Source organism: Tympanuchus pallidicinctus, unplaced genomic scaffold (genome assembly GCF_026119805.1).
Source record: "Tympanuchus pallidicinctus isolate F22 unplaced genomic scaffold, pur_lepc_1.0 scaffold11, whole genome shotgun sequence".
Lineage (NCBI taxonomy): Eukaryota > Metazoa > Chordata > Aves > Galliformes > Phasianidae > Tympanuchus > Tympanuchus pallidicinctus.
The window spans coordinates 5,030,167-6,045,187 of NW_026294627.1; the positions used below are offsets into that span (position 1 = coordinate 5,030,167).

The 1,015,021-nt window shown below is 41.8% G+C and overlaps 13 protein-coding genes and 7 long non-coding RNA genes across 27 annotated transcripts; 7 read left to right on the plus strand and 13 right to left on the minus strand.

The window, feature by feature from the left end:
- The first annotated feature begins 74,262 nt into the window (after positions 1–74,262).
- Positions 74,263–82,576, plus strand: CCDC90B (coiled-coil domain containing 90B). Of its 2 annotated transcripts, none has more exons than XM_052670293.1 (9): positions 74,263–74,407; positions 74,648–74,773; positions 77,191–77,294; positions 78,979–79,080; positions 79,556–79,597; positions 79,677–79,748; positions 79,830–79,883; positions 80,626–80,740; positions 81,240–82,576. In XM_052670293.1, exons 1-9 carry the CDS (start codon positions 74,305–74,307, stop codon positions 81,293–81,295), a joined length of 774 nt encoding a protein of 257 aa, XP_052526253.1. In that variant the 5' UTR covers positions 74,263–74,304; the 3' UTR covers positions 81,296–82,576. The 2 variants fall into 2 exon arrangements, with proteins under 2 accessions (XP_052526253.1, XP_052526245.1); XM_052670285.1 differs by having other exon boundaries at positions 74,265–74,425; positions 74,654–74,773.
- A 515-nt stretch (positions 82,577–83,091) lies between these two features.
- Positions 83,092–99,394, minus strand: ANKRD42 (ankyrin repeat domain 42). Of its 3 annotated transcripts, XM_052669978.1 has the most exons (13): positions 99,251–99,394; positions 97,685–97,779; positions 96,729–96,892; positions 95,037–95,144; positions 94,626–94,745; positions 93,938–94,073; positions 90,076–90,276; positions 88,402–88,527; positions 87,109–87,214; positions 86,291–86,466; positions 85,753–85,879; positions 84,497–84,641; positions 83,092–83,744 (listed from the first exon to the last, which is right to left on the minus strand). In XM_052669978.1, exons 2-13 carry the CDS (start codon positions 97,701–97,703, stop codon positions 83,649–83,651), a joined length of 1,524 nt encoding a protein of 507 aa, XP_052525938.1. In that variant the 5' UTR covers positions 97,704–97,779; positions 99,251–99,394; the 3' UTR covers positions 83,092–83,648. The 3 variants fall into 3 exon arrangements, with proteins under 3 accessions (XP_052525938.1, XP_052525947.1, XP_052525928.1); XM_052669987.1 differs by lacking the exon at positions 99,251–99,394 and having other exon boundaries at positions 94,545–94,745; positions 97,685–98,142; XM_052669968.1 differs by lacking the exon at positions 99,251–99,394 and having other exon boundaries at positions 97,685–98,140.
- A 1,263-nt stretch (positions 99,395–100,657) lies between these two features.
- PCF11 (PCF11 cleavage and polyadenylation factor subunit) lies at positions 100,658–120,315 on the minus strand. Of its 2 annotated transcripts, none has more exons than XM_052669370.1 (16): positions 119,811–120,315; positions 115,194–115,319; positions 112,838–113,026; positions 112,204–112,395; positions 110,300–111,408; positions 109,844–110,033; positions 109,113–109,755; positions 107,172–108,622; positions 105,998–106,085; positions 105,181–105,303; positions 104,570–104,672; positions 104,087–104,270; positions 103,539–103,694; positions 102,506–102,598; positions 101,766–101,801; positions 100,658–101,164 (listed from the first exon to the last, which is right to left on the minus strand). In XM_052669370.1, the coding sequence occupies exons 1-16, from the start codon at positions 119,997–119,999 to the stop codon at positions 100,955–100,957; spliced, it is 5,082 nt and encodes a 1,693-aa protein (XP_052525330.1). In that variant the 5' UTR covers positions 120,000–120,315; the 3' UTR covers positions 100,658–100,954. The 2 variants fall into 2 exon arrangements, with proteins under 2 accessions (XP_052525330.1, XP_052525320.1); XM_052669360.1 differs by having other exon boundaries at positions 104,570–104,675; positions 119,811–120,314.
- A 2,961-nt stretch (positions 120,316–123,276) lies between these two features.
- LOC128074622 (uncharacterized) lies at positions 123,277–127,567 on the minus strand. The gene is made up of 2 exons (XR_008203248.1): positions 126,999–127,567; positions 123,277–126,752 (listed from the first exon to the last, which is right to left on the minus strand). It is a non-coding gene; the product is annotated as an uncharacterized LOC128074622 (long non-coding RNA).
- Positions 127,568–135,083: 7,516 nt separating this feature from the next.
- On the minus strand, positions 135,084–617,593 carry LOC128074598 (uncharacterized). Its single transcript, XR_008203240.1, has 2 exons — positions 617,504–617,593; positions 135,084–139,218 (listed from the first exon to the last, which is right to left on the minus strand). It is a non-coding gene; the product is annotated as an uncharacterized LOC128074598 (long non-coding RNA).
- Positions 140,613–143,899, minus strand: LOC128074632 (uncharacterized). The gene is made up of 2 exons (XR_008203253.1): positions 141,661–143,899; positions 140,613–141,431 (listed from the first exon to the last, which is right to left on the minus strand). It is a non-coding gene; the product is annotated as an uncharacterized LOC128074632 (long non-coding RNA).
- On the plus strand, positions 145,154–191,135 carry RAB30 (RAB30, member RAS oncogene family). Of its 2 annotated transcripts, XR_008203218.1 has the most exons (6): positions 145,154–145,563; positions 174,721–174,821; positions 176,328–176,411; positions 179,738–179,921; positions 182,649–186,758; positions 187,255–191,135. XR_008203218.1 is itself a non-coding variant. In XM_052670437.1 (5 exons), the coding sequence occupies exons 2-5, from the start codon at positions 174,729–174,731 to the stop codon at positions 182,897–182,899; spliced, it is 612 nt and encodes a 203-aa protein (XP_052526397.1). In that variant the 5' UTR covers positions 145,154–145,563; positions 174,721–174,728; the 3' UTR covers positions 182,900–191,135. The 2 variants fall into 2 exon arrangements, 1 of the variants encoding a protein (XP_052526397.1); XM_052670437.1 differs by having other exon boundaries at positions 182,649–191,135.
- Positions 192,610–201,323, minus strand: DDIAS (DNA damage induced apoptosis suppressor). Of its 2 annotated transcripts, XM_052669552.1 has the most exons (6): positions 201,055–201,323; positions 200,309–200,437; positions 198,803–198,964; positions 197,458–197,575; positions 195,215–195,616; positions 192,610–195,124 (listed from the first exon to the last, which is right to left on the minus strand). In XM_052669552.1, exons 2-6 carry the CDS (start codon positions 200,419–200,421, stop codon positions 193,076–193,078), a joined length of 2,844 nt encoding a protein of 947 aa, XP_052525512.1. In that variant the 5' UTR covers positions 200,422–200,437; positions 201,055–201,323; the 3' UTR covers positions 192,610–193,075. The 2 variants fall into 2 exon arrangements, with proteins under 2 accessions (XP_052525512.1, XP_052525504.1); XM_052669544.1 differs by having other exon boundaries at positions 192,610–195,616.
- On the plus strand, positions 201,591–229,527 carry PRCP (prolylcarboxypeptidase). The gene is made up of 9 exons (XM_052670024.1): positions 201,591–201,798; positions 217,554–217,694; positions 218,961–219,062; positions 220,496–220,677; positions 221,424–221,581; positions 222,319–222,491; positions 222,802–222,966; positions 223,423–223,610; positions 227,114–229,527. The coding sequence occupies exons 1-9, from the start codon at positions 201,661–201,663 to the stop codon at positions 227,316–227,318; spliced, it is 1,452 nt and encodes a 483-aa protein (XP_052525984.1). The 5' UTR covers positions 201,591–201,660; the 3' UTR covers positions 227,319–229,527.
- On the plus strand, positions 246,692–248,448 carry FAM181B (family with sequence similarity 181 member B). Its single transcript, XM_052670219.1, has one exon. It carries the CDS (start codon positions 246,757–246,759, stop codon positions 247,696–247,698), a length of 942 nt encoding a protein of 313 aa, XP_052526179.1. The 5' UTR covers positions 246,692–246,756; the 3' UTR covers positions 247,699–248,448.
- ME3 (malic enzyme 3) lies at positions 256,932–369,303 on the minus strand. Its single transcript, XM_052669860.1, has 14 exons — positions 369,005–369,303; positions 305,827–305,960; positions 304,719–304,868; positions 291,053–291,128; positions 286,315–286,476; positions 283,278–283,381; positions 271,351–271,460; positions 261,836–261,933; positions 261,054–261,167; positions 260,392–260,497; positions 259,742–259,884; positions 258,682–258,855; positions 257,964–258,062; positions 256,932–257,203 (listed from the first exon to the last, which is right to left on the minus strand). Exons 1-14 carry the CDS (start codon positions 369,191–369,193, stop codon positions 257,042–257,044), a joined length of 1,821 nt encoding a protein of 606 aa, XP_052525820.1. The 5' UTR covers positions 369,194–369,303; the 3' UTR covers positions 256,932–257,041.
- On the minus strand, positions 353,687–368,485 carry LOC128074646 (uncharacterized). The gene is made up of 2 exons (XR_008203256.1): positions 363,707–368,485; positions 353,687–363,258 (listed from the first exon to the last, which is right to left on the minus strand). It is a non-coding gene; the product is annotated as an uncharacterized LOC128074646 (long non-coding RNA).
- On the plus strand, positions 412,020–418,096 carry PRSS23 (serine protease 23). Its single transcript, XM_052670120.1, has 2 exons — positions 412,020–412,413; positions 414,971–418,096. Exon 2 carries the CDS (start codon positions 414,984–414,986, stop codon positions 416,100–416,102), a length of 1,119 nt encoding a protein of 372 aa, XP_052526080.1. The 5' UTR covers positions 412,020–412,413; positions 414,971–414,983; the 3' UTR covers positions 416,103–418,096.
- Positions 500,968–506,562, minus strand: FZD4 (frizzled class receptor 4). Its single transcript, XM_052669943.1, has 2 exons — positions 506,299–506,562; positions 500,968–505,593 (listed from the first exon to the last, which is right to left on the minus strand). Exons 1-2 carry the CDS (start codon positions 506,545–506,547, stop codon positions 504,265–504,267), a joined length of 1,578 nt encoding a protein of 525 aa, XP_052525903.1. The 5' UTR covers positions 506,548–506,562; the 3' UTR covers positions 500,968–504,264.
- LOC128074635 (uncharacterized) lies at positions 506,847–518,072 on the plus strand. Its single transcript, XR_008203254.1, has 3 exons — positions 506,847–507,322; positions 508,071–508,142; positions 517,987–518,072. It is a non-coding gene; the product is annotated as an uncharacterized LOC128074635 (long non-coding RNA).
- LOC128074685 (uncharacterized) lies at positions 517,433–525,656 on the minus strand. The gene is made up of 2 exons (XR_008203276.1): positions 519,956–525,656; positions 517,433–519,485 (listed from the first exon to the last, which is right to left on the minus strand). It is a non-coding gene; the product is annotated as an uncharacterized LOC128074685 (long non-coding RNA).
- Positions 526,638–691,628, plus strand: TMEM135 (transmembrane protein 135). Of its 2 annotated transcripts, XM_052670054.1 has the most exons (15): positions 526,638–526,856; positions 540,510–540,637; positions 545,363–545,455; positions 562,845–562,878; positions 595,910–595,975; positions 633,327–633,373; positions 673,228–673,269; positions 674,874–675,020; positions 677,241–677,310; positions 681,987–682,154; positions 684,521–684,584; positions 685,325–685,401; positions 687,031–687,129; positions 687,773–687,840; positions 689,302–691,628. In XM_052670054.1, the coding sequence occupies exons 1-15, from the start codon at positions 526,716–526,718 to the stop codon at positions 689,432–689,434; spliced, it is 1,377 nt and encodes a 458-aa protein (XP_052526014.1). In that variant the 5' UTR covers positions 526,638–526,715; the 3' UTR covers positions 689,435–691,628. The 2 variants fall into 2 exon arrangements, with proteins under 2 accessions (XP_052526014.1, XP_052526024.1); XM_052670064.1 differs by lacking the exon at positions 540,510–540,637 and having other exon boundaries at positions 526,680–526,856.
- A 53,398-nt stretch (positions 691,629–745,026) lies between these two features.
- Positions 745,027–748,907, minus strand: LOC128074692 (uncharacterized). The gene is made up of 2 exons (XR_008203294.1): positions 745,585–748,907; positions 745,027–745,104 (listed from the first exon to the last, which is right to left on the minus strand). It is a non-coding gene; the product is annotated as an uncharacterized LOC128074692 (long non-coding RNA).
- A 173,396-nt stretch (positions 748,908–922,303) lies between these two features.
- Positions 922,304–946,828, minus strand: RAB38 (RAB38, member RAS oncogene family). The gene is made up of 3 exons (XM_052670388.1): positions 945,976–946,828; positions 937,114–937,394; positions 922,304–926,566 (listed from the first exon to the last, which is right to left on the minus strand). Exons 1-3 carry the CDS (start codon positions 946,178–946,180, stop codon positions 926,414–926,416), a joined length of 639 nt encoding a protein of 212 aa, XP_052526348.1. The 5' UTR covers positions 946,181–946,828; the 3' UTR covers positions 922,304–926,413.
- Positions 946,829–966,141: 19,313 nt separating this feature from the next.
- Positions 966,142–981,914, minus strand: CTSC (cathepsin C). Its single transcript, XM_052669931.1, has 7 exons — positions 981,519–981,914; positions 979,723–979,868; positions 973,269–973,435; positions 972,667–972,822; positions 971,461–971,576; positions 968,021–968,152; positions 966,142–967,279 (listed from the first exon to the last, which is right to left on the minus strand). Exons 1-7 carry the CDS (start codon positions 981,898–981,900, stop codon positions 966,777–966,779), a joined length of 1,602 nt encoding a protein of 533 aa, XP_052525891.1. The 5' UTR covers positions 981,901–981,914; the 3' UTR covers positions 966,142–966,776.
- Positions 981,915–1,015,021: the final 33,107 nt, after the last annotated feature.

Below are 1,015,021 nucleotides of genomic sequence, written 5' to 3' on the forward strand. Positions count from 1 at the left end.
AGGTTGCATGGTTTGAACCACATCCATGAGTGTGAGGTCCACTATATGCAGGAGCATACATAACCACAATAAATTACAGGACTCAAATGAGTTTTCCAGACACCAAGAAGGCATGTGTCCATTCAGATCTGAGCTTCTGAGACAGGTTTGCTCTCCCAGCTGTTACTGCAACCACTTACCACACGTTAGCTACAAGTGTACTGTGTGAAAACACAATCTACTGTTAGTAATAACAGCTTGATTCTGCTAAGTAAACATTATTCCTAAGAAATACTAGTTGTGAACTGCCCCAGCTCAGCACCCTGGCAAGAAAAAGGAGATTTTCAACTGTACAAACAGGTGGTAAATTTTCTATTCCTAGGAGGTGATGTCTGTGCTTTATCAATTCCATGTGCTTGCATTCCAGTAACACCTAGAAGCCAGAGACAACACAATGTCCTGCTATGCCTAACAGGCAGCATAAAACAAAGGCACAGTCACCTGAAAAGATTATGTTTAAAAGTAAATAAGATCATGAAAAGGTAGGAGTATGCAATGCAATGAAAGGTCTATCAAAAAAATGTGACTGAAACATCAGATTCTTGAAGATGCCTACCTATCCATACAACTGCCCATCTTTGTTGCTAATAACTAACTAATAACTAACTAATAACTAATAACTAAAATTCCAGGACTGTCCTACTTTCATTTCCATCAATGACGCATCAGCTGAATCAATTGACTCACTCACCCCTCCAGCTGCTCAGTCATCTTTAATCTGAATGAACTCCCTGGGGTTCACGCCATGGGCAGAAATTGAAGCTTTAGATCCTCTTCGGACATTTACAAGTGGCAATACCCACCTCTGCATTCAGATATGCCAGTGAAGGCGAGCATCCAACATTGATGGTAAATGCCCTTCCCCAAGGCTGAGCCATACACTCCAATAACTTTTTTACAAATCATCTACAAATGACAAACAGAAGATCCTCTTTGGGACTGAGCTGCAAACTAAATCTAATCTTATTCTTGTAGATTGGCCTGAAAAGACATCCCTCTTCATTATTTGCAGGTTAGATTAAATGATGAAGGAAGTGCAATGGACGTCTCCTAAAGGTTCCTATCTCTCTATGTCCTTCAGAAGATTAGGATATTCATTAGGCCCATGTTTTCCTACTTGTGCAGGATTTCAGAGCCAAAGGTATATTCTTTCATCCCTGAGTTTTAAAAGTTGTTGGACAAAGGGTTATTGGTGAAGAGGAAGCATCTAATCAGGAGGAGGAAAAAACACTATATTTATATATCTATGTAAATTAACAGCAATCGTAAGTTAACTTACGATTCTTAACAAAGAATTTTCTTGGTTTCTGTGTTTGCATGAATTTTTAATATTCCTTGTAGCTTGGCAAATCTCATTTGAATGGCATTATCCTTGCGCAGGCTGTCTGCTTTGTAAAGTCTCTAAAAACCTAATACTTCCATGGGGACAAAAGTAATTAAAAATTGAAGAATAGGTCACAATATACATCTGTAATCTGATCCCGAAAGATATCTTCATGCAGCTTTTATACTGATACAAGTGCCCTTGTAACTTAAGACCCTCAAATTCGTGCAAGTCACCAGATATCCCTGGACTGTTTTTTCCTAGTACCAGTGGGGCTCTTCATTTAACAGGGTATATCTTACTGAGAGTTTTCTCAAAATCAATACCACATGCTCAGCAACTTCATTCCCCAGTGACCTCAACAGCATATAGAATTTCAAGGACTAGTTGTCTTTGCAGTCCAATTCCATCTTTGTGGCAAAGATGTAATTATGTTCAGCATGAAACATGGCAGTTACGTCAAATTTTGGCAGTGACGACTCAAAAAATATACCATAAGCATTCAGGGAAAAATATCATTGTGGGAGGGCTTTATGTGTACCATTGCTTTTGGAAATATTTTCACTTCATAAAGAAGTTAACATATAAGTCTTCTCAGCCACTGTACCTGCAATTTCTTCTTTGTCTGTTGAGTGCACACAGGCATTAAAAAAACATGGGCTTCAACTTCTCTAGTAGCAGACTTGATGTGCAGATGTACAGACCATCCAGTGACCACACCACATTTAATTATTAAATCAGTTGAGGTATTTATGGTCTGGGAGGGGATGGATGCTGGTTTGCCCAGCCCTGGCTCTACATCTCTCCATCACTGCTGTTTCAAAATCACGACACTAATGGGTGTGAGGATCCACAGGATGGTCAAGAGCTCCAGTGGCTCTAACACACAATTTCTTATGTCTATTCAGTGTGTTTCAAAAAAAGTTAACACAATACCTCCTGTATTAGAGATGACTAAGAGCAATAAACTAGTAGTTCAGGTTGCTGGTTTAGGGACGGTAGGAAATAATGTTTCTGAGTTGGCACCCAGAGAATGATGCCTTCTATCTTTCTTGGCTGTTTAGGCAATCACTTCTTGCTTCTTGCTTCTGGACATCACTGAACTAGTGCTGTTTCCACCACAGAGCTCTGTTGTTATTGAAACTGTTTGCTGCCTGGCTCACCTGCCTCCTCTCTAGGCTTCCAGAGGCTTAGGGCACAGCTTAAACCTTTGATCTTGTTAGGAGGAGGGTGGAGTGAAACTCAGAAAACCTTGATTCTATTCTATTCTGGCTCCTTTCTAGGTCTCAGACTTCACATCTGGAATGGATGGATGTTATATTACCCTTCATGTAACAGGAAATTCATGTTTGAAACATGATGATATACTGACATGAGGTATAGACAAAACAAGAACAAAATGACTCAGGATTTATTCAGAAGAAAGACTGAGCCTTGCTTAAAATTCTCATCTGCGTAAGACAGCACTGAATGAGGAGAGACAGTGCCTTATCTTCCCGTGTTTTGTGTGCAAGACCACATATCCCCATACTGTGCCCTTTTGTGGATCTAGTCCTGAGTTGATTTTGGTCTCAGTTCTACCCAGGCTTTTATCCAGCACACAGCAAGAGACTCTGGCTGTCAAAAGCTCACTTGTTGACCCTCCATGGAGCCATTAACTTACACAAACAACTTGCACCTCTCACTCTTCAAACACTGAGCATGTTCTACTTAGTATTTATAAGCCAAGCCAAATTAGTAACAGATTTGAAATATAATTAACTCTCACCAGTTGTTTGCATTTTTTGTTTTCATCTGAGCATCATCCAAAAAGCTGAGAAAATTCTGCCCTTGAAATAATCTTCTCTTGAAAAATCAACAAAATTGAGCAAAAGCATATGCAGTCTGATTTAATCAGTGGTAAACTCTTTTGTTCAGTATTAACAGAGGGAAGCAACCCAGAAAGCATGTGGAGTGCCTTTAGAAAATAAAAATCTGGTCTGAATACCCAGTCACTGCCATAGGAGATGAATTATTAAACAGATTAACCTCTCTAACAGTGAACTTGCAGGAACACAGATACCAAGGAAACACAGAGTCCATTTAATTTGGGGTGCAGAGCAGAACAGAAAGACATGAGCCCTTGGAAGTATTTCTCTAGAGTTGAGCCAGATGCAATTTCCTTCTGTTTTCTCTTAAAAATATTTTTTCCCAAGAAAAATACTCAAAGGGAAAAAAATAGGAAAAGGTGTGGGAAGCTGAAAGTAGCCCTGCCACCTAAGTGCTACTGACGATTTGTTCTTCCTCTTTGGATGCCCTCATGGAAGACTTCACGAAAGCCATGCACATTTAGGTTTACAGGTGACATGGGTCACTTACTCTGAGTTTCCTAGCTCAATGCCCAGAGACTGGCTCACACCAGTTGTAGGCTCTGCCCCCTCATGTTCATTTTCAATTGCTGCAATGCACAGAGGGAAGCCAAAGGTACATTATGTATGCAAGCTCAATAGCTTCCAGACTTGGGAGAGGAATGGATGCTGCTAGTCCTGCTGGATGGCGAGGAGGGTAGGCAGTGCAGAGGTTTCTGCAACTTCCCACCTGCCAGAGTCCTGTTCAGGAAGATAACTGAATGCTCACGTATGTTTCTGCACTCAACTCTCAGAGAATGTTGGAAACATATGGGTTTGGAAACACACTGGAGATGCATGTCTGGAATGCATTTAGAGCTTCATACCACCACGCTTGTGCACAAGCAAATATGGTAAAGAGGAACAGACTCCCACCACAAATGTCCTTCCTGACTTTCAGAGTCAATTTAGCTGCCATCATCCAAAGCACAGCAGACTGACACGATCGGTGGAGCCGAGATACCTGGTTATACTTGATTCCAATTCAGCTGGTCTCAGACAGAAAGAAAAACGCTTATGAACTGCATCCATCACTCCAGGAACAGAGATGGACCCCTTAAAACTTTCAGACACCTTGAAATCAGACACCATTAAGGGATGATAAGACATGAGGATGGCTCCTGCCATGAGAGCAGGACTGGATAACAATTTTTTATCCAACAATATCCTGAGATTATACTGACAGACTCACTGCCTACTTATTAATCTTGCTGAGCACACTTAGGACATAATATGTTTTCTCAGTTACTAACTTGAAGTTTAGATATGGCTCTGGGCAGCCAGGTCTGGCGGTTGGCAACCCTGCACATAGCAGGGGGGTTGAAACTAGATGATCAGTGTCGTCCTTTTCAAGCCGGGACATTCTATTATTCTGATTCTTTGACCATGACAAGTACATGGGTATAGTCAGTAGCAAAGAATGCTTGTGTTTTATCCTGCCACGTGTATTTGGTACAAAGGTTACAGCTATTTTTTCAGTATTAATCCTCTGTGTCAGCAGGTGCTGACCTCATCATTTGAAGACTGACCAGGAGATGAGCAAATAGCTATAACTGAAAAAGGGGAGAAGTTCTGTAAGCTGCTTTCTTTATCTGTAATTCTGCTCAACACTCCGGAGATACCAATGCTTTATAGAAATCCTGTCAAGTGTTTGTGACTCTCATTTCAACATCTTGTTGAGTATATTTGTGAAAGGTAAAAAATCCAGCCTTCATTTCGACTTTAAATGCCACGAGTAATGCAGTGTGACATTTTTGGTTTTAGGTCTGGCTTCTGCCATTTCATACATACTGCACTGTCTGATTTTTAAATCCTTTCTCGTGTAAGTAGAATTTTGTGCAATTAATGTAACGTCATTGATCCAATCTTTGAAGCTATTAGTGACTCACCCATCTCCCCTTAACCTTTGTTTCTCATCACCGCTAAGCAATGTATGGCCATCGGTACAGTTGTGTTCTAGTCCCCAGATGGATTGCAGGGGGATTTACGCCACTTGTTGGCATTTTCCACGCTTTGTTTACTCCATCTACATCCTGTAAAATGATGACAGCAACACTGAAGTTGCTTATATCCCTAGTTTTCTAATAAGTGCACAAACACTCAAGATAGACTTTAAGCATATGTTTTCATAGCTCCAAGCAGATGAGGCCATGATCTCCACTGGAGCCTGAAGGCATTGCTGTTATAGAAATGATAATGTTATTGCACTGCCTGTGGGGGTGTTATTTCTCACTGAGAGGTAAAAGACTTACAAAAACTGCCTGGATTATCGTTTTCTTTGTCTGCACATTGCACAACTACCTCCTCACACTGTGTAAATACATTCCAAATATAATATTCCCAGGCACACATGACTAATAAATTCTGCCAGCATATTTAACCTTTGATCTGCAACTCTCCATCTCTCCTCTACACTCATTACTCCTCAAGGTCTAGTAGGTGAGCACTCCTTACCAGTCCACCACTGATTAAACCCAAGCACTGCGCTCCTACAAAGCAGTGAAATTGGTACTAGTGGAGCAGCAAGAAGAAGAAACAAGAGAAAATTTAAGCTGCATATTGAGTTTCTTTGGGCTATGAATTAATATCCAGATTGGTGTTATAGAAGATCACTTGCTTGACTTATTGAAAAATTGGACGGATAAAATCATGGAAAATGTATAAGAAATTTTTTCCTGAATGATGGACTAGGAGAACAATCATGTTTTTGTGAAATCTGATCTTTGATGATCACTTTCTCCTCTTTCCTTTCTCCTTCCAAAAATGTGAAATGATGCCACATTTTCAGAGGAATAAAAAAAGAAAGAAAGAAAGAAAGAATCGAGAATATCTTCTTCTTATAACAAGGAAAAGCTGCCCAGTAAGCAACTGGAAAAGAAAGTTTCTGAGAGTGACATGAACAAAAATAAGTATACTGTGTATCTACTGGGCTCATTTAGTACATTTACTTAGCTATGATTCCACTGTCTGCCATAGAGTTGTTCCTGGTTTACCTCCAGCATAATTTAAAAGGCTTGATGACAAAAGTAATGAGCCTTGGAGACATTTTTACTTACACAGAAACCATATGCCATTTTTTGATTTTGCTACTCATACTTAATGACCTTCACAAAACCAATGAGGTGATTAAAGGCTGGATCTTATTTAAAACAAAAATAATTGGATCCCTGCCTTGATATCTTTTTTTTTTTTTTAATGTTATAAATAAAATTACTGCTCACCAGCAAGACATGTATGATACAAGCAGGAATAGCCATGCTTGTTTCATCCAAAGCAAATGTGGTTTCATACCTAATGTTGTGCAAGCTGAGCTACACTGCTTCCAAAGCATACCTGCAGACCAGTGTGTTCCTAAACTGAAGAGCAATGGAGAATGCACTGTACAGTTATTTTAGTGATTTTGTGCGAGTAATGGCAGCTCCAATCCAGAGAAATTAGCTGCAGAGAAATGTGAAGACCAAGCAAGCTGCTTCCCAGTGTATTCTACAATGCCTCCTTAGGAGGGGTGGGGAGGTTGGATGCTTAGTTAATGCACGTAACTAAAACTTAATTCAGCAAAATGCTTATTCTAAGTTCAACTATAAACATACATTTAAGATGTTTGCAGTAATGCAACGGAAGAGGTTCCCCATAGCATTAAGAGAGTTGACGTGAATGAGACACCTGGTTCAAAGGAAGCCTTGCTTCCATTCAGGGAGCAGAGAAAGGAGAAGTTTAGGAAGGGGCTTTCAATTTGGCCAACCATAGGATTTTAATTTTCTCTGAAATTAAACCCTATAAATTAGTATTTCTCCTCTTGCAATTATGGAGCCCATCCTTGCTATTTAAAAGTCTCCCAGAGGTTCTCTTGGAAAATTTATAATTGGGATCTCAATTTTCTCTGCTCCCTCAGAACTGTCAGAATCTCCTCAACACTTTTTCATTGGAAAAAGTTTTGTTGCTGGAAAGAGTGCAATGTTAACAGTTGCATCAGATGCACTGAGAGGTGTTGACATCTGGCTGGGAAAGGTGCAGACAGAAACAAGTTGCTGGAGATGAGAGGGGTGCACCAAAGCACTGGAATAGGCTCCCCAGGAGGTGGTTGAGTCACTGTCCACGGATGTGTTTAAAAACCATTTGGATGCTCAGGGACATGATTTAGCAGAGGGTTGTTACAGTTAGGGTAGTATGGTTAGTCTTTGTGGTTGGACTCGATGATCTTTAAGATCTTTTCCAACCTGAGCAACTCTATGATTCTATGAAAACAAGAGCAATCTGCAATGGCAGTGTAGGAATTGTTTAAGGTCCATCATTTGTAGAGTTCTATCACTTTTCTTTACTTTTCATGTCATTTCCATGTTCAGGGCTGCCTTTCCAGGTGTGTGTGGTATGGCTCTCCCACCAGTATCATGGATGAGATCCTACAGGACGCAGATAAACAGAGAAACTGTCTGCTTCCTATTCTTCCACAAGCCACATACGGGCAGAAGTCCCCTTTTAACTCCAGTGTGGCAAAGATTTCACCCAGGCAGCTCTACAATGCATATCACGTGGGGGTGGTAAAGCCATCTCCTGCTCTTCTCAGCTTCTCATGAGCTCAGAATGATGACTCAGTTCTCAACCTGTAGTCAGCAGATAAGAAGTGAAAAGTAGGTGACAATAAGCAGAATTGCCTGCCAAGCCCTTGTACGAGGACCTTTCCCTAAATAGGATTTCTCTTCAGAAATAAAAGGTTCCTCCAAAAATAGAAAACTTCTGCCCAAAGATACTCTTCGATACCACTAAATAATGCCTTGAGGTCAGCAAAGTTCAGTATTTTTCAAACTAACCAGCAGAATTAATTCCTGTTCTTGGAGATGTACAGATAGCTAATAGAAAAGCATAGAAAAGGTGAAGTCATACTCTTTTAAGATACAAAGAATGATAGGACAAGAGGCAATGGACTCAACTTTCACTGTGGGAAACCCCAGTTAGATATATGGGATTTTTTTTAAACCACAAAGGCAATCAAAAGCTGATACCAGGACCCAAATAAATGGCAAAATCTCCATGCTTGGAGATTCCACAGCCCAGCAGGATTTGACTGATTTACCTGCTCTACAGGGATCCACCCATTCTGAATGGGAAGGCAAGACTCAATGACCTCCAGACATTCCTTCTAATCCAAATTATTCTATGATCCTGTGATTCTTAGAATCCTTAGATTCTTGAAATTAGGACTTTCTTTTTCTTGCAGCAATGTAGCATGGAGGTTTGCAACCTGAAATTTAAATCATGTAATTACTCTTTGCAAGGAGCTGTGAAACTACCTGATTAATGTGTGTCAGAGCACTGCTAATTCTCTTACATGCATCACTATAGCATAGATATATTTTGTGTTGCCATGTAGTTTGGGGAAATATATTTCCACTCCAAATTACTCCTAGTTTAGGTAAAGGAAAATAACAAGAAAGAAACAAAGTGAATTCTCCACAGCATGCAGCATGTGAGTAGGGCTATAATCTCAGTGTGTAGTGTCAATCCTTTAGATGTTTAAATACAGAATATCAGAAATTGAACATAACATACACGTCTGAAAATGCCAGATTCAAAAAACCATCCTCTATTTTTACATTTACTCTAGGCAAAGCACTGAGCACCTTCCACAGATTTTCAAGATTTAAAGGGCAACTAATGCAAATTACTATGGAAAAATCAGTAAAGATGGCACAGACTTTGCTGGAAGGGAAGTGAATATGCCTTTTGCCCCATTCCTCATTGGGAACCTTCCCATACAAGACTTCCATGTCCTCAAAAACTGTCTCTTTTAGCCACTCTCAAGCCTTGTGCTGCAAATTTCAATGTGCCATTTTGACTATTATTCCCTTTTCATGACAGAAGTCTGAATTTATTACACAGCACTCTGGAAGAGACTTACACTGAATATGAGAGCTGTCTGCAAGACTGTCCATGTATCTTCTTCTTGCTAGAAATTAAAGGTGACCAGCTAGATGCCCACAGATACCAAGGGTGATGTCTCCTGCTTCTTCTATATGTGACCAGCCAAGCCCACTCTTAGGCCTTTTCGTCTGCAGCTGAATTCAGTGGAGGGCAAGCCTGGTATGGCGTACAGCAGCACCCCATTACCAGGCTTCTTTCTCTGTGTATAAAAGGACAACCCTTGCAAAGAGATTGTAATTAAGGTTTGTAACTTGTTGGTTCTGTGTTTCAATATAGGGAGAGAGGTGAGAGGTAGAGGTGGAAATGACAGATCTAAATGGGAACTCTGGGTATTAGCATTTTTGAATTATTGTTGTCATCACTACTGTGTGGTCATTGAAACAATAAGACAAGTGTTTGTGCACTTCTGTAGCAAAAAGCAGACAGGAAGACAACATGTAAACATCTCTCAAGAGTTCCATTGCTAAAGCAACTGTGGTTTCCCAGATCCAGTCCCCTCTGACACATGCAGAGGAGAAAATGAACCACCCAAGCCTCCCCAGGGTTTCCACGCAATAATCTGCTGTGATATTCCAGGCTTCAGGCTGCCCAGATGTATGTCAGTAGCTCCAGAGTGAGACTTAAGAAATATTGGCTATAATATTGGCAATCTTAGATTCATAGAAAATCCTGAGTTGGAACAATTCCCCAAGCATCACTGAGTCCAACTCCTGGCTCCACACAGGGAGCACCCACAATCCCAACCCCCTGTCTGACAGCCTAGATCCAAGCATGCTCAGACTGACTGCTGTCCAAGGCATCCTAAAATTGTTGGCACATACAAATCTAATGGCATTCTGGTGTCAAGTGCAGCACTCGTTAAGCACCTAAACATGTTTAATCAGCTAAGTGAGAACCTCCCACCAGTGTTGTCAGCAACTGCGAGACCCCCCCACCACGGGGTCCTGGTTCTGGTCCTGGCCTGGTTTTAGGTCAGTACCGTAGGAGGCAATGCAACACACCAGAACTCTGTAACATCTCAAAGAGAAAAGAGATCCCCTGAGGACTGCAATCCATTCAGAACACCTGGAGGATACTCACAGTACTTGAACATCACTGCCCAAAGGCCATCACTTCTCACACTGCAGCTAAAGGATGAGAATTGCCAATGGCATTTGAGCCCCATATGTCAGTGATGTGCCAGAGAAACAACTCACAAGAAACAAGAAACATAAGTGCACTTATTCATTATTAATCACAGCACTAAACTTAGAGAATGAGAAGGAAATTATATATTATCTGTGAAAAGTATTTATGAAAGCACTTTTTTGCTTTACTGTCTTATTAAGAAAACTTCAGCAGGATAGGAAGAATGTTACTGCCAGATTAGATAACTTCAGGGAGCACGTAGAAAGGCCCAGAATATCCCCCACTGTTTACTACAGAAATAACACAGTTATGTGAATGCATGGACTCACATAATTTTATGGTAATAGCACTAATAACTCATCTAGTTGTGATAAAGTTTTACTACAGAACATTTCTGTCTAATAAGTAAATCATTTTAAGAAATGAAAATGTTAGCAGACCTTTATTGGTCCACTGGGAATACAGAAGCATGATGGGCAACGGGGCAATTACTGCTGCAGGCAGTTTACTTCTGCTTCTTCTGAGATCAGTCCAAAAGTTTCCCTCTAGCTTTCCAGGGAACAGCACTATCACATGCTAGTCTCCTGTTTGATAACCCTAGAAAGCCCAGCAGCCTGCAGATGCTGCTTATCAGCTCCTGACAACAAGAAGCTTCAATTCATAGGGATGGGGAAACATTTCTGGGAAATGCGAAGGCTATAGCTGATGGCTGCTCCCACAGATTGTTGAAAGGGTTGGGAAACTTTGTGACCAGTAATATTTAATGTGTACAAGGGCTACTCCAAAAGTAATGCCTCCTATTTTTGCTGGATGCCTCATCTCTGGAGACATTCAAAGTCCAGAACAGACCAGACTGAACAACCTGATCTAGCTGTAGGTGTCCCTATTCACTGCAGAGGAGTTGGACTAGATGACTTTTAATAGTCCCTTCCAACTCAAACAATTCAATGATTCTATGATATTACAATATCGGGGCAGATGGTAGTGGTTTGCCAGTAGAGGTTGTTGTAGATTCTCCGGAGATAAATGGGAGGCATTATTTTTTGAGCAACCTATGGATGTTATTGTAAGGATAGTGAAATCTCTTCCATTGGACTATTTATCCTGAAATTGGGAAGAAAATTCTTTCCACTTATCACCACATAACTGGCTACACTTCAGGGAAATTTTTCAGTATCTGGAAGAGTAATCAACAGCTAGGCTTGATGAACAAGGACACCAAAACATATTGTCCCATTCATCAGCATACACTGCTGTAAGATGTGCAAAATGAGTTTACATCATTAATAAGAAAAATAAGGAAACATGACAATCCTCCTAGGAAAAGCTGCCCTCATGTCTCCACCTACGAAAGATTCTGTTCATTTGGCCCTGGTACTGCAAAAATTAATCTGTCTCTTGAAAAAATGAGATTGCACAGATTCTCACTGGCAGTGCACAGCAAAGCATTGTAATCTCCTGTGTCATTCAGTTGGAAAAAAAGTCTGACTGGTAGCAAAACAAATTTCCTTTGTCTACTAGTAAAACATTCTGCCATGGCATTTGCAGCGGGTTGATCTATTATCAAAGTAAAAATTAATTCCTACACATTGTTAACAAAATAGTATGCATTTTATTTTGCCTACAAACTGCCAATTTGTGATTCATAGGAATTACTGTATATCACAGAGTCTTTCTGCACAAAAATAGCTTTTCATTCAGTGTTTCTTTCCAGATTCCACGTGTTGTGAGTGCTCAAGCCACCAGATGTTAAGTAAAAATTTATAAGCCCTTTGCTTTGCTGCATTTTAAAATGCACTTAGACTGAATACGAACAAAACTTGAAATTTGCTGTCTCAGCAACTTGGCTGCAGTGATAGAGTTGGACTCTGTCCATGACCTCTTCTAGGAACATAAAGGTCTTGCAAGCACCAGGAGCTCTGCTCCTGAGCAATTTGGTGTGCGTGGGACTTTGAGATGAAGATGTATCGTATAAAGGAGGTTGGGAGAGGTGAGGCAGGAGGAGTTAAAATGTCTAGAACTGGGACAGGGGAGATTTAGGTTAGATATTAAGAGGAAGTTTTTCACCCAGAGGGTGGTGACACACTGGAACAGGCTGCCCAAGGAGGCTGTGGATGCCCCATCCCTGCAGGCATTCAAGGCCAGGCTGGATGTGGCTCTGGGCAGCCTGGTCTGGTGGATGGCCACCCATAGCAGGGGGTTGAGACTGGATGATCATTGTAGCCCTTTTCCACCCAGGCCATTCTATAATTCTGTGATGATTCTATGAAAAGCAGAGGTGAAATTTAAATTTACAGTAAAATCCAGGGCTCCTTCTTAGCAGAAAAGTACAGAATTTCAGAAAAACTCTGTGCCTCTGTAACAACAGTAAAAATACTCTAGCGAGGCAAGGGTACGGTACAGAGCAATACCATTCCATGTCTGTTGTCACCCTGGATGCATTAGGATACATCATTGCAAAGAATCAGAAAATCTTCAGTGCATTCCATGCTAGTCATGAATCACACCACTGATGTGTAAACATCTTTTCAGTTTCCAGCCTCCTGACAATTCTCCTTCTCCAGAGAGCAATAGAGAATTTTCATCATCATTTTTTTTTACTGAAAAATAACCCTATTTCTGCATAATCTAAGTTTTTGGTGAGCTTTCCATTTCTCACTGAGACCACTGGTGTTGAACTGTTATTCTGAAATCTTTGGCTGTCTGAACTGCTGCAGTATCTCTTGCAAGACGCAGTGCAGCTGATTTACCCCGTGGGCTGGATTGTGGTGTTCATAATTTAGCAATGCCTGAGCTCAGGCTGGAGCATGATGACACATCCTGGACATGGATCTAAAGGAATCAATACTCCCAAACAACATATTTTCTTCCCTGGAAAGTGCCCATCTGTTGAAAACCAATGAAAACAAACATCAAATAATCAAATACCAATATCAGTAACATGATTTCAAATACAAATTATCAAAATATTTAAATTCTCAATGGAATTTATAATGAAACTTCAACAGTGGGATTTTCTGGAGAAGCAAAACAAACAATATCAGGTTCAAACACAAGCAGCTCATTAACAAACCATTTCACTACAGTGAGTTAATGCAGGGAAATGCGTATTTTAACCCAGAGAAGATGTTTTACTGAGGTTATCATACCAAAAGATGAGATGTCATCAGCAAGGGGAATATCATGAGGCTAAAGTGGCAGATAGACTCAAGCAGACATTTTTTTCTTCAGTATCCAAACTGTGATCAAAGCTTTTTCTTTGGAAAATGATGAGAAGAAAAAAAAAAAAAAAAAAAAGTTGAATCAAGTCTGAGAGAAAGGAGAGAGCTGGCAGCAAATCAAGTCTGGGCAGTACTCACAAATGGCCACAGGAGACAATTGCAGATATACTGTCTACTTTTGACAGACCCAGAAGTGCTGTGCTTTATACATTTTGGTAAAACTTGCATCACTTGCCACGTCAGTAAAGTACAAATGAGTTAGCAAGAACTGAATTTTTCTAACTTCTCTCTCTTATGAACCATCATAGCCATATATTGGCCATGTATACTTTTACAAACCTCATTGGCTTAAGTCACAAATCAAAGCGATAAAGGTAAATATTTCTGCTTTCATTCCACAAGAGAGTAACTAGGACTAAGAGATGGATGATCAATGTTTTCCAGATACAGCAGTTTTAAGGGAATCTTGGACAAGTTCTGAGAGGGCTTTCGACAGCAGAAGTCAGCTAAAATCAATCCCACTCCATGTAAGTAATAGGAATGAGAGAGAATGTCAGAGAGCTTGGTGATATCCATAGGGACAGGCTGACTCCACTACGTTATGTTTTTCTTTGTCATCACTGCAGTGCTGAAACACCTCAGCAAGAACAAACACACCATTAAGGTGAAGATCACATAAAGAAAGCCTAGTATAAATAGGGAGAGAAAAATGTACAGATTTGTTACATCTGTCTGTTTGCTCACTCCCCGTCTTCCCAGCAGGATGGAGAAGAGAATCAGGAGAAAATCAACAAAGTAGAACTCATGGGTCAAGAAAAAAAAAATATTCACTAAGATAGAGAAAAAGAAAAGGAAAATAAATATGGCAAATATATATATGTATATAGCAGTCATGCATAAGCAATTGCTCACAACACCCCAACTAATGCTCAGCTAGTCCCAGAGCAGCAGAAGAGATGAACTCCCACCCCCTTCAAAACTCCTTCCACATGATGTCACATGGTATGGAATGCCCCTTTGGAGAGTTTAAGTCAGCTGTCCTAATTCTGTTCCCAATTCTGCCTCAGCTGAAACAAAGACACTGTCTATTGGAGAAAGATTAAAACAAATGTTCAGATATATCCATTTTAGTGGCTATACTTACTTATACAGTTGCTTGTATATGGGTATCTAGACTAATTTAGGACACTAAGAGAGTTTACCTGCTGGTTCCCTTCAGCTGTATTGATTCAGAAGGGCACAGGTAACCTGTAGGTCCTGAATCATATTTGCCAAGCCGATGCAGATGTCTCAGATACTCCAGAGCCCCTCAGAGATTGCACACACACACACACACACATATATATGTGCAGGCAACTGACTTGAGTCCTGGATCTTTGAATTTCCCAGCAAAAGAGTAATTCATCCAGCCAGCTACTGACAGTCTGCTGTAAAGTGGGTTGACTTGTACTCCAGGATGCACTGACATATTGACTAGGGCCAGGGCTCATCAGGATGTCATCTACTTGATATACTCTAGGGTGTCTGAGTCATGCCATGGTACGAAGCAGCAATTACATCTTTCTGGAACAACAGTTGGCAGAATAAGTGTGACATCTCAAATGATGCTGCATGCCTACTTGTGACCTACATGGGATGGCCTCTTACAATTCTTTGTGGGTGCTTTGAGATTATGCTGACATGCCCTCTACATGATAATACCTTCTACGAATGTCTTAGTGTAGAGCTATGCCCCACCCAACAGGCCCTATTTAGTTTCTAGCAAACAGCATGTAGTACCATATGAGACATCCTCTGCAACCCGATCTCCATCTGCCACTCTTGAAAGACATGTGTCTTCTGTTGGCCTCATGTCATTCCTGCCAACCCCATGCAGATGTTTCAGGTCCCAAGAACATCTCAGATTACACTAAAAGCCTCCATCTGGTTAGCTGAGCTGAGGTAATGCCTGTAATACAGTTGCTTACACTAACAGTGTCAATGATTCAAGGTGTATTTTATAACCAATGGAAGAAAATTTGGGTTTAGGATAGATTCCAGTTGGCTTATTTTAGAGATTTACTTTAAAATGAGCTAAAGCATATCCAGAGGAGCCAATTTGTCTCCACTCATAATGAATGAAAGAGAACTAGCTCAGAACAGACACCTACACTTTGTCAGCTGAGTCATACCTCTCAGGAGCTACCAAAGCCATACTCATGAGGTGAGTTCAGATCCACTGCAGTGACACAGACATGTCATCAATATTTCGTGGTCTTCTGGGAGTCTTAGTCAGGGAGCACAAGTGTCAATGGCTGGGCTTTAGTTGTGAGACAAGTTCACATCAAAACCTCAAGGCAAGAGGTCTGTTGTGGTAAGTTTTAACATAAATTTGTGGTGGAGTAAGAGAATAACAAGAGCCATGTGCATTTCAGTGCATGGTCTGCTGTGGTATAGCAACGGTGTGCCTGAACCCAGAGCTGCAATTTTTGCCTAAACCCACCACTACCGTTTCTCTGATAATATTGCTAAGCTCTTCCAAGAGGTGCCATGGTAACAGGCACCTTGGAATTACATCACAGATTATATAGTGTGCTATGCAAAAGGATCTGCCAGGTGTTCTGCTTTTAATATTCAAAGGATTATCTTTGAGGTTGCCCATATATTTTCAAATCCTTAAATCCCCTGACACCTGGACATTTGTATGTAGCCCCAAACACACCACAGTTTTGCTCTCAGACTTCAGAAAATCACTTAAAAGTAGAGCAGGCATGAACAGCACAAGACACTTCTATCAGTTCCTCTGACAGATCAGTTATGAGAGGAGTACAGATGAAGATAAAGGAGGAAAAATAATGCCCACAATAAAGAATGGCTAAACTGAGGCATCAAGTCAGCAAAGGACAATTAGTGGCTTATTCTGAGAATAATTAATGCTGTTTCCAGCTGTGCTTGCTGCTGGTCAGCTTTGTTTCAGTTAGGTGGTTTTTTTTGTGCTGTGCATTTGCAGGGTCCACTTTCATCTCTCCATCGTGCCCTGTCCCACTTTCACCTCTTCCATGTACTGCTCGCTCCCTCTGCTGCTCTTCATCCATGTGTAGGTTCAGAGAGCATGCAAGAGAGTCCCAATAAATTAGACAACACATCTCCCAGAGGCTGTTAGAAAAGCAGTGATGATTTATGCAAACCTAACAAACAGGCACTTGGGTACCATGGTGATTAGTACTGTGAAAAGAAAAAAAAAAAAAAAAAAACAACACATTTTCTTACCTCTTTTTTCTGTAAATTGTTTGCAGAGTATGCATTTTGCATATGCACATATATGGGCAGGCAATGGCCTTGCTGAAATCCCCAGTGATCACCTTCCTTTCCATATCCTATGCCTCTGCAAAAGCTTTGCATGTGTTTGGATGGGCACAAAGGGAGGACTACAGCACTACTAATTGCAAGCCACTAGCTTGTAGGAGTACAGTAACATTTTCATCTTGGGAAAATAGATTTTCAGGGTGCATCTGCACAAAAATCCTAATTTTTCAGCTATCGATGTCCCTTTTCATTGCAGGAGAATTTGACGAGATGATCTTTAGAGGTTTCTTCCAGCTCAAGCAATTTGATGATTCTATGATTTAAAAGGGGGAAAAACTATTAAAATGGGTGCTGGGTGCAGACTGGGTGTTACCATTGCTGCACTGCACATATGGCGGTGACATAGAGTGGTTATAAATCACCCAAAGAAATGTTGCCACTTCTTTGTACCCAGCCATCCCAGAGCCACCAAGCCCTTTTTGCACTTCAGGTCAACTAAGGGGATTACCTTGGGAAATAAAAAATGAGAAAGGTTGGCTGAACACAACAGATTTGCTGCAATGCTCCTGCTATCCCCACAGCAAACACGAATGCATCTTCTCTTTTGTTTAAGAAGCAGAATGAGGAACCCTTTCCTGACTGCCACTGACAACTAAACTCAAAACATTCAGGCCAACTGCCACAAGAACAGACTGATAAATTAACCAAGCAGAAGCTATGGTGCTTTCAATGAGTTGCTCAGAACCCTTTGGAAAAGAAGCATGAACTGGTGAATTTCACTACATGGGATCGTAAGACCTGAGAAGAGAAAACATATGTGCAGACAAAAAAGACTTTGATTATGATACTCAGCCTTACCTCTATCCTTTCAGCTATTGCCACTCTTCATAGCCTACTCAGGCATTACAGCTCTTGTACCCACTCTTGATCAAGCCTAGAAAGTGCCCACAAGGACTATTTTAGTGCCCTAAGCCTCTTCCACCTGCCTACAATAACCCAACAGTAGATGTTGAAAAAATCTCAAGATATCTCAGTGGATAGACAGGCCAGATCCAAATTATTTTCTTTGCAACAGGTTTTCCTTTCTTCATGCCCACTTTCCAGTTGTGGGTATTCTTGCAAAGCTTGACTTCAATTTTCAATTTTCACAGTATTGACAAACAGTTTCCAAAACTGCAGATTATGCACAGTCCATGCACAGATAACTCTGGTAATAGCAAAAGGATTATGTGGAAAAATGAAACACTGAGTAAATAAATGACTTCTGGTAAAAAATCTGAGCCTCTCACTGGCTTTAGTGAAAACATTTTCCCTTCAGTGTGCATCCATTTGGATCACCTGTCTCTCTCAGGAAGCAATTTTCACAGTTAAGCTGTCCTCAGAGGCACAAAACATGGCAATGATTTATACATCCGAGCATGTGTGTCCATAAGTATCGTCTATATATGCATGTTTGTTGGTGGAAAGAACCAGAGTAGTTCTGAAGATCTTTTCCAGAACTACTTTTTTGTCATTCACTGAGAATCTAGATATAAAATAAATATATTTTTGGCAGCACTGTGTGTGTTCAATATTTTCATTTATTTACTTTTTGCTAAACAGATTGAAAGCAATGCAACGCACTATACATACAGAGAATAATATATTTTTCACATATCATGGAACACACTTCTATTTCTGAGCTGTAACACAATAACTTACTAGAATCAATGGAAAAACATTCTAGTTTGTAGCACTTGGAAGTCCTCCAAAATCTAAATCAAGGCACCTACTTGAATGCTCCTGAGGAGGACACGAACCAACTGGCTGCAACAATTCTCTGCTGCATCTGCAATGCCCCATCAGAAGGTACTGCATCATTAGAGGAAGGCTGGTCAGAAGTCAGCTGACAGCTTCTTAATGAAAACAGCTAAGGAGATGCTCTTGTCTTGCAAAACAAGCCGGTAGAACACCTCAAGATGGAAACTGATTGTACACAAATTAGTCTTTTTGAGTGTCTCTTAAACTGTAAACTTCACCAAACATAGGAGATTCTGGTCCTTGAATTACTGTTGAGTACTGAGAGGAAGGCAGCTTGTTGGATAGGTTAGTTTTTTTTTTCCAGGATACAAATGCCAAAATTCAAGGGGTTCACATGTCAATAGGAGGCATGGAATCACTTCTGAATTGTTTGATGTATTCAGCTTACTTCTGCAGGAGTTTAAGTAAGAAACTAAACTCAAGCTATAATTACAATGCTGCACAATAGTTCAGGTGTTACACAGACCAATACCTATATAAAGACAGAAAATGAAGATTTTACTCCAGCTGCAAAACTGACATTAGGCATGAGTAAATGCTCCCAAGAGTCTTCCATAGCATTTTCCAGACTACCAGAAGTTGCTGGCCTATCAGAACTGTGAAGAAATTCCGGTTTGCAAAGCAAAGGCTAATTAGGTCCCCATTTTAACTGAGTACCTACTTCCAGCTGCCTCCAAGAGGAATGGTTTGCTTAGAGAACAGCTTCTCTGAAAATCCTCATCTTGAGGCTTATCTCCCCAGGAAAAGTGCAGTGGTTTACACTAAAGCTGATTAAAAACAATTTAGTGCTCTTATATTTTGCTAAACAGTGGGTTGTATTGTTTTAATTTGAGTTACTAAGGACCTGACTAAAATCAATGTAAGCTGCTCCCCTGTATAATCATTAATAATGATTACTATTAAAAACACACTTTTTTTTTGTTTTTCTTTTAAATGTTCATTGAAGTATCTTGTACATAACAGACATTAGATTCCTTAAAGGTCTCTACGATGCACAAGGAAAGGTAACATTTTTATTTCCTGTTTTTTCCACAGTAAGATACTCAACAGCACATTGACCTATCTTATGCAGCACAATTTCTGCAGTCTTTGTGCATCTCACAATGCACCTGGGAAGCAGAGAGCAATTTTCTTTGCCATTTACCCACTGAGCAGTGAACTGGAGATTAGCACTAAGCCTACGCTGTACTGAAGCTGGGCCCTGCGTTCAGCTCCCCGTCCACTAACGCACAAACCATTCCTCTCACCATATAAATCCTTTCCCTACCCTAATAATGCACCTGGCTTAGCCCTGAAGAAGACACAGAGTCTCTGACACCCACAGATCTGCTCTCCCCCAAAGCTGAGCAGCAGGCCAGAGAATTCCCTGCTTCTTTCACCCACCTCCATCCATCCTCTTTCCATCTCCCAAAGAAATAAAAGGGCTATGGCATCCCTGGATCTGCATTTGATTTGCAGTTCGGAGACCATCCCAAGGACGTGGAAGATGGATGCTCTTGGACAACGATGGCTTGGGTATAACCTAGAATCACTTGTGCAAACCTATTTTTGGCAAATTTTCACCCATCTACACAACACTGCATTAAGACAGATGCAGGAGCTGATGCTCCATGGGGCCTAAGTGCTAATGCAGTCTGAGTGGTGAGAACTCCTCCTGTGATTGCCAAAGGGGTTAAGAAGTGAAAAGTACTACAGCAGAAGAAATACACTGAATGCAGCAGGGAGCAAGAAGGATAACAGTGAAATTAAAAATGAGAGGAAGTTCTCCAATGCCAGATTTTAAACTGCACACAGAGCATTTGCTCTCCCATTTTCTTCTTTTGAGACCTCAGAGAAAATAACATTTGATTTTTATATATATATATTTTTAGCAGAAGTGTAATACATTAAAGGAGGTTTGACCTTACCAATTTAACAGCTGTCCAGAGCCATGTACACACACACATACATATACACACATAGTGTATGTTAGGGATACCTCTTGCTGGTATTTGGAATTAAAACCAATGTGTAACAATGTGAAGCAAAAAAGCTCTCATCTGGACTTGAAGTTGGGAGAGAAAAAGAAGAAAGGGGAATCTATAGATTGATTTCTGACAAAACCTGCTGATAATATCCAGGCAAGTCTAAGAAGTGATTGCCAAGATTCCTGCAAGATTTCCAAACTTGGTGCCTTCAGCGTGGCTCCCAGATCCATCGCTTGGCACCTTTTTGGAAGCACAGAGCAGCCTGGCTACACTCCCTGAAATGTGCAGGGATGAGGCAGCTGATGCTGCTGGAAACCTCCCTGGACCATGCATCCTTCTGTCACTGTCTCACACAGCTGTGCTTCATTTTGATGTCAGGACAAATGGCACAAATTCATTTACTTCTACAGCATAACAGAGTGAAAGTCAAAACGGGAGGCACAAGAAGTGGCTTTATGCTGTGTCCTGAACAAAACATCTACACAAATACACTTCAATCCTTTAGGATGCTGCCAGATGGAGACTATGGTAATTTTAAGGGAAAAAAATACAAATATCATTTTGCAAGTGGGATGCATACACTGAAGTTTTCATTTGGCAGAGAAACAGATCTTATCTGACTAAAATATTCCACTTAGAGTGGCACTCCTCAAAAATAAGCCTTTGCTTCTACCTCCCCACTACCCACTCTTTCACTGGAGCTTAGAGTTTGTGTGGGATTTGGGGCAGTGGAGAAATCCACCTTCAGCAACATGTAGAGGGGATAACAATTTTTTCAACAGAAAGAGGAAATTCAAGAAGGCTGACAGGAATATAGCATTCTGAGCCACCTTCCCACCTGGCTAACTCAGCATTTTCTAGGTCTGGTTTTGTTTAACCATCCATAACACTTTTGTTGGTCTAAAATAGAAGACAAATCTCCTCTGTCACCAAGATTTCCTGAATAAGTTGTTCATAATGGTTCACATCCATCTGCATCCAACAGACACTCATTTCTGTAATTTAAAGGATTATTTTTCTTTCAAAGGCTAAAAAACAAACAAATAAAAAAAGAATATAAGGATCATTTCTATCATAAAATGCTCAGGAATATCTCAGATATTGCATTAGGTACCTGGAGAGACAGGTAGGCTGCCACACACACCACAGCCCCCACAGGGTGCCTCCTCAGAGCTGCACGGTGCTCAGCCTCCTAGCAGAGGATGGTCCCATCATTGTGAACCCATGGTTCATCATCTCTAAGATACACTGGGTTTAGGGAACACTTTCAGGTAAGGTTCATTTTGGAGATCAGAAAAAGGTTCTTCACCAGAGGATGATGGGCATAGAATCATAGAATTGCTCAGGTTGGAAAAGACCTTAAAGATCATCAAGTCCAATCATGACCTAACCATACTATCCTAACTCTAACAACCCTCCACTAAATCATGTCCCTGAGCACCACATCCAAACGGTTTTTAAACACATGCAGGCATGGTGACCCAACCACCTCCCTGGGAAGCCTATTCCAGTGCTTCACAACCCTTTCTGTAAAGAAGTTTTTCCTGATATCCAACCTAAACTTACGCTGGCGCAACTTGAGGCCATTTCCCCTTGTCCTGTCACCTGTCACCAGTGAGAAGAGACCAACCCCTCTCTCGTTGTAAGCACCTTTCAAATAGAAAGGAACAGGCTGCCCAGGGCAGTGGGCATGGCCCCAAGCTATGCAAATTCAAGGAGTATTTGGAAAATGCTCTCAAACATCAAGTTTAAGTTTTGGGTCATTCTGTGTGGAGCCAAGAGTTGAACTTGATGATCTTTGTGGGTCCCTTCCAACTCAGGATATTCTACAGTTCTATGATTGTATAATTCTTTTCTGTATGTTCAGAGTAGAGAATATGCAGAATACAGTTCAGGCAGACAAATAGCAGCAGCCATCTCTGTAAGGACATTGGCTGAGAGAGCCGGGGCTATTCAGCCTTGGGAAGAAAAGGTTCTCAGGAGAGTATTTCCATGCCTACAGGAAAGAAGGGGTCAGATTCTTTAGCAGGGTCTGTTCTGATAGAACAAGGGGAGATGGTTTCAAGTACCAAGAGGGTAAATTTAGGTTGGATACAGGGAAAAAGTCTTTCACACTGAGGGTGGTGAGGCACTGGAACAGGTTGCCCAGAGATATGGTGGGTGCTCCATTCCTGGAGACTTTCAAGGCGAGGCTAGACCAGGTCCTGGGCAATCTGATCTAGCTGTGCATGTCCCTGTTCATTGCAGGGGAGATGGGCTAGATGACATTTAAAGGTCCCTTCCAACTCTAAGGATTCTATGATTCTATGATAAAGGCAGTATACAAGCGCTGTGGAAGTTATACTTCAAACTGCAAAGCTTTCAAGGTGCAGGAAGAACTCCAACTATTTGAACAGGTGACATTTACAAAGTTGAGATTTACAGAAATAATCTTTTAGAAAATGTAGAAACAGGAAAATGCTTTCTTCTTTTAATCTGAACCTGTATGAAATGGAAACATTGAATGGACCCTGATTTAAAAAAAGGGAGCAGTTGCTCAGAGAGGTGGTGGATGCCCCATCCTCAGAGACATTCAAGGTCAGGCTGGATGGGCTCTGAGAACCTGATCACAGAATCACAGAATCACAGAATGGCCAGGGTTGGAAGGGACCTCAAGGATTACGAATCTCCAACCCCCTTGCCACAGGCAGGGCCACCAACCTCCACATTTAATAGACCAGGTGGTCCAGGGCTCCATCCAATCTGGCCTTGAACACCTCCAGGAATGGGGGGCATCCACAGCCTCTCTGTGCAGCTGTTCCAGCACCTCACCACTCATAGTAAAGAACTTCCCCCTGACATCCAACCTAAATCTTCCCTCCCTCAACTTCAAACCATTTCCCCTTGCCCTGAAGTTATCTACCCTTTCAAGGAGTTGATTCCCCTCCTGTTTTAGGCTCCCTTGAAAGGCTGCAATGAGGATCTATCTGTAGGCGGTCCCTGCTCATTGCAGGGAAGTTGGACGAGGTGATCCTTAAGGTCAAAACAATTTTTAAACTCCCACCTGTTGAAATCTTCTCTTTCACCTTTCTTAACAGTCATTCCTAGTCTTTTGCTATCCTTCCCTTCTACCCATCTACTCTTCACCTTCCTGCTATGAGCTTGGCAGCAGGCTGCAGCATGGTTTTTCTTACCTGTTCTGCTCTTCGTCCCCATGAATATCCCTCCAGTTGTAGATCCAGACTCAGAAAAACAGGTTTTGATTCAGCTGTGTACACATAAGCATTGATTACCATTTTTTCATGCCCAGAAATATCTGAAGCAGCCCTTGAAGGCTTATACATGTTACGTTTTCTTCTGAAAGGTCTCAAGAGCAGACTCCAAAGGAACTCCTGTGGCATGGGATGCTTGTGTTTAGGAAGTTGATCACATTCCATATTTGTGTGCCTTACAGTAGGAGCTTAGGCCCCAGCCACACAAAGGCAGATGTATTTAAACTCCTGAATCCTGAATTCTTCGATCACCTCAGTTTCTCCACCTTTACGGTTATGACAATGGAACTCTATATAGTATATTTAGAAATAGAGACATAAAAGATCATAGAATCATAGAATTGTTTGAGTTGAAAGATACCTTTGAAAGTCATGTAATCCAACTCCCCTGCAATGAACAGAGATACCTACTGCTCCATCAGGCTGCTCAGAGCAACCAGAGCTTTAGTGTCTCCAGGGATGGAGCATCTACTACATCTCTGGGCAACCTGTTCCAGTGCCTCACTACCGTTATAGTAAAAAAACTTTTTCCTTATATCAAAGATATAAGATCAGGCTGTAATGGAAGCAGTCTCTGTGTTGCCTGTCTCACATTCTCCACTGGCTCTGGGTTTCCCTCCTCCTATTATGTGTCCCAGCACCAGCAGCTTCCCTCTGTTCTGCTCCAGGTCTGCTCCAAAGCTCTCTGATGCACTTGGTGTTGGCCTGCAGCAGACAAAGGTGGCTTTGATGAGAAAGATCACAGAATCATAGAATCGTAGAATGGTTTGGGTTACAATGAACCTTAAAGCCTGTTCAGTCCCAACCCCCTGCCATGTCTGACTGCCATCCACCAGATCAGGCTGCCCAGGGCCCCATTCAACCTGGCTTTGAGCCCCTCCGGGATGGTGGGGCATCCACAGCTTCTGTGGGCAGTTGTACCAGGGCCTCACCACACTCCAAGCAAAGAATTTATTTCTAGCATCTAACCTAAATTTCCGGTCTTTTATTTAAAAACCACTCCTCTTGTTCTATCACTATTAGGTCACGTAACGAGTCACTCCCCTTTCTGCTTATAAAGCTCCCCTCAAGTACTGGAAAAAAAGCAGTGAGGTCTGCCTGAAGAGACTCTCAGACTGAACAAGGCCAGCTCCCTCAACCTTTCTTCATAAGACCAGACCTCTGATCATCTCTGCGGCCCTCTTCTGGACCAACTCCAACAGCTCCACATCATTCCTGTGCTGGGAAGGCCCAGATGCAGTACTCCAGATGAGGCCTCACAAGTGCAGAGCAGATGGGGACAATCACCTCTCTCTCCCTGCTGACCACCTCTCTTTTGATGCAGCCCAGGATGCTGTTGGCCTTCAGAGCTGCAAGCACAAGATAATGAAGGGCTGTCCTATTTAGCATGAGAGCAGGAGAAAGGTATGATTCCTACATAAACTGAAACAGCAAAGTATGACATAATCTTTGCATGCGGTTACCAGGGAGAATGGTAGCTGATCAACTATGAGTTAAATGATAACAAAGCAGTACTGAATTTCAGCACTATTAAATGGATTGCCTGTTTCCCTTGCTGGCTTCTTGGCTGCTACTCTCTTTATCACAGTGCTGTACTTTTAAACATCCCGTTTTACATCTTTTATTTCTTTCATTATATTTCTGCTAATTAAGGGGAGCTGCCCAACCCATTTTAAAATCAGCAGTCACACAGAGGGGCAGACATTTCCACTTCCCTCTCCACACTAGATCTCTGAGCTGCTCACGCTTGCCTCTGTGTCAATGTCTTCCTTCTGAACTGTAAGAAAATGTCATTTTACTGCATCGTTATCACTCCCTCAATAGGTCAGAAGATCTCTATCTGCATCAATATTTTCTCTGTTCACCTCATTGCATTCAGGGAATGCTGTGCTTCCTCAGGTAAGGACTCAGACAGTAAACCAACTCCTTCAGTGAACAGCTTAAAGCTCACAGCAGAGGAGATGCCACAGAGCATCTCCCCCGAAAACTGAAATCAGAATCTCTCTGAACTGGAAGCAACTTTCTGAGAGTAAAATAAACTTTCTTTTGCCACTTTTTCAAATATTAGTTTATATATCCTGACATCTTTTGTCCAGCTGCATTAGCTCATTGCCATTCTTAAAGCTCTGCAGCTTGCTACATCCAGGAGCCGCCTGTTTGGCTCTGCGTGAAAGCAAATATCGACATGGACAGCTCTAAAGCAGTGCCTCTGTATAACACTTTTGCCTCTCCATTTTCCAGCCCAAGAGGAAAATGTTTCTGAAGCAAAGAGTGTTACAGCATGAGACACAAACTGTGATCTCTGGAATGAAACGTTACATTTTATTAGCCTCAAACATAAAGCCTCCCTGTGCTGGCAAAGAAATGATAATGTTCCAACCAAAAGGAGTTTTTAATCATTGTTGTCAGAGAGACAGTAGCTGCAGGAAGGTGAAATAACATCCTAATAAAACTCTGCCAGTGCTAACGAATTGTAAATTAGATACTGTAAGCACCTGCCCACTGCTGTAAGTTGTTTGCCTTGGAAACAGTCTGGTTATTCTTCCTCTGGGTTAAAAGGATAATGAGACTTCACACTATAGCTTCATTACAAGAAAAAGAAGGGTCTAATCAAATATTTGCAGGAAACTGGAAAGGGATGTCATGGCAATGGCCATAAGGCAGAAGGTTCACAAGGTGCAGTACAGTGACCTTCAGTAAGGACAGACCTCACCTCAGTGATGTTCAATGATGTGACACCATCTGAGGCTCTTATACCTGGCAGAGGGCAGTGCCAGTGAGCTGCTCGTACAGCACATGTGAAGGTGTGAGGATGCCCAATAAGCACAGGAAAAGGGCTGGGAACAGGAGCCATCAGCTTGGGAAAAAGAAAAGGTCCCACTGGATGGACACACGGAGTGCTGCAGACAGGTCAAGAGGCAGAGCTCACAAAGGCACAGACAAATGGTGCTCTGAGTTCCACTGCTGGGCTCTAATTCAATCACTTCGAAGAGTATTGCTGCAGATACTACACCAGGAACATAGCAGTAGACAAAAGAAAGTAAACAAAATATTGAGCTGAGTCAATAAATAGCAGAAAAATCTATAAATCCCTTTATATAACTCAATGCATGCCCTCACCTGAAACATTCTGTTCTTTTCCATCTCTGCTGTTGCAGAGGATACAATAGAAAGCAGAGCAATTGGAGACAAGCAGTGCAAATGCTTAATGGCATGTAAGAGGAGAGCTGGGGCTGGTTGGGCTGGGGAGAAGTCAGTGTGTACACAACACGACGTTAATGAAACGATGACTCAGATGGAGAAGGTAAATGTATCCAAAATGTGCCACACAGTGGAACAAGGGAATTTCTGATGACAGTTATGGAGCACATATGAGGGATAGGCTGATAGTGGTACAAAACAAAATTAGTTACCACTAAGTACCTTGAGAGCAACAGCTCATGTACCATTCACCACACTAACATGTGCACTTATATTCAATTATAAAATTAAAAATAGAAGACTAGAAGATAAAAGCAGAAAACAAAAGTAAAAGGAGTTGAAAGTTTAAATAAGTAACTTAAAAAAAAAGAAAAGAGAGAGAGGAAAAGAGAAGACATCTTGTCTGTTTAGGGTACAAGCCTCTCTCAGGTGAAAACATTTCATGGAATGGGCTGCCCAGGGAGGTGGTGGAGTCATTGACCCTGGAGGTGTTCAAGGAATGTTTGGACATTGTGATGAGGGACATGGTTTAGTGAGAGCTATTGGTGACAGGTGGATGGTTGGACTAGGTGATTTTTTGTGGGTCTTTTCCAACCTTGGTGATTGTACGATTCTATGTGGAAATCAGCAATTACTTCCATGTTTTGCTACAATGGAGTACAGTGATAAACTCAAGGAGAAATTTTCTTCCAGAAGAAAGTAATAGCAATGTGCATGATCGGAGCTAGTAAAATGCACCACCAAACTTAGCTATAGACACCAGTGCTGGGCAGTTTACTAAGGTGCACTACTGTTAGAGGATGACATTATCAAGTAACTGTTTTCCTGCTTCTACTGCCTGAGTCTCTCTGACTACAATTCTTTTCTACACAAAAACAGATGCAAGCAGGATATCCAGACGACAGAAAAGAACCTCTCCTACAAGGTGATTTGTGGAGCTGAAATGAGATTAGTATTAGTATTTAAAACAGCAATTGTGTATCTCTACTCCATTACCTGAAAGCTCAGCGAGAGCCAATAGGCCCAGAATCCTTCCCCAGAGCACCAGGACTCCTAAAGACATTCCGCTTCTGCACCTGCAAATTATCTTCATGCAGACAGTGCTGTCCCTCCTATGGTTAGAGTAACACCCATCAGCCTCGTCGTGGCTGGGTTTCCAAGCTGTGATCTGTGTCCCTGTACACTTTTCAGCTCTTAGAATCGTAGAATCTTAGAATATCCTGAGTTGGAAGGGACCTATGGGGATTGTTGAGTCAAGCTTTTAGATGATATTTTAGATGATTGCGTGGATGAGACCACTCTAGAGAGCCACCAGATGGCAACTAATAGCAAGTAAGCTAAAGGCAACTGCTGTTACAAATACTATCAGTATATCATAGTGCAAGCAGCCACACTCATCAAAGCCATCAAGACGCTGATGCATAATGAGCTGCTGCTTATGACTCAGCCATAGGCTGATGGATGGCTCCCAGCCCATGGATAATATGAAGTCAAAAGTGTTTGTTTCAACCCCTGTAAAAGTGCTCTCTCAAATAAAAGCAGATGGATTGTGTTAAGATAATTTATTTCACATTCACACTGGCCTAAAAGTACCTATTTTCTACAACTAATTAGATGAGCAATATCTTAGTAAATCAAAGTCACCCAGAGCCATGTGACAGCCAGGCAGACTGTGCAGATCCAGACCTGGCTCTGGGGTTCAGACATCCCAAAGTCCCCTGATGGCTCATTCTACATTTTAGTTTAGTTCCAACATAAAATCAAGTAAAACTCGATTCTTATTTGAACTTAACATTCCTCTCTCCCTGCTTTTGGAGATGTTCAGATCCAAAGTACTGGTTTAGGCTCAGCTGGAAGAAAACATAAGGAAGGATTTATTGAGAACTGCTATTAAAGGAACTGGCAGCAAGACTAGCAGGATCCTTCTGCTGTCACTGTGCTTTGACAAGCTGGCAGGAAGCAAGTGTAGCTGTGATCAAATGACAAAACAGAGAACCTCCTTTTATTTTTTTAAATCACTGTATTTTTTACTATAGGCCTGAAAGGCACTCAAGGAATAATTTCTCTCTGAAGACCATTGCTTTTGTCTCTGTAGAGACTGCAGTAGAGAGAAAAGTCCCACCTCACCCCATCTTACCCTACCCCATCCCTATGCCACAGAGCTTTTGAGGATGGATGGTATATGAATGTTTGGAAATTAACCACCTTGGTAGGAAATCCCAAACTTGATCTTTCTCATACAGGGCAAGGAATAAGGTGAGAGATGCTCTCTGGGGCTCTGCTGTAAGAGTTAGGCACTGTACTGTAAGCTCTGGGGGCAGCTTGGTCTCTCTGCCTTCCTACAGTGGGAAAGCTCCTTGGGGCACACAGGTTTTCTGTCCCTCATCCTGCAAAACTGGTTCACTCCAACCTTCAATTATTTTCTAATCTGCACATCTCTCAGATCCTCCTTCCCCTCTCCCAGTTCCTGTCCCCTTTGACATAAGCTCTGCACAATCTTCTGCTTTTTATGGGTTCTTCTCAGTATCATGGAAAAAAAAAATTTTTGGACAGCAAAACAGCCTAGTTCCTGGGTCTTATTCTTACTTGTGCAGTGATTTATCTACATTTGCTCTATTGCATAACTGTGCAACCACAACACAACATAAATCTCTTTTACAAATAAGCAAGTTCCAAGGTTTGATAACCTCTACATGTGACAAATTGGGTGAGTTGTTCTCTTCCACTGTATTCTGGTCTCTGATACACAATTTAGAGGAGTTACTCTTAACTCCCATGTACCTCCATTGTCTGGCTTCTCCTTCTGTTTCCTCTTCTTGTCCTTTAATTAATATAATCACAACCTCTTAGAGATCTCTCTCTGCTCTACATCTTCAGCTGGTTGAGAAGTTAATTGTAGTGCCGGAGGCTCTGGACCCTGTTTTTTCTCACTTTAACCTCTGCAGCAATGCCCACATTCATCATCTTAGTGAGATAGTACAGAGTCCCAGGGTTGAAACCAGTTGCCTTTTCTGTTCTAACCATGAAGAGAAGCACCGCTGTGCACACAGGAGCACAGGAGCATCTTCTTTGAGCTTACCTGACTTTTCAGACCTGCTGCGTACAGCATTAAGTACAAGAAAATGTATAAAGAGAAGTCTGCCTTTACCTTATTTTTTCTCTTTCAGGTGATCTAACCTTGTCCTTGCCAGTGCTTCTCCCTCCCCCCTCCTATCTCTTCCTCTGCCTCTGTCTTTTTAGATGTAAATCCTTTGGGGATTGAGATTTGCCTTCAGTAAGTGCTGCCCAGCAAGGAGCGCTTGACCTTAGGAAGGCTCTTGAGACATAGCTGTGAATAAGCAACACATTAACCTGAGAAAATAGCACAGTTCATCACGAAGTGCTAAATTACGAAGGACCAGTGAGCCAGCTTAGACTCCAGATCCCTCATTCTCCCTCCTGCCCTGGCCTTGCTTTGCGCCATCCCTACAAGCTGTTTCCAGCACAAATCTCCTGTAGACAGCCACTAAAATGTGGAGCCTGCTTTATAACCTGCTTCATCCTCAGGATGCCTTTGCTTAGCCAGCATGACCTCTTGGGAGCCATGAGTCCTCCAAAAGCTACAACCTTCAGTGGGGCTGGATGAGTTACAGGTCTAGGCTTAAACAAATTGCAGTTGTTTAAATATGTATGCAAATGGCTGGAAAAGACAAAGCCTCTACATAGGGGCAGACAGTCACAAAGTGATTATTACAGGGACATTTCTTACTCTAACAGAGCACCTCATTCAACACAACCCTTCCCATGATTTGTCGTCATTGCTACCAGACAGTGGTGACATTGCTTTAAAGCTGCCACCTTCAAACACATGCAGCTGCTGTCTGAGGGAGATAATAGCTTGAATCAGATCAGATGTGATTACATCTGATAACTTACATCTATAACTTAGTAGCAGAGGCTACCAAAATCAGAAGGACTAGGAAATTCATAGCAAATTGCAGCACGGTGTCCATGCAGCATTAGAGAGCTGCCTTCAAGTACATAAACAAGAGCTGGCCACCCCATTCTTCTGTACACAGAGGCACACCTCTTATTTCATGTGCTGTGAAAAAATGTGGACTCCCTGGATTAGCAACAGCATGGAGCTACCTGCAGCTTGTAGGGAATATTCAACAATGTGGATGAGAAAGAACCTGAGCATCAGAGTAACAAAAACATAAATAATACAGCAGATTGATCAGCCTGTGAGAGTGATTTCCAAAAAATCCACAGAAGTGCCAAGATAGATTATTCCATTTTTTTCATTCAAAGATGATTCAGAAAGAGCTTAATGCGAAGGAAACCTTGTGAAACCAGGAACTTCTGGGAGGCTAAGAGGAAAAACAGAGTAATTTTGTTTCAAGATGGATGGGGAGAAAAGAGGTTGGTAGAGATTCAAACCACTGCTCTACAAAAATACAGGTTGTTTCTGGAATATCTGCTTCCATGTGGTGCACAGCTGACATGGATCCCATGTTTTTGAAACTGGGATGAGGGTGCAGGAAGCCTAGGTACCCAGCTGCTGGCTTAATGCAGGCCTGTATTTCAGATCCATACACCCTGTGGAGCTCACCTTTAAATGTCTTGCTGACCTCTGACATCTCCAATGGTCATTATGACCACCAGAGATGCATTCTGCATGTGTTGCAGAGCCATCCAGTGGCTTAACCATGGACAGCTAAAAATGCAAGGCTAGAATCACAGAATCATTGAATCATTAATCTTGGAAAAGACCTCTTAGAGTCTAGTCCCACCATCGGCCCACCCCCACCATGCCCACTAACCACATCCCTCAGTGCCCCATCGCCACCAGTTCTTGAACACCTCCATCATGGTGACCCCAGCCCCTCCCTGGGCAGCCTGTGCCAATGCATCACCACTCTTTCTGAGAATTTTTTCCCTAATATCCAACCTGAACTTCCCGTGGTTTAGAGTTTACAGAGAAATGTGTTAATGCCTCTTATCCAGCATAGTATTGAGTAACAAGCAATATAAAATCACATTTTGCTCTGTTTATTAATTAATGCGTATGTATTATACTGGACTACTGCCAAGATTCATTTCCTTTGACACCATTTTTTCTCTCATGTGATGTACTTTGGTTTGTGCTTTACAGTGGCATGTAGTAAGCCCTAAAAGCCCCAGTGAATACAAGGGACTGGGTGGGTGGAAGATGATTACTACAAGGACTGGTTGCAGTTTAGGTTATAACTGCTATTAGATGGCACTTGTCTCTGATTAACTGTATGGAAAGTAATGAGGAAAATATACTTGACAAATAAGATGGGCAGCTCTATTTGTGTCCCACATACATGAATGGCACAGTGTGGAGAAATACAAAAATTGAAGAAGTTTAATGAACTATGAGTTACTTTTTGAACAACATACTGCAGCCCTCTAGCTCTGGATTAATATTCAGCTGGAGACCAGACTCAGTCAGAAATGCAAGCAGAACCACTTTAGAAATAGCTATGATTGATCTCAGGTGAGATTTCATCTAGTGCTGAGGGTGAGGGGAAAGAGCAGAACAACATATTTATGTTTCCTGCTCTGCAAGGTCAATTGCTGCGTGAAAACTGGAAGGTCTGCACAGCCAGTTCTGGAGAGAGAGTCCTGCCAGCTCACTTCACTGAAGGATTCAGTCATGGACACAGAAGTACAAAACTATGGTGAACTCTTTCAACAGAGATGTAGACTTTCAGACCATCAAGCAGCCATCCATGAATTTGCAAAGCCTAGGAGTGTGTGCTCGCTGTCTGCCAGTCTTTGTACAGATACAGCACAGACTATCATGCTCTAATCATTTCTGTAATTATTAGGTATGGGTGAACGTTGCTAATGCCTTCTTCTGTGAGGTAATTATCTTTTGGAACTGGCTTCTTGCTTATGCAACTAATTTTATGTTCAGTAAGAAGAGGGCTAAATTGTTTTGTGCTTAAGTAAATGACATCTGCCATTCAGCATGCTAAGCATCAGCTCTGGAATGAAACAGATCTGTGATTTATATCAATTTCTTTATTTCTTTCACGTTAGTCAAAAGATAGCTTGTAATCCATTAGTTTTTCAAATAATTCTTATAATCTGATTATTCCCACTGTGAATCACTGAGTAAAAAGTTCCCTTGCAGATTATACTCTGCTTACTGCCAATGAATAAGCCTCAGGAAAATATGTGAGTTTAAAAGGGAGTGAAGGAAAACGTAAAAGAAGCTGTCGCCAGCTAGTTTGGATCCAGACTTCCAACAGCTTGAAATCCAAGCATGTTTGGATTCGAAATTTTCATTTGTGCTCATCCTATGTAGGCAGTATTTCTCTATTTGAAGAAGAACAGAAGCAATTTGGACTAGAATATGCCTTCTTAGAAGCTATTTTTAAAATGACCCTGGAGGAAGAGTGAGTTCTTGCTGCGCAATTTGCAAGATGAATGCATTTGAAGCAATTCACTCACAAAAAAGCATGATGAAAGTTGGCATTGAGTGATTGTCTTTATGCTAGCTCATAAAGTCCAAAGCTCAGGTAGCTATAAATATATTATTCTAGAAGAATAAATATAAGACATAATTAATTTGCAGAGACACCACTGCTACTCCAGTTGTGCCCATGCACGCACAGAGGAGAAACACTGAAGAGAAAAAGCTGAGAGAGGATAACTCCCGCAGGGCAGAACTGTTCCCATGATACTGAGCCCAAGCCACTTTGCTTGGGGCAAGCAGAGAGCAGTCAGCGGAGTGACCACAAGAGACAAAACAAACAAGGGCTGGTGCACACGGCTCACTGCTTGGATGGACGGATTCCAGCTGCACTGCAGCTCCTGAGGCAGGGCAGCCCTACAGCGAGACAGGCAACACTGAACGTAAGTCCAGGAGAATGGTGCAAGGCTTACTGCTGACCATGTAGGAAGCAGGGAGGTTTTCAAGTGAAGACTTCTGCAAGGAATCAGCAGGGCCATTGCTGCTCGCCAGCTGCCAGAGCCAAGCTGCCACCAGAACAAGAAACCAGCATGGCACTCTCCTAAAACCAAAAATCAACTTATCTAAATCCAAATTTATTTTAGGATTGACTGCCTATTTGAGGATTTGTTTAGCCATGCCACTCTTGTTCAGTAGGCCCCTTGAAGAGCTAATTGTAACAGTGGGTGATCTGCAGAAGTGTCACAGCCCACAGACCAAGTCTAAATAGCTGGGACACAGGATGGTCACTCTCTTTCACAGATGAAATTTGTGGCATCCATTTGCCTGCTATTATATAACAAAACCAAGATCTGATGTGCTCTGCTTTTATGCCATTCTCACAAGGTCACTGTTCATTCTGACTCAGTGAACTTCTGAAACCAATTGATTTTTCTAAAGTGCAGTCTTGAGTAAGCTGGCTGTTTTAATTCTGTTTACTGGGGCTTTTTTGTATTTGAGAGTAGCCTCCATTCAAGTTTCTCCTTACTGACCTTTAAAAACACCAGATGGTACACAGAATGAGATCTTTGCTTTTTCTCTACAGTGCCTTCATGGAGACGCATCGTTTTTTTCTTCAGTGTCTCTTCTGGTCTGAACACAGTCTGACCCTGGCTGCTCATTCATATCTTCAAGACACCCCTTGTTTGTACCAATACACCAAGTAAGAGCTGCCCAAAAGATCCAGCCAGCGAGCTGAACTCACTCCACTGAAGTTTTGTGGTCCTTTGGATAGAGAGATGAGGCTAGGGGGAGGATCTCATTCTGCTTGTGTTCCAAAAACTATCACAGAAATGGATCCTGAGAGATTCACACAGAACCACAGAATCACAGAATGACCAGGGTCAGAAGGGACCTCAAGAATCATGAATCTCCAACCCCCTTGCCACAGGCAGGGCCACCAGCCTCCACATTTAGTACCAGGCTGCCCAGGGCCCCATCCAACCTGGCCTTGAACACTTCTAAGGACTGGGCATCCACAGTGTCTCTGTGCAGCTGTTCCAGCACCTCACCTCTCTCTCTGTAAAGAACTTCCCCCTGATATCCAACCTAAATCTTCCCTCCTTCAACTTCAAACCATTTCCCCTTGTCCCACTGTTATCTACCCTTCGAAGAGTTGATTCCCCTCCTGTTTAGGTATTGAAAGGCTGCAATGAGGTCATCCTGCAGCTTTCTTTTCTCCAGATTGAACAAGCCCAGCTCCCTCAGCCTATCTTCATAGGGGAGGTGCTCCAGTCCCCAGTCATCTTCGTGGCTCTCCTCTGGACAGTCTCCAACAGCTCTCTGTGCTTCTCGTACTGGGGCTCCGGACCTGGACACAGTACCCCAGATGGGGCCTCAAAAGAGCAGAGTAGACCGGGAGAGGCTTTTTCTGCGCCTTTCATGAATAACATTTTATGCTGTACTGTGTGTGCCACACTTACACACAATATCACTGTCCCATCAAATAGATAAACCCTACTGAATTTCAATGTTACATCACCAGGAGATACGCTGCTGAGTTACCAGCTTATTAAGACCAAAGTGTTTGCCAAATTTCATAGACTCATAGAATCACTGAGATTGGAAAAGACCACTAAGAACATCCAGTCTAACTGTCAGCCCATCCCATCCATGCCCACTACCCACGGTGGGTCCCTCAGTGCCACATGTCCATGGTTCTTGAACATTTCTGGACACTAATTCCACCACCTCCCTGGGAAGTCTTTTCCCAATGTCAATCCCAACCACACTTTCTGAGAAGAATTTTTTCCTAATTTTTCTGTCTGCCAAAGATTGTCAAGTTTACAATTCCTCACAGTTTCAGCACAACATAGGAAGTATGAGAGCAGCAGAGTCTGTGCACCAAATGCAGTTACGTAGTCTGCCACAGACATGGAGAGAAAAAATCCTTTGTTCAAAAGAAAAAAGAAGTTTTATGCAGACAGTCAAAAAATTCATCAAAGTTCATCAACCAGACAAAAACACATTGCTGGAGGAGCCCTTTCTTGCACCTAGAACTGGAAGAACTACAGAACTTGCAGCTATTATCATCTCCTTTAAGTACAAATACGTCAGTGTCAAGACATACAAACAGAGTAGTTTTCAGATATAAGCCTCTCCAGAGAAGTGAGAGTTGTTGTTAGGAGATAATTAAAACTCTTCGAGATTATTTAACACAACAGAACACAGAATAAATAGAATCATACAAGTTTTCAACAGGAGATTAGTTACATATAATACCGTTTAGCCTACTGCATGCATCAGCAATTTTTCTTTACAAATTCCTACTTTCATACTTTCCATCGATTATTTTCTATTTTGTGCCACCTATGCCTTTGCAGATTTGTGTGAGCTGATTAAACACACACACATTTTTACAGAGGAAAACTTCTTATTCACCATGCATATAATGTGATGAAATAGCAAAAAGCACATCATATTCCTGAAAACAACTTCCAAACATACATACAAATGACAAGAACGTGACTGAGTGTAGTCAGTGTGGATTTACAAAGAGGAATTGATGCTTAACAATTCAGCCTTCCACAATTAGATAACTAGCTTGGTGGATGTGGGGAGAGAAGTTGCTCTTATGGACTGAGAACTGATGAACTTGGCTCAGAGGGCTGTGATGTGCAGCCCAAAGTCCTGTTGGAGGTCAGTCACTGGAGATGTACCACAAAGGATTGACACTGGAGACAAAATTGCTTAACGTCTTCATCATCAACCTGGACGATGGGAAAGGCTGTACCCTCAGTAAGTGTGCCACTGATACAGAACTGGGAGAAATGTTTGATAACGTCTGATGATTGCGCTGCTGTTCAGAGGGAACTCAACAGGATAGGGAAACAGGACAGCAGCAACCTCATGAAGTTCAACAGAAGGAAATAGGAAGACCTGCTCCAGCAGAGGAATAATCTCAGCCGCCAGTCCATGCTGGAAAACAGCTTGTCAGAAAAAAAAACAAACTGGCTGTGATACAGCATGTTGCAAAGAAAGACAACAACATCCTTACCTGCACTAAGGCGGAGTGCAGCCAGAAGGTCAAGAGGAGTGATCCTTTCTCTCTACCCAACGCTGAGGAGACAAACCTGCAGTCCTGTGTCAAGTGCTGTGCTCCCTGATAGAAGATAGAACTCAAGCAAGCTCAGCAAAGGGCCATGAAGATGACTAGGGGCTTGGAGCATCTGACATATGAAGAGAGTATGAAAGAAACTGCATTATTCAGCCACGAAAAAAGAATGCTCAGGTGTTGTTTTTTTTCCCATTTGTATGTATATGTAATTGGAAGGAACAAAGGAGGAGCAAGACTGTTTTCAGTTAAGCCCAGTAACTGGACAAGACAAAAGGCAATGAGCACAAACTGAAATATTAGGAATGTTATTTAAACTTAAGAAACTGCTTTTTCACAGCAGGGGTGGTCAAACACTGGAACAGGCTGCCCACTGAGGCTCTGAAATCCTCTGTCTTGGAGATTCAAAACCCAACTGGTCACAGCCCTGAGCTCCCTTATTTGAGCAGGGAGTTGGAGTAGGTAGTCTCCAGAGGTCATTTCCAACCTTTTTCAAGGTGTGATATGCATTGGTAGGTCTCTCTTGTCAAACCTCAATATACTTTAAAAGTATTAATGAATTCAGCCTGATAACACTCCTGAAAGGTGATAATTATGCCTATAGTAATGATGCCCATATAAAATCTGTAGGAAAGCAAAGGAAGGTAGGGGCATCTGAAGTCTCCGAAACAGGACAAGTCCTGACACCCCTACTTTAATAACTAGACTGAACTGGATATTAAAAAGAATTCTTTTTTTTTTTTTTTTTGCTTTAAATGTGTTATCTAATGAGCAAAAGAAAGAATGGCACTGACTGCTTAAAAATTCTAAAACACACTGTTGGGGATGAGATGGGGAGATGACCTGATTTTTTTGCTGAATCTATTGGTGTCTCCAAGGACATTAACACCATTTTGCCTCCCTTGCTATCAATTTGACTTTTCCTATTGACTCGTTCTGACTGAGCCATTTTAATTAGTAAGACTCCTTTCTTCTTCCCTTTCCTATTGATGAAGATTGAGATACATCACAAAGGATATTTCACAAGGACAAGGGAAGCATTCAGATTAATAATTTTATTTCTGTCAATGAAAATAATTATAATCTTTTTTATTTCTGAAATGAATCAGAGTGATGCACAAGCTTCATTTGAGAGTATTTGGCTCTGCTTCCTACATTATTGAGTTTACCCAAGAGATGGCTATTACAGTTCAGATTAGAGAAACATTATGAGAGTCAGTGTCATCCAAGTGGCTAATTTCTTTCTGAGAAAGCAATCGATTTTACTAGAACTATCAAGAATCCAGCTGTAACTTGAATGTTCCTAATTTTGATTGCACTTCAAAGGAAGCTGGGGCAAGTCACTGAGATCTATTTTAAGCAAGAAAAATCAGCATGGCAAACTTATAGTTACATAAAGTACACACAAACTCAAACATTTGACTTTTACTGGTGGAGGGATCCCTTTCATAAGACTTTTTGAGCAAGATCATGGAGTAAACCCTCAGGAAAACTACATTAAGGTACAAGAAAAACTGAAAGGTGAGGGATGACAGCCAACATGGCTCCACTAATGGAAAATCATGCTTGAAAAATCCAGGGGCGTTCTACAATGGGGTTACATTATTATTTGGCAATGGAACAGCAACTGACATTATCTACCCAGACTTGTGTGATGCATTTGATACTGTCCCATAGAACATCCCCGTCTCCAAAATGGAGAGACATGGATTTGACAGATGGACTACTTGGTGGTTAAGGAATTGGTTGGATGGTCACACTCAGAGTTCCAGTCAACAATTCGATGTCCTGCTGGAGACCAGTGATGAGTGGCATTCCTTAAAGACCAATATTAGAACCAGTATTATTTATCATCTTTGCCAGCAACACAGACTGAGATTGAGAGCACCTTCAGCAAGTTTGCAGAAAACACCAAGCTGTGTGGAATAGCTGACATGAAGGAATGCCATCTCAAGGGAGCGTGATAGGCTTGGGAGATGGGCCCATGCAAATCTCATGAAGCTCAACAAGGCCAAGTAGAAGATACAACACACTGGTTATGGCAAACCCAAGCACAGATACAGGTGTGATTATGAAGAGCAGCTCTGTGGAGAAGAGTAGTGGTGGAGAAAAAAACTAAACATAAACAGGCAGGGTGTGCTCACAGCCCAGAAAGCCAACCATATCCTGGGCTGCATCAAAAGCAATATGGTCAGCGGGGGAAGGGAGGCGATTCTCTCCCTCCACTCTTCTCTTCTGAGATCCCATTTGCAGTACTGCAATCAGCTCTGGGGCCCCCAGCACAAGAAGAGTGTGGACTTGTTAGAGCAGGTCCAGAGGAAACTATGAGGACAATCAGAGTGCAGGAGCACTTCTCCTACAAAGTAAGGCTGAGAGTGCTGTGGAGGAGGGAAGAATCTAGAAAAGGGAAGGCTCTGGGGAGATGTTATAGCAGGCTTTCTATACCTAAAGGGGGCCCACAGGAAAGCTGGAGAGGTACTCATTATTAGAAAGTGTAGTTTTAGTCAAGGGATAATGGCTTTAAAATAAAAGAGGGTAGATTTAGATTAAATATTAGGAAGAAATTCTTTACTCAGAGGCTGGTGAGGCACTGGAACAAGCTGCACAGGGAAGCTGTGGATGCCCCATATCTGCAGGAGTTCATAGCCATGCAGGATGTGGCTTTGGGAGGGTGATCTTGGCCGTGGCAGGGGATTGGAATTAGGTGATCTTTAAGGTTCCTTCCAAACCAAACCACTTTATGATGCTATGATTTGCTAGAGTCAACCTGTAACTAACAGTTTTCTGTTTGCTTTGTATTTAAGTGAGTAGCATGTATAAAGCAGCAAAGTAATAACCTTTATAGATGGGTTTAATTGCTCTCTTGTTGTGACCCTCTGAGCTTTCTTTGTTACGATTCTGCATGTTTTCCCATTTGCTTCAGTCTCTGAAACTCTGGAGATTCCATCTTCCTCTATGAAAAAACCACAGTGCTAGAGCACTGGGGCAATGCTATTTAGCCTTTTCACTGATGTCTTTGCGAGGACATGGATTTTACTGGTTTGCATAACACCTCCTCTGAAGCCTCTGCAGCCTGATGTTGCTCTGGATCACAGAGTACTCAGCAGGCACAGAAGGTCTGTGCAAGTTTCTGCTTCACTAACAGCTTTCAGCGGGGAAGTCTCAAGAGATCCTTCAAGCCATGAGACAGATGCTTAAAACAGGAGGGGATGGGAGAAGTGACATCTACCTGAGTCTACACCCAGTCAGAAGCACTTCCTCTATCAAAGAAGGCATAATTTGTGCACAACCAGAGCAGCAATGAAAGCCAATGATTGCAAAAGGGACAAGCTGGTTTTCTGTGCATCTTCAGATCAATCAATATAGAGGTGTTCCTGATCTGATAGGACCCATGGTCATAAAACATTGCAGCTGTTTGTTTTGTAAGAATTTGCATGAACAACATGCTGAATGTTATTCTGTTTCTATGTATTTCTATTCCGAATGTAGTTGACTTGTGAAAAGGCGTAAGGGTCCCTTAGGGACTTATCCTTGTTGGTTTTGCCAAGAAATAGAACAAGAGATTTCATACAACTGTTCTGAGTGTAGCTTTTCCTCAATACTGTGATATGGTCAATTAATTTTTAAAGCAGCCACTAATAGAACTTGCCTGTAAACTAGATGTTAGTCTGAGGAGAATAAACAGTGACAGTTTTTTTTTCAATTAAGTCAAGAGCAACACAGCAATTAGTGTATCAGTGTTTGCTGTTGTATTGTGCATTCTCTGAAGTCTGACTCATTTTTCTGCTTTTCAGTCTGGATGTCTGCAAAAGATTTCCAAGCACTAGCTGCTCCATATAATAAACAGAACATTAGCTTGGAAGGAAAAGATGCATGTTATTCAGTTCCACATCTGCCCCATTGTGTTGCTAAGCTCTCCTCTTCCTTTTGTTTTCAAAGATGTATCTTCCTAATGGACATTAATATCTGCTGACATTTGTTAATAAGATTTTTCTTTTTAGTAAAACAAAGGTTGTTACAGCAGGTGCAGGAAAATACATTGATTAATGTCATCTTCAGTTGATCCAAGATGTAAAGGTGCTGGTAAAAAAACTACAGTGTAATTTATCCAGTTCTCAATGTCATTCCCAGTAGTTTTATTGCAAAAGAACTAGCCCAGCTAGGGGCCTATCAGTTCAGAGGAAATAAAAAGAGTCTAATTCTGATCTTGTACACACAGCTTTGCATTCGCATGATTCTATCAATTTAATTGTTGTTATCACTTATTTAGCATACACCAGCATTAAGAAAATTATGAGGATAATGTTATCTGCCGTGTACAGTGTTGTTTGGAGAAGGTTGCTAAACCACAGAGAAGAGGGTGAAGGGAATAAGGCTATAGACATTATAGAGATGCCTCTGTTGCATTCACTACAACGAATACAGAAGATGCAGTAAAAACAGAGTTTCTATAACCATTAGTTACACCATAAGTATTATTCCTCTGCAGACTTTTGGAAGAAATGCATCCCTTCATGAAAAATTCATGATAGCCATTTCTGATCAGATAAGAAAATTATGACAAGAAACCTAAGCAGCAGAGCTCAGTTCCAGAGGTCTTGACAAATGTTGCCAGGACAGGTACTAAGATCTTCATTTAGCCTTGAACATCCACAGCATCACTATCGGTATCTGAAATACTCCCCATAAAGTACCCTTCTACTCAACAGGGACAAACAGTCACTATTAAGTTGTGAAACATCTGCAACGTGCTCAGTAACCATTTCTGAGTGAGCTAGAATGACCATTACTCTTCTGTTGATTGTTAAAGCAGATCATATGATGAGATCATCACCCACTGACATTCACTGATGCTTGTTGAATATTTATGGAGACCAAACGGTGGATGTGAGCACAGCGAGGCGGTGGGTGGAGTGCTTCAGTGATGTGACAGCAACAGTGGGTCATCTCAGCTGGTGCAGACTTTTACATGCAGGCTCTTGTTCATCAACAACAAAAATGGTGATGACTGTGTTGAAAACTAGTCCTTTGTAGCTGAGAATTTGCTCTATCAAATAGTGTTATTGTGTTCTATCTGTTGTTGTTTCCATAGAAACATTTTAGTCAAAATTTTGGTCGCAACAACCCCAGACAACCCTACAGGCTGGAAGTGGCTGGAAAGCTGCCTGATGGAAAGGGACCGTGGTGTACTGATGGACAGTTGGCTGAATATGAGCCAGCAGTGTGCTCATGTGGCCAAGAAGGTCAATGGCATCCTGGCTTGTATCAGGAATGGTGTGGTGAGCAGAAGCAGGGAAGTCATCCTGCCCTGTTCTTAGTACTGGCGAGGCCTTACCTTGAGTACTGTGTTCAGTTTTGGACACCTCAGTACAGAAAGGACATGGAGGTGCTGGAGCAGGTCCAAAGAAGAGGAACAAGGCTTGTGAAGGGCTTGGAGAATGTGCCCTACGGGGAGAGATTGAAGGAACTGGGGTTGGAAAAAAGGAGGCTGAGGGGATCCTTTATTGCTCTCTTCCAATATCTGAAAGGTACTGACAGCAAGAGCAAGGTTGGTCTCTTCTCACTGGTGACAGGACGAGGGGAAATGGCCTCAAGTTGCGCCAGCATAAGTTTAGGTTGGATATCAGGAAAAACTTCTTTACAGAAAGAGTTGTTAAGCCCTGGAATAGGCTCCCCAAGTAGAAGGTTGAGTCACCATGTCACCATGGATGTGTTTAAAAACCATTCGGATGTGGTGCTCAAGGACATGATTTAGTGGAGGGCTATTAGAGTTAGGGTCGTATGGTTAGGTTCTGGTTGGACTTGATGATTTTTAAGGTCTTTTCCAACCTGAGTGATTCTGTGATTCTATAGAAACAAATAGAAGGTATTACATTCTGAACAACCCATGTAAAACTACTGAGTGGCCTCAGACATCCAGCCCTAGTACTTCCCGTGCTGCCCTGGAGATAACAGATTTAGGAACAAGTCCTGCATCAGCAACAACACAAGGTTTAGTACTTTGTGATTCTATTGGACTAGGAAAATGAGATTATAGCTCTCCAGCTGGGAATTGATCAATTCTTTCTAACACTGTGACATTAAAAATGTGGCACTGTAGATGGAAGTTCTATTTCAGGCTTTTTTTCACAGGTTTCTAAAATGTGTTAGTTACAAATTATCACTTCCTCAGTGGCTTGCACAGCTAAACCCATGGTGCTGAAGGCAATCATAGTACTAGCAAAGGACAGAATCTTGTAACTTTTAGAAATTTCCTGTTCAAATATATAGCACAGTGTGATATGTTCATAGTGATCCCAGAGTTTCATCTCCTGTGCCCACTCTCCAAGAGTTGCAGCTGAGAAATGACAAGGGAAAAGCCTTGCCCCAAATTTTGCACCAGGATGTAAACCTACAGCCAGGCTCTTCCAGCACTGTTGAAGGACAACAGTAAGACCAAAAGATGACAAGTAATACACACCAAAGTAATCCTCTCACTAACAGTTTTCATCCTTTGCTGGCAGTAGTGCTCCCTTATTTTAACCAGATCCCTATGTAATACTCAGACAAGAATTAGGGTAAAAGAATGCATCTTATTCTACTAACCAGAAGATTAAAATGAATTAAAATTGCCATAATTGTAAGAGTTATAAAGGAAAAATCCTAAATGGCCCACTCCTGAAGATTATTAGATATACCTTGTTTCTGGTATTATTAGATATATTATTATTATATTTTTAGATATACCTTCTTTCTTGGAGATATTGTGGAAGTACAGACCAAGAACTGCAACTTCTTAACTTGGCAGGGGTTTCCAATTTCCATTGACTTTTCATTTCTAAAAAGTCCTAACCACTGATTTTCCAAAGAAATACAATATGGGAGTGAGTAACATGCAAGATTAGTTCTTTTCCTCATCATTAGCACTTAGATTTTTTGCTATAACTTTGTAAAGGAAAGGGGTATAAATCTGCTTTTCAAGGAAGATATCAGTCTGTACCCACAATTTCAATTCATGAAATGTTTCAATTCCTTCCTCCGTTTCCCTTTGGAATGTAATTTACCTGAGGGTGGGAGGGAAAATTGCAAATAATATGGGGCTGATTCACCCTTCTACATGCAGTAGCAAAAATAAGAGTATTACTGTATGCATCATTGGAATTAAAGAAGACAGAATTTATCTGGGAACACTTATAAACAGATCCAGTCAGACATGATTGTTCCATGAATGAGAGTGCATAGATGATGCTTTGCTAAAAGTTATCGATAATTTATAGTTTAGACTTTTTGGAAGCACGATGCTATTTTCTTGCACTGTTCATTGAATGAATATGCTTAACAGGGCAGTCACAATATCTAAATGCTGCCTTGCCTTTCAAAGAGATCTTGATTGATGAGCAACTCTAAAATGCCAAAGGCCAAACACTGCCTTTGAAGTTGGAAAACATCTATTGATTGATGCTTGCCTGAAGAGCTGTCATAGGAAATATGGAAGAAAGAATAATTAAGTGTCATAACACGCCTAATATTGAAATGTGATGTGTTTCTTTTCTATCATTTCCAAAACAGAGTAAACTGAAAAATGCTTGATGACAACAGATTTAAATATGTATAGACATTCCAGGCATGTGTGCAGAAATAACTGATGACTTTGATATCAATAACACTTTTCTAAATCGATAAAAGAAGTAAAAGAACTAAAAGAAGTCAAAGAAAATAAATACGTCTTTATCCTTTTGATTCCCTGCATTTTCTGGGGAATTGCACAGTTCTGCTCAGTGTGGAGTGCTGATTAAGGGAGAAGCTCTGATTATTCCTTGAAACTGTTGGAGCGTGATCTCTTTCATAACTTGTAAGTTTACCAAATCAAAAACATTATGCCATAGCAGGAGCTGGATGGAAGACTTACTTAGCGGAAGCAGTAGTTTAGATTGGAAAGATGGCATTCTTCCCTCTCAGCTACACGTGCCTCAGCTTTGTGCTGAGGAAGTGCTGCGCTTTCTCAAAGAGGAGAAAGAAATTTTGATCATGTCAACTCTGCTGAGCCCTTTTTCTGACACAGCTGCATGAAGATCAGCCATCTTCCATTCTCAATAATCACACTGACCTTGCTTCAAAAGGATGTTAAGTTTGTCTCTGAATTTCCCCTCTGAATTTCCCTTCTGATTTCTATTTACTGTTTCCAAACACCACCTCTCAGTCACTGCTTCACTGACTCAATGACCTTCAAGCCGTACGCTTGGAGGCTTTTCTTGACTGTTTCATTGTTTACTTTACTTTCACTACATTATTAACTTCTTTGCCATGAGAGCAGACTGTACATGGAACTTTCTCACTCCATCCTTATTTGACTCTGCTTGTTTTGGGCTCTGCTTTGATTATTGGGCACTCACCAACTGTATGTAGTTTAACGAGGACAAGTGCTGGATTCTGCACCTGAGAGAAGGAGACCCTGGCTATAGGTACAAGCTGAGGGTCAAAAGGCTGGAGAGCAGCCCTGCAGAAAGGGATCTGGGGGTTCTGCTTTCTGGGGACAGCATCAGGGCCTAAGGGAATGGCATGAAGCTGCATCAGGGGAGGGGCAGGTGAGGTTTAGGGAGAGGGTCTGCGCCAGAGGACAGTGTGCATGGAACAGCCTGCCCAGGGCAGCGGGCACAGCCCCGAGATGCTGGAGCTCAGGGAGTGTTTGTAAAATGCTCTGTGATACAGGGTTTGAATTCTGGGTGTACAGTTGATAAGATCCATATGTGAAGTCACTTGACTTGCAGCTACCTGCTGCAGAGGGTGGGTCAGAGAACATCAGCAAGCCATTGTGGGACAGCACAATGAAAAGCATGAGGGAGATATATCAGAGGAACAGACAACTGTTGTCAAAGTAAATGAAGCTCCTTGACAAAAGTGAGAAGAGGGAGAGCTGGCAGTGCCCCAGCTACGTGGATGCTCTTTGTCTATGAAGCCAAATAAAACCCTATAAGTAAGGTTTTTCAAAGCATATATTTTTGCCTGAAGAAACCGAATGTCCACTATCCCACAGCCTCTCTGTCACATTTACCAGCACAGACTGGAGGTTATGGGTCAGAAACCTTCACTGCTCCTGTCACAGCCACTGCCACATTGCTGAACACATCAGTGGCAAATGGAAGTCAAAACTGATGTGCTGTTTTACGTAAAGCTCATTACCTTGCACTAGATGAGGGCCATGTCTCTGATGAGCTCATCTTTTCTGTCTCTAATAGCAGGAAAAACATGCTGCTGAAAACACTCCCATAAATCCTTACGCTGTTGTTGGGGAATGAGAGCTGATGTCATGTTGGGCTGAATGCTTTCAGTTACATAAACAACAGGAGAAAGCCTTATCTCAGGGCACGGAATTGAATTCAACCCTCATATTTGCATTCCCAAAAAAAAGCCCAAGAAAGCATGCATGATGTGAGATCCTTAAACTGCAGTTTAAAAGTATGTTGTCCTGGGATTTGGCACTGGGGATGACTCTTCAATTAATTTGTCAGTGCTGCAGTTCAGTTTTTATTGACTAATTTGCTCTCTGTGTGGACAAACAGTGTGTATGAAGGAAAAAATGGGGTGAAGGCTGCAAGAAGGGGAGGCAGAGATACTACATAAAGCTCAGTGGGGGTGAGTGCGTCTTCTCCATGTGCACTGTGAATAACCTGACATCAGTGATGCATCTTAGACCAATACTGGCTTCAAAACAAGATGCGTGTTCAGGTTTCTTAAAACAATTTGAAATGTTCTACATCTTTCCCATGTTATTATTTAGAAAGTAAAAATATTTGTTGCACCCAGCCTGGAGGTTTGTACAGTCTCTCTGCAGCTGCCTGCTCTGCACACTATGGGATGCAAAATAACAGCTCAAGGAGCAGATGGGAGGAGCTGCTTCCTCTATTGTTTTTGACTGCTCTGAAAATAGCTGCCGCAAGCTGTGCATCCCCACGGGAGGCATTTCCTCCCACACACTGTTCACTCATGCACACTTCTGTGGCAACACACGGCCTTGGCTTAGGCTTGTAAAACCCTTCTGAAATGAAGATCCTCCTTGAAGTCCCTCTGGTAAGCCTCAGTGCCCACAAGGCGTGTGTGCAAGGTCACCTCAGTTCCTAATTCCTGAGCAACAGGCATGAAGGGCAAAGTCCTGCCACTCCTCCTGGCCGCCTTGGTCTTCCATCAGCTAGGCTGCTCTCACCAGACCAGAGATGCACCTTTCAAGAAGCTGCTACTCAGGCTGAAAATGAGGATTCGGTGCACCTGAAATGAAAGAGGCAGAAAACGTGAAATCAGCATGCTGTTTGTCTGAAGCACAGTTAAATTTAATCATGTATAACATGGGCAACACAGAACCTCTGCCATGGGTGTTCCCCATTGTAAGTTCAGAGGACTCTGTTAGAACCTGTAAATTAAATGCATTTTTCAATTGAGGAGCACAGTTATCCCATTAAATGCATCCTCTGAAAGAATAAGCCAACCACATGCCATGCACACCTGTTTAGACTCTCATCCATTGGTCACATCCAGAGGCACAATGAGATTTGCCAACTCATTACAGGCCAAAAATCACTCTGGAATTACTTATCAACCAATTTTAAATATGGAATGAACTCTTAGAAAACAGCCAATGCCTTAAAACAGTGAAGTCCACTGAATAAATCATTTCTAATTAATTTCTTAATTAAAAAAATCAGCAAGAAATTAAGTGCAAAGGATGAATGTTTGGAAATTGGAAATAAGTGATGAGGAACTTTAGGATAAAAATAATTACCTGAAAACTATTTTGGAGTTTCTTAACCATAAGTCTGTCCAGGGATTGGATCTTGCTAAGAATGCTTTGAGAGAACTTTGATTTTTATTGCATTCTAATGTGATTTTAAAGCTCATTAGAGCAACTCCTTCTGTGCTGCCAGCAATGAAAGCCTTAATGCTGAGAGTCCCCTGGAGTCCATAGCACAGATAAGCACCGTTGTTTTTCACTGAGCTCAGCCTCTTAAGCTGCCAGTTTACAGAATAAAGCAGAAGCTTGCTGCCAGCAGCAGCCTGGAAGCCAGATTTCTAGATAATGTGCTTGCAGCACAGACATGGCCCCTTCTACACGAAATGCTTTAGTCACAGAAAATAAGCAGCTGTGTGTTGCATGCTGGCTGGGGCTTAACACAGAATACAGGCTGAGATTTCCTGACATCACCTTTTCTTCATCAAAGATTTAAATGGGAAACATCTGGATAAAGTTAGCAAATATTTACAGTGAGTGCATTTTAAAACACATAAGTGACTTTCAAATACAATTCTTCTCTTACAAAAAAAAAGAAAAAGAAAAAGAAAAAAGCCCTGAATCTCTGTATGTGATCACTGCTTCTACATCAAATTTATCCAATTTGCAAGTAAAATTGATTGGGTGTTATTCCCAACTGAGAGCATGTTCAGCAGAAGATCAGGAAGTCAAGTTGGCTGGGTTTTATTGACTTGCAAATCACCCACCAGTAATAACGATTTTGTGATACAAAAACTAAAACAGATTGCAGTGCATTCTCCTGTAGCATATGAGCTTTCTACAGAAATTAACAGAATTAAACTTCAGGACTTGATTTGCCAATTTAAAATATGTCAGCATACATGAGGAGATCTGTTGAGTCAGCAAGGGTGTGGGTTGGGGTTCATCAGTAACAGCTCAAATAAGAACAAGTTTAACTATTGAAGAAACTGCTGTCCAAATCTTAATTTAACTTTTCAGCTAAAGCATCTTTTCAATGCCTGAAAAAGATCCTTGGGTCAAATTTAAGGAGAGCATTTTTAAAAGTGAAGTCGGAAAGTCTTATGGCTCTCGTTTCTAAATTAAAACGAGGTATCCACACTCACTTCTGCAATTCTGTAAGACATTTTATCTTGCCTTTACTATTAGACCCAGCAGCCAGTAATTTTCCTTTAACCTCTGCGGGTATGAAGGAGTGCTTGATTCAGCAAGAACATAAGTGAAAGAGAGCTCATTCTTTCATTGGAGATGCTGCAAACTGGAGAAAGTGCCCTTAATCCAAAAGGAGAGTTATTTTAACCTCCACATGGTATGACAGTTTCTGTGACGTGCAGACAAGCTGGCTATTAGCCATTCTGCATTGGATCTGGCCTGCCATGACTGTCAGGATGCCTCAGCTTGGCTTCAGCTATCCTGCTGGAAAAAAAACATGTAGGCTCTGGGCTGTGCAACATTATCTGCACTCGTGACGTGTGGGCAGTGTCCCTGTCTTGCTTTTGACCGTGATCAGCTGGTCCTTGACCTCCAAAAGAAGTCTTCATGGGTTTTTGGATCAACTCATATACGAGATAGCATTCTAGACTTTGCCTTGAGACTGCATAGGGGACACCACATCCATCATCAGAAGAAGGCAGTTAAGTTCCCAAAAATCTAGTGGACCTCCTCATGACATGAATAGCTTGTGAAAGCTGTGATGATTTATTGGCTGCATACAGCTGCAAGGAGATATTTTAGTCTGAAGAATGGCTTCAGAGTGCCTTTCCCTGCTCATCATATTAGACTCTTGTAACTTACAGGAGACTCTAAGGACCACAGTGCCAAAATCCTTGACTTCTGACTGACTACAGCTCATGCCAACACACGTCAAAATAGCCTTATTTATCCCTATACTCTGGTAATCTGTGCCAGCAGGCAATCCCCAGGTCACTGGATTTGTCACCAGTGCCACTCCAAGGAAGAGCCTTTGTATAACTCATCATCTTCCAACAGGCAGCTGAAGAGCAGAGCAACAGCAAGGATATTTTCCACTTTCAAAATTGCCATTGACTTCTCTGGAAATGTTCAGGGCAGACCAAGGCAGACATGCCTTTTCCTACCAGCTATTGGACAATAAACTTGTTACTGTTCCCTGATTGCTCCTTGCAGTTATGTGCCTGAGCATTCAAAAGAGACATTTAGATATCTTCCAAGCAAATAGATATTCCAGTCAAGTTTCATAAATGAAAATGTCAATGTTCCAGTAGTGAGCAATATTGTACAATGACTATCCCCACTGTAAAGCTAAAGTGAGAAACAGCTAACAACTAGCATTAATGATGTCTTTCACCAAGTCATTTTATTATTAGCCGTAGGGCAGTTCTCGTTATGACTGTATTGGAGAGATGCAGCTCATCTAGGCTGTTTGGATTGCAAAGGTCCCCAGATGCACAGAGCTCTGCCCCACACTCCCCCCTGTGAGTTGGCTGGCACCTAATTCTACACAAACCTGATCCAAAAATTAAGATGGAGGAGCACAGGGACCCCTGAGAGCCTTAATTAAATCAGCATGTGTTCTTGCAGCATGCCCTAACACCACGACAGCCTGTTCATAAAGCAGAGATGTTAATGCTGCTTAAAACAAAGGAAGAACTGGGGCCAGAATCAGCACATGTATGACATTTTACACAGTAGCCTCATGTTACAGAATCATAGAGTCATTAAGGTTGGAAAAGACTTCTAAGATCATCTAGTCCAACCATCAACCCATCCCACCATGCTCCCCAGTGCCACATCTCCTGGTTCTTGGACACCTCCAGGTGACTCCATCACCTCCCTGGGCAGCCTGTGCCAATGCATTATTCCTTCTGAGAATAAATTTCTCCTAGTATCCAACTTGAAGCTCCCCTAATAGAACTTAAGGCCATTAAGATCTGGAGTGTTGCCACCTTCAACCAGGAGATGACAGACTCCAAAATGCCCTCCCTGATGAGTTGAGCTTTTGAGTTTTTGGTTGACTTGAACTCGGACGTGTATCTTCTTTAACAAGAAAAGCAGTGAGCACTCCCTCGCTCTGTGAAGCAGCTGTAGGGACACAGCATCATCTGAGGACCCCATGAGCCAGAACCCATGAACAGAGGTGCCTGCCCTGAGCCCTGACCCACACATGTAACTTCAGAGGGGGAACAGAAGTCCAAAGATAGCTCTGCCCTGTGCATTTCAGCTTTCCTATTTCTGGGTGGCTCCCTGCTCAGCCTAAGTGTGCACTGAAATGTCAGGTGTTTCCATCCTTGGTTTCAAACATGGGAAATGACTGAAGGAAAGGACTGAGAGCAAAATCTAAAAGGCATCCTCGGGTGTAATGTTTAGGGAGTAAACATTAATTATGACAAAGTATTTGTATTATTTGTAGTTCTTTTCATTTGTGATTATGGAAATATGCGTCATATGAACAAAACTGTGGAAGAACATAAATAAGTGTGAAACCTGGAACATAAGTGTATAATGAGAAAGCATATATTTTTCTTAATTGAGTGATAGGACCATTGGTGTTAATAACAGCATTACTGTAGACATTAATATGATAAGGTTTAAAATGTCTCTATACTAAATCACAAAGGTATTTCAGATTAAGATGTGCTTGTCAGACAGTAAATCTTGCAACTACCTGCACTTGTGACTGGTGCTAATTGTAACAAAGGATCAATGTGAGCATACTAATAGCTACTGCAATGTGATATTCAGAGAATGGGCTACATTAAACAATGGAATATGTAACTGTTGGATGCATACTATAAATTCAGATGTAAAATGCATAGTTTATGATAAAAAACATATCTGAAAAGCTTAGAAGGAAGTGATTACCCAGTCTGAGATCGCTGATATTTGTCATTTGAGACTACACGTACAGTAACCAGAAAGATTTTACTTGGTTAATGTGCTTACCTTGTTCTAGTGCTAAACCTGTATCCAGCTTCTATTGGGTAAGTGCACACTTTTTTCTACATTGTCATAGGATTGCTGAGAGTAAACCTAATTTTAAAAAGTAAATTATTACCCTATTCCTTACCTATTAGCTACTTATTTCTTAAAAAAAAAAAAAAAAAAGTCAGGAAGAACTAAGCGACTAAGATGATCAGGGGGCTGGAGCACCTCCCCTATGAGGACAGGCTGAGGGAGTTGGGCTTGTTCAGCCTGGAGAAGAGAAGGCTGCGGGGCGACCTCATTGCAGCCTATCAATACCTGAAGGGAACCTACACCCAGGAGGGGAGTAAACTCTTCAAAAGGGCTGACAACAGCAGGACTAGGGGAAATGCATCCAAGTTGAAGGAGGAAAGATTTAGGTTGGATGTTAGGGGGAAGTTCTTCACAAGGAGAGTAGTTAGGCCCTGGAATGGGCTGCCCAGGGAGGTTGTGGATGCCCCGTCCTTGGACGTGTTCAAGGCCAGGCTGGACGGGGTCCTGGGCAACCTGATCTGAATGTGTACGTTTGGTGGCCCTGCTAGGCAGGGGGGTTGGAACTACATGATCCTTGAGGTCCCTTCCAACCCGGGTGATTCTGTGATTCTGTGATTCTGTGATTCTGTGAAGAAGAGGAAAAGTGGAACCTTCATAGTGTTGCTTAGACTTCATTCATTATGGGCGAAGAAATATGGCTAATATTTCAATCTGCTGTCCTGTTGAATCTGATTGTTCTTACTCAGTGTCTTGCTTATATAATAGATGAGATAAACTAATCTGTTTATCACTACTGGAGGATCATACTTGTAATAACTCTTCTACTGAAAGTCATTTATATGCATAGATGTCTCAGTGTGCCTTTCCAATAACTTCTGGGCTGTGGCCGACATAAATATACAAGCTTCCCTTGCTTGTTTTGGCTGTCAGCAAAGAAAAATTGGCAGCAATAACCATTAAGAAAGAAACTTCTTCTTTTTTTCACGTGCAGAGTTTACTGTCTGAGGGGATCAATAAAAACCTCCTTGCACCCCTTTTTATTCTCAGAATCAAGGGTTGTTTTTTTGTTTGTTAATTTTACCTTTTTCTTTCTCTGCAACTTAGCCTTCAATTCAGTGGGATTCTAAACTAACGTGGAATTGAGGTTTCTAGTGAAATCTGAATAGATCAGACTCAGTCACCTGGAGGAAAACAGTCACAGCTTTTTCAGAAAAAGAAAAATCATGAAGATATCTATGTACAAAATCTCCACCACAGCTCTGAGAGACAAAGCAGAAAAAGACCAAACTAGACAAAGCTCACATGCAATTACAGATACAGCATTGGAAGTGTAACAGAGACTTTCTGAGAGACTTTGTGAGATGCTCACACACCTGGAATGCTGCTACAAGTGGTTACGAGATCTTCAGAAAGGATGTGTAGGTGCAGCAAGGATGGAGATTGCCTGCTGAGTGAAGGAGCAGCTCAGGGAGCTCCTTTACAGGATGGACAGCAATCGGGTTGAAAGCCTATGAGTCAAATTCTTAAAAGAGGCCAGGACAAGCAATGTTACAGTGGATGACAGTGAAATGGCAAATTCTACACCTGTCTACAAAAAACAGGCCAGAAGACTGTTCAGGGATCAACAGGCCAGGTCAGCTCTCCTTGATCCCTGGAAACTGATGTAGCAAATTTGCTGGATCAACTCAACTCAAACTCTTGAGGATAGAGCTACCATCCAGAAAGACCTAGATAGGCTGGAGGAAGGGCCCTACAGGAACTTTACGAAATTTAAAATAAATAAATAAATAAAACATATAAAAATACAAGATAATAAAAATACCTGATGATCTGTTAACAAAGAGATCAACAGCTTTAGCCTCTTGGACCAAATGAACAGGACCAGAGTCAGAAGATCCAGGGAAGTGATCAGTACCCTTTTGGATGGCACTTGTTGATCATATCTTGACCATAAAGTCCAGTTTTACAAAACTGCAATAAATGAAAGACGTTGATAAAGGAAAAGAAATGAAAGACACTGTTAAAGGAAAAGGAAACTTCCCATGAGGACAACTGAGCCCTGGGATAGGCTGCCAAGAGAGGTAATGCAATCACTGCCCTTGGAAGTTTTCATGATCCAAATAACGTCCTGAGAGACCTGTCTGGACAGCTGGGTTAGCATGCTTTGAGCAGGAGGTTGAACCTTCCAAAGTCCCTTCCTACTTGATTGATTTTGTGATTTGAAAGAGAGAGAATCTCAAATGATGTCCATCACAAAGACGAATCCACTTGACAACAATAAATTTGTGTATATTGTAATTATTTGTCTCAGCCTTTCTCAGTCTATTGCCTGGAATACTCCTCCAGTAGGGAGCTGAATATCCCCTGTGCCCATCAGCCCTCCTCAGACAAAATAAAGTGAAGGAAAATCCCACACAACAACACTGAGGATGTGCTTTATGCTTCCAGTCACAGTTCTAAATTCACAAGTGTGTCTTTTGTGTTCTGTTCTTGCTGCTAGATTTATTATTATTATTCCATATCTTTATTCTCTCCCTCAGTTTCAAATTGATCTTTAAAACATTAACATTTAGCCAAGAACATTCATTCCACCTCTACAGACTTTTCCCAGAGTTAAGGTGTAAGTTTAACATTAATGCAATGGCTACAAATCACCAAATACAGTATTTGCCATTATGCCTGGATTTATATATGTAATGAGAATTTCAATAACGATCCATGCAGCAACTGGAACTTGAATTTTCTGTGTATATCAGCACATCAATGTAATGGTCTTTAGCAGAGATCCTTAATTCTTATGAGCAGTACACACATTTGCAAGGGGACAGTTAGAGCCTCAGTTGAAGTTACTGCTGCTAGATGAACCACGGCTCCTCGTGCATTGAATTTCTCAACACAAAGTCTATTAGCAATATATATGAGTGGGGGTTGCAGGGAATACAACTCTTACTGGCGTTTAATCATTCCTGAGGCATATTTAAATAAGTCACAGTTACAACTCATTCAGGTCATTCAGCTTCATAGCATGAGAAAGAATATCAACTTTTTATATTGGAAAATAGAATATTATTTTATATTTTTCCCTCCAAGGGAGGAAGAAACCTTCAAGTCAGTGGTTACAAAGGCTGCTGAGCTGTGCCTGCTAAAAACTGCTGGTTGAAAAGATGAGAATATCAACTGATCAGAGTTGGTACATGAAAGACCATGCAATCACTACATAGGCATAAACTGTGTTTTACTCCACATTATCTAGCAGTGATGGCCACAAGGTAGCCCTTATACTAAATAAGAAAAGTATGGTGCATGTTTTCACACTTTCTCTGCAAGCTCAAAGAAGGAGACACAGCTTGCATACTCAACCTTTAGCTTTATCCAAAGAGCACATAATGAGAATTGTATAAATGTCACTTCTGTAATCCTGCATATATAGACCAGATGTGCACTCAGCCCATTCACTGAAGTCTGAAGTCTCCTATAAATTGCAGCATCCAGCAATTTCATAGAAACTAAATCAGAGGGATGTGGTGGAACATGGGAAAGACAACCCTGCAGCAGAAGCTGGGCTGTTGTGCCAGGAGGCGTGAGGATGGCCAAATACAAAGCTCGTGAGGTCAAGACTTTTGAACAGAACAGTGCAAAACAAGTAAGCCACATCAAAAAGTATGGTTTGCTGTGTCCATTTCAGACATTTTAGACACATTATTCAGAGAAAAAGTTCAGATGTTCAACACATACAGGTATTCATAGAATACCTATAATAAATTCATAGAATCCTAGAATCATTTGAGTTGAAAAGCCATGCAGTCCAATTCTTTTGCCATGAACAGGGACACCTACAGCTCCATCAGGCGCTCATAGCCCTGTCCAGTCTGGCCCTGGGTGTCTCCAGGCACTGGGCATCCACCACCTCTCTGGGCAATCTGTGGCAGTCCCTCACCACCCTTGCAATAAAAAACTTCTTATAGGCAGTCTAAATCTCCCCTGTTCTAGTTTGAAACCATTTCCCCTGTCCTATCACTACAGACCCTACTGAAAAGCCTGTTCCCTTTTTTCTCACAGTTCCTTTTTAGATACTGAAAGGCCACTCTCAAGTCTCCCAGCATCCTTCTCTTCCCAAGGCTGAACAGCCCCAGCTCTCTCAGCCTGTCCTTGTAGGAGAGCTGTTCCATCCCTCCCATCATTTCTGTGGCCCTCCTCTGGATGCACTCCAGCAGCTCCATGTCTCTCCTGTATGAGGACTCCACATCTGGACACAGTACTCCAGGTGAGGTCTCAGAGCAGAGGAGCAGGATCACATCCCTCACCCTGCTGGCCACACATCTTTTGGTGCAGTCCAAGATACAGTTGGCTTTCTGAGCTGCGAGGGCACATTGCTGTCTCATGTCCAGCTGCTATCCACCAGCACCCCAAAGTCCTTTTCAGCAGGGCTGTGGTCATCCTTAAATCCCCCAGCTTCATGAATTTTTGCAATTGCATTTAATCTGGTAGATAGGAATTGTTCCTCTGTTCAAGAAGCATGATATTTTCTCTTCCCATAAATAGTGAAATCTGATTTGGAACAATTCATGAGCAGACATTACTGATGCTTTAAGAAGTGCATTTGGCCCAAAGTGATGACTCTGGAAAAAAGACTCAACACATGTTCCCTTCTGCACAGTACAACTCTTTCCCACTTTGGAAGCTGAACACTGTTATGCCATAATTTATCTCATCAAGTGTGAGCACAACTGCTGCTGAGCTCCTTCATTATGCATTTCAGTGCCAGCTCAGAGCAGCTACACCCAATGCTCAGAGACCCCAGGAAAGAGCTGATTAGGAGGCGTAGGAATATCTTCAGGGAAAAGGAATGGCATACTTGTGTCAGGCTGTTAAATTTAGTCAGTCTTCAGGCTTTTGAAACCACAATTCATTGCCTTTAATTGGTTCACTAGTTTAATGGAGTACTGTATCAAGTGAGTGAGGAGCAATGATTGCATCGTTGCTGGGTGCTGCACAGCTCTGCTCACATTCTGATGGGAGAAAACTGACTTTGAACCAAACATCCATCATGTTTAGATTACCTTTTTCTTCAAAACAGGATTTCTGAATTTGGATATTTTAACAGAACCCTGGCATTGTTTTACTTTCAATGAAAGCCCTTTAAAATTTTACATCTTTCGTTTCCTGTGCTGCAAGTTCAAAGCTGGCAAAAATCTCATCTTTCCAGGCCTTCCTTGCTTAGCTTGTGGATTCTTTAAACATAAGACTTACTGATCCTTAGCTGTTATTGGAGTGGAGCTTACTGATCAGTTTTCTTCTGAATTACACTTCTTTAGTAAAACCTTCTTGATTTTGTGCCCATGAGAAACTTCTTTGCAACTGAAAGAACAAAAGGGAGAGGAAGAAACACCAGCCAGCTTCTTCATCTGCCTTCCCTCTTCCCCACTCCAGACATGATTTGCTGACACAATTACTTTGGATATACTTTAAAATGTAGACTCAACTAATAGCAATTCCCTGTATGATGGTTTTGAGTTCTTTACAGAGAAAGCCCTCTCCTAACATCTCTTGAGCTAAATCAGTGAATCAATCTGCAGAAGGGGCAGGTGGTTCAGCTGTTAAGAAAGCACACCTCATTCAGTTGGTCCCATCTCCTTCTTTGCAGGCAGATAGGAAGACACTGATGCCAAACAGCCAGAAACACTGGAGAACCCTACCTCGAAATGTCAAGAGACGAGGCTGAAAAGTGCTGTGAGTACTGCACTGGGTATCTTAACTGTGTTTTCTCTCTGCCCCTATCCTCACCTAGTCCTGGTGAGTTCTTTAGAGGTCTTACACTTCTGGAAGAGATCTGATGATGACTCCACCTATTTGGACAATATGCGGTGCAAGTTACCCATGCTGGAAAAGGTATATGGGTACAGTGATCCTTCTGTCTGTGAAATGAAAATGAAAAAAGTTTGCACAATTTTAATTCTGCCAATGGAGATCTCTTTTCTGATAACCGTGACAGAGGAACTTCAGTACAGGACCAGCTGAGGCTTGAAGGAATATCAGGAAGTCTCTTGTTCACAGATAGCCCAGACAGTTTAAGTTAATTAACAGCAAGGGAATGCTTTGGGCAGTCTTGCCCAATACAGGTGGAGACTCAACTGCAAGTACACTTATGACCTTTCATTAATTTATAAACACCTATCAGCTTGCTTTAAACGTGAAAGCAAAACCTGGCAGCCCTGGACAGACATGCACTTCTGTCCTGCCTACCTCTGCCAAGTGCCACTGCTTGACAACATCACAAGGAAATCCCTTTGCACTGCTGCCAGTGCACACTCATTTTTCAGAGATTTATGTCTCCATTCTGCTAGAGCTTTCATGCACGTTACCCTTTTTCATTTGTGGGATGGAAGCATTGTTTTAATGTGTCTATTCCATTTTGCTGTCTTTTTTTTCTCCTTTGTTACTTTCAATCAAATCCAAATAAATTAATTTTAGTGTTTTCCCTTCAGGTCATGGATACAAAAAAAAAAAAAAAAAAAAAGAAAAAGCAGTTCACACACTTCTGTCCCTCAGGACAATAAGAATAGTTTCCTCCTATAGCAAGGACTGACCACTAAATTTTCACACTCCAGTTAATTCCTCCCAAAGTTAAATGAAAATCGATTTTCTCTTCTCCATGCTACTCTCCTGTATTTGCTTGGTGGCATAAAAAAGCTGCTCAGGTTTTGCTGCTATTGGTGAGTCAGCAAATTATCTTCTGATGAAATACTTAAAAGCCTGCCTACAGAATTACTCTGATTTGAGCTAGTAACCTTCCTGGCCTTCACATCTGCAAAGCTAGAACAAACATATTTGGACCCTGATATAAATTCAAATGACATTTCAATTTATATTTGTCAAGCAGAATCTTGGAAAGTGGCTCTGCTGGTGTGCGGGTCCCAGAGCTTTGTCTCTCCAGATTTCCCAGGCTAGGAAACACCTCAGGAGGTCACAGCAGGGCAGTTGGAGCAGGCAGGGCGAGCAGGTGGGGCAGGGCACATTGCTATATAGGATGGGTCTTAATGGATCACTTAACAGGTTGTTGCTTTCTTGACACACCAAGGTGCAACCATAGACACCACATGGCAGAGAACTGCTGCTAAAAGGGACGTGGAGGAAGTAGAATGGTTGAGGAGCGTTCGGGATTGTGAGAGGGGATTGATTGGTGAAGTTGCACTCTGCCATCCCTACAGAAAGGGTGCGGGGAGATGCTCCTCAGGAACTATGGATTTAAGGGTGGACTGTTTGGTGGATTAGGAATTGGCTGGCTGGACGCAGCCAAAGGGTTGTGATCAATGGTTCTGTGTCAGGGTGGAGGCCACTACAAGCGGTGTCCCTCAGGAGTTGGTCTTGGGACTCGTGCTCTTCAACAACTTCATCAGTGACAGACAGTGGCACCCTCAGAAAGTTTGCAGATGACACCAAAGTGAGCAGTGCAGTCGATACACTGGAAGGAAGGGAAGCCATCCAGAGGGACCTGGACAGGTGGAGAAGTGGGCCCATGAAAACCTAATGAGGTTCAATAAGGCCAAGTGTAGGGTGCTGCACTTGGATCGGGGAAATCCCAGGTATTTATACAAACTGGGAAAAGAACCCCTTCAGAGGAGCCCTGCAAAGGACTTGGGGGTCTAGTGGGTGAGAAGCTGGACACGAGCCAGCAGTGTGTGCTTGCAGCCCAGAAGGCCAGCTGTGTTCTGGGCTGCATTAAAAAAGGAGCGGCCAGCAGGGACAGGGAGGTGATTGTGCCCCTCTGCTCGGCTCTTGTGAGGCCAGGCTGGATGTGGCTCTGGGCAGCCTGGTCTGGTGGTTGGTGACCCTGCACAAAGCAGGGGGTTGGAACTGGATGAGCGTTGTGGTTCTTTTCAACCCAGGGCATTCTATGATTCTGTGATACACATAAGCTGAACATTTCACAGTTTTCAATAGCTTGAAGTCATGACTTTTTCCTTCCCTGGCATGGTATTGACATAGTGATGGGAGGAAGTTTTGAGTATGGAGCTGATAAATTTACGTAGATCACTCTCCTGCCATACCACCAACACCCATTTCTGATATCATAGGCCAATGTAATACAACAGGAAGCATTACTTTCAGAGCAGCCCTCATACATCAACCATTGAATAATATGATGTGATAAAATCCCATTGACTCAAAGGGGAAAAGTGATCTTTGGTTAAGATACCAAGCCATATTTTATGGGATTTCAGAACAAGCCACACAACCATCCTGGCTACGCCTAAGTGATAGCCTGAGTGCATACTCTCCTGGAATCCAATAAGAAATACAGTCACAGGTATCGTTTGCTAGCACATTACAGAAATTAAGTGTTTAGCCTGTTCTACTTGCTAATGAGAGCCCATTCACATCCTCTCTCATCATGTGGATGCCCAACAGTGCCTTAGGAGTGATGAGACCGCAGCTGCCGAGTGCTGCTATACAAAGCAGGCAGCACAGTGCACAGGCAAGGAGATACAGCAGTGTCTTCTCTTGCACTCCAGGTGTTTCTGAGGACAAAAGGAATTATTCAACTTTTCCATCTGTGTATGCTGTCTATAAACCTCAGCTTAAATTCCTCCAGGGACAAACCTGGCAGACAGGAGGGAAATATCCCATACACTGCCAGCTGAGCACTAGTCTGATTTAGAACTTACATTTCTGGAGGTTCATTAACCTTTTCCTTAGTGTCTTGTCTAGATACTGATGGAGATAATTTCATGTGGAACTTCTGTTATGCAAACAAGTAGCAACAAAATGCTATCTCTGCATCAGTAACATAAGAATGGCCATTTAAAAGTTTTCCAGCTGAATCATCTGCATGCACATCTTTTTTCTCTTTTCCAAGGAAGCAATGTGTAAAAAAACTAAATGTGTTTCAAAGGCATTTGAAATTAAAAAGATTGGCCTTGGTCGAAAACAGATTTATAGAACAGCGTCCAGAAATTCTTAGGAATTTCAGCCCTTTTTCTCTCACCATCATAAATCTGAGTCACTCCCATCAGCATTCAGGCTATGCTTCACTCCAGTCTCTCTTTCAAATCACTTTGTTCCATGACAGAAGAAGTCCACCTCCTCTCCAGCAGGATGATTTATAAGAGTCAACTTACAACAGCGTTTGTTCTTCTTAACAACTGTTTTCTTCATCCCAAACTTCCCCAGTCTGCAAAAAGAGGAATCGTTTAAACTCCCAGATAGATATGAGGCACTCGATTATTTAATCCCTTCCTGTATCAAATTTCTGTGCAGTGTATTTCCTAAGTGATTCAGTGGCAGGTTATGAGATATATTTGTCATGTTAGCTGAGTCTCTCCATCGAGAAATTTCTCTCCCATTGAAGTTTCATTTGGTATTCTTTAATTCAATTTTATTACTCCTTAATCTAATCATATTGAAACTAGCTTGTTGCCAGTAGCCAAGTCCACACATCAACACTGAAATGGAGAGTTACTCTGAAATATAAAAACACACATCATTTCATTACAACTCCCAGTGGTGGTTCTTCTCATGCACGGAGGGGATGACACACTGATGCTCGTTTACCTATGCCAGTTAATTGATGCTCATTAAACAAGAATGTATGTAATTTTCCTGAGCACTAAGGAGAGAACAGACTGAGTACAAAACACCTGCAACCACGGCAAAATAAAGCAAAAATTTCTTCTTTGCACTTCTGGATATTTCAAAAATTCCCCATAGGCTTGTCTTAGCTTTGAGGTAATGCACTTGGGTTAACAGTTTTGATTAAAGCAAAGGAGGAAAAGAAAATGAAAATGAGAACAAGTATCTGCAAACAAAACAATCCTTTCTTCGGCTTTATTTCAGTGTTCTGTGTAATTTGTTTCCACCTGCTATTGAAACAGAAGTTGGCTGCTTCTCAACAGCAAAGCTTTAATACATATATCATACAATACATGTTTATAGACTCAATACATGTAGTTTGTACACACACTATTAAAACTGCAATACCAATATACACAAGTATCACAGTGTCAGATTTGAAGTTACCCATGCTGCTGTTGTGCATTTGTCATGACTCACTTGTAAATGACATGTTCACATGCTATTCCTTCTAAGGCCTCTGTTCATTCAGCACTGAAGTATGTACCCCTGTTGCTTATGGAAGAGCACTTGCAGACTTGCAATGAATGTGCAGTGCCTTGAAGTCCCTTTGGTATATAATAACAATAATAATAAATAATAACAATAATATAATAACAATAATATAATAACAATAATAATAAATAACAGAGATAATGGAGACAACAAAGGCCTTAACCCAGCCTCATCTCCTTGAGAGCAGCCCTGCAGAGAAGAACTCGGGGGTCCTGCTGGGTGAGAAGCTGGACACGAGCCAGCAGTGTGTGCTTGCAGCCCAGAAGGCCAGCTGTGTTCTAGGCTGCATTAAAAAAGGGGTGGCCAGCAGGGACAGGGAGGTGATTGTGCCCCTCTGCTCGGCTCTTGTGAGGCCCCATCTGCAGCACTGCGTCCAGGGCTGGGGCCCCCAGTGCAGGAAGGACGTGGAGCTCTTGGAGTGGGTCCAGAGGAGGGCACTGAGATGAACAGAGGGCTGGAGCACCTCTTCTATCAGGAAAGGTTGAGGGAACTGGGCTGCTTGAGCTTGGAAAAGAGAAGGCTCTGGGGAGACCTCATTGCGGCCTTCCAATACTTGAAGGGAGTGTAAAACCATTCCTACCAGGAGTGGGAATGACTGTTTACGAGGGTGGACAGCGATAGGACAATGGGGGAATGGTTTTAAACTAAGACAGGGGAGATTCAGGTTAGATATTAGGAGGAAGTTTTTCTCACAGAGGGTGGTGACACACTGGAACAGGCTGCCCAAGGAGGCTGTGGATGCCCCATGCCTGGAGGCATTCAAGGCCAGGCTGGATGTGGCTCTGGGCAGCCTGGTCTGGTGGTTGGTGACCCTGCACATAGCAGGGGGTTGGAACTGGATGATCGCTGCGGTCCTTTTCAACCCAGGCCATTCTATCATTCTATGATTCTCATGCCCTGCCAACATTCCCATGTTGCTTTGAGATGTGGGAGTACCAGCACTGCGTGCTCAGAAAGACCTGAACCAACCTTCCTGAATTTTTTAAATTCAGCTTTTTTAGTACTCCAAATTTGGAACATTTCAGCCCAAATGACAGAACTGCAGAAAGGAAACAGATTTTACACCAGGAAGTGACTAGAGACTGGGATCAGAGCCAGAGGGCTCTGTGCTACTCCTGCCTTTGCCACGGAGCAAGCACAGAGCTCTGAGCAGAGTCACAATGTGGTTTCCTCAGTTGCTCTCTCTGTACATGGCACCAGTAGGCAGTATTCACATTCTGCTCTGACACGACATTAAGGCAGAAAGAGGAGATAGATATGTGTGCATATAGCAGCTCCAAGCCTTCCTCCTTTCTGGTGCGGGTTATCTCCAGTGAAACTGGCTCCAATTCCAAAGCTGAAGTGTGTTGGTTGCCTGCAGCTTCTTGTCCACCTTCTGGCTCAATGTGCAGGCACACAATAACATGAGGCAGGGATGTTCATCTGTCCCTGAGAAAAGAGCTGGGAGACAGAGTGCTGAAACCCAAAGGAAATCAGGGGCTTTGCAGCCCAAGAGAAGAGTCAGGAAAACATCCTGCTTCCAGTTCTGTCCAAACGCCGTGTCATGAGGGAGGTGGGATTTTCTGGTCCCCTTCAAGAACTTCATTTTTCTATTTGCCCTGAGTGTATCAAAATGACTTTCTGTGGACTCCAAAACACATCTGCTGTGCTTTGTACAGATAAAGCCATGCAGCCTCTGTGTCCCTGAGGTGAGAGGAAGTGCTGAGCCGTATCCCTGCAGTCTGTTATCCCTGGAGCCTGCTGAGACTGTCAGTGCTGGCCCAGTTTTGGAGGTACATGCTGGGCTCTGCCTGCCCTCTCAGGGACGGCAGCATCTGCCACGTGTTGCTGGTGAAGCCGAGGCAGCAGCTGCCCAGGGTGAGGTGGGTTTGAGCCTATGGCTGCACTACTGTGTGTTGTTTCCTCCTGGGAGAGAGTGCCTGAGGTTTCCTTTCCTGAAGGCAGCAGCATTAGCTTGCAGTGCTGGCTCCCACTGCTCTCACACATCCTCTGTCTTTATCCCCTGAGTGCTTTCACTTTGCTTCTTAGTGGCCTTCACCAATCTGAAAACTCTCAGATCCCGCTGGAAGCTACTGCTGAGCCCAACACACAGCCCAGCAAGGCCAGCTCCAACATCTTCCCCTGAGCACTGGAGGAGCTGGGGGAGCCAGGAACAAGCTGTTGGTCTTGGGGGCTCACGGGTGACAGCGCCTGGATGGTGGAGAATGTGGGCAACGATAAAAGATCTCATCTACTGGACAGAGCCATGCTTTGTCACGAGGTTCTAATTTTACTGTAAAGCAGTCTGAACTTCACCCAAAGCTCTCCCCAAACCTGCTTTCCCTTGGCATCCCCCTCATTTGATCTTTCTGCTCTTTTGATCTTGTGCACCATTTTTCTAACAGATTGGAGCTGATGAGCTATCGCGGTTAGTTCAGAAGTGATTCTCCTGCTGCATCAGATCTGGAAGGTTTATGTAAGTTTTAATTAGAATTGTCTATCCTAGAAGGAGAGAGTTTTGTATGTTGCCTATAGGTACTGAGAAGCATTTCATATTTTGAGAAAGGTAATAAGGGTATCTTAAGGGAGTCTGAAGCTCTGACTCAGCTCCAGCCTTGTGCTGGCAGCTGGGAAACCTGCTTCTGCATGATAGAAGAGTTCTTTCAGGTTGGGTATTAGGATTAATTTCCTCTCAGAAAGAGTGGTCAAGCATTGGCACAGGTTGCCCTGGGAGGTGGTGGAGTCACCATCCCTGGTGATGTTCCAGAAACATGCAGACCAGGAACATGATTTAGTGGGAATGGTGGTGATGAGTCAACGGTTAGACTAGATTATCTTAAAGTTCTCTCCCAACCTCAATGATTCTGTGATTCTTCATGTCCTTGTGCAATGCTTACACGGTGTTGATACAGAATTTGTTATGTTCCTCTCCCAAAGAAACATCTTCATACAATTCAAGTGTGCATATCTTGAAGCTCTTCTTCACAACTCTGAAAATCATACTTTTTCATTTTAGAAGGAGTTGATATGGTAAACACAAAACTCAGTTCCAAGAACTGGAAAGGGTAAATGATTGTACATCCGAATTTCCATGACTTAATTTGTCCTGGAGAGGGATGCTGAAATAATTACAACCTGGTTATGGAAAAGATTTATCATCAGCTCCCATAAATCTCACACATTGTTGGAACCCTCTTGGACATAACAAGGGAAACAGCAGAACAGCCTGGTCAGGCAGATGGCTTTCATTTTCTGCATCTGGATTACCTAAAGTCTGTAATGCTATTGGAAAAGAACACTGTAATGTTAAGTAGGATTGTTTGTGGGGGAGCCAGCGTAACGTTTGAGCAGTGAACTTCTGCTTCTTTAGTAGGATAACAAAAACTATGTCTGAACTATTTGCTTTATCATTCCCATTTACAATCACTGCAGCAAGCCAACCTGGAGGTCACCCACACAAAATTCTTTGCTAGCACTGCTTGTGTGCTCTTGGCCTCTAACAAAGTCTATTCATGAATTTTAACAAAGCCGGGACTAACTTATGAGAACTTAAATGATACCAGCAAAGATTTTGTTTCATGAGCATCAGCAATGAATTTCAACTGCCACAAAACATTTCTTAGATTGCCACCAAATGAGTCTAAAACTGCAGTAAATCCATACTTGATTTACAGATATGCAACTGGGAACCAAATTGACCTAAATGTGTGCATGTTTGCATCACAAAGCCTGTAAGCCTGTAATTTGGTTAGCTCAGACTGGCTCCTAGGGACTGAACGTCTGGTGTGGGATCTCTTAGTTTGGTGTTTTAGGTAGTTCATATATAATTAACGTTTGTGTAAGATGACAAAGCTCTGCTGTACCTGGAACAAGGGAGAAAAACGGCCTCATTTAACTCTGTTATGCAAGTGTGCACATGACTCTGCAGTCACTTCTGAAGGTCTGTGGCATTTTGCAGTTGGTCGTGGAGTATCTCATCATCGTGGCATTGCTGAGAAGATAAATGTCCTTAAAGGCAAATGTAGTTAACAGCACCATGGGCTGCCAGGCAGACAGATGACATGAGCAACTAGAAATGAGGAGCTGCTGCAGTGACACATCCCCCTTGACACAGCCATTCTAGCTCAGGATGAGTGTACCCTCCCTGCACGTTCAGGGAGCTCTAAATGGAGCTATCTCCATATCTCCATTTGTCTGGATGCAAGAAGTGTACATTTCAGAAGCTAGTCTGCTAAATTTTTTAAGATCCCAGCTGGATTTACATTAACCTGCAAATAAATATATTTGCCATGTTTCCAGGCTCATAAATAGTTGACCACTTTGTGAAAAGCTCTTAGTTTCACTATAATCTATTCAAGCAAGAAGATCTGTGAAAACAATGGTCTGCAAGCTGTTCTCATCATACAGAATACTGTGGCTAAGTGGGTGCTGTTTGTCCTTACGTGGAAATGTAGCAATCTCTATGTGGTCTCAAAACAGTACAAGTGCATTGTGCAAGACAAGGCAAAGTATTTTTGAATCCATTAGAAATTTCTAGCAACTTCAGGAGCCATTAAAATCCATCTCCTTGGGAAATACTGGGAGCTGACATCCATTTCCATAATGGCTTGTAAATAAGAACACAACAACTTTTATGAACACATTGACAACTTCTGCCAGCATCTCCAGTCCACCTGGGTTCTTTGGGATCTTGCTAGCCAGGTAAACTAGGTCTGCCAGGGAGGAAATTAACATTCTCCATAGCAGCCCATATGGTGCTGTGCTTTAGATTTGTGGCTGAAAAGTGCTGGTAACACATCAGTCTTGGCTGTTGCTGAGCAGAGGTTGCACAGCATTGTTTCTTTCTTTCCTGTTCTGCTCACCTCAGTCTGTGAATTGGCTGTGGGCAAGGGGCTGAAAGGGGACACAGCCAGGACAGCTGACCCCAGCTGCATAGAGGGGCATTCCATGTAATACAGCATCGTGTGCAGCGGGAAAAGGAAGAAGGGATGTTCATGATTATGACATTCGTCTTCCCAAGCAACTGTTACACATGCTGAGGCCCTGCTTTCCAGGAAATGGCTGAACACCTTCCTGACAGAGGGAAGTAGTAAACAAGCACACTTTATTTGCTTTGTCATTGCCTATTTGCTTTGTCATTGCCTGTTGCTTTTCCTTTCCCTATTAAGTTGTTGTTATCTTGATCCTCAGGTCTCCTCACCTTCTTTGTGCTTTCTCCCCCTCCCATGGTGAGCCAAGTGAATGAGCAGCTGGGTGGGAGCCCAGCTGCTAACCAGGGTGAGCCCACATTGGTCCTTTTCCACACTCAGCATGGGGCTCTAGACAAGAGCATGCTATAGGTGCTACAGCTGTTAACCAGCAGGCTTCTGTGCTGGAAACTTGCTGAAACTTGCCTGCTTTTCCCTGAATTAAAGTCCAGGGCTTGTGAGTGTCTACTTTGAGCTTTTGCTATTTACAGTGGTGCTTAACACTTTATTTGCTGTGCCTGGGGACCTTTTGATAAAAGCAATGGCCATGTGCTGGGGCTGCCATACGGCCCTGGCATTGATGGTTTTCCTGTGCTGCATGAGATACCTTATGAGAAAATGAGAGATTACAGCTCCCTCTTCTCCTTCAGATGCTCTGTCGCATGGCTCATGAGTTTCTTGTACACCTCACATACAGCTGTGGTTGAACAGGACAGGTAGCTCAGCACCACACAGCCTTTCACTCCCACCCTGCCCAACTCCAGTGGGAAATATCAGGGAAACAAAAAAAATTAGAACTTCTAGGTTGAGATAAAGACTATTTAATAAAACAGGAAAAGAAAAAAAAAAAAAAAAAAGAAAAAAAAAAGGAATAAAGAAGTAATACTAATGATAATTAAACATACATATATCTACAGAACAAGTGGTGTAGAATGCAAATGCTCTCCACCTGCAGACCAATGCCCAATCAGTCCTCAAGCAGCAGCTGCCCACCAGCCAACTCTCCCTCAGTTGTACAGTTTTTTCACATGGTATGAAATACCTTTCTGACCAGTTCAGGCCCACCATCCTACTTTTGTTCCCTCCCAGCTCCCTCACTGGCAGGACAGTATGAGAAGCTGAAAATCTGAAATGTTCTTGGTTCTGTACGGTTCTGCTCAGCAATAATTAAAACGTTGATGTGTTATCAACATTGTTTTTCCCCTAAAGCAAAAACATAGCATCAGATGAAACACTACGAAGAAAATCAACTCTGTCTCAGCTGAAATCAGGACAATGGTGCTTGATCAGAGCATCTAACACAGCTGGTTTGTTGCTGTGTGTGTGGAACTTGGCCTGGCCCTGGTATAAGAGTAAACAATTTGCTGGTGAGGTGACAAAGAATTGTGGATCAAGGCAGGCAGCATATGATGTCAGGGTTGGGGGAAGTGCCTAGGGTAGTTATGCTATCAGAAGTGATGTGATAGCTGACACATGAATAAGCACATAATCCTGCTGAATTACCACACCATCTGAAAGAAGATGGCTTGCCTAACCCAGAGAGACCCAGCTCCTATCAGTGTTCTGGGGCTTGGCCTTTGCCTCTTGAGCCTCTGTCCATCACCATTAGAAGCAGGAGGAAGAAAGGACAGAAATCACTCAGAAGGGAAAAACCACTCAGGCCCTAAATGTAAGATGTGTGGAAAGATTACAGCCGCAAGCCAAGAAAGTGAATGCTGCCTGGATGCTCCAGTGTTGGGATACTGGAGTCAACTGTCAAGAGTGAGACTGCAGGGAAGTCTGGGAGCTAGGATCCCTAAGTAGGGACACTGAGACTGACAAAGCAGTTGGGAAGTGGAACCCACATCCTTTGGATGTGTTTCCTGTTGACTGTGAAAGCTAGTTATCCTCTCAAGGAAGATAAGGTACACTGCCCAGATAAGTAGAGTGCCACTCATGTGTCTCATGCATGAGGGAATAAACTGTGGCAGAGGTGGTCTATAGTGCACTGGAAATAAGCAGGCCACCAAAGACCTGGATGCTATCTGGTACACCCAATCCATATAGCAGAAGGTGATACATGATACAGCGATTTAATATGCCAACATCCTGGTAATTGTGCATTAGCCAGACTGAGCCACTAACCGTGCAGCAACTGTCCTAATGGCTCCAGCAGTTCAACGGGAGGGAGGGAAGGTGCAAAGAGGATGGAGCAAGGCTTCTTTCAGTGGTGCCCAGTGCCAGGACAAAAAGTATTGGGCACAAACTGGAACACAGGAGGTTCTGTCTGAACACCAGAAAACACTTATTTGCTATGCACTGGAACAGGCTGCAGAGAGAAATTGTGGAGTTTCCTCCTTAGAGATATAAACATGGTGTCATCTGGACATGGTGCCAGGCACCCTGCTCTGGGGTCTCTGCTGGAGAAGGGGTTGGAGCAGATGGACCCAGCCTCCATCATCCCAAGAAACTGTGAACCCAGCACCGAAGTTTTGTTCCCTAATTTCTATACCAGAATTGTACTGCCCTCAACCACAAGCAGAATCTACATATTGACTTTTCACAACAGTGAGATGTTCACACAGGATTTGGATTTCTGAGTACTGCAGGAATGCAAAGAAGCAGCAACAACAGCTCAGGTTGATACAAGTCAGCATGGCTACACAGGCTGCAGCAACTCGACTGATCTAGGGCAATGCAGGGGAATGGGAAATGGGGGCTGTGGCCAGTTCATAACACTTCATCACTGCTGCTCCCTCCTGGTCTCTCTGCCTCTCCTTCATGCAAGTCCTTGCCATGGGATGCCATCCATCCTTCCCCACCTGATCCTACATGAGCTTCCCACAGGCTGCAGCTCTCCAAGAACTGTTCCACCACAGGGCTCACCCTTCACACGCTGTTCTGTGTGGTGCCTGAGGGCTGTAAGGGACAGCCTGTTCCACAATAGGCCTCTCCTGGGCCTCAGGGAACTGCTGCACTGCACCTGGAGCACCTCCTGCCCTCCTTCTGTGCTGACCTTGGGGGCTGCAGGGCTGTTTCTCTCCAATTTCTAACACCCCTCTCCCAGATGCAGTTGCATAGCACTGTTTCTCTCCCTTCAATGCTCTCCTAGAGGCACATCCAGCATCACGGATCAGCTCTGCCCAGTGGTTGGTCCCTGTTGAAGCAGCTAGAGCTGTTCTGCCCCGACATGGGGCAGTGCTGAGTTCTGCTCAGAGAGTCCACTCCTGGAGCTCCCATGCTACCAAAACCTTGCCACATAAACCTAATACAGCTTCCAACAGCATTACACCAGACACTGACAAAGAAGAAAGTCAAAAGAGTGTCACTAATACCAACCAGAGCATCACAGGCTATCTGTCCACTGTCCACACTCCATCTACATAAATGAAATTTGGTAAGATTTATCTAAGTCTCATGTAACTAAATTAATCATAAAGAAGAGTGATCTATCCTACCATAAGGCTCCCTTTGCCCCCCCTCGTGTATTTATTCCAGAGTAATCTCATTTGCTGGAAATTCACTTGTCTAGCTGTAAAATAGACAGATCAGTACTCAAGAAGGAAGAAAGCTTTCCATAAAGTATGGTTCTGTGAATTCTTTCATATGAGGAATATATACTCTGTTTTGTTGTTAATGACAATTCTGCACTGGCATTATTCTGGCACTCTGCACTGAGATAAAATCTCAGTGTATTTCCAAAACACAATTTAGTTCATAAGCTCCAGTGAGTTCAAATCTGAGTGGAATGCACAAGCCCTTCCCTGTGGGTTTTCAGAGGAGCTTAAGCTGCTCTGGAGAGCTGCTAGTTTTAAACAACCTGTCTGCAAAGTAGCTTGGGCAGATGAAATGAAATTCTGTCAGATGCTTGATAGCAAAATGCTGAAGCACAGTAGCCCACTTAGCAGCCAGTAACGGTGCAGCTGCCTTTGCAACACAAGATAGAGTCAAAGCAAGACTTGTCCTGAGCTGTGATTGGGAACAGGGACTGACACTGAAAATCTCATGTTCCTAAATATGTGCAATAGCAACCAGTGCTGATTTGACTAGAGGACAAGACAATAGCAAGTGTCTTCTAGACTATTACCTTTGCCTCCCAAGCTGTGTCTTGCACACTGGTGTTGTTCCAGCAGCACGGCAAGGGAGATACCGGAGCCGGTTCCTCTTGCAGCACAGCTCCTAGCAATACTCTCGCCCCGTGAGGTGGTTTGGGAAGAGCGTGCAGCCCCATCGGCAGCCCGTCTGGCTGTAGGTTGCTGCCCTCCTATGGCAAGATGCGACAGCTTCGCTTATCTCCAGAGCAGCTATGCATTACTAAACAGAACTGAGTTCAGTTACCAGTACCTGCTGTGAGAAATTACAGCTTCCAAATGCACAATTTGCAGGTTCACGGTCCACCTGAAGTAGAAAAGTGGACTCAGCAGAAACAACTCAGCCTTTCTGTCCTGAGAGGAATCCCTCTGCAGCTGGAAAGCACTGCTTGCTTTCCAGTGGCTGCCAGCCTGAGCCTTGGCGTGACACTGGTAGTGCTGAGCAGTGATATCCCAACTGAGAGGTCATAGATTCGGGGCTCCTCTCATTTAGTGACAACTTTTTGTTGCTATTGTTTTTCTTTCTCACATCTATACTCAGCAGCACAGAGCTGTTGACTTGGAAACTCGGTGTCTTAAATCAGTCTGGGCTTGTTTGCGTATTTCTGCTGAATCTTTATCTGTTACCATGGCAGAACTGCAGAGTTAAACCTCAGCACAGGTAGCACATGCTTGATTTCCTCCTCCAGCGAGTTCCTTGGCTGTTTGCCTTCTTTATTACCCTGCTTTCGACAGGTGCCACTGGTAGCAATGCTGCCTACTCCAACTGTCCCACAGACATCTTATTTCCATCTTCATTCTCATCCTAGAAGTCCTGGGAATGAAAGTCACACACTGAAAGTGGAGACACCTCTGAATACATGAAGATTCTGCCATCTGGCTCTAAAGAAAGAAACAAGGCAGGATCAAACAGTCCACTGAAACGAGCCTTTCACTGAGCGGAGACAAACAGCTCATGAAGCCAACTTAACAGCAGAAGGGACCTCCGAGCGGCTGGAAACCAAGAGGTCATTCATTTAAACGGCTTATTTATAACCAGAGAGATTTTTCTACCCTGACAGCCTAAATGCATATGTGCACTGCACCATAACATCTGCGAGGGCATCAGGCTTCTGAAAAAGCACAGGAGAGTTCAGACATCCCAGAGTTGCTGATGGCTATTGAAAAATATGTCTTTTTTTTTATCCAACTTATATCATGGTTCTCAAAGTTCACTATTTCAGATAGAACCTGTTATTCAAAGTACCATAAGCAATCTTCTTTTTTGGTCAGCATATTTATTTTAAGATGCACTTTCAGCATTCTTGGGCTTCTACAGTAAAACAGATGTCTGAGAGCATCTAAAGCACTTTGCTGTGCCTAGTATAAACTGAAAGAGAAGAATTGCATTTTGCAAATATACTCTGAGGCTGTGAAATCTGGATTTTGCTCTCGTAGGGAATATCATAAGAACAGGCTGCAACTTGAAAGCTTCAGAGTTCAAATGCACAAGGATCCTGAGTTGCAGTTTCATATTTCAGAAGAAACGGAGCTATGTCTTGTTTTTCATGTGAAGCTGGGGATGTTTGGACATATGCAGAGCCTGGATTACAGAAGCTGGCTGTGGCAGTGGTCTGAGGCTAGATTCAGTGCAGGTTAGAGAGCAGGGAACACCAGGCTAAGCTGAAGGCTGGACGAGATATGGGACCCTGCCAACCCCTACAATTCCGTGTTTCTGTGAAATCAGAAGCAGTTCATATCATCCAAATGCAGCTGGGAGAAAACAAGGGCCCCTCAACTTCTGCACAGACCTCTCCATCACAAGTCTTCACTCTGCGCATAGGCACTGAAGTCCATGTCTAAGAGACATTCTAGGCTGTTTTCTTTTCCCAGAGTCTGTCTTGTGATTGTGTGTGAAGTCAATATTCCGCTTTCATGTCACTACATCCTGCATTTTTGGTAGATGGAAATGCAGCCTGCAGAGCTGATCTTGGCCTGCTAACACTTCTTGTGCGGATGTTTCATGTCTGGATGTATACAAGTTTGAACTGCTCTGAATTCTGTTGTAAACAGCCCGCCTCTCCTCTAAGCTCTGCCAGTTATTCTGGGCTGAAGGAAGGCAATATGCAGACAACACCAAACTGTGTGGTGCAATCAACATGCCTAAGGGACAGGATGCCATTCAGAGAGATCTACACAGGCTTCAGCAGTGGGTGCAGGACAATCTCGTGAGGTTTAATGAAGCTAAGTGCAAGGTCTCACAACCCCCACTATCAGTACACACTGATACAGCCCTGCCAAAAAGACCTCGGGGGTACTGGAGGATGGGAAACTGGACATGAGCCATTCAAGATCAAGCTGGATGGGGCTCTGAGCCCTGATGGAGCTGTAAGTGTCCCTGTTCCTTGCAGGGGAGTTGGACTAGATGATCTTTGAGGGTCTCTTCCAGCTTAAATGATTCTGTGAATAGAAATGTTCTTATAGGAAAGGTCTTTGATAATCTCTCCTATATGCACTCATTTCTGCTTGGCTTGGTAAAAGGCCTGCCTCACTGAAAATTCTGCGTAAGTGCTCTCTGGGGCACACTGGAAGCACTGACCGGCACACCTTCCCAGATTCCCACACACGCCTCTACGATGCTCCCTCAGACTGACAGCACACACAGTGCTGTCCAGGAGGCCTCAAGGCTCTTCTCCATGCCTTACAAAGATACAGACACAGCATCGTTGTGAGCCACTTCAGCTTCAGAAGGACTTCACCGGCGCACACAGCTCAGCAGCAAGGTGAGCTGTCTGTTATTCTGATCTGCACAGTGACACACAGAATGCTTTTCCAGTTCTGGGCTGTGTCAGAGCATTGCTTGCATCTGTGCCCTGTAACATGGGCACCTCTGAATATCCCTTCTCCATATATTTCACAACCAAGGGTGATGGCTGGCGTTTTTTCTTTTCCGAGCCCTTCTCCATCCAGTGTGCTGTGTGTGTGCTGTGTGTGTGCTGTAACTTTGGATGCTCATCCTGGTACTCAACAGACCAACACTGCTGGCCGGCCCTCATGCCAGAAACCAGGCTGGGAAGGGGTACAGCAGTCCCGACCCCACTCAGAGCGAGTTGCTGCAACTGACAGCAAACTTCAGCCTCTTGAGCATCTGTGATGCAGTTGCTGCCGCTAATTAGAACTTCTAAACAAGGAGGAAAGGCCCAGCAGCAGTACTTCGGGTGGTGCCTCCACCGGGGCAATATAGCGGCCGGAGCGCTTTTCTGTGACAGCGAGAAGCCGCCGCGTGCGCATGCGCGGCCCTCTCTGCCTACGCGGCGCCACTGCCCACAGGTCGCGCCTCTCCCCACCACCGTGAACTACACTTCCCAGCATCCTCCGCGAGCCCGACCGGAAGAGCGTTCCGGCGGCGGTTGCGTAGTGGGTGAGGCGGGCTGGTAAGACCGGAAGTGAGGTGGTCGCGCCGCGCTGAGGAAATGAGGGGTGGCGGGCACGGCGCCTCTCTCTTCGGGCGGGTCGGTCGCGCCTGGCCGGGCCCGTTCTCCGCCTGGGTCCCGCAGCCGCCTCGGGCGCTGCCGTCTCCGCTTCCTCGGAGAGGTGAGAGGCGTCGGAGGGCCCTGTTTGTCCTGCTGCGAGCAAGACTAGATATAGTCTCCTTGTTTAAGCGATAAGGAGTTTCCAAACAGCAGGCTAAGGGAGAGAGCAGCAGGAGTGAGGTGCTGAACGGCTGCTTCTTGCCCTGCAAGCTTTGTTACGATGAAAGAGATAAAGTTACCGATGATAAACCATTCACGTTAAGCTTAAAGCACGTGTTGTCACTTCCAGGTCTTGCTGCCACACTCCCTAGGAATTCGTATGACGTGAGAAGAGTTGAAATCACTCCCCTGGAGCAGAGGAAGGTAACTTTTGACACTCATGCCTTAGTGCGGGATCTGGAAACCCAAGGTAAGTCATAACTGTTGAATAGTCATAGAATCACAGAATGGTCTGGGTTGAAAAGGACCACATTGATCATCTAGTTTCAACCCCCTGCTGTGCGCAGGGTCACCAGCCACCAGCCCAGGCTGCCCGGAGCCACATCCAGCCTGGCCTTGAATGCCTCCAGGGATGGGGCATCCACAGCCTCCGTGGGCAACCTGTTCCAGTGTGTCACCACCCTCTGTGAGAAAAACTTCCTCCTGATATCTAACCTGAATCTCCCCTGTCTCAGTTTAAAACCATTCCCCCTTGTCCTATCGCTATCCACCCTCGTAAATAATCCAAAGGAAATCTTTACTGTGAGTGTGAGTGTGATCAATTATCCTCATAACAGTACTTTCCTATGTTTTGGAAGCCTCTAGCAGAGGCTGGTGAAGGAGAAGCAAGTGGTCTGTAACCATACAGGCTGTTACAGTAGATTTGCCTCATTTGTAGCTGTTGGTTTAGTTTATATAGCATCTTCCCTGCATTTAACGTTCTTTCTTAAGCTAATGTAGTCCCTGAGCTACTGTGGATTGGTCAGTTAGTACCAAAACCATCCTCTGTTAAGGAGTTTTGAAAGTCTACTGATTGTGTAGAATATTTGTATACACGGAACCTGACTTCAGATGCCCCCTCAGTTCTTTTGTGGGACGAAGGAATGAACATTCGATCTCTCATGTCACTTAACATTATGTAAACCTTTGTTGTATTCCTCTATCATTCCTTCTCAAACAGTTGAGTTCTGGCTCAGTGAATTTTGCCAAGCTATTGTTTGACAGTGAATGTCCCACGGATTTGAATAGTGACATGATGTTGGATCTATTTTGTTCTCTGCTTTTTTTTTTTTAAAGTAATTCCTAAAGTTTGGTTTGCTGTACTGATCCCTTCCAAATAGAGCTGATATCCGGTATCAGTTCTCTGTTAGAATTCCAAGATCTCTATCCTAAGTGGCAGCTGGAATTTTATCCAGTCAAGGCTAGGACCTTTTCCCCTGTGAAGTCCTAATAGTTTAAGTACACAGAAGACAGCCAGTAGTCCACTAATAAGGCTTTTTTGTTGTTGTTGCTTCTTTGAGTTTTAATGCCTGTCTTGTCAGCATGTAGTTCTCTGCATATCTTGTGGAACTATTTCTAAAAACTGGTGTTGTATTTGCCACTTTCCTTTCCTCAGGCAGCCAAGACAGCTTGTTATGTGTTTCTTGTCCCACGTACTCATTCAGCTGTTTCTCCTTGGAGGTCCTTTAGAACTCAAGATGAAGTCTGATGCTGGTGCGGTTGTTACTGAGTTTGTTAATTTGTTCTGTAACTGCCTCAAACACGTCAGCATCACAGTGACAGGGCTCTGAAGGTAAAACCTGAACATACCACCAAACTGAGAGATGCTTTTCAAATCTGTCAAACTTGCTGCAGGCAGTTTTCAGTCTCAGGTCTCTTACATATATGGATTTCTCCATGTTTTCTAAACTTCCACGTAGGAAGGACGGTTCCTAATGAATGAAACAGCACAAGCCCAAGTAACCCTGAAAACGCAGGGAAACTGAAGCAATACAATTACACTTCGGTGGAAGGAAACTCATACATTTTGCATAGTTTTTCTCGTAATGCAGTCTTGCAAGGCTTGATAATTGCAATAATTCAGAAGGGATCGGCGTCGTATTTCTCTAAATAGCTTAATTTGAAAGCAGTTTTCAATGAAAAGTTAATTGATGCCAATTTATGAAATGGAGCAGTTGAAGCATAACACATCAGTGTAATTGCTGAAAATAAACCTTTAGCACAGAATCAGGTTTGGCCAATTTGACAGCTGATTCTTCAGTTCTCTCCCTTTAAATGCTCCAGAATTGCACCAAGCTACCAACAAAGTGCAGTTTTTATCTTCAGCGAGCAAAAATCATGCAGTCTGAATTCATTCTGCAAGCAATGGATGCAGCAGTCTTTAAATCAGTTTTGCATGTGCTTATATCTCTAGAAAAATTTCCATATGTGCAGACTTGTCTTTCAGTTTTATTATTCTATAGGATGCATGCCTGGTAGCTCAAGTTAACTTAGATTTTTATTAGAATTAGCAGAAGTTCATTCCAAAGCAAAATGTTGCTGAATTATTTTTAGAATGCATGAGGAGATACACGTACAGAAGTCAGGTACTGCCATCAGCTGCACGCATCAGCTATCTCAGTGTATGGAAAGCTGATGTCCTTCAGATTCGCGCAGCTTTAAATCTGCTGGCTTTTGCCTACTCTCCCCTGCTCCTTACTGCCAGTTCTCAGTAACTGTGCGACTTCCCACTTGCTGCTTTAGTTAGGAGCAGCACTGTAGTGTCCCATTTGTTAATCACCTCTTGCTTTTCCCTTCACCCAACTCTCTGACATTGCCCAAACTTCTCATCCTTCAACTGCTTTTCAGGCTTTGCCAAAGAACAAGCAGAGACCATCGTGTCAGCATTAATAACCCTCTCAAATGTCAGCTTGGAGACAGTCTATAAGGACATGGTTACCCAGGCTCAGCAGGTAACATTTGTTTATGGTATGTATACACACAGAGTTGTATAAACACAGTAGCACATGTTTGTGTATCTAAAAGACAAGAGAGCGACTCTCCATAATGCCACCAATTCCTTTCTGAGATGGGTTTCTCTGGGTCTCAGGGTGATACTGAGAATGTAAATTTCTCCCAGAAGTTTCTCACTTTTGGAGGTGGCCATGTGGTACAGAAGTAATACAGAGACTGCTCTGTTAGAGCTCTGAGACCTTCAAACTGTGCTTTTTGCAGCAGTTGAGAGCAGAAGAGAAATGCAAGGAAAGCAATTGTCCTATTTCTCTATTCATAAACTGAAAGCAATCACTGGAACTGCGTCACGATTTTACTCCTGCATTTTGGTCTGTAAAGTTACATCTGCTGTAACAGCAGAAGGTGGCTGGGATGTGAGCTTAGGCACCACCACGTGGTTATGCAGCGTTAAACAGCTACTGCAGCCCTCAGCAACTATCACTGTCCTTGCCCAGGCCTGACTTAGGTGAAAGGTTAGGCCCAGGAGCCGTTCCCACAGAGCACAGTGGATGGAGGAAGAGATTTTAACCATCTGGCTGTTACCTGTGGCGTGTCGCTTGCCCTCAGGGACAGCAGGCAGGCTGTGACTTGCTTGGTGGCTGTCTACACCTGGCTGTTTGCTCTGGACTGCTCAGTAGCTCAGCCTGTGCTCAAGCAAAGTGTCCAATTGTCTCCTTCATTTAGAGTCAGGTGTGTGATTGTACCTGAAGGCAGTGAATCTGTTCAGTAGTGTGGCTCTTCCTTCTGAGCTGCTGACAAGTTCTGTTTTAACGCACTGCCAAAAGAAAAAGAACTTTAGCTTCTTCCTGTAGGCGTCTCAGCCAGCATCAAAAAGCTCTGGTGCACAGTAATGGTTTTAATAATTAGTCAGGAAGGCAGTGCAAGCTGAAATTACGTGCCATTCTTCTTCAGTGAGTTAATGCAATTAAGTGTTCACTGCTGTTTTATTTAAACTGTGGGCTTCTACTTCCACAGATTTTTCCTTACTGGCATTTATGCTTAATGGAATTTATTTATTTTTTTCTGTGAGTCTCAAAAAGAAGACAAGAAGTTTGTCTTTGTTTCTTCTGTCAAAGCAGAAGCCTTCCTGTTTGGGCATCTGATTACACATAAAAGAAAAAGTCAGTATCTAAGCTGTCATTTGTATGGAATTATATGAGGTAGAACCACCATTTTTATGGTGCGTTCAGTGACCACGCTGAACATTGGGATGAAGAGAGTGAACTCCTTGGTGTAAACGGCCCTGAACTTCCTCCAGAAACAGTAAAAACTTCATTGTGTTCAATGAAATAAAGTCAGACCTCAGTGGAAGCAGGGGCAGAGGAATTTAGTTCAGCATAGGATCTGAGAAATACTGTTAGCTACAAACAGACTCACAGATTTGTCATCTTCCGTGCTGAACGGCAGGGAAACTTTCTTCCACCAGTTAAAGGAGCACTGCCTTCAAGAATCTAAGCTATTCCATTTCTTCCTTAGTTTTCTTTATTTTTTTAACTCCAGTTTATAAAAGCTGTTTCTTTTGAAGAATCTCCCCATCTTTATGCTTTGCTGCAGTTTACTTCCTAATTTGAGTCCTAAAAATCCCTTCCTTTGCTTATCAGACAGTTTGGAACTTAACCATTGGCTTATTGTATTGTTTCCAAGGAAATAACTTTGCAGCAGATCATGGCACATCTGGACTCCATTCGAAAAGACATGGTCATCCTGGAAAAAAGTGAATTTGCAAACTTGAGAGCAGAGAATGAGGTACTAACAAATCCCTTTATTTAAGCTGTCAGTACTTTAAAATATATTGTGATTTCCCCAGTGCAGCTTTTTTGTGGTACAGAATATTTGATGTCATCTTCTGTATTAACTCAAGGGTGATTCTTGTAGTCTTGTTGCTGTTAACCATTCAATCCAGGGAGAGCAGACAGGCATTTCTGTTAATTAAACTGGTGATTAAGATATGTTTTAGTTTTGCTGGACAGCATTTCGGTGTTTTTCTCCTGTCTTTAGTCTCAGAATACGAAACAATGATTTTGAGCAAAGTTCTGAGCAGATTGTATCTGACTGTTTAAATAGAGCACACCAGTTAAGGTATTTAGTTGGGAACACATTGCTCTGTGGGAAAAATGGCAGAACAGTAATCACAGCAATGCAGTGCTAACACTCACACAGCTGATTGTTTGGGCAGCAGTTTTCTGAAGTTATAAAATCTCTTTTCCTTCTCTGTTCCTAGAAAATGAAAATTGAACTAGATCAAGTTAAACAGCAGTTAATGGTAAGTAAACAGCAAGTAGGTATACACTCATCTCAGGGGAAAAATACGGTTGTTTTCATTATCTTTATTTGCTTTAAAGAACGAAACCAGTAAAATCCAAGCTGACAGCAAGCTAGACATAAACCTAGAAAGGAGCAGAGTGACAGATATGGTAAGCTGACCTGTGAAGATACTGTTATGAGTTTGGTGTCATCTTCCTTCGCTGCAGTTGTGATTTATCTTTTATCTGTAGTTTACAGATCAAGAGAGGAAATTGATGGAAGCAACTACAGAGTTTCATAAAAAAGTAAGGATTGAATTCACTTTACATTGAGCAGGATGCAGTTACAACCCAGATGTCATGTAAACACAACTTCTGTGAGAGTTAAAAGCTGTCTGCCTGCGATAGAAGCCCTGTGTGTTGCACATGTTGATGGGGTCTGTGTGTGGATCTCCCAAGCAGGTGACACACAAACCTCATCTCTCACTTCCAGAGAGCCTTTGTGCAGTCTGTTGTAGGTAGGTGTGTTCTGCCTCGCTGTCCGTTCTGCTGGTAAGCAGCGAGCTGGCTGGCCCTCGCAGAGACTGTCTGGGTGCCTGCAGCCAAGCAAGTTTCAGGGGCTGGGAGTCCTCAGTGCCTCCTTGAGGGCAGCCTGATGCTGCTGAGGGACATTGCCCATTTTCAGCATCAGCTTCCTTTTCTTGGATAAGGCTGGTGATTTCTTAGGCCTTTGTTTGGCAAGAATTTAGGGATGCCATGAAGACATAATAGAACGTCCTCCTTAGGAGGCACATGGTATATTGCAGGTAAAATTCAGATCGCACCTATTTTTCTCTTCTTCTGTCTTCATCTTTAATATACTTGCCTATAGTATTAAGTGTTGCTCTGTGACTTCTGAGATCATTTACTAATTACACAGTAATTAGTAATCTTTACCAATATGTTGGAAATTTGTTATTGCTCATAGCACGATATTCCTGTTTTGTTTTGCAAACTGGACAAAGCTTGAGAACATTGTCAAATGATAGGCTTTCTTTTAATGTTTCAGGATTCGAATACCAACAGCATTATTTCAGAGATCAGTAATAAAATTGACACTGAAATAGCTTCCTTAAAAACACTCATGGAATCAAATAAACTCGACACGATACGTTACTTGGCAGGTATGTGATGGGCACAAGGGTGAGTACCAGGGACTTAATTTGGACACGTAAAGTTCAAGGGTCATTCAACGTTACGTGCAAAATGAATTCAAAAATTCAGCAGAACAGCAGCAGATGACTGCAATTGGGGGTCATGTCTGATGTGTTGGCTTGTCATTTTGTTCAGTGGAAAGCCTGTTTAATTACATTTAGTTAAGACCCAATACAGGCATCTCTCCTGTAATACCATTTCTGACAGATGGGCAACAGCAGTAAAAATTACTGTAGTCTGCTGTGCTCTGTTATCCAGTTCGGTTCTTCAGAAGTATTCCTGATACGATGGTTCTGCAGGCTGCTGAATTTGAGCTCCCACCTCGCTGTGTAGGCAGTGCTACTGTGGAGGATACCACATCTGAAACAAGGCATTGCTTTCCATTCTGTTTGCAATTAATTTCCTGTATGCAGAACATGATACAATTTAACATTCATCTAATTACTGCTACTTTTGTTCTTTTAACAGCTTCGGTTTTCACTTGCTTAGCAATAGCACTGGGATTTTACAGGTTCTGGAAATAGTTCTAAACTGAATGACCCCATTAAACACAGGTGGAGAAAAGGCCAGCCAGGCTGCATCTGCCAAACCATCACATCCGTGCTGTAGGTCACCGTGCTACCTCCAGTTTTGATATTCTTGTTCTGATTATTGTGAACAGTGTTTTCTGACTGTGTAACACTAACAACTGAAGTAATATGAGGGAGAAGTTGGCGAATAATAGTAATATTTCAATATCTCCTATTGAATAATGTATATATTTCAAAAGACTGTGTATTCAATCACAAAGTGTTTCCTAATGGGCTTCAGAATCACGTTTGTTGTCTTCTAAAACATTGCCAGTGCTCTCATCTCTGTTCCAAATGGAAATACTGAACATTCAGCATGCCTGTGGAAATACCTGACTTCTGTTTCTAAATTAGTATTACTGATATGGGAGAACTGCAGCAGATTCCAAGAGATGTACTGTGATCCAGGCAGTCACCTTACGTATAGGAGCTGGGTGTTTGTTCCTCTCTTTTCAATGGGTTTCAAGCCTGATTCTTTGGTTATATGTTTTCATAAATATGTATGAAAACATCAACATATGTATATAAAATACACACTCCAAGGCCTTTTCTAAAGAATCCTTGCTTTTCTTGAAAAATGGTTTACATAAATTTAAAATCTTGTGTAGAACTAAAATGTTTCTACAGATTTATTTATTTTTAATATCCCTTAAAATTCTTGTAAGCCCAGAGGTCAACAGAAAGGGAGAACTTCATTTCTCCAAGGGGAAGTGCTGTTGTTCTGACTGACTGCAGACAGCCCTGGGACAGATAAGTGCTCTTAACTCCTCCCTTCAAGCAGTGCTGAGTACTCTCAATAAACCTTCATGTATTTTCTGGGTATGGGATCTGGTTGTGCCACAGAAGTGCTCCTTCAGAGCAGTCTGTGATGCTGTGGGCCTCTTTCAGCTTCAGGAGATGAGAGCCTGACTACAGCAAGGACTTCTCAGTCTAGCTGCAGAGTCAGGATGTGATGGGTGGATGCCTTCCAAAACCGAAGCAGTCGGATCGGGTACAAATGCCTGTGCTTTTCATTTGACTCCTTTTATTTTCAAAACATCTTCCTGGTTTAAGCTTTGTTCAGAATAAGCACTTTGTGGGCTACAGAGTTTATAGTTCTGGATAGCGGCAGGTTTTCAATTGCAGTTCTGTTCTGTTTTCAGTTGAACTTGCTGGTATCTTGCAAATTCTTGTATTCTGTGCATGAAGTTATGTATTTAATGTGTACATTTAAGAAAATAAAATGGATTTCTTACATTTGCTATCTGCAGCGCTTGAATACAGATGACTGGGTTGTACAAGTGTGGCTTTTATAATGAGCACAGCACTGTTAGTGAGCTGAGGCTGCTTTTTCTGTTGTGGATGTGTTAGTGGAATGGGTGTGGGGTGCCAGCATGAGGACCTGAGGCAACCCCTTGCTCCGTGTGCTGCACCGTCACACATCCATCCTCATACACACTGTAACCATTTCTGGAGTTCTCTGCAAGACACGGGTTGATCTTCGGCACCATTCCTACGTTGGAACAGCACCAAGAATGATGGACCAAATCTCATTCATGGCAGCTGCACACCACACTCACACACCTTGAAGTCTGTGATCCAATTCTGGATTTCTCCTTGTCTGGCACAGGTTTATGTTATTGCTTAGGATGTTCTCCATCTATTGCGTACGCACACAAAAACAGAGTTTTTCCCTAACTTTGAAACTTACCACAATTAAGCTTCTCTGGATAGCAAAGGAGAGGACACATCAAGATTCAAGCACCAGGAAATTCACCTTTATAACACAAGGATTTATAATTGGAATCAAAACAGCCAAAGTATTATTCATGAGAGCCATTCTGTGGCCTGCACAGATTGGCTGGAGATGAAAAGTCAGTTGCCTGGCATCCAGCTGCTATTTTGCAAGGACTTACCCCCTATGCTGTTCTTTGTGTCTGTACCCCACAGATCCTGGCTGAAGTAAGGGGCTTCCTATTTATTCTTTCTGTTTCAGGGCAGTGATACCAAGCTCCAGTAGGTGAGGATAGCTTTTTCGTAGCCTAGGGCCTATGACATCGCTGCAGGTGAATTTTGGAATGTTCCAATTTGCAAAGCTCTTGTTAAACTACCCCGGACATGAAGAGAAGCCCTCTTTTTTTTCTTTCTTGTCTGTTTGTTTTTGTTTTCCTTGCTGCAGTGATTTAGAAATATTTTCTGTCCCAGAGAACTGGGAAAGCAGTTCGATGAACCACAGCTCATCTGCAGAATTGGGCTCTACAAGTGCTTTGCACTGGACATTGCCATTCTGCGCCCTCTGCCTGCCAGCCCTGTGTCTGAGGCTCCTTCCTCAGCGCAGCCTCACAAACACTCCTCCATGCCTGCAGGGTGGATTCTTCTTCACTTTCTTTTTCTCTTTGCAGGAAATCGAGATGGGTTCGGGTTCCTGAAACAAAGGACATCATTACAGCTATTAAGCAGCAATCACTGAAATCTGCTGCACCATAAGACAGGCTTTAAAAATATGATGATGTGGCTGGGAAAGGTCTGAAAAGCCAGCTCTCCTGGGCTTCAAACTTAACGTGTGAACTAGTGATCTACTGTCAGATTTGATTAAATATGTGTATGTGTTTTCTGTTTTCTAAGTCAACCTATCTGCACCTGCTTTGCTGTCAGTGGGCTTGATAATTAAGATATGACACAAGACTAATTGTTGAATTCAACCACCGCACACAGCAGCATTGTATTACAGGCCTCCACCAAGTCTATTTCAAGTCTGAGGTAAAAGGGGGAAGAATGAACCCATTCTGAAGGAGAGTTCTGATGCAGAAGAGAGATCCTACAACATGTGCAGTAGCTGCTACCAGCTATGCCAGCTGGGGAATGAGGGGCAGCTCCTGAAGTCCCCAGTCCAGTCTGAACTGGGCACCAGCTACTCGCCAAGATGAACAGCCAGTCATCCAACCATTCCAACCATGGAAGCATTCAAGGACCACTCCACTCCCTTTTCTACAGAGAATCCATATTCTCTGCCAAGGACAGAGAAACTGATAACCTCTCAGATCAGGATGCAGCAAAGGCTGCTGCTTGCTTCACCGTGCCAAGCTGAAAACTGTTAAGGTACTCACTCAAGTACCACCCCACAGTCTTAGCGAGAACAGGCGCCCAAGCAGCAGGGCTGCCGTCCTTCCCACTAACCGGAGGCAGAGCCGCAGGGCTGCGGGTTCTCCCCCGGCTCTCCCTGAGGCGGCCGATCTCGGCGCGGCAGCCATCCAGCTGGCTCTCCAGCTTTTCCCTCCTGACTCGCTCGGATTCCAGCTGCGCCTCCAGCTCCCTCACGGCCCTGCCAAAAGCAAAGGGGACAAACAGCACTGAGCGCACACAGCCGTGCCCAGGCCGCTCCAAGCGCGTTTTAAGGCACAGAAATCAGAAAACAACGCGAATGTAGAGCCCTCCTGGCTCGGGCCCCTTTGTAAAAGCTCCACTGTCGGCTGCTTTCCGTACCATACAGCCAGCTGTGCTCGGCGCTTCTGACCGCGAGGTGGAGACGTCTCCCCGCACAGTGAGCCAGCGCCGGGCGGGACGAAACCCAGCTCGGCTCCCAGCTCCTCTGCACGCTTCCTAAAGTGATTGGGTAAGCACACGTGAGGAACGATCAGATGAGAGCCTGCATGACACATACTAAAAGGAAGCTGAAGCATTGGTTGACCCAGCTACACAGGTTCTCATCAGTCACAGTCACAGTGGCTATTAAATTAACTGAAATTCCTGGAACTGGTTAGCTGAGACTTAATTCTGATCTATCCCTATGTAACAGCAACTGAGTCATCTGGAAATGAGCTGGCTCTCCTCTGTGCCACAATGAATTAGCAAAGCTACAAAGGGAGGAGACATTTTCAAAATCTGCTAGAAATCCTTCCCATGTAGCAATTCCTGCAATGTTAGGGACAATAAACATGCTAAAATAATGGGGTTTTCCAGCATACAATGTAAGTATCTTGGAGTTGACACACAGGTCTCTGTAGGTACCCTGAGAAGCACTACTTCAGTTTCAGAAGTGGACCTAGGGATGCTCTCCGGCCTCCACTAATGGCACATCATTTGTGACATTGGTTGGAGGTGGCCCAAGCATGTAATGGACATGCTCATCTACAGTGACTGAGAACAGTGCATAGCCAAACGTTTGACAGGCAGAGGTAGAGTCAGGGATGTCTTCTTGTGCAGGCTGTCATCCTGCACAAGCACAAGAAGTATGGAGCTATCAATCATTTGTGTTGTACTGCAAAGTTGATCCTCGTGGCAGGAGTCCACAAATGGCCAAATGGCTGAAGTCCTTTTCTTTTTAGGCTGGCTAAATTCACTAAGTGGAAAAGACAGAATGGCCAAAGCAATATGAGTGTAAAGTAACCTTAAAGAAGGCTTTAAAACGGGACACATTATAAAGTTGACCTTACTTCTCAACCTCCTTTTCATGTTTTTTCATCTTCCTCTCCTCCTCAGTTATTCCTCCCAGCTGTCTGTAGTTGCTGTAGGCAATTTCCAGAAGTTGCTGAAGTTCTTGAATCCTGCGATAGGCCCTTACTGTAAGACAGGGTTCTCCAGGTAGGTGAAATGCATGGAAACAGCTGAAGACTTCATGCTGAAGTCCAGCAGTATGGGAAACAGACACAGAGCAGTAACCACAATGCTGAGCAGACACTGAGATACACCTGGCACAGAGATGCTGAGATAGAGACCCACACAGCACACTGCTCTCAGAAACAAAGAGCATTCCAGTGTGGTTTCACTGCAGGGATTGTAACAGTGTAACAGTTATGTTCTGACTGTCTTGTGCCATCCTTCCTAACCTTCCACAACTCAGTGTCACAGATAACCTACCAACAAACTCATTCTACAACAGGAAACAAATGTGGCAGTTGGCAGAAATTGTGCAACCAAAAATCCAACACCTTTGGACTGTTCAAACAAGGAGTGAAGTCAGACAATGCTTACTGCGTGCATCCCTTTTCTCTGCTTTATCCAGGATTAAGTCTTCTTTGCTGTCTGTACTCCCTTCCACACCATGTCTTTCAAAAAATTTTATGTTGCTTGCATCCAGTTCTTCATCACTAGAGTTACTGTCTCCAGTTCTTTGGGTCAAAAATTCCACAGCTGCTAGCTGGGCAAATCTGCACAGAGAACAGTTAACCTACATTGATCTGTAATCTACACATTGATCCTGTAATCTAGAAACACGCAGCCATGTCTCCCACATGAGATAAAAACTCTGAAACACTTCCTGTTCCCATTTAGAGGACAGAGTTTCAGGATTTGAGGAAGCACTGGTACACAAACTATGAACAGCAATCTCCTTTCCACAGTACTCTGCCTCACTGAAATCTTATTACGATGCCTCCCACTTCAGAAATACATTTTGCTTTGTAGGATTTCTTAACTGAATCTCATCAGCAACTACATTACTTTCATTAAATCAAAAATCAACCAGCCTTCTCTTGCTCTCATTTACTTTGTACAGCTGGAGCACACAGGCTCATAATTTCCCTTCTGCAGATCCGTTAGTTTGCATCTTTTCTCCCTGACCTTGCTCAAAAAAAAAAAAAAAAAAAAAAAAAAAAAAAGCAGAAGAAAATAAATTTGCAATTTTTTACAGCCTTTTACAGCTACAGTGTGGCTTTGCTGATCACTCAGAGCTGTAATTAGTTCTTGCTTCATCACCAAAAATCAGGGGTAATTACAACAAAGCTGACTAGATATTTAAATAGCAAAATAAAGGTTAAAAAAAGACAGAGCTACATGGCATGTACTGCTACCTCTTGGCTACATCCTTTGGAGTCTCTCCAGCATCATCTGTAATGTCACAGTCAGCTCCCATTTCAACCAACCACTGTAAGCAATGGATGTGCCCTTGTCCTGCAGCTGGGGGAAGGAAGGTGCGTGCAAGTCAGCCGTGCACAAACGCAGCATTTTAAACTTCCTACATCCCCCTTCTGCTATGGTTTAACATGCAAGATGCTGGGTTCACCAAGACTACAAAGGAGAGAGACTATTTCAGAGGATATATTTCAAGATGCTCAAGACATTTGGGTACACCCAATTTTAGAGATCATGTAGAGTGGGTTTGTGGCTTTCTCTGGTCCCTGAAATATATGTGCAACTCCGTCTGTACATGAGCTAAACTAAATGTTCTCAGTCCCGTGCATCAGCAGGGCTACTGCCCACACTGCATGGCCCCTAGTAATGATGTGTCACATATGGAAGATGCTCCTTGGCATTGCTGGCTGAAACCTGCAAGCCTTTTTCTTAAGTAAAATAACTCTGCCTCTGACAGCACCCCACTTGGAGATGTGTCAGACTGAAATAAGGAAATGTACCGACAATCAGCCCAAAATTTCCCCATAACAGAAACACTGGGGGTGAAGATTGGGGGTGAAACAATTGTTGGTAGAAACTATCCAAGAAAAGATAATGGGAAGAAATGTGAAGGAATGTAAAGTTGTTCTCTACACGTTTTTAAAAATTCTGCCATTTTTCTCTTAGCCAAAAGAACTGTGGGAAACAGTGTTAAAAGTGTACTACAAGAATGCCTCCCCTGCCATTTCTTCTCTCAAACACTACTAAGAAAGCCTCAAACATAAGAGAACTGATGTCCTGTAATGCTAGCACTCTACTACAAACCAAGGTGTTAGATACCAGGAATCTACTGCTGCCTGCAGAGTGGGCTACCAAATTACTTTGTTGTGGTTTTCATGTCACATCAGCAGTATGCTCAGTAAATAAAGGCTCAAACCACAATGCAGATCACTGCCATGCCTAACTAGTCCACGTCTCTGGAGGTAACATCCCACCAGATAAAAAAAAATCAACGTGGATGTTGTTTTCTTTTCATAGCAAACTGTTCTATCTTGACTTCAGCTTGGCTATTTTGTTTTTAAAGTGACCCCTACACATGCATCCACCATAAAATATTTTTCAAGGTTGCTCCTTTGAGCCCTCAGGAAATGAGATTTTCATTAAGTTTATCTAATGAGCAGCCATTTGAAAATATAAGTAAAGAAGCCAGCAATAAACAGGAAAAAGCTCAAACATCGATCATAATTACTGACCTTTGTGCATGAGAGTGGATCCCTTATCATCCCGCTCATTAATATTGATTACTCCACATCTCACTAATCTTCTGAGTACTAACAAGTCCCCTCTGAAAGCAGCATCATGGGCTGGGAAAGCTAAAACTGAGAATGAAATACACATTTCTGAACAGATGCCAGTAATTCCACTAAACGTGCTCATATTTGTCTCAAACAACTTGCCTCTACGATAGCAACTCACAGACATTCCGTAGCTGTAGCTAGCAAGGTTAATGAACTTTTAATTAGCTAAAATGCAGCTGCATATCTAGGATTGTTCATCACAGACTTGACTAAACCTCTCTTGGTCATGACTACGGGCATCTTACACAGTTCAGTGATTAATTTCACAAATCTGAAATAACAAGTATACCTTTGTTTTACAGTTAATGTTCTATTATTGGTGGTAACAGTAGTCATCTGCCTACCCAGATTTCCAGTCTACCCAAATATATAAACTATATTACTTCTCCCCCTCTGTTCAGCTCTTGTGAAGCCCCATCTGCAGCACTGCGTCCAGGCCTGGGGCCCCCAGTACAGGAAGGACATGGAGCTCTTGGAGCGGGTCCAGAGGAGGGCACTGAGATGAACAGAGGGCTGGAGCACCTCTCCTATGAGGAAAGGGTGAGGGAACTGGGCTTGTTTAGCTTGGAGAAAAGAAGGCTCTGGGAGACCTCATTGTGGCCTTCCAGTACTTGAAGGAAGCATATAAAACAGGAAGGGAAACGGCTGTTTGTCAATGTGAATAGTGATAGGACAAGGGGGAATGGTCTTAAACTGAGACAGGGGAGATTTAGGTTAGATATTAGGAGGCAGTTTTTCACCCAGAGGGTGGTGACACACTGGAACAGGTTGCCCAAGGAGGCTGTGGATGCCCCATCCCTGGAGGCATTCAAGGCCAGGCTGGATGTGGCTCTGGGCAGCCTGGGCTGGTGGCTGGTGACCCTGCGCACAGCAGGGGGTTGGAACTGGATGAGCATTGTGGTCCTTTTCAACCCAGGGCATTCTGTCATTCTGTGATTCTTGCTTAAAAGCAAGAATTCATGCAGGCCATTTGATTTTTCTGGTTATTTTTTTATAGGTGGAGAGTGTTAGTATTTATATGTGTAAGCACAATGACAGAAGACTAGCAGACAGGGAAAGTGTGTGCCTGGGAACAGTAGAGAGGTGAACAGTGCTCATATCCTTGCTCTGTTGAACGTCCTCTTTAGAAACCTTGCTACCCTTGTGTCCTTTGCCATGCTGACTGCAGTAGTATTCCTGGTTAGCAAGTAACCTTAATTTCAGTGGGATCTTTCCAGGCTCAGCAGTTATTCAGGATCACGAGCAGGCAAATCCGCAAATTCAGCGATTCTGGATCTCTGCTGGAGTGCAGGCAGAGCATGGGCAACTTGGTATTCATAGTGCAACACAATGTGAGAAGCCTAATTCTGATTACTGTAAATCATATTTATAAAGTCGTGCTGAGTATCCCAGTCTAGCTATCAGTAATGGTGCCAAAAATATCCTAAGCAACAGCTGTACCTTACAATGGTGATACAAAGGCCATAGTTCTGCTCCTACAGCTCTCAGAATCCAGTGCTTCATAGAATTACTATGTCTATTTTAACAGTACAAATCGTAATCAACTTTTAACATTTCATCCCTACTCACCTTCCTGTGTCTCTGGATGCTCCTCCTCTTTTTCCACACTGTCAATATATTGCAGAATATTGTCTTTATAGAATCGCTCAGCCAAGTCCCTTGGAGTCTCTCCATGGTCATTCCTGGCTTTCAGCGCGCCCACGACACTGGCCATTTTACTGACCAGGAACTTAAAGCAATGCAGGTGTCCTTCCACGGCTGCCAAATGAGCTACAGCACAAGGAGAAACCACGTATGTTAGAGCAGGGCATTGCTGACCATCAAGAAGGCAGTGTTGCCACTACCAGTTACATCTAGCTCCTCTACCAGCACTTGAGGCATTCAACCCTGCACAGCAGGAGGGAGCAGACAGCTGCACAGGGAATGCTCAGCTCCTATCCGGAGTTCAGCTATAGGCAAAGGAGGTAAAAGAAAGCTGTTAAGGACAGGATCTGCACAGAAAATGCCCTGGTAGAACTGACTGCAGCCAATACAGCATGACGCTGCCAAGAGACACCAGAGCAACAGCTAGGGATGCACTGGTGGGGTCTCCTGTTCCCCATGGAATGCTCACTCCTTAGCAGCTATGATCTGGCCTCACTGTCCTAGATAAGACTACAGATGGCCTGCAAAGGGAGGGTTTGGTTAGGAGTTAGGGCATCTGTTTCAGTCCCACATCCACTGCAGCACCCCCAACAAGCTGCATTACACCTCTGCAGCTCCATTACTTCACCTGTAAAATGACAGTGACATTCACTTTACTGGTAGAGCTTTGGAGGTACATCTCCTGATCTTCCCATTAATACACAGATGCATTCACTGTGCTTCTGTGACATTTTTTTTAATGTTTACACTCGTGGAGAGTTGTGTGGGCAGGAGCTGCTCTGACCCAGCACAGCAGTGACTGCTTCCCTGCAGAGCACAAGTGCTTCCTCCCCTGTCCTTTAGGCTACACTGAGCTTTAGTTATTCAACACCAGCAGAGTGCTGGGCCTCAACAAAGTAAGAGGTACAAAATACATGGGCATTATTATGAAATAAATTATAGTCTCCAGTCCATCAATGGGAAGAAGTTGCAAAATGCAAGTTAGATTGCCTTTATTAGGCAACACATTATCACTCCATGTATTAACTTAATGTGGATTATCACTCCACATATTAATCCAGCATGCATTATCACTCCAGCAAAATGCTCTGGCTGCCGTTCTGCAGGAAAAAGGGTTACATGTTTCTGATTATCTTCCTAATTGCTAAACAATGTATCTAGGGCAAAAAAAAGAAAAAAAAAAAATCACTTAATTCACTTAAGCTAACTTCTGGCACATGGGAGATCTCTATTGCAAACCATTCTCACAGTGAGTTAGGAAGAAGTGAAATGAAGAGACACGTTCCAGAAGTTGATACTGATAACTGGTCAGCTGGTGAAAAACAGTCTCAATCCACATGAATATCTAAGAATCCCAGGGATAAAACTTCACCTTCTGAGATAATGCATTATGCAGTGCCTATCCTATGCAGAAAGCAGTCAGAGAAGCTCAAGGCTTTCTGCAAAAACAGCAAAGGAAAAAGACACTGCAGAGCTCCATTCTGCCTGTGTCCTTTTGCAGGTTTGCAGCAAGGCTCTGTGGAAGGCATAAAGGAATTTTCATACGCTTTTAACGTGTGCTTCTTAGCAGCCAGTGCCCAACATGGAACAGTGCCACACAACCTCAGACACGCTGAGCACTTGCTCTTGAGACCAAAGCCAAAGAGTTCTGTGATGTTAACATAAAATATGCTGCCTAGCGCTGAGAACTTTGAAAATCTTCATCTTAGGCATCACGGTTGGTGTTGGGATCCCAACTTCTCCATGTTTCATCTCACCTCCTATAAAATCGAGCTAAAGTTATTCACTGCTGCCTAAATGGACAGTGAAAGAACCACGTATGTGGAAAAATCAGGCGTTGCACTACAATTAAATATGGTATTTAGTACAGGCTTCACTGGTAAGACATAAGTAAAGCATGGTTAAAAAAAGAGAATACAGAAAGAAAACAAAATGTTGAAATAATAAAAACAGCCTACTTAGGGCACTGAATGAGCCATAGTTCCTCCAAAACAAATGAACATACTGTAGGCAATTAAAGCCTCTGCCATAACAAACTTGCAAAAGGTGCAGTCTTACAATTCTTAAGTTTTAGGAGCGTGGATTTGCAACCCTCAGTAAATTCCTGTCAGTACTTTCAGGTTAAATTATAGCACTGGCCAGCTAATCTTGAAGCTGAATTATATAAAGATGATTTAAATCGACACTGGTATGTAGAGCACAGCACTTCTGTTCATTTTTTATTAGCAGTGTTACAAAGTATTTTCTTTCTTCTGGATGATAACAGACACAAATGAACACAACAAGGACTGAACAAAGCAGCTTTAGAAGAATAACTAAAACAATTCTTGACCAACCAGTACAACAGGGCATTTCAGTGGAACGGTGCTGTCATTCACCACCTCTCCATGAAAAGCAGTGTTCCCAAATGCAAATTCTATGTTGTCACCAGAGTGCCTAACATCACATTCCTGTATTGCCTGAGCCACTACACCAGATGTCCTCCTGGGATGTAAGAGCCTCATACCCTTTAACAAAGCCTGGGTTTGCAGGACAGAACACAGACATCGGTTTTCTGGATAAATGGTGCTCAGCAGAGGATAAAATGCTTTAAAATGGATCTTAAATCTAAACCTCTAAACAAGTTATAGAGGGATGAAAACATTTGCTATTTGGAACAAATAATACGACAGACCGTAAGATGGCAAATGTTAAAGGGGAAATGATGTTACAAGAACAAAGGGTTGAACGACAACATTCAACTTACAGAGTAATTTGAGGCAGTAGTGTGATAAGCAAAGGGATGGTGGAGAAACTATGAAGGGCAAGAAACAGTGTTCATTTTTTATGCTGAAGTGGCTACACACAGGATTTTGAAGAGATTACAGACTACAGATAATACAGAAATACTGGTATGCCGTAAATCAAGATGGAGAAATCAGAGGTAAATGAGAACAAGGGTTTTACCAATCCAGCTAAGAAACAGTTGGATGCAAAAGCTTGCATATGAACACACCAGAATCTGATCACACAGGCACAGCTGTTCAAGCTTGGTATACATTCAAAAAGGAGCAGATAGCAGCAGAGCCTGCCTGCTGCCCCACCTGCCCTTCTCCTCCTGTGATCTCCATAGGCACAGGCACAGAGGATGCCCACGTACACAGCACTCAGGCTGAACCTGCTCCTGATGTGAGCCTTGCCAGCAGTAGCAGGAGCTGAACAGAATACTGCTGCCAACCAACAAGTACTTTGGATTTATGTATTCTCCCATCATTATAAAAATGGAATAATCAGGTTGATAACATGGAACAAATCATACAGTCATCAGCTGGTTTGGTTTGGAAGGGACTTTAGAGACCATCCATGGATGGGGAGGCAGGGACACTTCCCAGTAGACCAGGCTGCCCAAAGTGCCATCCAACCTGGCCTTGAACACCTCCAGAAACATGGAATCACAGAATGACTTGTTCAGGTGGAAGGGAACTGAAAGATCATCCAGTTCCAACCCCCTGCCTTGGGTTGGTTGCCCCCCACCAGTTCAGGCTGTCCATCCAAGCTGGCTTTGAGCACCCCCAGGGATGGGGCACCACAGCTCTCTGGCAGCTGTGCCAGGGCCTCACCACCCTCTGAGGGAAGAATTTCCTCCTAACATTTAATCTCCTCTTTTAGTTTTAAATGGCTCCCTTTTGTCCTATCAAACCATTATCTATTGCCATATCAACGCTGCTGGTGTGTTTTATTTATGATGTGCCACAGTTATCACATACACAACAAGGGTTGAAAAAACAAATGATTATTCCTGACATACCTGGAAGATTTCCATCAGTATCCACATCATCTATGCATGCTCCCCATCTAACAAGAAGCTGCAAACAGCCCAAGCGACCATGAAAAGCAGCATAATGAACAGGCTTCCAGTCATTCCTGTCTGCAACGTTTGCATTCTAAAATGAAAGCAGCAGGTTAATTTGTTTATGAAGCTTAGACACAAGATATTTTATAGATAAGAATTGATGGCTCATTGTGCTACATGATTTAAACAAAATGAAATATTTTTCCAAATTCAAGCCATGAAAGTAGCATAAGATGTATTTCTCACAGGCTTTATTGGAATAAAACACATTTTCAGTCACACTTCTATCACCATATTAGTCATTATTCTTAAATATACAGCTGGATTTTTTTAACATCTATTACTGTAGAAGGTTTGTACAACTGGAAAAAAATCACAGCCACCGCAGCACCTGACCTTCTTTTAGTGATTTCCCTGTCCAAATCTGTCCCAAGTTACTGATTCTCTCTAGATTTTTGGATCTAGAGACCTAACATCTCTTACAATTAAAAAACGGAAATTTATACTACAAATAAATTCCCAACAAGAATGTACCAACAGAGATCAATCCATGGTCCCAAACCTCAGTTAGTGAGGGCTTGGTATGGAAAAAGATACCAGACCCTGGCTCTGCCCTACGGAACAGCAGGTAGGAGTCTCTCACCGCTCCACTTCGCAGCATGGTTTGCAATGTGTACGACTGCCCGTGGGCTGCAGCCAGGTGTGACGGAGTGCAGCCACGGTCATCTCGAGCTTCTAGGTTTGCTCCATTTATTAACAAAGCCTACAAGAAACACAAAGTCTGAGCTCAGTTCACAGGCTGAAAGGGCAAATGCTGCCTGGCAGGATGACTTGAGATGATCAGCTGGGTACCTCTGGGGTCACCACACAAAATAAATGTTAGCAAAGAGGGAACAAACGAGTGCGCTCGTTTTACCAGTGACTTGGTTTCAGCTGTAAAGACACAGAGATGAGATCCAGCCCCAGTAGGAGCACTCTCAGCTGATTTTCTTAAGGAAGTGTCCAAAGCAAAGGCCTGCCTTCCTTTTGCTGAAGAGTGTACATCCCTACGTACCTGCATGCAAGCATCCTGCCCGCGGATCGCCGCAAGGTGGGCTGCCGTCCAGCCTCTGACTGTCGCATGTGTCACGTCAGCGCCATGCCAGAGCAACCAGTGAAGGCACTGCTCAACCAAAAACAAGCTCGTTTTATTTAATACATTCTTCTTTAACAATTCTTACAACTTATCGGGGCAAATGTTAACCATAAATTAACAGCAGATGTAACATTTCAAACAGCGTTAGCTACTAGGAAATGAGATTGTTTCAAGGCTTCATCTAAGTGTACAGAAAGCACAACCAACCTTCTAATTTTAAATGATCTTACAGGGTGGCTTCTTGATTTTACTATTTCAGATTTAAAATGCAGCCCGCGAGAGCATTCATGTGACATGAGGTAAAAACATTAGGAAAAATGATGCAAACATGCTCACTTGAAGTCCAGCTAACATGAACAGTAGGAAAAATGCCATGAATCAAATGTAAAGCCTCAATTCATTTATTAGGCTTCTTGGGTGCATGTAATCCCACCTCTCCTCTCACCCATCATACATTATTTTAGCTTTATTCACATTTTTTTCAGCAGGTGTTATTGCTTTCCATGGAAAGCTTGAAGAATTATTAAATCAATAATAAGCTACGAAAATAGTTAAAGCTTTTTGCTATACATTATTATTATTTCCTGTCTTCTTTTAGGCTAGTCTCGAGCCCTGCTTCCTGCCCTGTTTCCACCAAGGAGCTTAGTAACAATTGAGGGACAGATAATTCAATAAACCCAAATACACTGATTGCAAAGGAGACTTAAATGAAAAATGGTAGAATTTATAGAGGCAGATAAGGGTGGGCAAGTGATTTTTAGAGTTGACAACACAATCATCAGCATTTTCTTGACAGTTTCTGTACCTTGCAGTAATAGCACTGCACTTATTGTTCTCCAATTTAGAGAAAACTTGACATTCTTTCCTTTGGGACTTTGCTCTCTGTATGGTTATTTACAGCCTTGCTGTTTCAAAGTAAGATTGCTATAAACGTTGCACAAGAAGGCTGTAACAAGAAGGTGAATGTTGTGCTGAATGCAGCAGCTCAGTCCTTCTGGACATCAAATCATTTGTGCAGCAAGTACCTGCTCATCTCTGCATCGGTAGGCAGTGTTCTTGCTTATTAAAATGAATTGTATTTGAAGTATTTCTGTAGAGAATGAGGCATGGGACAGAACACTGGTAACTGAACAAACATTTTTGTGTCACTTCTCACTTGGTTCAGTCACTTTCAGAACATTATACATAACCTTATGGATTTTCTGAGTGTTCTGAGTGAAGGAGAAAACAGAAGAGGGACAAAAGTAATGAGGCTAGAAGAAAGGCCAAAAGGCACACCTTGCTTGGAGTAAGAAAAACTCTGATTTTGTAAAATTTGAGGACACTGATTGGATGGTGATAGGACAAGGGGAATGGTTTTAAGCTGAGTCAGGGAAGGTTTAGGTTGGATATTAGGAGGAGGTTTTTCACCCAGAGGGTGGTGACACACTGGAACAGGTTGCCCAAGGAGGCTGTGGATGCCCCATTCCTGGAGGCATTCAAGGCCAGGCTGGATGTGGCTCTGGGCAGCCTGGTCTGGTGGTTGGTGACCCTGCACACAGCAGAGGTTGAAACTGGATGATCACTGTGGTCCTTTTCAACCCAGGCCATTCTACCATTCTATGATTTTACCTCCAAGCTTCCAGAGTGTGCAGCACAGTGCAGCAGTGTGAACTTGTGGACTAAATCCACCTCATCGATAGAGGCTCCGCGTTTTACCATTAATGCAAGCTGTTCTACATCACCAGCTTTCACTGCCTCATGTACACTGGTGTAAGTTTGCTTCTTCCTGACATCTAGTGAGGAATAATAATAGCATTAGCCAGCTTGGTCACATTTCAGAGAGATGAAAGAAGTGATGAATCAAAGAACAGTTTATAAGAATCAGTCACAATGTAACCTATGAGAGTGTGACATATCAGCAGGAGTCCTTACCCACTTCTGTTTCCCAGAAGCAAAGCAATATTCAAAAACCTGAAAGAGCCATGTCCTTCCAGCCCCAGAAAAAGAACAGGACAGCAAAGCAACTCCATCTATGCATGCAAATGCTGGATCAAGTCCATCCCCAATGCTGGCTCACTTTCAAAGCTGTGGGCATCACAAACTCTGTCATCAATCACGCTCTTAAGTGCTCAGCACTGATCCTCAGGGATCCACATGGTAATGCTCCTTGCTGCTATCAAGGACATGGCACACCAAGGCATGCTGTACTGGGGGCACGGGCCAAAGCACCGCTCTGGCACAGGTTACATTGTTAGAAGCCCGGTATTTTACTCCCACCAAAGTCAATAACGTTTTCTTGGACTTCAGTGGCTCAGAATCAAACTCTAAACATAGATGCAGCGTGATCCAAAAAAACCCATCACCAGGACATGGGATCATACAGTCTGTGTTTTCCTTCAGGCCTTGTTACTGTTTGACAGTGTAACTGTAAACAATGGGAGCTGGATATCTAAATCCTCTTGCAACATTTTGGCATTTTGCCTACATTTGCCAACAAAAATAAGTGATGTAAGTAGATCTAATGGCTGAGATGGCTAACTTCAGATAGCTAAGCATATGAGTAAGCCAAAACAATTAGTAATCACCTTCTGGAGTAGTCACCATTCTGGAACCAGAATGCACCAACAACCTCTGATTAAATTTCAGGCTCTAAGAAGTCTTGAAGAAGCAGATTGCTGTCCTGCAAGTCAAGCACGCACGTAAATGTTGGTCTTAAGGTATTAGTGCCCTGGTTTTCCTGCCCATGGAGAAGAAATTGAGGCAATAGTTTGAATTATTAAAAATGTGAGATCAAAAATGTTAAAGCGTATCAGTGAGTTGCTGTTCAAAGGTTCCTGGCATACATAAAAGCACTGAACATGATGAAAAGCAGCTGACACTATCTACCAGTACCTATTCCCATGTAATCTGTAGCATGACAGTAGTGCTTGGCCTATTCAGCATTACCACAGAGAAGAAAACAGGGGCTTCAACTGTTTCAATAAGCCAGGCTGAGTGCTGTAACGCACCCCTGGTGCATCATCACTCCGCTCCCACTTGCCCCCCCTACCCCGAGCCAGGCTGTACCACTGCCCTGCTCAACGGCAGCAAAATGCTGCATGAACCAACACCAGCAGCAACTGAGAATAGCTCAGGTTGGAAGGGACCTCTGGGGCTCATCTAGTTCATGTTTTTAAATAAAACTTAAGTACATGCAGCATTTTGGTGTTGTGTTTTTTAAACAGAGATTTTCACTGATTTTCCCTCAAGGAAGCAAATTCTCATGATGCCAGGTGAGGGTTACAGACTTCAGCACAATGATGCAGACTTACCTCAGAGACAGATGAAGCTAACTACACTGCTTGCCAAAGCACTAATGCGTTTAACACCACATTCCAGTGCTATGGGTTCAAGGTAATATTTATTATTTTTTAATCCAGAATAATTTTGCCCTCTTTCTTCCTGTGGAATGGGCAATGACCTATGCCTGTGTGCAGATGGGTGCCAAGCCGCAGCCCCATGGCTCAGGCACCACAAGCACAGCTGGGAGTGAAGTTTAATGAACAGCTGTTAACACGAACCCTGTACAAAACACACTGGTTTTGAGAGAGAATGACATTTTCCATAACTTCAGTGCAATTTGTTATCAAATGCTTGTTTCCTAGGGAAAAAATTGCCCTGTAGAAAGAAGTAGGTAAGTGGGAAAGCATTACAACAGTACTTGACCAGACTTCACCCGAGAAATCACTCAGCCTGAGGGAAAGGCACAATGTTAGGTTTTTCCTGTATCTCTGTAACACACAACAATGTGATGCTTCTTGGCAGCAGTTGAAGGGGATGAGGTGGGCAAAGACTGAGGTGCTGAGTTCTGTGTGGGGTTATAACCCCATCCCGGCAGTGTCCATGGCAGTTATGCCACCTTTCCCCGCGTTTGGCAAATATCAATTAGCTTGGGGTATTTTAGGTGGGCCCAATAACAAACAGACATGTTAACAGACGGACAAAACAACTGAGGAGGGCCAAACACCGCGGGCACAGCCGCCTCGCGGGGCGCCCCGCTCACGGCCGAGGCGGGAACGGCACCGCTGGGAGCACCGCTCCCGAGCGCGGGGCGGCACGGCACGGCCCTCAGGGAAGGACCGGGGAGAAGGCCGCGGGCGGAGCGGTCTCACCGGCAGAAATTGGGCTGGCGCCGCGCTTTTCTCCTCTTCTTTCACTCCTTCCCCCACGTCGCAGTGGCGTTGCTATGGGCGCGGCGCCCGCTGTCCTCGCGGGAGGAAAATGGCGGGCGGCGCTTGGCGGGAGTGGCGGCCATGGCGGCCGTGGCGTCCGGGCAGGACGGGCCCTGCCCTGCGGGGCGGCTGCTGCTGGGCAGCGCTGGGGCGGTTTCTTGAGGCCCTTTCCCAGGAAAAAAACAGCAAATCGCTGCCTGTTTTCAACCCACGCAGGTATTTGCCAAGCACTTCGCGTGCCCGCGCTGTGGGATGCTCTGGCTCGAGTCACAGCAGTGCATTTAACCCGAGGCATTCTCAGGTGTTTTTGTGACACTGCCTCGGTTCTTCAGCCCCTTACCTAAGCACCCCAAGGCCTCCAAGGAAACCGACTTCCTTCGATGGGGACAAAAGAAATCACTCTGCATATCCGAGGGGATTTTTTCCTAATATGCAACTTCTTGTTGCAACTTACAGGAAGATGCTACACAAGGGTTATTGCTTGCAGTCTGGTTGTGAAGACGGGAAACACTGCAAGCAACAGCAGATCAGGTTCACAGCTGATACAGCGTACACTGGGGTGAATTTGGATTTTCTAAGTACCCGACATTGCAGAGCCACATCCTAGGACAGTGATATTTCCTCTGACTTTCAGAAGAATTCCACCCCACATCGGGCAAATGCATGCTTATCCCAAGACAAACACTGTATGACAGCTTGCTGCCCATCCCACAAACATGCCCAAACACACAAACCCATTACTGAAAGAAAGAGATCGACACGAATATATGCTTCATTTTATTTATTACATTTAAGAAATATTAACATCTCAGGATAGCTGGTTTATCACCTAAATCCAGTCATAAGCAACAAAAAAAAAAAAAAAAAATTCAAATGAGCATTCTTAGATTCATTCCCCCCTGTAAAGAAAAGTTTGTTCAGCTGTATTAAACTCTTATGTGTGACTAAAGGAAAAAAATAATCATTAAAATGTCTCAACTACCAGGCATCCTGGTTTGTTAATTGTCTGTTGGCACTTGTGTTCACAATCAAGCACTCTGGTTGCTTTGTTATATTCTGTCATTCTACCCAGAATGGTCTTTTGGTTACTTTTTTTTTATATCTGGATATGTAAGTTTGTTCAAGTAAATTTAAGAAGAAATCTAGGCTTTCGTCTTGAGAAGTTCCAGCACTGCTTCCCTTGATCACCCACTTAAGAGATAACTGAAGGAAGTTGCTTGCTTTTGCTTTTCTGAATCTTATTCAGTAAGAGGTTTAAAACTGAGGTCTTTTTAATTTTGTTTAAACTGAAAAAAGTACAGAAACACTGTCTTCATTTGATGGTGTGCATAAACATTACACTCCATATATAGCAAAAATATGTTTTATTTATAATTTACATTTCCACAAGTGAAAATTGTACATTTTTACATATACAATTTCATTCCATTAAATTTTCACGCATGTACAGAATTTTCACACAATGACACCTGAAACAGTGCAGGCAATAAGAAATTTAAATACAAAAATGTATTTATTTAATTATTTATTAACGAAACAGTAGCTGAGGCCCTGCCTCAATTGAACGTTTTTATTTCCTATAAAAAGTATCTGCTTTCCAGAATTAACACAGGAGCTCTTCTGTAAAAAAAATCAAACCTCAATCTAAACAGACTCATCTGGTTCTGTTTTAACATCTATAGAGGCAGGTGTGCTCTCTTCTGCACAGGCAGCAGGGGTGTCATCAGGTTCTTCTTTCACTTGAGGTGAGTCACAGGACTCATCTGTTTCCTGTTTAACAATGTTCAACATAATATTTAGGGGATTTTCTACAGGGGTCTTGCTGGGAGAGGGTGTGCAATCAAATGATGATGTCTATAAAACAAACATTCATACAGCATTAACACATTGTTCAAACAACCATTTTTACCTTCTCTCCCTCTCTGTCTCTTCCAAAATGCAAACACACGGGCAGTAGATCACTCAAATTCCAAACTTTACATATTACTTTCTACTTTATCTAATAACAAAACTTACTATATAATAGCATTTACTTTTTGTAATTACTCTCAAACAGTATCCTCGCAGTGATGAAATGCTTAATATGTTACTGTTAAATATTCCCAACTATCCCCCCAAAAGGAACTGTTAGCTCCTAAGTCTTAACAAAGTTAACAGATACTAACATTCATCTTCTCAATTTCTTAAAATTCCTACGATTACGCATGTTACTCAACAATACATTCATAATGGCTACAATTTAGTTTCACTTATGTGATACAAAAGCTGTCATGGATACATCATAACTAACTCTAATTATGCATTACAAACTTGCCATTCCCAAGGCCTCTGATTCTTTCCCTAGGCACATGCATGAGGAACTGATTCTGAAGACCTGCTCTATATAAAGACAGTGATCAAGCAAACAAACTGAAAGCAAAATCATTAAAAAATACGAAAGTAAGGGTTTTCTTACGTTTTGGTAATCTTCGTAACAGGATGGATGGTAAATCTGGAAAATAATTGTTACCCATTTAAATACATTACAAATACAGTATAAGCACTGGTCAGACACAAACAGATCACACCATTCCTCCAGGACAATGATGTGTAAATCAAGTATGGTGTCAAATGCGACTGGGAAAGTATCTGGTATATGCTTATTTAGGAAAAGCATCACACAAAAATCCTGTAAGCACAGGGAATTATTTCTGTAGAGCTAGCTAAGTACAGAAATAATTGGACCACAACCAACACCCACACTCACAGGAACATTCACAGAATCACAGAATGGGTGGAAGGGACATCTGGAGCCAAGTTGCCAAGGACCACATGCTTTGGCTTTTGAAGACCTCCAAAGAGGGATAGGCTCCAGCACTGGGCTCTTTCCAGCACGGTCTCTCTTGTAATGAGTGACCCAGAAATGGATCCAGTAATCCAGGCAGACTCAACAATGCTAAGTAGAGAAGATCACCTTTGTTTATCTTTTAGCAACACAGTATGAGGGAAGCCCAGTGAGTCTGTACTAATGATACCAGGACTTCAAGCACATCCAAAGGTTGAGATATTTATGCACTTAGAAGCAGGAAAACTAAAAGAGGAGTCCTTCAGAAAAGACAGGTCACTGTGGCCTATTTCTTTCTATAATTCTTCTGTTATGTTTTTGTTTTGCTTTTCAATATAAATGAGTACCATGTATAAAAAAAATTGCATTACCTTCTCATGCATTCTGATAGCATTCTTTAGATGCCACTCTTCCTCCTCCTCATCCCAGTACTGCTCAAATTGCTCCCGGCAGATTTCACACCTCTGAGAAGTTATTGAAGTGACATGATACATGGTGTTATTAAAACTATCACTCAACACCAACTTCAGGAACTTGGCTGGTAACAGTTGTATGTATACATACAATAAGATAATACTAAGACTAAAACATTTTATCTCCACACTTCAAAAATAAGAAAATGTTAACAGAAATTATTTGAGTACAGTTGGTAGAATGAGCAACAATATTTATCACTTGAAAAAGTTAAACTTTGCTCCCTCAACGAGGAAGTCTCTGCAAGACACTCTGTAACAATCTAATGCTGTTTTACTGTCAAGTTAAGCCAATCTGGTGTGGGGACTTAGTTCATGGCATCTTCCAAAACTCAACTTTGAGATAGAGTGAGAACTGTGCAAGAAGTATTAAAACCCTTAACACTTCTCCGCAAAATGAAGTCACCTCTGAGAACAAGGCACAAAAGGTAATTTTTTAAGATTGAAACAAAATCCCTGATGCCTTTGTTACCTAGTTTCTTGTAGGCTTAGCATATAAGAACGTTTGTATTTAACTGCTATATCCACTGGTCTACCAAAACACATATCTGCTGGTTATTTTCAAGTCAGAAGATTATGACAGCTCTTCCGAATGCCCATCTTGTAAAGAACAATCTTTGTGTGTGTGTATAAAGGTAACACATCATTTATCATCTACTGAATCCCAAGCAACCATTTCCTACTTAGAAATCCAACAAGCTTCTTTTACTTATGCTTCCTATGGAAACACTCAAACCAACATGCTTCTCCCTTTCAACCACGGAATGCCAACAAGCACAGAAGTTGTTCAACTACTGGTTAGTTAAACTGCTACTGCCACAAGGAAACAAACGTTACATACATGTAAATGCAAAACCTAGGAAGTACTGCACAAAAACAAGACTTCAGTCTTATAGACCACATGGGTTATGGCAGGCAAGCTGAAACTCACCTCAACTGCTCCAGCTGGTCCAGCAGGGACACTCTGAAACTCCTTTTCTTTTGCAGCTTCCTGTGTCTTTAATACAACTTCTTCATGAGCTTTTTCAAAGAATTGGCTTTTTGCACGCTCCTCTAAGTCGGCTATTTCTTCAAACTCAATCCAATCCTAAGGACAAGGATTCATTCACAATCACAAATAGCCAGAAATGGTTAATAAAATACATTTGAAAGAAAAAGAAAAATGAAATCCCAGAAGTAACAAATGTAATTGATCTTAGTTCACTAAAACTGAAACAGTGCTGTGAAAGGCCTTTATCCTTCAACTTTCATTCCATTCTCAGTCCAACCAAAGCAGTACGGATAACTCCAAGCTGCTTATTACTCACCATCTAACTGCCTTTTGATTTGGCAGGTATGTATAAAAGCTACTTGAAATATCAGACATCACTGATCACCAAACTCCAATGACAACGCAACTTCAACTGCAATCCCACGGCATGTATGCAAAGCACCAAACCCAGCCCTCCATTAGCAAGGCACACACCTTGCATTACTCACCGTTACACTGTAGTACCACCTCCTGTGGGTAATTTTTCTGCTAACGTCTTTTTCCGAACGGTTCTGACGATAATGCCAATCTAAATGGTCTGCATAAACGTCTGTCTGTGAAGTAGTAAATCTCATTCCACACGAGTAGCACTGAATTCCAGTGTAAAGTCGATTTATAACACTGTCATAACGCCTAGAAAAACAAAAAGAAGTTAACACTTTGGGAAGAAATGGGAAGTTTCTCTGTAAGTTGTTTCAAGCGACCTCAGGAGTAGAAGAAAAGCATTTTCTCCTATAAGGTTAAAGCATATGACACAGTCAGCTGAAAGCATTCAAGTAAGTAAATTAAAAGCATTCAAATAGCCATTAACTACTCACAAGGAACACGCTAGCACTGTTATATCACACCTTCTCAACCATCTTGGATTAACTATCTAGATACCACCATGCCATTATTCCCAGTGCAGTGTAAGCTCATGCTACAATACGCACTGTCTGAGTTCTTCAACTTTAAAGTTTGTGAGGTCTGGGACATCATGATCACCCTGGTCATCATCCTCCTCTTCAGCAGCTGGCTGCGCCGATGTTTCATTCGCTTCTTTAAAACAAAGAAGTTCATCAAAACTTCAGTTCATTTTCAGAACAAAACAAAGTGCTCCCGAACATTATATTTATTCAAATGTTAATAATCTGAATACGCTAAGCTGAACATGCGTAAGAGTTGAGTCAGTCTCATAGTTTGAAACGCATACAAAGACACTGTGCTACTCAGAATGGCAATTTGAGATAGCGCTGTTTTATCTAAGCCTCTGGCACCAGAATTCAGTATTCAAAGAGACACAAGTATTTCAGAAACTGACAACAATCTGGTTAAAATCCAGAACAAGTTACTGAGGCAGGGTGCCAAAAACAAAACTGCAGGCTCTAAGCAGCTTAAACATATATTTAGAAAGTTAATAATTCACTTTCTCACATGCACAGAATGGCTTCCCATAAAGATCCATTCAAGCAAAAAGAATACAAGAGTTCACAAAGTTCTCACACTTCACTTTACACTTCAGCTATGCATAAACTGGAGTTAGAATGTAATGAAATCTACATACGTGCTGAAGTGGAATCTGTTTTTGACAGTTTGAGGATTCCTGTTGACAACAGTTTAGCAAACAATTCATTGACATCAAGCTGACCAAGGTGGTTATCAGGATATGCATGTGGAAGGGCTCCTCCTAGGAGAGGGGACAAAAAATGTCACAACACTCAAAGACACCAAAGGCTAGCATAAAAAAAACACTTCTATCAGCATATTTCACAACACTCTTCTCCTTCCACCCCTTACTTCCATTTTTAATTTCAGTCTATTTATCCATTTCAGTTTGCCTCATACCTAGCTTTTGCCTCATTTCCTCCCCTACAACTTCCCTCATAATGTAAGTATTTTGGAATGCCATCTGTCCTGTGCTGAGATTTCCATGAAAAACACTGCATTTTCTTGTTTTGTGCTTAAAGATCTCATGAGAATCCATCTACTTACATCGTTTACGACTTGATAAAAGACTTTTATGACTAATAATTAATATATTGAGAATGTTAATTCGGCCTGGCCAAATGAGGTGCCCTTCTGCCATACAAAAAGCGAACCAAAAATTGGTTTTGGGTGATTTTTTTTTGTTTTGTTTTGAAATGTAACTACATACCAAAACCATGTGGTTAATGAAAGCTCTCACTGCTTGAGGGAAACCCCTGGAGAGATGACAGTACTCCCAAAACCACACCTACTGCCATCTCACTGAAGGCTGCCCTTAGTGCACATGGACCCACCACATCACCTCAGTACAGCACTCGTTTTTGTGGTCATGAACAGAGAACTTCCAAAGGACACGGAAGGAAATCACTATTTCTATACCATTGCTATTACAGTACCTGCAGGGTTCTGAACAAAGCTTCCAGGATTTGGTAAATACTGTTGACCTTGGCCATAAGGTCCTGGCTGAGCAGACATGTGCGAAACCTGTAAAATTAAGCCTTTAAATATTCTTGGCGGGCAATTTGTTTTTAATTATTCTATCATTAACCTCTATAAATTTCTCAGCTCCATATATATTTAAATGTTTCTATTACTTTACTTTCTCAGTTCCATAGCGAAGGATCCATCAGTTACCACACCTTGGCATCATTTTCATTCCCCATCACAAAAATACCAGAAAGCAGACTCATTTTGCCTAACAGCCAAACCAACTTTTCTTCTACTCGCCCATCCTTCAAGCACATTTTTCACACACAGTATTTCAAACTGATCCTTTTCACCAAAAAGGAGCTAATAAAAAAGCATTCACCAAACCAAGGTGTCACAATGAGGTTTTATCTAATAACTGAGACAGTACCCATGATATGGAACTCATCCTGAAAGACTGATTTTCAGCAAACCAGCTGCAGCAGGAATCTTCAGATAGAGAAATAGTTTTTACAGCATGCTTGTAATACAACCCCCACAGGGAGAACTGGGAGAATGGACATCATTTTCACTGATTTACAGTTATTTTTCCCTTCAGAAGAGAGCACTTCCAACAAGCAACAGCAAGGACAATTGAAACCATAAAGCCTGCTGGTGCCATGATTATTCTTCAGAAGCTGTAGCTTAGAAGCCTGCAGGCATCTTTCTCAGTTGCCCCCAAGTTATGGATTATCTTCAAAAAGATAACAATTATTTTGGTCCATTTTAATTCTAAACCTTTCAGAAAAAAGTGATTATGTATATTCACTTCAATAATCTGCCATGATTTGCAGAGAATTTGCTTTGCATAAGTGAAAACATCAGTGTCTTCCAATTCCCTAATTCATTTTCCAATTCAAGACACTAATCTCAGTGCTATATTTTCAGCTACCAAATGGTTGCAAAGAACTGTTTTTTAATTTCTAAAGACAAAGACTCTTAAAAAATAGCAATGCGTGCCCCTTTCCTTGAATCATCTACATACTACTTAAGGATATTTTAGTCTGCAAAAAAAAAAACATCAATGTTTTTAGAGAAAGAACTGCTAATTGTCTACACAAAAACACTTCTGCAAGTAAATTATTTACTAGAATCAGTTCTTACCTGATGACCTCCCATTGACATACTATTGAAGTTCCCGTATTGAGGACCCTGAAGTTTGTCATCAAAATAATGTCCAGATGCTCTCAATGAAAAATTCTGTGCTCCTGGGCCAGCTGGCCCACTGAAATTTGGTCCTAGTGAACTGTCAAATATTTCAGGCCTTTGGAACTGCATCCCATGAGCTGGTCCACTGTAGCCCTGTCCGGGATGGTCAACAAAAGGCCCACTTTGTCCATATGGCGACATCTCTAATCGTGAGGCAGGATGGCTGGCCATATTTTCAAAACGTGCACCATGAAGGCCAAGGGGCAGGTCAAATCTTGAGGCTGGCTGGTGAGGACCATCAAATCTCTGAGGTATGGCTGCATCAAATCGTGGTTGTGCGGGCTGGCCAGGAGCCCTTTCAAATCTTGGGCCAGGCTGTCCATGAATTCCATCAAATCTTTGCAAAAGAGACAGCTGTCCAGGTTGTCCATCAAACCCAGCATGGCAGCCATCAAATCTTGGACCGGTCCGTCCCAGAGGACCATCAAATCTAAGTCCACCAACTCCCTGGTGCACTGGTCCATCTATCAATCTGGGTCCTACACCTGGAGGCCCGTGTGGCCCCTCAAATCTGAGCCCACCTCCTGATGGTCCGTGTGGCCCCATAGGCTGTCCATGTGGCCCCTCAAATCTGAGACCGCTGCCAGGTTGACCATGGGGCCCCAATGGCTGTAAATGTGGACCTTCAAACCTGAGACCACTTCCTGGTTGACCGTGAGGCCCTAAGGGCTGGCCGTGCGGTCCCTCAAATCTGAGGCCACCCCCTGGCTGACCGCGAGGCCCCAGAGGTTGACCATGAGGTCCCTCAAACCTGAGACCACCTGAAGGTTGACCACGGGGTCCCTCAAACCTGAGACCAACTCCAGGTCCTTCAAATCTAGGACCACCCACAGGCTGGCCTCCAGGCCCTTCAAACCGCAACGGCCCACCTATTTGCCCAAGAGGTCCCTCAAACCTCAGAGGACCTCCTCCACCAACCTGTCCCTGTGGTCCTTCAAACCTGAGAGCCCCCGCCAGCTGCCCTGGTGGCCCATCAAATCTTAGGGCTCCAGCTCCCCCTGCTCCTGCCAGGGGTCCATCAAACTGAGAAGCACCTGCGCCCACTAAAGGCCCCTCAAATCTCAGAGCAGCCTGTCCAGGTGGCCCATCAATTCTAGAACTTGAACCAGCAGTAGGACTATCAATAAAAGGGCTTCCTTGTCCGTCTGCTCCAACTCTTGCAGCAGATGGTCTAGATGAACCATCAAATAAAGGTCTGTCTTCCATCAGTGCACTTATTCTCGGCTTTGCTTCTATGCCTCCAAATCTTGACCCTGGACTGTCTGGAAATGGTTCTTTATCTGGGTCTTCGTATCTAGCTCTTTTGAAACGCTCATTGAATGGTGATCTTGGTTCATCTCGAACACCTGAAAAAAGAAAATAAAGGAAGATAAGGCGCTGTGCAGAGAAGGACCTAGGTGTCCTGGTGGACAAAAGGCTGACCATGTATCAACAGCAGGCCCTTGTGGCCAACAAAACCAATGACAAACCTAGGGTGCATGAAGAAGAGCATGGCCAGCAGGTCAAGGGGATAACAGATGGGGTCAGGCTCTCTTTCAGCAGTGCCCAGTGACAGAATAAGGCACAACAGAACAAACTGGAACACAGACAGTTCCATAGAAAAATGAGGAAAAAATATACTTTACTTTGAGGGTTAAAGAGCACTGGAACTGAAAGCTGCCCAGAAAGGTTCTCCTTCCCTGGGGATAATCATAATCTACCCAGATACTTCCCTACTCTAAGGTACTCGCTTTAGCACAGAGGGTTGGACTATGCATCTCCTACAACCCCATGATAACCACTCGCCAGAAGATTGCAAATTATTTAACATCTGTAAAATAAGGCAAAAATACATACCAGATTTCCCAAGCAGCGGTCTTTCTTCACGGTTATCAAACCTACAGACAGCATCACCATCTATCTTCTGGAACTCTGCCGTACCTTTTCCCTGCTGTCTGAGAGCATCTCTGAATTCATCTGATTCTCCCCAGTTGTCATAAGGATCAAAGTTTTTCGAACCCCTGCCTCCTTTAGCAGCACTTTGTTCCTCAAGCCTTCGTCGACCCTCCAGCGGCGAGAGGCTTTCAGCAAAGGGTCTGCTCGTGCCACTTACAGGAGAGTGCCGTCTTGACCTTTCTCCAAAAGGTTCTTTTCTCTCAAACTGTACTCCGCGCTTTGCTTTCGCTTGCTCACAGTCCACTCCAGAAAGCAAAGCATCGGGCACGTGATAGTCCAAAATATCATCAGGATCCAAGAGATCAAGTCTTGACAGCGAATGCTGAACTTGTGTCCTTTTCAGTTTAGCTTTATGCTCGTAGTACGTTAACTCCGCGTCAGATAGAAGAGGCTTCCTTTTCAGAGAGCCTTTCTCCTCTGTGGGGCTGTCCCACACATTACATCTGTGCTTTCCCTCCTGGTACTGGAACAGCTGTCGAATCTGATGAGCTACCACGAGGAACTCATCTTGTGTTATTTCACCAGATGCTAAGCGGTCATTGGCCTGCAACATAAAGTTTGGATTTCTAAGCAGAAAAGCAAAGCACAACTCTATTCAAAACACCTCTACAAAGAGGATCAACCATTATTACCTTTTTAAGTAATTCTCTCTTGCTTGCAGACGTCAGTTCTTTGGGAATTTGTAAATTGGCATCCACACTTAACCGGTGCTGCTGTTTTGGTGCTCGGGGTGATAGAATTCCCTTAGCAGCAGGCCAGTTTTCTCGGTGTCTTTGGTGAGGAGATTTACCAACAGCTTGGTGTTCTTCAGTCTGCTGCGAGCTGAGAATAGGAACACAAAACTAAGTTAGTTCTTTATTCAGGATATATTACATCTCTATCAGAATTGATAACGGTAAAACATCACTATCAATTTAGAAAGTGTGCATATTTGCCATTTTTTACCACAAGCAAGTTACGAATTGTGATCAAGAACTTCTGTCAATACAGACAGCCTGAATATTTCCTCCCAAACCTGACTGTACTTTAGCCAAGAGCAAAATTTCCACTTACTTCAGAGAGAACCTGTTTAAAATATGGTAACTTACTTTTTATTCTCCTCCCAACCGGATTTCCACCTCTTGCCTGCTTTGGATCCCTGCCAATTCTCTGCATTCTCCTTTGGATCAGGAGAAGCTTTTGTAGAATGCTGGCTTGCAATTTCTTGGGGCCTGTCTTCTTGGCTTTTTTTCACTCTCCTTGGATCTCGCACCTCTTGTTTAACATTTCGCTTATTAGAATTCCTTTCGTCTCTTGCCCCTTGTGAGGCTTCTTCTGCATGAGACTGCTTAGGACCTATCTGACGGATCTTTCCAATTTTAGGAGTTGAAGAAGTGGGAGATAAACTCCTGAGTCTTCTTTTGGGCGATCTCCTCTCTCTTCGTTTTGGAGAATGTGTAGATGGTGACCGTGACTTAGGAGAGCGGGATCGCGACCGTTTTCTATTACTGGATCTCCCTTGTTTTCCACCCTGTTTTTCTGATTCTTCGGTAGGCACATCTTGTTTCTGAACAACACCATTAACAGTTTTATTTCTGCTGCCTACTGGTCTATGTTCACCTGTTTTATGTTCGTCTTTTTCTTTTTTCTCTGTATTTCTCCTCTTTTCCTTCACCTCATCCCCTTTGCTCTCTGGCTTTTCTTGAAGATGTTTTTTCAGTCTTGGGTCCCGCTTACTCATTTCAGATACTTTTGTGCTTTCAGATTCTTGGGCTTTAGTATCTTTAGTATTGGGAAGCTTGTTTTTCAAAGGAGATGGAGACTTAGACTTTGTTTCCACCTGATCAGCTTCTTTCTTTTGTGTTTTTTCACCTGCTTTCGATTTCTCTGGTTTTGTTGAGCTTTGTTTTTCGGACTGAGATGTTTTGCTCACCTTGGCATCAGACTGGCCGGTTGTGTTTGGAGGAAATTCTTTCCTATGAGACTGATCTTTAGCATGAGAAGAATGTTGAGACATTCTATTAAGTCGAGGATCTCTATTTACTATTTTGACATCGTGAAGTGGAGGACTTGGCGATGGTTTGATCTTTTCAGATTGCAATGAAGCCTGAGTAGGCATTTTAACTGCCATGTGAGGTGTCTGGGACACATGTGGCTTGGAAGGTGTTGGAACTGAAGGCATAGAAGACGATCCTTGCTGAACGCTAAGAGAAACAGCCTGAAATAAGGTGAAAAGAAAAAACAGTATTAATCTGCACGATACAACACAGAGATGCTCGTGTTCTGTTCTGAAAACAAAGCAGTAAATAGAAATGTTTTGAAATAGTTATGAGATTCAGCCATTTAACTGAAAATGACCCATTAATTCCTAACCACAGGTATTAAGATAACACAGTACCATCACAGAAGATGAAGTTCAAGTCAGTGCTGCAAAAAATGCAACATAAGCACGCCTCATTACAGCTTTAGTTTTTTCTATACCTTCCACGTTTCCAAGAAAATTAAATGGCTAAACTATATTGATTTATTTTTATTTCTGGTCTTTTAAGATGTTTCACTATAGTATCACAAACATTCAACACAATATAAAAACAAAACATCTTAACAGCCACCACTGACATCAAACCAACTTGACCCACTGAGGACAGAAACCGCCTTGACATTTCTTACAATCAGGATTCCCCGTTCTCTATGGAAATACTCCATTTTCTAAGAGCAAATATATTCGAAAAAGTCTCTTTAATTAAGAGCCATGAAAAGATGTACCACAGGCAGACAGGATCTTTCAGAGCAGAACGACAGACCACAAACGTTTCTTAAGCTGTTCTGGATGTAATTCTTAAGATTTTCACCTAACAATTACTGGTCTAGAGCACCAGGTCTACTTGCCCTGCTCTAGTCCTAAAACAGCTACTCCTGTCTAAACTTAACCGCAGTTACCAGTATAGCAGCTAAGGCAGTATCAAACAAAGTGAGACCAAACCAAGGACCATTCACCAACTATTCTACTCACCAATTGTGCTTTAGTCTGTTCCAACTCCAGCTCTAACTTTTTTTGCTGAAGTTCTAACAACTGTTTTTGCTTCGCAAGCAATTGCTGCCTTATCAGTTGCTCCTGTGTCAAATTCTTTTGTATTTCAGGAACAGCTGGAGGAGTAGAGGCACCAGAAGTGACAGCAGAGGTAGATGCAGTAGATTCCTCTGGCTAAAAATAAAACACAAGGTTACATTCAGCATCTTAATAGAACCAGCTAACTCCATCTCCCTTAACTGCTAGCATGATACAAAACTGGGACTTAGTTTGCACAAGTTATAAACTGCAATTTTTATGCAAAATACAAAAAAAATGCTGAAAAAATTCTGCTCCTCTAGAATTTGCCTGCTGCCATAGGGTTAACTACGCCACCGTGAGAGAATTAAGTACGCCACTTAATATAAATAAATCAATGTTTAGAAATCCAGAATTCAGTTTTAAAACAAAAACTAAGCCCCTTAAATATTTCCAATCCCCAAATTCATCTTACCTGTCTCCAGAGATCAGGTGCTTTATTCTTATCATACTACATTTGTCACAAAGCAGCATACAAACAACAAAAACAACATGAGTACTACTGCCATCTGTTCATACAGTAGGTATAAAGACTTACCGATTTATTTAAAAACTTAGGATTCACATGGATGCTAGAAGTATTCACATTTGGGGGCAGAGGTTTAATTGGCCAAGCAGGATCTAATGAGTTGACTCTGACATCAAGTGCATAAAGTTTCTTCAAAGGGAAAATATCGTCCCATGTGGAGCGTAATTTAAATAAACTTTTCCTAGTATTTTCATCCACCTAAAACAATAAAACAATTCTATGGCTTGTTAAGTTAATATAAAACAACTTAAACTTTTCTGTAGAACTTAAGATCTCATACGCTTTATATTCTTACCAAATTTATCATTTTAACACAATGAACTGGCTACAAAGAACTCCTAAGTGGCACAGATTGATACATCTACACCAACAGAATGGGTAACAGTAGTTCTAATGTAGAACTGTCATTTCAAGGCTATTTGAAGGCTTTATTGTGTATTACCATTCTCTGAGAACATTCTTTCAGCTTTTCCATTACCAAAATTCTCAATTTACTTGGCCAATTTCTGTCAAAAAATACAGCAACAAAAATATCCAAACAAAAAGCCTCTGAAACAATACAGTAATTCAAATGTTTGTGCTGAGTGGCGTGCAGCAACAACAAACAAATCAGAGAACAACAAACTTTCTGAACAGAAGCAGTGTTTTGTTTAGCTGTTTAATCATTGAAATTTTTTTTTCCCCCTAACAAATCCAACAAAAGGTGTGTGAGTCAAAACAAATTCAAGCACAGTGTAGTTCAATTGCAAAATCTGACCCATTTATGAGCCACAAATCAAGTGTATTAGTAGCGCTAGCACCCATTTTCTCTTTGCAATCAGACTGGATCATTTTATGACAGTTCAAGACTCACTCAAGTAGTTCATTTAAATAAATGAGAAACATCTGCTGACAAAACACACGCAGCTGCCCTACTGCGAATGTGCTAACTCAGTCATTACACATCGACCCTGTAAAGACCTTTTTTTGGCTGCAGTTTTATTTTAGGTGTCACAGCAAGACATGCTGTCCAGAAAGTTCAGAAGTTCTTTGAAAGAGAGGGGAGGAACTTCAATAAAAATAATTCATACTTAGCTATTGGGGGGTGGGAGGGTGCCTCTACACAACTTTCACTGCAAAAGCTGCTGCCATGACTGAGCCAGTTTCTGACTTCGCTAAGTGTTTAAAGATACCTTCAGTGATCATTTACTGATAAAACAGAATGTCTAACAACGTCAGGGCAAATTTCATCTTGCAATATCATCAGTTATCTAAAGTGACTGACACTTTACATATATAATATAAATTTAATAGTTCTAGTTAGCTTGTAGACTACAAAACTCAGCAGATGAATTACCCAGAGCTTCAGCTGCTAGTTTAAATGCAACTCAGTGAAAGAACACAAACCAATATTGGAAAAATAAGCAAATGCCTACCTATCTACTCTACACACAAAAGTTCAATATTTCTGAGCTCATTATGACAATCTATCCCTTTTCCACTGTACAGCTGAAAAACAGATACAAAACATTCTGGGATCACAGATCCCCACTGGTACGTAGTAACAAATACAGCAAAGCTCCACTCATCTCATTCAGATGTGGTGCCACTTTCTTAGGGCATACAGGAAACCACAGAAGTTAACTCTCCGTTTCAGATTCAACTTAAACCCATTCAAGCCCAGTCTTTCAAAAGCTGGACTTGGATTTGCCATTCTCACTGAGGAATAAGCACAATTACTTCACTGGGTTTAAAGACTTAGAAAAAAAGTGAGTATATTTGGCAGCAGTTTTCAACACTGAATGAAATTAGAACACGTATTTTTAATGCAACGAAGCAATAATATACTCTCACAACCTCCCCCCCTCACCCATCATATGCGTTTTTTAATCACAGACCACTTAAAGAATATCAGGTGCCAGTATTTGTCACAGTTTAAGTGCTCACATCAAAAATTAAGTGAATCAGACAAATCTAACTATAGAGAGCTCAGAAAAATCTCTAAGAAACTGATTCTGAGTATATTCCTGACATAAAGACTAACCACTACCTTAAAAAATAAATCAGCGATTCGTAATTAACTGCTCCATACATTACAAAAAGTCTGTCCAGGTAAGCAATCAGCAATCAAAAAACTCAGTGAAGCCTTGCCTAGGTAGAAAATCTACACAAGTTCATCAGGACTTTGCACCTTTTGGCTATCTTATCTCACAGGTTTGACAACAGCAGGAATGCCCTCCCACGTTATAGATACAGTATTGCCATTTATAAAAAACAATTCCTTCTTCTCATTCAGCACCCAAGAAAACCCAAAGCTGAGAGCGTGTATTTATTTTACCAGGAACAACTTTGCTTAAATACAGAACTTTTCTGAAAGTGTATATACCTTTTCAAATACACAAATAAATGTTGCAACTAGGTTTTTAGTAAATGCAGTAAGATACTCTCTTCCAACATTCTTGACAATGGAATCCATAAGGTACATAACAGGGAGCTTCTCTGACGCAGGAGCCTGGAGTAATAAGAAGAAACTGAGAAGTTTAGTACAACAAAAACATACGTTCAGCTATTTAAATAAAGGGATAACCAATCCCAGAAATACAGACCTCTCTTTTTGTTGCCACTATAAACACCAAGGGGTTTGCTTGGGATTGTTTATACAAAAACTTAAAAACTTAAATCTGGAAAATCAATACTCAGTTCAAAGTATAATGCGGTGGGTCTACCACAGAGAAAAGGAACACCTTGGGTTATTCTGTTTGTCTCAAAGCTTTGGGGTGGAAAAAAAAGGGAAAAAAAGAAAAAAGAAGCCCACAAGACAGTATTACTGCTAGTGTACCGAGTGCAGCCTTTCAAAACCCACTGGAGAAAATAACTTGAAATTAGCAGGAAGCCATCGCTAGCACTTCAAGGAACTTTTAAAAAATCGTTTATCGCTTGGACCTCCTGAATGCTTGCTTTTCTCCGTTCCACAGAACACAAATCAGACTTCCTGAGAACAGCCCAGGTCAGAGAACTCCAGCAGTTGTAGATTATATGTCGAACATCACAGTCCTTTCACAAACTACACGCAGAAAAGGTCACAACTATATCACTGTAATCCAAGGGAGTGGAGCAAGGAATCCCAGTCTCTGTTGGCACTTGTCAGCGGTAACAGTCAGGTTTTAGATGGATGTGCAGACAAAGTTCTAAATCCAGACCAAACCCAATCACCAAGCTGACTGGGTACACACGGGAAAGCTCAGGAATCACAACCACAGTTTTCACAGCCTGGAGTCTTCACACTCAGGATACATCTTTGCTAAAAGAGAAGGCTTGAGGGATCTTTTTTGTCGGTTTTAAATCCACACCAAAACTTGTAGCAAGTCTGTGAAACAGAAGCTTGGATGGTGGACAGCTACAGCTTCCAATGCAGGAAAAGCACTACCGGCCCAAATCAAGGTGCTTTTAATGCCCACCACTGGCTTTCATCAGCAGAAGACACAGCAAAGTTCCAGAAAGCATCAGTGAGCAAACAGCTGAGGAGGACAACGTGAAAGACACCACCACAAGCTCCGCGCTGACCAACATCCCCTCGGAATACTTGTAAGTCCCATTCACCATCCGGTAACTCAGTATCAAACCAGAGTAACTTCAGTGTTCTTTTTAAACAGGACAGGCTCCTATGATGATCAGCAACACCTTACTTCACAGCCCCACTGTCCAGTAAGTGTGTGGAAGTGCTCTTGCTTTACAATTTTAGATTTAAATCCTTCCCTATTAAAGTGATTCACAGAAGGGCACCGCGTCAACAAAACTTTTATATGGGTAAACCGTATTTCCTCACGTTTAAGTGTATATTAATTAACTATGACCAAAACTCAACACTGAAAAGGACATTTTCTTGTTAATGGGGAGGGGACTGCGTCACTGCCTCTGAGCATATGTAAAAAAATGCAGGCAGCTGATTTATTTTGTACATGAAAAGACAGAGAAGTGCACAGCTAAGCAGCATGTTAAGAGTATGGTTTACACCATTTGTACTACCTAATCTGAGAGCTGAACTTATGACCTAATAGTGGGCTGTAAAGCTGCTACTATACAAGTGTTAGAATAGGGGCATTTCTCCAGCTTAGAAAAAAATGGATGTGCAGCTGCTTAATATTAACATGTCCACGAAACATTGGTTAGTTCTTTAATGCAGCCCACACAATGGCACGTTAAAAACACTGCGCTAAGTTGTGAATGCTTTCTTTTATATAAAAAATGACAGTGTACAGTTCCCGACTTTCTAAGTCAGCTTTCGGGGAAACAAAGAGCTGCCTCAGCAGCACAAATGCTCAAGAGCTACTAGCAGAGCACACTACACTCTTCCATTTCACCAAGGTATGGAAGTAGCTCGCTATACACAGCTAAGATTCGAGTTGGAGATGCCAGAGTATCCATTTAACAGCAAAGGCACTGTAACAAGTTTAACAGCTTCATGTGCTTGGGAGTAGTTAGAAGTAATCACACAGAAAAGCAATGCAATGTAGTAAGGAAGCCTACTTCAAAATGTGACAGCGTTAGTTTAGCAGAGTGCCCTCCTTCAAATACTCAGCTGGCACAACCTAAGAACCATGACTTAAAAACGGTTGGGTTAAGTTGTCATTTCTGGAAATGTTTATTACATTATCTAGCCCACGTTCCAATAACCACACAAGGGAATCCCAGATTTGAACTTCTTGTTTTCAGGCGATCTATACAGCACCCCTAGCAAGAAAGAGCCCCACACAGCGCTAACCAACAGCAGGAGGCTCCGCATACCACCAGAACACACAGAATGCTAACGCTGAGCTCATCACCACAGAATTCCCACTCTTCTTTCAAATAACGTATGAAAGCTACTGTTGGAAATGTGTGGCTTTTTTTTATTAGTTTCCTAAAAAAAAAAAAAGTTTAACTTCAAAAAAAAATTGAATCATAATCAAACCCCAAGTCACAAACTTGCAAAAAAAAAAACTTTGTTTAAAAAACAACTTTGTACACAAAATGGGTCTCAGAAACAAATTCTGCACTATACAATGGTAAATAAAAAGACAAATACATATTTCACACTTTTTATTTACATATTTTATAATACCAGTCACACATTTCAGAGCCATTTATTAAATTGTAAAGCAGACCACTCAAGTTTTTACACTAAACAAACTGTCTCCAGGCAACACTTTTTAAAAGTGGCTTAGCAAAGGAGAGCACTTTCCCAAAAACAACTAAGAACTTGCCTTGAATAAACCACAGTCACAAACAGTAACTAAGGCAAAACTAACCATTGATACAAGATTTAAGACATCTTTAAAAAGAAAAAAAAAAAAACACACACTTCAGGGCAGGCTCTAAAACACCCAGAAATGAAGAAATTTGACAGCATTGATATTTATCACAAATTATACACATCGACTGCCCTTTAGGAGATATAATGGTGAGATCTATTCGGTTATGAGGTCACCTCCCCAAGGAATGGCAAAAGTTGGCCACTGGTAGCATTTAAAACTAGACTGGAAGAGGTCTGTGGAACACTAAAGAGCCATCCTGCATTGGTAGAAAGACAGATTAAATAATGTAAAAGATCTTTCCCTCCCCAGCATTAGACAGTACAATTCTCACCATTATAAACTGCGATTTAAAGCCAAAGGAAAAAAAAGGCCTATATTAGAGGGAGCCTGGTATTAGAGGGAGCAAGGGAGACAACGGGGGAGGGGTGACTGGCAGGAACACGATGGATTGAAGGAATAACCCTTTTCTTACAGAAAGCTGCTGTTAGAAAGGTACAGTAACCCCCCCCTCCACCCATCCGTGTGCTGTGGCTGACTGATGTCAGCAACTGCCTGGGTTGGGTTCAGAGGGAGCCTCCTCTTTCCCTTCCTTTTATATCACGTGCCTTTCAGACGCCATGTCAGGATCCTACAGGCTGCTGCGGTTTCTACAGTCGGGGAGAATTTCTTCTTCCCATCCTCACCAAATAAACCTCTCTAGCCAAGACACATGAAGATACACAGCACTAGCTTCACTTAAGGCACAGCCACCTGAAAGCCAAACGGGTTACCCCAAGCCCACGTCGCTTTCTCTAAGCAGACAGCACAGAATCACCCCACCAGCAGCACAAGCACACTTCCCTACTCAGAGCAGATGATCGCCTTTCACCTGAAAACTTTCCTGGAAGACAAGCCCCACGCCCTTACTCCTCCAGTTAACATCTCACGGGGAAAATAACCTTATCTTTTAAACTAGAAGCGATACTTAAAAATTCATTATATTTAGCCTTTCTAAAGCATACGATTTCCGTGCTATAAACTCAACCTTTTCATTCCTTCGCACTATCCGGGTATAGATTAAAAAAAATAAACCTCCACAAGCTCAGGCTCTTGCTAACGACACTTATACAATCGTTATTCTACGTAAGAAATCGCTAAATGCAACGGTTTCGACACCAGCGTCGAGGGGAAAACCCAGCTCCAAGGGCGAGGCGCTGCCCAGTCACGGCCGGGCCGCCATGTTGCATCTGTTACCCACACGGGACCGCGAGCCGCTCTGCCCCGGCCGGACCGCAACCCGACTGCCCTCGGGTCCCCTGCTCCCTACGGGGTGCGGGCGGGAGAAGGGGCGGCCCTCAGCCTGGCCGGGGAAGGGGAGGGGGGTGTGGGACGGTGGGAAGGGTAGGGCCGTGCTCCCTGCTGAGCCACGCTGTCCTCCGCTCGCTCCCAAGGGCGACCCCCGGCCTGCTGCCCCAGCCCCCCGGCTCTTCCTGCTCCCCCCGCGGCCACCTGTGACACGGGAGCGCCTCGCCTCGAGGCCCCGAGCCCTGCTCCCCTCCCCCGCCCGGCCGCCAGCCTCGGGCCCGCTGCCTCCCTCTGTGGCCCCGCTTCCCCTCTCTCTCGGGCCCTCCTTCTCTCCCTGCCTCCTCCGTCCCTCAGCCCTTTCTCCTGGCCCCGGCCGGTCCCCCCAGCAGTATAGGTAGGAGTAGTAGGCGGTGGAATATAAAAACCTTGGCGATTTGCGCCTCGATCAGGGAGACGATGTCCTTGGCGAAGGGCACGTTCTCCTCGGCCAGGATGGTCAGCATGTTGATGTGCGGCTTGCTGTTGAACGTCAGGTCCTCCAGCGACGACTGGTAATCGCGGCATGCGTCCTCCCGGGCCTCGCCGCTACCAGCGCTGCTCTCCGGGGCCGACATGTTCCTCCGACCGGGGCCCGCACTAGGACCCGACCCACCGACCGACGGCCCCCTCCCCGCGATTCCCCTGCCGCCGCCGAGCGACGCCGCCCCCCCGCCGCTGCCGCTGGGCTCCTCTACCGCATCCTCCGAGCTGCGGCTCCGCTGCGAGTGGCGCTGCCGTCCGTACCGCCGCTGCGCTTCCGACCACCGCCGGCTCAGTCTCAACGCTCACAAAATGGCGGCGGCGGCTACAGCTCGCGAACCGCTTCCTCCAACCGTTGCGTCATGTGAAATTGGGCTGAGGAAAAGGGCAGGCGGCTTGGAATGCCCCTTTTGTTCCCTCATCGCGTCCCCATTGGCTGACGCTCCTCCGCTCCGCACGTGATTGGCTCGACCTGAAGAAGGCAAACGTGATTGGCTGGAACCACCCCCTCTCCAGCTGATTGGTTACTGCGACGAAACCCCGCCCTCGCCCCCCAAGTCCCGACTCGCGATTGGTCGCTCTTCCCTACTCCCCTGCCGCTAACTAGCTGAGCCTAACCCTCCCGCCTTCCTGTTCCGTCTTCAGCTCTGATTGGTGCCCTGGTGAATCCCGCCTTTCCTCCTCACCCTGAATTGCGGTTGTTAGGCTCTCGCCGCCCCGCCCCGTCCTGCCCAGCCGTTGTCGTGGCAACGCGGCTTTCCGGCTGATGTAGTCGTAGTAACAAAGCCTGCTCGTGATATTCGCCCAAAGATAATAATAAAGCTCTGCTGCTTGTGGAAATAAACTTGTTGGCGAAGTGTTTTCTTCACAGCCCTTCCAAAACGCTGCATGCTATACCCAACACTTCTCCTTTGCCTTTGTGAGGAAACAAAACTGAACTTTTTGAGAGCCAAGGGGGGGAAATGTGGGAAACGTGGCTCCTTCCTAAACTGCTGTAGTTGTTAGAATCCTTGCTCGTGCTAATTACTGGAGTAAAACCAATAAAATGAGCAGAACTGCCTTGCTGAGGGCATCACAGGGTCCAAAGGCACCCTCAGCATCAGACCTGCAGTTTGTAGGTCAGCAAAGGACAGGCTGGTGTGAGGCGCAACAGTTAGCAGCCCCAGAGTCCCTGACCGGAGTTCGTGTCTGAGAGCATCCAGTGTTTGGTGCTTTATCTGTTTGTCTGCATGGGCTTCATATGAAGCCACTAGAACCTCAACAACTACAGCAAGAAGTTGCCCGTGAGGTCCCTGTGTTAAAGAGCTGTGGGAACACTCCTTTCTTTAAGCACTTCTTGGAACATTCATGGTGGCACAGAAATATGTAGCAAATCATTGAACTGTCTAATGAGAAGTTGTTGATGCTACAAGAATTCATAGAATCACAGAATTACGGAGTCACAAGGTTGGGAAAGACCTCCAAGATCATCGAGTCCAACTGTCCACCTACCCCTGGTATTTTCCCACTAAACCACGACCCTCAGTACAACATCTCAATGTTTCTTGAACACCTCCAGGGACGGTGACTCCACCACCTCCCCAGGCAGCCCATTCCAGCACCTGAACACACTTTCAGAAAAAAAAAAAAAATTCCTAATATGCAACTTGAACCTCCCCTGGCACAACTCAAGGCCATTCCCTCCCAGCCCATCGCTGTTAGCAGGGAGAAGAGGCCAACCCCCACCTCAACGCAACCTCCTTTCAAGGAGTTGTATGGAGCAGTAAGGTCTTCCTTGAGCCTCCTCCAGACTGAAGTCTCAATTCCTTCAGCTGCTCCCTGTAAGACCTCTCACCAGCTTTGTTACCTGTCTCTGGACTGAGCTGTCATACCAACAGTATGTCTAATGTGTGGATTTATCTTTTCCTGCAAAAGCATTCACTGTACATTGTGTATTTGAAACTGCCTCCCAAAAGCAAAGCCGTCCCACCAGCTTTGCTGAAATCACTACTTAGAAAGGCTTCTGGGACAAACACGTGCCACCTCTTCTCATTTCATCTGGCGTAGCTGTCAGTCTTTTTTTTGTGCAGCTGTGGCTGGAGCTTTTGCTGGTATGAAGCTCATCAAAAAGCCCCAGGCGTAGACCAAGAAGACACTTGACTTGAGAATCACCAGTAACCAATAACTAAGGAAATCAGTCAGGATAGCTGTGATATAACAGTGCTACATGAGAAAATTTGTCAAGGTAAGAAGCCATTCAAGAATTTAGTATTTTCCAAAACCTTTACAGTTTTGCTTCTGCTTGAGTTGGTGCTTGAGCTGGATTTTTGGGAAGTCTAATAAAATTCCTTTAAACTGTTTTGTGGCTAGAAAACAACAACACAAAACATAATCTCTGGGCACTCAGAAATGGCCTTGCCACTTTTATTCTTGTGTAGTAAAATCAATCAATAAATCAATCACATTTTTTGCTTTTAGTAAACAAAAACACATATACTACAAGAGACAAACGCTGTGGGTTTTTAAACATCAGTTTAATTGCATGCAAATTACCCCACTGTACATCAGCTCAAGTCCTTTGTTCTCCAGCCCAGATTCACTTAAGGAAGCAGACAGTGCTTCTCTGTGGTTCCTCCCAAAGGGGGAAATAGCCTCCTTTCAAGTCTCCAAAGCAGCTCTGCTGTCATAAGCATTATTCTTCAGTCCTTCATCTGCACAACTGTCTCAACCAGAAAGTTTGCCAGTGCGGCTACAGGGGAAGAACTGAAAAACTCTCTTAGAGATGGGACCAAATTTAGATCGATATATTGCTTGTATCAAAACTGCAGAGGATGTTTCTCTTGAAACTGCATCTTAAGGGTTTTGCCTTGCTGAATGTTGCTCTAGTCCTGGCATTGCTAAGTCAGCAAAACTGTAAATACAAGCCATGCCTCTGAGCCCTGCCAGTGGAAGCACTTGTTGTCCAGGTTAAGTAGGACTCATACTGCTTCTCACACTTCTATTCACATTTAGAGTTGTACCTTGTTGACCTCTCTCAAATAACCACAAGCTTTTTATAGCTGGATTATCTCCTATTTAGAGTTAAGCACCCGGGTTACTCTGAATGCGGAGAGCCTGGTTTTGTTTGTAAGGTCAAACCGTAGGAAACACTGGAAATGCAAACTCTGGAAAGCCCCCAGAAAATTCAATTTATTCTCCCAGTGTTGGTGGTGGGCAAGTAGAGATGCACGGTGAAGGAACCATCTGCTAGCATTTCTGTACATACGAAGTTCAACATGTAACTTTTCCAATACGGTTTGCGTTTCACAGTCTCAGAAATTAAGACAAGCTGAATATATTCAGTCACAGATTATTTGATATGCTGATAATTATGAAAAATTCAAACACTGACTTACTGACAAATATGTTTAATATGTCTAGACAAACCTGCTAGCCTGTATCACACTTCAAAGCTTTGCAAGACAGTCCTGACAGCTTGTAATTTTCATAACGTTTTCATTGAGGTGGGTTGCAAACAGCCACAAGCCAAGACTGAAGGTTAGATATAGGTAGGGATATAATAGTTAAATCCACACATCCCTTGGTCGATCTACAGTAAATGCAGTGATATAAAAGTGAGATACCTGAAACATTTGGGATAATATTAACAACCCTGGTGCCGGATATATGTACCTGTCATAAACACTGCGATAGTACGCCTCTGACTTGAGCTCACTGGGTACCAGCAAGAGCCTCAGACCACAGCAGCTCGTATGGTCAGCAGCAGCCTGAGCAGATGTGAATAAGGTGCGGAGCTCCCACACAGGCTGTGCGGTCTTTTGAAACACTGTGTTGACTCAGCTGGGTTGTTAGCTGTACCCGAGTTGGCCTGAAAGCTCTTCTTGGGTCTTTGAGAATGAAGGACTCAAGGCCCAGATGTACTTTGCTTTGGCATTTCTGTGTTATCTGCAGCTACCCAGGCAGATATTTATGACTGCCCTGCATTACCTGTGACTGCTGGGTGACATTTTGTGGGGTGAGGTTCTGGGTTGCTACAGAAACTGTCTCTGTAGATCCATCCCATCAAGCAAGGCTGTAGTGACAAGGCTTGCACTTTCAGCAAGAACATAAATAATTCACATTTTTGCTGGCCTGCTCTCCTTGCCTTCCCTACAAGCAGACTGAGGGCTCGAGGGAGAGCAGCTGTGATTAGCTGGAACACGCGTATCAGAATTAAAGGTGTGTTTACTAAAATACATTTTCAAAACATCTTGATTCAGAGCCCACTATTTTTTTTTAGGAGAAGGGCAATAAGCAATACTCTGTCAGTGCTTTTTTAGAGAGATAGCAGGAGCTCATCTTCCAACCCAAATGCTCCTATCGCATTGCACCACACGCACCAGTTGCCTCTCGCTGCAGTAAGCTGCCGAGGAGCAGCTGCTTTCCTGACTGATAGAGCACAGCCACGTGTCAACCGTCAGCTACCCCCTAAACTCATCCAGCTTCTGCTCTTCTGATCTGGGAGTTCAGCACTTCCTCCTGCAACAACAACGTCCACTTTTACAGCCTGTTTCAATGAGTTTGGGATAGATGTCAAGGAGTACGGGATAGAGAATCTGCAGCAGCGTTTGGCAATCTTAGTTTTCATCACCTTTTGCAATTCAGTCGCAGAGCTTTGTGAGTGAATTCCATGCAGTGACATAGTGTTCAGTTTGTGTTTGGCCTTTGATAAAGTCATGGCACAACCTTTCTGCTATGTTTCAGTGTGGTCTGATAACAAGCACGCTCTGTACCATGTAATATGTAACCTCTAGATAAGTAATTTTTGGAAGAAGCCCTTTGGCTCTTAGATGTCATTTGTCATCTCAGCGGTCAGCTACATCTGCTGGAGGCTGTGGTTGCTGGGAGCTGCCATGCAGGCGGGCGGCCCCTCCTGTCCTGATCACAGCTGTGTCTAGCTGAGGGATTATCTATATATTCTGGTGTTTCTGTGCACTGAGTCCTTACTGAATGTTGTGAAGTGTGTGTGGGAGACTGTATCTGTTTTTCCATAGGTCCTCTTTTCAAAATGTTTGTAACCTACCAGCTCTGTGCAGCAAACTATACAGAGCCTGGAATGCTTTTTCTGGTCTCCCTCCAACCAAACATCAACAGCATATGGATCCTCCTCGGGGCAGAGACCTGTTCCAGCCACTGGGATCAGTGCAGATGCCATTTCTGACAGCAAAAGCGGTGGCAAGGTATAAGCGATGATGGATGGGTGTTGCGATCCATTTATTTTTCAGATCTTTTTGGAAGAAAAATACAGCTGCCTCACCAGCTCCTCCTCATCCTGTATTTGTGCCACTGATGGCTCATGCCTGACTGTTAGCCTGCCATAGAAAGCAAAGTGACTGCAGTGATGAATACATGGTGGGTGCTACTCCTTTCCTTTTAATCTCCCAGATGCTCGCAAACAACTTTTTATCTGCTCCAGACTGGAGGAACTGAAGATGACTGGTCATTAACTTGTTACTTCCAGAAGCCAAATCCATCAAACCCTGCTCTTCACATGGCATGAAAGCTGCTTGCCTTGCGTAAACCCGCTAGAAAAGCTGGGGGTAGTTTACATAACACATCTGCAGCCTGCACAAGCGCTGTTCTCCATGAAGCCCTACTGAATTGCCTATCTTTAATGCTTTTTTCCCTCTCTGAGTGTCTTCTTACTCAAACAAGGATTTAAATTGCTTTGAGAAGATCTTTTTTTTCTGATAAATTTATGCTGCTGACGTCTTTGTATCCCACTACAGAAAAATATATATATATATATATATACATAAAGGAATTGTAACCACAGAATCACATAATTGCAAAGGTTGGAAGGGATCTCAAGAGGTCATTGAGTCCAACCCCCCTGCTAAAGCATTTATATACACATATATAGTGTGTATGTTATTTTCCTAGCAAAGTTTAAGATTCTCTTTAACAGAAGAACACTGCCTATCAGAAAATGCACTGTTTCTCTCTGAGATGCAGAGTAGTTTTCCCTGAAGTCAGCAGATCAGATGGGTGGTGTTCGTTCCTTCTGGCTCTTTGGTCAGATTAGAAGGAACCTCTGTGAAGTTAATTTGATGTTGTTCCTCGGGGTATTTTTCTGGGAAAAAAACGTTGCGATTCTTGGCTAAAAATCTCTTCTAGTCTGTTTACATACCGACAAGCGTTGGTAGTGAGGGACCTGCTCACACTATTGCTTTTGATTCTGAAAAATTGCTGTGGGGGCATGGAATTGTAGAATGACAGAACAAGGGTTGTATGGAAGGGTCCTCTGGGGGTCATCTGTTCCAACCCCCTTCAATCATTTAGGTTGGAGAAGATCTAAAAAATCACACAGTCCAACCATCAGCCTCAGCAACTGCGTCCTTTCACTGCTCTGTGTCCCTTAGTGTCTCTTAAATGACTCCAGGGATGGGACTCCACCACTGCTCTGGGCAGCCTGTTCTGATGACTGACCACCATCTCTATGAAGAAATTCTTCCTGATATCCAACCCGAACCTCCACTCTGCAACTTCAGATCCCTCCTGAAGAAGCCCATCTCCCCTAATCCCAGCCTGGACAGGCCTCTTGTGTAAACGAATATTAGAAAATAATAAAGTAATGACCCACAGTGGGCCAGGCTCTGAGGTCACTTGCAGCCAAGTAGCCGTATAATGTACAATGCATGGAGAAATGGCAGCATATCCAGCACAGTGTCTCTTGTGGTCTCAAATAGGCTCTTCCCTTATTCTTCAAACAGGATTTTCCTGTTGCTGTGTGGGGGCTGGAAGGTTTAACTACAGTCTGACTCTTCCTGCTGCTGTGACTGTAATTGGCTCCCAGGAATCTTCGTGGATATTGAGTAAGGAGGCATTACCTGCTGGGTGGAATAGCCTTCCTAGGGACAGCTTTTGTCATCACAAAACAGATAAGGAAGCGATCCTTCCCCTCCAACCCTTTACATTAAAGAATATTTTTTGACTTAAGCCTATTTTGTATCTCATAAGAAGATTAAAAGAATTGAAGAACCAAGCAACCTGTTTAGTCCATTTAATATTAAGCATATGGTACATGGCTTCATCTTTTGCGGGGCCAGAGTAAGCTGAAGGACATCATTACACACCTTTTGTGCTGCTCTTGGCTTCCAAGCCGTGCTTCATCCATCTTCACAAGATCTCACTGACAATGCTGTTCTTCAAGAGCATCACAGAAGTCCTGGGCTGATTCCCAAGAGCTTTAACCATCCACCTGACTGAGTTTCTAACAGGAACAAAACTCCAACAGCAGTTTTCCTACAGAAGGAAAGGAGCACCCAGCTGCCTAATATCCCCGTCTATTCGCAGCGCTGATCTTGTCCAAAAAAGAAAATGCTTCCAGTAAATGCTATTCAACTTGTTAATCAAAAACAACCCGTAAAGCATTAAGGTGAACTCTTTGCACTGGGAGCATCGGGCAGGCCGGGGTTTGCTATGAGGATCGCTACCTGGAGGCGTGCCAAGGGAGGCAGTGCTTTGGGCGGGCTCCTTGTGCTCAGCCCCGGCCTTGGGCAGGGCTCACAGTGCCTGTGAGTGCGGCACAGCGTTACATACGAATGGACGGGGTGAAAGGCACGTTTTGTCATTAACAGCTTCAGTGCTGTGAAAGGAGCCTGAAACTATGCTCGTACTGAAACGTGCCCTGGGTATTCCATGTATGTGTGAACGTGCTGACCTGCTGGAGTGCAGCTGGACTCAGCAGTAAGCAGGGACATCAGTGGGTTGCTCCAATAAAATTTATCCAGATAGAAAATGGATCACTGGCACCTGGTTTTTCTTCTTCTTTTCTTTTCAGCAGAAATTCTTGCTTCCTCTTTTTGCCCTTTTTTCCCTTCACACTGCTTCTGCATTAGGAATAAGGAAGCACACACATAACTGCTTTTTCTACCCATGCTATGCATAACGCTGCAAAACTTACACAGTGACACATGAATAGGGGCAGCAAATACGCTTTGGACAGGCTTTACACATATTAAATAGGGGCCATGCTGCAAAATTTGCAAAACCACAAGTGTTTAAAGGGGAAAAATCCACCTAGTTAACGTAGCTCAGTGCAGCTTGGCTACAGTGGGGTGCTTCACGAGTCTTTCTCTGCCTTGCCCTCATATCACTCTTCACCTATGTACTCAGCTTGTGTAAATAGGAATGATCATGATTGCACCTTGATGTTTCCAGGCCAAAGTTTAGCAATGAATTTAAGTTTAAATCGCTATGTTTTGCAATCCAGTCTTGCTTTATAAATGGGCAAATGAACACACTAAGCACTGGGCAGCAGAACATCATTTTCAGCTTTTAACTAAGGAATTCACATTATAATATTGCATGACAGCTACAGGAAGGCAAATTCATTTTGGAGGTAATAAACATATAATGATATTAGCAGCATGGTAGAGTCAGCAGATCTCAAAGCACAAAACACTTAACTCCAGAAAGCAGATTTTTACTAGAGCATGCAAGTATTTTTAAGCAGAGAATGCTTTTATGTAAGCAGAACATTAAGTTTATAAACGAATCTTCCAAGGAACGTGAAAGATAATAATGAACAGAAATAGATACAGAAAATGAACAGACAGGAACAGAACCTCTGCAGGCTGGGAAGGTAGGCTGAGCGGTGGTGGCTGTTTTGCCCTGCAGAAGCTGGCTATTGCTCTACATAATTGCCTGCTTGGTCTTGCTTCAAACATGGGTGCTCATTATGGGCAAATGTATTTGGCAACTGTTTATCTTGTATTGATTAATGGAGGTGAATAAAGGTGTGCCAGCACACCCAAAGGCATGTACTTATAACTGATAAACAGCTCCATTCCCAGCAGGGTCAGATGGAAACTCTCCTGGTCCTTGATTCTGGGGATGCTGCAGTCTATGTGCTCACTCTGGAGGTGTACAGAGGAGGCTCAGGATTTCACTCCAGAGCTGCTGCATACTGAGCTCATGACCTGGGTTTCAAAGGGACGAATTGAAACAGATCTCATGTCCTGGGTATGGACTGCATCCAGAGGGAGAGTGTGCATATGTAAACCTCCCAGAGAGCATAGCTTGCCTAATTTACATTTAATTTCACCAAGCTGTTTAAAAAACAAAGCAATGTGCTGTATTTTATATTATTTTATTGGCAATTTTAGTTAAGTCAACAAATTAAGAGGAAATTAGCCCATTCCCAAGTTAATGCAGCAGATAACCGTATTACAATATCAATTCTTTTTCTAACCTTATCTTAGAATTTAATGAAGGTCTGGTTTTCTTTTAACCAGGAGAACCCAGCACCTGCTTAGCTAATTGTTTATTGACGTGGTTAACATGTCACTGGGCATTGGTGGCTGTTGGATATTAAGTGTGCAGTTTGGCCTCAGGCCAATTCAGTGATGCACGCAGACAATAGCCGCACCTTCAGCTCAGTGCCAGGTGGCCATACAGAGCCTGAGCCACAGCTCTGAATCTCGCTGTTACACCATGGTAGCAGTTTGATGTGGTGCTCTGGGAGTGCTTGATGCAGTAACAAAAGGTCTTTTCAGACATTTAATATGGAGATGATGGCTGAATCATCTCCAGCAGCAGTTTGCATACAGTGGGTGGTGAAGCACTGGAACAGGCTGCCAAGGAGGCTGTGGATGCCCCATCCCTGGAGGCATTCAAGGCCAGGCTGGATGTGGCTCTGGGCAGCCTGGTCTGGTGGTTGGCGACCCTGCACATAGCAGGGGGTTGGAACTGGATGAGCGTTGTGGTCCTTTTCAACCCAGGCATTCTGTGATTCTACAATTTATGATTTCACTACAAGAAACGGCACTCAGCCTTTAGCAGCTATAAGAAGCAGGGCTTGCCCTCCTCATCTCTGGCTGTGGCTTGGTGATACAATACATGTGACATTGGCTCCCTGCTACCAGAGCAGATAATGCACACACACTCCTGTCTGTCTGTCTTGTTCTCCTGCACCTGCTGCTGTGCCCGTCCCAGCACTCTTCTTTTTCCAGGAAACTCATAAAATGATTTGGGAATGCAGAGCCCAACTTCCATTGTGTTCTTCGATGGCACTCATTATCAGATACATTTCAAAACTTAATATGGATACCTTAGAAATCACTAAATTGTGGCCCCATCATTACTATTTGTTTGTAAAGGGCCTTGAAAGACACCAAAAAAAAAGAAATGAATTTTGCTAATATTTGCCACTTAACTTTATATAGATGTCTGCAATTGTCCTCATTTCAGGGCCACTGTGCAAAGCAGGTTAAGCAAAATCTGATGAACCATCTAGTTCATGAAATACATACGCCCATTTTCATACATTTTCATACTCCTGTTCACCTGTGCACTGCCACACGTAGCATGCGAGGGCTCTGCCTTCCAGATGAGACTGCAAATGCAAGGCCACCATTAGCATCCACTTGGGTTCATAAAAATAATTAATATTCAGTACAGTATCTCTTCACAACCATTCTTTTCTTGTCAATTCGAGTCTTCTCAACCTAGCCATCAGCTTTTTAAAAGTCCTCAAGGTTTTCCTCTTTGTGAGCGGCTGTTCTGGCTCAGGAAGACGTGGGCTAGAGTACCTCTCCTATAAAGAAAGGCTGAGGGAGCTGAGCTCATTCAGCTTGGAGAAGAGAAGGCTCCAGGGAGATTTCCTTGTGGCCCTCCAGTACTTAAAGGGAGCCAATAAGCAGGAGTGAAATCAACTTTTTTGCATGGGTAGATAGAGACAGGACAAGGGGGATGGTTTTAAACTGAAAGAGATGTAGACTGGATGCTGTGGAAATATTTTATCAAGATGGCAGTGCTCCTGGCACTGCTGCCCAGAGAACTGTGGGTGCCCCATCTCTGGAGGTGCTCCAGGCCAGGTTGGATGAGCTCTGGGCAGCCCAGTGTGGTGGTGGCAACCAGCCCATGGCAGGGATTGAAACTGGATGACCTTTGGTGTCCCTTCCAACCCAGATCATTTTGTGAGTCTAAGACACTTCTATGATTCATTTTGGTTGGGGCATTTCAGGGACAAGTGAGAAGAGGAAGATGACAGCATGACAGCTTGCCCGCCAGCTTCACTGCAGCTTTCAGTCAGATCTTGGATTCCTGGGTACTTGGTTCAACTAAATTTCTGAGAGGTACAAGTGCTCCGCATGCTGCTTAGCACCTCCACAGCTCTAAAATTGATCTCTGTGTGTTAAAAAAATGGCACTTTTTATACACACTTGGGTTTTGCATTGCTGATTTATCTTAGAAGACAGACGTGTCTATCCAAAGCCACCCGTGGCCGGTCAGAGAAGGGTAATGAGTGGTATTTTTGTCTGCTATTGTACCAGTGCATACTTCCTTCCTTCATCTTAGTCTGCAGCATGTGTTGATTCAGTAGAAACCCAAACCCTGTAATAACTACAAAGACTTTAATCATTGCAGTCCCAGCTGGTTGTAGTGCTTGTTTTAGTTCAGCTGAACAAGAGTTTAAATAGCTTGCGAATAGATGCTTTCACTATAGTAAGTTCTCTTCCCCTTGGCTTCTCACAAGATGAAACATCATAGCACTGCCGCGAGGCAGAGATGAGACATCTGCAGGAAAAGCAAAGCTTGTTTTGCAGAAAAAACTTGGCTTTTTGAAGCAGAAGTAGCCCCTCCTCTGAGCATGCATTCTCTTCAGACATGTCACTATTTCCATATTGCTAATGTCCATCCCATCCATCCCTTCCTTGCTGATTTTGGCAGAAGGCACATCTGAATCAACTAAGTGGCAAATTCCTGCTCTGAGGAAACAAGGTCCCCTGGGAAAACTGAGTGCTGCCATTGAAATGTTCCACAAGAAAAAGCATCCTGTCGCATTCGTATTTATCTTGCCAAAGATTCTGAAAGATTCTGCCTTGACAAGAAATGGGAGCAACCATCATGCTTTACTTTAACCTGCGCTATCTTTTGTAGACAAGGAATACAATTCCCAACTGTGCAGTTGTCAGGAAAGGATTTGCAATCTGTTTCCATACATCTCCTCCGTTTTATTCTTTAGAGGGTCAGATTGAGGAATAGATGGTTGGACTGGATGATCTTGTAGGCCTCCTTCAACCTTGGTGATTCTCTGATTCTATTCTGTGGCATTCTAGAGTGATTCAAAAAGATTCCAAAAGCAGAGAAATACAGCACAGCTTCCAGCTGAAGCTACAACTTCTTAGGCACCTGGGCGCTCTCACTGTGGGAAGAGAACTGGATGTCTCGGCATGCAACACAAAGCGATCTCTTTATTGGGCGAGAAACCGCTTCAAGTCGATACGAGAAGTGGGAAGCTGCCCGTTTTTCCATGTTGGAAAAAGTGGGGACAGGAGAGGTTACTGCCACGACACGCTTAAGGCACAGAGTTAGGACATACAAACATATCACTGTAAGTCCTACAAAACCAGGAGTTTGTGTATGGAATGAAATCAGTCTTGATAACTACAGCTCTGCAGTGCAGTTCTAGGACGTGCTTTCTTTACAGTTTGGCTGTATTTAACAGTGCAACAAGCACTGTAATCACGATGAGACTGGAGCCTGACCTTCCCACACCTCATCTATCCATCTATGAGGGTTGGCCATGGTATGGAAAACAAAAGCAAACCAAAGCTTGCCTTCTGTGTGGAAAAGATAAAAGGCTAGAACACTGATATAATTTAATCTTGCTTTAGGGAATCAAAAACTTGAGCTCACAGTGAATGCAAGCATTCTTTCCCCAAATTAAGAACTAGACACAATTTGATTTTTTTTTTATTTTTATTTTTTTCTTTTTTTAGCATTCTATTGTAATTTCAATCAACAGTGATGGAATTCAAATCTTTTCCCCAGGAAGGCACAGCAATTCATCCAGAAGTGATGTGCTCAAGTAAAGTCTCCTCTCCACCCTATCAACCCAAAGTACACAATGTGGCAGATGAGAAAGGCTGTTCAGGGAAGGCTAAAGGTTTAGAGATGAGTCAGTGTTTCACTGCATCACTGCAAACAGGAAGAGGCTATTTTATAAATAATGGGGTCATTTCCATAACCTGAAAGCCCACATGTACACCAACAGGTCCTTGCAGCAAGGAATCACACATCAAGTTTTCCATATCATTAACGTCTGAGTTCAGGCTATGGGGACACTTAAAACCCTGCAGGTAGCTCTGCACAGCCTTGTGTAGACTGGAAAGCGTGCTGGAAGAGCCACAGCATATACTGATCCCATGAATAGGTCCCTGTCTGCAATAATCTCATTTCTAATGACTCTGTTCCTTGGATCCTTTCAATAATTCCCATGGCATTTTTCTGCCTTCAAATAAATCAACCACCCTTCTTGCACTTTGGACACAATGTTGGAGCTGGTTCAAAAGGCTTCAGCCCTGCAGAAGGCAAGGACACAGACCTTGTCTGTGTGTTTGCTGCTACCTGTGTTTTGTGGAACGGAGAGCCAAAAATAATCTGCAGTTCAAAGCCATTGTGGAAGATGCCTTGGAAATCCTCAGTCTTGTGCTGGAGTTGGTCTCTGCTCTGTTTCCGCAAAGTGATAAGGGTGTTACTTACTGCAGCGGATACTGTGGCCTCATCTGTGCTGTACATCTGGAACTGTTCAAAATGAAGACTGCTGGTCTTCATTTTTGTTTTTGTTTGGCACTTATTGCACTTTAGACAGGAACTCAGTTTTGAAAATACAGCTTCTGAACTGACATCACGGATAGAAGCTTCTGTTCAAATCTTTTTTCTTATATAAAAAGCATTACAGTAGGAGAGTCCCCAGTAGAGCATCCAATACAGAATATGAAACACCCCATATTTCTATATTCACATGATAAAGCTTCCATCATCACTTACTATTGCTGCTCATTAGGTACTTGCTAACAGTTCTCCAGTCAACAACAGCCTGAACTTCTAACACCTGTGCAATTGCCCCCATGTGGAATTCTACTGATTTTACAAAAGCTAATGACTATCTGCTAATTATATAAGTAACTGTTGTGGTTTATGCCATCAGCTGTGATATTAGATCCCATAAAAGATGATACACTCCTACAGACCTTCAGAGATGAGGCAGGCATTGCCCAATGTTAGTAACAACAGCCAGCAGACATGCTGGGTGAGGCTTACTTACAGATACACGCGTAGGTATCTGTGAGCTGTCCTAACTTCTGCTCCCTATGTAGTCAGCTGAGAGGAACAGACATCTCAAGAGAGAAATTAGTTTCCCTGTAACACAGCATGAGAATGGAGCCCACTTGGCATTCTAGTTCTCACATAATTAACTGCCTAGTCGTTAACTGTCAGAAATAGGGCGATTCTACATGAGAATAATTATGCATGCACAAATAACACTTGGGATCAGGCTCTGGCTAGCCTGTGTTCTACAAACGTAGATTCTCAAATCAGGCTAAGAGGTGCTGGGATGTCCACGGTCCTCTTTGCAGGCTGCAAGTAAAGCCATGGACTGGGCATGTGTTACATGTCTCAAGTCTGGTGATACCCCACTAATTCCATGCACAAATCCAACAGCAGTGTCTTAGTTTCAATCCCTAATCAATGCTAGAGTGCTGCCAATTTATTCCATTATTTCTTTCATGCATTTTGGTCCTGAACAGAAGCAGCAACTGGAGCAGCCTCTCTCACGTCAAAGCAAGCAGAGACCCAAACATCTGACACACATTTTGCAGCACTGTGCAGTACCTGCATACACTGAAGGTCACACCTGAGCAGTGGGACCTTGGAAAGGACTGAGCTCCTCTCCCTGCCTGTTAGCATGACGGGTGCTGCGGTTCTGGGGGCCATGCTGCTGCCTCCCATTGCAGCCACAGCCAGACATTGCTGGCACTGCCAGTGCTACACATACAGACATCCCCACAAGGGTCTGTGATGGGAGAGAAGATGAGCAGGATTTCTGACTGCTGACATGATCTGTGTTCTCTTTGCAGCTCTGTAAGGAAAACAGATGGGCCAGCAAACCAACCCTGCCTGAGTACCAACTATGAGAATGCATGCATTCATTTTATTTAAAATGTGAATCTAATGGTCCTGTCTTGAAAATCTGAGCTATTCTTATTATTGTTACTCTGTTCTAAAGCATTAACAAAACTGCTCTGTGTCTTGGACTTAGGAATGCAAATATTTTTTTCTGTGATGCCACAAATTAGGTATAAAAATGAGTATCCCAGTAGTCACAAACTATTCCAAGAAGCTTCAAAAAGTTACATTTTATCTACAGATGCTTTCCAAGGTAAGTTTTAATAAAATGGCATTGGTAGCAACCTGCATCTGAGTGCATTAAAATACAGAAATACCGTAGTAAAGAACTGAAATGTTTGAATCTCCTCTTTAAAAAATGTTATTAAATAGGTTTCTAAGGGATAATGTTGTTAAGAACACTGTAAAGAAGGGCTGCATTGGCTGCAAAGTCTTTGCACTACTGCACATCAGTGGTGATTGCTTTGTTTTCAGCAACACTTGCATTGTGCCTTCACTTGATACCTTCAGCATGGCACTTCTGTCTGTGAGGTACGTAAGGCACATGACCACAGAGGTTCACTATTCAACCCCGGGTGTCATCAGCTTAGGAGCTGGAAGGAGCTACTTAAGAGAAGCCATCCAGCACAAAGCGTGGTCCTGAGGCATAAGTGATTGAACCCCTGAGGGTACCACTGCAGGACCCAGGTCCTCTGAAGCTTGAGCTCAACAACTTTCGTGTCTTATGGCCCAATTTCAACAATAGGTAAGTGAAGAAATGGAAAGAAGGGAAGAAAAAAGAGACTTTTTTTTAACCAAGGTCTGTTGTAACAAAACAAAGGGAAATGGTTTCAAGCTTGAAGAGGGAAGTTTTAGGGTTAGATATAAGGAAAAAGTCTTTTACAGTGAGGGTGGTGACACAATGGAACAGGCTGCCTTGTGATGTGGTTGATGCTCTGTCTCCGGAGACTTTCAAGGTGAGGCTGGATCAGGCCCTGGGCAACCTGATGGAGCTGTGGTGTCCCTGTTCATTGCAGGGGAGTTAGACTAGATGGCCTTTCAAGGTCCCTTCCAACTGTAAGGATTAGATGATTCCATATGAATATTTGAGTAACTGCATGAATACATGCAGCTGTAACATAAAGCATGAAACAAATCCCTACGAAATGTCACTTACTGGCCTTTCCATAAAAATGACTGGATGAAATGGAAGGCTTTTCTACAGGTTTTTAACTGAAATACCAACTAAAAAGTAAGAAAGGGTCGAACTTTTTTCCCCTCACCACCTCTCTGAAGAACCACTTGAAAAAGAGTAGTGCCACAGTTGTGTTGCAAGCTCAGAGCCTTCCTACCTGGCAAAAGATTTCAAAACCCTAATGCAAGATTTCCAGGTTAGGGCTGAGAAAAAACATTTGATCACAGCACATCCAACCGTCCTTTTCTTTGCTAGGATGATGAGATGCGACAGCTGGAGGAGTGCAGCCAGCAGTGTGACCAGCTCCAAATGGCCACACAGATATGGAATTGTGTGAGGGCTCTCATGCACAGAGTGAATACTGACTGTGAAGTGCTGTGTACAGCCAACAGGGAGCTCCTACAGAAAAGAACAGAGACAACTGGAGTGTTATCTAGAATGAAATAGTGACAACTCCGAAAGCCTTTCATGGGTGGTGAATGTGAGCAAAGGAACACTTTGTATTTGCTACCGTACCACTGCCTGTCTGCTGAGGAACAAGTTCCAGGTTCCAGGCAGCCCTGGGCAGCCGTCCCACTGTGCCCCACAATGGTAGCACTGCCTGGAGGATGTGCATTTAAACAACTGCCTAAGCACTGAGAAGATTCAGCCGCATGGTGGCTTTGGGAGGAATAAGGCTGGCAAATTGGCTGCACCGAAGAGGCAGAACTACCCACTCCAGAGTGTATGACTGAGTGTTACAGGAAGGCAAACATATTCGAAGCCAAGGATCTTGGCTGTTCTGACTTGTGCCTAAATTTACCTTCAGATAATGAAGAACTGTAGTGGGAGGTTGGGATATTTGACATACCATCAAACTCACATAAATGCGGCAGCAACCACTCAGAATAAAGGGCAGCATCATCATCCATTTTGGAGATCTGCAAAGCTGAGGTGCTGACAGCAACTTGTGAGAGCCCCAACACGTACCTGCTCCTGTCTCCAAGCATGTCACGTGCCTTGGTTCTCCTGACAAGGTTAATCCACAGCCAAAGAACCTTCTCAGGGTTGAGAGTCGAAAAGACAGACGGATTAAAAACTTTCAACAAAGCAGAAATATTCACACAAACTCTATTGTCTAGGACACCTCTGAGCTTTCTCAACAGGGAACTGCCACTCCATTCCAGGGTTCTGTCAGCAACACATCACACTTCTCTATTTTTCCTTGACTCTCTTGGCTTATTGATTTATATAAAGTGAAAAACTGTGTCAATAGAGGCAATATATTATAAATACATGTAGTGGGTAGGATTAGGCCAGTGGTCACCCACTATCCAGGATTTGAGAGGAGCTTTTAGCTGGCAGAGATCTGCAGGAGGCTTAATGGACTTCAGTGGGACAAGCTCATTAACAACACAGAGTCCTACATCCCAGGTGAGACGCAGCACCCACCTGGCTGTGCAGCGCCCTCCTGCCAATTCACACCAGGACCACATCTGCCTCTGATTTTTCCTGAAAGCTTAACAACAGCAATAATCCCTCTGGGGATTATTTCAGCAGAAAGGGCTACAATGAAAGCAAAGGCTCACAGAGGACATGATTCACTATTGCCAGAGTGGAGACAGTAGAGCACATCTGCATGGTAAGGAATTCCACTGTGTACTCTTATCAAGGAGCACTGCAAAAGCACTGACATGGAAAACACCTATCCTATCTCTGAAATGGCTGAGTACCTAATTCTCTCTGTGCAAATCTACCTTGCCATTAAATACAAAGGGTGTATTTGGCTAGGTGTGCAGGAGTAACATGTAAATCCTTAACTGTAAGAAATTGCATCATACGACAAACGTGTACCCTCTGTAACAGTTGGAATCCTGTTCCACATCTTATTCTAGCTCTCTCATCATTTGCTTGACTACACCTAGCATCACCAATGCTGTTCACAGACTTTGTGGTTCCTCAAACCTGCTCAGAAGGCAGCACACAGCAGAACACTCAGCAGTCATGTACCAGAGACCTAAAGAAGAAAAATCACCATTAACCACCACACGCATAAGGGACGTGCTGCTGCTCCTCCCCTACAAACCAAACCCCATCTTCAGGTGCATGATTTAATGAGATGAAGGCTGCAGCAACCCAAGGACTGACTTTTGCTGTGTGCCCCATCACCAGCTTTTACTGCCTTGTTGCAAATGCTCTCAACCACCTCACTGACCCACTCCAGGTTTTTAGAGAAGTCACACAAACTTCTTATGTTTCCAACTTTGGCTAAAGAAAAGCAGGCACAGGGCTGGACATTAACAGCCTGCTAATCACCCTGCTGCTGCAGACAGGCGCAGGAGAGCAAAGGGCAAAAGATAACACGGAGCTCCTTAAATGAGCCGCGCCATCCAGTCCGTATAACACAGCTGCAGTCTTGGAATTCAAAACCTGTGGAATGCGTGCCCCCAAAGGCTGTGATAGAAGAATTCAGAACCAGGGAATGAGACGGCAGCTCTGTTTTCAGAGAGATAATATAGTCAATCTCAAACATCTATGCTAGTTTTGAGATCTCTCTCCTATACTGAAACACACCAGAGCTGTTAAGATGTGATTACCCCTTTCACTTGAGCGCCCCAGGGCTCGTGTATGCAAGAGCAAGGTTCAGAACAGATCTGGGTTGTGCAACACAGCAGGTAAAGCGACTGACCCCAGCCTGTCCTTTTTGTAGTTTCTGCATGAGCAGATCACGCTGTTGTTCCATGAAATAGTGCAACCACGGGCTGTATGAGTAGGCAGTGAATTCACAGTAGGAAGCAGCCTGGGTAAGCCTGACCTATGTGGACTGAAGCCAGACACAAATGATAGTGCTTACTAGCATTCCACTAAGTTACATCCTTAGGATGCTGTATGTAAATAACTTGACAGAATAGAGCAAGCAAAACCACAGGAATGGAAGCTTGGCCAGCAGCTCGAGCTACTTACTGTCATTGTGTTTTCCAGGAAAAGGCATTTACAGAGAAATGGCAAAACCAAAAACAAAAGTTGGGCTTGTGATGAAGTGGGAAGAGAGCCAACAAATGACAAAATACTGAAATAATTTGGGAAAATCCAACAGGGAGCTGTTGGAATGGGTCCAGAGGAGAGCCACAAAAATGATCAGATGGCTGGAGCACCTCCCCTATGAAGACAGGCTGAGGGAGCTGGGCTTGTTCAGCCTGGAGAAAAGAAGGCTGCAGGGTGACCTCACTGTACCTAAAGGGAGCCTACAAACAGGAGGGGAACCATCTCTTGGAAAGGGTAGATAACTGCAGGACAAGGGGAAATGGTTTGAAGTTGAGGGAAGGAAGATTTAAGTTGGATGTCAGGGGGCAGTTCTTTACAGAGAGAGAGCTGAGGTGCTGGAACAGCTGCACAGAGAGGTTGAGGATGCCCCATCCCTGGAGGTGTTCAAGGCCAGGTTGGATGGGGCCCTGGGCAGCCCAGTCTAGTACTAAATGTGGAGGTTGGTGGCCCTGCATACAGCATGGGGGTTCACTGCTTGACCCTTGAGGTCCCCTCCAACCTGGGCCATTCCATGATTCTGATACAAAGCTCCCATCAAAGGCAGGAGCAGCAAACTCAGGGGATTCCAGCACAGAAGCCGCTACCAAGTGACACCTCCTGGCAGCCGGGTGCTTCTTCACATTACAGTTACTCACCCAAAAGGAAATGCCTTGTGTGTGTTAATGAACGCTCTGACAGCATTGCTGTTAATGTGCTCACACTGCAAACATCTGGATTTTCAGATGAATGGCACCAAAATCAATGTGTAACTTCGTGCCACTGCATCTGAATAGCCAGAAAAAGCGAGCACACTGTGACACACAGTCAGGGACTCCAGCGTTAGCAGTTTCCTTGCAGGACATCCTTACAGCAATGCACAATTTGACATAAATTCCAGCTGTCTTACCTCTGTTATACATCCACTTTCTCCACAAACCACACAAGGGACAAAGAACAGCACTGGAAGTTTGCTGTACCTGAAGGGTCACACTGCCTTAGCCATACCTTTCAGTTCCCTTTTTTACAAAGTTATTGTCAGTGAGCTTTGGATTTCAGAAGTTTGTGGACCACGAAGGAAAGAACCACTACTTATCTCCCTTACCCCTTGTTGTTTTAGAAGCATGGGAACTGCCACCGTGCTTAAGGATGTGTCAGCTCATGGAGTGTTTGTTTGGCACAGGCACACACATGGGCTCCCCAGTGAGATGCGGTACAAACCCAGGTTTAGAGCTTCTCCCCAGATCTACTGGCAATAGTGGGGCCTGCAGCCAGCAAACCTCAAAACCCAACTTGCTTTGTACAACACACAGCCCTTTGTGCAGCACATACCAGCTACAACTACACCAGTGCATCCCAAGTGTTAACTTGCTCTACTCAGAAGCGCTGAGGTTCCTGCTGGGTACACAAAAGCTGGGACGCAGCCAACCGCAGGGCTTCCATCCAGGCCTGGACCCCAGCCAGGTGTGCTGAGGCAGATCTTCAGCGCAGTGCTCCAGTCCCCATAGCCCTGCAGGAGCTGGGTGGGCCAAACAACACTGTTACTTCTTAAATAACAAAACACGGTCTCGTTTGACCAAGACTGAAGTGGTGTGAGTAGTTCTGGACTGCGTGGCTCTATTTATGGTCTCAAAAGAACTATCCCTATTCAGCTGAGCAGCAGACACTCATCCATTCCCTCTTCTCAGGAAGTTTCTGCCACTGCTGCTTGGGAAAGTGAGTTTCCCCACAGCTGCAATCCTCCTGGACTCAGACAGTCTGCACTTTTGCCAAGGCCCATCACTGTGTCCTGATTATCAAGTATGAAGCTCAGTACCCTCATCCCCCCGTCCAGCGTCAAAAATAGAAGTAACATCCTGTTTCACCATTGCCAATGAGTCCTCACTTAAATTCATGGAAGTTCCAAGAGAACCTGAGGTTTCCCCTCTATTAAAACTGGTTCCTGTGAGGCCACAACTTGCAGTAGCCTGTGCACCTCCCACCCCATGTTGTGTAACTGCTACTGAACTTCAGAACATGTTCACAACACTTGAAGAGGCTCCTCCTGTGCTGAAAAACAGAATATAGAAAAGTTATTACAGGAATCCCGAGATCTTTTAAAAATGTAACAATTGCTCCCCCCCCACCGTTTCGTTTACAACACTGAGATACACAACTCTTCCATTCTCACCTGTTTTCCCAAGTTCTCACACCACACAGAGGTACTTACCTACACCCAGCTGAATCCACGCCCTTACCTTGAAGCTGTTATTACTCCACAAAGCATTTCTGTAGATCATCACAGAAGGAAACCATCACAGCAGCTTCTCCAATATCAGAGCACTCATTTCAATGCCTCTTTACCTGCTTTCTTCACAGGCCCTACAGGCAGCAGAGCCCCAGTGACTCTACAGCTCTCCCCCTTCATCCAAAGGGACTGCAGACAACAAAGAAAGAATTTTAAAACTTACTTATGTGCCAGGAGAAACAAAAATTGTGTCACTTCTACAAGTCATTATCAAAACCCTCCCACCCAGCTGACTTGTGTGCTGGCAATTACACAGGGTCAACGATTACAAGAGAGAGAAGGCCAACATCTTAACAGTTCTCCAAGCTCTGCTTATATTGATGGTGACTCCACAAAAACAAAACACCTTAAAACTTACCCAGGAATGTTTTCACACTCCATCTCATACACGCATGCGTTCCTCATGTGGATTGCAGGCACGTTTCCACTACATCATCCAGTGAAGGTCGAATTTACAACAAAATCTTTCAGGTTTTAATTCGGAGCAAGAATTTACCACGATGAAAGCAAAGACAGCATACAAACACGCACTAATTGCTTCTTTGCAGAAAGCCAACACACGTTCCTACTCCTTGTTCTCTGCACCATCTTCCACGACTTCCAGCTGCTCCTCCTCACTCTCAGGGCACAGTGGTTGCTTACTGGAGCGCACTCAGACCAAATTCATTTTTGCAAAAAGGAAAACTCGCTGTTTCTGCAGCGTAGGATGCTGGTACAGCAAAGCACAGACAAGTATGACAGCTTAGCAGGCTCAGGACCATATAAGCACTTGAAGCAGCTTCCATAAAATGCATTAAACCAGAGTATACCCATGTATTTAGAATACAGCAGAGGCAGGCCTTCAGTTCTTTAGTCACTTTGTGTTTTTTCACATGGAAAACTGAGACAGTGCTTATTTCTGCAGTATGGCTATAAGGTTCCTGTGGATCTTGCAATTAAGACCTGCTGGGTCAGAAGGTAAGTGGCTGTAAGCATTTCCAGATGAACAGTGTAAAAAGATTACCAACGTTTGAGATAATACAGGTTTTAAAATTCCAAGTTCTAAGCTGTGTAAAATCTAGCCTGACAAATACTGGGTACCCCAAACTCATGAGAATGAACTGTACAACACAGGAAACTATGTGTCAGGCACATCAAGCCTTCCTTTCATGACCTTTTCACATCAATTTTCTCCTCACTGAGACATCAGCAGCATCTACAATGTCGGATAAACACAGTAAAACAGCTTAGTAATTTCATCTGTAGAACAGGATCCTTGTCTCCTACCCTGAGCAGCAGCATGGAAACAAGGTGGGTGAAGGAAGAGTAGGAATCACTGCAGGTGATATCAGTGATACTTAGCACATAAAAGCAAAGTATGTAGTTACTGTGTCAGCAAATTTACCCTGGACAATTTCATACCATGTTTTCTGCCATTTGTAGAAAAGACTCACACACCCTATCACACTACTTACCATCATTACTTGGTATCAGCTGCACAAACATAAGCATAAGCTTAGCCTTAAAGTTTAAGGACAGCAACTGTTCTGACACATAATACTGTCTGTTTTTTTTTCCCCTTCAACAAAACTAAAAGCATCCACATAGAGAAAATAAAAACAACAAAGAGAGTAATGCTTTTAATTCAGAATTCCTCAGATGTGTAAAACTAAACTGGAAATTATAGCAGCAGAAAAGCTTTATATTCTTCTCTTCTGTGACGAATGCAGCAAAAATGGCTAAGGGGGATGGGCAGAAGCTACGTGAGGTGTACGTGCTTTTCTAAGATGCCTGACCTTTTGTGGGAAGATGGAGAAGGCAAAAAGCTGGCTCAGATCCTTTGACAAGATGGATGTGGATTTAAAGGGACAGAAGAACAGCAAGTACTGCTACAATACCAACAAATATTTCAAGATGCCAAGGTTCAGGCTTTATGAATTACTTATCATCTCCTGATAGTCCTTCACCATCTGATAGCGCCGTGGGGAGGACAGACCACCACGCCTGTGCAGTTACTGCGAAGCGTTGTTCTGAGAAATTCACTGCACTTACCTCCAGGAGGAGCCAAAATACTTTAGAAAAGAAAAACCTGTAAATTCTTTTTCCAGACCTACACCACTATTGGGCTTTGGCCCATACTTTCAGAAATCCTTTGAAACTCTCCAACTCCTCTAAGTGAAGTACCTTCTTCAAGGAATAAAACATTTTATTTTACAGGAATCAGCTGTAATGAAAAACAAAGTTATTTAACACACCATACAACACACTGTGCTTCCTCCCACTTTGGAGTAAGGGTTATTTCAGCAATAACCACCCGTTAGGGAAAGGAAACAGAAATTCCCCTCCCCTTGGACAAATGGATCATCCCCCCCCCATTCTGTGACACAGAGCACCACACAGGCAGCAGCGATGCTCAGTGCACAGAACTCTACACACCATTTCCTCAACGCAGCAGCCAGGAAGAGGGCGTGAAGCTGAGACTGCACACAAAGTGGGAGTGCTGATAAAGATTAGCCGATGTGACGAGCATGCACTGCTTAGAAGGCAGGGAAACAAGCAGCTCAGCTAACTCCAGACTGGCTCAGAGAAGACTGAAGAAAAGAAGGCTGCAGGTGATCTCATGGCAGCCTTTCAGTACCTAAAGGGAGCCTACAAACAGGAGGGGAATCAACTCTTTGAAAGAGTTGATAACAGCAGGACAAGGGGAAATGGTTTGAAGTTGAAGGAGGGAAGATTTAGGTTGGACTTCAGGGGGAAGTTCTTCACAGAGAGAGAGGTGAGGTGCTGGAACAGCTGCACAGAGAGGTTGAGGATGCCTCATCCCTGGACGTGTTCAAGGCCAGGTTGGATGGGGTCCTGGGCAGCCTGGTCTAGCATTAAATGTGGAGGCTGTGGCCCTGCATGTGGCGGGGGGTGGAGCTTGATGATCCTTGAGATCCCTTCGTTTTGTGATTGACGATCCCTGGACATTTTGTGATTCTATGAGAGAAACGAACCCCACAGAATGCCTTGGGTTGGAATGGACCCCAAGGATCATCAAGTTCCAACCCCACAGCCACCGGCAGGGCCACCACCCATCACATTAGTACTAGACCAGGCTGCCCAGGGCCCCATCCAACCTGTCCTTGAGGATTATCCCACCTCACCCTTTCTCCATGCATAGATCTATAGATCCGTTTGGAACACAGCGCGCCGAGCAGCGAGCAAAGCTCCTCCTGCTGGCCGCAGATCACCCCCAGCAGCCGCGCACCCCCGGCTGCACGCACGGCCCAGCGGCCCCTGCGGGCCCAGCACCCGCTGCTCTCTGCGGGCTCTCCCGCTTCCGAGCCGCCTCAGCCCCGCAGGCAGCACGCACGAAGGGCGGACAGCTCGGCGCCGCGCTCCCAGGCGCCGTCCCCAGCCTCCCCTCCCGCCTCAGCGCGGTCCCGGCTCGCACCACCTCACACGGCCGCGCACCAACCTCAGTGGGCGCCGCTCCCGCCTCGGGACCCGCTAACCGTTAGCCGAAACGGCGCCCTGCCCCTCCGCTTCCAGCCCTCCGCGCCATCTCGGAACGGCCGCCCAGCTCCCCCTTTCCCGACATCTCGCAGCCGCTCCTCCTGCGCTAAAAGCGATCCCGCGCCACCAACATGGCGCCCGCCGCTCGTTCCCCCTCCTCCTTTTGGTCTCAACCTGGAGGCTGCGCGGCGCGGGGGCCGCCGGGATGCCGAGTGCTTGCGCACCTTCGCTCCCTACGGCATCCAGGCGCAAAAAACTACAATTCCCAGAATCCCTTTCTCCAACCAATGGGAACGCGGCGCCTCTTCCACTCGCCCCGCCCCCGCGGGTGAGAGGGTGATGTCATCGCCCGTTCATTGTGCTCGCGCGGTGCCGCCTCTCGCTGCCGCTGCCAGCGCCGGGCACGGCGGGGGGGCGCGGGGCTGCGCTGTGTTGCGCTGCGCTCCGCTCCGCTCCGCTCCGCTCCCGCTCCGCGCCCTGCGCCGTCTGGGGCTGCCCCAGTGCGGTACCGGCACGCCACGCCCCCGCCCCCCCCCTTCTATCCCGAGGTTTCCTCGCGCCGAACGCATCCCGAGAGCGGCAGGCAGCCGCACGCCGGGGTTCAGCGCCCTGCTGGGGGTGAACGGGGCTGCCCTGTGTCCGGCCCCGGGGGTGGGGGGCGGCAGCGCGGAGGGGGCTGCCCGGTGCCAACCCCCGGGGGGGTGGACGCAGCCGTCCGGCCCCGCTGTGCTCGGCTCCCGCCTCGTTTTACGGCCGTGGAGAGGGAGGAAAAATCCCACACCAGGTGAGTGCTGCGCTCTTCTTCTTAAAAAGAAAAAATACAGAATGTGAGGGAATTCGGGGCGGTTTTTCGTTTGGGGTTGTTGAATTGTCCCCCCTCCTTCCTCCTCTTCAATGCGTTTGTCCGCACGGTGCATTGCCCAACGCGGGGAAGCGCTGCCGAGCGGGTTTGGGGAAAGAAGGAAAAAAATCCAGACTGAAGGGGAAAAGCCAAATTGAAGGCAGAAATCCAAATTTAGGAGAGTAAAGCCAAATTTGGAAGGAAAAAAAAAAAAAAAAGAGAAAAAACAGAACAACAAATGACAGAAATAATTCGGCTACGGAGCGCTGCGCGTCCCGGGGAGCGGCGGGGCGGGGATGGGGACCGAGCAGCGCCCCGCGTGTCCCGCATCGCACCGGCGGCCAGTACCGCTATGTTGTCATGTTTTACCGCTATGTTGTCATGTTTTACCGCTATGTTGTCATGTTTTACCGCTATGTTGTCATGTTTTACCGTTATGTCATGTATTACCGCTGTGTTATGTCATGCATTACCGTTATGTGACTGCTTGCTCCCATTGCCCCTCCTTTCGTGCTGCACAGAGATTGGGCTGGAAAAGAAACAAACAAAAGGATCGACCTCGCAAAAAGTCACATAAGGGGGGTGTTTGTTTACTGATTTATTTTTTCTTCTCCATTTTTTTTTTAGGGTGTTCTTAAGGTTTTTCCTTATATTTATTTTATTTTATTTTTTTATGAGGCTTTGGGATCAGTGGTGCATGGTCCCGCAGGGTCCCCCCCCACTCTGAGCCCTTTGCAGGAGGTTGGGGTCCAATCCTGGCTGTGTGCAGTGATTTCAGGTTGCTTATTCCAACTTCCATGCTGTCGGACACAGCCTTTTCCCTGTTGACAAACATGAGCAGGGCAGCTATTTTAAACTTCTCAACAACTTTGTGCTCTGGCAGAGCTCCATTCTGCTGCATCCTCCTTGCTCCTTGTGAGATTTTCTCTTGTGCATTGCTATGTCACTGCAAGATGCAAATTAATTTCCCCAGCATGGCACACCATGGGCTTTTCCCCTTTCCAGCCCTGCTGCTGCAGCATGGCAAGGTCCTCTTCTTCCTTCCTTCCTTCCTCTGCAGTACAAACTCCGAGGAGATGAACAGCTACATGTGGAGGAGTCGCCTTTGTTGTGTCATTTTTTTTTTTTTAAACCATATTTATTTCCTGGAATGCTGTTTTCCTCTTTATTTTGGAAGGGAGGGAACTAGGAACCTAAGGCAGGGTTTCCCTTCCTGCCCGTAAAGAAGTCTTACAGCAGTGATTTCATTAGGTGGGAAGGATGGCACTGGGAATGAAGTGATCACTTGAGAGCCCAATATCCTGGGAACTGCTCTGGGAAATGGTGATATGGGACTTGCAGGAAGGAGCACAAGTCCATGGGTTTGTGGTTTAAAAGTAGTGCCACTTCTGTGATGATGCCGATATTGGATGCTGCTGTCATCTTTATTTGCACTTCTATATTTATGTAGATGTGTTGGGATCGATGCTTTGTTATTATTGATTTGTGTGCTGGCATCCAAGCTACTCAAGACATAATTGAAGCAGAATTTAAACTGAGATGGGGAGATTTAGGTTAGATATTAGGAGGAAGCTCTTCACACAGAAGGTGCTGACACACTGGAACAGGCTGCCCAAGGAGGCTGTGGATGCCCCATCCCTGGAGGCATTCAAGGCCAGGCTGGATGTGGCTCTGGGCAGCCTGGTCTGGTGGTTGGTGACCCTGCACATAGCAGGGGGTTGGAACTGGATGAGCATTGTGGTCCTTTTCAACCCAGGCCATTCTGTTATTCTGTGATAAGTAGTGCAGAAATCTACGCTGTAAGATGAAATTTTGCTTTGTGGCAGCAGACACAGAAATGGACCAAAAGCTGCAAATCGCTCAGGAGCTCAATGACTGCGGGGCGAACACAAAGCTGGGCTGAGGATTTCCTTCCTTTTGAGTAATCGGAGTCAAATGGTTTCAAACTGAAAGAAGGGAAGTTTAGATTGGATATAAGGAAAAAAGTTTTTTCCAGTAAGGGTGATGAAGCAGTGGCACAGATTGCCCAGAGAGGTGGTGGATATCCAACCCTGGAAACACTCAGGGTCAGGCTGGAGGGGGCTCTCAGCACCGGATCGAGCTGGAGGTGTCCCTGTTCATTGCAGGGCAGTCGGACTCAATGGCCTTTAAAGGTCCCTTCAACTCAAATAATTCTATGGATTTCCTATCCAGGAATTGAGTTCTGGGGAGGAAATGAGTTTCTGGAGGAGGAAGTGATGGAGAAGGGCTCTGTGCCAGAGGCTGAGCTTCACCACTGGGCATGGGCAGGGCAGGTGAGGGTTGTGGAGCTTTCCTCTGTTATGCTCCCCTTCTCCCCAGCCCCGCAAAATGTAGAATCAAAGAATTGTAGAGGTTGGAAGGGACCTCTGGAGATCATTTGGTCCAAACAAGAAATCATAACAGCTGGGGATTGAATAAATTCGCTAATTCTTAAAACGTTTATTTCTTTTTTGTTCTAGAGCAGGACCAACAGTATGAGTGCAAGCCTCAGCAAGGACTCAGCAAGGACTGAGAAATGTGGCAGAAGCTAATTCCTGCAATTTGCCATCAGCTCCCAGGCAATAGGACAGCTAAAGATTCATGGCAGTAGTGTGACCAGCATGGCAGGAGCGTGTGGGGAGGGCATACCCAGCAATGCTGAGGCTGTTGAAATCAAGAGGCTTGCATGAATACTTGCAGAGCTTGAGAATGGGGGGTTCAGTAGACAATAAAATGACAAGGTGGATTTCCAGTGCTAAAACCATCCATGTGTGTAGACAGAGGTTTGGGCAGAGATGTGTTCTGCAGCCCAAGCTGGGCTGGTGCTGAGTGTTACATGACCTAGGGCAGTGTTTTGATTCACTCTTCAGCTCCTGTGATTTCATTTTGCAGCAAGTCACTTAGCTTCCTTCCCTCCCATCGATTCTGTCAGTAGCTGACTAACTCTCATTTTGTTTTTAATGGCTCTCTTTCAGTGTGAAACAGCTGTTCTGTCATGTTTGTCATGCAGTCCTGATGGCTTGTGGTCATGAATTTATATGGAGAGAGTTGGGTCAAATATTTCTCGGGTGCTAATATGTTGAATTAATTAGGGCAGAACAGGACTTGAACATGTCCCTTGTCAGTACTTAAACAGAATCTGCACCACCTGAAAATATGTCACTGTTACAGTAGTTTTATAACTAATCTGTGCTACTAAGCAGTGGCTCTGAATGTAGGACAAAGGCAAGGTATTAGTGAGATTTGTGTTGTGGTGTTATTTGATTTCACCTTATGTAGATAAAAATGATTAGAGGGCTTGTTGCGTTGGGCTCTGGAGGGATATTGAGGCTGCAAACAGCTTTAGAGCTAATTGCTGTTTGTCACCTGACCTGGAGTCACTGCTCTTCCACTTCTCTCTGTGCACAGAGGTGTGCTCTTCCCCAATGTACTTCAGGCAAAATTTAAGCCACCTCTTTAAACTAACCTAGCTATAACTTTCCTGGGATAACTAGGGAACACTTTCACAAACAGAGGAAGAAAACTTTTAGTAAGATTTTACACTCCTTAGGGTATGTAGGGTGTCACTAAAATGTGCTCATGTCCTATTCGAGATCAGAGGATATCCTGCTTATTTTCTTTTCCTTTTTTTTTTTTTTTTTTTAAGGTGCTACTGAAGTAAGTGTTAACTGTAGCATTTAAGTATCTCAATAGTGTCTTCTTTTAGATTTTGAGATCAGGAAGGACAGAAAAGTTGTGCTGGCGTTAAAAGCAGATGAGCTTGCATGTGGCTTCAACTCTTTGGAAGGGCTTAGATAACAGCAGGACAAGGGGAAATGGTTTGAAGTTGAAAGAGGGAAGATTTAGGTTGGATATCATGGGGAAGTTCTTTACTATGAGAGTGTTGGAACAGGCTGCCCAAAGATGTTGTGGATGCCCCGTCCCTGGAGGTGTTCAAGGCCAGGTTGGATGGGGCTCTGGGCAGCCTGGTCTGGTATTGAATGTGGAGGTTGGTGGCCCTGCGTGTGGCAGGGGGGTTTGGTGCTTCACGATCCTTGAAGACCCTTCCAACCCAACCCATTCTATGTTTCTATGAAAAGGCTGTATCCTGCAGAATGAGTTTAAATTAGGAAATAAAAGGATGTTACAGGTGCCAAAGTGTGCACAAGTCAGATGATGCCTGGGTGACCTGGTCCTGCTGCTGGATGCAGGAAGGAAACATGATGCAGGGTCCCAACAGCTCAACCCATGGCTACACTGGGCTGCTCCTCATCTGCCAAGAAGTCACAGGGAACTAAATTGTGCTGTTTGATTGTGTGTGCATCAATAGGGAAGGGGCTGCTAAAGATGTTGGACTAAAAGAATGACGTGTCTGATGTGGAAGTCATGTTCTGCCCTGTGCTGGGTGAATCTGAAGGCACAGGGACTTGTCAAGCCCTCTGGTCTTTCTAGCAGTCACAGAATCATAGAATGGCCTGGGTTGAAAAGGACCACAGCGATCATCCAGTTCCAACCCCCTGCTGTGTGCAGGGTCACCAACAACCAGACCAGGCTGCCCAGAGCCACATCCAGCCTGGCCTTGAATGCCTCCAGGGATGGGGCATCCACAGCCTCCTTGGGCAACCTGTTCCAGTGTGTCACCACCCTCTGTGAGAAAAGCTTCCTCCTAATCTAACCTAAACCTTCACTGTCTCAGTTTAAAACCATTCCCCCCTTGTCCTATCGCTATCCACCCTCATAAACAGTCATTGCCACTCCTGGTAGGAATGGTTGTACACTCCCTTCAAGTATTGGAAGGCCGCAATGAGGTCTCCCCAGAGCCTTCTCTTTTCCAAGCTCAAGCAGCCCAGTTCCCTCAACCTTTCCTGGTAGGAGAGGTGCTCCAGCCCTGTGTTCATCTCAGTGCCCTCCTCTGGACCAACTCCAAGAGCTCCACGTCCTTCCTGTACTGGGGGCCCCAGCCCTGGACGCAGTGCTGCAGATGGGGCCTCACAAGAGCCCAGCAGAGGGGCACAATCACCTCCCTGTCCCTGCTGGCCACCCCTTTTTTAATGCAGCCCAGAACACAGCTGGCCTTTTGGGCTGCAAGCACACACTGCTGGCTCGTGTCCAGCTTCTCACCCAGCAGGACCCCCGCGTCCTTCTCTGCAGGGCAGCCCTGAAGGGGTTCTTTGCTCAGTCTGTATGGCTGGCATTGCCCCAGCCCAAGTGCAGCACCTTACCCTTCTGCTCCAAACACCCATTCATCTGTAGGTACTGAAGTGATGAGAAATGTGGGAAAAGCTAAGATCCATCTTCAGGACTTTGATCAATGCCTTCATTTTGGAGGTGAGTGTCAATGTGCAGATTTCCAGGTGATCAAATACCAAGTGAAAGGGATTGCTGGGCTTGGAGAAGTCATGTTTCCAGCTGCCCAGATTTTGGTTTTGCTGTATGGTGAAGCATGCTTTCAGTAATAAAAAGCTGACTTGAAAAATACTCATTAGCACTTTTCTATGATTTAAATTTCATTGCCTGAGCTCAGAGTAATGGAAAATAGATCAGTCAAAGCTTTTTATCTAACAAGTTTCTAAAGGCAGCCAGCTTCATTTCTAATTAGTGAGAGGTTCTCTGTAGGACCATCTTCTGTGCTTCCAGGGCCTGATACATGGTTTGTTCGTGACTGTTGTGAGTGCAGCACTGGCAGTATTTATTTCAAATAACTGATTTTCTTAAAAAACACACTAAGGCAAACTTATACATATACAACTTCTTTCTTGGACAGCCTGACTTGCTGTTAACAACCTCAAAAAATCCAGTAAGAGGTCTGTGTGCTGCGAACAGAGCTCTTTGCTGCCTTATTTTCCTAACACTGGAGGTTTGGGATATATTATAATGTGTCTGAACCTGATCAACAGTGAGGAAGAGCCTCTGAAAGTAGTCCTGTTTAGTTCATGCTCTCTACTTATTAATTAAAATATCTGGAAAGTAAAAATATCTGCAGAGTCAGAAAAGCTTTCACAATTCATTTGGTATTCCCATGAGGTCTTCTAGAGAAATGGGATTACTCCATTCTGAGATGAATAAAATGTTTGGATGTGAGACTCTGGAAGCCACTCTGTGTTATTCTGAAGTTACCATGAGAATATTGGTTCATTTTTGAGAAAGAGGTGAAGAGAAATAACAGCCTTTTCATTCTGTCATCTCCCCTGCAGTCTATGGTGTGTCACGTCCTCTGGGGAAAAGGTATTCACTCTGATAAACCTACAGTAACGAATTCAGTTAAAACCCCAACAAAGATGGAGGTGATGTGTAGCTCAGGGCACAGGGGTGGGCTCTGGGCTCCTGAGGACCCTGGGGAACTCTGCTTGGATTCATGGACTGGGTAGCCCATGAGAAAGATGGGTGGCTGCAGGTTCGTAGGCTGGAAGTTCAACCTGTGCGGTAAAGGCTTTGAGCTCTGCACCTCCTCTCTGTAATCCCTCTGGTTCTGTGGCAGAAAAGGGATTCCACTACAGGGAGCAATTTTAACACTTAGCAGCAAATTCTATACTCTCTAACCAAAACCTGCTCTGGTGAAGTCAGTATCCATACCATTCCCAGCTCCTGCAGGCGGTACCTGCCTTCAGAGTCTCCCCGTTCTGTAGCCAGTGGAGTTCTGCATTGCCCTCTAACTTCTTACATGTGCATCTGATAATACAGACATCCAGCTGTACATGTTTACTCTAGGGACCATTATGTGGTTATGGGGCAGTTCTCAAACAGTGCTGGGTAGGAAAAAAGTCCTGCGGAGGTTCTAGATGAGTTGCCTATACCAGAAGCCCGAAACATCAGAAGTGAAGTTGGTGCCTGATTTCTCTATTGCATTTGTCCTTGTTCAGAACAATTTGTTCCTTCTAAAAAAGGGAACCGTGCCCATTTTCTTCCAGCCAGCAGTATTCACATTTCAAAAATACGGTAGTAGCATTTTGCTCAAATAGATGGATCTGTGTGTGCGTGCACATCAAAAACTCTCCATATAATGTCAGGTTTCTGTTAACTCTCTGGTCTCAGCAGCCACATAGGAGCTGCAGATGATGAGCTTTTCAGGCTAGTGAGCTTGTGACTGACTTATTTATAAGGGAGAAGCACGAGTGTGTGTGGTTTGGTTGGAAGCTGCTTTGTAGTGTCTGTAGGAATGAGGTTTCTTCTTGTGCTCTTGAGTGCTGCCAAGTGCTGACCATCTCCCCTATGAATATGGTGTATATTTGGTGCAGGATCCAACCTCATCTACCCCCCAGCAAAACTGGAAAGCTAAGTTAGTTATGTCCCGACTGTGATCCTTAGGTAATTCTCAATATTCCCATTGTGCTTGCAGATCTTGGAAGCTAATTTTGTGAATTAGAGTTTTCTTAATTAGGAAATCTTTATTTCTTTTGTTTATATATGTATTTATATTATTATATATTATGTGTATATTGTGGTTTTTAAGCATATTATTGATGCATGTGTCAGGTATATTTTAAGCAGTTCTGCTGTCTCAGTCCCCTAGAAAAGCCATCTTGCATTGCATTTGCTCTTGCCTGTGCCAGTAGTCAGTCCTGTGGTGGAGACCAACCCTGCCTTGTCCATATGGGGAATTCTTAAAGCTCCTCATGGAGTTGCTGCACTGCTGTGCTTCCACCACCAGTAACTTGGTCTTAAACGCCTATCAGTGTTATCTCTAACCTATTGTGCAGCTGGATTAGGAAACTACTTGTTCAAAGAGAATCTTTTTTTTGTCTTTCTCCTATTTTTTGGATATTTTTGCTAAGTTAGCTTTCTTGCGACAGCGCCTCCAAACCAATTCACTTTGCAGCCATGCAGGTGCTTACCTGGTATTTAATTTTAAAAAGTCTCTTCTATAGAGAAATTCACAGAACCATAGGATATCCCAAATTGGAGGGGACCCACAAGGATCTCCAAGCCTCTCGTCCCCCAGTCTGTGCTTACAGCCAGGGCTGTTGCATCCCAGGTGCAGCACCCAGCACTTGCTCTTGTTAAAGTGAAGAAATTCAGAATAAATTGAGCATTGATGTGCACAACTAAATAACCAAGGAATGCATTCACTGCGGGCTGGGGCTAATGGAGTTCGAGTAAAGGAGGCTGATTGTGAAATAAATATTAAATAAAGTGTCTCATTAAATTGTGCCGTTTTACTAAAGCTGTCGCCGCAGGGAGGAAAAACCTGGCGTGAATTAATGTTTGTTTACTTCAGCTGTCAGTCAGCACGGCAGTGAGCCTGCTGCATCAGTCTGCAGAAGGGCCATTAGTACCCAGGACATCCCGCTTCAATGTCAAACTCCTTGCTGCAAAGTGTGTGGAACTGCATGAAAAGAGATTTCCATTGCCTTAGCGCATCTTTCACAGTGCTCCTAATTTTGCTTGGTGACATCAGTTCTTGGAGATGCTGGAATGCTGTAAAAATACCTCCTGTTCAGTGTTGGGTGGTGCATAGTAAATGCATTTACTTATGTCTGTATCTGATAGTTGGAGGGTTGCTCCTGAACCAACAGGTGTGACTCAAGGCCATTCCCTTTCATCCTATCAGTGTTACCTGGCAGGAGAGCCAACCCCCTCCTCACTGTAATCTTCTTTCATGGCACCGTAGAGTGCAACAAGGTTTCCCTGAGCCTCCTCTTCTCCAGACCTAACAATGCCATATCTTTGGGATAAGACTTTTTTCTGTCACTCCCTACTCTGCACTGTCAGAATCTGAAATAGCTGCAGCTTGTTGGTGCTATGGCAGTAAAAGTAAGCAGTGCTATATCTGTGTGGGGGGGGTAATCATAGAATCATAGAATGCCTGGGTTGAAAAGGACCACAGTGCTCATCCAGTTCCAACCCCCTGCTATGTGCAAGATCACCAGCCACCAGACCAGGCTGCCCAGAGCCACATCCAGCCTGGCCTTGAATGCCTGCAGGGATGGGGCATCCACAGCCTCCTTGGGCAACCTGCTCCAGTGTGTCACCACCCTCTGTGTGAGAAACTTCCTCCAAAATGAAATTAGTGATCTACAGAATGAATCTTTAGTTTCACTGCAAAGTGGTCTGTGTATAATTTGCAGTTTTCTCTGCGAGAGCTTTGCAGGCAAAACAATTGAGCTCTGCATCTAACTGCTTCATGATTAAAGGCAAGGCACTCCCAAACTTTCAGTCTCCTGGTTGCCTATATCTGCAAGATAGAGATAACCTCAGAGGGTTGCCTTGAATATTCATCAGTGATTTGTTGTATGCTGACGATGAAAAGTGTTATGGGCAATGTTAACGAAGCTTATAGCTCAGCCTCTGCTTCACATTGATCAATACTTAGGGCATCTTCAGTCTCCACACAGAGCACTAGCAAATTCTGAACTGGGCTTAGTCTGTAGATGACAATAATAACTCCTGTTTATGCAGGGCTTTTCCTTTGGAAGAACTCCAAAGAATTTTATGAACTGTCATGCGAGCTCTTGGTGCTGCATGATGGGTTTTGTAATGCGTTTGGCAGCAGTGTGTGAGGAGAGAGGGAGAGAGAAATAATGGTGTGTGTGGTGAGGACAGTGCAGGTAGGCAAGTAAGGAGTCAAGCTATCACTGCCAGAGCTGTGGCTTGGCTTTGAGGTGATCTGGGATTCCTAGAGCTCGTGTGGCTGTCATGCAAAATGCAACATACTTCTTGCAGTCCCATTGCACTGCGGCGTGGGTTCAATCCCAGTGAAGCAGAAAGAGCACTGTTTGCTCTCAGGGGTTTCCTTCCTGCAGAGCATGTGCCCTTCTGAAGATCGTCGTTCCAAAACTGTGGTACAGAATTGTGATGTCAGTGATTTCTCAGCCTGAGTGACAGCACGTCTCTTGTCCTCTGACAGAGGCAGAGGGCACAGTCACTTGGAGTTTGCTCTGCACATTCAGAATTGCTGAAAGTACAGCCCAGAGAATTTACACTCCAACCGAAATCCCATTAACTCTAAATCCTCTTTGGTATCATAAGTCACTTTGCAAAGATGTTGCCTGAGGATTCATTATGTTCGATTGGGTTTGTTCTCTGAATGATGGAGTGTTGTCTTCTCTGAATCACGGACACCTAGGTTGGGTTCTCTGAAGTTGAATGTTGTAGGTCCCAAACGCTGTCACCGGAGAGAGATGGTACTTTCAGAAGTGCTCTGAGATGCTTATCTCATTCACATATTGAATAGGGAATCTGGATCTTTTATGAGACATTTTAGTCAGCTCTTCAAAGGTAGTTAAGAAGAAACACTGCCACTGGAGGTGCAGTGTAATCTGCCAGAGCAGAATCACATGCTACTGCTTTTAAAGCCTTGATACAAAGTTCAAGCTATCAAATGGAAAATGATTTTATCAAATGGGAAATGGTTTTAAGTTGGAGGAGGGAAGATTTATGTTGGATAGTGGGGAAGTTCTTTACAGAGAGAGTGGTGAGGTGCTGGAACAGCTGCCCAGAGAGGCTGTGATGCCCCGTCCAACCCTGGAGGTGTTCAGGGCCAGGTTGGATGGGGCCCTGGGCAGCCTGGTCTGGTATTGAATGTGGAGGTTGGTGGCCCTGTATGTGGCAGGGGGTTGGAGATTCATGATCCTTGAGGTCCCTTCCAACCCAGGCCATTCCATGGTTCTGTGAAATCATTTACTAATGAGAAGTTCATCAGCTTTTGTACATCCCATGTGAGAACACATTTCAGAGAGGTTTTGAGCACTTGGCCAAATGCTGAAGCTTCAAGAGCTCAGAATTACTAAAAACCATCCTAGAGAGGATCGGAAAGTGGGTAACATAAATTAGTACCTACACCTGGAAGCTATGACACAGGGAAGAAATGTGTTGCTGCTGTGTGTGCTTTTGTTGGACAGCAATGAATGTCCAAAGCAACCAGGCAGCTGCAGCTAAACAGGAATGGCAGGAGCCTGTCCACCTTCATTACAGTGCAGCCACTAATTTGGCCTCATTCTTGCTTGCCTGTTGATTGCAAGACTTGCAGAAATCAGATTCTTCTTGTAATTTTTGCTGAAACAGTTTTCCTTTGGAACATTCTGGAACCTGTTTACGTGATTGCAAAAGACTGCTTTCCATTTCAAAATAGAAATAAGATGTACATAACATTTCAAGGAAAGGAGAGCTTGTTCAGTTCAGATTTTTGATGGCAGTGTTCAGCCAACGCTTACATGGTGTGGAGGATGCTTGCATTGTACCATCTTCAGGCTTGGTCTGGGCAAACCAGTGTTTCTGTTTGGAGCACCATCGTCCCGTGGCTAATGGAGACATCGTTAGTCGATAAAGCACAGTTTGAGACTTGGCTTCCTGCCTGTGCCTCCCAGTTATATATGCATACAATGAATTTTACAATAAAAACAAAACACCAAGAATAATTATAGCCTGCTGAGTGATTTTATAGTTGGGGTATAATGTGTTGCTGGGACTCTTAAAGCCTCTGAGTCATGGATTCTGGTCTTTCTAGTTGCTTATAACTCTCTGTGTTCTATATTTTGCTAAACCCCACCCCTCATTAAATATATGTATTGATGACAATCAGTGGCTGCATTCATGTTTAGTCTAATACATTTTTCAACTGTAGGATCTCATTCACCTGTATTGTTGTAATTGATCGCCCCAAGAAGTGCTCTGGTAATTAGAGGAGACGCTGGTTTGCAAGCATTACTGTGACACCTATAACCACCCTATCTCGTTTTGATGCTTTCATTGCTTATGCTTATGACTTTGTGTCATCTCAAGTAAGACCCGCTGTTTGTGTGCAAAATGAAGGAGGAGTGTGAACTTTTCATTTGCATGTTAATGGAGCTTTATCTGGGAAGGTATGAAGGGGATTCAAGCAGTGCTGTGCAGAAGAAGATAACATGTCCAGTATGCAATTAATTAACTTTGATGGCTTGTACTTCTGGCATTGCTAATGGCAATAGCATTGCTAAAGGCCTTTTTCTTCTGGTATTTCATGTGGACCAAGCCAAGTGATATGATTTAGGGAGAGAATTGTTATGGAATATGCCTTCCTGTAAGCAGCATCCATCTCCTCCTAGGAAGGAAGAGCTTGTAATTTGTACATCCTCTTGAAAGTGAGGATGTATTAATTGGGCCTTAATATGTGATGTGACACATAGGAACACAATGGAAAATATTGTACTCTGAAACTAGCTGAATTTCTCATGTGTAAGACATGCATGTTACTGGGAATTTGGGTTATTCTCAGTAAATGTACTGAAGTGCTGATGTACCATTATTTTGTGAAGTTAGTTTGGCTGTGAGGGCTTTGTCTAAGGCATTTTATCCTCAAACATCTGGTTGCAGAAAGGAGCATCTATTATTTGATTCTAACCCTGAAATGGTTCCCAGTGCAGCATGCCTCAGAGTGTGACTGGGGTCATTTGTCCTCCTTCAAAGGACGAGCTCATATAGTGGCTGTTTTGACCATAGCTGGAAGTGTCACAGCACTCCCTGTCATTTTCCTGCTTTTGTGTGGGAAGAAATCCCTCTGCCCTGTCACAAAAATCCCTGTAAATATAAAAAATGCATCTTACATCATTTGTTCACATCCCTCATAACTCCCTACGTGGCTGACATTGCCGAGGAATTTGATGGTGAATTTAAATTATGTGGCTCAGCATCTCAGCCTGCTGTAGCAGAGGAGGTTCTGGGTCCTTTGTGCATCAGACCCAGAGCAGAATAAATGACGTGAGAGTAGTGACCTGACATTTCCACCTAGGAATAACAGGCCTCAAGAAGGGAGCCTTGCTGCTTTAAATATGGGGTGGTTCTCTAGGCAGGACTTGTGTGCGTTACACCCTGTGTTTCATCACTGCTTGCTGAGGAACTGCAAACACAAAACACAGCTTCCACTGGGCAAAGCTCAATGTTTTCTGGTGGGTGATAACAGGTCATGGCCACAAATTCAGAGAATAAACTCATTTTGAACAACAGTCAGAGATGAGTTGGAGGGAGGACAGCTTGTTGCAGAGGTCTGCCCATGCACATCCATTTGTGTACTGGGGATAGCGCTGGGATTTATGTACTCAGGGCTGTGAAATGAATGTGGAAAGTAATAATAAGGGAACCAGTGGGAGGGAGACCAAAGGGAAGCCCTGAAGTTGCAAATGTTTATCATTCAACGATGTTGTTGTTGAATGGATGCCAGTGAATGAGACCTGTGAATTCTAGAGAAGGTCAGTCACAGTAACTGAGGTGTCCAGAGGTGCTGAATGGGATCAATCCCTTATTTATTAATTTCTTTATTTTAAAAGAATTCCCTGATGTACTTGGCATGGAAGAGCTCTCTTGCCAACAGAGCTTAAGCCAACCTGAGCTGCAAAGCTGCCAGGTGGTGAGCCCTTGGATGGAGAGGGTAGAACAGCCCAGTGGAGCAGTTGGAGCTGAGAGCTTTAAGAAGAGGTGGATATTACCATTTTAAGCTGGAAAAGTTGTAGAGAGGTACGGTCAGCTTTTGGAGCTTCAAAGCTGCTTTAGCTATCCAGAAGTCTAACGTGTGTAGCAGTAGAAGTACTGAGTGGCATGGTTTAGTGAGCATGGTACTGATGGGTTGATGGTTGGAGTAGACGACCTTAGTGGTCTTTTCCAACCTTAATGAGCCCATGGTAAGTAGTATCTTTTTTATCTACTGCTTGCAGAAAATTACATTAGGACTGAAAGGCTTTCCAGTGGTGTCCAGGGAAGGGAATGGCAAATGTCTGACCTTGGGCAAATAACTTCATCTGTTACTTTTCCCATCTTGCCCATGTGTACTGAGAGCTCTGAGGTGGGAAATAAAGCTCACAAAGAGATTTTTGTGTAGTAGAGAGGATGGTGAGGCCATCAGCCTGGCTTGGATTACTGAGTGTTATCACCATACAGATTGGAAGGTACTCTTAATTATGAAGAAAGGGGAAAAGCATACACAGTGTTTGTGCACAACCTGTTTGTTCTGTCAGATCTGAAGGATGTACCTGTGGGCACATCTGCAGGATGGAAATGTACACTCCTTGCAAAAGTTAAATGCTGAGTAAAGCTTTTGATTTGGACTTGATGAGCCTTAAAGGTCCTTTCCAACTTGGGATATTCTGAGTTGTAATTTGGGCCTTTTAGAGGGTTCTTCCAACATAATAGCAATAACACCAGTATGTTCTTCTAAGGCAGAACTCCTTTTTATGATGTTGGAGTCTGTACGGCCTTCTGTAGAGGCTGGTGTGAATGAGGCTTGCATTGTGCATTCTGTGATACAGCCCAGCAGCAAGCACTGAAAGCACGGACAGCCTGAGGAGTGGGACAGGCAGTGAGGCCACACTGTAATAGCTGTAACACTGCTCTTGTTTTCTTAAATAACCATGCTGGCATTCAAATTACTTTGATGTTTTTGACTCGCTGGTTGTTGTAAAAACATGATGAATGAATAATTTAACCTCAGTGCTGTGCTATAATGTTGAGTTTGGCTTCCTGCATGCTCATCACAGTGAAGATGTAGATCTGTCCTAAGGGTGATGGGGATGATGTTTGTAACCATGCTTGAGCTCTGCTTTGCTGACTTTGGGCAAATCCAAGGTGACACAGACCTGCTCCAGAGAGCAGGCAGCGTCTGCACTGACTTCTAAAGAAATACACCAACAAACCCTGCTTTGTGTGACCTTCATCATCTGCAACTTCAGCAAGTGTACCTGGGAAGCCTCCCTCAGCGCTAACCCAGTTTGGTGGAGGGAGAAGAGAGGCTGTAGGTTGCCAAGAGAAGAAACTTGGAGTGATTTCAGTGAGCTCCCAGGGCTGCCGGCTTCTGCCCTGCGCTGCACCTGGGGCCACTGTGGAGCAGCAGCAAACAATGCAGCAGATTAATGAGCACGCAGTGAGATCTTGGATTTCTTTGCTGGAAATGAAGTTCTTCACTCCAAAGGCTACAAAAAGCCTTTTGTTTTACTCTTTCTGATGTGGAGCACTTGTTTTTCCATAAGCCAACTTATATTTCTCTGCCAAAATGGTGCTTAAACCTGTCTCCTTGTTTTGCACCACAAATGGGATACTTGATGCCTAATGCCTGAATTTTCATGATTGCTTGGGGTTGTTTTGTGCTTTTGACAGCAAACCAAAAGCCTGTGGTGAGTTAAAAGCATTTTATGACTGATGCATGGCTCGCCTGTAAGTGACTCTTGTTATGGTTGGCACCAAGATTTGCACTCCAAACCTTTGTGCTCAGTTTTGGGAATTCAGATTCCCAAATACGAGGTACAGTTTCACAAAAATACACATCTGCTTTGTAATTTTAGCAACGGTGCATTTTCTGACTTTCCACGGAGGTAACCCAAAGGCTCTTGCTTTTGTCCCTGCAGATGTATGATGTGTGGATCAAGGCTCAGGACGGCTTTTGCCAACTCATCCTTGCCACTGTCCCTTCCTGGCTGCGTTTCTCCTGCCCTGGTTTTGCTGTCCCAGACTCATGGTGCTCCAGCAGCCTCCGCAGGGCATCTTTATCATAGAGTCCTGGAATCATTAAGGTTGGAAAAGACCACTAAGATCCTCTAGTCCAGCCGTTGACCCATCCCCACCGTGCCCACTAAGCACGTCGCTCAGTGCCACGTCTCCAGGGTCGGTGACTCCACCACTCCCTGGGCAGCCTGTGCCAATGCATTTTTGCTCTTTATGAGAAATTTTTCCAAATATCCAATCTGAACTTCCCTTGGAACAACTTAAGTCCTCGGTCCACCAAATGCTTCCACACTTCTGATTTTTTTTTTTGTATTTTCTATATAAAAAATAGTCAAAATTGCCTTATAGTTTCTTTCTTCCACTTTTTTTTTCTTTTAAGCCTAGATTTTACAGCTAAAACATTTATTTTCCCCATAATCTGTAACAATTCCAGGTATTTCCAGCTAAGCAAATACCGCAGTCCACATGAACCCAATTTTGCAAGCTTTTGTTACTGTTTGCTTTTGCTTTTTTCATGCACGTATCCAGTTCTTCAAGCTGGCTAAATTTCAGTTGTTCCATTGCATGAGTATTCCAGGAACACTGGGGTGCTTTAGCTGAAAGGGAGCAGCAGTGTGTGGTAGTGATGAAGGTGCCAGTCTTGAAAATAGTGGGTGTTTGGGCTCATCCCTTGGAGGAAAGCTGGATGTAAAAGCAAAGGAATTCGGAAAGGTGGAATTTGCTTGCTGACACTCAGTTGGCTCACTGCAGTGCAGTGTGGAAGTCTTTGCAAACTGTCTGAAAAGTTGGAAAAAAGAACAAATAGTGACTCTAAATCTGTTTCCAAACTTCAGTCTTAAAGTGATGTTTCTGCAAAAGTCCCTTACACAGAGCTTTGCTCAGTGGTCTCCTTGTGAAGCGCTGACAGGGAAAACTGTTTTACTAAATGAGAATGCCTTATGTTCAGTTTTGAGTTACAATTGTTGTTATTGGGTAATCTGCTCGTCTGTTAAAGAACAAATGGTGTCAGTCCAAATAATTTGATATCAAGTTAGGGAACGGCGAGGAAAGAACAAATGGGAGATGTTACATACCCACACAGAGGCACAAGCACAGTCTGTTCATCTCATGCCATTTCCTCTGACAAGCTGTATCCTAAAGAAAAATGTCAAAGTCTTTATGCGTTTAAGAAGCTGATAATGCAGGGTTTTTGTAACCAAAACACACTTTTCTTTCAGCAGTGTGTGTGTCAAGATCTGGAGCCTTGAATGTAACTAACTGGCAGTGGCCTCAGGGCAAAGTCTCTCAGCCAGGATGAATGACATTTGCTCTGCCCTGTCTTTAAGGAAGAAAAAATTGCCTGGTGCCCCTTCCAGTGCAGCAGCTCTCAGAGAATTCTTCTTGCTTGCAATCACAGAACCATTAAGGCTGGAAAGAGCACTGAGATCATGCAGTCCAACCGTCAGCCCATCCCCACCATGCCCACTAACCCTGCCCCTTAGTGCCACATCTCCACATCTCTTTAACACCTCCAGGGACAATGACTCCACCACCTTCCTGGGCAGCCTGTGCCAATGCCTCACCACTCATTGTGAGAAGGCCCCTGCTTTCTTCCTCGCCATCTCTCCCAGCACCCACCTACTCATGCAGTAATTCAGAAAAGCTCTGGACTCTACAAAGCCGGAGGACAGCAGTCATCTCAGAGCAAGGATGCTGCAGTACTCCAGGGGTACCCTGCTCTGAGAGTCCTCTGTTCTCTGTGCTTTTGGCTTATTTTCTGGGCAGAGGAGCCAAGCCTCCTGTTGTGGGTTGTGGTTGGAATTCCAACAGCTCTGGCAACCTCATTGCGGTGGGTCATGGTTAATGTATGAAGCTTTTGTGTTGCAATTCCATGTTTCTAAGATGAAAAGTTGTGAAAATCCCATCGTGGGTGCACACCTCCTTTTGGTGTGTTCGTACTGAGTTGCTGCCCTATGAGCACAGCTTGTCCCTGCAGAGGGGGAAGATGAGGAATCTCCTGTCCCATATACAAAAGATAAAGGATCCAATCTAGTTGTACAGGGCTAGGTTGGATGGGGCCCTGGACAACCTGATGCAGTGCCTGATTTAGAGTTTGGCAACTCTGCCTGTGGCAGAGGGTTGGAACTGGATGCTCTCTGAAGTCTCTTCCGATTCAACCCAGTCTGTGATTCTATGATACCAGTTGTCTTTGTCATACCCTGTTGCCTCTAGCTAATTTGCACCCCTCACAGCAGAGCTTTGAGGTGATGCCCACTGATGCCATCACTTCGCTCACCTGTGGCTCTTGCATATGCAGTGACTTTGAGTGTGACACTGCAGTTCTGTACCCAGTCCCTTTTTGGGGAGCTTGTGTTTTTGTGTTTTCATTAAGCTGCTTTCCAGTGAGCCACGTGTGCATTGTGCAACTTCTCGAGTCCCAGCAGATGGGGGTGGGAAATGTGGCAGGAAGGAGCCTGGCCCATGGAGGAGCATCACTTCCAGCAGCTTACAGCAAACATGATCCCTAAGGGTCCTGCTGTTCCTCCCAGACAAAGGGCTGGAGCAGAGTGCAGAGGAAGGCTTACAGGAGGGGAAGGGCTGCAAATGAAACAGGTAGAAGAAGCCGTGGTGGTGAAAGGGGTGATGGAGAACAGCAGCAGGAAGGAGCCAGCTCTTGGGGTCCTGCTGCTGAAGTTCAGCCAAAGGAGCACCGACCTCAGAAATTCTGCTCTGATAAGATGTACGCATTGCTGGCAGTGCAGGGTTTGCTGAGTGCATGAGTTCATGAGCAGTTAGTAGGAAAACATTCCCTTCTAGCCATGAAAAAAAGGCATTTTTGTTGTTTCCTTTCCTACAAAACACATAAGTCAGAGAGTTGGGGATTTTCTTTGCCATGACAACCAATGGAACTGCAGAGCTATGTGATTTCTTTATCCTTCCTATGATTAATTTTTTTTCTTAAAGCCACGTTGCTGACTGAGTTGGGAAACATCAGGTGGTATTTGTTTTTCTCATGTAGATTAGGCAGCAATTTATTGCGTGTTTGCTTGGAAGCCAGAGGAAGCTGGGGATATTGATACTGCCATGACTCATAGAATTATAGAATGTCCCAAGCTGGAAAGGCACCCATAAGGATCATTGTGTGCCAGCATTTATCCTCTTTCAAAAATTGCTATCTTCTGCTCAGGAATTTCCCCAGGGTGCCAAGCAGAGACTCAACATCAAAAAAACCCAACAACACAGAGCACTAAAAACATCCCCTGGGGCTGCTCTGTTGCTAAGAAATAGAGATAAATGGTCACACACACAGAGCTGATGTGCCACCCAGCATCTCTGTGGCTGTGGCAGTGTGTTGGTGTGAGCTCTGTCACTGGGCACTTCCCAGACTGCTGTGGAGGGCTGCCTGCCGTTTGCTGTAAGTGCAGAAAGAAATGATTTTTCTGCTTCCTGACATCAGCCCCACGGAGGTCAAAACTTCAGTGGGTTGCTGCCAGGAGATTAGGATCAGGAAAGGGTGATTTCTAACGTGTGATAGAAATAAACCATTGAGCAAAGGGAATGCATGTGCTGTGCTTTGGGAGATTATGGGCTCTGTCATAGGGCTGTCACATGCTGACAGCATCCAGAGGGTGAGTATTAGTGCTGCAGAAGCTGCAGTTGTGCCACCTTGTTCTCTGCAAATGCAAAACTCTATCAGCAGATCTCTGCAATAATTTATTACCTGGGTGGCTGGAGACAGGGAGAAGCTGAGCAAGGAAGCAGAGGTGAGCAGAGGTGAAGATGTGATCTATCAGACTGTTGTGACGGGTGCTGTACTTCTAAGGGTGCACACGAGAAGCTTGGCGCTGTGGGCTTCTGCCTGCTTTTCTCTTCAAGACACCACTTGCTGCTCCAGCTCTAAATAATAAATCTGAAGGATCCTTCCTCTGGAATGCTGCCCCTTGGGAATGATGCTGGTGCTGGGGACGTTATTCAGACAGCGTACCCAAAAGCTGTTTGAATAATGTCTTTGCAGAGGTGGGAGATCTGAAGCAGAAAGCTTACACCAAGAGCTGGTGTTTTGTCACTTCTGAGGATTTCTTTTGGTGTCAGTTTTAACCCATGCAGACTCTTCAATTGCAGCCAGCCACCATGGATGGATAACTGTGCTTTAGCAATGGGTTTGGATATGTGAAAAGTACTGTCACCATCTGAAAGCCTAAGTGGAACTGAGAGCTGGCCACATGTTTGCTAAGATTTGGCCAGAGAATGGATATAAAATCATCATCTGGGCTGGAAAAGACTTTCAAGATTATCAGGTCCATTCCTTATGTCTTGAAGAGATTTATGGCATTCCTATAGAAACCTTGTTTGGGAGCCATCATTCTGAGAAATGGCCATTATGGAGATATTAGTGATGATGAAAATACTTTTCTATGGAAATGAGATTCTGGGAGGTGCATGCATGGCCAGCAACTGCAGGGTTGGAATGGTTTTGTAGCATCACTCCTGTTTTATTTCCTCATTTCAGCCATGAGCTGCTCCTCTGAAAACAAAACCACTCTATTTCTGCAGGTAAAATTGGAGCATTGCACCAAAACCTGAAACGATGAATAGACACAGTAATTCGTAACCATTGCTTTGGTTGAGCTTTGGAATGGGCTGCAGTCCCAACACTGGTCGTATTTAAGAGACATGTGGATGGGGCCTAAGGGGTTGGTGTAGTGATGGGACTTGGTAAGTCAGGTTGGTGTTTGCACCTGGTGATCCTAAAGGTCTTCTCCTGCCTTCAGGAGCTGCTGCCTGTCCTTTGTCCCCAGGCTCCCACTGCCATTTGGGGCCATGAAGTCGCCTGCAGCCTACAGCCAAGCTGAGTCAAACCTCATTCTGCTCTCCCATCCGCAGACTCCTTCCCATCTGGATTGGGTCTCAGCTGGCAGAGCTTGGGAATAGCTGCCTTCCCTCAGAGGCAGCGGGGCTTAGATTGGCTTAAACCAGTCGTGAAGCTACGCCCAGCTCTGTTTTTTCCCCTTTCTTCCCCCTTCTGAACAACTTGTTTTCATGAAACATCTGCTGCTCTGGCAGATTCTTGCGGTTAGAAATATTCTGGAGGCTTTCTTTGCAGAAGTGCAGCTGCTTGTGTATTCCTTATCAGCTCAGCTGAAGGTTTGCTGTCAAATGAGAGCATTTTTGAGGAGAAAATGCTTGTGCTGGCAGCGTGGTTTTGTTACAAAGCAGAGGTTTATGTGTGCAAGAACATATGCGATTCTACAGGTAAAATATGCTTCCTGGGTGGAAATATCTGAGGGTTATGAATTGCTTCTGGGAACTGATGCTATTGCATTGTCTCTACCATCTTAACGGGGGTCTGGAACTCTTCTATTCATCTACCACGAGCCCAAATTTCTGCTTTTGTTACCAAAGCTTTTTAGTGATGCCACATCTTGCCTTCAGAGCGCTGCTGAATTGTTGTTTCATCTCCTTGATAGAGGTTGGTGGAGCTCATCCTCCACAAAGATCAAGGTCCTGTTGTCACCCTGAAGTGAACATCCATGTGCCAGATAGCCATCAGCCTGCTCCTCAACATGGGGGATCATGACAGCTGGGAGAAGTTGCCCAAGGACTGGCAATTAAAAAAAATAATCATGCTACAGTCTCTACCACAAACAAAACCCAGTGATACACAGCAATAAGATATGTCATGGTCTTTAAAACTCAAAAAAGTTTTCTTGGACGTGCTTTTGTAACCCAAACTATCTAATGCCACAGAATCATAGGAATTGGAAGGGACCTCTGGAGATCGTAGAGGCCAACCCCTGCTGAAAGCAGGTCCCCTACAGCAGGTTGAGCAGGAAAGCATCGTATTTCACAGTACAGTTGTGGCACTCGTGTCATTGGTTAACGATAAACACGCCGCTTTTGCGTGTGTAACCTCATTTCAGTCATGATGTTCTGGTAAATATCCAAAGCTTTCCTTACGATAGCTTTTCTCTTATCAAAAATGCTGGTGTCAAACAGTCTAATCCAGCACATGTTTTATCAGAGCTGTCACCCAGTGCCAAGATATATCCACAAATGACTGTGACACCATTCAAACCCATGCCAACCCCGTGAATGAATGCACCTGGGGATGTTCTTTGCATACCCACAGACCTTTTTTCTGCATCAAATTGGAATCATTCCTCCTTTGGCATTAGCACACCACAGACTGTTTCCCGTGGGAGCTGCAGATGTGGGAGCTGCAGATGTGGGGTACCATAGCTGCTGTTGCTGCTTCTCCCTTTGCTTCACCTGTGGTGGAGTTGCAGCTGCCCAAAATGCAGCTCTCTAAAGGACAGCTTTGTTCCCTGCTGCAGAAAGCTGAACACACAGAGCTTTCCTGGCTTTTCCATGCAAAGCACAATCCAGTGAATTCTTGGCTGTGGTTCTTTCTTTTTTTCTTTTTTTTTTTCTTTTTTTTTTTTCTTTTTTTTCCTGCATTTGGGAAAAGGCTGCTGTTTTTGAGTGGATAAAACAGCATTTTTGGCTGGATTTTTGGCAGTGCAATTTTTCCACTTTGGAAGTCAGCCTGTCTGCTTTGTTGGCTGATGCTTTAACCTCTTCCATGCAAAAATGTGTTGTGGTGCAGTTTGCAACTTGGTCTTTGGAGTGACTGATTTGCACATCAGCATTTTTTTCAGTCCTAAAGAATTTTTTTTTTCTTAATTTAATTTTTCAAGTGGTATGTGTGTGATTTTTCCTAAGTAATGCAGAAATTACATTAGTTCATAGAATCATAAAATCACAGAATGCCCTGGGTTGAAAAGGAGCGCAATGCTCATCCAGTTCCAGCCCCCTGCTAGGTGTAAGGTTGCCAACCACCAGACCAGGCTGCCCAGAGCCACAGCCAGCCTGGCCTTGAATGCCTCCAGGGATGGGGAATCTACAACCTGGAGCATCATCACTGATTAACAGCTTGGTCCTCAATTATATTTGATGGAAAATAACTTATTTGTGTGTGGGATCTTGCATTTCTGTGGCCATTCCCAGTGCCAAAGGGCGTTAAAAGTGCTTCCAAGTGAAAGTGACAGAAAAAAATTAAATGAGAAATTAACTATCCAGAAGAAGAGAAATTTGTGGGGAATCTGGACCACAGGAAAGTTTTGTCTGATCTCTCCTGAAGACCCTTTGGTGAGACTGAGGCCCTCAGTGATGTGTTTAACCCAAACACTGCCTATCCTTCAATGATTGAACAGAAATTGCTTAGTAAGGTACGTTAATCCTGCTTTTGATGCTGGTGCCAGCAAAGCACCCCAGAAGATGTTAAGGCATGAGAGGGATGAGCAGGGCATCTGAGACAGCCAGCATGGCTTCACCAAGGGCAGATTGTGCCTGACCAATCTGGTGGCTTTCTATGATTGAGTGATGGCATTGGTGGACCGAGGGAACTGATGTCATCTACCTGGACTTCTGCAAGGCTTTGAGATGATGGGCACCACATCCTTGTCTCCAAATTGGACAGAGATGGATTTGAAGGGTGGACTGTTCAGTGGATAAGGACTTGTTTGGATGGTTGTTGTCAATGCCAATGTCAATGGGATGATTGGTGGTCCCCACCACTCCGTATTGGAATCTGGTACTCCATGGGTCCATATTGGGTCTAATATTCTTAAACATTTTTATTAGTGACATAGGTGCTGGGATTGAATGCTCCCAGAAGTTTGCTGATGATGCCTAGGTGAGCAGTGCAGTTGATATGACAGAAGGAAGGGATGCCATCTGCAGGGACCTCCATAGGCTTGAGAAATGGACTCGTGAACCTAATGAGGTTCAGCAAGGCCAAGTGGAAGGTGTTGTGCTTGGGTCAGGGCAATCTTAAATAGAAGGCACTGCACTGGATGTCATGTACACAAAGACTTTTTTGTCGTTACAGAACAACAAGAGTGCATGAAAATCCAAAAATTGCTCCTAAATGTGAGACTTGCAACCTACAGCATTAGGAGGAAAGGGCAGATGGAGAGGGCAGTCTACAGTTTGTTGTCTGTGGAAGTAGGTAAAGCTGGTATCTGCCTGTAGGCTGTGCCAAAGCTGGGCCTTCTGGTGTTGCGAGCATAGGCATCGCCTCTGAGCATCTTGCTTTCCTAAGCAACTGCCCAGTGAAGCAGAGCTCCTGCTCCAGGCTCTTCTATGAAATGATATTGGTACTGGATTTACCTGGTCAGGCATGAGTCACTGGTTGGGGTGTTACATATACTTCTTGAGGCCAAAGAATGTGTGACCTAATTGAAATAGCTCAGTGAACTGCAAGTTTTCCCTCATGGCAGTAGAGGAAAGGGGGAGAGCTGTGTGCTCTGTGCAGTCACTGATGCAAAACCCCTCAGCTTTAGCATTTTTATTAATTACAGAAATATCTCTGTAAGACACAAGAGCTTGTACCTGCCGCTTGTTTCACTTGGTTTCTATAAGAAGAAATACCCTGAACAAAGGCATGAGGAACAGAAATCTCTCCAAATAAAAATCTTGGGTAGGGTTGAGGTTTTCACAATACACTACTTTTTCCAGTTGGAAACCTTTTATGCAGTGCTGGTGGGGCTGCAGTGTGCAGGGCAGCCCTGCACATCGCTGTGATGTGTGTGGCAGCTTAAATGCCTCCTGGAGCATCAGATGGACTTACGGAGTCCGAATTTGTCAATGGTGGCAAGTACACGGCAAGCCTAACATGCCTTGGATGCTGGATGTAGTAGCTAACTTGTGCATGGAGTACATACACCTGTGTTTTGACTGGGAGATCACCAGGCTATGGAATTTCTGCACTCTGAACCGTCTCCCTGCATATGAGGGACTAATCTTTGTGAAGAGTCCACCTAAATGAGTGTGTGGATCCCACCTGGAAGTGGCTTTGCTGCCACCAGCACGGAGCAGGGCTGTGATACAGCTAATCTCAGCTTTAATGGGAATGAGATCTCTCTTAATACTTTCTGTTTGGATAGAAAGAAAGTTCAGCCTTGTGGAGAGAGGGAGCAAGGAAGGTGGGCAAGGGTGCAGAAGGAGATTCAGGCTTCTGCTTCTTGGAGGGACGTGAGCCGGGCTCGTCCTTGGCAGGCAAAGGAACCTGCTTGAGCTGGCAGGTGCTCTGGAAATGGAAATATTTTATCCTGCCTTATGTAATGCAGCAGCATGTACAGAGATGAGTCCCCTGCAATTTTCTGGCCCGCAAGGAATAATTTTCTGCTTGAAATCTTGGCCTTAGTTGTGAATTTCCTTGCTCGTGTGGAGCGTGTGTTCCATGTGATTTCTGTATACATAATAGCTGCTGCTTGAACTTCAGTAATTTAGGTAAATTTGTTTATGGCTGTAAGTTTTCTGATGAGTAAGAGCAGAAAATCTTTGTTCTTTGAGTTGTATAAATACATGCAAATACAACCTGCCCTACTGGGTAGCTATAGCAGAGGAAGGGGCTGCAGATCCTCCTCTGCATCTAACTGAAGTAGGTAGTAAATGCATACTGTGGGGTTGAAGAGTAGATAGGACTGGAATTCATATTATTGGGGTTCCTGGCTTCCTTTGGTGCCTCAGTTTCAGTTTTTATTCCTAAATGTGGAGAAGCCTCTGCAGTGTGGATTGGACTGGCTGCAGATAGTCATGAATGACCACGCATGGCACTAAGCCTGCTCTGATTCAGGGCCAGTGGTCTCTGACCGTGGCTGGTAAGCAGAACTTGCCCATGAAGCCTTCTGATCCCTCCTGAGGCTGCGGGAATTGATAATCCACCAGCGGTGAGCATGATGGGCTCAAAAGCCTCTGCAACTCAGGAGGGACCGAGATACTGCAGGAATGTAGAAACAAGAAGATTATTTCTGTTTTGTTCTTCTAAAACAAAGGCGTTGAAGCTCTTATGTCTTTTAGACAGAAGAGATTTTTTACTTTGGATGGGGGTTGCTCATGTTCTCTGAGGACGCATTATCTGGTGATCTGGTGTGTAGAGGTTGGCACACGCTGAGGTCAGCTGAGTTAGTCTTGTTCCTTTGAAGTCTTATGCTTCTCATGGGCCAAAACAACTCGGGCAAAACCATCACTGTAGAGTCTGCCCTTGTCAGGCTTAGAAATGAAGAGTTATCCTCAAGCAAAGGAGTCAAGAGAAAAGCACCAGATGTTTCATCATCTAAAAACCTTATTCATACTTGCGTGTTTTGGGCAGGGACTGCAAAGACTTGCTAGAGTATAAGGTAGCGAGGCACATGCAGGCTGGAAGTTACCTCCATGTGAAGGAGAAACCAGTCACTTCAAAGCCACTAATACCTTCCGGATGGTTTTTGCCACTTATTTGATACTCAGAGAGATTAAGCTTGGCATGGTCTGAAGTTGTGCCAGGGGAGATTCAGGTTGGATGTTAGGAAAAAATTCTTCTCTGAAAGAGTGGTGAGGTACTGGAATGGGCTGCCCAGAGGGGTGCTGGAATCACCATCTCTGGAGGTGATCAGTGAATGTTCAGATGTTGTAAGGGACGTGGTTTAGTGGGGAAATATTGGTGATAGGTGGATTGTTGGACTGGATGACCCTGGGGGTCTTTTCCAGCCTCTGTGATTCTATGTTCAAAGCCGGCCAGAGATGGGGAGCAGCCCTCTGTGCCCATCCAAGGTAATGAGTGAAAAATTGATAATTAGTTCAGGTGGTAAAGAGGGCAGTGGTGAACGCTGTGGAGTGAATGGAAGCGAGTCAGGAAAAATAATAGATGAACAAAGCAAATTCAGGAAGAGGGCATCACACTGAGGAATAATCTAAAATGTGTGCAAACAGTATTCCCTAAAGCATGTATTTGCTGCAGAGAGACTCCTTGCCTTATGAACAGAAGCAGATAGGAGTGTATCTCCTTCATCAGCTTTGCAGTTTCACACTTAGAGGCAGTGAAAAGCCCATGGCAGGGTAAAGCAGAGGGCCAGGTCCTGCTGACCATGATTACAGAAAGGTTTCTGTAACTGTGACCCTGGGTGAAGGGTAAGGACTATTGGATCACACTGGTTCTCCCTGCGTGAGGTAGGCAGCCCACAGCTTCTGCATGTCCTCTTCTTGGCTGTTGAGGTTGGATATCATGAAAAGTTCATTCTCAGCGTGGTGAGGCACTGGCACAGGCTGCACAGTGAGGTGCTGGAGTCTCTGTGCCCAGAGGTATTCAAGAAAAAGGTAGATGTGGCACTGAGGGATATGGTGCGTGAGCTGTGGTGCCACTGCAGGGCCACCTCTGCTGGTGCTCACCCAACCCAAACACTTGCACCCCCCTGTAACTGTGTGCCAGCCTTGAGCTCTCCTCCTGCTTCATGCCACAGCAGGGCATGTCTCTGGCTCGGGTTGTGACCACAGTGGTGGTCTGAAGAGATGCACTGGGTGAGGAAGGCTGGTTGAGGTGTGGGTGAACACGCCACCCCTGCTCTTCAGCTGCAGTCCCAGTGCCCTGAAGCACAACAGTGGTACAACGCTTAGCCCTGTGCCTGCAGAAAAGAACAACAACAACAAAATAGGGGAAAAAAAAGAAAGAAAAAGAATTCTATGCTTTAAAAAAGAAAAACAAAAAAAAGTAATGTGCGATGTATTGCCAAGAGTGGAGAGAGGGCAGAGGTTGAGGCACACCTTCCTTGGGGACAGGGAGCGACTGAGTCAGCAGGAAAGGTCACTCTGCCCAAAGGCTCTGGTTGCAAAGAAGGGGATTTCGTAAGGGAAACTGCTGCAGTGTTTTCATGTTCAGTGCTGACAGCCTGATAGCTCAGTGTGTGCACGTAGGAGCAGCAGTTCTTGTAGATGGGGGGCATAGGGCAGCGATGGTCAACCCCAACTGCCCTCTGAATTTCTTATTTGTCCTTTGATTTCTTTCTCCCCCCCCAGTTCTCCGATGTCCACTGCTCCCTCTTTAGTTCTGGCATTTAATCTCTTTGTCACACTGTTTGTTTTAAGTCCCTGGCTTCTCTTCCAGCTCCAGTTCGGGGGTCATTATCACATATGATTAGTCTTGGAGCCTAACGAAGGGGATCAGATGTAACTCGAGGGTATGTCTGAGCCACTTAGACTTTCCGAGCTCAAAGATCTGCAGAGGAAGTTTATTTTTAAGGTTCCTGAGAAGAAAAATTTGAATGTTGGGTTGTTTGGGGTACAAGTAATATAAATGAAATTGCTCCAGGGTAGCAATGCCCTCTGGGATTTGAAGAATCCCAGGGATAATTATCCAGTGCTGAGTAAGTCTCAGTAGTCTTGAAATAGCTTTTAGTAGATGATCACATTTTTCTTTGTGCTGGCTGGTCTGAAAGCTGGAAGCCATACATTAGCATTTAGCCTTGATTATAAGAGGAGCATCAACACATTCTTAACACTGCATTACCCAGGGAAAGCCACGCATGGAAGCACGAAACTCTTATGTGAGATAACAGCCCCAGGAAACAAACAAGCACATTTGGAAGCCTGCTTTCTGAGGTCCCACGGCTGGGTGTTGGAGCAAGGTGAGGTCCGAGCATCCTCAGGGCTGCTCCAGCTGTGTGCCTGCACTCCAGCTCAGTGGTGACGTGGCTGTGCAGTGACTCAGCTGCCCCTCCTGACTGTCAGCCGGCGTGATGCAGATCATTAGTCACTAATTGGTGTGGATAGCCTTTTTTTAGGCTCCTGAAGAAGCCAAGGGTCTCACTAACCACGTGCAGATGAATTGGTCTCTCACCTTACCAGCCTTTGGGTCCATCAGGTGATACACAGAGGGCTGTTTTGCTGTGCTGTGTCAGGCTGACTCAACCTTGTAAGCAATATGGGGCTTGACAGAGGACAACAATTCTCTAATACTATTTTTTTTTTCTCACCACCCTCCATCCCCTGTGCTTCTCATCTTTGGTTCCACCTCCACATCCATAACCGCTGTGTACCAGTAGGTTGGGTACCACGCTCAGATACCCAACTGACAGCTGTGGATCTGTCTCTTTACCAAAGTCTTCTATGCCATTATTGCTGAGGAAAGGGGTTAGCAGTCTTGAAGACAGGTTTCTGCCACCAACTGCAATACCTGCATTTTCTTGAAAACCCTCTTTTCTGGCTGTGGCACCAGCAGCACCCTTGGGTGAACTGGAGAGGGGCTGTGGGTCTGGCATTGCTTGCTTGGCTGCAGCAAGCTCTACATCTGTGCTTGGTCCTTTCCATGCTCTAAGCAACCAAAGGAAGCCCTGTAGATCTTCCCCATGTAGGCAGCCCCACACTTGTCCTGTGGCATTGCCAAAATGCTAGTGTGAGCATCCTGGCAAGGGGTTGCACAGGGATTCTTGTGGGCGTGCTATGTTCCCCTTCACCTCTTCTACCTTCTCTTCCCATTTGACATTTATGCCAAGCTATTCTCACAAAGTTTTGCTTTGGCTTTATTTTTATCCAATTTCCCAGTGCCCCCCCCCCCCATCCCAGCTCCACGTGCCCTAGGCTGAAGGCAGCTCTGATGACTCACAGGATGGCAGGAAAGCCAGAAGCAGGCTGAAGCCGTGCAGTTGGTGACGTTGCTGGAGCTGTGTGGACTCTGCCTATGCGGTGCCACCACCATAGGACAGGCTTGTGTCCCTTATCTGAGGAGTCTGGAGAGACCATGTGCTGGGAAGACCTTTGTTGTGATAGTTGGAGGAATAAAGTCCAGGGGGAAAGGAGGAGCATTTCCCTGGCGGGAAGGAGTCAAAACTCAGAGCTGTCCCGCAGCAGAGCTGCACAGCCAATGTGAGGACACCACTTCAGCCACTGCTTTGCTTCACGCTTCTCACTCTCCCTCTCTTGCAGCTGCGTAAATGAGTATGGAAGATTATGATTTCCTCTTCAAAATTGTTTTAATTGGCAACGCCGGTGTGGGGAAGACCTGCTTGGTGCGACGCTTCACCCAGGTAAGGTTGGGCACCTGTTGGGTGGGAGAGTGGATGTGCCCACCAGCACTGCATCTCCATGGGGGGGAGTTTGTTGTCCGTGCTCGTGGCCTGGTGTAACCCATAGCGAGGTACCAGCACAAGCACTGCATCAGTACTTGGTGCTGTACGGGGTCCTGCTGGGGCTCTAGCTGTAAGGACCTTCTGGTGCTCTCTCTATGGACTTTCTCATTCCCATCCCTCTAGGGTAGGCCAAGCTGCTGCTGCACAGAACTGTCCCTAGAATTGTTCATCAGTAGGAGATTAATTAATTTGGTTCCTGGGCTATGAGCCCAGGGTCTTCTGTTAACATCAGATCCCCTTTAGGGGTTACACCTGAAGAGTTAATGGGGACACTGAATGAATTGAAGCAGTATGAAATGGTGCTGGCAGCAAAACGAGACCTTGTGGCAAAAATCTGTGCTCCCTGTATTTGTGGCTTTACACATAGCAGCTCTCAAAGACCTTTTAGTAACAGTGGAGGCTGGTGAGACAATATCTGCCTGGTTGCTGACAGTGAGTCAAATGCAAGGCTTTCAGAACTGCCTTTGCTTTTTTTGTGTTGGAATAGCAAGAAAGGAACCAGGCATCTGTAATTTGGGCTCAGAGTTTGCATGATGTGCTATAAAATGCAAGTTATGTTTGCTTTTTTTTAAATTTTTTTTAAAACTAATAATGTTAAGCATGCTCTCTGATTGCCTGTACTAGCTGATGGCAGCGAAGCTGCTCAGATCAGAAGGGTTAACTGCAAAATCTGCTGCTGCTATTCCTTGCACCTTGGCAGTGTTGCTGCTGCTGTAGGGGATGGCTGTGCCCCAAAACCAACACAGCTTTGCAGGCTGGGACACCAGAAATCAAAAAGCTCTGCTAAGTTCTGTTTGGTTGGCTGTACTCCTCCCTTCTGGAAGCTGAACTTCCAGCTGCAGGCTGTGCTCTGGGAGCAGCATCCAGCTGCTCGGGAGCTGCTGAGGGTGCCCTGGGCACTTCTCTTCAGGTTCCCATTTCTTTCAAGGCAATGAAAAATTGGATCAGAGAGCCCTTCCCTTGCTTCTGTGCATTCAGAAGAGGCAGAAGGTATTTTCCCCTCTCCTTTTCCCTTTGTGTGTTATAGAGCAATAGAATACCCCAAGTTGAAAGGGACCCACAAGGGACTGCAACTCCTGGCTTGACACAGGACCACCCAAAATTCAAAGCTGGGGAAATGTCACTTTTTGTTTAACTTCCCATAAGAGGTGGCAGTAAATTGTGTGGCTTCATGAGTGGGTGGAGTGGGGATGGGTCAGCATGCAGAGCTCTCCAGACCCAGTCCCCACTACCTGGAGCAGCAGAGAAAGCAGTCACACCTTTCAGTGCAGCTCCTTCAAGGGTGTTCTATGTAAATGATAGAAATAAGTATCTGGGGAACCGGGCAAGGGAGAAGCAGGGATGGGGACACCCAGAGGGAGTCTTGCCTTGCTGCAGAACTTGTTAACAAAACTTTTCTTTCAGGGGCTTTTCCCACCAGGCCAAGGAGCCACGATTGGGGTTGACTTTATGATTAAAACTGTGGAGATAAATGGTGAAAAAGTAAAGGTAGGAACATGATGGTTTTCATTATAAACTCATATGGTGGCACGATAGTTTGGCTTTCTTGCTTCAGCCCTCCTGCTGGATCTTAACAGCGGATCTCAGGATCTTAACAGTGAACCTGCTGTAAGGAAGAACATGGAAAGGGGAGATCTTGCAAAGCTTGTCTCCCACTTTGTTGAGTTACAGACCTAAGAGGAGTGATGAGATCGCAGTACTGGTGCTTTGCTCAACAGGTTGAAGTGAGCTCTTTTACTCTCCAAAGTGGGGTGTTTGCAACCAAATCATCACCTTGTCCTCTGCTACCTTCAGAAACTAGCCAGGGTATCATTTGGCAAGGAGATGGGTGAAAACACACTGGGGTCCAAGCTAATTCTTTACTGGGAGCTGTGGTTCAGTTCCAATACCCAAAGATGCTGACTGGTGCTTCTTAAGTCATATGAGATTTCACCAGAGCTATTGTGGTGTTCAAGACCTGTGAAAAGAGTATGAACCTCCTGTGTCACAGAATCACAGAATCACAAGGTGGCCGGAGTCCCTGAGCTGCTCCTGGAATTATTTTTCCTGTGTTAAATACCTGTCCATGAGTATTGAGCTGAAGAACACAATTTTTTTTTCCCTTGCTGCCTTCATCTCATCTAATGGTGAGCGCGTGGGAGAGTGGCAGCAGTGTGACAGTGGCTGCATGTGAGATCGAGACCTATCTTTAGGCTTGTGGGAGTGGTGGGATGGAAACAGTGCACTTAGGCAAATTTTCAGTCCTGCAAATTTTTCCACCTGTGTTTTAGTGCAGAGTTTTGGTGTTTGTTTGTTGTTTTTTTTTTAAGTAGAAAGTCATGGAAGTGGAAGTCAGTTTTAAAAGCACTTTGCTGCTTGAGTAGCTGTACAGACTTACGGCAAGTGATGGTCCTTGACCAAGAGACCTTCCAGCCTGAGCAGGTGGAGGATATCATCTAGTCCAACCCCTGCTTAAGCAGGCTCTCTAGAGTCGGTTGCAAGAAATGAAATTGAGTTCATTTGTACCTTACCTACCTGCCATAATCCAGCTGTCTTGAGACCCTCCTGGTCAATGGAGGAAGAAAGGCAGTTTTGGAGGAAGGCTTTCCCATCTGCTGCAGGCAGTTCCCTTCCTAGTTGCCTCTCTGCTGCCATCTGTGTGTCCTGCCGGTGCAGATGGAGCCCCAGCAGCTTTGCTTCTGTCTGAGGTCCAGGTTTTGAATGACTGAAGTTAGTGGAAGTCACCAACGTTGAGTCTTGCCGAAAGGCAGAAGGATTCCTGTTTGCCTCTTGCATTAGTGCAGGCAGGGAGGTGAACTTGTAGATGAAGTTTTCTGAGTAAGCAGTGCTAGTAAGAATCAACATTTAATGAGTAAGAAAAGCAGGGATGACTCACAGCATGGAGTGGAAAAAGTGACATCTCAGTGCAGTGAGGCACTTCTGTGAGCTCATGGAGCTGTGCCCAAGCCATGAGTGCCTCTGTGCCAGGCAGCGTCTCCTGCAAAGCCACTGAGATCCAGAGCCATGCACCAAGAAGGTTTTCAGACTTACAAATAAATTTCTTGGAAAAATACTCTTTAGCCTTTAAAATTACATTGTAAAGTCAGTGGAGAGGGACTTGCTAGCTTGAGTCATATGTAGGACATTTCATATGGAAGGCTGCTAAGGGTCGCTGGTAGATACCCCAGGATAACACTCAGTTTAGGGATTTTTCATCTATCTGATCGTTTCTGACAGAACTAAATGCACGTGCAGCGTGTGCTCAGAGGGGCTACACAGCTGTGATAGTAATTGCAGTGCCAGTCACCAATAAGCATCCTCACCACTACAAATACAAGGCTCTGCTGCATGCACCTGTGATCCTACACACTTCCCCGTGTGCAGAAGGCTCAATGTATGTGCAAAATGCTGGGGCAGAGGGAAGCATCAGCTGCCTCTCAGGAGATGAACATCCGGTAACTTCTGCAGGTGGAGTCAGCCCTGGCCAACAACAAACCATCTGCCACTTTTGATTTCCAGTCTTACCTTAAAGCAGTGTGGTCCAGCCTTTATCTGCTCACAGACATTCACAATGAGTGCAAAGCATTTATCTACTAAGTGTAACCACTAGGCCAATCTGTAGGTATTTTTCCTACAGAATTAACTGGACAAGAACTGCAACAAAGTTGTCAGTACTTTTTCCATCTGTGGAATTAAGAGGCTGGTTTGTTTTGAAGGGAACTCGTTGGCTATGCCTAGAGATTAAGCACAAGGCTGCCAGGAGCTGCAAGCCAGCAACAAATTCCTTTCTCTGCAAAAATGTACTTTTTCAAAATCATACCCCACATCTGAAAGCTGCTAATGAGGGCTCTTGTTTCAAGCTAATGTATTTGTGATGAGTAACTGACATAGTTTGACTTTGGAACTGGGCTAGAATAAGGCTTCTTCTGTTGTGGGCTGCTGAATATATGGAAAAAATCTCAACTACTTTTAACTTTTTCTTCCCAAACTACACAGGGTTCTGTCTGGAAATCAGCCTTCCGCATATTTAATTCTGAAGAGGGGTGCTTAAAAAGTAGAAACTGAAGCAGAGCAATGTGCTTTTATGCAGATATATGTTCATTTTGAATGCTTTTCTTTGCTGCCTTTTTGAAAAGTTGTGGTTTTGGTGACAAACCAAAAGCTGTCAGAGGGTCAAGTTGTGAAAATGGTCCAAGTTCAATTCATACAGGGAAATGAATGTTGTTTTTCAGGGCCTGGAGGGCTTGCCAAGCAGCGGTTCAACTCATGACCTCTGAGCTGTAGTGAGGGATCACACTGATCACGTTGGGAAGGGAGGCAGCCAGCAATGGGGTGGGACCTCTGAAGGAAATGTGTTGGATTCCCTAGATGAGCCTGCAAATCTGAGCTGGTGGTTTCCACCCTCCAGTGCATCATCTCGGGTTAAATCACTGACTCTCAAAGCTCGAGGAGAGGCTTTCCTGTGGCTGTTGGGACAGACCCTGCTGGGGGTCGGACCGCAGAGCAGGAGGAGACTTTCTGCCCGCATCACATAGGCCAGCAGCTCTGTCCCCATGAAAGCCCTGTGAGCGCTGTGGGGGGAGTCGGCAGCAGTGCCAGCTGACTTTGTGCCTTGCATTTCAATCTGCAAAGGCAGAAATGGAAACAAAAAAAAAGGGCTGGGGGATGGGAAGCCAAAGGGGAGAAGAGCAAAGCACTTTCTCAGCAGTGGCTGTACCCTGAAGGCGTTTAGGTCAAAACAGCACTGCTAACGAAAAAAAAAACCAAAAAACCGCAACCAAAAAACGTCTTTAAACGATGTTTTTTTTCTCCTCTCCTTCTCGTTGTGCCAAAAGCTGCAGATCTGGGACACGGCAGGACAAGAGCGGTTCCGCTCCATAACACAGAGCTACTACCGCAGCGCCAACGCCTTGATACTCACCTACGACATCACCTGCGAGGAGTCCTTCCGCTGCCTGCCTGAGTGGCTGCGCGAGATCGAGCAGTACGCCAGCAACAAGGTCATCACTGTGCTAGTGGGTGAGTGGCCTGAAGGGGGGCGAGCTGCCGCCTGGGGTGCTTGGTGACAAACAAGTGGCGTCTGCTTGATGCTTGAAGCGATGCGGCAGGTCTTGCTGCCATGCAGAGCTGTGGGTTTGTTTGGGTCATTCCTCCTGCAGATGACCCCAAGGTGCTGATGGAGTTGTTCAGGACTCTACAGCTGTTTGTCAAAGCATAGAATCGTTAAGGTTGGAAAAGACCTCTAAAAGATTGTCTAGTTCAGCTGTCAAGCCATCCCCACCATGCCCACTAACCATGTCCCCCAGTGCCACATCTCCATGGCTCTTGAACAACTCTAGATGACTCAGCCAGCTCCCTGGGCAGCCTGTGCCAATGAGTTATCACTTTCTGAGAAGAAACTTTTCCTAATGTCCTATCAGAACTTCCCCTGGGGCAACTTAAGGCCATTCCTTCTTGTCCTGTCATTGTTACCTGGGACAAGAGGCCAACTGCTACCTTGTCGCAGCCTCCTTTCAGGTCTCCCCTGAGCCTCCTCTTCTCCAGACTGAACAGTCTCAGTTCCCTCAGCCACCCCCAGTAAGATTTGTGCTCCAGATCCTTCACCATCTTTGTTGCCCTTCTCTGGATGTCCTGTCTCAAGCCTAATGCTACTTCATGCAGAGGTGGATAATTCCCATGGATTGGTCCCATAAAGCACTGAAGCATTGGTTGTGTAGCTCTGCAGAGCTAAGAATGGGAACTTATCCCTTGCGACTCCCAGGCCAGATCTCTCTGTGTAATTGAGGATCTGCTCAAGCTGGGAATGTGTGCAGGCTGATACTCCCCACAGCTGTGGACAGCAGAGTCTTGGCTCAAATGTGGAAACCAGCTCATGATGCAATAGCAATCTTAGCATTCATGGATGAAGCAGAGATGAAAAAGTGGGTATTTTTGTATGGATTTTAGGGAACCTAAAAATAAATACTGAATGTCATGTTAATCTATAGCAGCTTCAGCTCAAGCTGAAACAGACCTCAGGCCATCTGTCTGCTACAAGCAAGGTGAAGGGTATTTTGCTTACACATGCTTCTCCATGCTCTGCTTTTATATATCTGATAGTCCAGGACTTGACTTTTAAAGGCCCAAGAATATATACAGAGAAATGGAAACGTAATCTGGGTAAAGCCAGAAAGTTTCATACTGCAATGCCATTATTTCCGTAGTTGTTTGCTGCTTACAAGAAAAATCTAGAGCATTATAAAATATGTTCAATATGTCTTTAAAGGTCTTTTGAATTTTACATGCCCTGATAGTATTGCAAGTGAGCCTTGGGATTTAAGGAGCTTCCATGCAAGAAACTCATTACACTCTATAAGAAGAGTATGGCTCATGTACAAATGGAACAGAAATAATTAATGACTAGCAAATGTATGCATTAATTTTTAGGGAACATTAAGTTAATTATCTGTATCTGCTGTATGAAATATAAATGATGAGTGCCATAGCACCCACTTTGAAGATGGTAACACCCATTAACTGCTTTGAGTGATAATTTGTTTAGAACTGGTAACTTCAGTGTATAGAGTGGGTCCAAGACTTCTTTGGTCAGAAAAGAAGAGGGGTGTTAGATGGAAGGAGAGCAATGGGAGGTGGCTCACCAGTGGAAGTGCAGCCTTGTCCATGGGTGCTCACACCAGCTCCAGGACAAGGCTGGGAGAGGTTTCCTCCTGAACCTGCAGAATAACTGGACACGGCCCTCCGCTATCCTGTGTTTCGTTATCTTCCTCATAAGATTAATTTATGGCCCAAGGATTGTGTTTGAAGTGAAGTGGTCAGTAACAAGCTATAATCATATCAGATCTTTGTTGGAGATGTTAATCAATTCCTTGATAAAATGAGCTCTAGAGGAAGGGGCTGGTTCCTTGCCTAGCCTTGCTCCGGGAGCCCCTCAAGCCCATCCATGTTCCAAGCCAGACTGCTCACAGGTATATTTAATTAAACTAGGAGAGCACTTTCTGCACCAGACTCCCTTAAAGCTTGTAATGACGTGAGGAATATCACACTTAATGTCTCACATGCTGTAATTGACAGTTTGAGTGCTCCTCAGAGCCAGAACAGGGGAATTTTCAGTAGATATTACAACGGAAGTCCTTTAATGTCAGTTGATAGCAGCAAACAAATGCACTGGTGCTAAATTAAAGCTGACTGACTTGGATGTTCACAGAGCATGTTCCATTAGGTGAGCTGATATTGAATGAACCCAGACCATGAGTTGGGGAACCAATTATTTGAAAGGGAGAGCACTGAGTTTCACATCAAAAGCACTGTCCATGCATATGGAATTATTGAATTGTTTGAGTTGGAAGGGGCCCTTAGAGGTCCATCTAGTCCAACTGGCCTGCAATGAGCAGGGACACCACAGCTCCATCAGTGCTCAGAGCCCCATCCAGCCTGACCTTGAGTGCCTCTTCAGATGGGGCATTCACCACCTCTCAGGGCAACCTGTGCCGGTGCCTCACCACTCTTATTGTAAAAACTTTTTTCTTATATCCAGTATAAATCTCCCCTCTTTAGGTTTGAAACCATTTCCCCTTCTCCTGTCACAACAGACGCTGCTACAGAGCCTGTCCCATTCTTTCTTACAGACCCCTGTTAGATACCGAAAGGAAATAGGTACAGTACCAAACTTTTCCTTACCCCAAACTTTTGTTTATTTTGTTTTGAAAGTCAAATTAATTTCCTCTCTACAATCTTCTACCAATGCAGGTAATAAGATTGATTTAGCTGATAAGAGGGAAGTCTCCCAGCAGCGAGCAGCGGAATTCTCCGAGGCACAGGACATGTACTATCTGGAAACCTCAGCAAAAGAATCGGATAATGTGGAAAAACTCTTCCTGGACTTAGCCTGCCGGCTGATCAGAGAGGCACGGCAGAACACCCTGGTGAACAATGTCTCATCCCCCTTACCAGGAGAGGGGAAAAGCATCAGCTATTTGACTTGCTGTAATTTTAATTAAAGAGCTGGCATGCGATTCCCCATCCGCCATGGACCTGAAGGTTTTTCATTGGGATTTGTCTCCTCAGAGGGAATTCCGCCTTGACCCATCTGACTTCCTCGCAGTCAGGTCGCAGACCTAGAAGCATGGCAGGCTGACAGCTCCAGCTGCATGGCAACGTAGCAGAATATAACGTGGTTCACATTTAATTTTTCTTGCAGTCTGTGGAGTGGGTTAGGAGAAAGGAGAGTTGCACAAGAGCTTCATGTGATGCAGAAAATGAGCTATCGCGTTTCCTTCTGGGGGAGATTAGAGCAACCTCTCTTGGGGAAGATTTGGAAGAGGTCAAAATCTCTTACAGAACAATGTGTTTGTTCCTTTTTAAAAGAAGGAAAAAAACAATGAGCACTGACCCAGGACTACGCTGGCAATCATCCGGGCTGCCAGCGGAGTGAATTCTTGGGATGTGTATATAGCGTCTTTGTGGAGGAAGGTGTTTGAAATAGTGTTATGTCTCTCATCTACAGGCACTTTTATGAACATGGAATAATTAAAAAAAGAAAGTTATGTATCTCAACATTTCCAAACAACAGTTTGAGAAGGCATGGATACAGCTCAGTTGCTCCCTTTGGTGCTAGCAGTTCAGCAAATATTCCGTAGACCAAATGTAGTTTTACTACATTGCTGTCCTCTGAATGTGTAACCTAGACTGATTAAGAAAAGAACACTAATAAGCACTGTTCATTAAAATCTCATTACCTCTTTTTCTAGGCCTGAACATAGCGAGAAACGTCTGTGCTTCTTTGATACCCACTGCAGGATGAAAAGACTTCCTGGAAATGTAATAAACGTGTAACTAAGAAAATGTCCCTCCTCTAATTAGTCATGTCCAAAAGTGAAAAATGCCTTGGGAGATGTTTCTGGTGGAGCAGAAGAAGGGCACCACACATGACCAAAATGTTTTGTGTGTGCTGATTGTGCAGAAGGGTTCAAAGAGAGCACAGTTCAAGTGGCAGCCTGCAATATGTCTGCATTAAAAATAAAGCTTGTAGATAAAGTTCCTGCTGGAAAGGCAGGGGTACAATTTTTGTAGAGATTTTCTTTTTTTTTAAATGCTAAATGGAAATAGCAGCAGGTTACAAGTGGCATCGTTCTGTGTCTGACCCATCTGGTGACCACATGATGGAACTGTTCTCTGAGAAGCTCTGGAAGGCATCTTCTTGACCTCTCCTCTCTGCTAGAGTAGCTTCCACATTCAGGGCTGTAGAGTCGTTTAATTTACTTGATGTTTAGTGCTCTTAATCTCAGACTCCAGCGTATGTGTAACTATTTAGGCAGTTTCTATCTGCAAAGCCCCTGAGTGGAAGCATTATGGAATCTGTATTACACCTCGAGTGCCATATGCGAATGATGCAAATTTACACACTGACTTTAGAGCAAAATTGGAATATAATGAATGTGCACGTGGAAGATGATTTTTAGAACTTCGAGTTCAGTTTAGCTGATCCAGGTACATCTCTCTGGACAATTACATGGCTGTGATATGCTGTAATTTAAAGTTAATCACCTTAATCTCATTTGGCATTTACTGAAGACTATAACAGAGCTTCTGTATTGACGTAAAAGTTGCCAGTAAGTTTCTCTTGAAAATAATAATAATAAAAAAAGAGAAGTAGCATTTTAAAATGCTTTTTTCACATTTTCCCGAAAGGATTTCTTTGGGTTGTATCATGGTGTGCCTTTGATCAGTAATGGTGATATATGTATTTGAGAGAGAGGGGATAGTTGTATCATATGGCCATTTAAAATATTTTCTTGCTAATTTTACGTCACTTTCTTCTTTTGTGATTAGTGCTAAAAATGAAGAAGTAGAAATTGTGGTACAGATCTTGCTTGTTATTGAGGTAAGACTTTGCAAAGTGCTGCTGCAGTCATTAGATGTTGGGGAAATATGATCGACGCGCTGGCCTGCACCGGTCCTTTAGGTCTCTGCTCATGATGTCCTCCAGAGGATTTAGAAAGTTGTGGGACTTCATGGCTGCTGCTCTTCTGAGTTGTGTGGTACAGCTTACAAGAGCATTGTCTTTCTTGAGCGTTCCCCAGCTTGCCAAACACAGCCTGATTTGAGCTTGTTCAGACCACCCAACACAAACAGCTGCTTCTGTTTATAGCAAGACCCAGGGTGTTACAGCTAAGGTAACACTCGAGTTAAAAATCAGTATTACATTTAATTTCTAAAAGCTTTTACTCCCCAGATGTTGGGCTTGATAGCATATAATTGAGAAGAAGGGCAGGGCTCTTTGGTCAAGTGAATTGAGGAGGAAGGATGCTACCCACTGAAATACTGGTGGGTTCCTCAGTTTGGCTCCCAAAACCGTCAATGCTGGGCAGGTAAATCTTGTTGAATATCAGTATCAGTGCATTTTCAAATGTTCCTTGCATCATTCTGGAAGTTGTACTTTAACACATCATCATGACTGAATGAATCACATAGCAGAAGCTGCTAACGTTATTTTCTTGAGAATTCTCTTGGAGGTTTCCAGAAGGCAGAGTCTCTTTTCCAGTCCTTTCCTAATTTGTAGGTGGCTATTTTGGAGGCTAGCTACCTACCTCCAAGCATTGGTTCTTATTGCTAGCAAATCTTTGTGCAAGACCTCCGGCTCCAGACAGCAGTGTGCTCTTGCAGAGATGTGTAGAGCTGTGGTCGGGCCAGTGTTGCGTCTGACTTCTCCAGGGACAAATCTGAAGTGATTCCTTTCAAAGTTAATTCTGTCTAGACTGTTAAGAAATTGAAAGGAAGCAAGGGTGGTATGTTTGATTTTACAAGGCAATAAGCCAAAGCTGTAGCTTGAAACATGTTTTTTTTTTTTTCTGCAGTTAACAAACACAGTACCGGTTCAAGAGGCGATGTTTTATTGCCGCAGCAACTCTGCAGCAGTAATTTTTCTCTACCTTCTAATATTCCTCTGGGACATAAAACCCATCTTTCCACCTAGCACTGAGGACTTATCTTCAAATCTGGTCCTCTGCTGAAGGCTCTGCAATCAGAAGAGGAGCTTTTTCAACTGCTAGTAACAACATATATTGTAGCAGTTTGATGAGAGAGTGGAAAAATTAAAGGAGATCTAAGAATACAAATCCCAGTTATCTGACAATCATCTCTCCGACTCTGACCAGCACCTAGCTGGATGACTGGGCTTTGGAGAGAGCTGACAGTGAAAGCTTTGTGATGCTCCTGGTTTGAGTGCCCAAAACCCAGAATTGATGTGATGGGCCAAATTTGACTGGAAATGTTCTCCACTATCATGAGAGCATGGCTTTGCTTTTGGCATAGCTGCTAGGTTTTGATGCTTTTTTAGGGTGGTACTCTCACACTCCTGGTGTAATCTTCTTAGTTCTGGGTGAAAAATGGGTATTTATAGTAGTCCCCCAATTAAACCTTTTCTTTAAATGTTTTAGCACATTGAATAGCTCCAATCAGAAGCCAGTGTTGAATGGTCAATAGGTTTCTGTTTGCTCTTTAGCAAACCTGTTTGGAGAGATTTCTAAAAGCATCTCCTGAAAGCTAGACGGTCTAAGTTCTGTTATCCCATTCAGCTGTCGATTCCATCAGGATGATGTTGGGTAAACCACTGAGTATTCTGTGCTTCTGCTCACTCTTTGTGAGGCACTTCCATCAGTATTTTCCTTTAGGCATTTACTGTAATGTGCTGGGAGAAGCCATGATTCTCCTCTGTTCTTATTCAAGTTCCATACGAGAGAGCGAGTGCTGGGAAAAAAACAACCAATGTCCTATCTGCCCTTCAGAAAGAGTGTTTTGGTGGAAGAAATGAAATTACTGGGTGCCTCTTCCTACCTCACATCTCACTTTGATGCACAGGTAAGTCGCTTGAGCTGCAGTGGGATATCATTTGTGCTGAATGCTAAATGGCTTTGTGATCATTACTTAATGAAAACCACATGTATCGAGTTGTCAGACAAGATGCTTTGTTCTTTGCTGTAGAATGCGTGAAACAGCTCTTACAATCTGCAAGCCTGCTGGTGCTGTTTGTCTTTTTGGAAATAGCTGTATCAGTAACAGCGGGCTCCTGCTAGTCTACATTTAGTGGCTAATGGCTATTGAATTCCTTCAGCATCGGTAATAATAGCCAGAGGCAGAGGTTGACACAGCAGACAGTGATTTGAAGAGAGGGAAAGTCGAAATTAGTGATGCAGAAGCATTGTGGGTGTACACAAGTGGGACGACATGCTTTCCCCAGCTTTTGCTGGCAAGGGCTGCAATTAGTTATAGTCAAACCCACTGGGTTTTGCATTGTTCCTTATCCCAAGGGACTGCTGTTTGTTCAGCTACTTTTCCACTTGTCTTTTCTTTCCAGCATGAAGAACTGTCTGTAAGTCATGCTGAGACGTTGAGCTGATGTAATTTCTGTAGTTGGAGACTGAATTCACTTGGGAAACAGGTGAAATTCTCTAGCTATTAAAATAGGCTCTTCAAACATACGGGATGCACAGTGTTTTGGGGGTGCCATTGTGGCCTGACAGGACAGGAGATGCTGACATAGAGAAAACCTCTCCTGAATGTGGGGCATGCTGGGAAAGAGCTGTGCAAAATGTGAGGTGAAGAGATGGTCTTCCTCTTGGGATTTCCTCAGTTCGGTCCTCTTCAACAACGCAGTTGTGACTTAGATTTTGATTGCTCTGGATTTTAATAAGGGATGCTTTGAGTTTGACTTACCTGAGATTCTTCTGCCTTATTGCTTTCAGTATCCAAGAACCCAATACCTTTGTACCCAGTGCTCCCCCAATGTCTATCAACTGGAAGACCTTTTTGAGTGTAAGAGTAAAAGTTTGTATTGCTGGTGAGCACACGTGGAAACTCATAAATATTGGTATTGGTAAGGGCTTGCCTGAAAACACACTGGAGCCAAAGAAAATACTCATTTCTGGTGTCACAGAATGGCTTAGGTTGGAAGGGACACATCCAATTCCAACTCTGGGCTGTGGGCATGTTGCCACCTACCCTCCAAGCTGTTCTTGGGCACCTCCAGGGATGGGGCACCCACAGCTTCTCTGGGCAGCCTATGCCAGGGCCTCACTGCCCTGTGAGTAAAGAATTTCTCCCTGCCATCTAATCTAAATGTTCCTTTTTTGGTTTAATACCATTCCCCCTTCTTCTAACACTGTCAAAGTGAAAGGCCAGTGAAAAATGTCAGAATTTGGCTCTGAAGCCATCCTCTCTTGTACCAAATATGTCCTCTTGTTGATGTGAGTAGTAATTGTTCTAGTTGCTGTTCACAAAGAAAGGACTGACATTTTGAAGGACAGAGCTGTTTCCTGATGGCAGTGAGCAGTGGGGAGCCACTCGCTTGGCTTCCCACAAGTGACCAGAGCATCCTAAGGAAAGCAGCCCAAAGGGAACCAGTCTTTGAAATGCAGTCACCCACTTGAATTGTAGCTGAATGTCCCATAAAGGTTACAGATCTCCCATCTGCCTCCTTTTAGGATTTATCTTGGCTGGGAAAACAGACAGCAGGGCCTGCTGCCTTGCTCTGACTTACCTCGCTCACAAGCTGATAGGACCCAAAGCCTCCTGCTGCCAGGCATGCTATATCTGGCTGAGATGGATGGCCGGCTGTCATCACCCAGGGATGCGATCGCACCCTTTCCCCTCTTGTGAATGAGCTGTAACTTAAACCAGGAGTAAAAAGTATGCAGAGTTAAGGGTGCTGAATTTTTTCCTCCAAATTGGGAGTCATGGATCCAGATCTTATCATGCCCTTCCAAGTATGGAGGAGGTTAACTGGGGGAAGATAACACAGATATAGCTGAAAATGAGATGACAGCGACCAAATTATGCTGGAAATTTAGCTGGAAATCAGCACCCAGATCAAGCTGTGGGTGTCCCTGTTTGTTGCAGGGGAGTTGGACTAGATGGCTTTCAGGGGTCTCTTCCAACTCAAACTATTCTGTGATTCAGTGAAATGTCAGTAATGGATTGTTCTGGGTGTAGGAGTACAGCAAGGGTTAAAAGCTCAGCTCTCCTGGCCGTGGATAAACAAGAGCTGGCTGTGCTGTAGTCGGGTTGTTTTCACATTAATATCAAGCTATTAGCACTTCCTGGATGTGATCGTGTCCTTTGAAGCCATTCTCTTTTTCCAGCAAGTTCAGGAGATAATTTTAGCTCTGATTAGTGCTATAATTAAATAACTGAGTCCCAGGCAGAGGCAGCAGGTGCCATCCATGCCACTGCTTTTTCCACCACTCATCCTGGAGGAACGTTCCCGAGGATGTGTGTGTGAGCGCACCGCAGTGTTGTTCTGCAGAGCATCTCCTGGAGCCCGGCCTGATTCACTTCTGCTTGCTTGCTTTCTTGGCTGTTTCCTAATGTTTGTGATTGTCCCCTCTGTGCTGTGTGGCCTCACCAGCACTGCATCACAACATAAGGACATTAAACATCCACAAAGGGCTATGGTGATGGGGAAGGGTCTGAGGGTAAGGTATATGAGGAGCAGCTGAGGTCTGTGAGCAGAGCAGAGCAGGCTGAAGGGAGGCCTGATGGCGGCTGCAGCTCCTCACAGGGAGCAGAGGGCAGCGCTGAGCTCTGCTCTGTGTGACAGCGAGAGGGCCTGAGGGAATGGCATGGAGCTGTGACAGGGGAGGGCAGCTGGGGGTGAGGGAAAGGGTCTGCAGCACAGGGCGGTGGGCATGGAACAGCCTGCCCAGGGCTGTGGGCACGGCCCCGAGCTGCTGGAGCTCAGGGAGCATTGCACTGTGCTCTCAGACATTGGGTCTGGATATTGGGTGGTCCTGCATGGAGCCAGCAGTTGGGCTTTGTGATCCACATGGGGCCCTCTCACCTCGGGATGTTCATTTCTCTATAAGTACTCTTACCCTTTCAGAGGATGTGATCAAGGGCTCTGGTGTCACATGAATGCAAACGGAGCGCTGGAGGGAAAAACAGCTCCTTAAGCCAACGTTCTGGGGGAAAAAAGGCCACCTAATGAAAGCAGGGAGGAGATGTGGTGCTCGTTGCTTGCTGGCTTTGAGCCTCTCTCACTCTCTGGATTCTAGAGGAATAGTTTGCAATGTGCAGTTTTCAGCATAATGAGATGCGCCGCAGCTATGTCACATCCCTTTCATTCCCCACAGCTGTTTACAAAAGAAAAACAAATAACTCAGCCTGCTGGGATGGGAGCAGCTGCAGTCACTCAGCTGTCAGTGCAGGATGGGCCTCTTTCTGCTCTGCTTTTATTCCCACTTCACTCTGTTCTGCTCCGCACATTCGGCTCTTCTGTGAATTTGCAGATTATGAGGGTTTTTTCCCCAGCTGCCTTTGATCTGAACAGAAACACTCACCCAGATCTGCTTTGAATCCATTAATATGTTGAGTAGGCATTTTAATTTTCTGTTTCCTGGCTTGTTTCCCTTTGTCATGTAACCAAACTGACAAGTTCTCCGTACTCTGCCTCAGGTTTGGCTTTTTAAGTCTAAAACGTTTTTCCTTTCCTGAAAAGCTATGATAATTCTTAGTGAACTTATCAAGGTGTTTTCACTTCCATAAAAGAAAAACTGCATTGCTCTCAGTGTTGATTACTACCAAATCAATCCTGGAGCACTTAATTCTTTTTACACCGTGAACAAAATACATTTTATACCATCATCTGCAGCTTGAATTGTAGTTTAGAAGCCTGCTGAAGCCCTAAAAGCTGCATTTTGTTTGCAGCTTCCATGCCAGTGAAATCACAGCATTAAAGGAATTTCCTGGGCTGGAGCTTTTCCCACACATTTGGCTGTCTTGCAATGACCCGCTGTCTTTTCCCCCAACAATTGTGAATTTAGCACAATGTACAGAATTCTAGCAAGAACCCTGATTGCTCAAACGCCCTGAACATGTGGCCAGAAGGCTGAGGAGCGGACACACTTCTTGCTGATCAAGCACAACCATTTCAGTAGAGAGAATGAGCTGCTCTCATTCAGGCCCTTGATGTCGGGTCGCTGGGACAGCACTGCCTTTGGGGAGGGGAGGTGTTGGAGGTCGCCAAACTGGGAATAGTGGCCTGTCAGAAGCATTGGACCTGTCCGTTTATTTCCAAGTTCCTGTTGTCAAGTGTGGTACAGTGGGGTTGAGAAAGGAATGTATTTTGGATGACTATGATGATGAATGTATGACGCTTCATGTTTATTTGTAATGTCCTTTTTATACTTAGAAATCGCTGACATCTGTATCTCTATGTAAATAAATGTTTAATCCTTTCCAGCTGGTGTTTTAAGTGTCTGATTTGATTGATTTTTGTTAGCTTTGATCTGCAAAGTTGCTTTTAACATAGATATGAGACAAAATGATTCCCTTTAGGACGTGATTTAATTCAGATCTACAACCGCTGAGGATTCTGCTCGAGTTCAGCACCCTGCAGCACTCACAGCAAGGGCAAAGGTACAGCTGTCATCCGTGGGAGCGATGTCCCTTTGCACTAGAGCAGCAGCAAGGAATGTGTTCACAGTCAGAGCGTTTGCAGCGGCGTTGGAAACACCAAAGAAATGCCCATGGCAGTCACTAGAGGGTGGTGTTCGGCAGAGGGAGCATCCATACCTGGAGTCATTGCAAACGGGCTGCTGGTCCAACTCCTGGGTTTGCATGGATGGAGGCCACGTTTGAGCTGGCTGATGTTCTTTGTCCTAGTGTTTCGCTCGGTTTGTAATGCTAGTTCTTCAGCCCTCACCTTGCTCTTTTCATGCCCGCAGCTGGACTTCCCTCATAATCAGCCTTTCTTGGGTGCAGAGAACCCCCTCTGAGCACACCTTCCACTTTAAGCCTTCAGCCTTGTGGTCAGCATACAACGTTTGCACTCAGACTCATCCTGTGGATCAGATGTCTCCCTTCTGCTCACATTTGCGCTGAGAAATGAGCTGTGAAGCTTGAAGCCACCATTTGTCTTTTATTGCCTCTTCCACTGACTTTGAAGGTCTCTCCTTAGTAAATGGCCGGCATGAGTGCTGGGCCATCTGCTCCGTGTTTCACAAGGAAGCAATAAAACAGGAAAAGGTATTTGGAGAGAGAAAAGTTGCTGCAAGCTTCTAGGTAGGAACTGGAAACGCAGGAGGAATACAAAGGCTTCCAACAACAAGAGACCAACCTGCACAGGGGGAGAAATGCTCCGTCTTCATGCATATAGATCCTCCCTCCAGAGCACCTCTGCCCAGGGTCTGACACACTTGGGACTTTTTGGCCTCACTGGTGTGCAGCCCTCCTGCATAAAACAGAAGGCTCTGACAGCTCTGCATTCGTTTCAGCGGTATCTTAGAGACAGTTCTATCTGAAATTCTAGTCTTGATTTATGGCTTTCTAATCTTAGGGAATCAACCATGGACTTGGTATTTGCTGGGTATTTTTTCAGTTTTACTGCCTTCAGAGTTAAACATGCTGTATTTCATTTCCTCCCCTCTCTCCCCCCCCCAGTTAAATCATATCAGCTTGTACCAAAGCTATTGCTTACCGTAATACGGGGATGTATTTACCACTGAAGAAACAAAGTCATGCTGGGTGAAACATTTCATGCCAAGGTGCTGTCAGTACACAAAGCAGAAGTTCTGGCAGTGGTTTAGTGCTAGATGCATCAGATCCGGCATATCACTCCACTAAGATCAGACCCCCGTGGTAAAGTGGGTGTTTGTCCAGTTCATCACAAGCAAGCATTTAAAGAGCCAGAGATATCATATATCATGCAGGAGGCTGTAGTTTTAAGCATGTAATTTATTGCTTAGGATACCAATCTCTTAAAAACTCTTTCAGCAGTGCCTTCCCTGTGCTGAGTGATAGCAGTAATGCTTTCTTTCCCTTCATTTCTTCCGCATAAGATATAAATTCATTGGCCATTTCCAGACAGGCTACATTTCCTCACTCTTTTGAGGAAGAGTGGATGCTGAAAAACACCTCATCTACACCCAAACTTGAAAAAAATGAGACTCACACATTTACATAAGTCTTTATTGCATTGTTCAGAGTTAATTAGCAACAAAATAAAGCAACTACAGAATTCTCTTCTCCTCATCTGCATTGTGCAAAGCTCTGCAATAAATATCATTAATCTTAAGACATACGCCAAAAAGTATATAAACGATACAATTGTTTTCAAATAGTTCTTTCATCCAACTCAGTCCTCCCAAAACACAGTAACACAGCATAGAAATATCCTTTTTTTACTGTTTTGACTTATGGAAAATAGGGCTCTGTGCTTGGAAGAACAACTCAGGAGACCAGCCTGTTGCCCCTTCCATTGAAATCCTTGAATAATTTGCACGTGAGCTGAGATTCTTTCCTTCTGAAGAAGAACAGCTTTCCAGGACTGTGTCACTTAAAAACAAAGCCTTGGCAATACCTGCAGACACAGGAGTTGCTAGAACCGTGGTTGTATTCACAGAGTTGAATCTCTCACTCCTGAAGCACATGTCTTTTTCACTGTTCTCTTTGCTTCCAGAATTAGGGTTCCTGTCAGCATGCTCACAGGACAATTGTGAGTGCCAGCTAACTGGTTTTATGCTCAAAGATGCAGTTGGTTTAAATCTCTTGTTTGCGGATGGAGGGATCCACTCCTCAACACTGGCAGGTGACTGGCTGTTACAGAACTGCTGTGGAACAGAGCTCGTACCTTCTATGTCTTTACTGCTGCTCAGCCTTTCACGTTTCACTCTCCTGCCAGTAAGCTGCTGTAACAGAGTGTTCTGAAAGGAAGATCTAGATCGCTTGCGTTTGGAATGGATTTTAGTGGGATTTTCAGAGGTGAATACAGTGACAGAAGGGCTGTGTTCCCCAGCAGGCCACAGTTTTTGGAGAGGTTTTGCCACAGGAGTTGACTCTGAATAAGGAACAAAGTCTTGAGCACTAAATGTATTGCAGTCTGAATCATAAAAGGAGCACGTTACTGGTGTGCTGTGCTTACGAAAAGCAAGCGGGGTTCTATGTAGGGAGGATGTCTGCTTTGAACTGTTACAGGAAACATCTCCAGGAAAAAGCACCAATTTGGGAGTTGTGACCTTTTCTGTTGAAGGATCTTCCTGTATCAAAGAGTTACTTGACTTATTTAAGGATTCTGCAGCTTTTGCTCCCTCGCCTGCATTCACTTCAAAGAGATCAGCAGAAGCATTGTAGCTTCCTTCAGGGCAGCCCCCACTCCATATCACCTCTCTCTTATTTATACTTTTGAAAGCATTTTCACGTAGCTCTGTCAATGGTTTTATTTCCCCTTCATGTATCCTTCTTATAACACTGGGAGTTGCTGGACCAGAGTCCCATGCCCCCATGAATGTAAGATCTTTTATTTGGTTTGGTATACAAGAAGAATTTTCTTTATTTCCACTACCAGATAAACAGCTGTCTTGTACAGAATGCACACAGGTAGCTCTCTTGCTCCTCTGTAAACAAGTTTCTTCACGTTCAGCAGAACAATGTGGGCTGATAAAAGAACAGGCTGACTTTGAAACTTTAGCACTTGCTTCTTTGGAGTGTCTGCTTCTTTTGGAAGCAGAAGTCTCAGATGTTACTTGCAGGGACTTTGATGGAGTAAGTAGATGAGAGTGAAGTATAAAGCAAGACGCTCCACATTCCTTGTCAGCTGAACATAAAACACTACTGAAAGAGTTATGCTGTAACACCTCATCACTTAGAGGGTTTGGACTGGCCTTTAGACAAGCAAATGATATGCTCTCCCAGCTGTCTTTCTCTGCTGATGGCAAGAACCTCCCTGATGCTTCAGGTAAGGCACCAGCTACTGGGGTTTGCCTGGGATGAGATTTGTTATGATTTATACTCAACTTGCTGCTTTCAAGAAGGCCACATTTACCTACGTCAAGATTAGGTGATGTCACAAAACTCTTATATTCTATTCTGGCTAAAAATTCATTTAGGCTTTCTGAGAATGGGAGCTCATCCCAAAGCATTGAGTCTGCCTGAGATGCTCCAGTTAGATTTACACAATTAGAAGCTGAGGTATGTCTCCCATAAAAAAGCAACTTCGGGGATTTTTCTTGGCAACAGTAATTTCCACTATTAGTCTTTGGGTAAATGATTTTTGATCCAAAGTCCAAGGGATTTTCTAACAACTGGGAACTGTTTTGAAGTGAACACTCAGTCTTTGAAGAAGAAATTCTCTCTAATTTATCAGTGGCAGAGATTCTGTCAGCTTGACTAAGCTGTGAACTTAATTCATTTTCCTCTTCTTTATTCCCTTCCTTCACTGAAGAGCTGCAAAACTGTGAATCCAAAAGAGTTTGATTGTTAAGGCTTACACTACATGATTCTACAGACACAGGCCTCCCCTCTTCTTCATGCTGTTCACTCACCAGCTTTCTCACTTCCAGAGAGGGAAAATCTTCTGCTGTTACCCAAGCAACAGATGAAGTCAGGCTGAAGGATTGCTGCCAGGACCCTAAAAAACTTTCTCTACCACTAGATTGAACAAAACAGGAGTTTCTGCTCAAAACAGACAAGCTGCTGAGTTCACTGACAGATTCATCTATCGGAGCTGAAGATGCATCAGGTAAGTATGAGCTGTTATTATTGTTCCTGAATTTCACAGACTGCAGGAGCCGACGGAAGTAGCTGATGACAGTAAAGCCAGTAACAGCAGCATTTGGCAGGAAGATCTGGCAAGCTGTAAGGTTTTTTGTACCTCTATTAATTCTGGAACAGTTTTGCAAGATGCTGCTGGCAGCAGAACACGCTCCATCTTCACTTCCAAAACCCTGAGGAAAGAAAGAAAAAAAAAAAATAGTATAGTGCTTTGTTTTAAGACAGAAAAAATAATTAAGGCATGTCTTCTAAGTCAGGATTAAATGTAGGTCTCCCTTTTTAGTCAGAAATGCAGGGAAGGGAAGGCAAAACAGTCTGTCACACAAAGCATAACTCCCTGAGAAATAAGTACTGGCAAAGGCTATAAAGGGCATCACAGTATGAGGCACTTTCCTCACTGCAATTATGCAGAGTTCTGGAGCTAGAAAAATGACCACAAATTCTAAGGAAGAACTTCACAGAAATTTTCCTCCTCCTGGTAGGGCAGTGGGTGCTCCAGGGCTTCCTCCAGAGCAGTTCTGTGCAAGTGACAGCTGCTAATGCCTGTGCTCTTCTTTTATCTAGGAGGCACTGCACAGCACTTGAAGCAAAACATTCTGGTACCAAGTACATGACTTGGCAGCTCAGCTAGCAAAGCCAGCGTGGTATTCAATATGTGCTACCTCAACCTCTGGTATTCAAGAAACATCTACATGTTGTACTAAGGGACACGGTTCAGTGGGAAAATACTGGTGGTAGGTGGATGGTTGGACCAGGTGATCTTGGAGGTCCTTTTCCAAGCTCGGTGATTCTGTGATTCCATTAAATGGAAAAAAAACAATGACAACTTTTTTTCCCTCAGGTTTATTTGGAGCAGAGTATTTCAAAGATGCAATTCCTTATATCACCTGCTCCACTCCCCAAAGATAGTGGAGGTGGAAAATGGCATTTAAATCAGAGAAAATGATCCAGTGTTTTGAGAAGAGGATAAACCACCTTCAACCTCTCCCTCAAAGTCTGGCAATGCCAGAGAAGACGAAAGCTGTCTTCAAATTCAGCCATCCTCCTACTCCCTGACTGCAGGGTGCAAAGATCGAGGCTGAAGGCTGTTAGCCAAGGACAACACCCTCCTAGTTGTAAAGCTTAAAAGTAAAACTTGCCTTAGAAGTCAATATAAATGAAAACAAAAGCAGTATATTATACTGTTTCTAATTTTTATCTGGGAGAGTGCAACTACATGCACAACTGAACATGATACAGAGATGTTATAGCCAAAGGCTGAACAAATGGCCTTAGCATAGGTGTTCAGGCCATGTGTGCAGATGAGTAGCAACAAGGCTACTGATGTGCAGAATTATTTCTCACATCTTTAAAGGCATCAAGCAGAGAGGCAGTGAAGGCTCCAGTAAGAAACTTAAGCCATAAGGTCTTCGAACTTCCACTGCATATGCATGCCAAGAGAAGAATCTCAGCTCAGGCTTGCAACAATTGGAGATGAAAAACACTTGTGCCAGATAGGATTTATAATATGAACAACTCTCAAGAGCACCACTTGAAGTGATGAACTTAAAATACAGCTCCCATGTAAATATTACTAAGAACTAATATTCCCAAGTCTGTTAAACACACGGGCAAACCATAAATGCATATGCTGAGCAGCTGTACTTTATCAGCATTTTTAAAGACTTAAATCCAGAAATGTTAAAATACTGCAAGGTGATGCGTGCATTTCCCTACATTTTAGAAACCAGGAGACAATGCAGCATGGAAAAGGTGAGGCAGTGCTTACAAAGAAATCTGTTTTATGCTTGAACTGCACGTTTTGTTTTGCTTCTTTTTTTTTTTTTTAATATCCTGATTGCAAGCTGTTACTGACAGGCACAGGAGCTGGAGTTACAGAGTGATTCCCATACCCAGGCCCCACATTTTCTCCTCAGAACAACAACATCCCAAAAAGATGTCTTGTTTATGGCTCCAGTTGGATACAAGCTAATGAAAAACTCAATACAAGAGAGTAATGTGGATTAAAAATTACCTTCACTCCAAATATAAATCTTTTTCCAATGAAACAGGTTTCAACTGCTTGAACTAACACTGCTGGAGATGCAGCTTTGTTTGTTTCTCCTGACAGTTGATTAAAGTCTTGAATACACCTTGAGTAAAAACACATAGAGAAGTAATGCACCAGAGAAAGCCTTACATAGCAGTTCAGCTGTAGTACAGGTAGGTCTGTAGGTAGCTACTGTGTTAGCATCAACTGAACAGAATGAAACAGGCAATTGTGAGCCTAAAAACTGTTCAGTTCATTTCATCTACTGCGATGAAATAAAGTAAAACCACTGTCATGATTTATTATACATACAACTTTTGAGTGCTCCTCGTATGTCTCCAATTTTTGTGTCAGCACAACTGCACTAAGGGACATGGTTTAATGGGGAAATGTGGGTGACAGGTGGATGGCTGGACTGGATGATCTTGGAGGTCTTTTCCAACCTTGGTCATTCTGTGATTCTATGATTTATGTATTACAGTGCTGTCATATATGCTGCTATTTCTTGTTACATCCTTTCCGCCTACACATTTACAGAGATGGCAGCATCTATATTAAGATATGCAAATAGTTTTGGTGTTTATGGTAGTGCAGCAATCTAGCGTGGAATGGCAACCATTGGAATATTAATTATATTAATATCAGAATTAAGAAGTATTAATCTGTGACCAAGTGATAACAAAAGTCAGTGGGAAAGAACATACAGAAACAAGCAGTGAATCTATCTGAGTGTCTTACTGCAAGTTTCAATATCAGACAGTCTTGTAATGTGGGTGGTCAGGCTCTAAGGATAAACAGCTTTTCTTAGAAGTCTCTCATTGCATAAGGAATACCTGTTTTTTTCTCTGATACAACCAGCTTTACACCTTTTTCTTAATCCAAACTGTAAACCAAATCAACAAGAAAGAAACAACAATAACAACCCTAAAGCTCTATGTTTACCAGAAGAGTTTTCTTCTGAAAACTTGAGGAAAAATTATGTTTATCTCCCTGGAAAAGGCAATTTACTTTCAACGAAGGAAACTCCATATTGTCAAATTTAGGAGGCAGCACCCAAGCAAGAAGCCCAACCAATCAAACTGTGAAACTTAAGTTGTCTTCAATAGGTCAGTAGAGGATCTTTTACATAGAAGTAATCCATCTCAAAATGCTTTCAGGAAGAAACCAAACTTGAGCACTTTCTCAAGGTGACTGGTACCTGGGAAATGCTGGCAGGAAGCACTTCAGCAGCTTCTTCCTACTCACCTCCCCATCATCCATGCTCATCTTAAATGCTTTTCAACTGAAGAAAAAGCAGCAGCTATATAGCTAAAAGCAATTAATTCCTTACCTCTGCAGATTTCCTGCAGTGACGCCAAAGAATGGATCTAAGCAACTTCCAAACACAGTAATGTCAAACAAATCATTTGTGTCAGCAATCTTTAGGGACAGTCTGTATCTGTAGCCTGCTTCTTCAGCTTCACCTGTGCAGCCACATTTAAGACAGTTAAACCTACCAGAAAAGAGTGAAAGAATAAAAGAAGACTGAATACACGAACTTCTGTTAGTCACTGCTGAGATAAGAACTTATCTGCACTTGTAAGTACCGGTGAAATAATGGGTCAAATATTCCATTACAAATTTTAGGATTTTTTTTCTCAGTCTTTATCCTTTGAGGCATTAATATTTAATACCTAAATTCCATACCTAATTCAGTACCTAAAGGGAGCCTACAAACAGGAGGGGAGTCAACTCTTTGAAAGGGTTGATAACAGCAGGACAAGGGGAAATGATTTGAAGTTGAAGGAGGGAAGATTTAGGTTGGATGTCAAGGGGAAGTTCTTTAAAGAGAGAGTGGTGAGGTGCTGGAACAGCTGCACAGAGAGGCTGTGGATGTCCCATCCCTAGAGGTGTTCAAGGCCAGGTTGGATGGGGCCCCGAGCAACCTGGTCTAGTATTAAATGTGGAGGTTGGTGGCCCTGCCTGTGGCAGGGAGGTTGGAGATTCGTGATCCTCGAGATCCCTCCCAACCCTGTCCATGCTGTGATTCTGTGAATATTGCCATTAGCTCATTAAGGGGCCTGTGTTACTACAGAATCCCTATAGCTTCTTTTATGGATTAAATGTTAGCCTGATGTCAATACAGAGACACAGTGGGCTCAGAATGACCTCTGGGGAGTCACTATGGATTCCTTAGCATCTGTCTCTGTTTTGTCCTCTTCTGGAATTCTTTCTATAGCTTTAGTGTAAAACCTAGGTTTAAATAGATTACAAGGAAACAGTTCAGTTGCATGTTCACCTTCAGCATGTAAATCAATAGATATTCTTACTTTGCACAGCCAGCTCCTTTCATTTTGTGCTGATATTCACTGATTTATTCCTCCTCTATGCATCATTAATTTGACATAACAGCGGGGAAAAAAATGAAAGCTTGCGTGTTTCTGGACACACAATAAGCAGAAGTGTTTTAGAAGACTGGACAACACATTGAACATACAGAACAAGAAATAAAAGGTAGGATTTGACTTACAGAGGCTTTCAGGTAATGCCTTCTAACCTAGGAACAGCACAGAACTGAGCTGCAAAGGATGCAGTTGGAAGCTATTAACACACATCACTCACTCTCCTACACTACCTTTCAGTATTGCATGGCACTTAACACAATGGAATCCTGATGCATAACCATCTCCAAACTGCTGCAGGAATACAAAGAAACCTATGTAGTGCTAATTTCAGATATTTATGCTACTTATCATTGATTTCTTTGATTGCTCAATTATTGGTAATGTATTGTTCAGACCTGAGACTTCCCAGGCCTCTCTGACTGTTAACAGGGCACACGGGATACAGGACATACCTCCTGGAGTCCAGGATCAGCCTCGACAAGCAGCTCTGACAAGCAGGGTAGATGAAGCAAGAGTTCTGGACGGAAATTACAGAGGCAGCCAAGAGTCGTCTTGCACTACTCATGTGCTCACTGGATCACCTGAAACAGGGAAGCCAAAACGGCTCATTGAGTTCTCATGTTCTGAGATGTTAATACAGACTGCTTTTAACTGGGTTTTCCCAACGCTTTGAAAGGCAACCCTCGGGAAACAAAGATCTCTGTGAACAGCATCCCTGTTCAGACACGTACCCCCAGCCTTAACCCTTCAAAAGAGATGAAGATACATAATAAGAAGCAAACATTCAGGAAATGTATATAATGTTCCAGCTAAATCATTAGACTTTAAAAAAAAAAAGAAAGAAAGGCCACATAAAGACCATAAGCCCTATAAAAGAAATGCTGCTCAGCTGTTCCCTAGGGCAGCTCTTGCTTTAATGATGCTCTTTAAGATACTGGTTATGATGCAACTCCAGATCCGTTCAAGACAGCGTGGCTTACATGGAAGAAGACTCAAGTGTCAAACACAGTTGAGCTTCCTTTGCTTCTTACACTCTGAGATGGAGTGCAGCATTTACGCATCCCCACGGGTTATACGAGGGGATCCCTTCAGGGCCACATGGACAACACCCCCACCTGCCACGCATCCAGCAGCGTCTGCTGCCCTCTGCCGTGCAGGAACGAACACACGCCTACAGACTTGACGCTGCCGTGTTTACCTTAGGGCTGTGTCACCGGAACGAGGGCTGCGCCGCCACCCCGGCAGCCCTCAGGGAGGCACGGAAAGCGAAGGCCAGAATGCGAGCGCTGTGCCCGTGCTGCAGCCTCGCATGGAGCAGCTCCGCGCTGTCCCAACTCGGAGGAAAACCCGGAAGACGGAAGTGGTTGGTTGGTAAGGGCCGTTGCTAGGGGCGGGGCGATGCGGCGCTCATCCAATCACAGAGCCGCTCCGCTTCACGAACGAGGAGCTCATCCGCAAATGGGAGCGGGCATGCCGATCAGAGGGCGGATCACGTGCCCCAAGCAGCCAATCGCTGTCTTCTCACCGTGCCCAAACTTCTCATGTCACGCCTGCCACCTCAGCCAACCAACCGCGAGAGAGCGCGCGAATTAATCGCAACCGGTAACCAATCGGAAGCCCGGATCGCTTAGCGCCCGCCCACCACGTGCGAGACCATAACCCATCCCCTTCAGGGCCCCCCCCCCCCTTAGAGTGCCCCGTGCCGGGGCACAGGGGAGGCGCCTCCACTCAGCCGCCGGTGGGCGGGAGTGGTGGGCCGTCTATAAAGCTGCGGGCCGGTGGTTGGTTCCTGTTCAGCCTGGCAATGCTACAGATGCTGTGTCTGCGTCTCCTCCTGCTCCTCTTTTTCCTCGGGTCACTCGGCGCGCTCCTTGCTCCCCGCCGCCGCCGGGGGATCGCGCCGCTGCCCGCCCCGTACGTCACGCGGTACCTCACGCAGCAGGTAGGAGCCCGCCGGGCTGCGGGTCGTGAGGAGAGACGGGCTGTTGGGAATCGTGACGGGACAGGCTGTGCTTGAGGGATTGCTGTTGTGGGCATCTTTGTAGTCGTGTCCAAAGCTCCATAGTACGTCCTGAGTTGTCATTTGTACCCTGATAGCGTTTCCGTGCTTGAATGGGTGGCTTTTGTTCGTTGCAGATGTGGAAGAGATTTCTGTTGTTACTCTGAGCTTTGTTTTGCTGTCATCTCCGACGGTTCTCAGTTTGTTGGCAATATCTATAGCACGTGTACAATACAGAGGAATCCACGACTATTAGGTGACTTAGGAGGCAAGGGACCTTAAAGGCCGTCTTGTCCCAATCCTTTGCTGAGGGCTGTGTTGCCACCTGCTGGATCTGGCTGCACAGAGCCCTATTCAACCTGGGGCCATACAAGTGTTAGTGTGCTCTGCTTGAAACCTGCTTGTTTTTATGCCTTCTCCAAAGCAGTCAGCAGCTCCTTCTGACACGTCAGGGAATGTCTGCATCTGGATCTTCTACCTCATCTTGTATGGTGGTAATGGTTCTTATTAACTGGGATGCATGGTGAGAGGAAAGGATGCCTTGTAGTAGTGTCTGGCTTTGTCTGGGGGCAGGCTTGTAGCCTCTCTTTGAATCTCATGCCCTGGGCTAAGCAGGGGAGTTGTGGGTGATCAAAGCACAGAGTTGTGAGAATAAAACATTTCTTTTTAAATTTATAGGAGGTGACTTCATAATGGAGGCTTCTTCAGCCTGGAGATGTGAAGGCTTAGGAGAGACCTCATTGTGGCCTTACAGTACTTGAGAGGAGCTTATAAACAGAAGGATGAACAACTCTTTACATGGGTGAATAGTGGTAGGGCAAGGGGAACCAGTTTTAAACTAGAAGAGAGGGTATTTAGACTAGATGTCAGGGGAGTTTTTTTTTCTTTTAGCAAGAGCTTGGTCAGGAACAGGCTGCCCAGAGGAGCTGCGGATGCCCCATATTGGGGATGCTCAAGGCCAGGCTGGATGGGGCCCTGGGCAGCCTGAGCTGGTGCTTGATTTAATGGATGGCAACCCTGCCGTCTGCTGCTGGAAGATTTGAACTAGATGATGTTGGAAGTCCCTTCCGAGCTATTTTGTGCTTTCAGAGTGAACAGGTAAGAAAAACATAAAAATGAAATAATTTTAGTGACTAGGTCTTTGTTGTTAGTACTGAGAGGTGGCCAGGGAGCTGTGTTAGTGGGGAAACTTGCACAGGGATTTCATTTGTCTGTAGTCTGTTTCTGGTGTGTGCATAGTCTTCTTCTGGGGGTCTATCTGCATAGCCTATGGTATTTCTGTGTTGAGAACTTCTCTATTGAATGCTTTTCCAATGTTCAGGTAGTGGTTTGGGTTCCTCTTTTAATAATTCTGAAACTCATTGCCTCATAGGATACCGCAGATACCTTCTGCAGCCTGAGGTCTGTATTGGCCAGGATATCAGTCTGGTAGTAGTGTTGTAACTTTAAAGCATGACACATAACTGTAGCATGCTGGTTGTTACCTATTGCTGCTCTAATATTGATGGTAATCATTCCGTGCCACAGTCTGAATTGCTCTTTGTCACAGTGCTGCTGCACTTCTGACCTCACCCCTATTCAGTTTGTGGTGTCACTTGGTTATTGTTGGGTGCCACGTAGCTGACAGCAAAATGACAGAGCTGCTGCGTGCCTGAGTTCTGGGGATTTAGGGGTAGATAAATGTTGAGAGATGGGAAGGGAAAATCTCAGTGACTTTGTTCTAAAGATGTTGGCAGATCTTCCTTCAGTCTTTTCCAAGTTTCCTTTCCTTACTGCAAGCAGAATCATACTGTCTGTGAGTACCTGCTATGGGAAAGAGGGTTCCTGCTTAACCATAGGGTGGGACGTAAAACTTCTTTATTGGTAGCACAGCATGCAGGACCCATGCTGCATATAGGACAGGCAACAGCAGAAGGCTGCTGTCTGGAAATTCATAATTGCATTGTGGCTGTGTAATGGAATATAAACACTATGATTATGATAACTATGTTTATGATATTAACTAGGGCTGATGATACTTTGCTTGTTGATGTTTAATTGTTTACAGTGAAGTTGCTCAGGGCTTGAATCATCTGCCCCTGTTCCATGCTGCTGTTTCTTTTGTAGCTGAAGTTTATTCTTGTTGTTTTTCATGTTGATGAGTTTATTATCACTTGGAAGTATGTATGCACTATAAAAACAACTCGACAGTACAGCAAAATCTGCTGTAATAAAAGAAATGTTTCTTACACGTTTGTATTTAAAAAGCACTAGTACTTCCACACAGGACAACTTTGTGAAGTATAGATAGTGGTTTTCTTGAACCTCATCGCTTAAAACGTCACCCATTGAGCACTGTAAATCATTCATTAGTGTTGCACTCTGGAGAACAGAGTTTCAGAAGCTGAAAACTTCAATGTAGAATCACAGTCTAAGTGAACTAAGGAACTTCTTGGCATAGAGACCTTTAGCATTGCCTGAAGGTTTAGTGACAGCATATGCTGATGCCTGAACTAAGCCTGGCATTTGCCTGCTTTCCTAAACATGGGGAAGTAAAGGGTTCATAGTTAAATTGCATTGAAGTTCCTCCTGTTTACTATGCCAAGTGTCTGGCATCCTTGACAACAGGGTTAAAGTCTAGAACTCAGAAGTCAAGCAGTGTCTGTCAGTGCGACTGGGATCTTAGTCTGTGTGTACCCTGGTCTGTGTCCCTAATGATCTTAATTATTTTGGCTTGGGGGTGGGGGATGATGACTCTTTTTCCTTGGTATGCAACTGATGCCTTTAAGGCCTCTACTTCTCCAATATACAAGTGACACTACCTGGATAGAAAGATCCCTCCTGCTGCCACAAAGAGATACACAGCCTTTGGATGAGGAACTGCTGTCACCCACATCTTTAGTCAACAAACTGTATCTGTACTGGGGAAGCTGATCTCCTTTACAGTTCTGTTAGGCTAGTGTGGCTTCTATTGGTAAGACTAGCCTTTCTTATGCTTTAGTATTTTGCCCAGGAACTGTGGTTGGTGTATTAAATCAAGCCTTTTTTAAAATGAACTTAAATATGTAAAAATGTATGGAGCTATGAGTAGAAGGCCAATCTGAATAGCCTTTTTGTAGGCAGCTGTGGCACTGACCACAATGAAGAGTCACTGGAAAGACACTGAAGCATTTGAGAGCTGTCTCCTCCAAGTAGAGATAATCTCATGATGGGGAGGGTTTGGAGTCAGGCAGCTTTTCTAACTTTCAGGGAGCCTTTTCTTGCACCTCTGGATTCCGGTTTTCAATGCACCTACCAGCGTTATAAAAAGTGAAGCCTAAAAATTTTTGATGCACTAAATGTGGTACTGAGTGGACAACAGCTTGAATTTAGTGAAATTTAAAGGCTTCTCTGTGATAAACTGGCCTTTTTGAAAAGAGTGAATCATAGAATCACAGAGGTTGGAAAAGACATCCAAGATCATCCAGTCCAACCATCCACCTATCACCAGTATTTCCTGGTTATGCAGGAGGCTGATCCCTGTATTTCCACAGCCACCCTTAAGGCAGTTGTAGAGAGGAACAGGGACTCCCCCGGTTCTCCTCCAGACTAAATAATCCCAGTTCCCTCAGCTGATCCTTGTAAGATTTGTGCTCCAGACCCCTCACATCTACGTTGCCCTTTTCTGGACACACTCCAGGGCCTTGATGTCTTGTAGTGACAGACCCAGAACTGAACACGGCACTCGAGGTGCACCTCATGAGAGCTGAGTACAGAGGGATGATCACCTCCCTGCTCCTGCTGGCAACACTGTCTGATACAAGCCAGGATGCCATTGGCCTTCACGGCCACCTGAGCGTGCTGCTGACTCGTGTTCAGGTGAGTGTTGACCATCACCCTTGGCTCCATTTCTTTCACACAGTCTTACAGCCACTCTGCCCCAAACCTGTATCATTGCCTGGGGTTGTGGTGGCCAAAGTGCAGGACCTGGCACTTGGTCTTGTTGAGCTTCAGCCCAGCTGCCCAGCCTGTCCAGATTCCTCTGTGTTGCCTGCCTACCCCCATGCAGACTGGCACTTCCTCTCAGCTTGGTGTCAACTGCAAACTTACTGAGGGTGCACTCAATGCCCTCATCCAAGTTCTCGGTGGAGGTACTAAACAGGACAGCCCCATACTGGCTCCTGGAGAGCACTGCTCAGGACCGTTGGCCAGCTGGCTTTATCTCCATTCACCACCCAAGCCTCCATCCTGTTCATTACCCATCAAAGAGCCATAGGCTGCCAGCTTCTCCAGCAGAATAGCGTGGGGGACAGTGTCAGAGGTGAAATCTAGCTGGACTGTGTCAAGAGCCTTTCCCTCATCCACCAAGCAGGTCATTCGATCACAGAAGGAGATCAGGTTGGTTAAGTGGGACTTACCTTTTGTGAACCCTTGCTGATAGGGCCTGTTCTCCTGGTTGTCCTGCACGTGGTGTGATCTCACTCAAGATGATGTGCTCCGTAACCTTCCCTGGCACTGAGGTCACCTGTAGTTCCCCAGATCCTCCTTGCATCCCTTCTTGTAGATGCGAGCCTCTGGAACCTCTCCAGTTGATCAGGAATGCTGATTGCCAATAGAAAGGGCTTGGCAGTTACCTCCATCAGCTCCCTTGGCACCCTCAAGTGGATTCCATCTGGCCCCATGGACTTGTGACAGCCCAGGTGGAGTAGTAGGTGTCTCTAACTGTTCCCATCTGAATTCTGGGGAGTTTATTCTGCAACCCATCCAAGACTTTCAGATCAGGGGATAGAGTACCCTGAGGGTAATTGATCTGACTTAGCCCTCCTCTTAGTGTTAATATATTTGTTATAAAGCAGTGTTATCTTTTACTCCAGTGGCCAAGTAGAGTTGAGGACTTTTGCCTTTCTAAATTTCTCCGTGCATATCCTTTGTATTTCTTTGTAGTCTTCCTGAGTTGCTTCCCCCTTCTTCCACAGGAGGTAGGCTTGTTTTGTTTTGTTTTTTTTCCTGGAGCCTCAGGAAAGGTTTTCTGTTCCTTCATACCTGCCTTCTTCCCCTCTGGCTCATCTTGCAGCACAGGGGGGCAGATTGCTCTGCACTTTTAAGACTTCCTTCTTGAGGAGCATTCAGTCTTCTTTGACCCCTTTACCCTTCAGAAGCAAATCCAAGGGATCCTCCCTAACAGGGTCCTAAGTAGTTCAAAGTCTGCCTTCCAGAAGTCCAAGGCAGCAGTTCTGCTGTTCCCCTCCTGACTTCGCTAAGATTTGAGAGTTCTGAGTGCACGTGATGCCTCTTCCATCAATTTAATAATTGATGACCGTGCAAGACGTAATGCGGTGATGGCTTTTCTCCACAATCCCACGCTGTGTGCACATCACTTATTCTGTAAGCAGCTATGAATTGGCCTAAGAACCAACGTAGCATGTACATATAAACTGCTGTTCAGCAAGGTTCTGCGTCTGTTCCTCCTGTCAGATTATTTCAAGCTAAGACACATATATTTTGTGGCCATTTCCAGAAGATTGGTTTTGGTTGCATTGAATCACTTCTAGATTTCATAGCTTAGTAAATACATGTAAAGGTTTGTGCTCACATTGTGTATATGTAAAAGGAAGCTAGCTCTTCATGCTTCAGAAGAAATGCAGTTTGATCTCTTCTGGCTACACCAGGTTTCTTTAATGTCTATCTTGTGTTACAGGCTGAAGCTTTAAAGGATGGAAAATAAAAGTATAGAATTATAGAATGGCCTCAGTTGAAAAAGAAAAGGGAGCTATGTGCAGGGTCGCCAACCACCAGACCAGGCTGCCCAGAGCCACGTCCAGCCTGGCTTTGAATGCCTCCAGGCATGGGGCATCCACAGCCTCCTTGGGCAGCCTGTTCAGAGGAGACCTCATTGCACTCTACAACTTCGTGAAGGGAGGCTGTGATGAGGAGGGTTTGGCCTCTTCTCCCAGGCAACAAACAGGACCCGAGGAGATGGGGAAATGAGGAAAATTGTACCAGAGGAGGTTTAGATTAGACATAAGGAAGAACTTTTTGTCTCAGAGTGGTCAGGCACTGGAATGGCTGCCCAGGGAGGTGGTGGAGTCTCCGTCCCTGGCAGTGTTCAAGAGGCGCCTGGATGAGGAGCTGTGAGATATGGTTTAGTGCTTGTAGTACTAATAGGAATGGGAGGGTGGTTGGACTAGATGATCTTATAGGTCCCTTCCAACCTTGTGATTCTATGATTCTATGTTTTATAGAAGTGCCAGTTCAGAAAAAGCCAGTGATTCCTGGAGTTGTTCTGCTCTTGACTGTGAGGCACAAACTTTCTTGAAGATACTGAAGCAGATTGAAATCAGCATTTTAATTCTGAGTAGCAGTTATTTGTCAGCCTTTTGTGACTCAGGTTGGTGTCTCAGAATAGTAACAAGCATTGGGAATGGTTAAAAAAAAAAAAAAAAAAAAAAGTTTGGCATGTCTGGCAAGACAACACTTTTAACTTCTGGTAAAGGAAAAAACACGAGATTTTTGTACATAATTTTAATTGGCACCAAGGGGCTGTGACAGTGTGCAGAACAGTGTTGCTGATGATTGTATTTTGAGGTGCAGTACTTGGCCTGTATGTTTTACTCATCAAGCAGTACAGGAGTACTTGGCAGCTCTTACTCTGTGATTTCACAGTGTGATTTGAAACGGGAGCTGTAAGCTATAAAGCAGGCCTATAAGCAGAAACAATAGCAGTCATTCAATGCACAGGAAAACAGGGAAGTACTTGTTAGAGCTTGTCAGTGAAGTTTTATTTTTATGCACTACTTATCTGAGGGTCACAATGCAGACATAATCTGCTCAAATTAGGCAGGAAACACTTAATTTCCTCACAACTTGTAGTCTCTTCAGTCAAGTGAGCAGTTTGTAGGAAGGGCTACAGAAAGCATTGCTTGCTCCCGTCTCTGAAAATAAGCATCTTTATCTCAAGCTTTAACCATTTCAAAGCTGTAGTGGATCTCTGAAAGATTTCCATCAGTCCTTTTTTTTTTTAATAAAGAAGGTCTAAGGAACTAAAGAATAAAGAAATCTACGCGTGGCTGAAGTAGCAAGCAGCTCATAAACCAGGTTTGCACAAGGTCTTAGCAGAGAGCAATCCTGCTAATGTGGTTGAAGCTTCCTTGTTGTGTTACCTTACCATGCCAATCATCTGAGCTGTTGCACTGGTTTGTTTCTTTAGGTCTTCAAAATCTGAAGAAACACCTACGTTTTCTTTATTCCATAAGTTCTGAAATGTGTAGGCTTTGTATCTAAAGCAGCTGAACCTAGAAGGAAATCAATCAGAAAAGCAGGCTGAACTCAGTGATCTTCTGTATGCTTTCCTAAAGGTTACTTTGTCCCCTAGGCGCAGGAAGTCAGAATTAAACATGGATGGAAGAATGGAAACCGTGTTTCTTTTCAGCACAGTTAGTAGAGGCTGTGCTCCTGGCTCTGTGATAGGGGGTTAATTTTCTTTAATTACTCAATGCTGACCTCTGGGCTTGGTTCAGCCCTTCTGGGAAGGTGTTTGTGGAGTAAAGCCTAGGAAGAATCTCTGGACAAGGGCTGTTCACTGAAAGGCCTGGATGTGTGGGATGCTGGTGCAGGAGTTGCTGTGTGATACCTGCTGTGGCTTCTGCCTCTCCCTGTTGATAAGGACACGCCTGGTGCATCTCCTTTCATTTCTGGTAAACTTATTCTGCTTCCAAGGGGAGTAAATCCTGCATTGTGAAGCAAGAGGAGGACCTGACAACTTTCTAAAAGCATCCACAAAGGGACTGAATCTGCAGAAGAGGTAGTTGTGGGCGGTAGTTTCCGTGCAGCAATTTCCCTTTAAGACAACAGGAACAGAAAGTGATGGGTATTCAGCCCCCTGCCTTCCTTAGGACTTGGACTGAGGCCAGACTGAACTAAAGGAAGTGGGTGAAAGCAGAACTAGCACTACTAAACTTATGATTTATGCCTCAAACCAGCAGCTTGTTTTTCCTTGCTGCCTGACTTCCTGAAAATGAGTTCTTCCACAAAGCTGCTAAAAACCACAGGCTGATCTGAAAATCAATGGCAAATGCCTGGTCACCTACAAATGTAGAGTTTTCAGTCCTTTAAGTCACACCAGGGTGAAATGAGGAGTTCCTGTAGCTCCTAAGCAGTGGCTTCTGTCCTACAAACTAATGGCAATTAGTATTTTGCAGAATTGGTAGTTATTAAAGAAATTATCCACAGTGGCAAGTGTAAAGTCCCTAGCACTTGGTTGGTCTCAGATGGAGCTATGCAGAGCCTTTTAGTTCAGTGAATGGCTGCAGCTGGGGTTTTTTTCAGTGCTTTGTCTAACTAGGAGAAGAGCTGGATGGATAACGGTAGTTTTTCTGCTTATGTGCACTTCAACTGAGATTTTCCATGGATTCCCTGAGTAGTGTGGGATTTGCTGTAGAAAAGAAAAGATGGTAGTGATTGAGCTGCAGCTGAGAGAGAAATAGCTGTGAAAATATGGGAAGTAAAACTGAAGCAGCTTGAGTTGAACCTCTAAGAAGGCGACAGGTTTTTAGCAGCTTTTTTCGCAGGGACAGAGATCAACTGAGCAGAACTGGAACGTAGGTTTTATACTGATTAATCTGTGACATCTCAAAAGGATATGCACATTTTGTTTTTCCTCCTAATAAGTCTGTAATAATGTAAGAGATTTGTAATTTGGTCTGGAAGGAGGATGGAAAAAGTTAGAGGCCTCTGCTTGTGATGGATCTGAGAGACCTTTCACAAGAGTGCCTCTGCTAGCATTGTGCATTTTGGTGCATGTCAGCTTTGTGCTTTGGGTGATAGAGCACAGACCTGTTCATCTGTACTCCTTACTCCATACCCTGTCCTGTTGAAGAATTTGGGCAGGATAATAATGCCTTGACCAGAAGCATCGATGTCATTAACTTTTGGTGAGTGGATTGCCTATTTGTTCTAAAATTATGTAGCTGATGAACTCGCAGCAACACAAGCTCACTGCTGCTTTGAGCTGAGAGCAGGGTTGAGGAGAGTGGGCAGGAAAGCTGATTGCAGTGGTTTTCATCAGCTGTCTTGCCCACACGTTGCCTCTCTTCTGCTGCAGCTTCACCACCCTGGAGTCTGGGGCCAAAAATATGGGGAGGGTGTGAAACCTCTTGGGTTGTCCTACCAGCTGGATAGCATCCTGTGATTGCTGGAAGGTTCTGAAGCATTCAGTTGAAGCCTGAATGATTTGTGAAGTTCTTCCTTGTCGGGAGGACCTGAAGTATCAGCTGTGGTAGGATGCTGCTAATAGTTTATGGAAGTAGGAATTCATTTGTTTGTGATCCCAATAGTTGCTTTGATTCCTGAAATAAAAATAACTTTTCATCCATACCATGTTTGGAAACAGTTTATTTCTAATGAGGGCTGACCTGAGCAGCCTGGTGCTTTCCTACAGCACATCCTGTAGCTGTTTAATGTTCCTTGGTCTTTTTCATTTAAGTGCTTCGTCCAAACTGTGTGTCACTGGGCAGGGGTAGAGTTCCTGTCTGAGGCTTTCCTCATCACTGCTTTTTAATTACTGAAGTGATAAATGAGTGCCAAAAATCAGACTTCCTTAAGCAGTTTCAGCCTCCCTGGAGCAGATGACATGGTTCCTGCAGGGCAAAAAGAGCTTCAGTAATATACACAAAACATGATTGGAGTCAAAGGGCAGCGTGTTCACAAGGACAGTCACAACTGGGGAGATCCTTCCATTACAAGGATTTTGAACCTCCCAACTCTAATCTGGCCTCTCTGAGTAATGGAAAATTGCTGTTTTTCTACGTAAAATGGAAGTTGGAATCTATAGACAAGAAGTTTGTGTATTACATCTGCATGCTTTATTATTACATGTAACAGGTAAAATTAGATATAATGACAAAAACCTAAATTGCTGTGAAACCTCTGAATTATAGGGAATATGAAAGATTGCAGTGACATCAGGGTTGTCACTGAATTCCAATCTGATTTATTTGTAGGACTTTGTAGTAGGTCAGTGTAGCCTGATGCAAGAGAATGCAGCATCACTGTGCTCTTCCAGAGAGCTTCAGTTGATCAGGTATGTCAGGACTGATGCTGATCTTCAATCTCTGGTGTCCCTTACACAAACAGCAGCCTAGTGAGCAAAGAATGCAGAATTCAGTTGGTGAGTGCTTTGTAGAACGTCTCTTTCTACGCTTTTAAGATGGAAACATTAAAGCAAAGCTTATCTTTTTATTTTTGTTAAGTCACTTGGGGCAATCTGAGATCATGAATCTCATGACTGAGTGAGATGAAACTCAAGAGCTGTCTTACATAAGCATGTACAGTAAGAGGAAGTAAAGCAGTAAGAATGGCGTTGGGGAGACAAATGCTCACGTTTTATTTAGTTTTTATCTCTGTTTCTGTGTCTCCTTAAAGAGGTAGATGGTGTGTGTATTTCTAGTGGTACTCTATTGCTGCAGTGGTTTTTAGAAGCTGGAATATTTAACTGCACATCACTGCACTTGCAACAAAACTTTGGGCCTCACTAAATACAACTATACAGAGATGGCAGGGCAGTCTCTGCTTTCTTGAACTTCCAACTTAGATGGAGGAAGCAAAGAGGAAACAAAGCAAGTAGGGCCAGGGGTCCCCCAGCCTGCTGGGAGTGAAGCTGGGCGTAGCAACACAGTGGTGAAATCCCAGGGAGGCTGATGCCTGCTGCTCACACAGGAGGATATCCTCAGCCTATCCTGCATCTTCCTGTCCTCAGGAAATAAATCAGACAGGATGAGCACTCAAAACAACTCCATCACCACTTAATCCTTAATCCTCTGGCTTTTCACCAGTAAAACAACTGACTCAGCTTCAGGTGAGACATCTAAGTTTGGAGAAATAATGCTGTCACATAGAAAATGTCAGGAAGGCTGTGCTTGAGCACTTGCCAGAGTTTCAAAAGTGTAAAACCATCAGGTATAGATTTTCCACCACTGATGACCTTAAAATCTTTTTGTTAGATACTACATACTGTGTTAGATACATAGCTACTCTAGGAGTTGTTATCTCTTTTTGGAAAAGCCTCAGCTTTTTTAGGGCCACAAAGATGATTGAAAGGCTGGAGCACCTCTCCTATGATGGAAGGTTGGTGAAACTGAGGTTGTTGAGTCTGGAGAAGAGAAGGCTTCAGGGAGACCTTGTCATGGCCTTCTACTACTTGAAGGGAGCTTATATGCAGCAGTTGGGGGGATAAGAGAATTGCAGAGATTGGAAGGGGCCTCAAGAGATCAAGTCCTACCCCCTGCCAGAGCACTTCCCTATAATGGGTCATACAGGTAGGCATCCAGACAGGTCTTGAATATCTCCAGAGAAGAAGACCACAACAGTTCTGGGTGCTCTGTCACCCTTACTGTAAAAGAAGTTTGCATGTATGTATGAATCTTCCTATGTTCAAGTTTTAGGCCATTGCTCCTTGTCTTGTCACTACACACTACCAAGAAGAACATGGCCTGATCCACTTCATCCACTTGCCTCCCACCTCCCTTCAGATATTTATAAACATTAGTCTGATCTCCCCTCAGCCATCTTTTCCCCAGACTGAGCAGACCCAGATTACTCAGCCTTCCCTCATATGAGAGATGCTCCAAGCCCTTTGATGGATTCCTAGGAGATCCCTGTCTTTCTTGAGCTGGGGAGCTATGAACTAGACAAAGTATTCCAAACGTGGCCTCACCGGGGCAGAGTAGAGAGGAAGGATGACCTCCCTCGATCTGCTGGCTGCACTTCTACATGATATGTTAGCAATAAGACAAGGGGGAATGGCTTTAAAATGAAAGGGGGGAGACTTACGTTATGTGTCAGGAACAAATTATTTACTCAGCGGGCAGTGAGGCCCTGGCACAGTTACCTGAGAAGCTGCGGATGCTCCATCCCTGGAGGTGCTCAAGGTCAGGTTGGATGGGCCCTGGGCAGACTGAGCTGGTGGGGGGCACCCAGCCCACAGCAGGGGGTTGGAACTGGATGTTGATTGTGTTCCCTTCCAACCCAATCCACACTGATTTTGTATTACTGTATTATTATCTGTATTATTTATTATCTGTATTATTTGTATTATTGTATTATATATCTGTAATTATTAATGACCGTAAGGTGCTGCTGAGAAGGAAGTAGGTTTTAGCCCATGTGTCCTGTTTTGCTGTTAGACCTCACCCAGTACCACAGGCTCTGAGTATATTAAGCAAACATCTGTGCAATAACTGATGAACATCTGTTGTGCCTTTTTTCTTCTTTCCTGGAGGAAATGTGTGTAGCAGGGTGTCTTGTTTTGGGAAGTCCATTTAAAATAAAACAAACAAAAAAAAACATTTAGAAAGAAGTCCTCTTTGAGAGGTCCACATAAGCACAGGACATGTGCACATCCAAGGTAAGGTCAGAGAACTGTGCCACATCCTTCACGCAGATGGCAGAGAGGTGGAACAAGCCGGAGATGGCTCTTCATCCTGAGCAGATGAGATGTGCTGGAGGAAGTTTTGTTGAGCTGAAAGATCAAAGCTGCTGGCTCAAGCCTGCTGAGACAGAATGGCCCACGTGGCTGTGAGCCTGCCTGTGTTTTTAATGAACCTCAGTGAGTGCAGTTCTCAGCAGCTGTGGCCAGACTTTACTCAGGAGGCAGCTGGCTCCAGGTTGCAGCCATGTCACAGTGTGTTGTGTTTATACATATATCTTCCCCAAATGTTTTGCAAGTCTTTCAAGCCAAAGAAATTCTTCTTTTGGGAAGAAATAGGGTGATTTCTTTTTTTATTTAAACTAGATTCCTGAAGACTTTCCTATGTGGAAATGAAATTCTCTTCTTGCTCTCTTTGCCTCTGACTTGTTGCTCTCCAAATATTTTCCTGCATATTGCAGGTGACAGAAGCTTGCCTTACATTTATTTGTGACTTCTTGCTTCCAGTACTCCTCCTTTTTCTACTTGAATCCTTTTATCAGAATCTGGTTCTGTGGCAGAGATGGTGATGCAACAGAACAGCAAAGAGATCCATTAATCCAAAATTAAAAAGAAGGCAACAGTTGAAGAGTCTCATGATTTCTGGAGCAAGGATTATTGCACAGCTTTTTGCTGTCACAAAAATTGAAAGTAACCCTCATATGTGGTAATATACCTTAACCACTGTTATTGTTAACCAGCTAGGGTATTGTCCTGGGGGGAAAAGGAAAACAAAACAGCTGAATACACTTTTCTTTGTATGTTCTATTCTATCTAATCAAGCTTGAATGGCTTACTCATTTTGCATAGGAGTGGGAAAGAAATTTTCTGGTTCAAGTTTTTAATAAAATCTGACTTAGTTTAGGTGTTAGCCTGTGTGTCGTGTACTCTTTGCGTGGAGTTTGACGTGTTTGTATTTGATACAGGATGGGGAAAGAAACTCACTCAGGGCTGCCTGCTCTGATTCAGCAATGCAGTGGTGCGCTGTGGCTACACAACAGCTCCACCTGCTGTTTTTTCTCGTGTGTTCTTGTCTGTTTTTTTCACTAGGCTGCCTCCACTGAAGATTTTTATTCATAATCTTACAGGTCAGGAGAACTGAATATGTTTTGTGTGGCATCATAGTTTGTAGTCTGGCTTCAGGCAGAAAAGATGGAGAATCAAGCTTTAAGGCAAGGCGTTCAGTTTGAGGTGATCCCATGAAGAGCAGATAGGACATGAAGCCTATTTTCCTGATGTGGTTTTTAACTGTCTAGAATCATAGAATGGTTTGGGTTGGAAGGGGCCTTTAAGATCATGTAGTTCCAACCCCCTGCTATAGGCAGGGACACCTCCCTCTAGACCAGGATGCTCACAGCCCCATCCAGCCTGGCCATGAATGCATCCACTTAAGCCTCACTTAGTAACCTGTTCCAGTGTCTCACCACTCTCACAATGAAGAATTTCTTCCTCCATCTAGTTGTACTTTGTTGGAGTTTATTAAACTTTGTTAACTTGTTAGATCAGCTTTATTTAATCTCTCTTTAATTGCTCCAGGGTTTTAGGATCAAAGACTTTTGTGTACTGATCTCGTGTGTCTGATCTACAAATCACTCTTGATTATGGCTGATGTAGAAAGGGAACTTAAATTTAACAGTAACTGTGCAAACAAAAAAGGAGCAGGTGAGTTGTTGGTGTAAAATAAGCTCAGCATATGTTGTTGGTATTGGAATTCAGTGAATAAACCCTAAGGGTGTGCATGATAACATTGGCATGTACTTATACACATAGGGAGCAAACTGTAAAACACACAGGAAAAAAATGTAAATAACTTAGCTGTATTTCAGTCTGGCAGCAGCCATGAAGTTTATTTATATTTATTTATATATACATTATATAAATAAGCTTATTTAGGATGAGGAGCCTGTCCTTTGTGCCAAGGCAATGCACGGGTCAGGCAGTGGACTGTATCCGCTGTACTCTTGCTTCAGGCTCACCAGAGTTCTCCCTGAACTTTGAAAGTGGGGGAAAATACTTCTTGCAGCAACATGTAACATAAATTCCTGTACTCTCTATCCCAAACTGTACCTAAACATGTGGTGCAGAGAGATTGGATCCTGCAGGTCAGGAGCTGGGCTGCTTTTCCTGAGCTGTCGAGGGAAATGAGCCTTTGGATTTGTGCATGTCTTGCTTTTTAACACTAACTTGAGGGTGTTCTCCAAATGAAATGTAGTTCTGGGAGCATCTGAGGTTTGACGGTTGTCGATACAAAGGCAGATGGCTGAGCAGAGGTGCTCAAGCCAGCAGATGTCAGGCTGCTACCACAAGCAGCAGTATGAAAGGGAAGAAATGATGCGTTCTGCTGATGGAAGTCAAATCATAGTAGAGATCATCTTCAGCTGATGACCAAAAGTGGTGCTGATTTGGGAATACATGGAAATCAGACAGCATAGCTCTCCTGTTTAGTAAAAACGTGGGTAGGTATCTTTCTTCCAGAATAACATCCTGCCCATGCAGGAGCTAACTACAAAAGCAATTTTAATGAATGCTTGGTGAAGGGGAATAGTGCATACAAAGCAGTATGAGTGAAGGCTGAAAAACTGACCTACAAGGTTGAAAGTGAATTTCTAATAAGCCAAACCCCACAGCTTCATTGCCTCAAGTTGTGAGTATGTCAACTTAAAGTATTTCTAGGGCAGTGGCAAGAAGGAGAACTGGGGAGGCTGTGTGAATTACTGAAAATTACAAGGAGAGGAGGAGAAGCATTTAGTAAAACTACTGGAAAAGTCTTCTCAATAGAGAGAATCAGTATTTTTCTAAGAATAAAAAGTAAACATATTCTAACAGTGAATATATTCTAAGGTAAGTTAACATATTCTATTCTAATTCTGTTTGAATTTTGATGTTATGCCAAAAGAGTGAAGGAAGTCTTAAATAACAAGGTAAATCAGGAATTTTTCTGAGACTTTATGCACTGTCAGGCAGTGACCAATTTTCACTTAACAAAACTGAAATTAGACTTTACTGGGTAGGTGTGATACTGTTAATAGAGCATGTGGCTTTTATTTCTGAAGATAAGATTCTCCCTGACTGCGTAGACCTCTAACTTTTGTTGGCTTCCTTGCAAGGCAGAGAAATGTTGATACATCAGGAATCTGAGAATATAAATTAGTGTCTTTTATCCTTGTGAAACTCTTTCTTCTCTTTATTTTTCTTCTGCAAAGTGACTGTCAGCACTTGTGCTGCAGATCCACAATCAATTTTCTCTTTCTGAAATTGGTGTTCTCCACTGTTTTGACAGATTGATCACTTTGGATTTGATCAAAATCTTACGTTCCAGCAGCGATATCTGATAGCAGATCAGCACTGGGAGAAAGACAATGGGCCAATACTGTTTTATACAGGCAATGAAGGAGACATCACGTGGTTCTGCAACAACACAGTACGTACAAATTAGATCCCTGATTTTTAAATTACAGTCCTTCTTTCCAGCAGTGACCTACTGAAAAATAAGGACAAGCAAGATGGCATCGGCGTCATTTGAAGAGAACTTACAATTGTGGTTATGAGAGTTTCAGGAGAAAAAGTAAGCTGAAAAATATAGGAAAGACTTTAGGGGATTTGAGGTCCTGTTTGAAGTCTACAGAAATCAAAGGGAAGAACTTGCCTTAACTTCCTTGAGTTGTGAAGAAAACTTGAGGAAACGCTCTGTGGTGCCTGAAGCTAAGGATGAAAGAGTGTGGACCAAACTGCATCAATCCCACTGATTAGAATGCTTCTGAGTAAAAGGAGCTGGTTTGATTGCTTTATTTTATTTTCCTCTAAGAAAACTAAGGAAAATATCAAGTGAGATGAAGCTGCCTAGGAATTAAGAACAGATGCTTGTTCCCTTACAAAATCCTTGGAAGTTATTACTTCCCTGACATGCAAATAATAGAATCACTACAATTGGAAAAGTCCTCTAAGACCATCCAGTACAAATGTCCACCTATCACCTGTATTTCCCCACTAAGCCATGTCCCTCAGTACAATGTCTGAATGTTTCTTGCATGCCTCCAGGGTCGGTGATTCCATCACTTTCCTTTTACACAAAAGGGAGTGTAGGCATTTTTCTGCTTCTTCACTATAAAATCCACTGGTGCAACAGGAGTTGGCAAGTGCAGGTCTGAAGTAACCAAGGAATGCTTATGCACTTTGTTCTGGCAGCTGGTGATCTGTCTGCCCCTCTGCATAACTGGTGGATGGTAAAATGTTGCTGTCACCAAGTAATGACAACTGGTTGTGATTACTTATCACTTGCCAATAAGTGTGTTTCAATTATCTATATTACTGCTCATTGCCAAAGGATTTTTTTCTGTACTGTAGTCCTAATTCAAACACATGTGCTGTTTTGCTTTTTGATTTCTTGGGAATTGATGTCATGCTGTGTAGGAGCTGTGGCAGGATTGCCTTGAGCACACTTACAAAACAAAGATGCTGTAAAACATCAAGCAGTGTGCATTTATATTTATCTGGGCAGTTGTCTACCTTCTGTATTTTGCCACTTCAGTGTTAGTTTAAAACCAAATTGCAGTCTGTCTTTCTGGTTGTATTTTGATAGCGATATCTTCCTCATCAAAGACCAAATTCAAGGTGCAGTAGACTGGACGTAGGGACTTTCAAGCAAGGTCACTCAATCACTTTCAATGTCTGTTTTTTCTCCAACCAGGGTTTTATGTGGGATGTGGCTGAAGAACTTAATGCCATGTTAGTATTTGCTGAACATAGATATTATGGAGAATCCTTGCCCTTTGGAAATGAATCTTTCAGTGTAAGTGTTGTCTTTGCTTTCTTCTTTGGATGTGTTCTATAAAAACAAAAATCTGCTTACTGTAATTCTTGTTGGTGCAACAACTTCTTGCCTGAGTAAGATATGCTAGAAATAAACAACTATCCTATTTTTGTAACTACTGATTACATATTTTAAGAAAATCTAGGATTTTCTAGCACCTCAAAGGACACCTGCAATAATTTAGTTTGTCAGGCACAATTTTATAACTCGATGTGCATAGAATCATAGAATGTTTGAGGCCACTCAGTAGCTTTACCTGGGTTGTTCAGAATGTAATCCCTCTTGTTTCTGTAGAATCATAGAATCACTCTGGTTGGAAAAGACCTTAAAAATCATTAAGTCCAACCACAACCTAACCATATGACTTTAACTCTAACAACCCTCTGCTAAATCATGTTCTTGAGCACCACATCTAAACGGTTTTTAAACACATGCAGGCATGGTGACTCTACCACCTCCCTGGGGAGCCTATTCCAGTGCTTAACAACCCTTTCTGTGAAGAAATTTTTCCTGATATCCAACCTAAACTTACCCTGGTGCAACTTGAGGCCATTTCCCCTCGTCCTGTCATCAGTGAGAAGAGACCAACCCCACTCTGCTGTAAGCACCTTTCAGACATTGGAAGAGAGCAGTAAGGGCTTCCCTCAGCCTCCTTTTCCCCAGACAAAACAGCCCCAATTCCTTCAGTCTCTCCTTGTAGGGCACATTCTCCAAGCCCTCCACAAGCCTTGTTGCCCTTCTTTGGACCTGCTCCAGCACCTCCATGTCCTTTCTGTACTGAGGTGCCAAAACTGAACACAGTACTCAAGGTGAGATCTCACCAGTACCAAGTACAGGGCAGGATGACTTCCCCAGTCCTGCTCACCACACCATTCCTGATACAAGCCAGGATGCCATTGGCCTTCTTGGCCACCTGGGCACACTGCTGGCTCATATTCAGCTGACTGTCCATCAGTACACCACAGTCCCTTTCCATCAGGCAGCTTTCCAGCCACTCCTTCTCAAGCCCGTAGGATTGCCTGGGGTTGTTGTGAGCACAGTGCAGGACCCAACACTTGTCCCTATTGAAACTCCTACAGTTAACCTTGGTCCATCGATGCAGTCTATCCAGACCCCTCTGTAGTGTCCTTCTCCCCTCTGGCAGGACAACACTGAATCCCAACTCTCTCCCAAGTGTCTGCAAACTTACTGAGGGTGCACTCAATCCCCTCATCAAGATCATTAATAAAGATGTTAAATAGAAGCAGCTCCAGTACTTAGCCCTGGGGAACAATACCTGTGACCAGCTGCCAACTGGATTTAACTCCACTGACCACAACTCCAGCCAGTGTTTCACCCAGAGAAATAGTCTGGGGAAAAGAGACTGCTGCCAGATATTGCTATATAAAATGCTCCTGTGTTCTTTGTGTTAGGATTCCAAGCATCTGAATTACCTGACCTCAGAACAAGCTCTGGCAGACTTTGCAGTGCTAATTGAGTACTTAAAGAAGACCATTGCAGGAGCCCAACACAGTCCTGTCATAGCCATTGGAGGCTCTTATGGGGGAATGCTGGCAGCCTGGTTTCGGATGAAATACCCCCATGTGGTAGTTGGGTGAGTTTACTACTCTGCTCTGTGTTTGAGCAGGACATCTGTTACCTCTATGTTATAACTGTTACAGTACTGGGAGAATTACTGTAATTCAAGCTGGCTTCAGCGTTGGAAGGGCAAACTAAATCGCTTAGAATTTAGGAAAAGGTATTGTCTGCCTCAAAAGTTATTGTAGGTCAGTGGGTACTGGATAACCTACACTTTCAGAGATGTCTTATTGGGGATATTTTTTTTTTTTTTTTTTTTTTTAACTCAAAAAGAAATAATTTGTAACATTGGCTTTATACCTCCTGGTGGCTTTTAATTTCTTCAGTGCCTTGTTTCCTTTGTAGGATACAAGAATAGTAATTGTGTTCCTGTTGCCCGCTAGGGAGTAGTTCTGAGCAAAGGCTCAAGTAGGCATTTGCAAACTCAGTTGAGTTTGCAAATGCCTACCGGGAGAATTAGTTGCTAGATGACACTTAGCTTACTTTACTATTTGTCAGAATTTCCACCTGATATATTTACTGGTGCCTTTGCACTAGCTTCCAAGGCTTGTAGCTTTCAGCAGCCTTTGCGTGTAGACTTACAGAAGAATTTTGCAGCAGTATGAGTTAGTTCATCCAGGGGTGAGTGTCAGAGTTGAATTATAAATACTGCTTAAATAGTGGCTGTGGCAGAAGTATTGCCCAGAGGGCAGATAATCACATAGCAGGGATTCAGGATACATGCATTTCTCCAAGCGGTTTTGGTGTTGTATTCATTTGCAGAGCACTGGCAGCCTCTGCCCCAATCTGGCAGTTTGGTGACTTGGTTCCCTGTGGTGCTTACTTTACCATAGTGACTAATGATTTCAAGAAGAGTGGAACTGGCTGCTCAGAAAGCATCCGGAATTCCTGGAGCGCCATTAACCACCTTTCCTCAACAGGTAAGACTTTACCACTAGCCTTCAAATGGCTGTAATGTTCAGGATTATGTTATGACTTCCTAGTATTAGTGTCTTTGCATTGTGCCTTTAACCTGGAGATGTACAGGTGCTGGTGGTCAGTTTTCTCTATATTAAGCTATATTTTTGGATGTGTTCAGCACTGTTTTTGTAAGTGTCTGTTTTGTTGAAGCATGTGCTTTATTCACAAGTGGCAGAATTTGGAATCCAGAGCCAAACATCCAAGATCAGATGAGCTGACAGTCTTTTCTCTTAAAAATGAATAAATAAAACCTGGTAGGATGAGTTAGCCAATTCACATCAGGAAAGCTGAACTGGAGAAATTCTAGACCAGATAAAATAAAGAAAGCAAAGACAAGAAGAATTTTGAGATCCATTTCATACGTTGTAATTTGAGCTAGCTGGATTGAAGTTTTTCATTTGTTGGTAGGTAACTGCTTTCTATCAAAAAACAAGAAGCCAAATAACCTGATCTTTGCTTCTTGGGTAATGCTGCCTGAACTGTGGCAGATCCATAAGCTGTAGTATTGAGGTTGCATTTCCCACCGATTTAGCAATGTTGAGTAAGTCTTTATCTGCTCTTGTATCCCACATGCTGGTATGTGGGGCAATTTCACCAGGTCAGTTACACTAAGTGAACTATTTAGTAGCAGCACAACTGACCTATGTGATAACGACGCAAACATTTTAACTGTGATTTTTTTCTTTTTCTACTAAAGATGCAGGTTTACAGTGGCTTTCCAGGACATTTCACTTGTGCAGCCCATTGAAGAATCTTCAGGATGCTGCTATGTTGAAAAGTTGGCTGAGTGAAACATGGATAGACTTGGCTATGGTGGACTATCCCTATAAAGCTGACTTCTTGCAGCCTCTACCAGCTTGGCCTATAAGGGTAATTGAGAACTGATGCCTTGGAGGAGTGATTAAAGCCTGGGCTTTTGAAGTCATTTCCACTTGGTTCCATTCTCCTCTCTTGGTTTGACTGACTGCCACAGGTTGCATCAAGAGCCAAGAATTTTTTTTAATCAGGAATTGTAAAGTTTCAGATTCTTTGTGATAGCACAGACTGCACAAACAGGGTGTATAGTAACATACAAAGATTCTAATAGTATTTTGAATGTACTTTGAAAAGAAAATTATATCCCATCAGGTATTGTGTATTTCTTGCAGATTTAGACTCTTTTCTCTCCTCTTCATTGCAGGAAGTTTGCAAGTTCTTAAAGGACCCCAGTCTTTCTGACAAATTGTTGCTGCAGAATGTTTTCCAGGCAATAAACATTTACTACAATTATACAGGAGAAACCTCCTGCTTTGACATGTCTGAGACTGCAACAAAGAATCTGGGCCAGTTGGGGTGGTACTATCAGGTGTGTGTTCTGTCCTCTTAAAATTGCAACTTGTTAAGTTTTTGGGGGGCTAGAGGAGATGGGGATTCATGTTACTGTTAAGATATTGGACCAGATACAAATTGAGGAGGTTGTGTAAGCACCAGTAAAGACCCTTCTTGTTTGTGTATTGCTTTAAAAGAACCTCATTCTTCAAAAACAGGGAAAATAAAAGGGATTACAGCAACTTTTCACAGGCAGTGTCATCAGTGATTCATGTTTGGAGAACATCTGAAAACAAAAGCCCAAGCTATATCTCTTTTTCTGTCTGGCTTGTCAGGAAATGTTTTTGCATGAAAGATGAGGCTTTTACTTGGCACGTATTGTGATAGCTTGATGGTAATCTCTAAACTCTGTGTGAGCCTCTGTATTTACATACTGCACAAATGGCTCCTGGACAGTTTCTCATTAACATCTTGTTGCTCTGCTCTCTCTCAGGTCTGCACAGAGATGGTGATGCCCATGTGCACAGATGGTGTCCATGACATGTTTGAGCCTCAGAAATGGGACTTTGAGGCACTTTCAGATGAATGTTTCAAGCTGTGGGGAGTGAGACCTCGCCCCTCTTGGATTCTTTCTATGTATGGAGGGAAAAACATCAGTTCACACAGCAACATCATCTTCAGGTGAGCCTTATTTGAATTGTCTTCTGGTAGTGATCTGTCTGCAGCATTCCAGCCGAATAAATCTGACTCTGTCCAATGTAAATTTCTTCCCCTCTGGATTCCTTCTTATCTAATGGCCAAAGTCCAGGTTTCTCATGCTGGTAAATCTGTCTTGCTTTTAAGAAGCCAGAGCACTGTCTCTTCCACATAAAAGGGAAGTCTGAACAAGTTCTAGTTGTAACATAGGATCTTGATCACTAGAACTGTTGCTCTTGGTGATAGCCTTGTGGACTGCTAGTGTGACGTTCCTCTTTAATCTTGATTTCCAAAAAAAAAAAAAAAAAAAAAAAAAAAAGCATATTAGGTAGCTTTCATTTCCAATTGCTGCTGTCTTTTAATGGTACATAAGCAAGTTTCAACAAAGTCATGCAAGGTCTGAAAGTAAAAAGCTGTTCCTGTTGTGGTAAGGCATACAAGCAATATAACAGCAGTGTCTAACACTACTTAGTACGTGAACAAAATGTAAAAATGTTTCAGTATAGTACAAAAATTGTGCATGCTTCTTGCTGTTCAGTCTTTTTTTTAATTCCTAAGGTTAAACCCTGCTCAGCTTTCAATAAAGGAAAGGTTCCTCTAACTGTACTTCTGCTGTGAAGGGATTCTAGTTGTGGACAGCTTAACACTTGGCTGTTCATTAGGGTCTTATGTGGTAGAGAGACATTTAATAAACCCAGCTGAAACCTGTGCCCTCAGGAGCTGTGATTCTGTACTCACTGCCAACAGCAGGCATCTCCTGGTTTACATTTTGTAAGGCCTTTTCAGGGAAAAAATAAAACCCAACACTTAAAAGTTGGAATTAATGTCTTGGACTTGGTAAATAGTTGTCTATTTTAAAGTAAAAGTTGTCTTAAATTGGGATTCAGCTGTTAAATTCAGTCTGTTTGGCTCCAGAAGCCTGTTGATTTCCTTTCATTTGTCCTTTGCTGTTTCTGTCCCAGCAGGATACGTGCTCCAAAGTGAGAAATTTCACCCTGTTTGGAAAGCTTTAAATGTAGGAGGGGAAAAAAAAAAAAAAAAAAAGTTGCTCTAACTTAATTCTTGTTATGTTGCTGATTTCCAGTGTTTCATAGACCTGTAGAGTAGAAACTGGCTTTGTAAGTGATAAACGAGCAAACAAATCTAAACAAGTGTTTCAGAATTTATGCCTACTGAAGGAGATTGAAATGAGAAAAGCTTGAAAGCAACCAAATGCTGTGCACACAAAGCTTTGTGTGTCAAGCTGGGTTGCCTCTCTGCAAACAAACAGGTTGTCAACACTGTACATTTTATATAAGAGCTCTTTATTCTCAAACACCAGAGCACTTTACAAAAAATATCCCTTTGTCTGCTGGGGGATGTGGCTCCCTGTGGGTTTAGAAGCAGTGCATTAGTGTTGAGGAACTTGCACAACAGTTTTGCCCAGGAAAGGAAGAATGCTGCATCTGAACAGAACCACCACGGGGTGGATTCACCCAGCCATGCTGGGATTTGGCTGGTGTGCTCGCTGTTCTTGCTGTTCCTCCCCCTGTGAGCTGCACATCACTCTGCAGATCCACTTTATATTGTACCACTCAGGCACCTTCTAAGAGTTACTTAATTAAGCTGGGTGCATCATACCTGGATGTTTCAGCTTCTGAGCTGAGGTACCCATCTGTCCAGGTCTGTATGAGAGGGGGAGGCTAACTGTGAAGGTTCTATCTTGAGAGATACTGGAGCAATCTGCAGAAGAAGGCATCACTGGAGGAAAAAAAAAAAAATAATGAAAGGCAAAGCAATGCCAGGCTGAAGAGAAAGGTGAGAAGTTCAAAAAACAGATGGGCAACTGTGAGGATGTACACATTAAAAAGCATGCACAAACAGTTTCTGAGATTATGCAAAAGTCTCTCTTGATCTGGGTATAGTTCAAGGACTGAAGAGGCTCTGAAGATGTGGTGGGAAGGAAACTTCTTGTGGGATAGGCAGGACCCTATCTATGCTGTCAGGAAGTATGGTGAATTAAAATCAGGGCTAGTGCTAATATTGTACATTGAGATTGCTTGCTCTGAAGCCTTACTTGCCTGACCACTGCAGGAAGGGAATTGCTGACTTATTTTACTTCTGCTTGCACCTACAAACTTCTGTTATGTGAGTTGGGCAACGATTATTCATGTGCGTGCTTAGCTTTAGCATAGGAATAATCCATTTCTGTTGGTACTCAGCTATCTTCTGTAAATTGTGAGCCTTGGGATGACTTAATGGTGAGCCCTCTGTCTCCCCTCTCCTGGGCAGCTCTCACTTCTCAAACTGCGTCAGTGCCTCTGCTGCTGTCATTTGGCAGGAGCTGCAGAGGATGCAGCCAGCAGCTCCCAGAAAAGCCAGAGATTGTTGTTTCCTCGTGGCATGCTTAGTTTCCATGTGACTGGGAGTGAAAGATCCAAGTCCACGTACGTCTTGAGTCTCTCAGCAACTCATCCCCCTGTTGCCAAGGTGCTCTGCTGATTCAGATGACCTTTTAAATCAAATGCTTTTTGCTTATTGGGCAGCTTTGTGTGCTTTTTCTCTTCCAGATGTAAAACATTTCTTTCACTTGCAATCATAGTTAAAAACACTGACAATTAAGAGCTGTGGAAATTGAGGACATTTGTTTTTTCTTTTTTTTCCTCTCCAGTGGAGAAACAAATGAAATCATAGATTCCATCACACTTTTTACTGTTATTTCTGCACTTTTTCACTTGTTATTGTCTGTGATTTCTGGTGTTGCCATGTGTTTTTTCTTTTTCTAGCATGTATCTCTGGCCCAACGTGTCCTCATTTCTTAGATATTTCTAGAAACTTTCACTGAAATATAGAAGCCAACGTCTAATGTTTCTTTTTGTGGGTGGATCCAGTGTGCTAACTGAGGAACCAATCTAAAGTCACATAGTTTCATAAGCATATAGAAATTGCTTTCTTTATGAATTGAAATGGACCACTTCTGGGAAGAACAATGCAGTAAAGGAAAATAACCCAGTAATCCCTACAACCTCTGAAGTCCAAAGCTAGGAATAAAAGATGCAAAACTTACTTCATTTCCACCATTGGCTTGTTCTGTGGACAGGACATGATTTGGAATTGGATTTGCAGCACAAGGAATGCGTTCATTGATTTGGAGAGGAAATTATATTAAATTCTTCCTGTCACAAAGGAAGAGCTGGTGGAGGCAGGTTCAGGGGGACGTGAACTTTTCATGGCAAAGCCTCTGAGATGAATCTGCTGCCGTCTCTCTGTGGCCCTACATGTTATTATAAGAACCAGCAAATAGTTTATGGTTATACTCTAGCCTTGTCTAAGCTACTGATAGCTGTATAACTGTATAACCTCTGATGAGAGGTGAGCATGGGGCATGGAGGCAAGCATGAGATCTGTTTCTGTCATACATCTGCCAACTGGTTGAAAGTCCTCATGGAGATGTTGATATGAAGTGCAGCCTTGCTGCGGTGCCCTAATAAAGCATTAATTCCTTACAGCAATGGTGGCCTGGATCCATGGTCTGCAGGTGGAGTGACCCAGAACATCACAGACTCCCTCGTGGCAATTGTGATCCCAGATGGAGCTCATCACCTGGACCTGCGTAGCCGCAACCCTTGTGATCCCAAATCTGTGCAACAAGCTCGGGCTTTGGAAGTCCACTACATGAAGCAGTGGATTGCAAAGGCCAAGCACCAGCACTGAAGTGGTACTGTAACAGCTGTGGCCGTTATACCTCTGCTGGCTTTGCTGGGATCAGGGCCAGGCCCCGTTGTGCACGCTCTCAGTGTTCCCCTCCTGCTTCCTTATCTGTGTTGCAGCACTCAGTGTTGCTCATGCCTACAAGAGAAGTAGGCAGCACGCAGATAACCTTCAGTCAAAGTGCGTGGATTGAGCTGCTGCTCTTTGTTGCTTTCTTCTTTGGCTTTTCCCCAATGCTGTACCTTACAGTAGAGTTTCTGTTCTAGGCTTGATGCCTTCCTTGCTGCGCTAGATGGCTGTCCTTACTGCTGGTGTATACAATGGATTAAAGAGCAGTGCTGTTCGTGTTGATGCCAAACTCCCCCTGTGTTCAGTGGGATTGAATTTTGGGCATCTCAGCCCTCAGCCGGTATAAATTGTCATGATAAGGGCACAGAGAATGAGGGAACAGAAATTATATCTTACTGCAACTGGAGAGGGAGGGAAGGCATGGGCAGAAGTGGGCTGTGAAGTTTTGTAAGGAAAATAAACAGCCCCTACCCTTTGGAACTGATGCTGGGAAAGAAATCTTTATTTTTTAAACTAGCTTTCTGAAAGTTTATTAACATAGCTCCCTTAAGTGGCTTTTCCATTCTGTTCTACACTGGTCAGGGCTGGACCCAGACTCTTGCTCATAACTGGCTGAGAATGCAGTCTGCATCAGTGTTTTCATTTCTTCCTTTGCTATCTATCCTATTCCTGAAATGCCACTGTGACGATGGTTGCCAAAGAAAACTGTGGGTGTGTTGTGTGTGTTTGTGTATATGTGTATCTCCCACACACACTTAGCTTTTTTCAAATCAGGATGCTTTCAAAGCCATTCTCTTGAAGAGCAAGTGTGACACTTGTGCTGGGTAGATCTTACGAAGTGACAAATAATTGGGGCTGTGCCTTGTGTGGGTTCCTCCCTCCCCCCCATTCTGCGTATTGTTCAAATTCTGCATGATCTGTTTGCTGATGGCTCCTCAATAAAAGCCTTTAAAAAAAATTGTTTGCGGGACGAACTATTCAAAACACAGAATGCGGCTCCCCTCTTGGAGTGGGCTAAAGCATGGTGCTGAGCTCAACGAGCCAGGTGCACTGGGCTTTCTGTAAGGCTTCCAAACCAGACAAACTGCCCTGATTCATGAGACAGCATATTTGACGTTAATAAATTGCTGGGGCAGTCCCCTCATTTTCCAGCTTTGGCTTCATTCACACTGAAGCCCTTCTTCAGAAAGGCTTCTTTGCAGTTTAAAAGACAACTGCATTTCAGGAAGACTCAGGCAAGGCTTGTTGTCCTCAGGCTCTTAAAATTCCAACTTTGTTGAAAAGTTTTCTCAGCTTGGCTGATATGTCTGATAGTTCAGGATTTTCCTAAGACACCAAGTGCTTTTCTGTTAGCAGTCTCCTCCTGCCCTCAGGGAACAAAGTGAGCGCAATGTTGAAATTTAATCTTTTAATACACGCCTGTGCATCTTTCCATTAGAGTTCCTGACATTTTCTCACCTTACCCTAACGTATTAAATCTCTGTGTTTGAATCCGAATGTTTCATGCTCTGTTTTGAGCAAAGTACTTAGAGACTGTAGAATTACATTAACTGTTTTGAAGAAATCATATTTAAAGCAAAAAAAGCTTTCAGTTTTATTCATCCTTTTTCTGAACCTTGCTATCTGCCAGGCTTCAGCAGTGAGATTCTGTGACTCCAGTGCACTGTGGATCAGCATTTTGCAGCTTTGACCAGCTTATGCTTTAGGTGACTTTCTTTCTGTTATCAGTTGTTCTTTTTTTTTTTTCCTTCAAGAAGCTGAAACCTTGAATATGAATATCTTAAGCATTGAGACTTTGTCTTAAATTTTATATACACATTAATGTATGCTGGTGAGGAACTGCCCGTGTAACTACCTCTTGTAAATGTTAGTTCTGATTGCTCATGTAGGTGAGAACAAAATGGGCCATGGGGAATTGCTGACTTCTTTTTCCAGGCATATAATGATGGGCCATACTTCACCTCAAGCTTGTTGGTATACTTCATCTCAAGCCCTTGGTGTGTGGCATGAATGTTCTGAATTTAAAATGTATGTTTGCTACTAACTGAGGAAAACATTAAAAAGAAAAAAGAAATGAATGATGAATCCTACTGGTGCAACTGCAGTTTGTATCAAAAAGACATTAAAAATATCCAGTGTGAGTGGAAGCGAGTTTTATTTTGTAAGGAAAATTTGTGCTTGACTTGGATGGAGTGGAAGGAAAGCTGGTGAAAGTGATGATCAAGTTGTGCACACAGCACAGCTCCAGATGTTGGGAGCATCTCTGCACTCATTTGGTTGTGTTTGCATTTTGGAGTTTTTGCTGCCCGGTGAGGAGCACATCTGTCCACTGGTTGTTCCTCTAGGTGGCCATTTTGAATACAGTCCTGCTAGTTGTACTGAGGATAAACCATGTAGTTTTGGAAGCTTGTCTCAATCCCAAGTATTTCTTATGTAGCAGAGATGAAAATGGTTTCAACTCACAGCAGCATGCAGCCCTCTGGGCAGATGACCGGGCTGACTGTGCTATCAGGGAGAGCTGAGGCTGCAGCATGTTGGGAAGGCACTAAGTGGTTTCTGTTTGTAGCTCATTGTGCCTGTAGGCAATTTCAGCTTTACAGTCAAATATTGTATCATCAAATGAAGCTAAAGAAAGGAAACCCTCCTCCAGGAACCTGAAAGTGATGTCTAAGTGCATGCCAAGTGGGAATGCAGGGCAAGCTTTGCCTCCCAAATTGTGCCCCAGTTACTGTGCTTTAAATGAACACATTTTTGTTTGACTTCTGTTCCAAAAAAAACCAACCAAACAAACAAAAAAAACCCAGCTGTTTTGTTTTGAGTCTAATCTGCAAATGAGTTGAAAGTAATCATCAATGACCTAGAAAGCTATCTGTGCATTGACGACTGCATGCAGGATATGTTAGCGCTCTTCCAGGACTAGCATGGGATCTTTCTGCCTGTTTGATGGTCAGGAGGGATGGCTTCAAACCAGTGAACAGCTTTGCTTTGCTGCTCAGGTAACACAACAGCAAAGTTCTGAAATGAGGACGACGTCTGGGATAAATGTGGTTATAAGGCGTGGGCATCTCCGCAGCGTGCTGGCCCTGTATCTCTGTGTGGTACCAGGGTGTTTCCACTGCTCGGGCTGCCCCCTGCGCTGATGGTTTGCAAAGTCTTTTAGCTCATTCCCCTGGTTGAGAAAGCAGGGGCAGTGCAGCCCAAAGAGGGGGGATAGCAAATCCCTTCCGTTTGTCTTGTTGTTTTCTAATGTATGCGACCTCTCTGGGTGGTTTAAGCGGTTTAGGTACTTTCTATAAAAGGGATCTTTTAATGACAAAACTAATGTGATTATCTTACCGAGTGTGAGAGGCGTATTCAAGGTTTAAAGAAAATCTGTTAGAATAGCTGAATGTATCTGCTTAATCCTTTCTCTAATGTGAGTGGACAATGCTCTGGGAAGCAATTGGTCTTTTTTTCTTGGAGTAAATGCCTGATCTCCAGAGGTAGGAACTGTTTGCAGCTTTTATACCCTTATGCTTCACCTTCCAGAGAACACAAAGGCGCAGGAGAGAGGCAGGGAGCTCACAGAGGCAAAGATTTTCCTCCAATAGCCAGGGATGTAACCAACCCTGGGCCCATCCTGCAGGCTGCTGAGCACCCTCTGTTCCCTTTGACTGCAGTGTGAATGGAGGGCCCTCCTTTTGCCAGCCTGCAAAACCCAATTTCTGCAACACAAAATGCAGGAGGGGTTGCTGAGCACTTGGGGAAGCTGATTTGCAGTTATCTTGTTTTGAGTCACGGAGCAGCACTTCCCATGCAGAGCCATTGGCTTTGGGGAATTCTCCAAAGGTCATTTTTTCTACATCATCTCTTTGGAAAGGTTTAGACTTGTGGCTGTGATGGACAAGGACAGCATGGAGGGGTGATGCTGCAGGATGCAGGAGGGTTTGACTGGTACCAACCTGGCATCACTCAGCTGCTCTGCCCTCCATAGAGTAGTGCTTCCCTATGTTCAAGGGCTTTGTGTGCAGTCTGCAAATTAGGCTGTGTCTTAGCATGAATCTTCTGAATGAAGGGAGAGCAGTTCGTAAAAAGAGGCCTTGGCATCTCCTCAGCAGGCTGCTGTGTGATCAGCAACTGTAGGATGGTTCAGGCTGGGGAAACCTCAGGACCCAACTTCCTGCTCACAGCAGGGCCAGACCAGGTTGCTCAGGGATGTGACCAGCTGGCTTCTGAAATCCTAGAAAAATCCTAGAAGGATGGAGCCTGCACAGCCTCCCTGGGCAACCTGCTCCATATGGTGGAAAACTTTGACATCCAATCTGAACCTCTTGTTGCTGCTTGTGTATTCTCATCTTTTCACCACATACCTCACTGGATTTCCTGGCTCTGTTCCTTCAACTTGATCTCTTTGCTGCCAGAATTCACAGCAAGCCCCAGAATAGCTGGTTGTCCATCAGAAATCCAGGACCTTCTTCACAGAGCTGCTCCTCATCCAATTGGTGCCCAGCTGCATCACTGCAATGAGTTGTTCCTTCCCAGGGAAGAACTCTGTGCTTAGTTTTATTGATTTCATGAGCTTTTGTTGTCTCTTTCCTTCAGATTGTCTGAATGGAGCCCTTTCTTGAGGGTATTCACCGTTCCCTCCAACTCAGTGTCATCTATAAGACTAAGAAAAGCTGGAGAACATGAAGCCTATGAAAAATGGCCTGGTCTGCTGGTTGGTGATCCTACACATAGCAGGAGAGTTGAAACTAGATGATCATTGTGGTCCTTTTCAACCCAGGCCATTCTGTGATTCTTCTCAGTTACAGACTGTAGCTTGGACTGTTCCTAAAAGCTCTTGATTTTTGAAGTATTTGAAGATAAGACTGAGTGCAATCTTTTCTGACTAGCTTCAGCTGGTAGGACAAGGCAGGACAGCCCTACACTTCTCCACTCTCAGGACGCTGATGTCCAGAAGTTGTAGTGATGAGTTTTAGAAGTGTCATTCAGTCAGCACAGTCTTGGTGTTGTGATGAAAACAAACCCAGCAATTTCTACAAGGGTCTGTGGACCAGCTTTAACAGTTAAGGAAAAACCTGGAATGGAGAAGAAAAACTGCCTGTGTTACCTCCTTGCAAGCAGCAAAGGATTTATTTTTGGGAGGATCGTAGAACCATATAAATGTTTGGGTTGGAAGGGACCTTGAATATCATCTAGTTCCTTCTGCTGTAGGTAGGACGCGTTGCACTAAACTAGGATGGTTCTTATGTTTAAATGAGTCTTTAGAGAACTGTACCACCATTACTGTATCAGAGGTGTAATGCAACCATTTACTAATTGAGGAATTTGAACCAGAATAAGTCCAGAGAGATCTTGATTTCTTTCTTCAGGAGGAATGCTTATCTTGTGTTCTGTTGCTGCCCAAGTGAGTTGAGTGGTGCTCTGGGGCTGCTCAGTGCTCCCAGGGAAGTTACCCAGTGCGTGTGGCCTCATGCTGGGGGACTTTCCGGAATGACGGCAGGCATGGTCCTATGGACAGCTATTTCCATCGCTGGTTCCTCGAGGACCCAGAGCCTTATTTCCACACCTGCATACACATCAATTTGATAGGAAGCAACCCAACCTCTTGCTGTGTCAGATCCCTGTTGGCGTTCCTCCCAGCATCCTGCAGTTCTGCTGCCCAAAGCTTCCCAGCTGAGGCAGGCTCTGGTGCCGTATCACTTTGGTCCAAGGGCAGAATGGTGCCCTCAGCTCTATGAAATGTGTATGCGTGTGCAAATGTGCATGGGAAAAATAGGATTCATCCCAGAAAAAAAAGGAGCGATGTTTTCCTGGCAGCCTGCTGTTATGTCTGACCTTGAAGACTGGGGTCCTCAGTGTTCTCCTGCGTGACCCAAGAGATTGGGAGAGGAAGCAAGGGATGTTATTTCCTTGCAAGGAGCAGTCCCTCTTCTCGATTACTGTGAGCACGGCCGCTAAAAAGGCCAGGCCCTTCTGGGACAGGCTAGAGGACAGCGGAGGCTCCTGCTTTTCCTCCCAGCAGATGAAGTCAGCACTTGCTACGCAAACTAGACTAATAAATGTCGGAACAGCAGGAGGTGAGTGCAATCAAGTGCGAGAGCCTGAGTTATAGCAGTAGCCTGCTGAATTCCTGGGTCACAAAGTAATTTACAGAACAACCCAAATGTCATTCAATAATTATTCAGGCAGCCCGGAGCCCAGGGGGCACAGCCTCCTGCTGGGTGTATTATTAATACCATCAACAAGCAGCAGGATGTTGGTGTGAAGAAAAGAACCACAACACGAGCGTGTGAACCTACGGAACAAATGGAAGCCAGTATTAATAGGGTATTGTACTGCTCCCTAACGAGTGAAAAATCTCTCTATCTTGCCCTAGCAAGTTGTTCAGCAAAATCTGAGTGTTTCCACTTCTGACAGTGAAATTGCTCTCGGCGGTTTGCAGCAGAAGGGAGGAAAATTGGTGTGCTGGTGGCCGCCTGTTTGTATCTCCCGGCCTCTGAGATAGTCTCCATGGAGACTGATGGGGGAGGTGGTTTCCAAGCACCCCAGAATAATTTAAATTAATATCCAGTGGACAATGTAAACCTTCTCTTTGACGTGGCGTGGGAATAAGCGATCACAGAGCTCGAACTGGGTCAGCTGAGAAGGAAGGTGGTGCCCCAGCCCAGGGTGTGATCAGTGCCAGGGGCTCAACCTCTGCTATCTCCCTCCTTCCATCTCGCCCCCATCCTTCAAAACCCCCACAGTTGGCTGCAAAGGTGAAGTGAGGAGATGTATGGGCAAAGTCTGAAGTGAATTGAGTCTGAATCATAGAGTGGGATCATAGGATGGCTTGGGTTGGAAGGGACCTTAAAGCCCATCCCAACCCCCTGCCAGGGCAGGGACACCTCTCACCAAATCAGACTGCCCAGGCCTCCATCCATGCATATGGGATAGAGGTTTTTACTGGTGACTGGGAAGTGCCCTGGGCATTGAGCACTCCTGGAGCATTGCTGAGGTTGTGATGGGATCAGTACATCACTTTGACCTGGGATACATGGACTCGATAATTCTCTTTGGTCCTCAAAAGTGCAGAATGAGTAAAGGCAAACACTGGCACAGGTTGCCCACAGAGGTTGTGGGGTCTCTTCCCTTGGAGATCTCCAAAAGCTGCCTGGACATGGCCCAGGGCTCCATGCTCTGAGTGCCCCTGCTGGAGTGGGGGTTGGGCCAATGGACCCAGAGGTCCCTTCTAAGCTCAATGAGTATGGGATTCTTGGAATCTCAACAGAACTGCGCAGCAAATTGAAGCTGGCCACGTAGAGCTGCCCAAAATGGGCCAGCTCATCCTCCACTGGGTGAACCTGCAAGGAGGTCACCAGACCAAATTGCCTCAAAGGTCCATCAGGAGGGCACTGAATGTATTCAGGGCACACAGGCATAGGCAGGAACATACGTGGATGGGATTTCTGTGTGGAAGCTGGGAGCACGAGAGTTCTGTCCTGCAGCCACGGAGAGCAGCCACAGCCTGAGAAGACGCTCAGCCATACAAGCTGTTTCAGTGGACAGGAATGGCTTGACTTTTCTTGATCTTTTCCAATGTTTGCCCATTTTTCGAAGATGGCTTTTTTTTGCTTTGCTTTACTCTGCCTGTGTAGAGGCAATGCACAGAGGGCTCTGACGTTGCTCCTTTACACTGGCCCTTCACCTCGTCAACAGCTTGCCACTGCATTGCTTGTAGCATCCATTGCCCACACATCTCCCTCCTTGACTTCCTCATCCCAACACACACCATGTCCAGCAGTCACTGCCATTTTGTGCCTGTGCTGTTGGTGGGACCCAGGAAGAAGCAGCAAAGTATATATTTTTCTGATGTTAGCACCTAAGAACAGGATCACCAAAAACACCTTGATTTTCCTTTTTGTGCTTATGTACAGATGTTGGTGCTGATATTCAGAATCACTAATTCATACTCTCTGGACCCCCACTGAAAAATAAAGCGTGTTTTATCCTTGTTCCCCAAGTGCCCAATACAAATGCAAATTAGCTCTGGGCGTAGATGTTGGTTTATTTTTTTTCCTGGCTGCCCATCAGCCTGGTGGGGCTTTCCTCACTTGTTTTGCTCAGTCCCTTCCTCCCTGTGTCTGTGGTGAGGGTCAGAGACCTGCTCCATTCCCACACCTCTGCCCTCCTCCTGCTGCTGCTGCTGCCTGGTTAAAGCCCCTCTGGTTATTAACCCTTTAAAAGGTTTTCTTCTGCAACAGGGAGAGCTGATGGGCTAAAATCAAACTGGCATCCACTCAAATTTCCTAAAGTCATAGAATCACAGAGCATCCTGAGTTGGAAGGATCATCGAGTCCAGCTCCTGGCTCCACGCAGGACCACCCAGAACCCAAACCTGACGTGTGAGAGCGTTGTTTAATGCTTCTTGGGCTCTGGCAGCTCAGGGCTGTGCCCACTGCCCTGGGCAGTGTGTTCCATGCCCACTGCTCTCTAGGACAGAACCTTTTCCTGATATCCAGCCCGAACCTCACTGTGGTCGGGTAGGCCACTGAGAACATCAGAGTACTTTATATTATTGCTTTATTGCATCTCTGCCATGCAAGGTTTGGCTCCTAGACAAAATTGGGTAGGAGGCCATGGCAGTGGGTTGCAAGCCAAAGTCTGGATGGAAGAAAGTGGCTCTGAACTTGTCTGTGGCTCTATATAGGTCAGTGCTATTCAGGTAATAAAATAGCTGAATAGGGGACTCCTAAATGTCCCCACAGAGCTCAGAGCAACCAGTGCTTGGCCAAAGCTGCTGTCCAGCCACCTAGTAAATTCATGCCCTATTCAGACAGACACAGATTCTCTTTGCTGCTTGGCTTTTTTGAAATAAATGATTTGTAACTGTATTTAAAGCTACAGCTGAAGAGACCCTGATGCTGGTATCAGGTGCACCCAGGATTACTGCAAAGAGAAGTCGCAACCAAAGCCAGTCTGCAGCATCCAGACAGCCCCAGTGAACCAGCAGACCTGTGCTGAACATCACTGCCTGGCATGAGCTGGCTTGGTGCCACCACATCCTTCTGCAATATAATATTGACATATTCCTGCAGTGAGCTCTGGCTAAGCAGGAGGGAAACCCTGGCAGTAGGGCCTGCCCCATCCCACTTTGCAGGGCTCCACCAGGAGGTTCGCACAGACTTTCTGTCCCCATGGTTCTGGCTGCGAGTTGAGGCTCAGTGCTGAGCTACGGTGTGATCTGGGGGCTCAGGTTATCCTGAGCTGCCTGGGGTGAAAGATGGCTGCTAGGAGCCACCAGATCCTGTGTGCCTCTTTTGTCCCCTTCTCCACCAGCTCAGCACAGAGCATCCTGCTCTGCAGTGGGTGCCGCAGCTCAGCCACTTCCTAAAAAAGACCTCAGAGTTAAAAAATCCATCTGTGTGTGCTTCCTCTTTTTTTTTTTTTCTTTTCATCTTCTTTCCTGCTGCTATTCAGTTAGCATGAAATAACCCTCCAAATCAATCCGGAAGAGATGGTTTGAAACTGTTGCTGTTTTCCCATTGCTAATTGCTGCTCTGAAATCCCATTCGAATCGCTCTGAACACACAGCCCAGCGTTCTGAAGCTAAGTGCCTACCAGGTATTTTGCTCACAGGCTTTTATTTCCCCACGAAACACAGCCGGGCTCCCGGTTAGCTTTTAGTGGGACAATAGCATCCCCTCAGTACGTCTTGTTTCCGAAGCAGAGCTGTGTTTTGGCAGGAACCGAACGCTGCAGCTTTTCACAGAGCCAATGGCACAGTTTGGAGCTCGTGGACCCAGAGATGAAGCAGTTAATTGCCCTACTGGGAAGGAGGAAATTTCTTGTAAAAATCCAGAATCTGGTTAAACAATGTGGCCTTTTATTTTTCAGCCTTGGAATCAAGCCTGGCTGCCCTTGTAAACAAAGAAAGGAAAGAATCACTGAACCAACCCAACACATAAAAACTGCCCATGTCTGTCTTTGAAGTTCCCTTTATGTTGTTTGGAAAACTTAGGATTATGGAAGTTTCTTTTTTTTTTTTTTTTTTTTTTTTTTAAGAAAAAGAGGGATGTGAGCTAAGGGAAACTTTCCTCTTAAGCAGAGCAGAAGTCATTAATTAAGTATCCCATTCAGCCCTGAGGCACCGGCTCATCAATCAGATTTCTTATTAGCATTCTGATGACCCGTGCGACCCCCCGTCTCTGTACTGTCTGCAGGAGGACACGGAAAACCAGACCACACACCAAACACAGGGGGATTATTTGGTGCTTGTCCCTGCTCTGGGGGGACCAAGCAGGGAAGAGGGATGCTGCCAGATGTTGTTGGTTTGGGTCGAGGCGATCATAATGATAACAATAAGGGGTGGCTGGAGGAACTCCCAGCATCTGGGGAGGGGAAATCGGCAGTGTCTCGGCTGGAACATAGGGATGGTGGCATCACGTGGTCCTGCCACACCTGCTGTGGTCACAGTAGCACCAGCTGGAGCACAGAGAGGCTGAGCAAGAAGCAATGGTGTGAATCCAGAATGGCTCTGGAGGCAGCGTTCGTGCTCCCAGCTGGGAAGTGATTGAACTGAAAATGTGCTAACAGCTTTGGGCCAACTAAATAGGGATCTTAGTGTCCTCATGAGGAGTGAGGATGCTACACATAATCATAGAATCATTATGAGGTTCACCATGCTTCTGAGAAAGCCAAGCCACAGCAGCCCCTTTGGCACATGGATTTGCACACAGCCAAGGGTGACACTGAATGGCCACAGGGCAGGGACATGGCGAGGGGACATGATGAGCTCCCGTCATGCCTGCAGAGATCTCTGTGCAGACAGGTTTTGGGAATAAAGAGCACAGCATGGATGATGCTCCTATGACACTGTGCTGGTGGTGAATACAGCACCATGGTCTCCTTTGGGTCTCAGTCCTGCATATCACTACTGTCAGAGCTCATCTCTGAATTTAGGTGATATTCCCTGAACAGGATGGCCAAAGAGATTGTGGATGCCCCATCCCTAGAGGTGTTCAAGGCCAGGTTGGATGGGGCCCTGGGCAGCCTGGTCTAGTATTAGCTGTGGAGGTTGGTGGCTCTGCATGTGGCAGGGGGGTTGGAGATTCATGATCCTTGAGGTCCCTTCCAACCCTGGCCATTCTGTGATTGTGTGAACCACACTAGAAAGTGGCAGGGATTCAGCACCTCCAGGGGATCAAGCCCCCAAAGTTTGGCCCAACATTAAGCAAGAAATGTCCCACTAGGCAGGGAATTAAGTCTGATTTTCAGCTCTTGGGATTATTGCTTGACCTTTCTATGTGGCCCTTCATGTCATGTGCAAATCACAGACATCAGACTCATCTCCACACCCTCATCACAGCAGTTTGCTGGTACACCAAAAGGAGATAAACATATATTACATATTGAAAAAATCAGGGTATGTTTTAGATATCTGCAGTTTGTCTCATTTTCATGGTCCTTGCTAACCAAAGTAGCTTGATCTAGTTCCTCCCTCAGATATCCGCTATGGCCCGTGACTGTCACTTGTCTTTGTGTGCTGTGCCATGCTATTCAACACGCAGAGTATTTTGAATTTAGATCAATTAAAATGCCAGACATTTCTCTGATGATGTAATTTTGCCAGCAAAGTAGCCTGGGAAGCAACAAGTATAAAAGACAGGAAGGGAAGAATGTGGTGTATTGGGTAGATAATGCTGCAAAAAAAAAAAGATGGGGAGAAACTTGCTTTGTGGAAGAACAAAAAAATGCTCATTTTTGAGAAAGAAGGCTCAAATCTCTCTCCAGTACAGCAAAGGAGGATGTCAGTCTGTCTGGATGCAAGTTTGGCAGCTGCTGAGCTGGTCCCTGGGCCATCTGATGCAGTGATCAGATGTTGTTTGCAAACACTGCATAAATTAAATTCCGTGTGCACTGAAAAAAATTTAAACAGCATCCCTGGTGCCAGCAGCTCCTCTTATCGCTTTGAAGCCTGTTTGCATTCCCTGGCAGATAATCACCATGACTAACAGTTATCTGCCACAGCCAATTTTACCTACAAAATCTGTCTTCCGACCTTAACTGACTGTTCACCGAAATGACAGCTCCCACCCCCAACAGCATAAATGCTAACAAAGTTCTCAAGTCTCCCAAGGAAATAGGTGGGTTTGGGGGACACTTTGTGTATTCAGACTAAGATGTAGTGAGTGCTTCAGACAGCTGGATGGAGGGCTGAGTGCCTTTCACTTCTTGCCTCAGTTTTTGTGTCAATTTCCTTCATCTGATTTTTGTCTTTTGTCTCTGTGTGGTGCCTCTTCAAATATAGAAAGGTTGTATTCTAATATAGAAAGATATTGCAGCTGGATAGCTAAACTAGAGGAACTGATGCCTTTCCCTGCTGTTTTCCATACTTTTTTTTGTCCTGCTCTGCTCTGCGCTGTGCAGCCTTACCTCGAGCGCTGGGTTCAGGTTTGGGCACCACAATGTAAGAAGGACATAAACTATGAAAGAGCGTTCAAAGGAGGGTTATGGAGATGGAGAAGGGCCTGGACGGTGTCTTCTCAGTCTTTTCACCATGAGGCTGCACATGATGCTGAGAGCAGGGCCTGAGACCTGGAAAGACCAGAAAAGTTGCACATAGTTCTGCCTGTGGCCACTACACTTTTCAGATTTCTAATCTAACAGGACTCTGCTATCCAGATCTATACTCTTTTTTGACATGTATTTCCATAGAAGCCCATTCAGATCATGCACTCTTGTGGGACAATAGCCCAGAAGGCACGGAGCACTCTCTGGCTAGATATAGGAACCTTTGGTACACAATGAGTTATTTAAGCACTTGAGAGTTAACATATCTTTCTCAAGAACTGAATTCCTTCATCTGATCTGCCCATCCCTTCCAAAATTCAGTTTGTTTCATGCTTCCAAGGAAAATCCACATCTAAATAGTGAGTCTGAAGCTGTGTTCTCCCTGCAATGGTCCATATCTAATGGTCCTCATGTGAAGAGCAAAGCAAAAGGCCCAAAACTGTAGTCTTTAAAATGGTCCCTTGTGAAAATAATCACCATCCTCCAAACAGGACTAAACAAATTGCCTCAGTTATTGGAACAAGCCGGCCAGGGAGGCAATTATAAAGCAGGATTCAGCTTCAAAGCAGACCACCAAAATTAGAGCAGAAAAGTTATACTGGAGCTGCCTACTCCTCTCCCTCAACAAGAACAGGAGCTGAGAGTGATAATCTTACCCAAGGTCTCTTTTGTCAGACACAACCAGTGGTTTGAGGATATTTTTAGCTGCTCATTGGAATCTGTGTTCAACAACACCTTATGGACTTACAGAGACAAATGAAGGCTTCAGGGATGGCTGTGTGTGTGTGTGTAGGCTGCAGTAGCTGGGTCCTACTGCAGTTCTCCATAGAGGGAGCACAGAAAACCTTGTGTGGATTGCTTGAGGAGGGTGGGCAGTGTATAAATCGTAGAATAGAATCAGAGAATCATAGATTCATCAAGGTTGGAGAAGACATCTGAGATCACCTTGTCCAGCTGCAGCCCATCCCCCCCGTGCCCACTAAACCACATCCCTCAGTGCCACATCTCCACAGTTCTCAAAACACCTCCAGCAACAGTGATTCCATCACCTCCCTGGACAGATGCTCCATTCTCCAGCAAGGATCCCCTCAAGACCTTCGAGAACAGCAGCAATGTGCAAAAAGGGAAAAGCCTGAACATCTTGATGGGAACCCAGGCTCCTGCCAAGATCCAGCCAGCACCTCCCGTGAACCCTGACATACGTGGTGGTGTGGACACACTAAGCAGGAGCAGCCATGTTCCCACCACTGGGCCTGCAGAGATATGACAGCAGAGGGTCTGCAGGGGCTGAGGGGGGTAAAAACCCCTGATGTAGAATTTAAAATGTGCTCTAACCTTTTCTGCAAACTGAAAGCAAGAAAAATGCTCATAAAACTACTCTTTGTGCACAGAAAGAAGTCCGTTTTTATACTGTTGCTAAGTTCCTTATTGTTTTCTGGCTGTTTTTTGTGTTTCTGTGGCAGCCTTTTCTGTGGGCCTCTTTCAGTGACTTAGCTATATTGGCCTGCAGATAATTAGATCAGTGCTATCATTTTCACTGTCCTTTTTCCTCTGGGGCGATTTGCATGATAATGGCAGTTTGTGCCACTCTGTCTCCCTCTCTCTTTTAACAAGGCACCATTTCTAAACATGAAATAATTCAGGGGACAATCTGTGAGTGGTTCTGTTTAGAAAAGACTGAAAACATCTGGTTAAGAAAGGCTTTCTGGTAACCAAAACGTAACATTTTTGTCAGCTACAGTTCCCCAAATGAATTCTTTTTTTTACAGTATTTTCAGACCGTGTGTATCATCTGTATGCAAACATCGGAGAATGCTCTCACTCTTGGTATGTACGTGTATATAATGATTTATTATCTATTTACTTAGGTAATTTATACATAGTTAAGACATTGTGATTTCTGTCTTAAACACTGACAAATACTATGAACATTCAAAAGGTAGCTCTGTACCACCAAGTGGTTTTGAATGTTTTCTGCTGTGAATGAAGACTTCTGCCCAGCAAGATATGCTCAAAACCCAGCCTGAGAATAATCCCATTGAAACCCAATGGTTAACTCAGGTGGCTGACACTCCGTGCTGGCTTCTGTTGTGCTGATTTATGGTCTGGAGCCTTCTGGGTGAGAAGATGATCCAGTAATGCAGATATCTCATAGCAATTATAACACACCAGAAAAAAAAAAAAAAAAGTTTTCTTTAGTAAATACCACCATTTCAGTACCTGAGCCCAGCACATAAGGAAGCAACAGAGCAGTTCCAGAGGTGCTGGAGGTAGCTACATTTCTGCAGATGCACTGAATGAGCTGTGGCTGTGCCAGGTTTGCTTAAGAGACAAAAAGGACTAAAGATTTATGATAGCATCGCCATGGGCTCAAGTACCTGAGGTCACCTCCAAATTAGGGACTCATCTGCATGGTTGAAGCATTTTCTTAAGCTGGAGAGGGAAGAAGGGCTGAGCCCTGACGAAGAAAAAGCTCTGATTAGATTCTAGCTACACAGAGAGAAGATGCCATACATCATAGGAAGATTTTGGCATGGAGTTGCATGGTTCAAGAAAATTGGTTATTCCCAAATGGAGGACAAAGAGATTGGGACTCTCACTGACTCACTCAATGACACTCGATGGCAATGGCTTTACTGGGAGTGTGCCTTCAGTTTCAGTGACCCCTTGGAAATAAATGAAGACTGTTTTTGCATCATTTCCTCAATCCTCGCCTATTGTGTTAAGTAAGCTTCAAGGAGCATCTCTCCTCCCCAAAACCACACAGCACCTTCTAGCAGAACCTCTCAGGGAGCCACGAGGTCCCATGGGTAATTATGCAAAATTTAGTAGAAGACTGATACCTTGTAGCAAATTCTCTTCCTGAATGCTCATGTTTTCAAATGTATGAAAAAATATTGAATCTACTAAAGGTAACTTCAGCGAAAGCTTGCTTCTATCACCTTCACAATTATCACAGAATCATAGAAGCACAGAATTGTAGGGGCTGGAAGGGACCTTTAGAAACCACCCAGTCCAACTTCCCTGCTTCCTTACAGTGGGTCGCACAGGGAAGCGTCCAGGTGGGTTTTGATTATCTCTAGAGAACAACCTCTCTTCCCATGAGATCGTAGATAAGGTGTGTAACACAGCTGTGGAACAATGCCTAGGACTGTTCAGGTGAGGGAGGATGAGATGGCTCTGATGGAAGAGCTGATTCACCACTAAGCAACCCCAGCTGCCTGACTGAAATAGGGAATTCCACCCATAAAGCCAGGAGGTGAGTCAGGCCCAGCTGAGCGACGGACCATTCTAAGCATCCAGGACGACTAGAACATGTGGGCCATGTTTTGTCTGAGTCCTGCACTCCTTACATGGGCAGAACCACCAAGATGTCTTACACATCACATGATCCCAGAACTGGGCTATGTGGGATTGGACCAGAAAAATCCCACTGTATTCAGGGAGGAATATATTCCAGAAGAACATGAAAAACACAGCGAGGTGAAGGGAAGGAATGGGAAACTGTGGCAAGGGAATCCAGAGGCTGCAAGAGGGAAACAGGGCTTCATCTGCAGGGTGCTAAGTCTGCATTCCCATGTCTGATAATAAGTTCATTTGAATAAAAGAGCACCTTAGAAAGCTTCTATAATATGTAGTGATTTCAGGCAGATAGGGACCGGGTAAGCCACAGCACCTTGTATCTGTGCACATACACTGAATTTAGGTAGATACAGTCACTCTGCCTGGCTTCTGTGGAATATGCCCTTCAACCTCACTTCTGATTTTACTGAAGATTTTATCATCAGTTTTTCTGTCTTTATTAGCAAAGAAGTAAATTGTTGTCTTTTAACATTTCTCTGAATTGTCAGCATAAACTTCTTGAAGATTTTATCCTGTTTGCAGAGATTCGGTGAAATGAAGATTTTTTTAGGTCAACATTTTCTTCTGGCAGACTGAGCCTGAAGTGCACTTTATTTCCCTTTAATTTAACAGCTCCAGCAGCTTTTCCAGTTAAATCGACTGTTCATTATTGAGCCCATTTATGAAGGGCTGTGCAGTGCAGTTTAATGAATCCCTGGCACAAAGCTCCCTTTCAGTGTAGGGAAAGAATAGCAGCCTATTTAGGTCCTGTAGGGCTGTATGTCAAAGGCTGCCTATAATACTTGTCAGGGAAGGGCAGAAATTCCCACTGATATAAGAATGTGCAAGAAATCAACTTGCACAACCAACTCGCAGATTACGACAGGATCAGGAAGTGAGACAGTAAGTTTTGGACAGTGACACCTGTTTGGGCAGTGAGACTTTACCATACCTTCATCGGTCTGTATAAGGGGGCACGAAAAAAAAAGAATCCTCCCTTCCCTCCTGCAAAGATGTTCCTGCTTTCATGCTGTCTTCCTGATGCTGCGGTGAGAGGAAAAGGAGTGCTGGAGCGTGGGGGCTTGGTTTGCCTTCTATCAGAGGAGGTTTGGTGGTAATGGGATGAAGCTTGGGATGCTTCTTGCTCATGTTCTTGGCATGGGATGTTTCCTGTGGGTTGGATTCTACTGCCCATCCCTGGGTCAGGACTCCACAAGCATCGAGAGGGCTTCTGCAAGTGCTTGCAGCTGACACTGTAAAGCTGGGCAAGGCTTACTACTTTGCTCTGCCCAAGGCAACCTTTCCTGGCCTGCTCAGCCCGCAGGGGTAACAAACTGTTTCCTCACCAGAGGCCGGCTGTGTGGCAAGGAGCTGGATCTGCTGTGCCAGCAGGCACCGTGCATCCCTGCCCCCCCTTAAGCTTGGGCTGTCAGTGTGCTGCTGGAAAAAGCCAGCTCTGCTACCTGCACAACCCTGGTTTAATTTTCAGAGTGGCCTGGAGGCACCAGGACATCTTCCCCAAGTACCTCCATGTTTGATCCCAGCTTGCAGATCAGTGCTTGCTGCCGTGCTTAGGCTGAGCAAGTGCAAGCAGAAGACGATCTTTGGCTCGCCTGGCCACTGGGCACGAGAGGTGTTTTGTGGGAATAACCAAACCGCTACTTCCTTGGAAGAAATGAGATCTCTGTGCAAGTTGTTACATCATGTGGCTTAGCAAATTTCCCTCCAGGCGCTGCCCAACTTGAGGTAATCAGCTCTGCTTGAGAGAACATGGAGAATAAGCATGTTTAATGCAATTATGAAGGCTTTCTAAAGCTCCAGACCTGGTCTAGAATATGTAAATTTGGCCGCCTAGCATGACTGAATGCAAACTTTGCTTTGCATGCCTGACAATTGTTTTAATGCTCTCCAATTTTTCGGAGGTAATAAAGTTTCCCACTAAGCCATCTCTGAGCTCTCAAAGCTGTTTAATTGAATGAATTCAGCCTTACAGAAGACAAGCCAGGGCTTTCAGCTTCTTTCTCTGAGCCACCGGATATTTAGCCACTCTGCATACAATGCCACCCCGCCTCATTAGCAAGCCCCTTTAGGGCTGCTATGAAATACTGCTGCAGTAATGCCGAAGCAGCTCCCAACCTGAGGACAGTTCAGATGCTGGGTGACGCTGGCCAGATTAGGAATGGCCCCGAGCTGGGCAGATAGTGATGTCCTATTTTCCAGGCTCCAGTGCAATTTCAAACGGTCTCAAAGCTGCCCAGCGGAGAATGCAGGGGATGTGTATGTTGTTCTTTACATTTCCCCATCATTGAGGGAGCTCAGAGCAGGCTGCAAAGCTTGACAGGGCTTGACGGACCCGAGGGTAGCTAATCCGTGTCGGCTGTACTCGAGCTAAGCGGTTTAAATCCACCTCTTATGTTGCCATTCTTATGTGGAGAGATATACGTTTCCCATAGCTTGTCCTCTGAAACGGGGATCGATCCTCTCCATGCAGAGATTTTGGCTGCAGCCAAACCAGGTTGGAAATGCACCCTTGGGAACAATCTGAGTGTTCCAATTCTGTGCTGAAACTTGCTGTGAGCAAGCTGCTGCAGTGAGGTGCTGCGTGAGACACTGAGAAAATCAGCACTTTGGTTTTGTGGAGAATGCTGAGCCTTTTTTTTGTCACATGAAATATGTGCTTTCCTCTTTTCTCACTCCAATACTTGTTAGTTCTGCATTCAACCAGTGCTGAAAACCACAGTGGGTGAATTTGGCTGGACTTTCCTTTTTCCCACTAAGCACAGTCTGAGGAAGGAGCCTGCTGCCCTTTTCTTCCACACTTTTGCTTTCTGGCTTTTCCATTCTGCTGCGTTTCTAATGAATCGGTGCAGATGAAGGAAATCCATTTCAGTCAAAACCAGATATGCCTCTTTATTCATATGTGGACATACAAACCCATACAGACCCTTTCCCTCACCCCCAGCCGCCCTCCCCTGTCACAGCTCCATGCCGTTCCCTCGGGCCCTGTCGCTGTCACACAGAGCAGAGCTCAGCGCTGCCCTCCGCTCCCTGTGAGGAGCTGCAGCCGCCATCAGGCCTCCCCTCAGCCTGCTCTGCTCTGGGCTGAGCACACCAGCAGCTCCTCACACTCCTCGCCCTCAGACCCTTCCCCATCTTTGTAGCCTTCCTGTGCAGGGACCGCACCGCTTTGGTCCAGGTTGACGTGCACACGTGCTCCGAGGCAGCCAGCCGGTGCGGCGCCTCGATTTTTGGGGCGCAGCGTCGCGGAGGCCCGCGCACCTGCCTCTCCGGGCCACGACCCACCCGCCCCCAGCGCCGTCCCCGCCAGCCCGGCCCCTCGCTGTCGGCTGGAGGCGGGGATGCCCGCGCCCGGCCCCGCGCTGGTCCCTCCTCCTCTCCCGCCCGCCGCTTTTTCCCCACCGCCGCCGCCTCCGCCGCCCCGGTCCCGGTGCAGCCCTGCGGAGCTCGGCGCCGCGGCGCCCCGCCGCCGGCCATGGCCGTGCCCGCCGCGCTGCTCAGCCCGCACCACCTCCTCTCCTTCTGCTTCCCCGCCGGCGGCCTGCTGGGCTATGCCGACCTGGAGAAGGGCTACGAGGGAGGAGGAGGAGGCGGCGGCGAGGCGGGGGACTTTAAGGAAGCCACCCGGGACCTGCTGAGCTTTATCGACTCTGCCTCCAGCAACATCAAGCTGGCGCTGGACAAGCCGGTGAAATCCAAGCGGAAGGTGAACCACAGGAAATACCTGCAGAAGCAGATCAAGCGCTGCACCGGTATCATCGCCCCGCCGCCCGCCGCCCCGCCGCCCCCCGCCTGCCCCAAACCGCCGCCGCCGCCGCGCCGGGAGGGTTCGCAGGCGGGCAGCAGCCTGCAGAGCCGCAGCCTGGCCGCCCTCTTCGGCTCCCTGCAGCCTGGCCGGGGCTCGGCGGGCTCGGACGGCGGAGGAGCGGCGGGAGGCGGCCCGCGGAAGGTGCCGCTGCGGGACCGCAACCTGCCGCCCTCCTTCTTCACCGAGCCGGGCGCCAAGGAGACGGAGAAGGGAGGCGGGCCAGAGGCGGCCGAGTTCTTCGAGCTGCTGGGCCCCGACTACGGCGCGCTGCTGCCCGAGCACGCGGCCCCGCCGCAGGACGCCTTCCCCGCCGCCCGCCCGCCCGCCGAGCTGGGGCTGGAGCACGGGCTGTACGAGGCCGCGCCGCTGCCCGCCGCTCCGCACCCGCTGCTGGGCGGGCTGCCGTACCCCGAGCCGCCCTGGAGCCCGCCTGGGCCCTGCAGCCCCGCCAAGAAGGCGCCGGCCGAGGCGCTGCGCCCGCTGTATCCGGAGCCGGCCGTCGGCGGCGACGCCTTCGGGCCCTTCTTCCCCGAGTGCCCCCTGCCCGCCCCGCAGATGCCCTACGAGTACGGCGGCGGCTTCCACCGGGCGGCCTACACCGGGCTGTAGGGCGGGGCCGGCCGCGGGGGACGAAGGAAGGGCGAGGGAGCGGCGCGGGGCCGCGGCCGGGACCCGCGGGGCGGCGAGGAGAGCTGGGCTCGCCCGCCTCGGGCAGGGGCGGGGCTGGCGGACCCCCAGAAGCGGCCCCGGCTCCCGCTGGAAGGGCACCGGCGTCGGGGGCGTCTTCGTGCTCCTCCTTCGGCCGCGTCGCTCCCGTACAACCGGCCCGTCCGATTCCTTCAGGTGTTTTTCTAGCGAGCGTTAGCGTGCGGTAGGGCTGCGTGCCAGTAGGCGGACGGGACGCGACGGACGCGTCCGAAGTGACATCGCGACCGCTTGTAAACGAGTTCGGTTAGGAAGTAAAACTCGAGTCGACCTCCGTGCCGTGCTGGGCGCCATCCCCAGCCTTGCGGGCGGCCCCGCTGGATTTGCAGCCGAGGACACAAAGCGGAGCGAGAAGGAAGCAAAAGCGAACCGACACAAACGCCGCTGCCGCAATGTGGGGTGGGCTGAAATCTGACGGTGTCTCGCAGGATCGCGCGAGCAGAATTTAAGTGACAGCGTCGGTTGTGGACAGAAGCGTACCACGGCTGTGCCATCCCTGCAGACGGCTGGATGTCTTTCAGGAATGTGTCAAAGCTCGGAAAGAAACGCGGCTCGCTCTCATTGTGTACAGGAGATTATTTGATAATCGTTTAAGTTATGTAAAAGAGTCTATGATAGGTCCTGTAAAAATAAAGCTACGCAGTAGATCTAAGAGCCGTGCTTCTTAGTGCTGTCGAAATGCAGCGTTGCAGTGTTTTTTTCACCGATTCCCCGTCTCTGTAAGGGTTTCTTGGCAGCAGTTAAGACGGGCGGTGCTTATTGTCTTTCCTAAATCTTTTGAAACGCTGTATTTTATCCACAGCGCCCCGTGCTTGTTTTGCCTTCATTTGTACCGGCTGTTGCTTTAACTTGCTTGAAAGAAGGGAATGCTAATATGCTAGAAAGCCCGGGGTTGGAAATGGTTACAGTTATGAAAACAGATCAGAATGCTCTGAGGTCTCCCATTGAGATGCGGGTCTTAAAAGGCAGTCTTGCAGCTTGGCTCCCCGCCAGCCCCGAGCCCTGTTTGTTTTTGAAACGGGATTCACATACGGATAAGCCTGAGGTTTCCCTTTGGCGCTGATAAGTCCTCGTGTTGCCTTCTCACTTTTAAAAGTTAGGTGAAGAGTAAAGCCTTTTTTCTTCTCGTTCATCCAGCTGGATTTAAGCCTTAGGAGACTTAGGGTCAGGATCCAGCAGTAAATCGTGAGATGATTTGTTTCTGAAATTGCCTTAATCTTACTTTTAAACAGCAAGAACTGTAAGGTAGATGTAACTTAAACCGCCTCTTTCCACCTTATGTTTGCCAAGGTGTTGTGCAACTCTATGGAGATGAACCACGATGGATGAACGCATTGCTCCTGTGTCCAATTGCTGGGCCGAGCTGCACTCTGTAAAAGAAATATGCTTCTCAAGTTAATTTAAGCTTCACAGTGTGTGTGTGTGCACAGCAGTGGGCTGCTGGTCCAACCAAGGTGGCTGCAAATGAGATTAATCCTGCGTGGCCACTGCTTTGGGTGCTGGGCAGCATCCTGCCCTGTGAGCTCCGTGTTGCTGCCCTCGCTTTGGCACAGCTGCCTTGGGAGGTTGTGTGAGTCTGCATGTAGTCCAAGCACGGCTTATGGGTAACAGCGCTTTGGCCACACAAGGGCAGCTGTGGGGTGGTTTTTGTTGGAGAGGTTTTGTTGTTGTTCAGTCACTGCTTCAAGCATGTGAATTTGTAGCATGGGTGGGTGCTGCTGGGAGCGTGTGAGCTCGATGGTTGCACTAACAGACCTCAGTGCCCAGCTCTATCACCTGAGCTGGGCGATGTGTGTTTATCAGGGATCTCATCCTGAAGACCTTGTGACGTCCTTGTCTGTCGGCTGCCTTGCAGATTTCAGTGGAATATTGCTCGAAAAAATATCTAATGGAGGTCTTCAGGAGCAGCCTCAGGGATCTGCTGCGTGGAGGCTGCAAACCTGAATGCTTCAGTTCCCCACAGGCCTCACTCACCCTTTTATTTTAAGTAGCAAACAGATGGAGCTGTAGGTGTCCCTGCTCACTGCAGAGGAGTTGGACTAGATGGCTTTTGGGGGTCTCTTCCAGCTCAAATGATTCTATGACTCTATGAAGGAGAGATTTGACCTGAAGGTGCTTCTTGCTTTCAGGTGCTCTGCTGATAGTCCAGAGACCTGGGGTGCCCTGAAGGAGAGCATCATCCTTCTTGGGTCAGATCTTGTCTCAAAGCAGTGGGAGAAGGCTGTCAGTGGGCTGGGTCAGCTTAGAATCACGCAGAGGGGTTCCTCTTTGTGGACTTGTCAGAAGTTGCAGCTCCAGGAGTCATAACAGTTCTTAAATGGGGATTTTCAGATTATCAGACCTTATGCTGGGAAAAAAAAAAAAGTCAGTGTCCTTTGAAGCACTGCTGCATTTCTGCCAGAGGATGCACTGAGGAGTGCCTGCGATGGAGTTGGGCTGCTCCCAGCAGTTTGCCTGCAGCTGAGGCCAAACAGAGGCTCTCTGCCAGCCCTGGGAAGCATTGCCCTCTGCTCTGTGCACCGCACATCCCAGCCCCTTGTTCACTTTTTAGTGAGGAAGCTTACCTGTCTTCGATGGTGTTTTATTGATAAATGACAAAGGGTTCACAGTGAATAGCTACTGCTGCAGCTCAGTATTTTGTTACTTAAACAGCTTGCTTGTTCAAAGCACCTTCAAGAAAACAGAAGGATTCTCTTATTGTTTGCATGGGCTCGCTAAGTTTGAATGACCTGAGTTTAGGATTGCTCTAATACATTACGATCCTTGATAACAAGTCCTAGAATCATTAAGGTTGGAACAAACCACTGAGATCAGCTAATCCAACCAACAGCCCATCCCCGCCATGCCACTGACCACATCCCTCAGTGCCACATCTCCACAGTTCTTGAACACCTCCATGGATGGTGACTCCACCACCCCTCTGGGCACCCTGTGCCAATGCCTCACCACTCTGTCTGAGAAGAAATGTTACCAATAACCGACTTGAACCTCCCCTGGCACAACTCAAGGCCACTCCCTCTTGTCCTGTCACTGTTAGCTGAGAGCAGAGGCCAACACCCAACCTCCTTTCAGGGCACGTAGAGAACTATCACTTCTGCCCTGAACCTCTTCTTCTCCAGCCTGAAAAGTCCCAGTTCCCTCAGCTGCTCCCTATAAGACTCGTGCTCCAGACCCCTCACAGCTTTGCTGCTCTTCTCTGGACATTCTCATCTTTGATGAGTTGATGTAGTTGTCAAACAAGGTTAGTAAAGAACATAAGTTTATTGTAAAGTCTGCTTGCTTTCTGTCTTTGTCAATAAACTGCATTTGTCAGTGGTGCAAAAACTGAAGGTCATTCTGCAATTATTGGCAGCAAGAGAGAAAAAGTAGCTCTGTATTGATGTGCAAGCAACAAAGGTGGATACAGGAATTGTTAATGCCTACAAGTCTGATTTTCTGAAGTAGGGGCTGAGAATGTCACTGCACTGGAGGGCAGGATTCCAACTTTGTACCAACGGGCTCTGGTGCTCCTGTTAGTGCATGTTTCATGTGCCAGGGTGTCTCTTGTTGGTTGTTTAAGACTGCTTTAGTCTTAGCTAATTGTTATTCAGTCTGTGGGCTCGGCTGAACAAATTCTGGCACATGCTGCTGCGGCAGATGAAGAGGTGACTGTCCCCATTTGCTGTGCTGCCTCTTGCCATAGGTGCCGTCCCTTAGCAGTGTGCACTGAGGGGAACTGCACCTCTGTGGGCTCCTGCCTGTGGTCGTTGCCCACATCCATCTTCACAGAGATGTTTGAAGTGAGCTGGAGGTCATTTGACTCAGCGCTGCCAGCCAAAGCTCAGCTAAGAATATTAGTTTGTGTGCTGGACTGAGTTACAAGATGACAAGAAGAGAATACTTAACAATTAGCTTTAGCTAGGGAATACTGCTGGGTTGTTGTTGTTGTTGTTGTTTTTTTGAGTAGAAGAGAAGCATAATTTTGCTCACCTTTATAAAAGTTACAGGACCATTTATTAAGCCACACATGTGCCTGCACAGCAGCTAAATTAATCTTTGATTTGATGTTGCCAAGACATTTTTCAAATGTAAAGAATCCTTTCTGAAGCGGTCTGGAATGAAGGATGGCAGCACAGAAGCCGGTGGCCCAGGTTGTGTTGTCTTCCACATTTCCTTAACTGTGATCTTAATATGCTGTTACGAGGTAAAGAACGAGTTTGTATGAACTGATCCTCTTGATCCCTGCAATATTGATATGTAGTGGACATGGCCCTTTCTGCAAGCAGACGTCCAGACCTGATGGTGAAGAACTTGAGCCTGTGCTGGACGCGTTCTGGTCTGTAATGTAGCTGAGATAATGCTTCAGGTTGGCCTTGAGTCCTGGAACCTCCCTTGGTATGGCATCCATTGGAACAACTCCTTCCCCTCCCATGTCTGTTATATGTTCAACTTATAAGTGATCTGGATGTTCTTTTCTTGAAACATAATCATAGAATATCTCATGGATCATTGAGTCCAACTGCTGGCTGCACACAGGACCATTCCAATCCCAGACCCAATGTCTGACAGCACTGTCACAACGCTTCCTGAGCTCCAGCAGCTCAGGGCCGTGCCCACAGCCCTGGGCAGGCTGTTCCATGCCCACCACCCTCTGGTGCAGACCCTTTCCCTCACCCCCAGCTGCCCTCCCCTGTCACAGCTCCATGCTGTTCCCTCTGGTTATACAAACAGCCTGGATGACTGAGTTGAGCAGGGCAAATCTTGTTTGAATATTACCAGTCAGTGTTGGAAGAGTGTGGTCAAATCTCCTCCCTTCTTTCAGATCCAGTTCCCTGTCATTGGTTCATCAGCTAAATTCGTTAGCTCTGGAGTAAACACGTCTTTTGTTCTCAATATACAAAAAGCAAAGATAGGCAAAATTTGGTGTCAATTATGAATAAAAGTGAAATTCCATCCTCCTGCCACCATTTCTCATCAGCAGGTAACTAACACGGAATCTTTTTTAGCATAGTAACGCTTCACAGTTCAACTAGGCTTTAAGGATTAGCCATAATTGCTTCTGTGCACTCAAATAATTGAATATAAATCAATTACCACCATTTTAGGTATTTTAACAGCCAAGCCTGCTCTACAAAGAAAAACCTTTCTTTCCTGTCTAATAGCCAGACCTTCAGCTTCTTTGTTTATCCTCCTATCTGGGACAAGTGATTCAAAGTCAGTCATTAATTAGTGATTTTATCAAGATTTTCCTCTCAGGACTGAAAGGTCAGCACACCCTTGAAGTGCTAGCAAAGCAAATGTCTCTGATTCACACATGAAGTGTGAGGAAGAAGCCTCATAAAATGACTTTACGAACAGAGGTTTAATTTGGGGCGACAGTTTAGGAACATGCCAAGCACCAACGTGATGGTTAGGTAGCTTGAATTTCATCTTAAAAGACTTCAATCCACATTTCTTTAAAGGTTAGATGAGCCCCACGGGCACAGAGCCAGCTGACAAACACCAGGCACAAGGTCTGAAGTAAAAGGAGCACCGAAGGAGCACGGCTCTGAGCTTGATGCCATTTATTTGTGCTGCGTTGCTCAGGGACCCTTTGCTCGGCTGGGTGGTGGGCTGGCTCCTGGGTGCTGGGGAGCAGCTGCTGCTGGCTGCCAGCTGCGTGCTGGCTCGGCTGATGGATGGCCACTGTACTGGAAGAAAGAGTATGTCATCTTGTGGGGCAAACTACTTGACTAATCCAGGCCAGTGGATGCAGTGTTGTTAAGCAGGAGTGAGGGAACAAAGGGAACGAAAGGGTTTTTCCTTGCAGTGGTCCTTTGGATGGCAATCAATTGCTAGGCTTAGCATCACGTTAGGATGCTGCAGCAATCCTTGAAATAGATATCAACACTGCCTCATTCCTGTATTTGTGCCGTTTTTATCACTGGTTTCAAGTCAGAGCATTATTTTTCAAAGAAAGAGAAAAGGAAGAACTGAGGGATAGAGGATTTGTTCTGTTGCTGTTAGAAAAAAGGGGAACAGAGAAATCCAAAGTGATCTGCTACAGATATCCTTGCTTTAGATTAGAGCACAGAGCACAAACAGCCAGCAGCTTCAAGTCCCATGGTATTCAGCTTGTGTTTTTCTCTGACTGATCGGATCTGCTGTACCATTTAATGCATCCCATGGAGCAGCCAAACAGCAAGTTCAGATTTTGAAGGAGCTTCACTCTACAGGAGTTTGTACTTATCCAGGAAGAAGCACTCAATGCCACCGCTTAAATCTGAGACAATGTGATGTACTGCTCCCAGTACGTCTCAACGAGAAAAACACTGCTGTTAGAAGTCCTCTACAGCCCTCAAGTGGTTCCCTGTGAGCCCTGCACACCCAACGATCCACTGCAAATGGTCAAACCAGAGCTATTCATTTTTCTCTTTTGCAGTACTCATTTGGCCCCATTTTCCACCTGTGACCGTGCCACCATATACGAAAACTGGTTTGTAGCAAACATACACAAATACTGCAGCTTCTGTGGTACCTGCTTCATAAAAGAGGCCGTGTCATACAGAGATGCAAAGACGAGAGGGGATTCTATAGCAACACCCCCCTATTTCTAAGAAGATGCTTAATGACTGAGCCAGGTGTGCCCTCGTGCACAGTGGATGGACTACAGAGGACAGGCACAGGGAAGGTTCAGAGCTGCTGTCAGGAAAGCTTTTCTGCCCTTAGGACAGGCCAGCACTGTGACTGGGTGGCTACAGAGAGCACGGGGTCTCCGTCCTTGGAGGTTTTGAAGAGCTGATGGACACAACCTGAGCTCTGCCCTGGTCTCAGAACTGATGTTGCTCTGAGCCCTGTTCTTCTCAGAGCAGAAGAGGTGGCTCTACTGCAGCTGCAGAGAACCACAAAGCATCCGTGGCTGCCTGCTGTGGGCTTCTGCAGCATTTCAGACCTGCCTGTGCGCTGGCTGGAGAGGCGGGAGAGCAGTGGGAATGTATGGCAATGGCAACTGATGGGACACATGTCAGGACCTGTGATGGTGTCCCCCCCAACTCCCCCACCTTATGCCCCCAACTCCCTGCTGTGGCCTGGCCTTGCACACAGGGCCATGCACTGAGACACAGCAACAGTACTGATAACGCTCTCACAAACACAGATTAGCAGCCACAAATCTGCCTCATGCTACGGGGCTGAAAGAACTCAGCAGACACCTGTTTCAACAGCTAGGAGCCAACTGAGCATGCACCTAAAAAACACGTATGACTATGAGTCAGTTACCTTACCCCATAAACAATGAGCAGCACAGGAGGCCCCTGAGCTGGCAGTGAGTTGCATGATAGCATTCCCCCATGAGCAGGGATGCCTCTTGAGGTTTTGCACCTGTGGATACTTAAACCTTAATGCCATGATGCCTTGCTGATACAGATCCTCAATAAGTGACTAATTCACCGAGATCACATCTTAGACTGATGGTAAACTTTGTCATCTTAGATTGATTGTGCACATGCAATCCCTTAGGCATACACCTGCTGTCACAGCAGGTCCAGAATCACAGAATCACAGAATCACAGAACCGTAGGGGTTGGAAGGGACCTCCAGGGATCATCGACTCCAGAGGGCTGGAGAACCTCTCCTATGAGAAAAGATTGAGGGAACTGGGCTTTTTCAGCCTGGAGAGGGGAAGACCAGGTTGGATGGGCCCTGGCCAACCTGATCTGATGGGTGGCAACCAGCCCAAAGCATGGGGATGGAGCTTTAAGTTTCCTCCCAAACCAAACCATTCCTATGGTTCTTTGATTCTCTGACAGGATGGGGCCTGGCAGGGCACAGGGAAACAGTGCCTTCTGCCAGCAGGAGACAAAATTGGGTCTATTGCCTATGCTGGTAGTTATGGACTTCTGCTGGACAGAGAAGGGTTTTCTTTTCCATGATCACCCCTCTGCTCGTGGCTCCGGCAGTTGGGCAAGTGGCCTCTGGGGACAGATCTCTGGCCCCAAGGCTCAGACACTTGCTAAGAATGTGGGCAGCTGTAATGTCCAAGTGAGGTGGGATGGCAGGAGGCTCCTTGAGGGGATGGTTTAGGCCTGGAGTTTGGACAGAATCCTTACTGCCCCCTGGGCACCTGAGCCAGCAGATTGCTTCGGGCAGTGGTGGAAGAGACTTCAGAGACATCATTTTTTCACATTAGGCAGGGATTTACCAGGTGAAGGTGCTCACTGAGCAGCTTCTGCTGCTTCTAAGGATGGGTTAATGCTAAGGCCAGCAAGCTCTACCCGTGGGAAGTTTTCTGCCTGGACAGCCCAACCATGTAGTGCCTTTGCTGGCAAGAGAATCCCGTCCTGGCCATGCTCTCAGCCAGGGCTGCCCTCTCATAGAGGCCAAGGACCTCAGCCACATTCAGCCACATCCGGCAGAAAAATGCCTTCTCACAGAGTATTTCTGGCTGTGCCATCCTTCCCAAGGACAGAGGTTTGGTGCTGCAGCCCCTGGCTGCCTGGCAGGCACTTGGAGGAGCTGGAGGGGAGTCCCTCAGACTCTGGGTACACTGTGGAGAAGATGGGAGCAGCAGGGGTAGAGGAAGACAATGAGAGAACAAGGAACACAAGAGCTGGCTCCTGGCTGTGCCTGTACACACAGCTGTTGCTGTACCTATAGAATTGCCTTATCAACCTGCAACTTTTCTCACTGTTACCCATCTGATTCTCTCATCCACTCCACTGCAAGGGAATAGGTGAGCAGCTGTGTGGGTCATCTGCTGGGGTTGACTGACCACAGATGGTGACATCATTCCTGGCTGACCAAAGTTCTCGAAGATACAACAGTGCTCTGTGAGGTTCTTCTTTTTGGTAAGAAGTCATCGAGCATCTCTTGTTGAGAAAATGAGCCACGTGACCACTTTGTGCCTCTGACCTTCCCTGGAAGATTCTGCTTCCTCTTGTGCCTGCCGTTGTACAGCCTAAATGCAGTGTTTTCAAATCTGGAGAGGGAACACCAGTATTCGTGGTGTCTGTGGGGCTTTAAATGATGGCAAAAGCTGCAGTGCAGACTGGGATGGACTGGAAGCATAGCCTCTCTCTCTCACCAGGGTACTGACTTCCCAGCGTGGACTCTATTTTTGCCCCCTCTTGATATGCTCCCACAAAGAAAAAGCAGTGACAAATAATAAAAAAAAAAAGTACTTTGATTCAATTATTTTTATAATCCCACAAGCCTAATATTCATTTATATCAGCAGTGATGTGGACCATGGGAACCAATGGAAAAAATGAGGAAACAGTTCTCACAACCACTTATACATCTTGTGTCTGCATGGCTGCAGCAGGCCACGTGTAATCATCCATAACGAAGGAATCGTAATCAGGACTATAAACAAGCTGTTTCACAAAGGCTTCTTTGTCTGCTGGCTCAGGGTACCAAGAAGCAAGACCATGCTTGTAGGCCCAGTTAACAATCTGCAAAAAGACAAGCAGTGTGAGCTGATGAAATAACACTGACACATCACAAAGTTGAAACCAACTACAGTTCAGCCCTGGTTGCATCATCCAACTTTATTTTTTTCCCCCTTCAAAATCATATCCTGTTTTGCTTATTATTTTTTTGACCCACAAGCTGGCTGCACTTCATCCCTTGGGAATGCAAGCTGCTTGCAGCTCCTGTGTTGTGCAACTGAGGAAGGTGAGCAGCCCTTCAACCACCTCCACTTGTACTCTTAGGCTCCCAACTTACAATATGCATCCCTCAGTAACTCCTAGCAGGCCAATGTGATTCTCAGTGGGTGTCCCCTGAATGGGAGTTATAAATTTGATGTACACAGAGCACAAATCCCATCATTAGATAACAAGCCTAGATCTGAACAAATATTTAGGTGCTTAGGTCTCTATCAAATTCAAAAGGAGTTGCCAGAATCTTCTGGCAACTTGCTTCATGTTTGATGTCAATCCTAAACCTGATTTTTCAAGTGCTGAGAAGTCTCACAGCTCCAAGCAAAGAAAGAGATATTTGAGAACTGTGAGGCATCCAGAATCAAGAGGTACTTTTCAAATGTGGGCTTTAATGAAAGAAGAGATCAAAGGAGTAATTCTGTCTGGAAGAATTCCTGAGAAACATTGCTTTAGGCTACAGAATAAGATGGATTAAAGAAAACACAAAACAATAACAGTGCCAGGGCTGGTCCTGCCCTCTTTATCACAGTGAAAATAAATGAGCACTTACTTTGACAGCGATTTTGAAAGATACCTCTCTGATGCTGTTCAAGGGGGGATAGAGTCTTCCCTCTGCAAGATTCTGCTCTGTCACCTCAGCAGCAATAGACTAGAAACAAGAGGAAGGCAGGTTATAGAGATGGTCTCAAGCATGTGCCACTTTTGCTAGGATTATACAATACATGGTTGAAACCTAAGCAGCAAAGGAGCTGGGGCTGTAACATAACCTGCAGGAACATAACCTGCAAAACTATTCAAAATACATGTGTTATGCACTTCAGCATAGACTTAAAACTGGAGCCCGGGATGATGGAAATGCTGTGCCTGGGCAGGTAATGAACAGAATCACAGACTGATTGAGATCAGAAGAGGGGTCTGTGGAGGCCATCTGCTCCAACCCCTCCTCCAGCAGGGATACCCAGGGCACAATGCCCAGGACTGTGTCCCAGTGGCTTTTGGAGATCTTCAAGGAGAGACTCCCTGGGTAAAGCTCCTAAAAAGGGGAGCAGCTGTGGGGATGGCGTGTGGATAATGCAAGGAGGGGAACCTTATTGTCACTTGTAGATGCAAGATGCAAGGAAGCATGAACTTTTTTGAGACTCGGAACAGCTATGGCTTTTTTTCTGATGCTGTGCAATTTCCCCAAGCCGATTTCTCGAATTGCCCTCAAATAGGTGCATGTGTCCCTTGTAGTTTTTTTAAAAAGTGGTCATTAGCCCATTGGAAACCTGTGCTGTGATGAGGAAGATGTCATCAGAGATGTGCCGGACTCCACAGGCTATGACTCCCAGCGCCACTCCTGGGAAGACGTAGGCATTGTTTCCTTGGCCAGGGAAGAAGGTCTGGCCATTGGGCAGGGTAACCTTTGAGAATGGACTCCCACTGGCAAATATTCCCCGGCCCTGAACAAAGAGAGAGAAAGAGGCATGAAAATTCAGAAGGGCCATTTTATATTTCTGCTGCTCTCCATGGTGTGTACTCAAGAAAACTCCAGCGATCAGGCAGACAAATCTGTAGGAAAGCCATCCCTCACCATTGATACTTAGGAAGGTCTGGTCCCCAGAGCCACACATAAAGTCATGAATGAGGCCACTGAGCACTGAGCAGGTGTTTGCACTGCCCAACTTCTCTGCAGTTGCTGAGAAGGCGTCTTTTGTCCTATTGCTATCAACCATATATGGAGTAGAGGGATTTATGTATGGGGTGAAGATCTGGGGGCTGTGTAACTACCCCAGCCAGCAGCACTGAGACAAAGAAGCAGCAGGTGGCGGGGGGGCATAGGGGAGAATGAGACAAGGCCTTCTATCTCACCCCAAATCAATTCTTGTGACAGTTCTTCAGTGCTACTGAGCATGAGTTGGCTGACCGAGCTGTTACACAAACAGATATGGTGGCAAAGTGCAGGGGACAGTAGTCTGAGGGACAAGGGCATCTCAGACAGCTTTATAGGCTCACAATGTGTAGGCTCACAATTTAATTCAGGCTGATGGGGACACTAAGGATATCTATAGTCCAGACTCATGGCAGGGTCAGCTGTGAGGTTAGAACAGTGCTCAGGGCTTTATCCAGTCTGGACTTGAAAATCTGCAAGGACACAGACTTCGTGAGCTCTCTGCCCCCTGCTCCTCCTCACAGTGTGAATGTTTTTCTTTATGACCAGCCTGAATCTCTCTTTGATCTCCATATACCTACTGCCACTTGTCTTCCCACCATGCCCCCTATGGTCTCCTTGGTACAGCCATATCAGCAGCATGCCTGGAGCACCCATCCTGTGCTGTGACCTGGTACCTCAGTGAGGCGATAGCACTGCTCTGCTGTGCACTCTGCTTTACTCGTGGGGTTGCTCAGGGCGAACACGATGGGCCTCTCGTTGAAAGCTGCCATGTCCTTCAAAATCTTCTCAGTGAAAGCTCCTGCAATGGCTGCGACACCTAAAACAACAGCAGCAGAGTGAGCTGGTGCTTTCTGACATCAGAGCATTGGACCGATCCCTCCTGAATGCCTCTTATACTTAATGAACCTAGAGATGCAGGTGCAAATGTTTCTTTGTTATGTTCTGAAGAAATCAAAAACCTGTCTCAAACTGAAGCCCCTTTGCTCCTCCAGGTAGGGAAGTGGGGGCAGTGCTTGGGCTCAGTGCTTTGCCTCACAAAGTCCTGCCTGAGCTGCCTGTTGTCCTTGTCCTGCCCTGCTTGCCTGGGCCCCAGATTCTGATGCAGTGGCACCTCCATTTGCAGCCCATCTGGGAGGGCTTTTACAGAGAGGAAGACTCCATCCCATGGCTGAAGGGAATGATGTGGAGAATTCAACTAGGGGCAAAAGAAACCCAATAACTCATTGCATTTTGACTCTGAGAACAAAAGGACACCCTGGAAGAAAGACAGGAACTCTCCTAAAAATTGAACCAACATGAAAAGGTTGTGTTAAGGGAACTCCACCTATAATTGCTGTCGGCTTCACTTTCTGCACAACCTCTTCTAGTGTGTTCACACTGGGATGGTCGTGGGCAAACATTTCTTTCTCGTGGTTCAGATGGCTCCTGCCCTGCAAGGGAAAAAAAGGAATCGAACTTCAGGGTGTTGGCAATAGGTAGAAAGATAATGGAGTAACTCACCAGTTCATTTCACCTTCCTGCCCTTCTTCTAAGCAGGGATGGGGGCAGGTGCCCCAAGGACATGGGTTAGTGGGCATGGTGATGATGGGTTGATGGTTGGACAAGATGATCTTAGTGGTCTTTTCCAACCTTAATGACTCTATGAAGAGCCAGGGAGGGCAGAGCAGGGCTGGTCCAGGCTGGATCACCAACCTCTTGTGATGTCCCATATAAGTGACATGCACAACTTCTAGCATTACTTGAGTTTGATGCCACTGAGACATCATCCTACAACTTCAGAGGTCTGTACCAAAGTGCTGCCTTTGAGACAGCCAGTGCTGCTCATGCTGTTACCATGAGATCCAGCTCTCTGAGCAGGAACAGATCTGCTGACCACAGCCTTTGTGCCAGAGCTGAGCAGGGTTCAAGGTGTCTGCCTGCTCTGGCCTCTCTTTAGCTTGCAGGAGGTGCTGAGGAAGTGGAGGATAGCTTTGGAGATGAATTTACCTTGACTATCAGTCCCTTGGAGTCCACCATCCATATTTTTTTGATGGCATCTGCTCGTGAAATTCCTTCCTTTTCCATGGCCATGAGGATGAGGTGAGCTATGCCCATTGCAGCCTGGAATACAGTAAATAATCATTTCATTGGGGTATCAGCATCTTATGGGAGAAGATTTTAAACAAAAGATGTGTTGGGTCATCCCCCAGCACCACTTAGAGCAGAGAGAATTTCTGCTCTGTGTACAGGGGCACATACTGCCCATGGGCTTGCAGGTGGGAAACTGCTGAACCAGGACCTGAACCAAGTGCACAGTCCAAGCTTTAGGTTTTTCTTCCTCCTCTCTCTTTGTGCAAAGCACCAGACAGGCACTCTGACTTATGCTCTGGAGGCAATGCAACTGACTGCATAAATTGAGGTCATGTTCTTACAGTTCTTTAAGTCTAACTCCTTTTGACTAAGTCATTCAAGAGGGTCTGGATTACCTTAAATACAAACCCTGAGGGCTCAAGCCAGCCTCATGGTGCCTCCTAAGGGATTTCCCTTGGGGTACTTAAAGTCCTATTGACACATGGGCAGCCTTGCAGCATCCATACCACTTGAATGCTGACAACTTCTGTGCAGCAGCAAATTCCACCTGTGGGCCCACTCCTGACCAGTGACAAAAATCGTGTTTCTCTGCTTTGTCTTTGGGAAGCCAAACCTTGTAGGGTGTTCCCTGGTTAACTTTATTTCTCACTTAATTTTAATTAGATGGTATTTAGGAGCAAACTCAAGAACATCCTTACCTCTCCAGCTCCCTGGAAGACAAACTTATGGTCAGAGAGCTTGTTCTTTGTGATCCTTAAAGCTGCAAAGAGGCCAGCAACTGCAACAGAAGCAGTGCCTGAAAAGAGAAAACTGTGAGGGTCATCTTGGCAAAGGGATTCCCCATCCTACTGATAGAACCATAGAATGTTTTGAGTTGGAAGGGACCTCAAGGTTCATCAAGCTCCAACATCAAGCAGGCAGGGCCACCAACCTCCACATTTAATACTAGTCCAGACTGCCCAGAGCCCCATCCAACCTGGCCCTGAACACCTCCAGGGATGATGCTGATAGCTGTTACAAACCTTGTGGAAGGAACTGTGCTCTTAAATCTCTGGGTGTTTGGCATTATTTTCTATCTGAGACTCAGTGTCTCTTTGACTCTGGGAAACCAGTATTCTCCTGCCCTGCAGATGTCTTCTGAGAATTAGTATTTCCAAGTAGCAGTGTTCATGTGTAGTGTTAATCTAATGTCTTATCCCAGGTGAAGGCACAACAAGAATTCAAGTAAGGCACAGGCTAGTGAGACTTCAGGCACTGCTGGTGCCTTTCAGGCTAAGAAACCTGCTTTCACCGGTCTTCCAGTGTTTCCTATTATCCTGGCCATTTAATCAGGTTTTTAATCAGCCAGCAGCTGGGAGCAAAAGGAGAGCAGCTCAGGAGCAAAGCATGACCGTGAGCAGTGAAACCAGCAGATGGTGCTGCTGCATCTGTTGAGATTCGAGAAAATGAGCTCTACCTGCTCCTTTTCTTTAGTGCCACAGCCACAGCTGAAGCAGAAATTTACTGGTACGTCATGGCAGTGGGTAAAGATTTTCTCTCTCATTATTTCCACGTAAACACAAAACCTATTGGGAGCACAGTTATTCTGGAGGAGCAGTAATTTCTATTGACATGAGTAATTTTGCATTAAGCTGCACAGAAAATCCAGAAGTTTTTGTCGGTGCCATCATCTCCCCAAAGTTTTGCTTTTATAGCTCAGTTCAGCGCTCCAAAAAGGAGTCACAGCTGCTACCTAACAGTGACTCTGCTTTAGCAGAGGTGGCAATGGCCACATCCTTGTAGCAAACGACGGCACCATGGTGTCACACACAGGCAGCCAGGTGCAGAACGGCAGCAGCGTCATCTCTTATTTGTGAGGGCACTGCAATCATCCGTGTGTCAGACATACAATGGACTAATCTCATGGTTTAATGTTACAGACTGTGGTTTCTTCAACCTCTTTCACTGAAACTTGCTTCAGCACTAAGGATGAGGTCCTTTTGTTAGCTCAGAAAACAGTTTATTTCCAGGCTTAGACCAGCTGGGTCCAATTAAAAAAAGGAGATGATGGGGAGGGAACCTGTCACAGAGTGCTCTGCTGCTTCAATATTAACGACTGCCAACTCAGACAACTGAAGGATGTACACGAGGAATTTCCTCTTGCCTTCCCTTCCTCATTAAGCCATATGTACAGTGACATATCCACCTGGTAAAATGCCATGCCATCTGAGTAGAAAGACTGCAGGAGAAAACAGTGAGCGGCCAAGGAATTAATAGGAACAACAGATAATGGCATAGTTCTTAGATTTTGCTTTTTTCTGGGTGTCTCTGCGTTAATTCTCCAGATTCTGGAGGGTCTGCCATCAGCAGAAATGCTCAGCTTCTGTCGTGCCACTGCTAGAGATGGGACTCCCTGAAGAAACAGGGCTGGACCCATGCTAAAGCAGACCTGAAGTCTGACGAAGTCTCAGAATCGTTTGGATTGGAAGGGACCCTTAAAGATCATATAATGCAACCCCCTGCAATGAACAGGGACACTGCAGCTCCATCAGGTGCTCAAAACCCCAGCCAGCCTGACCTTGGGGCACTCCAAGGACGGGGCACTCACCACCTCTTTGGGCAACTTGTGCCAGAGCTTCACTTAGTGCATCCCAGCACTGTCTGTGTCCCCACTGTTTTCAGAGACAAGATAACCCACTCTGGCAGACTGAACAGCAAAGAAGAGGGGAGAGATCAGAGTCCCACAGCTCTCAGCAATACCAAGCTTGAGATATCTATGAGGATGTGAACACACTTGTGCATGCTCATACACTATATTCCAGGCTGACTTTGAACAGAAATCCCCAAATCGCTGTGTGGGTGATCAGAGGAAAAAGTCCAAGAGTGGAACAATCAGAATGCAGCAATGTGTCAGGTCAAAGCGTGAGCAGCAACAGATGCCTGGAAAGCATTTAAAAGCAAGAAGCATAACTGGAGAAATATTTTGTTTCTTTTGGTTCTGACACAGGGAAAATTGTTTTCAACTTTGTGATTGCTGAGAAGGGACAAATGGTATTGGCAAAACCATTTAAACAGCAGGAAAATGTTGGTGGGACTTCCAGGAAAGATACTCTGTGTCAAAGAATCATCCAATGGCTTGGGTTGGAAGGGACCCTGAAGATCATGTAGTTCCAACTCCCTGCTGTAGGCAGGGACACTTCTCTAGACCAGGTTGCTCACAGCCCCATCCAGCCCGGCCTTGAGTGCTTCCAGGGAGGAGGCATTCACAACCTCACTGGGCAACCTGTTCCAGTGTCTCACCACCCTCACAGTAAAGTGTCCTTTTAAAGGTGCTCCATGCCGGGATTTGAGAAGCAAGGTGTACAGTGGACACTGCTTCAGCTGTATGTTTTGCAGAGCAGAGCCTGGCGGGAGAAGGTGCGCCTTTGCTTGCCCCCTGTGCATACACTGCAGAGAGACCAACAGCAGGGCTCTCCTCAGCTCTGCTCTTCCTAATCCTCCCTCTCTCTCCCCCCATTGTGCTTCCAGTCCTGCCACATCTTCCGAACTGCATCTCAGCCCCATTACTCAAGTAACAAAGTTACAGTACCTTGGCCTCAGCTCAATATTTGTCTTTGGTAATTACAATTTCTGAGTATGTAACAATAGAAGCATCTCTATGCAGGCGAGTGCACAGCTGGTTTGCATAAGGAGTTGGCTAATCGTAAGGTTGAATCATTAAGGTTGGAAAAGACCTCTAAGATCATGCAGACCAACCATCAGCCCATCCCCACCGTGTCCACCGACAGTGTTCCTCAGTGCCACATCTCCACATGTCTTAAACCTCTCCAGGAACTCCAGCACCTCCCTGGGCATCCTGTGCCAATGCCTTACCACTCTTACTGAGAAGAAATGTTTCCTAATATCCAAGCAATCACAGTGCTTCAATTCCAAAAAGACCACAAAGCGAGATGTGGAAAAAAAAAACAACCATCACTATAAGTTGTGGCAATAGAAAACCAAGTAGCCTTCAACACATCAGTCAATCTGTCTTTCAAAGAGATTGAATCCTGCTATTGCAGAAAACTGCTTCCTCAAGTAATTAGCAAGAGCCAGCTTGGCTGGTCTGTATGTGATGTGAGATAGAGAAGGGCACACAGAGGAAAATGCTCACAAAGCATCCTGTCTGTGTGAGGCTCAGTGGGTGATCTGCTCTATATCACAGGCCAGCAAGCAGCCCTCAGGAATCTCTCTGGGGACTCCAGACAAACAGGGCCAGCAAAGGAAAGAGCATCTGAAACTGTGGTGCATTCAGGAAAATGGCTTTCACAGTAGGAATTTATCTCTGACACTCAGGCATGCTGAAAATACTGTAAACATTAAAGAACCCCTCTCCTGAGGCTGATTTTCTGCTTGTTCTAATGTAAGGCAGAACTAGCCCCATAGATGTCAGTGGAGCTGCACTGGTGCAAACTGGAGGAAAGGATCTGCTCCGCAGCTCAGCAGAGATGGAAAAGGCAGAAGCACCTGGTGATGTTATCCTGCCTCCAGAGCAGGAGCAGCATACAGAAGTGGCACAGGTGCAATGGGAAAAGTGCTGCCAAGTGCTGATGCCAAGGCATCATGTGCTTGGGCTCTGGGCTGAACCCATGCATTTGGCAGAAGAAGCGATCGTAGAATCATAGAATCAGGATGGTTGGAAAAGACCACTAAGGTAATGGAATAGATGCTCTGCAGTCAACTAATAACCCATCACTGTACCACTAAACCATATCCCTAAGTGATAGCAGTAAGCAGCCACACTGCTGCCCATTTCTCCTTCTGGCATCTCTCTGGATGGCTTTACAGTGATGGAAAGGATGGCCAAATTCAGCCCCATCTTCCCATTTTTACCCTTGCTCTGCCTGCTTATGTTTCTGCCATTAAAACCATGCCAAGTGTTAGGGCCCAGGCAACAGCAAACACCCATTCAACAGCTCCAGTGAAGGGCAGTCAAGAAAATATATTTAAATTTATGGATGTAGAGGAAGCACAGAGCTTTTCCAAATCCTGGTTCACATGATCATTCAGCTTGTTTTTGGAAAGCAGAGCAGAGATTGTCCAGATGCACTCCAAATGCATAATAAAAAGTCAAACACAACAAAGCTGAAGCAAAAAGCTGTTGAAGCATTTGCAGCTCAATGCTTCACCCTCATGTCTGCGGGCTATTGTTATCCTTCTCCCACAGGGTCTCTGTAAGACATTAAGAAAATAAACCTAGAAATGGCATGGAGCAAGTCATTGAGAACAGCAGTGAAATGCAAAGCATCAGTGCACAGGGAAATAATTCACATCCTCCATGAACAGATCTAGGACACTGTTGACCCACATCTCTGGAGAGGGTGGTAAGGGTGAAAAGTCACAATCCTCAAAATAATGTAACATAAGGGCCAGATCTTTAGGGCCCTGCATTACAAAGCCCAAGCCACTGAAGTCCATTCCTACCCAGGAGTTTGGACTGTTCTGATCTGACTTGTTTTGCAGACAACGAGTGACTTGGAATGAAAGATAATGGCCTTAGAATGAGAGATAATGGCCTTAAGTTGTGCCAGGAGAGATTCGGGTTGGATAGTAGGAAACACTTCTTCCGAGAAAGAGTGGTGAGACACTGGAACAGGCTGTCCAGAAAGGTGGTGGAGTCACCATCTAACTGTGGAGATGTGGCACTGAGGGATGTGGTTAGTGGGCATGGTGGTGATGAGCTGATGGTTGTACAAGACTATCTAACTGGTCTTTTCCAACCTTTGTGATTCTATGATTCTATGGTTTTGTTATTCAGACAAAAGTCTTGGAGCTGGCCCTTGAATAGTTAATGTAGTAGCAGCAAGGGAAGACACAGGAGCCTCTTCTGCTGCAGAGCACAGCGGGTCCAAAAGGCCTTGGCAATAGTGAGCCCCCAGAGGACTGAGAACATCTTCATCTCTATCTTCCCCATGGGGGGAGCGTGCTGCTCTGGAGCTGCCTGACAGGACACAGTCTGCTTTGTTCTGCATCAAAACTTCATCCAATGCTCCCTTCCTATTGTGCTCCCCCCTCCTTAGTTTCCTGTGATAATTACTGATGCATTTTCCATGCCAGCTGAAACAACAAAGTAAGATACTGTGACATTTTAATCTGCTGAAATTTGTCTTTGTCTTGCCAAAAACTAGCCCAGCTTCTGAAAACACAAGGAAATGTGCAAAATGGGCCCAGATCTTTGAAGTTGCTCACATTTGCACTGCTGGAACATCAGCCTGTTCTCAACCTCAGGTACAGCAGTGAGCAATGTTCCTCCAGGCTGAGGCATTGCTGCCTGAACGGTCCTGGAAGGCTGATGCTATGGGGTGCTTAGAAGGTTAAGAGACATTAAATTCAAGACCAGGTTAGATGGGCAGCCTGATCTAGTGCCTGATCTGGTGGTTGGCAACCCTGCCTGCAGCAGAATGGTTGGAAGTGGATGATCTTTGAGGTCCCTTCCAACCTAAGCCATTCTATTATTCTGTGTTCCAACAACAAAGGGGAACCATTGCTCCTACGAATGGGAAAAGATTGAGAAGTTCTCTGGGAAGAAGTCACTGCTGTGCACAGCTTATAGATCCCTCTAGTTGTGGAGGGACATTAAGGTTGGAAAAGACCTCTAAAATCATCTGGTCCAACCATCAACCCATGCACACCACACCCACTCACCATGTCCCTCAGTGCCACATCTCCATGGCTCTTGAACACCTCCAGGGATGGTGACTCTGCCACTGGGCAGCTTGTGCCAATGCCTCACCACTCTATCTGAAAAGAAACTTTTTCTAAAATCTAACCTGAACCTTCCCTGATAGAGTTCATGCTTGTTTGCACGACTCAATCAGCCCTGCCCAGAGGAGGGCCATCAGAATCACAGAATCACTGAATCGCAAGGTTGGAAACGACCTGCAAGATCATCCAGTCCAACCACCCTCCCATTCCTATCAGTACTACAAGCACTAATCCATATCTCGCAGCTCCTCATCCAGGCGCCTCTTGAACACTGCCAGGGACGGCGACTGCACCACCTCCCTGGGCAGCCATTCCAGTGCCTGACCACCCTCTGAGAGAAAAAGTTTCTCCTAATGTCCAACGTGACCGCGTTTTATTAAGCTGGAAGAGAATAAAAGAGGGCATCTGATTTCTCTCTAAATCCATCTCCTGGGAGGATGTAGAGAAGGAGGGGTCAGATTCTTCTCAGAAATGCACAGCAAGAGGATGAGAAGCAATGAACACAAGTTTGCACCTAGGGAAACGACGGTTAGATTTTAGGGGAACAATGCACAATGAAGATACATAAACTTTGGAATAGGTAGCTCAAAAAGAATGGAATGGAATGGAATGGAATGGAATGGAATGGAATGGAATGGAAGAATAGAATAGAATAGAATAGAATAGAATAGAATAGAATAGAGTAGAATAGAGTAGAGTAGAATAGAATAGAATAGAATAGAATAGAATAGAATAGAATAGAATAGAATAGAATAGAATAGAATAGAATAGAACAGAAGAGAACAGAACAGAATGGAATAGTTCAGGAATCTCAAATCTCCATCCATGGTGATACTGGAACTCATCAGGCTGGGCAAACCTGACCTAAAGTCAAAGTTGGACCTAACTTTGAGGGGTTGGACTGGATGATATCTAGAAGTGCAATCCAAATTGAACTGTTAAATGGTTTTATTAACTTCCTGTATGAAGCAGAAAAGCAGAGGATGCCTCAGGGTTTCACAGGGCTTGGCACTTCTGTAACAGTTTTCAGTTGCCTACCTTCTGTTTAGAGCTGGGCACAGTTTAGCAGAGCAAAGTAACAAAAGGAGCACAAAGAGCAGGATTCAAAGCAGTCTCATGTCCCTCCAATTTCACATGTGCTGCATTGCCTTCCCTGGTACTTCACAGGGAATCGGGGAGAAGGGACAATCAATTTTCTCCCACATAGCTGAAATTGAAGCTGTTGCCCCTTGCATGAACCCAGGCAGAGCTGGGAAAGGACTGATGTCATCACCCCACAGAGGAAGAGGAACCTCTTCCTTAATGGGGAGCCCTTGTGTGCAGGCACTGCAGGCCAGCTCCTGCTAGCCCTCAGGCTTTCAGAATGAAAGCAATCACCTTGTCCCTATTTGTGGTACCTGGCAGGTGTCCCAGTCAGCATCAGCAGGCTTGGGCTGGGTTGAGCTGGGAAGGGTCTGAATCACTGTGACTCTGCTGGGTTACGATAGATTTGGCAATCCGGTCGTTTGTGTGACCAAATATAAAAAAAATTAGGCTTTAATATTTTAAACTGCTTTCTGTTTGTGTAAGGCCCTGGGACAGCAAGAGGGAGGCCTAAGGGAGATGAAGTGGTGTAATTTATCTTCCCACATCTTGCCTCTGTGGGTGGGTACTGGCACACTATATTCACAGTCCCACAAACCAATGCATGAGGCCTTCAATTAGTACAGCTCAGGCCTGATTTACCTTGCACTGCTTGCACCTAAGAGATGTTTTTAAGTGAAAATATACAGTGCCAGCTCAGAAGCTGGGATTATTCAAGCTTCAGGAGGTCTGCTCCTGTCTGACTTGAGCAAAATAAATGCAAGGCTTTGCATAATTCTCATTAATCATTTAAAGCACAGTTTGCTTTTTTTTTTTTTTTTTTGCAAGTCATGAAACACCAGCATGTTAGAAAAGAGAGAGCCTGAAGGAAAAACAAAGAACAGGAGGGTGTAAGAGAGAGAAGGGCACTGGCTGCCTTTCTCTTATCAGCTGAGGATACAGAGTGGTAAATTAGTGTGGGTGAAACAGACTCATCCAAATTCGAGTCCATTAATGTCTGACATGACTCCAAGGCAGTTAACTGAGCAGATCCAAGTTGTATCACCTTCCTAAAGGTCCCCCAGAACTCATTCCTAACCATGCCTCAGTGTTCCCTTTTCTTTCTGACAGCTGCATAAAAAAACCTGAAGCAGTGCCTTGCTTCCCCTGACTCATCGTTTGTCAGCTCAAAGGATCAGGAGGATTTCTTTCCATACCCACTACTGTGAAACCAGTGCCAGCTAGATGCTTTATCTGAGAATACAAGGGGCTTTAATAAGATGTAAATCCTACTGTTCCCTCAAGAAGCCTACATCCAGCCCCACAGATCTGCCTCATCACCTGGACTCTTTTAACTGATGAGTTCTCTTTCACCCACACAGAGAGCAACTAATGCAAAATAAGCTTTTGCACTGTCTGCTTCATATTCTGGGGTTCCTCTGTTCATCTCCTAGAAAGTTTGAGTTCTTGGCGCTTTCATTCAAAACTTCCATTCAAAAATGTATGCCCTATATTCTGTTTCTCAGTGCTTCTCTCTCCACTGAAAGCCTTTCTGGGTAGCAAGAACAAATAGCAAGTCTGCTTGTACAGGAATATATGCCTCACCTTTTATGAAATGTTTAAACTCTGCATCTAAACGCTCTTCATGAAGTGACATTCAACCCACACACCCAACCACACCATATTCCCACAATCCAAGCCTCACTCCCAGAAGAACTGGTTATTTTTGTCACTTGGGAAGTTGCTGTCTCTGTTGGATGGGCAAACGCAACTTCCAGTGGTTTGAAGCAAAGTGAGCACCAGGCAGGAATGCCACCAATGTACCACCTGCATGTCTCTGCACGCTTCAGTAATTCTGCTGACAGCAGAGCCTCCCATGGCCTGGGAGAGATGCTGCTTCTAACCCCAGCTGTGATGGTGTCGTTGCTCTTTGGTGATGATAGAGCAGTGTTAACCACTCCAGGGATGTTCTCAGATTACCCTGGCGTTAGCATCCACAGTCAGGAAAGAAACTGTTTTTACCTTACCATTTCTGCACGAAATGGGGAAGATAACAATAGAGGAACGTTGCCAGGATCAGCTAATGACCACCTGGAAACTTGTGTAACTGCTAAATGTCAGTATTGTTTTAGATAGATTATAAGAAAATTAATGGGACTCTCTAAGTTATCTTAATAACCTGAAGCACATGATCCATTTTCCCCATAGAACAACACTGCTGCAGAGAACAACTAAATTACCAAAAGCAACGGAGACTCATTTTTCAACTTAGACAGCTGTGCTTTTGTCTTTTTTTTTTTTTATGCTTGTGTGATGGCTTGATAAGCTAAAGCTTATCACACATCTGAGTATTGTGTAACTAACACTCGTGTGATCTTCATCATTTCCTCATGAGAAGGTGCAGTTTGCATGTTTCTATTGTACTCACCCTGAATATCATCATTGAACATGCAGTATCTGTTGCGGTATTTGTTGAGGAGACGAAATGCGTTAGCATTGGCAAAGTCTTCAAACTGGATTAGGCAATTCATGCCGTACCTGCAAGATAAGGGGTAATTAAAAATGCATGAAGATATTTCCACAACCTGGAATAATACATACACCTTTTACTAGATAATGCAACCAGTAGAGACTCAAGTGCTGAGATGAAAGTATAGCAATAGAAATGTACCATGGTGACGTCACACAGGATCACATCCTTTCCAACTTGCACACACACAGAAATACAGAATCTCTAACTACAAGTGAGTTGTATTCATAATTTGCCCACTCACGTCTGTATATGTGTGTTATGTGCATTTTTGGACTATTGCTATAACAAATGTTCAGTGGTATCATAGAATCACAGAATCACTTGAGTTGGAAGAGACCATTAAAGGCCATCCAGTCCAACCCCCTGCAGTGAACAGCAATACCTACAGCTCCATCAGGTGCTCAGAGCCCTGTCCAGCCTGACCTTGAGTGTCTCCAGGGATGGGGCATCCACCACCTCTCTGTGCAACCTGTGCCAGTGCCTCACCACCCGCACTGTAAAAGACTTCTTCCAATCTAAATCTCTGCTCTTTACATTTGAAATCAGTTTCCCTTGTCCTATCACGACAGACTCCACTAAAGAGTTTGTCTCCTCCTTTCTTATATGGCTCTCCATTATTATATTTTGGTATTTTTAACAATACTTTTGGTATGTTTAGCAATGATCTTCTCTAAGTGTAGGAGATGATCTTTTGCCATGCTTCAGTAGAGCAAATTTCACTGCAAAAACAGCCAAGTGCCCACTTAAACTGCAGATGATGAAAAGATGAGAAAACTTGCTTGTAAGATTACATGGAACTGAGCACTTTGTTGTGTGATTTCATAGTCACGTTTTTGTGCTTTGGAAACACATTTCCCTTCACTGCAAACCAGCATGCAATGAGAGCTAGTGACCCGTATAGACCAAAGACAGGAAATTATTGCAAACCAGCCATAATTATCCAGTAATAGCAGAGCAAGTGTGTAGTCTCTAAAAACTGGGAAATACTCAGACTGCTCCTTCCCTACATACTTCCAGCACTTGAATGACACTAGGTTGCATGAAAGCTTTGCTAATAAAATCCAACCAGGCCATAAATAATCTGTTCCTACATAAGCACTGTGGACAGTGGAATGAGCAGAGGGAAGGAGCAACACACCAATTAGCAACCCCTGGGCAGCAGTCCTGCAGAAGGGCTTTCAATAGCTGCACTCTTCTGGGGCCCTGAGCCTCTCTGGGACTGACAGCAGTGCAGAGGCAGCATCACCTTACATCCCTCCCATTCAAATTCAACACCTCACTCCAGTTAATATCCACAAGGGAGATGATTTAGGTTAGATATTAGAAGGAAGTTTCTCACCCAGAGGATGGTGACGCACTGGAACAGGTTGCCCAAGGAGGCTGTGGGTGCCCCATCCCTGGAGGCATTCAAGGCCAGGCTGGATGGTGCAGCCTGGTCTGGTGATTGATGATCCTGCACATAGCAGGGGGTTGGAAATGAATGATCACTGTGGTCTTTTCAACCCAGGCCGTTCTATGATTCTATGATCATCCCAGAGAAAGTGCTTTTCTTCCCAGTTAACATGAAATACTGTGACCAAGGCCAACTTCAACTTATCTCTTGTGCAATCTGAGGACCATCCTAGCACCTGGGTACCACCAGAGATGGTCTGCCATGCTCAGTATGTGGTCTCCCCTCTTCTGAAAGAGATACAGCACACAGCTTTTGAGGTGAGTCTGTGATTATTGTGAGCTCTTACTTTTGGAGGTACGTTTACTCCACGCTCTGCAATGTCAGAGTGCAGTGAAACTTTTCTGGGCAGATGGACAAACACGACTAGTCATACTGGCTAGCAAGACAGCAACTTCTTGACTTGCTGAAATGAGCAAGAGAGAGCCCTGTGCAATGTTCCTGTTGTGGTTACACCTCTCCTCCCACCCTGGATACATAGATTTAAGCTTGGATTTTCCAGGGCACCAACAAGCTTTGTAAATCAGCAGGATCTAGACACTAAGATGGCGAAATTCCAGCTTGCCATATGTTAAGATGGAAAAATCCTAGACTTTGTGCCATTTTGCATTTTGTCTCCTCAATAAACAGCTCCAATTGGTTTTATGACTCTGAACAGGACAAATTCTTCCCTGCCCCCTATGATGGACTGTGTTACACAGCTCAAAATCATACAGCCATGGAATCACTGAGGTTGGAGAAGACCTCTCAAATCCTCTAGTCCAACTGTCAGCCCATCCCCACCATGCCCACTAACCGTGTTCCTCAGTGCCACATCTCCATGGTTCTTGAACACCTCCTGATATGGTGACCAACCCCTCCCTGGGCAGCCTGTGCCAATGCCTCACCACTCTGAGAAGACATTTTTCCTACTATCCAACCTGAACCTCCCCCGGTGCAACTGAAGGCCATCCCCTCGTCCTATGGCTGTTATCTGAAAGTAGAAACATTAAATGGTGCCTATTGAAAACTTGCATAAGATACTCTTTAATTGCCCGCAGTCTCCTGCTAACTACAGTTACACTGAGAATATCTGAGAAACAGACTGCTTATGCACTTTAAGTCTTCTCACTGCAGATTCTGGAAGCTATCAAGGAGTCATCCAGTAGCAAAATTTCTTCTGAAATACTAAGCAACACTCTGAAGAGCAATGCATGAAGATTCCCCACTCTCTCTACATAAAGTCTTGGAACTCAAAATGAACGCTTTGAATATCCAAGGATTTTGTGCGAACAAACAATACAAAAAGGACCTCAGAACATCAGTTTTCCAGAGGATGGTAACAGAGAGGAGACACAGCATTTAGAACATCTGCAGCCATCTCACAGCAAAGCATTAGCAAATCTTTAAGCAACTTCTGTTGCTATAGAAACTACTTCTCTAATGTCTTATTACATTGAGGAAATATTAAAAAATTGGACTTGGTGAATAAAATCAGTGACCTCAGCCAGCATGAATGTGCATGTGAGCAGCTTTCCAAAGAGCCTAAGGGGAGGTGAGTGGGTTGCCTGGACTAGACTCATTTTTATTAGAGTATTAATCTCAATATTACTTTCAGATTTGAGTAGAGAATGCCCTCCTTACTTCCTATACCTGCTCTGCAGCATGAGGCAACGCTCTGAATTCAATCTTATTCAATTTTATCTTTCATCGTTTTGATTAAGCAGAGGACCAGGAAAGCATGGTGACCCATGAACATTTCTCTTCGTGCCTCTCGGTATGAAGGGACTTGTGCTGGAAAGCAAAAGCTTTTCATTGAGATATTTTTTGAAGATTATTTTCTTTTTTTCTGCCACTGAAGCTCTTAAAGTGCAAGCCACATTTCTGAGCCTTGATTTGTAATGTGAGAACTCAAGTTTTTGTTGATAAAAATTACAAGTTGGTCATGGCAAGATCCCAAGATCTGATACTTTATATGAAATGTGCCCAGTTAAATCATGGATGAAAACTTTGGGATTGTGTTCAAATTCAGGGCCTCAGGGACTACTCATCTTACTTGGGTTTTGAGAGGATTTTAAAGAAATTGTGCTGCTCTGGGTCACTGAAGTTAAACATGAAATTACTGAGTTTTGTCTTCAAAACCAACCAGTTCATTCTTACTGCTCTTTCCTAACAGCCCTTGGTGGCTGTGTGCAATGCTCCTTTCTAGGATGAGCTGTTAAGCCTAAAGACAAATTGAGCATGAGCAAAACAACTCTTGGGGCCATTTGCAATAACATCCTCCCAAGTAGCAACACGGTGAGTCAGTTCTACTGTCTGTTCTTCATGGCACAGCAACTCAATGCTTGTGTAACCTGCCTCAGCCCACAGGAATTTAAAGCACTCTACCAGCAGTATTTGAGTAGCATCCAAAAGTAAATCGTAGCCAATTTAGGAATGAAGACAGAAGTGCTTTAATAGGCACTGATGCTATAAAAACATCCAGCTTGGGAGATAACGTGGAGAATAGTTGTTATTACGAAGGGAAAGGGTGGTCAGAGAGCTGCTGCTTGTACAGGAATTCAGCCAAGAAAAAGCAGTGCAGAGTGAGGTTTTCTTCACTACCTTTACATAGCTAAAAGTTGGCTGAGTAATGCTCAGCTAGACAACGTCTCAAGGGAGAGAAAGAGGCACATCCAGTAGCAATTTGTAGAAGCTGATAACAATTCTGGAGATGCTTCTTTTTCCACATGCTGTGTGAATTACATTCTAAATTGACCACCTTAAATTTAGATGTCTAGCTTTATTAAACACCTACATTAGGAGATATAACTCTCACCGTGTTATCTAATCACCACTGCTGGGTTGAAAGACCATAAAACTTAGGTCATGGGCTTATCACAATGCTTTGGTTTCCTTCAAAGCCTGTCATTACTTTCTTTATCTCTGAAGAAATTGCCCTGCTATATCTTATGTGTAGGGATATCCACATGGTGCCCTGTCAGGGTACATGGAAGCACTTCGGGGTGGAATGAAGTACATCAGCCAGTATGTGACCTGCTGTCACATTTTTAAAATGGAAACTGATGAACCTTTGTCAAATTATTGTGTTTCACTTGAAAAATCGTCATTTCCATTAAGAAACCCAAATTAGTAATTTGTATACGGAGGAATCATTTTTAGAGAGGTATGCTTCTGTTTAACCAGCGAAGAAGTTCTGCTGTTTAACTTGTGTGTTCTGATCTGAAGGCAGCCCCACTTGGGACACATCTGTGCATTTATAACGTGCTCACTGTCCATATGCACAGGATGCTTCTCCATAGAAAAAGAGATTGCAACGTGAATGTTTGAACAGGGATTTCTGAAGATCATTTGCCACATGTAAGGATTCTTACATTTGTAGCTACAGCTGGGAGTGGATCAGTAGCAAGATCTTGCAAACTTCTCTATCAGGAAAACGCTTCTGAGGTCAAACTGTTCAGTTTTTTGCCAGCTTTCATAGGTTCTCCCACACTTCTACCAACACCAATGACTCATCTAATTTCCAGTTCAGAGTCTGGAGAGTCCGAAGCCAAAAGCAGTTGGTCACATCAGGGCTGAATGCTTTCCAGCTAAGGTTGGCTCCCTCCAAGTCCTGACTCTCAGTGACTCATCCTCTTTACAGCATCACTTTGTCTGGGCATCCTGGACATTAGGATTCAAACACCCTTTATGTGAAAGAAAAGCTCCAATATCAGGTTATCAGACTGACAACATCCATTGGAATACAACATGTGCCCTCTCCAATACTCTTTCTTCCATCTCCCAGCTCTTTTTCCCCATTTTCAAAAAAGCTTTGATTTTTGACCTCCTGATTGTGGATTCAAATCTGTTCCTGCATGCAGATCCCTTGGGATCTCTGCAGCCCTACCTTCTGGAACTGAAGCACTACACTTAGCAGGAGTAACCCTTATCTTTTCCAACTGTGGAAAGGGAAGCATAGGCAGTTAATTTCTGCACCTCTCTGACATGAAGGAATTAAGACATACTGGGGATAAATCAAGAGATACTGTAACAAAGTGTTTTATGGACACTACACATTATCCAAGTTGATGTCTTAAGCACCCATGCATTTTTCAGCAAAAATGAGGCCTTAGGAGTTACAACTCTCTCAGTTAAAGCACTCAGTCCAATTCCTCTCTAAAAACAGTTCCTCGCTTCTGTCCTCACTCTGTCACAGCCACAGTAGTGTCAATAATGAATCTGGTGACATTACAAGGTCATTATTTATTTCATTTACTATGTCTCTTGCTTCACTGTTGGCTGCCAGACCGTGTGTGGACCTGTTCTCTGCCCTCCCTGGAATTCATCTAGCTATGTTTTAGAATTGGAAAGAAGATGTACTTCATCAGTTCTTCGTTAAAATAATAATGATAATAGTCATCATCATCATAAGTCTTTCACAGTAAATGTTGCTGTCTCATTTGTTTGCATTTTTGGGGGTTTGTGCCATAGATGACTGTGATCTAAATTCAGGCTTCCTCACCCACACCTTGCAAAAACCTTCCTGTGAAAACAGCCTCACTGAGAAATGGTTTATAGAATGGCCCCACACATTAATTTCTGTTGGTTCTCCAGACCTCGCCAAGTAGATTTTGCACAAAACTGGATTTTTGATGTAATAGCATACTGTTGATCAAAACTATGGGAAGAGATTGTCTCCCTAACAGTGGTACAAGTTTATTGTAAAAATTACCATCTGAAACTGTTTATTAGGAAGTTATTCTATTTCCTGGAACAGGATTCATGCAATTGTTTATCGCTGCACTGTTCTGGTGCTGCTATGATCCACCTGCTGGATTTCTGAGCTATGCTAACTCAAAAGATTCTGTTAGTAGAATCTGTAGTGGATAACACACATCTCTAGATGGGAAATATTGGTGGTAGGTGGGAGGTTGGAGTAGATGATCTTAGAGGTCTTTCCAACCTTAATGATTCTATGATTCTGTGATTGTCCTTGTGCATTAATAAGAAGCACTGCTGCACCTCTGCAGTGTTACAGGGGCTGCCATGAGCATGCCCAGGTGGGTAGAAATGGGGGCATCAAGCGAGAGGAAAGGCAAATCATTTCCACATGGTCTTTGGAAAATGAGTTTTCATGAATAGAATGGTAGAAGACTAGACTCCTATCCTGTGTAATTCCATGGCTGACCTTGACAGAATCAGATATGCATTTATCTGCATTAGAATAAGAGATCGCAACAGCAGTCCTATGTAAACAAGCACTGGTGCCACACTAAGAGGCTTAGAAGGAAAAAGTATTCTTCATCCCATGTAAAATGGTGCAAAGACCATGATCATTCTTGCTATTCCTTCACTATGAGTCTTCTGGTGGCAGCAGTGCTGTGGGTTCTTTGTAATAACAGGGTAGACAAAACTATAAACATGTCCCAGGAGGCTCAGCCTTTTCTAGTGTCATTCATGTCTGGGAAACATCACTTCAGGACTGTAGTGTTTGCATATGTGTGTGTGTTTCTGGCAGGAAAAGGAAACCCAGATAGATAGAGACAACAGAGAGATAGGTTTACTACTTGGAGGCAGAGGGCCAGGCAGCGTGCTGCTGATTGAGGCAGAGTTTGTCTGCCTGTGGTCTGCAAACCATAGATAGTACATTTAACATTAAAAAAAGCCTTTCTCTTTAACATTTCCACATAGCTGAGATGAAGAGAAGTTCTTCCATTTGAAACATTAAAATGAAAACTAAAATTTTGGTGAATTAAAATAAAAGTTGACCTTCTGGTTCTGAAACTCTCAGCCAATATTGTGATGTTATTTCACAGCACAAGTTACATCACTCAAAGTAGAGATTAAGAGATAAGTTAGAAAACGCAATCTTCTCTGCTATTTTACTTTGAAATGGAAACAACATGAGTCAGGTTTGTAGACTGTCAAGTTAATTACAGCACAGTGAAAGCTGGACCACATTAAGAGGTCATTAAGCTGGATCCACATTATGAAGCCATGCCTGTTACAGCAGATGAAGCAGTAATAACAGTTATCGCTGTGAAACACAAATGTGGTTGATTTTATGCTAGAACATGAGCCAACAGATGGCAATTTGGCAAAATCAGGCCAGTTGCAGCCAATATAATGTTTAGAGCCCTAAGTCCTGGATTTAGAAATTCCGCTCCAGGGAGCTGCATCACAAACCCAATAGGAACTATCTTCTTAGGCTGCACAATATTTCTAACATTAGGTAGGAGTCTCACTAGGTTTTTCCACCAACGTAAAGACAGCCAGCATACCCTGAGGCACAGAGCCTGCTGTGGATTTGAGTGCTAAATCAATGGAAGTGACCCTTGAAGCACGAAGATAACAGGAAATCCCTGAATGTCCTGGATCTCAGATTACTGGAAGCTGGGGAGTATGCCAAGGATGTACCATTGCATGTATGCCTACTCTTAGCTTTATCCCTGGGCACCTGCTATCAGCTACTGTTAGATGCAGAATATGGAGCAAGGCTGTGGCAAGCCCAATCACAAAGCTCTTGGAAAAAAACTCTTGAAAAATCAAAGTTAACATTCATTATAGTCCTTAATTAAAAAAAAAACAAACAAAAATAACAAAACAAAACAACAACCCAGAACCAACCCACCCTTTGTAGAGCATGTTTCACAGCTTCCAAGCAGTAAGAGCAGCACTAAGGATGCCATGCCTCTCCTGTGCTTTTATGCAAAACAACCTTGTGGTCCTTGCACCGGGTCTGCAAAAAGACTGCAGCTGGAGGCTTCTTGTGGACAGGGTGTGGGTCTCCTGGCAGACACACATCTGCTGAGAGACGTCAGGTGCAGTCAGGGTTACACAAGGGCTTTGTGAAGGCTACTGGTGCCTACAGACTTCAGTCTTTCAGTTAACCAACCTAACTGCATTACCTGAATAAATAACGTAAGGGAACAGGTGATTTTGTTTCTGAAAGGTGCTGGTGAATTTGTGATGCAGGGTACTGGAGAACTGCTCAAACAGAGGTGGTCTTTGTGGAGCACACTCTGCCTGTTGGAAAGCACAAGTGACCTGAGAGTGTGTTTGTGGGGAAAGCTACTGGAGAGCAACTGGACGAAAAAAATCAGGTATAAAAAAACCAGAACAAACAAACAAAAAAAAACAACAAAGAAAAACTAACTCAGAAGAGCTATTTTCACTCTCCTCCCATTTTGAGAAGCTGAGCACCTGATCTCCTGATGTCTTCTGTGCTGGCCATATGGCAGAGGCTGATAAAGAGAAAGCTGTCTCGCTGGTCACCCTGTTAATGAGCACTGATGGGAAAGGAAACAGGAGTGAAGTTAAGACAGCTTAATGAGGCTTCTGGAGTTTGGTGCCTCAGCCTCAGGCTACGTGCTCAGCATCCATCAGCGCACAGCCGAGGCCAGCATCAAAAAAGGGGCCAGGAACTGGGGACAGGACGTCCATCACCACCTCCTGCCACTTGGAGCCACCAAGCTGCACTTCTCATGTATGATGGAACTACAGGAGTGACCAGAATAAGCCCCAGCACAGCAGTATCTCCCATAGAGTATTGATTTCAACCTTAAATTACTCATCATGGAATCATAGTATTGTTTGAGTTGGAAGGGACCTTAAAGGCCATCTAGTCCAACCCCATGCAATGAACAGGGACACCTGCAGCTCCATCAGGTGCTCAGAGCCCCATACAGCCTGATCTTGAGTCTCCAGGGATGGGGCATCCACCAACTTTCTGGGCAACCTGTGCCAGTGCCTCCCACCCTTAGTGTAAAAAACTTCACCTTCCTCACTCTGCTGGCCACACTGCTTCTGATGCAGCCCAGGATACGGTTGGCTTTCTGGACTGTGAGGGCACAGTGCTGGCTCATGTCCAGCTTCCTATCCACCAGTACCTCCAAGGCCTTTTTGGCAGGGTGGTGCTCCATCATTACATCCTCTAGTTTGTACTGAACGGGGAGTTGCTGCAACTCAAGTGCAAGACCTTGCCCTTGGATTTGTTGAACCTCAGATATGTCGGCCTCAGAAATTCTGCGGGTTACTCTGATCTAATCCTTGGACACCATGGGTGAATATCTATTCCATCCTACAAAAATGTGCCGGTTCAAGAATGAGACTGCCTTACCCTTTACCATGGTAACTGAGAATCAGAAAACAGAAGTAGTGTATATTCTCCTACAAAGCCTATTAGTCATTGCAAGAGATCAGCAACTTGCCATGCTGTTTCATTCGGTCAGAGGGCGGGCTCAATGGGCAAAGTTTGCTTGTGCTTGCCTCCCAGTAGGGTTGAAAAGCACAATTTGGAGCTGTTATTAGAGAACTCAGTCATTTTATGTATTTTACGTGGAACAGTAATGAATGGAGATTTAGGCACCATGCAGAAATTTATCCAGGTGTTTCAGAAAGTGCTTTTCTTTCTAAAATTGCCCAGAAGCTGAACTTTATTTCAACGTACTGTAAGTGCTAATTCTGAAGCCTCTGACACACTCCTGGTTTCATTATAAGGTGGCTGTAATGAGACCAGGAGCTCTTTCTGCTGACTGTAGTGGTCTCCAGCTCTAGAAATTTGACATCTGCTTAAGATTATTATTCCATTAGGACAGTAAATCTTCAATCCCCTGGCTTTGTTGTGGATTTGGACACATTCCACGTCAGTGACAAACGTCCCTTGAGCCAGCAGTGATTTGGCCGTGTGGGCGACTCTCCTGCAAAGGAACTGACAAAAGGTTTCTGTGAGAAGAAGTACCCTTAGGAAACAGAATTTCTCCATGAACACAAAGCTGCAAAGGAGACTTCCAGACTGCAAGAGGTTTGTGGCAATCCAAAAGAGAAGAAGGAAAGACATAACTGGATCCCCAAACAACTGAACTCACGTGTGGTATCATCGACATGTGGCACAGGCACAACAGACTTTGTTGCAGTCATCCTCAGATATTCTGAATGCAGCAGGCAGGGCTGTATGGCTGTGTTTACATTCACAGCTGTAGCGCAGGCTGAGAAGAAGCAATTTTGCACAGCTTGTGGGCACCTGCAGCTGAGAGGGGTAATGGACTGGCCTGCTGTCATATGGGGCATGTCTACATCATGGTGCTGAGCAGCAGAGATCACAGAATCATAGATTCTCCCATCCTAACTGCAGCCCTATACGTGCCCAGTGTGCAGCATAATGCTGCAAGGAGCGATGACATCACGATGCCAAAATTCTCCATGATGCACTCAAAATTTGGTTCATTAGCTGTGGCTGATGGTCCTCAGCACTGCAGCCCCTGTTCCCTACATCCATCCAGACGGGCGGTCAGATCGTACGTGAAGACGTGCTTCTCAGTGGATGGGAAGGGGCAGCCATTAGACACTGGGCTTTCTGCCTCCTACCTCAAGGGAGACTTGATGACCTGAGTGCTGATGACACACGTACCACCCACTCCCTTGCATTTATACAGGAATACACATATGCTGCCAGCTGGAAAGACAGAACGAGGGAATATCAAACATAGCTCCTTTGGCTGTGAAGGAAAGACCTTACAACGCACCTACAATACACAGATGAGCAACAGCCCATGAATCAGGCACAGATACAGCTCTGCCATTCCTGACCAGTGTCCTCTGCTGCTTTAGGAAGGGCAGAAGCTGCTCGGGAGCTTGGGGCTTTCCAGTTATTATTTTCTTCTTAAAGAGTAGTTCTCACTTTCTTCCTTATGGTAACCTCTCCACAAAGTCATGCAGATTTTAATGTGTTTTCCCTTATTCCAGAATGGGGAATCAGTGCAGTGCCAGAGGTGTACACACAGCACTGAGAAGTGACTCTGCTCCTTTCACATCAGACTCCCTGGTACAGCAGAGACCCCACACCCCTGCGATGTGATAGGAGTGGAAACATGCATGCAGTCTGTCCCACCATGAAAACGGCAATGCTCGAAACGTGGCCTCATCACGCCATCAGGGAAGCTGATGTTTTTGCTAAGTGACAGACAGGCTGCTTGCAGCTCTCACAGACACCATCACACTCAGCAGCATGCCATTTCCAATTAGATCTCCCCCATAATGGTGAGAGCTAGAAACTTCCTGTACAAAACATAAACAAAGTGAAGTTTAGATTCTGCCTATGCTGAATGAGTCTCATAAATGCATGATGGAGACCAGATACAGCCCACAGGGCATATGTTTGACACCTCCAGCCTATATGGACAGGAAATGGTTATAAATAGTCAGTCCCATGTCAGTTCTCTGAAGACATAAATAATTTTGACGCAGAGTGCTCAAGCACAAAGAGTCATTTGTAGGCCACCCAGGAGACCTGCATTTAAACGACCCTTCTTTGCCTGCAACCATCCATCACGCTAATGTTTATTTCAAGAGTTGCAACATTTGTTCTTAAATGGAAGCAGCTCAGAGCAGCCATGTATGTAACACCACTTACTTGTTGGTAACCGCCTGCATAAACTCATCAATCAGTTCGTCGTATTGTTTCCCACGGACCCTCTTGTGTTTCAGTCCAATATAGAGTGGATCACTCAGGAGAGCCTAGGACACAAAGCAATCCTGTTGACAGCATCTCATCCATGGCTGGGTGGAGATTTATGGCCCAGCCTATCCAAGGAAGTCTGCCTGTTGTGGTCAAATTACTGTTACTCACTTGGCAGTGAAGACCAGATCACGTAGCTTTTTGTGAGCAGGAAGTGTAAGAAGTCAGCTGTGCTACCAACTGACTTTTTGTGGGAATAAAGCCAGAAAGGTGTGATGCTTCTTAACTGCAGTGGGCAGTGGAGCTCTGCATCCCCCTGGCAACTCCATCATGACTTCTTGCTGAGGTATCTCATTCCCAGTGAATAAAGCTGACTTGGTGAGAGGAGTGCTTACTGTTCAGTTAGCACTTGATTTTGCACTGGAGGTTACTGGGAAAGATGTTGTGACCATAAATAGTAGTTTGAGCAGTGAAAATCATCTCAAGTGATGACTGACCCAAAATGACTCTGGGCAAACTCATCAAGCTGTGGATGTTCCTGCTCATTGCAGGGGAGTTGGACTGGATGACCTTTAAAGCTCTAAAGCTCCCTTCCAGTTCTAAGGATTCTAAGATTCTATGGCTTTTGCATGCTAGCCCAGAGCAGACCAGAACCTGTGATGGCATGCTGAGGTGTGCCCAAGCTCCTCACCCAGCTAGCACTCCACTCCAGCTGTCTGCAGTTGTCAAGGCACATGGGATTTTCACAACAGATTCATTCATTTTTTGGTGCTTGTCGTGAATACAAAAGCAGGCTGCTTCTCCAAACCACCATCCAATCCACCTGATGGTAAATGAGGATTCTCAAGCCATCTTAAAAGGACTGACTCAGCGTGAAAATAATAGATATTTTGGGGAAAATCATGGGGCAGTGGCAGGACACAGGTGGGCCAACATCTCAGTGAGTCACTTACAAAACAACCCAACTTCCCTTCTGATTTCAGGAACTGAATCATTAATACAAGAAGGGGACAAGCCATTGCAGACCTATTGTCCTGCAGCCATATGGCCCCAAATATTGGCAGGTGGGCTAAAATTAGATCTGCTTTTACAGCCACAGATGTTTCCTTAGAAGGAAAGATGAGAGCGGTACTGAACTCTTTGGGGTCACGAACCAGAGAGACCCATTTGCATTGTTTTCTGATTGTCCTTTTAGGACTATGGGACTGTTCATGGAGTACAGCATTCCCTCAACAGCAAGCTGAGAAAGGCCAAGCTCTGAAAAGACCAATTTGCTGGCAGTCTACAAAGTATTATGGACTGTCAGAAAGACGAGCTGGGAACTGTTGCTAAAGACATAATATGTCTGATGTACTTACTGTTCTACCTGAGGTGCCCCAGGCTTGCTATATAGCAGTAGGCAGAAAAGAACAGGATGAATTCTGACAGGAGGTGGCTATTTCTATACCGATAAATGAGTTTACTTGTGGGGCAGGATGTTACTAGAATGTAGTTAGGGTTGGGTTGGGCTGGGTTTATAAGAAAGCTGTGAAATAATTCAATTACTTTTATTGCAAGTGAATACATTGATTATATTGCTGGAAAGCAGTAACTTCTATATTTTAATCTCAGCTGTGAAAACTGCTTCCACAGAGAATATTTAGGACATACAAACTAAACTTGATCTTAGGCAGAATAAAAGTGCCCAAGAGAGTGATTCAGGTAGTGCCTTTCTCTGACACCAGCTGACTTCTGGAGATGCCTCAGAAATCAGTGGTGTCATTTAGAATTTTAGTGTCCCTCAGTAGATGCTAAGATTGAAACAGATGTGTGGTCAGAAGCTTCCCATGGGTAAGGAATAAGGAAGCACTTACACCCACGTGCCTCTGGAGGGGAGCTCAGAGTGTGCAAAACTTGCTGGAGTGCAAAGCAGGAGGGAGCAGGATGAGGAAGAAGAGATGAAAGAATCAAGCTGAAGTGCAGTTCTTTATGGAGTGGGATTGCCAAAAAGTGAGAAGGGTCCGAACTCAGAACTCAGAAGGTCCAAACACAGAGATTCCAATTTTCAGGAATGTGGATTGGGCTGAGATGGGTTACATCCTAAGTTCTACCAGTCTGCGATAGATCACTATGCCAGAGGGATAAAACAGCCCTGAGACTGAGATCAAAAAGCTAATTGTCAGTCTCAACTTACATGTCATGTGTGGTCATCTGCCATCTTTCTGTTCAAATTCCAGCAAGCACTTCTGGAAATATCAGGCACTCATGCTAGCGTCATGGTAGCATCTGTCTTCATAACAAGCTTAAAGCTTTTACACCCTAGATTTCTATTTCTCTCAAGAAACACGTGTTTGGTTTCCTCAGGGTCAGTGAGGCACAAGTACAATTTACATCAGTGAACAAAGCCTGGCTATGTAATGAGAGCATACTCCTTTTAAAAAAGTTATCCTCACTGATGTCCATCCTGGCATTGCTAAAATGTTGCACTTTCTGAGCCAGAGTCAGAAGGCAAAAAATCTGCAAACGGATGCAGTCCTCCTGTCTGGCTATCACGTGTAGCCAAGTGTGCACACTGACAAAACACTGCAATTAATCATTCCCAAACCACCCAGCAGGGATTCCCTGTTTTCTCGAATACCATCATCTCTGTGCAGATGTGGGTATCTGTTTTCTCACAATTACCACAAGAAGAATAAATCTAGATCTTCCTGTCTGAAGTCTTTTAACTCACACGACCATGCTGAAAGGTGGAGCTGATCCTTCAGCTCCAAATGGCAATGCTCTTCTCTCCAGGGGACCATGAGGCTGTTCAGTGTTCATTTCAGTTTCCAATAAAAGCAAAAGTTTCATGAGCATCACACAGCAATGCAACCTGGTCACTTCCCTGCAGCGCTGGTCTAGCCATCATCTCATCGTGGATGTCTCTGGCTTTGCTTCCACATTTAGGGAACTAGCCTCAGCTGAGCATTAATCTCAATTCCTTCTCCCCCCAGCAGGTTTATGAAGGTCTTACCTCATTGTCCGTGCCAACATCCAGCAGGACAGGGAGACACTGCTGAGGGTGAACTCCTCCACAAGCGGTGTACAAAGCCAGCTTCCCCACCGGGATACCCATACCATAACTTCCTAGATCTCCCAAACCGAGAATCCTCTCTCCATCTGTCACCACGATAGCCTAGGAGGACCAAAAGACACTGCTGAATGGAGTTGTCAAGGCTCGAACAACAAAGCCAGCACCATGATTTTCACATCAGCGCCATTTTGCAGTTGTATTGTGCAATGGATATTTGCTCCTTCTACATAACACCACATTATATATATGACAAAAGGTAATGGTCTATAGGATGAGAAGTAATGGTCTTCAGTTGTGCCTGGGGAGGTCTAGATTGGTTAGTAGGAAACATTTCTTATCAGATGGAGTGGTGAGGCACTGACCCAGGCTGCCCAGGGAAATAGTAGAGTCACCATCCCTGGAGGTGCTCGAGAACTGTGGAGATGTGGCACTGAGGAACATTGTTAGAAGGCATGGTAAGGGTGGGCTGGGGTTGAACTGATGGTCTTAGAGGCCTGTTCCAACCTCCATGATTGCATGATTCTTTCTTAGCTGTTAGTGATACAGGGCTGTTCATTTTAGGATGGGGATAATGCAGCTGATGGTAACTGCTCTCAGTGTGGGAGAGCAGCAGCTCTGCTTGCCAGCACTTCAGCTCTCACATAGCAGAAGCAAACAGGCATGGCTCTTCATGCTCCCCTGTCTGCACAACCAGCAGCTGCACAGAAGAGATCTGGCTTTGACTTTCCTTTTTGCCTCAGAAAAGAGCTCTGCACAAAAGTGCTTGTGCTTATGAAATGCCTCTGTGAAGTAACAAGTTCATGCCTGCCCACTCTTGAAGAGTTGCAGTGGTGTAGCCAGCACAAGAAAATGAATGCAAAACTCATTACATCTGGGTCTCTTTGCTACACCAAATTACAAGACAGAAGCCATCAGCATGGGCAAGCAGCATGGGCTGAGGGAATCCCATACATTACATATTTAATACCAGATATTTTTGCCACCCAGCTGGGATTGCCATTTAACTCTTCATGCCGATTTCTTGCATTTCAGCAATAGTGCAATGTGCTCCCTCTCAAGAATCTCTGTGCCCTAACTTCCTGTTTTTCTCATTACTGTTTCACTTCTTTGTGACAAGAAAGAGATAAAATAATAAAGATAAAAATAAAAGCATGCTTACCAAGGTCCAAATTAGAAGCCCAAAGCTGACCTATTCAACCTACCCTGTACAGCACTGGGGCCTTGGAAGTAAAGGACCAAGCAGGTTTCACCAAGCTTTATAAATTTTAGGCTAATTACTCTATTTGTCGGTTTTGTCCCCAGGCTCTGGCACTTCAGTGGGCAGTTCAGAAACACAGCCAGAACGGGATGACACTGCAGTGCAGTTCCATAGAGGAGAAAAACTGCAAATACCCCAACAGACTTCCACCACTGTCCCAGCACTTGAAAGTGCTCTCATCAAACTGACTGTGGGCAGCTCAAGCCTAGCTTGGATTTCAAAGGAGAAGACTGCAAAGAAGTTTTTAATTGAAGATCTGCAAAGTTAATGTTAAACTGAAGACACATGCGTGTGCTGTATTAAGAAATAGAAAAATGGGGCATTAGCTGCTACCTCAACAGATGGACTTCATTTTTTGGGTGGGGATAATACAGATATGTTGCTTTAATGCTGGGACAGCAAAGCATTTCCTTGTGTAGGAATGGAAAAAACCTTTTGCTGCACTTTTCTATTTCAGGAAGATGCACACTGATTTCTTAGAATCATAGAATCATAGAATCATAGAATCACCAAGGTTGGAAAAGACCTAAAAGATCACCCAGTCCAACCGATCACCTATTCCCAATAGCTCCTACTAAACCATGTCCCTCAACACAACATCCAGCCTTTCCTTGTGTCCTTGCCCTGCATATTTCAGATGATTAAAGGGAGAAGCCATGGAAGGACTTAAAGTTGTGCACAATGAACAATCACACTCTTATTCAACGTAAACTATGTGCACCTCCCAAGGCTATTTTCTCCCCCAACCTAAGCCAAGGTTTGTAACAGACCAGAATTACACTACATTGCGTAGTTCAGGAATAAGCCTGAGGATAAACTAAAAATACACAGGAAACATCCATTCTGCTTTTTACATCTATTTTGCCCTTCAGCAAGAAAAGCCACTCAGTTACAGGGTGGTACTGTGCATGACAAATTCCAGGGTTGCAATGCACACAGGAATAGTGACAATCTCTATGTAATAAGGATTATTTTGAAATCCTACATGCAGAATGCTTGTTGTCTTGTTGCCAGTCCATTGTTAATATGACTTAGAATTCCTAAAAGTAATTGAAAATTCAGTGAAAAGACCATTAAGACTTGAATGACTAAAAAAACTGCTGGGCCAGAGGCTGAACAAGCCCTGCCATGGGAAATTCATGATCATAACAACAATTTGGACATTTACCCCATTTCTGGGACATTTTCCTATTTGTTTTTCCTTCTGAGTCAGTGTGAAGTGTTGGTGATGGGAAAAACTCTTTTTGGGTGGGCTCCATCTGTTTCTGGGTGTGCGTTCACTCCTTCACCACACCCTGGATGCAGTTGGGACCAGAGGGCTGTACTGGGAATAGGGAAAGCAGCAAACACATGCACTGCTACAGGTTCATCCAGAAGCTGATGCAAATTGCATTAAAGATTGTGAAAATTCTGACTATGCAGAAAAGCCTAAGAACGTCTCCCCTGCACTTATATGCTTGTGAAACAGAGAATATTTCTTCTGCGTTAGATGTGCTGCACCAAGAATCTCTAAAGTAACACTGAAAAATACAGGATAACAGAAAACACAGCACAGAACAGTTTCAGTGCTGCTTGTATCACCCAGGGGAAACCAGCTTCACGTTTATTTGTGGATCTTTGAATTAAAAAAAAACCCTAAACAAACTATAAGTAAGCTATAGTGGATATCTGATACACAAGTATACTAAAGTAACGTTTTAATTGCTTACATTCATCTGATCAAAACTCCACGAAGACTCAACAAAGAGGACAGTAACCTCTGACTGAGCAGGGCAGATCCCTCTAACCAAACCACAGGTTTAACAGTGAGAACGATGAGGAACTTGCTTTCTACTTCCAGCTGTGCTACACGTCTTCCTGATAACTCTGGTCGTGTCTTTGACTAAAAGCAGTGTTGAGTGCACTTCCTAGGGGAAGCACAGGAAGGAAGGAAGGGAGGAAGGGAGGAAGGGAGGAAGGGAGGAAGGGAGGAAGGGAGGAAGGGAGGAAGGAAGGAAGGAAGGAAGGAAGGAAGGAAGGAAGGAAGGAAGGAAGGAAGGAAGGAAGGAAGGAAGGAAGGAAGGAAGGAAGGAAGGATTTAACATTTAACACAATTTAACTTTTCCCATTGCCACAGTAAATGCTGTTGCCTTAAAGTTCTAAGGCAGCATGAAGTGGAATAGCACCTCCAGATGTTTCTTCACAGAAAGGGGCTTAGTGTTGTTAGTGTTCGGTGTGGTCTGAGCCTATTCAAGCAAACGGGTCCCACCAGGGACTTAGGTGCAGTTCAGGTACTTCCCTACTTATCTCAAAATCTCAGGTGTGTAGATGCCTACCAGGTCAGGCGTGGCAAAGTGTGTGTTCAAACATATAAGGAACCCTGCAGTCCAAAACTGATGCTGGTAACTGCCTTCATAGTCTGACAAATTCAGAAAGCAGAGTGTCTGAATCTCCTTCATGGACCACTGCTCTTCCTATGGTCTGTTTTGGGTGCCAGAGAAGGATATTTCAACAAGAGTCTGATCTCTCCATGCTGGTTTCCCCATCTGTAAAAACATACCTACTGGCCAGAATGAGTTCTGCTCACAATCCTGATCAGAAACAAATGGAAATATTGATGTTTTTGGACAGAATCTGGACAAAATATCTAGTTTACATTTGTTCATTGTGGTTGCAAAGACAAGGAATAGGATTACCTTTTCTAGAAGCATTTTAAATCCCCCCCTCTCCCCCCCCCAAAACAACAAAAAAAAAGGAACATGTTTGCAAGCTTTTCACAGCTTCCCAATCTCTATTCCTGAAAGAAACTGCTGACTGATAGGGAACCTCTGTTAATAGGGAAATTCTCAGGCATGTATACTTTCAAACTGATGGAAGAAGGTGATTGACATGACCTGTCTTAAATGTTGACTGTATTTTATGCCAGGGACTTGCCCAGCCACGAGCCTTACTGAAAAATGCTTCAAAAGATTACTTTCTGGGTGGGGTGCCTGTAATTTCTTCAGCTTCTGGATATCAAATGTTACTTGCAAAGTTGGCAATGCTGAATGGTGCATGACTCACTGGGATAGGGAAGGAGTCCTGCAAGCAGTTACAGAGATATCCTGAAGAGTTTTGGTACATCTAACAAGTTGTGAATGAGACACAGCATACTTCGACACTCAAATGCTACATCTTCACTAACACCCTTCTGTATGAATTTATTATCATGCAGGCTCTTTTTATAGACCAATAATAAATAAAGATGTTCTTGACTACACACACACATGACAGATTATCTCAGGTTCAACACTAGCCTGGAAACTTTCTGAGACTGGGAATACTTCTTAATTAACTTTTAAAATAGGCAATTATGTAATTATTCCAAAGAGTGCCATTCAACATCCCATTTTACATACAACTGCATTTAATTTCCCAGCCCAAAGAAGACATAAGACATACCTTAATGTTTTCCTCAGGCCAAGAGTTTAGCATTGTTGCAATATGGCCCTTGTCATGGATGGTGATAAACAACCCCCTAGGAAAGAAAAAGATTTGTATTAAAATTAGTTACTCCAAGAAAAAAAAAAAACAACAACACAAAACAACAAACAACAAGGTGAAACTCAAAAATTCAAAGAAATGAGGTACTGAGCACAACAACAGGGTATTCACTTGCATGGAAATGAGACCTCAAGGGATTACTAGTATCAAGTTCCATCCTCATTCCAAAAACCTAAGGCTCAAGATTTTTAATGCAGGTTCACTCAACAGCCACTGGTGTTGCAGATTTCAGCCTTGTGGAATGTCTTTGTTTTGGGGAGTAAACTTTGCCTTAATCCATGAGAGCTTTCTTGTTAAAATAGTTTTGGTAACTGCAAAGGAGGCTGACAGTTTTACCTCAAGCCTTGTTACGCGTTCTTCGATGAAGAGCTTGCTGGCAGTTCAAGAGCTGAAAAGTGTGATCCTTCTCACCCAGCTACCAATGTTAACAATTTGGAATCATAGAATATCCCAAGTTGGAAGGGACACATGAGCATCACTGAGTCCAATTCCTGCCAGACAACAATCTTGATGGCAAATGCAGAGCTAGATATTTTGGGTCCCCTTTCTAGTCAGTGGAACCCTAAAAACATGTAAACTCTTCAGGAGTTTGATCACCTGACAGATATGAGAGATGGATCCAGGATGGAGCTGAATTGTTTTCCAGAAATGCTTGTATCAACAGGCTGCATCAGGGGGCCAAACAATGTCTTTTGGTATTAACAGCTCTGCTGTAAACAACTACAGTTAGATCTAGCCTAAAGCAAAGGGCACCTCTCTGGGTCTGGGGTTCTCATCAACCCGTGCCACATGATGCCAGGTGATGTCAAAGAAGTCTGTTTTGCTCCCAGCAGCAGTATCCCCTTTTGCCCTATGTCTCAAAGGACTGTAAACATGGCAAGGAAAGCTTGGCTTGTTCTGCTCATCTAGCCTGAGCTTGTACGTAGCTCTGGCCTTAAGGCTACATCTGCCAATACCTTTAAAAAGGGATCATATTTAAGAAGTGGAAATTCTGGCTGTCTAAAACATGGGCTTGATAAGCATATACAGCTTCACTCTGTAACTCACTGCTGTTCCTCAGCTGTCACTGTAAAATCAGTGGTCACGATGAATCCATGCAATGTGGACACGCTGGTCAGTATTTGCCATGGTGATCACCTGGACAAGTCGCTTAGCCTTACACTGCCTTGTTTTTCCTGAATATCTAACACTGATTTTTGACACTTGTATTCAACAAATGCAAAACAAAAGAAAAACATCCAAAATTATGAGAAACAGAACAGGAAGGTAAATGTTTGGATCTAAGTATGAAGCATCTGCACTGGCAATTGCATACCTCACTGCACTAAGACTAAACACATCTCCACATAAAGTTCACCACTGTCTAAATTAAAATGTCTTCTTTTTAATAAAATTGGAACTGGAAGACAGCATTCTAGAAACATATTTTTAGACTTGTGGTTTATTTTTCTCCTCTTTGAAGTTATTACTGAAAACAATATTCACATTGACTGATCTCTGTGCAGATATTCTGAGATCTTCTAATGCTCCTTTTTAGCATCTCTAACCCCAGAGCAGCAGTCTCCTCCATATGTCTTGGGGCAAACTGCTTATGCTGCTCATAGTACCCTCAAATTAGCACAAATCAGGGGCTCTAACTTGATGACTCCTCTTGGCAGGCTGAAGCACACATTTTCTTTGCCTTATTATCTGCTCACAAAAGCAAGACTTGTACTACTGATTGGCATTGCATGTGGAACAATGGAGAAATACATTATTGCTGCTTACATGTCCCTCCTATTGCTCAGCCCTTGAAAGTTCAGATCAGGTCACAGTTTGGGGTTGGTGAAATATTAGCTAGAAAAAGTCATATTTTTAAAGGAGACTGGAGACAGCTTCCATTGTATATCCACGAGTGATGAATAAACAAAAGTAATTGGGCTGCTCTCCCTGGCAAATACTTATCTCATACAACTCTTTTGGGAGGGCAGATTTCTTCCCACAGTCTGCTGTGGGAATCCTAATGAAGAGGAGGATCACTTTGAAGAGAAGAAAAATGGAAGTGCTGACTTCAACACTGATCAAGATGCGATCACACAAAAAGATCAGAAATGCAAAAAAAAAAGAAAAAAAAAGAAACTAATGGTTCATTTATTCAGTGTAATTCTTTAAAATGGTGCCCAGTGAGCTAATCACATGCACATGGCCTATCTCAAAAGCATTATTCACAGATGTTAATCTTCATAAAAAGGGGTGCTGTACTGCTGCCATCCACATTTAGAAAGGAGTTACCAACCAAGTCTTGAAAGCACTAATTAGTAACATCATTGCAGATACTCCAAGTTAAGACATGCTTGTAAAAAGAATGGCATTGTTTCAATGCAGCATATTCCATAAATAATACAGACACCTATTCTTTCATTGTGTAGTTGTGTGCCTCATAAATTCAAATCCCATTGGTGCTGAGGGGTGTCCACCAGCTATTTAATCTTAGAAAAACACTCACTGCTTGCAGTAGAACCTGAAACCCAACTGCCCACCCACCATCAGTCCTGCTGCTGCAGCATATGAAATGCAGAGGGCAGTGGGATGGTCTTCAGTTTCTCCAGATATGGGAGAAGAGAGTCTGGATCTTCTGAAATCCATTGACTGCTCTCAAAGCATTGCTTGGGAGTTGAGCTGTGCCCTCAGTGCTATCACCATGGCATGTTCTGCCTGAGGAAGGCCTGGCTTGGCAACAGTAGTGGGGCTGGTGTCTGAGAACCAGGCAGGGAGAGGCATCCCTCTCAGAATTTGCATTCCCTTTCTCAACATTATGGTTAAGCAGGACCTTCCATGATGAATTCCACGGATCCTTTTCTGGAAACAAAACGTCCATGGCACAGATTGACTCTGCATCCAGGCTATGACAGTGCACCATGTTTCTAGTTCTAGCTGCTTTTCCCTGCAGTCATAGGCAGGGAGCAATTCAGATGAAAAACTGCTCAATATTTTCCTCCAAACTAAATTGGATAGCTTAATTTAGACTAAGAATGAATGGGAAAGGGAAACCTCCAGGAGCAAAAAGGGCCATGCATGTGGGTAAGATGATGTCTCTCGTTGACACAGCCACATGAGAACTGGGCACGTACTGAATCAGGCCTCTTATTCCCTCAGCACTGAATCAGAAAGGCAAGAGCCCAGTTTCAATAAAACAAAAGTCTCAAGGCACCCAGCTGGACCTGAACCTGGTCCAGGCACTCTGGACTCCATGAGGTGTTCAGCATTCAGAAGGTGTCAGACTTTAGCCAAAAAGTTAAAAACTAAGTGACTTGCTGCACTTAGGAGTCCCAGATCAGTCCCCATGGTCCCCATGAAGGTCATGCTCTCCCAACTGGCAGTAGTGATTACCTGCAGAGATGAACTGGCCAACTTTACCCATTGAAATAAGATGCTTAAAATTGGCTGAGGGTAAATCTTTCATAATATCTCTTCTACAAGCCAGGCAGAAGGGAAAAATGAGCTTTGCAAATTGAACTCAGCAAAAGGCTTGCTGTTGACACAACAGGAAAGATTAGCAGCCAAGTTTCTTTCAAGGGCAGATAGTTTGTAGGGAGAGGTAAAAGCTTATTTATACTTTGAAGGACAGCAGGTAGAGCTCTGAATACTGAGAAACACAGGCCAGCAGTAAATAAGAAACATCCAAGTGACAGAAAAATCAATTAACTTGATCTTTTTCTGAGGAAAAGATGCAGGCTAAGCATTCTGAAAAAAGAATGCAATGTAAGCAACAAATTCTGCTTTTATCACCAGGCCTTCTCCGTTTCTCTTGGGATGGCATTTGATAAATTGCTTCAGAGAACATAAAGACAGCGAGGCTGCTTTACGTGATCACGCTTGGGACTCAATAAAAACAGCCTGATTAAAATAAAATGCTAAAAATATAAGTGGTTTCAATCAGGTTCCTTAAGATGGACACCGCGTGAGGCGCACGCACAGCCTAGTTTTCTGACCCAGAAAAATCACCTGCCATTCACCTGTATGTCACCTGCACAGCAACCCACCATTCTGCATGCATTTAGCTGCTCTACATCTCCTTTAGTTACGGTGGACTCATAGAATCACAAACAAAAGTCAGATCTCTGCTAACACTGCACGACACCACTGCTGGACAGCAGTGTAGAAGTTGTGAGCAATCCACAGCGAGATACCACATGTTGTAAAGGGCTCTGGCTTGGAAGAGACCTTTGAGGATCATCTAAAGCTCATCCTTGACATGATCCCTTGAATTTGGTTGCATTATGCCCCAACCCCAGATGACTGCTAGGTATTTTGGGTGCCCACTACTGCAGCGGGGACAGACAGGAGGCAGGGAGCAGTTGATGGCTTGGCTTTTATTGCATGCCAACCACAGAAAATTGCCCCTGCTTTGCCAGAAGACCCACTCTGTGGATTCACGGCCCGCCTGTGCTAAAGATGTGGTAAAAATGTGGTTCTGTTAAAGCCCTACATTTGGATATATTTATTTACACTTTCAAGACAAAATTGACAGCTTGAGCAACGTGAGCTTCTAGAGATACTTCCACCACCTGCACCCTACTGCTGGTTTTTTGGCTCAGTTCACTGTCAGAACAGAAGAGCCTTCAGGAATAACAACCTTTGCTCAGCTCTTTTAGGGAGCTTGAGATTATACCTGCCTGTGGGCTACAGGCTTTGGAGAAGCCATGTGTTAGCATGCACTGTTCTGTCTAAATACAGTGCAATTAATCATCACATTGGACAAAATCTATGTGGTGATTCATCAGTTATTCTTACAGATTTGCTTATAGTAAAAGCCAGAAACTTTTTGTTTTAAGATAATTTTCTTTGCAAATTATAGGACATTGAACAGCACAACGAGGTTCTGATGAAAATGTAAAAGAAACAAAGCACAATCATCTATTAATGTAATCTACATAGAGATTTATAAGGCAAAATCCCATAATTTTGAGTAGATTTAATTTAGAATAATCATAATCTGTGAGGTTTCATCAGCGTTACAAATGTTCCTAAAGTCATCATCAGGCAGGAAAACCAAAATTCAGAGTGGGAGCCAGAAGATGCAGGCTCCAAGGTACAGTAGTGAAAGAATCACTGCCCATAACAGCCCCCTAAACCCACACAGGGAAACCTCCATGATCCCAAGGGATGGCAAGCAATTTAACCTGTAGAAAACTGCCAAGTATCAGGTCTCAAAGATGTTTGTTCCAATGCCATTTATGGAAATTGCTGTTGATATAAAGGAAAAAGATAACGGGTTTGTGTCCCCACTTCTCTGGGGAGGGGAACACAACCCTTCCTCTGACAATTATTCCAGCAGCTTGCCACAGAGATAGCAGCCAGATACAACGTGTGTTGCTTCACACCTCATTCCTGCTGAGCCCTCGCTAGCCCAGCCCTGGCAAAGAGGAAGAACAAGTTTCCTACAGGGGGAAAAAAAATGAAAAAGAGGATGCATACAGGAGTCTGAAGGTCAAAAGTGTATTGATTGGGAAAGAAAAGGAAAAAATCCTTGAAAAACTGGTAAGGGAAGGGGAGAGACATGAGCTGGTGTAGGTGGCTGCAATAGAGCATAGGTGGATATGGAGAAGGGATGAAGGGGCTGTGGAAAGGAACAGAAGGTGCTGCACATAGGAGGTGTAAGGGCATAGTGGACAGAGGTTGAGAGGAATCCTAAATTCATTGGTTTTGCTTGGAAACAGCCTGGAGAATAAATAGTTCTCTCACTCCATGGAACTCTGATGGAGAAAAATCAGGAAAGAAACTACTGGTAGTGGCCACTGTGCAGCAGTATGAGAATGCAGAAGGTTGGCACGCAGTCCTATTCATAATCCAGGGCTGAGGAGGTGAACAGACACAGACTGCTTCTGGTTTATCTCAAACTGCTCATTCCTTCTGGATTCTCAGAACAAAAGGGTTTAAGCAGAGGATTGTCATGTCATAGTGTAACTCAGAATTAAGTCCTGTTTGTATTTCAAAACTTCAAGAGAACAATTATTTCCATGCCATTTTCAAAAGCAATGAGACAAGCTCTGAGGAGGTCTGTGTAAGGATTCAGCCCCTGGAGCTGAGGCTGGGTGGGCTAACCAGGAGAAAGAGGGAGATGCTAGGATGTTCTTAACTACTTTGCCATGCATGTGTAAATTTACAGACATGGGTAAAGACCAGGATTTGAGGTGAGAGAGAAGATCCCACCATGCAGGGATCCTAGCCACGAGCAACGTGGGCATGTCTCAAACACAGTATCCTTCACTCCATTTAAGTTCATCGTGCCCAAGTGTCTTGGGACCCAGCTGAAGAACAGCTTCAAATATAGGAAAACCTGACTCAGCCCTGACCTTTTTCTGCCTTTTTGTAGGCTGAGTTCTAAAGTAGCCTGTGTGTTGGATCCTGGCAGTATGTTAGTAATTGAAAGAGTACTGGGTTGCAAAGAGAACCATGTTGAGATGAGTTGCCCAGTGCTGTTGCCCAGAAATGTTCACCAAGGAGTTCTTATCTGTTTGAACTGCTAAACACATAATATAGTGTATTCTGTTTTACTTTATAGTCCAGAGGTTAAGGTGGGAACAAAACTCCCTGGGAAGCTAAATTAAATCCTACTCTCATAACATTTCCTTCCTGTGCTGTGAAAATTCTTCCAAGACCCACATTTTGGCTTTTAGAGTACACTGCAGGGAACCCCAAGATTGAACACAAAGTGAGGACAAAGTTTGACAAAGAAAAAAGGTATTATTTTGACAATATCACATCAGTCAGCTTTCAGATAAAGTTAAATGTAACCTAGCGCGTTCTGTCTTAATGAATATAGAACCCATCAGCAGCTTTTACAGTAAGTCTTCCACAGCCACAGACTGTGAGTTGCCTGCTGTCAGAACGTGTGTTTTCACACAGGATTTTCTCTTTGCTGTAAGCAGAAAGGCAGTTCTAAAAACAGAAAAAAAAACAGCAACCAAGAAGGGTAAGAATGACAGCATCAAAGCACAGAACCCCACACTCTCTGCAGACCCGTTGAGGAAGTCCTTGGCAGATGCAGAACTGCTCTTGATTTCTCTTTCAGATGTGGATGCCCTGCTGCGAGGGGATGAGGGTGCTACCTCTGGTATGGCCATGATACAGCAGAATGCCAGATGTCTTACAGCTGCTTTGTGGTATTGCATAAAATAAAATCTCAATAAAAAATTGTCAGAAAAATGTATCATTTTTATACATAAATACTCCATAAACTAATGAGGTGAAGAAGTGTTTCTCCTCACTTTATGGGAGGCTTCTCCATAGCCCAGTAAACATTGCTGTCTGTGGTTTTCATGCTGGCTGGTGTCATTTCCCTTCCAGTTTACATCCTGGTATTCATTATTCTAAATAATTCTTCTCCCTCCTCCCTGTCTGGGGCATTTTTTGTGTAAGGTGTGGTTGTTCCTTGTGGCAGCCACACAGATTTATGCCAGATTAAAGTGAACATATCCTCTTGAATTTCCTTCTCCAAGTCACCCTCTTCTTCTGGCCAGCTCCACCTTTCCCTCTGCGCTTCTCCAGCTAAATCAGGGAATTTCAACAAACTCAAACCATCTCTGACAGTAGAGGTATCTCGGCAGGCTGTGCTGCCCTCAGCAGCCCTGGGCTCCCTCTCTGCCAGCTGGTTTCTCCTTACCTCCTCTAGCCATGCTCTTCTTGCTTCACGCCTTGGTCCCATACTTAGGAGTGCCTCTCAGCTGCAAGCTCTTCCAGCCTCTCAGGGCTCCCTACACGCTGTCCCCATGACCCCTTTCACAGATCCCTTTCTTAAACCTAATACAAGACCAGGATCCTAACAGTGATGTTACACACACAGGGATTATAAAACACATCCAGCTTCTACACTGCTTTCAGCAGCTCCTGGCAAAAGGCTGAACCTTGCTGCTGGCAAGAAGAGATGTTATGATACTTGATGTTTTTGCAGGAATTAGAGATCACCTAAAAGGATTTCAAAGCACAAGCTTCCAGACAATTCAAAACCCAGTCTTCTCACTTGCTTTTGGTCTTCACTGGTTTACAGAAGAGAGAGTGCAGACAATTCAGTGACCAGTGGCAAGTCTATGAGATTTACCCTGTATGTTCTAACTTCCACATTTCACAGAAGCATAGAACGGTTTGGGTTGGAAGGAACCTTTAAGCCCATCCAATTGCAACCCCTGCCATGGGCTGGTTGCTCCCCAGCAGCTCAGGCTGCCCAGGGCCCATCCAACCTGGCCTTGAGCACCTCCAGGGATGGGGCACCACAGCTCTCTGGGCAGCTGTGCCAGGGCCTCTCTTTTGCTCTCAGTGAAAAAACATCCTTCTGAAATATGTCTAGAAATGAAAGGTAACTTTCTTTCCTGTCACCATGATTGCACAACACACAAAAAAAAAAGAAAGAAAAAAAGCCCTGAGCAGAGCCAGATCTGTTGACAAGACAATTCTGCAGACTGACTGATGTTTCACTTGCTCATTTTTCATCAGGACAAAGATCATTATTCTGTCAGGCTTAATTTTAGCACCATCTGCATCCTGTTAGCTTTCATTCTCTGGGTTCCACTTCATCTCAACATGTCTTGCATTGTTCTGCAACCAATCTTTGAGGATATTCAAATCTCCAAAAAGAAAATGAACCTAAGCAAGTTTTGTCTGCGCCCATGACTTTCCTCTGGTGGTGATGCACCAATATCTTCCAGTCCTGCTCTCAGGATGCCAAAAGCTTTTGCAGAGCAGCTGACAACCATATATTTTCAAATACCAGAATGCTCAGGAAGTATCCAGTATCTTGAGAGGCTATGGGTTTATGCCAGTATAATAAGCTGTTCCTCACTATTAGGTTATTGTTATGCCCAGAGAGGCTGTGGATTTCCCATCCCTGGAGGTATTCAAGACCAGGTTGAATGGGGCCCTGAGTAACCTGGTCTAGTATCAGATCTGAAGGTTGGTGGCCCTGCCTGTGGCTGGGGGGTTGGAACTTGATGATCTTTGGGGTCTCTTCCAACCCAAGCCATTCTAGGATTCCAGGACTCTAGGATTAGACAAGAACTAAAACTCTGATTCCACACTCTGAGATAAGTTCCCTTCTCTGCTTTCTCTTTGTGAAAAACTATGGAGTCTCTTTTCAGAGATATTGTCATGATTAAAAAAAGATCCTCCAAGCTGAAAAAATATCTTTTTGACTGCAATGCATATGTTCAGATCTGTGCTGCATAAGGGCACCCACAGCATTCACTGTGCACATTTTACATTGGAAAAGAATGAAAAAGCAGAAGAGGAAAAGATCACGGTATGGCTATGCACTTTCTTCATTCTAAAGTCACAAAACATGGTCTTAAAGCTTTCAGTCTGGTAGAAGCCTTTCCTAGGACAACATGACTGTGTTAAGGGGATCAACTAACTGGAACTCCTCCTCCTCTTCCTTCTTTAGTCTCTCAGAAGGTTGCAGGCTCTGCTCCATTACACTTCATTCCCCCCCCTACCAAATTTTTGATGAGGACAAAGGAACCTCAGGCTTTGAAAAGCAAACACTTCCAAGGCCCATGTTCCTTAGTACTTAACATAGCATCTCCATTCCATCCAGCTACAGAAGGGCATCACAGCTGCTGAACATTAGCAAAACTGCCCTCCATGAGCCTTCAGCAGCTTGTTCCATCTTCTGCACATCCCTTTTTCCCTTGCCAGCACAACTCTTGAGAGAATAACCAGGGATGGATGTGTGGCATTGCTTCCTTCAGGTCCTGTGACAGGCTGGCACGTTGGTGACCGGCATGCTGTGTGGGGGCCTTGACAGTGGCCTTCACAATGTGAGTGCATCTGCATCCCCTCACAGTCTTTCCAGAACTTGCAGACAGAAATGTGACTGAAGATTTTCCTAATACAGCTGCAACCCCAAGACCCTGCAACACCAGCTTATAATTATAGAATGGCTTGGGTTGAAAGGGACTTCAAAGATCACATAGTTTCAATCCCCTGCCATGGGCAGGGTTGCCAGCCACTAAATCAGGCACCATCTCAGGCTGCACAGAGCCCCATCCAACCTGGCCTTGAACACCTCCAAGGAAGGGGTAGCCACAGCTTCTTTTTTCTACTGCTAAACAGGGCAAATCTGTGTTTTCAGATCGTCGGCTCAATGGCTTTTCAAAAGAAAGGAAGAGCAAGTGCCAGATGCCATGTGGAGCAGGTGATCTGCTGATACCTGCACAGGATGCTGAGTGCTGGTGTGGGAGGAGAACTCCAAACACCAGCCCCATACATGCACAGGTGAAAAAGCTGGTACACAGAGATCAGGAAAGGTACAAGAGGCACTGAGTTATGACAGCAATGTGCAGTATACAAAACCTGCAGCTGTGCCAAAACTGATAAACACATTCTGATGAGAGAAGCCCTGCTAGACCTCGTAGGAATAACTTGAGATGCTCTTGTACAAGATTTGCCTTGTAAGCAAGTTACTTATGCTTTAATGTTACCACGTTCAGCCTTGAAATATAAAATCAAGCACTAATGGGACTAACAGAGATCTCAACACAGGGAAGAGGCTTATTGCATTCACGGGTCACTAATTTCTGCTGCTGAGGCTGCAAACAGACTGCATAATATTCTGCAGACTTCCCTCCCCCCTATAAGCTTGCTATATACAAGTCAAGTCATGCTGGCGCACCATGGGATATTTTAAGCTGAGATATCTCACATCTCCAGATCAAGAACATTAAATGTGATGGTTTGGATGAAAAGGTAATTGCTGCAGCAAACATTCCAAATTTCCAAAGAGTTGAGCTGGGAGGTTTAGTGAGATTTTGAATAACTGAAGAGGTGATCCAAAACCAACAAGACAAGGTTCCCAGCAGGACACAGAGCAAGAAGAAATGCACAATTATAAAGCTGCATAAATCTGGTGGAGTAATCGTAGCAAAGAAAGGATTCATAACGTGTGCTTCAGGAGATATAGAGCCAAAGGGGAGGTGACCTGGGCAGGGCAGCAACAGTCCCAAGCAGGAAAGCTACCAGGCTGAACACTGTTCCAGTTTCTGCTGCAAAAAGGTTATCATAGAGAGGATTGCATCTGCAGACATCATTCAGATCAGACATTATGGGAAAAATACTGTCTATTTATGAGTATGAGAGTTAAATACTGGCATGGTTTATGTAGAAATGTTTTATTGCAGATTTAAAATAAAGTGTAATCAGCTAATGAACAGGATTATGGTGAGGCTTCCTGCGGCAGCAGAGCAAAACTGAGCAGCTTGGAAATTCTCCCCTGTTCTAGCTCTAAGAAGGTAGATTTAGATTAGATATAAGGAAAAAGTCTATTGTGAGGGTGGTGAGGCACTGGATCAGGTTGCCCAAAGGTGTGGTTGATGCCCCATTCCCGGAGACTTTGAAGGCAAGGCTGGATCAGGTCCTGGGCAACCTGATTGAGCTGTGGTGTCCCTGTTCATTGCAGGGGAGGTGGACAAGATGGTCTTCAGAGGTCCCTTGCAACTCTAAGGATTCTATGATTCTATGTTGAGCACTTCCTAAAACAACTGTGAGATACATCAGGATGTAAGGTTTGTGTGGCGATCATTTTGTTTTAAAAACCTTCTGATGCAAATAAGATTGGGTGAGAAGAATTGCCTTCATGGGCAAACAGTGCAGCGTAGGGGAACTAACATACGAAGAACTAGAAACTCAAACTTCTCTGCATAATTCCTGAGCTCCCCAAATCTGCAGGTCCCAATGATTTGACCAAGAGGTGTTGGCATGCTACCCTGAGCTAAGCTTCTGGCAAGCAAGCTCCTGATGTCCATAATGCACTCCAGGAGAAAAGATATTTACTGTAAGACAATAAGACACAGCTACAAAATAAGCACGCACGAATGCTTCTCGTTTTAATCTCATCCCTTTGCACGATATAATAGCTCTTCGCTTTTTGGAACCAAACCTCTAGTTTGCTAAAAAAAAATGTTTGATTAAAACCAAACCTGACGCTAGGCTGAAATTCACTCATAGTAGGAACTCCTTGCCATAGGAAATTCAGTGTGCTAAGGGTGTGATAGTCTGCCCTTTACTGAAGAAGACACGGCTGCAATCCAGAGCAGCTCCAAGCCCAAATTCAGCAGTAAAACTCTCAAACTGTGAGAACAGATGTTCTGACCGCACTGGTGAAATAACGTGGGTTGAAAACATGATAAAAAAAAGTGAGTTGGAGAAAGGGGAATTCTCCAATAGCAATGAATGCAGAAGGAGTTGAGCATACAAAGACTTTCTTCAGGATAAGAGCATGGCTTGGATGGAAAAGAAGCATAGAATCATAGAATCAGAGAATGGCCTCGATTGGAAGGGACCTCAAGGATCATGAATCTCATGAAACATGCAGGGCCACCAACCTCCACATTTAATACCAGACCAGCTGCCCAGGGCCCCATCCAACTTGGCCTCGAAGATCTCCAGGGATGGGGCATCCACAGCCTCTCTGGGCAGCTGTTCCAGCACCTCACCTATCTCTGGGTAAAGAACTTCCCCCTGACATCCAACATAAATCTTCCTTTCCTCGACTTAAAAAAATTTCCCCTTGTCCTGCAGTTATCAACCCTTTCAAAGAGTTGACTCATCTTCTGTTTTTAGGCTCCCTTTAGGTACTGAAAGGCTGCAATGAGGTCACCCTGCAGCCTTCTTTTCTCCAGGCTGAACAAGCCCATCTCCCTCAGCCTGTCTTCTTAGGGGAGGTGCTCCAGTCCCCTGATCATCTTTGTGGCTCTCCTCTGGACCCTCTCCAACAGCTCTCTGTCTTTCTTGTATTGGGGGCTCCAAAAGCCCATCTATCCCACTACTTTCAGCTGAAACCACAGTTAAACCCCATGCTTGTGAAACACTTTTAAAATAGTATTGCTCCATTCCTTTACTATGTATATTTCCACATCTCAAGCAAAAGTGTTTATCTGCCGCCTGGTACATTTCAAGAACAAAAGGAAAAAAAAGAGTTTGCAAAGAAAACTGAAACTTCCTGCTGAATTTTCAGGATAGATAAAAGGTATTTTAAAATGCTAATGAGAGGCTTATCTAAACAATAATTGTTAAGAGCAATTATGCAGAGAAGGCCCTCCAATGCCGTGCACAGCGTTTAATGTTGCATCAATTACTCAGGAACTGTTTGGAGCAGCGAGGAAGGCACTGATGCAGAGCAGAATCTCCTTTGAAAACGATTTTTGTGGGGTGGCTTGTGGGAAGCGCACAGAGAAAATAAAAATCAGCACAGTGTATCCCAAATGCAGCAATTACTCAAAAGCCAGCACTGCAGAAGGAGCTCTGTGCTCCCAAGACTGCAGCAGGGGAAGGGGTGCAACCATAAATTCAGAGGCATTTGGAGCTGAACTACAGACTGTGCAGTACTGCTGGAGAACAAAACCACTCTGTTCACTGTTTATAAGAAGGCAGAGCTATTCTCAACTCCCCAGCTCATCATCAAGCATACACATGAAGCTGCTTGATAGCCCATCTTTTGATTAGGAATGAAGTTTGAGATGTTTCGGGCCACCCACATCAAGCACAAAAGCAATATTCACATGATAGAAGGGGCAAGAATGGTCTTTTCACTCACCGTGGTCTCCTGAAAGTCAGTCCATACTGCTGACACGCCAGGCCAACCGTTGGGGTGTAAACAATGGGCATGAACCTCTCGATGTCGGAGGTCAGCACTCGGTAAAACAGCTTCTCATTCCTGTCTTGTAATGTCATAAGAACAATATACCTTGAAAGTAAAATAAAACAGATATATATCAGCACTTATGGATGTTGGCAGTTTCATTAAGAGAAACAGTTGGCTCCCTCTGCACGTACTCAGTTCTGCAAAGCTCCAACCCTCCTAAGTGCTACAGCATGAACAGCACTACATCATCCTATGATTCTGTGATCATGAACAGACTCTTCGAGCAGAATTTCCCAGAGGGCCTGACCAGCTCTACAGACAGCTTATGGGGTCAACAGAGCTGGAAATCAGACCTACGCATATCAGCAGAATTTTTCTGCATTAGAAAAGATGCAATGAAAACATGCATTGTTCATCAAAACCTACCTCGCAATCTGTACGGCTGTATGTACCCATAGCCAAATGTAAGCGTGTGCATTTCAGAGCACCATCTTACTGAAAGTATTTCTGCAAAACCTCTCTCCGTTATCCCACTCCCTCAGTCACAAAGCACACGATGATAGCTAAATCCAGCATTCCAAAAAGAACTAACACATATACATCAGTGCTGTCAATAGACATAATTACTTCTTGTTTTGTTATTTTAGACGTTACTTTTATTTTTGCTTTTTTTTTTCTTTCCCTACCATTTGGTTGGTTCTTTCTGCTCTTCCTTCCATCATTTTAGAGAATATCCTAATGAGCATGCAGATGGGTGCATAAAACATGAGAGCTCTGGGTTGCCTTTCTGTTGGGCACTTAAACACAAAGGAGAGCGATCCGCCAGGTTAATGGCACAGCTGTCCAGCAATATGCTAGTAGAAGAAAGCAATAATAGCTGTGCTGTTCTGGGACAGGAATGGCATGCAAGTGACAGCAGACAGGCCGGAATAAACATTAAACACTACTGATGGTTGGAAAAAGAGTGACTCTGAAGGAAACCCTTCAAGTCTTCCAATGGACTTTTAAGAACCATGACTTAAAGGGGAAGGAAGGAGGAAATGAGATGTTTTTGACATACTTGTCTAGATCATTCGTTTTGTTCTCGTAGTTTTTCATGACACGGAGAACCTGAACGTCTTGGCTCAAGAAGCAGGGAGGCAGGAGGCCGTGAATTCCCAGCTGCAGCCTCTCTTTAAGTGTGAAAGCCATTCCCTGGGAAGACAAAAAGGGAAGGCAGGATCAGTCAGCAAATACACACTGGCAGATGCACCCCAATTAGAAAAGCTGAAGGATCTGCAGAATGTGTCCTTGTACTGTCAAAATGCCCAGTCCCAGACAGTGATTCCCCTCTATGATGGCAGACAGCACCATACTGGTGCAAGTATGTCTCCCAGGAGCGTTCACTCCTCAGAAACACCACAGCTCCTGAACCACCAGAGCTGCAGTCTCCAGGGAGACTCATTGTGTCTTCCTAGTGCTTTAAAGGAGCTTATAAACAGGAGGGAAATCAACTTTTTACATGGGCAGATAGTGACAGACAAGGAGGAATTGCTTCAAAGCAAAAGAGGAGGTTTAGGTTAGATATTAGGAGGAAATTCTTTACTCAGAGGAGAGTGAGGCCCTGGCACAGCTGCCCAGAGAGCTGTGGTGCATCATCCCTGGAGGTGCTCAAGGCCAGGTTGGATGGGCCCTGGGCAGCATGAGCTGGTGAGGGGGCAACCAGCCCATGGCAGGGGTTGGAACTGAGTGGGTCTTTAGGCTTTAGGGTCTTTCCAACCCAAAACATTCCATACCTACTCGTTGTTTCAATGACCTGAAAACTCCGCTACAGCAGTTTATCTTTTATAAATATCATGCTTAGATTTAGACACTGAATACTCTTACCAAACTCATCTGCTTCACATAGTTTCTGTGTTTCCATCAGCCATGCATTTTCAGGTCACAACACCTATTAGTGGCATATGAGGAGCATGGGGGACAGACCTGGTGTATAGGATGACTTCTCAGTGCCAATCTCATTATCCACTGGCTCACTTTTTGAAGGCACACGCAGGGTTGCCATACATCCTATAAGGATGCTCATCCTGCCCACAGCTGAAGATCAAACTCTAGATTGCATGGGAAATCCCTGCTTTTAAGGGACAATTTGACCTTTCGTAAGCAGGAGCCTGAGTGTATCCCACTCCTACATGTGTGTTCAGAGGAGCAGCAGCATCCTACAGTGGGCTCAGTCCGCTGAGCAGCAGTTGCAAATGCATTCTGCAGTCTGGGAAGAAGATTATAAAAGCTCTTAGTCTTTAATTAATAGGATTTCTGCTATTCTTATACCAAATTAGACAGCAGGATAGAAGGAAACATTTTCAGAAGTCTGAAGAGCTTTAATCCTAATGAAAACTTCACTCATAACTAGCCAACCGAGTTGTATCTTGATGAAGAGCTGGCAGTAAATTATTCAAAATCAGTAATTATTGGTACGTCTACTCAAGCAAACAGAGAAATGCTTGAAAAAAATCCTAATGAGCAGCTTTATGAGTAAATAGCTGTTAAACTGCTGTTTTCCTCAGGGCTCTGGTGTTAATCTACGGCAAGTAGCTGTTATTAGTGCTGCACAAGGCAATCCGAGGATATATCTGGATGAAGTTGTTTCTGGCAGCCTTCCACCGCCTCCTGTTGCTTGTTCCTGTCCCCGTGCCACCCCAACGCGTGTGCCAGCACAAGCTTTTGTGGGGTCGCATGGTTAATGAGGGAGAGGAAGGAGTGGGATTAAAAATAACCAGGTCATTGAGCTGTGAGCAGCACCCCGGGCTGACACACACAGTCAGTCGTGGGAATGGCTGCTGTGAGAGCTGTGTACTTGTCCATGGCGTGGCTGCTGCTGAGAACGTGTGCCAGGCCATCAGCAGGGACACGGCAACCTGGCAGAGGCCACACGTGATGGAGGGAAGGGCCAGAACTGATTCTCCAATTTGCCAGATCCACGGTTTGTACGTAGTGTGACGCTGCTCCTATTGCTAAGAGTGGTGTGGTAGCACGAGTTAAGAAAAGTTCTTATGGATTTCATAAAATCATAAACTAGAGTCATAGAATCATTACGGTAGGACAAGACCACTAAGATCACCCAGTCCAGCCATTCACCTACCACCAGTATTGCCCACGTGCATCAAGACTACATCTGCCCTTTCCTTAAACACCCCCAGGCATGGTGACTCCTCCACCCCCCTGGCAGCCTGTCCAGTGCCTCATCACTCTTTACGAGAAGAATTTTTCCTGATATCCAACCTGAACCTCCCTTGGTGCAACTTGAGGCCATTCCCTCTCATCCTATCGCTGTTACCTGGGAGAACAGGCCAACCCCACCTCACTGTGGCCTCCCTTCAGGGAGCGATGAGGTCTCCCCTGATCCTCCTCCAGACCAAACAATCCCAGCTCCCTCAGCCACTCGCCATGAAACTTGTGCTCCCGATCCCTCACAGCTCCATTGCCCTTCTCTGAACACACTCCTGGGCATTAATGTCTTTCTTGTAGTGAGGGGCCCAAAACTGAAGACAGCACTCGAGGTGCAGCCTCCCCAGGGCCAAGTACAGGGGGAAAGGACATTCAGCCTCTGGGACATCCAAGAAGAAATGTTCCTAAGCCTTTTCTTAATTTTTCTGCTCTGTATCAGGCCAGAACCAAGCACTTCCCAGATCTTTGATACAGGACCATGACAAGAGGAATCGTTCCCATTGGCTGAGTAGCAGTCAGCAGATGTGGAGGCAGCACTCAGGATTTCCCTGCGAAACCCAGGGCAGCTCCACGAGCCCTGTGCTGGTAGATGGATGTTGCACCAGGACGTGGCTGGTTTTGCTGCAGTGTGACATTTCTGCAGCAAATTTCCTTCCTGGACCTGAGAAGCCTTTCTCCTAAAGAGTTTCCCAGCAGGTCTGGTATGTTCCCACAAGATAAAGCTTGAGTTTTTATGAGTCATCTTTTTTTTTTTTTCAATTTAAAGAAAAACATTCTCATCAGAAAATTTGCATTCATTTCTATTCTCCAGACCAGAGATTGCTGAAATACCAGACCAAGATCAACACTGGACATCAGCTCTAAGGCACTGCTTGGCTTTGAGCTGACACTACTGCATAGCAGCAGGGAAAACACAGCTACTGTGAATGTCAAAGCTTATCTGCAATGAAGAGGAAAAAAAGAAGATAATCACAATTTTAAACCATTTGCTTCCTGCAACCTTTGAACCTGAAGGTAGATAAGGAATATTTAGATAAGGAAGGACAGAAATATTTGGCACTAATACTCCATTTGCTTGCCCAGAGATTCACATCACAGCAGACCTGGCCACAGCCTGACTCTTCCAAGGGAGAAAGGGATAGAAAAGGCAGAAACACAGCATCCTAGATATTTCTGTCCCCAGCCACTAAAACTCATCTTGTAGCATTTTTTCATAATGTATAAAAAGGTCTTTCAGTTATTTTTCACCTATAAAAATAGTGAAAAGTTTCAATATTTCATCACGTTCACACACTCAATACAAGAAGTTTTCTTCCTTGTTAATCCCAGCACATCCTTATTCAAAATAATGCTGTGATGCCTTACAGAAGCAGCAGTCTGCATGCCTACCAATACCCTTTGTAAGAATTTATTGTATGTTTCACAATTGGTTGATCTCTGTCTGAACACCCTCTCCAAGGCTATGCAGCCAGGAGCATCCAGCTCTCCTTATCCAAGGGTAAATGTGAGAGCTGCCGTCGGTGTGCAGGTCTCATGAAGGTGGAATGCCTGTATTTGGGCATGTGTCCTTCAGGCCTGTGGGGCTGTTTTCTCTTTCTTTGGGGCATTCGCCAGCATGCTGCTCCAGTTCCAGATCTGGATGCCCTGACTCGTTGCATTCCTCTAGAGACAGAAGGGCTGAAAGGTGTGCAGCAGCATGCTCAGTCACCTCCTGAAGTGGTATTGGGAATGAAAATAATTCATATCATTCAGTAGGTTCAAAAGGGAGCACGGTGTTAGCATCCCTGATCAGTCTGACATCTGACATCACCACCTCACTGCACTTCTGCACTCACTGCATCCAAATGAGCAGAGCCAGTACAAGTTCTCTCATACTGGGGCAACCGCAGCTGTGTGCGATGAGGAAGCTGCTGCCTTCCCAACCACAGACATCTCTGAAATGCTTTTACATACAGAGTTGGTCCGTTGCAGAACAGCTCCATGGCCGGGAGCAGAGCTCTGCAGGTCCAGGAGCAGGACTCCTGGCTGAAGCCTAACATTCATTGGAACAGCACAGCGTGAAATGAATTTGGAAACACACTGCCTCAGATCAAAAGCTGGAATTCATGGACCTCTCGCTACGTTTAAGATTAAAGCTTTTGGGGGTTGGATTTCTTTTTCTTTTTTCTTTTTTTTTTTTTTTTAAGGCTGCCTGAAAGCCATATTGTACCACTATTTTTCTGGTCTTGAAAGGTCTAATGATTAGAAGGTGAGCCACTGCCCTGCAGAGCTAATGCCAGGTGCTGCAGTTCATTTATAAATGTGTGGGGAATGAGTTGTCATGGAGAGGGCAGATGCTATGTCACTGACCAACAACAAAAGCCAAAATATCTGCTGCCCACCAGGCTTCATGCTCTGTGGAGGCTGAGTAATGGGTTTTGTGCTGAAAAAGAACCTCAGATGCTTCTGGTTTCTTATCTCTGACAGCACCAAGCCCATAGGCGGCAGCTCTCTCTTTGCAGCTCAAGTCTGTTAAAAGCCACTTGTTTCAGAACCTGAAAGCAGAGCCAATTCTCAAACAACAATTAGCATTATCACCACTTGCCCTCTCCAGCAGAAAGGGGCTGATTCACTCAGATGAACACAAGCAGGAAGGATCCAAGACTGGCTTAGCTTTATCATTTACTCGTAGATCATACTTCCATCAGTGGGAACAGAGATACAAAATCATAGTTACTAGCACCTCAGGAAACTATAGTTGAGGTGGTGGGGGCTCAGGGAACTTAGAGATTCTGGAGAAGCGTGGCAGAGCCTCATGCTTCTTTTTTAGTTTTGTCCTATGTAGTGTTTCCACTTTGGAAAAGCTGTATTGAAAAAATGTGCATAAAAAGGAAGGGAAGGAGGAACACTGGAAGGGTGAACCTTTATCTTCTCATTTTAAATGTCTTGCAGCTTCTTACTACCTCTAATTTGCAGGTGTGTGTGCTTGGAAAAGAACCAAACCCACAGTGCTTTGGGGTACATGGAAGACATCACCATGTCTTATCTGAAACTTGGAAAGATTTCTCCCTGCATCTTCTCTGCTGTTATTGCTGTGCAAATCTTTTGTTGACCATGATTTACAAAGTCTTCATATAGTGCCAATCCTTCTTTATGGGTTCAAAGTCACAAGCTGAAAAATCCCAGGCTCTTGGCCATCTTCTTTGTTACAAAGTGATACAATCATAGATTTCTGATCCTTTCATATCCTTGTTCCTTCCTCCCCCACAGAGCTGGAGAATGCTAAAAAACCCCCTTCAAGACAGAGATAATCAAGCAACTGAATTCCATGTTTGTTTCAGTTCCTGGAGAACCACCTTCAGCACACTCCACTACCAATGGAAGCTGTCCCTACCACTAAAGAGGTTTCACCAGTATATATTTTGCTTCCTTTCAATGGATTAGAGAGCTATGTTTTCATTCCTGCTCTCGTCTTTATCTCATCCTGCAACAGTGACTCTTGTAAGAGTGACCAGAACAAAATGGTTTGCCCAGAGATGTGGTGGATGCCCCATTCCTGGAGACGCTCAAGGTCAGGCTGATGGGGTCCTGAGCACCTGGTGGAGCTGTAGATGTCCCTGTTCATTGCAGGGCAGTTGGACTAGTGGGCCTTTAAGGTCCCTTATGTTTCAAACGATTCCGTGATCGTATGTTTCTATAATAAAGTCCATGTGCCAAACCCCTTACAGCACAGGGACCTGATGGCTGCACTGGGCATGTGGCAAGAAATAGCAGAGCCATGGCGTTCCCACATGTACTGGAGGTTTATCTCAATGAGTAAGTCTCATAAGCAGAATGTCTTCAGGGCTTTATTCATTAATTCACAGGAGCAATGTCAGCACGAAGCCCCTCGCCATGTTTTCAGACAGCAGGGGTACAGCTCTAGACTGAATTTAGCAGAGAACTCATTACTCTTCCCACAGTTTGCCAGCCTCCAGGGCACTAATTTTTCCTCCACAGAAAACAAAACAAAAAAAATATCCATATGCTAGAAATTATGTGTGTTTTGTCTGCAAACAAGAATCTGTTGCTCTGAGTGAAAGATTTTTCAAACTGAGCTAGACAGACTTCCCCAAAGAGCAGCTGGTTTTGGCTGAGTGGTTTTGTTAAGGCTCTGTAACTTCACAGGTAGTTAAAAATAGCCTTGTTTTCTTCTTATCAGGAAAGGTGGAGATAGCCAATTAATACCAAGTAAGACGTGACACGATACAGTTGTTGCATTTTTTTAATAAGAAACTCAAATTTGGGGCTAAACTCAATGCGTTGTTTTCTTTCCACAAGAGAAAAATCAAGACCTCATAGTCTTCTGTATGAGTTAATGGGAATTCTTCTTTGCCTTAAGCGAGAAATAGATTAGGATGACTTCTTTTTTTTCTCTTATTACTAGCTTTGAACACGTCTTTACAAGTATGAAGTGCACTGATAAGGGAGAAGTGTAAAGTCAATGCATGGAGGATAGATAGGACCACCATGCTACAGAAAGACTTGATTTTAAGGGGTGATGCACGGTACCTGCACACACACAGGTAGCAGAGGAGAAGTGCTCCTGTATGGATGAGTGTAAAACCTGTAGTGCCCACTGGATGCTCCTTCCTTTATATTGAATTCTTGATAGAGAAAGGAGTACTGACGGAGCAAGTAGTACTGATGTTTTGTGCTACAGAGAAGCACAGGGCAGATTCCTGAGGCAAAGCCCAAATTCTCGGCCTTCTACTAAAATACCCCATGTGACTTCGGCACCCAGATCCCAGTGGATTGACTTCCTCAACTCACAAGAAAAGGAAAACATCCTTGTAACAACTACACAATTCCCAGCCTCCCAGTGCAATTCCTCATCTGTTTCATACATACCACTGTCACACCTTTTTAATGTCAGTCAGTAAGTGCAACAAGCTAGCCCAGGACAGCTCTGTGGCTTAATGGGTTTCTCATTTCTGTCTCAGCTGTGGGGGGTGCTGTTCTTTCACTGCCTGCAGAGAGTGAGCAGGGTAACATCAGTTTCTGTAAGAGCCCCACCAAGCACAAACTGCAGTATTTCTGTCAGAGTATGGCTGTTCCTATGATGCTGCAGACACACATTTCTCACAATTATGATGTTTTCCCTAGACAGGAAGAATTCTGCATAAAAACACTTGCATTCCTAAGTGTATGAAAAACAGCCCTTATCCTCAGCTTGGACAAGCAAATATGTCTGAGAACAAAGATCAAGGCAATTTGAAGGTTGAAATGTGATCCATAGCACTGAAAGAATACAGTTTTAAAAGCCAGTTTTACAATGTCTGGAAACTTCTCCCATCATGCATACACACAGCTGGTCATGTGAATTGTGGTCGTGTATAATTTGGGTTCAGTGCTATAGCGAGCACCAACTTCCTTTTGAGGTTGCAGCAAATTACACAAAAGGAGAGCGGCGTGCTTACTGCTCACATGCAAACTGCTCTGTGATTTTGGGGGATGGGAATCTCTCTTCAGCTTACATCTCCGTTGCTGTTACACCTCCAGGATGAGTTCCTCCCAACCTTGAGGTTGCTCCAGAGGTGGGTTGGAGTATGATTGCCATTTGTGGATGATTGCTGATGGTTCTATTTGGTTGAACACCACTGGCACACGCTGCCTAAACCATACAGCTGGCTGTTTCAGAAAATCACCTGGGTGGAAGCTGAGCCTGAGTTAAGCCAACAGTAATGTTGTTGCTGATTTTTATCAGAGTTTATTTCTCCACTGTACCATTCCTACAACCTCGTATGCTGCTTCTGCTGAAGCTTTGTAGAAAGGGACAGTCAGCAGTGGCTTCTTGAGCAGTACCACATGCTCTCTGTTCACTCCCATCCAACCACAGCTTTGATAGCTGTTTAATATGTTATATACACCCATCTCACAGCACTATGGGACAGAGCATCCAGATACCCCCTCAGATGAAAGATTGTTGAGAAAGACAATGTTTTCCTGTAAAAATTAGGAATATGAGAGATGAGGAAGGGCCCTAAATAAGAAAACTGACACCTCACTGAAACAAATACACTGGAAAAATCAGCAGTAAGATCCCCTCCAATTATATAACCACTACTGGAAGATAATCAAACATGCAGGTAAACACAGGGCATCCCACAGCAAATCTGTGTGAGCCTCCATTTCCTGCTTGAGGCTCCAGGCCTCTTGTTTTCCCCTCATCACTTCTGCAGTCCATCTCACTGTGAGCTCTCTGCTGGACACCAACACCGGCAGCTAACGCTGGGCTCGGCAGAGAAATGCTGCCATCATGATGTGTGGGAGGCCCAAAGAATCATTAAGACTGGAAAAGACTACTAAGACCATCTAGTCTAACCATCAACCCACCATAATGCCCAGTGCCCAATGGCTCTGCAGTGCACCAGTGAAGAGGCAGATCTACAGCACTCTACTCTTGTATGGCCTATAATAAGGAGACATGTAATATCATGTTGGGCTTTTTTGGGGGCATGGTCTGTCTGTCCCTGATTAACGTGAGCCAGGGATCACAGCTGCTCCCCGCGAGGCTCACACTGGCTCTGTGACCAGAATCAGCCCCCAGTCCCAGAACAAATTCCTGTACACAGCTCCTCTCGGGAGACAAGAGGAGGCCTTTGTGCAGCTGTAATAGGACAATAGGCAATGGTTTCAAACGAAAAGTGGGAAGATTTAGATTAGATATAAAGAACTTTTTTATGAGAAGGGTATGAAGCATCGGAACAGGTTGGCCAGAGAGGTGGTGGGTGCCCCATCCCTGGTGACACTCAAGATCAGGCTGGACAGGGCTCTGAGCAACCTCGTCTAGCTGTAGGTGTCCCTGTTCTTTGTAGGGGAGTTGGACTAGATGGCCTTTAAGGGTCCCTTCCAACTGAAACGATTCTGTGATTCCATGACATGCAGCACAAATGCATGCCCTTTTCCGGCCCAGCCTCCATCCGGCCCTGTGATGATCTCCCTGCTGACCCCAGGGGCTGCTGTTTTGCCAAGCACATGTTTTGCTTTAGTGCTGTGATCAGTCGCTGCACTGTCCAAATGGCTTTTGGCACCACTAAGAAAAGTAGCTCGCCTACCGTGACTACCTCTGACCTGACCCATCGTTCTCCTCCTTCTCTGAATATTTCTTTTTTTCTCTTCCTTTTTAATGCAGAGAGGAAAAGGGAAGATGCATGAAGTACTCATATACGTGTGAGCTGACCTTTCGGGTCTACAGCTCTCATCACTCTGCGTGCACTCTGCCTGCTATCTCGGTCTGTTGTCAACCTAATGTGAGCTGTCTCTAAATAACACACACTCGACATTTCTGGCCCAGATTCTGGAGCATCTGGACTGCAATTTGTACAATAACAAATAGAAAATGATACATCCTTTCTATCAAACTTCTCCCCCAGGACTTCTAAATATTCTTCCAATGATATAGCCCTTTTATTTCCTACTTTCTTTGCTCCTCAAAAGTTTAGCTCTATTCTTTCCATATGGCGTGAGCAGAACTATGTCCAAATAGCCCAGGTGACAAAATACTGCTAATTTCATACATGCTTTAATTTTTTTTCCCCACTTTCTTGAGATAGAGTTTAACTACTTCCAATTTCAAAGGTACTTGCCGCACTGGAAAGATATTTACTGTTGACTATAAATCAAATAAAGTTCCTGAGATTTTTCCAAAAAAAGTTCAAAAATGAAAATTCCCATCCTTTTCTTCCAACTGTTTCTAATCAAGGGCAGTTATCCATGTCCAGAATGGGAAAAACAAAAAGAAGTACAAACACTTAGAGATGAAATTTAAAGATTAAAAACCTTTTGCCTTTTGATTTCGTAAGCTGTTTGACAAACATTTATATGGAACAGGAACTGCAGCAAGATGTAATAAAACATTTATGTCAGTTTGCAACATGCGTGACCACACGTTGATCGAGACAGCTGAACTGTTCATTGCGACTAGGAAGCTGTACATCATCCTGCTGGCAAACCTTCAAATGAGTTTACAAAAAAAAAAAAAAAGGTTCAGTTCTTGATTCCACTTAATGCTATAACTTCACATGCAAAAATATTGTTCTTGGCGTGGCTGTTCTGCTGCCTGTCCACCTCAGCACAACGCATCCAGTCTCTCCTAGCTTGGATGAATGTTGGCGAAGGCCAGCGCAGCAGCTTCCCTCCTCCAGCAGAACATCTATTAATCCGTAATAGAAACAATAGGGCTAAATGATGGACAGATAAAGCATGACTTTGCTTGCTATCTAGGCAATGGGGAAAAGGCAATCACTAAAGCATCAGTTTTAGCCGTGCACCTGAATTTGTTAGGAGATGCCAGTTGATACATCAAAACTTCAGATCTGCCTTTAAAAGTGGGGTTTCAGCTGTGTAATTTCTGACTTGGTGACAGATCCTGGTACAGTGTGGGAGGCAGAGGCAGAGCCCACGAGAGTGTGGGAAGGCTGCAGTGATTTTCACTTACAATCTGCTGTGAAAAACCTATCTGCAGGTTTTGCAGGTATGCAGGTACAACATGATGGTCACTGGTTTTGTTTTCTCCAAACAAGATGATGAGATCGGGCACATCTTTGGGAACAGATCCCCGAAGTTCAGGCTTCAGCCCAAGGTTTTGATTCTCCTCTGTCTTGCACCATGGTCATATAACAACAAGAGAGTAAAGGAAGTGTAAAGTGATTTGGAATGTGCTTAGTGTTTGAAGTAACCGAACTGAAGAGGTAGGTCCTGGATATGCACTGCTGAAAAGCTAGATGTAAATTCTGGGGAAAACACACCTCACACTCCTTACCTTCCCAACCCTTCTCCATCTTTGTAGCCCTCTTTTGAATGCTCACTTACAGTAACGTGTCCTTCTGCTACTGTGGCACCCAAAAGTAATCAGGGCAGCAAGAGGAGCACCCAAGTTTAGGTCCCCTGTGGTTTTTAATTCCATCGTGTCTTACACTCAGTAATTGCACATGGTCAAATCCTGCATGCTTAAAGGCTGTAATGCCAGCGGAAGCAGCACGCTAACATTGCCAAGTGAGTCCAGCCAACTGGGTAATAAACAAGCTTGACAGCCTTCCTAGTCTTTTTTCTCAAAACCAACGTGATGAAAAAAGCAGCACGGCACAATAAGGAGCAAGTGAGCAGTCAGTGGGTTTTGAACTGTGCATCTCTCACAATATCCAGCAGCAGCTGGGAGGGGACATCCCAGCCCCTCAGCATGGCCACGTGCTGCCCCAAAAGCTAGCACTACTCCTTGGCCTGAGGGAGCTCACAGGGAAAGTCTTAGGCATCCACACTTCCAAGTTTCATCAGATTTTCATTATTAAAGGATTCCTACTGCGTTAGTACAATAAAAATTGTTCATTCCATCCTGCACATCTTTCTCTTTTGCTCCTCTTTCACAAGAAAAGTACTAAGAAGTTAAGTGGGAAGCTTCATGCTGAAGTTGCTATTTCCAGGATGTATCACTGGGAGCTTCCAAGAATGTCACTGAACATTCTGTATGGGCTGCAGCAGTCACACGCTGTTATTGTATTTCCTCTGATGATTTCCTGGAGCAAAGTTGTGTTCTTTTTTTCTTCTTCCCTAGCTGTTATTATATGTGTGCGTGTCAGAACCTAAGGAAATGGATATTACTAGTGCCAAATCTGTAGGATAACCCTTACCTCCACTTTCCCACTTGCCACTAGAATGTGTTTATTTTCAGCTATTTGCAGCTTGGCTACTTTCATGAAGATGTTCTGTGCGCTGATAACATCAGCAATAAGCACACAGGGATCCTCCAAGCACACACCCCGTGGCAGGCAACACACTGTTGTTGCTCTACGCTGTGTCAGCACCAATTTGAAGACGGCAAAATAATTCTGGTTAGCGCAGAGTAGGAGTCTGCTTCATTTGGGATGGTTGTGAGCCTTGTGTTTAACAGTATACACTTCTTTCCAGGCTGCTTCTGCTGCGATGGTCAATCTAAGGTCTTGCCCTTATTTTTTAAAGAGATCAATGGATGGAGCCCTCAGTTACACAGAATGAATTCTGATAGAGATATTGATCTCAGAACTGCTGCAGTGTCTGGCCCTCAGAGACAGTACTGCATCCTAGAGCAAGCCATCTGTGAGCTGCATACGAGCTATCAGGGGCTTCTAGCTCTGGAAGAAACTTTCAGAAATAGTCAAGTGGATCCAGGGTTTGACCACCTGGTAATGACCCAAAGCCTTTCCTTTCAACAAACCAACCCTTCACAGTTGAAAATAACCCTCGATTCCTAGAGGTCTGGCGACTCAACCCTTCCCAAGCACAAAGCACAAAGAAGAACCTAGCCCCAAGGAGCCCACACTTCCTGAAGGAAGGAAGGCAGGTCTCCACAGCTCAGCCCCATGTGAGAGTCAGTGGCGTACAGCCCAGGGGTGAGCAAGTAGGGCCTGCAGCCCAAAGGGCTGAGCCAGTCCTTCTCCTGGAATAAATTTCAGACAGGAAAACTTTAAAGCTAACTCTGAGATCCTCTGAAAAACACCTCTTCTGCCCAAGCCTTGCAGTTTTGCTCTGAGCTCGATACAAGCCTTCATTCAGCAGTGGGCTATGGCAGAAATCATGAAGCTTGCATGTCGGCCATGCAAAACCATGTCCTGCATGCATTGAAAGGAAAGCAAAGTGGACTGAGCTTTCTTTGTTCCTTAGCCAGAGGGTTTGGTGTAGCTCTCAGCCCAACCCATCTGTCCAGCCTAAGTCAATTTGGATTCCAGTGCGAAAACACCAGTTCCAGCAAATGAAATGGCAAATCTCCTGTTGATTTCAAAGCAGATGAGATATGATAAGCCTTCGAGATTTGTCTGCTAGACAAAAACATAAATGCAAATAACGACAACTGTCACATTATTGTTTAAAAAATTAAATCTCCTGTAAATGAAAGTTGAAGTGATGGCAAAACATAGCAAAGCTTAATCATATTGCAGACTTGAGGTTTTAAAAATAAATATAACCTCTTTAACAATAAAAATGTTACATTATTGAGCAACTTTTCTTGGAAGGAAAACTGAGGCTTTTTAATACACACAGGATTGACAAAGTTTGGTATTAGAAACCGTATGTAATAAATGCCAACAAGCACATTCTTTCAAACATAAATTCTTCCATTTCTACCAGTCTGAAGTGTCTCACCTTATTGTATTTGGATGTGAGTTTCGCTAGCAGGTACAGAACTATTTTTCTACTCTGCAAGTTGCTACCCATGCAAAGTTGGAAAACCAACTTATTTCCCATTTCCAATCTCTAATAAAAAACAGCATTAAGAATCAAAACTACTCACTCAAAATGAAAAGTAAATCATAATTTAATGAAAACAGAGCCATATTTTCCAGGAGCCCTTATAGATGCAGAAAGATATCCACTGAGATTATAAAATAAGTATTAGTAGGGTGGCTCTCCAATACACACTGGGTTCGGATACCAGAGATTTAATTTTGCAGTGGCTAAATACGTTCACAACTCAGAAAGGTAACAAGATTCTACTCTAGGGAACCTGCTTTAGCAGGAGGTTGGACTTTCTGATCTCCACGGGTCCCTTCTAACCCCTGTGATTCGGAGACCCTGTGATAAGCATACAGACTGCCACACATGGAGAAAAAACCTCTGGGAAAACAAAGAAAAAAGTACAAAATCAGGTTTCCTGCTTGTTAATGTAGTCAGCTCATCTCACCCCAGTGAGCCACTCAGTCCAAGTGGAAGCTGCACGATGCTGTAACCAAGGAGCTGCATCCACTAAAGGGCTTTGGTTCATCCAGAGGGCTCGGTGGATTCTGTAGATATACAGCCTGGTGGATAACCAACTTCTCCACCCTCAAACTTTGAGAGCTCCTCCACAGTATTGGCAAGGCCTCTAGCAGTCAATTTCTGCTATTTAACAATGACCAGTAAAGGGGAAAAAACTGAAACATGACACAACTTCACATGGAGCCCTGCAAATGTATTTTTGCAATCAGCCACCTTTTTGGTTTAGAAGAAGAAGAAACACAGAGATTAAGGTGCACTGTAGAGACACATTACAGAGTGTGGGTTTTGTCAGCATCTGTTTGGTTAGTTGGGGCTTTCTTGGAGCCTGGAGCAGAGGCAGGCAGAGCCTACTGATGGCACTGAAAGAAGAGAGCACAGTGGAGGTCAGTAACCAGAAGACAGCTTTCTGCTTCCACATTGCCAAGCTTTCTGTTGAGGCGGCTGATGGAAACAGCTTCTTTTCAGCAGTTACAATGCAGTTCTTTCAGGCTTTGTCTCATCTCAGAATTACTGTCTGCACTGTACGCAGGCTGGGGCTGAGTTCTGTAACGAAGTCACCATAGAAATCACACGACGAGCATGCACTGCCCTCCCGGCTGCATCTCCCTGTCCTAAAATAAATTTGAGCTCAGTTATTATGGTGTTTTTGATTTAATAATTGGCTCTTGGGAGACACTCAAATGCTTCAATGGAATCTTTCCTTAGATTAAAGTCCTGTCTCTGTTGTAGCCTATGGGAATTTTGCCATCAGACTTTCACGAGACAACAATTTGGCCATTAATCCATGAAAATTTGCTACTGTAGTACAGTACATTGCACTCCCATTTAGGACCCCGCAGTTCAGTTCGCTCTGGATCAGTGTGTTTTCGCTTTAAAGAGAATTGCACAGACTGCAGAATAATTCAAACAACAAATTCTGCAATAGCAGACATTAACTGCGTTAACTATATGGCTGCCGGATGGACACTGCCAAACTAATTGCAGAATACTCCCCGAACTGCAAACAGTTACTGTGTCAATGAAAAAACTGAAGAAGTGTCTTCCCTCTCATTTCAATAACAAGGACTTCCTATGGAGCACAGCCTAGGACTATTAAGGCCTTTCGTTTCCAAGAGAAGGAGCCAATTCTTTAGGTCATGGAACATGAAGAACCGACCTCTGTTCTAGATGTGAACTGAGGATCACAGGAGCATGCCTTCCAAAAGCAATAGGACAAAAGGGAACGGCCTCAAGTTGCACCAGCGGAGGTTCAGGTTGGATATTAGGAAACATTTCTTCTCAGAAAGAGCGCTAAGACATTGGCACAGGCTGCCCAGGGAGGGGGTGGAATTGCCATCCCTGGAGGTGTTCAAGAACCATGGAGATGTGGCACTGTGGGATGTGGTCAGTGAGAATGGGGGGGGTGGGTCGATGGTTAGACTGGATGACTGGGTCTATTCCAACCTTCATGATTCTGTGATTCCAAATTACCACTTCACATTGTGGCTGACATTTATAACATTATCAAAAAAACACCACATTTTTTGGTGATATTTATTGATCTGTAGGTTGCTGTAGATTTCCCAGCAAGGGGCAAATGATTTTTTTTTGGAAATGCCAAGCACATCATTTGCCGTTTAGCATACAGGCACTTGGGCTCCCTGGGTTCACAGATTGAATACCTCTAGTGCAGACAATGCAGCAGCATTTCAGAGGTGATCAAGGTCAGGGTAATTCCCATTCATGTTGTCTGTTAGTTGACTTTTCCTGCCATGGCCACTGCTTGTTCCTCTCATTCACACTTATTTCAAAGACTTCATACCTACAAGGTTTTGCAGCACCTGGAGCAATAGTTTTATGAATACAACGACAGATTTTTCTATGTAAATGGAGTGTTAAATAAGATGATACACAGGTTTCTATGTTTCTGGTCAATAAAACATACAATTTCTCTTCTCTTGCCTCTCACTGAGCCTGTTTAAGTGACCTGCACATTCTGGAAATGCCCAACAAGGACTCTATTATGTACTTACACTCGGCACAGCAGGTTTCACTGGTCTGTAACTGATTTGTTTCAGATGAAGGAATACTGTTAACCACCACTGCAAATACAATTGCTTGGTTGATTTCCACATTCTTGTCATTGTTGGCCTGGCTACTTCAAGAACAAGCTGGTGAGGAATTCCCTCACACTCGATAAAAAGAGTCGTCGTTGTCTTTGGATCAAACCAGTTCATCCAGGCATGCCTGCACCTGAGGGAAAATGACATGCAAATACTCCCTTTCATACTGTTCCTTTATATTAAAATCTATTCCAGGAGGAGAAAATTGCCAGAAATTGCCAGGGGAAATTGCCAGCAGAAAGAGAGCTTCACAGATGGCCAGGATTCTAAGCAAGTGCTCAACATCAGATTCATTTTGTCACAAGTAGTAGGGGGCTTGAATGGTGTGGGAAGAATTCTGTAGAGTAACCCCACATTCCACCTAAGAGCAGAGCTGTGTGCTCCCACCACAACAAAAGAAAAGCCACAGGTAATTCATCTCACAGAACTGGACAGTGGGTGGACACACTTCCCCCTGTGCTGTTGAGGACAGAAGAATGTTTCCAGTTCGGATTCCGGTAGCACTTGTGAGACATTGCAAAATCATTAAGGTTGGAAAAGAACTCTAAGACCATCTATTCCAACCATCAGCCCGTCCCCACCATGCCCACTAACCACGTCCCTCAGTGCCAGATCTCCATGATTCTTGAACCAGGATTGGCAGCTCCACCCTGGGCAGCCTGTGCCAACGCATTACCACTCATGCATATACCTCCTGTATATACACATGGAATACATATATTCTGGCTTAAAGCTTGTTGAGCTCTGCAGAATAGGAATATTATGGCAAAAGATTTTTACATATGCATAATTGGAGAAGTCTGATGGGAACTGGGTATCAACATACCCTTAGCATATCTCTACTGCTGTTTCAAATCCTGATTCTTTGTTGGTTGTTTTGTTTTTATATCTCGAATGAGGAGACAGATAGTTTTTTCCCATTGTTTTTATCACTGCAAGTCTGAGATTTCTTCACGATCATTTTTTTTCTTGCATATGGAGAACTCTTCTGACTTCATTCTTTTCCAGACACCAGCAATGAAGGCCTCCTGACCTGGCAGAGGCTTTTTGCATTTGACACACTGTGTCAAGCATACACATAATTCTTCAGAGAATGAGTCCTGCGCTTCCTTTCTTGCCTTTTAACTCACCTCCCTTTGTCATTTATTATCTCAATCTGGGTAGTACTACGCTATTCATTTCTCAGTAGAACTCACCTTTGAAAATACATGGGAAACACTATGGTTTACATCATTTCTAATATTTTACTTAAGTAATTAATCAACATAAACTCTCCTTAGGAAATACATCAATGGTGAGCAGTATTTAGTACTGAAGACCTCATGAATACTGCTTAATAACAGCACGAACTAATGAGCTTGAAGCACTCCAGGTATTTGAAGACTGACAGGTGTGGACAACATAGAAAAATAGGAGCTTATTCTTTTTTTTATAACTGTGTTTTGTTCTGGAATTTGAGCAAGCCATCAAAAATATTTATAGTAGAGTAGATGCTGTCACACATCACAGCCCTGTAAAAGAAGGAAATCAAAACAAACCAACCAACAACAGGCTTTGTCCTAAGGAGACAAATGGTAACAAGAGGCAGGAGACACAAGAGAGCAATATTGATGAGCACAATGAATTTCATCCTCACCACAAGCTTGTGGTATTCTCAGCACACCAGGAGCCAAGCTGGTAAGTCAGCTCCAAAATATTTGTTATGTTAAAGTAATAATTCTGTGCAAGTAGTTTTCCTCAAGGATGACATTCATCTCAGAACTAGAACACTGGATGTTTAGCTGAATTCTTATTGTGCGTGACTCAGAGAAAACACCCTCACTCCAAGACTCTGATTTATTGCCTGTGGCTCCACTGCAACGTCTGCAGAGAAAACCAGGCTGCTCCCAGTGGGCTGCATAACTCCCACCTGAGCATGTGGTGCAAATTAGAGAAGCTCACAGTGCCAGCTTTAGCAATAAGTAGGCCTGTTGGGGAACAACGTAGGAATATCAACACACAGTGTGACAGATAGCCAAGGAATGCTTCCTTAGAGGAACTATGCATGTATGAAACAGATCTATAGAGCAGAGGGGAAAAGACAGCGTGTCACTCTTTGTAAAAGCAAGAAGCACCATGCAAGAAATGCTCCAAACTTTTGCTTTGCTTTTGGGATGCAGTACCAACAACATGATGTATGTAATCAGCATAAATTACTTGATCATTAGCTACCTAATATGCAACAGTAGCCCTCAGAATTAATTGGCTGAAACCCAGCAGGGCAGAATAAAAGGAGAGCTGACAATAACACTTAAGATTTTTCCTTCTCATGCTGTTTATCTAACAGGAAGGCGTAATGGTGTGATGCTAACAATGATGTGGTGCCAATGATTCTCCACGCTAAGACTCCTGAAATTAGAATGACACAATTGGTACAAACAGGGGTAAATCCTTAGTAGGAAACTGGGGATCTAGGAAGAGCTTGCGTTTCTTTGCTGGAGGCATCATCACATGTCTAGAAAGCAATTTCATGGCATTTACCTGTAATAGGCACATTTCCACTCAACATTTGTTTTATATATATATGTTGGCTGACCAGATTTAGCTAGTTACAGCAGTACATATGTTACAGATCTATCTACTTATACTAGCATGCAATAGAAATAAAGACATTGAAAACAAGTGCTAAGAGACAGGTAATGTCCACTTGTATGCTCAGAAATCAGATATTTGAATCTTAGGGATATTATTTTTATCTCTTATTCATTACTAAAGTTAAAAAAAGATCAGCAATATGTCATTTGTTATAGGGCAATCTGTCGTTTGTTATAGGGCGATCTTTCTTAGATCTCAAAGAAGTTCAGACTCCTGCTGTCTGGTATAACTTGTATAAAGCTTTGCGCTGGTGATGGGTAGATGGTTGGACTAGATAATCTTAGTGGTCTTTTCCAACCTTAATGATTCTATTTAAAAAGGCTTTTTTTTTTTTTGTAAGAGGGAGATACTTTTCCCATATTCCCTAGTCTGGTGGCTGGGGCTCAGTCTGGATTAATGTTTCTCACCCCATCACACCAGGACTGCCTCATCAGTATTAATGCTGGCTGGGAGATGTTTTGGAATGGCACTGGACCAAAGGGTACAGGGGGCTCATAGCAGTACTCCATCTCCAGAGAAGTTGTACGTCAGTCTTATTCTCATTCACAAAATTTGTGAGTACGTCATGGTCCTACGAATCTGACATGTAGTAAATAATAAGTTGGATATGATCTCAATTCCCCAACAGCTCTCTTTCCATATAGATTTTACTGTGAACACAAAGGTAGTTCACCTCTCAACACTGCTGCCATGCAAAGTTCACAAGCTGAATTTCATGCTCTTTGGCTGAAGCGTGCAAAATGAGTTTTCCATTTTACAGCACCAAAGGGAAGTTTTTTCCAGACTGCAGAGGAACTGCAGCCAGATATGGATGTTTAGTTCTGCCTTGCAGGAAGAACGAGAAGCACGCACAGAGCATGCTTCTGCCAGCACAGCTCATTAGGGAGGTCAGAGGCTAAAGGTTTACAGCACTTTCCCTAAAATGAGACAGGAATCAATTCAATGTTTCCATGCTGGACAAAAGGTTAAAGAAAATCTCCCAAAAGGCAGGGCTCAGAGGTACGTAGATAGAGCCTACCAAATAAATAATCTGCAAATCTCCTCTTCTTGAATTCCAAGAGCACCTGAGGAGTCTCAGCTGGTGAGGAGAGTTGTCCTGGAGGTGGTATCAATAGAGCAAATGCATGCCCCAAATAGCTTATAAAGCATAAAAGGTGATGACTGGTGCAGTCATGCAGGGAAGCACAAGTGTGTGTCTGCAAGAGAAGCAATGAGCTTGATGTATCAGTAGGCTAGAAGGCAGTTTTTGAAGTCATTAATATAGCAACTTTGGTAATAATGAAATAGCTTTTCCAAATGCAGGGGTAACAAGAGGTGAGAACAGAAAATACAAGAAGGGAATGACTGAGGCTCATGTTGCAGGCAGCTTTGAGCTGAGAGTCAATCCCTTGACAATAAATAAAAAGAGCCTTGCAATGAAGATCACTTATGAATTACTCTTACAGCAAAGACTGCTTTGATTCACTACAGAAAAGTGGAGAAAAAATAGCAGCACTCAGAAAGACATGAAACAAAGCTGAAATGCTTTGGGTTAATTCAAATACGGAATGATAAAAAGCCTGGATGAAATGATAGCTGTGTGAAAATTGTAGCATAAGAATAATAAAGCCATAGAACCACCAAGGTTGGAAAAGATCATCCAGTCCAACTGTCCATCTACCACCAATATTTCCCCATTAGACCGTGTCCCTTGGCAAAACATCTAAAAAAGAATGACTGCACTTTAGAGATGTTATACAAAAAACAGTTGATGACATGCAGACATATGGAGTGCAACCTGTAGAAAGATCCAAGGTACAGGTCAAGCATCAGAAAGGAGGAACAAATAACAGAAGATCTTCTATCAAGAAGTCAACCAGTGAAAATGCAGTAAGAGAAATAAGAATAGAGGCAAAGGATGTCACGACTTCTAGAAGAAAAAAACTATGGACTTTATTTAAGATGGTTGGCAATGAGATAAAGTGTGTAAAATGCTGACTTTAAACTTTCCCTAAGGAGAGTTCACTATAAATATTGCTCCTAGCATTAGTACACAGCAAGTATCACACAGTTATTCAGAGCACAGATAAATGATACGGTTGAACTTTTATTAAACATGGAGAAACTCCCACACTGCCAGGATTTGGTCAACTATCTTTCAATTCCTAGTGTCAGAGCCATGCTGTGTGCAAAAGAACTGTGGCGTGAAGGATTTATGACTTTCCTTAGAACACAGCTCAGCTGCAAACTGGAGATAAGGAGAAACGTGGAGGCAAATCACAGCAAAACCACAGACATGGTGCCATGAAGCCAGTGGAATAAAAACATGCCAGAAGTGCCAGAATTGTCCCTCAGAACCAGGCTGAATGGTTTAATGTCAAAAGCTTGTATCAGTCTTGAAACAGAGTCTTGTTTAGTCTCTCTTTCTCTGACTTCTACTCTTTGATGGTAGATTCTTTGCCTTCACAAGTCCTGCTGAGAAATAAGCCCTGTCTGCACTGGCCTTTAAATTAGGTGACAATTCTCTTGCCCAGGATGCTTTGGTAGAGACTGGAGCAAGGACATCAGCTGGGCCAGCAGTCCAATGCAGCTCACGTCGCAGCAGAAGACAGCCATCAAGAGGAGATTCTCTGTATTTTGAGTCTTTCTCCCTTTTTCTCTTTGGATTCCTTCAGAATCCTGCACAGCTCATCACTGCAATTCTTAGATCCATAGCCAAGGCAATTTGAAAGCTCATAACATGCAAGTTATTGAACACTTCTTCCAATAGCAAACATTATTCTTTACAGCCCCCTTGACTAATGTTGGCCCTTCCCAATTGCCAACCTATAAGACTGCATATTTGAAAGGGGTATTCATTCTGAATTAAAAAGGCATGCCTTAACTGTAGCCAGATGTCAACTGAACTCTGCAAAAAGCTTCTTCCACCAGTGCCACTTGGTTTACTCTTGCATCTGTTGCGTAGCTCAGGAATTAGTAGAATGTAAAATGCTTGATGAATTCCCTCCACTCTCATTCAGTGTTAATATATTCAACATGCTGTTTAAAACCACATGCAGACACACACATGCACTTTTTCCCCCATTTCTTTTAATTTATTTGCATAACTGAACTCCCAAAGCGAACGTGGAAAATTCACAGAAATTAGAGAAAAGTTCCATCCACCTACATAAAATGTCCAACCTATTTCTAGTTCTAGGAAAGATCATTTCCATAGGGTGAAATCTGACTTTACTGAAGTTAGGGGCAGAACTTGGAAGGGCTTCATTAAAAGTAACTGTAGCTCAAAATTATCCCCATGACTCCTCCCCAGTCCCTTTTATTCACGGTTAAGGCACACTATCCATTTTATATGAACATGTTTGAACTAGTATTCAGGAGTTTAAGGCTCCTTGGACTGTGCTCAAGCCTAGATGCACCATGATGGCATCACGTTGGAATTATTATCACTTTCTTTTCTCTGGACATTTATTTTTTGTCTGAGACTGAAATTTCCAATTTTTTTTCTCTTTCAATCCCAGGAAGCAAACACAGGTGTCATATCTGCCAAAATAAAACCCAAAAGTCTTTTGCTTTTGGAAATGAGCGAGAGAAAAATGACACTGTGAAATTACCATCTTACTCCCTGCTGTGCAAAGCCCAAATTGCTTCATATTCTGTATAAGTAGCCAGCTTTTTTTTTTAATTGCTAAAGTAAACTGTGACCCGATTCCAATTTTCTCTGTGGTTAAAAATGTTGCTGTTTGTTGCATGGGAGGACAGAGAAAGCAAGTGCTCAGAGCTGCTTGTACAGCTTGGACTTAACAGGATCACTGAACAGGAATTTGCTCCTCTGAGTGCTGCATTTCCATCATTCTGATCTCAGCTTGTGCTCATAGTATAAGCATAAATCTGCAGATAGCAGCAGCCTCTGCAAATCCTGTACTTCCAACTGAAGCTGCTTCTTTGCAGCCACCCCAGCTGAATGCTTTAAGGGGCAAATCCAGCTGCTCTTTCCTTGCAGAGCCCACATAATGTCACTGCACGGTGGGACAGGGTAGGACATACAACTGAAGGAAGAGATATGGACAATTTTGCAAGCATGAGACAATTATATTCTGCCTAATTCTGCTTGAATGTACTAATTCTTCTCCGGAGGTGGGGAGATGGATTATTGATCTACCCAAAGAGATTACATTCTCAATTATGTTGCCTTGGAAGAGGTTTCATGTCCTTCCAACTCACTCAAGCTGTCCCTCTACATTGCAGGAGAGCGGAACTAGATGACCTTTAAAGGTCCCTCCCAACTCACACAATTCCATGATTCTATGAAAATATCTCACAGCCACTCTTGGAGTCTAAGGTCCACTCAGACACAAAATCGCTGTCCTTCACTCCCAAAATCAGAAGAGGGAAGAAGAAGGCTGGAAGGGGCGTGAAAGGGTCATCTTCAATTCCTTACCCTGAGATAAGCTACACTGCCTCTCTGGACAGATCTTTGCTTTACTCCTAATATTCTCCTACATTACAAATTCCATACTGGCCACTTGGTTCATTCGAGAATGACTTTCCCTTCATCCAACACAGCAGTGAAGCTTCCACTTATTGCCCCACAGCTACCAAATACAATTTATCCCACTATATTATTACATTTTATTTATATGAACATCAATGTCATCCTTACTCCTTCACGTGTGTGAATGACCACATCTTTCTGCTAACACAGAGCCCCATACAGAATCATGGAGTGGCTTCAGCTTGGTGAGACCTTGAAGATTATTCAGCTCCAACCCCCTGCCATGGGCTGGTTGCCCCCCAGCAGCTCAGGCTGCCCAGGGCCCATCCAACCTGGCCTTGAGCACCTCCAGGGATGGGGCACCACAGCTCTATGGGCAGCAGAGCCCTCTGCTCTCTCACTGCCCCCTCAGTAAAAAACTTCTTCCTAACATCTAACCTAAATCTCCCCTCTTTTAGTTAAAAGCCATTTAGTTCCAATATGGGCACTGCCCTGAGCTCAACCACGCAGAACAAAGACAAGAGCTTTACTAAACATGTCTTGCAAATGAACCCCAGTATGAGCACTGCTTTTTTTCACAATAGCATGACACTGTTGTCTGTGTTTGGTTTGAGATCCATCAAAACCTCTCCAGATCCTGCAGAACTGCTCTCTAACTGTGTTTCTGCCCTCATCCTGTGCTCACACCATTAATTAGTACAAAATCAACTTTGCATGTGCGCTTTTTCACATAATTTCACCAGATTAAGCAATCCATCTTGAATTCTAGTTCTGCCCTCTGGTGCATTCCCAAGCCCTCCAAAACTCACTGCCAGCAGCAATTTTAATGAGAAATGCAAAACTCTGTTGCTTAAATTTCAAAATCACTGCTTCTTCTGAGCCTAAAACATTAAGAAAGCATTTAAAAGGACCTCTCTAAATACCACTGCTAGCATCTACATTTCTAACAACCAGCTTAGTGATCTCTCAGCTTCTGCCTTTGAGCAGGGCAAAGCACATATGGGCATGACGGAAGGTTCTTTCAGTTTCAGTACCTAAAGGGAGCCTACAAGCACGAGGGGAATCAACTCTTTACAAGGATAGAAAATGGCAGGACAAGGGGAAATGGTTTTAAGTTGGAGGAGGGAAGATTTAGGTTGAATGTCAGGGGGAAGTTCTTTACTATGAGAGTGGTGAGGTGCTGGAACAGCTGCCCAAAGAGGCTGTGGATGCCCCGTCCCTGGAGGTGTTCAAGGTTGGATGGGGCCCTGGGCAGCCTGGTCTCGTATTAAATGTGGAGGTTGGCAGCCCTGCATGTGGCAGGGGGGCTGGAGATTCATGATCCTTGAGGTCCCTCCCAACCCTGGCCATTCTGTGATTCTGTGATTCAGTAGACTTGGGAAAGAGAATCACTGCCTTCAGTGCCAACAGCATTTGTTTCATCTGAAGCAGCAGCATCCACCAGTATCTGATAAATGCAGATTGCTTAACTCTCCCCAGCCTGTGGAGACCTGGGGAGAGGAGTGAATAATGTCAATGTGGAGGCAGCACCTTACCAAGATCTCCTTACCAAGACCTCTCTTGGCTAAAAGATACAGTAAAATGAATGAAATCATTTTACTGTATCATTGCAATGTATTACATCCAAAATGTGCAAAGCACAAGCTGTTCAGGTCAGCAAAAAATAAGTATTGCAGCTGCCACTATCAGAACATTTCACATATTGAGAACCCTGACACTTAACTGCATGTTTCAAATAGAACAGGCTGCCCAGAGAGCTGTGATGCCCAGTCCCTGGAGGTGTTCAAGGCCGGATTGGATGGGCTCTGGGCAGCCTGAGCTGGTGGGGTGCAACCAGCCCACAGCAGGGGTTGGAAATGGAGATGCTTCAGGTCTTTTCCAACCTGAACCATTCTATGCTTCTATGATTCTGTGATATAGCAGCAGGTCCCCATCAGGGGAGTTAGCTCAAGGGCTGTTACCTCTGTGCTGAGCTTCTTGAGAGGAATAAGACCTGGAAAAGGCAAAATGAAAAAAGTAGCTTGCTTTATTATTAAAAAAGTATAAAAAATGGGTGGAAAAGCATCTCTAGAATCATGAAACAAAACAGCACGAGTTAAGGGAAGGCAGTTAGGTGTCTAGTACACCTCTGCCTCCTTGACCCTCCATTCTTTTAAGCTTAGGCATAGCTGTTAGCACAGACTCATAGAATTGCTTCAGTTAGAAGGGCCATCTGGTCCAGCCCCCCTACAGTGACAGACACCTACAGCTCCATCAGGTGCTCATAGCCCCATCCAGCCTGACTTTGAGTGTCTCAGTGGTCAGGGCACCCACCACCTCCCTGGGCAACCTGTGCCAGAGCTTCACTGCTCTTATTGTAAAAAACTGTTTTCTTATATCCAGTTTAAATCTCTACTCCTTTAGTTGGAAACCATTTCTACTTGTTCTATCTCAACAGACCCCACTAAAGTGTCTGACTCCTTCTTTCTCACTTGAGGAAATGGATGATGTCCCACAGTTCAGTGCTTCGTTCCACCTCCTTCTCCATGTCAGGGCTGTCACTGCTGCCTTTAGCACAGCTCAGGCACATCAGCACTGCCATCAGCTCTGTCCTGCAAAAGCAAAGCTTTGTGCTATGCTGTGATCCAAACAGAGGGTATTATTATACATCTTTCTGGAATCATGCTTTACTACCCTGCCACTTTCTAAACCCAGCTCAGGGAACTAACTCTAAATAGTTCTTTCATTCTTGTATTAAACATTAGGTTGATCATGTTTGGAGTTTCATGGGTCTAATAAACAACGTGGTGTTTTGCAGCTACACTTCTGACTCTGTCACAAAGAGAAAAGCACCATCAATATGTTTGGTAGCCTTCCTTTATGACGGGAAACAAAATGATTTTTATATCAGTGAAGCAAGAGATACGGGCTAGAACAATCTTAATACTTCAGATTTCTGTATGCAGGAGCACAGGAAAGAATTTGCAAACACATCAGGTACCATCCCAAACAAAAGACAGAGAACAGGTCAGGGCAGGTCAAATAGCTAAACCTTGCTTTTCAGGCCAAATCTGAATTCAAATCAATGATGTCCAATTCTATAATTTACAGCTTAGTAGCATCTCCCTCTGGAATGTCAGAACAGCAAGTCAATGTGTAGTCCAGTGCTTTCACATTTCCCTAATGGAGCTATTCACATGTTGAACAAAGTCTGAAAGGAGGCAGGGTAGGGGGGAATACAGGAATCTCACTAAACATTCAGTATTTAAAATGCAGGTCAGAGAATACAATTGAATTTAATTAGAAAAATAAAATAGGATCCTGCATGTTAATGCACTTGCTTACTGCTTGGGTTCATTTCAAAGTGTTCTCATTTGATTGTCCTTGGAGACATTTGTGTTTATATCTAACAAAGGAGATAAAAAATGACAGGAAATATTTGCTCTGGGTGTATCTGTGTAAATCTGCTTGCAGCAACGATGTTATTGCAGCCCTCTGTTACGGCACTGAGTAAGAGGAATGGTTGGACACCCAGTGCTGTGTGAACAGCATTCCCTGGGAAAGCCCTTACCAACCCACGTTCATAGCAAAATTGACTTCCCAGGGCACTGGATTTTGGCTTTTGCTATGTTGGAAAACAGTGACAAGGATTTTTTCAAGCCCTCTGGAGCTTTTCACTGTCTGCTTTTCAAGTGTCATTATACGACACAAACCACACATTTTTGTAGCTTGATTTAATACATTGTCTGTAATAAAAAGATAAGATTGTGTTATGCTTATGTTTCCTTCAATTTCTAACTTGTCTGGAAAAAAAAGAACAACAACAACAAAACATGGGGCAGAAATCGGAGCTGAATTAAACACCATAAATGTACTCAGTAAATAGTTCAGGCTATTTCAAGCCTGGATGAATTAGAAGGGAAGATACCATGGGTTGATTCCTAATATCTGTACAACAGACTGCTCTCCTTTCTTGATTACGGAGACGTTATGAAATACACCTGTATGATCTATGTAAAATAAATAAAATAACTACTTGAGGCATACAATATATAAGTTTGCAACTGACCCAAAATAGTCTAACAGTGTTTTCAGCCTATGCCTGTTTTCCTTTATGCCAGTGCACTTCAAAAGTTTCAGTTATAAAGTAGTGCACTGCTTCTCCATGAAAAGATCTCCTTACCAAGACCTCTCTTGGCTAAAAGATACAGGATTTGACCAAAGCACAACTCCCATCACAACGAATGCCAAGATCTTCCCCTAATTTTTTTCTGAGGTCACAAAGCCCATGGCCATACGAGCATCCAGCTTGGACACCACAAGGTGTATCACAAGCAGATTTGCATAGCTTCTTTCCAGGATTGAGTCTCAGAGCTGAGACATCTCTCCAGGCACCCTCATCAGCACCTACTGCTCTTCAGAGAATCACACAATCATTAAGATTAGAAGAGACCACTACGATCATCCAGTCCAACCCAACCCACCCCCACCATGCCCACATCCCTCAGTGCCACACCTCCACAGTTCTTGAACACCTCCACTGATGGTACGCTACCACTTCCCCGGGCAGCCTGTACCAATGCCTTACCACCCTTTTAAAGAAGAAATTTTTCCATACATCCAACCTGAATTTCCCCCTCTCTATTCAGAGAAGCAGGCCAGAACCTGAGAGAAATGTTAACCACTTCATTTGAGTTGAGCCTTATCTGAGGTTACTGGCCCAAACAAAACCAGATTCTTACCTTTACATCCCTGTCCTCCTCATTTATGCCTCAGAATTGTATTTGCTTTGCAGATACCTGCTTGCTTGTACTCTGTGTAAGAGAAGTTCCTCTGCCTGCCTTACTGATGTACAGCTGTGGCTCAGGACAGATTTCACTCACCAGCAGCACAGCAGGAATTTGAGGGCTGCATTTTTCTTTCCCAAACTGGAGACAAAAGCCACCAAGTGTTTCTGCTGCTTTGAACTTAGGAAATTGAGAAAAATAAAGCTCATTACTTGGGACATATTTTACCTCCTGCAAAGGAGGTCAAGTGCAGAGACGATTTTAAAGGAAAAAAAAAAAGCAGAAAAAAAAAAAGCAGAAAAAAAGCCATCCACCCCACTCCTGCAAACTCTGAAGGCTGAAGCATTACCCAGCGTTTTCAGAGATCTCCCACTATGGGGAGCTGTAGACCGCAGTGCCCTCGACTCACCCAGGCCAAAAGCAAACGGAGGGGCTTTATTACAGCAGGTAGGAGGTGGATGTCAAGTTTCCTCCTGGAGAATGTGTAACAAATGCTGTGGTGAATGGGGAGTCAAAGTGATGCAACCCCATATGCCAGAGTTAAACTGGTGCCCTGAACAAGCTTCTGGCACATCAGAGAGCTGCAGGTAGCTGATGCCCCGAAGGAATGCCAGCTTTTCCCTTCTTCAGAAACGCTCACAGCTCTTTGTGTGCTGTTCCTGATGGATGAATTCCCTTCCTGACCCCCAGCAGGCAATCGGTTCAGGCATGAGCCCTGAATGGCAGCCTGCTATTCCAGCCCAAACAGGCTTTTTTAAATCATTCACATTGACACCAGGTTGTGAGCGGCTGTTAAGAACAAATCTGCTTGTTTAAAAGCACTGCCATGGTCAAAAAGCTCACAGACAGTAAGCAGATGATCCTTATTCACCGAGCAGAGAGCACTGAGAAAAAATAAATATCTGTCAGAAGAACACTTGAATGAAGTGAGACAAAATAGCACAAAGATTTCAGCATGAGCTGAATGTGGACCGGGCTGATGAACTCTGCCACAAGCTGCTGGGTCCCAACAAAAAGCCTTCACAGAAACGGGGAATGGTGCAAAACAGGCAGCCAGAGAGGAGCAAATCAGCCAGAAGCAGAAGAGATGCTGCTCCTTAGGATACCTGCAGGGATGATGTGTGTTTGGAGATTTAGCTGGAATACCCCCTCACTTACAAGACTCGAGGGTGCACAAAGACACTGACCTCTGAAAAGGTCAAATTCTTAATAAGCAGCAGAGTGAAGAAAGCACAAGAAACAGCTTGTTTCTCAAATTCCAGGTGGGACAAATCCAGCCCTGTAAGCAGCAGTGCCACACTCAGTCCTGCTTGGTGTTGGCTGCTGGGCTGAATTGGAGCCAGGCAGTCCCAGGCAGGTTGATGCAGTTTGTACCCTCTACTCCCAAACTGTTGATAATTTTCTAACTTTTGGTCTAATAATAAAAAAGACCCAGTACAAAGAATGTAGGGCAGATAAATGGAAGTTGCACCATCTGATAAGCATACTAATGGGACTGGCCTTTCTTTCTGGTAGGAGGGTTGACTTAGAGTTCACTCACAAGGCTGTTTAGCTTAAGTCAGTTTGTTTAGGTTCAGGATACAAAAGTATACAAAAGTATACAAAAAGCATACAGATACAGCAGTGAAAGAAATGATCCCCATAGCTTACCAGGTTGAACTAGCAAGTACTTTTGTTGTACAAGTACGAACTCTTTCTTTCCTTTTTTACTGTATCCGATGTATTTTCACACACAACGAGTGTATAATGTATTGAAAATGTGATGAGCACAAGCACTGGTGATATGTGACACATAAAATGAGGCTGAGTTTATATCTGCTCTCTCTCCCATCTGCCTCTCATATCTATCACCAGCTCCCTTCTCTACTTCAAAACTTCTCTCCCTCTCTCTGCAGCTGATTTTAGCAGATTATCTGGAGGAATCCATTTCTTGCAGGAGATGCAGTCCATCCAAATGACAGAAACGTGAAGGTTAGACATTCAGAAAAATCTTCTCCGAACGAGTGGCTGGGCATTGAGCCAGGCTGCCCAGGGAGGTGATGGATGTCATCGTCCCTGGAGGTGTCCAAGGACATGGAGATGCAGTACTTAGGGACACGATTTAGTGGACAATATTGGTGGTAGGCAGACAGTCAGACTAGATTATTACAAATGATTATGTAATTAATAAATGATAATAATGATTATAAAGGTCTTTTCCAACCTTAATGATTCTACGATCCCATGACCAAATAACAAAGGTACATTTAAGTGTCTGCTCATTGTTTCAGAGGGAGTGAGCACCTGAAAGCAGAGAGTCTTCTAAATAGCCACAGAACTTGGTGGGCCACAGCACTGCAGCTCAAAGCTCCCTCACCCACTGTGGGAATGGCCCAGAGCTTTATTGAGTTCATATAGCCTAAAATAGGATAACTGCATTCCTGGCAATAGCTGAAGAGCTCTAAAGTAAACAGTTTCAAGGAAAAGCTGATGAAAAGGGACAACAACTGCATATTTCAAATCTGAACACTGCTGTCCGTGCTTATGACAAGCTGCAGTGATTTCTTTTTCATTATCCTCCCATCACTTCTTCCACAGCCCCGTGTTCAGTGTCACTGGCTGTATTAGCAGCACAGAAGGTGCAGCAGCTATTTATCTGTAGGATGACACCAAAGTCAGAAAATGTTTGCATAAAAGCATGCACTAACATCCCATTAATTTCAGTAGAATTGAAATCATGCTGACATGAGGCCACAGTTTATGTCTCGTTCTGGTTCTAACCAGTAGAAGTTTTTCTTTCGTAATTGTATGCAGACACATGCACAGCTATTGAAGTAGATGTAACAGGAAATGTATTAGCTGCAAAACTCCTAACGTGTTAGAAGAAAATGTTGGTTAATAATCATTTATCTCTCAATGGTAATAGGCATTTTAGCAGGATACATGTCAACGCTTTAGATGAAAACCAGAATATGAAGACTGAGACATTTAGCACCTCTACATCTTCTGTTGTTAAATGAGTTAAACTTTCTGTGTCTTATCATTAGAAAAATCCCTGCATTTTATTATCAGAGTGGATGAAAAATAATGTGGCAGCTCACAGACAAGATAGTACAGACACTAGATTAACATTGAATCTTCTAGATTTTAAGGTCCCTGTAGGAACTGCCTTTCTGGACAATGTTGAGTGCTACTCTAATACAAATGTACATTTGCAGCACATATCAAACCTCTGTATTTTCATCTGCAAAAGGAAACAAACTGTGGAACTGGCAGAACATATTCTACTTGTGCCTTGAGGAGAGCACGCTCAGATGCAACAAAACAATCCGTGGTTGCTGTAACAGCAAAATCCCCAGAGGAATACAAAGGGAGGGTGGGCAGATGGGGGGAGTCACTGAGGGTGGGACTCAATGCCAAAGCTGTTGGATATGTACTGTACTACAGAATGTTTGCAGCAAGCTCCGCATGGTAAATCCAGTGAGATATGAGTGCAGTTAAACATCCTGAGTCTTCTGAAGGCTGTAAACAGGAAAAATATGCTTAAAGCCAGAAAAGATAGGGTAACGGAGGAACACATGTTGTGTAAGTTACACAAGGTCAGCAAGGGTTGGAGCAGCCCAGTCTAGAAGCAGCATGGAGAAGCGCTACTCTCCCATAGCCCAGATGCAAAGAGATGAAAAGCTACATATATTTCAACCTATATTTGATGCAAATCCTAAAGTAAAATTCACTTGGAAAAGACTGAAACAAGAAGCCTAAAGGGACACCGAGAGGAGGAAACATCACCCCATCTACAGAAGACCAAGTCTCACCATGAGAGATTGCATGGTTCCACAGCTACCCCAGGTAATGCAAAGAAGGGACTGCTCTTGGCAAACCAGCCCAGTCAGCTGCTTTGAGCCAGGGCATGGGCACTGAAAAGGAAGGATGTTTGCTCACTGCTCTCCACTTTACCTTATTATCATCCTTCGTAGATACTCAAAGTAGTACAATCGTTACAACGATAACACCTATTCTGGTCAAAGATGTCCTTGCCTGCCTGCATGGAGGTTGGACGAGATGACCTTCAAAGGTTCCTTCCAACACAAACCATTCTATGAGAAATCTAATCTTACCAAATCTAATTCTCCCCTTTATTTTTGTCTGATCAGAAAGCAGTTTCCCAATGATGTGACAGTAACAGGGCACCTTTGGGAGCAGCAATTCATTAAACAGAGTGAGGTAGCAAATACTCTCAGACACCAATTAATTAGCTCTTTAAAACTGGAGATAAGCTTCACACCTTCCTGCAAACAGCTGTTTTAGGGATTGGTGGGACAACAGACAAACTTCAGCTCTCTTTGGTGGGTGATACACCATCACCTGAAGGCAAAAAGCAGGAGTGTTAAATTAGCTACTGACCCTGAAAACACTGTCTCATTCCATCATTCAGAAATTAATATGGTTAAACTAAATGTGCTGGGAAGAAATGAGTCACCTGAAGAGGACAGTTTAAAAAGGATGGTTTGGGCATTCAGAACTTTGGGCTGTTATTTAAATTATTTGCAGGGCATGTTGTAAAAATATGTACTCCTATGACTGTGTGTGCAGCAGAGGTAGTGCATGACTGAGTCTAGAAGTTAGTATGTGCTTCAGGCTTTAGGAGTCTTTACAAGCATTTAATTACAAATGCATTGCCCTGGGACAAGACAAACGTTTATTTGCCAAATGCAATCAACCTTCACATTTTGACTGCAAAATTTCATTTTTTTGGTATTTTTCGTGGTCTTACAAACATTTATAATCACTGTATTGTCTGCATCAACACTTTAACACATAAATTTAAATTAATTAGTTAAGCTCAGGATCTTGCTTAGCAGCATTTGCTGTTCTGTGATTCACCTCTGTGTAGGCTGAGCCTTATTGAATGCCCAAAATCTTTAACTGCATTGCACGTGAACAAAACAGGATCTTGGGTTCAAGGTAGTGATTTAATGCCCTCTCCCATTTAATGAAGTCTTTAAAGGGATCCGTGGAGAAAAGGTTAACAGAACTAACACTTTGGACTGCATGGCTTATGGGAGTCCCTTTACTAATCAGCATAAACCTTGATACTTCTGCAGGAACTCTCATAGCAAATAAATGTCAGCAACAGTTGGGCTCGTTTGGAAATGAGCTCTGCTCTCCTCTGACGATAGCTAAAGGAACATTTTTCCTCAAAACAATGTGCCCAGCTCTCATTAACAGTCTGATTTTCATATCACCTACCAGCAACATCTGGAGCAACTCCACTGACTTTAATAACAGCAGGGTAAAAGCCAGAGAAATGAACATACAGACCGAGAACCACAGGCACTGCAAGTTGTGTGTCTATTTATAGAAGATTCAGGCTTGGCCTGGTTGATCTAACTCTCATGTGTATTCATGAAAAACAAGTACGTATCATGCAGGGGGAGAATAATGTTAACTTGAAGAGAATGCACACTGAAATGTTTCTGGCTGCTTGCAATCTCCTCATCTCTTATTTACCACATGAATGCAAATTGCTTTAATATTATTTTTCCCTCAACATAGATAAACTTGAAAATGCCTTTACTTACTTCAGCACTTCCTCCTTTTCTACCAGACTTATGACATCCTTCAGAAGAACACAAACCATCTGCAAGTTGTACCATATACCCACACAGAATCATAGCATTTGAGTTGGAAAGGACCCTTTAAGGCCACCCAGTCCAACCCCCCTGCAATGAACGGGGACACCTACAGCCCCATCAGGTGCTCAGAGCCCCGTCCAGCCTGACCTTGGGTGTCTCCAGGGACAGGGCATCCACTACATCTCTGGGCAACCTGTGCCAGTGCCTCACAGTACTTAGTGTAAAAAACTCCTTCCGTATATCCAATCTAACTCTCCCCTTCTTTAGTTGGAAACCATTTCCCCTCATCCTGTCACAACAGACTGTTACAGAGTCCATCCCCTTCTGTCTTACAGCCCCCTCTTTACACACTGACAGGCCGCTCTCAGGTCACCTTGGAGTCTTGTCTTCTCCAAACAGAACAGCCCCAGCTCTCTCAGTCTGTCCTTTTAAGAGAGGTGTTCTGTCCCTTGGATCACTTTTGTGGCCCTCTTCTGGATGCTCTCCAACAGGTCCACATTTCTCCTGTACTGAGAACATCTGGACGCAGCACTCCAGGTGAGGTCTCCACCAGAGCAGAGCAGAGCAGCAGGATCACCTCCCTCACCCCTGGCCAGGGCAGTCACTTGTAAAGACGGAGGCAAAAAAGCTGTTGAGTAGCTCAGCCTTAACCTCGTCTGTTGTTACCAGCCTGCCTGTACTGCTCACTTGGGGGGCAGGGGAGAAGGGTAGTACAACCTCCTGTGCTTTCCTTTTCCAGTTGATGTAAAAATGCATGAAGGAGCACAGATTTACTGTTCTCACATTCCAATCTAAATGAACTCCAATCTGCTCTGCTTTGGAAAGCAAGCAGTGGGCTGATTAATCAGTGGCTAACGTGGCCGCAGGCTCCTGAACTGGTGCTACATTAGTTCTGGCCAGTTTTACAGCACAAATATGTGAACTCAAGTCTCTCTAGATCAATTTCCTTAGATACAGTATGTGCATAACAAACAAACTCAAAAAAGAGTGATACACCCAAACATACAGATGGTGTTGGGGTGGTGATTCGGTGTGCTAACCGAGTTCAGATTGCTGTATGCGACAACAATCCCTCCATAGATCACTTAGATCATTTTCAAAATTATCCCTAATTTTGAGTGCCTGCTTTGAAGCACTTTGTGTCTCATTTTTGGATAATTTTCAGGAGATAGTGTTGACTTCAATAACAAAATAAAAACAAAAAAGACCAAAACCAAGCAACACACCACTCTTCCCAACAGATTTTATTTGTCCAAGCATTTCCTCATTCCACCCTTGATTAGATAGCCCCCTACTGATGTACTGATGCAAATTCCCCTGGAACCTTTTTATAACCACTGCCTACCTTGGGGTCTTCAGGTACTGAGAAAGTTTTAAGTGTCAATTCATACAGTGTAAGCAATGCAGTTACTGAATCCTAAATTCCTCTACAGCTCACAGGTTAATGATTGCACTGTCTACTATACCTTAACATCTTCCACAATATCTTCAGTGTTGGACATATTCATTCCTGAATTTACCCTAGAAAATCCTATGCAGTCCCACCTGTTTCTTCTGTCTTGAACAGCAATGCAAAAAATTAATTTGGTGTCTCTGTAGTGGAGTGCATAGCAACTCCAACAGCTCCTTTTTATTCTATGATCATCAAAAACCCTACAGACCCTCTAGCCAGCTTTTGCTCTTGATATGTTTGAACAATTCAGGTCTAGCAGGAAACCTTCAGTTAGTCATTCCATCTTTTTTGCTTTATTTTTCTATGTATTCTGCAAGAGATTAGGAGTATTTCCATTTTCATCCTTTCAGCTTCTCCCCATCTTTTCACAACCTAACTCTCCTTGCTGTTTAACCATTTCTAATGCCTTTGGCCATTTTCCCAGCCCTCCTCAAGCAGTGATATATACTAGTGATTCCAGTGTTAGCAGTGTTCAGCATCTCCATAATTCCTATAAGAACTTAATTATTTTAAAAGCTTTTTTTTTTTTTGACATCTTTTTAAACCAATTTTCCTCACACGCACATAATTTATTTTATAAAAGCTGACACAACTGTAGTAGGTTTGCCTTTTGATAAAATGGCACACAGCTGGATCTGAAACATCTTGTAGCCTCTGGTACTGAGCAACACTTAAAGCCTCAACATTTCCAGCCAGATCTGTCACATTACTTAATGCCGTGTCAAGGGCCGTATTTTCTTTTGTGAACTACTTTGATCAGCAGCTGCATGAAAGAATCACTGGCTAGTATCTGTGTATTTAATCTCTGGATAAATGTTAGACAATACATGTAACAACTGGAATGCTGAGAACTGGATTCTTCAGTGAAAAATAGTATTTTATTCCTCTGAGACCTCATTATATGCAGTCACTGTCACAGTCCTGGTACAGGAGCCAAATACAGGGGCACCACATTATATTTTTCATATTTAAACATTACATTTCAGTCCAGATTGTTTGTAATCCCTGGCAACCCCTGCTGATTTTTAAAATGGTGTGAGGTTGGGTTTTTTTGAGTGAGCTCAACCACAAATCCATGTCCAGACACAACCATGCCATGAATTAAAGCCTTTCCAGGTGGCAGGTGATATCCAAGTAGTGTTCTTCTGCTCTCTCCTATGTCTAAAACAAACTACTGATGACTTAAGCTTCCTAATGATGTTTTAAAAAACAGGTAACCTACATACAAGACACTTTAGAATAAAAACAACTCTGAAAAACTGCTGCAAAATCTGGATTAAGTTTGTTGTGAAACTGCTACCTGTAAGCATTATAACTGCGTGTAAGTGAAATGAAATGGCAGGAGCTGTCTGTCAACCTGACTTTCACACAAAGCACTTCCAGGAGATGCTGTTCTGAGAACTCATCATAAACACCCCTGTTGATCTGCACCAAGCACATAGACTCTCAGCTGATGACCCAGACATATTGCTAGAAAGCAGGTCAAGCACTGGTTCAAATTTTAAATAATTCAGAAATGTTGGTGCATGAAAATAAGTTGTTAAAGTACTTCATGCTGTTTACCTAGCTAGTAAGAGTGATGACTTTGCTTCTCTCTGCTTCTCTCTCTAATATTAGGTGCACAGGTTTTTTAATTCTGAGAGCTCTGTGTTTAAGGAATACAGAAGGAGAAACGAATCAACAATTCTCCTTGGCACAGATTTATACAAAAATACGCCTTCTGCCAAAAAGTTGTAGTTTAATTTTGGTCTCACTCGAAAAATAAACATCACAGGACATTAAAATCCTACTTTTATATCCCTTAAGCAGCAAAGTATCAATGTCAGCTAAATAAGAAGAAACAAACTTTTTAAATAGCTTGAGTTCAATCAGTCCTCAACCCCTTGAGCTCATACCTTCAAACACAAGGACATACTTGCTCTGAGAATCATAGAATAGTTTGGATTGGAAGGGACATTAAAGCCCACCCAGTTGCAACCCCTGCCATGGGCTGGTTGCCCCCCAGCAGCTCAGGCTGCCCAGGGCCCATCCAGCCTGGCCTTGAGCACCTCCAGGGATGGGGCACCGCAGCTCTCTGGGCAGCAGTGCCAGGGCCTCACCATCCTCTGAGAGAAGAATTTTCTCCTAACATCCAGTGTAAATCTTTCCTTTTTTAGTTTAAAGCTATTCCCCTTTGGGCTATCAATACTAGACTGCGTAAAAAGTCGGCCCCCCATCCCCCTAAGTTTACTTCAAGTATTGAAAGGGCTCAGTGAGGTCTCCCCAGAGCCTGCTCCTCTCTAAGCTAAACAAGTCCAGCTCTCTCAACCATTCTTCATAGGAGAGGTCCAGCCCTCTGATCATCTTAGTGGCCCTCCTCTGGGCCCACTCCAACTGCTCCACATCCTTTTTGTGCTGGGGGCCCCAGGCCTGGATGCAGTGCTGCAGAGGAGGGCAGAGCAGAAGGGGACAGTCACCACCCTTGCACTTGATCCTCTTTCTCCATACGTTAGGTTCATGTGGGCCCACTTTTCAAGCTTGTCCATGTCCCTTTGGATGGCATCCCTTCCTTCCATCATACCAACTCTTCTGTCTGTCTGGGGCAGCAGGTGAGACAAAGACCCAAATGCAATGCAATTCACTGAATCAGAATCTCCCTTGGTTGAATCATCATGTGATGGAGCCACAGATTAATTTAGGTAGAATGGGTCCTCTAGAGGCCACCTACCCTCTGCTCATGGCAGGTCAGCTGGCTCAGGATCATTCAAATCAAGTTTTGTGGCTCTTTGTTTCCACTTGTTTTGTTTTGTTTAAATAACAGAATGCCCAACACCAAACACAAAACATGCACTGTTACCCAGACCTGGCAGGCTTTGCAAGGTGACCTGAACTCCAGCCTCTCTCATCCTGATGAAGCTCTGCACTGACCCTTGCTGCTCGCGGCTCTGCATCTTTGTTCAGCTGCCTGAAGGAACCAAAGCCAAGCGTCGCCCAATGCTCCCTCTCCTGTCTCCTGCTGCTTGCTTACTGCTGAGGGCAGCAGAACAGTGTCTGTATGTGAATTAACCATAATTATCACAATGGGACCCCCAGGTCACATATGTTAGACAATATAATTATGGAAGAAATTTCCAATTTGCATATTCCCCTTTTGTTTCATTTTTCTTCAGATTACTAAAAAGTTCAACTGGTTGGGCTCAGTGATCTTATGTTTAAGCACATATCCCTTGGAGGAGGTTGGATTTGTTATTTAAACTTTATTCCCTCCATTCTTGATCTTTCTAAAAATATATAAATGTGTAAGTTTCTTCCTTCTGTCACATTTTTAACTCCCTTTTCATTATTCTAGCTTGTTAATTTTGAGCTATTCAAATAAAAATCTCTGTACTGTGGCAACAGGAAGGAGAGAAGCAAACAGCAGGTAGCTGGGTTTTTATTGTACTTAGTGACTAAGAGCAAAACTTTCTGAAAAAGATGAGAAAATGAAACAAAAATGAAGGAGCTCAAACATTTCAACTTGACCAAAAGTTGGAAATGTGTCAAAAAAACCCAAAAAAACCTCTCAATGAAAAGCTTTGAAAGAGATTTGTTTTAAAGTAAAATGTTTCAAACAGCGAAATAAATAAGTGAGACCCTTGATTCAGTTCTCACATTGGAGTGAGAAAGGAATATTTCTAGCTGTTTCTATTCACAAATGCATTGGGTTGTCCTACTGGAAAAACTGATGAACATTCTCAGCCAGTTTCAGGCCAAACTTGTGTTCTTGTGCTTTGCCACAAACCATCAGAGACCCACAAAAAGAATTCCAGATTGAGTTCCCTGGCTGCAAATGGGGTGAATTATGGCAACCATAACACAGGCACCAACTACTGTCTGGAACACAAAAAACAAGAAGACCCAACCATGGTGACAAACAGCCAAGACAGATGAAAAACCACACACAATCCAGAGGCTTTGTGGATGAAGAAGCTGGGAAGCACACACACTGGGGGGCTGCTGAGTCATCTGGAATGTGAAACTTGATGTACTGAGGAAACAGACTTGTTTTTTGAATAATTCTATAATTCTATAATTGTAGAATTATAGAATCAAGGTTGGAAAAGACCTACAGGCTCATCCAGCCCAACTGTCCGCCTACCACCAATAGTTCTCACTAACCATGTCCCTCAACACGTCTAAATGTTCCTTAAAAGTTTTAGAGTCAAAGCTGGAGGACACTTTACCAGGGCTATGTCCCCTCCAGACTGCAGACAAGCTCTGCTGGTCCTACTGGTCCCCAGTGGTGCCTTCATGAATGCTGTCACAATGAAGAAAATGCTGAATGCTATCGCCGTAGCCAACCCAACTCCACTACAGCACTCAGGTCATTCTCATATATCATCTCCACCATTTACATTGTGTAAACCTCACAATGCTCAATGAAGGGAGGGGGTTTTCCTTCCCTGTATTTCCCCAGCCAGCAAGTTTTTTTCCCCTTGGTTCTAGCTTTCCACTTTGTTTTCTTTCACATTATCTGCAAAACCAAAGTCAGTATGAAAGGGCTCAGGGATACTCCTCAGCAAAGCCAGACAGCAAAGAAACACTCAGTAAGATTAAATACAGGAACTGGGAGCACAGATGTTAAGCTAAGTGATGGGCAATTTAGGTAAGATATTAGGAGGAAATTCCTTGCTCAGAGGGCATTGAGGCGCTGGAGTGGCTGCCTGCAGAGCTGTGGTGCCCCATCCCTGGAGGTGCTCAGGGCCAGGTTGCATGGGCCCTGGGCAGCCTGAGCTGGTGGAGGGCAACCAGCCCATGGCAGGGGGTTGGAGTTGGATGGTGTTGAAGGCCCCTTCCAACCCAAACCATTCTGTGGTTCTGTGAGCATTTGGGTTCACTCCCACAGCTCTGCAGTAGTAGCAATAAGCCGAGGCTGCAAGGTGAACTTGCTGGCATCACATCCACTCTCACCAGCTGATAACGAGCCCTCAGAGCCTGCAGGGCAGGCAGGGCCTTCAAGATACGTGGAAACTTCAAGCCCAGGCTGTGGCAGCACAACTATTTATTCACACTGAATTAAATCTAGGCTCACAGAAAATAGACATGCACTGTTTCCTTCAGAAAAAAAAATAAAAATAATCTTACACAGATTCATTTATTTATTTTTAATTTAAACGTACAAACATTACTGAAAAGACCGGAAGGCTTCTCTAACTGCTTTGCCACCACGATATTGTTTACTCTTTAAAATTGCTATTTGTATGGAAATTCTATCATATCGAATTATTAGATATGTTCTGAAGTTGTGGTACTCTCGAAATCACAGCTTTGGTATATAAAAGTAATTTCCATTGCAGAGCTGTGCTGTAGACATCACTTTAGAATTCTTATTTTCTTATGAAGTGAGGAAATTGACTTCATAGAGCAGCACATTTCAAACTCATTTTCTAGCTCTACTTCATCACACCAGGGCTTTTTAATATCAATTCTCCATTCTCTCTATTAATAAAGTTCTCGTTCATTTACCATGAGAATTTGAGCAACTGTTTCAAAATCAATTACTTTTAAGAAGTCACTGATGCACTAATGCAGGTGATCACCCCGTGTGGCTGTAGGAGAACCTGTTTTTCCGTTGTTGATTTTTAACTTCAGTTTGACTCAGGGGGGGAGGGGGGTTGGACTATATGGACTTGAGGTCCCCTCTAACTCCTACAAATCTGTGATGTTGTGACTCAAAATTAATCAGGTTCAAAGGGAATCCACATCTCCTCATTGCATGGTTCTCTCACTGGAAGGAATGGTTTTGCCATTCAGAGGATCATGAAGGCTTAAGCATCACTAATGAAGAAAGTAGAAAATTTGATAATAGATAAATAATAAAGATTTCCACCCTCTTTAGCTAGACCTAGTGATTGGTCATTTCTCTCTGTAACTCCCTGAAAGGAGGTTGTGGAGAATGGAAGTCGGCCTCTTCTCCCAGGTAACAGCAATAGGACAAGAGGGAATGATCTTAAGTTGCACAAGGCTTAGGTTGAAAACATTTCTTCTCAAAAGGAATGGTAATGCCCAGGGAGGTGGTGGAGTCACCATCCTTGGAGGTATCCAAGAACTGTGCAGATGTAGCACTGAGGGACATGGTCAGTGTGCATGGTGGGGACGGGCTGATGGTTGGACTAAATGACCTGAGTGGTCTTTCCCAACGGTAATAATTCTATGATTCTATGGACTTACAAGTGGAAGAAGAGGGAAGGGGAAGAAATCTTTCTTCTTTTAAGTACAGTGACACCAACTTAAAGCTAGGAGGTTCCTGAGCTGCTGGAGACAGGAAGCAATGCATGCTTGTCTGTCCCCATTTTTCTGTATGCAGCTGCTGTAGGCTACTGTAAGAATAGCATGCTAGAAGTAATTCACAACACACAGACATATCCAAGCAGCAACACTGTCCAACTACCCGAGACACAAGAGAAGGCAGGACACAAACAGCCACTTTGCTGGCAAAATAGAAAAAAGCCCCAATTCAGTTCAGGTTTCTCGTGTTTCTTTCATATTGTTTCTTGCTGTGGGGCTCTCCGCAGGCATCTTTGGCTCTGATGCTCCCAGGCCAATTCACTGCAGATCTAAGGCAAGTGCCAGGAGATCTTACCACAAAGTTTGAGCAGTAACTGGAATTCTGTAACTATCCAACAGCAGCTTGTAACCAGATCCCCTAAAAAGGCAAAAGTATGTTCTGGTAGTTCATAAAGCATTGAAACAGCATTGGGAATGCCTCAAGCAGTTGCACATCATGGAATTGATTCCTAAAACCAACAAGCTTGTGCTTTCTCTACAGTAAACTTTGCACTGAAGTGTTCATTATGCAGTGGGAATTGGACTTCCTAAGGGCAGAGCACTGGGAATGAAGTAGTGGAATCTCTGAGATTTCTTCACTTTTGGATTTTTCATTTCCAAGCTGTGGAATGGGGGAAAACAAATCCAAGGGCGGGTGGAGGGAGAACATAACAGAGTCAGCTTGACCAGCCAAGCCCTGCTGATGAAGCCAAGCAACATCTAGCATCAGTTACTGGCCAAAATTCCCTGCACTGACTTGAGCATGTTCTGTAACTGAGATGCACATAGCTCCAGCCACAACAGATAGCCAAAGAAATCATCTTAAGCATGGTGCAGGTAGTGCTATGGAATCCCTGAGGATAGGGATGCATGTATAAATGGCTTTAGATGAGCACACTGTAAGGCAATAGAATAGGAAAGAGGGTGTTTGAGGTACGAGACTGCTGGAGTATAATGCTGCTGTTACTGCAAGGCTATCCAGAAGGAAATTTTACTCTACAGAAAACAAGGTGAAACAGCAGCTCCACCTTCCAGAGCTATATTGGAGATGTACACAGAGAACACTCAAATATATCAGCATGACTCTGAAAGTTCAGTAGTAGGGGAACTTCAACCAGAGAAGGACTGTACAAAAAGGGGCTCTGTGAGACGTCTCCGAGAAGAGTGGCAATGCACAAGCATCCTATGGAAAAAACAACATAAAACCCATCGCACCTTGCACTCCAATGTGTTTATATGCAGCCAGCTAAAAGCACTTACTAGATTTATGCATGCTTCCCTCATGTAAACAGTCAAAACAAATGTCTTACAAACCCTACAAGGTAGAAATTAAAATGCTGTACCTCTTGAAGAACGCTTAATGCATCTAAGAATTGAATGCCTTTCTGAAGTGCTAAATTCAGAAAAAGCATGCTTCATTCATTACCATGCCAGAGGTGTCCTAAACTCTCCCCAAACTCCTGACAATGCTTCTGAACTGAGTCTTGCTAAGCACTAAGAGGCAGCTGGCTTTACTTGGTGGTTTAATGAATGTGATGTGTCTCCAGAAATGTCCCAAAACTTTCTATTCACTTTTCATAGAGAAACATTTCTTCTCTGTAGAAAGGAGACTTGATGGCACTCAACAAATGAGCAGTGTCCAGGACTCACAGATGCCGAAAATTCTCCAGTGTTCACTCAGAGCCCAAATCAGCAAGGTCCACCCACTGACGAAGGGAAAGTTTTGAAGCAACACAGAGCTAATTTTCACATTCCCTCTGAATTTGGGTCATTAACTTCACGATATCCATTACCTCATTTCTGAACACAACCCACGACATTTCTGTTGACAAGGACCTTTCTTTTGGAAGGAAGATGAAGAACAATTTATTAAGGGGCTACTTTTTGGAGGTCCATCAGACTAATTGTCTTGGATTTGGGATGTCTTCCACCACTTCCTGTTGCTAATGATGTTCCCCAGGGGTCAGAACCAGGTCCAGGCTAGACTAGGTGATCTCCAGAGGCCCATTCCAACCCCTGAAGTTCTGTGATACTGTGGAATATTTTAAATATTTAAGTTTGAAAACTAAAAAGATCAATACACATGAATAAAGTCATCTGCAATTACCTCCTCAATGGTTATTATGAAAGCTGAGAAACACCAGTCCAAAGGAACAGCCTCCACTTGCAAGTACTCAGCAAACGCATTAACCATTTCTGTATCACCCATATGCGTTGCTGTTCTCATCAGAATTACAAGCTCCTGGCATGTGTCAGTCACTCCAGTAGAGCTTTGCAATGCCAATCATTACACTCAGAATAAAAATGAATAAGCTTTCGGAGTCGCAAATTGTTCTTCAAATACTGGAAGTTTTTGTTGTTTCTAGACCATTCAATCAAGCTGCAATTTGTGGCTGTAATTCCTTATGATTCACCAGTGCTGAGGTAGCCCACGAGAAATAGAATTTTTAAAGATTTCCTTACAAATTTGCGGGTGGGAAATCCCCATTTGCTGAATGCATGCTTTTCAAGTCTGACTCAGCTTTACACTAGTGTGAAAATCAGCAAGCAGCTGTCATACAGGCCACAGAAAAGATGCAGACATATAGGCTTGGGGAAGTAGAGTTGTACTGACACTCGAATAGATCACAACACTTTTTGATATTGTAAACTTTTAGGCGCCATTTTGTAAGCCTTAATAAAGCAAGGCACTGTAACAGAAAAAAACAAAGCGGAAGCAAATAATTTGATTTAATTGTACATCCTATTCCAAAGCAACATACCAGCATGACCCAGTACATCATCAGGGACAGTGAAGCAATTTGAGATGCATTTGCATTTTTGGATTTTAAAAATAGAATTAGATACAGGTCCTAAGAAATTCTACTTCTATCCTGAAGCAGTTCATGCTGGAATTCATGCACCAGACACTAACCAAGAAGCCAACAGAAGAAATGAGCATCTAGGGTCATCTAAGCAAAAAAAACAAAAAAGACAGCATGAAGCTAACTGGCTGAAAAACTGAAATAGTAATGTGAAACAAAAGACTACAGGTGAGGTAAATCACTCACACAATTAAAACCCTTGTCCGTATTTTGAGATCTAAAGAGAACTTTGTTAATAAGAACAAAATTGTGTTAAAATGGAAAGTAGAATTGCAGTTTTCATACTAAATTATATTAAAGACAGCTGTAGGGGAATAATTAAAAACATGTACAACAGCTGCTGATTATTAAACATGGTAACTACCAATATTACATTTTAATTGAAAAGCCATGATGCCTCCCAAAAACACCAAAGCTTGTACAGCAGTCACTTGTTGTATTGGTGACTTTACTTGGTGTATTGGTGACATTTGGACTGGCCATTTGGGAACTACGACAGCCTGCTTTAGAGGGTAAGGATTTAGCAGTATGGATGCAGACAGTGCTACCTGGCCTTGTGGCAAAGAATGTCACACATAGATTTGTTAGTACACATACTACTTATGTGTATTTCATTTGGGATTTCTAGATATTCTACTAAGCAGGAATCCAGTACAACACAACATTCCAAGCAGCCCCATCCACAGAAAGTGTTGACTGAAGTGTTACCATGAGACAGGAATGAACTCCTGCTACAAAGCCTGCTTAAGAGACCATAACCAGATTATGAATGCAAACATTTAATCATGTCAGCAAGAGTAGCTCACACAGCCAAACAGACCATCAGCTGTGGTTTTAAATGAACGTTGGGATGAGTTTGTCAATTAATATCCTAAGGAAGGCTGCCAGCAGCCGAACAGTTGAGATCTGACAGATAACCTGCATGTTGAGATAAATAAGGCATCATATTTGATTTTGATTGTAGAGATTAAGCCTAAAACCCTTGTAGGCATCACACCCAGAAAGCTCTAGCCAATTACAAATGACTTCTGGCCACCACTTCTCCAAGAGCTTTTATGTTATTAATCTCCAATAATTGTCAAAAGGTTCCAAACACCCCTTCTATCACCATCGCACCACCGAAACTTGATGTCTGACAAAACACAGTGAAGACAAACAAATATTTCCAGGGGAAAATCCTCAACTGAAATCAAGCATGTTCCTCATGCTTTTCTAGACGTGTTGGAAGGTTTGGCAAACTGTGAACGATTACATCACAGTTATGTTGAGATCCAGTGAATTGTGGCAAGAAGTGTCTGGATTAAAAAAAAAATTCTTCTTCCTCTCTTCTTCTCTTGTTAGCTGAAATGGTTGCCAGATGAATAGAAAATTTCTAAAACCTTAAACTTAACTGTAAATTCCCACCCCATTTTAAGTTCTCAGAGGGGAAGAAGAGGGAGTGTACTATGGGCCAGTGCTGCTGGCATCTCACTTGTGATTTCACTTCTTCATGTTCATCATCACACCGGCTTCTGCCGTGGGACCCAACCAAATCTTCTGTGTAAGGGAGACCCTGGAACAACAGACCCATTTATTCTCAAGTGATTCTTTAGCACTCGTTAATCCAAGGTAGATTAATTTTAACCAGGAGGATAGAAACCAGAACACTGTCAGCATTAGCAGACAATCTCCTTTTTAATGCTGAATTGAAAGAAATAGCTGTGTTAAATCCATCAGGTACCACACATTGATGTAGTGACCAAATATTTAAGTAATCCTGTGATTAGTCTGGAGTTCTGTCTTTTGGAAAATGTCAAGAGGCAGCACTCAGTAATTGTATATTTGCCCACAGTTTTGCTAGACTCCAGAATATTTTCTAAAGACGCAAAGAGTTATGACCTAAAATTTAACCTTTGTTATTTTCATGTACATGGAGAATATCCCAGTTTTAATTTTTAGGGCTTTGGCTCTGCTGCTCAGCAGCTTCCACAGCCTGCATGGCCTCACTGAATGTGTAGTAAAGATGTCTCATTTCTAGTAAATTTTGATTATGATCAAGAAATTTGAAGGCAAAGAGAAAAAATACACCTAAGAAATGACTAAAATTAAATTATAGAATCACAGAATGGCTTGGGTTGGGAGGTCTCTTATAGATCTTTTCATTCCAATCTCACTGCCATGGGTTGGTTGCCCTCCACCAGCTCAGGCTGCCCAAGGTCCCTTCCAAGCTGGCCTTGAGCACCTCCAGGAATGAGACATCCACAGCTTCTCTGGGCAGCAGTGCCAGGGCCTCACTGCCCTCTAAGTAAATAATTTCCTCCTAACATTTGATCTAAATCTTCCCTCCTTTACTTTAAAACCATTCCTCTTTGCCATATCACCGCAAGACCACATAAAAAGTCACTCTCCCTTCTGCTTATAAGCTCTCTTTACGTACTGGAAAGCTGCAATGAGGTGTCCCCAGAGCCTTCTCCAGTCTGAACAATCCCGACTCCTTCAATCTTTCTTCACAAAACAAGTGCTCCATCTTTCTGATCATCTTCAAAGCTCTCCTCTAGACTTTCTCCAACAGCTCCATATCCTTCCTGTACTGGGGGCTTCAGATCTGGATGAAATACTGCAGATGGGGTTTCATGAGGGCAGAGGAGAGAGGGACAATCTCCCCCCTTGCACTGCTGCACCCTTCTGTTGATGCAGCCCAGGATAGTGTTGGCCTTCCAGGCTGTGGATGAGCACGGCTAGCTTGCACTGAACCTTTTTCTACCAGGACTCCCAGGTCTTTCTCTGGAGAGCTACTCTCAGTGAGTACTTCTCCCAGTCTGTACTGTCCCAATCTGGGATTGCCCCAACCCTTGTGTAACAGCTTGCATTTGGCCTTGTTCCTCATGAGGCTCATGTGGGCAAGCTTCATGCATTTCTGCAAGCATTTATCCGAATAATTCTATTTTCATGTATTACTCATAAAGAATAACCTATTACAGAACGGTTACTTGAACACTAGAGTCCCAAGCAAGACTGGGTGTATTCATTCTACCTTTGCTCTCCTGCGATATATCAGTAAAGTGTAAGAGAATGATCCTCACCCTGACTTCAGGATGGCACAAGATTCCTGGACGAATTTGCTGCAGAGGGCTGCTGACACAGAATGAATGGGGCATCTTTGAGCCAACAAAGTGTGCTGCGCTGCAGCTACAGGGCATTTTATACCTGAAAACTAGGCAGAGTTCACTCCCATCTCCAATGTAAAGCATCAGCGCAGCTTTTCATCATTTTGAGAGGTTCCATTTGGTTTAAAGATGTATAGCAGTAAACGCACTGGAATAAAAATGTTATAAAATAAAGATTTCAGAAACTGAAATACTTTTCTAAGTGCTGCCATAAAGCTAGGTTCAAGGCTTGCTTTATTGACTGTCCTAAAGCCCCTACGGAAGGTTTATCCCCTAAAGCCCTATAGGGAAGGTTTCCAGGGTGATCAGGCTGCTGTGACTGCAGAAAGCTACCAAATACAGTCAGAGCTCCACAGTAAACTCTTACATGCCAATCTGCTGTGGGGCAGCAGGTCCCTGTGAGGTTCAGATGCTTTTCTCTCAACTATTTTCCCAGAGACACACAATGCCTACAGAGGAGGCAACATGTGTTTCTCCCCAAAAGAGTCTGCTCAAGGACATTGGAATTTCATGAATAATCTGAAGTTGGGCTGTGTACCAGAATAAGTGAACAGAGAGAACCAGGTCCTAGGAGTGCTTAAAGCCAGCTCAAGTACAATATAAATACAGGCACTACACCAAATTGCTTTTGGTATTACTCTTTTCATTTTATTAGAAGACAGAGATTTTTAATTCCCACCCCTTTATCTTACTGTTATCTTCAAATCCTTTTCTGACAAGAATCTCATATTCAAAACAAGGTTGTATTGATGACATGAAATATTTTGGATTTCTCAGAAGTATTGCAAATTACACACAGAAGGTATATTCAGGCTTAAAGCTATGAATGCATTTCCCTAAGCCTTTCCACTCGTGATCTACATTCAACATTTGTAAAAGGAGAGCGCTAAAAGAAAATGTGCAAACACATCCAGATTGTACTGTTTGAAACTCAGCCTTTGGAAGCTGAGCTATTGCTTTACAGAGACGTTTTTACATGGAGGTGCATGAAGTGATGGGCTCATACACAAATGGACAAACATTGTTTTTCCTCCAGCAGAATACCATAAAAAGAACGTGGTTTAATGGCTGATAAGAAACAGTAAATGAACCAATGCCTGCTGAATGGATTGCTTATATGACAAGGCATATTCAGTTTCTTAACCTCTAGGTTTGACAGAAGATAAGAATTTGCCTTCGAATGTTCTTTAAAAATCATGAGTACAGAGAGGCCAGAAGAATTTTAGCAAGATGCAGAAGATGCTGATATTTTGCAGATGGCAATAGGAACACCTCTTCCTGCAAGAGAATCAGAAGGTTTTAATTTCAGAGAACAGCAGGGGTGAATTAGGACTCAGCATAAAGAGGCCAGAATCTGCCAGAAATCATTCTCTAGGCACACTCTTGTGCTTATGAAACAAAGCAGTTTCAGAGAAATATCATGTGAAGTTCTACTTTGATGAGTACCCAAGTTATACTAAAACTGTCCAGATCCCGTTGGAGAAATATAATTTGTACTTTTCAAAATCTTATTGCAGATTACAACGTTGCGATGAGTTACAGTGCACCAGTGCAAATGGTTTTAAAATAGCTTTCTATTAAATGCAAGATTATAGAATCAGTTATCCCTCCATCCCATTTATGCAGTTCTCAATAAAAACATCTGCATGCAAGTTGTCCTGGTGCTTGTGTTTTTCCCAGTAGAAGGAAGCAGCTCTGCAAACTCCAAGTTTACCTGAATAACTTGAATTAAAAATTACTTTTTCCTCCAGAAGCCGCCAATTTCTACACTACATTTGTCTTAGAAGACCGTAAGATCCAGCATGAAGCAAACATTCTGAGCTTATTTTTCCTCATAGAAAACCCACTGAGGATTTACACACAAACCAGGTCATCCACATTCATATTATTCACAGATCTCTCCAGCAGTGAATTCTCCCACCAGATCTCAGAAGAATTTATGGGTCCTGCATGTCATTCTGAACACACTGTCAGGAATACACCCTGTTGTATCCCAGCTCCTGACTCTCAGTACTGCATCTGAATTCCAGAAGGATCAAAAAACAATCACACAATGTTGCTGATCTCAACATTTTTTTTGTCAAGGACTGCACAGTCTTTCTGCTTTTGAATGGCCTTGCATCTTGAAAACAGAGTGAGTCTGCCATAGTTGCAGGGTTTACATTCCTTTTGTTCTGTTTTGCAGACAACACTTACCACGTTCCTTCTTACTGCTACATTTGGATTGATTCCCCCAACTTCCCAAACTGAGGAGCAAGGGAGCTGGGCAAAGATAAGTAGAAACCAAAATGGCAAACATATCAGAATATTACGTTTTGTACCAAGACAAGATGAATCAAAACCCAACATCTATTTCTGGGTTACTGCACATCCACAGGAGGGAGAAAGGTCTGAGTTCCATTTCTCGGGGTAGACTCCAGCTCCAAACCCTCTTTAATCAGTTATACTTCAATCAAATTCAGTGACATCAAAGGTGGGAAGGACAGCTCAAACTCCTATGCTAGCATTAGAGAATGCAGGATGAGATTGACAAGGATCAGTCATAATGTCTCAGGCCTAACTTATGTCTTTTCTTTCATCCAATATGTTTTTGAATTAAAAGAAGAAAGTGAATCAATGAAAAAAAAAATCCATATCAACACTGCAAAGCTGAGAGTAAATTTACAACACTTAAAAGCTTTGACACCTGAAGAGACTGTTGTCACTCTGTAGACTATTATTTGTTTTCAGTCTTTTTTCAGTTAAGTTTTTTCAGTTTTTTTCTGTTATTTATTCAGTAAAGCAGATGTCAACTGGAGACATTGTAAGTTGTCTGAACCTCATTCTACAAGTCTAGTTAGTTTTTACAGTTGTTTTTCTTCTGTCTGGTACTCAACGATACTGCAATATTATCCTTGTTTTATTTCTCTCTTCCTCTGAATGCAGAGCAGAAATGCATCACCTTCACTTTACAGCCCAGCTGTGCTCCTGTACTGCCACTTCTCGGATAGACTTTGGCCAGAAGACACTGAAATATTCAGTCTTACAGCAGAGGGATACTAAATCAAAAATGTATGCTCCACTTCAGCAAAGCACTTTCTTAAATGTTATGAAGCCAGTAAGACAACAACTCTGAATACTTTACAGCAAAGGGCTGCAATTACTCATTTGTTTCCCATCAAATTCAATCTGCTTTGGATCTAGTCCTAGACCATTGCTGGAAGGTGTCATTAAATAAAATGAGAGGAAAAAGAGGCCAATAATCTCTTGATTTCTAAGAAATCACTGGCTGCAGCATCTGCCCAGTAAGATGGTTAAGCAGCAGGAAGAGCAGACTACACTCAGCTTTCTGTCCCACTAGTTTAAAGCATGAGCATTCAGCTTACCTTATTTCTCCTTGAATTATTACATTAGCAATGCAGACAAAGTAATTACCTCAGATGTATGCAGGTTTGTAATATACACGATGTGACTGGAGGTTTTAAATCGCCCCACAATAAGGACAGAAATTACAAGTGATTAACTAAGCAGATTAATTAAAAAAAAAAAAGATATGCAAGTTCTAGGAATATTTTTTAGTTTTAATCAGCTGAACATCTGCTTGCCAGCAGCTTGTTTTGTACTTCACTTTCGGGAAATACTTGACAAAATGCATTTCATTTTATAAAATGTTGTCTGTTTGATGGGAGGTATGGGACACAGCAGTTGGTATGTAACGTGCTTTAACATGCTATGGTTGAGATCACTGCTGGCAGAGATAAGAGGAGCTATAATATGGCAGCTGACCAACTGGCTCTGCAGAATGAATAGTGAAGGAATTGACCTGGAGTGAAAAAGTATCATTTCCACTTCAGGCTTAACTTACAGAAAATTATTGATGTAAGTGATGTTTCTACATAATAGCAATGTTTTTTAATTTGTGGAGCAATAGTATCTTTAAAAATTCTATTACCTTGTTCTTTCACCTAGCATTTGTGTATTACCAAACACACAGATTTGCTCTCTAAAGGATGAAATTTCAGATCTACTCTCCCATATACCAGCATCTCAAGGCACATTCATCATTTCCACCTAGATCTTTCTTTAGGGGGATAAAAATGTATGGGCTTTTCCCTTTGCCCCAGGAACATCCAAAAGCTGCCTCAGAGCTACAGGCTTCATGCAGAGTTAATCTGTGAGTGGATGTAACATCCAATGCATCCAGAAGATGATCAGCAACTCTGCATATGCACAGATTATATGCAAAGCAGATGCAAGATGCATGGCCATTCCAGATGTGGCCATAGTGCACATGTGACTCAGCTCCATCTTTTCCAGATGCAAGTTAGTCTCAAGAGCTACTCAAGTCAGATCCTCCTCACATGCACAGCCCAGCAGCAGCAGAAGTGTGCTGCAGAAACTTGCAAGGGCACAGCAAGCCAAGCACAGGTTCAGCATATAGGTCTCACCAAGGGGTACTTCATCTCTCAGAGAAAGCCTGCTTGCAAACATAAGAACCTTGCAAAGTAACACAAACTCTTGTTAGGAGAATGTAAGCTCTTGGTATACAGAATATTTTAGATACTGCTTTCCAGCACATTAAATTATACATTTTACAGTAAAGTTACAAGTGTCTCAGAAAGGTGTCTGATGTCTCCCTTTTGTGTTTGCACAGTACTTATCACCACAGTGCACACACAGTGCTCTGAGAACTGAATGGCATTGCAAAGAGGAGATCTTTCAACCTGCTCTGACGATCGCCTGCATTGAGATGGTGTCACTACGTCGGTGACATTCTTAAGGATCAGCCTTAGAAGCTCAACCGCCTCAGGGTAAGGTTGTATGAAAAGAATTATTAATAGCTTTTCTTCAGATTGATTTCAATTCTTTGCAGCCCTTTTGGGGGGGTTGGTTTGCACTGAAGAATGAAATCCTGTCCTTCCCTCTCAGTCACTGTGATAGAGCTCTCAGTATGTAGCCTGCATAAACAAAAGAAGAGAGATGTAAATGTTACTCTCAGCCACAAACTTCTAGTACTTCTGTGCTAAAGTAAGCAAGTTATTGTATGGAAGAACTACTACTGATCACTGATGGAGCCTGAGTAACTCCAGACTTCTGCTCTGCAGTTCTGATGCAGCAGGGAGAGCAGAAAAGGGAAGTGGAAAAAAATAATTATCAGACAGTTTTTACCAATACAGATCAGAGTGCAGCTGATCGGATCATTGAGATATGAGAGCCAACTTATGAGACACATCAGCATCCATTACACATGAAGGGGTAATATTCATGCATGGAAACACACATCTCTTTATCTAACATTTCAACTCTGAAGAAGACAAAGATTGTAGAAGGTGCAATTTGTTCTATTCATTCCCATAAATTGGTATTTGAAACAGTATCCAACTTATATCCCTTAGTTTCCGAAAACACCCTTGCTGTAGTCAAAACCCACAGGGGGCCCAGGCTGATTCCCTGATCCTCCAGCCCACCTCTCCCATTGAGCTACCTGCTGACATGCAGTAATGAGCTACCAGCAGTTTGCTGTGGAAAAGCCCCTTGGGACACTCTGAAATCTGGGCAGTCAAACAGCTGTGGCTGCCAACACCACTATCCACCTGCCATCAAACTAAACCACACGTCTGCACTGACCTGAAGCCTGCACCAAATTCCAAATCTTCAGAAAGATGAAAAACATGGAGACTTTGGCATGTATTTGACAGGGCAGTACATTCTGCATCCAAGGAAGTTCAGCATTTCAATGTGTACGTATAAACAAAATTATTGAGATCCCAAAATTACCAAGAAAGTGAAAGAGGCTCACAGGTCTTCAGGTGGATCTGGTTTGGGGCCCAGATCACGTTCATTGCAGTCAGCTCAGACCTCAGTGCAGTCTGGCAACACTAGGAAAATGAAAACCTGCAGAGGACTGACCAAGTGACTGATTTATCAACAAGACTGAGGTTTATGCCTCCCACAAGCACACATGATCCAGTGGCACAGCTCAGAGATTAAACAACAGTGATGCCAAACAAAGACTCTGAGAAGGACATGAAAGGTTTCAGCTACTCCTTGCTTCTTCAATTTGTAACCACACTCTCTGCTCTTCTTCCCTTCACCAACACTGTTGAACATCAGGGTTCTGTGAACTGCTTTACTCCTCTGATGAAAATAAAAGGTTACAAGCACCCACTTTACTGAATTTGCTGTTCCTCAGGAAACACTGCTTGAACAATTTTGCTCTGCATTACAAATTGCAGTGCAAATATTACGGTCCTGTAAGTTAAACAAGATTAATATCCCTTATTCCCTGCTGGAAATCCTAATAAATGCTACAAGGGTTTTCAGCTTTGCAGGCAGTGAAACTGTTTGATTCTCATATACTTTTTATATTTGGCTTCAGTGGGAAACTCATTTTGCAACTCTACCAAATGCCAGTTACTCTCCTACAAGCAGAGCAGTACAGCTGCCAGTCAATGGGATGTTTGACCTTGCATAGCAACCTGAAAGGCACTGGTACAGAACAACGAGATCTGATTACAGTTGCACTCTCACCGCCAAATCCATTAAGGCTTATCTTTAAAATGTAATTAGCTCCTAATAAGTGGCCAACACACCAGAGGTATTTTCCAGCAGCAGCCAGACTCTAGCCGCTCCTTTCCAGCACTTCTGCATCACTTCTTTTCTATTTATATGACAAAAGATTTAGTTAACTGTATTCGAAGTTATAACACATTAAACCCAAAACACCTACTTGCCTTTAGGGAGTGCAGCCCAGCTCCAGTATCAGCCGTGCATTCATTCTGGTTTCAAAATTCCAGTTACCCTTGACCAATGGACATTTGGAAGGTCGTAATTCAAAGGCACTTGGGTGAGTTTTATGAAGATGCTACAAGGACTCTGCAGGGCAAACCCGAGCTCTCCATGCTGTCTCACTTAGTGTACTTGTTTTTTGTTCAGCACCTCTTGAGAAGAAGTCCAGTGTTCCTTGCCTGCAAGCTGGAGAATTGCTTTTGGCATTGGAAAGTCAACAGAACACTTCATGTTGGTTGCCCCAGAGCTCAAAAGGAAGATGAGCGTGGACAGATGAAGCAAAGACAGAGTATCACAAAGTGGAATTTCACACCACACCATCTTTAATCTCATCCTTCCGTGACCAAATAATCTCCCATTCCTCAATTTTAGCAAGGCTGGATTCAAAGCTGACAAACCAGTGGAAAGCCCCCCAATGGGTTAAGCCTACACCACCTTCTGAAAGCCAAACAGCAGTGTTTAGAGAGACCTCTGTGCCATACCAAACATTTTTTTCCCTGGATATAAGCTTGTAAAAGCTGCTGGCATCAGCACACAAAGTAAAGGCACGTCACACGCATCTCCCTCTAATAAATACCACTGTACATCACAACCTAGGCAGTGTACCAAACTTAAGGGTTGCATATGTGAAATGAAAAACAAGTCCCACTGGTACGTGCACTGAAAATGCTCCAAACTTAAAGGCAAAACATACTCCCACCACTTTTATTATTCTTTGAGCAACCAAGTTTGTGTTTGAACATGGTGTACTTGAGAAGCGTGTAAGATGCCAATGTCAGCAAAATTCCTAGTGAGTATAAAGTAGCAGTCTCTGCAGAAAGCAAGCCATCAGCACTGGGATCAGCGTTAACTTCTGCTTTGGAAGACTTCTGTAGACACATCTATGTGGAACACATGGTTGATCTCCAATTCATTGCTTCCCACCGCTTTCACCCAACAAGCCAAGCTGTCCGCTAGAAGCAGAGGGAAGAATTTTCAATTCTTTCTCATGTCCTGATCATTCCATACATGTTCAGGTCCTTATGCAAAAATCCCATCTCTCACCCAGAAACCACCAAAACTGCCAAATTATTCTGGTGGAATTATGAGTATTTCTCATAGTTGGAGATTTCACTTTGTGATACTCTATCTTTGCTTCATCTGTCCAAGCTCACCTTCCTTATGAGCTCTGGGGCAACCAACGTGAAGTGTCTGTTGACTTTCCAATGTCAGAAGCAATTCTCCAGCAACTGTTCCACAACTCTGCTGAATTCACACCTGTAGGGAAGAGCTTATACATTTTTAGATTATATTTAGCTTTTCACAGGATTCAGACTTACTACTGCAGCTGGCAACTGTTGTCATTCGGCTCATTTTATGGCCAGGTTTAGACACCTTCATGAAAAGGTGTCTTTTCATGTCCCTCCAACAACTGTGATATGAAGGTCCAATTTAGAGAAGATGTGGTTTTGTGTCAGCAATTAGCTATAGACACACAAGGCAACATGAACACATTTAGTTACCTCTAGGGTAAGAAATGGCTCACCAGAAAAAAAGTGTTTTTTTTTCTTGTTTGGTTGAGGTTTTTTGTCTTTAAGTTGAACCAACAGATCTGATCTGATTGGGGGATATGATAAAATTGCATATGATATATGATAAAAGAGGGGTTATGAACATCAAAATCCCTTTGTTCACATTCTTCTCCCCTCCATCTAAATCAGCTGGCCTGCTGACAAACATGCTCCTCCCTCCAGCCCCTGCCCTTGCTTAGACCACCCTGAAAACAGAAGCCCTAATAAAGCAGATACTTTCAAAAATGACATTTAATTTGCAGCTAAGCATAGTTAAGATTACCTGCAGGTTTAACATCAAACCCTAGAAATGAAGATTAAACAAAGCTTAATAGCTTCTGTAATGAATGTAAGCACTCGGGGAAATGACAAATCCATTTGCCAAGCCAAAGAGTTAAAGTTCAAGATGCCTTGTTCAGAACACTGCTGTATGTGAAATAACCAACTTCTTCCTCTGTTGCAAAACACAGTACGGCCCTAACTGCGTGCTTTATGAGGCTGAACACAGTTAATCCATACGGACATATTACAAAACAGCCTTATCACTTTATAAACTGGACACAGAAAAAAAATGCTGACCTTTTATACAGAATATAGAAATTCACTGAAAATTCAGTTCCATAGAACATCAACCCCTTCTCAACATGTTGAAACAAGAGCTGCAAAGGGAAGCAAAGCAGAAAGGTCTGATTCACAGAAAACTTTGGTGTTGGTGTTATTTTCTTTGTCAGAACCAAGTCTGCTTAGTTTACAGCCGAGCTTTGTGTATGGTATGGAGAACTATAAAAAGCTTTGCGGTTAGAAAATAAAAGAGAAAATATTATTAAGCTGAAAATATCTAAGTCATTCATCAGAATGTCGTGTTGTCTGGGGAGAGATAGCAAGTGTCCAGGCCTCAAAGAGGAGGTTAAAAATCAAAAGCATGCTCATGTTGCACTGGATGACATGGTTCAGTGGGAAACAGTGGTGGCAGACGGACAGCTGGACTGGATGATCCTGGAGGTCTTTTCCAACCTCAGTGATTCTATGATTCCATGACTCAAAACTCCCAGGGTAATTAAAACAGCCATTTGTCTCTTCGCTCTCTTGAAGTGGATTGAAATCAGCGAAGTAACACATATGTTTCCAGGCATAAGTCCTAACTGTGCAACAGCACCACGGCACCAGACCCTCAGCAAGGTGTGCCTACGGAAGGCAACATGACTTATGTTCCAGTTTATTTTCTTATTAAAGGGAAAACTAATTGGTTACTTTAAGGTTCAGCAGAGACCTAGGAATTATTTACGGATGCGAGGAGGGGAGTGTGAAGACATAAACAGAATATGGCAAAAATATTAGTGCTGTGCATTAATATGAAAAACTATTTTTATTGTGTTGAAACCCATGTATTGCACTCTAAATTTCTGTAATTCTTACATCCCATGGCATGCTGCACACAAGCTCATTTATAGAAATTGTGTGCTGTGCTTGATTGTGTCAGCTGATGAAATAGAACAGAAGCAAAGTATATGCAACTAGACAGAGTAGATTAAAGGTCAAACTATGCAACTCAGGTCATTTTGTGAATGTATAAAATGAGCTTCCCTATCCAAGTCTCCCACAAGCCTAAAAAAAAAGCCACTTTTTACCCTCACTAACTTCAGTATAACTCAAGTGACAAAGCTGAGGCAAAGCAGAGTTATTTTTATATAAAATTCTATTAACATGATACCTAAAAATAGAGGAATTACAATTCACTGCTCCTCTTACTAAGGCAGAACTCTGTAAGAAAGGTGACATTAGTCTGTAGGTCTTTCAGGTATTTAGGTCCCATCCACTGGGGAACACTTCACAGAACATCCTCAGTTGGAAGGAGCCTGTAAAGATCAGAGTCCAACTCCCTGCAAGAAGAGGCAAGAGCATTGAGACCCAATAGTCCAGACCCCGGGCAAGCAGCTCCTTACACCAGCAGGCTTCAAATCAAAGCAATGAAGTTGCTGACCAGTTTCCATTTCTTGATTCTGAAAAAGTGCTGGGTTCTTTGAAGACCTCACCTTTCCTTTTCAGCTCTGAATTAACACTGGTAACAGCAGATAAGTGTACCTCTGGAGGTGGCCACTAGAAAAGCTAAAGACGAATTCAGTTTATGTTCCATTTATTCAAAATCAAGCCAATCTGAATTTGTTCCAGGTCATCCTCTGCCACAAAACACTACAAAGATGCTGAAATATATCTCTGTAAGAACCCAGCTCATACAGCATCCTGCTGCTCTTGCAGGGCAAGGCTTGGAGGCAGTGGAGTGAGGAGTGCTTACAGGACCGTTCCCACACGTAACGAACTTACTCTTACCTTCAGTATCCAAAGCAATCAGCTGGAGGTTTGCCATGCATTTCACTGGATGTAATAAATGGGAATACTGAACGAGCTGTAACATTCAGCCCTGGATCTATTTTAAATGCGCCAAGATCAATTTTCACAGTACTGACTGAAGAGTTCATTAGTTAAATGTAATTCCTACCCAAGCGTCAAAAGAAGCCCAGTCCACCCAATGAAACAAGAGCTACGGGCAGCCTTGGCTCTGCCCTTACACCAAAACACACGTGGTGTTAAGAATTAAGTCTTCTCTTAGAGAAACCATAAGATAGAAGGAAAGCAGCATAGGCAGCTGCCAAACTCACAACATTCCACAATTTAAAGGCAATTTTAAAGGCATTTTTTATGGTATAAAGTGCTCAGCGAACAAGTACTTCGGTCCAAATCACATTTTATTCCTTTTAGTGTCTTATGGTGGCCACAAGCATAAACCCAGCACATATAAAATCTGCCTGAGAGGTACTTCCAAGCCCCTCATAGCATTTACAGGCACCAAAGGCAAAACAAGTACTGATGTTTGCAGGGTTGTGATTCCATGAACAAAAAGGCAGAGACACTCCACTCATCTCAGCAGCATTAAGCTGCTTCTGCTCTTCCAAGCTTTTCCACGTTAGCTCTACTCTCAAGGCACTGACAGGATCCCCAAGAAGAGAGCAACTGTTGGCAGGAGATGATGCTGGGGGACAGGAAGGCAGAGGGCTGCCTGGTGCTGCAATAGTAAGAGGGGCTGGGCTCCAAGCTGGGGAAGCAAAGGGACTTTTGCATGCTGGTGCCAATATTGGGAGCACCAACAGACTTATTCTGGGCTTGATTTGATGACCAGACTATTATCTCACAATCCCAAACTGGAAAGGACATGCAAGAATTAATCCAACTCCTGGCTCCACACAGGACCACCCAAAATCCAAACTATTAAGAGTGTTGTCCAAATGCTCCTTGAACTCCAGCAGCTTTGGGCCATGTCAGGTCCAGGACAATGACTTTGCAGAGAAGTTCATCTCTTATGATTTTCTTTAGGATGCACAGTACTTGGAAGATAAGTCCATTACATTACAGTAATGCTTTTATGTTTTCTTAGTATATTTCATCTATAGATCTTGAAACATTTCATGTCATCTCTACGTCATCTCTATATCTCTAATCACAGACAGTGACAGATCTGGAAATGAGACAATGAACTGAATCTACTGAAGCCACACATTAAACCTGAGCAATGTGCTGCAGATCGCCTGCTTGAGCTGGGGTTGGGCCAGAAGGACTCAGAGATCCATTCCAAGCTCGACTATCATGTGATTCTGTGAGTAAATAGCACAGGTAAGTAGGACATCTTCCCCTCCACCCTCCGTCCTTCATTATTTTCTGTGTGGGGACTCTCTAGGCCAAGTGTGTCTTCAGTGTATTTAAGAACCCACAGCAAACAAAACCCAGAAACCAAACAGAAACCCAACCACAAACAGGAAGACCACAACCAAAACAGCAACGCTTCACGTTTGGTCTCCTTTAAACTTTGCTGAAATACAGACTCCTGAAAAAAAAAAAAAAGAGGACAGTCTCTAAACTCTGCCCATCTCACACTCCTACACTGCAAAACACGAGCAGATGGGAAGTCGACAAATGCTGGGAGTCACACAGCCACTCAAAACCCACAGTGGGTAAATGTCTACTGAGACTGCTAGGCAGCCAACAGGAAACTTTAGTTGTAAGAATATAACTATCTGGATTTAGGGAAAAGATTTAATAATTTGAAGGAAGAATCTGCCTTGATTTGACCTTGCCAACAGGCATTTCAGATGCACTGCCCTTGTACTGGTTGCTGATTTTGTCTAAATGCAATCATTTCACTAATCCAGCTAATTTTAGGATGATTTCATCCGTGTGCAAGGCTGTATCATCTCGTCTCAGCTGCAATGGCAAATTACTGACACCATGGTCAAAGAACCCTTGATTTGTGTAATTATGATCCCCAGAAATCTGAAGGACACACCAACCTGCATCTCAATGATGTGTGCTGTGCCACAGTAGATTTCAACGCTGCTGCAGAAGCCCACAGCAATTCTTCAGAAAGTTTCATTCTACGGCTGCAGACTGGTAATTCTGTTTTGATAATTCATTATGATGCTTTACATAGTGCATGGTGCATAAGAAAATACAAAGCGGATAAGATGTGCTAAGGCAGCTGCTAAGATAGTTCTCCTCAACGCTGTAGACAGGCTTGTGTCCCAATGGGTCACAATGGGTACTGCTGCCCTGGCAGCAGGCCTCTTACCTAGACATGGCCAAGGCTTTCAGTAAATGGAACCAACATGCACTTGGATCCCCACAGTGTGGTCCCACCAGTTCTCTGTGGCTGATGTTTTTAAAAATGTTTAGCATTTCCAATTTTGCAGCAGGAAAAAAGGCAGGAAAGGAACTACTTTATGAGACGCTTGATTAAAACCTGTGACAAGCTCTTCCTTCCTGTTATTTCTGTGGCTGTTTTGTCAGCTGAGAACAACTGCAATTGCCTTTTAGGACCACAGTCATCCTGAGAAGAATGCTGAGAATTCCCAAGACCTGCCCTTGGATCACATGGGCTGTAATAGTCCAAAACACAAGGAAGAGCTGTATTGGAGTTACACAGAAACATGCAGTATGTTCATCAGCACAGAGGAAGCATAGATGCTTCTGTCTTCCCAGCATCTTCCTACTGCCACATGATTTAAGCTACATGACTTCCTTGCACATTACCTTCCCAGTGCAAAGAAAGTCTGAGACATAACTGATAATTGAACCAAGTCCCAGGGATGGAACCCAGCCATGCCTTAACTGAAAGTCAATTTTGTCCTCTAAATTTTCCCCAAAGCATCCTAGTCAAGAAAGATCTTATGCAGAATGCACAGACTGACCAAATCATTCAAGAACAGGAGAAAGTCATTTGCTATCTCTGCTTACTATAGTGCTTGTATTTCTTACAAATCCAACTAACTACAGAGTAAACAATGAGCAAAGAAAAGAAATAACTGCAAACTTATGTCCATCAGCAGTTTTTCCTTTTTCCTTCTCGGGTAGGTCTGGAAAACAGATGAGCTTCTCAGAAGACAGCTTCCTTTTACAGGTTTTGAGGGTACCTGAGAGGACCTGGCAGCAGTGACTTCAACATCTAAACAAAAGCAACTTTGACACAGCAGTCAAGGAAAGACTTGGCTCAATAACCTCACACTGTTAATCCATCTGTGGTTCTGCTGGAGGGATTCAGTCAACTTTGTTGAATAAACCGCCACATATTTCATAGTTTTAGACTGACTCTTTAAGCTTCACACAGAAGCCACTGAGCAGTCAGTGCGCTGAATTGAGCAGCAGAACACATGCTGCCCAGTGTCTCTCCAAAAAACATTTTCAGATGTTCTGAAGAAGATGTGAGGACTATCCTCTACAGAGCAGCCTTCAATCAGATGAAAACTTAGATAAAAGCAAGGTCCATTTCAGACAAATGGCAATGACCCCCAGCAACTAGAGATATAATCAGTAGTTGCTATGTGATGGGATCACAATAGCTGAAAACCTGTCAATTCTGTCTTACAGCACTGCAGCAAGGCAGAACAAATGGCCATCAATCATACCTCAACCGCATATAGACTGGTTGAACTATCCCACTTCAGCTGAACGCAGCTAATTCCTTATTAAACTGTTATTATTGAACTGTTAAGAACAGCAAAGAAAGCCTGTTTGGAAAAGTTTGGGAAGAGCACCTAGATGTTTACTGTAATGATAGTTACATAGGGGCACCATCTCTCCATGCGTATCTCTTACCATAGATGTCAGCCTTATCCCTTCTCACTAGAATGCTCTGAAGATGACATATTGATGGCTGTCTGGCCTTTGCTGACACAAGAACAAAACATTAACAACAAACATACAGGTGGGAGAAACAGAGCACACCAGAATTTATTTTACCTCCAACAGAAGTAGTTTTCTTTCCTTCTTCCACACAGACCGAAATTCAAGTTAAAGAGAAATACTGCCTTTCAGTGATGGGATGAATGCTTTAGAAAGGCACAAAATGAGAGATTTTTTTAGAATGTCCTTCATTGGAAGTGAGATCAATTTAAGAAATGTGATAGATCCCCGCAGTTATATGTTATCATTTTATTATATTGAGAAATAGTCAAAGTGTTAATGTTTCAGTTCAAGCTGTTACATATAATGCCACTAGAAACATTAGCTATGTTATTCTCCAACTACCATTGTATGATGAAGAGAGCAAGGCAAATACTGAAGAAAAAGCTCTCCAAACCATGTAAGCAACAATAATTCATCAGCATTAAGAGCCAGTTGGAAATTCCTCTTCTCTTCAGCCTTGCAGACATTTATCGTCTAATGATTCAAAGAGACTGCCTATAAAATAGCTCCATATTCAATAAAATCCTGTGTCATTGTGCACCTCTGTCCTCTGGGAATTCTGCAATGGCATTTGGAGATGCCAACTACACAAAATAGAAGTTGTAATCCAGTCTACAGCCCAGAGAATGACACAGGAGGCAGATCAGTAGTCGCAGCCCCATCAACTATCTACACCATGCTGCAGATTTGAAATACTGAAATATACTAGGCTGGTATTGGGTTTTTAGGAGAAGTGCTCTCTTCTGACCCTTTCTCCCTTCGTTCACTGGGTGACTGGAGAAAATGCTGAAGGCCAACCCAAGCTCTTCCAGCACTACCAGCACCACAGCAGCAGTGGGTGGATGGAAGTGAGGCGGTCAGCTGCAAAGGACAAAGTCAACACCAAACCAGGAGGCAACCCCTTGCAACTCGCCTTGAGCTCTGTCCAGTGTAACACACTGCGAGAGAGAGGTCCTGAGCATTTCCCAAGGGCTGGGCGTTGGGGATGGACAAGGATGGAAATATGGATGGTCAGGGCATCCACTACACAAGTCTTCTGCCAACAGCCCACAGATAGCCACCAGCACATGGCACGGAGTATCTCAAGTTGGAAAGGACCCACAAACATCACTGAGCCCATCCGATGGCTCCGTGCAGGACCACCCAAAATCCACCCCTACATCTGATAGAGCTATCCAAACCCAATGAGCTCCGGCAGCTCGGGGCCGTGCCCGCTGCCCCGGGCAGGCTGCTCCATGCCCACCTCCCTCTGGAGCAGTCCTTCCCTCACCGCCAGCTGCCCCTCTCCAGACACCCGCCGTTCCCTACCCAAAACCTCACGTCGCAGGGTGACATCGGGGCCGGCACCCCGCCGCCATCACCCCGCGTTACAGGGCGGTGTGAAGCGGCACCTACCTTGTTGAGGTGGGGGTTCCTGGTGATGTCGTAGCCTCGCTTTTTGACGGCCAAGGCCTCGCGGCGGACAGCCGGGCTCCCTCCCGCCGGGCTGCCGCTGCCCCGGGCGGCGCCGAGCAGCAGCAGCCTCCTGCCGGCCCCGGCCGCCCGCAGCAGCCGCCCCGCCGCCCCTCCGCACAGCGGCCCCATGGCTCGGACCTGCGGACGGGGACGCGGCGTCAGCGGGCACGGGGAGCGAGGGCGCGGCCACAGGGCGGGACGCACGCCCGGCCCGGCCCGGCGGCGGTCCCCGATCCCCGCGATGCCCCCGCTGAAGCGAAAGGAAACCCAGGAAGCAGATCCCAGCCCGACCCCGCGGCGGCCGCCCCTCCTCCGTTACCTGTTAAGGGCTCAGCCGCCGGCGGGGGAGGAACGGGGGTGCCCGCCTGGGCCCCGCCTCCACCGGCTGCCTGAGGACGGGAGACGGCCGGCCCCGCAAGTGCACGCGTGGAAAGACATCATCGTCCCGCACGTTCATTTCTCTGGCGTTCTCCCCAGGTGCTGCCCACCACGTACCTGCGAGTGAGGCCTTCGCTGGAGCCGTGAGAGCAGCGTTTTCTGAGGAGTTGACAGGCCTCTCGCCCACACCAAGCTGAAGAACGAAGTTCTCTCTCTTTTCGGATTTGCATATTCTCCATTAGTCTTAATAAAGAGCATCCTAAGAAAAAACCCAGACCCATAATGTGAAGGCCCCACAAACCTCGCTCCCGTTTAGCACCCATCTTATCCCAGGAACTGAGATACCCAAACCTATTTCAGCTCTCAGAAACTCCCGTGTGGGCATTTCTGAAACACCCAGGCATCACTGCGTTGGCATGAAAAACACAGGAAAAAGCAGAAGATAAAAATGGATTTTAGCTAAGCATACAGTTAACTGTGTGAGCTCTTCCAAAAAATGAGTTATTGTATCTTTTAAAATGGTAGTCTTGTAATCACTACTGCTCAATCCCATCTTCGTGTAGATGCTACTCCCATATTGTGGCCCTCTCGGGAATCTCAGGCTGGCTTTAGGTGGAGGACACTTCAAATTCTCTTTCCATTTGTGTTTACAGAATCACAGAACTGTTAATATTGGAAAAGACCACTAAGATCATCTGTTCCAACCATCAACCCATCCCCAGCATGCCTGCTGACCATGTCCCTCAGTGCCACATCTCCATGGTTCTTGAACACCTCCAGATATGATGACTCCACCACCTCCCTGTCCTGTGCCAATGCCTCTCCACTCTTTCTGAGAAGAATCTTTTCCTAATATTTTTCCTAATACACAGACCACATATGTCTGTGGTCTGTGTGCTCATCAGCCCTGCTCCAGAAAGAGCACCAGTGAGTCTGTTTAGCCTGGTTCATTTGCTCTTGCATCGTGAATTGTCAGGAGTCAAACCCACCATGAATGACGGCATTATGACGGCATTATGAAGAGAGCTGGAGGTGATGCGTGGACTTTGTTGCTGCCTCTTTCATTCACCGACTGATACAGAGACGGGATTCCCAAACAAGCTACGGAGAATGGAGAGGGAAAGAGAATTTCAGGGCTGGGCTCTTGTTCTGACACTGCAGCTAGATGGAATAAATAATGTGCGAGGTTTTCAGACCTGCAGTGAACTCTGTTTCCAATCTGTTGGAAACATAGAAAGTTATAAAAGCACCAAATATGATCTTGTGAAAAGAACATTTTGCTTTTACAATTACGTGTTTTTACTGAGGATGATGAGTGTTGTCACAGAACGTTTTCATTTCCACAGGAATAGTCCAATTTTTCAGTCCAATTTTCAAAATAGTCAATTTTGATTAAAAAAAAAAAAAAAGTCAGTTATAAGAAAGTGATTTATTGAAATGAGATTTTTTAAGAATCTTTTATAGTGTGAATTGTGTTTGATTGACTACATGTAATACATTCTTAAAAAAAAAAAAAAAACAACCAAAAAAAACCCCACAACCCAAAGTTTCATCTGAAATGTATTAAAATTTTAGATCGGCCCAAATAGGAATCATTTTTATTGGCTCCTCTGCAGAACAGATTGCTTATATTTATTCATCTGCAGTAAACACTGATGAAATAATACCTCTTGTTTTTGGAAAAGGGCAGGGCATTGCTGATTTCTGCATTTACAAACCATGTAGTGTCCCAGTTCTCTAAACCTTCTGGCAGACACTACTTAATTTTGTATCAGAGGAGGAATAGACAACTAATAGCTATTAAAGTCAAGGTGTGCAAGCACAGCAGTACCCCAGGAAACAGACACCAATAGAGAAAACAAATGTATGGTCCGTGCTTGCTTGATAGAGAGCAGGGAAGCTGTAGGAGGAGAAAACAAAACATGGAAAGGTCTTTCCCACGCCATGGGGTGCTGGGCAGTCTGACAGCTTTGGGCTGATTCAAAATGACTGTGGGAGATCTCATTTCCTGACATTGGACCAGAGTGAGAGAAATTAAGTGGGGCTTCTCATCAGGATGGGCTCCAGTTTTCTGATCACCAGAGGAATTTTATTCTGCTTCTTCACATTCCTTAAGGAATCCCTCTCCATTCTCCGTAGCTTGTTTGGGAATCCTGTCTCTGTATCAGTCGGTGAATGAAAGAGGCAGCAACAAAGTCCACTAATCTAATTCTCAGAATTAGGGAGCTACAGCTTGTTGTATGAGCATGGGCAGAGCACGAACTGCCCGTAAGCTAGCATACAGTGAGCTTAACTGAATGAACTCACTGTGATGGAAAAGGTTGCAGATTTTTACTCAAAATAAGTCAGCTCCTGCCTAATACTGTTCAAAAGCACAACAAAATAAAGGGCCTTCGTGTCTTGCACTGAAGGTTGTTGGACAAAAACTTGCCTGAGTTCACTCTGCCTCTGTCTTGTGGCTCAGCTTCCACTGTATCCTTGGGACAGAGCTGCCACATAAACCTGGGCTTTGTACATCTGTCTTCTGCCCACCAGTGCTGGATTGAGGGTCATGACAAAACCATAAAGCTGTGTGTGAACTGTCAGAAGAGACATTTTCTTGGTCCTGAATTGATAGAATTATTATCTTGACTTGAAGAGTGCCTGAAGACATGTCAGGGCCTTACACAGTACTCTCTCAGTACAGTTTATGTGCAAGAGGGACAAATGTAGGCAGGGAAATGGAGACGTCCCTTGCTCTGGGCTACACAGCAGGTCAGATGGCAAAGATGGGCATTCCCATACTCACAGCTCTCTAGCAGAAAGCACGAGATGGGGAGGGAAGCAGGGCTGTGTCGTGGTGTCTCGTTTCTAAATGGACTACAGAAATAGCTGCCAATAGGGTCACCCACTGCTGGCCACGGAGGAGATAGGACAGGGGTTTTAGAAAAGGTATTTTTAGCAAGCTCACAGCATTTTGTATGTTTATAGCCATGTAGACATACGTGCCATAGGAAATAAAAACATACACATATATAGACTTTTGTCTCTTGCTACTGTATGGACCCTCTCACTTATTTCTTTCATTTTACATTTTTAGCTTATACACCTCAAGCAACAGGCATATATTGCTTCTTTACAAAAGTAAAAATAAGCCTTTTTCTGCAGCCACTGTCTCCCCACTGCCATGCAGACACTTGCCAAGAAACTGCTCATTTTTACTTCGTTTTGGTTGACAACAGCCTTCAAACTGCTTCAAACTGCTTTTTTATCTCAGTGAGGAACGCTCGCATACACTGTGTTTCCAAAATTTACCTGGCACGGATAAACAAAGCTTGAATGTGATTGAGATGCTTTATTTCCACAGATACGCAGTGCTCACAGATGCACATGAATGCACTTTGTATAACATGCAGCCTCTCATGAATGCAAATTTGATTGAAGCGAGGGTTAAAATCCTGATTAAGAAACTAGAAAAAAAAAAGTTACAGAAAAGCTCTAAAAGCAATGAAACACACACGTATTCAGCATTAAACTGGTAGGATTTTATTTAAGCCATTTTTCAGCAGCAGGAAGGAAACAATGGTCTGTGGAATGGGATTCTATATACACTGAGGGACTTGCTTTTTGCTATAGAATGCAATTGAATTTTCAAAGCATGTTATAAGTGCTAATTTATTCCCCCAGTAATTTAAGAAATTTCTTTGTTCTGCAGCCTTGCATTGAGCAGTTTGATCAACAAGAATGCCAATGAAATAAACTTCCTAACAGATGAATCTCTGCCATATAGAGAGGGACCGTATAGCATCCATTCTTCTACAGCATTATCTTGCCTCTCAGGAAATGAATTGAGCTGCAGCTATAAACTTACATTGTAGTGTTTTCCAAACCACATGCCTTGACAATTCTTGGCATTGTGCAGCTGGTTTGTTCCATTTTGCAGAGACTGTATGCTAGCTATTCATGCAGACTTTTCATTTAAATTCACTGTGACACAGGAAGCCTTCCCACAATAGGGGCTGTGAATTTGATCAAGACCTTTCTCGACTGCAAACAGTGGCAAGAAAAACTAAATAGTAGAAGATTCTGGAACCCAGTGGACAACAGATAGCTTTGGTGAGCTCCTCATATATAAGGCAACAACATCTTCATCTGCTCTAGTATTCTTGTTCACATTGCTGAATAAAACATACATAAAGACGCACATATATAGAGAGTATCTGCAGTGTAATGCTTAGTATAGTAATGCTTATGGATTCTAGATAAACATTTATTCAAGGCAGAAGTACTGGGCTTGCTCAGCTTGGAGAAGGCTCATTGCAGCCTTCCTGTACTTCAAGGAATTATAAGCAGGAGGGGGATGACTTTTTTACACGTCTGATAGTGAAAAGACAAGGGGGAATGGCTTTTAACTAAAAGAAGGGAGATTTAGATGTTAGGAAGAAATTCTTTACTTGTTGGTGGGGCCCTGGCACAACTGCCCAGCAAAGCGGTAGGTGCCCCATCCCTGGAGGTGCTCAGCTCCAGGTTTGAAGGGCCCTGGGCAGCCTGAGCTGTGGGGGGCAACTGGCCCATGGCAAGGGGTAGAACTGGGTGAGCTTTAAGGTTCCTTTCAACCCAATAAATTCTATGATTCTAGGACGTTATGGTTTCAATGTATGTGGTGTGCACAGGGAGGCAAACTGGGTCAGTGGGATTTGAAGGCTCTACGAGGATCATAGAATGATAGAATCATAGGATGGTTGGGGTTGGAAGGGACCTTTAAGATCCACCCCAGGAAATCTGGGGCAGAGACACCTCCCTCTAGACCAGGTTGTCTCACAGCCCCATCCAGCCTGGCCTTGAATGCTTTCAGGCAGGGGCATCATGCCAACCTTTCCCAGCTACAAGAAATTGTATACCTGATCATCAGTCTACAAGGATTCACATGTCATCTCCAGATGCAGCAGCCACAGAATCCTTCTGTTCAGCTCTAACAAATACAGGACATCAGGTGACTGACCAATAGCCACAGATGATCCCAGTTCCTGTATGGTTTTAAAAATCTTCATTTAAAAATCTTCCTGTCCCATGAGGTAAATTTCAAAACCTTTTTCTGGAATACTAACGTGCTCTTGTGCTACGTCCATATTGTCTGATGGACATTCCAGATGAAGGGACGTGCACAGGCTTCACAGGCTTCTTGTTCATGGTCACATACCCAGACAGTGATGGAGCTGAGAACTAGATCCATATGTCCTGGCTGTCAGTCCCTTGCTCACTTGGTCATCTATCACTGACTTTCTTTGTCACAGTTTATTTCCCTGGCTTCTGCTCTCATGATGTTATTCTTCAGTAGTGAGGGATTTATCTGTCATCAAGACAAAACCCATCTGCATCGTGCATGGAAAGCCTTAATCAGAGCTTCGGACGTCTTTCCAGTCTTTGATTGGTTGTAAATGATAATGATGATGATTTACACTTACACCTCTTAAAATGAAAAATGAACATGAAGATAAAGACACTTCAGTCAGTAAATTCTCCTGTCTTGTTTAACATAAATGTTGGTGGGTTTTTTCTTCTGTTTTCTTACCATCTCACTACTAATGGCCTGAGCATGGCATTAACCCTGTAATGCATGAGCGTGACCCTCAGTATCTAAATACCTGAAGAGAAATGGAAGTACAGAAAGGAAAACACATCATTTGACATCTTGATTTCTAAAATCGACCAAATCAATTTATAGTGAAACATATGCTTATAACTTGGATTTATTTTAAAACTGATTTGTTTGTAAGTGTAGGTTTTGATCTTCCTCTTCTAGAAGGCATTGCAGGTTTTACAATTAGCTTCAATAGGACCAGAATACTGCTGTGATGCAGCTATACATTTTAGTCATTTTTGATGCAAAAATAGTTCTCAATGCAGTGCAAGAGTACATTTTTTACATTTAGCATAGTGAAAGTAGGTGGATAATCTTTTTCCTTGGAAGTCAGATTGCCGTTTGAAGAAGCACGATTGACCTTGCATCTAGTAATGTGTCACAAGCCTGTCCTGATCCCTTATTTATGCTGGAAAACTCCGTGCCGTTGAAAGATTCCATTAGCAATATGGATTAATAAAAATGGTGCTGAGTGGGACTTTGCAACCCACAAAATGATGAAATATCCTGATAATGCTTTGTGATATTAAAGAAGTCAAGAATGCGATCAAAGACACAGACCATGAACAAAAGCCATTACACAGGTTACTGAGGGGTAAAATGATTGTGCCAGCTGATCCATCCATGCACATCCCAAATCACTGCTGCTATGAGGGCAGTTTGAGGCAGCTTAATTACAAATGAAAATACGCTGCAGCAATCTGAGTTACCTTGAGGTGAGCAGACAGTTGGGTTAACCCACTTCACTCTTGCATCTGTCATGGCAATGGGAACATGTACAGCTGATGTGCAACAAACATCACAATTTATGGTAACCAGAGTTTTAATGGTCCTTTCCAGCTCTGAGCCAGTAAAATGCTTATGGTTATAACAGTGTTTGAAGAAGAGTTTGGCCAAAGGAGGGTTTGGTAATGATTTGCTGCCACAAAAGTAGGAGTTTGTGTTCCTGAGCACTCTTTGATTGTACAAGAGTGCAGTTAATACTTTATCAGTGGAATCATTTTAAGTCATGTTCTGACATTGCTGCATCTTCTATGGCAACATGAGTCTATATCATGAAGGGATAAAGCAGGGTGAAAAGCTTTTAATGAAGGATAATCATTTATACTTCATATTCATTGCCTTCCTTGAGAAAGTGGTTTTTAAGGTTTCACTTAGACGTGTGAAAAGGCGACTTTAGAAAATTACTATTTCTGAATACTACAAAATCAGAAAAAAAACACCAAATTGCACAGAGGATATATGTTCCCCCTGCTCTCTGTGACCAGCAGTTGTCATCCCTTCCATTCCTAGAAGGCAAGCTTTATGAATGCCAAGTGGAGCATTTTCCATGTGCTATATTTATGTATGACTCTGACCCCACCCCAATCCCAAAGATTACCTTCCTAACAGCCAAGCCTCTATCACGAACTGCAGTAGGAGGGATCATAGAATCGTGGAATCATAGATTGGCTTGGGCTGAAGGATCCTTAAAGACCATCTAGTTCCAACTCCTCTGCCATGGGCAGGGTTGCCACCTGCCAGATCAGGCTGCCCAAGGCCTCATCCAACCTAGCATGGAAAAATTCACCTCTTTGAGAATTTTCAGGCTCTCAGATTAACTGGTGTCTGTATGCAATGATGCTCTCTCAGGAATTCCCTTTAATTCAGCTGTCCACAGTATAATTACATCAGCTGTGTGATTAGCAATCACCAGCTATGATGGAAAATGGCAGGCACCACCTCCTCATAAAATCACCTGAATCAGCAAGCATGCCATTTTTAAACACTTTGGCAAGGGGTAAATAACTGCAGCCAATTTCTGTCAGAAAATCACAGCTCACAGAGGGCTGCAGACTCCTCCCGAACTCTCATGCACCCAGTTCTGTGTTGCAGACCTTATTGACAAGAGTCAGGGCTGATAAAGAAAGCAAACAAATGGAAAGTGAGAAATGGCAGGAAGGGTTGGCAGCAGGGCAGGGCCTGCTGTATCACTGGGGCTGGCTGCTGGCCTGCAGTAAAACTACGTGCAACCTCAGTCAGCATCAAGGCTTTGTGTCCTGTGCAGAGACGAAAGAAAAAAAGGTCAGATTTCTTACGCTGTGGACCATAACAGCACACTCTTTAGGTAAGTACGGCAGAAAATGTTGTTGGTTTTCTCAATAAACAACCATTTTGGGCAATACTTTTTCATTAACACCCTTTAGTGGCATTGCAAAAGTCTGCAAAGCTTCTATCTATTCTTCAAGTCAGTTCTATAACCTCCATGGTAATCTTGCAAAAAACTTCTGGGTCTGATGTTAGGACACTTTCAGTCTCTTATATTATTAAAATAAAAGAGGACAACCATTTCTGAAGTCAGCAGGCCTATAATTTTGGCTGATACGAATCTTCTCGCACCAGTATTCCTCTTATTTACACAAGCAGAGGTTCTCTTTAACAGACTTGTATCACTGACTTGATTACTTTATCCCAACATAAAGCGTTTTTCCTGAGTGTTTGTACTGAGAAATTTATACTTACTACAGAGACAAGGAAATCCAAAGATTAACACGTTAAAAAAGCACTTAATAGGAGAGTAGGAAATCTTCAGTGGATAAAAGCCAACTAATCTAGGTAGTCTGCTGACATCTCTCAGATGCACTGGAAGAGGCTGGGGATAACAGGGCAACATGCAGTCTGCATACATGACCCAGCCATAGGACTGGAGTGAAGGAATGTTAATCAATGTGATCATTTATTAATCAGAACTGCTGCCTATCATTAAAAAGTCAGGGCCAGACAAGTTTCAGCTGAAGCTGGGCTTTGCCCTGAGGCTGCTGGGGACTGGGTGTGTGTTCTCTTCTGCTGACTCTGCTCTGGGAAATGAATTTTTGGCAGAGGGGATGGACAGCTGGCTCTGGTAACATCTGAACTTCTGCAGCACATGTTGTCAGAGCTTGTGTCAGATCACAGAAAGGGTGTTTTTTTTTGTTTTTTGTTTTTTTTTTTAAAATAAAATAGCAAGAGAAAACAGCAGTCATAACACTGTACCAAACAGAGAGGAGGGCTTTTTTTTTGGCAAAGAGAAATCCTGAAGGTTGCAGTGGGGATTTCTGACATTGCAAAGGGGCTGTATAAATGAGAAGGCAAAAGCAGAACAGCCATCACTTGCAGCTGTAACATGCAGTGGCTGCCAGCACATCAGCACAGGCCAGAGGAGCCATGCAGAATCTTGGAGGCTTCCAGTGGTATTCTCAATCCAGTTAGAATGCTGCATGGGAAAATTGATGCTTTGTCAATTGCCATTTACTGTTTGGGAAAAGCATTTGTAAATTATTGTAAATGGTTCATTGTGCAAAATGGCTGATTGATATCAATGATGAACCTTCAAAGATGAACTAATTTGAGTAACTTACAGAATAGGAGCGAAGGATACTGCAAAGCGAAGGCTCATCCCTAGGGAGCTCATACTACCACCATTAACATCTATTGGCACATGGAATGCTGATGAATATATTCATTTTCCAGGCCTGAGCAAGACAATTTATCACAGCACAGTGAAATCTGCAAGCGGCAAAGACTGAAGGGAGTGCTTCTTCAACAAGGAGACACTCCCTTAGAATCTTAAGAACTCCATGGCCAAAGCTGATAGCAAAATACATGCATCAAGGATCACTGCGGTCAGTAGTATAGGGAATAGCTGGAAAAATAGGGAGAGGCACAACTTGGGCAGTTGGACTAGATGATCTTGGACACCTTTTCCAACCTTGGTGATTCTATAATTCTACAGACGTATCAGCTCTAAAATCTGAACGTCTGCTGAGGCCAAAACATTTTCATGGGAAAAATCATAGAATCACAAAGGTTGGAAAAGAGCACTGCGATCACCATCCATCAGTCCATCCCTGTCATGCCCTCTGACCACACCCCCCAGTGCCACATCTCCATGGTTCTTGAGCATTTCCAAAGATGGTTACTCCATCACTCCCTGGGCAGTCTGTGCCAATGCATCACCACTCTTTCTGGGAAGAAATTGTTCCCATTATACAACCTGAAGCCATGCATCAAGAAGCAGTGTGTGGGTGGTGTGTCTATTCATATTATGCAGCATTGGATATGGCACTGAAACTGAGCTGTGAAGGCAAACGCATCTGACAGACACGCTCCTCTTCTTTGGCAACTGATCTGCAGTGTCTATAAGGGCTCAGTACGCACCCAAGTATTATGGGAACAAATTTGGAACAAACAAGAGGAAGTGATGCCAGCTATCCCAAGACCAACTGTCACCTGTTCAAGTGTCCATTTGCTGATGCAGCGTAATAAAATTTTGCGTGGCAGAAGAAAATGAATGAATGACCTTTCCCAAAACTTGTGGTAAGTCTGGTGTGAGTGCGTTTCTCATTCTAGTTCTAAAATTGAGGTATGGAGAAACTTGGTTACCTCTTGTGGAAGCTGTCTGCCTCCTTTAATGCAGATCTAGATGCATCCAGTGCAGATTTAGATCCTTCCATGCAGCCAGAAAAGGGTCTCAGCCAACAGCCAATTCCCTTGGTGCTGTATCTCAAGCAGGGAAATCTTTGTAGCAGAAGAGTTAAATCAGGTAAAGGGTGAGGTGTACACTAGAAGGAGGGTGGAAAGGATGACGACACACATAAGCGGAGTGCCTTTGGAGAACTGAATGTGCCATCACCTCTGCCATGACTGCCTGCATACCAGCAGCTGTCACTGGAGCACAGAGTAACACAGCCAGCTGCAGGGACGCTGCCTCCCTGACCCACTCAGACTCCCTGAAGCCTGCCTGCCCAGTGACACAAGCTCAGCTGCATTTTGGAGTTGCTGTGAGTCACCCAGCGGCAGCTTCTGACTCACTGCTGAGCAATAGCTGAGGAATTAGGAGCTCTGGGGCTCGTGTGTCCATGGTCGCAGTGTTAGACACAGCTGGTTTTCCTGGGAACCCTCCGAGTCATCCCTCTTTTTCGGTGTCTTTATTTATGAATGTATGGATTTATGTTTATTTATTTTCCATCAGGGTTCACGGACAGGGTGTTCCTGCTTTCCGAGTTATTTTGTTACCCTTGGGTGAAGAAGTGGACAAACACTGCAAGAAAATGGATTTTATTCATTGTGGGAAAATGAGTGTGTATACAGGGGAAAAAAATGTGTTCCACATTCTCTCCACATGATGAATTTCAGATTCATGTGGAGATAAACCAAAAATACCCATGAAAGGGCATGGGTTTTTTGCATTTCATTTCCACGGGAGATTCCCAGAGTTGTTTGTTTGAAATAAACAGCATAAAAGGAGACCCTCTGCCCACTCTCTGATGGGAAGTAAATAACGGCTGGATCAGCATTTCTTAATTCTTAATTCCACTCTTAATTCTGCTTTTCATATGGTTTGTTTTAAAAATTTGCTCCAGACATGAACCTAACATGTAATAATACTTTGCATTCAGGGAAGCCTTTCATCTGAGCAGTTCCAAGTGCCTTGAAAGTATTAGTCAATTAGGATTTCCCAGCATCATGAGAGATGCAAGCATTCTTTCAAAGAGAAACTGAGTCATTCATAGTCACATTCCATGGTGACATTTTGCCCAGCAATATGACAAATCTCTGTTCATTACTTTTGCTAATCATTTGAATCCATCACTGTTTCCACGCTCCATTTAAGGATGCTTTCTTATTTTTCATACTGTAAGCAAATATGAAAAAATTATGTAGCTAAAAGTCTATGTAGATAGATACAGCTTAATTATATAGTAGTAATTAATAATAAAAAGGACCCTGTGGTCTGTAGAATCATCCCAAACAATTGTAACAGATCTCATTAGTGAAACAGTGGGAGTCACCTGCTGTGATTTGCAGCAGGCTTATGGGTGTTGAACATCAAATATTAACAGCACACTACAGCTGCACTGCAGCAGAATTTAAAGCAAATCATGCAGATAGAAATTTACAGAACTGTCCTTATCCCTGGCAGAACTGGCCATCCATCTTTTGACTATTGAGAGTCTGGATGGGGCTCAGTCTGTGTAAGTTAGGCAACTAACTTTAATTTCCAAAAGCTCATGTAACTCTCATTGTGGGCTGGGGTTCCTGTGGAGTCAATGGGGAGAGAGCTAGGGGATGGTGAATGCCTCCAGTGGAAAAAGTTCACAACACAATATGACTGAACTCCAGAGAAAGACTTACCTTTTTGGGACAAAGAAATGAGGGTAAAAAGTCTCAGTGTTTTTTCTTCTTGTTCATTCTACTCCTGATCGAGTACAGCAGTTGTTGAAATGCTTTGGCTGGGGCAGGGAAGATTACCCAACCCAACCCAGAGGCCTGGGTTGAAAAGGACCTCAAAGATCATCTAGTTTTAACTCCCCTGCCACAGGCAGGGTCACCAGCCACCAGACCAGGCTGCCCAGAGCCACATCCAGCCTGGCCTTGAATGCCTCCAGGCATGGGGCATCCACAGCCTCCTTGGGCAGCCTGTTACAGTGCATCACCACTCTCTGGGTGAAAACCTTCCTCCTAATATCTAACCTAAACCTCTCCTGTCTCATTTTAAAACCATTCCCCCTTGTTTTATCACTATCCACCCTTGTAAAGAGTTGTACCCCCTCCTGTTTATACGCTCTCTTGTGATGACACAACTGTGTGCAAAAAGTATTGGCATTTCATCCAATTCCAATCCAATTAATTTGAACTTCTTATTGCATACTGTTGAAATGCCCCAAATCACTGTAATGTCAAAGTTTGCATACAAGTCAGATCCCTGGCCTTTATCAAGACAACAAGCATTTCAACTTAAACTGTGGAGAGACATGAGGAAAGAATATCCTCAATTGCTAACAAGCTCAGAACAAACAAAGTGTTGGAAATATTGCAGAGCCATGTGCTACTGTAGTGGCTTGTATGGGGAGTGACAGCCCAACTATACAGTACACTGATCCCCAAAGCAGCTGCCAAAAAGAAAAACCAAACCCACAATGAGATGATAAATACATATTGCAATTGGTCCTTTTTCATAGTTTCTGGAATTTATAAGTGAACAATCTGAGGCATGTGAAACGATCCAGTTTGTGTTATTGGTGTGTTCCTCCCAGGGAGCTGCTTGTAAGGCAGTTTTTAACTTGAATTAAGGTTGGATATTAGGAAACATTTATTCTCAGAAGAGTGGTGAGGCATTGGCACAGGCTGCCCAGGGAGGTGGTGGAGTCACTGTCGCTGGAGGTGTTCAAGAGCTGTGGAAATGTGGCTCTGAGGTTAGTGGATGTGGTGGGGATGGGTTCACAGTTAGACTAGATGATCTTAGTGGTCTTTTCTAGCTTAATGATAAGGAAATTCTTGTTGCAGTCCAGTTTTTCTGTAGGAGATCTCCTCCATAACTGAACAGTGACTTTGTTAGCGACTGTGCCAAAACAGAGGAGTTTCCCCTGCCCAGCCTACTACACTAATGTTCAGATTTTTTATAGGCTCTTGTGTGTCTGGATTCATCCAGAGCCAGTGCTGGTGGCATAAACATCCTTGTGATGGAGGGTATGGGGCATTCCCCAGTGCAATCAAGGGCAGTACGTTCAGCTCCTGTTGCTAAATAGCGCTCCCTTTAATCTCCAGAGGTGGATGACGTTCAGCATTTTACAATGTGGCAAATGCATCTGGCAATGCTCAGATACGGGTTATGAGAAAGGAACGTATTCAAACATATAAAGCTGCTCTGAGCAAGGTCAGAACAATTCACAATACGTACTTTGGCTCAGCCTGCAGATCTGCGAAATCTGTCTGCAGAAAATTGCGAGCACAACTAATAAAAAATTTAATGAGCCTTGACCAGCAAGAATAGTTTATTACGATTTGTTTTAGTAGTCCTTTCACTGCTCTTCCCTCATGCCAATAAATATCTGCCATTGCCTGCACACAAATATCTTTATGATGGAGGTGAATCATGCGGTGGAACAGGCACTTCGTGGGAAGTGCCTGTTTGTGTAGACACTGTGGGCAGATTTGGCAATACCCAGAGCTGTTGCCTTGATGTCATTTGTGTAAAAAGCTAATTTCAAAGCACAACCTGATTTATAATGGCCTATTCCTTTTTAAGGCCAGTGCCAAAAGATTAGTTGCCTTTGATTTGTTTTGCCTATTAACAAAGTTAATTTGTTTGTCTGCTAAAAGTCTCAGTCAAACACTTGAGACTTATGTAATCACAGAATTATGGAATGGTTTGGGTTGGGTCATCGAGCTCCAACCCCCTGCCATGGGCTGGTTGCCCCCCACCAGCTCAGGCTGCCCAGGGCCCATCCAACCTGGCCTTGAGCACCTCCAGGGATGGAGCACCCACAGCTTCACTGGGCTGTGCCAGTGCTGAGGAACACAATAACAGGATACAGTCTCATCAGCACTTGCTAATGGTGAACACCAACACTCCAGCTCTCCCATGACAGCGCATGCTTTGTCTTCAGGTGCTGGGGAAGGAGGCCACTGCAGTCACCACATGTTTCCACAGAGGACAAGCAGGCAATGTGGTGGTTCCCATGGCAGATACTCTGTGAACCTGATCCCAACCAGTCCCCATCAGCTTCGTTTATGGTCTGAAGCCCCAGGAATGCACAACAGCATCATAGGATTACAAGGACCCTTTAGAATGGGATGGAGAATGCTTTCAACATGCACAAACCTTTGGATGTTGACTGTGGGGTGGGAACAACAGCCATGCTGGTGGGTGGGCTTTCAGAAGAGCTTTGAAGGAAGAAGAGGGAAGATTCTTGGAGTGTAGCAAGCCTGAAGGGTCACTATGTGTGATTTTTCTTCTCTGAATAACAAAGTTGTGACCACAGTATCTGCCCAGCCGGAGTCTCTGGGATACTGGATGGAGATTATGAATGACTGCAAACAGCTGTAATACTGCTTTTAAATCCCCATTAATAATTCCTGTAGCAATACCACTGTCTTCCCTGCTTCCTTTAGCAGGAAACTTTAGTTCCACCGTCTGAATGCCAAAGACAATGTTTTTTGTTATTATCATACATCAATAACTTGTTTGGAAATCCATTTCTCAGATTGCCCTGTGTGATGCGACACCTACTGAATCAACCTGCAAAGGAGAAGAGCTACCACAAAGCATTAAACAAATCACTCCACCTATAGGAAACAACTTGTAGTGCATAAGCATCTTGGGCAGATCCCATCTGCTTGCCAGTGTTGGACATGGTGGGGCACTGTGGTTGGGTGACAGTGCTGGATCCCCAGCAGGATGTCCCCAAGGCCACAGTTGACTTTAGCAAGTCTTCCACAGCTGGAGATGAGAAGCAGCCTTTGAAGAGGTGCCAACAGGGAGATTTTTCTTAACCCTAAATCACTAGTAAGTCTGCAGCTCTGTGGGTACTGATCCTATCAGTGCCAGTGCACAGGTGAGATGGTGCTTAGTACACCTAGGAGGTTGTGTGCTGAGAGCCAACAATTCAAAACCCTCATCTGCAAAACAAGGAGGCAGGAACGCACATGAAATAGGTGTTAATCATGTTGTTCTCAATCTGCACATCGCTGACTCATTCCTTCCATTTTAACAGGCTACATCTAGAAAAACAGCACTGGTTGGTGGCTGTGCATTGCCTACATCCTGGCAAGGACACAGCAAGATGGATCACAGCTCTTTTTATAGGTGTAAAAAGCCAACAGTAGAGGCATGGGGTGGGTGTAGGTCACCTGGGCTTTGCATCTGTCAGCTCAGCTTGCTCCTAGAATCACAGTATCAAAGAATCAGAATCATAGAATCATGGAATCATAGAATACCTGTGAGATATTCTATGAAAAAAACAGAGCTATTGCCATCTTGGTGAAAAACCAACAAATTACTTATGCCCACAACACAGTATCTAACTTCAAGAGGTTCCATGGCTGTGTATTTAATTATTTAATGATCCGTTTGTTCAGAAGGAAAAGGAAAAAATGAGTTATGATTTGGTTCCTATGAAGAATGGTGGAGTTGAAGTAAAGGATGGATATATGGATGGACATAAGGATGGATATAAATACATGGATGAGGAGCACATCTTCACTGTGGGACAGATTTCAGCAATGTTTTGGGTGAGCTGGAAGGGATTTTCTTCTCTTGTTAAGTGGACAAAGCCTGAATTCCGCACATCTGTACGTGCCACTGAGCTATTGCTTCACATAATGAAACAGAAAGGAGCACAAACATCTCATACAAATCCATGGGGTTTATGAGCAGTCATAAAGATACAAAATGAACCTCAGAACCTGACCACCCTCAATCCCAGCTCCCCCTGCAATGTGCTGCAGTGCTTCTTTGTACCTGTGGGGAAGACACGGGAGAGCACATAGAAATGCCCAACGTTGTATACATGCATTACTGGAAAACAGAACAGGAGTGAATGAATAGAGCAGGAGTGGATAATACAAATTAAATAACACAAATACAAAATAAAGCAAACAAATCTCATGCAAGAGGGACTGCCAGGCTGGGAAATTGTTACCTAAAGGGACAAGAGGAAACTCCACCTCTTGTCAGAACCTCCACCAGACTGCAGAGGCCACTAACATTTACCCATTGGGATCACTCCCTGCAGATCTGGATCAATTCTACAACTTCTGGTAATTAAAAAGTTACAGAGGTCTTTTATAATACATGCAATTCACATACAAATGCACCAGCTTTCAATTTAGTAAGATAACTTGTCAGAAGCAAACTTCCTCATTTATTTCCTTGAAGACTTGTATAATGCTAGATAAGCAGGATTTAAAAAATGGATCTTTTTTTATCTTACAGAAGAAAAAAACCTTCAGTCTAATAATGATTGTCCCAATTGCTTCCAAACACTGGAACTCAGTGCAAAATATGCCTACAATGAATCATTTGGTATATGATGATACACATTTGTCCAGGCCACCAGCCCCAGCTCTGAGCCTCATGCCCTGACAGTTTGCAGCAATTCTTTTAGGAGAATTTTCTTCTAGGAAAGCTCCTAGGCTTCAGGCTAAAGGAACCTGCAGGTACTGACTGCATTTTAACAGCCAGATTCATGGGTTATGTTAGAAGGAGCACAGTCCATTGCATGGTTTAAACCTGAGATGTGATTTCCAAAAACTGCCCCATGCAGAATCTCTTGGCAGCACCACTGACATTCACTGCTTGTTCTCCTTACCTCTACTTTGCTCCATGCCTTGCTCCTTCCTACTGTTTCCCAGCTCCTGCATGACTGTCTGAGTAAGCCATGGAACAAGCACACGAAGTCTAAGCCCATTTCCTAGAGAAGTAATAGTGACATTTTAAAAATAATTACTGTGTGTTGTCCCTGAGTTTAGGGAAACACTAAAGCTGCAGGATACCCAGTTGCCCAGTACTTAACCTTCTAGTGGTTGAACCAAGCTTCATGTTCACAGCAGCGTCTGCTTTAGTGGGCATGGTTCTGATGGGCTGATGGTTGGAACAGGTGATCTGAGTGGTCTTTTCTAACCCTAATGATTGTGAGATTCTGTTTTCCTAAAGTTTGATCCTTACCTGCTTGAAAGCCAGTTGCTCCCAGTTCTAACTGGGCTGTCAGATGCAATGCTAAATGTGGCAAAAGACAACAGAAGATGAGTGAGTTTTACACACATAAACATCCTGAAAAAATGTGTGGCATATGTAAAGAGTATATCTGGGGCATATCTCTGCTTAAACAGTGATTTTCTGTGCTCTTTATACCGTACCCTGGAATGAACTTTCCCTTAGAGCAAAAGTGTAGAGGTCTGGGTTTGTTTTTTTTTTTACTCATAAGTTGTTTTTTTTTTCCCATACAAACATTTTAATGATTTTAGTCCCATAAGCCCAAGAGCTGCAGATGCATTTTTTACTTGTTTGTCATAAGGATTATCCAATATAAAAAATAACCACGCTTTCAGCCAGAATGAGTTTGCACAATGCTTACTATTAAATTGAAGTCAAAACTCTTTTCATTGTACTGAAATAAGTCTTCATAAAAGTGCCATTTGTGAAGCTCTAAAACCAGCAGTGATAAATTAAGAAATGCTTTAACTGGTGTTTAGGAGGTGAACACTAGTTCCTATCAAAGGCAACAACAATCTCTTCATTGATTTCAGCAGTTCTTAGTTTTTACACTGAGATTCAGCTTTCAGCTTTCTCACCTTTTGACTTTCTGAAGTATCAAATTATTTCCACCCCACCAATATCTCTTTTACCTATCATACATTAACCAAACTACCCTGCAGAGTTAAGTCAAGCGTTTTCACAAAGATGCTCATACACGAATGAAACCAAGCACTGACTTTTCTAGAGGGTCACACAGCACTGCTCACCTGACTGACTTGTTTTTAGATTGACAAGACGTGGATCTACATGTTCAGCTTCATATTCCTTCCCCTGAGAGCATCCAACCACTTTGATAGGGCCTGGATGTGTATACAGCAGAGGAACCCAAAGGGGTTGAATGACTGTATGGAAATACAAGCATGTTCTAAAGACCAAACTGAAAGTGCACTGATTTCAGGAGACAAAATTCACTAATGTTACTAAGAACATGATTTGGATGTTTCTCTTCCAAATACACTTATTTCCATCCTCTTGTAGTTGCAGAGGGATCTGCAGACTGTTCCACTCAGACGTGCCTAACAGAACATCCATCTCTCCTTGTAAGACAGTGTCATCAGTTATCTAATTATTTTTCAGACTTCTTATCTTTCACTTTTTGTTAATGATTTTCCCATAAGCGACACTATTTGTTTCTGGAATTACTTGAGTAATGCCCACTTAATTGTCTTTCATCTGTTTCACCTTGTAATGAACTCAGATAGGAACAGTGATTTACCTAAAAGGAAAAGTTCTTTCAGCCTTCAGTTAAATATTTACTCATGCCTTTTTTGGCTTGCCGTGGTGCCTTATTCCCATGCCCTTTGAGACATCACTATCAATTCCCACTGACTTTATGGACACTTCTCTGCTCATTCGGGGTTACTCAATACCGTTTGGACTCATTTTCTACTACTTGACTGCAGATATTCTTGTATTTATGTTACAAAGGCCAGCAGAGACCTTGTGAAGTACTTCCTCCCTTTCTTCCAAAAGTACATCGACAAGTGGTTATGATTCAGGCATTTCAAAACTGTGTTTAGACTGGACTGTAGGACTGGGACAGGATTAAACTAGAATTCAGGGTCATTAAATTACAGATTGAAGGACCTATGTCACACTTCCCTCATCATATCACACTTACTATCAGTAAAAGAAAGATCAGTGCAGAGGTACCTTGAAACCTCTTGGCTTTCCATAAGATCATAGGGTGTAGGATGTAGAAAGCTTTAGTTGTGCATTACAGTATTTCCTCTTAAGCATTAAGGTTTTTCCTATGGTGTTAGACATCATCTAACATGGCTCCAAAACTTCCACTGGGACTCTAGTATTGATCTTCTGTATCTAAGTAAGGAATCTGGTGCCTGAAGTCTGCTGTGAACCTTGACTTTAATGCCTCCAGTCCAGAAAACCATTTTTTGTACACTCCTAGCCTTTCAGTGTAGCTAAAGAGAGGAGCTTTTCTGAGTTTCCCAAAAAGGATCCTTCCTATCCATTCTGTTTTAGCTGAAGGCTCAAGATCTCTGCAGGAGCTGGAGTTGAGTAAGAGTTGATGGCGTGGTCAGCTTTCTGCCAGAGACTTCACCTCCCTGAATGATTTAGCATTACCAGAATTGCTCATTTGCAGAAGCTAACACCCAAGCTTTCTGAAATGCAGTGTATGTAATTTCTGCTTGTCCATTGCCTATGAATGACATTTATATGGCAAACATACAATAATGAGGCAAAACAGAAATATTACAGGATTGTATCTAAGATGTTTAAGAGTTTTATCCTGTGTATTAACGATGACATCCCTACCAACACAGTACGGCATGTTTTTATTTCAGTATTTCATTTTATAAACCACGGTGCTGCTGTTTTGCCTTTTGGCCTTTGATTATCAATACCCTGACCCTTAGGTACCAACACGAGCAGCCTATACACACAGAGTTCAAGGTTTGGTGGCTTTCAAAATGAAACAAAAGGGGATACAGAGTGCTGGGAAGAAGCAGAGTCCCTAAGTTGATCCTTTCCAGCATACAAATTCTTTATACAAATGGCTCACGGGTGCAAAGAGGTTTCCTTTGCCTCTGAGGAAATAGCTGCACTGTCAATCTGAAGAACTACTAAGGGTGGTGGCTGGTTTAGGCAATCCAAACCTTCCCATAAGATTACTCACATAAGAGTGCCTCAGGTTAGGAGATATCTGTGTTTAGCTTGAGGATAACAACCGATCAGATTCAAGACAAGCTGGCTTGAACAGGCCTTGCACATGCCCGCAGGCATGGAAAGGTATTTGGGAGGGCCAGTGCTAAGTCTTCTATGCGCACGTTTAATCTTTGGTTGCTGATAAAGTTCAGCAAGTGCGAGAAAAACCTCAGGGCACAACCTGTGTTCTGACAGAACACCGACATGTGGAAATGTTCTGCTCTTCCACTAAAGAGGATCGAGGCAGCAACGTCACAGCTGTGCGTACCTTCCTTCAGAAGGCGCCCAGCGCTGCTGTTCACAGGTGGGTTAATGGGTCCAAGGAGCTTGCTATTAAAAAGTCCCACTGGCTACATCTGTCATAGTAACTGCAACAGACCGGTGATTGCTGCCTGGAGAGAAGCCAAAGGCTGTGTTATGACTCATATCCACATGACTAAACGCTTTTCTCCCAAAAAACAGGGCAGCCACACCCAGGCTGCCTATTGGGAATGGCCCCAGGAATGCACGGCTCTGTGCTGGGCTCAGGTGTTGTCTGCTACTTGGTGCTAATTCATGTCAAGAGACCATTAAGCAGTAACAGACGATCACATGCCAGTCCTAGTGCTGGTGTCATAGTGCTGTTTAACTTACTAGTCTAGATATAGCCATTAATATCAGGAGTTTAGCAGGATTCTTGAAAGGGACAGTGTATTTATATAGCTGATAAGAATATCCAGAGGGACAAGGAAAAAATACTTCAAAAGGAAAAAGCAAAGCCAGATTAGTGTTTGTGTTTTGTTTTTGTTTTTGTTTTTGTTTTCATTTGTGGTGGAGGGGAAGAGTAATGATAAAGTACTAAGCTCCTCTGGGAACAGTTTACACAGAAATGCTTCCTAAAGGGTTTCTGGTATCATTCCTGATGTCTGGTGCTGCAGGTTCTTGAGAAGAGGGTGCTGGATTGATGGTCCTTTGCCCACTCTGCCCACCAATCACACTGACACAGAATCACACAGTATGGCCTGGGATGGAAGGGACTCAAGGATCGTGAATCTCCAACCCCCCTGCCACACGCAGGGACACAATCCTCCACATTTAATACTACACCAGGCTGCCCAGGGCCCCATTCATCCTGGCCTTGAACACCTCCAGGGACGGGGCATCCACAACCACTCTGTGCAGCTGTTCCAGCACCTCACCACTCTCCGAGTAAAGAACTTCCTCCTGACATCCAACCTAAATCTTCCCTTCCTCAACACCATTTCCCTTTGTCCTGCTGTTATCAACCCTTTCAAAGAGTTTACTCCCCTGCTGCCTGTAGGCTCCCTTTAGATATTGAAATGCTGCAATGAGGTCACACTTGAGCCTTCTTTTCTTCAGGCTGAACAAGCCCAGCTCCCTCTTTGTAGAGGAGGTGCTCCAGTCCCCTGATCATCTTTGTGGCTCTCCTCTGGACCCTCTCCAACAGCTCTCTGTTTTTCTTGTACTGGGAGCTCCAGATCTGGTTGCAGCACTCCAGATGGGGCCTCACAAGAGCAGAGTAGAGGGGGACAATCACCTCCCTGTCCCTGCTGGTCACCCCTCTTCTGATGGAGCCCAGGATACCATTTTGATTTTCGTATTAAAATTCCAGCAAAAGCCTTAGGGTGCCCTGGGAGTCCACTGCCCCCTTTGATCTGAGCTACTTCAGATCAGTAAAGCTGTGCTTTTTGTATACGCCTTTGGGAAGGGCTGGTGCAGCTGGGACTGAGGGTCCTTTGGGGACACCAGGAGACAGGGAAAACACTGATTCCATTAGTAATGCATTTTTTATTGCCCGGCATTTTTATATTTGTGGGAAGCATACAGCAATGTTGTGTCTGTCATGAATTTTGAACTGACTCATTTAACTGATCTCCCGCTTAAACTTTTTCCTGTGTTTTCTTATTTAAATGCAAATAAACAAAGGCATGATCTCTCATAAGGAGACATACCATGGTGCGCCTCCTGGGGAACTGCTTTTAACTCCAGGATGCAACACATGAGAAAGGGCTGAGGAAGCTGTGTAGACATGGCAGCATGGGCAGACTGAGCCAGCCAAGGCAGTGATCCTTCCTAGGGGACTAGCCATACGATTTCCTTGGCTGGAAATGGCAGCAGGAAGTTTGGAGTAGCCGCCAACAGTATCTCCATCTCCTCTCCTGACGGCAGAGTTTGGGACACAAATGTAGCCATTATATGAAAAAATACAGTGATGCCTAAGTCAAGAGTGAATCTTAGAGAATAATCTGCACAGAAAGATGAGTTCCCATGTGAAGAAGCAGTTTGCTCTGCTGGTGTGACCTCACCTTGAGCACTTAATGCAGTCCTGGGCATCACAACAGAAGGACATAAAGCTGTTAGAAAGCATCCAAAGGAGGGCTGCAAAGACGGGGAAGGGTCTGAAGGCAAGGTGTGTGAAGAGCAGCTGAGGTCCGTGGTATGCTCAGCTCAGAGCAGAGAGGCTGAGGGGAGGCCTGAGGGCAGCTGCAGCTCCTCGCAGGGATCGGAGGGCAGCGCTGAGCCCCAGCTCACAGCGTGGGGCAAACACTACCTCACAGTGTCAGAGTGAAGACACAGATTATGAAATCACAACAGGGCAGCCTGAACCAAAATGACTCGTGAGACACCACTTCTTTTAGATGAGTGTCTCTACCTTTGATGAGCAGTAATTGGTCTGCGGGCATTTTATGTAGATATGTCTATCTACACTGAAGAGCTATTAGCATAGATAATAAATCCATATGCCCCTTTCAGCACAAAGGCAGGTTTCAACTACGAGGTGAAGCTGGAAGCCACATTCTATGTCTCCCGCTGACTCCAAATTCCCATCAGAAAAGGGCTGTGGAAATACAGAATCAGGCCTAGGGAAAACCCAAACGCAGTTTATTCGTGTTCGTTCTTCTGAATGATATTCAAGCCACTGAAGGTTAGCACAAAGCCCAGCCAACACTTCAGCCCTTCAGCAGGATGTTTAAGTGGCGTCTGGGCTTTGTGTAGGGTCTCTGCACTAGCATGTATTTTTACCAGCAGGGAGAAGGGTTGCTTTGTCCATACTGAAAAGTACACAGCCAGCCTTCTTGGTAGTGTGCCTCTTAATTTCTTTTTGATTTAATCCTTTGCACTTAGGGGATGCTAGTTGGTCGCCTCTAAGGAGGAAAAGCTATCACTCTGAAGCAAGTGTTTTTCTATCCATGCAACCCAAACAGTTAAATCAAATTGAAACAGTCAAAGAACCAAATCTAGAGCCACTTTCTTAATTGTCACATAAAGTTTTAGTTCCTTTCATTAATATTTTAAGGCAGTTAAAAGCCGTATTTTAAATGCTAAGGATTAAGCAGATATCAGTATATGCCAATGCAAGTCCATTTACAGTGATAAAGGTACCTTCATTTTGCACTGTATATGAAGGTTTTCCTTTGCTGCTATTATGATGCCATGACCATTGGCTCTTCGGATGTTAGGATATTGCATACAGGTTTGGGCTGTAAAATGGCTGTCATGTATAAAGAGGGGCTGAAAAACTCTGACAAAACTGTCAGCTGGACAATAAAAACAAAGATTTGCTTCAGTGGCTTGGTAAATATTCCAGGAACTGCTCTTCTCTCTATGGCACTGGGGGGCAATCTGCCCCATTTTCTCTATCTCCCTGTGGAGGTGGATGTGTCTGGTATTCATTAGAGGGTGGTTAATGCAGTGGGACCAGAAGAGCTCAGAAAATAGTGGTGAGGCACTGCGTGCTCCTGGCTCAGGCAGGGGGCTGCAACTCAGCTGTCCTGGCTTGCACTCTGTGTTTGTCACACTGACTCAGGTCAGGCTAAGAGCAAGTCCTGGGTGCTCAGATTCCTCTCACCCTTATTCTAGACACGCATGGCACTCTCCAGCACAAACACTGGTAAGGGCTTCGATAAGAAGCACTCTCAGTGCAAAGATACTGGCATAGAATCATAGAATCACAGAATAGCTGGATAGAAGCACAGAATAGGTTGGAAAAGACCTTAAGGATCATCAAGTGCAACCATGACCTAACCATATTACCCTAACTACAACAACCCTCCATTAAATCATGTCTCTGAGCACCACATCCAAATGGCTTTTAAACACATTCAGACTCAACCACCACCCTGGGGAGCCTATTCCAATGCTTAAAATCCTTTCTGTAAATAAGTCTTTTCTGATATCCAACCTAAACTTACCCTGGCGCATAAAAGTGATGGGGGAGAAGTATTTTATCAAGCAGACCTATAGATGTCAGAATGGGAAGGGGAAGATGGAAACAATAGTCAGTAACCAGCCAAGACCAGGCAAGACTGGGTAACTGACAAGAGCATGGTGAGGAACCCTGGCCCAGTAACTGCCGAGTGCAGGACTGCCAGCACAGCATGGGCTTAATCACTGAGCTTAAATCTATGAATAAACAGCTGCTTTCCAAGAGCTCTGAGCACCTAAATGAGATTCTCTTGAGTTCCTATGAAGTATTTGGTTATATAGACTTACCTTGTCAACTTGGGTATTGGGATGTCCATTCTTTTTGACGAGTAGGAGTGTCACAAGGCTGTGGGGTGGGAAGAGTTAATCCTGTCCCTCATACAGCCAAGCAATCCTAGCACATCTCAGCTAACTTCAGGCACTTTTATCTCAGGCATCACCTTTGCCTCCAGTAACAGACCAAAGAATGCTACTGGGCACAAGGACTTGAGCTGCTGTTACATTGTCAGAAAGGTCCCTGACATTGGTACAGTGATGGGTACCAGCCCTGCCCCAACAATACGTTGACATGAAGAAATGAAAGGAGTGGCTGACTAACCAGAGAAGGATGCTATCCAGAGCCACCTCAACAGGCTGGAGAGTTGGGCTGAAAGGCACCTCGCTGAGTTCAACAAGAAGTGCTGAGTGCTGGAAAGCAGCTCTGCGGAACAGGACCTTGACATACAGAACAGAGTCCAGAATAAGCCACCAGGATGGTGAAGGGCCTGGAGCACTTTTGCTGTGAGGATGGGCTGGGAGAGCTGGGACTGTTCATTCTGGAGAAGAGGGATTTCCAATCAGTGTCCATAAATATCTGACAGGAAGTGCAAAGAGGATGGAGTCAGGCTGTTGTCAGTGGAGTCCATTGCCAGAACAAGAGGCAGTGCACAAACTGGAACACAGGAGTTCCCTATGAATACCACGAAGCACTTCTGTGCTGTGCAGGCAATGGAGCACTGGAACAGGTTTCCCATAGAGGCTGTGGGGTCTCCTCCTTGGAGATCTCCAAAAGCCACCTGGACATGGTCCGAGCCACCCTGTGCTGGGTGGAGCAGGGGTTGGAGCAGATGGACCCAGATACTCTGTTAACCCCACCCATTCTGTGATTCTATTCTATGGTGATCTGGGAGCTCATATGTGGGTGGGCTGACTCCCATCTGTGGTCCTCACAGAGACACCTTGATCCAGAGGACAGCTGCATTGGATGCTAGCTATACTGTGCTATCTGCCCTCAGGGATGGAACTTAGATGCATTTAATTTGCTAGCAGAGACAAAGCCTAATAATCTGGAAAGATATAGATGCTTCCAGAGACTGAATCAGCCCCCCCTCCACCTTCCCCCCAGCCCTGGATCTGGAGCACTCTTGGAGGTGTCTGTCTGTCTATCTGCATTGGAAATGAAGGTGTTATCTTCCTGTGCAGCTGCCTCAGCCGCAGGCAGAGTCAGGTCAGACAGACTAAGGTATCCAAGGTATATGGGATTAGACTGGAGGAATGTATTTTCTCTTGTAATCCACTGGATGAGAAACTAGCTAAATGATTGTTATTGTTCAATACTCCTATCCTAGGTTTTTGGGAGCTGGAATCATAACATGTAATGCTTTGACAGTTTCTCTGGATGCTTTTAGAATAAGAATGTAAGGCTTTGCATTCACCCAAGGTCACAGACCGCTGTATAAATTGTAATTCATTTCCATAATGTTCTTAAGAGGACTCTTGAGTAGCAGTGCCCCCACTTGATGGATGTACAAACTGAGGTTCGGAGAGCTGAGAGGACTTTTATCCTGTTTCCCATATAGATCCTCAGAGATGAAGCTGGAAGAGCAACCCATGGGGCTTGATTCCTCATCTCCCAAACCTGCCAGTTGAGGATGTGTCTTACTTTGTTTTAATGAAGCTCTGTTCGCTGTTTCATTTTACAGGCTGTTAGCCCAGAATAATGGAACATGGGTATACTGATGGATGACAGGAAGCTTCTGCAATTTACTGAAGTACAACTAATAGCTGGCAAGCTGAAGATAAACTCTGTCTGTAAATACAATTTGGGCCAGTCACTCTAAGGTTTCTGTCCCTGTGTCAGCTGCAGCTCAGGCTGGAGGTTGAATCCATGAGCGCAGAAGCAATTCTTGACCCTGCAGCCTGCTTATATCCAGGCCTCCAAGACCACAAGTCTTTCACATCTGGTCAGAATAAAGGCAGAGACAGGCAGCAAGGGGCGAGGTCTGATTTCTGTCTCGTACTGAGTTTTGCTGTCCTCGAGCTCTTCTCTGAGGTGAATGTTCTTGCCAGACATTATCAGCTTCAGTGGTTTGGCTCAGAGTTTTGCTCCAGACTCTTTTGTTCTGCTGACTTTTGGATCAACTCTGCACTGGCTCTGTTTTGAAAGTTACTCTACCCATATTAATGTTTAACTTAAACAAGTATTAAATCATAAGTCTTAAGTGAAAATGTTTTAGTCTCTGGACAGTTCCTTTCCTTGTTGCTTTTGAGCCATACACAAGCACAGCTTCACTTGCCAGGATTTCTTCTGTTTGGTGCTGGTCTCATGACACTGTTATTACTGCTGTTTTAATGCAGTGAAAAACAAAACCAAACCAAATCAAAATACAAACCCACTATCATATTGTAGGCAACACTGTGGGCTCTTGTGAATCACAGCAGCCTAATGGTGAGGGACGGAAGCCTGAAACTCATTCTTTTTCTTCACACTGTAGCTATTTTGTTTCCACAGAGAGTGTTTTGGGGCTGGGGACTCGATGGTAGATCTGAAGGATCTATAAGGAAAGAAAATATCTCTTACTGCCCCTTCTGATCTTGGTCTGACCATTTGAAACCTATATCAATAGTGCTGGCAGAGAAAAACAGAAACAAGTGTTTCCATATCGGTGCCTGCTTTGGTCCCAATTCCCAGGGAACATGCTGATCCCATTGCCTTCGGTTGCCTTTCAGATCTCAACAAGGAGCTTCTAAAGGCTTAATATAATCCATAGCATGCATCTACCACTTTCCTTTTCTGGTGTTACTTTGTTCCACGCCCTCACTTTGCCTGTATCATTCTGTGCAGATCAATACATAGTGGAGGAGGAGGCACTGTTAAAACTCACCACGCCATGGTCCTGATGGCTCTCCCTAATCAGTGAGAATAGAAATGTGGACTTGGCCTTCTCCTCGCCTCCTGCTCCTTAGGCAGGACAGTGGAAAGAGCAGCTAAGGCCTCTCCAAACTTATACAGACCTGCTTCCATCCATATTTGTCTGTGGAGAAGGTTTTTAGAGAAAGAATGACTTTATTTAATCTTTATTTCAAGCACGTTACGAACAGCCCTTTGTTTTGAGTAAACACACACATTAATTCCTTGCAGATGAAAAGAACTATGAATATGGAGCAATTGCTGAGCCTGGCTGTCCCCTGCTTTTGCTCACACTGGTGACAGTGCCACCAGATCTCACTGCTTCAGCTCTCTCCTGCCATGTTTCAGCTGAGATTCGTGTTGAAGGAAATTCAATTCATCCTTGCTCTCAGCCAAAGAAAGGCAGAGACCAAAACTTCATGCACCAGTCCCAGCTGATAAAGTCAGGGTGATGGGTATGTGTCCAACTGGTACTGTCAAAGCAGTGCAGATAAGTACATTGTGTATAGATTGGAATTTATCTAAGGCTCGGAATTTAACGGCTCTGCTTTGCAAAAAGGTTGTGGGGTCTTCAGGGAGCATGGGTGGTTTGGTCCTCGTATTTCTCTCTCTTCTTCCAGCAGTACATGTGCTGTAATGTACAAGGGATGTAAAACAAAAGTCACTTTCTATGATGGCTGGGAGGCTTTCTTGGAGCCTGTCTACTCCCTCCTGATTTCTGCTGCTGCTGGCTGGAGCAGATCACAGTCTGAGGGTAACTCTGGCATCTCTGCCTGGTTTCACAAAACAGAGCCAAAAGCCAGCAGCATGAGTAAGGCAGGATCCCATGTGACAGAGTAACCACTGCTTTCCTTGGGAAGATATTTCTCATATTAGAAAGTCCAGTGAGTGGGAGGGGGAACTCTATAGCAGTCATTTGGCTTGGGACTGTGGAAAAGAGATGTGATGCAGGCTTAATCCTGGCCTCTCTCACCTTTACTTGGCATGGAAAAACTGTCTCTTCTTTCCACTGGCAAAGGCTGTGCAAATGGTTATCTGATAAAAGGTGCTGCAGCTCTGTGCTCTTTGCTGTGATTTGTATGCTATTAAATGTGAAAACTCAACAAACTTTTGCTTTGTCAATACCTGTAAATAAACTGGGCGGAATCCTTCCTCCGACACAACCCCCCAGGTGAGGAGGAAGGTCACTCCATGAACCAAAGGGGTGCTAAGAGGAGCTGTGCACACCTCTCCTGCTCCATCCAGCTATGTGAGATAACTTGCCAGCCTTCCTCATCAGTGGTGATGCGTTCCATTTTTCTTCCCATTACATGTGAAGTTTAAATTAATCATAGCAGCAAACAGAGACAGAATCTCTATTGACTGATTTTGGCTGGAAGTACGCTTTCCGAGCTCCAACCAAATTTTTCATGGAGGTTAAGATCATTTTATGATACAAGCATGTCTCACTGTTTTTATGAAAGACAGCTGGATTCTACAGAACAGGTGTCAGTTCATGCTCCTACAGTTTCAGTCTATATTAAAATAATAAAAGGAATATATACGAGGGAAGCTTTTCTCCCCTTCTGTGAAATTGCTGCTATCAGATCTAGCTGCAACCTTAACTTTCCATTCCACAAGAAATGCCAGCATTTTAATTCCAGTTCTATTATGGTCCAAACAAAGAATGCTATTCTGACTTTAGCTTTTTGGAGTATTAATATAATGCAATATAGAACAAAATATGTCCGGGGACAGAAAGTCATTGTGAAATGAAAAGTCAGCTAAAGTCGTTAAACCAAAATATCATCAAAGTCAGCACTGTTACAGAGGGTTTTCAGTGCAGATGAATCAGAAAGGGAAAATGTGTTGTCAGAATATTTTCATATAGGCATGGATGCAAGTGATGTTTTATCTACAGTTGCATTATTTTATAGGTAGACGAAGATGAAGTAAATATATGTCTCCTCCTCTTACAAAATCCGGACACTACGTTCAGATGTCCTTTGGTACCTTCGCACCTTACAGTGTTGACAGAGTGAAAGCTGCAGCAGCCTTACAGCAGAGGAGTTGGTACAACTCAGCAAATAGGTTTTATCTACCCATTATTTTCCACTTATTTATCTTCCAATTTCCAGGAAATTGCATTTCTGGGAACAGGGTGAGAAGACTTGCAGCAAGCAACTCTCCAGCTTTGAGGAGAAGAAACCAGCATTACTTCCTAGGATGGAAGAATGAGCTCCCAGAATTTTCCAGGATTTTCTCAGAGGTGACTGCAGTGGCAGCTGCTCACCTCATTAGCACTTCCCAGAGCTCATCTCTGAACGAGACAGGCTGTGTATCTGTTCCTCAGTTGATATTAGCCCTGCAAATACCTTCACCCTTGCCTCATGTTCAACAGGTTTACAGGGATATACACATAAGGCACGCACCCCGCGGAGCTGCCAGGCTTTGAAGCACCTGTTTCCATCACAGGGATATTTTCAGGCTGCCTGACCCAGAAAAGATAACGTATCTGAGCCACGGAGCAAGAGAAACGCTGACATTTCAGAGCAGTTGGCACGAACCCCTTCCTGCCCACTGGCTCCTTGTCCTTGACACACTTCAAGTTCACCTGGGACTTGGATTTGATTGCCCTACTTTGGCAATTCCTTCCCGCTCCGCAGAACGAACTGCATCTCTCAGCTGCAGGTCCCTCAGTCCCTCACAGCGGTGCTGAGCATCCTGCTGAGCTGGCGTGGCTTCTGTTCTGCATATGATGGTCTGGATCCTACTGTGGGAAGCCCAGAGGTGGCAGAAATACCTACTACCTAGTTATTCATTTAATGCCATTCCCTTTTTTTTTAGCTAGGAGTAGTGCTGGGATCCATAACTCTGCTGAGGTTGAGCTTGGCTGTTGGCAGCTTTTTGGAGAAATCTCTTCTGTTTTGGGAAAAAAAAATAAATCTATGATCATGTCCATAGCAGGACCCCTAAGTGAAAAAGACTGTGCCCATCACAGTTATTCACAAGTAAGTGCCAAATGACCTCTTCCTTGGAAATCGCTGGAAAACTGCAGGATTAAGGATATAGAATCATAGAATTGTGGTTTTCTTTACAAGGAGAGTGGTTAGGCCCTGGAACGGGCTGCCCAGGGAGGTTGTGGATGCCCCGTCCTTGGACGTGTTTAAGGCCAGGTTGGACGAGGTCCTGGGCAACCTGATCTGAATGTGGATGTTTGGTGGCCCTGCTAGGCAGGGGGGTTGGAACTACATGATCCTTGAGGTCCCTTCCAACCCGGGTGATTCTGTGATTCTGTGTAATTGTACAGTCATAGAACTGCAGAATGGCTTGGGTTGGAACAGACCTTAAAACCTACCCAGTTCCAGCCCCCTGCTCTGGGTTGGTTGCCTCCCAGCAGCTCAGGCTGCCCAGGGCCCACCCAACCCGGCCTTGAGCACCTCTAGGGATGGAGCATCCATGGCTCCTCTGGACAATGCTATCAGGACTGGAATACATGTAACACAGAGGGCACAAGAACTACCAAAAGCAATAAAACACAGTACTGCATATATCTGAGACACAGACTAATGAAATAACTAGCTGCTTCTATCACTGAACATCAGTTTTTCACGTGCTGTAAATTAATATAATTGAATAGGCAAAGTTGTGACCAACCACTTCCTACAGACCTTAAAAGGCTTTTCTGCTTCTTTTAATTTGTAGTAGTAAAAGTCTACTTCCCTTGTAGAAAATCTGTCCTACTTCCACTCTATCAATTAAACAATTGTCGTTTCATAGGCTGCCCTGCTTTCCTCTACAGATGCAGTACTTCCAAGAAGCAATTGGATGTAAGTCTACCAAAACACAAACTAATTACTGACTGATATTTCTAGATACAAGTGTTTTTTTCATCAGAGGATACCAGGAACTTGTCTTCTTGGCAGTGTCTTTGTAATTCCAGCTTTATCACTGATTTCAGTGGCTGACCAGGAGGAGAAAAAGTTATGTAGCAAAATGCAGGGGGAATGAACTGTGACAAGGGAGAATGGAAAATGTAGGCTGGTCTCCTGGTGAGAGGTCTGTGAGGCTGAAGGATAGTCCTCCGTGGGAAATGACTTGTGGGGGATTGTGGAGAAATTTTGTTTCTAAAGGAGCTCTCCTTTGCACTGAGCACAGCTGTTTTGCCTACCCTCCCTGTCTTTCCTGAAAAGTGAGTGTGAATCTATGGCAGTTCATCTGTGTCCTCCAGCCATGCCAGCATCTCACCATGTACTCATAACCCAGTGCTGATGTTGCTCTGGAGCTGCAGAGACCTTCAGCTCCTATTTGTCTTCCATGGAGCACAGGAAGGATGCAGAGCTGGTGGAGTAGGTCCAGAAGGGGGCCATAAAGGTCATCAGAGGGCTGGAGCACCTCTGCAATGAAGAGAGATTGAAGGAGCTGGGCTTGTGCAGCCTGGAGAAGGCTTAGGGAAGACTTTACTGTGGCCTTCCAGTACCTGAAGTGAGCTTATAAACAGGAGGGGGAACGGCTGTTTACGAGGATGGATAGTGATAGGACAAGGGAGAATGGTTTTAAAATGAGACAGGGGGGCTTTAGGTTAGATATTAGGGGGAAGTTTTTCACCCAGAAGGTGGTGACGCACTGGAACAGGTTGCCCAAGGAGGCTGTGGATGCCCCATGCCTGGAGGCATTCAAGGCCAGGCTGGATGTGGCTCTGGGCAGCCTGGTCTGGTAGGGGGGCAACCAGCACATGTAAGGGGTTGGAACTGGGTGGGCTTAAAGGTCCCTTCCACCCCAAACCATTCTATGATTCTAGGGAGGATTATTCCTACCCACATATAAATCTAATTCAAAGTCTTCCTTGGCAAGCCAGAAGAGGCAGCCCTCAGAGGATTTTGACAGGGTTCCTTTTTGTCACACACTCAAACCGGCTCCAAGGCAGCAGCCAGAGTTAGGCAGCTGGCACTTTGGGGATGTAATCTAAACCCAGTCTTCCAACAGCACCTCTTTCTGACATGTTTATCAGCAGAAAGGCCATAAAGTGAGAAAGTGAGAAGATCTCGGTGTCCTCTTAGCTGCATTTAGATGGAGCAGCCTGCTGGCGTGTGTGAGATACTTTGGGTCCTGCAGCACCACCAATCCCAGGGGAAGGCACCTGGCTGTTACCTAAACCAGGAGTATCCTTCTGATTCCCATGTGCAAGGTCTCTGTCAAACTGGGAAGGGAATTAGCCAACATGAGGAAACAAACAGCTCCTGAAATAGTTTTCTAATAGAGACCTCCAAGTGCTGCTGTTTTCCAGCTCTACATTCCTTTTGCTTTCTGATCTTCAAACGTTTCCCGGAAGGACAATCAGCCCCACAGATTTATTTCTATCTCTTTGAGCACATTAGAGACAAATTAACATTTCTGTCCGTCCTTCAGTGGTTGTCATGTGGGGTTTTATTATGGGAGCTCTGTTAGCCTCCTGAAGCCATTATAGGCATGTGAACTATGAAAGAATATGAAATTTCAAGGTAAGTTAAGTTCTAGAGTTAGAAGAGTAGCTGACAAGTAGAACTGATGGAGAGCAATGCTGCCTACAGGTCTGGGTTTAGGGAAACCTCAGCTTTATTCCATGTTCCAGTAATGCAATGTGCAAACACAGGCAGATAAAATTTCTTCTACTTTAATTGCAAAATAGGGCAAGAAAGCATTCTTGTTTTAATTTATTTTTGTTAGTAATGCATGTCACAGTGCAGCTCCAAACTGAATTAGACCTGTGGATTCTGGAGTAGCAATAAAATATAATGCTGTCCTTAAGCAGACAGCTCCCATTTATTTCAAGGAGAATAATGATCGGGTCGTCAGGTCCTAATTAAGGCTGACTCATCTGTCAGCTTCCCCTGCCCAGCTCAAAACAGGGGGCTCAGCAACATCTCCTCATCCTTGTGCTGTGTGCCACCCTCACAACAGAAACCCAACATTCACATTCAGAACGAGATTTGTGATGCACTGATTTAATTCTGACCAGGCCTGGCGTTTCCCTGGCTTTGTTCACGTCTGCGCTTGCTTGGGTGCTGTCCCTTATTGTAAGCCTAATAAGTACATAAAGGGCAAGGAATGGGGATCCGGCCAGGCTCACAGCAATGAGCTTTGAGGAGCTTGTTTGCCCGGGCAGACAGACTGGGTAAACAATTAGCTCCAGCTCAAACGTGCAGGCCCTGTGGAAGAATTGGATGCTTGGCACCGGCCACTCTCTATGACATTCAAAATCTGGCTTTTCTCCAATCCAATATTTAAACATTTGCAATCGTTTGTCCAGCCGCAAAGGAATTTCTGCTGCATTCTATTTTTGTAAATGGAGATTCGGCTGATGTTTACCAAGAACTTTCAAAAAAACCTGAGCTTAGCTTTACAGCAAGGGTGAAAGTTTGTTTGAAAGTCATAGAATGGAACGGGTCAGCAGCTACCAGCATAATACTATAAGCAATGTACACTTAGGCAAAGTCCAACCTGGAGCGTTGCTTTCATGGACCCTTCTGTGTTCACTGACAGTAGCAACCAGACAGCTTTTAATGAAACATAATAGAGAATCTGTTATTTTAAAAGTGCCTTTCCATTTCTAATCATGCCTGTTGCAGTACAATGGAGAATTGTATCCTTATTCCTCCATGCCAGCAGTGCAGGAAATATTCAGTAAGTGCTTAACAAGTACTTGTTTTAAAATATGTTAATAAAGTGTCTCCAGATCGGTGAAGTTAGTGCACGGTGAGTCGTGCATACACGTTATACCTTCTGCATCAGGACATCGTATTTATTATAGCTCATACCCTTTGTAATTTCAGATTGATAAAGATGTACCCATAATCTAAGCTGTATATCACAAAGCCTATGTTTCATCCTACTCTACTTCATCAAGCTCGACTCTTTAGAATAGGAGACTTCATGAAGTTCCCAGCAAATTGCTCTGCTATACGCCGTGGATCTGCCAACTCAGCTTCAGCACAAGTAGAAAAATAATGAAGTCTGGTAAGCAACAGATAAACAACGGCAAGAAAATACTTTGTTAAAATACATTTGAAGAAAATGGGGAAAAAGAGTTGATTGTGATTTTTTTATTGTTTCCCTGAGAACAGGAGAGTCATTCTTTCACATCGCCACTAAGCTTGCTACATATTGTTCTCCTCAGCCACATATGCACAAAACGTTCAGAAAGGAACGGGGCAGATGGATGCAGATCTCACAGCCTGCCAAGCTGTACACGCTTCCAAAAAGAACTCTCAACCTGCTCAAAGCTCACCCAGCCCCAACCCCCTGCCATGGGCTGGCTGCCCCCCATCAGCGCAGGCTGCCCAGGGCCCATCCAACCTGGTACTGAGCACCTCCAGGGATGGAGCACCACAGCTCTCTCAGCAGGAAGCAGCTTAGAAGATTGTCGAAGAGATTGGGAAGAACTGGTAAAAGCTGGGCAGAAGCTAGCTGGCAGCTAGGTAAATAGCACACATTCAAAGCCTTGACAAATGTTGGGCTATTTTTCCTTGTTAAAGGAAGCAGCTTATAAGGCCTCTGAGAAAGGCTTATAGATTTCTCTGGGACGAGGCTGTGACATTAAGCTGATGGGAGCAGAGAAGAGGGAAAAAGTAAAGCAAAAATGCATGCATTAGCATAAAACTAAATGTAACATAAATGAACACAGCAGCCAAGAGACTTAGAAAGAAGAAAACATCTCATTTTAGGCTAATACTTTGAGTCTGGATAATAAGCAGGAGGAATTTGCCTGTTCATTAATAGGCGTAAGTTTGACTTAGCTGATATCACTGAATTTAGTGGCAGGATTCCTGTGATCAGACAGTTAAAATCACTTGTTATAACCGAGCCAGCAAGTAATGGTCTCAAAATAGCAGAACTGATATTGTGTGTCAAGAATGGCTTAGCCTCTTTCTGTCGCTGATAAGGGAAACCATTGATCTCAACTGTGTCTGAACCACGGGATAAATATCTGCTTAAAGCACCTCTACAATGCGCAGAGCAAGAGACTTAGAATGATGGAATTGCCCACAGTGACAGTGAGATTTTCTAAAAACTGCTTATGACAGTACCCTATATTGAAAATCCACAATACAAAGAATATAGACTACCATTGCCAGCTAACAGAGGTATCATTTCAAGTGTTAAATATCGTTGTGTACAGCAGTTGATAAAATGAGATATTTTAAAAGGAGTTTTAGAGCTTGTCTGGAAGGCCTCTTGGCCATTGCAGCCAGTTTCAGTTACCAAAGCAGAAGAAAAACTGCAAAGCTCTGGGAGAAAGTTATGGTGATGCAAGTATTTCAATGGGTTGCATAGAAAACCGTGGGCTTGTCTGCTTGATTCAGATCTCAGATTAAATAATCTGATAGATGAAGTATTTCAGAAAGGATTGAATGAATACAGTTAAGTTTTGTGGAAACAGCTTTTGTCAAAGAACAATACTGCTTTTGGTGCAATTACACTTTTTAGAATAGCAGTAATTGTACTGATACACAATACTCCTACGTGGCCACAGAGCAATGCCTCTCAGTCAGCCACAGGCTGCTGTCTAACACAAGGAGATATCTACACTCTGCTTCTTTTGTTCATGTTTTCAGCGTGGAGCCAGCAATTGGACTTCATCTTGAGGGTCCTTCCAACACAGGATATTCTGTTAAATTCCAAATGCCCTATGCAGGTTAATGCATCACTCAGCCCTTGGTACCGAGGTCCTGCTCTCAAGTCTGTCGTACCCACAAATCATTCATATGATTTGGCCTCTGTGAGGCTGCGCACTCATCGTGAAGAATTAAATTTATCCACTTAAATCTTCCTTCTTGGCTTAGAAAGAAACTCAAGTTAACTGAAAGAATGTAGACCAAGTGAGTAGACTTGGCACTTAGAAAGCAGACTGTTTTGCTGAATACATTTGAGAGTATTTTCTGAGCACATTTGAGAAAAGTATTTCCAGATCACCAATAGGTACCTGGTACATAGCATGCAGTGGCACAAAGCTACTGTCAGACAGCCATCTCTGAGTTTTGATGTATGCTAGTGTAGGAAATGAATTATAAGTAACCCAGACTTGCTATAAGTATTCCTTGTGGGATCCATCTCTACAAAACATTTTACCAAATGATTTTCCTGGGTGCTAGGCTTTGATCTGTGGATTGCAGTAATTATTGCGAACAAAGACCTACTGGATGACTTTGACCGCTAGAGGAAATTCAGGGTCGTTCAGTTTCCTAAAGCTATGCCTCACACAGTTTATATATTCTTTAGGAAAAGAAAATCCTGTGGGATAGTATTTCACAACCATTTTGCATGGTCATTTTTTTCCAGTGACACTCAGCTCAGATATGTCTTTTCTTATCTTGCTGCTTTATACTCTTGTCATTATATTATTTAGTGCTATGTGAAATTATTCCTCCTTAGGGCTCTATATATTCCACAATGAAAGTATAAATAGTTAGATTTCTCTCTAGCTAAGCTATAAAAATATCCTTTATTTACCTTTTTTTTTTCTTAACTACCTCCATTTGTCCATGTCTCACATGGAACTAGGTAGCCAAAACTGCACGGAATACTGCCACTGTAGACACAGCTGAGATGCATAAAAGAGCAATTATTACCTTGCAAATGTAAGATGTCATCTGGCAAGGGAAGGAAAGGATCATAGGTTAGTGAAACAGGTTGCGTATTTGGGAGGAAAATCTCCTTCTCTGTTTTTATAGCTGGATACGCAAGATTTGGAAAACAAGCCAAGCTCATCTTAACAAGATGTGAAGAAGAGATTCCCAAAAGCAATTCTCTGCTGAGGAGCACTTAACTCTGAACAGTGTATTGCCATCTCACATAAAAGCCAAACGTCCTCTCCACATGAGTTGTTTAGGCTTCTTCTGCTGACATCCCAGAGAAAGTGATTGCTGAGTGCAGCTCATCCCATAGTACCTGCAGCATGTAGTATTACCCTCTGCAGTGGATTACCCTCTGGAGGTGCCTCTTCTCTGATTTAAAGATGACCTTGCTCAGGGTACTGGCATCATTTTTAGATGGCTAAAATTAGCTGAGGTCAATTTTGTTTACTCGTTCCCAAGCTAATCATAGCTGACCCCTCCTGCCTCAAATAGGACTCCTCTTCATGTGTCAGACCATGGGCCCCTATTGCAGCATCCTATGTGCTGGCCACGACAGCTAGCTGCCTTCTTTATGCTAGAGGGAGGTGTCCCTGCCTGCAGTGAGGGGTTGGAACTAGATGATCTTAAGGGTCTCTTCCAACCAAACCATTCTGATTCTATGCTCTATGCCCTTACATTCATTCCTCTTGGGAGTACTAATTCATAGCTGTTATATGGACTCACTGAAATTCTACCAGTAAAAGCTGATTGACTGAAAAATTAATGCAAAGGAGTTCACTAAATAGTCCCTGCCTGTTTTACCTTTTTTTTTTTTTAACAGTAATTCTGGGAAAGTCAAAGAGACCCACTTGCTTCAGGCATCCCTGCAGTCCTACATCCATGCTGGAATGCCCTTGCCAGCAGCAGCACCTTCAGCCCTGATTAGCTTTAACCACCTAACCTCTGTCTGCACTGCCTGGCCCAGAACAGCTAGAGCACAGCCTGAAATAGGATGGGGTCCCTCATGAGTCACGCTGCTAAACTCGGGGTACTCAGGCATCACAAATCCCACCAGCTTTGCTGCACAAGAGGAGTAGCTAAGGCCCTTCCCAGCATTAACACATGACATTATTGCAGAGTTGATGGGCTGGCAATGAAAGATTTAGGCCAAACACTGTGCCCAAATGGGCTCTCGTGTGGGGTGACACAAGCTCCAGCCCTCTCTTTTGCTGTGTGAGCTGAACATGAGCGTCTCTTTAAACCAGTTGGGCACAAGGTGAGCATGATCTCAAAGAGCTGCTGAAAAGCAGTCTATTAATACCCTCCGTGGTGTTTGAACCATACAGTAACCTTATGGTCACAGAGAGCACTTACGAAGTATTACAGCTCACTATTCTTAGATGAGTACACTGTAGATTCAGAACTGTCAGAGCACTGAAACCCACAGCAGAATCTAAACCCAGCAGGAAGACACAGGCTAGCATGAAGATAAAAACAGCAGTGATGAATGTGATCCAGCTTCACACAACACTGAAGATTCCCTTTTGCAGGAAATTCCTGAGGGTCTCAGTGAGTGCAGTTGCAGCGAATGTTTTATTTTTAAGGTGTTATTTTGGGATTACTTCACTGTATTGATATGCTGTTTATCCAAATGGAAAGATGCAGTGTCTTACAAGAACCTCAGCCTTGCTGGAGCAAATCCAGGTGCCTGCTTTATTTCAACTTGTTTTCACTATGATGAAGTTAAAGGGGCACTGTTAGTCTAAATATCACTTGTCGTAAATGTTTTCAGCAATACGATTACCAGTTACTCCCAAGATCTGTAAAGTTTGGAGCATATATGATATATATAGTTGTGAACTTTGAACCAGCTGAATTTAAAATGTTTCTCCTTGTTTTCTTCTGCTGGTTTGTGTATCTCACGGTTTGATCAAAATCTCTATATAATAGACTCTACTTCAAGCACGTATTTAGAGAACCTGTCACACAGATGTAAATAATCCTAAAGAGCCTTTCAGTTGAGATTTCTGACCTCTCCCTTCTCCCCTCACCCCCCCCAAAAAAAAAACCAGCCTACAAAATTATTCCTAAATGTATTGATTGGCCTTCACTGTATATTCAATCCAATGTCACCTCTTGTGCTTTCCACAAGTAGTAGGTTATTTTGCCAGTAATTTCAGAAACCTTCTGTAAAGCTTGGGTCATCTCAGGCAAAGGTGCTTATTTACAGTTATGTCTGTAGATGAAATTGTGCAACTGAAACCTTCTCCTATTAGTGAAATGTGCTGCTCAAATTATTCCCATTAACCCAGGAAGAAGATAGATAAGTTGAGTGAGACTGACCTCGTGTAACTGTAGGCATCTGCAGTTTAACCCCTCCAACCAGACAATGGAAGGAAATGAGCATTTGTAAAGGACAATTACCTGGCCTACTTTAGGATGTAATAAATCAGGGCTGCAAAGGGAACCAACAGTGGTCATGTCTGGCTTGTAGTTGTTCTTATTTGGGCAAAGGAATTCTCTCTAAGGGTACAGAGATCCACTGCATCATGCTGTTGACAACATTTCTGCCAAGACAAGAAGGGTATTGTGTACATTCAGCTGTCAGTTCTCCTGCTTAGAAATCTTTTTCATACGATGAACAACTGAGTTTGACTCCTCATAGGTTTCCTTTAAGAGCTGAGTCAAAGCATCGTTCTTCTGAAAACTGGGACTAAGTGCCTCCCCCCAGCATCCTTGTATCCACAGTCTTGGAAAACTAAACATTCTCTCTGGGTGACCTCATCTTATGGTGTAACATTTCTGAGGCCAATGTGTGGCATTCCCCTTCCTGTCATCACAGCTCCCAGTCATGGGACAGCTACTGTATTCATATCACAGTACTACAGTGAGATTGAACGTGCTCTCACACTTGTTGCACAGATCAGGGACCAAGACAGCAAAGAGCTTTCCTGTAGTGATGCAGAGAGTAAGGGCAGAGATGGGGACAGAACTTGCTCTCCAAAGTCACTGCTCACGCCCTCATTACTCCATCATTCTTGCCTTCAAAACTGTCTTTGAAGGGTTAGAGAGTATCTTCACACTGAACTTCTTCCTCCCACATTTAAAAAGATCTTTGGGAAATGGGGCACCTGTGTGTAGGGTTCTCTGTCCCACACAAGTAAAAGGGAGCCTGCTGAATAGATGCCATGACATGGGGAGCTCCAGCCCTCTTCTGCTGCATTACATCAGCAGTGAGCAATGGGAGGACTCATTTGAGCCAATTGTGGGTTGTCATTCTTCCTTCCAGACTCAGTGGCCTCTGAAATCACTCCATTGTCTGCAGCAGAATCTGGCACAGGCCCATAATGCCAGGTTACTTCACTTCCCTGCAGAATAAAAGATTTCTTCAACCATGAGAAATTATCTCCTGACAGTGCTATTCATTAGGACTCCCACCTGTAGACTGTTTCATTTTCAGCTTACTCGCAAGGTGGTGAAAAGTCAGCATGTGTGTTATCACTTGACAATATAGTGCAGCTAATACCTCTTCACCCTTACACATGTTGTCACTTATTGCTCTTTGCCTCAACAATGGCTCACAGTAATGCTGAGATCTTGGACTTCACCCTCTCTTTCACTGCGCAATTTCTCCAGAACTCTCGTTTCTTAGGAATTGTACACACAGAAAAAAATATCTGCAATTTGTTCATTTTTGTTAATTCTTTTGAATTGGAAAGTTAAAGCATTATATTTTTGTTTGAATGAATTGCCTAAACACTGGTTTCCAAACTTATCTAAGATGTCTTACTGCACCCCAGCTGACTTTCAGCTGGTGCTGAAGCTGGGTTTCTGCTGGGGATATCTGGCCTCTACCTCTGGTTGTCATTCTCTCATCCTTTGTAGCTGAGAAACACCTGTCTGAGTACTGATGATTTTTGTACCTCTTGCACTTTGCAGCCATCTCTTAATATCTTTTTGCACGCTAAGCAGGGTTGGTGCATGCCCCAAGTAAAAGCAAATTTAAAAATCCATTCCTAAGACTTTCTGCTCCCCTAACAGCCCAGCTCCTCACATAGGGCCAGTGCTTGGAGCAGGGCTTCAGGCTTCACCGGCCCTTTGTGAAAGTCTCAGCAAGGAGAAGAGATCAGCAGAAGGAAGCAAATCAACTGGTTCCTGCAAAATTTATATTTCCTTTCTGGGGCAGCGGCCATCATCTGGGAATTTTGGCAAAAGCCTTCACGGATTATTCTCTCGGAGCTAAAACACATTGCAGGATTTTTGCCTTCTTGGCTCCAGCTCCTACTTTTCCTGCCAGGTATCATTATAAGGATTCAAGCAGGATGAGCAATTAAAACCCATAAAAAGAATGTGTCTGACTATTAAAGTCAAATATCTGATGAGGAAATGGAGGTGACAGACTGCAGAGCTCCTGGACAATGTGCTTCCGTGAGGGGGATCTCCCAGGGCTGGGGTGCACGGAGAAGTGATGTGCTGTACCAGGGACCCGAGGTGCTTGGTGACATGAGGGGATCCCAAAAAGCCATCACCCCACCCCAAAACTGGGGTGGCATTCAGTCCAACTGAGGCTGAGGCCACCATAGCACCACAACCTTGGGACTAAAATGAAACATAAAATCATTACGGTTGGAAAAGACCAATAAGATCATCTAGTCCAACCATCAACCCATGCTGCCCTATCCCACATCCCACAGTGCCACATCTCCACATTAATCTTGAAAACCACCAGGGACAGTGACTCCACCACCTCCCTGGGCAGCCTGTGCCAATACCTCACCACTCTTCTGGAGAATAAATTTTTCAACCTGAACCTCCCCTGGTGTAACCTGAGGCCATTCTTTCTCATCCAATTGCTGTTATGTGGGAGAAGATGCTGAGCCCCACCTCACCACAACCTTTCAGGGAGCTGTAGGGAGCGATAAGGTCCCCTGAGCCTCCTCTTCTCCAAACTGAACGATCTCAGCTCCTTCAGCCATAAGACTTGTGCTCCAGACTCTTCACAGCTTTGTTGCCCTTCTCTGGACACGTTCCAGGGCTTCAATGTCTTTCTTGTAGTGAGGGGTCCAGAACTGAACACAATACTCGAGGTGCAGCATCACCAGAGCTGAGTACGGAGGGACCATCACCTCCCTGCTCCTGCTGACTGTGCTATTGCTGACCCAAGCCAGGATGCCATTGGCTTTCTTGGCCACCTGGGCACAGTGCTGGCTCACATTCAGCCAACTGTCAGCGAACATCCCCAGCTCCATTTCTTCCACACAGGCTTCCAGCCACTGCTCCCCAAGCCTGCAGAAATCAGTAGGGCTGTTGTAACTGAAATGCAGGACACAGCGCGGAGAAGGGACCCACCAGTCAGGGACCCCAGGCACTTGTTGCTTTGCTGGGGCTCCTGCAGAGCCACCACCACACCCCAAAGCCTCTCACTCCAGGACATGGGTGACCACAGTCCCTCAGCCAGCACAGCAGCACCGCACTGGGACTAAAACCAGCAGTGAGCGGGGGAAAAGAAAAAGAAAAAAAAAAAAAGTAGAAGAAAAAAAAAAAAAAAAAGAAGGCGTTTCTCTTCAGGAAACGAATAAAAACAGCAGCACGAGGGTAAAAAGTAGAGCGGCGGCGCCCCGCGGGAGAAGCGTGCAGGCGAAGCGCGGCGCAGCGCGCCGGGCCCCAGCCTCGCCCGCTCGGGCAGAGGGCGCCTGCGCCGCCGGGAGCGCTGCGGAGCGGCAGAGCGGAGCGCGGCGGCCGCGGGAACCACCTGCGGGAGGCGCCGCTCCGCCCCGCCCCGCACGGAGCGCGCCGCTGAGTGAGGGCCGGCGGCCCCCCGAGCCCCGAGGAGGCGGCGGGAGGGATGGGAGAGGCTGCGTCGCCGCCGCCAGCACCGCCCGCCTGAGCGGCTCCCGCAGACGTCGCGGGGAGCTGGTCGGTAGCGGGTGCCGACGAGGGGGGGGACAAAGGAACGGCGGGAGAACGGCGAACTTCGAGGACGGCGCTTCGCCGGGCGCGGGCGGTCGGCTGGGAATTTCGGGTCATTCATCGGCGGCTGACGCCGTCCGGCCGCGTTCTCCCCTCCGTGCTCTGCGAGCGCATCTCGCCGGGTCACCCGATGGCAGCAGCTGGGCAGGGAGCTCGGTAGTGCTGCTGCGGTTGTGCGGCTCTTGGAACGGCGACGGGAGAGGCTGAGCGGTAGGTTTCTCTTTAAGTTTACGTTACTTTTTAAATGCCTTCATTTTGCTACTTATCCGCTTCTTTGGTAAAGAGGAAGGATCTCCTACGCGCTGATTTTTTGGCTTCTTGTTATGAATAAGACGTTTGCTGTGTTTCATTGCAACTACGGGCTGGTTATTACCAGAGAAGACACGATCGCAGAGGCGTCCGTCAGTGCTATGGTCTGCGAGTGCTGCCTCGCACCTGCGGCCAGGTATAAACTCACAGCTGTGCTTTATTGCCGAGGGCTTTTACTAGCGTTTCAAACAGCAACAAAGGTCTTCGAAGGGTGAAGAAGGCGTTTTATCGCGCGTCTCTGTGATGCGATCAGCGGGGAGGGGTGGGAAGGCTCGGAGCCGTGAAGCGCGCTGAGTTCCGCTGTAACGCGGCTCAGCCTAAGGACAGGTACGGTCTTTCCGAAGCCTTTTTCTGGGGGGACGAAGTTGTGCTGCAGCTCCTGCCTCGTTCTCTCCATCGGGCGGCTGCCCTCTGCTGTCTGAAACTGCCTTTCCAGTGCTGGAGTGCTGCTTGGGTACGGCAGGGAGGTGAGCAGGGCGGGCTGCAGGTAACTCCTTGCCTTATGCTGTCGGAGTGCACTGCTGGAATCTCTTTGCTTGTGCCAGTACCCCACAGGATGCTTCCAGCTTTCCCCTGCCGCCTAAATTAACCTGACGACTTTTAGATCCAAGAAGAACTATTTAAATTGAGATTACATTGACTGAAAAAGCTTCAGATGTCATTTAAGGGAGTTACTGTGGTGGGAAACAGATGACAGCAGACTGCATACGAATATGTGCCTTTAATAGTGAGATCAGTTAGCTGATGCACAATGCCAGTGCGATTTGTTCTGCTGGGGGCAGCTAGCAGGGTCCCCATGTCATAGGTTAGGGCAGCTAGCAGTTAGCTAATGCTGGTGTATATTATCTTTGTGGGGATGGAGAAGTGACACATATCACTGTCACTTTTTTTTTTTGTTATATTTTATTTCCCTAATCACTGTTACACAGCAAATACATTTGATATACATCAGTTGTTTCTTGTTATATTGCTTGATGACTGTCTAATTTGATAGATTGCAAAACACAGCCAGCATCCAGTGTTAATCTTTGCCGTAGAGCCAGTTTAATGATAACCTTTGCAGAAATATTATGATTGGAAAAGACCTCTATGATCGGCTAGTCCAACCCCAGCCTGCCCTCACCATGCCCACTGACCACATCCCTCAGAGCTGCATGTCCATGATTCATGAATACCTTCAGGGATGGTGATCACCACCTCCCTGGGCAGCCTGTGCCAGTATTCCCAACAATGAAGAAACCCAGGCCCAATATTTGAGCTGGATACCTTTGGACTTTATTGGTCTGCTGTGTCTGAAGTCTTCTTCAGTGACCCTTTAGGGTTGGAGCATTCCTCTGCACAGCACTTGAGGAAAGGCGTTTTCTTTTTTGTTCTTAGATAGCTGTGGTCGTCTCTTGCCTGATTTGCTTTAGTTTGCTTGGTTGAGGTATTTCAAGAATGATCCCACAGTTGTGATCAACGTAACCCCAGCAGGGTTTAAATATGTGTAAGCTCAACATAATTATGAAGTTTTGTTTGAATAATCTTTGTGTGAGGGAGATCCTGGCTGCCTTCTTGCCCAGGGTGCGCTGCCTCCTGCCGTGATTCAGCTGTATGGCTAATTTTCAAGTAAACTGAAGTTACACGTTTTCTTGACACAATACTAGTGCATGCTGTTCTCTGCAGCCCAAGGCGCTCTGCCTGGGGTTCATAAACACATTTACCTCCCTGTGCTCAGAGGGAGGTTGGTTTGCATCTCTAATTAATTAAGTTTGTGAAGGAATAAGTATGTTAACTGAAGATTCCGTCAGGAATTGTAGGCTTGCTTCATTAGCTGCTGTGGTGTAATTTGTACCATCCTTTCACACATAAGCTGAGGGGAGAGCAAATGCTACATGGAGCAGAAATCTTCCTCTGGTGTGAGCTGTGATGGGAAGCGAGCTGCCTGTGCAGCACTCTGCAGCCCCCTTCTGTTATGGTGCTTTTCTTTTTCCACCTGCCCGTTCCTGCTATCAGTGTTGACCTCTCAGGCTGGAACAGCAAACTGTGAGGTGGCTGAAGAACCTCTCGGTGGAGTCAGAGAGTAGGTGGCAGCTTTTTGAGAATTTCAGAGTGCTGTAATCTAGAGACTGTAAGGATGTGTGTTGTGTGCAGGAGTTACAGGATGTGGGGATTTATGCACAGTCTGAGTTTTCTTTATGCTGCATGAAGGCAAATTCTATGGCTTGTCACAGAAGTTAGGTGGCTCAACGTACTCAAGGGTTAAATGTTTCATGTGCTAACCTAGGATGCTTGTTTCAAGACACAAGTTAAAGCATTAGCTTTACGTTGAGAAGCTTGAAGAATTTTGTGGCATTTTTGCTGCATTCAAATCATTTGACTCTTATTTTACAATAGTTAGCAAACCATTGCTTAGCAAGGTAAATGAGTCTTGGAACAATTTGGGGTGAGTAACTGGGCTTTCTTTTGCTTTCCACAGAGTGGTGTTCAGAATGGCTGGCTTGTCCATTCTAATCCTCCTTTTGTGTGCTGCTAAAGATGTGATGCCCTCCGGTCCTCACTGGAAGCCCACTTGGCCCTCTTACAGAGTTCCAGTTATCCTGCCACAGTCTACCTTTAACTTGGACAAACCACAGTTTGATGCTGAAGCCAGACTGGAAGTGGCATCTCCATGTGGCCCAGAGTGCCACAAAAGTTCTCCGCTTCCAACTTATGAAGAAGTGAAGAACTACCTGTCCTATGAAACCTTGTATGCTAATGGTAGCCTCACTGAAACCGAAGTGGGCATATATATTCTGAGCAGCAGTGGTGATGAGTCTCGAGGCAGATCTCGAACTAAGAGGCAGATCTATGGCTATGACAGCAGGTTTAGCATTTTTGGGAAGGACTTCTTGTTGAATTACCCATTCTCCACATCAGTGAAGCTATCTACAGGTTGCACGGGGACACTAGTGGCTGAAAAGCATGTGCTTACTGCTGCTCATTGCATCCACGATGGCAAGAGTTATGTCAAAGGAGCTCAGAAACTGCGAGTGGGGTTCCTGAAGCCTAAAGTGAAAAATGGCAGCAAAGGGGCCAACATCACCGGCTCGGCAGTGCCTGAGAAAATGAAATTCCAGTGGATCCGGGTGAAACGGACACATGTCCCCAAAGGATGGATCAAAGGCAATGCCAATGATATCGGCATGGATTATGACTATGCCCTGCTGGAGCTCAAGAAGCCTCATAAAAGAAAGTTTATGAAGATAGGTGTAAGCCCACCAGCAAGACACTTGCCTGGAGGGAGAATTCACTTTTCTGGCTACGACAACGATCGACCAGGAAACCTGGTGTACCGTTTCTGTGATGTCAAAGATGAAACGTACGACCTGTTGTACCAGCAGTGTGATGCCCAACCAGGTGCCAGTGGGTCTGGGGTGTACGTGAGGATGTGGAAGAGGCAGAATCACAAATGGGAACGTAAAATTATTGGCATATTTTCAGGCCATCAGTGGGTGGACATGAATGGCACCCCGCAGGATTTCAATGTGGCTGTTCGCATCACACCCCTCAAATACGCACAGATCTGTTACTGGATCAAAGGCAACTATCTTGACTGCAGGGAAGGATAAAGATACAGAAACTCCTTGAAAGCACTTAATGACTGGTTTTAAATGAGGAAAGGCTAGACTTTCGCTGCAAATGTGTGTGATAGGGTTTTGTAATGTCAGAATGTGATATATGGCTTTTCAAGCGAGCTACCTTGTTGTTGGGACAGAGGCTACGTGGTGCTATCATAGCAGCTAGAAACTGGGGTGTAAAGGGGCATCTTCTGGGTGGGGGAAGGAGCAGGTGGACTTGCTGGGTTTGCAGCTGAGCAGCTGAAGATTAATTAGGGGCGGATCAGTAAACAGTACAAACTCAGAACCATCTCCAAAGAATCCTATAAAAGGGACGCTGTTGACTATCTCATGCCTACAGTGTTTGTTTTAATAAATCCTAGGATTAGTGGAAGTGCTTTGATCTGAACTTTTAAAAGAAAATATTTCTATGCTGTTGGGGGCTGAAGAGGGGCATTTAATGGTGTTTGCAACCCAAACATTACAGCTTTGTGTTCCTGCATGAGAAAGGGAGTGTGAAAAGGGCAAAGCATGCGTTGTGGGAGATGAATGCCACACAAATAGCATGAAGGGTAAATAACTGCATAACACTTGTAACCTTCTTTCAGCCTGAGTGATTCAAGACTGTATTAGTAACATAGTTAAGAAAAATGTTTTTCCAGCAGACGGACCTTGATGTTGTAAGGTCTTACCTTTGAAGATGGTGTTGGTCATAGGAGCAGAGCCATTGCATCCTGCTTTTGGAAATCATATCTGGGCTTAAATCTTTAAAGTAGCTGGGGCACAGCCTTACACCTGGTAAAATCCCTATGAAAGCATATGGGACTGATACATGTTTTCTGGTATGTCTTAATTTTTTATTTTTTTAATGGAAAATCTGATGTCAGCAACTCAGAGGAGAAGCCTGTCTTTACTCTTGGTGGCCATCTGAACTGCTGACTGTAAGGCAGACAAAGGATAGAGCAGGACAAGGGTTGCCCTGAAATTTCCACCCTTCTTGTTGAAGATCCATGCTATTCTACCTAAAAATAAGCATGGTAGAGGGACTCTAGATTTGTGTCTCTCTTTTGTATCCCTTTCACGTTGTACTCTGTAGAGCACTTTGACTTCTCTTTCTTGTGTTGTTTGAGTCAGGGACTCCCATCCCCAGATCTTTGAGTTACAAATAATTCTTGGCAAGTGCACTGTTCAGTAATTCTACAGCTGAAGTGGAGCCAAATTACAGGATGCAATATGAACTAGTTATGAAGTGATGCTCTACTGTCTCTTAAAGATATCAGCAACTTTTACTACAGCAGAATTTTAATTTAAAACAAAAAGTGCCTTGCATAGGTAAAATCAGTCCAGACAAACACTTGTGGCTTAGCAAACAGCACTGGGAGATCAGCGTGGTCTGTAGAGCTGTTTCTCAGGTGGCTTGTGCCACGCAGTTGACACATGCTGCCAAGACAATACTGTTTTTTTAAATAGGAGGATAGACGCTGGCTCCATTTCCAGTCTCAATTCCATCCATCTTCCACCATCTCCTAAAGCTCACCCAGTTGTTCTGTTGGAAGGTGTCATGGGGCAAAGCCACGTCTCTCGTGTGAGATGGCAGAGCAGGGAAGGAATGATTCTGAGCAGAGCTTCCCTGTGCTACAAGGAAAATGTTAATTCAGCTAAGCCTTTCTTTCACTCTTTTAATTACTAAGGCATTTGTAAACATATGCCTGATGGTGCTTTCTGTTTGTGATGGCTTCAGCTCTACTTCTGAAAGCCATTTCTTGCTAGAGCTGCCTATGATTATTACTTTTAGAGGTGCAGCATACAAAAACATGGATCCTCGTGGAGTTTGGTGCACTCAGATACAAGCAGTTACTAATGCTTTGAAATATGAATAATCGCCTCGTGTATCTGATGTCTTTTTCTCTGCCGTTTTATTTTAATTTCTTTACTCTATGGCTGTTATCTGGAGCACTTTTGTTTGAATGTATCACAGTGAATAAAAAGAAGTTATGGAATTTCAATGCAGATATTCTTGTATTTGTGCTATACTTGGGTTTTCTTTTCAATCCCATTTCACAAGTACTTATTTGTAAAGGCATTCAAGCACTTAGAAGTTGTATTTACATCCTCAGTGATGTTTATTTTCTTATAGTTTTCTTTTCTCTCCACCTGTTACATAAATATTTTTGTTTTCAGTGAGCTTAATTACTACTGTATGTTTTGGGGCAGTAATAATCAATCTTGGCTTTTGTGTGATTGTTGTGGTTCCAAAGCCAGTCATGACCCTGGATTAGTTAAAGCTGGAAATAACATATTAGACTGAAGAGTCACATTGTTTTTATTAACTTCAGGGGCAATAAACTTTGGAGGAATTTGAACCAGTCAATATGAAGACATAAATCAGGTCCATCTATTTCTTTCAGTTGATGCGGTAAGAAAAAAAATTCCTTTGAAGCCAACTGGGAGTCACTGCTTTTAGAGGAAACACCAGAGTGCAGAAATGTTCTAGTTTGTGATTTGGGAATTGCTACCCATACAATTTCCTTACCTCTGATCGTGGGCTTGAGTGCATTACTCCTGGTCTATGTTATGTATCTCCCATCTGCTGGGCCTATATTCTCAAGCGCTTGCTTGGGCTCTAGGCTGAGATCTTTTAGTTCTTTTGAGGTGTCTGGCAGAGTGCAGTTGTGCTGAAGGCCAATAAGCTAACGCAATAGGAGCAAGTTAGGATTTTGGTCTTTTTATAAAGTTGTGAGGCAAGTGCAGAGTAATCGAGGAGTTGTGTCTCTGTATTGTACGCCCAATAAGAATATTCCAGGTTGTTACTGGAAAGAAAATAAAATCTTGGATAATGTGAACAGACTTTTGGCTAATGCTCAAGACTGTTGCTCTTGTGCCCATGTGGGCTTATGCTAATTCAGCTGCAGATTTGTTTATAACTAGGTTGGGTCACTGCTAAGCAGTTTTGGAAACTGTTCTCTTTGCCTTGATGATGTAAAGGGGGCTCTTCCAAGACCAGATGTAAAAAAATGGTGAGGAAGATAATCACATAGCCAAAGTAGTTCATCAAGGAAGCACGTGGAACTAAATCATACACAGGCATGGCACTAGAAATGTAGTTGTCCAGGTTATCATCACTGTTGCTGATCTGCAGATCTGAATTGAGTGCCTCATAATGGTTGTACTTTATATCCATCTGCTGCTCTGCCTTAGAGAGGCTGTTCTGGGTGTGAATGGGAATGATTATAATCTTCTGTTCCTGCATCTTGAAGAGACTGACACAAGATAGATTCTGGTTATTACAATATAAACCCTCAGAGAGCAGTGCTGGAGATGGCAGCTAAGGGCTCGAGAAGACACAGAACGCGCTGAGCTCCTCCAGAGCACAGCAGTGAGCATGGTTCACTGGAGGCTGCAGAATATCATCACGTTCCTTTCTCAGAGGAAAGGTATTTTCCTTGCATCTGTAATTGTTTTGCAACCGAATTCCCAGGCCTGCCTGTTTAGAGGGCAGCCCTCGTCTTAAAGATGCATGCTGAACTCCAAGCAAGTATAATACATGCTTGAAATTCTTTTCCGTGTTTCCACTTAATCTGCTATTTGTTAGCCGGGTTTGGTAGAGCGCCAGCCCAATGTGCACAGCCCTTCAGAGGGGAGGCTTTCAAAGAGTGGATCAACTATGACGGGTGGGTAGAAATCGCTCTGCTTTCTCATAATGAAAAGGAAGCAGAGAAGACTTATAGTGAATCAGTTGCTGTGGGTATGTGCACATACAGGGCTGTGCACAGCTACTGGTTTGGTGTATAATGGTGTTCATTTCCATTCCCTGTTCTGCTAGGTGTAGAATAAAAACATCCAAGCTGAATTATGTTAAGCTTCTTAAAATGAGTGTGTAATTGCTAATCTGTGTGGCGCTTACATGTGAAAGATGTAGACTGTGACCCATCTGTAGGTACACAGGAAAAGCATAAATGTCAGTGATGAGAGTTAGGAATTCCATCTTTTCTAATTTCTGGATGCTTTTTTCCTGCCTGACGTGGTGGCAATTTGGTAGTGTGTGGTTTGTGTCTGCTCTTAGAACTAGTCTGGGCTCTTACAGGTAGATGGCTTAACAGTGCTGGAAGAGGAACAACAACTGGAAGAGAAACATCGTAGCATACCCTGAACATCATTATCAACACTGATTATTCCCAAGATAAAATGGAGTATTAGCACATACAGTGAAATATCTGATGCCTGTTAGCTGATGGTTGCTTGTTCTCAATTTCTTCAGTTTTGGAAATCGCTGTTCATGCTGATGTGGCAAGGAGAGAGTGTTCTGCTGATGACCCTGACCATCTCCAATACAAAAAGTGTCATTGTAATATCTTAGAATGGTTTAACTTGGAAAGGACCTTTAAGATCATGTAGTTCCAACCGCCTGCTAATACCAGACCAGGCTGCTCACAACCTCCATCCAGCCTGGCCTTGAATGCTTCCAAGGAGGGGGCATCCACAGCCTCACTGGGCAACCTGTTCCAGTGTCTCACCACCCTCACAGAAAAGAATTTATTCCGAAATATTGGTCTATGATAGGTGTGTGCAGGTTGTCAGCTATTAATTGCAGTGATAGCAACGGTAAAGTACAATACAATTGTCCATCTTATCCTGCAGAATCTCCTATACGTGCTTTATGCTGTGTTATCATGGATTTGGTGATTTTTTCCACAGCCTCCATAGAAAAAGAACTTGCTTTAGTGATGACTTGGATTTTTCTTGACATCTGCTATCAGCAATGCAGGTGTATTTGCTGCTGTGGGCAGCTCAGAAGAGGACAAAAATGTTCATCTCTGCAGATGTTCATAAAGGTTTGTATTAAGTCCTGCTTCTGAACTGAATTTAAATTACCTTGCCTTCATACAGAAGGGGATAGGTTTAAATGGGGTTGTTTAGTTTGTTTTAAGGCTGTGCTAGCTGGGTAACAGTTCCTACTGCCTCCATCTTTCTCCTTCTGTTCCTTGGAAAAGAACACTTCTCTTGATGGAAAAGAATGGTAATCCTTAAAAATGAGATGTAAAAAAGATGATGCCATGACTACTCAACTGCAGCCATCGTGTTTCTCTTGTCCATGATTTGTGTTTTACTGACTTCCTGCAGTGTTGTTCACTCTGAATGGAGCAGCTGGGGGCTTGTTTCAGTGTTGGTGGGGGGATGAGGATGCAACAGGCACCAACACAGTGAGCTGAGTGTGGGAGCAGGGACTACAGAAACAGGTGGGACCACTGGGGCTTTCTGTCCCCATGGTCTCACAAAAGTTTCAGTCACTGAAGAAGCGTGGGGTGGAAGAAAATGTCACACTGGGCTCAATGCTGCACCCTCCAAAGCATGCTATTGTGTTCAGTGGGAGCGGATCCCTGCGCAAAGGGACTCACCAAAATGTCACCAGTGTGGGAGCGCGGCTCGGCAGCCAGCCCTCTGAGGGGTCTTTGTGGGCGATGAAAGAGCAGGGAAGGCTTTCCCAGCCTGTGTGGGTGGTGAGAGTCAACCTTTTGTGCTTGTGGGGGCATTCCAGATGTGTGGATATCTCTGAAAAACTTTCCTGAACTACAGAGTGGGAGAGCTTTGCAGGTGGAGGGCTGCAGCTTTGCTCAGTGAGTGAGCTCAGAGATGTTTTTAACTACAGCTGAGTGGGGGTTTGGCCACCTTCTGACCTTTCTTGTTGAACTTTGCAATATCTCCATCCAATGGGAAGTCATTCTTTAATAGATCCTGCATCAAAAGATGCGTGGCCAGCAGGGTGAGGGAGGTGATCGTGCTCCTGTGCTCTGTGCTGAGAACTCATCTGGAGTACTGCATCCAGGTGTGGAGTCTTCAGCATAGGAGAGAAGTAGACATGTTGGAGAGGAAGACTACAAAAATGATCTAAGGGATAAAACATCTCTCCTATGAAGACAGGCTGAGAGAGCGAGTCTACAAGAAAGAAGGGTACAGACTCTGTAGCAGGGTCTGTTGTGATAGGACAAAGGGAAATGGTTTCAAATTAGAGGAGGAGAGATTTAGATTTGATATAAAGAAGAAGCCTTTTACGATAAAGGCAGTGAGGTACTGGCACAGGTTGCCCAGAGAGGTGGTGGATGCCTCATCCCTGGAGACACTCAAGGTCAGGCTGGACAGGGCTCCGAGCACCTGATGGAGCTGTAGGTGTCCCTCTTAATTGCAAGGAGTTGTGCTAGATGGCCTTTAAGGATCCCTTCCAACTCAAAGAATTCTACGATTTTATGAATTGTGGAATTGTAGAATATCCTGAGTTGGAAGGTTATGGTCGTTGAGTACAACTTCTGGCTCCACAGAGGACCACTCAAAATCCAAACCCAATGTCTGAGAGCGGTGTCCCAGCACTACTTGAGCTCTGGCAGCATGGGGCTGTGCCCACTGCCCTGGGCAGTCTGTTCCATGCCCACTGCCCTCTGGTGAAGAACCTTTCCTAAGTCCTCTGACCCTTGCTTAACTCAATTCCATTCCTGTGAAGTGTATCTGCAGTTACCTGCGTCAGAAAGTCACAATTCCCAGTCTTTATCACAGAACCAGGCTTCCTGTCTCCTTGTTTGGACCTGAGCTCATTGTGACAGCATGGTCCCCTTTAGAGTGAACAGTCATAGGGTTTGTATAATTGAGTATTTTTAGACTATTTTTCAGTAATTGGATCCCTCAGTTCTTCCTGTGTGATATTTATTCTGCTGCTCCCCCCCCCAGCCTTTAGTCATCACTGAATTTCAGCAATGTGGCTCCTCATGCACAAATGAGACTGGTAAATGTATTTAGTGAAGATTGGGTAAGAATGATGCTTGAGAAGCTGCCTGCAACCTCCCTCCCCGACAGTTCTTCTTTCAGCACCTTTTGTTTTCACTCCAGCCAGGCTCTCTTTTACTAACAATTCACTCTATGGCACCAATTCAATTGCTTTGCTGAAACCCAGTTAGATTCACCAAAAACAGTTATAGAAATTAAATCATTGCTTGAGCAATGCTAAGAATCTGCAATAAATCAAGTACAAAATAACATATATTTCATCACATTTACTTTAGGCTTTTTTTAAAAATGCTTAACAGAAAGAAATACTTCAGTTAAGACTGCAATACTGGGGCAATGGCTTTTGGTTTACTATTATCAAAATAATTTGAGGCCTTGTGGGACAAAACCTCAAAATTATCCAGAGTGCAAGCTTAGCAAGAAGTTGTATACGTTCATTTTTGTTCAGCAGTAATCCAGACCATATAAACTGCATTTGTTCTCTTTCTTCCTATAGCTGATTGTTTAGAAGCTGATAAACCACAGATAAAGCCTAAGGATGTAACTTTGCATTAATGTTTTTTTTTAATTCTCCATAGCTGCCTTATCTGGGCTGTTACTGATCCGAGCAGATGAAAGATCTTTAATGTTGTCATGATGATAAAACAGCTCATTCTTTTGATGTCAGATAAAACACAATTTTGATGTAATCCCAAAGCCAAGAGTCATAGAATCTGCTGTCACAGTATCTTCCTCTACAAGTGAAAAGGCTGTGAGACGCACAAAAGTAATGTTGCCATCCTATTCCTCCCGGTTTTGGCTCTTGCAATATGGAAATTACAAAATCAGTCTGTGAAGTCAGTTTATGGAAAGCTTTAGTAGAAATCCTCTGTTTGGGATAGGAAATATTTTGCGTATTTGGATGCAAGATTTAAATCAAGAGTCACAGTTCTGAATGTCACTGGCATGAGGTCGCACAATCCCTTTATCTCAGCACTGCTGCTTGTGCAAGGGGCACATTTCTCCCCTCCTCACCATACTTCTGTTGCATGTTGTGGTGACCTGGCATGAGCTGGGGGTTGCCAGGACCCTGCTTTGTCCCTCCACATGGCAGCAGGAGCAGCCTGGCCACTTCTGGCTGCATGGCACTGAGGTGGACTTTGTTTCTTTCAGCACCATCGCAGTACCACAGCCAAAGTCATGTACCCACCTGACCTGAACAAATCCTATTGCCTCCAACTCACTTCCATAGTTCCTTATTGGGTAACTTGGATTTTGGTTTGCTTATCTCTGCTAACTGCTCCCAGCTGTCCATAATGATGTCTTGAGAAACTGCAATCTATGGACTATTGTGCAGCGAGACTTTTGGCCTACTAGTACCAAACTCTTGCCCCATCACTGTGTGGCTTGCTGTTATGTGTATTATTTTTCCAAAACCCTGTTGCTGACTCTGGAAGGGCCATCCATATGAAATAAGGGAACCATGTGCGTCAACTGCACAATTGCTTTTGTGAAAGATCTGTGAGCTGAAGGTGAAATGGAAAGAGGCAGCAGGAATTAATGAACAATTAGACATGATCTCTCAGAATTTAGTAGATATGGAGGCTGTAGGTGTTGCAACAGGTGACCAAGTACTCCATTACAGCATTCTTTAATAAACCTAAAAACCAAGGTCTGCAGCATCTGAGTTCTGCACACATTTTTGTTGCAAGTCTTTTCACACAGAGCACTGGAACAGGCTGCCCAAGGAGGCTGTGGATGCCCCGTCCCTGCAGGCATTCAAGGCCAGGCTGGATGTGGCTCTGGGCAGCCTGGTCTGATGGTTGGTGACCCTGCACATAGCAGGGGTTGGAACTGGATGAGCACTGTGGTCCTTTTCAATCCAGGCCATTCTATGATTCTATAAGTCTGGTTTGTGCACGATAAGTATGTGCTAAGTGTTCTCACCAAGGCAGAACATGTTATATTAAAAGGCATATAATGAGAAAGCATGGCTTGCTTGCTTTGATCTTAGGGTTTCTCCCATTACTTGCCACTGAAGGTTTACATTTGCTTTTCATGCACTATATGCAATTTGTTTGGCTTTCAATAAAAATGACAGACAGAATTAATAACAGTCCTGATATCTCATCAGGAGATGCATTCCAGAAATATCTGTCTATCTGCACAGTCTGTATAGGATCCTTGTCAATAAAATTCTTCTTTCCTCACAGAAGTTTCATTAATCTGGAAGACTCATTTCCTCATTACCATGCCTCACTTTCATGTGTACAGTTATTGAATGTAACTACTGATCATTTCTAAAGAACAAACCTTTCATGCTACTACTGCCTAGGTTTGCTTTTTGTTTATTAAAAGAAATCATTAAAATAATGCTCTTTGTGGCAAATGATGAGGCTACATTGTAATGCTCTGGGACACTGAAGAAAACACAAAATACACAGCATGCTGTGTAGTTAAGGGGTTTTATCAATGAACATCAACCTTGAATTAAAAACACTTCCTGACAACAAAGGAATGGTTAAACTTAGGACCCTCAGATTCCAATCTCTGCTTTAATGAACAGAAATTCCTCTCCATATTTTCCTGCCAAGTTTTATCTTGTCTGTTCCACTCCTCTTTCTTCTTCATCACTACCATCTGGTGCTGGAAATGTTCCACTTTGTGTTGTCTAACTGGTTATCAGAGAGTTAATAAGTACCTGGGTAATACGGGAAGGAGTCATGCTCCATCCTTCCCACACATCCTGTTCAGTCAGTGGGATTTCCCCCTCTCCTCAGCTTTATTTGTGATGCAGTAAAAATAGCTCAGCAGAGTTCCATGCAGTGTTGTGAATGGATTTTATTTTTAATCCAACAATATGGTCGTTTCACAGAATCATTGATAAAACTGCTATTAAACAGCTCTGAAGTTCTTCATGCCCTCCAATCTCAAATGGTCTAACAAAACAGACCCGTTACAACCTTTAGGTAAGAGGTAGAGAAGATGAGTAGGAGGCGCTTGGAAATAAAACTGGCTCCTTCTTTTCTGGAGCATTAGACAATTTTTCAAAGGCCAATGGGCATGAACAAGCCCAGCCTTGGGAAGGAAGGAAGGTAAGGACATGTTTGGATGTAATCTGTTCTCAAGCAGGCGAGGCTGAGAGATCATCTTTCTCAGAAACAAAATCATAGTTTCTCATCCTTGTGTCAAGCCCGAGGACTGTCTTTATACAAAAAAATGGAGATATCCACCAGATGCTGAGATCTTGGTGCCAGCACGTTGAAAACAGGACCTTGATCTCCTGAATTTATGCCTAGTGAGTATATATTTTATGTCCAGTAGGGTCCAACTGCAAGACCACATCCAATCACAAGGCAATTCATGACATTCAGCCCTTTGCTTTGACTGCTACATGTGCAAACACCGAGAGATCTTTCTAGAAAGGTCAAAGTTGCTAGGTGCCTATAAAGGTGCTGAATCAGGAGGCTGGGAAGAGTGGGCTTCTGCCAGGAGGCAGCTTGGCTTTCACAGTGAGCAGCTGATCTATGAACCAATGAAAAGCCCATCCAGACAGAAAATAGACAGCATTGCAGATTAAAGTCTTGAGGTCACGCTACACAGGCTTGCTTTGAATGAGCCAGCCCAAACTCTTCTCCATCCCTGAAGTATATCAGTGGGAAATATTCCTCCCCTGTATAAATGAAGCAATTAGTCAAAGCTACAAGTTCCTTGGAGAACAGTATACAGAATACAGAATACAGAATACAAAGCATTTACAGTAAGGATGAACTCTTTGAAGACTGTGGTTATTTGTACAGAAGAAACTTTTGTGGAGCATATATATATATACATATATATATGTATATATTTATTTATTTTCTTCTGAGAGCCTAGGGATTCATTAGCTTTTGGGCAGACATGAAAAAACAAGAGGAGAAATACAACTTAAATCCCCTGATCTGCTAAAATATAAGTTTCTCTTCTAAATCCGGCAGCACTAGAGCAGCCTTTTTTTATCCAAGGTGTAAATAGTGTTTTAATCCTATACAACAATCCCTTTCAAACCCTTATTTTGACCCAGGAATGGGTGATGTATACAAGAATGTGTCAGCAGAAAGCTAAACATCAGAACATCACTACCTACGGCTTGAATTTGCTATCTAGAAGTGGGTAGAAACCCCTTCCATTCCCTGAATGAAGGGGAAGAGTTGCTCTACCAAAAGAAGAAAAAAATGGTGTAAAGGCATAGGAACATTAATAAAAGGAAGAGAAAGGTAAAGTAATTCTTTCTTTGGGAACTTTTATGTTAATGTTAAGGAAAAAAAAGATAAATTTTCTACAAAATTAACTAACTGGGTGAACTCATCACAAAGAAATCCTATAAACTGTTATCACCTTATTGTACAATTTCATCTAACTGGCAGAAGAGATTGACAACTCAAACACTCATAGGGATTTTTAACAGGATTCAAACATAAATTCTCTGAAGCAAAGTAATCTGGGATAGGGTTGATGTTACTTAGACAGATTTCGTCTGCTTCAAAATTGAGACAAATTGGCATTGAGGTTAAGTTTTCTATGATCAGACAAGTAATTGAATTCAGAGTAAGAATTCTAACATAGGAGAAATACTGAGAATTGGCCTTCTGATTGTGTTTCTACTCTGTTGAACACAAGAACTCAAACCATAGTGAACTGTCTAGAAAAATAGTTGTAACTGAAAGAGAAGCCAAAAACAAACTGTTTCTGACTTTATACCAGATGTAAGAATAATCCAGTGATCAGAGGTTAACCTGGAATTCAGACGTGGATTTATTTTTCCCATCTGTGTAACCATGCACAGATTTGGAAGATGTTTAAATGTCAATCTCCAGTGAAATAAAGAAAATTAGATGTGGGCTTTAGTTTCTCTGGATACAATTTGAATGGAGTAAATACAGATGTCTACAATGTGATAAACACTCCTTTGCAGTCAATGGAGAGAAGAAGCCATCTTGTAGTCAGGATCCAAGTTTCCTTGAAGCTGACATTTAAAATAGGGCAGATGAGTCACTGCATAAAATTGTTTCTCTCTATTGTCACTCAAAGGAGCTGAGGGCTTCCAGCTCAGTTACAGGAGGGCAAAACTTTCCTGTTTTGGAAAGGTAGCCGACAGCTAAAACTTAAATTTGGAAGATGCTCAGACACTGGTCTACCAAACATCAGTGTACTATAGATAGATTTAATGAGTCAGACTGCAACATACTTTTCCTCTTAAAATGCAAAGGACTTTGAGTCAGATGTGAACTCCAGTTTAGGGTTCTGCCCATCTTTGAGAATTGTTCCTATTTTCTGGGATGCAATGACAGTAATTGATATGAGGGAGGAGTGGGAAGCCAGAGAGAAACGCAAGCTGTAGCACTCCCTCTTCACCAGACCCCACATCACTGGGGCCTGGGATGGGCCCCAGCACACTCTCTCCTTTCTTTTGCCACAAGACTGTGTTACAGACCTCCAAATTAAGGAAACTTTAACAAAAAAACAGTGTAGGGAAAAAAAAATAATTGAAATTGTCCCTGACTGGCTTAGTTCTTAGCTCTGCATAGTTTACATAATTTGCATCACTCCATTGTTCTCTGTAAGTGCACTTTTCCTTCCCACACTCAGTGCCTCCCTCCCTCTGTCTGCAAGGCACACTTGTTTCATGTGGCTGCAGCTCTGCGAGCACGGCCCGGCATCACGGCACCCACTCTGGGAACCACCTTGAAGTCAGGAAAATGGAATTTCCTATCTAATGCCACATTTGGTGTTGTTTTGATCCTCCATTCACATCAAACGCAAGCTGAAATAACCACGTTCACCTAAAGGAATGCCTCCTTCCACCAAATCTTTTCTGTATTGGTCCAGGAACAGGAAAATTGCTTTGACCTTCAGAGAGGCTTTCCTGTTTCTCTGGCACCATTTTTAGGTGCTTGCCTCTATCCCAAATCCCTGGGATTTTTACAAGAAAGGCTCCATCACATCCTGCCTTGTTTCCTCCCAGATGCTTTCTGCAGATCTTAGCTACTGACCACTCTCTGCTTTCAGCTGTGTCCTCTCTTCAGCCTTGCAAGATATTACAGTATGAATCTCCAAGCAACAATATATTCTTTTTCCAGGCAGCTCACAGCACCATTTCCAACCTCCATCATTTCTTATCTTACCTTCTCCTCACAAAGTTCATGCATATCCTGTTGTTCTCCAGAGCTGATGCCATGTGCTGCTTTAATATGCTGTAAAACACCCAAATTGAAGACCTTGTGCAGGGATGTGCTGCATTACCAAGCCTTGTAGTAGAGAAATGTAACCCCCAACCTTCAGAAAACCCAAATTATATGAAGGACTGCCCATGTTCTTCATGGGATGGTGAGACTTTTTGGGGGAAATATTGAGCCAATTTTTTTTTGCAGCTCCTGACAGATGTGAGGGTTTCATGTGTAGAAAATCAAGCATCTGATACGGGCAATAATAACATATTCACTTTCACATGAATCACCTTCCCATGCAAGACTCTTGGAATTCATTTAGCTGTTTTTCACTGGTTTATATAGCTTTTCTCCTCTCCAGCTCTGAGCAGAACTCCACGTGTGCTCTCTATAGCTACTTTTTGACTTAAGTAATATCTCCCTTTCTTCGCAGCAAACTTCCTTCTCCTCTTCTCCTTTTTATACTATTGCCTGTAATTCACCTCTTCTCACCTCTGAAACACCAAGACATCTCTCATCTTGTTGGTTACCTTGCCTACAAGGAAGGAAGATGGCACAAGATGCTCTGGGACAGGCTGAACAGGGATCTGAAAGCAGACAGAGCTAGAACAAAGGGATTCAGAGCTGTCTGGACATGTTTTCCTATAACAAGCCCACCAGAAGGGCTTTTGGATGCAAATTCAATAGGGCATGAATATGAGCAAGTTGGGTGGTTCTGTCCTGTAGGCAGGTGATTGGCTTTCCACCATCTCTGTTGCTTCAGGTTCTTACTTCCACATTTTGAAGACTGTCAGTTTTCAGTCTTTTTCTTTTCCAGCAGTTTTGTGGAATTCTAAAAATTCACAGGTCTACAGTTTTCCCTGCACTGGGTACCAGCAGGCCTGGCAGTTTCTTTAGCTTTTACAGCTGCTGGTTTTTTTTCTGCTTTTTCTTTCTTGCAAGTCTGACAACAGTCTTAAAAATCTCTTCTACTGTTATGCCCTTAGTAGCACTCTAATAAGTTTAGCATCACAGACAGTAATGGCAAAATAGATTTATTTCATTATCTAGTTCATCCCTCTGCTGTTGCACAATTATTCCCCAGGGAGTACTTCAGGCTTCCATCCAAGAAGTTTTAGTGCTTAGCTTTAATCTCAAAAGCAGCCTTGCAAACGTGATAGCGCAAGGCTCATTGTCTGCCTTTCAGCCATTTCAAAAATTAATTTGCCCAAAGTACAAATAAAAGGTAATTTTTTTCCCCCCTTCCAACAGTCAGGCCCGTAAACTGTTTAAAACATCAAAGCCAAACTGGATTTCTTCTGGCTTTAACTTCATTAATGAGAAAGAATCCTCCTCTGGAAATGAATCTGCAGCTGTGTTGATGATTTGCAATCCAGTATTAAAAATCACCTCCCTTTCTTATAGCTCCGTTAGCACTTTAGAGAAGCCAGGAGGGGAAGATAAGGAAATTATACTGTAATTAACACAGGTAGTTATTTTAGAAAGCGATCTTTACTGAGTAATGTTTGTATGTACCAGTATTTCAAGGAACTGCATTTTTAACAGGGTGCTGAACTCTACCAGTCAGTTTTCTTAAGAAATGAATCACAGTTCTTTCAGATGAGGCTTGAGTTGGACTCAGTGATCCTTATGGGTCCCTTCCACTTTGGCATATTCTATGATTCTATGTTACTTGTAAGCAGGAGCAGGGACAGGTGATTAACACAGTGCTGCAAGGAGGAGACAGGTCTCTTCTCTTGAGTTACCATGGGAGAAGTTACTTTACCTTGTCTTGATAAAGGGATACAGGGGAGCCTTAGGGACACAAGTAAGCCCTTACCCTAATTTTGTTAATATTCATGGTACAGCCACTCACTTTCTCTTGGGGTATCACAGAATCATTGGATTGTTTGAGTTGGAAGTTTAAAGGCCATCTAGTCCAACTCCCCTGCAATGAACAGTGATGCCTACAGCTAGGTCATGTTCCTCAGAGCCCTGTTCAAGTATCAGCCACTCTCAAAGAGCTCAGGAAATGTTTTATAAGATTCTCACCCACACTCATGACTCGGCTGGTGTGAGTATCAGCTCATGGTTGCTGAACATGTTTTCAGGAGTTCTGGACATCAGTAGCAACAAAAGTCACACAACCAGAAATGGTAAAAATCACTGCAGATGCAACATATTTTTCACATCGTAAAAACAGATTAATCTAGAGATAAACAAACACCACGTGGAGGTTTTCCCATTGCTTTCATCAAAGAATAGTTTCCTTATTGTTTAATTTAAGCCCAAAGGTCTGCGATTCCTCTCACTTAACAATCACATGCAGTTCAGTCTAAAATTCACTGAGCCTGGAAGGTCTCCAGATTTCCCACTTCCCTTCTTTCCATCACTTGCCCCTTGCACCTTTTACCGCAGATTTAGCTTTGCTCAGATGGTTTTATCATAGCATCACCAAGATTGGATGGAAAAGACTTTCCAGGTCATCCAGTCCAACCATCCACCTACCACCAGTATTTCCCACTAAACCATGCTCCCTAGTACACCATCTAAAAGTCTCCTGAACACCTCTGGGGACAGTGACTCAACCACAACCTTGGGCAGCCCATTCCAGCACCTGACCACTCTTTTGGAGAAGAGATTTTTCTTCACTAGTTAAGTGGAAAAAGAGGCTGATCCCCAACACTCACCTTGCCACAGTTTCCTTCAGGTAGTTGTAGAGAGTAATAGGGTCTCTGTTGAGACTCCTCCAGACCGATCAGTCCCAGTTCCCTCAGCTGCTCCTTGTAAGATTTGTGCTACAGACCCTTCACAGCTCCGTTGCTCTTCTCTGGACATGCTCCAGGGTCTCAATGTCCTGAAGTTAGCAGCCCAAAACAGAACATGATACTCAAAGTGCAGCCTCACGGGAGCTGAGTACAAAGGGTCCATCACCTCCCTGCCCCTTCTGGCAACACAATTTCTGATACAAGCCAGGATGCCATTGGCCTTCTTGGCCACCTGGACACACTGCTCAATCATGTCCAGCCAACTGTCAATCAGTCTTCCTAGCACTCTACCCGAAACCTGTAGTGTTGCCTGGAGTTGTTGTGGACAAAGTGCGGGCCTTGGCACTTGGTTTTGTTGAATTTCATCCCATTGGCCTCAGCTCAGTGATCCTACCTGTCCAAATTGCTCTACTAGGCCTTCCTACCCCCAGGCAGATCGACACTTTCTGCCAATTTGGCATCATCTACAAACTTAGTGAGGGTGCACTCAATTCCCTTGTTCAGGTCATCAATAAAGATATTAAGCAGGGCAGGCTCCAATTCCAACCCCTGGGGAACATCAGTTGTGACTGGTCACTAGCTAGATGTAACTTTATTCACCACCAATGAAAGCTGAATTAAAATTATTCTGGGAAAGCCCCTGGCTTAGCTTTCTGAATGAAGTGCTAAGTGTCTGCACCCGGAGCCCTTTGATGGGGTTGCTCAGAGGGGTTCTCAGTTCTGTGGTCCCTTTTGTTAGAAGTGTGATATGGCCAGCCTGGGAGTCCTATCTCCACCTAGAACTGAGTGACCTTCCAACTCAAGCCATTCTATGACTATACTCCTTGGGAGACCCGTGCTTACTTTGGTGGTGTTTGCAGGGTGGAAGAGGATTTGAATAGGGTCTGTGACTGCTCCACCAAAGGCTGTTCTCAAACAGACATGCTTGAGGCTCCACTATATTGTTATGGAGCCCTTGCTGTATTAGGAACTAGCAAATTACCTGTGCTTAGAGCTGCATTTGGACTTAAGACTATAATTCTCTTTGTCAGTACATGTGCTTTAGGAAGCTCTGAATGCTGCTCTAGTGCAGAAGATGGGAAGTCAAGGCTTAAGAAACAATTTTCTCTTAAGACGGTTTGTGCCCCTTGGAATGCACTCTCTCCTTCTGGTCTGATCGTTTGCAAAATGTTACTTAAAAGAGACATAATGTAAAATCCCAGCTCCAGATGCACCCTACACTTAGTCCAAATATAATCAAAATCTGAGGCTGGAACGACATGCCAGTTTTGCAACTGGCTGCCTGACAGCAGTTGAACTATAACCACGGAATCAATCAGCCCAGCACTCTGGGAGGTTGAAATCCAGGCCAGATTTTGAAATCTGGGACCTCTCTTTAGTAGTTTACAGCATACAAAAAGAAATTCAATAATAAGCCTTGTTTAGCTTCCATAAAACCTTCAGGTCAATAGAGAAGCATTCCACATGCTCAGATCTGTCTGGTCCCTACGCTCTCTGCAGTGAAATGCTTGCACAGCACGATGTGAGACAAGTTGGTATTTTCAATATATATTATATTTTTTGCATGGATTCTCAGCTAATTCCCCTTCTTCTCACTGAGGAAGAAGAAAAATACAAAGAAGGAGGTTTGCTGAGCAGCAGAGCAGCTTTATATAGCAACTGCATGTGCCACAAATGACATTACTTTGCTGGGCATATCAATGAGCGTTCAGTTCTACCTCTTCTCTTGAAGCAGGGGCTCTTTCCTCTCACCCAGGACTTCCAGGACCTTTGTTCTGCAAATATTTTAGGGTAGCAAATTCCTTGAAAAACAAGAGTTAGTACAGTTCATTAAACTCCTGTTGCTTTTAAATGTACAGCTGGTACTTTTAACAAATGCTGTCATTTTTGCCCTATTTTTCTTGTACTGCCATTTTTTGATGATATCTTATTTATAGTGAAGAGAAGGTCTGTGAAACAGCTGCCAGCAAAGTGGTGGTAGCCAAATAACATCTGTACATGTGAAAATCTTTCAAGATGATATGCAAGGCAACACTATTAGAACAAGTTTTACTGGAATTCAGAGGGTGCTTCATGCAGGAGTTGTTCTGTTGAAGCCTACGTCTGTTTTCTGTTTTGTTTTGTTTTGTTTTTTTTAATTAAAAGACATAATTAAACAAGAATAGTGAAAAAGTTATTGGAATAATTTTTGATTAATTAATTAAGTTATTCTTTCCACAACTACCTGCGTGTAATTTGAAAAGAGCGCCTATCTTTGTTGAACACATTCTTTGTAAACAGTAATGTGTTAACACTGCAAGCAATCTGGTGAAACGATAAGGGCCATTATATCCTCACCCTACTGCTGGATATATTAGGTTATAAATGGCATAGCCAAAGGTTGGCAATCCTGCCTGCAGCAGGGGGTTGGAACTAGATGATCTTTGAGGTTCTTTCTAATCCATTCTGAGATTTTATGGTTCTATGGGGCTACAACTCCCAAATCTGATTTGGAGAATGATTGTTAAGAATGTTCAGGTCTTTTTGTCTGAGCTGAGCTAGAAGAAGCCATGAAAGTGCATAGATGTGTGTATACAATCTATTCAGGTTTTTTGTTACTTTGGATACAATTGCCTTACTTGGCATTGTGACCCTTTGCAATCGGCTTTGTTGTTTTCTTAATCTTGGTCTGAAGAGCAGGGTTATAGAGTCATAGAATCATAGAATAGTTTGGGTTGGAAGGGTCCTTAAAGATCGCCAGGTTTCAACCCGCTCCTACAGGCAGGGACACCTCCCTCTAGACCAGGATGCTCACAGCCCCATCCAGCCTGGCCTTGCATGCTTCCAGGCAAGGGGCATGCACAACCTCACTGGGCAATATGACATACAACTTACCATGATATAGCTCTTTAACCTGATTATATCTATATTCAAACCTGAGCTTTCACTTAACCCTTCCCTTCAGAATCTAAAATTAGACGCAGAATTGAGTTGGCTGACCTGAGAATGGAATCCCTCTTATTTGAAGAACATGCAGACATCTTCAAGGAGATCTTGAAAGTCATCTGTCTCAATTCAACTCGCAGCAGAGAGACCTGTGCCCAGCTGCATTGCTAGCAGGAAGGCTACAAGCTGGAAAGGCTGATGTAGTGTATGAAAAGAACTTTGAGATGTGTGCAACAGCCACCATTGGTCATGGTATCCCCACATGTGCACTGAGTATATCCAGGAGCAGCAAAAGTCAGGCTGTGTCCATGAGGCCAGGTTGGGAATGAAGAGTGACCTTGGTATGGACAGAGCAAGTGTCACATGTGGGCCAAGTGCAGGGACTGCCTGTGTCGACCATCTGCCAACCATTAGACTAGACCAGGCCTAGGGACAAAGCTAGCATTTGTGTCCAGGCAGCCAACCTAGTCAGGAGCAAGTGGAGATGGGAACAGAGACAGGACTGGGGACAAATGTACTTACTGCACAGGTGCAGGGTGATCTGGGCAATAATTTAAGCTTGTGGTTGTCCTCGGGGCCTGACACTGGTTTGCCAAAGATCACTCATGAGCAAGGCAGTGTGATGGCAGGTGAGCCCTACTCTGCAGAAGAATGCTGCAACAGGCAGTCGGTTTGGTCAAATGAATCTCTGCCTGACCTTTACCTGCTCTGCTTCTGTGCCATCTAGCTCTGTTATGTTGGCCTCAAGTCTCGAAAGCCTTGAGCCAGAATACTTGAAAGTAATTTGGATTCTTACCACTGTCTTCATTTTTTTTCTGAGCTAGCCAGTTCCTGAGATGCGTTCTTCCCTGTCTCCCAGCTCTGCTGCCAAATGTGCAGTATTTTGTACTAACCAAGAAGGCATCATCAGGGAGAGGACCAGGCTGGGTGTCAGCCAGAGCCGTCTGCTCACAAGTGACTGTAGGGAGCTCAATTATTAGAAATTAAAACCACACCATGGAGAGACGCAAGCAACTCTTGATGCAAGTGCAATAGCATCTGGTAGCCAGAAGACACTACTCTGATTTCAGTCAATTAAGTCAAATTATCCCCCCCCAAAATGGAACTTTTCTGGAATGACAAAATGACAAACGTGGCCTGTAGCATAATGTTTTTATAGGGCTGAACCTGTGCCTGGTTGTGTTTGTCTTTTCCTGGCTCTGGGGAGGGCAGGAGCATCAGTGTCCCAGTCCCTGGGCTGCTGGGGCTAACTCTGTGCAGAGTCTTGGCTGAGGAAGGTCCCCTCTCTGCCCTTGAGCCAGATGAGGGCAGGGAACTGCTTTCTCTAACAGGAAAAAAACTCTTGTCTGTGTTTGTCATTCTTCATTAGCCTTATCTCAGCCTCTCTTTATCCTCCCTTGTCCCATGTTGCCTGGCCACTGTAGCCCTTAATACTTCCTCTCTTGATAAAGATGTCTTGTTCGAAGTGTATTTATATCATTGACTTCAATTGCCTTACTTGGCATTGTGACCCTTTGCAATCGGCTTGTTTGTTGTTTTCTTAATCTTGGTCTGAAGAGCAGGGTTATAAAAATATAATGGATATTTGGTGAGGCCCAGCCCTTTCAAGGAAACATTTCCAGGCTTTCATCTGTGCGTTCTCCTATCAGCCCTGTAGGATCACGTGAGGTCCATGGGGCTGTGCAAAGGGGCAAGCACCACTTGGTGATCAGTGACTCTTCAGGAGGCTGAACCCAAGCAGCACCAGAGCAAAAAGCAGAGTGATCATCATCTTTTTACACTTCTGAGCTCTGTGATGTCTTTCACAGCAAAGGCAAAGCTGAGTGCTTTGGGTGTTTCTGATTATCAGCCTTGCTGCAGTGCTTGCAGCATCACATCTGGTTGGGCTGCATACTCCCCCCTGCACAACATTCCTCATCCTCTCTGACTTTTAACTCTGAGGACCTTGGGGCTGATTTTCCCATCCCTTCCTGGCCTTTGTTGCATTAGATTAGATATTGAAGGGGAACTTTATAAAACCCTTGATTCCCAGTGTCACCCTGCAAAAATCTGTAGGTCCATGCAGAAGGAGCCAACAGTCAGGCTTCAGCTATAAGTTACCCATGGAAATAAAGGATTAAAAAATAATAATAAAAAAAAAAGCAAACCCTCTGGATAGTTCTTGGAAGCTCAGGCCACTTCTCAGATGTACCAAGGGAGATTGCAAGGACTGGTAGGACAGCGTGTATGTTTGGTTTCTGAGTCTGAATTTCAAGAAAACAGCATGATAGAAAGTGATTTTAGTCAGAAGTCTCAATGTCTTTTGTTACAGCAGTTTGAGGTAGATAGATAGCACATGCAGCCACTGCAAGTGCTGGCTTCACTTCCTCATGATCAGAATTCAAACTGCAGGCTCAGGTTTTGAGTATGCAGGGCATGGTAAAACATTTCTTGTGGTTTGAGACTAGGTATTTCCCATGTGGACAAAGCTTGAAACTTTTCTGGAACTTCACTTTGAGCCATGGTATTCATCTCTCAGGTTTAATTCAGGGCTACTTTGAGAACCTGTTTTCTTGCTGTGAAGAAATATATCTTCAGAGGGAAAAAGTGGTGCATACCATGGAGTACCCTCTGGAGGGTATCCATGGAGTGGATGCACTTGGGACATATGAGTGGTTAGACATAACTTGAGTCACGTTGACTACAATTGCACTAATGGCTCATGTTTTGTCATCTGGGTGGGATTCAGTTAGACAATAAAACGAAGAAGTACATGTGTGTACATGAGGACTGACTGTCTATGCTTCCTTTATAGTCAATGGAGATCCAGCCAACACAGACCACATAATTTAGTTCACCCTGGAGGAGTCACCCTATAGTCAAACAACTCATTTCCAGACTGTTAGTGGAGAATCCATCTTTGCACACTATAATGAAATGTTAGTTCTTAGTCCACACGCAGACACCTACAAGTACCTTCCTGAATCCCACACCAATTTCTACTGTAGTGCACACCTTTGATTCCTGTTCAGATATTTTATAGGAGTCAAAATTTTGAGCATCAACATTATCTTTCATCAAAGTCCACCACCTTGGATATATCTCTTGGGCACCTGAGTTTCAGAATCTTGGCCACTGTTTTTATTCTTGGATTTCTCCCTTTAGACAGCTCGGTTTGTCTGGTTCTGGATGTGGAGCAGAAACCTAACACCACGATATTTCTCCAAGCTCCGCTGGCTTCTGCATGAATACCATCATGTGTGACTCACGCTCTTTGGTGTGGATGAATAATTACATTTCAAATACAGTTCTGTAATTTTATTTCCAAATAAAGCCGAATGGAAAAATATTATTTATCTCCGCACATTGTGCATTAAAAATACACTAACTTTGTTACAATAACAAAACTGCTTAATATCCTGCATTAAGGAAAAGGCTTTTACCAGTCAAACAAATCTGAGTAACTTTCCTATTAGTGAAATATTTTCTCATTAGCCATGGCAGGGGAATACTTCCTTGCTGTCCCAATGGAGTAAAGCTAAGCTTGTGCTACCTGAGAGGCTATTTGGGATGCATCTTAGTGGAGATTATAAGGAGCTATAATGCTTCTGACCTTTTAAACACTAAAGCGAAATGTGAAATGTCTCTTAAGTATTCACAACATTAAATCTCAGGCCATGTCTTTAAACTTATCTTTAATTAGACACCCGAGTAATATCAGCAGAAATAACCCAGTGTGTCAGCACCAACGTAGCCTTCAGCAGCAGACACAGATTCTGTCTGGCTGCCCAGCTCCTCCTGCACTTGCATTCCTCTTACGTGCACTCAACTTCCCCACTGGTATCTAACACTTCACCCCAGGCTCCTGTGTAGGAACAGGGAAAATCATGAAGAAACTCATGATAAAAATTATGAGCTTGGTAAAGCTGCAGCCAGCACAGTAAGGAAGAAAAGATTAATGCTTTAAGTGCACCCTATATTTTCCAAATCCAGGTTGGAAAATGTGGGGTTTTCATGGCGCTCTTCATAAGTGTGCCCTGTTGTCATCCCAATCATGGCTTCATAAGATCTGTGTGACTGGGAGATCTCTCCAGAGCCTTTTCTTCTCCAAGCTAAACAAGCCCAACTTCTTCTTCAGCTATTGGTATCTGTAAGGTTATCCTTTCTCCCTGCTCTTTGCTCTCGCCCTCAGTTGCACCAGCAAGGAGGAAGAACACAGCTTTGGCACCATATGAATGCAGTCATGCAGTGTTGGATCAGAGCTTGCTTCAATTCTACCTGTCTTGAACACTGGGAAGCAACTTCATATCTGCCCTGATCTCCCATGCAGATTTATCCAGAGTGACCGCACCTGAATGCTGGAAGTCATTAATGTGCTGCACTATGCAGGTTCATTTATTCTTCTTCAATAAAGGCAAATGGCGTGTGAAAAGAAGGCTATTATTCAGCTTCCCTGACAGGACATTTAGCTCTGAAATACTTCAGCCTCTTTAACATTAATCTCTTTGCAATTATGAGAATTGCCTCTTACTCTAAGTACTTGCACAATGCTTATCTCACGGGAGTTCTTATCTTTATTGCTTTATGTAGGTGTTGTTCTAAGGCTGACAATTATAATACAAAGCTTTGGAAAAAAATGATGTCCTTGTAATGGTGTTTCCTTCACTTCTTACTGTATAGGGAAATTCATTTTGTTCCTAGTAGCGTGTTTTATTTAGGAAATTCAGCTTTTATAAGGGATATTGCCTTGGAGGAAGGGCTGGTTAGACCTGTGTAAAAGACAAAGAGCTGTGGAGGAAGAATCATAGAATCAAAGAATGACCTGGGTTGAGAAGGACCACAATGTTCATCCAGTCCCTGCTATGAGCAGTGTCACCAGCCACCAGACCAGGCTGCCCAGAGCCACATCCACCCTGGCCTTGAGTGCTTCCAGGCATGGGGAATCCACAGCCTCCTTGGGCAACCTGTTCCAGTGTGTCACCACCCTCTGGGTGAAAAACTTCCTCCTAATATCTAACCTAAACCTCCTCTGTCTCATTTTAAAACAATTCTCCCTTGTCCTATCACTATCCATCCTCATAAACAGCCGTTCCCCCTCCTGTTTTTATGCTCCCTTCAAGTATTGGATGGCCACAATGAGGTCTCCCTGGAGCCTTCTCTTCTCCAAGCTAAACAAGCCCAGTTCCCTCAACCTTTCCTCATAGGAGAGGTGCTCCAGCCCTCCGATAATCTTAGTGACCCTCCTCTATGCCATCATCATTTGCCTTCAGATGGCAAATATTGATCAAAAGCAAATATTTTCATCTGGAGATGACCTTGTAGCTGAAACCGAAAGACAATTGCTTGCACTGACAGAGACTGAGTCTACTTTTGGCAGAGCTGATCCAGGCAGGAAGGGTTTACCTAATTTCCTAAAGGTGCTCAGGAACTAAATTTGTTTGGTCTCCTTTGGTAGCTGGACTCCAGAGGAAAAATAAATAAAAACATATCTTTGTTTCATCTTGAGCTTGATCCTAGCTTTTCATTATTCCTGAGGTCACACTGTGGTTCCTGAAGTACAGTGGGCTTGACTGCTGGTATCAGAAGCTGCCTGACAGCCAGCGGAGAGACCTGTGCTCATGGAGACCCAAAGCATGGAGAAAGCAGTATGAGTTCTCTTGTCTTCAAATTGGGAATCACGGCATGTGAAATGAGAAGTGATGAAGACATGGGTCACTAAAGCCTCCTCTGTCTTGCCAGAAATGAAATAAGGTGCTTTTCAAGCTGAGCCCTTGAGAAAGAGCATCCAAGTCTCAGTGGAGGCCACAGCCATAAAGAAAAAAAAAAAGCCAAAAAAGTAATTTTTCATGGTACTAGAGAGTCTTTCTTTTCCCCTGGTGATGAATTACATGTTCTCAGTTGGTTTTGTTACCATCATTCTTTAAGAAGTTGACAACATCCTCACATGGCGAAGGAGTTTAAAAAAAAAAATGAACTGTATCTATTGGTAAAAATGTTTTAAGGGTTTTCTTTTAGTTGTTCTGGCAGAGACACGGTGGTGTCACTGCCACACTGGTGGTTCCAGTTATGGAGAGGAAAGAAAAAGTCCCATGCCTAATTGCAAGTTGGAATTCGCCATGCATAGGCAAAGGAAGGCAAACAGGAGCCCATCACTTCTGAAATGCAGATAGGCTATCTTAAAACATTTATGAGAATTTGAGGTACAGATGGAAACTAAGCCAGCAGGACGAGCAGGCAGAACTGAGCAAAAATTTAGCATGGCGTTTTTGGGTAGGTTAAGCGTAAAAAACCATTTGGTGGAATTTCAGAATATCAGCTAAAGCTAAGGAAGGCTTAACAGGAGCAGGATAAAGTCTAAAATCCAGGTGGGATTTCGTCCATCGGAAAGCATGCAAAAATAGGGGATTTTGTACATGGTGGCTGTGAAGTGACTATGGAAACATGTAAACATGTCTGGCTTTGGCTTATGCAGCAGACAGAATTCCTGCATACTCAGGACCTTACCAATGGACTTGGTTGGCTAAAATAAACTTGTACTGCTGCTTCTCCTTGTGAGCTCTGCACAGACAACACAGTTCACAGCATTAAAATGAGTTTATGGTTTATGGTTTATGAACACTATTGTCTATACCATTCCAAACCGATTATTGGTGATGGAAAAGTAATAAAGAGCCAAACTTGATTGCAGATTTGGATTTGGGTGCAGTTTAGACACCACAGGAGAACGTTCAGGGTGAAATCCTGAACCCACTATATCTGACTGTATATTGTTTGGTTCACTGGAGCCACCTTTAATTTTCTCATTAACTTCATTCTCTTGCATCAGAGATAGCAAAGGCACAAATAACCCTGACTTCTACTTCCTGCTAACAGCAGTGCATACACTTTTCAGGCTGAAAACTGTAATTTACTCAGGTCTGAAACAACCATAACTCGTTATGAGGAAAATAAAGGATTCCCATGGTCTCAACTGGTGAGATGTATGGAGACCAAACTGTAACAGGAGTGTGAAGAATAGAGGAAGGAAGACTCTTGTTTTATTTATAATTATTATTTTGTAAATAGCCATCTCCATATTCAAAGAATCTGTTTTATGCCAATATCTCAATCTATTAGATGGGCCAAAAGGGGTGTTTGTTTTCTTCAAGATATTCGCTTTGGTTTCTCTAAAGCTTACTATTATGAAAACATCTGGAACTAATAAGATTTCCATTTATTTACAGCAGTCTCATTTTGGACGGTGTTTGGGCTTTGATTGTATTAGGACTGACTCTTTGCAAGAACTCATCTCCGTGTGACTCCTGCCCATGCTTCCATCACAGACTTCAGCAGCACTGTGGCTGTCCTGGGATGCTTCTACACTGCAAGCTGCTCCAACTTATCTCCAGTTTATGTGGCTTTATTTCAATGCCATTTCATGTTGATTTCACTGCAACAATTAAATGTCCCTTGTGTCATTTGTGTTTCTATCACATGAAAGCATTTATTGGCAAGGAGCGTTTATTGACAGCTGAATGCCTTCCTGGCCTCAGCTTGGATCATTCTCGCACACGCTTTGATTTTGTGCTATTTTTCCTCCAGAAATATGTTGCTTTTTGGAAGCTGATTTGCTTGTATAGAGCACAACGGATCTCCAAAAAGAATGACTGAGGGGCTGGGAGATGTCTCCTCTCTGGAATGATTGTTTCACACTTTTTTGAGAATGTGTCAGGTAGGATATTAAGAACAAATTCTTCTCAGAAGGAGTGGTGAGGCACTGGAACAAGCTGCCCAGGGGGGTGATGGAGTCCCCATCCCTGGAGGTGTTCAACAAAATGGTAGATCTGGCCCTGAGGAACATGATCTAGAGCAGTCATAGTCATGGGCTGCTGGTTGGACTGAATGATCTTATTGGCCTGTCCAACCTTGATGATTCTATGATTCTGTTATTCTATGGGAATAGTAGGAACTCCCATAAGGATATATAATTACCGTCAGAGTCTCATGACACTAAACTGGGAGGAGCTTTGACCCTCACAAAGCAGAGTCCCCTCTGCTCTGCAATTTGCAGCCTCACCTTGAGCACTGGATGCAGGATTGGGTGCCGCGATGTAAGAAGGACATAAAACTACTAGAGAGAGTCCAAAGGAGGGCTATGAGGATGGAGAAGGGTCTGGAGGGCAAGTGGTGTGAGTGGAGGCTCAAGGTCCCTGGGTTTGTTCAGCTCAGAACAGAGCAGACTGAACAGAGCCCTCATGGCAGCTTCAGCTTCTCACACGGAGTGGAGCCGAAGCACCATGCCTCTGCCAGAGCAGGCCCTACTTTCACCACTGCAGTTCGAGTATCCATTTCAGTGCTATACTTATTGCAAAATGGCACAAAAGCAGAGGATGCATATTGCCTCCCCGCCTCTTGGTGAGCCCAGCACAGCTGGAGCTGGGACTTTACCCTGCCCAGCTGCTAAGAGAGACTTCAGTGTCCTTTAAGAGACTCACGGAGACACGGAGAGGCAGTGCAAATATTTAGATTTCTAATTACATTAGCATTGCTTCAAAGGACTCGCCTTTCCTGTAGGCAAGTGACAGCAGACTAAAGGTGGCTGGCAAACAGCACTGAGAACCCACTTGGCATTCTCTTTTTCACCCTTCGTATTTGACTTTCTATCATGGAAATATGTTAAAAATAAATGTTAGATTTGCAAAGGACCTTCTTAGTATGATCAAAACAAGCCTCAGAGACCTGACCTGCTGCCATCCCAATGTTTTCCCAGTGCAGCAGATAAGGCAGGACCCACCACATTCCCTTTGGAGTGTAATGGCTGGGACACAGCTGGCAGCCTCCAAAACTGGATGCAACAGGCACTGGGTGTTGCCCACCATCCCATAAGCTCTGTCTACGGTGGGACTTGTTAGGTAATAATTATGCTAATGTGGATGTGCTGCTTTGCTGAAGTAGTATGGGCTCAGTGAAACTTGCATTATGATCTTTCTGCAGTACTTTGCTGTATCAAAACCCACAGCCTGAAAGGATAGGCAAGACTGCAGTGAGTGAAACCTCGCTGAAGACGGCCTATCAGCAGACATCTTTCAGACATGGTTGAAAAAATATGGAAAGAGAAAAGGAAGGAAAGAAATATTAGTTTAAATGTGAAGAAATAACACTCCATAAAAGAGACTGGGGATGCTTACATTCAAATCACATAGGTTTCAACCAACACTAAGTCAGGAAGGCAAAACAAAGGCAAGCTGGAGGAAACCAGACTGCTTCCAGCTCACTGGTGCGACTCGCAGTCCTCTCCTGCAGCAGCTGAAGGGATGTCAGGGGTGACCCCGGGCAGGGCATTTCACACCAGTCTAATCTGCCAGGAGGGACATCAGACACCAGCACCCCTGTTTGCCAAATCCAGGCTGACTAATGCTTCCCTGACCTTGGCTGCTGCCAGCCTCGAAGGGCAGGGGAACTGGCAGCGTGACAGCCACACAGGCACTTCATCTTCAAGGCATTTTATTTAGCATTCCTGCAAGAAGTGGGGGAGTGGAGAGGCTGGGCTCAAAGGCGACAGGAGGGGAGAAAGGGCTGTGCTCTGGTGCCTGGGGCCATTGCTTTCAGGGCTGGAATTTGGGCTCAGGAATGTCCAAGCCCTGCAAGCATCTCCACAGTTCCTGCAGTCAGAAAACAGGCTGCTCTTTTTCTAATTAGAAAATAATCTCATCAAGGCAGCAATATCACTGTCATTTAACATCTTATCTTAGTTATGGTAAAACACAGAAATGGGACTAACCCTTTGTGCTTCTCTATTCTAATAGAAAGCAGAATTTGGACTGAGATGGGCAGCAGGGTGGAGTAAGAACATTTCTGTGTTTTCTTTTTATTATTATTGCTATTTTTAAAGGTTGTTCAAGACCAAGGAGAGGGATTAAAAATATAAAAGCTCTATTACAGTATTTTGAATCTAGGATATTTTCTTGACGGTTTGCTTGCACTGTGATCCTCTGCCTTCATTTTAGGGGTGAGGGAGGCAGGAAGAGTTGGCTGATTTTTGGAAAAGCAATGAGACACAGCATTCATCTCCTCTGAAAACAGTATAAACGTGAATTGGACACAAAGGCTGTTCTGGTGATAAACGTTTGAAGTGGACTTCATGCTGAACAAGAGATGTCTCCTACCCTTTGGGCAGGGAGGTGCCGTTCCATCATTTCATCATTTTTCTCCGAAGGAGGGCAGCTTCCTTCAGCCTTGCTCTCTGGCTTTCCCCGCTGCCCCTCCGGCCCCCGGCCGTGTCACCTCGTCTGTCGCGTTCGTGCATCTCCCCCTGGCGGCCACCTCCGCTTCGTCCTGGGACGGAGCCCCACGCTGGGTTGGGTTTCCATGGAGTGGAATCAATCGGAAGGGATCTTCAAAGGCCATCCAGTCCAACCCCCCTGCAATGAAAGGGGCACCTACAGCTCCATCAGGTGCTCAGAGCCCCGTCCAGCCTGACCTTGAATATCTCCAGGGATGGACCATCCATCACCTCTCTGGGCAACCTGTGCTACTGCTACACCACACTTGTCAAAAACGTCTTCCTTATATTCAATCTAAATCTCCCCTCTTTCAGTTGGAAACCATTTCCTCTTTTCCTATCACAACAGACTCTCTACAGAGTTTTTCTGCTGCTTTCTTACAGCCCCCTTTAGATACTGAAAGGCTGCTCTCAGGTCTCCCCTCTTCTTCAGGCTGAATTCATAGGAGAGGTGTTCCATCCCTTGGATCATTTTTGTGACCCTCCTCCGGATGTGCTCCAACAGCTCCATGTCTTCTGTACTGATATTCTACATCTGGACTTGTTTCTGTAAAGACGTGTGAGTGAAGAAGAATTCTTCAATATTGGCTTAAAAAGTGAGGACTAAGGGGCAAGATTTCCTTATCTCCTCAGATCTAATGCCCAGATACACTTTTGCTGACTTCTTCCAGACTCCTTCTGAGCTTCATGATGCTTGGTATTACTGTCCCATGGGGTGTCACAGATCTAAAGACAAACCAGGCCCATGTTTTTCTGCCTCAACTGGCACCTGAGCTGGGAAAGCATCAGTCTGCTCAAGCACTGGTTGTGTGTTCTTGTCTGCAGGTTGATAGCAAATATGGAAGCAAATTCCAGGGCATAGGAGAAGTGCCCATGCCTCCTAGGGCACTCCTCCAATTAATGAACTACTTATCTTTCTTCTCTGGTTAACTCAAATTAAGTTACTTGCTGAGTGGAGCAGGTCCCATTGGAGGAAGAAAAGGAAAATGCAGCTACATCTTCAGCTGGGTGACAGGGCAATGGGAAATGTTGGTGTAGGTCACAGAATCACACAACTGTAGGGATTGGATGGGACCTCTAGAAATCATCAAGTGCAACACTCCTGCCAAAGCAGTTTCCCTAAAGTAGGTCACACAGGAAAGTGTCCAACTTGGTCTTGAATATCTCCAGAGAATGAGACTCCATAACCTCTCCAGGCAACCTGACCTACTCTAAAATGTTCACCAGAAGATCAGTGGAAAAGCATTTCAGGCTTCTCAAGCCCAGCCTACAAAGGATGACATCCTTGTTCCAAGCAGGAAGTGCATCACCAGCAGGATGACCACATGTCAAAATGAATCTGGGCAGAGGAACCTCCTTGTGTACAAGCAGAACAGGAACTTGGAATGAAAAGGACCCAAACACACCAATAATCAAGCAGAATCAGAATTATGCATTTGATGACTTTATTTGGGGATATCAGTCTGAATAGTTCAAGATGTGTGAAAAGGTTTCAATGAAAACAGTCCAATCAAAAGACTAAATAACACGATGTCAATACAGCTGTCAAAATATTGTCAACCACCGGCATATATTTATAGCTGCCAGCAGAACTCGTGGTCTTTTCTTGGACCACTGATGTTTGCTGGATGATATTCACAAATAGCCATCTGGAATGAAATAAGGAGCCATGGAAATTTTTACAGATAAAAACACAATGGTCATTTTACACAAAGAAAGAGAAATCAAGATTTATTTTGTTTTCTTCACCAGTATGCACAGCTGTGAAGTAAATTTCTCAAGGTCAGGCTTCATCTGGTATAAAACAGCTCTTACTTACTATTAGCAGTGCAGCTACACACAGCTACTGAAATACATTGAGATTTAAGAGGCAAAACACAATATGTTTACTTGGCACAATAAATGACCATTTATTTGAATGTAAATACTGCTGATAAATAGCAGATGAAATCTGAAATCTGAATAAATATAATGTATTTTATCCATGCAGTGATATCCGGATCTGAATGCAGGCCTGCTTTTTTTTTGGCTTTCTCCCACAATAACATTGGTTCTGGCTCCTGTATTTCATCTTCACAGTTGGGATTAGGAGCGCTGGATGCCCAAAAGACATCGATTAAGTCCAAAACCCGCCTGGCATCCAGTGTTGGCAATCCAACTCTTCAAAAACTGTGAACTGGCTCATCCCACACATGCAGATTTGTAAAACTGAGAGCTCGTTTCTCTTTCAGATTTTCCTCATGGGTGTTTCAAATATCCCATATTTTTTTGTGCTTCTTACTGTAAAAACAAAGGCCACAAGTGTTCAGGTTTTGTTTTCACGGGGAAGTGATCATGCAAATGGTAGACAACACACATTTCAAAGACTTGATGCCAGTGGTTCACAAACAGGCCATCTCTGGATGTTTTCTGTTATCTATCTCTACTTCTTTTCCTTTTGGATCAGCATGGCAAACCCCACAATTTCCTTTTTCTTCTGAAAAAGTTTTTCATTGCTTCCCTGTTCAACTGAAGTTGACACACCTCAAGAAGAACCATTCAACTGTTATATTTTTCTGAACACCATTTTCTCAGCTGATCCCAGGAAAGGATCCTATGTGTTTGCTGCCAGAAAACTTCACGTTCATTTTTTATGTCATCCTTCCACCTGCACTCCAGCTAATGTGTTTCGAGCATTCACTTCACTGGATAGAACATGTAATTGGAGGAACAGCACTTGCATGGCCATAGTGTTATCAGCTGAGAACTTTACAAAGTGTTCAATACATTTGTGGTGCTGATGGATGCCCAATAGCTGCTTGGTTACAAGTCAAATAAGGAATGTTTTCACAGCATGGAAAAAGCAATGCAGGACTTTTAGAGATCTATTGCTGCCAGAAATGTGAGTACTTATTGGCACATATGTAATGTCAGAGGATCACTAGATCATCTATTTTGCCCTCTGAAGTAGTGCAAACTGTAGTGTATCATCCAGATACTTGTATATGGAGACCAAAGTCTGGGCTTGGAGCTCTGAAAGTCTGTCCAGTTTGTGTCTGTTAAATTCAGACACTCTCAAGGTATCCAGCCCTGTTCTGTGTCTCTCTCACTGAGCCTAAAGAGAATGTTTGGTAGCAGTGGCAGATCTCTGGAACTCTATGTTCATTATCAAATGCGAACACAGATGAGTATCAAGGAAAATGCACTGAACTATATTTTATCAGAGAATGAAAGACATTTTCAAAGAGTGCCAAATAGTACTGGAAAATGTGACCTATATTAGCAATTCACCAGAAAACTTCTGAGGAAGATTCTTTATGCCCAGAAAAAACCAAATACCTGTACAAAGGAAATAGAATGGGAAATCCTTCATACTAAGTAGAGCAAACATAGGACAGAACAAGCCAAACATAGAATCATTAAGGTTGGAAAAGACCTCTCAGATCATGAAGTCTAACCCATCTCCACCATGCCCATTAAATCACATCCCTCAGTGCTGCCATCATCCATGAGAAATTCTGAATGTTTCATCCTATGTGTTCTAGGTTGAGTACTCTGCCTAGGACAGCAGATCAAGATCCAGTTAGAAAATGCCCCCTTATCATTACACTCAGCACAGCAGAACTAAGTACTACTTCATTCCCTCATGCCTCTTCAATGTAGCTTAAAAACAGAATCCTACAACGAACTTACATAGAGCAAATTTCAAGAATAACTATTAAAAGGTTACTCCAGCCGAATAACAGCACACTCATGGAAAGCACAGGGGTTACAGAAAGCACAGTTAGTTGTTACTCATTGAACAGCAGCCTCCTTTGCTTTCCTGAGCCTTATCACAGCTCAATAATCACCTGATATGATGCTGAGGTGAGGCTAGACTTGTTCTTCAGACCTGCTAGGATCAAGTCTTCTGGTAGGTACCACCTGGGTAGCTTTGCAGCATCCAGAGCAGACGTATTTCAGGAAACACAGGTAAGCACTCCCAGATATGATGACGGTGACAATGATTATGACTGTTGCACTGAGAACTGGTGACACCGTATCCCCTGGGACTGAGTGCTGTCCTTCTGTTGCAGAGAAGGGAGGTAACTCCGTGTTCTCACCTGATAATGACAGAGCAGTCACAAATCAGAAACTGCATTAGGTGGCGAACAAAAGCCCTTAGCCTTGCACAAAAGTTACTCAAAAAGAGTCACTACTTCACAAAGGTACTTAGAAAAGGAAAAAAAAAAGCCCATGAAATGGGAACATGGCATTCAGTGCACTCGGTTAAGTTCAGAAGTTCTCATGTGAACATCTGAGCTGTTGTCTCTCAGCTTCCTTGCAACAGAAAGCAAGAAATGGGCTCTTCAAGGGCGCAGTCCATGTGCCTAACTGTAGCTGTCTTTAGAATGAGACAAATCTCTCCCTCAAAGAGCTTTTTCTCTGTGGATATTCTAAAGGAAGTCAGAGGCTGACTAGCTTGGAAGCAGATGGCTATATTTGGTCAAATGAATCCCACACATGATGCTTTTCATTCTTGGAAGAAGAAAATATGAAAGCTTATTAAAGCGGGCTCTGTGGAAATATCCCAACGGGTGGCATGGGAATTGAAAACAAAATCAATGCAGTGAATGTGAGGTTAGGCTGCTATTGTACCTGGAAATGTTGCTGGAGCATTTCCTGTTGTTGAAAGGTAAGATGTTTGACATGCTTTGACCTTGATTTAGCTTCACCAATTCCTTTAGACTATCCTGGACACTGGCCCTTACCCTGGGGTTACATGCATGCAAGAAATAACCTCTAGAACTATGGACACCCAGGATGGGACACTTGGACAATGCACTGTGGAAATGCAGTAATCTTTTTGGCTATGATTTTTTTTAAATCAACAATATACTGCCTTTTCTCCAAAATATTGCTTAAAAACAAACAAACAAACAAACAAACAAAATAATAATAAAAAAAGCTCAACAACACAATATTTCAGCAGCTCAGACCACATCCTTCTTGTCCACTGAGTTGTTACTGTATGTCCAAAGCAATGCTAGATGTCAATTCAGAGCTCTGCAATACCATTCCTCTATGATCATTGGTGTAAAGCACGTATGTGCTTACCCTAATTCCTGTGCTTGGGTTAAGAATCACATTGGTTTAAAATCTGTGTCTAAGCCTGCTTTCTGTTTTCCTTTCCAGTTACTGGCTTATCAACATTCCTGAATAATCCTATACTTTATAGCACAGATATTTCTGTCTATAGGTTATAGAGAACATGTCATACTGGCATTATTTCTGAAGGTATTTGATCACTTTCACAAAGAGGGCTGATTTTCAAGGCAGCATATTTACTCCTCTGCCCAGCCAGCTGTAGGTCTGCACAGATTCATATTCCCTTAGCAAAGGTACAGTGATTTTTGCAGGATGTGACCATGCAGAATCCTGCTCTCAAATTTAGAGCAGAAACAAAACTCAGCCCATTTTTTGGTCTTCTGCTTTAACCATGAGCTTATTTTCTTTCCTTTGACCCAGATGATTTATTTTTCTATATGTAAGTTGTGCATTCTGCACACCTGGATCTCTCTGATGTTAGCAAAAAGAAGAGCAAGCTGTTAGATTTTCCATGTGCAATTTCATCTAAGTTCAAAGGACAGCATGCTGTGTTTTCTAAAGGAGTTATCCTTATGTACATTTCCCAGGGGAATCTATCAAAATAAGGAAACAGAGCTTTAAATAGGATTTTCCTTTGGAAGCTTTACTAAAATCACCATTTTAATTGAGAGCTTTTCTTTAATAGGGGCCAGATTTTTCCATGCCTCATCTTGTGAGCAGAACAGGGATTCTGATTAGATGGAAGTCTGGAATATTTGGTGGCTTATATTGGTATTTCTCATCTACAGCTTCTTTCCCCAGCACTTCAGCTACTTTAAATGGGAGGTCTTGAAGTGCAGCCACTGCTCCTACTGTGCTGACATCCCACGGATCTCAGGATCACACTAATTAAACACTCATCTCTGTTATGATGCCAGACAAAACACTCCCCAGCAGAGCCAGGATGTGGGCTTGATTCTGGCTACATCCAATATGGTTATAACTGGCTACATTGATCAGAATGTTACTTTCTCCTTTTCACTCGTTCTGTTGTTGTTTCCTGCTCTTTGTGTTGTCTCACATACAGACTTCAAGCCATGTTGTTTAAGGGCTCATTAAGTGGGTGCCCAGTGCCTCCAAATGGAGAAAGGGGGTCTGTGAGTGGGGTGACTTCTTGCTCCTGCAACAGAAATTCACAACAAGAGCAGTGTTTGCATTGAACCAATGGAGAAAGCAAAGTTGGTGCAAAATGTGAAGCACTGCTAAAGAATTTGGACAGTGACACAAAGAGGCCTGGCATCTGTGAATGACAAAACAGCCCTTCATTTTTCTTAGTACTGTCCTCCAAGTCCAGGTTCATTTTTCACCTAACTCATGTTTACTTCTGCATCTCAGTGACTGCAGAAAAGTAAGCATGGCAACGCCGCAGAAAGAGGGAATGCGACTGCCTGGGACCTTTTCTATTGAAACTGCTGTTGGTCTACCAGCCCTCTCTTTCAGCAAATAAATGGTATGCTAATTGCATGCTCAGCCTCCCTGCATAGATGCAAGAAGTGGCAGAGCTGTTTGTCCTGCCCAGGGAGAGCACAGAGGGCTGTTCAGGCTTGTTCTTTCTCTGCACTGTTGACTTTTCCTATTAAGTTTCTCTGCCCCTTGATTTAATAACAGATTGATTGCCAGCTTGGCTACCCACAGTGCAGACTTTGCTGTTCTTTGTCAATAAGATGTTCCACCAAGGAAGGAAAAACAGCAAGCATCACTCTTACAGGCAAGGATAGGGAAAAAGGCTGCACAGTGGAGAAGAGGAGGCTTAGCTTTTATTTCTCTGCTGCACCATCCCCAGGTTACATGCCCTCACACCCAAGAACCTACACATCTCTGCTGACCAGCTTTTGTCTTCATCAAGTTGCTCCCAGCAATTTTATCTCCTTTTCATTGAATCATAGAATCATTTCGGTTGGAAAAGACCCTGAAGATCACCAAGTCCAGCCACCACTCTGTCTTCCCCAAGCCTTTACTGCTGCATGGGCTTGTTATGACCCAAGTGCAGCATCTGGCATTTAGCCTTGTTGAATGCCATGCAACTGGAAGCAGCCCACTGACCTGTGCTGTCCAGATCCCACAGCAGAGCCTTCCTACCCTCAAGCAGTTCAGCACTCCTGCCTAACTTGAGTCATTTGCAGACTTACTGAGGGTGCACTCAATCCCTATATCAATATTGTTGATGAGTATATTTAACACAAATGGCCATATACTGAACCCTGGGGAACACAGCTTATCTTTTTATATTTGTTTTTATATTCCCATGGTCCTATTTACACTTTGCAACTCTGATCTCAACTCCAAGATTACAGTCTTTGGAATTTCTCTTGAAGACCTAATCCTCTCTCCTTCTGAAATCAGCCAGCATGTGCTGGGTGGAGTGCAGATCTGCTCTACTTATAGCATTTAAAATTGAAGAAGCCATAAAAACAGGCTGTTCACATAAGCAGAATTGTGTCTGCTTTGTCTGTCTTCTCACCTACTCAAATTCTGCTGTTTGTCTTCTCACACTAAGGACAAAACTGCCTCAGTATATTTAATGTGTTACTGAATTGTAGATAAAGCCCTTGGTCATAGAAAGGCACATCTGCAGAACTGCATACAGGAATTTTTTGCAATTCTTATTTTTCTTTGATGTAAAGCAGTGCACAAAAAGTGACCTCCCCCATGAGCATGTTAAGCGATTTGGAAAGAATTTGGGATGAGCATTTGAAGTTATTTTTTACAACTTGTTTCTTTAATGTGAGTGCTGTGTGCATTGCTTGGGATCAGGATGTCTGAGAGAGGTAAAGTTGAACTCAGGCTGAGGTTAAGTGATTGTCCTCTTAAAGGATATCTCTTCTGCCAGAACACATTTTCTTGAATGACCCAAAGTTGTGTTTGTTTGTGGCAGAATGGAAAAGACCAGTGCTGCCATCACTTCACAGAGAAATGTTTGTGGAGCAAAGGTAGCACTTACAGCTCTGGGTTCCTCTGGTTTGTCTCCACTCTTTTGTGTTACAGTATCAGTCACACCTGATATTTAGATTGTCCTGAATGCAAACCTCTCCTGAAGGTAAAGCCTGTATTTTGGCTTTTGGATACCCTGTGAGATGGCAGGTGTGTGCAATATCTTGCTGTGGTGCAATACTGACTGTGTAGCACAAGGTTTGCATGCCCAGTGGAATGAGATGTCAAGTGAAGTCTGACACCCACATTTTACCACAATTAATTTAATTTTTCATTACTAGGATGCAAGTACTGGTGCTACTTCAGGAGACTTCTAAGGATACACAAAGTCCTTTCCAAATTCCTCAGATACTAAGAGGAAACACATGGGCTACAGTACGTTCTTTACTCAGATATGTTGATGTGAAGACCAGGGTTTATTTCCCTCTTGAATGCCCATAATACTCTAGAGAGCCCTCACTGAGATCATGTGGCTCTTTGCAAAACAATTCTGTGTCCACACTAAACCCTTTTCCACACAGAGGGTCTGCAGCTCTCCCATCTCCTTGCTCAAGATAGATTTGATGCTCAGGTTTTCTGGCCAGTCACCAGACACTGCAATTCCTTCTGTCACAAATTTCTATGCCAAGAACATCCCAGTAGAGATGATACTAGCAGTAAAGTCTGCAGCTGTTTACAAAGGTCTCCATCTGACATTTTCCCACTCCAAACCTGTAATTCACCCTGCAACTCATCAGAGCCAATCTCAGCCACCTGTTCATTAAATACTGCCTAACAGTGTGAAGCTACTTCTTGTCCTGTGGAGATGACTATGCTCAGCAAGTCATTGCCACCTCCAGTTCATAACAGTCATTTCATAATGCCTGTCATGTGTAAGAATGTGCTCGATGAGCACAGTACAGTAACTTCAGGTATGAGATTGCTCAAAACTCATGGCATCCAGCTAGCAGAAGGCTCTCTGTACAGCTCCATTGAGCATGATATGTTCTGCAGACATAAAGACAGAAAAACAAATGTTCCTATATGTAAGTCAGCTGGATTTGGAAGAATTAACACAATAGGTCAGAAGGCAGGAGATGTGATTGAGTGGAAATAAAGGGGAAGAAAATTCTGTGGATACATGAGATAGACTATCAAGAACATTTTCTAGAAGACATAGAAGGTTAGGATCCATGGGTCATCAGGCTGCTGGTGCTGATAGTAAGAAAAGACAAAAAGCTTTTGCTATACTATGCTGTAAATAGTGATTAGCATCTAAGTACACATCTGAAGTAGAACACAGGTTCATGACTACAATTTGCTCTGAAACACTCTCTGCAGACCTCCTCATCCCGTTCTTTCTACAAATATTTTGCCTTTTACTCAAGAGAGTGAAATCCAAAGTGTTTGTGAAAAATATTGAGCATCTCTTAATTTCTTATTTTTCTTAGTGCTTCTATTGTGCTAGAAAATATATGAAGCATTTTATTTATTTTTTATTTTATTTTATTTTATGGTGGAGATAGATAAAATCTTTCTTTATGAATGATATTATATAAAAATGACACTCCACAGCTGTTAAAGAAGTGACAGGAAAAACAGAAGCCCTCCATGAGAGAGAGAAGTTTTAGACTGGATATAAGAAAAAAGTTGTTTTTAATGAGTGTTGAGGCACTGGCACAAGTCAACTAGAAAGGTGGTGGATGTCCCGGCCCTCAAGACAGTCAAGATCAGGATGCATGGGACTCTGAGAACCTGATGGAGCTGTAGGTATCCCTGTTTATTACAGGGGAATTGGACTAGGTGGCCTTTAAGGGTCCCTTCCACTCGGACTGTCATGTAGACCAATTGCTCCAACACTTAAGGCTTCAGAAAGTCTCTGTGTTTCATAAAACACTTAAGAGCAAATCTAACTGCCATCCTTCCCAGACTCTTGCCTTACATTTTTGTTTAGCTCCAAAGCAAACAGAAAGTGCCTGGAGAGTTATTTTTCATGGCAGCCATCTGAGCAGAAAATATTGACGTGTTTGGATTATATGAAAACAGGTTGTTCAAACAGCTTGCTTAAATACTGAAGTAAAATATTGATAAGCTCTCTAGTAACATTTTTATTTGTTTCTTCCTTACTGTTTTGCTGAAACTCTATTATTCATCACATAATATAAGGAATACTGATGAGATTTGCACCTGGTTTCACCTTGCCCATGTTATGAAAGTTGGATCCAAAGTGAAATCCTGTTGTAGGTAAGATTTCAGACCGCCAGAGCTTTGGATCTGGGTCAGATACAAAATAGCCAGAATACCGTGCTTTGGATCTGGTTTATTTGTGCCACTGTAGGGGGACAGAACTGCAGGAATTATCATGTCTAATTTTGCAAGGTGAGTGCAATTGAAAATGATGACAACCTTCAGGGAAATTATTCTATGAAGCCTCCACCATGTGAATGGATTTTATTAGCTGGACTATTAAATTCCAAATGCAGTTTAGTTCTTCACATTTCTTTGAGTTGTAGTCACCCAAGCTTTTAAAGAACACAAATAAGAAAACATATTTTAAAATGGTATCCTTGATCTTGGGCATGTCCCTTATGTTTACAGTTATCTGCAAGCTTACTCTGTATGTTCTTCATGAGTAAGAAGCTCTGTAATCCATTGGAACATAAAGTGTTTGATAAAAAAAATGCATGTAACTGAACTTCTAATGGTTCTAATAAATACATTAATTTCCCCTGATTTAACATCTCCATTGCCATCTCTATTTGTAAAACAAGTTGCAATACTCTATTTTCTGAGTCACTGGCAAAGAGTGCACCCCACATCAAAAGACAAAGCAAAAGGTGGAGGATTTATATATAGCTCTTAGCAGCAGAAAATGCCAGGAGCCCCAAGGCACATTTCTGCTTGTACTTTCTTGGATAGCCACTGCAAATGTCTCGGGAGCCAAGAGCTAATGGTCCTCCAGAGACCAGGAAACAGAATCTCTTGCTCTTTTTACTGCATATTTAAGAAAATAAGTGTCTTAGTAGGTAAACACAGTCTTTGGGTCTTAGCAAAGTTGATAACCCTGAGATTGATACCACCACAACCCACAGAGAACATTTCCTGGCTGCTTTGCTGAGCCAAGCTCTAGGGTTGCTCTCTGCATGATGCTGCTGGTAATACTGGAACATAGTAATTGCCACAGCTGGGGTTGTAAATGATCCTGGCTCTGCAAAATGGCTTGGAAATACAAACTGAGAGGAAACAAAGGTGTAAAAATCAGTCGGCAAATAGAAAGATGCAATGGTTTCTCTTTAGGGTGAACCACTCTTAATGGTGTTGGGTAGCTTTGTCTTGCAGGAAAACACGCCTGCAGATGCTCCTCTCCTGGCACATTCCTTTGTGCCACACCATGGTCCTACTGAGCTAGTGACTTAAGCTGTTTCATGCTGACTGTGACCCCTGCAGAAACCTGAAGCCTACTGAAGGAAGAGATGCAGCAGTGACTTCCATCTCCTGCCATTATAGAAGTGTCACCTGCTGGGCAAGATGCTTCAAATGGAAGGGAGAGGGGAGAAAATGCAGTGCTTTTGCTTTGGGACATTGATGGCTTAATTAGATCTCCAGAGGTGGGTGAATGATCCCTGATGTGTCGTACCAAGAGTGTCAACCGCATGAAAAATAACCAAGACAAAATTAGCTTTCCTGCTTTCCTGCCTGTCCCATCTACAGAATGACTCAGGCTACCTTTTTCCCTGGGTATTTACTATCTTTCAATGAAAACTCCGCTTCTATTTCACATTTGATGCAGTAATAAAGAAATGGCATGTAAAAGAGAAGGCAGTGAGATCATGATAGACCACTAAAGCAAATGGAGTCTGGGAAGAGGAATGAGTTGATTTGCCCCTTTTAAACACTGTATAACACTACCTATATGGTATTTTATTAGGATTGTATAGATTTATAGTGCAGCTTTGTTGCAACACTGACGTAGCGGTCAACGTTAATACACTGTTCAGATGGGTGGCAACAGAGCAATGGAAAGACGTTAAGGGACTGGCAGATACTTGGAACAAATTAGCAGTTAATTACATATTAGTGACACAACCAAAATGATGTTCAGTAGAAAAAAATATTTTTGAAATGTAGCCAAAGATATCATAATTTAATGAGAAGAGTCAGGGGACAAAAAATGTCGCTACCATACAGAATATGTAAGTTCAAATTTCAGAGGGACGATAAGCCATGAGGTAAGACTATGAGTAATAGGATGAAGTTATGCAAAGGAAAATTTAGGATGAATTACAGGAAAAAAATAATTAGTTTCACTGAGGTAGTTCAGACTCATAGATTCCCAAAGGAAGTGGGAAAATCCCAATATATCTGTCACCTGGAAACAATCTCTCAGATATTCTAGCCTGCTGAGATCAGTCCCTCAGCTCCTTCTGTCAATTACAGTAGATATCTAAAAGTACATTTTAATCAAGCCAGCTTTCTATGAGCCTGTATGTCCACAGGCTGAGAGCAGACCTTCTAAGGTACCTGAATGCCTAAAGAAGCATGGAATTGCTTGTAGGACTTTTACATGCAGCTTAAAATAAAGATTTTGTGTCTCATATGTCATTTTAGTTCCTACATATCTCTGGGGTGTAATTTTTAGTTTAGATAAAGAGTAAATGAGAGTATCATTAAATCAGACTTGCAGAGAGCAAAATCATCTTGCGGCAAGCAAACCATTGGAGAACAGATGAAGAAAACGCTATGCTTCAAATGTAACTTGGCAGTTTCTAGTAATTTCTGGTAGGAATAATCATTGTTATCATACAGGAGAGTAAGCAGAGCATTTCCAAGTGAGAAGAATGCTTTCCAGCTTATCTTCTTGGTATGTAAGTGGAGATACTACCGGGGGTCACTCCTTTTGTGGTCTGAATGATAAAAAGACATTTTCCACCAAAGACTGGGTGCATCGGAGCAGTTCTCCGATGTTTGGAAGGTGATATAGTTTGGAAGATGAAGTCACACAAGTGCTTTGAAATGTTTTCTTCTTCGTGTATATCATGCACAGCTTTGAAAGTATCAAACACCCATAAAACCACTCTTAAATTGTTTTATAGAATCATAGAATTGCTCAGGTTGGAAAAGTTCTTAAAGATCATGGAGTCCAACCATAACCTAACCGTACTACCCTAACTCTAACAACCCTCTGCTAAATCATGTCCCTGAGCACCACACCAAACGGTTTTTAAACGCATCCAGGATGGTGACTCAAGTTTATGAGATCCCTAAGGTACGTTACAGAACTTTAAAGGGATTTGTTTTAGAGACTTACAATAGATTGTAAGTCATTTCTAACTTATACTTTCTCCAAAACCTGCAGGAGGTTCTTATTATGGTGATCCTATCAAACCTACTTCAAACTGTTTCCTGGCTTGTATTGACTGGGAATCCCTTAGGATGCTATGATTGATTTTAATTCCCAAATGATGGAGAATAAAAACTGTGAACTGAGACTCTCAGAAATAATTCCTTCTCCCTTCATATTCTGTGTACAGCTACATACTGTAACTTTCAATGTAAGATATCAGGGTTATGATATTTTATTCTTTTTTTAATTAAAATGAGGGAATAACTCCTGAAGGAGTGCTGAATGCAACTTATACTCTGGTCTCAGTTTTAATTAGAAAAATATAGTAAGTACAGGGGTAGGTATGATGTCCTTAGCTGGCATAAATCAGCATAATTGCACTGAGTCCAGTGGAATTACATCAGCTCACGTCAGCTGAGGATCTGACCCAAAATGCCAGGTGATTAATCTTCCTCACATACTCTTGTGGAAATTACATCTTCATGTATATGCCATCCCTTCAGCACCTGCCAGAAAGGATAACAAATACATTCACTGTGTTGTAACCCTAATGTTTCGTATTCCTTACATACAGAAAACATCTGCTATAATATGTCATTCTTAACATCTGTCACCCATATTTACTAAATGCTAAACAAAGATACACTTTTTCCAGTAATGTCTGTGTCCAAATATTTCCTTGAACATGCTTCTTCTAAACAATTATTTCCAGGTCCACCTCTAGGTGGAAAAGTAAAATTAGCCAAACAGGATTAAAGCTGTGGCATGTCCAATGTAACTGCAGAAGCATCCATACCAGTGAAGGAAATAAAATCCATAGAGTCACAAAATGGTTTGGATTGGAAGCAACTTGTAAGCCCACCCACCCCAACCCCTGCCATGGGCTGGTTGCCCCCTAACAGATCAGGCTGCCCAGGGCTCATCCAACCTGGCCTTGAGCACCTCCAGGGATGGGGCACCACAGCTCTATGAGCAGCAGAAGTGCCAGGGCCTAGGTGAAGAAAAAGTTCCCTTTTCTCCTGCAGGGAATCCGTTGAAACAAAATACCTGAACAGTTTTCTTATCACAGGTTGCACTTGTAGGAACACCAACTGCTTTGTTGCTCATTTTGTGATGATTGTGAGTGTGATTCTCCATTTGCTGGAGCTCATAACAATAATAACTAATCCATCAGTCACACCTCTTTGCATCTATGGCAGGAGAAATAGCTTGGAAGAAAGCTTACATTCATGGATGCAGAATAATCCAAACAGGAGACAAATGGTCACAGGAAAGCAGATTCCATTACTTCTGCTGCTTGTGGAACTACTTATTTATATTTAGTTTCCAGGTAAAGCAACAAACATTGAGATATCTCAAAATGTATTTGGCATTTTGAAATAGATATGGGAAAAGAAGAATCTCGAATTCTCCATCCTGGTTTCACAGATTGCACAAGGATTTATCCAACCTTAGCTGCACTGGGAAAGGAAATGGGGAGAGATGAAATGGCCATGGAGCACAGCACAGAGGTTCTGTGGTGCATCTGGTCCCCTGACACTGCTCATAGAACCTTGGGCACATCTACTCTAGTAACTTCAGCTTAAGACCTAGATTTCAGTCTACTCCACTGCAGGAAATTTGCCTTCTTTGCTAAGGCTGAATGCAGCTAGATTCCTTCTTCTCCTTGTTCTCGAATGGCCCACGGCTCATCAAAGAGAAGCACGGATTCCTGCCCTTGTGTGTAACAGTCCCAGGTACCAGCATGGGCTGGGGGCACTCAGCTTGCAACAGCTCTGCAGAAATGGGCCTGAGTCCTGCTGGACACCAAATTGAACAGGAGGAAGTCCTTACTGCTGAGAAGGCTACTGATATCCTGGGATGCATGAAGAAATCTATTTCCAGCAGGTCAAGAGAGGTGATCCATCCTCTTTTCCCTCTGCTTAGTACTGGAGAGGACACATCTGGAATCCTGTACCAAAGCTGCCTGGACATGGTGCTGGGCACTCTGCCCCAGGTTTTGCTGCTGGTGCAGGGGTTGGGCCAGGTGACCAAGAAGTCCCTTCCGTCCCCAACCACTCCATGATTCTGTGTCCCTGAGCTGGTTGTAATAGCAGATAAATGGATCCCTAGGTCTCATATCTTGGAGAAATGGTATTTATAAAAGAGCAGTGTGGAACCTTCAAGATTCTCAGATGCAGAGATATCTGGTTCATCTGTTGATTCTGATGGACCAGCAGAGGTACCCATTAGTTACTTCTTGGAGATTTTAAATAGTGAAATTACAGTAAAGCAAGCTGAGGATGCTCAGAGGCTTTGCAGTTATCTGAAGTTAATTTGTGTAAAGTTGGACTGAAATTTGTTTTGTTCCACTGCGGTCTCCAGTGTTGTGTCATTCATTAGTTTTCTTCCCAGCCAAGTAAATCATCTGCTAGTACTTGTGTGCTTTTTAAATTTACTTAGATTTTTATTTATTTTTTTAGCCTTGCCCAGTATTTAGTTTATTTAATAGCTTCAGCCAAAATCAGATTTTTCCCAGCTCCCTTGCAAACAAATTTAAGAAGAGCTATGTGCCTCTGGCTAAGTCTGAGTAATTTTCTTTCTTACAAGATTCTTGAAACTTAAGAGGGAACTCCATGTAATCAATTCTCAGTACTTTATGAAACCATAAGCTATATTTTCACGAGTTTTGAAAATACTGAATTTACTTCTGAATCTACAACAGTCCTCCAAGTAAACATGAAAAACGTCTCTATGACAAAATCAAGCTATCCTACTGATTCTTTTTCATAGTAATCAGGAGACATAAAGCAAAGAAAAGAGTTTTGGGGAAATATTTAACTAGTCCTCCACATAGTAAGCAAATGGGTCAGATGCAAGTTTATTAGGCACAAGGAAACACAATGTGGTGCCTTGAATGTGTTGTCTTGCATGAGCAATGGTACAAGAGCAACTGATGGTACAAGAGCAACTGATGTTCCAGACACTTAACCCAGAAACATAGACTTCCACAGTACGTATTTGTCATTAGAAATGAGACTATGTGAAATTATCATCTAAATAAGCAGCTATAATGTTAATATGTGTTTTTAATAATGCAAATGAAGGTATGACACCATATCCCAGTGCATTAGCATTTTGCTGGTAAGCAGGGTCACAATGCACATAAATGGTAATTCTGGAGCACCGTTCAGAAGAGAAAATATTTCATACTTGGAAAGTTCTAAAAATAAATCCATGTAAATGAAGGAAAGAGATTTATGGCTTGGTCACTAGTCTAAACCTTGGGGCATCTAACTTCAAGCCAGGCTGAACAAAAGTGTGACAGAAGTAAAGAATGAAGTGCCAGTGATAGAACGACGGCCATAGGTCCAGACCAGTGTTTTGGCTTCTATGCAGGGTGTTTAGGACTGGCTGCCCCTATCACAAAGATGCCTGGGAGAGAAAACTGAGGTACCAAGACTCCCATTCTCAAATGGAAATTAAAGTACTTCTCCATAGAACATTTTGAGAACTGAGGTGGGCTGTGCATTGGAACGAAAATTATGCCTCCACTGATTTGAATGATGCAAAGCATCTAAAGATTGACTTGAGGTACAACAAGTTTAAAAAAACATCCTGGAGACCTCAAAATCCAGTTAAAAAGTAATGAGAGATTCTTGTCTCTGAGATGCCCTTCAACAGAGAACATTCCCTTTCAGGAGATGTTCAGGTGGGATATGAGGAAAATTTCTCCTTCGACAGAGTGTTGAGGCATTGGCACAGGCTGCCCAGGGAAGAAGTGGAGTCACATGTCTGGAGGTCTTCAAGAAACGTGGAGATGTGGTACTGAGAGACATGGTCAGTGGGCATAGTGGTGGTGGGTTGAGGTTGGACTGGATGATCTTTTCCAACCTTAATGATTTTATGATTCTAAGGGATAGCAACTAGGTGTCCTGGAGATTGTTTTTAAGATATCAGTAAACAATCACAATATGTAACATTCACTTCCTCCAGAGTAACCTAACTAGTACTTTCCAGTTAATACAGAAGGGGAAAATCCTGACTGTGATGAAATCACTGAGAGTCATAGAACCATAGAATGGCTTGGGTTGGAAGGGACCCCAAGGATCATCAAGTGCCAACTCCCCTGCCAATGCCAGGGCCACCAACCTCCAGAGAAAGAATCACCATTAATTAAAGAGAGTGAAAAAATTCACTGTAGCCCTCTCTGCTCCTATCTACTACGTTACTGTGAACTGTGGCAACCTGAACTCTTTAACTCTTTTCTTAAAAAAATAAAATAAAATAAAATAAAATAAAATAAAATAAAATAAAATAAAATAAAATAAAATAAAATAAAATAAAGAGGACAGAGCAGATAATAAAGCATGGGCCAGACTTCTTTTCTATTTTTATTTTTGTAAGTAGCAAGAGTCTTTAATGTACTGCCAAATCAGTCTGTAGTAACTAGGACTCCAGTTCCCTGGATGAATGGGTCCTGGACCACCTCCAAAGGATTTCTGTTATGGCAGCAGATTGTTTCTGTGAACAGCACTGAGCAGTGGTGCTTTCACAAATGGATACTCTATAGTTCAGGTCCCTGATAGTATGGTGCTGAGAGCACCTTCAGTCATCAGCATGTATCCCTGGGTTCTGGAAGGGCTTGGGGTGCACCAGTGTCTTTTCTGGACAGTTGAGTAGTTTCAACTATGCATAAAGAACCAAGAACAGACGTGCATCCCTAATGGGCACAGGCCACAGGGTTCAAAGGATGCTCCACTATTAACCAGTCTCGAAGAACATTCTAAATCTTTTTTACATGGCAGATGACTGCTTCCCACCCAAATCACAATGCTCTGACTGGCCTGTTGATAGAAACAAATGCAAAATACTTTTTACAGCAGGCGGCAGAGAGAACAGAAAAGAGCTCAACTGACATTCTGTTACACTCAGTTTATTAGGTGAATTGTTATTGTCCAGAGGATCTATGATTGGTTACAATACAACTTGACAAGCTGTTAACTGCATAAAACAGATACTACTAATGTGTTCACTATACTTAGAACAGCTGTTAATGGTGCATTTATCTCATTCAAGTTGTTGGCAGAGGAACATTAATTTGAGATACGATCAAGAGAAAGTAAGTCTACAAGCACAGTCAAAATTGGGTTGTTATTTTAAAGCAGGAGAGCATGGCAATGCTCTTTTAAAGCATGGCAATGAGTTTCATGGGAATATAATTATTCTTTCTTCTGGTTTTGTGTTGTTGTTGGTTGATGTTTTGTTAGCGTGTCTGTTTTGCTGTATTCTCTTATATCATAGAATCATAGAATCATTTGAGTTGGAAGAGACCCTGAGAGGCCATCATCCAACATCCCTGCAATGAACAGAGACACCTGCAGCTCCAGCAGGAGCTGAGAGCCCATCCAGCCTGACCTTGAGTGACTCCAGGGACAGAGCATCCACCGGATCTCTGGTCAACATGTGCCAGTACTTCCACCATTGTTCTGTCCCTCTAGCTATGGCATAAGAACTACTTTTAATCCACAGCTATAGCTTATCAGGTAGCAGAGTGGACAAAATGTTGTTATTTCTTTCCAATTCATTCTTTCCACCAACATTAAACCTTTTGGTTGGTTCCAGTGCAATTCTGAGCATTCCTTCTAACAGTATTTATTTTGCACTCTTTTCCAGCTGGAGTGGAAGCTGTACTGACTTGACTCGAGAGCTCACAATTAAATGCACTGGGAAGGCATTTCGCTTTTAGGCTACAGAAATATTTGTCTTGGAAATCAATATATGGCTCTTATCTTTCTATATGTTTCCTAGATTGTGAGTAAGAATGTTTCCACCACAGCTATATTTTATAATAATTACGCTGTTTTATTCCTGACTCTTTCTAGGCAGTATGTATAAGGATCATACATTTCAGCTGTGCTTTCCTCTCCAAGGATCACATAAGATTTTCTGCATCCACAGAGGAAGAAAAAACAGATAGGAGAGAGATATCTAACTCTAAACTAACACAAATGCCTGTTTGGGAGATCCTGACTGAAGTATGTACCTGTAGCTCTGGAGCATCAGAAGGAGAAAGTATGGGGATTATGAGGATCCATGACATTGATCCTTCACCTTTGAAGCAGAACATATGTGGTTATAGCAATGTTTCCATCTTTTGCAAATGGCTTATGGGATAGAAGAGGAGATGAGAATGAAGAAGTTAATACTGAATAAGGGAGGAAAATACTAAAGCTCCCAAATATCTTGCAAGATGCACCTCTCTAGATAAAACTACAACTGCAGTGTTGTAATTAAACAGCCAAGGAGGAGGGTGGTGGTGGTGACCAGAGAGTCCCAAAGTTGAGGGGGTTTGGGGCAGGTTCAGAATCACAGAATGGCTTGAGTTGGAAGGGACCTTAAAGACCATTTCGTTCCAGGGTTTCCAACTATACCAGGCTGCCCAGGGCCCCATCCAGACTGGCCTTGAGCACCTCCAGGGATTGAGAATTAGCTGCTTCTCTTCATGAGAGAGTGGTGAAGCACTGGAACAGCTGCCCAGGGCAATGGTGGAATCCTCATTCCTGAAGGTATGAGATACATGGATGTGGCAAAAAGGAACATAGTAATGGTGGGACTCAGAGGGTCATGGAATCATAGAATCAGTAAGGTTGGAAAAGACCTCCAAGGTCAACTAGTCCAACAAATCATCTGCTACCAATATTGCCCATGAGACCAGGATGGTGGTTGGACTTGGATGCACATAAAGGACTTCTCCAAGCTGAATGATTCTATGACTCCAGAATGCATGGGGATGAGGGCAGGAAAGGAGACCTGGAAGTGTCTGCTCCTATTCTCTTGTGGTAATGCAGCATTTAAGTCCATATATAAGTATGTAAAGGCTGCAAGAGCAAAAAGGTAAATCAGTACATGGCATCTAGCTCTTGCCAAAGAGCACACTCCTGCTTCCAAACAAAACAAGCAAATAAAACCCTATTTGCTCCCATCCAAGTTCCTCTCTCACACTACTCCAGCAGAAAAGGCTTCGATTTTTTACATACAATAATAACAATTTCTAAACGTAATAATAAGAAGACGACAAAGAATGGTTATTATATCGATGCCTATTTTACACTCTCTTCCAACCGTCCCCTTGAGCACCCAGCCCCCCGCAGGGACATTCAGCTCAGCCCCGCACCGGAGCGGGGGCTCGGGCTCCACTGGGGGCTGTGCTCCGTTCTCCGCCCACCACCCCGGGACTCTCCCGCCTCATCTCCATCCGCAACCCCCCGCACTCACCCGCCGGCCCCGGGCCGGGCAGCGCCAGCAGCAGCAGCAGCAGCGGGGGTGGAGGCACGGCCCCGGCCCGTCCCGCAGCCATGGGGTGGGCGCCCGGCGACAGCAGCGGTGACCGGCGGCGGTGGAGAAGCTGAGAGAAGAGCTGCCGCGTCCCTTCGGGGTAGGCGGGAGCCGAGTGCCCCCCCTGCGGTATTGTTTCCTCTCCCTGGTGGTGAAGGAGGGGGACGCGCCCACCGCCGGTACGGGTGTGGGCTGTACGCAGCGCTGCTGACCCACCGGCGGTGCAGGTGGGGCGGGAGGGGGTGTCCCCACCCCTACCCCGAAAACGGAGCACGATGGGTTGGTTGCGCTTATCAGCTCCGTGCCACACTGCTGGATGTCCTCAACTCTCTCCTGTCTCCGGGGAGAGGCGGGTGGTGTTTTCCTGTTAATTGGATTTACACGGCAAGCTTTTGTCGCAGGGGGTGAGGGCTGCCCTCTGAGTGCGGGGCCCAGCGCTGTCCCGTGTCAGAGCAGAGCAGCTCCAGCTTCTCCAACAGGTCGCCGCTGGGCAGAGCTGAGCCATGAGCGGGCTGGGTGTGCTTGTGGGAGAGCAGGTTGAGGGAGAGTAAACAGGGCTGTGCAACTGCAGCTGGAAGAGGGGGGGTGAGAAATCATGGAACTGCAGAATCAAAGTTGGAATGGACGTCTAAGTTCATCCAGTCAACCCACCCCTACCATGCCCACAAACCACCTCTCTCATTGCCACATTTCCACAGTTCTTGAACACCTCCAGGGATGGTGACTCCACTACCACCTGCATGGGCAGCCTGTGCCAATGCTGCAACACTCTTGAGATGAAAGGGAGTGAGCCATGAGGAGCAGAGAGTGACCATGAAGTGTTGGCAGAGAGAAAGTGTTATGGATTGTGTCTTTAGAAAAGAAAGGCATGTCTTCACGAGGAGGTCGATGAAAGGGATGGGTATTGAAGACCTGTGTCAGCCCAAGGCACAAAAAAATGTGGTTTTCAGAGTGTCTAAAGAGGAGACAGGACACCATGGTGTGCATGCAGGTGCTGGGGATAGAATTGACCCACTCTTGGTGTAGCATAAAGACAAAGATTTTGAGAAACTGAATGAAAGTAAGAATCATTTGAAGGATATAAAGGAGCCAATGGGCATACAGACCTGAGACCTAATGGCTGCCACCACATAGGAAACAATCAGAGAGGACTGTATATTTGTGTGCTTAATGGCCTAAATTTTCAGGATCTTAACATGGTCTCAGTCTTTCCTGGGCACCCTGGTATTCTGGCTTGAACAGGGGATAGATCTGATGGACCCAGATATTTCTTCCAACCCTGACCATTGTGATGTCTCTCGTTGCAGAACTTCATCTTCTTTCATTCTCCCTCATTTAATTGCAAGCTACGTGATGGGAGACGATTAATTCCTGACATGTATTTATAACCACATGGTGAGAAGTTCACCACTGTTTTGCTTGTGGATATTTTCTTCCATTTGGAATTGCTGTAATAAGCCACTGTCAACTGAACTGAAGGAAAAAGAAATATCACAGCAAAGTAGTCTGACATTTCTTCAGATGACCTGGCATTTCCAAAGAGTTTTTTAGGCACTTTTAACGCAGGCCGAGAAATCACTGAGGCTAGAGACTCACGAACAGCTCTCCTTATAGCTGGGTCAAGTCTTATCACTATAAAACCGAGGAACATTTCCACCCCAGCTCAAAAAGCATAGCCCGGGCCCATGAATACATGTGTATGAATCCCCTTACTACCCTTACCTGAATACCTTTGTGGATTTTGTGAAAGAGACTGAAGAAACGCTTGCCTTGAAGGGGAATTCACCCTTGTTCCCTCCACGAGGCGTGTGGGCAGGACGTGTGCGTGGCCTCTGGAAGCCCCGCGCTCGGCAGGAGCCCCAAACCCGCCCGTGGCATCGGCTCGCGCCCTCCCGCGGGGCGCGGGTGCTGGCCAGGGTGCTGAAACCCTGCTCCGTCTCACCCCTCATTCACTATCATGAAGTAGTGTCTTTTCTCTTAATGAGCATCCAGTTCTGGTGAGGATGTCAGAGTGAAAAGGTGGAATGAAGGAAGTCTGAGTGTAGTTCTTAGGCTTTGAGGAAGCCAAAGTTCATGTCTTTTTCAGTCATCCATATTTAAAGACTCCTGTCTTGGTCCCTTTTGCTCTTACCCACCTTGCCCTCAGACAGAAATTTCCACTCATCTATTACAAACTTATGGCTTGTGAAACAGTGCTCCAGCTGAAGCAGCAAAAGCTTCCCGTAGTGTGCAGGACAGGCAGGCAGGAATATTAAGGGTTTGGTGTTTGGGATGTGATGGTAACAAAGTTGTGTTTGTTTTGTTGTGTTTTTGTTGTTGTTGTTTGTTTTTCAAAGTTTGTCATGGGTGTTTGCAAAGTAAAATTAACTACTCTTATCTATGTCATGGTGAGTTATTTTCTAGGGAGAGTGTGTGACTGCCAGGGAGATGTTTCAAAAAGCAGTGTGGCTCCCTATATCTAAATTCTGTCTTACTATGAAGATATTAGAAAACAACCATCAACAAAAAAGCTCTCTTTCAAAAAACATAAAGATCATTGCCCCATTTTGTAAAAATTAATGTATGTTTCACCTTAATGAGTCCATTTGTCTTCTTTATTTTCAATAGCTAAAAAAGAAAGGAAATTGTACTTTACACTCTCACATCACACAATATCAGGTGTAGCAGCTCCGATGAGATAAAAATGTTCAGCTGAAGGGACTCCAGCCACACTTAAAAGTCTCCAGGGAGGTCTCCTAGGTGATGTAACGTTCCTCACTCACACCAAAGTGTGACATTGTCACAGTTCTTCTCTTGTGTACCATGTCTGTAACAAGAAAAAGCTTAACTAAACATGTTGTAGTCGTATTTGGTGGTTCCAAGTGACTTAATGTTTACTTGGAATAAGATAGTAGAGTAAGGTCATACTTATTTCATAGCCAATGTGGATTTAACAAGGGTAAACCATTTTTAACTTCTAAAATGACACTGTGGATGTGGGTGAAGGTGAAGTGGGAGGTATTGTCTACCTTGACCTTTGCAAGGCTTTAGGCACAATTTGCTAGAGCATCCTTGTTTTCAAGCTGGCCCGCTGAAGTGGATTACTAGGTGGATTACTATGTATGGAATAAAATGATTGGCCCTTTTGGCTCCAGTGTACATTTCTGTCTCAAATTGGACTTGCTGTCAATCAAAATCCCCAGATCTGTTTCCCTGGGGCTGCTCTCCAGCCTCTCATCCTCCGGTCTGCACATGTAGCCAAGGTTGCCCCATCCCACATGCAGAATCTGGCACTTGTTCTTGTTGGAATGTGCTCATGGCACCAAGCCTTCCAGAGTTCAAGAAGTGTGTGGACAGTGCTCTTAGACATAGGGTTTGAATTTTGGATGGTGCCAAGAATAAGACTTGATAATCCTAGTGGTCCCTTTCAACTTGGGATGTTCTATGTTTCTTTGATTCTGTGGTTTCAACCCAAACAAAGTCCTGCTTGTAATATTCATATGTAGTGGTGACACAAGCAACTTGGATTAGAGGAGTTCTATTCTTTCTTTATTTATTTATTTTTAAAGTAACAAGGAAATGAAAAACGAATGGCTGCAAGAAAAATATTTTGATATGAGTTTTGACAATTTGGGCAATCACATAACGTCAAATTGCCTGTGTCTTCTGCAACAGTGTAAAACTGCAGGCGCACTCTCACAGTATTAACTACACCAAACAGCCTGCCTCATGCATTAAATTTTGTCCTACTTATTGGTTTCTGCTAGGCAATCAAGTTGATTTTCCAGGAGCATAGAAACAAACAAATTCTCAGAACCCAGTTGGAACTACTGGAGATTGTTTGGTGTTATTTTTATTTGCCTTACAAATGGTGCTGAGATCTGGCTGTGCAAAGTACTCAGCATTCTGGTCCTAGTCTAACAAAATAAGCATGCGTTTAGTTTCAGCCTCTAACTTCAGTGTTTTGCTGGATCAGAGCCAGAGGGAGTACTGTCAGTACTGAAGATCTGTTTGTTATATAGCTGAACAAAAAAGGCACACTTTTCAATGGTTGTCATTGCCTCCTTTTTCATCCACATTTTTTTAAATAGTATTTTTTTTTTTCTCTGATATGCCCTAACATTATAGTGTTGCAAGTAAAGACTATGTGGACTGGGTTCACACACCTGAATAAGCTTAGCTCGTAGCTGCACTGAACACAAGCTTGTGTTCGTATTTAATTTCCCTCTCTATTTATACATATAAATATAAATCGTATCTGTTCTCCTAGACTGTGTACATGGGTATCTCGTTTTTGTGCACTCGATATATCTTATCGAGTTGAAAAGGGCAGGAATTTAGGCACTTTCTAAAAGCACAAAGCTGTTCCTGCAAAACACATCAAAGTTACTTTGAGAGTCAGGATTGCTGAAGAAACACAGCTCCGACGCTCCTGTTAACTCTTACCATTTACAGCCAAGCACCGCTAGATGTCCTCTGCTGCCAACCCTGCTCCTTCATATACGGTTGACATAATACTACCTCCTTGCATTAAAAAGCACATTACAACCAGATTTTTTTTTGCTTTGATGACGAATGTTAGAGTAGGTGTGATCACAGTATGTCCCAAAAAAATACTTGTAGAGAAGAATTGGAGTTTTTCTGATTTCCTTTCCTTCTTCTATTCCACCTTCTTACCCGCACTGTCACCATCACAAGGGAAACAAACAGCTGGAGGCTCTGAGTTTTGACTCCACACCAGTGAAGAACTGGCCAAGCTCCAGCCATCACAGAGCCTTTTGTTTTCTTCTCTAACATGAACTCTTCATGCTGATCATCGTGTCTTGTCTTTATACCTACAAAACCATTCGGTATCCTTTGGTTTGTTCTGGAGCTTGGAAGAGCTGAACCAAGCCAACAAATGGTACCAAAGTGACAGAAAATGTTGTTACATGAGCTTGCAGTCTGCATGATATTGAAATTCATATCTGTAAAGCTATAGAAACAATCTGGCATAGTGAATGCGGAGAGGATAGACATATTGTGGAAAAAGCATCTCATTGCAACTGGACAGAGAGTAGATTAGACAGAGACTTGACTAGAAAGCTGTGCCCAGGGAGAGTGTGTTTATACCAAGTAATGTGCCACGAATGGAAGTAAAAAGATTTTCCAAGTGACAAGCAGGTTTGTTATCTACAAAACTCTAGGAATGAAGACTGTACATAAGAGTATGGGGACATCTTAGGTCTTATACTACCTTCTGAGTGCGTGGGCCAGGGCTTTTAATGAAGAAGCAAGCTTACATTTCATGGTTATATTAATTGAAAGAACTTTTTGCTCAGAGCAAAATGAAATGTTTCTCTGTATTAACAAGTGGAAAAAACTGCAATTTCAGGTGAGGGAAGGGAAAAGCTTTTCACAAAGGAAAAAAATCTCTGTAGAACATTCAGGCATAGAATTATTTTTACATAAAATGGTGAAGGACATTTGATTAGTAGATTTTTAAGAAAAGAGCCTATAATACAGAATTAATTATGAATCCCTCGTGCTTTCAGTTTGGCAACTGAACTGAACTGAACTACTTTTGCTTGATGATGCAAACTACGCCTTATGCTATTCAGTCTTTCCTCTGCCCATCTATTTTTACTATCTTAATGAAAGGATTAGAAAATGAGGCTCAGAAATTATTTTCTACTTTCTGCTTTTTGCCTGGAGTATATATTTATTCCTTGCAACATTGTGCTTACTTTTTTATACTGTTCTTGTGCCAAAATAATTGTAAGATATTGTGCTAGACTGACTAAAAGATTCTGTTTGTTGTCCAAATAGTTTGCAGGCTGGCTGTGAATTCAGAAGCAGTTAGAGGCTGGCCATTAACTTCCCTCAATTCAAGATGCTTTACAATGCCTTCTACATGTCAAAATAAAAGCAGCTTTGCTCTGAAGCATCTAATTTATTACTTGACAATTGAGAGGACACTTTCTCATACTTTGTATTAGCTCCATGAGTGCCTCCTTAGCCACCACTGTGTAAAATAACATACATGGTGTAATATCTATGCCTTAAGCTTTGGTATTATATGTTCATAGAGGTGTCTGGGGGATAGCAGACAATTACAGCAAAATGTGGGGAGCCTGCATTAACGAGGAAGCAGCTGCGGTCTGAGAGTTCAATCTGAATTATTACAATGGCATTTCATTATCATTAGCATTTGCAGAAGTTGTAAACGAGTTGCACTGATGCATGGGAATATGGAGTACAGGCTGGAATTTTTCATGCCTGCTTTGCACCTCATATCTAGTGCTGGTAGATGCCCATTTCACTGCACTGGTTTTCTTTTTTATTTCTCCTCCTATTCTGTCACAGACAGCATAATATTGATATTGGCAATGATCTCTTTTGATGTTTGTTCCCCCCCCCCCCCTTCACTTCATGTCTAATCACTTTGTCTCACTTTATTGCATCTAGCTTTCTCAAGTCATGCAAGAATTCATTTAATCTCACTAAAAATCATGTCACATCCCCTCTTATTTACATTACTTCATTCTTTGTCACCTCCAGTTAAAACAGGTAGAAGAACCTGGCTTCTTACTGCATGTTCCTTCAGACACAGAAGAGATGCACAAGCCAACTGCTCTGTCGGCTGTACACAGGCTTTTGGCATCTAGCCTCAGACATCTGATATACAGTACTTTTCTCCATGGAGATGCTTCGTCTTTCATACACAGTCCAATTTGTACAGTTGCCCTTCCATCAGCAACTAATAAAATCAGCTGAACAGATTGATCGATTTTTTCTAGCTCAAAGAGCAATGCAAAAACAAAAAAGGCTGCAGCAACACTGGCACCAGGCACATAAAAGTGTCTTTTAGAAATGGTCTCTTTTTTCTTTTAGAACATTTCAGAAAGGAAAAGATTACTACGCCGTTACAGATCTGTTGGTGGCCATACAGAAGCCAGGAGTGAGGATTTCTTCATTTCTGTTCCTTATTACTGGGAACAATACGTTCCTATATGAATACGTCCAATCATACTGTTCTGCAGACACTAGGCTTAAGAAATATCAATCCAGTGCTTGGGAGTTGGAACAGATGACCTTTACAGGTCCCTTCTGACGAAAACGATTCTATGATTCCATGAAATAATAAAGATCACAGAATCACAGAATTGTAGGGGTTGGAAGGGACCTCCAGAGATCATCGAGTCCAACCCCCCAAGATCATTCTAAGATGATGGATTATTCATTTTGAATGACTGTATTAGGAATAAAGAAAGCATCATGACATCCTACAAGAACTCTTGAAGACTTGCATTCAGCTGCATTGCCTTTCTAATGCAGAAATGATGATGCATACAAACAAATCAGTGTCAGTATCAGAACCAGACCTCGAGAAACAATCATGGAAGTTCTGTTAGCATGCAACTCTTACAATAAACTCATAGTTATAAATGTTGTTGATGATTGTCTAGCTGAGACCAGAGAAAGGCAAACTCTTGCCTATGTGTGTCTGTGTAGACAAAGCCATAAATCCCAGCCTCAGGCCAGAATGATGCAGAACCCATCATCATCCTTCAGACACCAAAGGCAAAGAAATTCAATGGAGTAATTTTGGTTTGCTCCACATGTCCAAGGCTAATTCTCATCTACAGAACTGTGATTCTCAGGCATCTGGAGGAAGAGCTCTGCCACTTCCGAAAGGACCAGTAAATCTGCCTGTCCATCCATGGTTCTAATCTCTGTTATCATTAACTACCAGTGCATTATTTTTATGCATGATCAACTAGTGATTTGATAATAGATTCTTAATTACTGGAACAAGTACTTGTAAAATATCTCTAGATAATGCATTCTAGGCCATTATCATGGTCATCTTGTGAACTTTTCTTCATGTGGCATGGCTTTGTTTCATTTTCATGGGTTTTAGTAATTAATCTTCTAGCAAATTAATTTATTTCCACTTGTTTCTGTTTCCCACTGAAACCTCTTTCACAGAAAAGCTTTGAAATGGCTTTCCCAGCTCTTGTGATAGGAATGCCTTTGTTACATTAGTTATTCTTAATTTCTTTTACAAATCAGAGCAGAGCTGAAGTCAGGGGGCAGGGAGGGAGGTTATCTTCTGGTTAGAAAATAGCACTTTATGCAAACAAATGGAAATAAGACAGACTCAGGAATTTAAGTGTGCATATTACTCAAGGTTAAAATATTCCCATGGGAACCAGCGCATCAGCTGTTTCCAGACTGATGGGGAAAAGCAATTTGGATGGGAACAGGTGGAATTCTTCCCAGCATGAGTCATTTTTTCTTTGGCTCCTCTTACTGACATTGGTACAGATCCTAATGCAACACACTTTTTTTTTGGTTGTTCTTTGTTTTGCTGTAAATCCAATCAAATGGCAGCATGCAGGATGACTAAGCAGGAAGACATGAGACATGATAGTATTTTTCAAGATTGTTGATTTTGGCTGAAAATGGACTATCATAGTCTTTTTGCTCAGATAAAATACAGATGAGTAACTTGGGCTGCAGGTAATACTTTTTTCCCCCAGAAACGAAAAATTATTTCACATCTCCATCATGAACACTATTCCTACAAACTGGGAGAAGGACAAAGGAAAGAGAGAAACAAATCAAAATTATTCAATATTGATGAAAAACTGCTGTTAAAATTTGATAACTTGACAGTCAGATTAGGATCTGGCTTCACGAAACATCAGGAGTACCTACATGTGATTTTTGGTTTCAAGTAAATTTCAGGTCCTGGAGAGGCTGACAAATCCTGCATGGAGAAATTGATCAAAGAAGTTGTCATGGTTCTATGTTTTTTGTTTTTGTTTTTTTGTTTTTGGATTTCAGTATTCCACATCAAAACATCATGTAGTGTACGGGGCATTAAAGTGTCACTGCCCCAATCCCAGCTACCTATCCCTGTACATTACAGCAGTCACGGGATCTGGCCCTTCCGGGTGGGGGGGGCGCTCTTCTTGCTGCCTTGCAGTGGATGCTGGAGGTGCTTTCCTGGCCGTTCCAAGCTTTTCAGGTTTGACTCGGTCCCGGGAACTCTCTCTCTCATCTTGTCTGATTTATTAATCTCAATTTCAATTAAATTGTATATATTGTGTTATCTTGTATTCCAATATTATAGTAAAATAAGTTTTCCTCCATAGATTGTTGCCGCTGCTCTTTTCCTCCCTTCCTTCCTTCCCATTTTTGTGGGACTGGGGTGGGGGGGGAGGGCAGAGGCCTGCCGCCCCTGTCACGGACATAGATTGATCTGATCAACTCCGTGACAGAATTTTGGCGCCCAACGTGGGGCTCGAGCTGCTTTTTAGCTGTTAGAACGAATCTCTTTTTCTCTCTGCTCTTAGAGAGCTTCGTTAGGGAGCATTATCAGTAGTTCAGGTTTTTGTGTTGGAAAACCTGACCTTGAAAGATTAGGCGTACTGCCAGTGTTCTGGGATATTTGTAAACTTCGAGCACTACTTAGTCTGGGTAGTGCCTTTTTTTTCTTTTTTTTTTCCCTGCTCTTGTTAGCTTCAATTCATTAACCCCTTTTTAGCAGGCACCTCTGATGAACCCACTCGTTATCGTGGGGGCGCTGTGTAAAGGATTTAAAGCAATGGTGTTACTCACAACCTACTGGCCAATAATCCATCTTGCACTTACGTGTGTTGGAATTGCAACCGTATATAGGTACCTAATGGCACTGATGGAGACACCTATGTTTCACCTACTTGCAGTGTGGTATGATTTGAATTTTGACATTTACATCCCGGAAGGAATGGCTAATTTCACAAACAGCTACATCCCAAATGGAATGGCGAATTTCACAAACAGTTACATCCCAAATGGAATAGCTAATTTTACAAACAACACGATGTTCAGACCAGTCTCCGGTTTTTCTTCTCGGTTTGTCAAACGTTTTTTGAATCCTGAATTAATTCTCATGTTGGTGTGCGTGTGCATGTCATCAATTCTCCTGAATGTATTCCAATTCATTCGTAATAAGGGGAAGGAGTCTTCTCCAAAACTAGAGAATGATGATTGGCAGGGAATATGGAGAGGTTTAGGAAAGGTCTTAGAAGCATGGGGACCCGCAGTGTCATGGGATTTTACCCTTGAACACCTGTGGGATCCTGAGAAACTAAGCCAGTATTTGAGTCAGGGACTATGCGGCTTACATAAATCTAAGGAGGTACAACTTATTTGGGGTTTGGCTTGTGCTTACCGTGCCCTATATAACACCATTCTGGAGAGAGAGAGTTTCCGAGCTGAGGTTCAAGCTAAAGGGGAAAATCCCCAAGTCAAATCTAATCAATCACAGGAGACACCAGTAACAATACCAGTTGCTCCTGTGGAGGGCAAGAAATGGAAACGAGTGTCTTCGCGTCTTGAACGAAAAAGAGAAGAAGAGGAAGAGGAGGTGGAGGAAGATCCAGGCGAGGGGCCCTCCTCAGCACCACCACCATCGCGAAAGGCAAAAGGGAAAACTAAGAGACGTGCAGAAGAGAGTGATGAAGAGGAAGTCTCTATTACTACTCGCCGGCCTCTAAAGATGACTGAAATCCAAGGTTCAAGAAAGGAGTTTACACGGCGCCCGAATGAAACTCTTGTTTCCTGGTTGGTTCGCTGTTGGGACAGTGGGGCCCATAGCTTGTCTCTGGATGGTAATGAAGCTCGCCAACTCGGTGCCATTGCCAGAGATCCAGCTATTGATAGAGGAATTAGTCGATGTTCGGATGAGGCTGCCTCCCTCTGGGAACGAGTGTTAACAGCCGTGAAGGAAAAGTATCCCTTCAAAAATGGCTTGAAGATTGCAATGAAAAAATGGGATACAGTTGAAAAGGGTATCCAGTATTTGAGGGAAATAGGCGTAGTGGAAATGTTGTATGACCCTGACTTTGTTCCTAACGACCCACACCAAAACCGCGACCCTGAAAAAGTGAGGACAACGCCTGAGATATGGCAAAAAATCGTGACAACAGCGCCGGACAAATATGCCTCTACACTGATGTCAGCGTGTGACAGATTCAACGAACAACAGAGAACGCCCTTAGTTTATGAATTAATTGTTACGCTCCAAAACTACGAACAATTGCTGTCCCCAATTCATGCTGCCGTTGCTGCGATATCAAAAATGATGACGGAGCAAGTGTCTCAACTGATTAACCGCGACAAACCTGTAGCAGTATCAGAGACGCTTGATGAAGATCAGGATAATCAAACAAGTCTAGCGAAGGATATGAAGGAGATGAAGGAGATGATGAAATGTATGCAAGCCCACCTAACTAAAGACAAAGAACCTTTCTTCTCACGTGCACCATCAAAGATCTCAGCTGTTAGAAGCAAACGCTCTCCGGCTCAAGTAAGGGGTAATACACCGCGAATTGCCTTATGGTATTACCTGCGTGACCATGGAGAAGACATGGGGAAGTGGCACGGTCAACCTACTCCTGTACTACGAGCCCGGGTGAAAGAATTGCAAAGCAGATCAACCACCAGTACAGTTGCTCCAGTTACCACAGGTAATGAATAGGGGGGCCCTGCCCTCAGTCAGGAGGGGGAAAGGGATAATAGAGTATATTGGACTGTGTGGATTCGATGGCCTGGCACATCAGAACCACTGAAATATAAGGCACTGGTGGACACTGGTGCACAGTGCACTCTGATGCCCTCGAGTCACCAAGGGACAGAATTAATCCATATTTCTGGAGTGACCGGGGGCTCTCAAGAATTGACTGTGTTGGAGGCTGAGATAAGCCTCACTGGTAAGGACTGGCAAAAACATCCTATTGTGACGGGCCCAGGGGCTCCATGTATACTAGGTATTGATTATCTCAGAAGGGGGCATTTCAAGGACCCTAAGGGGTATCGATGGGCCTTTGGAATAGCTGCTGTGGACACAGACAACATTAAGCAGCTGTCTGTTTTGCCTGGCCTGTCAGAAGATCCATCTGTTGTGGGGCTGCTGCGAGTAAAAGAGCAACAGGTACCGATTGCTACAAAAACGGTGCACAGGCGTCAGTACCGCACCAACAGGGATTCTTTGCTCCCCATTCATAAGTTAATTCGTCAACTGGAGAGCCAGGGAGTGATCAGCAAAACTCACTCGCCTTTTAACAGCCCCATATGGCCAGTGCGTAAAGCCAGTGGAGAATGGAGGCTGACGGTGGACTACCGTGGCCTGAATGAAGTCACACCCCCTCTGAGTGCTGCTGTGCCGGACATGTTAGAACTCCAATATGAACTGGAGTCAAAAGCAGCCAAATGGTATGCCACCATTGACATTGCTAATGCCTTCTTTTCCATTCCTTTGGCCAAAGAATGTAAGCCACAGTTTGCTTTCACCTGGAGGGGCATTCAGTATACCTGGAACCGTTTGCCCCAGGGGTGGAAACACAGCCCGACCATTTGCCATGGGCTGATCCAAACTGTATTGGAACAGGGCAGTGCTCCTGAGCACCTGCAGTACATTGATGATATCATTGTGTGGGGCGATACAGCAGAAGAAGTCTTTACAAAAGGAGAGCGAACGATCCAAATTCTTCTGAGTGCTGGCTTTGCTATTAAGCGAAGCAAAGTGAAAGGACCTGCCCAGGAGATTCAGTTCCTAGGTATAAAGTGGCAAGATGGCCGTCGTCACATCCCGACAGATGTGATCAACAAAATCACTGCCATGTCTCCACCCACTAGCAAAAGAGAGACACAATCTTTTCTGGGTGCAGTGGGCTTTTGGAGAATGCACGTTCCAAACTACAGCCTCATTGTAAGCCCCCTTTATCATGTGACACGAATGAGAAATGAGTTTACATGGGGCCCTGAGCAGCAGCAGGCTTTTGAACAGATCAAACAGGAGATAGCCCGTGCCGTGGCCCTAGGGCCAGTACGGATGGGACAGGCTATAAAGAACATCCTCTATACCGCTGCTGGAGAGAACGGTCCCACTTGGAGTTTGTGGCAAAGAGCCTCGGGAGAGACCCGAGGCCGACCCCTGGGATTCTGGAGTCGGGCGTACAGAGGGTCTGAAGAGCACTACACTCCAACTGAGAAGGAGATCTTAGCCGCATATGAGGGGGTTCGGGCTGCTTCCGAAGTAGTCGGTACTGAAACACAGCTTCTTCTGGCACCTCGACTGCCAGTGCTGAACTGGATGTTTAAAGGAAAGGTTCCCTCCACCCATCATGCTACTGATGCCACTTGGAGTAAGTGGATTGCACTGATTACACAACGAGCACGGATGGGGAACCTCAGCCGTCCAGGAATCCTAGAGGTCATCATGGACTGGCCTGAAAGTAAAAAGTTTGGAACACCACCAGGAGAAGAGGTATCACGTGCTAAAGAGGCCCCACCATACAATGAACTACCAGAGAATGAAAAGAAATATGCCCTGTTCACAGATGGATCGTGTCGTATTGTGGGAAAGCATCGCAGATGGAAATCTGCTGTGTGGAGCCCCACACGACAAGTTGCAGAAGCCACTGAAGGGAAAGGAGAATCAAGCCAATTTGCAGAGGTAAAGGCTGTCCAACTGGCCTTAGATGTTGCTGAACGGGAGAGGTGGCCAATGCTCTATCTTTACACTGACTCGTGGATGGTAGCGAATGCCTTATGGGGGTGGTTACAGCAGTGGGAGCAAAATAACTGGCAAAGAAGGGGTAAACCTATTTGGGCTGCTGAACTGTGGAAAGACATTGCTGCCCGAACAAAGACTATAGTTGTAAAGGTGCGTCATGTAGATGCTCATGTGCCCAAGAGTCGGGCTACTGAAGAACAGCAAAATAACCATCAGGTAGACTGAGCTGCCAGAATTGAGGTGGCTCAAATAGACCTGGACTGGCAGAACAAGGGTGAATTATTTCTGGCTCGGTGGGCCCATGAGACCTCAGGTCATCAAGGGAGAGATGCAACATACAAATGGGCCAGAGACCGAGGGGTGGACTTAACTATGGATGCCATTGCACAGGTTATTCATAACTGTGAAACATGTGCCATCATCAAACAAGCCAAGAGGATGAAACCTCTATGGGAGGAAGGGCGATGGCAAAAGTACAAATATGGGGAGGCATGGCAGGTTGATTATATCACCTTGCCACGATCTCGCAATGGTAAGCATTATGTGCTTACTATGGTGGAGGCAACCACTGGGTGGCTTGAAACATATGCAGTACCCCATGCTACCGCCCGAAACACCATACTGGGTCTCGAGAAACAAGTCCTGTGGCGACATGGCACCCCAGAAAGGATTGAGTCAGATAATGGGACTCATTTCAAAAATTCTCTTGTAAATACTTGGGCCAAAGATCATGGCATTGAGTGGATTTACCATATCCCCTACCATGCACTAGCCTCTGGTAAAATTGAACGATACAATGGATTGTTAAAAACAATGCTAAAAGCACTGGGTGGTGGAACATTTAAGCACTGGGAGAAGCATTTGGCAGAAGCCACCTGGTTAGTCAATACCAGAGGATCTATCAATCGTGATGGTCCTAACCAATCCAGTTCCCTACATACCGTAGAGGGAGATAAAGTCCCTGTTGTACATGTAAAGAACATGTTAGGAAAGGCAGTTTGGGTTCTTCCAGCTTCTGGAAAGGGCAAACCTCTCCGTGGTACAGTTTTTGCCCAGGGACCAGGATCCACTTGGTGGGTAATGCAGAAGAATGGGGATGTCCAGTGTGTACCACAAGGAAACTTGATGCCGGGGGAGTGCAGTTATTAATTCTATGTATATGTATATAGCCATGTGTGTGTAATGCATTTTAATCATTTTTTGTTTGTTTGTTTGTATATATGTATATATATTTTAAGCATGATGTAACGATGTAGAATAAGGGGTGGAATGTCATGGTTCTATGTTTTTGTTTTTGTTTTTTTGTTTTTGGATTTCAGTATTCCACATCAAAACATCATGTAGTGTATGGGGCATTAAAGTGTCACTGCCCCAATCCCAGCTACCTATCCCTGTACATTACAGCAGTCACGGGATCTGGCCCTTCCGGGTGGGGGGGGCGCTCTTCTTGCTGCCTTGCAGTGGATGCTGGAGGTGCTTTCCTGGCCGTTCCAAGCTTTTCAGGTTTGACTCGGTCCCGGGAACTCTCTCTCTCATCTTGTCTGATTTATTAATCTCAATTTCAATTAAATTGTATATATTGTGTTATCTTGTATTCCAATATTATAGTAAAATAAGTTTTCCTCCATAGATTGTTGCCGCTGCTCTTTTCCTCCCTTCCTTCCTTCCCATTTTTGTGGGACTGGGGTGGGGGGGAGGGCAGAGGCCTGCCGCCCCTGTCACGGACATAGATTGATCTGATCAACTCCGTGACAGAAGTTAAGCATATTATATTCTCTTGTTGTCTTCTTCACTATTCCTCTAGTACTGTTTCTGTCAAGGCTCCATCAGTAACAGGTTGAAGCTGGAAATAGCATAGATGTTATGGCACATTACAAATGAGATTTAATGAAAAATACCTAACCCAGCAAGACAGCCCTACCACTAGGAGCAGTAATTGCTTTTCTGATGATTAGCTTAAATTTTGCTCTGTAAAAAGCTTGTTTCTTTTTTAATTTTTAGTGTATGGAGATTTCTTCCAGGCAAAGGAGAAAGGAATATCATATATGCAAGTACTTGTGAGATACATGTAGGGAGAAGTGCTGCAGCATTGAGCTCTTCATGCCTGTAGTTTTTGCATCTGCCTTCTTCTGGCTCCTTCCTATCCCCCTCTCTTCGTTGAGGTATTTGATATTGGATAACAGGAAAAAATTCTTCTCAGAAGGAATGGTAATGCATTGGAACAGACTGTGCAGGGAGGTGGAGGAATCAGGCGTCACCATCCCTGGAGGTGTTCAAGAAAAGGGCAGATGGGGCATTTAGGGACTTGGTTTAGAGGGCATGGTGTGATGGGGCGGAGGTTGGACTCGATGATCTTAGAGGTCTTTTCCAACCTTGATGATTTTTGACTCTATGAAACACAATAGAGCAAAAGCCCTGAGTCTTTCTGTGAAAAGTTTTCTCCAAGGTTTGAAGGGAAGTGGCATTAAAAACAGTGAAACTTCAGAGTATTTGTAATGTGAAGGTACTTTGTTGTTGGATTTTTATTGGTATGTTTCTTTTGTTTTCTTCTGGTACAGAGTAGCAGGAAGCATTAGTAAACAGTACATGTTTTACTAGATGCTCCAAGAGCAGAGCAAATGCTTCTAAGTGTATTCCTATTAAGAACTTCTTCTCTGTGTTCTGTGATCTGCAGTGCAGAGCCTTGAGACTGTTGTTGCAGTCCATGTTCTTCCCTGCATCCAAAGGTGGTTTTTTTTTTGCCTGGGTAGAAGATTGGAAACATTTGTGAACTGAGTGTGTTTCCACTGGGCAGAACAAACATTTCCTGGCCTTAAATGCACCCAACAGTTAGGGCTGAACTCTGAATCAAAAAATCAATCCTCCAGGCCAAAACCACCGAGAATGGAGAAAACAAGCACTTCTGTCCTGGTTCTATAGGTGACACACAGGTGCAGATTCTGAAAAACTTACCCAAAATTACAAGTCTATGCATCAATTTGTAGGCTGCCAGGGAGTTTTGTAGGCTGCCTCAGAGTCACGTATAGTGCTTCAGCTTATCCTATGAGTTACACATCAGTCACTCACTGTATGTGGGCAGCAGATGGGGAAATTGATGACTGTGCTGTGCTTACAGATGGCCTCATACCTGCCCATGAGGTGTAGCTGGCCTCATACCTGCCCATGAGGTGTAGCACAGATGTGCTATGAAGGTCAGAATTTGAACCTTAATCTCACTCCAGAGCACCCCATTTGATCTTTGTTCATGTTGCTGCAGATAGCATGAATAGGTGTATGGCTATAGGCTATATCTAAAGTCAGAGCTTTATCCAATTACCAGTTCCACAATGTTACCAATGTTCCTGTTCCTCATTGAGATAAGTGAGTTTGTTGGTCCTTGTGACTTCTGTGTGATTTTCTCCACAACACTGGGAGAAATCCCACAGATAAGCTGGAAATACAACTCAACTAATAAAAACATAATTAAACTCTCACAGGTTCCAATTTCCCATTCCTATTACAGCCAGCTGTGTGGAACCACAACTAGAACTGCCTGGCTTGGAGGCTTGTGTCCAGCCTCAGCTGTCGTCATGATTGCCATGGGGCAACTGAGACCTTCAGGTAAATGAGAAGACTACCAAGTAGTGTTGGGGTCGGGTTTAAAACCTTTGCTCCTGCCTTCCTTCTCTCTCATCCAACTCTGTCCTTCATTTCTGACCTCAGGAATATCATTAAATGGGTATTCTCTCTTGAGAAGCTCTGGGAACTACACAGATCATACAAGGATGTCATGCTGGCAAGGCTCCAATCCTCTGGGACCTCTCCAGTACACCATGAACCACCATTGGTAGATGATGGAAAATGGCTTGGCTATCATCTCTACCAGTTCCCTCACCACCCTTGGGCAGATCCCACCTGGTCTTGTTCTTCCCTTGACAAATCTTGTCCCTTCTCAGCAGCTGTAACAGAGCATCTTCAGCATATACACCTTATTGTTTTTTGCTCACGAGAAATAGATGTTCAATATATTCAAATAGTAATTCTCTCTCACACTCACATCAAGTGAGGTCAATTCTTGTTACATCAGGCTGTGATGCAGAATCTCCGTATGTTTTCACGCTTGTGTAAAGAGGCTCTCACAAAGCAGTAAATGGATTTTGCAGAATGCTGTTAGAATACTTTTTGTAGGCAGTTTTGCTTTTCATACCTTCTAGAGATTTTGGGGGGGGGCTTCACTTTTGTGTTTCTGCTTGTAATATTGTGTACTGATGTCACAATTTGTGTGTCTGGTATTTTGGCACTCTGATACGTTTGCTTTTAATGTAGTGGATGGGAACTCGTTAAATTTTACAAAGTTACTTGTAAAAATGCAGGGTAGAAATAGGACTGAGACAAATGATACACTAGTCTCCTGTGCTTAAATTGACATATTATGCACCAGGGCCATGGACAAGAAACGTGTGCTTCAGAACCCATACTTTACAGCCATAGCTAATTACTCTCTGAGCTGGATTGAGTTAGTCCTCAGAGTTATCTCAGAAACTTCTCAAAGGCAATTTCATTACATATATCTAATTCCAATGGTATGCTCTTTCCTTCTGCAGACTGAAGTGTAGATGGAACGAAAAGGTATTGGCAGATGAAGCCTTGGAGTATGGTTCTGTGTGGGTTGCTGAAGTGAATAAGTGCTATGGAAGCTTGTGTTTTGCAGGATGTATTTGCAGCAAATATTTCAAAATTTGAATTCAGCAGTTAAAATTTCAGAGACAGAATCTCAAGGACAGTCCCATCTTATGAATTCATAGAGTCACAGAATCACAGAATGGCTGAGGTTGGAAGGGACCTCTGGGTCCATCTGCTCCAACCCCTGCTCCAGCAGCACACCTACAGCAGGGTGCCCATGTCCGTGTGGCACTGTAAGATCTCCAATGAGGAGACTCCAAAACAGGACTGGACCCAGTACTGACCCCTGAGGTACATCACTACTTACTGACCTTCAGCTGGACTTGGAACCACTGATCACCATTCTCTTGACTTTGCTGTTCCCTTCAGTCAGCCTCAAATTCTGATGACCTAAAATATTTTGTACTGCATCAAGGTAAAAATGGACATCTTCCAGAGTTTGTAATGAAAGATGTAAGACAGAACAGTCAATATATGGCCTTGGGAAAAGGACACTTTCCTCAGTGTGGAAGGAGTAATCTGGATTCAAATTCTTGGAAGTCTCTCTTGGGCAAGGTTAGGATTTCACATACAAAAATGTTGTCGCAAGTAGCTTTATATAGCCCTCAGATAAAAACCCACTGAGTAATTGTTGTCTTGTTTGAGTTCTTTCCTTGGCTGCTGACTAAAGAAATCTTTATTTTTCTCACCTTATGTCCTTAGACTGGGAAACTGAATACAATTTTCTGAACCGTCTGTTAAACCAACTAGATTTTAGCAGCAGAGACATACATCTGATTTCCAGGAAAGTACAGGCTATTATCCAGTTACATTTCCTGACCTGAAGTGTTCCCACACCTTCAAAAAAATGATACTGCTTTTCCTTAGCTATATGAGGGCTGCTTCAAAAGTAACGCCTCCTACTTTATTATGTTGGCCCATGATGTCAGAGGTGGATGTTGGTGATACTGCAGTAGATGTTGAACCTTCCCACCACCCATTGGGAAATGGCTGTTTGTGAGGGTGGATAGAGATAGTACAAGTGAGAGTGGTTTTAAACTGAGACAGGGGAGGTTTAGGTTAGATATTAGGAGGAAGTTTTTCACACAGAGGGTGGTGACACACTGGAACAGGCTGCCCAAGGAGGCTGTGGATGCCCCATGCCTGGAGGCATTCAAGGCCAGGCTGGATGTGGCTCTGGGCAGCCTGGTCTAGTGGCTGGTGACCTTGCCTGTGGCAGGGGAGTTAAAACTAGATGATCTTTGAGGTCCTTTTCAACCCAGCCCACTCTATATTCTGTTATGTTTTGTGTGACAGATGGCAGCAGAGAGGCAGTCTGACAGAATGGTGTCAGACATGGAAGTGTGTATGAACCAGAGGTGCGTCACTGAATTCCTGCATGCAGAAAATTTGCACCTATTGACATTCACCAACACTTGCTGAATGTTTCTGGAAACCCAGCAGTGAATGTGAGCACAGTGGGTGAGTACATTTCAGCAGCGGTGACACTGACAGTGGGTCACCTCTACTAGTGCAGATATGAGTGTGACACATAGGCTCTTGTTCATTGCTGGTGAAAATGCACAAGTCGTGGTGACCGTGTTGACAAATACTGTTTTGCAGCTGAGAATTTGTTCTATCAAATAGTGGGAACGTACTTTTTGCATCTGTTGTAGTTTTCTATGGAAAGAAGTAGGAAACATTATTTTCAGAATGACTGCATCTCTAAAGGTGTTTTTTGCAAGCTACAAATAGCAGAGGGATTCAAAACCCATAACACTAAAATGAAAGGTCTGTCTGCCTACACAGAACAAGCCTTCGTAAAATGAGAATATTACTTGTACAATGTACTTTCCACTGTGTTTGCTTAGTTTTAGGATCTTCTGCTTTCTAAATTCTGTGATTTATTTCTAAAGACATATGGCTCTGCTGCTTGAGTTATGTTGTCATCCAAGGAATGAACACAGTCCACATGTAAAAACCATTCCTTCCCAAACACCGTTCTGGGCTTTCCTGCAGACAGGTTTGTTCAGCATCATCAGTGGCCAGCAGTCTGGTTTTTAAATCTCTTCTTACAGCTTCATCTCATGTAAATGAATAAATCTGACTGCCATGCCTCATAGGTAAAAAGAAACACAAGTATATTTATATAGCAAAGTTCAGCAGACTCCAGTTTTAACTGCTAAGCACTCTGTCTAGAAATAAGCCCTGGCTTCCTGTCTACCAGATTTATTTGTAGGCTGCTGGCAAATTACTCCCAAAGTGGAGTACTGCAAGTTCCACTCATTTCTCACATCACTTTAGCACTGGTTTCCTTGCACATGCCATGTGAAGTCACCCAAATACATTTGATTAGCTCACTCTCTTAATTTCACAGAAAGATACTGTCCTGTGATCCTGGCACCTACAGGGAACAAGCATCCACCAGTGCTTCTGAATCATGCTTGCTATGCTCCTATTGTTTTACCATACCAAGACACTGCACAAGAAGAAAGAAAAAGACAGACTGTCATATAAGATACTGTGAAATGATGCTCTGAGTGCAGAGAGATTGAAAGACAGGCAAACAATCACCCTTTAAAAGGAGCGTGAATCACATCCAGATGTGTGTGTTCAGTTCTTTCTCTGTCTGCTGTAACTCCTGACAAAATGCCATCAATGAAGGCATCGATTACGGAAGCTGAGTGTAGTCTATAGTTGCATCACAAGATGACAGTCTCTGTTTTGTCCCTCAACTCCTGTTTTGGAACACTTTATTGTGGTGAACCACAACAGTGAGTCCAATTAGTGATGCTCAGAGGGAAAACGAAGATGTTTTATTTCATGAAGTTGTCATCAGAAATGGTGGACGCAATTAGAAGAGCTATTAGGATGCCCAAAGGATATTAGGATGCTGGGAGGCTCCCAACTGCACACTCCCTGTGTTCAGTTCCATTTTCTGAACATGTGTGTGATAAATGAATGGATTCAGGAACATCTGAAAGAACAGGAGGATGAGGTAGATCACAATGAGAAGTGGTCACACAGCCTCACTATGAAGATAATCCCAATTCTAATGGTGGAAATGTAAATATATTGGGCTGTCTGGAAGTAGGCATTGCAAGGTGCTAGGGAGAGTAGGAGGCCTGCAGGATGCTGATAGCAAGGCAAAGACTTTGGAAACAGAGGGAAGGTTTGAGCTGGCTCCTCTCTCACAGCCACAATCCAGATGTATCAAGTCTGGCACAAGCCTGTTCGAACACCTGGTGAAGGGCACCATTAAAAAAAGGACTGGATAAGGCTGACATCGTAATGCAGTTAAAGGACTGGGAAGCAATCAGTCTGTTCTCTGTGTAACACCTGGTTTGTGGTCTGAGGGGAAATGACAGAATGTAAAATATTTGACACTTTTCCCTTTGTGGAGAAGTGAAGCTGAAAAAGGAAACGGGGAAATTAATGCAGGGAAAATGCACACAGAAAAGAAAATAGATTGAGACTCATTATTTAAAAAGTGAATTTCTACACCACTGTAAAAGGCACACATGACAACCTGAAATACGGGTACAACTCTGGTTGGCTGTGCTGAGGAAGTATTGGATTTTCCTGGAACTTGTGCCGACGTGCTAAATTGTGGCACCTGGGGAATATAGATCCAAGTACAGATTTTGTTTTGTGAAGCCACTTCTGCACGCTGAACTGAAAAACCAGCCCTGCACCTCCGACCCCTGCTGTCCGTGTGCTGGGCAGGAGCTCTGCTCACCCCTTGATGAGCAGAGGCATGACTAATCCCTGCTCCATGTGGTTTTATCCGGATCGTCGGGTTTCTAGGAGCCGGTAGGGGCTCTGTGCACTGAGACTTCTGTGGGACACCCGTGACACCTAGTGGCCACATGCACACATGCAGCAAGGAGCTGCTCTACGGCCCTTGGAGACTTCCCTCAGCCTTTAGCTCCTGCCAGGCATGGGAAAGAGAACAAGGTTTCCGTAAAAACAAGAGTGAGAACATCAGTAGATATTTTCGAAGCACCTCCATTATTTACAGAAGGTTCTGCTCTGTTGAGTTCCCTATGAAGATTTCAATTTCCCTGTGTCAATCTCCCTACAGAGGCCCACAGGAAACCTTCTTGCTCCCTACTGCTCCATGAAAGGAAATTGTAGTGAGGGGTGGTTGGCCAGGTAACAGTGATAGGATGAGAAGGAATGGCCTTAAGCTGCACCAGAGGAGATTCAGGTTGGAGAGTGGGAAATACTCTTCTCAGAGTGGTAATACATTGGTTGGCACAGGCTGCCCAGGAGGTGGTGGAGTCATCGTCCCTGGAGGTGTTCAAGCACTGTGTAGATGTGGCATTAAGAGACATGGCTTAATGTGCACTGTGCTGATGTGTTGGCAGTTGGACTAGATGATCTCAGTGGTCTTTTCCAACCTTAATTGTTCTATGATTTTATGAAACAGCAACAGTGGGTTTCATCCCAAAGTCCTCACCTGATGATGATGGTGGGCTAGCCCCACTATAGAGGGCATGAGGCCTCAAAATGAGGCTGAAGCACACTGGTTTAGATCATGATAGTTGCTGGGTTTTGGTTTTAAATCCATGCTTGTCTTTGTGTGTATAACAACCCATGGCCAATATTCCACTTATCAGGGGCTGAAAATCTCATGATCAAATTGTTCAAGAAAGTTGGCATGTTTGTTGCACCATGCCCAGTTCCTGGCTGCTATATCCATGTGCCTCAAGTCTCTGTGGTTCCTGTGCTTCCTTGCTGGGTGATGGCTGCTGCAATAGTACTTCTGATGTGACTAAATCCAAAGCTCAGCAGATATAGTCAATAAAAGTATCGTGTTTACTACTAGGTTTGCATGAGGCAAACAGCTTATTTGTTTATCCTAGTAGACAATGTGCTTTTCAGAGTCTTATCTCTACTTTTCACAGAATCATAGAATGGTTTGGGTTGGAAGAGACCTTTAAGATCATGTAATTCCAACCCCCTGCTATAGACAAGGACACCTCCTTCTAGATCAGGTTGTTCACAGCCCCATCCAGCCTGGCCTTGAATGCTTCCAGGGAGGAGGCATTCACTACCTCACTGAGCAACATGTTCCAGTATCTCACTACCCTCACAGTAAAGAATTTTTTCCTAATATCTAGTCTAAATCTACCCTTGTCCAATTTAAAACTATTTCTCCTCATCCTGTCATTACATGCCCTCGTGCTTCTTCTTCTGTACCAAAGATAAGGAACAAGTGCTGATTCTCTGTCCCTGGAAGCACACAAGGTCAGGCTGCAAGGGGGTTTGAGCACCCTGATCTAGCTGTAGGTATCTCTGTTCATTGCAGAGGAGTTGAACTAGACAGCCTTTAAAGGTCCCTTCCAACTCAAAAAATTCTATGATTCTACCTAACAAAGGGTAAGGAGATCTGAAGAAAACATTAGAAAGTTTGGAGAATCTAAACCAGAGCAGGACTGAGTTTAAGCTGTGCAGGGTATGGTCAGTGCTCTGCAAGCCCTGGGTGAATCATTTACAGGTAACAGCTGTGAAATGAAGGAGCTGTGGGAGGAAAAAGACAAATTAGACTGTGGGGAATGATTGACTACAGCTAAAGGTCACAAACCTTTGTAAATATACGGCAGAATTTGAGTTAATGTAGTGAAACATTTACAAAGCCTGAGTGGGTGGAGAGAAGAAGGTGGCAAAACTGGGAGCAGAGTAAAAGTGTAGAGTCACGTATTGGCAGGAGATGAGCAGCCCTGTCACAGAGCTCAGCGCTGCCCTCCGCTCCCTGTGAGGAGCTGCAGCCACCATCAGGCCTCCCCTCTGTCTGCTCTGCTCTGGGCTGAGCACATCACAGACCTCAGCTGCTCCTCACATACTGCCCTCAGACCCTTCTCAGTCTCCGTATCCCTCCTGTGGACACTTTCTAATAGTTTTACAGAAGTTCAGGAAGTGTAGTGTCCCAGACTGACACAGCCTCAAAAAATCTGTAAATCATCTCACTTTGGCTCACCATGTAGATCCTACTAAGGAGGTGCATCAGAATCCCCTCCTCAAAGACCTAGAAACTATCTAAAAGAACATATCTAAAAAATCAGAATATGCAAGAAATACAATACAAACAGAGCTTGAGGACAGTAGAAAGACCAGCTTGCTTGGGTCAGGGTGCAAACTTTCGCAAGGGCCAGCAAATGAACCTGGTGAATTACAAAGAGATCAAAGCTGTGGCCTTCCAACAGTTAAGAACAGTTCTATAGTTCTATGATACAGGCCTCCATCTGGGCAGGAAGGAGCCAGAAATCTCCTCAAAGCTGTGAGGAAGTAGTGCTGAGGCACAATTCACACTGCTGAACCACCCAGAGCAAAATGCAAATAAAATAAGCTGGCTGTGAGCACAGCAGCTTGCTGAAATGCACCACATGCAGCTGACACGACAGAGCTCATCAGAGCTGTTCTGCCTGCCCGGATGCAAGATAACTCCTGCATTTATGCTGCTTCAACAGAACAGTAGACAAATGCATGCAGCTTATCATTGGTCCCAATGAAGTCAGTGGGTTTTAGAGCTGAGCCCATCATCTGTTTTGACCAACCAACAACCAGAAGATCTTCTGTGGGCCTTGGGCAGTGTTAGCAGCACCGATCTCTGCAGTGTTCAGTCCTCAGCCTTACATCTGGAGGAAACAGTTCTTTAGCAGCAAATCTACTCTGAGTCAAGATATGCCAAAGATTCCTGTTCTTCAAATATCACTGCACTTTATCTGTGTATAGAGGAATAAAGCTTTCTCTTGAAAATCTTCATGATAACTTTCAAGACTAAAAAGTGCACTTCTCATATTAGAACTTACATCAAGATATATTTTACTTCTAATTTGTGTAAATTGCATTTGCCACTTCAAAAGGTGGCTGGAGCTGAATGCCTACAAGTGGAATATGGAAAGTACAGGGTGACATCTCAGAGCAGGTATTTTCTGCTTGTAGATTCCACCCACGTACCCTGAAGCCATGAACATTAGCTGAAAACAGATGAAATTCCAGGTCTTCATGCTTTTCAGGCTTTTTTAAACAGAGAATAGTGCTAATCCAGGGAGAAAATAGGGCTCCTGTTCAGTGACTTCTGAGCCACCAGCTTTCTGCTCAGTCCACATACTGGAAGTCTGAGCACCTTAGGACTAAGAAAAATGTGTACTTCTGTGCCTGCCTGTATGACAACACTGATTACACGTCCTAACTGGGCAGCAGAATGTAATGGTTATACGTAATTCCTGGTTGATTGTACTTCATTTAGTGTAAGGAATTATGTTAAACTGAATATGTATTGAACTCTGATTTGATGAGCACATTCCCTGTGTACAGGGTGGAAAAAAGATTGACTTGGGGGTAGGAAGGAATTTTTGCTGTTCGTCACTGTGAAATTCAATTTCCAGGGAGTAAGTGGGGAGTTTCTCTCACTGTCAGACCTGCAGTCCTGTCCTCAGCAGGAATCCCACCTGGTGTGCTGGTTGGTGGCCAAGGATGGCCCTGGCACTGCTGGTGGATGGGGACTACGGATTCAGAGAGCATGTTTTCTCCAAACCAGTGTTCCCAGTAGGGAAAACTCCAATCCCTTCCCTATCACTGCCACTGCCTGGATGAATGAGCAACAGCAGGTTAGGGGGTAGTGTGGTCTGCAGAGCCCACATGCTGGTTTCTCACGTTTTGGTCAGTTATTTCTCCTTTTTACTGAGCACAAATAACATGTTTCCAGGAACTTTGAGTCTTGTGATGTGGGAAGAACCACCTGCTAAAAAACACCAGGGAGGTTTTGTCAGTGAATTTCCTGTTAATTTGTCTTCATAGAAAATGACCCCAAAATTATTGAACTACCCCCTTGCTGATGGGTTTAACATGTGGCAAAAGCTACTGAAGCCATCAGGAACGTGTTAACGTGTACTTGCAGCAGCATGCAAAGATCTTATCTGAGGCCTAGGAATTCTTTTTTTTCCTCTCACTTGAAGGAACTGAGATTTGTGGCACAAAGAGGAATAAATCTACAAGAAGGGCTGTAAGAAGGATCCAAGGAACTACAGGCCCATCAGCCTGACCTCGGTGCCAGGCAGGGCTATGGAGCAAATCATGTTGAGTGAGATTACACAGCACGTGCAGGACAGCCAGGGAGTCAGGCCCAGCTAGCATGAGCTCATGAAAGGCAGGTTCTGCCTGACCAGCCTGGTCTGCTTCTATGATGGAGCTGTACTCAGCTCCAGTGTACTCATCTCAAGCACTGTGGGGAAATATTGGTACTAGATGACCTTAGATGTCTTTTCCAACCTTGGTTCTGCTACAACTCTATGATTCTAAATCTTTCCTTGGCTCTGAGATGCTTGGTGGAAAGATCCATCCTAGATTGGACAGACTGGTTATTCAGCAATGTAGGGCACTGCAGTTGGACAGTCCAGGCTGGTAAGATTTTATTTTGCCATTTGCTGTCTTGGGACACCCTTCTCTACCCATAGGTAGGTGGGTCAGTGTGTAGAAATCCCAGTGATAGATGTGAGCATGGGCTGTGCCTGGCATGACCATGTGGGAGCACAGACAGAGAGCAATGGACAGAGGTCAAAATCCTGTTTCCTGCATGAGTTCAGAGCCTCCTGCTTGAGTTAGTGGCAGGAGTAAGGCTGCCTTCCTTGTTCTCAGCAGAAGTAATGGAGAATGGGGAAGTGTGGCTGAGCTCCAATCTGGTCTCTATAACATCTAAAGGGGAAGTCTGGGAAAAGTTCATCTAGCCCTCAAGGTCTGAAGGTGAGTATTTTAGACCCACCATTTCTTACAGTAGATCAAGAATGTCTGACCTATATAATCTTAAATCACAATAGTTAGTTGCTATGGTAAACAATAACCACAGGGAAAATTCTGTAACATTGATAGAGAATACACTTAAAATGATTACACACAAAAAAGTACAGATGCCAAATTCTGAAAATTTGGGACAATATTCTTACTTGCACAAATAAAATTGTATTTCACTGCTGAATCTGGTACATGCTTTCTTTTCTTATTTTCTGAAAACCAAGATGTGTCATGCAAGTTTTGCATGTATTTGATGACAAAATGCTAGTGGTTGTTTGAATAAAGGAAGTGCCTTTTTCTTCTTCCATGCCTGTCCCATTGACTTGTCTGGAAATGCTTACAATGAACTTCTGTTAGGTAAACTAGTCACAGAGAGATAGCAGTGTGAATTCTGTTCTTCAGTGTTTGCACAAGCACCGTCAGCAGAACTAACACAAACACTCTTGGGAATTTGTTTCTCCAAGGTTAATGTCAGAAATGATTTATTGAAGCCTTCCTTCTGCTCACCAGCCTGGCATCCATCATGTGAGCAAATTCAGAATGCTCTGAGGCCAGTCACTGAGCAAACACTCCAGATCGGGGTCAATATTTGGGGAGTAATCAATCAGATGCTATTTGCTCCGACAGAATGTAGGTTGAAATACCTTGAATCAAGAATCAATTTCGGTGTTTTTGAAGATAAATCCATGTTTTCCTGTTGTTGCATTAAAGTTGCTCAGAGAAGTTGGTGAGATAATTGATCCCACTAAAGTTATATTATGTGGAAGGAAAAAAAAAAAAATAGAAAGCAACTGTTTAGTGAAATGACAGAAATTAATATGGCCTCTCTGCACACTCTGCCATTTTAAGAGGAAAAAGAACATGGATGGCTTTCCTTCCTTCCTTCCTTCCTTCCTTCCTTCCTTCCTTCCTTCCTTCCTTCCTTCCTTCCTTCCTTCCTTCCTTCCTTCCTTCCTTCCTTCCTTCCTTCCTTCCTTCCTTCCTTCCTTCCTTCCTTCCTTCCTTCCTTCCTTCCTTCCTTCCTTCCTTCCTTCCTTCCTTCCTTCCTTCCTTCCTTCCTTCCTTCCTTCCTTCCTTCCCCCCTTACTTCATAAAATCATAGGTTAGAATCACAGAATCATTTGAGTTGGAAGGGACCCCCAAAGGCCACCTCGTCCAACTCCCCTGCAATGAACAGAGATGCCTATAGCTACATCAGGTTGCTCAGACTGACCTTGAATGTCTCCATGAACAGGACTTCCACCACCTCTCCAGTAATCTGTGCTTCACTACACTTATAATGAAAAAACTTTTTTCTTATATCTAACCTCAATCTCCCCTCTTTAAGATTGAAACCATTACCCTGTGTCCTATCACAAAAACCCTACTAGGGAGTTTGGCTCCTTCTTACATACTATAACTCTACACTCTAGTTATAGCCAAAACCACTTTTCTTCACCCCCAGCAGATGCTACATAGTGCAAAACATCAAACAGCCACCTGGGATAGTGGCTTGAATTTGGCAAATGCCTCCAAACCAACATCAGATAGAGCCAAAATCCTGGTTTTATCCTATTCAAATGCAAACTTGTGGACATGATTAGAGCATAGTAAGACATGAATAAAACAGAGCTGCAAGTATCAGCTGTGGACAGACATGAACTATGCAAATAGCTGCAGTTATTGATAATCTTTCTCTCTGAGTTTTAGGTGTTGCCCCCTTTGTAGGGACAATAAACTGTGAGCAAGACCAGCTCTGAGGTGCATTCCCCATACGTGGGTCATCCTGGCCTTGTGATAACAGCTGTGTTTCATCTCCACAGTCTAACCCAAAGGCCCTGAAATTTAGCATGGCACAATTTTGGGAAGAGATGAGCCTGAGGAGCATCAGCTCAGGCCTTCTAATCACATGCTCAGCAACCACTTCCTTTGTAAAAAGAGGGTTAATTATTTAACCTGAGCAGCGTCTTGATTAAGAACATGATTCTGCTGTACAAATGTCAGATATGCCTGGTTGCATTAGTTAAAAACAACTTTTAGTGGACCAGTCAAGTTTGCACATAGGTTGGGACCAGTGAGCTGTAGAAGTCAGATGGAGACAGGACCTTGCAGTATGGTTTTTCAATAAGGCATAAGGAGGTTTTTCCTTCAATAAGGAGGTTTTTCTCCTCTCTCTGAAGAAATCACTTTCCTTCCTTGTGGTGATTAGCCAGTATCCAGTGGGGAAGGGGATGAGAAGGGCCAGGTTTGGGTGTTGCTGCAAATCTATTCACTCTCCTGATCCAGATGTGCCTCTTTGAGCCGACAGATCCCCCATGCTCTTGGGCTTTATGTTGTTGTTGAGAGAGAAGCTGGATTGTAGGCAAGGCTTTTAATCTTGAGCAACTCCAGCAATAGAATTTTAAGCCTCGCAGTTCTTCAGTTGCTTTGGTAGAGATGGAGGTGTGGATTACCCTGCAGAGCCAGGTCACCACTCCCATTAGCCCTGGCAGCTCCTGGCTCTTGCTTTATCAGCCCACCACAGCCAGTCCAATCTGTGTGATACAAGACAGCAGCTTGGTAGCAGATTTGGGAATGGTACCGGAAGCTCCGGATCTCACACCAGAGCCAGCAGTGGGAAGGAGCACAGCTCCTGGAAAAGCCATATGTTGACGATTGGGCTGGTGGCCAATCCATCAGACTGGAAATTTCAGAGCCAAAAAGGAAAAAGTGCCCAACATCCTGACGCAGAGATGGGATGAGGCTCTGTGCCATGTCCTGGTGCATCCTGGAGCTGGCAGCCAAGCAGACTCCAGCACACAAAGATACTGCTCCCCAGTGTAATCCAGGAGACCTTGAGGTGTCCCAGCAGCAAGCCCCAGAGCATCACAGGCCACACTGAAGGCATCCAGTGCTGACAGGATGAATTAACCACAAATCAGGATGAGGCTGCCCCTTCCCCTGCACCAGTTATACAACTGTCCTCTAGGGAAGCAGGGATGGCTCTTTTCTTCTTTTGGCTCTGCTCAGGCCACAGCTGTAGAAACAATTGTTTTGTGAGAGATGGTGTTATTATTTGTCATCTTTTCATACACTGGGCCTCTGCAACTGATCTTCAGCATTTTATATATATATATATATATATATATATATATATATATATATTCTGTCTTTATCTATCTATCTATCTATCTATCTATCTATCTATCTATCTATCTATCTATTCTGTCTTCCTCTGAGGATCACTGTTGCTCATTTCCAGGCCTCTCCCACATCCCCTACCTTTCAGAAAGATGGTGCAGTTTCACTGTGGTTCTTCCAGCTTTTGACTCTGCAAATGCTTTCTGCTCTCTGCCTGGAGCCTGGCAGCTTCTTCCCACCCCTGACTAAAGGAACAGAAAGAAGAAAGGCTATCTCAGGCCAGAAGCTTCCTGTGCTGCTGTGCTTCCCCAGCCCCTTTTCTTTATAATATGACTACTGTGAGGATGAGGAGGAGATGGTGTAAGGTCTTTTGAGGGAACTTTTGTGATATATGCAATTCCAGTTTCAGCCACTAGCGGCTTCCCTTGCTGCAGACAGGGGGAATCTATTTCTTCTGTAGAATCATAGAGTCATCAAAGTTGGAGAAGACCACTAAGATCACTTTAGTTCAACCACCAACCCATTCCCACCATGCCCACTAACCATGGCAGTCCCACATCTCCCCGTATCTTGAACACTTCTAGGGATGGCGACTCCACCACCTCCCCAGGCAGCTAGTGCCAATCCATTACCACTATTTTGGAGAATAATTTTTTCCTAATATCCAACTCGTATGTCCCCTGGTGCGACTCGAGGCTGTTACCTCTTGTCCTGTCACTGCAACGTGAGAGAACAGGCCAACTCCCAACTCACCACAGCCTCCTTTCAAGTAGTTCTAAGAGTGATAAGGTCTCCCCTGAGCCTCCTTTTCTCCATACTGAACAATCCCAGTTCCCACAGCTGCTCCCTGTAAGACCCCTTGTCATATATGTCATATGTCTTATGGGCCATAGCTCTGCTGCCCTTCTCTGGACACAATTCAGGGCCTCAATGTCTTTCCTGTAGCGAGGAGCCCAAAATTGAACACAGCACTCAAGATGCAGCCTAGACAGAGCTGAGTACAGAGAGAGAGAATCATAGAATCATAGAATCACCAAGGTTGGAAAAGACTTAAAAAATCATCCAGTCCAACCGTTCACCTATTACCAATAGCTCCCACTAAACCATGTCCAGCTGATCAACTCTCTGCTCTGCTGGCTACACTATTTGTGATACAAGCCAGGATGCCATTGGCTCTCTTGGCCACCTGGGCACACTGCTGGCTCATGTTTACCTGAGTGCCAACCTACACCCCCAGCTCCATTTCTTGCACACAGTCCTTCAGCCACTCAGCCCAACCATGTAGTGATGTACGCGGCTGCTGCAAACGAAGTACAGGACTCGGCACTTTGGACCTTTTGCCACCTCCCAAGTTCTGAGGTCATTTTTATTTTTGTCTGTGAGCAATCAGATACGGGTTGTTCCGAGCCCAGCGCTGAGCGAGGGAAAAATTCACAGCAAAAAATCCCCAGAGCCTGGCGGCGCAGCGCGGCCACAGCGCGAGGTGGCCACTAGGGGTCACCCCCTGCTTGCTGCTATAGACCCGAAAAAGAAAAAGCAAAAAAAACAAAACAAAACAAAACAAAACAAAAAAAAAAAAAAAAAAAAAAAAACACAAAAAAACCCCAAAATAAACAAACAAACAAAAAAAATAAACAACCCAACAAAACCCAAACCTGAAAGCCCATAAAAATGCATAAAGCCCACCCAGTTCCTACCCCTTACCCTGAGTGGGTTGCCCCCCACCAGCTCAGGCTGCCCAGGGTCCATCCAACCTGGCCTTGAGCACCTCCAGGGATGGGGCACCACAGCTTCTCTGGGCAGCTGTGCCAGGGCCTCTCTGCTCTCTGAGTAAAGAGCTACTTTAAAGCCAATTAAAATCTCCCCTCTTTTCTTCTTGTCCTATTACTATGAGCCTGTGTAAAAAGCAGGCTTCCTTCCCATTTGCAAGTTACCTTCATGCCATGGATGCCCAATCTTTCAGCTCGCCCGGGTTGCACTGAAGAAAGAATTGTGTTGGGCCACATATAAAATATATATAATATAGTTAATGTATATAAGTAACTAAACTAAACTTTAACTAAACTTTTATTTATTTATTAAAAAAAAAAAAAAAAAGGAAAAAAAAAGGAGGGCAACAAAAACATAAAACTAGGAAGTTGGGCACATATACCTTAGACAATGAGTTCTCCCTGGAGCCTTCTCTTCTCCAATCCCAGCTCCCTCATCCTTTCCTCACAGGAGAGCTCCTCCAGCTCTCAGATCACCTTTGTGCCCCTACTCTGGACCCACTCCATCAGGTCAGCATCCTTCCTTTACTGGGTGCTCCAGACCTGGATGCAGTAGGGGCCTCATGAAGGCAGAGCAGAGGGGACAATCCCCTCCCTGTCCCTATTGCCACCCCTCTGTTGGTGCAGCCCAGGTTGCTATTGGCCTTCCAGGCTGTGAGAGAGCACTGCTGGTTCATGTCCAGCTTTTCCTCCACCAGAATCCTAAGTCCTACCCATTGGTCTAATACGCTTATTGGCAGCCTGCTTCTCTGTATCACAGTTTTTAAAACCTTAATACATTAGAAGCCTGCTTTTCTTTTTTTTTTTTTTTCAGGAAGGACGTTTTCCTTTTCCTCAGAGCAAGCTCAGGAAATGAGAGAAGAGGTCAGGAAGCCAGCTAAGCACCAATGCAAACATAAAGCAAAGAGCCACGGGTAATTTTCTTTAAATATTTTAAAGCATTGATTTAAAAAAAATGACAAAATTAATGCTGAATCTCCCTCTGAAGCATATCTCATTAGTCTGCTCATTTGCTTTTGGCAAGCAGACACAGCAAGGACCAAAATAAAACGTTACAAATTACAGTGAGCTTTGCAGCACAATAACATTTGTGTTTGGGATTTAACCTGTTTCCTCTGGTGCTGTACCCTACGTCTGACACACGGAAAGTCCCCACTGTCAAAAAAAATCCCATGTAACTGAAGAACAGCTGTTTCTCAGTGATCCCTTATCGTGTGAGCCCTCATTTGCTGCTGCTGCCCTCTGAGCCACTTCTATGCTGCATGGTAGGCTGTTCCCAGAGTGGAAAACAAAACACCTGGCTGTCAGCAACACAAGGCTGCTGCAACAGCTGGAGTTTGCCAGGATACTGCTGGCAAGTACGATGAGCCCAATTAGCCCAAGTGTGCCAAAAAATGTGCTATTGAGCATCAGAGGGAGAGCCGCTATGGGGTTGTGCCACAGGGCTCTCACCCATGGCTGAGCTGTTCAAACCTAGACTTGATCATTGCAATAGAAGCAACAGACTTGGGTTCCCAGCAGCCTCACTGGAGGCTTTGCAGCTCCAGCCTTGCAGAGAGGAAGAGGAGGGCTTAGGGAGCAGCTCTGCAATGCTCTGCCTTCAGGAGCCTAGGCAACATAATCCAGACAGTTCATGTCTCTCATTTGTGGCCACACAGCTCTTTGAGGGGTCAAATGGAACAGATCTCAGACACAATCCAAGTTAAGAATAACTTGCAACATAAAACAATAAATCTGGATGTTATTTTTAACCCAGAACTTCTTTGCTGCTCTCTCCTGCAGCTCAGTGCCGCATGTAGCTGGACAGACAAAATTAGGAGATGAAATGCAGTGCAGTTACAGAAGTTGATGCTCCTGAAGGACCCAAGTGATTCAGATTCTCAGAATGGGTGGCTGAGGAAGGAGGATGTGTTGGAGACCTCCACAATGAAGGCAGCATCTCGTGTGAGCACATTTTCACATCACTGGAACTCCTGAGTTCTGGCTGCAGAACTCTGCTCTCCTTCACTCTGAACTTCTCAACACTTAATCTTTAAAGAGAGCTTTTACAAAACAAGACAAAGTCAAAGAAACATAGAGAACCTCCAAACACAAATAGCAGAACAACCACAATCCCTCAAACATTACTTCTGAGGTTTTTGATAGTACAAGAAGTAACAGCCTTCGGTTGTGCCAGGGGAGATTCAGGATGGATATTAGGAAAAAATTCCTCTCAGACAGAATGGTGAGGCATTGGCACAGGCTGCCCAGGGAGGGGGTGGAATCACCACATCTGGAGGTGTTCAAGAGCCATGGAGATGTGGCACTGAGGGATGTGGTTTAGTGGTCACAGGCATGGGCTGATGGTTGGACTAGCTGATCTTATTGATCTGTCCAACCTTTATGACTCTATGATTCTCCATTCGTGCCAACAAATCCAATATGAGGCAGACCCCCCTTCCCAGAAACTCTTTAATGTTTGTTATGTTTAACTGTAGGTATATTAAAGACTTCTAATTATAAGTTTCAAATCAGAGATCTCATTTATCCCCAGCTAAGAACATTACCACGATGAGCTGCCAAAGGCATGAGGAAATCACTCTAATTATCCGTTTTAGGTGCTGCTCTTCAAAACTTGATTAGCTATAGATACACAGGTGATAGTTCCTACTGTCTTTATAGCACATCCTCACTATTATCCACTGTAGTCTGATTTAGTTCCTTATTAGAATAACACTGTGCTAATTAAGCAATCCTGCATACAGAACATTTCATGATGTAGATTAAGTGGGTTAAGATGATGATTAATATGACAAACTGTGCTATCAGTGTCAAAAGAAACCGGTGAAAAAGGAGGAGCTCTCACCTAACTGGTGAACAGGAATAAATAAAAAGTAAGTGGAGCATTAAAAAAAAAAAAACAAAAACAAGAAAATAAGCTAAAAATAAAATTGAAAAGAAAAAAAAAAAAAAAAGAAAAACGTAGGCAGTAGGTTGAAATTGTGATCATGTATTTTCCTCACCAAGCACCAGGACCCAAATTCTCTGCACACCTCCAGGTGCACACACTCTAACACACGGAGGAAAACACAGCTTTACGCAGAGCCCTGCTTTCACCCAGAGCACTGCTAAAGCAGCAGTTGTGTTTCCATGTTTTCACTCCCATTTGGTGCTGGTGACACACTGGGACAAGCCCAAGCACACAGCGCAGCACAGCCTCCCCAGGCAGTGCTGGGTTCTGCACACCGCCTTGGGAAGGCTTTCTCTTTCCACCCCCTTTGCAAGCACTGAAACATGTACATACTTTGCTCTTGCCCAATGATGTTTTGTTCCCAGCTACTTCCAGTTGGCAAAGGCACTCTCCCAACCCACGTGAGATGCAAACTGTGCTGCTTTAACCCTTTTGGGCCATGCATTCATTGCATTCATTGCAATGTGAACACTTCTTCTGTCAGGAGCGAAGAGTTTGCAACAGTGGTGTAGCAAATTTAGGAAACAAAGTCACTGAGAACACTGGTGATCCACAGAGATTAAAGTTTTATTTTGATATAAAAATTAAATAGCAAAGTTTGTTTTATTTTTTACAGTGATAAATTAGAAATTTACAGTACATACATCAAAGCAGATACATTTTCTGTACACCCAAAATAATCAGTGTCTACTTCCTTAGAAATTCAGGTAAAGGAGCTGACTTGTCTGCTCAACAAAGGAGCTTGTACCTCTCCAGTAGATGCTCCTGAGACACGTGGTAAGTGGAGTGGGGTTGGAGAACACAGCACAGTGCAGGAAGGTAAGGGCCGTAAGGTCTCTGCTTGTATAATTACAGCAACTGAATGTCTGGGACAGGATTAGTCATACATTTTTTGGCTTTAAATTCTTAACAACGTTGAAATGAGAGAATGTACGAGTTGCAGATGCTTTTGTAACTGCTGGGTTTGGGGTTGTCTGTTGTGACTTCCCACTCAGCATCGCCAGAACAAGGCAAGGTGAATGCACATGGATGCCCAGAAAGGTGGAGGATGCCCCGTCCTTCAAAGAATTTAAGGTCAGGCTGGATGAAGCTCTAAATGATCCAACTGTAGGTGTCTTGTTCATTGCAAGGGAGTTGGGCTTGGTGACCTTTAAGGGTCCCTTCTAACTCAACCAATTCTATGATTCTATGATTTGTGGGATGTAATTTTGTTGGTGCTACAGCTGACGTTGCTTTGGGGTTGCCACAGTGGCCCTGGGAACACGTTCCTTCAGGGATAGCAGCTGCTCCCCTCCTCCTGCCCATAGCATTTGAGTGCCTCATGCTGTAGTGGTCCCCAGCTCCCTCATGAGGCTATACAGTGCTGTCCTCATTTCACTCATTTCCAATGTCCCCAACCAGTCAGGAGATCAGTCTGGCACAGTCCACAGGGTCACAGGCAGGGATGTGATAACAGAAGTACTACTTAACATCCACTTCTGTGTACACAACACAGTTAAAAATGCTGTTTATTGGATCAGTCAGGTCAAACAGGAGTCATGTCAGCCAGGAAACTATCCAAACCGCTTCAGATTGAAGGATGCTTGAGTGAATGTGACACCTTGGCACAGCCTGACGCTGCAAGACAAGGCTCATACTGTGTCTTCACCCTTTGCAAGTTAAAATACAGCTGCTGATCACACATCCCTTGCTGCGATGGGAGATAGAGCACGTGGTGGAGAGGCTGAGCCATCTGAAGATTTCCGACTTGCAGAACTCCTTGCCCACAGAGGAATAACCAGATCCAAACACAACACTAATGGTGAGAGAATTCAGAGAGAGGATCAAAAGGCACAGATGGTATGCAGTGCTGGCCGAGACAATGGCTGCACATTGAGCAGAATGTGTCAAGTTGTCACTAGTTCTGCTGGAGAGGGAGCCCAACCACAAAGACTGCAATTAGGGTTGGTTTGTTTTTTCAGTGTCTTTTTTTTTTTTTTAATATGCTCTAGCACATGTTTCAACACTGCCATTGAAACAATACACGCTGCTGGGACAGAGTAGGAATGAACCATGGTTTGGGAAGCAGCACATGGGCACCTGTAGGAAAAGTGAGGGCAAACGCGTGCTCTCAGCTGCCCTTGAAGATCACAGCAGTCAGGGCACTGGGGGATGCCCAGCAGCTAAGCAGGATCCACACACACAAAGCAAAAATTTGGAGTACTCAGAACTGAAGGTCCTTCAGAGGGACAGAGCACTGAAACAGCATTCTCTTAAATATTTATGGGTTACTGTTTGCATCACCTTCCTTAACAGCCAAACAAGTCCCAGACACAAGGTTCAAGCTCCCTGTGAGCTCAAGCCAGTACCTCCTCAATTAAACTTGGCAGTTGCTGTGAAACAACATTAACTGTAAAGAAGTTGGATCTCTTCTCTTGGATCCATTTCCAAAAACTGACAACGTCTCTGTCATTCCTGAGGACTGAATGCCTGCACACATTCTGTACGCATCTATACAAAATAAAATAAAATAAAACCACTCCATAGCTGTCAGTGAGCAACTGGAGCGTCGTTCTGAGGCAATCAGCTGCACTGCGATGTCACGGACTGAGAATGTTCTTTTAATTGTAACTGACACACATAATTATACAACTGATCTGTGTGAACATGAGGTTGCCAAGAAACTCAACGTTTCACTTCCTTCAGACTGGCGTCTGCAGAGATACCATCACGCTGAACGAAATATATTAAGACTTAATTGCTTCATGCAATGGGTCTCCAGAGAGACAGATAAGTTTACTCTGAGAAAAACTGACATTGTTCTGAAGAGACCCTCAACTCGATTTTCTCTTTCCTGTAGGAAGGAGCACGATAACATAAGACTTTATTTAAAGCTATTAAGCTCAGCAAAACGAAGCAGTCAGCTGGAAATAGCAGTAGCACCTGAAGGAATAGGAACAGAGGCAGGCAGACGACGACAGCTGATGTGTAACAGCACGCACAGTTTCCAGATTCCCACAGTTCCTCTACTTCTGACCACGACCTTGAGCAAAGCTTTTTTAAAAATACAAAGCACTGACAGAATCACAGAGTGGTTCAGGTTGGGAGGGACCTCAAGAGGTCCAAATTCCTGCTCAAAGCAGGGTCTCAGCACTCAGATGAGACCAGGTTACAGTCAGTGAAAAGAACAAGCCAAAATTATTACTAGACCATCAGATGACTTAAGAGTCATTCTCACTAATACCTCACTAAATCCTTCTTTTGGGTAGTTCCCAGACTTGGGAAGTTCACATGATTCTCTGTTGGAGGACCTGATCCTTGGCTGACTCGTGCAGCCTAAGAGGGCGACGGAATTCCCCAGGGCGCAGAGACAGCCCTCAGAAAGCACTTCCTCCACAATGATCAGAAAGAACACCTATCTGAGGTCCTGGATGCTCCATCTTCTGGTAACTGCACCCTGCCTCAGCCCAGAATTTGTTCCTGCACTGCCTTTCCTCCTGCAGCTGCAAGATGATGAAAATAAAACAGTATCCCACAGCTGCGGCCTACTATCCCACTGCTTTTAAAGACTTTGGTATATTGCATCCTGCTTTTAAAACAAAAAGGAAGATAATGTGTTCGGATATTTCACAGCTTTTAAAGCCTCCCTGGGCTTTCCTATTTCGGGCAGCACAGTTTATGGCTTTCATATTTCCAGCATTATTTGTTTGTTTGTTTATTCTTTAAGGCATTTTTTTTTCCTTCCCCAAGAGACAAGTTTTGTAAGCATCTCCTCACTCAGCTCCCAACACTTACGCTGCAGTTCTTACACACGAACAGTCCTTCAGGTGAGAGCAGTCAGACCATCTGGACGCTGTCCTTTTCTCACACCACAGTCTCGTTCCCTTTCCCAGGTTTCACCCAACCGTCTGCTCTTTTCTCCCGTTTCACTTTCCCTGAGTTCACCAGTCTGTTTGAGCACTTCTGCCACGTGTGCAGAGTTTTGGCTGACCAGATCCACATACCTGAAGTGATGCCCACCAGGAGGGACATGAAGATTTTGAGCATCTCCACTGCCATATTGGAATCGTCAGCTGAATAGCGGAAAACGGCCCAGTTGGAGATTTCGTAGAAATAACAGGCAATGACACACGTTGCTGGGACGGTGTACAGCACTGAGAAGACACCAATTTTAACCATCAGCCTCTCCAGTTTGTCAGTTTTAGTCCCGTCTTTCTGAAGATTGGATCTGATTTTAAATAAGGCCACCAATCCCGCTGCAATGAATAAAGTTCCAATAACCAGGTAGGTAAAAAGCGGAGCAACCACGAAGCCCGTCAGCGCATCCAGGTTCTGGTTGCCAACGTAGCACAGGCCAGTGAGCTCATCGGCATCTACCAGTCTCATAATCAAAATGACGATGGTCTTCACTGCAGGGATAGCCCAGGCTGCGATGTGGAAATAAGAGCTGTGCATTTCTATAGCTTCGTGGCCCCACTTGAGTCCTGCAGCCAGAAACCACGTCAGTGTCAGAATAACCCACCAGATGGAGCTAGCCATCCCGAAAAAGTACATCAGCAAGAAAATTATAGCACATCCTGTGTTCTTAAGACCTTCTTGGATAAGAACAGGTTCTGCTGCCTCTTCAAAATCACAGGATATCCTTTCCCGGCCCACAGTTAGCCTCACAATATAAGCAATGCTATAAATATTGTAGCACATGCTCAAAAATATGATTGGGCGCTCTGGGTAGGAAAATCTGGATGAATCAATCAGGAAGGTCAGGACTGTGAACGCAGTTGATATGAAGCACAGACTGGCCCACACGGCCATCCAGATATCTGTGAACTCCTTCGCTGACCTGCTGTAGAGCCCAGCGTCGTAGCCGCACTTCAGGACACAGTCCAGGTTTCTCTTGACCCAGATGTACTGATCTGAATTAGATCCCATGCTGTGACACTCCTCTCCAGGCTGCAAGGATGTCTTGCTATGAAGGGGAACCTCTTCATCTCCCGGGCCCTCCATGCACATGTGGTTGTGATCATTTTGGGGAGGGAATTTGCTGCAGTTCAAGCTGTCCGGCCAGGCAAATCCAAACTCTTTTAAAACAGGTTCACATCTTCTTTTGACGGAGAGGCACATGCCACCACAGGGACCTATGGGGATGTTAATCTTCTCCGTGCACATAGGGACATAGACCGAACAAAGGAAGAACTGCGAGAAAGAGAAACAAAAATCATGACCGCGTTAGGAGAGATTCCAGCGGGTCAAAATATAACAAGTTTTTGCCTTTTTAGCAGTAATTTTTGGTCCTTTGCCTTAAACAACAGGAAGCAGCGCAAAACAAACCAAGAACAATAAAAGCAGAGGAAGAAAACTCCTAGAAATGCTGCTTTCTTTCAGTTCAAATGCTCTCCGCACGCAGAGCCCACACGTTTTGCTCCCTGGATGAGCTCCACGCAAACTGAGCCCATCAGTTTCAATATAGTGAGCTGGACTCAGCCAGATGTGAACCTCCAGGGTTTGCAATTTAGGAAAGCAAAAATACAAACAACAAAAAACAAACAGATAGACACCCAAAAAACAGACAACCTCCCTCCCCCCCAATAAAAATCCAGAAAGCAAACCCTAAACAAACTGAAGAGGTTTAAAGCAAATAGATTCGTTGGAGGCACTGCCTGGAGCAAGCAAACAGAAGAAAAGGCATTTAGCGACCGCTTCGATTCGCGGTCCCACGAGCACGGCGTGCTCCTCTCTCACTGTAAGGTCGACTACTTTCTGTTTTTTGCAGCAATAAACATCGCCGCTTTCTCCGCTCTTCCGCGCGTTCGCACGCAGCTCCTCGCCATCCCCGCGCCCCGACCGGTGTCACAGCCGCGCTCAGCTCCCGCTGCCGGACCCCCCCCGGCCGACGCTCACCTGGAGCTGGCTGGAGCAGCCGTACTGGATGAGCGGGGTGAAAGTGGTGAGCTGCAGCTCGGCGTCCGCCTGCAGCTCGTGGCCCACCAGGTTGGGCATCTTGGTGACATTGTAGCCCAGGTTCTGGCACATGGCGATGCGGATGGCGTCGCAGCGCCTCTCCTCCTCGTCGCCGAAGCCCCGCGCCCCGCCGAGCAGCCCGGCCAGCAGCAAGGCCAGCATTCGGCCCCCGCCGCCGCGCCGCTCCATCGCCACCCCCGGCCCCACCTGCCCCGACCCCGGGCTGCGGGCTGCGGGCTCCGGCCCCGGCCGCGCCGTGCCGCACGGGCCGGCTCCAACGGGGAGGGGCCGAGGGCGGCCCCGCTCTTAAACCGCCGCGCCAAGAAACTGCCCAGGGGAGGGACGTTGCCTCCCCGAGCCGCCGCCGCCTCCTCCTCCCAGCGCCGCCGCCCCGAGGACGCGCCCCGCGGTGCCGGGGAAGCGCCCCGCTGCGCCCCGCCGCCGGCAGCGCTCGCTGTCAACGCCAGGCGCTCGTTCGCTGCCTCCCGCGCTCCGGGGCACAGTGCCTGCTGTCCCCACCGTGCGTCCCCGCCGGGCCGAGGCGTGAGGCCCGCTCCCACTCAGCACTGCCGGCCGAAAGGGCTCCCCGAGGGCATGGCTGCCCAGGGGCAGGGTAAGGCCGAGCCTTCGTCAGGCTGTGGGCAGAGCCGGGGAAGTTTCCGAGGTGCTGCCTATCCTCTTTCATGTGTCCGCTTCATAGAGTCGCAGAGTTGGAAGGGACCTTAAAGCCCATGCAGTTCCAACCCCTATCATGGGCTGGTTACCACTTACCTGCTCAGGCTGCCCAGGGTCCAATCAGCCTGGCCTTGAGCACTTCTAGAGATGGGGCACCCGCAGCTTGGTCTAGAGCACAAGCCTTAATGGAGAGCAGCTGAGGGAACTGGGATTGTTTGATCTGGAGAAGGGGAGGCGCAGGGGACACCTTATCACCCTCTAAAACTCCCTGACAGGAGGTTGCAGCAAGGTGGGTGTTAGCCTCTTCTCACAGGTAACAGCAATAGGCTGAGCAGGAATGGTCTGAAGTTGTGCCAGAGGAGGTTCAGGTTGGATATTAGGAAACATTTCTTCTTCTAAAGAGTGGTAATGCATTGGAACAAGCTGCCCAGGGAAGTGGTGGAGTCCACCTGGGTCATGGTGTTCCTTCGTGGGCAGCAAGAAATGAGGAGGGCACTGCTATCAGTAGCTCACAGTATTTGTGTAAATCTCATAAATACGTATGGATGTAGCACTCGTGAATGATGAGAGAAAAGGGCTGTGGGATTGAGCTGTGGAGTGTCAGCGGGAGGATGGATTAAGAGCAGACAAATGAGGCTTGCTTTCCAGATAATTTACACCTGTAATAAAATCTGGTAGAGCTGGTTGTGCCTTTAGCAAAAATATGTCATCTATTAATGACTTGTTTGTAAAGCACTTGGAAAATGTTTGTAGAGCCCTGGTTAAATGACCTCTGGCTGGGTGCATGTCTCTGTGCATGCAGCGTGGGACACGTGTGGGTGCTCTGTGACAGAGCTGTGTGTCCATCTGTGCATGGCCACGATGCTGACTGATCTTCTTCCTCAAGTGCTAGAGATAGTGTTTTAATGGATGTTTCATGAGCGCAGGTGTTTACATAGCCCTCATCACCCTGATGCTTAGCTCCAATAAAGTGACTGCGGCCTTATAAAACCCTTGCGAGGCAGACAAGTTATATTATCTTAACTTTTTTAACACAGGGTCAGACGGTGCTGTGGTCCCAAGGTCGTGCAAGGAGCCTGCGGTACAGTCAGCAGCTCAACCCGTATCTGGTGAGGGCTGTATTTACTCATAAGCATTGCCTTCTGTGACTAGCAGTACTCAGCTGCTAATCTGGGCTGGTGATAGTGCTGTGAACTCACACAGTGTACTGCAAATGTCCACTGAGCTGTTCCCAGCCCCACCAAAAGCGTGATCTAAATCAGACAGGGAATGGGCACTGGGCATTCCATACAGGCTAACACACAAAAGCAGAAAGCAAAGCCTCCCATGGGAGAAGTTGTGGTCTAAATTCTGTAGGTAAGGAGGTTGGAGGGAGGAGGATCACGGTGACCCTAAAAGCTATGAATCTTTTTCTTAGATAAAATCATTTGATCTGGAATGGACCCTCAAAGGTCATCTAGTCCAACTCCCCTGCAATGAACAGGGACACCCACAGCTAGCTCAGGTTGTTCAGAGCCGTGTCCAGCCTGTAGTGGGGTAGACCAGAGCAGAGCTTTGCTTAATTCCCAGGAAACAATTTGTCTGCTGCACGTTCAGCAAAACCCTCTGCCAGTGGACCCAGTCCTTTGACTCAGTGGAAGGGATAGGAGGACACGTTAGAGCTGCAGTGAGATACGAGTGTCTCTTAGAAAAAAAACATCCCCCCCCCCCCCCCCCCCCAAAAAAAAAATAAATAATTGCCACTATTGCTTTTTCTTTGAGAACACAAAAATAAATATTAGGAAGTGCTACACTGCCATGTTTGCTTTGGAGAGTCTTTTAGATAATGGGAATTAGTTTTCAAAACAAGAACACTGGCAAATCATAGCAGAGGTCTGAGTTGGAAAAAATGGTAATTACACTGCTTTGAACCTTGTGCATATATTAACAGTGATTAAATGTCACCATGATAAGCATGTGCATAATAGCTTCTTGAAACAGATCAAAGTAAGAAACCTCTGGGATAGTTGGTGTAGAGATTCTTAGATTACTGGGCAGTTGTGAGATTCTGGCCTGAGTCCTGCACAGCCCAAGCTGTGTTATTTCCTTGTTTGTTATTTGAATCGCAATGTATCTTTTTTTATTTTTATTTTAAGAAATAAGATTTTGAGGTTGCCTTCATTAAAGAACCAGCTGCTAAGAAGCTCCCTATTTATTGTGGCTGCCAATAATTATATCTGATTTCTAGTTTGAGTTATCTCCTGCTTCCAGCCTCTGACTTTTGTTGGATCTTTAGTGGCCAGAATGAGAAGCCATCCCCAAGATCATCCCCGTGAGCAATGTCAGACCAAATAAGTCACCCTTTGGCCTTTTTGGAGTAAGAGAAATAGATTGAACTTCCCAAGTTTCTTACTGCAAGGTGTCTTTTGCAAAGCTTTAACCATGCTTTTGATTTTAAAGGAGTGAGATTTGAGCCTGACTTTTTGTCCCTTTAGAGTCAGCTAAGACAAGCAAACAACTGCAGGGGGCAACTCACATTATAGGAATTACATGAATATAAAATATTACTTATAGTCTGTTATTGTATTTCTGTTGTTGTAATTTTCCTCTGAAGTTTTTATGTTGTTTTTTTTTTTGCATATTTACTTAAGCTGCAAGTATATTTCTTTATCACTGAATGTCTCCAGTATCTCTCAGATTCTTGCAGCAGGAGATCTGGGAAAATTCAAAACTGAATATTTTCAAGGCATCAGTGTTTTCCTGAACGCTGGTGTTAGAATGTGGTTTGGCTCTCCAGTAGAAACAAGACTCATGTCAGATGTGCAGGTCTTCATTCCTACACGAGATCAGCCTGCTTGTACATCCAAGGATGCTATCTGCCCTTCAGACCACATCCTCACACCGAAAGCCACTGCTGCTTGTGGGTAGACCTGAGGAAACTCAGGCACCCTCTCCATTTCTTTTCAAGCGTGGATACCACACTGGAATTTTATTTCCTTAATCAAATTTAGATGTCTACTTATGGTCAGGTGAATTTCATTTTAAAAACTAGCCCAGAAGTGCAGGGTCACTTGGAGATGTCTAATGGTGGCTGGATAATGGCCACTTCTGGGACACAGAGGGAATAGACGTTGCCATCCCACAGATTTCTGACAAAGTTCTTGGATACAAGGGAGCAAAACAGGCAGGTTTTTAAACATGTGCAAATCCTAGAGCTGTTCTGGGACATCTCCTTACAGTACCACTGAAACCATAACACTGCATTTTCACTGTTAGTCACTTTTCTCTAACTTTTCTCATCTGTGTTTTCCAAAACTCAGCCAAATATCTGTTGGGCATTTGTCACTTGCATTGTTTATTGACAGTTCCACAACTTCCATCTCGTAACATAGCATTACCATTTGTGGCTCTGTCTTGGTTTACATAAAACTCCATCATCTTTGACCACCTGTCCATTAATTTTCTCTTTTTGCTTATTTTATAACATTCTTTTAATTCCTTTTGTGTTTGTTTTCATTCAACTCAATGTCTTCTTTCTTCTGTTTATCACTGATGTATTTTCTTAACTTTATAGTGTTAACAATGTTACTAAAGGTGTTTTCTTTAATTTTCCACCTATACATTTAGCTAATTTTTTTAAAATCAAGGCAGATTGCTTTCATAATGGCTTTTCTGGAATCTAGTAAAATCTTTACAGTTGATTCCTATTACTATGCTTGTTATTCTGCACTTTGAGAGGCTGACCTTTTTAAAGTAGGAAGCATGTCTCTGTTTCGACATGGCTGTAGCCTCCTTTAAGGTACTGCTGTGCAGCTGAGCTGTGACACATCCATACAATATCTGAATTCACATGTGTAATTCCTTGCATGCCAGCATGGGTCAATAATTGCTCCATGACCCCTGAAAGTCAATAATGTTAACTCAGTCTGCACAGAGACCTCAGACTTTGTTTTCACAGCACTGTAAACAGGAAATTTCAGTGCTGTTTAATATGCACCATTTCAAGAAACCATTTGCGTTTAGCTGTCATCAAAATGGGTGCCAACGCTCAAGAATTTATCAGGTTATTCGTGTGGGTGGGAATCTAGAAGGCACAGGTGTATCACACACACCATATAATGGGGCACCAAGAGCAAAGCTGGCCATAACTTTCTTAAGATGACAGATGTTCATATACACGTCACTTCATCTGTGTCCTAGTATTTGACATGCAAGTATTTCTCTTTCTTGGCTTAAAAATATGTACGATATTTTATTTTTGACAGTTTGCCCACAGCTCTTTCCTCTGATAATGAAGGATTCATGTATAGAATCATCAAAATCACAGAATGGGTTGGAAGGGACCTCAAGGATCATGAGGCTCCAACCCTCCCACCACAGGCAGGGCCCCCAACCTCCCCATTTAATATGAGACCAGCTGCCCAGGGCCCCATCCAACCTGGGCTCCAGGGATGGACGAGGCATCCACAGCCTCCCTGGGCAGCTGTTCCAGCACCTCACCACTCTCATAGTAAAGAACTTCCCCTTAACATCCAACCTAAATCTTCCCTTCTTCAACTTAAAACCATTTCCCCTTGTCCTGCAGTTATCAACCCTTTCAAAGAGTTGACTCCCTTCCTGTTTGTAGGCTCCCTTTAGGTACTGAAAGGCTGCAGTGAGGTCACCCCGCAGCCTTCTTTCCTCCAGGCTAAACAAGCCCAGCTCCCTCAGCCTGTCCTCATAGTAGAGCCTTCAGTCTTCTGATCATCTTAGTGGCCCTCCTCTGGATCCACTCCAACAGCTCTCTGCCTTTCCTGTACTGGGACCCCCAGACCTGCATGCAGTACTTCAGATGGGGCCTCATGAGAGCAGAGTAGAGAGGGACAATCACCTCCCTGTCCCTGCTGGCCATCCCTTTTGTGATGGAGCCAGTATGTCCTCTGCCAGATAAACAGACATTTATTAACGGCATTTATTTGGCATCAGGATCTGGTATTACAGAAACATTTTGGCAATTTTTTTTTTTTTTTTCCCCCACATTTTCACTATGCTGAAATACAAAACCATCCAACACGAGCAGCCTCAGGCTAGGCTGGATGTAGCTCTGGGCAGCCTGGTCTGGTGGTTGGCGACCCTGCACATAGCAGGGGGGTTGAAACTAGATGATCATTGTGGTCCTTTTCAACCCAGGCCATTCTCTGATTCTCTGATTTGACCAAAGTGTCCAGGAAAGCTGTGTTGCAGAGATACAATATGTCAAATTTCAACAAAATCTGTTCCTTTTGGGAAAATCCACTGACTGTGTCTTGACCCATGGGGGAAGCAGAATTCAGCCTGAACTTTGGAATCCATGCTGTTGTGTCCCAAACAGGCTTCCAGTTTGAACTGCTGCTCATGTTTGTGTCTGCAATGCTCAGGGATTTGCATTTTGGCCTGAAATTTCCCACACTTGATCTTGGCTCAAGAGATTTTTATTTTATTTTATTTTATGGAAAATGATAAATAGTTTTCTTCTCAGAAAATGGCTCAGAGGCCTTTTTCATGCTCAGATAACTCCAACACAGCTTGGTTTTATAACTTCAGATTTGGCAAGTGCAGAGTGCAGTCCGGAATGAGGAATGCACTTTTTTGCCTTGTTTGAAGACATTTCATTTCGCAATAGCAAATTAGTCCGAATCTTTGGAAGTAATAGACTGATCGTTCACAAGGCGTTATTTCACCATGGCGGAGAATGACAGACCAAGCTCTATTTCTCTGGGAGGTCACGAGTCTTGCTTTATAAATATGGCTTAGCTTCCTTTTTGCAGCGTCATCTTTCCTACTAAATCTCTCTGCGTCCCCTTTTGCTTTAACTCTAGCTGCAGCAGAGGTCATTTCTGCTATATTTGCTCTCCATAAGCGAGGTTGGTTGTACGTCCTTCTCATATGTAAGTAGACTTCAGAAATTAAGTTATGCTGAGATACACAGCCCTCAGAAGAGGAGCTCAGGAGGCAGATTTGCTGATACGCTTCAGCTGTTCTGCGCTGCCCCGGCAGTACAGCAACAAGCTGCTGTAATGAATCGGTTACTGCAGGCATAAGGTTGTTCTGTGTCACTGGAGCAGCACAGAGCTGTGAAGCATGCTGATGAATCTAGCCACAAATCTTGAAATGTCTTCTTTTTTTTCCCGTTAAAAAGCCTGTGTGAGCCGATACGCTGTGTTTAATTACATAACAGCAAGTATTGACTTGCAAGGCATGGCTGGAAAAAACCCGTCTTTGTGTTATGTTAGGCAGGCAGTGGGGTCATCCTCCTGGGAAAGAAATTTGACATCTGCCAGGAGTTGAAGTTAGTGAGATTTGTGCTGCTTTCGTAGAGTTTTGTGAATACACAAAGGGCGGATGGATGCAACGCTGCAGGCTGTCTGATAGTGCCTGCTGTCTGGACGCTCACGAAGAGCAGCTCACATGCCAGCTAAGGGGCACCACGTTACACACATGGCTGCATTCAGGTCCTGCTAAAATGGCAGAGGGGTTTCTCCAGGCAGCAATACGTGGCTCTTCCAGCTCTGGTGGGACAGCCTGGTTTACAGTGGCACTGTTCTTCACTTTGTGGGCCATCTAAAATATAGGTCTGAGTGCTAATTAATTCCAAACCCCAGTCTCCCCTGTACTTCTTCTAATTTTTGGCTGTTTTCTTTTCAAATGGTCACAGTATACTCCCAGTTTGGGAGTCGGTATAGTTATTTCATTCAAGCATGTTATTTTTTTGCTGATATGTTTATACAGATAGTCTTTAGCATGGATGTTGTGGCAGGAGGCATTTGCTTTATTCTGTTCCCTCTTCCAGTACAGTTTATCCCTCTTCACACAAACAGAGCTTCTCTTCTGTAAACCATTTCTATATGACATTCACATCTTTCTCTACCTATTCCTATATGAGTAAAGACAAACACAAACTTCATTCCAGGCTGTGAGAAGGACTGGTTTGGCAAGTCTTCGTCAGATTTCCTAATTTCTACCCAAGTTGGAAAATTAATCGTATGGATTGCTGTTATACACACTCAAGAAGTTACAAAATGAGCACAAATAATGGCATTCATTCTTGTCCAGAAGGCTTTGCTGCCATTTTATATTTACCTTGTATTCCTTGCCTGTGTAGGTGCAAAGCAATTGAGACCTACAAATCACATCTGTCTCCACCAGCAGTTCTTTGTCCAAAGCACCATTTCCGTGACCATTTTCTGACCTGAAATATCATTCCTCCTGACCCGCCCCGTCCCACGTGCATTTCTGCTGTTCCTCTGCCTCCTTGGCAGTGTAGGTGCGGGTTTAATTGTCAAAAAACGAACAGAACAGATTGAAATGAATGTGATGACGAGGACGGGTGGTGTGACCACAAAAGAAAACAGATTAGCTTAGATTGGCTTCGACTGTCAAGGAGCCGCACCCTTAACCTTTTCTACAGTGCTGATCACTCTGGTATTCTCGCACTGCACAGAGGTTTTGTTATCAATGGAACAAACACAGAATTTTATTTTTGTTATTACTGGATGAAGCATTTGAGGATATAGTGATCTTTCGTTCCTGGGCAGTGTTATTTATATTTGGAGGCTGACAATCCATCTAATTCCCCGTAGACATATAGATGAAGTTAGAAAATAATGGTAGTTTATGTGAATTCTGTTTTTCTCAGGCATTTTTATTCCTCAGAGAGACTTCCATGGGGCCAGATTACCATGAAAACTAGAATACCATGATATTTCAGTTCCATATGGTAAAAGTTCATGTCATTCATTATTGTTGACACTGTACATATATCCTTGGGGAACTATGAAAAATATAAAAATAAAACTCCTATAAAATGTGCATTTAAAAAAAAAAATCTATAAAAACTGCTCTTCAACTCAAATGTTCCCCAAGAAAATCTAAAGCCAATTATTCCCCAAATATGGAAATTTCAGGCCACAGCTGAAACATCCAGGAGAGTATCTGGAGGATGTGCATTGCCACAACACCAAGACCATCATGGTAGAGGACAGCCACTGAAAAGACCAGTGATGCTCTCTGTGCTGCCCCACACCTTGCCTCTTCCTTCTGATTCAGTTGCACCTGATAGATGTGCAACTAAGGGTGAGTTTAATCTGTGGGGTTTTTTTGGAAGGTTAGTTTGCCGTTGAATCCTGTGTAGTCAAGACAGAAAGAGAAGGTGCTTGAGAGTCCAGTTCAGAGCTATCGAGGCCACTCTGCCTTGACTATCAGAAATGCTTAGGATCATAGAATCATAGAACGGCCTGGGTTGAAAAGGACCACAATGCTCATCCAGTTCCAACCCCCTGCTATGTGCAGGGTCGCCAACCACCAGACCAGGCTGCCCAGAGCCACATCCAGCCTGGCCTTGAATGCCCCCAGGGATGGGGCATCCACAGCCTCCTTGAGCAACCTGTTCCAGTGTGTCAGCACCCTCTGTGTGAGGATGTCATCTCACTGGATGTCTGACTCATTCCTTAGCTGCTCAGGTATCTGGGTAAAGCAAAGAGAAATTAACACAGGCTTAACTGTAATAAGAAAGTATAGACTAAGGGATTATTAATGGAAGATCACTTGGGGGTACAGTGCATCAATGCAGGATTAAGAAATGTCTTAATTTCAGGCTAACTAGAGAGTCATTGTAATGCCCTTAAGGCTTGCTATGGGACTTGCACATAAAGGGCAATGCAATGCCAATCCAGCCTCAGAATTATGAAAGGATGAACTGGGTCACAAGTCCATGATTTCAGAGAGCAAACAGACAGCACTTCAAGAAATTGTTTTCGAAACAGACACATAGGAAAAGGGAACTTTCAAAAGTCCTCCTGAAAAGTGGTACTGTAAGAGGTGGCCTGGGGGAGATCCTATTTTCCTTCTGCTAGAACAAAATGATGCAGGGCATAAAAGGAAATTTATGTTGAGACTTTCAGCTTTTGGTGAGCTGTGCTATAAACCTATATGTCTATTTTTTTTGCCATTAACAATTAGAGCTCCTTCACACAATAGTGAAAACTGTATTTCAAAATGAGCTGTTTTGTTTACTTAAAATGTTCCCCCATCATCCCTCACTGTCTGTTACTGTGTACAGTTGTTCTTTCAGAACAGCGATGAATGCAGTTTGGTGGGGGGGGAGTGCTGGGAGGAGGTATAACTTCTTGAATAATTATCACTACCTTTGTAAAGTTTGCTGAAGTTCTGGTATGAGGGAACTTCAATAAATGGTTTGAGTTAATGCTCCTTTGTGGTACTGAGACTTCACCCATGGACCGTCCTTAGTGCTGTGTTATTAGAGGCAGTGTATTATTCTATCCAAAGCTATATTGACTTCCCCCATCCGGGTTTTTAACAAAGTGAGATCTGTATAAAATCACATTTCTTCTTCTCAAAACATAAGGAACAAATATTTTATATTCAGTAAAGAGAATGTAAAAGGAAGGTGCTTTGTTGGTGTGGGAGAGGGACGTAAAATGATATCACATTCGGCCAGTTACCTCATCTCTATGCACATGCATACGCACATGTATGCAGAAATCTGGCAGTAAGTTTACTTCTCCCTATCTTCAGTGTCTTCCAATGCTACAAAACACTATAAAACTGTCAAGAGAAGCCTTCTGACAGTAACATACATCAGGCCGTGAAAGGAACTCTCCCAGCGAGTGGTGAAAGCCCTGTGAACAGCAGTGATTCTCAACATGATGTGCGCAAATTTGACATAATGTGATCTACAAAACATGACTTCCAGACATTACTGCTACACAGAGGCATGGGTGGGTTTTGGGGCTTAGCTAACCTCAAATAGCAGAACCATTCCTAAGAAAGAATTTATATTCAAGTTCATGTCTTCTGGCTGGAAACTCAGATACCAAGGTGACACCACAGCCTTTATTTACAACTACACAAAATGCTGAAAACTCTCTGGAAGACAGTATTGGAACAGCCTGAAAAAAAGCCTGTTACTTTAGAAGAGGAATTTATTAAGAGGCACCAAGTTAGGTGTCCAGCCCGTACTGAACTGGGTTGCGATCTGGGCAGCTCTCAAGGGTTCTTTGAAAATCCTAACCTGAAATTCACAGAATCTTTGAATCATAGAACGGCTTGGGTTGGAAGGGACCCTAAGGATCATCAAGTTCCAATCCCCTGCTAGATTTCTGTCTATCCTAGAGTTAGTATAGGAGAAGTCTCTGCAGGAGACCTCTGCAAATGAGATCAGAACTGAGCCATGAAATGCTGACAAAGTCATCTGGAGCACATGGAGCTGTGCTCAGTGATGAGCCTACCATTTCATTATTTTTGTGTTTATTACATCTTTTTTATTGAATGTGCTGTTTTTCTTTTATCTGCAGCTTTTATTTTGATTTGTATTTCATTATGATTTACTTTCATTTGATAGTTCTCAGTCTATTTACAGAGAACAAAAGAATGCACAATGTAGAACAGTAGAATAATAGTGTTTATTTTCACAAGTTTGGAACGATCAAATAACTCACAAGTCACAAAGTGGAACCATGCCTGAGGTAGGTTAGGTCATCTCAAGTGTGTGGAAACAAACAGAAATATCCCATTCTTCACTATTGTTTATTATATTTATGCCACTTGGGAGTTTTAACAATACCACATATATAAAACATTTGTTCTTGCTTTCTGCGCTGTTCAGGGTTTTCTCAAGGATCTTTGGTGCCTTTTTTCATAGGAACACTGTGATGCTGCTATGCTTTGGTGACTTTCTCAACTGATTTAGCAGAACTGTAAGAAGTGGCCCCCATGAATGAGCCAGAAGTGCTGAAAAGGAGGTTTTGTTCTCTGAATGCTTCTGTGTTTAAAAATGGTTCTTTTGAGAGTTGTAACTGGCTTATTTCAACTTCTCAATTCTTTTTAATGTACATTTAAAGTTCAGTCCAACAGAGAGAAGCTAAAAGTGTGCTGGTGACGATCAGGTGCCGTGCTGTCCCATCAGATTGATTTTTATAACACTTTTGTCTTTGACAGGAGGTCCAAATGTGGATGTCTAAAGCTACATCTACCTGTTTAATCCTGCGATTTAAAGAGCTAAAAGTCATCATGGGAGCACAGCTTCTTTCATTTGCAACTGCTCACAGTACTGGACATCCAGAGTCCTGCTAAGGACGATGCAGTTTATCAAACCAGCTTTGCATGGTAACCTAAAATCACGGCCATTTTGCTGGGAAACACAGACCTGTAAAATGCAGTGATTCAGCATCTGCATCTTAAGCTGTTGAATTTCACTCCTGGATGTCTAAGAGCTGGCAGCAGGAGTGATCAGACGCCTAAGGCTATTTCAACATGGGCATTTGAAAATTAAGTCAGTGAAATTTACTGTTCATTATTCCTCTGGAAAATTCAGGCTTAAATTGAAAGCCGTTTCAATAGTGCTGAGTTCCTCGAAACTGTCATTGCTTTTCAAAGGAGCTCAATTGCTTTAGAATCACTACATTTTATCTATGGTCTTAGCAGCCCAACTTTATGGACTGACAGTTTTATTACAGAAACTTAAAGTGTGTTAGGACTTCAAACAGGGAAAAAATGGCTTCTTCTGAGTCTTTTCTTAGTTTCACAAAGCTATTCATGACTATGAAAAAATTCCTGTGATTGAAGCATAAATAATGTTGCAATAATAACCTCATATAAGATGGGAATGGCTGAGGGGACAGAGAAACAACATTTTTTACTAAAGGATTTCATCATTCATTCCTCTCTGCTTTTCTGTCCTGCTTTGGGAAAGATGTAACATCTGCAGAGCTGAAGAGCACAGCCAACAACCAGTTGCTTCTCCTAGCTTGCACCTGCCCTGCTTGAGGTCAGACTTCTCTATAAGAGATTTATCTCAGAACTCATTCAAGTGGCCCAGAACTCTACTTCTCTCCTTCCCATTCATATCCATAGGAAGGTGAGCACCGTCTGCTTGTTTGAAGGCTGCTGCCCCCACCTGGCACGAAGAGGTGAAGGTTGTGGCACCTGCACAGGACAGGTCTTTCCTGACTGCTGAATGTGAGAAACATCACAGAGGGAGGAAGGGGATGTGAGTTCCAGAGACAGCACTGTGATTGCAGGGAGCATGGGCAGATATATGTTTTGGTAGCATGCAATTTTTCCACCCTAAAAGATTTTATTTCCATCTGGATGGAGTAGTGACATAGGCTGGCAGTAGAAGTAGGTTGTTGCAGAGGTTTAGGAATGTTGGTTGAATGAAGGCAGAAAAACAGCCTTTATTACCCAGCTGGAGGGATTTCAAGCAGGTTGAGGTACATGGAGTACGCAAGATGTTATTCTGCATTCTTTCCAAACTACTGAGAGCATTTTCTCGAAAAGCAGGAAATGAGCAGAGAAGTAGCTGCTCCTTTGGGTCCCAGTTCCCATTCTGGGCTGCTGCTGGAGTGGTGTCCATGTGCACTGCCTCTGGTTCCTCCTGTAGTGATCCCAGTGGCTCAGTTTAGCCCTTCATGGCTCACTTCAGCCAATTCTGTCACCTGATACAGAAAGAATAAATCAGCACTTCCAGGAACAGCAGCACCATAGACAAAACACAACGGAAATACAATTCTCCTGGAGTGAGAAGCATGAACATAGCTCAGTATGTCATCTCTTGGTTTAGCCTACAGAATCAGTGTGGTGAACACTACGGTCCTGATTTCTTGATGTAATCTTTGCTACGTGGCTCTGGACAGCCTGGTCTGGTGGTTGGCCACTCTACACATAGCAGGGGGGTTGAAACTGGATGATTATTGTGGTCTTTTTCAGCCCAGGTCATTCTATGATTCTTTGATTCTATGAAAGACTTCAACGTTTATGTCTGGAAAAAATCCAGATCTGTATAAACTAGAGGACATTATTGTGTGTATTAAAATGTTCACATGGTATTATCCCACAACCCTTCCCATATTTATTTTGGAAATCATTACATCTGGAAAATGGGAAAACTTCCAGTTAATTCTTTTACCTTGAAATATCAGCAAACACGAGAGGATGTTGAGATTATTCCCTGCTAAAAAAGAAAAAAAGAACAAGTAGGACTCAGGACTGTAAGCCAAAAGAGAATCCTTCTTCAAATAATGCATCACGGCTTAAGCTTATCATTGAGAAAACAAGGGTGAAAAGTGAAAAAGGGCCTCTGTACTCAGCTCTGGGGAGGTTGTACCTTGAGTACAGTGCTTGTTTTTGGCCCCTCAAAAAGACACTGAGGCCCTGGAGCATGTCCAGAAATGGGCAGCTGAGATGTGAGTGGTCCGGAGCATGAATCTTATGGGGATGGGCTGAGGGAACTGGGGTTGTTCAGCCTGGAGAAGAGGAGGTGCAGGAGACCTTATTGCTCTCCACAGCTCGCTGAAAGGAGGTTGTGGTGAGGTGGGGGTCGGCCTCTTCTCACATGTAACAGTGATAAAAGGTAATGGGTTCAAGTTGCACCAGGGGATGTTCAGGTTAGATATTAGGAAAAATTTCTTCTCCAAAAGAGTGGTGAGGCACTGGCACAGGCTGCCCAGGGAGATAGTGCAGTCACTGTCCCTGAAAGCATCCAAGAACATGGAGATGTGGCACTGAGGGATGTGGTCAGTGGGCATGGTGGGGGTGGGTTCATTGTTGGACCTGATCTGAGAGGTCTTTTCCAACTTTAATGATTCTGTGATTCTAATGCCGGCTCAATGAATGCCCACTCACTGCCATTCTAGACAAGCATGACAAGCTTTAGGGAGCTTATGGTTTACACCTACAAAGCAAATTATAGCCTGCACTTACACTTGGGCCAGATCTTGAGAAGAAATGGAGATTGGTGAAGCTCTCTCCAGATACCACTGATGGTGTGATGCTCCAGACCCTTCTCAAAGGCCTTCAGTTCTCTCCTGAAATTCACTTTTTATAAATTTCCTGGCAATATTCTGACAGTGCCCTAAGAGAGCACACAGCACAGCCACATCTCTGAGATCCTCTGCAGTTTACCGAGGGAAGCAGGTGTCTGTCAGTGTGCATACTGTGTTCACCTGCACTGACCCAAGCTGAAAGATGCATTTGTTCCCCAACCTTCATAGCAGCACAGTAATTTTCAATGAGGATTTAATAGAACTTTATAATGGAAGCATGAGACAGGAACAAGAATAGAGAGAACAAGCAGAAAGACAAAATAAGAGTAGAAGCATGAGAAAAGTGGCTGCAAAGCCCTACTCTCCTAGAGAGGGCAGTTCCTGGTGGACAAGAGGAGCTGCTTACAGAAGCACAGCTCAGGAAGGCACTGAGAACTGCACAGGCATCAGGGAAAAGCTGGATCACCTGTCCCAAGGGAGCAAACAAATACATGGCAAAAAAAGCAACAAATTGGAAAGCACTATGAGAGAGGAGAGAGGGCAACACTCTGCATTGCTTCCAAATCAAAATGGTTCCAGATTGTTGTGATGCATAAAACATTTAGAAGGAAGATTTCCCAGATTCTTCTGCACTTGGAATGTGATGCCTCCTGTGATGGGAAGTTCCCTGTTTGGCTTATTTCTTTGGTTCCTTTTTTTTTTTTTTTGGCTGATTACCTATCTGTAATAAGTTCTGATCCAGACCACCTCCTAAGACTGACCAGCAGGGCAAGGGTGGTGTTCCTGCCCCTCTGCTCTGCTCTATGAGACCTCACTTGGAGCACTGTGTCCAGATTAGTGGAGTCCTCAGTACAGGAGAGACATGGAGCTTTTGGAGTACATCAAAATGATCCAAGGGCTGGAACACCTCTCCTACATGTACAGGCTGAGAGAGCTGGGGCTATTCATCCTGGAGAAAAGCAGGCTGCAGGGAGAATGGAGAGCAGCCTTACAGTATCTAAATGGGGGCTGTGAGAAAGAAGAAAGACTCTGTAGCAGGGTCTGTTGGATAGGACAAAGGGAAATAGCTTCAAATTAAAGAGGGGAGTTGTAGGTTGGATATAAGGAAGAAGTTTTTTCCAATAAGGTAGCGAAGCACTGGCACAGGTTGCCCATAAAGGTGGTGGATGCCCTGTCCCTGGAGACAGTCAAGGTCATTTGGATGGGCCTATGAACACCTGATTGAGCTGTAGGTGTCCCTGTTCATTGCAGGAGAGTTGGACCAGATGATCTTGAAGAGTCTCTTCCAGCTCAAACAATTCTATGATTCTATGGTGACTCACTGTGAGGGCAAGCAGAATTCTTCACACCTCCATCTACTGCTGTGGGCTGAGATCTCTAATTTCCCTTGCAGATAGCAGATTTGTTAGACACTGAAGATATTAGTAGATAATGTTATCAGACAGTGAGACCCTCAGAAACCTGGAAAGGTGGACAGTGCTTTTCTGCATGCAGCCATTGCCACCTGAGACATCTGTATGCCAGTTAGCATCAGTACAGGTGAGCTGTAGAGCTGTAGTGCTGTCCAATAAGAAGGGGGTCATGCCAAAGCCTGAGACATAAGTGGGAGTCTGACCCAGCTAATGTTTGAAAGTTGCATTCTGTCAGCTCAGCTGCAAATGGATGTATTCAGCTAGAAGAGTGCAGGGCAGTGGGATGCTGCTACATCGCTCACCTGTCTGGGTTATCGTAGAAACTGGGATATCATAGCTGTCCTTTAATGAGGCTTACATGCATCTGACATTTTTGACTGTGTAAACTTCAATCTTGATGTCCTGGTATATCTGACATTGCTGAATTAGTGAGGACCTGGAGTAAGCTGAGCACTCAGAACACTCAGTTCCCCCGTCACTTATGCTGCTTAGCAATTAGCTTACACTCTGCCTTTGGTTTTAGAACTACTCAGAAAAACACTCTCCAGGACACCCAGATGTTTATTACAAGGCAAGTCCTGAGCCACATCACCCAGCTTCACACCAAGGGACCAATCCCTGGCATGCATTTATTAGCTTTATTGATACAGCCTGGTACTCCCAGGATGCAGCCTTGTTTGTATGGCCAGGAGAGCTCCTGAAAGCCCCAGGAACATAAGGAGGTAAAAGTAAAGATCCACAATGCTTTCTGAAGTGAGTCTCTTCCTTTCCAAGATGCTGCTGTCCCTGTTCCAACTAAGGCTGAGCTCCCAGGACAGCCCAGCCTGGAATGGGCTGTTAGGCTTTTCCCATGCTACTTCACCCCTAGGGCTTCCCAGAATAGAGGACTGCAACCCAATGGAACAGAGCCTGGAGCAAAGTCAGTGCTGTGGTGCCTTCTTCGTTAGTGCACAGCCAGAGTTGGCAGAGATCCCAAACCTCCTGCTCAGGTCCAAGCAGAGCTGCTGCACATGTGAATGAGGATGGGTTTTCCTTTATCAGGAGGTGTTTTCCTAAGCTGAGCTGGGCAAATCCATATATTAGGCAACAACTGCCATTTCTGCCTGCAAACAGTTCTTTAATCAGAGCACTGCAGAAGCAAGAAGTGATGCACTGGGTCACTGAACCACGAGATCTGCAGCGCTGCTCCAAGGTCTGCTCTGAAAGAAACATCTCCTATTTTACTGTGTTGGCGGACGATGTCAGAGGAGAATGTTAGTGGGATGGCAGTAGAGGTTGAACATTCCCACCAGTATTCTGTTATGTTTTGTTGCTGTGTGACAGATGGCAGCAGCGGGGCAGTCTGACAAAATGGTGTCTTACATGGAAGGGCATATGAAGCAAAGGTGTGGAACTGAATCCCTCCACAAGGGAACTGGAGGATGAAATTGCCAAGCCTCTTTCCATCATATTTGAAAGGTCATGGCAGTCTGGTTTCCGCTGACTGAAAAAGGGGAAACTTAACCCCCATTTTCAAGAAGGGAAAAAAAGAAGATCCAGGGAACTACAGGACAGAGAGTGTCACCTCTGTGCTTGGCAAGATCATGGAGCAGATCCTCCTGAAAGCCCTACTAAAGCATATGGAAAATAAAAATGAGGTGATCAGTAGTAACCAACATGGCTTCACCAAGGGCAAGTAATACTTGACAAGCTTGGTGGCCTTTTATGATGGAGTTACAGCATGACACCATCTACCTGGACATGTGCAAAGTGTTTGACACTGTCCCACATAACATCCTGGTCGCCCTGTTGGAGAAAAATGGATTTGATGGATGGACCACTCACTGGATATGGAGTTAGCTGGATGGTCACACTTAGAGAGTTACCGTCAGTGGCTCAGTGTCCAAGTGGAGACCGGTGATGAGTGGTGTTCCACAGAGATCAGTACTGGGACCAGTGTTTTTTAACACCTTTGTAGGCAGCATGGACAGTGGGATCAAGTGCACCCTCATCAAGTTTGCAGATGACACCAAGCTGAGTGGTGCAGATGACATGCTAGAGGGAAGGAATGCTATCCAGAGGAACCTGGACAGGCTGGAGAGCTGAGCCCATGCCAACCTCATGAAGTTCAGACAGGCCAAGTGCAAGGTCTTGAACCTGGGTTGGAGCAATCTGAAGAACAGGTACAGGTTGGGTGGAGAATGGCTTGAGAGCAGCCCTGAGGAGAAGGATTTAGGAGTGTCAATTGAAAGATTCAACATGAGCCTACAATGTGCACTTGCAGCCCAGAAGGTCAACTATATCCTGGGTTGCATCAAGAGAAGTGTGACCAGCAAGGTGAAGGTGGTGATTCAGTTTCACTGGTGAAAATGCACAGCTAATGGTGGTGACTATATTGAAAAACAGTGTTCTGTAGCTGAAAATTTGCTCTATCGAACAGTGTTACTGCGCTCTTCGAAACTCGTGGATGCAAGTTTCCAAGGAATTAAATATGAAGCATTACTTTTGGAACAACCTGCTGGAAATGCATGGTCTTGCATCAATAGGAGGCTTCCTGGGAGGAGTGTAAAACGTTAGGGTGAAATGAGGAGCAGTGGAGATCCCTGATGTGCTCAGCCCAGAGCAGAGCAGGCTGAGGGGAGGCCTGATGGTGGCTGCAGCTCCTCACAGGGAGTGGAGGACAGCGCTGAGCTCTGCTCTGTGTGACAGCGACAGGGTCTGAGGGAACAGCATGGAGCTGTGACAGGAGGTGGGGAAAGGGGCTGCACCAGAGGGCGGTGGGCATGGAACAGCCTGGAATAGCCTGCCTGGGCAGTGGGCACGGCCCCGAGCTGCCGGAGCTCAGGGAGTGTTGGGACAGTGCTCTCAGACATTGGGTTTGGTTTGGATGGTCCTATGTGGATCCAGGAGTTGCACTCAGTGATCCTTGTGGGCCCATTCCCATCTTGGGATATTATATGGTTCTATGATCTGGCTGCAGGTTCTATGATCAGGCCCTACTAGGCCATATCTGCCAGCCAAGCTTCACACAACTCCTCACTCAGCCACTGTACACCCTGTACCCAGCACGGACTGTTCACAAACTTCACAGACACCACAGGACATCCCAGCACGTTGGGCACACAAACAGCCAGCACTGCAAGCTGGGCCACGTGCCAGGGCTGCAGCTGACCTGGCTGCAGAACCACCCCTGCCCTCCAGGATTCCGTAGCCCAACTTACAAGGCTGCGGGGTGACCGCACTGCAGCACTTCAGTACTTAAAGGGAGTCTACAGAGGGGAGGGGAATCAACTCTTTGAAAGGGTTGATAACTGCAGGATGAGGGGAAATGGTTTTAAGTTGAGGGAGGAGAGATTTAGGTTGGATGTCAGGGGGAAGTTCTTTACAGAGCGTGGTGAGGTGCTGGAACAGCTGCACAGAGAGGTTGTGGGTGCCCCATCCATCCCTAGAGGTGTTCAAGGCCAGGTTGGATGGGGCCCTGGGCAGCCTGGTCTAGCATTAAATGTGGAGGTTGGTTGCCCTGCATGTGACAGGGGGGTTGGAGATTCATGATCCTTGAAGTCCCTTCCAACCCAGGCCATACTGTGATTCTGTGACCCCGAAGCTTTAAGCAACTCCAGATCCCAGATGTTCCCCCTCCCTCCCCATTCGCTTTCCCAGACACTGATGCACTCAGGTGCAGATGCTCCCATCAGTGAGACTCCTCCCAGCACTCCCAGCACTGCACAAACACCCCTGATTTGCAACTCCCCCTCCTTAGCTTTGCCATCCACCTTTCCAGTTTGCAGCCCCTTCCACTTGATTCCAACCCCCTCCTTATTTGCAACCCCTCCATCTCTTTGCGATTCCCCTTCCCCATTGTGCAACTCCCCATCGGTTTGCAATGCCTCCCCCCCCCCTCCCGATTTGCTACTCCCCCATCTATCTGCAATTCTCCTCCTCAGTCTGCAATCCTTCTATCCCATTATTTACAACCCCTCATCGGTTTGCAACGCCCCCATCGGTTTGCGATATCCCCTATCTATCCTTATTCGCAACGCCCATCTATTTCCAGTTCCCCCTCCCCAGTTTGCCACCTTCCACCGTTTTGCAGCAACTCCATCTCCACGGTGGTTTGCAAGCTTTCACCTATTTACAGTTCCCCACCCCAACATCCATTTAAACTCCCCCTCCCCCATCAATAAATCAATTCTTAACCCATCCCCAGAGTTTGCGATCTCCCTCCTTAGCTCACTAACTCCCCTCGCCCCGCCGCCATCGCTTCCCAACCCGCCTCCACGCTCAGCAGCCTCCAGCCCTACCCCCGCCCCCCGGCGCCGCGGATTGGCTGCGGGCCTCACGCGAGCCCGGCTGGGAGGGGGGGTGGAAGCGGCCGCAGTTGCCCGCGAGTAACCCCGCCGCCGGTAGCGCCCCGCGCGACCTTTCTCCCGCATCGGCGGTGACGCGGCGGGCGCGCGCGCGCGCGCTCGCCGTCTCCCCCCCCACCTCCCTTCATCCTCTCGCGCGCGGCAAGATGGCGGCGCTGAGCAAGTCCATCCCCCACAGCTGCTACGAGATCGGGCACACCTGGCACCCGCGCTGCTCCGTCGCCGTCCTGCATGTCACGCAGAGTGCGCTGGCCGAATCCCTCCGCATCTACGGCACTCTGTACCTGGTGGGTGGTGGTCGGCTTAGGGGTGGGTTATGAGGGAAGGGGGGGGGAGGAGGAGGAGGAGGTGTTTGGGAAGGGTGGGGGTGTCACGGTGGGCTCTGTGGGCTGAGAGGTGTGAGAGTGAAGGGCATAGAGGAGCGTTCTGGGGAGGAGATGGAGTGGGGTGGTGGTAATAAGGGCTGTGGGATGGGTGAGCTGGGTGAGGAGGACGCTGGGTGTGCTATTTTCAGCATTTCCTGGAGTGGTGAGGCTTGAAATAGGGAACAACAATGTGCCCAGCAGGTTAGCGTTCTGTCTTTGGCAGCAGTAAGTGCACCACGTGCGTGGTGCTGGTGGTGGCACCTTGGGGATGGAATCATGGCTAATCAGTGCCTTAGAATCAAGGAGGTTCCACTGTGTAATAAAGAAACAAGGCTGAAGGAATATATTAAGGCTTAGAGGAGCTGAAGTAGTCAGAGAGTATCCTACAGGTGAGGTATTTTGGTCTGGGCGTGCAATTAGGCTCAGTTATATCATCTCCATTGCGGCTGGCTTGTGTCCAGCAAGTTAGGGTGTAGGTAGAGGAGTTGGCAACTGTTTGCATCCATCTGAGTAAACATATCCTGAAAGCTGATCTAAGCTGAAAGCGCTGCAGGTATTTTGCTGTCCCCACCTCCGTGTTCTGGCTGTAACGGTGCTCACAGGGCTGAGCAGTGAGCTGGCTGCAAGTGGAGTCTGGAGCAAAGTAAAGGAAATCACTGAGTCATAGAATCGTGAAGTTGCTTAGGTTGGAAAAGACCTTAAAGATCATGGAGTCCAAACACAACCTAACCATGCTACCCTAACAACCCTCTGCTAAATTGTGTCCCTGAGCACCACATCCAAATGGTTTTTAAACACGTCCAGGGATGGTGACTCAATCACCTCCCTGGGGAACCTATTCCAGTGTTTATCAACTCTTTTAGTAAAATAAGTTTTTCCTGACATCCAACCTAAACCTCCCCTTTCTCCTGGTCTGTGCCAGTGCTGGTGTTATAAAGATATCAAGACATAAAATAGAAGGCAAAGAGTGGAACCGCTGCAGTCCTGGCATGATTACTTTAAGCTCCCATTGAATGAAAATTGTGAGAGCATCAAATGGCATGCTAAGGAAACTTAATGGCTATTTGGTAGCACTGTGGTCTTAAATAGTTGTCATGTCTGGCTGTGAATGTTTTCAGGCTGAACTGGCACAAACAGAAGTTGCCACTGTTTATGTGAGTGTATGCTGGGCTGGAACAGGAAGCCAATACCAAGGACGTGTCCTCTTCTCTACCTCCCCATCTTCCTTCAGTAATTTTTCCTCCAAGTCAATTTCCTGAAGCAGTTTGCCATGCAGGGGCATGAGTACTTGTAAGTAGCAGAGAACAGACCTGAAGTTAGCTATGTAGTGGTTATCCATCCAGTGGTTATTCAGTCTGGCTAAAGATAAAGCAGCTTAAAGAGCACTGTAGTTAAATCAGAGTTCTCCAGCAGCCAAACCTGGTAAGTAGGTTCCTGCTCGTACCTATGTTACATTTCCTGCAACAGTGGGTTTGGAGGAAAGCTCCTCTAAACCTCAGTTGCTCTAAAATCTTGTTGCTACCTAAAGAGGGAGGAAAAATTTGCCTTCCTTTGCTCACAGGTGTGTAACTGTACTCTGTGTGGTCTTGGACTTTGAATCTGCTCAAGAAGAGCTACGATAATTCATTCACTAACCCAAAAAGAGCTTTGTCTCCTGCCTGTAGTGAGGCTGAATTTTCAGCTGCATTAACGAATTGAATTGGCCCCCTAGGAGGGTTTTGATGAGCACCAGAACCAGCAGCAGGTGAAAACTGAAAGGGTGCAACTGTGGAGGATGAAGGAGAAGCCTTGCACATTAAGTAGCTTGGCAGGGAAAGAGCACTGCTGAATTAAGAGTCATCCCTGAAGTGATTCTTTGTTGGACTTAAAGCTGTATTTGAAAACCTTGTATTTGTAAGTGAAATATCGTGGTTGCACAGCACAAACGTTCTGTCCTACATTTAGAGTCACGTGGTAGAGTGAATTCAAATTGCTTTATCTTTGTAGTCCTGTCAATGGATGTTCGGAGTGTTGCTGGTGCTGCTTAGTCCCAGTCTAACAGCACAGCATCAAGAAGTTTCCACTTCTGTTCTGCTTGTTTGTTCCTTCTGTTGCCATACGCAAATAACCAAGGCAAGTAGATGAAAGAGTTTGTTCTCAACAGCTTGTGTGGAAATGAATCAGTATGAATGGATGAGAAGACATTGCCAGAGGTCATTCTGGGAGAGAAGGACATGTGGTTAGGGACAGTCACAGTCTGGAGTCCAAACTCATAACATCTACACCCCACACCTCTTAAAAGTTTGGGTGCTCTTGTGTTGTTGAGAGACTGATGGAGCCTAATTTACGTGATACTGCTGTTTGATGAGCAACTTTCAGTACATAACTATGAGAAGTCTTTGCTTCGAAATGCTGCTGTTCAGTGGTGGTTTATTTCTTGTTCCTGTTAATATATAACAGAGCTTCTGTATTTTTTGACTTGGCAAAATAGTCTTTAGATCATACTTTCATGGACGTTGTTTTCACCCTAGGATTAGTTGATTGCTTTAGCAAAAGTAGATTTTGTATCTAAGTGGAAATGTCCCTCCCTGAGAGTATACTTAGTAACCATGCAGTCATTTGTAGATCTAGCCAGTGATCCAGTGGTCCTTTATTTGTTTTCTAGGTGCTTGGGTCAGCTTGCAAAGCTTTAGTAATAGGGAGGGTGTTTGAAGGCAAGGAGAAAGGAAGATTCTCCCTCTCTGGGAGGGTTGGTATGAGCTAAGGCTCATTGGGTGTTAAACCTGGCAAGGAATGTCAATGCCTGCAGGAAGGGCTGCTTCAAATGCATCAGTAGCAAAGGGAAGATTGGGGAAAATGGGCCCTGCTGCTGCACGGGGTGGGCGCTCGTGATGAACGATGCAGGAAGGTGGAGTATTATTTGAAATATTTGTATTGCTTCACTACAACCTCAAAAATGATTTTGGTGTCCTAAAGAGGATTCCATAATGTACTCAAGTAATTCATTATCAATGACAAGCTGTGTATGTGTTCCACAACGTGCAGTTAATTGTACTGCCATTAAAGTAAATAGGAGTCGAGTTGTATGAGAATTTTGTTTAGGAGAACTCTGTGGTGAAAGCATGTACGAGCTGCTGTTGTGTTATGGTTCTTTACATTCTCGGTTAGAATGCTGTAATATAGCTCCCCTCTGAGTTGACAGAGTTTGTGCTTTTCATTTTCAATGCTTGAACTTTTTTAAGGTTGTTTCTATGAGGAAAGTGATGCTAAAATAGTTTTCCACGTGTTGTCCTTGTTAATTTTTTCTTTAACAAATATTTATGCGAAGGAAGTTTTCGTAATTGTGGTGATGTTTTTTGGGGCTGAGTAGCTGGATCGGTTCTGTGCACTACGTTTTCAGGACATCTCGGTAAGCATTGCTGCTCCAAGTGCTGTGGATTGGGCCACTCTCCAGAAGAGATCAGAAGACAATGTGGGTTTATGTTGTGTGTAGGGTTGCAGTCTGTGTGTGTGTAAACACTGCTGCTTACCTGTCTCTTTACCCATCTACCCATCAGTGACGCGCCTACAGAACCATTTGTGTCTGTATTATTCCTTAATAAATGAAGGCTGAGCTATTACTTATCTTGGTTCTTCATTAAGTGATAGTATCCTTCAGGAGAATGGATCTTCCTGGCATTCATACACTGCACAGTAATGTGGTATTTGGGTGGAGATGTACATCTGGTTGGTGGCTTTGTTTGGTTGGAAGCACCCACGTAAACTGTAAAACCTTTTAGATCCAGAGATACCTGAATACCTGAGCAACCTGAAATACCTTCTTGAAAAATGTCAGCCATGTCCTACTGCTCCTTATGTGTCTGCACTTTGACTCAAATGGAGCCACGTTTGGATATAAAGGTCATTTCTAAACACCCTGATGGGTTGATGTGAGCTGCAGATTCCTCTGGAACAGAATTTCTTTCATGCAAAAAATCTAAGTCATCAAGTCCTGAGTTTATAGGTGATATTTTGACATTTTATTATGCATTCAGAGTTAAGTTAATTTTTATTTTTTGAGCCACTAATCCTCTGAAACGTCATGAAAATAACTGGTGAGGTTTTAGGATTAGAGACCACTTGAGTCAAGCTGCTGTGTGCAGACAGAATGAGAGGGTAAGAAGGTGGCAACCTGAAGAATTCGGAGGTTATGATAGGTATTTGGTGTCGCTACAATTTTGGATATAAAGTGGCTGGCAGGAATGCTTGTTTTGTAATTAAGACTGCTTACATTTTACAAGTGAAGCATTTCTTTGTGTAGCTCTTCTGAGAGGTTTGCTTTCTTTGGATCATAGAATCATAGAATGGCCTGGGTTGAAAAGGACCTCAAAGATCATGTAGTTTCAACCCCTGCCACGGGCAGGGTCACCAACCACCAGCCCAGGCTGCCCAGAGCCACATCCAGCCTGGAAGTACAGCTCCAAATTCAACCAATTGATCATAGCAGCTGCTCTCAGTTGTGATCTTGTATTTTAGGTGCTCATGCCTTTCCCAAAAGAGAGAGATGCCTTCCGTGTGTTGGCTGAACAACAGAGCGTCTGGCTGAACTCTTAGGGGAACTCTTTAGATCCAAGTCTTACTTAGCCTGTACAGTGCAAACCTGCATCTTTTGTAAGCTATCCTGATCAGCCGGCCAGGATGTGATGTTTCTCTTCAGTCCTTATTTTGAACCATTGAATCATTAAGGTTGGAAAAGACCACTGTGATCATCCTGTCCAACCATGGACCCATCCCCACCATGCCCACTAACCTTGTCCCTCAGTGCTGCATCTCCACATTACGTGAACGCTTTCAGGGATATTAACTCCATCACCTTCCTGGGCAGCCTGCTCCAATACCTCCCTGCTCTTTCTGAGCAGAATTTTTTTTCCTAATATCCAACCTAAACCTCCACTGGTGCAACTTGAGGCCCATTACTGCCATGCTGTGCAACAGAAGAGAAACTTAGTAACTCCAGAAGAGTAAGATATAACAGGTACTGAACTTACTGATTCATAACTCACCAGGAAGGTTCTGAAGCGTCATTGTCAGTAGTTACAGCATTTATTGAGGCTCCCAGATGAAAGGAGGTAAGGGAAAAAGTTAAAAATTGCTGACCTCCAATCTTAAAAAACAAACAAACAAAAAACAACAAAGCAACCACCTATAAATGTAGACTTAAAACTTGTCTGCCTTGATCTTTTAAGAAAATTTTGCTAAAGACCTTCAAGTTGATTTGCATTATCTCCAAAGCTCCTTAAGATAAGATAAAGATTAAAAATAAATAAATTGGAGATGTAACATTGTGTGTTCAAAATTGAACAATTTGGGCTTTTCCCAGAAATTAGGATTAGGAGAAGAAAATGAGGTCATGATTAGAATCACAGAATGGCTGGATTGAAAAGGACCACAGTGCTCATCCAGTTCCAACCCCCTGCTATGTGCAGGGTCGCCAGCCACCAGACCAGGCTGCCCAGAGCCACATCCAGCCTGGCCTTGAATGCCTGCAGGGATGGGGCATCCACAGCCTCCTTGGGCAACCTGTTCCAGTGTGTCACCAACCTATGTGAAAAACTTCCTCCTAATATCTAACCTAAATCTCCCCATCTCAGTTTAAAACCCTTGTCCTATCTCTGTCCACACTCACAAACAGCCATTCCCCCTCCTGTTTACATGCTATCTTCAAATATTGGATGGCCACAATGAGGTCTCCTCAGAGCCTTCTCTTCTCCAAGAGAAACAATCCCAGTTCCCTCACCCTTTCCTCACAGGAGAGGTGCTCCAGCCCTCTGATCATCTTAGTGGCTCTCTTCTGGACCTGCTCTAAGAGCTCTGTTAGCTTGTATCAGGCTGGGGAGAGGGATGAAGGGTCCAGCTGTGAGTGACTGCATTATCAGGACTGAGTTGTCTTGGCCTGTGTTGCCCTTGGTTCCCGTTGATTTCACGTGGGAAGCCTGCCATTCATTACACGTGTCAGAGCAAAGTCCTCTGTTTCCTGAGGGGTTGAATGTTTTTCACATATGTTTTTTGATGGTGCATGTTCCAGTAGGTGGAAATGCTTAATCAATAATATGAAGTGGTGTAACCAGTGATAGTAACATTTCCTTTCATAAGATAAAAATGGTTTGATCTCTACTTTGCAGTGAAGCTAGTTCTTCTGACTTCTTGCTTGTGAGATGGCAGAGTTGTTTGTGTCCTTCCCCTTATCATTCTCCTGACCTGGCCATCTGTCCCTGCTTAATTTAAGCCAGGCTCCCTCCTTCCTTTTACAGCCTGATGCGTAATTTTCCTGGCTGTACCTACACCCTATGAGATAGGGCCATAGCCCAGCCTAAAGGCAGCTGGTGCCCGCCGGCCATGCCTCACTCCAGCCCTGCTTCAACTGTGGTATCTCATAGGGAGAGCTGTTTGGATTCATCCTGAGCCAAGCCTGGAGTTAGCAAGCACCAAACAGATGCTGCTTTGTCAGTCCATATAGGCACAGACATCGATGTTGTTTGTGCTGTGCATGATTGTGTATTGGAGGTAGGGTGGGGAGCCTCAGAAGGCTGTTAGCGTTACCCTGTAACATGTTTCTGCCTATGAGGCCCATCAAGAAATGGGATTTGTTTATGGCATAGCCTGATGCTGTAATCATGTGCTGGCATATCTGATCATCTCAGTTCTGCGCTATGTTCTGAGGGACCTGCAGGTCAGCGCGTTCTTGCTTTCAGGTTCTTCTGGAAGCCACTTTAATTATGACTAAAATTAGTTTAAATGTTACTAAAGAAAGAGCCTGATTGCAACATCTTCATTCCGGGCTGCGATCATTCCGGTCTGTTCAGGCAGCTTTTAGGGCAGACTAGTAACATTTTTTCATAAAACTAAAATAAACCAAAAAAGTCTTTTGGTGAGATGCTTATTTCAGTGGGAAAAGTGCAAGCATTTCAGAAGAATCAGCAAGGAATTCAGCTGCATAGAGGAGCTGAAGCTCAAAGGTACAAGGGTGGCGTGGAGCCTGCACTGCAGTGATAGCGAGAGATCCCAGCCGTGACAGAGCAATGAACTCAGCACAGGCACTGGGAAGCAGCAAACCTGGCAAAGAGGCTTCTGTCAAGCAGGTGTACATCTGTTCTCTGTGAATTGAGAGTGATGCCAGAACTGAAGGTAATCTGGATGTTCAGAGAGTACATGAATTCTCCTGTTCGTTTCTATTTTTTAACTTGGGTGCAAATGTGCGAAGTTTAAAACAAACCAAACCTAAACACGACAAAACAAGCCACACCCCTCATCCTAATCCTTGTACAACATCTCTCAAGGCACAGAGGAAGGAAGTTGGGGGGCAGAGCAGGGGAACACAGTCCTCTTTGTGGTACTGCAGGAGCTGACTTGTGAAATTATGAAGCCTCACTTTTTTTTATCTGTGAAATCAGGGTGGTACCAGCTAATTGAGGAACACAAGATCTGAATGTTTAAGAAGAGTCACTGGGAACAAATTGCTGGTTTAGACAACAGTGTATTTCGAAACACAAATGTTACCTGAGGGCATTTTGAGATTAAGTCATTCCAAAGTGCTTAAAAATCATTTTTAAAGCAAGGGAATAACGTCCTTAGAAAATTCATACAGGACTGTGAAAATGTAGAATGTTAAGCACATGTGTATTTAATATATTCAAATATAGCTTTGAAACAAATCTGACATCTGTCTTTGTGTGGTATGAGACATTTTCTTAACTGTTTTAAATGTTGAGAGTTGCTTTGCTTTCAGTTTTCTCCAGAAGTCCCTAAGGAGGTGAAGCAGGAAGGTGCCAGGCTCTGCTCAGGGAACCTGATGATGAGTGTAGAAATGGCATGGAGTTGCACTGGGGAAAGTCAGTCTGGGCATTAAGAAAAATGTCTTTATCATAAGGGTGAGCAGGCACTGGAACGGCTTGCTGGAGAGGTGGTTGATGTCACTGCTCAAGAAACATAACACAGCGCCCTCAATAATGTGGTTTAGCCCTGAAGAGATTGAGCAGTGGGGCTGGATCATCTCTAAAGGTCCATTTGCATAACTTGTGCTGTGACAGTTTTCCTAGCTTGTTAATGATTTGCTGCGTATATATTATATAAACCATCTGCACAGCATTATTGGTAGTCTCTACATTTGCATGCTAGATAGCTACTGTGACATAAGTCATGGAGCTTTGTGCCTGGAGATGTGGCTAGGCGTCTCAGTATTTCTGTAATTCTTTTTTTTTTTGTGTGTGTTTGTTATCATGTGCTCAGTTTTAGTGGTGCTTGTGAACGAATGAGATAGAAAAGATTCTGCTTTTTTCAGTTTCCATCAGTCAGTGTTGCATGCTGGGCTAAGTTCATAGAATCATAGAGTAGCCTGGGTTGAAAAGGGCTACAATGCTCATCCAGTTCCAACCCCTTGCTATGTGCAGGGTCGCCAACCACCAGAGCCACATCCAGCCTGGCCTTGAATGCCTCCAGGGATGGGGCATCCTGCTCACTAAGGTTTGATGGAGGGGGTTGCATTCTTAAACATAAAGTTTGTGCAAACCTAAAAAAGTGGTGGCTTGAAAGAGATGAATAAATAATACTGTACTCACACAGCAGAGCTGATGCAATTTCACTGTTTTTTAGCCTACCACAGAATCCATCAGTGTGTGTATGTCGACGAGCACATGCATTGAGTCAAGCTGGTGCTGCCTGTAGTCCATAGAATCATAGAATTGCTCAGGTTGGAAAAGACCATCAAGTCCAACCACAACCTCAGCATACTACCCTAACTAACAACCCTCCGCTAAGTCATGTCCCCAAGCACCACATCCAAATGGTTTTTAAACACATTCAGGGATGGTGACTCAACTTATTCAGCTGATGACGTGCATAGTATCAAACCAATTGTCTTATTTGGGACCAGGAATGTTTTCCCTGGAAGTCAGCCTGACAGGTCTGGTTCTGCCCCAGCTTTCTTTCAGCACATGGCTGTAGGGCAGAAGTGGCACACGACAGGAATCAGGAATACAGGCGTATTTCATCACACTGACTTGTTACTGCTGTGTGGGTGTTACTTGTCTTACTGTGAATGCACAAGTTTAGCTGTCTGAGGTCTGAAGTGCTGCGATCAAAGTTTCACCCAGATTCCCATATGTTTCCTGTTTCTAATCTGGAAATATCTGTATTTTCTGAATCTGAAAGGAGATCAAGAGCCATAATATGTGGATGCAAAGAGGGAAATTGCAAAGTTCTGAAAGCTCTGGACATCTTCTCTGTGACAGTGCATGACTTGTTTTAAATTCCTTTTTGCTCTTGGTTGTTGTTTGTGCATCTGGAAGAGTGCTTCTTATAGGGGACTGAGACAGATGAGATTCACTGCTGGGCTACTTTAGAAGCTGAGAGTGCAAAACTGTTGGGAAAGCTGAGCTGTGTATCCCATCTCTGGAGCTGTGCCAGCATGCAGCCCAGCTGCTAGTAAGGGCCCTGGGCAGTGAGTGCTGTTAGATGCTTGCACAGACAGATAGGACTGCATCTGCAGGCTGTCCTACTGTGTGAAGTTTCTCTCATAGCATAAGAACACTTAAGTTGTGCTGAGAAGGCAACAGCAGTTCTGGCATTGAGTTTCTTTTCCAGGTGTCTCTGAATTCTGTAAATTAAATTAAAAGAAATTATGTTCCGCCATGACACAAATGCTAAGTTCTTACATGGGCTGGAATCTTCTTGATGAATAAAGACATCTTTAATACTAAGTACTTCGAACTTGAGTATTCTTTATCTGCAGAGAGCAAATCTGCTTGAGAAAGTGCAGTTACCTAACAGGGGCTTCATGTGAATAACATCCATACTGGTTTATATAGTAGAGATTGATAGAACATCAGCTATATGGTGAGCATTGGTTTTGTTAGGTCTTCTGTTCCCTTTCTAATCTCCTCCTTAGAGAGATGTGTATGCTGGGTAACATTTTGATTTTACAGCTTTGTCACTCATTTTTAAATGGATGATATGCAGCATGTGGGCAGATGAGAAGCACAAGCTGCCTTGTGCCTGCTGGTGAGAAAGCAGCACAGTCAGGGTTATTTGTTAGCATCTGTGAAACTATTCCACACTCTTACTGATATTTTTCAGAAGAAAAAAAGGAAAGGTGATACTGTGTTGCAAAGGGTTATTTTGTTATTTTTTTTGTTCCATGAAATCATGATCTTGTAGCGCTATGAGGGGTGCATTCTTCCATGCCCTGGATTGCAGGTAAACTGTGGTTAGGAGGAGAGGTGGGGCAGCACAAGCAGTGTGAAATCGAAGGGAAGGAATATAGTGTCAGGGTTTCATGCAGTGGCAAACGTTCATGGCATTTTCTAATACAGCTTTTCTTCACTTCGTGCTTTCTTACTTATGCTGGAAATCTGCAGTGTTTTGTAAGCACTGAATAATTTTTCTACTTCTCTGTCTTAAAAAGAAAAGAATGTAGCTGAGAAACTGTAGAGAGGAGAGAAGAGCACTGGGAGGCAGGGAGCTGCTTCGGGCCACTCTTGGATACGTGATAGCGAACTGTTTGGAACAATCACTTGACTCAGAATTGCAGTCCTTCATTCTTATAGTGAGTAACATCCCAAACTTTATCTGTCAGCATTAAGGTCATGATGCAAACCTCCCTTAGGTACTCAAGTAAAGGAATCTGAGGATTCATCTGCTCCTTTTATATAGAATCTCCAAATTGAGTTGGAAGGGATCTAAAAGCCCACCCAACCTCCTACCATGGGCTGGTTGCTCCCCAGCAGCTCAGGCTGCCCAGGCCCCATCCAACCTGGCCTTGAGCACCTCCAGGGCTGGGACACCCACAGCTCTCTGGGGAGCAGTGCCAAGGCCTCACTGCCCCCGAGTGTAAAATTTATTCCTAACTTCTTTTAGTTTAAAACTATTCCCTGTTGTCGTATTACTAACAGACGATGTAAAAAATAAGTCTCCCTCCTGTATTGGACTGCAATGAGGTTTCCTCCCATAGTTCTGGAGATCTGTGAGCGTGTTTTCAATGAGACAGCTGTTTCTTGGATCTGACTCTGCAGGGTGCCTCACATAGCACAGGTTGCCATGTAACCTTGTGCTCTGTCTGTTAGCACTCTCTTCATGGGCATTAAAGCTTGCCAAGGAGGTAGCTACTGGGTTTCCTCATGGCCCTTTCCTTCCATGCTGGTGTCTGTTGCTACTGTCTGGTGCTAAGCCTTGAGCAGAGTGTTTGTTACAAAGCATTTGGCCTTCATCACAGTGACCTCCCAAATCACCCAAATGGGGTTTATCCCTATGGGAATGAGGAAATGCCATGGGCTGGCATGTTTCAGAATCTCTCTTGCCTATTTCAACTGTAAGAGTACTTCTTGTAACTGTGGAGAGCTGGAAGGGAATACAAGGTGGAGTCTGGAAGTATTACTGGTGTTCATTCCACGTAATCACACTATAAGTGGTGGGGTGAAGGGGAGGAACTTGCTGTGTAACCTGCTTTTGTCAGGTTTTGGCTGTACATGGTACATTTAGCTTAGTTGATGTCTGTAAAGCACTGTGGAGATGATGGGCATTATCTGTTTTTGATGTGCATGCCTCAAGCCACATTGCTTTTACATGTGCAGCTCCTTCAGTTATCATAAGCAGTGTTTCCTCAGCCTGACCTGTGTGATGGTGTTCCTGATTCTTTTCTGCCTTTGAGTTGAGTAGTAAGGAGAAGGGAAAGTGAAAAACTAGTGTAAAACTTATTGGAGATGCTACAGAATTAACCATTAGCTTTTGATTTGACACTGCTTTATAACAATACCAATATTTTCAAAATTTTGTATATTTAAAAGAGATATAAAAGTATAAAATGCTTCTTCAGAGGAAACGACTTTACACTTCAGCTCAAAGGTTGTGTTCTTTAAAAAGAAAAAAATTCTTCTGTTCCGCATGTTCACAACCTTTGTACAGTAGACTGGAAATAGCTGAGGAGGTGGCAACGAGTAATCTGGTGTTTAGCCTGCATTAAGACTTTGCAACAGAAAGATTATCTGGATTGCACTGTTGCCTAATCTATTATGGCTTAAGCAGTCTTGACATGTGATGAAGTGGTGCGTTAATCTATTTTCAGAAGTCTGTTTGTGCATATGTTTCTCCTTAATTCTGGCTTTGTTTTGGGCACTTATTTTGGCAGAGCTCTCTTCTGGTTAGTTACAGCAGAATCATAGAATCACAAGTTTGGAAGGGACCTGCAAGATCATCTAGTTCAGCTGTCCTCCCATTACACTTGCTCCCACAAGCCACTAGACCGTATCTCATAGGTTCTCATCCAGATAAAAGCCTCATCCTATCTCTGTATCTAAAACACCTTGCTGTTCAGTGCAAGTGGGCTGGTTTTGAGAAGAACAATTCCTTCTCCCTGTCTTTGAATTGAGAAACCAAGTCCTCAAGGGGGGCTACTGACCAACAGGCTGCCTGCTGTTCTCATCAGCACTTGTAGTTTTAAGCTCTTTCTGTCTGCAGTTTTCTGACTGTAAGCATTGGTTGAAAGCTCTGACTGTTTTAAGAGTCCTTGAGAAACCAGTGCAGATGAACATGATAATGCTATTAAAAACAAAAATCTGTCTGTCAGTGCATTCTAAGTTCATGGAACCATGGAGATTTGGAGGCCATGTGGTTCCAGCCTCGTGCTCAAGGCAGGACAAGTCGGATGGGTGTTTGGGGCATTTCCTGGTCTGAGCTTTGGAGGATTCTGGTGTTGGAGAGTCCACAACCTTTTAGGGCAGTCCATTCAGATATTCAGCCACCTCAAAGGGTAATATTTTTTATTCTGTCTAATCTGAGTGTACAGAATTTGAATTGTCTGTTGCCTTTTGTCTTAGCTGTGCTCTTCTGAGAAAAATCTGGCTCCTTGTTCTAATAGTTGCAAGATTTCAGTAGACAAGAAGGATTTTGAGGACGTGTTATATTTGAGCCTTCATCTAACAGTTCTTCATAACATAAATTCAACTGACCAAGAGAGCACTTGTTTTTCAGATCCAACCTGGTTTCTACTTCAGGCATACGTAACGTGATGTTTTCATATAGTGTTTCTATACAATTTCTCAAGAATGTGTTCTTCTTTTAGCAAACAGTGAAAAAGTTTTGGAGGACTTGGAGCTGTTTGGTAGGATTAGAAACCTTTAGAAATGCATCAGCACTTTGTAGGCACAGTGTAGGGGCCATATCTGGATCGCGTAGTGCATTGCTTAGTGGTGTGCTGGCCTTTATTATGAGGTGCTCCAATTGCCTGAAAGACAAATCTTTGTGAGTTTATTACATCTTAAAGTTCTGCTATCTGGCAGACAACCTTTCTGACTATTATGGCCAATGGTAACAAGGTAGTAAAACCTCTCTCACAGTTTCCACTTAGGCTTATGTGGCGTATTTCCTGGTATAAACACTGTAATATCTGGAACAAGTTTAAAGGAAATCTTTGTGGTATTGTTTGTAAAACCAGCAAATTTAAGGAGATTTGATTTACTACTTAAATGGGCGTATTTCATTTTGCTTTTTTCTTTTTTCTTTACAATGTGCAAGAAAGAACCTAATTGAATTAAAGTTTGTCCTCCCTTTTTCTTCCTCCTCCCTCAGATTGCAGCTATTCTCAGGAAACGAAAACTTGACTATTATTTGCACAAACTGCTACCTGAGATCTTGCAATCAACTTCCTTTCTGACAGCAAATGGGACCTTGTATATTGCTTGCTTTTGCATTCTAAGGTTGGTATACTGTCCTAAAAATTAAATGTAACAGGAATGTAACTTCTTAGCTTATAGAATAATAACTTGAAAAAAAAAAAAGACAGCCACACAATTTGTAATGGGTAGGAGAAAGACAGCAACACCTGTGCATTCTGATTTTTGCAATTGACTGTGCACAATATGCACCTTCCTTCCCCCCCCAACCCCTTGCTTATGTAAATGTTTTTAAAAGCAGCAAACAAGGCAATATATTCACGTGGTTTCCTTCTCCATTTGTTACTGATTCCAAATGCATGGGTGCAGGAAATGCAGGTGAATTGTAAGGGTTATCTAAGGAGGTCTGATTTTTCTCTCCAAAAATGTTTGAATGCAAACAGACTTTTCAAACCGTGGGTCACAAGATTGGAGAGCATAATTTTTCTGATAATGTAACTGCTGTTCTTTGTAGAGCAAGCCTGTGTTTGGTGATGATTTGGTGATCAGTGTAGCATTACGAATTGCAACTGGAATTGAAATTGACAAGATTACTTTCTAGGATTGTTAAAGGGGAATGGTTTCCTATCTTCTAGGAATTAGTAAGTCATGTAGTTAAAGTGTATTGGGGATGGGGGAAAAAGGGATAAATTGTCAGTTTTCCTAACTGGGAGAAGTTGCCAGCAATGTTCCTGCAATGTAACTTGTTCTATATATAGCTACAGCATCTGGAAAAAAGAATTTACTGTGGGATTATGCAAGATTATTTATGATAAGAAAATACAAAACTTATAGTCAGCCATTTCAGAAAAATCTCTTGATTTTTTTAGGGGAAAAATATGAAGCTTGATAGAGAAAAGTGCAAAATAATCAACTGGGAGGAAGAGAGCAATTCTATCCTATTCACACAGGGATGGGATTTAAACTGGGGACTAAATTAATCAAGGAGATGCTTGGGAGTCATCAAGGATAGGTTCTGTGAACAAGTCAGCTGAACAAGTTGAATACGATCAAGAAAACAATTCTTATGAAGAGAGAAACCAGTGGGAACAAACCAATGAGCAGTATTAAATACATGATATTTTTAAAAACTTTGTGCTGTATACCTTTATAAAGAGCTACTTCTGGGCTCCTAATGTTGATAAATTAATCACTTGGATTTTGCTTAGTATTAAGTTGTCTTGCAGCTTAAGCCGTGTAAGCTTCCTTCTCTAATCTAATGGCAGGATGGCAGGATGGAGAGGTGCAATTGCAACTTCACTGCTTTTTTGGTACTATTTCATGTGAGGTGGTTGTTTTATTTGAAGTATTTGTTTGAATTCCTGATTCTTTGAGTTAATCACTGTGTGACATGGGAAATGTTGAACTTCCTGCAGTAGCCTCTCAGAGAGAAAACAACAATTTCATTTTCCAGTGCAGAATGCCATTTGGTACTGCATCACAGAATGGCAGGGTTGGAAGGGACCTCAAGGATCGTGAAGCTCCAACCTCCCTGCCACAGCCAGGCCCACCAACCTCCACATTTAATACCAGACCAGGCTGCCCAGGGCCCCACCCAACCTGGCCTTGAACACCTCCAGGGACGGGGCATCCACAGCCTCTCCAGGGAGATGTTCCAGCACCTCACCACTCTCATAGAAAAGAAAACTGTATGTTTGAATCCATCAAAGAAATAGCAGAACACCATAGATATGTTGTTTAACTGCAGCCTGAGTGTTTCTGAAGTCAAGCTATGACCTTTCATAAAAAGACTTTAGAGACCAGATCCTTTAGGTCTCATTCTGGATAATGGTAAGAGATGAAATGGGATGTGTATCATTTTTCTGTCTTTTTAGCTGCAAGGTTTGTTGTGGCTTTGTTTTTTTTTTTTTTTTTTTGTCTTACCCAAAAAGTTCAAGTCTCTAAGGAGGTGTGTTTGTTCTATTGACATCTGAGGTTCCCAGAGCTCTGAGCTGATGCAGCATTTCCTGCAGACTTTGTGCTTGAGGAGGAGAGTTTCTAGAAAGCAGGAGCAGCAGTGACAAAGAGGCAGAGTTGTCCAGCAGTCCCCATGCAGTCAGCTCTTGGAATTCTAGAGTAGAGCAGCAGATTAAAGGGTTTGTAGCTGGACATGTTAACTCATTTACCTGCACAATTCTTGCTCTGATGAAGAGTTGTGTATGTGTTGCTAGGCATGTTAAGGATCTCCTGGATAAAGCGACCACTTCATTTTTTTGTACATATACTGAGGTCTCAGGGATTCTTCACGCTGTTTTATTCTATATTCTGTAGAAAATACCTTTTATTCTCCCAGTAGCAATTGAAAGACCTAAATATGAAATGTAATTGTCAGTGGGATGTTTGACTTGTGCTAATGTGTGGTTTTGATGCTCTTGTATTATTTCCTTTCTTTCCACTGAGGAAAACTTGCAAAAACTGCAGATACATCTGCGGGTGTAATATTTTAGACAAGAAAATGCAATTTAAATGATTTCAGTAATTGTTGAATATTCTCTCCTTTTCATTAATGAGTAAAATTTCATAACAATCCAAGTTCAGTTTCAGCAGTGACGTGGGCTCTGGGTAGGTGTTCTCATTCTAAAAGGCATCACTAGGTGAAGTTGGCTGCTTTTTAAATTTGTTTTCATTCTTGAAGTGAAATAGTGAATGTGTGCAGCCTGCTCTATTGGCAGAGCTGTGGAGGTGGTGATCGATGTTACGGATGTGTGACAGCTCAGCTGTGGCTGTAATCTGTTTGCTGAGGTGATGCAGTTAGACTACATCTGTCTGTGCTTCAGAAAGAAGTCCTTCGCTCCTCCACTGACAGGCATTACAGCAGTTAAAAGATGGGTGTGAATTTTAGGTTTTCAGTTCTATTAAATTAATGCAAAACCTCATGAAGTCGTGGCTCAGTTAGCCTTGCAGCTAGAGTCATTCAGTTCATCTGTGTACGTACAGCTTTCCACTAATTTGCTTGGTTCAATTCAGCTGTATGTATCAACCAGCCTTTCAGCTTTGGGTACAGTTTCACAATGAGAAATTAGATGAATAATTAGGAAGAGAACACTGGCTTCTCATTCCATTATGCTGCCTCAGACTATGTAAGAACTATGTAAAAACAAACATATAAATAATAATAAAATGTTGCTTTCGTTTATTCCAGCAGAACTTTAAATTTTCCACTTTATGATTGGACATCTAAATTTTCAGTGACTTTTATTGTGTAAAATACTGCTTTTACCTAAATCTCATCACACTGAACATAGAATGATAGAATGGCCTGGGTTGAAAAGGACCACAATGGTCATCTAATTTCAACCCCTCTGCTATGTGCAGGATCGCCAACCAGCAGACCAGGCTGCCCAGAGCCACATCCAGCCTGGCCTTGAAAACGTGTAGCATTCGTGGAGTGATTCTAATCCATGCAGGCAGAGCAAGTTCCTGTTTTTTTTTTTTTCCCCACAGAAAAGGCATTTGTTCTGTTATTTAACAGATGTGTCTGGTAGGATGTGTTCATACTTATTAGGATGCTTCAGATGGCTTCTCTGAAACTTCATACCGTCACTGCTTTCCAAGAGAGTCCTAATAATGAACTTTAGCTACTGCAGCCTTTGGCATTGTCATCCAGAGGAATCATCCTTTTTCAGCCGTGGGAATGAGTAGCGTGTGAAATTTTCATTACATCACTGGTTTTGGTGATACACTGACTTTTTTTTTTCTCTTCTGAACGTAAGCTGGCATTGCTCACTGCTCATGTTATTTTAGCAGCAGAAGTATGAAATGAGGCTGATCTGCAGCAAGAATGAAAGTGATCTAACCCAGGTGGAAGTGATGAATAATCTTAGTTCCCTCTATCAATGTGAAATTTCATATAAGAAAATCATGTTTGTATTTTGCTTTATTTTTAGAAGGGAAGACCCCACTGTATTTTCCTCAAATAATAGTGCTTATCAGCCACAGTGTAACCAAAGTATTTTCCTTATCAAATTTCAGGACTGGCTGACTGTTGCTCACTTCTGTGCTTCAGAAGTCTTCAGTTGGAAGGTGCAGGTGTTTGGAGCAGATCAAGTGGTGGAGGCCACTGTCTCTGACAAGCGTTTTGGTCCTCCTATTCTTTCAGCAACCAATTAATAGAAATATCTTCCTAGACGATGCCTATATTTGAAGAACTCTTTCTTTCAGCTCTTGGAAGAGTTTTTATGGCTGAAATAGTGTGAACTCTGAGTGAAAACCAGATCTGGTTGCAAAAAGTGAGAGCTTTCCCACTGGCCTTAGTAGATCTGGGATTTCTCTCTTGGTTCCAGCTGTAATTAATTCCTTGACTTACCATAGTGAGTGATTTACTGTTTTTAGCAACAATTTGCCTGTCTGTCTTCAGAGCACGTTGTATAGTAGAACAATTTGATTTGATTTCTCCCTGGACTGCATTCCCACATTCCACAAGGCACATCATCCTGAGGAGATGTGTGCAGACAAATAGCAGAGAACGGAGCTGCAAGGTTGGAATTAGTACCTGCAGCTTTTCAGAAACGTCTCTTGGAAGTATTGCTTTCCTTAAATTAAAGTAATCCTTTAATTGAGATGGATGCGCTCATGAAGTTTTAGGTGTGTAATGTTAAGAGAGAGAGTATCCTCTCTGGGAACCCCTCTGAGAAGAATTATTCAACTGTAAGCAATAGTTAGTATTGATCTGTAAGCACTGATAAATGTAAAATACTATCTTTTTTAAATAAATGTACATCAATATTGTGGTTGCTTTGCATGTAACACATGTATAAATTACATTTTCAGGAAACTACTTGGAAAATTCTACTTTTGGTCTCCTGGCTTTGGTGCTGCTTTACCAGCTTCTTATATGGCTATTCTCATTGAAAGGAAAAGCAGGTACAGTTCATGTTAATGGATTTTCTGTATTATGTAATACTATTTCTTGTTTTGGTCATCTGACAGTTTAGTTGCTTTTTTCCCTTCAAATCCTTAAGTGTTCTCCATTTGAGCTAATATCCTTTGCAGCCTCAGTATAGGAGGCTATAGTGAAAAAATCTTTTTGCCAAAGATCTGTTCCTTATTTATTTATTTGTTAACATGAAGGAGTAATAGTATATTGGGGGTTGAGGGAGGGGGGCAGACTGAATGTCTCAAAGAGCTGAAATAATCCAAACTGAAAGAAATGTAATGATAAAGAGAGCAGAGGTTTTTGCTCATAAAACGATGCCAGCTATCAACACGAAATTCATTAGGAAGAGCATGGAGTTGGGAGAGGAAAGCTCTGAGTGATCCAAGGGTAGCTGGAAGCTGCCATTTATCCTGTGGCTGTGAGAAATGGCAGATGAAATCTGGGTTGTGAAGGTTGAATGTCTTGAAATGCAACTGCCATTGGTAGTTTGCATGAATAAAGGAAACTACAGTGCTTAATTTAATATGAGATGAGATGGATGCCCTGTCCCTGGAAGTGTTCAAGGCCAGGTTGGATGTGGCCCTGGGCAGCCTGGTCTAGTATTAAACAGGGAGGTTGGGAACTCTGCCTGCGGTGGGTGGTTGGAGCTTCATGATCTTTGAGGTCCCTTCCAACTCAAGCCATTCTGTGATTCTATGTTTTGGTCATCTAGTTTGTATGCCTTTTATTTGAAGTAGAGGTGGTACTGTGTAGTAAAGTGTAGTAGTCCTAGAGATGATGTGAGCACACTTCTATGATGTCTATGAATGTCTGAAAATTCCATATGCAGTCGTTTCAAAATAACTGCAAATACATGTATGTGTTGTCACCTACCTGTCAAACCCTAACTCTGAATTTCAGTCGTGGAGTTAAGCAGTACCCAACCTGAATTTTAAGTAAGATTGTCAGAGTTCTCTCCTCTGAAAATAACATATTACCTATTGTTTTTTGGAAACTGAAGAATGCTCCTTTATATGTAACAAGTTCTGGAAAGATGGTGGTGCTTCTAAATTGGATTATTGAAAGTAGCTATAAAGGAAAAGGATCACAAAATTATGACTGTATTAATTTATTTAGGAAATTGAACTTTTTTTTTTTTTAATTCCTTTTCAGCTGATTGGTTTTCCTCTTCCTATGGTTACTTCATAAAAGGGCAGATACCTTTGGTGCATCTTTTTGTATTTACTCAGACTCTGGAACTGTTTTGGCATCAGTATTTCATTTTACAGTGCAAGCAAATGCATATTCCACCTTTAATTAGAATCACTTAACTTTTCCTACAGACCTGTTACAATGTGAGTGCTTCATACGTCAGGCTTCTGCTATTTCTAGACAAGATTAGATGGACTACCAGCCTTATTTCTTCCCACTTATGAGTTTCCTGTAGCTTTCAGAATATTCTTGAGCTAAGAGCTGTAACTACTGGTAAGACCAAACTATATGGAGTTCTTATTTGACAGTGGAACAGCTGTGAAAATCTTGCAAACTAAAAACTTCTGAAGTGCAGAAAGAGAGTCTGTAAGCAAATATTATGCCAAATGGCAATTTTTAAAAGCCTTGGTGGCAAAGCAAGAAAACTTTAATGCTTTAGCAAGCACCTATTTCACTTCTGAGATTTGGAAACAATAAGAGCTGAAATAGGGTTGTATGAAAACAATGAAAGTAGATAAAACATGTATGTGTATGGTATCGTGGGTACTGTTAGCATCAGTGTGGCCAGCAAGTCAAGGAGGTGATCCTCCCCTGCTGCTCTGCCCTGCTGAGGACACATCTGGATTACTGCTTCTGGTTCTGGGCTCCCCAGGTACTGCACTGTTATTCCTCCAGTGTTGGTAACATTTAGAAAATGTATTTTATCTTTTGCTGAATAACTACGGTTTGGGACATGAAGGAAATTTAGATGTAGTTCTGTAGGAAATGAGGTGATCGTGCTGTTGAGCAGGAAACATACCTGCTGCTGTGAAGGGTGCTTGAATGTGAGCAGTCACTGTTACTAATGACAGAAGTTGATGAATGGCATTGAAAAGTAATTGGCAAACTTAATTAGCTAAAAATACGGAAATATTTGGTGTGTGACTGTACAATGTGTGAACTGCTGCTGCTGACAGACCCAGTGAGACAGGACTTTGATTTGAGAACTGTTTGTTTGGTAGCTTCACTTAAAGGCACAATCAAAATGTAATGGACTTCTGTAGCCTTTTAGAAAGGTGGAAAGGAAAGGACAAGGAGATATGGTGCCATTTTTAGTCATTTGCAGAGTAGCTTTCAACAAAGTGTATGGAGAAGTCTTGATTTTAGTTGATAAATATATCTGTACTCCTTTAAATTGTGCCTGGCAGCACCATCAGATTTACTCACTCAATCTCTTCCCAAGTGGAGACCCTATTTTAAGTGCCTCACTGGCATTTGCTTGCGCAGCATGCTTGTAAAATCAGGCTGTTGAATATTGCTGTACCTGTGTACCAGTCTTGCAGGATAATGGGAAAACGAGATGAGCAGGCAGTCCTGCAGAGAGCAGCTCTGTGTAGCATAAACCTGAAAGGGGGCTGTGTTTTCTAAGGGGCTGTAGGACTAGTTTGGTGATGGTTCATGTCTTTATAACAAGTAACTTAAGTTTTCATGGACTCAGAGAATGCCCTGGGTTGAAAAGGACCACAATGCTCATCCAGTTCCAACCCCTGCTATGTGCAGGGTCGCCAACCACCAGACCAGGCTGCCCAGAGCCACATCCAGCCTGGCCTTGAATGCCTGCAGGGATGGGGCATCCACAGCCTCCTTGGGCAACCTGTGCCAGTGCATCACCAACCTGTGTGAAAAACTTCCTCCTAATATCTAACCATTGCTGTTTTCATGACATTGGTGATGGAAAAAGGAGGTGGGATTGAACAGAAGTGTCAAAGATACTCAGAACGTGATCTGCATTGTGTTATACTGCTATTTTTCTGTAAGGACATAAGTTGTGCTTGAATTTATTCATGTGGATTCTATTTTCTGAGTACATGGTATGACTGTTGTGGCCAAGGATGTAGTTTGTTGGGGCCTGTGGAAAGGGCAAGCAATAAAACCACTTGTAAATCATCATGGTTGCTTGGGATTGGGATGTATGAATGTTCTGTGATAGAAAATGAGTCACATTATTTTGATTAAGGAAAATGCTTTGATAAGAATGATTTCTTAGATTGTAATTGGATGTAGACAGAAAAAAGCTGTGAATATTTGGATTTGCTTTTAGTGTGTTGATCATATTCTAACCCTTTGGTGCCCCACTCCTGTGGAAGTAACACAGAGTTTCTGCCCCTTTCTCGTGCTCCCTACAGCACGGAGTGCCTGCTAGAGTAGGAGGACGCATTACTGAGCAATACTGAGTTTGGAAAGTAACATCTGCTGACTCTTAGCTGCATAGCTGGTGTGTGCTTCATGTTCTGAGAAGTGCACAGGGTTGGAGCTTCTTACCATTAAGTTATTGGTGTCAGTCCTACCATCTTACTTCTTTTCTGTCTCTGTGACTGATAGATGTGATAAAAGCCAAAAGAAATAAAGTGTTATGTATGTTATGGCTTTTTGACATGCACAGAAAAAGTTCGTGGTGAAATGTACTGAGTTCACCAGAATATACATCCTTCTAATTCACTTTATTTGTCCGTTCCTTCAACATTTTAGTTACTCTTCAGATATAACTGTTAAAATAATAACATAGTATTAGCGAGTGTTAATATCTGTATAAAATATTTACAGTACTATTATAAATGTATTGAAAGTAACATTTTGGTTTGCATGTTCACTTTTTTTACATGTTGCATTAAGTCTAGTATAGTGGTTGGTGACCCTGCACATAGCAGGGGGTTGAAACTGGATGGTCATTATGGTCCTTTTCAACCCAGGCCACTCTATGATTCTGTGATAAGTAGGTGCATTTTTCTTGTCCCAGAATTTAATTTTGGAGTGTTGGATATTAAAGATCTGTTGTGTCTCTCCAGAAGCAGAGGCGGCTCAGGTTTGTTCATTTCATTAAGCCTGCTCAGGGAATCATCACATTCATCTCATTAGTCTCATTAGTCAGAGTCGTTTTAGAGCACACTCCTCAGTTTCTGCCGCTGAGTTTGTCTCAAGCTCTCTATAAGAAGCACTTCTGCTGGTTTCTAACTTTGAAAAATAACTATTTTACTCATGTCCTTTGGCTTCTGTTTGTAATTCTAAGCTTTTTAATGTCTAGTAAGTGCTATCAGGAAGCCTGGAGCTCCCTGTTGAGGTGGGAGCAGCTCAGACCCAGCGATGCCGCGCTGCTGTGCTGTGGGACACTGGGGCTGCCAGGAGGTGAGGAAGTAACTGAGCCTCCTCGTTAAAGTTGTTGTGAATGAAGCTGCTGAAATGTGCTGTGAGGCTTGGCCTTGGTGTATTGCTGAAAGTGTGACCAGATGGGCTGGGCTGTACCGTTCCGATTCCTGAGACAAAGGAGTCTGGCTGTTCAGTGAGCACCATTACTTCAGACATCTGTGATTAATTTTTTGCAAAGAAAAGAGTGATGCTTCCCAAGTCTTTCATAAACCTGCTAGTTCTGCAAGTTCTATTTTACTGGTAGCTAAATGGTTAATTTCAGTTTGTTTAAACTCTTGCTTTAAAAAAATAATTTCTTAAAGAGTTTTAAGAGTTACAAGTGATGCTTTAAAAGGGGTACAGTTACGGTTTTAATGAAATTAATTATCTTACTGCCTGGCTAACTTTTTTTCTGCCTTTGGTAAGCAATTAAGACAGAGAAACTGCAACTACATTCCCCTGTAAGCAGTGGGGTGGCTCCAAAGAGACCCTTCTGGGATTGCCCCCACCACCCCACTGGCCAACAAATGTTTATGTATGGGCTGTTAACATTACAGTGGCGCCTGTCTCGTCTCTACGGGTATGGCTGTGTCACTGATGGTGTTATAAAACCTGAGATTTAGGGCTTTTGTAATTTGGTTGTAAAATCTTGCTCTGGGCTACTATTGGCAGCAAGTTGTAGTAGAGAACGTCGAGTGTTTTTTCTTCAAGTTGCATGTACTGGACTCATTGCAGGGGAGTTGGACTGCATGACATTTGAAGGTCCCTTCCAACTTTAAGGATTCTATGATTCTATCTGTACATAGAAAGTGATGCAGTGCAACAGTGTGTGTTAATAGAGGATACCTCTGCATGTGTATTTGTGTTCTTGGAAACGTGTTGCTTAGAAAAAGAATGGAAGCATTTCTAGAAGAACCGTGCGGTGCTTTGAGAGTTTTATGCACGTTAACCTGATGGTGTGCTGTCACTCACTGGGGCTTCTCCCTAGCCACGAGTGCCATTAACCTAAGTACATTACAAGGGTAGTAATAAAGTCTATGTTGTAAATAAATACATACATAAATTGATACTTTTTCTTTTTTGGGGGGGAGGGGGGACGGTTTGTAGAATTCTCCTTTCAAATCCAAACTTGTTAATATGTACTCTGTCCCTGGAGATGTTCAAGACCAGGTTGGATGGGGCCCTGGGTAGACTGGTCTAGCACCAAACCTGGAGGTAGGTAGCCCTGCCTATGGCAGGGGAGTTGGAACTTGGTGATCCTCGGGGGGTCCCTTCCAACCCAAGCCTAGGAGTCTATGATTTTTCCATAGATACATTTTGACCTGGGATGATAATTTCGTTTCTCAGTGTTTTATGATTATCCAGTTTGATGCTGTATTTTTAGGAAGCTGCCAGTTTGGCAAGAGAAGGAGAGAATAATAGGCAAACAATCTCTTAACGTTACAACTGTATTTGCAAGCCTTAGTCTTGCTTGCTACAGGTAAGGAATTGAGAGAGCAAACTGTTCTGTGTGATGATGAAAAAACCTCAGGTTTGGATCACTCACTGGGTATTCTGTACCATACCTGGTAAGCAGAGATGGCAGGGAAATAAATTATTTTGGACTTTTACCCCTGTAAAATGATTACTATTCTGAAATGCTGCAGAAGTGAAGTTAGTGGGAATGCTTTTTCTTTCTAAACCAAAATACATTAAAATCTATTGCTTTTCAGCAACTCTTTTTATGAAAGCCAACAACAGAGATCTGCATTTTTATAGGAACAGCATGTAAACATTTGAACATGGAGTGCTGTGTGCTTTGAGGGCTGCTACTGCTGCAGTTATTGGAGAGAGAGAAGGCAGTGATTATTTCCAAGGGCTGCTGAGGGTGCAGGAGCCGATCTGGAAGATGCTGTGGCTCTGGCAACTCTAACAGTGGCAGGTAGCCCAAGGCTGGCAGCTGCTGGGGTGTGTTTTGTGGAAAGCAGCATCTCCTGGAGGCACTCAAGGTCAGGCTGAACAGAGCTCTCAGCAGCCTGATGGAGCTGTAGGTGTCTCCGTTCACTGCAGGGGAGTTGGGCTGGATCACCTTTATAGGTCCCTGTCAGCTCAAATGGTTCTATGATTCTGTGAATCTTAATCACTTAGAGCTATGGGAGCTCCTGCCCTGTACAGGGCTGAAATACTTCTAATAAATTATTTGCAATAATTTGTCTTTCTGAAAAATGAGATCATCAGACTTATGCTGTATTTGTCCTGATGCACTAAATTTCCTGTTTGAAGAAAAATAAAATGCCAACAGTAATAGATTGATATTTGGCATTCAAAAGACTGATGACTTCTGTACTCTGTGTGTATATCTGTCAGTCGTAACTTTGTCAGTCTTTTTCAGCAGATGTCTATTTTTCATTTACTGTTTTACCATCATGTGTTAATTCATTTTGAACTTAATTAAACTGTATTCAGCTAAATTAATATTAATGTGGTAAACAGAGGTCAGGATGTAAGCCCAGGATTCTGTTACATATCACACAAAAAAGAAATGGTGTGCCTTTTCCCAGTGGTGAAATTTATTTGTGCATGAGCACAGAAATCTCTTTTCTATATGTTTTGGAAGTGAATTAGAATAGCAGTGACTATCATGGTGTTATTCTGTAGAAGGAAAGAATTCCGAAGCATTTGAACTTTGAACAAATTATGTTGTAGTGAGGTAATATTAAGTTTGAACTGATAACTCTGATGTGAGAACTGATTCTTCTGTACTCTGTATATTTCTGAAAATCCCTATTCTGAGTTGCTCATTTTTTGCAATTTTTTTTTTTTTTTTGGTAATATAATGTTTATTTGCCTTTTGTAATTTTTACATAGTATTTTTTCTGGTTACATAGTTTTCCTTTGTAACATTTTATTGAATATTTTGAGTTTTTATTCAACTTGGCAGCCGAAGTACTTATCTACATTCAATTATGTAGAAAAAGAAGGCTGTGGGTCACATTGCTTTGAAACTTGAATCATGCTGAGGAAGTTGTGATTTGTGGTTATTCATGCTCTATTATTAGGGTGAAGAAATAAGAAAGCAAGGGAAGCGTATAAATTCAGGATCTATATTGGAGAATGACAAATAATGATAGAGGATTGATAGATAACTGATATATCAGGTAGTACATATAAGAACAAGCATCTTATCTGGTGTAGTTTAATCACGATCCCTTTCTGTAACTTGCTGTCAGTGAGTCGTAGCATTGCTGGCGTTGGAAGGGACCCCTGGAGCTTCTAAATGCAGCCCTGCTCTAGCAGGGTCAGCTGTAGCTGCCTGGCCACAACCATGTCCAGTTGGGTTTTGAGCATCTCCTCCAAGTAGAGGCACCAATACAACTCTAGACAATGTTTTAGAATAGAACGGTTCTGTTGGAAGGGACCTTCAGAGATCACCTCGCCCGACTGCCCCGACCTCTTCAGGGCTAAAGCACATCGTTGGGCGGTGAGGCACTGGAACAGTTTGCACAAAGAAGCCGTGGATGCCCCATCTCTAGAGGCATTTGTATTTTTATTTGACCACCTCTGCAGTTCCCTAGGTTTCATGGGGACTCACTTACGTACAACAGCAGAAGTGAGGTTCCTTCATTGATAGTGCTGCAAGACAGCACAGGCAGTGGTTTTGAGCTCTGGACTACGTCTGTCAAACTCACATGTCAAGCTAGCTTGGGTGGACAGAGGGCAGTACTAAGGTCGGGTTATGCACTGATGGATCCCAGGTGGCTGTGTGCAGCCAACCCAGTCTGTGCTGCTCCAGGTGAGACTTAACATAATAAAAATTTGGGTATTTGTTTTTTTCCATTATTCTAAGGACTGCTTTTGATAAACGTTCGTTTTCAGCATGGTGAAAATTAAAAAACCCAAACAATTAAAAGTGAAGTAGTCATCTGAGTGTTAGTAGAAATTCTTATTGTTTTTTCATCATGAACTAGCACAAAAAAAGCCTTCTCCTCTCGCATCCAAATGTTAAAGCACCACTGAAATACCTGTAGGAAAAAATGGTAAAATTCAGATGTTGTTGAACACCAGACTATTCTGCAAGTCTGAGCTGAATTCAAACAATTCAGGCAGTGGATTAATTGCTCAGTTCTGTCTGCTCCTCGCTCACATGCAGGAGACACTCACTGGGACTTCCTTGACTCAAACAAACACTTAATACATCTTCTGTGTCTGAATGCTTACGTGTCACATGCAGCACCCAGAGGGGAATAACAGATATTCTGCTAATGTAGAGTAAGCTTCAGATGCTGTCTAGCTGGCTAGGGTGTTAGCTGATGTGGTGGTGAAAAGCTAGGGGAATGGTGATGGGGGTTGGGGCTCAGCTGAAGTGCATCTACAAGTCTGGAGAGGAGAAGGCTCAGAGGTGAGCTTATGGTTCTCTCCCTCTCCTGAAGGGAGGTTATGGTGAACCGGGGGTTGGTCTCTCCTCCTTAGTAACCAGCAACAGTACAAGAGATAATGGCCTCAAGTTGCACCAGGGAAGGTTCAGGTTGGATGTCAGGAAGAATTTCTTCTCAGACAGAGTAGTAATGTGTTGGAGCAGACAGTTCAGGGACGTGCTGGAGTCACTGTCCTTGGAGATGCTCAAGAGCAGTGAATGTGTGGCACTGAGTGACGTGGCCTTGAGTGGTCACAGGCATAGGCTGATGGTTGAACTCAGTGATCTCAGTGATCTTTCCAACCTCAGTGGTTCTGTGATTCTGTTGAGCAAGCTGATGTAGGAACTATCAAAAATGTTCTAAGCTCAGGTGTTGGTGTTTTAGATCTATGAGCCTTAAAGACATAACATAGTAAGTTAAAGCTGAGCTTGGCAATAACTTTTCTGGTTTTGGTAGGTGAAAAGTCAAGTTGATATCTGTGTGTAGGTAATCATCAAATACTGCTGTCCTGGCAGAAATTGACTTCTCAGAAAGTGGGAATGTGTTGAAGTGACTCTCACTCAGCTTTCCTGCCTTTCTAGACAAAGCTTCTGCACTGGCTTCTGACTCTTCTTTTCCTGGGACCCCTTCTTGCTTTAGGCCTGTTTGGATGCAGGCAAGCTCTTAACCTTGACAGTACGTATGCTGCATGACTCACTCATGGCTCCTAACTGGATTTGAAGCCTGTCTATAATGCAGCTTAATATACCATCCTTCAGGGTCCTACCAGAAAAATCCATAAATTGCTCTGTATGATGGCAAGTCTAACCCTATAGCCTGTTTGCATTGGAACAGTTGGTGTCTCCTTTTGTGAAGGTAAGATCGTTTCCACTTAAATGTGCAATAGGAAAAGATGCAGTAATCTGCTTGAGTCAGATGGACTTATTTTGCCTTTTTGCTTGATGCTTCAGGTACTTTGGAAATGTTTTTTATCTGTAATCGTTAAAGCAGCGTGTGTTTGTATTAGAAGAAATTAAGCTCTGAACATGAAAACAGAACAGTAGCTGCTAGTTTTGAAGGCTGGAAAAAGAGCTTAAGTTTTTGAAAAACATGCCAAGCTGATGGTTTGAGATATTAAAAAAAATATTGCACATCTCTGAGATATCCTAGGATTTTTATCCTTTTCTTTCCTCTTTTTCCTAACTTTCACTAACAGTCCTTTGCGTGTCCTCTCTTTGCTGTGACACAGTAATGATTCGTAACAAAACAGAACAAAATGTGAGCCTTGTGCTGCTGGCTTCTGCAGAGCGGTTGTGCTGGCCGAGCTGCACTGGCTCTGGGAGCAGAGCAAACCCAGTGTTTTCTTCTTGATCAAGTGTGCCGATTAAAAACAATTCTGGTATGATCAACAGTCCAAAGAAATTGTTATTTGTGGCCTTACTGAATGGGAGATAGGCCTTCTTACACCAAGAATGTTAATGATTTAAAAAATTGCCGGAAATCCTTCATTTCTTCTCCTGAGATTTCAACAACTTGTTATTCTTCTGTTATCTGCTGGTCAATCTTTTTATGAAAGTAGTAAGCGTTTTGGAATCTGATTTTTATCTCCTCATGAAATCTTGTGAGGTTAAATCACCCTTAACTTAAGAGCTCTCACCCGCCTGTAGCTCTGCCTTTGCTTTGGCTCTAGGTCTGTTGACGCCATGAGGAAGCTGGGAGAGGAGGAGAGGAATGATGAAAGAAAATCTGTATAAAATTGGAGTAGAAAACAGTTAAAAAGTCAAGCCGTCGATGTTATCTGGTGTTACACTAACTGGAAACTCAGTAAGAATGATTGGTACTAATTTAACTGGAATGTATTACTGTAGATATATTTTCCTTTTGGCTTCTGTGCCTCTCTAGCTTTCTCCTACCCTTTCTTTGGCACGTGCTCAAATCATAGCACACGTTGTGTTTGCTTTTCCTTTTAAGAGCAACAAATTCTGAGTATTGCGAGGAATAAAATAACCATTTTACTTAACATATAATGTGCTCAGCAATTGCTGATTTGCAATTTTGAGCAACTTTAAGTTGAAGGACTCAGAAGTACCCGTTTCCAACTTTAAACCATCCCCAAATTGGCACTACAGAGTCTTTTAAAACATGGTGGGCTGTGGGCCCTTAAACTATATCTTTTGATGGGAAGTTTGTGCCTGAAGGTGCTATTTGTGTGAAGGATTTGCCACTGGTATTTACTCAGCTCCAAAAGTAATGGTTTTCTTTTTTGAAAACTCATTGCTAAGGTCTGTTTTCTTAATTTTCTGCATTATTTTGAAAGCTTATCTGTTCCTGCTGATTCTAAGTGAACTTTTGCACCAGGATTTCACTGCTGGCCTCCAGCTGCCAGTAGGAAATCGGTGGGTGTGAGAGATTAACGATACCCTAAGCATAATCAGCACTTCTTGTGTTATTACAGGGATGCAATCACAGCTCCACATCTATCGTTGGTTGGCTTTTGGTGTCAAGCTGCTGTGGAGCAGAGAAAACCCTCTTCACGTTGACCTTTTTCTTTTCGGGGAAAGCTGTGATTTGTGTGCTTGATTTAAATCTGCAGGTTCTGAAGTGGTGTGCTTTACAGTGTGGGGGGAGGAAGGTGGGGAGGGAATTCTTCCTGTTTTTGCAGACCACAAATCCTGTCTGGGGACCCATTACAAACTATTATGTTAGCTTCTTAGTTTAGGCTCAGAAATTCAGGTCAGATTTAACTCTTTCTTACTATTACTTTTAATTTCTTTTTAATTCTTTTTCTCAGGATGACTGTAATGTTTTCAAACTTTGCCATGACAAGTCAGTACAGCATCAATGTGTGCTTTTCATTTTCTAAGCCCTGCATTCCGTATTTACCTTTGAATCCACTGACTCTTTTGAAAGTAGTTTTGAAAGTAGTACATGTGATTTTAGAGGATCTAGAAAATGATTATTGGTGAAAATAAGGTGCTGGCTGTCAGAGCATGCAGCAGATCCAGCAAGCAGTGATATTCATATTAAATTCAAAGCTGACTTTGGAGGAACCTTCTTAAAAATTATATGTTTTCAGAAAGATGACATTCATGATGTTAAATCTGCCTGTGGTTCAGACCTTGTTATGTAGGTCTGAGAGAGAGATAAGTTTGGCATGCTCTGTTCTGGCACCTATTTACTCTCAACTCAGACCTGTCAACGTGACAACAGTAGGAATTCTTGGAGGAGCAAAGCACAAGACTGAAATATTAGGAGCGTGATGTTTTGAAGCAGGCAGTGAGGTCAAAAGCTTTGTGAACGAGCTCAAACAATGCTTGTTAGCAACGGTTGGGCATTTTTATTTTTCCCTAGCGTTTTAAATTTGCTATATATTGGGACAAACACAACACATTGGCGAGGCTGCTTAAGCAGAGAACTCATGCTGTTAATTGCATACATCAGGATTTCTAGCACTCTGCGGCTATATGCTGAGGCAATGGGAATTGCAGCAGAACATGGGGCTGGGATGTACTTGGCCATTGTGCACCTTGCTCCATGGTGCTTTTACTGCTCATTCTTACAGCTATCACCTGTTCTCTCTAGAAGTGGCAAATGTTTAGTCAATTGATGTGAATTTTTATGCACAATGTTATTCATCGTGCTCTAGTTTTCTTGTGTTATTTGTGGTCTGGTCACTTTTTTCCTCTTTTGTTTTGAGCAAGGAAAACGGTGATTGTAAAAAGTCAGATGGTAAAAACAAAGCAACCAAAAGGTATTTAGAGTACTTCAGATCCATTTTATTAGTTAGAATGAACATCTAGATTTCAGAGAGCCTACTTGGAAGGGTTTGTAGTATAAATGAAAGAAGGCTTTGGCACAGGCTGCCCAGAGAGGTGGTGGTGGCACCATCCCTGGAGGCGTTCAGGAGCCACGGAGATGTGGCACTGAGGGATGTGGTCAGTGGGCAGGATGGGGATGAGCTCTTGGTTGGACTAAGTGGTCTTAGAGGTCTTTCCCAACCTTAACGATCCTATGATTCAATAGAGAAACCAACGTTTTGAACTTTATATTGTAAAAAAAGTTCTTAATGAGAAAACCACTTGACTGGAATGCTGCGTATTAGGTTTATTAAGTTGGAGAGAGCAAGGCAAGAAATTCTCAAAGGAGGAATGAATATTGATGAGAAATAGCTTAAAGATCATAGAAGACAAACCATAGATAAGAAGAGAGAACTGGCTGTGAGTTTTGTATGAAAAAACTTCCTTGCTGTGTTTTAAAAATTAATGTGACTTGCTATTATGTTAAAGAAAAGCTTATATTACTTGTGATAGTCAAGTTATTATTTGAGTTTTATAAATGTGTCAAGCCAAGCCAGAGAACAGTCTTTAGCAAGTTGTCACACAGACAACATATTGTGGTGCAGATTTGGACAGTGGTCATTGCTCCTGCTGGTGTGAGAAGGGCCTCTACCTCCTGCATTAGGGGAATTGGAATTTGGCCTCAATCAATGTTTTCCAGAATTTATAGCATTTAGAATCGTTGAATCAGTGAAGTTGGAAAAGACCTCCAACATCATCCAGTCCAACCATCCACCTGCTACCAATATTTCCCCACTAAATCATGTCTCTTACTACAGCTAAAAGCTTCTTGAACACTCATATAGAAAAGTGTACCTTGCTCACGGAAAGAGGAGTTCAAAGGTTGAAACTGGTGCTTTGTGATTTCTTTTGATTTTACAATTCTCTTGATTAAACAAAGAAGTGGAAATCTTTAATCTGCTTTCTAATTTCCTGTACTTTCATTTCTAGTCCTTGAAAATGAGCTCCGAAAAGAGCGGTGTGTGATTAAAATCTTAGAGAACATGATTGAAAAGGTGAAGGGGCTTAGTTTTGTACCCAAGAACCCCCTGTATCTGGTGCCCCTGCCCTCAACTTGTGCGTGGTGGTGGATGTCTGTTGTGGTTCAGGGATGCCTAATGGCCACCTGTAAAGGGAACTGGTCTCTTCCTTTGACCTCCTACCTACAGTTCTGGTAGTACAGCCCTGTGTGCTGTTAGGCTTCCTTGCTATTTCTGTCCTATAGCTTTTTTTTTTTTTTTTAAACTTTGTGGAGTTATTTTAGTCTCTTTCCTTTGAGCAGTACAGTCACGGGAATGTGTTGTTCTTTGAGCTTTGTAGGCCAGAGTTGAAGAGCTATTGCTGTTTGTATTTGGTCTGAATGCTACCAAGATGTTCAAAAAGTTATACTCAGTGAAACCTTTCTTTGAGGTGTAAATCACAGAATCACAGAATGGCCTGGGTTGAAAAGGACCACAATGCTCATCCAGTTCCAACCCCCTGCTATGTGCAGGGTCATCAACCACCAGACCAGGCTGCCCAGAGCCACATCCAGCCTGGCCTTGAGTGCCTCCAGGGATGGGGCATCCACAGCCTCCTTGGGCAACCTGTTCCAGTGTGTCACCACCCTCTGGGTGAAAAACTGCCTCCTAATATCTAACCTGAATCTCCCCATCTCAGTTTAAAACCATTCCCCCTTGTCCTATCAAACGAACAGGAGAATTATCTGGGAAGCATGTGTCCTGTCATTTAAACGTTAAGAATGGAACAGATCTGTAGAAAGTTGTTCAGCCACAGATGATGTGAGGTGTCTTGGATAACTGCACTTGGAGACATTGCCTTTCTAGTTCTATAACACACAAGAATACAGGTGCAGCTTTCTTGGATGCTGTCTTAAGAATGTGCTGTAGTTCAGCCTTGTCTAACCTTGTCAACCCTCCATTAATTGTTTCCCCCCACTTTCTCCAAATAAAAGATTCTGTGTGTCACTGGGGACAGTGTAGGGTGTGGGAAATTTTATCAGTGGAAGGGAAGCAATGGGAAGCTAAGGCGAAGGTCTTGGGGAGAGCAACCTCTGAGAGAGTGAGTATGGATGAAATACTAGCCGTCTTTAAGCCTTCCAGAGCAGGTGATTATACGTGGCTGGCTAACTTAATAATTAATAATACTTAATTATTTCCAGCACTTGTAATACTGTTTCCCAATTGTACGGGCATCTTATTTACCAGCTGCATCTTTAAAGTAGTCCTTGGTTGTATCTGTGACCCTTTTGCTTGGAATAACTGCATCTTTCAGTCCTGTTTTCCATCAGTTGCCATTATTACAAAATAGTGCAACACTTTCTGAACTTCCACCTGCTTTTTGCCAGTGGAGTTCACAGTTGGGTTGAGTTTGCTGGATCACATTTGCACAAGGTCAGGAAGAACTTTTTTTTTTTTTTTTTTGTAGGAACATGGGGATATTTATTGCTATAGTAGTCACAGAATGGGTTTGAGAAAAACAACAACCTACTTCTGCTTAGAGTTCAGCAGGCAGATTTGCTGCAGGCACTTTCAGTTGATGTCATATAGCAGCTTTCTGTACTTCCAACTCCAGAAGTTACTTCCTTGGGCACTTTCATTGTGTGTGAGTGTTTTCCCTCCTCCTGACCACCTCCTTTTTGCATCAGTCTCAGTGCAGCTGCAGCGCAGCTTCTTGTTTCTTTCCTTCCTTTCTTCTAGCCCCTTTTCCTTTCTTTGTCTTTGCAGGTTGTGCTTTACATTTGGCCAAGAGGGGACCATAAGGGAAGCTAAAGCTTTGACAGATAGAGTTCCTAGTTTTTTAGTACTTCCATTTGATTTGTTTTTTTTTTATGTGGGAGACTAAAGCCACTCCATCTGCATGTTGTCTCTGCCCGTGTGATACAGATGCTGCGGGAGGAAATCCACCAAGTTATCACCATGCTACTCACATAGTAACAGTTGTCAGTATACACACTGTGCTCTGAAAGCTGCATCTGTCACAGGTGGAAGCTGCTTTTGGGTTAGTATGTTACTGCAGGTAGAACTGCAGTTCTGGTGTTTTCCAAAAGGCTCAAAGTGAGCTGAGTTGGCAGGATAGTTGTCAAGAGTAAATTTAATGCTGTTTCCAAACACTTGTTTGTACATTTAATTTATCCTGAGCTTCTTAAACTTGTACAGGAAAGGGTGGGGGAAGGGGGGGGGGAAACAACCAACTAACCAACCCCAAGAAACATCAAATACCCTTTTTTTTGTCCTCTGTGAGAACAAACTAAAAAAAGTGTACATAATTGGGAGCAATAACAATGGTATTTAATCACCTGGGCAAACTGGCTGCAAGATTCAGTGGTCATTTGTGGACCAACTCGAGTTCAATTCATTTACCATCCAAAGTGAATTTTTCCCTTGGTCAGAAGCAGCATGCAGGATTTTGCTGCTTTGTTACAAGGTATAGAAGTCTAATTGCTTTAACAGTTGTGGGTGTTATTCCCTATCTTTTTGTTTCTTCTGTTTCCTAACTTCACCAGATCTTTAGTTTTTGGTTTCTGGCTGTCTGTGAGTTTGATTTGCTTGCTTGTGCAATTGCAGTGATTGCAGGTTATTTTGTGAACATGCAGTTCTGTTAAGCACCCCACGAATGCTCAAAACTTAAAACTGTGACATACCTACAAGCCTGGGTTGGACCTTTCATGTTGTCACATCAAAACAAAGAAAACCATACCAGAATGATGTGAAGACAGATGAATTCAGGTTATAAACTTGTTTCCATATTAGCAATTAAACATATAATGCTGTTGTGTTTTGGAATTACTGTGTAGCAGCACTGGGAACAATGCAAAAAATCCCAAATTCTCCAAGACTGATAGTAAAATTAAGATGCTGTGAGCCATAGTCAGGTAAGAAATGCTGATACTGTGCCTGTAAACTGTAAAAGCTAATCTCTATAGAAGAGAGAAGACAAATGAGGGCGAAGGAAATCTGTGGTTGGAAGTGCAAAACCTTTCTCAAAGCTCACTGACTGGTGAATGAATACAGAAAATAACTGTATTTTTGATAGCTGGACCTTTTGGAAACTTCTGATACAATCTGCTGCAGCAGCTCACATGGATGTAGCCAGAGCTCAGTATTTGGTATTGTACTGGAAATGTGGGGCAGCATGAGCCCAGATTTATGCTATTAACATCCAGCTAGTAGCATCACGTGGTGTGAGGCATCATACAGTAGAAGGGGAACAAAGAAGAAACGTGGTGAAGATTTGTAAAGGCAAAAGCAGTGGCACTGTTGGCACTGTAGCTCTCAGCTGGGACAGGTGGGCGTGCTGCTTGGTGCCATGACATCTGCATTGTCCATTTTTTGTGCACTTTTTGTGAGAATATAAGGAGAATATAAGCAGAATGGTGAAGGCATCTTGGGTGACACCATGCTTGCCCCAGGTAAAAGTTTATACAGAAGCAGTTCCTGTGAATTCCCAGTTTAACTTTGGCTGTGGTTTGTGCGCTTACATCATCATGTCCTGCACAGGCTTTTAGTTCTGGTACGTGCTGTGGAACCCACGGTGCCTTGCCTCTCCCTGCGTGACAGCTTCAAGGCTCATGCAGTACAAGTTATACATAGTAACTTGGTCCATGTAATTCCTCTCTGCTTTGATTCTGTGCTATGGAAGTGCTATTTTTGGTTTCATATCTGTTTTCCTGCAGGATGGTGAGGATTCATCCCCCATCAATAAACCAGTTACTAAACTCTCTTCTTTAATAAGATGTTCAGATGCTTAAGGTACTTTTCTTTGATTGACAAAATGTTTAATTTGTTCACTGATGCTATCATTTCTGTTTATAGGAGAGGTCTCCTCACAATTTACATGGCAAATCAAGTAAGTAATCCTTTATTCAAATGGTAAAAATATGTGAGATCGTTGGAATTGTTTTTGAAACCACTGTCAAGTACTGTGCATACAAAAATATTTACCAGATGGTTGTGCCAGTTTGGTTTTTCTCATGGAAAAAAATAGTAGTAATAAGTTTATCTAAATTCATACTTTGTACCTTAACTTTTTCTAAAAATGTACTTTTATTACATGATCACACTTTAGGAATGACTGTGTTATGTCAAAATAATTATCTAACCAACATAGAACACTGTACTTTACTGTGGCCTTGAGGGAATCACGCGGACTTTGGAGATTCATTAATAGAAGTATTGAGGCAAAGGCAATTTCTTGCAGCACAGATTAGTGATAACACTGATATTTTCTCTTCCATCCTGGTAAGTCGTTGTTGGTGACAGTTGTAATTCTGAGGATTCTTGGTAGGACACTGTAACATCATCTCTTTCTGAATGTCTTCCAAGTAAATATCCTACCCATATAAAAAAATGCATTTACAAATTCTATTAGAATTCCCTCTCAAATTTAGGTGTGTGGAAAAAAAATGTCTTTTAAACAGGAGTTGGTTCTTGGCCTGTCCTGAAATAGCCATGACTAGGATTCACAGACTTCAGAAGAGAGTAATTTAATTCTCACCATGAATTATATTAATTTCAACTACTGTCTTCTATAGCCATGTGATCTGGATGGTTCATACCCTATCCTTTAAGATTCCTTTTCTTTGTAAAGTTGTTTCTAATTTGAGGAGGAGACTAACCATTTTCTTGAAATTAATATAATTCTATGTTCAGATCCTCAATAACATGCCAATGTGGCATTGAATTCCTACAAGGGTAACTTTAATATTGAAAAGTTTGAGTTTTTCTTTGAACCAAGAGCAGCAACTGTGTAGAAACTTCTTGTTCAGGATGTGTTGGTGGTCATGTCATCACTCATTGGGAGCAGACTTTTCAAGAGAAGGACAAAATAGGTGTGCTTAACAGCAGCACTCTGAGTGTCCCTACTCTGAGAAAGCTATCGGTATGTTTGCAGCTCTTAAACTGTGATACCAACAGCTCACTTGGGCAGTTCAACAGCGTTATAAAGGAAAAATCAACAAATTTAATTCTATTTTAAAGAGGCTGTTTAAATCCATGAGTGTTGTGTTTAGCATAATGGTTTATTTTTGTCACATGTGTTTGAACTTTGCACAGCCAAGGATTCGCCCTATAAATTGCCCTTGATCATGATGTACTTTCCTCGTTAGCAACCTGTGTAATCACTGTGAATGTTTGCCTACCTGTGTTGCTTGTCTCTGGTTGAGAACTTTATATGCTTGGTTAAGATTTACTCATAACTTTACAATGCCTTTAAAATGTTTGTTATCTCTAGATTGCAGCATGTTCTGAAAGCTGGCAAGCTGCACTTATTAATACTGTTATCCACATTTCAGAGCTGGAGCATAATGTGACTCAAGCTAACTTTTGGGTAATGAAAATGCAACGTGTAACTGGAACGTGAAGTGACTCTTGCATTCTGTAATACTATCTTCAGGGCCTATTAAAGTGTTCTCTGAACTAAACACACTGCATTGTTTTGTTTCATATTTGCTGAAGTATGTTTTTCAGTCTGAGCAACAATAATTATGTCTTTTTGTGTTTTGTCATGAGTGCTTTCGGCTAGTTAGAGGGGGGTAATTGTAATTAGGTTTATTGCTTATTACAAGCAATTATCTTGGCTATTGATTCAGTGAATTTTTATAGCCATATGAGGACTTCTAAAATAGAAATTTGTTCTTACTGTCCTATTAGCAATGGTCAACAGTTTGTGGTACAGGTGAACTCATGTAGTGAAATGGGCACAGGTGTATTAAAGCCACGTATATGGCTGCTGTTATGGAGTGGAAGGCAGGAGGTGGAAGAACTCTTGTTCTGGGCAATAACATCTTTATTGATTTTTTTTATTCTTTATTTTTTTCATCCCAAGCTACATAAGTGTCATGACTAATTGTAAGTAATCCAGTAATTATAGATTTATGTGACCCTGAACTTCCAGGTTGTATTTTCTGACTGCTTACACAATAAAATGGCATTAAAAAACATGAGAACCATAGAATCTATGATTAACAACTTATTTTTAATAAGTTGTTAATACTATATATGCTAATACTATATATGCTATATATGCTAATACTATATATATGTATATATATATATATACTAATACTATATATGCTCTGTGGAAAATTTGGATGGAAGTAGTTTCTTAAGGTAGCTTTCTGCTAGACTGCATCTATTGGAACAAAACCCCTAAGGACTGGATTTTTATGGGAATACTGTGCTTTCTGGAAGCTGAAGCTTTTTAGAAATAAAGTAATATACGTGGTTGAAAATGTGGGTTTGGACATTTTTAACTTGTAACTTGTCTAAGAACTGACATTTGTGATCCCCAATACAGACCTGCAGTAGCAGTCTGTGCTGGGGGCCACACAGCAGCACGGAGCCTTTCAAGTTCTATTTTGGATTGCACTTGTTAAAGTCAAGACATTTCTAGGATTGTAAGTGATGCATTGGTGGTGAACATATAGGATAACCCTTCATGGATAATTTGAGATCAAAAGGAACCCCAAGATTCCAACAAAAGGTGGAAAGTGAAATGTAATCTCGTCAGTTATTTTTATCTGGAAACGATGATGATAGTAATAAATGGGCACCCATGATTAATACCTATAGTTCTTATATTTCAAAACAGTTATGGCATACTTAATGGTGAACAGTTTGACATTTGAGTTGTTGCTTTGAAGCTGAAGAAAAAAGTTGGCATTTTTGTGTTGAAACAAAGTCTGAATTCAGTTTAAAACTTTAAAAAATAAAAAATAAAAATAGGAAGAGATTAACCTGGGCTAGGACTTTTTGTTATAAAAGTTTGAGAAATAAAATTATTGGAAAACTGATACATTGTCATTGGAATGTTCACCAAGAGAAAATGCTTCTTAGCATATACTGAAGTATAAAAAGGGTTTCTTGCTCTTACCAAAAAGAAATTGAGTTTTACTTATATTCTTGAACTTGAAATTTGAACTGCACCTCTTTATGTCAAAGGCTTCCTTTGCTTTGTTCTGTAATTTCTACTCTATTTGAATGCAATCACTTATGTTGGAAAAGGCCTTCAAGATCATCAAGTGCATCCACCAGTCTGACCTACCAGGCACTAAACCATGCCTGACCACCCTCTTCATGAACAAATTCTTCCTGATATCCAATCTAAACCGAACCTGAGTGATGTAAGGCTGTTTCCTCACTATTGCAGGCCTCCAACTCGCCTCCTATCCCTTGTTACCTGAGTAAAGAGACCAACACCTCACTGCAACCTCCTTTCAGGTATTTGTGGAGAGTGATGAGGTCTCTCCTCAGTCTCCTTCTCTCCAAACTAAACAACAAAAGTTCCATCAGCCACTCCTTGTAACTCTCATTTTCTAAAACTCTTCACCAGCTTTGTTGCTCTTTTCATATAGTCTCAACTCAATATCTGCTTGTCACTGGGGCCCCAAACTGAAGGTGGCTCTTGAAGTGCAGTCCCACGGGAGCTGAGTAGAGAGAGGGACCATCTCTCCGCAGCCTTAATGGCCACACTATTTGTGATACAAGCCAGGATACCATTCACCTTCTTGCACCTGGGTGTGCTGCTGTTTCATGTTCAGCCTGCTGTCAAGTAACACCCCCAGATCCCTTTCTATTAGACAGCTTTCTAGCCACTCTTCCCCAAGCTTATATCACTATGTGGAGTTATTTTGACCCAAGTGCGGGACCCAGCACTTAGCCTTGTTTAATATCATGTATGGTGCTGTACTTACAAAATGGGAAATGTTAACATTAACAAGTTGTTCATCGGGGTCACAGGTTAAACAATGTAAAGTTCAAACGTGAGATGAAGCAGCTGGATGCAGAAGGCAGCGTGGCACTATGGGGGACTTGTTCTTGAGTGCAGTGAGAGGAATTAGCATAGGAATCACTCCTGGCCATAGCGGCAGGCGTTAGGGAGTGGTAAAAATATAGTTCTGAAAAATAAGATGAGAAAGCAAGAAAAGGACGAAGTAGAATCTGAAGATGAGATATTAGAACTCTTAATAGCAAGAGTTATGGAGGAATTGAAGCTAGGCTGCTGTAATGGCAGTTGGATGAGAGGAAGGCAGTGGAAGAAGTTGATCTGTTCTACGTGCAGAGAGCAGACGATAAAGAAAATGGTTGCTATGCAGGGAAAGGAAGTGATGAATTTTGCTGCAATTAACACAAAGAGAAATTTAGCAGGAGCCCAGAGTGAGTGACAAAGAAGGCACTGTTTTTGGTGTCCTGGGTATGGCAGCTGGAGAAATTGTCAGCAATTGCATCTGGATGAATTTAATGCAGAAACATGACTAGTCCATGTTATACTCGCTGCTGTTCTGATGTTAGCTCATCAGTGCACCTGTCAGTGAAGAAGTATTTTAATATACCGTATACCAAGGGAAGAGATGACGTATTAGGAGAAGAAATGTGCAGCCATGCCTGCCATCAGTAGTAAGGAAAAAGAATGTTTTCCTATCAGAGTTCAGAGGGAAGAGTACATCTTCCTAGATGCAATGTAAAACAGATCCCTTTTTGGAGATGGGTATTAGTGAAGAGAAACACTACTGTTAGAGGTAGATATGAATAAGCAGAATTGCTGAGAAAACAGTCAAGAATATAACAAGGGAAAAACTTCAATGTTTTGTACATTTTGAACTTATGATGTTTTTTGGAAAATTTAGGGGCTGCTGCTGAAGCTGAGAGCTTGCTTAGTGTGTTACTATTTCTCTCAGCAAACCAACTCTTTCCATAAATCTGCTTTCATAAAAATACTGTTCATTGGTATTTTGAGTCCTGTTTGGAAATACCTAAAACTAATGAAAATGTTGTCCACATTAAACAAATACTGAATCAAACAAATTGGTTGAAGGCACTTGAATGGGCGATGCTGTTTCAATATGTGATAGAGCGCAGTGCTGTAACTGAGCATGGCTTCTTGCACTTTTAAAGTAGTCCAAGCAGTACCAGAGTTGAATTGTTTTTAAGTTACGTAATTGGTCTAAATTTGGCTTCATTTTGGCTGAACCTTTGTTTATTCCAACCAAGCAGTATGAAGGACAAGTGTTGGGCTCTTAAAGCTTGAGATAAGTTGGTCTAAGAGCAAGCAAAATGCTGAAGCACAGATTCAATCAAAAAGGAATCCCTCTGTTTCTAATGGAGAAATGAGTATCCAGGGTTCTTTAGTCACAGCTTTAATTCTAGACACTTGTCTGCTTTCTTACAGGATGGAAGTCATAGCGATTCAGAATGCTGCCAAACTTTCGTGCTTTGCAACATTTAAAGCACCAAAACCACTAATCTAGTTTAAGATGTGTGGTACGCTGCGGCAGCAAACAGAGCTTGACAGGAATATAATGGAATATAAAGCATGGCTCAAATGTTTGAGGCCAAGACCCTTCCAATATCACTTTCCATGCACACTAAATTTGTTATTGTTTCATGCCTTGTGGGGGTGGTGTGTGCAGGGCTGAAAGAAAGAGGGGTGAGTTTTGCTATGGCGAGAGAAGCAGCAGCAGCAGCAGAAATCCAATAATGAGCTGTGCTGTTGCTGGGCATCTAGTTTCAAGTTTTTGCTAAAGGCAAAGTGATAATATTGAAAGGAAGTTACTGGCACACAATGAATACTTTGACGCCGAACATTCCTGAGTGATTTTTCTCACCAGCTTATCACATGCTTTTTGTACAAACTTGCAGATGCGTTTGAGTTGTTATGAGCGCTTCAAGAAACACCTCGTGCCTGTTGTAATTAAGTGTATGCTCCTATGAAAATACAAATTGAATGCTTTTTTCCGTGCTATTTGACTACGAAATAGCATTTCTGTCACGTTGTGTACCTTGTAACTCTGTTGAGAAATTACCAGCCAATGCTGTAACGTACCAATTCAGAAATATCCTTTAATATAAAATAAGGTACTGATTATGACTTTTTCATTGATAAATCTAGGCTAATAGGTATTTTAAAAATCCCATTTGTTTTGACGGACCGTTAGATTTGTTATGCAGTTTATATGCTACAGCACAAGGAAATGATTTCTGTTTCAACTTTCAAATTGACATTCTGTAAACAAGCCACCAACTCCTTTTCTTTTCCATTGGGAATGGTACAGTTTTAGTCAAAAGACGGAGTCAGTGTAGAAAGAAGGGCAGATAGATTTGCTTCGATGGAATAAATATTTCAGAATTGTTAGCAGTGATGGACTCTAGGAAGGTCGATTTCTTTATTTATTTTTCTAACCACTATTTGCTTCTCTTTTTAAAGAATTAGAATGTGGTTGTGTATTTCTACACTATTCTTTGTGTTATTGTTATACAAACACTGCTGGGGTGTCTTTTAGCATGACAATGAAGGTAAGAATATCTGATTTATTTTTTTTTTTTTTAAGTTTTCTAATGTTTCAGAAGTAATCTCCATAACTGAAAACTCTCCAAGTAAATGCTTGAGGCAGTTTGTTTATGAGGAATGAGGCTCTGTGGAGTCTTGCTGTCTTCCTGCCACCACCTCTTCTGTGATTTGTGGCTGTTATCTGTGTCCCTCTTTGGAGGTGACAGTGCCTTTGGTTACAGCAGCAGCTGGAAGGGACCATGTGTATTTATTCTTTAATGTTGTCCAGGCTAGATATTCCTTTCATTCCTTGCATTATTAGCTTTTGAGCTGATAGTGTGGTAGTGTAAGTAGAACAGTTGCTTGGTTCCTTCTTACAAGGAAAAGGGAAAAAAAACCCCAAAAAACTAAAGGAGCTACTAGGTTATCCTTTATGTCAGGGTAGTAAAATTCTTCTTATTTATCTCTGTCTTAAAAGATACCGATAGAAAATATGAGTACTTTGATCCTGTGCTTCTGGTTAACTTATAGGAAAAATTCCACTTGGAGATCTTGCAGGGAAGCTGTCTGCTTTTCTTCATTGGAAGTTACCCTGAGGTAGATCTTTGGCTTGTATAATCATCCCTGCCTGGCAGAGCACAACCCCCTGATGCTGTGGTAGTACTCCCAGTGAGGACAGGTCTGTCATTGCCTGGGTAAGGGAGGAACAGAGACAGCATTTAGTGTTGCGTGGAAAGAAGTCTTGTGCACCCATGGCAAAATTTTTACTGTTACACAGGTAAGCAGATAGCAGCCTCAGGAATCATGGAATTGTTTGAATTTTAAGAGACCCCCAAAAGTCATCTGGTCCAACCTCCCTGCCACGAACAGGGGCACCTACAGCTCCATCAGGTTGCTCAGAGCCCCATCCAGCCTGACCGTAAATGTCTCCAGGATGACTTGCTGCTAGCTGTAGTTGATAAAGGCTTATGACTTAACTTCCAACAGGCATTCAAAAAATAAGTACTAACAAGAAACAAGTCTTCTCTGGTATCAAGTTAGACCTCAACATCATCTTGTGTCAGGCCACGTGCCACTTGTTGGCAAGACCTGCCTTTTTTTGAGGAATAGCAATTTTCTGCTGTTCTGTCATCTGGATTTGGTTGGAAAGCCTCTTCCTTAGCTTCTGCTTCTTCAGTGTCTGGGTCTTGCTGGAAAAAGGAGATAGAAATAGAACTCCAATCTTCTTCATAGAGGACATACAAGATGAAACTCGCCTGACACTCATTCTGTAGCCTTCAGATAGTATACTCTGTCTTCATCTTGTCATGCTTCCACTATTGTGTCAGCATCTCCAGGGTGTGCATCAGGAAATGATGTTGTTAGTACCCTCAGTGGGAAAGTAAAGAAAGTGGAAGTGTAACAACAGGCAAAAAGCAAAATGGTTTTTATTATGGAGTTAATAACATTGTGGAAAAAGGAGCAAATTATTTCCTGGGTAGTTTGGAGGAATATGGAAGTTTGAAAGAAATGGGTGCTCTTTAGTGACTGACAGTAACGTTCAGATCTGTTCCACCTAAGCAGAAGAAAAGCTTTACCCTTTCACAGAATCCTGGAGATTATTCTAGTGTCTGTGCAGGGAAGTGTATTGTATGATCAACATTCCCAAGCTACTTGCTTAGAAATCAAACACAGATGTTTTCAAATAATCAAAGACTTAGGCATGTTTTATTCTAGTCGATAAATGCTCAAAACACTTTCCAAAAATTTTATTTTGGAATTCAGAAATAGATGCCATAAATGAGTAAGCTATATACTTTACACATATCATGTTCTGTGGGATGGGCAGTTTGGCAACTGAAACAGGCAATACTGAAATAAATTGCTACTTTTAAATATAAACTTTACATAAAAGTCATGCAAAAAGAAATAAGCTGCAGTCTCTCTTTCTTTTAAATAGAACATAATGTAGACTAATTTGATTAACAGAATACTTTACATAATCAAATTATGGGTAATTGATGACACTCGAGGATAATTTTAAAAGGTTGCAACTTAAGGTCATTGTCACTCCCCCCCATTTGAAGTTATTAAGAGGCAGGTTTTAAGATCAGCAGTCATATGAACTTAAACATTGCTGATGTCTTCACTTTTAAGTAATACAGTAATAAAGTTAGATCTTGGCAGCTGGCATTCTTGTGCATTTACATGGCTAATTGGCTTTGGCATCTTAGCCTCAGGAAACCTCATCCATCACTTCAGTGCAGGATGTTTTGGCAACAGTCAGAGCAAACATTTAATTCTTTGTCTCTTGCTTTCTATGCAAAGCTGTTTGCATTTTTAAACTTTCCTGTGTACCTTGTTAGGCACTGGATGCAATACTGAACGTTATGCTCCTTTAATGTGATCTTTCCTGGTGAGCAGCTACTTGTCTTGACTTCCTAGAGTTACCAATACTGTCAGAATTATAAATCCCTTTTGAAACTTCTCTGCCAGGTGAAACTTTTTGTCTTTTATAATGCATTAAAAAAATTTGTCTTGGGTTTGTTAAAGGTTGTTGACTTTTTGCTAGCTGGTAACTGAGGTTAAAGGAATGTGTAAGTTCAGGTTAAAAAGAGCACTGGACACCCATATCTAGTGTGAGCAACAGCTCTGATTTGTAGTAATGCTGTAGGCAAGGATTTGATAGACTGAAAAAGATAGACTGAAAAAGTGGGTCAAGGCAGATCTCCAGGCTTCCCAGGAGTTGAAATCCCAGTGGTGTATTGAGAAAGCTGAGGATTTCCCTAGTGAAAAAGAGAAGAACTTCAGAAGTCTCTCAGTGAGGGATATGAGAGCAGGAGAATCCTGCAGTCCTCACCCCTTCTGCCAGCCAAGCTTTCCTGATCAAGAGCAGCTGGAGAGAAGCTCAGCAGGAAAGGACCTGGAGATGCTGGTGCCAGCAGCTGAGCAGGAGCCAGTGGGTGCCCTGGCAGCCAGGAGGGCAAACTGCATTGTGGGGTGCATTAAGCACAGTGCAGACTGATGGTAAAAAAGGTGATTTTCCTTTCCTAAGGTATTTAGCATTGGTGTGGCCTTGCCTTGAATACTGATTGCAGTTCTGGGCTCCACAATATAGAGGATATAGAGGTGCTTGAAAGCATCCAGAGGAAGGCAACAAAACTGGCAGCAAGGATGGAAGGCACGTCCCCAGAGGAGAGGCTGAGCACACTTGGATTTCTGCATTATCAGTTACAGAATCATTAAGGTTGGAAAAGACCTCTAATATCATCCAGTCCAACCATCAGCCTGCCCCACCACTGACCACGTCCCTCAGTGCCACATCTCCACAGTTCTCGGAGACCTCCGGGGTTGGTGACTTCACCACCTCCCTGGGCAGCCTGTACCAATGCCTCACCACTCTTCCTGAGAAGAAAATGTTTCCTAATATGCAACCTGAATGGCAGGCTGAGACATGACGAAGCAGGGAACGTGCCTTGAGCTGGGTTCGCTGTGAACTCAGAAATTTTGGGGAACCTTGTAAATGACCCTTTTTTAGCATAACCTTACTAGGAACACACACCTTTTAATCAGTTTCTCTTTCTGGAACACAGAGGAGATGTGCAGAGATGTTTGTGTGCTGTCAGGTATGTCCTGACTTGTAGTTGTTGTGGGCCTGCAGCAGAACCTCTTGCTGCATGCTCAAGACTATAAATGTCTCTCTCCCTATGGCCTTAGAACTGGGAAATTTTAAGATGCAACATTTTGGAATCTTATTTTTTGAGGTTTTGGCACTTCTGCTTGAAATCTCCATTATTATGAGATTATTATGACCATCAGGTGGTCGCTGTTGAGCTGTTTCTGGAACTGCTCAAGTATTATGACAGCTCAGGAGACTTGGCATTCTGATTTCATCTTATAAAAAAGGAAACTTTAATTCTGTGTTCAAAAAATGCAAAATGAAAACATTTCTAGGGGGGATACAGTTTACATAAGTATGAATTCATCCAGCTCATTTGTGAATTTATGTATTAAAATTTTTTTACAGGCACTAGACTTACCATAAAACTGCCTGATGGAATGAGCGTGTCTCATTACTGATTAATCGCTTTAGATTTAATTATTACTTTGTGCTCCAAGTGATTCATTCAGAATTAAATCCTTCACACTTTTAATTACCGATATCCACTCTTATTGTATGATTGCCCCTTCTGATGTGATGTTGTTGCTGACATCATTTATAGCATAATGATAATTACAGCAGCAGTTTCAGCACAAAAATCATTTTGTTACTGTTAAAACTGTAAGCTTTCAAAATAATAGCCAAGTACTATTAGTGATGAAGTATGTGTTCCACTTTATGTTTTGTTGGAGAAAAGACACAGATGTTTAGTGTAAAAATGTTAAACATTTTCCATGCGAGAGCAGTAATTGGTGAGTTAGCATCTGCCTCATGCAGTGTCTTTGCTACAAAACAAAGAGCACACCTTTGCACACAGTATCTGAAATGGTTATTTTTTGTTTTTCATTTCTACATTTTGAAGTATTTTCTTTATTAAGAAGTGTATGGCTTGGTTACGTATGTATATAAAAACGATTCCAGGGGTTTTATTAATGCTGTAAGTAAATATTTTTACTTTTATTTATAATCAGACATAGTGGTCGTGGTGGTGTACAGCCATCAGCTTGTGTAAACTGGCAAATGTTAACACGTGGTGGTTTAAGTTCTTTACATATCCCATAACAGCAGAGCACAGATTTTAAACAGTGCTGAGGAGAAGTTTTTTAATTGTGTAAACACTCATTGGTTTGGCATTCAGGGGGAGGTGGTTCATTTGAAATCTTGTCTTTGGTGATATGCTCCTTGTGCCTCTAATAAGGGAGGAGGACAACTTCTAGCACAGCTTGTAAATGTCAGTCTGGATGGAAGACAGCTCAACTTGAAAACAATATTGGTGTTGGAAAAGCAAAAGGAAAAAATCCCTTCTGGAAACTTCTCTCAGGAGGAAAAACTGTTGCAGAAAATTTAGAATTATGATCATTTTTGGTAAAGCAGAAGGAAGTAATTCTGAAGTATCAAACTGCATCTAGTAAATGTGTGGGAAACTGAAGACAGAATAAAATTTATTTCAGCTAGGTCTGAAGCTGCCTGGTTTCCTGAAGGCAGTATTTCACCGTGGCCTGAGCCCTGTCTGCGTGTGAAACTTCCCAATAACCGTCTTCTCTTTATGACTATTCTGCATATGGAAGGCAAATTAAACAAGATGATTACAGGAAAAAATGGAATGAATGTGGGAGAAGGATCCTTCTTGAGTCTCCTCTTGTCTTTTCTATCCTTTCCATGCTTTGTAACAATGATCAGCAGCTGGGAATGTCGGTGCCAATATCTGAAGGTGGGCTGTGAGAAAGAAGGGGACAGGCTCTGTAACCAGGATTGGTGTGGCAGAACAAGGGGAAATGGTTCTAAACTAAAAGAAGGGACATTTAGACTGGGAATAAGAAAATATTTTTATAGTAAGGGTAGTGAAGCACTGGACCAGTTTGCTCAGGGAAGGAGTGGATGCCCCATGGAGGCATCCAAAGTGAGACTGGTCATTGTGAGCACTGGATGGAGCTGTAGGTGTCCCTGTTCATTGCAGTGGAGTTGTACTGGTGGGTGATCTTTGGAGGTCTCTTCCAACTCAAACAGTTCTATGAACATTAATCAGTAGGGAAATTTCAGTGGTGCAGCAGTGATGGTATCTTACTGCAACATTATGGTAAATTGGGTTGTTTCAGAGGAGCTGCATCATTTGAGGTTAGTTTCATATAGTCACCTCCACGTCCTGCAGCAGCTGTAAGTTTGGGTAGGACTTTAGCAGTTAGTCTTCTGTGCTCCTATATTGGAGTGCTGTGGTTTTCAAAGCAGTTTCCATATGGTTCAGTAATTTATTTCTATTGGCTCAAAAGAAATAAAATGCTTCAGTAGCTGCTCCATTTCTTGTGTCTAGTAGTTAGCTGTGAGGATCATAGAAGATTTCTGCAGACTTTATTCAGATAAGTTTGGATTTTGTATTTAGGATACTCTCCCATTATTTCCAGGATTGGATTCTCCCAGTATTTCCAGGGAGAAAAATAATCCTAAGTGGGAACCAGGAAAGGGGTATAGAATGCTATTTACATTTATATATGCTTACATTTTTTCACTTTAGTACTTATTTTAGATGGATAATATTTTTTTTCATCAATGAATTGACACATATTCAACTTCTATGAGCTTTGTTAAGGATATCTACAGTAACCTACGTAATTAGAAGTAAAATCACCATTAGTTTCATTGATTCTGTGTTAGATTGATTTTCCTAACTTTTAAATGATTTCATAAACGTGTGGAATTTGTTTAACCTTCCCCTGTCCACCAATAAGCCCTAATGCATTTCTGTGTTTGAATGCTTTACTAATTGTAAACCTTTTCATTTAGAAAATATGCTTTCGTTTGTATACAACAATTTGTTCAAGTAACCTGGGGTTACACAACTGGAGGCTTCAGTTTCTCTTGTTCATGTTAGCATGTACAATTCCTGAGGCAAAGCTCTTATTTGCAGTGTTTCATGTAAATAACTTGCTGTGTGGTTTTGAAACGTGGTGATTGAAAGGTCTTTAAACATCAGTCAGATTGCAAAAACTTGCAAAGAACACACCAAAGTATGGTTGTACTGGAAATACGCACTTGATGTACGTGTAAAATGTACCTCCCATTAGCTGTTTGCAGACAATTTATGAACAATTCTGTGCTTTGAATGGTTGGAAATTTTATTTTAGGTGGTTATTTAGACAAAAATGTCTATTTTTAAAAACAAATATACATTGTTCCCTGCTTTCTGACGTGCGTGCACGTAGGGATGGTTTTAGTAGCCAGTGGGAGCTTTACCAATTATGATTATTCTCCCTCCCATATAAAAAATATGCAGCTATCTTTAGTGTTGGGCTTCTATTAATACATTGAAGCTGTCTGCCATCCAGAAAACAACTTCATGAATAACCTACTTCTGTTATGTTTAAACCCTGATGCTCATCACGTCATATTCTGAGCCTAACAAGGACTTCTGGGAACTGAGAATGATCCTTGAGCACATTAAGCTGTACAGAGTCCCGAGCCAATACTTGGATGGATAACTGAAACCATTTTGTGTTGAAATGGATGTACTGAACTTGAATATGAGAACTACTTGAAAGTGCCAATGTTTGGGAGGTGGTTGAGTCACCATCTCTGAATGTGAATAAAAACCGTTTAGATGTGGTGCTCAGGGACATGATTTAGCAGAGGGTTATTGGAGTTAGGGTAGTACAATTAGGTTGCAGTTGGACTTGATGATCTTTAAGGCCTTTCCCAACCTGAGCAATTCTATGATTCTGTAAGATAGTGAGACAGTGGTTGTAGGCAAAATGAAAGGTAATGGGAATTCAGCAATGAAGACCTTTACTGTGCTCATAAATAACAAAGCTCTCAGATTCCTCCTGTTCCCCTCAAATCTGAAAATCTTTATAAGATTTTTGCTGAATTGCATGGCTGTTCATATTATATTTATGAACATTTCAGAGGTTGAAGGTATTTCTGTTTTGATAAATTTTGGAGTCAGATCTCTCACTGGTCTGTGAGATTTGGGATTCAAACTAAAGGGTAAAAATCTGTATTTTTTCTTTCTGAATCCCAGCCTGTTTCTAACATAGGCAGTACACTGTATGTGGGGAGACTCAAAGAATGTGTGACAAACTAATAGGATTGTAAGATTATGTATGGAATTTCAGTGAGTGGAATTGTTGCAGTGTGCAGTTTGAGTAACAAGTGAAGGCAGTCCCACTGCTTTGTGATCACTGATATCCCTTCTTGTACGGAAGGAGGATTGGCAAGAAGCCTCAAAAGCAGGTCTGGTATGGTATAACCTTCAACATCTGCAATGGAAGGTTTTCAAAATTGCTGCTAACAGAAAACAGAAGAGTGTTGGAGCAATATAAGGAAACTGCCAGTATAGGAATTTTGTCACTGTGTTAGGAGGAGCCAGCATAGTGATCTCCTGGGTGAGCATCATCTTCTAGAGCTCAAAGAGCATTTGGACAACGCTCACAAACATAGGGTTTGATTTTTCAGTTGTTACTGTGTGGAGCCAGGAGTTGGACTCAATTGTGGGTCCCTTGCGGCTTGGAATATTGTAGGATTCTTTACCAAAAGTACATGATAAGTTATTTGAGGTTTAGTGAAGTCCTCACATCGGGGGAACTGTTAGGAAAGAAACCCACATGTTTTCATTTTTACATTTTTAATATTTTTCAAATAGTGGATCAACCATATACCAAATTAACAACAATCTGTGCTACCAAGTATATCTAAATTCAACCATAGGTCCTTGCACCTCTTTTGGGCTGCAGTGCATGGCTATTCTTCCTGCCTTCAACCTGTCAATTCTACTTCACTGACTTTAAAACTGATATTTGCACAGTGCTGATGTAGATTTTTCAGGACACCTCCCACCTCCTTCCCCTCCTCCCCAACAAACAAACAAAAAACCAAAAAAACCCGCCAAACAAACAGGGGAACTCACAGAATTCCTGTAGAAGTCATTTAGTGTCTACCAGATTGACAAAATGAACAGTGAGGAGAAATGCAGTTCATTAAGACACAAGAACGCTGCCAACCTGCATGCAGTTTTTTGGTCTCCTGAAATATGTTTGGGCTGGGAATTGAGAATAAAGTGACAGATTGGTTAGCAAGTGTGATCGTCTTGGAGGGAAGCGTTCAGGTCTCAAGTAGTAATTTTATTGGGTTAAGCCACTTGTGTCTCCTAGAAAGATGCAGCCTGGTGAGAATGTAATCTGAGACCTGGGCACTGCAGGAAGGCTGTAAATAGCCCTGTGTCCTGTACAGAGTGTCACTGCATGGTGGGCAGCCATGCACCCTGCTCCTTTCCCTCATATTTTGTGTTGGATTTGTAAGCAGTGGGACAGGTGATGAGCAGAAAGGGAAGCCCATCAGTTTTCCGAGGTGTTATGTGATGGCAGAGCGAGGAAACTGATGGTAAGAATAAGGAAACAGTGTAAAGAATGTTGTGCTTTTTTGTGGTTATCTCAAAAGCATGGAGATGTTTGCATACTTTTTTAATGTTAAATACCACTGGAACATGGAATTGCCTTAGGCTCAGTGATGTGCCTTCCTGCCATCTCCTGGCTGCACTAAAGATCTGGCCTGCCATACAAATCACAGAGCTGATGTCAGTAATTACTTGCTCAGAACTGGAATGCAGTCTGCTTTTCTTGCTGCCTGTGTGCTCAGGTTTCTTTTTTTTCCCTTCAAAGTGAACCTGGGGGAGGCTGCAGTGACTCTTCTGTTCCACACATGGGGTCAAGATGCACTCAGAGTGCTCTCAGAGTGTGGTGCAGGACTTTGGCAAGATGGCCTCTGTCCCAGGTGTCTGCAGAGGTAAAAATCCTGAGGTGCACAGTGAAATCAATAGCAATATCCTTTGTTGGATGTGTAAGTGTACTGCAGACTGTGCCATTAAAGGCTGTCCTCCCGTTCATTCAGAATCTCGAGGTGTAGATCTTAGTATAAATATATTTAAAAAATTATATAGTAATTGAAAAAACAAACGGGATTTAAGACTTCTAAATATGGATACATTTTATTCTGTAGTAATCTGAAAAGCTTAAAAATTGTTAAGACGTAAGAACTGAAGAAAATGGGAAGAATGGATTGATCCCAAAAAGGGGAACAGCTATTCAGCAACAGAAAACCCAAGACTGAAAAACTGATGGAAAATTTCTGCTTTGCAGTAAATAACAAATGCAGAGAAGTTGAGAACAAAAGCATATGGCTTTATGCTGAACTTGAAAGCACAGATCCTTTTTTTTTTTTCTCTCTATGTATTGCTGTTTTGTGGAACCGTGCTTAGCTGCCTGCCCTTTTAGTTCTTTGAATTCAACCACAGCATTTCCGATTGGCACCGCAAGGATCAGAATCATACATTTACTGCAAAATACTCAGAAATGGAGAAGAACACAGATTCTTCATTTCCAGAACATTCATGACAAACAAAGTGAGAAGGCAGGCATTTTACTGTTCATAATTTATCTGGGGCTGAGAAAATGAGAGCTGGTGGTGGAGCCTTGCAGAGGGCTCTTGTGATATTGTGCTCTTGACAAAGATCCAGCATGGGTGGAGAAATCTTTTCCATGCCTCGTGTTGGACTGAATTACTACTCAGAGGGACACGATGTTGGAATTATGATGGAAAAAGTCAGTTCAACACTCCATAGTTATTAATCTCCCCCTTCCCCCAATTTCATATTGAAGATTATTTCGAAATGAATGAAGGATAAAACAGAAAAATCATTATCGCGCCACTGTGTAAGTCATGGGTGTGCTGACAGGTTTACAACTGTCTGCAGTTCTGGTCTTCTTTAAAGTGTAATAGTAGTAGGGAAAGCACCCCGTTGAAAAATAAAGATGCAAAGGTGTTGAAGAACACGTGTAAGTGGAGGAGCTAAACCGGGAGCTGAGCCTGGGGGAAGTGAGTAAGGAGGAATAGGGGACAGGAATGTGAAACTGCGTGTAGGAGAGGGGGAGTGGTGATGGGTGATTTATTCGTCATGCAAGGAGTAAGGGCTGCCAAATAAAATTGTGAGGTGCTCAAACCAACTGGTGTGCACGCAGTGCTGAGAGCTAAGCTGAGCAACTCTGTAACATCCTCTAACTTGAGGAGGTTTTACATGCCAGAGGCTGCCTTGTGTGCAGCAAGGAAATAAATTGTACATGAAGAGTTCCATTATAAATGGATGTTGGATGTCGAGTGTTTTTGCCATGTACTTTGCTGAAGCACATAGCAGGGAGGATGTTTTTCAGGCATTTATTTCTGGTTGTCATTAGAAGATGGTTTTGTGTGTTGCTGGGTGTGCTGCAGGTTGTGCTGCTCCTGCCTTTGGATTGAGAGCTTGAGGAGTTCCTGCAGCTTTGGGGGAGGGAATCTTGGGCATCTTCCACCCCAGCAGCAGGAAGGCATGTGTGTAACTTGGGAAATTATCCATTTCATTAGCTAATTAACCCATTAGACCTTGAGCAGTCTGTGAGGAGCTGTCTGAGGCATGCTGTTCACCTTGCTGCATCTTGGGACCTACCTTCTTTGTGTGTTTGCTCTTCATAGGCCTAGCTGTCCATGCAGTAAGTCATAGAAGAGAAATAAGCAGATTCTTCTCAGTTTAATCATTTTTCGTCTGTGCAGAACAACTCAATGTCTTGAATCAAGCAGTAAGGGAAGAGGTAGGGGAGCCCCAAGGCAATGCTTGCTTGGTGGCTTCTCTTTACAGACAGTGGAAAGTCTTCAACCAAGAGATGTCTGTTCTGATCCATGCAGATGGTAAGGCTTTTTGGCAATGCAGTTAGTCACACTTCCTAACACTGATACTGTACTTCTCTACCTTACTATATCCCAAGTTCTAAAGGACCTGTAAGTATCACTGAGTCCAACTCAAGTCCAAGAACAAAGCAGATCTTTTCACCTCCCCTTCTCACTAGTTGAAAAGCCCCATTAATTGCAGTAGAAGGCAGAAATAGTAGTAATAAAAGTTAAGAAATATAAAGAAATACTGGGAGACTTTTAAAGAACCGTAAATGCAACCAGTTATTCTTTTTATAACTTTCTGAGTTTATTATCTAGTTAGGAATAAGCCTTCAGGAGGTATATTTCTGATTTCAGGCAGGAGGAATGGAAAGGAAGATGGCTGAAGGCAGGAGAAAATAGCTTCGTTGTAAAGTGCTTTTGAGTCACAAGATATTTCTCAGCAGACTTCTAATGAGGAAGAAAAGCACACCGTGTATGGTATCTTTGATGTAAATATGTGGAAGTATAGAGCATTATTTAACTGTAATAGTAAGTGTTCCCTAAATATGTGTAGCAGCTAATGAAATCATTTAAGCACTTATGACTGTTACATCACTCAAAGGGTTAAAATAGTATTTTTGTTGGAGACTTTCAGTTTGTATCAGTTACTTTAATGTTTTGCTGAAGTTACAGATGTGTCCTATTGCTCTTAGTAGTATTAAACACATCTCTAATTTGAACCCAAAATAGTGAAAATATTGGGCTTTATAGACTTTACTGTATAGGAAGTGAAACTTAAGGGAGTTCTTTTGATTTTGATGGCTTTGAGCATCTTTTCCATATGGATTCAATCCACATTTTAATCAGAATGTGGAAGTCATTATCCTGACATCTGAAACTGAGGTAGCAATAAAAAAAAATATCACAAACAAGACAGCAGACACAAATTATTTTGTGTTTATTACTGGGTGGCCCTTTTGAAACTTTCCCAAAGTTAATTGGTTCCAGATATTTGAGGATCGAAACTGCATTATGACAAATTTATTTCTGGTCATATTTAACTTGCGTCTCCTCAGTAAGGCTGGTTTAAACAAACAAAAAAGTTGTCAACCCACTCATGTCTGCCTCCAGTTTTTGTTGTAGTAGCTTTAATCCTAGTGGTTTGGTTTAATAAAGACCACTGAGAAAACAAATACTGGTAGTTACTGCACTGCTTTTGTAAATTATTTATCATATCTCTAAGATTTTACTGTGGCATAAGTGCTGCTGTGTTAGTTTAAATTGTTCACAAAGATATCATGTCAGATTAAATGCCCCTGTAGAGTTTATATGTGCCTGTGAGCGATGCTTCCTGCTGTATTTGATTAGAAAGTATTTGTACAAGTCTTTGTACGTGCAGACCTGCTATTGCTGCCGTGGGGAGCGATCGAGCAGGGCAAATTGAGCCACAGGTCTGATGGCTGCCTCGCTGGGGCAGGCGGTATGGCCTGGCAGAGCTGTCCTGGGGTAGATCCTGGTTGCTGGTCAGGGACGGTGTTAGTCATGTTGCTTTATGTGTGGTGGGCTTGGGGTCCTGACATGAAGGAGGCAGGATTGTCCAGGGTAGGGCATGTAGCATCTTGAGTTGTTCTCAGGAATTGGTGTACTGCATTTGCTGTGGGAAGTAGAATCATGGAATCGTCGAGGTTGGAAAAGACCTTCAAGATCACTGAATCCAAACAGAGAATCATAGAATATTTTGGGTTACCTCCTGAGTCCTGTCTCTAAACCACAACCCTTAGTGCCACATCCATGTGTCTCTTCAGGGATGGGGTTTCCACCACTGCCCTTGGCAGCCCATTCCAATGCCTGACAACCCTCTCCATGAAAAAATTCTTCCTATTGTCCAATCTAAACCACTCCTGATGCAACTTGAGACTGAGCCCTCACCTCCTCTCCCTTCTCAGCCGTTGAGTAGCCGTTGAGTATGGCTACACAGCATTTTAAATGCATATTGCATGTGCATTGTCATATATATTCTTTCCCTATGCATATTTTTGTGTAAACTACTTTTTATGACTATTTCTAGGCCACTGATGATACAGCAAACTCCTTAATAGCTGTGTTTTTCCCTTGTAAAACTTAATGTAAGCAGAAAATCATTACTGAACTGGTGAGATTTAATATGTTCTTTACTTACTTGTCAGTTCCTCAAAGCTTTTTAGTTCCTGCTAGAAACAATCCATTTTTCAAAGTAGCATTTATAATAAGAAGTTCAGTTGGCTTTCACTTCTTAACGACTTTTAGTGGCTAAAGTTAGAGCTAAAGCTATTTGTTACAGCTAAAATTAGTAATGAAAGTCTTGCAGTGGCAAAGTTGAAAGAGGAGATTGCTACAAGGTAATTAAGTTTATGTTAATAGGAAGGTCTCATTTAGAGCAGGACATACCACGAGCTTGGAACATGGTCATGTTCCTGTCAGAGTTTGTGTATCAGCTGTGGCATGCTGGTAATAAGACTGACAGAAAATATACATTTGTATGTATACATGAACTTTTAAAAGATAACTGGTGAGAGCAGAGAAAGCCTTTGTCTGTCTGTATGTTTCTCAGAATCATCAGTAAGTAAAAATGTTAAAGGAAATGTTAGATTTGTGTAGTCATGGTTTTAATTAATACAAGCCCATGTTCTGTAAGCACTGTGTTTGTAAAATTTATGAAAGGGCACTAAACTGCATTAGGGTAATTTATGGACCAAATAAATGTCAGTTACTGCGACGAACTGGTGTAGGAAACAGCATGACTAGAACAAAAAAGTGAAGAACGAGAGTAAATTGTAAACACTGTAAGAACAGCCATACAATTGTTCCTTTATATCCAGCCAGGCAAGTGTAAGTTCATTTACAATATATTTATTAACAGTCTCAGGCCAATAAAACAACACTTACAGAGCAGCTTTGGAAACGTGCCAGCTCTCTGTTTCGTGCACTGACAAGTCAGACCACTGTGCTTTTTTTCTTTTGTTTCTTTTCCCAGTTCTGTTTTTTCTTTACGAAGGAAAAAGAAATCGGTATTTGTGATTCCTTTATAGGGCTGTTAAATCTGCCGTTCGGCGTTTCAGGGCAGCGTTTCGCATTGTGCTCAATTAGTGCAGCTGAAGCAATACAAGTGCCGGTTTCAGAAATGCACCTAATTACTATAAAACACTGAGGGATCCATTCATTCGCAGTTCCTGGCTCCAGGGGTGCCAGCCACAGAGACTCCAGCAGCTTCTGAAGCCTAATCCTGCGTCGTGTCTCCACGTTTCTGTGGCACTTGCCTTTTGGAAGCTGCAATGCGGTCTGGCTGTTTACGACCATGTGTGGCTGTGCCTGCCATCTGTAGTGTATTGTGGATGGGAAAGTTTGGTGCGTGTGGATAAACTGAGAAGGACCCTCAGTGGTGGGGGACAGAATAATGAAAAACAAAGCATAAAATGGTATCTCTGTATTTGGGAGGGGAGGGTTGAAGGGCTTGTTTCAGATATCAGATTGATTTTGGAACAGGGTTTGCTTGCTGCTTATAGTGGCTGTTCTAGTGGCTGCTTTGCTGACAGACCTCTCCCAGCAGCCAGTAGTGAAGACTTCTGGTTGATAACTTACTGGGCGTCTAAACCAGGGCTTCCACAGATGAGCATCTGCTGCTTCCTGTGGTAAGACCAGCATCTGAAAGAAAAAAAGTGCACCGTAGCACTCCAGCTGAAGCAGTTACATCCGGGGGTTTTTGTAAAACATCAGTTCACCCTTTGTTTTCTACTCTGACTGCCATTAGAAAGGTCTCCCATGTTAGTGCACAACCTCTTAACACAGCTGCGTCTGGAGAGAATCTCACTGCTGTCAACTTGTGCCAGCAGCTGTGGGTTTGCAGCTCCTGTACATGCCAACAAAAGCTGTCCCTAAGCAGCATCAGCACAAGGTGTTTTTTCCCCCCCTGTACATTATGTCAATGAAAAGGTGAGACTGTTAGTGTCTAATGGGGAGGTGGGAAAACTTCATGTGAAGACCTGGCCTGACACGTGCTGGCTTAACCTGGCCTTAGCTACTCTTTGTGGTGTTTGCAAAACAAATGCAGCGTTTCTTTAGCCACGCTTTGAAAGCTTTCTGAAGTGTAAGCCTGGACAAAGGCATCATAATGGTCTGATTTATGTGTGCCTAGGATGTTTCTGCACTTATCAGGATTAATTTACTCATTTGATGGGCAGCGTATTGTGCTTTGGGCTCAGTTGGTTGTCTGCCATAGTCTCTAAATTGTTTTTAGTATTGCTACATTCCTTATACAATTCCTTCTTCTGTAAGTGTGATTTATGTTCTTTTTCCCCAAGAGGCATGAGCTATTATTTGGCTGTGCTAATGTACAGGATGTTCAAACGAACATGCTTATCCATGCAGCCCAGGGCAGTTTATATAACAGACCAACTACATGTATTTGTTACCTTTGGATCTTGCCAGCAATAACTGCATGTTTTGTTCCTGGTCAAAAATCCTTTTCCTTGTTATTTTGTACTCAGTGAAAGCATTTGTTGTCAATCTTGAGATCTGTTGTAGTTTCCTTATGTGTTTAATATAAAGAGAATGGATAAGCATATGGTAAGTAGAGTAGTCTGATGAAGGGGTTCCGTGGTTTGTCTGCCTCTCAGGTGGGAAGCACCAATTTCAACTTCAGTTTGAACTTAGATTAACTTCTCATAGCCTTCCCTACTTTATCCAGTGCTCTGACATAACTCTATAACACGTGTAGTAGCCAAGGATCATACTATACTTTCTGGGTTTGGTAAATCTGCCAGATCGTTTACTACAAATGGCTCCTGTATTACCTTCAGAAATGCATGAACTCAATTCCAGGCTTAAAATCCCTTGCTTGTGTGTAAGCATCATATGTTGTCCATTAGGGCATGCAAATTTCCTTCTTTCACACATAATACATTGTACCAACAGAGCTGACTGTTACAACAGAGGATACAAAACTAGGTTTAATGTACCACCAGACACTCAGCTGCTGATTCTTTTAATAATTCAATTAATTCTGATTTTGTGCTGCAAAAATGAAATATGAGTACAGGGTTTTTCAAAAAAGAGCTTTTCAGGTGAGATTATGGCAGTTTTATAATAGGCTTTACAGACCTGGCGTGTATTGCCACAGCACCGTCAGTAGCAACCAACCCAATTTTATCTCCCACAGCATATCAGCTGTAGGAGAATTGGTATGTGATAATAGGAATTGCTTTCTACAGGTTTTGTGTTAGAGTAGGCTAAATTTTCTCCCTTACATGAAAGTGTGCCTAGGTGTTTTTATGGACAGAAAGCAAGTAGGCAGTAATTGACAGAAGGTCCAGACTGAAATCCTATTGGGATCTTGTGTGTTTCAGGAAGAAAAGATTGTAGCCAACTTTATCCTCATAGTGTTTCAGTATGACCTGCGCCTTGATTTTAAGAGCACTTTGCTAATTTAGCTTGCTAGAGGCACTTTCCCTTGCTGCAAAGGTTGGTCTGTGAGCTCTGTCCTTCAGGGCTGTTGCTGGCCAGGGGAAGTCACAAAATCACAGAGTGGTAGGGATTGGAAGAGACCTCTGGAGATCATCTAGTGCAACTCCCCTGCTAAAGTAGGCTCCCTGCAGTAGATCACATGTGAAAGTGTCCAGGAGGGTCTTGAATGCCACCATAGAAGGATTCTCCACAGCCTCTCTGGGCAGCCTGTTCCAGGACTCTGTCACCCTTGTAGTAAATAAATTCTTCCTCATGGAATTTTCTGTGTTCCAGTCTGGGTCTGACTAATATTTTAGTAACGTGGGTAGCATCTAGGTTAAAATTGTTAAAATATGGGGCTTCAGTGTACAATTCCACTGTGACTTCTGTCAACAGTCTTAGCATTCAGAGCAGACATAGCCCTTCTGATGCACAGTACAAAGAGGCATGAATTCTTTCTGACATCAGTCTTCTGGTGAAAGCTTCCTGCCTTCATTGAGAAGAGAAGTCATTGTACAAGTGTGCTTTGCTCTGAGCCCCACACCACTTGGAAGAGAGGGCTCCAGCCACAGAGGTACTGACTGCTGCTCTTTTACTTTGAAGATCACAGAATCTCAGAATGGCCAGGGTTGGAAGGGACCTCAAGGATCATGAGTCTCCAACCCCCCTGCCACATGCAGGGCTGCCAACCTTCCCATTTAACACCAGACCAGGCTGCCCAGGGCCCCATCCAACCTGGCCTTGAACATCTCAAGGGACGGGGCATCCACAGCCTCTCTGAGCAGCTGTTCCAGCACCTCACCACTCTCATAGTGAAGAACTTCCCCCTGACATCCAACCTAAATCTTCCCTCCCTGAACTTAAAACCGTTTCCCCTTGTCCTGCAGTTATCTACCCTTTCAAAGAGTTGATTCCCCTCCTGTTTGTAGGCTCCCTTTAGGTACTAAAAGGCTGCAATGAGGTCACCCTGCAGCCTTCTTTTCTCCAGGCTGAACAAGCCCAGCTCCCTCAGCCTGTCTTCATAGGGGAGGTGCTCCAGTCCCCTGATCATCAATGCATTTTGATAGATCTTGTCCAAAATTCCTTCATTGAAGATAATCTAGCTCTTATCCAACATTAGATGTACTTTTTCTTATGAAGAGGAGAGGCGTGTTTATATAAGCTGCCCTCAAATTAAATAGCATTTACCTATGTGTTCTGCTTCTTGTTAGCTTAGAAAGACTGTATGGCATACACATGTTTAAACAATAAGATTGGTAAAAGAATTGAATGCCTCATCTGAAGTAGATGCAGTCTGTAATACTTATTGTTTACAGCGGGGTGATGATAAATCACTAGTTTGAAAATGTTTTTTAGATTAGATTTGTATTAGTATAACTCATAAATTGTAACAAAACAATTGAGACAGAATATTTTTTTCCATTTGCAAATACTAAGAGCTACTGCTTAAAATTGCTACCAGTAGGAAATGTAAAAGATGAGGTAATTCCCTAACGAAAAAAAGGACCATGGTTGTGAAACACATTAAATATAAATCTTGTAAAACCTGTAGGAAATGCACTGACTGGAACCCACTTGTAGTTCATGCTAACAAGAAGTTCTGGTCAATGAAGGCAGATAAAGGAACTGTAAATTATTATATTTAAATGAATCTGGAATTCCAGAGTATGCAAGAAATGAAATAAAATCTTCTATATGTGCATTGCTCATTAATGTAGTCATAGTGAAACATAAAAATGTCAGTGCTACAAGACCTATATTTCCTTGAGTATTGTGTTCAGTTTTGGGCCCCTCACTACAAGAAAGACATTGAGGCCCTGGAACGTGTCCAGAGAAGGGCAACAAAACTGGTGAGGGGTCTGGAGCACAAATCTTATGAGGAGCAGCTGAGGGAGCTGAGATTGTTTAGTCTGGAGAAGAGGAGGCTCAGGGGAGACCTCATTGCGCTCTACAACTTCCTGAAGGGAGGTTGTGATGAAAAAGGGTCTGGCCTCTTCTCCCAGGCAAATAGTAGGACCTGAGGAAAAGGCCAGAAGTTATACCAGAGGAGGTTTAGGTTGGACATTAGGAGAAACTTTTTCTCTCAGAGGGTGGTCAGGCCCTGGAATGGCTGCCCAGGGAGGTGGTGCAGTCGCCGTCCCTGGAAGTGTTCAAGAGGCGCCTGGATGAGGAGCTGCGAGATATGGATTAGTGCTTGTGGTACTGATAGGAATGGGAGGGTGGTTGGACTGGATGACCTTGCAGGTTGTTTCCAACCTTGCAATTCTATGATTCTATGGTTCTATGATATCTGTTGGAGTCGCTTGTCTGCGTCACTGAGTGCTTCAGTCTCCACCATTTTTCAGGAAGTTAAGCAAAGATTAGGGTTCGGCAGTCTCTGGATTTTTCTTTCAGTTGTCCCAGTAGCTCAGAGAAGATTGTCAGTCTGTTTGGACAGATCTGTCTGTCCTGTGTGGCCAGGGAGCAGAAATATCCCCATGGGTCAGTCCCTGGCAGGAAGAAGTGGGATATCTGTACAGCAATGGATTGATGGGTAGTTGGTGCTTCTCACCACTTTGGAGCAGGAGATCCCCTGAGTGCAGGGGAAAGGAAGCAGTGCCTGTTTGCAACTGTGCAGACATTCCCAGGCTAGCTGAGGTGGTCTTTCATAGAGCCATTGAACCACAGAATGACTTGGGTTTGAAGGGACCATAAAGTCCATCTAGCTCCTATCCCTTGCTAAGAGTTGACTGCCCCACACTAGCTCAGGTTGTCCTCTGAGGGCCCCATCCAGCCTGGTCTTGAGCACCTCCAGGGAAGGAGCACCCACAGCTTCTCTGGACAACCTGTGCCGGGGCCTCACCACCCCATAGTAAAGGATTTCTTCCTAACTTCAAATCTAAATTTCCCCTTTTTTAGTTTAAGGTCATTCCCCCATGTCCTATCACTATCACACTGTGTAAAAAGTTGTTCCATCTCTTGCCTGTAAGCTCCTTTCAAGTACTAGAAGGCAGCATTGAAATCTCCCTGGAGCCTTCTCTTCTCCAGACTGAACAAGTGCAGCTCCCTCAATCTATCCCCATAGGCTGGAGAGATGCTCCAGCCTTCTGTTCATCTTCATGGGCCTCCTCTGCTCCACATCCTTCCTGTGCTGGGAGCCCCAGGCCTGGATGCAGTACCAGGGGCCTCATGAGAGCAGAGCAGAGAGGACAATCCTCCCCCTGTCTCTGCTGCCATACCTCTGTTGGTGCAGCCCAGGGTGCTGTTGGCTGTAAGAGCACACTGCTGGCACATGTCCATTTTTTGTCCATCAGAACCCCAAGTCCTCTGCAGAGCAGCTCTCAAGGAGTTCTCCCATTCTGTACTCATCTGGAATAAGCTTTCATTCCAGCTGGTAGCATTACTAATCAAAGACATTTTTGACAGTTGTTCTATGCTTTCCATGGGCTGATGTGCCACTGTTATCTGCCCGTCTGAGCTGTGACTGCAAAGAGGATTATAGCTGGCTTCAGTGGTTCACTTTTCAGATCCAGAACCCTTGCTCTGTCCTGGTGCTGGGGCTCCGTTCTCTGGCAATTTTCCAGACTCTATTTCTCCAGTTTCCCAGACTGGCTGCTGGCCTGTCTTGTGAGTATTTCCAGCATTATACTGCTGGACTTTTTTATTTTTTTCTGGCTAACTTTAATTTAATTGCAGCATTCTATAGAGTTGAGCAGTTCACTCCTTTGTGTGGCGTACATGAGAAAAAGGTGAAAGTCAGTTACAGGCTGGGGCCAGGAATGCCAATGAGTATCAAGCACTACTACATTTTTTGGGTGGAGGGGGTGAAGAGTGGGTAGAGAAATCAGGAGAAGAAAAAATCATCATCCTGGAAAAAGTTGCAGATACCACAACTTCAGACTCCTGGGTTTAGATTAAGATAAATAAATAGTAATGCTTCTATTTCATACCCTCGGCAGTGCGTAATGCTTGGTTATTTTTGCAGTTGGTTCATTTGTTCGAAGCGTATTCAGCAGCTGGAAGCTTTGAAACTCTTCTTAAGAGGAGGCTCAAGCTTGTGAGCTGGTTGGCAGTGAAGGCTGTTCTTGCAGCAAAGGCAAATCTTGTAGATTGCTCTGCTTTCATACTTGCTGTCAGCCTTTTCACTCTGATATCATGCTTGCAAAATGCAAATTGGCATGAACAGTCAGCTTGAAAGGAAGAAATCATTTTTGGAGCAAAAACTCTGTCTTGGTCTTTCTTGAGAACTGGTATAATACCAGGGCTGTCATCTCACAGAATGACCTGGGTTGGAAAGGACCTCAAAGATCATCTCGTCCCAACCCCACCGCTATGGACAGAGTTGCTAACCACAAAATCAGGCGTTAGATCAGGCTGCCCAGAGCTCCATCCAACCCAGCCTTGATCACCTTCAGGGATGGGGCATCCACAGCTCCTCTGGGCAGCCTATGCCTCATTACCCTCTGAGTACAGAATTTCTCCCTGACTCCTAATCTGAATTTCTCCTGTTTTCAAGCCATTCCCTCTTGTTCTGTCACTACGACATTGAGTCAAAAGTCATTCCCCCTCCTGCTTATAAGCTCCCTTCAAGCACTGAAAGGACACGATGAGGTTTGTCCGCAGATACTGGATTGCTTATGCTGCATTAATTATGAGTTTTACAAACCTCCCAAATATATACTTAGAGACATAGTGTTCTTTGTAATCTGAGGAAGGAGAGCCACGTTCAGCTGGTACTTTTGCTGTTCAAGATGCATGGCTAGTTATGTGTTCCATTTACTTTCAGTCCTCTAACCTTCGAGGTGGCCTTCCTCCATCCCTCATAAATTAGAGCAGATCTGCCCCTTCTCGTGTGTGCACTGCAACCTGGAGTTTGTGCATATTGCAAATAAGTGCCCTTCTGTCCCTTTCTCCATCTGTGTTTTCATTTGAGATGGGCATAGGATTATATTATAGAATTGTATTATCCGTCTTTGAAAGTTGCACAAATGTCCTGGAAGGGGAAGGAAGGCACGGTATTGAGAAAGAATGCTGCACTGACTGTGTGCACATGGTAAAAGCTGACGATGAAAAAAAATAGAGAAGTTTCTGAAAACAGATGGAAGACTGTCAGTATATTTGTAAAATGCGTTTTATTGTAGGAATTAAATTGTTTAGTTTGCCTTATTGTGTTCACACTTAAGTCACCTGTATGGCAGATAAAGCTAAGCAGTGATTTGATCAGCTCATGACTGAGAGGAAAGGACATTGCTGGTACTGTGGTAATTTCACTCAATGGCGCAACAATAAATAAGCTCATTGGCTAAGTTAAATACAAACCTGTCATCTGGAGGAACATTTAGATCTAGTGGATTGTCTCACACTTCACATTTTTTGGTCGTAATTAGGAAAAGATTCTGATTTGAGAAACTTCTTGTTTGCTTTTCTGTTCATTATTGCTTCTGCATCTTATCAAATCCTCTATTTGTAACACTTGTGCTTGTTTTCAAAAGCTGTGTGATGGTTTGCTGACAAGGGCTGTGACTACAGTTCATTTGTGATATATGGTCAAGTTGAAAAATGTTATTGATGATTTGGATAGACTGTCATGAACCTTTCTTTAATATCACTTGCTTTTTGAGAACAAACACCAGTGTTAAAGGCCAGAGCTGTCAGCCAGCTGCTGAAGCCAAGATCAGCAAACTTAATAGGGAAAAAAATGTTTTGTGCCATTCCATCCATTCTTATAACAAATTGCACCATTTTCTTTCCAATTAAATCCATAAATTGCTTCTAATGACTTCCAAAGATCTGTGCCTTTCAGGACATATCTTTAGCCATAACTCATTTTTCCTTTTCTTCTTTCTTTTTCTTTTTTGGAATGCAAGTAGGCTGGGATTTTGGAATGCCAAGTGATTAAAAAGTATGTAGTTCTAAAATTAATTTACATTAGCAGTTCCCTCCACTGCTTGTATTTGCCATTTTAATTTTGGTAAAACAGGAACTATTTTGATGGAGCATTATGAGACCATTTTATTTTTTTGAAAACCTAGGAAATTCAAGCATCTGGAATCTGAAGTAGTATTTTTCTCCTTGTTTCTCCCACTGTTTCCATCAATAATGCACAATTATTTTCCAGTTCAGTTCTGTTTCTTAGATGTGGTTTTTCTGTTACTCACTTGCAAAAAACTTCATCAGAAGTTCCTGCTTTCTTTGAGGGAGGACATGTGGTCATCTTCCTCAACAGATGACATTAGATCTTACAGTACGTAACAGATTTGTCAGATACATTCATTGTCTGCTATTTCACCTCACATACTCTATGACACAATATGCATTCCTTACAGCACAGTTTTAGGATCCAGTTGCTATCAGTTTGGGAACACATTTATTTCACACTGAGATCACTAAAACCATCTGTTGATGATTTTTTTTCTTACAGACCTCTGATTTGTACCTCTGAATAGCAGTATGTAAAGTCACTGCCTCAGCAAGTAATGATTCTTATTTAGAGCTCATTCCCAGCAAACTGAATGAAAATAAACCTTAAGCTTTTACAACTTCATAAAAATTTGATTATAATGAAAAACTTAATGCTAACAGAGATGCAGGCAATTGAAAGTGATCTAAATTCCGAGTCAACTGTCTCTTTGGGAACAATATTGTTGTTTCTTAAATGGACAGTTTTGTCTTTTTCATTAGTCACCCTGGCATGACGATAAATATCTCCAGTCAGTTGTATCTCATAGTTGCAGTCACACGTTCTGAACCATAAGAGCCCTGAGAACTGTTCTGTGGGAACAGAAGGTCAGTTTTGACTTGATGCCTAAAAGTATGCTGAATTTTTCTGGTAGAAATCTACTACTGAAGTAATCCAAGAAACTATTTTGTTTGAGAGCCTGTATTGAAAGAGTAGGACTCTGCTTATTTTCAGAGTTAATCTTAAATATATAAAAGAAAAGCATACAGTATATGGAAATGGAAAACCTATTTATTTAAAGTTTGTATTGAGTGGGTTTGAACTTCAAAATTGAAACAAGTTGTATCAGAATTCCATGCAGTTTGGAATGTTGGCTGTTGTCATACTAAAAGCTTTGGTAGATTTGAAATAAAAAACATAAGAGTATACCAGACAAGATGTGTTCCATAAACTGGATTTGTAGCCAATAAAGATAGAATGTCTTGTAAAGATCCTTTTACTGTCAGCTGGAACACAAGAAGTTAACTGCAGTACAGGAAGTTTAACTGCAACACAGGAAGTTCAAGTAAACATGTGAAAGAACTTCTTTGCTGTGAGGCTGACAGAGCACTGGAGCAGGCTGCCCAGAGAGGTTGTGGAATCTCCTTCTCTGGAGATATTCAAAACCTGCCTGGATGCTTTCCTGTGCAACCTATTGTAGGGAACCTGCTTTAGCAAGGTTTGGACTTGGTGATCTCCAGAGATCCCTTCCGACCCCAGTTATTCTGTGATTTCCCATCACTTTCTCTAAGCTCTTGTCCAAATCTCTTTCCTTTTATATCCCCTTGCTTATTCCTCCACGTTCAGAGGTTGCTGCAGGACCTCCATCCTAAGAGGTGGTCAGTGCATGGGCAGTCCTGGAGGAATCAGGTGGCCCTGGTGATCACTGCCAGGCTAGAACATTCCATGGGTTTTGTTCTTGCCTGTATTTGGAGGTCAGAGAGAAGGGAGCTGGAAATTGAAGGGAGTGAGGGAGTTGGTTCAAAATGGAAATGTTATGGATAAGATGATGGTTTAAGACTGAAAATTTTTTGCTAGTCTTATCAATATGAGTTTGTGTGATGTTACATTTGGGTCTATGGCTAGTGGCTGGCAACTCTGCCTGTGGCAGGGGTTTGTAAGTAGATGATCATAGAATCATAGAATGGCTTGGGTTGGAAGGGATCTCAAGGGCCATCAAACTCCAATCCTACTGCCACGAGCAGACCCATGAACCTCCATATGTAACACTAGACCAGGCTGCCCAGGGCCCCATCCAATCTGGCCTTGAACACCTCCAGGAACAGGGCATCCACAACCTCTCTGGGCAGCCTGTTCCAGTACTTCACCACTCTCTTGGTAAAGAACTTCCCCCTGATATCCAACCTAAATATTCCTTGTTCAACTTAAAACCGTTTCCCCTCGTCCTGCCATTATCTGCTCTTTCAAAGAGTTGATTCCCCTCCTGTTTGTAGGCTCCCTTTAGGTACTGAAAGGCTGCAATGAGGTCATGATCTTTGAGGTCCCTTCTGACTCAAGCCATTCAATGCTTCTATGATCATCATCCCTTTGAAAGTTTCAACTCCTTTAAAATTTCTCTTGGAATCTGCATACCTAAAACCCAAAGATCTCTGTCTTCAGCTTTGTTATTGTCCAGGCATCAACAGCTATGGGTGGCCTCATCCCCTCATGTTCTTGGGGTAGACAACCATCACTGCAGTCCTAATCTGCTCAGTGGGGTTCAGCGCAAGGAACAGTGCCCATAGGGGGAGATCTCTCTCATGCTAGATTTGCTGTTGCTGTGAATTTTTCGTTTCTGAATGGTTTTGACATCTGGTATTAACTGTGCATGTACAAGCGTATTAAGAGAGATCTTTTACTAGGGAATGTGTAAAGAAAGTCACACACACCAGTGGTTTTCAAAAGAAACAAAAGAAGCTCAGCAGTATTGACAGAATACTCAATTCACTTGAAACATCCTTGAAAATGTTGGTGGGAAGAGATGATGAAAGAAACCAATTTGGGGAAGGACAAAAGGTGGCTTGAGGTTTACTTTACCTCTGGAAGGATGAAGGCTTGGGAAGCAGAGCTGCACTCAGGCACTGTCCTATGTTATGGCGGTGTCAAGGAAGAAATGCATTCTGCAATTGGGTTCTGAAGTTCACACATTCATCTACAGACACTGGTGGGAAACAAGGCAAATAAAAACTCTTTTATAGGATTCTTTTCTGCAGGCAGTTATTTAGGAAAATGTAAATATCATCTAGTCCACATCTAGAAATACTGAAGAATTAATGTCAGTAGATGTCTTTGGTACTAAATTTGCTGAGCTACAGCTGTCTTGAAGTACTGCAGCATGAACCCCACAAATTTTGCAGTCATGTAAGCGCTGAGCTGCTTACTTCTTAAATTGCCATTCTGGAAGACAGGCACTACAAACTACTTAAACTTTCTAAACCCCTTTTCAAGCAGCCTGATAATTATATTGTCACATAGAGTTCTGAATGTTTGAGTAATTTGTTAAATTAGGAACAGATATTACAAACATGTATGATTGCAGCTAAAGTTGAGACTTGCTTCCCTACTTACTTTGGAGGCAGGTCTTTGAAACAAATCTATTCTTGCATATACTGATGTGCCAATCCATGTTTTTATGTAACCAGTGAATTTTTTCACTACTTTTTCTAACCCTCTTGTAAATGCAACAACATGGCAATTTGGCATACCTGTGTTTAAACTCAAAGTTAGGAAATCAACAGAAATGCAGGTCATTTAGAGAAACTTTCCCTGCTTGTTTCAGTTGTGTTGTTCGGTTCTACTTTTTACCAGAAAGAAATGTGATACAGAACCTATGGGTTTTGTTTCTGTTACAGCTTGAATTACGAGTCAGTTGTCTGTGGTTGTCAGAAATCGGTGTTCCTTGTCCAGCAGACTGAGAAGAAGATGGCCTCTTTTAAGGCCATGTTAACCAGCCATAATAGTTTCATGATTTTGTAAAATTCAATTGTAAAATGGATGGTGAAAGTAGCTGACACTTTAAAAAATTCAATAAAATATGAAGCGTTCATGATATAAGTTGAAATAAATCTTCATGAGCTGAATGACCTTTCTTAAAAATAACCTGTGTGATTTCTGTGTGTTTGTCGATGCAGGCCACTGAAACGTTGTTCCGAATGGCAGTAGCAAGAGGAGCAATCACACCGTTAAGACATGGAGAAGTAAGGCCATATATATATTTTTTTCTTTTATTTCTTTGTAGTTTTTCTCTTTGCACATATGGCATAAAATAGTAACGTAGTGCTTTATGAATTCGTGGGAGGAATTGCATTGCCTTCAGGTAAGTGAACAGGGCTGGGCGATATACAGCTTGCATTTCTATGTTACACTTTTTCTGAAGAACAGTAGAGAGTTTAAATCCTGCCCAGTGGGAGATTAAATATTCTTCCCAAATCTCTTTTTTTTCTCTCTGCTTCAGTCATCATTTCGCATTATGGTACAAGGGGCTATCAAGCACATTCTTTTGCCCAAGTGATGTTTCACTGGATTTTCTGTATTAGAAATAATTAAACTGTAGAATCCAGAGAAATTCACAAAAAATTGAGCTTTGTTATGGGGTAGCTGTAAAGAGCTCACTTTATGCTTTCTTTGTTTCTCTCAAGAAATGAGTAACCAGGTATTATGTGTGTAGTTATATGTGTGATATAAAATGTGTATATTATATTAATAGTCACTTGAAAGAAGGGGTGAGTTGTTGTTCATGCATACTTCTGTGTTGGCATTATTCCTTTTTTTTTTTCTTCCTTCTCTGTGTTGTATATGATAACATTTTACTGAACATTGCTGATTAAATATGTTCAGTATTAGTGGATGCAATTTATTCTTACATTGAATTTGATCTAAAAAAATTTGCTCCAGTCAGTCGTTGCACTTTGGAAATGAGAACTGGTCTGGACATTGCCACTGCTGGATGCTGCAGTATAAAAGATTTTAATGTAGAAACTTTTTTTTTTTTTTTTTTTCCCATGGCAATCTGATTTCATCAATTTTTTAGGTAAATTTATATATTGTGTAGCAGACACAGCATTCAGTTTGGAATCAGAGCAAAACTTACCTTTGGAAGCCCAGCTGTGCTATACAATATGCCTTGTGCTGATGAAATTGTCTTAATTTCTCTTTTGAAAGAAAGTAATGTATTTTTGCATCGCTGTCTGAAGAAGTACCTGAGGTTTACCCAAGGAGGCTGTGGATGCCCCATCCCTGGAGGCATTCAAGGCCAGGCTGGATGTGGCTCTGGGCAGCCTGGTCTGGTGGTTGGCGACCCTGCACATAGCGGGGGGGTTTGAAATAAGACAATCATTGTGGTCCTTTTCAACCCAGGCCATTCTATGAATCTATGAATTTATGGTTCTGTGATTTCCTGTCCTGACACTGTTCAGTTTTTGCTTTTTTGAATATGGATCCTTTGCACGTTTTTTGTTCTGCTCTTCATTCTTTCATACGGAATGTAGTACAGCTTTCAGGAGTGGTTATTATAGAATATGTGCAATGCTTCTATATTCTCTCTGTTTAGATTTTTCAGTGAAGGATACTTAATTTTCTGTGTTTAAATGAACAAGTTGGCCAGACAATGTGTGAAATCTCCATCCTTGTAGATACCTGATGGATGGTGTGAAGTATGGAAAAACTCAAATGATTCTTATAGAAGTGTTACTAATAATATTAAACACAGTACTGGAACATTTACAGCCACAATGATCTCTGTTGTGAGCAGTACCAACAATTTGTGTATCTTACACATTGTACCTCATAGAAATGATGTGGTAGAAAATGTTTATGTTTCTTCTTCAGATACTTCCTCTGATCTTTTTCAGTTAATTAGCCTCAAGGGTTGGAGACCAACAGGCAGATAAGCAGTGCGAGGTTGTAGCCACGATCAGGAAGGAAGGAAGTGGGTGAAAACACTTCTGTGTGGTGATGGTGAACTGCGAGTGTCCTGTGACATGGTAACCTGGGCATTCCTGGGACTTGATTGCAAATCAGTTCATGATAGAATGGGAAAAATAAAAAGGCCTCATTTCTCTCTTATACTCTTGTCAGGCTCTATGCAGAGCAAGAATTATTGTGACTCACAGAAGATCTCTTCACTACGTTTCACTGTGGAATTGTAATTTTTTAGTTAGAAAATGAGGAGGGATATTAATTGAATGATTTTTTTTTTTCCAGAGGAAATATAATTATCAAGAGTCATATCATATTTTCTTTAGCTCTTCCAAGAAATTGCTAAATATTTGCACAGTGCGTAACTAGAAAGGAAGCCAGAACAAAAGCTGAATGTGAGCTAAAGTTGACTGCATTCTGTTTGAGAAGTGTGAAGTTGGCAGCTGAAATGGAAGCTGAGCAAATTGTTTATTGGCAATTGCAAACTATGCAGGCGACAGTCTGAATGTGCAGAAGTGCTGTTGGGTTTTCCTAACAATATTTAGATTCTAGACCCCTTTAATATTTAGGAGGGAGTGAAAATGTTGAATACTAGAAGGAAATACTTGTGCAGATACTTATTTGTTTTAAATTCTTTTTAAAAATTACAGTATATTCAACAGTTTAATGGAGAAACATTTTTTCTATGCAGACAAAACAGAATGCATGAAAGGTTACTCATTATAATCCAGTTGTCATCAACAGGTGGATTTATAATATTCCTTGTTTAGGGTAAATGTCTTTTCTGATGTTCCCAATCTTTTCCTCTTCCTAGGACTCAAGTCATAAAGCTTACAGAATTTTTGAGTCTTGCTTCAATTCCTTGAAGGAATTGAAAGATGAGGTGATGCTGGATATTTGACTTTTGGATATGGTTTATAAGTTTACTGTTGAGAGTTTAGAAAATTGTCCTGCCAAAAGTACTTACAAATTTGTGTACATAATACTAATAGCCATTGAAATTTAGATCATTAATGTTCCTGAAGAATCTTCTTGACAGTTGTATTGCTTCTGGTTTGACTGAAATGTTGCAGCATCCCTGGGAGGGAATCAAACCCAGAGGGAGAATTCACTTTCGGGAGTCAATATGTTGCCTTGTTAATGAGTTATTTCTGTCAGCTGCTTTGTCCTGGGGATGGAGCGTGGGGCAGAACCTGGTAAGGTTTCATCATGGAATCACAGAATTGCTCAGGTAGGAAAAGACCTTTAAGATCATTGAGTCCAACCGCAGTCTAACCATACTACCCTAACTAACAACCCTCCACTGAATCATATTGCTGAGCACCACATCCAAATGGTTTTTAAACACATCCAAGGATGGTGACTCAGCCACCTCCCTGGGGAGCCTATTCCAGTGCTTAAGAACCCTTTTAATAAAGAAGTTTTTCCTGATATCCAACCTAAACTTACCCTGGTTCAACTTGAGGCCATTTGCCCTCATCCTGTCACCAATGAGAAGAGACCAACTCCACTCTGCTGTAAGCACCTTTCAGATATTGGAAGAGAGCAATAAAGTCTCCTCTCAGCCTCCTTTTCCCCAGACAAAACAGCCCCAGTTCCTTCAATCTCTCCTCATAGGGCACGTTCTTCAAGTCCTGCACAAACCTTGTTGCTCTTCTTTGGACCTGCTCCAGCACCTCCATGTCCTTTCTGTATTAAGGTGCCCAAACTGAGTGCAGTACTCGAGGTGGGGCCTCACTTTATGCTTATTCCAAGATGATGCAAAGAGTGTATGGGCAGATGTGAGCACACCAAAGATGCAGCAGTGCTTACATACGGAAGTCTCAGGCTGCATTTCATTAATGTCACAAACTTTATGATTGGCATAGCTCTCCAGCTGTGCGTTCTCTGGAGCTTCTGCTGCTGTATGCTCACCCCATGAGCATGAAAGAGATCTTAGGACATGCCGAGTATTATTTTTAGTTCTGTACTGTGAGGGTGACAAGGTGTAGGGCAGTCATTTACATGGTGATCTCCTTTCTGTATGAAGGGACCTATTCTTTGACTCTTAAGTTTTGAGTTCTGTTGCAGCGTTGTGCCTGCCTGTGTTTTCGGCCAGCTTCATTTGTAATGCATGACATGCAGGAAGGCTTCATAAACGCCATCATTGTAGATTGTGAGAGGTACTGTGAATCACTCGAGATGAATTTTCATTCAAATAAAATTGCTTTGGGCACTCCGTTTCCTGTGATTTCAGCCCGAGGGCATATCAGACCTAATCACTTTCAGGCACGTTAGAAACCAAATGGCAACGTGATCCCAGACATCTGATCCTTACCCTTTTGCCTTCCTATCACAAAGATGTCATTATTGCCAGGGGTTCAAAAGTTCTGCTCTCACAGACTGCCCTGACATCTCTGATTTCCACTCTTTTGTCTTGAATACTCTGTGACTGTCATGTTAATACGTGAGGAAAGATGTTTTCTCAGATTTACATACATCTTACAGCGCTGGGTACACTCCAACTACAGCCCTGATGACTCTCTGTTTTTTAAACTTTGTGTTTCCAGCCAAGGACACTTTCAAAGAGTGCTGTTGGTCAAAGCAAGTCTCGTTTGTTCTCACTGGAAATTGAAATGCTTCGTAGCAAACTGTGTTTGACATATACAAAAGAAATTTGGTTTGCTACAATGAAACTTAAGTTCTTGTAAGGCAATGTCATAACATTCATGGGCTTTTCCTGCCTTCAAAGTAGCATTGTCAGTCTCTTGGATCTTTTTTGGTGTTTTCTTTCCCTCCTGGTAGAGGGTTGCTAGCACACAGAAAAATGTGTATTTTTTTAATTTAATGTGTTACAAAAACAATGTCAATTTAGTTTAACCAAACCACGTTTTCTGAATATGTGGTGTAAGATCCAAAGTGCCAATGTGTTTCAGTGTTCACTTCTCTTACCCAATACTCTCATTTTTGGAAGTAATTACTTTGCAAAAGCAAAAGAAGCCATTACTTGGGGGCACATCTGAGTCCCTTTTCCTCTAAAGGGTGATTGCTTCTCTCTGTCTTCAAGAGACAGAAGAGTTTCGTTTTTAACTATTTTAAAAAAATATTAAAAAAATAAGAAGTATTATTGAAGAAAGTAGATCTGAACAAACCAACCAAACAAAAGCCATCGGTTGGATTTGGGGACACACGTATCTTTTGCTTTTCTGCCCACTGAAATCTTTTCTGGAAATGATTTTGAGCCTGCTTGTACAACAGCAGCAAATGGATAAAACATATATTTGAGCATAGAAATGGCTTATAGTCCACTTACTTAAGGTTGCTTTTTGGAACGTGTGTCAATACTGTTTTAAAATTTGTATTGCTATCTGGAAAATCCTTTTGACAGGTCCGAATTTTGAACAGCTCAAATATAATTTAATTGTTGAAGTCTGACCTGCATATTTTATCAATAATATCTGGCTTTAAATTAAAAGTAAATAATTCTCCTGATTAAATACAGTGAAAACTGAACCTAGAATGAAAGAGAATGCCACAGATCCCTGAAGAGGATAATTACCAGATTCCCTTCAAGCTGTTCAGTGTCTGAGTGATGTTTCTGCCATGTGCTCAGCTGTATGAAGGCGATTTCAGCCATGTCACTGCATGTTTGGTGCTACACTGTGCAGGATTGTCCTGTCTATGTGGTTTCAGGCTGGAAATCATTTCTAATAACGAGAAGAAGATGAATTTGTCTCAAAGCCTTAGTTGAATGTGAAGAAGTCTTCTTCTCTTTCAATATATAATTTGCCTGAAATTATATTGATGTATATTTTATGTATATACCCTGAAATATATTGGTGTATTCCAGATAGTTTTAAAGTAAAGTGGTGGGATTCATAAGGTAGGGAACTTGCCAAATGAGTACACTGCACATATTGTGTATGCTGCAAATCTAAGGTAGAAATATAAGAAAATAGGATGTCTGTTGCAGAATATGAGGAGAATTGCTTTAAAAGGATAACACTCCAGTTTGGAATCTTAGAGAACTAAATGTTTTACTAAGTGATTAATGCTTTTATCTAAGCAATTAATGCTGTGTGATTTTCTTTTAAATGCAGAGGCAATGTAGCCTCTCTGCTTTTTGTAGGCTGGAACAATGAGGTTTGGCATTTAAAATGTTTGACATATCATGCTATGCGTTGTTTCTGTTATAGATTTTTAATGAAGTCTGATGGTATTTATTTATCTTCTTATAATCATAACTTCCCCTTTGTGAAGTAAAACACGAGTCTCAAATGTATATTGCAGTAAGCTCAGAAATTTTTGCCACATATCTTCCACCAAGAAGTTTTTGACAAGTAGCAAAGAAAGGAGAGAATTGCATCCTTAATTTTTTTTTTTTTCTCTTACAATTTTCTTTTACTTGTCATGTATTCTTCAGGTTTCTTATTGTTTCCAATTAAGTATTTGTTTAACATGACTTTTCATAATTAGGAAATCTGGGGAGCATACGAAGTTGTAATATAATAATATATCTTAATTTCTTTCTCATTAAAAATACAGTTTGTGATTGTCAGCTCAAATACAGACATTTCTATAACACAACAGCATCTGTTTTGAAAATGTTTGAATTTTGGTCTTACATGCCATGGCATTATAATGGAACCATCATCATTCTTTACACTTAGACCCTGCCTCCAAAGATGTGGTCTGGGAACTGCATTGTTCTGCCAGAGCGAAGATAATCAATAGGGAGAGCTGTACTTCCAAACATTAGGAGAAGCACAATAGCTGTTGCAAGAGGATGGTGTTTGAGTCATGCTTCTTTCTCAGGCTGCTGGTGATGGTGGTGATGTTGGCATTTGAAAAGCTGAAGAAATAGGAAATCGTAAAAAGCTGTTTAAATTCATAAAGCTAAGGGTGTGTTTTCATTCTTCTATGCATTTAAGAATGCTGAATACATGCAGAAGAGATAAGTAAAGCATAGAATCAATTGATCTTTAGTTTACATGTCAGCAGTTTCACTCGAGTTATTGGAGTAATAGTCTTGCCAATGGTGAACTGTCTGTCATTTTCTTTAACCCATTACAATAAAAATTAATGCATGTCATCTAATTAATTTATTATGCTATGAATAGATTTATTTGAAGATAGGATGCTTCAATTTTTGTGTAAACGTTGTTTGCATTGAATAATTCCAAACTGATGAAAATTAATATTTCTTTAGGAAATAATGCAAATATAAAAATCATGTTGAAGCGATAATTGGTGTTTCATGCCTGCTCTTTGGAATTATCACTGCCTTCAGTTTATTAGACTTATGTTCTCCCATTTCAATGACAGATGAAGGAGTGGCTCATGGCTGTTCTTCCAATTTCAATTGATTGGAAAAATCATGTTGACAGGAAGCAAAAACCTGGGCAGACTGGAGTGACTGAGAATGTACATCAGAGACTTTTTCCTCTGATCGCTGTGTTTCTCCATGTCCAGTTGCATCTTTAATGTACACATTTGTTCTGCTGTTCCAGTTCATAATATTTGATGCTCCTTATTCATATGTTGATGAGTAAACATGAACAAAAAAAGTAGCTGGCTTTAATAACTGGGCCTTTGCTGCAAAGAAGACTTATGGGATGGTTTTGGGAAGAGTGCTGCTGGCAGATTGAAGGAGGGATTCTGTCTCTCTACTCAGCACTGCTGTAATCTGTCCAGTGAAGGGCCACCTTTTTGGTGAGGGGAGCATCTCTTCTGTGAGGGGAGGCTCAGCCTGCAGTTATAAGCCATAGAGTCACAGAATTGGTGGAGTTGGAAGGGACCCTTGAAGGCCATCTAGTCCAACTCTCCTGCAGTTAACAGGGTCACCTACAGTTAGGTCATGTTGCTTGGAGCCCGGTCCAGCCTGACCTTATGGATGTCTTCATGGATGGGGTATCCACATCTATGGGCAACCTGTTCCAGTGCTTTACCACCTTATCATAAACAACTTCTTTCTTAAGTCCAATCTAAATCTCCCTTCTTTTAGTTTGAAATAACTTCTGCATTAAATCTTGCTGTACATTTTTCTTATTTGTAAAACTGGAATTATGGCATTTAAATATATGGACAGTAAATAGAATACAAAATCTAGAATTTAAATATTTCTTATATAATTTCCTTCTAAATTCTTATAAAAATCAAAGTTCAGTATTTAGGACAAAAGATTTCCAGTATTTACACTAAAGGTTTTAGGATGACATCCGCAGAAGTGAAGGTGTATGAGAGTGCTGTTCGTTTTCACAAATTCTCAAGAAGGTTTTCTGCCACAACTGGGAATGGTGAGACCCAAACCGAGGCGTGATCATAGAGTCATAACATCATTAAGGTTGGAACCACTAATATCATCTAGTCTAACCATCAACCCATCTCTGCCATGCCCACTGAACCACGTCCCTCAGTGCCTCATCTCCACGGTTCTTGAACACTTCCAGATGTTGACTCCACTGCTTCTTTCAGCTGCCTGTGCCAATGCCTCTCCACTCTTTCTGAGAATAAACTTTTCTTAATACCCAACCTGATACTGGATAGTGTTTCTAGTGAATTGATTACAGGAGGGCAGAGACTGATGTATTTCTGTCTCATGGCAGGTTCAGATCCTCATTTGGTGAGCATTACTGGCTTCATTGGACCTCTGATGCCATGTTCCACTGGTCTGAAATCAGTTCATGCTTAGAATCTTTTTCTTCTTTCTTTTAAATGAAGAACTTTTGTAAGCTGATTCTTGGAGACCAGCCCTGTGCCTGTGTCATGCTCAGGAGAACAGTCTGGCCTCAGACAGCTGAATACCTCTACAAATGCAAAGCGACTCTTTGCTATGGGAAAGGTCAAATGCCATTGCTCAAGAGTGAGGGCACTTCATGAAACACTAATAGCGGCTGCTAATTAAACTTTGTTGTAAAAATTCGCCAGTGACTAAGTTGTAATGTTTTTAGTGTATTAGATTGTTTTCTTCTATGAACAACAACAAAAAAATACTGTTTTTCTTGACTAGCAGCTTAGTGTGGGGTAGCATGGCTAGCAGCAGGTCTGGCCTGGCAGCAGCAGGAAGGTTAGCATGCTTGGACTGCTGGAACAATCCTCCCGCTCTGAACCATGAAACCAATCTGTTCCCGTCAGTTACAATTTTATGGAAACTAATTCTTTCATGATGGAATCAGGTGAAAAATATGTGGTTCTGTTTAACAAACAGTGTGCGCGGTTCCTTAAGGTCATGGGGAGCATTCCCAGTGACATGTGCATGCATTCAGGAGTGTGTGTGTATGATTATACACGTGTCTATTGAACGTGCATCTTCATATATTGAAAATGGCAGGCTTTTCTTTTTTTAATTTATACCCTTTTTTTTAACTACGTGCAACACACTTGATTAAATTATATTAAATATTAAGTAGTTGTTTATAATAGTAGAATTAATATTCAGTTCAGTTGTTTCTAGGCTTCAGAAACTCATCTTTTTAAACTCGATGAATATTCAATACAAACATTTAGCGTAACGATATAACACAAACTCCAGCAATGAGCATTTTTAAGCAGTGCTGTTTTCTGTAGAAAATATGTATTATACTAGTGACTACCTGAGTAAAATAATGACCTTTCATTTTTAAGCACCCTGCAGAGCTGCGGAAAATGAACTGCTATCTGCAGTCTACCTAACAGACTGCTCACCACATCACCGCATGCAATTAAACATAAGTGATTTTTCTGCTCAAGACAGGCTCAGGAGTGATTTAGCAATGAAACTTAATTACTTCTAGCCCTTAGAGAAAATGGCTCAACAAAGTTGAGGTTGTTGGCAGGGCAATGTAGGAAAGCAATTGCTCAAACTCCAATCACTGTTTCTGAGTTTCTGGTAGCGGTACTTAGCTGTGCTAGCCTCCAATTAAGCAAATATTACCACAGAATTGTGCATTTTGTGTTTTTGTTTCTTTGCTACAGGCTAAAGGCAAAGACAAAGGTAGTGAAAATGCAGATTCTTAAAAACAAGTGTTGTGAGTAAATGAAAGCTCTTCTGTGCTAATAAAAATAGTTCTCAGATGCCTGTACTTGTAAGGTCACCATGCTAGACACAGGAATCTCAGGCCAAAAGCTAAAGCTAAGTGCATTTGTTCTTCTCCAAGGTTTAATATCTCATAGTTAAACAGTTTCTTGAATTTGCACTAAGGTGACCAGAAAAACGATGAAGGAACTGAATATGAAATAAATCATATTAACAAATGACTTTATACTTAAAATCTGAGTTATTAGGAATGTGTTATTTAAAGGAAACAGGAACTTCAATTCTATGACTCCAAGGAATACATCTGGAATAACAATTTGGAGGGCCATATGGCATCAATTGGCTTATATTTTCCTATATGGAGGTTCTGATTGCAGCGAAGAGAAGGACTGTTGGTTAATTATGTAGAATTTAAAATACAAACACTGTGTCGCTGTTTATTTACATGCCCTGTTGAAGTCCAGTGAGTTCTTAAAAAAATGTGGGAGCAAAGCAGAGAAATTTGACTTTTCTGTTTGCAATCCATGACAGTAATTTGATTTACTTCTGTGTTTTATTCTCCCCTACAAGATTTTTACTCCTTCACTCTTATCTCTTCATGTAGATAAACTTCATGTACAACTTTATGAGAATTTTTTCATTTACAAATAGCAGTCATATTACAGTTGTAATTCGTTCAGTATAGTCACCTCCTCAGTAGTGCTCAAAGTCTGACTCCTGCTAACAGCACTGGGCATTTTTTTTATCAATTGAAGTATTAATGGTAACATATTTAAGGACATGCCTAAATATTTGCAAGAGCGTGCAGCATGAGACACTAAATCTCAAAGGCACATTAGCACATGCTTTACTCAGTAGGGAGTGAATTTAAGTGTGTGTATATGTCCCCTTGGTTTCAACAGTATTTAATGAAATGAGTGACTTAACTTTTTACTGGGCAGGAAATAGTAATTGAGGTCTGCACTTCTTTGAGTTTTTTTATTTTAAAAACTTGGAATAAGAACAACTTTAGGCTTATATTTGCCATCTCTAGAAATGAAGTTGATATATCTGGGTATTTCTCATAATGAAGGAGCATTTTTGGGGGGGAAGTAAACAGCTATTAAAAAAATAGCACTGAAGTTTCTCCTTAAATTCATAAATACAGCTTCCAGTGGTCAATTTTATAGATTGGCTTGTAGTACCATTAGTTGGTTCCTTTCTAAACCTGTTTTCCATTGCATATTGCTCTCACTTGGAAATGTTGAGGCTGAAGTTCACTAAACCAAATGAAGCCGGTGCCCCTTGATAAGTCTTCTTTGCTTTGCAGTCTGGATTCACCTCCTCTCATCAATGAGGCTGCAATCTTTTGCAAAAACCATTGTGTCACAAAGTAATTCAAGACATGTGGACTTAGGGAATTGAATTACAGTTACACCAGCTACATGTGTCAGGAACCACATGAACTTAATAAGGGATAATTCCCGTTCCAGTTAACTACCTAAATAAACTTGAGAAAAAATATCGTATTAACATCTCCATATGTGACTTGGCTAGTAATTTAGTCATCATAGGAGTGAGAGTGAAAAGTAGACTTCTGGTCTTTTCATCAGTGTCATGGTCAGCAGTGAAGGCAACATGTCACTGATTGCATTAGATTATGCAATAGCTTTATTTAATTCCTATCATGAGCGCATTAATTGGTCTTGATGACTCAAGTGGTCTCATGCACTTTGGGTTGCGTTGGACATAGGTCCCAATGGCTAAATATGTTACCATTAATGCTTCAATTGATAAAAAAATGCCCAATGCCTGTTTTCTTCAGCCATCCAGTGATAGCAAGGTAATGCTTGGGCTGCCCTGTAAATATGACCCTCCAAATTTTGTGACTGGTGACATTGTTGGGGTGTTAGAGAAATCACTGCACTCTGCCTACTTCTTGAATTTCACTGAAGTTTGGAAGCTAAGCTTTAGTCTGTAGAAGACTACTCCGTACTCTCTGCAGTTTTATTGGGAAACTGCTAATAGCACTGATCTCTCCTTGCATGCATCACCAGAATGTATTTCGTACATGTAGAGATGAATTGTTTTGTTTAAAAACTTCCCCTCTATTTTTATAATTTTGTAAGACTGGTGCATTGGCTGCTATGTATTTGTTGGATTTCATTTCTCTGTAAGAAGAGCTCAGCAGTCATTTTTAAGTTACTCCTCTGAATTCTCTTTCCTTCATCGGAGCTGTGTCGTTGTGCAGAGTGCAGAACGGAACTGTCCAGAGGCAGATGTGGAAATCCTTCTTTCTCAATAACCGTATTTTGTACACAATGTACTCCTCTCCTGTGGATTTCATTACAACTGATTGGACTTTGTGTAAATTTGCGAGAAAAACGTAGATAAATTGTTCCTTGTGTCATCTGCATGCCCTTGAACTCAGTTTTATTTCAGAAGGGTTGAGTGCAAGAGAAAAACTCATGGGTACAATTTTCCAGAAGGTTTGGAACATCATGAGAAAAATGTTCTGAATTCCAGAAGTTTGGAAGCATGCACATGTTTACTAACATATTTCTGAGGAAAAAACTCTTTTTCTGTTGCTATAACTCAGAATATTTCGACTGCAAGTTTTTTGTACAATCAAATCTGAGCTTGGAATCATTTGTTTAGAATTAAAGAAAGTGTCCTTCATTGTTTGTCTGAGTGATAATGATGATGATGTGTAAAAGAAAGGTTGATTGATATTTGTTTCCACGTTGTTGATATCCATTCAAATTCTTGAAACTCATTCTCTTCTTCTTTATCTCAAATAGAGAAGAGCCACTTGAAGCAGCAGCCGATAAATAGTGTGCCCTGGTACAAATGCTGGTTATCAAGTAATAGTTTGAATGTGAGATATTAAATACGTATTTTGCAAATATGACTTTCCAACAGTTATCTTTATTCATAAGACTTCCATAAATGAGCATTTTTTCATTTTGGTACACTAATAATTCAACAATATAAGTTATTTCAGTTTGGGTATGTGCATATGGTAAAAGAGAATTTCACAAAATATTTTGAGTATATTATGACAGTGATGTGGGAAATATTGTTATAAGTAATGGAACTGTTAACACAAAAGACAAAGTATACCACTGTGGTAAATTGTTTTCACTAGCTTGGTGGGACTATTAATTTCATTAAGTTTTCAGACTAACTGCAGGATACTGTAGTGTCCCACTCATTAGTACTTTCCTTACAGTATATTAACTGTTTATATGCCACTGATCCACTAATGTAGCAACAGAGGTCATTTACCCTAAGATACAATAAAGAGAAAATTATTTTTATTGCCTCTGATAACTAATAAATGTTTAGGTTTTGCCCACATATATAAAATAGCAGTGTGAGATTTCACTGCAGCTGACCCTGAGTTGCTGTTTCACAGCAGACACAGTGACAGCAGTGACAGATGACTGGCTGAGAGACGGGTCCTCCCTCAGTCGCTCACCAAGGCATTTTTGTGCAAACAAAATGATGATTTGAGATTATGTTACAGATGCTGGGGAAACACTCCCGGAATGAGAAGCTACAGCTGTTGGATGCTTAAATGCTGTGCTTTTTTGGCAGAAGTGGAAAGAACACTTTGTGCATTTGAAAGCTATGGGGAATTTTAGAAAAGCTGGGCAAAATGGTTCGGAATCGATCCAGTGCCACTTGGTCCTTCTCATGGTACTGGCTGTGTCTGTATGCTTCCTACTGTCTGTCTGTCCAGTAGATGCTGACATCTCGCCTTTGCTGTCCTTGCCAAACTGATCAGAGCTTCATCCCAACATAACCCCTGCTTTTGCATATTTTTAACAAGTCTTAATGCCTTCTTGCCCAGTGTCCTTATTCTGCTCACACCATACCATCGTCACTTCAGAGATGCCATGTTACTGCCCTTCTTTTCATGGTGACCCATAGAATAGGATATTTCTAAGTTTTCTAAGTTTAGTCCTGCTGTGTTTTTTATGTCTCAAGTGTCTATGCAAAAACCTGTGCTTGTACCCCTCTATGTGATGAACTGCTGTCTGTCTGTTAGGTGGTTGCATAGACTTGCAACCTTGAAGTCCTCTCCTTCCCTTGCTATACTGGCTCAAGGACCAGTGTGTTCTTGTGTCTCGTCACTATCTTCTTTTATTTTCTCCAGTATTGCAAGAGGGTTTTCGCAAGGTCCTCCATGACAAAGTTACCACATAATTTCAGTGCTGGCTGTTGTTAGAATCACAGAATTATTAAAGGTAAAAAAGACTACTAAGATCAGCTACTCCAACCATCAATCCGTGCACACCATGCCTACTGACCACATCCCTCAGTGCCACATCTCCACAGTTCATGAACACCTCCAGGGTTGGTGACTCCACCACCTCCCTGGGCAGCCTGTACCAATGCCTCACCACACTTTCTGAGAAGATTTTTTTCCTAATATTCAACCTGAATGTCCCCTGGCACAATTTAAGGCTAGGTTAGAATGTCTCCCATGCTCTAGTGCTCAGCGTTTTCCTAAGCAAGGTTTTTAGGAGGCCTAAAATTAGACAAAGCTGCTCTTATTCCTGGAATACCCAATTCCATCATTTTCTAAGTATAGACGAGAGCTCAAATTTTTCTATATTAAATCACTCCAGGAATATTAATACATTTTATTTGAGATAACTTAAAAAATTTAATATGATTTTTTTCTTTTCCTGGCATTCTTTTCTGGCATTATACTAAACGTTTGAAAACTATGTGTATGAAACATCTGGAGATACACTAATGAAGCAGAGTTGCAGGAATTTCTCTTTGACCTATTCCTCCACTGCAGGCTTACAGATTATAGTATCAAAATACTGCAGTAAATCACCTCCTAATTAAATTCTTTGTTGATATCTCAGAGGGTTGAAATTCCTTTGGGTTTTCCCACCACCACCTTTGAAGATAAGACTGATTTGCAATGTCTTCCACTACTCTGAAGCAGTTTCTGCTCAGGTGAGCTAAGAAGCTGATAAAAATGGTGCCATCTTCAAGACACAGGAAAGATCTAAGGATTTTATTTTATATATCTATTCATCTCTTTCTTTTTTGGGTTTTAGGGTTTTTGGTGGCGGTGGTGGGGTGGTGGATTCTTTTTTTATTAACAGAATAGGGAAGGTTACAGCCTCTCTCTAATATCTGAGAGTTTGTATCCTGCTGCTTAAGGCTGTCGCTTTAGTGATTGCCAGCTTTCCAATGCAAACTTTTTTTAACTGAAAGAAAAAAGTCTGTGCTAGATTCAATGTTTATTACAGGTAAGGACTGAGAAATCTCTTAGTTTTTGTCTCTAAACTGTCCCAATTGTAAAAAGGATTTCAAAACAAACTAGTGGGTAACAAATTCTGAAGGATTTTGGAGGAAGCATTTTATTATTTTAGTTTAATTTAATTTAATTTTTATTTTTTATTATTTTAATAAAAATGTTCCTTCATCCTGGCAATTTTGTATCTGTGGTTTATTTATGTGATAAGGCAGAGGGCACTCGAGATAGGTTCATAGAGGAATTAAATCTGTAAGCATCAAGCCCTCATTCTGCTTTATTACGCTATATCTGTGTGGTGAGTTTGATCTGTGGTTTAAGAAACAAACTGGTGACGATGGTCTGTGTTTTTCCTAGCAGACAGGGTTTTCAAATATGCTTCTCCATTGGTTATGGGCTACAGAGTTGATCAACGTTGGAAGAAGCATTTCATGGCCCCAGTAGTGCAGAAAGTGTTCAAATAGCACGAAGCACTGCTGGAACCATGTAATAGAGTCAAAGAATGGCCTGGGTTGAAAAGGACATCAAAAATCATCTATTTTCAACTCCCCTGCCACGGGCACAGTCACCAACCATCAGACCAGGCTGCCCAGAGCCTCATCTAGCTCTGGAAGCAATCTGAGAATTGCTTTGATGTGCTGATATTTGTGCATGGACAGTAAGTTAAGGACCCTGTACAAGGCTCACTGAAGTTTCTGATCTATGCAATGTCAGCTAAGCCTCTTTAACACAAAGGAAGCAGCAGAAAGTCCCTAACACCGTTTTTTCACAAAAGCAAGGCAGCTTGTAATTAGGGTTGAAAAGGCCCTTTAGTGGTATACTAATTTATTCTTCTTCCTTGTCCTGACAGGTTTAATTACTCGTAAGTATCAGTGAGCAGACTGATGATTAGCCTAGAGTCAACCAGCTCCACTGATAATGGAACTGGTAAAACTGTTCCTGCCATTTTTTTTTGTCAGTCCTACTAGTGAATTATTCTTCCTCAGGTAACCTGTGTTTTACTTCATTGTAAATAAGCCATTCAGACGTTTTCTTTGGATATAACAGGTCCTTTCTTTGACTCCTCTGTGATCATACTGGCTGCAATTTAGAGTGTTTAGAGCAGCTTTAGTAAGTGCAATGTTTTTCCTTGAAGTTGTACTCTGACTTTCTTTCCAATGTGGGTTTTTTTTTTTGTTTTTGTTTTTTTTTTTAATTAATTAAACTGAAATTGCCTCCCTTTTGTATTTTTCTTCCCTAGATTTCTTGCATTTATTCTTAAAGTAACTCACCATGCTGAACTTTTGCGTATAGTCTCCACCAGCATTTCCTTATTTCTTTTACCTTCAGGAAGCACAGCTCTCACATCACTCTCAGGCTAGGGAGCAGCTGATTTGTACAAAGACCAAACCCCACAAAAGCCACCCTCCCTTACAGTCCCCAGCAGGACCAAGCTCCTTTTCTCTCCCCCTGCCAACCTTCTGCCACTGCCTCCCCCGTGCTGTCCACTTTACAAAAGCTGTGCTGCTTTCAGCCAACTTCCATGCAATTCATCCCACCTGATGAATAGTTGCTTTCTGTGCACCTGTCTGCTTGTTTTTTTTTAAGAGATGTGGAAATAAGATGATCATTAATTTTACTTTCTTCCAGAGCTGAATATCATAATTCCACAGTTGCTTTTGTTGTGTGGCAAGCAATGGGGAATGAACATGGGGAAGAAGGTTATATAATGGCAGAAAAAAAAAAAAACAATTATGGTGTTAATCACTATAGTTGATAATTTGTGCTGAGTCTTTATGAACTTGTTTCATGTGGGACAGACCTTGTCCAAACAGCTTAATTACAGGGAATGAACAAGGGATGAGTGAGTGCAGCAGACATGACTCGCTGTGCAGAGGTGTGTTCTAAACTCACTGTGTTTTCCCTGCTGGCTGCCTCTGCTTCAGAGCTTTGTCATTACTACAGTAAAAGGGGAAAATTACAGTGGTTGGGCTGAAGGTATCACAGCATGCTCAAAGGAGTGGAGTTTTGATGTTAGAAAATACACCGATGTATGAATGGTGATACGATGCACCAAAAGTAATGCTTCTTGTTTTATAATGTTGGCCCACATCAGGAGCAGATGGTGGTGGTATGGCATTTTGAACACCTCCAGGGACAGTGACTCAACCACCACTCTGGGCAGTCTGTGCCAATGCCTCACCGCTCTTTCTGAGAAGAAATTGTTCCTAATATCCAACCTGAATCTCCTTGGGCGCAACTCAAGGCCACTCTTGTCCTATCACTGTTATCTGGGAGAACAGGCTGACTTCCCCTCATCACAGCCTTCTTTCAGTGATCTGTAGAGAGTGGTAAGATATCCCCTGAGCCTCCTCTTCTCCAGACTAAACAATCCCGGTTCCTTCAGTTGCTTCCCATAACACTTGTGCTTCAGACCCCTCACAGCTCCGCTGCCGTTCACAGGACATTCAATGTCTTGTAGTGAGGGGAACACAGTACTCAAGGTGCAATATACAAATAAAAATCTTAAAGTATTATTTGCAAGATATTTATTAAGGTGAGACTTCGTGAGCATAATGGCTCATTCTTATTCACCCAAACCATTATATTTATTTCCAAATTTTCAGCCAAATATCTGTAAAATGACTAATCTGTTAAAATGTTGCCCAGAGTAATACTCTGGGTAGAGCAGCATTGTATTTCTGCAGGGTTTTCTCTGTAATTTGATAGCTGAAAATATCTGTCTGTGCTTTACTCTGGTGTATACTTGCTTGACTTTGTGTAATCTGAGCTTTGTCTGAGTTTTGGTGAGAGTGGGCCATGTGCTGCCTGCTGCCGGGCTCTGTTCTGCTTTTGTCCCAGTTGTTTTCAGTTTGGTAATGATTCCCTGTGGTCCGTGAACATTCAGGTCCATGTGAGGTCAACCATACCTCGCAAATAGCGACAGTGGTGCAAATAATGACAAATAGGAGGGGGTCACACGGTGTTTCCTGTTTCCTGCATTTAATCCAGAGGCCGCTGATTTGTGAGCAGTTGCATTGCTGTACAGAGTTGGGTGCATCTTTAGGCATTTCTGAATATTCTCCTGCTCCTGACCTCCTTTTGTTTCCCATTTTTCAAACACTTCCTGGAGCAGGAGCCTAACTGGGGATATTCTCCCTCAGATGTTGCCCTTTTTGTGTTTTACATGTGTTTTAGTTTGGTTTTCTTAATGGGTGTAGGTTAACAAAGCTGTTTCTGTTTAGCCACTACCTGAACTGGGATGGCTTGAAAAGGAAATTGGTTCTACTGAGGGATAATTTTGGTCATTAACGGCTGCCTAGAACCCATGTTGGAAAGGGGTTTCAAAAAGAAGAATTGACCCTGTAGGAAAATAGAATTTAGAAATTAGGAAACTGTGAGATTATCTGTAACATAGAATCATAGGATCATAGAATGTCATAGATTGGTATGGACCTCAAAGCCCATCCAGTTCCAGCCTCCCACCATGGGTTGGCTGCCACCCACCAGCTCAGGCTGCCCAGGGCCATCCTGGCCTTGAGCACCTCCAGAGATGGGGCATCCATACATCCTACCTTATTTGCACCAAGTGATGCTATGAAGCATAAGGTTGCAATAACATTACTTGTGATTATATTTGCATCAGTGATGGAAGGCTATCAGGATATACTGAAAAAGAAAATGGAAACAACACAAATCACAATACTCTCTCCTCTGGCTTTTTATAAAGTCAGTTCCAAACTGTAAGATCATAGGATTCTGCTCACATTGTGCTGTCTGTTATTGGCTGATGGAAAATAAAGAGCTTTTGGATTTCCTGTGATAGCCCTTTGCAAACTGTGGTGTCTGACAGCAGTGGGCTCATTGCGGTAGCTGGAATGGAAACAAAATAAAAATGAAAAATAGAAATTGTTACTTTCTTGGATTTCAGAGAAATGACTAAAATCCCCCAAACCTCTGGAAAGTATGGTAAAACATATTACTCAAAGATTTCAGGAGTTTTTCCAAAGCTAATCCTTTAAACATAGAATAACAAAATTCGGTATTTTTTATTAATGTATATTAGCAAATAAACAAGGTTTTGTGTGTTTTGTTGCTCATTTATTTATTCTTGTGTGCCTTATTGTGAAGAAAGACAGCTACACCTTCTGGATGTGACTGATGCCCTGATTTCATGAACGCTGGCATTTTACAGAGTGGGATGTGCTCTTCAGCTCTTTCACAGGAAAGCTTTTTGAGACTGTGGAGGAAGCAGACCAGAAATAGAATTATGCAAAAGCTGCTGACTTTTTAAAAAGAACTCCTGGTGATAAAGCAGTTTCATTATGTTGCTGCCATTTTGAGGAAAGAATGTCTACCTTTTGTTTAAATTTGTCTGGACTTGAATTTGTTAACCCATTGTTATGACTGCTTAGTGAGCTGGGACATTTTCTTTAGCTCTTGTTTTCGTCATTAATGATAAAATGCTAAACCTGGGCTTTACAAGAAACCATTCTTTTACTGTAGAAGAGCAGAGGAAAGACAGTTCTCTTAGAAACTTGCAGTGGGAAGACTGGAGCTTAGTAGAATGCGGTTAGAACTTCTTATAGCTTGTTTATGCTGTTGGATATAACATCAAATCTGCACATTTTTGTCCGAGCAGGGTAGCCACCCTATAGAATGCTGTCAGTACTTTCTGTGCAGACACCTCGCTTCAGGAAATTCGGAAATGCACAGTGGAGATTTGGAAAACTGGATTCATTTTAATCTAGCAAATGTCTTCTGATCAGCTCTGCGTGTATTTCACCTATCGCTGGGCTTCTTTCAAGGCTCTTATTCTGTAACTAAAAAAGCTGTTACATGCTGTTAGATCAGAAATCAGCTGAGCTTTTTGGTGTTGTGTTTGGAGATGCGTGTGTTGAATCAAAGCATTTCACAACATTCAGAGTACCGAGTACCGGATGTACTTTTCTTCAGTTTTTCTTATTCCCCTAAGAGGTCTTTTTAGACTAATTGTGCTTATCTGGAGGTTGTTCATTCTTTGCTATCAACTAAGCACATCAGATCTATGAAATGCTCAGACTTGTGATGTACCTTACCTTGAGAGATCAGCACTCTGGAGATATTTGGGACTAATTCAGCGATAAATGGCTTATGTTATAAGAGATGAATTCCCTTTGTACAGTATTTTATATTATTTTGCATTATATTCTTTTAGTTGGAAACTGTTTTCCCTTGGCCTGTCATAACAGACCCTGCTAAAGAACCTGTCCACTTCTTTCTTGTGGTCCCCCTTTTGACACTGAAAGGCCGCTCTCAGGTCTTCTCAGACCCTTCTCTTCTCTGGGCTGAACAGCCTCAGCTCGCTCAGCCTATCCTCATAAGGGAGACTTTAATAAAATTCAGATTTATAGATAGAAATAATAATTAGAAAGAAGATTAGCTTTTAGAAGAGTTTGTGAAATGGCTGTGGTGTAACACTACAGAAAATTGAAATTTCTGGGTACGTTCCTGAAATGTGGTCAGAGGTTTGCAACAACTGCACGCTAACCTTGGAGACACTGCAGCAATGTCAAGAGCTCATTAAATTTAGCTGCATGATTGATTGTATGGGCAGCTACAAATGCAGCTAATCTGCCCATAATCACTTTTTCATGTTCCCAGTAGATAATTTTCTGGGGACAACACCATACTCTTGCAAGTGTGTGCTGTCAACAGTTATATCAATGGAGTATGGAGCTATTTTAGCAAATCAGCTTGTAATTAAGTTCCACAATACTCGTCCATTTTCCTACATTAGAATAGTTTGTGTAAATTAATTGCTTGGGGTTTTTCTATCCAATTTATAGCTTTGAGCTTTTAAGTTGACGTGAACTTTCTTTAACGAGGTTGCAGGTCTTTTTGAGCTGTTTTGCACAGAATTTGATATTCTTTGAACCTATCATCATTTATATTTTTTAAAAGTTACAAAATCACTATGCTTTCCAGTACAGTGGTACCATGGTACCTTACAGTTACCAAGAAACAGACCAGGAACAGTTGATAGACTGGGAAAATCTCATTCTCATCCCAACCTTTTCCTGTTAGAAGACCCTTTTGGGCACAGCGACCAGTGGGGCTGAGTACTGCGACAGATGGCATCTGAGAGCTGGGATGGGCCTTCTGGTGGTAGCTCGTGGAAAGAAGAGAAGCCCCTGTTTGATCTGAAGGAAATTGTGATGATTTTCATAAAATCATCATAGAGTCCTCACAGAATTGTTTAATTGGAAGAGATCTTCAAAGATCATCCAGTCTGACTCCCTGCAGTGAACAGGGACACCTACAGCTAGATTTTCTGCTCTCTGTGTTGAATTCTATGCTATATGAACTGGGATATTCCTGTGGTACTGTGCCTCTCTACTCTGCCTTCGTGAGGCCCCATCTGGAGTATTGTGTCCAGGTCTGGAGCCCCAGTGCAAGAAAGACAGAGAGCTGCTGTAGAGGGTCCAGAGGAGAGCCACAAAGATGATCAGGGGACTGGAGCACCTCCCCTATGAAGACAGGCTGAGGGAGCTGGGCTTGTTCAGCCTAGAGTAAAGAAGGCTGCAGGGTGACCTCATTGCAGCCTTTCAGTACCTAAAGGGAGCCTACAAACAGGAGGGGAATCAACTCTTTGAAAGGGTTGATAACTGCAGGACAAGGGGAAATTGAGGGAGGAAAGATTTAGTTTGGATGTCAGAGGGAAGTTCTTTACTATGAGAGTGATGAGGTGCTGGAACAGCTGCCCAGAGAGGCTGTGGATGCCCCGTCCCTTGAGGTGTTCAAGGCCAGGTTGGATGGGGCCCTGGGCAGCCTGGTCTGGTGTTAAATGGGGAGGTTGGCAGCCCTGCGTGTGGCAGGGGGTTGGAGATTCATGATCCTTGAGGTCCCTTTTGACCCTGGCCACTGTGGTTCTGTGCCATGGAGCATTGGCCCAAGGCTCAAATATCTGTTAAGTTCTGTACCAGCCTTTAAACATTTAAGAGAGTTTTTCAACCTAATCTCCCAAAGCCATAATCCTATAATGATATTAACCCTGTTTCACTTGCTTTTACTGATTCAGTAGTATTATTTCTGTGCTAAGAACAACAGTAACAGAGGGAAGGAAGACTGTCCTGTCTTCTCTGCAGCATTCTCTATGAGTGCCAAGGCTTCTTCCTGAACCTATAATGTTAAGAAGTGGGTGGTGGATCCTCTACTTTTTGAATGATACTTAGTAAAACACACGAGGCAACTTTAAAACTGCTGGGAAAGAGGGGAGTGTAGTCATTGTAAGCAATTTATCTAACAAGGTTGTAATGGAGTTGTGTAATGTGAGAGAATTGCATGTTCCCTAGTATGTGAGCTTTTGCTGTGTGATCTATTTTAAAAAGATATCGTTAAGTATTTCAGTAAAACACCATTGCTTCCACCAGTTTCTGTATCAGATTGAGCTTCTCTTTATCAGTTCTAAGAATCTTAAAGCTTAATAAAACCTTACAGAAAGGCAGTGCAATTACATCTCAAATGGCTTAAAATAGTGCATCTCAGCTTGTGATCAGCATCTCCTTTTCCTTCCTACTCTCCACATGAGATTAGAGGACCAAATGTTAAAGTTAAAAGGACCAAATGAGGAGCTCTTTGAAGGACCCGTGAAGTCCTTTCCTTCCCTGAAGAGCTCAAGTGCCCATGGCAGCTTAGGAAACTTCACTGAAAAGTAATCCCATTGCAGCACGCACTGTTTTGTTCATCATATAGAGTACTGTCTGCTTCCACCCCTTTCTGAGCAATTCTGGTTGCATGTCTTTCCCAGTGTGGTTATAATAAAATGTTAGCTGTTAAGAGCCCTTGCTACTCTGAGGAGCTAGTTGTGTCTTATGATGACAGCTCATGTCAGCTGTGCATTACGGAGGTGGCTATCTCAGGAAATGTGAGAGGCATCTCCTTAACTCCCTGTGCTATTTCCCCCTCCTCACGGTCTTGAGAGGCTGTTACGTGCGAGGAAGCATGTGTGGTTTGTGATGCTACTGAAAACTCTGCCAAAGCAATGGGTAGCTGCAGAAATAGTGATGTTAGATGGTGCCATGTAGGATCAGGGAATCATTACAGTTGCAAAAGACTCTAAGATACTCTGTTCCGGCCATCACCATGCCTACTAACCCGTGCCCTCGAAGTTGCAAGTATGCAAGGGCTTATGCTTAAAAATAAATGATAACAAAAAATTTTAAATAGATTAATTTCAATTAGTAAACAGCAAAATACCACTGTATGTGTTATGCAAGTGGACATACATTAAAAAACCACACATTTGTAGTAGGACTCTGCAAGTGCTGCGTGGCTTTCAGAGAGGAAGCCCAGTTTCTTTGAGCCCATATTTGCTCAGCTCCATTGTGTTCCTGCCACTCTGAGCAGCCGTGGGCTTGGGCACACGAACCAGGAAATTGTTGAGGCAGAAGAATAACTGTTTGTGCTGGGTAATTTTTCAGGCAGATCAGTCGCCTGGATACGTTCATCACACAGCTGCACAAACAGCTGAAGAGACTCAGGTGTGGGGCACTGGGCTTAAGCAGATCCGCCCTGAAGGATGGTTTGTTATGAGAGGTGAAAGAATGACAACAGTTGGGGCTGGAAAAGACCTCTGAAGGTGATCAACTTGGTCTGTTGGCCATAGTGCAAGAAATCAAAATGTAAGCTGTTCTTGAAAGGATTATCTGACTTGCTGATGTCTGATAATAGAAGTTCCTGAAGTAGATAAGTAATAGAAGTTCATGGTGTGGTGGATTTTTAAACAGTGAAGTAGAAAACAGAAGTTATAATTAGAAATTGTTTACTTAAAGCATTAGGAGGGAACCTAAATTTAATTAAGAAGAGGTCAGATTATCTTAGACGATTATTTTTCCAGGCAAAAATGGTCCAATTTTCTGATTTAGGCATATATTTTTCTTGTCACTGGCTTTCAGAATGTTTTTGGAACTTGGGAACATAGTACAAATAATTTAAAAAAACAGTAATCAAACCTAAATCTTTGTTTGTTTGTTTTCTTCTCTAGTTCAAATGATATATATTAGTAATGTAAGAACAAAAAGTACTTTTCCACCATGTATAAATGTATGTAAATAACTGCTTGCATGGTCTGAGAGGGCCGGTATTTGAGCTGACTCTGCTCAGATGCTGCTGTGTACTCTCAGGTGTTGATTGGCTGTGGTGTGCTGACTGCTGACACGCTTTTCTCTGTGGTGAAAATGCATGTGATGTTCAGTGCTCGTTGCATATTTTCATTCTGTGTGTGCTCCTAGAGCATGTGTCAATCCCAAGAAGTGTAGTGAACAGAGCAGTTTTTGCAGGAGTTGCTTGTAACAAAAAGGTGAAGTGCAATCTGTCCTTGCATGTATGTGTTGTATGACATGTATGTGTGCATCCAATTATACTTTTTAATGGTTATCATTAGATACAATTTCTATGGATGATTGAAATTTTGTACTGAAAATGGAGATTAAGCCGCTCTGTTATAAATGATGGTGGCTGACACTGTGGGGTTATTTCTGAGTCACGGAAATACATTCCTGAGGAGCGTCCAAAAGTTTAAGTAAGGCTTCTTTCCCATGAGTGTATGACATTTTGCACAGAAAAGGCCTGACTCTCTGGGATTCTTTGACCCTCACATACTGTGTATATTTTACCTTTATACATGCAAACAGGCAGGGCATAAATGAAATCTTAGCAAGTTGTAGCTTTTTATAACTTATCTTTGTACGATGGTTGGCGAAAAGTATCTGTTAGGAGCACCGGGTTTCCAGTCTGCTTCTGTTTTTCTCCTCCAGTGATATTTTAGGGATAAGGAACTGTCAGTTTCACTTATATGATGATAGCACATGCTTTCAGCATTGATTTGAGTTAATCTCCCTTTCCATATGCCTATTGTCAACTCACCCATTTGCTGAAACCACGAGAGGTCCTTGCAAGTGACTTGTGGTAAATCTGAGCATGCTACAATTTCTTGCAGTTGCTAAAGAAGTCAGTCTAGCTCAAAGTAATTCTGCTGCAGTAGTGGGAGAACCCTTCTCTTTATTTCAGTTATGAGAATGTTATTTCTACATCTTTCAATCCGTTCCCTTCCTGTCTCAGTGCTTATCAGAATTTCATCTTATTCTGGGATTCTTTTTAATTTTTACCAGCATGAAAACAAATACAAGTATGTAATAAATACAATTTTCGCCACTATTTCTGAATACAGCAGCTTTCAAGATGGCACATGGCACAGAATCTTGTGGTTGGAATATTATTCCAGCTACTTGTGCTTTTCAGGACTGAAACTATTTGTACACCTGTAAACTTCCAAAGACAAATATCTATTGCAGAATATTTGGTAATATCAAACTTTGTAATTCTTCAGTGATTATGAGCTCTGGGATAGAAAGAGGCAAACAAATCCTCACAGTAAAGGTGAAATCTTGAATGATATTTGTAATATAAGCTAAGGACTTGTGAACTCAGAAGTCAAATAGGAGACATCTGCACAGACTATTAAGAAATTGTATTGTTTTTTTTTTTAGTATTTAATAAATCTGTAATACTCTTGTAGGATAAGTAACCAGATTTAAAATTTCAGCTTACATATGGATTTAATGCTTAGAGATGTTAGTAACTTTGTAGTTTTCATTTGCACTGTTGTATTTGAAGTACATTTCAAATTCTACATTTCAAATGCATCCTGTTTTGAATAACTCACAGCCACTTGCTCCTCACGTTCATTCCTCAAAGTTGCACAGGCAGGAAGCACAAATTGTGCTGGAGGCCACGGTGTGTCATGGGCTGTGGTTTTGTTACAGCGGTGTGCTTCACTTTGGTTCAGTAGGGCAAAAGCCCAGCGGCCTCTTCCTGACCCTGTGCTGTCATCACTGAGTCACAGAATCAGAATGGTTTGGGTGGGAAGGGACCTTTAAGATCACGTAGTTCCAGCCCCCTGCTATAGGCAGGAACGCCTCCCTCTCGACCAGGATGCTCGCATCTTGCCATCCAGCCTGCCTTGAATGCTTCCAGGGAGGAGGCAACCACAACCTCACTGGGCAACCTGTTCCAGTGTCTCACCACCCTCAAAGTAAAGAATTTCTTCCTAATATCTAGTCTAAATCTACCCTCTTTCATTTTAAATGTATTTCTCCTCGTCCTATCGCTACATGCTCTTCTGAAAAGTCTCTTACCAGTTTTCCCCTAGGCCCTTTCAGGTACTGGAAGGAACTTGGGGTGGAGTCTTTGGGATGGAAAATAGATGTGTTCATTTTTGTATGCATCTCTGTTCTAGTAGAAGGCATATGGCAGCAATCATCCAGAAAAGTGCCCCCAAACAGGAGTGATGCCTACAGTAGTTGGCATTGTCGGAAAGGAATCCATGAACCAAAACGTGTAACCATCATGAAGAACTCATTAGTTTGTAGTACTGTCACAGTGACACAATCCTAGAACTCAGAACTAGGTTTAAGGTGTAAATTCTAAATCTGGTTAAGTATAATTCACTGATGTAATATAAAACACTTGAATTTGTTATCAGAATACCTTGACACTGCTTCTTTCTGGACTCTGTGTTAAATACATTTTTGTGTTTATACTATGCATGTAAGTATCTGAAAATTGAAACGGATAGAAATTTGGCAAGTTGTTTATATTTCTGAGGTGAATGAATGTTTACAACAACAACAAAAAAGCCCTACATAGCATATGAGAATTTCAAGGCCTCAAATTCAGTTCCATGGGCCCATTTTGGCTATTTCAGAAGAATTTGCTTGAATGTGATGCATTAAAAAGAAATTGGAAAAGTTTACTCTTTGTAGTTTATATATTTTAAAGCTGTTCCTAGAAAAATATGGGATGAAGTCGGAGTGTGTGTAGAACAAATGCTGAAGTGTCTTTTTCTTATCATTTGAAGTGTACTGTGTGTGTACGGGAGGTTTGAGGTTGCATTCACAAGCACTGGATGTTATCTAGAGTGTTATTTGACTTGAAGTAATTTTGTCTGTTTTTTTTCAACAAGTCAAGGCTACATGTATAAAATATTTATGTTGACTGTTACAATTTTCAGCAATCCTACTGTAAAACAGCAGACCAGGAGGAGGAGATGACTTCCACGTGAAGGCAGAAAGCTCTTCCTGCATCACGGATGCTCGTTTTGGCCTCTCCACTCCCCAGATGCAACTTGCAGTGAATCTTGCAGGAATATAATTCTCTTTAAGAAGCACAGCTTGGTTGAATTTGATTGAAAGCAGATGATTCTTATATTATAGTTATGTAGGGATAGGAAATGAAACTCCAAAGCATAGGAATATTTTCTGTGAGTCTATTAATTGCTAGAGTGAATGCTTATGAATGTAGTCTCGGCCAGACTGATAATACGGTCAGAAAGAGGAAAATAAATTTAGATTCTGGAATTAAGAAATGAGGGTCACTGCAGCTAATGGAAGAAAGCTGCCAGGATCAGATTTTGTGTGAAGCAAAGTTTCATCCTTCAGTTTTTGAGAGTATTATTCCCTGGAGAAGTTGAGCATTGGTGGAAGTAAGATTAAGAACATGATTAGGTAACTTGACAGTGATGCAAACAGCACTGGACAAATGCTGTGGTTGTCCAGAACCAACTGTTTGAAGTACAGGAAATTTAGAGCTGAGCTTGGCAATCCTTGTGGGTCCCTTCTAATGTGGAATGTTCAACGATACTGTAGTTGAAATCACATTGATAAGAAAACAATTGATGCTAAATGAAAAGAAAAATGAGGCAAGAGCATTAAATAACTCATGTGAATGATAATCAAACCAGGACAAAAACTTTCCATTAGCGTACAAGTTAGATTGGAAAACTGATTGAGATTTAGGTAAGCTCAGTGGTTTGATACAATTGTACATTTTATTATATTCACTTATATTTACTCTGTGGTTGTAAATACCCTGAAAAGTTATCTTGTACCCAAAGAAAGTGCTGTAAGCTGAGAAAGGTGAAATAGCTGCTAAATCCCTGCAGAAAAAGCATGACTGACATGCTAAAACAACCCAACACAAAAACAACCTTAATTATAGAAACATGAAAGCATTTCTACATTATTTTTGTTCAGTTCCTTTGAATGGAAACAGAATTGTGTAGACCACACAGTCTATGAAGGTTACTCACTCTTTGGATGTTTCTGGGAGTATTTGTGTCTGTGGAAAGCAGTAATGAAATCAAGCACTTGCAAGGTCTGGTTTATGTTTGGGATTGCAAATTGGCTTTTGAAATTGGTTGTGCACTAACTTTTACTCCAATGTTTACTTGATTGAATTCCACTTCTTTAGCACTATTCTAGACTATGTATTACTCTCATAATAAGCAGAAAGTATATCTAGATTTTTTACATTTTACTATTCCAAGCAGTTGAGTGTTTTTCTGTCATTTGTATGAATTTATCATTGATTTAGAAAAAAACACTAGGTAAACAGATACCACTTTATGCTGATCGTGACTGATAACTCAGGGCTTACGTTTTAGAAGCCAAGATGCACCACTCGGCTGCACACAGAGCCCCATGCATGGTTAGTTTTTGATGGACCAATTGCTTTCAGAAGAGAAACTTCAGAATATACTGTTACATTTTTGGACTTTATTCTCTCACATGCGTTCTCACACGGCAGTGGCTTTCTGAAAAGAGAATTAAGAAAGGCTATTTCGTTGCTCCGTTACAGCGTGCTGCCACTTTGTTTGCAATGGTTAAGACATTATTTAAAATGGAGAGAGGCATGACAAGTGCTTTGTGAGAAGAGAAATGAAGTGTTGCAGGAGTGCCCAACTACATGTGCATATAAGGAATTTATGAAGTAGAAAGCCTTAGGGTTTAATTTTCTACCATGCTGTTCTGACTCCAGCAGGTGCTCCCCAGCTTGGCTCAGTGATGATCTGCATTTTGCAATTGTATCATTCAGCTGTGATCATTCATCAGTGCTTTATCTCGCATCTACACGATCTCTTGTTTAATAACAATTATTACTCTTCCCTTTGATTTTATCTGTTCAGAGATTGCTTAAGGCTTGCTGGCAGAAACGCTCATGTGGTGTTAGTGGAGTAGGTGTAGCAGAACTGGCAAAATGCCCAATACAGATCCGACAAATTGTTTCATGTGTTTTCGTAAAGCCTGTCAGTTTTGAAGTGGTAGAAATGTTGTATTGCTTCAGAAGTTATCTCATTTAGAGTAGAAAACTAATTATGTGGATGACAGATTACGACAAAAGATCTCACCAGTACTTGGAAAGCTCATGACATTTTCCCCAAATGCAGTGGATTTCAAATACAGAGAATCGTGGAATCACCAAGGTTCAAAAAAACCTCCAAGACCACCCAGTCCAACTGTCCACATACCACCAATATTTCCCCAGTAAGCCTTGTCCCTTAGCGCAACATCTAAACATTTCTTGAACACCTCCATGGACAGTGACTCCACCACCTCCCTGTGCAGCCCATTCCAGCACCTGACCAATCTTTTGGAGAAGAAATCTTTCCTAACGTCCAACCTGAACCTCTCCTGGTGCAACTTCAGGCCATTCCTTCTCATCCTATCACTGTTACGTGGGAGAAGAGGCCAGCACCCACCTCACCACAACCTCCTTTCAGGGAGCTGTAGAGGGTGATAAGGTCCCCCTGAGCCTCCTCTTCCTCAGACTGGACAATCCCGGTTCCCTCAGCCATTCCCTGCAAGACTTGTGCTCCAGACCTCTCACAGTTTTACTCTCCTCTGGACACCTTCCAGAGCCTCAGTGTCTTTCTTGTAGTGCGGGGCCCAAAGCTGATCACAGTACTCAAGGTTCGGCCTCACCAGAGCTGAGTACAGAGGGCTGATCACCTCTCTGCTCCTGCTGGCTGCACTGTTTCTGATACAAGCCAGGATGCCACTGGCCTTCTTGGTCACCTGGACACACTGGCTCATGATCAGCCAACTGTCAACCAGCACCCCACCTCTGTTTCTCCCCTGCAGTCTTACAGCCACTCAGCCACAAGCCTGTAGCATTGCCTGGGGTTGTTGAGGCTGAAGTGCAGGTCCTGGCACTTGATCTTGTTGAACCTCATCCCATTCACCGCAGTCCAGCTATACATCCTGTTCTGACACTTCCTCCCAACTTGGTGTCATCTTCAAACTTACTGAAGGTGCACTTGATGCCCTCATCCAAGTCATCACTAAAGATATTGAAGAGAAGCCCCAGTACTGACCCCTAGGGAAAACCACTCATGACTGGTGGCCAGCAGGACGTAACTCCATTCACCACCACCCTTTGGTCCCAGCTCTCCAGACAGTTTTTTCTCAGCAGAATGTACCTGTCCAAGCCATGGGCTGCCAGCCTCTCTGTAAGAAGGACACTGGATTTCTGTAGAGTTGTTATAAATGTTACAATTTAACAGGATTTACCACTGACAGAAGGTAAAAACATTGCACAACTTGAAATGTCCATGCAGAGGCGGCTCAATTTTAGGGTCCAAGGTGCAGATCACTGGGCATACATCTTCTGGAATCAGTGGAAATTTGAGCTTCATGAAAGATGACCTCCATTCTCCATAAATTGTCATGCTTTTATACAAAAACAAACAATATTTTCAACCTAAAACATCTTTATACTTTTGAAACTCTCATAATGAAGTTGTTCTGTGAGAATCATGCAACTTGTTTAATCCTGAACTGACAGCATCAATTGTTCCAAAGCTGTTTGTTCTTCAGGAGCTCACAGTGCCTTGTGTTCCTTGCTGGTGTCTCCAGTCTCCGCGTTGTGTTGCAAATCAAGGAGGTTGTGACTAAATACAGATGTTGGTTGTTGGAACCACCTCATCCTATCTAAGTGAGCTGGTTCGTTCTTAAAGATGTGATGTAGAAGGCTCTATTGGGAAAGGCACGAGGGATTGTGAGGCAGGATTCTCAAAGTTTGCAATACAGCCAGGCCTTCTGCAGGATTTTGGAGTTCATTTTTCCTTTATCCTTCCCTTCATCCTTCTCTTTATTTTCTACAGTGTTATTGAGCTGTTTGACAGACATAGAAGATGCATTCTGTTCAGCACAGTGAAGTTTAAAAATCAGTGGATTTCAGAAACTTGTGCTGAGGTGTGCACAGATGCATGTTTTAGTATTTTTAGTGCATTGTTTTTAGGGACACAGTAATACCATTTTTATGAATACTAAAACCACAGAACACCATTGTAATCACACACTCAGATGATGGTTAGTTAATCTTACCAACAGGAGAAGAAGTTGGCATCTCGCTGGTCTGCAATTTGGCAGATTTCAAGGGTCAAGCTATTGCATTGAGGAGCAGTCTTTGTTCATCCAGGCTGTTGTGGTGGTGCTGCAGCTCTTGAGTAAGCCAAAAGCTTTCAGACACAGATGTGCTTGATTCTATTGTGAGCTGTCTGTGCTGTACATCAAAGTGCTCTTTGTTGCTGCCTTGTTAGAAACACTAACATTTTTCTCAGGAAAATCTGCTGTGCTAGTCCCAGAAGACAAGAAGCTCAAGATACCCAAGGAGGCTGTGGATGCCCCATGCCTGGTGGCATTCAAGGCCAGGCTGGATGTGGCTCTGGGTAGCTTGGTCTGGTGGTTGGCAGCCCTGTACATAGCAGAGGGATTGAAACCAGATGATCATTGTGGTCCTTTTCAATCCAGGCCTTTCTATGATTCTGTGATTCGAGAGGTAAGGAAAGTAGACATGGGATGGTGTAAAAGCCTGACAGCTTCTATGATTTGCACTCAAGGAGAACAGCAAATCTACAACTGTGATGGAGAGACAGAGAACATATGAAAGCTGGTGCAGTACTCGGGAAAATCACTTGCCAAATCCACTACTGATACAATCAAGTAGCAAGTGTCTGCTGCAGCCTTCCTCTACCGTGTCTGGGTGGAAGTGCAGTTTATAGCAGTGAACAGCAGAGATATGGCTGATATCATTAGCAGCTCATGGTTTTAGGGCCAAAGTCCTATGCATGAAAGGATGTAGCTGTCACCCATAATAACTGTTGTAAGCTAACGGTGACTCATTCTGCGACATGATCATGAACTACAATGATTTCTCGCCTGGGGCATGAAATAGTAATAGAAAGCAGTGACTCCTGTTAGTAGAACTAGTCATCAGATCAGATTGCAGATGGCTGAGGATAATGAAACTTGACAGCTATTTTCACATCAGCTCTTTTCATATGACTTGTGGTATCTTTGTCTGATTACCCAGAGAGTTTCTGTGATTTCCATCCCCTGTAATTACCATAAAATTATAGAAAATTTTATGTTTTTTACCTAGGTATTTTATTATTGGGGAAAAAACAAAAACAAAAACAACAAACCCACAATATTAATTTTATGAAAACAGTTAATTGAGAAGATTGCTGTTTACATGCATATTACGTGCAGGTAGAATAGAGATAGTCTGCTCACCCTTTTTCCATGATCTTAGGTATAAGGCCATTGGGGTATAAGGCTGTTACGTTAACCCACATATTTTCCATTGTTTGAAAATATTTGGGTTTTTTATAATCATTTTTATTAAAAGTGAACTTCATTAAGATAGATTCTTACCAGTAAGAGTCACAGAAAGCATTTTTATTGGAGCAATAACATCCTGAAATAAAGTTTTGGAACTACAACCAATAGCTGGCAATTTTCTCAGTTTACACCACATTATAGTTACAGTGCTGTTGTGCAGCTTTTGGATTTATGTCTAAATCTAGGTAGTTGACTTTTTTTTGGGGGGGGAGGAGGGAGAGGAGGCAAAAGATACACATGGGAAAGAAGCAGAATGGCATTTGGGAACCAAGAATTGTTCCTTGTGTCTGAATTAGAGGCAAATCTGGAGAATGGATCAACTAATCACAAATATAAAGCACTATCTTCCTACCACTACTCATCTAGGTACACAGAGGTTGAAAAAGTGCTTGTAAGCTCTATCAGCAGAGAACGCAAGAGGCTTTTCTGTGGGTAGATAGCAGGGTGGCTTTATTCAGAATTAAAGCAATATGTGAAATGACTTTTTCTTCTGGATCATGTATTTAAAGGGTAAAAGTCTGAGACCACATTTTCTTTGTAAATTTTGGAAGAGGTTGACTCAAGTAACAATTACTGGAGAGACTTGGCTTTATTGACTTTCAAGTCAAATATCATCTGAGTTTTAAGTTTCCCATGGTATTTACCAATTAATTTGTCCTCACACAGACTGCAGCCAAGTGTTCTTTCTTTCTCCAGTGTGCAGCCTTCAAGAACTGCAAGCAGTAACCTTTTTTTGTCCATAGCTTTAGCTCTCACATGGATTGCTAAGTGCTTCATCAAGAAGGTGATGGTTTTCACATCTCAGGAATAGCCTTGAAGTCAGGTGTTGATGTGCTAGTGGTCCAGACACCCTCGAAGCCTCTGTGAAATGGATTTAACGCTATCCAGTGTTGACACTCTAAATACCACAGGCAGCTGGTATCCCTAGTGTGTCCCCTTTATATAGATTACATATATCTTCAGTGCTTTTCCTTTTTAATCACAACATTTGGGATACTTTAAAGCAGACTTAGGTTCCACTGTTCTTCTGACTGTGTGGGACAATCAGCAGCCTCCGATTAGAGACTTTTTTAGCCCAGAAAATCTGACTATAAACATCACTGTGGTTATAAGAAAATGAGTGTCATCTACAGGGGGGTATGTTCAGATGTTGAGAAACAGCATATTGCAGCCCCAGAAATGCTCAGCTAATGCTTCCAAGTCAGTTCATACCCCAGCAGTCAGAGCAACCTTACTGCTATCACCTGCTGACCCCAAAACTTCCAGGTAAATCAGCAGTCCCTGACCTGCTCCTACTTTGTGCATCAGGGACAGCTGGAAACTGTTTAACATTGCTTCATGATGCTGCTTATGTGAGGACTGTGCTTTCCTGGAAGGAAAAAAAAGAAAAAAAAGGCTTTGTCACCCATGAAAATGAGAAAAAAAATCAAAGAATAGAATCATAGAATGGTTTGGGTTGGAAGGGACCTTTAAGCCCATCCAGTTTCAACCCCCTGCCATGGTCTGGTTGCCCACATCAGCTCAGGCTGCCCAGGACCCATCCAACCTGGCCTTGAGCACCTCCAGGGATGGGGCACCACGGCTCTCTGGGCAGCAGTGCCAGGGCCTCTCAGCTGTCTGAATAAAGAACTTGTTTATATCCAATCTAAATCTTTCCTCTTTTGGCTTTAAACTAATTCCCCTTGTCCTATCACTATGTATCCATGCGATAAGTTAATTCCTTCCTTTAAGTATTGGAAAGCCACAGTAAGGTCTCTCCTCAGCCTTCTCTACTCCAGTCTGAATAAGCCTGAAATGCCTGTGACATTTTGTCAGGAGCTTTCCTTTTTTGTTAAGGTTTAGTATAGTGCAGTGATCGGTACAATACAGCAAAGTGCAATAGAATGAACTACAGCATGAAATTACAGCACTCACCTTACGTGACAAATCTGCTAACCTGGCATAGGGAATTTTTCTTGTACCTTCTGTGCGTTTCTCCAAACTTGTTAAAATATTCAGGGCGGATGACTCTCATTAGAAACATTTAGGTTGTCTGCTCCTTGTAGCTGTTTCTGCAGCTGGAACGTTTCAAGGTCTGTGTGTTCCTAAGCACAATTTGTTGACCTTGTATCATGAATCAAAAAGTGACGGATTTGCAAGAAAATCCCAAACTAGACTTCCTGCTTGCTAGCTACTATTTTGAGGCTCAATTCACTCAGTACTTAGAATTATATTTCTGTAGGCCTCAGCGTTTTTTCTCACTTTTAGAGTAGTTATTCTTCATATTTAAAACAGCCATTGAATGTTGTAGATACTGAGGATGCAGCCTAGAAATTTTATAGAACATGGAAAAGTTTATTTGGAAAAACAGAAGGCTTATTTTGAAAGCAGCTTAATTTTGGAATACAGTGACCATTGACTTTCTGTATGTTGGAGATGCAATAAGCAGACAAGGGCTGGACTTTACATGTAGAACCATTCTTTTTATGTAGAAGAATCTACATGGTCTAGCTGTACATTTTACTGTCGTTGAGTGTTGTGTAGAGACTGGGCCGGAAGCAGCTCTTTAGCAATGGTGTCAGATACTCCCAGAGCATTGCTAAGAGATGTTTGCTTCTACTGCTTCTAAACCTCTCTGATAAGGGAGGTTCCACAAGCTTGCGGGTGACTTGTTGCAGTGAACCACTGCCCAGTGAAGGAGGCTCTTCCTAACATCCAACCTACGTTGTCCTCGCTGTAGTTTATTTCACTTCTCCTTCTATAGCAATGGCCAATGATATATTTATCAGTATGTGATTTTGACTTTGTGTATATTTGAAAATAGTTCTATTTGTCATCAGTTACCTCTGTGTTTAGTTTCAGCAAACAGCTGTTGATTTTTCCAACATTCATGCCTTGCATGCCTGTTATTTTCACTGTCTCCTTCTACACTGTGTACGCTGTCTTGTTTTGCCTACACTTTCCTTTAACAACAGTGCCCAAAATTAAACTGCGAGATTTTAATAACACCAGGTTATTAGTGAAATATATTGCTACATCTTACCTCCTCTGATTCTAAACGAGTCCATAATTCTATTTCATAGGGTTTTCTGCAGCATCTATGGAGTTTGTTATACTCTTGTATTGTCTATGTAGTTGTTTCTACTTTTCTATATTTTTTGAGTAGATGTGTCTATATGTGATTTTTCCTGCCAAGTGCTTTGTATTTATTTTAATTGAATTTAATCTTGTTGACTTTGGACAATTCAATCACATTATGTGAAGACCTAAAGGATTTTGTTAATTTGTAACATAATCTCTATTCTGTCGTTAGGATCATTAATGAAAAGGGATGCAAAACCTTTCAGCTGACCTCAGTTAAAATTCCTTTGTAGCTGAATAATGAACTGCTAACTTTGAGTTTTCTTCTGTATTGTGTTTGAGCAGCTCTGTGCCCAATTTCTTAATGAACATATGCAACTGCCACGTAGGTGCATTCAGGTACAGATGAATTACACTTCCTCCTTTACTGAAAACATCTGTCAAATAAGAAAGTTACAATGGTTTTAATATATTTGTTGGCAAAGTTGACTTTTTTATCATTTTATCTAGATATTTATAAACTTGATGTTTCAAATAATTTATTCTAGTATTGCTATGAATATTAGATGTTGCCTGGCTGACAACCTGGCGCTGCAACCTCAGGAATTGTGCAGATGATACAAAAAAAGATGAGAAGGGTGCCTGTAGTTGGAAATATTTCACTGTCCTCACTTCACCCAAATGCTTTCATATAGAGTGATTTCAGATGTAGGCTTTTGTGATGCAGAATTATGAAATGTGATAGTACTGGGGAAGGAAAAGGAATAACACACCGTGTTACAATATCTTGTCTGACATAATTTGAAGTCATATATCAGAGAGCATTGAGAACAGAAATAGTCTCATTGTAGGACTTTTGTCCTCTGTAGCTCACTATCAACTCTGCCTATTCAAGCTTTCTGATCTGTATCTACATGCAGCGTCCTAATCTACTCTTCTACATCTGTTTGTAGCCTTCCAATATGTAATGCCAACATTCCCCTTTTTTTCCCACTTACACTGTCCATATTTTTTCTTGCTCAAAACCTCTTGAACCCTTGTAAATAAGTGCAAGTATTTTCTAAAGTTCTTGTGTGTTGTCTGCAAGTTATTTTTCTCATAACTGCTGGTATGAACGTAGGCCAATATATTTGCACAAAACGGTATTTGCTCACTCTCAAGCTCTGTCTGGCAAAAATATGGATTAAGGCTGGTTATGGATTTAAAGCATGATATGGTTGTTGTTGACTATGCTGCATGTACAAGCAGTTCTACAGTCGAGACACAGCAGCTGTTGCTGTGTCAAGGAGAACAACAATGCTGCTGTAAGGCTTTGTCCTCTGTCATCTTCCATACTCCTGGCACTGAGGTCTCTCTCCACTCCTTTGCCTGTAATCCAGCCATCTCTTCATCTAAATTGGCAGAAAACACCATTTTGACTTTGTCTTTGTTTTTTCCTCCCTGGGTTAAAGATGGAGAAAAATGCAATGTTTAAATTTCCATTCTGCTCTCTTATTTATTCTTATTCATTTTTATTCTAGTGTTGTTTTAATTATTATTACCTTTATTTATTTATTTTCCTATTTATTATTTAATTCCTTTGCTGTGTCTGCCATCCCACCACCCTATCCTGTATTTCTGTTTTTTTTCTTCTGACTTTCACAGGACTGACCCAAAGTCCATTATAAGCAAGGGAATCCTTTTTGGAGCGTTCAGACAAGCTTTCATTTGTGCTGTTGAAGCATGTAAATAAAGTGTAACTTTTATAGGAGCAGTTGTAAAATCTTCGCGATCCAGAACATAAAGGAGAAGCGTGATGGTTGATGCAATAACACTCTTTCTCCTTCTTGTAGGTCCTTTTGTTCTGCATCACATCTGCTCTGTTCATGTTCTTTTTCAGGTATGTTGCTCATATGTCTGTTTATGTTTTTAAAGATTAAGTAGCTGACTTGATTTTCAGTATTCTTATGAAAACTTGAGTATATTCCTGACTCAAGACTTCTGAGTTGAATGGAGTGCTCCTATGGCATTAAAAGCCCATGGCTATGAACATGATTGGGCTAAAAATGGAAATGCTGAGTTAAATGCTTTAAATCTTCTGGAGATTTCACTGATTACTTAGGGAGTTTCTTCTCATTTTGTAATTAACACCCTGGAGACCCATCTGTAGTATGGAAACTGCTGAAATACTGCTTTATTACAAGCTCTCACTGAGCTTACTGCAGGGAAGACAACTTTTTCTTCTGATGAAAATACTGGAGAATAGGAAGTGGAGATTTTTATAGTCTTAAATAATACCAAATGTTTGATGTGCATGGGGCTACAACTGATTCACATTATTTTTTTCACACATTATCAGCTGTATTCCTTTCTTAAAACACTTAGTAGTGACTCAGATTATACACTGCTTTTATAACTGTTTTTCTCCCAGTTTGCAAGATGCATGCAATAAATTATTTACCTTCTCAAAGTTTCTTTTTTAAATACCAGGCTCCCCACAATTGCTGTTTTATATCTCTGGTTGGACAATTGCTTGTTAAAGTAACCTTTGACAACAACCCTTTGCCTTGGAATTTTCAATGGCTTGCAGCCTTCAGTGATTCTTCAAGCCATATGATCCCCAGATAATTGCAAAACTCTAGAAATTGCAGCTTGTTTTTTTTAATTCCCTTACTTACAAATTACTTTCAGATATTGACCAAGAACAGTCTGTGGATAGGGGAAAGCTATTAATTTGAGAGTTTCTAAAAAGCATTCCTCCTTTCATCTACCACCCATGCATCAGCAGGCTTCTCGTTGTATATTGTCCTGCTTCCAGCGTTATAGGCCAGCAACCTCTGAAAAGTTTAGAAGTTGGTTGAAAAGCTAGTAGAGTTGAGGTTGGACACCTGTCTGTATGAATGCTGATGAAACAAAAGCTGGGCAAAGGTATAAATGCTGTGTGATTATGGAGGAAGCTCGCTGTCTCCTGTTTATGTCTTGATAACGAACCAGTTTGAACAGAAAACCTGGAAGCTGAGTGAGAACTGACCAGAGCCCAGAAATATTTGGTGAATTCCTTCCTGACCTGACAATGCAACATTGACAGTTGAACGAGTTCCAAGCCACTTTCTCTTCTAAAATTAGTCTCACTGTGCCAGGGGTGACGGATATCCTGTTGAGCAATCATCAGGAACACTTAATTCCTTTGTCTCTCTGGTTATAGCAGAGGAATTAAATTACAGGGCTGGGTGGTTTTGGGTCCATTAATTTGATTCTCAGAAGAAAATATCATGTTTTTTTGTTTTTTGTTTGTTTGTTTTAAATAAACACCAACAAAAACGACACGATCGATACGTTGAAATCGATTTATTTAAAGAACATCAGCACAAATCAGTTCATATTCTTTTTTCTGAGTTTAATCAGTATTGGGGTTAGAATATCCTTACAGAGATTGATGGTGTACACTCCCCAAGGAAACCAGAGCCGGAGCCTCTGTGTACAAGGTGTGTAGCTGTGTACATAAAGCTGTTGGGTGGGAGTGCATTTGCTTTGAAGAACAGACTTGGAATGGAGATGGATGCAAAATGGGTATGTGATCTGAACAAATAAAAAGCTGGTCAGTTCTGGCAAGGTGGAGGTAATATGCTTGTATGCAATTGTCTGTGGGGAATGAAAATTCCAACTGTAATTGTTGCAGATTTCCAGTGAGTGTAAGTCAACAGTGTCCCATTCCCATAATAAAAGGAAACACTGTCACAGGATGTATGAACAGGATTAGCACGTGGGAGGTGTATAAATTTGTCTTTTTGTTGAACTTTAGACTTAAGGTGTTGGCACTGCTTTTTTTGGTTCTTTCTGGTTATCGCACTCCAGTAAGAACTTGGAATAGTGAGAGAAACTACAGAGTGTGATCTGAGTTGACTGAAAACAATTTATTTAGAAGGATAGATTGAGGTTGTTTAATTAAAAAATAAAAGGGATGACTAAATGTTTTCATGTCTGTATTATAAGACTGCTGAAAAGTTGAAGAGAATAACAGTCTGCTGTCTCTGGTGTGACAGAAAGGACAGGACAGAACAGGGTATTTACTCTTACAGCAGTGTATTGTAGCAGGGATTAATTCACGAAAATAGTGAGGAAGAAAATCCTAAGAAGGAAGCAGCGAAAGATTCCCTGGTGAAGCTGAATGTTGTTCTGTCCTTTCAGATCTGCAGGAGCAGATTTTGGATAACTTGGTTAATTTTGCTTAGGGAAAGCAAGGGAAAATTTGTCTTCCTGAATCTCTTCCATGTTTTAATTCACATTAATAGCTCTCATGCTGTGAAATATTTAATGTGATAGCTGTCAAAGCCAGTAAAGCCTTTGGAAGAGGATAACTTTTGTGTGCTTTTCAGAATGCAATCTGAAAGATAGATCCAGGAGGAAAAAAATATTACAACTCTGTGCTGTAGATACCAGTAAATCTTGTAGAATGTGTGGAGAGATCATTACAGAAGTTGTTTGGAAGATAGTTTAAGATAAATATTGTAATGAGATACTGAGAAACTTCATCATGCCAAAGAAGGAAATATCAAATAGAGAAGAATTTGCCAATTCTTCCATGGTGAGCAAGCAACGCAAAAATAATGGTGTGCAGCATCTCTGAAAATTAGGAAAGTGAGAAATGTAACTTTTCTAACACACATCAGATTAAACAGTTCTTCCACAATTTGTAATCACGGTAATAGAGTAGGAGAAAAACTCCTTCTCAATGAGTACAGACAACAGAAAAGTCAGTACAGCTGCCCTTGGAGTTGCCCAGTTTGTTTGGACTGGGATTGTGAGTTGGTCATTTTATCTAATGTGTGAATTCATCGCGATCACTTCTGGTAAGATTTTGGACAGTCCTCAGAGGAAGCCTCTCTGGGTCTACTCAGCCTCCTGCCTGGGTTAGATAATCTCCCTGTCTGTTTTGACAGGTGAAATAGAAAGGAGTTTGAAGAGTCATCACAGTGCTTTTTCATGTGTTGAGTGGTTCAAAATTATTTCAGCCTTTTTCTAATCACAAACAGATTTCATATAAATAGTGTTAGAATTACAGAAAAGTCTCAGAAAGATTTTACTTGAGTTCAGATCTGCTTAGTTTAAGGAGTATTTTGCCATTGCCTGTACAATGCTTTTTACTGCTCACAAGCAACTATTGACCTGAAAATAAATGGAGTCCTTCTTTGCTCTGTCTCTGAACAACTTGGTGTCCAAGATGTTTTCTTGTCCTTCCCACCCCACTAAAAAGTCCAAAGAGATGCTGAGAACAATAGCAATCTTGATCACCAAGATCATATATAATCCCTTCCATCATTAAAGATAAAATCCTAATATCTAAATGGTGTAACTCGAAGCTTAAAGCTTTCTAAAAGGAGACTATACGTAGGTATGCCTCTGTTCTATCAGAAAATGACTGATTCTTGGCACTCAAATGACAAAAATGAGAATGAAAGCAAAGTAATTGGTATTTTTTTAGTTCATATGAATTACCTGATCCAAGGTCATTAGAATCTCTGAACTGAGATGTTTATGAATGTCACTATCCATCATTCTGGTTACCTTTCCTGTACTGCCACGAGCACTCTTGCAGCTCCACAGATAACTGAAATAAGGCAGTATTTTTGCTCTGTGCAGCAGGATGATTTCCCTCCTATGGATCATAGCATGATGCACATAGCTAGCTCATCAGCAGCAGCACTGCAAGCCAGTTGTTGGAAGTGCTTGAGATGAGCAGGGAAAGCAGAAGTGCTCCTTTCAGCACTGGCATGGACTTTTGTCGTTTTAAAGTGACTGCATGTAGAACCATAGAATCATAAGCATTGAAAAAGACCACTAAGATCACCTAGTCCAACCATCAACCCATACCAGCCTGACCTGAAGTGATCTTTACTGACCTATAACATGAAATGTTACTTGAATTGCAAAGTTAAGAGCTGCTATCTGTGTGAGGGAATTAAAATATATTCTATGCATCAAAACTTCCAAGTTATCCTTTGGGTTGCCTTGTAGTTAAGTAATGATTAGGTTGCACTTTTTTTTTGTTGATTCTGGAAGACAAACAATCCAGTAGGTCATTATCTACCAAAAGGGAGCAAAATCAAGATGTCTCCTATTGTAGCATGCTTGTACCTCTGTCCCTTGATGCACTCTGGTTGGAAATATCGCTATATCAGATGTATGAGCTGTGGTCCATGGAAGAGTAGACAAGTTCTCCATTCATTAGGAGAAGATCCCTTTAATAAAATGAGGTTTATCAGTATCTCATCATAACATTTATCTTAAATTGTTTTCTGTAATGGTCTTTTGGACAGTCAGATCCTGATCCTCCTAGCCTGTCCCTTTCTGGGTGTTCTACACTGCTTGAAGCTTCACCATGCAGCCCTGATACATACCTCTGGAGTTTCCCCAAGTATCTGTTGGACTGTTCAAGCATTGTTGCATCTACAGCAGGACATCAGGGAAAGCAAGGTGCTAAATCTCAGATTAAAAGAGTTGTAGTAGTACAATTAAAACCAGCAACAATTACACCAGGAACAGATAAAAGTGAGGAAGCCAAAATGAAAAACAAATTCAGCATAGCGATACAGAAACGAAGAGTGAAGGGAAGGGAGGAAGATTGGAGAGTCAAAAAAAGAAAAAAAAAAAAAAGATGATGTCAGCAGACTGGACAAAAAATAGAAGAAAAAGAACTGGGAAAAATAGCAGCTGAAGTGCAGATGATAGGTTTACAAGCAACAATGTTATATTTACAGGCAGAAGAAGCATATTTTAGTGTCTTATTTTTTTCTTCTTCTCAATCCTCTATTACAGTATTTTTCTGCTTATACTAACATATTTTCTCCAAAATGTCCTTCTTTGTTGTGCTCATTTCCTCTGAAGTGCCGAAATCATGCTTCATTGATTTTTAGTTAATTGTAGTACACACTAATTTGTATAGTGCAGCCTCTCATGCATGTATTTAATGCACACATACAGTTAATCTGTTTGAAAGAGGATTCTTTCTCCTTCTACCTTTTTTTTTTTTCCTGAAAAACTTACTGAAAGGTGTAAGAATTGAGCCTTCCTATATCTTCTGGAGTTAATTTTCAGATGACATTGAGCTCCTTTGGGAATTAGTTGGACTCCCCTGTTTGGCTTGAAGGTCTTTTCCAACTCAAACCATTCTCAAACAGTTTTATGATCCATGTTATAATATGTGATAAAACTGTGGGTTTTGAGGGAAGTGGGTGACTCAGTGTCAGTTCTCCTCTATATATTTACAGAAATTTGCATTAACACAGAACTTGCAAACTCTATGCAACAAGTGAACACCTAAATGCAGTCTACACAAACAGAAAGTCAGGCAATTTGGGTGAATATATGTTGTCTGGCTGCAACTCTGGTTGCTACAGTAGTTAATCCAGTGACTGTATGCTCCCATCATCTTAGACATGTTAATACATCTGCTCTGCACACTGGAAAGGAAAGCACCCTGTACGGGCTGTAGCTAGCTATTATGGGAAATCTGATGGTTCTGATGATTGATTGATCATAAGTTGAGCATAAGGTCTGCCTTCTAGGGGTAGATTCTGATGTTATTTTCTGAAGCAGTAATTTCAGGCCATCAGAAGTTACTGCTGTGCATGCAGAAAGCAGAACACGGTGTTCTCAAACTCAGAGTTTGCAGAGCTCACAACAGAAAGCTCTTGATCTTTTAATGTAATTTATATTATATAATGATGGGAAGCGGGTAATGAAAAATAGAATGAAAAGCACATTTAAGAGGTGCACATGCACTGCCTTATACTGTCATTAAGATGGAATATTGAAACTTGTCTAAATTCACTGGAAACCTTAAGAAAGATCCTTTTGTTTGCAGAGCCCTTTATTCCATCTCATTAATGAAATCCTAGCCTCCCAAATTACAGCTATTTACTCTTCTTTCCCAGTGAAACACATATCCTGTAATTTATTCAGTATTTTTTGACATGATATTTCAAAGTGTCTTTATTTATTTTAAAAATGTGTGGTGCCAGTGCTGAATTGGACTCTATCATTTAATTGTTTAAGCTCCCTTTTGTACAGAAGCAACTACTTGAGAAGTACTTCTGCTTTTTTAATATTCATCTGTTTTTTATTGTAGAATGAGCAAACTTAACGGTTGAGGTTGATATTGTATGAATTCAATATCAAATCCACTCCCCCTTTCTTACAAGGTTTGTCTTTTACATTTGATGCAGAAATACAAGAGTACATTAAAACTCCCCTGCTGTTGAATTGTTAGGGTTAGGGTTAATTAGAAAAAATAGGGTAAATTAGAAAATTCATTTGGGTAAATTAGATGAGATTTTTTTCGCGTGCTTATATACGTATGTTTTTAATGCCCTTCTGTAAACATCTCAAGTTCCGTGGTTCAGAGAATTATTTTGATAACTTCCATGGAACTTCATTTCTGAGGTATTTTGGATGACCTGATGAGTCAGTGAAACATCCAATCTTTTAAGAAAATCTACAAATATCAATTAATACTATTTAGTGAAAGCAGGAGTAAAGAACCATGGCAGAGCAGCCCGAGGAGGTAAGCTGGTGGGTTCACTCTTGCATTTCTCTGGCAGAGCAGTGGTGTAGAGTTGCATTATTAGTTCAAATGCAAGTACGTGTAGAAAGGTGAGATGTCTGTCTTCTTGCATAACAATGGAATAAATAATCAGAAAGCATTTTTCCTTTTTTGTTTACGTGGAACACATTTCTCTTTTATGAGACTTCTACTGAATTTCTCATTTTCTTTTCTTTTTTTCTCCTTAACACTTGTAATGCCATGCAGTATGGCCTGGGTTTAATTGACAGGGAACCAGCTCCAGAGGTCTGCAGAACTTCCACCATCATGCTTGCTGCACTCACAGGAGCAGCAGACTCCTCTCTCCAAGCCAGTGTTGTGAATCCATCCAGACCTTACAGAATCATTTTGTAGAGCCATAGAATGGCTTAGGATGGAAGGAACCTTCAAACCCACACAGTTTTAACCCCCTGCCATGGCCTGGTTGCCCCCCATGAGCTCAGGCTGCCCAGTCTATGTTATTATAGAATCATAGAATGGCTTGGGTTGAAAGGGACCTCATAGGTCATCTAATTCCTACCCCTGTGCAAGGATGCCAGCCATTAAATGAGGCAATAGATTGGGTTGCCCAGGGCCCTATCAGCACTGATACCTGTAACTTGATCTAACTGTTTACAGTAAATAACTCAAGTCTCAAACTCTTCTTTTAAATAGTAAGTTCTAAGAGGAGAGCAAACTCTTAGATGGAGAAAACAAAAAGTGCACAATTTGAACTGAGCTGTGACATCCCCATTCTGGCACTGAGTGTCAGAACTGGATGGCCCATATTGGATTATCAAAGTACCTCATTTGCAAGGCACCAGATCATTTTTTGCTTATTTTCTCCCCCTGATCTGATTCAGAAACATGATATGCTCCTGCAGCATTACCTAAGCCTTTATTCTGCTCAAATGATATCTCCCGAATAAAAGTGATCATTGTCTTTTATGCTTTTCTAAAGCAGATGGATACCACCTCTATTCCTTTGAACCTTTGTTAAAGGAGATTTTCCACTCCTGCCTCATACTATTTTTCACTTTGTTTTTCAAATTAAAAAGCTGAGAGTGGAGTGAAATAGGTAGGCAAGTATTTTAATGCTGTATTATACGTATCTTCAAAACAGCTTTTGTAGTTTGAATGTATGAGCTGAGTTAGATGACGAGGAACCTTAACTCTGGGAGCTGAAGTCTTGCATTGGTATTTGATCTCCTGCTCCTTCAGCATGCTGAAGGGCTGTATAATTGGCTTTCTCAGTGGTTGTGTGCAAGGAAAACACTGTTCTGTCTAACACACGTCTATCCCAGCCTGTTTTGTGGTTGCAGCTTTTCATATTGAGGTACTTAAGTATATTTGCCCAGAGAGCTGCGGTGCCCCATCCCTGGTTGTGTTCAAGGCCAGGTTGGATGTGCTCTTGGCAGCCCGAGCTGCTGGGGGGCAGCCAGCCCATGGCAGGGGGTTGGAACTGGAGAGGCTTTAATGTTCCTTTTAACCCTTGATTCTATGGTCTGTTCACTAGCAATATATATTTTGCCAAGTCAAGAAAATACACTTAAAATGATTGAATTCTCTTTGTGTGGGCTTTGATGCTTTTAAACAGGTAGAACTAATTTTATATTAAGCTCAGGTTCTTTGCTGCTTGGTGTGGATTAAATAGGGCAAAAGATTTAACCATTAAATGGAAAGGAAGAAATACATTTGGATAAAAGTATCATGTGTACTTCGCATGGTATAAATCCCATTTGTCTGTTGTAAAAGAACTGAAATTGTGATTTTAGTTACATACATTAAATATATATTACATATTACGTATATATTACCTATATATATTACATATAAAATTAAAAATGTAACCAAATATTCATTACAGAAATAGTTTCTATTGGAGTTAAAATAAAACACCCAATATTATCAACAGTTTGTTTACTCTTTCAAAGAAAGCACCAACTTTTGAATACACTGTGAGAGACGATGTTTCCTTTTCCATGTTTGGCCACTTTCAGACATATGGCAGATAGACTCCTGGAGCTTATTTCAACCTCTTCTTTCCAACAGCAAGTCTTGTGCTGGTTTAACAGATTGCCCTATGTGTGGCTGGATCTGGTTGCCTGGACTCCTCAATAGAGGAAACATTGCTGCAGACAAGTAGCACAAGAATTAGAACGGTACAATAGGGAGTATTTTTCCACCATTATCACTTTTCATTGTGGATTCTTTTTCAGAGACGTAACCGCAGCTCAGTGAACCAGGAAGGTGTTTACCTGCAAGGTGATCTGGCTGTAAGGGGAGAGGCTTTTGAAGTCTACAGTTTCAGGCGTCTCTATCCAGAGACATCCCCAAAGGAAGAAAAAGAATGTCCCCTCCCCATTTTCATGTTTTCTCCATCAATCACAAAGGACTTTTGTCCCACTGCTGTATTGATGTGTCTAGGCTTTGGTGGTTTGTCATGTTCCTGACATCCTTAAATGCAAAATAAAGGAGGGGAAATAGCTCTTCTGTCTCAGGCGTAGAGAATCAACTGCTGTGGACGTTGGGGACCTGCTCAGAGCCAGGCTAGCATGGCAGTTTGGGTGATAAGAAAGCAAAGCAGATCTGGTCTCTGTCTTTGATCCTGGTGTGGAAGTGTCAAAGTCCCCAAATGGCAGTGCAGTATGAACATGGCACCCATCTGCTTTAATCCTGGTGCTGGCAATCCACTCACAGAGCGCAGAGATGGGATTCTATTTTTGCATGATTTCAAATCTGGTGGAGATACTTTGTCTATCTTTACGACTCGTTATCAAACATTATGGATAGTTTTCATACAATCATAGAATCACCGAACTGTTTGAGTTGGAAGGGACCCTCAAAGGTGATCTAGTCCAATTTCTCCGCAGTGAACAGGGACACCTACAGCTCCCTCAGCTGCTCAGGGCCCCTGCCTTATTTATTTCCTCTCCCCTTACTTGTTTTCCTATGAAGTTTTTCATGTATTTGTGTTTTCTATATAGTAGATGTTTGGCAGCTAATTGACTTCTCACTTATATCTGAGGCACTTAACATTGCACAGATGCAGCAGTAGATTTAAGGAGCAGAAGATTTAAGGAGCATGCAGAAGGTCAGGCACAAAATTTTTGGTAGCGATGCAGTTGAGCCATGGAGTTCCAGTCCAGTTCCTAAATCACAGTGCTGTCATTGCTGCATTCCTACTACAGTACATAACTTAAATAATGTGGCACACTACAGAACTGTTGCCAGAGAACCACCATAGGAAGTAGTGTTTAAGTTGCAGGCTAAGGTGGAGTTTGAAGCAAATGAACACTAATTCAGTAGATTTATTCTTCATTTCCTTTTTCAGCAAAAGCTGATTTTTCTATTCTATGTCTGTCTGAGAGAGTGAGAACATGAAGTTCAATTTCCTAATATTCTCTTTTCCTTGTAACCAATCTGAAAAGAGAAGGGGAGAAAAGAGCTGAACAACAGTGTGCACAGTGAGAGTAAAGCTTTCCTTTGACTTTGTGTAATTGCCTTATGCACTGTTTTCCTGGGGAACTTTGCACATCAGTTAGGATTCTAGCAATGTATTTTTGTGATATGGTGAAAGCAAAGCTCATTTAATACTTTTCTATTCTGATTTCTCTTGTTTTCATTACTCTCCCAGCTCCTTGGCTTAATTTCATTTTCCCAACTGTTTCCTGTCTGTTCTTCCTGTTTCTGCTGCTCTATTAAAAATAGTTATCTGGTTTTGCTGAGCTGAGGGATATATATGTGGTTGCTCATTAAATTTTGAAGAACAAAATCTTCCTGACACTGAAGAGAGAAAGAAAAGATCCCTTTGAGCAGCAGTTATGTATCTGTTCAGATTAATTTGTTTATGAAATGCATTTAGGAAAACAGAGTTGCTCTAAGAGATAAATCATAACCAAAGGGGATAGACTCAATTTCAGCTCATCATATGAGTGTTACCTGTGCTTATCTGATTCTGCAGCACTCTTCAAACAAAGTGAGCAGCACAAGGACTGGAGAGAGGAGGAAGGAAAAAGAAAAAGACAGAAAGCTACAGTTCTTGCAGACAGTACCACGGTCATGAAATACAATTCTCACACTGGGAACTCCTCTTCATGTGTTTCTGATTTGATAGCAGTCAGGGCAGAAAATCTCCATTTCATGAAAAGCAGAAGGCAATTACATAACGTTAAAATCTACGTCTATGGGAATGTATTTATAAAATAAAAAGCCTTTCTGTTTATGTAAGGGCTGTACACAATTGGGATCTTTCATGTGGAACTACTGTGAGACTTCAGTAGATTACCATTCTATTTCTTTCTAGAGGATGGTCCCAAATATGGTTTTAACATGTGACATTTCTATTTCATTTTAGAAACAAGCATATTTTTAACACAGGCATTGGAAATACTTGGAATTCTGTTCCTGTGAGCTAATTGCTGACTGGAATAGGAAAATAAGAGCTTATTTGTGGTTGGGTGTTTGTGGTCTTTCTTTTGGCGTTTGGCCCTAAGATAAAATATCAGGGAAAACACACTGATGGAGAATGGTATCAAACAGTGTATCCTGGAGATAATTTTAAGCCTGTCAAATGTCTGATACTTTATAAACATTGAATTACCTTATCCTTCTTCATTCTGCCTTCTGCTCATACGTTATTTGGTTAGAGGAGTGTAAGTGATGACGTAGATGATTTTCACAGACATGCTTCAGTTCATAAAGGCTCAATTTCACTGAAAAAGAAACTGCTGCATAAAGGCAGCTTCTGCTGTGAAACTGAGCCTTTGTGGGCCATCTCAAATATGCTGAAGAATGAGACATTCTTTATTCTTTTTCATACGGTTGGTAGATAGACTAGGAAACATGCTGAGAGAAGGTGTCTAGTAGTACATTTTAGCCAAAATAATTCTTGCCCCAAGCTAACCAGATCTCATTAAAGTTACAGTAAACTATAACTCAGAACCTGCCAGTGCCCTTACTTAATGAAAGTACCTACCACATTATTATTAAACCTCCATCTAACCTATAGCCGTTGTTCTAAAATTCAGTGGCAAATTTTTAATTGACTTTCAGGAAACTTGAATTTCACTTACAGTGCATAGCTAAATAGAAGTGAAAAAAAGCTGAAGAAACATTGAATTATGTAGTATTTTGCTATGAAGAGTAAGAATGAAGGTATTTTAGGTTACAATTTACTTTTTAAAAAAAAAAAAAAAAAAGAATACATTAGGAATAGTCATTCTCTTCTATGCCAGGGTACTATGGGATTTTTTGTAAAAAAAATTATAAGTTCATATGAGAACAAAGAATCATAGAATGGCCTGGGTTGAAAAGGACCACAATGATCGTCTTGTTTCAACCCCCTGCTATGTGCAGGGTCGCCAACCACCAGACCAGGTTGCCCAGAGCCACATCCAGCCTGGCCTTGAATGCTACCAGGCATGGGGCATCCACAGCCTGCTTGGGCAGCCTGTTCCAGTGCTTCACCACCCTCTGGGTGAAAAAAAAACATATTTAAATTATTTTCAGTAAAACATTAAACACGTGTTTGACCCAGGGTCATGTAATAAATTCTGGGATGGTTACTCAGGTACACTCTGAGAAGACACTTAGAAGAAACAAGGACTCAAATAACCATAAGCATAGGTATTTGTCAAGGATAAATTGTGTCAAGCCATTGGACTTCATTCTGTGAGGATATCAGGCTCTGTTGGTTCGGAAGTAATAGTGCATATCATCTGTTTTAGCTTCAGTAAGTCCTTAGGCACTCTCATAACCAAGCCATTGAAGTATACTGTAGAAAAAAACTCACAAAAAGTGTCTTAAAATCAGTTGAAAAACCTAAAGACTGAATTTACTATCAGAATGGAAATGTCATTTGGGGATGACTGAATCATAGGATGGCTTGGGTTGGAAAAGACCTTAAAGTCTAAAATTCTTCTGATGTATGCCATGCTTCTGTAACAGGGAAGAGTATAATGCATTCTCTCTTCAGTGAGAAGCAAAAGAAATGGTAGACTGAAATTATTGGTTGGAAATTATTATATTGGAACAACTTTCTAATACTAAGACTAGCTAAAGGGTAGGACAGTTTTTTTCAAGTATGGAGAGATTCAATAATTCATTGTGGAAGACCAGGTTAGACTTGAAGGATAGAACTGAAGGGGGAAGTTCTTTACAGAGAGAGTGGTGAGGTGCTGCAACGGCTGCCCAGAGAGGCTGTGGATGCCCCATCCCTGGAGGTGTTCAAGGCCAGGTTGGATGGGGCCCTGGGCAGCCTGGTCAGGTGTTAAATGTGGAGGTTGGCAGCCCTGCATGTGGCAGGGGGGTTGGAGATTCATGATCCTTGAGGTCCCTTCCAATCCTGGCCATTCTGTGATTCTGTGATTCTGTAACTGTCATCAGTTTTTTTAATACAGAATAAGCAGTGAACAATAGGAATTTCTCCTCTTCCTACCTTCTGTACTTCTGTGTAATTATTCTGTATATCTTGGGATATAACTGGAATTATTATTCTCTCATTGTGGTTACATGTTGATTTTCAGCTCAGGAGGGCTTCTCAAGTGGACAGGGATTTGTAAGCGGAGGCTAACTGGGTAGCATCAAGCTAATATAGAATTCTGGATATTTGTATCTGATTTTTTAAAATCAAATTTCCATTACCTGCAAGAGTTGTTCCTGTGTTAGAACCGAACTATCACACCTTATAGAGTATCAATTAGAAATGTTTTGTGTAAGACACCAAGGTATCAGAGAATTGTGGACTGTGTTTAGCTGTAAACCAATAGCAAAATAAATAATGTGTCAGTGGAGCATCAAAGATTAGTCGTGTTGAGGAGTAACTGGAACATCTTTGTGATTTAATGCAATATAAAATTGCATATTAGTGGTCATCTACTGGGTCACTGGTGTATGTTTTTATGCATTCATTCTAGGAGTGCAATGTCTCCTGTATAAACAAAGGAAACAAAGATTGCAGCCCTGATCTTTCCTTAACAGCTATTGTAGAAAGTTGTTTGAAGTGCTGTCAATCCTGAACCCTCATCACTGGTACACTGGAGATACCAAGTAGCTTAAGGTTTTCCTGTCTTTTCCCCTACAAAAGCTGACTCAGTGGAATTTGAATTTAACCAATACTCTGCTGTCACAGACTCAGAGGTTAGTGTCAGTTTCTTGCTGACGTCTTTTCCCATGGGTGCAAATGGTAAGACTTATATTGAAAGCTGAACTTCTGAAGCATTATTTGTGGCTGAAATGACATTGTGGGAGGAGTGTAAGAGTTTTCCCTTTAGTGCTGTGATTTGATGGCAAAGCAGCATCAGTTGTAGTTTGGTCAGCAGAGTTCAATCAGTAGTTGGAAAGAATACAACCTACAAACACTAACAACATACCCTAAATACATTAACTTTTCTCTGGTTGGACTGGATGATCTTAGCAGTGTTTTCCAACCTTGATTCTATGATTCTAGGCTGTTATCAAAAGTATTTAATGTGTTTTGCTAAATGCTTGAGTTTGTTTTAACAATGGATATATAGTGCTGAGTTTCTTCCTTAGCCAGTATAATATCCATACTTTTCTTGGAGAGTATCTGACACATTTGTTTACATTACATACATGTTGTATGCTCAATTTGTGTATGTGACTGTTTACAGTGTTTTTGCTGTCTATATATGTATCAGTTGCCTTTGGGAAGCATTGGGGTTGGACAGATGTAGATACTGTGACATGCCAAAGCAGTCTGTGGGTTTTTTCTATACTATACACCTCCCAGCACATCCTGATTTAAGATACGTTCAATTAATAGACTGCTAATGTTTATTTAAAAATATGAAAATTCACTTTAAAATCCTATAGTGCAAAATCCAGTGCATTTCCCTTTTCTTATAGCACACTCACAATTAAATTGCTTAGCAAGATTTAATAAAAACACGCTGAACGTCTGGCCCTGAGCACTGAAGGTAGCACATTTGCATGCACGTGCATGCATTGAAAAGCAGCTTTTTTGTAAGGATGTAAAGGCTTAAATCAGCAACTGATTACATCATCCCAAAGTCGATCTCTGGTGTCTGGTGTATTTAAAATCAAATACCTTATCCACAAACCAGAGAAGTTAAAATCTCAGTTATGACCAAGTGATGCTGACTTTCCCATTAGAGGAATGCTGGAGGTTTCCCATTCACAACTGAGATGGTCACCTACAGTGAAGTGTTTTTTGACGTTTTACTTTACTTGCAAAAGCACGCAATTCAGAAAACAAGCAAAACTCCTCCTTCAGCATCTCAGAATTATTTTATCTAACTTGATAACATAGAGATAAAATTGAGTCAAGTCAAGTGCTTTGAGCTGTATGCAGTGAGAGAATTCTTTCCTTGTACAAATTCTCCTTGTCATACTAGTTAACGGTAGACTGATGGTAAGCCTCAACATGATATGTAGACATTCCTCTTGTGTGTGACCACCGTGCAGTGAGCTATGTGCACAGTGATTGCTTTGGTAGCCATCTGCTTGATAATGCTTATCTTTTCCACTTAGCTGGAAAAGATTACCTGACATACTTGGCATTCATTACAGGAACAGGATGCCTGAGCTCCTCTGCATGGCATACTTCTCCAGGGCTTAAGGTGCTCTTGTCTCGTGTCAGATCTAAATCCAGTGCAGATATCTTCTATTGCGTCTTATCTCAGCAGGTAGAAGATGGAGTTTATCTGTACGTTGGTGATTTTCCATTAATCTGAGAGTTGTCATGTGCTGTTATTTTACAATGTGCAGTCAAATGTCATTTCTAAACAGCATTTGACAACTGTTTTATTTCACACAGAGAATGACTGCAGCATAAATATGAAGAGGGCTGAAAGAAAAGGAAGTTTAATAGACTGCATTGTTGGTATTTTAAGAGACATTGCCTATATAAGATTCATCTGGGTTTTTAAGAATTAATTTTCAGTTCGTCTTTACTTTTAATATCACATGTTGTAGTCCTACAAGATTTTTTAACATTTTAGACCGTTTCAATTCTGGTATAATGATTATGTTACTCATTCTGGAACAGGCTGCCCAGAGAGAAGCTGTGGATGCTCCATTCCTGGAGGTGTTCAAGGCAGACTGGTCTAGTATTAAATGTGGAGGTTGGTGGCCCTGCCTGCGGCAGAGGTGTTGGAGCTTGATGATTCTTGGGGTCCCTTCCAATCCAAACCATTCTTTGATGCTATCAAAGAATGCTAACTTAGAGCAGATAATTATAGTGAACACGGCTGTGAGCCCTCGTTTGAGAAGGACTCAGTAATACAGAATATGCATTGGTTCATTTACATGATAATATAATGTGTATATCTTTTGTAGTAGATAAATAGAGAAAAAAGATGCAATTATATCCCATAAAACGTTTATTAGAACCAGATAATTGTCTACTCTTTTCTTCAAATGGCCCAAATTGAGTTTGACTGGATGACATTTACAGTTCCCTTACAACTCAAACAATTCTATGATTCTGTGGTTCTGTTGCTCAGATAATGCTAAGGTGGTGGATATGAAATTCATCTGCAGGGATTGATTTGGAACTAGAATTTCATTTGAGGAAAAATAAAGCCTAATGATGGGGCTTGTCTAAAAGAGATGGCTGATTCTCATGGGAAGAACTTAAAACAGGAGCCTGCCAAGTAAAAGGAACACCTTGTGGACAGTGGAACTATATTATGGTGCACTTCACTGTTTAATTCTTCTGCAGCTGCCTCCAGACATAGCAACTTGTTTATAAATCTTTACCTTTCAATTGGACAAACTTTATTTCTTTTGACTTTTGCATCTGGAGAGCCCAGGCAGGACTGCAGGCTTCGGATTCTAATGTTGTGGAAGTCAACAGCTCAAAGCAAATCCATAGCAATGCAGGTGCAAGGTTGAGAACCCATGAAGCGCTTTATGAGTTACAGCTTCAGCAACCTGTCTGCAAAACTCATTAAGGAGATGCTCAGTGAGTCCTGAGCCCATGAAACAGTCATATAGGACATGGAATGAGGCCTTTCTGCTATGCAGAAGAATAAGAAATCTTTTAGCTCTTTACAAGGCTTTTTGTACCTCCTTGTCTTAAAAGATGATGTCAGTGAGCTCCTGCCTGCATAACCATAGGCAGCTGTTCAAGCTCTCAAGGTGTAGGCACTTGTGGTTATCTCCTTTTGTATCTGAGTTCTCTTTGTGACTGTGTCTGACCTAATTGAGATTGGTTGAAGTGAAATTCAGAAAAAACACTCAAGTGCTGACTGCTTCTCTGGCTATATTTGTTGTGTTTAGCACTTCACATCAAACTTATCTGACATTTTATTTTATTTTTCCAAATTAATTTTGTTTTAAATACGCAAACAAAAGCACATATTCCAAATGTAACTGCACAACTGAAATAAAATTCAGTGTTTAAAGGATGAAAATTATCCAGCTGGATGCTGTGCTAACTAGATGTGTGTTCAAATATTATATAGATTCTTCTGAGGTTATGAACATGTGTAGAAATTATTGTACTGGAACAGATCAATGATTCATCCAGTCCTGCTGCGAACTGCTGGTATAGCATGCCAAAGCATAAATCAAGGACTTGATCAGGATTTCAAGTCTGTCACGCAATGCTTAGCCCAGCTGGAGACCTGGCAGCTGAGTACAAGTCATGGGTGATGACGCTTCCCCCACCTCCATCTTCTGACCCACAGGAGGCCTCATTCTTTCACTGACCTAAAAAGTCTCAGCACTGGAAGATGCTTCCAGAAAAATCGACAGTGGAGTGATGGAGTTCTGGAATAAACCTACTTGCTGACATTTGGTCCCTGCTTGCAAAATTCAATCATGTAGCCAGGAATGCCCATGAGAGCCAAGTCTGCACCTCAGATCTTCTCTGTCCATCCTGGCCAAACTAAGAGTCTGTTCTTTGTGAAAAGACCTAAAGACCTGGAAGAACAGAAGTCTGATGTAAGCTGGGAGATGTGTGGATTGCAGAGTCTGTGTAAAGACATACGTGTCAGCTGTAAACAGTACTTACATCATTTTTGTCCATATGGATTTCAGTTCTGCTAATTAGCAACCAGTTGCCCCTTTCTTTTGAGGAAGACAAATTATGTTTAGGTATAACCTCAGATCTGCACTTTCAGGGGGCACTGAATCATGTGGAGGTGCAGAGCAAATCCCATGTATCTCTAATCCAAGAAATTGGAACAATTTCAGTATGTGTAGCCAAGTCTGCCCATCATGGTGGCAGTGAGGCCTCAGAGTATTTAAATAAGACTAAATATGAATTTAGGATATGTATGAATGCCCTTCTTGAAAAACTGTGTGAGGGATCTTCCAATGATGAAGCACCTATTAAAAAGTGACAGGGAAAAAGTCACAGAGGTTCATGGGTGTATGAGTTGAGAATCCTATAATAGGAGGGGGAAAAATTTCCCCTTCCCTCTTGAAAGCAATTAAGAGCAAACATGATAACATACTTGAAAACCTGGCTGTTGCAGGTTGAATAAGTACAGAGAAAACCAAGTGGAAGCGCTCCTGCTGAGCACCTTCTGGGTCACCCTGGCTGCTGTAGGGCTGAGAAATTCTTCAACATTGACAACATGAGTGGATGATGCTGATGTGAGTTGAGGTCATGGTATCCATCTGGGAAAGGAGCCATCTTGTGGGCTTGCCTGGAGTCCCACTTTGAACAGCACATGTTTGTGCTGCTCTGGGCTCTGGCAGTGACTGGATATTCTGCTGGATATCTAACAGAGCTCTAGCTGGATGGATATTGTTAGGGATCTGTCACATTAGCAAGTGACATTCTGGTTAATTTGGATTGATCTTGCTTGGGTTTCAAAGCTGTTTGAAAACTTTCTTGTGAAATAGTACATTAATGAACAATTGGTGGTAGAAAGATGAGCACAAATAATGTATCTTTTGATGTCAGACTTGGAGAAGAAATTGGCTTTTAGATTAATTCTTCCTCCACCCCTTTGTTAACTCTGTTGTTTTTGTTTTTTTTTAAGAAGATACCTATTACAGTGTTTATGTAATATGCCATATGTCAGTGTTCTTTGGGCAGCATTGATTACTATGGATGTTTGCTACAGAGTGAAAGCTGACATGCTATAGAATGTGGTTCTGAGTAAATTAAATTCTGTATTTAGCATATTCTGACATTTCTATTCATATCACACAATTATAAAGGAAAATAAAGTAGTCCTTCTCAGCAGATAGTTCCTGTCTAGAAATCAGATAGGAATATAAAATAAAAATTCAAATTAATGTATTTATGAGAGATGTAATCAAATGTGTTATATGACATACGAAGATTAGATGCAGATGTATGTTAATTTTATGCTACAGTTAAGAATTCATAAAGTGTTGATTAAGACAGAGGTTCTGTGGAGATCCTTGAAGCACTGTGCAGACGTTCATTTCATTGAAAATCTGATTTTGTCACAGAAAAATTTGAACAGATGTAAATCTGTCAAGTTTGCTGCATTGATTTCTTCAGTAGTTTGTGGCACTTCTCAGTTTTATAGCTGTTTTCTGTCAGATTTCTCCTGCCATCACCAGAGCTCTGGCTAAAAAATGTGACTGATGCCCCACACACAGCTGATTCTACAGTTTGAGTAGTGCCTTCTATTTATTAGGACATTAATAAAACCATTACAAAATTATATAAAGTTCTATAAAACCAACACCTGCCAATTTTTTCGACACTTCTGCTTGCAGTCATGGTTTTAATAAAGGGATCCCACTGTTTTGTATTGAAGATACAGATATAGAATATAGATATAGAATTGATATAGAATACACCTAGCAATATATGTAGAGGAACATTGTCAGACACTATCCTGTGATTGCATTGCGAAAGTAGATACAATTTACAGATTAGTTTAGGAAAATAAATCATTAAAATATTATTTTGAAGATGAGCCAATTCATGTATTCCTGGACATTACCCAGAACACCCAAATCTGAAGCCGTGCTTTACATCTCTGAAATCTAAATAGATTCAACACAGCCTCGAACCATTTGCCTGCATCCGGCTGCATACCACCCATTTAGAAAGTAAGGTCTACCTTCTCTTCTCCCTTTCTTCTTCCATTTTCCTTAGCAAAAGACTTCTTGGTGGGTGAGCCCGATGAGTTTCTGTTGTAGAATCACTGAATCATTAAGATTGGAAGAGATCACAAAAATCAACTGGTCCAACTGTCAATAATAATAACCCATAATAAAGTCACAAGATTCATGTCTTAGAAATGTAGTGTCCCTTGTTGAGAATCGGATGTACTTATTTGTGATACAGCTATGCTTGGAGAGCATCACAAGATAAACAAAGGGCACGATCCTGCAATGCAGCCTCTTTCCAATCACGATCAAGCAGTAGATGCCCATCTTCATTGCAAGGGACTTGGACTAGGTGACCTTTGAGGGTCCCTTCCAACTCAAATTATTCTATGATTCTGTATCTCTGTGTTGCAACAGCCTGGGCATGCCAAAAAGCAAATGCTGTTAATGAAGATGGATACTGTAGGACATGACAAACCATTGCACATAAATATACATTTATACCAGGGAAGACTGTGATCTATGAAAAAGTTTGGCCAAGTTCAATAAAACTCCACACTTTTTTGGTACGTCCTATGTGATGAACACATTGAACACAAAATGTTCTCAATTTAAAAAGCTTCTTTTTACAAAAGAATAGAAAATCAAAGGTGAGTTTCTCTCATATTTGAAAACATATTTAAACAGGAGCAAAATATGAATATCCCAAATCTTAACACTTTGTTGTTTCACATAGATTTCTATTATTCTGCACTTATCTGCAAATGGAAAATGTTCTTGAAAGTTTGCTTACATTTCAGGACTGTAGTTGATGCTGTGGCAGCTAACATGCTTGCTCAGCTCCTCTGACCTGCAACAAAAGCATTTTCCAACAATAAAAACAAGGAACAGCAACAAACAGCAAATTTTCCTTTTTGTCATAGTTTTACAATTTCACTGGGACCCATCTGGTAGGAATAAGGAAATTTTTGCCAGTAAAGTGAATCATTGTGTCTAGAAATACATACGTGAATGTACGCATACAGACATTTGTGTGCAAGCCAGTGTCACGCTGTAATTTTTAAAATAATGCTGGGAATTGAGAAGGATGAGGAGTAAAAAGTAATTTATAATGTAAACAGTTTACATTTAGGTGCACAGTTAGGGTTTTGCAGGGACATACCACAGTGTTGTGTTTTCTTCTTGTGAAGTACAGCTCAAGCCATCAAAGCAGGGTAACGGTCAAGGAAATGGTGGAAATTAGAGCCTGCAGTAGAGCCTGTATCTCTCTGTGCAGTTGTTTTGCAGTGCTTCCTTCAGTGTTGCACAAAAGGAGAGACACGTTGTGGTGGATCTGCTTTGATTTAAACAATTATAATTAAAAAAGAACATTTCAAGCTGTTAATTTAAGGAAATTTTAAGGGACAGACAGGCTGGATGAACTGCCTTGCTTGCTTTAAAGTAGGAATGAGGCAGTTTGAGCAAGAAAAGGAGTTAGAAAACTATGATTTATGAGAGTCCGCATCTCAAAATATAATATATTGAATTTAATATGCAACTTCTGAAAATCATATTGTGAACATATGTTAATAGAAACTTTCCACAAGAGCAGATGACAAGATGTGAAAAAGATAAGGTGAGGAGAGTTTGTTTTTCTTAAGTGTGTCTATATTCATGTTATCCTTCTAACAGCCATGGTTTCTGTCAGGGGAGATAAGTGCACAACCTCAGGTGTATTCGTCAAGTGAATTCCTAAGTGAGCTGCCGGAGCTCAGGGAGTGTTGGACAGTGCTCTCAGAATTTGGATGGTCCTACATGGAGCCTGGAGTTGGACTCAGTGATCCCTGTGGGTCCTTTCCTCTCAGGATATTCTGTGATTCTGTGACCAAGGCACAGTGGCTGCAAGATGAATCTGGTCCTGCACAGAGCTCAGGAACACACCGGGATCTGTACAGATGGATGAGTTTGCTGTGCCATCTACTCAGAGATGAGTCTACAAGGATTTGATTGCTGGTTTAAGTATTAATCTGGGGTCATCTTTACCTCTTAATCCCTGCCCCTAGTAGGGGCTATAAAAGAAGCAGTTTGCAGAAGCTGCATGCAGTCTTCCCTGTATAAATCCAGCGGAGAGATAACAGGGCTGTCCTGTTTTCTGTCTTCTGTGATAGTGAGATGATCTTCTATAAAAGACCATCATTCTGTTTTATTTAAATATAAGAAAAATAGTCTGCAGATGTGTTTAGTGGTGGGAGGTATCATTTCTTGATCCCGGAAAATGTTCCAGAATTTAATCACTGAATGAATAAATAATGATATTCTGTATGGAAATACCTAGTATCAGAATTTTTGGCATCCTTTGTAATGTAATTGTGAACTTTCAGAGCACAAAGCTGATGGATATTGCTAGTTATTAATTTGAAACATAATTTCAATATCAGTTTTAGAGTTAAGTTACTGTTTGTAACTATGCCAATTCCATATCAACAGGACCATGAAAACTTTATGTACAAACATCATAAAAGGGCTGGGCAACATCAGTGTCTAGTAAAACAGTCTACATCCTCCAGGAGAGCTTTATTAACCTGAAAGGAGAAGTTAAAGATGTCTTTCCTCCATTTTCAATCTCTGCAGCTCCATGGCACTCATTTGCGAGACAAAAGATGGTCTGACGTTTTCTGACTGAATCAAAATAAAGACTCTGGGGAGTTCCTGTTGTTTGAGCACACAAATATTCTAAAGCTTTAAGTCGTGTGCTGCTTTGAGCTTTTATAGAGAGTTCGTGAATGCTCTGTACTTTCAGTATTACTCCTCACTGTGGAGAAGACACTTAACTCTGGAATATTTGCACTGAGAAGAGGAATGCACAACATTCTGATTGATTGTGTTAGAGTCTTAGAATCATCAAGGTTGGAAAAGACCTCTAAGATCACCTAGTCCAACCATCAGCCCGTCACCACCATGCCACTAACCATGTCCCTCAGTGCCACATCCCCATGTTCCTTGAACACCTTCAGGGATGGTGACTCCCCCACCTCCCTGGGCAGCCTTGTGCCAGTGCCTCACCATTCTTCTTGAGAAGTTCTTCCTAATATCCAACCTGAACCTTCCCTCTAACCTTCCAGAGAAGATCTACTGTAATGATTGCTATCGTATCCACATCATAAATATAGGGGTAAAAAAACCCAACAAAACCAAACGAACAGTGAGAACTTTTTCTGAAACAGTGCAGAAGGCATTGAGGCTATGCACTGTGCAGATTACTTGTGTAATAAACCCACCTCTGTTCCCTGTATGCTAAATGTTCTTGTACACATTTTGTTCCTGCGCATATGGATGGAGCATGCATCTCAAAATGAGGAAGGCATTAATGAGAATACTCTGGTTGACTTTGGCATGCATAACACAGCTGTTGGTTATTTTATCCTTTCAAACTGTCAGAATTGATACTTGAGCCTGGGCTGCAAGATATGGCCCTGGAAGAGGACATGTCTCTGAGGAGTTTGGATCTCACCATTAGTTGTAGGATATATATGCACTACAAATAGAACTAATAAAGTCCAGAACTCTGATATTCTGGACTAAAGATGGAACTTTTTACCCCAAAAGTCACTTGGCGGCATTCCACCATTCCATTTGTTGTAAGCACATCATGAAATACGTTCATCTCTGATTACTGCATGATGGTGTTTTGCAAGGTACAAATGCGCGGATTTTTAATTTAGAATGTATTTGCATTTTTATTTAAAATATATTTATAAAAGAAATCGTTATACTTTAAATACTTAACAAGTAAGTGAATAGAGAATAGAAAATATCCCAAATCCCCAGACACCATCCTTTACTTCATCAGAGATAAATCAACAATGTAAAATTGTTTTTCCACTAATGCAAAAGTTTCCCAGCTGTATTTAAAAGTATGTTGATGAAAAGTGATTCATAAGGTGAAGTAATCCTTTTTGTACAGTTCTTTTGGCTGATTTCAGTCAAATTACACCATAAAAGAAATATTGGATTTGATAGCAAATTGTTTGTGTTCTGAAAGTCGAGGAAGTTGGCTGCCTAAATGGCTGTGCTGCTCTCTGATGGCACTCTGTTCCTCATCTCAGTCGTGGTCAGTATGTGTTGCTCCCCTCTTTGTTGTAGGCTTAAGCTTTAGCTACATTTCCAATATCCTTCCATTGTGAAATCATTCCTTTTCTTTGGTTTAAGCATTTTTCAAGGCTGTTTTACCTAAGTTGTCTACTCCACAGAATTCTTACTAGCTAAATATACTCGTAAAAGTAATTAAACTTAAAAAGTTTTGGGGTAGCTTAAAGGTTTTTGCATCATGTTCATTTTATCTATTGTGTTTTCATTTGAAAGGAGCATGCATTACTGTGTGTATAATGCTAGATGACTTAAAACTGTAACAAATAATTACAAGGATTTAATAGAATGGGGCAAACCTCTTTATCCCCTTTTGCATGAGTGACTGGGAGCAAAAGGTTGTGACCCACAGGGTCAAGAATACTGTGTGGAGTGTTTGAGTGCAGTGGATTTATCAGGCAATCCCATTCAGTCTCAGCTTTCCCATTGAAGCTGTCCTGATGCTCTGCAATTAGTATACACCAGTTACTGGGGTTGTAATGTTCTTCCTGGGTTTTGTTTGTTTTGTTGCTTGTACAGAGTACTGATTAGGGCTTTTGAGTGTGGAATTTACTCGCAAGTGATTTATTTTGTATCTCTAGGATGGGTTCCAGCTGTTTGGGATTTTTTTTTTCCCTGGGAAATCTTGGTTTCGGATAGCAACCGGACTAACTAACTTGAGAAGTTATAATCAGCTCCTGATAAACTTGCCTTTGTAGAATGAGACTTTTATTTTCTACCTATCATTATTTCTGCTTTCATTATTCTCCTTCAAAATCAATTCCGATCTTTTACTGCTTTAAGCATTAAATGAAATGCTGATACCAGATTTATAAGAATCTATTGAGTAAAGTTAGATCTGAGGATGTTACTGAGTCTGTGTATTCTAGGAAACCCGTGGGATGATTTACAAAAGAATGTGCCCTAGCTTAAGCTTCTCATTCAGAAATTAAACCCCTATTGATACACAGAAACAGACTCCTATTCATATGTTCCATATGATTTGTAGCATCCTAATCCTTGCTATGAATCCTTTCCTTATTCTCAGTATTCTCAGACTGAAACACATAATTTCACAACATGGCTTCTTCACATTTCTTTTGGAAAACGTCAGCCCTTCGTTGATTAGAGTTTGAGTTGTCTCTTTTCACATGAACGATTGGTTTCATAAGCCTGTTGGAGAACAATTTATTTCTAGTTATTTAAAACTTTTCTCCATGACTATATATTTTAAACTTACCATGAATCTGCATATTTATGCCTCTACCTCATTTTTAAACCTTTAATTTCTTCCACTTTTACCAGTACTCGTATTTCTGACCCCCAACAATTAATGTATTGTGTGTGAAGCATATCACTGTTCTGTGACAACGTAGTATGCCAGTAGCCTGTGGAAAATAATGAGTAAAACTGCACTGAGTAAGTAATTGTTAGGCTTAATGACCACGCAGCTCGGATGTGCTGCCTGGTTCACAGATTCAGAAAGACCTTTCTCCCCTTTTAGAGTAATTTTGTTGATTTGTGGTTGTAGTAATGCATGGCTGTTGCTGTAGTTCCTTGCTGGATTACAAGGGACATTCTGAAACCATAGCAGTTCATTCCACAGTTGGCTTCGGCATGAATTGCACTTCATAACTTTATTAGGAACACTTGAAATGGTGTAGGTCCAAGAATCACCATCTGCTATATGAAGTTTGTAAAACTGTTTACATAACATTGATTAGTGTATTAAAGTTGTAAAAAGAGGCCAAGAACATGTCACTGGAACTTGCATTCATCTCCAGCTAATTACTGCAAATTAAAAATTAGGCAGCCTAGTCTAATCTCCTTTCATGGCTATGCAGCATCCAGAGCAGATTGTAAGTCAGTATCAGGTGCAGTTTGTAAAAAGCCGTGTTCTGGAAAGAGAGGAGGAGAAATGTAATCCTCTGAAGAAAACGATCCAAAGGCTTTGGATATTACTGAAAACTGAACGTTTTTTTTTACTGTAGTGGCTGGTGCAAAACATTTGTGCACTGGTTTTCCTTATCTGCTGCTAAAATGTGTATCAGTAGCAGATCCAGTGTGCCGAAGTGTATTTTTGTATACTACACTCTTTCCTTAGTTTGCTATGTTTTGTTGCCTCAAATGGAATTAAATACAAGTAGCACTGGGAATTCATGATATTTGTTCATTAATCATGTCTCATAAAGAGAGCTCATCTCAGAGCAAGACAAGGGCATAAAATGTCTCCGGAAGCATTCCATACAAGAAAACTGGCACCAAAAGGCAAGAGTGGGTCTCCTGCTTAACCTGGCTGGGTGTGCACACAGCCGTCTTCGTTCTCAGAATCCTTGAGCTGTTGGTCACAGCTGACAATAGTTCTTATGAAATGTTGACTTTGGGAGAGGTGCCTGGCACAAACAAGTAGAACACTTATTCTGATTGGCTGTATGCTTTATCAAGTTCACACATGGTGGCAGAAATGCTTCATGGCTGGGCTATGTGCTCTCCTCTGTTGGGTTTCACAACCAGTACAAGTGTGTCACTTCTCCAGGTGTGTGCTGTAGCCAGAGGGATTTATTTACCTGGTTGAATGTCTTCTGTTGGTCTATAACAGAGAAGCAGCAGGTAACACTATGGGGTACTTTGTGTTCTCATGCTGGAAGTTCATATCCCAAATTGACCTTTTTTCTTGGGTAACAAACATAAAGCAACACTTTCTGTTTCACCCAAAGTTACTGAGTTTGCAGTCATAAGAGGGGCTGTTTGCCACACTATTTTATTTGCCTTCCAATTTTCAGGGACAGCAAGGTACGCTGAGCTTACTGTCATTGTGCTCTTTGTGCTGTCTAAATTTCAAGTTAGTATGACTCAAATTTCATGGTAGATGGATAAAGCATTGCATTTGCGACTTCAGCATTAGAAGGGAAAGAAAATTTTAACAAGAAAGAAGCAAACTCAAAGTTAAGATGTACCCACTGTTCAATCTTTTTTCTTGCTCTCATGCAGTATTTCTTCAAGGCTTTTTTTTTTTTCCAGCTGTATGAACCTCGGGGTGACCTGAGGGTGACCTCAGTAGAGCAGTGCCTTCAAATTGAGAGTCCCTTCTGCATCCTCTTTCAGTGTTTCGCTATTATTATGCTGCTGAATACATACAGGCCTTTTGGAGAGTACAGTTATGGAGGATCTTTGCATTACTTTCCCCCCTTAACAACCACCTTAGGTTCTGGAGTTGTTTTAAGCGTTGTATGTTTAAGAACATATAAGTTAAATATTATCTTAACTTTTCTGTCTCTTAAAATAGAATAACAGGGCTTAAAGAAATCATGAAAGATCATCTATTTTCACTTATACTACAAGGAAGCATCACTCAGTGCATTCCTATCAAGTGTCTGACTAAGTTACTCATTAGAAACTGCAATAATGGAGAGCCTGTGACATCCCTGGACAATCTATTCTACTCTTAACCATTTTGTCTTTTTTGACTCTCTAATCTGAATGCCATGATGCAAACTTAATGTATTACTTTTTCTCCTATCCACCACAATCACTAAAGAGAGCAGCAAACACAAGTAGCAAAGACATATCACATCCTACCCACTTCTTTCCTTGCCTCAAACCTTCTTGTCTCCTTTTCTAAATGTCAGCTATTTCAACCATTCCTTACATACAATTCCATTGCTCTGTTCTGCATTCCCTGAAACTAATCCACCCATTTCTTGAAATGTGGTGCGTAAGACCACGGAAGTGTTCCAGATGATAAAGCAGAAGAATTAATTCATTGTTGTGTACATCCCAGTGCAGCTTTTGATTTTTGACTTCTCAAAGTCCCAACAGCTCTTTCCAAAGAAATGCCGATTGTTCCTTGTTGCTTCTTATCTCTATTTGTGGTTTCCACCTACTTATGCCATTGATGCCTAGAATCCTATTTTTTCCAAATCTCTCTTTTCTGTTTATAGTCCTTTTCTGCTTGGTATTAGCTACAGATGTGGAAGGCATACTTTCTGCTCTGTCTTTTCTCTCATTGCTGAAATGATTGACTTGCAGACATCCAGGAGAGGTGCTTATGGAGCACCACTTAGTACATCCTTCCAGTTGGTCAGAAGCTGCTGATAACTGCTCTCTCACTCCACTTGTCTAACTAGTTTTGTATTCAGCATGGATCCTTTCCATTAGACTGTGCTGCAGGGTCCAAATCATGACTCAGGTCAGTACCGCAACACATACTGCTTTTCTCCTCCAGTGACAAATTGTTACCCAGTATTAAATAATTTTTATTAAATTTTTTGCTAGTTTTATGTTGATTGTTACACATACCTTAATGATTGTCTTTCAGATGCTTATAAGGCACCTTGAGTCTAGTTGTGTTGATTTCTTACAGGAAACACCCTCCTCTGCAGCTGAACTGCAGTTTTATCCAATTAGTATTTTTCTGCATGTATGCTATTTAGTGTTTAGCTTTTTTGTCTTTTGCTATAAATATTTTGTCTAAAGCATATGAAGCTATGTTAGCTGCTGTCACACTGGTGGTTCATAATCATTCTATAATTGTCCTCTAAAATGAGATTACTGGCTGCAAGGAAAATTAAGATAATGCCACATGGTTACAGTCAGCAAAAGTTACAGTGAACTCAAGAATGCTCCTTATTTTGCTGGTTATCCATGCTTATCTTGAATGTAAGGCGGAATACAATCTTCTCAAAATAGCAAGAGCTTGGAGGGTTTGGCCTTATTTCTTATAAAAGACCAACTTTCTGTGATTTTCTAGTCATGTTAATTCCATGTGAGATAGATCTCTGGTGGAGACACGAGTTCATTTCAGGTGACTTGCTATGTGTTTGTGGCTCAGCAGGGGCATGTCGTACTGGCCGGTTCCAGGGCTCAGTGTAACCACTGCTCTTCTCAGTACGTTTCAGTTGAAAAGCCAGTTTGGAGAGAGAGGCTGATACTTCTTTCACTGATACTATTAATATCTATGCTGTTTTATTTTACTGGGTTTTTTTTTGTTTGTTTGTTTTGTTCTGTTTTTTTACTCCAGTGAGTGAGTGCACAGGAGTTAACCAGCACCCAGAGGTCTCTGTATTGATGAAATGCAACAACAATTTTGTGCATGGGGTCAAAATTAAAAAACAAACAAAACAAAACAAACAAACAAACAAAAAAAAACCTTCATCCCCCTCCCCAGAACAAGCAGGCAGACAGAAAAGCACAAGAATAGAATTCTAGAACTGTAGAATCCTTAGAGTTGGAAGGGTCCTTTAAGGGCATCTTGTCCAACTCCCCTGCAATGAACAGGGACACTACAGCTCAATCAGGTTGCCCAGGGCCTGATTCAGCCTCTCCTTGAAAGTCTCCAGGGATGGGGCATCAACCATGTCTCTAAGCAATCTGTTCCAGTGCCTCACCACCCTTACTGTAAAAGATTTTTTCCTTATATCTAACCTAAATTTACTGAATTCAGCCATAGCATGGTCACTACAGCCCAGACAGCCTCCAATCTTGATGTCACCAGTCATTTAATTTGCATTCATGGACAACAGGACCAGTATTGCATCTCCCCTGTTGGGGCCATCTATTACTTGACTCTGGAATTTGTCCTCAATGCATTCCAGGACCTTCCTGGATTGCCCACAGCTCACCATGCTCCTTTTCCAGCAGATGTTGGGGTGGTTGAAGTCCCCCAGTAGGATGAGAATTTGTGATCACGTCTCCTGTAGCTGGAGGTAGAAGGCCTCACTGATAGGCTCCACTTGATCAGGATGGCCTGTAGAACTGATCAGAAGGCTCCCTTTGTTGCCTCAATCTCTGTCACCCATAGGCTTTTGGCTTGCTCATGACTATTCTTTAGGGACAGCTCTTCACATTCCATTCCTTTCCTGATGCAGATAGCAATACTCTCCCCTCCTTTCTCACCTATCCCTTCTGAACTGCTTGTAGCTGTCAGTAGCCGTACTCCAGTCATGGGAATCATGCCACCAGGTTATGGTGATGGCAACTATATCTCAGTTTTCTGTTAGCACAGTAGCTTCCAGCTCCTTCTATTTGTTTAGGGGTCCAAAACTAAATGCAGTACTCTATGCGTGGCCTCGTCAGATCTGAGTACAGGGGGACGATCACCTCTCTGCTCCTGCTGGCTGCACTATTTCTGAAATGTACACGTTACAGTTTCTGATTTCCTTGCTTGCATTCAATCCTTGTGTTCATGCTTTGCACCTGGGAGAGACTGGAAGTAACACTGAGAGAAAATGAGATGAAGAAAGCTGATAATTTTCTGAAACTCAGCCAACCCAGGAACTGGGACACCGTGACCCAGCCCAGCCGTGTTGGCAGTCTGAGCACGATGGGACCGGCAGCATGTGGGTACTGGCTCTGCACAGCAGCCTACCACCACCTAGATATTTGCAGAGTAAATTGTGGCCGATTTTATTGGAGTCATAAACAATGATAGCAGCAGTCAACTTCCTAGCAATAATTTTCGGAAAGCTTTTTTCATAACTGCCATCATCATTCGCTAAGTTAAATTACCGAAGCACAGAAAGTGTTTCATGCTACATAATTTTAAGAAATCTTTTCTTTACAATTTTGGATTTGTTTTTTTTTTTTTTTTTTCCTGGTGATTGCACACATTTGTGGTATTGAGTTCATTTTCTGTTTTGCCATTAAAACTTTACAGTGGAAGCTTTACAGTGTTTCTTATTGTTCAGAGGCCACATTCTTGCGATTATGAAAGAAACAGAAAGTTCATTGCAGAGATAATACCCCTTCCATAAATGACAAGATTTAGGAGCAGTTTCTTAAACTTTTGTTGGTGGTGTAACTTTCTATTTCCAATACTGCACCTGGATGTGCAAAACAAAAATACAGTCTCTCTGAACAGCACTGCTGTAATTTAAAATAAAACTATGTTAGAGTAAAGTTTAGCCCTTTGTGTTTCTACATTATAAGCCAGCTACTAAGGAATGAGTTTCTGTCGAAGTGCTGAAATGTGGTTCTCAAAGCAATGTTTTCCAAACTGCACAAATACTTTGTTCATCCTGTGGTTCTTCAGACAGTTTTGAGTATGTAATATGTTCTCAGGAGTTGATGGTTAGGAACCTTAGAGATGTGTCTACGCAGCACAAGTCAGAGATCTGTAGACTCCAGAGTTTACTCCAGCAAAATTCATAGTTCAGTCACCACAAGGAAATATTATATAATACAAAATACAAGTTCAAGTCTCAAGAAATTTTGCAATGTGGTCCTTTAGTTGTGCCAAGTTGAGGGTAGGGCTCTTTTCCCAATTAACTAGTAACAGGATGAGAGGTAATGGCCTTAAGTAGTGTGAAGGGAAATTCAGGTTGGATTCAATTATTCATTATTCAAAATTATTTTCAGAAAGAGTGTTGAGGTATTGAAACAAGGGGCCCAAGGAAGTGGTGGATTCACTGTCCGTGGACGTGTTCAAGAACTGTGGAGATGTGGCACTGAGAGACGTGGCCAAGGGTGGTAGGAGGCATGGGTTGATGGTTGGACTAGATGATCTTATGAGTCTTTTCAACCTTAATGATTCTATGATTTGATGAAATGGATGCTGTCTTAGTGCAAACATAATTAGAACAGTTTTCATGATTTCTGCAGTTATACTTTTTAGTAACAGTCAAAATCTCACTTCAAGACAATGTGTTACACATAACAACTCACTGATCTAAAAGGAAAATATCATCAACCTAATTTGTCAATTGCCTTGACATACTCAAAATGATTGCTAACTTCTTTAAAATCTTTTTATAGCTTTTGATTTTGTTAAAGGTTTATTCTGATTAAATACTCCTATTTTATTAAATGTCAGAGATATGGCTAATATGATATAAAAGTCTAAATGGACATTCTCCTCATAATCACATTTTCCTCAAAGCAAACAGCCAAACACTGCCCTCACAATCCAATTACAGAATCATTTGGGAAAAGCAAATGATGCATCCATTTCTCTTGAATGCTTGAGTTTGCCAGTTAATCTTTGTGGGAGAGGTGTAGCCAACTGGAATTTTGAATCACCTGTAAATAGCAGGATGGTTATTTGAGAACACAGCTCCAAGAAGCTTAGCTGTTGCTTTTGTTTGTGTCTGTTTTTTCCCCTCATTGCAGAGAGCCAGTAGAGAAAGCCAGTGAGGAATTTGGCAGTAGATAAATTCAGCAAAGGGCACAGCATAACAGAATTACTGCATGTGCCACTATGATTTAAACCAAGCCAAACTCAGTTTGAATTTAAAATCGTTTGGTACTGATGTCCTAACAGCTCTAACAGGAATCACACAGCACCAGCACAGCCTCAGAGGTGGATGTAGGCAGGGGTGTGTGTCAAGGTACAGGTTTCCCCATCTTTCAGGCAAGATTTGGGGCAGGGAGCATCGCTGCCTGAGTCATCTGGCTGCACATTTCAGGGGCATTCATCTCTCCGAAGAGATGAGAGCCTTGTAAGTAGCAGGGTAATTAACAGCACCAGAAATGAGATTTTGTATTTGGCATTAACACACGGAGCTCGATTAACGTGAAGCGCTGATTGATAGCAGCTTTGGTTTACAGCTCAGGATCCTGTATTGTACTTTAGTATAAGCAGCTTTCTTTTCAACTGCACCAAACTCTTACCAGATTACGGATGTTTTCTAAATAAAAAGTAATTATCTGAATTTACGCAGAAGCTTAATAGGATAGGAGCTCACTGTTGCCTATATTGATTGCCATCTCCTTTCTTCCCAACTATTACAAAAGATGCATTCTGTCCAGATCTAGTAAAAGCTACATGGTTTGCTGTGCTGCCTTTGCCCTTCTCCTTAGAGCTGTCACTGCTCTCTCTTTTTTTCATTCATATATCTTTAAGTATACTTTTACACTCACTGCATGCAGAAGTCACTTTTTCAAAAGATCATCTAATACTGAAAATATCATGGATACACTCGTTTTGCATTTTATTTAAGTGCACAAGTTCAAACTCTCAATTTGATTTCAAAATGCAAGCAATGAGAATTCTCTTTGCATTTATATCCCAGCAGCACGGCACGTTCAGTGGTTTGGAATATGATTTTTAAAACTTTTCTGCCACAGCTTTTCCAGCTTCTACCTGGTTGTAATCTGTTTCTAACATATCTTCTGAAAGCTACAGGAGGACTTTACTGGGGGGTTGGGGGATTGTTGTTTTAATGACCCCTTGTTTAATGACCTGTGAGGGAATACAGAAAAAATTATAAATGTTCAATCCACAAAGGGGGAAATTTGGAGAGAAAATCCAGTTGTAAATCATTTTTTTTTCTTTTAAAGTTGCCTCTGTGAGTTTCCTACACACGAATCACAAGCTGTGTCACGTGATCCTGTTCAATGGTGGAGATGATTGCAGTTCTCTTTGCCTGCATCCCTGGGAGGAGGAGGGGAAGAGAAAGGTTTTCATCAGTTTCCATTCCTTTTTTTTAAAATTATTTTCTGAAGCAGCCTTAGGGTGCCTTTGCAGAGGTGCTGTGCTCAGGGTGCTTGGACAGTCAGGGAGCCTCCAAGACAATAGGAAGAGAAACTGATCATGGTCCTGGGAAAAGATTGGATATGGAGATTGTGCATGGAAGGGAGGAGGAGCTTAGATTGGGTACTAAGGGGAAATGTTGACACTGGTGAATGTTTTTGCTCCCAGCATTTCCAGGTACCTTGATACGGTGATTGCTGGGATTCTCTAAGAGGAAAGATGCAGCCTGTCTGGATATGCAAAAATGCATGCACATCCATACAAGGGACCTGAACATTGTTTGAAGTATATTTTTCTTTTGGGAATAAAGTGGTAAGCAAGTTTTAATGTCTTTACCTTGAGTACTATGCTGTTTTGGGCCCCTCACTACAAGAAAGACATCAAGGCCATGGAGTCTGTCCAGAGAAGGGCAGTGAAACTGTGAGGGGTCTTGAGCACCAGCCTTATGGGAAACAACTGAGGAAACTGAGATTTTTCAGTCTGGAGAAGAGGAGGTTCAGGGGAGACCTTATCACTCTCTACAGATCCCTGAAAGGACGTATGTTGTGGTGAGGAGGGGGTCAGCCTCTTAGTGAGGTAGTGATAGGATGAGAGGGTATGGCCTCTAGCTGCACCAGGGCAGGTTCAGGTTGGATATTAGGAGAAACTTCTGCTATGAAAGAGTGGTGAGGCACTGGCACAAGCTGCCCGGGGAGATGGTGGAGTCACTGTCCCTGGGGTTATTCAAGAGCCATGGAGATGTGGCACTGAGGGACATGGTTTAGAGTGGTCACAGTTGTAGATGAATGGTGATACTAGATGATCTTAAGGGACTTTCCAACCTTAATGATTCTGCTGTGATTCTGAATTAATTGCAATGGTCATAATTACAAAAAAAAAAAAAAAAAAAAAAAAAAAAAAAACAAACATTCATTGAATAATCCATGTGAAAGCAACCTTACCATCCGTGAGGCAGACATGCATATTGGAACTAGATGAGCTTTAAGGTCCCATCCAACTCAAACCATTCTTTGAGTTTGATCTCCAGTACCACGTGTAGTAGTAGATCTGGCAAGGAAGCTCCTTAGTGTTTAGGTGCTGCTCAGCTGCAAGTAGTGCCATGGATCCAAGGAAATCACATCTAAATGTCTCTCTATTCCTACTTGGGTATTGCAGTTTTATATTAGATTTATTTTACTTCTGATAGGAAAACAAATAAGCAAAGTATTCATTTTTAAGCTGATGTGAAAGTCATGAGTAGCTTTGATCTCAAAAGAGCCATGTATAACCAAACCTTCCGAGATTTTTAGAAGTTGGCTTCTTACAGATTTATCTAAACGAGGACCAAAATGCCTGTTGGCATAAAATGCCATGTCACAATGAACAATAATCATGTTCTTCTCTGGTCCCTGAAGAGAATATTATTCTCTTCACTGCAACCAGGTAATGACAAGTCAAAATAGTTACACCTCCAATCATAACTTTCAGAAATCTTTTTTCCACTTGAGAATGTGTATTCTTCCATGAAGAAAAATATTAGTAGCATATATTTTAGAAAGACATTTGATTTTAGTTTCCTCTTCCCATCAGAATTGACTACAGGAGATCTTTTGTTAGCTTGAGTGCTAAATATTTCATTTTAAAATTGTCTTGCTTATAAGCAGTTATGTCTGTGATGAAGATCGTATTGGTTAGGAGTTATTATTGGATGCCAAAGCTTTTTGGGAAATTTACATTTACTGATTAGTCTTAAAACAAGTTTAAAACAAATTGAGTTCAACTGAGCTTGAACTAACTCTTCTGTTTCTGCAATTCAGAATAATTATGTGTGTCCTTGAGTCTCAACTTGCTTTAAAATCCTATTTTTCAGTGACAATCTGTACCTTCGGTCCAGTAGTCACAACACATGTGATTAGCAAAGTGGAAAGCATAAGACCCTGAGAAGATATGAAAGAAGTACTGCCTTTTTTTTATTTCTTTTTTTAAGAAAAGGGAGCTTTTTGAGAATAATAGAGGACAAATGGGAAGAAAACAAAGTACAAAAAAAAAAGGATTTGACTTGGAGGAAAAGACATATGATTTGATTTTTTGGTAGTCCTGTGTAGAGCCATGAGTTAGAGGACTTGATGATCACTGGGGTCCCTTCCAACTCAGGATATCATATGATTCTAAAACAGTGGAACAAAGGAGGAGATGGAAGATGAAAAAGAATTGGATGCAGAAGACACTCAGCTCTGGTGAGGCCGTACCTTGAGTTCTGTGTCCAGTTTTGGGCCCCTCACTGCAAGAAAGACATTGAGGCCCTGGAGCGTGTTCAAAGAAGGGCAACAAAGCTGATGAGGGGTCTGGAACACAGGGCTGATGAGGAGCAGCTGAAGGAGCTGGGATTGTTCAGTCTGGAGAAGAGGAGGCTCAGGGGAGACTTCATTGCTCTCTATAACTTCCTGAAGGGAGGTTGCAGTGAGCTGGGGGTCGGCCTCTTCTCTCGTGTAGCTGGTGATAGAACTAGAGGGAATGGCTTCAAGCTGTGCCAGGGAAGATTTAGGCTGGACGTTAGGAAATACTACTTGTCTGAAAGAGTGGTCAGGCACTGGAATGGGCTGCCCAGGGAGGTGGTGGAGTCACCGACCCTGGTGGTGTTCAAGGAATGTTTGGGCTTTGTGTTGAGGGACGTGGTGTAGTGAGCTATTGGTGATGGGTGGATGGTTGGACTGGATGGTCTTGAATGTCTTTTCCAACCTTGTGATTCTGTGATAACTCAGAAAAATGAGTTACTGCTGCTGACTGTTAACACTGGGGAGAAGATGAGAAGTAAAGAACGAGAAACAAAAGTAGGAAGATGTAGTAATCTCTCTAAGTATGTTAAAACAGAATGGATTATCCTGCAGAGCTCATTGCAGCTCACAAAGGAGGGTGGGTAGCACTTAATTCCTAATAGCAAGGGGTTTAATAGCAGGGGATGCAGTGATCTGTGTGATCAGACACAGTCCCATTTCTTCATGATGACCCTCCTTCTCTGTGCAATGAGACACCTTAATGTGGAAATGTGGTCCCCCGGCTGGTCCCAGCAGGCAGGATGTGCTGCAGTAATGTACAAACACATGTCCTGCGCTCACAGGGCTTCCTTCCCACATGGCCATAATGAGCTCTCTGTATAGGGGTTTCTAATTTACTCTTACCCCGAAGGATAACATAAGCAATATGGGAATGTCGTTTAACATGGCATGTGGTGTTGCTGTGAGCTACTTTCTCCTTATGAGTTCTGTGGGTGAACGGGGACTTGTTTCCTCAGAAGGTTTCTTGTGCTGAGTACATCAATTGGTCACACAGAAAATCATTAGAAGGCTTAGGACAAGGCGCTCTGATAAAAAAAACCCCAAAACATAATTGCTGGCACTCAGCCTTCAGCTCAGTGTGGGAACTTCTTCCCACATGACAGAGGGAGAGTGGTGTGATCCCATGTACAGCACCTCTTTACGTACCCAAACATAAATAATTACGGTTAGTTCATGTCTCATTGAAAACACAGAGACTATCACACCCTGGCTCTCTTCCACTTTCGCTGTTTTCTTTATGAAAAAAGAAACCTGTGTGTGGCCATAAGTTAAATTTACGTTATAATTAAACATGATTGAAATCGACCCCATTTGCTTTTGTCTTAAAATTGTCCCAGCGGGGGAATGTGGAGAACCCAGATTTATTGCTGCATCTCCTCAGTTCCTCTGCTGCTCTGGCTGTAGCCAAAGCTGGGCTGTGAGCAGCGAACGATCCTACTCCGTTATGGGGTGCATGGAGCCGGACAGCGACAGCTGGCAGCCATGGGCTCTGCTGGCTTCGGACCAGGGGCAAATTCCCTTCTGATGGGAAAATTCTCTGCTGGTTGGCTGCAAGCAGATTGCGTGCCTTTAGAAGAGTGCTTACAGGGCAAAAAACGGTGCTTCCTTCCTGCAGCTTGAGATGGCTAAATTAAAATGAAAGGAGGGGAGGTTTAGGTTAGATGTTAGGAGGAAATTCTTTATGCAGAGGGCGGTGAGGCCCTGGCACTGCTGCCCAGAAGCTGTGGTGCCCCATCCCTGGAGGTGCTCAAGGCCAGCTTAGATGGGTCCTGGGCAGCCTGAGCTGGTGGCACCCAGCCCATGGCAGGGGTTGAAGATCGCCTCCAGCCCAAACCAGTGTATGATTCTATGGCTCTTGCAAATCTCCCAGAATGAAAAATACCATTAAAAAAAACCAAAATGTTACTGAGATTTCTTCCCATCTCAGGGGAATCTGAAATGCTGGGTACAAGAAATGTTTTTAACTGTGCTCATTTGCAGCTTGAATGGCTCACAGAGGTCAGCAGCAGAGTAGGGACTTTTTCACCCCTTGAGCAATGAAGCATTGAGTAAAAGTTATTATTACCAATTAGCAGTGGCCTGTATGAAGCAAATCATTAGTCTTAGTTCAGTTATTAGCAGCCAGGTGTTCATGAGAAGTACCATGTGCCACTGCCATTGTACATTAATAGTGCTTGCAGCTGCAATTGAGTCCAGTTCAGTGGATTTGGGACATCTCCATGCTGTCTCTGGGTGCTTTTTTACCTCCACCCAAGGAGTGTGTTAAGAGACTGCGTGGAGCTTTCTTGTGTTGCTGCCAGTTTTGTGTGTAAATTACTTTGGGAATAAGTAAGGGAATGGCAGACTCTAGAGCAGTGGCCTTCTAGTACCTGAAAAGAGCTTATGAACAGGAGAGAGGAAGAGTGACTTATCAGACAGGCAGATAGCAATAGGATAAGGCTTTAAATTAAAGAGGGGAAATTCAGGTTAGAAGTTAGGAAGAAATTCTTTACTCAGAGGTCGATGAGGCCCTGTCACAGCCTAATCTGGTGGTTATCTTTGCTAACAGTGGAGAAACTATACAGAACTACTAATAAGAGAACAACAAAAAGAATAACTAACCACACCTCAATACAGCAGATATTTACTGCATAGGATTTACTCAACATGTAGTGAGAATGGCTGTAAGAAATCCTTTTTCATGGTTTTTGGGGTATGAAGAGCGAGTTAGAATGCGGCTTTCCCTTTCAGTAATTCAGATGCCTTGTGATTTTCACTAAAGGCAAGGAGGGGTTTGCTGGGCACTTTCCATGCAGGCGGCAGGGCTGGGGCTAGCAGCAGCTGGGAGGGACATCTGGTGGCCGATCCAGGAATGGGGGCTCAGCCTCAGCAGCTGGAATGTAATTGCACTGTAGTGATTAAGGCAAAAGCATCCCCGTGTTTTCAGTGTGATTACTTTTCTGTTTCAGTATGACTCTAGAAACATTTATGCATGTTTACATTTCATTTTGTGTATGGTTCTAATTTACTTGAAAATAGAAATTAAGGTCTTGTTCTTTAGCTGGCAAGCGTAGTATGTCCAACACCCATAATAACTCAACAGGACCTTAACTTACAGCTGTCAGTAGGTTTAAAAGCAAACTCATGATATTGCACAGTGGTTCTGTGGGCAGAGTGAGTATACCCAAACCCTATGCTTTTGGGCTCCCTTCCAACTCAACGATTCTGTGATTCTGTGATTCCTTTGTTTCAGTCTGTCAGTCCCCAGGCATGTTGATCCATCTTTATGTTAGAATGTTACGAGAATTTCTTGCTTCCAAGTTCCATAAGTGAAGAATCATAAAATGTCTTCTTTGTGCCTGTGCTGTATTAAGTAGAGTGGACAATGTTGTTTAAGATTACCTTGAACCCCTGTAGATCCTATAGACATCATCAGTGTTTTAGATGCAGGAATTTTAAAAGAGAAGCTGTTCAGGATGAGCTTTCTGGCGTTGTGCAGAAGTGTCTCAAAGCTTTCTATGACATCTGCCTTCTGTTGAGAGTTTCAGAAGAGGGAAGGCAAGGGAGAGGCACACCACTTAATAATTGGAATGATATCCACCTGCATAGTACAACCAGGGAGATGGATCCTATTGAATGGCCAGTACCATCCATAATGCTGAGCTGGAAACTAGCCAGCACCTCATTCTGCCCTTCCTGCTGCTCTCCCATCCAGCTCCCAGCAGCAGGCATTGGCTGTGTGTGCTGCCTCCTGGGAGCCTGTATCATGTGCTCCTGTAGGCAAGCATGGACTTCCCAGGAACTGTGTGGTATCTGTGTGCAGAAAGAGGAGGGTTGTGTTCATTCACTCTTGTTTATGAAGATCTTGCATTATCCAAACGGTCTTCTCTTACAGTAGTGTGTTCTTGAAGTGATGATGTTGATAAGCTACTTATGTTTTGTGAAACTCATCTCGACTTTTCTTCTTTGTCACATGAAATTGCCCATTGCTACCCCAGTGGTTCTGTCACTGTCCTTTAAGGATTTCGCCACTCTTGGTGTTGATAAAACAGAGAAGCAGTGATGTTTATATGCTTTACCCTTTGTTTCTAAGGCATTCCAAGGCTGTGGTGACAGCTGTGAGATTGGGATAAGCCACAGACTTGTTACAGACTTGCTGTTTTCTGTTAATGAGAAACTGGTGTTCATCCACAGCCCTTCTAAATTGTACACAACCTACAAGTCTTTGCTGCAAGCGATCCTTTATAACAAAGATTGTTGTTTTTATGTTTCAGGTGCAAAGATGGCTTGAAGGGATTTACATACTCTGCACTGAAGTAAGTAAGGAGAATATTTCTTTGAGTACATAGCTTGAAGAGAAGATTTTGAGGAATTGTGCACAGAAGAAGCTTCACTGCATGGAATGAGTTCTCCTAAGAAAAAGCATGCTGTTATATAATTTTATGATGGGGGGGGGGGGGGGGGGGGGTAGGGAACCAGCATATTTGAATGCACAGTATGCTGGTAAGAGAGGAAACTTTTCATATTTTGAATCATAGGAAGGAAATGAAGACTCATGCTTGTGTATGTTTTTGAAGGCATGTTAATCTTTTTTCTTCATAAACCTGGGATTCGTGATTCACCTTATTCTTCTGGAAGGAAAGGGCTGCAGTGTTTTGACCTGGAATTTATTTTCTGTGTAGTTCTGTGACCAGCGACCAAATAAAGCATGGACTTCTGGCATATCCTATGCTACTAAACCTTGTATCTGCCTTGGTAATATTGACTTTCCTAGAGTTTACTTTACTGTGGAACTTTTTGGTCGCACCCCCACATTTTATACAGAGTTCTCCAGCCATTGTGCCTTCTGGCAGAAGAGGCATTTTTCTTATCACTACCTTAAATACTCTGCTACGTAGTTACCACTAAAACAGCCCATGGTCAGTACCAGCTCACAGGTGAAGAGAAGAACTGAAGCCAAAGTCAAAGAAAGTGGAGCTGCCGCTGGTGGTGGAAAATATTTTATAGAATTTGCAACCATAGTTAGGCAGTTAAATAAGTCACCGTTGCTGGAGGTGCTCATGAAACATGTAGATGTGGCACTGATGGCCATGGTTAGTGGGCATGGTGGGGATGGGTTGATTGTTCAACTAGATGATCTTAATGGTCTTTTCCAACCTTAATAATTCTATGATAATGAAATCTGTACTCTAGAATCTGGACACGAAGCAATCCTGTGATGATGTGCTTTCTGAAATTATCAGTTTTCTAGGAGGTTCTGTCATAAAACAAATGTCAAAGATTTATACCTTCGCCACCCTCAAGAAAACTGCCAGAGGATTACTGACTTGGATTACAGTGCTAAGTGTTAGGAAACAGTGCATTTTGCCATTGTGACCTCCTTTGCCCTTGATACCCAGTAACTCTACACCTGGGATGAACTGATTTTGTTGATAGAGTGAAATTCTGGGCATAGGAGAACTGAAGATGAAGCTGAGCACAACAAAACTGATGCTCTTGGTGAGAGCACAACAATTTGAAGATTTTACAAAATGTTATACAAAATTTATAAAAACATCTCAGTAGTTATCAACCTTTTTGTAACTCAGTTTGCTGGAGATAACCGAGACATTTCACACATAGTTTCATTTTCTTATTTGATGTTTTTCTTTCCTATGAGAGGTGGACTTCCCCTGTAATGTTTTTGTGCCTGGTTTTAAACAAAATCCTGACATCGCTTTTGGCTGTCGTCTGAAGTTTGTGTTGGTGGATTAGTCTTTTCCAAGGAGATACAAGTGTGGCACCTGTCTGTTTTTGCAGACCTGTGGATAATTTCAAGTTTGTCTTACGGACTTTTAGAGACTTTGTTTTGGAGACTTCAGAGACTTTGTGTATCTTTGAGTTATTTATGCAACTGTTGTTCTGTTTGTTTGTTTTCCAGATTCATTGTAGGGAAAGAAGAAATCCCTACTCATTCATTTTCACCTGAAGCAGCATTTTCAAAAACAGAGAGAAAAATGAAGCCCTGTGAAAAAATATCACAGCGAATGAACTTGTTGGCTCTAACAAAAAAGCTGATGGACAAAGTGTGAGTCAAAAGAAAGTAAAAGAGTAACAAAACAAAATGAATCATTCCTACTCAGCTTGTTTTAATGTTTAGATAGAGTGCATCTGACAATGTTTAATGATTCTTTTGCTTTGCATTTAAATGTTTTGCAATTCTTTTTTACCGGATAATTAATAGGAACAAGTTATGAACCCTAAGAAAAACAAAATTTAAGACCTGTTTGTCATAGCAGGGATTCAAAATAGCTTGCAGTGTGCAGCTGTCTAACAAGGCAGCGTAAGTTCAACCAGTTCTGCATGGTGGAGTGCAGTTTGCTTTCTCTGCAGCACTGGCCCATGGCGTGGTTTCAGCAGTGCTGGTAGTGATATTAAAGAAGGAAAAGTGCACAGCAGCTCTCCTTATTTAGGTCTCCTTAAGTTACCATCACATCATTTTTTTGGGGGGACCCACATCCCTGTATTCTAAGAACAGAATTTGTAGCACTTCCACGTCAGGAAAGTCCCAAGCAAAAGTGAATCTAAAGCTGTTCTTTACATGAACCTGACACGAACAGGTGGATTAGCTAAGACACGTTCTGTCCCTGTCTGCAGAATGCAATTTGCTGGCCTTTAGAGTAACCGTAAAGAGGTGATATGGGATGGCTTTTTAAGCTTTTGTAAAGAGAATGGAATAACAAATCGAGAGGACATCTGACCATATGACACCTGTGATTTCACTTCCACTGACTTCTTCAGGAGTTCCTCAGTTCTATGACCAGACTCTACCTACTGTTACACAGGAAAGAAACAAGTCTGTGAAGGGCAGTGTGTAGTGGCTTAGCTTATTTGCTCAGCTAATGAGCACATGTGAACTGGCCTGTATTACAGGGAGAATTCCCATGATTTCTTTATGTCTTTGAATTGAAAAATATGGGGAAAATCAGCAATGCCTTTTCAGACAAGATTGTATTAGTTAAAAAAAAAGAAAAAGACCTACAAAGAGAAGAAGCAGTGAGCTGTGTGCAGATTCCTCTAGCTGATTTGTTTATATCTGTTTTGTCTTAAATACTCCTTATTCATTTAGTTCATAGCTCTTCTGCTGTTCGATAAGTACTAGGATCAAGGGACTGTGTGTGGAGAAGGGTATTTTTTCTTTAATCTCCCTACTCAGGCATTCAGAAAACTTCCAGTTTTCAGCCCTAATGCTCTCACAGCTTTCTCTTCCATATGGTTCTTTTCAATGTAATTGAGTCTAAATGCCCGTAACCTGATCACATTCTCATTACAATTTTTGCTACATAAACTGACCTCACAGATGATTTATGGCCATTAGACTTTATATTACGTGATTCAAAACTTCCAAGATATTTGGCACAGTATATAAATTGTGTAATTTATTTTATATTAAAACTTAAATACTTGGCTATAGCAAAATGTAACACTCAAACACGGTATGACATTACTTCTTTATAATTCTACATTATGCAGGACTAACAACTGCACAGTCTGGGAATCCCACCATCCCAAGCCAATCTTTCTTATACACTGAAGGTCAAATTTGCAGTTCGAAGTCAGAGCCACAAAACAACCTACAGAGTAGGTGAATTAGCCCAGAAGTGAAATGCTTGTAATTGGAAAATGTCTCATGGGATAACTCTGTGCATTGCCTGCATTTCTTTCCAATGAACCTTACAGTGCTATGAAAGATACGACAAGGTGAAATGGGAGGCACTGGCACAAGTTGCCCAGAGATGATGGAAGCTCTGTCCCTGGAGACACTCGAGGTCAGGCTGGATGGGGCTCTGAGCACCTGATGGAGCTGTAGGTGTCTCTGCTCTTTGCAGGGAGTTGGACTAGATGTCCTTTAAAGATCACTTCCAGCTCAAATGATTCTATGATTCTGTGTAAGGCCAGAGATAATTGGTGAAATATACAGGCAGACTGGAAAGAACCCTAGAGTTCTGTCTCATAGCTGCTCCCTGTTGCCCACAGCAGAAAGTGTGTTGCTTAATTTTGTATTATAGGTGTAGCATGGCAAGAAAAGAGGTTGGATCAAAATAAATCTGCAGACACTTTTGCTGTACAACTAAAGTATTGTTTCTTTTTATAGCCTTCTTATGGCATCATAAAAGCTCACGGTGCCCTTCAATGGTGGGAAAATAACACTTTATGTATTTTTAGGCAAGAAAAATTTATGAAGTCTCCCATTGATCATACTGAAAACAGCTACAGGTTAATACGTGTTTCATTGTGCTTTTTGCAGGTGCAAACATGGCCCAAGGCATAGATGCTGTAAACACTATGAAGATAATTGCATCTCATATTGTATTAAAGTAAGTGCAGAAGTTAGATTGACAAACTGGCAAAGATGGGGTAAAATTCTTTGGTTGGAAAAAGCGTGTACTTCGGAAATGAAAAAGGAGCCTGTTACTTGTTCTTTCTCTATTGAAAATGTGACTAGCCTGAAAACACGTTTTCTCAATTTTGGATGGGGCAGAGGTTAAAGTTTTCTCATCTCACAGATTAGCTGAAGTGAATGAATAACACAGAATGTGTGGGAAAAATGGAGTGGCGAGCGAGGAACTGAACTATGTGATGCACTCCGCGGCTGAGCCCATTTGTGACTCCACCCTAAATAAAGCACCTGGAATGTGCTGCTTCGGCAGCACCATGCATACAGCTGTGGTGTTTGGCACACGAGGCTGGCTCTGGGCTCAGTCCCCCATTCATTTATTTTAATGGCTCAGAGTAATGAGAGATTGCTCCCAGTTGCTGTGCACAGGAAGAGCTGGCCATGCCCAGTGGCAGAATTCGTCCTCCTTTAGAGGAGTGCCGTGCAGGGGAGGCTGTTCTGGCTGGCGTTGCCTTGGCGCAGGTGGCACCACCTGCTGTGCCTTTTTTTAGGAGCTGGTAAGACTCCAAAAGATTTTGATACTTAATAAATCTACTCATTTTTATTTATGCAGATGCAGAAAATGATTTGAGTGTTTTCAGTTGCTTCCGATGCGTTCTGCTTACTTTTACCAAATTTGTTAGAATTTGCCCATGTTGAATGATGTGGCATTTTATCTTTTCTTCTGGCCCACAGGGTAGTAGTAAATTTATCAAAGCTTCAGTATAAAATGGTCTTGCTCAGGGACAGGAATCAGAAGGCAGTGGATTACCTCCGTACATTTTTTGCTTAATAATTTACTATGCAAGCTAGAAATTTGTAACACATTTCCTGTTGGTGGCACCCACATACAGCCAGCATGGTAAGTCAGTATCACATGCACAAACATCCAAATAATGCCCACTTTCCTAAGGTCTTTTGGTTCCTGCTTGTATGACAGCGGTATCTGTGAAGTGCTGCAGGTTTGGTAGTTGGATAGGTTTGTGATACTTTGCTGCTCAAATTAGATTTTTGTTCTCAACCTCTTACCACTGTCTCAGTCCACATGTGATCTCATTCATGGGCTGTGCCTTTTCTTTAGGGTGTAACATCTTGGGGACAGACTTTCCTCTTGCTTTTTGTGTTCAGTGCCTTGCCCAGTGAGTTTGCTATTCAAGGTCTCCTGGATACTTTTGTCCCCCATCTCCTAAGACCTTGAATTGGTCAGCATCCTTTGGGTACTCTGTTTTCCCCAGAGACATCAGTGTCTGGCCCTCAGCATGAATGTCCAACACTACAGTGAAGTTTATATTCAGAACAACAGAAGTGATGTTATGGGTTGGTCTGGTTGCATTTCCAGATGTCTGCTGATGTAACATCTCCTACTGTGCATCTGTTTTAAAGGATGCCTTGCTAACTTCAGCATGCTTCACTTTTACATAAAGCACTGGTTTTCATTACATATGCATATTTATAGTAATTAGCTTTTAACTGCTGCTAAACCAGACTTTCTGAGTTTTTTTTTAATTAATGTTTCCAAATTCTTAAGCAGTTTAGTAATCTCAGACAAAATCCTTATGCATTCTGTGCTGCATGTTAGCAGTATCTGAGTATACATCCGTAAGTATCCTCATAACCTTATTTTATTTTAGAAGCACAGCTAGAGCAAAAGAAGAGATTTCTATTAGAGTACTACTTATAGAATTGACACCCTTTTCTCTGTGAAAAACTGAATCTAGTGGAAAATTTGTTTTGTTTGTGATTTCATGAGTATAAAGAGAGGTAATTTTAAGGCAAGAGAGCAGCATGGCTGGACCGAGACCTGCAGGTCATCAAACTGAAGAGCAAGAAGAAAATACACAGGCATGGAAGCAAGGATGGGTAACCTAGGATGAGTCTATAGGGCTGCTGCTAGGCTGTGCAGGGATAGAGTCAGGAAGGCCTAACTGAAACTGGACTTGGGAAGGGGCACAAAGAAGGATGAGAAATTCCTCTATGGGTACATCAACTGGAAAAAGAATGTCCAGGAGGGTGACCCCTCTATAGTAAGCAACACTGGCAGGATGGTAACAACAGACAAAGACAAGCTTTTGTAAATGTTTGAAGAGTGTGGCAGGCTACTGGAGACAGCTGAACAACATTTTTCTGTGTGACTCCTGTTGATCACAGTGAGGAAGCCTTAGCCTAAAGCAGTGGTCTTGTTGTCTGATCTCTGTCAGTGCTGCTGATGAAAACAGGTGGCTCACGCAAGATCTTTGATCATAGAATCACAGAATGGCTTGAGTTGGAAGGAACCTAAACTTCCAACTTGAGTTGGAAGGAGCCCAGTTCCAACCCCTGCTGTGGGCTGGTTGGCCCCATCAGCTCAGGCTGCCCAACCTGGCCTTGAGCACCTCCAGCACCACCACAGCTCTCTGGGCAGCTGTGCCAGGGTCTCACCACTCTCTGAGTAAAGAATTTCCTCTTAACAACTAACCTAAATCTTCCCTCTTAAATTGTTCCACTTCGTATTATTGCTGTCAGCCATTGTGAAAAGGGAAGTCACCCTCCCTCCTACTTATAAGCTCCCTTCAGTTAATGGAAGGCACAGTTATTTCTCCAGAGCCTTCACTTCTCCAGGCTGAGCGTGCCCAGCTCCCCCAGTCTCTCTTCACAGGAGAGATGCTCCAGCCCTCTGATGGTCTTTGTGGTCCTTGTCTCAACCTGTTTCCTGAATTGAGGACTCCAGAAGTTTCACTGTACTGCTACATCTAACTGACCTCAGTCACAACTTTAAATTGCTGTGGAGAAATGGCTTGTAGCAGAGTTTACTTCTCTCATTTAAGTTTATCATGGTTTCCTGCAAATACTTTACTGTTTTCTACCTCTATTGTATGAGGTCTTTTTAGGGAAAAGTAGCAATACTATGCATTAGTCTAAAATGTAATACTTCTGTGACTCTGGAAAACACCTGTAAATATGTGCTGTGATTTAATCAGCTAAACAGAAAGAGTTTGTGCACTATGTATGATGCTTTCTTGTGCATCAAAACTAAGCCTTAATGCTGAAGCTCAGCACTACTCATAAAATGGCAAATATCATTGACTGCCAGCTGGCACTGAGGTATCTCTTAACACACTGTTCTTTTCCCTGCCTGAATGGTCTTTCCTACAGCTGGGAAAAAATTCTTACCTGATTGTTGTGTGTTCTCTTGTTAGGGCTTTGATCATAACTGGTATTTTTAGGACTTTCTTTTTATATAATGGTACCTGGTATTGTAAACATTTTTTTGTGCTAGAGGACAAGGGCTGTGTACTTTACAGAAGAGTACTTCTTTGTTGATGGTATGAATTTATGTTCATCTTAATTTTGACATTTTAACGATACAAAATTCACAATGCACTTAAAACTCTGCCTGCTGTACATACCTTTCTGTAGGCATTTTCATTGTAGGACTGCAAAACACTGGGTTGGTAGCACAGTACAATTTACACACCTTTAAAAGTAGCAGAGGAAGAAATGGAAAATTTTCATGTGTGGTTATTGGATCCACTGGATGACACAAAATAGTTTCTTTCACTTGATTCCTGTAAACCACTTTTTGAGTAGCAGCTCAGTGAGAGTAATTGTTTCAAGAAGTTTACTGCTGAATGTTTAACCAGAATAAAGTTTTATGAGCTTGATGATGCATTAGAAAGTTCTGCAGGAGGCAAAGATGTTTTGAGTTTCTGAGCTGGAAAGGTGGCTCAATCCAAGTTTCTTCTGGTTATAACTGTCTCTGGGGTTATCTCAGACATCCAAAAAATGGGCTGCAGAAATTATGAGCATTGTGTGCTGCCTGATTTGCGAATGATGAGTGCACAGCATTCTTATAATTTTCAGATGAGGTATCCACCAACCAAACAACGGATAAATTTTATTCAAAACTCTCGTAGAAGTTCAGCCATCGGGTAAAAATGATGATAGAAAGCATGGGAGGAAGTTACAAGAGATGGGGGAAAAGGATTTGTAGAGAAATAGCGTAGTTTTGTGATATAAAATAGCAGATCTATGTCTAAGGTGAAACAGCAAGAAAAAATAATTTGAGCTGACATTATTCTTTTGCAATAGCTCTGTACAAAATTTCCTGTCCAGGTTTGGCCTTGATCTTACTGCAGAGCTCACTGAGGCTCCGGTTTGGTTGAGGAAAAGTACATGAGCTTGTGCCAAGCCATTGGGGTCAGATTCTAATTCTCCCACTTTCTGAAATTTATTTTGTGTGGACTTTTTACTGCTTTAGTGCATTCTCAAGACATTTGAGTGTAGAAGTGCTGTTTTCCCATTACTTTCCTCTGTGTATCCATTTGTGGTTAAAAGCCAGTCAGTAACATGGAAAGGAAACCACCAGGATTATTTGAAGGGACAGAATTTTAGAGCAGAAGACAAATAGATTTTGCCTTTTGAGGTCTTTGAGGTATTCATAGAAATTAAAAGAGAGTCACTTGTTTATTGCTTTTGTTGCTAGGGAATCATGAAAACAAAATTGAAGATGGGAATGCATTTTATGTAGTATATGCAGAATGAGTTTTAAACTGCTCAATGTCAAAAAAGAAAAGTACTTCTGTGGACATTCTTGGTTTTCCTTCTTCTGAAGTTGTGATTTCTTCCCATTTCCTCTAGGGTTTCATTAGGATGTTTAGCATTGGTTACCTGATCCAGTGCTGCCTTCGGATCCCATCTACCTTCCGGCATCTGTTTACAAAGCCATCCCGGCTACTTTCACTCTTCTACAACAAGGAAAATTTCCAGCTTGGAGCTTTTCTGGGATCTTTTGTCAGTATATACAAAGTAAGCTTAAAGCATGTAGAGTGACAATTGCCATGTGTTCTATTTTGCTTCTCAGAATATCAGGGAGATACTTTTCTAACTGGCACTGGTTTCTACAGAACGGCACTGGCAATTCTAGTATTCTGGTCATCAAATTGTAAACAGCAAATTAGTCTTCCATTCATTCTGTTTATTGTTTTTTATGTGTGTGTCGCTTCTGAATAAACCGGATAGATTTTGCAGCTTGGTATTGATATCATGAGATTGGAGGTACTTCAGAAAAAGTGAATTCAGATTCCAAAGGGACTTTGTGTTGTCGAAACACACTGTAGTGCAGTGACTGCAGTAGCAGCATTGCTGCCAAAGAGAAGCCATTTGCAGATTTTTTGGCTCAAATATATGGAACCCTTACTTGATGCTGAGTGGAAGGAGCTTGCACAACATATGTCATGCACAGCTAAAGAGGCACTTGGAAATCAACCCCTCTGCACCGTTAGAAGATGACAGACTGTGAACTGATATATATTCATTCAGCATTGGTGAAGTTAATTGATTTATGTGCATTCATGTCAAGCAGGATGTCAACAAGCCAAGGGAGAGGTTGTGACAAAACATGCTTCTGAAGTTGTTTTTGCACCTTTATGTTGTTAATCACATGTGCAATTTTTCAACTGCCACTTTACACGCTCTCTGAAGACAATTCCATGTTATTCATGGTGAACATTACTAACTGGAAATAAAATGAAAAACAAGCCTTACTTGTAAGCAAAACAGAATCTTACTTGAATTGCCATTGGATTGAGACACCAGAATTTTTAAGATTTAAAATTGTAATGGCAAAGTGCAAATGGGCTATTCAGACTATCCGAAAATCAGATTTTTACTCCAATTTTACTAAAAGTGCCTTTGGGGAATAAAAGCATTTAAATTACGAAAGCTGAAGTGATTTTCACTTATTTTAAAACCTCCAACTACAAAGTTAGTTTGGTTCTATGAGTATTCGTTTCATGAGACTGACACAATCTGACCTTTATTTGTTATTTATTAAGTAGGTGCTTTCTGTTACTGTTTGCATTCCATAATTTATATTGATTTGGATTGCATTACGTTTTTCTTACAGTTTCAGATAAACACATAGGGCTGTAGAGATCCTAATCACTGCAAAAGATTGGATCCTGATGCATTTTGAACCCGAGGGCAGATTGAAATGCCTTTGTAGAGCTGCAGTAGCTGTTAATATTTTGTGTCCCCCTTTCTATAAATTATTGCCAGCAAACATGATTTTATAGAAAATAAATCAGCTGTGTCAGCCTCATTTCCCTTTTTAAATAAGATTACAAGTTTGATTAGTAAAGTTGACGGTCATAATTCAATTTTGGAACAGCGTAGATATTTTCTTCTGAATTTTTTTCATTTCAATGTTTTTTCAAGACTTTGAAGTAACAGTGAATTCACCTGAGGGCCACCAAGATAATTTGAGGATGGGGTCATCTGATGTGAAAGGAGAGACTGGGAAAACTGGGTCTTAATCTGGATAAAAAAATGGCTCATGGGACATCTTACTGCTATTTACACCTCATGGAAGGTGCAGAGAAGACAGAGACACACTGTGTTTGGAGTTGTGCAGTAACAGGATAAAAAGAGATGGACATAAGATGAAATGCATGAGATTCTGATGAGATATAAGGAAATTTTAAAAGGTTGCCTGGTGAGGCTGTATGGCCTCCATGTTTGGAGACACTCAGAACTTAATTGGATGATGAGTTCCTGAGCAACTTGCTTTAATTAGATCTGGACAGTGGACTGGATGATCTCCAAAGGTTTCTTTCAAAATGAATTATTCCTTGGTTCCATGAAAAGCACATGTTAGATGGGTGAAGAGGCTGACATTCATCTCAAATTAGACATCAGCAGGCTATCATACAGAGCTGTGTACTGTTGTCCCAGAGCCATCAGCACTGGATCTGGCCTTACAGTCAAGTCTCGAGCCATTTGGAAGCAAATAGATTTGCCAGGGATAAAATTTGGCAGCAAAGTATGGATTTCCCAAAATGTTAAAAAAAAAAAAATACAGAGGATATTACGGACTTCTCATGGGAAAGAGTCAAGACAACTACAGCAAAGGAAGGTGCTCAGTTCAAAATTAGCTTTACTTTACGCACGTGAATTAGATTGGTATTCAAACTATTGCTCTGCTCTGCGATTCTGAACCAAACAGTAACACTGAACAACTAAAACACTTCAAGTGGTGTGGATTATGGGTATTAGGACACCATACTCTTAATCCATGCTATGTGTTGTATTACTAGCTTATAGCAGAATATCTCCAGTCTGTGCATCCCAAAGGAGAATGCCTGGGGCTCATCCTGCTGTCTGTTCACCTGCAGGGTACAAGCTGCTTCCTGCGCTGGGTACGGAACCTAGATGATGAGCTTCACGCACTTGTAGCTGGTGAGTCCACTGTAAGAAAGCTGCATGGGCTCTGCTGAGCTTTTGCAAGTATTTGTCTTGCTCACAGTTGAATGTCTATCTCCCATTCCCTTTCCAGAGTTCAATGATAAAAGTAGGACTGTATACATTAATGTTGTGTCAGTAGTGTTTGAAATACAAAAACACGCAGTCGTGTTTGAAGTGTTTTCAAATATAGGCTTGCATTAAAATTGTAAGGTAGATTCAGTCAAACACTTTCTGTTTATTATGTTCAGCTTCTTGGTCAATAAATTATTGTATGCACAGATGTAAATTTAGCCTTTATTTTCCAAGTGTTTTGATGTGAGGTTTCAGTACTGCCTCTTCCATATGTGATGGAATACACATTTGAAAGGATGGGCTCCGCTGGATCCAAAGAAGGACCCTTTTCCAGTGAAATCTGTGTAGTGTTGGAGGACCTTCCCTCTTATTTATGCACCAATAGGTGTATTTACCTTGTAGATCCTCAGAGGTCTCTCTTGTTTGTGGGATGGAGGAGGAGATTTGAGCCTGTATGCATGATGATTGAATGACAACTGCATTTCAGCGTTTTTGTTGTTGCTTTTTTACTGGCACAAACCATATTTTGATGGGCAGCACCAGAACGTCACTGATTTTTTTATTATTATTATTTTTTAGCAATAGAAAGCATAATCTGTTGAGCTGATGTAGTATGATTGCAACAGTAAATCACATTAATGCTTCTTTTCTAACTGTTGCAGGGTGTCTAGCTGGAATTTCTATGATGTTCTACAAAAGTACTACTATCTCTATGTATCTGGCATCCAAACTAGTAGAGGTAAGATGCTGTCGTCACAACAGAGCTCTTTATTTCAGCTTCATTGAGCTTCATAGGCTTTGTCAGAATATTCCAGAGTAATCCAGAATTGAGTATGGAGGCTGTGTTTTCTTAGGTGTGTACCAAGAGGCAGTGCCATTCTGTGGTCTCATTTCCTTCTCATGTTTCATTTTAAATGTTCTTTATCCACTGCTCTTTGTGTACATTTGCCACAATTTTTGTTCATCTGCTTTCTTTGTAGTTCTTTGCTTTGTAGCTTTTGCACATTTTTAAATCTGAAAGTTCCAAGAATGTGGATTTTGTCTCTTCTGCTAGAAACATAAATCAGAACTAGCCTTTAATTGCAGATTTATTGCCAAGAGCTACGGCTCAACTTCCTGCCTTTGTTCCATAATTTTGGCATTCAGATATGTGAGATAACTCAAAATAGCTTAGGTTTTAGTCTATAGCTGAAGTTGTTTGTCAGTATACTTCAACTGATTGAATTCCTGGCATTGCAGAGATCTTTGTTCTATTTACCATTTGACTAATTTGAATTATTTCTATGAAGTTGTTAAAATTGGGAGTGGAGGAAAGAAAGAATTAAGGAGGTTTGTAGAATTCTGTATGTTGATTATACTTTGCTAACAAAGTATAATCATTTTCATTTCTTACTGTGACTTTTCCATAATAGCAGGACGTTGCTGCAGTTGTTTCTCCAGCAGCACCACTGGAATAATTTGACAGCATTCTCTTGTTATGCTTCATCTACAAATCACAAAGCTTTCTTCTGCAAATATCAAGGACCTCGTTCCTTACCAGTATTTATCCACCACCATTAATTGTGCTGAATTTGTTTAAAGAATATAAAAAGAAGGAATTTTTTATTCTTTTAGACATAAGATTAAACACAAAAAGAGAAGTTCTGCTCTGCTTATGCTTTTTCCCCCTAATCCTAGATCAGGCTTCTGAAAGGAGTTCACACAGTGGTTATATAAAAGCAACTCTGAGTTGTCCGTATTGATTCTTCTGGAACATCAATTGGAAAAGGAAAAAAACAACAACACCATAACAATAGTATCTTGTATTGCTGATAGTTTTCTCTGGACTTTGAGACACTGTGGCTGCAGTGCTGTGTGCTCTTTTTTTTTTTGAACTACTTTTATCGCCTTATGCAAGCCAAGGGTAACTGACCAAAGAGGCGTGTGCTGCTTTGGAAGGTCAAGCTGTGCTCAGGAAAATAAACTCTACATGTTTTCTCAGAAATAAAAGTATGTGATTTCAAGCTGTTTAAGAACAGTGAATATTCACTTTGTTGGAATACTTATTGCATTATTCTTTTGCTTTTCTCAATTGCAGAATTTATCCTAGCATGCTTTGCTTTTATTTTTCTCTTTCTAAGATCTATACAGCTCTTTTAGCACTCCCAGCTGTTGCTAAGTCCTGGTCTATGTGTTTGTGGCCACTCATTCTGTTGATCATGGATAACTTCTGTAAGCTAGTTCAATTGGTGTCACATTTGTGGCCATGTATGAAAATATAACAGCATGAGTTAGAAATGCTGGCATATTCTGAAAATGTAAAACAAAGCAAATGTAAAAGGCGACTTTGCTTCTTTTTTCATTCCAAGTATTCTGTTTATTTTTATAGACAATATACTTCAAAGGCATTGAAGCAGGGAAGGTTCCCTATTTTCCTCATGCAGACAGCATCATCTATGCCATTTCTACATCAATATGCTTTCAGGCAGTAAGTATGTTGTCTTCTGATAGAATATGAAGTTCTTCTAGTTTAACAGAAATGTCAAATGGAATGAGAACCATCAGCATACAGTGCAAAGATGTGATTTGGCAAGATGTTGTGGATCCTACAACCTATTTTTGAGTGTCACTGTGGGAAGATCATTTCTACAACTCACATTTCTGATATGTGTATAACTATGTTACACAGAGCACTAAATTCTTTGGAAAATATCTCAAAACACTTTAACATAGGGTCTTTCATAAATGTGTGGGAGGGCCATTACTCAAGCAGGAGAACAATATGTCATAATATTTTATGTTTCTTTTTAATTAACTGGAGGTTTTCCCTGTCAGCTAACTTGAAATGAAGTTGCCCATTTGCAAGAATCTGCAAAAATTAGAAGTGTTGAAGTTTTACATTTGAAACAAGCTGTGGTTACCCTCTTTTCCCCCTTCCAAGTCAATTATGTACCCTCATCTTCAGCCCCTTTTCTGGATGCATCAACTATAAAAGCTCCTTTTCAGCGTTACCCAAATTACTCTACACTTTTCCATTTCCTTATTGATTCCTGGATTTGGCAATATAATGTATGAGAGCAGGCTTCCCCTGTCCAGCCACAACTGGCTCTTACAGATTATTCTCCTTGTAGGCTGTCATGGAAGTTCAGAACCTGAGACCTTCATACTGGAAATTCCTTTTACGACTAACAAAGGGCAGGTATGCAATCAGAGTATTTTACAGCTTTCTTAAACATACCATTGATCACATCCAACTTTTGTGTCATTGTCTGTCAACAGCATAGCTGTAGCAGTACATTTGGGCTTAGTTCCTGAGCACTTACTTTGCTTTTTAGGCAGCTTCCAGTCCACTTGATGCTTTTGACTGTTGGTTTAGTCTAATGACAGGAGCAAAGACTTAAATCTGGTTAAGATTCTTCAGCAGATGAGAATGTAACCAGAGGGCTTTTTATCTTTAGTTTCACTTGGAAAGGTGGAATGCTTTCAGGTTTCAGTGGAAATGAAGAATCCTGTAAACAAATAGAGAAGCTGATGAAATTACTTACTACAGTAACTTACAGCTTGATATTACTATGTGTTTGAAAATATTGATAGAAAATTTCTGAGTATTTCTTAAGGATACTTTGAATATTTGATAGTTGTTTTATGGAACATCTATTTCAGTTGGAAAAGGATATTTTTGATTGAAAACTAATGAATAATTTACACCGATTTTAACCATGAATTTACATTGCAGTATCTTAAAATGCTTATCTCTTAAAATAGATTTTGCTGTAATTATAAAAGTACAGTTTGGTGAAGTGTGCATTATTACGTGGGCACACTATATGGCAGAAGCAAAGCATCAAAACTGTGCTAAGAGCAGTTTATGAATGGGACTATAAAAGGTAACGTCTTGATAATACTGGGAGTTTCTGTCAGTCCTTTGGATACGACCTACTTAACTGAGGGGCAGCACTGAGAGGAGGCTCTCCTTCTGTCTAGACTGTAAAAATAGAAGAGAGATCATTCCCTGGGGCGTGTTGAACCTACACACCCCAGCACACAGCACGCTGTTAGCTGGACATCAGGTGACTTAACGCACTGCTGGACATTGTGGGGAGCTCTCTGAGGATGCCTGGAAGCAATCCACAGGCAACCTCTGAGGCTGTGCAAACATGATGTGGGAGATGATGTCAGTGCAGATGTCCAGCTTTGGCTGTATTTTTCTCTCTTGTGCTAATCCTAAGATTGTTTTAGTTGACAGAGAAGAGGGAATAGTAATTCTGCTCATTTACTTCACCCAAAGCAGATGTCTGTAATAATAATTTTGACACTCTCTATAGAGGCAGTTTATTTTGACATTTCATAGGTCATTCATTCAATGGTTTTGAAGAATAAAGAGATGAAAATAACAGCCATTAAATTGTTATCCAGACTTAGGCATGGCCAGACCTTGCTCTGCTGCAGTGGGAAAGATTGTAGTGTATTTGTTTGGACTTTTTTTTGTGGAGTTAAAAGTAGAAAGGAGCTCTCTCCGCTTTTACACAAGTCATGTTTATAAAGCGTAATTACACAAAGCACTAGTCGTCAGATCTGTCAAATGTTGGTGGGTTGGCTTTTTTTTTTTGTATAAATAAATGAATGATCTGCTCACTCTCTCATGTCTGTGCTTTCTCAGGTTTGCTTTGATGAACAGGAAAGTTTTGGATGTATTCGGTACTGAAGCATCCAGGAACTTCAAGGATTTCACACCTAAGCTTGACCCAAGATACACTGTTGTACCACCAGAGCTACCTCTGGAGCTGTCATGAAAATTATAGTATACCTTGTCATTGAATGTGACCAGCGTTTTGTCCTGAAAAGTTGAATAACTTAACAGTAATGTCTATGGAGGAGGGCTTTGGCTCCACTTCAGTGTTATTTCAATGAGAAATGCTTTTTACCAATCAAAAGTACTGGAGCTTTGTAGGAAGGTGTGGCTTAGTGATTAAGCCTCTTCCACGTACAGAACTTATTTCTGGGTTACTGTAGTTGGCTGACGATATGGTAGATTCCTGAATGAATTAAACAAATGAGTAATATATTTAGAGAAGTAAAGCATACATAAAACTCAAATATGCATCATAATTTCAAAAATTTTATTCATACCAGTAGAATACTTGGTAAAACCGAAACTAATTTTGAAATTAGAAGGGAAAATGTATGGCATGGGTTAGGTCCAGAATTTCACCTGATCTTAAACCTATTGCAGTCTGGCGAAAACGTCTCCTTGGCTTTCCCAATTGATCGCTGTTTTATCTCAAAAGAGCCACTGCCCACTCATTATTTAAAAGGACAATATTTTTACAGAGCTGTGGTTGCAAAGTGAGGCATTCCTTAGTGAAAGAAAAAAAAGTGCTTTAGTGCAGAAATCACATTCCAGGGCTGTAAATCCCAGTGACGATACAGAAAACAGACAAGGAAAATAAAAAGGCAAAACCAGCGACTTGTGCGTAAGGAACAGCAGGGTGTGGTGGTTTGCATTTGCCAAGTGGAAAATGACAAAACAGGCAGGGGAAGGAATGAAATGTTTCAGCCTCTGAGATGGTACTGGAAACAGCAGTTACAAAAATAAAAAGCCGAGAACAAAACAAAACAAAATCCTCCAAAATATACTAAAATTAAATGTTTATTTTTAAAGGCCTCAACATTGTCCCTTTAGATGGCATTGGCTTGTTTGTCAAGCAGCATGCCAGCCAGCATTTCCAGTGGCCTTTCGAAGGGAGCTGACCTCTGAGGTTACATTGTTTTGATGATCATATTGATAGTATTTTGTCCTTATATTTGGTGAAGAATGGCTTTCTACTGCTCATCACACAGCCGTAACTATGACAGTTACATTAAATCTGATACTGAACCCAATGCAAGTAAACACCTATTCAAATTCCATCTCATTTTTATCCTACGTATTTCTACATATACTAATTTGTGTTCTAAAGCAGGACCTTGACATGCTAATTACCTTTTTGTCTTTTTCTTTCCTAGACTCCATTCATGTGAATGGTGTTTGTTGCTCTAGAACTTAATGGAAAGTTGAACTATGTTTGCATTCAACTGAAAAGACATGTGGTAAGCCAGGGAGTAAAAGCTAAACTATGTTGCACGTATTTTAAGAAGAAAAAAAAGAAGAAATCAATGTTTCTGCTGAAAGTCTTTGTCAGATAATATGAACTGGATTAATTATTAGAACCTTTGTCTCGTAACGCTGTAATCCTACCCCAGAATTACGCATAATTCTCATTAATTTCATATTACTGAACAAAAAGTCATTTTATTGAATTTACAGAGATGTCAGGCAAATTGTACCAGTCTGAGCACAAAATCACCTTCTTCATCTTTTCAGCTTCTTCATCGTTTCAGCAGAAGTTGTATCAGTGATTCTCTATCACTGTTACTTTAAAGCAGCAGTTAAATGAGTTAGTGTGAATACAATTCTGCACGCCAGTTTATAAGCAATATTTTACTGCTGGAAATATTATTTTAAAATTCCTCAGAAGGAAATAAAACCTAATTCAACAAGAAGTTTAAAAGGATTGTAATAGGCTTGTAGTGTTCTTCCACTGGAATATGGTCTAAAGTATTTGACCGTGTAAAATCTGAGAAGTTATATATTTTAGGTAACATGTTAGAACTCACACTCTATCTTATGAATGCTTTCTAGTATATATAACTATATGCTGTTCTCAAACTTCAAAATATTTTATAAATGGATTAATTTTCTTCACTGGAATGATAATTGTGATTGTTTCTCTATTTGAGTTTAAAAAAATAAAAATCCAAGTCCTACATCTCAGCAGCTAAAAGTTTTGTCTTAAGTTTTCTTGCTTCCAAAATTCAGTCCTTGTTTTATTTTCATGTAATATAAGAAATAAAATAAATTATTTTTATTCAAATCAAATATATGTAAGAAAAAAAAAAAAGTCCTAATGTTTTTCCCAATAATAAAGAGTTGCTGCTTGAAAAAAAGTGACTTTTTCTTTATGTTGTTGTTAAGCTAACTGAAATCACGAGCGAAGTGGTGAGTACTCTGATTAAGGAATGCTGGGCATGTGACCAGGCCTTTATATTATATGTTTAGAAAACAAAGCCCTGACACAGTGGAAGTGAAGAGATAATGCAAAACCAGTTCAGCTGATAGCTTCAGCGCTGCACTTTCATGCTTAATTGGGAAAGATTGGAAAAAATGATTGACGCTTAACCTTTCTTTTCTGAACAGAGGAAACCACATAACCCGTCCTCGGGGTGGAGAAGGGCTGCATGCCTCCAGCTGTTAGCTGCTGTGTAGTTGGCTGGTTGTGACTGAACCAGCAATGTTCCTTCCCTCTTGGTGGGGCACAGCCATTGATTGATTTATTTTTATCATGTGATGAATATCTGTCTGATCACCTCCAACGTCTTGCAGAAGAAGTTGATTTTGCAGAGGAATTCTGGAGGAGAGTCACTCAAGAGGTGGTGAGAATGAGGACCATCAGTAAACATTGAAAAGATGTGATTATGTTGTGTTATCTATACTTTGCAGAAGTCCTTTTCATTGTAATTCCTACTTCGATGAATGGATACTCATGACTATTCTTTGCCTGCCAACTTTCAGCAGATTTTTGTGCCATGTGAGATTGCTTCCATTGCAAACTTCTGTCTCCTTTCATAGTCCTTGCTGGAGGTGATGCTGAAGGCGCTGGCATCTGAGATCCACTAAAGAAGAGAAATTCTATTATTGAATCATTTTCATTCTGAAAACTACTGCAGGTATGCAAGATTTATGTGCTCTAGATGCTTCCACCAGTAGATGTTTTGTCTTTTCAGAGGTCTACTAATAAAAGCAAAGAGTAGGTAAAAATGGCACATTTTTGTACATAATTCCATCACAGCTCATGAGGAAAGGAAAATATCAAAATTTTTTCAGCACAGGTGGATCAATTTCACTGCTGAATGTAAAAGTTTGAGCCACCTTGCATTTCCTCATACCTGGGTCTGCAGGACAGTCTCAAAGTCATGGCCTGCAGGAGGCATCTCTCCTGGTAAGGCTATTCTTAGAAAATAGTGTTTTCTGTTGTGTGGTTCAGAAGCCTCATGTTCCCATAGTATCATTTCTCCACCTTGACTGTAACCAAGATGCTTTCCATAACACGGACAATCTTTTTTTCCTAGGAGCTTCCTGCAGTCCTTCATATGCGGAGCTTTTTATCCCTTCTGGTCTCAGCTGTGGGACACTTCTGAGAACTGCCAGCAAAATTCAATTCTCAGAAGGCCCGTTGGGTTGTTCCTGTTCTCCTATGAGCGTTTGCTTCCTTTTGCCCTTGCCACCATGTTCTTGTTTTTTCAGGAAGTGGGAAGGGTTGCATTTCGGATGCTCACTGACATCCCAGACAGCGATCTGTGGCTTGAGCTCGCCTATGCTTGGGGAATGAAACATTCAGGACAGCCTGTGCGGGGATATTTCAATTTCATTTAGTCACGTTGAAATGGGCTTGTGCCACCTGGGACATAGCACTCACCTTTTGCAGCTGCTAGATTTTGTCCTTCCGTAACCATCAGATGTGAGACTCAGTTTTACCAACAGGCTTCCCTGAACACAGCAGGGAACAAATGTGAATTAGCACCCACTTTGATCCAAAGGATTTTTTTTTAATCCTGGCACAGTCCAGGGAGTTTTTCGCTTGCAAATTAAAACAGAACGAGGTCAGAAGAATTTTAAATGTTAATGCTATGCTTTGCCCATGGTGGAAGAAGCTGATTTGAAGGCCTGCCGGGTGATTAATCTTCCCAGCCCAAGGAATCCAGTCAGTATTTTCCCCTTCAACTTCCATAGCAGAGACATGGCAATCATAGAAACATTGAAGTTGGAAAAGACCTCTAAGATCATCTAGTCCACCCATTCCCCACCATGCCCACTAACCACGTCCCTCAGTGTCACACTTCCACAGCTCTTGAACTCCTCCAGGGATGGCAATTCCACCACCTTCTTGGGCAGCCTATGCCAGTGCATTACCTCTCTTTCAGAGCAGAACGTCCTGATATCCAACATGAAAATGCTGCTGTGGCCATCAGAGTGGGCGCTAACAGGGGTGTTCCCAGATTTGCCCAAAGGTCACAAGAAACCTGGTCACATAGGGCCGAGGCCAAAAGCAAGGGATGTTTCTGTGTTCTAAAAGCTGATTTCCTCTTATGAAGTCAAGAAATGCCTTCCCACTTCAAGCAACAAAAGTTTTTGTCCTAGGGAAAAAGGGGAGGTTGGGCTGGGCTAAAATAGAGCTGTGAGAGTCCCATGTCAAAACTCTGCTGCTTGCACTGTCTTAGCGCACACGTACGTAAATAAAGTCCTGTACGATCCAGAAATGATGTTTTGCTCATTGTCTATCACACATTAAAAAAAAAAAGAGGTATTTCCAGCCCTGGCAGCTTGTGATTATATTCCCAAATGTCTGTAACTGTCTTACGCTGAGATGTTGTTACATCTCCTTGGACACATGAAAACATAATGTAAACAGCGTGAAGTCCTTGCAGACTGCAGTCCCAGGTTCTCCCGTCTGGTGGTCACAGCCTGGTTGGGTGGGAGGTTCAGCTATTGCATGGGCCACATGCACAGCATCCAGTTTTCTGTTGGAGCTTCACAGAATTCACTCACACATCGCAGTTCATGTCAGACTATGACTACTACCACTGTGGTGTTTGCTTATCTGTTGACTTCCAAGAGGGAACAAAGTGGAGGCTTTCATTTATTGCCTCAGTGTGCCTCAGTACTGCATAGATACCATGTAAAACAGGGATAAGGCCCCAGGTCCACCACAGCTGCTGTGGCAGCCTGGGCAGGGGACACCCTCAGTTCACCACAGCCCTGCCACTACCGGGGCCATCAGGCCTTGCTCTGGATCAGTGTTCCTGTTGTTTTAGGAAATCAGGCATATTTTCACCAACCGTATCTTCACATTGTTCCTGCAAAAGTTGTCTCTTAGAATCACAGAATTATTAAGGTTCGAAAAGACCAATAAGACCCTCTCAAGTCCAAGCTTTCCTATGCCCTTACCTATTCCTCCTTGTGTTCCTGGTACCCAGCCCTGAGCAATGCTGCATTAGCCCCATCACACTGGGCATATTGTTTCCCCAAGGATGGTGGACACTCCAGGCATCCTGGTTGGAATTTCTAGGCTACATGAATCCTGTGGAATACTACATACTCCTATAGGAGGGCTCTGGTATTTTGCACGAAGCTGATCTAGGCCTTTTGGCTACAGACTAATTGCAGATTAATTAGTAAAGGACCTTTCCTCATTACCCAGCACTTTCCATCAGACAAGGTGGCTCTGTAGTCAGGGTGATATGGAGTGGGCCTTTGCTCAATGGCATTTGGAACAAGACTACCAAGTTATTTGACAATTTCTGTTGGGGCTGCCATATCAAGTGTTCTTCTGCAATGGAATTATTGAACTTTGCCTTGACTGGATCTCTGAATGCATGGCCTTGATCTCCCAGGCAACATATCATGGATGATGCATGCTCTAAAACAGTTCACCTGAGTCCTGTGCCAGCAAGGAGCTATCCTAAAGATCAACACCTTTAGCTTGCTGAAGCTAAACCTGAAGTCACAACATGAAGTGTAACCCCAAAGGCAAAGGAGTGCTGTTTATGTAGGAGTTATCAGAGAAGTGGAAAACATGGTATATAATAGCCCTTGAAAAGTCTTCTTCACTCTTGCAGGCTTAATAGGAGAAAAGGCCATCAACTTCCATATGTGTTCTTTTCTGAATGAGACCAGCAGCAAAACCATCTACAGTCAGCTGAGATTGAGGCAGGAAACTAGAGGCCCATGAGAACAAACTCCAGATCATTTGGCCACTCAACACCACTTTTCTTCAGACATTTTGGGATCTTTTTTTTCAAGGAGGTCCTGGAGTGACCCAGGCCCGGGCTGATTAGATCAGTCTCAGCAAACTGTCCGGAGCCAGATCAGCACTTGCATCAGACAAGCCCAATGGCCTCCTGCAATTTGCAATTTGTACCACGAAGAACAAAGAGGCACTGATGAAAGCCTCTCACTTTGATAGTGTTGCTCACATGGTAGCCTGCTTGGGAGCATGGCTCCGTGCAGTCTCGGCTGATCAGCTGCTTTGCGAGCACAATATAGGGCTTCACTTCGCAGCTCCAAGAAACAGAGGGAAGCCAAAAATTAAAGTTGGCAGTGCTCCTGCTGGAAGCTTTATGCTTAAGTCTTGCTCACCCCAGCAAGAGTTCCTGTTCATCTCACCTTCACCCTCATGGCTCTTCAAACCCAACAGGTAACATGCAGCCTCTGAAGACTGTAGGTGACTGTGCTCCAGGGCACACAAAATCCCACCAACACCCATGAAGTCAAATTCAACCTTCTTGCTCAGCTGGGAGCAGTGGCAGTGTCACTGCCTTTCTCAGCCAAGGGTGTGCTTGACCCAAATGCTGGCTTTGATCCGTGTGTAGACGTTGCTCCAGCAATCATAATACCACACTCAGCATGGGATTAATTTTTGATTCCATGACTGGTTTGAAATTATTTTGCTTTAATAAGTTTGAGTGGGAGGAGAATATTCTTAAGGAAATGAGAATGAGTCCAAATAAAACTGTGTAGCAATGCAAAGTAATTTTCCTGGGAGCTTATGTGAGTTGAGGGCAGACTTGTAATCTCTATCTCAACTTAGATTCTCAGAGTAAATGTTTTTTTAGGCTCCTTATCCTTGAGGGTTTCTACCTAAATCACATTGAAAGTAATGCCTTCTATTTATTTTCACTGAAAATACATCAGATACAAAGAGCACAATAATGGTCTTTGACAGAGCAAATTCTCAGCTACAAAACACTATGTTTTAATAGTTACCTGTGCATTATTGCCAGTGATGAACAAGAACCTCCATGCTGTGTATGTTACCACTGCTGAAACGGACCACCCACCACCTCACTGTGTTCACATCCAGTGCTTGGTTTCACAAATGTTCAGCAAGTATTGAATGTCAGAAGGTGAAATTTTCTCTGCATGGAAAAATTCGGTGACACACCTTTGCCTCATACACGCTTCTATGTCAGACTCCATTTTGTCAGACAGCTCCTCTGCTGCCATCTGTTGCACAAAAACAAAACGTGTCAGAATGATGCTAGGAAGGTTTAACATCTATTGCTATCTGACCAACATTTACCTCTGACGTAATGGGCCAACAATAAAATAGGAGACATTACTTTTGGAGCAGCCCTCATATAAGGAAGTAGTGACCTGCTGCTTGCTATGCTGAGATATACTGCCCAAGGCTTGGCATTTGGAATGCCTTATGCCATCACATACTAAAAAGACCTCCTTCCACTTCTGTCTTCTCTCTCCTACAGCGAGAGCACAAATTGGACTCCCAGAGAATTTAGGAGTCTAATTCACCCCTTGTGCTGTTTCAGTCTCAAATCACGACCATTATTCAACACATTTTCTTTCTAACTTGCCTTTGGTGTGCCATTTTCTGATGATCTTCTGCTCTACTGGTGCTACTGCACAGATTTCCTTAGCTGCGCAGGTGCTAAGCAGCCTCCCAGCTTCTGCACACACATGGGACAAAGCTGTTCCTTGGCCCCTGCCAGGCCTTCAGCACACCCAGGAGATGCAGACAGTCCATGAGGAACAGCATCTGGCCCTTGTGCCCTTCCAGACATCTCCCAAGGCCTGCTGGCCACATACTGCTTACTCTCAGCCAATGGACACCAAGGAGCTTGCTAATGACTTAGCACCAACCACACACCCAGCAATGTCCCCTGGCACCCTTCAGTTTGTGGTGTGAATGCAGAAGGAGGAACAGGACTTCATGCAAGCCCAAAACTGATGTTGGGCTAATCCTGCATTCACTGCAGATCTGAAAGTAGCAATTAAACCACAGATTTCCTTATGATTTAGAGGTTTAATTCCTGATGGGACTTGTCACATCACCACTTTGTCCCTTTGTTCTCACAGGAAGTTTCTGATTCCAGTCATTGCTTACTGCTGTTGCAAGGGAGGAAAGTGAGTCATGGTGTTTCCTATTGGCCTGATGAGATACGCAGAGGAACGACCTGCAGTGGGCTCTGCCCAGACAGCCCTGCGCCCGGCAGAGATCAGGCAGAGAGCTTTCAGATTCATTAGTATGACTGCAAATTTATTGCTCGTACCAGGAACAGACAGAAATATGTTTCCCCTGTGAGCAATCACTCTGGGAGGGAGCAACGCTGCTTTGTCAGAGATCGGGATCAGGCAGGGCCATATGCACTTTATAGCTTTCACCTCTGTAATTTATTGTAGGGACAAAGCAGGGGAGGAAAACGGATGCATGCAGAACAAAGATGGATGTGACCTTTCCTCTCGCTCACCCCTCTGCATGCTTTCTGGGATCATTTCCATTTTCCAGGGGTTGTTCAGCCCATCCAGAGGACACACTGCAGTGGCTGAGCACCTGGGCCTGCTGCCATTTTGGCTTCTCCAGCTCTCCTCTCCTCTCCTCCCCTCTCCTCCCCTCCCTTCCCCTCCCTTCCCCTCCCCTCCCCTCTTCTCCTGTGAACTGTCCAGTTCCTCCTTGTGCAGGAGCACATGAAGTAGAGGAAATGCTGCTCTGCAAGTTTAATTTTAGTGGGTGCTGCAGGCTCTGAGGTCACACAGGAAAAAGTGGAGAACCAAATTAAGGGAAAGATAGGAGCATGCACCAGATCTAGGGATGGAAAGATATGAATGTGGCTCTGTCTTTTCAGCCATCACTGCATCTGAGAAATTGCACTGGCACAGGCTGCCCAGGGAGGTGATGGAGTCAATGTAACTGGGAGTGTTCAAGAAGTGTGGAGATGTGGCACCGAGTGATATGGTTAGTGGGCATGGTAGGGGTGGGCTGATTGTTGGACTAGGTGATCTTTTAGTGGTCTTTTCCACCCTTAATGACTCTGTGATCTTTCTTATCCTTTAAAAGGTGGATCCTTATCTTTCCATCCTCCAGATGGAAGGACTGAATAAATAAAAATCCGTGTTAAGACTCAGTTGCTCATATTCTTGAGTCATTTGCAACCTGCTGGCTCTGTAATTTTCATGAACATGACAGCCAGCCCTGCTTTCTGCTAGGGCTACCCCCATGGAAGGTGATGGCTCCTTACTGCCTGCAGGGCTCAGATGTTGAGGCAAGAAATACCTCTGCATCAATGAGCACATTTGCAGAACTCCTCACCCAGGAATGCTTCACATCCCTAATTGCCCTGATGCCATGAGATGACTTATCCATATATAAATACACACAGAGGCATACATGCACATAACAGATGCCTACAGTGCAGGGAAGAGAAATTCAGGATTTTGCTTAGCTCTGCTTCATATCAATTAATGTGATGCTCCTGTGAGAAGGGACATTTGATTTTTAATCAAAGCAGGATTATAAAGGAAGCACATTTTTAATAGAGATGAAGTGTGTATATATTTCTCTCCCACCTACACTTTATAAAATTCTGTACCACTGAGTATGAATACCAATCTTTTTTTCTGGTGAGGGTATGAATTTTTATTCAAAACGAAGCATAGAAAATAAAAGTTACAGCTAACAGCATGTTGTCTCTGCCAAGGAAACTGTGTCCAAGACTCATTTCTTGCACCGATGCACGAAACACTCATCCTGCATTGATGCTGTGTCTAATTACTATCCCTTCTCAGCAACTCTTCCTGGGCAAGGAGTTTTTGTACCTTCTACATCATACCTAGGAGCAAGGTGGGAGAAGTCACTGGGAAGTGTCTGTGGCATTCAGTGCTGTCTCTGCCTCTTTCAGATCAGTACGGTAGACAACTGGAAATGCTTCTCTTTGTATATTGCAGAGGAGGGAGGAACAGTAAAAAACAGCGAAAACAGCTGACAGAAAAGAAAGAGAAATAGAGCCATCTATTGCTCTCTGTGTTTGGAGGACAAGACTAGACAGGCCAGAAATAAGCAGGCTTGCTGGTGAGGGAAGGGGGAAAAACAGGAGAGACAAACTGTATTTGAGTGCCAAAGGTTTTGGACATATGTTCTTAGCCTTAAGGCTGAGACAAACCAAACCCTGCAAGGAATCTTTTTTTTTTTTTTTTTTTTTTTAAATCACTGAATAGCCAGATTAAAAGCCAACATGGTGTGGAAATAATTGGGAAGATATTATTTCCTGGTTCCCGTGGGAACGTGAGCAGGGATACCCTGTGCCAGTTGCTGTCAGCAGCAGCTATTCTGAGAAGACCCCAAGTACCAGATTACAGCAGCCCAGGCTGGGAGGGCACGGACTGCAAGAGCAGCTGATCCCAGTTGTCCCAATTAGTTTGCTACTGGTGTCATCACTCTGCTCCTTAGCCTGCAGGTGAAAAGGAAGCAACCTAAGTTACACCCTCCAGTATTTGTGAAATGCCACATCCTGCCAAAAAGCAGAAAGGCTTCAGCTTGCGTGCTTTGGAGTATGGGTGTTGCTGTTCCTTGGATTGGCTTTGTGTGCTCAAAATTCTGCTCTGTGAAGATTCACTGAAGAAACGCTCTTCCTCAGCAGTGGAGGGGAGGACCATGGAGGAGAGCATCTCCACATGTATTCAAATCTGGTGAGGCCGTACCTCAAGTACTGTGTTCTGTTTTGGGCCCCTCACTACAAGAAAGACATCGAGGCCATGGAGTGTGTCCAGAGAAGAGCAACAGAACTGTGAGGGGTCTGTAGCACAAGTCTTATGGGGAATGGCTGAGAAATTGGGATTGTTTGGTCTGGAGAAAGAGAAGAATCTTCCTGAGAGGAGGCTGTGGCAAGCTGGGAATCAGCCTGTTCTCCCAGGTAGCATCAATAGAACAAGAGGGAATGGCCTCAAGCTGCACCATGGGAGGTTTTGGTTGGATGTCAGGAAACATTTCTTCTCTGAGAGTGGTAATGCATTGGCACAAGCTGTCCAGGGAGGTTGTGCAGTCACTGTCCCTGGAGGTGTTCAAGAGCCACATGGCACTGAGGAATACGGTTAGTGGGCATGGTATGGATGGGTTGATGATTGAAGCCAGATGATCTTAGTGATCTTCCCAACCTTAATTATTCTATGATTCTATGATCTTACTGGGTCAACCCAGCTTGTCTACAGGATCACGGGAATCTGCATGAACTTCTCTGACATGCCCCGTTTCTCATTCCTGTTCAGAAGATCTCCAACTGTCCTTTTGTCCATTTAATTTAATTTGTTTTATTACTGCAGAAATATATATTTTTAAAATCAGATTAATTAAAATGTGTATTATAGGTACATGGGCAAGCAGCAGCAGTGGATACGTTCACCTTGGGAAACAGAAGTGCTCTGGGTCCATAGCTGTCCATGTGCTGGCTTTGCTCTTTGTTCTCCCTTTCCTCCTGGGCTGTTGCCGTGTTTCTTAGCTGAGAGGTCTACATCTCAAGTTGTTGGACAAGGGGAGAGGCTTTTGGGGAAAGGAGAAGGCAGGGAGGCTGATGTGTCAAAGAGGTAGCAAGGTCAACTCTACGTGGTGTCAGAAAAATGCTTGCCAGGTCCCCTGTGTTCCTGACAGTGGGCTTCTCTCACACTGCTTCTGCAGTGTGAGAAAAAAAAGAAAAAGGTGGTCCCTGTTCCTCCTGTGAATGTATGAGAAGTCACGTGGATTTTCTCCATAGTCCATCCTGTTTGTGAATTTTTGTGGCCTCCTCTCAATCCACCATTAGTCATGGTGAAGCAGCTCTTTTTCCAGTGGAAATGGAGGTTTTGAGGGGGTTTTGGACACATGACAGGTAAGCAGCAATAGGAGATAGTTGTCACGTGCAGAGTGCTACTTCTGGAAACTTTCCCTTCTCTTAGGCCAAATTTCTTAATCTTCCTTAATTCAGTGATTCTGAACTCCCATTTCCTCTTTATTCTGACTTCTGCATGGCATTTTTTTTCCATTTCTGCTTTCAAGCTCTTATATGAGTTTGGCCAAAACTGCTCAATGTCATTCTTTTGTTTCCTCTTTCAAACAGTGCTCATCATATCCTGTCTGGCCCCCTGTGCATTCTAAAGGATACTTCATTTTAACTCCAAGTGTGTGGGTTTGGGATCAGAAAACAAGAGTCTTTTATTATGCAACTGTACAACAGAATGAGGCTCTAGTGTCAAAAGGAATCACAGAACAATGTAGGCTGGAAGGGATGATGGGAAGTCATTTAGTCCAGCTCCCTGCACAGAGCAGGTCAGATGATGGCCATGAGATTTTGTCAGTATTAACAAATGACCCTCTTTATTCCTAGTTAGATTTTTCACTGTCTGATTGACTCCTTTACTTTAAAGTAGCTGATACATACATGTGGAAATGGGTATTTCTGATCTCTGAGGGTGGGAGAAGAGCCATAGTTCAAGCAATGGTGTAGTCAAAGACAAAACACAGTTACTTCACCCACTTTTCACTGCTTGGTCTGACAGAGATGAGTTCTCCTGGTTTGTGTTCATTGCCAAATAACTGATTACTTGTGAACGGAAAGTGCATCATCCAGGATGTCAGAAGACCAGGATGTACCCAAAGTGGAAATTTCTTTTAGTGTTAGTGGAGGATTACCAGACACAGCTCAAAGGTAGTGTTGAATACTCACACCCACATGTGAAATGGCAGTGCTTCAACAGTCAGGAAAAAGCACCAAAGATATTATCTAACTCCCTACCTACCTACCACAGTCCCAATCCCAAACAGCTACATTTACAGCTAAGACAACCAGCAGTGAAGCAGCCTAACAGAACCAATGTCTGTTTGTTATCACAAGACATTAGTGCCTCCAAGCCCAGCTCCAAGCAGGAACCACCTGGAAGAGCTCTGGTTGTGGCTTTTGATGTGGTGGTGCTAATTCATGCCAGCTGTGGATTTGTTGCACTGAACTGTCCTTGTATGAGCACAGGAGATGGGTTGATGCTGGTTATCTACACACGGAGAAGGCTTAGAAATCTGGGGCTGATTGCCCTCTCATTTTCAGTAACTGAAACTGCTGAAATCATACAAGTCTTCTCTGTAAAGAGCATAATTCAGCCTGATAGAGCCACATAACTGTACAATAGAGGCTAGGGAAAAGGCGATCGTTTTCAAACTGGAAGAAAAAACACCTAAGCAACCAGTCTATATGTAAATCAATAAATCTGAATTTCCCTAAGCTTGTACTCGACACTACCGTTTTGAGTAGGGACATGTTTAGTGGGTATGGTTGTGATGGATCAGTGGTTGGTCTAGATGATCTTAGTGGTCTTATCTAACCTTAACATTTCCATGATTCTATGATAAGTACATAAATTTTAAACCATAAATGTTTATGATAAGCCTATAAAATTTTACATAGGTGTATAGCACATAGTACAACAATAAAGACAGACAGTTTTCCTAGTAAATAATGAATTATTTACAAGTTTGTGTCCACAACACTACATACATTTATAAAACATAATTATTCTTGTATTTTGTAATGTTATGTCAGCATGAGAGAACTAAAAAATTTTGTTTAAATTCACAGAGCTGCGGCATTTTGTATGAGCCACTCATCCAGTTTCACACACTAATTCTGCTTGAATCCTTTTTACTTCAAACTTTGATTTCAATTATGCTTAACCCAAAGGAAAGCTAAGCTTTGCAGCTTTTCCAAACCGGTGCCTAGGACAGCTGGTGATGGCTCTGGCTATCAGTGAAACTTGAGCCAAAGACTGTTTCACTGTTTCTTTGGTTTTGTTTCAACCCTCAACCTTCTTTTGCCCAGCTCCAGGTGTGCATTTCTTTAGCAGATCCTTAATGAGTTGCTTATAGCCTTGGGGTGTCCAGTGCTAATGTTTGTCCCTTTTCCCATCACTCTCAGCTTGTTGATGCCACATCCCATGTTCCCAGCCTCAAACCTTTGCTATCTTCCATGCTTGTTCTCCTGTACACTGCATCATTACCTCGAGGTCATAAATATTTCCTTCAGTACAGAATAACTGCCATCTATACAAAAATCATGGTTTTACCACAGAATTAGAGCAAAGAAAAATAAATCAGACAGTAGCCATCATGGTTGCTAGTAAAATCTGCTGTCAGGAGCTTAAGAAGAACTCAAAGCAGGCCAAGGTACGTTTAAACAAAGCCTGGCTAGTCTGTGGGCTTGCAGAGAGAGGATGAAACCTGTGGCCTTTTAGCAGCAATAGTAATGCTGAATTTAGTGGGATAAAGAGTGACAGCAGAATGAAAGCATCATAAAGATTTAGTGTCCGGACTGACTCTTGAGAAACAGCACTAATAACATCTCATCTTGCTAATTTGTCTGTCAGAAGACTGTTTTAGACAGAAAGCACTATATCAAATATTTGCTCAAAGAGAGACAGAAAAGTTACTCTGCACTATGCTTTTGTGAGAACTCCATTATCACCTGAAAGATGTCCAATTTGTCAAACGTGATGTACCTTAGATTAGACACTGCTTCAATGCTTGACCTTGATGACCCTTTCCTCCCCAGTCTGTTCCAAGATCTTAAGTGCAGCAACCTAAACAGTGGCCAGGATCTTTTGACCCACCTTTCAAAGTCAACTCTTTCTTTTGTTGATGTTTTTCTTTTACAGTGGGATTCAGCTCACCAAACTGGAGGTCTGCAGTGTGGGAGCCTACTCCTGATAGTGGCATTGCACATCAGTGGAGAGAAAAGGGTACTTCAAGGCACTGAGTCTTCTTTGCTTAGGTATCTGTTTTAAGATGAGATGATAGAATCCCTACAAGTTTACTCCAGTGTCTGCAAAAAGTTTTTCCAGACACGTGGTTTTATTTTGCTGTTGATTTCTGAGGCATCAGAAAGTGGTTTATAAAGTATATACCATATTAGTAAGAATTATATTCCTTTTAGACATTCACAAGCACATTCCTATGTGCACTGTAACATACTGCAGTGGAAGGTGGGATAGTGAATAAATTAAGATTGCATGGCTTTTTTCCTGATTTTCAGTAACTGAAAAGCTTTTCAAGAGAAAGTGCCAGAGGACAGAGATTTTTGTAAAAATATTGTGTGATCTTTGGATTCAACAAGGTTGATCAATGTGACACTAGGTGGCATTGTATAAATACATATAAAGCTTTGTGTTTTATCTTTCTGTTTCAAAGGAATGATCAAGTATGAAAATCTCACTGAAACGAGTGGGTTTTGTTCACTGATTTCTGTTTTCTGTTCATTGTAGTTTGTGATTTAGCATCACTGAAATGTGTGTAGTAGTCTGAGAGAAAGTACATTTCATTGCTTCATCTGCTGTTGGGAATCTACAGCTCAGAGTCCTTTTGTTTATACAACACCTACTACCAGTATCTTCTAGACTATAAAAGAGAATATATTCAGTTGTCATGGCTTCTTATCTTTTGAGAGCAGCTGAAGGTCTCACTGGTTCAGTCCCAAGGTGGCCAGTGTGTTTCTGTGAATCGCCACAATCCATTGAGCATCTCTCTTCTGAAATAAATGTTACCCACTTGTTTTTCAGAACTTCTGTCAGCTAGTTTGTGACTCTTGGGGATCACATCAGGATATTGCAATGGCTCCTTTTCTTTGATTGAAACACCAACAAATCCAAAGAGGAGGATGCTGATATGCGTATCATGGGAGGAAATTAATCTGCTTTTTTTTTCACCAGTGGGAGATTTTGGGTGTCTCAAGCATAAAATTATTCAGTAGGATCATGTTCACACTGGAGACTGGGGAATAAACTAGATTAAAAATTTTCTTTGGAAGCAGCAAAATTTCATAGCCGGTTCTGAACACTGAGGTGGACAAGAACTTAAGAAAGTGGAGTGCAGTAAAGCAAATCCTCTTTACTGATTATATCTTCTAGGCCAATGCAGATGTTGAGGAACACAACCTGACCCCAAAAGGAAGATGGCCCCTGATGGGCCAATGCAAAACTGACTGGAGCCAATGCAAGTGAATCTTCACCAACCTGGTGAAGAAAGCTTTAAGATAGGAAAGTTCTTGTATCTTTCCTGGGAAATCAGTATGACTGGGCACTCTCTGGAGTGCTGACAAATGTGCAATATAGCTAACTAACAGGAGGAATTGGAGCTCTGCATGAAACTCCAGGACTAAGACCTTACTGAGATCACAGTAACACCACAGGATGAGTCATACATTTGAAGTACTGCAAAGTTCTTTAGGAAAGACAGGCTAGATAACTGAGAAGTCATCATACTTTTTATGAGAGAATATGGGGAATGCCTGGGGCTCTGCCTTGGTCTGAATAATGAACTATAAGAGTTTATGGATCAGTATTAAAAAGTGTTGTTGTTGTGGATGTCTGATACAAATATCCTGATCAGGAAAAAGTAGTCAAGGCATTTCTCAGTCAGCTGGAGGAAGTCTCACATTCACAGGCCCCAGTGTTCACGAGGGACTTTGACCATCTGAATAGGGGTAGTCAGCATGGATTTGTGGAGGGGAAGTTATGCAAGACCGACCTAATTTACTTATACAAGGAAATGATGACCTTGGTGGATGAAGGGAGGGCAGTGATGTGGGGATGTGAACCTTAGTAAGACTTTTGACTGTCTCCCAAAACATCCCTTTGCCTCGTAAGTGAACTGATGAAGTAAACTGTGGGTAAATGTAAAGCAAGTCAGACTAGAAACTAGCTGAACTTTTGAGATAAAAGACTTCCTCCCTGCAAGAAAGACATTGAGGCCCTGGAGCGGGTTCAAAGAAGGGCAACAAAGCTGGTGAGGGGTCTGGAACACAGGGCTTATGAGGAGCAGCTGAAGGAGCTGGGATTGTTCAGTCTGGAGAAGAGGAGGCTCAGGGGAGACCTCATTGCTCTCTATAACTTCCTGAAGGGAGGTTGCAGTGAGCTGGGGGTCGGCCTCTTCTCTCGTGTAGCTGGTGATAGAACTAGAGGGAATGGCTTCAAGCTGTGCCAGGGGAGATTTAGGCTGGACGTTGGGAAATACTGCTTTTCTGAAAGAGTGGTCAGGCAGTGGATAGGGCTGCCCAGGGAGGTGGTGGAGTCACTGACCCTGGTGGTGTTCAAGGAATGTTTGGGCTTAGTGTTGAGGGACGTGGTGTAGTGAGTGCTATTGGTGACGGGTGGATGGTTGGACTGGATGATCTTGAAGGTCTTTTCCAACTTTGGTGATTCTGTGATTCTGCGATTCTGTGATCAAACAGCATGAAGTCCAGCAACTAGTGGGGTATCCCAGGAGCTGATACTGAGGCCAATACTGTTTATCTTCATTAATGACCTGGAAAATGGAACGGCTTCAGATGGAGCAGTTTGCTGTCAGTACAAAACTGAGAGGAGTCCTTGATGCACCAGATTCCATACAGACAGACTTGAAAGGATGGAGAAATGAATGGGCAGAAGACCTATGAAGTTCAGCAAAGAGAACCTTGAGTTTCTCTGCTTAGGGCTGAACCTGTGGCTTGAATCTTCAATTTCCAGAACATCTGGAACTATTTTAAGCAGGGCAGAGTGATTGGTGCCCTGCAGAACTGCCCCAAAGCTCTGTTCTGTTGCTCAGAGACAAAAGTGGCAGACATGTACACTCTCATTTTTGGAAAAAGACTGGTTATGACCACAGCTATATTTATTGCTGTAGGCTAGCATATAAAACTTGGTCCTGCTGGAGCCTGTAACAGAAGAAATTGGCTCTCAATCTTTAATATGATTTGGTACTTGGACTGATTTTTTTTTTGTGCTGGGAAGATTTCACACACAAAATATTTTAAGTTTTCATGGGTAAATAAGCAATATCTTTGGTAATTGAAATGCTGGCCATGTCAGTAGTACTGCTATTAAGTACAGGAAATTTATTTGTCTTCAGTCATTTGAAGAAGCAGGCTGTTTGAGGTTCATTCTGATGTCCTCTAGATCCACCCAACCCCAACAAACAAACATGGATTGCAGCTAGAAACTTGCATGTGTTAGGAGAAAGCTATCCTTGCTCACCCTAAGGAATCTATAGAGACAGCCAAGGCTACCTCAATGCAGAAGGTGGGAGGTTTATGTGTGCAATGAAGGCAAAAAAGATATATTGATGGTTGGATGAGATGATCTTGGAGGTTTTCTCCAATCTTAATGTTTCTATGATTCTGTAATATTTTAGGAAAAAGAACTCCTAAAAGTTACTTTAAAACAAACAAACAAACAAAAAACCCCAGGGATTATTTTCATTTTGGCTAATTCCATTATCTTTTAAATACTTTCAAAACTTCTCAAAAAAAAAAAAAAATCTTAATTAAAAAAAAAGATATTCTGTGTTAGTGTAATTCATAATAGTACCAGATTATTTAAAACAGTTTAAAATTACTTAAACTCCTTAAAGTAATTCAATGGTTGTAGGAAAATAGATTGCATAGGTAGTGATTTACAGTGTGGTTTTCACAAGATGGAAATAAACCAACCAAAATATTGTAAAAAATACATTTCTTGTCAAACAGAACCCTGTAAAACATCTCATGTTTTATTTATTTTATTTTAAAAGCTTGAGATCTCTGGAGGTGAACTGAATGCTGCAATGATTAACAAACCTTAGTAATTGAACTGACCCAGGAAAAGTTGCCTGTGCTTGCCTGCCATCTTCAAGAGTACTTTCAGCCAATAGAGCCTGTTTTACTGCATTTATGGATCACTGTTCCTATTTCATAGGAGACAGTAGGGAAATGAAAGTGTGCTGAGATCATGGGGCAATAGAACTCAGCACAAAGACCAATTTATTTCTATCTTTAATAGCTGTGGGGAATGTCACAACATCTGTTCTTTGTGACTATGGAAAGCATTTGGTCAACCTGCCAGTTACCAACTATTGCACTGTACTGACAAGAACGAGCATCACACGATTTCAGACATATGGAAGGTGTCTGTTGGGATGAATTTCAATCTGAGCTGTAGAACTGAGCCAAAAATTCACAATCGTTCATATGACAAATTTGGGTTCCCTTTTGTCCATCTTTCTGATCCCTTAAATATGACATTCGTTTCTCACAAAATCCCTGGAGTTCTTTGGGCAAAAATGAAAGATCTGGAACTCTCCTCTGGTTTTGCCTTTGTGATTGAACATCCTTGCACACTGGGGCAAAATAATCGTAATAGATGTCCATGTGGTTGCTCTTTCATGTCACTGTCACGCTGCTGTGTGACCACGAAGAAAGCTGATCCAGCCCTTGGTGTACCTGATAAGCAGAGAAGAAGAGAAGATGCAGGGTAAAAACTTCCCAGCTGCTCTTTGAGGAAAGGGGCACTTGCCCAAACCTGCAGAGCTACAAGCCCTCCCCCAGCATCCTACCTCCACGTTTTTATTCCCTCTCTGCTCCCCAGGATGTGCTTCACTCCTTGAGCTGTGCCAAATACTGAGATAGTGACTACTGAGTATCATAGAATCACCAAGGTTGGAAAATACCTCCAAGATCAACCAGTCCAACTGTCTACCTATTCCCAACATTTCTAACTAAACCATGTCCCTTAATCACAGAATCACAGAATCAGAGAATCACAGAATCATAGGGGTTGGAAGGGACCTCCAGAGATCATCGAGTCCAACCCCCCTGCCAAAGCAGGTTCCCTACAGTAGGTTGCACAGGTAGGCATCCAGGCAGGTCTTGAACATCTCCAGAGAAGGAGACTCCACCACCTCCCTGGGCAGCCTGTTCCAGTGCTCCGTCACCTCACTGTAAAGAAGTTCTTGCGCACGTTTGTGCGGAACTTCCTATGCTGCAGTTTCCGGCTGTTTCCCCTTGTCCTGTCTCCACTCACCAATGAAAACAGTCTGCCCTCGCCATTCTGCCCCCCACACCTTAGATATTTATAGACCTGGATCAGGTCCCCTCTCAGTCTTCTTTTCTCAAGGCTGAACAGACCCAGTTCACTCAGCCTTTCCTCATAGGAGAGATGCTCCAGGCCCTTCACCATCTTTGTGGCCCTCCGCTGGACTCTTTCCAAGAGATCCCTGTCTTTTTTGTACTGGGGAGCCCAGAACTGGACGCAGTACTCCAGATGAGGCCTCACCAGGGCAGAGCAGAGGGGGAGGATCACCTCCCTCGACCTGCTGGCCACGCTCTTTTTAATGCACCCCAGGATGCCATTGGCCTTTTTGGCCACAAGGGCACACTGCTGGCTCATGGCCAACCTGTCGTCCACCAGGACACCCAGGTCCCTCTCCGCAGAGCTCCCCTCCAGCAGGTCATCCCCCAACTTGTACTGGTGCATGGATTATTTCTCCCCAGATGCAAGACTCTACACTTGCTTTTGTTAAACCTCATCTGTTTTTTTTCTGTCCAGCTCTCCAGCCTATCCAGGTCTTGCTGAATGGCAGCACAGCCTTCAGACGTGTCAGCCAATCCTCCCAACTTCGTACCATCAGCAAACTTGCTGAGGGTGGCCATTATCCCCTCATCAAGGTCATTGATGAAGATGTTGAACAAGACCGGACCCAGCACAGACCCCTGAGGAACACCGCTGGTTACAGGCCTCCAACCGGACTCTACACCACCAACGACAACCCTCTGCACTCTGCCAGTCAGCCAGTTTTCAACCCTCCTCACTGTCCACTCATCTATCCCACACTTCCTCAGCTTTGTTATAAGGATGTTGTGGGGGACAGTACAACATCTGTCCCTTAGTACAACATCTAAACAATTCTTGAACACCACCAAGGATGGTGACTCCACCACCTCCCTGGGCAGCCTGTGCCAGCATCTGATCCTTTCAGAGAAGCAATCTTCCCTAACATCCAACCTGAATCTCCTCTGGTGCAACTTGAAGCCATTCCATCTCATCCTATCACTAATTATGCAGAAGAGGCCAACTCCCACCTTGCCACAATCCTACCTTCAAGTGGGAAAAGTTCTGTCAAAAAAGTAGAGTGCTACTACTGCATTTCTAAATTATTTCAAATTGCTTTTGATACATACAGGCAAAATGACAGCTTTATTTTGAGGATTTATGTTGGAATTTTTCACACAGTGAAAAATCCAGTAGGAATTCGGGAATCCGGGTAGCTCTCATAATAGCAGATCTCTTGGTGCCTTGTTTTCTCCTAGCTTTAAAATGCAGACAATACTTCTCATACACCGACAACAAATTGTTTTATACAGAGACAGGTGTTACAGAAATGCTATATGTCTTACTTAGGATGGACAATGACTGGCTTGGAAATCACATTGAATTGGTATTGTTACTGCGCTGCATGACTCTACTCACATCCAGCTCTGTTGGTAGTGGCACTGGAATAGGAAAGGGAGGTTTGGGTTCTCCTTGGGTTCTGCCAGGATGTGTTCATCCTGATTTCTGTGTTAAATATTTCTTCCAGCAGGCTAGCAAAGCAACAGTTCCTTCTCCTGTGGGACTGACATGATATTTCTCAGTCATTTCAGATGTTAGTTCTGCTTCTATATTTATTTTTCATGTACTGGAGTGACATTGACTTTCCTATCCTGTATAACACCTTTGTCAGCACTATCATGCAATTCCCATCTTGGCATAATTCTCCCCAGCAGGAACTTTTTATTTGCAATTTCAACTAGGACATTTGTATCTGGAAGGAGGAGGGTCCCTTCTGCACCTCACAATTGCCATACTACATGTACAACCCATGAATTCACAATATTCAACATCATATATTCAACTCACTACAGATTTTGTGTGCACTCATAAAAACAAAACCTCTGGGCCTTCCTTTTGGTGAGAGGAATGGAAGGCAGAATTGCACTGACATTATGGACTGTCAAACACAGTCATGCTCCCTCTTCCTGGTTAGACAGAATTAGGCCCAAAGCTTGAAAATGGGATGCTCATATTGCCATCCATTGGTGATGCCGCTAAGTTGCTCCCTGAGCAGTTACTCCTGATTTTGGATGCAGTACTGTGCTCTGATCTGAGCATGGTGTGAAAGGGCCCAGCCTGCCCTCCTGTGGATTGTTTCTCCTATCCTTCTCGTAGGACCTTCTGGTGTAATATTTCCAAGCCTCCATCTACCAAAAATGCCCCTTTTAAAGACCAGAACAAGCAAAGACTTCTAAAAAGTTATAGCTAAACCTAGACAGGCACACAGTTTTGCTGGTGGCTCTGGAAGAGCAGTAACTGGCATCAACGGTGGGATGGCAAGATGGGGACGAGTGGCTGAAGACAGCCTGGGGCATTGATCTCTTAGACCATGTCAGCTGCAGGCAGTACGGTGTGTCCAGTACAGACATTATGTAGTGCAAGGGAGAGGACCCAGACTGGAGACCACAGGAGCTTAATTCTTCTTGCTAGGCCCAGACTTTGCCTGATGAGCAGATGCCCACTACAGCTAGCCTTCTTATCCCATCTCTATTAGAGTTCTGGTGCTTGAATGGTTCAGCACTGCTTTATGCCTTTTATACAATTAATTTCATTTTTCTTGGCATTTGAATGACCTTTTTTTCCCAGACCTTCATTTAATGTTCATCTTCGCACAGACAGATTAATAGTGTGCTCTAATAACAGATAAGTGGTGCAGTAAATACCCTTGGGTCTTGTTACCATTCCAGAACTTACTGTTTAAGGAATGTGGCCCCAAATGTGCTGGCGAATGAAAATAATTAGTCATAGGCCATTTCAGACAATTGCTCTATGCTGTGCTCTTTGTGTGCACTTAGCAACACACATGTGGCCAGTGCAAACAACTGGTGAGGTCCTTTTTCAAGCAATAAGACTCTGACTGGAGCTGGTGGTCTCACTATGCACTTTCCTAATATCTAGTGTTCTTAGTGTGCTCGGCATACAGATTTCTCTCATTCTGGGGAAACAGGCTGATGCTTTAACTCATAAATAAAACGCCACGGCGTGGTGTGAAAGCTGAGGAAAAACTGTGATGTGTGCTGGAAGGTGCATCCCTTCACTCTTAACTACTCTTTATATAACCTAGGGAACCTGCCTTAGCAGGGGGTTGGTCTAGATGATCTCCAGAGTTTCCTTCCAACGCCTACTGTTCTGTGATTCCCATATTTTCTGTGAAATCTGAGCTCTGCCATGGGGCAGTGGTGCCTCCTGGTTCCTTTGGCAAGATGGTGGCTATTTGCATAAAATCTAAATTAGAATGTTGTTATAATTGATTTCATAATCAATTAAATTAAATTATTTTCAGGCTCTGTGCTGCCATCTGATGGCAGAATCATCCTTTTTTTTTTGGACTTGAGATCTCGGACTCATGGTGAACCCAGCCCAACTCTTTCCAGATCACTGCATGGAAGACGCCTTTTCCTGCTATTCCAACAAGCGTACCTGCCCTCTGTGATAACAACTCCCATACAATACTCCCTTCACACATCTTGTAAGCTTGGGGAGCCTCCATCTCACAATGCTTCAGTGATAGGGAGCTATTTGTTAGAGAAGCAAGCTTTTCCATAGTGTTCATTTATTTGGAGTTTTCTCCTGCAGTACATAATACGGATAGAGCTTGACCCTGAAAAGAAAGAAAAGCTCCTCTTTCTGGTGATACCACAGACCCATTGCACTGAACTTTGAGATTTCCCAAATTTTATGTAGGAGCATAGAGCTCAAGACATTTTTTGTAAACATATATGTGAACAATATCTTCACTTTCCTATTAAGACTTGTGGAGATCACGTATGCTTTAATTTCATTTCCACAGCTATTGCTGGAAGATTGCAGCTGTTCTCTCAGCCAGTTCTCTCCATCATTATTAATTCCTCAAGCATTTAATCAACTCTGTGCAAAGAAGCCTGCAAACATTCCACTACTCTATATCTGTTGAATTTGCAGTGTGGCAACCTGCTTTATTAAATAGCTGTAGTTTTTGGAAACCAAATCAAATCAAACCTTTTTATTAGTGTAAGAAGAAGCTCTTTGCAGCTTATTATTTTTTCTTGACTTGCTGCTTGTGAGTAACTGAGACTCTGGGCTCACATGAGGCCTCCATTCCCAGTTGTTTGGGTTGACCCTTTGGTCTTTGCACACAAAGGCTAGTTTACAGTTTCTAATTTAATGAAAGCAGAGTGCTGGGCAGAGGGCTAGGTTGTACCAGATCTTTGCTGGTCTCCTCTAAGTAAAAAAGGGAGTAAAGGATAAGCATAAGTCTAAGGAATCACTGAAGTCCCCACCTCACACCTCAGCTCTGTGCAGTGGGTTGTTGCATTATTTGATGAGAATGCAGTGTAGTTGCTTGGTTTCTAGGTCAGTTGCTGAATATTTTGCTATTCTTGCTATTTTTGGATGAAGAACTCTATCCCCCTGTTCCTTCATTTTTCTCTAGTCAAAATTCCAGTTTAAAAAAGCATAATATATATTTTGAAATATCGCTGTGTTGATAACAATATCCTTGTTACCTTACCAATCAGAAGAAATACTGCGGTATCTTTAAGACTTAAGAAAAAAACACACTTACATGTAAGATTAATTTGGTGGTAGAAAGAGTGGCTTAGTATTTTCTGAAAAATACCAAGATTGGCTTAACATTATTTGTTATTGATAAATACTGGAGAAGCTGGTCTGTATATTTGAAAAGATTTCCTAGTCTGGAAAACTTTGAGGACTTTTGCACAGGTAGATCATCCAGAAAGTCACCACAGAAAGCTTCTCTTAGCTTAGTATTCTTTAGTGTCTGGTGTTTCTGTTACCACTCATCAAGTGGAGATAATATGATTTTTGTAGTTACTGACATAAAAATAACGAATAAACACATTGCTCGTTTGGAAGCACTTCTAGTTTTTACTGTACAACTGCACAGACAAGATACTGGCAAAAAGCTTTTAAACAAGGAGTTGACTTTTATGAAAGAAATTAGTACAAATTTGTGGAAAAATACTGAGGGGCCACTTTTGCAGTGGATATTACGCTACAACTAATTTGACTCCTATTTATAAAGCAGATACAGCTGTGGAAAAGCTTTGTAAGGAAACCTATAAAAATGTAGCTTTCATTCACTGTTAGCCCTGAACTGGGGATATGTTCTCCTTCCCATTGCCAAGCATGTGGATAATTTGCTTTATTTTTCTATGTGTGGAAAACATGTAAAGTTGACTGGTGGCTTCATCCAGCTGTAATGTAAAACCAGGAGACTTCTGCGGTTTTGGCCTGGGCTCTCTTTCACAATACGATTTTGATGGAAATAAAACCAACCTTGTTTTTTGGGAGATGGAATCTGATTTGCCATCTCCTCAAGTAAAATACTCGATCTGAACTGCAGAGATGGTGCAGCTTTGCCGCCCATGATGATCCCTGGCTTCCTCCTGCAGCTGCACGTGCAACCTGCCCTTGATCTCAGAAAGGACAAAACCCTCGCTGCAGGTCTACTATGTAAATTGTGTTTAAATTCTCACTTGGTAAGTATTTAAAATTTGTTTGTTTCCATTCCCTTGAGCTGTGCCAAGTTCATAATTATTTTAATGCTCTTCTCAGTGTTTGGAGAATGGAAACCAAGTGATTCTGTCACCTTTTTCTCAGTCAGATTTGCTTTCAGATGGCTGTGTCTTTGGATCAAAACCACTGAAGAAGGATGTTTTTTCACAGTGTTTCTCAGGGAGATTTCATTGCAGGAATGTGCTGTTAACTTATGGTAATATTACCTTTGGCAATAGCACTGTTCCCGCTTAATAGTACAGTCCAAAAGGACAGAACAAGTTGGATGAATTGACCAAAGTCTATTTTTCTATTTCTGTCAGACTTCTGTGTGTGAAGGAAGATTTCACTGATAAGAAATCCCCGAGTGATCTGTCATGGTGTCTGCTTTAAAAGGAGCTTTATTATAATGGAGCCCAATCAATTACTCTAACTCACATTCCATGGCTCCAGGCAGCTGACAATTACTTGACAATTTTAACTCAGGAAGTCAAAATCCTGGTGACAGGCCATTTTCACCTATAAAGCCCAAAGCAGAAAATATTTTTACTCCCTCTGTTGCTGCTGAGATAAATCTGTTTCTCAGATTAATCTAATACACACAGCGTTTTGCAGAATGCTGTAGAGGAAGTTGTGTGGAAACCTCTCTGAGGAAAGCTCCAGCCCATATTCATATCAAGGTCATGCTGGATGAGGCTCTGAGCACTTGATCAAGCCATAGGTGTCATTGCAAGGGAGCTGGACTATATGGCCTTTAAAGGTCCTTTCCAACTCAAATGATTCTACAGTTCTATGATATTCATCTGCCTTCATTTCCCAGTGCCAAAGGAAGTTGGTTCAGCATCACACTGGTATAAGTGACACCAGAGACTGGCACTGCTAAAACAATTCCCCTTCTCAGTCCTTGCTGCATGGACAAATGTGTGAAAAAGTGAAGGAGCCATTTAGTATTCTGTGCCCACACCAAAATGTTTGATGCAAACAAATATAGGCTCCTGGCTGCTGATGTTCATCCCTATCTGCTTTCAATCAGAGAGGAGTCAAGCAAGACCTTAATTCTTTGGGAACTTGGCAGACTTTGTAAACAAGATGAAAAATGATGTTTGAAGGGAGCCGGGATTTCACTGCTGCTGGTCTGAGCAGGATGGATGCCTGCTGAACATGTCTTCTGTCTTCTAAATATAATTAGAATAAAGCAGCTGGATTTTAACATTAGCAGGCAGAATGCCTGTTAAGCCAAAATCTTACAAGTGCCAATTGCTTTTTCCATCTTTTGTGAAAATTTCAGTTATTTAATACTGAAATTTGCTTATAAAAAACTGACCACACCTTGGAAAACTTTGCATCCCAGGCACTAATTGTGATTGACACATCACGTGTCATCACAAACTGGGAGATCAGCAGTACTGACACCAGAGTTCACCAAAGTCCTGTCGAAATTTTCTCATCTATCATAGAATCATAGACTGGCTTGTGTTGGACTGCTTTAATTTACCTACTTAGAGCTCACCCAGTAAGAACTTCAGCATCACAGAAATAATTTATGTGGGTTTTTCTGAGGATAAATTAGTGACTGTTCTGATAAAGCAAGGTCTATGCACTCTTAATTCAATTTAAACTGAGAATATTGAGAACATTTTCATGCTGGCTGCCCCTCAGTATGCATTTAATCAGCTTGAATTCTGATTACAGACAGTGCTAAACCCTAGCTTGTGACCTGCACTTAGTAAGTTTCATTAGAAGTGATTTGAACATCACTCAGATAGAACTAGATGCACTCAAGCTAAAAATAGGAAGAAAAAAAAAAGGAAAATTAGAATAACAACAACAACAGAAAAATAAACACAAAATAGAAAAGCACCAAAACACTCAAATAAATGAAATTGCTTTGTTTTAAGCTGATGTCCTTTATTTTGATCGCCAAGTGATTTCAGGCAGAGCAATGAATGACCAATAAATTCTTAAATTAGCTCTGTCTGAGCTGAGCTGCATTGTTTGGGAACTCTTGCTGTGTCCACATGAGGCGTAGGCTATTTATCCTCAAAGTCATCAGAATTTGTCTTTGTTTCTCTATCAGCCTTGCTGTGCGTCATGCTGGGGGCAGCCAGAGGACACACAAGGACTGGAGATGTGGATTCTCTGAGGGCTTGAATTATGCTGTGTGTTGAGTGTGCTTTTCAAGTGCAGACTACAGAAGATGATTCCCCTATCAGAGTCTGTGAATCTTGTTGTTATCAATGGTGCATTATTCATCGGGCATCTGACTCTCATCTCATGGAGTGCTTGGCTGCCTCTTAACATTGTTACAGAACCTTATGATGTCCTCACAGACCTTCTCAATCCTGAAGGCTTTTAGAACTTGCCAAAAATGTTCTTCCATTGCCAAAAATGCCCCTGTTCATTGCAGGGGAGTTGGATTAGATGACCTTTAAAGGCCCCTTCCAACTCAAATGATTCTATGAAGTTCTGTTCTTCACCCAACACATCTCAGAGTCCTGTAGATGATCTTCCATAAACTTCTCCAAAATTCCGTCCAGATTATAAACTTTCCGATAAAAAAACTATTTGAAATTTGAGACTGTGTCTGTTTGTTGCTGTGGCCATGGCAGGCTGTGCTACGTGGTACCTCTCCATGTATTACCAATTAGAGAAGTGAAATGCACATAGACTCACAGAAATGTTTAGGATGGAAGGGACCCATAAAGATTATCTAGTGCAATCCCCTGCAGTGAACAGGGACACCTACAGCCCATCAGGTGCTCAGAGCCCTATCCAGCCTGACCTTGCATGTCTTCATGAGGCATCCATCACCTCTCTGGGCAACCCATTCCAGAGCCTCACCACCCTTACTGTAAACAGACTTCTTCCTTATAACCAATCTAAATCTCTCCTCTTTTAGCTTGAAACTCCTTCCTTCTGTCCTATCTTTAGAAGAGGCAGTCATTTTGGTAATTGCAACTGTTTTGTTTATAAATAGGCAGTCTTCACAGCAAGTTTTGGCTCAGAAAGTGTACAGTACCCACTGTAACTGCCTCTTGCAGCTTAAGGCCTGAGAAACAAAAGTGAGTTTAAGGCAAACCCCTTTATCATGGCATTTCTTCCTCCCTGTTGGTGCATAGCTGGTTTTCCAGCCTTCAGCCAAGAGCACTGAACACAGCCCAAATGAATTACATCCTTGGCTCTATTACTTAGTTCCACCCCCTCCATGCAAAACATTATGTCAAAAGGACTCCTCCAAAAGCTTTGTGCTGTCCCCTAGGGTTTCCTGTGCATCTCTGGGATATAATTTTTCTGATCCAATGCTTGTCAGCTTTCCTTGTTTTGCAGTGTCCAGCTGTGTGCAATAGGACAGCACTTCATCCTTTCAGTGTTTAGCTTACCCCCTCCCCACCTACCTCCACAGGAAATCTCACCAGAACATTTGCAACACGAGTGTCAGTCTTCTGTTTCTGGGATGAGAAAAGCCAGAAAATTCTTTTCATCTGCAAGTCAGTCTTCTGGAACATGGAACTTTTCCACCACACACTAATTTCTACTGCAGAAAAACCTTTGCCTTTATTGCCTCCTTATCTGTCTGTTTGCTCCTTTGTCTAATTTTTGCCTTTGTTTTTATTCCTTGTGGCTTTTTTTTTTGTTTTGTTTTCATTTGTTTTGTGTTTTTATTTTTTGCTGTTTTGAATTGCCAAATTTATTGTAATTTACTGTATGCCCTTGGCATAGTTTGGGGTTTTCTTTTTCCCTGTATTTAATGTGCTTTATCTTTTTCCCCTGAAGGTATGTTTATATTCTTACAACTCACATGGAGTTGCAGTTTTAAAACATGTACATATGACTGCAAGAAAAGAAGTTAACATGGTCTCACAGTTTATTGCTGAGGAATTGAGTTACTTAACTTTCCTGGAATAAAGGAACTCATATTATTTTACAAACAGCCTATTTTTTAATTGTTCTTAGCAATTAAAATCTCACATTAACGAGTGTGATCTATAAGGGTATCTTCTGAATAATGTAATTTATTCTCAATGAGATTATTCTCTGACCATAACCACAATGTTCAGAGACAACTTGGCACAGCAGAGGGGCACAATGCAGCACAGCAAACTATTACACAGCCAGCTGAGCGCAAAATTCACTGCCTAGGTGCTGGCCTCTGGGTTAAGAGTTAAAAGCATTGCTGAGATACTTGAGTTCTGAGGTTGCCATTTCAGTGCTACAGCACGAGGAACTTAGTAAAGTCTTTGCCTTTATTTATTGACTAAATGGGCTGTCCAGGGATTAGCTTTGTTACTCAGTGCAATGTGCTCCTAACAGATGCCAGATACCCAAATTCCCCATGCACAGTGATTTGTTAACTACAGGAAAATGTTGCAAGTCTTCACCGTGCCAGTGGTGGTAGGGAAAATGCTTTTTAGGATATCCTCTCTAAATCTGTTTTAGAGGACTTAAGTGTAATGATGGGGCCAGTGAGCAAAGCAGGACAGCTTCTGGTGCCAGGCAGTTCTCAGCTATCAAGCTGGGCCATGTTTTACCTTGGCTTCCCAACTGCACAGTGGGTGCTGTCACCTGTTAGCTCTTGCTGGGATAAATGACAGGATGAAAAGAAGCCACAAGTAGCATTCTGAGGTAAATATTCTAAGGGACAATCAGAAAATATTTCGTATGTTGAAAAGAAAAAAAGCTTCTGCTTCTCAGTGCTTCATTGTCACTAGTCATAACCTCTTCGAGCAAATGCACTTGAGTGTTTCCAGTCCACATATGGCAAATCAAAATATATTTGCTTCAGCCATGTCTTTTCTTTGCTAGAGGAACTCATTCATCCTGATCTGGGGACTGATATAAAACTAAATTGGAAATTAAAAATGCACTTGTTATTATACAATTATTTAATGGAATATTAATATAATTGGTTACCAAGTGATGTGGTTTATGCCCTGTCCCTGGAGACTTTCAAGGCGAGGTTGGATCAGACCTGGGTAAGCTCATTGAGCCGTGGTGTCCCTGTTCACTGCAGAAGATTTGGAGAAGATGGCCTTCAGATGTCCCTTCCAACCATAAGGATTCTATGATTCTATGCTTGGAAAGTTATAGGATTTGGCAACCTTCTGCCTCTGGCCATATACTGGCTCTGCTCCTTCATCTGAACAGCCCATCTGAAGAAGAATCTGTAGGTCTGTGGCACTGAAGACACCTGATTCTTCAGGCGGATCCTGGGTAGAAATGGTCAGGTGAAGGGGAGAAGGCAAAGGTAACAAAAGATGGATTGGGGCACCCAGGTACTTTAACACAGCTCTGCAGCTATACCTAATGACCATCTCAAGACAGTGCCCACAAACCTTATGGAGTCAAGAACACAAAATAGAGTGAAAGTGAAGCATTTAATGAACTTTCTTTTCTAGTTCTATATTTTAGTTATAGTATTCTTACGAAATTCCAGTTCAATGTCAAAAGGAATTCAGCAATTTTTATTGACCCAAAGTTTTATTTCACATGTGCTGTTGTATGTTGGAAAGTTTTGCTGTTGGTTCAGAGCCAATTAAAATATAATTTAAAAAAGAAAGAGTCACACTGCACTGTTATTTATGAGACTCTTATCTCACACTTCGGTGTGAGGTCTGTGGTTTCTAGTCTAGACCGTCCAAGTGTGAAATCTGTATTTATTTATTTGTCTCCTAGGTGATTATGGTTAGCTTGGATGAATTCATAAATCAAACAGTGCTTTGTCGTATTTATTTCTTTTCTATTAGGAAAAAAAAAAAGTATAAATACTTGGATGACTGTACTGCACTGAAAAAACTTGTTCAGTGCTGGACTTTTGGATCTTAATGCTATTGTATCATAATGCCTTAGGGTATGGTTGTCTGAACAGGTAGACATTACTCATTCTTCACTGGACCAGTTTTCTGGAAGCAGAGTTAGAAGCACTAGGGGATTGTTAGGTATGGGGGAACAGCAGGATGGAGCCAAGGAATTAATCTTCCCTTCTACCCAGCCCTGGTATCTGAAGGACTTTGGGACCCCTAAATGACCAGGGTCAGAGTTCCTGCCATCAGAGGCTCCTGGACTGGGACTCTGAAGAGATGGGGACAATGACTCTATTGATCTAATTTGTGGAGAAGGCAGGGCTGGAATCCTCATGGCATAAGGACAGCAAACAACAGGGAGGTGACAGAGTAAGGGCAATTTCACAGAGAAATTGCCCTTTTTCAGCAGAGAAAAAGTGTTCATCATGAGAGAGGCTAAGTTGTCCTTTGGCAACAGGGGGCCCAAGACCTCAGGCACTGGCACGGGCTGTCCGGGGAGGTGGTGAAATCACCATCCTAGGAGGTGTTCAAGAAATGTGGAGATGTGGCACTGAGGGCATGGTGTGGATGGGTTGATGGTTGAACTGGATGATTTAGTGGTCTTTTCCAACCTTAATGATTCCATGATTCTGTGTTGTTGGACATTTTCAAAAGTCATTTGGAGTCCTGACTCCACTGTTATGCTGAACTTGCTTTGACTTGGGATGGGGGCAGACAGGGTCTTTGCAGATGCCTTTTCTAATTTGCCTTTACTAAAGATTTTGTTTATGGAAAATGAAACTCCTACAGTGTGTCACAGTGTTTACTGTGGACTTGGAGGTACAGTACTGGGTTTACATTAACTCTGTGACAACAGATGCTCTTGGAGAACTCAGATATATAAGAGAATGCAGGTACAAACAGAAAGATTGAAAATACTGCCTTTGTCCAATTCAAACTCTATTCTAATTTTGTCTCTTTTAAATCAGTATATAACACCATAAAAAAAAAAGAAAAAAAAGAAAAGAAAAAAGGAAAAAGAAAAAAAGTAAAAAGAGAAAAAAAAAAGGAAAAAGAAAAAAGAAGCAAAAGAAAAAAGAAAAAAGAAAAAAGAAAAAAGGAAATGGTGTCTCATTAATGTGTAGAAAATCATTTTCTAATGCAATAACAAGTTGTTCCTTGAGCAACAGGGTGGATGACATAGATGATTCGATTTTGTGGTTCTGAAAATATATGAGTGTAAAAGAACCATTTTCCAGTGTTCATAGTACTAATGGTGTTTTTCTCCTATGCAGACTTCCATAGTCTTTCTAAAGGTTTGAATTCTTTCTGTCACATATCTTTTAATTAGAGCAACGATTGCAGCTTTACCTCAATTGGATGTGGTGAAACCTGCACGACTGTAATGTGCTTGAACCTCCATCAGATTTGGTTTAAATTATAGTGTTCAACAGTTATTTAAAAAGCATCACGGAGTAGAAGATTGATATGTATATAGATTAAGTCTGATTATGTACACTTCATTTCTGTAGAAAATCTGAGTAAAAAATGTGAATTATATCTAAATACATTCAGCGTGGTTAGCCAAAAAGTGCCAAGTTCAGGTTCAATTAACAAACAGACTTTAATGCCCAGCTCTTGATAAAAATATACCATTGTTGTTAAAGAAAATCCAAAACAGCAAAACATTCAGAAAATAACTAAAATGTTGTGGTTTAACCTGGCAGGCTGCTCAACAATATGTATATATATATTTACAAAGAATTGCTCCTCACCTCACCTGCCAACTGGTGCTCAGCCAGTCCTTAAGCAGCAGCTGACATCACCTAAATTTTATATTTTTTTCACATGATGACATATCCTGTTGGCCATTTTAGGTCAGCTGTCCTGGTTGTGTTCCTTCCCAGCTCTTTCTGTCTGCCCAGCACCCTTGATGAAGTGTCCTTGGCTCTGTACTGATCAGTAACAGCTACAACATTGGTGTGTTATCAGCACTGTTTTTCTCCCAAAACCAAAACATAGCATCGTACCAGACACTACATGAAAAATCATCTCCTTAAAGCTGAAATGAGAATGCAAAATTACTGATTTAATGCCAGGCATCCAACTTTGTAACTCACATTCATTTTTACTAATTTTAGCAAATTGGGAATGAAATGAAGCAAATGGGAGAACAGACTAATTGTCACCACATTTTTTTATTATATAATTGTCTGATCTTTAGGAACCTCTTCAAAAATAAACATGAAGATTATTTCCACCTCAAATCTTTCCTTGATTTGAATCAAGAAGGGGTCATGATCATTTAGCCTGCATTTCTGATCTCTGACAAACATTGTGTCAAACATGGAAGGTTCATGGGATGAGACTGTAATGTCATCTTACAGGTTTGTAACTGGAATGTGAAGTTCATCTCATTTAATATAACCTATGTATAATGTAGCATTGAAAGCAAAACACCCTTTTCAGCTGTTTTCAGTCAGTGAAAAGAAGGGCAGGAATCTTCAGAGTCAGACTCATTTAATTGAGGGTAGACATCTAAGATGAATGGGAAGAAGCTCCCTCTGAATCGGTCCATCTTTCTCCAGTGACAGTAGAGGTGGACTGAATGGCAACCTATGACTAGAAATTCAGCTTTGAAACACATAAGATTAGCTGAGGTGAATCCTACTGTTATATACCAAAAACTCCTTTTTGTCTGATAGAAGTTGCTTTTTACCCCCTTTTCTGAACAACAGCAATCTGCTCTGTTTTATCTTTCAAATTCATAGCTAGTGCAGAGGAAATGCCATTTTGCCTCTGAAAATAGAGATATATATATATCCAGGGCTTTTTGTATGTGTACCCTTCACAGTGCCCTCAGACATAGCTGATAGAATATTTTAGATTTTGTTTGCTGTTTTTTTTATCAAATCATTTTTTATCAGTCAAGCCATGAAATACAGAACCGTCTCCTCTTACTCAAGGAAAAGCCCTGTTTTTCATTGTCTGGTTTTGTGTTTAACTGCTGTAATTACCACATTACATGATGCTGCTGGATTTTTGTAATGCTCTAATTTCTTCTTGTCTGAATAACAATAAACAGAAACAACCCTTGCCATAAATTATTGTGCTCACAAAAGAAGCACAAGGGGTTATGTTGCAGAGCCATTTTAAATTGCTGGAGAAATAAACTAAACCAAATCTAATTGAACCAAACCAAATCCTAGCATGGAAAGCATTCATCTATTATTCTTTTATATTATTATTGTTGTTGTTATTTTAGTTTTTATACAAAACCTGACTAGACATGATCCTGAGCAGCTTGCTCTATGTTACCATACTTTGAGCTGGGGTTGGACTGGGAGATCTCCAGAGGTGTCTTCCTACCATAGATATTCTGTGATTCTATGGAATAAGGAAAATACCACATGCTGTGTGAAATATAGTTTAATCTGTTTGAAGAGAAAAGTTGTATGGTGAGTTCATTAGGGTGTGCAAGTGCCTTAATGGGAAGGAGACAACAGGCACTAAAAGAGCTCTTCAAGGGAAGAACGAAAAGAAATAGAGTAAGATAATTCAGGTGACAGAAGAAAGAAACAGGGTGAAAACCTCTCACAGTGATAATGGGCTAACCACGGCTTGATATATCTTCTGCTGCATTCCCAGAAAACATGGCTTAGCCACACATTAACAGCATCTCTGTTAAATACGAGTTGCTCATCCCAAGGACATGTACAGTGGGCTAAACTAGATAGAAGGGAGAGCTAGGGGAAGTTTGCTTGGATGATCTGAAACTTCCTTTAACACCTAAATTTTGAAGGAGTTGTTTGGTAGCTGAAGATAATAAAATGGAATATAGGAAATAGACTTTGTTCATTTCCTTGTAGATTTGTGCATTTTCATTACGGGTTCAATGACAAGCTTTCTTCCTCCCGGGCATACTTAATGGGTTGCCAAAACTCCCTGTTGACATTATATCACTTTCCAAGCAAACAGTATGGTCATTGGAAATAATGAAAAAAAGAGTGTTTCAACAGCTGCTCACATAATCACAGAATCATAGATCATCCCGAGTTCGAAGAGACCCACGAGGATCATTGTGTCCAACTCCTGGCTCCCCAGAGCCACCTAAAATTTAAACCCTGTGTTTGAGAGTGTCCAAACTCCAGCATCCTGGTGCCGTGACCATTGGCCTGGGAAGCTTGTTCCACACCCACCACCCGTTGGTGAAGAATTTTTTCCTAACATCCATCCTGGACCTCTCTCAATGCAGTTTCTTGTCATTCCTGTGAGACAGAGATGGATGCTGGAGTGTAACTCTGTAGTGAAAAGGACAGTACACAGTGCCAAGGAATAGCACATGTGCTTTGCAAGAAGCTTCACTCATGGAGGGGTCTCTTTTTAATAAATGGCTGTCGCATAGCTGATACAATCAAAAAGTCAAATGCACATACAAAATGAGATTTAAAAAGTTTTTAAAAGTAATTGCAGGGACATAGAGACAATGTGCAGCATGGAATCATCTCCTGTGTTTTCACTCCAGTGCAAAAGAAGGAATTTCCCCATGAGGAAGATACACAAGATTCCCTTGTTGATATCATATAATCTGTCAGAATAAAATTGTTTGTTGTAGTGAATCTATCTGTCAGCATAAATATTAACGTAGTGTTGCTTAGCTTCACATAAACATTGCTTTTTGGCCAGACACTGAAGCTGTGATCTGGAAGACAGAGATGATTGAGACCACAGTGGAACCAGTGAATATCAATGAGGCTGAAGTCTACACTAAACAGAGTTGACTCCTTCTTTAAACTGTGGCTTGAGGACTGAATGAGTCAGACCACCTTTGTGACAGACTGCAGGTCCTTTCTCAGCATAGTAAGAATAACAAATAGACACTGTTTGCTTTTTTTTAAGCAGTGCTCTTTGGTCTTTCATTCAGATACTGGTCCAGAAAAGAGAATAAGAGGGTTTCTACCGTACTGGTTACTGGTTTCTCCCTTGTCATGGCAAGACAAATGGGAGGAACCAACTTTTTCTGTGCTGTTTAGCACACAGTAACAATCATTTTAATTCAGTGTGTATAGTTGTTGCCTGAGCCCAAGGATCAAAGGTGAGTCTTTCACTCCCATATATGCAGCATTGAACCTTCTATTAATGAGGACACTACTGAAATCCTTCAATTCCTCGTCTTCTTATCCAGCTAAGAACCAGGGAGTTGGAGCAATTCACCAAAATGTAATTCTGCCAATCCTGTCATTTCCTCTTAGCACAACGAAAACACAGAGGGGAGCCTCCTTGCTGGTAGGATACAAGCATCTGCCAGCCATTAGCTATTTCAGAAGATGACTGAAAGGAGCCATTGCTCTTCCCTAGAAATAATAGCCTGGCTCTGAAGTCACTCCTCATAGCCAAGTGTAGTAGCCAAGAGTCCCTACTTCCACAACTGGTCCCAAAGCATCTGGAGTCATTCCCTTCCTTTCATACTTATCCCAGCTCTGTCAGTTTAGGCTGTTGGAAAGTTAGTGCAGAGAATCTACCTCTGGTTTATCTGCTTTTCATCTGTACAAGGTATCTCACTCCAATTTACAAGAGGGAGAGGAGGTTCTCAAATCTCTTACACAAGGTTATTTCTGGGCTGGGAAAATGACAATCTGGAAAATGAAAATTTACTTGAGCAACTTAAAAATTCCTTGACTTCCTTCCTTTAGTAGATGTGGCTTTTGCATTATAGAAGACATTAATTAGGTGCCTTTTTCAGTGTAACTGAAGTTTTTAGAGTTAAATTCTATGGGCTGAAAAATAATAGCACATATCTTATCCAGCCAGGCTGTAAGAAACTTCTTAACTAAAATGAAATCATCTCTGGGGCTAAGTTGTCTAACTTACTTTTGGTAAGGCAATGGATTCAAATCCTTGAGCCTTACTTTCTGCAGAATTACTATGTATCTTCATGGGGGTAAGAAAAGGTGGTTTGAACTAGGATGTAGGAGCCTTACAGGAGATTGCGTAGGGCATATTCAGGAAATGGTGTGACTGTTCTGAGAAACTGCTGAGCAGTTGTACCAGAAGGGGAGATACGTAGTTTGTACCATATGGGGAGTCCTGCTCAGAGAAGCACTGCGGGACTGACAGTGATGTCTCTTGGACAAGTTAAAAGAATACAAAATCTCCCTGTAGTGACAAACTGTTGTCCAGTGGGTGTGTTCACTGCTTCATTCTTGCCCTCTTTGCCCTCAGCTTTTCTTTGAAAGTGGTCAGAGCCATGGAGTCAGCTGAAAGAAAGCACAAGGGTTAATTTGTTGTGCAGCAGCATAGCTCCTCAGTGCACAAAGGAGGAAACCCATTCTAGTTGTAAGCTGGTTCAAAAAGGGAAAGATTTGTACGTGGCTTTGTAACACAATATAGTAGTATTTAGTTAAAGAAAGTCCATCTTGCAGGTTGCAACATAGGCAACCCAATCAAGCTCATAATCCAAGGATATCCAGTACTAAAGAGAAAATTAGCTTACATTTTAAAAGATCATTAAGATTTAAGTTGAACATTAACTAAGAAAATATGGATCGTTTTACATCCTCTGATTGCTGCTCAGTGTCTCTGATACCAAATTACGATGCTATTACTGCAGATAAAAATCAATCTAGTATAAAATTTTACACTGCAGTGAGAAAGCAAGAAAAGAAAGCAAGAAATATGCTTATAGATATTATTGTGATTTTATAATGGCAGCTGCAATTGAAAGTTGCATGGATGGAACCTTCCTCTCATAATAGATAAACATTTTAAGTAAATTTAAGCAGTTTTTAAAATCCACACTGGGTTTGGCTTTGAGAAACCGTGCGTGTGGAATCTCCCAAAAGAATGACTTTTTTTTTTTCATTCTACTTGGAATATATTCATTAAGACTAGATTCTCATTTCAGTAAACAAGAGAAAAGGATGAAGGCTACTGCTAAGCAATTTATTAAAATGCTCTTCATATTTCCAATGAAAAGTGGCACCACATTTCTTGCATTAACCATCTTCTTTCTTCACACCTCTTGTGAAAGCTCAGCTCTTTTGTTATGCCCATGAGGTTCTCTTATTCTTATACATGTTGACTACAGTTTGACCTTCCTGCACAGTGCTGTACTGCCAATGAGGTTGTTTGAAAAACAAAGTGCTTGTTGGTATGAATGGCAATGAAACAATCTCCTGAAGAATACTAAAAAAGAGACAGTGGAAAAACTATATTCCTTACATAAGATATCTATATTACCTGTAATCTTCAAGAATTAAATACATTTTGTTGCTTAGCACAGTAACTACAATCAGTCAAACAATGTAACTTAAGCTAGTTGTTTTTAGAAAAGAAAATAGATGGCTTTGATGCTATATAGCAAATGCAATGCAAATAGGAAAATCCATAGCATCTGATATACCTATATGATGACTTTTGTACTGAGCTCTTTTCAGGGCTCCACAATGTTCACTGCTCTACAATCTTTCAAAAAATTCTGCTCTGCTTTTCCATTCAGCATTGTGATCATTTTCTGGCACCATGCAAGATGTTTGTTTTGAAGGCTGAACTTTCTCTTTGACACATTTTATTTCCTTGAAGGCATGTTGATTTTGAAATTTTTGAGGTTATTTAGACAAATTTCTATTGGATCTGTAATGCAGACTTCAAACACTCAGATTAATTCAAAACCACCAGGAAGAATCAATTCCACAAAACCTTTGCTTCTTTTTACTACTTGCAAATTATTCCTTCAGAAATAAAAAATGAATTATTTCATCTTTGTATTTCCATACAAAAGCCAATAGATCTCAGTGGATGCGCATCTCTTTTTATTATATGATGGTTAGGTTTGCCTTCAAGATGTTCACACTGCATTGGCTTTTCAGTCACGCTATTTCTTTGAAGAAGAGTTTCCTTCATTCTGACTCTTAGAAAATCAAAGTGACTTACTCTCTTCTGCTTCTAAATCAATTTTTCAGGAGAATGACTGAAATGGCCTTGTTTTCTGAAGTGATGAGATTCACTGCATGGGAACTAAAGGTGGTTAACAGCGATAGAAGCTCTGTTGGTAAGGAGTCTAACTATGGACAATGGAACCTAACTTTAAGCAGGAATGCTTTGACATTTCAAACTAATGATACTGGGTTTTTGTTATGCGTTGTTGATTTTTCTAGAAGTAGAGTCTTGACTTTGGAGTGGGGAATGGGCTCTCTGGGAATGAAATATGTTGTGTAAGCACAACTAACTAAACTACATATTACCACTTTATTTTCCATGTTTTTTCCCCCAGTAGCAGTAACACTAGCTGTTGAAGAACTGCCCAGAAATATATTACGGGACTCTCTGAACTTACAAAACAGAGGCCACGTGTGAACTGCCTGCCTGCTGCCTCATGCCTGTGCTAATTCTCAAACTCTCCTAGAAAGTATTTTGGAGATTGCCAAAGCCATCTGGTATGGCCAAAACTGCATGAGGATAACTTTACACTGCAGATTTATAGCACAGGCAGTTAATTTCCACTGCCAAGGAATTTTCCCTGGAAGTGACAAAATTGCAAATATAAGCAGAGCCGTAACCTCTGTCCAGATGTCATCAATGATGTACTTTATTGATGCAATTTGTGCCATAATTGCATATCTCCTATGTGATAACACACAGCATCCATACCACATGCCATAAGAGTTATGTGGGAGTAACTGAGATGCTGAGGAAATAAAGCACAGTTTCTTCCCCTCATTCCTTTAAGAATTGGTGGAGGAAGTAATTTTCATAGGTTGCCCCTGTACCAAGTATGGTTATAAAAGTATCCAGTGGTCACAGAATCACAGAATGGCTTTAAGACCATCCAGTTCCAATCTCCTGCCACGGGCTGGTTGCCACCCACCAGAACTGATGGCAACGGACAGAAGGCACAGACAGCCAGCTTAGATATATTGCTGCTTCTGGGAGACTTCACTGACTTCAAGTATACTCTTCCCTAGGTAAGAGATAACATTGGTCATAGTGTTGTTTCCACAAAGGATGCTGTGACAGACTTTGAAGTTTTATTAATGGGGTCTGTAGCTGATGGCACGTACATCTAGAATTACTTTTTGGGAAAATGTAAAGGAGAAAAAGAATAAAAAAGAAAGTGAAAGCTCTCTCTTATGGCAGTCCATGAAGAGGTACAGCAAAGTCTGTACTGCAAGCATCCTTTTCTGGTGTCCTCTTCAAGATATGTTAATGATCAGGATAGTTCTCCACCATGTTTTCATGTTTTTCCATAGTATACCTTCTAATATACCTTCTCAAAATCCCTCCTCCTGCTTATGATGCTATTTGCTCTGGGTGGAGCATGCACATCAAGCACAAGTGTTGCACAACGATTTTGGGTGATACTAACTGGGGATTTAAATGACTTAATGGCTTATCGAATCTACTACTTTACTGACTAAATCTTGTTTGTTTCTTTGTTTGTTTAAACTAAAATCTACAAAAGAGTGGATAAGAAAAAGTGAAAGGAGGAGGAAAGAGTGACTCCCACTCTGATGGCAGTTTTTCCCCATGAGAAATCAGACGTAACATCAAGGTTTGCAGATGTGAGACCGTGAGAATAACAGCCTGAGAACATCATAAGAACAAAGGAGAAATACTGTGGCATTTGCTTTGGAGAAAGTAACAGAGCTGCAAGTAAAAAGCAGAATGCAGAACTGCGAAAGGATGCATCTTACATATTACCCAGGAGATTATGTCTCCCTCTCACTCTCCATCAGTTGCTACCTTCTTTGACACTGCTGAACAAAGCAGACAAGAGGTATGAAAATTTCTCCCACAGCTTAACAGAGTGGGCTGAGATGATCCTAATAATTTAAAGCCTAGAAGTTTCATACCACTGAAGAGTAACTGTCTTCTGTGCTATTAAGAAATTTTCTTAGATTGCTTTGTTAGATTTTATGCATCTGTTTTCTAAATTTATTAGATTCTGTGCATCTGCTGTGTTCGTGTTCACACAAAATCACTGAGTCCATTTTTGTGAGAGTTTGCAACAGCAGGCGTATTCTCAGGGCAGTTGTTCTGTATTTAAAAGTCTGTTCCTGATGAGTCTGTGATTTCCACCACATTTACCTTTTCTGCACCATCTGAGGATACAGCCCTCTGGCTACAAGTGCTAGCAAACTGCCATTCCAAACCATAAAATCCATTACAGTATTAACTTGGCTTGTGCTTTGTACAGTAACAATTTTCCAGGACAGTAAACTTTTCCAGGATAGTAAACTCACAATATCTCCCTGGCAGCAGTTATATACTACAGTCTGCTGCCAGATGCTGCAGATTTTCCAAAGTCTGGCAAAGATCCACATGATTTAGCAAAATTGTGATTGGTTTGTATCATCTCTTTTCTTAAAATCCACTTTGAGATATTTATCACTGTAGGTCAAAGATGTCAAGTTCAACAGAAAGAAAGTTGCAAATCCAGCCTTAAGGATGCCCCTTTGTTGCATTTTGATGGGTAGTGATCTCTTTATGAGGTTCAGTATAAGCCTATAGGAAAGAGACAGTAAAGCAGAGCAAAGCAGTAGTCATTCAACCAAGCACAAGATCTCAGAACAGCAGGTCTAACTGTAGGCAAGTGTTGCTGTTTGACTAGTTGACCTCGGTAGAAGGGGAGGAAGGAAAAGAACCCAACTGATAGGAGTTAGATAGAAGAAACTAATTTATTAAAAGGAATGTGAGATAATAAGGAATGATTAAGAATAATGAATCAAATGAACCAAAGAGAAATGGGAACAGAGAGATTCAGAGTCTTCATCAGCAGGCCCTCACAGCTGGCCTCCTGGAAAAGATGAGAGCTCTTCCCCATCAAGTGGAAATCATGTGGAAGCTCCTGGGAAATACAGTAGGTCTCAGTGTATCTTCCTCCTGGAAACTCAGAACTCATGTGAGACTGCTAGAGAAGGAACTAAAAGTACAGCTCCACCATTCACTGTGCCTATGCACCCAACACCCAACAAATGTCATGGTATGGAATACTGATAAAACCAGGACAACAAGCTTCTTGGAATTTATCCAGCTGAATAAGCAGAATTTTGGTGTTCGTGACAAGGGCAGTTGGAGTTGATGATCTCCAGAGCTCCCTTCCAACCCCTACAGTTGTGATTCTGTGATTCTTTCATAAATAAAGGTTGGTGTGGGAGACAGGCGTATGGCATTTGCTTGCAAATTGGCAAATGATGGTAGAAAGCTGACACTTTTGGCAGTGAAATTTGTTGTTTACATTATGTACGGGATAATATTTCTTGAAAACATAGGTGATAGGGAAGGTGTGGGACTGGCTCAGCCAGAAAAGTGTAGATGTAGTGCTGAGGGACATGGTTTAGTGGGCATGGTGGTGATGGGTTGATGGTTGGAATAGATGATCTTAGAGGTCTTTTCCAACATCAGAAATTCTATTATTCTATTACTCTATTGTGTGTCTATTATTCTATTACTATATTGTGTGTTTGTGAGTGACGTAGTGAAAGAAGCTGTCGGCAATCGTGGCATATATTTGATTGAGAAATGATAAATAATGCTGGATAAAACAAATACTGAGAAGCTGGTCACAGTTGGAATAAATGTATAATTTGTATGAATCAAGTTGTACTTGGTCGTAAATATACTTATTCCCCCATATTGAGAATGTACTACAACTGGATGGTAATTTGTACACATACTGAAAGAGCAGGGGGGAAATGGCTGTGTACATACATGTGTGCATATATAAACACATTACGTTTGTGATGCTGTAGCAAATGCATAATGTATTGTATTAGAATGAATAGCATGTAGAAGGAAATGTGTGGTTGGTTAATTTGGCTTGGGGATATATGCTCCACTGCCTGTTGTTTAACAGCATTGTGCTGCTTTGCTGATTGTCACCCTGCTTGAACAAAGAAAAATGAAGTGACTGTTTTGGTGTCAGCAGAGTATTTAGGAAAAGGGAGCAGTGATTTTTTCTCATTTTTTGAGAAGACAAACTCCGAAAAGAAACATGTAAAATCACTATGGTTCATATCACCTCCTGTTTTCATTCTTTGACTAGTCAATTATGGAAATTATAACTAGAGAAGTACAGAGCACCATCCCATGTCAGGGAATGTATGGTACTGCAAAAAGATCATCTCATTGCCTTTGCTTCTCTCTGTGAATCACTACAAGTTGCAGGTAGGAATTCTTGTGATGTCCTGCGTTTTGGGATACTGATCCAGGAGTTTGTTATGTAGAGAAATGGCACTGTGGCCATATAAAGGATGAATAAAAAGAGGTTATATCTACAGAGAGCATTATTCTGGTTGTAGGCAAGTATATGTGGATATTGTGAAGATGAATATCTTAGAGCAAGTCGGTCAACAGTGAAGTTCCTCATAATTCAGTTTTCAATTCTTCAGCATTTCAGTATTTCATACTGAACACAGAACAATGCTGACTTCAGGGGCAATTGGGAGGCAGAGCTTGTTTTCTTCATATGCAGCTCCTCTGAATTACTATTTGACATTTTCTTCAGTGCCTTGCTGAGCAAGGGTATTTTAATGATTCATTCTCTGATCCTTGACTAGGATTACAGAAGGAAGACCTTGTTATCATTTTCCCACCTCTAGTCCACCTGAGACACTCTCAACGGCTGAATATAATATGACTAATGATTAGATTTCTACAGGTAGGTGTACTGAGGCAGTGGCAAGCTGTTTCTCTTCTGCATTCAGGTCCTGCATCTCACTTTTGAGAATATTTATTATTAATGTCATTTCTGCTTGTCATTTCTTCTGTTACCAAGACAGTGAAGCCAGGTACTATTTAACTTTGAATAGTCTATTTGAAGTGGTGAGCTTGATTCAAATGTTTTATTTTCTATAAGAAAAGAACTTAGTAAGCAGCAGAATAGAACAACCAAGCCCACCCACCGATAAATTTCTATCTCTTTGTCTGATATCCAGACGACTAGCATAGACACTTGCAGAAAGCATTCACTTTCAAAATCTGTTTGTGAATGTTTGAGAAACAGATTTCATCTTTTTATGCTTTATATTGCATCACTTTGTAAATCACATTAAGGATGGAGAATAAGCAAGTTGTGAATGCAGCTTTCTGAAAAGTAGTTGCTTAGGGAACAATTCAGTAACAGACAGCTCCCTGTCTAGCAGATTGTCATGGTTTTATGTTTTTGTTTTTGTTTGTTTGTTTTTGGATTTTAGTATTCCACATCAAAGCATCATGTAGTGTATGGGGCATTAAAGTGTCACTGCCCCAATTCCAAGTGCCTGTCCCTGTACATTACAGCAGTCACGGGATCTGGCCCTTCCGGGTGGGGGGGGCGCTCTCTTGCTTCCTGGCAGTGGGTGCTGGAGGTGCTTTCCTAGCCGTTCCAAGCTTTTCAGGTTTGAATCAGTCCCCAGGAACTCTCTCTCTCTCTCTTATCTTGTCTGATTTATTAATCTCAATTTCAACTAAATTGTATATATTGGTTATTTTGTATTCCGATATTATAGTAAAATAAGTTTTCCTCCATAGATTGTTGCCGCTGTTTTTTTCCTCCCTTCCTTCCTTCCCATTTTTGTGGGACTGGGGTGGGGGGGAGGGCAGAGGCCTGTCGCCCCTGTCACGGACATAGATTGATCTGGTCAACTCCGTGACACAGATTAAGATGCTTTGATTTCCACAAACTGAATTTCAATGTTGACTCTGGAGAAACTGAATTAAAAATGAATGGTACGTCTGTGAAGGCAATTGGAACAGTTAGGAATGGGTGAACTTCTTTTCACTGCTCAGATTTTATTTTTCAAAAAGAAATTGTGTTCTACTTCGAGCATGCATTACTTCTAGGAAGTCTTAGAAGAGGCCTCAGAGGAAGGAAAGCATGAAAACAGAAACTGACAGAGCACAACCAAAGCCAGTCAAAGTGCATTGATTTATACCACTGAGGGATATGATCCGCTGCTCTTCAGACTCAAATTTACATTGAACTCACCATTACATAAGGCATTGCTACTTATCTAACTCCAGTAATGCCTTATGTGTGGATTCTTCGCAATGAAAAATGCAGGATGGTTCAGTTTAGTCTGATTTCAGCCAGATTAGATTAAATTCTAATTGTGTTTTCTGATGCACCAAGAATACTGAGAGGGTTTATGGACAGTGACTGTGCTTTGGCATTTTAAATTAGTCTGACTTCTTAATACCACACCTCTATGGAGAGCAGTACCTTCAAAACAAAGAATTTTGGACCATGAGATGAGTCTGACTCTGGATCACGTTCTCTGGCTTGGTTAAATCTGTAGCTAGCAGAAGACTGCAGACAGCAATCTGTAGATAGCAGAGGCTGACTTACTGGATCTGTAAGCTTGCAAAGGAAGTAGACTCCTGCCACGATGCTTCTACACCATTTTTGGATTACCTCTTAACAAGCTCCAGCTGCTGCATGTAGATTAGCACCTATTGTTGCTATGAAGGAAATAACATCATGAAACAGTTAAAATCCACTTCTGTTCCAGCGTTTTAATTCTTAATTTGTTCTGACTCCTATACTCTGTGGGTATTCTTGCTCTCTCAGAAGCAGCTCTCTCAAGAAAGTAGTGAGTGTTTTTTGCTCAGTATTTTAGTTGGAGGGCCATGCATATCTTTACAAGGACAAGTTACTGGTGCCCTTGGGGCAGCCTTGAGGAGCATAATGTATTTTCTCATATCTGGAGGCTAAGTAGGCATTTTCATATATATTATCTGTTATTATAATTAATAGATGCCTCTATTTATATATCAGAGTTGAAAGATGATGATAAAAAAATCACTTATCGTTCAACACGTCTACATATTAAGTAAGACTGGGATACCTTGAGCCCCAAATGGCTGCAATAAATATTCCAACTTTTCCCTTGTTCCCCTTCTGGCTGTCACACTCTCCTTTGTTCTGATTAATAGAATCAACCTTCTAAAGTTAAAGATAAGAAATAATTTAAAATGGCATAGTAGGATACCCGTAGTGAATGCATATTCTCTTCAATAGAGAAAGACAGTGACATAAGAGACTTCAGAGTAGCTCTCAGCAGGGGATTTAAGAGTGTAAAGAGAAAACTTTGTGAAAAACATCTTATGTACCTCACTTCTGCTCACAATTGCTGGTAGATACACCTTTACACCTGCACATAATTTACGTCATCTTTTACACTCATTCTGTACAGATGACATGGATTTCAGGCTAGCAAAACCCAGACCCCACAGAAGACTTAAACTGTCCTAGTTTTCATCTTTCCTCAGTTTCAGTGGAATTTTTCATCACGTTGCCAATATTCTGAAGGAGAAGTTCATTCATTCATTCATTTTGGATACAAGAAGGACACGGATCTTCTTGGGGTCATGGAAGAGTATGTGGAAGACCAAATTATGTTAACAAATCTTCAGACTTAATGCAGTTCTCTAAAACTTGTGATTCTAATCTACAGTAGCTGCTGCTTTCATATTAGTTTCCATAATTCTGTCTATACCAAGCAGTAGACTAAGTAGATGCATGGAAACATGTAGTGTGCCTATTACATATCATGCACTAATGTCACCCTCCCCAGCCATGTAATGGGGTTTGTAGGAAAATCCTTCCACACTACCATTCCACCTGCCCCTAGTTTAGTGCACAGGCCATATTAATTGCTTTAAATAACATGTAGTGTCTCTGTATCCAGTAAATGGAGAAAATCTGGTTGCTCAGAAGGCTTCTGGATCAAAAAACTCTTCAGCATAAGGTCAAATATATCCTAGAGGGAAATGGAAGCAGAAAGTTGCACAGAAATTGGACTATGTGAACATACCCAGACATTAATAACAGATAAGATGAAAGTATTTAGACAGTGACCATTAGCTTATAGTTGCTGTTTTGTTAGAAATGACATTCTATAATTCCAAAAGAGAGGATTTCTATGGTGACTGTAAGGAATTTCCCTTTGCTTCAGTAATACCTGGGAGCTTAAGGCTGACTTCATCTTTCATAGAATCATAGAATCATTAAGGTTGGAAAAGACTACTAAGATCATCTAGTCCAACCGTCAACCCATCAGCACCATGCCCACTAAATGATGTCACTGAATGAGACACTTACCCTTTCCTTGAACACCTCCAGGTACTGCAACTCCACCACCTCCCTGAGCAGTACCTGTTCCAGTACCTTACCATTTTTTCTAAGAGAAAATTTTTCCTAATATTCAGCCTTAATCTTCCCTGGTGCAACTTACAGCCATTACCTCTCATCCTATTATTAGACGTTGCAGTGTAGAAATGAGTGGAATTTAATTTCGAGAGTTTTAATCCTTAAGAAGATGTCAAGATTCAGAAGAATCTATTTTTTTCAGAATGCAGAGGGGATGTATATGGCTGTCTCAGGTACAAACATCAACTTTGCAGATAGAGTTGGGTGAGTGTAAAGACTTAGCTTCTGTTCTTAGAGATTTGCTGAGTATGAAAAAATACGTTCCAATGGAAGAAAGACTGATTTGAAATAAACTGTTTTTTACTGTCAAATTATGCAAAGGAGTAGGATAGAGTGAGGTGCTGCATTTGCGGGTTGGTTAAAGTGTTGATAATGTTAGTCCAGAGGGATACACAGGTGAGCATTGAGAGATTACTGACATCTGTTGTTTTCTGACTGCTTGTTCTTTGAAGCCAGCCAGAAGTTATTGGTAGAAATAGCTGAATCATTAAGAGTAACAATATCGTTAGTCAGAACAGTTGTCAGAATTGTTGTGCCTGGGCTGTCATTTTTGATATACAAATGTATGAAAGTTTGTTTTCATGGGACTTTGACATGTTTTGAGACGAAAAAATCCTTAATGGTAAGGGGAAAAGAGGACTTTCTGTAGTAATCATAAGGCAAGAAACTGAAGCCTGGGCAATTTCAAAAAATTGTTACCGCCAGGCTAAACTCAGGAATAAGGTTGACAGCCAGGTATTCTCATAAGGACAAGCCAAGTCTTGGAACTAGAAAAATCAACTCTTGTTTTAAGCTGATTGTGTGGCAAAGACTGGCTGTCAAAGTTTGGGCAGTCAGGATACTGTAGAAGACATGAGGGAACAGCGCGTTCAGGCCAAAAGCCTGGTTGTCTCCATTACAAGGTAAATTCTGGAGATCGAATGATCAAGCTGGAATGAGGACACAGGACTTTGGAAGCAGGGATCGGAGCAAGCAGTCAAGGCTGAGTGGATGGACAGCAACAAGAAGTGTGAGATAGATGCCTAGTGCCATGCTGAGCTACTTCTCAACAAGCTCTTCTGTTCCGGTAGCAACTGCTGAAAGCAACTGGATCACACAGCTTTCTTGGCTGAGCTAAGAGACTGAGTGAGGCCCTGATCTCTTCTGCAGAGCTTGTTTTCCCAGGGCCTCACAGTCACATGATTGAGAAGCAACAAGAAAAACACGTGCTGACGTTCCATAGATCAGACATTCACAGTGGAAGTAAAGCCTGAAACTCAGATTTCCTTCTTTCTGATTTGAAGTTCCTCTGATGGGCTGAGCCAGGGCATTGAGCTGCTTTTTTGGTGAGTGATAGCAGTCTGCAACTCTTCATCCTTATAACAAACTTCCTTTCAAATGCGCTGTCATTTTTTCCACCATTTCAAGGCAATTCCTGTATCTCAGAACTGAGCAGTGTGTGACCTTCACAGTGGTGTGAGAAAATCCATTAAAGCCTGTGGAGCACCAGAGGTACAACAGTGCTGAGTGATACACTGCTTGTAAGGAATTGGTCCTAAATTCTTGTGAAAAGTAGAATGAATGATCTGTTAGTTTCAGCCAGTTTTTCTCCTTTGGGAATTGCCTACAGCAGATTATGAATTCTTAGAGCACATTCAGAAAATGATTCTTTGAACACTGATCCCAGTGCTGAATATGAAGGTTAAAGCTGTGGGAGGATGTTACCAGAAGACAAATCCTGTGGAAGTATTCCATTTTTTCTTAGGCTGTGCTCAGTTCCAAACAGCAGAAAGGGAATATTTTAAGATATTAATGCTCCACAAGTGAAACTGTGGTAACTGACTATATGAGAGCCTCGTCCTAATGCAAATCACATCAACAGACTTTAAAAGGACAAAATGATGGGGAATTAGGAATTTGTGGGGATGGAACGGAAAGAGATGGAGCTTCTGCTTGTTTTTATTTTCAAGGTACACTATTTTCATTCTTGTACCATGACCAAGAATTGCCCTTGAAAGAGACGCATTATAATTATCTCCTGTGCTATCTTTTCTACAGCAATCTTATTTAGACATGATTCGTTTTTTGATGCTGTATCCTTCAAGTACAAGCTAAAGGACAAAGTGTCTGAAGTACCACTAAAATAAAATATCCTATGTTTAAATGTCAATCCTAAACAAATATCTCAAAAGAAATACCATTTAACTTGTTTTTAAATTATAAGAAATAGTACAATTTTGTAGGGAACCATCCCATTATGACATTTGTTTATAATTCATATTATCGTCAAGCAAACAGACCTCCTGAAGTGGTGCTGAACTTTCTGTTCTCCCAGTTGGTTACAGTTGGATGTTTTAAACAGCTGCTACTTCTCTTGGAAATCCATGGCCTCTGTGAGTGGCTAAATTAATTTAGCATTTAATGCTAAATGAGTTTCTGGAGTTTAAACTTCATAATGACCATTGCCATCTATTTTTCTATGTTTTGACATAATTCTCTTCATTTCTCTTGTTTCTTGAGGCTCTTGCTTTACACTGCATTCCACATTACAGCATCTACTGACTGATTTATGGATGTCTCTCTCCATAGTGAAAACCCAATTTGCTGTTTTTTATTAATAAAATGTTCATACCATAATGTTATATTTGAAAACTGTCTGATCCATAATGACCTATTACACATGTCTGTGTTGTGGAAACTAAGAATGCTTGCGGTGTTCTGACTGAGGAAGCCCTAAAAAGTCCATAAACTTTCAACAGTTACATTTTCTTCTTATTTAAAGGAAGACAAAATAATCAGTAATAAAACCAAAGAATGGAAACTTCTACTCCCCATCAGAAGGCATTTTTTGATGAAATCCAAAGTCAGAGGATGGAGATCTGTTTTAAAATCGAATGACTCTGGACAAGCATTTGGTATCACGGACATTTCTGTACAGCCTGCATGCACATCTTCATTTTGGCCCACAAATTGCTGTAGTTTGGATTCCTTCCTCCATTACATCATGATCAGTTTAAGAGGTCTGGCAACATAAAATCATAGAATCGTTTAGTTTGGAAAAGAGCTCTGAGATCATCAAGTCCAACTGTCTATCTGATACTGCCAAATAAATCACGTCCCTCAGTGCCACATTTCCAGGTTTCTTAAGCACCTCCAGGGACAGTGACTCCACCACCACCCTGGGCAGCTTGTGCCAATACCTCACCACTCTTTCTGAGAATTTTTTCCTAATATCCAATATGAGCCTCCTCCCCTGGCACAACCTGAGGCCCTTACTTCTATCCTGGCACTGTCACCTGGGATAAGAGGCCAACTCCTATCTTGCCACAACCTCCTTTCAGGGAGCTGTAGCGAACCCTCAGTCCCAAAGGGCCATCTCAACTGCTTAGGTTGGGTTGGATTGCAGATATGCTCAAAGACGTTGAGTCTCTACCTTCCCATCAAACATCTTGTGCATTTTTCTCTATATTGTCAGTGAACCACCCACATCCTGCATGTTTATGGAGCACACTTGACATATTCACCACATTCCTTCCTGCTGTTCTTATCCCCTTCATTTCTCTTTCTCAACAACCTCCTCACACTGAACACTAGGAAATAATTATTTATTCTAAGGTTGTGCAAACAATGGATTAGGCTTCATAGAGAAGCAAGTGTTACCCCATGCCTGCCGGTGTTCAAGGGGCATTTGGATAATACCTTATTAATATGCTTTAAATTTTGCCCTGAATTTGAACTACAAGATCTTCAGAAGTTTCTTTCAACTAAACTCTTCTAACATTATTTATCAATATATGTATTTGTTCCCAGAAATTCCTGTCAGGGATAACATATGAGTCCATTCCCACAAGCCTGTGTTCCCTGTTCTCCTTCTGCTCATGAGGATCATTCCTACTCAATTAGAACCCCAGCTTCACCTTCTGATCTGGCCTTTTGAGGTCCACACGACTGAAAGCATTGGATTCTATCTCATGGGAGACTGATCCACTGGTAGGAACCAGGTGGAATTGAGCCTTTTACTTTATTTAATGCAGAAAATCACAAATACTATTTTCTGCCAGCTGAATATCTCTTGAGCTGAAGAAGAGATGCTGGGAGAAGAGTGGTGAGCTTCTGTTTTTCTCTGGGGTACAACACAGCTGTAATTTTCGTCTCACCAGTGTATCCCTCCAGGATGTACTGGGACAGATAGAGAAATCTCTGCACAGTCCCTTTCCCTGGGTGGCCAGTGGCCAGCAAATAGGTTGTTTTTCTTCTTGCATATCTTCACTCACCAAGGTAGCAGAACATCAGAGTTAGTCTGCTGGCAGGTTTCCTTGTTAGCTCTTGCTGAGGTGCTGAAGTGCTTAAAGTGGTTTTGTAGGACAATGCAGCCACAGGCTGGAAGGAGGACAGTCTGCAGAGAACAAAATCCCTCTGCATGGGGCAGAAATTCAAGTCTTAGTGAAATTTCCTCACAAAGAAGAAGAAAGAAGACAGGCCTTTTACCTTCCCATTTTAGAGCTTGATATTAGTCTTCAGTTACCTAACACGGCCATTTCAAATGCTCTGTTGCAGTTTCTGGAGTCTGAGAAAATCCTTGGAGACATGAAACTAATAGAGCCAGATCCTTTTGCCATATAAATCCACATAGCTTTGCTGGCTTCACTTCACCAGAAGTGCACTGACCAAGTGTACTGAGCCACTGGAAGAAGCAAATTAGTTAACAAGAAACTCCATGCAAATTGCCTTTCTCATCTCAAAGTGGTTATAAAACTTGAGGACTGAATTAGGGAGAGTGAAAGTGCCTTTGGTCTACTAACTCCTTTAGGGAATAAAAGAATTAAAATGTGTAATGAAGTATTCATTTAATTTGCTGTTTGCTCTCTCTGCTAGTTGTTTGTTCCTTTGAGAGCTGTGTGAATAGACATCCTTGGTGCTTTTGTGTGTTTTTGGAGGAGGATCAAATGTCTGGCAAGGAAGATGCCAGCCTTTCAGATGTGGTCTGTTGTTGGAGAATTGTTGTGTGGGATTGCACCTGTATCTGGGACACAGGAGGATAAAAAGCTAGGTTATGCAACACTCAAACACTCGGAGTCATCCATTTGTTTTCTGTCGTATCTAAAATTATCTTTTTTTTCTTTTTTTTTTTTGAGAATTTTAGCATGTATTCTTATCTGTGACTCAGTTGCTCTACATAAGTTAAGAAAATGAGGAAGAAGAAATATGTTATGCAGCAATTATGCAGCTATTTGCTGCAAACACACCATTATTGTCTTAAGGTCTTTATAAAATTTTATCATTAAGGAGGGAATAAATGAAGCTGAAAACAAGCCATCCGGTTCCAAACATTTCTGTTACTAAGCTCTTTCTGTTTCAGGTGGCTGAAAATCATTGCTTTTGCTGATAATATATATGATTATAGATTTTGATTATATACATTATTATGAATATGTATGATTATCTTTATATATGATTATACATATATCCCTATACAATATATATAATTATAAGTTGGATATAAGGAAGAAGTTTTTTGCACTGATGGACACTGACATAGGCTGCACAGAGAGGTGGTGGATCCCCCATCCTTGGAGACATCTGAGGTCAGGCTGATGGGAGAACCTGTTCATTGCAGGAGTTGGAATAGATGCCCTGTGAGGATCCCTTCCAACTCAAACGCTTCTATGATTCTGTAGCTTAGTGCTCATCACCTTTATTGGCTAACCTGTGAAGAATTCAGCATGCAGAGAGATTCTTTCAGGGTTTGTACTTGCCAAGGAGCTTCCGGAGCCTTTTCTCTCTGGCTTCCATTCCTGTCAAGTGGGGATCTGCTTTAAGAGCTGAACCCGCTCCTTTGCCCAAGAGTGCTGCTAGTTGGGCACAGCTGCACTGGACATGCAGTTGATTAAATAAACTAGTAATGGGCTTCTACAGACATCTGAAGGTTTTTAGAGATCTGAGAATGGACTGAGTGGTGAGAGTTCTCATTTGGGCATAGGATCATCCAGTTTCCTCCTTTTCCTGAGAAGATTTTAGTGCTCATCTTGAAGCTCATCAAGCACTGTATTGTGAAAATTTGTCAGCTTTCTCTCCCTTTGGTCTCTAAAGGCTTTCTTCAAGGGCCATGGGAGAATGTGGTTTCTTTTGCCATTTGTTGCGATTGTACATGTGGCTCTGAAAATTGCCTGACTCATTTACAGCAGAGACAAAGCTATCAACTGAGTTATTTTTTCTATTGCTGGTAGGGCATTCAAATCTCGACTGAAAAATGGAATCAAATTTCCCACTTAAAAGAAAGTCTATTTTTGTTGAAGAATATATGATATGATCAATCTACCTCTTGTATCTAGTTACAAAATCCACTTACATCTCCTATCTTTTGAAAACCTAGAAAATTGTGTATGTTTAAAGGAAGTTGCATTTCTCATGATATTTGTTTTGCACTTTTAGCAATTTATGAATCACATTACTGAACTTCATGCATCTAAATGTAACGCTTAAGATAGAAAGCTTATCTCCCTAGCCTCGTATGTAGAGAAAAAAGATCCACCAAGAGGTAATTCAAGCATGTAAGTCATGTTCCTTCTCCAAACTGTCCTCTGGAGGAATTTTTTCCCTTCTGCTATTTAATGAAGACCTGGCACTGTCTGTCGCTAATAGCCCTGCTGAAATCCCAGCATAAACCATCCCATTAACTTATTTGAGTCAAATGCATAAACTTATTCATAGTGCCTATATAAATGAAGATGGAATAGTTCAGGAAGAACTGCTTTCTATTCAGGAAAGGTTAAATATAGCTGCACATTTGTAACAGACTGCTCTTTGCTCTCAATATTTAAATTCCTCTAAGTGCCAGGTCAAGGGTCAACCTTTATAAGGATGGGAGGTTGTTCCATCCTCTAGGGAGCTAGCAAGCTTGAATAGGTTTCAGAGGCCACAAAAGGAGCCGGTGAAGAAGCTCATGGGATGGAACTCAGAAAGATGTTGCAAGATCAGTCAAAAACAGAGAATAAACAGACAAGACACAAAAGTAATTAGAGGAATTTTCCTGGTACCAAAGGGAATTGTGCAGAATTTATTCAGGCAGCTGCAACAAAGTGCAAGAAGGGAGGGCACAGTCAGTGGTGAGGGAGTAATATACATACATACTTTTCCATTTGAAAATCTGTTTTTCTCATTTTTATTACCTTTTATTTTAATATAAAACATTTGGACATTCTGGAGTTGCATACTATGATCACAGAATCATGGAATGGCTTGTATTGGAAGGGAGCTTAAAGATCATCTATTTCCAACCCCCTGCCAAGAGCAGGCTAGTCAACCTCTAAATTAGGCACTGGCTCAGGCTTCCCAGGGCGCCATCCAGCCTGGCCTTGTGCAGCTCCAGGGATGGAGCATTCACAGCTGGAGATGGTCAAGGCCAGGTTGGGTGGGATGATGGAAATGTCTGGGTTACTCAAAGCTCCATCTGACATGTATATTGATTGACAAGTATGTAAATAATCCAGGGGAAGAAGGGAATATCTAAGAGTTGGTGAGCCAGATACCTCGCTGCTTTGTAAAAGACTAATGTAACAAGCCTCTTTAACAAGGATGGTTAATGTTTCCACAATATTTCCAGTTCTTTGAAAATTGCTTATATTGTTGACATAAGGATGAGTTTAATTTTGCATTTTTCATTTTTCATTCATAATTGAAGCCTAAAAAAACCCCTATTTGGACAGATGGTCAATACTTTTAAATGAAAATGGGAACTAAGAGAAAGATAAAAGTTACCCCAGGTCTTTATTTTGCAGCAAAACTGGCTTTTTCTCCACTCTCTCTGAAGCAACACCTACAAATTGCCCTTCGGCTTTTGAAATTTCATAGATGAATCTCAGATAAAAAATAATTCCTCCTCATTGGGAGGAACAAAAAGAACAAGGACAAGAAACAAAAAGAAACAAACGTATTACAGATTTATTCTTTGGTTTATCCCATAAATTGAGCTTCTTATAAATATAGCAGAAGAGAACTCTTCATTCTTAAATGTTTATGACTAATCTAAAAACAGCATTTGGAGAGCTGAAGAAAGGAACTTGCCTTTTTTTTTTTTTCCTTGAAAAAGGCCATCTTCTGTTTTCAAGGCTTTTAAAATTATTTTTCAAACAGTATAATTATACTTTCCATTTTACAGCTGTGAAACTGAGTTGTGAATTGTTCAACTCTACTGAAGTCAAAACTGCTACACATTTTAACAGAGCAGAGTGTGATCTGAATCAGTCTGCCACATGAGTGCACAGGAGTATGAAGCAAAGCCAGGAGCAGAACTGATTTCTTAGGCTGTGTCTGTAAAGCTGTGGCAGTACTGGAAGGCAATGATGCTGATGGCTTAGTCGTTAGCACAATTCCTGGCATCGTTTGGACCCATGAGAAAAAGAGTAGTTTTGGACTGGATTAGAGTTTTCTTTTGTGGATTAAGCTGACCCATTTACCCTCACACCTAGCAAAAGCATTCTTTTTTCTGTCCAGTTTAGTTGGTCACACGCCTTATTTGAAGTTCTTGAACATAATAAAACATGCAGCAAAAAATTAAGAAAATATATGATTAATATTATTCCTTTTTCAGTCCGTGGTTCATGAGTTTTCATTATTTTATTCATGTTTTTGTCTTCTCCTTCTCTCTTTTGTTCATGTGTGATTCCCCCCCACACTGAAGGTATGAAGGTGTGAAGGTATGCTATGCACAGTGACTGCTAGCCTAGAGGGTTCCCATGGAGTCTCAATGATGTTGCATATAAGTAGAAAAAAAGAAGTGATAATGTAGTGGTTCATAAAACTACCAAGTTCCTATAGTGACAGCAATGACCTGTTTTTGATCTTCATAATATTAACATTTTGGAACATTTTTATAATTTCCATTTTCCAAATAGGAAAAAAAGCAACCTACTGCTATTCTTTATCTGGTTGATAGTTCTTAAGAGATGAAAATGGGGATGGATGAATAACTGTATGACTATTTGATTATTCTTTCCTTTGATCATGTACAGACTTATTTTGCATTTATAATTAAATTATAAATGGGAATTATCTGGGAGTTATCTAGAACAGTCATTATCTAGACTGTCAAAAGTGATGTGAATTAATTTTTTATAGAACTGTGCTAAAAGAAGGCTCGTCATGCATCTGCTTTAGATTGGACTAGAAATATTAACAACAAAAAATAGCTTAAAACTGCTACTAAGGAGTATATTCCCCGTTATAATAATCTAATAGACCAGAGTTCTATACCCATTTATATAAGCACAGAGGGGTTATGAAGAGCAGTCTCCACATTTGATGGACAACTATTTGGATAGGATAGCATCTTTAACGAACAGCAGTGTTTTGTAAATTGTTTACGTGTGTATTAATATTTACCTATCCCTATCTTTGTTCTCCACACTCTGCTGAATTTACTACTAGACTGATAACCACATGGAAAAGAATGGTTTGGGCAAAGAGGAAAATAACCATTTTATAAAGGAGTTGCTTGTTCTAGCTGGTTGTTTTCTATCCTTTAGTGCTAGTAAATAAACAACAGAATTTGTGTCAGCAAATCTGATGAACACTAAGCAGAAGCCAGAAGTCTGCATTTGTATTGACTGTAAGTTCAGCAAAGCCAAAGTATTTGTAGTAGAATGCAGCAGAGAAGAGGGCATATTTTCTTATATCTTCGTTTTAATTTTTATTTCAGTAGTCTTTTATGTTCAAGTTAACTGCAATTTTAATCTAGCAGACATTTTCAGGTGAAATTTTTGAGATTACATCTGTGATATTTAGTAGGTTGAAAACCAGCATCAGAGCATGATTTGCTGTAACCTTTTTTTACAGTGACCTGAGGCAGTCTGACATTCACATCAAAGCTAGACACTGTGGCTTTGGGAAAGGCTGCCCTTAATTTTTTTGGAAAAAAGAAAAGCACCCAATCACAAATATTTCAAGAACTGCTTTTGAATGAACCCTCAGAAGACAAGATAGTGGAGACCAGGATAGATCTCATGAGTGCCTTCATTCAGTAGTAATAGCAGTAGTGCCTGTAAGTAGTGCCTAGGAAGACAAGAAATCTTCATCCCACGACCCACTGCGCATGCGCAAATGGTACAACTGTCTAAATAATGAGCAGCTAGCTTCTTCAAGAGAAAACTGAAAGAGAGTCAAGGGATTTACTGAAGTCTAAGTAGAGTACATCAAAAGCCTTTTCCTCACCCACTAGATGGGTCATCTGGTCATAGAAAGAGATCAGGTTAGTCAAGAAGAACCCATGCTGACTGACCTCATTCCCCGGTTGTCCCACACAGGCTATTTGATCACACTTGAGGTGAGCTGCTCCGTCCCCTTCCCCAGTACTGAGGTCAGGCTGACAGGCCTTTGGTTCCCCGGATCCTCAGATAAATATAACACTATCTATAATGATTAATCTTAAATGTGTCCATGATTACAAGCCACTGTTAGAACCCAGATGCTGAATCCAGGATTATTCTTGATGAGGAAAGCAATCCTGCTCAGACAGTTATGCTCATGTCTGTAATTTTGTTTTTTTCTCCCCGAAGATTAGGACACTGAAAATTGGTTGGTTTGTCTCATTGATGGATAACTAAGACATTTGATTAACTTCTCTTTCAGATGCCTAGAGACAAACAATTCCCACCTTTCTGTTGACCTTAAAGAAATATTAACCTCAAAGCTCACTTTTGGTTGCTTGTGTCTGGTCTCCCTTTGGTATCAGTTTGGGTAGTTAGGGGTGTCTTTGCCGCAGCTAAGCAGATGCTATGCACCTATTTTCCCTGGCTTTGTTACACTCTTAAGAAACAGCTACCTTGTGTCTTGAGAAGGAGTCTTGTGAGATAAGAGAAGTAGTCACTTCAGAGAATGCTCTTAAGTGTGGGGGGAAGAAAAAAAAAGAAGAAAAATAAAGGATATACTAGTTAAACATCTGATTTGGGTATTAACTCTGTGGATGGGAAAAAGTCAGAAGTCTGGAGGAGAAATGGAAATGTTTGGAGGAGCTTTAGAGCTTATATAAAGGACAAAGTTTCAGCCTACTCACCACTGGTGGCAGAAAGTTTTAAGCACATTCTTCTGGGTACCTTGGGAAGTTAAAAATAAGTGAAATGTCTGATTTTAATTGCACTGGTGGGTTTGGTGTCCCATCAGTAAGCATACTTACATTTAATTGCCTCACATTTTCTTTATCTGGTCGAGATGTTCTTCACAAGGAGTTTGAAATAATGAGGTAGATAAGGAATGACTCTGTTTAAAAGAAGGTTCCTTTTGAGAAGGCAAAAATGTAGCAAGGGATGGTAAAATCAGCAGTGTTTCAGTTAATATTTTCTTATACATGTAAAGATTAGTCAGTTAAAAGATAGACTGGGGGAGTTATCATTGCTTTGTTTTATACCATGTCTACTGCATCATATGGTGGTAAGATAATAAAGAGGCCTAATTAAACAGTAGAGACCTACTTCCATGTCCCTAATGTTCATAAGAGAGTAATAGTCTGAGGTAGTAATAGATGGTGCTTAATATTTGGCTTGGCCATTAACTTAGTACAAAACAGTAATTATTCAGAAATTCTGTTATAAAATAATCACCAAAATTTATCTCCATACAAGAGAATATATGTGGTATAACAGTAAAATTCTAATGTAGAAATACCAAAGCTAAGAAACTGGAATTAGGTTGGGTTTGGGAAAACAGCTGCTACTGCAATGTGCTTGTGTTCTACAGAAGTAGCTGCCAGGTAGGTTGTCCAGGACGTAGTAATCCCTATGTGGTAAAGAGTGAAGCTCTTTAGCTATCTTTGTCTGCCTAGGACTTATAAAATGTGAATTTTGCTTGTGCCTTGAAGTTGACCGTTTGTATAAGAATGTGAAAGAATAAACAAAAAAGTGCTTTTTGTCTTGCCCAAAATCAAGGCTGTTCTACTAAGTTAAATATTCTCATTCAAATAAATTAATCTGCATCCTAATTTGAAATTGTTTTCCTTCTATTTTTGCTACTGAAGTATTATTTTTTGTTCAACTACTTGTTGTCATATGTACTTCAGAAGAAGAAATAGGCCAGGAAATGATTTGTGGATCAGCAAATTCAGGTCATCATGGTCACTGGAAGCAGTGTAACAGAAAATCCACAGAACACATTAAATAATACCTGCGCTTTCTGTAAATCTTGGAGCCTATGATCGGAGTAAGACAGCAAGAAAGTCAGGATCATCAGTGATCCTTCAGCAATGCAAAAGATTTATATCAAACTAGTACACGGAACTTCAGAAATAGGCTGGATCTTGTGCTGTAAAAGAAATAGTAGAAAAACAACATGCCAGCCTCATTCAGATAGAAATTCAATGGCAAACCTGAAGGAAGTTTTAACCCTGGATCAAGGCTTTGCCCCAAGCTGTGACCCATCTCAAAGTAACTGGTCATGCTCATTCTGTTACTTCAGAGCAAGGCAAAATGTCTTTTTCGTTCTTGATAATACGTTGTGCACTGAGACAAAAATAAATCAATCAAGTAAATGTGGTAAAACGAATACAATCAGTAGACAATAACAAGTCTCTTTCAATTAGCTTTTGAAATGCCAGTAATTTAGAATTCCAAACTTTCACAGACTGTGATTAAGAAAGTTCTCTCCCTGTTTTTCAATATTAAACTAACTGAAGTGGTCTCCTCAATTGCCTTCTGCAACATCCATCCTAAAATTCAGTGTTCACTACTGTGGTTCTTTAAGACCTTTCTAGTATTTCAAAAGCTCTCTGATATCTATCACTATTCTTATAGTGGTCAGAGTTGCTTCAGACTTATAGCTCCAATAGCATATGCTCCAAATTAACATGTTCAGATAGCTCAAGATCTCATCCAACCTTTGGTGACAGTGTCATGTGGGAGATGACAGTGAGTCTAATGCCTGCCATGATCTCAGCTCTATTTCATAATATTTGTGTGAGGTACGTCCAACATCTATGGATAACATCGTATCTTCCTAGATGTTCTTTTACTGGTTTTGAAAGATGCAATTCTTCCTTGCTTCCTGGCTTTCCAAGAGATCAAGGTTCTTCTCTTTCACAGTTTCTCTTTGTGATTTGTCATTTGCCCATTTTTTTTTTTGCCTCAGTTGTAAGGTTTGGATTTTTTTCTTATTTTTTTTGGAGGGAGTGGGAGGAGTGTAGGAAAAACAATCTGTGCAGGACCTCATAGAAATATTTTTCATATGACCTGAAAATAATTCTGCTTTTAAAGGAATGTAAATTTAAACATAGCAATTTTGTTTAACTCTCTTCTTCTGTTGTAAGCCTTTCCAGGGAAACTAGAAAAAAATTATCTGGAGGTTTCCAGTTTTATTATTCTACATGTTTTACATGTTTTGGAAGTGCTCTCGATGAAGTTGATTTCCCCATATTCCTATGTAGTCAATTAAGTTTTCCATAAATGCTTCAGCACTTGCCTAACTTCACTCGTGGGATGCAACCACATGGCAGTAAAGGGAACAATTCTCATAAACAAAATTCAGCACAGGACTTTAGCTGGTTGTTTTGCATGCAGCAATGGAGTGAGGAGTATTTAAAATAAAGAAATGTAATGCAATGACGCGTCACAAGACTGGTCAGATCTAAGGTGGAATTGAAAAAAGAAAATGAAGTCAAAACCTAGAGTGCCAGTTATTATAAAGATATCTTTTTTCCCTTGCTCTTTTTTTTTTTTTTTTTTTTTTTTTTTTTTTTTAATCGATTCATTGATTTCTCTGATTCCTAAATCTATTCCTAGACAAGTAAATAAAGCAGAGCAGGGGCTGTTTCCTAGCCCTGAAACCTACCCAACTGCGTGGCACAGCTTTTGTCTTGCATCTCCTGAAAGAGATTGCTTCATAGGAAATATATTCTGGAAGTGCTACCTGGTCAATCTACTCTCCCTTAACCATGCCTGGACTTTCCCTGGGAAGCTCTTAGTTGGCCCAAAGCAAAACCATCAAACGTATCCTGCTACTACAACATTCTCAGAGCATCATGCCTTGTTTAGTGCTTTAATATGGATATTGTTTCTGATTTTCTATCTTTAGCGGAGATATCTCCCCCCATTTCCTTATAATAATTAACAATAAGCTTTTAAATTCTTAGCTTGCTAATTGAAAATGGCAGGGATTTGTCCCTAAGAAAACATGTATCACTGTCAGAGGGTAAAAAAGGATTACAAACATATACTCGTTTCTCAGCAAACATTAAGAGCTCCCTTTTCTAATTTATGTTGTACCATTCCTTGAAAGTCTTGTTAGTTAACAGTAGTGAAAGATCAGTTAATCTCAGTTAAAAAATTGTGACATGAATAATTTTCATTGAATTCTGACCAACCCTGCAATTAATGTTAAGACAAGCAAGAAACTTTTTTTTTTTTTTTTTTTTTGGTTTTGTTGTATTATTAACTTTTATAAAAAATTTTAAAATACTAAAACACTATGTTTTAGTATTTTTTACTATTGTTTACTATTTGTGAACAATAAAGAATGATTTTTTCTTCATTCACTGCCAGTTCAGTTCCTGCTTTACATTCTGAAATTCTAGCAGCCTAAATGGGAGTTGAAACAGGTTGCCCAAAGAGGTGGTGAAGACATCCCTGGAGACTTCCAACGTCATGGTGGACAAGGCTCTGAGTACCTGATGGAGCTGTAGGTGTTCCTGTCCACTGCAGGGGAGTTAGATTAGATGGCCTTTAAAGGTCCCTTTCAACTCAAAATATTCTGTGATTTGATTAATGTGATTTTTCACAAAAGATCTTCAGGATTGCACATAAAGAGCTGTGTCTATAGATATGACTGCATAACAGAGGTTTTGTTAGTGTCATGACAGATCTACAACTCAGAATTTCTATCATCTGCTATAACATACCTTCTCCAAGGTAACAGCAGATGGTGCTGGTAGATAGAGCCAAGCTGTGTTCCCTTGTTACTATGTAGAAGTCCAGTTTGGAGTGGAAGAGAGTGTGCACTGGATAGATGTCAGCTATACCAAAGGAGTGTTTTTTTTTCTATTATTATGAATTTGATTGGGTGTTATTTAGACCTGAGATGAATATTGTTGTAGACTGAAGCACTGGACTGCAGCACTTCAGTGGAGAAAAAAAAAGAATGTTTCCATTAGCAACAAAAACATTATTTCCTGCTCCTGTGCCTTGGGTCTGTTGTGTAGGTGCTCTGATAAAGTTACAGATGGAGTACACACACAGCAGATATATTCAGTGTCTGCAAGCTGATTTCTACACTACCTGGAGAAGTGTTTGCTTCCTGCTGCTTTCAGTGAGGCAGATCCTGAATTATCTAAAAAAGTTCATTTTGTTGCAGAAAATTACTGTTGTCTGACTTACAAGAGATGACAGACAAGTTAAGCTGGCAGAGAGTAGGCAGCAACAATGCCTAGTGGAGTTGTCACACCACTCCTACCCAAATCCATCAGATAACAGCACCTTTTCCCATCCTGAGAGTGATTGAACACCTCCAGGGTCGATGATTCCGCCAAACATTCCCACTTCTCTTGGCCTATCTTAGTATAGCAGATGGGACAAGCCCTTATCAATCTTCATAGCCCTTTGCAGGACTCCATCCATTACATCCATATCTCTCTTGTATTAGCAGCTCAATGCTGGTTGCAGCATGCCAGATGTGTCTCACCAGGGCTGAGCAGAAGGGAAGGACTACATCCCTAGGTTTACTGGTAATACTTTGCCTAAGGCAGTCCAAGAGGCTGATGGCTTCTCTTGCCACAAGGGCAAATTGTTTGCTGATGTTCAGCTTGGGGTCTGCCTGAATTGGTGTGAAGGAATAGACACTACATAGAAAACACATACACTAGTTGCTCAAAATTATTTTGTTGTTTCACTTTGAAATAGCTGTTCCTCACAGGAATGTTTGTGGTTTTTTTTGTTTGTTTGTTTTTTGTTTGTTTCTTTTTTTTTCCATAGAACTCTGTATATCAGACATTACTTGAGAAATTTGGGTGAGTCTTACGTGTATAAAGATGGAAATACTGGGTCTACCATTATTAAAATCAGTTGTGGTGAAAAATATGGTAAGTTATTGATGGTTATGGGAAAAATTAAAATGAGGATGTCAGTGACTGACTGGCTTAGAAAACAAGGTGATAGACTACTCCACTTGAGCAATGCCAATAATCTGATTTTCACGTCTGGTAAAGAGAACTAAGGAAAATCTTACAGAAATATTAAAATTATCACTAAGTTCTGATGTGACATTTTATCTTGCATGTTACTGATGCAAGAATTGAATTCTAAATTGGGTCACTGTATAACTGATGAATTTCAGTAATAATGGTAGGTATCCTTATTATTCAGTGTGAATTCAGCAGATATTCTCTAAAAGAAACTGGCTGTTTAAAGTCCTTTTCCACAGTCTCCTTCCATTATACATATTCCTATACATGTACATATGTACTTATGATTGTCTTGGAGTTAACTAGATCAATCTATGCCTGTGATGGGGGGCAGTAGGCCCCTGAGCCCCCCCCCAGCCCCACAGAATGGGAAAGGAGAGGGAAAAGGGATACGGAGATGGGAGTTGGGCTCAAGGAAGGAAAAAAAACAGCGGCAACGATTTATGGAGGAAAACTTATTTTACTATGATATCGGAATGCAAGATAACACAACATAATACAATCTAATTGAAATTGAGACTAATAAATCAAATAAGATAGGAGAGAGAGAGTTCCTGAGACCGAGTCAAACCTGAAAAGCTTGGAACAACTAGAAAACCACCCTCCAGTACCCACTGCAAGGCAGTAAGAGACTATCCAACCTGGAAGGGCCAGATCCCATGACTTCTGTTATGTACAGGGACGGCTACCTGGAATTGGAGCATTAACAGTTAAACTCCCAGTGCACTACATGATGTTATGATGTGGAATATGAAAACCAAAAACCACAAAACCATGACATTCCACTGCTTATTCTACATCACTACATCATGCTTAATATATATATATATATATATATATATATATATATATATACAAATGAACAATGATTAAAATGCATTACACAACCCATGTCTATATAGACATATATACATAGAATTACTGACTGCTCTCCCCCAGCATCAAATTTTTTTATGGTACACAATGAACATTCCTGTTTTTCGTCATCACCCACCAAGTGGAATGTAACGGTGCCCATCTTGCCACTTTATACCTAGGAACTGAATTTCGTGTGCAGGTCCTTTCACTTTGCTTCACTTTATAGCAAAACCAGCTTGCAGAAGAATTTGGATTATTTGCTCTCATTCTGTGAAGACTTCTTCTGCTGTATCGCCCCACACAATGATGTCATCAATGTACTGCAGGTGCTCAGGAGCACTGCCCTGTTCCAATACAGTTTGGATCAACCCATGGCAAATGGTTGGGCTGTGTTTCCACCCCTAAGGTAAATGGTTCCAAGTATAGTGAACGCCCCTCCAGGTGAGAGCAAACTGTGGTTTACGTTCTTTGGCCAAAGGAATGGAAAAGAAGGCATTAGCAATGTCAATGGTGGCATACCATTTGGCTCCTTTTGACTCCAGTTCATACTGGAGTTCTAACATGTCCGGCACAGCAGCACTCAGTGGGGGTGTGACTTCATTCAGGCCACGGTAGTCCACCGTCAGCCTCCATTCTCCACTGGCTTTACGCACTGGCCATATGGGGCTGTTAAAAGGCGAGTGAGTTTTGCTGATCACTCCCTGGCTCTCTAGTTGACGAATTAACTTATGAATGGGGAGCAAAGAATCCCTGTTGGTGCGGTACTGACGCCTGTGCACCGTTTTTGTAGCAATCGGTACCTGTTGCTCTTTTACTCGTAGCAACCCCACAGCAGATGATAGGCCAGGCAAAACAGACAACTGCTTAACACCTTCTATGTCTACAGCAGGTATTCCAGAGGCCTGTCTCTACCCCTCGGCATCCTTCAAATGTCCCCTTCTGAGGAAATCAATACCAAGTACACATGGAGCCCCTGGGCCCGTCACAATAGGATGTTTTTGCCAGTCCTTACCAGTGAGGCTTATCTCGGCCTCCAACACAGTCAATTCTTGAGAGCCCCCTGTCACTCCAGAAATATGGATTGATTCTGTCCCTTCATGACTTGAGGGCGTCAGAGTGCACTGTGTTGGAGGCTGAGATAAGCCTCAAAAAACCAAGACAATGATTTTAGTAAATCATAAAATCTCTGCTCTCATCAGCATTCCTAATGTTTGATTGCAATCATGGTGTAACTATATACCCTTCATAATGTCAAGAATGAAGATAAGTATGGGGTGTCAGCACTTCTTGCTCCAATCTTTGTTCTAAATATTTTATACTCAGAAGCTGCAATCCTGCAAACACATAGGAACAGAAAGCAACCTATAGTATCTGAATATTGTGACTGCTATCAAGGGCAACAATTTTCTATGATGTCTTGAATAATCAAGGGATTAAGGAAGGACACATATTATCCTACAGTCTCAGCTGACGTCTGTTCTCCTGTTGTTGCTTTTCACACATTTTCCATAATGAAAAACAATTTGAACTTAACAAAACCATTGGCAGCTGACATAACTACTGGGCTAGTACTCCCAACAAAGCAGCAGGAAGAAAAAGCAAGTGTGCTGAGTTGTGGGAAGTCTCTGGAGGAGCAGGATTCAAAGAAACCAAGCAAAATTCAAAGTAAATGGTGGATTAAAAACAGTGGTGGAAAGGAACAGAAATGTACTTCTCATTCTGCCAGGTTAATTACTTTTACATAGTTACAGGATATGGATACTATTGCTTTATACAAATGTACAACTATTCTGTATTAAGAGAACCCCAAACCCTCTTCTCTCTATAGCCTTCTCTGTAGAGAAGGACTATACAGAAACTCTAAAAAACTTAAGCTCTTTTCTGGATCTCTCTTCTGCTCTTTCCCCTATTGCTTTATTTAAGTCCTGAGACCATAACAGAGCTAGCAATTTAATTAGGAATGTTCCTGTTTGAAGTTATTTGCAACTGAAAATGTTGATAACCACATTGGTAAAATATGATCTTCATCAGTAAATTGGAAACACCCATGCAATGTGATATATAAACCCGATGAAATGGCACCAGTTGACTAATACTTGAAAGGGAAAGAAAAAAAAATGTATATCAGTGCATGTTGTTATGCCTTCATACAGTCCATGGTAGTCTAAAGTTTTAGCATTTCTATTTCCTCTGTCTTACATTGGCATAACAGATCTGAAAAGTTTAGGAAAAGGTCAAAGGATGGTTAAAGGTAAAAACCATTTTCTGTAGTTTGAACACGTGGAACTGATGCTGTGTTAGTTAGCACTGAGGTCTGTGATCCCTTGTGTCCCTAAGTCTCTGAGACTGAGTTGGACAATGTATAAATCAGTTCATTGTGAGAAGTCAGAACTCAAGAAGACTGTGTTCCTCACTTATTTTCAGACATTTCTGAAGTTTTATACTCCTCTGTCCCATCCCTGATTAGATAGTTGATCTCATCTGTCCTTGACATTTATTTGGGATCAGAACTCGTTTCATTTTTCACTATTTTGTAGGAATTCTTGTTCCACCAGTCAGTCTTCATGCCTACTCTACAATCTTTCAAAATTTTGCCTATTTTACTACTCACAGGTATACAGAGATATACAACTACAAGTTAAATCAACAGATACATTTGTAACTAATAAAAGCAGACTTTTTTTTCATAAACCATGTGAACCTCCTTGTTATAACAATATTTTGTGTGCCAAAACTGTGTAATTGAAAGGGAGAATGGACAAGTTCATAGATCAGAAACTTATTAAAAAGCTACTGCAAATGAAGAGATGATATATGGGAATTATTGCCCAAACCAGATATTATTAAACACATTACACACCTGCACAAAGTTGGCAGATACGACTCTGGACTTCTGCCTTTCTGTAAGCAGCTGGGTATTGTGGAGGATACACACAGACATCTGGAATACCAGCAGGCATTTACATTCAGATGCCTGAATCTCTTTCCAACACATAACACAAAAGATCTGAGGGCTTTTGGAAGCTACCTGTCAGTATCAGACAGGTAAATCATAGAATCATTAAGGGTGGAAAAGACCACTAAGATCATCTAGTCCAATTATCAATGCATCATCACCATGTCCACTAACCACGCCTCTCCCACTAAACCATGCTTCAGACAGACCTTCTATCTTAGTCCTTTTTTTATGTCATGTCATAGCTGGACAAGTAATGAAGAAGAAAGATCTCTGAGGCACATACTGAGGTTAGTCTAATGTGATATTATTTGCATTACGACTACATGTAACCAAACATTAAGCAAAATCATTGCAAGGGAAATGTCGTGAATCTATTGATGGAGGGAGTGATATGTATCAGAAGCTGAAATATAAATGACTGTCAGGTCACAGACTTAGGGGATGTGCTGTAAATCATGGGAAACTTGAGACAGTCAGCTGCGTCTCAGTCTACGACCTCGAGCAGCAGGATAGCTAAGTCCTGCTGTACTTGATGAATAGCGCAATGCTCCTTTGCTGCACACTCCTTGTAACTGTATATCAAATACAGGATGAGCAGCATGACTGGTGCTAAGCCTGTGGAGAGGGGGAACAGCCCAGTAACAATCAGGAAAAGGAGCATCCTGTTATTTAGTCATCAGCATGCTGAGAAGGCACAGAGGAAGGCAACTGCTCTTTGAGTGAACCAATCCTAAAGGGGATAGATGTGATACCAAGTTATGACTGAAGAGATCCGCTCCAGGTCTTTTAGCTGGATTGTGAATTACTGAAATTTCTACGAAGGTAGAAAGGCATTCAAAGCCATTTTGCTGGCTGTGTGTGTTTACTCTTTGTATTTTTTAATATCTTCAGAAGAAATCAGCTTCCCCAGTCTCCTGGTTTCATGGAGTCATAGAATGGCTTAGGTTGGAAGGGACCTTAAAGATCACTCAGTTTCAGACCCCAGCTTTGGGCTTGCCAACCGCTATGTTAGGCTGCTCAGATTTCTGCTGGGATTTTCTTCACAGTGTCTGCCATAATGCTGTATTTTGACTTTAGGAGAAAAGCAACGTTGATTGCATACTGATGTTTTAATTGTTGCTGAGCAGTGCTGCACCAGAGCCAAGGACTTTTCAGTTTCCCAGCTTCTAGCACTGTCCTGCCAGTGAGGGAGCTGGGGGTCATGAGCATAAGTTGTTGGAAGGGGGCAGATTCAGGACAGCTGACTTAAAGTAGCAAAAGGGATATATGAGTTATAAAATCGAGGGGAGTGGCTTGGTGGTGGGGGAAGTACCACTGTGTGGGGGGATTGGTTGGCAAGCGGTGTGCAATTTCTTGGTGCATCATTTGTTTTGTAAATGTATATATATATGTATGTACATAATTATTATTGCTGTAGTTTCTCTCTTCCATTTCTATCTCAGTAAACAGTTTTTATCTCAGCCTATGAGTTCCATGTTTTTTTCCCAATACTCTCCACCATCCACTGGGTGGGACAGGAGGTGAATGAAGGGCTGTGTGCTGTTTAACTGCTTTCTGGGTTAGACCATAACATCCAGTAATCTGTGAGAGGAAGGAGTCCGTGGTTTTGATCGATCCTGCCAGTTGCCTGCGTAAAAGAACAAATTGCTGGTAATTACAGACACCGAGTATATCCATGGAAGGAGCTGAGACTGTCAGTCCTACAACAGCAAAATAGAAAATACTGTGCAGACCGGATTCCTAATAACAGTCAAAATGTTATGGTCAACAAAGTTGTAGACAGTATGTATTACTGGAAACCATTTTTGTTGATGTCAATGCAAATACAGAACAGCCCATCTCTAGTTAGTGGACTCCAACTGTTTCACAAAGCAAAACAAAGGCAAAAAAGAGTTCAGCCCAAGTGTATTGCAATGGATTCTTCTGTCATCAGCATATGTGTGTCATTTAGCTCTTCTACAAGGCACTGCAAAATGTAGCTGAAGTTGTTTTCCTTTCTTTCCTTTCCTTTCCTTTCTTCCTCTAGCTGTCACAGTTAAAAATACTTCACTGCTAGTATTTTTATTGTACCGTTCTATTTGGCACTGCCCCAGTGTACAAAAAGGAAGTAACATCAAGAAAGTACTGGAATCTGTCAAGAATAAAATTCTCCTAAATAGAGTGCTTAGTGGCATATATTCTGGTAATGGACTTGCTGTGGTACTGACATTGTCAATTGAAATACAGATGTGAGTACAAGAATATAGGCTGAAGGTTTGTATATTTTTTTTTCAGTAATGAGAAATACCTTAACGTATGATCTGAAAGGAAGAAAACGTTATAGGCCTAGGGTTTGATTCAGTTCGCTGGATTCTGTTCTTACTTACATCAATTTAAATGAAATCTGCTGACCTTAACTCCATGCCAGTAAATGGAATCAGAAACTTTTCCATTTTTCTGTTGTACTTAGCGTTTAACTATCTACAGGAAATGAATGCTGGATGTGAGCATGAAAATCTCTAGGTGGAAGTTATCACTAGGTGAACAATAGCTCTGGTGTTCCTTTTGGAACAGCTCTAGATTTTATTGATGTCAGTGCTAGCACTACTTTGGTCATTGTGGCAAATAGGACTGTAATGAATTTCTGTAACGTAAAACAATATTGAACAAGTATTGTCACATAAATTATATTGCTACTAGCACAGATGTTCTTAACCTTATAAAATTGCTTGTATGAGAACTAAACAGCAAATTATACTATGCAACATAAGTTTTCATGTCCACAGGGTTGGGAATGATGCTTATCTTAAGGTTTGTGGCCAACAGCATTAATGACATATGCAATATCCTGGAAAATCATTGTTTTCTGAAAACAGAGGAAATTTCCAGAAAGTCTTTGTTTTCAAATGATCTGATATAAGTGCTTACAGCATCCCTTCAGGCAAATAAGTACAAACTTCTGAGAAATATTTCTGCATTTCTTTTGTTTGAAAGCTTTCTGGTGAGTTACCTTCAAGAAGGGACATAGTGACTTTAATAAAATTAAGGAAAGATGAAGAGAAAGAATCAAAGAGGAAATTTGTTAGGTGATGTGGACATTGTCACATCAATGGGAATTGACACAGTGCATTGTAAGAGAAGCACAGTTGCAAGTCTGAATCTACCCTCATACCAGACACACACATGGATATGACTCTGACATGCTCATTTCTTCCATGCTCCATCTGTATTTCTCCCTAAACTTTAAGGGTAGCCAGAGGAAATTCTAAGATATTTTACTGTCCTAGTAGATTGAAATGTATGGGGATGAAGGTAGTAAGCCTTTGTCTGTATAATGCTAGGAGACATTCCTGGGCACTGAAATTTTACTGACCATGCAGTTTAGCTGTCTGTATGTTCCCAACAGAGCTACAACTCTCCCAAGCGCTTGCTGAGGTATGAGTTAGAGGCTGCAAGGACCAAGCACCTTTCCAAATGGCACTTTAAATGGCATCATGCTCTTTCTGAGGATAAGATAAATAGTATAAGCATGGGTTAGTCTGTACCATTTAGCATCAATTTCTGCAGTCGTGTTTAATTTCCACAAACACTTTTAATTTCTGGTGGAAATGTTACCTGATGTGTGCAATGATGTTTTTCTCTTCACTTGAGCCAGAAAGAATGGCATGTCTCTACTTTCCTGGCCAGAGGTAAATATTCACAGGTTGCTTTGTCTCTAGGTAAACTTCTGCTTATTATCGTACTTCCTAGATTTCTGCAATAGAGCGGAGGTAATTTAAGTAAAAAGAAAATATTTATTAAAAAGTTTGGAAAAGGTGACTTAAACAAAATGCAATTCACTCTGCACATGCTGTGATACATACTGAGTTTCTACATTACAACATCTGTGTCCAACCTGGCAGTGACACTTATCATTCACAGTATGCTTTAAGGTCTGAGCAACACAGCCCCACTTTGTCACTCTGAATGTCTCCTTCTAAAATAATTACAGTCATATAGTACAGCAAAGTAGCTAAGTGAATTTATACTGTAAGGTGGCAGAATAGCTAGACAATTAATTGTAGAGGCTAACACTGAAAGTTGCTAGTCATATCTGCTGATGGAAGCTGTCACACAAAAGACTGGCTCAAAAATTTTCTGTAAGTTGCAAAGCCATGAAAAAGAACATTGCCTCTTGACTTTTAATGAAAGTAGTCAGTAACCTAAAGCATGAGGTTACTCATGCAAGCACAAATTGCATATTCAATTGAAATAGAATATGAAAAACAGTTTTATTTACAGAGCAGCACATTTTGTTTCTTCTAGTATTACTTTATTTTTTTTCTCCAAAGGATTTAGCCAATTTTCAGTTTTCTCTTTGGGATGCATGAAACCATCTAAATCTAATTAGCTATTCATATCCTGAATCAGCTGATAACCAGAATGACAGAATATTAGGAGAAAAAATAGTCTAAAATTACAGCAATGAAAACCCAATTTAATGAAGATGAGAATCAGATTCATTGTTCATTGCTGTCATATCTGAATTTTGTACTTTGGAGACAGAATCTTTGCCAGATACTAAGCGTAAAATTGTGACATAATGCAATTATGTATGCTTCATCTCTATCAATAGCTTTTTCCATACATTCACATGAATTAAAGATGGGAAAGAATACACATGCCAAACTGTCCACCCAACAGTGTGCGTTGCTTCCCTGCAGACTATTAATCACGACTTTATCCATTGAATTTTGCATATTTCTTTTAATATAATACATCTCGTTGGATAAGAAATGAAAAGGTGCAAATGTCTTTTTTCACATATTTTATAGACGCTCTATGCTGGTCAGTCTTGGGGACAATAACCAAAAGTATGTTTAATGGTCAAATCTTAGAAAAAGGGAGAAATGAAGTCTTCATGGATTAAGACACACATTGAGAGAGGAAGAAGAGAGCATTGAATTCTGCTGGAAGATGACTTTGTATCTTACTTTGACTAATTTAAAATTTAATCATAGGAAATGAACTCCTCCATTTAGCCTTCCAGAATCAGTCACATTAGTCTGAATATTAGAAATACATCTTCTCTAATACAACTCTAAAATTTATTGCAATGTGAAAAGCAATGCTGTGGGTTTTTTACTTGTTTGTTTTATTGCTATAAAGAAAAAATTTGCAAACACAGTTCATAGAAAGGCTACGGAAAGTCAAAGCTGTGTTAATACCTATTTTTTTTACTTAGCACAAAGATGTAATCGAATTTCAACTAACTAATTTCACTTTCTTTCTGTTTAGTATGAAAATTTCCCCAAGCTTCTTCTGTGTGTTTATACATTTTTTAAACAAGAGTTCTCAAGAAGCATCCTAACACTCCCAAACTGAATGTGTTTCTATTAAAATCTTATTTCACATCATCCTGTGTCCATTCTAGATGACTTACTAGTTTTTTTTTCAGTCAGCAGAGCAGTAAAAAAGCTTTACTATAGGCATTTGTTTAACTTATTGATCATGGTACCTCAATAGGGATTCCATAGTGTCTTTTAGTTTCCATGATGTGGGCAAGGGAGCAGTAAAATTGCATCTGGAAGCTATTTCAGTTCAAATTTAAACTAAGGGACTTAGGAAATGGGGTAGACACTGAAATAATGTAAGAAACTCAAAAATACTAAAGAGGAAAAAACCAGAAATCATAATAATTTTTTTTTTATCTTTTATAAGAGCTTTTAATTAAGAATAGAATCTTATGAAGTGTGAATAAGTAGATTGATTCCCTCTGCACTGTACATCCCAAAGATCTACAAAATTGTTTAAAATTGGGCAAAGGCCAAAAACAGAGCAAATCAAAACGAACTAAACACAGCAGCAGTCATGGAAACACAGAAAGTGATTTGCCGCATCCTTTTCTAAAAGCAAATATGCAAGTATTTACAAAAAGGCTCCTTGGCAAATACAGGACAGTACCGAAATGTTGGGATAGCTGTTTGAACCATCAATAATATGCATGAGAGACAATGTGTCTTATTAGGTATGCAGTGTGGAGATCTAACCAGTGAAGATTCTCCTTTTCCCTTTAAGATTTCCTATAGCACTTCGATTGCAATGTTTTTTTGCAATTTTTGATTGCAATTGCAATGATAGCAACTGCTATCTTTCTTTGCAAATAGTACCTGGAAAAAAAAAAATAAAGAAGGGATAAAGGAATACAGATGGAGCTTTGTTAAGCATTGCCAATTATTTGAAATTTACATATGTGAAGTGAAGCAATTTGGATAACAAAAATGACCAACAAAATGAACTTAAATGAGAAAAAAAGTAGCAGACTGTGGTCTTAAGCCAGAATGAATCATGCCAGAATAGTTTTAGATAAATCCTTTCTACATTTCTTGTTTCCTCGACTCTTCTGTCTCAACTCCTTCTCTTGAATATTCTGCTGTTCTGCTGCTGATGTCATTACATAGTTGCTCAGATCTCTGAAGACAAACTCACATGAATACAGAACCCAAAAGACATGGGAATGGCTCAAAGAAGCTGGGCAAAAGGCCTGTGGCACTCTTGGCATGTGGCACTCTCTAGAGTATAAGGGAACAGCAGGCTTCCCTTAGTTCTCTCAAAAGAATGCTAAGTCTGGGCACTTACGCACAAGCTGTACAGCTATAACAGAGCCTCCAGCAACATGCTACTGAAAGTGGGTTACTCTCACAGAAAATGTTTTGAATATATTCTCTGAATATATATTTTTGAATATATTCTCTATATAAATGTAGAGACCACAACAAGTGAATCCTGAACTAAATGAAATGCTTAATGGGGTGCTTGTTATGTCAATACTCATTCTTCTTGCTTACGGTTCTGCTTTATGGAAGGTGATGAATTAAGTTAGTTATTTTATTTTTTTTTGTTTGTTTTCTTGTTTTAAAACTGTCTTTGACTATTCTCACAAATGCAGATTTTTATCCCAGTCCTACAAATCTTGACTTACTGTTTGATGATAATTCCTCATTGTACTATATGACCAACTCACTTGATCACTTATAACCCAATTTTCAGAGCTTAATGGATTTTCAATATTTTTGTCTCACAGCTAACAGAAGCATCATATATTTCTATAAGGAGATGTTATTATATATGTCTTTATCAAAACTGTTCATACATTTTAAAATGAGTATTGGAATAAAGAATTTTGAGTGTCCAATCTCTTAAAAATTACCATAAATTTGTATATATTATTTATATCACTACAATTTTTAGCTAGTAGCAGAGTCCCAAAGTATAAATCCCTTTACAAGTGCACAGTAGAAGACGTGACAAGCATATTTTCATACTAAATTACTATATCAGAGACAAAGAAAGAAGTTGGATCCAATGGAATGGATCCAATAAATGTATCTACTGTAAAATGAAAGAAAGTCACAACTCAGGTTCAAATTTTTTAAATTCTCTTTGTTAACTATTAACTCTCTCTTTGTTCTGTTCTGGGCCATTTTTTCTACAGTGCTTGGCTACAAAGGCTTTGGGGACAATTCATGCTTCAAACATAGAACTGGTATGGGCTTTCTATCAGCAAGCTTTGTATCTTGAAGGTCCCCTGAACGTATTGGTGCCATCTCCTCCAGGAAAGGTAGCACAATGCCTCACTTAGCTGTTGGGCTGCAACACAACCTTCACTTTTGTCATGGACTGCTAATCGAAAACTCACTCAAGATAAAGGAACTGTATCTTTTACTTGCAAGAGTTTGGGTCTGATTTGTGGACTGCTACAGGAGTCCCATGTCAGGGACAGTTTCAGCAACAGGACAGTACGAACAATTTAACTATGGAGACACGGTACACTGTTCGACGTTGTTCCACCAGCATTGGAGTAGAAAGAGGATAGACAAGATCCAGCCTGTGGATTCAGGTAGGCCATACCATGAAGGCTCAGGCTTCTGGGCTGGTTTTGTGTTTAATGGAGTAGTTTTCTAGACCTCTTAGAGGATAATTACGGTATATTTCAACTGACTTCAAATAAGAAGGCATATGTTTACATACCTTGCTGACTTGGTGTTCTGAGTCTGAATTTCCTATGAGTAGGTCCTTCTACCATCACTAGATGTTATGACTCATTCATGATGTACCTAGGTTTCTGCCTCAGAGCTGAATAACCCTCCCTGTCATTAGTAAAAACATTTCAGTGCATCACAATGCTATTTTACTGCAACTTTTCTGTTAACTGTCAACCCAGAATTTTGCAAGGAAGCAAATGAATTCACACAGCGTCTTCCTGGTAGATTTACATTTAGGTGCTCAGTGATTGTAAGCTTTAGAACAACCTTTCTGTATCTGTAAGTTTGTTTTATTTTATAGGGTGTAATTAGCACAGTCCAGTGTTTTTAGGAACTTTCGTGTTTTTCGTGAAACTGAATGCTTATTAATGCAATTGCTATGCTGGGAGATATTCTACACAGTCCATTTGACACTGATGAGTTTCCTTTGATCTCATTTGTATTAACAACCACTACTTTCTCTCTTAGTCAGTTTTTTTCAATCTTTAAATTCCCTGGTGCCCCAGATGTGTTTCTTGCACTCAGGACTTTAACGCTGATCTGGAGATCCAAACTCCACTGGACAAACTGAGCTTGGATGACATGGGCGTTATGCCAGCCAGTTAAAACAATTTGTTAAATATTTTTGCTATTCCAATGTTCAGATACTCATGTTATTAACTTCGTGCATCCATCCTAGGTGGTCTGAGAGGAATTTTCTCTGCGTGTGCTCTGAGCGAACTACAGATTGCTTATATAAACTATGGCATTGTCAGGTTATTTAGGATGAAGCAGGTTGTTATGAAACAACCAGTTGGAAATCGATTGAATAATAGCTTTTACTTATTTAAGTGGATTGCATTCTTATTGACTTAGATTGATTGCGGAATAGCTTTTTTTAGTAACTTCAAAATTTCAAGTAGAGTCTACTGAGCTTTCTCTCAGACGTTTGGTTGAGTTTGAGAAGAACATCTTCATGAACAGATTGAAGGTCTTACTTTTCAAATCTTTGCAGACTCTTGTTGGCATACTTTGAAACAGCTTAGTAAAATTTAAACTGCTAGGATGCTACAATGACTATCTGTATCCCAATTTTATACTGTTTTTGTTGATTGTGTTGTAATTGGGCTAAAAGTAGACTATATGTATGTGATTATAACAAATTTTCTTTGATTTTCAGATCATCAGGCTTTTCAGGCTTTTCATTCCAGAAATTCTGTTACCTATTATAACAGAAATAGAATATTTTAAAAAGATTTTAAGGTGAGAATAATATTTCTTCATTTAAGAAAATGCTGAAGTAAACTATTTTGAGGTATTTTTTACATCTGAAATCACTCATCAAATATGAACAATGTTTATTAGTCCATGGAAACCAGTCCAGAGGAGTACCTGTGATGATAGGGCTGGAGCACTTCCCCTGTGAAGACAGGCTGAGAGAGCTGGGCTTGTTCAGTCTGGAGAAGGCTCAAGGGAGATAAGATAGCAGTCTGCCAGTACTTAAAGGGAGCTTATTAGTGGAAGGGAACTTTTTACGTGTGGATAGTAATAGAACAAGGGGGAAATATGTTGAACTAAAAGGGGAGATTTAGAGTAGAAGTTGGGGGAAACTTTTCACTCAGAGCATGGTGAAGTGCTAGCAGAGAAGCTGTGGATGCCCCATCCCTGAAAGTGCTCATGGTCAGCATGGATGGGACTCTGGGCAACCTGATCTGGAGCCTGAAACAGTGGTTGGCAACCCTGCCTGTGGCAGTGGGGTAGGAACTAGACGATTTTTGAAGTCCTTTCCAACACAAGCCATCCTATGATTCTATGAAAATGCATTGTCCATCAAATAAACTGTACCTATGTTGTTCTTCTAGCGATAATACTTTCCGACTCCAGTTGTGAGCACTGATAGGAAATCTGTTTCTGCTTTTTGTTCACTGTGTCAACCATACTAGCATCTTCCATCGTTACTTGGGCTTTAGGGTTTTGTGGTAACACAAACACTGCTAACAGTGTGTGATTTTTTTTGTCTAATTTTAGAGCTAATTGGCATCTGGATAAAGGAGTCTAAAAATACCAAGCCACAACATTCTATTTTGTCCATCAACAGGAATATATTTTCTACAGGAAAATGGTCACCTATCTGCTGTGTCTTTCACTGGCGTTGGGGGCTAGCACACATTACCTTCAGTCCCTGGGCTATCTACAGTCTGCCTGTCTTCCATTTGTTCTTCTGTAAGAGTAAACTACCTTCAATTATTTCTGATCTAAGAATGAATTACTGATATAAGTTAACTAGGAGAGTAATATACAGCAAATAAGAAACAGACGATGAGCTTTGGGTACAAATTTTATGAAACATAAATATTCATGCTGGTGTTAATGCACTTGGGAGACGAGAGCACTTCCTCTGCTATCTAGAAGATGAATAAGAACTTTGTATGTTTCAGACTGCATTTTCTTGTTGCTTTTACTTTTCTCCTTGAGATCAGCTCTGTGTTCTCTATGCTAAACATCAAACCTCAATACATTCTGATAGCCTAAATATTTGTTTCAGTTAATGAAAATCTCTCATGTGGGCTGCTATTTCCTTTTAAAAGTGGAATGCCTTTTATAACTTGAAGATGGTATTAGATTTTTAATTATATGTTGCTGTGTAACTCTACTTAAACAGAACTTGAGAAAGAATTCTTGTGTAGCAAATAAGCAAAATTTAAAGCATGTGTTCCATTCAGTTAGACATTTTCTACTTTAACAGTTGAATTCCCTACCCAAATTTCATTTTCATAATCAAGCCATGTTGACATACTGTTATTTCATCAAAACAGTCACTGCAACCTTCTCTTTCCATAATTCTAATTACACTAAGATTAATTGAGAATATTTGCATAATGCCAAAAGACTGTGAAGTTTCACACAAGATGATATACTGTTCTCTCCCACCTACCCCCAGTTTTAATAGTCAAATCTCTAAAGTCATGAGTAAGATTCAGCACTGGAAACAGAACACTTACTGTGAGCTTTATGAGCGGTGATGGAAAATACTGACAGTGTAGTAAGTGCAGTGAAGAATATGTATTTTTATTTGTCCTTTAAAAGCCTGATTTCACTTTTTGAGATTCAGATGCATTTTGTGAAGAAAATTTGTGTGAAAGATCTCATCAAATTTACCAGCTGAAAAGAGGAGGAAGGAACATGGAAATAAATGCTTTTTCACAATTACGGGTCATGTATATCGAGGCAATTCAAGATCATGTTCTCAGTTCTCTTAGTTCCTTGGGGAGACGCTGGGCTGTTTCAGAAACATCTTTCAGTGTTTTGTCCAGTGCTGGTGTGTTGGGATCACAGTGCTAAAGGAACCATTCTTTGAGTTTCAGAAAGATCACTGACTTTTTTATGTAAGTAATATTCTGAGAGGCCAATTCTTATTTATAAAAAACTGAAATGTTTTATATACGATAGTGGTAGAAAGTTTGCTGTTTCTTTATTATGGGAGATTTCCTTTATGGCAAACTTTTAGTTATGCAGTAAGAATTAATTTTGTTTCACATCAGCTTAACAGAGGGCAAAGGGGTAGATTTCTGAAAAGATGTATGTTTTGTGGACGATGGAGAAGATATTACTACCTGAAATATAAAAAGCCATCTTGCAAACAGCTTTGGTAGGATTTAGAGTAAAGATGTCACATTTATCCCTTCAAAATCTAGCTTGTTATCCCTTCCTATCTATTTCATTTGTAATCCTATTTGGAATCACGGAATAGTTTGGGTTGGAAGGGAACTTTAAGTTCTAAACCCCCTGCTATAGGCAGGAACACCTCCCTCTAAGTTTCTCACAGACCCATCCAGCCTGGCTTTGAATGCTTCCAGGGAGAGGACATCCACATCCTCACTGGACAACCTGTTCCAGTGTCTCATTACCCCCATAGTAAAGAATTTCTTCCTAATATCTAGCTTAAATCTACCCTCTTCCAGTTTAAAGCCATCTCCCTCTGTCCTGTCACTACCTGCCCTTATAAAATGTCCCTCCTCGGCTTTCCTGTAGGCCCCATTCAGTTACAGGAAGGCTGCTATAAGGTCTTCTTGGATCCTTCTCTTCTCCAGGATGAAGAGCCCAAGGTCTCTCAGGAGAGATGCTCCAGCCCTCTGATCATCTTCATGGCCCTCCTCTGGACCTGTTCCAGCAGCTCCATCTCCTTCTCATGTTGGTGGCTCCACAACTGGACACAGTACTCCAGCTGGGGTCTCACGAGAGCAGAGGAGGGGAGCAGAATCCCCTCCCTTGACCTGCTTCTCTTGATGCAACCCAAATACAGTTGGCCTTCTGGGCTTCAAGCACACATTGCCAGTTCATGTTGAATCTTGGCATGGGCCAGCAGTGTGCACTTACTTACAGCCCAGAAAGTCAGCTGTATCCTGGGCTGCATCAAAAGAATCATGAGCAGCTGAAACAGGGAGTTAATTGTCCCATTCTGCTCTGCCCTTGTAAGGCCTCATCTAAAGTACTGAGTCCAGGCCTGGGGCACCCAGCAGGAGAAGAACATGGAGCTGCTGGAACAGATCCAGAGGAGGCCACAAGGATGATCAGAGGGCTGGAGTGCCTCTCCTGTGAAACAGGCTGAGAGAGTTGTGGTTGATCAGGTTGGAGAAGAAAGCTCCAGGAAGATCTTACAGTGACTTTCCAGTACCTGAAACATGAGCAGGGATTCTGTAGCAGAATGTAGTGAAATGGCTAGAGATAATGGATTTAAACTAAAAGAGGGCAGGCTTAGATATTTACAAGAAATTATTTGTTGTGAGAGTGGTGAGGCCCAGGCACAGGCCGCCTGGAGAAGCTGTGGGTGCTCCAAAACTGGAGTTGCTCAAGGGCAGGTTGGATGGGCTCTGGCCAGCATGAGCTGGTGAGGTCAGCTAGCCCATGTCAAGAGTTGGAAAGGATGGAGTTTAAGGTCCTTTCCAGCACAAAACATTTTAAGATTCCAGGACTCACTGCACTACTCTTTTACTCTGCCTCCTCAAAAGAACAGGAGGAGAAAATACAGTAAAGGAAGGGTTCTGATTAGGACAGGGAATTCACTCACCAGTTACCATCAGAAGCAAACTAGACTCAGGTAAGGAAGATAAATGTAATATATTGCCTACAGACTCAAACTGTGAGAATTAAAAGCTACAAACTACTACTAAAAACTACAAACTTTCCTTCCATCACCTTTTCCTACCTCAGTTCCTTGAGCAGTGCAGGGTAATGGGGAACAGAGACTGTGGACAGTCCATAACTCTTCATCTCTGCTGTTCCTCCATGGTCACTCTCTGCTCCGCACGGCTCCCTCCCATGGGATGCCATCCTTCCACAACTCCCGCGTGGGCTTCCCACAGGCTGCAGCTCTCTAAGAGCTCTATGAACAATGGTTACAGCATTAATCTGGAAAAGAATGTGGACAAACAATTGCTTTGGAAGCTCTCATTGCTCCTAGACAGAGAGAGACCCTTCTGATGAAGAAGTTTGATATGGCATTTTTTTCTTCTGATGTGAAGTTGTTGCTGCATATGAGTATGTGACACTGTCACCTCTCCACTGAGAAAATTGTAGAAATGAGAAGGGTGAGAAACAACAGTGCTTCTTTTAAAACTGAAAATAGGTAGATGGCACTGTTATGTATGTGGGAATATTACCTAATGTTTCTTTCTGGAGTCAGTGTTAAGCCATATTTTTTCCTGTACCTGAAAGTATCCCACACGAAACAAATAATTGATGAAACACCCACAACATTCCTAGTATTTTTACTCATGTTATTTGTCTAGTGGAAGAGAAATGTTAAGCTCTGGCAGTTTGTTGAAACTTGTGGGGCCACTAGGGAAGTGGTGGAGTCACCAGCTGTGGAATTGCTCAAGAACTGTGGAGCTGTGGCACTGACAGACATAGCTTAGTGAGAATGGTGGAGTGGGTTGACAGTCAGACTTGATGATCTTAGAGGTCTTTTCCAACCTCTGATTCTATAATTCTATTAAATTGTTGTTTTGCCATTAATAAGTGCTTTAAGTTGTATAAGAGGAAGTTCAGATTGGATATTAGGAGGAATTCCTTCTTACAAGGAGTAGCGAGACATTGAAACAAGCTGCTCAGGGAGATGTAAAGGTGTTTAAGGAAAGGGTAGATGTCACATTGAGTGACATGGGTCAGTAGAAATGATGGTGACGGGTTGATGGTTGGACTAGATGATGTTAGTCGTTTCCAACCTTAATGATTCTATGATTCTATGACTTTTCAGTTTTGGCACAATTTGCAGATCTTTCATTTAACAAACTGAACTTTAACTCTACATCTTCTTGCCTTTTTATGGGTCTCAACATCCTTCACAGTGTTCATGGGACCTTAAACTTTGTTAGTAGGGGGAAAGGTGCTTGGCTAATTCTTCACTGGAATATTAGTTTATAGGCTAATATCTGAGATTACGTAGATGAGGAGATGTGGATGTATTTGTGTCTATTGTAGTGTTACATAGTACGAAATGTCGAAATGTTGCATTTATTTTTGTTAGACCCTAGAGAGTTGGCTAATGCTGTTGAGAATTCTTAACTGCTCTAAAAGCTGATGCATAATCCTTCTTAGTCAAAGCTTATAGAAAAAATGCAATTGCACACTACCTCCTTCTTTTTTGTTTAACAGTAAAATGGGCATCACAGGACATTCCATAGCAATGTTAGTTCATTGTCATAGTCCAATAAGCAGTGCTATTGGATAAATGATGCTACCTGCTCACTCTACATAAACACCTCTCTGCAATAAGCCTTTTGCTTTCTGCTCTGCCCCTATGCCAGTATTATTTTCTTCCCAGAATCTGTGCCAGGATTGTGTCTCATTACTGTATTCAGCCTGATACATATTGAAATTGTGTCAATTTGCTGTTGAAAAGAAAAGAATGAAAAGAGAAAATATCATTTTTAACAAAATAGGTGTTAGTATCATTTGATACATACATGTTGGGACAAAGCCTGAGTACTGAGTTAATAGTTATACAAGGACAGTGTAACTTGATGAAAGACCATTTTCTTGCCTGTATGCTCTTGAGTACCTCTCTTTGCAATAAGCATATGCGAGCAGGATGGGGGTGCACAAGATGGGAGGGGATGCAGCCAGAATGGCTGACCCAGACAGGCCAAAGGGATATCCCATGTTGTACAGCATCAAATCATGCTCAGTAATAAAAACTAGAGTAAAGAAGGAGGAAGGAGGTGATGGTAAGCATGACAGCACTTGTTTTCCCAAGGTACCGTTACACATGATGAGCCCTGCTTTCCTGCTAATGAGAAGTAGCAAATGAATTCCTTGTTTAGCTTTGCTTACAAAAGCTTTATCTAGTAAGGTATTGTTATCTCAACCCAGGAGTTCTTGCACTTTTATCTTTCCAATTCTCTCCCCCATCTCCCTTGGGAAGGGGAGATGTTGCCTGCTGAGGCTAAACTGCAGCACACAGCTTCTCCTCGGCCCTCCTTCCACTTTCTTTCCTCCATCTTTGCATATAAATAAATCATTTAAGCCCAGGCTTCTTTGCATGGTTCCTGCTAAAGGTAGCTGCTTATTAAATTGAAAAGCTGGAGGACAAGTTTTGAGATTAAAATAATTCCTGTGTTCCTGTGGCAATGATTCAGGGATGGTGCCTTGTCTGACCTCTCCCATGATGGATTCATTAATCTCACTGAAGGTGCCAGCAGATCAGTTAACTGCTATTCCTATTTGGCTGCCCCAGATGGTATTTCTGAGGAAACAGGCAAGAGTAGATGGAAGATATGACTTGAATTTCAACAGCACAGTGTATTCAGCTGAAGAAAAACACGGGTGTTACCTTTGTCCATCTCAAAATAGTGCATCAAAAGCATTTGGAAGAACATGCAGACTGTTTGTTGATTGACTGAGACATGACCTTCAGACATAAGGAGAACCCACACTCTCTGCTGGGTTGCACAGAAATTTCATTAGCGTTAAAAAGCTTTTTAAAATAACCCACTTAGTTATTTTGTCCTCTTGGATGAGAAAAAGATGCATAAAATGCTATTAAAGTCCTGCATGGTTAGAGTCAGGATAACTTCAGTGATGATTTGGTACAGCTACATAAGGTCAATCTGACAGAGAGCAAACTTAGCCCAGCCCACAGGGGAGTGTTATTCCTGCATTTCCCATAATACTCATCTGCCTTAAAATGCTGTTTTACAGACCTGAACACTTCACTGCTTACTATGTATTGCTGCTATAATTTTATAAGCCTCTTTGGCATCTGCTACCTAATGTGTTGAAAATATGCATTCGTAGTTAAGCTAGGGAAATGGGCTTTGTCCAGCAAGAAAAGTTCATGTTTAATTCATAAATTTTTATCCTATTAATTTTAAGATAGAACCATAAATATGTACGGTGGATTGCTCAAAGTATCATGGATTGGATTACTGTGTTGTCTGAACTCGCAGTAAAGAACCAAGAGAGACTATGAGGGTTATGTTCAAATAAACTTTGTTTCTTCAGTGTAGTAGAAAGATCTTACCTGGAGCAAATGAATAGAACAAGCAGGGGCTTTGAAAGGAAGGAAATGCTCTTCTGAACTCCCAGTGTGAAGAAGCATCATTAAATATTTATTTGTGGAGAGCTTATGAGGCAACCAATATTCTCATACTAGGGGTTGTGTGCTACTGTGTTGTTATTGTGCTGCTACCTAAAGAAAAATAAGAATTGGGAAACAGATAGTAAGAGATATGACTGTATGAGGTCCAGAGTTGGAGTTTGCCCCATTGTATTCAATTATTTAGCAACACTGACATAACTTGTTAAGAGCAGTCCATGCCCAAAGGCCAATGCATTGATCAGATGAACATATGGTGGAGCCCAGAGAGCAGAGGTAACAAACTGAGTGAAGGGGTTGTTTGGCAATAGCCTCATGGTGTCTCAGGCTTGATTTCTGGATGTAATTAAAAACATAAGCTATGGGAGGAGAATAAAAATGGAAGTTCTGAAGAGGTCCCAAATGGTGCCTGAAACGATAGTGAGTGAGACAAGTTGTAATGGAGTTTGTGGATCAACTATCTCACTGATCTAGTTAAGGGAAGATTCAGAGCCAGGGGGGGAGGAAATAAGCTGAGGGTACTACTCATTATAGGGCTGTTACGGTTGTTTTATTTTGGCATTGACCCTTTGGCTTTTTCCTATTATTTTTTCCAAAATGCAGCAAAAAATTGCTCTCTTCTCCTGGAAGGCTGCCCTTAGGCCAGTTTCCCAAGGGCTTCTTTGTCTATGGAACTGCCAAATAATAAAGTTGCATTTTACAGATCATCTGGGCAAGGACTGAGGTGGAACTTTAAATCATGGCTTCTATTTCCTGAATAAATCCTTAACAATCAGGGAAGTCTCATATAGGGATTTAAAATCACTGTCTTTCTTTTTCTGGACCTGTTCTTATTTATATTAACAACTGAAGTGATGAGAACAAGAAAACCCAAGAATTTTCCAGATTAATATTTCTGTCTTATAAACACATGATTATGGCACTTAATTACTGACCTATAGTATCAGAGCCAATTGGACTCTTTCCCTCATAATTTTACTACTCATTCCACTCTTCCATATCTGAGGCTGTCTGGTTTATTTTACAGTCTACACTGGGATGAGTCATCTCTAAAACTACCCATTTTTCTTCTCCAGCTGTAACTGGGGCTCTAGTGACTGACTCAGAAGGATGAAAATGTGAATTTCAGATTAAGCGTTCCTCTAGAGTATTGGCTAATCTCTGAAGTCCAGAGTAATAATAAAAAAAAAAAGGAATAAATAGTAACCAAACCCAACTTTTTTTCACAACCAACAGCTTGCATAGCAAGCTCCATTAACCTGGTTAGGTAGTGAGTACGGAATGAATTCCAGTTCTTCAAGATTTCCTCTGAACAAACAAGTATAGATGAGGAGCCTTACGCTGTATATTAAAAACTAATTATTTCAGATCATTTCAGCTTTAAAGGAAATGCACCTTGCCAGTGAATGTCACATTCTGTGAAGTTATTGCTTCAGTAATTTGCATCTAACAATCTTTTAAAGTGTAGCATGCATTGTGAAGAGAAGTGATAACTTCTATTAGATGAAAAGCTATAGCTGAAAGAAATTAGCTAGCTTATCCCTTTTTAACTTTCCTCTCTGCAGACATAGCCTCTTTTATATCCTCTATAGCTGCCACTGCACTTACTTTGTAGGTTTCTTTTCAAAGCAAATGGGTCCTGACTTCTTTTAAGCTAGCAAACTTTATTCCAGTAGACTTTCCATCAGAGATAAGATCTCTATAAGGATTTGAATTATCTATGCCTGTATGGGCTGAAATTTTTTTCACTTGATTGACTACATAGCTTCTCTGAGCTTTATATTTTTTACATAATTCTTTTTGATGAGGTAAAGCCACAAAAAAAGTATATACTGAAATAATTCATCATATGCCTACTTTTATTATGAAATACATGATCCTAATTAGAAAAGCCACTTCTTAGATTCTAGTATCCACATTACAATTTATGTCCTTAAACTGGTGGTGATATAATTGCATTTGGCATATCTTTCCACTTAATTGCTCCATATTGACAAACTTTTAGTCTAAACTATGTAATATAAAATGTGGAGACAGCCAGATCAGTATAAAGAGATTCAGTAATTCTGATTCCAGAGGCTAGCTTTCTTGAAATTGCCAATAAGATGTACTACTTGACTTTAATTTAATAAATGGAGGTGGTTTTTGTTTTGTGTTGTTTTGTTTATTTGAAATAATTAAAGCAAATTCTAGTTAAACTAGTACACTGATCCTTGAAATAAAAAAGAAGAGTGCATATATTTGCTTCATGTGCAACTACATTGCAAAAGCAGATATAATTGTGAACATTTCAGGTAGTACAACATCTTGACAAGCTTGGTGGATTTGCTATTCCACTTTAAAAGAAGTTCTTTGGCTTTTTCAATATGCTTTTAAGGTTCATCCCAATGGAAATAGTAATATTGAATATATCTCACATACTCAAAGCACCGCACAAACATTAATACACTTACGCAACATGTAAATAACTATCATACTGGCTGTCAAGGCAATGAAGAAGCTGACAAATGCACTGTGAGCAGTCCTGGAATAGATTCTGCAGAGAATGAGTGCAATGCCTTTCAACAGGGCAAGGTGCAGCCTGCCAGTATGCTCAAGATTTGCATTGTTCTCTTTCAACCACCTGCAATGCTATGTTTAAAGTGTTAATTAGCAGGTAGCAGATGCTGGTCCTTTGCCAGTTCAGCCTTGGAAATGTATTTTGGTCTGTACATCAAAATATAATGGTGCCAGTTCCAGGTTTTTGGTGATTCATTTCCTATTAATTTTCTTTAACGTTAAACATATTAAATACCAACTTCTTGAGAAATTATTCTTTCAATCTTCCTCTTTTTTCCTCTTGTTGTGTGTTTATTTAAACAAGCTGCTGGCAAGAATGAAAAAAAAAAGGATGGATTTGGTGTCTTGAGTGACAGCAGCCTGTCACTGTCATTTTTAGATGTTAGCTGGCCTGTGGCAATAACAGCAGAATATGGTGATAAGTCTATTGGACTGCTTGAAACATACAGCTGGAGACATAATTCTTTGGACCTATTTGTTAATTTCTAGTTTAAAAACTATTGCTTCTGAGGTCTGTTAAACAAACTAAAATCACATTACTGACAGTTTCAGATACATTTTATTCACTATAACTTGAACAGATAACTAAGTATTCCTTTACCTTCATCCATCACTGTATATTACTAGTTGTGGCCTTGCCCAATGTAATATTGTGCAATAATAAGCCAATTTGGAGGTGCTAACAGCATTGATTGTTGCTTTGGTTTTATGCCAAACTGAGAACGAGTCTTTGACCTTCAAATCCAAGGGAAAGCTTTCTTCTCAGTTTTAATGCTCATCCATAACAATGTAACTTCCTCCATTTATGTGCCATCTTTCATTTTAGCATTTTAAAGCAGTGTGTGGATGTGAATGTGCACGCAGTATATGGATAGATCTCTTCACACATGGCTGAAATCAATCAGCAGTTGCTGGGAGATGTGCAAGCACTTTGTAGTGACAAGTGTTCTGCAGAGCAATTTGGGGCATGTTGAATCAAGGTTCTTTTACCTATAAAGAACGACATGGCTTTATAGATCATACATTAGGTAGTTCTGTTTATATTGTTTATATAAACACAGGTACCTAAGTGCAGTCTGGCATTCCTTTAGAAACGTGATGTTGATTCACCTGCTGGAAGCTGGGATTGAGTTAACAAGTAAGATTTGTAAATATCTGTTAGTAAAAATTCTCACTGCTAGCCACTGGCTATTGCTTCTCCTTGTGATGGCTTTGGTTCCCAATGCAGACCTGAAGAATTTGTGATTTTGAATGTAGTGAAAAATCCATAAGCATGCAGTAGGTATAGAGAGTAATAGGAGTCTCAGAAAATGATCGTGCTTAAATATTGTTCCTGAATATTGAATTTCTACTTTTGGTTGGACTTTAGTGATGTGTGAAGGCCCATTATGGACCTCTATGGGAAGTTGTCCTTTCAATGCTTTTTTTCTCCTCAATGGCTTCTCTGGCTTTGTAAAACCTCAGCTTCTGTCTTGATGTATTGCAGCGCTGTCACCATCATTTCCAATTCTAAAGTGGCACTTGTGTCCGAACAAAATACACGTCTTTTCAACTGAAATCACTAATAATGGTCTATTTCTAGTTTTTTTTTTTTTTTTTTTGTTAAAAACCAGCAGATGTCGTAGTTTCTCCAAAGAGAGCAGGTTTATCCCTAACCCGTGGAAACTGCAGCAATTCTGGGCATTTCTGTGACATGTTTTACATAGAAATAATTGTGTTTGGCAAATTATTGCTGAACTATGTGCTCTAACCATCTAATATGTCAGCTGCTCTCATTACTAAGCAGAATACATTGATATGTACGAATCTTGTTTTATTTGCTGAAAAATAGGGAAGATATTACTGTAATGCTAAACACGCAAGACTCTGTGGTACTGTCTCAGATTGATTACTGCATGGTGATATTTTCTGAATTTTATTGCCATTATCACTTCATTCAGTCATTTTTAGTGACTGACCTTTCTTTCTGTTACTGCTCAAATATGCATTCAAAATGGTTAAATGCATCCAAGTTAATTTGACACTGTGCTAAGGAAACTGAGTGAATGCTTTTGTAATGAAAGCGTAAAAGTACTGAAACCAGCTGAAATTCATTTTACCTAATTTTAGCCAATTCAAGATTGGATAATTAGTCTAAGGTAGCTATCAGCTGCCTTCTTAAGGGAGAAAAATAAACACTTTAAAAGGCCATTTTATCTCATCCTAAGTTAGTGTTGGAAAATTGTCATCTCGTGATATCCATATCTTTCAATTAAGGATAGGAGGAGACTAAATGGCAGTTTCAACCTACACAATTAATTTAGAGATGACTGGAAGTAGATAATCTTAACAGACAATAGTGAATCCTGCCCTTCTTTTTGCTTTCTTTGGAAAAACAATAAGAAAATTGTTAGTCAATATTTGTTCCATTACACCTACATACATGCTCATGGGTGTTGCTGGAGCAGCACCTAAGCTCCTGCAAATTATCACTAGCACTTTCTTTGCACTGTCTATGGGCAAGGAAGGTGACAATGATTCAAATTGTTCAGATGCAGAACTGATGTATAGCAGCTACTTTCCAATTCCACTCCCTTCTGACTGGTGAATAGAGGGCTAATTTTGAGGTATAAAGCTGCTACCCTAGCTGCTTAGCTAGGCTAAGAGTAATGTCCTCTGTGGGGGCTGGGGAGGTGGGGAAAACAAAAAGAAATATGAAAGAGAAAATCCGTTAGGCAGACTTTTTTTTTTACTCAAAGGATGGTGAGATCCTGTCACAGGCTGCCCAGAGAAGCTGTGGATGCCCCAACTCTGGAGGTGCTCAGGGCCAGGTTGGATGGGCCCTGGGCAGCCTGAGCTGGTAGGGGGCAACCAGCCCATGGCAGGGGGTTGGAGCTGGGTGATCTTTATGGCCCTCTCCTACCTAAGCCATTCTGTGGTTCTGTGAAAATGTGAGTGGAAGCTGAGCTTTGAACAGACTGCTTGGGAATTTCTCACACAGAAAATTGACGACACAGACAAGAACAAAATATAAACCTCTTGAAATATCGTGGTGAAAATCTCATCCATGGTGAAGCCTTGTCCTCCTAAAGCACACTCCTAAATCTGCAGTAGGGAAAACAAAAAAAAGCCACTGCAGACACAATATAGCTAACAATTTATTGTATAACTGTTCTGTGGTTAAATTTTACCAAGAGGAAAGGATGAGATTACACTTAATATTAAGTGCCCAATGCTTAGGCAAGCAGACTGATCTGGGTATTCTGACTCTCCCAGTACTCAGTGCCATCTCTCTCCCTTACCTATGAAGACAACGTAGGAAAAAAAAAAAAGATGGGAAATCATGACAAAACTAACAGTATTTATAGAAATCTAAATGTTGAAACAAGCATATGCTTACAGAAATTTATACTTGGGATCAGAAAGAAGTTGGCAATTTGAGCTTGTAGGGAGCTAATTCAGATAAATTGCTGAGATAATAATGAAGATACATGTTTGTAATAAAGTGGAATAATGAAGATGCATGCTCTGTAACAGAATGGGATAACAGAAGAGGGCTTCTAGCCTGTGGGATGCTGGGAGTTAGGGAGGCTAGAACTGAGCTAAGCTGAGATGCCTTGTACCTCAAAGAGCATCGTATGACAGGCAATGATTTCTTACCATTCACACTTCAGGCAGACATAAAAAAGAAGGGGGTGTGGGGAAGGGGCAAACTGTGCTCACTCTAAAAAGTCCTGGCACTTTTTCCAATCAATGCTCAAAATATAGATGTATAAAAAGGATAAAAAGGAAATCATTTCAGCATGGAAATCAGGAAAATTTGTTATGAAACAAGTCAGGGAAACAGCTCTATAGAGCTGTATCAAAGGCTCTATACACTGCCTGGACCTATCAAAACATGTGCAGTATTAAATATAGCTCCTCCTGACATTCAGAGTTGCCCACTACTAATCTGCTTCTAGCTGAGAAGTGACGGTCCTGCTGGTGTAGCTTGAGTGAGATGGCAACAGTTAGAATCTTCTTGAAAAAGTCAGCCTGTATTAGGTTCACACCACTTTCTGCAAGACCGAGGCCATTTTATCTTTTAAAATTCAATTTCTGAATTTGTCAATCTGTAAACAGCCCTTCTTGCTTTAGCAGCAGTGGTGAGGAGACAAATTCCCAATTCTCAATTTCAACTTCTGAGTGAATGCCACCGACCCGGTTCTGCAGATGTGGAAATCAGAGCTGGCTGAAGCTGACCAGTTCAACCAGTCAGCCTGGGATCTTCTAGATTGTCTATGGTTTCAGCAGTGAAATGTTATGTACACCTACAGTTTTGTGCTTGTGTGCTGCATCATGTTTGGGATGGGATGGGATGGGATGGGATCTGCTCCCCCTTCTCCATCTGAGCAACTGTGGCTGTGGGTAAGGGGAAGGACAGTGGGGAATTAGACAAATAATGATATGTGATGAGGAGTGAGAGCACTTTGCAAGGGGTTGAACATAAAGAAGAAACACGGAGCAGTGACTCTACCACAGCAGCTTTGCATCTCCGTAGCAGCCACCTCACACCCTCTGCTCAGAGTTGTAGGACATCAGGGAGCAGAAGGGACCAGGGCCACATCTCTATGTCTGTAGCCTTTCTGTAAGTGCTTGCTTTCCCTTCTCTATTCTTCCACCAAAGCAGTTGGTTGTGATTAGCAAAGATAGCTTGCAGGAAATAGTGAGACAAAATGTCCCAATTACTGATACAAAGAAAGGATCTATCCCTGCTGCCAGTAGAAGTTATAGAGAACTTGACCACATGAAAACAAATGGATCTTTTAAATGTCAGTGAGCCAAATACGTACTGATGATATTTTCCTAGACTGACGAAAAAGGAGAGTGCTGGTGTGCTATGGTTTGATATTAGCAGGTCTGGTTTATGCATCACCTCCTACATTCCTTCTGAAACAACATTGTTAGAAATGTTATTTGCTGAGAGAGGCCTGTTTCGTATGTACTGTTTACAATTCTGTAGTTTAAAAATAAATCATTCTCAAAACGTCAGCATTTCTAATTGAGTTGGGCAACTTTTACTGACTCCTAAAGTACAGCACACCCAGCTGGGTGACCTGACAGCACCTGACAGTGGCTCTAAGAAGAGCAGAATCCTATTGTCACTGGCAGAGAGGTAAAGAATTAAATGAAGAAGCAGATTGATTGATGAATGCTGCCCACGAGCAAGAACCTGGCAGCAGGTGGAGGCGGTCCTTACAGGTATCTGAACAATGTGTAATACATATCAGAGTTGTTTTTTTAAATCTATTTCTCAAAAAGAAAATGCAACCCCATTTTGGGGCCAAAGGGAAAAGAAAAACCCAAGTATTCACTTGAATTCTCATTTATGAAGTTTGTTGAAGGGCTGAAATTCACTTTTTCTGTTGGATCATTCAGTGGTCTATTTTCTGTTTGTAAAAACACCAGTAATACCTCACACTTCTCATTACTTTACAACAGATTATACCCTGGCTCATTTAAGACAGAACTCTATTTTCACAAACTTTTTGAATCTCTCTTTTCGTCTTCAACTCAAACCAAGGTATTTTAAGAGCATTTAATACCTTTTTCTAGGTAACGAACATTGTTCCACCTCATATAAAACTTGTCTTTCTTCCCATTCCTGAGCCTGGACTGATGGAAGCTACTATCAAGAATATATCACAATATTTTTTAGCATTATTTTTTATTTGGCTTTTTTGCTATCTTTTTATTTCTGATTATTTCTGCCTGTCTCCACAATCCCCAATGAAGAACTGGGTGAGAAACTGTTTGGAGAAAATCTTTTTTGTCCAAAAAATGTTTATCTCATAAGATCACCTGAGAAAGCAGCTTCTGTGGCAAAGCCTTTGCTGAAAGAGCACTCTGACCTTCGATGGATTTAATTTTCACATCTGGGAGAGCAGAGTCTTGAACAGCCAAAGAAAGAGCTAGAACCGGAGTTCAAGATTGTTCTCTGAATCAAGAGAAGCCTTTAAATTTTCCCCTTCTGATCACAACATCTCATTAACTAAAGGCTTACTGGCTCTTCTATTACACAGACATTTGTAATAACAATTGTATGCAAATTTGTTTTATGTTTATGATGCTCCGGAGGAATAAACAAGAGGAAGATTTTAAGAAGAAGAAATCCCTTGTATTAGAGCAGCTAACAAGTTTCCATGAATATAAAACTTTCTTCAGTTTATAAAATGAACTTTGTTTGATAAAATATATTATTTCATTTGACAAAACTTCCCATTGGAAAAGTTTGTTTCTTTCTGGTTCGCTACAGAAAAAAATAAATCCCAAGCAAATACAACAAATATTGTTTCTCAAGCAGCCTGTCTTGCCTTCTGAAACCTGCAAAGACCTTCATCAAGCTTTGACTGTTCTTAGCAGGAGACAAGTTCAGAAACAGTCCAGTTCTGATTTTTCCTTTGGTCTAGTAGTGTTTCAGGTAGGTTTGAAAAGAGGCTAAAGGAGTTCAGTGTTCTCTAATGGCAGCTAAGCACATCATAAATCCACCTCATGAAAGAAGAGTAGGTACAAAGAGTACTTGAAGCTGAAATATTATTTTCAGTAGCATGTTCCCTCCACAGATAATGGGTTCCATGTTGTCAAAGCCATGTTAGCTTCCCATTTCTCATCATACTCTCCCTCTTTTATTGCCAATCTCTTATGTGCCACTAATGCTACCAGAACTTTAGACAGGATCAGATACCAGAGCAGTAATTCTATTGCTTCCTGGCAGAAAATATTCATAGGGAAGTTCCTAAAGCGGTTATTAGTGATAGCACATAATTTCAGGAATGATCTTGGGAGAAAGGAGATTGGAATCTGCATTCCTATTGTGCATATGTTGACCGAGTTGAACTGGGAGCTGAGAAAGAGGAGTTTTGCCTTTCCACTTCTGGGATTTTACTTGCAAACAAATGGTAGGTAAAGAGAGTGGGGAATATTTTTTCCTACTGATCATAATTAGAGTTCCTTGTGAGAGAGAGAGCTGAGTTCTGCTTTCTGTGACAGTGACAGGGCCCAAGGGAATAGCATAGAGCTGCATCAGCAGAGGGATAGCTGGGATGAGGGAAAGGGTCTGTACCAGAGGGTGATGGGCAAGGAACAACCTGGGCAGTGGGCATAGTTTGCCCATTTAAGTAGATATGAAAGCTAAGCACTCATGGGACTGCTTATTCTTCAGTGGAAAAAATAAACCTTTAATGACTGTTCAAGGTGCTGTACTTGGAGAACAAAGACTTGGAAAAAAAAAGTTTAAATTTTGTGTTGAAAATTAAGTAGATTGTGTGCGTAAAGGAGATGTATTACAGTACTGCAGACATTAGTAATTAATCCTGATGCTTTCTCAGATGTGATCATTTGACTTTGACATCTTGACATTATTTTCATGCCACTTTTTTGGGTACTAATAGACCTCGGAACATTAGCAGACACACTAAGCATTAGAATGAAGTAGGAGAATTACAGGAATTGGAGCTGATAAAGTTTGATGAATCCGAAGATTGCTGATAACCAGCAATGTTCTTAAGGGAACAGTTCTCCATAACTGATTAGTATATATTATACCATCTGGCAAGTCCAGATGGTTTTGAGCAATCATCTGTATCCTTCAGGAACTTTATGGACCTGAAAGATTTTAGAGCAGCAACCTGATTATAGGAAAGGAATGGTCCAGGTGTGCCAGATAGCAGGAGAAAACAACTGTATAGACCTATAAAACCTACCATCTTTTAAGAATATGTTGCAGGTTCACAGGTAAAACTAATAGGAGAAAGGGATCCTCATAGAGCTTTCAGTCAGATCTACAAGGAAAATTATGTTGCAATATTATAAGTACTATAAGACTGTGCTACCATTAGCCTTTTAAACTATATTAAAGGATAGGGCACGTAAAAAAGGGATCCACCAAAGTTTTGTTAATGGGTTGATGTCTGATCTTGTCAAGTTGTAGAAGAAAGTACATTTTAAATGAGAGAATCACAGAATCATATAATGGCTTGAGTTGAAAGAAACCTTAAAGATCATCTCATTCTAATCTCCCTGCCATGGACAGGATTGCTAGCCACTAAATCAGGCACTAGATCAGGCTGTCCAAGACCTCAACTAACCCGGTCCTGAACACCTTCAGGGATGGTGCACCCACATCTCTCTAGGTAGCCTGTGCTAGAGCCTCATCACTCTCTGAGTGAAAAATTTCCCTCTAACATCCAATTTAAATCTCCCCTCTTTCAGCTTAAAATTTTTTCCCCTTGTCCTATCAGTATCGGACAGCGTAAAAAGTTGATCTCCCTCCTGTTTATAAGCTCCTTTTAAGCACTGGAAAACTGCTGTGTAGTTTCTCTGGAGCATCCTCCAGCCTAAACAACAGGACTCCAGATAGGGCCTAATGAGGATAGAGCAGAGGTGGACAATCTCTCTCCCTCACCCTACTGCTGCCCTTCTGTTGATGCAGCCCAGGATACAGAACTTTCAGGCTGCAAGAGCACTCTGCTGGCTCACGTCCGCTTTTTGTCCACCAAGAACCCAGATTCTTCACAGGCCTGCTCTCAGTAAGTTCTCTCAGTCTGTACTCGTATCTGGCATTGCCCTGACTCAAATGCAACACCTTTCTCTTGGCCTTGTTGAAACTGGTTAAATTCACATGGACCCAATTTTCAAGCTTGTCTAGGTCCCTTTGTATGGCATCTCTTCCTTCTGCCATATCACCTACACCACTCAGATTCATGTCATCAAAAATCTATTTCTCTGATAAGGATTTAGATATTTACTGTGGAGACTGGGTCAGGCATTGAACACAATTGCATGGGAGGCACTGGGAGGATATTCCACAACCACCTGCTCTTCCAGTACCTAGTAATGACAATATGTGATTTTGGTAATTGATGGCCTTTTCCTGCCTGAGTTGATTTGAAACAGTATCACCTGCACCGGGTGATACAGCCTTTTGCACCAAAGGCAGCATTTCTCTATTTGTCTACTGAAGCAGTTCCAATTTACTGGAATATTTTGATATTTAATAGGCTAGAGAAGCAAGAGCAGATTTATAGTCCTGTGGAGTGTTGTCAACTGGAAATACATTTTATTTTACTGATGCAATAAATGGGTAATTTATATCACATAGCTAGATACTTTCTCTCTTTAATGTATGCTTTTGGTACCATCAAAATGAAACTGTATGCTAGTTCATTTGAGCAAATTCTATAGCTTTATCCTAGTGGAAAGAAGAATGTCTAGAAGATAGGAAGTTTCAAATCCCTAAAGAAAATTGGGGTATCAAACGTAATCCTTCCTTATCTAGGCAGGTCACTGGTGAGCTGCTAAAGAAGGGTAAAGATGACATCCTGTCTCCTTATTTGTTTGTTTGTTTGTTTATTTACCCTCCAGGATCTGACTTCAAAGTTAAGTAATGCTTTGTGACTGCACTGCTGCTCTGAAGCAGGCTGGACTTCCTTCTGAAAATAAGTAGGCATGTGTTCATAGACTAATTATTAAAGCCTACTTAACAGTTGTTAATAATTTTGACTCTAAAAGCACAAATAACTCCCAGTCTTGCATAAAATTTGCCTTCTCGTTGTATCGTTACCTAAGTATAAACAGAGTTGCTGGCTCTGGAGTGGATACACAATTCTCTAAGCCTCTTGAAAAGCACAGAGGAATGTAGATGTCCTGCATCTGGAACCATTCACCTCACTGAGAAAGGGCCAAGCACCTGTCAGCAAGAACAAGACTCTCCAGAACTGAAGTCAGCTTAGAAAAATACAGGCAGAAGAGGAGGCAAGATTTCCTCCTCCCAGATCTTTCACATAACATCCTGCTAATTCAAAGACCTGCCTATTTGGAGAAAGGCTTGAACATTATAAAAGAATCATGGAATCATTAGGGTTGGCAAAGACCACTAAGATCATCTAGTCCGACCATTAATCTTACAACAAATTTCCTAAAAGGAATGCATACAGAAAAGAAAAAAGAAAAATGATAACGCTCTTGAAACTGCACATTCTACATTAGCTAGCACCTAATTTGACAAAGGAAATATTTGTTGTGAATTTTTCCTCCTTTATAAATTCAAATTGGAAGAAATAGGTTTCATTCAGATCTGTGCTTTAGATTCATAGAAACTAAGATTGAGAAATCAGTGTGACATTATTATAGTTCTCTTTAGATTTTGAGAAAATCAAGTACTGTCTGTAAACAGGTTTTAATTAATTATCATTTTTAGTGTTCTCTCTTGTGAAAGAAAACGTAATTTGTGCAGTAGTATGTGTCTGCACACAGCACACAGTCAGTGCTAGAATTCTGTATGGTACAGCTGGAAGGAATCAGGAACAGAGGATATAATTCCACATGTCTGTGTCTTATACAGGGATTCCCAGGTGTCCTAGTTATTTCTCACATTGTGAAGATTAATCCATTATTAGTATCTGAAATAAGAGAAAGTGGTCAAGAAAGAGTATGAGATGGGGAATTTGGGGCTAAGTATCTGTGCTAATAATAAAGATAAATAAATAGAAAATCTTTCTGCTGTATCTTAAAATATGCTCAAAGGCAACCCGCAAGAGAAAAAAAGTATCTGAAAATCCACTTAATGTGAAATAACCTTAAGAAGGTAAACCTCCAGAGAAATTTGGGAGATTATGGGTAAGGTGCTCACCACAGATCCTGCTGTTAGACTATATACGTCTTCTGTTCCTGCTGTTGATACAGACAAATATACAACTAACTTCATTAAATTAAATTTGTACTTAACTGTATACCTGCAAAAAGATGCAAACAGAGTGCAGTTGGAAAGAGATGATAAAATGGAAGGAATTGTTTTCCTTTCTTCTTCAAAATGTTCTAAATCTGTACCTTTATATCCTTGAGGGACCTCAAGTAGGTATATCACCAGACTACCTTCGTATCTGTGAATGTTAATCTTTATTAGTTGTTTTATAGCCCTAATGAGAACCTACCTGTCTGAGATCATTATTTACCCATTAGATATAGTCCTCTATTTAAAAACAAATAAATACAATTTAAACACAAATCACTGAAAAAGAAAATTGAATTGATGGCTAGGTCTGCACAGAACTACTTGAAAGCACATCACAGAAAGTAAATGCCAGGAAAAATATTTACCTGTAACAGAAATGAATTATGTGTTGCCTGGGAAATTATTTGCACACATCTGATTATTTATCTTTACATAAAAGGCCCTAGGTAGGTAGGTTTTGAGACTCTGTTTACTTACAGCTGGGAAATGTCTATAAATGATACATATTTCATTATCCTGAGGTACTTGGCTGCTTTTCATACCTATGCAAATAGGGCTGTTCTTCAAGGTTTGAATGACTGCGAGCATCTATTTCAGAAACTCTAGGGGCAGATTTAGAGGATAAACAAGTATATATTAATGTGCATAACTTAAGCTATTGCTTGATTGCATGTGAAGGCTGGAAATAAACATAACGATGTCTGGTCAATTGACCAGTTAATAGTAAAAAAGGTTGTTTATTCTACTGTATAAGGATGAAAATATTCAATCTCCTTGAACTATAAAATGACTTCAAGAGGCTCCCTTCAAATACATGGCTTGGGTTAAGTAAGTCTGGTAACTCCAGAAAAAATCAAAGACCCCATGGACTTTATTGTGACAGAGATAAGATGGCACAAGCATATTCTTCATTCTAAGCAGTCAAGGCCCTGGAATCTCTTACTTTCACGGACTTATCTCCTTGCATTGTTGTCAGTTTTTCTAAGGATGGAGAGAAATCAATAGAGATATTTTGGTGAGACTTTTGGATTTAGTTTCGTTTAAATATTCTTTCTTGTTCTTCTTCTTTATTTGTTTATGCAATACAAGCTATTTAAGGATTTATTGGGTCTGGGCTGATGACACAACTTAAAATCAAAAGGCAAAATGGACTCAACTGCAGATCTCACCAGCAGTCAAAAAGTGCAACATCTTCTGACCCACAGAGGTCTGATCTAGAAAAATTTCCCTAGATAGAGCCAATCTAGAATGGTTTCTCTCTTCCTTTCAGTTATTTCACATGCATGGAAAACCAGCCCTTACAGTAGTGAATAAAGCACTACAGTGGTTTACATTTTGCTTGTATTTATAGATGTCCCCTCTTCACATATTTATTTCAATTAACATATCTTTTATCAATTGCCATTTTGTCCACTTCCAATCCTAAGAGGGAAAAGAAATATACATTATTGCTGTTAGGCTGATGATCAACAGCTTAATTGCTATTCTGTATAGTTTAAGTGAAGTTTAATAAACTTGGAGTTCTACTAGGTTAATTTTGAATAATATTATCCTGGGTTAGAAAATATTCTATATAAACAGCAATTCTTATGAAGAAATAACAGAGTTAAAAGTAAAGCATGTTAGCTAAGTGCTTGCAGAGAGATAATCCACAAAAGGCTTATGAGCCTTCCAGCTGATATTGTCCTTCACCATCACCTGAAGGGATTGTGTTGACTTTTAAAATGAGGAACTGTAGACTGACAGATGAATGACTAATTAATTTCATACCAGTGAGTCATAAATATTTTGTTGCTGTTCTTTTTCTGGAGATTTGTGTTTAAGGCAATGTTTAGACAGAATCTATGCTGCTCCTGAGGGAGCAAAAGGAAGGTGGCAATTTTGTGTTTCCATGGTTCTGAGCTGCTGCAGTAGCACAAATAGCTCTGAAGTTAGGCAGTGAAGAGCTGGCTTTCTACAGTCTTGAATCACAGTACAAGCAGTGTATCATGCAGAGCATGCAGCTCACAGCAGACTTCTTGTGTTTCTCTTTGGGTAGACCTGCCCTAAATTACCTTATGGTATTTAAATTATTTTGTTAAAGGTAGGAGTGAGCTACTTGTGCAAGCTTTCATTAAATGAATTTTCAAATAAAAGGGCCTGGGGTATCCTTGATAAAACTTGAGTTCTGGCACCAAAAGTGAGTGCCTCAGAGAAAAGATCTCTTCATCCATTTAGATATGCCAATAACAAGAATAGGTCTAATTTTGGATAGCTTTTGTCATTAACTTCAGACCAGCTCCCTTGAGTGAAAAAAGTGGAGACAACCCAGAATCCCAAAAAAAGCAAAGTAAGCTTTCTTCTTTTTGTACATCTCAAACACGCAGCTGGATTACTCATGGGAAATCATTTGCTCTCATTCTATGGAGAGATAAAGACAAAATCTGGAAAACTCTGAATTCAGGTCATGTTTTGATGACTGGTATATCAACTGACTTGAAGGCGTACTTCTGAAACTGTTCATTTCTTTCACTAGTGTCTCTCAGAACATCTAATGGTTATGAGTCAGGTGTAGCAGATGAGGTAAGATCTAATCCTCCTAGGATTAGGGTGAAATTTAAAAAACAGATATTCGATATCATTTCCACATTCAGTGGAATTTAGCAGTCTAAGGCTTTGTCTTGTAAAGAGACTAGAAAGGAGAGACTCTAACAACTGCTTTGATTTTTATTTTCTTTTAATTGCTGGGAACTGTGTGGTATTGTGCTGTGGCATGAGAAAACTTGTTCTCTTTGCTTTTGTAAACGGCTGTAAAAGATGAGGTTGATTCAAGAGGAAATCTCCAAAGCCCTATTTGTGTTAGATATGGATATGTTGTTTGGCTACTGTTCATTTCTTACATTTTTTGGCTTGTCACTGACTTCATCTGACTTAGGAAATCGGTGTTTATTTTATGCTGTTTCTTTATTTACCTGGCCACTAAAGAGCAAGATAATATAAACATAACAAAATTTAAGCAAACTATAATTTGACTTTCTGCTAAGCCTTTGTGGCATAATGAAATGCATATAGCACTAGAGTAAAAAACTAGGACTGGAAATAAGTTTGGGACAGACTGTAAGTTGTTTACCAAAATGCAAGAAGAAAAAACAGAACTAGTATTTTAAGGTAAAAAATAACTCAGGAAAGTAAGCTAGGTAAGATATCTCTTCAAAAAACACAAGCAAGGAAGAGAAGTTGCAGGTTTTCCTTAGTGATGCTTGCAATATATTTCAGCTGAAATGTATAGACCTCATGTTTGTTAAATGCTTTTGTTGGGCAGTAGGATCAATGAGTCTTAACTGAGATCTGGGTTCACAAAACGGTTTGAGTTGGAATGTCCATCTGTTTCAACCCCTGCTCCAGAAGGGGCACCCACAGCAGGGTGCTCATGGCCATGTTCAGGCAGCTTTTGGAGATCTTTGAGGAGGAGACTCCTCAAACTCCCTGGATCCTTGTGTTCCATCACCCACACAGCACAAAAGTGCTTCCTGAAATTCAGAGAGAACCTCCCGTGTTCGAGTATGTGTCCATTAGTTCTTGTCCTGGCACTGACAAGATCATGGCTCTATCCTCCTTGAGACTTCCCTTCAGGCATTTATAAGATCTCTCTGAACCTCCTTTTTCTCCAGGCTGAACAGGCTCAGCTGTCTCAGCGTCTCTTCACAGGAAAAGTGCTCCAGTTCCTTCATTATCTTAGTGGTCCTTCCTTGACTGTCTCTAGTTGTCCATGCTCCTCCTGTATTGGAGGGCACAGAACTGGACACAGTGCTTATCTGCTGACTAGGTGAGAAGAATCTTCCCTCTTGACCTTCTAGAAATACTTAGAATGACAGAATCATAGAACCATCAAGGTTAGAAAAGACCTCCAAGATCACGTAGCCCAACTTTTCATATAGTACAAATAATTCCCCACTAAACCATGCCCCTTAGTACAACATCTAAGTGTTTCTTGAACAATCCCAGGGATGGTGACTCCACCATCTCCCTGGGTAGTCTGTTACAATGCATCACCACTCTTTTGGAGAAGAAATTTTTCCTAATATCCAACCTGAACCTCCCCTCATGTGACTTGAGGCCATTACCTCTCATACTATCTCTAGTTACCTGGGAGAAGAGTCTTCCCCCAATCTCACCACAAACTCCTTTCAGGTAGTTGTATAGAGCTATAAGGTCTTGAGCCTTCTCTCCTCCAGACTGAAAAATCCCAATTCCCTCAGCTGTTTCCCATAAGCCTTGTGCTCTAGCCCACTCACAGCTTCAGTGCCCTTCTCTGGACACGCTCCAGCGCCTCAATGTCTTTCTTGTAGGTAAAGGCCCAAAACTGAACACAGTACTTAAGATGTGGGCTCACCAAATCTGAGTACAGGAGGACAGTCACCTCCCTACTCCTGCTTGCTACACTTTTTTATTACAAGCTGGGATGCTGTTGGCATTTTTGGCCACCTGGACACAATGCTGGCTCGTGTTCAGCTGAGCATTGACCAACACACCCATGTTCATTTCCAAGCCTGCCCCAAGCCTGTAGCGCTGCCTGGGGTTATGGAGGCCAAAGTGCAGGATCCAGCAGTTGATCTTTTTGAATTTCATTCCATTGGCCTCAGCCCAGAGATCCTTCTAAAGGGCCTTTCTACCCCCAGGGTGATCACCACTTTCCCTCAACATGGTGTTATCATCTGCCAACTTAAAGCATTAACTTACATTACAGCAGTAGCTTATTTACAGCATGCAACTCAGAGGCTGAGAGCATCACTTTCACTCTGCTACAAAACTTCTTGCAGTTTGAGGGCTGATGTTGCAACCATACCATATGACACAATCATGCCATCTTTCTGGCACAAAGGTCAAGGTAATAGCTTTTGATTGGGAAAATTCATCTTTGCATTATTTTTTTTTTTTCCTCAGCTGTGATTCAAAAGCAGATGAGTCTTAATTGAAGGCACTCTGTAATAATGGAGATGTTATGCCATGACTAAAGAAGAGGAGAAATGTAATTTGTTCACCAGTGTCTTATAGCAGGCAGAACAACTGGTTTAACTGCAATCAGGTAAAGCCACCGGGTAGGAATGAGCCACAGAATAGGAGCAAGTCCCTTTTGAAATTCTGCTATCAAGAAACAATATGGAAAGAAAAATGAAAGTGTCTTTATGGTCTGGTCCAGATATTTTATAGAAAGGTCTATTCAGACTGTAAAGCTGCAAGCATTTACTTTTGGGTCTGGAAAATCCTTTTGTTGTCTGGGAGCTGTAAAAATCTACTCTTTCTTCAAATACATGGCACTATTTGTCTTTTCAATTTTTCCTGCCTGTCAGAAATAACTCCAAATAGTTAAAGTTATGACAAAATATAAGGACAAGTTCTTCCCACAAACAAGAATGGAGAGCATTGTCAATGTTATATTGATACAATGGGAGGAAGAGGGCCTATTTAACCTTCTTTCTAATAAAATTCTGAGACAAATCCTACAGTTATACAAAAAATGCCTTCAAATGCTGTTATCCTAACTGCCTACGGAAATAATCTCTATCAGCTCATTTACTGACCTGCAGCAGATAAAACCTGTATGGATTTTCTTGAAGTAGTGAGCAGATTCTTCTCCATTTCTATATCTCTCTTCCTTTGTATTATCAGGTCTACTAGACAATTGAGACTAATGTCTTTTTCAATTTGAAGGTATAGTAGAAGTGCATTTCCCAAGCAAAATACAATTATAGAATCGCATAATCATTAAAGTTGCCAAAGACCACAAAAATCATCTAGTCCAACCATTAACCCATCACGACTGTGCCCTCTGAACCACATCCCTAAGCGCCACATCTACAAGTTTCTCAAAAATCTTCAGGGAAGGTGACTCCACTATAGCAAACAATAAAAGAGCTCGTATGCCCTTTTTGGGAATGCCTGAGTGATCTGTACAAGCTCCTTTCTCCCTGATGGGTAGTGTTAATTTATGCCACAAAAACACTTGACCTATAATGAATAGTTTGTGGCTACACTATTCCCCATGCTTACTCTGTGAGTATGTGTGCTTGAAGAAAGTTGCATCGAAACTGGAGGTGGTGTCTTGTGTCCTCTCCTCTGTGGAAATGCTAACCATCCTGGACAGAGTGCACTGTCCCATTCCACTCTTTCAAGTATTTCCCCAGGTAAGTTAGCATCCACAGATAAACAGAGTAATGAGTTGGGATGGAGAACCTGGCTTTATATGTGCATAGGGCAGTACAGACTCCAGCTCTTGTTAAGGTGAACTCCAGGATGTTTTACAGGGTAAGGAATCTACCAAAGCAGCTGTCCAAAAAGTTGTGTCAGATTTATTCTCCTCTTGGCCAACATTTTTTAAAGAGGATCCTGAAGATAACCTGGATTCTCAGGCTAGCCCCCAAGTGCAAACTCACCCAAACAAATAAATCAGCATCGCTCAATTGATTATGTGTCTCACCAGAAGTAATTAGCCTCTAGTTTTGTTTTTGCAGGTTGTATTTTAAAGTGCAGAGCTCTGCACTGCGGAGGCAGATTGTGAATTCTAGATCATTCATTTTTTTTTTTTAAAAAAAAAGCTTGTCAAGGAATAGTAAAGGCTGAGACATGTTTTCTAGTCAAGAGTTCAGCCAAAATGGTGCACAAAGCCATGATGTAAATACCCTCTGAGGGTCAGTTTTGTCTCAGATGTTTGTTGTTATGTTTGCTGTTGCCTGGCACAGTGAATAAAATGCAAGTTTAAGTCCTGGAGCAGTTTAACATGTCAGCTGTGCTCTGGTGTTTAGCAGGAGATACAGAGTTCAACCTGGTGGCACCTAGAAATTGTTGTCTTATTAGGTACAAAAGCACAGAGGTAATCCTCTCTTTCAAGAGTGCGCTGTTCAGATAACACACAAGAAAGACATAGAGGGAGGTAAGGGAGTTTTGCTGAAGACATGCAGATGGTGGCAGTTAGGTATGTAAAGAACATTTCTGAGAAGGTATTTTTATAAGGTTTCAGTTACTCTCAATAAATATCTCATGCACACTTATAACTATATGTTTGTATATGTAAGGCCGATGCATCCCTAACAATTTCTTACAGATCTCTTCTCTGCAGTCATTCAAATTATTTAATACAACACTTTGGAATGAAAGCTACTAAATATATAAATAAGAAAAATAAACATTGTCTTGTTTTAAATATACGTATATGTGTGCAGAAGGAGAGAGAGAATGCAAATTTAAAGCAAAAAAAACTTGCAGTGAAAGTGACATTTGTACTTTGTTGTGTTTATGTTACCCATCAGTTTCAGCAAAGCCTTCTCCTTCCCAGCCATTTGAAGTGTATTCATCAAAAAAACAAACACAAAATCCTGAGCCATGCAATTCATCATCCTGCTACGTTTTTGCCCATGGAACATAACCCAACCATAAAGCTTCTCCAGCTTAATGAATAATTTGTCTTGTGGGTCTGGCAAAAGCTAACATCTCCTTGTAGCAATATAAATCTTGATACATCTATTTGAGTTGTAGAAAATAAAAATATCGCTTCAGAAAACAGGAGAAAACAATCAGAATAACTTTTGGGATAGAATTTATAATATCAAATGTTCATACACATGTTAGCTGAGCTTACTGGACTTAGTAACTTTAAGTTGCTCCATTCCTCCATTCAGGTATGGCAGATTGACTTTCAGGTTCTATATACAGATAGCACATAGAACAAAATCCTACAAAACAATTAAGGTGGCTTTTTTTCTTTCAGAAAAACAAAACAGAACAAAACCTCTTTGAAGTTTTCTCCTCAGACTCTGAACTAAATGGTGTTTCCAACAGATGGAAATTTGCAGAAGGGGAAAATTGAGTTTCTTTTTTATATCTGCAGGTGACATTAATAAGACAAATCATTTGATAGCTTCTTCTTACACAATTTGAGGACAACTGTTTCCATCCAATTGATCATTCTCATTGAGCTCCTCTACACTCCTGTCAATCGATTCATTCTTTTTGAAAAGCAGTTTTGAAAAGTCCTCAGAGCTGAATGAAAATACAACTAAAGTGTTACCAGAACTGAGGAAAATAAAGGAATTACTCCATTTTTAGGCAGCTCTAAAATTTAGCAGAAACCTTATGGGTAACTCGGCTCCATCTAGCCTGCTTATCACCTTTATAATACCCCCAGTGCATGATGAGGTTTCTTCCATTGTGCACTTCAAAAAGAAAAAAAAAACAAGAAAGAAAAAAAGCAATCTTTAAATTAGCTTTTTGTTTTCATTTAGGGCTTAATCATATTTCCAAGACTTCTTATAATGTCCTTGTAAAACCATTTACTGCTCATTTCCTATTTTTGGTACATAAGGCACTTAAATCTGAGTCAAGGCTCCATATTAAAACACTCTATTCAGTAATAGAAGTGTAGATAATTCAATTTTACATTGGAATAATGTGAGCTTCATGTTACTTTTTTGTTTTTATCTGTAACCAAATAATCCACCTCCTTTTGCCCTACCTCTAAATGCCCATGAGAAAGGTCTGAAATCTCCTCTTGTTAAAACCAACTTTTTTTAAATCACTAGTATCATTAAAGTCTCATACTGTGGATTTTCTTCCTTTTGTTCCTTCCTTCATCTCCCATACTACTGCAGATTCAGTTTATCACCCAGCAGCATAAAAGCATCCCAGAAGTCCTCCAGGCCTTTTCAGACATTTAAACACAACATGGAAACACAAAGGTGATTCTCCCTTGCAGCCCATGAGATTTCCACCTTTGCTGTAATCAGTCACTGTCTGTTTCTACTTCTGCCCATGAAGGTGCTGTGAGCCTGAAGACTGAAAGTCATTTGTTTATAATTAGATTCAAGAATTGGAAAAACTTCTACTTTGTATTTCTTGATTTTCAAGATATTGGAAATATTAGGATATGCAAATACAGGACATTAAGGTTGGCAGAATCAATAGCTCTTGGAAAAAGCAATTGAATCAGTTCATGTAGTTTCTGGAGCCATAGCAGAATTACTTTTAATGATATGCTGTTGTTTAGAGGGCAATTCAGAACAGCAACTTGTTTTTCAATGTTTTATATCACCCTTCAGAGTCCCGCTCCCTCCTCTGAGAAGGAAATAAGCTCTTGAAGAAAGAACCCAGAAGTCAAAGTCAGCTTGGAAGTATACTCCATGATCCATTTCTTACAGTGGCAATGTTGCCCATTTGTTAGTATATCACATCACGTATGTATAAACTGGGTCCTCTTGCAGCCTGGTCTAGTATTAAATGGGAAGTTTGGTGGCCTTGCATGTGGCAGGGGGGTTGGAAATTCATGATCCTTGAGGTCCCTTCCAACCCTGGTCATTCTGTGTGATTCCCCAATCTGGGGGAATTTGAATATGCTTCTCTCAATTCTCAGGGCATAGCAGGGTTTGTCTTGTGTAGATCCTTGTGAAAAACATCTAGTCCTTGAGTTTTCCAAAGTTGACTACAAAGTTGACTGCAGTGATGTTATATTTTCTTGAAAGGCTGGTGATGTGAGTATATCTTCATGCAGAATCATGAGTCACAGAATACTTGACGCAGGAAGGGACTTCTGCGCATCATCTGGTCCAACCCTCATGTTCAATGTAAGGTCAACCAGAACGCCTTGCCCAGGATTATGCCTGGTCAGAACCTGAATGTCTTTAAGATGTTCACAAACAACCCATTTAGGTAACCTATTTTGACCACCCTCACAGTCAAAGAATATTTTTTACTGTGCTCAGTTTGCATTTAGTGTACTTCAGTTTGTGGCTACTCATCCTGTTGCTGGGTACAACTGAAGAAAGACTGCATCTTCTTTCTTGATCCTCACTAGATATTTGAAGACACTAATAAGATCCCCCAGAGCCATCTCTTCTCAAAACAGTTCTGACTCTCTTGGCCACTTTTCGTATGGCAGATCTAATTCCTTAGCAATTTGTTCTTCAGCCCTTTGGATTTGCTAGTCAAGGTGAAGAACCTGTACTGCCCTTTCCTTGACCACTGAGCTGCTCATCTCAATATAGAAGGTTCTCACTCTGGTGAGAGGCACAATTTCCCATTCAGAAATTCACACTGACTATCCCCAAACACTTTCTTGTGTGCTAAGCACAAGGGTTTGAAAACAGTTCTCAGAAATAGCTGATCCATTACCTCCCCAGTGATTAAGGTGTGGTTGAGGGCTGTACATCTCTCACTCTTCCCTCTTGTTCTTGAAGATGAGAGTGGCATTTGCTTTCTGTTAGTCCTTAGGAATCTTCCCAGTACCATGACCTTTCAAAGATAACTGGAAGTGGCCTCATGATGACATCAGCCAACTCTCTCAGCTTATATGGGTGTAAATTATTAGGTCCCATTAGTTAATTGTTTCAGTGCTCCATAAGCTGATCCTCCTACACTTAGGATAAGTGTTCATAGCTTCAGACTTACCATCTGATCTCAGGGGCTGAGATTCCTGAAGGCTTCTCGTACAAGTATGTAATGAGGCAAAGAAGGCATTCAGAGGTACTTAGTCATTTGTCATGAAGTCCCCCAGTTCACTCAGCAGTCAGCCCACATTTCATCATGTTCATATCCCTTTCACTGTCTGTATAGATAAAGAAACCTTTCTTTATGCTCTTTGTGTCTCTTCTCAGATTCAACTCCAGGCAGGCTTTGGCTTTCTGAATTCCATACTGATGTTCTTCAAGAGTCTCAAAATTCCTTCCAGCTGATCTGACTTGTCATGCATATTTCTTATGTTTAAATTCAGTAGGAATCTTTTTGTTCATTCATGCAAGCCTTTTGTTGGGAGTATCCAGTCACTTCCATTTTTTGCTCTCCAAAATGTATTTTTCCAGTTTATGCTTCTGGTTAATACAATTGTACAAATCTTTTCTTCAAGTGATCTGAAGTTAATTGTACTGATTATTGACAGCAATTTGATTTAAGTATATCTATCTTTCTTTACCTAATATCTGTCCAAACTTTTATTAAGACCACAATCTCCATTGTTTAACATTTATTTGGTGGAATGTATGGAGTCACCTGCTTTTTCCTCTCCACATCTTGACAGATTATGAGTTCTTACATTTATTATGGACAAAATGGATTAAAGTATTTTTCATTTAGACAGTTAGCATCAATTCCTCAGTGAACACATGCAGAATCATGAAAGATAATCAATATCTGAACACATTGGGCTGAGTAAAATTGCTGACTCATTGATAATTGCAAGCAAGAAAGAGTGACTCAATCAATACTCTGAGTCAAAATTGCATGTTAGTGATTTTGGAGACAAACACTAGCATAGCATTGAAGTATTCAATAAAATTAATCCAAGTGACTGCAAATCCCTTGTTATGACTAATAATGATATATAACTGATCAGGCTCCTGTTTTCTACTTCTTTGAGAAAATAGATCTCTTCTGTGTGCATCTCACCTCAGCTCCCCAGTTTGCTTTCCTGCTATTTCAGTGTTCTTCAAGCTAGGCAAATATTTCTCTTTGATATCCACACTGTGTCATGAGGAGGTCTGTGAGCCTAGGTAGGGCCTGTCAAGTCAATAATGGCCTTTTTTTGCCCTATATGCACTTTTTGATTATGTTCTTTTTCACAGTTACGTTCTGGCTGCACAATATCACTAATACCAGATGGACATTATGTAGCTCCTAGGCAGATTCATCATATAACAATCTGTTCTGCTTCCTCTTACTCTGCAGCTGTCAAAGGCTGGATGCTAGCTGATTCTATCTGAATTAACAGCAGTCTTTCAGAAAGTCTTCTTCTTGCCAAAGGAGGAAATGCCCAAAGCCCTCAGCCTGGTGCTTTTCTCTCTTCTAGATGAATGCTAGTGATATTAGAAGGACGTCATATTGAGTCGACTGTTAATTCATATGGATTTCCATGACACACTGGAATGGCGAAGGTAGATAGAATGGTAGTTTCTTTCTTGTCTAGAAGGCAATCTCACCAGTGTTTCAAAAGGTCTTTTCTGCAGCCTGATATATACTGCAGTCCTCCAGTTTTGCTAGGGAAACAGTTCTACTGGTTTGATCCATATGGCATCTATCAGAAGTGCAGGAGCTATCCAGCCTCTGACAATTCTAGTGGGAAGCTTGCATTGTGACACTTGGATGGCAAAGACAATTCACAATAACTAGTCACAGTTTTCTGTTTTGGACTGTTTATTTTAACAGAGTGAGTTATGCAAAGTTCAGTCCCTCTTCCCCTCTACGTTGGATGCGCAGTTCAAATCCCAGAGTATTACAAAGTAAAATCAATTGGTATTCAGCTGCACATCCTCTGCACTGTGGAAGAGACTTGCTGGCTGCCTTCCAAGGCTGGTTTCAGAAGGGCTTTTAAACACCTTGAAAAGAGAGCAGACACTTAAAGGAACTATTACTTAGAGAAGGAGAAAAGAGGCATGATTCTCAAACTGACTGAGTCCTTTACAAAACCACTATTCAGACAGTTTGTCTTGCTTACATATCCACTTTCCCTTCCCCAGAAGTTGTTCTATTAATGTTCTTCTTCACTAGTTGTTGTTAATTCTATCTTCTCAAGAAGGACATCTCTACATGTTTTCCACATGTTCAGTCAGTGTGGTGCAGCTGTTAAAGTGCCTTCCTAAAAGTGAGAATTGCAAATACTTGGACACCAATGTTACTTATTATGGCTGGGGATCTGTATTCTGAAGACTGAGGCAACATCATTTTTGCTTCAAACAGATTAATTTCCTCAACTGGAACTTCAGGAAACACAAAACCTTTCCCTGAAGAGAGCACTCCTAGACTGAACTCATCAAAAACCAAATACTAATAATGAATAAATGAGCCATACCCCAAAGTACCTTTTATTTTTATTTTTATTTTTATTTATTTTTATTTATTTTTATTTTTTGGTCATTACAGAGGATATCATGACATATATGTGAAACAGTTATATGAGATCCCAGCCTTTAAAATTACTTGAAAATTTTTCCCTGGGAAAAAGCATGCAAGCTCCGGATCCTTCCACATGATTATCTGCAGAAGTCATTCTAACAGGAGTGCAGAAGGCATATCAAAGTGAATTAGGAAGGTCAGAATTGACAAATGCAGCCTAAAATACAGCCTTTTTTTCCTTATTTTGCCAGTAAGTCATCACTTGGAATCCCTTGGTGTCAATCTTTCTGAATCTTAGGTGTTTTGACAACCTGAAATTGTTTCCTAGAAATTAGAATAATTCCTCACTTTCTTCTAGATGGTAAACTCAGAAATCTCTGGTAAACTCAGATATGACTTCTTCAGAAATCAGGACATGAACTCCAAGTTTAATGAGCAAGACTGGACAAAATGTCTCATTGCATTCACCAGTTCCAAGGCTTTTGGTGATAAGTTAACTACAGTTTTGACAGTGTTGCTGCTTTGTTAGGTCAGATTGCTTTGTTGCTGACATTCTGTTCCTGTTTTTCAGTATTCCTAGAATTGGTGGTCTTTCCTTTTTGGAAGGCTGGGGAGTCAATCAACATCTGACTCCAGTTGTAATGAAATAAACCTGCAAGAACTCTGACTACCACTGCTTGTTTTCATAGGGTTTTAATTTCCTTTGTTCCCATCTTCTCGGCCACTGGGTAGTTCACTGAGGATCCCAAAGCCTGATGGTGTCCAGGTCATTGCCATGAGCAGGGGCAGGGCTGGAGGAAAATGCAGCAAGCATGCAATTCAGTATTTCTCTAATTAGTAGTGGGTTTGTACATCCTTATAGAGAACAAAGCTGTTGGTGAAATTATGGTCTGATATTGAGTTGGCCCCCATGTGGACCCAGGAGATGGACTTGATAATCCTTAGTGGTCCCTTCCAATTTGAGTTATTCCATTATTCTGATTCTCTGAAGGTCCACTTTAATATACCCCAGAGTTAATGAAAGCAGGACTGGAACTGTATCCTAACTCTTATTTTTATTTCTCTCAGTGAACTTTCTCCATAACAACTCCAAAAACAACCAGCAGTTACCATAGTTGCAAAGTGTTTGTTTTTCATTTGATCTTCAGATTTGAGGGTCTTTTGTAAGTCTTTGCATTCACAGAAGCATATACTAGAAACTCCAACGCATTGAGATTAAGGGAAATATTTTGAAAAATTAATTATATTGGAGTGCTTTATTTACCATTCTTAATTATAGCGCATGCTTTCCTCAAAAAAAGAAAAAAGAAAAAAGAAAAAAAAAAAGATTAGAGGAAAATGAAAGCTAAGATTCTTGGGAAATCAAGAATCTGGAAAACTTTGTAAATCGAAAATTTCTGAGACGTGCAATGGGAGTTGGAGCAATTCACAGCACTAGTTACAACTGTTTTTTTTCTGGAATCCATTTATTTCTTCCTTGAACCTGTGAAATGCACAGAAGTCCACTTTGTTGCTGTTGGCTCTTCATGTTTGTGAAGCTCTACATCAGCTGATCGGCAGGAGCAGCTCGTGGAGCTGTCCAGCAATTGTTCCTGCTTAATGGGGATGAATGCTTTCCAATTGTGCTAAGTGTAATCTGTATCCTTATGATTGGCATTTAGAAAATAGATATTTTTTTATTATGGCATTATTTTTCAAACACATTATGCTAACAATATTGAGCAGTAAATTCTGCAGCAGCAGAAGGGAGGTTGGGCAGAACAAACATTTTGTGGGATAAAGAGTATGAGGGCTGGTGCATATTTTGCAGTGGGGAGGGTTCTGAAAGGGGACTTTCAGTTTAAACCAGATGGGTATGTTTTGACATTCTTTCTTAAGACTTTCTTAAGATTATGAAATCTGAACACAACTACTATGATGCTTAAATCAAGAAAAGGTCTCCCAAGTGCTAACGAAAGCTGTCTTATAGGTATCAAGGTGCTTAATTCTACTACTCTGAGTTAACTCAAATCTCATTAAGCACATGCAGAAATGGCTGTGGAATAAAGTGTGGAAATATCCAAACAAAAGCATCTAGTGGTCCATATGTTTTGAGCATTTGCAATTTGACTAGAGTGAAACTTGTGGGTGCAGAAGAGCACTTATTCAAGTGCCTAAACATAATTTCCAGTGCCTAAAAGTCTTGAAAACCTTGGATTAATTTGATTATTAATTATTTGATTTATTATTGATTATTATTGATTATATTATTATATATATATTATATTATATATATATTATATTATTATATATATTCTTATATTATTATTATATTATTGATTTATTATTATTATTATTATTGATTATTGATTTGATTAATTATATGATTTTTTCTTAATGATTTTATATTTCGTTCTCTGCCTTACCTTAAAGATAGAGCATTAAACCATGGAATTTTTGCACTGGAATTTGATCCTCAAATTCCATAGTTTTTCTTCCATCACAAAATGGGTCAGCTGAAGAAAGCATTGAAAAAAGCCAAAAAAAAAAAAAAAACAATCCACAAACAAACTGTTTTTGCTTTTTAGGTGTTTGTCTTATTAGGAAAGATGGGAGGGGAGTTGGGAAGCTCAAAGTACTTGTGGGAAGTTTCTTTGTGTTTAGTTACGCACTAGTCACCTTTGGAGATTGTATTCATGGTGCTGATAGAGACATAAAATCCTTGTATCAGGGCTTTCATGACGGGAGCAAGCTGTGTGACTGCCAGAAGCAGGCAGCTTCTCAGTGTCCCTTAGCACTGGGCACACTCCTGAGCAAGTGATGTGGACACCTCTAGAAAAAACAGGACTTCGAAACTTTGGTAAAAGCTGGTGGAAACAAATATCCACAGATTCTAAAAAAATAAGTATACTTTTTCTGAATCATAGAATCATTAAGGTTGGAAAAGACCTTGAAGATACCAAGTGTAACCATCAACCCACCTCCACTATGCCCACTAGAGCTACAGACCCTACAGATCTGGCTTAATTTAACAAAGAGTGGCTAGTTGTTTTTTTGGGTGCAATCAGCCTGGAACATCCTGAATGGTATTGCTGTATCAGGTTAGCACTGAGTTCCCTTCACCTTTCTTATTGCTGCATGGTAAAGATGCTCCATTCCTCAAAAGTGTAATTCCTGTCTTACGAGTTTTCCTTTAGAGACTGTTTTAATATTTCTTCCTAATATTAGTATCAGAAATTGGATATATTTGTCAATGGAAAAGGCTTAGTATTTTAGAAAAATTCCCATGCTTGGATGAATGCACTTTTCCAGTACCAGCAGCTTGCATTTATACAACCTAATACAACTAATTCAGTTCATTTGATGACTGCAATAGATATGGACAGTGGTAACAGCATTTCTCCCAGCTGTTCAACATTGTGCCTAGAAGAAGGCACTCAGCTTCCCAAGAGCTACTCCTAAACCAGCCTGGAGCATCTCATGTAGTGCATAGCAGTGCTCAGGCTGGGAATAACACAAAAGTTTCCTGCTTTTGCATCATGCTCAAAGCATTCTTATGAGCTGAAAAGTCAAGAAGAGAAAAATCTTTGTGTGCAGAAGCATGGTCTGGAGTAAATGGGGGAATGTTAGTGGGATACTGCTTTCATCTCCTGGGGAACCCTGTCATGCCAAAACAACCTTGGTGATTGTTACCAAGGAAATCTACATGTAGCAATAACCCACAAAAACCTGATTTAACAGGAAGGTCTGGAGACATCAGGAGCTGACAGCTGTGTGCGCAGTTGATGCACACACTGTGTTTCAGCTGTGCTTACGTGTTACTTAACCTGTGCTTACATGCACATGGTGTGCTCAGATTCTTTACAAGCTCTGCTCTCATTCCTGTACTGGTCTCACCTTCAGCTTCCTTGCCACTTACAGCCCTGACATATTGCACATTTCGAGATGTCAGTTAGGATGAAAATAGAGAGTTCTTGTTGCAATTACTGGGGAGACACAGTTTTGCATTGCCTTTGCCATGGATGGATGGTATCATGTTAATGGCAACAATGAACTTCCAGATTTATTTCAGAAATTGAAAAAAGAGGGCTTTGAAACTTTGGTAAAAGCTGGTTGGAAACAACTATCCACAGATTTTAAAAAAATAATTATACTTTTTTCTGAATCATAGAATCATTAAGGTTGGAAAACACCTCAAAGATACCAAGAGTAACCATCAACCCACCTCCACCATGCCCACTAACCACCATATATCACCATATATCACCATAACCATATATCTCCATAGTTCTTGAACACCTCCAGGGACAGATCCATTAAATCTTGTGGATACCTTGTGGTATCCTCACTCCTAGATAGCTACTGTTGTTCTGAGTACAAGAATTTCTTTTGGGCATACTTGACAAAGGAAGAACACTACTTTGGAGCTAATTAAAATATGTCAAATCATCAAAATAGTTTTGGGGAGTAATATCATGAGAAATTAAATACACTGCTGTTGTAAATAGTGAAGCAGCGACTATTTAATGATGCACAGATTTAATTATAGGCAGGATGACTTCTTGACAATAACATTATAAATGTAATTATACATTGCAGGAGCTGAACTGGAAGTGCATTCTGTCCTCCATTCTCAGTGCACAGCTGTACAGAACAGGTTGTCAAACATCCACAAGTCTGTGAGAGCCTGTTTTATTCTGCAGCCAACTGAGTGTCTGTGAGTAATGGTTTGCCTCCCGCGATAGAGCACTGTTTAATTGACCACAACTAAAAAACTGGCAGGGCAGATTTTAAGCAGACATGGTCTGAGAGAAGTGTGTGTAATTGTATAGTCAGTAGAAAGCGTGTAACAATGTAATCTGGATCTCTTACTTGTAAATAGCAGTTGTTTGTCAATAATGAAAAACTAAAACAAGAATAAATATATCACCTCTACTAAACAGTTTCATTTGTTTGAAATGTACCCAATGTCAAGAGAACATCTTTCTTAATGAGATTTTTCAAACTTTCTGCACAACACATTTTTCAAGCCAAATTGAATATGAGGAATGTTTCAGAAACACACATATTATTCAGGAACAGTTTTAAAGGGAAAGTGAAAGATGATGTATTTACCCTTACTGTTCTTCTTGCTTTTTTTTTTTTTTTTTTATATTTATTTTATTTTAGTATTTATTTTCTTCAGTCATGTTTTCTAGCTCAATTGATGTTATACCAAAAGGAAATGTCTTGATTTTTTTTCTACCTGAATATGTAGCCAATGTGCAAAGTCCTGCTTAAATTAAGAAAATGAAATACTGAATGAGATCAGGGAGAAGAAGGATTCAGAGGGAAGAAAAATTTGTTTAGGTGAACTTAGCTTAATAGTAACAGTTTGTAAGTGGAGACTGGGGCTCAGATCCCGGCTTTGCAGTAATATGTATGCAACTCCAGCTCAGCATCAGAGTCCAGGCCCAGAAGATCTTTGGATCCCAGCAAGAACAATTAATCTGATGCACTGATGGCACAATACGTGTAGAATTTCAATCCCAAATTGTGAGAGAAACTGTGACAAAAGAAGAGTTATATAACTAACGTATATTAGTACCTTCTACAAACAAGCACCTCCATTGAGTCTCATTGATTCCTCTTTATGGATAGTCATTGTGTCATCTCTTAGCACTGCAGACTGGCTCTAGATAGGAAGATGGAGGGGTTGAGTTTGTACTGCAGCTTTCCTTCACAGAATCACAAAGCGGCCAGGGTTGGAAGGGATCTCAAGGATAATGAATCTCCACTCCCCTGCCACATTCAGGGCCACCAACCTCCCCATTTAATATTAGACCAGGCTGCCCAGTGCCCCATCCAACCTGACCTTGAACATCTCCAGGAATGAACGGCGCATCCACAACCTCTCTGGGCAGCCCGTTCCAACACCTCACCACTTTCTCTGTAAAAAATTTCCCCCTGACATCCAAATTAAATCTTTCCTCCCTCAATTTCCCCTTGTCCTGCAGTTATCAACCTTTTCAAATAATTGATTCCCCTCCTGTTTGTAGGCTCCCTTTAGGTACTGAAAGGCTGCAATGAGGTCACCTGCAGCCTTCTTTTCTCCAGGCTGAACAAGCCCAGCTCCCTCAGCCTGTCCTCACAGCGGAGGTGCTCCCGTCCCCTGATCATCTTTGTGGCTCTTCTCTGGATCCTCTCCAACAGCTCTCTGTCTTTCTTGTACTTGTGGCTCCAGACCTGGGCACAGTATTCCAGATGGGGCCTCACAAGAGCAGAGTAGAGAGGGTCAATCACCTCCCTGTCCCTGCTGGCCACCCCTCTTCTGATGGAGCCCAGGATACCATTTGCCTTCTGAGCCACGAGGGCACACTGCTGGCTCATGTTTTTTCCATCTATCAAGACCCCCAGGTCCTTCTCAGCAGGGCTGCTCTCAAGGACCACTCCTCCCAGTCTGTATGGATGCCTGGGATTCCTCCCAGAAGTGGAGTGCAAAAAGTGCACTCCCAAGTGCAAAACTCTGCTCTTTGCTGTGTTGAACCTCATCAGGTTCACCTGGGCCTACCTTTCTAGCCTGTTGAGGTCCCTCTGAATTGCATCCCTTCTTTTTATAGTACATCCTCCTCTGTTCTTTTAGTGATGTATATGTGACAAGTACCACTGTTCACAGTAACTCCACTTCACAACAAACTGGCTTCAACCAGTTTTACAAGGTATATTCTAGATATTAGTATGCAAAATTATGTGTGAAGGAATTGCCTTGGCTCATTAGAGAGTCACATAGCTAATTAATAATTTACCTTACTAAAGGATCACTGTCGATCCTCTGGTTTACCTTCCCTTGCCAAAGCAGTGCCCACTTGCAGGATGTTTTGTTATTCAGCCTCCATTGCGTGCTTATGAAAGCTGAGTTGAAGCTCAAAAGAAGTTCTGTTATGGAATTAAAAGATATACAGAATGAACCACATGAATAAGTCAGTGAATGAACTAGCATATTGTGTTACACAGAAGATGAGATAAGAGCTTGAGAGACATGACAACCCTTCCTCTTACTGTCACTGGCTCTGCAATTGACCTTGGGAAGATTTCATCTTTTTCATACCTCATTTAAGAAGATAATGATGTTTGTTTCCTTTGTCAAGGATTCTGTGATGTACAAAATAAAGGAGCTGTATGTCAACCACCATTATTATCTTGATTTTCTCAGCCTGTAGAGAAGCTTTGGTCCCTATTGTGAATGAATTGTTTGCTCTTCTTGGAGGCAAACAACAGACAAAGGGAAGAGGAGTCTGTTCTTTAGAATTATAGAAAATGAGTCAAGGAAAGCAACTTGAAATTCTCTTTGATCTACACTTCCACTGAAATAATTATTTCCTAGAATATTTTGTCTTCAGTCTGTCTAAACTCTCTAGAAAAGTCTAAACTTTTAGAAACTTTCAATTTCACAGATTTTTTTACTCCATATTTTTCCAATGTATTACTGTTTTTACTATTGCAAGGATTCCCCTATATTTGAAAACTATTAAGGTGATATTCTTCTGCCTTTTCTTTTTTTGGATCAAACAACATCAGCTTCTTACACCTTTCCTCTTAAGTGATGTTGTACAGTCTTTTTCAGTTTCTCAAGGTTACACTGAATTTTTGTGCCGGTTCCTTCCCTTTTTATCAGCTGAAAATTCAATCTGTATACATATTGAAAGTAAGGCTGATAGGACAGAAGTATAGTTACTAGTGAGTTCTGTAAAAATTCCTCTAGGAACTGCTTTTGATAAATCTTTCAAGTCTAACTGCTGGTGTACCTTCCTGGTAATTACTCTCTGACTGGTTCACAATCAATTTTCTATCTGACAAGAATTTCATCATTTTGCCCTAGTTTACATTTCAGAACGTTGTAGAAAATAATTTGAAAAGCCTTGCTACTGCTTTGTTACTGATGTCCACAAAATCTGTTCCAAGGTAGACTGACTTCATGTTTGTATTTTTGTTCTTGTTTTTTTGTTTGTTTGTTTGTTTTCTTGATGAATCCATGTGTTTTATATATACATATATGTATTTTATATACTTACAGACTGAAACTCTAGGGGTGACATTTTTACATCTCTCTCTGGGAGAAAATAAATTTTCTCTTCTTCTATTACAAGATAATTTTATTGTAAGGCTATTTTCATTGTAACTATACTGCGTTTTCTTGTGTTAAATCTCCACAGAATATAGCCTGAACATTTCTTCATCATCCTGACATTTATGAACAGTATGAACTACTTTACGCCGTAATTTTTGTTGTGGTAGCCTAGAGCCACTAAAAGGGCATTTTGACTGTGTATGGAAGAGGTTAAGCAAAATAGATATGCAGGTGAAATCTGATTAGTAGCCTTTTCTTTTCAGTGTCAGATAAAACAATAAGTCACATTCAGCCCTGTTTTAAATTCCACAGTTTTTTCTTCAAGGACTTGTGATCTTATCTAATTAGTCTTGAAAATGGTTTTGTTTTGGAGGTAGCTGAGAGCATGTGTGAGTCATGAAATGACCGATTTACTTTCAGAATATTTGTCTACATGATTAAGAAGCAAAAGGTGCCATTCAATCTCTTCAGTCATTTCACTGTTCTTAGGACCAGATGTTATCTTGAGAAATGAGGGCAAATTTGCTTAACATTTAAGATATTTTGAGCAAATCATAAACATTTATTCTAAATCCAGACGGGCTATTCTTCTGTCTTACTATGACAAAGATTATAGCATGAGGCACACCAAGTGACGTGAAGGCAATTTTTGTTTCGTACCATGTTGGGTATCCACTGCTGGGATTTTGAGTGAGAAACAAGAGAGAAAATAGAGTGTTTTGATGCATAATGCTTATGGATTAAAGAGTATTCAATACTTATTTGTTAGTAATGCATTTTTTGTTTGTTTTCCTATTGAACTAAATAAGATAAAATGCTTATTATTTTCAAGTTTTTTTTTTTGTTTGTTTGTTTTTGGGTTTTTTTTTGCTTTTTTTTTTAATTGTGACATATTTCTCAGTTAGCTTGGCCAGTTTCCTTCATCTGCTACTGCTAAAACTATTTTGTTTCTTGCTGTTCCGTAATATCTTTATTTCTTCAGAACTCTCCAGCCTGCATATCGATAATTCACATTAAATCTCCAGTCATAAATCTGCAAATTTGTATTCCTTTGTTTTTCAAAGACCCCCTACACAGATGATTTTTCTTCCTTGAAAGAACATTGTAAAAGTCTTCCAGAACCTCAGCTAATTCACAAGAACACTTGGATTAAAAGCATCTTCCTTTCTTGAAAGTTAATTTCCCATTGCCTGATTACATAATTTTCAGATATCACTCCATGAAAGAGAAACAATTTGATGCATTTTTAATGATAAAACATGACTGCAAGCAATTCTTACGTCTAAAAGAATGCTATGCAATCTGCTTGTATTAAAAAGTATATTACAATAATCTGTAACAGCAGGTTATCTCACAGGTAGTTATAAAAAGAGTTAAATAGTATATTTTTCACTACATTTTCTATTATCTGTCACGTAAAGAATGCATGCAAAAATTTTACTCTAGGGCAATTTCATACCCTTTTGGATTTAATAACTGAAACTTCATAATAAACAAATCTATGCAAAGGGAAATAAAGTAATAAAAAGAAGAAGCAAAAAAAAAATAGTGGCAAAGATGAGCATTTGATTTGTAAATTAGAAAAAAGAAGGAAAGGAAAAAAAGAAAGAAAATAGAAAACTGAAAGCTATTGAAAAAAATCATGAGAAAGCTTTAATTGAAGTTAGTAGTCTGTAGTATAGATTTTGAAATCATTCATCTGTAACTGGCATTACAGAATTACTCATAACTAATTTCTCAATTTCATTTAAATGTGTTTCATTTTAAGTTTCAGGATAAAGTTGTTCAGTCTTCAGTTCCATCACTTTAAAAAGTAATTGAGATGATTTTGTGACAATCAATAGGTGTTCGTGTGATAAGAGCTGAATAGTTGAATTTGGAAGGAACTCATGAAGACTGTCAGTTAACCCACCTGCTCAAAGCAGTGTTTTCTGGAGGAGGTTGCTCAGGGCTGAATCTAGTGGTATTATCATAGAGCTATTATGAGGCCTCTTAGGGTGGAAACTCTATAGCCCCTCTGAGCAGTTGTCATTGAAACAAATACATATATTTTGCATCTTCCTCACTTCAGAAGTAACCAAAATAGTTTGTACATTATTTTAAGGTTAGAAATAATGGTTTTATGATCAAACTCATGATGTTCTAAGAATTCATCACCCTAGAAGTAGCAGATAGGTAGTTTCCATGCTAGAAGGTATAGGAGAGAGCACCTTACCTTTAGATTTCAATTTTTTTGGCTGCACATTTTCATAGAATGGTTTCAGTTGGAAGTGACATAAGATCACCTAGTTCCACTCCCCTGCCATGGGCTGGTTGCCTCCCATAAGCTCAGGCTGTCCAGGGCCCTATTCAGCCTGGCCTTGAATATCTCCAGGGATAGGGCATCCACAGCTTCTCTGGGCAGCAATGCCATGGCCTCATCATTCTAACAGCAAATAATTTCTTTGAAGTATCTAATCTGAGCCTCTTTTAATTTAAAATAATTCCTCCTTGCCCTATGTCTATACTTTCTGATAAAGGGTTACTCTCCAGCTTTCTTGTAGGTCCCCTTTAGGTATTGGAAGGGCCTCTTCAAATTTTGTGATTATGGGCAGGCTTAAAACATTTCATTATTTAAAAATGTGAAAATTATTTCTAACCTGGCTTCATTGCTGCCTATATTTCAGAAAACTTTTATCATAGAGTGAATATTATAGGTGGTACCCACTATATGCTTTCATTTTCTTGTGTAAAGTTCCTTCAAAGCACTTTCATAGAAATAGAGGTCCTCAGTTGTGGAGCAAATAAGCAATCTCTTACATCCCATACTTACGAGGGATACATTTAAATCAGTTTGTGCCACTGGTTAACTTAAGCTTGTGCTTGTTTGCCTGACTGGTAGCTATCTTCTTCACTGCAACCTCTGAAAGAATATTTTACATTAAGAAAAAAAAATCTTTTTCTGTTTATGAAACAAAAATTGTTTCTATCTGATAAATTCACTCATGCAAATTTGTTCTCATTTGAAGATATTAACATATTTTTATTTAACATTTAATCTGTATCACACCTAATTTTGAAGATCATTTATTACATAGGGTGGAATATAAACTCACATAATGTGTAATGTCATAGCTGTAGACCACAGATGATTCATGAATGCAAGAAGGAGTCTATTTTTGAAAATATTCAATTCTGCAGTTTATGTGAGTCAAATATTTCTTGAAGGAAATAAACCCTCTAAGTGGATAAACATATTTTGCGTGCTTGGATGATATCGTGCTAATTATCCATTGCAATCTGGTACAGGCATAATCCTGCTAGTGCTGGGACTGACAGAGGTTACAGGCATAGCAAAGCATAAATTCATCTATCTGCTGCTTCCTTGTAATTCTGCCACAGAGGCAGGATGATAGAGACATATATGTTCCCACAGGCTGGGCATATTTCAACCATTAGCAATTTGAAGACATTTGAGGCAAGTTAGGTGGCTGTAAGTCATAAATCTTCATCTTGGAAACAGAGAATATTTGATAAAATAAAAGGCCAATCTGGGCAGAAGTTCTCCAGTGAGCTGTGAATTGCTAAAAAAGCCTTTCAGCTGGAGGAGAGCTATTTGTACTAGAGATGCTCAGAATGATATGTGAGATTTTGTGGCAGGATAAATCTGCCAGCATTTCTTTTACTGTGTAGGCAGCAAGAAATACAGCTTGTAAGAAAAGTGAGAAAATTAATTTGGAAAATTTGCTCTCTCTTTCTTTGTAGGACATCCGGGGGGATGACTGTTTTCCATAGCCTGAATTCTCTTGATACCAATATTGGCTCAATTTCCCATTAACAAGAAAAGTTTTAAATGAATTAACTTAGAAATTTTTATTGTAATGAGACTTTGCTCTGATGTGAAACTAGACTTCTGGATACAAAGTGGGTCTCAAAATACCAATCACTAGCCATCTGCACCAGATCTTACAGTAATTGTACTGCAAGCACAACTGGTTAATCAAAAAGTACAAGCTGAAATGTGCAAACAAGAAGATCTTGCAGTTTCAATAAGTTCCCAGATATTTTCATGGGCTTTGGCACTGGGCAAAAATAGAACTGATGAATTGGGAGATGGTGCTATAAAGAAGATGGGGAAATTTGCCTATGCTCTTATTTTTCAAGCACCAAGCGTTACAGGTGTAAAGTGGCAAGAGGCCATGAGGGGCCATGCTGCATTCTTCTTGAGGCTTTGCTGTAATCCTCTCTTCAAATTCTTGAATTTATACCTAATCACAATTCTGTGATGACAAAATCACAGAGTGGTTGAAATTAGAAGGTTCCTCTGAATCCATCTGCTCCAACTCCTGCTCTAGCAGGGATACCCAGAGCCCAGCAACATGTGCAGGCAGCTTTTGGAGATCTCCAAGGAGAAGACCCCACAATATTTCATAGCAAACTGTTCCAGTACTCAGTCACCCACAAAGGAAAGCACTTCATAATGTTTAGTTGGAACATTTTCTGTTCCAGTTTTTGCATATTGCTTCTTATTCTGTCTCAGCACGATTGACAAGAGCCTCCTTAGTCTTCGTTGCATTCTCCACTTAGGTATTTATATATAGATACAATCTCTCAGAATGGGAAATACCATGGTGATTTTCTACACTGTGTCTTTGACAGCGGAGTTTGTGTCTCTTGAGTGAGACATTTTTTTAAACCTGGATGTTATATAATTTGTTGGTCAGTTTGCTCCCTCGTGTCAGCAGAGCTTGTTATGGCACAACCAAAGTATTCCACAGATGCTAGATGTTGGGCCCATGTATGATTATTCTGTTGTCTATTCTGAGAAGTAGTAAATATCAGAAGACATAGCAGTGTCTTTGCCTTCATCCACACTGCAGATCAGGTACATGTCAGCTAAAGAGAAACCCTTCCATATGCCAGATGTTCCAGATGTAAAGTATGAACAGACTCCAGTGAGATGATTTGGCCAGTGGAGGAAAAGGAGATCAGAAATTAGATTCAGCTTCAAGCTTTAGTGAACTCCATAGGATGACATACATTGTGTGTATCACAGATCATTTTCATAAAATATTTAGCATCAGAAGCATCTTGATACCAGCATCTGGCCTGTTATATTTTAAGCACTTACGTCCTATAAAGACATTGATTTGTACCACTGTAGAATCCTATAATCTTGGACTCCAAAGCCTCCAAGACTGAAATTGCTTACCAAAAGCATAAAGTAACTATTCTTATCTAAATGTTCAAGTGTTCATGTTTATCATTCTTCTGATGAGTTTTAATTAAGGAACTGATGAAAAAAAAACCAACGTGGAAATGAAAATTTCACAGTTGACTGCATATAAGAAATTGTAAAACGTTCTCCTTCAATGCTGCTCAGTTTTCAGCATTACTTGGAAACCTTTTTCAGACACCAAACCTCAAAGAGCCCCTGGAAATTGTCAATATATAGAATTCCTGTTTGCTGACATATCAGCCTTTACTTATTGATATTTCTTTTTTTTTTCTTTTTCTCCCCTGCAAAGTTTAGCTAAAAGGAAGTTTGTATTTGAGAGACAGAAATTGGTTATTGCCATTTTCTTTGTAAGATCATTTTGACAGTACTATCTGTTGAGAAATAATATCATCCAGAAATTGGAATTGTGGTAAAACTGGAATTGTTAAAAAAATCTTTCTCCCTCTTAAGATCTGATAAAAAAGATTACTTGGTTTTTAGATTAAATAAATAAATAAATAAATGAATAAATGAAATTCTGCAAATAAACCTTTTCTGTATAATTTCTGGAAGAAATGGGATTTTCTACCTGGAGTAAACACATGTAATTGTTTCTGGGAAGAATCAAAGTAACATTTTTCATCACCTGACTTAATTGGCTGGTAAATATTAGGGAACATCTATTCTACACAGATAAAATATGGCACATGAAGCTCATCATCCACAAGAATGGATGCAGTAAGCAGATCTGACATTGCTGTTAAGTGCATCTTTTTGTGAGCCTGGGAGCTGTTGCTGAAATAACTGGAACAGTTACAACATATGCAAAAGGATGGTTCACAATGTGATTTAAGAGGAGCTGGTAACACAGATGAAGGAATGTTGTTCTTAATACGAAACTTGGAATGGGCATAGAGAATGGGATTCATCTCACCCTAGTTCAGAAGATCACTGAACTGGTCATTGTGTGCACTCCATTTCCTAGAAAAGTAAGTTTTTAGGGTATAATTCATGTGACAGCTTGTCATGGTTTTGTGTTTTTTGGTTTTTAATATTCCACATCATAACATCATGTAGTGCACTGGGAGTTGAAAGTGTTAATGCTCCAATTCCAGTTACCTATCCCTATACATTATGGACGTCATGGGATCTGGCCCTTCCAGGTTGGGTGGTCTCTTACTGCCTGGCAGTGGGTGCTGGAGGGTGCTTTCCTAGCCGTTCCAAGCTTTTCAGGTTTGACTCAGTCTCAGGAACTCTCTCTCTCCTATCTTATTTGATTTATTAGTCTCAATTTCAATTAGATTGTACTATATTGTGTGATCTTGGAAGCCAATATCATAGTTAGTAAAATAAGTTTTCCTCCATAGATCATTGCCACTGTTCTTTTCTTCCTCCCTTGAGCCCAACTCCCATCTCCCTATGCCTTTTCCCTTTCCCTTCCCATTTGGTGGGGCTGGGGGGGAAGAGGGAGGGGCGGCTCAGGGGCCTACTGCCCCCCTGTCACAGGCATAGATTAATCTAGTTAACTCCGTGACACTGCTCTAGATACCTTTTCAAGATGAGTTGAACCTTGGTTCGAATGCCTTTCTCCTTACACACTACAGAGTAGAAGATGAGTTGGAATGTAAACATCTGCTTTCTATTTCTTTAAGCAACTAAATACCTTTTCAGAGGCAAAGTACGTCCCTTGCATCATTGGGTCTGATGCTGCTTATGGCATTTGAAGCAAATTTCACTTGTGTAGGAGGCTTTGTTTAACCTGCTCCTGGGATTTTCTCCTCTATTATTTGGGATCTAGGAAAACTCTGTCTCACCAGATTGGATATCATCGAATCATAGAATTATTTGAGTCAGAAGGCCCCCTTAAAAGCTATCTAGTCCAACTCCCCTGCAATGAACAGGGAGACTTACAACTCGATCAGATGCTTAGAGCCACATCCAGCCTGATCTTGAATGTCTCCAGGGATAAGGCTTCCACCACCTCTCTGGGCAATCTGTTTCAGTGTCTAAATGCCCTTATTGTAAAAATCTTTTTCCTTATATATTCAACAGAGATCTCCTCTTTTACTTGTAACCATTTGTCTTTGTCTCTGATAAGTCTGTCACTTTCCTTCTTATAGCCCTCATTTAGATACAGAAAGGCCACTATCAGCTGCTACTAAAAATTACTTTTGTCAGCAGTTAGGAAACAAGAAAAAGACAAGTGTTATGGTTATTTGAAATATGAAACATGTCAGAGTTTTTTAATTTAATAGAAAGGACAAAAGTAGTCCTTTGCATGAATGTCTAAAGCAGAAGTACAAGGACTTTCCCATCTGCTGAACTTGATGAAGGTTGATTCAATCACTATCTGCTGCAATTATCACTTGACAACATCAGATTTATACTTACAATGGATGCTATTAATGCATCTTTAATAAGATGAATACAACTCGCTAATGAATCCCAGAAGTCTCAGACATCAGAGGATGAAGAGTTCTGTGTGCACATATGTGTGAAGGCAATAGTGAGGCACCAGGGGCTATTGTACAGCTATTATGAGACCTCTGAAAGCTGTACATCAAAGGCAGAAGGCACTTCCTGGTCTTGCAGCTTTGCAAGTTCTTCCAGTAGGTATGTAGGCTGACTTGTATAAAGTCTGATTTTTTCTCAGGATATTGAAGACACTGACACTGCAGTGACCAAAATAGCCCATGCATTATCCATGGCCTTGAGCCACTGACGGAAAGGATTTATCTCAGTCTAACACTTGTCTTAATCTGCTTGTTTTCTGACTCAGCAAAGCAGTTGAATGTTTGAAGTTAAACATCCAAAGTGCCCAGATGGTCATGACTTAACCAGAGCCTTATGCACTACCCTTAACCCTAAATGTCAGTGGAGTATTTATTTCATCTTGCTTTATTGAATTGTATGATCATGGTTTACCATAGCATGCGATCCTTGAGGTCCCTTCCAGCCCAAGCTATTCTATGATTCTATGAAATGGAGCATAGAAACAACCTTACGCGAACCCTAAAACTGAGAAAATCAGAAGAAACCAACACTTTCAACATCAGCCTTCTTGTACTGTATGCTTGGAACACTGCAACTTCTCTCTAAAGAAAAAGAATCCTGCTCACGAAATCCAGGGATTGCTGGGGAGGTGCAAATATTCTGGGCAAGAAGGGCAGCTGTAGGATAGAGTGGTCTATACTTTAGTATTTAAGTGGGTTATTAATTCCTCCTTCTGTTTTAATTCAGTGATAACAAGGTATCATTTTAACTAAATCAGTAACTAACTTTACACTAGCTGGATTAATTCACCACTAATTGTCTTCTCTTTTTGTAGTCAGCAAAACTGTTAAGCAAAATAACAGGAAGGACAATGGCATACAAATAACAAAAACAAAACAAAACAAAACAAAACAAAACAAAAAAAGGATTTAAAAGGAGAAAAAGGATTTAAAAGGAGAACAAGTAGCACCTTCCTTCTCAGAGCTGTTGTATGAGCCAATGAAAATGTGAGATTGCTGCATATAGTGGAAGTGTTTGTTCCACCATGAGCAAGGAAAGGAGAAGGCAGAAGTTTTTCCTCAGGGTGGGGGCTCTCAGACATGAGCTGTCTGTAAAATGAGGAAAATATCCCAATTGGAAGATTTCATTTACAATACCTTTCAATATAAGAGTCTTGTGGGACTTCTGTATGAGTCTCCAGGGGTCAATAACAGAGAGAAAAAGGATCAGAAGAGAGTTGATACCTCTTTTCCAAAAAACTGTATTTATTAAAGAGGAACTCTTGTCCTTAGTCATGCTGCTAGCAAAGGTTTTGTGAGAGCGATAGCAGGGAGGTGGTTTCCCCATGCTGATGCAATTCAGCTCCCTGATGCAAACAGCAGGGATATTGAGTGGACACATATTGGTTTTCTCTCCAGATGGAATTATGGATTTGGAAGTCTCTTTATTAGTTTCACAGTGTGCTTTTGAAAAGAACCCTCTTCCCATGGTTTGTTTTGCATTGTGAAATCTCATGGTGAGTGAACTAGATTTTATTTCATTTTATTTCACATAAAATAAGCCCAAGATGTACACACTTAATGCACACTTAATGCATTCCAGTCACTAATGGGTGTACTGTTTCTGGGAATATACTACAGATATGAAGTAGAACTCCCTTGAGCTTGCAAAGTGTAGATATCAGATCCTCAGCATCAGCTATTTTGCTTTATGGATATGCTCTTATTATGCTGCAGGAATTGCTAATGTAGACATTAAAAGGTCAAACCTTGTTAATGGATGACTCTGTATTCCCCTATGGGTTACAGACAGACAAAATGGAAATATCTGCTATATATGAGGCCTGAAAAAGAAGAATGTTACCATCTCCCAGACAGCTCCACAGGGTTGCAAATATTTTTGTGAAACCTTGTAGTAGAAAAGGGAGCAGAACAAAAGAGACCATTAGGAAGGCCTGAAAGAGGCTTAATTTGTATTATATGTTTTAGCAGTTTGGGGAGTGTTTCTGAAGAAAATGGAAGAGAAGGAAGAGAAGGAAAAAAGGATATAAGTCAAAAAGTTGAGGAGAAGTTATCAGCTGAAGGGAACAGCAACATTATCAGGGCCTGCTGTGATAGGAGAAAGCAAAATGATTTCAGGCTAAAACGTGATTTATATTGGATATAAGGAAAAGTTTTACAATAAGGGTGGTGAGGCACTGGAACAGGTTGTTCAGAGAGACTGCAAATGTTCTGTTCTTGGAGACATTCAAGGTCAGGCTGAACGGGGATCTGAGCAAACTGCACAAGCTGTAGGCGTCTCTGTTCATTGCAGGAGTGTTGGACCAGATGATCTTTAAGGATTCCTTCCTACTCAAATGATTCTATGATTCTATGACTTACAACTGTCTAAAGATTTGGGTCAGCTAACAATGACTAAACATGCCTGGGGTGATGTTTGGTGCCCTGGAGACCACAAGGGAGCAGCAGAAAAGCCTGTGACAGATCTGATGGGTACAACCAGCACTGCATGGCCATTGGTGCAGGAATGGGGAAGTGCAGGATAGCTTTAGATAGACTTCTGTTATCCATCAGCTGGGGTTAAGATTCACCCTGAGAATCACTATATTATGCATGGGGTAAGTGCAGAAGGCAGTGGATCATGTAGCAGCGAATTACAATTTTCTTTTCTATTTTTTTTTTTTCTTTTTCTTTTCTCCTTCCAATGTATTTTGGTTATTGAATCGTTAGATTGCTTTTCTGTACAGTCAGTAGAGAGTCACATGAAGGAAGGCTGAGTAACTTGGGTCAGTACAGACTGAGGAAAACAAGACTGAGGGGGGGGGTCTGATTAATATTTATAAATACCCAAAGGGAGGTGCAGGGCAAATGGATGAGGCCAGGCTCTTCTTTGTGGTGTGTAGCAATAGGAAAAGGAGTAATGTCCTAAAATTTGAACACAGGAAGTTCTGTACTAACATGAAAAAGAACTTCATTACTGTAAGGGTGATGGAGCACTGGAACAGGTTGCCCAGAGAGTTGAGGAGCCTCCTCCTATGGAGATATTCAATATTCATCTGGACACCTTCCTGTGTGACCTACTGTAGGGAAGCTACATTAGTAGGAGGGTTGGATTCGATGATTTCTTGAGGTCCCTTCCAATCCCTGTGATTCTGTGAATCTGTGAAATAGAGGCATAGAATAGAGAAGAACAATCTCATGTTAAATGTTTAACTTCTCTTATTTTTCATTCCATAAATGGACCTGGGGAGAAGTTATCTGTACCAGATTAACATTAGGTGAATCATAGAATTATAGAATGACCAAGGTTGGAAAAGACTTCCAAAGATCATCCAGTCCAATATCCACTTATCACCAATATTTCCCACTAAACCACGTCCCTTAATACAACGTCTAAATATTTCTTGAACACCTCCAGGGAGAGTGACTCCATCACCTCCTCAGGCAGCGATTGATATTGCTACCTGTTTATAAAATACACCAGGTCTAAACTGTTATCCACTAATATGGCAGCGTGGAAGGTGAACAATATATACTAACAACAAAATGTTTGATTGCATCCACTGAGTGGGCAGCAGAGGGAATAACACACAGCTGAGATTGCACTGGGGCTTGGAGGGATCATTATTTTTATTGCTTAAGTTATCATGCTACATTTTCTGTAGTTGAAGATGTGTCATGCTTAAGAATGAAGAAAGAGAATGAAGAAATACTCTGTTCTCAAAGTAGGAAAAGTACGTTTTAAGAGGAAATTTGAAACACTTGAATTCATGTATTATTATTAAAAGTAGCTACTAGAAGAGCTAAAAATTAATGTCATTATTCAAAACTGTGATGCGTTTATTAACGGTCTAGCAATCACTTACTGCTGTTGCAGTAGGAGATTGATAAGAATGGTTTTGGCCTTTGTTATCTGCTGCCTCTTGCTTCATGAGAGCTTCAATATGTGAAAGGGAGATTCCAAGTGTCTGTGGGAAATGACAAATTGGTTTTGCATACAGAGAATTTTTAAGGCAAAGGAAGGGAACCTTTAATTACTTCATGTAAAAGTGTGCCATTTTGTACCTCTGGGAGGCCACGTAATAATACTTAGCTCAGCACTGACCATTATTAGACTGGAAGATGATTAGCTGAGTGAACTGCCTGTGCAGTAAAAATCATCCTGTTTTTCCTGACTCTGCTGTTAATTTTCTGTGTGATATCTAGATCAGTCATCTCTGTGCCTTGCTGTTTCCTGTAACCTGCTGCTTCTTAGCTGTATAGACTCTTTTAACATATATTCTTACTCTAACAGCACAGAGGGATGCTGATCTACTGCTCACTACCATGCCACAAACAGTAATAACTGTCCATGTGCCTCCTGTGGTGTACAAAAGTTCACTGCCTATACATCACACTTTGAGCATGGACAATGATGCTGATGAATACACAGACATTATTGTATGGATTAAGAACTGTGTATATCCAAACTTTTATCTTGCACCAGAGAAATTATTGTGGATGACAATTTTTATATTTATCCAAAGAAAGACTTTAAGACTATGAGCTGCAATTACCTTGCAGATAATTTTCATTCTGATTACAGACAGGTTTTGTAGACAGTGACATGATTTTTTAAAATCCACTGGTATTTCATTGTGAACATGTGTCTGAGGTGTTGATTACAGCATCTCCACTCAACTCGGTGGGGGAGAGTAGCAGGATTGCAGCCTAATGGGCTGAGCCAGAAAGGAGACAATAAAAGGTGAAAACTATATCTGCAATGAAATTGGATGGATTTTATGGTCATAATTCCAGAATGATTTCATAATTTTGAAAACATAGAATCACTGAGGTTGGAAAAGACCTTTGAGATCATCTTGTCCAACCATCAACCTTCCCCACTATACCCACTAAACACATCCCTCAGTGGCACATCTCCATGGTTCTTGAACACCTCCAGGGATGGTGACTCCACCACTTCACAGAATCACAGAATCACAGAATCACAGAATTGTAGGGGTTGGAAGGGACCTCCAGAGATCATCGAGTCCAACCCCCCTGCCAAAGCAGGTTCCCTACAGCAGGTCGCACAGGTAGGCATCCAGGCAGGTCTTGAACATCTCCAGAGAAGGAGACTCCACCACCTCTCTGGGCAGCCTGTTCCAGTACCACATGGTGATCATTGCACCATAACAGTTATCCAACTTGTCTTTCCACTCTTGCAACCTATAGTAAAAAATAGATACTTTTCTTCATACTTGGAAATTTTCATGAAGGTTCCCATCTGTATGCAAAAGGTGTGCCCCATTTGGAGACAAAATGGTGTCCAAATCTGTCTGACTCATTCCTCTCCTAAACTCACATGTGACACATAAGATCTGTATTTACCATAGTCAGATCTGATGAAGATATATTGCTGAGGTTCTTACATTCTTGAGCCTCCAATAGTCTGTTCCTCCCACCTTCCTGGGAGATGGTGTTAACTAAAGGGGGTCTAAAATTTATCAGCACTTCAGAGTATTAATGCTAACTCTGGTGCATCTCCTTTCGTATCCCTTTTGCCATTATATTACGTCCTTTTGTTAAATTTTCTTGTGACATCTCAGTGCCTGAAAAAAAACAGATAACAGATAATGACAAAAGACATCTTTTGTTAATAATATGAACATGTTTGTTTAAGGTACTTGTTTGGAATTTTCTTCTTATTTATTTTAGTTCTCTTTATCACAGGTTTCAGCACTGGAAGTTGCAAGCTTCATTTCAAGCCAGCTCTTTCTGAATCTCTGAACCTCTTCAGACCTCTGTCTGAAGCAGAAGACATATTCTTGAGATAGCAGCCATCCTATTTAGAAGAACTAAGACCACAGATATGCAGTACTGTCACTATGGAGTGTCAGAATCACTTGGAGACCTCGCGTTAATTATAACCTGCTGATAAGTATGAACTGAAAATGGGTGGGAGTAATATGAAGAGCAACACTTTAACAAAATCTCCTTTTCTCCATGTCCAGCATTCTTCCTACTATATTATCTGGATTCCAAACATCATTTTTAGACCTATCTCTAAACTGTTCTCTAACCTACCCTACCTTTTTCTCTTTTACCTACTTTTTTGTGAATATTTCATTTTTCTGTCAGAACTACATACAGAGAAATGCTGCAATGATCAGGGAAATTCATGTGAGTGAGCTAATGAAGTTTTGCTGCTGCTTGTGTTACACATGCTTTCTTTTTTTTCCAGGAGCTTTACAAGAAGAGAGACCATTAAGATGTTCATCTGATCCTCAGTAACACACTGAGAAACACCCCAAAATAAGAGATCATACATATTTACATATTTTTTATATTTATTTATATATAAAATGCATATATTTACATATATATTTACATATAGTAAAACCAAAAGGAGTCAGAGGCGATAGCAGGTGCATGATCCTCCCAGCAATTTGTCATCTGAAATGGATTTAGTCCTATGCTGCAGCCTTGTTTGCTTCGGTTCAGCAGAGTAACCCTGGTTCTTCCTTCAGTACTTCAATGGATTTTAAAAGCTTTGAGAATGGCATTTCTATGCTGTCAAATTTTAATAACTTTCCTTTGGCTGGCTCCCTTAATTAAGGGGAAAATGCAGAGCTGACATCTCAAAATGAGGGGGCTATGGCTGTGATAGGGTTTGTAGTGGCTTCTCTGGGCTTTGTATGTGCAGCATGAGGAGATGGGGGACAGTTGAGTCCAAATTAAAATTCTCGTTCCATAGTTATAATTCTGGAACAGAATTGTTTCTATATGTATGTCTTAAGTCCTACTTCCATGCTTTTCCTCAGAGCAGTAAAAGTGTTTCTGGCTTTCCTTTGCTTTGCTTATAAGGTCACAGATTGAGGATGGCTCTGAAAAGAGCCACCTGAGCAAACACAGCAGCGCTGCAAGGGGTGGAGGGTGCACAGGGTTGAGACAGAAATGTGTGCTGAAACTGAGAGAAACATGGAAAGAGATTACAGGCAGGCCAAAAGCAGGACATGAATGGTGTTATGGAGAAAAGCAGGTGAGAGAAGAACCCGGTGTCTGAGTCTGGAGCAGATGGTTGAACTCATTTTGCTCACTTACTCATCAAGGACTGGAAATGGGCACTGTTATTGCGCAGCTCTCTTCTATGGTGCTCCTTGGGTCTCTCAAGAGCTTGTTACTGGAGAAGTGTACAGACTTAATTACTCTCTACAGAATACCTGTTTTTATACCTTGCTGTGTCATGCCAGGGAGATATACCCTTAAATAGCCCCTTTAGTTTCTGTGGGTGTTTAACAGCTAGAAATGCATTAAAGCCAGTGCAATTATGAGGTGGGATATTATTAGCCCACCTCATTTATAGAGATTATAGAGAGAAGAACAGGAGCAAAAAAATCAGATTATTTCTCTTTTTCTCTGAGCTTGTAGATTGCAAATGTGGCAGCATTGCTTCTGTATCCAGGAGCTCAGTCTGTGGATTAGGAAGACTTGGAAATGGAGACATGAAGAAGCCTTTCTGCCTCTGTGGCCTCATACTAAAAGCACTTGCAGGATTATAACTGAAGGTTAATGAGAAAGAACAATCTTTGGGGCTTCCTCTTACCTCCGGCTGCCAATTGGGAGGAAGCAGGGTGGTGGAGACTCTCTCATGTTGTTCCCTGGTCCATACCCACCCACAAAATGTCTGGATGAATCCTGGTCTTCCAGAATATACATAGAAGTAATTGAACAATGAGTCGTGAGATTTATTTTGGGAAAAAAAATGTTCATAAAAAGCAAAGGAAGAGCTGGTGACCTTTTATTGGATGAATTTTCTTACCCTTCTGGCAGGAGGCTTTTGGCTAAATATTAGGTTGGTGATGTGAAGAATGGGCTTCTAAACACCTTTTAAGTCCTGCTGATTGCCTACTGTTTACCTCCAAAAGAAAGCAATTAGTGAAGTGGATTCTTCAAAATCAGAACAGCCACTGCAATGATGGAATAGATTGCAAACTTTGCTATCATTTTTTTCAGAGAAGACCTGCAATTGCATTGCCTGTGAAGAACACTTTTGCCTGCAGCTGCTCCTTGGATTATAAAAAAGCTAAGGAAAAGCAGAGAGACAATCTGACACATTTTATGTGCTCTTTAGAAATCATTCTGTGTGTAGGTATCACAGTTAGTTGAGACAAGCTTTAAATCTGAAGTTTCCATTTCATAGGTTGTGTGCTTAAATCTCAGCTCTGAAATGAAGGAAATTACTGTTGTACCTGAAGGGTAATAATCATCAGCAAGGCTGGTATGATCCCAGCTTCCCCTCAGACTGATAGCATTTAGAAGGAGCCACAACATCTGTGTTGCAACGTGCGTAAAGACAAGCACTGAAAGAAGTAGCCAATCTTGTCTGGTAAGACTGTGAGCTTTTGCTTAAAGCCAATTTACTGGGTTTGTATCCATCTTAGAGCAGTTACTGGGAAGAAGAATTGCTGTTTTTGGTGAGGACAGACTTGAAACATTGCCTGATTTTCAGTCCTATACAGAAGACATTGCCTCTAGCATCAATGCTAATATAAGAGAGAAAATCCATTTTTGTTAGGCAAAGGAAGAAATTGGTTTCTTCCACAGTGAGAAGGCAATGAAAGAAGTGCATTAGAATAGAAATATTTAGTAAATGAAACACAAAAAGAAATTTTGTGCTTTCATACCAGCTATTTACAGCTTGAGCTCAGTGATCATTTTATGCAAAAGACAGTAATTTAATGTACTAATGTGCCACAATGTCACAAAAGGATTCCTATTTCTAGACTCTATTGTTATGATGAATGACACCTATTTTAGCAAAGAAATGGTATTCTTGAACAAAGCTTATTGTAGGTATTTTTGTCTTTTCTGTCACACTGAGACATAATGATATTTAAAAAGAAATCCAAATATACAGTGCTTACAGTCTTACTCCTAAAACAAGGAAAAATACTGTCTCTGAAGCTGATTGGATACAGTGTTTGAGGCAAGCTGATACAGATGCATCAGTATTAGGACTACCATCTATATTCAACTGTAAATGAAAGTAACTGCAATTTTCTTTTAACAAACTAATTTATTTATTTGCTATTTTTTAGTCATGACAAGAAGGAGGTACCTAAGCCTATCTGATGGCTGTAAGATTTTTTCTTCTGTAGTCTGGTCTGTGCTTGAAAGTTTGCTGTTCTGTGGGAGCCAACAGATGCTTGTGCCATAGGAAGCACATGGACGTCTTCTAATGTCTTCTTGTAGAGGCAGTAGGACAATAGGTAACAGAGTGGAAAGGCAGTCGAGGTGAAGATGAATGCCAAGACTTAACATCTCCTGCAAAAATCTTCATTTTGCCAAGGGGAGAGTAAAGCTATCAGAAATTTGATCTCACCTTCTTTCAGCTTGATACAACAATGACTGAAGCTGGCAGACAAAGGCACAGTTTGGGTGGAAAGGCAGCCTCTTAGTGACTGAAGAATGTCATAACCTGCTGCAGACACTGACTTGCCAGAGACAAGGACAGCTGCAAATAATATGGGCTAGATGGGAGTAAGGTGGCATGAAAATCACTTTTCCTTAGATCAGGCATCAGATCTGAGTAACACATTTAGTGGGTAGACAGGAAGCCAGAAATTTTGTGCCTACCTGCTTGTGGTGACTATCTATAATACAAGAATTGCAAAAGCTGTGTAGAAATAAAACATTTTTCTTACAATGAATGTAGTAAAAGTAACAGCACTGTTAGATTCTGATAAGATTCTGATGCTGATAACACATAACTGTTTTGAGTCTCAGTTTTCCACTCCCTTGCTCAATGGTCTGTGCTAGAGCAATAACCATGAATAAAGGCAAATTCAGCACAATGTGGTCTGTTGCTATGGCTAATTTATACTGCCCTCAACAAGATAAAATAACATCCAAGGTGCTGGAGACATAAAGCTAGAGACATAGAGCTTTGATCCAATGCAATTTTCCCGAAACTCTCACAATACTTATTGTGAAATATTGACTTGTTTTCTTCCTTCAGCTTTGCAGGGAGTGGAATTTCTGCCGAGTACCTAAGTAAAGACTTGTGGAACTACACCAGATAAGGTGGTCAAGAGTGGGACAAAGTTGACCTGAAAGCACTCTATGCAGACTCCTTTTAATAAAGACCAACCTTGGGAAACATATATTCTTCTCTGTAAGATTTGGTATGCAGTGCAGAAGTGTGATTCAGAGAAAGCAGAATGTCACTACTCCAGGCAGACCAAGAAGAAGACCTTTACCTCTAAAGCAATACCTTCAGAACTAAAGGTGGGAACCGTTCTGCCCATAGCCTGCATCAGGAAGCTGGGCACTTCCTTCAGGGACTGTAGAACTCTCTGTAGAGTGAGGGGCAGATGGACTAAAAGACAAGCTCCACTCTTTGCCAAGGCCCATATAATCAGACTGGTTATCTAGCCTAATAGAACTGCCACTGCTATGGGTGCCTGTTGCTCTCCTATATCTGCAGGTGGTTAAAATCCCAAGACAAATTTTTGGCTTCCTATACTTACTATGTAGCCTTACAAGAGAGCTGTTTCTTTCTGATCATTTACCTCACCCTTTTAAATACGTAACTGTAATATTTCAGGCCCCTAGGCTTGAAATTCTTAGGCTTTCCATAAGTTTGTCTTCAATAATCCTGACCTCTCTGAGTTTCTTTTTACTAAAATACATAAAATCTTCTTGTTCATCCAAATATTTTCATTTTTACAGACCTGTAGTCTATTCCATGTCTTTGTTGTCCAGTTAAAAGCATTCATCCCAACTCCTACATCTTTTCTTTTTAAGTTCGGATTTCCAGGAAATAAAGTTAAGCTACTTCAATAATTCATTAGGCAACATTTCTAAACTATAGGCAATCAACAGCATCTCTAAATTATGATACTCCAGCATTAACATAATCCTCGTGGTGTGCAACGATGAAGCACATTTGAAAGAAAAATTAAATATTCAGTGGGTGATCCAATATTCATACTGATATTAAGTGAAGGAGTTGACTCTTCAGTTTCCAGCTCATGATAAATCTTTCCTTTTGACTGTAGTGCAATTACAAAGCCTGTGGTTGCTGATACATGGGGGGAGGACCTGCTTCATTAACATGAAGATGTTTCTGTTCCTGCATTTCCTCATTTGTGATTTTTAATTTTCTCTCCTCTCAGACTCATGGTGCAAATCACAGAACCTCAGGTGGCTCTTTGTACAGTTTGCCCTATAAACCCCTCACCTTCTTCAAAGCATTGGATAGCTCTCTAACGGTTTTATGTCCTTCTTACATTGTGACACCCAAAGCTGAATACAGTACTCAGGGTAATGCATTTTGCTCATTTTCAGAGTATTCTCTCATTTCCAGAGCTGCATTGCAGATAAAATGTTCCTGATCTTATACCTCATTCATCTTAACCTCACCTTGCTGATTTTGGGTTTGCTGCAGTCAATAAAGACAGATCCAGAACCATTGATCTGCTGATAAAACCTGTTTATAGTCATTGGACTTGGACTGTTTTTTTTTGAACAGATTTATTCTTCTAGTCACTCCATACCATCTACCTGGATCCATAGATTTTTATGGTTTTTTTCTTTTCCTGTCACTATCTCACTATCACTTGTCTTTATTTATACAGTTAGAGTGTAATGTAACACTTTGGGTATAGACATCTCCTTAATTCAGTCTATTGTGCTAGGCTCTGTACAATGTAAACATTTCCTTTAACCCATTATGACTTTACGTGTATCTGTATACGTGCATTCATTTCTAAATTAAACGAAGAAAAAAGACAGTAACTATTTGTCACTGATAATTTCTGAGAACTACTGAAGGGATATTACAGATAGGTTTACTTTAGTTCACCTAACATGACTTTATTGCACTGATTTTATAATGAAGCAGTTCTGGGCATTTGAATTATGACCTCGTTATCAAATAAATACTGAATGGGAGGTGATTCACGACATGATAATCTTGCATGTTAAACATGATGTGGATGTGTGACTTAGCAAGACAGATTTTATGAATTCATCATCAGCTTTGAAAATCAGGTTAGAAGAAAAATGACTTCAAATGATCTTTTAATGAAACAGCAGAAAAGCTTGGCAAGACTAGTTATGCAAGAACATAGTTATGATAGCAAAGAACTATTCCAGAATAAAGGAGTGCAAGTGCAAACATCAGCAGAGGTGATGGCAAAACCCAAAATGATAGGTCACAAGATACCAACAGTACCAGCACTGCAGAAGGCTGACCTATGAAATACATTATCACCCTGATACTGGGAATTAGGATGTCCTGACTTGAATCCTTGCTCTGCTCCTCTCTTGTAACTCACTTCACCTGCACTGCTCTCTTTGTTCTATGAATACTGTCTCTTTGATTTTCAAAAGGCAATCCTCAGCTTGTTTTTTACTCAATACTTTGTTGTGGTTTTCCATTATGGCCTACTGGTTAGGAAGATGACCAGTCTTGCCCTGAAGACTTAAATTTTTGTATCTTTTAAACAGTGTTCAGAATCTGTGTCTTCTGATTTGAATTTTACTGGTTTTCCAGCTTTTGAGTCTTTCTTTTTTCTGCTTTATTAAAAAGCTTTTTGATACTGCATATAATTTCCCTGAGGAAAATTTGGTAATCATCAAAATGGAAAAAATACTCCAAGTCTATTTTCAGTACGTATGGTTAGAGAACAAAAAGGATTTAACTGTTAGCAGAGATTGACCAGCAGGTCTCTATTACATGTTATCCTTCTGATTTAGAATTGAGCACTTTGGAATTGCTTGACTGTGGAAAGGATTTAGAGGACCATAAAATCATAGTATTTTTTGAGTTGGAAGGGACCTTTAGAGGTCATGTAGTCCAACTTCCCTACAATGAACAGGGTCACTTTCAGGTAGATCAGGCTGCTCAGAGCCTTGTCCAGCCTGACCTGGATTGTTTCCAGAAGTAGGGCATCCACCACCACTCTGTGCAACCTGTTCCAGTATCTCACTGCCCTTTTTGTTAGAAAACTTTTCTTATGTCCATTCTAAATCTTCACCCTTTTAGTTTGAAATCAGTTTCCTTTATCCTGTAACAACAGACTATGCTAAGGAATCCATCTCCTTTTTTCTAACAGCCCCCCTTTAGATACTGAAAGGTTGTTCTCAGGTCTTCCTGGAGCCTTTTCTCATTCAGTCTGAACAGCTCCAACCTGTTCTTGTAGGAGAGGTGTTCAATCCTTTGGATTTTTTTGTGGCCCTTCTCTGGGTCTGCTCAGTAGTTCCACATCTCTCTTGTACAGAAGACTCCACATCTGGACGCAGTGCTCCAGGTGAGATCTCACCAGTGCAGAGTAGAGGGGCAGGATCACCTCCCTTGCCTTGCTGGTCACACTTCTTTTGATGTATCCCAGGATAGGGTTGGCTTTCTGGCTTGTGAGGGCACATTGCTGGCTCATGTTCTGGTTGCCATCCACTGATACCTCCAAGTCCTTTTTGGCAGGACCAAAAAGGCCCTATATGATTTAATCTCCCAGATTGTATTGATAGTGGAGATTGCCGTGATTCAGATACAAGATCTTGCATTGTGATTTATTGAACTTCATGACATAGACTTATGGATGTTTAGACTCCTTAGATGATAGCAAAGCTGATCTTTGTTTAGTGGTAGGGGGTTCACTTCCCCTATTCCCACCTTCTGAACTATCTACTCAAGGACTTTGTATAGCACAGTTGCTAGTGAAAACTGAGGCAAAAAATTGAGTACATCAGCTTCGTCCATGTCTGTTATTACCAGCCTCCCTGTCTTGCTCACTGAAGAAGGCGCTTTCTCCTGGACTTTCCTCTTCTAGTTGATGTACCTGTAGAAGCCTTTCTTATCCTCCTTTGCACCCCTTGCCAAATCTAGTTCCACCCCCACTCAGCCTAGCAGCATCTCTATACTCTTCCCAGGATACCCATCCCTGCTTACACGGTTTCCAAGAGGTTTTGTTGACTAACTCCCTGAATAACTGGAAATTGGCATCCTGATTTTACTCTTTGTTTGTTTGGTATCCCTGAGGAGAGTCAACACCACCATTGCATGGTCACTACAGACCACGCAGCCTCCAATCCTGATGTCATCAATCAGTTCACTAGTGTTGGTGAGCAATAGGTCCAGCACTGCATCACTCTTGGTGCAGCTGTCTATTGCCTGGCTCAGGAAGTTACCCTCAATGCATTCCATGAGACTCCTGGATCACTTACAGATCACCATGATACTTTACCAGCATATATCAGGATGGTTGAAGTCCCTTAGCAGGATGAGAGCCTGTGATTGCATTGCGTCCTCTAGCTGGAGCAAGAAGGCTTCGCCAACAGGCTCCGCCTGATCAGGTGGTCTGTAGTAGATAGCAACCACAAGGCTGCCTTTGCTGCTTCAGTCTTGTTCTCTAGCTCTCAACCCTAAGTTTAAAAACACTGAGTTGGTGTGGATGATGAATGAGGAGGGGTTTGGCCTCATCTCCCAGGCAACAAACAGGACCCAAGGAAATGGTCGCAAGTTGTACCAAAGGAGATTTAGATTAGACATAAGTGAAAACTTTTTCTCAGAGGGTGGTCAGGCACTGGAATGGCTGCCCAGGGAGGTGGTGGTGTCGTCGTCCCAGGCAGTGTTCAAGAGGAGTCTGGATGAGGAGCTACGAGATATGGTTTAGCTCTTGTGGCAGCAATGGTAATGGGAGAACGGTTGGACCTGATGGTCTTGCAGGTTGTTTCCAACCTTGTGTTTCTGTGATTCTATGATTGAGCTTTAAAATGGTGAGCACAAAGTCTAATGAATCTTTCCTTTGCAGGAGATAGGAGTTCAGTTGTCCGAAGTCACAGTGGAAAAAAATAATGCACAGACTTGAAATGTTTGAAAATAGAATTAAGGATTAAAAAGATCTCCTAATACGTAACTAAAAAGTCTAGATGGCAAATTTTTGAATTTGAATTTTTGAAGTTTACAGTAGAGTTATATTATAGAGTGATAGATTGGGAAACAGACATACGTAATAGAATTGTACACTGATGTAAATAACTATGACACATCTGAATTTATAAACATGCATTATGATTGAATGCCATGACTTCTTCAAGACCTCCACATTGCCACCAGTTTGGAAGTAATTGGAATCTCAAGTGAATTATTTTGACAGATGGCAGTAGATCGTGACAGATGGCATAATAACTGAACTAAATTCCAAATTTCAAAAGCTAATTGTACGTATGACATGCCAGTAGTTCAAGATACAAATGCACTATAGAAGATGAAAGAAGCAGGGAGGGAGAAGGCAATGGATTCCGCAATTTTAGAAAAATTTAAGGGGATGTTATTACACTTTAAAGTGAGAAACTGCCATTGGTTTTCACCAGTGACATAGAAGGATTCACTTGGGCCTCTTGTCCAGCTGCCTGTTTTCATCTCTGCCTTCCCATCACTTGCAGAGTGCCCCTGCAGCCCTGTGCCCTGGTATAGCCTGAACATCTGACAGATATGCTGCTGATCATTGCATGCCACATGATATTTCACACCCCTACATCTGTCTTTTTCTGAAGGGTGTTATGGTGCTGAGTGGGTGTAAACTGAGAACAGAGATAGCTGGCTTGCTTATATCATTGTTGCAAACCTTCCCTGGTAAAAATATTCTATGATATTTTGCTCTAGTAATCCCAAGCTTTGCAAGCTTGTGTCATCAATATATCCTTTCTCTCCTTGAGTACTTAAAACTGAAACCAATATTTTAATAAATTTTTATATCAAGTTGTTGAATCTTTCTTGAATTTGAAATTAAAAAAAAAATTACTTGCAGTTTGAGAAGCCAGTGATATTTCTACTAGCATTTGGCAGGGGCTCTTAAAGAAAGACTCTTAGGCATGTAGGGTCAGTGTAATGTGCCTTTAAAAACTATTGCAAATAGATTTATTATGTTAGTTCTATGTTGGAACTCTCCTAAAAAGAGAAGTCTTCACTTTCAATTCCTTGAAAAAAAAAGGAGTCATAGCTCTTATTTTCTCAATTTTTTTCTATTATTTAATCACTCAAACAGGAAACTCTCAGATGCTAATGGCTATGTTAAGGAATGGGGTTATAAAAAGATGTGATATAGTCGTGATGTCTTCTCTTTTCTTCATGCAGTGTGTGACTGAACACCTGTAAATAAGGAATCTGGTAAAGATTAGTGTCTTCTCTAATCATAGAAATGCTGAAAGATCAAGGACACATTGGTGAGATTAGGCAGGAGAGCTGATATGGGGCACTGTTGGTCATTTTGACATTTTGACATAGATGTGCAAATGCTGAGTTGTGCTATGACTGGGTTGTTCTGTAATTCTTCTGCTTGGAAACACACGTAAAGAATCAGAGGGAAAACAGAAAAGTGAAAGTTAGAGATCATCTTGGGACATGACCTCAAAAGTTTTGTAGTGAAGTATGGTTTATCACAGAGGTGTTGAGCAGATGAGGCTGTGCCGATACTTAGAGTACTCAGTGCCTCACTGTCTTTACTACTTGCAGTCATTTCCTGTCCTTAGGAGTATTTATAATTCTTAAGAATCATTAGCATTGGATGAATTATGGCAAATGAAAGTTAATATTTTTGAAAGTCCAACCATTCTCACAGATTCATAATCAATTTTCTTTCTATGCATAAGACAAAATGTACACTACAACTTCTCTAGAATACTATTATTTTAATGACAGTGAACCACAATAAAGAAAGGAGAGCAAATCCGATGAAGATCAGATTTGATTTAGTGCTGCAGTTTTTCTGTGGAATTGCTCTTAATGATATAAGGACTCACAAAGCACTTGAAGAATATTGAAAGACAACTGAGAAATTGTGCAGAGAATTGACCAAAAGTCATCAATATTTATTTTAACAAGATTATTTGAATATTGCACTTGAAGAATATTGAAAGACAACTGAGAAATTGTGCAGAGAATTGACCAAAAGTCATCAATATTTATTTTAACAAGATTATTTTGATAACTGCTCCTATTACTATGCTGAAAATCCTTGTTTATAGGCTAAGAGTAAGCACACTGTTTATAAAAATGAAAAAACTAATTTATAGCTAATGCTTTTACAAGTCTAATTGCTATTAGTCCAGATCCACTTGTTGCATAAAATGAAAGAATAATACATCCTGATTGTTATGTGCACTTATAGTTTCAATCACATCGTTCCACTGCTCCTCTGGGCCCTAGGGTTGATGGAGTCATGAGATGATGGAAGGGACTGATGTTACAGACAGCCATCAACATCTATATTTCTTACCCAGGAGAAATATTTGATGCTTTTTATATGTTTGGTAACATATTCATTCATCTTTTTTTTTTCTTCTTCTTTCTTCTGAGACTCATGATGCATTTGAATTTAGTACACAGGGTGCTTTTCGTGTAAGATACTGTTTCTTTGAACTCTTGTTACCTTTAAATCTTGTTTTGACCAGGTCCATGTCAGCAGATATTTGAACTGACCGTTCATAAGTTGTCTACAGTGTGGGATTCCCAGTGCCAGTTTATGTCCCATCTCTCATCATTGTGTGCCTGCACTTCTCTATGCAGCATCCACTTCTCAAGGCCTCTGTTCTTGAGTTGTGTTTGTTGACACTGCATCTCTGTACTAGAATCCCACACACCTCATTCTGTGCAGAACAACTGCTTCTTATTGCTGCCTATACAGAACTACAGTTGTACTGTGCAATGGTAATGAAAGTAAAACATACGGGCTGTGACACTTAGTAAACTGGAAAAATTGCTCCTACAGCTGAATTAAGTAATGCAAACTGCAAGCAGAAAAAGCTCAGACAAAATCGATGCCTTGCAAAAATTATACTTATTTCTTTTATTCTATGTAGTAATAGAACAAGGAGCAATGGCCTAAAACTTGAACATAGAAAGTTTCAAACAAACATGTGGAAGAACTTATTTATGGTAAGTGTGGCAGAGCACTGGAACAGGTTGCCCAGAGAGGTTGTGCAGTTTCCTCTGGAAATACTCAAAACCCTCCTGGATGCCTAGCTGTGCAACCTTCTGTAGGGAACCTGCTTTAGCAGGATGGTTGGACTCGTTGGTGTCTTGAGATCTCTTCCAACTCCTGTGATTCTATGATTCCTACCTCAGCTCTGTATTGCTCCTGCTCACTGATGCTCACCCATTCCTCTGCTGAGAGCCATGGACAGGCTGTGCTCAATAATGGCTCTGATAGAATTGTCATATGGCTATGACATATTGTCTGTTGTTTCAGTGTATCCATAAAAAATATTAGCATATTTCATGTTAGCAGAATTCATTTGTACATCATACTTTTTGATGGAGTAAATCTTTCCTATGCACTGATGGCATATATACTTAGAGAAAAACCTTAATGGTTCACAAGTTAATGGTTAAGAAAGATGCCTAAAGTTGTAATTCTCAAACATTTCTGTTTTCTTTCTGCTGATGCTATTGCTTTAAAAGCTTCAGCTTTGCAATTAAATACAGTGATTTGTAAATAAAGAACACAGTCCCCTATCTGATAGCTATACATATTTGTTCATATCACTCAAAATATAATCTATGCCTTTGAGCTCATGGAATTTTCAGAATAATGCTATTCTTTCTCTGGTCTCTCAGATTCATTTTACACTTTCTCTGATGAGGATTCTCATGAGTTCCTTACTGAAATTACTAGAAGCCAACCAAACCAGGATGTCACATTAAATAACAACCATAATCTCTCTTGAGTTTCCTTTGTGTCAGTTTTCTTCAACATGATAGCTTGTACAACAGATAGGTGTTGCTTGTTGTAGTGAGAAACCTGAGTGAATTTGTCCAAAAAGAGGATGCTAATAGAACATTATTATGTTCACAAAATAGAAAGTGTTCTGTTCACATAAAATAGGGAAGTGGGAAAAAGAGAAAACTTGACAGTTAAAATATTGGAGGCAGTTGAAGGTATACTCTATGCCTTAAAAAAGGGAAATAATATTCGCTAATGCTTAGGAAGTATGCAATTACAATTGAAAACTTAATCCATTTTCCAAGAGGGAGGGCTATTGGAGGCAGCATCAGTGTAACTGTTCTTCACATTGATTACAACTTGGTCCGGTTCTGAGACATTCATTGATCAAGGAGCTGATTTCTTTGTATGACCACTAAGAGTTTTTTTATAGCTTGTGCACTCAGCAGTTTTTCTGGGAATAGCAGGAGTGAAATAATGTCCCAGAAAGCTGATAATGGAGGGAATTGCTCCTATATTTCCTAATTGCTATAATAATAATATAATATAATCATATAATTATATAGTAAATATAATATAATAATCCTATTTGCTCCCATATCAGAAATATGACATTCCGTTGCGATTTATTTATTTTATTTTATTTTATTTTATTTTATTTTATTTTATTTTATTTTATTTTATTTTATTTTATTTATCATGCTTGCTTATTGCATGAATCAAGTTATCTCATTGCCTCTCAGTCACTAATGGGTTTGTCCTCCAAATACCCTTGAATGTTAGGTAAATGCTAAATATCTTCAGTTTCAAAGAGGAAAACAGCAATGGGAAGAGATTGGTTGCCTAAGTTTCCATGGTATTAAGCAGCTGCTTTTTAAAAGATGAAATCAACAGAAATAACAGCTCTCAGCACATGTGAAAATCAAACTATAATGGGCTTAATTAAGACACCAAGAAAGTCAGTATCAGAGATGAAAACACAACTGAGATTTTGTAAATTGCCAGTAGAATTTCAACACAGAGTTTTATTTCTCTTTTTTGTGCACAATAAGAAATATGCAGTGAATATAATAATTTTTATATGAATACATCACTAAATGCAATATGAAGATATCTGTGGGGTTTTTTTTGTTTGTTTGTTCCCCCCACCCCCCAGGAGAATTGATGATTTAGTTCAATTCGCTTATTCATAATGCACCAAAATGCAGAGACAATCAGTAAGACAAGTGCAACTTTATTTTCTATCCTAGTAAACTAAGTGTTCTTAGAAATGTTCAGGGAAATAGGGAAATGATGTGAGGGCGTAAGTCTCTGCTGTTATTGGTCTATACATTATCTCCTAGGAAACATTCGTGTTCCAATATCAGTAAATACTGGATGGCAAGATCATCCTCTTCTTGCTGTTATAACAAATTATTATTTCCCATGTTTTGAAAATAAGAACATACATTTCTGGTGCTCCAGGTATTTTAAATGCTGGGAAAAGTCAGGAGTCAGAATTAATATGCCCTCTCTAAAATATACTCCTCATTTATTTTAATGGGACTTTTTCTGTACATTTATTGCCACTTTGTTATTCATAGTTTTATTGCTGCAGGTAATGCTGAACAGATAGTTTTGTCCCTTTGTGGTGCCAGTCATTCCTAAAGTACAGATGGATGTCAACTTCTGAGAACTCATTGTGAGGAGCAAGATCCAGTCCTCCTATACCAAGCAAATAAAGGCAGTCCATAGAATGTAAAGAACTTGTAGCCAAGAAACAGAAACGTACAGCCCCTGAAGAAGATCAGGCTGACTGAGGTCCTTCCTCATGCTTCCCAGCTGTGAACCTGAAGTTAAGCGGATATCAACATCCCCAGATGTTGCTGACTACTTGCAGACACAGCATTGGTTGGAGTCAATTTCTCTCTACTGTCTATAAAAGGAGTCTATTTTTACCACACAGAAGAGGACTTATCCATTTGTAAGTATCCACATTTGGTCAGTATATAAGCATAAATGATAGAAAAGATTATATTGAAAGAGTAATTTATTTTCAAAGTTTGAGCAGACATTAACTTAGTGGCAGAAGAATTAAAATTGCTTTGACAGTTATTCATTCATGAAGAAATCCTTTCTGAGCAGAGCATGTGAAGATCTAAATCTAGAAAAACCTGTGCGGAGCATTTAGAGTATGCAAAGATGCACGAGTCCTCAAATCACACCAGCAACAGCAAGACTAAGCCAAGGATTTTATGGTTCTATGACAGAGGCCATGCCTAGCTACCAGCTCCCCAGCTGTGCTGTTTTTTAAAACCTTGCAAACTGAGAGTGTAGAGTATACAAATAAAACCATATGTGCTTATACAAATGAGTTAGCTCCTAGGTTGATTTTCGTTTTCTTTCACTGTATCTCTTTCTCAAATATTTGCATTACGTGTACTTTACCTCTCGAATCTGGAAGTTATTCTTACTACTGACAGAGTGCAAGGTTTATGATTGTACTCCCTGTTGACAGAGATAATCAGATTAAGACAGAACATTAATTGTGACTGGAGCAGATTTGCAATAGATGGCGTCACGTTAAGACTCCCAGAAAGGCACCCTATATGTATCTTCTTTATCTAACAATACTGTTTCATCTACCATTATATTCCTTCAAGAAGTTCTCCATCAGCAATGGCCAACAACAGCAAGTAGATTCCCAATACACACTGCCATGTATTTACCACAGTGGCTTGATTTAACATTAAAACAACAACACAAAATAGCTGAAGTTCTACTATGTGCTTTACATAGGGTGACAAGAATGAATATATTTCACAGCCATTTCAAGTAAAAATTAATACACTGAAATGCTTTCGGGAATATTTAAATGTAAACAACTAACTATCCTGACTGGCAATGTAAAATGCAGTGAACTTTTAACTTCCTTTTTCTGAAAATGAATTATGTTCTCTGGAAAGCAGTCTTTTAATGTATGATGCTGCATTTGGAATTCTATGGCTTCACTGTTATCAAGCCTATTTTACTCTGCTACGCTTTAGAGCTTTTACATTTATATAATATATTATAATATACATTTATATTACAGGATAATACATCTATAAAAATATAAACAATATTTTTAACTCCTATTTTTCTAGTGAATTATCTTCAATATTTGATAACTTTTTTTCCAATCTGTCTGTGCATGTCTGGATTTGGAGAATTTCTGTAAAAATTTGCTATTTTCTTGTTCTTTAAGAAAAACAGAAATGAAATACTTCATTTTCTCTATCTTTTGCTTAAAGGAGTGCGCTTAGCACTTGGGAATTCAGGATTCCTAATCCAGACATGCTCACTGGGAGGCACATGCAGAGGGTGTATGTTCACATACAATTAAGTATATTCCATTACTACATAATTGCATTTTGCTCTTATGGGTGAACAAATGAGAACTACTTCTGTTCAGTGAAAATGTAGCTGACCCTTTGGTTTATTGAAAGAGGTGTTAAAAATGGGCAGTCTGTTTTAAAGAACATTGAAAAAACTTTTTTTAACATCTCTCAGCATCAACTTTCATGCAGTATTCCAACTTAGACTCACAACCACCACCAAGCCTGACATAATCCAGCATAAAGAAATGCTCAACAAGTGTTATATTTGGCAAGATACTTTTACAGCCATTGCAATTAGTATTGCTACAATAAAACCATCAGAACACATGGTTCATACAATTTTATCCCCCAATTTGGTATACGTCATGCAGCATACAAAATGTTCTCCTGGAAATTGTGTGGGTGACAACAACTACTGTACATTAGAGAGGACTCATACAGAGAGCTGGAACAGGATAGAAGCATGCAGTTATCAATGGGAAGGCATTTTCTACAAAATAATCATTTCATTTCCTAAAGCAAAGGAAATCTAAAAAATGAGGTCTAAAGACGAGTCTAGAAAAGGAATTCATAACCACTGGATTGTAAGAATTATGGTCTCAGCAGAAACACCATTCAGGGACATTTTTATGATCTTTCTCCTGCCCCCTTTCTCTTTTGCAGTCACTAAGAATGGCTTTTTTCTTGCTGTTCCTTTCCCTGCGCTTGGGCAATTAGCCATGCTGTTTGCTTAAATGTTCAGTGTAATCAGGCTGGCCTAACAGTACTTGTGTTCTACTCTGGATTTTGTTTTTTCATATCCAGCTGTATCCAGATGTATTTCCAGCTAACTCTTCAATGGGGTGAGCTGGGGGGAGTACGACGTTAAGTGTAGAGTCCGATTCCCCACAGTTAAGAAACTCACCAGAGGATCAACCCATTACAGTCATATCCTAAGAGAACTGGATGTGGTGGTTTTACAACAACAGGCAAGGGAACTATACCACATTACTCTTGCACTCCACAGGAAGAGGGGGAGAAAATGCAATGAAAAACTGCTCAAGGGTTGAAATAAGGACAGAGAGACCACTCATCAATCACCGTCATGGGCAAAACACTCAGAGTACGGTGAACATAATTTATCCATTACTACCAAACTAGGTCAGTGAGAAAAAAAGCACACTAAAAACACCTTTTTCCCACCCACCCTTGCCTACCACCTCCCATGGAGCACCACAGGGCAACAGGGAATGAGGGCTGTGCTCAGTACAAAACTCCGTGGCTTTGCAGCTCCTCCGTGGTCAATCTCTGCTCCATGTGGCTCCCTCTTACAGGACAGTGTCCTTCCTATGAGCTTCCCACAGGCCACAGCTCTCTCAACACTGCTCCAACGTGGCTCCAAATCATGCAGCCCAACCTTCAGGCACTGCTCCAGCACAAGGCCCATGGCACTAGAACAGGCTGCTGTCTGAATTTCAGCTGGGAAGGAATTGTTTTTTTAAGAGTGTTTTGTATGATGCTATGTTTTGGTTCTAGCAGAAAAAGAATGCTGATAACACATTGTTGTTTGTAGTTGCTGCAGTGTTGGATATTACATCTATAAAAGCAGTGTTGTGCAGAGCCAAGGCCATTCTCAACTAAGAGTCCAAGCAGCTGCTAGGAAACAGAATCAGCACATCCAAGGGGATATTCCATGCCATATCACATCAAGTGGAAGGAGCTTTTAAGTTCATCTCTCTCTGCTTGCTTGGGAGACTAGCTGGTGAGGGGTGGTGAGCAATTGTTTGTGCATCACTTGTTTGTTCATTTATATATGTATATGTATGTGTATGTGTATGTGTATACGTATATGTATGTGATAATTATTATCCTTTTCCCTATCTTAGTGAATAGCTTTATCACAACACGTGAGTTGTTTTTTTTTAAATTTATTTTCTCCCCAGGGAAGATAGGGAGCAAGTGGACAGCTGTGTGGAGCTCAGCTTCCTGCTGGGTTAAACCACAACAGTTGCCCAGGGAAGCTGTGGGTGCCCCATCCCTGAAGGCAGGTTGGATAGGACTCAGGGCAGCCTGATCTGCTGGTCAGCAAGCAGCTCATGGCGGCGGGTTGGAACAAGATGATCTTTAAGGTGCCTTCCAACCCAAGCTGTTTTGTGATCCTATGACTGTGTGACTACTAGGACTGAGGACAGTTAATGGAGGAGTCAAATGTGTATGATCTCAACCATTTTGTCTGAGATAGATTTGTTCAATGAGAGATCATTTGAGGAAACTTTTCTGGATTTCACACTGGAATGTGCTAAGAATGTTAATTCTGAAAGGGAGCTTAGGAATGAACAAATATACATGCTATAGAGACAATCAAGAGACAAGCTCATGTTGCTGAACAAAAGGCAAAAGGTGAAAAATCATTTTTCAGCAAATTTAGTTGCTTAAGTTTAATCAGTCATCTATATCTTCCCACTGACATAGGGAAGAACACAGATGTATTAATGAAGAGCTCATTTATAAAAACAGCTAATTTGTAGGGCTTAGTAAAGTAAATTTTCCTGAGTTCTAATAAATTAAATTTTCCTGGATTTGTTTCTCAGCCCTGAGGTTAACTGGCAAGTCACTAAAATGACCAGTATCCATCCTATTAAACTTTTGTATCCAAAACAATCATCCAAACTGACAACTGGTGTTAGTACCTATCCTGTGATCAAGTCTTGCTCATGCCTAGTTTCTCTAGGAGAATGGAATCAAATAGGTGGCGTAGGAACCAATACAATAGTTAATACAAATAATTGAACTGCAGTGCTCGGAAAAATTCCTTTCCGCTTTCTAGTTTACAATAAAAGACATTTTATACAAAATGTATGTTGGTGTAGGTACAAACTATTTATCTAAACTGTAGCTGCCGTTAAAGAATCTGCAGAATCCCATAGAAATTTCATTGAAATAGGTAAGTCCAGGTGAGTGATGAAGGAAACACCTTGATTTCCTGCTTTAGCTGAACCTGTACTTGTCGCTCAACAAGCAGTCTGATTGGGCATATTGATCCTTCTTGCATCCAAGCCTGCAAACTTAATCAGATCACTCTGACACCACCGTGATCATTCCATTGCTTTTTCTTTCTGTGAAGGCCTTGCTGTGGGGGTGGTGACTGCAGTTGTGTAGATCTCTCTGACCTGAAGTCAGGATGCAGCTGGTCATGAAACTTAGTCCAGGAATACAGAAATTTTCCTATTTATGCAGTTTATGCATTACAAATGATGGAAAGATCAAGCAGTAAAGTGATCTGGTAACTTCAGGATGCTTTGTAGCACTAAAGATCACTGAATTCAAATCTGTCATTGCCCTATAGTAGTCCATTTGAATAAGGGTATGTGGAGGTCTTGTAGTAATAGAAACACTTTAGTAATGCAGTCTCTTTCTAGGAAGAAAGAAATTCAGAATCTAACAATCAGGTCCTAATAATTCAGTATCATTTTCTCACTAATGTTGAAATCGTAAAAAGACCATTAAAAATTCAAAATATTCTGGGTGCCACCAAGCCAAATCTGTCAGCATTAAATTCCGGATGTTTCTGAACTCTCTGATGATACAGCCTTTAAGCCTTTGATGGTTGCTTTGATTCAAAGGACATTAGGTGGCTGCTTTTCCATGCAAATACTCTGAGTCTATAAGCTTCCAGATTGGAAAGAAATCTGAGTGGGAGTAAGAAATTTTCAGAAGAAAGAAAGTTCTTACAGCTCTTGTTGCTTGGCAACTATTTCCTTTGCCTCTCTGTGTTAAGAAAAATAGCATTCTTTGGAGTTTAACTCTTAAGCCTGGCTTGAAGGGAAGTAAAAAGGGAGAAATAAGAGAAAAGCAGGTTATGGGCTAGGTTGCATACGAAATGTTTGACTCTAAGGAGCAAAGTGAAACCATGAAGTCACTGTTTGCAGATGCAGTCCAGCCAAAGGAAACAGAGTAGGCAGGGATCCATGGCCCTTCTCATTGGACATGGGAACAAACACTTGCACAGTACTTAAAATAGTGTGAAGTTATAGAAGATGTCTTATGGAGAGAAATTAAAGAGTTCTGCTTTTCTCATGCATCAGAGAGAAGACAGAAGAGTGACTGCACAGTAGAATATAAGTAAATGAATAGGGGAAAATGCCTTATATAAGAGATTTTTTTTTCTGTCTAGGAGTGAACAGTTCGGTTAGGATTAGTTCCAGTGCCATGTGAAGGCAAGCATATTTATGTTCAAATTAAGATACACATTTTTAATTTTATCAGCAGTCAAGCACCAAAGGAAGCCGTCAAGGGAGACCTGTACTCTTTATCTCTTGAAGTCTTCAGGTTGAGATGGATACTGTTTGGAAAATATGCTTAAGCCAAAATATTTAAATACAAAGGAATTGTGCTCAAAGGAAATGTTATGTGATACTTATGGGATCAATGTATCTTTACTGTATGCTCATCTTGAGACTGAAAAAAAGGGTTGGAAATTTTACCTCCATTAAAATGTGCTCAGAGTGATGTTCCTCTATGGCACTTAGTGCAGCCTGACACAATAACTTCGCCTCTACTGTGAGATGAATGACACACAATGAAATTATCAGCTTATGTCATATAGGAGAATTTTAAATAAAACAGTGGCTGACACAGCCTTACTAGGCTTCTAGGATAATTTCTACTCCATTAGAAAATGCAGCATAGCTCTGTGAATTTTATTATTCTTCCGTTTTACTTTTGCCAACTCAAAGTTCTTGAGTGTTTTTGTTTGTTTGTTTGTTCATTTGTTTTTAGTCTTCAGTCCTACGAAAACAGCCCTTACAACCATTTATACTTGGCCATTCAAAGGTATAAGGTAAAGAAAACAGTGTGGTGACTTGCAGTTCTGTAAGAGCATTTGAGAACTGTTTGAAAGGCCTTGTGCTTAACAAGAGCACAGAACATGGGAAATCTAATTTGAAGGAAAAAAGAAATACCTTTATCTATAAGAAACTGTGAGCTGTAGAGGTTTCTGAGTTTGTTGGCTTTCATGGTGAGTGGGCATTTTGTCAGTTGCAACCACTATTAGAACAAGCTGCAGCTCATATTAAAACAGGATAATTCCATTCCACAGTGAATAAACAAAGAAGAAACTATTCTATGTAGAAATTGAACTTTCCACAGATCCCATGCTTAGACTTAGCAGGATGAGGAGTGATATTTTTGTTTTTCAGAATGCTGTGTAACAGCACAAACTGAAGCTAGTAAGGTATGCTGGGAAAATTAAATGAGAAGTCTTGATTCAATACAATTCTAACATTCAAAAAAAAAAAAGTGGATTCTGCTGATGCATAATGTTCCAAGAGTAGCAGTTTCAAAAGACAAGTTAGGCACTTCAAACAGGCAGTTGACCTCATCCTCGCAATATAAATATTTCTCTCCTTTCCATCTCCAGCAGGAGTTCAGGCCTCTCAGTTTGGAAATGAATTTTAAGCCTCAAATCAGCCTCCTAAACTCAAGTAGAAAATATTGTTGTCAATTTAGACACCTACGTTAGGCAGCATGAATCTAACCTTATTTAGAGAAAATGGAGAAAAAGAAGTATGTGGAAAAAAGCCAGTTATACGTTTATGAAATGTTACAACAATGAAATATCGTGTCTGTACTAGATTGTTTTTTGCTTTCAAGATTATTGCTCAAGTCAATTTTCAGTGTTTTAGGTAAATCAAATATCTTTCATCGTATATCTTCATCTCTTTGCAAATCTGAATTAGATTCAGCATGAGCTAGAGCTGACATACAGAAGGATACATACTGAAAGGTTTTGAGGTATCAAGCCACATAACCAGGGCATATTTTAATGCCAAGCAACTATGTTTTTAGCAGTAATTACAGGTAATGAAATTTCGTTTCAGACAATGGTTGTGTTCTGGCTGGTTGCACACACCTGGGACAACTGAGCATAGTAGATGATGTGCAGATAAGAAGGTAACAGCACTCAATGGTGGAAAAAGGGAAGCCCAAATGTCTGCTCATGACCATTTTGCAGATCCAAATCTCACCAGAAAACACAGCAATCCTTCTACAATTAGGATGAATTGATATAGGGACTGAAATCGTCATGGACATAGCAATGTGAAGCCCAAATTTGTCCCTAAGCCTGCAGCTGTGATCGTGGAGAAATAGCATTTATGTTCTATTGGTGTGAGGAGTAGAATATGAGTAATGCCATGTGTCAACGGTTTACGGGCCGGTTCGGCCCGGTTCCGTGACGAGCGGGGCGGAGGGATCCGCAGATCTGTGCCTCCAGAAAAAAAGGAAACAGGAGACCTCAAAATAATTAAAACAGCGGCACCGATCTGAGGAGAAACAAACTAATTTACTAAGTGTATTATCGGAATGCAAGATAACACACTATAATACAATATAATCAGAATTGAAGCTAATAAATCAAATATAATGAGAGAGAGAGAATGTCTGAAAGGTGGATAGGCCTCACCACAACACTGAGGTGAGATGCGCAGTCCAGTTGAGCAGCAGGGAGACGGGAGCAGTGTCCACGATGAAGGGCAGGCAAGAAAGAGAGATCAAGTGACCTTGCCAGGAGTTAAACCTCTTCTCCCTGACCGCAAGGTCCCCTGGGGAATGTAGTTCTGCTTCTCTTCAGGGCAGGTACCCAGGACTTGAGCATTGACAGTTAAAGTCCCAGTGCCCCACATGATGTTACGATACGGAATACCGAAAGCCAAAAATCACAAAACCATGACACCACAGTTGTAGAAATAACCTAAGCACTTCACCATATAAATATACTCAGTTTTCTGAGTGTATTTATATATACTTTCCTTGTGCCCCAGTAATATTTAATCACATCATGTAATGCACAGCAGCTGTGATATGATGACTGAAAAAGAGCTTTCCCCTGGTTTATATTGAACCTGGTGATTACACTATTTGCCTCAGGGATGAAACCAGGTAGACCTCTAGCTTTTGGTGGGACAGTCCTAATCATGGGATGCTTTCTTCAGATGGCATGGGTTCTGCAGATTTTCCTTGGGACAATCCAAAGTATCCAGCCTTCTGAGCATAGATAACCACTGCCTTCTTCGTTGTTCATGCTGGGTTAGCTCCCCAGTTCTCTCAGACATTGGCAGTTCTGAGCCATAGCAGATTTACTGGAAAGTTTGTTCCTGGGCTGTTAATACTGCAGCATGACCTGTCAGCTGAGTGGCTGCGGTCTAAAAAAATCAGTTTTGGACTTTGTTACAAAGATAGTTAGGACACACGCATTTGGCTCCTTGATGCATGTCTCTTCAGGTGAATTTTTCATGATAATAATGCTTACAATAGTCCTGAACTATTCTCATTTTTCTTGCTGTATTATTTGAGTAGTGGGGGGCAGAAAAAGTTGATTGTGTATGATGATAATGAAAGCACTACAAGGCATGTCCCAGTCTGAATTACTTTCAGAATATGAGAAAAGAAGGATGATAAGTGAAATTTAGAAATGAAATATAGGAATTACAATAACTTTTGAGAGGAGATGTGATTTGGAATGTGTGTTAAGGCTAAAAAATTATTACCATTGTCGGGCTTTCCTGAAGTAGCCTTCAGGAACAAAGTGAAAGAGAAAAGTAAGTTAGAGGACCAAATATCACTGCAAAAATCTGTGAGCTTTATACATCATCTATAAATTGACCTATGGGTACAAAAATTGTTGTGATATCCAGTTTTCTAACCAGTCTCAGTTCCTAGACATGTGAAACAGGAGATTCAATCAGAATGGTTCAATTCAGCAGTCTGGTTCAGAAGGAGAACCTGGTGCTCCTAGGATTCAATTCCCTCTCAAAGAAGAGGCACTTAGATGAGATTTCCCTGGATGATCCTCTGTCAAGATTTAAATATCTCTAAGAAAGTGCAACAACCTCTCTGTAAAAACTCTTCCAGTATTTGAGATAATTGTTTGGTTCCATTTTCCTCATGTCTCCCTGTCAGGCAGTTGAACGGCACATCCTAAATTTGAAACATTTTTCAAATCTGTGAAAAAAAAAGTTCCATGAGAGTTTTCCAACATTCTTGGTAAACTTCACTGGGGCTTGATTCTTATAATCATAGAATCATAAAGGCTGGAAAAGACCACTAAGATCATGTAGTGCAACCGCAACCTTTTTCCACAGAGGCCACTAAACACATTATTCAGTGCCACATCTCCACGCTTCCTGAACACCTCCAGGACTGGTAATTCCACCACCTCTCTGAGCAGCCTCTTTCGGTGAATAACTACTCTTTTTGGGAAGAAATTTTTCCTAATATCCAGCCTTGATGCACATGTCTTGCTCAGTTAAACTTCTGCTTTACGTGATCAGTACTAACATGTCTGTCTGTGATAAGTGGTAGAAGCAGCTGCCAGATCCAGAGAGAATTTTGGCCCCCATTTTCCGCCCCAATTGTCCTGTCAGTCAGACTTATCATTTACATGACTCTGTAAGGGCTCTGGTGTTCTCTTAGCTCATTAGTAATACCCTTATTAATAGAAGCTGATGTGCAGCATTTATTTTCTGAAAAAGCTCATGACTTCACAAAGCTTGAAGAAGAAAGCTGAGTGGTTTGTACTGAGAGGTAAACCAAGTTGTACTTCATTTGAAACCCACAGAGGGAATTTAGAAACAGATAAATGGACTGTGGTACCTTAAGCACATACTCCTGTTTATGTAGTAAGCCTATAACCTACAGTTGTTCAGTGGCTGAGGATTACAGCCTTTATATTCTCTTTTCCATTCAGCCTCAATCTACAGGTAAAATTGCTTCAAATTTATTTACATTATAACAGATTTATTTATTATGCCTACTCATTTTTTTATGAACTTAGAAAGTAATCTCAGAAGTTCACAAATCCAAGAGATCTGTCCACCTCTTGTATAACTTCGAATAAGTGGAACAAACTAGATCGTATTTGTTTTGCGTCTTCAAGAAACCATGCTGACTGGTCTTACAATTGTTTATCCAGTATTTCCTTTGATCTAAATGTTCTTCAATTGACACCAATTAATTTCAAAGTGACTGCTTTCTATTTCCACTCTCCCCATTTCCTAAAGCCTTTCAGTGGACTTCAGAATAATGGTCAGTGGATTATAGTATCTTGCTGCTCATACTGGCCCAGCCTTACACACCTTTGGGCATAGGCAGAATGACATTTTTAAAGATAGTTATCTGGTTCCTTAGGTACTAGAAAAGCAAATTGAATTCCAATATTTTTGTGATGGCTGTAAGGAAGCTGTTAAAAAGTTCTTTTTCTGAGGGAAATAAAAAAGGGGGACGAAGTGCTAAGATCAGTGAAATGGTGCCTTGGCACTCCTTTTTTTTTTTTTTCCCCTCCCCACCTGATTATTACTGGTTGTCTGTATCTTTAAGAAGAATCATTTTCCTCTTCATTTGCCTGTCTTTGCTAATAAATCACAGTGATGAGCCTGGCTGGAGCTGAGGGCAGAATGGGGAATGACTTTCAGTCAGAGGCCACAAACAATCATCTTTTGCAGCACTCCTCTTATTGTTATTTTGATTATTGCTTCATATACCCAGAAAAAAAAAAAAACAAAGAGCACCTTTGGGCTCAAACTAGAAATTCATAGAAGCTGCAGAGATTTTTTTTAAAACTTCATTTCCTGTTGCAGGAAATTTTGATTTTATTCCTGTCTGAGGACAAAATGATTATGTGTCTGACATTAAGAGGAGAGGAAATCAACCCTTAGGTTTGCAGATTTAGAAAGATTCCTTTGGTACAGACGGTTGAAGCCAGTCATAGCATTGATCTATTAATGAAGCTGATATTAAACTGAAAAACAGACCTACTTCTCACAGAACTCACAGCTCATTTGTAGAACTCATTATTATATGATACTGATAAGTTAAGAGCCTAAGCAGAGTGAAGCAGTTAAGAAAAAAGCCACTTTCAGGACTACAAGGATATTTGGAATTGTAGTGATGGAAATTAGTGAGGTCACTCAAGGTCTTTTTAAAGGAATTTGTACGAAAGACAGACTTACTCACTGTAGGGGTTCTGCAGTGAAGAGCTAACAGGGGAATAAGCAGGCAGATGCTAGGAGAGGCACAACTCAACCTTTAGCATTCCAGAACTCAGAGTGTATTCCATACTGGAGGTTGCCTGCACAGTTTCTACGCAGCCAGAGCTAGCTGCAGGATGTTGGATCCATAAAGTCATCAAATCACTAAGGTTGGAAAGACTATTAGGATGACCTAATGCAACCATCAACCCACACCTGTGACCACCATGAAACCCACAGGAGAGCTGCTATTGAACTCTGGTGGCGTGTACTGGAAGATGTAAAGGAGTTGATGTGCAAAATCTACTCTAACTTCACCTGAGGAACAAGATTTTAATGGAATTCTTTATTGCCTGCTTCAAAAATCAGGGAAAATGTTTTGAATGTGGGAGGGCAGCTCCTCATTGTGTGTCCAAATTACAAAATCTCATCTTAAAGCTGGTGCAAATTGCATTCCTAAAACAAGAAGAGTTTGGAGTGGTATGTTCAGCTCTGTGAGCAGAAAAAGGACACTCACCCTATTAATTCTGCAGCCAGATTTTGCTGTGACAGCTGTACAAAGCTTTTCAGAATTGAGAAGGCTTCAGTCAGATGCGAATACGTTTGAGAGGAAAATGAATTACAAGCATCTCCTTGGCTACCACAAATAACCTGGGCCTAGTTTCCAAAATGCTACCTCAGAAGCCTTCTTCCTGTTCCTTTCTGCATCATTTTCAGGGTTGTCAGAAGTTGATGGATCAAATGTAGAGATTTCCTCCATTCCAATTAAAATTCTGCAGGCTGACAATGCGACACCTGAGTCAAAGTAATAGCGCAAGGTCATTTTTGTGCTGCCTAAAGTAACTTGTTTGAAGTGTCGTGTTGACTAGGAATATCTAACAGAGAACACGCGCTCTGTCTCTGTGCTTATGACTGTGTGACTTATTAACTTGAAGGACAGCTTTCTGCCTTTGTCAAACAGACCTTATCAAAGGAGAGAAAAGGCATTTTGAAGTCTGGGCAGGAGCCTGAGCAACATCAAAATTTCCTCATCGTGAGAGATTCATTTCAAAAAAATATGTTTCTTCTTTACAAATAATGTGAAGTATTTGTAACATTAATTATATATATTGCTTACTGTAAGGCAAGCATTTAATGAGCATAGTTCCTTGGACATCAAGAGCCCCTTGAGATGAGGGGCAAAAAGAGGGATGTGCAGAAATATCTGTTCTGTCAGTTCACATTTTGTCTGTTCCCCTTCCAGGGATTGGCATGCAGTGCTGTCAGTAGTTTGACTTTAATAAGACGTAATGTGATTGTGTGTGTGAAGCTCCAGTGGGTTGTTTATAAATAAAACATATGTTAGAACAACAGCAAAACTCTTGTTATGAAGGTTGAGCACTGAAAAATGATGGCTATCAGAACGAAAGAGATGTAAAGTGTTTATTTCACAAGATTGTATGTCTTTTACAATTCATTTTCCCCTGAATCAATATTAATCCTGTTATATTGTTCCAAAATGTAAAATGAACATAATAAAAAATGCGATTTTCATGTAGGAACAGAAACTACATAAGGAAGCTTTCTTAAGTGTAAGTCACTGCTTTCCATTCCTCAGAGGCTCTGAAAACCGTGGACTTCAAATTAGATTTTCCAAGCCGATTTTCATGGCTCTCATCACATTCTGTGGACAGACAAATTGCAGAAGAACTGCCTTAGAGAGTTATGGTTTTATCCTCATTTTGAAATGAGGATAAAGACTAAGGGGCTAGGGCATTTTTAAACCTTCTTCTTGAAACTTTTTGGCATGATAATTATTTTATTTATTCAGTTTCCTATGTGTGTTTGTACTTGCCCTCAAGAATGTAATCAAGACAACGAGAGATGGTATGCAAGTTAAAAAGAGAAGTGTGCTCTTGGCTCAAGTTGGGTCTAATGACTCCTTGTAAATCAATAAAGAAGACATGGAATGTTCAAAGTTTCCAAATGTGATAGCCAGTTGCAGTAGGCTCCAGGCTTGTTTATAATAAAGATGCATTAGGTTTCACTGTTTCTTGAGCAGGGCACCCTTGACAGCTCCAGTTATTTTATTTTTTTTATTTTTTTATTTTTTATTTTTTCGACCTATCATATTTTCATCTCACAGGAGGTGTAATTATTGGGCATTTTTTTGGTATTTTTTCTGTTTTCCTGCATTTGTCATGTATTAAGAATTATTTGGCTTGGTAATTTTATTTAAAGAAAAGTCCTTCTTTCCTGCATTCTGCATAGGAGAATATATTCAAATATATTCATATATAAGAGTACAGGATTATGTTTGATGCTCTCATGGCTTTCCTTGCATCGCTCAGCTGCAGTTTTGACAGAAAATGCCTTAATTGAGGTGTAAAAAAATGCCCTGTGGACAGCGTTGCACTGTGCCATTTCCAATAGGTCTGGGATATTTACCTCCTGGAATCCAGTGCAAAGCTCAAACTTTGCTCCAAGTAGCATTTGCTCCAAGTGAGAAGACATTCGGTTCTCTGAGCTGTGACACACCACATTTCTCCTCCAGTGATCAGTGGTGTGAATAAGCCAGTGTTTTTCTGCAGGGATTTCACAGCTCTGAGCAGTCCTGGTAAGCTGTTATACCCAGAGCTGCCTGCACTTTCCCACCAGCCCTGCGTGCAGAGTTAAACACTCTAGCAGGAATTTAGTTTCCTCGTGAGCACTTGGCAAGGTCTCACTGCAGGCAGCACCATCCATCTCCTCTTTGTGGGAGAGGTGAAGCCCACAAGCACCTTCTATTTTGCTACTCACATTTTCCCTTTTGGGCCGGCAGTGTCTTCAATGTGTTTCATTTTGCACTTAAAGCCCAATATTCACTTTTTGATGAAAACCTCTTGTCCTCAAAGTTCTGTAAGCAAAAGGCTAAAAAATGGGGAGCCACATTGCAACAACATCAAGATTTTCATAGAATCATACAATGGCTTGGGTTGGAAGGGACCTCCAGGATCATCAAGCTCCAACCCCTAGCCACAGGCAGGGCCGCCAACCTCTACATTTTTTCAGCACCATTTGTGATTCTGTCAATACACAAGGGTTGTTCTTTTATTATGTTGGCCCGTGCTGTCAGAGGCAGATGTGCTTGAACCTTTACACCAATATTCCATGACATTTTGTTGCTGTGTGACAGATAGCAGCAAAAGGGCAGTCTGGAATGATGGTGTCTGACATGGAAGTGCATGTGAATCACAGGTGTGTCATTGAATTTCTTCATGAGAAAAGCCAGTCCTGAACATTCACTGAATCCTAATGAATATTTATTGTGACTAAACAGTGGATGTGAGCTCAATGAGGCAGTGGGTGTTTCAGCAATGGCAACAATAACATGAAAGACGTGTTCTGGATGACCATGCATATTTTTACAAAAGCAGCAGATTCTTGTTCATTGCTGGTGAAAATGCATAGCCAGTGGTGATGACTGTATCAAAAAATAGTGTTTTGTAGCTGAGAATTTGTTCTATCAAATGCTGTTATTGTTCTCCTTCTATCTTTTGTAGTAGTTTCTATGGAAATAAACAGTTGGTATTATTTATGGAGCTACTACATAATATGCTTTACCTTTTGGTTAGCCCTGAGGCAATCAGTTGGTTGGACTTGATGATCTTTGTAGACTGCTTCCAACTGAGCTATTCCATTCCATTATGCTCTACTCTACTCTACTCTACTCGGCTCTTACTTTATTCTTTCCTCTAACGTTCCAATAGGAAAAGTTATAGGATTCTTGCAGGACCAAGATTTCCATGCCAGTTTTTGATATGGTGCAGAGGAAATGTGGATTGAATACCACCTGCATGTTTTGTGAGTTCCTCATGCCAGATATATCTTCCTCCTTCGCACAGCAGGAAACAAAGATGAAGAGCTCTGTCTGCAGAGCAATATGTGTAAGAGTGCAAATGAGTTTGTTTTCAGTTCTTTTTTCTTTGGGAACAAGTTCCATCCTTGTGAATGAATTCCTTGAACGATGGATGTACAGGAACATCAACAGTACTTGTGTTTGCACACACACTTAGAAGATATTTGTGCTTAGCTCTTAGCACATGGTACATTTCTCAAATTTCCAAGAGTATTTGCATAACCCTTTATAAATAGTCTGAACAGGAAAACCACACTGAAAGGTTTTAGGTAAATTATTCAGATGATGATGATTAAAAATAATTGGAGCTCCACTAATATGGTTCTGTACAAATAACAAATGGAAAAGTACTGGGATGAAGTATGAAAAGAGAGATTTGAAAGGTTCAAATAAGCTAATTATATTTAATTCATTTTGTATTGCAGAATTTGATGATGTTTTAATACTCTACTTTCTTAAGGGAAAAAAAAAAAAAGACTGACATTTTTCCATATGTATCTTTGCCAGAACTCATTTACCCAGAAATTCATAGATTTACTTATTTACAGATTTTACATTTAATTATTAGATAGCTTAAGTTGCAAAATGATTATCTAGAAAAGCTGACAAGAAATGTTATAAAATGGACAAAATCTATCCTCCACGTAGCTCTAAATAAAATTTTGTTTTGTTTAAGACAAGAAAAATAAAAAAAAATACTCTGCAGCCCAGAAGGACAACTACATCTTGGGTTTCATCAAGAAAAGTATTACTAGCAAGTTTAGGGAGGTCATTCTGCTCTTGTGAGATCCCACCTGCATCCAGTTCTGGGGTCTCCAACAGAAGAAGAACATGGAGCTGTTGGAGCAGGTCCAGAGGAGGGCTGGAGCACCTCCCTTGCAAGGACAGCCTGAAGGAGTTGGGGCTTCTCAGCCTGGAGAAGTGAAGGCTCCAAGGAGACCTTATAGCAGCCTTCCAATACCTGCAGGGAGCCTACAGGAAAGCTGGGGAGGGACATTTTATAAGGGTATGCAGCAACAAGACAAGAAGCAGTGGCTTTAAACTGGAAGAGGGTAGATTTAAACTAGATATTAGGAAGAAATTCTTTACTGTAAGGTTGGTAAAACACTGGAATGTGTTGCCTAGTGAGGTTGTGAATTCTCCCTCCCTGGAAGCATTCAAGGCTGGGCTGGATGAGGTTTTGAACAACACGGTTTAGTGGGAGGTGTCCCTGCCTATAGCAGGGGGTTGAAACTAGATGATCTTAAACATCCCTTCCAATCCAAGCCATTCTGTTTCTATTATCACAACAAAAATGATGACTGTATATTGAGTGCATGGTAGTTAATTTTCTACTGCTGTTTTCCAGCAGTAAGAAAATGAAGGGAAATACTTCTCTCAAACCACTTATTGTAAAAGTGTAATATGAAAAGAAAAATGTTGTTGTTAGGGGATTCTGAATTAAAGGGTTATTGGATAGGTCAATAGAGAGTTAGGCCTTGCTGTAGGACACGTATTAAACAGTCACTGAAGCTGAACTAAACCTTATTTTGAGTTATACTCTACTGTATATGCACATGTTGTTCCTACAGAGCAAAGGCAAATAGATGAGTGCCTACTGTATTGAATATTTTGGAGAATGGGAAGCCAACAGACATGTCATGTATGTCCGAGGAATGCAAGTGGAAAGGAGAAGGGATTAAAGTTCTGAAACAGAGGCAGAGGCTTTCTCATAACCCATACATATCTACTGCCTGGGAGGACATGAGAAAATAAGTTTTCAGATCTGGGTGAAGTCTGAGAGAGATCTGAAGCTGGGATCTGGGGAAAATTAGTTCTCTAACTTATTGAGATGTCTTCTGATAGGAAAGCATGGATAGGAGGGTACAGATCTCCATCAAAGGCAGCAGTTTTCTCTCCTCCAAGATATTTCATTCTGGTTTGTCCCTTAGAATCATAGAATCATTAAGACTGGGAAAGACCACTAAAATCATCTAGTCTAATTGTCAGCCCATCCCCACCATGCCCACTAATCATGTCTCTCAGTGCCAGATCTCCACCTTTCTTGAACACATCTAGGGATGGTGACTCCACCACTTCCTCTTTTCCAATGCCTCATCACTCATTCTAAGAATAAATTTTTCCTGAGATCCAACTTGAACCTCTCCTTAAGGTCATCCTCTCTTGTCACATCGCTTTCACCTGGGAAAAGAGACCAACACCCACCTCACCACAACCTCCTTTCATGGAGTTGTAGACAGCAGTAAGGTCTCCTCTGAGCCTGCTCTTCTCCAGGCTGAACAATCTCAGTTCCATAAAGAACAACCGTCCAAATGCTTTAAGCTGCAATTAGCTACCTTTTTACTCTATTCACATACATATCTGATTATTATATTATTCTAGACCATCTGGATGCTCTGAAAACTTGGCCCTCTTATATCTTTTTTTCCTTGGCACAAGGTAGAAACTGATTTTACTGCTGTCTCACTGGACTAAGGGTGATCACCTCTCCCTGCATGCTAAAGGAGGACAAATCTGCTGCCGCCCATGCTGATGCATACTATGCACCAGAAGAATATGGGCATGTCATTTGCCAACAATTTTCCTTCCTCCTACTCCTTCCTGAATTCCTCATTGCTCCTCTGAGAATGATTCTTCTCTGTTCCATTTTTACTGTCAGTGGAGGCATTTTTCATTCTCTCAATGTTTTAGTCATTCATACTGTAGTCTTCAGGGACACAGCTGCAAAAGTAACTCTTATCCATATACTTTGTGAAGTTACTCACAAAGTGAATGTTAACTCATGGATCTGTTTCGATCAAGAAGTAATACTGCAGTGTTCACTGGGCACTTTCTCCAGCTAATGTCCTTCTTTCAGGCTTAATGAGGCTTGTTCACTGCCATCTCATTTCTTCTTTGTACCCATCAAGTCTCCTGGCACAATAAATTCTGATTTAATTGAATGCTGGTATGAAAGGATGAGGAGATATGTAATCTGGTTTAAAAAAAAATGGGTCTGCACTAGTTGGCAGTTTTGTGTTTCTCTATAACATCCTGAGACACTTAATTAAGTATTCAAGAAATGCTCTCTCAGTTAGAATAATCTTTAGCTGGCATATTTTTAGTGGTATCTGGAGCTTAAATATTTGTTGTATTGATTTCTCCAGGCTGACAGAGGCATCCATTAAATATACAACAACTTCACACTTCCAATCATCCAATCTGCTTTGTCACAACCATCCAGAATAAGACAGAGGTTCAGAATGGCTTGATGTGCTCTCACATGACTCTTCAAGTTCTTGCAAATGACTGAAGTGCTTCCTGCAGACCACAGTGAAGGGTGACGTCAGAAAGGAAAAGTTGTTGAGAGGCATCAGTGTCTTGGATTGAAAGTCCATGTCCAGTGTACTTTCACATCAGTTGCAATGCACAGAGAGAGCTGGTTTTCTGGATAAGTGGTAGGTGGTTCAAAGCACCTCAGACTGAAAATAATGATGCAAAAATGATTTGAGAACCAAAGAAGCAGTCATTCTTCTATCAAAGTATCTCAGAGTACTCCAGCAGCAAGAGAGTAGTGGAAGGGATGTCTGAGGAACAGAAGATAATGATAATAAAAACTTTGTTTGACACTTTACTGCTCCCATGTGCCCTGCCAGAAGGATGAATCATGCTCTTAGTGTAAAGGCCAATAAGGTAATAAGCCTCAAAGGTGACAGCAAAGAGAGCTTTCTCTGCAGCTAATTATTTTTATTGTTTCACAGCTAATGTTTTTATCACACCAGTTGTTTTTCATAATTTTTCTTTTTATAAATTTCTTCTTAAATTTTGTTTATTTTACTCATGTTTTTCATTTCCTTTTTCCATATCCGTAAGACAAAACTAAAGTATCTTTTCTCCTCTTTCATAATCTGTCTAGCCGCTTGGCTCAGCAACATGGACATCTAGATTTCCTTTTGAAGATGAATGCTAACTTACAAAGTCAGATTGGGCACTAATTTTAATGCTCCTATACTGAACTTCTTAAATCAAAGCTAAAATTTAAGCAGGCCAGAACTCTTAGAAGCCAATGCCACAGGCAGAATAAAGGATAAGATTGATCTAAGGTTGTTTTCCAAAAAGCTAACATCAAAGAGCCATCACCGCCTATTCCCAGAGCTATGCAGAAGGCTGGATTTCTTGGGCAGATTTATTTGTATTTGAAAATCTTGCTCTTGGGATGAAGATTTTCAAGCAAGATTAAGCTCTTCGATACACCAGGTGCCAAAGCACTGTGGTGACCAGTCAAGAGGCAGTAAATGGGATTAAAGTCTTTTGTTATTGTCTTCAGGTTTCTTTAGTTTCCCAGAAGTTACCAAGCCAAAAGGAGACCACCAGCACCTCAGTTATTTCTTCTTGCTCCCCCTCTACAGCCTAGGGCTCAGAAGCACTTCCAGCAGCTTTTCTGATAGACTCATTTTTAACAAAACTGAGCTGGTGCTGCTTGATCTGTTCCACATTTCACTTTTATCTGTATGTTCATTTATTTGTTTTCAGTGTTCCTATTCCTATCTAGAAAGATAACTTCTGAACAGAGTGGATGGGACATAAGGAAATAAAGGGGAGAGATGGATTAGAAGGGCTGAACTTCTTTTTCTTCTTTCTCTTCCTTCTTATTCTCCTTACTTCATTTATGCAGCTTTCACTGCACTTGAGCCATGATACATTTTCAGAGCTATCTCCTACATCCTCATGTTTGGCTGTGATGGCAGAGCTTCTATTTTGCCTCATTACAGAGTCTGACACATCTTGGAAGTTTATGTGTCACCTTGCCCCTCCCTCTTTCTTCATGAGCTGCAGCATATACATTTGTTTTAATAAACATATCTTAAAAAGCGCAGTCAATTTTATTTATAAACCCAATTTTATGAAGTGGCTTCAGTTTATGCTTTCAGCACATGCTGTATAAAGGCAATTATATATTGACTAAATACTGATTTGACACGTATAAGTGATGGTCTGAAGTAATCCAAATCAAGCTCAGACCCTGTCATAGGAATGGATGCTAAGTGAGTTGTTACTGCTTCTGATGGACTAAATTGAGCCCTGGCTTTAAAGCTGCCTTTAGATGATCCTTTCTGGCATGCTCTCAGTTAGTGCATGTCTGGGTCAAACATTTACAGTGGGATACTATTCTTTTTTCTCTTAGGTAAGATAGGCTTTTTTTTTTTGTACCTGATGATTTTCTATGACTTCTTCATGTTTTATCTCAGTGTCTCAGTGAGATATTTATGCATCCACTTAGCTTGAACACACTGCAGTTGAGCTTAGAGTATCAAAAACAAGTTAACAATTCAGGTGGTAGTCTTAAGGCTCAACATGCACAGTAAACAACCTTATATAAGGCAATCACAATGAGATTGGAGAGTACCTGGTTGATTTTGTCTCCTTCACTCAAATTATTAATGTGTTTATGAGTAGTTCAAATGAATGCTGCCATCAGTGCAAACATTGCTAGCTCAAGGCACTGCCTACATAGAGAAGATGTAGATTATCTCTGTTCTTCCATTATTTATGCAAGTTTTTTTGTTTTTTTTTTTTCAATATATAGAATTACTCAGTTCTACTTTCTTCATTAGAACTCCCTTTTTCATTATAACCTAATTTTTGTTAACACTAATGTTTATTGATAATACTATTTTTGTTGGCACTGCAATTTATTCACTGAAATAAAAACTCTGCATACAAATACCAATAAACAACAATAAATAGAGCAAGTTAAACTGAGATAAGCTTTATACCATGCTAGGAAACTTGTGCCTTTTAAAATAATAGAATCATAGAATGGCCTAGGTTGGAAGGGACCTCGCATCCACAACCTCTCTGGACAGCCTGTTCCAGCACCTCACCACTCTCATAATAAAGAACTCTCCCTGACATCCAACCTATATCTTCCCTCCTTCAACTTGAAACCATTTCTTCTTGTCCTGCTGTTATCTACCCTTTCAAAGAGCTGACTCCCCTCTGGTTTGTAGGCTCCCTTTAGATACTGAAAGGCTGCAATGAGATCATCCCACAGCCTTCTCTTCTCCAGGCTGAACAAAATAAGCCAGCACACCCAAAGTAATAAAATTCTGCACTTCAGACCAATTCTAGATGTATAACTATGTTGTTTCTGGAAGCTCTTCATGAAATGAAAATAATATTTTGATTAGTACAGCTGAAGTAGAAAAGCCTTCTTGACAGTGATCTCTTCCAGTTCAGGTAGGAGACATGTTCCCCACTCTGCTGTAAGCAGAATCTTGGAAATTTTGAATCTCTGACAACAATGTGTAGTTCAATTAAAGTGGATTTCTATAAATTTATTTCCATCAAAAACAAAATCAAAAGTTTCAGTCATAATCTATATGTGGAAAATGCATTATTTTGTCCTGATTTAAAAATTCCCCACTGTTTGGCATCCTACAAAGTAGACTTATTGAAAGGATAAATTAGACTTTATTGCTTATTGAGCAATAATTGGACTTTTGCTAATCATTTGTAATGAAGAAAATTATGTTATCTGTGGGACTGCAATCAAATCAATGCAAGTAATTTCTATTCTAGGGAAACATTTTTTAATAAATTAGATATAGGAAGTGGAAGAATGTTGTTGGCTGATAAAATGTCAAGGACTGAAAAAAAGGCATGCTGTTTTTAAAATATAAGACGTAAAACTAGTTCTTTTTTTCTAGCACTAAAGCAAAACCACTGAGTTTTCATTAGATAATAGAAACTCGTGATTATATAAGAATGGAGGACGAAATTTTCCATTTAGTTAGAGGAACCCGTGTGGAGACAGGAAACTTCTCTGAGTATCATTATTAGATAATAGCTCATTATAACCACCTCAATTAGCACCTCAGTCTCAAGCATTCTCGAGATCAGCTACTTGTTATTAATATTTTAGGTGGGGTGAACGAAGTCCCAACCAAATAATGTCAGTGTTGTAATACTGTCCTTGGAAAAATTTCAGGCTACAAAAAGAAGAAATAACCTATAAAAAAACCTACTAAAAAAACCTGATTGCTTTTGCCAAGTTTTGTTGTCTATACAGTCATATTTTCTCCATCTCTGATGGACATGGGTCCTTGGTATTGACTCTGAATTGGACGTTGGACAGCAGTGCTCAAGTAGTGACAGGTGGTATCTGTGCGTCCCAGTCTTTTTGAACCACAAACCACCAGTGCTCACCCCTTTTTTTACTACAATTCATCTTTCAGACCTGAAGCTTTCATTTGTGTTTTTCTGCAGTCAAAATCTCCATCTTTTGTCTAATCTCTTGTGTGCAGCTGCGTGCTTCCTACTTCAGTAAACTTCAGGAGTTGATGGAAATAATGTTAATGTTTACCTTGCTGAATTAGACATCTTGATAAGTAGCTGCATGTGGCACAACAGTATTTAGGGATTTAATGACAAACTATGTTAATTGTGTTTATCAAAGAGAGCATAAAAAGACATAAATCAGCAGAAAAACGGAACTTTCAGAGGAAGCAGGAGTGTGGATGAGTCAAATCATCTTTTCAGGCTTGAACTTTTTTTTTTACATTCTGTTTTGAACTCTCCACTTTTTGTCATGCCTGCAACCATCTAGCTCTTCTGATTGGGAATGGGACTGAGAACTGTTATGGAGTTGTTCCTTGTATCTGACTGCTATTTATATAGTTGGTTGATTTGTTACATGCCAGGAGGGTTTTGGCTCTTTATTTCCTATGGTCTCTGTAGATATAACTTAAGCCAGAAAAGGCTGCACTGCTCATAAAAACACTCTTGATACTATATACTGGCATGGCATCTGAGCCTTTTTATTGTATGATTCTCTGAGAATTTCAGAGAGATGTCCTATGGTGAGTAACTTTTTCCCTTGAAAAACAAAATTTATTTGCCTCTTGAGAGTAGTGTGATAGAAAAATTTGACAAGGATTAGTGCTTGACAGGTTCTGTTTTCCTAAAACAGCTCACAACCTGCTTTGTAACCTGAAAATTCTTGTTGTTTCTTTCAAGTTGGAAAATGAATTTTTGAGAATATTGGAAAATAAATTTTTGAGAACTCCTTCCTATTATTTCACCTAAAAGGTCTGGGCAGTGCTGTAAGATAGAGAGCTCTGCTGAATGTGAGAAATACAGGATTTGTCCCTCCTCAGCTATACCCATAGATGAATGCCTGTTGCACTTCATGATGAATTCATTTCTTCTTCCTTTGGTTTTACATGCCTTATTTAGACCACAAAAGAAGGCACTGAAACAGTATGGTTTTGTTTTTTTCCTTTTTTCCCTTCCCCCATATCCATCACAACTGGCTTTATTAGAAAATACAGAAAAAAAAAATTAAAACATTAGAGAAACAAATGCACCTTAGATATTCCATGGTACTGGGGCACATCAGTAGGAACTGCAGCACTGAGCAGTGATCTAAGATTCTAAGGCAATTCTTTCAAATAGAATTTCATGTCATCTGCTGGTTCCACGCAGTCATCTATTCCTCCCAAGAGAACTGGTCACAGCCCCAAGCTTGCTGGAGTATAAGAAGAGTCTGGACAACACACTTACACATACGGCCTGATTTTTGGGTAATCCTTTGTGGAGCCAGGAGTTGGACTCAATGATCCTTATCTAGTAGATCTTCTAGATCCTTGTCTACTTATCTACTAGATCTGATCTAGTACTTGATCTAGAGGCTGGCAGACCTGTCTGCGGCAGAGGCATTGGAACCTTGCAACCCAAGCCATTCTATGATTCTATGATTCTGTGATTCTATGATTCTATGATACTTATGGATCCCTTCCAACTTGGGATATTCACTGATTCTATGATTAGCACTGAGCTGACTGCTGGCATCCAGCCCAAAGTGCCTGAGTACTTGTTTTGTGGCAGTGGCCATACTGGTACCTCATAAAGCTTTCCCTTCCTGCTGCACTGAACTCAGCTCAAAGTAAAACAACTGCTTTTGAAAGTCTCCTTTGCCTTTCCTTTAAATTGCTTTGAAGTTAATCCAATTTCATGGCTTTTGCATTTTACTGGAAATAGAAAAAAAAAAAAAATCCCACTTGTCAAAATGTAAGATTTTTTTTTTTTTTAAATCTTTATGAAGCAAAAGTTTGGCATTGTCACACAGGCAATTTTATAGGAGAAGGAGTAAGACACATGAAAGCTTGGTTACATTTGTATATTAATTGCTTAATTATGTCAGGCTGCGAAAAACGATTCTTAGTAGCAGCAGTAACATTATTGTTCATTCAAGTAATAAAATATATTCTGCCTCTGAATCTGCACTTTTGTTCAGTGGAATGAAAAATAAGAAGCAGTAATTACAACCTGGACAGAGTTTTACAGAATACATAGCATCTTTTTCAGCATTGTCACAAACCAACAGGAATTCAACCTTCTTTCCTCAGTCTATCCTTCCACCTGCCTCAGCACCCATATGTGCTGGAGTTGGTTGGCTACACGGTAGATACAAAAAGACAAACAAGGGAAATAACCAGTGTTCAGGTGCATAATGGGCAGTAAACATCTCCCCAGGTCCAAGTTATCACCTCTAGAACCTTTGGATCATTTAGCTTAGTGTCCTCTTTGTTCGTGGTGTGGCAGCAGTTTGCTATCCACCCTAGGGAATGACTCTCCTTGGGCCATCAGTTTCAGCCCCTGTTCCTCCAGGGTGCTAGCACTGACTAAACTTCCCACCGTAGCTGAAAAACACCAATTTAACCTATTCACCTGGACTCTTTCAATAGCCAGCAGGAGATCTTTCTGGAAGGTGATTAATTTCATTTCTTTTAGACTGTTGTCCCTGGAGGTGCCCATTTTTTTACAGCTCAGTTAGCTTTAACTAATTATACTCATTCTGTCACAAGTTTTTGGCAAGCTACTGATGGTAGTTCCTGCTTAGAAGGGAATATATCAACCACATTGAAAGTACTATAATCATCTCCATTTTGTAGTTGAGAAAGTGAGGCAAAGAGGCTGTTACTTGCTTACTCAGTGTCCTGTAGTCAATTTATGGTACAATAATAGGTTCCCAATGAACTTCAGTACATTAACCATTAAATAAGCTATTAAGTTGCCCAGGCGTTCAAGTTTATATAACAGTTGGCATGACGCAGCTAATTGTAGGTTGTTTTTAACACATTTATAACTTCAGCGATTGAATTCATAGCTCAGATTTCAGTTCCTAATAAAAAAAGCTTCAAATATTTGGCAAATGGTCTCCAGATTGCTGTTATTTTTTTCTCCCGATACTTAAATATTTTTGAAAGACTGGTAAGTAATTTTAAAACTGGTCACATTGCATCTGACTTCAGCATTTGGACGTAATGAGTTGACTGCGGGGATGTCATGTTTATGTCACAGTGATGCATGAGTCATACTACCTTGTCATGTTAAAGGAACACTTGTTATTTTTAGAATTTGGCTTATAAACCAGGCATATTCCCATTTGCTGCCCAAGGGTGAAAGAGTAGCTGTCATTTTACTGACAGCGCATATTGCACCATATGTCCATCCCTGAACTCCTGCAAAGTTGGGTGAAAAAGGCAAATGCAAAGTGAAACTCTCTCCCCAGCTTTGGCCTTTTCAAACATACAAACTTTCAGGATTTATTTTAGTAGTTAATATAGTCATCCCCCTCCCCACCACAGAAGAACCCAAACAGGGCCCAGAAATTCAGTCTGTGATTTCTGTATTTGTAGGGGTCATCACTGTGACCAAGATTCTCAGGGACTGGTTCTGTCGACCTGCAAGACAAAAATATTATTGGGAATTGAATTTCTAAGATTACCTAACTCTGTATCATCAGGGCTAACAGTTTACAGGTTTGTTGGAACTTGCATCTACTATGAGTGGTTTTGTGCCCATGATGTTCCCCAGTTTCACCTTTTATCTCAGTAGGATAAAATGTGTATTTGTGTGAAGCTCCCAGTGGTTTTGTTGTTGCTGCATCACGGAGAAGGAGTTTATAAGAAATAAATGTAAATTATCCAGAGATCTTAAATAAGAGAATTTTCAGCACCTGAAAGTGAATGAGGATATGAAAAATATTGTGTTGTACTTTAGAAAAAAAAAAAAAAAAAATGTTTTCTGCTTTTTTATTCACCTCTGAGCAACCTGATCTAGCTGTAGATTTTCCTGCTCATTGCAGAGGAGTTGGACTAGATGGTCTCTAAAGGTCCCTTTCAACTCTAAAGATTCTATGGTTCTATGCTACTTGAGTAACTTCAGATATATTTTCCATAGTTGTTTTTTATCTTTGCTGGACATCCTGGGCTGAATTAATCCTTGATGCAACTCTGCTGTTTTCCCCTAAATTGCAGCAGGAATGACATTATACTGCTGCCAGTTCTTTCCATTCATTTTCGATTATAATGAGGAAGTCATTGTGACTGAAATACAGCACTAAGAAAAACTCCCAGGAAAATTCCACATACAAAATGAGAATTGATGGGCCAGCTGATAGAAGCCAAACCCGATTCCATACACTTGCATCAAAAGTAACATGGAGTAAACAAGAGTGGAATGAGGCTTGAGAGAAATTACATAAAGGAAAGTCGTAATTGTGATTAAGGCATTTTTAAAATAAGCAGATATAAATTTAGGAAACTAAGAAGTGGATGGAAATAGAAAAGAAAAAGGAAAAGCTGGCTGCAACTTAAGACCTTGCTTCTGTTCCTTAAGCCTGTGCAGAATGAATCACAGATGCATGCTTAAATTTAAAACTTCTTCGTAAATATAAGAGGTTACTGGACTTAAGTATATTTTCAGCATAAGTGTTTTCTCTGAACAAGTCGTTATTTGGTGTAAGAGAGGAACAGCACAGAGGATTTGATCATATACAAGCCTGCTGTTTTTGGTGCTCAAATTCCTGGTCTGAGGCTCCCCGAGCAATACCTCTAAGCCCAAATTCCCCAGATGCGTCACACAGCTGTAGATTAAGGGAGAGGCAGTCAGACAGGTCTTACAGCTATTCCTGTTCTGCTCTGGGGATTTTATTACTGTTCTTAAATTGTATGACACGAATAGAATTAGCCACATGGTTTCCAATAAAGATAGTTCTAACACTAATTAAAGTGTTTCTTGTCAGATATGAAGCATATAAAAGTATAACCATCCCCTAGTATTAATATTGATCTCTAGATTGAAATTTTGCCACCTTTTCTTTGTCAAACAGACATAAATCATAGCCACTTTCTTCAGCCAGCAGTTGCTTCAAATTAGATTCATATAACTCAGGAAATATGCTCAGTGATTCATCTGCAATTTTCTTCTACATGCCACCATAGACAGATCTGTGTTGGCTTTGTATTTTTCTTTTTTTTTTTTTTTTTTTTAACTTACACTAGAATTCTTTTTAACTGGAAAATGAAACATAGCTGTGTCTTTTGTTCAGCTACTGAAAAGGACTTGAATCTACATAACTGCAGGCAAGGAAAGTTTGACAGGGTTTGAGTTCTGGTTCTGGCAGACTATAATTGTGCTGAATACGTTTTTATTCATCATAGGTCACAGAACTTATTATACTGGGAAACAGGCTCTACCAGCATAGGATTCACTCCTCATAACGCTGACTCCATCATATTCACGTAAACATTTCTCACTAAACTGTCACTTTAAACTCTTTAAATAATTTGTCTTGTTAATTAATATAGTTTAGAGAGTGCTCACTAAGAAAAGAGACAGTAGATCAGAGGAAAGGTAACACAGTATGGAGTGAGTGCTGCACTGATGATGCAACCAGTCCATCCAGCCACAAGAGCTGAAATAATGCCCCAGCACTCACCCTGTAGTGGTCTGCTTCTAACTGCTGGGAGTGAAAACTTTGAAAGTATAAAAATGCACTTCATGACTTATGACACATAGAGTAAAGGATTCTCAAATCACTTATTTGAAGTACAATGACTAGTAGTCTCTTCTAAAGCGTGGGATTGACAATGTTGCAACATAATGCTACTGCAGCACTTAAAAATTTTATGCATCACATCAGACGCATTACTTTTGTTTAAAGAATCTGTATTGCTATCACTGAGTTAATAGTAAACTCTGAAAGCTTTGTTGGTATTAATTATGGAATACCCTGAGCAAACCAAATAATGTTTTCTTCCTTTAAGGCACTGAAACAGACGCATATCAAGGACTGATGCACACTTAGTGAGGAAAGGCTTTGAACGTGACTCTTTTAGCCCACTCAGGAGCTTCCCGTTTCTAATATTTACAGTGCAAAAGAACTAATAACACTTAAATTTTTCACCCAAGTCATTGGTCCAACTACTGTACCTTGTCTTGGGAAATCATATTTTATGTGCACTGTTTTACCTTTGTGTACATGTTCACAGAAAAGCAAGTATTTTTGAATTTTATAGCAAGCGTGTGGAAGTAGCGAATTGCTCTGAACCATTCTTTGTAAGTTTGCAGTCTTAGCAAAGTGTGTTGGTTGCCTTTCAACATTTGACATGCAAGATAGTGCCAGTATGCTTCCTTTATTAGAAAAATCCAGCCCACACAGAAAAAAAAAAATAAGGTAATGGATTAGTCATCAGCCAAAAATAAAGAAGCAGGCAAAGACTGAGACAATGGGATAAAGAAAAACAAAGGACTTTCATAGAAGTTGGTGTAAATGTACAACAGGAGAACCCATTTCCTCCCACCCAGAGTCAGGTTGGTTCCTGGCACCAACTTCCTTATGATAATGGTTAAATGAATTTCTTGTTTTAGTTTGTAAATGGTAAAAATCTGTTCTTAGGAAGAAGGAAATCCATCTACCATTCAGTTCCTTATACATCACTATGCTTTGCCATCAGAAGTGTTCATCAGAGAATGACTCAGTCTAACCTACAGCACTACAGAAATACAGAAAAAAAAAAAAAAAAAAAGCTTTCAATCCCATTACTTTGCATCATCTGAAGCTGTCAGGGAAAAGTGGATGAAGTGGCTTGGAGAACCCTAGTTTTCTTTTTTTTTCTGTTGTGCTGGCAGCCCACTAGCACCACAGCAGACAGAGCTCCAGTTAAATCAGGTCTTGGCAATCCCACTCTACACTTGATGGGAGCTGCAAAGACATTTCATCTCCTTAATTTCCTGCATTGGCCTCAGCACAGGCATGAACAACAACACAAGCCACCTCCCTATGGAGATTTCAAAATGGGACCTGATCTAGTCTTTTGTTGAGTGGCTTTCTTATAAATCCAGAAGGTGCATAAAAAACGTTACTATCCAGTGTTATAAGGTAGAATGGGGGTGGATGGGGAGGGAGATCAACTTGCATACACAAGAAAAAGCCAGAACAATAACAGAAAAGGACAGGTGCTGTATATTGGACAGCTGCTGCTTTTTTTTTCTTTTCCTCAACTTACAGACGACCTAGTATATAAGGCACAGACTGGCTGTAAAGACTTGATAAAGAAGAAAAAGCATTTCAGTGATGAGCAGGATTTTACTCAAGGGACTTCCTGATCATCTTTTAGAGATAATGAGGAACACCTGCCTCAAGCTGAGCATTTCATAGAATGGCTTGGATTGGATTGGATTAGTTTGGATTGGAAGGAACCTCAAGGATCATTCAATTCCAACCTCCTGCTGTGGTCAAGGTTACCAACCACTAAATCAGGCACTAGATCAAGTTGCTCAGGGCCCCCATTCCATCTGGCCTTGAACACCTCCAGGGATCCCATTTATTGGGATCAGCTGCTGCCAGGCCACATTGCATTTTTTTTTTTTAAACCCACAAAGCAATAAGTCACAAGACTTATGTGAAGAGTTATGAGTGTGTCAATATACAGGAGTGTGGGTTGATACAACAACAAGAGACTTTAATGGATAAGAATTTTGAACTGATGCATTTCACTATATAAAGATTACTCAAGTGAATATATTTTTAAACTTACATTGTAATGTTATTATGACTTTTCAAGCTTTTTCTAATCCATCACTCACTCTGAAATCCAGCTGTGCTACATATCCTGTTATTTGACACATAGCTTCATCATTACTTATTATTGACACCTATTTGAGACTGAGCAAGACTGATTATATACGAAGTTTTTAAACTAAATATTTATTCACTTGTGCTTTCAACAGATGGATAAAGAAGTGAAATATTAGCTCTATTTTCTTCTACATAATTGAGGCTTGCATTAATTAATCCTTACAATTTGCATATCGCTTATAATTAGGTTATTGCCACCTCTAAGCTGAAAGCCATCAAGAACAGCTGCAGTTATGTTGTTTTTAGGTAGAAATGAGCTTCTTGATGGGCAAAAAAATAGGAGTTATCTGCTTTTATTAGTGTGATGCTTGCTGGAACACAAAATACAGAATCCTCATTGCACTAGAAGATAAGTTAATAATGCAAAAGTACATAGATTGATATTTAATAATTTTATGTTTCTTACCTTCAGATCTTACAAGCTGTAAGAAAAAGGTAGGAGATGAAGCAATCTTGTGATCTTTCCTGTAGGCCTCCTAGAGACAGACACTTCCAACACCACATGTCCAACTGAAGTGGAGATAAAAGCCTTAGGTTCCTCTTCATAAACAAATTATTATACATCAATTTAAATACATTAATCAATAGAAAAAGAGCAATTGTAGCAGTGATTTCAAAATGACTGAGTGATCACTGTACAAACCTCAACTGAAGAACATGATGAAACTGGTACGTGTGACAGAGTCCATTCACCTCATTACCTAAGGGTCAGACTAGAAAATAATTTCCTACCTAGCTGTAGATGCATTCTGTAAGTATTTTTGTAGCCTCAGTTTCTACTATCTTTGTGAAACTTGCTGTTGAGAAGTCATTCAAATGTCACTGCATCTACCATATTAAAATATGTAATTTAATGGATGACATGAACTCATAGGCAGAAAACTGTTTTTCTCCCTGGGATTTTCTTATAACTTTCTGTTTTTAGTTTATTCTGTTAGCCTGGTTGGTAAACTCAATAATATGGAACTACACATGTACAATTCATTTAACAATAAATATTTCAAGAGCCAGGAAACCCAGAGAAGGAGCAATATGATAGACATATCAATTATTTTAAGAAACTTGGGACATTGGGACAAATTACTTATTTTTCCAGAGAACCATAAGTAATACAATTTAAAACAACAGACCTATTTTCCATCACAGAAGTGAAAAGACTGCATGTTCAGAGCAAGAGAAAAAATGGCTTATTCAGCTCTTCTGTATCCCATAACATAGCAATATATTGTTCCCAGTATGTTGAAGTGAAGACAGTGTTCATGTTTTACTCCTCTTTGAGGCAAAAAATCTAGGAGAAAAGATGTCTATTTTTTTTCCCCTTATGTTTTAATATATTCTCTTTATTATATCACCAGAAGTCCATGGAGCTTCATGCAAATTTTCCAAGTTTAATTCTATGCTGAATAAGAACAGTTTTTCTACGTAATATTTTGCCCATTTATGAACAGGATTAACTCCAGCATCTTGCTAACTTCCCTGCTGCACTAAAGCAAGGAGTTTGAGTTATAGTTTCTGGAAGAAAATGAAATCATAAAGTGATAGCAGAACATCATAAGAAATGGAGGAAAAGAAAAATCAGAAAGAAAGAAAGAAAGCTTTTTCCATAGGCTAGAGGAAGAATCTGCCATTAGTGTAGTGCTAGGGTGACCTCTGAGAAGGATAGAGAACAGTCCATGGAAAATCTCATGTTTTTTTTAGAAAGTGAGAGAAAAATTATGAAATAATGGTAGAAAATCTTATTCTTTTCTCACAAAAGAGATGAGCAGATGAAGGTTATAAGCAGAACAGGAGATAGAAAGCATCTAGATGAGGGTACCTTGGAGAAACATGGATCAGACAAGGAGCAGAGCTATGGGGAATTTTCAGCAGGCTTCAATAAAGTTCCACAGAAATTCTGGAACCATCAAGGCTGTCTCCTGGGCTCTCCTTCACCTTGGATAAGAAGTCATAGTTTTGCTTCCTAACAAGTAATTTTGTTAATGTCTTGAATCTTGAAAATGTCTCAGCTCTTCTATTTCTCCTATTGCTCTTATGATTGTTTTCTTATTGAAGAAAAGGAGAATTTTGACAAAGTCATTTGTGGTAATACTTTTATTTAACAGACAGGAGCTGAGATTTTTTAAGTTTCAAAATGGCCAGTTGTGGAAGTACATCTATGGTTATGGGAAAAAAGAAGTCACTTTGCCTCGCAGTGACCTTCCGTTCAGTTACAGTTAGGAATTCAGGGATTTAAGTTTTGTGTCTATTTTGAACTTATATTAGATGTTTCTTGAGCCATCCCTCAGCAAGTCAGGGCTTGCAAGGAAAAGGCAATTTTAGCTCTCCTAGCCTTTCAGATAGGGTGCTGTGTGTTAGATGTCTGTTGAGAATGCTCTATGCAATCTATGATTCCTGAGCTGTGGCCAAAGAAGTTAACTGGCCAGTAATGTGCATGGAAAACATGCTAACAGTTTACTACAGTAGATAAACAAGTTTCAATGTGCAAGTACATTCCTTGTCGCCATTTTTACATGTACTGTCTACCAACATAGGTTGCTTCAGTAATGGAACATACTGCATGATTTCTACAAAAGGACCTCATCCCATTAAGAAAGATAATGAAAGATCACTATACTTGTATTTGCAAGCATAAAACTGAGGCATTCCAAAATATATAACATTGATATAGGTCTATAAATCAAGACGGATTTCAGTTTGCTTGGAGTTATAGAAAGAATCCTCTACTCCAAGAATTTCAGCTATTTTGCTGGAATGAGTGCATTAATCCCTTCATAAGGACAAGCTGTAGAGGAAAAAAAATATATATTTTATTGGACTGGTTGAGTTGGAAGAAGAACAGGCAAACTTTAAAGAGCCAAGAATGTATTTATACTTGAACATGAATCAGCATATTTCAAAGCAAGGACAGTTTGAGAGCATTATCTTCGACCTTATCCTTGTCATGACAGTCCATGAGACAATTAGGAAGGAAGGGTTGTCTGATATTTTTGGAATAGAACATGGTGTCAGAAAATGGAGATGTGATGTGCTTGTTGCTTCTTGTGGGATGGGGGGTTAGAGTGTGCTATAATTGTATTATAATTTGCTAGAAAAGCTTTACTTTTGTATCTCTAAATTTTAGCCACTAGTCAAATTACGTATTTCACTTCCTAATTTTTTTATTTTTTTTATGGAAGAGATGGAGATCTGTTTTATACATTACTCTCAAGGATCGAGACTAGGACTTTGTAGAAATAAAAAGTTTTTCCAACTGATAACAGGCTACTTCTGTCTACAAGTGATATCTCCTTGACATTGCACAGCAAGTATTTGGTCTGCTACTGAAATGTTTATGCTAGGGAGTAGCACCAATGCGATAATCAAGAGCTGTTATTCTACAAGGACTGTGAAGGCTGTATATATCTGCCCTTGAGAAACTGCTGTGTGATATTTAATAACTCAAGACTTGGAGATTTCTGTGGAAAGGATCACATTTTTGATGTGATGGCACATTGACCAGTTACTTTGCCAGCAGCTCTGTTTTCCTGATTATTTCTTTTTCCCAATCACACATAATAGTACTTTTTTTTCTTATGGGTTCTCCTAGGGGGAGAAAAAAAAATAATAAAAAATAAACAATGATTTTTTTAAAAGTTGAGAGTGTTTCTTGCTTATCTTTATTCTTCCCTCTTTTGAATCAGATATATATTCTTTGCTGCTTTGCTTCAGATAGCAATTTCTGAAGGAAGAATTTTCATTGTGTCAATAGGTTCTTGTTGCCTAGGAACAATTTTCAATTTGCCACTGTGTAGGTATTTAGGTCACTAGTGAATTAATCCTTTTAAAATTATAGCTGTGTAGTCAATCACCAATTCTGAACTATCCTACTGAGAATTGGCAGTACATTACTTAGTTACTCATGGACTGAAAAGTAAAATTAAATGTTCTGCTTGCAAAGAAATTTTATGAGAGGGAAGAAAATGGTGTTGGTTCATAAGAAAATGTCTGTTCTCTGCAAATATAAACTCTGCTGTCTTCTTACCTTTACTTAATTTACCATAGCTGTCTAAAGGACAGATCCTACTCCAGTGACGATTTCAGCAAAACTCCCTTTCACTTCAGAAAAGCAGGATATGGTCTTGCAGTAGAAAGATAAATTAGTCCTTTTTATATGAAATCTTTTTCAACTTGCACGCAACCCAGGGATCTGCCCTTGCCACAAGAAAGGTGAACAGTGTCCTGGATATCCGGCAAAGTGTGGCCAGCAGTTCAAAGGTGATCATTCTTCTCTATCTAGAACTGGTGAGGCCAAACCTGGGGTAGTGTGTCCAGTTCTGTGCTCCCCAAACAAGACGTGGACATATTGGAGAAAGTCCAACAAAATGCCATGAAGATGATGGGGAGATGCATCTAAAAAATTAAGAAAGTTTCATATTTTCTACTGATTGCTACATAATTTTTTAGCACATTACTGAGAAACATAGGCTGTAATTGAGACTCATTTTTCCATCAGTCTGATAGCTGAACCTGCTATTTCCAAGGAATATTTCTAAAGAAAAATAGCACTGGATATAAGATGATTCAGAACAGGCCTAAAGTCACATGATTTCCTCTTCAGAGAAGAATTCTGCCTCAATTCCTCATCACCAGATCTCAGATCACACAAAGTATATTCAGAATTGAATAACATATCTCAGGCATGATTGTGATGAAACATGCAGAAAAAGATATTAACTGCCTTGCTCTATAAACCATCCCTGTATGTGCTGCTCAAATTGGACAACGGATTTGAATTATGCAAAGATTATATCGGAATGATTAAGAGGACAATAAAACGAGTGTGTCAGACATAATGTTGTTTGATCCAGTTGCACTGAAATATTCTATCTTTTTATTGTTGAAAAAACACAATTTTAGAATTTAGGAAAACTGGATGGGATCATCAGCTGGAGTTTGCCTCACTAATGTCATATTTCATGGATCTTTCCTAATTTTACAAGTAGTGTGACAGCTATATGTATGACAATAAGTGGAAAGACAGCATAAAAAAGGGTTAAAGAGGGAAAAGGCTGATATTCAGAAACAATACAGAAAGTTTTCCTTTGGATGATTTGAAGTCTGAGGCATTTGTTAAGTTGCATTCTACTCACTGGAGTGTTTCCAAAGTATTATTTCTGACGTTCTCATGAGGAACATTTTTAAGACAGTTATTTTGTTGTATTTTATATCATGTTATATTTGTCGAATCATAGACTTATTACGACTGGAAATGACCTCTAAGGCCACCTACTCCAACCATCAACCCATCACCACCATGCCCCTCTTGCTCAGTGCCACATCCCCACATTTCTCAAACATCTCCAGGGACAGTGATTCCACTACCTCCATGAGTGGCCTATTCCAAAGCCTAACCACTCCTTCTGGAAGTATTTTTTTCTAATATCCAACTGGAATTTTCCCTGGTGCATTTTAAGGGCATTCCCTCTTTTCTATCACTGTCACCTGGGAGAAGAGGCTGACCCCCACCTTGCCACAGCCTCCTTTCAGGAAGTTGTAAGAAGCATTAGGCCTCCCCTGAGCCTCCTCTTCTCCAAACCAAACAACCCCAGTTCCCTAAACCACTACCCATAAGACTTGTGCTCCAGATCATCTACAGCTTCACTGCCCTTCTCTGGAACACACTCCAGGGCCTTGTTATCTTCCCTATATGAAGACAACTGAACACAGTGCTCAAGATTTTGCCCCACCGGAGCCAAATGTCATGTTATGTTGTTATTCTATGTATGTAATTTTTGTTGAAGCTCGGAACCAAACTAAGCAGTTCAGACCCTAAGTCTATAAGACATTTAGCAGATAAAATACACATGAAGGTGGTACATTGGGAGGTAAGGCAAAGGCTCAGTAAATTGCATATATACTCAAATCTTCAGTATCCACATACGTTTTGTTCTTCTATACCTAAAGGCATTCTGGTAAAAGCAGCTATGACTGAAGGAAGTGAGAAGAATGTGATGTAGCAAGATAGAGAAAAACTTTTGGAAAAACTCTTTATAGTGGTAATTGATGACATAATGCCTGAGTTCTACGTAGAAAAACGCATTTCATTTGAAGTAGCATTTTCTGATCATTCTTACTGATTTTTCCCATAAGACCTCTTCCAAGATCTACCAGAAATCTTTCTCTCTTTTTTTTTTTTTCTTTCCATTTTTATTTGAAGTTTTATTGCTCTGAGGGATAAAACGCTACTGATCTCTTTTGCTTATGCCAGTTGGACAGACTATCCAGTCGTGCTGGGATAGTTCACTGGAGACAGAAGGTGATTCTCTTTTGAGGTGAGAATACCCTCTGTGTCTGCTTCTGCCCTTCAGGGTGCCACAGTCCTTTGTGGGACTTCAAGGTTTTTTATCAAGCCCTATCCAACCACTGCAGCAGTAATTGGATGCTGACTTTCAAAATCTTATTTTTCATTTCCTTAAAAGACACGTAGTAACAAGCTGGGATCACAGAGTGTTTGTCAGTTGTACTCCAGCAGCACCTGTTCTCCAGGGCTTGAGAAGTAACTTTGCAGATTACATGTCATTTCTTAAGTTCTTTAGGAAACTTTAGTATGAGAAGTATTATGTAAACAGTTTACTTATTTTTTGCTAAAATAAAAATGCAAACACAGCTGTGTGTTTGTGAACTGGCATGTGCAATGAACTAGCCTACTGAGGTGCAGAAAAGCAGAGAGAATTTCTTTATAAACACAATATTTCCTTACATTTTTTTAGTGCTATTCTAAATTTTCCTGAAGACACATAAGAGTGCTGAATATTCAAAGGATTTCAGCACTTTTGAGTCAATGCAGACACTAAGGGGGAAGATTTCCATAGCAACAAAATTATAGAAAGGAAAATATGAAAAATTGTTGTTGGATAAGGATATGAAGACATAAGTATGTAGGGGGTGGGAGTGGCATGGAATCTCTAGGGTTTTATAAGACTAACAACTGAGATCTGATTGCTCATTTCTTCAAAGATAACAAAATCACCAGCAACTCCCCACTCTACATTTAATCAGGTTTGCATAAATTTTCTAGGTGGTCATCCAACTCTTCCTGAGATTCTTACTTCTATGGAAATGAAGATACTAGTTACTTCTCATTTTTTTAAAAGGATGAAGCAGTGTTGGCTTTCCGTGTGACTGACCGGTGGCATACAGTGATATAAGATGGTTAATTGCCAAATACATCAGAGAAACCCTATATTGCGCGCATCTTCCAATTACCAGAATTTCATTCAAATATTCTGTTGAGTGACGTGTTAATTATTTATAAATCTTCACAATGTTATAAATCAATGAATAATATAAAATACAAGATAATTCATGTATTTTTCTATGTCTTGCATATGCTATTACAGATCATTAGAATAATGGCTGTAGAGATTATTATTGAGTAAAGTTATTGAGTAAAGTAAAAGCCAAGACAGCATGAGGATAGGTTTTCTGATAGGAAGAAGTGTGAAAGCCAAGGCGTGTCTGACAGCACTTGCACTTTTTAACATTTTTTTTCAATGCTGTTTTTAAGTTTTAATGTGCAAAACTCATGACTATAGTTATTTTTAATGAAACGATGTTACAGATATAAGAATTATGCTCTTGGTGAAAGGTTGAGTCAAGGTAATCATGGGGTGGTCACGAACAATTTCAGTTTTGCAGAGCAGGAGTCCTGTTCAAATTTCCTATTTTGCACTGTGTTTTTAGCAGGCTTTTCCTAAGGAAATGTTCTTCAAATTTAGATACAGATAGTGTGGAAAGGTCTTTAAGCTTCTAACAGCTACAGTCAGCATCAGAGGAATTTTTCTGGGTTGGGGAATGAGTGCATAATCCTGTAAACACAGTGCCACCAATTACAGCCAAATCTTACACTCCCACCTTGAGGATAGGAGTGGTTGCTAACTCAGGCTTTCACTAAGAGAAGTGAGATATAAGCACCATAAATTTTGTTTCTACTGGAAAAGAGGAAATGAAAATATTAGAAGGAAGAACAAATAGATGGCCATGGGGGAAGGAGTGCCTGGAAGTGCAAGTGAAAAGTGATCTGTGGGTGCAGGAGCAATGAAGATCCTTCCTGTGAGGGTAAAGAACAGGAAAACAAACAAACAAGAACAACGCTGCTGTGAACCAGAGTTGCTTTTATGCATGCATTCTGCTTGCGATGGAGATATTACTTGAAATAAATCAGTAGTAATTCACTTAACAGACCAATACTGATTCACTATTACAAAAGTAAATGGAGACTGACTTTTCACCATCTTGAAAATAAACTGCTATGGCCTCCTTCACGTGTGCTCTGTATTGTAAAGAATTGTGTTGGCTTTGCAAAACCTGTAAATGTATTCCTATGTCTCTCACATGCACTCAGATAGACACATACGCATATGCATACATATGTATACGTAGGTGGTATGTCTGAACATGTCTTACTTTACTAGTGACCTTTCTGAACTATTTCCTGCTGTGATGGCACACTTCTTGTTAGCTGTGTTGCTGTCTGTTTAAAACCAGCAGGTCATATCACACATTTTTCGTTTTCTGCAAACTTTCTCATTGTTTTTCATGCCTCTGGATCCAGATGTTCAGTTTCTGTATTTCCAGTATGCTTCAATGTCCATGACTTCATCTCTAACTCTTAGCCCACTCCTATCTACTTGAATAGTTTACATCTGAAGAACAGTTTGCATCTGAAGAACCAGCTAACAGTTTGCATCCTCCTATATTGTCTTTATATCCTCCCATTTCCCTGGTGTCTGACAGCACTCATCCTCTTTGTTCAGACAACCACATTAATTTTTAATAAATTTTTCATCTTGGCCTCTGTTTAAAAGGCCCATCATATATCGTCTTCTATATCTGAGATTGATTCTTACTAGCAATCTTGCAGATGATTTTACTTTGCTACATCTAGCTAAAATCTCATAAGTTTTAGATAAGAGTTCAGTGAGGTTCTTATCTTATCTGAACAGATATAACTTTATTTTACGTTTAGAAATCATAAACAAAAAAATCGATTTTAGAATTCTATATATACATTTTAATAAGTTCAAGGAATCTTGGATGACAAGGGTCAGTATTGATGTAATTGTATAGTTAATTGTTTTATTGCAGAAAATACTAAGTCCATGGAAAATAACATATTCTGATTTTTTTCCCTTTTGAAAATTTTGCTGAACTACCACATGTTCTGATAAAATTAAGGTCATCTTACCTGGCAAGAGAAAATAATATGCTGAATAAACTTGCAAACTTCAGCAATAAGGAAAAAGCAGCTAGCAAGATCATATTTCAAGAAAGTTGCTAGCATCAATCTGTAAAATCCATTCTAAGTCATTCTAAGGAGCTGTGAAAGTGAAGTATATGGTGAGACATGCTTTTTAACAGTTTAAATAAAATGACATTGGCTTACTCAGAATAATCTCCTTAATGTGATACTGTGGTTAAAAACAAGAGCAGCTTATTTTAACTTCCACCTTCCTCTGGGGAGAATTTGTTTTTGTGTTGTGGTTGATTTGTCATGAATGCTAATAGTGCATTTAAGAAAAATTCAATGCACAGTGTTGATAAACAGATTTCAAAGCTGATGGCACAATGGGATTATTTAGACACCCTATGACATCCACATTTGGACTTTGAATTGTGGTCTGGTATTATGTGCTTGTTTCCAGGGTTAAAGCTGCACTAAGAAAACATTTGTTTTTAGGATTATTATTTTTTATTTACTTTTTCGTGAAAGCACATGAAATATGCAACTATTCCACCTTGCAAGGCAATAATCTAACTAGCTTTCCAATTCAATCTTTTGGAAATATTAGTGTCAGAAGTCTGAGAAAAGCTCTATGATTACTGGAGATGCCCAAATAAAATCAGAGAAAGCTGAACCACAAACTGTCACTTGCTCTCCATAATTTTACATTCTAGTGCTAAGTATAGTGGGATGATGAGAGACATCACATTACAATTCCCTGAAAGAAGGATGTAGAGATATGTGACTCAGCCTCTTCTCTCAGATAAAAGTGATAGGACAAGAGGCAATGGCATTAAACTGCACCGGGACAGGTTCAGATTGGGTATTAGAGAAAAGTTCTCAGAAAGAGTGGTCAAGTACTGGAACAGACTGCCCAGGGAGACAGTGGAATCATTGTACCTGAAGGTTTTCAAGAAACATGTAGATGAGGCACTGAGAGACATGGTTAGTGGGCATTGTGGGGGTGAGCTGACGGTTGGACTAGATGATCTTATACATCCTTTCCGACCTTAATGATTCTATGATTCTAAATGCTATCAAAGGCACAATTACTTAGAACTAGAGGATAATTAAATTTAATCACAGAGGTGATTTAGTAAATCACATGACAGTGAACAAGGCTATCATGCTTACCTTAAACTTACTGTAAGTTAACGTCTGTGTTCTCAACTGTATTAAAGAAAAGCAATCTCTGATTATAAGCTATTACAAAACCTTGGTACTTAAGCATGATTCCATAGGAATTGTTTTGCACTGTAGATAAAGAGAGTTTCTCCCATGGTTATTCTTATAAAGTAAGACATGCAGTGCTACAGCTCCTTCTTGGATTAAATTGTAGTTAAATTAAATTTTAATAATGCTTCTTCCCTTTTAAAGAGCATTCAGATTAAAAAAAAAAAAAAAAAAAAAAAAAAAAAGTAAAAATAGGAAATAAACAACCTTAATGAAACTCTTCAAAAATGATCATTTTACAAAGAGACCGAATAGGTATTTCCATTCAGGAATTACAGCAACAAAAAAATCTAGAGAGAAGCAAGAAGAAATCCTCTTCAGTTCTGCAGTTCTAATCCTTGATGCCAGATTCCTAATGGATAAGACTTAAAAGAATCTAATCTCTTAAATTTTCAGTACCTGTATTGTCATTTGGTATTCTTATTACATGCACTATGATCTTCATCCAGATTCTTTCCAATGCTACAATAAACTTTGTGTGTGAATACCACCCAACATTTAATAAGAAATACTACTTTGCCTGAAAGTTAGTACGTTGTCATTAACATACATCTTCCATATTTGTCAAAAAGTTTAGCCAGTATAGCAAAAGAAAGGAGACTTCTCTGTAGGAAGGTCTCATTTCACATGAGAAGTAGACCCATGTAGACTTCCTCCATATTCTGCCACTTTGCATCAGAATTCAGATAATTTTAAATAGAATCACAGAATCACAGAATTGTAGGGATTGGAAGGGACCTCCAGAGATCATCGAGTCCAACCCCCCTGCCAAAGCAGGTTCCCTACAGCAGGTTGCAATAAATAGGGTTTAGAAGAAGGCTTGAACAAAGGATTTGGAAGGAGAACAGAATGGATCTGGTGATTATCCACCATTTTAACACTCTTTGTGTGTTTTCCTTGATTTAAAAAAAAAAAAAAGTCAGTATAAGGAAGCTTTCCTCCATATGTCATAGTCCATCCATCCAATAGCAGATGACTCTCCAGAGGATGGACGTGAGTGGCTCACTGTGTCCCCATGTCGATATGCAAGAGTAAAGCAGCTGTGTCAGGCATCAATCCAGGGAATGTGGTATTCAAAGCCCCAGGCCTGGCTGAGAGATGTTGGTTAATATTAAACGCTGGCAAACCAGGCTCCACGCAGGCTGGTTAAACACTGCTATTTACATGTGAAGCCAAAAGCCTGGCACTGCACATTACCTCTAATCATTTTCCTTTTTCTTGTCTTAAACATTGAACAAATTAACCTGCAAGGTTATATATTATCGGTTATTATAGTCCATAAATCTGAAATAATGGTTTTTACACCCATGTCTGCTGTAATGCTTTTACATTCAGCACATAAAGAACATTTACACTAGAAATCAATTTTTTAGAGAGCAAGTAGTTCAAATACCACTTACAAATAGTCACAGTACAGAATCACTTAACTTCTATTCTTAGATCCTATCACAAGATATTGTATTTTATAGGATAAAATATCTCATAAAATATCTGAAGTATTTTTGGTGTTTTAGCATAATGTGTGTCTAAAGATGTGGGTTTTTTTTCAGTACTTTACTGATTTACTTTGTTACTGTTAAAAATTACATAGACCTACTTGAATATCCAGTCAAAATATAATAGTGGATATTTTATATTTCTGAATCTTTTCTAGAGCTGATTAATTAGGGAATAAATTACACTAAATTACTGCAGGATTTTAGGAGAACCTGTTGCAGATTTTAGGAAAAACTCTCATTAGCTTTTGTAAAAGTTATACAAACAGGACAAAAGAAAAATACTTGACAGAATTAGCAATATTAAAAAATAAATGGACTTTTCCCGTTACTGCTGCAAGATAGAGGGGTAAAATAGACTTGGCTATCTGCAGTGATTTGTCTCAAAAGGTAGGTCAGCTGTTTTTTGCCATCTTCACTGCAAACCTCCCAGCATCTGAATAAAACAAAGAACTGTAGTTGCTAGGAGATTTTATAATTATCAGGTATAATAGTGGCAAGAATTATTCCTGGTAGTTGAATGTACTGATAAAGAATAATTAATATCATTATTTATTTTGCTTTTGGTAATGGCTTGAAAGTAGATAAAGAAGAAAATAAGATAAAATGCTTATTAATTATCTCAATAATCAAGCAAAGTTCATGATACAAGCAGATACTTCCAAACACTTTTGCCTGAATAGTTAGCTCATCTACAAAACCTAATTTGCACTTTGGGCTTTACTGCTGTTGTCAGAGCCCTTAGGACTTCTTCCTTCCTTGGGGTTTGGCTGCAGGGACTTAGGGACAGCTTTGGTAGTGGGCTGTCATTGGTGAGCAGTGAGAAACCTCTGGTGGGACCTGCTCTGCTTCTCTGGTGACAGTTTTTAAAATCAGGCTTTCACTGTTTGTGTCTGAGATATTTTGCAAGTAGCTGTTTGATTCTATCTCTGCTTGGTGCTATTGAGTTGTCATCCTGGCTTGATCTCAGATCTCTCTTATCACTGTTGCTTTTTTCCCAACTTAATATTTATTCTGTCACTGGAATGAGTGGATTTATTCCAGTCCCAACTTTTGAAACTCTTGTCCTCTTATAATTGAGAGATCTAGCTAGATAGTTGGCTTTAATGACTCCAGAAGCAGACACAGCATTTATTATAGACTTAAAAAGCATGACTGTGAGACTTAGTTTAAAACACAGAACGAGGATTCTACTGGGAATGATAGAAACTCTAATGCAAATTGCCTTTTGTTTCAGAGAAAATGATGGCTGAGTGTTTGTTAGAGAGAAAAACTGATTTATTCAGATTTTGGCATAGGATAACACTCACATGGGCAATCCAATCTCTTGAAAAGAGCAATTAGTAGCTGACCAGATGGCAAAGGGAGTCTCTGTTGCACTGGATCTCTTAGTGGCATATTCAGCTGGATTGATACAACCCCAAAACACCATTCTGGCCAATTCTCATAACCCACCTGGCTACTTGGCCACCCCAGCACAAGCATACTTTATAGATATTGACATGGATTAATTAAATAAAATATATATATACTAAATATCATTATTACATAGAAAAGACTATCTCACATGGAAGTTAACTGCATCCCAGACAGATCCAGATACCCTTTCTGTAGGAACAATTTCTATTGAATGTTTTCAGATGTCTTATCTGTGCACAGCTTGATCCCTTCTGAAACAGGACCTACACAGAGATGCCTGTGGAAGGAAGATTCAGTCTCTCTATCAGCAAGAGCAGCACCCTTGAGGATCTAGATTGGGTTGGGCACAGTAGGAGCTGCCTACAGATATCTCTAGATCTGTCTGATGTTCCCACCTATAACAGTATGTCAAGAACTTTAGTCTGGCAGTTCAATCAATCACCAAGCTTCCAGCTGATCCATTGACTCAAACCTGGCTCATCTCTGCAAATGACAAGTTCCTGGACCATACAGGAAATTTATGATTAGAATGCATGGAAATGTACACTTGCACAACCCTTATAAAGCAAATACATCACAAATATAACTAAAGAACTAACTTTATTTGCCTACTTATGACTCATTCATAAATTATGCTAAGTCTTGCCAGACTTTGACCTTAAGATGCATTACTGTTAGAGAGACAGAGGAGTACTGTAGTGGGTGGAAGCTGATTCCTGAAAACTGATACCAGACAAGAAATTGAAATTTTTGAAAGAATTTATAGATAATTTATTATGTGCATGCATTATTGCTGGTTAGTGAAATAATGTTCTACAAATCCTAAATCCTTTCTATCTTGCAGTTCTTCATACATATATGCAAGACATCCTTGTCTTCTGGAAGCAATGTAGCACCCCAAATAATAAACTAAGAATAATATGTTTCTTATACCTCTGAATTCTTAATAAAGATGATATTTTACATTTTGTCTGGCTCTACATGCTGTGGACTAGGTGATGTATACGTTTACTCTTGCAGCTCTTTTGTAAGCTGCCTGATATGGAAAATGGCCATACAGACTCCTGACCTTCTCCCTCTTCCACATCTCCTTAAATGTTTGGCCAACGCTGTACAAGAACAAAACGAAATATTCTTCCTTATGGATATCCTCTCTGTTTCTTTAGTCTCTTATCTTCTTGTCAAACTCCCACTAATGATGAAAATTTAGTTAAAAATATATTTTGTGTTGCATTTTTAATTCCAAGCCTGTTTTCTTTCAACAAATTAAAGCTTGTTTGGACAAGTAGTTAAGTTTACAGTCATTAGGAAATGACTTAGAGAAATAGTGACCGAACATTTAATTGTTGTTGTGTTTTTATTTCAATGTACATATCAAATTTATCCAAATCAATCTATATAAAATTTTCTTATTTCTTTTAAAGATTTATAATTTCCACTGATCTTATTTCATAACTGAGTATTGCTTAGGCTTTATATTTATTTTTAATCTAGGATGAACAAAATTTATTCCATAAGAAGCATTTCCCGTATAATACAAACTTTTTACATATGGGGAGAAGGAACAGTGCTCTTTATTTAACGCCGTTGGACATCTGTGAAAAAATAAATGGAAAAAGCTGGTCATGAGTCAGTGTGTAGGCTGCTTAATTTCTGTAAAAGGATTTAGCAAAACCAGAAGGCAAACAAAGAACAATTTTAAATGACATTTTAGCATTTTTATACTGTGGAAGGGAAAAAAAGGCAAAGGTCATGTTTTGAGCAAAGACGGCTCTAATTCATATAGAAATGTATATGCATCCAATTTGCTGTGTCAGAAATATGCTGCACCTAATTGATGATGTGCATTTGAATAGATGCTAAGATACTACTTAAGGGCAAGACAGCACCACCATCGATGTACTGGTTCCCAGATAAAATTTTTGTAAGTAGATTGCATCGAGAGAATATTTAGCTTAAATGTTCTTTGTCTGAGACATATAAACAAAATGCTAGGATGGAATTCAGCTCTTGAGTTCACGTTAGGGAATGAAAACTTCATCTGCATTATCTTACACTAGTAGATAATAGACAACAAAATATTACCTCTAACAGAACAGTTTCCAATCCATATTTTGTGCAAGACTGATCTTCCCCTGAAGCTGGCTACAAAGCTGAAGGGTTTTTTGAACTTAGAATTCTGTCCTGAACTTTTCTGAGTGTCACAAGTTGAAATGTCTTGTTGTTATTACCGGGAATAATTGTCATCAAAGACTTTGTTTTGCTTGTTCCAAGACATCTTGGGAGGATGAAGAATATTTTTAATTCCCATCGGGTTTTACATGACTATCACTTAGATGGGTAACACAAAGAATTTGCAGAAGAAAGTAGCTAAGTAATCATAAAATGTGAGACATCAAAGAGATGCAGATGGAATCAAAACAAAGATAGCTTTGTTTTTCTTGCCATGAGTAGTTAGTCAAAATAGCAGCTCAAATCAGGAGCAGTCTCATCAAACTTTGAGTATTAGTTGTGTGGAGGTCTATATATGACTTAGTTAGTTAGATGTTTTAGGGATTGGTGGAAGAGATCTCTCTTGACAGGAAACAGTTTTGACCTTTTTTAAAAGTTGGTTTCAAATTAAAATATATTATGTCCTTGAAGTGCTTTTCTCCAAGGGGAACCTGTCTATGTGTACAGCCGCAGACAAAACATCTTGCAACATTTTGCCGACAGGTGTTCAAGGCCAGGTTGGATGTAGCCCTGGGCAGCCTGGTCTAGTAAATGGGGAGGTTGGTGGCCCTGCTTGCAGTAGGGGGGGTTGGAGATTCATGATCCTTGAGGTCCCTACCAACCTGGCCATTCTGTGATTCAGTGACAATTTGAAGGAAGACTGAAAGAAGGATAATGCAGTAGTCACGAGTGTGCTTAGAAGCTTTGAAATGATTCTTGGTTTGCACTACTGTAAATTGATTCAATTTGAAGCTGTTTATAAAAACAAGTGGAATGGTGGCTGCATTTAGATCTAACCTGTGCAGCAATTATTGGGTTTGTACTAATTACTTGAAGTTGTAAAATCCCAGCTGATATTTTTTATGGATTTGTTTTCTCTGTTTGTTTTAATGATTTTCCAGGAAATAAGAACTATTCTAAACTGTGACTAAGACATTGGCAGTTATGTTTCTTAATAAGATGGACATCTTCCCAGAAAACGTTACTTCATTCCTTCCTGCTTTCAGACATTCTAGCTCTAATTTCAGATTGTACTGGCATTGCGACATGGGTACAAAGAGTAATTTTCTTCCAAAGCAAATCCATCAATTTTGATCTACTTCACAGTCATTACCTTGCCTTTCTGCATATCAAATTCTCCTGTTTCTCTGGTCACATCTGAACTAAAATTGTCATTGACTCATGACAGATCAATGACTCTACCAGTGGCCAGAAGTCTGAGAAACAGACTTTTGTGGCAGACTTTTGATATTTTCTTGTTTACCAGAGTGTTTGAAATGCTTTTGCAAGTTGTTTTTGTTTCCTGATACAAATATTAAGGGTTTTCAAAAATAGTTTCATTAGAATTAAATATTTTTTATTCTTTTGCATATGTCACTCATTTGTCATAGGAAATTTAAACAACAGCATGGGCTGTTGGAGCTGTTATTTAAGCAGTCACATTGGTGCTTACCCTGGCTGAAGGCAGTAATCTATGGAATGAAATGCCTGGAGGAAAAAGCAGGTGTTCTGTTAGACTTTGATCACAGGCAAAGTTAAAGCTTTTGAGCGGTATTGAATGGCACAGTATTTTCTATGTTAATGATTTCTGAGTACGTGCCTGGTACGTGAATCAAAAGGACTGTCCTTATGGTTTGACTGCAAATTGTTAGTGCAGTCTGCCTCCCATTTTGTTGGTTAGTCTCTGTCTCCTCGTGTCTTTTCTAGATTGTAGATATAACTTCTAGAATATGTTGAAGTAGAAGGTGGGAAACACTCACTCATCAGGAGATCATAATTAAAATTATCTTTGCCTTTTGTACCTTCCCACAAATCAGTCCTTCAGGTTTCAGAGGCCAATGAATTTATTCTTTGCATAGACAGGTATTCTTTTTCCAACTTATTTCAGAGCATTCCTGTCATCCAGGAGAGGAAGTACAAAAATCTAACCAGAACATTTAACATTCAGGTCTCCAGAAGGCAAGTGTATCATGTCACTCAAGATTTACAGTCCTGAGAGACTTAAGCATTGTCAGCAGAACTATTGGAGTTACTTCTTGAAACATCTTTTCTACTGTACCCAGTATGACGTGGTCTTCATCCAAAGTATAATTTTCCTTGCTGTAAAAGAGGAAGAGTCAGTTGTGAAACTAATATTCTAAAGAAAATCCATTGAATAAAAGAGCTGAGCTGTTTTATTAGCATTCTTCCAAAGAAATATATTCAGACTGGCATGGGTGTTATGTTATTCAATTGAGAAAGAACACATGGTAATTTCTAGTGCTGGTCAAGACAAGATTTCTGCTGAGGGCTCAGAAGGAAATGTATTTCACTGTATGTGTTTCCCAAGCCAAGCCAATTCCACGCTCCCAGGAAAAGTAGGACACACTAAAGGGTAGATTAAAAGGTGGGTACAGCTGTACTAACATGGATCATGGGTTTTTTTGTGTGTGTGTGGTTTTTTTTAAATGTGTTTATGAAACTACATTCATCTAGTATTTCCTAACCTTATCCTTGTTTTCTGTACACCTAATGGTTTCTCTGGATAAAGTAAAACTCTTAAAATAAAAAGAATCTGTTGTGACAAGTTAAGTGGATTTTCACCTGATTGGATGTGGTTTGAAGTCTTTGCTATGTCCTTTGTGTATACCTTATTCAAATCAACAGGCCCAAAATGATGTTTCACCGAGAGGTGCTGTTTATGTAAATGGTACACAGATTTCTCAATCCTCACCTAATAGTCTGGGATTCTATCTGGGATGTAGAGCACTCTCCTCCTGCTGGCTATTGCATATGAAATGGGTGCACACACTTTAGAAATCAAGAATTTCACATAAGACAAGCTTCCTCCTTGGTTTTGGTCCCTTTTCTAAACATCCTCCTGTGGGCATTCTCAGTGTCATGAAGTTATGTAAAGAAGAACTCTATACCTCAGGAACCAGTTCTTCTGCATATGATGATATCCTAGAAGGTCCGTTCCATATCCAGAATGTGCAGTCAAGGGGAAATGTTGAGCTTACAGGCTTAACCTTTCTTCTCCATCTTCCTCCCATTTGTGTGGCCTGATAAAGATTAAGATTGACTGCGTAACCTTCTTGGGAAGCCAGTTTTGCTCCCAGTCTCTGGTGTGAGGGTAGAGCCAGGGTATGTTGGGAAGGCAGGGGATTGTCAGGTGAGAGGGGAAGGGGCAGAAGTCTGGAATCTCCACCCTCTCCAGTCTTGAAGGAGGGAGGATCATCCACCCAGGGAGGAGCATCTGTAGTGCAGAGCAGTGGCTAACACAAACAGCCTTGTTCCTGCATTTCCCCATGGAGATTTACTACTGAGCCTTTGGTAACTTGCTGCGATGACTAATGCATACACAGAGCAACAGTGGAAATATTGTCCCAGTGTTACAGAGGCAACACCAGAGGGCACTCACTGATTCTTAATCTTTCACCTTTTGGCATACAATTCTCACCCAGACTCTGCTGAGTTACTGGAGACCAGCCTCTCCTGAGGTAGAGAATTTATAAAAGTACATAATCCCAAACTTATTACTGCTCACATTGAGGTACAGTTTTTCAGTGGGGGAATCAAGCAATTTCTATCATCAGTAGAGGGGAAGCTGCATGAATGAATCCCACAGTGTGTAGAAAATGCTGTGGTTTCAGCTTCTAATCAGTGCACACTTTCCTGTTTGTTTTTCCTGAAGTGTATCAAAGTCTGCTGTAATGCAAATCTGGCCGTTCTGTTATTTGTGTTTAGCAGCAGGATCTCCAGGTTAGTTCCCTGCTTGGTGCTTTACATTAATCCATTTTCTGATTGGAAAAGATGTGAAATTTACTCAAGAATGAAATTGTATTCCACATCATTACACTGTTCTCATTAAATCTATTATTTCCACATCATTGCCCAAGAAAATACCCGATGCGAGAATCCTCTGAGAGTTCACTTCTCTAATTCACAGGACAATTACAAAATTGTTTTTGCCACAGTGGGAAATGTTGACTGCTGGGTCACTTAAATTCTTGCAGTGCCAGCTAATAAAAAAAAGCAACTCCTTCTGCTTGCCGAACAAGAATGCAGCAACACAGCCAGAGGATATGAAAGGCTTTAATTTTATTTTTTTCCACTTTTGCTTTGTTTTTTAATTTTCTTTTGTCCTGAAAGAAGATGTTTTTCTGGGACAAATAAATAAGATTTATTTTATTTTCAAGGTTGCTGTCTTTCTATTAACAAATGAAATGCAAATACTTTTAAATCAAGCCATCCATTTATGTAAGTAGATTGCAGTATAATATAGATGGAGTATGAGCTGCCCAAACTATTTCATTTTGGCATCCTCCTGATAGTAAAGTAAATCTTCTCTTGTAATCCTTCCCAAGGGCTTGACCAAAATATTTGTGTGATTTCCTTATTCCAAATTCTCTTATTTTCTGTGCTAGTCATGGAAGCATTCACGGAAACATTTTCATAGGATCATTAAGGTTGGAAAAGAGCATTAAAATCATCTAGTCCAAGTGTCAGTCCATCATCACCATGCCCACTCTCCATGTCCCTCAGCACCACATCTCCACAGTTCTTGAACACCTCTAGGGAACGGTGACTCCAACACTCCCCTGGGCTGTCTGTGCCAATGCCTCACCACTCTTTCTGAGCAGAAATTTTTCCTACTATCCAACTGAAACCTCCTCCAGCACAGCTTAAGGCCATTACATCTCATTCAATTGCTGTTACCTGGGAGAAGAAGCTGACCCCCACCTTGCCACAACCTCCTTTCAAGTTGTAGAGAGCAATGAGGTCTCTCTCCCTTGAGTTTTCTCCAGACTGAACAATCCCAGCTCCCTCACCTTCTCTCCACAAGACCAGAAATAAGGCTCTCCAGAGCCTTCAAAGCTCCCTTACCCCTTTTTTGCTAAGATATATTTTTGTTATTGCTGAAAATAAATGGGTACTTTCTCCACACAGAGCTGAAGAAAGCACTCTAAGCGGCTGTGTGGCCTACAGGCTGATACATGTTATTCTGAGCAGGGACGTAATAGGCAAAACCACTTACAAGTTTGGCTGAAGTTAATGACAAAATCTAGTTTATTGTTTTTTTGTTGGAGGTTCAGGGCAGGTTTGAGGATTTGGGGTATCTCACCTTACATTTGCATTGTCAAAGCCTGGACATGTACGTGTGCTGTAAGTGTACAGTCTGCATCTCAGTTGTAAAAGTGTGAACACATAATTACTGTGGGATGCTTAATTGATTTCCCTGCCAGACTGATTTTAATGAGGGCATGGTAGACTTGTCTTTAGTTTCTGTAAAAAAGACCAAAAAAATTTTGGTGTTTGCAAATATTCTCACAGAAGGAGCTGCATAAACTCAATGTGCAGATGGAGATTTTGGCTTATCAGGTAATTAGTGTTCCTCATTTGGATTTCTTTTAAACACTGACTGTTCATCCTCAGGAAGCCTGAAGTACAGTTGATCCTAAACGTAAAGAAGATCAATATGGGAGTCTGCAATCCTTGTATTACACATCCACATTTCTAACTGTCACTTGTAGATTATAGAGAGACAAATATAGTGTTAAATCAAATTTCACCTCAGCTTAAATTTGATCCTTAGCTGAATCTTGGCTGTAAAAGGAGCCTTCACTGTCAGTTCAGTTGGAGACTACATGTCTGACATCAGGGAGAAAGATCCAGTCTTATACTTAATTACCAGAATGAGAGCCCTCTTAAATGTATGACTAACTGAAAGACGTTCAAGCCAAAGAAAAACATAGCCCCGCATAAGCTAGAGGAAGGCATGGTGCCTGAAGAGCATCAATCCAAACCGAACCGAATAACTCACTCTCAACACAGTGTTTTCAAATTTATTTTTGATAATAAAAAGGAAAATAGAACAAGAATTGATTCCTTATACATATAATCTATTTTCATATGTTTTTGTATACGTACATTAACACGTCTGTCCGTGGTGCCGTCTTTAACTTCATCATGACATATATCCCATTGAATTTGATTTGAAATGTGCTACAGACTCCATACACAAATCTATGTGTATAGCGAGTATGCTACTCACACTAATTTTCCCATGTATTTTCCAGTCCTCGCAAATATTCATGTAAGGTAAATGTTGCACAGCTCTTTAAATAGGTAAATATGTTTGCACAGCTACTCTGTGGTTATAAGTTCTGTGCATGCTCTGTATGCATGCTGAAATGGTTGTACATGTGCGTGATCACATTAGCAGCAAATGCAGTTGTGTTTTTAAGATTGAATGTTATCAGAGAAAAATAGGCTAGAAGGATGTCAATTAAAATTAGTGATCACAAAGTTATCTAGTGTTTTTTTACCAGGGAATATATACATACCAGGAGAGAAAATGCATACATTTCATTTGTTTCTGAGTGAAGGTAAAAGCTGTGATTCTTCTTAAACATAGTTACTAGCATGACAGATCTTCCCTACCCTTGCTTTATATATATGTAGCTATATATCCATATATATACTCACTTTCACTTGTAGCAGATGGCATTTTTTTTTAATCCAATTAAATATTCCTCTAATTGCATGACAAGTTTGGAAAAAAAAAACAACCCACAGATTATTTTAAAAGCATTTCTAACCACTACAGTATTGGAGACCTAATAAAGAAAAAATAATATTTAAAATTACGCAGTCAGTTCAGGCTCTCTTAGCGATTTTCAAGACAACTGAGACAGAAAATTGGTACAACACATAGTACCCTATCCCTTGAACTAATTTATTCCTTATGAATTCAAACTTAATAGTAAATATACTCCCAGCAGAGTGAAGCATTTTCATATACAGAAACATACAGAAAACAGCAGGAGAACTATTATCAACACTGTCTTTTGAAAGAGATTTTTTTTTTATCCAGCATGAATTTATCTGTACTGTTATTCATTTACATCATATTTCTTTTGATAGTACAAGTATCATTGTCAACATTTGTATTTAGCATTAGGGAAGCCTGCAGTCACGATTCTTTTAGGAGTTAGAGTATTTCTGTAAAAAATTGTGGTTTCAGCCCTAATCTACTTTTTTTTGTTATTTACAGAAAATTGTTCAGGCTAAAAAAGAAATCTGAACTGTTTTTATCAGTAATGATATGTAGTCACTGTGTTGGAAAGACAGAATATGTTGCATACGCAGTTGGTTGCTACAGCCAGTAACATCTCCAGTAGGAGGAGGGAGAAGAAAAATGTGAGAATAACTCATGAGTTCAGGTAGAAAAATTGTGAATGTTTGTTTTTTTTTAAAAAAAACATGTTGATACAGAGGCCCTCACTCACCTCCTCCCAGCAGTGGATTGATACCCAGCTAGTCTCTGAGCAACATTATTTTGGCTTTGACATCATGTCCAGTGTTAGTTCAAACATTCATGTTTTATCAACACCGTTCTGACAAAAATCTATAACACAGTGCCATATGGGCTGCTATGAGGAAAATTAACTACATCCAAATTAACTAAGGCTGGATTCCTGTAGATTATTATAGGAACTCTGGGACTAATGCAAATATCTACATGTGAAAATATGTATGAGTAGGATATATATTTTGCTGTGGTTATTTTTACAAGCAAATGTTGTCTGCCTTACGTGAATGACAAGTAAGGCTATGAAAGGCTATGAAAATATATCTGTAATAAATATGGTAAGAGGGGTTCAAAAAACTTCTAAAATGTCTCTGTTGTCTGTGCTGTGGAGAAAAACATGATATAAATCTTTTCAGATGAACTGTGCATGGCCAGCTTTGAAGAGCTCCATTCCAATTAGCTTTCTCTGGAACTCAGAAAACTATTTCCCAAAGACTGTGTCATGTCATTCAATTTTTTCTTAGATTTTTAAAACTGAAGGAGAGATTTACTGCTTTTTGTTCTTTAGGGAAATAAAAAGTATGATGAAGTCAAACCCTTATATTGCTATTCCATTTTGCTTTAATCCTTTTGTTTGAGGTGAGACTGTGCTACCTTCATATTGATCAAATCCTGATCTCTGAACTTGATTAGAACTTCTGTCTTAGGAAAGGCTGTATACTGAAGACACAGTTTGATGAGAAATTTTTATATTGTTCACAAAGTTATATGTGAAACAGTTCTACACTGCACCCTGCTGAAAGAGGAAGTCTTCAAGTCCTTCCCTCAACAAACAAATCCTTCTAGTTCAGTGCAGACACTCACTCATTTATGACTGCTTTGTGGACTGAAACAAATTGTTCTTTCTTTTACCAAAATCCTTTGTACTTTATCAATATCTAAATCAAAGACCTGGGGAAGAATGCTCCCTATATGTGAGTAACTCATCAGCCTTTGATAGATAGTGTCCCCCATCCAGAATAAACTCCAAGCATTCAAACCTCTAGCCAAGTTCTCTAAAAATAATAAACCAAAAATTTCCATACACTCTGTAGAATTCATAATAACTTACACTTCACCTTTATTTTAACTTTTTAATATTTTTTCTTGTAAATTCCACTAACTCACCAGCCCTGCATGGTACTAAAGGAGATGCTTGGAAATGCTTTGCGTGTTCTAAATGAGAGAAGACCATAAATATTTTAGCACTGACGGTTTTTGCAAATGCTGTTTCTTAACACTCCTAATAAATTCCAATTTCTGTATGTTACACACTGTAGGATGATGTGGAATATGTAAAAAATATTTCTGCCACATTTCACAGGTATATCACAAATTCATATCACAGGTATTTCACAAATATACAAGAATCAAAATCGTTGTTAAACTGGAGGTCTTAGTAAAAATAAATGGGAAGAGAGTAGTGAAAGTGAATTTTTTCATTTAGGCTCCATGCGAGCTGACATACATTCACAGTTTTCATGACTGTTCAAAACTATTCAGCGCTTTCTATAACAACAAGGTTTAGAGAATTTGGCAATTTAAATATGCATAACATTTTAAATATGCAATAAATTTATCTGTGGTGCAGGCAAAGGAGGTTTAATAATTTATATAAATATTTCTCCTGAACAAGATGAGATAATTTCCACCTGGAAATTGTAACTGGAATTAAAGAAATGAAATTCGGAGTATACTCTTTAAAATTTTTTTAATAAAAATAAAATCTTATAAATTAAAGAAAACTCACTGAAGCTCTCAGTTGAGGTGATGCTACATGCCAACCTCATTGAGGTTGAGATCTCACTGCAAGGTGGCTGCTTGTACAGCCAGCAATGTGACCCATGAACCAAAGCTCTGCTGCTCTGAGATTTCTTTACACAATGCTGCCTCATCACTCAATTTGTAAGCATTTTGAAAAGCTTTTCCCCAGCTGCTGAAAGTTTCAAGGGGCATCAGATACTGCTTTCAATATTTGATGATGGATTTTAGCACTAACTGAATTTTCAGAACATTTTTAGTGCAAAGAATGTCTTTTTTTTTTCTGTGTGTGTGTGTGTGTGTGTGTATGGGATTTCTGCAGTCAGTCCATTTCCCACAGGCCAGAGAACAGCTGTGAGACCATAATAACTTTCAGTCACTGTTGAATGGTCTGAATTTGACCCAGATGTGAAAAGGCTTTTACTTTTCATTTGAAAACGTCTGTGTTTTGTAACAGCCTCTTAGTGTCCATTTTCATTACCAGTTGCTTAATTCCCTTCTTGTTTCTGCTGATGGAAATCACTCACAAATGTCTGTACCACAGGAATCCTGGCAATCGCAGAAAACAACCAAAAAAAAACCCACCAAAACATAAAGCAAGGTATATTGGGACAAGAGAACTAAGATTTCTTTGGTTTCCCACTTTCTGTGAAAAGCATTAGTATTATAAAGAATATAAACCAGAACAATTCAGTGCATACTTCTTTCTGTTGTGCCGGTAGATGTTATTTTGAATAGATACCATGAAAAGTGGTTGAGGGATACCAGAATAACTGCAGAATGTGAAGTTCCTATTATGTATTAAGTAAAACCAGCAAATGTAATGAATAATCACATTTCTTCACAAATGTAATGTAATGCTATTAAAATGAGCCCACAACCTGAAGGGTTAGAACATGCATTTACAGGTCAGAGTTCTTTAATGAGAAAAATCTCACATACATATTTTGTTCTTATTTCTTCTTTTTGCTTACTTTCTACAAATAGCTTTGTAAAACAAAGGATTTTCTTCTTTGCCTTAACACAGATGAACACAATAAACTAAACAAAAAAAGTATTTTTAAAGTAGATTTTAGAAAAGAAATAGGCAATTTCCATTAGATAGCATTGTGTTGCCAAGCTCCTTTCTGTAGTGCTGTATTTATGAAAGAATTCAACAGTTTGATGGATGGACTTCTGTATTACCTTGAGAGTAAAGAGGACTCATTTTCCATCATTCGTAATTTGATCTAAGCTAAAAACTCCTTTTAGGATATACAATGTTTCAGACTGATGTGAGAAATTCTTTTGCTGCAGAAAAAGCTGTGTGCATCAAACACCGAAGCACTGGAAACCTGTTTGGTTGGAACTTCGCTAATTCACCATTTCTACAGGATGATGATATATTTGGTTCTTTATTGATTTATTTTTGCACCTTCAGGTTGAAGGGCTGCTTAAAGACAGCTCGCTTTAAAACTGCATGTAAGTCTCCTTCCCCATAGGACTTCTGCTAGAGGAAGCACTGAAGGAAAAAATATCAGACGGTTTGCTAATAAAACTGTGCATGTGCCTTCAGCATTTCTCTGAAGTGCTTTAAAAATTTTGGTTGCTCTTTCCATTTCTAATGCTGTGAGGAAAGATGATCATGTGCTTCAGATCAAAGCTCTAGAAGGGGTTACCAAAGTCTCAGCAGACATCTGATCCCTGATCAGTTTAACCAAAACCGAGTTAAACAGCAAAGCATTTCCACTTCTTCAGACTATTCAAAAGATGCAGATCAGGACTGTTTTAATGCAGTCACAGTACATTATCCATAATGTACTATTTGTACAACAAAGGCTTGTTCAGAAAGCCAGCAGCATCCTGGGCTGTAACAGAAGGGTGGCAGCAGGAAAAGGGAGAGGATTGTCCCCCCCTGCTCTGCCTTTGTGAGGCCCTATCTGAAGTACTGAGTACTACACATCCCCGGATGTTCACACTTTTATTAGTACATACTTCAATGAACTACATTTAAAGAAGGGAGATTTAAAATAGTCATCAGAAAAAATTCTTTACTCAGAGGGCAGCGAGGCCCTGGCACTGCTACCCAGATGCCCCATCCCTGGAGGTGCTCAAGGTCAGGTTGGATGGGCTCTGGGCAGCCTGAGCTGGTGGGGGCAACTATTTAGATAAAAGTTTAGTTTTGCTGTATTACATGAAATACAGAAATTGTACACAAAAATATTTGCATTTAATCCTTCTTTACAGGACAAAGGTGGTATTGATAAAGGACTAGTACAGCCAAGGGCTACTGCCACCTTTTTTCTGGATACATAAAATAGCAAAGTGCTTGTATTTACAATGAACCTCTTTTCACTCAGGGCAGGAAACTCATCCAAGGAGCAATTTATTTTGAAAGGTGGAAACAATTTTTCCCCCATTTCCAGGGAGAAATCTGTAGATATCTGCTAAGGACAAGAGCAAAAAACAGGACTTATGTGCTTCCTCCCCCATTGTGTGTATCAGTATTTCCCTTCCTTCAGGCATTGAAATAATGAAGATTGGCTTCTACATAACTTTGATGATTAGCTTTTTATCACTAAATTCTGACCCTTGTTCTCTATTGTGACAGAGCAGAAATACTAACTGAACAATTTCATATGAAAACAAAAATTAATTTTCTTATGTCTGTAGATGTTAACTAAAGCCTCACTACAAAATGTCTGACAGTGTCTTTTTCTGATATACATCACCAGCAGAGTAAAGCTTTCTGTGTTAGAATTCTCTTCACCTTCACACTCAATCCATAATTTTTACAACAAGTGCTTACATATCGGGCAATATTTCTTCAATTTCATACTTCACATTTGTCTTGTTGACCTTGAAATGTGTGCATTTTCTCTGGATCTTAATATTTTAGAAGTACTTCTATTCTATATTGCCCTATATTTGTATATGGAAGATACAATTTAGTGCCATCTTTATTTTCAATGATAATTATCAGGATTTGAGTCTATAACTTTCAAGCACTTACCCTTGCTTTTTTAAAGCTGGATTCCTCAGAAAGATTTTTCTGATGCTTTTATCTTCCCCAACACATACTCTGTTGTTGTCAATGAAGTGAAATTCTCTAAAGGAAGGTATTTTTTTAATAGTGAAGGAAAAAGTGGTACACATAATTTTATAATAATATATCTAGCCCGTGCTCTTCAAGACTCCAGGCCATTATGTTTGTGCTATAAAGTTAAATGCCCTACATGAAGGTTATTGCTTTTTTTATGTTTTCAGTATGTCCAGGGTAATCTTTTCTTCTGTCTTGGAAAGTCAAACCAAGTTGTCTCTGACTTATTTCTGCTGCAGAATGGCATAAAAATATTGTTTCCTTCAGCCTGTCCCATGGCTGTCATTCATGAACAGGTGGAGGAGCTGTTTGCTCTTGAATGAGTTCCAAAACTTTAGCTGATTTCTGCAGATACTCACTTTCTCATGGTCTCCTTAATTCCCCAAGGGAAATCTTAAAACTGTGGAAAAATCTAAATCTATGAGCCTTTTGGTTGGTTTTGTCAGATTAATTCCTAGCCATCACCAAGAAGAGAATGTGTCTCAAATCTCATTTTCATTTGCTGCTATATGTCACGTACTCAACCAGTGGCCACATCTCCCCATGTGGTTGGGATTTTCATAATTCCATGCTTTGGGCATAGTTTAGGAAGGACATCCTGCAGCATTACTGCATTATTGAGCCCATTATTTCCCCTTTGGTTTTCCCTTAAAGAACACCCCTGGGAAGGATTTACGGCCATCTCTCCAGTTGCTTCAGGCACAGAACTTCCTCTGCATTTTCCATTGTCTCCTTCATTGTGACTTATGAGATCATGAGGTAGCTCTACTTGATTTTGGAATGATTTAGCTACTCAAGGGTTTATACTGTTCTTCAGAAATGGCTGTCACTGGAGATAGTTTGGAGATGCAGTTTGTCACTAGCTGACTAAGTGATATCAGTCTTTCTCTTAGCACACAGTCATTATGCTATGTATGCTTTTCTTGCCATAGACGATATCTCTACAGAGGAGAAGCAGGTGTCAAAATGAAGATCTGATTTTATCTGAAAATAGAAGCAAAGCCAAACTCTTTTTACTCTCATTTGGTAGTCAAGTCTGTAGTTTAGTAATTAAGCTGAATATTCTTCTATTCTGATGACTGTATTTTTATGTAAAACATGTGCATTTATCACTTTCTCAGCTTGGTTTGACTTTTTTCAGTGAAGGCAGTTGAAGGCAGCTCGTGAGAAATAGGACAGAATATTTTTGTCTGAGTATCTTTTCTCCTAGGTTTTTAACATTGCTGGAATAAGTTCAACATCTCAAATATCTGTTTCTCTTTTTATCTCTGTTGATAGGATGTGTCATTCAACTAAATATTAGATTATTCTGATGAGGTAATAAGGACTCCACCTATCACACTTGCCTGTGCATAACTCTAAGGTTTACAATGATTTTAATAACAAGGTTTCAAGGGTGTTCTATTTTGTTTTGTCAATATTTTAATTCTTTTCTTTTGCCACATGACTTCACACTCCAGAATTTCTCCACAATATTCAAAACAAACTTTCTAGGGAGGAGAATTAGCATTTCCTTTTGAGGCAGTCTGAGTAGTCTTATAACATAGACCAGTTATGCAATCAATAACTGCTTAGCACACGTAGCAGAAATGCAGTTCAAATGCAAATATTGAAGGAAAATATCCACTTTTACTGTTTGAGAGATAGAAGTTCATCCAAAAACATCTGTGAAAATAATGTCAGTTTAAGCTTCTAAGCTGGTATGACGGAGATCAATACACCCAAGCAACAAAACTGATTAAAACTTCTTTTTCTGCACATGGTTATACCACTGTTTTCCATCTGGTATAGCATGTGTTGCTTACATCTTTTCTTCTCCTTGGTTTATACATTCTTTCTATTTACCTTGATGTCTCCTCAAGCCTCAAAAGGAAATAAATGGTCACGAGGATGATCGTAACTAGAGATCCTAAGGGTCCTTTCAGAACAAACTTCAGGAACTCTACAATTTACATACTTCTATCCTAGCTCATGACCCTAAAATCTGCTTATGTTATGTAGAACAAATCACAAACCTAAAACACTATTAATTAAATCCTGAGTTTGATGAAATGACTCTCATCTTAGAAGTGATTGTTTCCATTGCCTGACGAGGAGTTCAAAGGAGACAATAGAGATATGTATAATTTGACTTACACATTCACCCCAAATCTTTGAGCCCATCACAAAAATTCCAAAACAATGGCCAAATGCTGTTTTCCTGTTAAACACAGGCATTTATGTCTTGAAAATCCCCTGAAAAATCTTTGAAGAATGAGGTCTCTGGGAAAACCTGGCACAGGCTGCCCAGAGAAGCTGTGGAGCCCTATCCCTAGAGATGCTCAAAGCCAGGGGGATGGGGACCTGCACAGGCTGCTCTGTTGGATGGTAACCTGGTCAACAGCAGGAGGTTGGAAATGGATGATCTTTAAGGTTTTTTCCAACCTAAGCCATTCTATGACTCTATATTTTATTCTGAAGAGAAACGTATACCCATCAGTTTTTCCTTCTCTCAGTACAAGGAAGAGGCTGTATGCTGCATTCTATTATGAACTATAATCTTTTATTTCAAAACTGAAGCCATTTGCTGCCTTCTGTTAAAACTCTTTATCTTACACTTAGTCACTGCCATATTTCTGTCCATTACACAACCATTTCTGAATGACTTTTTGAAGTGCTGCTGTTATTAAGATCTTTTCTTTCAATTACAATACACGTGTGTAATTGATTGGATGACTAAAAGAATGGTTTGAAAGACATAATTTGAAAGACATAATTTTATCCATCAGTACTCTGGTGGTACTTACAGTCAGTGTTTGTGATCTTACAACACTAAATTCAATGACTCTACAATGAAGATGTTAGCACTGAAGAATAAAAACTTCTTTAGAAGGCCTATGTGTCTTTAGTATGTTTATTATGCATCAATAAGTGAATACAACTGATTACAAGTCCTCTTCTAGAAGTTTGATGAGTCAGTGTATGTGGAGTGCTTGATTACCTGAGTATCTTATTTTTCTTTATTTCTTCTCTGAGAAGAAGGAAGTTATAGGGTTTTTTTTCCAATTGTACTTAACTTGTATGAATTTGTTAGAGTATGTTTTTTTATGTATACGAAGCTTTTAAGCCTTGATATTGCTAATTTAGAGGGGCTTCCTAGAAGCCAGAAGATTTTTATTTCTTTGTTTCATCTTAGTGTTCAATGCATGAACTGAAAGACCTTTATTATTTAAACAATGTTCTTTAATTCTGGTACAAAAACTGTGGCTTCTTTATTCTACAGGATCAGTATATTGCTGTAGCCAAGCATTTGTCGAGGACATCAGATTTCTCTTACTAAAATGACCATATTGTATACGTGCCTTGCTGGCACAAAAATTATATATGGAAATGACTCCCATATTTTCAAAAGAGATTTACTGTTTAATCAACAAGAAGCCACATGAGATCTGCATTGTTTGAAAAAACATCAAGTAAATAAATCAACATTTCTGATGCAAGTCTTCAGCATTTCTTGAATGATCAGCAGGGTCATGGGTTGACAGTATCTGTGATAATAATAATTAACTGTTTTGATTGAATGTGGATTTGAATATATTCTGTCATAGACTCAACATCAGTTGGACTCATTTCTGTAAGTCCTATTCCTCTTAAGAAAGAAAAATTACTATTGTCAACATCTCTTGTAATTTAAACCATCATTATATGTGAAACGCAGCTGTCAAAAACAATTTCTTCCAATTCAACTAAGTGTTTCTGTGAAAAAAAAAAAAAAAGAAAAAAATCAATCAGTACTGTGAAATTCCTGACATGCTGAGTGCTGTTGATAATGTGTGTGTTTTCATCTGTACCCTGTATGCTCATATCTCTGCCTTCTCTAGGAAACCATAGTGATAAAATTCTCATTTTTTGTTTTGAAGCTACTTTAGAAAAACCTGTAGAAAAACATTTCATACAATATTTTCAGTAGCTTAAAATCATTTGATTTAATACAATGGAATGAGTAAATCACACATTACAAAATGTTCCCCTCCCACCTACTCTAAGTATCCTTGAGTACTCTCCCTGCAGATATTCTACTATATATGTTTCCACATTTATGCAAATACAAGGAGCCTTTTTTTAATAATGAATGAATTCCAGGGCAGATCCATCCCATCTCCTTTGTAATCACAATATTACAGCTGATATTTTACAAACGAAGTAGATGTCCCATTGTTCCACAAACTAGACTTCACCAGTTTTGCCCAGACACAAAGATCAACTCAGTCATAGATAAGGATACTTTCCAATAGCAGGATATGGCTCACTCTGTTCCTTCAACTGAATGGATGATTTGGACTGAAGATGTTCTGTCTCTTTGTAAATCATACAAAAGTCCATAGCTCTGCCATCAGTGTTGCCTTTGACCATAACCTGTCTACTGAATTTATATATTGGCTCAGGACTGATGCTTTCCAGGTTTGCTCTGCTTGAACATTTCTGGACCTGTCCACAGTTTTGTTAGAACTAATGTAGCTGTGACAGAAGTTTCTCTACTCAGTCAAGTGTCTGTTGCTATTTTGTTTTACACATCTCCATGTAATGTATAGTTTTATTTAGATAGCAGTAGCAACCATTTGTTCTAGCTACAATGAGATATTTATGATTAACACAATAAGGCAGGATGCAGAAATACAAGTGCGAGAGCAGAGGCACTGAGAATTAGAAGAATGGAATTTTGGCAGGGGAATGTAGGCACAGAACCATAGGAGATGGGGCCCAGGATGACGCTGACTTCATGCCGTAAACAATTCATTAGGATTCAGTTGAAAGTACCTGCAGATCTGCAGTTGGACAAAATAGTTTTTAGGGCTAGTGGAATTTAAAAAAAAAAAAAGGCACTGTACATCGTACGTGTATATGTGGCAGGAGAAAAGTACATGCATGCTTCAAAGTGCAGTTCTTCCTCTTTAGCAATAAACTAAATAAAAAGTTCTTGAACTTGTGACTACATATATGACATGATGACAGTGCCTGGGGCTCTGATCCACACTGAGATCAACTCAGCACATAACAGTAGGGTTAAAATTGAAAATTACATTATTTGAACAAGAATAGAATAACAGGTTTCACCAGTCAAGATCTAGTCTGTTGTTTACTTTCTAGCATTGTACTTGCTTCAAGACTTTATCTAAAACACCTCTTACTTAGTTAGCTCCTATGAGCATTTTATCCTGCTACACTGCAGTAATTCTGTGCCACTGTTTTTATTCTGAATCATTAATTTTCTTGTGTGATAGCAGCAAAGATTATTCCATTATCCTGAAATAACTTGAAAATAGGACATTATTGCTTGCATTTATTTTGGAACATCAAGGAAGAAACGTTTCTGATCAATTCTTTCAATTTTCTGCTCATCTAATACTGGCTTGCTTTTTTGCAGTAATTTCTCCCCATTATTTGTAGAGGCAGTCTATTGTGCTGACAAGATTCAAAGAAGTTTTCTATCATCTTTTCTTCCCAAGGGAAACAGCAATCTGTAGCTATTTTCCAGTGTTGAATTTTCATAAAAGCACTTGTCTCAAAAATTTTTATATAATAGTCTATTATATACTACTGTATATCTACTATATAGCAGATAGTTTTATTGCCAAGAAGAGAGAAGTAGTGAAGGTATTCAAAGCTCACAATTGCATACTTGCTCTTTCTTCCTTCAAAACAGCAGAGTAGGAAATATTATTTATTTTCCTTTATAACTTTAAGAAATAAGTCAACCAAGAGCAAAATACTTTTAATATACACGTATTTTTCTAAATCATAAATAGTAATGCACAGCAAGGATAGCTTTCCCTTGCAATTATTTTCTTTCTTAAGATATATTCTCTCCAGGAGTTTATCACTAAATTTTCTGTGATGGTAAATTATTACTTCTGTACAAAATGTAATCATGAACTGAGTCAGAAGAAAAAACAAAACGACACTTATTTATATTTAGAAAATCAACAATATGTGTTCTGTCCACATGTTCATGATGTGCATTTGCAAGTTCTTGTATCTTACTGGTCACAGACTATGGTCAGCCTGTGAAAGAAGACATAAATAACATAATGAAGTCTATGAGAATATGTATGCTGTGAGATAGCGTAGCTACCTTTATCTTGCTGTTGTATATCTCCGGAAAAGAATCACATCTGCTCCTCAGATTCTGCCTTTGGATCACCTACCACTACAAACGCAATCATAAAATCATAGAATCATTTGAGTTGGAAGAGATCTTTAAAGGCCATACAGTCCTTTAAAGGCCTTACATTCCCCTGCACGGAACAGGGACACCTATGGCTCTTTCAGGTGCTCAGAGCCACATCCAGCCTGATCTTGAGTATCTCCAGGGATGAGGCATCCATCACCTCTCTGAGAAACTTTTCTAGTGCTTCACGGCCTTTATCATACGAAACTTATGGATATAATGAAATGCAATGTGATATTCAGTCTGCAAGATATTAAAAAATAAGTGTTCAACTGATTACTGTTCTTGTTATATGTTACTGTAACGTATACTATTATATGAAGCTGTCTTTAGCTTATTGAAGTCATTTAGAACATCTGTGGAGAGGATTTCAGGTTTAATTTACATCGCTGTTATATAACATCATTGTCTTACATGGCCTTGTGCACACACATTGAAGAGCGTTACCTCCAGTAAATGAGTTCATGTATAATCTTTTTGAAATGTAGGAGACTTCAAAATCTTCAGTGGTGGAAAATTTCTTGATATCTTTCACAAGAAAGTCATCACAGTTATTTTGGCATTGTACAAAATGGTATTTTTCTTCTGTCAATAATGCTTCAATAGTGAAGAAGAAGGATCAAAATAATCATTAACACTGAATTACTGGCATTTTACAACTCTAGCAACAGTAGTTTACTTCATAATTTCTTTCACTAAAAATAAAACATTTGTGACAGAGTGTGTTCTTAGCTGACTTCGCCACTCTATCTTTTCAATTTACAAAACGAAATGGAGGAATATTCTGGAAACAAATTATAGGAACAAAGAATTCTGTATGAAAGCATTACAAGTCCACATTTTGTAACTTTTCCCTGAAGACTTGTATATTACTTATACAGTAAATCCTTGACCAACAAGAAGCACTCCTTCGTGAATTTGCGTCATCATGAGACCTTTTGCCAAATGGAGGTGAGTCCATTCTCATCTAGGAGGCACCAAATCTCTTGAGAGCTCTATCTCAAATTCTCATCATCTTTTTCAAAGTCTGATGAGTCACAAACAGATGTCCTCTGTCTTTTGAACTGCCATCTGCTGTAACTGGCTGGAAGATGTTTGTCGATTTCTGTCAAAGTGTATAAACTTTTTTACTGAAAAGCCTATTCCTCAGACAGCATGTTGAAGAGCAGCCCTGGAAGGACAGCAGATGTTTTTGAGAGCGTGGCAAAGTTCCACTTCTGTTAATTTTCTTGTAGTCCTTTCAGAACAGGAACTGGATACCATTCTCATTCATTCTGAAAGTTTTAAGAACTGTCCAAGCTCTATAATGAGAATTTCTTCACAGTCATCTTCTGCTTGGTTTATTCCTGTTGAAACAGATGGAGTCATAATAGCTCTCTGAATCATTCTTAAGCTGGTGTAATAATTTGTATGTGATGAATATTTGTATGTGTTTGATGTGGTTTTTTATCCAGGGGCCATGCCTTTTGGGTCAAATGATATTTTACACTAGCACATAAAGTGAGTTCCTTAAGTATGACCATAGATAGGCAAGGTGAACAAAATGGCTATTGTGAGAATGTGTCTGTTCATGCTACTTTAATCTTTAAAATAAAAGCATATAAGATTTAATGGCTTTTAAACTTCTAGAGATAGCAACATAATTGTAGTATGTTTCTGATGTTTTTCATGTCTTGGAGCTTTCTGTATCTTGTACTGCCTTATAGGAAGCTCCTTACCATGACAGTTGCTCCTTCCACCCAGAAAAATTCCAGAATGGAATTTATCAGGATTAAGTTGCACTCATTGGACAGGTTTTCGCTCTGCATAAGGAAAGTGATTTCTGTTGTCTCCACCTTTGTTTTTTCGTTCTTTGTTTGAACGCTACAAATTCCATGCCAGGGAAAGACAAACTACATTGGTGCTTTAATTGTGAGAGAGATCACTTGTCTTAAAAATTGTCAGTCCATTCACAAAATTAGTTATTAATGAAATAAATCACATCTTAAACGCTGTTTAGAAACTTATATTCACCTGTGAAAGAGCAGTTGCTCTGAATGCTATAGATCGTCTGCTCATTTAATCATTCATAGCATTACTGTCATATGGTCCAGTGACTGCAGAATTGCCTGCATCACCTGCTGACCCCAGAGAGTTACAGGTTATCATCTCAAAAGAGTATAGCTTCACGTGATTCCCCTACATCAAGATATAACTCATCAGTGTTCAGCAGAATTGGAATTCTCTTAGTAGGAGAATATTTCGGGGAACTTGACATTCACATTCTTCTTAATTTTCAGCCTAATGCATAAATCTGTAGCACTATATCTATTTTCATTCACTCTTGTTTTAATTTAATTTCTATATAACAGAATAATTCTAGGACATACCATAAGAGCCAAAAATAAAAGTTTTTGACCTAATAATGTAATGTACATTCTGCTGTTTTCCATGTGTGCATGTGCATCTGTCAGTCCTTTCATCAATTCATTAACGACTATGGATGCAAATACAAAGATGTTGAAAAATAAACTGAATCTTCCTCACGTGTACAGAACATTTCTGTATGGATTCTGAGAGGCCAGAGTTCAGAACAGCAACAGAATTTCGTATTTTATTACAATGAAGGATTTATTAATGCCATTGTTGATCTAATATTCATACTCATGCAATCACAATCACAGAACTCTTATGGAGGGAAGTCTTTCTAATATGATTTAAATAAGAAGAACTAATATGAAGACTGAAGATACGAGCACAGGAAACAGATATACGACCTAAAAATGTAAAAAGAGGAAAGAAGGCTGAGGAGAAAAAAGAAGTTGGGAGGGAATATGCCATGAAGAATGGGAGGAACATCTTTTGAAATTTTGTAGCATAATTTTGTAGAAATTTTGTTTCTTCTTGTTTATACTCGTATTTTAAACAAGTGAATCACAGATTCCAGGACCAAAATCAATTTTCTTTTCCATGGACAGAACGTAGTCATGGATTTTCACTTTTAATAATTTCAGATATTTTAGTTCATGAGAAACAACAGCAAAGGTGAACATCTGCTAAATTTCACAATTACTTATTTCATTTTGTAAGATTCTTTATCAACCTTTTATCACAGATGAGTGGGAAGTGACTAGAAATGCAAAAGGCTACCAGAAAGGATACCTAACACTAACCACAACTTCTTGACAGCAGCTAATGAAGAGTTGCTTCTGACTCAGAAGATTCTGGACAACAAAGAAAACAAAAATTATGTGGTACACATGACATTGGCAGAACTGTACATCCTTTCAAAATGAACCCAGCTAGAACAGCCAGAAAAAGTGTTCAAGAGGTAGCGACCACAAGCAAAGAAAAGTAGAAATGTTATTTGAGATGCTTACCAACACAACCAAACCGTTGCTCTTTCTTTAATTTTTACAGACCAGAGGACAGGTTCTTCCAAAAGCAGAAATCCTTCCTCATGCCCAGCGACCTAAGAAAGGGTAAGACAACGTTCTTAGCCTGAGAGCGACAGAAAGTTGTTACTGTTGTGAAGACAATCCTTTTGACAGCCTCAGTATTGTTAAGGTGAGGATGTACACTCTCACAAGATGCTCTTATTTACAGGGAATGCTGCAATAGCCTTCAACCTTCAAACCTAATATTAATGAAGTCTTACACAAGTATTAACTTAACTATTCTCACCATCAGCCTGGGACGTACATAAGCATACAGGAGAGTTTTTGCTTTTTCAAAGGAAAAACACACTGTAGGGGAATAACTATCAGTTGTAAGATTAGACTTCAGAGCTTCTCAGTGAGTACATCTGTGTTTCTACTCATTTACTATTGCGGCTAAAGAAACAGAGAAAAGAAATGTTCCACTTTCAGGCCAAGCAGCTCAAGGCTTTTCACAGCTGTTCTGGCACTTTCTGGCTTTGCAGCATCATGTGATGACAGATTGTCTCTGAAGCACAAAATGCTAAGTTTGGTTGTAATTCTTCAGACAGGTGGGCCTAGAGTTTACTGGGAGCAAGAACCAGTGCCTGTTAAAAAACATCCTGTCATCCTGTTGTTTCTCAGTACCCAGTTTAATCAGAATCTAGAGAATCTGAAAAAACTGGAAGGAAAAAGGAAAAGGCTTTTTAATCAGTTTTATTGCTGTTGTGAACATCCTGAGAGAAGTGAGAGGGCAAGGGACAGAGAGCCTTCAACTTACATTATTCAGTATCTCCAGTTGTTTCCAAGTAGTTTCTAAAGCTATGGTAAGATTAATGATTTTTAATAAGTATTCATTTCTTATTTCTTTCTCTCAACTGTTGTGTTGATAAGCTTTTTAGATTAGGAGATAATGTAAAGGACTTCAAAAGCTTATATAAGCAATCCCTGTGGGCTTCCTGAATACAACTGGGAGTAAAACTAACTGGAAGTCTGCAATGAGGCAATTAGCCACAGGATGAAGTAAAATGGAGGCAGACACTTGACAATTATGTATGCGTCATTACTTGACTGTGTGCTTAGGTTTGCGTGAGTGAAACTACTATTATTTTGTTTTTATACACAACAAATTCACTGGGGGGGCAGAAGCACTTAATCCTCCATTCTCATTCTATAGGAAAAGCTGGAAATTTAAGTAAGATAAAAACACTTTTAAAAAGGTGTCTTTGTATTGCAAACTTCATATTTAGTAAGCTTCTGATAAAGAAAGATCTGAGGGAGTTCCTCATTTCTTTTGCAGAGTAAAAAGCTAAATAACTCCACTGATGTCAATTATATTATACTGATTTTCTTATGAGATTGGAATCTAACCCATCTCCACTACAAACGCATCACAGTCACAATACAAAGAGTGTTAAGTAACTTTTTCTTGCGTAGATGATGGCAGTAAGATAACAGGACTGTTTCTTTCTTCTTTTCTTCCTCTGAGATCACAGTCATTATAGCAAACATTCAAATAGGAACTTCCTTTCATAAAAGTAAAAATGCAGTGGTACCATTCAGTGTGACAGATTAAAGGATTTGAAAATGTCAAAAGACTGAAAACATTTTCAAGCTATCAGCAATTTTCACTCATCATAATTGTTCTCTGGTCTTTGTGGAATTGCACTGCAGTCATTTGCAATGAGAGCAAACATAGCCTTCCCTTACAGTTCAGTGACTGGGCAGAAGAGCTGCTAGCCTGAATCATACAGATTCAGCAAACTAAATTTTCCTGAGGAAACGGAATCTCAATTTGAGATCATTGCAAAAACTGAAAAAAAGTAGTTTTTGACCACAGAGATTTTGTAGGAAGATCTCTGCTAGCAGACTTCAATTGCTTTGATTTCCAGGAGTCATATTATGTATAAATAAAAATTTGTATTGCCAATTAAAAAACATCTATTTCATAGAATCACAGAATTTAAAGCTACATCAGTTTGCTCAGAGATCAGTCCAGCTTGACCTCAGTGCTCTCCTGGAATGGGACATCCATCACCTCTCTGGGCAACCTATTCCAGTGCCTTACCACCCTTACCATTAAAACTCTTTATTCAGGGAGTTAGGTACTAGATAAGGAACAACAACTCCCTTCTGTCTTACTGCATCGTTACAAATAATTTCTCTTTCTTCCTTCTCTTATAATTCTGCAGCAGATCACCTCCAAAAGGAGGTGTGGTATGATCCAAATTCTGTTTTTTAAAAACACAGCTTAAACTGTTTTTTAGCTATGGACTGCTGCATGGGATGGGATAGGATGGGAAGGGAAGGGAAGGGAAGGGAAGGGAAGGGAAGGGAAGGGAAGGGAAGGGAAGGGAAGGGAAGGGAAGGGAAGGGAAGGGAAGGGAAGGGAAGGGAAGGGAAGGGAAGGGAAGGGAAGGGAAGGGAAGGGAAGGGAAGGGAAAATGGGACGGTAAAGAGTGACAAAGCTGGCAACATTACCTATTCAAGTATGTATAATCTCTATCTAGTTATAGATTACATAACCCCTAGTTCTTCCCATATAATTATGCTTTATTTGTAACAATGAATTGAGTCTTTCTAGATTTAGGCCTCTCCTACATTATCATCTCACTGCATATGTCACCAGCACGTTCCTACTCTCTGTCAGCCCACTCTATCAGTCAGATTGCTTCCTATTAAGTAAAATTGCATTTACTAAAAAGGCAAATACATTGTTTTCTTTGTATCTTTAAAAGTATTTTATTGCACTCTGATCACAGATACACCATACATGGCGTTGCACACATGAAAGGTTCCAGCAGCAGATTAATTTTTACTAGACTTCCTCATTTAGCTTTTTAAATATTTGTTTGGATGTTTGTTTCTGCAGTGAACAGGATTTAAAATGATATAAAACCAATAATGAAGCAATAAAGTGCTCCACTGTGAAGAGTTCTTACTGCAGTTAATAGGCACAATGGAGCACTTTATGGCTAGTGTTCTTGGATGTGTGAAAGTTTACTGTTATTGTGCTGCAGATGTTTCTAGGTAACCTTCAATAAGAGTGGGAAATACAGCTTTTTGAGGTTGTTTCCTGTGCTTGATGAGCATATTTTAGAGAAATCTACAGAGACAGAATGAGACAAAATAATGGTGACATTATTTCCTGAGAGCAGGGCACCATTAATGTGTCTCAATAGGAGCTCAGTAAACCACACCGTTGTGATGCAGCTTAGTGGGAGAACCAGGTTTGCTTTCTGCAGGCCTACTGAAAACCTGTGTAAAATCAACAAAGAAAAACTACAGAAGAAAACCTACAGTCAGGGTTGGAAGAAGGGATATTGAAACTATTCACAGGGCAATAAAATATATTATTTTATATATATTATCATATATTTTCATGTCTGCACATGTACTGTGCATGCAAGTTTGAAATGCTTTGTAAATACAATATACTGGCTGATAATGGCATCCGTTCAACTCGAACTCTGTAAGCAACTCTGAGAAAATTTTGTAATCGTAGAATCACTGAGGTTGAAAGATCATCCATCCAACCATTCATCTTGTTATTTCACTGTAGTTAATATCCTGATTGTCTGTATGAAGTACTTGGAAAAAGCTAAATCTGAAATGGTCAGCAATGACTGAGACTGTGGCAGTGGAGACCTGCTGATGGAGTTGTCTGGGTGTCTTAAAAGAGCTGTAAAACTCTTCAGGATGTTTGGGGTTGCTCTGCATGTTTATTTCCTCTCATGTTACAGTAGAAATGCTTTTGTCTCTCAAGTGCTACATCTTCTTGCTAGCCTACTTTACTACACTACTTTACTACACCATTAATGAGCATTTTAATTTTACTAATGTGAAGTTCGGTTTGGCTTACTGGGATGAGTTATAACATTCTGATGCGCAAGTATCTTCTGTGCAAAGGTCTGTAATGCTGAAAAATAGATCCAGGAAAGTTCTCCCCCACAAAAAAAGGAAAGGAAAGCAAAAAGAAAAGGAAAAAGGAAAGAATAAAAGGAAGGGGAAAAGGAAAGAAAAGGAAAAAGAGAAAACAAATGATGGATAATTGACAAACAGCTGGAGAGTAATACAGATATTTAAATATTGCCAGTATTATTTTGTTTCCCTGATAGATTTGGTTGCAGTTGTCTGGGGCCCATTACTCCTTGCTGCGTTGCTAAGCACCACTGAAAAGAGCCTGATCCCATCCATTTGACAGCTTCCCTTCAGCTATTTGCATGCACTGATAGTACCTCCTGTCAGCCTTCTCTTTTCCCTGAGTCCCAGGTCTCAGCCTTTCTGCTCTACAAAAACTCTTTCCTGCATTATCTCAGTTCTCCATAAATATGCACAAGCTAGTTATTATCAACTTTCCTAAATATCCTGATTTCATACTTCTGCCTTTGCTTAAGAAGTTGATGTATGTTTTATTTCTGTCACTTAAATACTTGCACTGGTTCTCCCTTAGAAAGTTCACAATAATGGATTGCTATACATTGCTGAATGATTCTCCAAAATCTGGGTTTTATTTTGTTTTCATCAGTGGTAATCTTCAACCTCTTTAGGAGAAGAGCTTTTTCAACAATGTCTCCAGTACTTAAATGATTCCATTCATATCCATTGGAAAAAAAAAATAAAAGGAGGTTGCTCTGAAAGAAATGCCTCCTATTTATTTTCTTGGAAACTACAACAGATCCAAAGAGCACAATAACACTACTTGATAGAGGCAATTCTCAGCTACAAAACACGATTTTTTAACATAGCCATCACCATTAGATGTGCATTTTTGCTAGAGATGAATAGGAGCCTGCATTCCGCGATCATCAAAATCCACACAGCTGCCCAGAGCATGGGTTTTCTTTCACACTGCTGTCGCCACTGCTGAAACACACCATCAGCCACCTCTCTTTGCACACACGCATTGGTTCCATAAACATTCAGCAAGGGTCAGTGAATATCAATGATGGGTGCTTTTTTTTTCCACTGGAGGGATTCAGTTCCACACCTTTCATACACACTTCTATAACGGATGCCCTTTTGCCAAACTGCCCCTTGGTGACATCTGCTACAGCAACAAAATGTAATGGAATACAGTCAGGAAGTATGACCTCTACGGCCATACCTCCAACATCCACCTCTGACATCATGGGGCAACATAATAAAGTAGGGGGCATTACTTTCAGAGCAGCCCTCCCAGAAATTTCTCAAGCTCTCTTCTGTGCAAACTAACATATCCAATATTTAGTATTTTCCATAAATACATTCCACGTATTCAATCTAGGAGAGCACATCAGTGTATTTAGCCGAGAACTGTAACTTGAAGGTTGGATCTCTGGGACTGACGTTAATTAGATCTGACAGCCACCCAATGCTGAGGCTCAGCACAGCTCCTGCAAGTGTCAGAAGCTCAGCACATAACAGCAGGATCCTCTGTCCTTGACAACAGAGAGTGATGAATACTAATCCAAAATGCCTGAAAAGGAGTTTGCTGTATTCATTGCTTAAAATTGATGGGAGAAGTACTGTCTTATTAAAAGTGGGATTCTTTAATTGTTTCTTGCATTTTTAATGTGATAAGTGGGATACTTTCCCACAGCACAGCAAAAACTTGCTATAGTAATGCAGGAATGATGAATGTCTAGTGCTGAGAGTCTATCGTGCATTGAGCTATGCAGCACAGGCAAATCTGCCAGATGTCAAAGATGCCTGTGCAGGAACCTGGATGGAAAAGCCTCAGCAGGAATTGTGAGCATACAGTACCTTTAAGGATAAACTCACCTCAGTCTCATAGATCTGATTCAAGAGTTATTGGGCATGCATTTTGGGGGGTCATCTCTGCTCTGGTTCATTATAAAATCACTCAGTTTTAAGCATGGATCTCAAAATAAATGTGAGTATTGGTTTCAGAGGGAATGAAAGAAGGAAATCAATGTCAGAGGATATAAAGCCTAGAATTCTGATTTAGAACAGAACTAAAATTTAAACAGAGGCCCAAAGCACTGTTCTGCACAGGCTGTGTAGGATGAATCCATGCACTGCAAAGTGTGGCATAATGCTTAGTAGGGTGTGAAATTAATAAGAGAACATGACTAGTTAGCACTTTAAACAACTGTTTTAATCTTTTAATTCCAGTTGTAATAATGGCCTGAATATTCTTTTTGTAGGTTGGAGTGGTTTCTTGCACTCTACAGTCCTTTACTTTCTTAATAGACTCTTTAACAGGGTCTGTTGTGATAGGACAAGGGAAATTGGTTTCCAGCTAAAAGGTACTCTGGATATAAGGAAATTTTTTACTATAAGGGTGGTGAGGCACTGGAAGAGGTTGCCCAGAAAAGAGGTGGGTGCCCCATTCCTGGAGACATTCAAGGTCAGGCTAGATGGGGCTCTGAGCAACCTGATGGATCTGTAGGTGTCATTTCATCAGAGGTGGACTAGATGACCTTGAAGGGTCTGTTCTAACTCACAGAATCACAGAATCACAGAATGGCCAGGGTTGGAAGGAACCTCAAGGATCATGAATCTCCAACCCCCCAGCCACATGCAGGGCCACCAACCTCCCCTCTTAACTCAAGTGATTCTATGATTCCATGATATGTGAAGAGACAAGACCAAGTGGAAGACAGAACATACAGTGTAACTTCATCTTCTGCAGGTCCTTCATCTTATTGACTCTTCTTCATTTAATATTTACAAGGTAGGAGGGATATTTTATTAATTTCCAGGAAGCTTCATATTATGATTTTCATGAATTTTTACAATTTCAGCAAATTAATTTAAGAAATTTAGGAAAATGCAGTGCTAGATACTGAAGAGGGTTTTCTGGCTTGTACCAATAAAAGTCTGCAGTGCTCTCCAGAAGGAGTCATGAAAGAATTACAAGACATAACTCCTGGATTTTTGTTTTTCCATATGGTAATGCATTATTAGACAAATGGATCTGTGCTGTGAAAAGAAGTCTAGATGTTCATATTTCAGAAGTTAAAAGGTGGTGAGAAATGAGACAGAAGCTCTGTCATCGCAGGGAACCACATGGAGAAGACAAGGGACAAAAGGTTCAAGCTGAACATGAGAAGTTTTGTCCTGATATAAGAATTTTTTTACAGTGAGAACAATCAATCAACAGAACAGCCTCTCCAAGGATGTGTTAGAATAACTATAATTAAAGGTTTTCAAGATGTAATTGCACAGGATACAAAATATTCTCTTCCAGATTCCCTTTTCTGACAAACGGTTGGATATGATGATCTTCTGAGTTCCTTCCAATTTGGGCTGTTCTGTGATTCTATGGTTTATGATCTCTCTGAGATGGAGAGTGGAGTATCATTGCTCAGGAATATCCTTAATAGTCTTTTTCATGGCATTATATTATTCTTGTTTCTCTGTTCTTCTTTCAAATTTACTGGTATGAATGATATCTGTACAAAATATGCATAAGGAAACATCAAGCCAGCCATTTCAGAAAGCAGACTTCAATATTTTCAGTAACTCTGTATTTTCATTCAGTTCATAGGCATATAAAAGGAATATGGTAAATATGATCATGAATACTGTAGAAATAAAGTGCAAGATTTCTATTTCTGCGCTTATCCACTGAACTCAGCTTGTTAGCTTCAGGAGTAGTCTGAGAATATTGTCCATTGATTTAAACCTCGCTCAAGCAACTAAAAGATTATAGTGACCTTTCCAGTACCTGTATGGGGCCTACAAGAAAGCTGGGAGGGACTTTTTATAAGGGTGTGTAGAGACAGGATGAGGGAAAATGGCTTTAAACTGGAAGAGGGTAGATTTAGACTAGATATTAAGAAGAAATTCTTTACTGTGGGGATGATGAGACACTGGAATGGGTTGCCCAGTGAGGCTGTGGATACCCCCTCCCTGAAAGCACTCAAGGCTGGGCTAGATGGGGCTGTGAGCAGCCTGATCTAGAGGTAGGTATCTCTGCCTATAGCAGGGGGTTGAAACTAAGGTAATCTTCATATCCACTTGGACTTTCCCAGGGATCTGATATAAAGGTCTCTTCTGCCATTCAATGAACTGGCGAAGTCACCCAGAGTATATGCTAGAACAAAAGTGGTGCAAGGTTAGAGAAAGTTCCTAGTGGTGCCCTTTGTGGCTGACTTTTCATCTTTGTTTGCAGTCCAACCTCCGAGGTCCTGAGGTTGTTCACTGTGAAGTTGTTCTTCTGCCAAGTGAGATGCAAATGGAGCGTATAGGAAGAGAGCTTGTAATATGCTTAGCCAGTACTTTTCATAATGCTTATCACTGTGATGACTCCATTTTTTATTATTCATATTGCAAGATCTGTGAATTCATAGTTGGCATTTTTTAGAAGAAAAGGGTAACATCTACTAGCAGATTCAGATTTTCTGAGTTGAAGTGAAATGGGATCTAACACAATAAAACTGAAGCCCTTTGCCAAGTCTCTGCCCATATCAATAAGAGTATCTTCCAGTCTAGATAACCAACCATTTCCTTACAAATGTTGTCTCCAAGCCTTCTTTCTGTCCTGAAAGCTTATTTTCACCCAGTCTCCATCCAAATTCAAATGTAATATGTCCACAAGAAGCTTTTTGGGATAATGGGAGGTCCCAGAGACAGATCTCAAAGCAATCATATTTCTTCCATCTCTTCCCTTGCAAACCTGTGGAAATGCTGTACAGGATCAAAGTATATTACTTACATTGTGTCCTGGTTAAAATATGTATATAAAGCGATCCAAGCTCAGTGCTTGTTTTGTATCTTATAAACATGATTCTTCAGTTCCAAGGTATAACTTCCCAGGGAGAAAGGATGGGAAAGTAAAAGAGATTCCTTTAAGACCTAATCCTAATCAGAGATGTATACTTTTTTTTTTGTCATATTGGGAGATTTCTCTTCCAGGTGACTTGACTCTGTCCAAAGAAACATTTTTGAATATAAAACTGTCTACAAAGTGTTGCTAATTGTCTCATGTTGATTTGAGACAGTACATTCCTTACCAGACTCTGTCAACTTGTTATAATTCAGGTTGTTTCAGATCTCCTTTTCAAAAGAGTTTTTCTATAGACTTGACAAGCATAATGCTAAGAGTTGAAAAAGTCACAGAGAAACAGTGCTGAGAAGTGGCAGAAACTGAGTGAGGTTCAGTACTATGTTGACTCATTTCTATCAGGTTTATGAAGCATAAAGATCACGTCTACTTAGAGCATAACCCATGCACCTGAGATAGGAGTTTATTCACATAGTGCAGGGACAAAGTATGACTTCTAAACCAATTATGAGATTAAGTGGTGATGAGATTCTGTGTTGCTCCTGAAGGAATAGATGCTTCCCAGTTTGGAATTCCATATCAACTCATCTTGGTTGTTCATGTAAATCAGTGAGTCTGCCATTAGTCTATGCAAATAAGCAGTCATTAAACCAAACAGTGGCATCACTGTGTATAAGTTATTACAAGGATAGGAAAACAATAATATTTTTTACAGAATGTTCTATTAACAAGAGTCCAACCCCCAAAATCTGAATTGTTTCACATATCCACAATGAAGGCACTTGCTTCTTGTTTCTGCTGTACAGAATGAGATAATGAAGCAATAAGGATTTCCTGGGGCAAGGTAAAAGCTGAGCACACATCATTCATCTTGATTAATATTTCAGATCATTATCAGAAGATAAGAAAGAGAAAAAACAAGGAAGCTTTTTAAACTTGCAGGCTATTTTTATATGCTTCAGAACTGAGAATTTGATGGCCACTGTGTTCATTTCATTTGCCTGTACTAAAGTGAATGTTCTTTGGGAATAAAATACACACATAATTTGCTTTTAACTTTGTGGAGAAAAGGCTAAGTTACTAGAAATTATGTGACTGATTTCTAAAGAAAATAAATGGATTTTGGTGGCTAAGTCTTTAGCTGAACAGATTGTGCAAAGGAGCTTAACATGTGGATATAATTTTCTAAAAGATTTCCCGGAGGGCTAATAGGGTAAAATAAGTCAGATATGTTATGTGATTAATGCAGCTGCTTTGTCATCATAATTCAAGTGGTCATCAATTAGATCAGTGTAATGAGGTCAACTACAAACTGTCAAAACTGTACAGACTACCAAGGGGACAATCATAGAGACAAAGAGGGAGAAAACTAAAATGTAAATGTAAGAGTGGCATCATGGTCTGTGCTGATAAAATATGCTCTTATTATAGACAGGCAATCAAAAAATTAGTTATGACAAATTTATACACTTACATTTGTTTAGAAGTGGTCATACACCTACAAATAACCTAGAGAGAAGTGTTCAATGCATAAATAGTGGAAAAAATTAGCTACAATCTTTGAAAAACTCTTGAGTTGGAAAGGAAAACTGAATTATTGCTGACTTTGACAAAAGATAGAAGATAAGATACAACTAAGAAACAGCCAACTTATTAATAAATGTTACCTGATGTTTCACTTGGTTTTATAAATGCACTTCAAAGCAGATGTGGACATGACAAAGTACTTCATATCCTAAAGAAAACTACCAAAAAAAAAAAAAAAAAGAGAGAGACAAGAAAATATGAATTTGAATTTGACTACTGTGTAGAAGATTTTAGTTCCTGGGAGAAAAAAAAAAAAGATACATTCTCAAACATTAAAAACATAAAAATAAAAGTGCCCTAACAGGAATTATTATTGATGTAACATTATTAGGAGGGACAGGATTTTTCATATGTCCACATTTATGCTGTACATCTTACAGTTTATTACATTTGGGAATCAAAATTTTCTAGGTTTCGATTTCACTCGTCGGCAGTACACAAAACGATAATTCACCTCGTCCAAAGTTCAGCCAACCAGTGACACTGGTCACATATGCTTCTGTCACATTCATTCTCAAATCATATCTAGGGACCATCCCTAGATAGGAACCCAAACAAGTGTCATGTTCTCTTCATATATTTTTATTCCTCTCTGGAGTCAAAATAGAGAAGAGGAAATGAGCTTTGGAATTAACCTCTTAGGAACCAGAACTTTGTTGCAAAAAGTCCAACCACTGACTATATGGGTAAAAGAAAATCCACAGTAAGCCCCTTTTCACATCAGAGACATCATGCAAGGTGGTGTTTTATGTGATGTTTAGATTTTGAATACAATTGCTAAAGATGACAAATTGCTTGGCTCCAAGTGGTTATTGGATATTTTCCTAACATTCAGTGTGATTCTTGTAGAACATGAGCCAAAGAATTGTCACCCAATTACCCTGCCATTCTACAGGATGAAGGTGTGGAGTCCCCAGAAAAAAGCTGGCTTCATTCCATATCCTGAGTAACTTGAAAAGAAATATCATGGGTCGGACCAAGGAGCAGTGCCATACTTCCACTAGCCATCAAAAACAATGAGGAGAAGGTAAGAAAGTGTATGTATCTGATATCGTCTCAGCTACCAGCTGTTCCTAGTTTGAGATGTGCTTCTTCATTAGCTGCTTGTCCAACTAATACTTTTGGTTTTGAGTATATTTAAATTCTCTAGATCTCCCACAGTCCTGCTACCCTGAGATTATTGCTACGTTAGGGAAATGATCAAAGAAAAGCTGACGCAATTGTCTGAGAAAAGCTGGTTTTTTTTTTGTTTTTTTTTTTTTTTTTTTTTTTTTCCCCATAGCTATAAGCAGATTAAAAGATTTCTAATTAATGGCTGCAATCTCAGAGAATTTAATGATCAAATTGATTATGTGGGTCTCTGTGGCTGTGAGGCCTCCTCTGATTTAGTTTAGATTTCTGTGAGACCACTTATTCATTGGTGGCACGGCAAAAGAGACACAAGCAAAATTGAGAGAAAGAGATCTAGCTGCTCAGTTGGTGTGGCCACAGGGAGATGGCAGGACTACAAGTGATCTCGTAGGGAATTGGTCCACGTGCTGGATGATGGGTACTGTTCAGTGGTTTAGTTACTGATTGGATCTTTCTCTGTCATGCTTCTGTTTTCCTTACCTATAAAAGAAATATGTACTCGGGACTTAATGGATGGTTTTGTTTAATTTTCATACTACTGCTTTTGTGTAACAGTCACCAAGTAGGCTTCTTCTCCCTGGTAAGTAGTGATAGGAAGAGAGGTAATGGTGTTAAGTTACACCAGGGGAGGTTCAGGCTGGATATTAGGAAAGAGTGGTGACACATTGGCACAGGCTGCCCAGGGAAGTGATGAAGTCACTGTCCCTGGAAGTGTTCAATAAACATGAAGTTGTGGCACTACGGTACATACTTAGTGGGCATAGTGATGATGGGTTGATGACTGGACTACAAGATCTTAGATGCTTTTTCCAACCATGATTCTATGATTCTATGAACAGGAAAGGAAATTACATGTCAGCAGCATGCTGAAACTGATAAATCCCAAGAGACTGCAGTGAACAGTCCTCCCATACCTTTGGCGAGAGTACTTTAATCAGTATGCTGTAATGTAAAACACTCTACCTGCCACTGACCTACGTAATACATGCTTTTCATTTTCTACATCTTGGTAATCTGTCTTTAGAGATCAGTCTGGTTGACTTCAGTAAGTGTAAGCTCTAGCTAGGTATTTTTGAAATTGCCATGGCAATTGTGCTCCTAGGAGATGCTGGGGAAAGGCAAAACTTGGCTACCTTCTGTAGGCAGTGAAAATGGTGGCCTGCAGCAAGAGTGCAAAACTACAGACAGATCCATGGGGCCAAGGTGGTGGTAGGGTTGGGCAGGGCTGCAGGGAGGCAGTCGAAGAGAGAGATGGTAAAATGATTCCATGATGAGGAGAGAGGACTGTTGGTACATCTGGACTGGAAGGGAAAGGAGGATATAGAATTCAGTGTGAAGAAACTGACATGAGATGTCGCATCTCTAACATTACTTATATATTGTAATTAAGCAAACTCTGTCTATATAATGCTATATAAGCAAATGTATGCATTGTGCATATAATACATATGTATATCACTCCTTCAACATATACCACTATGCATATTTCAGGCCATATACTGTATGAAAAACAATGTTTTCAGAAATTACAGTTTAATGTGGACCGTCACTCAAGGTTTCTTCTTAACACAAGTTAGTGCTGATCCTTCTGCTGAATGTGTTTAATCTCACAAATTCTGGATTTCTGTAGTGTATGGGAATTTTTTCTTTCATCTCCTTTTTTGGAAAAAGGATCATTCTGAATTTGATGGGAAAAACAGTGAGGAAAATTGTTTGAAACTCTCAATGCTTAGAAACCAGAAAAGGTTTTGTTTTTAGAGGCATCCAATGACTATGAAACCAATATGACATTATTTGGGAATGGTATTCCCCATGACTTTTGAATATTTTAAAATCCTTGTTGTTAGCTTCATATTTCACCAAGAGCTCAGTGGGAATTGCAGGGCTCCTGTAGTTCCAGGATTCAATCCATTTTTACTTAAATTCTTTGATGCTGATATTTCAGTATAGCTGCTATCTGGACAATAAATGTAAAAATCAAAGACCTAGTTTCTATGAGTTTTGATGTCATTTGAAATCCTGATTTCCCTTTTGTAAATAGTTTTGTAAATAAAATTGTACTGTAATGCGTACAGTTATTTGGTATGCTTTATCTTACTAATGTATCCTTACTCTGTAATTTTCCAATGTTTTCTATTTTTTCCTCTTAATTTCAAATAATTATGTCATATTATATCCTGCTTTCAAGTTCTTTGATCATGGTTTAGTGAGTACTATTGGTGATAGGTGGATGGTTGGACTGGATGATCTTGAAGGTCTTTTCCAACTTGGTAATTCTTTGATTCTGTGATTTTGACTTGCAATTACTTACAAAATGAGAAACCACTTTTAAGAATCTCCACTGTAAGATTTTCTCTTATTTCTTCCTTAACTCTTAAGAAACATTTTGCTATGAATTTCACCATCTGCAATTTTTAATTTATATGTTTTATTTTAGCCTTCAATTTCTTTATTAGGTGGTAAATCAGATCGTAAATGCGTTTAGTGTTATCAGAGCAGAAGATCAATGTGCATGTAAGAAATTTTGTAGCTCTTAAATCAAACATGGATTTACACAAATGCAAATGCAGCCATTTTGTTCCTATGCACAAAGTTTACCTGAGATGCATAAACACACAGAGACTATAAAAACGAAGAGACAGCTGTTATAAAGACATGTAGGATATTCTATATGTTTACAGAACTTGGACCTGTAAATCTTAGAATTAGTATAAGAGAAAATTTGCAAGAAAAGAAATTTAAGCATTTTCCAAGTGAGTGTTTTGGCTGCCAGGTTAGATAATCTTTTGACTAAATCCATCTAAAGCCTGATCCTAATGTGGTTATTCAGCACAGGCAATACTTCCATTGCTTGCTCCACTTGAGGGCAACATGGAATAAGACTTTGAAGCCCACTAGGATAAAAGGTTGAACATTCTAACTAGTGGGTGATAACATAGGAAAGGAGATGGCAGTAAGACTTTGAAGTTGTTGTTTAAATATTAATAATCAGGGGCTTTGTAGTGGAAGAGTACAGATAATTAATTGGATACTAAGCTGCTCAGTGCTGTCACCAGAGAGGCATCCATGAGTGTGCCAGGAGGCAGAGCAGAGGCACCTGGAGAACTACTGCTGCCAGGAACAGAGGCGCTGCAGAGCTGTGTGTCTTTGGGCTGGCAGCTGCCTTGGTTTCAAATCGTGACCCTCTTTGGGTCATTATATTCTCTTTTAGGTACAGCTTTCTATTCTTAGAAGAGTTCAGTCCGTGATGGACAAGACTGCATCTAAAGTGATATGGGGCTGTGCAAACAAAGCATAAGTGGAACTCCACAGAAGCAGTAAAGAGCTGTCTTATGTGACCTGCCAAACCATGTCCTATTCCTGTGCTTGGTCAAGAGACAGGTATAGCACCCTCTTCAGCTGCATACTTGAGATGAGATCCCTTCCCACTTGACAGGACCCAAAAGCAACTGTGGTGCTTGGATCTCCCCTGGATGAGCAGAGGAGAGGAGCCTCATTGCAGAGGATGTGCTACAAAATCCTATGACAACCAACCATACCCAGACATGATGTTTATAGGCATGTTCTGCTACAATGACGGTCATTTATATAAAGCTAGATGAACAAACTGTAGAAATTGGCATATAAAATGGATAGAAAGAGAAGTAGATCTGATATATATGATAAATAATCATCTAGCTTTTTTTTGCTAGCCACAGAGTCTGTGAAATATTTCTGGTTGCTGTTATCATCACCTTAAATGTGCATAAAAGGTATTGTTTCAGATGGAAGTAAACCTCTGAGAGGCCAGCTATAACATCAAATGACTGACTAATATCTAGGGACTCCTTTCCCTGTTTGCTGATGATTATGTGTTTGCTATGCAGTGGGAGACCCTACACACGGCATCTCAACAGTTTTTTAGCTATTTAGGTTATATCTTTAAATTCTGGAGCCTATGGCTTTTCTTTTCTTGTGTCTGCTAAGTGAAAAAAAGAACAGTAGTTCCATGGAAGATACAGAGTTCTGACAAGGAGTTCACTTTGTCAGTGTATCACTTCTGTGAGGGAAAAAAAGAAATTTGTAAAGTAATGGAGAACATTTAATAGGCCACACACCAGCTCTGTGCTCTGTGTTTTCCAGTCTCTGTGCCACACACAGGTTTCTCTTTGGAAAACCAGAGGAAAGAAGGTTTTCTTCTAAGACTTAAATATGAGTTTGTTTGACACACAAGTCAGGAACAGATGAAGCCTTAGATATATACTAACTGTAAATTGCCCAAGAGCAGACACAGATTTCAAGGGGCAGATTCCTCTGGGAACCTTCTCTTTTCACTTCTTTCAGGTTTCGAACTCTCTTATCTAGTTCAAATGCCAGAATTGCACAGACAAGGAATTGACATTGGCACACTTTTCCTGCAGATGGGTTTATGGACAGTTTGAAGATTATTTTTTTTCTTTATCATCCATGCATTGCAGCAAGATTCTGCTCTGGAAAGGCCATATCTGGAGTACAGTGTCCCGTTCTGGGTTTATCAGTTCAATAAAGAAAGGGAAATGATGGAGATAGTCTGGCAAAGAGTCTGGGCAAGAAAGATGATGAGGAGCCTGGAGCATCTCCCTTGTGAGGAAAGACTGTGGGATCCAAGCCTATTCAGCTTGGAGAAGAGAAGACTGAGAGGGGATCTTATGAATGCTCATAAATATCTAAAGGGTGTGAGTCAAGTGGATGAAACCAGACTCTTTTCTATGGTGCCCAGTGACAGAATAAGGGGTAAATGACACAAACTGGAACACAGGAAGTTCCATACAATCATGAAGAAAACTTCTTTGTTGTGAGATGACAATAGTTCTATGGAAAAAAAGATGTGCTGCCCAGAGAAGTGGTGGAGTTTCCTCCTCTGGAGATATTCAAGACCCACTCAGGCACTTTCCTGTGTGTCCTACTCTGCTTTAGAAGGGGTTTGAACTATGTGATCTCCAGCAGTCACTTCTAAATCCTACAATTCTGTGATTCTGTTATTCTGTAATGTTGATCATCACCGTTAATCAGAAATGCTAATGCAGAATTACAAGAGGCCCTTGGAGGCATGATCTGCATTCAAAGAGCACACTGCAGCATGAGCCTCAATGCCAAACACTTCTGAATGATAAAAACTACTCACTAAAGTAGCAAGATAAGGAGATGAGATGGCACCAAACACCAAAAAGAGAGAATTCCTAAAAAAAGCTAGGAAGCTTCAGGGAGGTAGCCAATGAAGAGGCAAACTTCAAGGCACGCAAGAAACACGACTCTTTGTGCCCTGCAAAATTCATAGACCTCTAACTGATAAAGGGCATGGATAACTTATAATGTGAATGCTCTGTCCCTGGAGGTGTTCAAAACCAAATTGGATGGGGCCCTGGGCAGTCTGGTCTATTACCAGATCTTCAGGTTGGTGGCCCTGCCATGGCAGAGGAGATGGAATTTGGTGATCCTTGGGGTCCTTTCCAACCCAAGCCATTCTGTGATTCTATGATTCTATGATTCTGTGATTCTATGATTCTACGATAAAAGCTGAACACTGAGTCAGGTTTTCTCTAAGAAATTTCTGCAGTTCTAAGGAACTTGTAGAACATCTTTTCATTGCTCTTGAATGTTTCTTGCTCCTACCCCAATTTTATTCCCAGTTGCTGCTCCCCACCCTGATTCTGATTACGTTCCCTTTGTTATGTTGATTCTGTTGCCCTTTTTTTCTTTGTAAAAGCCTAAGGCATGAATTCATAAAAGCAGAAATACATTGATGGATTACTATGAGAACTGGATACCCAAATGATCTTTTAGGTGCCTGAGAAAATATTTAATGCCACTGACATTTAAACCTTTAACGAAGGTAATATTTCTGAAAGAAATAGTGCATGGTCTTTTAAAACTACTTAAACTCCTAATGCCAGGTGTGAATACTGCCAGCAGCACTATTCTGTTGCTGCAGAATTCAGATATTAAAGTTTAGCTGGAAGCTCATTTATTGGAAGAAAATAAGCAAATATCAGACTAAAGCAACTTTCTCCTGCTACTGACATGCAGAATAGTCTGCCAGGACATGTTTATTAGCTTCCACTCCAGGGAGATGCATGCTGTGGCTCTACTCAGTTTAATGTCTTATCTTTGTAAACTATTATTAATGCATTTGAAACATAGAACATGGAGATTCTAGTCTTAATTAGGCAGCAGATGCACTGAAACTGTAAAGGGAAGTGAACTACAGGAAATGAGTATTCTCAACTGTTCAAAGACGTTTCCTCATTGTAAGGCGATTGCTCAGTGTAGCAGCAACAATATTATCATTGTGGGGCATTTCCATTCTTAGAGTGAGCAGATTTCAGATTTCTTTAAAAAAGGAACGAAACCAGAATGTCTGTGTGTATGTGTGTGTGTGTGGGGCGGGGGGTTGTTACAGAAAAACACTGTAAAATAAAGTCTGGAATCACACTGCAAACATGCCCCTTTTTTTTAAGTAAGACAGTATAACAGCTGAAGGCACAAAAAGAGAATCATGAAAGGTCAATGTGTAGCATTCCTGCAGGCACCTGTTTGCTCTGACACCTAAAGATGAATGCAGTTTTTACATCCTAAACATGCATGCTGCCTGGTTTGCAAACGTAGCCCACTTATTACCCAGTCAGACTTCCAAGAACCAAGGTTGTGTTTAATAACAAGCCTCAGAATTGATGATGCATCTATTTCTGAGCCAGAATTTCTTCCTTCAGAAAACAGACTTTGAACTGCAGCTCTCTCAAGAGGCAGAGTTATAAAAACTGCATCTGGAATTGCAAAATGAATGGGATGACGAGTGGATGAAAAAGTAGGAAGTTTCATTCTCAGACCTGCAAGCCTTTAATCAATGTCAAATGCTAATCTGGATGCTTTGTGAGAGAGGATGTACAGAAAGGAAACAGTCTAAATGAAACTATTCCAGGCCAAAAAGACAACGACAAAAACAAAGAAACAAGTGGGGGGAAAAAAAAAAAAAGCAAAAAACAAAGCCATTAGGAATATGCCATACGTTGACTGTGGATGAGAACAGTTGAATTAACTTCTGCCTATTTGTATATCCTTACAAAGTTAATGAATTAACTTAACAAAACACTCATATTCCACATTTAGTCAGAAATATCTTATTTTTAATTACAATAGGACCTGCAGTCACATGCATAAATATTGGTGCAATAAAATACATTTCCATTGACTGCTGGCAATTGACATAAAATTGTGCTCCCTCATATATTTAAGACCTTCAGCCAGCTGAACATGCTGTTTCAAGAAGTAAAACAAAATTGCTCTTTAAACATGCCCCTTCACCCTCCATCCCCTTTTATATAGTCAAATTAAAATAGAAGGAAGAAAAATGAGAGGAGAGAGAGAGACAGAGAGAGAGAGAGAGAGAGAGGTAGTCTGAAGACAAAATATCACAAGGGAAGTACTGTCGGGAATAACTCTTCCCAAACAGAAAAGTTCAATGAAAAAGCATCATCTTAAAAATGGCGTATGAGAAGACTCGAAACATAAGTGTTCAAATGGCTCTTTTTTGAAAATCCAACCTGATCAAATAATTAATGATCATGATTTTCAGTCATAAAAGAGCACAATTTGCAGTTCACTCCTGTGTTCTTGTTCGAGGTATGTGTATGTGCTTTCCAAGTTATTTAGGATCACCTAAATGTATTTAGGACCATGAGATACTACTTGTCGCAACCTTTGAGGACAGAAAGTGGAAGACACCTCGTCACTGCTGGTGATGTGGTGGAGTTGTTATCTGAAGTCTTTAGCAGAGATGCTTAACCATTTTTCAAAAGTGTTTGGGTCTCATTCTTCATGACCAGCACATCAGCTGTGTATCCCATGGTCCTAGGTGCTGGGATACCCTGAGGTTTTATAGAGAATTGGAAAGATTGTGAATTTTAAGTCCAGTTTGCAGTATCTTTACCCACTTGGGTAAATATGGCTCTGAGGAACATGGTTAGTGGGCATGGTGGTGATGGGTTGGGAGTTGGACTAGATGATCTTATCGGCCTTTTCAAACCTTAAAGATTCTACAATTCTATCTTTTATTATTTATTGCAAAAGGGGAAAATGTTTCATTTTGAAATGGCTATGCAATTAAGACCCTAACAATTAGCAAAGAAAGCATAATATAGAATTTATCAATTAAAAAAACTTAAAAATCCAATCTGTTTGTGATTGACACAGTATAATTAAATATTACGTTTGTTCCTGAAAAGGTATCAGCATAGTGAGCTTATTAATTCCAAAGTAAACCTTTCATTCTGGCCTGCCTACAACCACCCTTTCTGCAAAGGCTCTGTTTAGTAGATGCCCAGGTGGCATTCACACATTTATTGCACTATAGAAGGAGACTTGACATGTTCTTATCACTTGAATACAAATAAATATGAATATTTGGAGTTATATAACTTCCTAAGGAAGCTTAATTCTTCATATTTTTCTTATTCTTGTAGTATAATATGTATGACTTTAGGTCTCACGTAACATCATATAATGTTTAGCCTAGAAATGGACCAAACTCTGACCTTCATCTATCAGAGGATATTTGGCCCAAAACTGTGATTACAGCAAAATCTGACAGAAATACAGGGAGTAGATAAGGAGACCAGAGATTAAAGCAGGTTTGTAAAATGCACTGAATCAAAATTAAGAGAAAAAAATAAGAAAAAAAATCAGAAACAAAAACTATATATCCTCTAAATGTTTTATTTATGTTTATTTTTTTTAAAATTGCCATTATCCCAGACTTTTTAGCTCTCATAAACATTAATGTTGCCTAAAAGCTATTAAAGATAAGTGATCAGAAGATAACTAAAGATGAGTACATAGTAATTTTGGGGGAAGAAACAGCAACTTCCTTTGCTTGAGGCATCTACATTTACAAGTAAAGCATGGGTTTTGGCTCGTGAAGCCTTTTAGAAGCTATCTATATGCCTAGGTGCTTGTGTTCCCCACAGTGCTAGCTGAAGGTATGAATTAAGTGTTAACCTTACTAAGGCATCCATACAGCTTGACTTAAATAATGCTTTAAATCTGAAATAACTGACCTGGCAGTAGTTCTTAATTACAGCCTAGCTGCTGAGATTATTAAACCAGTACCATGGCATCCGTGCAGCCAGTTTCCATTTGCAGCACATCTGCAGCTAATCAAATCATCCCGGGCACCCCATGCTGCTTTACAACCCCAACCAGGTTAACTGAGGTGGAATAATTGAAGCTAATTGTTGCAGTACAGACAAGCCATGGGTAGATTTAAACATTAGGGCATTACAGCACCATGTAATTATGCTAGAGGGCACTCATAATTCATTCTGAGCCATAACATATCTTGGCATTTGTGTAACATATCAAGGCACTGTGCCAACAGTAACTTCCAAGGAGTGCTGTGAGGTAGGTGTGTACATCAATCCCTGTTTTACAGATGAGGAAACTGAGGCAGGAAGGTGTTTGACCCAGATCGTAGCAGGAGCCTGTGTTAAAGGATGACACTGAAATCAAGATCTGAAAGTTATTCTCCTTGAAAAAAGCCAGTCCATACATATATATAGGGCTTTTTTAATCTATGTGTGTGCGTGCAGGTGAATCGTGGATGTGGCTTTTTATTTTTAAGATCAAAGCTTGCTTTCTCATTCTAAAATCCTAAGATAAAAATGTATCACTTTAAGGCTGTAAGCAGAGCATACAAAGGGCCAAATCTCCATCCTTAGCTCTCATCTGCAGTGCCTATATAGTAACAGAGCATTCAGTAACAGACTGAGCTGTAGTGACACTGGAACCCCATGGGTTTAACAACATAAGATCACTACGGAGATTTTTGTTTTGCTTTTCCTAGCCATCACTTATTTGCTAGCCTCTGGGAGCTTTACTCCTTTGTCTCTAAGAAGTATTGTGGAGTATTGCAGCGATGTCTGCAAACACCTGTATAACACTCTGCCTCCTCCATGGTGTTACACATCTCCAAGGACGGAAACTCATTTCAGAAGATAGGTCTTGCCAGTGACCTATCTTCACAGCTCAGGGGGGATAGCTCGGAGGGGAATAGGCTGAATGGGAACAAGAAAGTGGAAGTGATTTGTCTGTGGCAGGAGACAGACAAAGTCTGTCTTGCGGCACCTGCAACCAGTGTCAAGACTTTTTGTCCAGACACTTGTCTGCATGAGTCCACGCATATTTCATGAGATTCTGAAAGTCAGCTATTTCATTTCCAGCATGCAGCTCAACAAATGCTGCGAATTCTCCAAGAGTGTTTACCCTCCAGACCGTTCCATTTTGCTTCCAATGATCATTTTGATTTCTATGATCATGCACAGAACTTTGTTTTCTCTGAGAATGTTCTCAGAAAACATATATCCTACTGTTCAATAAAGATGTGTTCCTGCAAAGTTTATTCATTACATTGTCAAAAATTTTCCTATGAGAATCAACGTAATGGAGGGGATGCATTCAGGGACCTGTGGAATACACGGCATGGGGGATGGAGAGGTAGGAACAAAATCACTGAGTTTTTTCAGAGTAAATGCTGGATTTCTGGAACAGATAAACTTTCTAAAACTTGTCAGCTCCATCACCTGTGAGACTACCCCTGATTCACTGTTTTATCACCCTTTGTTTGTTGTAAGTCTTCAGGGAGACACAGCAAAAACTACTGCAGTTTCAGTCTCACAATCTGAGATCTAAAGAACTGAATGACATGAATGGTTGCTGCATGTTCAGCCTTGCCAACTCATCCAGGAGAATGAACTTGGGAATATTTCACATTGCATGTTCTTGTTGCCTCTCCCTGAACACCTATATCTTCATTATCATTATCTTCTCCCTCACGGAAAAAGAGATCATTCAAGTGTAATGGGAAGCAAAACAGTGCAATGATGATGGTTGTCTGGTAAGGGAATTGAGAGGATGTGCTGGATAAACAAGGAATAAATAAGTTATTGCTACAGGAACATCTCGAAAATGAGCTTTCAGAAACCACATTGCAGAGAAATAGGTTTTGATATCACTGGTGGTGACACCCAACCAGGAAAACACAGCCATCACCATGGGTCTTATTTGACTAATTACCAATGGCAGTTTTGAATAGTTGCTATCAATGAAAAGTTTGAAACAAATTTTAGCTGTTCGCAAATTATGGAAGAATGTAAGTAGATTTTTGAGATGACTGAAATCTGTTTATGGACAATCTGGGTAGGGTGAGTGCTCTGGATGAGGGATACACTGTGAATTATAGTTGTTCAGCTCTTGCTGAACTGAATAGTCTGGAAGTCTCTTAGGATTTAAAGCAAGCCGAACAGCTGACAATCTTGCCAGAATTCAAGTGTGGTTTTATAATATCTGTTTCAATAGGCTGAACTAGATCACTCTCAGTAGCAATTATGTGTTTCACCAAGCATCTGGAAGCTTCATTGATGTTTATATTTTCCTGCAAGTGAAAGAGAAAGAGGTTGATTAGTCAATATCAATTGCACTATCCTGCATATTTCCTGAATATAATTAAACTTTTCACAGAATCACAGAATTGTAGGGGTTGGAAGAGACCTCCAGAGATCATCGAGTCCAACCCCCTTTTCTCTGGGCAACATCAAAAGTTTACTTTCCTTAATAAACAGCTTTTAGAAATTGACTCTACTAAATTATGCTTACTGTAGTGTGTGGTTTTTTTTCTTTAAAATTAGTTAGGTTTTCATGTATTTTATCACACAGAGTCTTTTATGATTCTATGATTCCATGATATTTATAGACCTGGATCAGGTCCCCTCTCAGTCTTCTTTTCTCAAGGCTGAACAGACCCAGTTCACTCAGCCTTTCCTCATAGGAGAGATGGTCCAGGCCCTTCACCATCTTTGTGGCCCTCCGCTGGACTCTTTCCAAGAGATCCCTGTCTTTTTTGTACTGGAGAGCCCAGAACTATAAGATCACCCACCAACAATATATATATATATGTAAATCCATATACAAATATATGTGTGTGTTGATGCATACACACATACTTCTCTTGCTCCAAGAAAATGATATATTATTTACAGTTTAAGAATGACCCACATTTCCATGTTGTACCTGAGGCTTTCTGTACTGAGACCACAGCCACCCACAACACAATGCCATGAAGTCCACCTTCAAAAAATGCTCAGCATCAGTGCAGCAACAGTAACAAAATAGCCTGCATAATTTAATGTGAAACACTTTGTGCATGTGTTCAAAAAAGTCAGATGAGATGTCTAATAATGAAGTTTATCTATAAAAAATAAACTGAAGTGTATGTGTGTGTTTCAACAGGGATGGTGCAATTACATGAAAGATCATACAATCATAGAATGACCTGGGTTGAAAAGGAACACAATGATCATCTAGTTTCAAAACCCCTGCTATGTGCACAAGACCAGGCTGCCCAGATCCATATCCAGCCTGGAGATCAAAAATCAAAGCAATAGATTCTGTGAGGCTGATTTCTAATCCCCTTGTAATCTATTGTAAAGCTCCACAAACTCCGCTGTGAGCCTCAATTTTGCACCACAATAAAGACTTGAAGTCTGTGTATGTAACTGAAAATGCTAATTAGTGGCAACAATTCAAAGCATTCTTCAACTGAACAACTGAATTTAAACATCTGCATTTTGGCCTATAAAGAATATCCATTGGTTGTAAAAAAAAAAAATAAAATAAAATCTTTAGACAAGCCATTTGCACAGTAACGCCTGAAAAGTAAAAAAGAGCTGAGAATCAGGTCTGCACTGAGCTGTCAAAGGGCCACAGTATCACATGGTTCTCTGGGACCAGACAAGCAAATTCCTTAGGCAGGCACCAAAAGCCTTTTTCAAGACACCGTGAAATTTTCTTAGAAAAAAGCAGGTGATGAGAAATGTCTCAGAGCTGCTTAGTGAGCTAACGATAAAACAGGATTGCTAAATGTGAAAAAAGCCATGAGTCCTTCCCATCATGTTTTCTGTTATTGACTGACTGGTAAGCACTTCATTTAGCTATGTGCTGCTTCTCTTCTGGGATGGCAGCACATAATTTTTCAAGAATGCTTTAGTGACACTCTGTGATTGTGCCCAAATCCATTGATGTTGACATGTATTAACAGCAATCCACTTTGTCAGAGACATAAGATCAACATTTTATCCGAGTGGGAAAGAGGAACTGACCCTAAGCCCACAGAGACATAACATGGGTGTAGGTGACCATCTCTTATCCTCACTGATGCTAGACGAAATTCAGGTGCTTGAAACTAGAAATTCAGAAAGAAAGGCAATGCTGTTCTACCTCAACTAGAACTCAAACCAAATCAAAATCAGATTATTAAACCTTCTTTTTGCTTTTCTGGAAGAAAGCCAAAACTGAACATGTGAATATTGTTTTGACATAAAAATTCAAAATATTTAGTTTGGGAAAAACTGAAATGTTTTTTCTGCATTGCTCTTTCTCCTTTTTAATGAAATGATTTACCAAAGTCAACTCATCTTTCTGATTTCTTTGCTAGTTGCATTTTAGATTGAGTCTATTGTTTCACAGATCTACTGATTATTATAAGGTTTATGCTGGACTCCCACCATTCCACTTGGATAACTCCTGATTTTCAGTTCTTGTCCACCTTACTCTCTGCCAGAGTACCAACTCTGCAAATTGCATTTCCAGCCACACTACCAATTTTCTGCTCTTGGTTCTGAATTACTGGAAAGGAACAATTCCACGGCAAAGGAGGTTGGAACTGGATGATCATAAGGTCCTTTTCAACCTAAGCCATTCTGCAATTCTATGCAGTGATGAAAGGAATGAAAGGTCCCACCCACAGTGTGTCCTGGATCTGTCATATTATCATCCAGCTTTTGGCCCAGTGACTCCTGAATGAAAGTGTATTTGAATGGTCCAAACTGTGTAGCTGAAAATTTCTGCCAGATGACAAGGGAGCAAAAGAGGAAGGGTGAACTCTACAGCCAGCACTACTGCTCTTAAGTTTGTATCCAACTCTAGCCTCTAGCTTCTAGCTGACTTTCAGAACCTCCCATGGTTCAGATGACAGCTGGAATGTGGTACAGGTGAGAAGCAGCACACTAAGTCACTCTCTGCAAGGAGTCTGTGTTCATGCCACCAAAGCAGCTCTGTGCCTTGACCATCCCCCTTCTGATGCTGTTGTTGCCTTTTGTTATAACCCTAATCATTGCCCCAGTTCTGTTGACCAGACGTTGCTTGATTCTGATCTATCTAATGAAATATTGATTTCTGCACCTCTCCTCCTACAGCGTAGGGGAAAAAAACCTAACTAACTAACTAAATAAATAAAAGAAAAAAGTCAATACTCTCCTAGGGAGAAAAGCAGCTGCAGAGAGTAGGAGGTGATCTGCTATCCAAACAGACACCCAGGGATCTGACAATTTCAGTGAAGAGGAGGTGTTGGAAAGCAATCTAGGAAAGGACAGAGAAAAAGGAGCAGGTGCAAATCCATCCAGCCAATACAAAGAAAAAATAATCAAGATGTAAGACCCGACAGAGAGGAATAATCACAGACACCCTGCTGATCATACTGAAACATGGACACAGACCCATTAAGCCTAAAAATAAAATTATGTTTGAAAAAAAAAAGATATATATATATGAGAGAAAACAGTAAAATGTCATTCTATGTAGAAATGATGTAACTGTTGCCACTATTATACATTTTGTTCTACATGAAACACCAAAAGAATCATGATGACTGCTGCAGATCACCTTCCCTTCAAATTGTCCAACTGTGAGAAAAGCAGGTTCGTGCTACCCTGGATGGTGAACTGGATGAAGGGCAGAACTCAAAGTGTCACAGCAAATGGGGCTACATCTGACTGGCAGCTGGTCACCAATGGTGTTCCCTAAGGCTCTATTCTGAAGTTACATCTACTCAGCACTTTATCAGTGATCTGGGTGCAGGAGTTGAATGCATCCTTAGCAAGTTTGTTGATGACACTAAGCCGGAAGGTGCTGTTGGGTCCCTGTAGGGATGAGAAGATTTGCAGTGGGAACTGCAGATTGGAGCGTTGGGCAGTCAAAAACTACATGAAGTGCAAGGAAGCAAAACGCCGGGTGCTGCATCTGGGATGGAGAACTGACAGATATGGGCATAGATAAGGTGATGAGTGGCTGGAGAGCTCAGCAGGAAGGGACATGGGGGTAATGGTGACAGCAGGGACAACACAAGACAGCAGCATGGCTTAGCAATCAAGAGGGCAAACTGATGACCAGATGTGAGAACAGCAGTAAGAAGTACCAAAGGAGGTTCTGACTAGACATTCTTTACCATGAGGGGGGTCAGACACTGTAACAGGCTTCCTGGAGAAGTGATTGATGCCCATGCCTATCAGTGTTCAAAAGGCACTTGAGCAATGCCCTCATTAATGTGCTTTGACTTTTGATCAGTACTGAAGTAGCCTTTCAGTTGGATTAGGTAATCTTTGAAGGAAGATCCCTTCCAACTGAACTACTCTGTTATAACAACATGTGTGCAAGCATATCTGCCAAACAAGGGCACTTGGTACACCTAAAGCATCGCCAGTTAGAGATGTGAACCCTAAACTGGACCTGGATGGGAACCCTACTGGAGATGAAGAAAATCAGCTTCTCATAAGTAAGCATTTGCAAATTTCAGAACACCTTGGTATTATGTGGAACTCAGTGTCAACCACATAGTTTTCCCATTTTCTTTCTATCATGCAATAAAAGCCAGGAGCAGAGATAAAGCTTTAAAGACCTTTTAATCTGCACTTCTCTGGAGCAACCAATTTAAGGAAATGGCTACACAAACTCCCTTATCAGAGCTCCCTTGCAAAGTGCTGGCAGCAAAGACTTATTAAGATGTGCTGTATCACCATGGTTGGGTTTCTAGGAAAACATAACAGCACAAGTTAAAAAGCATCCAGGTGCATGATCATGAAGCTCACAGATGTGAACTGCCTTGACTGCACTACCAAGAAAAAGATAATTTCTGGAACTGAATTGTTAGAGCTCATTGAATATGCTACAGTAAGAAACCTTCTCATCAGAAGCAGATCAAGTCTGGATTCAGGGCAGTCTGCCTGAAGAAAGGCTGGTTACAGTCAGAGACACTGCCAGCCCCCAGGGCTGAGGAATAAGAGTAGTATGTCCTAACCCAGACCTCAGCCAAAGGCTCCGTTAGATATGAGATTTTCCTAAACTGAGCAACTTGATTGTTTGGAATAAAAAATTACGAATTTTCTTTTTGGAGGGAAATGTCAAAATGTCCAGGTTTATGTAAGAGGTAGATATAAGTAAACACATGAAATTGCATCTGAACACAAAGAACAGTTTCTTACTGTGGGAATGACTGAACACTGGCACAGGTTGCTCAAAGAAGCTGGGGACTGTCCAAATTCAGAGATCTTCGCAACCCTCCTGGACTCCATCATGGGCCACCTGCTCTAGATGCCCCTGCTTGAGCAAGGTGTCAGGTATGATAGGTATGAGCACAGGAAGCCCCTTTTTCAACAGTTCTGTGATTCTGTGAATGTACTGCTTTTGAACCAGCACCAAGCAATATATTTCATCACAGTGATCCAGAGAGCTATTGGATAGATCTGATGCCTGTTGTGTGCTCTGAAGCAATTCTTCTTTTAGTTCCAGGGAACAAAATCAACAATGTATTCCACATACACATACATATATATATATACATATATATGACTGTATATCTGAACTGAAATCTTCTGTCGAAATGTCAGCCTCACATCTTGGTTTATGGCAGAAGCCGAAGTATTTTCTATGGTTCTACGCAGTGAGATGGATTAGATTTTCAGAGGGGGGCAAATTAAAAAGACAATGTAAGGAGCAATACATTACTCATTGGACGAGTCTGGGTCAGAGAATAGAGTGACTTTCTGCTGGTTATCCAGCAGAATAGTGGCAAAGAGGACTCTTGATGTGCCCAGTGTTTGGTAGCTAAGTTCTATACAAGCTGCAGGAAGGACACATTATTACCTACCTTTCCTAATGAAGGAAAGATGATATTACTTTCTCCAGATCCAAATAAGATGTGTCCAAGTAGTCTAGAGTAAAGGTCTCAGCAATCAGTGTGCAAGACCCTGTTGGTAAGAATCCGAAAAGCTTGCCTGCTAGACCTTCTGGGCAATGTGGACAAAATTTTAATGGCTTTTTACCTAATTCTGATGCTGACAGCAGGATTATAGCATGGAATGAGGGACTCAAGCATAATCATAACACAGCTATGGAAGAAGTAAGATTTTTAAATTCACTTCTGAATCAGGTATTTTAAACACACTCCGTTTTGCCTGATTTGTCTGTTCTGACGAATGGTTCCATTTTCATTATGAAGTGATAATAAGCTTAACATTGATGCTATTTTAATCCAAGTTAAAAACTTTCATCTTTGAACAGGAAACATTGGCAAGGATGGTTTAAAGTCTCGAAAAAGTGAGTGGACTCCTCAGTTACGCTAGTGACATGCTGGATAATTACACGTGTAACAGGAATTAAAAATTTTCCTCCTTTATAAAAACACATTTTTCACAATATTATACAATATCATATCATAGAATGGTTGGGTAGGAAGGGGCCTTAAAGCCCATCCAGTTGCAACCCTCCACCATGGGTTGGTTGTCAGCTACCAGCTCAGGCTTCCCAGGGCCCATCTAACCTGGTCTTGAGCACCTCCAGGGCTGGAGCACCCACAGCTCTCTAGGCAGCCTCTGCTAGTGCCTCAGTACCTTCTGAGTAAAGAATTTTCTCTTAACATCCATTCTAAATCTCCCCTCTTTCAATGCAATTCATTAAATAATTTCCTATTTGATATGAGCGAACCAAAAGACGCATGTAAAAGACACCAGGTTCTCTACTGGACTTACAATATATAAAACATGACTATATTTCACTGTGCTGTTGCCCAACAAGGTACTTCTTACATGAGAATCTGTCAATATAAGTTTCACCTTTGTTGGGAGCTGAAGATTGGAAAAGGTTGAATATTTCCTTTAGATTAATGTAAGAATCCAGGCTAACATAAGAGAGTACATTAGGTGGCTCAAATGATTTATATTAAAGTTGTTAAGAAAAACGGCACCAGGGAATAGTACAGTGATGTTTTTGGTGTAATATTCCAGTGTTATATAAAAAAATTTCAAACCATTGACAGCATAAAATATGGTAGGTACATAGACAGCTCGCAAGGCAACCAGAACTAAAAGATGCATTTTTATAAATAATCACCTTTGTTTTTCCAAAACACATAAATCATATTCAGTTTGTTATGAAGGTGATAACATTTCCAAGCATGCTGGCAGCAAACCTCTGGAGACCTAATTATTCCAGGATACCCCAGAAAGAGTTATTATTTATTTGAACTGCTAAAACTGCTAGCTGCAATATGATGACTTCTCTGTCAGTGTTATTCCACTTCAGAAAAGAGTTTCTGTTTTCTATAGCAACCATAGGCAGGTTTTTATTTTCCCCAGTCCCAAGTTCTATTATTTAATATGCCCTAGGCTGAAGACCAAATGGGGAAATTATTGTGGTCTAATTCACCATAAGTATTGTGATTTCACTGTCCTTAGTGTGATTACTTTGCTTTGAATCATTTAGAGCCTACAATTCTGGATGAAGATCAGATATGGAGATCTTAGAATATCAGACCCTAGCCTGTATCTTCAAAACAAAGTTCGATAAAAGGAATGGGGGCCTCAATTCTCACTTTTCCCCTCAATGGCTATTGAAGACAAGTTTTGTCATAGTTGGATTGTTTTATATTCCAACATGACTTCAGTGGTAAGCAGAGGACTGCTTGGCCAGCAGTTATTCCTAAGCTAAATAAAGTAAGAATCTAGATAATTATTGTTTCTAAATAACTCAGAAACTTAAGCCTAATTTGGCTTATAGAACCTTAGTCTGAATTTTCCTCTTTTGAGACATCTTTTAATTATCCTTTGCATTTCCACAATTCTGCCCAAGACAAGCCAGCCTCCATCACCATGCCACCTTTGAAATTGTTTGTACATGTCACTAGAAATGTGTTGCTCTCAAGAGGTGAACAGATTGGAATTGATTTCTAGAACTCATACGTTAAAGATCAGTGACCAGCTGCTGATGCGAAACAAAAACTAGAATAATGAAACCTCTGTTCCTCAATCAAGAGCTATCCTGTACCTCTGTTCCATCAAATTCATGTTATCTCTGTAAACCTTATAGATCCAAGCATTTTAAACCAATTTGCTGTACATTTCTTCCCAGGTTTTTTGTTTGTTTGTTTGTTTGTTTTTTGGTGGTGGTGAGTTTACCACTAGACCTTGAGTTTTTAGTGAATTGATTCTTGTCCCCAAGAAATGTACACTCATGTACATGCCAGGAATGAAGAATAAGTAGTTCTGAACAAAATAGCCACACACAACATCACACATCATAGGCTCCATATCAACTATGATGAGATATTTCATGTTATTTGTTACCTGAAAGGCAGATGGACACCTGACAGAATACTAAAAAGGGCCACAACATGTAATTCTTTTGCAAAAAATAATTTGTCCTGATAAATTCCCCTGGCTCTCTAAATCTTCTACTTGCAGCTGCTATTCCAAATGCTTTGCTCCCCAGGTTTTCCTTTTCTCCTGGAATAATTAACTTTCTGCCATAATTATCATGAAGAACCCGATGTAAGAGATCTCAGTCTCTCAGTTAAACCAGAACTAAACACAATTCACAGCAAATATTTGTTTGTCCTATAGAGGAACACTGGCTTCTAGTGGCTTCATCCAGCACAAATCAGCAGGAATGAGATGAACCCTATTCGTAGAGAAAGATAATTGTCTATGGACACAGACCAAAGTGTTTCCCTGAAGACAGCACTTTGAAAAGTGACTACTTTGAAGGCCGTTCAGTAGGAACAAGGAGACGCTGACTACAATGATGTCAGCCCACAGCTCATAAAGTGCTTGAAGCAGTTACCTGCTGTTACTTCTGCTAACTATAAGTGAGCCTTCCTTTAAGTATTAATACTTTAGAAGATGTCCAGATGCCAAGAAAAGTAAAATGCAAGCATATCATCCAAAAATTCTTAAGTAACTTTCATGAAGTGTTCATACAAACTGAATACAAAATTTTGTCTTTCAGTCTGCTAAAAATTTTGGCCAAGTCAGAGCCAAATTGTTTGTATTTAAAATATCCAGATGTCTTCCCGGGCTGTTAATGATGAGAGCAGTTTTCATAATCAGAGAATATAATAAACATAACATCCATTGAGAAGTTGTGTTTAAATCATTATTTTGCATACGATCAAGTTTCTATTAGAAATTGTTGTCATGACAGAAATAAAATAATAAAAATAGTGAAAATTTAGGTTTCAGCAACTTGAAATTAATTGGATACAATTGCTGGTGATAGGAATCACAATATGAGATTTCCTATCTTCTTATTGAATGTGATAGAAAAAAATTGGTCGCATTGTGATAGAAACTACACAAATATAATAAGTGTGTAAATCATATAAGCTAATTTTAGACAGCTATAGGCAGGATATAGAGAGTTAAGATCTCTTGACAGTAAATGGAGAGCTAGTATTCCTTTTAAGGAGATGTGCCCAATTCAGGATGACACAGAAAGGTACATTTTTCTTCATTTACTCTGGGAGGTGTCTAGACAGCCACATCACAGGCTTCTCACTCTGCTTCAAAAGAGTAGAGGAAAAACGTGATGTAAGGCACTGAGATGAAAATATAGTTGGAACTGAGGTATGTGGGGACAACATATTTATTCAAAAACACCCATTCAGCATTAGAAGGGGTCAAGCACTCCTCTCCTCAGTTCTGTGACTATGAGCCAAAATTGGAGGCTGACAAAAGGCTGGAAATGCAAAGCAGATTTATAGATAAAGAGTTGAGGAAAAAGGCTCCATTTAAAAGACTAAACATACTGAAAGCTTTCGAAAATACAGTGGTGGAAGTATTTGTACTGCGTATTTATTTATTCTTGGTCACATCCTTTCTTCATAAACAGAAATCTTGTTGAGGTATCTAGAGGCAGAAGCTTTTCATAATTCCTGCACGGTAACCTTACTAAAGTTTACTGCATTTTTGGAATACAGCTTTTACAGATACTATCACAATTTCTTGGGTCCCTTATTAAAATTAAACTACATAAATGGAAAGTCCCAAGGTTATGACAATGTTTCACAAACTATAACAATATGCAGGTGTTATATTGTCAAATAGGGTCTTTGAGATAGTTCCCTTTCATAGAACCTCAGTCTTAGTATGTCAGCTCTGCAAATTTTTATGTAGTGAAGTTGTATGAGAAACCTCAAATTGATGTATGGGAGTCATGACCTGGATATATGTTTTATTCGCTCTAAACATACCAGTGCCTTTTTGATTTTAATTTCTTACAGTCACCCACGAAATCCGCACCAAGGCAAAGAACTGAACAAAAGAGAAGCTCATTCAGCAGCTTCAGTACTCTTCTCCTCCCTGGTTATGTTGACTTTTCTGAAAAGGTCATTGAGATTGAGAGGTTATAACACTTAGACTACTATGAGTGCTACCATGGATTGGCTTTCTGGAATTTTACACAATGAAGCTCTTGTCTCAGATCAGATTTCTAAGGGACAGTAGTTATATAAATATTTAGAGACAACATTCAATGCAAGAATTATGGAAAAAAATTTCATATCCTTGCATCTTACCAAAAGTCATCTTCTTCCCTAGGCTATTACAGAGTATGTTGTTGTCCAGTTGTACATCTGCTGCTGGTCTATAATCTTAAGAGAAGTTGCATTTCATATCATTGCATATAATTTCTTTTGGAATAAAACACCTAAGGAAAATACAAATTACCACAGAAGGCTTTATGAATTTGCAAATTTACCATTAATTAAATCCACCAAAATAGAAGCAATGCAAGTTAGACATTTCAACTCTGTGAGCTATTTTGGGAACCAATTTCTCTGCACAAAGACAAACATTTAAAAAGAAATTGAAACATTACCTTGGCTGATGTTTCAAACCAGCCCACGAACCCATTTTCCTTGCAGAACTGATCCATCTTGATGCCGTTGTTCATAAGAACGTCTATTCCCTGGTCACATTTGTTTGCTAAGAGGACTGTTGGCACAGGTTTGCCGTTTGGAAGAACAAGCTTAGAGTCCAAGTCTTCTTTCCATTTTGTCACAGCTTCGAATGTCGCAGGTCTTGTAACATCAAAGACAATAAATGCTCCCATGGCCTCTCTGTAATAGACCCTGGTCATGTTTCCAAATCTTTCCTGACCTGTGGTTATGAATGTGGGAAGAAAAAAACAAAAACAACTTGTAAATATCATTGCTTCCAACCTAAGTATTTCACATAGCACATTTTCTAGTGCAACACTATTGAAGTTAGAGCTTGATTTCGTAAGTCTGACACCTCTGGAAAGCTATTACTTGTCTAAATAAGTGCAACTACAGTGCTAGACTCATTTGTATGAGAATGAAAGTATAGCAAGAAAAAGGAGTTAGAGAAGTTTTAAAGCAAGCATGCAAGGAAATGTAATAATCGCATGACAAGCTTGAACTTCAGTCTTATTAAGTGGCCAGATTTCTGTGGAAAGTACATGGTTCTTGATACACTTCATAGGATTTTAAACAAGAGTCACAGAAGATCTAGGTACGAGATTTGAAGCTCCTTGACACTACATTATTATTTGGGAAATATCTAACGCAGTTGATCTCCTCATGCATGAAAGTCCTGCATATTTTCAACCATATCTTAACTAAGCTCTTGAGCTACACTAGACATTAGATTCATTATGAACTTAATTACTGGTGATGCAAAGCATAAAGGTGAGAAAGGTGGATTGAAAACCTTACAGAAGTGGAAAGCATTATCAGAACCAGCACAGCAATAGAAATACAAAGAACTACATTGCTCCAGTAAGAGGTGGCAGAAGAGGTTTCACGCTAGATTTGTTTAGAAGTTTTATGGCTTTATTTGCTGAATTCAAAGGATTTTATGGAAATATATTTAGAGACAAGGATTTTTTGTTGTATTTGTTGGGGGTTTTTTTTGTGAGAAAAAAGGTAACATTAGGTTTCAGTGTAGAAATGTCTCAAATTTAATGTGATTAACAGTGAAAAAAAGTCAATGATGTTAAGATGCAATATATTGGTGATAAGGGTTTTGTTAATATGTATGCTATTTTCACAGGAAAATTGAAAAAAAAAAAAAAACAACATTCCAAAAATACACAGCATTTTCCTTGAAGCGAAAAGAATAGAATTTCCATTGATCTTTATTGCCAAGCTGTGACCCAAAAATGAACAACTGTAAATACCCCAAACATCTAACAATTACTGCAATCCTTAAGCAAGACAGGCATTGTATTTAATCATAAGCTTCCACAGCTGGGAAAAAAAGCTGTGAAAATAGACAGTGCTCCATGGAAACCTGTTTCTAGTCTTATTTTCTGGATGCGTGTAGTTATGAGTAGGTTACGAAGACAAGAAGATTGCCAGTTTGTCTCAGCTCTGGGAGATTAGCTTTGGAGGCTTTATGTGATTAAATGCGCTGTCAAATGTAAAGCTGGAATGAGACCTGGGCTTCTAGAACATGTATTTAATGGAAATGGCACTGACCAGGAAGATTTAGGGCCTGCCCTTGGAATTTACTGAATGCACATCATGGAGACAATACCACCTATTTGTATTCATCTTTGGTTTTATGCAATAGTTGTTCCAGCAATGGCAAGGTCTTTTGAAGGACACAGAAGCCAATTTGTATCTGACTTCCCCAAATTAATCTTTTTTTTTTTTTTTTCCTTAAACAAACACTGCTCTCCATTGATAAAGCAAGATATAAATATAAAAAAATCTAGAAAATATAAGGTCATATTGAAAATTTCATATGGTTATCTTTATTAAAATGTCTTATGATTCCTATCAGAAGGGAAAATCAGATTCATGGCTAAGTCATGTGCTATTCCTCAATTTCCTTGTTGAGAAAACGTTTTTCATCTACTAGAAGGTATATGCAAAAAAGACAGAAATCTGATTAACATCTCAGTGAGGTCAAAAACAACAAATACAGTTTGCTTTTGATGCATTACAGTAATACTTGTTACTTTTCATGTAAATTTCTTACATTGCAGATGTGATGTAGATACAAGAATAACTGAACTCGGACCTTACATATTGTGTAAGTTGTTGTGACACAATTCTCTAAGGTAGGTGGGATGTTTTGTTATAGAACATGCACTGAATCATTAATTTACAGCATATAAATCATGCATCGCAAGGAGGAAGGAAAGGCTCCGAAGATGTGTTCTTCTGGCTAATAGTGGCTCATAAAACACTGACAAATTCTATGACACCAATTTCTTCTACTTTCAACTGCCTTTGTGGATACGCAGGTTTTTCACTCCACAGAAAAGCCCCTGTACCTGTGAAAGTTGCTTTCTGCAGGCAAAGAGAACTCACCAACCTCAATTAGAAATCACTTCAATGAAAGAAAAGAAGCGGATGGCTGAATAAAGTGTCTAACCCCTTTTTAAAATGATCTTCTTCCCTATCAGCTGCAATTAATATATGAATGTATTTGGCACGAAGACATTATGAAACTTTGAAAGTAAATGGTTTGTAACCACATACTTTTAGTATTATATCATTTGCATAATAAGTTTACTTTTATTTAAGCTGAAATGCAAAGCTGGAAAGGGAACTCTGTCGGTGCTGTGCTTGCAGTGCAAAATATTGTTTTAGCATCCAGGAAGACTTTTTTTCCAAAGGTCCCACTTTATGTGAGCAAACAGTTATCTTAATAGATGAGGTTCCTAAAACCATTTCCTTTTGCAGAATTACTCACAAAAATAGGCACTGTTTGATGTATTAAAGGTGTCAGAATGTGGCCTCAGGTTTTCAGCAGCACAATGGCATAGGCAGTAATTACGTTAGAAAATAGATCAACCATTAGGTATTCACTGGAATCTCACAGGCAGTCTTAAACATTAGAACATGCTTTATAGCAAGAATCTGGGACAGGTGGGTTTTGCTTTTAATGGGAAGAACCAGAAACCTGTTAAACTTTTTGTGTGGATCACTGGACTTTGCTGCACCTCTTGCAAGACCACTGTGCGGCATCTGGCATCAAACCCCGCAAGTCTGATGATTTTGGTGCAGTGAGATGGTGGTCTCCATTGAGATTCACCAGCCCCAACTTCATTCACGAACATTCACTGACTGTATCAAAGACTAGGTCTATTTTTAGTCAGAGACTGAGAAAAGATACCCAGAGGGCATCTTCTCGGCCCGGATAGTCACTTACGAGGTCACATAAGCTTCCCCGTGGAGGCAAAGCAGCACAACCTAGGAACTGACAAACTTGAAACCAGGAAAATATCAACAACACAAATCTGGTGATCCTTATGGGTCCGTTCCAATACGGGACATTTTATGATTTTATAAGTCGATTTATTTGACACCCTGGTGAGCTGAAAAATAGTAGCTAACACTCAGCTGATTCAGTAAAAGATCCCTAATTGTTAAACCAGACAAATTTTGATCCACTTTGAAGTGATCCCAAACAGATGAAGGTGCTAAAGCAACAAGATTTCCATTCAAAAGAAGGATTTGCTTTCTAAATTGTACTTGTCCATACTGATATCAGAGGCACCTCTGCAGCAAGGTAACATTTAATTTAATAAGCTTAAAGCTATCAACACCTGAACTTTTATAGCTTATATAAATGCACTCTACAGAAGAATAAGTTGCAGAACTCTGCAATCTCCACAAGCCACTATCATCTTTGATAAAGTTATAAAAACTAATGAGAAAGTGCTAGTATCTAAAAAATAGCTTAGATAAAAATTGATTAAAACCGTCTAATGCCCAGTTTTACAATGAGTTTCACTTCTTGCCACTATCCCTCATCCTACATGGGGAAAGCTGGGATCCAGTGATCTTTACCCAAAACTGAGAAGCTAGAAACTGTGCAAAAGATTTAAACGCTTTTTATCTTCCACTTCAAAGCACCTTTCAGAATTTTCACCCCTGAAGTCAAGCCATTGTCTTTGTAGAAGCAGGACTGAAACTCAGCCAAAAGGCACCCTGCATGTGGCATGCCAAAATGTAGAAAAGCAACCTATGGGCTGGATCAGGCCCTCAGATCCCATCAAATCACAGCTGAAATAAAACCATCAGAGTGAAGGACATATTTATGATTGCAGAACAGTAATTTCAAGGTAACTTAGCCTGGAAATCACCATGACTATCTTATTTATGCATATGTACTGCAATCTTCAGCAGGCACTGAAAGCTTAAACCACTGAGGATACACTGTGCTTCGCATTAGTGAATGGTCTTGTTACTTCTTCTGGAGTATAACAGTCCCAGCAAATTTACAACTACTAAGCCATGTGACTATATCTATGCAAATACTGTTGCTTCTGAAGGTGGAAATTGCAGGGAAAGCAATTAAACTCGTCTTTTGTCATTGGTATTGCCTGATGTCTCTAATGCAGTGGACCAAGTTTATGAGTCGAGATCCAGCTTTGTAAAAGCAAATCAACATGTATTTGTTAACTGTGAATAATGCAGCCCACACATGCATAGCAGGAGGGATAACGGCAGTGTTGAAATGGTTGTGAAAAAGAAAGTGGTGAGGGGAAGACTGTGAGTGCTGCTTTCTGCCCCATGCCTCTCCCAGAGAGCTGCTGCCTGCAATAAGTCTACAGCTAAATGGGCATAACACATGGACAACAGCACAGAGGGGAGCCTTACAGAGAACTGAATAGCAAAGACGTCTGGATGTGTTGTCTGCAATGTGTTTCTTCTGCAGAGCTACCCCAGAGAGAAGGGAGAAGCTACCCCCAGAGAGGAGGGAAGTGATCCTGTCTTTTAAGAGCCTTGTTCAAAATGTGACTGTTTCCTTTAAAGCTTCCCTTCTAAAAATCTCTCCTGACAAATTTAAAGGATGCTCATACAGAGGTAACAGTTTAAGAACAAACAAACAAATAAAAAAAACAACAGAACAAAACAAAAGCCAGAGGAACAAGATTTCAAGATATTTCAGACAGCAGTAGAGGTGATGGCATATTTCAAGAAGTACATGAATACCACAGCAGGTTTTTTGGGACATTCAGTGAAATAAAATTGAGATGAAATTAAAGACAAGGAGAATGTTACCATGTGTAGCTATTCTTATATCTGTGATCAGAGGTAAAATTGGTAAAATTTGGTGGCTAGAGAGCATCACTCCAAGCATGAAGTCATCAGGTATATTCTTACTAATAATACACATAAGCTTCACATTAATTTTACTCAAAATATTTTTGATGAAATTATTTCTAAATTTTTAAACAATTTACTGCCCACTGATGCAAACAACGAAGTGTAAGTAAGAATCATGCTTGGTGGCAATGTTGACTATACAAAGGGAGAGATAAGAATGTGAGAGATGCAGAAATATCTGATATATATATAGATATGCACACATATATATTCATATAGAAGTACAGACACAAAACAATATTGACATGTTTGCACCATTATCTTCAATGTAAAAATGCCCTAAATGCTAAGCCAACATCCTTAAGCTTGGTTAAAGAGAGAAAACGCATTTGTATCCAAAATCTTTATCAAGCAGAATCAAGTGTACCCTCAGCAAATTTGTTGATGTCACCAAGTGAGTGGTGCAGTTGACAGAACAGAAGGAAGTGGCTGATTTAGTGGTTGGCAATCCTGCCCATATCAGGGAGAATAAAATTAGATAATCTTTAAGATCCCTTCCAACCCAAGCTATTCCATGATTCTATGATTTGTTTCAAGTTATGGATACCAAATTGTACCTAACAGGTATTTGATGGAAGGTTGTACATTCAGAGAACAATTACTTGATCTTCTAAAGTGGTGGTAGGTACTAAAAAAATGCTGCCATTGATTTGCCACCCTTGAAAGGGTTGCTCAGCAGCCACTTCACACTCAAATAGGAAGCTACTCTTTGGTCTACAATTCTGTGAAGGAATGACATCCAGATGGAGCTGGCCAGGCTTAAAAAAAATGGGTCCATGAGATCCTAATTAGGTTTAACAAGGTCAATTGCAAGGTGTTGCACCTGGGTTGGAGCAATCCCAGATGTGAGTACAGACTGGGAGAACTCCTTGACAGAGCAGGACTTAAGGTTCAGGTGCATGAAAAGCTGAGCGTGAGCCAGCAGTGTGCTCTTGCAACCCAGAAGGCCAATAGCATCCTGGGCTGCATCAACAAAGGAGTAGCAGCAGGGAGAGGGAGGTGGTTGTTTCCCTTTATTCTGCTCTCATGAGGCCCCATCTGGAGTACTGCATCCAGGCCTGGGGCCCCCAGTACAGGAAGGAGCTGCTGGAGTGGATCCAGAGGAGGGCCACAGGGATGATCAGATGAGTGGAGCACCTCTCTTGTGAAGAAAGGTTGAGGGAACTGGGCTTGTTCAAATCTGGAGAAGGCTCCGGGGAGACCTCATTGCAACCTTCCAATTCTTGAAGGGAGCTTATAAGCAGGAAAGGGAATGACTTTTTACGTGGTTTAATAGTGATAGGACAAATGGGAATGGCTTTAAACTAAAAGAGGGGAAATTTAGGTTAGCTGTTAGGAAAAAATTATTTACTGTGGGGATGGGAGGCACTGGCACAGGCCGCCCAGAAAAGCTGTGGATGCCCCATCCCTGGAGGTGCTCAAAGCCAGGTCGGATGGGCCCTGAGCAGCCTGAGATGGAGGTGGCAACAAACCCATGGCAGGACGTTGGAACTGAGTGGGCTTTATGTTTCCTTCCTACCCATTTTGTGATTCTATGATAATTTTTATCCTCAAAGCTGAACATGACATAGTAATAAGGATTCTAGCAAAAGACAGAGGTTGCTCCTACCCTATATATCTGTGCTTTGCAAGTGATGACAAATGACAGCCACAAAAGGACAAAGTACTTCCACTCCCACCATATACCCGATCAGTTTCACTTCACTATCATTTTTAAATGCTTTTTTTTCCTCATCAGTCAGATCCATTATTATAACTCCACGCTGCTCTGAATGGAGAGTGTTACCTGCAGAACTTATTTTCTATGTACAGCCATCAACAGCTACAGCTCCTTACACAAAAGTCATTAAAACTGAGACAGCACTGTTTATTACCGGCCACTGTCTTGACCTTCACAGAGATGCTCTGAATTGAGCAATTCATATGAAATTTAGTACTGTGCTGTAATTCTCTCTGTCATGTGTGATAACTCAGAAAGCATGCTAGTCATTCAGTATACTACAACTCGGTGTAATTGCTTCTGCAGCCTGACTGAAAGCTACATCATATGATCCGCCAGCACATGATTAGTAGTGTAATAAATCTCTGAAACAAAGCATGCAAAATACATTCTTTAAGTCCCTCATGCATTCAGAATTTACTATTAGAAGTGTTTTTTTTTCCTCCCACACAAAAAAATGTTGATGGATGTATACATATTCATCATTACAATCACTGATGAGCAATAAAAGCAATGCTTTCCCCATTATTCTGATTCGTGATATGGAATACTGGACATGGGCTTATTTAGAACCATAGAGCCCCAAAACTCTATGGTTATGTAAAAAGGGTGAGGGTATGCACAAAGCAGCATTGTTGCATAAGTTTTAGTACCTCGGTGCCAAATTCAGTGCTCAGATACGAGTCAGCTAGCTGTGGAAGAAAGGCACACCCTCCATGAATATGAATGTTAAGAATTTTCCTATTTCAGTAGTTTTACTCAGCACAACATCATACTAGAACCCTGAACCCACAGGCTGGCACAGCTGCCTAAAACTGCACCTTCATTCCTTACTTAATGAACACAGTGTCTTAATTTAGAGTTTTAAAGATGCCCTCCTTTCAGCTGCAAGCCGTCGTGTTTTTGCTGAACTTGGATTCTCATGTATGCTACGTGAGGAAGGATTACTTACTGCATGCAAAATATGTCATACACAGCTTTTATTTTGCCCACTGACTCAAAAATCCTTCAACTCTAGGAAAGGAGTTGGCAAAAAGTAAAAGCTGTAGTTTTAATTGGAAGACAAATATAAAAAAAAACACTGACTATAACAATGCCAATTCCTATTTTTAATAATGTAAATATGCAATTATAGAGATGGACTTCTTTATTCTTTTTCTCCCCAGCCATCTCCCTCTCCCCCAAGATTAAATTATCTTTTTTGTTGTTGTTGTTGTTTTCTTGATGTTAGATTCTTTATTCTAGGCTAAAGTAAAATTAAAATAAAGTAGTGTATTCTTGGAGGATAAGTAAATCTGACCAAATGCATTTTAACGACCAGAAGTCTGGCCAAATATAAACAATTTTCAAATGGCTGCGGAAGTTTTTACATTTTATTGAGCGCAAGAAATGTGGAAGAGAGAGGAAAGGAAGGAAAAAAAACGTATTGTGATCAAAGTGACACCAGGATTTTTTTTGTTTTGTTATTTTATAACTATAAAAATCACATTAGCCATCTTACTGAATCCCTCATCTCTTCCACTAACTTAACTAGATGAGCAAAAAATTCCTGTCAACCTCTCTCCCATCCCAGAGATCTGTGAGTCTAATGATGTGGCAGTTGCAGGGAAGAGTCAGAGCACCTGGAGAGAGGAGTCCATGTCTCCATACAGGTCTGAGGGCTTGAGAAACAAATCAGGCAGGACAAGCTTTGCTCTGACATCCCTTGTTTATGCATCTGCTGGCTTTGTGGCAACTCCAAAATCTCAAACTACCTTAAAGTTCTCTCTCACCACAAAGGCAATTTAAAGACTGGTACAAACAAATACGGATCTATATTTTGTCTATAGTCTCTAGATGTTTTAGGAACAGGGTTTCCTTCTGTACTTACCCGCAATATCCCAGAGCTGCAGCCGTACCACAGTCTCAGCATCCCAACTGAGGACCTTCAAGGCAAAGTCCACCCCTATGGTGGCCCGGTAGTGGGGGGAGAAGTTCTGGTGGACATAGCGCTTGATGATGCTAGTTTTGCCCACTCCCAGGTCCCCTATCACCAGCAGCTTGTAGAGGTGCTCCTTCTGGTTGTGCTTCTGCATCTTTCCTGTTGCAGTGGCTGCTCCCTGCGAACTGATTGCATGCTCTGCCCCAGGAATCCTGCCAGCCTGAGGGGAGAGAGGGAGTGAGTAGCTGGGGAGGGAAGAGGGGAAGGGAGGGAGGTGGAGGCTGCTTAGCGTTGTCCGGAAGCAGGATCACCAGATCCTGCAGGCAGCCCTGCCGGGAGATGGAGGAAGCAAAGGGCTGGGGGGAGAAAAGTCACTCAGAAAGTTTAGGAGGTACGCGTGTACAGGTCAGCATGAGGTGTGTCTGAGATTAGTCTGCCTGCTGAAAACTTCACAGGAAAATCACTGTCGCAGTCCTGGTCCCTGTTTCACTCCTTACCAGGAGTTTCTACTGTGTTCTAGTTTTGCTTGCTCTCCCTTTTTTAATCACTGTCTTCTTAGTGATAATTAACCACACATCTCCTAATTTCTAAACAGGTTTAAAATGCCAGTCACTACAACAGGGCAGAAATCTCCTTGCAGGATGTCATGCTGCCATTACAGTGCAAAACTTAAACCTGTGTGGCTTTAACTTCAGATGTGATTTGTTTTTAATCAACATATTAATGCACTTGTATCACTAGAAATGGCAGTTGTAACAATATAAAGCATTTTTACATTTTTACATTATTTAAATAGCATTTAGCATTTTTACAGCCCTCCACACCAGGAGGGCTGCATGAACTCAATTATAACAGATAAATATTTTTAAATTGCATTAACATAATAATTTATGATCATTTGTCTGTACATATCAGCATGCTCATGTTGCTGAATGCAGAACAAAGCTCATGCTTTGTTTTTTTTCATGCTACAGGAATCTAAAACTCAAAAAGTCTGGAAGATTTATCTCATGACTGATAATCAGAAGTTATAAAAGCATAACAGCATTAGTGCATATGAATGCCAGTATCTCAATGGTTCTCTGTTTTCCAAATTCAGTTATATCAAGCTTGTAAGCAATTAAAAAAAAAGAGTAAATCATTCCATTGACACAATTGACCCTATCTTTTAAATGAAAATTGCAGTCATGGTTTCAATTAGGCAGCTTTGTTGGCAACCTTTATCTGTTGTTGCCTAAAGGAATTTGATCTTTCAACAGTTTTGATAGCAAGCCCCCAAATTTCAGTATTGCGTGAAACTCATCCATGATTGATTTTTGCATTATTGATGACACTGAGAAAATGAAAACATATTCTGTGCTTACTGAAATACTACTTAATGGATTTCTCATCCAAATATGTACTGAAATGGCATTAGGAATTTGTCACCTATCCAAAAAGCTGGATTTTATTAAGAGTTCAGAGTACTATTAGGAAAAGTTATGTTATGTAATGTTTTATAATCAGTCATTAAACTCAAACTTAACATTTTGTATATACACATACATATGAAAAAGTGTAATCTGAGGAGTTCTTTTTTCCTTGAAACTTTTGTTTTTATTGAAAGACTTTTTTTCAATAAGACAAAATCTCATTCAAAACAAGCAAACAAAAACCCCTGTTATTTCTATACTTCTGTTTGGAAAGAAAGTTACAAAGGGGTTATCCTCCTTAGCTACAGACATCATTAAAGGCTGCAATTTGAGACACGAATCAGTTACTGCAACGAGCTACCGCCTCTGTGTGATTCATACTATTATTATTGCTACCTGCTATAGTATAGCAGGATGCATCTCTAACTTCCTGCACTGCCATTTTGAGGGAGTATCTGATGGCCAAGCATTTCCAAGGGCTTATAATACTTCCCTAAAGCTGCAAAGTCCTATCTTGCAGGTTAAGAAAGAACAGGGTCAGAGAGGTTAGCTATATAGGAAATGAAGAAATTGGGGTTTTGGATGAGGCTGAAATTACAGTCATATATTTTATCCTTCTTTGATATGGCAATACACAGAGTCCAGTGCATGAAACCCAGCTGCAAGCAGATATTAACTAGGTAATCGGCCCTAAGGTCTTATGCTATTAGAAAGTTCAGTTAGAGATTGGCCTACACCCTGGAGCATGAGGCTTTACCTCCTTTCCAAAGTTTTTGTTAGCATTAGCTATAATAACTCTAAATAATCACATTATTTAAGTTTCCAATTCTTCTTTGAACATGCCAAGATTCTTGGCCCTAGCAATACCCTGGTACAATGAGCTCCTCATAGGCTGAATCAAGGTCACCATCAAGGATGGCAGTAGGGCCACAAGTGAGGTGTTCAGTGATATGTTGAGATGTGGACTGAGCACGTTGGAAGCTCCACTGCCTTTAGAGAAATGATTTTTGCTGAGTTAATTAGAAGCACATATTGAGTATCCAGATCTATTCCAGTATCCAGGGACATTAAAGCCTACCTAGTTCCAACCTCCTGCCATGACCTGTTTGCCATCTACCAGCTCAGGCTGACAGGGGCCTTATCACCAACCAAGATGAGGTTTACAATGTGCTCTGTGCTGTTAGTTCACAGAATCACAGAATGGCCAGGATTGGAAGAGACCTCAAGGATCATGAATCTCCAACCCCCCTGCCACATGCAGGGCCACCAACCTCCACATTTAATACTAGACCAGGCTGCCCAGGGCCCCATCCAACCTGGCCTTGAACACCTCCAAGGATGGGGCATCCACAACCTCTCTGGGCAGCTGTTCCAGCACCTCACCACTCTGAAAAGAATTTCCCCCTGATATCCAACCTAAATTTCCCCCCGTCAACTTCAAACCATTTCCCCTTGTCCTACTGTTATCAAGCCTTTCAAAGAGTTGATTCCCTTCCCCTCTGTAGGCTCCCTTTAGGTAGTGAAATGCTGCAATGAGGTCATCCTGCAGCTGCCTTTTTTCCAGGCTGATCAAGCCCAGCTCCCTCAACCTGTCTTCATAGGGGAGGTGCCCCCAGGTCCTCCTCAGCAGGGCTGCTCTCAAGGACCGCTCCTCCCAGTCTGTATGGATGCCTAGGATTCCTCTGGCCCAAGTGCAAAACTCTGCACTTTGCCACATTGAACCTCATCAGGTTCACCTGGGCCCACCTTTCTAGCCTGTTGAAGTCCCTGTGAATGGCATCCCTTCCTTCTACCATGTTCTACCCAACCTGGTGACAAGCATCTCCAGGGATGGGGCATCCACAACTTCTCTGGACAGCCTGTGCCAGTGCCAGTTTGTCTTTTACAGAAGCCTGCTGAAATGGGTTTTTGCAGGACTGTTCCCACCTCCTGAATGCTATGTCCATACTGTTTTGGCTTAGTTGGCAAATAAAGGCAGCAGGACAGAGAGTTATGGAACTACTGCTTGTTTACACAGCTCTGCTGAAGATATGACAAGCAAGTCAGACAATTCTGGCTGGCTGTGTCTTAAATGATCACTGCAAGACTAGTTTGACAACAATGTCTGATCCCTTCAGGCACACAAGCAGGTTACTACAACTCAATGGTTTGCTGTCCCGGGGAAGTGTGCTCAGCCTGGAACATGTATCATGCACTCTGTCTTCACGGAATCACAGAATGGCCTGGGTTGGAAGGGACCTCAAGGATCATGAATCTCCAACCCCCGTGCCACACGCAGGGCCACCAACCTCTATATTTAATTCTAGACCAGGCTGCCCAGGGCCCCATCCAATCTGGCCTTGAACACCTTCAGGGATGGACAAGGCATCCACAACAAGCAGAGTAGAGAGGGACATTCACCTCCTTGTCCCTTCTGGCCACCCCTCTTCTGATGGAACCCAGGATACCATTTGCTTTTCAAGTTGCAGAAGGACACTGCTAGCTCATGTAAAGTTTTTCATCCATCAGGACCCCCAGGTCCTTCTCCACAGGGCTGCTGTCAAGGACTGCTCCTCCCAGTCTGTATGGATGCCTGGGATTCCTCCGGCCCAAGTGCAAAACTCTGCACTTTGCTGTGTTGAACTTCATTAGTTTCACCCAGGCCCACCTTTCAAGCCTCTCAAGGTCCCTCTGAATGGCATCCCTTCCTTCCACCGTGTCAACCGAACCACTCAGCTTGGTGTCATCAGCAAACTTGCTGAGGGTGCACTCAATTCCATCATTGATGTCATTGATAAAGATGTTAAAGAGCACCAGTCCCAAGACAGACCCCTAGGGGACGCCGCTCGTTACTGGCCTCCACTTGGACACAGAGTCATTGATGATCACCCTCTGTCTGCGGCCTTTCAACCATTTTCTTATCCATTGAGTGGTCCACCCATCAAATCCACATCCCTCCAATTTGGAGATAAGGATGTGGTGGGGGACCGTGTCAAAGGCCTTGCTCAAGTCCAGGTAAACGACATCAGTCGCCTTTCCCTTGTCCACCAACGCCATCACTCCATCATAGAAGGCCACCAGACTGGTCAAGCACGACCTTCCCCTGGTGAAGCCGTGGTGGCTGTCTCGGATCACATGCTCATTCCATATGTGATCAAGCATGTCATCCAGGAGGAGACATGGTCTTCACTGAGGCCATATTGAGGGCAGTTGATATAAACCATATTAGTTTGCATTGGCCGCCCACAGGTAGGTAGTTACCGTAGCTCAACTAACACAGAGTAACTTGTCAAGCTGGGAGAACCAGATGGTGACCCTGGGCCTTACTTTGTGTTGTTCAGCGACCCTCAGGCAATAAGAACAGGTTTAAACATGGATTTAGTTTATGTTTTAGTGATTATATCTTGGTTATCTGTGTTTCCTCTAGTAAACAAATACATTTTAAGCTTTAAAAAATAAATAAAAATAATAATTTGAAAATACACTACATGACAATACGATTCCAAATATGCTGTTTTATTTTGCCCACAGTTGTGGTGACGTCCCATCTCTGGAGACACTCAAGGTCAGGCTGGTTCGGGCTCTGAGCACTGGAATGAGCTGTAGGTGTCCCTGTTCATTGCAGGGGGATAGGACTAGATTTCCTCTGAGGGTCCTTTCCAACTCAAATGATTCTATGATTTTTATATTCCCTAACTAGTATTCTATTTGCAACAACAGTGTCATCCCACACTCTGCTACCTCAATTTTAGTACCTATATTAACATTAATAAAGTATACCAATGTTCTGTTTTAATTTGCAGGAATTTGTGCAAACTCAATACACTTCCATTGTAAATAATAATACTCAAGGAATTTCCATCAAATTAAGGGACAGTTGTCTGTATGTTAGCCACAGCATAAAACTCCACTTGGTTTACAGTCATAATCATCAAGAATGTTTCACTATTTCCCTGACATTAGTAGAGATCTTTTTCTCTGGAAGAAGTGATAAAATTGAGGGTGCAATTACATTGTCAGGAGACGCGGACAACATGGGTGCGTCCTGGAGTTTATCACTCCTTATCTTTGTGTGGCACATACCACAGAAAAAGACTTCACTTCTGACTAAGAAGGCTTGTTAAAAAATGACAATGTTGTCTGAAATATTAAAACCACAAGGTAACAGTTTTTGGCAGAGGAAATTGATTTAAAATATTACTGAACTATTATATCATTACAAATATTTGTACTTAAAGAATGAGCATCTAATTGGCTGTTTTCATATCACAGCTATTACAGTTACACCTGGTAGCTTTGAATGTCTTGAAAGAGTCTGAGATATGAGGTACATATATATGCCTATGTGTATATATATATATACACATATAAATGTAAAAATTCATAGATTACATTACCTTATTGAGTTCATAAAAACAAACAAAATCTCTGCCAGCAACAAAATACAATAAAAAAACTGATATGAAACATTGCAATTCTGTACAGATTTCTGCCAGTTTTTCACATCCCAATTAATCCTAGGGTATGGATCAAATGCTAAGTGGTTAGCTGCACAGAATACAGTTCATCTTTTATTAATTTATTGTTTCCCTTAGTTCAGACACAACATATTCACTGACTTCATTCGAAGAATGGCTAATTATGACAAGAATAACCCCATACAGATAAACAGATTGTTTTAACAAAACGGTGCAATTCCCCCAGTTTTATTTTTAGACGAAAAGGGTATAATTAGCTTGCATTTTCCTCTATTCCATTCCAATTGTTACCCTGATTAAAATTACTATTGACTTATCAAACATACCATACCCTTAGTGGAATGTTTATTGACTTGTCAAATATGGCTAGAGCTCTCCTTTGATTAAATTATGATCTTCCTAACTTATAATTAACTTAGCAGAAAATACACTTTATCAGGAAAGAACTCTCAGGGAATATCTAAACAAATGCTTATGCAACCAGTGGAAATACCATTTAGCTTGCTATTACGATTAGATGCCAAATTATTGTTTTATCTTTTGCACTCAGTTATTCTCACTCATTTTAAGTCCAATCTACACCACAGCTGAAAGCGCTCTATCCATAGCATAATAATATGGGCATGCCCAAATGCTACTTCGTGAGAATTATGTTCCAGATGTCCAACCAAAAAAAGAGTCTGGCTGGCACAAAGAGTCTATAGCAGTCTCTGATTTATCTCAGGAACAACACCTCTAAACATACAACTGAAAACATTCCCTCTAGCAGTTACAATCCCTTTAAAGATTCTTAGACTTGTCTGAACCAGTGGTTGAGGAAATCTGCACCTGACAGCAGTGGACCTGTTTGTAGCACTAGGGATTCTGCAAAGTCAGATCTCAAGGCAAGAACCAAAAATGATTACCTGGATACCCTCTAAGAAGAATTTGTAATTGTGAGGCTTTTTTTTTTTTTTTTTTTTTTTTTTTTTATATATATTCTCACACAAATCCACACGACCTAATAAAATGAAAGTTGAGGTCTACCCTTCAGAACCTGCAGCAAAATCTTAGATGGGTTGCAGTGTGTTTTACACTAACCACATTTGAGCAATCACCTGGGAATACACGAACACAGTGTAACTCAAAAAGAACAATAACAAGTGGGAGCACAATGTCTACCACTGGATAAAATCTAATAATAGGCATCAGCAATACTCTGGGAAAAGAAAAATGGCTTCTCCCTGAGGTTAAATGGCAGTGAAAGCACAGAATTAGTCCTAAATGTGCCAGTTCCAAAGAAACTGTTGTGCCTCAGAGTCAAAAGGAAAGTGTAAAAACACTCAATGAGGCTGTAGTATTAACTATTTGTAGAACTGCTATTTCAGAGCTACCAACAAAAATCTGGGTCAACCTGACAGTACAGCAGTTTCAACTCTCTCCAATTACTGTGAATTAATTGTGATTGTTTGATGCAGTGCTACAGATGGGTGTGGTCTAAAATAGAAAGTTTGTCTACTGTGTCCTCAACAGGACAGCATCAACTTTTAGAACAGAACTGAGCCACATCAGAAGAATTTCTATCTGATTCACACAGATTCAAGTCCGATTCTTGGAGATGATCATTCTCTTATGGTGCTCATATTGCAATGCTGACTTTATGTGCAGGAACAAGTATAAAGATAGATCTGAAATGAATACACACTGGTTTAAAGAATTTCCACTGAGTCCCCAGACTGCATATTCAAACAGGGTTCATCAAAGGTACAGTTTGTATGTCATATTTGCTGTTCTTTAAAATATTACAAGATTGCAGAATTGTTGAGGTAGAGGGGTACTTTTGGAGGTCATTGAGTCCAGCTACCATCCTCAGAACAAAGTCAGTGATAGCAAGGTGCTTAGGGCCTTAGAGTCAGGTTTTGTGTATCTTCAGGGATGGAGACTTTCCATTCTCTGGGTAACTTGCTCCAATGTTTAATCACACTTACAGGAAGAGGCAATTTATTCATATGGCACTGTCAGCTGCAATCCTATTTGCTTCATTTGTCTCCTACTTTAACTATCTCACAGGGGATGGTGTGCAAAACAAAGCCTTCAAGAGAGCTTTACCATACTGGAATGGACTCCATAATAATATTTGCCATGAAATAACAATGTCCAGAGAGCCTGATTCTGTGTGGTCTGAAGCACTTCATGGAAAATATTAAGTATCCACAGTGCCTTGTAGTCAGATAAATTTGAGATCTATGGAGTTCAATAACTGACTGTTATGCTGAATTAATCAGATTATTGGTGCAATGAATTTGTTAACAGAAGTTCATATTGCCATCAGGTCAGATTCATTCTTCAGTGCCATTACACGTTATTTCTGGGGAGGCTGAAAATCAAGTAGGCACAAGAAGATGATTAATTAGGAGATTCCTGCTCATGAAAATGAGCAGTAGTGTGAGGGCTCTACAACTCTTCATTATGCTGGGCAGTTTATCTGTGCAAAATGTCATTAGGTAAATGATATGTAGAGATGGTAAGGAATTGGGCTGTTAAGTCTGCACCAGTTCCCTTCTCTGCTATTTCTGCTCAGCATTTCTCTTTGTAGTGTTTGGTTTCTGTGGGATTATGGGTAACTTTCTGGTAATTTCTGCGGTGTTTTATAGCATCATACAGCAGGCTGGGGTGACCAGTGCCAATGGCTTCCTTTTCCTGAGGCACTACTGACAGGCTTTGTAAAGCACATACTGATCCAAACCAAGCTGTACACAAAGTCAACAGAAAACGACAGACCTACAAAAATTATTATAAACACCAACTAAAGGTTCTCTAGGAAAATACTTAGGTTGCACTGAAAGTAATTCCTCCTATTTATTTTCATGGAAACTGCAACACACACAAGGAACACTGAACATGAGCCAGCAGTGCGCTCTGGCAGCTCGAAAGGCAAATGGGATCCTGGGCTCCATCAGGAGAGGGGTGGTCAGCAGGGAGAGGGAGGTGATTGTCCCTCTCTACTCGGCTCTTGTGAGGTCCCATCTGGAGTACTGTGTCCAGGTGTGGAGCCCTCAGTACAAGAAAGACAGAGAGATTTTGGAAAGGGTCCAGAGGAGGGCGACTAAGATGATCAGGGGGCTGGAGCACCTCCCCTATGAGGACAGGCTGAGGGAGTTGGGCTTGTTCAGCCTGGAGAAGAGAAGGCTGCGGGGCGACCTCATTGCAGCCTATCAATACCTGAAGGGAACCTACACCCAGGAGGGGAGTAAACTCTTCAGAAGGGCTGACAACAGCAGGACTAGGGGAAATGGATCCAAGCTGAAGGAGGGAAGATTTAGGTTGGATGTTAGGGGGAAGTTCTTTACAAGGAGAGTGGTTAGGCCCTGGAACGGGCTGCCCAGGGAGGTTGTGGATGCCCCGTCCTTGGATGTGTTTAAGGCCAGGTTGGACGGGGTCCTGGGCAACCTGATCTGAATGTGTATGTTTGGTGGCCCTGCTAGGCAGGGGGGTTGGAACTACATGATCCTTGAGGTCCCTTCCAACCCGGGTGATTCTGTGATTCTGTGAACACAATAACACTGTCTGATAGAGCAAATTCTCAGCTACAAAACGCTAGTTTTCGACACAGTCACCACCATTAGCTGTGCATGTTTTGCCAGTGATGAACAAGAGCTGCATGCTGCACACATACAAATCTGCAGCAGTGGAAGTGACCCACTGTTGCTGTCACCAATGCTGAAACGCACCACCCACTGCCTCAGTGTGCTCACATTCACTGTTAGGTCTCCAAAAACCTTCAGCAAGCACTGATGAATGTCAGTGGGTGCCTTTCTTTCCACACGGAGGGATTCAGTGATATACCTTTGCTTCATACACACTTTCCCGTCAGGCACCATTTGTCAGACTGACCTCTGCTGCCATCTGTCACACAGCAACAAAACATAACAGAATATTGGTGGGAAGGTTGAACCCCTACTGCCATACCACCAACAGCTGCCTATGATGTCATGGGCCAACATAATAAAATGGAAGGTATTACTTTTCGAGCAACCCTCACAGTTTTGAATAATAAACCCTTATATAAATAATAACCCTTAATTCTGAAAACACCTGTGAAAAGCACAGAAGCTGTGCTAAACAGCCAGTACTGAGAGCAATTTTCAACATCTACCTGGGATGCTTATGAAGTTCTCAAACCCATGGGCATCCATCTGCCCAAATAGGGAGGACAAATCCTGCCCTCTACTCACTAAGACTGGTGTTTGGCAGCCTGAGGAGTGCAATGACATCAGTAACATGGGGCAGGGAATCAGGATTAGCTCACTGTAAGTAGCATTTATCTGCCTGAGAATAAAATGCTTGAAAATCATAAACAATTTCCTGCACTGTCCGTCCTGCTTTCTTCCTTACAGTGACAATTTACCTTTAGCAGAAATTCACCTCAGCTTATTGAAGAGTTTTCTACCGTTATTCAAAATATAGAATCATGGATGGACATAGTGGTACCCAGTCATTACTGATTTTCACTGTGTCTTCTCAGAGGCTCATCTCCAGTGTTCAGATGTAAGAGAATAACATGCAAATGGAATGCAACAGTTCAGAGAATTTCTAAATAAGCAGCCACCTCTATTCTTGTTACATAATGCAGAGCTGCAGAAACATATTGAACTGTGCACCTATTACCTTCTGGGAACACATCACACTGCCATTCACAGGCACAACTGTGAAACATTATTATTGCTCCTTTCGTGAGAAAGGTCAAGAAAAAAAGAAATTGCTTTCTACCTGCAGAGATAAAGGTTGATTTTTTTAAGGAAAAACAAAAAAAAATCACCAAAAACACAATAAAAACAAGCTTTGTTCCCCATTTTTTTCCCAAGAAAGTATAATAATTCTGTACATTTTTGTACGCAAATAGGTTAGCAAGAATTGTTAATTTAAAAGAAAGAACAACTTTTCAAACATTATAAATGCACTGCCACAGCATTTCACTTGTATGAGGAGCTAAGGCTGAAATCTGATTGCATGCCCATGTCATCTCCATTTACATATGCTTTATATATGCAGAAGCCTTAAATATTAATATATTTATGTATTAATAACATAGCAAAAACCCAAAAACTCATTCCTACTTTTTTTTTTTTTTTTGCCAGAATTGGGATCTCATTTTTCATTAATGCAACTAAAAACAATACTGTGTTTCCAAGTCTAATGACTCTTGCCCCACACAGACATAGGAATAGCCTGTTCTGACTGAACATTTCTGTTGTCTTTGTGTGGTCTTGGCCAAGTAGCGCCCTGACACTGCCCACAGATAACAGCTGCAAAATACTGCCACAAATGTAAAGCACAGAGAAAAGCCATTTCCTTCTTGGAGCAAGCATTTCCTATAAAAGCAGCAAGCGATTTTACTTAATGGAAGGTTTAACAGAGTGGTCTCTTTACAAAACAGGCAGAGCTTCTCCTGGTGTATTCCAGCCAGCTCAAATTCCACCACTCAAATTAACACTCAGGAAAGGGGCTGTACTAGGAGATCTGTAGCTAAATTCTTAAACCAAAGATTTTGTAGTAATTAACTTTGCTTCACGGTAGCAGCAGTGGAGCATATCTCAATGGAGATCTATAAGGGGGACAGTGATTTTATTTTAGAACGTAGAACAATACTTTCACACCTGCCCTCTCACAAGAGTCATGATGTATGTTCAAATAGCCTGCATACCTATACTCACACATACCTGTGCTTTGGCCAGGTTTCCTTGAAGCAAAAGGAAGGAAAGGCATGCCAGCAACTCAACCTTCATAAGCTCCTCATCCTTCTTAGATTAGCTTTCAGCTCCTGCTTTTAGATGACGTACTGTTTTAGGATCTGAAAATGGTCATTTATGAACTTTGGCCTCCCCATTCTGTTCCACCTATGAAGCAGAGTTGCCCAGAGAAACTGTGAATGTCCACCCCTGGAAGTGCTCAAGGCCAGATTGGATGGGGCTTTGACCAGCCTGGCCTAGTGGACGGTATCCTAGCCCACAGCAGGGGTGTTGGAGCTATATGATCTTAAAGCACCCTTCAAATCCAAACCTCTGTGATTCAATGACTTCCAGAATCACAGAATGGCCTGGGTTGGAAGGGAACTCAAGGATCATCAATCTCCAACCCCCCTACCACACGCAGGGCTGCCAACCTCCACATTTAACACCAGACTAGGTTGCCAAGGGCCCCATCCAACCTGACCTTGAACACCTCCAGGGACGGGGCATCCACTACCATTCTGGGCAGCCTGTTCCAGCACCTCACCACTCTCTCTGTAAAGAACTTCCCGCTAATATCCAACCTAAATCTTGCCTCTCTCAACTTAAAACCATTTTCCCCTGTCCTGCTGCTATCTACCCTTTCTAAGAGTTTATTCCCCTCCTGTCTGTAGGCTCCCTTTAGGTACTGAAAGGCTGCAATGAGGTCACCCTGCAGCCTTCTTTTCTCCAGGGTGAACAAGCCCAGCTCCCTCAGCCTGTCTTCGTAGGGGAGCTGCTCCAGTCCCCTGATCATCTTTGTGGCTCTCCTCCTCCTCTCCAACAGCTCCCTGTCCTTCCTGTACTGGTGGCTCCAGACCTGGACACAGTATTCCTGATGGGGCCTCACAAGAGCAGAATAGAGAGGTACAATCACCTCCCTGTCCCTGCTGGCCACCCCTGTTCTGATGGAGCCCAGAATAACATTTGCTTTCCGAGCCACAAGGGCACACTGCTGGCTCAAGTTTTTCATCCCCATTAAGTCCCCCAGGTCCTTCTCCACAGGGCTGCTTTCAAGGACCGCCCCTCCCAGTCTGTATGGATGTCTGGGATTCCACGCTCCTTCCTCATGTGATCAAGCATGTCATCCAGGATCTGTTCCATGATCTTCCCAGGTACAGAGGTGAGACTCACCAGCCTATAGTTCCCCAGGTCCTCCTTGCTCCCCTTCTTGTAAATGGGAGTGACGTGACCCTTCCTCCAGTCATCCAGGACCTCACCTGACAGCCACGACTTTTCAAATATGATGGAGATCAGCTTGGCAACCACCTCAGCCAGCTCCTACAGAACCCTGGGATGCACGCTATCCGGCCCCATAGACTTGTATGCATTCAGTCTCATGAGGCGGTTTCGGACTTGCTCTGCCCTTACTGTTGTGAGGTGGGGGGGGGGTTGGGATTTACAGCCCCAGAACCTAGAGGTTCAGGGATGCAGGGCTCATGGATGTGAGAAATATTAGAATCATGGCCGCCAGCGAAGACCGAGGCAAAACTCAGTAACTCAGCCTTCCCTTCATCCGTTGAAGTCAGTTCTCCTTTTACACTTACCAAAGGAGGTACTTACCTATTAAAGTATCTGGTCTTCTTGCTTAGATGCTACTGCTTAGAAAGCTTTGTCCTCTTCTCGACACTAACTCAGTGACATAAAAAGGTGTGTCTTTTTTTTATTCTTCTCTCCTTCCCTCCCCTTCCCTCTCCTTCCTTTTCCTAATCATCGCCTCTTTTATGTTGCCCTTTGTGTGACCTGTGCCATGTATCCTGAAGGACTTGATGCAGCTGTGCTGGGATCTCAATGCACTGTCAACTAATGCACTTGCCTTCCTTACAGCTCATCCCCCACTGTCACTCCTGGTGTTTCCACACCCAGTCAGTCCCATTCATTTTCCATTTAGAGCAATCTTAATGCTGCTATTACAAATCTATACAATCCAAATGGGTAAGAGAGATAACATTAAGTTTTTGCTTCACCAGCCTCTTTAATTAAAAAGGAAAAAAATGAACTTCTCAGCGTCGCAGTTGAAAAATCAGCCCCCAAGCAGTCAGAAAGATGCAGTCACTCTATTTCTATTTCTTTCCTCGAGCAGAAAAAACAAAAGAAAACAAAAAAAAATACCAACACATTCTGTGGAAAACAAAAGCATTGCATTGGTTATGTTTTATCATCCTACTGCCAAGTTTTATGTATTTGATTTGGCCTTTTAGTCCATTTCTTGTAATTGATTCTCTCCCAGCATACATACAACTGGATGTCATTTCCTGCAGTTATTATTCTACTGATTTAAATGCACACATATAATCCCAAGGTTAATAGAGGGCTTCAAGAAAGGAGGTAGAAACATAACTGAGAGATAAAATTCACATCCTCAACAACCTCATTAATGTATGAGATTTAGAAGGCAATCATTGTGCAAAGTGATAGCATAATACAGACTGCAGACTTTGTCCTCTCCCTATTCACAAATATTCTGCTATTTGAGCAAGGTTGCTTATGCCTAAAAAGTTACAGGCTGAGATGAAAAGTTACCAAAATAGGGCCAAAATTTTGAGTGCTGAGGAGATTTAGCAAAACTGAAAGTACAGTGCAAAAGTGGGGCTCACAAAAGGACTGGGAGCAAGAATGACAAAGCAGCAAGCCAAAAGCCAGGAGACTGGTGCTTCTGGTACTCCGGTTCCCAGGTGAAGTTGAGGCCTCGCAGTGGTCCCAGCACTGAGAATTTTCAGGACGATTAATTCTTCTGAGATACTCAGGCTGGAAATGTCTTAGGGAATCCTACATACATCTTAGAGCAATCCCAAGCAAGTATACAGACTGAGAGAAGATCTCATTGAGAGCAGCCCTGCAGGGAAGGACTGCATGAAGATGATGAGAGGGATGGAGCACCTCTCCTAAGAAGAAAGGCTGAGGATTGTTCGGCTTGTAGAAGAAAAGGTTCTGAGCAGACCTCATTGAGGCCTTTCGATATATAAAGGGAGCTTTTAACAAAAGGGAGACTGACTTTGAACAGTCAGATAGCGAGTAGACAAGGAGGAATGGTTTTAAACTAAAAGTTGGTAGATTCAGGTTAGATGTTAGAAAGAAATTCATTACGAGGGCAGTGAGGCACTGGCACAGCTGCCCAGAGAGCTGTGGTGCCCCATCCATGGAGGTGCTCAAGGCCAGGCTGGATGGGACTCAGGCTGGTGGGGGGCAACCCGCCCATGGCAGGGGCTGGAGCTGGATGGTCTTAAAGGTCCTTTCTAACCCAAATCATTCCATGATTTTATGGCATACGCTCCAGACCAAAAAATTATATTTATTCTAGCTAAATGCGAAACAGAACAGTAGAGGTGGCCACCTTTACATATATGTAACATGATTGTCAAAAATGTTGAAGAAATATTGGAAAAGGTTTCCAAACAAGGTGTGAGTTGTCTTTCTTTCTTAAACATACACATTGTATGCATTGCATTTCCTTTCTAATTACATCACAAGGATTCTATACAGTTGGTTAATGTTGGGGAAAAAAAATCCACTATTAGATACAGATCATAAAGATTGGAATTGCTGGACATTTAAGAACGCACAATATTTTCCAAACTATTGAAATTCTCCTAAGGCAAAGATATCACTTTTAATAACTTTCAAGCTCATGACAGTGCTTAAAACTGTGGTATTGCTAAAATGCTATCAGCCCTGCTACGCAATCCTTAATCCTTTACTGAGGTATCTTAGAGATCACTTCAAAAATAAACCTATGTATATTTCTTGAAATGCAAATAGCAACATTTTCTGGGTGAAGGAAGAACCAAGCTGTCATCTTGGCAAGATGTTACCGTGAGACAGAGCTTCATTTACCTTCTGCATCTCATGCTAAATGGCGTCTGCAGGATCAAGTCAATTAATCCAATTGAAGAGATTAGGAATAACTGGCAGAAATGTATGTCTGCCTCAAATACAGAAAAAAAATCTCTATATATGTACGTAGCTGTTCCACTGTAGACTGAACAAAAAAGGTTTCAACATTTCTCCATCCTGCCTTATCTGGCATTCAGAGAGACCTGACAAAAAAATGATGCTTATTACTATTCTGCACCTGATCACATGCAGAAGAAACCTTCAATTTAATTTTGTGGGTCACTAGTAATTCTTTTTCTGAAATCTAAACATGCACATACATGTTCATGCACTTCTTCAGCTTAAAGCCACTTCTAGAAACCATAGCAACCAGCATGGAAATCTCAGCTTGCTTGAACTACAAAATCACTGACACTTTCTTCTGATCATACAACACACCCTGGGTTTCAGGCAAGGAGAGTGAGAGCCTTTTTGCTTAAAACTTACTGTTCGGAAGGGGTAGGCAAGTACATTTTGTTATTTCATACTGTAGTCAAAGCTTTCACTTTTTTTTTTTTGTTTTGCTTTGTTTTGTTTTGTTACCACATGATTCCCATAGCATCCAGAATATGGTTGGTTGTTTTTTTTTTTTTTTTTTTTTTTTTTTTTTTTTTTTAAATATATGCTTTGGCTCTCCTTGAGTCACTGCTTGAAACTGAGTTCAACTTTACTTTTAAAAGACATCCACATGCACAATACATGCACTAGGGGAAACCAGTCTTAGTGAACCAGCTTGGGTTAAAGTGTGTTGCCCACAGGCTTCCAGACATATCCTCTACATGTCACTCTACAACTCAAGTGCTACTTCACTTCCTACAGCACTGATGCGTATGTTGGAGACTGTGGCTTTGACACACTTAACAAAGATGAGCACTTCCGCACCTACAATTTAAATATCTCTCCCATTAACACACAGACCAAGATCACCATTTGCTGAACTTAATGCTGCAGATACCATGAACAAAGTTTTGCCATGCATGCAGGAATTGGGCCTTCAATACTCTTGTCCTATTCCTGCAACACCCTGAAGCTCCTCCTAACTCACAGGCAGATCTGAGTGCAGATGAGCCCCAAAACCTTTCTCCTCATTCATTAGTCCACCACTGCATCCCAGCCCTGGCAGGCTCCAGGCATTGCTCTTCAGAAAATTCTGGAGGCTATGCAATTTCAACACAATGTTAAGTTAGCCACAGCTATAAAAGGTGTCTTTATCACTCATGATGATCTAGAGCAGAGTCAAATTTAAATATAATCCACCTATTGAGGTGAAAGTGAAAGCAATGATAGCTTTCACATCCTAAAGAGAATTTTAACATATGCTAGATGTGGTTTTTCTGAAGCAACGTTTTTTTCTGAAGCAACGTATGATTTAGTGGAAAAAGTCACACTCCAGAAGGGAAAGCAGCGATTGTCAAGAATGAGTTAAAACTGGACATTTTGGTAAAGGGATGAAACCACTGAAAAAAATGTTTTGTTATTCCATCTTTCTGCATCTCAGAAAAAAAAAATAATCATTTGTGTTTTTCTAAACATAAGAATTGAGGAAGAAATGTGTCAAAATTCTCCAGCTTACATCCTTGCAGCTTTTCCATTAACAATACCTGCAAACTTCTTGTAATCACATTTTGAAAGCCAAATAGTTGAGGTACACAACTTAATGTTCCTGAAGGTGACACTAAGTCAGGAACCTTTTGAAGCAGTCCTATGGTTTTAACTTCTTTTTACAAACAAGTTCTCAAGTCTCCAGCAATAGTGGAAAGAGAGCAACTGCAGCTCATTAAAGGAGAGAAAAGAGAAGCTGTCAGAGTATCATGTTCTCTCAAGTTTGCTATTTTAATAATATCTACTCGTGCACATTATGATTTTCTTTTTCTTCCCAAGACCCTTGGATCTATAAAACTCGTAAAATTCTTAGCCACAGTTTTAGCAGTTTAAATAAATCTAGGAAAAAGTCTCTTCTGTCATTTCTGATGCAGCATGTAATGTCCGATTAGACAGGCAACTTTGGAAGCTAAAAGTCACCTTGTATTTCACGTCACAGCAATGAATTATTATGGTCTGGTAAGGTCTCCTCCAAATACCAATTACCAGATTCCCCAGTGCAGTTCTTGTACCAGGGGAAATGCTTGAAGTACAGAATGATCCAGCTACAGAGATGGAAACACCACCATGGCCTTCAATAGGCTTTACGTATTTACAATATTTGCTGCCAAACAGCTAAATTTTATTTGTCCTTTTTACATATCCAGGTTCAAAACACTGAATTTTTAATACATTTGCTGGGCTGACAATCAGCTGTTTCTATTGAAAGTATTATCAACCATGACATTATCTATTAACTTTCTTTTCATGAGTTAAATAGATTGGGCTCCTACTTGTTCACTGCAAGACAATTTCTAAAAAATGTGCAGTTATTCTCCTAGGTGATACCTTGTTTCTCATTTCAAGCTTCTTCCATTTAACACATCACTCATTGACAGAAACCATCTGAACAAACTACAGCCTCTTAGAAAAGGTGAAGTTGCAGAGACCTGTGCCTCTCCATTTTGTAGGCAGCATGTTTTTCGCTGTCTTCTGTACTTATAGCCAAGCTTACCCACACTTCCTTACTTCTGACAACACAGGGTACCAGAAGGATTTGCTCTTTGCAACCCAGCATACTAAGGATATCCTATGATTCTATTACAAAAATGTTTATTAGTCCTTGCAGTTGCATTTCTTTTGGTCCCTGGGAAGAAAACGCATCTGCTCTTCAGCACCTGGCTGCAAGACATAATTTCTACGCCTGGCCTCACAATCCCAAACAAAAGCTGAGAATACAGATGTCACGTGGGCCACATAACCAGCTCCATCAAGCTGATGGCTTGACATTTTTCCATGCAACTTTGAAACAGAAAACAGGGACATCCACATACATAGTCAGAAGCAAACAAGCACATCTGACTACAGTTGTTGGTGGCAGTGATGGTGACAGACAGCTCTGAGAGCTCACATTAACACCAATGCAGCTGCCACACACAAGGAGTGAGACAGAAATTTCAAACAAAAGAACATATAATCTTATTCAGAAGATGTAGATAACATGAATCAAGGTGAACAACATGTCTTTATATTAGTAGTGCCACAACTATCAGCAGCAGCTTGGTGATAATGAGTTAAGATCCAATTTTCTAATGGTTGATGGACTGTAAAACTAATAAGGATGACCTACCTTTTGTATCTGTTCTGAAGCTTATCTTCAAAACAGTACTAGAGATGTTAAAGAAATCTAAGAACCCCGCACATCTATACAAAACTCATGAAGATAGCTGCTTATTAATAGACACTTCTGAATGCTTTTCATATTCAAATATCAATATTCAAAACACATTATACCTCCATAGTGAAACCACAGGCAATTGCAGGTGACAGAATAAGCCTGCAGATCATTTATACACAGCAGATCATCTTTCATATGTTAACAGTTATGTTAACATATCTGTGTTAACATAACTATGTATAGAGAAGCAGCCATCCAAATTAGGTCAAGCTGTGCAGCTATAATACCAACATAGCAGGCAGTATGCTGCTGGCATTACAGTGCAGCCAGCACTGTTGTCTTTCATAATGAAAGCAGACAATTTCTTCTATCCCTGATTGTTTAGTTTCAAGCAATTTTCAGCTTTAGTTTTATTAGTGTAACTCAAATCAATCCCCAGATAAAAGATGTGGGGTAGTTTACTGAGAGAAATTTACCAGCACATAAAGTATCACACCATTATTATGCATGGTAACATAGCAGACACAAGCTGTGCATACATTGTCTAGGGAAATCTGTACCCCACCATCCCTCCCCATCATAAAAGGCAAGAAAAAAGTAGTATTGCCTCTCACACCTCAGGAGCAATTTTCTTAGTGCTTCTATACCAGCGCTTTCCCTAGGAATAGGGTTCAGGTCTAGGGAGAAGCAAAAGAGAAAACATGCCACCATGCTTGGTTGTGTATTTCAGAAAAATATCTGTGGGACAACTGCGTAGCCTCACAGTATACTGCAGCCACTACCACAGAATTAAGTCATCACAGGGCATCTCAGTTTGCAGCAACATCAAATAAACCTTTCAGGAAGGAACAAGGTTAAACTCCTTCCCCACCCACAACAGACCCCAGCTAAAAGTGATCCAAATGACACCATGTTATCTTGGAGACTGTTGTCAGTATGGTTCTATGTATTTTCTCCATGGAAAAGTGAAGTAAAAAGGAGTTTTCCCACCTAATTTAAATGAGACATTTTGGTCACTAACACTTTACCCACTTATAAAGTTCTCCATGTTCTTGAATATATTTTATATACAAAATACTGCTTTGGGCATCTGTTACTGTAACAGATAACTGAAATTTTCTTCCACATATGAAACTAGGTCTCATCTCCAGGACACTCCTACCTATTCATGTGAGCAGCAGTTTACTCAGCAAGGACTACTCAGCTCCTGGCCACTGCCAACCTTACTTGACATAGCTGTAAGAACCTTGGCTTCACTTGGATGATTTTAATTCATCCCTTGCTTTCACCTTCCTTCCCAGTCATTATACATTCTGCTAAAGCAAGAAGTCCTTAACAAGTTCAAAACTACTTCAAGTACAAACAACTATAGCAGTGGGATAATTTTTATTGAACTCTGAGATGATCAATTGCAAAGTACAGCAGTGAAATCCAGAACTGGAGCATTTAGTAACAGGTCAAAACACAGAACTGATTTTCATCATCATAAGAGTTTGACTTGCAGCTTTTGCAGGACACTTAAAGCTTTAAAATTTCCCTTCAATCAGCAGAATTGCCCATTCCCTCCCCAACACACACTTAAGTTATTAACTGCAGTGACTTCATGATTTCTGAGAAGTAAGGCACTACAGTGTCCTTTCAGAGCAGTTACAGATTATCACAGCACCTGCTGTGATGTTCAAGATTGTCCATGGCAAAAAAAAAAAAAAATCCACACAACTGGTGACAGAAAAATGTATATCCTATGACTAATAATTATCACCACTGTTAACAAAATGCCAACTGCATTCTAGGTGATCAACTGTTAGACTCCAGAGAAGAAGCCTACAGTACTCAGTGCAGAGTTTAGAGTCCTCACCTAGCAAAACTTTTTTCTCTGGTCTGAAAAACATCATTAAAGCTCATTTAAGCTAGAGAATGGGTTTTAACCATCCTCTAAAACTGGTATGCCCTCATAAATGAGAATTTCCTTCTCAAAGGCACTTGATGAAGACCTCCGCATTTATAATTTTGGAATAGGAGTGGCAGCCACTGCAATGCTTTCAATTGCACACTCATCAGTGCCACGGCGGATTCTGAAGTAACCATCTTCTCCCCATGAGGTGCCCCAACTGTTCTTGACAATCCAGAACTTCTCACCACTTTTTGGGTCTTTACCATAGCCTACTAGCAAGACAGCATGATTAGTCAGTTCAAAAGGATTGAAGTTATCCCTGAGCCCAGTGTGATGGTAGATTCCCTCTTTATAAAACATGAAATCATTATAAACTTCAAAGGCAACAGCCATTGGCCCACTCAGAACAAGCTCGAGTTTCATCAGGGCTTCATTGCAGGCTCCATAGAAACCACCAACATAGTGGTACTCAGAAGTGTAGTAGTGATAACAGCTGCGCTTGAACAAGCATGGAGAATCTTGAGCTGTGTAAGGGAAGCAGTCCTCTTCCACCACACCAAAGTCTTGGACATACTTCCCAGCAATGAGGTATGGAAAGCCACCATCACAGCCTAAACAAGAAATGCCTGGTTATTCCCTTGGGAAGTTATTTGATATGGAAGACATTGCCACTCAAATCCTGGAATACTTTTAGATTACAGTACTGAAGATGCAGTGCCTCCAATTATCCTAACATTCCAGTTAGCTATAGCTAGCTTTCTAAATTACACACAAAAAATTCAGAGAACAGTGGGAATTGTATTGGGAATATTCTAATACACGGACCACCTCCTCAACAATTTGCTCCTGACATCATGAACAGCAGCTGATTATATGTTAAAAAAAAAAAAAAGCTGTTACAGCATGGGTTCTCTCCTCTGAAAATTTAAAGTCTTAGTCACTGCTTTTGCTCGTCTCCCCCTCCCCATATGTTCCTTTTCTCTCTGAATATGCTTTCAGGACACTTGGTTCCTTTCTATCTAGGCTTGCATTGCAACTTAGATATATTTTCAGCCCAACTCCTTAGATCGGTCAGGAGGATGGAGCCTAGTTAAAATCCAGTAACATCCTTAGTATGGAGTCCACCTACTCCTAGTCCAGTTCACCCCCCAATAGCAAAGTGGGCTGAAAACTCCAGTATATATTTTTAACTATCAGAAAAATAAAGAAAAAAGTACTATAATGTGTAGTTTGCCAGATTATTCTGACAACAGAACAAAATCATGTGAGAGACGAAGGTGTCTAAGTTTTGAATGTACTTCTGCAGTATCATTATTATTGGAAGTTAACTTCATGTGCACCAGTGTACTTACCCTGAGAATACTGGCTGCAAGATACAACCTGTTGGGGACTGAAGACTGGCTTCTGAGTGTTGTTTGTGAGAATACGTATTCTTGCTTCCAGCATGCCCATGGAGGCAAACGCATAACAGCTGCCACACGAGGCTAAGGAAAGGAATAAAAAACAAACAAACAAAAAAATACCACAAAACAACATGAGAAGTCAGTCATATAAACAAGATGAGTCACCTGCATTCAGGTACCAGTATGACTATACTGCACTGACAAGAGTTAAAACCTGACAGACCAACATAGTGATTATAAGTTGAACATTGACAGATCAAGAACTTCAAGCATACATTTACCTTTTAAGCTTGTAAGCAGTTTTATTCAAAGCAGCTTTAGCAACTGTTTTTGTTTTTTAAACAACACCAAGTTATTCCAGAATAACAGACTATATTCTACTCTTCAGGATTTTTCAGCAGTATCATTTAACATCAATGCTATTCACCCTGAATGAATCTAGAGGGACCATATTATAGCAGAGAAGCCTCACAACCTACTGCCTCAGGCTATAACCTTTTAAGGAGCACTGATGGGCAGTGAACTATTTTAAGTTAACAATGACAAATCTTTTCTAGACTATTTCAATCTATCAGTGTATTTTATGCTGTAATCTTCTGTTAAAATCTTCCACTTCTAGAACCATCCCCAAAATAACTCACTTTGAAGAGTCTAGTGGTATAAAGGTTTGATACTGTATATTCATCCCAGTTCCCTTTATTTCCCTAAGAACATCTAATTGTACACTGGATTTTCCAAGGCACTTAAATCTCCCTTCTGTTGCCTGGCAAAGAGCTAAGTCTCCTACTTTTGGAACAAAATTTAGTACTGCTTCTAGTTTTAGGCCTCTTCACTCCCTAGGAAATTTTTGTAGCGCATTGAAAACCTCTAGAAGTAGAATGACATGCATCACAGGGAAGGACAATTATTTGGATGAAGTCCTATTTTATCTGATTGTCACCACAGTGCCCAATTTCCCTTTGTTTCCTGACAGTAGGGAAGTCAAGAATTGCAGAGCTATGAAAAGGAGGGAGGCTTAAGGAACAAAACAAAGTAGTTTTTCTTGAACTGTGTAGGTGTGTAAAAGCAGAGCTACAACAAAAGCAAGACTTGGTGAAATTGCACCTTCACTGAATTAGAAGCGTCTCTAAAGGGGCAAAATCAGACTGAACAAGAATGCTTTTTTTTGCCCAGCAGGGCTAGCCGAATCTGTGAGAGGTGCCATTGTACAGACACAGCATCCAAGATGGGCCATGCTACAGAAAACTTTGTTGTGTTTTCGACATATAATCAATGCAATCATTTCAATCTGAAATCTGCTGGGGTGGTTGTTACATATAAAAAGAAAAGATATATAATATATAAAATAAAATAAAAGATATATAAAAGATATATAATACTTTTTTTTTGAACTCTGATCATAAAGGTATTTGTGCAGTTCTTTATGTGCAAAGCACACTAGCAGCAGGGAGTCAACTTCACAGCTGCTTTTCCTGAGGCTTTCTAGAAATTTTCTCCTTCAGACACAATTAAAGCTTCAGCCAAATGAGATGACACTTGCTCTGTAGGAAAGGGCTGATAGATGTTGAGGAATAATAAGGAGGGGACACAGCATCCAGGAAATGACCAGCTGACTAGACTTCCCACTCATTGTTATTTGCAAAAAAAAGCTTGCAGAAGTTGGTGGAAATAGGAATTGCATGCTAAGGCTAACAAAATATTTAGGTTTCTCTCCTCTCCTGTCCAGTAAATTTGATAACAAGCAATGGCAGAGTTGTCTTCAGGATGATCCACACCTTGGCTGAAAGATGTCATTACTGCTCTATAAGCTGGCTCTAAGTATTACCATCGAAGACAACTGTAGTTGCATGAAGCCTGCCACGTCTCAAAGTATTATACAATGAACAAAAATTTATCTTTTAATTCTTGTTCAGTTCACAAGCTTATTTTATATCCTTAGATAAAAAGCAGTGACTTCACAAGCGTGTGACACCTGAGACACCACAATCTTTTAATTCATACAATTCTCTCTGCATCTTCCAGACAAGATGCTTCCTACTGCTTACAGTCTTCTCCATCGTGTTATGTTCTGATTAGTCACCTAATAACCATTTCAAATCAAGAGCTCAGTGCCTCAGAAAAATCACAATCTACAAACTTAATTGGTGAGTAGTTTTTTCTGTTGTTGGGTGTTTTTTTGTTTGTTTGCTCTCTGAAAGCCTGAAGGCTAAAATTCTTATTTAATGGAGCAGAGTGCATATTCCATGGACATTTAATATACTCAGCATGGTTTCTCAGCTTACAGAAAAAAAAAACAAAAACACACAGGCACTTTTGTTACTGGAAGCAGCAGAACATTCTCATTTAGAGAAACCCTGAAGCAACACAAAGGGAAAAAAGTAACCTTCAGGCTGAGTGTTCCTCAGTTTGGAAAGTTAAACAGCTCTTGGGACATTTCCAGCTCACATCAGGAGAAAGTACAGGACTGTATCATCTCCTGTTACCATCCTTCAGCGATGTGATGTGACAGCCTGTGATCTAGAACTCCCACAAGACTTTCTATGCTTTTTTCTACCAGGAATCTAGCAGGCAGAATTTGGCAGAACTAAATTGTAGATGTAGATCCAGTTATATAAAGTAACCCTCTACCTCTCCACCACACAAATCCATTTTGCTCTTCAATGTTGCTGGAAATTATCCAGTTGCAGGTAGAAATTTTTTTTCTACTAGAACAGGGAAGACATGCATCAACTGAACGCATACCTGGCTTTCAATACGTACCTATTTAATTGGGAAACAGAACAAGTATCTCACATCAAAATGCCTATGGAAGAGGACACTGTCTATGTATATGTTTACACCTATTTTGAGCACATGGCACACTGCATGTAATCTATCATATACCTCCCACAGCAAATAACATCTCATCTTGCAAGTAACCACTTAAGCAATTGCTGAAGTTCACAAACTGATAAGATTTCAGGGCAGTACAGACAATTTTCATGAGTTATTAATTAATGCTGCAGGATAATGCTACATGATAATTTGCCATCAGCACGAATTAGGAAAAGAATTAAGTGCACATCAGTTCTGTCAGCACGCAGAAAGCCATGACTGAGATTATCACACAAAGCTTGGCAGCTGTCTTTATGCAGGGCACTGTGGTGTTGTCTTTTACTTCAGCAAAAGACACTGCTAAGATAACAGCACTACCATAACTACAACATTGTATTTTGGCAGTGCTGTCAGCCAGGATCCACAAAGTTTCCACAGGTTAGTCACAGTAAAGATGCAATCTACCAATTGCAAGACACTATGCAAGTAAGATAAAACCCTGTTAACAGCAAACTACAGAGTACATCAAAGACGATTTAGTGTATTTCACATGTATATATATTTACTTATTTTACCTTGATTCCTAACAGGGCTGACATAATTGACACCATTCACATTTCTCCAGTCCCAGGATTCTGGTAAGCTTGAAACTTTTTTGAGTAACTCAGGTGTTAGAGGAGCAGGCTTCGGCCTAAAGAGAAGAAAACACTTTTAAGTAACAGAATCTAACACTAAGTAAGGAAACAACACGTAACACTCAGTTGTCACCTTCCATCCTTTTTCCTCATAGTTTCACACTAAACAATTTGAAATAGCCTCCATCTATGCTGAGTAAGTGCCCATCTCAAAAGATTAGTTTCAACAAGATGCAAGACCTACTCAGATCCTTCCCAAAGGGAACTGTATTACCAAGTATCTACAAGCAGATTAGTTAAAGTATTTGCCCTAACCAGAGCTGTAAACTCAGCAACTGTAGAAATACTCCATCCAAATCAATTTTTACATTTTATGACATTCTTAAAAAACAAAAACATACAATTGCTACAGCTTGGAAAGAATCAGTAGCACTCCACTCACAGCAGTGTCAGAATAGAAAATGGAAGAATTAAAAGGAGAAGCAGCCATCAAGAAAAGGAACTGAAAATTTCTAGTTTGCACATTAATGATGTGATGTTGAACTACATTCATTCTTATTGTCAATCTGTCATGTGACCTGTAGGACCCTAAATATACTCTCTGGGTGACTTCACAAACTGAGAAATCACTTCAGTCCAATTATGGAAGACCCTGGCTGCAGGCAAGACAGGTTGCCATGGTAACCAAGGACTTACCCTAGAAAATCTTCATCCACGTTTAATAAGGTAATGCACTTCCCAGCTTTTTAATTGCAATGATAAACCAGCAGAACCAGGAAGACAGCCATGCAGAGGCTGAAAGCAATGGCAAGTAAGGAGCTGATGGTTGCAATGTCACACACCAGTCTATCCAAGACTACTCCTATTCCTTCTTCTCTGCATGTAGAAGCTCACCAGAAAGTTACTGGGCAAGATTAAAGGGCAGGTGACTCTATTTGTCTCAGCTGCTTGAGAAAGCACATGTTATGAACTGGTATTCAAATGGACGAGAAAGTTGGTACCCCATGAAACCAAGCTAGAGGGCTTGAAATACTAAACATCTAAATTTTTATCCTAAACCCAGATAGGAAGAGTGAGCATAAAGATGAACATATTCTTTGCAGCAGTGGGTATAGCTGTTGATAGCAAACCAAAAGGCTGTAGTACCGTGAAGTCCTGGAATAGAGACCCCCAGCTCTTCTTGTTAGTTCTTCCAGAGAAAAATTCTCATACTCCTCATATCTTGTTGCTCTCCAGGACTTCTGGTAAGCATTGATAGCGTTTATAAAGTCAAAGTTGTGCACAAAGCGTCTGCTAGAAAGCCTGCAAATCAAAAAACAAAACAGTACAATGAAAAAAAAGGACTGGAATTGAAATATTTAATTTGGTAAATGTTTTTATGTGGAGAAGGCTGTAGTTCTGGAAGAGCCTCCTAGTGGGCAGAAATGAAGAGTTATGCAATTATATGATCAAGACAAGGCTTCTGAAATTTGAGACAGCCCATAACTCCCTAGATACAATCATCTCAATCAGCTCAGTTCAATCATCTCAATCAGCTTAAACAGAAAATGCAGTAAGACATAGACTGAAGGACCATGTGTGATGTGGCTGGCACAACCCCCCGTCTTTGAACACTCAAGATATATTTGAACATTATCACTGGAATTAACTTTATTTCCAGTCACAAAATTGATCCATGCTGAATGAACCTGCAGAAACCCAAAGCACAATTGCCAAATGTTTTACCTAGCAAAATATTTGTTGCTTACCCTCCTCCAAGTTTCTGGAGAGGTAGTTGGTGTACGTGAACATCTGAGGCAGATGAAGAAACCTTCTGTCCAGTGAAGCAAGCCCAATTGTGGCCAAGTACATCATGCACCCATCCTGGCAGAGTCTCATTACAGTAGCTGGTTACATTCTGGCCTTCTTTTTTATACTGTGAAGAGATTACACTTGTACTGAACACACACATTTGTTAGCATAGCAATAGTAGCCTACCCACCCAGATGCTTCTTCTGTTTCAGACAAAGTGGCCAAACATTCTAGATCAACCCACTTTATGTTTAACTTCAGAAGAAAGCATCAAGTAAACACTAAGCAGATTAATGAAAACAATCCTCATCAACTTGCTAAAGGACAGCTGGGCTGTGACTTACACTTACAGCAACAAACCATATATTAGTACTGGTATTAACTATGTAATTCTTTGGGTTGAACAGTTACTTCCTAGCTATAATGTAAAAGGCATCTTAATATTTTGCCTTCTTTCCAAGGTCTTTGTGGATTATTAAAAGAAGCCAAGACTTGTAGCAGTATGAAAATCAAATACAGGCAGGATGACATGTTACTACATTAGAAACATCTCAGGGAAAACTGTACTAGAGCATTTCTCTTCCACAAGTCAGAGCAGTAGGTGGGATGCCTTGCAACTGCTTGAAGTCTGAGCTGTGGTAAAAGAGCACAAAGAATCAGTTTCACCTCAGCTATCAAAATGAGATAAAAAAAAAAAAAAAAAAAAAAAAAAAAAAAAAAAAGGATGATTCATTGAAGGCAGCTCATTAGAAATTTGGGAGTGGGTGAGGAAAATGTTAGTAAAAGCTCAACTACAAATTCCTAACAGATTCAGTAAAACTTTCTGCTTAACGTGGTTTACAACAAACATTTTAAGCTTGCATGAAAAATTCCTGTAAGCAATTCTGTGACAGAAGAATGTCTGGGGGGGGAGAAAAGTTTTTATACTCATCTTCTAAGGTTCAAATTTTGCTTTAATCACACAGGAGATTGAAAATTTGTACTACAGAAACTTTAGCTTGACTCTTCCAACCACAGATTACTTCAACAGAATACAAGGTCCCTAATCCAAGAATACCTCATTAAATTCCATCCAACAGTTGCAGATGTACAACTGTACACTGATTTTTGAACTGTGTTTCAACAGAATGGTGCTCATAGGCTCTTCACTGAAAAAAGCAGTGACTTGCAGTACTGCCTCTAAACAGATTTAAACTACACTAAGCCCAACCACCCTGTATGTGTACTGGTCTTGCTGGTAAAAACAGCATGTTTCAATTCTGCAAGTTTTTAATTTCCCAAACAGGTAAGAATGAAAGGATAGAGACCTTACTGGACACAGCACTGCAGCACACCCAGGCTGCTATCCCATCCCCTTTTACAGCTACTGCTGACAATGTTCAGCCCATAACCCTACTCACATTCTAGCAGGAGGATTGCCACCTACATTAAGCATGATGAAGAAATGAGAATTTGCCCCCCATTTCTTATAAAATGTACAAGCATGCCTATGGGCCATAACATCAGGAGTACACTTCAAATTGGAATAGGACAGCAGACACCTTACTGTGCAAATAAACAAAAATTGAGACTATCAGAACCAAGTGCTATGTTGCTACCTGATATAAAATGCAAGCAGATATAAACTACAGCTGCATTTCCTTGGTTTCAAAGAACATTCTGCAGTTTAGAGATATACACATTCACATTTACACTCTGGGAAAACAGCAGAAGCACCTTGCTAGTAAGCTAGTCCAGCTAAGACATCAGAAATAAGCTTTCAATTGACTTGCAGAATTAAATAGCACTAGCAACTCTACTATTTAGATTTCAGCAACAGAGTAAAAACATTCAGACTTTTTTTTTTTTTGCAACATCCTGAAATTTAAACCTTAATTACTACCACTTGTCTAGATTGGTAATTTCAGCAATTGTTGGGAAATGGGAGAAAAACCTGCGAGAGGGAAATGTCATCAAGTGAGCCTGGAAGAGCTTAGTATACATAGACTGAAAAAACTTACCTTGTATAGTGAAATACTTTATGATCTATTTTTTTCCCTAGCTGAAATAACACTAGCACTTCAATATGAAAAAAACCAAACCTCTCATTGTTGTTATTATTTTTTTTTTTTTCCTGCTAGAATACAACTCAAAAGTTTGAAGTAATATCACTTCGTCTAAGGGACAAACCGTACAATTTTTAGGAGACTGTCTCTCTCCAATGCATGAGCCTTAACAATAAGCAAGTACTACAAGAGACATGAAATAATCAAAACAGGAAGTTCTAATTTCCATTTCAGCTCATTTTAGCTTTTTATGCTGCGCTACTGTAATCACTTAAAACAAAAGACACTTTAAAGTCCTGTAAGGATTCTGGAGGCATTCAGAAGACACATCATCCAGCAAAAGAAGATCATAGAATCATACAATCATTCAGGTTGGAAAAGACCTTAAAGATCATTGAGTCCAACCATAACCTAACTGTATTACCCCAACAACTCTCTGCCAAATCATGTCCCTTAGCAAGATGCTAAAGCTTCTGTCAGGAGTCAGTACAGCTACCCCACATCCAAGTTCAGCGTAGTAATCTCATCCAAACCACTCTGTGTAGTGAGTCCTTTGTCCACAGACCCCAGGTAGAACAACAAATAACCTGTAAAGTCAGTGAGATCTTTGAATAACTTGGAAGGGCTCAGTAAGTCACTGGAACAAGACCACTAAAAGAAACCCGAATGAAACATGCATTATCAATGAACAAGCTGCATCTATATCCACTTAGTGTAGTAGCACAGCTAGAGACACACTTTAGACAAAATATCATCATTCTTTTTATTTAGAAAAATTTTTATTAGAAGTTTATTTTTGCTTAATGTTGAAGAGTTACACTGAAAGTTCAGCTAGCACCAACTGAGCCCCCATGCTTGAAACATTACTGGCTGAAATAGAGCTATTCATTTGTATGAAATACAGCTGTTCAGCTCTGCTGAATGAGGAAAGTGCTAAAACATCATAGATCAATCAGGACAGTTTATCAGTTCTGTCATGGTAATGGGGTTTTAGCCAAGTAACTTAACTGCAGTGAACCAGAAGTTCATGAGCAGATCTTAAACGATGAATGCTTTCCTGACAAGCACAAACTCTCAGCTATGACAAAAGACATGCAAGGCTTTCTGATATGGCTACTCCTTCAGAAGATCTGGAGTCTGAGGATCAAATGAGACCAACTCCAGAGCATTTTTTAATGTAATAATTGTAACCACATCAGTATTTGAAAGAGAAAAATTGCCTAATTCACTGAGATGCTAGGATAAACAATTTAGCTCTTCCAAAATTTCCCATTAGCATTTTACTTCAGCCCATTTTACCAGACTGTGACCAAACCTAAGCAGATGAATTTGGCTATGATTAAATAACTTTCAGATGCAAATCGTATGAGTATTTTAAACAATAAGCAGCCACTCCTCAAACAAGCTCTCAAGTGTGCATCATACTGAGGATATTTTCCCCTAGAAGCTTTACAATAGATGAATGCAAACTGCAGTTGATAGAAACACATTTTCAGTTTTTATCAGGACTAAATATTTTTTATTTCTATTTCATAACTATTGGAATAATTAATGGTTTAAAGTAGACAGATGTCACAAAAGTTGAAGTTCTTCCTTGCAAACAGCCTGACCAAGTTTCCACAGACAATTGTGAAATAGTTACGTGATGGACAGTATTACAGATTCTTGCCCAACAAAGTCAATGAGTTGTTTGCAAAAAAAAAAAAAAAAAAAAAAAAAAAAAAAAAAAAAAAAAATTATTTGCTAAGTACTGCGATATTTCCTCATGCTTCTTAGTAATCTGTGGTTTCTTTTACAGCAATAACATGAATAAAACATTATACAGAAGGTAACCAACTTGGATCCTTATTCTAATTTTTAAGGAAATAAGCATTTAAGCACCTCTTGCTGATGGAATCCTTACTACTACACAATGGTCCAAACTAGCTTGCTATGTCTGAATACCAAAAGCAACTGCAAAACAATTAATGAGTCCATTTATTTACAAATGGATTTCATGGTCATGAAACACAAGCTATTGTGCCTTGCTACTGCTCAGGCACATTTGACTCACTCTGTTTTTGAGCAGCATGTCGAATCAGATGACCTCCTCAAGTTCCCTATAAGCAAGTTTTTTCAATGACATTTTTATCATACAATATCCTGAGCTGGAAGGGACCTGCAAAGGTCACTGAGGCCAACTCCTGGCTCCCATGTGGTGTCCTGAGAGACTGATCATATCAAGGAGCGCTGTTCAAATATTTATTGAACAGTGAGAGACTTGGGACCATGATTACTCTCCTGGTAAGCCTGTTCCAGAACTCAACCTCCACCTCAGTAAAGAACTTTTTCTAATATCCAGTCTGAACATTGCCTGACACAGCTTCATGCCATTCCCTACAGCATTCTATCATTGGCTACCAGAGATAAAAGATCAGGACTGCTTGACTTCCTTTCATACAGAACTCACAGACAGAAATGAGGTCACCTAGCAGTTTGTCCTACGTTCAACAAACCAGTTAGCCACTCCTAAGTCACGATTCCTAGCATTTTCAGGATCTCTGGGTCCTGCTCTCCTTTGGGCACATTCTAGTATTTTTGGTATAATGTTTAACAACACTCCTGCATATCAAAGCACTTACAAGCTCATCTTCCAGGAAGATATTTCACAATTGAAAGCCTTCACAGACTTAAGGCTGCCTTCAAGTTGGTGCCAGACAGCTCTTTATTCTGGAGCAGTTTGCTGTTTCTGTGATTAAGTTCCTCACAATTATTTTGATAATACCTCTGCATTTCAATGTAAAAGTATCAGCCTAATGATTCCCAGCCTGTTAGGTCAAATATCCTTCACCTACAATGTCCCTGCTGTTCTTACCTACATCTGCCGAATTCCACCTGCTAGACTCAAAGCCTTAGTTTGGATACAATACCTACAACATCTAGCAGTCCACTATCCTCACAGAAGCAGCAATTCCTAATTCTTGAGGTGGGCACTCGCATCTAGTGAATCTTGCAGCAACATCTGAGATGTTTCAGAGGCCATTTTGCCCTCTTCTACTCTTCACAGCCAGCAGTTTTTATTGCATCACCTACCAAACCTATGAGGCATATGCATCGTGGCAATTTAGTGTCCCTGTTTTGAGATTGAGAGCATCTCAGTAAGCTATTTCTCTCAAACTTTGCTCTTGCTCATGTATAAAACCCTGATTTACACAACATTCCTACCATAAAAAGTTCCTTAACAAACACCTAAACAGTAGCACTGTTAATTTTTTAAAACCTGTTGTCCTTGCCTTTAAACTTAAGTGGACTACTTTAGCCATGGAGGACGTTACAGCTCAGCCAGAGCCTCATGTATCATTTCCTATCTTCCTCCTGGAAGATAAGATTGCCCACTTTTCTTAACAGATAACATCAGCTTCAAAACAGCTGCTCCCAGGAAGCTGATATGAAACAAAAGTCACTTCATTATCATCCTTACTGGCAGCCCATGTTCAGAGAACCTAGGATGCTAGGATAAGGCCTGCTTATTGTTGACTCATCTAAAACCAAACACGACCACAACTTATGAAGTGAAGAAGAAATGCATTCACCCCTCCTGCTGAGGACTGCACTCAGTGTCTGAGCAGTCCTGCTGCATAGAACCTCCATCTCCCAAATAGACAAGTCATCCCACAGACTGTTTCAAGCCACCCTTCAGATTCATTATTCTGCTCATTAGCTAAGCAGCAGAGTGCCCCTCAGCAACTGAGTCTTCTGCCTGCCCTTACTGACAGTACTGTTTTCAACTTGATCTGAAGTCATTAAGAGGGACTGGAGAATTAATAAAAAACAAAAACAAAAAACAACAGAAAACTCAAGGAAGGTTCCTTCCAGATTTAAGACTTGCTCTGGTATTAAAGCTCTTAGAAATCCTTCAGCTGGGAGAATAGATGACCTTTCTAAAGTGAACAGGGCATATTTCATGCAACTGAGAAGATCTTTAAGGAAAGATAAAAGCAATTATGTCTGATATTTCACTTGAGCACAAAATGTCAGAAAGAAAACTGAAACAACTCTTTTTTTCTAAGCCACTGGGAGAGTCAGTTTCATGAAGGTTTTTAACAACTGCTGTAAGCATACCCAGAACCAAAAGCAGCAGCACTGTTAAGAGATTTTTCAAATACTACTACTTCTGCTCTCCTCTCCCTACCCAGCAAATAACAATCACTTTCGTCTTGTTTTTAATGCAAGAATACAGCCATTTGCCTGATTATCCAGGTAGAAGTTAGAGGTGAAGAAAACCAAGTGCTCCCATTGCTCTACTGTGGCACTCAGCAAGTGAGGAGAAACTCAAGTACAGGCCACTACAGCAACACTCAGTGATGCAGAACACAAGGTAACTCACCTTAAAAAATGCAAACCACTTGTAATTGTTTAGCACAACTTCAAAGCCTTGATTGTAAATCAAAGTGAAGAAACCAAAATTGCCCAGGCTATCCTGGGCCACATCTAATTTCTGAAGATTCACAAGCACTGTTTTTTCCACGGGTCCTGCAAAAACAATTGTAAAGACGACACTGAAGTTTAAAAATGAGTAGAAGCATATCATTTATTTTACTACAAAAATGCTAAACAATGCTCACTGAATAAAGCTTCCTGCAAAAAAGACATCAAATAAATACAGAAGTAGGGACCTCACTTACCTAACAGTGCATCTACATGCTCATTTTTCCAACATTAGACAACATTAGCACATTTAATTAGCCACAACAGCAGTACCAAAAATCTGCTGCAAGAAAACATCAACCTATTTAAACACAGCCTGTAACACAACTCAGACACTGTGTTTAGCAACAAATCTTCCCCTTAAACACCTAATTTCAGATGATGGCCACCACACTACCTCACGGTAATTACAAGATCATGAAGATCGAAAAAGACCACTAAGATCACCTAGTGCAACTTCAACCCATCCCCACTAACACATCCCTCAATGCCACATCTCCACATTTCTTGAATGCCTCCAGGGACAGTGACTCCACCATCACCCTGGGCAGCCTGCACCAATGCCTCACCACTCTGAGAATAATTTTGTCTTAATACCTAACCTGAATCTCCATAGTAAAACTTAAGGCCTTTATCTCTCATCCTGACACCATTACCTAGAAGAAGAGACCTACCCTCATCTTGCCACAGTCTCCTTTCAGGGAGTTGTAGAGACTAAAATCTCCCCTGACTAATAAGATATCTTCTTCTCTGGACTAAACAATCCCAATTCCCTCAGCCATTCGTCATAAAATTTGTGCTCCAGACCCCTCACAGTTTCATTGCTCTTCTCTGGACACACTCCAGGGCCTCAATGCCTTTCTTGTAGTGAGGGGCCCAAAACTGAACACAGCATTCGTGGTGTAACCTTTCTAGTGCCAAGTACAGCAGGTTGTGTCTCCGCTCCTGCTGGCTGCACTATTTCCAACAGAAGCCAGGATGCCAACAGCCTCCTTGGTCACACTGGCAGTTCACATTCAGCCAGCTGTCCATGAACACCCCTAATGCTCTGAACCCCACCAGGACCAACTTCACCTCCCAGGCACCTACCTGCCACCTGCCTGGTCTTATCAATCAGACTACCTGGATGCTATGTATTAACTACTCCTCAAATAATAGTCAAACAGTAATCAAGTAACGACTTGTAATGGCGAGCTATTATCTCCCCCTCCAGAGAAATGCTGCTTTTTTGCCTCCTGAGGTTACCAGGCGAACTCTCAGCCACGTATAACACCAGAGAGCAACACCACATTTCACAGCTGCGTGAGGCTGAGCTCAGCAGGGCAACTGAAACCGAGAAGAAGGAAGAAGTGAGGCAGCATGGGGCACTAGTTCTATTAAAACACCTAACAGAACCCGAATCGAAAATACACTTGAAAGTAAAGAAAGCACCTGAAGGACAGTAACAGGGCTGCCCACTATAGTCACCCACAGAGCCGTGTCGCACGCAGAGAGCCAACAGGCCGGCTGTTAAACAAACACAGCACACAGCCACATGTTTCCTGCGCACCGGTTTCAGTTTCCCAGCACCAAGCAGCAGAACCCTACCCCCCCCTCCTCAGCCCCCGGCTTCTCGCTGCAGCTCACGGGCTCCCTCGCACCACCCCGAGGCCGGACCACCCAGGGAAAGGGAGCAGGACGGGATCGGCTTCTCACCCGCCTGCGAGCAGTTGCCGTGGCGGCCACCGGCCCGCCAGACGCGGAGCTCCCATGCGCCCAGCAGGTCGGCGTAGGAGCAGTTGGCCGGCGTGTCGGCCCGAAGCCCCGCGGGCAGCATCGCCAACACCACCACCACCACGGCCCGCAGCGCGCAACCCGCCATGACACCAGGCCGACACTTGCCACTGCAGCCGTTGAAATAAGCCCTGCGGCCCCACCGCTTCCACGCCCCCGGGCCTAGGCGTAGGCCCGCCCCGGAGCGGTGGCGCTGCGCCGGGAGGGGCCGGCTCTGTGCGCCCGCAGCTTGTGGGGGTCTGGGCCGCGCTGGGCTGTGGGTGCGGCCTGCCCTGCAAAGCGTTTCCTCCTCATCTGAAAGCATCTCCCGCCCTAAAAGGCGGCCTCCTCTCTAAAGGGAGTTCTCCTTCACAAAAAACGTCCTTCCTAAAGGACAGCCTACCCTGCAAAGTGTACCTCCCTCACCAAAGGACATCACCCCACATATATTATACATGATATTATACATGATATTATACAATCATGTATAGATTGGAAAAGACCACTGAGATCATTGTATTCAACTATCAGTCCACCCCCACCGTGGCCACTAACTAGGCAAAGTCAAAAAAGGCCAAGCTTCCTGCAAAGTGAAGGCTTTCCTTGGGAAGGAAAAAGTAAAATTAGGAAATAAATAAACCATTTAAATCCTGCAGAAAACAAACAAGCAAGCAAGCAAACAAACAAACAAACAAAAAATAGTGAATATCCCTCTACTGGGCTAGCGAGCTCATCAAAGGATCCAGCACTCACCAAAGCTAGCTCAGGAGAGCTGCACAGACAGCAGTGATTGTACAGGAAAAAAGGAAGATTTTCCTTCAGTGATAACAAATGTTAAGATTAACTCACCACATATTGAATGCTTGTAATCAGAATTTTGGCAGCAGTGCCAATAAAACATTTATTTCTAGCCAGTCCCAGTGCTGGCCACTCTGACCTCTCACTGACTGTACAAGTGGAAGATTTGTATGATCATGTGGTAAAGTGATGTAAGGAAGCAATCTGCCTGACAATAATCCTGGAAGCTCAAGCCCCAGGTGTGGTTGCTATTCAGTCAGGTCAGTTCCCCAGTTTGGGATCTAACCGTGACCTGACTGGTAATGAGCCATCCACAACTTTAGAGGAGAGAACACGAAGATTATATGTGTGGAGTGCTTCATAAAAAGCTGCTGTTAGGCAAAACTGAACTGAAAAAGGATCCATGTGCAACAAAAGCCTATCCACTTATTTCAACAGTATCTATCTAATTAAAAAATGCTATCTTCTTGCCAGCCCTGCTGCACTTTTATTAGCATATCATCACCTCCACTGCCACTGAAGATGGTAGCACAATACAACAGAACTAGTCATAAAAAATACAGAAACAAAACATAACATGAGAATGAGGACTGCCTGTTCTTGTGTCTGTTTTGGAAAGATGCAAGAATAAAAACATTTCTGTGGTCCCGTGTAGGCTTTGATATTAACTCCTTACTAAGGCAGGTGTTTCTGTTCTGCAGACTGTTCTCTGCAAGAGTGATGTCCTAATTACACACTGATAAAAAGTGAAGATCTGTACTCAAAGACATATTTTTCACAGCATTAATTCATACATGATCATTATCTCACTATAAAATGTGACCTCTTTTTTTTCTTTTTTTTTCTTTTTTTTTTTTTTACTGCAATGTACTTGAGCCAGCTTAGTAGTGTATGCTTTTATGCATGATTAAACTAATCCTGTTTACAGTGGAACTACAAAGTCTTGCTTCTGGAAATTTTTTTTGATGTGGTAGCTAATGGATAATCATTTGTTGCACCCTTAAAGCTGCTTTGTTTTGAGGGAAGACATGTATTAACTGGAAAAACACAGTTGCTAGCAATTATGGAAATTAGATTTATGAACAGAGTTAACAGAGCTGTGTATGTGAGGGTTGTAGAGAGGACTCAACAGGTCCTGTGTGCACTAGCAATGTTTGCAGATTACTACCGTGTTCACTTTGTTGTGCTAGTTACTTAAATTACATGCTCTATGTAGTTATCTAAATTATGAACACTTTGAAGCTAGCTCTGTCTTCCATCTTGATGGACAGCACTGTGCCTAGGAGGTCTAAATTCATGGATGAAACTTGTAGCTGGTAGGTAGAGAAATACGTTTTTTTCATAAATTTTGCTTCTTCCTTGAGCTTGTGACTTGTTTTGATATAGTAATTAATACTAAAACTAAAGCAGTGTGAAAGGACTCTATTTAAATAATTCCTTTTAGAAACATCCACTATACTTCCTCCAACCCATTTTATTTTCTTTATTGATTGTAGTGGCAAAAAAGGTACTAATGTGCAACCACTATCAATAAATAATACTAATCATGTAAATAATAATGTTAGGGTAGGAATGTAACAGTATGTGGGTCTGTGGTTTTGTATTTGCATGGGTTCTCATGGTACATCACTCTTTCCTTCACATTGTAGCATGCCATTTCTCACAAGTACAACAGCATTTCTGTCGGCAGTGCAGAGGAAAATGATACAGCTAAATTAAAAGAGCAAACAAACAAACAAAAAAACAAACACCTGTAAAAAGGATAGGAGAAGAAAGGGAATAGGAAAATATCTTTCTCTTGGATCAGTTCACTGAGTTGATCCTTAAGGTAACAGCAGAGTGATTGTGTTGGTTCACCTGAAAGGCCATCTTGCTGAAACTGCCTGGAGCTGAGGGAAAGAAACCGCTCACCAGGATTGCTGCTGAAGCATCTGAAGGATGTCAGTGCATGATTTTTTACCTACAGCACACTGCAAGGGTGGAAATCATAGTGGAATGTGATCCCATGCGTCAAATATAAATATCACTCTCCGTTTGTTTGGCTTTCATCCACTGTTGACTTCTTTTTTTTCTGCCAACTTTTTTCTGAAAGATGATACACAGAATACTTGGCTAAGTAGCCTGTGTGAGTGCGTGCACGTGTGCATGTGTGTACATAAATAAATATCTCATGTTCCTGGGAAATCGTGTCCTGATTTAAGAGTTGTTGGATTAGCTCTACTGTTTAGGAAGTTAGGAAATGTGAGTACAAGCTTACTTGGAATGTATTGCTTTGGTTATTGCGATGATTATTAAAATAATATTACTAATTCTGTGTTGAGTAAAACACGATTAAAATATCCAATTTATATTCCAATTAGGGCAGAATAGCTGGAAATATTACTATAATTGAAAGCAACATGAAAATCCCATTTTTTTCAGAACTACCAGGATCTCAGTAGGTTTTAATGTAAAGAACCCCATGTTTAAAGTCTTCTTTCTTTTAGATATTTAAATCTTTAGACTATTACAGCATATCAAAACATCAAGGAGGTGTCAGTTGGGTGATTGGGTCCAGATTGGGGCTGCCACTCCCAGGAGATACAGCCAAGTAGCTGAGAGCCCTGAAACATCTCCTCAAGGCATGGCAAGCAAGCAGAGGAAAATATAATCTGATACTGAGTGGATGATGGCTAGAGAGCACTCCAGACCTGTGAATTAGTGAAAAAAAAGGTGAAGAAGATCATAAATTTAAAGTGACCTTCTCAGAGATACCCTCACTGAAGAGAAATGACACTTCTCAAAACCATCACTTATCAGATATAAACAGCTTTTCTGCCAGAATGCCAGATGCATATGAACTCATTAACCTTCAAAGGGTTTTACAAACATAAAATAATTAATTATCTATGCATCTCTGTAGGTAAACAGTATTATTCTCAATGTGTAGAACTGGAGAAAAAGAGAGGAATTAAATTAATCTAGAGTGTCCTGAATTGTTATTCTAGTTGTCATAATGTGTGGGTCTGGTGGGAAAATGGATAGCTGTGAAATGTAAAGATCCTGACAGCAATACGGCTGTGTCATCTTGTGTTCAAATAAAGCAATAATGAACCTCAAAGGAAATCCATGATATTTAGGCTTGCCAGTCTCCTTTCAAATCAGTAAATGCTTAAAATGCTCACACATTTCACTCGCCCAATGTTTGCTTGCAGTTTGATGTTTTAAGCTTTTGCTGGTGTAATTGGCAGGCTGCCAATGCAATGCACAGTCTTACTCTGCCTCTTCCTTTATCCTCCAGACCCAGTGGCTGCATCTGTGGCTTTCCAGGAATCAGTGACTGAGAAGCCACAAGTGAACAAGGTAATCAGACAAAAAAAACACATCTTCCACAAAAGGAGTATTATTTTCCATTGCATCTATTCAGTATACTGTGCTAACCTGTGGTCTGATGGACAGTTGCTGGTTTTGATGGGAGTCAGGAGCTGGAGAAGAGGAATGGCACCATCTCAGCACTGCAGTCACAGCAGTGCATTTGTTGCAGTTCTCAACTGTACTCTACAACAGTACTAATTAATTTGTGATCTAACCCACTTCTCCCAGGCTTCTGGCATATTTTCTTATTCTGAGATGTGAGTCAGCAGTTTGCTAAAAGTACTGATTTGCACCAAGTTCTTTCTACTTCAGACCAAACAAACATTAATTCATTGCTGTCTTGAATTTAGGTATATGCCCCGACAGTGAAGGGAAAAATGCAGTTGATCAATAAGTAAATAAATCCAATTCTCTATCAAATGTGTTCCTATTTGAGAAAGAATGAAAACAAAAAGACTTTTGCAATTAAAAGTGCTAAGCAGGTATCCTTTCTATTAATGCTACTTGCATCCTGACCTGCCCTGCTGAGTTTTAAAAGAAGGCTCCATAAGATGAATGCACATTTGAAAGTGTGTGGTGTGGCTCCATAGCCAAGCATGAGCTAAATGCAGTGTACACCTAAGAACCATGTGCATATGCCAAATATTCATTAACGCTTTTCTACCCTGAGTTTTGAAAACAAATACTGGATATAAATAAAGATATATTTTTCTTTTTTTCTCTGTTCTTCCTTCCCTTTTTACTCCTAGCTGCCTTGTACATTCTACAACTGATTCATTTTAAATGTGTCAGCAGCTTGTCAGTTGATAGCACTTTTCCTGAAATGCTGCCAGCCCTAAACGTTCCATTTTTCCATCAAACCTGAAGGGTGATTGGAAAAAAAAGTATGTCTTCTCCAAAATAACTCTTTAATTGCCTTCCTGTTTATCACCAACTTCAGTCTTTAATGAAAAAGTGGTCTGTCCCGAACTCTTTCACCTTGTTTTATATATGAAATTAAAAAGCTTTGAAGCTTTTTCTCAGCACATTTGAGACATAGATGCAGTCAGGCTTCAGACCAAATTGCAGGTTTTGCAAATGCACTTTGGTTGTCTCCCTTTGAAGAAGATAAAGAAGTTTGTTATCAACTCTGACATTTAACCTTGCACTGGGGCTATTGTGAAATAGAGGGCATGCCACTGCCTGTATTAATGCAGGGGGGAGAGGACTGGAGGGATGAAGAAGCAGTAATCTGAAGCCAAACAGCTGCAGGCAGAGCAGCAGATGGGCACATACTGGCCAGGTCAAGTCTCACTTCAGACATCCAAAGGAGGATCCTGGCCTGGAATCAGCTGGGTTATCCCAAAGAAGGGGGAAACGGCAGTTCTAGGGTAAAGGATTATATGATGCTGTGTTCACATGGCCCGTACTGAGCTCTGTGGCCAAGGGAACATCTCCAGTGCTATAGTTCTTAATATGAAATATTAAGAGTAAGGAGTAAGAGTAAGGCTTCTGTTTTCAATTGCCTTAGAAGGAGCCTCTTTTTTTCTCTTGCCACTGTTTCCAACGGTGGGATCCTAAGGAAAGTATCGTAGGCTGGCATATTTTAAATTACCTATTTTCTGAGTGATGTTAAACTAGGAAAATAACAGCACTGGGCTATTCATTTCTTTCATGCAATTCTCTGATCTTTCTTAAAAGAGCCCAAAGCTTATCTTCAGAGAAAATCTTAACTGTTAGCGTTGGTTTTAATAGAATGAATCGAGTGTCAAAAGCTGCCATTCCTGTTTTATTCTGTAAAGCCACTGAGTTTACTGTCTTGAGTCTATCTCATCTTTTTTATTTTTAGGTGTGAGTATATTTGAGAAACATGAAGCAAGCCATTCAGTTCATATTCATTCATCTAAGAAAAGAAAAAAGGAAAAATTCCCATCATTTTCAAATGTAATTTCAATAGTAGAGCTAATGAAAGCATTATATTCAAGATGCTTAAAGAAATTTGCACCTATTTTGAGATGCCCTAAACCATGCCAGTTCTCTGACACTGTGTCACAGATGCCTTCATAACATCAGCACAGGAATACATAAAATTTTCGTACACCATCCACATGCTTTGGCATTTTCCAAATGCAAAATTACAAAAATGAGTTGTCTTGTGATGCTACGAGTTGGAACATTGGCGCTGCGCAGTGAGAGATAGCTAACAGGAAGAAAAGGTGTTCCGCTCTGAGTGAAGTTGTCACAAATACAAAATATAGCAGCAGAGCACAAGAAGCCTGTTTTTTTTTGAAAATTAGCAGAGTTCATTGGAGGATTGGGGCACGACGCAGTAATGATGGAAAGGGAGGAGGCTCAGTGGCTGCAGATCTCAGCCTCTTTTGCAACTCATGTCAGATAAGCGACTAGTTCATGCAGGTGAACATTCAATACATGTTGCAAGATTGGTGCAATAAAACATAATATATATGTACACACATCTGCATTACAGCAGTTATGTCTTAATCACCACAAAACAGATGTACTGCCCACACTGAACTAGACCTTTCCATTTTTTGCATATGCTTTTTATGGAAACAGAGGCAAAAATTATGTTTTTTTTTTTTTAAGTAATTTTGTCAGTAGTTGAAGTCACGTGTCACAGCACCATCTGGGCTTTCAGCAACCGTTTCCATTTCTTCTTCCTCTTCTGTACAGTACATTTTGATTTCTGGTTGTTTATTTTTTCACTTCTCTCTCTATCTTTTTTTTTTTCACTTGCTGTTCTTTTTTCCCTTTTCATTTCTCCTTTGATTCTCCTCTGCTTGTTTCCTCTTGCAAGCAATTTTTACTTTATTGAAAACAATATCAGACCTATTACAGAGCTGCAGGGCTCTCTTGCATTTTTAGGGTTGCCTCAGACCACTTTGGGTAACAAACAGGGGGCTGGTTCCTCAATATATTTCTTTGCACTCTTTTATTACCTCTGGTTATTGGTTTGCTTGGTGCTAGAATAATAATGGGGACACGATACAAGGGGGTTGAAATCATTTCTTTCTTTTGTTTTTCTACAGAATCTTCCCCAATGGGTGTTCTAAAACTCATTGGTAGTTATAGTATAAATAATGCATTATAAAAAAATAATAATATATATATAGAGAGAGTTTATTGGTTAATATCATGAAAGACAGAAAATGCCAAAGCAGGAAAAAGGGGCTTCTGTAACACAGAAAAAACAGATTTTCTCAACCATTTGTCCCTTCAGACCTAATTATGTTTGTAGTGACAGTGCTCCTGTGTTGATCCATAATCAATCATAGAATCATAGAATGGCTTGGGTTGGAAGGAATCATGAGGATCATCAGGTTCCAACCCCATTGCCACATGCAGGTTTGCCAACCACGAGATCAGGTACAAGAACAAGTTGCCCGGGGCCTCATACAACCTGGCATTAGATACCTACAGGGAAAGGGCATCCACAACCTCCGTGGGCAACCTGTGTGTTCCAGCATATGACCACTTTCTTAGTAAAAAATTTCCTCTGACATCCAATCTAAATCTTCCTTACTTTAGTTTAAAACCATTGTCCTATAAAGAACTGTTTAGGGGTTGTTTAGTCTGAAAAGAGGAGAACAAGGGAGACCTCATTGCACTCTACAGTTTCCTGAAGGGAAGTTGTGATGAGGCAGGGTTTGGTCTCTTCTCCCAGGCAACAAACAGGACCCAAGGAAATGGCCACAAGTTGCACCAGAGGAGGTTTAGATTAGACATAAGAAAAACCTTTTTGTCTCAGAGAGTGGTCAGGCACTGGAATGGCCTCCCAGGGAGGTGGTGGAGTCGCCGTCCCTGGCAGTGTTCAAGAGGTGCCTGGATGAGGAGCTGTGAGATATGGTTTAGTGCTTGTGGTAGCAGTGGTAATGGGAGGATGGTTAGACTAGATAATCGTGTAGGTCCTTTCCAATTTTGTGATTCTATGATTCTATGACTATCTACCCATGTAAAAAGTTTATTTATTTCATGTTTATAAACTCCCTTTAATGTTACAAGGCTGCAATGGGGTCTCCCCACAGTTTTCTCTTTCCCAGGCTGAACAAGGCCAGTTCCTTCAGCCTGTCTTCATAAGAGAGGTATTCTAGCTCTTGGATCATCTTCGTGGCCCTCCTCTGGACGCTCTCCAAAAGCTCCACATCTTTCCTGTGTTGGGGATCCCATACTTTGACACCGTACTCCAGCTGGGGCCTAACAAGGCAGAATAGAGTGTAAAATCACCTCCCTCACCCTGCAGGTCATCCTTCTTCTGGTAGACGATCAATACAAAAAGACTTTGCATGGCCTCATGTAGTGGAAACTCTTCAATGTCATAGAGTCATTGGATGGCTTAGATAGGAAGGAAACTTCACGATGTGCCAGTTCCAAGCCCCTGCCAATGGGCTGGTTGCCCCCAACAGATTGGGCTGCCCAAGGCCCCATCCAGCATGGCTTTGATAACCTCCGGCAATGGGGCATCTGCACCTTCTCTGAGCTGCCTGTGCCAGGGCCTCACTAACTCCTGAGTTAAGCATTTCTTGCTAACTTCTTTCCTGAATTAACCTCTTTTAGTTTATAATCATTCCAGTTTCTCCTATCATTGTTAGATAGTGTAAAAAGTCAATCCCCTCCTGGTTATAAGTTCCCTTCTAGTATAAATGTAGAACTTGAATTCTGAGTGCACGTGCTTGATTTGTCAAGTTGCTCAGTAACATATTGTGAGGAATAAAGGAATGCTGCTTTCTAACACCCCATTGGATTTAGTGAGTTTTCTTCCTGGATTTTGAATGACAGTACAACATCTAAATGTTTCTCACTTACAGGGACAGTGACTAAACCACCTCCCTAAGCAGCCCGTTCCAGTGCCTGATCACTCTGTTAAAAGGGAAGTTTTCCATAATGTCCAACTTGAATCTCCCCCAGTGCAACTTGAGGTCATTCCTTCTAGTTCTATCACTCCTTAAGCAGGAAAAGACCCCCACCTCACCACAAACTCCTTTCAGGTATTTGTAGAGAGTGATAAGCTGATCCCTGAGCCTCCTCTTCTCCAGACTGAATAATTCCAGTTCCCTCAGCTGCTCCTGCTCCCAAATTCAAGACAATGGCTAGAATTTTACAATCTTCAAATAATGAGAAGCCTGATAGGGTGTATTTTAGAATCTGACATTTGAAGCTTTTTTTGGGTTTTCCTCGTGTTTGTCTACAAGGCTGCACTGATTTGACACCACGCTTTATGGGCCAGATAATTTAAAGAACATTCAATCTCTGCTCAGAAATTGTGTATGTGCAAAGAAACACCCATTTGTTCAACTTATGTTCACTAACTCAGAACATAGTTATAAGGATTCATGTATACTTTTTTCAGCAGTGGCCCAAAGCCCCTGCCATTTGTGTGAAATCTCTTTCTAGGGAAGCACAGAACGCAAGGAGAGTTTATGCCCCTATTATTCTCACCCTTTTCTAGATATATAAGACAACAGATAAGTAAGCAAAAGCTTACTTGGCTTTCCACTTCAGCATCATTGTCAGCTGAACTTGTTCAGCCCAGAGAAGAGAAGGCTTTGTGGAGAACTCATTTACTACTTTCCAGTACTTAAAGGAAGCTCACTAATGTGAGGGAAATCAACTTTTTACACCAGTAGATAGTGATGGGACAAGGGAGCCATTTTAGTTTTAGATTAGATGTTAGGGAAATTTTTCACTGAGAGGGTGGTGAGGCGCTGGCAAAGGCTGCCCAGAGAAGCTGTGGATGTCCTGTCCCTGAAGGTGTTCAAAACCAGTCTGGATGGCCCCTGGACAGCCTGATCTAGTGCCTGATTTAGTGGTTGGCAACCCTACTTGTGGCAGTGAAATTGGAACTAGATGATCTTTGAGGTCTTTTCCAACCCAAGACTTTCTGTGATTCTATAATTATTTGTATAGAAAGGAAGTCTCTGACAGCAGGTCTCTTTAGGAGCAGGAGACAAAGCTCATCTTCCTGAGCAAGGATACATCAGGCTTTACTGAACGGCACTTGGGAATTTCTAATCCTGGCAAAAGAAATCCAAAGCCTGTAGGATCATGGCATGATTCAGATTGGGAAGGAGTTCAAACATCTCTACTCCAACCTCGTAGCCAAAGCAGAACCAGTTATGAATGAGGTCAGGTTGCTCTGAACTTCGTGTAGTTGGATCTTAAAAACATGTAAGAATGCCCTATCCCACTCATGGTGAGCTAAACTTTCCTTATGTCTGTTTCTGATTTAACCCAACAGATAGGTCAGCACCACATAGCCACAGGGAGACTCTGAGTGTTAGATGAAACCATAAGTTGTAGCTGCAAACAAACACACGGAGCAAATAATGCTTGCTTTATTTAGAACTGCAGTTACCTCTTTATACTATAACCATGGTACAGGCACAGGCTGGATGCAGAAATGGACTGTGAGAGTTCTTGCAAGCTTTAAACTGTCCTGAAGTGGCTGTCTCACTCCAATTTATAGGAGGGAGAGGAGGTTCTTTTATTATATATATACCTGGCGTGAGATTAAGAAGCAACGGTTCAAATGTTGGTCCAACCAGTTTATTACAAATCTTAATAAGGGGAAATGGGGAAGGGGAGAACGGATACTATTATGAATTAGGGTAATGGGGGAAGGGAAGGAGGGCGATAGAAAAGATAGGAAAGAAGAAGCAAGGAGTCTTTATAGGCAGCAAGAGGGACATAGCCACCACCATGGATCCAGCATGGTTCGTAGTTCCGTCTTTGATCTTCAGTAGCGGTGGGTCGTCAGGCAGAGTTGTCCTGTTGCCAACGACGACAACGACCATGGTGATGATGGCCCTTTTTCAATACTTCAAAGTGGTTGAGTCAGCTGTTTTTGGAGTGACAGCTCAGATCCAAAGTGGTAGAATCAGCTTTCCTTTGAGTGACAGCTCAAACCCAAGGTGGTTGAGTCAGTTCTCCTTGCGGTGGCAGCTTCTGGCTCTGGGATCTCAGCAGGAATCTCCTTTGTTCTTATCTTTCTGGCCTTGCCAGCAGATAAGAGGAAGCAGGGAGGCACCAATTTGCATCTTGCCTTCGCAAGATACAATGGTATCATCCCCCAGCCTTCCATTCTGAGCTGGAGTGGTTTGGCCACAGGCCAGATCTTCCGCCAGTGAACACTGCTGAGCACTCTCTTCCGCTCTTCTACAGAGCAAGCGGCTCTGGGGGAAGGGGCTTGCAAATGTTCCCAAAGCGATATTGATTGTCACACAGTTAGCACCCATCAGTTGCCTCCTTGACGAGTCACTCAGAGTCTTATCACAAGAAAAACCTCAGGAAGCAAGCTTTGAGCCAAAAAAAAACTAAGAAGGATTCTCACAGTGGCCTAAAGACATAGAAAAGCAATCAGCCCTCCTTCCAGAGCACTGCAAGTATGTGCATCCTGTGTGCAGGAGATCTCAATCTGATGCTAGGAATAGTTGTGAGGACACCTCAAATCCCTGCCATACCCCTGCCAGCTCGTGCTTTCTGGGCTAACTCCTGCTCTCAAAGAACACCTGAAATATTGTGGATGTCAACAGAGCAGAAACTTGCATGGTTGGTACAAAACCTTTCGCTTCCTGGTACATGGTGTCAGCCTGGTGGGATTAGTGTATGTGTGATACGTTGCTCCATGGGTGGAGGTAGAATTGCAAGGTTCACACTCCCATCATTTTCTGTATGACAGTGAGTGCTGCCAGCATTGTGTGTTGGAGAAAGGAAAGCTCAAGCCTCCATGTGACACAGCCACAAGAGAAAGAAAGAAACCTTAGCTGGGAGGTTTGAGCACACGTTATCATCCACAGGGAATGCGCAGCAGTTTTGCAAGCAGCAGTTTTGCAAGCAACACCCAGCTCTCCTTCAGCTCTGGAGCACTTCTGTTCTGTGAGGTTTCCCTATGGAGGAAGAAACAAAGTCACAGAATCACAAGATCACAGAGTTGGATGGGTTGGAAGAGACCTCAATAGATCATCAAGTCCAACCCCCCTGCCAAAGCAGTTCCCAACAATAAGTTGGACAGGTAGGTGTTCAGATGGGTCTTGAATATCTTCATAGAAGGAAACTCCACAACCTCTCTGGGCAACCTGTTCCAGTTCTCCACACCCCTATTGTAAAAAAGTTCTTCTGCATGTTAGTGTGGAACTTCTTATGTTCAAGTCTTAGCACATTACTTGTGCTAAGAATTACTATGCAACACCAAGAAGAACCTGGATTATCCATTTGCCTCTCACCTCCCATTAGATATTTAGATATTCTTAAGTCCCTGCCCTGCTTTCTCCAAAAGCTTATCTGCGTGAATATAAGCACTTACATACTGCTGTGCATTCCATTTTACAAAAACATATGGCATTCTATCCAAAGAGATGTCAAGCAAATGTCAAGTGACCATTTCATTTCTTTGCTAACCTTCAGAAGAAACCAGAAGAGTTTGCCCTCTGCTTTCCCATTGTGAAGTACCAATTCATTCATGGCTCTTCATGCTTATCTTTGCTACTTGTTTATCTGCCTTTTGAATTCACAATCTCTCCCATTTACATCCTGTCTTCTTTGGGGCAATTACCTCCCTGTCGATGGAAGAACTCAGTGCAGACAGACTCTGCAGCAGTGAGTGTCTGTTTTGAGAGTATGTAAGGATCAAATCATCTTTTAAATTGAAAGTTAACTGAGATTCCCAAGAATACAATATGTGTGAAATAGTAGAATATTTAAGCAGCCAGGATTGTTTTACAACCTCTGATTGCGTCTTACTTAGTAGGAAGGATTTGTTAATGGTTAGCATTAAAACCTAAAATCTGTGAAAAAATAGTTTCCTTATCACTTGCCTTCGTTTTCATTTTGATGTTCTGAACACAAAAGAACGAGTAATTTGTTAACCAGCTAGACATACATTGCTTAAGCAAGAGCCTGTCTAGAAAAACAGAGCTTCCTAAGAAGTAGTTTCACAATATATTTAATGTGTGTTATCAAGGAAGATGATAAATTCAGTTTTTACTTATCTATTTCCAAGGCAATGGCTTTGTTTTGAGTTTAGTTTCCAAGGAAGTATGAAAAAGTGGAACCAGGAGAAGCAGAAATTTATTGTGGATTGACTCCTTTACTGATCATCTATAATTTTGCTGACTGTTAGCTTATGGTGGAGATTTCAAGGTCGTGGTGGTGTTACACATCCTGCTTAACTTGCCTGTATACAGAGCTCACTATATTTCTCCAGGGGAGAGTGAAGAGTCAAGGTCTGTGTGATTTTGCAAGGCACCAATTGAGGAAAAATAGGAAATTCCATAAAAGTAAAGCAAGAAAGACCAATAATTTGCTCTTAAAATTAACCTTCAAAGAAATCTGAAGACTAATTGTTTGTATCTTGACAAAATCTAGAGGTTGCAGGCAAACTGTTGTGTCTGGGTGCTTTCTCACCTAAAAAAGATATTTGAGACAAATAACAGGTAGGAGAAAAAAAATGAAAAATATTTAGGTCATGGTTCTGACACTGGCTTTGGTGTGTTTGTGTCACCATCCTTGGATGTGTTTAAAAACCATTTGGATGTGGTGCTCAGCAACATGATTTAGTGGAGGGTTGTTAGGGTAGCATGGTAAGGTTGTGGTTAGACTCGATGATCTTCAAGGTCTTTTCCAACCTGAGTGATTCTATGATTCTATCATTCTATCATTCTACGGTTCTATTTGTTCAGCACCTATGCAATGCAGCCTTGCTAGGCCACACTTTGTCTATCAGCTTAAGCTGAGATTGGGGTGAGTAACTCCAGGGAGAAAAGTTTGCCATGAGAGTCTGAGAGAGTGGCTGTGGGTCTGAGTTCATGAACACAAATCATGTTGCTCAGACAATTCAACTGCATGTTAAATGTGCAGCTTATCAGCCTTCAATCTTCCAGATAGATGTGAACTCAAGCATATTTCTGTGAATTTAATGTTTAACATATCTCTCCTCAAATAAGGAGTGCCTGTAAGAGTTGTGTTGTGTTCTATCCTGAGGCAGTCAATAACAATGCTGGGCATTTTTCTCTCCGTTAAAAGCTATTTTCCAATAACAGAAATGTTTAACTAATATTGGGTGATACTTGAATCCTGAACTCCTGAGTGTTTTAAATAAATTGCAGAGCAGCCCTTTGAGCAGCATACAGATGTGTATGATCCATGAAGGACCTTCCAGCTGAACTATTCTGTTCTAGTCTAGTCTAGTCTAGTCCATGCTGTTATATGAATGGAGAGTTCCCTATGGTTTTTGGTTCTTGAGGAAGTGAGGTACCCCTGTCTGACCTCAGCTGTGCTGTTGCTCTCCACTTCACAAGAGAGCCTGGCACATGCAACTGAAATGGAGTGCAGTGCTAAGCACTGTTCAAAGGACTCAGGCAAATCAGTGATCATGGGGTTTAAAACACCATCTTCTGACTGTGGAGAGAGCTGCTGATTAAAGGACTAAGCAACAATTCATGCCGTAACACCCACTTGCTTTGTGTTCCCAGCTTGTGTGAAGCAGCTTTCATTACCCAGCAGCTAAGCTGGACAAAGTCTGTAGGTTAACATTAAGTTAACATTTGTGAGGGGTGTGGGTGGAAGCACAGGGGCTTAGAATTGCTTATTACCACAGAGTAAAGGGTCTCACTAGGAAGACTCATTCTGAAAGACTTTTCTTTTTCTTGTAAAACATAGAAAAAATAATAATAATTCTGAAGCATTATTAATTCTGTGAATTTCTGAATTTATTTCATGCAATTTTGCCAGAAGGTTTTATGCTCAAACTGAATTTTGGCAGGATGTTTGATCAAAAAGGAACGTAGAGGTGCAGCACACAAGGAAAAGAATCATGCCCATTTATACTAGACTGCCTCAACTCTTCCTAGTGGTACATGAAAGCATGTAATTAACCTCTTCATTGGATTTTTATTTTTCTTTTTGGTGATTCTCCTTCCTCTGGCATGAAGGTTAACAGTGGTCATTTGTTTTGGTAGTGTTGCTTTATTTTGTAAGGAAAATTAGAGAACTCTTTTTGGACAAAAATTTCTTCATCTGAATGCTCTGAGATTTTACAGCCCTCAGATACTTGGTCTCATATTTGGGTGGTTCTGTATGGAGACAGGAGATGAAATCAGTGATCCTAATGGGTCCCTTCCAACTCAGGATATTCTATGATTCTAATTCTATTGCTCAAAAGCAGAGGCAAAATGTGACAAAGGTTTGGGCTACGATGTGCAAGGGATTATTTGTGAAGTTTCCTGTTTCTGTCCTGATGTTTTACCTCCATTCCACACGTCTGGTTATGCCATGCAGTTAAGTTGTGCCAGGGAAGGTCTAAGTTGGATATTTGGAAAAATTTCTTCTCAGAGTGGTAATGCTTTGGAACAGCTCCCTAGGGACCTGGTAGAGTCGCCATCTCTGGAGATCTTCAAGAAAAGCATAGATGTCACATTGAGTGAAGTGGTTTTGTGGTGGTATTGTAAAGCATGAGTTAATGGTTGGGCTACATGAGCTCAGTGGTCTTTCCAACCTTAATGATTCTATGATTCTATGACTTTGCTGAGAAGGTTTCGGTGCCCTATTTGCTGCTTAATCTTTGTCTTATGGAGATGTAGGAGATCACTAGTTCTGGATCTTGATGATCTCTGAGATGCTAAAAACATGCACTAGTTGCTGGTCCCACAGTACAGGTGGCAAAGGTTACTATCTGTTTAAATATCTCTCACTGATTTTATTTCCAGAAAGGAAAATGGACATATATTTTTCTAAAGAATGAGTTACCAGCCATGACTTCAATGACAAAATGATCTGGTTTTCAGATCAAATGTTCCATAATCAAACAAAGATAGAGTCATTTGGATTTTGGAAAATAAGTTGGAGATAAAACCTTGGGGTATTTCTTTCTCCTTTGAAGCTTTCATGCAGTTTTCATTCAGAAGTGAAAGCTACACAAACCTGGCAGAGATATGCAAATCTGGCAGAGCACAGCTTCCATGGCAACTTCAGATGTTGAGTCTGAGTGCTCCTCCTCTGGTGACAGAGTTGTGCAGGTGACAAGGCTCCTTGAACACATGTATCTTCTGTCAGGGCTGTGGTTCTCCTCCTACAGCAGCACCCACAACTCAGCAGAGGAGTCCTGGGTGATCTCTGCATCTCAGAGCCCCTGCCACAATCCCAAATTGATTATTTCTATGGATTTGCATGTAGCAAAATAGAAGATTTTTCTTGATTAGAGTGATATTATATCCTTATTCAAACCCTGGGTGGGTGTCTGTGGAAGTACTCTTTTGTAATGGAGTCACTCAATTTGGACAAATGAGGAAGGGGTTAGTGGAAGAAAGAAGTATGAGCTGATGGGTAAGTCACAGACATCTCCTATGACTTCAGAGAAGTTGCACATAAACAACCAAGTTTGCCATCTGTGGAGCTGGGCGGTACTTAATGACTTTGATTCATTAGGGGAGTAATGAGATATAGATCAAGTGATGGTGGAGAAGTTCATACAGGTGATCTCTAAAAGAGAAAGAAATGAGGGAATGTGATCTCTTCATGTTGTTTGAAAGTAAAAAAATTCTCAAAAAATTAACTTATCCAGAGCATAATCATCCTTCTGCAATCCAGCCCATATGTCCCAGAGATGAAACCTAGCATTTAGACTGTAAGCCAAAGGGCCACACTGCATATACCCATGGCACCTCAGGCTGTCAGCTCTGCTTAATACTGTTATTACATTTTCCTGAGCTGTTACCTATTTGTTTTTCAACTAACATTCAGCTGTTTTCTGACTGTTATAACGTAGTAGATAATGAAATCTACTCATTTGCCAGTGCTTCGTGTATATACACGAGACTAACTGCATGTAAATTATTTCTTGGATCCTGACAACAGCCTTCATACATGCTGATGATCACTGTGATGTAATAATAGAGACTGGAAAAAGGAGCAAGGAGCAAGCTTTAAGCAGGAGGTAAAGAGTAGAGGTTGATTAAAGTAGCTTTGCAAAGTCAGTGTTTAGTAATGAGTTGGAAAAAGAGGCAGGGTAATTACAACTGTAGAGCAAATATAATAAATGGGTTAGTGTTTCTTTTTTATATAAATCTTCAAAAAGAAAAAAAAAAGTGACATATGCAACCTACAAACCAGGCATTTAAGGTCAATAAATCTAATTACACCAAATATTACTCCTCAAGTCAAGTGACTTTGAAGTAGGAAAAGCAGTTATCCAGCCAGCAGCCAGGATTCAGAAGAGATTTCTGAGTTGAGGCATTCAAACCACAGCCTTGTGACTTCAGGAGGGTGATTAACTCCTGATTCACTGTTCTGAGAACAGCAGGCGGCAACCACTTCCTCTTGAAGGGTGCTGATATTGCAGAACATTGCCTTCAGGCAAAAAAGCATGTATTTTAGCTGCTTTCTCTGAGATTTTGTGAGTGTTCTTTACTATATCTTGCATCAGCTCTGCTCATATACTGGTACTTAAAAACAGTTTTTTTAACTTTATCATCAGATGCGTAACTTGAAATACTGTATGTCCACCCTGGGAATTCACTGCCTGCAATTTTAATGAGGAAGAACCATTAACAAAATGGGCAAATAGCCATCTTTCTTTGCCAGTGTATTACTTACCACACGGTAAATGCCACATTGTACAAAGCTTCAATTCTGTGGGCTTAAGTGAGGTACATAGGTTAGTAAAATATATTCCAACCCTTTCTTAGTGGAGAGGAAACCATCAGACTCAGATCCTGCAGTTTGGAGGTTGTTGTTGACTGTAGAGAAGCTCACAGTTGGGCATGTGCCTCACTTGAGTACATAAATTGAATACTGCTAAATCAGTTATGAGCTGTTCACTCATTTTCACTCTGGGCATGCCTATAGGCCTTCTCTATAGGGGTCTTTTTTCACAGAGTCACAGAATCACAGAATGGCCAGGGTTGGAAGGGATCTCAAGGATCATGAATCTCCAACCCCCCTGCCACATGCAGGGCCATCAACCTCCACGTTTAATGCTAAACCAGGCTGCCCAGGGTCCTATCCAACCTGGCCTTGAACACCTACAAGAATGGGGCATCCACAACCTCTCTGGGCAGCCTGTTCCAGTACCTCACCACTCTCTGGGTAAAGAATTTCCCCCTGATGTCCAACCTAAATCTCCTCCCCCTCCACTTAAAACCATTTCCCCTTGTCCTACTGTTATCAACCCTTTCAAAGAGTTGATTCCCTTCCCCTCTGTAGGCTCCCTTTATGTACTGAAAGGCTGCAATGAGGTCACCCCGCAGCCTTCTTTTCTCCAGGCTGAACAAGCCCAGCTCCCTCAGCCTGTCCTCATAGGGGAGGTGCCTCCAATCCCCTGATCATCCTAGTGGCCCTGCTCTGGACCCTCTCCAACAGCTCCCTGTCTTTTTTGTACTGCGGGCTCCACACTTGGACGCATTATTCCAGATGGGGCCTCACAAGAGCAGAATAGAGGGGGACAGTCTTTTTTGTTTGGAGTGATCCGTAACTTTTTACAAGGGTAGATAATGGCAGGACAAGGGGAAGTGGTTTTAAGTTGAAGGAGGGAAGATTTAGGCTGGATGTCAGGGGGAAGTTCTTTACTATGAGAATGGTGAGATGCTGGAACAGGCTGCCCAGACAGGTTGTGGATGCCCTGTCCCTGGAGGTGTTCAAGGCCAGGTTGGATGGGGCCCTGGGCAGCCTGGTCTAGTATTAAATTTGGAGGTTGATGGCCCTTTCTGTTGTGAGGTGATTGGGGTTTCATGATCCTTGAGGTCCCTTCCAACCCAGGCCATTCTGTGATTCTGTGAGAACAGATAACAGGGGCAGAGGAAACCAGCAGTGGAAAGTGCTTCAGCTTGTTTTGGGGAATTCTGTTTTGTCAACACAAATGTACTCATTAGATGCTTAAATATGGGTGAGACGGATGCAGGATTCACTACCCCATGGGGTTAGATCCTTTATCTAGGTGTAATGTTTCCAAATAGCTCCTTCAGGGCAGTTTTTATCAACTCTACAAATGGTGCTAATAAACACAGGATGCTTCCACTCACCAAAGCTATACCAGGCGTTATTCTCAGAGGATTTCAAGGACTTTCTCTTCTAACTCCTGAGAATAGTACCAGTTATTCAAGACAAAGAAACAACTGCATGGGACAAAAGGCTCTTTAACTGTGTGTCCAGGGTGGGCAATGGTACCTTCCGCTGTGTTGTCAAACCATGAATAGCACAGGAGCGCAGGTCACCCATGATGACTTGATTTTGTGACTTTGATTCTACTGAACTAGGCAACAGAACATACTGCACACAGTCATACTTGAGCTGAATCAGCCTGAAAGCCTTTGATGGCTTCTTTTTTTCCCCCACTCAAAGACTTCTGCTACAAAATTAGACTATCAAGATGTGTAGAAAAAATTATGAATCAGTAGAAGAGTTTCCACTCTTTGAAGCGTAAGACTGTGCCGGCTGTCTGGTAATGGGAGTCTCATTGCTGTTTTCACATGACCTGCAACCACAGCTCGAAGAAAGGAAGAACAAAGATGTGACACAGAGTGAAAGAACAGCACCCTGAAAGAATGAGACAAATCCTAATTGGTGATTTTACTGTCAGTTTTTAGGTGATCTTATTGTTCACTCATGTTGCTTTTGTCAGCACTTTCCACCACGTGTTTGTCAGTTCCTAATCTTGCTACTAAAAAGGTCAAATTGCACCTAACATCTTATCTTGTGATGTCGGGCATCTTCATGACTTTGCATTAGACTCTGTCTCAGTTCTAAAGATTAACTTATCTTTTACACTTCTGAGGGTCCAATTCACATCCTTCTTGTTGACTTAAAAAGTTTTCCCCACTTGGTTCATTTATCACGAGTCTAATGCCTGTAATCTGATAGTTGTTACTAGACACACTTCAAGTCTTGCACATTCAGGACCAAAAACTAAATAAACACAAAAACCCACCAAACTGAGTCCTCCTCAGTTACTGAAAGGTAAACACGACATATTCATTGCTGTGTATAAGCAAGTGCAAAACATATATGAAAAACTTAGTTGCAAAGTGTATTGGTGTAGAGAGGTATTACTTTCAAGACTACAGTTCCAGGTGATTGAATTGGCATGAAGGGAGTTTGCAGTGCTTGCCAGATTTCTAGCTGACTTTACTCACTCTGATCCTATAGATCACATAGTCTCACCCAGTATTTGCAGTTGTGGATACCAAATGAGACCAGAATAGGGTGAGGATGGGGATGGCAACAGCAGAACCTCACCCTGCAGAAGTGGCATCTTTCTGTATGTTTTAGAACCACTTAAAGACCAGATCAAACAAACAAAACAGTGAAATATTAGAGTTTTGTGGTTCTGTTCCTGTCTCCCCTTCAAGTCTTACTTGCTGTTGCTCCACACTCCCGGGTATAAGGTAAGGGAATAATCACTGATTAATTATGCTGCTATGAGGGCTCACAAATTAATTAATTTACAATTAATATGCTTAGCTCACAAGATCTGTTGCCTGAAGTGTGATTTTTTTGCCCTTTCAACTACAAACCTTTACAATGAACCAAAAAAGAACCAGTAGATGGGCACATAAGCCTAGAATTCATCCACAAATACTGAATAAGAATTTGTCTGTCATGCTTTGCAAGAAGTACAGATTTGCCTTCCAGGTCTAGAGATTTGCATTAATATATTTTGCCCAAGAGATAAATGTTCTTGTTTGTCCAGATGACCTAACAATGATGTGCAGACACTGTAGTAAAGAAAAAAAACCAAAACACCAGTATACAGACAAGATCTTCTTTGTCCCCACAACTTTATGTTTCTCTGCCCTGAAAGATAAGTAGAACATGAAAGTTTCTGTTGCAGGTTCTTTTAAACAGATGCAAATCGTAACTGTTTTGCTTTCAGTCATGTATTTTACAGTGTCTCACCTCTAATTTTCCTCAATTTGCAGGTTGAAAAAGTTGATTTATCTGAGAGATCTTGCAGTGCCAGAGAAAGCAGGAACCTTGGCTAGAAAATGAAGACCCAATAATCTTTAAAATATTAACCATGTTTCAGGCAGAGTTTGCCAGTACTTTCTAGGGAGACCAACTGACTTGGGAGTTCATTTGGGAACTCTTCCAGGATACTAGGCTGAAAAAGAAAATATTCTGTGACTTTTGGAGTGAGAAACTTGGTAGGAAGCACTTTCTGGCTCTATATAATTTTCTCTTCTTCTGGCCTATATTTATGATTTGTCAATTAGAAGGCCAGTTGGCATGGTTTGAATCCTAATTGGGGAAGGCTAAACAATAGGAATTCAGTTCTGCAAGAAATTCTGATACTTTAATCTTTTTAAAAATTCAGAGTGGTTAAAAAATGTTTCTATAATAGTTTCTGAATTAAGAAATTTTCTGCATTATTGAAATAAGCAATATGAATGACTTGCTACCTTGAATGTATTTTACAAACATTCAGAAAAATAATTTTTTTGGAATACGTAAGTCATCAAATTACATGATCAAAATATGAGAAGAACAATAAAAAGCATAATGAATCACTTCATCCTTTTGTTGTTCGATAATTTCATCAAGGTGAACAATATTGTTTCTACATTTTGATTTCAGATCAAGTGCACTTTTGCCTGAGAAGTTATTTTGCAAAATGTCATTCACAAAGACTGTATTGCTTGGAGACAGCCATCCTTCTGCATGGGTTCTCTTTAAACCCTGGTAAAGCAAGTGAGAGAGTCCTGGATAGCAGGACAAGTCCTGGAAGAAGACACAAGTTCAAAACATGAAGTGATAATGACCTTGTGGCAACCAAAACTACCCCTTGGTTTTCCTTTTTGTCTCTGTTTTATATCATTTGAAGATTAACAGTTAAGCATGTGTTTAAATCTGGAAAAATCTATCCTGCCAGTTGCTCACATGTAATATGATTATAGCAAGAGCTTGTTCAGGTACAGCCATCCAAATACTGCTGAAGTCTTAATCAAGAGGCATTTTCTAAATGTCAAGATAGAAAGTGCAATAAAAGGTTCAATGGCCAAATTCCTAGCTGGATGAATACATAATTTTGATCACAAAGAGTAATGAAAAATGCTTTCCTGCAGTTATTTGTCTGACCTTATATCTTCCCCACGTATCCCTCTAATGTCTGTAGTCTCTAGTTACTCTGATTATAACCTGCCTACTTCAGGGGGTCACATTTTGCTTGGGGAGAAGTGAATTCACAAGCTAGAAGTTTTCCCTAGAGGCAGATTTCCTATTTTGTTTTTTCATGAATTCAGATCAGGTTACTCACAGTCACCTTTTATATTAACTACAAACTCCACATGAAGCATTTTCTATCCAACATGGTTAACATGCTGTTACTTTGACTGATGGATTCATTTCACTGCACTCATTTTAAGCTTATGGTTTAATTCTTTTATTTAAAACAAGTATTAATCAAAAGTTCCATAGTGTAAGCAGCATGAGTACTCAAGTTTTGTAACAAATCATGACTGCAAAAATAAGAATTTGGGGAAGATTCTGGGAGGGTGTTTCAAACCTGAAACAGCAATCGAATCTAGATGATAAATTACTTAACTTGAAAAAATGATGAAGAGAAAATGACTTCTAATTAATGTTTGAGCCAATTTATATGATTTATTTGTCCCAAGTACACTTAGAGTTGAATCCTTTGAACGTGAGATCACTTATCTATCTAACTTCTCTTCAGAACAAACTATCCAATGCCTCTTAAGTTATTGAGGATGGGATGGGGAATGGATTAAATCAAATCAAGAATTCTCCATTTTTCTTTGCCTATGAAGCATTTAGTGGAGTCACCAGAATTTAGCCTACTTAGATGACCTATTACTGAGTATTTAAATTTTAAGTGAAATGAATATCACCTTTACTACACTCATTCAATCTGTGCAGGTGAAAGATGTGCAGCGGTGCTGTACACAGAAAGCTAACTCCAGAGTACCCTTTGCTGCACAAAAGTGAATCCTAGTAGAGAAATCAATCTCAAGGATAACTGTTCATGAGTAAAAATGACCCTGGCAAGGTGTGCAGACTGAGTCTTGCTTGGATGAACAGACCATAATAAACTGCTGTATATAGCAGTTAACACAATGAGAAAGTGACAAAAGCTAGCACCGTGAGGGATGGACAGTTTTCAAAGGCAGAGTTGTGTGAGCAGCAGTCACACCTTACTAACATCTAGAAGGGAACACTGGGGATTTCTAGAGAATTGCAGTGATATTGCTTGGGGAACCACTTCAGTAATGCCTGTTTCAGCAGAGGTGAGAAGGAAACAAAGGCAGAGAGTGGAAGGCATCAAAATGTACTAGGAAAGAACAGGCTTAGAAAAACTGGGAGAAAGGAAATAAAAGGAGCTCATCTTTAAGCAAATGGTTGCTCAGTACATTTTTGCCTGGCCAAACACTAATCAATTACTGCAGTCTACCTCATTTTCTCATTAAAATCTGTTCCAGTTTTCCACACAAGTACACTTTAGATCTCTGAGTGTGATGTTTACCAACTTCTCTAGATGGTGAACAGGATAAAGGGTCAAGAAACGGAAGAAATGAACCTAAAGAAAGAGATGAAGTAGGTAGTGTAGAGACTTACAGGCTGCTGTCAAATGATGGCGTGGAGTCTGTAGGCTAAATATTGCTTGCTACAACTTGAGTCAAACCAAGAATTCAACTTTTGACTCTTCAAAGCCCAGATGTATTTTTGAGAAAAATCTCTTTTGTCAGGGAGGTCTGCAGTTTCTCATACTTGGACCAATTCTGATCCAAGAAATAACTTCTGTAAATCATTTGGATTTAAGAGATTGACTGCTGTGCAAAAAGGATAAACACAGAAGACAATAAGAACTGGAAGAAAGCAAAATATTTTAGAGTGAAAGGATTCAAATCTGAGAAGAAATGCCTTACCAGAGAAATTCAACAGTCTTTCTCAATACGCAGCACTCATATTCTTCATTCTGGAATATTCAAAGTCTGACCTTGAGAGATCTGGAGAAAAGAACAGAGAATAACACGATAGACCAGAGAAACTCTATAAGGAGACAGTGCTTATGTTCTAAGCCGTTTGTTTTCTGAGACAGAATCTCACCCTTTGCTTTCTGAAACAGAAAAGGCTTACTGCTGAAGCTAATGACATCAATAGGATTATATATCAACTATTTATTATCCAAAGGTGTATTTCACTGAATGTCTTAAATATGCCTGTTTCAGAAGTGCAAAAATAATCTATCATATTAGTAGCTGGAAAGATTATTGTATACAGAAGTATTTCTGTATGTCATCAATTTCTCCTAACATGTGATGTCTTGATGATTTGTATTGTAGGGCTTTTAGGTTTGTTGTGGCATCATCTTTGCGGAGAGAGATGGAACAGATTTTGCACTACTTCTTGCGTGTAATGAAATAACATTTTTCAGGAGCAACCTGTGCTGTTGGGCTTCTTGCAGAAAGAGCAAGACTTGTGGATTTGCTGCTGTCTTGGGAAATTTACTTCTTGCTCCCTTTGTCTGAACTCTGCGTATTGACTCTCTTTTGACAAACAAAGTACATTGCACTTTCAGTGCAGTGCATTACTAGTGAGTAGCACACAGGCCAGATCTCCTTCACTGTAAAATTGGTTTCAGAGACTTGAGATAAAGCCTCGTAAAGATGCTCCTAGTACACATCAATGACTATAGCTCTGGCCTGGGGTACAGGTATTCAAAATACTCCAACGACTTTTGACAAATATTTTTGTTGGAGCTTAAAGTTAATACAATGTTGAGCAAAACAAACATCAACAGCAATCACTTCCACTCAATTGAATTTATAAAAGCAAGATGCTTTTTTATGTGTCAAGTCCTCAGCCTGTATGATGCTGATATGTTTCAAAGGGAGTAAGAAATACAGGGCACCTTCCTACCAGTGCTTCCTGATTCAGCATAAACAAACCTTTTAAAATTATTTTCTTCCCTGAAAAATCAACAGATGATGCATTTAACTACAGTCATTTGAAGGGAATCCACAGAAGTGAAATACAGTGCTTCCAGGTCATGCTGGGGAGTAAATATCTTGTCAAGAAAATTTGGCCTACGCTTTTCTAACACAGATATTTTAACTTAAGCATCTCTTTAAGCACTGAAAAATGTAGATGATCTGATATTCAAAAATTACTTAGAGATCTCACCAACCTAAATGGGAGACCAAACAGATCATTTGAATATTAGTGATCAGTTCTAGTATCCTTATTCTTTATTGACTTTAGTTTTCACGTGTCTCAGTGTCCAGTTGTATGGTACAACTTCTTACTCACTTTAGTTGAAAGTGCGGAGTACAGTGAATAACTGGAGACTTTGGAGTGACTGCCTCCTGCAACATAGCTAAAGTTAGTGAGTTCTACCTAAGACGTCCATGGCTGTTAGAAACACTGACATTTTGATGATGTCCACAAAAGTTGACAAGAAAAATATTTCAACACAACAAATGGGGAGAATGCAGTGTGCCAATAAGATCAGTGTATTACCTGCTAAGTTACATACAACATGTTTCATACATAGAAGTGGCTTTTAGCAGAAGATTTGTCACACTTCTGCTGCTTTACGGGCAATTGATAATAACACCTAATTAGGCATTCTAGGTTCACTGCTTTGTATGTTAGCTTTAGAAACCAAACTTGCAATAGTCATTCAGTAAATGCATCTGTTTATTATCAATATTTTACTGTAACATTCTGATTTCTTAATTAGTGGGATTAAATAGTAGAAGAAACAATATATATTTACAGTGTTTTCCCTGAGGGCTACTTATCATCCTTTGATGACCATGTCAAACTCCCATTCATTTTTGTAATAGCCTTTTCCTATCCAAGGGTGTAATTTAGTCCAGGGAATTTATCAGCTACAAAATAAACACTAGCTGCACAAAAGAAGCAATAATACCATATTTTAACTCATCCCATAGTAATTATGCGTGATGAAGCTATTTCTAAGTCTGTCACTAAGGGAAATGTCACTAAAACTGGGAGATTCCAGATGTTCGGAGCCACTGTAGTACTCTAGTGTACACTAGAGTAACTCTAGTGAACCCAAAGGCATTTCATCAGATGGTTCTGAATTCACACTGAACCAAGGGCAAGTGGTAGATTGATGTCTTCTTCAGAAGGTTTCTGGGCTGGACTGCTGGTAAAGAAAAGGCTCTTCATGACATTTCCGACTGTTTGATGAAAAATTTCTTTGATCTCACAAAGAGTGTAATATTAAAATAAAATAAAACAACGACTACTCTCGTAGTTTCTGCATTTCTAATACAGAAAACAGTGCAACCCCACTGATACATCCAACCCCATGCTGGATATGGCTCTGGGCAGGTTGGTCTACTGGTTGGTGACCCTGCACATAGCAAGGGGGTTGATACTAAATGATCATTGTGGTCCTTTTCAACCGAGGCCATACTATGATTCTATGATTCTGTGATGTAGGTGAATGTGTATCCATGTGCATATGTAGTGATGACCTTGTACGCAGTATGTTTATGTACATTTTGTATGCTGCAAGTTCTTAATGAGTGAAACTTAGGATTCAGACCTTCTTTCTTGAATTCGCAATCATGTAATAACTTACTTAAACTGTCTGTAGGACCATGGTGCAGTACAGACCAGGGCTGTGAGGTTTCCTCTTCCTTAGCTCACTGTCATGTATGAGCTCAGATATTGCTGCCTGAAGGGGGCTGTGGTGTGTTTGTGCCTCTGTTCAGGCAAGGACAAGAAAATCAATAGCCACTTTCCACCACCACAGAGAGCCCCTGGCCTGCATGCCTGGGCCTTTCCCAGCTCCATGCACGTGCTGTCCAACCCAGAGCCCCGTGACAGTCCTGAGATCTCAGTGTGTGCCTTCACCCACCCACTGTGACGGGGACCCACCAGTGCTCTGCTTACAGAGCAATCTTGGGGATGGGGCCATCTCACACAAGGTGCAGCCTGTGACTGCTGAGGGTAGGAAGGTGAGGAGCCGTCTGCTCATCGCTTATTTAAGCATGCAGTAGAGTATGGGCAGCTGATTTGGGATCAGAAGTGCAGCATGCTCAGAGTTCCTGTTCCATCCATGTGTGGACATTCATCTGCAAGACACATGAGAAGCAACAAATAAACAGCTGCTTGCCCTGCTTCTCTGCCCTGTTCTCCCCTGATGGCTCTCCTTGCTGCGTTGCTTGTCTGCCAGTCATTTCCTTAGCCTTATGGAGTTGTCACAAACTCCTTTTTATATGTCTATTGCAATCAACAGGGTTTATAACAACTCCTCTGGGGCCAGGTCTCAGAAAACCGGGCAAAAAATTTAGGATACAGGTAGAGATTTTTAAAACAATTGTGGTTTCCAGTAGAATCCAAAAGGAGTACAGTGAGGGGATGACTTATTTGTCCTGCAGAAACTTGGCAGCTGTCTTGGGTCAGAATACAATAGTATCTGCTTCCATCTGTGTGCTGATGTCCACCTGCAGGGCTAAGGAAAGGAAACAAGGTGCAGCTTCCTGTCCTGCTTCCCTGTACTGCCCTCCCCATGCTCACCAGATAGCTAATCTGCCAGCCTGTTTTGTAGCTATCTTGAGATGCCTGTGTCACCAGCTCAGAACTGACATAGCCACTGCAGTCACTATGACTCATCTGCAGTGAGGTCAGGTCTCAGCAAATCCCACAAAAAAAGGTACAGTAGGGTAAGGGGGATCTTATGGAGCCTGCAGGGTCCTGTAGGATTAAGGAGTAAAGCTTGGGGCTGACTCACCGCTTCAGTAGAGCATTGACCACTTGTACTGAGAAGGAGTACAACTGAAGTCTGGCTTATCTCTCCTGTAGAGAATGTTAGCTGTTTGGGAATCAGAGGTCCAGCATATTCTGTGATCTGGTTCCATCCCTGTGCAAGACACAGAAGTAACAAGAAGGCAGCCACATGCTCTGCTTCCCTGACCTATCTGACCATGCGTGTCCCTGCTCACTGGGTTGCTCATCTGATAGTATTTTCCATGACAATATGGGTCTGTCTGTGTCACCAAGCCAATCTGACATGGTCACTGCACTCACTAGGGCTGTTACAATGACCATCTGTGGGTCAGGCCTCAGAAAGCCAGGGCAAAGTGTTGGAGGAGGGGCAGGGGTGTCTTAGAGAGCTTGCAATTTCCTGAGGAACCCAGGAGTACAGTTAGATTCTGACTTACCTGTCCTGTAGAGTGTTGATCACTTGTTGGCAAACAAATCAGAGTGAGGACAGGAGCATTTCTTTGGGAAAATCATCAGCTGGAGCAATGCACAGGGGATGGCCTCTGCAGGATCGTGTAGCTGGCCAGTGGGGAGCCCTGCAGTTACCCATGCAGCTCACTGCTTTGGACAGACACGTGTTATGCTTATATCAGTGTTATATCAGTGCATATAGGAGGAAAAAAGGGCAGTAAGTAAATTCCCCAAAAGTGTGCCGGAAAAGACACAAAGCAGCCAATATAAACAGAACCTTTATTCTGAGGATCTTTTTCATTGTTTTGAATCTCGGATAAGCTTTACACAACAATGGTGGGAAGTGTGGAGGTGGGAGATGGGAGGTCTCCTGATGTCCATGCCCTGTACATCCTCCAACTCCCTTCAGGACCATGATGCGGCACATGGCCACTGTAATCACTGGGGCTAATGTCATCACCTCCTATGGAGCCAGCTTTTGGCAAACCGAGGAAGGTGCCTGTGTCACCAATTCCTTTCTGCATGACCACTGCAGTTACTAGGGGACAAGGTCTCATCAAACTCAAAAAGGGTGAGGTGTGGGCAGGGGGATCTCATGGAGCTTTCAGGGTCCTATAAGACCTATAATTTGGGGCTGACATATATGTCCTGCAAGGATTTGGCAGTAGTCTTGGAGTTGGCATTAAACTACTTCCTTTCAGAACTGCTAAGGTGCGACTTTTGAGAGTGTTTAACGTCACGTCCTGCAGCATAAATGTGGGCAAAAGTGTTTTTTTATATTATTTGTACTCTGCACCTAAAATCAAGGAGGGTGTTGAGGTGAAAAGACATCTCAGAAGACTGCCCCATCTAAGCCTCTGTTCATAGCAGGATCAGCTAGATTTGGTTTCCCAGATCCTTGTCTACTTGGATTTTGAATACCTTCATGAATGGAGACTCTACAGCATGTCTGGGCAACTTGTTCCCATTGTTTGTTCACACTCACTGTGTAATATTTTCTGCATTTCTGCTTGTGTTTGTTGCTTCTTGTCCTATCAGTCGATGTTACCACGAAGAGTTAGGCTCCATCTTCTTTCCTCTTATTTACACATATTGATAATACTGCTCTGAGCTTTCTCTTCTTTAGGCTGATCAGTCATGGCTCTCTCTGCCTCTCCTCATATGTAAGAACCTCAAAGCCCTCAGATATTTTCATGGCCATTTGTTGAACTCACTCCAATAGGTCCACAGGGAGCCCGTGAGGGGACACAGCACTGCATTTGTGCACCAGTTCTGTGCAGAGGGGAAGTATCACTTCCCTCGACCTGCTGGTGACACTGCTTAATGCAGCCCAGGAGGCTATTGATCTCTGCAAAGGTATCGTCTGCTGGATCTTGTTCGACTTGTCTGCCAGGACTCTCAAGTCTCTTTGCAGACATGCTTTCCAGATTGAGTTCCAGCTTTTCCTGGTGCCTGAGATTGTTACCAAAGGTAAGGTACATTTCCATTTTCTGAACTTCATGAGGTTCACCACCATGCTGTACTCACAGTAAGTGCAGATGGTGGAAAGTGAGAAACTATTGGGGTGTGGAGATTTAATACCAACCACTGGCATGGACTTCTAATTTTCATTTTTCATTCAAGACTGACAACATGGGGAGTAATCTCTCCATTCATAACTCTGTCCACCCCTCTGCAGTGCATGAGAACAAAGCAGCAGCAGCAAAACCTCTCCTCGCAGGGCTGACTAACTGGTTCTACAGCAGGGATGTTGTCAATCGCAGTAGCAGCCTGCTGATGCTTCTTGGTTGACAGGGAGGCATTAGGCAGCCCCTCTTATCAACAGAGATGCTCTCTGTGCTTGAATCTTTATCTGCATATTTTACTGCTTATTGCTCCCCATTTTCTAGTGTGCTCACAGTTGTCTTGCTAAAGTCAGGGCAATCTGACTCACAAGCACTGTCTTTCCCTGTGCTACTCACAGTGCAACACAATTGCACCGATTGCAGCATAAAAAATTCAGCTCTGATAAAGGAATAAGAACCTTCACTGCAGTTAGATAAATTAATCTGCAAATAAATGTCCTGAAAATGCTCCTACTCCATGGGTGTGGAATACATTAGCACAAAAGAGTCTATAAGTTCTTGTCACTACAACATTTAATAGTTTATTACTGGGAGGAACTAAAGAAAAGTTTTTAGCAATTTGAATAAATTCATTTAAATGTTACATGAATGCATGAGATAGCATCTAGTTTCTTTATAATAGGTCAGCATTATGGAAAAATTCTCCATTACAAGAAGGGTATGTCAGCTCTGGAATATATTATTCTAGAATAGCCAGGACTAGAATATATTAATACATAATGATGAAAGAAGCTATAATACATAATGTATTTCCATCTGATGCAGGAATCTGTCTTCTATATAAAAAATAACGAATCATCTTTCCAGTACATCAGGCTTTAACTGCCCTACGATAGATACCTCTCAAAAGGGTGTTACGTGACTAATAGTATATACAGTGCACATCTCTTTGTGTCAAGAATGATTTCTAATCCTACCATTGTAATTATAGACATTTTAAAAGATTTTTTTTTCCTTTCTTTTTCAGTTTAATTATCCAGGGAGGACTCCTTCCTCGTACTTACTTCTGAGGACATACACATACTTAGCTCCTTTGTATCAGCTGCAAGCACTGAAACTTCAGTGCAGAATCCTCGGTTTTTGGTTTGTTTGTTTCTTTTTACTTAAATCTCAAAGCACTGTTAGAATCAGAGCAAATTTTGTGAACTTTTGTGTTATCTCACACTCAGATGCTCACTTTCTTTCAGATAACACAGTGAGGTATACTGTCTCTGTTACTGGTAACCACAATGTAGTTTAAATAGTCTGAACCAGTGAGGCAATTACCACTGAAGGGTGGGGTTGCTTTACCATTAAAGTCACTGAAGCTTCCACTTGGATTTACTTTTCTTATTTCATTATTTACCTTGAAGAATATTGCTGTAAAATCGTTAACATCACTATTGACCACTGTAGGAATCTATAATCTTTACTAAAGCCAAGAAATTGAATGCAATAGCATTTCTTACCCAGACCCTTGAAAAAAACACTTCTTCTGATATAAATACTTTTAGGTATTGCCTTCCACAGCAAGTCCATAGTATGAGAGAGTGTCATTACATGTATCGTTTTTTATATATATAAATATTTTTATTTTTTTCTTATTTTATAATTTTACTAGCCATAAAGCACCACGATCCAGGAAGCAAGGGAGGGGAGGGAAGGGGAGGGAAGAGGAGGGGAGGGGAGGGAAAAGTTAGTAAGGATATTGTTTTCTATACTGTTCTCTAAGAGGAGAGCACTTTCAGCAAGACAAAGATCCCAAGGTCTTCTCTACATCGAAGAAGAATGCTGCATTTTATTTTTTAGTTTTACATTAAAGACCAATTTGTTATCTGATAGAGTGCAGCCAGCCATAATATCAACCCACAAAAATGGCCAAAGGTAATTTGTAGACTTGAGAAAATGTGACCAAGCAAAGGGCATATACAAAATAAGCAGTCTGAAGATGTAAAATAATAAAGGAAAGAAGCAGTAAATGTTGCTTGGAGTTCATAGGAGCTGAAATGGAGGGGTACTATCAAGTGCAAAACTTATCTTCAGCTAAATTCCTCAACTCATTGAACTTTAAGTATGAATAAAATCTTGCCATGAGAGAAGTCAAGTCATAGTGAATGGGACCAATACTATTAATAGAATATCTGCTTCAAAGAGGAAAATCAGCAGTCAAAAAAAAAAAAAATTATTACAAATTGTCCCTCAGCTGAGATGTGCAATTCCTTTAACTTGGAGGGAAGCTTGATGGTTGCCAAGAGGTCATATTAATGCACTTACTAAATTTAGCAATGAGTAGTTAGCAACATAATGTTGGCCAGATTAGCTACACTGATTGAAAAGAACAGAATATGAAAGAAGCAGGAGCTTATCCTCAGTGACAAAAGAAGCTATCACGTTGTGTATATTCACAAAACAATGTGAAACTGACTGTAAAGTTTCTGATGGCAATGGCAGTATAGGAGTGAAAAATAAAGTGTTGGCTCATTTTTTGAATTAGAAAGCACAGAGACTAGAGCTGTGGTTACCCATTTCACTCAGTGGACAGTCTGTTGCTGCCAGGGAGAGTTAGAGCTACCGTACATTGACGGTGACATCCAAAAAACACACACCTCGACTTTTGTGTTCAGTTTTGGGCCCCTCACTACAGGAAAGACATTGAGGCCCTGGAGCACGTCCAGAGAAGGGCAACAAGCTGGAGAGGGGTCTGGAGCAAAACCTTATGAGGAGCAGCTGAGGGAATTGTGATTGTTCAGTCTGGAGAAGAGCAGGCTCAGGGGAGACCTTATTGCACTCTGAAACTTCCTGAAGGGAGGTTGTGGTGAGGAAGGATTTGGCCTCTTCTCCCAGACAAGTAGTAGGACCCGAAGAAATGGCCAGAAGTTATACCAGAGGAGGTTTATGTTGAACATTAGGAGAAACTTTTTGTCTCAGAGGGTGGTCAGGCACTGGAATGGCCGCCCAGGGAGGTGGTGGAGTCACCGTCCCTGGCAGTGTTCAGGAGGCATCTGGATGAGGAGCTACGAGATATGGTTTAGTGCTTGTGGTAGCAATGGTAATGGAAGGACGGTTGGACTAGATGATTCTTGTAGGTCCTTTGCAACCTTGTGATTCTATGATTCAATTATTCAATGATCTTAACAAGTATTTGGAATCATTTGGTATGATATATCTTCTATGCCTATAGTGATCCCTAACAGATTACTAACAAATCAACCGAACTGGTAATAGAAATATGGATAAACATGAAATTTGGAAAGAAGGATATAGACTACAGAAGGCAATAATCTGGAAGAATTAGAAACTTCATACATGGATGGAAAGTTATCCTCAATCGCAGCACCCTTTTAAACATTCCTGTTTACAAAAATAATGTCAGTTTTACAAACACAGCATCATTATTTTGGTTATTTTGTTCAGCATATCATACATGCAGTTTTGAGGATGTTGCTTATGTCATAAGCCAAATCCTCAGTATTTTTTGCATTATCTTTTTTTTTTTTTCTCCTTTTTCCTTTAAATGTTCAGTACTTCAAATCT

What these genes read in the sequence shown, in the direction of transcription:
- RAB30 (XM_052670437.1), top strand. Translation starts at nt 174,729, where the DNA reads ATGAGTATGGAAGATTATGATTTCCTCTTCAAAATTGTTTTAATTGGC. An exon ending in TGGTGCGACGCTTCACCCAG is followed by an intron (nt 174,822 to 176,327) that starts GTAAGGTTGGGC and finishes CTTTTCTTTCAG; the next exon opens with GGGCTTTTCCCACCAGGCCA. An exon ending in GGTCATCACTGTGCTAGTGG is followed by an intron (nt 179,922 to 182,648) that starts GTGAGTGGCCTG and finishes CTACCAATGCAG; the next exon opens with GTAATAAGATTGATTTAGCT.
- PRSS23 (XM_052670120.1), top strand. Translation starts at nt 414,984, where the DNA reads ATGGCTGGCTTGTCCATTCTAATCCTCCTTTTGTGTGCTGCTAAAGAT.
- PRCP (XM_052670024.1), top strand. Translation starts at nt 201,661, where the DNA reads ATGCTACAGATGCTGTGTCTGCGTCTCCTCCTGCTCCTCTTTTTCCTC. An exon ending in CGTGGTTCTGCAACAACACA is followed by an intron (nt 217,695 to 218,960) that starts GTACGTACAAAT and finishes TTCTCCAACCAG; the next exon opens with GGTTTTATGTGGGATGTGGC. An exon ending in TTGGAAATGAATCTTTCAGT is followed by an intron (nt 219,063 to 220,495) that starts GTAAGTGTTGTC and finishes TCTTTGTGTTAG; the next exon opens with GATTCCAAGCATCTGAATTA.
- ME3 (XM_052669860.1), bottom strand. Translation starts at nt 369,193, where the DNA reads ATGGGGCCGCTGTGCGGAGGGGCGGCGGGGCGGCTGCTGCGGGCGGCC. An exon ending in CTGACTTTCAGGAGACCACG is followed by an intron (nt 291,129 to 304,718) that starts GTGAGTGAAAAG and finishes TTTCTTTCCTAG; the next exon opens with GGGGTTGTTTATCACCATCC. An exon ending in TCTTCCAGGGAGCTGGAGAG is followed by an intron (nt 261,168 to 261,835) that starts GTAAGGATGTTC and finishes ACTGTATTCCAG; the next exon opens with GCTGCAATGGGCATAGCTCA.
- FZD4 (XM_052669943.1), bottom strand. Translation starts at nt 506,547, where the DNA reads ATGGAGCGGCGCGGCGGCGGGGGCCGAATGCTGGCCTTGCTGCTGGCC. An exon ending in GCTGCTCCAGCCAGCTCCAG is followed by an intron (nt 505,594 to 506,298) that starts GTGAGCGTCGGC and finishes TCTTTCTCGCAG; the next exon opens with TTCTTCCTTTGTTCGGTCTA.
- TMEM135 (XM_052670054.1), top strand. Translation starts at nt 526,716, where the DNA reads ATGGCGGCGCTGAGCAAGTCCATCCCCCACAGCTGCTACGAGATCGGG. An exon ending in GCTTGCTTTTGCATTCTAAG is followed by an intron (nt 540,638 to 545,362) that starts GTTGGTATACTG and finishes TTACATTTTCAG; the next exon opens with GAAACTACTTGGAAAATTCT. An exon ending in CTGTTCATGTTCTTTTTCAG is followed by an intron (nt 633,374 to 673,227) that starts GTATGTTGCTCA and finishes TTTATGTTTCAG; the next exon opens with GTGCAAAGATGGCTTGAAGG.
- CTSC (XM_052669931.1), bottom strand. Translation starts at nt 981,900, where the DNA reads ATGCTTTCAGATGAGGAGGAAACGCTTTGCAGGGCAGGCCGCACCCAC. An exon ending in CTCTATTCCAGGACTTCACG is followed by an intron (nt 971,577 to 972,666) that starts GTACTACAGCCT and finishes TCTTCTCTTTAG; the next exon opens with GCCGAAGCCTGCTCCTCTAA. An exon ending in TTGCAGCCAGTATTCTCAGG is followed by an intron (nt 967,280 to 968,020) that starts GTAAGTACACTG and finishes TTTCTTGTTTAG; the next exon opens with GCTGTGATGGTGGCTTTCCA.
- ANKRD42 (XM_052669987.1), bottom strand. An exon ending in TACTGATGGAAATCTTCCAG is followed by an intron (nt 90,277 to 93,937) that starts GTATGTCAGGAA and finishes CTTGTGCTGTAG; the next exon opens with CTCATTTGGCAGCCGTGGAA. An exon ending in GCATCCAGAGACACAGGAAG is followed by an intron (nt 88,528 to 90,075) that starts GTGAGTAGGGAT and finishes TTTCATTCTCAG; the next exon opens with TTTTAGCTTTCCCAGCCCAT.
- PCF11 (XM_052669360.1), bottom strand. Translation starts at nt 119,999, where the DNA reads ATGTCGGCCCCGGAGAGCAGCGCTGGTAGCGGCGAGGCCCGGGAGGAC. An exon ending in ACCGCTGCTTGGGAAATCTG is followed by an intron (nt 108,623 to 109,112) that starts GTATGTATTTTT and finishes TTCTTTTTTCAG; the next exon opens with GTGTTCGAGATGAACCAAGA. An exon ending in GGTGGTACTACAGTGTAACG is followed by an intron (nt 103,695 to 104,086) that starts GTGAGTAATGCA and finishes CCTTGTCCTTAG; the next exon opens with GATTGGATTGAGTTTGAAGA.
- DDIAS (XM_052669544.1), bottom strand. Translation starts at nt 200,421, where the DNA reads ATGAGTAGTGCAAGACGACTCTTGGCTGCCTCTGTAATTTCCGTCCAG. An exon ending in CTGATCCTGGACTCCAGGAG is followed by an intron (nt 198,965 to 200,308) that starts GTATGTCCTGTA and finishes CTTTTCTGGTAG; the next exon opens with GTTTAACTGTCTTAAATGTG. An exon ending in GATTTATATTTGGAGTGAAG is followed by an intron (nt 195,617 to 197,457) that starts GTAATTTTTAAT and finishes TTCTTTCCTCAG; the next exon opens with GGTTTTGGAAGTGAAGATGG.
- RAB38 (XM_052670388.1), bottom strand. Translation starts at nt 946,180, where the DNA reads ATGCAGAAGCACAACCAGAAGGAGCACCTCTACAAGCTGCTGGTGATA. An exon ending in GCAGCTCTGGGATATTGCGG is followed by an intron (nt 937,395 to 945,975) that starts GTAAGTACAGAA and finishes TCATAACCACAG; the next exon opens with GTCAGGAAAGATTTGGAAAC. An exon ending in GGTTTGAAACATCAGCCAAG is followed by an intron (nt 926,567 to 937,113) that starts GTAATGTTTCAA and finishes TTTCACTTGCAG; the next exon opens with GAAAATATAAACATCAATGA.
- FAM181B (XM_052670219.1), top strand. Translation starts at nt 246,757, where the DNA reads ATGGCCGTGCCCGCCGCGCTGCTCAGCCCGCACCACCTCCTCTCCTTC.
- CCDC90B (XM_052670285.1), top strand. Translation starts at nt 74,305, where the DNA reads ATGAGGGGTGGCGGGCACGGCGCCTCTCTCTTCGGGCGGGTCGGTCGC. An exon ending in TGGTTACCCAGGCTCAGCAG is followed by an intron (nt 77,295 to 78,978) that starts GTAACATTTGTT and finishes ATTGTTTCCAAG; the next exon opens with GAAATAACTTTGCAGCAGAT. An exon ending in AAGTTAAACAGCAGTTAATG is followed by an intron (nt 79,598 to 79,676) that starts GTAAGTAAACAG and finishes TTTGCTTTAAAG; the next exon opens with AACGAAACCAGTAAAATCCA.